Below are 1,032,969 nucleotides of genomic sequence, written 5' to 3'. Positions count from 1 at the left end.
CTATTTTAATTGTCCTGTCTCTGATTGTCATTGACTGTTACTCTGTGCCTTGCCTATCTGTGATTTCCTGTTAATTTCTTTCCTTGAGTACCAAGTACTTTTCTTGAACTAGTGGTGTATGGGTGACTGTAAATATTGAAACACTGGAGAACCTTTTTCTTCCTAGTAATTTCAGTTTTGCAGAGACAATGAAAAGCTTTGTATTGTCAGTCTTTTTTTTTTTGTATATAAATGTTTTTGTAAAGAATGCTTCTTGTGTGCTAATGTATACCTAAAATTATATATATTTTTTGTCATACTATAATGTGCAAGAGGTACTGGAGCACAATGATGGCCTATAACATATATGCCCAATAGGCATATCATTGTGAAAGTGTGAATATGAAGGTTTATTAGGATGCATAAAAGCCAGTATTTCAGTACTTCATGAAATCGGAGCACTAACAGTTCAGAGGAAAGTGGCATTTTTCCAATTTATCTGAGAAGTCTAAAAAAGAAGATAACAATCTCCAAAGAAATAGGTCAACGTAACCACAAAATGCAGCAGTGGCTTGTTGGGCGCTTTCCAAAAGAATTAAGCATTTTTGCAGAAAATATAGATTCATAAGAGAAAGTTCACCCCAATGATCTGCAGCAATGCAGGGATCTTGATTTCAATTAAAGGAAAAAGCTTCTTCCTTTTTTGAAAACACTACCCAGTTTCTAATTTGAATGCACATTTGAAAACATGAAATGTGTTCGAGTTCAAATACTGATTCTCCTGTTGGTTTAGAATAGCACGGACGTTTCAAATATCAAAATTGATTCCATCCAACACGTGTGGTAATAATCCTTAATGAAAATATCCTCGGGTGAGGAAGTTCCTTTGTACTTAACTGTAAAGCTGCACAGAACACTTTTTTTCGCCAGTAATTATTCTTCCAATATTCCTGTTGAGCTTTAAAGCCCAGTTTCAACAATGTGATGCATCTTTAAAGAGACCCTATCAAAAAGATAATTTCTACTTTCAGTTTTTCTTCCACTTGCTTCTCCACAATAGTGCTCTCAACCTTAGTTGAGTGTTAATCCGGTTCCTTTTAAACTGCATGAGTCTTCTACGAGTATTTTAATCATTAACTTTTTCAATAGGAGACCTTTCAGAGTACGACTGTCTAAACCAAGCCTTAATGTTCCCAAGTGTAACATTGTTTCTGTAGTAGGGGATCTCTGTGTATAGTCATAATCTAGTGAATAGTCCCGCCCATGTGCCTGGACCCCGGAGCAATCAAAAAGAATCTCTTAAGCTGTCTTTTTTGCAGTTCTGCATAGACACTTAAGAGAGAATTAAGAAAAATAATGCAGCCTAACATATACAAGGCTACAAAGGCCACCCCTTCATCTAAACAGTGAAAAGGATAGCCCACCATGTCCGGTTTAAAACTTTTTACCAAGTTTTCCTCATAGGGAAAACTCCCCTTCACCAAAATCCTTGAATGATAGAGAGGAAGGGTTGGACAGACAAGCCCCCATAGGCTGCCATTATGTGTCTTGAAAAGGGATACCGTGCCTTTAAGGAACTCTCCAGAGACCCTCGGTATCCCAGGATGCACAGCCAAAGTCCTTTTACTTTCAGTTCTTTTTTCTGGCTCCTGCTAGCAGAACCCTGGAGCATTGAGCTCTCCCTTTTTGGGATTTTTTTCTTCAAATTTGGCACTTTTCAAGTGTTTAGAGTGTTTCACTCGACGTCTGGGGTCTCCATCTTCCTTCTGCTGTGGTTTTTAGGCAGTTTTGCACACTCTTTCTGTCGAATATGCCTGCCGTATTCGATAAGTGCCCTGAGTGTGCCAGGAAGAAGGCCAAATCGGACCCCCACAGAGTCTGCATACTCTGTCTCCCTTCCTCCCATGTCCCAGAAGCCTGTGGGGTTTGTCAATCTTTCTTCAGGAGGACCCTGCGTGACAGGGAGAAGATTCGGCTCCAAGGACTAGAGCAGAGGAAACATCAGGAACAAGGTGGGTCTGGGCAGGGAGGAACCTCGTCCTCTGCCTGTGCTTCGGCCTAGCGTCGGCGTCAAGAGGGATGACCACCATCTGCTCCCTGTCGACCCAGGGCTCTAGGTTGAAGAGACTTAGAGTTCGACATCGAGGGGACTGACGTCGAGACCTTGGTCGAGGGCTTCATCGGCGTCGGAACACTGTCGATGTCAGGATGAGTCCAGGAGAAACCAGCGCTCGCCGTCGAGGCGACACCGCCGTTCGCCGTCTAGGTCAGTTCGGCGAGGAGAAGAAAGTTGACGTCTAGGCGTTAGACGTCAAGGAAAGAGTCGAGGAAGGAGAAATAGACATCGAGGAGGCGATCAATGGCCAGTACCATGTCCACTGCCTCAGTGCTCAGCCCGTCTTCTGTATCCACGAGCTCCCGGTCGCGCCGTCGCTCGTCTGAAAAGAGGTTGGCCTCGAGAACATCCTAGTCAAGGCCTGCGCAGAAGAAGAAGAGGACAGAGGTTAGGTCTTCGGACTCTGAATATTCTCAGACCTATTCGCCTTCTAGGCCCAGGACGCCTACGCCTCCTCCATTACCTAAGGAGAATCCTCCAACTCTTCTACCTCCACCACTGCTTCCACCACGGTCTCTATCTCTACCGCGCTTCCCGTCGCCGCCTACGGGGCTTCCACAGCCTAGGATTCCGGTTTTGCCTCCGCAGATTCCGCCTCCTGTACGGCAAGTGGATCGGCCGGGGATGTCACGGTCCAGAAGGAGGCACCGATTGAGGAGTGACCGTCTGTCTTTGACACGGTCCCGGCATCGTCACCGGCGGGACAGGTCAAGGTCCCGTCATACGGACTCTTCCAGTGCCCGGGGATATTCGCCCACCTTATCGGATTCACCTCATACGAGTGTGTCACTGGTGGATGACATCGTGTCGTTTCAGGAGGTGTTATTGAGAGGGGCAGCGAAGCTGGGGATTACTCTAACGGTACCTACACTTTCTACATCGGTAATTTCCGAGACCTTACACAAGCGGCAGTGTCTCGACCCTTGTTGCCCTTGGTGTCAGGGCTGGAGGAACTGGCTATAGAGCTCTTCTTGACTCTGGCGTCAACGAAATCCGCTCCTTCCCGGCTGCAAAAAAAGTACAGGCCCCCTAACTCCGATCCAGCGTTCCTCCGATCAGACCCGGTGCCGGATTCACTGATCGTCACTGCGGCCAGGAAGCAGCACGCTTCTGCCCCGTCTTCTACTGTGCCTCCGGATAAGGAGTCGTCAGATGGACTTGGCAGGACGAAGTCTGCGGTACGGCTGCTACAGAAAGCCGCTAGTGCCGCGGCTCTCTTGGGTTGGTATGACCGGTCTCTGGGAGTCCCTGCAGCAGTTTCTGGAGCACCTTCCTAGGGACAAGAGGGAGACTTCCAGGAAATCATCAATGAGGGTATGATGGCATCCAATCAGGTTATCAGCTCAGCTACAGATTCCTCTCTTGGTGGCTCATGGATACTGCCATGGGATTAATCTGAGACGCCATGCCTGGTTGCGCCTGACATCGCTGAAACCAGAGGCGCAGCAGAAAGTCACCAACTTGCCGTTCTCTGGGTCGACGCTCTTTGGTAAACATGCGGAAGAGGAGATGGCCCGCATGAAGGCGGAGGCAGAAACCCTGATGGCTGTCGGGTAGAGAAGCCAAAAGAGCAGAAGACCTTCCGTCCTTTCCAGAGACGTTTTGGTGCCCAGGGAAGAGGACATGGTCGTCAAGCTGGCCAACAGCACCAGCAGTACCAGCGGCGGCCTTTCCAGAAGCGGCAGAGGCGGCCAACAGTCCTCCTCGACGCCCAAAGGATCTGTCGGGTGTAGGCCCTGAGGTGTTACTTCCTCCCTACAACATTACTTGGCAGAGTGGAGAAAAATTACTCCGGACAAGTGGGTGCTGAATATTGTTTGCAATGGATACAGTCTTCGTTTCGTCAGCCCACCTCCAGCGATTCCACCAGTTTGCTCGCAGTTCCAACTGCGCGAGCTTCAGGTGGAGGCTGATACCCTGTTAAGAAACAGGGCGATAGAAGACGTCCCTCTGTATCAAAGGGGAAAGGGTCTTTACTCAAGGTTCTTTCTGGTGCGCATGAAGGACAAGAACGAGTTCAGGCCCATTCTGGATTTGCGACAAGCAAACAAATGGATTTGCAGGGAAAAGTTTTGTATGCTGTCTTTGCACCAGATTTATCCTCCGCTGCAAAGGGGAGACTGGCTGTGCGCAATAGATCTGCAAGATGCGTACTTCCATGTGCCCATTGCACGGAAACACTGGAAGTTCCTGCGATTTCTAGTCTGCACCAATCACTATCAGTACACCGTACTACTGTTTGGACTGAAGTCTGCACCCAGGATGTTTTCAAAGTGCATGGCAGTGGTGGCAGTGCACCTGAGAAAGAACAAGGTGTTTGTCTACCTGTACCTGGACGACTGGTTGATCAAAGCCTCCACCTTCCAGGAAGTGCAACTGCACTTCAACAGGACGGCTGTTCTGTTGAATTAGCTGGGGTTGCACATAAACATGTCCAAGTCTTTTCCAACGCCTGTCCAGTGCATTCAGTACTTGGGAGCCTCCATCGATACTCTTTCAGCAAGCGTGTCTCCTTCGGAGGAGAGACGCTTATCGATCCTTCGGAAGGCTCAGGCTCTCATAGCTGTTCCATCTACAACATCGAGGACGGTGTTTTCTCTACTGGGGTCGATGGCCTCTTGCACCTTCCTCACGCCACACGCACGTCTACATATAAGGCCGTTGCAGGAATGTCTGGAGGATCAGTGGGACCAGAAGCGGGGGAGCTGGGACGACAGGATCAAGCTGTCCCTCCACGCTCAACAGTCCCTGGGATGGTCATGCTCCGCAGAGAATCTCCTCAAGGGGCTTCCATTCCACAAGGACATTCCCATTCAGACTGTCGTCACGGATGCTTCTCTCCACTGCTGGGGAGCGCATTCAGACCATATACAGGGAACGTGGTCCCCAGCAGAATCCACGTATCATCAATTTCCTGGAACTCAGAGCTGTTCACTTGGCACTGAAGGCCTTTCATCCGTCCTTCCAGACCAACTCCTTGCTTGTGCAGACGGACAATACGACCACAATGTATTACCTCAACAAGCAGGGGGGCTCGAGATCGCGCACTCTGTCACAGGAAGCGCAGGCGATCTGGTACTGGCTACTAGCCAGAGGACTGACGTTACGGCCACCCATCTGCCAGGTGTGCAGAATGCTCAGGCGGACGCACTCAGCAGGCTGGTGCCAGAAAACCACGAGTGGGTTCTAAACGACGAAGTGCTAGGAGACATCTTCGACAGGTGGGGCACTCCGGACGTAGATCTGTTCGCCACCGCCGAAAACAGAAAATGCCGAGACTTCCCCCTCCAGGTATTAACAACCGGGGACCCTGGGGAACGCGCTATGGATCAGCTGGTCGAACAGCTTTCTGTACCCTTTTCCACCCATTCCCCTGATTCCGGCGGTGCTCATCAAGCTGTCTCAATCCAGAGCAGTGATGATCCTCATTGTTCCGGAGCGATACCGACAGTGGTGGTTCACGGACCTGGTTCACTGGTCTCTCCTACCCCACATGCAGCTGCCGTGTCAGCCAGACCTTCTCACGAAGTTCGGGGGCAGATGGTGCACCCCAACCTCTCATCGTTGAGTTTGGCGGCATGGCTCCTGAGATAGTGCAATATGGACACTTGAATTTCCCTGAAGATTGCATGACTATACTTAAGGAAGCTAAGAGACCCTCCACTAGGACTTCCTATGCCTACAAGTGGGATAGGTTCTGCATCTGGTGCACTTCCAAGCAATATGATCCAACAACTTGCAAGGAAGACGTCGTCCTTCCATACCTTTTGCATTTGGCTCAGTCTGGCCTTAATTTTCATTCTATTAAGGTTCACCTCACAGCATTAACTGCGTATAGGAAATGCCCTTCACAGACATCCTTCTTCCAGATCCCTGTGATTAAATATTTTTGAAAGGATTGAGGAAAGTGTTTCCTCCTGTTCGGCTTCCTTCGCCATCATGGGAGCTGAATGTGGTGCTGTCCTGGTTGAAGAAGGAGCCTTTTGAACCCATCCATAAGGCTTCTCTGCAGAATTTGTCATGGAAGGCGGCCTTCCTTGTGGCCAGTACATCTGCCCGCAGGGTGAGTGAAATTTAGGCGTTGTGTTGCCGAGAACCTTATACTGTATTTCATTCTGCTACGGTTGTGATGCGTACTCACCCCAAGTTCCTTCCTAAGGTGATTTCTGATTTCCATGTCAATCAGACCATAACTTTACCTATGGTTTTCCAGAATCCTACCACTCCAGCGGAAAGGTCTCTCCATTCCCTGGATGTCAGAAGGGTGTTGAAATTCTACTTGGATAAGACCAAGGACATTTGTAGGTCAGACAAATTGTTTGTCAATTATGGGTCGGCCAGGACTGGTCTTGCCACCTCAAAACAGTCCACATCTCTAGGTGGATTGTGTCCTGTATCCAGTTATGTTACCAGAAGGCTAACAAGACCTTAGGGGGTAAGTCTAAGGCTCATTCTACCAGAGGCAAAGCAGCTACAACAGCTTTGCTTTGTAATGTTCCCATTGCAGAGATATGCAGGGCTGCCACTTGGAAGTCGGTCCATACCTTTGCTAAGCATTACTGTCTGGACTTTGATGCCGGAGCAGATGCTCAGGTTGGGCAGGCTTCGTTGAGAAATCTGTTTGCACAATAGAGGTGTTGTCTGTTTTTTTCCGCCGTCGGTATGGTTTTTTGGGATGGGCTTGCCATTATATTCACTAGATTATGACTATACACAGAGATCCCCTACTACATAAGGAGTAGTTTCTTACCTGTAACTCCAGTTCTCCAGTATTCAATCTTTCATAGATTCACATGCTTGTATCTTCCCCGTCGTCATGGTGGGAGTCTCCCGGTATATAATAACCATAGCAGTAGAAGAAAAAACTGCCTGGAAGCCATAGAGTAGTGAAACCACTAGGTAACCTCTCCTCCTCATTATGTGGCCCAAACTACAGCCAATCAGCAGCCAGCACCAGCCTACACCATTCCCAGCAGAGCCACCATACCTCAGATTTCCAACCGCCTTCGTGTGAGAAGGAGTCTCCCTGAGCTCTGCTCAGCTTATTCTCTCTTCACTGAACTTTTGACCTTTCACAGTTGGAAGTCAGGTACTGTTCTTCATTATCAAACTTGATTTCTTTCAATATGTCTGAAAACCCCAAGAAGAGCCTTTTCAGAGCTTGCAGGTCCTGTGGCAAGGCCAGGCTGTATTCTGAAGATCCTCACAAGGAATGCTTGTACTGTTTGTACCCTAAGCATATTCCTAAGGACTGCAAATATTGCCGCACCTTCTCTGCTAAAACACTGAAGGATAGAGAAGCGCGCCTCTTGTTATGGCTTCAGAAAAGGAAAACTCATGACTCGGAGTCTGAGGGAGAAGCCAAGGGACACACCTCTAAGAAATTGAAAAGAGGGTCCTCTGAGGAAAAGGGTGAGGTGAAGAAACAAAAATCAGGAAGATCTAAGGAAGGTGAACCTTCTACTTCACTCCCTCCAACTCCTCTCAAGCCTTCCTCAGAAAAGAAGGCTCCGTCGTCGCTTCCGTCGACGAAATCTACTGAAATTCCAGTCAGACCGTCGACGAGGCCGTCGACGACCTCGACGACGACCGTCTCGTCAACGACGACGACAATCTCGACGACGACAGCTTCGTTGACGACGACGACTCCGTCGACGGTGAGTGCCAGACCTTCGTCGACGGCAAGATCTTAGTCGACGAGTATCCCGCCGACGATGCGAATGATTGTCCCCCGTCGACGATGAAAAAATCGTTGGCGATGCCATCTCCAACAAGAATAACATCAACATATATTTCTATAAAGAGCATTGCTCCGTCGACGGGAGCGTTGACGAGCAAAAAAGGTGAATTTTCTACGCCCAAAATTTCACCCTTGCTGCCCTCTACCATTCTGGACTGTCAGGAATCAGAGGAGGAAGGTTCTTGTGGTGTTGCTTACAGTCCTTCGCAACTCCATATTAAACATCAGGATTCCGAGGAGGAAGACCACCAGGAGGCACAGGAACACTTCTCTTTTACGGAGCGGCCCGTCAAAGGCCAGATGAGATACGAGTCATTTCACCAGGCCTACCACTATGATGAGGAAGAAGAAGTGGATACGCCTGTGCGGGAAGAGGCCATGTCGGTGCCTATTTCTTTAATATCGGACCTTAGAAGCATGATTGATAGTTATTATCGTCGCTTTCCTGAAGATAATGCTCCTGCGGCCACTGGAAAAATCTCTCAACCTGCAAAGGAAATACCACTGGCTCAGCCGCCGCCTCCTCCTCTTCAGAAGGAGGTCCAAAACGTTATTACAATTCGTGATGACTTAAATGATTCCGATCAGGATGATCAAGAGGAGGAAGGGGAACTTCCTCAGGATGAGGAAGTTGGAGATGAGTGGGATCAATATATTGCTCCAACGTCCCCGGCTTCACCTTTGCCTCAGTCAAGTTCTCCTCCAGAGGACATAGCAAGCTTTCATGATTTGATGGGAAAAGCGGCAAAGAGATTTAAGCTGGATATGCCAATCAAGGAAAGCGAATGCTTCCTTTATGATTTCAAGGAGTCCTCCAGGAAGTCGGTAAGAGCCATTCCTATTATTGAACATATATGGGATGAAGGGCTCAAACTAATGAAGAATCCTGCATCAGTCCCAGCATCCATACCCAAGCTGGACAAAAAGTATCGTGTTGTAGAGAAGGCTCCAGCATGTCTTATTGGTCATACTCGGCCGGACTCAGTTGTAACTCAAGCAGCGCAAAAGCGCTCCAAGAACCCTATGGCAACATGTCTGGTGCCCCCCGATAAGGAGGGCAAGAAGATGGACGGCATAGGTAAACGTTTTGCAGTCATGGCAGCAGCTTCCATCAAGGCTACCAACGCGATGGCCCTTCTGAGCCGATTCAATAGACAGATGTGGTCTGACATCGCTCCATTACTGTCGCACCTTCCGGAGGACAAGAAAGAGGAGGCGACTACCATCCTGCAGGATGGGGCTAGAGCGGCGTCTGAGTCCATAGACGTGGCAATGGACATAGTGTCTATAGCTTTCCGCCAGATGGCAGGGGCGGTAACCCTACGGAGACAAGGATGGCTCAAGGCTACGTCCTTTCGGCCGGAAGTCCAGGCTAAAATATTGGACATGCCATTCGATGGCGAAAGCCTCTTTGGTAAACAGATTGATGAAACGTTACAAGGGATAAAAGCAGATACTGATACTGCTAGATCCTTGGGATCTTTACAGCAAGGTCGTTATCAGTCCTTTCGTGGACGAGGATCCAGAGGATGCTTTCAACAGCAACGTTCCTCTTACCAATGAAATCGGTACCAACCTTACAACCAACAGGGATACCGCCAATACTCCTCCAACCAGCAATACCGGTCCTCGAACTCTTCTTTCCAACAACAAGGAAGAAGAAAGTCCGCCGCCAGGGGGAAACAAGACTCTGGTCGCAGACAGTGATATTTATCAGGCGCCTCCAATTCCTCTTCAGATCGACCAGTTCCACTACCTCTCTCAGTTTCTTCCGCATTGGCAGTCCATAACATCGGACAGATGGGTATTAGACATCATTACACAGGGTCACACCCTGGAATTTTCGCAAAGGCCTCCAGATCGTCCTCCTCTCTGCAGAGTTCATCAACATATGGCAGCTCTCAAAGCAGAGATCTCATCACTCATTCTGAAAGGAGCGATAGAGGAAGTCCCATCAGACCAGCGAGGAACAGGGTTTTATTCACACTTCTTCCTTATAAGGAAAAAGCAATCATCAAAATGGAGGCAGGTACTGGATCTCAGAGATCTGAACACATACATAAAGAAAATTTCTTTCCGTATGCTGTCCTTGCAGGAAATTCTTCTACTGCTCCGCAAGGGAGTCTACATGGTCTCTCTAGACCTGTTGGACGCATACTTCCACATTCCGATACACAAAAAACACAAGAAGTATCTGCGATTCATGGTGGCGGGGCGCCATTACCAGTTCAGAGTTTTGCCTTTCGGCCTGAAGTCTGCCCCCAGAATATTCACAAAATGCATGGCTCCAATAGCGGCGCATTTAAGACAACAAAGTCTCCAGGTGTTTCCATATCTGGACGACTGGTTAATAAAAGGACCATCGTTTCAGGCAACACAGAGATCCCTTCGGAGGTGCACAGATCTCTTCCACAAATTAGGCCTTCGGATAAACAAAGAAAAATCATGTTTTCTTCCGACTTGTACTCTGCAATTCCTAGGAGCAATCTTGAAAACTCAGGAAATGAAAGCTTACCCATCAGAAGAACGGGTAACAAAAATCTTGAATCTGACTGCATCTCTAGCAACAAAAAAGTTCACTTCCATCAGAATATTCAAGTCATTACTGGGAATGATGTCCTCTTGTATCCCATTGATTCCCAATTGCCGTTTACAGATGAGACCGTTGCAAGAAGCCCTGGACAAACAATGGGTCCAAGCCCTGGGTTCCTTCGAAGACAAGCTGGTCATAACCCATCAGATCAAATGTGCAATGTCATGGTGGGGTATCAGGAGCAACCTAACAAAGGGCCTGGTATTCGAAACTCAATCTCCAAGCTACGTCATGACATCAGATGCTTCATTACGAGGTTGGGGGGCACATCTACAAGACCTAGAGGTTCAAGGCCTTTGGTCTCCTCAGGAGACAACACTTCACATCAATCTCTTGGAATTGAAAGCTGTCTTCCTGGGTCTTCAGGCATTCCTTCCCAGGATCCAAGGTTCATCGGTCTTAGTGCGAACGGACAGCACAACAACAATGTTTTACCTGCGCAAGCAAGGTGGAACGAGATCAAAACCTCTGTCGATTCAGGCACAAAGAATCTGGAAATGGCTACTGTGTCAAAACATATCGCTGCAAGTGGAACATGTTCCAGGAGTAGACAACTCAAAAGCGGATCTGTTAAGCAGGTCATCCGACATTTGCCACGAATGGGAACTATGTCGAATCCAGCTGAATCGGATTTTCAATGTGTGGGGCAAGCCAAGTCTGGACCTGTTTGCAACTCGAGACAACAAGAAGTGCAGACATTATGCCAGCAGGTTCCCCCAACAGGGCTCGAGAGGGAATGCTCTTCACCTCCGATGGACAGGGATATTTGCTTATGCCTTCCCTCCCTTTCCCCTAATTCCCTTATTATTGAGGAAAATGAGATCAGAACCTTGCCAAATAATACTGATAGCCCCAGCCTGGCCGAGGCAGTTTTGGTATACAGAGCTTCTCCAGTTGTCGGTGGAGCCAAGAATTCAGCTACCTCCAACCAGGGATTTGATTTCCATGAACAAAGGCCAAGTACTTCATCCGCAATTGACATCTCTAAAATTGTCGGCTTGGAACCTTTTGAGCACGAGTTCCAGTCATTAAATATCACCCCGGAATGTCGTGAAATCTTGCAGAGTTCCGCAGCGCTGTCTACCAACAAAACATATTCCGCTAAATGGAAGCGATTCTGTATTTGGGGCCTTGCTCATGCAGTACATCCTTTGACGTCTTCTCCAGAGCAATTTCTTCCTTATTTATTGCATTTAGCCAGATCAGGGCTTGCGCACTCGTCTATTAAAGTCCATTTGGCAGCAATATCTAGATACAGAAGATCTCCAGGATGTCCATCTTTGTGGTCTAACAGACTGATCAAGGAGTTTTTAAAAGGACTATTCAGAAGGTTCCCTCCAATTAAGCGTCCTCCACCCACATGGCAACTTAACACAGTCTTGTCACAACTTATGAAAGCTCCGTTCGAGCCTATCCACAAATCTGAACTGCAATTTCTGTCATGGAAAGTTGCATTACTGCTGGCGCTCACATCAGCCAGAAGGGTTAGCGAGATCCAAGCTTTTTCTATACAGGATCCCTTCATACAATTCAGGCCAGATAAGGTGATGCTAAGAACTAATCCGAAGTTTGTACCTAAAATACCTTCGTCTTTTCATCTAAACGAACCAGTGATCCTACCTACATATTTTAAAAATCCTTCTACAGCGGCTGAGAAAGCTCTCCATACTTTAGACATTGGCAGATGCCTAAAGTTCTACATTGAAAAGACTAAAAGCTTTCGCAAATCAAACCAACTGTTTGTCTCCTACTCGGGGCCCAGAAAAGGTCTGGCCCTGTCACGTTCCTCCATCTCCAGATGGATTGCATCCGCCATTGTTTTTTGTCAGGAGAAAGCAGGAAGGCCTCTCGACATGAAAGTCCGGGCCCATGATACAAGGAAGATGGCGACGTCTTCTGCATTGCTAGCAGGAGTATCACTTCCAGACATATGCAGAGCAGCGACTTGGTCGAATGTGCATACATTCACGAAACATTACTGTCTGGACACGGAATGGAAAACAGATGCGGCAGTGGGACAGGCAGTTCTACGACATCTTTTTAAATAAGGTACATGTTTATGAATGTTATTCAAATGTTTTTTCTATATAATGTGGTTTTTCCATATGTGCTAATATCTGAAATAGCAAAGTTTTATTGTTAGTATTTTTCTTTTTCTGAAAGGAATTTATGGCACGCAGCCCCGAGAAAAGAAAGGGGTCTAGCCTAGAAACGCTCTAACTACAAATACTGCTATCTACTCTGATACAAGCATGTGAATCTATGAAAGATTGAATACTGGAGAAAGAACTAGTTACTTACCTGTACACTATGGTTCTCCAGTATTATCTTTCATAGATTCACATGCGCCCTCCCGCCTCCCCGTTTCCTTTAGGCAGACCACCTTTTTATCTCTGGTTTCCTGCATAGCTCACTCTTGGGCGGTAGGAAATCTGAGGTATGGTGGCTCTGCTGGGAATGGTGTAGGCTGGTGCTGGCTGCTGATTGGCTGTAGTTTGGGCCACATAATGAGGAGGAGAGGTTACCTAGTGGTTTCACTACTCTATGGCTTCCAGTCAGTTTTTTCTTCTACTGCTATGGTTATTATATACCGGGAGACTCCCACCATGACGACGGGGAAGATACAAGCATGTGAATCTATGAAAGATAATACTGGAGAACCATAGTGTACAGGTAAGTAACTAGTTCTTTCTGTAGTAGGGGTATCTGTTATAGTCCTAAGCGCCCGCCCCCCTCCCCGCTGGAGAAAATGTACTGTAATGTATGCTACAGGCCTTGCTTTATACACCTTCAAAAAGAACTGAAAGTAAAAGGACTTTGGCTGTGCATCCTGGGATATCGAGGGTCTCTGGAGAGTTCCTTAAAGGCACGGTATCCCTTTTCAAGACACATAATGGCAGCCTATGGGGGCTTGTCTGTCCAACCCTTCCTCTCTATCATTTCAAGGATTTTGGTGAAGGGGAGTTTTCCCTGTGAGGAAAACTTAGTATAAAGTGCTTAACCAGACATGGTGGGCTATCCTTTTCACTGTTTAGATGAAGGGGTGGCCTTTGTAGCCTTGTATATGTTAGGGTGCATTATTTGTCTTAATTCTCTCAATTGTCCATGCAGAACTGCAAAGAAGACAGCTTAAGAGATTCTTTTTGATTGCTCCGGGGTCCACGCACATGGGCGGGACTATTCACTAGATTATGACTAACAAAGATACCCCTACTACAGAACTGGAGTTACAGGTACGAAACTACTCCTTTTTTCATCTATATGCAAATAAGCACTTTAAGCCACAGCATTTGTCGTATTCGGACCTAGATATTTTTTCCAGTTAGCTTGCAAATTCCACAGTAACCTCAAAGGAGGCCTGAAAAATTACTCTTTAAACAACTTTTGTAACGGGTTTACACTCTACAGTTAAACTTAATACACCCTAAATACTTTTATGATGAGCCCCCTTGCGTTTTCATCCTCAGACTTGAGAGCCAAATCTAGGCTGGCTGATATAATGCTCTCGCCCTCCTTTCTGTCTTAGCCTCAATATCCAGTACTGTGATGCTAGCTTCACTTGAAGCAAAGCCTGCTCCAGAAGAGCTTAAATATATCTAACATTAAATATTTGGTGAAAAATATTATACTGGATGGGCTAAGATAACCTAAAGTTTGATATCTGGGATAAGAAATATGCCTCCATTTTAAATGATGAGGTGGTATCTCTGAGAATACTAGGAAAGACAAACTAGACAATACTGCCTAACCTTCACCAAAAGCAGTGACTTTAGTTACGCCTCTGTAAAGAAGAAAAATGGAAAGGCACCTAGCTCCCATCCATTTAAGCTATACCCATTAGCTAAAAGAATAAAAGACCTGACCGAGAACTTGCAGGGTTTAGGAAGGATGTACTGCGTTATGCAGCGTTAAACACTTTCACGTAGTTATAAATGGGGTTTCCATTTGACTAGGGTTTGCGCCTAAGCCAGGCAAAATCCACCACTGCATTAAGGATAAGGGGATTACATGTCTAAATGACCCCTTCTCGCTCCCTTGACACCTTGGCACAAGCAGTCAGACTTATCTCAGAGGCAGTGTAAAGCATTTGCACATAAACCGTAATGTAGTGAAAACACTACATAAGGAAACCATACCAGTTTTAGAAAAATACCCACTATATATCTGTGTAAAACAATACCTGAGCAATAAATATCGGGCCCTTGAAGTCGCACGTATTGCGGGTCAAACTCCGGCCACTTGAATTCAGGAACGTCTGCGGTTTAATGCCCTCACGTAGCGGTGCAGGCAGTGACATAGGTGTTACCAAGGCTGCGGTGCGAAGCAAGGCCGTGCTCATTGCGGTGCTGACAGGTCACAGTGAAGGCAACGGCATTGTCGTTCCTGAAGTGATGTCTTTGGTAGACCCAAGGCTGCGGTGCGAGACAGGGCAATGCGGTGGGTGGGGCCCACAGGTTGCACTGCAGGCAGTGGAGACTGTTCACAAATTGGAGTCGCTGGTGTCTGGCCATGGCTGCGGTGTGGTACAGGGCGGTGAATTGTGTAACTTGTGAGTTGTGCCCTCAAAGCACGCTGCAAGCAGGGTTGTCTGTCCGCTTGGAGCGGTGTCAGTGAGCCCAGGGCTGCGCTGCGAAACAGGACAGTGCTCCTTGTTCTCCACGAGCGGTGTCCACAGGTCATGGTGCAGGCAGCGGAGTTGGTAACTGCGTTTTAGACACCAGGGCGGCAGTGTGAAGTAGTGTGGTGCCCACAGGTCACAGTTCAAGCAGCGGCTCGGCGGTGTCTGTGAGACCAGGGTTGCGGTGCAAAGTATGGTTGTGCCCTCTGTGGTGCCTTCAGGTCATTGAACAAGCTATGCTGCTGTGGATGGTGTCTGGTTGCCTTTCTCCTCTGGCAGCAGAAACATCCAGTTCCAGAAGCTAGTACCTAGAAGACGTGGAAGTCTTTGATTTCCCTGTGACTTCCAACAGGAGGCAAGCCCTTGGAGATGCTTAGAATGCAGAAAGAACAGCCCAGTACTTTCCCTGCCCAAGATTGAAGCAGCAACTGCAGGCCAGCCCAGCAAAGCACACATCAGAGTGGTAGTCTCTCCTCGCAGCTCTTCTTCACAGCAGGTTCCTTAATACAACAATAATCTAAAGTTCTGAGGTCAGTGCCCCAATATTTATAACACATTTGCCTTTGAAGCTGGTACATGCAAAGTTCTGCTGGCACACAAACCAATTCAGGCTGTCTCGGGCCATGTTCACCACAAGAGGGTGGGGACAGCTTTGTATGAGGCAGCCACAGTCCATTCAGATACAAGTGAACGCTCCTCCCACTACTCTAAATCCAGCCAGGCCTATTCAGCCTAGCTATGAGTCACCCAGGAAAGGCAGGACCCAACTCACACCCACCGCCCTTATGCCTGTCTAGTGTAAATGCACATCCTCTGCTCCTGTCACAACCCCAGTCAGGGAATGCACAAAAGGCAGAGGCACACAGTATGGTCAAGTAACAAAATGCCCACTTTCTACAACATAAAACTCATCTTCTCTAAAAGATGTATTTTTTAAATCCTGAGTTCAGGCAAACTAAAGTCCATTTCTCCATCTTATCCCAATGGAAAGTCATGCTTGTATAATGTTACAAAGAAAATCCCATGTTAGCCTATTAGACAGATAGCCTCTCAACAGTAAAAAACGAAATTGGCAGTATTTCCTGCCCAGGACGTGTTACACCCACCCACCAGTACATGTCCTACCTTTGACATACACTGCACCCGGCCCATGGTGTAAAACAATTGATTTAGGCCCAGATCTCTGTACTGGGGTGAATGTATGACATTGTTCTGCATTCTGCCATGAATTGTTCTTTTTGTATTCGTCACCCCGAGTGGGCCGGGTATGCCTAAATGTGGGTCCCGTACTCTCCATGCCACTGGAGTCAAGCTATCCTGGATGATGAGGGCTGAAACCACGAAACCGGTCCTAGGATGCTTGTTTCCATTCCAGGGAGGGCCTGGCAGTTCCCAATGAGCGTAGGGTCAAGACTGATTTGCATATGGCTGGTTCCAGACTGGAATGGCTTGGTGAGCAAAAAAACAATGGATTTGGGCCCAGATCTATGTATTGAGGTGAATGTATGACATTTGCTTGCATTCTGTCCATCAATTGTTCTTTTTGCATGGGGGTGCCTTGCATGTAAGAAAAGGGTAAGTTTGGGCCTGGCAAGTGGGTGCACTTGCCAGGTCAATAATGGTGTATACTCGCACAACTTGTGTGATACCCAAAGTTTTTTGTGGTTGTGTGTGCTCAGGTGGGTGTGTACTCCGTAGTACACGTGGTACAAATAATTATAAGCATGCCCCTAATTTGGGAACGTCCCCTAGGCACAACGGTGACCCCAGCCATTGTAGCTAAGACTCCAATGCCAGGTCCACATTTGAAAGGGTACTTGTGTGGGTGGCATAATCAATGCTGCAGGCACACTAGTAACATTTGATGTACAGGTCCTGGACACACTTGTGCACCTTACTAGGGACTTATTAGTAAATGAAATATGCCAATCCTGGATGTACAATCAGTAACACTATTTCAATATTCCACCAGTTAGTATTTGACCCACTGATATCCTGACTTGAACATATTACTTTGGGTTGCCGACCGTAGGTGTGTTTTCTGGCATTGAGTAAGAGCCCACAGTACCATAGTGCATTGCCATCAATTTCATAATTTTTCAGCTGTTTGGTTCTGATGTGAAAAATCATATGGTGCAGTCCAGGTCTAATTTGACCGAGAAACCTTGAGAAAGATGCACACATGCGGAGAAAGTGCCAAGAACAACCTATTTTTCTGGGGAACTTCTACCTTGGGAGGGTCAGAGAATGTACCCTTTCAAGGGACTTGTTTCAGTCGAGGTTCCAAGGAACATGAAAAATATTCCATTTGAAATCTGCCAGAAATACACGCACATTTGTTTCTCGGATGGTCGTAGAATATGTAATCTCAGACTTCTGGTCCTTTGTTTGGCTGATACCTGCAAAGTATGCGTTCAATTTAACCAAAAATATAAGTCTTGCGAGAAAACAAATTAGTGGGTGCACTATATGCTCCCAGCAATAGCGTGGAATACAGCTTCTCTTGAAGAAAAGTGGAATAAAACCACAAACACAATGTCAAAGACTGAACCCCATTAGACACTCTCCTGCATGCAATAATGCTCATTTCATGCAGAAAAAGCAAAGGTAATCAAAGCATCAGAAACAAAAACCATTGAAGCTGAAAGTGATGAATGCAAAATGTTCTAGCTATCGTAACTGAAAGTTTCAATTCTATTAAGGACTTCAAGATGAGGATTATGCTAGTCCTTCATTCATTTATTTGAAATAGCACCCACATTAAACGGTTATCCATAACAAGAATAAACTTCATTTCCCAAAATCCCAAGGAAGTTTGCAAATAAGTTCTTGTCCAAACAGGCGATACCAGCCTCTGTAAAGGGTGTTTCAGTCATCTATTGCCCTCTTTCTTCCTGCGACCAAGCTGACCGTGAAAGATTTTCTTTCTTGTTTAATCAATCAATCAATCAATCAATCATGCCATTTGTATAGCGCACTACTCACCTGGGAGGGTCTCAAGGCGCTTGGGGGGAGGGGTATGCTACTGCTCGAACAGCCAGGTCTTGAGTTGTTTCCTGAAGGCGAGATGGTCCGGGGTCAGCCGAAGGTGGATGGGGAGGGAGTTCCAAGTCTTGGCAGCCAGGTAAGAGAAGGATCTTCCTCCGGCGGTGGCTCTTCGGATGCGTGGTGAGGCTGGTGGACCGTAGCTGGCGGGTGGGCGTGTAGAAGGTCAGGCGGTCGTTGAGGTACTTGGGGCCCAGGTCGTGGAGAGACTTGTGTGCGTGGGTGAGGAGCCGGAACGTGATCCTCTTGTCGACGGGGAGCCAGTGCAGGTTCCTCAGGTGGCTGGAGATGTGGCTGCGTCGGGGGACATCCAGGATGAGTCGGGCGGAGGCGTTCTGGATGCGCTGGAGTCTTTTCTGTAGCTTGGCTGTGGTTCCGGCGTAGAGGGTGTTTCCGTAGTCCAGTCGGCTGGTGACGAGTGCCTGGGTGACAGTCTTCCTGGTCTCGGTCGGGATCCAGCGGAAGATCTTGCGAAGCATATGCAGGGTGTTGAAGCACGATCAGGAGACGGCGTAGACTTGTCTGGTCATCGAGAGGGAGGGGTCCAGGATGAAGCCCAGGTTGCGTGCGTGGTCGGTTGGCTTGGGTGCGGTGCCCAGGGCTGGGGGCCACCAGGAGTCGTCCCAGGCTGAGGGCGAAGATCCCAGGATGAGGACTTCCGTCTTGTCCGAGTTCAGTTTTAGGCGGCTGTCCTTCATCCACTCGGCGACGTCTTTCATCCCTTCGTGTAGGCAGGTTCTGGCGGTGTCGGGGTCTCTGGTGAGGGAGAGGATCAGCTGGGTGTAGTCGGCGTAAGAGATGATGTTGAGGTTGTGCTGGCGTGCGATGGCTGCGAGAGGTTTCATGTAGATGTTGAAGAGGGTGGGGCTGAGTGAAGATCCTTGCGGGATGCCGCAGATGACTTCGGTGGCCTCGGAGCGAAACGGGGGGAGGCGGACTCTGTGTTCTTCCGGCGAGGAACGAGGTGATCCACTCCAGTGCCTTCTCTTGGATACCGATGTTGCTGAGGCGCTGGACTAGGATGCGGTGGCAGACCGTGTTGAACGCAGCGGAGAGGTCCAGGAGGATGAGGGCCACTGTTTCCCCCTTGTCGAGCAGGGTCCGGATGTCGTTGGTGGCTGCGATGAGGGCGGTCTCGGTGCTGTGGTTGGCTCTGAAGCCGGACTGCGAGGGGTCGAGGGATCCGTTCGTCTCGAGGAAGGCGGTCAGCTGTCTGTTGACGATCTTCTCGATGACTTTAGCAGGAAAAGGGAGGAGCGAGATGGGGCGTAAGTTTTTGAGATCGGCGGGGTCTGCTGTAGGTTTCTTCAGGAGGGCGCTGATCTCGGCGTGCTTCCAGCTCTCCGGGAAGGTGGCGGTGTTGAAGGAGGCGTTGATGACGTTCCGGAGTTGGGGTGCGATGGTGGAGTCGGCCCTGTTGAAGACGTGGTGTGGGCAGGGGTCGGTCGGTGATCCGGAGTGGATGGTGTTCATCGTGCGGGCTGTGTCTTCGGTGGTCACCGTGGACCAGGTGCGGAGGGTGTTGGTGGGGGGCGTTGGTTCGACGGTTGCGTGCGTGGGTGGGGCGCCGAAGCTGTTGTGGATGTCGGCGATCTTGTGGTGGGAGAACGAGGCGAGGGAGTCGCAGAGGTCTTGTGACGGAGTGATGTCGTTGGTGCCGGTGCTGGGGTTGGAGAACTCCTTGACGATAGTGAAGAGCTCTTTGCTGTCGTGGGCGTTGTTGTCCAGTCGTTCCTTCAGGGATTTCTTCTTGGTGGTGCGGATGAGCTGGTGGTGCTTGCGGGTAGCGTGTTTGAGGGCGGTCATGTTGTCGGTGGTCCGGTCGAGGAGCCAGACTTTCTCGAGGGTGCGGCAGGTCTTCTTGGAGTCCTTGAGGTCGTTGGTGAACCAGGATGCCTTCTTGCTTCTGGGTCTGCTGGGAGGGTTCGTTAGTGGCGCGAGGTCGTCGGCGCAGGCGGTCAGCCACTGTGTGAAGTTGCGGGCTGCTTCGTTGGGGACCGTTGTGTTGGCGGGTGGGCTCTGGCTGAGGGAGGTGGTGAGCTGGTCTGCGGTGATCTTGCTCCAATTCCTGTGAGGTACCTGTTGCGGGTGGTGGTGGGTCGTGGATCTTTCCCTGGAAGTTAGAGTGCACTTGTTAAACAGAGAATTTTCCACGCAATAACAGTATAATACAAAGTCAAAGAAGCATGAACACTTGCAATACAGTGAACCATCTTACAGCAAATGTTCCTCAAACAAGAGAAAACCTTACTCCAATTAGCAGATATAATAATTTGGGTGGGTTATCATTCATCACAGGACCGGCTAAACCTCACCTCAGAGTCCTTAACAGAATAGAAACTTTCTCTTACAGTAGTTAAGATATTTATCATTCTATAACATGACCCGGAGGCGCGAATTCTGCTAGTTTAAAGCTTATTTCCCACCAGGCTTCAATGGAGGAGACTGGCTTGAAATAAAAACCTCTTGAAGGTTGAATGCAATGACCATTCTGCTGCGTTCAGAAAATCTTTCGAGCGGGCTTCCAAAGCGAAAGCCTTTAAGGCCATTGCCTCTATAGTGGAAGGTGCACCAAAGATTTTGGTATCAATCACTGCTTCTTGAATGATCCACTCACCCATCTTGCGATGGTCTATGTCTAGACTTCTTTGGGGAAACCTTTCTGAGCAAATCAACAGATTTTTTTCTCTCCATGAGCACTAAGCTCAGCCGTGCTAGTTTTATAGGCCTTGATGCACCTGACCAATCACAACTTGGAGACTTCCAGAAAGGCCAGAGAAGAAATCACTCTGGAATGACACTTTGTTTAGCGACATGAAAAGTGACTTCATCCAGAACAAACAATCTTCCTATAATATACACCTGAAGACCAGCGGTTTAAAACTTTGTCCAAAAGGACCGAGTACCTGGGCTTTGGAGGAAGCCACAGTCTAATATTGTGCAGCAATTTATTTTACCAGACCTGCAGTACCGCCACGGCCTGTGGAGATTGCTGATCTAAATGCATTCACCGGTCTATAAGCTATTCCTCTCGCAGTTAAAGAGGCCAGGAAATGTAGGATGTGGACAATGTCTTCCCCCCATGGGATCTAAACTCTGTTGCAGACACCAACCCATCCATTGAGACCAGGCCGATCAAAACTTCTTCACTGTACCATCTGTCCAAGCTCAAGAGGTCAACTGCATCACTCAATAGGCCAGGGACTTGCCATCCCTACCTGTAATTCTCCAGGCCATAAGCTGGAGGTGGCTGCTTGTCACCAGATGATGATTCCCAGATTGGTCACTCAGGAGATGAGGATATGGATGTAGATGGTTTGGAGAAGCCCAGGAAAGTTCCAACAGACCGGGAAACGACACTTAGGACTTCCACACAGGGGTGATTACTACTAGATTCGCCTTCTGCCTGCCTAAGCTGTCAGCTGCATGATCATGGCGATTCGGGGAAAGGAATAACCCTGCTCCTTCGACCAATCCTGGAGAAAGGCATTGATTGCTACTGCTAAAAGGTCAGGTGTCCAGCTGAAGTACCGGGTAAGCTGATGATTGAGTCAGGATGCAAACAAGTTGATTGTGAATGGTCCCCAAACGGAGAAAATGGCTTGGAACACTACTGTAAAAAGCCTCCACAGGCTCCAATCCCGAGATTGCCAATGTGCCACCTGGTTGGCTGACCCCAGGAGATGTTTCGCTTTCACCAAAACATGATGCTCCAGGCACTACTCCCAAAAGTCCTTGGCCAGATTTGAGAGGGCCTTGGACTGCTTATCCCCGATGATTGATCAAGCAGACTGCCGCTACATTGACCATCTTCAACAGAACACAGGATTGCAACCTGTCCTGTGTCCCAACATTTGACTGCAAAGGAGCCTGCAATCGGCTCCAGGCAGTTGATATGTAGGGACTGCTCAGCGGCGGCCCATCCTGCTGATGGTAAATTTCCCACAGCGAGTTTCTCAACCGGAACTGCTGGCATCGGACTATCACGAGATCCGGTTGCAGTCTGAAAATGTCACGACCATTCCTCTCCTTCATATCGGAGAGCCACCACTCTAGTTCCTCTTTGGCCTTGTCTGACGGGAACGTACTGGGGGTAGGTGAGGCTGCGGCGTAGGTGAGATGCTTTCAACTGTTGGAGGGCCCGAAAGTGTAGGGTCCCTGGAAAAAAAACTGAATTGAGGATGACAATAGGCCTATCACCGTGCTATCTGGCAGAGGGAGTACTTGGTTTCACCAGCTTAGTCCTCACCGTGTCTAATTTTGGCCATCTTCTTGGAGGGAAGGCTCAGTAAAGTGGCCACCGAATCGATCACAGACATCGGAAAAGTGGTTGAGCGCGAAGGAGCCAAACTTGACTTCGCTTCAGTTGATGACAAACCCCAGGGATTGAAGTAGAGCCACTGCCATCTGTAGATACTGGGACAGAGCATGCGGGCATTGATCCAGCATATCGTCCAGGTACACACTTATTTATACAGCAGATGTTCTCAAGCTTTCCATCACTGGTCTCAGAGCCTTGGTGAAACACCAAGGGGGCAACAACCGGCCACAAGGTAGAGAGGTGAATTCCAAAAAGTTTGGCCCTGCCATTAGAATCAGAGAAACAGTTGATGCAACAAAGATCGGGACAGTGATATAAGCAATCCTTGCGGTCCAGCCAGACCATCCAGTTGCTCAGTTATAGAAGGTCTCGAAGGAAGTAGATGCCCTCCATTTTGAAGTAGCGATCTACCAACTGCTTATCCCGTTCTGCTTCTGGACCAGAAACATTGCTTCGAAACCAAGAGGGATGTAGTTTGTAAGTACAAATTGCCCCTTTGGCCAAGAGTTCCTGCCCCTCCCACTGAATAAAGGTGGCCTCCTGTCTAGAGGAAAGGATGGGGCAAGGGGGAACCGTTTGAAAAGGGGACCTGTATAACTCTTTGTGGAACCCCTGCACCCTGACCAAGGCGTCAGACGTGAGAACTCTCCAATCGTCTATAAACGGTGCCAGTGACGCCCTTTTTAGGATCCCTAATGAATTTGGCCAGAAAAATGGCCATACATGCATCTCTCAGGCGAGGCGGCCACTTTCCCAACCAAAGACAGAGGCATTCTGCCCCTGTTTCTGGCCTCCTGATCAAGGGGTTTACTGAGCTTACAGGCAACATATTTGATCACCTTGTCGCCAATAGGCCACTCAGAGGAGTAGGGATGCATGAGTTCCTTGGAGTCCAAAATCTGACTGATAGTCAGCTGGCTCCTTCGTACTGGGCAGTGACCCTCCAGGGGGATTGGATGAAGGTCTCCAGGACCGTTGTGGTCAGATTTACCCTCTGGACCTGTGGGGGGACCCTCAGGGGAGGGGATTTGGGCATGGCATCCAGGTCCACAACAAGTGGCATCCAGGTCCACCACAAGTCTTGCAGAAGTTTGTGCAGGTTTGGAGGGGGGGTCTGGTCCGTCTTAGGCCGGCTCTGGAGGTTTTGGGGCAGAATTGCCAGGAAGGTCTTCCTTCAGTGCGAGGGATTGTAGGCACTATTGTGCTAAATTCATAAATTTCTTCTCCAGAGGGGCTATTGTGTGGGAGACTCTTTAATTATGAAAGAGTCTACCTTGTCTCAGAACTCATCTGTGACTGGAAGCCTTCAACATCTTCCTCCTACTATTCACCATATTCCTTTATGGGATCCGTGAGTTAAGTATACCTGGTCTGTAAGGAGTTATATGTGCCTCATATTTGGGCGGTCTGGCCCTGCTGCTGTGCCTTCAGGCCCTGCAGGGTCAGAAGGGTCTCCATCGGGTCCCCTGCTGATGGCTCTGGGGCCAACCCCACCCAAAAAGATTTGGTGATGGACATGGACCAACACTGGTAGTAGCACTGCAACCTTCCGCCTGACACTGTTTATCCCTGGCAAGCTGGATCCGCACAGATTCCAGCACCGATAGAACCCTTAGGTTCTAGGTCGCTTCCTCAGCCCCATCTGAAGGGCTAGGGATAGAGGAAGATTGGGAGCTGTCACTGACCTCTGTACAAGACCAGCTTTATCAAGAAAAGGACTGGCATGAGGAATTTGGTGAGGCCAGAAGACTGGATACCTCTCCAAATTCTGTCTGCTTGCTCTCCCTGCCTTGGAGGAAGGGGCATCATGTGCTATGGGGGTATGAAGGGCAGTTTATGCCCTGGACCTTCAGCTCCCTTCTATAGCAGTAACATTTTTACGTAAAGCAAATGGGTGGATATGCTATATTGATCTGCACATCATCTGTACACAAGTCATCAAGATTCTAATATCTCACTTTTTAACCTTACAATATGGGTGCTAATACAATGTCAAATACTTATCCACCTAAAGTATTACACTTTTCGAGACTACAATGTAGTCCCAAAACCTAATCAACCTCATAAGCACTGTAGCACACCAGAACAAAGTTGCTGTCATAGGTGTGCTACAGTGCTTATGAGGTTGAAGAAAGAACATTTTGACATAGGACCTGCAGCTAGGTGTCATGTAGTTCCTAATAATACATAGGATCTGCACGTTTGGATAACATAAACTAAGGATCTGAAAGAGGCACGTTAGTGATGGATTCCTTACCGGAATATCCCCAGGCGTCAGAAAGGATCCGGAAAGTTTTTCGTCAGCCGTAGCCCTGCGCGTCGGAAGGTGGCGTTGTGCTGCTCCGTGTCCGTCGCTGGCATCGTATGCGCCGAGATGATGCCACGGAGGCGCCACCAATGTGCGCTGAAGTCAGTTCGTTCTTTCCAGCAAGCACAGATCCGGTTAGAGCACGTACCCTAGACACTTTTTGACTTTTGTCTCTACTTCTCTTTTGAGTTCTTGACTGCTGGTGCCACGTAGGGATTAAATGGGTTTAAAACCTGCGGGGCCTGTTGCCGTATGATGTCGGTGGCCGACCCCCATGGCGTCTGTCTCTACTGTCTACAGAGCGACCATGACTCCCAGTCATGTTCCGGCTGTCTGGCGATGGCTCTGAAGGCCTTGCGGGAACAGTCCCGTAAGCTGTTGGAGGCCCTGCAGTCGTCTTCGCGCCGTTTGAGGTCCAGAGGTCGATCAAGGGACCGACAGTGGAGCCATCATCATCGCTCCTCGAGGTCGAAGTCTTCACACTCTGAATCGGGTAAGAGACATCATAAGAAGTCGAAGAAGCGTTTATGCTCTGATGTCCCCGTTGGTCTCCCGATGAGGGGGCTGGCGGTACCTCCCCGCGGCTCTGTTTGAGTCTATGCGTCCTGATGTCTACCCACCTTATCCAGGTCTGTCGGCGACTCCGGCCCACGTGCAAGATTTTCTTGCTGCCATGGACTGCCTTTTCGGGCCTCGGGCTCCCGCCGGTGTGCCTTCGGGCCCAACGCTGCCAGCTAAGGGCCCGCCCTTGCCGCAAGGTCCTCCACCGGTGGCCCCGGCACCTCCCACAGCTCAGTTTCCGGCGCCGCCATGGGTTCCATTCGTTCCACCTCCGCCCTTGCCTGGTTTTCCGGACAATTTTGCTCCAGGTTGGGACCTTAATTGGGACATGGAGTCAGATAGGCGCCGATCGGCGCTGATAACGGCGCCGTTGGACCGTTTAAATTCCCCTGTCCTCCCCTGCCGCCGCAGCCTGTGCCACGGGCAGTGGAGGAGGGTAACGACTGGGAGGGGTCTGAGGACCCTCTTGCACGACAGTGCGAGTCGGAACAGGAGTGGGCGGAAGAGTCAGGATGCAGGTGGCCTTGACCTCTCCTCTGAACCTGGTTTTCTTTCTCCTCTTGCTGTGGTCATGGAGGAGGGTGCCATATACACTGTGGTGCTCCGTAGAGCAGCTGAGGCTCTTGACCTTGATCTGCCTACGGTAACTCAAAACTAACCTCACTGAAGTCCTTCAGCCGACGGCAAGCTCTATGGAGCCTCTTCTACCGTTCAATGAGGCATTAACTGATGTGTTGATGGCCACCTGGTCTAGACCAGCCACGGGGGTTCTTGTGGATAAGAACATGGCCCGGCACCGGGTGACCCTGCCTTTTTAACGACCTACCCAACTCCAGAGAGCCTGATCATCCAAGCCTCCACTTCCCAAAGCGCATTCCTCAGTGTCCGGAGGAGGTTTGGGCGGTGCTTTCCCAAGCTGTTGCTGAGGGGAAAGACGCAGCAATGTTTGCCATCCTGTGTGGGCTGGACACCGCAGACTTCCTGGGTAGGGCGATCTCCACGACAGTGGCCCTCCGTCGCCATGCCTGGTTGCGGTCCACGGGGTTTTCAGGGGATGTTCAGAGTTCCCTCATGGACATGCCCTTTGATGGTACTCTCCTGTTTGGCGCTAAGGCAGACAGTGCGCTGGAGCGTTTTAAGGACTCTCAGGCTACGGCCGAGTCCTTGGGTCTCTCCAACACACGCCCGGCCACCTCTGCTTTTCGTTCCTCTCGTGGCCATGGAAGGGGCGCCCCAACACGTGCACGACAATTGCGGTGATGGCTCACGAATCGCAATTGGGTCAAAGGCAGACCCCTTTCCCAACCGGAGCACACAGTGGTGACGGATGCGTCCCTCCTGGGATGGAGCAGCCACTTGGGAGAGGCGGAGATCAGAGGCCTCTGGCGGAGTCTCGGCTTCATATCAACCTTTTTGGAGCTTTGGGCGGTCTGTCTTGCACTGAAAGCATTCCTTCCCTCCTAGGGGATGTGTAGTGCAGGTGTTCACGGACAACACCACCGCCATGTGGTATTGCAACACACAGGGTGGGGCGGGGTTGTGGACTCTGTCAGGAGGCTCTGCGCCTCTGGACATGACTGGAACATCAAGACATTACCTTGGTGGTTCAACACCTGGCAGGTTCTCTGAACGCCAGGGCGGACAAACTCAGCCGCCGGTGCATGATGGATCACGAATGGCCTCTGAACTCGGACATGGCGCAAGGTCTCTTGCTGCAGTGGGGAGAGCCTTGGTTAGATCAATTTGCCACCGAAGAGATCGTGCAATGTCATCAGTTCTGTGCGTTGGAATTTCCATGGTGGCACTCACTCGGCGACGCTTTTCGTCGTGAGTGGAGTTGCGGTCTCCTTTACGCCTATACCACTCTGCCCAGAGTGCTGAAGAAGATGTGGTGCGACCAGGCCCAAGTCATCCTTGTGGCTCCGGATTGGGCACAAAGACACTGGTATCCCAAGCTACTCAGCATGGCGATCGATTTTCCCAGCTCCGACTGCCTCTTCTGTCGCAGCAGCAGGGGCCGGTCCTCCACCCGAACCGGTCCAGCCTCCATGCGTGGAGATTGAGCAGTGACAGTTGACAGCTTTTGATCTTCCTCTCCAAGTCTGTGATGTCATTCTGGCAGCCAGGCATCCCTCCACTAAAACAGTATACGCCTGGAGGTGGAACAAATATGTGGCATTGTGCAAAGCAAAGGCTGTGGATCACCTTTCTGCCCCTCTTACGGAGGTCCTTCTGTTCCTTCTCTCTTTGGCCCAGCAGGGTTTTTCTCTGGGCACTATCAAAGGTTAGCTTTCGGCCATCTCTGCCTTTCTACGACTTCCAAATCACCCTTTTCTTTATAAGTCCTCGGTTGATAATCGCTTCCTCAAAGGCTTTACACACGTTTTCTGCCCTGCCTTTCATAATGCCTCACTGGGACTTAAATCTTGTCTTGACCGATCTGATGTGCACTTCCTTTGAGCCCCTTCATAACTGTCCCTTACGTCTTTTCACTCTCAAGACGGCTTACCTAGTAGCTATCACTTCTGCCAGAAGAGTGAGTGAGCGCCAGGCTCTTCATTCTAAGCCTCCTTTCTTGGTGATTTTAGGACCCGTCCTTCTTTCCTGCCAAAGGTTGTAATGCCCTTCCACATCGGGCAGACCATCACTTTGCCCACCTTCTTTCCGCATCCTTCGAAAGAGGAAGAGCGGCTTCACCGTCTGGACCCAAAACATGTGCTCTCCTTTCTGAATCGAACACAACAGCTTGGGGTGGATGACTAACTCTTTGTTGGCTACGTGGGTGCCAAAAATGGTCAGGCCGTGCACAAACGAACCATCTCTTCTGGGTCGTTCTGTGCATTAAAGAATGTTACTCGTTGGCTAAGAAGGAGCCTCCTGTGGGGCTGTGTGCCCATTCTACCAGGGCAATGGCAGCCACTACTGCCTTGGGAAGCAGCATTCCCTTGCAGGACATTTGTCAGGCAGCTACATGGACCTTGCTGCACACATTTACCAAGCATTACAGCCTTTACAGTCAAGTTACGAGCGAAGGCTTCTTTGGCCGTTCTGTTCTCCGTGACTTTCTGGTGTAATCATGTTCACAGACCCACCACTGGGGTATCTATTGTAAGGTAAGGAATCAATCACTAACGTGTCTCTTTCAGATGCACAAGTTACTACTAAGTGATGGATTCCTTACCGCCACACCCCTCCTCCCCGTTCTGCGTTCATGGCACAGAAAGTTGTGTACAGAACTGACTTCAGCGTGCATTGGTGGCGCCTAAGTAGTCTCCGTGACGTCATCTCGGCACATACGACTCCAGCGACTGATGCGGAGCCGCACAACGCCACCTTCCGATGAGCAGGGGTACTGCTGATGAAAAACTTTCCGGAACCAGTCTGACGCCTGGGGATGTTCTACGGCAAAGGTCTTCAAACTGTGGGGGGCGCCCCCCTGGGGGGGCTTGGATGTGTTCCCAGGGAGGCGCAAATGGGCCTGCAATTACATGTAAATGAAGCTAGCCTGGAAGCGGGAAAGGCGCGTTTTCAGGCTGTCTTCACTTACATGAAGCAATTACAGAGCCAAGTGAGGGCAGTGTGGTGTTCATACAGTCATTTATAGATGTCGGTTTCAATGGTGACGAGTTATTGTTTTCTGTAAAATAGAGGCAAAGATGGAGCATTGCAGAGTTTTCATCTTACTTGAGGAGCACATCATTAATTAGGGCATGCTTAGTATATGCCTGGAAAGCGTTGGTTGCTTTGGCGCAGCATTTTTATCTTGACTGCATGACGCTCTAAGGTAAACATCGAAAGCAATTGAATTACATGATGGAAGATTGCTTTTCTCACAGGTTCTAGGACCAGTATTTAAAAATCTGATTGCACCCATATGAGAGTGTTTTCTCCTCCTTTGTGCCTGCTTATTGATAACATCTTTAAACTGCGCTAAGGAATTATTAATTTCTCTTTTAAGGGTTTGATTGTTCTCTGTATTCCAGTGAAGGAAGTGTGTGTTTTTTTCTTCGAATTTTACTTGGACTTTACTGTTGAAAGTAATGTATTCTGATTCTGTTTCATTGTGTTTGCAGGTGTTGGTGTGTATGAAAGAGAGCTATGTATGTAGCAGGGTTATTTAAAATCTGTGCCTGCTTATGCCTGTCTTAGAGAAAGCTACATAATTGTAAGTGTTATTTACTGTGTGCGAGGGAACGTGCTTATGTGTGTGCATGCATGTATGTGTAAGAGAGTGCTGTATATGTAGAAGGTTAATTACAAATATGTGTCTGGCTGTCAGACTTTTTATTTAATCGTATCAAATGCAAGTACAGTCAAGAACTAGCAAAGCTGTGAGTACCAGTGGCGTAAACAAGCCCCTGCAACCTTGTCGGTGCGGGGGGCCTGAGCTTCGAGGTCCCCCTCCGGCACTTGATAGGCCCCTGGCCTGAGAGCTCCGGACTGGGTCTGGAGCGTTGATGGAGGGGGGGGGGGAGGCTGCTTGTAGTTTGCAGAGGGGACCCCTCAAGTTTTGTTACGCCACTGGTGCTAGCTGGGAGTACTGGTATTGGCTTTCTGGGTGCATGTGGACAAGCAGCCAAGGTCTAGTTGAAAAGTGGCTTAGAGCTGAGGCTAGATACAGTACAATAATTACTGCAAGACCGTACAGTAATATACAAAAGCAACACCTACAAATGTTATATATTGATTGTGTTCAATAACTGATCGCAAACCCCGAACACTTTGAAAACAAGAAAATGAAACGAATGAGTACTACAGAATTAAATTCTGATTGGTGTTGTGAGGAATAGTGACTTGTTTACAGTGCTACGAGGTCCCAAATTGGTACAAAGCACTGTGACAGCCATTATTTAAAATTTGTATTACACTATATAAAATAAGTGCTTTAAGAATACACCATTTAGCAATAAGCATTCAGATGATATCTAGTGAAAATATTTTAATAAGTGTCCATTTAAAGAGTGCACTCCTTTTAACAGACACATATATTACATCTCAGAATAAATATTTGCCACCACTAAGCTGAATAACTGTATTAAAAGCTACACTGACTCCAAAGCAGCCTTTAAATGTGGTGGTTAACTGTTGCACACATTTCTTTCAGGTAGCAGGCACCTTGGTGAGAAGGCATGTTTCTTCTTTAGTTCTCTATTACATGTTTCTTAGCACGGGAGCCCTCCACACCATCTGTGAGTGGGCACCGGACACCAGTCATGGCAGTCTTTCTATGAAAAAGAACATGGGTGCATGTTCCTTGTTAGCATTAGGGCCCAAGTCACCAGTGTTGTGCACGCACGGAACAAGGCCTAAGCAACAGGGGGGCAGAGGGAGCCAAATGTGCTTTTTTCATTGTTTTTTTTATCACACAAGGAAGCAGAAAGCCTGCGTTGGGCATCTGGCCTAAAAGTAAAAGCCCTGTTTATTAAGCAGAGAAGATGGCCTGCTTCAGTGAGCTGTGGGTATCATTGGTGCTGCAGTTGCAGGGAGTACTTGCTGGGCCAGTGTTTCTTTGAGCCGTAAAATAATGGCCCAAGGGAGGGGAAAATTAAGCAGAGGAGACACCTTGATATGGGCATCAGAGAGGGAGATGGATGATGAGACATGGGAGGGAGAGGGATGGTGTGAGATGGGAGCCCATGTTAGTAAACATAAGAGGCATCAGTAAGGCAGTACCTATAATTAGTGAAGCAGGCACAGTGACACTTTTACACAGGGGCCCACTCAATCATAATTATGAATGTTTTGCAATACTAAGTGGGCATGGGGGTATATTTTCCTTCATAGCATTAGGACAGATGGCGCCCTTGGCACTAAAAAATGGGTGGGGGAGCAGGGTGCAGCAGCTCATTTTCGTCCAGAAACAAACCAGCCTTGTTTGAAGATTGAAATGATGGTCACACATGGTGGGGAAGGAGTGAAAGAAGAGGAGATCGCCTGGTTCTCAGTACCCCACCATCATTAGTGCAGCAGGTGGAGTACATTGGGCCCCACAGCACGGCAATTATGGGCAGTATTGTTTTTGGTCAATTCTGTTCTTGTTTGATGCTGTTGCTTTTTTATAAGCTTACATCTAGCGTGGATTACAAACTGCAGACGAGCACCCCAAAAATTATCATGATCGCTGCCATCTACGATCATCCCTCCTCCTACTATCCAAATATTTGCCTTATAGTTTTGGAGGGGGGCCTCACTTCAAAGATTTTGCTATGGGGGGGCTCAGAGCAAAAAAGTTTGAAGACCTCTGTTCTACGGTAAGGAATCTATCACTAACTAATGTCTCTTACAGATATATAGTTACACAAGTAGTAACTTGTGCGATTGGTGTTCAAACTAATTTCAGACACCCCTAAAGAATATTTCTGATAGATACATCTGCCGTGTGGATTCCTCACCTTGTGAATATCCCCTTGCGTCAGCAACATTCGGAAATTCTTTTTGTAGCCTCGCGCCGACGTGGACTTGGACGTCATAGAGACACGACATCGCTCGCGACTCCGCTGACGTCACCGACGCCTACAATAGGCCCACGCCGGCGTGATGACATCAGTTCCCTTTTTTCCGTGTAGTCGACGCTAACGGTTTCGGGATACTCTGTAGCTTCTAGTAACTTTGTTACTATATTTCTTCGATTCTCCATTCTCTGACCTTTTTACTCGGTTGTCATGTCGACAAAGAAAACGGGTTTTAAACCCTGTAGGGAATGTGGAAAGATGATGTCTGTTACGGACCCACACCAAGACTGTATTTGGTGTCTGAGCTCTGACCACGACGTTGATGGATGTTCATCGTGTCAAAAGATGAATCCGAAGGCTCTGCGAGAAAGAGAGTCTAAGCTTCTTGTGGCCAAGCTGAAGGCGGATAAAGTTAGAAGGTCTTCAAAACACTCGAAGAGGTCAAAGTCGAGATCCAGATCGAGGTCTCGAGAGGCGTCGGCTTCGAAGTCGTCGTCTGATCACGCTTCCAGCTCTCGTAAAAAACATAAGAAGAGGAGGCATGAGTCCTGGCGTCATTCGGATGATAAGTCTGGCTCAAGATCGAAATCTCCCAAGAGGATGAAGTCGAAGGTAATTCCTCCACAAATATCGGATCAGGAAGGTGAGGCCTCACCTTCGGAGTCGCTAGTTCATTCTCCGAACGCCGGTTCCTGATCCGAAGCCGGCTCCGTCTCCATCTCCGACTCCAGAAGACGCCGGTGGAGTTCCTGTTGAGGAAGAGACTTCGACTCCTGTTATTGAAACAGATTCGGATCTACCTCGAGGTCAACCTGAGCATCCACCTTTTCCGGCTCCAGGTCAGGTCCCTTCTGCGTTTCTAAACGCTATGTATGGTGTTTTCTCAAGATCATGGTACCCCTCTGGAGCGCCTTCGGGTCCCATGGGTCCAATGGCATTTAATTTGGGTGTACCTCACTCATATGCCTCGGCACCTTTCATGCCTTATATGCCAGCCCCGACCCCGCTGTGGCAGTACCAGGCTCCACCGAGGTCGACGCCGATATCGACGCCGGCTCGACCGAAGTCGACGACTCCGGCTCCGGCGTCGCCTGCTCCAAGCAAGTCTATGGAACATCCTTCTAAGCCTTCGGATTCGATTCTGACGTCGGCTCCGGCGCCGTCTGATTCGGCAGTGGATCCGGCTGCACTCCGCTTTAAGCAGAGGTCTAGGAGAGAGGCTCAACGTCTCAGAGAAGAACGGAGATATTGTGAGTCTCATTCCGACTTAGAAGAAGGTGAACTGGATGGGAGTTATTTTGAGGACCTGGCAGAGGCGAGTGGTCTTGAATTTTCTCCGGAGTGGGCTTTGCCATCATGCCCTGATACACCCTCCAAGGATGTTCAGCCATATCATGTGGTTATGAGAAAGGCAGCGGGACTTTTGGGTTTAACTTTGCCTACTGTCGAATTTAAGTAAAATTTACTGACTGAGGTTCTTCATTCTCCGAACTCTGCTGTGGAACCTTTGCTCCCTTTTAATGATGCTTTAACTGAGCCCATTATGGAAGTATGGAAGAAACCTTTTTCTGCTCCTGCAGTTTCGAAAGGTGTGGCTAGGAGGTATAGAGTGGCTCCTGAAGATCCTGCCTTTTTGTCATCTCACCCTTCTCCTGAGAGCTTGGTGATTCAGGCAGCATGTTCTAAGAAGTCGGTTGGCGCTTTTCCGCAGGTGCCTGGTGACAAAGAAGCTAGAAAGCAGGATCAAGTGGCCAAAAAGACTTTTTCTTCTGCAAGTATGGCATTAAAATCAACTAATGCCACTTGCCTTATGGGTAGATATGTTCATGCACTTATGGACTCTATGCGTTCATTGATCCCTAAGGTTCCAGAAGATAGTATGCGTTCATTGATCCCTAAGGTTCCAGAAGATAGCAGAAATGACTTTGAGGAAGTTTTATCTGACACTCAAGCGGCAGCTCGTCAGGTCATCCAAAGCGGCCTCGATACTGCGGATTCTGTGGCAAGAATCATGGGCACGGCGGTTGCCACAAGGCGTTCAGCTTGGTTGAAATCATCTGATTTTTCGGCTGATGTACAGTCTGCTTTGTTGGATCTGCCTTTCGATGGTGAAGGACTCTTTGGCAAAAAGGCAGACACGGCCTTGGAGAGGTTCAAGGATAGCAGGGCGACTGCTAGATCTCCTGACACTCAAGCGGCAGCTCGTCAGGTCATCCAAAGCGGCCTCGATACTGCGGATTCTGTGGCAAGAATCATGGGCACGGCGGTTGCCACAAGGCGTTCAGCTTGGTTGAAATCATTTGATTTTTCGGCTGATGTACAGTCTGCTTTGTTGGATCTGCCTTTCGATGGTGAAGGACTCTTTGGCAAAAAGGCAGACACGGCCTTGGAGAGGTTCAAGGATAGCAGGGCGACTGCTAGATCTCTTGGTCTTCAAGTCAGAGGTTCTACGACCAGGAAATTCAGAGGTTTTGGTCGCTCTTCCTTTCGTACATTTAGGCAAGGTCAGCAGCAGCAACAACAACAACAGCAGCAGCAGAATACCTTGTATAGGTCATACAGGGGAAAGCAAAGGGCACGTCCTCTAGGGCGTCAGGCCTCTTCCTCCTCCACCTCCTCCAACCCCCCAGCCACGGAAAAGCAGCCCTAGATCCGCCATTCAGGATCATGTGGGTCCGGTGGGGGGCCGGCTTACTCATTTGGGGTATGGAAGACCTCCCTTCAAGAAAGCCCTGAAAACCCACTTGTTCCCTAGGATGCTGTAATAGGGTTCAGACGCTGGTAACATCTTGTATGTCATGAATGTCTAAGCGCCAGAATGCCCGTAGGGTGACAGCAAATGCGCTATATAAGAATACCTATACATACATACATTTTCTACGGGATTGGGAATCGGTTACATCAGATCTTTGGGTTCTCAATCTCGTAGAAAATGGGTATGCCCTTCCCTTTCGGGAGTTCCCTCCCAATTACCCACCTTGCCAGGGATATTGCTCAGAGGAACATCTGTTGCTTCTTCAGGAGGAAGTTCTTACTCTATTGAAGAAGGGTGCGATAGAGGTGGTCCCGGAGCAGGAAAGGGGTCAGGGATGCTACTCCCGGTATTTCCTGATACCCAAGAAGGATGGCAGGCTTCGTCCAATCCTGGATCTCAGGATCTTGAATTTTTATCTGAAACAGGAGAAGTTCAAGATGCTCACCCTTGCTCAGGTTCTTCAGGCTCTGCTGGAAGAAGACTGGATGGTGTCGCTCGACTTACAGGATGCGTATTTTCATATCCCAATCCTGAAGTCGCACAAGAAGTATCTCCGTTTTACGGTGGGATCGCAGCACTATCAGTTTGCGGTCCTTCCGTTTGGTCTTACTACTGCGCCTTCGAGTCTTCACCAAGTTGATGGCAGTGGTGGCGGCGCATCTCAGAAGATCAGGGATTCCTGTATTCCCTTATTTGGACGACTGGCTGATCAAAGCGGAGTCGTCGGAGAGAGTTCTCCATCATCTGCAGGAGACAACCCAGTTGTTGTACAGGTTGGGTTTTTCGATAAATGTACCCAAGTCTCACCTGGTGCCCTCCCAGCGCAACCTGTTCATAGGTGCGGTACTGGACACAACTGTATGTCGTGCATTCCCTCCCCCCTCAAAGGATTCGCGACATACAGGAGATGATTCCTTTATTTTACAATGGAGCGGTCGTTCCAGCCCTGAAGGTCCTTCGCCTGCTCGGTCTGATGGCTTCTTGTATTCTGTTGGTCAACCATGCACGCTGGCACATGAGGGCGCTCCAGTGGTGCCTCCGCAGGCAGTGGTATCAGCACAACGGAGATCTCAGGGAGTCAGTGAGGATCTCCAGAGAAGCTGCGGCGGATCTGTCTTGGTGGGGCGTGGAAGGCAACCTGTCTCAGGGGAAGCCTTTTCAGTTGCCTCCTCCGGTGGCCACAGTAATAACGGATGCATCCACTCTAGGGTGGGGTGCTCATCTGGGGGACCTGGAGGTCAAGGGTCTTTGGTCTCCAGAGGAAAGGTTGCTTCACATCAACCTTCTAGAATTGCGGGCGATACGTTTGGCGCTCAAGGCCTTCCTCCCTTCCCTTCGCGGTCGTTCGATCCAGGTCCTGACGGACAACACGACCGCGATGTGGTACATCAACAAGCAGGGAGGAGTGGGGTCGCAGTGTCTCTGCAGAGAGGCTCTGCGTCTCTGGTCCTAGGTTCAGGACCATCAGATTTGTCTGATGGCAAATCATCTGGCCGGAGTTCTGAACGTTCGTACAGACAGTCTCAGTCGGCAGTTCTCTGCCGACCACGAGTTGAGGCTTCTCCCGGAGGTGGTTCACGGCATCTTTCAGATGTGGGGGACTCCTCGGGTGGACCTGTTCGCCACTCGCGAGAATGCTCACTGCCTGTCGTTCTGCAGTCTCCAGTTTCCGATGCAAGGAGCCTTGGGGGATGCGTTTCAGTTGAGTTGGGGAAATCAACTCCTTTACGCGTTTCCTCCCATACCTTTGATTCCTCGGGTTCTGAGGAAGATTCGCCAAGACCGGGCCCAAGTCATATTGGTCGCCCCGGACTGGCCAAGAAGGGTGTGGTATACAGACCATCTCCACCTCTCCTCTCACCCGCCGCTCCGTCTCCCTCTCAGGGCAGACCTCCTCTCTCAGATGGAGGGGCAGGTTCTACACCCCCACCTCCAGACATTACACCTTCATGCCTGGAGATTGAACGGGGCAACCTGAATTCCTTTTCCCTCCCGCCTGACGTTGTGGATGTCATTTTATCCGCCAGGCGTGACTCCACTAAGTCTATCTATTCTTATAGATGGTCGAAGTTTGTCGCGTGGTGTGGGGAAAAGTCTATTGACCCTTTGAGAGCCCATTTATCTGATGTTCTCCAGTTTGCCCTTTCTCTGGCGTAACAAGGGCTTGCAGTTGCCACAGTGAAGGGCTATCCTATCTTTCAGCGCTGTCGGGATTTCTCTGCTTGCCTGACCAGCCGTCTCTTTTTAAGTCTCCTGTGGTTTTAAGATTTTTGAAGTTCCTCACAAATAAGTTCCCTCCTTCTCCTTTCATTGTGCCTCAGTGGGACTTAAATCTTGTATTGACTTTTTTGATGGGTGCTCCCTTTGAGCCTCTTCACAAATTTCCCATGAGACTTCTTACTCTTAAAACAGTCTTCCTCGTTGCAATAACCTCGGCAAGGAGGGTAAGTGAGCTTCAAGCTCTTAGTTTCAAGCCCCTTTCTTGACCATTCATGCTGATCGAATGGTTCTTAGGACCAGGGCTGCTTTTCTGCCTAAGGTGGTAACTCCTTTCCATTTAGGACAGTCCATTACCCTACCTACCTTCTATCCTCCCCCTCACCCTTCTAAGGAGGAAGAGAGACTACACCAAATGGACCCCAAAATGGCGGTGTCTTTTTACTTGGACAGATCTAGAGACTTTCGTTTGGATGACCAGCTCTTTATTGGGTTTGCTGGCTGCAAGAAAGGAAGAGCGGTCCATAAAAGAACCTTGTTGAGATGGATCGTCCTCTGCTTTAAGATCTGCTACTCTTTGGCCGGTAAGGAACCACCAGAGGGTATAAGGGCTCATTCTACAAGAGCTAAATCTTCTACCTCAGCATTGGCTAGAGGTGTTCCTGTAGAGGATATTTGCAGGGCCGCGACTTAGTCTTCCCTCCACACTTTCGCGAGGCATTACTGCTTGGATTCCGAGGTGAGGAGGGACGGCCACTTCGCGCGTTCTGTCCTCCAGGATTTTCTGGTTTAGGAGAGTGGACACCCTCCTCCGGGAGTGGGGACTGCTGTGGGACTCTATTCACAAGGTGAGGAATCCACACGGCAGATGTATCTATCAGAAGAACAAGTTACTTACCTTCGGTAGCGCTTTTTCTGGTAGATACAATATCTGCCTGTGGATTCCTCACTGACCCACCCGCCTCCCCGGTGTCCACTCTTCTATACCAGAGTTACTGTAATGTAATGTATATATATTTTGTTGTCAGGGAAATGTTTCTATTGCTTTCCTGCATTTGCTTTACACTGTGTGTTTTGCCCTTACTATTGTGTACTATGTATACTGTATACCTTTCTACTGTCATTGGTCCGTCCGTGTGCCTCGATGGCACGGAAAAAAAGGGCGGAACTGATGTCATCACGCTGGCGTGGGCCTATTTTAGGCGTCGGTGACGTCAGCGGAGTCGCGAGCGATGTCGTGTCTCTATGACGTCCAAGTCCACGTCGGCGCGAGGCTACAAAAAGAATTTCCGAATGTTGCTGACGCAAGGGGATATTCACAAGGTGAGGAATCCACAGGCAGATATTGTATCTACCAGAAAAAGCGTTACCGAAGGTAAGTAACTTGTTCGTTCGCCTTTAGACCAGCTAGCTCACAATCCCTAACCTTGCAATAAAGCGAAAAGTTTCTGGCAACTATAGAACATATCTGAAAGAGACACGTTAGTATTAGATTCCTTACCTTAGAATATATTCCCAGGCGTCAAACTGGATCCGGAATTTTTTGCGTAGCAGTACCCTTGGGCGTCGTCTGCGGCTCTGCGTCCGGCATCATGGGTGCCGTGATGACGTCGTCGGAGTACTTAGACGACGCCTCCGCGTGCTGACCTGGAAAAAGCAGTAACCCTAGTAAATTTTTGACTAACTTTTTGGATCATTTTGATCATTTCTCGAAGTCTTTCTACTCCGATTGGTGCCGTAGGGATGCCTGGCTTTAAGCACTGCGAGGATTGCGACCGCACGATGTCGGTCACGGATCTTCACCACCTGTGCCTAACTTGTCTAGGCGTCGATCACGACGACAAGGCCTGCTCCGACTGCCGGGCCCTCTCTTCGAAAGCCAGGCAGGAGCGGTCCCGCAGGCGACTCGAACTCCGGCAGTCGGTCCTGCGCCGCGAGAGGTCTCGGTCCCACGGGAGGTCGAGGGACAGGTCGCGGGCTCTGAGCCACCACAGCTCCGAGAGTAGGCCGCACTCCTCCGGGTTGAAGTCGTCGTCAGGTAAGAAGCACAAGAAGTCCAAGAGGCGTCATCGCTCTGCGGACTCCCCCCGACGCTCGCGCGATGCGGCCGGGGGTTCGGGTGAAACCACCCACGCGGCTCCGTCGGAGTCGCGGGCGCCGCGTCCAGCTCCACACCCTCCGGTCCCTGGGCTCAACGCGACGCCGGAGGAGATCGAGCGCTTCCTCATGGCCATGAGGAAACTCTCTCCGACAACGGGCTCCGCGGCGCCTTCGGGCCTGGCGGACCCGTCTGGGGCCTTTAGCGGGTCGGGACCTTCTTCGGGATCTGGATCGTCGCCGGTGGACCTTACGACCTCCCCGGCGTCGGACCATCAGGTGTCGCCTCCGGTGCCGTCCTCGGGCGGGCCGTCCTCGATGCCCCCTTCGTTCCTGTGTCGGGACGGCCCCGAAGGGCGCCGCTCCAGACGTCGTTTCGGGAGTTTCACTTCTATGAACAGGCCCCATTCGTTGAGAACCCTGAGTTTCAGGAGATGGGTGATGAAGGAGGGGTCTGAGGACCCTCTGACCCGAGAGTGTCAGTCTCATGAGGACTGGGCAGGAGACCGTGGGGAGGCAAGTGGCCTGGACACCTCTCCAGACACTGGCTTTGTCTCCCCTCCTACCGTGGCTTCGGAGAAGGGGGCAACCTACAGTGTGGTGTTGATGAGGGCTGCCAAGGCCTTGGGCCTTGAGCTCCCCGTCGCGGCCGTGAGGACTAATCTCCTCACTGAGGTCCTTAAACCGCAGTCAAGCTCGGCCGAGCCTCTGCTGCCCTTTAATGAGGCCTTGACCGACGTTCTTCTGGGCACTTGGTCCAAGCCCGCTACGGGTTCGCCCGTAGATAGGATCGTGGCCAGACGCCACCGCCCAGCCCCGGGCGACCCATGTTTCCTGTCCACCCACCCTACTCCCGAGAGCCTGGTCATCCAGGTCTCCAATTCCCAGACCGCATTCTCGTCGGCACGGCCGGACAGGGAATCCAAGAGGTACGAGCAGTACGGCAAAAAGATCTTCTCGTCCCTTAGTCTGGGACTGCGGTCTTCCAACACCGCATGCCTCTTGGGCCGCTACACCCACTCTCTGTGGGATACGGTTGCGGAAGTGCTGCCAGAGTGTCCGTTGGAGGTACGGGCCAAACTCGGCCAAGCCCTTGTGGAGGGCCGGGATGCAGCCAAATATTCTATACGGTGTGGGCTGCATACCACCGACTCACTGGGTAGAGCGATGGCAACGACGGTGGCGGTCAGACGCCACGCCTGATTGAGGTCCGCCAACTTTTTGGCCGATGTCCAAAACACTTTGATGGACATGCCGTTTGATGGCCGTCGCCTCTTTGGCGACAAGGCAGACCATGCGCTCGAGCGCTTTAAGGACTCCAGGGCTACGGCCAAGTCCTTGGGCCTCTCGGCCCCGCGCCAGCAATCGCCTGCCTTTCACTCCTTTCGTGGCCACGGAAGGGGTGTTCCCACACGTGCTGCCAGCCATGCTCCACAGGGTAATACCCAACGCGGTGGCGGCCGTGGGAACCGCCGTCCCGGCGGTCGGGGACAACGGCGAGGTCAGTCCACACCTTCCCCCGCAGCATCCGCCTCAAAACCCTCCTAGTCCGTGCTTTCAGGCCCTTGTGACGCCAGTGGGGGGGCAGGGTTCGCCATCACCACCTCCACTGGTGCACCGTCACTTCGGACAGGTGGGTGCTGCAGATCGTCTGAAGGGGCTACTCCCTCCCCTTCGAGGCGACTCCTCCAGCCATGCCACCGCAGAACCACTGTGTATCGGGGGATCATTTGCGACTTCTGCAGGAGGAAGTTACGGCCCTCTTGGCCAAGGGGGCCATCGAGGCGTTCCTGGGCCAGAAGTAGGGTGTGGTTGCTACTCCCACTACTTTCTGGTACCCAAGAAGGGTAAAGGGGGTGTACGCCCTATCTTGGACCTACGGAACGTCAACGGCTTCCTCCGGAAGGAGAAGTTCAAGATGCTGACACTGGCTCAGGTCCTAGCTGCCCTGGACCCAGGAGACTGGATGGTAGCGTTGGACTTGCAGGACGCCTATTTCCACATCCAGGTCCTGCCGGCCCACCGGCGCTACCTGCAGTTCACGGTTGGCCACGAGCACTTTCAGTATACCGTGCTCCCCTTCGGCCTTACCAGCGCCCCATGGGTGTTCACAAAGGTGATGGCGGTGGTCGCAGCTCATCTGCGCAGGTTAGGGGTTTCAGTCTTCCCCTACCTCGACGACTGGTTGTTGAAGGCGGGCTCGCCCCAGACAGTCGTCAGCCACCTCCAGACTACGGCATATCTCCTGCACCGGCTGGGGTTCTCCATCAATGTGCCGAAGTCACACCTGTGCCCCTCTCAGAAGCTCCTTTTCATCGGAGCGGTTCTCGAATCGGCGCGGTTTCGGGTTTATCCTCCCGAACAGCGGGTCCGGGATATTCAGGCTCTGATTCCCATCTTTCAGCCGTTATCCCGGGTCTCGGTCAGGTTGACGCTGCGGCTTCTGGGGCTGATGGCCTCCTGCATCCTACTGGTGCATCACCCCAGGTGGCGGATGCGGGCTCTGCAGTGGGACCTGAAGTTTCAGTGGGCCCAGCATCAGGGCAACCTATCCGACCACGTCCTGATCTCGGAGGGCACTGCGAGACCGCTGCAGTGGTGGCTCATGGACCGCGATTGGGTCAGCGGCAGATCCCTCTCCCTTCCCCAACCGGAGCACGTAGTTGTGACGGATGCGACTCTCCAGGGCTGGGGAGGCCACATGGGAGAGGCGGAGATCAGAGGCCTCTGGTCTCCGGCGGAGGCCCGGCTCCACATCAACCTGTTGGAGTTACGGGCGATTTGTCTAGCGCTGAAGGCATTACTCCCCTCTGTCCGGGGGAGTGTAGTGCAGGTGTTCACGGACAACACCACCGCCATGTGGTACTGTAACAAACAGGACGGGGTGGGGTCGTGGACCCTTTGCCAGGAGGCTCTGCGCCTCTGGCAATGGCTGGAACGCCAGGGCGTGACCCTGGTGGCTCAACACCTGGCAGGTTCTCTGAACGCCAGGGCGGACGAGCTCAGCCGTCGGTGCATGATGGATCACGAATGGCGTCTGAACTCGGACGTGGCGCAAGGCCTCTTTCAGCGATGGGGAGAGCCTTGGTTAGTTCTATTCGCCACCGAAGAGAACGCGCAATGTCAAGGCGGCACTCGCTCGGAGACGCTTTTCGTCGCGAGTGGAGTTGCGGTCTACTGTACGCCTTTCCGCCTATACCACTTCTGCCCAGAGTGCTGAAGAATATCAAGCGCGACCGGGCCCAAGCATCCTTGTGGCTCCGGACTGGGCTCGAAGGTACTGGTATCCAGAGCTACTCAGTGTGTCAGTCGATCCCCCGGTTCGTCTGCCTCTTCAGGAGGACCTTCTGTCGCAGCAGCAGCGGACGCTCCTCCACCCGAACCTGTCCAGTCTCCTCCTCCATGGTTGGAGATTGAGCGGCGACAGTTGAGGCCATTTGACTTGCCTCCTGAAGTCTGTAATGTCATTCTGGCAGCCAGGCGTCCCTCCACAAAGTCGGTATACGCCTGCAGGTGGAACAGATTTGTGGCACGGTGCACAGCAAAGGCTGTGGATCCTCTTGCTGCCCCTCTTTCTGAGGTTCTTCTCTTCCTTCTTTCTCTTGCCCAGCAGGGCTCTGCTTTGGGCACTATCAAGGGCTACCTTTCTGCCCTTTCAGCCTTTCTAAGGCTGCCTGATCAACCTTCTTTGTTCAAGTCCCCTATTGTAAATAGATTTCTAAAAGGCATCACACACACATTCCCTCCTGTTCCGTTTGTAATGCCTCCCTGGACTTGAACCTGGTTCTTACGTTTCTGATGTGCGCTCCCTTTGAGCCACTTCACAACTGTCCTCTTCGCCTTCTTACTCTGAAGACTGCTTTCCTGGTTGCCATCACCTCTGCCAGGAGAGTGAGTGAGCTCCAGGCCCTTTCTTGTACTCCACCTTTCCTTTCTGTCCATCCGGACAAAGTGGTGTTGCGTACTAAGCCTTCTTTCCTGCCCAAGGTTGTCACGGCCTTCCACATCGGGCAGTCTATCACCTTGCCAACCTTCTGTCCGCCACCGCATCCCTCTAAAGAGGAAGAGCGGCTCCACCGTCTGGACCCAAAACGTGCACTCTCATTCTACTTGGATCGCACACGCCAGTTCCGGGTGGATAACCAACTCTTTGTTGGTTACGTGGGCGCTAAGAAGGGGAAAGCGGTACACAAGAGGACCCTCTCCCGGTGGATCATCTTGTGCATCCAGGCGTGCTACTCCTTGGCTAAGAAGGAGCCCCCTGTTGGATTGCGGGCTCATTCCACCCGAGCCACGGCGACTACCACTTCCCTGGGCAGGGGAGTGCCCTTACATGACATCTGTCAGGCAGCTACGTGGGCATCGCTGCACACGTTTGCAAGACACTGCTGCCTGGGCAGCCAAGTCCGGAGGGATGGCTTCTTTGGCCGTTCCGTCCTCCAGGACTTTCTGGTGTGATTATTGGTTCACAGACCCACCACCGGGGTTGGTATTGCTGGGGTATCTATTCTAAGGTAAGGAATCTAATACTAACGTGTCTCTTTCAGATGCACAAGTTACTACTTGTGTAACGATATATCTGTAATAGACATTAGTTAGTATTAGATTCCTTACCGACCCACCCATCCTCCCCGTTCTGCGAACCAGTATCTAGGGTTAGGGTTACCCCCTTTCAGGGCCCTAGTTCAATGGCACCAGTGTTGGTTTTTTAACATGGCTCTGCGTTTCTGGCATGGAAAAACTGTGTCTAAGAACTGATGTCAGCACGCGGAGGCGCCGACGACGCACGCGGAGCTGCAGACGACGCCTACCGACGCGCAAGGGTACTGCTACGCAAAAATTTCCGGATCCAGTCTGACGCCTGGGGATATGCTAAGGTAAGGAATCTAATACTAACTAATGTCTCTTACAGATATATCGTTACACAAGTAGTAACTTGTGCGACAATCCTGCAGGGATCATGAAAACAGTACAGTACCTTTCACTCAGTCACTTTGTGCTCACAAGGTCTCAGAGAGATGCACAGAATAAACAATGGGGATATTTTCAATAAGCATTTATTGAAGCAGCTTCATTCTAGTATAAAACGTTTGCTGCGACAATCATTAGATAGAAACTGATGCAGAAGATTACAAGCACCCACATAGTAAATGAAAGGTAGAATTCTACCATGGTAAAACAGTGAATACATGCAGACATATAGATACATGGCAGTAATCGTGTGCACTCCTACGATGCCAACCCTACAAAAGTGTACCTAGAATGTATGTGGTTGTAAAGCCACGCATCCCCTAAGAAAGAGCCAGCCCTATTACTTGATGGGAGGTAACAAAGGACCCAGTCTTGGTTTCGAGTAGGACACCCTGCAAGGGATGTTGGATCACTGCATGCTGGAGTTTCTGCGTGCAGGGACCTCAACGTCTTGTGTCAGCGTGAAAGCTTCTCTTAGCTATTCATTGTTCAGTATGGTTCTTTAATACCAAAAGAAAAGCCTTGGGGTTCCTTACATAAACCTAAATCAATACTTGCAGTTATGCAAAGTAGTTCTTTTGCCCTAGGATAAAGATGACCATGACTTTTACGTAGCGTATGTACATGATGTGTTGTATGTCACGTGTAGGGGACTTTTCTAAGAATCCTCTTGCATAGTAAATGAGGATAGTTTCGAAGAAACTGACTGACATTTATTCAGCCCATACTGGGTAAAAGATTAGTGCTAGAACCGTTACGCAGAGCAAGGTAGGCCAAATTTATATAAACGGCTGTGTAGCTAGACCGGCCTCGATTGGGGTTCATAACACCCACTCCTCATCCGAAGGTCAATAAGATCAAGTAATGCTAAAATATTCCTGGTAAAAGCACAAAAACATTTATGTAAAAATCTGTGAATTAAAAACATGGTATATGTAAGAATTATGCCCGATAACATTTTCAAAAAGTTCTAGAAGTCCATTAGAAATTTATTACATGATCAGACTGACTGAGCATGCTGAAAGCCATGATGCTCAGTGAGAGCAGATAATAAAACAAAACGATGCTTTCCTTTCCAATTTGGCTTGTATTGGAAAAGGGTTGAATTGATCTTATCAAATGTGAGCCAAATGTTTGTGTCCTGTGTGGGACACACATCACTGTCACTCACATTCGCAGATGATGGTCCCTGTAATGCCTCTTGTATCAGGTCAATGGACCAAAGGTGATCATCTTCAGTTCTCACAGCAGCTGCTGAGGAAACACTTGACACCTGTGTGTCTTTTGTAGAGCAGGTGTCCGTTCTGACAGGAGCTGAAGCATCCTGTTGAGGCTCTAAGAATGCTGTCATCAACATGGGAATACGCGGAGGACACTGTAATACGTGGGACCTTAAGGGGTCCTGTAGTAAGTCTACATCCAGCGGCACAACCGATGGCAGGGTTAGACCTATGTCCAACACGCATTCGTATCTGGAGAATAGGCAGAGGAGCACAGGCAAGATGCAGTCAACCCAGACTGGTCTGAGCGATGGAAACCAATGCTTGCTGAGCTCCGGAAGCTGAGGTGTTCCCAGATGGAGTACCATGTGTTTCATGGCAACGTCTCACCCGGAGTGCTTTTTCCATCTCTTTGGGTACTGGGCTGTCCATTGCGTAGCAGGAAAATTAAAACCAGGATACATACTACAAGTAGTAGGACCAGCGGATTTCCTCCAAAAACGCTTCCCAATACGGAGTGTATGAATGCTGGAATAACTCCAAAGATTGTCTGAAAGGTGCTTAGTAGTCCAGAACCTATGCTCCTAAATAGGTGTACGATCCCCTTCGTATCAGACCTGTTAAATATACGCTGTACCATTTCCCTTAAATAAAGCGGGATGTTCGGACTAGTGCATGCATCTCAGCTGAAGACCTTGCAACCTGGAGATCAAAAGTCTCTCGGGCTGCAGTTAAGCCCACACCCTTTAGAAAAAGCATGGCTTTCAGTCTGCTCAGAGAATCAAACCTTATAAAGGAAACATTCAACAAAGGGTTTAAAAACTTCGTCCTCTGGAATTATTTTTTATATTTTTCAGTTTACACTTTATCTCATACAACCAAACCCGACTACATACACACACTCGCGCCACTCATAGAGGTCACCGCTCAACTGGTGGCTACAATGTATTGGCACAAACACCTATTGTTCATTAAGTAATGATTGTAATTTATTAAACCGTTTATTATTTTTTACAAAGTTAAAAAAATTATTTTTTTCCAAGTTAAAACCATTTATATCCATTGGGTCATCATGAAAATTATGTTACAAACAATTAATCACATTCACAATACTTCAAAAAATCATAACACAAGAGTTAAAACAGGCAGTAATCTTAGTCTTAAATCGCCATAATCCACATTTAAACTTGTACTCCCTGATGCCTTGTAGATCATCAATATCTAGGGTGATGTTTGTATAGATGGAGTTGTGTCAACAGAAAAAGGCGTTGACGCGTTTCGAAGGCTTTATCTCATTCCACCTTCTTTATCAAGACCATGGGTACTCATAGTATGGCCCGCGGGCCGCATTGTACCTGTGTTAAAAAAAAATATTAAAGTGTCAGCAAACACTGCCGCAGCAGCACAGACTCCAAGACACTCTGCTCTATGGGGGCCGGGCGATTTACAACAAAGCCTCATCAACAAGTAAATGGTCTTTTAAAGACCTGTGAAGAACTAGGGTGCGGCTGTGTGTGTGTGCCTGGGAAGCTGGGGTGAGGTGACAGAGGGTGGATGACAGAGGGAGAAAGAGAGGGAGGAAGACAGAGATAGAGACAGATGGGGCAGTCAGAGACAGACAGAGAGGGAGACAGGGACAGACAGATAGGCAGGGGCAGACAGATAGAGACTGAGAGGGAGACAGAGAGAAAGGGAGACAGACAGAGGGAGGAGGGCGACAGAGGGAGAGAGAGAGGGAGGGAGACCGAGACAGATAGGGGCAGGCAGAGACAGACCGACGAAGAGGGCGGGAGACAGGGACAGACAGATAGAGGCAGAGACTGAGAGGGAGACAGAGAAAGGGAGACAGAGGGAGGAATGCGACAGATGGAGGGAGACAGATAGAGGGAGGGAGACAGAGAGAAAGATGTGTGTATGCCGGGTCTGGTGGCTCAGTGGACGAAGGCGTCCGCTGCAGGGGCCTGTGTTCAACCTCATGGTCACAGGTTTTTTTTTTGCTCTAGCCCCGCCCCCACCGGTGCGGCCCTCAGCCACAAACCACACTGTAAATTTGACCCCCGAGAGAAAGTTTGTGAGTACCCATGATCAAGACCGCAGTATTATGTACTCCCGTCCAATTAAAGTTAATAAGCAGGTAAAGGGTGTGGCACTCTGTTACATAATTAATCTTAATCACTGAGCTCTCCCATCAATATATGAGGCTTGGAATTTTATTAATTCGTATGAATCTCTTGAAAGCCTGCTGTTGTGCGATGGACCAGTCCCACCTTTTAGGATCCCATCGCTCGCATCCTACTTAATCTGGGCTTCTTAAAAACAATAGTGAAGTATCCCCGCTAATGTTCCAAATATGCGATTATTGTTTTTAGCTGGTGTCGGGGAATACTTTTCCGTTATGAAGTCCGTTCCTCAATACGGATTCCGTCAGTTCCTTTTTTTAAATTAGAGAATATATCTTGCTGAATAACAAAACCGACTGCCCCTTCGTCCGTCCAAGTTGTTTGTGAAAGTCATCCAAAAAAGGTCATAGCATTGCCTTCCTAACTGTGTGGGTCGGTGAAAACTATACTTGCATACAGCAAGTAACCCTAGAACGTACTGTGCCCAGATACGCAATGCCTGATACCATTCCAAAGCAGCCTTGATCATTCAACATCAAATAGCTCCAATTTGAGAGCAGTTAGATCACCGGATGAATTATGACAGCTTGTGAACTCAAGTGACACGATAAATTTGCAACCGAAGAATTACAAATGAAAGAACCACTTAAGGCTCTTTCGCCGTCTGAACCACTGAGAAAAACTTCAGTGTCCCCATTCCTGCATCTAATTTTGTACGGTTTCCAGTACTCATGTATGCATCCCTCTCCCAAAGCTTTGTACCTGCCTACCTAGTGATACTGGCGACTATTGAAATTGGAAAGTCGTGACTGGCAGAGTAATAAAGCCATGGATTAACCAGTCTGTGGAAGATGACTGAAACTTAATTGGTCCGATTTCTCAGGGTGCACCATGGTACATTTTGCATCTCTTCGTGCCATCGTTGTCTGTCTTTGTTAGATTGTATGCAGAAAACAGTTGTACTGTTGATATATCGCCAGGGCACGTGACCAGAACGCAATGAGTATAGCGGTCAGCTTAATAATAGAATGGATCGCAATTGCAATTGTCCATGTTGTAAAATTGACCAATCCTATGCAGAAGATACAATGTTGCCCAGTGAATAAGTTCTGGATGATAGTATGGTCATTCTATTGTCGACCACTGCCAAAGTCTTTTCTAGGTTAACCCTATCAATCTCACGTAATCTCTCAGCAGCCTCCTGTTGAGAAATTGTCCATACCTCGTTGTACATAGTGTATAAGAAGCACTTCTGACGTGGCTTCTAGGGACCTAATAAGAAATCCCTAAGATCCATGTCATCTGAGAGATGAGATCATTGTTGTTTCACCTGGAACAGTGTTGAGGTTCTTGGCCATCTAGGCATAACTTCCCACCACTGTATGATGTCACCACCCGAGTGTTCTGTTGGTACATAACACTGGTCAGGCCTATGAATACTTAACCCTTCGGTGGTACCCCTGAATCTTAACTGACAACTATGTGTGTCAATAGGCCAAAGCAACCATCCCTTCCAAGCATGGCTTCAAATGTATCCTCATTGTATTGTGTGCAATTTTGTGCAGAAATTGTGTAAGCGAGGGATTCCGAGGTATGTTCAAGACCTTGATCTTGGCTCGTCCAAGAAAGGAGGTCTGTTGTACTGTATCGTTCAGGAAAATTATCTGATCTGGTATGAGGCATGCTCTAAATAAGGCCTCAGTTCCCTGAACTTGCCAATCTTTAGTCCTCCAGACAGATTTGGTGTCTATGGTGTCCCTCCAAAAGAGATCAGGTCTGAAGTGTTAAACCCAGAAAAATAAGAAAACTTCAGTGAAAATGTTGAACTACTTTTGGCAGTGTTGGGCAATGTTCCCCTTAATGGTAAGAGAAAGCATTATGTGGGATACTTGCTTTGTGCAGGAAATGATGACCATAGTGTTGATAACAATACATGGTGTTAAAATTCAATATATCATACACTTCACACTTCATCATTTGAAAATGCAACAAATTGTTCTAAATCAGAAAGAATAGTATTTACAGTATCAAAGTCTAAATCATTAGCGTGTACTAGAGGTGATATGACTCAGAGAAATTTTATAAGTGTAGTATTTAAAAAAAGTTCAGTAGGACTATATACTTCATAGGAAACTATGTCCCAAACTATTCCTTCAAAACAGGAACTCCTGTAATGTTCACAAAGGACAGGTCTTGCTTCTCACGGTGTGATGATACATGTGGTTTCAGGATCAAGTTCACATGTTGTACTGCAGAGCTTTCTTGGAGATAACGTCCATTCAGGAACAGAAGAAAGACAGTCACTATACCAATCCAGAGGACTAGGAATAGTAGACCAATTGCAATCCAGAGCTGTATCCTGGGAGAAACAAAGTAAGTCTTTTTCAGCCAATGGTAGGAATATCAGATTTGTTGTTTGTGGGAAACAGGCATTGGTGGTAAATTTGGTTCACTTGGTTCCAATGAGAAAGTATCAAAATCGATGAAGTAGCCAGACTCAGATCGATCTACCTTTGGTAGCTCAGCATGTTTTGTGGAACTGGCAGATAACTAGTTTCGAGACATGTCTAATCAAAAGGGTTTGGGATATGCCAAGAAGTGTGGCACCTTGCACAGTTTGCATTGCGTGTATTCGCTCTGCAGTATGGCTCGGTGCAACCAGGAAAGGGGAAAAACGCTGAACCCCTAAATTATGCATGGGTGAGAACCCACACAATTAGCAGAAAAACAAAGTCCTGGGCACAAGTTAACTCAGTGAATGCTCTGTTAGCCAAAGTCTCCTGCATTCAACAGTGTTTAGCAGCAGATATGATGGACACAATTGTTCTTCAAATTATTTAATCTCTATGAGCACAACCAGCCAACATGTGTTTCGTCACACTGGGAAGTATCCTGTGACTTCTTCAAGGCTGGGAAGGATACAAAAGGGTAACAGAAATTGGAGGTAGGAACATACCATTAAGTCGTGGAACTAGCGGTTCACGCACTAGTCTTTTCTTTTCCATACTATTTAAGGGCACTTCACTCTCTATCCACTTACGGAGCAGAGGTGTCCCAGTGCCTGTCATTTTTCTCAAGCGCACTCGCTACAGGTAAACCCCTTGGTCCTGTGCTGTTCCCTTACACTTTTATTACATTATTCATTGATTTGTCGATAGTTGGGAAACTGCATAATTTATTCTCCCCAGAATCTTTCCTGCAGCGAACCCACCATAATACTATTGACAGGCGCTTGCATATATGGATCGCCGTTATCCCGGTAAGATCCGTCACCGAGTTAACGTGTGCCCAGGACTTTGTTTTTCGTTTCGAGACATATTCATATAGATGTCGGTATTAGGCCGAATTGAGATCTGTTTCTCATTTGAAGTTTACTTTGTTGCTGTTCAATTTTCAACCGGCATGAGTTAATTCCCTTGTTGGTAACTCCTTTACTTGGTAGAGTAGAATCTTCAGAGGTTATTAATCTTTCAAACTTCCTGTATGGTAGCGAGAGGAGCTCAATGTCTACCCATGCGGCCTACTATTCAGTATCAGCCACATTGTGTGGTTTGATAAGATCAATTGAGAAGAATCTCTTTTCTTTCTAACTGGCAAAGGGCGGAAGAAGTACTGCTCTTGTTCCTTCGACAGCCAGGAAAGGTACAGGTGCTCTGAGATTGGCCAAAGTATATTTTGTCCACAACGCTTTCTCTGACCAGGTCCCCAATCTTCGGGACCCCGGCAGATCTTACTGGAACAGCTTTCACTTCCCCAGTTGCCGTGCGTTTTACTTGGATGTTGCTTTGTAATGCCCAGAATTCATTGAGTTCCTGTAAAACAGCCAAACGGATCATTGATGGGAAAATGTTTTTCATCCACCACTGTGCTGCCATAGTTGAGGTTAGGTACCCACATTCTAATCCCGAAAAGGACTTTGAATGGAGTACGCCCCCCCGGAAACGTCTTGGCATGTTATTGAATGCCCTCCTTATAAGCGATTGACCCAACTGCTACCCGAGCCTCCTGCCCTAGCTGTTCAGGATTGCTTTAAGTCCCGGTTTTTCTTCTCCACAATAGAATTTCCTTTGGGATGATACGTAGAGGAGTACTGCAATGCAACACCCAAACATCCCACGGCTTCTATGTAAGCCAGTGAGTTAAATGCAAGGCCACAGTCGGAATGCAACGTGCCAATTGTGTATGTCCCTATGAAGACTCATTAATCCTTCATAACATTTTGGGTGCCAGTCGAGCACTGAGGCCAAACCCACAGAATTCGAGCATGAATCCAGTGTCACCAGGATGGTCCTGTAAAGCCCCGTCAAATTGTAAGGGGCCACAGTGGTCAAAATCGACACATGAGAGAGGTCTGTCTAATATCAATAATGGTGTTTGAGGTGGACGTGCTAAGGTGGAAACTTTCGTCTGCTGACAGATGTCTCACTTAAGGACATAACTTTTGGTCTGTTTATTGAGACCTGGCCACCAATAACACTGCTTCAGTAATGAAATGGTTGCAGCAATACATGCGTGTGCTGAATCCAGACCCTAGTGTGCAACTAAAATGAATCATAAACTGCGATCCATGTTTGGTATTACTCTATTCCTACACTCCTGGAATTTGAGGATATGGAATGCATTACACACCTAACTTTTAGGAGTACTTGAGTGAAAAACCTTTTGGCAAGGCTGAGCTATAGTTGCGCGTAGCGCTCACAGCTACCATGATCTGTCCGTCTCTCCTCGTGCAAGAACGAGTGATTGCAGCAACAGCAGCAGTTATCACTGTCGCCTTGGTGTCTTCATCAGCCAGTGAATATCCTTCAAGTGTGCACCGCAACATGCTGATGACTCAATGTGTAAATTACATGAGCTTGTGGCAAGCATTTTTTCAGCTCTGCCACTTGTTCCCAAAGCAACTTGTACTTCATTGTGCAACCTTTGGAATCTCTAAACCCATTTCGGCCCAAATAGTGAAGTTATTATTTGTATGACTAGACAGTAAAATGAATCGCACACAATGAGTATGGAGAATTCTAGATCTGTATTTTTTAGTGCCAGTATCAGGGCTTTAAGTTTTGCCAGCTGTGCTGTGCAATCTCCTAGTGACTGTGTCTGTGTATTGCTAGCACAGAACTTGCCGTCCCGTATATGTCCCTTTATAATTACACATGCTGCTCTGTATTGCTGTTTACTTCCTACGGGCTGGGCAGACCTGTCAGTGTAAATAATATATTCATACTTATCTAGAAGCATTATATTCAGGAGAGGCTATTCTTGTTCGTACTGCAGAAATGCTTGTGTTTTTAATGTAAAATCAAATTAGTAATCTACATCTGTTGCAATGAGAGAATTGGCCCATTGTATCCATTGTAGATGCAGTGCTTTTGCGTTTGGAATGCTTGCTTTAGTAACGGCCTCAAAGATTGGTAGTGGAGTCACGACAATTATGCGTTTCCCGTGAGCTAGTGCTCTTTCTCTCACTGCTGTCAGTATCTTTTCAGTGGATGCAAAATATATCTCTGCATTTGTGTACAAATGAGATTTGTATGCATTGGGTACTGTTTCACCTTCATTGAAGGTTAGGTAAGTGTACCTTGATTTACCTGAAAATACATGGATCACCAAATTTGAGGTGTTTACACATGTGTGTAGGTGTTTGGAAGCGATCATGTGAGCTTGTACGTAATGGAGAATATCTGTTTATTCCTGTGTCCAATGTTGAACTGAAAAATCTGGTCTAGTGTAGTTGTAAAAAAGTTTTACCTTTTCTGCGTAATCCAAAATGTATGTATTGCCAAGATTTAGGATTCCTAAAATGGACTGTAATCCTTTCAGTCTTTGGAAGCTGTAGCAGCGCACGTTTTTCTAAAAACAATTAGCTGCCAGTCTTTTTCCTTCACTTGTTAACTCATATCATAAAAATAGGACATTGAGGTAGGCAATTTGAGATTTTTTTAATTAAAATTTGTAGCCCACAGCGGTGAACCCCAAAATTATGTTGTTCACCCTGTGCAATCAATCAATCAGACATTTGTAGAGCTCGCGAATCACCCATAAGGGTCTCAATGCGCTGGGAGTGGGGGGGGGGGGTTTAGGGAGCTGCTACTGTTCGAACAACCAGGACTTGAGAAGTCTCCTGAAGGTCAGCAGGTCCTGGGTCTGTCGCAGGTGGATGGGGAGGGTGTTCCACGTCTTGGCGGCGAGGTGAGAGAAGGATCTGCCGCCGGTGATCGTTCGATGGATGCGTGGAATGGTGGCTAGGGCGAGGTCCGCAAAGCGAAGCTAGCGGTTGGGAGTGTAGAAGGTGAGTGGTTTGTTGAGTTATGCTGGTCCGGCATCGTGGAGTGCTTTGTGTGTGGGTGAGGAGCTTGAAGGTGATCCTTTTGTTGACGGGGAGCCTGTGCAGGTCCCTCAGGTATGCGGTGATGTAGCTGTGTCGAAGATGAGGCTTTCAGAGGCGTTCTGTATGCGTTGAAGTCTCTTCTGGAGTTTAGCAGTGGTTCCTACGTAGAGGGCGTTGCCGTAGTCCAGCCTGCTGGTGACGAGGCCCTGGGTGTCCATCCTTCTGGTTCCGGTGGGGATCCATCTGAAGATATTGTGAAGCATGCGGAGGGTGTTGAAGCAGGAGGAGGAGACAGCGTTGACTTGCTGGGTTATTGCCAAGGATGAGTCCAGGATGAACACCAGGTTGCATGCGTGGTTGATGGGTGTCGGTGTGGCTCCCAGCGAGGTCGGCCACTAGGAGTCATCCCAGGCGGAGGGGGTGGGGCAGAGGAGGAGGACCTCTGTCTTTTCAGAGTTCAGTTTCAGGCGTCTGCTCTTCATCCATTCGGCGACTGCCTTCATTCCTTCGTGGAGGTTTGTTTTGGCGGGGTCTTTGGTGAGGGAGAGGATCAGCTCGGTGTCATCGGCGTATTAGATGATGTTGAGGTTGTGAGATCGGGCGATGGTGGCGAGCGGTGTCATGTTGACGTTGAAGAGGATAGTGCTGAGGGATGATCCTTGACGTACGCCGCAGGTGATCTTAGTGGTTTCGGATCGGAATGGAGGGAGGCAGATTCTCTGGGTTCTGTCGTGAGGAAGGAGGTGGTCCAGTCCAGGACTTTGTCGCAGATACCTGCGTTGTAGAAGCGTGTGCAAAGGGTGTGGTGCAGATGGTGTTGAAGGCTGCTGAGAGGTCTAGAAGGATGAGGGCTGGGGTTTTGCCGGTGTCCAGCAGGGTCCTGGTGTTGTCGGTGGTGGCAATGAGGGTGCTTTCGGTGCTGTGATTGCTGCAGAATCCGGATTGGGATGAGTCCAAGGTGTTGTTCTCTTCGAGGAAGCGGGACAGTTGTCTGTTGACAATCTTCTCAATGACTTTCAACGGGAGCAGGGAGATGGGCCGGAAGTTCTTGAGGTCCTTTGGGTCTGCCTTGGGTTTCTTGAGTAGGGCGTTGATCTCTGCGTGTTCCCAGCTTTCCGGGAAGCTGGCGGTCTCGAATGAGTTGTTGAAGATCTTTTGGAGTTGAGGTGCGATTATTGAGCTTGCTTTGTTGAAGATGTGGTGGGGGCATGGGTCTGACGCTGATCCGGAGTGGATGGAGTTCATGGTATTGATGGTGTCTTTGTCGTTCATGTGGTTCCAGGAGGTCAGGAGGCCTGTGTGTCTGGGGGGCAGTGAGTCTAAGGTGTCAGGGGCTGTCGGGGAGAGGGGTGTTATGTAGTTCCTATGTCCCTGATAGGGTCTGCGCACTGGAATAATATACACTATAGATTTGACATAGGACTGAGGTCAGTATGTCTCTATTGAGTACATTAAACTTAATTACTTGTGTGTACCAGCTAACTCAGAGGTCACTAGAAACTTCTCGAATGAACAAGAAGGGATTAGTATCTGACAACCCCATAACCATGACAACTTTGTTTCCCTTAAAGTTGGAACAATATCCCCAGGGTCGTGGAAACAATAGATTACAGTTTCACTGAGTCAATCGTGCATGCTTAGTTTCCCCAGAGTTGCACAGAAACAGAGAGACGGGCGTTTCAATAAAAAGAGTTTATTGAACAGTCTTCTTCCTCATGCAAGAGATATGAACTGCTACAATCGTAAGAGAGAATGCAAAGTATAATGCGTACAGCGTAAACAGTAATATAAAATAATACTGAAATAGCATGGTCAGTTGCTATGACATTTATAAAAATATATACATAAATAACACAGGCTAAAATACTCAACTGGTGCTTCTAAAATAATCCTACCCCAGTGTACCTAACATAAGTCTAGTACGAGGGAATAAGTAGGGGCTGTTTTAGCTTAAGTTTAGTTTAGTTCTGCTAAGAATTGCCAAAAGTTTCTCTAGGTTCTAATCCGCTCCAAACCTTAGAATGAGAGAGGTTGGTATCTCTTTCCCGGGACTCGATCTCTAACACCCCGCAAGGGGAGTCAGAAATACTGGAGCTGAATTCTCGGCAAGGAGGATGACAGCGTCTGGTCTGTGCATCAGTTGGGGAGATGACGTCCTTCGGGACTTGCTGTGGCGAGCCGTGTCGTGCAAGTAGGTAGCCGAACTGAACTGTGCCTTGCCATAGCAAGTGAAGGTATATTTATACCTTGAAGGTGTTTAGGAATGCCTGTATTGACGTACAAGTCGTGCATATGAACGTCATGAATTAACCCCTAAGGAATAGATGTTCATGCATAATAAATGAGTTCTTGGAGAAATCAATATCCAGGCAAGGGGAAGTCCTAAAGGCTTAAGAGTGTGGGTTTCCAAGAACTCGTTGTGACAAAGAGGATCAGATTTAGTTGACCATGCCTGTATTTGGTTAGCATGAGCAATGCCTAAATAAGGGCTGGATTTCTATGACTAAATAAGGGCAATGTGAGTTATACCTATATAAGGGCATAAATCGGGAAATCTAAAGATGGTATCTAAATCGACACACAACACCCACTCCACTTTCGTATGAACAACATTACTAGATCATAAATATGATAACTTATCTAAAATATATCTACACACTTAGGGGCCGATTATGATAGAGGATTTTCCGCCTCCTCCGGGCCGGCGGAGGCCACCGCCGGCCCGGAGGAGGCGGAAAATCCTCTGCGGAGTCACCAAAGACCCACCGCCGCATTACGATGGCTGGTGGGTCTTGGATTCTGTCCGCTGCTTTTCCGCCGCGGTCGGATTACAACCGCGGCGGAAAAGCTCTTCTTTGGCTGGCAGTGTCTATCAGACACCGCCAGCCAAATTAGGAAGCATTAGTAAACATGCTTTTCCGCGGCGGTTTTTCCGCCGTGGAAAAGCATGTGTACTTTTGCTTTTGGGGGCCCGTTGCGGGCCCCCAGGGCGTAGGCGGGTGGGGGGTGCACATGGGGGGTACCTATGGTACCCCCCAGCATTTACATGCACAAAGCGGCAGGCACCGCGCGGTGCCTGCCGCTTTGTGCATGTAAATGTTACACATGCACTTTTAACATTGCAGCGGGTGCTGCTTGAAGCAGCACCCGCCGCAATGTTATATATCCAGGATGTGACCGCCAGGGTGGCGGTCACATCCTGATTTGCACGGAGGGACCTCCGCAGTCCATGCGGACGGTCCCTCCACCTCTGGGATGGCGGACGGACGCAAGTCCGTCCGCCATCCTAATCGGCCCCAAAGTGCTAAAAGCATGTTTCAAGCACATTGTAAATAATGCATCAAAACTAGTTGTAAGCATAAAATTGCATTGGTGCTGTACACATTAAAGCATGTATTCATTCTAAGCACATGTGGACATTTCTGAATGCTAACTGAATGAATCACGAAAATATACATTTATGAAATGGCTCGTAAATACAGAAGAAAAAGAACTGAAACCATTTCATGTCAGATTACATAAAACTGTTTGTATGTAGACAAGGTCATATTGTTGTGTGGCATTTTAGGCTCCGATTGAATTTTCCCGATTCATGCCCTTATATAGGTACAATTCACGTTGCCATTATATAGGCATATAAATCAAGCCCTTATTTAGGCATAGCCCATGCTACCCAAATACAGGCATGGCTACTTTCATCCGTTCACCAAACGTCACAATGATTTCTTGGAAAACCAGCTTAAGCCGTTAGGGAACTTCCTCTTGCTTGAATATTGATTTGTTCAAGAACTCAGTTACTTTACAAAAAACAACTATTCCCCAGGGGTACATTCATATGCCGGACTTTAAGTCAAACTATGGCATTCCTAAACACCTTCAAGGTATAAATATACCTTCACTTGCTATAGCAAGATTCAGTGTTTTGGAGCAGTTCGAAGACCTACTTGCCCGACGCAGCTCGCTACAAGTGCCGAAGGAAGCCGACTCTCCAGCTAACGCAGTGATCAGAAAGCTGCCTTTCTTCTGCCGAGAATCCAGCTCCAGTGTTTCCGGCTCCCCTTGCGGGGTGTTGGGAAATCGAGTCCCAAGACAGAGATACCAGACCTCTTTAATTCTAACAAGGTATGGAGCTGATTAGAACCTAGAGAAACCTTTGGTAGATTCTTGGCAAAACTAAACCTATGCAAAAGAACATACTTACTTCTTCCCTTGTACTAGACCTAAGTTAGGTACATTGGGGTAGGCGTATTTTAGAAGCACCAGTTGAGTATTTTAGTCTGTTATTTATGTATGTATTTTTATATGGCTTAGAAACCATACAATGCTCTTACAGTATTATTTCATATTACTGTTTACGCTGTAAGCATTATACTTTGCAGTCTGCCTAAGGATTGTAGCAGTTCACTTCTCTTGTATGAGAAAGAAGACTTCAATAAACCCTTTTTATTGAAAACTCCAGTCTCACTATTTTTCTCCAACTCTGTAGAAGCGAAGCGGTACAAAAGGGGGTGGTGATGGACGGAGCATCTGAACCAATCAAACACTCACACCCAGTAAAAAGATCTGGGTTTAATCCATCACCGTTCTTTAGCCCACTCTGCCACCCCAGTTCAGACATGGCCATATGCAAATCAGTCTGACCCTGTGCCTCATGGGAACAGTCCAGTCCGAACTGCCGAGCCATGCCTTCCCTGGACCGGAAACAAGCTTCCTAGGACCGGTTTCTGGCATTTCAGTCGTCTTCAGCCAGGCTTGCTTGAATCCAGTGGCAAAGTGAGCAAGGGACTCACTCCTGAGCATACCCTGCCAACTTATGGCGAACAAAGCAGTACAAAAGGGGGTGGTGATGGACGGAGCATCTGAACCAATCAAACACTCACACCCAGTCAAAAGATCTGGGTTTAATCCATCACCGTTCTTTAGCCCACTCTGCCACCCCAGTTCAGACATGGCCATATGCAAATCAGTCTGACCCTGTGCCTCATGGGAACAGTCCAGTCCGAACTGCCAAGCCATGTCTTCCCAGGACCGGAAACAAGCTTCCTAGGACCGGTTTCTGGCATTTCAGCCGTCTTTAGCCAGGCTTGCTTGAATCCAGTGGCAAAGTGAGCAAGGGACTCGCGTCTGAACATACCCTGCCAACTTATGGCGAACAAAGCGGTACAAAAGGGGGCTGTAGAAACGAAGCATGCACGATTGACTGAGTGAACTAGTTATCTATTGTTTCCACAACTCTGAGAGATATATTCTTATTATTGGGAAACAAAGTTGTCATGTTTATGCTGTTGTCAGAAACTAATCCCTTGTGTATTCGAGAAATTTTTTAGTGACCTCTGCATTAGCTGGCACACACACAATTACGTTTAGTATATTCGATAGAGACTTATTGACATAAGTCCTACGTCAAATCTATAGGATATATTATTCCAATGCGCAGAGCCTATTGGGAATATAGGAACTACACTACAATATATTGTCTTTGGAAGTATTCAAAGAATTCTTGTTCTATATGAATAGTTCTTCTATAAGCAGATTACTTGTGCCAAAAACGAAAAGTACAAATTTGGAGAGAAAAAAATTAATCATAGGAAAAAGTTTCAAAGTTAGTACCTTGTTTTGAAAAATGAAGGTCAAATTCAAAGTCTCTCAGTACACTGTGTGCCAAAATCAAAAGTCAGTGTTAGGGCTTGGAGAAAACATGACATCTTCTATTTCTGTAGACAAAAAGTAATCTACCGTTGTAGGTGAAAGTTGGAATACCTCGTGTAGAAGATTAACCGCACATAGATGTGAACTATCGCCTTCAGCATTGGTCGCAGCAGCAATGTTCGAACCCGATGTTACCTGCGCACCTGTTGATTACTCTCGTACCTCAGCATTTGCAATTTGCATCTGTGAGATCTCAATGAATGCCGTCATCAGAATTGGTAGAAGTTGGGGACAACACAGAGCATGGGCTGTTACGGGGTCCAGCACAGTATCAACACCTGTTGGCTTGACTGATGGGAGTGCTAGACAGATGTCTAGCACGCATTCTTCACCGCTTAGCAGGCAGCGTAGAACAGGTAAGATGCAATCTTGCCAGATTGGTCTGAATGATAGAACCATGTGGTATTTAATTCTCGTAGACGAGGTAACCCCAAAATGTGGACGATGCGCTCATGGTACTTCATCTCCTGCAGAGCTCTCTCCTCTGCAAATTGGGTGTCGATGGTGATTTGGCTTGCCATGTCGCAGTAGTAGGAGCAAAAATAGTATCCCCGCAATGAGTCCCAAAAGGAGGGGCAGTCCACCAAACACAGAGTGCACGAGTTTGGAATTATTCGAAGACTGCTTGAAAAGGTGCTAACAGTCCTGAAAACACAGTCTTAAATAAATGTACAATACCGCTCGTATCAGACATGTTTAAGATACGACTTAACATTTCTGAGAAATGTATAGGGCAGTTTGTATTCAAAAGGGAATGTATCTCGGCAGAAGTCCTTGCAACTTGTAGATCATAGGTTTCTTTGGCCGAGGTCAGTGGCACAGTTGTTTGCAAAAGAATGTCTTTCATTCTGCTTAGAGTATCAATTCGTATAGAAGAGATGTTCAGTGAAGGCCATAAAGGTGACTCCCTGGCTGCATTGGTTTGGGAATAAAATACTTACATACAACAAGTGACCCTGGATGACACAGTTACTAGATATGGAATACCTGGCAACATGCCACAGCAGCTGTAATCGTTCAACATGAGGTAACTTCCATTTGAAAGTTGTCCAAATATTGGATCAATCACTGCAGCTGGTGAACCTTGCAGGTGACAGGATAAGTTGTTAGAGGAACCATCGCAGGTCCCGTGTAAGTTAATACCCTGACAAAGGAGAGTATCGCTTAGTGCGTTTTCACAGTTTGAACCGCTAAGAAACACTTCACGCCCCCACTCCAACATCTGTGTGTGTGTATGGTAAATCCCAGGATGTCTTGATGTATTCTTTACCCAACATTTCATATTTGCCTGCTGGTATGTGTCTTAGGCAATACTGAAAATGGAACATTTTAACCGGCAGAGTGAGTGTTCCATGCATTATCCACTCAGTAGCTGTTTTTTCTGCCACTGTGAATGGTAATCTTTCCAGTTTTTCAATGCTCAGCACCGTATAGTCTGCTCCCCTTTGTGCCAGTTTGATCTGTTTATCAGTGAGATTGAATTCTGAAAACAGTGACGTAGTATTGATTAAACGCCAAGGCACATAGCCGGAACGCAAGTTTTGGAGCGTCCAACCTAATATCATGATAGAACGCAGCTGAGACCGACATTGTTGTAACATGACCAAGTCTTGTTCCATGATGTCTATGGCAGAAGACGCAATGCTGTCCAATGAATATATCCTGGACAACAGAGTCGTTAGCCCATTTTCTACTACAGAGGGAGATTTCTCTAAATTAATATGATCAATTTCTCGTATTCTTTCTGCAGTGTCTGCTTGCCTAATCTTCCATATATTGTTATATGCAGCATATATACCGGCATATATGAAACGTTTTTGACGCGGTTCTTTTGGTCCTAACATGAATTCCCTAAGGTCTGCACCATTTTTAAGTAACGATATGTGTTGTTTTACATCCTTTAGTGTAGCTTTCTGTAGCCAATCAAGGCACAGCTTCCCTACACTGTATGTTGTTATTACCCCAGGATGCTGTCTTTGAACATATCTTGGGTCCGACCTATTGACTTTGAAACCTTGAGTTTTGTTCAGGAATCGATTTTGACAGCTGTTTGTGTCTATGGGCCAGAGCAACCATTTGTTCCAATCTGGATCTGATTTGTTGTGATGCAAATTATTATGTACGTCGACCTCCCCCCCGTGTAGAGCTATTACTCGCAGGTATTGGTATGGTCGGTGTGTTCATGTCCTTAATGTTGGCTAACCCAATGCAAGACGTTTGTAGGACAGTGTCATTCAAAAACATAATTTGCTCAGGGATGATACAGGCTCTAAACAAAGCTTCTACCCCCTGCACTTGCCAATCCTTTGAAACCCAGACAGTTTTTGTCTCAATGTTGTCTTACCAAAAGTTGAAACCCTGTCTAGACAGGCATAAAAGGCTGCAGAATAAATCTGTTTTGTGTTGGTCAACATACTTTTCATTCCTGTTCTGTTTACATTTCTAAAGTAAAATGTTTCAGCATTGGATACATTGAACCCTAAAGAATATGGAAACTTATTTGCAAAAGTTTTTGAGCTACCCTTTGGAGGTGTAGGACAATGTTCCCTTTGGTTATACATATATACATTTCTAGACATTACAGATTTGTGCAAGAAATTATGACCATAATGGTTATAACAATACATTTTTTCATAGTCTGATGAATCCTCTAAATATTCATGATTTGTGAATAGTGCAGACATCTCTAGATCAGATATCATTCTATTAACAGTCTCGAAGTCCCAATCATCAGAAAAGGTACTAGAGGTAATAAAGTCACTTAATGAAATCTTGAATAAGTGTGGAATCTTCAACAGCTCCGACTGGCCAAAAATGTCATATTCTGTTTTGTCCCAAGCTATACCATCAGGTATAGGAATGGCTATGATGTTCACTGCTGACAAGTCTCTTTGTTCACGATGAGATGATTTGTGTGGCTTGAGGAGTAAGTTGACTTTCTTACTTGCTGTGTCCATTCTTACATATCTTCCATGTATCAGCATACCCATAGTTATTACCAGAGCTAACCAAAGTAGAAGAAAAAATATTCCCAACACAGTCCAAAGTTCATTCCATGGTGAAACCAGATATGTCTTTTCCAAGTGATGAAAAAAGTCAGTTGCTTGTTCTTTGAAAGTTCTTTTTGCTGGCGTAGTTTCAGGTTCGCTGGGATCCTCAGAAAACGTATCAAAGTTAATGAAATACCCAGAGGCAGTTCTGTCAATAGTTGTGATTGCATCCGGATTTGTTGAAATCGCTGGAACCACTGGAACACTTGTTACATTTGTGTAGACAGGTGTATCAGGACGAACTGTTATTTGGGTCTCAAGAGGAATGAGTTCCATAGCTTTGTTGCATAGTCCTTCTTTTCTCACTGCAAATTCCTCAATGGTGATGAGTCTTTCGATTTGAACCTCTTGGATTGTAGCTAGAGGAGTGTGTCTGCTATATTGGTGGAGTCTACTTGGCCTACTGCTTAATATCGGCCACATAGTGTGGTTTGATCAGGTCGATAAGACACAAACCTGTTCTCCTTTTTTCCAGCAAGGGGCGGCAGTATCACTGTTCTTGTACCGTGGATTGCTAGGACAGGTACTGGTTGCCTGTAAGAAGGCCCAAATTTCTTTTTGTCCACGATCTTTTCTCTGACTAGATCACCAAGCTTTGGGATCCAGACAGGCCTTGCTGGGACGCCTGGTTTTTCCCCAGAGGTGGTTGGCTTCAGGAACATGTTGCTTTGTTTCATTCTTAGTTCATTTAAGTTCTGTAAAACAGCCAAACGATCTTTGATATCAAATTTCTTATTACCCACCACTGTTGTGTGACAATCAAGGTCTGGAACCAACATTCTTGTCCCAAATAGGACCTCATATGGAGTGACACCCCCTAGAGAACTTCTTGCCAAGTTGTTAAGACTACGTTGGACCCCAATTAGATGTTTGACCCAACCTAATACCCTAACTGTTATAGACTGCTTTATGTCCCGGTTTTTTCTTTCCAAAACCAAATTTCCTTCAGGATGGAATGGAGAAGAGTACCGCAATGCAATGCCCAAACTGGCCATGGCATCTTTGTAAGCTCGAGAGATAAACGCAGGACCCTGGTCAGAATGTAGCGTGCCTATTGTGTATGTGCCGATAAAGACTCAAAAATCTTTTATAACAGTTTGAGCGTCAGCCGAGCGCTGCGACCGCATCCAAACGAACCTTGAACACGAATCCACTGCAACCATGATATATTTATAGTTACCATCCCTTTGTAAGGGACCACAGTGGTCCAGGTAAACACACGCTAATGGTTTATCTGAGATTAACAGGGGCGTCTGCGCAGGACGTTTCACAGTCGAGACTTTCATCTTTTGACATATTTCACAGTCCAAAACATAGTTCCAGGTCTGTTTCCTAATGCCTGGCCATCAGTACCTCTGTTTTAATAACGATACTGTGGTGGAAACACCTGCATGAGCAGAGGCGAGCCCTTCATGTGCTGATAGGATTAGTCTTAATCTATGTTCCATGTTTAGAATTACCCTATCTCCCACTCCAGGGATTCGAGCAAACGGAACATTGTTTGTATCAATTATATATGAGTATTTGAGTGGAAACCCTTTAGGTAACGCTGCACCGCTGCCTTTGCTTGTAGCATTGACAGCCAGTATTATTTCACTGTCTATTTTCATTTTTGAACGAGTGATTGCAGCTACGGAAGTCGTTTGCACAGCCCCTTTTGCGGCTTCATCAGCCAATGAATTCCCTTCAACGTGAACGCCATCACATTGATGACTCAGTGTGTGTATCACGTGAGTGTTTGGTAGTCCGTTTTGCAACTGAACTACTTGTTTCCAAAGGGTTTTATGCTTAATTGTGCCACCTTTTGCATTTTTGAAACCATTTTGAAGCCAATTCTGTAAATATTCATTGTATGATTGTACACGGTAGAAAGAATCGCACACTATGCGTGTGGGGAATTCGTGATCCGTATTTTCAAGTGCCATGATAAATGCTTGTAGTTCAGCTCGCTGATCTGTACAATCTCCTAGAGATTGCCTTTTTGCCATCGCGCATACAGCACTATAAGCTTGTTAACTTCCGTAGCGGGTTGTGCTGATCCATCAGTATAAATGAGACATTCATACTCGCCTAGAGGTAGACTTTCAGTAGGCAGAGGACATTCCTGTTCGTATTGCAGGAATGCTTGTATTTTCAAATAAGGATAAAAAATGTATTCAACAGCAGTTGCAGCAAGAGAATTAACCCATTGTATCCATCTTGGATGTAAAGCTTTAGCATTTGGAATGTTCGCTTTTGTTACTTCCTCTAAGGCAGGTACAGGAGTTACGAACGTAATGCGTTTCCCCTGAGCTAGGGCTCATTCTTTTGCTACAGCAGTTTGAACTGCTGTCAGAATTTTTTCTGTAGGAGTAAATTTCATTTCTGCTTGTGTGTACAAATGAGATTTTTATGCAATTGTACTTTTTCACTTTCGTTAAAAGTTAAGTAGGTGAATCCGCATTGACCAGTAAGGATTCGAATCACTAAGTTTCGTATTTGTAAATGTTTAGTTGCTAACATGTCTGTTTGTAGTGAACGCAACATTTCTGTGTGTTTTTGTGTCCAATCTACAATTTTAAAATCAGGTTTGATTAATTGGTAGAGAGGTTTAACCCTTTCTGCGTATTTAGAATGTATGTTCTTCCAAAATTCAGGAAACCTAGAGTTGATTTTAAATTCTTTAGTGTTTTTGGAGGTTGGACCAGCACACTTTTCTAAAAAGTTTGCTGCCAGGCTTTTGCCCTCACTTGATAGTTCATATCCTAGAAAATGGACGCTGAGTAGGGCAATTCTTGATTTTTTTAAATTGAATATGTACCCTTCAGAGGCAAAGCCCAGTATAATGGTGTTCACCCTGTTCAAGTGCCTCTCCAGGTCATCGTCTGTCAGATAGATATCATCGACATATGACAATGCCTCGTCATCATAAGTTTGTAGTAACTCTGTTACCCTTGCTGAGAATAACCCCGGACTATTCTTGAATCCTTGAGGGCGACAACAGAAGTGACGCTGTGTCCCCATTATCGAGAAAGCGGTCAAATACCTACTTTCAAGTGCAATGTTTTGACAAAAGAAACCATTTGATATGTCTAATGTGGTTTTATATTTTTTACACACAATGTTTCATTAATGCTGTACTGTGTGCATTTTTCACTGCAAATGTTTTGCAACAAGAGTTTAGATGTCTGTAATCCAATACTAGACGATATGTATTGTCTGGTTTGGAGACAGGAAACAAAGGATTGTTCATTGATGAGGTGCATGTTTCAAACACCCCTTGATATTCAAGTTGATCTAAGATCTCCCTGACGCGTTTTTAAGCTTCTTGCTTAACTGGGTACTGCCTTTGTGCAGTCGGTTGATTTATCAACTGGATTTTGTGGTGAGGAGAATCCTCATCCCATCCTACATGATTTTTATATCATGCTGGGCTTGGGCAACTGCCCACTTCCTGGCATAAGTATATTTTAAATGTATTGGAATATGATTAGAGAAGGCTGGCATAATGATGTCTTCGCCATGTGGGCATTCCCAGACAAATTCTGGTGGCCAGTCTTGTTCAGCCAGAAGTATATCATAGCCTTTAGAAAGTCGCTCCCAAAAGAGTGCTTTCACTTTTCTTGGTATGTCTCCCTCCATCCGGAGTGTTATTTCATATAACCTATGTGGTGAGCTAACCCTGGTGTCTGCAGTTTCAACTTGAATGTCTTTGTTTAAGTCCACTGTCACCAGAAGTCCCTTCAGGTTCTGACGAGCTATTGTTACTTCTGCTGCGCTGTCCAGCATTGTCTGAGCCCATGTAGCTATTACCCACCTGAAGATAGGGAGACAGGCTATTCACAGCAAAAATTACACATCAGCTCCAGGGTTTAAAGTAAGAAGGTGCCCAATGTACTTCAAATCCCAGCAGGCAGCGGGGCAAGTTCGAGAAGGGCAGAGGGCAAGCCATCCATAAGCCCCTCCTTCGTCCTAGACCGGTGCTTGACAATCAAGTTTGGATTGGTCGTCATGGCGGATTGTACTCCCTGCCAGATCCCAGCGTGAAGAACTTTCAGAGTTTCCCGAAACCCTCCAGGGATTGTTTTTCCTCTCGCAAGTTGGACCCCAGTTGGACCAGTGTTCTAAATCATATCCGAGGACTTGGGCGGTGCAGGTAAAATCGGGTAGAAGCGTACGCTTCATGCCCGTGTCTCCCGGTGACTCTGCTACTTCTGCTCAAAGCCGCCTGTATCGGAAAAAAGAAAAGCAGTTGCGTTTTATTTTCGTTCAGCGGCTCACGTTTTTGTTTTCGCTTGTGCCAAAGAAACACCGGAGAGTGTTCCTGCTGCTCCGGTATAACATTGCTATTTTTGTTCATGGTTACACTTGCCTTGCCTGCCTCTCGTAACCTGGGCTTTGGTGCAGCGGAGGGCAGAACCATTTTCCTGGTAACATTCCCGGCTGGTGATGCTTAGTACTGTGCTGTACTATCACTGCTTAATCTTTATTTGTGTTCTTTATTTGGCAATACAGACACACCATTTATTAGCACCGGAGAGACCTGTGTTGCTACGTATTCGGTGGCCAAAATTTCCTGGAGACTTTTTTTCTATATTAAGCTGTTTTCTGTCAGACCTTGTCGGATAGGCCCCACAAGACTCACCTTCGCTTGTGAAGCAATTCCGCAGAGACGACAAGAGCCACCGCCCCTGTACCCACCTGACCCGTGTGGAGAGTGGCACCAGCAGGGACGAGGTGAGACCAGGGAAGGGAGCCAGAAAAGGAATGGAGAGGTTCTGTTGGTAGAGGAGCTCGGGTAGGGTCTTGGGTACCAACTGGGAAAAACAAGAAAAACCCAATTAGGGAAAGACCACACAACCTGCTTCCCGGGATTACCCCTAAACACATACAGTATGGATTGTTTTATCCACGTACTCACCAGGGCTCATGTAGATCTGTGAACCAAGGTAAACAGGGATGCTTCGATGAAGAAAAGGAAACCAAGGCAAGCGCTCCTGCGCGTACATAGCCTAGTCATAAATAGCGCCCCAGCGCTATATCGCAGTACTCAGGTAGTGCTCCTGTGCTACGAGTACAAACCAAGAATAGCGCTCCTGCGCGTGAAGTGAAAACAAGGTATAGCGCTCCAAGCGCGGCAAGTATGGCAGTTGTGACCCAAGGTAAAGCGCTCCAAGCGCGGTGAGTATAAACCAAAATAAAGCGCTCCAAGCGCAGCGAGTATAAACCAAAATAAAGCGCTCCAAGCGCGGCAAGTATAAACCAAAAGAAAGCGCTCCAAGCGCGGCAAGTATAAACCCAGGTAGAGCGCTCTAAGCGCGGCTACTGTTTGCAGCTGCAAATGCTCATGCGGACTCAGTGCGGAAACAGGAGTGGTCTCCCAGCGTTCACCTGCAGGATCCCAGAAGCGGTCCAGCACGATGGAGGCGTCCGTAGTCGTCCTGGTGTCGGGCTCCGATCGTACCAGGCGAATCCTGAAACGAAGAAGAATCTGAAGCGCAGAGCCGGCGGGAAACGCAGCGTTTAAGCGTCTCCCCCGGAAGCGCTTCGAAGAAGGAGGGCGGGTCAGGGAAGACTAGACCGGGACTCGACTTCCGCCCGGAAGTGAGGATCCCAATTCCTGTATGTGTCTAGCGGCCACCCAGGAACGGCAAACGCCACAACATGACAGACCTCTTGATTAATATTCAGCATTCTGGATATCTAAGATATGATGACTAATTATAGTTATTCTAGCTGCTGAGCTTCTGGTGAGTGGCTATAACAGTCTTAGTTTGACATTGTGCATTAGTAAGCTACCATTCATTCTGTTGTGTTTTCTTCTCCTGTACTGCAGGGTCGCTTCTGTACTGGTGCCATACAACCTCCTAAATCAGACCCTGAAGAGACCTGAAAGCCTGCAGCAAGTTTATTATTTTATCACTTTCCCTTTTTCCCCTGGATTCGATTCCACACAACAGGATTCCTGTTCCTCTGTTGGGGGTTGCGTTCAAGGGAATTAGGGGAATTAAGCATCTATCATCGTCTCTGCTGGTGACAAGAAAAAGGTTAGTTGCATTGTTCGTAGCAACAAAAGAGAGAGTGAGGGATTCTTCACCGTAGTGAACAAAGGGTACTCCTTGTTCCCAGGACTGAAATATGGTATAAACAAAAGAGGAGTATCACCAAAAAAGAACCAGGGGAGGTTCTGAATGGGATGTCAAAGAAGGAAGCAAAAGGGTATTGACCTTTTGTTTAGAAGCCCCTCACTCACCAACCTGGTTGGTGACATGCTTCATCATCGGGGTTCACCCAGATGGCCGAGTGCCATCCGGGTGTGCTGCGACACCTGACTACAGTGGAGCTGGTTTTTGGGTGTGGAGTGCAAACAAAAATAAAGTTAAAAATTGTCCTGGTATGACTTACAGAAAAAAACTTTATTCAAAAGCTACTGGACAATGGTAAAAACAAAGGGGCCGATTAGGATGGCAGACGGACTTGCGTCCGTCCGCCATCCCAGAGGTGGAGGGACCGTCCGCATGGACTGCAGAGGTCCCTCCGTGCAAATCAGGATGTGACCGCCACCCTGGCGGTCACATCCTGGATATATAACATTGCGGCGGGTGCTGCTTCAAGCAGCACCCGCCGCAATGTTAAAAGTGCATGTGTAACATTTACATGCACAAAGCGGCAGGCACCGCGCGGTGCCTGCCGCTTTGTGCATGTAAATGCTGGGGGGTACCATAGGTACCCCCCATGTGCACCCGCCTACGCCCTGGGGGCCCGCAACGGGCCCCCAAAAGCAAAAGTACACATGCTTTTCCACGGCGGAAAAACCGCCGCGGAAAAGCATGTTTACTAATGCTTCCTAATTTGGCTGGCGGTGTCTGATAGACACTGCCAGCCAAAGGAGAGCTTTTCCGCCGCGGTTGTAATCCGACCGCGGCGGAAAAGCAGCGGACAGAATCCAAGACCCACCAGCCATCGTAATGCGGCGGTGGGTCTTTGGTGACTCCGCAGAGGATTTTCCGCCTCCTCCGGGCCGGCGGTGGCTTCCGCCGGCCCGGAGGAGGCGGAAAATCCTCTATCATAATCGGCCCCTTTGGGGCCGATTAGGATGGCGGACGGACTTGCGTCCGTCCGCCATCCCAGAGGTGGAGGGACCGTCCGCATGGACTGCGGAGGTCCCTCCGTGCAAATCAGGATGTGACCGCCACCCTGGCGGACACATCCTGGATATATAACATTGCGGCGGGTGCTGCTTCAAGCAGCACCCGCCACAATGTTAAAAGTGCATGTGTAACATTTACATGCACAAAGCGGCAGGCACCGCGCGGTGCCTGCCGCTTTGTGCATGTAAATGCTGGGGGGTACCATAGGTACCCCCCATGTGCACCCCCCACCCGCCTACGCCCTGGGGGCCCGCAACGGGCCCCCAAAAGCAAAAGTACACATGCTTTTCCACCGAAAAGCATGTTTACTAATGCTTCCTAATTTGGCTGGCGGTGTCTGATAGACACTGCCAGCCAAAGGAGAGCTTTTCCGCCGCGGTTGTAATCCGACCGCGGCGGAAAAGCAGCGGACAGAATCCAAGATCCACCAGCCATCGTAATGCGGCGGTGGGTCTTTGGTGACTCCGCAGAGGATTTTCCGCCTCCTCCGGGCCGGCGGTGGCTTCCGCCGGCCCGGAGGAGGCGGAAAATCCTCTATCATAATCGGCCCCAAAGTGTAGATACTGATAGGTGATAATGACCAGTAGTATCTATGTGTGTGTATAAAAAATAGGTCTACATGTTTCAACCTGTAAATGGTAATCCCAGGTTTTCGTCAGGACCAAAATAGGAAAATGGTTGGTGTACACACACTAACGTGTACCCAGACCTAAAATCATAAAAACTTGCTGCAAAATTGTGCAGCAGGCTGCCTCAAACCCGAGTGGGTGAGAAAAAATCAGAGAATCCTGTTGAAGGAAAAAGGAAACAATCACAAGCAAGTAGTATACATGCCTGTAACTTAGTGTAGGTTCTCATAATTCTGCATGCTTCATGCGATTCCCATTTGTAAATTGAATAGTAATCAATAGTGTGCCACGGACGTGGATACTAGCGTGGGTAATAGCTGGTATCAAGTGCGTATACTGGCCATATCAAGAGTCGGTGGTACTAGATTGTAGCCATCAATCCATGCTCACTCATTCACACAGATCAATAAACGTGTGCATGGTGGCTGGGAAATAGTATTAAATGTGTCACTTGCACACAGAAAATTATTCGTAGTGTGACTACTTCAACTCACTCAGACATCGGTGAGTTAAAATGAACATGCATGCATATATATATATATATATATTTTTTTTTTTTTTTTGAAGCCTTTATTAGATGTTAAAGCAGTATACACTACACACAGCCTCCGCCTACAACCTGAGATTTCAGGCCGGCAGCCTCGTAAAGATATGGGGAGGGAGGGTAAAGGTAGGCACATACTGAACACAACATGGCAGGATGGTTAGACACAGCATGTCGCCTACAACCCGTCAGGGCCGGCCGCGTGAGAAATGTAGCACAGTCAGGTAGAGCATAAAGCATAGCAGTAGGAGAAGGCAGACCGTATACAAGGAGAGTGCAAATGAGGCTTCTTTTGTAATTTTTCCACCAAAAACATAGAACTGGGAACAATCCCACCCGTTATGTACCACCATACCTTGTATGTGGATCAGAGGATGTAGGAGTGGGGCACCACAGAATACAGAAAAAGAGTACAGAGGTGGTCTCCGCCAGAATAAGTGTGGTCCTCACCCTGGGGATGCTATTGGCTAACACGGGATAGGAGGGGAAGAGAGGAGGAGGGGGGGGGGGAAGGGGGAGGTGAGGGGGGGGACATCACATCTCTAAGTCTGCGAGTTCAGTAGATTGCCAAGGTCATGTGTGTAACGCTACGTGTAACATGGTGGTGTCGCGAGTAACAGGGTGCCGCATTGGTAGAGGCAGGCTGCGGAGCTGGGCATTGAGTATAGGAGGACTATCTATGAAGAAGAGGCATAGGAGTACCGTGGGACAAGGAGGGGGGGGGGAGAAACGGGACAAGACGCAGAGAACAGGCAGGCACGGACTCCGGAGCGCACTCCCAGGAGGGAGGAAAGCAGGGGAGAGGGCGGTGCAGGAGGAGTACGGAAGGGGCAAGGAGCAGGCCAGGGACAGGGGAAAGGGGAAGAGCACTTCAAGTATCAGGTTGGTCTTCGCTCTGGTGTCGGAGCAGATAGGCAGTGAGGGGCCCCCATATATCCTTGGGGCGTGATTTGTGCGGTAAGAGTTCAGAATAGTTGTGCAGGTGATCTTGCCAGGTAGACATCGTATGGAGCGAGAGCTTGAATTTGGGAGCTCGTCCTCTGCCCCATCTACAGGCAACCTGGCGTTTAGCCAACAGAAGTCCTAGTGCAAAAAAGTTTCTGTGTGCCTTCAGTGCCGGGACCGCGTGCCCCAGCAAGGCAGTTTTTGGACAGGGCTCCATACCGATCCCAACCATATTAGATAAAGCTCTGAAAATGGCACGCCAATATACCGCCACTGCGGGGCAGGTCCACGGCAGGTGGAAGAAGTCAGCCCCTTCCGCTCCGCAACGGAGGCAACGGTCGTTATTTCGGAGGCCAAGACGGAACAGTTTGGAAGGAGTGAAATAAGTGCGGTGCAAGAATTTAAAGTGGATTAAGCGCAAGCGGGTATTACCGGTCACTGCGGTGGTGTGTGTGCAGCTTTCCTCCCACTGGTCGTCAGAGAGTGGTGCGTCAAGGTCCCCGTCCCACTCGCTGCGGGCCTTGAGCTGGGGAGGCGATGGGGCAGGCTGAGCATGTTTATAAAGCATGGATACCACGTGCTTAGGGGTTTCGGTTTGTAAAAGCGAATGTAAGGGGGGGAGGGTTTCCGGCTCTTCAGGAAAGTTCGGGAGGACTGCTTTGACATTCTGCCTTAAACGGACATAAAGGAATGTGTCCATGACAGTGGGGGGGGGGGGGTTTCCCCAAAAAACTGCGCCGAGGAGCGGAACTGCCCTTGGAGGAAGAGATCCCCCCAGGTATGAATCGCTAGCCTCTTGAGGAACTTGCGCCCTATCTCCTCCCCGGCTATGCTCAGTCTGGGGTCGTGAGCTAGGGGCATGCATGGTGAGTATAGAAAGGTAACCTCCATATGAGCCGCAATACGACGCCAGGCCTGGACAGTGCAGACCACAGTAGTAGGGTCACGGTCCGTCGCACTCGAGTCGGTATAAAGGTAACCTGATGGTTGAACGGGACGCATATAACCATCCTCCACCGCTAGATGGGCCATAAAGGGAGGGGGATGTAGCCAGTATGCCACGAAGTGAGCCTGGGCACAGTCATAGTACCTCCGAAAGTCAGGAACATCAAACCCGCCTTGGTGATAAGGTAACTTCAGCGTCTTTAAACTGATCCTACCCTGTTTGCCCCCCATATCAGTCTCGACAGTTGGGAATCAAGGGCACGAAAGAAGCGGGAGCCTGGGCTATAGGGTATATTGATGAATAGGTAGAGCAACTTAGGAAGGACAACTATTTTTATAAGGGAAATGCGACCTGCCATAGAGAGTGGGAGATGGATCCATTTAGTAATGTTGTCCGTGATTTTGTCCATGGCAGTGCCATAGTTAGCCCTAATGAGGGCCTCGCGATTACGGGAGACCACTACACCGAGGTACTTGAGTTCCTCGGATTCCCATATCAGAGGATAGTCCAGAGGGAATTGTGTGGTAACATGCATGCATATATAAATCAATGTATCCAAGTCTTAAGACAGCTCTCAAGGGAGTGATCTTACTATATTCAAGGGTCTCAATTGCTCCAGGGGGCAGAGGGAGGCTTGTTCAAGAGGAAACCTAATCTGAGGTCGAAACAATGGAAAAAAGCAGTGAATAAAATGGAGGGGTAGAAAGGCTCAAAAGGGCCCATGGACGCCGCTGCCGCATGGCGGTATTGTGGCAGCGTCTAGTTTTTCTGAAAACGTAAAGTTTCGTTGAAATCCGTGGTCCGGAATACACGCCTCTTCGTTGTCCCCGTTGCAAAGCGGCATTGCCGGCGAGGGGATTAACAAGGGGCGGCTTCCGAGTTGGGCGGGGTCACGTGGGGCGCGTGAGTGGCACCGTTGCTAGGCAACCGCTCGGCAACCCAGTACGGTGGTCGAGCGGTGCCAACTGCTGGAAATGTAATGGGTCGTCCAACCTGGAATTGCGAGGGCAGGTAGTCTCAAGGGGAAAGTCGCAAAAGCGGCCAAGTGGGTAGGCGCGCTAGTGCCATGGTTAGGCAGCCGCTCGGCACCCAGTACGGTGCTCGAGCGGTGTCAAACTACCGGGAAAAGGGGGTCTAGAAAGCAAAATCACAAGTGCGGCTAAGTGGGCTAAAAATAAATGAATAAACCAGTCAATGGACCGGTCTATTGAGCAAGGAACAAAGTAAGGTAATATACCTGTTCAGAAGACTAATACAGCGGGGTGTGGAATAAATGACACAAACTTAATTCGATGGGGGACCAACATTAGAGTAAAGACTACTGGTGCTCTAAAATGGGTAACCATAGGTGGCAAGATATAGAGATCTGCACAGATGGATCATTTTTGAAGGACAGAGCCCCACGGAATATTATCATTCAATCCGGAGATATGTGTGGATAGTCTATAAATCCACCGTTGTTCCTTTTCAAATAGTCTTTTTTGTAAGTTTGGCCCAGCCTTCACATGTTCAATCACTGACCATCTCATGTCGTTAGGGGTGTGGTTAGCTTCCAAGAAATGGTCTGTTAGTGTAGTTGCATTCTTCTTGCAGCGGATAGTGCTGCGATGCTTGCAGATCCTTTGTTTGACCTTTCTGGTTGGCATTCCTATGTATGTTTTCTCACATGTACAGGTGATAAGGTAAACCACATTTGTACTGTTGCAGTTAGTATGCGATTGTTGCTTCCAGATTTTGACTTTGATGTTGATTGTACAATTGTCTTGAGGAAAAACTCACAAAACCTAGAGAGTGGTTCCAGGAAGGAGTCTATCCCTGAAACTATTGGTCTACCAGGGGGAGGGGCTTTCTTTTGTGCATTTTTGGTAGAATATAGAAATATGGGATTTTACCTTCCGATTTACACAGGTAGTCTGCTTCTTGTTTTGAGATCTTTCCAGCTGACTCAGCTGTTTCCACCAGCTGTTGAATTTCTGTCCTGAGGTCGTCTGTGAGGTCTGAATGTAAGGGTTTATAGTTCCTGGTATCATTCAGAAGTCTGAGGCATTCATCTCGATACATCTTATTATCCATCACCAGCACACCTCCTCCCTTGTCAGCTGATTTTATGATAATTGTTTCGTAGGACTTTAGTTCTGATATAGCAGTGTTTTCCGCTTTACTCATGTTATGGAAATTGGAAGTAACTGTCATTTTCTCGACGTCATTGAACACAGCTTGTTCAAAAGCTATCACTTCCACTGGAATGGTATGGGGTGGCAGTGTAAAGGTGGATTTTGTTGTAAGTCCCGTCTCATTGGGATGGTCCTCAGTAGATGGTTCACCTTGTCTCTCAAAAAAAGCTTTTAGTCTCAGTTTTCTGAAGAAATTCGCCAACTCACAGTGTAGTTGGAATTTATCCAGACGAGCAGTGGGCACAAAACCTAATCCTTTGTTGAGGACATTTTCTTCAATAGCTGAAAGAGGTCTTGAGGACAGGTTGGTCACTAGGTTCTCGTGCTACTTGTTCCCGCTTTGCTTCGGGTGTAACTCCCAACTGGGTTTTCCTCTTCCCAATGTACCTGGTTTGTTGGGTTTTTTTCCTCTGCCGCGTCTGCCCCGGGCTAAAAAAGGGGGTCGAAATTGATTGGGTTGGAATGGTGGTACTTGGAAAGGTGGTTGCCAACCATACATTTGGAGAGGTTGGTGTTGGTTGTATGGGCCTTGAAAGATCGGTGGGACTTGTTGATTGTATTGTGGCCAATGGTTCTGTGTCCTGTAGCCACCTCTTTGTTTCTGTCTCCCATTACTAGAATTCGACCCATTACTGTTATTTGACGTATTACTGGATGCGTCAGAGTCAGTGTCTGATTTCGCTGGAGAGGTATAATCAGGGTCAGAGTACGGGTAGGTTTTACAAAGGAGAACCTTTTCAAGTCCTTGTGAAATTTCTGGACCTTTTGTGGAGTCAGGTTGTCTCTGTATTCGTTGATTTCTTTATTCAATTCATCCAATTTCTTTTTATAGCCCGTGATGCTGGCTTTTATCTGATTCTCTGTGGTTTGGATCTCTATTACTATTGCCTCAGAGAGGCGTAGTGCCGTTTTCAGGTGTCGCAGCACACCCGGATGGCACTCGGCCATCTGGTTGGACCCCGATGATGAAGCATGTCACCAACCAGGTTGGTGAGTGAGGGGTTTCTAAACAAAAGGTCAATACCCTTTTGCTTCCTTCTTTGACATCCCATTCAGAACCTCCCCTGGTTCTTTTTTGGTGATACTCCTCTTTTGTTTATACCATAGTGGCATTGTTCTACATACCTGTGCTGCTGACAACCTGACAGATTGTCAAGCCCAAATATAACGCCCAGCCCGGACGATGGATACCAATGAGGTGTTGACCTCGCTGTTGGAGAGCCTGGCCGCTCTACAGCAGGAGGTTCAAACCTTTCGCGTAGAAAATCAGAACTTACAAAGGGAGATGGGCACTTTACGTCGTGAGGTCGCAGGCCTCTCACGCAGGGGTCATGGGGAGGGTTCTTATATTAGACCAGCTACTCTATCCCCTCCTGTGACTACTATTCAGCCCCCATCCCATGTTATTCAAGGGGGTGGGTTTTTTACTGCATCTCCTTTCCCCCCACAACAACAGACACTGTCCCTACAGTCCATGTGCTACAGAACACCGGCATTCCTTTGGCACCACCTGAACGTTTTTATGGGGATCCTAAAAGGTTCTAAACTTTCCTGAATCAATGCCGCCTTCATTTACTATGTAAGCCAGCAGTGTTCCATGATGAAGCAGCAAAGACGGCCTTTATGATGTCTTACATGGGTGGTAATGCAGCCAGCTGGACTATCCCTCTGATGGAAAGAAATGATCCCATCCTGCATCATTTCACGGATCTCTGCACTGAAATGAGGAAATTATTCGATAGAAAGTCCCACATGATGTCCTTGGACCGAGAACTACTCGCCTTAAGACAAGGGTCTCAAGATCTGCTGACATACATCACTACATTTAACCAGCTAGTGGTTGAAACCGATAGGCCCCCTGAAAAAAGAATCACCCTTTTTTACCAGGGTCTAAGAGGAGAACTCAAAAAGTCCTTTCCCAGGTAGTTCAGTTACCACAGACTTGTGAAGAGCTGAGTGATTTAACTGTGCAGCTTGATCATCGACTCCAGGAAAGAAAAGGGGACAAGACCAGAGGAGACATCCGGTATTTATATCCGAGACAGAAGAGTACAGTGGATGAACATCCCAAACCCACTGAAGGACACAAACCAATGCAAATTGGAGGGATTCGTGGTCCTCTTACCCTTGAAGAGAGAGAGAAACAAAGGAAATTGAAGTTGTGTCTGTACTGTGGCAAAGGAGGCCATTTCATAAGAGAATGCCGTGCTCAAACTCCTCTCTCTGGGAGAACCCTTGTTCCACGGGTACCTGTAACGATTAGACAAGGAGAACCGGCGGAAAACTGAAGAGCCCGAATCAGGATGGGGTCTCTGATTTGGGATGACATCACTCAATGATCTCGCCGGTACTTGCAAACACCCAGCAACCCGCTGTTGCACACCTGAATGTCCATGTATCCCTGTGGATTACACAAAAAGATATATTAGAAGTGGGTGCCCTGCTAGACTCGGAAGCAACTGGTAATTACATCGACCAAGAATTCGCCCTGAAGATTGGAATCGCATGTGAAAAGAAAGAAACCCCCGAACTTGTGAAAGCAGTGGTTGTAACGGCCCTGTCTTCCGGTCCTGTTACGTATCGCACCCTATCCCTTCTGATGACGTTTGGCGGTGACCACCATGAGTATATTCAATTCGACCTTATTGATGCCCCGCATTTCCGTCTTATTCTTGGACTGCCGTGGTTAAGACTGCATGATCCTGTAGTCAGTTGGGCGGCTCGCACAGTCACCATGACTTCTGAATACTGCTAAAAACATTGCAACACAAAAGAAAAACATTATCAGGACCAAGAAAAAACACCTTCAACATATCTGGCAGCAGCCTGTGTCCAAGAACTCTATTGCTGTTCCACAGTCTTGCCAGATATCTACAGCGAGTACCATCCCTATTCGATAAACAACAGGCAACTCCGTTACCACCCCATAGGGTGTATGATTGTCGTATCGAGTTGACGCCAGGAGCTAACATACCGTGCAGCAGAGTTTATGCCTTGACGGAACCAGAGACGCAATACTTGAAGACCTACCTTGAAGAAAACCTAGCATCCGGGTTCATCCGACACTCATCCTCGCCTGCGTCCTCTCCTCTTTTCTTCATTCCAAAGAAAGACTGTGAAGAATTGAGGACCTGTATTGACTATCGAGCCATAAACTGGGTGACCATAAAAAAACGATACCCTCTACCGTTGATACCTGTGCTTTTGGATCAATTCAAAGGCGCTCGTTATTTTACAAAGCTCTACCTCAGAGGAGCATATCACTTAGTACGAGTACAGAAGGGGGATGAGTGGAAGACTGCCTTTAAAACCAAGTTCGGTCTTTTTGAATACAGGGTGATGCCTTTTGGGCTCTCTAATACCCCCGCATTTTTATGGACGAAGTACTACGTAAATATTTGGAATCTTTCTGTGTGGTATATATCGATGATATTTTAATCATTCACCCACACTCCAGGAACATGTGGCCCACGTTAAGGCAGTTTTGGATCGGCTCCGACAACATTCATTATACGCTAAACTTGAGAAATGCCTTTTTCACATCCAGGAAGTAGCCTTTTTAGGTTACATTATCAATGCTCAGGGTTTTCAGATGGACATGAGCAAAGTCGATGCAATCACCAAATGGAAAACCCCCCAAAATATCAAATCCATACAAAGCTTTCTCGGCTTTGCCAATTACTACCGGCGATTCATCAAGGACTTTTCAAGACTGATACATCCCATCTCCAGTTTATTGCGAAAGAACGTCCCATTCGTGTGGGGGGAAGAGGCGACTCAGTCCTTTCAACTATTGAAAGACAAGTTTACTCAGGCTCCCATCTTACGCCATCCTGATTCACAGCTCCCTTTTGTCTTAGAAGCAGACGCCTCGCAATATGCAGTGGAAGGGGTGTTGTCTAACGACATCCCGAAACGGGACAGTTACACCCTGTAGCATACTACTCAAAGAAACTCACCCCCTGTGAAGTTAATGACACCATCTCCGACATGGAATTACTGGCGATCAAAAGAGCTTGTGAAGAATGGCGGCACTATCTTTTGGGTGCTCTACATACTGTAGAGATCTACACGGACCATAGAAATCTGCTCTTCTTAAAGACCGTAAAAGCCCTGACACCCCGTCAGTTATGATGGACCCTGTTCTTTTCCGATTATGACTTTGTGATCAAGTATCGACCAGGACCACAAAACGGGAAAGCAGATGCCCTTTCCCGCATGGACGAACCAGAAGATGAAACCTCGATAGACCAACCAGAACCACCCTACATTCTCTCTGAAGCACACCTTCCTAAGCAAACCATAGCTCTACTCTCCTCCCAGGACTTTCTAGAAGACGTACGAGTGTCTCTGGCAAACCTGGACATACAAGCCTGGATTCAAGAAGAACCAGAACATCGCTCAGAAACAGGGAAATTAGCCTACCATTACCACGCACTGTATATTCCCCACAAGACACTACAACAAGTCCGTACATGGGCTCATGACTCAGCATTGGGAGGACACAAGGGAACATACAAAACTATTGTCAATGTGGAACGTTCCTTTTGGTGGCCCGAGTTAAGAAAAGATGTTAAGGACTATCTCAAGAACTGCAATATGTGTGCAAGGAAAAGCCAGTCATTTTAAACCTACGGGACTACTTGGATCCTTGCCTACTCCTCCTCGACCTTGGCATACCATATCGATGGATTTCATCGTAGAAATGCCCCCATGTGAAGGAAAGACTGTAGTATTGGTGATAGTCGATCATCTAATGAAGATGGGACATTTTATACCTGTGAAGAGTCTTCCCACATCTTCAGAGCTGGCCTTGGATCTCCTCCAACACATCGTCAGAGCCCATGGGATACCTTGCATTTTGTACCCTGATCGGGGTACTCAAATTACATCCCGTTTTTGGAAAGCCCTTTGTAAAACCATGGACATTGATGCTCGACTCTCATCTAGCTACCATCTCCAGACGGATAGCAAAACAGAACGTCTAAATCAAACATTAGAGCAGTATCTCGCTGTTTCGCTCTGCAAAACACCCTTGACTGGTCCACCTTGTTATGGATGGCAGAGTTTGCCTACAATAACGCTACTCACACCACATTAGGCTGTTCTCCTTTCTTTTGTGTCTATGGTCATCATCTTAATATTCTCCCATTTGACTGGCCTATACGATCCCCATTACCCAGCATACACGAACATCACGCACACCTCAGGGATGTAATGACAGATGCCAAACGTAGTCTTGCCACTGCTCAAATTGCACAGAAACACTTTGCAGATAGATAAAGAACCAAAGAACCTGACTACCAAGTGGGGGATAAAGTATGGTTATCCACAAAGAACCTGCATTTAAGGGGTGTAAATAAACTAAAACCAAAATACATAGGCCCCTACAGTATCGAGGAGACAATCAACCCTATAGCCATGAGGTTGTCTCTACCTCAAGCATGGCGTACCCATCCAGTCTTCCATGTGTCCCTACTCCAACCATGTCCCGCCAGCACTAGACTACCCGATAGGCCTCTTCCCATTGACATCGACGGTGAGGAAGAGTATGAGGTGCAGGAAGTCTTTGATTCCCGGTTGGTATGGGGTCGGGTTCAATACCTGGTGGATTAGAAGGGTTTTGGGGTGGAGGATAGGACATGGGAACCTGAAGACAAACTCCATTGCCCTGAATTGGTAGAACAATTCCATGCCATACATCCTGGTAAACCTGGGAGGGGGTACTGTCGCAATTACCCACCTGAAGATAGGGAGACAGGCTATTCACCGCAAAAATTACACATCAGCTCCAGGGTTTAAAGTAAGAAGGCTCCCAATGTACTTCAATTCCCAGCAGGCAGTGGGGCAAGTTCGAGAAAGGCAGAGGGCAAGCCATTCATAAGCCCCTCCTTCGTCCTAGACCGGCGCTTGACAATCAAGTTTGGATTGCTCGTCATGGCGGATGGTACTCCCCTCCCAGCACTTTCAGCCTTTCCTGAAACCTTCCAAGGATTGTTTTTCCTCTCGCAAGTTGGACCCGAGTTGGACGGTAAACATCACTTACAACGAAACTTTTACAACACACTACCATTACAACGCAAACTATTACAACGCATTGCTCCGGGGGGGCGCTCTAGGATAGGGAATAGGTTAATTTACTATCCAATAACCTTCCCTAGTGTCCACGGGGACTGGAGTTGCAATAGTAAATTAAAGTATTCACTATCCAGCACCCAAAAGCGCTATGCGTTGTAATGGTATGCGATGTAAAAACCGCGTTGTAAAGGCAGGCGTTGTAATAGCCTGCGTTGTAACGTCATACATCCGAGTTGGACCCGTATTCTGAATCATATCCGAGGACTTGGGCGGTGCAGGTAAAATCGGGTAGAAGCGTACGCTTCATGCCCGTGCCTCCCTGTGACTCTGCTACTTCTGCTCAAAGCCGCCTGTATCGGAAAAAAGAAAAGCAGTCGCGTTTTCTTTTCGTTCGGCGGCTCACGTTTTTCATTTCCTTGTTTTTGTTTTCGCTTGTGCCAAAGAAACACCGGAGAGTGTTCCTGCTGCTCCAGTATAACATTGCTATTTTTGTTCATGGTTACACTTGCCTTGCCTGCCTCTCTTAACCTGGGCTTTGGTGTAGCGTAGGGCGGAACCATTTTCCTGGTAACATTCCCGGCTGGTGATGCTTAGTACTGTGCTGTACTAACAGTGCTTAATCTTTATTTGTGTTCTTTATTTGGCAATACAGACACACCATTTATTAGCACCGGAGAGACCTGTGTTGCTACGTATTCAGTGGCCAAAATTTCCTGGAGACTTTTTTCTATATTAAGCTCTTTTCTGTCAGACCTCTTGATTAATACTCACCATTCTGGATATCTAAGATATGGTGACTAATTATAGGTATTCTAGCTGCTGAGCTTCTGGTGAGTGGGTATAACAGTCTTAGTTTGACATTGTGCATTAGAGTAAGCTACCATTCATTCTGTTGTGTTTTCTTCTCCTATCCTGCAGGGTTGCTTCTATACTGGTGCCATACAACCTCCTAGATCAGACCCTGAAGAGACCTGAGAACCTGCAGCAAGTTTATTATTTTATCCCTTTCCCTTTTTCCCCTGGATTCGATTCCACACAGCAGGATTCATGTTCCTCTGTTGGGGGTTGCGTTCAAGGGAATTGGGGAAATTAAGCATCTACCATTGTCTCTGCTAGTGACAAGAAAAAGGTTAGTTGCATTGTTCGACATACCTGTGCTGCTGACAACCTGACAGCCCATTCTCCGTTCTTGAGTAGTGTCTTCAAGATCCTCAGCATGTCTGATTTTTAGACCTGCTACCTTCTTTTTAGTGTATTGAGGTTTTGGTTTGCTTTTCTGAACGTGTTGATCGTCTTGACTTCACACGTTCTTTCTTGTTGTCTGACTGTCCCCTACTTTCGGATGTCTGTGACGAGATCTGAAAGGTACGAGAGAACGTGTATCAGTATCTTGATACCGGTCAGGTTTTCTCGAAACATGCCTATTCCTGAGGTTGTACCTCCTTTCAGAGGACTCCTTTGGAGGAGACCTACCTCTGGAATGAGAACGCTTCTCTTTGGAAGGTTGTTTTCTGTTTTCCCACTTCTTTTTAGAAGTGGTAGGAGTGTTTTTAGTAAGGACCTTTTCAGGACTTTCAGACAGTTGTGGTTTCACTGGTTTTCCCACCCAAACTGTCTCTGCCTAATTCTTCATAGGATTTTTAAATTATTCTTGCTAGTTCTTGTGGTTGTTCTGTTGCATCAAATTCCCTTAATTTCTGGCAGATCGCCACTGATGCTGCTTCTCCTTTAATATTAGATAATATTATTGATGAGACCTGGCTAAAATTTTTCAGTAATTTCAAACCTAAATTTAGAGCAGGCTCTGACCCGTATTAATTTTGAATCGGTTTCAGGACGTCAGGTATTACCGCCATGGACGTAACACCATGAGGTTTAGTGTAGATTGTAGCGAAGACTGTACCCCAAGTGGTACAGTCCTCCAGGTGTGGTGTGATCCCCATTGGTAACAGATTGTTAGAATTCTGTGTTTCTCATGAGGGCTAGTATTAGGAAATACTGCTTCGATACGAGTAATTTTCTGAGCTATCCAGAACAGAATTTGTTCACGTTTTGCGGGTAGTTTACCCATGACTGCGTGTTAAGTCCGTGGTGTAATTTTTAGTGTATTCCCCTGGAGAGAGGCTTGTTGTGGAATAACTACTGGAGGTTAGACTGTCAAAGTCCGCATGACATATTGAACCAATTGTCTAAAAATGTTGATTATCTCATCTGACATGTCATTAATGTCAGGATGAGGTTATAGCCGGCTAAAACCGGCCATGTTGCACCTGGTCTACCTAGTGGACCGAGCCTGGTAATGTGATTTAAATGGTTTAGGGCGCCTTCAAACCAGAGCTCATGCTCCTGGTATGTGAGTGGAATTTCAATATCCTCGAAAGGAATATATTCCTCTAGTGGATCATCTTCTTTGTAGAAGCGAAACATATGTGTTACTGGATTTTGATTCCGTTGGCCGCCATGTAGTGTAGTTACTATATCCCTGATAGGCTCTGCGCATTGGACTAATATATTCTATAGATTTGACATAGGACCGAGGTCAGTATGTCTCTATCGAGTACATTAAACTTAATTACTTGTGTGCAGGGCCGGACTGGGAACCAAAACCGTCCCTGGCAAAGTGCTTGGCCGGCCCCCCTCCCCACTGGGGGGGGTTGGAGGTGCCGCCGAGCGCTTGGCTAGGGCCAGTTTTCGGCCGATTTTGTTGCAGGGCCGATTTTGCAGCTATGCTGCAAATACGGCCCTCCAACAAAATCAGCCCCCAGGGGCTCAAAACCGGCCCCCACCCTTGTGGCGCACCGGGGGATTGCCGGGTGCCCGCTATGGCCAGTCCGGACCTGCTTGTGTGTGCCAGCTAATTCAGAGGTCACTAGAAACTTCTTGAATGAACAAGAAAGGATTTGTTTCTGACAACCGCATATACATGACAACTTTGTTTCCCTTAGAGTCTGAACAATATCTCCAGAGTCGTGGAAACAATAGATTACAGTTTCACTCAGTCAATCGTGCATGCTTCGTTTCTACAGAGTTGCACAGAAATAGAGAGACGGGCGTTTCAATAAAAAGAGTTTATTGAACAGTCTTCTTTCTCATGCAAGAGATATGAACTGCTACAATCGTAAGACAGAATGCAAAGTATAATGCGTACCGCATAAACAGTAATATAAAATAATACTGTAATATCATGGTCAGTTGCTATGACATATATAAAAATACATACATAAATAAAACAGGCTAAAATATTCAACTGGTGCTTCTAAAATAATCCTATCCCAGTGTACCTAACCTAAGTCTAGTACGAGGTAAGAAGTAGGTGCTGTTTTAGCTTAAGTTTAGTTTTGCCAAGAATTGCCAAAAGTTTCTCTAGGTTCTAATCCTCTCCATATCTTAGAATGAGAGAGGTTGGTATCTCTTTGCCGGGACTCAATCTCTAGCACCCCGCAAGGGGAGTCAGAAACACTGGAGCTGGATTCTCGACAAGGAGGATGACAGCGTCTGGTCAGTGCGTCAGTTGGGGAGATGACTTCCTTCGGGACTTGCTGTGGCGAGCTGCGTTGTGCAAGTAGGTAGCCAAACCGCACCGTGCCTTGCCATAGCAAGTGAAGGTATATTTATACCTTGAAGGTGTTTAGGAATGCCTGTATTGACGTACAAGTCGGGCATATGAACCTCATGAATGAACCCCTAAGGAATAGATGTTCAGGCATAATAAATGAGTTCTTGGAGAAATCAATATCCAGGCAAGGGGAAGTCCTAAAGGCTTAAGAGTCTGGGGTTCCAAGAACTCGTTGTGACGAAGAAAATCGGATGTAGTTGACCATGCCTGTATTTGGTTAGCATGAGCAATGCCTAAATAAGGGCTGGATTTCTATTCCTAAATAAGGGCAATGTGAATTATACCTATATAAGGGCATAAATCGGGAAATCTAAAGATGGTATCTAAATCGACACACAACAGGTGTCTAGATGTTGAAGCTGTTGTAGATGTCTATGATCTTGCGGTGAAAGAAGGTGGCTAGAGAGTCGCAGAGGTGTTGTGACGGCGGGATGCTGTTGGAGCTGGGGTTGGCGAGTTCCTATGTTGAAGAGCTCTTTGCTGTTGTGTGCGTTGTTGTAGATGCGTTCCTTGTAGGAGGTTCTTTTGGTGGTTCGAATGAGCTGGTGGTGCCTGCGGCTGGCATTCTTGAGGGCTGCATGGTTGTCCGGAGTTTGCTTGTGGCGCCATTTCTTCTCTAGTCTTCGGCAGTTCTGTTTGGAAGCCTGGAGGTCGGCGGTGAACCAGACAGCCCTGTTGGCGCGTCTGTTTGAGGGCTTCTTGATTGGGGCAAGAGTGTAGGCGCAGTCGTCGAGCCATTGCCCGGGGGCAGACGGGCTTGCGCAACGGTCGCCATGAAGAAGGGTAGGTGGGAATGGAGGAGCAGCTGGGAGGCGAGTGCAAGGGCCAACAGGCGAGCGTGGGACAGGGCCACAAGGGACGCAGCAGTGGGATGAGTGGATGGCAGAAGGCCGAGATAGGGCAAATGTGAGAAAAGGCAGAAAGCAGCCAAAACAGTGCAAGTAGGCAGAATGGAGTAAAACTACAGGCAAGAGGCAAGAGGGCAAAAGGAAAGACAGAGAAATACGGCAGCAGGGAGGCGGGCGGCAACACAGGTGACTGGAACTCACGGCAGCGAGGCGTGAGCACCGGCGCAGCTGGGTGGAGCTGTGAGGCGTGGAGAGCGACCTGCCTGGAACAGGGTCAAGTGATCCAATAACTGATCGTCCGTCAGGTCAAGTCAAGAAATTCTTTATTCGACACTTGAGAGAGCCATAAAAGATTGCACATACATATTTTCATTTAACCCTTTAAGTGCTGCCGTCGGCCAACGGTCGTCACGGGCACTACCTCCCCAGTGCTGCGTGCGACCGCTGGACGTCCAGTTCAGCACTGGATAATGGACAGCGCAGCACTGGGGAGGTTTATTTACGAAGCTGCTAAGGTGTTAAAAACAAGAAAAGCCAACAGGTTCACATACACAATAATTTTACATTATAATTAGTGCTCCCAGTTTTATGTTATTATTTTTTTTTTTAGCATTTCCGTCTGTATGTATCCATATTTATTTTTCGGGCCATTTTATCTGTATTTATCAGCATTTATTTTGTGCTTTGTGTATAATTGAAGTTGTAAAACTGTACATTTCCACATATATGTAACTGATACATGCCTACACATCCTTTGATCTCTGTCGTGACGTAGCTATTTAAGCTGCCAAATATTACGTAACAGTACATCCACTAAATATTAGCATTATACCACAAATGTATGTTGACATATGCCATCATTTAAAGAAATTTCATCCTGCATTTTCATTTCTCATGCTGTCCATTTGCTCAGCTGTTGGGCTTCAATTCATGAAAAATAGTATGGAGAGTCACTTAAAAGAAGCACAATTTTCGCTATTCACTTTTAAAAATAAATGCAGACAAAAAACATATTGTTTTCTGTCTGTATTTATCTGTACAAATACGTTAAAATGGAAAACAGTGAGCCTTATTTATAATAAGTAGTTAATATTTGCTACAAATCTTAAAAGTTGTAAAAAGATAGTTTAAAAGACAGGATATAATTTTGGTAGTTTCCAAGGAGAGTAAATATTCCAATTCCAATTTGTGATTTTTAATCCCAACAGCAAGTAAAAGTGGACGAATACCCTGTTTCCTCTGTGGGGTATAAAAACGACAAAATAAAATAAACTGCATAGTGCTTAGGCATGGACGACTATCGCAAGGGCATACTGAAAGTGATGTGAACCATGAGCCTTGAGTAGGGAAAGCATCTAGGCAATGGATTGTTTTTAACTGCAGCCTTGTCAGCAGAAATTTCCGCCTTTTATTTAAATCAATTTGTAAATAAAATGCTGGTTCTCTTTTTAGCTAGGAAAAAGGCTCTGGATGGTTAGTCGTGTTACAAGTAATATTTATCCGCTCATGACTTTGGTAGAAAATATATTTAATAGAGGTGAACAAAACATTCTTTAGGGTGACAGGGTTTGTATAATATTCTGTGACACACATTTTAATTAAATTAATTTTGACATATCTTACCCATGGTATATCTAGGCTCTTATCCAGCTCCATACAGTCAGTAAGTATTGTCCTACAAAGGGTGGCCTCCGGGTTTTTCAACATTTTTAACCAATGCAGCAGCGGTTGTAGTGCAATGTTATCTTTCAGGTAACTCATTCCTACTTCATCGTGGCAGAAAGCAACTGGGGAGTCTGGGGTGCTAAAAGAAGTCTCCTTACAAACTTATCTTCCATTATTTGTAGAGATTTACAGTTTACGTGTCCCCAGACCCAGCCCCAAAGGTTACCTCTGAGAGGCTTTTACTCTTATAGATGCATAAAATCCCCGTGCGCGGTTTGTGACCCAGTCTTTTAGTAAATCTAAAAATGGCATCATTAGATTTCTGGAATTACATCGTACTAATGTTTAAAGCATGTTTCCCGTTAAAATCAGCATTGAATGGTAGCGTCCGTCAGATAAATATCATCTACTTAGAACAATGCCTCCTCATCACAATTTTGAAGTAACTCTGATACTCTTGCTGATAAAAACCTGGGCAATTCTTATACCCTTGGGGCAGTCTACAGAATTGGCATTAAGAGCCAAGCGCTGAAAATGCTGTTGAATTACTGCTTTCAGGTGCTATATTTTGTTAGAAAAATCTATTTGAGATATCTAGTGTTTGGTAATTTTTACGCACAATGTTATTATTAATGCGGCACTGTGTGCATTTTGTACTGCAAATGTTTTTGTGCATGTGATCAAATGCCTGTAGTTCAAAACTAGACAGTATGAATTGTCAAGTGTCCTTACGGGAGCCAAAGGATTATTAATGGAAGAGGAACAATTTTCAATCACACAGTGGTATTCGGTACAGTGCAAGAGCTAGCACTAACACCCACTCCTGCGCATATGTATGTTTTAGTGACTGTGGAGCAAGGTCGGAGAAGGCTGCTAACATTGTCTTCCGCTTTAGGGCAGTCCATAAGGAACTTGGGTGGTCAATCTTTTTCAGCCAAAAGGATATCTTATCCATGAGTAAGGTTCTCCCAAAAGAGAGCCTTAACTTTTCTAGTTATGTCCCCCTCCATTTGGAGTGTAATTTCATACAACTGATGTGGGACACTTACCCTTGTATCCAGTGTTGCCACCATGATATATTCATTCAATGCTACTATCACCAGAAATTCCATCAGTTTCTGGCGAGCTTTTGTTACTTCTGCTGTGCTGTCTAGCATTGTCTGAGCCCATACCCTGTTCAGTAGGAGAGTCCTCAGTAGCCTAGGCATTTCTTATTTTAAGGCCGGCTACTTTCTTCTTTTTAAATTGAGGTTTACTTTTGAGTTGATCTTCTTGTTTGATAATATCGTCTGAAGTGCAATGTGTGTCTCTTGGCTTCGATCACTCTTCTGATCTGCGTTCTGACTGTCCTTCCCTCTGAGTTTTTAGATGAACCCTGAATGGAATGAAAGAATGTGTATCAGTATCCTTACACTTGTCAGGTTTTTTTAATGGTGTCACAGTTTCAAAGATTATATTTTCTATCAGAGGGCTCCTGTTGAGGAGATCCACCCCGTAATCCTGATGCATTCTGCTTATTATTTTTTGATTATTTGTTGTCCCATTTCATTTAAGAAGAATCAGGTGCTTGCTTTGAGTTACGACTGACATATAGAATCGGGTGGTCATGCCCATCCAGTCCAGTTTGAGATAGCACCGCCCCAATGCCATAGTCGGAAGCGTCCGTATGTAAAGAAAAAGAATGGGAGAAATCAGGGGAAGAAAGGACCGGGGCAGACGTAATGATGGCCTTCAATTGACGAAATGCCTCTAACATAAGTGCCGTGGGTTTAACTGGAGTAGAGGATTTTCCAACGTTCGGTAAAGAGTCAGTGAGGGGGGCAGCCAAGTGAGCAAACTGCGGAATAAAACGTCTGTAATACCCGACCAACCCTAGAAACGACCGCATCTCTCTCCGGGTAGTGGGAAATTGGGTGTCAGCAATGGCACGAACCTTCTCTATTTGGGGTTCAATGAGTCCGTGTCCCAGAATGTACCCCAAATATTTTACTTTGTGAAAGGCGACCTTCGATTTCTTGGCATTGACAGTAAGACCAGCCGATTCTAGAGCAGAGAAAACAGTGTCCAGGTGAGCCAAATGCGTAGGCCAATCGGGACTATGGACGACAATGTCGTCAAGATATGCGGACGTGAAATCTGATAATCCAGCCAAAACAGTGTTCATCAGGCGCTGGAATGTGGCGGGCGCTCCGTGCAGCCCGAAGGGCAGAACAGTAAATTCAAAATGACCCTCTTCTGTTGAAAAAGCAGTCTTTTTGCGATCCTCTGACCTAAGAGGGACCTGCCAATACCCCTTAGTTAAATCCAGGGTAGTGATATATCTCGAGTCGCCCAACTTCTCGATAAGTTCGTCAACCCTAGGAATGGGGTAAGCGTCGAAGAGGGAAATGTCATTAAGCGCCCTAAAGTCCATGCAGAAACGTCTACTGCCGTCGGGCTTAGGGACCATCACAATGGGGCTAGACCAGTCACTACTCGACTGTTGTATCACCCCAAGTTGCAGCATTTCGTGAATTTCCTTGCTGATGGCAGAACGTCGTGCTTCAGGGACTCTATAAGGTCGAATTCTAATTTTCTTGCCGGGGGGAGTGTTTATACAGTGTTCCGCGAGAGACGTTCTGCCCGGGACATTTGAAAAAAATTTGTCATGATCACCCAATGTTTTTTTAAGGGCTTGCAGTTGTGTGGAAGTCAAATCCTCGTTTACAAAAAGTTGGTCTCGAGTGGAAGGGCATAGAGCAGGGGCGTCTGCCAAATGTATGACGGCCGGAGCAGGGCCCAACCACTTCTTTAGCAAATTAATGTGGTAAGACTGTTGTTTGTTTGGTGCGATCTGTAGCGTATAGCTAGTGATACCTATTTTCGCCACCACTTTATAGGGGCCCATCCATTCCGCTCTAAATTTATGGGTGGAGGAAGGCAGTAGGACTAACGCCCAGTCATCAATCTGTAAGTGTCTCCATTTTTTTCCGCGATCATAAGCCGCCTTTTGGCGTTTTTGGCTGGTTTCAAGGTGTGTGAAGGCCAGATCTCTTAGTTTACCAAGTTTGGAACGGAGATTTTTGGCGTAGTCGAGAGTCGCAGCTGTTTCTTCTGGGAGTTCATTCTCCCATGCGTCCTTAGTCATCTCCAGGAGGGAGCGGGGCTGCCTCCCGTACAACAACTCAAAAGGTGATATGCCCATGCTACTTTGTTTTTGTGCTCTTATGGCATATAGTGCCAATGGCAGCATCCTGTCCCAGTCTGCTCCACTTACTTCCATCATTTTTCGAAGAGTTGTTTTAAGAGTGCGGTTATACCGTTCCACCAGTCCGTCCGTCTGAGGGTGGTACACGGAGGTACGGATCTGGTGGATATTAAGAGTTTTACAGATGTCTTTCCTAAGTTTCGAAACGAATGGAGTACCCTGGTCCGTCAGGATCTCTTTAGGGAACCCCACTCTACTGAACAATTCTATCATTTTCTCGCCCACTTGTTTTGAGTTAGCCGAAGTGAGGGGAAAGGCCTCTGGAAATCTCGTGGCATAGTCGACCACTACTAGCACATGTTGGAATCCCTTTCTTGTTTTTGGTAGTGGTCCGATCAGATCCATGCCGACCCTCTCAAATGGTTTCCCAATAACGGGCAAGGGCTGAAGTGGAACAGACGGCGGTTTAGTCATATTCTTTTTTTGACAGATCTCGCACTTTCTGCAGTATTCGGAAGTTTCCTTATATATTCCTGGCCCAAAAAAATGTTTGATAACGTTCTGGGTAGTTTTGTCGGCTCCTGCATGCCCTGCAATAAGATGAGAGTGGGCAAAAAACAGTACTTGTTCTCGAAACGAGATAGGGACCAGAAGTTGGGGTGAATCATCTTGTTTCCCTTTTCTGTAAAGAAGTTCGTTATGTATGAGAAATCTGGGATAATGGTTGTTATTATTAGGGGTCTGTTGAGCCTGTTCCCAGGCGTTGAAAAGCGTGGGGTCATTAGCCTGTGCGAATCTGAAACTTTTATCCAGGACCCACGGGTCTGGTGAAAGCAAGGCTGTAACAGGTCTCTTGTTTTGGTCTGTAGACCCGAAACCTTTTGAGCCACGTTCAGTGTGGTCCAATGTGTCTAATTCCTCTAGCGAGGGGTAAGCTATTTGTTCACAAATTAACTGCGCCACCCGATCCCCTTTCTTTACAGTAAATGCCTCGTTCCCTAAATTAAATAGGACCACTCCTACATTCCCCCGATAGTCCTCGTCTACAACCCCGGCTCCAACATCAATAAAATGTTTGGTGGCGAGACCAGAGCGGGGAGCTATTCGCCCATAGCAACCTGGGGGTACTGCAATTTGAATATCTGTTTGTATTATAGCTTTCCCTTTCGCAGGAATTTCGTAATCATATGCGCTATATAGATCATATCCTGCCGCTCTTGTAGAGCCTCTTGACGGTGTAGTGGCGTGTTCTGAGAGTTTGGCAAATCGTAGTGCAATGGTAGTCTGGAGATTCCTCTTTTCTCCCTCGGACTGCTTTGGAAAAGTGCCTTTGGTGCAAGGGTCTCTTTCGATTGACTTTTTGAACATCTGAAGAAACTCTGGGTTATCTGTCCCGATAATGAGGTCTTCTGGTAGAGAGAAGAGCACTCCCATCCTTATTATATGAGGTTTTCCCGAGGTAGGTTCAATAGGGACGTTGGCCATTGGATAAGGTTTTACATCTCCATGTACGCATCTAATATTAACACTCCCCCGGGGTATATATTGGAAGGAAGTTACATGTTGTGATTGTATGACCGACTGGCGACAGCCGGAATCTAGCAAAGCCTGTATATCATTTCCATTCACTTTTACACTTACTCTAAAAGAGCTTCCCATCTCAGCGGAATAGAGGACTGCTTTCGGGAGGTATTCGACCTCCATTGGTTCCTCGTTGTTTCTTCGTTTGGGGCAAATTCGAGCTATGTGGCCCCAGGTCCCACAATCAAAACATTGTGGTCCCGATGTTCCACCATTTTCGGTTCTCCATGTGTGGGGTCGAGGAGGTTCTTTCCCTCGAAATAAATTTTTTTCTGGTCTGGCTATGGTTTTATTTTGTTTTTCCATTTCTCCAGGAGCATTTTTGGGTTGGGCGCGAGCAAAAGAAGAAGCCATTTCTACGGCCTGAGTGGTGGTAAGGTTATGATGTTGCCGGAGCCATTTTTGAGAAGCATATGGGAGTGCTTCGAGGAACTGCTCTAAATATATCCGGTCTAATATTTCTTCTTTGCTGCTAGTTAGAGGAGTCAGCCATTTATCGGCGGCCATTTTTAACCTTACAAACAAAGTCTTGGGATTTTCTCCTGTGTTACCCCTCTCTCTCCTAAATCTTAGTCTGTACGCTTCGGAATCCAACCCCAAATGGTCTAATATGATTCTTTTGATGTCGGCATAGGGTGTATCTCCTGTGGGGTTGGCAACTTGGTATGCAGCCTGTGCTCCTCCCCCTAATAGGGGGGCTAGAAAGAATGGCCACTTAGTTATGGGCCAACCGCATACTCTAGCGGCTCTTTCGAAATTTAATAAGAATGAATCGGGATCCTCTCCGGGCTGATATTTCTGGAGAGAAATAGCGGGTGTGCCATGAGTTATTGGTCTTTCAGTTGTCGCTGACCTAACGGTTGGGTCTACCCATAACTGCTCCGTCTTTCCTTCCAAGGCTTTCTTCAAAATTTCTCTATCAGCTTGTGCTGATGTTAGGTGCTGTTCGATTACCCATTCGAGTCTCTCCTGGCCTTTCACTAACTGATCAACTACGGTTTCCATCTTTTCTTCAGAGATGGTCAGTTTGCCCGCATTCTCCACCACTGTGACGGGCTCAGGAGGAATAGGCAGCCAGCGAGTTTTGGTTATCGTGGGATTTATTGATTTAAACAACAAGTCAGTACAAGTTTTCTTCCTGGGCAAAGTCCGGCGTGGTGAACGGCTTCTGTCCGACCTCAGAGGACAGGACTTTGGGAGTTCGTCTCGGCGAGTTCTCTCCCGGCTCCGTCGTCGCAGCACTTTGTCCGGTTCCGTCTTGGCTCTCGGGATAAACAAGATAATAGAGCACTTGGTGAGTGTACTATTCTTTTATCTTTAACGATATCAGGGAGAAGGGAGTGAGGAATTCGAAACCCGTGCTTTAAATCTCAAACAGCAATCAAGTGATGGAAAATGCTCGGGACGGGGAAAACACCGGGGTACGGGAATACCACACTCATACACGGGAACCGCCCTTATGTCCGACCCAACCCCTGATTCGGTTGCGTACCTGGGCAAGCCATACACCTCCCCCGGGTGTATGGCGGGGCGACTCGTGGGACCGTTGGCCTCCTGGCTTTCTCTCCTCGTCCGCAGTGTGTCGTCTCCTGGGCTCGGCTTCCTCCAAGATCTCCTTGTCCGTAACGCTCCTTCGTTCTTCTCCACTACACTCGCCAACTCGCTCCCTCCGGGTGTACAAGCACACCTGTGGGTCGTGCTCGTCCGTATAAGACGTCTTCACGTTTTGTTGTAGTCCCGCCCCTTCATCATCTGACTCAAAGTTAAAGGGCCAGTTCCTCTGATCGTTCTCTTGATCCAGTGAGTCCACATTAACGTTCTGTGGGGAACAGAAAGAAGGGGAGGAAGTAGGTGACAACTGCGGGACAGTCTCAGTGTTGCGCCCCTGGTTAGACGGCGGACCCACGCCGTTACAGACTGCTATTGAGGGGTGGGGGGCTACCATGAGTTCTAGTATAAACAGCAGTGAAAACTGTACCCCAAGTGGTACAATCCTCTATTGGGGGAGCTATTCCCGTTGGTAAGCAAATTGTCAGTATTCCGTGTTTGACTGGCGGGCTCGTATATGAAAATACTGCCTCAAGTTGTGCTATTTTCTGTGCTATCCAAAACGGCATTTGCTTGAGTTTAGTGGCCATTCTTCTCATAATCGTGTTCCGGGCTTACAATGTGGTTTTTGTCGAAGTCCTTGTGGTTGACCAGCTTGAGTGACCCTCGTAGGTTAAATTGTTAGTGTTCGCATTCCGAACTGTGTAAGGTTTCTGTATAGTTTAACTATCTCTTTGTAAAGTGTATGTAATTCTGCTACTGGCAATGTATCAATCTCTGGATGCGGTGTTTAAGCAGCTAGGACCAGTCAGGTCGCTCCTCTGCTGAGGGGACCGAGTTTCACATTTGTTGTGGTGTGGAGGAGTACACCTTTAAACCAATTTGTATGCTCTTGGTAAGTTAACAGGACTTCTATGCTCTCATATGGAGAGTATTCTTCAAGAGTCTCATCTGGAATATAAGTATGAAACACCTTAGTGTGTGCATCTGCAGGTGGAAATTTGACCCAAGAATAGAATACCTCTGTCCCTAATGCCTCGTGTGCCTCAATCACGAAGGTAACATGTCTATCCATTGCTGGGAGCCATAATCTATTAATTTCATAGTGACTGCAAGTCTGCAGTTTTCTGAAATGTTAAGAGCACCTTCTTGCTCTGGTTTCTCCACACTAGTACCACTCATACAAGCGTCCAGAGTCTGAGACATTATGGGAGGAAGTTAAGGTTTTGCACAATGTGGGAAATTATAATCCTTCAAGCTTGAACAAACCTACAGCCAATAGATAGGATATACCTACTCAGCTGTGGCGGATTTTCTCTTCCTATCTCCAGACGTCTCTGGTTAAATCTGAGTATGGGGTCTCTGAGAAAGTATGAGTGAACAACTCCGATTTGACCGTTAAATAGGAACCAAACCAACGTTGGTGGCGCCATGTTGTGTAGTTCCCAATCATACAGGATCTGCGTGTTTAGACAACATAAACTAATGGATTGGTGTCCAGACTGATTCCAAACGCCCCCAAAGAATATATTAGGCTTTAGACCAGCTTGCTCACAGTGCCACCATAAGCCCCATAATCTTGCCAAGTAGCGAATAGTTTCTGGCAAGTATCGATCATGACATCCCTTGATCCTTCATGGGTTGTGGAAACAGTACAGTACATTTTGCTCAGTCACTTCATTCTCACCAGGTCTCAGAGAGATGCACAGAATAAAAGATGGAGACGTTTTCAAAAAGCATTTATTGTACCAGCATCATAAAAGTATAAAACATTTTTGCTGCGGCAATCATTAGACAGAAACTGATTTATAAGATTACAAGCACCAACCTAGTAAATAAAAGAGAATTGTACCATGGTGCTAAAACAGTGAGTATATGAAGGCATCTAGATACATGGCAGTAATCAAGTGTATTCCTACGGTGCAAACCCTACATAAGTGTACCTAGCATGTATGTGGGTATAAAGCCACCCTATTATCTGATGGGAAAGAACGAAGCACCCTGTCTTGGTCTCAAGGTGGGCGCCCTCCAAGGGATATGTTGGACCACTGCGTGTTGGAGTGTCTGTGTGCAGGGACCTCAACATCTTGTGTCAGTGTGAAAGTTTCTCCTCCTAGTTATCTATTGTTCGGTATGGTTCTTATATACCTAAAGGATAGCCTTGAGGTTCCTTCCCTGAGCCTAAATCAATATGCAAAGTAGCTCCTTAGCCCTAGTTAAAGATGACCATGACTTTTACGCCGAGTATGTTCATGCCGAGATGTATGTCAGGCGCAGGAAACTTTCCTAAGAATCCTCATGCATATTAAATTAGGCTAGTTTCCAAGAAACTGATCGACATTTATTCAGCACATAACTGGGTAAAGGTTCAGTGCTAGAATTGCTATGCAGAGTAAGGTAGGACAAGTTTAGGTAACAGGTCGTGTAGCTGCCTAGGCTACATTGGGGTTCATAACACCCACTCCTCATCCGAAGGTCGATAAGGTCAAGTAATGCTAAAATATGCCTGGTGTCTACTTTAAATCCTTGTTGCCTTTCAATGAGGCCTTAACTGATGACCTTCTGGGAACTTAGAGGCCTATTAGGATGGCGGACGGAAACGTGTTCCGTCCGCCATGGTCGCGGCAAAAATACTCCCGGCCGCACCGCGGATAATCCGCGGTTGAGATTAGGATATTTCTGTCATCAAACACCGACCGTGGCGGATGGATCACATTAAACACCGTCCGCGGCGGACGGATCACACCAAAGACCGCCGTAAGTGGACGGTACCACAGAAACACCCTCCGCCGCGGACGATTTGACCGCGGAAACAGGCCCAACCGCCGCCAGACCTGCGAAGGGTCCGGCCGCAAGATTAGGATAACCCCGCCATCCCAACGGAACTCACCACCTTTCTCGACCGCCGCGGAAAAAAGGCTTCGACAAACGGAGCATGACTGCGGAAGGACCAAACGAACATCACCCCTGCCGTCAAACCGATTCAAAAATTGCGGACGAAAGTAAATAGAAAACACACAAAACAGGACACACACCCACCTGAAACACCCACCCCCAACAACTACACGCCCCAATGACACCCCCCCAGCACAAACAAGAGCACCCAAGTCACCACACCCACAGAACACCTGACTGGCAACAACCATTGGAACACTCTCATGTGCTGCCTCAGATGTACCTGCTCTGTGCCATGGACTGTTGATGCACTTAGCCACTCTCATGTGCTGCCTCAGATGTACCTGTTCTGTGCCTTGCCATGGGCTGTTGATGCTCTGTGCCCCTCTCATGTGCTGCCTCAGATGTACCTGTTCTGTGCCTTGCCATGGACTGTTGATGCTCTGTGCCCCTCTCATGTGCTGCCTCAGATGTACCTGATCTGTGCCATGGACTGTTGATGCTCTGTGCCCCGGACTGTTGATGCTCTGTGCCCCTCTCATGTGCTGCCTCAGATGTACCTGCTCTGTGCCATGGACTGTTGATGCACTTAGCCACTCTCATGTGCTGCCTCAGATGTACCTGTTCTGTGCCTTGCCATGGGCTGTTGATGCTCTGTGCCCCTCTCATGTGCTGCCTCAGATGTACCTGTTCTGTGCCTTGCCATGGACTGTTGATGCTCTGTGCCCCTCTCATGTGCTGCCTCAGATGTACCTGCTCTGTGCCATGGACTGTTGATGCTCTGTGCCCCGGACTGTTGATGCTCTGTGCCCCTCTCATGTGCTGCCTCAGATGTACCTGCTCTGTGCCATGGACTGTTGATGCACTTAGCCACTCTCATGTGCTGCCTCAGATGTACCTGCTCTGTGCCATGGACTGTTGATGCTCTGTGCCCCTCTCATGTGCTGCCTCAGATGTACCTGCTCTGTGCCATGGACTGTTGATGCACTTAGCCACTCTCATGTGCTGCCTCAGATGTACCTGTTCTGTTGTGAACACTGCCCTGTTGCTGTTAGGATGTTGCATTGTGCCCTCATGTGCTCCCTCAGATGTACCTGCTCTGCTCTATCCAGTGCCCATGCTCCTGGCTACTCTAGGATTGAACCCCTATTATGTGCAATAAAGCAAGTTAATCGTGTGTAGTGGTTTCTCTTTGTCATTCCTGGTTGTCTCCTTGCATTGTTGATATATTGGTGCTATCGTAAATGCTGTTTGCCCAACATGCCCCTCCCCACGTCACGGCCCCGGCAGGTTCTCCCCTTCCGACAGCAATCGGTGTGTTTGCATACCTGCGTCGTCGTCGGCAACGGTCCATGACTTGCTGGTGGTGAAGCACGAAGAGTATCGGAAATGCGTGTAGAGCTGGGTCCATGACGGCGATCTGCCTGTGGTGGGTATCTCTGCAATGTTTTGTCTCTCCACTGTGGTGAATCCGCCGTGTTCAGGCAGGTTGTTTTTCCGCTGCGATTTGCTGTGTCTTTTCCGCCATCGTGATTTAGAGGACGGTCAGAGACGTCATTCCGTATGGCGGTGTCTCTGGATTGGTTACTTCCTTCGCGGGGTCGGGTGTATTTACGCGGCGGTGCATGTTCTTCCACGGCGTACGGACATTTGACAGTGCTTCCCATCCTAATATGGCGGATGGACTGGCCGCGGCTGGCGGACTGTAAAAAGGCATTTTCCGCCTACTCCAGGACGGCGGTCGTCCTTCCGTCCGCCATCGTAATCGACCCCTATGTCTTTTTTATATATTGTCCAATTGTCACAGACTTTAAACAGGATTTCTTCACTATCTAGGCTTGCATAATGAGCAGCATGTTCGCGCATTTTTGAGAACTATAAATGCCGTCTATGGCATGTCATGTGATCAAGCCTTTGGGTGGAGGCGAAACGCGTCATGGCGGATTGCTGGCTTATTATTTGCACTAAATAAAGCACTAAGGATTTGCACCAGTACCTGGGTCCACTCCTCGTTGTTCTTTTCCATGAAAGGGAAGTTTTGAATGGCGATTTTCGGATATATATATATATATATATAAGCCAAAAGGAGGTAAACGGCAAAGGATGATGCGTATTTTAAACTCATGAAAAAGTTGAAATCCAACAAAAACGTAATAATACGCCAAGCTGACAAAGGAGGAAACATCGTCCTCTGGCCACATAACATGTATATGGCAGAGGCAACCAGTCAGCTTGGTGATACGGACTGCTATAGGCGCTGTGATATGAGAACAGTAAAAGCCTCATGGGACAAATTTTAATCGTGCCTAATAGCATGGAAAAGTACTTGGTTGTTGTCAACAGATGAGTTCCGTTTCCTTAAAAATGACAATCCAATAATGCCAGTGGTATATTTCATACCCAAAATCCACAAAAATAAGACCCATCCTCCGGGCATGCCAATAATATTGGCGTGTGGCAGCATTATGGAGAATGCAAGCAAGTATGTGGACTACTTCCTCCAGGAGTTTGTGCGAACATTGCCATCATTCATTTTGGACACAGGTAACTTGCTACCAAAATTGGAAAGGGTGGTGTGGAGTGATGATATGCTACTGATTTCTATGGACGTATCTTCATTGTATACTAGTATACATCATAGGGACGATCTTAAAGCAGTAGACCATTTTCTTAGGAAACGTCCTATTTGTTACCTTGAACATAACAAAATGTTGATGGCTATAATTACTATGTGCCTTGAAAATAACTACTTTTTGTTTGCCAAACAGGTGTATCAGCAGATCAGAGGCGTAGCTATGGGGGCATGTTTTTCCCCTAGCTACGCCTGCCTGCACATGAGGCTTTGGGAAAAGCCGGTTCTAATGACAGACAACAATCAATTTGTGAATACCCAGATAGCTCATATGTTCAGGTATATTGATGATCTGTTGCTCATCTGGAAGGGTACAGAGAGTGAAGCTCAGATCTTTATTGACTCTCTAAATGTGAACAACATGAATCTACACTTTACTAGCCACATTAGCAAGTCCACAGTGGTTTTTCTTGATGTAGAAATATTTATCTCAGAGAATCTCCTGAATACCAGGTTGCATAGGAAAAGCACAGCAGGCAACTCTGTGTTACATGCGGAGAGCAATCATCCTGCCCATTTGATCCGCAGCATCCCCTATGGGGAGATGCTGCGGATCAGAAGGATTTGCAGCCTTGACACTGACTGTATCAGAGCACAGAGGGAATGTCGCTCTAGATTCATTGAGAGAGGATACAGTCCAAAAATGATTGATAAAGCCACCAATAGAGCTAACACACAAGGTAGATCTCAGGCATTGGTGACCAGAAGTCAGGAAGATCCGTAGTGAGGATCAATTTGAGGCTGATATTGACCTACAGTAATCAACATCTTGCGATCAGAAGAATCATCACTAAAAATTGGCCTCCTATTAGGAATGATCCCACTCTAGGGGAGAAACTTACACGCTCTCCCAACCTGACATTCAGAAAGGCTAGTGCTATGAGCAATACACTGGTCACTAGTAGTGCAGAGATAAAAAACAATGACTTATGGATCTTGGGAAGCAAAGGGTTCATTAAATGCGCCACATGCAAGGCATGCAAACAGGGTGTAAACAAGACTGAATATCATAGCCCCTTTAAGAACAAGCCTATCAAAATAGATAGGAAACTGACATGCCGAACAGAATTTGCCGTATACGTGCTGGAGTGCCCTTGTGGTTTAAAATATGTGGGGAGCATAAAACCCCAATGCCACAAAAGGATACTTCAGCACTTACGTGCAATCAAAAATGGTGACGATTCGTACCCAGTGGCTCGACATTTTGAGGCTATGCATGCCAAGAATCCAGATGAGCTAAGATACTATGTGGTGGATTGTATTCCCCCCGTTAAGACGAGGAGATAGAAATGCAAAGCTGAGACAGTTAGAAACAAAGTATATACTTGAGATGGACACAAAAAGTCCTAATGGATTGAACTCCACCGAAGATTTTTTTACGTTTTTATGATAATATTCTGATGCTAAACGTAAATATCTTCGATTGTTTGTCATCAATGAATTTATATTTGCCGTTCGCTGTATATGAATCATAGTTTTTATTCACTATTTTTTACAAATTTTTAGGGTTGGTACACATAATTAATAACACTTTGCAGTTTATCTTGGACAATTCCTGCATTGCCCACTGGGGCTTTATTAAGTACGTGGTCCTGCCACTGATGTGTTTGATGCTGCTATTTTTTGATGCGTGATAATATGGTGCTTTTGAAATATGTTGTGATTTTGCCAATTCGGAACCTCTTGCACAGATTTTAATTAATCGTGTTTATAATTTTAGATTTTCCCTTTTATGGCTTTTAAATCACACCTAGTTTGATCTTAAATATTTATTATAAATATTTATTGATGTATTTGCACAAAGCATTAGCAGACATTTGCACATTTAACATATCGTACTTTATATATCGTATTTTACAGGTATAATTGAGATGTGGCAGACATTTCAGTCTGTTGTCCATGTTTATTGCACAAACATTGCACTGTCACTTTAAATAATGTGAGCTTCCCCATGTAACTTGTCATGTGATCAAGGTCCGAGTAGGACCGAAACGCGTCATGGCGGAGATGCTGGGTGTAAAAATACAATAAAATATTTCAGCACGACATTGGGTATGCTTCGTCTCTGTGGAGATTGAATTCCTGTGGGTGAAACGAGTACAAGGATATATATATATATATGAACAAACACCTCCTTTACTTGAAAAGAGCAGAGGCCAGCATTGAGGACATTAAGGAAGCACTTTATTCAAATCAAACCGGCGGATGCATTTCGGCAGTCATTGCCTTCTTCAGCGCCATAAGTGTCCACGAGGCTCCCATCTACGCTCACACTGAGTGTCCTGCTGCCTGATGAAGCCATGTGACTCAGGCCCCGCTCCCGATCTCAAGGACCCACCTGATGCAGTTCTTTGCGTAGTCCTGAACTGCAAACCCCAGAATGCAACAGTTTGCTTCCAGGTGAGTAGTGGGATGGAATATCGAAGTCCAGTGGTGGTGCGGGATGCAGGATTGCGCAGAAGAGACCCCAGACACTATTTTCAAAATGAACGATGCCTCCTCACGTCCCCAGACCGCTTTAGCCCCGATGCCCAGGTCCAAAAATACACGGGGGCAGCTGTGTCAGTGCACGCCGCCCAAGACGGGGATACATATCTACGTCACCGCTTCTCATGATCCTGAACTTCTTGGCGGGCCCAGGCAGTACCAATCCCTTGGTGTCCAAAAAAGCCGAAGCTGAGCCAGAAATGCCCGGGCCAACTTTTCAAAGCGGGGGCCTCCAAATGCGTCTCTGGCCTGTACGCATAACAATGAACAAACACCTCCTTTACTTGAAAAGAGCAGAGGCCAGCATTGAGGACATTAAGGAAGCACTTTATTCAAATCAAACCGGCAGATGCATTTCGGCAGTCATTGCCTTCTTCAGCGCCATAAGTGTCCACGAGGCCCCCATCTACGCTCACACTGAGTGTCCTGCTGCCTGATGAAGCCATGTGACTCAGGCCCCGCCCCCGATCTGAAGGACCCACCTGATGGAGTTCTTTGCGTAGTCCTGAACTGCAAACCCCAGAATGCAACAGTTTGCTTCCAGGTGAGTAGTGGGATGGAATAGCGAAGTCCAGTGGTGGTGCGGGATGCAGGATTGCGCAGAAGAGACCCCAGACACTATTTTCAAAATGAACGATGCCTCCTCACGTCCCCAGACCGCTTTAGCCCCGATGCCCAGGTCCAAAAATACACAGGGGCAGCTGTGTCAGTGCACGCCGCCCAAGACGGGGATACATATCCACGTCACCGCTTCCAATGATCCTGAACTTCTTGGCGGGCCCAGGCAGTACCAATCCCTTGGTGTCCAAAAAAGCCGAAGCTGAGCCAGAAATGCCCGGGCCAACTTTTCAAAGCGGGGGCCTCCAAATGCGTCTCTGGCCTGTACGCATAACAATGAACAAACACCTCCTTTACTTGAAAAGAGCAGATGCCACCATTGAGCACATTAAGGAAGCACTTTATTCAAATCAACCGGCGGATGCATTTCGGCAGTCATTGCCTTCTTCAGCGCCATAAGTGTCCACGAGGCTCCCATCTACGCTCACACTGAGTGTCCTGCTGCCTGATGAAGCCATATTTATATATACACATACACATACACATACACACTGGAGGTTGCCAGTAGGTAGTTCTAGTTAGGACCAATGTTTCCATAGGAAAAGCGTTTTTTGTTTTGCAAATAACTTTGGCGCCGTTTGACGAGTCTTCACGAAAAGTACACAAAACGTCCCCTTTTTGGATCAGCTACTGTTTGGAAAGTTTCGGGATGATCCGTCAAGCGAATGCCAAGACAAAAGAGGGGACCCAGAACGTGTTTTTCCTGTGTTATGTCTATGGGGATTTTTCATTTTTTGAACAAGACTACAGCGCAAACCGCTGAACAGAATTACAATAAAATAGAATCTGCAAGTCCTTGCAGTGGACTTGCAGATCCTACTAAAATTTGATTGGCTGCCAACACTTCAACCATGAAGTGTTGAATTTGCGGGTGATTCCGCAACAAAATTAAAAAAAGAAGATGTGCGGGCTCCCGCATGTCTTTTTTAGTAAAAGAGGGCTAGAAAAAGAAAATAGAAAAAGTGGGCTTTAGAAAGCCCCCGGGTGGGCCAAATACCAGGGACATGAGTTTAATCAAGGAGGGGGGGGGGGCACATGGAGCTTAGGCTTTTAAAAAGCCCCCGGAACGCCAACTCCCCGGGGCACTGATCACTAGAAAGGTGGGGTGCGCTTGGCCCCACCGCTGCCACGGAGACCGCCATCTTCCCAGGGCACATGCATTATTAAATAAAAAAAGAATGCGGGACCACCACCTCCCCTGAGCACTATAGTACACAAATACGGAGGCACGCTTGGCTCACCCGCTGCACCAGGACCACCACCTCCCCGGGGCACTATAGTGTACAAATACCGCACAAACTGAATAATTAAGGTGATCCGTTGCGGCCCCTAGGTCCCAGGGATCACCACCTCCCCAGGGCTAAATATTTGAAAGAGGGGCCACGCTGCTCCCCTCCTTGAGCCCTAGATAGCCCCGGGGACAACCGCCCCCTAGGGCCGGCTCCAGCAATGTCCCTGGATATCCACCCCCGAGACAGTGCAGTTTGCTATGGCTTGCTGGCTCACGCAGTAGGCAGGGAGCTGGCAGAGACCACAGGGGCCTTCAGGCTCCTCCACGGTCCTCAATGTGAAAAAACTGGGAGCCCTGGGTGAGACCAGGTCACCCAGTATTGTGGTCAGGCCCCAGGGGGAAGGGGTTCTTGGGTCCAAATTCAGCCCAGGAGGTGGGCCTACGGTCACCCTCCCTTGTTTCATGAAAAAAAAAAAAACGGCAGACCCTGGGTGATGGGTTCCTAAGGGCCAAGATTGGCCCCTCTTCCTTTGATTAAAAAACGATTTTATTTTAAAAGAAACGCTGGCCCCGGGGATGGTGTCCCTGGGACAGTTATCGGCCAGGGGAGGCGGGCTGCGAGGCCCCCTTCCCAAATCTAAAAATGTCTGGCCCGGGGGATGGGGTTCCCAGGGCCGAATACAGACCAGGGAAGAGGGACTCTTTATAATTTAAAAAGTAAATAAAATGCTACTGGCACGACGCCTGAGGCCCCGCCCCCCTTACTGTACCACTCTGCTATTGCGCCTCCTGGCGCACTGCTGGTTGGGGGATGAAGTACCCTTGGCTGCTGAGGGCCCTTATGGACCAAAAGTTCCTCGTGTTACCTCCAGTAAGTCCCACACAGCTGGACTGCTGAGAAGTGGTCGGAGGCCATGCCTCCTTTCTCCACCATTCTTCGAAACGCCTCTCGGCGCACTGCTGGTGGGGGGATGACGTCTCCTTGCCTAAAGTGACTTCTACACTCAATCAGTAGTGGGCCAGAAGGCGTGTTTGCAGAGTGGTGGAGAAAGGGAGCATGGGCTCTGATGACCTCTCAGCAATCTTACTGTGTGGGTCTTACTGGAGATAACAGGAGGGGGAGTTGGCCCCCAAGGACCCTCAAACGCCAAGGGGACTTCATCCCCCAACTAGTAGGGCACCAGGAGGCATGCTTGCAGAGTGGTGGAGAAAGGGGACGTGGCCATGAAAACCTCTCTGCAATACCGCTGTGTGGGACTTATTGCGCCTTTAACAGGCCTGGTCGCCCCACGCTCCTCTTGACCCTGCTACCTGCTACCTGATACCTGGCTTGCCGCTCTCCACGCTGACCGCATCTCCTTCAGGCGCCCCAGCCGCCGCCGAGCCGCCGCCAGCCCGCACTCGATTTTCCCGCCGCTGCCTCCCTGCGGCTCCGCTCCCCCGACAGCCGATTGGACCCCACGCTCCCGCCACCCAGCGGACCCTCCCTTCTTATGACGCCCCCACGCACGCGCAGCATTGACGCGCAGCGGGTGCGCCGATTGTGCGCCGAAGGCGCGCCAAAGGCAAGCCCGTCTGCGCCCGTCCGCGCCTGGACCGCGCCCAGCGCCAGGACCCCTGGCCCCCACCGACGCAAGACGACCCGACGGACCTACGACGCCGCCGCCCTCAACGCACTCAATGCCGGCCGGCACCCTGCCTGCTACCGAGCCACCCCGAGACGCACCCACGGACCCTTCACCTGCCCAGACTGCAAATTCACCTGCCTCTGAACCGGCACCGCACCCGCCAAGCCAAGCTCCAGCAGCAACCACCTGAAGTGCATCCTAATCAACACCCGCTCCGTCCACAGACACGCCGTGGAACTCTGGAACCTCCTCGACGCAACACACCAGACGTCGCCTTCCTCACGGAAACCTGGATGAACGTCTCCTCAGCCCCCGACAACGCCATCGCCATCCCGGACGGGTACAAGATCATCAGGAGAGACCGCGTCAACCAGACCGGGGGAGGCATCGTCATCGTCCACAGGAACACCATCCGCATCACTACCGACTCCAACGACACCTTCGCCGCAGCAGAGCATCTCCACTTCCAGATTCACACCGACCCAAGGACGACCCTCAGAGGCACCCTCGTCTACAGACCCCCGGGACCACGCACACAATTCAGCGAAGACATCACAGACTTCATCAGCCCGCACGCCCTCCCCTCCGCTGACTACATCCTCCTAGGGGACCTCAACTTCCACCTGGAGAACAACAAGGACCGCAACACGGCCGCCCTGCTGGACAACCTCGCCAACCTCGGACTCAAGCAACTGGTCAACACCCCCACCCACTACGCCGGCCACACGCTTGACCCCGTCTTCTCATCCAGCAAGCACATCACCTTCAGCCACTCCACCGGACTCCACTGGACCGACCACAGCTGCGTCCACTTCAGCTTCAGAAGAACCACGACCCACCACCACCCGCCTCAGGTTCCCCACAGAAGCTGGATCAAGATCACCGCCGACCAGCTCACCACCTCCCTCAGCCAGAACCCACCCGCCAGCGCAACGGACCCCAACGAAGCAGCCCGCAACTTCACGCAGTGGCTGAACGCCTGCGCCGACGACCTCGCACCACTGAAGAACCCTCCCAGCAGACCCAGAAGCAAGAAGGCATCCTGGTTCACCAACGAACTGAAGGACTCCAAGAAGACCTGCCGCACCCTCGAGAAAGCCTGGCTCCTCGACCAGACCACCGACAACATGACCGCCCTCAAACATGCCACCCGCAAGCACCACCAGCTTATCCGCACCACCAAGAAGAAATCCCTGAAGGAACGATTGGTCAACAATTCCCACGACAGCAAGGAACTCTTCAGCATCGTCAAGGAGTTCTCCAACCCCAGCACCGGCAACAACGACATCACTCCGTCACAAGACCTCTGCGACTCCCTCGCCTCGTTCTTCCACCGCAAGATCGCCGACATCCACAACAGCTTCAGCGCACCACCCACGCACCCCACCGTCGAACCAACGCCCCCCACCAACACCCTCCACACCTGGTCCACGGTGACCACCGAGGACACAGCCCGCACGATGAACACCATCCACTCCGGATCACCGACCGACCCCTGCCCACACCACGTCTTCAACAAGGCCGACTCCACCATCGCACCCCAACTCCGGAACATCATCAACACCTCCTTCAACACCGCCACCTTCCCGGAGAGCTGGAAGCACGCCGAGCTCAGCGCCCTTCTGAAGAAACCAACAGCGGACCCCACCGACCTCAAAAACTTCCGCCCCATCTCGCTCCTCCCTTTTCCTGCTAAAGTCATCGAGAAGATCGTCAACAGACAGCTTGCCGCCTTCCTCGAGACTAACGGATCCCTCGACCCCTCGCAGTCCGGTTTCAGAGCCAACCACAGCACCGAGACCGCCCTCATCGCAGCCTCCGACGACATCCGAGCCCTGCTCGACAACGGGGAAACAGCGGCACTCATCCTCCTGGACCTCTCTGCAGCGTTCGACACTGTCTGCCACCGCACCCTAGTTCAACGCCTCAGCAACATCGGCATCCAAGAGAAGGAACTGGAGTGGATCACCTCGTTCCTCGCCGGAAGAACACAGAGAGTCCGCCTCCCCCGTTTCGTTCCGAGGCTACCGAAGTCATCTGCGGCGTTCCGCAAGGATCTTTACTCAGCCCCACCCTCTTCAACGTCTACATGAGACCTCTTGCAGCCATCGCACGCCAACACAACCTCAACATCATCTCGTACGCCGACGACACCCAGCTGATCCTCTCCCTCACCAGAGACCCCGACACCGCCAGAACCTGCCTACACGAAGGGATGAAAAACGTCGCCGAGTGGATGAAGAACAGCCGCCTGAAACTGAACTCAGACAAGACGGAAGTCCTCATCCTGGGACCATCACCCTCCGCCTGGGACGACTCCTGGTGGCCCCCTGCCCTGGGCACCGCACCCAAGCCAACCGATCATGCACGCAACCTGGGCTTCATCCTGGACTCTTCCCTCTCGATGACCAGACAAGTCAACGCAGTCTCCTCATCGTGCTTCAACACCCTGCGTATGCTCCGAAAGATCTTCCGATGGATCCCGACCGAAACCAGGAAGACGGTCACCCAAGCACTCGTCACCAGCCGACTAGACTACGGAAACACCCTCTACGCCGGAACCACAGCCAAGCTACAGAACAAACTCCAACGCATCCAGAACGCCTCCGCACGACTCATCCTGGACATCCCCCGACGCAGCCACATCTCAGGCCACCTGAAAGACCTGCACTGGCTCCCCGTCAACAAGAGGATCACGTTCCGGCTCCTCACACACGCACACAAGTCTCTCCACGACCTGGGCCCCAAATACCTCAACGACCGCCTGACCTTCTACACGCCCACCCGCCAGCTACGGTCCACCAGCCTCGCCCTCGCCGCCGTTCCACGCATCCGAAGAGCCACCGCCGGAGGAAGATCCTTCTCCTACCTGGCTGCCAAGACATGGAACTCCCTCCCCATCCACCTTCGGCTGACCCAGGACCATCTCGCCTTCAGGAGACAACTCAAGACCTGGCTGTTCGAGCAGTAGCATACCCCCTCCCCCAAGCGCCTTGAGACCCTTCCGGGTGAGTAGTGCGCTATACAAGTGCCATGATTGATTGATTGATTGGAGGTAACAGGTAGAGTAGTTGGTCTCAGGAACCCTCAAAGCCAAGGGGAGTTCATCCCCCAACTAGTAGGCCACCAGGAGCGCATTTGCAGAGTGCTGGAGAAAAGGGGAGTGGCCTCGGACAACCTTTCAGCAACTCTGCTGTGTGAGACTTACAGGAGGTAACCAGAAGGGTAGTTGGCAACCAAGGACGTCCTTGGGTGCCACGGTATTTCACCAGGATTAGAGCCAGAGGGCAGTAGAAAGGGTTATTTTAGAGAGAGATAATAGTACTAGAATGAGGTTTGGTTTGAGTCAGAGTGGAGGCAGAGGATATAATGAGAGCGGTATTGGGTGAAACAGAGTAGTGCATTGGGGAGAATGAAAGGTTTTTTATTATTTATTTTCTTTACATATGGGCAAGCATCGTGTAGAAGGAAAGGGACAGCAGGGAACAAGCGCTAATAACACTAGCATCCATTAGAGATGGCATAGATCAGACACACACACACCCATCACACCGCAGGACTGCAACATGCAGAAAAATAAAACACAACTGCAACGATGATCTAGCTATGATCTATGATTGCACCCTGTTATGGAGGAGTGAAATGCACAGCTCAACAATATGTGCAGTAACCCATTGAGCTTTTGAATGGTTTTTACAACCAGTGGCCTACACATTTATGACTGCAGTCAGCATATTAACCACCAAACTATTTCAGCAGGATTAGTCTCAGAGGGCAGTAAGTAGATTACACATACTACTCTGCATTAGGTGCATCACCATCTGCTTGATTCTGACTCATATTTTACCTGTAGTACACAAGGCTTCGGTATTTTCTCTCTGCTTTCTTTTATTTTAATTACTTTCACTTTTCTCTCCTATTCTACCCTTTCTTTCAAGCCGCTTCCCTTACTCTACAGCCTCTTCCGTCACCTTTCGATTTGGCTGCTATCTTTTACTGATTTCTCTCATTCTTTCCCTTAAACACACTACCCACTCTGAATGTTTTTCTACTCCGTTTTTTTTCTCTTCATGCGTCTCTCCTTTTCTCACTGTCTTTTTTACTCGGTTCTGTCCCTTGTTTTTTTTCATGTTTGCTCTTCCATTGTCTCCTTTTTAGGTCTTGCTGAGCTATCGCGTAAGCGATGCTCTGCGAGATATTTAGTGGGGCTTTTAAAAGTGCTCCCAAACCAGGCGGATTGGTTACAGTGCATATGCGCCGGGCGTGCGCACCATTTGTCCGCCTGTGTCCTCACTTTGGCGGCCGCTTTGATGTTCTCAGTGAGCCGCGTGGCCACTGAGAACATCAAATCGGCCGCCAAAGTGAGGACATAATAGTGACCATCTACGTAAAAGTACTGCCCTTACCAAATAAGGCCAATTCACTTTATTCCTTTTCTCGTAAACGCCTTAATTGTTGTGTGGGCTCCACAAATAACCTCTTCCGCTGCACAGCACTTTGCAAATATCCCATATTATGTCAATTGTCGAAGCAGTTTTTAAATCCACTTATTGTCTTCTAGTCACAGTCTTGCATAGTAAAGTCTGCTCCCGGGTCAGAGCGAGGTCTGCTTGAAGCCGATGCTCTGCCTCCACGTTCTCCCGTCCTCAACTGTCATTTGACTTCTGTTGCTATTCCACTCAGCCACGCGTGATCAGCTGTCGCACTCTGGCGCTGCCTGTCCTTACAGGGCACTCAAGAATTCCTTCGCACATTCCTAAGCCAGCCACACTTGCTGTTTCAATGGCTCGCCACTTCTCATCACCAGGCATTTCTTTCGCCTTGATCCCCACCCCAAGCTCCGATATTTTTAGCCTTTAGGATCCACACAAATTCTTCATTAGATAGCTGCGCCTCAGCTAACATTTTAAAACCGTGAGAACAAGCCTTTATGATATAGTAGACGTAGAGCAACGTTATTTTTTTTAATTAGCACTTTTTTATAGCCCTCTGCGCCAGTTTGACTTACTATGTGCTTTCTCTTTCCACAAACTCGATGTTTGTGTTCCTTTATTTTGAGATGCTTTTAGTATTAATGTCACACAAACATCCACACACACACACACACAACCCCCACATGCAACCTCCACACACACAAACACACACACAGCCCCACACACACAACCCCTCACACACAACCACAACCCCACACACAACCCCCACCACACAAACCCCCACACACACAACCACGACCCCACATACACAACCACAACCCCACATACACAATCCCACAAACACCCTCCCACACACACACAAGCACACACACCCCACACACAACCCCAACACACACAAACCCCCCATACACAACCCCACACACAACCCCCCATACATAACCCCACACACAACCCCCCCACACAATCAACCTCCCACACAACCCCCCACACAACCCCCCACACACACAACCCTCCCACACACACAACCCCACACACACACAACCACAACCCTTCCACACACAAGCCCACACCACACAACCCCCCACACACAACCACAACCCCACACATAGGCACAATCACACCCCACACACAACCACCCCACACACAACCCCCCCACACACAACCCCACACACACACAACCCCACACACACAAACCCACTACACAACCACACACACACACACACAAACCCACAACTACACAATCCCACACACACAACCCCACACACACACAACCCCACACACACACACAACCCCCCCACACACAACCCCACAAACACACACACACACAACCCAACACACACACAACCCCCCACACACACAACCCCCACACACACAACCCCCCCTCACACAACCCCCCCACACACATACACACACAACCCCCCGCACTCACAACCCCCCACACACACAACCCCACACACAAACACACACAACCCCACACACACACAACCCCACACACACACACAACCCCAGACACACACAACCCCACACACACAACCCCCCACACACACACAACCACAACCCCCCCACACACACACAACCACAACCCCCCCACACAAGCCCACACCACACAACCCCCCCACACAACCACAACCCCACACACAGGCACAACCACAACCCCACACACACAACCCCCACACACAACCCCCCACACACAAATCCACTTTCACAACCACACACACACACACACAAACCCACACACACACAACCCCCCCACACACACAACCCCCCACTCTCATCACCAGGCATTTCTTTCGCCTCGATCCCCACCCCAAGCTCCGTTATTTTTAGCCTTTAGGATCCACACAAATTCTTCATTAGATAGCTGCGCCTCAGCTAACATTTTAAAACCGTGAGAACAAGCCTTTATGATATAGTAGACGTAGAGCAACGTTATTTTTTTTAATTAGCACTTTTTTTATAGCCCTCTGCGCCAGTTTGACTTACTATGTGCTTTCTCTTTCCACAAACTCGATGTTTGTGTTCCTTTATTTTGAGATGCTTTTAGTATTAATGTCACACAAACATCCACACACACACACACACAACCCCCCACATGCAACCTCCACACACACAAACACACACACAACCCCACACACACAGCCCCACACACACAACCCCTCACACACAACCACAACCCCACACACAACCCCCCACCACACAAACCCCCACACACACAACCACGACCCCACATACACAACCACAACCCCACATACACAATCCCACAAACACCCTCCCACACACACACAAGCACACACACCCCACACACAACCCCAACACACACAAACCCCCCCATACACAACCCCACACACAACCCCCCCACACAATCAACCTCCCACACAACCCCCCACACAACCCCCCACACACACAACCCTCCCACACACACACAACCCCACACACACACAACCACAACCCTTCCACACACAAGCCCACACCACACAACCCCCCACACACAACCACAACCCCACACATAGGCACAACCACACCCCACACACAACCACCCCACACACAACCCCCCCACACACAACCCCACACACACAAACCCACTACACAACCACACACACAAACCCACAACTACACAATCCCACACACACAACCCCACAACCCCCCACACACACAACCCCCACACACACAACCCCACAAACACACACACACACAACCCAACACACACACAACCCCCCCACACACAACCCCCCACACACACAACCCCCCTCACACAACCCCCCCACACACATACACACACAACCCCCCGCACTCACAACCCCCCACACACACAACCCCACACACAACCCCACACACACACAACCCCAGACACACACAACCCCACACACACAACCCCCCACACACACACAACCACAACCCCCCCACACAAGCCCACACCACACAACCCCCCCACACAACCACAACCCCACACACAGGCACAACCACAACCCCACACACACAACCCCCACACACAACCCCCCACACACAAATCCACTACACAACCACACACACACACACACAAACCCACAACTACACAATCCCACACACACAACCCCACACACACAACCCCACACACACACAACCCCCCACACACACAACCCCCACACACACAACCCCCCACACACACAACCTCACAAACACACACACACAACCCAACACACACACACAACCCCCACACACATACACACACAACCCCCCCACACTCACAACCACCCCACACCCACAACCCCACACACAGGCCCAACCACAACCCCACACACACACCCAACCCCCCCCACACACACCCAACCCCCCCACACACAACCCCCCACACACATACACACACAACCCCCCACACACATACACACACAACCCCCCACACACACAACCCCCCACACACACACAACCCCCCGCACACACACAACCCCACACACACAACCCCACACACACACACAACCCAACACACACAACCCCCCCCCCACACAACCCCCCACACATACACAACCCCCCACACATACACACACAACCCCCCACACTCACAACCCCCCACACACACAACCCCACACACACACAACCCCACACACAACCTCCCCCACACACAACCCCACACACACAACCCCACACACACAACCCCACACACACACAGCCCCACACACAACCCCATGCACACAACCCCACACACACCACAACACACAAGACACAACCCCCCACACCACAAAACCCCCACCACACAACCCCCCACACACAAACAAACACACCCCCCAGACACACACACAACCCCACACACACACAACCCCCCACACACAACCCCCCCACACACAACCCCACACACACAACCACAACCCCACACACATGTTATGTTATGGTATGTTATTGGTTTTTATTGTGCGCACAGCTACTCCAGCTAAGGAGCGTCCTGGCGCATAACACACAACCCCACACACACCACACACAACCCCACACACACAACCCCACACACACACAACCACACACACAACCAGACACCAGGCTAGCAAAACATAGCATAGCAAAACATATCATAGCAAAACAAAACATAGCATAGCATAACAAAACATAGCATAACACAACATAGTATAGCATAACAAAACACAAAAAACATAGCATAATAAAACACAACAAAACAGCATAGCACAACAAAACATAGCATAGCATAACAAAACACAGCATAAAAAAACAAAGCATAGCATAGCATAACAATACACAACAAAACATAGCATAGCATCACAAAACATAGCATAGCATAACAAAACAAAGCAAAGCATAACAAAACAAAGCAACGCATAACAAAACATAGCATAGCACAACAAAACATAGCATATCATAACATAGCATAGCATAGCATAACAAAACAAAGCATAGCATAACAAAACAAAACCTAGCATAACAAAGCATAGCTTAACAAAACACAACAAAACATAGCATAGAATAAAAAAGCATAGCATAGCAAAACACAACAAAACAGACCATAGCATAAAAAAAAAAACATAGCACAACTAAACATAGCATAGCATAACATAGCCTAGCAAAACAAAGCATAGCATAGCAAAACAAAGCGTAACATAACAAAACATAGCATAACAAAACAAAACATAGCATAACAAAACAAAGCACAGCATGGCATATCATAACAAAACACAACAAAACCTAGCATAACAAAACATAGCATAGCATACCAAAGCATAGCATATCGCAACAAAACAGAGCGTAGCATAGCATAACATAGCAAAACAAAACATAGCACAACAAAACATAGCATAGCATAACATAGCATTGCAAAACAAAGCATAGCATAACAAAACATAGCATAGCATAGCAAAACACAACAAAACATAGCATAACAAAACCTAGCATAGCAAAACAAAGCATAGCATGACATCATAACAAAACACAACAAAACATAGCATAGCATAACAAAATAAAGCAAATCATAGCATAACACAACAAAACATAGCATAGCATAACAACACACAACGAAACATAGCATAACAAAACATAGCAAAACATAGCATAGCATAACAAAGCACAGCATAACAAAACAAAACATAGCATAACATAAAACATAGCATAGCATAACAAAACATAGCATAGCATAACAAAACATAGCATAACAAAGCATAGCATAACAAAACATTGCATAGCATAACAAAACACAACTAAACATAGCACAACAAAGCATAGCATAACAAAACATTGCAGAGCATAACAAAACACAACAAAATCTAGCACAACAAAACAGCATAGCATAACAAAACATAGCATAGCAAACAAAACATAGCATAGCAAACCAAACATAGCATAGCATAACAAAATAAAGAAAGCATAGCATAACACAACAAAACATAGCATAACATAGCATAACAAAACATAGCATAGCATAACAAAACATAGCATAGCATAACAAAACACAACGAAACATAGCATAGCAAAACAAAACATAGCATAACAAAGCACAGCATAACAAAACAAAACATAGCATAACATAATACATAGCATAACAAAACATAGCAGAGCATTACAAAACAAAACATAGCATAACAAAGCATAGCATAACAAAACAACAAACAAAATATAGCATAGCATAGCAAAACACAACAAAACAGCATAACAAAACACAAAAAACACAGCATAGCATAGCATAACAAAACATAGCATAGCATAACAAAGCACAACAGAGCATAGCATAACACAACAAAACAGAACAGCATAACAAAGCATAGCACAGCCTAACAAAACATAGCACAGCATAACACAACAAAGCTCAGCATAACATAACCAAACAAAGCATAGGATAACAAAACACAATAAAACATAGCATAACAAAACATAGCAAAACACAACAAAAGATAGCATAGCATGACAAAATACAAGAAAACATAGCATGGCATAACAAAACATAGCATAGCATAACAAAACATAGCATAGCAAAGCATAGTATAACAAAACAAAACATAACATAGCATAGCAAAACATAGCATAGCATAACAAAGCATAGCATGGCATAACAAAACATAGCAGAGCAAAACAAAGCATAGCACAATAAAACACAACAAAGCAGCATAGCATAACAAAACATAGCAAAGCATAGCAAAACACAACAAAACATAGCATAACAAAGCATAGCATAATATAACAAAATATAGCATAGCAAAACAAAGCATAGCATAATAAAACACAACAAAACAGCATAGCATAACAAAACATACCATAGCATAGCAAAACACAACAAAACATAGCATAGCATAACAAAACACAACACAACATAGCATAGCATAACAAAGCAAAGCATAGGATAAGATAGCAAAACAAAAAATAGCATACCATAACAAACAGCATAGGATAGCAAAACAAAACATAGCAGAACAAAACTAAGCATAGCATAACAAAACACAACACATAGCATAACAAAACATAGCAAAACACAACAAAACATAGCATAGCATAACAAAACACAACAAAACATAGCATAACAAAAAAAAGATAGCATAGCAAAGCATAGCATAACAAAACATATCATAGCGTAGCAAAACATAGCATAGCATACCAAACACAACAAAGCATAGCATAACAAAACACAACAAAACATAGCATAACAAAACAAAACATAGCATAGGAAAGCATATCATAACAAAACATATAGCATAGCAAAACATAGCATAGCATACCAAACACAACAAAACATAGCATAAGAAAGCATAGCATAACAAAACACAGCATAGCAAAACAAAGCATAGCAAAACAAAGCATAGCATAATAAAACACAACAAAACATAGCATAGCATAACAAAACATAGCATAGCATAAAAAAACACAGCATAGCATAACAAAACAAAGCATAGGATAGCAAAACATAGCATAGCATAACAAAACAAAGCATAGGATAGCAAAACAAAACGGTGAACACCCTAAATATCGATTCCAAAATATCGAATGGACAGAATATCGATTCAAAAATATAGAATAGACAGAATATCGAATTATCAAAATATAGATAGGACAGAATATCGAAAGTGGGGTAGGAAATATAGAATTCCACAATATCGAATTTTATAATATAAATTCCCACAATATCGAATTTTATAATATAGATTCCCATAATATCGAATTAGTTTTGGTGTTATGTATGGTAGTATATGTGTTAAAATGATGTGTTATTTTTCTAATGTATGTTTAATTTTTTTAAAGTAATGAATGTTATGTAATATAATTCTTGCGTAATTTAATTCTGTAGCGGGTTGTGGGTTTATAGGGGAATAGGGTGGGAAGTAATTTATTTGTATTAAATTAAATATTAATTTTAATTTATATGCATTGATAATTAATTGATTGATAATTATTAATTGGTGATTAAATGTATAAATTGATAATTAATTTTTATAAATTGATTAATTGATAATTCTGTTAATTGTATTTTTTATTATTAGGAGCAGGTTGTGGGTTTATAGAGGAATAGGGTGGGAAGTAATTTAATTAAAGTAAATTAAATATTACATGGTATTTATATGTATTGATAATTAATTGATAATTAATTATTAATTGGTAATTAATGTTTATTAATTGGTAATTATTTTTATAAATTGGTGAATATTTTGTATTAATTGATTAGTTGATAATTATGTTAACTTTTATTATTAGGAGCGGGTTATGGGTTTATAGGGGAATTGAGTGGGAAGTAATTTAATTGTAATAAAGTTAATATTTATTTTCATTTATATGTATTGATAATTAATCGATATTTATTTATTGGCAATTAATTTAGTAATTGGTAATAATGTTTTTGTTGTTATGTTGTTATGTTATTCACATTTTTAATGCGCACAGATGCTCCAGCGAAGGAGCGTCCTGGCGCAGGGAAAGGTAGACACAACACAACACTAAAACCAGCAACAGAAAAGCAGGGACACTTAAAACAGGGAAGAATTAAAACAAAAAGGTTTTCAGGGCCCTACGAAAGGATATTAGATCATCCAAGAGGCGGATTTCCAAGGGAAGCGCATTCCAAAGAGTTGCAGCTTTCACTCGAAAGGAGCGTCCCCCCATCCGACTGAGTCTAAAGCGGGGAACAACCACAAGGAATTGTCCGAGAGATCGGAGTGAGCGAGTTGGAACATAGGGAGAGATAAGTTTGGTGAGTATCTCAGGGGCCGACTCTTGAAGAATTTTAAAAACCAGGCTAAGAGCCTTAAAGTGAATTCGCTTTTTAATCGGAAGCCAGTGCAGGGACCGCAGAGTATTAGAGGTGGGGCAGGTCCGTGGCAATCCGACCACCGCCCTAGCCGCTGCGTTCTGTACTCGTTGTAAACGAAGGATCTCGGCTTGGTTCACTCCTAAAAGGAGTGAACTAGCGTAGTCCAACCGGGAGATAATCATTGCTTGAATGACCAGCTGTCTTGTAGGAGCGTCAAAAAATTTGAGCAAGGGTCTTAGCCCGCGTAATACCCCAAAACAGCAAGCCGCCACTCTCTTGGTATGAGTCACAAAGCTTAAAGTGTGGTCAAGCCACACTCCCAAGTTCCTGAGTTCCAGGACTGGTGCCGGGGCCGGTCCCAGCTCGGGAGGCCACCATCTGTCCCCCCAGAGGTCCGCATCCCTTCCAACGATCATCACCTCCGTTTTTTTCGCGTTCAGCTGGAGACAGTTATTATTCATCCAGCTGGCCACCTCTCTCAGTCCACTTCGGAACCTGGGAGCATCCTGCTCGGCATCCCCGCTGATCGTAACCGCCAGCTGAGTTTCGTCGGCATAAGAGACCATGGTTAGGCCCCACTGCCTGGCGACCTCCGCCAGCGGCTGCACGTAGAGATTAAAAAGCGTGGGACTCAGCGAGGAGCCCTGAGGCACCCCCAGGTCCAGAGGATGGTACTTGGACTGAAAAGGAGGGGTGGCAACGCAGAAGGAGCGATCACTAAGGAAGGAGCGGAACCATTGCAGAGCCGAACCACAAATGCCAATGTCCTGAAGGCGGTGTAGAAGGATGCGATGGGAGACCGTGTCAAAGGCAGCGCTCAGGTCTAATAAAATAAGCGCTGCCGTTTGACCTGCATCCAGCACAGTCCGCAGATACTCCACCATTGCCAGAAGGGCCGTCTCTGTGCTGTGACCAGCACGGAACCCATTCTGCATGGGATCCAGGACATTAACTCGGGTCATATGCTCCGCGAGGGCCAGATTTACATGGGCCTCCATAACTTTAGCCGGCCAAGGAAGCAAAGATATAGGGCGGTAGTTTTCTGGTTTTAACGGATCCAAAGATGTTTTTTTTAGGATCGGGGAAACCACCGCTTGCTTCCACTTGGCAGGAACAAGGCCCGATGTCAGGGAGAGGTTAATCAGTGAACACACTATTGTGCGTCCCTGAAAGGCAACATCCCTGAAAAGGGCAGATCTTACCGGGTCTGCAGGCGAGCCAGATTTGACTCGCAGGGCCCACTTGGCAAACTCCTCATCAGAAAGAGTAGGAAGGGAGTGCAGCGCCGGGCAGTTACTAGAGCCCCTCCAGGGAATCACAGGTGGCATTGTGCTTGGAAACGCCTGGTAGATGTGCTTAACTTTGTCCAGAAAGAAAGTAGCTAGGGCTTCGCAGTGGGAGATGGAACTATCCAACTGTGGGGCAACTCTCTTTGCCATCAGATCTTTTATGGTTTTAAAGATGGTCTTAGTGGGATTGAGGCTGTTCCGAAATTCGGCTGCGTAAAACGCCGCCCGGGCCTGCATATAGCTCGGTGATAGAGCTTGACAGAGGCCAGGTAGGTGGTTTTTCTAACGGCGTCATACGTCTTACGCCACTCCCTTTCTGCCCGTCTACAGGAGGACTTCAAGGCGCGCAGCGCACTGTCGTACCAGGGGCTAGCCTGCCGGGAACTGGACTTACTAGAGATGATAGGTACCAGGGCGTCAAGCGTCTTAGTAATCCAGTTACAGAACAGGTCATAGCCCGAAGTAGCATTCAGCAGAGGACCTAGAGGCTCAGCACCCATGATGTGGTGAAGGTCCTCTAGCCTAAGTTTGTTCCAGTGGCGCCGAGGTATCCGCTTAGGAGGTGGAATAGTAGGGGTAGCAGGAAGGGGTAGCCAGGCGGACACCAGAAAGTGGTCAGACCATACCACAGGATCAACCGCCACAATCTGGACATCCGAAAGGTTCGTAAAAAACGGATCCAGAGTGTGGCCGGCCACGTGTGTAGGCTGAGAGACCAGCTGGGTCAGCTGCAGGGCCTCTAAGTCGGCCAGAAAAATTGGTAATTACTTGTTATTAATTGGTCATTATTTTTAATCATTTTTGTATTGGTATTGATAATTAATGTAATCTTATTTTAATAATAAATCATTTCTTTCCCTACTGTTGCACTCTCTGGAGTGGGAATAGTAATTTTTACCCCTACGCTATCCAACGTTTTCCCTACTGTTGCACTCTCTGGAGTGGGAATAGTAATTTTTACCTCTACGCTATCCAACGCATTCCCTACTGTTGCACTCTCTGGAGTGCGCATAGTAATTTTTGCCCCTACGCTATCCAACGCTTTCCCTACTGTTGCACTCACTGGAGTGGGAATAGTAATTTTTACCCCTACGCTATCCAACGCTTTCCCTACTGTTGCACTCACTGGAGTGGGAATAGTATTTTTTACCACTACGGTATCCAACGCTTTCCCTACTGTTCCACTCTCTGGAGTGGGAATAGTAATTTTTCCCCTCGCGCTATCCAACGCTTTCCCTACTGTTGCACTCTCTGGAGTGGGAATAGTATTTTTACCCCTACGCTATCCAATGTTTTCACTACTGTTGCACTCATTATTAATTTCCATAATTGTTTTTATTTTAATTAATTGAATTATTATATTTTATTTATTTGTATATTTATATAATATGTTTATTTATATATTTACGTCAATTTATTTTTATTAATGTTCTGAATATTTTATAATTAAGATTAATAATTATTTTATAATATTATTAAGTAAATTTATATTTAAAAAAATGTTTTACATTTCATTTATTATTTTTACATTGTAAGCTTTTTTACATTGTTTTAATTATGTTTTATTTAATTATGTTCATTATTTAATTACATTTCTAGTATTTTTAATACATTTAAAAATTCGATATTTTAGTTAACTATATTTTAACATTCTATATTTTGGAATTGATATTTAGCACTTACCTGTTTGTAGATAGGCATTCTATATTCTGTCCCTCGATATTTTGGCGTCGATATTTTGATAATTCGATATTTTGTCCCTCGATATTTCAATACTGATCCAAACAAAACATAGCATAACAAAACACAACAAAGCATAGCAAAACAAAACATAGCATAGCATAACAAAACATGGCATAACAAAACAAAGCATAGCAAAACAAAACAGCATAGTATAACAAAACATAGTATAGCATAACAAAACACAACAAAACATAGCTGAAAAAAAACATAGCAAAACACAACTAAACAGCATAGCATAACAAAGCATAGCATAACAAAACACAACAAAACATAGCATAGCATAACAAAATAAAGCAAAGGATAGCAAAACTAAACATAGCATAGCATAGCAAAACAAAGCATAGGATAGCAATACAAAACATAGCATAACAAAACATAGCATAACATAACAAAACATAGCAAAACACAACAACCATAGCATAGCATAACAAAACACAAAACATAGCATAGCATATTGGGGAGAGGAGTTGGCCTAACGGCTAGGGCGCTCGACCTCGGACCTGGGGATCTGAGTTCGAGTCTCGGTAACGACGCCAAAAACCTCCTGTGATTGTGGGCAAATCACTTAATCTCCCCGTGCCTAAAATGAATGTGTATCCGTCCTCATGTAACGTAACTGGTGCTATGTAAAGCGCTCTGATACCTGATTCGGTTCGGGTCTAGTTCGCGCTATATAAAACTCTACCAAAAAAACATAGCATAGCAAAACATAGCATAGCATAACAAAACAAAGCTAGGCATAGCATAGCATAACAAAACATAGCATAGCATAGCAAAACATAGCATAACAAAACATAGAATAGCAAAACAAAGCATAGCATAATAAAACACAACAAAACATAGCATAGCATAACAAAACATAGAATAGCTTAACAAAACACAACAAAACATAGCATAACAAAACAAAACATCATAGCATAGCAAAACATAGCATACAAAACACAACAAAACAATGCATAGCATAACAAAACATAACAAAACAGCAAAACAATGCATAGCATAATAAAACAAAACACAACAAAACATAGCATAGCATAACAAAAAATAGCATAGCAAAACATAGCATAACATACCATAACAAAACAGCATAACAAAACACAGCATAGCATAGCATAACAAATCAAAGCATAGGATAGCAAAACATAGCATAGCATAACAAAACAAAACATAGGATAGCAAAACAAAACCTAGCAAAGCATAAAGCATCACTCAGCACCACCACAGCATCACTCAGGGGCACCACAACATCAATCTGTGCAACCATTCAACAACAACTGGTTCAAATATGTTCTCTCAATGTTTCAAGCTTTATTACATATGTCACAAAAAGATGTTAATATTTCACTTCTGTTCTTGGATTTTCGTCATAATAAAATACACTGAACATAATCTTCACAAAAGTTATTTACAAAAGTTTAAGCTATTGCCATTATAAATTACAATATCTTTTATTTAAGTATTAATTATTAAAAAATATTAAAAGCCATTGTTATTTGTAATATCAATACATGTAAGTCACGTAAATACAACACATATTGCATTACAAATGCTATAGGTGTCACATTTGCGAAAGTTATAACTATTGGCATTGTAAATAACAAAGTTATTTCGCTATTTTCAAAACAAACACATAAATAAAAAAATTGTCATTTACAATACCAATAGCTCAAACTTTCCAAATGCGAGACCTATTGCATTGCAAATGCTTGTTTAATTGCTTGATGTTTCAATGTTTTCCTCCATCCTTGTTCCTGTTTTACCCCTCTTACATTTGTATTTCCTTTTCATTCCCACTGATTAACATGTTAATTTTCATTTAAGCAGTCTGGTATTTTATATGTAGTTACATTAAAGTGAAAGACTGAAAAACTTACAGAATATTTGGGTTTTTAGCCACACCCTCACTCATTCCACCCCCTGCGCACAGCGTCGCAGTTCCCATACTTTTTTTTTAATGCACTTCGACCACTGGTTACAAGAATCCAACCTTCTCCATCACACCCACACTCTTTATTTCCCTCACCACAGCATGGGTGGGCTGCAGTGAGCTCAAGTGTCAGCGGGCCCAGACTGATCACAGCAGTGTCTTAAGTTCTACAACTCTGCTCTTCCACGTCCCCTATTCCTTCTTTTGTGTCTGGTGGTAGTGTATAGAATCAGGCACTCTAGGTCACGTGCATAGAGACCGGCGGTGATAGGCGCTATACAAAAACACTATAACATATAACTATAACATTGTTCATGCTGCGCAGTCCCACCAGGGAGGTCGCATGTTCCTTTCCCACTCAGCATACCCCTTGCCACCCCTTTACGTCCTAAGTGCCCTTCCATTTCTGGTGCCTTGAAGCAGTTTTAGGATCTTGGTAGAGTTTCTCGTTGCCCAAACGGGTGTAATTTCTGATATTTATATGTTTCCCTCGTCTTCATTGCTTGATTATGCTCGCGAGAAAGTGACACTCATAGCCGTTAATATGTCACTCCTAATCACACTGAAATCATGAAAAAATCACATAGCAAACTGAAACCTTGAAAGCTATAACACATGACCGGTATTTTTCTCTTTGAAAAGGAAGCAAACCTAAAGCGGATGGTGTGAAAAGAGGAATAAGCAACGTTGCTTGCGTCTCCTAAAGTTCTTCCAAGGGCACCGGGTCACTTACTGGAACACTGAACATGGCATGAATAAATTAAGGTCTGTAGAGATGGTGAGCCCTACCTACCACTTGCCTTAAATGCACCGCTGCCTTTCAAAATGCGCCTTCGCGTTGCAGGAGTGTTGTCTGAAAACGTGTTTTACCCTATGTGGAAATGACGTCCTGTGGGTATTGATTTATTTACTGTCAGTCTCCTCAAGTCGTACGCCCTGAGCTTCGAATGTTGTCCTGCCGCGTGACCAGAATTTACACAGTGCGAGGGTCACGTGACAGACCTAGCTAGTCACGTGAGTGTCGGTCCGGAAGCAGCTGTGCTGGGGGCTGGCTCTGCCGGTGACGTGAGGGTTCCGCTGCACAACAAGCAGAGGCAGCCCGGCGGATCAGCAGCGGGGGCGGCAGAGCGCGACTTGTAGGACCGGGACATGACTGGAAGCGGGAGCAAAGAGGGCGGGGGCGGCACAGCTGTTCATAATAGGAGAGCTTAGAGGGATCCTGGGATCTCCCAGCGTGGCGAGGGTCCTGCAGTAGCAATAACGGCGCCCTGGAAGCAGGGGGACGTTTGCAGCAAGGAGGTCAGTGTCCTTGAGGGCAGGAAGGTAAGGGAATCGGTTAGCGGTGGAGCGGCAGCAGGTAGATCGAGAGAGGGGGACGTCGCTCAAAGCACCAAAATGAGAGGACACTAGGGGCAGGCAACGAGTGCAGCGATCCATGAGTTTAGGTTATAAGGTTACCTGGCGGGAGAAACCCTTGGAAGCTGGCAGTCAGTATCCCTCGGTGTAAGCCACCTGACACCTGTCATTAAGCACCCAGTGCCGCTGACAGCAGGCATCAGAAGGCATCGATCGTAGCAGACAGCAAAAACAAGCTGCATTACTGTACCTGCAGTTAATCAGGCGAGGCCTCTGGCCGCAGAATTCCCCAGTCTGCTTCAGTGTCCAGTCTCAGAAGATGCTGGTCAGCAAGGCCTCGAAAATGTAAAGGACCAAGACAAGGAAGACGCGACGCCAAAAGAGCAAGGACAGTGGCCGCTGCGGTGAGTGTGTAATGTGAATTCATAAAATCACATTGTATGTGTAGCATCTGTCTCTCTCCCTCTTTGTTCTGTGTATATTGTTTTTTTCCCTGAGCCTGTCCATCTGTAACACTGGTTGATGATACACAAGGTAAAACAACACCAATCGCTCGCAAAAAACAGCCCTTCAGGTGTTAGCTGTAACTTGAAACCCTGGCGTTTATCCAATCACTTGTTTGCAGGAAGGTGCGAGTTTTAGAACTGTCAGTTAGTTGCGCAAAATGTAAATCAGGCTTTTACTTCACGAACAAAGGCGAATCTCTCTGGCGTGTCTTTTGTCCCATCGAGAGTCCTGTCTTTTATACACGGGGCCACTGGAATTGTGTGACAATGGAAGAACAAACTATGTTTTAGTGTTGAACAAATTATATTACAAGAAAATACAAATAATAATATAACAAATTAAATGGCAATTTCATTGAGTTATACTTTCATTTTACTAAGCGGTCGAAGTGTAAAAAAAAAAAGTATGGGAACTGATCCTGGGCACTGTGGGGCCATTTACATAACTAAACATACCAAAACATTCTGAACTATATTGTTTACACAGTGGAAACTGCATATAGAATGTCATGCACTCACATTAAATGAAAATCAAATGCAAGTTAAACTAATCTTCACAGTGCAGGAGATTGTTGGTTGTGCTTTGAGGGACCACCCTTTGATTTTGGTGTTGCAAGAGGTAAAACTAATGATTTTGTCTCCTAGAGAAATAATGTGATTAAGATCCATTGTGTGGCCTTTCGTGTCAGTGCACTGTCTAGGAGCTTAGGGAGAGGTTCCATTTCAAGCGCAGTTGATAGGTATACAAACATAAGCCCGCATAATGTATTTGTATCTTCAATATCCAGAATAATCAGCAGTGAATGAGATGTATGCATTCATTCCACTGCAACTTTCTCCGTGTTCCCACTTCGATTCACTAAGGCCCTCATCATTACTTGTAACCTGGAAAGTGGCCTGGATTTTCCTCACTGTGTTACTGAAACTAGTGTTAAGGGATACTGACACCGGGGGTTTCAATAACTCTTGTGGTCGTAAAATCTGAGCCTTTACTAGTAGGACCCTCAGAGTACCCTTAGAAATGTAGATTTACATGGCGCATCAGTAACTCTGGGCTTGATTCCCTTGGTAACTTCTCATTTACCTGGATTTTCACCCAGATTTGGCCTGCTTTCATGAACAGGTCAGTAAAAACACTGAAGAATTCATAATTCTGCTGTGGCCGATACCTGATGTGACTGGCCTGATTGGAATGACAATACCATTGTAATAAGGTTAGTGTATGAAGGGTACACCAAACGTGGGGTCCTGTTCTTAGGAATCAGTTACACAAACATGCACAGTATGGCTGCCAGCGTGTTTTAGGCCTCTGTGTTGTTACTCATACTATGTGAGCATGGGCTAGGAAAGAAGAATGCCCGTTGTAACCGAGTGCATGACTGCAAGATCCAAGGTGAATGTGTGCAAGGTGGTTGTTGAAGCAGCTCAAGCCAAGGAAAACAGGACTAGAGCGGAGACGTGTATAACTGGCTGAGGGAGGATCAGTGTAAACTGGTACACAAATAACTATGTGTCAGTGCACAACTTCATGTGCTTGCCTCTGAGGGTTTGCATATGCCTAGGGTGGGGACCACCTTGTAAGACCGGTTAGAAGTCCTTGGCATCTAAGACCACCAGTGGCATTTGGTGCCACGCCCTGCTTTTTCAGGATTTTGCAGGTGTATTCAACCTAACTTGTAGTTAGTTGCTGGTAGACGCTTACGGCCAGGGTTTATGTTTATTAGTAAAGAGTGTAAAAGACAGCATCATAACTGTGGTGTGTGGCCGGCCAGGTGGCTAAGGTGGGGAACATTAATCAGACTCGTCTGCCTCTGCTCAGTAGCATGTTTTTTTCTAGCCTAACCAATCCTTTGATCCGCAGCTTGAACTTGACATACGGGGTATAGAAAACAACAGAAGACGGATGTACGACGTTACGACGCATTCCATTACAACGCGTGCTTTCACAACACGTCCCTTACAACGCAAGTCGTTACCACAACTTGCTTTGGGGGCGGGGATTGCGAATAGTATAATTTACTATTCTAACACCAGTGCCCGTGGACACTAGGGAAGGTGTTGGAATAGTAAATATACTATTCTTAATCCTCTAGCGCCCTCCAGCGCAAGTCGTGGTTACGACTTGCGTTGTAACGGACGCGTTGTGAAAGCCTTGCGGAGTAAAATCCGCGTTGTGAAGGATGTTCCCCACAGAAGGGATGTACGACGTTACGACGCGTTCCATTACAACGCGTGCTTTTACAACGCGTCCCTTACAACGCAAGTCGTTACCACGACTTGCGTTGGGGGCGCGGATTGCGAATAGTGTAATTTACTATTCTAACACCAGTCCCCGTGGACACTAGGGAAGGTGTTAGAATAGTAAATATACTATTCTTAATCCTCTAGCGCCCTCCAGCGCAAGTCGTGGTTACGACTTGCGTTGTAACGGACGCGTTGTGAAAGCCTTGCGGAGTAAAATCCGCGTTGTGAAGGATGTTCCCCACAGAAGACCTTATTTACTATACAAGCCGTTGCAGCCCTGGTGCACAAGCTTTTGATTGTCAGCAGAGGGTGCCATCTTTATATTGCCCTCTTTATCCCCCTCCCTGCCGACATCACCTGTAGCATTCTTTCTCAGTGGTGGCTTCAGTCATAACAAAAATTGCAACAGCTCCAGGATGAAAGAAAACATCCTACCTTGACTCCTCAAACGAGTCATCAAACACATAGCTACTCCCTGTGGGAAGGCCCTCCAAAGCAGCCAAATATTGGCTAGAACAGCCAAGCCTGACCAGGGAATTGTAACTCCTGGGCCCCCTTCTAGGCTCCACTGTGATGGGCCTGTATGAGAGGCTCTTCGTGCAGGAAATACTCATTGCTTGTGGGTAGAAAGCCCTTGGTGAGCGTTGTCTCATACCAGTACCAGACCAGGGACACATTTCCCCCCACTCCTGTTTCTGTACCTGGAATCTCTCTGCCTCGTGAGCTCAGCACTATCCTCTTTCTGTAAACTGAGAGGTGGATTACTCTACCCAACAAAAGTGAGCAAATAGTTATTACCACAGCACTAGGGTTGTTGACAGTTACGATACTGGTATCTAAAAATTTGCCTCAATAAATAATTGATGTCTCAACTCCTATAGTTGGGAGTTGCAAGGCCCAGGGAGAACCACTGCTCTTCTTTCCTCTCACTGTTGTCTTCTTCCATTTACTAGCCTTTTACAGTTGATCGTAGAGTGTTGTTTAATTTTGTTGTAATTGATACAACAATGTACAGTGACAGCCAGAAACTGCAGACGTTTTTGGTAAGATACGTACTTTCAGCAGTGCGACATAAGAAAAATACCCATAAAACCAAAATGTTGTTTACTTACATTTCTTTCTGTTATTATGAAATAGAAATATAATTTGTGTTACTTCTGCTTCCAGATCCTACTTTCAGTTTCTTGTTTTCAGCTGTTCCTTGTTCTTTTTTTCAGTAAGTGATTTACTGATCCAGCATTTTGACAATGATTTTTTTTACTCTTTTAAAAAAAGTTTTTTTTTTTTTTAGATGGATCAGTCATGTGTTTTTTGGGAAATCAGTAAAACACACTAGCCCTGGTATGTAACCTGGGAAGGGAACTAGAGGCACTGGGTGCTAGGAGCCAGCCAGCCTCCAACACGAAATGTTAAACCCAAATTGGGCTGCTCCTAGTGAGGTGATCTACAGGTGCTTAGAGATGCGTGATTGGTGGGGGCATCTTACAAAATGTGAAGGACTGGCCTCACACACCACCTGGTGTCATGCTTCATCATAGGCCGTCCTCGCCCTCTAAAAACTCAGTTTGATAGAGGGCGGGCATACACCTGACGACAGGGATGCACTTCTAAACTAAGTGGGGGCCCGTGGGTAGTGAAAGTGCCCCCACCAATCACGCATCTCTAAGCACCTCTAGATCACCTCACTAGGAGCAGCCCCTTTTTTGGAAAATCGCCATCAGTAACTATAACTCAAAACCATATTTTAACTCAAACACTTTCTTGCTAGTTCCCTGACTTGGTATGTAAGAAGAGGGGTCCCAGACAGAACACAACAAATTACTAAATTCACAACATTTAGAATAGATTAATTCAAAAAGATCGAATCAAGGTGCAAGGTGTTTTTATTTTCACCGCACCAGTCCTAAACATTCATTAGATCATTAATCAGAACATGAATATTTACACAATGCACAAAAAATTCAATAAGCCCACAGGGGAGAGGGGAAGGTGCAGGGAAGAAAATAACATTTCTTGATAGTTCAAACATCACATGTCAAAGAAATCTTCAATTATATCTGTCCGCATTTTAAGATCACAGAAAAAATTAAATAGATCCCCATACGTGGGGTCAAATACAGTGTACACACATCAGAATGAATTTCAAAAACAAATCTCCTATTCAGCTATATACATAAAACTGTTCTGTAGGAGTTCGAGTAAGTAGAGAAAGTCTACGTTTCCACCCATAGAATGTAGGACGGTAGATCCTTACTACGCGGGTCTTCGTCAGGACGTGAGGGAAGAGGGGGGGAGTGTGGGGCTGTTCCTAAAGACAAAACATTGAGACAAACATTTAAAAAGGTCTCTCAGAGAGAGTCCCAAAACTTTACTCAAAGGAAACATTGAAGAAAGATTGGAAACAGTACAAGGGGTGACTAACAAGGAGGTATTATTGATGACAAGGCCTGCACAAAGTTACCTGATGAGGAAAACGGCCTCAGAAAAAACGTAGTCCTGGCACTTGCCGTGTAAATTAGTGGAAATAGCTGTATCTAAGAACCAAAAGGTAAAGAATAAAAGGCGCCAATCACTCGGTATGTTCGCCAAAAAAGTAAATACATTAGAAATTCAGTTAGCCAGATGTCCTACCTCAGCCGTAGTAATATATGGTATTCGGCCATTCAAATAGTTGTGGCGGGATTAATTGTCCGTAATGAGGTACAAAAACGCGTCAGTATATCCCATCAGTTACTCGCACTTTCCATGTAAATTAGTGGAAGTAGCTGTGTCTAAGAACCAAAAGGTAAAGGCGCCAATCACTCGGTATGTTCGCCAAAAATGTAAATACATTAAAAAATCCATTTAGCCAGATATCCTACCTCTGCCGTAGTATTGTGGTGTTCGCCCATTCAAATAGGTGTTTTAATCTCCATCATTGCGGCGGGATTAGTTGTCCGTAATGAGGTACAAAAACGCGTCAGTATATCCCATCAGTTATTCTGTAGAATAATGGGAGCCGAGTTAGTGTTAGCGTTAGCTAGCGGCTAAATCAACAAGCATTAGAAATGCAATCGGGCTCGGATTTATTTGAGTTTGAGCTAATGGCATTGTAAATGGTGATGTATTTTTGCTAAGTGTTATGGAGTGTGTTAATGTGGTGTGTAGTGGGATTATGTGTGTTAGATTGTAATTGTAGCAATGGTGGCATGCTGTGTTTTTACATGAATATGTTTAAAACTAAAGTGTACCATACTGATATTGCTACAATACTTAATTGTGGATGTGTAACAATCGATGCATGTACTGTTGGCCGTGACTGCCTGTAGAAATTGTGCACTGATGGCTGGTGGTGAGCAGTAGCATTGGTGGTGGTGGTACTGCTGGCCGTAGTACTGGTAGTGGTAGTACTGGTGGTGGTAGTACTGGTGGTGGTAGTGGTAGTACTGGTAGTGGTAGTACTGGTGGTCGTGGTACTGGTAGTACTGGTGGTGGTGGTAGTGGTAGTACTGGTGCCTGTAGTACTGGTAGTACTGGTGGTGGTGGTGGTACTGGTAGTGGTAGTACTGGTGGTGGTGTTGGTACTGGTAGTACTGGTGGTGGTAGTACTGGTAGTGGTGGTGGTGGTAGTGGTACTGGTAGTACTGGTAGTGGTAGTACTGGTGGTGGTGGTGGTGGTGGTGGTAGTGGTAGTACTGGTGGCTGTAGTAGTGGTAGTACTGCTGGTTGTAGTACTGGTAGTACTGATGGTGATAGTACTGGAGTACTGGTGGTGGTGGTACTGGTAGTGGTAGTACTGGTGGTGGTGGTAGTGGTAGTACTGGTGGTGGTGTTACTGGTAGTACTGGTGGTGGTGGTACTGGTAGTGGTAGTAGTGGTAGTGGTAGTACTGGAGGTGGTGGTACTGGTAGTGGTAGTACTGGTGGTGCTAGTACTGGTGGTGGTGGTAGTGGTACTGGTAGTACTGGTGGTGGTGGTACTGGTGGTGGTGGTAGTGGTAGTACTGGTGGCTGTAGTAGTGGTAGTACTGGTGGCTGTAGTAGTGGTAGTACTGGTGGTAGTAGTACTGGTAGTACTGATGGTGGTAGTACTGGTAGTACTGGTGGTGGTGGTGGTACTGGTAGTGGTAGTACTGGTGGTGGTGGTACTGGTGGTACTGGTAGTGGTAGTACTGGTGGTGGTGGTACTGGTAGTACTAGCAGTAGATCTGCTAATAAAGACTGAACCCAACACGGGTACCCAAGATCAGTATTAGGGACTGGTGCGGGTTCTGTTGTGAGACTGTGGGTGGGCAGACCCGCTGCTCCTATGTCGGTCCCTATTCTCGCCTTCTTGTTCATAGTTGCCTTCCCAGGTGTCTGCTTACACTTCCCCTTCTTGCGAATGCCCGCACCCTCAGGTACCTACGTTGGTTGGAGGGTTGCTGCCTCCGCTTGGAGTAGGGTGGACGGGAGATCATCTCCAAGTGTCCGGTTAAGGTATTGGAACAAGATACATCAGCTATAGGCGGGAAAAGATCGGGGGTAATTGATAGCTGCCTCTCTGTACGTTCTATTTCAGACGTGACAACACCTATGGCCCTTTGCAACATTTTATCAATTGACGTGGGGGTGCGGATAGGTAAGAGTTTTTCTGGGGATGCAGGTGCGCTTCCCCATTTTTACACTATGTCCAGGCAACCCTTCTTATTAGGACCAATGCAATAGCCCAACAATAAGAACGCTCTGCAGTTTATACCTTAAATACACAATGTATAAACAGAGGAATCAAAGGTTCATGGAAACAATACCAGTGAACTCAGTAATATTCCTAGCTAGAGGAAAGCCCGGGATAGTGTACCCCTCATATCCAGTTTTAAAAAAGAAGATCAGACAGACAAGGATGGCGGCAGGTGAAAAAGCAGGATGTCCAAAGTACACCAAATGTCATTAATCTACTTGCCGTTGTGGAGGGGTAGACAGGAGTCTCGGTAATGTTGGTCTTCTTGGGCAGCCGATGTACGAATGGAATAACCAAAGGTAATGGCCCTGTCCGGTCACTTCCTGTCAGTGACAGGCAAGGACGAGCCCTGCGCTGTGGGGTGGGGGCGGCAGTTGTGAAGGCCCCCGGAGCACACCTTGCTCAGCTGCAGAGGACTGTGCTCCCGCTATGCACTCTGGGACTGGTAGTCCCACCAGAGTGTGGTTCAGCCTCGTCGTAGGTGACGGGGAGAGCAGAGTTCACACTCTGAGGGCGATGGATATAGGCAAAGGCAAGAAGGCCCCCGCAGCCCCCCTCTGATGGGCAACGGCACTCCAACAGCAATTTGCCCGCAGAGTTCGCAGCGTCCTTTCAGCTTCTCACCTTATTCAACCAGTCGCCTCACACAGAAGCAGCACAGGGGCACGTCGTTCATGCAGTTTTTACAGCTATTAATACTGGGCCTTTCCTGTCCCCAGAGCCTCACAAGCCTTGAACTATTGTCCTTGTTTGCTTTTGATACATGCACAATTGCCACCATTGCCTCATGTCACGTAACGTTTGTTCTTGTGTTTCGAGAATCTGACATTTAGTGCAGTATTATCCTCTAATTGTACGTTGTACGCTTTTATTACATGCACACCTCACTATCTTCCTCCTGTAACGTATTGTTTGCTACCTTGTATTTTGCTTTCTCTTGATTCAAGCACAATTGTCTCTAAGCCTTATATAACGCAACGTTGCTTTTGTAACATGCTGACTAGTAAGTGTTCCTCATGTTTCACTACTGTTCCTATTGTGAAGCGCTCTGACACCTTCGGGTAAAGTCCGCGCTATATAAACAACGCATTAAATCAATAAATAAAACGGGAAGGGGCATACTCCTTCGAAGTTAGGGACTTGTCCATACTTAACTCGTTCCTCGTCTAGCTGAGCCCCGTCTGCAGTGATGAAGGGGAAGCAACTGTCCAGACCGATCCCTCAGCACCGGGTCAAAAGTGAGCGGGGCCACTGAAAGGTGTGACCGCTCCTCCGAAAGCAAACACCAGCGATAGCCCGCGCGCAGGTCTCTAATAAAGTGGCGCTCCGGTTCTCACCATCACGCCAGAAGGGGTGGCTCTGGGAGTATCGCCAGCCACATCTGTTGCGACCTGCCTCGCCAGGATGCCCCAGTAATTGAGTTGGGTCGGGATGCCCCACCTTGCCCGACGGGCGCAGGGTCATTAGATCGTGACAACCCCATCTCACCCGCTCTGAAACGCAAAGCCGTCTGGTGTGCAACAGCCGCATGGCTGCGGCAGGGGACACATCTACTGCCCCAAAAAACTAAAGAAATTCCGGGAGGCCGTGCTGAGGAGATCGCCGAGGCGCTAGGGAGAGAAAACAAATGGAGTTTTTCCCCGGCTACCGAAAAATGCATCGGCTGATCATCTAATCTGCGCATGAATCAAAAAGGGGGGGGGGGCCGATTCAGCATTTTAAAACATGCCAAGTCGAAATCCGATCCCTGCTAGGCCAGCGCCGGAGCAGGCGCTCCGCCCTCGAGGCTACACAGTAGCGCTCAGATGCCGCACCCGGGATGGGACCCTGCAAGAGGGTGGCGAGAGGAGTTAGAACAAGGAAGCTGCGCGCTGAGAGCTGCAGAATTGTGAACGCGCCCGGCCATCTGGATTCACTAACGGAGGCACCCTGACAGCTCCTAATTAAAATTTATGTACTTCTTTGCGCAAGCACGCACGAAATATGCCCAAAATGGCGGAACAAAACTACATTTACCCTATCACTTCAAGCCTATTAAAACGAAAACACAAGGAAGACGAATCACTGGCCAGATGACAGAAAACGCTAAGGAATGTGTGGAATCCCTCTCCCCAAGGCCCTAGGAGATACTTCTTCTTTTTTCTCCTTTAACATTAGTTCTCAAACTCCTCCCAGTTTCACTGGGAAGGAGTCCGAGCCCTAAAAAGGGAAGGATTAGTGACAGGCGTCTAAACAGACGCTGCCTGAATTTCACTTACCCGAAGCGAAATTAGTTCGGGAGCGCGCGAGCCAGCGTCTTCCCCAGTCAGAGAGCAATCAGGAAGTGCTGCCTTGGTAACCCGAGGTCTTTTCTAAACTCGCCTGAGACGAGACTAGCGTTACTATGGTAACATAAGACACAGTCAGGATTTAGTAGAGCCGCCAGGAGCGAGACTAGCGTTACTATGATTGCACAGAACGCGGTCATGAAACATGATTTTAGGAAGACAGACTGAGCTGTGAATCAAGCACGTGTTATTATTAAAATTGGTAAGATGCTATCTACCAGAGTGGAAAAAGGATGTCGGGGTTTTGGCAAGAACACATATTCAGATTTTTTAACAAAGGGGTTTACCCAGGTAAAGCGCGGACATGCCAAGCACAGGGTAGTCAAGGCGCATATTGCATAGGACACGTTACATATTCGATATATTCACAAACTACATTCAACATGTATGGAAAAGCATGAAATTACAACGACAGAAACAAGTTTTTGCATTGTAGTATATAGTGAAAAAATCCTATGTCGGTTAGAAAAGGCCGCTTTTTTTCAAAACAAGGTTTACACATCTGAAGGCCTAGGGCATGATGATAGTACGTTTGGCAAGTGCGGACCTACCTTACAAGGTGGTCTAGGGCACACTATCTCAACACATTCATATGTCCATATTATTGGTGTAACATGTCAGAGGACAAGTACTGTGATTAGGCAACCGTAATAACAAAAGATCCATGTTAAGGAAACAGTGTCACAAAATTGGCGTGAAGCTACCATAAGGTGCTTAAGACGCACACTGGAATTATAAAGTGGCCATCTGTGCAAAACTGCTTTCGGATTCATTGAGGCCCATGCGCACAGAGTCAAAAAAACGAATCCATTTAATCTCTCTGACGTTGAGGATAGGTTCTATGCTCCCACCCCTAGGACCCAGTCTCACTTGTTCCAGAATGGTCCACTTAAGGCTTTCCGGGGGGTGATCAAAGTTTTTGCAGTGGTCAACTAAAGGAGCTCCCTCAACTTTGCATCTTATGCGACTGCAGTGTTGTAAGAAACGCACTTTGGCACGTTGTTGTGTCTGGCCAATGTATATTAAATTACAGGGGCAGACTATGCAGTAGATTACATTGGATGAGTTACAATTGGTATGCGCCTTAAGTGTCACTTGATGTTGTCCATGGGAAAAGATTTTGGTCTGTAGTGTTGCTGGACAGGCTTTACAAGAACCGCAACGGTAGTGACCCACAATGGGGGGTAAGTTCCACATTGATGTTAATGATTGTTCCCTAGAGGTCCTCAAAAAGGAGGACCGTTGGAACAACAATGAACAACGCATTATCTGTGTAACCACGTTTTCCACTAAAAGTAATGCCATAAAGAAGACAATCAATAAATATTGGCATTTGATCTCTGAGGATCTTAACTGCAGCAACCCACCACTTCACGCTTTCAGGAAAGCGAGGAATATCCGCGACCACGTGGTATGCTCCTTTTTGAGGACCTCTAGGGAACAATCATTAACATCAATGTGGAACTTACCCCCCATTGTGGGTCACTACCGTTGCGGTTCTTGTAAAGCCTGTCCAGCAACACTACAGACCAAAATCTTTTCCCATGGACAACATCAAGTGACACTTAAGGCGCATACCAATTGTAACTCATCCAATGTAATCTACTGCATAGTCTGCCCCTGTAATTTAATATACATTGGCCAGACACAACAACGTGCCAAAGTGCGTTTCTTACAACACTGCAGTCGCATAAGATGCAAAGTTGAGGGAGCTCCTTTAGTTGACCACTGCAAAAACTTTGATCACCCCCCGGAAAGCCTTAAGTGGACCATTCTGGAACAAGTGAGACTGGGTCCTAGGGGTGGGAGCATAGAACCTATCCTCAACGTCAGAGAGATTAAATGGATTCGTTTTTTTGACTCTGTGCGCATGGGCCTCAATGAATCCGAAAGCAGTTTTGCACAGATGGCCACTTTATAATTCCAGTGTGCGTCTTAAGCACCTTATGGTAGCTTCACGCCAATTTTGTGACACTGTTTCCTTAACATGGATCTTTTGTTATTACGGTTGCTTAATCACAGTACTTGTCCTCTGACATGTTACACCAATAATATGGACATATGAATGTGTTGAGATAGTGTGCCCTAGACCACCTTGTAAGGTAGGTCCGCACTTGCCAAACGTACTATCATCATGCCCTAGGCCTTCAGATGTGTAAACCTTGTTTTGAAAAAAAGCGGCCTTTTCTAACCGACATAGGATTTTTTCACTATATACTACAATGCAAAAACTTGTTTCTGTCGTTGTAATTTCATGCTTTTCCATACATGTTGAATGTAGTTTGTGAATATATCGAATATGTAACGTGTCCTATGCAATATGCGCCTTGACTACCCTGTGCTTGGCATGTCCGCGCTTTACCTGGGTAAACCCCTTTGTTAAAAAATCTGAATATGTGTTCTTGCCAAAACCCCGACATCCTTTTTCCACTCTGGTAGATAGCCTCTTACCAATTTTAATAATAACACGTGCTTGATTCACAGCTCAGTCTGTCTTCCTAAAATCATGTTTCATGACCGCGTTCTGTGCAATCATAGTAACGCTAGTCTCGCTCCTGGCGGCTCTACTAAATCCTGACTGTGTCTTATGTTACCATAGTAACGCTAGTCTCGTCTCAGGCGAGTTTAGAAAAGACCTCGGGTTACCAAGGCAGCACTTCCTGATTGCTCTCTGACTGGGGAAGACGCTGGCTCGCGCGCTCCCGAACTAATTTCGCTTCGGGTAAGTGAAATTCAGGCAGCGTCTGTTTAGACGCCTGTCACTAATCCTTCCCTTTTTGATTTAGCCGCTAGCTAACGCTAACACTAACTCGGCTCCCATTATTCTACAGAATAACTGATGGGATATACTGACGCGTTTTTGTACCTCATTACGGACAACTAATCCCGCCGCAATGATGGAGATTAAAACACCTATTTGAATGGGCGAACACCACAATACTACGGCAGAGGTAGGATATCTGGCTAAATGGATTTTTTAATGTATTTACATTTTTGGCGAACATACCGAGTGATTGGCGCCTTTACCTTTTGGTTCTTAGACACAGCTACTTCCACTAATTTACATGGAAAGTGCGAGTAACTGATGGGATATACTGACGCGTTTTTGTACCTCATTACGGACAATTAATCCCGCCACAACTATTTGAATGGCCGAATACCATATATTACTACGGCTGAGGTAGGACATCTGGCTAACTGAATTTCTAATGTATTTACTTTTTTGGCGAACATACCGAGTGATTGGCGCCTTTTATCCTTTACCTTTTGGTTCTTAGATACAGCTATTTCCACTAATTTACACGGCAAGTGCCAGGACTACGTTTTTTCTGAGGCCGTTTTCCTCATCAGGTAACTTTGTGCAGGCCTTGTCATCAATAATACCTCCTTGTTAGTCACCCCTTGTACTGTTTCCAATCTTTCTTCAATGTTTCCTTTGAGTAAAGTTTTGGGACTCTCTCTGAGAGACCTTTTTAAATTTTTGTCTCAATGTTTTGTCTTTAGGAACAGCCCCACACTCCCCCCCTCTTCGTCCTGACGAAGACCCGCGTAGTAAGGATCTACCGTCCTACATTCTATGGGTCGAAACGTAGACTTTCTCTACTTACTCGAACTCCTACAGAACAGTTTTATGTATATAGCTGAATAGGAGATTTGTTTTTGAAATTCATTCTGATGTGTGTACACTGTATTTGACCCCACGTATGGGGATCTATTTAATTTTTTCTGTGATCTTAAAATGCGGACAGATATAATTGAAGATTTCTTTGACATGTGATGTTTGAACTATCAAGAAATGTTATTTTCTTCCCTGCACCTTCCCCTCTCCCCTGTGGGCTTATTGAATTTTTTGTGCATTGTGTAAATATTCATGTTCTGATTAATGATCTAATGAATGTTTAGGACTGGTGCGGTGAAAATAAAAACACCTTGCACCTTGATTCGATCTTTTTGAATTAATCTATTCTAAATGTTGTGAATTTAGTAATTTGTTGTGTTCTGTCTGGGACCCCTCTTCTTACATACCGAGCAACTACCCAGGTCCCACTGACTACATGGGTCCAACCCCTTAAATTTATAATATAGTTCCCTGACTTGGGCAGAGATCTATAAAGCCTTACTGTTTAGAGTATGAATCCCAAACCTCCTGTTTACGTGGAGCTTTGATGGGGGAACCGATAACATCCTGTGAATTCACTCAGAGGCGGTGCTTAATTTGTAAAAAAGAAAACAAAATGTGCCAGTGTCATTGTCAGGAGGGCTCTGCATCTTGCACCACCCATTGCTCCGACTAGCGCTGCCAATGACAGTACTATCACTACTAGCCATCACAGGCATGCAAGTGTGACAATTCAAACATTAAATATACCATTAAAATGACTAAAACATGCCGCCCAAGCTGTTCTTGTAGCTTTGGGTGGCAGGTGTTAGTGATTTTATTGTATATTTAATTATTAAACAACAGCTGTTGTGCCTCTCAAAAAAATAAGACAAATAGCCACAATGTGGCAGGCTGTCATAAGAACCGGTGTGGACAATAAAGTGCAGTGTCGAGCACCAGAAACCACCGGCTCAAATTATGCACTGCTCAGAGACTTGGTTAGGCCTATTAATATCGACCTGTTTTGTGTAATCCTGAAGCACTTTCCATACTCCTAAAACAGTTCTTGTTTGTGATTAAGGTGCAATATCACGTGTATAATAATAGCCTGGTTTTGAGCACGGATCAATTTTTTCCAACCCGTCTCCACCCTTGACCCTCGTTCTCTTCTCTGCTGGTTCGCCTTTGTTATAGGATATGTCAAATAGATCCTCTACCACTTATATTTCTCCCTAGACCCTCAGCCTAGCAACAACATGTCCGGACCTGTCCTTGAATTCTTTATAAGCTGCATCTGCTTTGCATAGTTTGTTTGCTGATATTTGGGTTGAGCAAGACCAGAGCACTCTGAACCCTTGTAGGAGAAGAATCACCTTAGGGCAATTTTGACGACTTTCTTGTCCCAGGGCCAAGTATTGTGACATCCAGATTTGTATTAAGCACGTGAGGTACTGTCTCCGCTGCCTGGCTGGAATATGCACTTCAGCTGGATTTCTACCTAACCAGCACATTAATCAGATTCCCTCGATCATGTCATTCACTCGCCAATTCCAGTCACATCATTTTAATTTGAAATAATGCACTTTTGTGTGGTCCGTTCTAGGGTTGCATTTGTTCTCGGCTTCCTTTTCCGTGTTCTGTTTCTGGAATGACTTGGAGATTGTTAAGCATTATTAAAATTCGTTTCAGTGGGGGAAAAGAGTTTAGTGGTGGCTTCCCCACTATCTGGCTCCTTTTTTTTGAGTTTCTGCTTGGCATTTCATTTGGAGATGTTACATCTGACTATTATCAAATACTAGAAATTGAAATAGGTGCAAAAGACACCTTTCAAGGCTTCTTAGGGGTCTCTTACCAATGTTGTGTGAACATTTTGTGTACATTTCCAAACTTGTGGATGTTGGTACCTTTGTTTCCTAGTCTGGCCCCTTTTATTTAATTTATAATGCCTGACTTTGAAATGGCAGTAAATCTCAATGCTCCATAGTAGTGAGCAAATCTTTCTTGCTCTGCAGTTAGGTACAGACACGAAGATGACTATAGGATATTTCCATTCTTGTAAACAGAGCAGTAATTAACTTCCTGTACCACTATAGTGATCAAGGCTGTAACCTGCATTGGCCATATCAGGACTGTGTCGTTTTATTACACATACTCATTGAGCCCATACCATTCTACAGATGATGTTGGTCAAAACGCTTAATCTCTCATTCTTTTCATTCTTCTCTGCATATGTGTTTGACTATACCTGTAGGAGCCTGTAATTGTTGGGTGGATTTGTAGCGAGTTGACTAACTTTAGGCAGAATTTGACTTTTTCTTCCAGCTTCGTAACTTCAGTGTCTTCTTCTCCTTTCTGGATCTGGCAGCCAAAGGTTTATATCCTTGAGCATTCACGCTGATGTCAGTATGGAAAGTTTGAGCCGTAGCAGCCTAGGCAATACATGCATCTTTGCTAGCTGTTGGTCTGAGCTAAATCTAAACAGTGAAATGTTGAGGTAAATTTAATATCAAGACCGTCTTCTGGAATAAGCAACATTGAAGATTTTGATGGGCACCCCCCCTAACAATAAAGATCTGGCTCACACCTTCCTCTATGCTGCTATATACATATCAGACTGCCTGCATCGCACTGTGCCATTAGGGAGAACATTGTTGATGCCCCATGATCTATAATGGGCTTTTTATGCTAAAATGTATCTTTTTATTTACATCGTTGCGGGCTACATTGCAACAAATTTGCATGTGCATTAAAATTACAAAAGTAGTTTGCGCTGCTGAAGTTCCATTTTTATTAAACTATTTCAACCCTAAAAACTGTTCCTATTGTCCTGACTATAATTGTTTATCTCCGTGGTTGCGCTTTGGACCTGAAAGCTGCAGTGTCAACGGAATAAATACATTTAGAAACATGTCAACTGTAGCGAAGCTCAAACAAATCCTTGACAGAGGCCAGGCGGCTTTAGCACTGGACATTTTATATATAAGGAGTAAAACACGCCAGTATGTTCATTATCTGGTGAGCTGATTCAAGGAAAATGTTTCCCCGTCAAATTTACCCCCAGAAATTAAAAATGTGTTCATTTAGATCTTTAATCACATTACAGTCCTCATTACAATTCAAGGACAAGCATTTCCAGTAGCTGCACATTTTGTATTTATGTTATTGGGAATAGTATGAGTCACACTACACTGAAGGAGAACATGATTGTTTCATTTCTGTGGTCGGCAATCTCGATGAACAGCATGTGCGCTTAGTCTGGCTTAGTACATTGAACATGAGGACAAACTACAGAAACTCATAGGGCAAAATATGAAGAATTGTACAGTGTTTGCTCGAGCTTCCCAAACAGACTTCTTGATTGTGTATTTCTTATGTTTATTGTGCACACGTTTACTTAACTACAATGTAATATCACCATGCGTATCTATATTATGTTTTATGGATCTCCTGTTCTTGCCTGCTCTCACCAACCCTAATCCTTTTCTGTCACCAGGGCCATTTGTTCAGTGACCATCTCACAAGTATTTGTGTTGAGGATCAATATTGTTTTCTTCCTAATGGTTATAGTTTGACTTTCTGGCTCAGTGTTATCAACTAAACCTTTTAAGTGTGCATTCTTGATCAGTGCTCCCTTCTGCTTCCTTATCATGACATTGGCAGTATTCTTTAAGCCAGATGCAGGGCCAGCTGATTAAATTTCCCAGTGTGCTCAATTTCTTTCTTGCGCATTACCTGTCTCAGTGAGCATATTTTCCTGCTGCATTGTACCTGCTGCTTGGAGAAATCTATCTGGTTACATTACAGATCTCAGCTCAGTGTCGAGATCCATTTTTAGGCCTGAGCCTACCAGACTGCGCGGCTGTCCGGTTTGCTGAAGACATCTTGGGGACATATGAAAAACGTCCCTGGGAATGCATTCTTCCCCATTTCGTACCATTGGCTTCGTGGTTTGTAACTCACATTTGCTTGCTTTCTATTTGCTGGCTCTATTTGTTTTAGGCTGTCCATCTTGAGTTCGTCCCTCGGGCGGAGCATTGCCTATTTACTGGTTCCTTCTGAGTGCTACTTTTTGGTAAAGAGGCCTTTAAATCTTTTTCTTCTCTTGTCACATTTGCTGTACATTCAAAGACAGACAGAGTTCGAAGGTAAGGCTGTGTTTTCCGAGTGAGCTTGATGTTTTATTTTTTTTGCTCTGCCTTCAAAGTGAGAGGCTTTTTTTGTTTTTTTAGCACTCAACGTTTAAATGTCTGTAAATAAACTGTGCAGATACTTCAAAATATATCAGAATTAGGAAAGCAAAAATAAAGCACTGTTTATTTTGTAATTCTGAAGTGTGGTGTAAATAAATATTTTAGTACGATAAATAATAATAATAATCTAGGTGTTGTCACTTCCACACATTATTGTTTGTGCGCTGTATATTTTAATCAGTAATACTATGTCTGTGCAAATGTAATGGCCATTTCAATCAAAAATGTGAGGTCTGTAATGGTGGTATGCTACCACACCATGCAACCTCCACTTTACCCCTCTCCTATTTACTCTGCATCACTCCATGCGACTGCGCTCTACTCTGCACCACTCCACTCTACACCGCTCCACTTTGCGTCACTGCACTCTGCCCTACTTCGCATTACACCTCTCTACCCTACTGTACACCAGTCTGCTTTATGCCAATGCACGCTATGCCACTCTGCACCACTGCCCTGTACACCACTCCAGTCTAGGCCTCTCTACTGTAGTCTGCACCACTCTACTCTATGTCACTCTACAACACTGCCCTCAACGCTACTGCCCTCAATGCCACTGCCCTCAATGCCACTGCACTTTACTCTGTACCATTCTATGCCTCTGCAGTCTACGCCAATCCACTGTACGCCACTCAGATTTATTCTGCACTCTACACTACTCTACGCCACTGCACTGTATAGCACTGCACTCTACCCTGTACTACTCAAATCAACCTTGCACTACCACACTGTATGACACTTCAATCTACTGTGATGCAGCCCACTCAACGCCACTCTGGGCCACTCCCCTCTGAGCTTCACCACTCCGCTCTATGCCACTCTACACCACTCTACTCAACTGCACTCTACTCTAAATCATAGCACTCTACGCCAATGCACTTTACACCACTTTATGCCACTCTACTCTATGCCACTCCAGCCTGCACCTCTCTACTCAACCCTGCATTACTCTACTCCACTTCAATCTACTCTGAAACAATCCATTCTGTGCCACTGCACTGTATGCCTCTCTACTGCACTCTTTGCCACTCCACTCTACGATGCACCACACCATTCTACACCATTCCACTCTACACCAGTCTACGCCACTGCACTCTACGCCACTGCACTCTACACCATTGAGCTCTACGCCCTTGCGCTCTGTGCCACTCTACTCTACTTGAACCTCTGTACTCTGCCACTAGTCTGCACCAATCTACTCTACACCACTGCACCCTGACACTCTTCTCTGCAACACTGAACTGTACGCCGCTCTACTCTAAGCCATTGGACTGTACGCCACTGCACTCTCCTCTGCACCACTCTACGCCATTGCACTCTACAACACACACTGCATTCAACACTACTCTACTCTGTGCCACTGCACTCTGTGCCTCTCTACTTTGTGCCACTATCCTCTACTCTGCACAACTCTACTCTGTGCCACTCTAGTCTGTGGCAGTGCACTCCAGGCCACTCTAGTCTACTCAGCACCACTCTAATCTACACCACTACGACACTCGACTTTGCAACACGCTACTCTGCAACGCACCGCTCTCCCCTATGCCACAAACATTTACCTTTTATCTATGCTGAAGAGCAGCCAGATTGGTGTACAACATGGCTAAAATACATTGGCAATGCATAGGCGATACCTTTTAGCTTTGCTAATGCTTGTTGTTATTTTTGTATTTTTTTATCACTGAATGCATGTTGTTGGTTTTCTTGATCCTGTCTGTTATGTATCTGCAAATGCTCTAGTAAAACGTCCTCTTCCTTATCATGGTGCCCCACTGCCATTGGCTTATAATTGTTCATTAGTTTTCTCTATCATGATTAGTTTGAAAAGAGCATTGCTTCTGTTCGATGACTGGTGGCTCTGCATCTATTTCCCTGCAGATATGGCTTGTGCTGCCTCGCTTCATTAGTCTAGGTTTCTATATTATATCTGATTACTTTAGCTAAGGGACTATATTGTGTTAAAGCATTTGTTTAGTGCAACAAACCACTGGTGTGGCTATGCACCGCTATCTGGGGAATATGAGTAAGAGTCCTCCTAGCTTGTATAGTTGGGAGAACACTTAAAGTTTGACTCCTGTAGGAAGTTTTGGGGGTTCTGCTTCTGGGTCCGAGGGGTGCAACAATTGTGTTGATGCAGACCTGCAGCTACGCTTAGGCATGTCAGTAACACAGAAACATGTGAGTTATACACAGAGGCACTTGCCCATTTATAATTTCCCATTGGTCTAAAGGTTGGTCATTTGATGTCAGCTTGTGCGATGAGGCTTGTATTTAGAAACAGCTAAGTCTTCACAACTCTTTGAAATCTGGAGTTGGGCTAAATTATGTTTTTGTTCTTGCTGTAAGAGTTGAGTTTCAGCATCGAGGGTGTCTAGTTGATAAAGATCTTTTCTCCTAGGGGTTCAGATACAGGACCAGTCTCGATCTGACGGTCCTTCTTGGGTGGCAAGTATAGAATTTGAGTTGTAGGAATTTCGCTCTGGTCTCATGGATGACCCAGTAGGTGAGATAGATAGAGTGAGGGGTGCTGGTGATGTGATCTCAGATGCTGAAGTATAGATATTGTCCAATAGCTTCTCTCCAGATGCTTAGGAGACTGTGGAGAACATAACCAGAAGCCACTAGGTGTAGCATAATGCAATAGTCTAGGTAGGAGAGTAGCAAGTGTATACATGGCTGTACTTTGCGTGGGAGCCCCTGGATTGGAAAAATGTGGTGCATGGCCTTTGCGATAAAAAAAATAAATTTGAAGATGTGTTCACTTTATTCCTCTGTGAAAGAAGGGCAATATCAGAATCCATGTTTACCTTCATGTTCTTCATCTTTGTAGTGGGGTTTGGTGGCAGTTCCAAAGGCAAAAGGGCAGTACGTTGGTAGGTGGCTCAGTTTCCACATGTGAGGATCATGGTTTCTGAAGTGCACTCATGACTTCCACTGGGCCATAGCTAAGTGGTGCAGGGCAGACGAGTCCAGGTCAGAGGATGCTTCCAGTTTGAGGATCTTTTGTCATAAGCATGGTTGTAGTAGGCCAGTTTCAAGGATCTGATGATTTTGTGGGGTAAAGGGGCTGAGGTAAACCTTGAATAAAAGTGATGTGATGGTAAGGCTAGGAGTAAACACCTGCGTTATGGGGGCAATCTGAGTATACGACGGAGGAAGCATGATTCTGAGTTTTGTTGTCAAAATAGGATATTAGACAATAAAGGATGGTAGCTTAGATTCTGTGATCACTCCGTCTCCATAGCAATGTAGAGTGACATACTGTGTCAAAGGTAAAAGCAAACTTCAGTAGTCAGAGTTGTAATTTTTCTATGGTCAACCACGAGTTATAGGTGCTGTTAAGTGATAATTAAGGAAGATTGCATCCTGAGAGAGGAATCCTATCTTCCAGTCTGCAAACATGTTGTTTCATTGAGAGAATGGCTCTGTGAAGGTTGAAATTTCAAAGAGTTTGGTTTGTCTAAAGGCTCTTGTGGACATCTGCCTGAAGTTGGAGGGATCTAACGGGTGGAGGCCTAGTCTCCAGGTTTCATTAGGACTGGTTTGATATGTGAGGTCTTGAGTTGTTGGAAAAGCAGCAGAAGAAGAGGGTGTGCTTGATGATTTGTATGAGTTGGTGTGTTTTTGGAGCGTGGAAGAGAATGTCCCTCAAGATTTGAGGAAGCAATGATCTGCCAGCTGTACCACTGACTTTGATGAGCTTGAATAGATCATTGGCAAATAGCTGGTGACAAACAGAAAGCTGAGGTTCAGAATGAAGCAAAGTGTCTTCAGTAGAATGGCTTTGGTTGTTATTGTCCGAAGTTAGCTGTCCAGAGAGCTTACAATTGGATGAAGTTGGATAAAGTGCATTTGAAATTCCAGATATTCAGCAATGATTTATTACGCTCTCTAAACAGTCCTTTACTGATGTGCATGGACCTTGAAACATATAGATCTCATAGGCATTAATGCATTCCAGCACGAAGACCAAGAGACATACATGTGCAACCCTGGACCATGTACACTCACATGCTTGGGGGTGATGGTCTAGTTCCCATTTATTGCGACTGTCTTAATTTCTTACTCTTTAAAGGCTTTCTGTCTCATGCAACAACATTAGTAAGTGATGAGTGACCAATCCGAGCTTCCTAAGTGAATTTTTAAGTGACATTCGTCAAATCTGCACATGTCCTCAGAATAACTAAGTGAAGAGTGCCAAATCTTAGCATATCCGGCTGATTAATAAGCAATAGCAGATTGGAGGAGTCACAGAAGACTGCTGAATGATAGGCCAGACAAATTGCCATGTTCGTTTACTGATAATTTACTGAGCGATATGCTGAGCATTTTGCTGCATGAATTACAGGTGTTTATTTTTCGAGCCTGTCGCAGCTAATCCAGCTGCTGTGTACTGAGTGCATTCCTCCCCAGTATCATTATTTTATGTTTTATTGCATACATTTAATCTACCTTCAATTGTTTCCATTATTTTTTACATGGATGCTCTACCTTTTCAGTGCTCCTGACTGAAATCTCAAGCTACTACCTTTTGCTACCCCTTTCTGGCAGATTTTTTTCTTCTTGAAGAGATATTAACATTTGCAAAACTGCGGATCGCAGTTAGGAAGAGGGCCCTTTGAGATGAAAGATAGGCAAAAGGCATTCTATAGTGGTCACTGGCGGACAACAGCAAAAGGATGTGAGGGTGCTGAAGACATTGCAGAGTGGGCATATGTTGAGATGGTTGATGGATTCTCCAGACAATAGGCTGCCACAAATATGGTGAGGAAAGAAATGAGAGCAAATAATCAAGAAGGCTAGAAATTGCATGAGAAATTATATTGGAAGATAAATATGCAATTATGTAAATGGGTTAATGATTTCTAACAATATAACCTTTAATTACATGTTTAACAGTTGGTCTTGATGTCATTGTGTGGTAATGATTGCCAAAAGCCTAATAAAACTATAGGAAAAAAGAAGAGATATTATCTTGTATCTTCTATGCAAGTACACTACGCTTTTTCATTGTATTTGAAAATTATTCTCCCAAACGGTATGTGTTTATCTTCAGTTCACCACAGAATCTACCACCAGCACGTGTCAAAAGCTTGACCAGTTTAGTGGTTTTAAATGTGCTTTAAATGTTGCCTTAATATTGTTTTCAGACATGCTCCCATTTCCTCCCTCTCTGTCTTACAAAGCAGGCAGACTTAGTTCCTCATTCTTCTTCCTCGAGGTCTAACTCTAACACAAGTTAAGATGCTGACATTGTAATGTTGCCAAAACTAAGTTTCTTATCCGCTAATAATCCAATACATACCTTTTGTCATATCCCTACAGAAATCACTGGTGATTTTGATCAGTTGTCTTAGTGCGACTTTTGATTTCATAAAAATATAAAAAGTGTAATGGCGTCCCAAGCACAAGAAACATGCCACAAAATCTCAATCCCTAACAGCTGTAATTTTATGATGAATGAAAAGCATCCTGGAGTCGCTTCTATCTGTGCTCTGGCTATTGCGTTTACCGCTTTTGTTAATTTCACCAAGAGATCAATGAGATCCAAGCTTTTTTGGGTGAACATTTTTCCATAACCAGGCTCTCTTGGAAGCAAATGTATTGCATATGTCGTCCTTGAGCTCCTGCTGAAGCCTTTGGTTCTTGTTTTTCTTCGGTCAGGCAAGCTGGGATCTGTTCTGAGGAGGGCTCCACCGGCTCAAAATCTCTTCTGGGACGGTCACACGGTGGCCTCAAATACCGGGTGAAAAAGCTCTGACTGGGATAAACCCACAAGCTATATCCAGCTTGGTTGCACCTTATATCACTCTGCCATAATTTAAAACAATTACAGATTTAAGATTTTCTTTGGGCTGGAAAAGTCACTACTGATCTCTCCTGCAGTCCCTATGGACTTTATTTGTCACGTTTTAATTTATTATTTATTTATTTTTAATTGGAATTGGAGTATTTAACTTTCCCAGGCTCTGGGGCATCCGTCATTGCTTTCATCAGCAGCATTTGTACACTTGAAACATAAAGTGCTGCCACTGACCATCCATCCATACATTTAAAAATCATTGGCAACTTTTATTTTACCAATGGTTTTGTCCAAATGTGTTTTAAGATGTGGCAAAAAGGGGAGAAAATGGTTATTGCTAATAAAGCCCTGGACAATAATATATATCTATGTGTGCGAATGTCCGTCGTGGCACTATGGTCGACCCGGCTTGATGATGTATATGTATGAGCATGAATACGTCTTGATGCAAAGGCCGTTATAGCTATGGCTTTATGTTTTTTTTAAATGTACTGCTCCAAGATGACAGATGCCCATCTAGGAGCTGTAAATGCACAAAAATAACTGATAGTTACGCTAAAAGCAAGGTTCTCCAACAAGTAAGGGTTCGCCAAGAAGTATCTCATGAGCTACTGGTAGCTCACCAGCCACCTGTAAGCTGCTCTCCTATGTGCAGCCCAGCATACTACATTTGAAGTTTTTGTTTAGTTAAATTAATATATTCCAAAATTGAAAAGTGTTTATTTGAGATAACAAGGTGTGCATTTTCAGAACACATAAGCTGATGTTTGGAGAAAAATGCTTGAATTTAAAAAATTATATTTATTGCTGGAATTTGAACAACAGGAAATGAATGAAAAATCATCTGGCCTTAGGCAGACCTGTTACTCATTTTATGAACTTGGTGTCATGCTCATTGTAACTATGTCTGTTGTGTATTACCTTTGTAGTGACATGACACACTGACAAAGCATTTTTCCATTAATGCTGGCAAATGCTCCCGATGTACTACATGAACACTGATGGTAATCCTGCATATGGTGACCACTAATGTAATCCTTGCTGATGTTGTCACCATTACATCTCTCATAAGATTAGTAGCTTAGGGTGATTTTCATTGAACATAAGTAGCTCTTGTTACAGAAAAGGTTAGAGATCCCTGTTTATTTAAAGCACATTGTTAGGCCATCCTATAAAAGGGGAGGAGAGGAGCAAGGATTGGGGTGAAGTTTATTAAATAAAAAAATAATAAAAGTGCTGCGCAGGATGATGTGTGATGGGGAAGAAGTGGGTGAGCTGGCAGGGTGGGATGGAAAGGGGAAGTAGCACACAGGAAAGATGGGGAAAGGGCAAGAAAACACATGCACTCCTGTGAGTGCTAAACGCAAAGGAAACCAGCATTGGCAAAGCCAGTAGGTCTGACTTTGTGTTGTGTTCTTGTCTGAGTGTAGACATTGAGTACATAGCTGATATTTGATTTGCAGTGCTGTCCTTTATTAGCTCTTACAGATGCTCCTCTTACAATAAAAAAGTTAAACACGATTTAAAGCACCATTGTAGCTATCTAGGCACTAAATAGAACACACAAAATAGCACAATACCAAATTTATGGTAAAAGCAGTAATGAAAGAGCTGTAACAGAATAGTGGTGCTGCGGAATACCTGGGAAACTTCTATGAATAGTATGAAACTATAATTGTGTTTGCCGGTGTAGATTGCAGGACTTTTAACCTACTCATACCTCTTTGTAATGGCATCTCTAAAGCATTCTACCTTGCCTTCCCTCCATCGCAATATGTTCTTCATTATTCCCATCCAGGCCTCGAGAAATCTACTTGCACATTCCCTGTGATGATTCAGATCTTATCAGGACAAGCTATATTTAGGGTATAGAGCTGACAAACCGCAGGTGTTCTGTCATTTACAAAGTCAAGGAGCATTGAAGATGCCTTTTTGATCTTGAGTTTATCTTGTCACGTTTATTCTGTGTTCAGAGAAGGAGATCAAAAGTCAGTTTACTTTTCTTTCTTTGACTGCAAAGTTCGAGGATTTTGTAAAGTGAAGTGTCTGACAAACGTGCTGTACAAAAAGTGTGAAATGAAAGGCTCTAGGATATCATGTTTTGTTTTAAAACACGTTTAAGTAGCTAAAAAGTGAACTGTACGAACATTGCAAAATAAATTTCAGTAGCTATGAACGGCCTTGTTTTGTAATTCTGTGTGGTGAAAAACAATATTTTAATAGGATGAAAGCAAATCAGAACGCTTGGTGATGTGCAAATGATAAATATTTTTGCTGAAACCCAATTTCCAGAGATTGTTTACCCATTGTGGCCCTGATTATGATGTCTGCATTGCGCAATGCGAACTGACCGACCTCAGGTCGGTGGTTCCGACAGCATCATTTGGATGCAACAGCACGCAGTGCAGTCAAAAACTTAAATTTTTCATTGGGAGCTTGTATGGCGGACGGAAAACGTCCAGAGCATAAGCACCTATAGAAAAATGAATGTTTCCAAATATCCCTACGCCATGTGGCAGGCACCTCACAGTGCAGGGATATTTAGTGGGGCACCATAGGTGACTCCTAGGGCCAAAAGCAGAGGGCCAACGGGGTAAAGGGGCTCTGTTAGCGTCCCCCAAAGTCAGTTTCCAACAGCCTCTCCCTGTCGGAAAGGCCGAAATAGATTGGCTGTCGGAAACCGGCATCATAATCTTGATGGCAGAAGGTCCTTTCTTAAGGGATTATGAAGCCTTTCTGAACCGTGTCGGATTCCCCGGCTGGTTTAAACTCCGACCACCATCGGCCGGTTTGAACTCTGACCGCCGTCATCATAATACAGCTGTCGGACTTTAAACTCATAATGTTGGTCGGAGGCTTTCCGAACAACATTGTAATTAGGCCCTATATAGTGTTGTAAGTAAAACTACATGTTAGTGCAAAAGTTTTAGAGCATTTCAATGGGAATTGTGCTGTCTGTATATGACAGTGCACTACCACCTAATGGTGTAGTAATATATTTAATAAAAGAGAGTTTTTAAAGATGAACTGAGAAACCTTCCTGCCCCTGCCCTGATGGCAATGCTGTTAGTGAACTAAGAGGCAAGTCAGAGTCATGTGTTCTCTATATGTGGGCTCGATTCCTATTATGCATGAAGCAATGTTTAGTCTATGAAATCAAATAGGTTTGTTCTATACAGCAGGGATGCTGAATTCACATATTTGAAAGTGCTCTCATGTGTGATAATGAAGAAAAAGATGGGTCTGCAAATTAAAATATTTTTCTAGGATGACATAATGAGGCCAGCTTATGGTTCTAATACGTCACAGTCTGGTCCAGTAGATTTTTCCAAGTCCATCCATCTTTTTAGGTCTCGGCTGTCGAAAGCAGCGCATGCGCTGCTCTCGGCATTCAAGAGTTTCTTGGAATCAATACAGATTCCGAAGCTCTCGGAGGCTGAGTTGAAGCCCCGCCCATCTTTTTAATTGGCCAGCATCATCTTTAATGCAAAACGCTGGCTTGTGATTGTAAAGGAGGCTTCTTAGTCCCTCCTTGTTGCCGCCTTGTCTCCTTTTAGCCACGCCCACTGGGATTTGATCTTTTACTGGCGGCGTTACACTCTTTCCCTCATTAGGTGGTATGCACTTTTTTCTTCACATTCGGATCCCTGTTTTTGCAAGACGTGTAGCTTGTCACTACGTCAGCAGTCCGGCACTGGAACCTTCGCTGGAGTCAGTGATGGTTTGTTGTGAGCGCAGGAGCAGGACTGTAACCTCATAGACGACAGGGAAGCAAAGGTGGCCTTTAGTGCCTTGAAGTCCCCGCAGTAACAGCCTGTCAAACATCTGGCACATCTTTTTCCATTTGCATGAACTCCTGCCTGGTGTACTTGCACTCGGTGGGGCCGAGGTGCGCACGTTAATCTCTTACATCCTCGTGTTCGTTCCCGTGTTTCGCTCTAACTCCAGTCTGTTGCATAGGTTGAAAAGCTGCAGCACTCATGTGGCTGTTCAGGACAATGGGGGGGTTTTGCGCTGCTCAGAACTGGTTTCAGTGTAGTACTGCGCGCAGCTTGAGCCCGAGCGCTGATCTCTGAGGCATGCAAGGTTGAGTCAGCAACGGGAAAGTCAACAACTTTTAGCAGGGAAAAAGTTCAGAAAAGCAGCAGGTGAGATGTTTTAACTTTTCCACGATGCGTGTTCTACCAACAGCGAACGCACCATGATTTAAGTTCCATTGGGATGATGTCTAATGTTTCATATACATAATGGTCTATACCGGGGAGGGGCCCGAATGTTTGTGCATGAAAATGAAGTGTGTGTGGTGGAGTGTTGTGTTAATTCCAAAGCAGATTTTCGTGCCATCTTAAGAAAACTGTGTATTTCTACCCCTTCCCCTCATCTTTCTCTCGCTTTCCTTGTCTCGCACATCTCTCCCCATGTCTACCTCGTTACATCTATCCATGTCTCACACGCTCTCTTCCCATTTGTTCATGTCGTCATCTGCCAATCTTTCTCCGTACCTCTTCATTCTTTTTCCGTACATCTAGCCCTCAAACCAAATTCCCGTCTCCCCGTGCCACCTCCTTTTTATCTTTCAACCTCTCGCCCCAGCTCTTCCTCTCTTTCTCCTTCTGTTTACCCTCTCCTTCCCCCTCTTCTGGAACTGTATATCGCTTTACAGGAGAGAGTAGCAGTGTAAACTACTCCTTGCAGTGTTCGATTATGAGTTTGCAACCCCCTGACTGTGCTCACTAGGTATAGTCCAGCCGCTGATGACTGACTTCGGCCAATATAAGATTATGCATTTATGCCCCTGTGGTGCCAGCAACTAGCAAAAGGATGGCCTGCTCCACCAGTTCCGTTATGTCAGAGTCTACCTTTTCCCAAAGGCCATTGCACTGCAGTGCCAGTGCTCATTATGCGAGCACATTTGACCAAGACATTGCCACAAAGCACATGTGCTCTGTTGTGTGAACTTCTATAGCCAGACTGATGTCCCGTCCTGCTCCCAAGGTGTCCGTATACTGCAGACTGAGTTGTGGCCCATCACTCTGTTTTTGCATTGTTCGTTGCTGTCCAACGTGGTCTGTTTGTTAAATGGCCGGCACCACATACTACTGCACAATTTAAAGAAAAAAAAGCAACGCGGCCACTCTGGCTCTGTGTGTGGCCAAATAAGTCATCAAGTCTAAATACAGCACAGTTAAAACACGTCAATCTACTCTCACTGGCTATTTAAATTGTTGGGCCTTATCGGAATGGAAAAACTAACTTCCTCTATGGACCATAAACTGCCAAAATGTGGGACCCTTGAAACTGATTTCTAGCTCTGGACTTTGTAAACTTTCCTGTCTGACCTATCTCCTAGTGCTCTGGCTTACACAGTTTGAGCATGCAACTGAACAACCTAGTGTAGACTGACCACAACTGTCTCGTCCTCCCCTATGATCCAACCCTGGAACTTTACATACTTCATGATGGAGTCATTGCCGAGAGGAAGACCCCTTCCCCCAGGACAACATCCCCCCCACGCAGACCTATACCCCTCTCCTCTTTCTACCTCGCTCTCCTTCCACCCCCCGTACCCTCTGCTCTTTTCCCTCTGATCTATCAACTTTTCCACCTCACTGACCCCTGGATGAAAATGAGTTTGTTTTGTTTCTTGAGAAAACGTATGAAATCAGGTCTGAACCATAAAGGGCCAGAACTGCCGTCACTGCTGTACCATGAGGTCTTCTTAACTATAGAAGGTGAAAGCCTACTCAGCAACAGCTCCTCTTGCCTTCTTGCATGAACCAGTAGCTTCCTCATTGGGTAACTGGTGATGGTAAAAGCCACAGGAAACTGAGCATTTGTTTTTCACCAAAATCTTGTGTTTTCTTCATAGGATTATGCTGGGAGAAAATGTTGGCACAAAGGAGAGAGAATTTGTTATCCATGGTGTTGACAGTCCATAGGATAACTTTGTACCACAACACATTAATTTCATTACTTAGGAAAGCACTAGCTTTGTTATTTTGCAATAAATTTGTCTTTTGCTTGAACATAATTTGAGGTCCTATTGTTTGAGTTAACAGTTAGAAACGTCTGGTATTATTCAAAGTTCTTAATTTTAATTATACTTGAATATTGTGTTTTAAAATTCGGTTTGAAAAGTTCTTGACTTTGATAACCAAGCACATTTATAGATTACTGTATTGTTCAGCCATAGTTGATGAAACCAGGAAAGGTAAGATCCCACCTTGCGGACACGTAGAGAAACAAAACAACTCTGAATGCAGTGCGATGTGTTGTCAGTTTACTTAATTTTTTTAATACCCTTTTGGATTAGAAATGTGAGTACTTAAAAGCTAACCTTCTATAAACCTTACCTGACAACTTTGGGTTATTTTAACATTTGAGTTGAGGCCTTCCTTGCTAACACAAAAAAACGTACTTTAAGCTGCAGAATAAATGGTATCTGAGCAGAAAGTTATTGGTGATGCCCATTTTAAGGGAAATTCACTTGTCTTGATGTTGCTACGAAGAACATTCCTTAATAATGTTTTCTCTGTGCCTAACTGATTAGATCGACCATTATGTGATCTCTTTGGGCCTGGCAGTGCATCGGCTTCCAAAAGTGATGGAAAAAAGAAAACAGTGTGAAGATCAAGACTGTTTGTAGTGTCTGGCTTTGAGTCAAAGTCATAGTGTTAATCAGAGTGGCAGTATGGTCGACACAAAAAAGCCTCCATTCTATATGACTGGGATAAAGCATGGGAATCTAGAAGCGACTCAAACTACAGAACTGTTGTCGGAGATCAGGGACCATTTCCTTATCATATTATTCCCTATGATGCCTGAGGGCTCATCCGCACTAAAGACTATAAAGTAACAGAAACAGAAAATCATTAACCATTCTCTGCTTGAAGTGCTCTTCAATTGACCGCCACTTGAAATAGATTGTGCGTCATCACTACTTGCTCATGCTTGAGTATTTAATACATGGATATTGAAGGGCTTAGATCCATTCCTTCTAGTGCTGATAAGATCGCTAACAAAAAATGGGAACATTTATGTTTCACACGTGCATTTGCATATATGAAACGTGACAAAATGACTCAAAGGATCTGTCCCCTTTCTTATTATCATCCAGCCATGGGACACCAAGTGCTTTACATTCACAATACCAAGATAGTTTGCTTCCTATGGCACACCTACATACCATACAGTATAGTTAATTACATCAGTGAAAATATTGTATTGGCTGCTTTCCGTCAGAAATATTTTCTTTCATATTCTGAGTGAGTTTCGTAAGTCGCTGGCCTCTTTCACATTTTCTTTTCCATCACAAGAACGCTGTGATTACTTTTTAGGTCTAAGCCTACTGCTAGCGACTTATTGGGGACATTTTGAAAGCTTCCCTGGGAATACATTCCGCCTATTGCTTACCATTGACTTTGTGTTTTGTAACTCACATTTGCTTGCTTTCTATTTCCTGGCTTTATTTGTTTTAGGCTGTCCATCTTGAGTTCATCCCTCCTGGGGAGGATCACCTATTTATTGTATTCGTCCATGAGTACTTGCTTTCTGTAAACAGGCCTTTAAATCTTGTTCTTATCTTGTTACATTTGATGTCCATGCAAAGACAGAGGTCAAATGGCAGGCTGTGTCTTCCTAGGTAGCTTGATGTTTACTTTTCTTTCTCTCACTTCAAAGCAAGAGAATTGAGTGACTATCTTGCTGTGAAAGGAAACGTTTTTTTCTAGCAGACAACAAAATTTAAATATCAGAAGGTGAACTGTGCAGATATTTCAGAATATATCAGAATTAGGAAAGCACTAATAAAGCAATTTTTTTGTAATTTTGAAGTGTGGTGGAAACAAATATTTCAAGACGGTAAAAAGAAATCAATATTCTAGATGTTGACATTTCCGCACATTGTTTGTGCACTCTATACTTTTATCAGTAAAACTGTGTGTCTGTGCAAATGTAATGGTAATTTCAATTGAAAATGTTTTGTCTGTAATGGCAGTGCGCTACAGCACCATGCACACTTGACTTTACCCCACTCCACACCACTGCAGACTACTCTGCACCACTCCACACTACTATGTACCACACCACACTACGCCACTTCACTCTATGACTCTCTGCTCTACGCCAGTGCAGTCTACCCCACACTACTCTACTATGTATTCGCCACTGCACTCGTCGGCACTGCACTCATCGCAGTACCTCTCCGCTCTTCACCAGTGCACACTTCGCTGTACCACTTCACTCTTTACCGGTGCACTCTATGCCAATCCACTCTATGCCAATCCACACTACGCCACTCTTAAATACCCTGCACTGGACGCCACTCTTCTCTGTATCACTATACTTTACCGTGCACCACTCCTCTTTACTCTGAAACAATGTGCTCCACTACACTCGGCACCACTCTACTTTGTTAAACTGCACTCTACTCCACTTTACTCAAAATCAATGCACTTTATGCCACTGCACTCTACGCCAATCTACTCTTCACCACTGCACTCTACGCCACTGTACTCTACTCTGCAACACTTTATGCCACTGCACACTACGCTATTGTATTCTGTCACTGCACTCTACGCTACTCTATTCTACTCTGCACCACTGTACTCTGTGCCACTGCTCTCTACGCCAGTGTACTCTACACCACTCTACACCATGCCACCCTGCACCACTGCCCTCCGTCTACTCTGCAACACTGCACTCCACTCTGTAGCTGCACACTACTCTGCAACTGCACTCTATGCTGCACCACTCTACTCCACGCTGATGGACTCTATTCCACTATACTCTGTGCCACTACACTGCATCACGCCAGTCCATGCCACTGCACTCTAGCCTGCACCACTCCACATCACACCACACCACTTCACGCCACTCTACTCTGCAACACTGCAATCTCCGCCACTGAACTCTACACCACTCTTCTCTGCACCACTGCACTCTACTCTGCACCACTCAACGTCACTCTACTGCACTCTACGCCAATGCACTGTATGCTACTACACCCTGCGCCACCCACTCTGTATTGCTCCATACTACACCACTGCAATCTACTCCAATCCACTCTTACCTACACTGAACTCTACGACAGTGCACTCTATGCTACTGTACCATACTCTTAAACAATCTACTCTATGCCACTGCACTCTACGCCACTCTGTTCCACTTTGCACCATTCTACTCTAAACCTCTCCACTTTACGCCACTGTCATCTACTCTGCACCACTCTATTCTACGCCACTGCACTCTACACCACTTTCTCAAAACCAATACACTCTACCGCACTGTAATCTACACCAGTCTACTCTGCACCACTGTACTGTATAACACTATAATCTCCTCTGCAAAACTCTATGCCACTGCACTCTATGCCATCCTACTCTACACCATTCTACTCTACACCATTGCACTCTTTCGCTTTACTCTGCCCCACCGCACTCTGCCCTAATCTACTGGGCTCTAGAACACTGCTCTCATTACTGCACTCACCAACCCCGAACTCTATGCCTTCTCTACTCTGCATCACTTTATGCTACTGTGCTATACTTTGCACCACTCTATTGCACTCTACACCAATCCACTCTACACTCTATACCACTCTAATCTACTGTGCACCACTGCACTCTTGTCCCTTCACTCTGTCACTTAACTCTACGCCTCTCTACTCTATGCCAGTGCACTCTACCCCACTCTACTACGCATCACTGTACTCTTCGCCATGAAACTCAACACCACTCCAGTCAAGGCCACTGCACTCCACTGTGCATCACTCCACTGTGCATCACTCCACTCTGCATCACTCCACCCTGCATCACTCCACCCTGCATCACTCCACCCTGCATCACTCCACCCTGCATCACTCCACCCTGCATCACTCCACCCTGCATCACTCCACCCTGCATCACTCCACCCTGCATCACTCCACCCTGCATCACTCCACCCTGCATCACTCCACCCTGCATCACTCCACCCTGCATCACTCCACCCTGCATCACTCCACCCTTCACCTCTGCTGAATGCCACTGCAGTCTGCCCTGTGCACCACTCCACTTTACAACACTTGCCTCAACGCCCCTGCACTCTACGCCCTTGCACTCTACCCTGCACTTTGCCTTGCACCACTGTACTCTGTGCTGCTGCGTTCTAAGCCACTGTACTCTAAGCCAATGCACTCAGCACCACTTTACTCTAAGCCAGTGCACTCAACACCACTTTACTCTAAGCCAGTGCACTCAACACCACTTTACTCTAAGCCAATGCACTCAACACCACTTTACTCTAAGCCAATGCACTCGACACCACTTTACTCACAATCAATGCACTCTATACCAACTACTCTGCACTCTACACCAACTACTCTGCACTCTACACTAACTCCTCTGCACTCAACGCCACTATACTCTACTTGACAACACTACCCCACTGCACGCTATGCCACTCTACACCATTGCGCTCTATGCCACTCTGTTCTACTCTGCACTACTGCTGTCTGCACCACTCTAGTCTGCGCCATGCACTCTACGCCACTCTATTCTGCAAGATTATACTCTCTACCACTGAACTCAACAGCATCCTACACTGCACCATACGCCAGTCCACACTATTGTGCTCTACATCACTGCATTCTGTGCATCTCTATTCTACTTTGCAACACTGTACTCTACGCCACTGCTCTCTACACCACTCTACTCTGTGCCACTCACATAACTCTGCACCTCTCCACTCTACTGCACTCTACCCCACAACACCCAACTCTAATCCATTCTCCACCACTGCACTCCATGCACCTGCTCTCTACACCACTCTGCTCTATGCCAATGCACTTTACGCCTCTGCACTCTACCCTGCACCGCTCCACACCACTTCACTCTACTCTGAAACAATCTCTGTATGCCACTGCACTCTCCTTCCCTATGTCACTGCACTCTGTTACTGTACTCTATGCCATTGCCACTCTACACCACTTTACTCAAAACCATTGCACTCCGTGCCACTGCACTCTGCACCACTTTACTCAAAATTAATTTGCTCAAAACTCTTCACCAATCTACTCTGCAACACTATACTTTATGCCACTCCATTCTACGACTCTACACTCTGAAGCTCTACTCGGTTTAACTCCACTCCACTCTACAACGCTCTACGCGACTCCCTCTATGCCTCTCTATGCCACTTTACTCCACTCTATTCTACAACACATTACTCCACATGATGCCACTCCACTCTTTCCCACTCCACTCTGATACTACATGCCACTCCACACCACACCACTCGACTCTACAACACCCTACTCCACTGTATATCATTCCACTTTCCTGCACTACTCCAGTCTTGGCCACTCAACAACAATCTACTCCGCTCTATGCCACTCTACTCTACAACACTTCATCACAAATGAACATATATTCAAGACATACATTTAAACACAGTGTGAGGTAAGTGAAAATATGTTTTAACCCAACTAGCAATAGTCTAGTTATTCCGGATTGTTCTGGGTGAACATTACCACTTGATAATTATGCTTCGTCGTTTCAACCCCTGGACATTAGCGCAATTGTGTTATCGTCTGAAGGGGGTCTTCTTCAGGACTATATATAGAGGCTGTGTGTGGCCTTAAATAAGGTTCCATCTTGATACCAGATTTAATGGTATTGATAGCACGGCAGCTTGTACAAAACAATCAGGAATAACTAGACCATTGCTAGTTGGGTTTAAACATATTCTCACTTACCTCACACTGTGTTTAAATGTGTGTTTGGACATATTTCATCAATGATGGTAGAGGGACCAAGTATACAAAGAATTTAGACGCTCTCTAAAGCTAATAGGTGGCAGAACCAATGTTCACTTAATGTACGAATCCCCAGGTTCTGCACATAACCGGGTTACCCCATTGCTTTATATTCGCTTTAAATATAGCGGCTGCGCTTAATTATTTATTTACTTATCGCTGGCCGCTTTCGTAATGTTTTAATAAAATTATAGCGCGTCCGCTTTAACTATAGCAGCCACGCTTAATTATTTATTCACTTAGCGCTGGCCACTTTACTAATGTATTTATTAAAATTGTAGCGTGTCTGCTTTAACTATAGCAGACATACTTATGTATTTATTGTATTAATACTGCATGCCTCTTTCGTTAGGGCCGAACAAGGCGGGGGGCCTAACTTTATAACATTTGCAATGAAATAAGACTCACGTTTACGCGTGTTCAAGCTATTGTCATTGTAAATGACAATGCAGTTCATTTATGTTTTAAAAACTAAAACATAAATAAAAGGCATTGTCATTTACAATGCCAATAGCTCAAACTCGCGTAAATGCGAGACCTATTGCATTGCAAATGCTTGTTTTGTTTTTTATTACTCTTATCCAGCAGATTGTTTAGATATTGTACAACATGTGGTACAAGTCACTGTGTTCGGTCCAGGCTAACAGTGATAACAAATGAGGACATTTTCATATAGTAGCTACAGTTGGTGGGACAAATGTTTGATAGTTTTTTCCACAAGGATTATGGTATAATGGCCAGGGTCAGCCTCTTGCATCACTTAATTGTTTCCATTTCAACCGAATTGGTCAAACAATCCATGTATATACAACAGGATGCCTATTAATTGCACACAAAGGAGCTTTGGATAAATAAATAAAAATTGGGCTCACCCTCTATCAAAAAGGGTACTCCCCTGCAGTGCAACTCTAGCCAAAATCAACTATGGGTGGTTTTTATGGTGTAACACAAATGTTGATAGAAAAACGGAGACAGCGTTTTTAGAGGTGGAAAGAAGACTGTGCAAATTAAGAAATCAAAAAGTAGTGAGGCAGAGAAAAAAAACGGAGTTGCATTTTGTCAGGTCATATGTTGGTAATGCCATGATGAGACAGTGGCACGATGTGCCTAAAATGCAGGGGCTATTATCTGCTTAACAGTTGGTTCTGTAATAATAATAAAAAAATAATACAAATGTTGACCCAATTATATACATATAATGAATAAGTGAAAATATATTAACACGTCTTTGGTGCTAATTCTTCAACAGGATATAGCATTTACAATTGGGCAATAAGGAAGACTTCTTTATTTTTTACATCTTGTCATCATATGTGGTATGGACATTTAATTAAACACGGACACATTTTGGTCATGCGAAAATCGACCTTTTTTTTTTTGCAGTGTACATCAAAGTTAATGTAATTGGCTTGTTCGAGCAGATTAATAATGACTATAGCCGTGCTTGGATGAGTTCCAAAGATGACATATTGTATTTGAAGTAAATTATGTATTCCTTAGCACAAGTATAATACATTATAAAAAATAAATATTAAAACATGTTTATTGGCTCACATCGGGCTTTTAGGGGGATGCAAAAAGTGTGTTTGGGGGGAGGGGTCTCTAAAAGCACCGTGGCCTGTATAATTAAGAGCGCCACTGTGGCTTAAACATGCTAATTATTGGTGAACCCTGTAGCGTGCCGCCCCACCCTTGATTTAGGACAATAGTAAGTACAACATGTGAAACGTAAACATGAACTAAATCGCAGAAATAAAATACTTTAACTTTTTTGGCATTCATTGTTCAGAAATCGACCAGTGTTATTTACCTGTAAAGTTAACGACAAGAATACAGTGCCCGATAGAGACCCGTTCCAATGGCCGTTTTTTGTTTCTAACCTGTCTCGCATCCTGAGGGACCCGGGCCCATTTAAAGCCCTGGCTAACGCCATTCATCCCCCAAGTTTTCTCATTGGTCTGTAGTCCTGTGCCTGGTAACATCACTTAGAACAAAAGCACCCCAAGACTACATATCGCAGAATGCACTCGGATTCACTACTCGTGCGTTTACAAGAAACGCATAGTGAAGAAATGGGCACCAATTTGTAAGGATTGTGGTGAGAGGGGGCAGTCGGTAACAGATAATAAGCTGTCAATTGATTTTCTGTACTGGAGTTATTGATGTACAACGCTATCCGCTTCATTTGTAAATGCGATACGTGTTTAAATCCTGAAAGCAGTGTTCTTTTAATTTTTGATGAAACATCTCTTCCCTCTCCAGAAGGTATTCACTTTTGGCAGCGTGTGCAATTTCAGTGGTCTGATACACTTCCCAGAAGGATACAACTGAGACCCTGTCTTTTGTGTTTTCGAATAACAAACGAAAAGATTAACCCCCTGTTTCTCTGTTCTGTCACTTGGAAAAGATAGCCCGTTGCTCCGTGTGTCATGTTTCTGTCTGTTCCCCTAAAATGATGATGGCTCCGTGACTTCGTGACAAAATGTAAGCCACTTTGTTTTCTTCCTTACAAGTTCACGTAATTGTGTTAACGTTTTGGGTCCTTAATGAAGGTACGCGGTTACCAGTGCGCCCATAAAACATATAGATAGTTCGATTGATAGATAGAATGTGATCAAGATAAATAGATAATATGTGTTTAAGCTGCTCCTTTTCAAGTCTCCTGTGGGGGTTAGGCGAGGTCGCCCGGCAGCAGCTGGGCTCCGAGGCCTTTGTTCCCTTCTAGAAGAATCTGTGAAAAGGGCAGATGTCATTCATTTGTCAGGCTGCAGGTGCTGCAAGCCTGTCCGTGGCTCTGGCCTGTGGGCGGGACCTTCTCTATCAAAGCAGCCAATAAGGCCTCTGGGAAGGGGACGTGTTGGCACGAGACAGGTGGCAGACCCTGGTCCCTGGCCCTCCACCTTTGTCCTAGACGGTGCAGAGAGCAGGCCGTGCTGGAGAGGCGCGGTGCTGCAAGCCGAAAGAGACGTACCCGCTTCGGTCGTTGCTTTCCGTAAGGTTAGCCTGTTTAACAGTTTACCATTTTGTTAAAAAAAAGTTTCAAAAAGAGATCATGCAAATGGCTGTCTCCTGGTTTGGACTACAGTGATAAGCAGTGTCGTGTGAGGCGTTGGGTGTGTACCTCCTTTATTTACCAATGGATTGTTATTTTGTATTGACCTTCTTAGCATGCTTCTGCTGTACACAAGCGCTGTTGACATTACCTAACGCAATGGTGCTTACTTGTCTTAGCTCTCAAGGGTGGGTGGCTGTTTGCCCTGTCGGGTTCGAACTCGTGATCTACATCAGGGGAGACACACAAGCATGCGAGACTTCTCTATTTGTCGGTCATGTCTCAACCTCAATTAAAGCTACGACTCTTTTATTGATGAGCAAGGCAGTCGATCATGATCTGACTGGCCTGGGCTCATTATTGCAGAAGGTTGATTGACGCCATATTTCTGCCGCTTATTGCAGCTGCCCTTTGTAGTGGTAGAAAGTGGTAACACGCTAAATTGCTTTTCTTCGGTTTTAATGACATTTTTGAATTTACACATAATGTGACTGAAGAGGAAATTGTAAGTACATCGTGGAGACCAAATATATACTATGAAGACCTTATGTATTTTTTTTAATCTATTTCTATGTTTGTGGGCAAAAATATTTTTCCTCAGATTAGTTTTAGGGGTTCCTTGGTACGTTTGCTCCCAAAAAGAAAATGCTTCCAGTCATTGCGTAAGGTTTGTTTTCCGGATTCATTTAAGAAATCGTCCTTAAAAAATGCAGTGTATTCTAATACATTTCAATACTATTATACAATAAACAAGATAAGGGTGTTTACTAGTAAATTCACCGTGAACTGGGCATGCCCTTAGAAGTGATCACTGTGTCAACAGCAAGCACTCCTCAGTCGTGAGCACGTGCCAGTCAGGGCAAGTATTTGTCAAACGCTTTGCTATATATATGCGAATACCCGGTAACATAACATTGCATTACCAACGCAATCACAGATTTTTTCTGTGGAAAAACAAACCATGCAAACATGTTTTTGCTAAGTGTGGATGCATATTTGTGGCTCATTTGATTGTTCTGATATCTGGTTTGAGGGCGCAGTGTTCTGCTAGCCCCTTGATACCAGGGTGGGCTTTGTCTATACCTAGAAGGGTATTTTCCTTCTCACTTCAAGCTCTTCCTTGTTTGGTGTACTGTTCCGCCTCCTATGGAGTGCTTTAATTTCAATGTAGGGGACCATTTTGCATTACCGAACGTAATCTGAATAGTTACAGATTATTTTTTTTTCTCACATATGCATTGCATAGGGAAAGCGTTTTCTTCATTTTCTTTCACCCCAGAATGCGTTTTAAGGTCTTTAGACTCGGAAAATAAGCAGAACTATTGTTTTTGCCAATTCCTTGTTAAAATTGTATATTTTTTTGCTGGTGTAGAGTCTTAATTTTTAGTTGAAGTTATCCAATTCATGAATATAGTTATTTTCATTTCAATCTCTTCTCCCTCGTCTTGCAGTAACCATCTCACTATTCCAGATCAGATAAATCCAGTCGGGTCTGCATCCTCCTGAATTCATTTCTGAAGGGACTACTGTGTGCATTTTGAAAACAGGACACAGGCTTTTGTAGTGTTGGGAATGTGTGGCAGCATGCCTATTGAAAAGCTTAAGTCATCAAGTCCTTGATATTAATCAGTTTTTTGTTTTTTACACAATATGTATAACTTTTTCGTTTTTTAATACTTGCAGAACACGTAGAACAGTTGTGAAAAGTAGTTTCCGAAGTTAAATGTACCCATCCACAATTTTGCATCAAAGCCACACGTTTTCAAAAATGCCTCCGACCCGAAGAGCTAAGCAAAAGACCTCAACAAAGTGAAACAAACAGCGAAGTCTTTTGGCACTTTATCCAATGACATGATGCTCTGCACAACTGGAAATATGTTACTACTCTGCGGCATAGCCATTGTTTTGAATTTAGCAGGGTTATTTTCATTGTCCATAAAAAATTAAATCCATTTACACAGGTAGATTGCTCATTCGAAATTCTTCCTTTATTTGCTGGCACTTAAAGCAGTGTGTCTGGGCGTGCCATTTAAGCCAGCTTTCCAAAGAAATGTGCTGATTTCATACAAGTTTTAGTGTAAGCGAGGTCACTTGAGCCACTGCAGTACCTAACTGATAAGATATTGCCAACAGAGGTATATGTGAAAAGATATGTTAACTTTAAGGTATAAGATTGGTGGCCTGCGGATTGCAAAAGAACAGTCTCTCAGAAATAACTATGCCCTCAAACAGTTTCAGTTGCTGTTTGTTGTTGTGGTTCCAATTCATTTGCCTGTCAGTCACGGGCAAGCAAGATTAAAGCTGGAGGCCAGCAACAAAGCATTCTTTTAGCCTAAGGAAACCTGGTGAGTCTTAGCAGGGTCATAGTCCACTGAGGTACTCTCTGGCATGGAAATCAACTTGAGTCCTTGTCTGTCAGCTTGGTTTCTATGCCAAAGCAAACCATGCAAGGTTAGAATAAAGACCCCAAATCCAGTGATATAACTGAATTTCAGTTGGTGTTTTTTCACAGTAGAAGAGTGGCCAGAACCCCAGAAATCCTGATATTCCTGTGTTGTGGTTCACATTACAGCCTCAGGAAAGCATATCTGGATTCCTTATGCTGCCTACTGTTGAACACGACCACTCACAATCGCTGACGGGAGACAAAGGGCCTGATTAGGAGTAGCTAGTTGTTGGATGCGATAAATACAACATCCAATAAAAATTAGACACTACTTCTTTAGAATTTATCAGATGCCTTAATCTTCGCTGTTCCAAACTTTTGGGAAATTACGTCCAGTTATTTGTGCTTACAGCACAAAATTTGCTTTTCTCTCTAAAGACCCAGAAACCGTCGACTCCTAAAGACAATATGGCACCGAAACCAATGAAACGTGCTTCCTCCCCAAAATCTTCAGTGCCGAAAGCCACAAAACCTGTTTCCGATGCCTCCAAGCCCTCGAACCAGGCCTCGACTCCGAAAACAATACCTTCGGTGCCGAAAAGTACGCCACAGGACTATGCAACAACTCCTAAGGCTAAAGACAAACAGAAACCAGGCCCAGAGCTGAAAAAATCGCGCATAAAGCAATTTCTGAAGAAGAAGAGCTTTTCAGACCTGATTCTCTGCAAAAGAGGATATACATAGTCCCAGAAACAGGATATGTTTCCACCACACCACACAGGAAGAGGACGTCAGATACAGCACCTACACCTCCAGTGCCTGTCAAGAAGAATGACTCTGCTACATCTCCTATGCACCCTTCTTCTCCTGTATCTCCTCCTGCTCTCCCTTTAAACATTTCACCTCAAAATTCTCCTCTTCATTCTCCACAACATACACCTCCTCAGGATGCTGATGATGATCAGTATAGCATGGGGGGAGGGAAAGACCCAGATGACCCTTTTCCCTACCCAACAGATTCACCAGACTGGGAGTATCCAAACCCACAGGATATACCAGATATTCCTGACCCACATATATATCCATCTAAACCTCCTCCTCCAGAAGACAATATTGGGTTTGGACACTTAATTAATAGGGCTGCCATCTATCACAATGTCACCATGCATTCAGATGAGGGAGAAGAGGATTTTTTACTAGACACTTTTGAACATTCCCAAAAATCTGTGCAAATACTGCCAATGATTAAAGGAGTTATTAAACATGCCCCAGAAGTGTTTAAATATCCTGTATGGGCTAGAATCATAAGCCCAAGGATAGAAAAAAGTACAGAGCAGCTCCTGGGGATCCTGCTTACATTAAGGGACAGCTACCCTTAGACTCCCTAGTAGTTTCAAACGCTAGGAAAAGAGCAAACTCACAAGCATCAGTAGAAGCACCACCTACTGAGAAAGAATCCAAAATCATAGATGCTTCAGGAAAAAAAAATAGCTGCACAAGCTAGTAATGCATGGCGCATTGCTAACACACAGGCCCTCCTAGCAAGATTTTACAGAGGAGGCTCCAAACAAGCTGGAGCAGACAATTCAGCTTTCTTTAAAAATAATACACAAGCATCCTCTAATAAAGGATACTTTAGAGGAGGCTACAGAGGTAATAACAATAAGGAAAGAGGTCGAGGTAACAACAACAATCGATCCTCTTCCACCACTAAACAGTGATTTCCTTCAGCTCCCCCAACAGCATACCACTCCTGTAGGGGGGATATTAACATAGTTCCTACCTGTCTAGAATTCCATCACAACAGACAAGTGGGTAAGACAGATTATCCAGTATGGTTACTGCCTAGAGCTTACAGCTACCCCTCTAAATATACCACCCAGACAGCGTCCAATGTCAACAGAACATCTAATGCTGCTCCAACAAGAGGTTCTCTCATTGCTATAAAAAGATGCAATAGAGCTAGTTGTCCAACATTGGATGGTGAAAGAACCCACCATTAGCTCCAGGCAATTGATGTGGAGTTGGCTCTCGTCTGTGGACCATTTTCCTCCGGTAAAGGAGTCGCCACATCGAGCCCCCCACCCGGATTTGCTGGCATCTATACCTATATCTGGATTGGAGCTGAAGATGGTTCTGCCATTCCATGCGTCCATATGGTCCAGCCACCATCTCATCTCCACCTGCAATTCTTCCGTTATGGGCACCTGATCTGAGTACTTCAGGCTCTATGAGAAGGTGAGATGTTTTGAGACGCTGTAAGGCTCTGTAGTGGAGCAGCCCCAGAAAGATTGCCTTATTGACAATGCTAGGAGGCCTACCATCCGAGCAACCAGTTTTAACAAAGTGGTGGGAAGTGCCAGCATCTGTCTCAACTCTCTGCAGATCTTGGCCACTTTCCGGGCAGGGCAGCTCAAAATGTGCGTCACTGGGTCTATGACGAAACCCAGGAAGGTTGTCTGTTTGGATGGTGTCAGGAGAGACTTCTTGCCATTGATCACAAACCCCAGGCCATGGAGAAGGTCTACCGTCTCTTGCAACTATTGTGAATGTCGCCGCGGGCACTGATCAAGAAGCAGGATGTCGTCCAGGTAAATGATGAGACAGGAGCCTTTTTCTCTTAAGGTCCCCACCATTGGCTTGAGAACATTGGAGAAGCACCAAGGGGCCGAACAAAGGCCAAATGGGAGGGTGGTGAACTCGTACCCTTGGCTATTCTACTGGAACTGTAGAAACCAGCGGTGCAGGGTAAAGATAGGAACTAACAGGTACGCTTCTTTTAAGTCCATACAGACCATCCAGTTGTTGGGCTGAAGGAGATCCCACAGAAGGTGGATGGCCTCCATTTTGAATTGGCGATAGACCAACCACTGATTGAACTCTCTTAGATTTATTACCAGCCACTGGCCTCCATGTCTTGTCCACTAGAAAAACATTGCTGAGAGACCCCCTTGGATGGGAACAATCGCTCCTTTTTGCAGCAGATCCACCACCTCCTGATCTATGAGGTTGACCTGATCTTTTGCAAAAAAAACAGCATATGAGGATGTGAACTGGAGATCCGTAGAATTGTATCTAAAACCCTTTTATGGTCTGTAGCATCTAGGCATCGGAGGTAATAGATCTCCGGTTGTTTTTGAAAAGGACCAAACTGCCACCCACCTTTAGACCAGGAAAGGGGGGGGGGGTCCTCAATTTTTGTGGCCTGGGATAGGCCTCTGGATGGGCCTATGCCACCGCAGCTGCGTTAGCCTCCTCTTGTTTGGAAGAATTCTCCTTGTCTGGCTGACTCCTGGGGTCCCCTGCCACCTCTTTGAGGGCCTTGAGTGAAGAAGTGGTCAGCCCCCTGCCATGACCCGCCCCCACAAAAATTTGAGGGTGAAAAATCTTTTTAATGAAGGCTTGCGCCTTATCAAGGGACGTAAAAGTTACGACAAACTGGGTTTGTTCTTTAATGATCGCGTCCCCGAAGAGACAGTCTTGTGCCTCTGTGCCGGCCTCGGAGAAAGCCAAGTCTCCCAATTTGGGTCCCATCTTTAGGCGGAGGGAACTCTGCCTCTCAGTGGAGAGAGCGCAGTTAGCGTTTCCAAAAAAGACAATTGCGTGTTGTGCCCAATTGGAAATTCTTTTCCGGGAAATGGGATTACTGGACAGCTTTGCCTCTTCTGTCAGCTCCAGGATCTTCGTAATAGGGCCAGAGATGTCTAGCAGCTTACCTGACAGGATTTCTAGGACCTATCTATTCTCTTTTAGGGTCTCTTATATACTCCTGGAGCAATATAGCCATTTTAGAGTCAATTTCTGCCTTCTCGCCACTTTGCCCGGTAGGGCGGGGCGAGGGCGTTCCGCCCGGAGACAAGCTCTTACCTCCTTCTCTAGAGGTTTATACAGGTGTTATGTCTACGGGGGCGTCACAACAGAGTGCCATGGCCTGGAGGGACAATCCTTATCAGCAGAGTCTCCCTAGGAGTCCTCCCCTTCCTCATCCAGACCCTGTTGATTGGAAATGGCAGGGACATCCAAAAGGGTGTCCTGCAAAATTGCATCCGAGCGGGCTAAGAAGGCTCTCTTCAAGCACTCAAAAGCTCCCATATCGATGCCTGAGACGCTTTTACGCTTAGGGGCGAGCTGGGACTGGTTTCCCTGGCAGGCATAGGCCATCTGCATGATGCAGCACTCAAAGGGACGCATGGCTGCTACCACTGCCTGGTGGATGGAAGCTCAACCACTTCACAAAACTCGTCATCAAGCGGAAGGACCTGCATGGACTCCTTCTTTGTATAGTCCTCCTCCATGATGCTGGTAACAAGGTTATACAACAGGTAATTATAGGGGAAAAGACTGCTTGAAGTCAATTGTGGAACTCCCCCTTATGGAATGGCCAGCAGTCGGGAGTTGGCAGAAACAGTCGCGCTGAGCAAGTGTAGAATTTGGCAGCCTAAGGCTAATATCGGCGTAACTAGAGTTAACTGAATTTTTGGCGCGCTGAGCAGTGTTGAGGAACTATGCCTTGGGGCGACTCACCCTTGATTTAATGAGAGGAGCTGACCCGTGGCCATCTGAAAGACCTATGCAAGATCCAGCTGACTGACAAATCGCTAAAGAAGTCAACTCGTGGAACCAGGCTGCCAAGTGATCCAGCCCAGAAAAAGATTAAAGTAGTTACTAAGATCTTTCTTTATGAAGAAAAATATATTGTCCCCAGAGTCCAAGCTAATCTCGACTAACGTCTGACTTATTTCTCACTTGTGCAGGATGCTATGCCATGCCTTTTACCAACTATCCAATGTTTACTCTAGTTTCCAATTTCCACTTCTGTAGCCTGATATTTGTATGCATCTAGTTTTAATTGGGGGAAAAAAATATACATCGATGGGTAATACAAATTTTATACAGAAAGGGGATGATGTCGGATTCAGTACCAAACTATGGGTGACCTCAATGTATTCCAATAAAAAAAGAAAAAAGGCTTGGTTATGCATGTACATGGGCGCTTAAAGGGGTTCAGCTTTCTAGGTCAAAACTGTAGTACCATTAGTCAGATATACAACTGCTTTTCAGACGCCTCTGGGTAGCGACAGAGGCATCAGAGGAGTTGATGGAAAGGTATAAACAATATTGGAACAACCAGTGAGTGCAGAACTGTTTTTATTTTCGTATGACCCATGGACCCAAAAGTTGCAGCTGTCATTGTAGCCCGTTTACTGTTTTGAAATAAGCCAATTATGCTTTGTAAGCTTTGGAGTTTGGACCAGACAAAGGTTTTGTTGACAATGGCTTTCAGATTTGCGAACTGATAATTAACCTTCCATCCTGCAAGAATACCTTTTGGGAAGCTATAACATTGCAATGGAATTCATCCGTAGACTCAACCCTGCACTTTCTCCCTCCAGATTGAGCTCATGAGTGTAGATTATTTATGTGCCGTGTTATAGTGGTATGCACTTAGCAAATCCATTTTTATACATGTATTCAATGATAACTGGTGGTAGAAAGAAAACTGATGCCTTGATATAGTAATACCTTCATGTGTATTGATTATTTATTCTTTTGTTTTACAAAGTAAGTAGGGTGTTCTAGGAGACCAGTAACTGCATTAACATTCAATAGTCAATTAAATTCTGCCGAAAGCAACAAGATATTTTGTCAGTAAAAACCATTCAGGAACTAATCTTTAAATTACTGCATTCCATGAATATCTAAATACTTTATAGTTCTTTATATATAATGTGAAGCATTGAGACAATCGAACAACTATTGTGCTATTCAAAACTTGCAAAACTACATGACAGTTATGAATATTATTGTCTTTTGCAACCTAAACACATTCGCAATAAAATAAAGAAATGTGACATCTGCGGAGAGGTTAGTGTAGTTTAAAAAAATGAGTTAAAAGGTTTGAGGAGAAGAGTGCATACAAAAGGGAAGTACAAAACACTTAAGTTGGGCATATTTTGAGAAGCAGGGAAAAGTAAGGCTGAGGGGATGTTGCAGTATACTAACAAAATAAGAAACTGCTCATTGGAGGCAAATGAAAAAAGTCAGAGAACATGAACTCCATGGGAATTGGGATAAAGCACGAAGAAAAGAAAGGAGATTGAGGTTGGGGTTGGAGGGTAAATTAGTATGAAAACGTTTACTCTTGTACAAGACAGATTTATTGCACATATAGGGTAGTTATGACTTATGGATGGCAAACTTGATATTTTGTCGTAGAAGAGTCCAAAGAATCTGGAGCCTGAATGATTCAACAATATTGAACCATCATTAAACCCTGGTTCATCCCTTTTTGATAAAAGAATGGAGATATAGATCACTGATGATCACACTAATGAATTTAGAATAGCCAACCAGGGCTGTATCTATCTCACTTGTAGGAAAGCCTGGAAATTGTAGTGCGTCCCCTTTTGAATACCCTAGAGAATCAGTGGCTGGTGGCACTATAAATGAAAGGAAACTAAAGAGCCTGAATCTGGCCTACATCAACCAAACAGAAAAGGCTCGGGGTGGGAGGGTGGTGGGGGGGGTGTTAAAATGGGGAAGGTATAACTTCCAATAATCAAGAGACTAGAGAGCGAAGGTATGTATAAGTCCCCTTTTGAAACAGGCCTGTATGTGTCATGATCAAGCCCAAATTCTAAGTAAATGTCACTGGTTCCTCAAAGTTCACTGTCTCAAAAGAAGCCATGTGTTGGGGCTTCTTTGAGTGAAATAATTATCCATTACCCCTGAAATTTGTTGACCACAAATTGCAATATGTGTTCTTCTTGAAACTCTCCTCACTGAAGAGTGTCATGAATATCCACTTTAGATCATTTGCACTTCACGTCAAGTATCAGCCCTTTGTGTCCAAATGTGCAGCGCCTCCCAGAATTCTACAGCACCCTTTCTCTTCTTTTGGCCTATTTTAATCCACATTGTATAGCACGAGAAAATATCCTTAAAATCCTTCCAGATCTTCTCATATCATTGCAACCATTCCTAAGTCCGAATGTCACACCATCTCCTTACAGATACTCATTTTTAAAGCCAGGAAATGAGTCTGCTCCATTTGTGTAAAGCCTTGCTGGAAATGAAAAACCTCTCCGTCATGGAGTTCAAGAGCCAGTTAAATTACATCACTAGATGAAGGAGCATGTAGAAGATTTCCATAAAGGCAGTGTTCATAGCCAAAACGTCAATTTCTCACTTCTCAAATTGACGAAGACACTGCCTGGCTGTTTGAGATTTTCAGGAAGCTTACAGAGCCTCTGTCTAGGGATTCTTCCTTGAGAAGATAATGTAGACAACATTATTTCATTAAAATCAAAAACATACCATTGGAGAGCCTATTCCATCCTAGCTATGCCTGTCTCTATGTAGCAGGCAGGTCTTTAATTCCTTATCAACTAATCTAGTACCTTTAAAAGAATCTTGAAAGTCAGAATGTTCACTGTATCTGCTGTACCCTTGTGCAAAAGAGATCTGTAAAACAAAAACTCCCCAAACCCATAGTCACTGCCTTTGCTATATCATCAGTAGTTTCTTTTGAGAACAGATTATGTTGCAGTTCCTAGAGAACAGCTGTCACACTCCATCAAGAAGCAGCTTCTCTCCTACAGTCTCTCTGGTGTTAGACTCATAACAAGCTTCCTTTTCCAGAGCAAAGTGATGCACGGCATCACAATCTGTAAACTTCATCCTCCCCTCTTGTCTAAAAAACTAACCTGTCTAGAAATGTGTCTGGCATTTGCCCTAGTCGTGGAAACAAAGTTGTCCTACTGGATATGTGCAAGCACCTACTTCAGGTGTTACATAAATGCTGCATAGCAGTTGGGGTCCATTTTGATCTTTTGGTAGGGTTTGATACCATTGAGCTTCAAAGATATTTAGTCTCGTCTGAGAGTCTTGCCTTTGTCTGCATGAAATGCTTTATGTTGAGCTGCCGTATTTTGTCCAATTTTCTTCCTTTACCAGATCCTGTAATGATCCCAAAGCCTTCACTATTCACTTTCTGAGGAGTACTGATGTTGCCTAGCTGGTTGTGAATTTTGGATGAGTTGAATGTTTCTTTATTGTTCACTGCTGCTTCTACTTCTGTCTTTTCAAAAAAACATTTTAACATAGCCATTGTATCATTGATCACACACTATTTTTTATGAATGCTTGTTATTCTGCAATGATTTATGTTAATTGGCAATAAAGATTTTATTTACTGTTTATTGTTACCTCCACACCTTAACATTTGTATGGAGTGCAACTGGAAGGCCCTAAATACAGAAAATATAGTTATTGTATTACCCCTTTGTTTCAAATGCCATTCTACTGGTCGTCCATCAGGCCATGTTGCTCCATCCTAGACTGCCCAAAATTCAGGATATATATTGAACCCTTAACAGCCAAGTGAGTCAGGTTTTCAAAACTTTTATCTTTAAACTCTTCTTCTTCTTGAAAATCACTGCTCTTTCTCTCAAACAAACTTCAGTGTCACTCATTATGGCCACTCTTCTGTACTACTTGTATTAAGACAACATTGTTTATGCTGGGTTCTGACCAGGAGTCATAAGTACATTGTCCAAATTCAGAAGCCAGAAAAACCCTGGACAACACCTAGCCAGCACCGAAATGTCTTCACTAGCTTCTCACATCAGCATTTGGCCAGTTGCATAGGCATTCTGGAACTGGTGTCTCAGCTATCTCTAAACAATTTCAAAGGTTCTGCCCGGACATGTGCCTCCAGTCTAGACAGAACAATTTGTCACCATTCCAAGACTGTCAGAAAGAGTATGTAGGTTTGACCCTTAGCTCGGGGGCGTATTTTTAACCTAGATCAGTGATCTTAATGACCAACCCACAGTCAAGAAGATGCTATTTAAACAACCTTCTCTACCTGAAGTGTGGTTGACCACTTCTTTACTCCTTTTCACTCAGAACCCCTCTTTATTCTATTCTCACATGGCAATGTTCATCCATAGCCACATTTTCCTCTCCAGCAGCCCATCGTGAACACTATTGTGCTCTAAAGTAATGTAAAATCAGCTAACTGCAATGTACCAAATAATATGCAGTACCTTCATGCAACTACAAACTGGGGGGGTGATGTATGAGTCAGTCCATGAAGAGCGTGGGACCCTGGGGTTGTGCAGGGCATCCTATGAAAAAATAAGCCAATCCAGTGAATGGAAGATTCTGTGTGAGGTTTCTTTTATGATGGTGCCTTTTTGTTTACCACCGGTGACTCAGATGCACAAGTAGACTTAATTTTGGTGTCCTGTTACTACCCTTGGGTGCTCAACCTTGCATGGGTAGTGAATTTGTGCCTCTCAGGACTTGCTTTACTAGGTGGTAGTTCAGAATGAGTATGATAGTACATGCCCGTCAATAAACAGTTATCCCTACTACTATTCACGTGCCAATCTGTTATAACAGCTAAATTATGATACAAATAAAGAAAAAAGTGCCAGCTCGTATGGGACCGAGATCAACCCCAACCACATTTATGATATTTCAATGATTTGTGTAGAATGTAATTTTCATGCAGACTTTATACTACTCCCTGACAAACCCTTCATCCTCGGAGTTCTGATAAGTGATTGATTGTCTTGGCTGCAATGAAGAAGGCCCCTGGGTGCATATACCCCTAAAATTGTGACAATAAATACAGGTTAATTTACTTACGTTTTTACCGGAGACCATATATTCCTTTAAAACTTTCTCCTGGTGGTGATTTGTCAAATTATAGAAAAAGGAGGCTGCATACGAGCCTACTTATATAAGGTTGAAGACCAGTGGGGATGTATGTAGAGGCGAAGCTGGAGACTTGCCTGTCCCAGGTCACTTTGGGTCAGGAGCAGGAGGCCCTTCCAGTACCACCTAACTTTCGGCACAATATAAAACAAGTTGCTTATCTGCTGCGGGGACGGTTGCGGAAACGAGTCAGAGAACTATCTGCCCCAGGTCACATTGGGCCAAGGAGGAGGCGCTTCCAATAACACCTGACTTTCTGTGCTATATAGCGCAAGTTACCTGCTCCGTGGGCTGCACCTGTGCCATGAGCAGGTCTGTTCTTGTCCGTCTTAGCCTGAAAGAGGCTGAGCTGGGCCACCCCCCTTGGCTCCTGGCTCTTTACTCCAGATCTACAAGAAGCGTTGAAAGGTGCCCCACTTTTCTGACACTATACGCCAGGACGCTGCTAATTGTACACAACCTGTTCACGCAGCTGTTAAGACTGTTGATTCATGCGAATTAGCCAATTTTATTAACTAACTTACAGAGGTCTTTTGTCGGCTTATGGGACAATCACTTTTCAAACCTGAATGTGCTTTTCTTCTTTTTTACTTTTTTACTTTTAAACCTTTCCTTTCCAAACCTTTTAGCTTGTGTTTTTGTACTCATTTGAGACCTGATTAAGCTTACTATGCGAAATAAATTGGGCCCGCTCCTTCACAGTTTTAAATTAGAGCCCTCATTTAGTCCTAAATTAAGCAATTTGTAATTACGAGGTAGAACTAGATTTAATTGTCTATAGCTGCTCCTCCAATTTTTTTTCGTTTATTTTATTTTGACATCATTGTAGCGCTGTATGTGAGGTTTTATGTTTTTGTCTTTGACTAATGCCATTACGGGTTGGTACCAAAGCTGTGCCCTGTGATATTACATGAATGCTTAACAGAGAGAAGAGGGAACCGTTGATTGCGATCCATCAATTTAGCTTCAGGTTTGTACTGTAGTTCCTATATTCCCAATAGGCTCTGCGCATTGGAATAATATATCCTACAGATGTGACGTAGGACTTGGGTCAACTAGGTCTCTATCGAATATATTAAACTTAATTGTGAGTGCCAGCTAGCTCAGAGGTCACTAGAAACTTTCTCGAATGAAAAGAAGGGATTCGTTTCTGACAACCGCATAAACATGACAACTTTGTTTCCCCAATATAAAACTGATCTTCAGAGCCGTGGAAACAATAGATAGATATTTTACTCAGTCAATCGTGCAAGCTTCGTTTCATCAGAGGTGCAGAGAAAATAGAGAGACGGGCGTTTTCAATAAAAGTATTTATTGAACAGTCTTCTTTCTCATGCAGAAGAAATGAACTGCTACAATCGTAATACTGGCTGTAAAGTATAATGCGTACAGCAATAAGTGTATTATAAAATAATGCTGTAAAAGCATGGTATGTTTTCTAAGCCATAAAATATATACATCAATAAATAAAGACTAACAGTACTCAACTGGTGCTTCTAAAATACGCCTACCCCGATGTACCTAACCTAGGTCTAGTACGAGGGAAGAAGTAAGTGAGGTGTAGCATAAGGTTAGTATTTTTTGCCAAGAATCTATCCAAGATTTCTCTTCGGGTCTAATCAGCTCCGTACCTTGGTTTAAAATGACGGAGGTCTGATATCTCTCTTTCTCGAGACTCGATTTCCCAATTGGAGATTGGAAACACTGGAGCTGGATTTCACGGCATGAGAAAAGACAGTGTCTCTCTCAGTGCGTCAGCTGGAGGGTTGGCTTCCTTCGGCACTTGCTGTAGCGAGCTGCGTCGGGCAAGTAGATAGTCAAACTGCTCCAAACTACCCTGTCCTTGCTAGGGCAAGTGTGGGCATATTTATACCTTGAAGGTGCCGAGGTTGGCGTAAAGTTGGACATAATAACGTCATCAAAGAATCGCAGTTCTTTGAAAACGCCATGAGTTCTTGGATAAATCAATATTCAAGCAAGGAGAAGTCCCTAACTGCTGAAGCGGAGTTTTCCAAGAAATCGTTGTGGCTTTTTGGAACTAGTGGAAGTATCCATGCCTGTATTTGGACTGCATGGGTTATGTCTAAATATGGTTATGACTTCTATGCCTATATAAGGACAAGGTGATTTGTACCTATCTAAGGGTATGAATCGGGAAAATTACACTAGGGTCCTAAAATGCTATACAACACCCACTCCACTTTATTATGTTTGACATTACTAAATTCTAAGCATTTAAACATATCTAAAGCATGTGTTTACAATCCCACCTAAAAATACATAAAAATGCATTTGAAATGGTTGCACACGAAAATGAGCATTTGTACTGTACGCATTTGAAAGCAATGATTTCATTTTAAGCATATAGTATGATATTGGCAATGCTAACTGAATGAATCATGAAAATTACATTCATGAAATGGCTCTAAATATAGAAGAAAAAAGGTCGAGACCATCCCATAGCAGAATATATAAACTGGTTTTGTTTGTGGATAAGGTCAATATTGTTTCTAGGAAGTATTCAAAGAATTCTTGTTCTCTAAGAATAGTTCTACTTCAAGCAGATTACTTTGTGCCAAAGTTCAATTTTGCAAAAAAAGTCAAGTCAAATCAAATTGTAGAAAAATAGGGTTCCTGTAATCCCTGGCTGACCTCGGGATTGAGTTCTGGCAGTAGAACCAAGACCACAGACCCACCATACAGCAACAAAGCACCAACAGACCAAAAGTAGAGATAAGGCTTTATTGAGATAGCAATAATGCTCCAGATCAAGCTCTCCAAAGACATGAACTCATAAGGACCGGGTTCTAGTCACCCTACATAAACCATATATACTCACACCGTCCTCCGCATGAATGCCGTTCCTGGCACTCTCCAACGGAGGGCACTGTGCTAAGAAACGGACGAAAATGCCACTCGAGCTTGTCTGTTCAAGAACAAAGGCGACCGGTAGATACCAGGTCTACTGTCCCCCGCAAGAATGCCGGTCCCGGCACTCGCCAACGAGGGGTACAGTGATACGCCGTGGCCAGCAATGCCACTCAAGTGCGGGGTTCTTGACTCCGAGGCTGGAGCGTGTGACCTCGGCTCCCCCACATATAATTGTCGTCTTGACCTGTGAAGTACTATGATCCTTAGGTTGTTAGAAACAAAGAATGAGGGTTCCACTAGAAGACTAGAAGACTTTCCTAGAATGTCGGTATGAATGCCCTCGAGTGGATTAGTAACGATGACGGGACACGCAGGAGCAGCCGCTCGACTGGCGCTTGCTTCCCGTGCAGTCCGGCAATGAATACACAATGGCCCCGCCAGACCCACAACAAAGTCCCCAGTACGCACTCTCCGGTCGGGTCGTGTGGGAGCCGTCGCTCGACTCGCTAGATCACCCGCACCTCAGCACGCTCTGGCAGGAAGATGAATAAAGGAACGTTGTTCCTTACCTCACACGGCGATTCCCCGTACCTCAGCTCTGACTCGGCAATATCCGACACTGTTCCGGGCGGCCGCCATCGTTTTATGCGCTTCCTGGCGTGCGCATGCGCCACGCACAGCATGTCGGGATTTGTAGTTCAATCGGGGCTGCTGCTGGGATTTGTAGTTCCGTTTTCGCCCGCGATTGTGATACAGGCCGATATTGTACCGCTTGCTGCTCCGTACCCCCACGAACCATGACAGTTCCAAAGTTAGAAGTTTGTTTTTTTGAAAACCGATGGTCGAATTTAAAGTTGCTAAAACACTGTGTGCTAATTTCAAAAGTTATTCTCGGTGTCAGGAGAAAACATTAAATCCTCTAAGCTGGCAAAGAAATCGTCTACCACAGTAAGTGAAAGTTGAACCACTTCATTAAGTAGATCAATCGTACACAGATGAGAAGCATCGCCGTCAGCGTCAGTCGCATTAGCAATGTTCGCAGTAGATGGTACCTGTGTGCCTGTTGGTCCACGTATCTCATCGTTAGCTCGAATTGCCGGTGAGACCTCAATGAATGCCGTCATCAGGATTGGTAGCTGCTGGGGACAACACAATGCATGAGCCGTTACCGAACCAAGCAAAGCGTCAACATCCATTGGCAGGGCTGATGGAAGTGTTAGACAAATATCCAACACACATTCCTCTCCACAAAGCAGGCATCGTAAAACAGGTAAAATGCAATCTTGCCAGATTGGTCTGAATGATAGGAACCACGTGGTATTCAAATCTCTCAAACGAGCAAAGCAAAGGATCTGTGTTTTGCGCTCACGATACAGCATTGCCAGAAGAGTATTCTACATGGTAATCAGGGTGTCGCTGGTGACTGGACTTGCCATATCGGAGCAGAAGGAACAAAAATAGTATCCCTGCTACGAGTCCCAAGATGAGAGGCACGCTGCCGAACACAGAGTACACGAAGTTTGGAAAAATGCCTAGGACTGCTTCAAAGGGTGCTAACAGTCCCGAAAAAATCGTCTTACATACATGTACAATACCACTGGTATCAGACATGTTTAAGATACGACCTAACATTTCTGCTAAATGTATGGGGCAGTTTGTTGATAATAGGGCATGTATCTCCGCAGAGGACCTTGCAACTTGCAGATCATATATCTCTCAGGATGAGATCCGTGGCACAGTTTTTTCTAAAAGAATGGCTTTCATTCTGCTTAAAGTATCAATTTGTATAGAAGAGATGTTTAGTGAAGGCCATAGCGGCAACTCCCCGTCTGTCTTAGTTTTAGGAAACAATACTTGCATACAACAAGTGACCCTGGCAGACACACTAACAAGATAGGCTATTCCTGGCATCATTCTACAACAGCTGTGATCATTCAACATTATGTAGTTCCCATTGGAAAGCAGCCTAAAAACTGGATCTATCACTGCTGTCAGAGAACCCTGCAGGTGGCAGGATAAGTTGGTCAAAGAACCATCGCAGGCTCCCTGTAAATTAATACCCTGACATAAAAGTGTACCGCTCAGTGTGCTTTTGCAATTTTTACCACTAAGAAATACCTCCTTTCCCACTCCAACATTTGTTTGTGTGTGGTAAATCCCAGGTTGACTTTATGTATTCTTTACCCACCCTTTCATACAAGCCTGCTGGTATGTGTTTCAAGCAATACTGAAACTGGAAAATCGCCACTGGCATGGAGATGGTGCCATGTATTATCCAATCTATGGCTGGTTTCTCAGAAATGGTTAATGGAAATCTTTCCAGTTTTTCTATGCTCAGCACTGTTTAGTCTGCTCCCCTCTGTGTCAAAGAGATTTGTTTATCTGTAAGGTTAAACCCAGCAAACAATGACGTGGTGTTGATTAGATGCCAAGGCACATCGCCTGAACGAAGGTTTTGTAACGTCCAGCCTAGCAGCATTATAGAACGCAATTGAGACTGTCCATGTTGTAACATGAGCAAGTCCTGTTCTATTATGTCTATGGCAGAGGATACAATGCTGTCCAACGAATAAATTCTGGATGACAGAGTTGTTAGCCCATTGTCAACTACAGAGAGAGCTTTCTCTAAATGAATACGATCAATTTCTCGTATTCCTTCTGCAGTTTCCATTTGCGTGACTTTCATTGCTTCATTATAAGCAGCATAAATACCGGCGTATATGAAACGTTTATGACGTGGTTTACGAGGTCCTAGTAAGAAGTCTCTCAAATCAACGCCATCTTTAAGTAAAGTTAAGTGTTGTTTTATATCTGGGAGTGCGGATTTTTGTAGCCACTCAAGGCACAGTTTTTCTACACTGTATGTTATTATCCCTGGATGTTGTCTCTGGACATATCTTGGATCTGGCCTAGTTACTGTAAACCCTTGTGTCTTATTCAGGAATCTATCTTGACAGTTATTTGTGTCTGTGGGCCAGATTAACCATTTTTTCCAATCAGGATTAGTTCTGTTTTGTTGTAAAATATATTTCAAGTCTACCTCCTCATCTGTAGTTCCATTACTATCAGGTGTGGGCTTTGGTATGGGTGGTTTGTTTAAGTCTTTTATCTTAGCCAGGCCAAGACAAGATGTCTGTTGAACAGTTTCATTTAAGAACATTATTTGTTCTGGGATGATGCAGGCTCTGAATAAGGCTTCTAAACTTTGCACCTGCCAGTCTTTTGTGCCCCAGACAGTTTTTGTCTCAATGTTGCCTCTCCAAAAGTCAAAACCTAATGTGGACAATTGAGCATAAAAGGCCGCAGAATAAATTTGCTTAGTATTAGTCAACATACTTTTCATTCCTGTCTTATTAACATTTTTAAAGAAAATAATAATTCTGGATTTGTGACATTAAAACCTGAGAAGCATGGACATTTTTCATAAAATGTTTTTGTGCTACCCTTTGGTGGCGTTGGACAATGTTCCCATTGATTATAAGTAAAAACCTTTCTAGGGTTTGAAGATTTGTGCAAATAATGATGACCATAACGATTAAAGCAATACATTTGTTCATAATCTGATGAATCTTCTAAGTATTCATGATTTGTAAATTTTGCTGACATTTCTAAGTCTGCCTTCATGTTATTAACAGTCTCAAAGTCCCAATCATCAGAAAATGTGCTGGGTGAAACAAAATCACTCAAGGAAACCTTAAATTGGTGTGGAATCTTCAGCAGCTCTACAGGACCATAAATGTCATAATAAGTTCTGTCCCATGCTATACCACCAGGTAGAGGAACGGCTGTGATGTTCACTGCTGACAGGTCTCTTTGTTCACGATGAGATGATTTGTGTGGCTTCAACAGCAAGTTGATTTTCTCACTTGCTGTGTACATTTTACTTTATGTCCCATCTATCAGTTTTCCGAAACTTAAAACAAGAATGAGCCAAAGTAGGAGAAAAAGTACACCTAACACAATCCAAAATTCAACCCATGGTGAAACCAGATATGTATTTGCAAGCTAGTGAAAAAATTCTGTTACTTGTTCCTTGAAAGTTTTATTTGGTGGCGTTGTTTCTGGTTCACTGGGATCCTCATAAAACGTATCAAAGTTGATGAAATAGTCAGAGGCAGTTCTGTCAATTGTTGGTATTGCATCTAGATTATTTGAAATCGCTGAAGCTACTTGGTCCCTTGACATATTAGTATAGTCAGATGTTACATCATTGTAGACGGGAGTTTCTTGACAAACTGTTATTTGGGTTTCAAGAGGCACAAGTTCCATGGCTTTGTTGCATAGTCCTTCTTTTCTTACTGCAGATTCTTCAAAGATGATGAGTCTCTTAGTTTGAACCTCTTGGATAGTAGCGAGATTTTGTCGTCTGCTACATCTTTGGAGTCCACTGGGCCTACTACTTATTATCGGCCACATCGTGTGGTTTTACCAGGTCAATTGATACAAACCTGTTCCCCTTTCTTCCAGCAAGGGGCGGCAGTAACACTGTTCTTGATCCATGGATTAGATATTTGACCCGAGCCTATTACCCTTGCTGTTATAGATTGCTTAATGTCACAGTTTTTTTCTTTCCACAAACGAATTTCCCTCAGGATGGAATGGACTTGAGTACCCGCAATGCAACGCCCAGATTGGCCATGGCCTCCTTGTAAGCTTTTGTGCTAAACGCTGGACCCTGGTCAGAATGTAGCGTGCTGATTGCATATGTGCCGATAATGACTAGCAAATCTTTTATAACCGTTCGGTCGTCAGCCGAGCGCTGAGGCCACATCCAAATGAATCTGTCCTAATAGTTGTGGGACTGCATTCGTCCATGGTGACGTCTGCGGGTAGAAACTCTAATGCTGTCTAACAATGCTGTCTGTACTGGGCTGGCTACACTGTAGTCAGGTATCTGGTGGCTTTCTATGCTATGATCTCTGTAGCAGACATCACAATTAATTCCAAATTCGTAAATGTGGGCATTCATCCCTGGCCACCAGTACGTCTCTTTTAATTCTAGTAGAGATTTTGAGATCTCTTGATGTATCAGACCCTCTCCCATACGTGCTTCTTGTATTGAAGCACCTCTATGTTCTCTGTTTGGAATTACCCTATTCCTTACTCCAGGGATTCGAGCAAAAGGGACGGAGTTTGCATCGATTATGTATGCATATTCGAGTGGATAGTTTAGAGGTAATGCTGCACCGCTGCCTTTGCTTGTTGCATTGACAGCTAGCATTGTTTCGCCGTCTATTTTTGTTTTTGAACGAGTGATTGCAGCTACGGAAGCCGCTTGCACAGCTGCCTTCGCAGCTTCATCAGCCAATGAATTCCCTGCAACGTGAACGCCATGACGCTGATGACTCAGTGTATGGATCATGTGAGTCTTTTGCAGTTCCTTCTGTAATAGAACTACATGTTCCCAGAGCAATTTATGCTTGATTGTGCCACCTTTTGCGTCTTTGAAACCGTTTTAAACCCAGTTCTGCCAGAATTCGTTGTAAGATTGAACACAGTAATACGAATCGCACACTATGAGTGTGGGTAATTCGCGATCGGTATTTTCAAGTGCCATCTTGAAAGCCTGTAGTTCAGCTCGCTGAGCTGTACAATCTCCTAGAGATTGAGTTTTTGTGACCATAGGTCGGAATTTACCATCGCGCCAGCGACCTTTAACAATCGCACATGCAGCACTATAAGCTTGTTTTCCCCCAATTGCGGGCTGTGCTTATCTGTCTGTATAAATTATACATCCGTAATGTTCTAGAGGCAGAATCTCAGTGGGCAGAGGACATTCTTGTTCGTATTGTAGAAATTCTTGAGTTTTCAAGTAGGGGTCAAAAACATATACAACGTCTATTGCAGCAAGAGAATTAACCCATTGTATCCACCTTGGATGTAAAGCCTTTGCATTCGTAATGCTTGCTTTTGTTACTGCCTCTAAGGCAGGTACAGGCGTAACGGCCATTATGCCTTTTCCCTGTGCAAGGGCTCTCTCTTTTGCTACTGCAGTTTGAACCTCTGTCAGAATTTTTTATGTTGAAGTGAATTTCATTTCAGCTTGTGTGTGTGTACAAGTGTGATTTATAAGCTATTGGTACCTTTTCACCTTCATTAAAGGTTAAGTACGTGAATCCGCATCTCCCTGGGATGATTCGGATTCCAAGGTTGCGTACGTTTACGCGTGTCTGTAAGTGTGTTGTTGCTAACATGTCTGTTTGTACTGAACGCAAAATTTCTGTGTGTGTTTTGAGTCCAATTAGTTGATTTAAAATCAGGTTTGATTAGTTCGTAGAGAGGTTTAACCCTTTCTGCGTAATTTAGAATGTAAGTTCTTCCAAAGTTCAAGAAGCCTAGAATTGACTGTAAGTTGTTCAGCGTCTTTGGAGGTTGGAGCAGCGCACACTTTTCTAGAAAGTTGCCTGCCAGGCTTTTGCCTTCACTTGAAAGTTCGTATCCTAAGAATAGGACGTTGAAGTGGGCAATTCGTGATTTCTTAAAATCGGATTTGTACCCTTCAGAAGCGAACCCAAGTATTATGGGGTTCACTGTGTTCAAGTGCCTATCCAAGTCATCGTCTGTAAGATAGATGTCATCGACATAAGATAATGCCTCATCATCATACGTTTGTAGTAACTGTTACCCTGGCTGAAAATAACCCCAGACTATTCTTGAATCCCTGGGGGAGACGACAGAAGTGTCGCTGTGTCCCCATAATTGAGAAAGCGGTCAAGTACCTGCTTTCAGGTGCAATCTTTTGACAGAAGAAACCGTTAGAAATATCTAATGTGGTTTTATATTTTTTGCGCACAATGTTATTGATCAGTGCTGCACTGTGTGCATTTTGTACGGCAAAGGTTTTAATGTCTGTAGTCCAAAACAGGACGATATGTATTGTCTGGTTTGGAGACAGGAAACAAAGGATTGTTCATTGACGAGGTGCATGTTTCAATCACCCCTTGGTATTCAAGTTGATCTAAGATCTCCCTGACCTGTTTTTTAGCTTCTTACTTAACTGGATACTGCTTCTGAGCAGTTGGTTGATTTTTTAACTGGATCTTATGGTGAGGAGAATCCTCATCCCATTCCACATGATTTTTATATAATGATGGAGCCTGGGCTACAGCCCATTTTCTGGTATAGGTGTATTTTTTATGAATAGGAATATGATTTGAGAAGGCGGGCATAATGATCTCTTCACCATGTGGGCACTACCTGACAAATGCAGGTGGCCTGTCTTTTTTAGCCAGAAGAATGTCATAACCCTTAGAGAGTTTCTCCCAAAAGAGTGCTCTTATTTTCCTAGTTATGTCCCCCTCTATCCGGAGTGTTACTTCATATAACTTATGGGGTAACCTAACCCTGGTTTTGGCAGTTTCAACTTGAATGTATTCATTCAAGTCCACTCTCTCCAGATGATCCTTCAGGATCTTGCGAGCTATGGTAACTTCTGCTGCGCTGTCCAGCATTGTCTGGGTCCACTCCCCGTTCTTGAGTTGTGTCCTCAAGACCCTCGGCCTGTCTGATTTTTAGACCTACTATCTGCTTTTTGGTGAATTAAGTTTTCTTATTTTTTGGAACGTGTTGATCGTCTTTGGACTTCACGCGTTCTTCCTTGTGTTCTGTTCTTTCCGATTTCTGTGAGGAAGTCTGAAAGGTACAAGAGGAACGTGTATCGGTATCTTGATATCTATCAGGTTTTCTTGAATTATCCCTGTTTCTGAGGTTATACTTCTTTTCAGAGGGCTCCTTTTGAGGAGACCTACTAATGGATTGAGAACGCTTCTCTTTAGGAAGTGTCTGTCTAGTATTTTCCCACTACTTTTTAGGAGTTGTGAGTGTTTTTAATAATAATGTGTTCAGGGTTTTCTGTTAGTTCGGGCTTTACTGGTTTCCCACCCAAACTATCTCTACCTAGTTCTTCATAGGATTTTTCTATTATTCTGGCCAGTTCATATGGTTGCTCAGTTACATCAAGTTCTTTTAGTTTTTGGCGGATTGCCACGGATGCTGCTTCACTTTTAATATTAGCTAATATTATAGCTGAGACCTGTTTGAAATCCTTCAGTAACTTCATACCGAGATTTAAAGCAGGCTCTGCCCCGTATTCATTTCAAATCTGTTTCAGGACGTCTGGTATGACTGCCATAGTGTTTTTGTGTAGATTGCAGCAAAGATTGTACCCCAAGTGTCACAGTCCTCCAGGTGTGGTGTGATCCCCATTGGTAAACAGATTGTTAGAATCCTGTGTTTCTCATGGGGGGTACTATCGGGAAATACTGCCTCTATTTGAGTAATTGTTTGAGCTAACCAGAATGGAATTTGTTCCCTTTTTGTGGGTAATTTACCAATGACCGATTGTAAAGTCTGTGGTGTAATTTTGTTTGTGTTCCCCTGATGAGGGGTGTGCTGTGGAATTCTTATAGCAGGTTGGACTGTTAGAGTGCTCATGACATATTGAACCAATTGTCTATGTATTTTAATTAATTGTTTTAGCTGAGCTAATAGTTCTTCACTTGACATTCTTTCAATGTCAGGATGTGGTGTATAGCTGGCTCGTACCGGCCATGTTGCTCCTGGCCTACCTAGTGGACCGAGCCTGGTAATGTGATTTTGATATTGTAGGGCGCCTTTAAACCAGAGTGGATGCGCTTGGTAAGTTAGTGGAATTTCAATGTCCTTGAAAGGAGTGTATTCCGCTGGAGGTTCCTCTATCTTGTAGAAGTGGAACACATGTGTTCTTGGATTTGCTTCAGGGAAGATAATCCATGATTAGAATACCTCTATCTGCTGATATTCATGTGCCTCTATGACAAATATTACCCTACCACCTCTCGATGATATGCCATTTTGTATAAACTTTATAGCGATGGTTTTCCATACGTTTTCCGGGATGATTACAGCACTGCATCGGTTTCTTGGTAAGGTTTAAACATGGTTGGTTTGCATTTAATGCATCTCCACCGTTTTCTTCGTCACTAGTCGACATTTTGTTGACTGAAAGTTTGCAGAGCAAGTTTCAAGGAAACAAAGATGAGGTGCACAATATTTTGGAACACTGTATCCTTCAACGTTGAACAAAACCAAAAACTAATAAATAGGTTTTTCGTCCTACTCAGTTATGGCGGATATTTTATCCTTTAACCCACATCAGACGTCTATTGGAGTATTTTACAGGGAAAAAGGGGTCTCTGTGAAAAGCACGACTGAGTTACTCTAGTATCTAGCGTTAAATTAGTGCCTTACCAAACGTTGGGGCGCCATGTAGTGTAGTTCCTATATTCCCAATAGGCTCTGCGCAATGGAATAATATATCATATAGATGTGACGTAGGACTTAGGTCAACTAGGTCTCTATCGAATATATTAAACTTAATTGTGAGTGCCAGCCAGCTCAGAGGTCACTAGAAACTTTCTCGAATGAACAAGAAGGGATTAGTTTCTGACAACCGCATAAACATGACAACTTTGTTTCCCAAAGATAAAACTGATCTTCAGAGTCGTGGAAACAATAGATAGATATTTTACTCAGTCAATCGTGCATGCTTCGTTTCATCAGAGGTGCACAGAAAATAGAGAGACAGGCGTTTTCAATAAAAATATTTATTGAACAGTCTTCTTTCTCATGCAGAAGAAATGAACTGCTACAATCGTAATACTGGCTGTAAAGTATAATGCGTACAGCAAGAAGAGTATTATAAAATAATACTGTAAAAGCATGGTATGGTTTCTAAGCCATAAAATACATACATCAATAAATAAAGACTAAAAGTACTCAATTGGTGCTTCTAAAATACGCTTACCCCGATGTACCTAACCTAGGTCTAGTACGAGGAAAGAAGTAAGTGAGGTGTAGCATAAGGTTAGTATTTTTTGCCAAGAATCTATCCAAGATTTCTCTTAGGGTCTAATCAGCTCCGTACCTTGGTTTAGAATGACGGAGGTCTGGCATCTCTCTTTCTCGAGACTCGATTTCCCAACACCCCATAAGGGGAGCTTGGAAACAGTGGAGCTGGATTTCTCGGCAAGAGAAAAGACAGCGTCTCTCTCAGTGCGTCAGCTGGAGGGTCGCTTCCTTCGGCACTTGCTGTAGCGAGCTGCGTCGGGCAAGTAGATAGCCGAACTGCTCCAAACCACCGTGTCCTTGCTAGGGCAAGTGTGGGCATATTTATACCTTGAAGGTGCCGAGGTTGACGTAAAGTTGGACATAACAACGTCATCAGAGAATTGCAGTTCTTTGAAAACTACATGAGTTCTTGGATAAATCAATATTCAAACAAGGGGAAGTCCCTAACTGCTGAAGCCGAGTTTTCCTAGAAATCGTTGTGGCTTTTCGGAACTAGTGGAAGCATCCATGCCTGTATTTGGACTGCATGGGCTATGTCTAAATATGGTTATGATTTCGATGCCTATATAAGGACAAGGTGATTTATACCTATATAAGGACATGAATCGGAAAAATTACACTAGGGTCCTAAAATGCTATACAACAGCTTCATTGCGGTAATGGTTAAATGTAAGGCAATGTAACCCCCACATAGCAAGGGCGGAATACCCAAAATAAGAGAGGGCACTGGTGCCATTTGTACTATAGCTGTGAATGCCACCTTAATTGAAGAAGTCAAGGCTATGTTGGGAGAACACAGAAAGGCAGAGCGAGTCAGACATCCCAAAAATAACCCAAATCTATAGAAAAAATAAAGATAAGCAAGACCCCCCCGCTCTTCTTGCTAATCCCACCGAGACACAATGTGGCAACCCTTGCAACAATATAGAGAATCATAGTCATGGCCACACACCCCAGATACCTACTAATTCGTCTAAAAGAATGACTGCACCGACCAACGGCACTCTTATGGAGATCACTAAAGTGGTCTCCTCCATCTGTTGCTCAAGTAGATTTTCGCCCTAGCACTATCAGTGCAAGGTGGCACCAAAACATTGGGAAATATAATCCAGAGTGAGCCATCCTTGTGGGATCTTAGTATGATGATTGATTTATTCATTAACCACAGAGCTCGAAGAAGTAAAACTTTTATTGAGAATATTGGGGCGTACTGAAGGGAAGGAGATGGAATTGCTTAATCCTACACAATCTAAGCATCCAGTGACTGCTGTGATGAACAGACATTCTAGTAAGCCTCAACTACATACCGTAGGAAGGAATGCACAACAGTATGGAAAGCCCAGGCAGGGGTTGGGTACTTTGATGAATTGTGTTGACAATTACACTCTCTTATGTTCATCCTGACACCTGGGCATGTAACAAATCCAGACATCCTGTTAATGCCTCAGTGCACTATTCTTCCTCTTGGTCCCCAACTACGAGAAGAATGGCAAAAGATTTTTTTAAGACTCCACACACTAAGGTGTGCCACTATGATATACCTTTACTGTGAATAAATACTTATATTACAACAGACACAAACGCCCAAAAACAAATCAATAATATGGTGTCCCTAAACTAGGCCTAATGCTAGAGAGGATAGGGAGCCCTTGATAAACAAAGCAATTGATTGGATTAGGTACAAGCGCAAAAGCTTCTCTTTGGTACTTGCTGATATATTAGGTGCTGACCGCATTTTGGGTGACACAGGTACTCAGGACAATATTAGACTTCGTCTATGAACCTGTGATGTGGTCGATGGGTTATTAACTATGGAACATGGGGCTCCTTTTTCCCCCACTCGCCAATTCAAATTAAATTGAATACTTCTATACTCCATCCTTCTGGTGGTTTGAGCATGAGGAACATCCCCACACGTACACCTGTTAAATCATATGTTGGTAGTGTCAGGCTAACATTGCCTTCCAGGAGCCCTATTTTATCTGACAAGAACAAACTAGTGCAAGCTGTTATTGCCCACACCTCATCTAAACTGGAATTAATAAAGTGACTTTCTCCCTCTATAGTGACCCCAGTTCAGTTAGACTGCCCAACATGACCCCTTCCTTGGACTAATGTTATATTGAGTTCTTACGAGAATAGATCCTGCGCTGCTTACACAGAAGCAATGGAGGTGGGGCTCCTGCCTTCAGAGTATCGGAAAGGGCCTGATATGGGGGATCAAGGCATACAAGCCCATGGCAAAGCGTAGGCTTTGGGTCAAATCATGTGTTGAGGGTAGCCCCTTGAAAAATGACTTCTGTCAGCTCCTGGACTTTGGCCGGCATAAATTCTAAGCTTTGTGATGCAGAATGTGGCTCTTTAACAGAAATGTTCAGTCTGTATGTTTTCCCGGAAACATGAGCCACTGAAAAGGTGTATCTTAATGGCTTTACTACACATAGCATAGAGGCCACTCTATCCCAGAAATCTGGTCGCTCTTCTGTGGGGCTACTGATTTTGATAAAAAATCTCAGTACTTTTTACACACACCATGTTAAAATCTGACTCACCTGATCTAGTGGGGGTCAATCTAAAGTTTCATTCGGGGTTTGAGGGTGGTAATCCTTAATTCCTTTATAAGATTAGTCCCAAGTCACATAGATTCACTAACTGTAGTGCTCCTGGAAAATGTTATCGAATCCCAGCAGAAGAATGCAAAGATTATTGTTGCTGGCGATTTCAATACAACCATTGAGCCCTCTACTTAAATTAATACCCTGACTGAACAGAATGATGAACAGTAGAATTTGCCTATACTCCTCGGTACGCCACATAGGCATTTTGCCAATGAAGCTCTCCAGATAACATCCATCATGGTGGGTAGGGGCTTAACCACCTGTAATGGGCAAACACCTTCTGATCTAGATATGGCATCAACTTTTAAGAGAGGGGCAAATCAAAGTCATATTGATTATGTTTTCGTAGACCTGCACTTATGACCCTTACTTGATGATGTGACTATTGATATTACTATCGCCAGCTACCAGAACTCCTTGATTACTACCTTTAGGGGCGTCACCTTTGATAGATCAGCTGTCCCGAACCCTACAGATGTGCCCCATCCATTATTATCTAATAACCACCTGGTTTTGTCCAGACCGAATCTGATGACTGAGAATTACCATCAATTTGTTCATAGTACTGCCAACTATGTTGGGTTGCCTGAAACGGACACCCCCATAATGTAAATCCATGCCAAGCTGTATCCCAAGTTGCAGGAATTGCTCTATAAAAATATTTAGCATAATTCATGGTTCAATCACAAATAGTTTGAATCCAAAAGAGAACTGCACCAAGCCATTATATGGCTTTCCCGGCTACATATTAGGAAAGCCAGATACCAGTATAAACAGGCGTTAGGAAAGGTGAGGAGAACCTGGAAGATAAAGCATAGCAAGATCTAGTTTATGCTGTTAGGACGAATAACAACAAAGCATTCTGGCAAAAATTGTCCTGTGAAAACCTTGATAAAGCCCGATAAATGATTCTCCCATTTCACTTCTTTGTATGCCAAGCTGATATTGCCAATTTATCCCCGGGCTCAAATGACACAGTCTTGCTCAACAATGACACTCCTGTTGGGAGTTGCCAGGTAACTTTCAGCCTCTCTGCAACCAGAGGAGTTTTAGCCTGCCTAAAGCCAGCAAGCCGGTAAAGATCGCCTGTCCCAAGAATATCCCTGGTGATCTGTTCAAATCTAACCCTTTAGTTTGAACTAGCTATATTAATCTCTTGTCTAATGCCATTGCTCTGATATCTCTGATACCTGTAGTGGGAGGTGGAGATCATTCTAAAACTAAGAAAGGTGATGGTGGCAATCCCTCCAACTATCACCCCATCAAGCCTTCCTGACAATTTTCATAAAATCTTTGCCAGGCAGGTACTAGACAAACTATTTGTTTGGATGAATGGACATCATATATTAACTCATCTATAGACTGGAGTTCGTGCTAAAACTAGTACTGTTAGCCAGGTGTTCCAGTTTTCCATCTTTTTATTGAAAATATGTCTGGCTAAATAAACAAAACCTTGATGTAGCGTTCATCGACCTCTGTGCAGCTTTCGGTCTTGTCCCATGGGACAAGCTCTGAAGTGTTCTTGCTGGACTGGGAGACCCTCTTTAATCGATTAACCTCCTTGCACGTCTTCACAAAGACAATTGTGCCCAAGTGCTGGTGGGTGCCAAAGGCTAACTGACCGAACGCATCCCAGTAAAGGGAGGCGCCCTGCAGGGGTGCATACTAGCATCCACACTTTTGTCTGTATGTTAATGACCTGGACACATACTTATTGGATTATTTGAATGATTCCCCCTCCCAGGAAGGCTCAAAAATGTCTATACTACTCTTCACAGACGACTCCATACTCATTTCCAAGACCCCAATTGATTTACAATATCTTATCAATCGCTTTAAGTTTTGCAGTCAAAGAGGGCTGTAACTGAATGCTTCCAAAATAAAGTTCATGGTTTTCAGAAACAGTCCCTCAAGGAAGTGTGTTTTGAGAGTTGGGGCCTAATACCCTGGAGCCAGGTTTCAGTATTTGGGGATTAAATTGTCTGATAAACTTGAATGGGCACCCTAACTTAACAAAAGTGCCATACTCATCCAGCACAGGTCTAAGGCTATTGTACGCATGCATTTTAAAACCTGTTCATGGTCAATTTCCCCAGCTCTGGAAGCTTATATGGCCAAGCCTCAGAATGCTGCCCTTTACGGAGCAGAATTATGTGCTTTTAAAAATTCACATATGCTGGCTAGTGCAGAGAATCGTTTCATAAGATCCTTAGTTTTAATTCCAATAAGTACACCTATTGCTTCTTTATTTTATGACACCAGGCTAAAAAGAATATCTGACCTAGCAAAACTGAAACCCATGGTCTATTGGCTAAAGTTGTGTTTCATCCTGGAGATTATTCATTGTAGGAGCTGCCTAAAGGAAATGATGAGCATAACAAAGTTCACATAAAATCCTTTGGTTTAAACATGTTTCACTTGACTTTCTAAATCGGGCCTTAAAAAGCTTTGGGACAGTCCATCTGCTATTAAAAAAGTCATAGGTAGATGTCTTAAAATCATACTATTGGATTTTTGTGTACGACCGTTCTGTCCTAAATTTGGACAATGGGCATTTAACCAACCAATACTTTGACTTCAAATTTGTTACCCCATTCAAAACATTCTTGGACAACATCACACCACCCTTAGCCAACAGCTTATATGTAAGATTCTGAATGGGGAGCTTGCCACTCAATGCTTTGCGGGCTAAGTTGCTCAATGGTGCCACACAAAACACTTGTCCAGTTTGTGGCAACTCCCCTGAAACTGAGGAACATATACTGTTCTGTTTCCCAGAGTACAGCTGCCTATGATCTAAGTGGATTAGAACTGTGTGCTTGATTCTAGGGACCAGAAGCCCCTGCCTTGCCCTAAGAATATAGAATCTGATACTTCCTACTAAACAGTTGTCGCTGTGGGCCGTTTTCTGAGTGGTGTATGGTATAAGTGGGGCAAGGGGCAAGCTATTAACCCAGCCCGAGTTATTCCCTTTGGATTAGGATCAGGGATCTTGCACTATAATTATTGTTTAGTTTTTAACTACATGCTGCCCTTCCTTTCACGCATTTTGTGTGTGTGTGTGTGTGTGTGTGTGTGTGTGTGTGTGTGTGTGTGTGTGTGTGTGTGTGTGTGTGTGTGTGTGTGTGTGTGTGTGTGTGTGTGTGTGTGTGTGTGTGTGTGTGTGTGTGTGTGTGTGTGTGTGTGTGTGTGTGTGTGTGTGTGTGTGTGTGTGTGTGTGTGTGTGTGTGTGTGTGTGTGTGTGTGTGTGTGTGTGTGTGTGTGTGTGTGTGTGTGTGTGTGTGTGTGTGTGTGTGTGTGTGTGTGTGTGTGTGTGTGTGTGTGTGTGTGTGTGTGTGTGTGTGTGTGTGTGTGTGTGTGTGTGTGTGTGTGTGTGTGTGTGTGTGTGTGTGTGTGTGTGTGTGTGTGTGTGTGTGTGTGTGTGTGTGTGTGTGTGTGTGTGTGTGTGTGTGTGTGTGTGTGTGTGTGTGTGTGTGTGTGTGTGTGTGTGTGTGTGTGTGTGTGTGTGTGTGTGTGTGTGTGTGTGTGTGTGTGTGTGTGTGTGTGTGTGTGTGTGTGTGTGTGTGTGTGTGTGTGTGTGTGTGTGTGCGCGCTCTCTCTAACCTAGCTCCATTAACACATACGGCATTACAAAAAGTTTGCAGAAAATTGATGTGTTTCATCAACTGCTTGCTGCCCTCCATTCTGCTATTCTTCAGACTGCAGAAATGGTTGCTTTTTTTTTCCAGTCCATTTTTAGGTCGAGCCTGGGCAGCGCATGTGCTGCTCTGCGAGGTATGCTGTTTTAGAGTATAGACTTGAAGCGCTACCCATATATGTCATTGGTTTGTGTCAATGTTCTTTGTAAATGCTGGTTGCTGATTCATTAAAAGGCTTGTTAGTCTCTCCTTAGTACCCCCTTGTCTTCATTTGTAACCTCCCATGAGGACTGGCCCGTTTGCTTCTGTTACTCGCTATGTCTCATTTAGTCTGTAAGCACTATTTTCTTTAATGAGTTTCTCCTACTGCAAGCACGATGTGCTTTCCTGCAACATTCAGCGCGCCATGCACGCTTTTACTTTCCAAGCAGCCCGGTACAATGGCGGCCACTTGAAATGAAATAGGTCTCGCATTTACAATTGTTTGAGCTATTGGCATTGTAAATAACAGTGCCTTTTATTTATGTGTTCATTATCAAAACAGATTAATGAAAGGCATTGTCATCTACAATGCCAATAGCTTAAACTCTCGCAAAACGAGACCTATTGCATTGCAAATGCTTGTTTTTTCCATGCACTGTTTTTCATGTGCTAAATTCAAGAAATAGACACGATGTCTGTAGTTATCTGATTCTTTCAGGACCCTCTTCAGACCTCTGTTAAGTTTACAGTTTAACAATTGATATTGGAGGTGCTCTAAAAACAAGCTTCATAAAAGTCAGTTTGTGTGGTTCTAATATGTTAATGTGTGTAAAGATCAGGTCCGGACTGGGACCCAAAACCGGCCCTGGCAAAGTGCTCGCCCTCCCCCGCGGGGGAGTTGGGGGTGCCGCCGAGCTCTTTGCCAGGGCTGGTTTTCTGCCGATTTTGTTACAGGGACGATTTTGCAGCCAAGCTGCAAAAACGGCCCTGTAACAAAAACGGCCACCAGGGGCCCAAAACCGGCCCCCACCCGTGCAGCGCACCGGGGGATTGCCCGTGCCCGCTACGGCCAGTCCCGGCCTGGTAAAGATGGCATGAACATTTGTACATTTGCTTGGAACAAGAGGTCGACTGGGGTTGAGACAAGGAGATGTAAAATAGTCTCCCATGCACTTTAATGCATGCACTCCGTTGGAGGCGGGATGATATACCAAAACAACGAGTAGCAGTAAGTGAGAGGAGAAAAAGTCTTTGGGCAAAGCCATGATGTGATTAACAAAGTCTCAAGCCAATGACTGAAAGAGGTTAGTCAAAAAAGCCAGTGGCTGAAATGCACAGACCTATATATGTATATTGGAAACAGTAGGCCTGTTTAGACTGCTGCAATGTCAAAACCCAAACATAATAAGTTGGATTAAGAGGCCGGAAAGCTGATCCTGAGCCGGGTGCTCGCGACGCGGCTCCTAACCCACATGCGCTCCTTGGTGCATAGCGACCAGGCGGGCTTTATTCCTCAGCGCACCACTGCCACCTGTGTGCGCCGGTTGCTCCGGATCATGGGGGGAGAGGCCGCCGACTTTCCGAGTGCTGCAGTTCTCTCGATTGACATCGAGAAAGCGTTTGATAGCGTCGAGTGGCCGTACCTGCTCCGTGTCCTAAAGGCCTTTGGACTGGGCGACCGCTTTGTGAAATGGACTGCCTTGCTCTATGCCACGGCCCGTGTTAAAACGGGGACCACCATTTCCACCTCTTACGCGGTGGGTAGGGGAACCCGACAGGGGTGTTCTCTGTCCCCCCCTGTTATTTGCACTGGCCATAGAGCCACTGGCTGCGCATGCCCGGCTGGGCCGAGCGTATGCAGGGCTTCCGCTGAGAGCCGACACCCACTACATCTCTCTCTATGCGGACGACTGTCTGTTGTTTCTGGCGGACGCGGACGACTCCCTGCGTGGAGCCGAACGGCTCCTGTCGGATTTTGGTCAACTCTCGGGGCTGAGAGTCAACTGGGGGAAGTCTTGCCTCTTCCCGCTGACTCCGAGGGCCGATGACACCCAACCGGAGGGTGCCTTGCGGTGGGAGCACCATTGCCTCCCCTATCTGGGCACTCTCATCTACCACTCACCTGCGGCCCTCCTAGATGGTAACGTCAACAGAGCAATTTGGAATCTACAGGGTTGCATGGGTTTCTGGCGGACGCTGCCGCTCTCAGTCGCGGGACGAGTCGCATTGCTGAAGATGGTGGCACTTCCCCGATTGTTGTACCTGTTCCGCACCCTGCCGGTCTGGATTCACGCGTCAGTTTTCAACAGACTCCGCTCCCTAACGACGGGGTTCATCTGGGGATCGGGTAGACGACGGATTGCGCTGGCCACGTTGATGCGCCCCAGGGCGGACGGGGGCCTTGCAGCCCCGGATTTTGAGTGGTACTACCTGGCGGCACAGCTGCAGTGGCTCACCCAGGCGGTGGCTTTGGAGTTCCGTGGCCCAGAAGATGTGTCAGGCAAATTGTTCCCGAGACACATCATCTCCTTTATAGTCTTGGGCCAGAGACTGGACCTGGCTCAGCTCACTTTGGAGGAACGGACGATTCGCAGCTGTTGGCTTCGTGCCCACAAGCGCTCCGGTGCCGTTCGCCCTTACGCCCCAGAAATTCCGCTCGGGATGTGCACGGCCTTCCCGCATGGCGGCGACTGGTCGGCACTGGCGATCTGGGAGGAGCTTGGCCTGCAGATGATCGGCGATCTCTACAAGGATGGCTCGCTGCTCCCGTTTCAGGAGCTGCGGGACTCTTACGGTCTGCCGAGGGGTGGGTATTTGCTACACGCTGCATTAGTGGCTGGTATTCGCCGATACTGGAAGAGCGGGCTTACTGAACCGCCGACCTCGGAGTGCTGTCAGTATGTGGTGATGGCCGCTGGCACTTACAAGGCTGTCACATGCCTTTACCGACGGCTGTCGACTACTGCCCTGCGACCCCTGGATGGGCTGCGAGCCAAGTGGGAGGGGGACATTGGGCGGTCTATTCCTGACACGGCATGGCCACAGCTACTGCGCAGAGCGTGGAACGGCACGAGGAACGCCAGGTTCCAGCTGGTCCAGGTTTTTACCCTGCACCGAGCGTACCTAACGCCAACGAAAATCTCGCAGTATTTCGAGGGTGCTTCCTCGCTTTGTCCCCGATGTGGGACTGCGGATGCGGACTTCGCCCATATGTTTTGGACTTGCATCAAGCTGGCGGGTTACTGGGAGGCGGTAATGTCCTGCCTGAATGCTGTCACGGACCGGCAGATCGCTCTTGACATGGGTACATGCCTATTATTGTGGTTCCCTCACACACCTCGTACTCGAGTTACCAGCAAATTTTGCGACCTGGGTTTGATATTAGCTAAACGTGAAATCTCCATGCACTGGAAATCTACTCAAGGCCCCAGCTACCCGCGTTGGAAGACCACTCTAGAGCGCTGGGCGAAAGCGGAAAGCACATTGCGGCTGCGACAGGCTAGGAGCCTAGATAATGACAAAGCGCTGGAGGTGGCCAGGGCGTGGGAGGCCCTGGTGGTAGCGCTCCAACAGCCGGATGGCGACCAGAGCGAGGACGAGGGAGGGACTCCAGGGTGAGGGCACTGAGCTCGGGATTCCTCACACCTGCCAAGGCGCACACACTACTTACACTTACCGATGGCAGGCCTGGGGGGTCTTGACACCCCGTTGAAGAGCGCCACTTACCCTTTACCGAGGTCCCTGTCCAGGACAGGTAGTGATAACATGTCAACGACTGGGAAGGAGGAGTACAGCACACTGGCTACGGGGGGGGAATGCAGGGTGGGGTGGGTCGGTTGGGGACTGGTCTATATAAAAGGTGTCTTGTTGGAGCTGTGCTGATTTATTGCATCGTTGGCCGATGCCTGGATTGCTTTTATTTTGTACTGTATCCTCTATACTTGATTGCCAATAAAAACCATTTAAAAAAAAAAAAAGAGGCCGGAAAGCTGGAACTAATTGTTTGTGTTTTGATGACTGTGGAACAATGATAGACATTTGGTCTGTAGTTGTGACTTCATCCTCCCTGTTATTTGCAATGTTCCTGTAGCCTCAGGCGTCTCAACCCAATCTTATACTGGCAGTACCTCATTTAAATTGGCAGATGCCTTTCCACAGGCATTTTAATCACCTACAATTGTCTTTTTTTTTATTTTTCGAAAATCCTTGCTTGCAAGACTGCACTCTCATACTAAAACTGCCTTGCTATAGAGAGCAATCTTAAAAACGACATACACATTTATGGACTAGATAACTTATTAGAGTTTAGGGGAAAAGGTCTAAACCAAGGGCCTCCATCCAACCTTTTCTGTAATGAGCTACTTATCTACAAAAAAATTAGCTATTATTATTTAGGTTGCAATAGTGAATACATAATACAAGATTACATTTGTGGCCTCGCTATGCTAGATTACCAGCAAGGATCACCTCAGTGCATCAGGCAAGGTTGCAAGTGGCAATGTTGAAAACAGAATTTGTCAATCTGGAATGCCTACAGCCTTGGTTTCTATTCTCGTGCCACCAATGTAATAATATACATAAGTCTCTCCATTGCTACACGATTTATCATTTAACTATTCGCTTTAAAAATATTTAGGAAATTCAAGCATTTTCCTCCAAATATCTTATGAGTTCTGACAATGCACACATTTTCGTCTTGAATACACACTTTTCAATTTGGTTACAAATATATTCAGCCAAGTAAAAGCTTTTTTATGAGTTATGAAAAATACACGCTTTTCAATTTTGTTATGAATGTATTCATTTAGCCAAATAAACATAGGCTACTGTTTTTCAGACCACACTTTGCACCACCTAAAGAATGGTGATTGTCATGGATCAGATCGGCAGTGAAAGCTGAGCATTTTAGAAGGACTGCCACATGCTCCTTTGTTGGTATGGATTTTCATAAGCTTGGATGCCGGCCTCTCTCATCGCTGATAGTGAGTGATTGGATCGGTTCACTGGCACCTATATAAGTCCGGTCAATGCATGACACGTGGTTCAGCAGGCTGCTGAACCTTCAGCATCTGCTTGTTTCTTTCCTGCATTGATTGGTTGGTGTGCAGCGCACAAGTGTTGTGCAGCATATTTTCATCATAAATTGTCAGGACTCTGGGCAGAGTGATGTGGGTGGATAGGGCCAGAGATCTCCCCCCCCCCACTACTTAAAACTGTGAAAGTACAATGACCGATTTAGGATGAACATGTCTAAGGCGATGTTTTCTCTACCAAAACTGCTCCACAAGGGTGGATGGGACAAGAGAAGGACTAGAGAGAATGGTTAGTCAGGCTTTGTAAAAGGGATGTGAATGTTCTAGGTTCACGAGGGAAGTACATTGAATGGGGACAGATTAGGGTAGACAGGTTGGCGAATGTTGATGGAGGAGAGGTGGTGATTGTGAGGGATGGATGTGGGTATAGTGTGGACAGAGTGTGTAAGGGCTTTGAAGGCAGTGGAGCATGATTGTCTGTAGTTCCCTTCTTTAAGGAGGTAGTTGTCCTGTTGGCACATCGTCTGTCATGGCCACTTTATCTCACCTACACAGTTCAGAGCTTCCTCAGCAACACCTCAGCGTATGCGGGGATACTATGAGGACCACTGAGAGTTCTCACAATCCTGCAAAGGGTGCCAACACACACCTCCTGGCATAGCTTGGTCTCAGAACTGACAGAAGGTACACCTCCAAGAAGGTCCATCCTTGTTTCCTATATATGCTGATCTGCAGCAGGGAAGAGGCACTCGTTGTTAACACCACTTTTCGGTGTCTCTGGTGGTGTATGTTTTTCCTGAGACAAGCTCTGACATGTCAATTTTTGTTAAAAAAATTCTTTCAACTAGGTTTGAATAAACAAAATGAAATAATTATATTTTGCACAGCAATAGTCAGGGCATGTATTAGACAGCATATCTAAAGATCTTTAAAACATATCTTAACATTTTTGGATTTTTCTTACAAATAAAAGCAGTTTAGGTCATTGTTATTCTTGATGCATCTTGGGTCCCATTGACTCTTGCTACCACTTAGTGCCCATAGACACTTGCTAGTGCTGAGGCCCATTAATGCCAGGTGCAGTTTAGTGTCCACGGATGGCTGTTACAGATTGGGACCCATTGATTATTGTTACAGCTTTAGGCCCATGTATATCTTTAGCCACTGGTGCCCACAGTGATTTACTACCACTTGGGACCTTTGATACTTGTTGCAGATGCTTGGAGTCCATTGACACTTATTACGGATTTTTGTCTGTTGCTTCATGCTACAGCTGATTGGGACCCATTGTTTTTTGTTACAAGAGTGGCTATTAATGGCACTTTGCTACATATTGCTGCCTGTGACAGTTGATACATCTATCATGTTGGGCCTAAAAGCATAGAATGTCTGTGGTCATAGTTTCCTATGCTAAGACGGTCAATGCAGGCCACCACTAATGCATATATTGTCAGTGCCATTAGTCCCAGTATTACCCGAAGCTATTGAAACATATCTTTTGTGAGAGCATGTTCTTGCCGGTATTGTGATCATGGGTGTAGCTTCAGGGGAGTGTTTAGGGTGTTACACCCACCAATAAATGTATTTTTGATAAATAATTGGATGCAGTTGCATTCAATCGGGCATAGGGAGGTGTCTCGGATTTCAGCTTGAATTTTTAAATACACACAGACAAAAATGCAACACACTTTCTCCCACTCTGTTTGGAAAGTCTTGAAAAATGTTGGTTATTTCACTAAATATTGTCGCGCTTAGTAGTTGCCCCAGTGTGCATATCTCACCCTTTCCACTGACCCGTAAGCCCCTTTCATTTACCCTGTTTGTTGTATAATGCATTACAAAGTCATATGTCAGAGTGACTGTTGGAAAATCTGAAGGTACCCCCCCCTTATTCCCCCCCCCCCCCCCCCCACACACACACACACACACACAATCTTTCAGACCAAACTATGCCCGGATTTTGATATATTTTTTACATTTCATATGGACTTCATGTTTTATGCATTTAGTGATAGAGAATGCAACAAGGCTGAAGATTTCTTAATTGCACCAGTTTTCCTTTAAAACTGCTAAAACGAAATGCTCACAGTATCACTTCTGGGGCATTCAGATGTCACACATGCACTCTGTACATGTATAAAATGTCATTCGAATGCATGCTGAAAACCTGGCAGCTGCGAGGATGATATTGAAGCCTGGAGAAGAATGACCCCTCAGGAGTAAAGCAGCTTTTTTTCTGACTGAGTTTTTGAAGGAAACTAATCGGTTTAAATACGTTTGGTGGATTTATCGGTATTTCTTTGTGGATAGTGGTATCCCTTTTTATCGGGGACATGTAGTAAGCAATAGAGAGCACCGTCCTCATGACAAGTGGCTATTTGGAGTTTAGTAAAGGTTTGCCTTTGTTTTTTCCCGTTTTTAGTGAAAAGTGATCAGTGCAGGTGTGATTTGGGTTGTCATAATGCACCGTGCGGGCAGGAACATGTAGAACAAGAAGCTGGCAAATAAGAGTTATAGTAAAGCCAGCCAGTGGTAAGCAGTGGGCGGGCTGCAAGCCCCTCTGTACTTGGGAATGCCACAATAAGTCATTTGCAATCGGACAGCTGTGCTCACTTGTAGTCTCACCATAAAAAATATCACACACTTCAATTAATTGATCAATAAGCTTCAAGCAGTTGACTGATAAATTATGTAAAAAAAATCTTCAGAAAAAGTGAATATTTTACAAATTTACATTAAAGAAGAGGTGGTGGCAGAGAATACAGTAAGAAGAGCCAGTGGTTATCACGTTCCTCTAGTCTAGGTGGTCCAATTTGATGCTGGGTTGATCTTTTTGAGCGGGTCCTGAATGTACTTCATCACCAGTGCATGTAGCCCTTCCTGTGTGTATCAGGCAATGAAGTGTTTGCAAAATGCTTGGCCTTTCTGCACTTCACTACCTGTCGTAACTGACCCTTTTAGACACTATCCATTGCTGAAGGTTAATTTAAAAGGAGGCATGTGGCGAGCTCTTGGGCTATATACTTAAACTTTGTATAGAATAAGTGCTCGCTGCTGTGCATTGGGAAAGACCCACAATACTGGGTGTGGAGGGGAAAATATAAAGGTGCTGCTTATAAAGTTCTCGGAGGGCAGCGAATGTAAAAGAGTCATGTTTCACATTTTGACTACAGTATTAATGGGTGAAAAATGTGCCCCACTGCTGTTCGGGTCTCCTGTTGATGGGCTGTGAAATGGATTAAACCTACTTAAATGTAGTTTATCCATGTTTGAAATATTGCTTTAAAAATATATTTATGTTCTGTTTACTTTTTTTGCAACTTTTTGTGTTTATCACTGATAGCAAAATAAAAACAGTTAGGGTAGGGTCTAGGTGGGGATTTAAAGACCAAGCTCTAGTAAGCCCCAAATATACAGTAAACTACAGAAATACTAGAGGGTCTGAAAAACGAACGCAAGACAACAAACCAACAAGAAATCAAATCACAATCCCTCGTGTATGGTCCACAGCCAGTCACCCTTCACCCCAACCCTCATAGTGGTCAGGAAAAGGATGCCCATCAGTCACCACACGAAACCGCCCTTCATCATTTGGGTTTCTCTTAAGACCACCATAAGGGGTGCCACTAGTCTTTCACGAGAAGGGCCCAGATTTTTTTTAAAAGCCTTAATCGTTTCAGACTGATCTAAAGTGGTCTTCCTACTCATTTGTGAGGATGTAAAAGTAACAGGGACTGATGTTGCAGTGCAAAATGTGCGTAAATAAAGAGAAAAAGAGAAAAACGAAGTGTGTTAAAATTGGATTAGTGGGCACCGAAAACTTTATTCTGTTGTTACCCACTATACCAATGTTAAAAAGTAGTTAGAGACAATCAGGACATTGCAGATTATCTAGATGTGTGTTAGGGTCAACATGTTTCAGCAAATAAGGCACAGTCTGCCATTGCTTTCTTCAGGACCGCTCTCTATCTAAAGCTACTGCAAACTAGTGAAAAAAGAAAAAACTGTGCTTAGAACCATACATAATACAGAAGTCACCTGAATCCACTAGGTGTTCGTATTATTTTCACCTGCCCAGTTCAGACGAGTATCCGATCTGGGAGATGTATGGACCTCACCCCACCTGGCCACAGCTCAGGGAAAGGGGAAGCACCGCTCTCTCCGTCGGTACTTCGTGGCTCTGCTTCTGAGCTTCCGATAGCACCCATTTCAAGCCAAAAAAACGTGTTTACAATAATACCTAACATTTTGCTTCACTTCTTAAGGTCTGCCATTTAAATGTTATTGACGCCTAGTGAGTCATACACATAATATGTAATTTTACAGTTAAAGGCAAATTAGTCTGTTTTGGCATTTTATTTTTTACACCTATACGTACAAATAGAGAATAGGTTTCCAAGAATGCTATAGATATTTCGAAAATCTCATTCAACAATTGAGTCAGTAAAATAGTGTGTAAAATATATGCAACATTGCACTCAGCAGTAAAGAAACCTAAAAGTAAGAAACCTAAAAGTACACTCTTAAGGTGATAAAAGGTGCACATATACTTTTCTGCCCATCTCAGTTTAAAAAAAAAATGCATCCTCATTTTTGTGTCTATTCAGCATTTACAGTTTGCGGTCTCCGGTGGCATCTGCTTCGATAACAGCCCTGCCGAACACCATTGTGCAATACACAATCTACAATTTCCCCTTTCTTTCCTTTGCTATCTAATTACTCTGGCAATACTGAAAATATACACACAGAACTAGTGAGTAGAAGAGGCTCATGTATTGATTGATCGAGGTATAAAGGATAAGCTTACTGGGTTCTAGCAGGTAAATATTTACTATTTAGAGCTTAGATAACTCATACAAAGCAATGGTGTATAAAAGCATGATGGTAGAACCCTTAAGAGGGCCACTAAAGATGATAAGCTTGTTTTTGTCGTGCTTGATTCCATAGTTTTTACCTTTTCTAAACATTGTTGATAACTTTTCTAAGGTCATCAGATGTAGAGACACCTACTTTAATCTTGCAAGCAGTATTACTGCATTCGAAATAACCACTTCAGAGTACCCATTCCGAGAAACTTAGAAAGAAGCCTAATTTGAGAATTTGCCAAATTTATATTGAGGGTCATTTTGATATTAATTTTATTGGCAGTGAAAGATAAATTCCAACTTGTGACCTGCATGTAACACCAATTACCGAGAGTAAGCTTTCTGAACGATCTTACGACTTGTATAGTTTACCTGAGTGAAATTATTGTTATGCAGGCCTAATCTAAAATAGTTCTCAAATCTTACAATTTGGGATAACACATAATCTAATGTATGTTTCCACTATTGGAGACTGGTCCAAGTAGAATATTTTTGCCAAGAGATCTTTTCTACTCAAACCACACCGTTTTTCCACACACCAGTTTCCTGTTGGTATGGTGTATAACTTTTTAAAAGTTACTCCAGTTTTGTATACCTTCAGGGAGAGAAGTTTCTTGAGTTCGGTATTTAGCATAATCAACATATTTTCATGAAATGAAGCCGATCTCAAGGAAAAAATCACACATTTCACACAACTCTAAAGCAGATCCTTGGAGAGGTCTTCAAATAGTCTCACACACAGCTCTATCAGTTAGGAGACACATTCTGAGCTCTGGGAAGGATAAACATACAGAGCCTAGTGAGAGGAGAAAGTTCCACATTACATGTAAACACGGTTCTTATCACCGGGTGAGGGCTTCCTTAATCTTATTAACAGGCACACACATGATTGTTTAACTTATCAATCCATTACACATTTTTTATGAAACTCTTCATATCCCACTTTATACATTTCTAAGTCCAGTAATTAATACATGTTACAATAAGTCAATACAATGGTCGTTAATCCTTTGGAGGATGGAAGGCAGAGGTGTATTTTCCAGATCCAAATTTGTGTCATGCTCTCAATGCAGATGGCAGACTCCACCCTTAAGCTCATTCAGTTTCCAGATTTCACTTGCTAGTTCTTGGATTTTCGGGACCTTCCCGTAAGAGAAGCAACTCTAATCACACATGTTTGTTTTGTTTAATTTTAATTACCAACTCCTGAAACAGATTTGACTTACAATCAAATGTCACCAATTTGACGGTGGTCCAGGCATAAGGAAGTAACTTCAGAAAGATCACTACAAGCAGAGTAAGAAATACACTCAAAAAACAGTTTCACCACTCCACCACAATTTCTCGCAGCTGGTGGAATGGTGAAGGTATTTGCTGCATGTTTGTAATAAACAGAAATAATATTACTGCTCGTAATTGAAGGGCAGAAGAGGGTGGGATGGTTATGAGATGAGTGAGACTGATGCTTTGGAAACTCACCTATATAATGAGGTTACTGTGCTGCCCTACCACACCTACTTTGCTAATTGACTAAGAAGGGCTAATCTGTGGCACTTGGCATGATGTGTCGTCTGACCAAAGTATGTGAGTGCTCCTGTTGTCTGCGTGACCTGATTGATTTTAGTGGGCTTTTAGGGTTATCAGCAACTTTGGGAAAGTACATAACAGCACAAGGGAACTGTTACTTTGCTGGCATACGCTCCAGTTTGGAATTATGTGCGGTGTACAAGTGCCCTGGGGGAGCAGTAGAAGTCCTTATGCAATTATACAAAACTGCCTTTACTATTTCCAACCTGGTACTTGATCCAAAGTTTTCATTCATGCACCATGGTGGGACATAGAAACGATGGCTAGAGAGCATACAGGATTTACACATGGCCTCTACAAACCCACTTGTTAAACTATCCAACATCTGCAGCTATACGTATTAAAGTCATTTGTGTAGTCCAAAGAAAGTTCAAAGTCCTGAAAGCAGTACTTGCCATGCTAGGTGTTGGAAAAGCCTCCACTCCTTGGCACCTGCATCTAATGAAAGTAGGATAAACCTACTCTTCGCATCGCCTGCAACAGTTGATATAGCCTCTCTTTTCCACTGGTTGCACATATTTCACCCTCTGTGTGTTTCAGCTATTCCCATTTGTTTTATAAGTAAAGGATTTATAAAGCATGCAACTAGCTTATAACTAAGAAAGCGCTGAACATAGAGCCACTCAACTAAAATAGTATCAACCATATTAAGCGGCATGACAGATTTTATGTTATGTTGGTGAGTGAAAAATAGGGAAAATGACAAGTAGCAAGGGTAACAAGCATTGGCATAGCCAATAGGTCTCACATTTATGCGAGTTTGAGCTATTGGCATTGTAAATGACAATGGCTTTTAGTTTTGTTTTCCTATGTATGTTTTAATAATGAAAACTAAAATAAAAGGCATTGTTATTTGCAATGTCAATGGCTCAAACTCGCATATTGCATTGCAAATGCTTGTTCAGGTAACAGGCGAGAAAGAAAAGAGCGGAAGTGAAAGCAGAGCGAACCAACAAAGGGAGGGGCAGGGCTCCTTAATGGAGCAGGGAGTGGATGGGGGGGGAGCTCTTCTTAGTGAGGTGTGTCAACAGCATCACTGTGTGTGGGGGAATGCAGTGTGTGCTCTAGTGAAGTGAATCCAAGCACAGGGTTTGCCTGTAACCAGCGCCTGTGATGAGCAGCAAAAAAAAACATGGATCCACGGCCCGAAAGAGACCGTGCACTCATCCCCCCAAGAATTCTGATAACCCTGTCCCTCCTCGCCAAATTCTTCAGTGCTCTGATGAAATATTTGTAAATGCACAGTGTGGGAGTAAAGGGAAGCTAGCAGCGCGAGCCGGGCAAGTGCATGCTTGTAACTGGTGTAGTGCTTAGTGAGGTGTGTGTCAACAGTAGCACTGTGTGTGTGGGGGAATGCAAGTGCCTCGAGGTCATTGAGCTTTCATTGCTGTTAACGCTGAATATAGAATGGCCTCTAGGCGCCTGTATGAACAGGGTGCTGGTGAGAGGTCTCGCTCATGGTATTGTAAGCACTTGTATGATGATGATAAGTAATTATTAGCACTGCATACTGAATGGCCTCTAGGAGCCTGCTTGAACAGGATGCTGGTGAGAAGTAGTGATTTATTTGCAGTGCAATCTCAATGCACCGTAGGCACTTGTATGGTAAGCGTATGATGTTGAGAAGTACCGAATAATTAGCACTGTATTTCGAAAGGCCTCTTGGCGCTTGAGTGAAATGCGTGCTACGATAGTCACCAATTAATTTTCCCTTAAACGGAGTGTCCTCTACAGGCAGGGACGAATTGTGTGTTGGTGATAGGGAGAGAATTTGAATATATTTACGGAGTTTTATATAGCTCGAGCTTGACCCGAAGCACCAGCTGCACATTCATTTTTTGTTGTTGGGCACGGGGATTTGGCCCAGAATCCAGGGAGATCAAATATGGAGCACCCACTTTCATTAAAACGCTGAATTTGGAGCATAGTGAAGAACGTATTGTCAGGCACCTTGTTAGGGATGTGAATCCTGGCAGGCCATCTTAAACTGCATACTGGCTTTCTGCTGTAACATTGAGGACATTACCATGGATCAGTAATTCGGGTGTCTGTTTGCTGATTTAATTGTTAAAGCGAGGGCAAGGTGAAGTAGACGGTGTCAGCGCATGCAGTCGATATATGTGTAAGGAAGCTCCAGGTGCAGAGCGTTTTCGCATTCACCCGCATGAGGAAAAACAGGACTGAGGCACGAATCTTTTTTTGATTCTCGCGCACGAGTGGATGCCCCGCTTTGTATTTCCTGTGCTTGGGCGCCGAGTATGCTGTATGATGCCAGCTGCCTCCATCTTAAGTTGGAATCACGCCGAAAACAAGATTTGTGCAAGCACAGTTCCATAATCCAGCATTATTTTGTTATCTATCTACGCGTGTAAAAAATTTTTTTTCTGCGCAACGCCTTATTTCCAGTTAATTTCATGATGGAGCCGTTGAGGTATGTCAGCGCGTTTGACTATTTAACTGTTGCATATTTATTGCCTGGCCTCATATAATTGCAGTTTTAAACATGAGTGCTACCCATGAAAATCCTCTGCCTCCATTTTTTAGTGAGCATGGAATGGGAGAAGTGGCTGAGACATTAAAACAAGCAACAAAAAGACGCACAGCACGCGAGTGGTGCGCGCGCAGCAGCGACAAAAGTGAAAGTCATCGTGCTCCAGATGGCGCCTCAGGAGCGGAAAGCTGGCGGCTGCGCGCGTACCCTTGTGCGTAACCGCAAGCGCTACGCCGGCAAAAGCGTGTGGTAGCACTTTGAAAACACCACTTACTAAATGTCTCACAGAGCAACTCATGTGCTGGCTCAGGCGAGACCTAAAAAGGCCATCATTGTTCTGTTGATCCAGTGTGAGTCTAGTAGGATCCTGTCAACAGGTCTTGTTTAAACAAGAATATTTTCGGTTCTCTTCTGAAGGCCGTGATGGCGGAATAAAAGAAGATTTAAAAAAACATTTTTTTTTATGACATTCACAGTCCCAGCCCGGCATATGAAAATGATGAGCAAAAGAATGATTGATTTAATCCAGATCTCTTGACTGCGGGTGAATGTTTGATTTGCTCTGCATTCCCTCCATCATCTGTGTGTCGTTTGCTTTCTCGCCCTAAGTGCGCCTGGTATGCCCAGACTTGGGTCCCGGGCTCACTGTGCCACTGGATTCAAGCTAGCCATGCCGGTGAGGGGTGATTCTCCAAAACCGGTCCCAGAATGCTTGTTTCTGGTCCAGGGTGGACCTGGCCTTGCACTTTGGGCTGGACTGTTCCCATGAGGCACAGGGTCAAGACTGATTTGCATATGGCTGGGTCTAAACTGGGGTGGTATGGTGAGCTAAAGAACGATGGATTTAACCCAGATCTCTTGACTGGGGGGTGAATGTTTGATTTGTTCTGCATGCCGTCCATCATCTGTGTGTCTTTTGATATGTTACTCACCATATAGTGTATATTTTTTTTAATTACCGTTTTATTTTTATTTTTTGTTTTTACGAATATGTTTAAAAAGCTTGAGGTTCCCATCGTCAATGGTTATCTTTGTGCCTTAGAAATGCGAGGGCCCAAACTCCTCTAACCTTCATTGTTTCAGTCACAAATTCAGACTGACTTTTGTCTGTTTCGCAGCACTTCCCCTTGAAAACCCCTTTTACTTCCTGTGGGTGCGTTAGGTTAAGACCTTCTTCTTTTCTACATTTATGCAGAACATTCCTTCGTGTTGTAGGCTGCTAGGGGTAGCTTGCTCCCTAATTTGATACTGGTGACCCTTTTCTGTATTTCCTCTGTTTTGTTTGTCACAGTTCAACGTAAGTAAGCTACGGCCTCTGGCTCAGCTATAGCTCCTGTTTCTGGTTGCTTTAGTTTTTCTCTCCTTCTGTGTTTATATGTAGCATATGTCAGCAGGCTTTCTTGAAAGGCGTGCCTAAACCACGGCTCAGCAGCCATTTTGGATTTTCTCTTGGTGGTGGAGGGGATACAAGCATGTTTCTGTGTGTACCTTCTGTAGACCTTCCTGCAGTCAAGGGACACTTAAAAGAGGGGCATAAGCAGCTCGTTCTTTAGCAGGCATCCTCAGAGGGACCTCTTCACTGTAGACAAGCACTAAGCAAGCCTCAGAGCCCAACTGGGACACATCCATCTTGGTGCATTACTGACTCTGCTTTAATTTCTTTATTTATGGCGCTCATAAGAATTGGGTTTGGGTTCATTAAGAACAACAAACTACTTCCACTCTATTGTCACATTCTTTCTTTGAAGGATTTACCTTGTGCAGGTTGTAGTCCGTTACATGAAGCAGCAGAGTTAAAGTGTTATTTACCACTGCAATTACAATTTGAGCCTTAAACCAAAGACCCGTACGTCTAAAATCAACCGGAAACAAAGAATGTGCCCCGTTTATGTCCAATATCTCAAATCTTAAAAAAAAATATTAAACACACTACGAATTAAATCAGTAAGCACTGGGCCATCAGTAGAGAACAGGAAAATACTCGCTTGTACATTTGAAATAGGATTAGCCCAGCAGCACGCCTTGTTTCCCTGAAACCAGCAGAGTTCCTAAGCCGAAAGGAAACCTTTCAAAGAAAAGGAAAAATGGCAGATGTCTCACCTCGCCCCTTTCCTCCGAGTTATACTGGTATGAGTGAAGTTCGTAGGTTTCAGTCAAAACGTGTCAGAGCTCTATCTGTAGGTGATATTATAGGGCCCCACCCTCGCCACCAAAATCAATACGCCTACGCCAACATCGGTATTTCATAGTATATGATTGCTTATCATACACAATTGTGAGTAAGAATGATTATGAAGATTATAAGCAGCTCAGCAAATATTACACGCAAAAAGACAATAGCTAGAAGTGTCCCAGTCATAATTAATCGCACATCACTACTCTGGCTAATGCATACCCAAACTATAACTAGCTGAATATCATTATAGTTGTAGTGGTTTATCTATGCCGATCCATGTTAAACCACCCACAACCCCATTTCATACCGTTTCATGTCATCATGAAGTCAGAAATCCATATTCCAGCATCCCTTCAGCATCCAGTCCATGTGAATTAACATGGGTTGAGGAATTTTATAAAATTTCTGCTTGTCCAAGGGATGGAATGCTTTAGAAATCTACTTGTTCTGTAAAGAAAATCCCCTGTCCCATTTGGATGTGACACATTATGGCTGACTTCTCAGTGTATCGGAGCCTTGATAGCAACCGCTCTGATTAGTCAGGGGACATTTTTGTCAGGGTCTGGATTCTAACAAGGCTTTGGTTAATCCACCTTTATTAAGAAACTGGACTCTGAACATACCAGTGTTCTGTGTATTGTAAATCTTTGAATATTCACATTAATGAGTTCTGTGAACTTGCCAGCACATTAATTTTGCGCTGTTGCTTTTTTCTTACTTTATTTTATGCGGAAGAATCCTGTGAACTGCTTTAGTAATATTACTTTCAGACATTTGCTTGATTTTAAAAAAAGAAAAAGCTTTGCTGTAAATCCTAATTATTTTGGGGTTCAAGTGCTTAGGTTGCCAGTTGAGGGTCAATGAGGCCACTCATGGTGCGAGCATCTCGACTTAACCACATGTGTAATTCCGGCCAAATCACCCCAGCTCAGTGTGTCCAGTTCTGCACAAATTGAATGGTTCTTCTTAGGAAATAAGCAGGGCTGTTTTTTAACCTTAAGCCTCCATCTCAAGATCCAATGTAGCCAAGGCATAAACGGTGACCATACAACTCAGGAGTCTTATGCAGCAATATAAACCTCAAAAAGCTGTCTTACGCTGTTGTCCCATACTTTAACAGTTAAATTACTAGAGCTGCACCAGTATAGGAACAAAAAAGATACATGCACACCACCAGTTTTTTAAGTGACTTAAACGAAAAGCTTATGGAGTCATATTGACTTCAACTATTGTCAACGCCCAAAAAACGTTATTTATAATGCCATCCTGTTTTCTGATTCCAGCCATTAGCTAGTGCAATAATGTGCAGCATGTGAATCTAGAATAGTCTCAAGCATCGTTTCACATAAGTAACGTTGAAGCAAAAAGAGCAAATGATGGACGGAATGCTGAACAAATCAAACATTCACCCCCAGTTAAAGATCTGATTTGAGCCATCTTTTTTTTTGCTCAACACACCACCCCAGTTTGGACCCCAAAACTGGTCCCAGGATGCGTGTTTCTGGTCCAGGGAGGACCTGGCCTGACAGTTCGGACTGGACTGCTTCCATGCAGAGCAGGGTTAAGACTGATTTGCATATGGCTAGGTCCAAACTGGAATGGCATGGCGAGCAAAACAATGATGGATTTCACCCAGATCTGTGACTGGGTGTGAATGCTTGATTTGTTAAGTATTCCGTCCATCATCTGTTCTTTTTGTACTTGTCGCCCTACGTAGGAAGGGTATGCTCCGACGTGGGTCCCGTGCTCGTCGTGACACCGGATTCAGGCTAGACTTTTGATGAGGGGTGATACCCTGAAACCCGTCCCAGGATGCTTGTTTCTGGTCCAGGGAGGACCTGGCCTAGCAGTTCAGCCTGTAATGATCCCAAGGAGAGCAGGGTCAAGACTGATTTGCATATGGCTGGGTCCAAACTGGAATGGTATGGTAAGCATAAAAACAATGACTTTAACCCAAATCTGTGACTGGTGGTGAATGTTTGATTTGTTCAGCATTCTGTCCATCATCTGTTCTTTTTGCAGCACTCTAGGCCTGCGCGATAAAATGTAAACTGTCATAGTACCACTTTATGGCTGTAACCATAGAAACAGATGAAAATGAGGGGTTGCTTACGAGTATTGGCTTGGAGATCTAGATATGTTATACAGTCTGTGAATTCTGTCTCCTGGCATTCTTGCCCTCACTATCTCCTTATACTTACTAATGTTCCTTTCCAACCCCAGTTGCCTTGTTTCACTGTCTAGGCCTACAATATGCAGTGATAATACCGAAATTTAATGAAAATCACGTGGTTTTGGAGAAGCTGAGAAGCACTTCTTCCTTTGTATCCAAGATGGATCCCCACCAGTGGGCAAAAAACGAATGCGATTGATTCCAAGGCCTTGCCCACCTACACCAAATATGTGCCGTTCTTACTTTTAGTCCGCCAATATATTTGGCATTGAGGTTCTAAATCTTGTTCTTCTGAATTGTTCACAATCTCCAACTCGTGAGAAACTTAGCACAAAAATGGAAATATTATCAGGATCATTAATTTATTAATAAATCTATGGCAACTTCATATGCTTACAAAAATCAGTAGGTTTGCATTTCTTCTTCCAGTGACATCCAGTGACGTCCTTGTTTTTTTTCTCATTGTCCATTTGAGTGCTAAGTATCTTAGTCTTCAAAAGGAACTTTGCACTTAAGGCTACCTTATCAAAACTGTGATGCTAAGCCCCAGTTCTGGTTGGTAGAAGGTTCTAATGGCGGTGCCTAATGAGGTCCAGAAAAATGAATTAAGTCAATGTTGAAAAGGAATGTACAATAGGACTTCGTTGACGATGTTAAGCATGGGTTGGAAAAGAAAGATTTAAGTTTTGTCAGCAGAAAGTTCTACAAACAATAGTCTAATTATAAAAATATTGTTTATAATGAATTTCATCCTGCAATTAGTCATAATTCTCAGCTATACGTGCCAATTTCGGTTAAGCTGTGAGTAAAAACAAATTATTCTTTTAGTAGAATTTCTGTACTGTCTAATATATTGCATAAGCTTGGTCAGACAGACAGATAACTTTGTTGTTTTCTATGTCTGCCAAGAGGTCTGCTAGTACACTACTTTATATCTCTCAAAAGTGAATGATTTTAAATGAAATCTATAGTAGCACAGAACCACAGCTCAGTGATGTTGCTTATTCATAGACTGATCTTTCTGCTTCTGTCTGTAGTTTTTTTTCCTCTTGTCAAGATGGAGAAGATGAACATTGTCCTTCAGTCAGTGACATTGTCTGCTTCTGTCCTTGATTCCTGCTCAGTTTTTTAATGCCTGTAACACTGCAATATGATCTCATTTTAAGAGCTGCCACACATGCCTTCTCAAAGTCACCAATTAACTGGGCTAACTGTTGAATTCCAGATGCACTGCTCTCGCGTATCTGTTCCAAATGCACTGCTCTCGGGTATCTGCTCCAAATGCACTGCTCTCGGGTATGCACTGCTCTCGGGTATCTGTTCCAAATGCACTGCTCTCGGGTATGCACTGCTCTCGGGTATCTGTTCCAAATGCACTGCTCTCCGGTATGCACTGCTCTTGCGTATCTGTTCCAAATGCACTGCTCTCGGGTATGCACTGCTCTCGGGTATCTGTTCCAAATGCACTGCTCTCGGGTATGCACTGCTCTCGGGTATCTGTTCCAAATGCACTGCTCTCTGGTATGCACTGCTCTTGCGTATCTGTTCCAAATGCACTGCTCTCGGGTATGCACTGCTCTCGGGTATCTGTTCCAAATGCACTGCTCTCCGGTATGCACTGCTCTTGCGTATCTGTTCCAAATGCACTGCTCTCGGGTATGCACTGCTCTCGGGTATCTGTTCCAAATGCACTGCTCTCCGGTATGCACTGCTCTTGCGTATCTGTTCCAAATGCACTGCTCTCCGGTATGCACTGCTCTCGGGTATCTGCTCCAAATGCACTGCTCTCGGGTATGCACTGCTCTCGGGTATCTGTTCCAAATGCACTGCTCTCTGGTATGCACTGCTCTCGGGTATCTGTTCCAAATGCACTGCTCTCGGGTATGCACTGCTCTCGAGTATCTGTTCCAAATGCACTGCTCTCGGGTATCTGTTCCAAATGTACTGCTCTCAGGTATCCGTTCCAATCTGTAAAACACTTTTAAATGAATATACAAATCTGAGTGCACATTTGTCCTAACCATTTTCGTCGTTGGTAGCATTCATGCTTATATCAAAACTTCCATATTTGGTTTTTTTTGGTGGCACTTATGTTATTGATGAGGATATTTTGCAATGGATGGATGAACTTTTTTGTTAACCGTGAAGCAATTTCAATAAGTACTTGCAATTGTTGGAAAGGTATTGAGAAACGTAGTTCTAACCCGGGGCACTGTGGATTCCTTTTACCTTTCAGCACCATCAAACATGATGTTGTGCTCCACTGGGTTCAGTTTTTGTACGTTTTCTTAATGTATTGCATTTGAACAATTGTAACATTCTGCACGATCATACCTTATTGTTTGCCCTGTATGTATGTGTGGCATATACGGACCCTTGTTCTGTCCCCGCAACCCACCCCATGTGGCCCATAAGTTCGGACAGAATGACAATCGACTTCTGCTATGCTGTAGGTTTTATTCCAGTAATGACAGGTTATCCGAGGATGGGCACTCTTCCGCTGTATCACGCTGATGCCTTGTAGATGTTCAGATAAACTAAGATACTCCTGGTGGATCTTATCTTTCAGTCATCCCAGTATGGCACCTAGTCCCACATTCAATTAGTTGTCCCTATTGGCATGAGGCAGGCGGACCTTCTGTTTGGCAAAGAGGGTACTCAGTCTCCACTGAGACGGAGTACCCACTTCACCGATTTAGAGAGACAGAGCACGGGAGATAGGAGGGGAGCAGAGACAAAGATAAAGCGAGAGAACGAGTGGCACATACATGGTGAGAGGCAGAGAGACAGCTAGAGACGAAGAGACCGAGATGAAAAGAGATAGTGGTAGCAATAAACAGACATGGCTCCATGAACAGAGACAGACCGATTGAATGGTGGACCTACTGAGTTCAGGGGGTCGCCTACCCGCCTTTTATTTCCCTTGCAGCCTGTGTTTTTGTGTATCTCTATCATCTCTGTGTCTCTGCCCCTCCTTCAATTTCTCCCTCCTCCCCCTTTCTCTATCTTTCTCTCTCTGTTTTTACCTTTCCCTACCCGGCCTCTACATCTCTCTGTGATTATCAGTCTGTATTTGCTGGCCTTTCTCAGACTTTCCCTCATTGTTTCTCACCCTCCTTTGAACTTTTTTGCTGTCTTTTTCTCCCACTATCTCTCCATGTCGTTATCTCAGCTTGTCTTTTTCCTTCTTCTTCATTCTTTATTTCGGTAAAGTTTTATCACCATAAAAGACATTACAATAATCAATTAAAACAGTTAAACATAATTATACTTTACAGATTCGTTCAGTTCATTCAGAGAAGTTCATCACGTTATTACATGTTATGGTCACTGGGCGGCCTTAATACATTTTGTCCTCAGAAACCACAGAGCTCCTAAGTACTTAGCTACTGTAAATACAATATGTTTCGACAAGTCTGTTTTGAGGACTCTAAAAGCGACTATACAGTCTCCAAATCTCAGGTTTCTGCACAAAGGAACAATCCATTTCTTGCGTGCCTCACGATAAACTGGACAAAAGAAGATTATGTGGAGCTCAGACTCCTCGGCCAATTTGCAAGCTGGACAAAGGCTATTCACATATTTGCTCCACTTGCTTGTAAATAATCGGAGTGGGAGGGACCCATGTCTCCATTGTAGATATAGTTTCCTAAGCAAGGAGGGATACAAGTTATCTAACATTGGCTCAAAACTGTAGATGTCCTTAGTGCCTAAAAATGTCTCTGTCAATGTCCCTTGATTTTGACAACGGTACAATGCCATTAGTTTGCTATCATAGTATACCTTTGCCAGTGTCTTTTTGGGGAATAGTTGGCAGGTGGATAAGGGATCAGACCACAGTTTCAAAAGACCCAAACCCTCCAACTCAGATTTAATAAATTTCAACCATTTAATTTCCCCCGCATTGGGCATTGCTAGCACCTCCTGAAGTCCTTTTCTGTAGCTAATCAGTTCCGGAACTGACCATAACCTGCGCCAGTATGCCAGCGGTCTGAAAGCCAGTTCTTCGTCAAGGGGTCGCAATCCAAGATCCAATCTTAAGGGGACAAGAGGGGTACTAGGGGGGAGGGCTACAATCCTCCGGATAAACCTGTTCTCCTCTTTCATCAGATCCTGAGAGGATACATGGCCCCAAAGCTCAGATCCATACATGGCAGCCCCCCTTGCCTGTGCCCTGTAAATCTGTAAAGGTGGACCAACAGGACGAATAGATGACTTATTATTGCACATGAGCTTTATGGTACCACCCGAAAACTGAGTCAATTTGAGGAGCGCTTTCTCTTGATGGGTACACCAGGACATTCTCTCGTTTAAGGTAATTCCCAGGTACTCAAATGTTGTCACCCTTTCCAATCTACTTTGTCCAATACTAGGGGTAAAACGGATCTTTGGGGGAGGATTGAATACCATGAATTTGGTCTTTAGGATGTTAATTTCTAGACCGTATTCCCCACAAAATCCCACAAAGCCATCAAGCACTTGCTGGATTCCCATTGTAGACTTTGATAACAGTAGAGTGTCATCGGCGTACATAATCGCCGGCACTCTAACTCCAGCTAACTTGGGGGCATCAGAATCGACCACCCCGTTCAGGTGGGCGATAACTCCGTTGACATAGAGGCAGAACAGGGTTGGTGCAAGCACACAACCCTGCCTTACCCCCCTGTCAACGGGGAAACTATTCGATAGAACACCCTCTTTGCCACACCTTACCTGTGCGTAGTTAGCGGTGTGGAGATGGATAATCATCTTCAACAAGCCCTTGGGGACCCCCAGTTTAGCCAGCACCTCCTAGAGTTTTTTGCGAGGGACCAGGTCGAAGGCCGCCCTCAGGTCCACAAATACAGTGTAGAGGCTGCCACCCCCCAACTGTACCGTTTTCCAATGGATGAGGGCAAGCCGGAACACTTGATCTATCGTTGAGACCTTCTCTCTGAAGCCTGCTTGGAACGGACTCAGTATATCATGTTCCATCGTCCATTCCAACAGGCGATCCAGCAATAGCCTGGCGAATAGCTTTTGCGAGACGTCTATCAGGCTTATTGGCCTGTAATTGACCGGGAGCAGAGGCAGACCCTTTTTAAAAATCGGGACTATCTCTGCCCCCAGCCAAGTGGGAGGGATCTCCATGCCATTCAGGATTGCATTATACAGCACCCTAAGATATGGGGCCCAGATTTTGACTTCTTGCTTGTATAGGTCGCCTGGGAGCCTATCGAGTCCTGGGGCCTTTTCAGGAGCCAGCCCCGAGATGGCCTTGGTGACTTCCTCCACAGTGAATCCGTCAATGGGAGCTACACTTTCAATAACTTGATCCATTGTGAGATCGAGTGGAGTTGCCAAATGATCCGGGTTATGTGATCTATACAAGTTTTTAAAGTGATCCTCCCAAACAGTGGGTGCTATATTTGCTTCAACTGCAGCTAGAGGTTCGGCTGATCCGTGCTTAAGAATTTGCCAGAATTTTCGGCTGTCTCGGGTTACGAGGGCAGCAGACATTTCTGACCAATTTTCCTCATCCCACTCTATTTTAGCAGTACGTAAAATGGCCTTATAAGCTAGACGTTTTTCCCTGATCTTTGTTGGACTATCCCTTGTTTTAAGTGATTCTAATAAGGCAGCCTTTGCTCTCCTGCAAGAAGCATTGAACCACGAGGCTCTTTTCTTCCTGGATTTCTTTGTCCTGGCCACCGGGTTCAGTACTTCTGCTAGGTTAGAGCATAACTCAGAATGGATAGCCCCCAGCCCGGAGAACTCAGCTTGAGTAATTTGGGTGGTGTCGGATACCTCGGCGTCTCCTAAAGCTAAATGCGCTGTAAGAGCCTCAACCTTTTCTAGCGCGGGGACCACTGCTGCATACAACCTTTGGGTGTTAGTTGGGTTCTCCATGAGTTTCGACCATTTAATTCTACGTCTATTGCTGTTTAAGACCAGGGGAGCTGGGGGTGGTAGGTTTTCTTCCTCCGTACTAGAGGAGAGTTCCTGGAACGCAAATCTCAATGTGAGGGCATTGTGGTCGCTATCATTCCTGGCGACTATCCTAAAGTCCTCTACTTTATCCCAATCCATGGCCGAGACCATAATGTAGTCTATTCGTGACTCGTATCCTGGTCTATTGAAGGTATATTTTGATGGAATATCTCCTTCAGTTCGACCATTACAAGCCCTAAGCGAATGGCAAAGCGTCAAAGAGGTTATTTGGGTGGCGATAGGTGTCTTTTTCCATCTTTCTGTCAGCATCTCTTGCTGTCTTTCCCTGTTTCGCTTGGTCTTTCTGTGCATATCTAGGTCTCTCTCTCGGTTTGTTTGGACTTTCCATGCCTTTACCTATCTGCCTTTATTTTACCTCACTCTCTCTCTCGGTCTATCTGTCCACGTCTTTCTCCCTATGTCTTTCTGCCTCTCTTCCTGGCAGTCTCTGTCTGTCTTTCCAAGTCTGCCTATGTCTCTCTCTGTCCCTTTCCACGTCTCTTTCATCTGTGTGTCTCTCTTTTCGTCTTTTTCTGTCTTGTCTGTCTTTTTATCATGGTCGCTCTCTAACTCCCCTACATTTTCACTCTACCTCTTGCTGTTTCTCTCCCCACCCCTCCTTCTCTGACTTTCTGTCTCCTTGTTTTGTTTCTCTCCCTCTTTGTCTCTTTCGTTATCGTTCTCCCGCCTCTCCCTTTTATAGGCCCTTCTTATTGTATTGGACAAGTTACAAATGCTTTGGTAGTTTGCACCTAATTTTTTTCAGCCCATTTTCAAAATGAATTGCTCTAGCTGTGAACATCATTGATTTGGTTTTGCCGTTCTTAATAATGGCTGGTGTGTCAAGTGTAGTCCATATCTGCAGGGCCAGGAGACTATTTTGTAATACTGCCTTCTGTCCTTGCATCCGTGGGGACAGTAGACACATGGTATCCTCTTATCTCAAATATGCTTTTGTGCATTTAAAAATGGTGTATGTAAATCATCCGTTTCCCTACTATATGACACTAGATTTCACCGTTTCCACTTCCTCGCATATTCCATATAGCAGACCTCACCTCTAATTCCCCTTTTTCTCCTGTTTCCACCTCGACTCTTTTAATTTTCTCCTTCGTCTTCCTTCATTTGACAGGCTTCCTATGTTTCCCTCCCTCATAATACACAATCCAAACCTTCCATGCTCTCTTTTTGCAGACCCTTCCTCCTTCCCTTCTGACCATTAGATGTCTCTATCCCTTCCAATCTGCCCTTCTGTGCGTCTGCCCATTTGTTGTGCAGGTTACCTTCGGTGTGAGAGCCTGATGACAATGGCACAAAATATCTTGACGTTCACACTTTTGAAGGGATCTGAGAGACATTGGTCTCTTTTTACGGAGTACAAACTCCACGAGGCAGCTATAGTCATGGAAAGAAGGAATTCTTATCGAATGTACATGTACTAGACTAACACGATCATATTTAAATTTACCATACAGTTTAAACGTACACATGTTGCTTTATTGCTTTTAATGTAAATCGCTGCGAGCTGAAGGTTTCAACCAGGCAGCCGCTTTTTGAACACCTTAGCCCATCTTTGCTGCAGTCAGGGTCTCAGATCAGTGACACCTCACCTGATGCGCCTTGATTCTCAAAGGCATTCTTCACAGCACTGCCCAGGGTCCCCCGCGACTGCAGCGTAAACTGACTTCAGCGATTCGGGCACACTGGCCCATTGACATGCTAAGGGCCCTTTTTTTCTGCGCAGGTGTGTATTTGCATGGGGGTATCTGCCCATCCCGAAGGCTCTCGAACAGCAGACCAAGGGAAGGGCTTTGTGTACATGATGGAGCGCAAAAAACGGCTTGCAGACTGTACTTTAACTGCCGTGCAAACGGAATTGCAGAGGCCGCCGCACCCCCCCGAAGGGGGGGGGAGGCTCAAGGGCCGGCGCCATAACCCACGTCGAGCCCCAGTGGAAGAACCGGTTCTGGGCGCCCAGAAGCGGCAGGAAGGATCAACACCTCCCAAGGGAACATCCTGTTAGCACCAAGGAACCCCCCTAGCCAATAGGGGGGACCGCTTGGTACGAACCCCCCAATGGGGGGGGCAGCTGCGCGTAGTGGACGAGCAGAAGGGGGGATATAAGCCGCCGCTCCGCCAGATAGCTCCTAAATTCGTGGAGCGGGGGAAGCGGCGCACCTGAATTTTTGAAGACGAGGCAACGAGGCGAAGCTATTGTCGGAGGGACCAGCTGACTACGGACCATCGACGGACGACGGACCATCGCGGACTTAAAGGAGCATCGATGCGCCGGCAAGGCTCTCGGTGACGGAGCAAGTATTCACCCAGGTGCTCCCACGAATCCGGGACCGGCACGTGGCTATGCCGCCACAAGCCCGGTAGAGCCTACGGTTTCTCGTTTCACCTTTTTCAGCGCGCACTGTGCCGCTGGGGGGGTAGCTGCGGGGCCTGGCGGCTTACAGGACTAATGCGACTCGTGCGGGGTACTGTGTCGGACCTCGTGGCCATAGGGGCAAATCCCCGAAGATCCACTCAGCATTTCATCTAACCGAGGTCGAAGCAGTGAGTACCAGGGAGTTGAGTAACAATTAACATCTGTTACCCAGCGCCAAGATGTCTGCGGGGGAACGTCGCTTTACAAATGGACGTTAGGTTATGATGTGTGGACAAACAGCCACTTGTGTTAATAAGAACCGTGTGAGCGGGAGGCGCTGCATCAGGAGGTCAGAGAGGGCGCGATCGGCTCCTGCGAACGTACTGAGCGGCGGCGGACCCTCGGTTCTGTTTTAAAAGAGCTTTTACTCCTCACCGGCTCGGTGGGTTACCAGCCCGGCTGCTGAGCCCAGTAGAGCCCCGCTTCACCTTTTTCAGCGCGCATTGTGCCGCTGAGGGGGGGGGGGGGTTTGGCAAGCACCAGGAGAACAGGAGCCGATCGGCTCCATCGCTCGGTGGGTTACCAGCGTGGCTGCGAGCGGCGGAGAAGAAAAGCGACCTCCGAACAGCGACAGAGGCAAGGAGCCATCAGCAGAATGCAGCGTGAGCGTGCCAAGGAGCAGCGGCGGGGGCCACGGGCCGATGGGGAGAACAAGGACCAGAGCCGACATCCTGCAAGATGGAGCACGAGTCCTCGGTAAGGATCCCCCCCCTTCAGGGGCACCGTTACATAGGCAGAAGAAGCTGGGGAGAAATTAATATTAATCTTGCTTGATATGTCGGGGTGGGAGTGGCAGGCAGCTGCATATGGCCGGGATAGGGGTTGCGAGGCTCGACTGAAGAGGTGGGTAGCCTCGTCCCCACACGCAGGGGCCAGAGCCCAGTGCAATGAAGCTAGGGCCTTAAAGCAGCGCCAGGTTAGCCAGCGCTCTGAAATTCAACAATGCGTGCGGAAGTGTGTGCCTTACAGCAGCGCCAGGTTAGCCAGCGCTCCGACATCCAATAATGCGTGCGGAAAGTGTTCAAAGGCTCATTGGAGTGCCGGATGAATTCGGCAGAGGATAAGGATACTGCAAATAACTCTAAGCTGCTGGAATCTTCGCACCTCGGTTGGTGTGGAGCACGTGTATTTCGGAGCTTTAATTCGTGGTGCTGCAGTTATTTTTTATAAAAGCACCATATGTCCCTGTCCCAGAAATCCCCGGGGCTCCCAATCCTGGGAGAGGAGTTGGCCTAACGGCTAGGGCGCGCGACCTCGGACCTAGCGTCCGGGGTTCGTGTCTCGATAACGACAAAATAAAACCCCCTGTGAGTATGGGCAAATCTCTGATTCTCCCCGTGACAAAAATATGTAAATATGTCCTCATCCCGGTTTCGAGTCTCGATAACGACAAAAATAAAACCTCCTGTGAGTATGGGCAAATCCCTTAATCTCCCCGTGACAAAATATGTAAATGTGTCCTCATGTAAACGTAACTGAAAATATGTAAAGCGCTCTGATTCGGCTGGGGTCTAGTTCAAGCTATAAAAAAAAAATTTTTTAAAAATGCATTTCCCAATCCTTCCAGCCACGTTTGGAGGAGAGCTCATACTTTTCCCAAAGGATGAAAAGGCTCATGCCGACAAGAGCCAAGTTCAGTACTATTTGTGAACCCCCCCCCTTCCCGGGGCGGTAGGGCCGAGGGAGCAGCAAACTTCCACAGGACTAAAACTAGGCTAGGGAGCATGACACGGCAAAAGAATGTACGAAAAACTGTTGCATCAGTCGGGGTAGTGGGCAACTACTGTTATTTCGGAAAAAGTAACGCATTTGGACGCTAGATTAAAAATACCCCTCAAGTAAAGACAGAGGCCTCAGGATTTGAGAGGAAACCAACAGCGGTAAAATGCGTCAATTTGTTTCCTCGACATGCACCCAACTGCACCCACACGCAAAAACCTGAGAAATTCTCATTCTACATCGAGCGAGGCAGTTAAACACGATTTCCATGCTCACAGCAAATTTCAACTGTTATGACTCCGCGGCTGCTGCTGGGGAGCGCGTGGCCTAGCCCCGCCAGTGCTGGTCTTTAACGTTAACATAATACAATGCGTTCCTAGAGCGCGCCACGAATTCATTGCGCTCAACCCGCTGAGCTGGCAAGGAGCGCTACCTGTGAATAATGATGAAGTGGTCATGTGCTCCACAGTCCAAGATAGGAGCACCCGCTTGCTATAAATGTGGGAGTTAGCGCGCGGGATGGGGCGGAACTAATGTAACAGTGTGACAGTGAGGTGCAATACACAACAATTAAAAAAATAAAATAAAAAAAATAAACCAAGCAACCAAAGACGTGGCAGTACGCGAATAATTTAACCGCTATTGCCAGCGGGAGATGCTGGGCATATCACTTAATCTTCCTGTGCCGCCATATGTAATGCAATACGGCGCTCAGCAGAAGGGCGCCAAATACCGTCGAGGCGAGCCGCGCAACACACGCAAACAATGCAATGGCAGTAATCTGCACACATGGGCACAGCAATGGCAGACTGGAGACAGGCTTGAAATGCTACCGACGTGGGAGGCACAATCAGTATTGAAAGCCCACTTGTAGCAAGTAGGACGCGAGCAGGGCCACCCTTTGTGGATGACCCCACTGTACAGCGACATGCCAGCACTTAAACTTTGGCAGACGGCTGCACTCAGGTAGCTCATAATCCCGGATGCGGTTGCAGAGGGTTCGAAGTGAGAAAGTTTACGTCAAAAAAAAAAAAATTAAAAGTCTACAGACCTGGAAGCGCTGTATGCCAATAGGATGTCCGTCAGGTAGAAGGCACTGGAATAAGCATGAGGAATAACCCAACCCCACCCTCTGAGTGGAGACGCTCACGGCATGATTGTGTAAACACGGACTTGCCGGAAGGGGGCAGGGGTGAAACTCAACACGGATTGCCCACCATGAAGCAAATGTTTTAGGTCGACCAGCAACAGCGAAGGGATAATTACAAGTGGGCACATTACAAAAAGCAGACGGTGAGTACATGAGAGCACAGGGCAATCGTGCAACGGCCAATTAAAAAAAAAAAAAGATGGAAATGCATACGACATGGCGCGGCCTAATAAGACCAGAGGAAGGAATCCAGACAGTGGGCAGGTTGAGCATACCATAAACAACAGTCCAGCCTCGACAAGGAGGCTCAAACATCCTGTGATTCTGGGCAAATCACTTAGTCTCCCGGGCGAAGGGGAATGACTGTTGCGATGGGTGCGAGTGGCCCCGAGCGCAGATCCTGCGCCCACCCCGGTGTGGGTACGGGGGCCGGCCTCAACAAAAAAAAAAAAAAAAAGGAAAAAGCACAGCCACGCACAAGTGCACAAGGCCGACTCAGAATATGTATGGCGGTTTTCACCTTGGGTTTGCCCTGGTCGCCTAGAGCCATTCGGCCACGACCGAGTCTAGCTGGCGGAAGGGAGGATGAGAGTCAGTGAAGTGCCTTCCCGTGCCGCAATTGCGCATATAAGCCACAATAATCACGAGAGCGGCGTGGCGGAAATTGTTACAACGGATGGCTAAGGAGACACACCAACAGGGCGGTGTGTAGAAGTAGGCCACTCATTTTTGGATGCCGCACGGCAGGGTGAGGTGGCCGGGCCAAGGACGGGAGTAGCAAACGGAGACGGCGCTCGCGGCCCAGACCCGGCCGGACGGTAGGGCACTAAAAGGTAGCGAGTTGGGCCTAACTCCTTGGAGAAGCTACCCCTTCCTACACGCAAAGGGCGTGGGTGACCACCCAAATTGTGGTCCCAGAGGTAACACGACAAAGAGGACGACCAAAGATTAACAAAAGAACTGTTTTGGTAGGCGTGCCATCTACGAACTGAATGTACCACGATATGATCTGCACAATATGATGCTTGACATGTTTATGACCCAGATATGATCTATGTCGATGATGATGACATGTTTATGACCCAGATATGATTTATGACGATGATGATGACATGTTTATGACCCAGATATGATGTATGACTAGGATTAAGACATGCATGATTTATGACCCAGATATGATTTATGAATATGGTGATGACATGTTTATGACCCAGATATGATCTATGACTATGGCGATGGCATGTATGATTTATGACCCAGATATGATTTATGATTATGAGATTGTCATGTTTATGACCCAGAGATAATTTATTGGCTATGGTGTTGACGTGTATATGACCCAGATGTGATTTATGATCCCAATAAAACTGCGGCCAACAACCACCACAAAAAATACGACCTTGTTGGCTAAGTATATTTATATTGGGATGACAGGGGTACTTGTCTTGGGGTAAATACTTCCCACGGTATGGGGGAGTTCGAGGGTTATTGCAGAGGCCGCCGCCATAACCCACGTCGAGCCCCAGTGGAAGAACCGGTTCTGGGCGCCCAGAAGCGGCAGGAAGGATCAACACCTCCCAAGGGAACATCCTGTTAGCACCAAGGAACCCCCCTAGCCAATAGGGGGGACCGCTTGGTACGAACCCCCCAATGGGGGGGCAGCTGCGCGTAGTGGACGAGCAGAAGGGGGGATATAAGCCGCCGCTCCCCCAGATAGCTCCTAAATTCGTGGAGCGGGGGAAGCGGCGCACCTGAATTTTTGACCCACCCACCCACACCTAGGAACCAGCAGTTGTCGCAGTGCTGGACAGCAACACAAGCATGGGCGGAAATTGTTACAACGGATGGCTAAGGAGACACACCAACAGGGCGGTGTGTAGAAGTAGGCCACTCATTTTGGGATGCCGCACGGCAGGGTGAGGTGGCCGGGCCAAGGATGGGAGTAGCAAACGGAGACGGCGCTCGCGGCCCAGACCCGGCCGGACGGCAGGGCACTAAAAGGTAGCGAGTTGGGCCTAACTCCTTGGAGAAGCTACCCCTCCCTACACGCAAAGGGCGTGGGTGACCACCCAAATTGTGGTCCCAGAGGTAACACGACAAAGAGGACGACCAAGGATTAACAAAAGAACTGTTTTGGTAGGCGTGCCATCTACGAACTGAATGTACCACGATATGATCTGCACAATATGATGCTTGACATGTTTATGACCCAGATATGATCTATGTCGATGATGATGACATGTTTATGACCAGATATGATTTATGACGATGATGATGACATGTTTATGACCCAGATATGATGTATGACTAGGATTAGGACATGCATGATTTATGACCCAGATATGATTTATGAATATGGTGATGACATGTTTATGACCCAGATATGATCTATGACTATGGCGATGGCATGTATGATTTATGACCCAGATATGATTTATGATTATGAGGATGTCATGTTTATGACCCAGAGATAATTTATTGGCTATGGTGTTGACGTGTATATGACCCAGATGTGATTTATGATCCCAATAAAACTGCGGCCAACAACCACCACAACAAATACAACCTTGTTGGCTAAGTATATTTATATTGGGATGACAGGGGTACTTGTCTTGGGGTAAATACTTCCCACGGTATGGGGGAGTTCGAGGGTTATGTGAAGAATAAATCCTTCTTTAGTCAGGAAATTCTGCATTTCATAGTGATATGTTTTCACGCGTAATTTACATCACTTACTCTAAGTATTTCTATACAGACTCTTCTGAAATTGGAAATTCATTCAAGAGGGCACTCATGTTTTAAAATAATACCTTACATATCACATCTTTTTTCTAAAAAGATCCACGGTTTCCGTGTCAATGTTCCCCCTATTTAATGGTTTGTGATAAATAGAAAATGTGTCTTAATGGAAATGGGCGGGCCCAGAGCTCTAAACACTGAGGGTGCGTTTTAAAACAGAAATGGGATGTGTAAAACAACATAAGCGCACATTTTGTTACAAGCATATTTATGTTTTCTATAGAGTGCATAGCTGCCAAGGTTTCAGATTGCTATGTGTGACAGTTTCATAATTTCAGTGTAATTATGAGTGACATTTCAACAACTATGAGTGACACTTTCTCGCTAGCAAAATCAAGCAATGAAGACGAGGGAATCATGTAAATATCGGAAAGTACATCCATTTGAGTATAGCTGCTAATGTTTCAGATTGATTATGTGTGACATTTTCATGGATTCGGTGAATGAAAGAGAGTCTGGCAACAACTAAATATGTAATACAGAGTGGCACTTTCTTGCGACCAAAATCATGGAATGAAGTCATAGGAAATAGACAAATACCAGAAATTAACCTCATTTGAAGCAACAAGGATGTCGAACTCTGCAGCAGGTGCTTTTAAAGCGATTACTTAATTTCTTAACAATCAGCACCCTCCACCCCAGGCTCTGAAGTACCACAATGCAGCACCCCTGAGTCAGGGCGTGATCCCCTAACGTCTGCCTCCACCCCTCCTAAGCAGCAAGAGCACAGTGCAAAGACTCTCAAGCACAGTGCGCCGGGCCACAGAATGAGCCCCAGGGGAGAGTGAGACAGAGCCTCCACCCGACTTCTGGTTCCTTGGAAAAAGGCCCGGCACTACTGGATCTGTACGATAATTCCTGATTGAAGGTGCTAAACTCTTAAAAGCAGGAATTTCTTAGATTCCAGCTCCTTCGTACCGCTGCAGCAAGTTCCGTGTAACTTATACGCTGGATCTACTTGTTACTTTGCACGCTTTTATAACTTGCACGCATGCCACGTTTCCTCCTGTAATGCCTTTGCTATCTTTTGTACTTTACTTGCTCACGATTGTCACTTTTGCCTCATGTAACACGTTTACTTTTTGTGTGATTAGTTGTCTCTAATACTTTTCTCCTTATGTATCAGTACTGTCTGTTCCTAAAATTGTGAAGCGCTCTGACACTTAACTGTTCCGTGACGCATAACATAAAAAGAAATAAAAACCTAGTGACACCGACATCGCGGGCGCAGCGTGGACACCGTGTGACACTTATGTTAATGATGATCTTCTGCTGCCCACCGAAGTAGCCACGATGTGCACTGGCCACTCTGACTCTGCCAGTGCCTGCTTCATGAGGCTGCTCTGTCCACTCCAGTCGACGCGCCGACGGCGGACACACTCCTCGGGAGCCGCCGGGCCTCGGGTCTCAGGCCCGGCGCAGCCACGCTCGCAGTCCTCCTCCTGGTGGCCAGAGAGCATAGTCTGTCGCCGGCTCTGCTGAGCTGCCAGTATATTTGATTTGTGCAAGTTTATACTCTGGGAGGAAGAAATAATATTTTTGACAGAATTTTCTGATTATTTCATAAACAACTTGTGCATTTTCTAAAAGCTTTGTAACGTGTCACAAAGGCAAGATTGCTAGCAAATATTGCAAGTTTGCCTTAATTTAAAAATATGCCTTTTTTGTTTTCTTTCCGTTTTCATGCAACATAATTTGGTGAAATCTAACAATCTTTTCCTCCACTGCAGTGTTACTCCACTAGACTTAATTGCATGCTCTTTACATCGTGGTCATTAATTCAGCCAGCGGACCTGCCTAATACTGCGCTGGTGAATGAGCTTCATTCTGGACATGAAAGTGCCAAAGGAGAGGCTTGCACATCAGTTGTAAATGTAAATTAAAAAAAAATCAAATCCTGGCTGTTCCATGAAAACATGTTTAGTCAGCTAATATATTATTTTTTAGTAAATACAGAACAATACAATGTTGTTTTGCAACCAACATCCTATTTTACTTATCCAATAAAGGAAATATTCATGACTCAAATGGGTTGCTTAACAATCTGTTAAATGTCATGAATATAGTGGTAAATTATGTATTTGCAGATTAGGTTTGGGAACAGGGAGAATCCAAAATAGGCTCTGAGATACATATGCCTCTTTCACTGAGCTCATTTTCACTAAACAGCTGCCGCCTAGACACAAGGAAAACGTTGTTGTATTGTAAACTGAAAATAAATGCTTTTTTTTGCATGATCGTCCCCAAAGGTTTGAACTGATGCTGCTGTTTTTTCTACTCTGATTCCTGCTAACTACCTCAGTGTTCTAACCCCTTATTAAATTAATGTTAAATTGGCTATCCTCAATTGGTATAAACCAACTTACTTATAAGAGGTCTCTGGTACCATTTGGGCCCTGGGCTTGTAAATTAGAGACTCCACCAGGACTGCAGCTCTGATTGTGCCACTCTGAGTGTGTCAAGCTACAAAATGTCTCCCAGCCTGCCAGCATAGCCTCCAAGGGCAGTTTTAAAACTGCTAGTTCATCTGTGCTATTTAAACCAATGGCAAAGCCCCCAGTTCCCTTAACAATATATATATAAGCCCCTCCTAAGGAAGGCCTGCATAGCCCCAAGGAATGGGAGCAGTATATTATTAAGTGGGACATGCACTTGTAAAACTTCCAAATTGTCTTTTTACTGTGGAAAAGCTAGTAGCCCTATTGGTTAGTACAGTGTTACAGGCTGACATCTCAGCCATGATAACTCCACTCTACGCCACGCCACTCTACGCCACGCCACTCTACGCCACGCCACTCTACACCACGCCACTCTATGCCATGCCACTCTATGCCATGCCACTCTATGCCATGCCTCTCTATGCCATGCCTCTCTATACCACGCCTCTCTATGCCACGCCTCTCTACGCCACGCCTCTCTACGCCACGCCCCTCTACGCCACGCCTCTCTACGCCACGCCTCTCTACGCCACTCCACTCTACGCCACTCTACTCTACGCCACTCTACTCTACGCCTCTCCACTCTACGCCACTCTATCCCGTGCCCCTCTACTCCACTTTCCAACACTCGAACACTCTACTCCATGCGACTCATGCCACTCCACTCTATGCCACTCTATTATGTTACGCTCTAGGCCACTGTACGCCAATCTGCTCTGTGACTCTCTATGCCACTGGACTCCACTCTACAAAAATCCACTCTACCACGTGCCACTCTACCACACTCTACACCACTCCACTCTATGCCACTCCACTCTACTACACTCTGTCACTTTAATCCACTTTGCAGCACTCTACACTACACCACTTCATTAGGACACTTTATTGTACTCTACAGTACACCTATACTTTAATATTTGCCCCCTACGTCTTGGTGGTATGCAATCTGTAAAGTGCATGACAAATTTTGAAATATTCTCAGTAAAAAAGAAATAACAACATAAATCATATGAACTATCAAAGAAGAGAGATCCAGCAGTATAAGACAGTAGAGGTCGAGAATCAGCGTATTTTATTTAACTGTAGCTATCTAAATAACCTTTCCTTATCATGTTGCGTAATCCTTTGTGTAATTTTAATACCTTTGTTAAAACTGTTGCTGAGAGAAAAGAGAAATGTTCATCTTGGGCTGGGTGTTGAAAGATAGGAAAAGCAACAGTTTCAGACTTATAATCTCTTATCACATTCCACCAATCAAACGTCTTGTATTCCAAATAGATTACATACGAGTTAAGTCTTAACACATTTGCCACACCTACAGTAGTTATCAGATGTCGTAGTGAAAGCTTATGCTTGTCTGTAGATTTCCAGCACTGTTGATAGACCTGCTTTTCTCCTGGATCAACTTTTTGCCAGTATATGTTTTGAGGTCTTGCCTAAGAAGTGTATGCTTACAATTAGCTTAGAATCCACCCTTTGCTTACAATTGCTTAGTCTCTTTGACACTCATTTGCTTGTTTCTCATTTGATACTTTGCGTGGGCTTTGCTTCCCAGTCATGAGTTTGTCCCTCCCTTGGAGTATGGAGACACTACCGTGTCCTTATAATGCTTGTTTTACTTGGGTTGCTTGCTTTTGAATTTTTTTTTTTTAGTTAAGCACTTTACAAAAGTGCGCTTTTTCAAGCTGTCATCCTCATGTGCTTCTCTGCCCCATCTCTGTGTTGATCTGTCTCGCTGTGTGCTTCTGTGCTTCCCTGCTCTGCCATGCTCTGTTCGCCGTGTGCTTCTCTGTCCCTCCCCTGTTGTTTCCCTCCTTTTGTTGTTTCCCTCTTCTCAGTGGTACTCAGTCTGCTGTGTGTGTCTGTGCTCCCACGTCTCAGTATTGCTCTGCCTCATTCTGTGTCACTCTAACTCTCCCTTGTGTTTTCGGTTCCCCTTGTTTCTTCACCTCCGTCGGCGTCCCCACTTTAGTTTCCGCACCCTTCCACCCTCCCCGGTGAGCCAATTAGTATTGGTAACTAAAAATTTTAAAGAGTTCCTGCGTCACTTTGTAGGCACAAGCATGTGTGGTGTACGCGCCTACACAATAACGCAACCATCCGTGCCAAATAAGTTTCTATTTTTTTTTCCTTAGCCATGCAAGACCTATTGGCTTGCCAGTGGTTGTAAATATTCCAGCAAGAGCGAATTGTAACAACTAAAGTGTTTCAGGATAATTGTGATACATTTCTCTATTCTTGATTTGAATGTAGTAACTTCTGCTTATGTCATGAAGTTTGATCATTGATTTGATCTCATATATTGCAAAATCCTGCACTGCAATGTATATTGAATGTTGGATGTATTGTGTTTATTTATTGTTCGTTAATTGTGTAAATATGTTTTGGTACTAATTGTTTATCCAATAAGTTTTGTCAGTAATTGTTTGTTTGGTGTATTCTGTTTCTGCCATTCGAAACGGTTTTTGTACAAAAGAATATAATTAAAAGGTATGAATAAATATACCGGACCGAATTAAAATAAGAGTGTATTTGGTCCTCAATGTAAAATAATTGGAGAGGGGGCAAATTTTTGTGGATTACAAGTGGTTGTTAATTATGCAACGTCTTAGCATAGTTTTTACCTTTTAATATTCAGAAATGGTGATGCCTTATTTACGGTTCTAATCTTAGCAACATTCCGGCAGACCATAGTTTTGTCTTAGAAACGGACCACCTCTTACTGTACTGGAGTGAGTGCATGTATGAAGTTTCCTTATGATTGGCTATATTTATACTAAGCAAACCCAGATACAGTGTAGTTAGACTTGATAGTTTTGTTCGCTGCTTCTGTATGTATTTATGTATCTTTCATATATCCGTGAGTATCTCGATCTCTATCCGCCTTTGGATGTAGTTTTATTGTCATTAATGCATCAATTGCTCGTTTTTGGGAGACATAAGTAAAACAAAACAACTTCTTAGTTGTCTGTTATTGAACAAGCTGCCAGATTAGCTGAACAATTCCATTTGAATAGACTTATGGTTCCACACAGACCATTTGTGCTGTCACTCTTGCCTTCAGAATCATACGTTGTGTGCATATATAATGTTCACTTTGATTAACATAACGTCCAAAATTGCATTACAGTTGTCTTTACGAACATCATCGAAATTGAACTAAAGCAGCTAGAATTATTATGGGAATGTGATTAGGAACAGCATTATATGCATTAGCCCACAGAACTACAGATGTTACTGAAAGAACCCTAGTCATTAGGCAATGCTGGAACTAAAGCTCCTGCTTCCCCCTAACTCCTATACACCAAATAACTCAAAGATAGTAACGTTAGCCCCTAATTTGTCACATGGCTATACCCAATACTCGTGACTGTCAATGCACCTAGATGAGACCAGGAAAGACTTGGGAGTCTTTGAGAATTAAGTCCTTCTAGCCAACTAGAATTACAGGACCGAATCAAGCTCTCTAGTGTGATTGAGGCCTGTACAATAGCCTGCCAAAGCCCCGTCAGCTCCATATGCAATTTGAAGTGCCGAAGCTGATTATACAAGTTACACAAGACCATACATCTCTGCAGTAACATAATGAAAAACGCGAAAAAAGGGCAGAGCACTCAAATGAGATTCATGTGTTTTGAATCCACAAATACCAACTCGTCTTGAAAATGTCAAGTTCACGTCCAATTCAGAATTGGATTGGGTTCTGTCACACAGATCAGCCCCTTTAATGTTTCCAGAGTTCCAATGTAAGCAAATTGTTTTTTTCTCAAATGTTGTCATACTAGTTAAATGGCTTTAAAGGTCAAGCAAGGGGAGTACGACACCCCTTAGTCACAGTGGTTACAACAAGAGAGAAAATGTTGATGGCCTTCTTAGTGGCTCTGCAAACGAAAAAGAGATAAATGAGGCAACGAGGAGTGGCTGGGGTCTTTAAATATTAAGTGGCATGGAGTGTAATTAAAACAGGGAGCAGTTTAGCTTAAGTGGAGATACTAGAAAAAAAGATAACAGTTAACCACATTTTAGTGTGATTTTTCTCCTGTCTAGTTATATTGTGCAAAACTTCTATTTTATCTTGATATCGACGTGGACAAACTCCTGTGAGCATCAAAGATGCAACTTCTATGGCTAGGGGTACTGAAGGTGGGCAATAGACTTAAAGATATTAGAGAAGCTTTCTTAAAGGCCAATAATCTTTTGCAAATAAATAAAAATTGCAGGTGAAATATGAATGGGAACTTTTTAAGAAAATAGAATCTAAGAATACAAGAGTGGTTCTCTAGTGATTTTCTATATTTCTCTACAGTTCAGTGTGAAATTCTGGAAACATATAGAATGGATTGAACTAGATCATTTAGAGTTATGAGAATTATATGGTGGTGGTATGTTGTAAATATAAATTATATTCTGTCTAACCCATAACCAAAAGATTGCATGAAGTAATGTAGCAACAGCCTTACTAAAGGTATTCTTCTTTCCTTGATAGGAAGGGCCTTGGCACATCCTGCAGGGGACCATTCTTCCACAGAAATCACAATGGCTGTGTTTATGCAGTTCCGCCTGCTGCTCTGGAAGAATTACCTTCTACAGGTGAGAATGCATAATTATGTTTTTGTGAGAGGTCTAATAAGAGGTGGGCTCGAGGGTGTTGATTGGGTAAGGACATTTGATTGGCCTTAGGTTGCATCATATTTCATATCAAGGAAAACTCCTCAATCAACCCTCCCCCATTCAACAAAAGGTGTGGAGTGTGTGTTGGCGTTCGTATTGCTAGTCTGGACACCATGTCAGCGTGCAGGCATAAAGATGTCCCTAGCTTCGGCATATGTGACGGACATTAATTGACCAAGAATGTATTTAAAATCTTTTAATTTATCCAGCAAACTTCCTGAAAAGTAATTCAATGTTTCTTTATTTTCTTGAGTTCTCAAAATGTTTTCTAAACTTCAGTCTTGTAGGTGATTGTAGAGAGCTAAAGTACATAAACCCCTTACATGATCTTTAAAATGAGAGGTCTCTGAGACTAGTCAACTCATCCTGCACCCTTCATTAAAATGTACACTAAACAGTGTTTTGGGGGTTGCATTTTACACCCCTTGAATCGTTCCTTGATGAAAACACAGCCTGAAGCCTTCCTTTAGAAATGCCACTCCACTCCTTAATAAATCATTGAAAAAAGCAATACCCCTCGGGAGTTTAAAATGATTTAATTTAGTCAAAAATGCCTTGATCAGGTTACAGATCATATATTTAGGAAATACATAATACTTTCTGATTTCAATTTCTTTTACACTGTGGTGTGAATTACAGCATTCACAAGGACACTGAGAATGATTAAAATATGTTTAAGAATAGAAACATTAGTTCTGGTTTATACGATTGTGGCCTTCAACTATCTTCCATCCACCTACACTAACAACATGTTCTTTTAATTATTTATAAATGTATATGTTTGTCTTTCATTTACTGGGAAGACGTTTCACTTATCTGAAGAATGAGGGCACTTTAGGGTAGATTTTTTTTAACTTGGTTGCTTTCAGCAGACTATACAATAGTAAGATCCAGGTGTTGTGGAATCTAAAATTAGTAGGAAGATGCAAGAGGCAAATGTTGATATGCTGTGTTGTTGCGGAGATATGACAGTTTTCATTATAGTTTTCTTGTTAATTGTTTTGTTAGATTTTGAGATCCCTTAGAGTCTGGCTGACAGGGGCATGAATAGTTTTCTTGTTGTGGTGTAAATAAGGTTGCTGAAAGTACATCTAACGCTACTCTCATTTCCTTCTTTGTACTCCCCAAATGCTTTTTCCATCTTCACTGTTTATTGCCACACAAGCAAAGTTTAGTTGTCAACCGAGATTTTAGTTTTTTGAACTCCTTAATCCTACATACACTGTTGTTGCTCAATTCAGCCCTACCTACTAGGGCCAGCTCTTCTGAGAGTAATTTCCTAGATCCGATGCCTTCGTTTTGCCTATCCTCTTAAACTGACATTATTGGGTAGTCTTTGTTTTCAGTTGCCTTCCCTTTTACAGAAGACTTGTTGTGCAAAACCACAAGAGACTGTTTACTGCACCTGCGACTTGGGCTTGTATGAGGAACTCATTGGTGTCTTCTACTACGTCTTCCTACTATTGGAACATTTTCTCCACATCTGCTGCACGGTCCTTCAGTATTAGCCACTCTTAAGTCAGTTAAGCAATGTCAACTACGCCATCGAGTCCCAAATAGTGAGATCAAGGAGGACGAGTTTGCTATTGTTGAACTTCTTGAAGAGATGTCTGTTCTTGGCTAACAGAGTGCATTAATAGTAAACTTACTGTTAGATTATGACATTGTGAGTTTTTGCTTTACATTTTTGAAAAAGAATACTGGGTGTAACTAAGAAAAAGTATGTGTGCCCAATAATGCTGATTGTACCCTTTTTCTGGTGCTGAATCAGTAAATGATGTGTGTCAGCTATGTGTAGTTGATCACAAGACCCTTTATTTCTAGTTCATTAATAATAAATACAACCTTCAATATTTCATGAGCTCGACTGACAGTTAGTGTGAAGAGCTACAAGCTGCTGTGATGTAGTCCCTTCTCTTACAGCTTAATCACTGCCACACTGCATTGTTTTTTATTTTATTGTTGTCAATATGACTAGAAGAAATGGCTGCAGTCAAGATGAAAGTTTATCATACCACCTTCCATGATGGGTTTAAATCTGGGTGGATTGAAAGGCAGACTATAGAGGGCAGGTGGGTTTGCTTTACTTCATTTACTTGATTACGAACAGACATTCAGTTGGATCAAACATGGAAGCTGGCCTAAAGTTTCGATATTCCACCTGTGGAACGTACTGAACCTAAGCCTCAGAGCAAAACCATACATTTCCTCAAGTGCCCGTTAATAAAAATATTCCAGCTCAACTTCAAGTGGTCTACACACAATTGGCAACAGGGATTGGATAATTCCAGAGCAGAGCCCATCATTCAATGATTAATGAATTTGTTCCCCATCTGAATTTAAGGACACTGGTATATTCACTGGGCTCTGTCGTAGACTAAAGATAGCAAGCAGTACTCTTAAAAAAAAAAATAAACGAAAAAAAACCTGTCATATTCTTCCTTGTGTACAGACCACTATCTTTCTGGTAACGTTGACCAGTAAAATGTATATGGAGTATGGTATCATAAACATATGAGTGAGTAAACAGGGTTAGCAGTGTGTGGGGGGGACACTATAATTGAGGTAGCTTAGATAAATGCCCCTTACCAATCAAGGTTGAAGCTTCTGACCACCAAACAAAGTTGTCCGACACGCCTAATACAGTTCTGCGAAGGAGCAAAATTACTTTTGTCACTAATACTATGGGAATAACTGGGAAAGCTAGGTTTTAATGTATCGTACGTGCATTTATAGACTATTTCTTCCCACGATGAGTTGATGAAACGCCTTAGAGTGAGTAGCATGCTACTAAGCGACCCAAGGTTAATGCTTAAATCCTGTGAATTATTGGTTATTCGATTTAGACACTTACGGATACCATTCCACACGTTTACTTCTGTTTCTTTAAGGTAAAGTCAATTAATAGGATGCATATGACATCATTAGCAGGGCCTTTCTGGCATAATGAATATGATTGTTGTAAAAAATAGAGGGTTAGAAGAGATTAAGTACATGAAAAGTTGTACTTAGGGAAATGAGAGTTTGTAATTTATGGAATTGGGTGTAGACAGTTCGCAGAGGCTCATAATGGAAAATATAAACAAAGGGTCATATGACTTCTAGTAGGATAAACACAGGGATAGTACGGTTTACACAGGACAGTAGTTTAGGGAAAGGAATTGTTCATTAGTAGGGCAGGAGAGGTGTCATTTCATAATTTTAAACCAAGGTCAATTTTCCATGCAGGGTTTTAGCAGTACCAGGAATTATTTCCATGCAGGGTTTTAGTAGTATTAGGAGAAGAGGCTTGTTGAAATAGCACGCAATCTTAAATGTTTTTACGGTGTAGAAAATAATGTAATTTGCTTTGAGACCGTTTAGGTCCTTTTGAAAACCACTAGAGACTGACAAAACAGTATGTCTGCCGTTTGGGTTTATATTGTTCACCCCAAAGGTCTTCATCAAGTTAGATCGATCTTCTGTCAAGTGGACAGAGTGTCCGGACTTCATCTTATTTACCCATTTGGTATGAATATGGTGCATCTAGGTATCTGATGGTCAGGTTTGGAGTAACCAGTTCCTAAACATTCTTAAGAATTCCAGATGTTTGTCGGATGCTAATATTTTTGCAGGAAGGGAGTCGCATAGTTTGGTAGTCTGTACAGAGAAAGTCATGCCACCGACTGAATTTCCTCTTGTAAAGGGGGAATGATTAGTCATGGAGTTTGCCTGTAATTACATTCCTAATTTGCAATGTATGTTTATTTTTCTTCAGAGGAATTCTGGACCTTTATCATTTCAATCAATCAAAAAAAGCTTTATTCGATTGTTGAATAGCAATCATAAAAGCATATAGTTATAAAATACATAATTTCATGTAAAAATTCATTAAAAAAATATTACATATAGTCACATTAAATATTACAATCTTAAAAATATATAAACATCATTATTACTGTACAAAACAAAACATTCTAATATACATAAGTTTCCTTAGATAAAAAACTTTTTTCAAAAAGGCTATAATTCTTAGAACACCATTTTCATTATCTAATAGTTGTAATAACAGTAGAGCAGGGCGACATTGGCGTAATCCAGATTGTTTTAAAATAGGAACCAAAAACAACCGCCTGTCAGTAGAGAAAAATGTATAGACTAAAATAACATGAATCGTAGTTTGGGGGGAGAGATTGTCACAAGGACAAGGCCAGAGATCATCTGTCCAATCGTTCATAATGGGGAAAGTGACTAATCTATGAAAGAACCCCAGCCTAAAACGGGTTAATAAGAACCTGTCATAGGCACCGGGCACAAAGGATAAGTAGGGTTGAATATTAAAAGTAGTTGAAATCAATTGATTGTGCAGGACAGTGGGATTTGAAATCTCAGATGTCATTCTCAGGGTATCCAGCAGCATTAAACACTCTTTCCTCAGATCCTTTCTGGTTACTGCCTTAATAGAAGAAGGATTTAAAAAATACTGTAGATGGCCCGAATCCTTAAAAAAATAATGAACATAACTCAGCCAGGGAATCCTCATTGCTCCTTCCAGTTTCATAATGTCTAAAAGGATATCTCTGTTCAATTTAGTTTCATCTTTCGTCCATAGCCTGTGCCACAATAGCACAGGCTCTGACCTGATTAAATCAGAGATAAACGGGAGGCCTAATTCAGCATGGCAAATACACCCCGAGGTAACACTTGGAACGGCTACAATGTATTTTAAAAAAGAGTTTTCAACTGTCTGCATTGGGGTGAGGTCAGCAAACCCCCATACCCCACTCCCATAAAGAGCTGCAGAAACACACTTTGCCTGGTATATTTTAATTTATTCCTCAGGGGGTCTTTTGCCCAGTTTCCTGGCAAAGATAGTAAGGGCAGACGTAGTGCGTAGGAGAGCCAATTGTTTTGCTGCCACAACTTGTACCCAGGAGTCGTTCTGGGAGAAGAGGATGCCCAGGTAAGAGAATTTTTTAGTAGCCTCAATCTTTTGTCCTGCAATAAAAATATCTTTGTTTATCTTAAAACCTCTACCACAGCGTAAAATGAAGGTTTTTGAAGAGTTAACCCTTAAACCCAGATCTTTCATAAAGAGGGTAAAACTATCCACAACGCGCTGTAGTCCCACCTGTGTACGTGACATCAGGACAGCGTCGTCTGCGTACATTTATTGCCCTGTGAGTGATTCATGACTGTTTGAATGACAAGCTTCTTGCAACTAAGTTGCCGGTGGAGAGCCTGCAGGACAGGGGAAATGTGTATCTGTAGGTACAAGTAAGTCTGTTGCAGGGTGGTTGTGAAATGGCCACCTATTGAATGGGGAGAACATGAGGCTGCTGGCTGTGCTCCTTTCCTATCTGTTTCCATCAGCACTCATCTCACTCAAGAGGGGTGTACATAAAGTGGGCGCTTCTGGCATGCACGGAGGGCTTCTAAACCTAAGTGGGTGACTATTTCCCCTCTATTGTGGATTGCTAATGGTAGTCTAGCCCAAGCGCCTTATTGGTTGTGGCAGTTTGATTCTCCAGACGATGGAGATTTTCTGGCATTGTGATGCACCCACCGGCTTTTTTAACTAACTCACTCCTTCAGGAGCCAACCTCGGAGGGAGCCTGGGGAGTCTACTGAACTCACATGGCCCACGGCAATGGGAGAAGGAGACTCGATCTGCAGCACAAGGGGTCTTGATTGTTGGGTCTGCATCAGAATGAAACAGAAGTCAAAGGACAGCCAGAAAACCCCACTGAAGAGCAGAGAAAACGTACCCACATATTTGCCCCATCTGAGAGACAACTGCTGGCACTATGACAGTTTCAACTGGTACCCACAAGTGCTGACTGGCGCAGACCATTCCCTGTAGCACCGAGATTTAGAGGAGAGCAGTAAGGCCCCACTAGATTATCAGTAAACCCAGCGCACCCAACACAGTGTGCACAGTATATTATAAGAACGGAAGAGAAACAACAACAAGGAGGCGATCCCAACTCTCTCCACACGTCCTCAAGCAAACAATGGAAGGTCATTTGAAAAGGATTCTCCTCAACATTGGGGGGATAGGAAAGGCCAGGATATACCCTGTTAAAGAGATAGGAAACTTCTGGAGGCAAGACCATTGAGAGGCCTTGATAAACTAGATCAGCTGGGGTTTATCTCAAAAGCATTGGGGCTGCAGCCTCCTACTTGGAGTACAGATGGACAAGCTGTTGGGGATCATGATGATGAACCCATGAGATTTGGGTGGAGGTGGCTAGCTCCACAAATGTCTTTTTAAGAACACGACTGGTGCCATTTTGAGAATAGAGTGTGGGGTGGTGTAACTGAGTTTCTTCATGGAAATGTGATTTACAAGCAGGCGCCTAGCAGAAGACTGGCTGAGATGGAGATCAGCAACCAGCACTGTGGGAATGCACCATGTACGAGATCCTCAACTCAGTTGGATGAATGACACCCAGGCAAGATCACTCATGACTGTTCATTATAGTTCAGGACTAAATGGATTGGTTTTATTATTATGTGCTCGGAAGTTAGGACAATATTGACATTTTGTGGAATTCAGAATAGGGCCTGCAGGCGGAGGACAGAATCAAGACAAAAGTGATACTAATCACACATAAAGACTTAACTCAATGACACCAACATTTTAAAATCATTATTCTTAATACCAAAGGTTTAAATTCCCTAACCAAGAGATCAGCAGTTATAAATTTGCTAAAACACAGTGGAACTGACATATGTTTACTGCAAGAGGTCAACTTGACCAAGCACGACTGACCTAGAATGAAATTGAATTGTATTCCCACCCAGTTCTTTACCTCCTTGTAGCTGTTTTTTTGAGGGACTGGTGAAGTCCGTGGTCCGTGGTGATAAGTCAGAAAGCATGTTAGGATTGTTAATACAAGTTGGTGCAAAACTCTAAATTATAGTGAACCTATGTGGCATAAACATTGCATAGGATGCGTTCCCCAAAATGCCAAATCCACAGCCTTGGAATTCACAGTGGGCTAGCTAATAATAAGAGGTGGACTTGAACCCTGCCATATATTACAATAAGTACTGATCCCCTCACTGATGAGTACTGATCCCACTCACAGACAGTGATCCTCCTGGACCTGAGCGCGGCCTTCGACACGGTCAACCACCAGATCCTGGTCCAGCGACTCAGCGACCTCGGGATCACAGGCATCGCCCTGTCTTGGCTGAAATCGTTTCTTCAGGACCGCTCATTCCAGGTCATAGAGGGCAATTATACATCTAAAGAGACCCCTATACGTTGTGGAGTGCCTCAGGGCTCTTCTTTGAGCCCCACGCTCTTCAACGTATATATGTCCCCCCTGGAAAATATAGTCACCCCACATGGGATAAAACTCCTGATGTACGCAGATGACACGCAGCTGGTGGTTTCTCTCACCCAGCAGGAAAATCCCATCATAGACCTCTACTCCTGCCTGAGAGACATAGTCAGCTGGATGGACAGATCTCACTTGAAGCTGAACAGCGACAAGACGGAGATCATGGTGATGGGGAATCAGGCCCATTTCCACCCAGACTCTCTTTGGCCCCCCTGCATGGGCAAACCTCCAACTCCCAAGCCCGAGATTAAAAGCCTCGGTCTATGGCTAGATAAAAACCTCACCATGCAAACCCAAGCTAGGAAAACGGCTGGAGTTTGTTTCGGTCTCCTGCGCTCTACCCGAAAAATCCTACCACTGCTCCCTCTCCAATCAAGGAAACTTTTGATCCAAGGTCTTATTTTGTCAAGGCTGGATTACGGCAACGCACTGTACCTGGGCGTACCCCAGAAAGTTACAACTAAATTACAGGTAGTACAAAACGCCGCCGCCAGGATTTTGACCAATACCAATACCCGCTGCTCGGCCAAACCAGCTATCCGAGAACTGCATTGGCTACCCGTCAAAGAAAGAGTGCAGTTCAAGGCGCTTTGCCTTACGCACAAAATTCTTAACGGAAAAGCCCCCCCTATACTCAAAGATCTGGTCACTCCTTATACCACCTCCAGACCCCTCCGATCCTCTAATGCCCACCTCACACGAGTACCCAAGATCAATAGAGCATGAACAGGAGGTCGCTGTTTCTCGTACAACGCGTCCAAATTGTGGAATTCTCTTCCCTCTGACCTTCGTGCACAACCCAACCTGCTAGCATTTCGAAAATCCCTGAAGACATGGCTGTTCCCGTGAGCTTCCCTCTCTCTTCATTCCATCTGTAATGGCTCAGCGCTGGGACGCTCACGGGCAGCTATGCGCTTTAGAAATCCGGTAAATAAAAATAGAAAAAATTCAGGGGGGGGACAAAGGCGGAGCAACCCCTAACATGCATTAAATTCTGGTGAAGTGTTGTAGGTTGTGTAGATGCTTGTAGGGATGTCCACCCTGATAAAAGTACACTTTGTATTCAGCACTGCACAAGACCTGTTCCTGTGTTGACTACTTCCTTGCTAGCTTTAGACTCATTTTGAATATTACATAGTTAACCATAGGCTGCATAGCTTTTTCAGAACATGCACCAGTAACTGTCCACGTACACGTACTGCAGCACATACCTAGCTCCTTTACATGCAGGCTCAACAGTAACCTGGCTGTCCCATGTTCCTGACATTTGCAAGAGGTAGGGAGGGAAAAAATCGCTTCTTTCATTATTTAGGACACTTTCAAAAATGTTCTCAGGCCGCATGTTAGAAGCAGCAACGTCCTTCCTAAAATGCATGAGAGCTGAGTAGAGATGAGTCTTTCTAGAGTCTCAACTAGCAGACTTAGAGGGACAACGTGACACATTTTCTCAAGTAACAGTTGGCACAAGATCCTTGTGCTTAGAGCTCGGTACAAGACGCTTGGTTTACGGCAGAGTATCCTCTCCTGAGAATGCTAAGACAATAAAGAAGGGAAGCTCTTGGCTGCTTAGTTAAGCACAAAAGTCATTGCGATGCCTTGTTCACTTGCTGTCAGAATATTTACACCAAGGAGACAGTCTCACCCTCGGTTGTAATAACATAGTGAAATCTAAACCTGAACCATGCAATCCCAGGAGATTCTTAGGTTATCTTTAAGCCACGCATAGCTTAGAGTAAATAATCAGTGCCATCAGCAACCTCAAGTTAGGGAGGTCCCCAGGTGTGTTTTTTTCTTCAGTCTTTCACAAGATGCACTGGTTAAAGTGGTTCTCACTAGATTATTTAATGACATCGGAGAGATGGAAGTGCCTACAGCCTCCACGTGCAAGGCAACGTGGTAGTATTAAAGGCAGGGTAAGACCCTGCCTTTAGCTCATCATCATATAGGCCAATATCTCTTCCAAAGTTTCATGTAAAGCAGATGTCTAGTACTTAGGTTAGAAACTAAATTTGACCTGAAGACACATAATTCACTTCTTGGTATTGGTTTCAGGGATTCATGGGAGACTGCTCAGCCCTCTCTCCAGCTTTTCCCCTCGCACAAGCAAGAGCTTAGAAGTGACATTTAAGGGCATATTCCGTGGGGAGTTTGAGGTGCTCAGAATGAAGATGCTAGATGAACCCCACCTTCATTATGCTAGATCGATTGCGATTTAAACAGCTAGTTTCCACACTAACCCTGTTTATTATTTAGGATCTGTTATTCTATTAGGATGAATTTTCCTGGATTTACAAACAAACTTGCAACAGCTAAACTAGTGGAATACCTTCTGAGTGCTCTGCACTTTAAGCACCTGGTATCACATATTTACACAATCTTGTCTGACTGGACGCCAATGCCTTAAAGGGTGTCAATAACTGGATGAGAGTGAGACTTGAGAAATTTGCTTAGACTCCATGGTTAAAGGCATGCCAACAAATCAAGAGTCTCTCTTCGCTATAAACACAAGCTAATACACTTCAAATTCCTTTATGGGTCGATCCTTCCATGCCAGAACTGTCCTCTAGGTCAGTGGCTAAACAGGGCTGGGGTTTTGCAGTTGATGTGGTCCTGTCAGACAATTTTCCGTTTCTGGCAGAGGGTATTTGAGGGCCTTGCTTAGATGATTTCTTACCTAATATGCCTGTGGTTTGGTTGATGGATTAACCTAAATTCAGCCAGTAATGAGGAGGTCTTTTCTTTACTATGCAGCACATACAGACAAGAGACCAATCACCATGAATTCTTTAGGAGGCTGTTCCAAAATACTCTGATTTTAAAACATGATATGGTCCATATGAATGATTTTGAGGACACTTACTGCTGCTCTCTTTTGGTGTTCTTTGCTAGGCCCAGAAGCATTTGGTCAGATTTCATTGCACACCTGCTCACAGCTGATTGTGACCAAACTTCAGATGATTGAATGTACAGTGCTTCTTTTTATTACTGCTCCTCTAGAGTCAGATAGTTTAGGTTTGAAAAATGTCTGCCTGACTCCTTTCTGTTTTTTCTTTTGGTAACTTTTATATCGACACTGATGTAGTGGATTGTTGTAATCTGATAATGCTTCACTGTGTTCCAGATTTTGGTTATGCCTTTTTGCTCTGATTACTGTAATTCTATTATTTTTACTTTTCAATACCAAAATCTATATATAAAGGGTTTTTTCTTTTAAAAAAAAAGTATTTTTTCAAAATGAATGATCAAACCGCTAAAGATAAAATGGTGAAGAGGCAGTGCACCTGCTCTCTACAGGCTATTACCATCTCAACATTTTTGAGCAGCACATGATTTCTCAGAAAGCCTTTAAGTCAGTTGTTCATAGATTGTTGGATTGGCTGCCACCCCCGCCCTTAAATCACAAGGTTAGGGAGCAGTGAATATATTGTGATGATGGTTATGAGAAATTTTACAGCGCCCATTAAACTTTTTGAGGACGGTTTAAATATTGAGCATTTGTGGGATACACATGATGACCCTCTGTTTTCGTCAGGAGTTGTTTTGAATTTGGATTAAAAGACAAGAAAGCAGCCATAAACCAGGGGACCTATGGTCGTTCCAATGACCCGGGACACGCCATGGTAGATGGCTTTTGCCGGGAGGGAGCAACAGTAGAACACTCTACTCCCGACCTCGGAAATACTCCTTGACAGGACCAACCAACCACTCGGTCCAGATATGGCATGTTGTAAACAAGCATCTGGGCTGGGACCCCAGGCTCACACTGGCAACCGCCTTGTGACATTCCGAAAAACTGGGGAACTTGTGGAGAACGCAGGGATTTGATAAGTGGGATCTTATCTGGATCTCACAGATCAAGGATCTTTGGGTCAAGGATGAGATTATATCGTTTGCCTCCCTCCAACAGCAATATAGTTTGGCAGAGACTGAACGCTTTAGATATTTCCAGATCCCCATGCCCTGCGGACCCACCTCCCCAAGGCGTCTTCCCTCCAAGACGCCTCTCCCTTAGAGGATAGGGTATTGGACGGTCACCTGCCTGAAAAGACCATCTCCCTGATCTACAAAAAACGAACCAATAACATGGAAGACCCACTTCAGTCCCTCAAAGAGCAATGGATAAGGGATGGACTTGAGCTTGACGAGGAAGATTGGCGCGCTATACATTGCATCCTTAGTGAGGTACTTGCACTTGAACTATATCCGGAGGCGCGTAGGTGCCTCCTGAATATATGGGAACCTATACCTCAATTTTTACACAAAACTCTGGACAACACAGGCTGATTATAGCGAAGAGAAATATCGCACGACACTGGGGAGCCCTTCAACCACCCGGAGTAGAATCATGGAAGGAAGATCTAGACTGGTGCATGTTCAGGGAAAAGTCAGTCCATATAGCCAGAGGGTGTCCAGGGAAATGGAACCGGGTTTGGGGGCCGTGGAACTCCTACCGAGGGAATATATGTACCTCGACGACACACATGAGTGAAGATGAAGAACTCCCGCCCCCCTAATTGATCCACACTGTGTACTACGCTTTGAAACTATATAATCTTGAAACTAAATTACTCAAAATGTACTATGTCTCCTTAGCATTCTATGTATGCTATGTTATGTCGATAATACATTAATAAAAAGAATGTTAAAAAAAAAAAAGACAAGAAAACCCCATAACAAATAAATGTAAATAAATAAAAAGTAAAAAGGATGTAAATAGGAACTATAAGTTTTGGCTTTCTCAAGATAGAGGTTAGCTGTTAACACCTCAGACTACCCGGATCACCTGTTAGCCAACCTGTGTTTTAATAAACGTTTGACATTTTATTCTTCTGTAAACATGCGGTCTCATTAGTTTAGTCACTGCTGGTAAATGGGTCTTTATGTGTAATGTTTACAATTGGAAACTCCATATAGCTTTTTGGTAGTATGGGTGTTGACCAGCAAAGCTAACGGAAATTGATCATTGATAGGAATGTCAATCAGGGACTTCTTCAAAGGCTTTACTTCTAATTTAAGAATGTTGAATGCTTTTGCCAATTTTTTACACAGTATCCCTGTAACCCTCGTGTGCATTACTTCACTCTGTGGTATTTTCAGTATTGTAGGAAGGTAGGATCCTTCTGCATGGTTACCCCCACTTTTTGCCTGGTGCTAAGCTGTTATTGACTAGTCTGACTGGGATCCTGCTAATCAGGACCCCAGTCTACCTGCTTTCTCCCTTAAACGATTGTGGTCAGTACTTAGGTACATCCCATTTCGGATACTGGGGTACCCTTATCAGTCCCTAGTATATGGTACTAGGGTACCCTGGGCATAGGTAACCCAGAGGTTCCCCATGGGCTGAAGCATGCATTTTGCCACCCATGGGAGACCATTCGAAATGGAACTAAAGGCCTGCCATTGCAGCCTGTGTAAGCTGGTGCTAGCACCACTTACTAAAGATATAGGGTTCCTAAATCTAGGGTCACTGCACTTAAAACCTATAAGTCACCGCTATAGTAGGCCTTTACAATCCTGAAGGCAGGGTGCTTGATTCTAAGTTAGAGGGTGCCCCTGCATGAGCAGGACACCCCTGCAGCCTACAGAGTCCATTCTCCCAGGTTGTCAGTGAAGCAGCCATATACTATATAGAGGGGCACCACATAACAACGAGATGACCATCTCGAAATTGGCTGCAACAAAACCTATTATGTTTGGTATCAAACATGTTGGAATCATACCTCCACACCGTAAACAGTGTGGGAGGTATGATTCCAAGCACTGGAAGAGCCCTCCGTTAGACTCTCAGTGTGACCACCACCCAGACAGGATTTAGTGTATTGGGATAGGGTGGGTGCACTTGCCAGCGCCACTCAGTTTGCATGCATAGTCCAGTTCAAACCAGTCCTGGGAGCCATCGGCTCCCAGGATGAAATTATTAATTAATTAATTAGGTGGAATTTGTATAGCGCATGGCAACCCTGAGGCCTCATTTAACACCAAGGAGGGGAGAGGGTCAATAAAAGTGCTCCACCACCCCGAACCTCCTAATCAATAATGTAAACACATAGAGGGTTGGGGAGAAAGAAATTCAAAACAGACAAAGACACAGGGCTGGAAGAAATCAAGATTTTTGGAAAAAAACTGCCCTCACTCACACACAATGTGTGAGACATGCTTCATCATCGGGTCTGCTTACAATACGCCCCCGCGTAGCCACGCAGGGGGCGGAGCATAGGGAGGGGGAAACACAAAAAAACACTCAAGACAAACACAGATCAACACAAAAGTGACAAACAGTGATCACACCAATGAGTGTTGTCCCTAAGGACTGGGTGGGTGGTAGACATAAAGTGCAGTTAGGTAGTGCTCATTAAAACTGACTCCTGGATACCCCTTCGTACTTTATTCATGGGTTCCAGGGTCAGGATTAAAAGATGTGAAGGATGGCTAAGTGTTTAGGCAGGAGGTCAAGATCCTAAAACACTCCTCCTTATACTGCGATGGTCAATCGCAGTATAAGGAGGAGTGTTTTAGGATCTTGACCTCCTGCCTAAACACTTAGCCATACTTCACATCTTTTAATCCTGACCCTGGAACCCATGAATAAAGTACGAAGGGGTATCCAGGAGCCCGATTTACACTGAGGCCTCCCAGCACTGTGGACGGAAACAAGCGGGCCAGTGGCAGGTGTTAAAAAGAAATGTTAAAAAGATTAGTTTTCAGGAGTTTCCGGAATGCTAGCAGGTTAAGCTCTCTGCGCAGATGCAGAAGGAGGGCGTTCCAAGAATTGGCAACATTAGAGAAAAAGGAGCGCCCTCCCCATCTGGTTTGCCGTATTCTAGGAGTGACGGCAGAAAAGGTGAAGTTGGAGCGGAGTTCCTGGTTGGATGATAAGGAGTGACTAGGAATTGGGAGATTGCAGGGCCACACTTCCAGATGGCCTTGTGTGCTAGGCACATGGATTTAAGCAGGATTCTTGCCCTGATGGGGAGCCAATGGAGGTTCTTTAATGCTAGTTTGGCAGAGTGCCAGTTTGGGGATATGAAGAAGCAGGCGGGCGGCATAGTTTTGGATAATCTGGAGCTTGTAGGTGGTGGATAGAGGGGCTCCCAGATAGAGGGCATTTCCATAGTCCAGACAAGAGAGGATGAGGGCCTGGACCAGGATTCTTCTCGCCTGGAATGGGAGAAGAGGGAGGATCTTACAGAGCATCCTCAATAAGCCAAAGCAGGAAGCTGAGAGCTTAGTGGCCTGATGGTTAAAGCTGAGAGAGCTGTCAAGCCACATGCCAAGGCTCTAAATCTGGTCTTTTGGTTCAGGTACCGGACCGAGACAGGACGGCCATAGCAACGCAGGGTTGAAGGAGGGGGAGTTGCTGAGAAGCAGGAGCTCAGTTTTAGCACCGTTCAGTTTAAGGCAGGAGAGTTCCATCTATTTGGCGACTTCCTCTAGGCAAGGGCCTGGGGTGCTAGATGACCGCTCGGGGTGATTTAGAGCCACCACAAGTTGCGTGTCATCTGCATAGGTGATGATTTTTATGCCAAATGGATGAACAATCTCTGCCAAGGGTCTTATGTAGATGTTAAAACGTGTGGGGCTTAAAGAGGAGCCCTGGGGCACCCCACAACTGAGCAGCAGCCGGTTAGAGGCAACGTCTCCTTCGAACACCTGGAAGAAGCGGTCACTGAGGAAGGACTGGAACCACGTTAGTGCAGTGCCGGACACTCCTAGGCTCTTAAGGCTCTTAAGACTGAGGATCAAGGTGTTATGGTTGACAGTGTCAAAAGCAGCACTGAGGTCAAGGAGGATGATGGCAGCAGTGCCTCCCTGGTCCAGTATCCTTCTGGCCTCCTCAGTTACCGTGAGAAGGGTCGTCTCGGTCCCCAGCTGAGGACGTGGTGGAGGAGGGCGTTTGATTCCAAGTATTCAACCACGACGGAGTTTATGTGGTGTTCTAGCACTTTACTCATCCAGGGAAGAAGGGAAATGGGGCGGAAATTGGCCAGATTGGTATGCACAAGATTAGTTTTTTTTAAAAGAACTTTGACCATGGCGCATTTCCAGGCGGAGGGGACAGTACCGGAGATAATTGAGGAATTTAAGAGGTCAAGTATTGCGGGGCGGAGGGAGTTAGTGGCTAACTTAAGAAATTGAGGAGGGGCTGGATCGGAGGGTGAGCCTGAAGTAACTTTGGCCATGATAGGTTCCAGTAAGACTGAATTCAGTGGAGGGAATTGGTTCAATGAGGGTCGGGATTCAGCAGGCATACCTGAGGTGTGGGGGTCTGGGTGCTCACACTGAGGGGCTGGAAAAGACAGATAGATGTTTTGAATTTTCTGTTGAAAGAATTCTGCCAGCTTGTTACAGTGAGTAAGTGCCCCTTCTGAGGTGGGTTGTTTTTGAGGTGCGTTAGAGAGACTCTTTGCGATTTGGAAGATTACTTTGGGGCTGTTGACCGCTGCTGTGATTTTCTCCTCAGAGAAGGAAGCTTGGGCAGCATTAATTTCCGATTTGTAGCGTCTCATTGACAATCTGTAAACCCGCTTCCGAGATTCAGAGTAGTTTTGTCTCCACCTACGCTCTAGTGTTCTACATTCTTATTTGGATTCTCTTAACTTAGGGGAGAGCCAAGGGGCTGATTTTGTTCTACATTTTTTGGGGAGGACTAGATCAAGGGAACCAGTGATCCAGTGGTTGAATTTGTCATTCACAAGTGTGGGATTGGGATCAGTTTCTGGTCTAGAAACATCAAGGACTGATATCCAATGGTTTGTGCGGAGTGTGGGCCAATTCCGCTCCAGGACCAGAATGGCTTTGATGGGGGGGGGGGTCTGCCCACATGAATGCGACCAGGTAATGATCTGACCACGGAAGCGGCTGTGGGGTGCCTGCGCTGAGTTCAGGCTGCTGAAGACTGGATCGAGAAGGTGGCCCTTGGCGTGGGTGGAGGAGGGAACTTTTTGCAATAGCTGAAAGGAGACAAGCTGGTGATCAGTTCCATAGCCGCATAGTCGTTAGGGTCGTCTATATGCAGGTAAAGGTCCCCAAGTACAGTAAAGTTGGAGCGGCCGAATGCCAGACTAGCTAGCAGGGTAGGGAGGGCTGAGAGAAATTGGCGCAAAACTGGACAAAGGACATGGGAGTAACCTCCTCCCTGTCCAGGCCCTCCCCTGGGAGGGTCCCCTGAATCGTCCCACCCCTTTCCTGAGGGTACCTAAGGGCTTACCTGTGGGCGAGTCCCTAGATTTGTCGTGGAACAAGATTCAGATCAGACACCACTTCTTATACCGTTTGGGCACGCTGGACTTCGCTGGACTTCGTTTGGGCTTGACTTCATCTCCCTTAAAGTCTGCTGCAATGTCTGCGCCTGTGCACCATACAGGAACCTTTAAAGGCCTGTGGGCATCAAAGAGACCTGAAGGAATCTCCCTTGAAGTGAAGGAGTCTCTCCCCTGCATTCGCAGGCACCGCAACTAAGTCGACCGGTCTGCTGATCATGAGCTCCTCCGGACTTTGAAAGGTTCTGCAACACAGGTGGTGGTTTTCCACAGCTCCCGAGGCCTGCCCTGTGCTCTCACCCAGATTGAGGACAGTATCCCCTGCGGGGTTGCAATAACCGTACCCCTGTGCACCTTGTCAACTTTCAGTTGCAAAGACTTGTTGGCTTCCTTCCAAGAAGATCCTCGGGCTCCAAGTAGCCCCAACCTCAAGCACCTCCAGTGACCAGAATCTTCAGCGACATTGCTTCGTGTGTATTGTGGCCTGCATCTTTTGGTGAGCTGCTCGAGGTGCTCTCGCTACTCCAGTGCCTCCGGCTGTGGATCCATTTGAGGGTCACGCTTGTTTCTTTTGGACTCCCCTGATTGCTCGGGGCCTGCCCTGACTCCCCTGCTTGTGGTGAGTCCCCTGGACCTTGCTGGTCCCGTTGTTGCTCTCTCTTTAATTCCTGTGTTGGTTGCATGTGCCAAGGCTTGGTGGTGCTCTCGCCGGACACCGACCCCTCAGCACTCGACATCCTTTGTGAGACAGCTCTTGAACAGCGCCTGGTTCTCCTCAGCGTAGCCTGGTCCTCACAGCTGCAGAGTCAAGGTCATTGTCACCCATCCTGCAACACCCGACATCGGTGGGCGTTCGTCTTCCAAGTCTCCTAGTCACTCCTGAGTGACAGACTCTGTCCCCTCTGCTTGCAGGTACCTCTCATCTAGAATCCACCTTCGGATTCCAGTGGACACACTTTCTCCTTTATCAGCAGCTGCACCTTCCTGAAGTCCTCCATTGGGTTCGACAGTGGTTTCTGACACCACTTCACACATATGCCCCCGGCTTCCCTGGTGTAGGTAACGTGGCTACTAGGGTATCCACAAGTGCGGTGGCTCTCCAACCTTCTGTCTTCCATGGGGTTTCTTCACGGTCCACTGGGAAGGGGCCTTAATCTTTAAAAATCCAGTCGCGACTTACACGTAGTGTTGTACGGAGCACACAGTTGTGTTCCCACACTGCACATGCTCTCCGTGGGGTTCCTAGTCACTCACCTTGGGTGGTTCTTTGGGTCGCCAGTACTTTTACGCCCTCTTGACATTGTCTTGACCCGAGTTGTGGTTCTTATACAACTTTCTGAGTATATGGTTTGGTCCCCCCCGGGGTCCACTGTGTATTTCATGCTCTTTTTGTATTTCTGTGCAAGGTATTGTGTGCATTGTGTTGATCTCCTTGTAGGAGATATCTAAACGTGTTAGAGAGTATTCTATTATAAATTCATATTTTTAAAAATACCTTGTGTCGTTCTTTTTCACTTAGTCTATACTATAACATTGCATTCTGGTAAAACATGCTGCTTTACACTCCTTCTGGACTAAGCCTGAAGGCTGCTGTCCACAGCTACTACTTAGGGAGCTTTCTCAGGTTGTCTAAGACCTCTTAAATCACCATAAGGGATGTCTGGACTGTTGCAATGTGCCCACTTACATTAGTGGACATCACATACCAGGCCAGCTACTCACAAGTATGATAAATGGATATCTTGGAATATCAATTGCTTGCATGAAATGTAAAATCAAATTTGACTGCTCAACTTAGGGCACAGTTACCCATTCACACAAGAGCGGGACTGCATTAAAGCTGCTTGCCCTGCAGAAAGGGTAGAATGCCAGTTTATTTAGGGTAATGGAGTTGTTGCTTGAAAATGCTTTTAAATTGTTTTTTTTTCTTCAGTATTTGTTATGATTTTATCAAACTACTCACTCACTATACCTTTTCTTGTGCAGAAGCGGCAGATTCTGGTCACCATAGTCGAGATCTTCTTGCCACTGCTCTTTGCTGCTATATTGATTGTCCTACGCCAGAGGGTGGAGTCTGAGAATCATCCAAACGCCACCTCGTATCCCACGCAGATCATCAATGTACTACCCCAATTCTTCCACAAGAAGCATCACACATGGGAGCTTGCCTATGTTCCCTCCAACAACAGTGCAGTGGCTGAGATTGCTGCCAAGGTTGAGAAAGGTCTGCTTGTTCGTATAAGAGGTTAGTTGTTTTTTTTATTTTATTTTTATTTATGAGCCACATTCATTTGGTTTCTAATAAAACGTGTATAATATAAAATAGGAATAGCAACTCAAACAAATTGCCATCTCAAGGTGCAAACAGAAGTAGCGTCCAGTCCATCGGCAGCGTTGAGCAAGTCTCTTGCCCATCACACCATCTGCAAACATAACCTGTTCTAAACCTATTCCTTCCAAGTTGTGGGGTATCATCGCCCAAACTAGTAGATAAATTCATGTATCCAATTTGCCGAACTCCCTCATAGGTCCTCATTTTGTTTTAAACTTTCCACTGGCACCCTCGCCATTGGCGTACAGTTTTCTCACTTGCATAAAGTAGTCCATATTCTGCATCCAGTGTGTAAACTAAGGTACATTATGACTCCCCGCGATTGTATACCATCTTTCCTGACCACCATTAAGGTTGTATTGCAAAACAACAGCATATATTTGGGCACCTACTGCTCCCTCCACATCCCAAAACATACCACCTGTGCATGTAGAAAAGTCGTCATCCTAGTTCCCTTTACCATAGCATCGTGACCCCCCCCTCCCGAAAGTGTGAAGTTTCAGACATTCTCATATTATGTGGATCAGGTTGCCACTTTGCATACATCCCTGCCAATGGTAATCATTTACCGTTTTGCCCATCTTATAAAGTCTAGTCCTTGTGTGCGTGGTGCAATATATCAAGCTAAATTAGGCGGAAGCCCGCTTGAATAGCAACCTCCCTAGAGTATTTGCATGCATCTCCCCAGTCTGCATTATCAATAACCCCCATATCCCTCACACATCTCTCCTTTAACCTATCCACAGGGCGTAGGCAGTTGGCAATCAGCGTTTTTTATATTTGTGAGATTGTATATCTATGGTGGGTATGTAATGGCACTGACATAACAAAACTCAAGGGGGCCCCCTCTGCATGGTACTCAATCAGGAGCTCTCAGGTCAGAGTATTGTGCTGAGGTGGGCCCCTGAAGCTTGAGGGCCCCCGCACCGCGGAGGCTGCGGGGGCCTGTGTTACGCCTCTGTGTAGTGGGGCTGCAAGCAGTCTACATTCCAGTGGTGATTACGTTTCTATCACACTTTTCATCCATCCCTCATTGGACTACTTTACATTTCTTTATTTTATCTCAGTGAGTCCCTTTTCTTTCAGCCCATCTCTAGCCTTAACCTCCATCTGAAAGTTTACCCGCTTTCATTCTGCTTGTAGTGTCTGTATTTGTGGAGTGTTTTTACCGACAGTTGTGCAGTTGTTTATACTATTGTATTTTAACATTCTCTAAGGGATTGAATCCATTGCTAACTGATGGCTGAGCCCCTTTCTCAGTTATGCTTGTACTTCAAGAAGTGGTATGGAATAGTTCTGCATGGGAGGGGGTGGTAATGTTTGTGGCTGGTGATAGCTAATCTTCCAGGAATTTGGAAGTCAACTGGTTGCAGCAGCAATCTGGTTGATGCCCAGTATGGTCCAGTGGCATGCCATCAATGCCATATTTCCTTAAACCCTTCCCTTTGGCACCTTTCTAATGTCTAAATTTCCTCACTTTCATTTCCAACTCCAACTCCAGCTCGCGGTTTCCCCACTGAAAAGGACTTTGACAACTATATCAAGACTGACAACACTTCGGGCAATGTTTTGGCAGCAGTTGTGTTTGACCACAAGTTTACCCACACGAATGAAGCACTGCCTCTTCAGGTAAGAACCTTTTGTATCTTAAAGCTTTCTTCTTCTTTATAGTTCTCTTTATCACTGGATGGCAGTATTTGGGAGACAGAGTGTAGCTAGGATATGATGCATTGCATGCCAATTAAAGCAACCTACCATCTAATCCCCCTCAGTAACTCACTCCTCTTCGTTCTCTCACTCTCTTTATTCAACTGAGAAAATTAATAAATCTTTGTAATAAACACCAGCACTTCCCAAAGAATACCCTGCTCATATATCTGGGAAAGGAAATGGCTATGGAAGTTCATATCTCAAGAATGTTTGCAAAATTCCGATACCAAAGTTCCTATGACGATCATATATTGCAATTTTCATTGACGTAAATACTTCACAACCTTATCATTTTCCACACACAGCATAGCCGGCCCCCGTTGAGAAAGTCATCAACTCTTGGATCTGTTACCTCTTGGAGTGTTAAGCAAATACATCATTTGTATAGTTAATAGATATTTTCATATTTAATAAATAAATGTGGAAATCTTCCTCTTGTAAGCCAAATTTCCACTGTAAGTCAACTCACCATATAAGAATATTTTTTGAATCCCAGAACATGGCATCTAACATCAACAAATTCAAATGTTTTCTTTTTGTTTAATTATCTTTTGTCTAATACATCAACAAGGATCTGTATAATTGAATGAAAAGAAAGACAGAAATTGAACTTAAAAACATCTTAAAGTAGGGATTACACCCCTAAAGGCACCTGCCTTTTCTCCCACATATTTAGGCCTGACTGCTCTTTCATGTAATGTTGTATAACGTATCTGGACTCTAAACCCTTCAACATTGCTCCATATCACCACCACAGTGAATATCAATTCAATCAATTCTTTCTTTATTCGTCCTTCCAAAGACAGGACATAAAAGATACACATAGATATAAACATCATATAAAATCAATCACAGCAAATACAAACTCCTATTCTGTTTAAAAAGAATACAACAGACCACAAATACAGTACTTTTTCTTGAAACTAAAGTGGCAGTGCAAAACACTTGGGTCCGTAAGAAGCAGCAGATTTATCAGATGTGGGCTAAAGTGACAGTGCAAAACGCTTGGGTTAGTAAATAGCAGCAAATAGTAGCTAATAGTGCAACAAAGAGAAACAATTGCAGCCATCAATAGCAGCAATTATTATCAGAAAAGACATGAGTAATAAAATAAGGCCTAACAATGAGTCAGTAAATCAGGTAAACATTTTAGCAGCAATACTAATGCATTCCATGTAGAAAATGATAAAATACATAACGATTAAAACAGCATACTCCTTCTCTTAGCTAAAATGCTTTTCAAAAAGCTGCCACCAGCAAAACAAACATCGAGACCTTTCAGTTGCTGCAAAAAGTACAAAGCTGCTTTGCACTTAGAGAATTTGTGTCTGCGCAAGAGAGGTATTAAACATTTCCTGGTAAATGGAAGATACAATTGATAAAAAATATAACATGTAAAATGGTTTGACTCGAATGTCCATCACAGGGGCAGACCATAATTGATAATTGATTCTGAAGAATACTGACACAGGGGGAAGCATATCAACCAACAAAAAGATCCCAGCCTGAATCTAGATAACAGATTCCTTTCATGTACATTATTTACATATATTCGATACGGGGCAATGTAGGGAGGTACGTATATAAGGCAATAGTCCCTGACTGTGTGTTTCAGTATTTCAGACAATTCGAAGCTCACCAAAACCCGCTGTCGATCCCCTTTAACAATTTGATCTGGGTGCTCAAACATAGAGGGATAACCAAGTTCCGTAAAACAGGTTTTAATGTATTGGAGCCAGGTTATACAAATCAATCAATCAATCAATCAGAGCATTTGTATAGCGCACTACTCACCCGGAGGGTCTCAAGGCGCTGGGGGGGGGGGGGTCGGCTACTGCTCGAATAGCCAGGTCTTGAACTGCTTCCTGAAGGCGAGGTGGTCCTGGGTCAGGCGGAGGTGGGTCGGAAGGGAGTTCCAAGTCTTGGCGGCCAGGTAGGAGAAGGACCTTCCTCCTGTGGTGGCTCTTCGGATGCGGGGGACGGCGGCGAGGGCGTGGCTGGTCGATCGAAGCTGGCGCGTGGGAGCGTAGAAGTTGAGGCGGCTGTTGAGGTATCCTGGTCCTTGGTTGTGTAAGGCTTTGTGTGCGTGGGTGAGGAGCCGGAAGGTGATTCTCTTGTTGACCGGGAGCCAGTGCAGGTCTCTCAGGTGTCCGGAGATGTGGCTGCGGCGGGGGATGTCCAGGATGAGTCGTGCTGAGGTGTTCTGGATCCGCTGGAGTCTCTTCTGGAGTTTGGCGGTGGTTCCGGCGTAGAGGGAGTTGCCGTAGTCCAGACGGCTGGTGACGAGGGCCTGGGTGACCGTCTTCCTGGTCTCGGTGGGGATCCATCGGAAGATCTTGCGTAGCATTCGCAGGATGTGGAAGCACGACGAGGAGACGGCGTTGACTTGTCTGGTCATGGAGAGGGAGGAGTCCAGGATGAAGCCCAGGTTGCGTGCGTGGTCAGTTGGTTTGGGTGCGCTGCCCAGGGCGGGGGGCCACCAGGAGTCGTCCCAGGCGGAGGGTGAGGATCCCAGGATGAGGACTTCCGTCTTGTCTGAGTTCAGTTTCAGGCGGCTGTTCGACATCCATTTGGCTACTTCTGTCATCCCTTCGTGCAGGTTGGCTCTGGCGGTGGCGGGGTCGTTGGTGAGGGAGAGGATCAGCTGGGTGTCGTCGGCGTAGGAGATGATGTTCAGGTTGTGCTGGCGTGCGATGGCTGCGAGGGGGCTCATGTAGACGTTGAAGAGAGTTGGGCTGAGCGAGGAGCCTTGAGGGACGCCGCAGATGACTTCGGTGGCCTCTGATCTGAACGGGGGGAGGCGGACTCTCTGTGTCCTTCCGGTGAGGAAGGAGGTGATCCACTCCAGTGCCTTCTCCTGGATTCCGACGTTGCTGAGGCGCTGTACTAGGGTGCGGTGGCAGACAGTGTCGAAGGCCGCGGAGAGGTCCAGGAGGATGAGGGCCGCTGTTTCTCCGTTGTCGAGCAGGGCTCGGATGTCGTCTGTGGCTGCGATCAGGGCGGTCTCGGTGCTGTGGTTGGCCCGGAAGCCAGACTGCGAGAGGTCGAGGGAGCCGTTCGTCTCGAGGAAGGCGGCCAGTTGCTTGTTGACGGTCTTCTCGATGACTTTGGCCGGAAACGGGAGCAGCGAGATGGGGCGGTAATTCTTGAGGTCGGTAGGGTCTGCTGATGGTTTCTTGAGTAGAGCGCTGAGTTTGGCGTGCTTCCAGCTCTCCGGGAAGGTGGCGATGTCGAAGGAGGTGTTGATGATGTCCCGCAGGTGGGGTGCGATGACAGTGTCGGCCTTGTTGAAGACGTGGTGAGGGCAGGGGTCTGTCGGAGATCCGGAGTGGATGGAGTTCATCGTGCGGATGGTGTATTCGGTGCTGATCGGGGTCCAGTCGCGGAGGGTGGTGGTGGGGGGCGGTGGTTCGGTCGTGGCGTGCGTCGGTTGAGTGCTGAAGCTGTTGTGTATGTCCGCGATCTTGTTGTGGAAGTAGGAGGCGAGGGAGTTGCAGAGGTCTTGCGAAGGGGTGATGTCGTTGTTTCCGGCGTTGGGGTTGGAGAGCTCTTTCACGATGTTGAAGAGTTCCTTGCTGTTGTGTGCGTTGTTGTCCAGTCGTTCCTTGAATGCAGTTTTCTTGGTGGCGGGGATCAGCTGGTGGTGTTTTCGGGTGGCGAGCTTGAGGGCAGTCATGTTGTCCGGTGTTGGGTCTGTGCGCCAGGTTTTCTCGAGTGCTCTGCAGTTCTTCTTGGAGCTCTTGAGTTCGTCGTTAAACCATGGGGCTTTCTTGCTGCCGGGTCGGCTCGGCGGGGTCTTCAGCGGGGCGAGTTCGTCTGCGCAGTCGCTGATCCATTTCGTGAGGTTGGTGGCTGCTTGACTGGGGTTCGTTGTGCTGGTGGGAGGGTTCTTGCTCAAGGACGTGGTGAGCTGGTCAGCAGTGATCTTGTTCCAGCTTCTGCGGAGAGCCTGTTGCTGGTGATGGTGGAGCGTGGTCTCGGGTACAGTTTAGACAGTCTCTGATAATTGCCCTATTAAAATCAGTTTCTTCATTTGACCAGATGGAACACGAGATAGCTAAAGGCGCCACATTTATCATCATCATCAAAGCTTTATTTCGATATAAATATATCTTAAAAGCATTTTACAGATTATATAAAAAAAGCACCATTTATAATAATTTCACAAAGAAATCAGATTACAAATTTTAAGACATCTCTCAAAGGATGCAAATTACTTTACAGAACAGTGGAATACCTATTCTAAATTTAGGACAATTCGTAAGTTACATTCCTGAGAAATTCATTTGACATAAACATTCCATCAATAAATAACAGCTCAAAAGGATAAAAACCCACAAGGGAAGTTAAAAGTGAATTAAACTATCTCAGCTATGATGGAGCTTAAAAACAAATTTAATAAGAATCTTCAGCCTGGTCATAGCGCTTTTAATTTTATCACCCAGGCCCAGCTAAGGAATTTGGCCACACCGCAAGCAAAAGTTGTATTGGGTTCTGCTTGCAAAATTCTAAGTGCTTCGTGGTGGTTCCTGGTTCCTAATTGCCAACAAACGGGTTTTAACCATCTAGTTCTTGGTTTATAATAAGCTGGGCATGCAAACAGGAGATGTGGGACGCTTTCAACTACTCCTTCACAGTGCGGACAAGTTGGGACTGTTTGATGGGGAGGCTTCCATTTGTTTGTATATTCACGAATGGGAAGCATACCCAATCTAAACTGAATGAAAAGGGCCCTATCCCTGGGTTTCTGAATAAAATCTAAGTAAGGCTCCAAACGGGTCATCTGCTTGTGCTGACGAAACTCGTTGGTCAGTCTGCCTGGGCTGGGATTTCTATTTTCCTGGCTCTCGACCCATGCCCAGTAGGCTCCCTTGATATCTAACTTGGTCAGCGGGGCCCTTGACTCCCAAGCCGCTTCGAATCCCAATGGAAAAAGAAACGTTTTTGCATTTGTTAGCCAACTAATCTTATGGGATCCCTCAAGGTTCATCACTTCTCTTAGGCCGTCGGCGTATTTAGATAACTCAGGTGTACGCCAAAGACGAGCCTAGTATAGAAGAGGACGTAAGGTAACAATATCCTTGATTGAGCGGCGTCCCAAGTCGCTCAGTAGTGGCTTAGTGGGGGTTCCCTGTGGGAGTGAGACCAATTCTCTAAAGAATGTATTTTCCGCTTTTACAATGACATAAACGTTGTCAAAGCCCCAAAGCTCAGCACCGTATAGTGCTGAACCTACAGGCCTGGCAGCATAAATTTCAAGGGCAAGAGCAATAGGCCTAGATTTTGAAGCACGATGTTCCCTTCCTATCACACCCACAACTTGCTTGTGATTCAGAGCCATTTTGACAATATGTGGTCGCCAGCTTAAATTGTCTGACATTCTAATTCCCAGGTAATCAAACTTTTTGACGCACTCTAAGGATGCCCCATCGAGTGTGAGGGTGGACTTAACCGACCTACTGGGATTAAAATAGAGGAGCTTTGTCTTGGAGGTATTAATTACTAAGCCCCTCAAATGGCAAAAGAGATAAAACCTGTTTAACAGTTTCTGCAGTCCGCAGGGGTTTTAGATATTATTAAAGTGTCGTCCGCGATGAGTAAGGCAGGCACCTTATCACCCGCCAAAACTGGGACATCAGCATTTATTTCCAATGAAAAAGAAACCACCCCATTCACAAAAAGCGAGAAAAGGGTGGGGGCCATAACACATCCCTGACGGACGCCTCTATTGACGGGAATTTTTTCTGTTTTCTGTTCCTGTGAGCCCCACCTAACTCGGGCGTAATTGTCCTCGTGCATACGGACCAAAAGACTTAAAATGGACTGGGGGAACCCCATCCCCTGTAAGATCGACCATAGGCGATCTCGAGGGACCAGGTTAAAGGCAGTCTTTAGGTCAATGAAGGTGAGATAAAGACTGCCCTTGCCACATTTATAGTATCATTGACATACTCGAGACCCAACTACAAATGGAGGGGAAAATGCGGCGAAGAAGGGGGCACTCCTAAACTCCACTGCAAAATCTGTTCTCCTCCAGCTGCATAGCGTGTACATCCCAACATCCCCCAGACCATATGTTAAAATCGGAAATACATTTACGTTTATAACTCTCTAAAATAGGGGCTATGGGCTTTTTACCTATTCACATTGCAAGTGAATAAGTGGTACCAACTACGCGTGTAAATCTTGTTATTCTATTTTTTATGCAGGTATGCCACGTACAATCTTCATCGAAGTCCAGACCTACGGGAAGGAGCTAACCCTTTCCAGCTTTTTATTCTCTATGTTCAAGCTACCGGATATATATTTTTTTGGGGCCACAAATCAGGACACAAGTCTTCTTATAGTTTGGCTCCAACCCCAAATCCTTCATAAAGTTAACATAGCTGGAAATGAGTCTTTTTTAGACCTATGGCAGTCCTTGCCATAAGGACTGCGTCATATAAAGGAGCGCTGGCACATCCTTATTCTGCACCTGCGGTACATCCGCCCCAACTGTAACTGTTTTCTCCAAATCGTCTGTATAAAGAAGGAATACGATTGGGGCGAGGACGCAACCTTGGTGTACCCCTCGCCTAATACTGAACTGTTCTGAACATCCACCAGCATTGCCATACCTCACTCAGGCAGAGAGATCATGGCGGAGGAGCCTCAGAAAGGAAACCAGACCGCGTTGACACTCATATATACTAAAATGTCCCACAACCAAGAGCGTGAGACATAGTCGAACGCGCTGGTTGAATCCATGAATGCTAGGTGAATAGAGGTGTCCTTCACATATTTATATTTGGCCAGAATAAGGTGAAGATTAAGACCTTGTTCGATCGTGCCTAGACCTTTCCTAAACCCATACTGGGTTGTAGCCAAAATATGGTTTGCACTTATCCAGTCCAGGAGGCGATCTAGTATGACTCTCCCAATAACTTTAACAGAAGAGGACAAAAGAGATATTGGACGATAGCATTTGGGATCATACACATCACCCTTTTTAAAAACAGGCACTATCAAAGAGGTACGCCAGGAATTTGGGACACCCTCACTGCAAACTGAGTTAAAAACAGCGGTAAGTACTAGGTACAAGAATGCAGGATCTTCCTTAAATAAATCCAAAGGAATTCCATCTGGGCCTGGTGCCTTCTTGCCTTTACTGTTATCAATTGCTTTCCGCACTTCCCCTACATTAAAAACAAGGTTTTGACAAGTTCAAATCAGCTGTAATGGGGCATTCTCTGCAGCAAGGTCAGCCGAATAAAGGCCAGCATAGTGAGTCACCCAAGTCTCTGGGGGGATATGGACAGTAACTTTGTCTGCTGGTAGGGTGGGAAATAGGACAGACCATACAGCCTTCCAGAAGGCCCGAGGGTCTCTTGACAAGCAAGAGCTCACCACTAGATCCCACTTTTCTTCCTTCAATGTTGCCTTTCTTTTTTTAATGGCAAGCTTATACAGCTTCCTACTTTCCCTTATCACTATCGGGTCTCTAGGGTTTTGTTTTAAAGCCCTATGTAAGGTATTATTAGCCTCTCTGCATGTCTTGTCGAACCAGGAATGCGCCTGATTACAGGACTGGGACGTAGGTTTAGAAAGTAGATATTTGACTTTGTTTAACAGGATTGCGAAACCTTGTAAGATGTGAGCTTGCTCACGTGGTATACAATTACAGCTGGACAAAAGGGCAGAACTAAAGGAAATTATCTGCAACTTAAAACTATTCATGTTTGCTGAACGCCAGACCACCCTGCGCCCAGCATCTTCAGTGGATAATGGCTGAATGTATTAAGGCTTGGGCGTCGGTCCCCTGGACGGTAACACTAACTTAGCAGAGATAGGATTGTGGCTCGATAAGGACCTCACAATCCTTAATAAAAGGAAACATGCCCCAGGAGGCGAATACATAATCAATAGTTCTTCCTATACCTTGTCCATTAAAGGTGTGAATATAGTGGTCAGTCAAATTGGGCGCCATATTAACCAAACCTCTTTCTAACAGGTGGCTAAGTAGCATCCATTACATTTTGGTCCGGCCCGGCAGCGGCTGGATCAAATGTGGACTGGGAAAGAGGTACTGGAAGACCCTATTTCGCAGTAAAATCCCCCACCACCAACAGCTTAAAAGAACGATCCACATGAGCCTCTCGCTCGACAAGCTTGTCAATCAGCATAAACAGCCTTTGAAAATTGCCTTTGGATGTAAATTTATTATTATAAAAATTTACCAGGTACAGCTTAAAAGTATCTTTCCAGGCAAAACAAAAAACCTGCACCCCCCACCCCCCGCTCCTGGAATAGCTGAATAATCATGTCAGCAATTTCCACTTTAAACCAGGCTGATATGCCCCCCTTAGGTCTACCTGATGTAGAAGGAACAGCGGGTAGGTCAAAACACATTAATCCATAAAAACAATGTCTTTACTCTCCCATGTTTCTTGCATAAAAAACCTATATCATAGGTCATAATAAAAGACCGCCATCCCTCCAAAACAATCTTTGAGGTTATACCTGCTATATTCCAATTTAGGATTTTCAAACAAGTATCTGTTTGGCCTTAAACATTGATTGTACTCACACTTACCCTGACGGGGCGGAAATAGTAAGGAACCGGAAGTGAAATGGGAAGCAGGGTTTACATTTGCATGGGCCTCCAGGCTAGTCCCAATACAAGTGCAAAAACAACAATTGATGGACAGAATGCAGACAATGTCATACATTCACCCCAGTACTGAGATCTGGGCCTAAATCCATCCTTTTTTTGCACTCCACACCACCCCAGTTCAGACATGGCCATATGCAAATCAGCCTTGACCCTGTGCCTCATGGGAACAGTCCAGCCCGAACTGCCAAGCCATGTCTTTCCTGGACCGGAATCAAGCATCCTAGGACCGGTTTCTGGCTATTAGCCGTCTTCAGCCAGGATAGCTGGACTCCAGTGGTGTGGAGAGCATGGGACTCAACCGATGGATTTAGGCCCAGATCTCTGTACTGGGGTGAATGTATGACATTGTTTTGCATTCTGTCCATCAACTGTTATTTTTGCAATTGTCCCCCCGAGTGGGATGGGTATGCTCAGGCGTGAGTCCCATGCTCTCCACACCACTGGAGTCAAGCTATCCTGGCTGAAGACGGCTGATAGCCAGAAACCGGTCCTAGGATGCTTGATTCCGGTCCAGGAAAGACATGGCTTGGCAGTTCGGGCTGGACTGTTCCCTTGAGGCACAGGGTCAAGGCTGAGTTGCATATAGCCATGTCTGAACTGGGGTGGTGTGGAGTGCAAAAAAACGATGGATTTAGGCCCAGATCTCCGTACTGGGGTGAATGTATGACATTGTTCTGCATTCTGTCCATCAACTGTTATTTTTGCAATAGTCCCAATCAATGTTCCCTCTAATTTTTTTCCTCTGTGTGCGGCAGTGTAGGGTGTTGGTGCGCTGCAGCCATGGCTATGGGCGCCAGGAACCAGACCGCGCAAGTGTGCAGCACCAAATATCACTTCAAACGTTTGCTTAAAACCCTAGCAGCCTAGCTCTGTTAAGAAGAGACATTTTATACCTCTGTCTGGTGTAACATCTATATCTATATATAATATAATATAATCTATACTACTATAATAAAGTAAGAACTTTCAGGCTTTGAGGCGGGTAAACTCGGGAACCACGGCGCCAATCTACACACCCGATACACCGTTGAAATCGTCAGGGTGTGTAGATGGTTATAGGCTATATAAATATAAAAAATAAATGTTATTTAAAAAATTTATATAAAAAAAAAAGTAGTCCCTCCAAAGTAGCGCCGGCCGCGACGTGCGTGCTCACGTCAGGAGCACGGGGAGGAGCAGCGTCCTAGGAGTGGCGGACATGGCGCGGGGGAGGAGGGGTGACGTGAGGAGCTGCGGACAGGCCAGCGACGGTGCGAGCAGCGGAGAGGCGGACATGGCGCGGCGGAGGAGCGGCGGTGGACAGGCGGTGAGGAGCAGAGCGGCCAGGAGCGGTGAACTGAGGAGCGGCGGATGAGGTAAGGCTCCGGGGACAATGTCGGGGCAGGCGGGTGTCGGGCCAGGCGGTGGACGGGGAGTTAATGTCGGGGCAGCCGGGTGTCGGGCCAGGCGGGGGACGGGGAGTTACAACACAGAGCGGCCAGGAGCGGTGAACTGAGGAGCGGCGGATGAGGTAAGGCTCCGGGGACAATGTCGGGGCAGGCGGGTGTTGGGCCAAGCGGGGGACGGGGAGTTACAACACAACAGACTACAAGGCAGGCGGCGGTCGGGGCAGGCGGAGGACGGGGCGGGCGGGGGCACGGGCTGCTGGGCAATGTCGGGGGAGGCAGGGGTAGGGGAAGCCTGAATGCTCCCGGACAAGGTCGGGACGGGCTGCTAGTAATATAATAAAGAGAGAGCCCAAACCTTTGAGGCGGGTAAGCTCAAGAACTACAGCACCAATCGGAACACCCAATACAGCATTGCAAACTACAGTATCAGCAGATTGTCATAGGCTATACAGCAGCCCAACATATACTTTAGAAGGGGGAAAGAATGTTTTGTGAAAAGTAGTCCGTTGTGGGCGTGTGCGATTTGGCAAAAGAGAAGCGTTCTGTGTGGGACTAGCTTCCAATACGAGTGGGTGTGTCCTTTAGCATTGTTGTGGGCGTTGGACGTTGACGCGATGTTGTGCGTCTAAGTGGCGTAGGCTGGAGCGGGCAAACACGTTCGTGGATGGAGCGAACACACACGTTGGCATATTGCAGGGGCGTAGGCTGAAGCGGCCAAACACGCTGGAGCGGCCAAACACGTTCGGGGATGGAGCGAACACCAGAAACACACGTTCGCGGCTGGAGTGTGTTACGGTACAGTGGCGTCGGCTACAGCATGCCCGGACAAAGTTGGGACGGGCTGCTAGTTTCCTATACAGTGATTTACACACAGTGATTCAGAGTCTCTGTGTAATGTGTATGCGAAGTAAAGTGCTATTAAACAAAATAAATATGAAAGAGAGAGGGATTATGGAGACTTGAGGGTCACTGTTGAAGGTTGGTAATGAGAGTATCCGTGGCTGAGGTGGTCATTGGGGCGCCAACAAACATTGTCACACCAGGCACCACCAGCACTAAAGTCGGCCCTGTTCAAATGGCACTAATAATTATAGTGAAATTATGAAAACATCCCACATTGCAATTTGAAACCATGGCAGCTATGTTACTGCATTTCTTTTCTTAATTGGGATGGGCTGTGGGGGATTGTGTGCATTTGTTAAGGTTTACGTGTTCATTGCAGCTCATGATGGGTGCTGCGATTAACATGAAAACTTTAAAAATGCACAGGGACATCTTAAGGATTTTGAGTGTCTGGGCCAAACTTATTTGTGGGACCCCTGATTAGAACAGCTTTGGATTTATCATCCAATTTCAGCTTTTTCATGTCCATTTTGGCCAGGTCTCCGACGCTACAGAGGCACATTGGTCCAAATTCTAAATGTGCTTCCATACAATATTCAGGGATAGTGGTATGTGTTTTCAAAATTGTAACATAGCCTAAAGGAAAAGGAGAGGAGACTACTGAGAAATAGGATTTAGTGGCGGAGAAAGGGGGAGAGAGGAACAAAGTAAAAAAAAAGTCAGGGCGCAAAGACGAGAAATGGGGAAGGCGTAATGTAGAAGTTGTTGAGAGAGGAACGGAAAGAGAAAGGCAGCCAGAGGCTTTGGAGAACTGGGACAGAGAACGGAGAATGGGAAACCGGTAAGAGAGAAAGCAAAGAACAGGCAGTGAGAGGGAAATGGAGACAAGAATGGGATGGGGAGAAGGGGAAAGTGGGTACATGTGGAGTGGGACTGATATGAGGAAGAAGAAAAAGAAGAGAAGGAGACGGCGAGAGCAGCTGGGGAGTGAAGAAATAAGGAAAAAAGATATGTCAGAGAAGATAGAAAGTGTGGTATGGCAATGCTCCAGAAGTAGCGTCTCTGTCTATCGACGTTGGGGTGTTATATAAGGAGCCTTTTTCCCATCTTTTCATTTCTAAACGCTTGCTCTACGTAACCGTGCTCACCTGAACAAACTAAGAAGGGTAGAAGGCTAGTTAGGTGACAAACTTTTTAATCTTGCCAAGATGCAGGTCTGAGCAGATGGCAGATGCAAGTTTGTAAATGACTGATCCATCTGTCGGGAGTATTCTCTTCACTAACACTTACTTCCCTTCTCTTTTTGAAACTCGGGGCAGCAACATAGTTGTGGTGTCACCAGGGCTTTAAGTGAAAGTGTTTTCAATATTATATGATAGCCATAGTTGTTGCTTATTCATCCTATGCAACTAACAACCATTGACAAAGGCAATAGTCCTGACTTGTAGATATGATGTTACTTGTTGTATCATAAAACTGGATGCAATGACAGAAACAGCGAAATACAAGTCGGGAGGCACACTATGCTAAGTACAGATCTTTTGCTTGTGTGTCTTAAGCCACGCTCTTAATTACACTGGCCACGCCCCTTTGAAAATATTCCATGCTTCTTTTGCATTGAGGGATTTCAAAAGAGATCTTGATACTTCCTATCAGGTTCCTTCATATTTGGGTGTACATATTTACGTTTGATAGGTTATGCATGACAAGGTATTTCAATGTGCAAGCAGCTCGAAAGTAGAAACACATAGAAAGCATTGTTTGTGTTTAACATCACACTTTCCAAGGGCTTTCTTAGTAAGGGCATTAGAGGGAAACTCTGCTCTAGATATTTCAAAAAGGATTTTAAACACTTTTTGTATGTGGTGTTAAATAGCTCGCTTTAACACCGTCCTTGCCATCTTTGTGTTCTGTGGGATCCTCCTTTGTAAGAATCTGGGAGGAGAGCTCATCTTGCTTATTGGTGTAGGAGGCAGTTTAAAAAAGCAGCTAATCAACAACGGAATCGAAAATTTAAGGTATTCTACATTTAAAGTACTGTTCTTCTGGCAAGTAGATTTGTGTTTTTTTCACTCGAGCTGCAGCGCTTGGAGTTGCTACCTCCGCCCTCTCCATTTGAATTCTTATTCTGTTTCCCCAAGGTCTCACTATGTACCTCAGGAAAACGTAAATTTGACATTCTGTGGTGAGATGTAGCCCAGCTCTGTTAAGAATGATTCAGCAAGTCTACAAATATGACGTGTGCTTTTCACGCCTTATTTGTAGAGTTGCTGCATCTCTTTTCTTACCGGAGCTGGGCTGGGGGGTGATTGTGGGCATTTGTTAAAGATTTCAGGCGTCCGTCTGGAGCTGCAATTAACCTGAACACTTTAACAAAGTCTCACAATCACGCGCAGCACAGCTCTGGTAAGATGAGAAAATCAGCAAGTTTACAAACATGACGTGTGCTTTTCACGCCGAGTTGTAGCTTGCTGAATTTCTTTTCTTAATAGAGTGCCGCAGCTGCAGGGGTGATGACGAGCAGATTGTTTGCTTTTGTTTAAAGAATTAATGTTAATTGCTGCTGGTAATGGCGCTGCAATTAGCATGAATACTTCAACAATAGCACAACAGTATGCACCACAGCCTGCAAGAAACACCAGTTTTTCAGGCCGCAGTGGCGCAAACTTTCTCCTTTGATGTGCTGTGTGTGTGCGCGCTCCACACACAGCACTGCGCGCTACATTTAATAGAGCTGCGCGCGTGCACATGCGCGCACGTTATTGGGAACAGTGGTCCCAATACAAGGTCCTGCCCCAGAATAGTCAAACGGTAAAATGTTGTTCCTCCGTACACTAGATCTACAATTACAAAATCCCCTACCCACCACCTCTAGACCAGGCTCCGAAGGTGCAGGATTAGGTCGAGAAGGGGATGGTATTTGGATAGCAAACACTGCACTAGCAAGTAATCTGTCAGCCTCCTGAACAACTGGGTAGGCAGACTCCTCCCCATACTGTCAATCTATTTCTTCCAAGCCAGCCAGAGGGGCAAATCTATTGGACAGTTGAAGTGATAGTGAAGAGGGAGGTTCAGACAGTGCCGGGACTCTGGTAGGAAAACTGCCCGAGGTGCCCACTTAATTCCCCAAATGCTGATAAAAAAGCCAAGTGGGACTATCTTGATAGAACAGTGACTATCATGTAGCAGATCAATTGCATAGTACTGTAACGTTGTAAGTACGCTCATTACAATAATAATTCTTATAACTCACAGATTTCGCAATATTCGTTTGTTCACTGGCACAATAGTTCTCTCTCCTTACACTTGCGTTTTTGGCATGGGCAAGTCAAAGCATAAATTACATGATCATTCCTACAAGTGGTGCTTTTTCTAATTTAGTTTTTTCTACCTGTAAATGGATTTTCATAAACCTTTTTTATTTATTCTATGTTCACACTCTTTGCATTTAATACAGTGTTAAAAACCTGGATTTGTCCTTAATCATATTTCTCTCTTTTTTCCTGGCTTTATTTGCTTTATGCTGTCCAACCTATCTTTGTCCATCTCGTGGAGCATAGCCTGTACACTACCTCTCTGACTTGCTCCTTGTGTTCTTTCAATGCGTGCTCACTTTCTGGAAACAGGCCTTCACATTTTGTTGTATTGTCAAATTTGCTGTGCATTCAAAAACAGAGGTCAAACATCATGCTCTGTTTTTCAAAGGAGGTTTACTTTCCTTTCTCTGACTTCAAAGTAAGAGGATGTATTTGCCAATCCTTCTGGGTACTAGGGGTGTGCTGGAGAAAAGGCTGTAGAATGTATATATTTTTTGTAGCACACAACAACATTTAAATCTCTCTAAATGAACTGTGCAAATAATTCTGAATATATCATAATTTGGAAAGCACAAATGACACATCTCTTTGTAATTCCGAAGTGTGTTGGGAACAAATACTTTAATACGATCAAAGCACATCAGTACACTAGGTGATGCAATTTCCACACATTATCGTTTGTGCGCTGTATAACTTTATCAGTACGACTGTATGTCTGTGCAAATGTAATGGTAATTTCAGTTGAAAATGTGTTGTGTGTAATGGCACTGAGCTACCAAACTATGCATACTCCACTCTACACAACTCACTCTGACACTCTACTTCACTTTACCACACTCTACTCCCATCTACGCTACTTCACTCTAATCTACCATTCCAGTATACCATACTTCCATCCACCCCAATCTACTCCACTTCATTGTACCCCACTCCACCTTAATCTACCCCAATCTACTCCACTTAAATCTACCCACTCTAATCCAATCTCCCCCACTCCATTCTACCCTACTCAAGTCTACCCCACTCTACCCTAACCCAATACACCCAATCTACCCCACTCCAGTTCACCCAATCTACCCCCCCTACTGGGCTCTACTCTACCCTATTTCACTTGACTCCAATCTATCCCACACCAATCTATCGCACTCCACTCCAATCTACCCCACTTCAAGCAAACCCACTCCAGTCTATCCCACTACACTCTACACCACTCCATTCAAATCTACCCTACTCCAATCCACCCAATCTACCCCAATCCAACCTACCCTACCCCACTCCATTCCAATCTACCCTGCTCTAATCCACCCAATCTATCCTAAGTCACTCCGGTCTGCCCCATTCTACTCCAGTATATCCCAATCCACTATTCCGCAATCTACCTCATTCCAGTCTAACCCAATATACTTCACTCCACTCTACCCCAATCTACTGCACTACTATCTACCACAATCCCCCCAAATCTACCCCAGCCCACTCCACCCTTTCCACTCCAATATACTCCACTCCACCCCTATCTACCCCACTCCACCCCAATCTACCCCACTCTACATCACTACAATCAACCCCACTCCAGTCTATCTTACTGTACACCAGTATACCCCACTCCAGTCTACCTCACTCTAAACCAATCTACCCCACTTCACGCTACCCCAATCTACCCCACACTTTTGTAAACCAATCTACCCCATTCCATGCTACCCCAATCTACCCCACTCCACACTAACCCAGCCTACCCCACTCCACGCTAACTCTGCCTACCCCACTCCACGCTGACCCAGTTTACCCCATTCCACACTACCCCAGTTTTCCCCACTCCATGCTACTCCATTCTAGCCCACTGCACGCTACTCCAATCTACCCCATTCCTCTCTACCCCACAAGTAACATTTAGCCATGCTGGACAGCAGCAGCCACACTGATGTACAACACAGTTAAAAATCATTGCCAAACCCAGTAACTCTTACATAAGCAAGACCATTTATACCCTCAAAATCCACCCTTTTGGGCTAAAATCCTGACAATTATTTTTAATGTGTCAAGCGTTCAGGGTTTTCCGCCATCATGGGCATCCTCTACTATTATCCCGATATTTAAAAAGGGACAGAGAGGGAACCCTCGCTGTTATAGGCCAATCTCACTAATAGACTCTGCTGTGAAAGTTTTAGGGAGAGTGATCTTAAAGAAATTAACGAATTGGCTAGATGAAAAAGAGGTTTTATGTAATTTACAATATGGTTTTAGAAGCGGTAGGGGTACTATGGATCAGTGTCTTAATCTATTTTTACTAGCAGGTAAATACACTATAGCTAAAGCAAGGACGCTTTAGCTGGCTTTTATGGATCTGTCATCTGCTTTCGCTCTGATAAATAGGCCCAAGCTCTGGCACATCCTGTTAGATATGGGCATTGATCCAAGAAAAATGCACAAGACACTTTACATCAGGAAGAGGTGTCCGCCAAGGATGTATTTTAGCACCACTACTTTTTACTTTGTATATTATTAATCTGGGCAAGTTTTTAGAAATGGCTAGTCTGGACATACCTCAGGTAGGGGACAGCCTCATTCCGGTGCTCCTCTACTTGGAGTATGCCATCCTATTGGCCTGTACAGCTATAGGGCTCCAAAGGCTTTGAGATTCCTTTGGGGCCTACATGAAATCTCTAGACTTAGCAATAAACATAGCGAAATCTCATGTAATGACTATGGGCTGGAAACCCAAAAAACCAAAAACTTTTCTTTGTGATACTGTAGAATTGTGACCTCTTTCACTTATCTGGGAGTACTTTTTGATGAGAAGGGTTCCTGGGTACCTCAACAAAAAGTTAAAGCATATGCGTTTGCTAGGTCAACGGCCGCTGTGAATGGTTTCGCGCAGCGACTGGGGGCTAAACCGATGGATGCAATGCTTAATATCTATAAATCTAAATGTATAGCGATTGCATTGTATGGCTCGGCAATATGGGGATATAAACCAATGGAGGAGATACAAACAGTTGAAAATAAATTTCTACGCTCCCTCCTGTCTGTTCCCCCAATCCACTCCGACTTTTTCTATTCACCAGGAACTAGGGGTTGGCTATGTGACAGACAGGTTGCAGCAGGCTCTGGTGTTCTGCTGGCTTAAAACCTGGCTTAACCCCCAATTAACACTGAACCTTAAGTTAATCAGGGATTGTGTCACCTTGGGCCAAGCCAACAAAGTTCCATGGCTGAAATATTATGTCAAGAATATTTTAACTAAGCTTGGACCCCAGACTTATTCAATTCTCCGGATAAAGTAACGAAAGATGATTTGGTATGGGTAAAAATACACTTATTGGTTCGGATGAAGGTAGAGAGGGAGGAGATTGAACTAATGAAACCTACGGTTAAAATCCATTTCCTGTTAAAAACTATCCCTGCGATTGAACCTTATCTGAGGATTGTTACTAAACCATTTCACAGCCTGCTTCTAACGAGATTCCGTTTGAACTTAATTCATTTTTATTTGGGAAATTCACAAGGCTGGAGCAGGACGTGTGATTTAGGTTCCTGTACCTGTGATAATATTCGCTACAGGACACAATACACTTTGTTATGTTTTGTGATCATTATTGCACTATCCGCAGGAGGTTTTTAGTCCCAATCTTAAAAGGGAGAGGCTTCATTCAGGTTAAACCCTCTCTATTGTACTTACAAAAGCTTAATGATCCATGGGAGATTTTTAGGTCTCGCGCCTAGCATTGCAGTGCACAGCGAGACCTCCTGTAGGGGCTTCTGAAAGCTGACCACACGCTCGTGCGTGTGGTTTTGTTATCGTTGCAGGCTATTGGGCGTTGCGTGCGTCTTTCTAACAAAGACAGCACGCAATTGGGCAAATGCAGGCGCATGTCCCGCATTTGTCCCGCCCACGGCGTATTGGTGTCTGTTACCCGCATGGCCGAAATCTGTTTTACATTATTGTGCCCAGACTTGTGCGCTATAATGCAAAATAGATGGCCTGCTCCCTCACACAAGCGCGCGATGTCGCGCACCACTCGTTTAAATTTTCATTTCACTTTCACAAAATGCGGCCCTTTATTCTGCAGTGTATGATTTCTTCTATTTTCATGGTGCTTCTATTTTAACACATCGCAGCGATTAACTAGTTGCTTGTGCAAGCGCACCTTGTGCCTCGCTCTCAGCTCTTCTTCGTTCTCCGTTGTTCCCCACTCTCCAGCTCTGCTTGGACTCTAACTTGTCCACTCCACCTCCACCTTTTATTTTCATTGACTTTACGTAAAAAAAAATCCCTTTGTTGTGGGTCGGGCCGCGCAGCTCAAAACGCTGTCACACGTATTTACTTTATCCGACTCCTTGCTACCGTAGACGCTGTCCTGCTGCTTATTTAATTCCAGCAAATTCGATTTGGGCAGCACAAAACGCTGTCAGCATTCCAGTGCACCTCACTTCCTGGTGTATAAGACGAGGACCTGCTGATTAGTTAATTTCAGGCAACCTGATTTGGTGACCTTCTGCTTGTTTTACTAAGGGGGCCGGCATAATGTTTACAAAATGCGTCGCTCGCCACAATGGCCTCTCGGGTGCCTCTCCTCACTTCAGCCCTCTCCCCTTGCCCCCCTCCCTTCCCTCCCCTTCACCTCCAGCACAAATGTAAAACAAAGAGAGCAACAGTGCTGCGAAATCGGACACTTCCAGCCTGCGAGGCCACTGACAAGTAAGGCTGCTTTTTATTACTAATGCTTTTATTTTGTTTGCACACTGGTAATGCACAATGGCCGCTTGGGTGCCAGTTAAACATTATTAGTTATTCTGGGAAAATATTGTTCTTCTAGTGATAACTGGACGGAGCTTTAGTGCAGGTGGTGCATTAGCACCAGGTCCGATTTCTGTAAGAGTTCCTCTGATCCCCATTGTCGCTGTTGCCTTTTTTATCATCACCCTTATGTTTGGTCACTGAACTCGTGTGCATTTCTTGCTTTCTGATTATAGCCTCCTTGCTGTGCCACTGAATGGAATTTTACGTTTATAAAACACACACCGGCAGCAGTGGGAGGCGGGAAACAGTGTCATGGCAACGGATGCTTATGTGGCAACCATCTTCTTTTACTGAAAAGTAAAACAGACATCTAAAGGCTAGTGTCCAACAACTTGCCATGTGAATGCAGTGGAGGAGGGGGATTGTACAACACTAAAAGCCTGGCACATCATGGCACAAAGTAGCCTTTCAGCCTATAAGATATTGTTCAAGCCACTGAGTCTGGTGTCTTTGCATCAGCATGCCACCCTGCAGTACTCATAGCTCATGCGTGCAGCAGTGAACAACTACGGAAATGTGTTTGCACAATATTTTCTACAGCACCCGTCTGTTCTGTGTTAAATCCCGTGCAGCGCCATCATTTTCAGGACAGAAAGTTACAGATACATGCGTTACATTTACACATGATTTACAAACAGATTTTGCAAACACTCTTTTGAAGGTTCTTGTGGTTTAAATGGACACATAGTTGAAACGTGCAGCCATTCTTAACAATTAGGAGGGCAGAGCTGTCCCTGGAAGCGTATTAATTTAATCATGTATTCCCTTCGGAGGCGTGGTGCAAGAAGCACCTAACATTCAAGGAGCCCACATGCCTCTGAAGGCCTATGAATATCTGTGAGATATGTGATGCTGCGGGCCCCTTCTCGTATTCTGCAGAGGAGACCCATGATTTTATATAGTGCCACTGGTCTCATTATGGTGAAAACGAGAGAGCAATGTTCTCCTCTTAAATACATATTTCTTTGTGTGAACACACCCTCAGATCTGCTTATATATTAAATGTATTCTGTTTTGTTCTGAAGTCTGTTCTGGCTTTGGCGTAATAGCATTCCTATTCTCTTTAATGATTGAGGACAGTCCGACCCTCTTTTGTGTTGTCTTTTTTTAGGTCTCGCCTGTCGATGCGCATGCGCATCGAGCTTGCGAGCCTATTGCGGCTTAAACAACCTTTAACTAAGAAGCAAGGAATCGTGGCGATTCCTTGCAGTGCCCGTGACTTTTAAGCTCAATGCGCATGTGCATTGAGCTTAAAAGCGCGTGCACATCAGTTCCCTCAGCCGCATTCGCCGTCTGTTCGCTCAGCCGCATTCCTCCGACACCTTCAAAGGCCCGGCTTCTTCACACCCACATGCCGCTCTCCCCGCTCCGCCCCCTCCCCTGCCCGCCGTGTGCATTTCTCCTCCACCCCCTCCCCACAGCAATGCCCTCCGTCTTGTTTTTTTTACCCGCGACTCTACTTTAGCTTAAAAACATGTTCCGATAGGAAGTGCATCACATTGGTAATTTACAAAGATTTGCTCTGTTTTCCTGTGGATAAACCATGCACTAGTCGAACACACGATTTGATCAATGTATTGCTGTTTAGAGTACATTCCTTTTGCAGGTCTTTTTGTCATCATCGTGAAAACCGTGACAAATGTCAAGTCTGCATACATGCGCGAAGGCAGGCCTTTTTTATAAGCGCTCGTCTCAGTGCTTGGTTGCCGGGCTGTCTGACATTGCCAGCCTCCCAATTACAGCCATTTCGACAGGCTGTAATCAATAACATTTGAAATGACCGTGTGAGTCGCCTGTCTTTTTTTTCCACATGCTGGAAGCTGCTGCGACAGCGCTCAGAAATGGCTTTAATTCACAGCCAATATTGTCTTTTTTTCCACACAGTGTCTCCGCAAACAACCACAGCGATAGCTCGCATGAAATGGGAAAATGGTTGGAAGGGGTTAACAATTCAGTAAATACAGCTGATAAGTTCCCGATGCTTCTACACAGCGCGCACACCACCTTTCCCTGAAGCCTTTTCTCAAATTCACCCGTTTGTGGAAAAGTAAATTTTGCCATGTTCTGTGTCCCTACGCCTCATCCATCATATGTTATGTGTGCATGATCAATATGCATATGTTATTCCCCATTTCTGATTAAAGACGCAATTACAGTTGTGTCCACCTCTAGTATGTTAGTTTCCAGTCCTCGTGAATACTACGAATATCAGGCCTATGTAAATAATGTTGCCACGTTTCTCAGTGTGCACGTTATTCCATTATAAAGTCTCCGTTTCTAGGCCTCAAAAGGGCCCGGACCACAGATTCAGCTCCTGTTTTCTGAAAGCCTCGCTGAGGAGCGATACAGCCCCCACCTGTATCCCCGACCCTTCACTTACTTCCTGCCTTGCAGTGCCCGGTGCACCCCGGCTCTGCCTCTGAGTCTGCCAAAAGTATGTTATAGTTCCAGCTATCAGTTCAGTCCTCCTCCTCTGCATTCCTAAGCTACTGAACTGCATCAATAGTTTCCGTCATTGTCTAGCCTTCTCGTCTCCATGTTAGAGAAATACTGTATTTAATGGTCATTTAATATTCTTCACGCACTACATGTAGAATAATGCATGGTCCAGTCTTAGAATCAAGTTAGCTTTTCCCCTCATGACTTCTAGTTTATATCAACGTGTTCCCTAAACATTAGATACCAGATAGGGTTTAGGTACATGTCGCTCCGACCCTCTAGACTCTAGTCTCTGCTCCTAGCCCAGAGTTCGTAGCCCCCAGCTTCTCCTAGTAACACGTCATTGCTAGTTTCCGCGCACCATTAGGTTAGAGGTCCCGGCTCCTTAGGTAGCCCCCTCCTATGTGTCCGCCCATTCAGGACATATTCTGTTACGTTTTTGCATCACATGTCTAAGTAAACTCCCAGTTACACCCCTTATTTCTGTTATCTCTCGCGACTGCTACGCGTCACGCCTTCTACTCCACCTACTGTTACGCCTACTGCAATGTAATGCTATGTGTTTGCGCTATGTATATAAGTCAATGTTTTGTTATTGAATGTTAGCGCGCTCATCCCAGACCAAGCCCCGGCAGCTGCTGGGCCCCAGTTGTCCTGCTGGGCCCTGTCATTCTGTTCCTATGCAGGTTGTCCTGATCCTGTCCTTATGCTGTAATAAACCTGCAGAAACTCCTACTACCTCGAATCTTGACTCTTATTTATTGAGCTATCTGTTATGCTATAAGTCTAGTCAAAAATAGGGTATTATTTATTTATTTACCACATAATGGCGCCCGAATAGGGACTTGCCCTTTCCCCACGCGTCGGTGAAGCCACGCCGACCCCCTGACCCTCTGCAGTCGTGACGGAACCATACTGGCCAAGTGCAGATATTTCTGCTTCAAGTATCCCTCAGGCCCACGGAGGAGACGGAGGAGGCGGTCCAGCATCCGAACGAGACGGTGGAGGAACGCGGCGAGTCCCGACCAGAGCCCAAGCCGAGAGTCCAAGGTCCGAGGTATCCGGAGGCCCACCCGTAACTGAAGTCCGAAGTCCGAAGTCCGTCGTAGTCCAGTCCCGTTCGAGGCCTTCCGTTCCGTGCTGCCCGGTGAGTACCATTGCTGGGGTAGTGTCTAGACAGGGTCAGTCTAAATTGACTCCTGGTCCGTGGGTTGGTGGTACCCAAGCCCACAAACGAAGTGTTCACCTAGGTGGATACGGGTCTTGATGCGTTCCTTTATGGGACCGGTATGTTCCGTACTGTTACAGCAGTGCATCCAGTAACTCTAGTCTGTTCCGTTCTCGAGAATTCTGTTCTGTTTTCAGTATTTTCAGGTAGTATTCTGTTCGAACTGTTATTTATAATATTGTTTAATGTATTTCCAATGTCGTGGTATGCCTGAATTGTTTTCCCAATTGTTTCCCAATTGTTATTGTTTTTCGTGTATTGTATTGTGTTCCGATTCAAGTTTAGAATGCCGCTCTTTTCCAAGTTACGTCAGTTAAAAACTAGAAAGGGTCTGCTGGAAGCAGCAGTTCCTGTTCCGCCTAGGGACAGTCCAGGTCACTTTATGTATCAGAAACATGGCATAAGCGCCATATTGTATCTAGATTTATGGGTAGAGTATACCAAACAGTTAGAAGAAAAGTATAGATGGCCCGTATCGGGTACATGGGATGCCGAATGTATCATGCGAGTAGAAGAAGCATTATGGAAAAAGAAAGCCAGACAGTCACAGAAAGATGCCATCGAGTTATGGCGTAAGGAAGCGCATAGAAGAACGGAAAAGGAAGTCAGAAAGTCAGAGTTAAGTAGAGAATCCCAAGAACGAGCCCAAGAAAGAGAATTAATCGAGATAGGTGAACAAGTCAAAGTCGAACAGTCAGACAGACAGAGGCATGCCCTTATTAAGGGTATGTATCCTCTCCTTGCCGAAGGCTTGCCAAAAGCGACCCCAGAGGCACCCAGTAATTTCCCGCCACCATTAGTTCCGACCAAGCTACGTCACAAACCGACCGCAGCTGATATTTTTATTTCGTCCTATTTGGACGACACAGTTCCAGAATATGCCAATCCAGTTCGCGCTCCACCTGTCCCTGTAAATCAGGCACTTCCCGTTTCTCCAGACACCGGAGTACCTGTTACGGTACCCCCGGGTCAGCCTGTCATACAAGTTCAGCCCACGTTACAATTACCGACCCTGCAAGCACGAAGAATGTCAGTCGACGATTCCAGTCTAGGGGCCGCAGGAGGAGGTCCTCCTCAAACCCCACCGCCACACAAGCGTCTATCAGCACTCGAATTACATGCCCAAGCATCACAGCGTACTCCTAAAAGTAATAAGTCTGTTACAGAAATCAGACAAGCCCTTGCCGAATGTGTCTATGACACAGTCCCAGGCGAGTATAATATGGTTTTATATTCCGTACGCGTAAGAAGGGTGACCGAGTATCTAGTCACCTTACCGAATATGAAAGAAGATCTAGATAGAATATATCGTTTCATCCGTACAGGGGATGATCCAGAAAGTATTGGCGAGATTATGTCTCAAAGGAAAGCCGAGATTCAGCTCATGATATTAAAGTTCCTGATCAATTGTCTAATAAGAGAACAAGATTATCCGTCTAAAGATCCCGCCGAAATGAGAATCTTAACAAGGTGGAGTGATAATATAGCCGAGGGTAAGCACAAGACCATTAGTGCCATGGAAAGTATGTACAAGAAAATTCGTAAAGAAATAATAAGGTTACACGAACAGCGTAAAGCAGCACAAGTAAGCGAGAAAGAAAGTATCTCTGATCCTGAAGAGGAAGACGAGAATCCCGCCAGAATAGCGTATGTAGGAAAATCCAGATTTCCGGATCGCCATTTACGTCTAGAACCCAAGTCTATTTTTCAACATCTAGCACCAGAACAAAGCTCTTTAGAACAAGTATTTCAAGCTACCGATCACATTCTGAAATCACGAGTCGGTTATAGCGAATTAAGTACCATGCACGAACAAGAACTAGCCCGATCAGCAGTCCGATGGATTACTGATTCTACCACTTTTCCAGACGAAATAGTGGCACAAATGTTTCTGAAACTGCCCCCAGCCGAGCAACGACTGGTGGGTATGTATATGATCCAGCACCTCATTACCCTGTATGAGGGTCAACATTCTGATCCAGGCCCGTTACATGATATCCTGAACGAGTTACTCCAGTACAGATGGAGAGGTCTAGGTACCGATTTAATAAGTGTCATTCTAGAACAGCGCCACAAGTATAGAACGTTCCTGAACCCGCATTTTGTTCATGTCTCACCCCCAGAAAGTAAACCATTCTACATAGACAGACAGAATCCGCTACGAGAAGTCCACCCAGTCCAAGGGGCGGGTGGCGTAATGCAACGAGTGTTTGTATACACTCCGATATCAAAGATGGAACTTCTTGAAATGAAGAAATTAATCCCCTGTCATGACAAAGATCCAGCGGGGTTCCATAGAGAATTAAAAGACATGCTCCGTATGGGAGAATACACTTACCCAGATATCATTAAAATGTTAAAGGTCCTGTTACCCGCAGGGGTGTATGAAAAGTTAAAGGAAAAAGAATGGGAGGTGGGAGAGAAAAAGATCGATTGGGCAGCTCTAGAAGCTGAAGACAAGGCACGAGTACCAGGTACCGGTCTTGGAGATAAATGTAAAGAATTACCAGAATTATTGATTCAAGTTTTACCCAGATTATTGACAACTAGGAAAGAAGACTGGGATGCAATCTCAGCCTGTAAACAGAAACAAGATGAGGATATTAGTGATTTTTATTCTAGATTTGAGAAATGTTTCAGTATTAATAGTGGTCTCAAGACAAGTAGTGAGTCATACCCTCACCTTTTCGTTACCAAATTAGTCGAGAATTCAAGTCCACAAATTAAAAACCGAGTTTTGAAAGTCGAAAGCACCTGGCAAGCAAATACTCCGTCCCAGATGCTCCAGATGCTCCAGTAGCACCAGAATAGAATCAGAGAAGAGCAAGAACACGAAAGAAAACGTATGAAAGACACGAAAATGAAAGTGCTAGTTGCACAATCTATTCCTCAAGACAGTCAGAAGAGAGGTCCGAATCAAGCCAGTCATCCTGCAGCTCCCGTTAAAGGGAACTGCAACTATTGTAAACAGCCAGGTCATTTTATAAACGAGTGTGCAGTTCTGAAACACAACATAGCTACTGGTAAGACTAAAGAAAGACCACGTCCGCCAAGACAAGAACAAGTTTCACAGACTCCTCAGTCACAGAATGCACAACAGACGGTTACAGCACCGCAGCCTATTGCTGCAACACAGCACGTTACATCGCAGATGTACCAGTATGCACAGTCCGAGTATCCAGAGTACCAGTCATATTCATGAAACAGCCTAGAGAAGGAGGTAGGCTTGCCTCTCATCGAGATACCTGTAGATCAAGAAGGTCCCTATGTTCACAGTCAAGTATTAGGGAAAGACAGAAAGTTTTTGATCGATACAGGGGCAAGTAGGACCACAATTAGTCATGCCGAAGTTCCAGGGGCTCCGCTCTCAGGCTCAAGAAATGTTTCCCTTGGATTTTCAGGAAAACCCATAGTTAATGAAATATCTAAGCCAGTTACTCTAGAAGTAGGTCCATTGTCCCGTACTACTGATCTGTTACTTACTAAGTCATGTCCAGAAAATCTATTAGGCATTAAGACATTGAAAGAATTAGGTGCAGTTATTTGCTGTTCCCCAGAGGGAATACGTCTGTTCCTACGTGACTTTAAGGGTCACTATGTATTACGAGATTTTGATTCAAGATTGTCTAATGTTCCGCAGCATTTATGGGCGCAAGGTCCAACTGATGTAGGTTACATGCAAATCACACCCTATCGTGTGACTCTCAAACCAGGTGTAGTGTTACCACGAATCAGGCAGTACAGATTGCCACCTGAGGCTGTAGCAGCCTTATCCAAAATTATTGACGAGCTCATGGCTCAAGGAGTAGTTGTAGAAACTGACTCCAATGTGTGTAATTCTCCGATCATTCCAGTCATGAAACGTACTGATCCAAATGCACCCCCAGTATATCGATTAGTGATTGATTTACGAGAGCTTAACAAATGTATTATTCCTCAGTACCCAGTTGTTCCAGACATTTCTTCCCTGTTAACAGCCATTGATTCCGAAGCCATGTTTTTCACTGTTATTGACCTCAAGAATGCATTTTTTAGTGTTCCAATTCATCCAGATAGCCAGTTTCTTTTCGGATTCTGTTTAAATGGAAGGAGCTATATGTTTACACGCGCTCCTCAAGGTTTCACAGAAAGCCCTAGTATTTACAGTCAAGCACTCAAGAGACAACTAGACAACATTCACATGCCAACTGACACTGCCCTGCTCCAGTATGTCGATGATCTATTGATCACAGCCCGTTCTGAACGTGACTGCGAGCGAGCATCACTTACAGTTCTGTATTTTCTAGCCGAGATGGGGCACAAGGTGTCACCTTCGAAGCTTCAATTCTGTGTCCAGCAAGTGGTATACTTAGGACACTTGCTGTCCAAGAGGGGTAGGCAGTTGACACCCGACCGTATCCAGTTAATAGCGAGTCTTCCCCAGCCAAGAACCCAGAAGGAGGTACGTGCCTTCATCGGCCTTACTTCTTATTGTAGACAATGGATTCCCCAGTATGCATTTCTAGCCAAGCCACTGATACAGTTAACGACACAGGAGGCAGCCGTATCGACTGTCCTCCCTTGGACATCTGACCATACACTTAGTTTCAACGAGTTAAAGAAAGCCCTATGTCAAGCTCCAGTTCTAGCTACACCGAACTACAGTAAGCCTTTTACACTTTTCGTTACTGAACGCGAAGGTACAGCATTATCTGTCCTCACACAAGATCAAGCAGGTCAATACAAGCCCTGTGCTTATTTTTCGAGCACATTAGATCCAGTCGCCCAGGCGTTGCCTGCGTGCCTCAAGTCAGTTGCAGCCACAGCACTAGCTATCAGACAAAGTGATTCTATAGTTTTAGGACATTCCCTGACAGTACAAGTTCCACATTCAGTAGAAGTTCTTTTAAACCGAACACAAACTCAGCACTTGACAATTGCACGTTTAACAGGTTATGAATTGACACTGTTCCAGCCACACATAGAAATTAGACGCTGCAACGTCCTGAATCCTGCTACACTGTTACCATCAGTTAGTTCAAATCCAGACACACATGATTGTGTGGAAGTAGTTAACATTACGACAAAGCCAAGACAAGACCTGACAGACATTCCGTTACCAGATCCTGACCTGACACTTTATGTGGATGGTTCATGTATGAGAACTAGTACAGGAGAACTAGTCGCCGCGTATGCAGTGACTACTGACACCGAAGTTATTGAAACACACCGTATTGATACCCTGTCCGCTCAAGCAGCAGAGCTAGTCGCTCTGACACAAGCCTGTATACATGCCAAGAACCTGAAGGTTAATGTTTACACAGATTCACGTTACGCATTCGGAGTTGTACACGACTTCGGAGTGCTCTGGCAGGAGAGAGGTTTTATGACTTCTCATGGAACCAAGATTCAGCATGGTCTCCTTATTCAAGCCCTGTTAGATGCCATACATTTACCGACATCTATTGCTATCATGAAGTGCAAAGCACATACGAAAGTTACTGACATTATTTCCCAAGGTAATGATTTAGCAGACCGCACAGCCAAGCTTACAGCACAGACTCCAGACATTCCAGTCAATCTGACACATACTCCAGATCCGATTACATGCATGACAGTTAAGGACCCTACACAAGATGTCATAGATATCCAGTCACATGCTACTCCCGATGAAATCAAGAAATGGTCTGTACAAGGAGGGGTCCAGACAGATCAAGGATGGTTAACGAAGGGTAGAGCCACATGGTTTCTCCCCGATTCTATGGTTCAAGTCATTATCAATACCGCACATAGTCCAGCACATTTAGGAGAAAAAGCTATGTTAGACAGTATCCAGACCATTTGGTTCAACAAGCATTTACGAGCTGCAGCCAAGCAGAAAGTCCGTACCTGTATGATATGTTGTCAGTTTAATCCAGGTAAAAGTGTTCCGGTGGAACAAGGTGGTTTCCAGCCCCCTGACCACCCTTTTGAGGTCCTCCAGATGGATTATATTCAAATGGAGCGATGTCGAGGTTTCAAGTATGTCCTTGTAGTTGTATGCGCCTTGTCCAGATGGACAGAAGCATATCCAGTCCCAGATTACACAGCCGCGACCACTGCCAAGCAGTTGGTTCGTGAATTCTTCCCTAGATATGGACTCCCTAGAGTCGTATATTCTGATAACGGCCAGCCATTCTCATCTGAACTCATGAGACACGTTTCCCTGTTGTTAGGGTACCAGTGGAAGTTCCATTGTGTACGCCATCCAGAAGCAGCTGGACTAGTCGAAAGGCATAATCAGACTCTGAAAATCCGTATAGCAAAAGTATGTAAAGACAAGGGTGTGGATTGGTTAGTAGCTTTGCCAGTCGCTCTGTTTTACATGCGTATGGTCGCACATTCCAGATCAGGTCTGTCCCCGTATGAGGTCGTTTTCGGCCGCCCCCCTAACATGTGGGGTACTCCTAGACCCCGAAGTATTACCGATGTTTCATGTAATATGTTGACAGATTACCTAGCTTCCTTGATGTCTGCCCTCAACTCATGTCGTTCACAGGTTGCCGCCGCATTTCCAGACAATACTGAGGTGGCACCGCACGAGATCGTTCCAGGCTCCCTAGTGATGATCAGAAATTTTGACAGATCAAGTCCGCTGGAACCACGTTGGAAGGAGCCACGTCAGGTCCTCTTGACCACCCGAACTGCCGTCAAGTTGGAAGGCAGGAAGGGGTGGGTCCACCTTTCTCATGTAAAACCTTTCAAAGGACCGAAACCAGTCTTTAAAAACATTCCCAAGAACATTTCCCAGGATTCGAAGGATTGCCAGAACATTGTTTTAAAGGACTGTCCCGCACAAGACATTGTTACATTCCCTCCCTTGTTAGAGAAAACTCCGCAACAGGAGTATAAGTTAAAGCTCAGGTCTAATAAGTCAGCCAGTTTGATTGTATAAGTCCTCCCCTAGGTGAAACGGTTAGACTGTTTCTGACATGTATAAAATAGACCCCCATAGTGAGAGAGTCAGTCAAAGCTCAATCAAATGTATCGTTTTTCTGAGTTTCGTATTATTCATCAGCATAATGATTTCCTGCACCAGCTATGCTTTCTATCTGTGTTTTTCAGTTCCTCATGTAAATATGTCTGCTCATACTACAGTAGAGCACACGTTTAGTGATCTGCCTCCTCACGAATATGCATACCGCCTCGCTATGCGTAATAACACATTTATCCGTATGTTACATTATTCACACCAGACCAGCAATGCCACTAATTGTTGGGTGTGTGGTCGACTCCCCCCTTTCCAGACACCGAAGGGAGTTCTGCCACTCTTTCCTTATCCATTCTCACACAATGGTTCGTGTGGAGCATGGTCCACGTTAACGTCATCCTCAACAGATATGTCTTTTCTTAACAGTACATGTTTCCCAGACAAGCAAGGTTTCCCCCACAGAACAGGTTTAGATTTAGAAAATGAAGTATATAATTTAGGAAATTATTCGTCGAATTTCATGGTTCTGAATGTTCAGTCTGATACTACTCCAGACTCACCCGCTATTTCAGTACTACCAGTCAAAGGCGAATTATGTGTCCGTAGTTATGGTTCTGTACATATAGGTCATAGTGAATGTACTACTGTTATCCAGTATAGTGACAGTGGGAAATCTATTTTCAAAGCTTCACGTCATTCTTATTTTATTTGTGGTCAAACTGCATATGTCCGTCTGCCCCTCGATTGGGAGGGAACCTGTTACATTGCTTTCCTACTGCCACCTGTTTTTTTAGCCCCACCTGACTATCATAGGAATTCTTTCTTAGTACACACTAGACACAAGAGAAATCTCCCGATTGTCGATTATACTGAAACTGCCGCAGAGCAATTCATTGATATAGATAAAGGTGTTTTCCCTTATTTAGGTACAGTTGTAAATAGTAAGCTTATTCGTAGGTTAACAAGAACCCTTGAAGCAGTAGTAGATGAGACTGCCTCCGCTCTAGGTAACTTAACTGAAGAGCAATCCTTTATGAGAATTGTCGTTTTACAGAATCGTCTCGTCCTTGACGTCATACTGGCCGATAGGGGCGGGGCCTGTAGAATTCTCGGATCCAGTTGTTGTATTTTCATTCCAAATAACGCGCCGTCTGTTTATTCAGCTATAACCAGACTCCATAAAATTGCCCATCTGTTACACCAAGATCCAGGCACCTGGACATGGTCCGGTTGGTTCTGGAATATAATTTCCGCATGGGGATGGAAAGTCCTGTCCTTCTTAGGTATTGCAGTAGCGATCATATTTAGCTGCTGCCTCTGTATACAATGTGGCCCTGCGATTTGCAGCATGTGTGCTACCTCTTGTATTCCTAGTCCCAAGCCCCGTTCTAAATCTCGTTCCAAGACAATTCGAGACGAGCAAATGGTACTGTATGAAATGATAGACGGTATCATGAATATTGATGTTTCCTGATGGAAACGTAGTGACAAGGAGGGAATGTGGAAAAGTAAATTTTGCCATGTTCTGTGTCCCTACGCCTCATCCATCATATGTTATGTGTGCATGATCAATATGCATATGTTATTCCCCATTTCTGATTAAAGACGCAATTACAGTTGTGTCCACCTCTAGTATGTTAGTTTCCAGTCCTCGTGAATACTACGAATATCAGGCCTATGTAAATAATGTTGCCACGTTTCTCAGTGTGCACGTTATTCCATTATAAAGTCTCCGTTTCTAGGCCTCAAAAGGGCCCGGACCACAGATTCAGCTCCTGTTTTCTGAAAGCCTCGCTGAGGAGCGATACAGCCCCCACCTGTATCCCCGACCCTTCACTTACTTCCTGCCTTGCAGTGCCCGGTGCACCCCGGCTCTGCCTCTGAGTCTGCCAAAAGTATGTTATAGTTCCAGCTATCAGTTCAGTCCTCCTCCTCTGCATTCCTAAGCTACTGAACTGCATCAATAGTTTCCGTCATTGTCTAGCCTTCTCGTCTCCATGTTAGAGAAATACTGTATTTAATGGTCATTTAATATTCTTCACGCACTACATGTAGAATAATGCATGGTCCAGTCTTAGAATCAAGTTAGCTTTTCCCCTCATGACTTCTAGTTTATATCAACGTGTTCCCTAAACATTAGATACCAGATAGGGTTTAGGTACATGTCGCTCCGACCCTCTAGACTCTAGTCTCTGCTCCTAGCCCAGAGTTCGTAGCCCCCAGCTTCTCCTAGTAACACGTCATTGCTAGTTTCCGCGCACCATTAGGTTAGAGGTCCCGGCTCCTTAGGTAGCCCCCTCCTATGTGTCCGCCCATTCAGGACATATTCTGTTACGTTTTTGCATCACATGTCTAAGTAAACTCCCAGTTACACCCCTTATTTCTGTTATCTCTCGCGACTGCTACGCGTCACGCCTTCTACTCCACCTACTGTTACGCCTACTGCAATGTAATGCTATGTGTTTGCGCTATGTATATAAGTCAATGTTTTGTTATTGAATGTTAGCGCGCTCATCCCAGACCAAGCCCCGGCAGCTGCTGGGCCCCAGTTGTCCTGCTGGGCCCTGTCATTCTGTTCCTATGCAGGTTGTCCTGATCCTGTCCTTATGCTGTAATAAACCTGCAGAAACTCCTACTACCTCGAATCTTGACTCTTATTTATTGAGCTATCTGTTATGCTATAAGTCTAGTCAAAAATAGGGTATTATTTATTTATTTACCACACGTTTATCAAGCCACAGTAAAAGCATGGTGTGGATCTTTGCGAAACTCCCTTTACAGATTCCGCCGTGTCGCATTTCTCCTCCCCCCTCCCCTTATCTGCCTTTCCCTCCGTCTTGTTTTTTTTTTTACCCGCTCCGCCCCCTCCCCTGCCCGCCGTGTCGCCTAATCTAACTAAATCCTTGGCCGATCACAGCAGTGTATGCTAAACCGTGCACTAAATTAATAAATCTTGCATTAGTATTCTGATAACAGTAAGAATGTTCAAATGTGTTTTTCATGATTGGGCGATGAATTTAGACTAAAATGATACATGTAGGGCGTTAGAGGAATGAGTTAAATTCATTTGCGGTCCATTCTTCAAGCAACTTCCATTGCTAAAAACAGTTCAAACCTCGAAGTTGGTTCAAAACCAGATTCATTCTTTATGAACGAAGTGCCTCCTCCTTGCTTTGTGGCAAATAGTCTTGCTCAAGTGAATCGATGTGTGACCAAATGTAGAAAAAAAAATGCCCTAAAACGAATCGAGCTTCGAATCTACTTTAGCTAAATAACATGTTCCGATAGGAAGTGCATCACATTGGTAATTTACAAAGATTTGCTCTGTTTTCCTGTGGATAAACCATGCACTAGTCGAACACACGATTTGATCAATGTATTGCTGTTTAGAGTACACCCTCAACCCCTCACCCTCACTCACCCTCACTCACCCTCACCCTCACTCACCCTCACTCACCCTCACCCTCACTCACCCTAACTCTCACTCACCCTCACTCACCCTCACTCACCCTCACCCTCACTCACCCTCACCCACACTCACCCTCACTCACCCTCAACCCCTCACCCTCACCCACCCTCACCCACCCCCACCCACCCTCACCCTCACTCACCCTCAACCCCTCACCCTCACTCACCCTCAACCCCTCACCCTCACTCACCCTCAACCCCTCACCCTCACTCACCCTCACTCACCCTCACTCACCCTAAACCCCTCACCCTCACTCACCCTCACTCACCCTCACTCACCCTCACTCACTCACCCTCACTCACCCTCACTCACCCTCACCCTCATTCACCCTCACTCACCCTCACCCTCACCCTCACTCACCCTCACTCACCCTCACCCACACTCACCCTCACCCTCACTCACCCTCAACCCCTCACCCTCACCCACCCTCAACCCTTCACCCTCAACCCCTCACTCACCCTCACTCTCACTCACCCTCAACCCCTCACCCTCACCCACCCTCACCCACCCTCACCCACCCCCACCCACCCTCACCCTCACTCACCCTCAACCCCTCACCCTCACTCACCCTCACCCTCACTCACCCTCAACCCCTCACACTCACTCACCCTCACCCTCACTCACCCTCAACCCCTCACCCTCACCCACCCTCACCCACCCCCACCCACCCTCACCCTCACTCACCCTCACCCTCACTCACCCTCAACCCCTCACCCTCACTCACCCTCAACCCCTCACCCTCACTCACCCTCACTCACCCTCACTCACCCTCACTCACCCTAAACCCCTCACCCTCACTCACCCTCACTCACCCTCACTCACCCTCACTCACCCTCACCCTCACTCACCCTCACTCACCCTCACCCTCACTCACCCTCACTCACCCTCACCCTCACTCACCCTCACCCTCACTCACCCTCACTCACCCTCACCCACACTCACCCTCACCCTCACTCACCCTCAACCCCTCACCCTCACCCACCCTCAACCCTTCACCCTCAACCCCTCACTCACCCTCACTCTCACTCACCCTCACTCACCCTCAACCCCTCAGCCTCACCCTCACCCTCACTCACCCTCAACCCCTCACCCTCACTCACCCTCACTCACCCTCAACCCCTCACACTCACTCACCCTCACCCTCACTCACCCTCAACCCCTCACCCTCACTCACCCTCAACACCTCACCCTCACTCACCCTCAACCCCTCACCCTCACTCACCCTCAACCCCTCACCCTCAACCCCTCACCCTCACTCACCCTCACAACACATATTGTGTTACAATAGGTGTCACATTTGCGAAAGATAAAACTATCTAGAGATGTAGCATAACCACCAGAGCTGCCATATAAGTCACGTAAATACAAAACATGTTGCATTCCAAATGCTATAGGTGTCACTCATCCATTTGCAAAACGAAAAATGTCAAACTCTTCTATTGCGAGACCTATTGCATTTTCAATGCTTGTTCTTTACGTGCTGTCTCAATGGCCTTGTTCGTAATCACATATAATTTCTTTACCAAATAAGGAGGCTAGATTGTGGCTAGATTTATTTTGCGAACAGTTTGATTCCATATTAGTAGTTGGTGCAAGGTAAACCCAGGCAAACTGCTTAAAACTGATTCTTCATCTATGAGTTTTTCATCAGTATGAATTTACCTCAGTACCGAGGTAGTTCATTATATGCTGAATAATTATCTGATGTTTAGGTCGAGCCTGGGCAGCACATGCACTGTTCTTCGAGGAATGCTGTATTTAGGTAGGAACTTGAAGCTCTGCCCACCCTCCACCTATATTTTTCATTGGCTTTTGTCATTGTCGACTGTAAACCAGAACTATTGATTGGTCAATAGGCTTAGTAGCCCTGCCTTAGTACCGTCTTGACACATTTTGTAAAATCCCATGGCAACACCCCTTGGTACGTGTGTTGTTACTTCTATAGGCTTTACTTGCAGCCTCCGAGCACTATTTTCTGAAATAGCTTTCTCCTGCCTGCTTTTGCAAACAGGACATGCACTCTCCTAACGCTTTTTTAATTTTTTTTATAGCACTATACACCTTTGTAATGCAATAGGTCACGCATTTGAGAAAGTGTAAGCTATTGGCGTTGTGCCTTTTTATCTGTTTTTAAAACAACACATAAATAAAAGGCATTGTCATTTACAATGCCAATAGCTCAAACTCATGTAAATGCTAGACCCTATTGCATTGCAAATGCTTGTTAATAGTGCGAGCTTTCTTGTCGCAGCAGTGAGACTTAGAAAAATCCGGCACTCTATGCTGGTATAAGAATACTGTAAAGTCCATGTTACTACTTTTGTAATACTTGCCTTTTTATCAGTAAATTATTTTTATTTTAATGGTGCATTGCCCTTATTGTTTTTACCATATGGAAGACTTTATGTATTCGTGAATTTTGTTTTATTCCCGTCCTAATTTTCTTAAATCACTCTATTATTGAAGAATTAGTTATGACATTTTATTGTGTAATGTATGTGTTTTTGTTGTGTACCGTATGTGTTTTATATAATGCATTGTGATCTAATCAATGGTACTTTTATGGTTTTCAGTAACCGAATAAAGTGGTTTGAATAGGAATAGAATAGGCAAGACCAACTGGCTTTGCCAATGCTTCTATTGTGATCACATAGCACTTTCATTTATATATTTATCAGAAATAGTGCTAAAGACAAATATTTGATAAATGTAACAATAAACAGATCTAAAGTTACCAAGTGATGCCCTAAGTAGGCATTGAATATGATATACTAGCAGGTATTCCCGAACATTGAGAACTTCATCGACAGAGACTTTTGATACAAGGAAAAGGAAAAGGCAAAATGCTTAAACCACTCATCCAGGTTGCTGAATAAATCACCACTAGGGACCGCTGTTTTGATTCCCTTCTCAGAGGTATTTTTAAATAGGTTCCCACTTCTGCCACAAATTTGCAAACTTCGAGAACATTTGGGATTTCAAGATGCAGCTAATCGCATGATGAATATGCTGCCTTAGCAGCACACTTGAAAACCATTTTATTGAAATTTGCTGATATCTAAAATGAATTCAGCAAACATTGTTTGGATGCAGATTTCAGTCCATGGGCAGACGTTGGGCAGTTTTTAGAAAGCATTTCGTCAAGTAAACTCCCACTTCTGAGTAGTTCTGATTTAGTGTCTAAACGACTCACCTTCAGAACGTGGAAATCTTGTTTCTAATTTCAGCTTCAGCACTTGACCAAAAAAGGTGTGATTCTGGGTAAATATTTCTTCCTCTGCTCCAGATTGTTAAAATGTGTAATTTAAACATGTAAAGTAAAAATGAAAACAATAGTGTGCTGTCTGATGCTGTGCCTTTCCCGCCCCATCCCATCCCATCACAATCTAGTTTCAGTAATATGGTTTTAACTGGACCCTTTGCATGCCATACTAATCCTTGTTCAGCCCTCATGTTTGAGACCGCACCTGCTGCAGTTATTGCCGATGTTACTTGGATATGACAAATATTCTCCAGCATGGGTAAGCAAGAATAAGGGGGACCTTTATCTTGTCCACCTAATACTGAAGGCAATGTCAGCTAGTTAATGTTAGCAATTAACTATAACAGCATATAGCCTGGCAAATCTGATAAAGACGTCTAGCCGCAGATTCCTTAACTTAGAATATCCCCAGGCGTCAGACTGGATTCTGAAAACTTTACGCAGCGGCACCTCTGCGCGCCGAGGGCGGCGTCGCACGGCTCCGCCCTGACATCGTCCACGGACGTGACGTCAGCGGAGCCATATATGCCCCTCCTGGTGCGCTGACGTCAGAAAACCAGCGGTTCCTTGACCTGTTTTTCGGGTCTTCTTGACACCTTCGGCGTCCCGGAACAGTGTGCAATGCCTTCGGGCTTTAAGGCATGTGAGACCTGTGCACGTCAGATGTCGGTAACGGATCCGCATGCCACATGTATGTGGTGCTTCGGAGTGCACCACGACTCCAAAGAGTGCAACAATTGACAGCGGATAAAAGCAAAGTCCTTACGGGAGCGCTGGATGAAATTCCTGGCTGCATGGCTGTCCGGTCCTGTACCTTTGCGTCGCCGCTCTCCCTCTCAGGATCAAGCCCACTCCCCCCCTTTCCGGGTGCTGGAGCGACACAAGCCCAAATGAAGGCTTATTCTGAAGCACTCCGCTCTCACTTTGGCCCCCCCTCTCCCTGGTGCGCCTTTGGGTCCCATTGAAGTGGAAGGCACTCATGCCGGGTCTTCGCCGGCGGATACGTTCTCTGCTGTGTTCATCGAATCCGGTGCCGGAGCTGATTCGACGCCGACGGGACACGGCCCAGTGGGTCCTCCCAGTCGTCCGTCTAGCTCACCCTGTCAGTCTCCGCATAGCCCGGAGCGCTGCTCCCTGGGTCGACGTCAGAAGCGGCACTGGGCTTGACGCCCTGTTCCCCACATGTTGCAGTGGGATCGACGTCGGACGGCGCCCAGCCCGAGTCCCCCTTGGAGGTCGTCGACGTCCAAATGACTCCGGCTCGACGTCCGTCGACGCCGGTGCCCACGTCCACATCTCCATTTCAGGAGGTTGATATTCCACCCGACTCCTCGAACGTCCATGCGACTCCCACGTAGCATCGATCAATGCCGGTGCCCGCACCTACGCCTCCTCTTATGCCACACGCTGATGCTCCTCTGGACGCCCTTGATCTGCGGCCTTCTGTGGCGTGGACTCCGGATCAGCCTTCGCTCCTCCACTGTTGCGGTCTAGTGGACGGGTTAGTCTCCAGCCATCCCCGACGGATGGGTTATTGTCACCTCCCCAGATGGCAACTGCGGCTAGTGTGCTTACGCATGGGCTATTCACAGGGCAGCTGATATTCTTTGTTTTCGACCCCTGTGGTTCCTCTGCTTTCTGATCCTTTGTTGGATCTTCTCCATAAGGAGCTGGCTGGTTTAAGTGAATCCTTTGCTGCCCCTTGGGGCATACTTGTTTGACATCATGCTGGGCACATGGGCGAGGCCTTCCTCGGGTGACCCTGTTGTTTGGGCCATAGCTCGTCGACACCGTCCTGCCCCTAATGATCCACTCTGTCTTTCCCTTCCCCCTAGAACTCAGGGCCTAGTTGTTCAGGAGCCTTCAACTTCGTCTTCCTCCGCCCTGCCTCTGTTGCCTCCCACCAGGGAGTCTAGGTCGTTAGATGCATGTGGTTGCCAGCTTTTCGCCTCTGCTAGTGCTGGCAGCCGCGCCATGAATACAGGGTAATGGCGCAATTCTCCCTCTGCTCTTCTCTTGACGCCACTGACTCGGTGGGACGAGCTCTTGCTCGGTCGGTGGCTTTGCGCCGCCATGCTTGGCGCAAAGCCAGTCACTATCTTAAGGCCCTTGTTCTGTTCAGTTCAGGCGCAGTTCTCACCACTGACGCCCTATCCTCTTTTTGCACCAAGATACAATTCTTAGTGTTGGCGCAACTTGGGAATGCCCCTGGTATAATTGCTATCATAGGGTGTTTGCGTTGTTTCTTCCACTTCTGTGGTGCTAGTTCTCCCCTCCCCTTTAAGGCTTGGGGTAAAAAATAAATAATAATCCAGCCCTTACTGGGCTTGTCTTTGAAAGTGGTGGCTTCGCCCTGTACCTCTCTACTGTACCTTGCGCCCTCGTTTTTGGGGCACTTTCCTAACAGGAATATTTACACATTCCCTGCTGCTTCCGCACAGCTGTTTCACACACTTCTGCTTGGATTCCTGCTGTACCACTCTCAAGGGGAGTGTTCTCTTTAGGATACTCGCTTCTTGAGTTCTTGGACCATTCGGTTGGTCCTGACTGTTTCCGACTGTCATGTCTAGCTCCGTCTCCTCCTCTATCTTGCGGGGGACTGTTGCTCCTCCCGGGTGAGAGGCTAATGTGGCTTACTAGTCTGGACATTGTTCTGTTCGCTTCTGCTTCCTCATGACTGTTGGTACTTTTCGCATCCTCTGTGTTACGCTTCATTTTTCTGCGTATTTCTTTGCCTCCGTATCTGCTGTGCTGTCAACGTTCCTTCATTCGGTGTCCGTGGTCATTGACCCGGTCTGCTCGCCTAAGTGCTCTTATGTGGTTGTCCAGCTTGCTTGGTGCCCCTTTTTGCCGGTTGCCTTCTTGCTATTCCGTCTTTCGCATCTGGGCTGCTCACGCAACCCTACAGGAGGCTTCTTGTTCTACTTCATGTGGTTATACCGTCCGCACGGTATGCTTCTGTTACGCCCAGTCTTCCACTTGACTATCGTTGTTACTGTAGTCCTGTTTTAGGTGCTTCTGATGGTTGCCGTCAGCCTTTCACATGCCTCATAACGGAGTTACTCTCCAAGGGCAAGTCTTCTGTTTCTACTACTACTCGCACTTTCTCTTCATGGAATGGCATCCTGCCAATACTGTCCTACGTATTTGGTTCGTACAGGATTCAAGGGTGCTTTTGCCACTGTTGTGCATACTGGACCGGTATGTGTTGACTCTGTCCTACTGGTTGTCTTCTCTCTGGGTTTTACTTACAGTCAGTACACCAAATTATGCGGATCCATCAGTCCCTGGGTTCAGTTCCACTTCTTGCGAAGTCATGAACTTTCATTTTCACACAGACATATCTAGTGTATGTTTTCTTTCTCTCACCCTGTATACATACGGGGGTCTTCATGCTGTTCTTTAACGGATTGTGGTACATTTGCCTCTAAATGATTTTCTTTCTTTCTGAGCTTCATGGTCTGGTGAGGCTGCGCTGGTTTGCGGTCCCCCGTGGGTCGTCACCTTGTTGACTGCTATGTTATGTTAATGAGCTTTTATAAAGCGCACGACTCACCCAGGGGTATCTCGGCGCTGAGCCTTGAAGGGGAAACACAGACATGTGGAGGTAGGATATCGGCAAACTTTAATAGGGAAAGAGTGTACTAAAAAAATAGAAAGGCTTTAAGATGTGTCCTAAAAATAAGGTCGGAAGTGACTTTGCGTAGAGCCTCAGGAAGTGTGTTCCAGTATCTGGGGGCTATGTATGAAAAAGATCTACCCCCTTGCGACTAAAGCGGATGCGTGGGACCTTCAACAATGCCCGAAAGTTTGATCTAAGATTACACCTAGAATTTTGTTTATAGATCTTTTTTTGCAGATACTCCGGGCCCATTCCGTTGATGGCCTTAAAGGTGAGGCAACATATCTTAAAGAAAGATCTCTTCTTCACCGAGAGCCAGTGAAGCTCTCTGAGTTGGGTGCAGGGACGGAGAGCCAGTAGGACGGTTTAACACCATCCTAGCCGCAGTATTCTGAATAACTTGCAGCTTTGCTAACAAAGTCTCTCCTGCCTCTGCCAGTAGAGCGTTGCCGTAGTCAAGGCGGCTCATGACCATAGCCTGGACCACCGTTCTACGATGTTTCAATGGAAGATAGGGAATCATTCTACGTAGCAGGCGAAGGCTGTAGTAGCAGGAGCCCATGATGTTTTTGACATTGACCCTCATTGTTAGCTTGTCATCCAGCTGTATTCCCAAACTCTTCACTGAGGAGGATGGAGTGGGGGGCGGGTCCCAACTGGGGAGGCCACCATTCGATCGTCCATTTGTTGGAGCATAAGCTCTGTTTTCCCTGGGTTAAGTTGAAGACAGCGTTCTGTCATCCATTTCGTGATGGCAAGCATTCCCGCCGAGAAACGCTTTTTTTCCTCAGTGGGGTTAGTTCCAAATGGGAATATCAGCTGAGTATTGTCAGCATAGGACACCATCTCGAACCCATAGGGCTTGACGACTTTGGCCAAGGGAGCAATGTAGATATTAAAAAGTGTCGGGCTTAGACATGAGCCCTGAGGCACTCCCTTGTCCAGATGGAATCTCTGAGATTTGAAAGGGCTGAGAGTGACCGTCTGCCCACGGTCTGTCAAGAAGTTCCTGAGCCATTTCAAAGCAAGGTCCTCAACACCGCACTCCTGTAGTCTCTCCGCTAGCAGCTGATGAGAGATCGTATCGAATGCCGCGAAGAGATCCAGGAGGACAAGTATTGCTGATCCGCCCTCATCAAGAGTTTGTCTTTTTTTTTTTTTTATCGTATTTTTATTGCAGAATTAGAAACAATACTTCAGTATATGCCAATCAGTACACTCACAGCGTCCCAACCTTAACAATGATAGATACATCGTACACAGCCATTCAGCCCACATCCCGGAGGCTGGGCGGCGAACCTGGTCCGTCCTTCCTGGAAGATGCTATCGTGTACTCCTTTTCCAAGTATCCGATCAGCTTCACCTCTCAGTATCTGCTTTTACCCCCCTAAACCCCCCCCCCCAAGCACCACCCAGCGAACTCAAAATTCTCCCGGGAATTACGCCAACAGCTCGCACCCCGATCAACACAATGCCTTCTATAGCCCTCCTACGTTCCCCGACCGGATCCTCCCAGTATTGTTACCAGAGTGCCTACCTTCCATCCCGGGAACCCCCCGCTCCTGGGTCAGTCCCAAGTACTAACCACTGATTCTGGTCCGTGCCGCTAGGTCGAGCCACCTCCCGTAAAACGCCCCCCCCCCCCCAACTACTACTGCTACTGCTGCTGCTAATGCGGGCATTCCAAATCCGTACTGTCACTGGGGCTCGTCACACATCAGGATTCAATCGCAATCGCCAATAATACACGGAATCCTCACGGACTATGGCTCCTCCTCCTCACCCTCCACCATGTAATCACGCAATGCCTGCACCACCATCTCCCAAGCCCTTGCCATTTCCAAACAGCTCTCCCTGCCAAGCCTAGCAGCCTGCCGCATCCTAATAATGCTTTCGCAGCCCGCCCACTTCAACAGCTCATTCGTCCATCTCCTCACCGACAGGCCTTCTTTAGATTTCCAGTGCCAGGTTATCTCCCTTTGTGCCAACATGAGTCCCAAATCAATAAATTTACTGGTAATTCTCTTTGGTTTAGTATGAGGGAACCAGAGCAGTAGACACGCCGCCATATCAAAGTCCACCTCCCTATCAGTCACCGCATTCAAAAGTTCCCCCACCTCCAGCCAGTACGTCCCCAATGTCGGACACCCCCACAACAGGTGATCCAAATCAGCCTCGGGCGCCAAGCATCGTGGGCACACCGCGTCGAGCACTTGGAAGTATCGCTTTAACCTCTCCGGAGTCAGGTACGCCCTGTGTATTATAAAGAAATACACCTGCTGAACTCTTGCATTTCTCGTACCCTTCCACGTCCGTCTCAGGACCTGGCTCCAGACCGTATCCGGTATGGGCTTGCCTAAGCTGTCCTCCCACCGTGACTTCAAAGCCAGCATTGGCGCTAGCCCCTCGGTCAACATCCTCGTATGGAGGCACGTTACCGCCTTAACAGTGCCCGCGGCCATCACCACGTACTGACACGCCATGGTCACTTCCGGCTCCGCAAGCCCTACCCCCCAATGCTTTCGTATCGCCGCTACCACTGCCGCGTGCAATAAAAAGGTACCATCGGCAAGCCAAATTGCTCCTGCAACGTTTGATAGGGGACCAACGCTCCATTAAGGTATAAATCCCCCACCATCTGTAGTCCCAACTCCTCCCATTCCAGGAGCCTGGACCAGTCGCCCCCATGCGGTAGCGCGGTCAACATCCCCAGCGGTATCTCCGGTGCATACGGCCGGGTTTTCCTCGCTCTTTTCAGACTCCTTTGCCAACACATTTTTTTTTTTTATATTGAAAACCTTTATTGAGAAAAAATAGGAGATACATGCGCAAGCCCACAACCATCATGGCCGGCCGCAAAGACAGTCAATAGAAACGGGAGACCCGTAGGTCAATCTATAATCAGGATATTACAAAGTACACCAGACGTGACTGCGGGGCGCGCAACACAGGATATGAGGTTTTCATTTTTAAATTTAGAAGAAGAGAGGGGGCTGCAACAACCAGGACTGCACACCTTACATAAAGGGACACAAAAGAAACAAGGGGGACGCAACCCATGTACAATCGGAGATAGGCTATGAATACAGCAACTATACAATAAGCAGCCGCAACAATAAGACTGGATAATAAGCAGCATCACAGAAAGCAACAATTCCAAATATGATCCCAGAGAGCCCACCCCCAAAAACAGGAGACAAAGGTTAGTTGAGACGCAGGAAAAGAAAAGAAAAAAAGGTGCGAGACCCAGAGACAGCCAACCCTATTAAAGAGGAAGAACCCTCCCAAAGCCGGAAAGGAGCGATAGGGACCATAGAACAAAACAAACTAACATAACAAACCCCCCCCGCGCCCTCCACCCTGCACCCCTGTAATGGCTACGGCCTAACCCACTAACAGTGTGCCTGTCGCCGCGGAACTGCCCCAAAGTAGGGAAAAATATAGGAAAAGGGAGATAGAATGGTCATAGAAAATAACAAAGGAAAAATAACCCCCCCCCCCCACAACCCCCCAACCTACACCCCTGCCAATGGCTACGACCTAACCCCACTAGCAGCGTGCCTGTCGCCCCCTAAACTACACCCCAAGGAAGGGAAAAAGGTGGAGGAGGAGAATATAACAAATCAATTCGAGCTCCCGGAGTCCCATCCCCCCACCAAGAGCAGACATTCCCTGCCATAATGTTAAGCAAATTATAGCAAATCAAGAGGCATTTCGCAGGGGAGCCGCAGGCAGAAGAAGGACTAACCCGCCCGACCCCCGGCACTATAGAGGCAGCAAATCCCGTCCCGAACACATCAGACACTTAAATATCAAATACTTAGAACCACGTCTGGCCTGCACTCCCACAGATATAATCCAGCAAAAACAAAAGAAACATTGCATCAAAGTCTATTCAGGTTTAGCCCCAACCCTCACGTTCCTACAACAGCAAGAGCCAATACAATAGAACAATTTACAAGGGACAGACTCAGCCCAAGACAGTGTATCGCATATCCCCCACAGCCCTAAAATCAGAAAATGTCAACACGGAGGAAGCATCCTTTATCCTTGTCCAGTCTTGCTTATACCGCCAAAGCCCACCAAATTACCATCCTCCAAGTCCATAGCTGTAGGGAATCGGAATGCCAAGGCAAGCCCAAGCAGCAACACATTTGCAACACTTTGATGCAACCGGACCTCATCCAATCCCGTTTCCTGCAGGTACGGTGGACCCAATCTGGCACAGAAACATATCTTCCACACTTCCTTCGGCGGGGTAGCGCAGGGGGAGAATGTCTCAATGTCCAAACACAGCTGGAGTAGCACCAAAGTCACTAGCAACATGACGTGGAGAGAGGTTCCATCACTCAGGTCCAATCTAGAGCCTACAGGTTGTCCAAGGCATCCGACATCGCAGGCTTGAAATGGCACGAAGACCAGCGTCTCTGGCCCTCCAGTATCAAGGACGGACGCCATCTTGTTGCATCTGGGTATTGAGTAAGGCATCTCGCTGTGTATCAACGGTCCAGCCGATCTCATTCGCCCAGCCGCGAGAATAACATCATCCATCTTACTCCCCAATGATCGGGCATCCTGCTCCAAGGTGTCGTCAAGGGCAGTCAGGGCAGCCATAAGATCGCCAAGGTGTAGTTCTGCCCCGTGCCCCCCCTTTGTCATGCTCCCCCTCTTCATATGCCCCGCATTAGGTCGAGACTCAGTCTCCCAGAAGCTGCACTCTTCCCTGCCCACTCCGGGGCAGCACTACTCTGGAATGGGGCCGAGGCACACACAATGGGGCACCGGGCGTCATGTAACCACCGTCAGGGTCACCAAGACCGATTCAATGTGACCAGATCGCGGCCACCGATGGAGTCAGCCCTGCTCGATCGCGGCTCGGCGCAAATTCGGGATCCTCCCGCCGAAAGCGGGACGAGTCTCAAAGCACTTCCCGGCGGCGAACGATCAAAATATTAGTAATCACTTGATCCACACAGGGGCACAACGACAGGCTTGTACTCGATTCGTGCCTCCAATCGGTCAGTGCGAGCGCTGAGAAAATCGGTCATTCCCTGCCACACCGGAGCCGACCGGTCCCTCCCGGCCTCCGGTGGCCGCTGTTGTGCACTTGGTGACCGGCCTTACAGTCCAATCGAGGCCCCTGTCATAACGCTGCTGCGGGCCGCAGACGTCGTTGGCTGTTTCTCCCTTTATAAAGCAGGCAAAATTCTCGGGGTTGCGCCATCGATGATCGGTCGTGTTCATGTATCCGTTTGTGCCATTTTGCGTCAGGATAATAAGCAGGATGAAAGCACCGGAGGAGATGGTACTCGGAGCCGAAGGACTAGGCGGCCATCGCGGTCGCCGGCTTGGCTCCTCCCCCTGCCAACACATTTTAAGCGTCCTCTCCTCCCCCGTGAGATCCCTCGAGTCCAGTTTCTGTTGCATGATGATATAAGATAGGATGCATTTTTGAATACCAGTACCACGGTCCCTCTCAGGACCCCTGAACTCTCTGGCCACATTCTGCGTTAGAACCTGTAGTTGCGCCGCCAGGTAGTACAGCTCAAAATCGGGGACTGCCATCCCCCCTTCAATCTTAGGCCTCATTAGGGTTTGCAGCGCCACCCTCCGCCTGCCATGGCCCCAAAGGAAGCCAGTCACCAGCATCTTCAGGTCCTTGAAGACCCGCTGCGGAACCCACACCGGCAGAGTTCGAAAATAATAAAGCAGCCGTGGGAGCGCCACCACCTTCAACAGTGCCACTCGACCCAACACCGACAGAGGAAGAGAGGCCCAGAATGCTATGCTGCCCCTCAGTGCACGAATGCAACGCCCTATGTTCCCCTCCAAGAGGTCCGCCGCCGTATGATAAATGCGCACCCCTAGGTAGGTGAAGCCCGAAGGCTCCCATAGTACCTCCCGCACTAGCGGGGGACAGGGCGTGCCCGCCCGCAATGGGAATATACAGGTCTTAGTCCAATTCACCTTAAGGCCCGACAACCGACCGAAACCAACCAGCATTTCTACCGCTCCTTCCAGGGACCGTTCGGCATCCGCTAAGTACAGCAGCAAATCATCAGCATATAATGATATATAATGCGACTCCGGGCCTTGCGCAATCCCATTGTACATGGTGCCTAACCGCGCCAGCGGCTCCATCGCCAATGCGAACAGCAGGGGGGACAACGAGCAGCCCTGTCTCGTCCCTCTACAGACAGGATAGGCCGAAGATACCAGTGGCCCCAGGCGCACCCTTGCCCTAGCCGACATGTAAAGCACCCTCGTCCACCTCCGAAATCCATCTCCGAGTCCGAATTTCAGCAGCACCCCATCTAGATACTCCCACTCGAAAGCTTTTTCGATATCGACTGCCAACACCACGGAGTCAAGATCCGAAGTCCCGGCACCATCCAAAATTCGAACCAGCCGTCGAATATTCATGGAGGTATTCCTAGTCGGGATAAACCCCGCTTGGTCTCTATGCACTAGTGTGGTCATGTGTGGCAGCAGCCTGGCGGCCAGAATTCGACTCAAGATCTTATAATCCACTGTCAGCATCGATAAAGGCCGGTAGGACGTCACACTCAGTGCATCCTTGCCCGGCTTCAACAGTGGTACTACTAGCGCCTCCCTCATTACTCAGGCAGGCAACCCAATTGCTTGGCCTCCGAATACACCACCAATAGTTTCGGTGCTAGGGTGTCAACAAATTTGACGTAGAATTCAATCGGTAAGCCGTCCACCCCTGGGGTTTTATTTCGAGCCATCTGTTTAATTGCTACTTTCACCTCTGCTAGCGTTATGGGACCTCCCAGTTCCTTAGCATCCTCGCTGTCCAGCACCGGCAGCGGGATCGAAGCCAAGTGGTTGTCTATCTCTGCCTCCTCCGCCTCCAGGTGGCATTCATATAGTCCTGTGTAATAGGACTGAAAGCACGCCATCACTGCTGTTTGCGAATATACTACCTCCCCCCCTCCGTTCTTATACTCATGATTGGGCACCCCCTAGGCTCTGGGTCAGCAAGCTTGGCAAGGAGTGCACCCACCTTATCACGCTCCTCATGCACCTTGATGTTGTACAACTTATAGTCATAGCTCCTCAGCCGTTCAGTCTCAGTCGCCACTATCTCCTTAGCCTCCATCAACTTCTCCTGTAAATCTGGTCGTTCCGGCCTCCGTCGTTCCAAGTCCCTCAACACCACTTCCGCTTTCACCAGATCATTCAGGACAGCTGTCCGCACATTTGAGAATCTACCCATGCACACGCCTCGCACCACCACTTTCATCGCATCCCACTCTATCGCTCGTGACGAAGCTGAGCCCATGTTCTCCGCAAAGTAGCTGTCAATGCCCTGTTGAACCGCATCACTGAACACCAGATCATCCAGCGTTTCAGGCCTCAGCCGCCATGATGGGACCGCCGACCTAGCCTGCTGCCACTGCACTGACACCAATAGGGGATTATGATCTGATATGGTTCTGGTCAGGTATTCAGTATGAGTCACCATCGTCGCCAGAGTGCCACTACACAGCACCGCGTCCAATCTAACATGCAGTTCATGTATTGCAGAGAAGTAGGAGTAATCCCTCATCTCAGGATGCTGCCCCCGCCACACATCAAGCAATCCCCACTTTTCCTGCCAGCCTTTCCTGTGAGCTGCCAGCCTGCGCACTGGGGAGTCGACTAAAGGTGGGTGCGACCTATCCAGTGCTACATCAGTGATCGAGTTAAAGTCACCCCCTAATAAGACAGGGCCAGCCAGAAAATGGGCCAGCGAACTCGTCAAGCCGTCAAAAAACCTGGCCTGATCGGAATTGGGGGCATACACACTACACAATACCACCTCCCTACCATAAAGCCGCCCCTCAACCGCTACATATCTACCCTCGGGATCCACCCGCTGCGCCGTGACTTGGAACGGTGTCCCCGCTCGTACCCATATTAGGCCCCCTCTGGCAAATGCTGAATAGGTTGCGCCAAACACCTGACCCCGCCACCTCCTTTGTAAGGCTCCACATTCTTTCTTAGTTAAGTGAGTCTCTTGAAGCATTGCTATTTGCACTCCCCGCCTCACCAAGTATGCATGCACCTTATGGCGTTTCACCATCGTTTGAAGTCCGCGGACATTCCATGTAATACATTTCACATTAGGTAACGACCCCATAATAGACATTTCTGTACAAAATCAGCATCAAACAGTTGTACCCCTCATTGCAGCAGTTGTGTCGCCCTTCCCAACCCCCCCGCATAACACCCCAAACCCCACTCCCCAGGACAGGACCTAATAACCCAGCTTCAGCCCCGTTCCAAACCATTAAAACCACACACTTAACACTAATCTGTGGTCGTCACCACAGAAGGCCTTAAGGGCCACAAGAGGGTGATAGAGCACCGATCCAGAGTAGGCAGAGCTCCCACCCCGCGCCCTCAGTCCCAAGCTGCCTGCATAGCCCCATGCCTGATGGCACCAAAAGTCCGGAGAGTCTGTCCCAACAGGAACCTCAAGGTTATTATATTCACCAAAACGTTACTCGTTAAACAGTCCATCTGAAGTCTGTGGGGTGACCTCTGGCCCTTTCACACTCCCCGTTTCCGATTCATCGCCTCCAGATTTTCCACCTTCCTCCTCCGAGGCCGACCCCTCCGATGTTCTTTCCAGCTGCGAACCTGTAATGGTTGCCGTCGCAGCTACCGCCCCTTTCTTGTCATCCGCCATCTGGGCGTCTCGCATGGCCCGCTGGAGTTTGTTCCGCGAGCGGATGCGCTGCGACTTCCGAACCCGGATCGGTTTTGGCCTGTCCCTTTCGCTTGTGCGCGTGCGGTCCGTTCCAGCACGATATAGTTCCAGCCATGACCAAGGTTCGTCCGGAGTCTGGAAGAAGTGCGTCCTGTCATCGAGGATAACCCTCAGTTTGGCAGGGAAGAGTAAGGAGTACTGTATCCCCTCTTCCCTCAATTCTTTTTTAACTGCTAGAAAGGACGCTCCGTTTTTCTGTACTTCCTGCGTATAGTCCGGAAAGATCGTGACATTGCTATTGTCCACTTGGAAAGGGCCCCGGGATCGTGCGCTTTGTATCAACAGGTCGCGATCCTTGTAATGCAGCAGTTTCACCACCAACGGTCGGGGTGGTCGGCCCTCTAAGGGTGGCCTAGCCGGAACCCTATGCGCTCTTTCCAGGGAGAAGAAAGGAGAAAGCCCCTCCGGCGCCACGACCGTTTTAAACCAGTCCTCCATGAATGCCACTGCATCATCTTTTTCAATCTTCTCCGGAAGACCCACCACCCTCACGTTGTTCCTCCTGTTACGACTTTCCGCATCCTCCGCCCGTCGTTCCAGAGTCGCCAAACGACCAAGAATATCTGTCAGTTTGTGTTCCGCCGTCACCACAGCAGGTTTCAGGTCCAGGAGTAACTGATCATGCTCCTTCACTCTATCAGAGAGCTTAGCATGGTCTGCTCTCAGGAGGCCCAGCCCTGTCGCAACCTGCGCTATATCGTGGTGCAGCGTTTCCTTCGTCGCGGTAATCACCTCCACGATAGCATCAAGACGTAGATTCAACCTTTGTTCCGGCGTGGAGTCCTCCCGTGGGGACCGAGCACCGCCAGTGTGGACCAAGGTGGGTGCACCATCTTGTTCTTGGGGTGCGTTCAAAACCCCGCCAGCAGCGGCCATCTTGGCCAGGGTGGATGCCCCCCCTAGGTCACCGCCAATAGCCTCGCTGCCCACAGCGCTCCTTCCACAGACCCGCCAACTATTGCCACCATGCAGGGCAGACCACTTCTATGTAGGATAGGGCGCCACACACCTCAGCAGCGATTGGTCCTGCCCCCTCCTCGCGTCTTTCGTGACCCCGGGGCACCCCCCCAGGCTCCGGTCGCTGCCGGTAGTTCACAGCTGGTGGGCACTATCAGGGTTCCGGGCCCCTCTCCAATTCCAGCTGTCCGGGCAACAAAGTCTTCCCGATCAAGGAGGCGTGCGCCCCCCGGTGCCAAATGCGCCGGCCGCCCGATCCAATATATGGCCGCGGGTCAGCAGCGCAGCTCCAGTCCATGCGCCAGTCCGCTCCACCCCCACACTTGCAGTGGCCCTGGCGGGTGATGCCCTGCCAAGATAGCAAGCCCCTGGGTCCCCACCGGTACGTAGGGCGCTGCACACTCCCCGCTGCCTACGGGTGTCGCCGCGCCCCTCGATGACCAGGAGCCCTGGCTGTACTCGTTCCAGTCCCGTTACCACCGCGGCACCAAAGTCCGCCGCCTGCCCGGTGTGGTAACTCCCTAGGCGGGTGGCCTGTTCACTCGTGCAGCCTCCTCCACTTGATCCAGAGCAGCGCTCCGTATGCGTTCCCGCCGCCCGCTGCAGGCACCGCAGCCCCAGGTCTGCCCGTCTCGCTCCAGCCTCCAGGATGGGGAGCGGGGGGGGAGGGGTGAGATGGCGCCGCACTCACCGCTATCCGGGGGATGATGGCAGCAACCCCCACGTTCGGCACCGAAGACACCTCCAGGAACACCTCCGCTCCCCTCGCTCCGCTCGGCAGCCACCAACGCTCCAGCCGCAGGCGTTCCCCGTCTCCGAGCCTCGACAGAGCCTCACGCCGCCATCTTGTCTGTGTTCTCGGCCCGGCTCCTCCGGGTTCCGGGACTCAGTCTCCACACGTCCCCAAGGTCCCGCCAGCAACCAGACACTCTGCTCCGGTCAATTTTCACCGTAGGTGGTGAATCCGTGTCTCCAGAGGCACTATAGGCGGCAATACCAGGAGAAATATCGGGACTCGGCGCGGAGCTGCACGCTCACACGGCCATCCCGGTCGGCGCTCAAACCACGCCCCCTCAAGAGTTTGTCTTAATGAATCTGTGACTGCCACTGTCGCAGTCTCCGTGCTAAATCCTGTCTGAAACCCTGACTGCGAAGAGTCAAGGATACTGTTGGATTCTAAGTAATGACTTAGTTGTTTATTAATATGAGTCTCCAATATTTTGGCTAACAGCGGCAGCAGCGATATCGGTCTATAATTACTTAGAACTTGAGGATCTGCAGTCGTTGTTTTAAGATCCGACGGACATAGGCCTCTTTCCACTCAGTAGGTGTGGAACCCGTTTGGATGGAGGCGTTAAGAATGCTTTGAACTATAGGAGCGCAAACCGGTGCCAAAAGCGCCATGTTGTTAGGGGAACAAAGGTCCCCTGGAGATCCCGACTTTGCTACCCACAGTTGCTTGTTTACATCCTCCAAAGAGATTGTTTCAAAATGGTTCAGATGAGAAGTGCACGATCTTCTTGTCTGGGACTCATGTTCCCTGGTCGGGCTAATGCAATCTGTGCTCATTGTGTCAAAGTTAGCATATATTAATGACATTTTGTTCTGAAAGAAATTAGCTATTGAGTCACAGAGTTCCTGCGTTTCGAGTGGTGACTGTTTACAGGCTTGGGGAGAGGCGAAGTCCTTGACTATGTTAAACAGTGCCTTGGAGGAGTTACTGGCTTGTTCAATTTGATCGTGAATATAAGAACACCTAGCCAGCTTAATTTTTTGGTGGTATTGAGAAAGAGCTGATTTATAGCTCTGTTTATCTCCATCACTTTTGAATCTTCTCCATTGTCTCTCCAGCATCTTACAGGATGATTTGTCTTTTTTCAGCTCACCCGAATACCAGGGAGCGGATTTTCGTCAAGTGGCCTTGGTCTTCTCACAATCAGGAAGGACTGTATCTAAGGTGTTCTTAAACGCTGCGTTGAAATTAACCAGCAATTCAGAAGTGTCCTGAGTGTTGTGCTCCCTATCCCTGTAGTGACGTAAAAACGTCTCTTCAAATAGTTCTAGAGTAAGTTTGTGCCAAGGTCTACAAATTTGAGTCTTTGGCCGTTTGGAGGCTTTCTTCTTGATCGCCTCGATTAGCAGCAAAAGAGTAAATATAATTAAACAGTGATCTGTCCAGATCTGAGTAAGAGGGGGTAGGCCGTTAGCTGGTCTATGTTGGTAAAAATCATGTCCAGCATATGGCCTGCACAGTGAGTGGGTCCCACCACCCGTTGTACTAATCCCATGTCATTCAAACTAGAGATTAGCTGAGTAGCGTCAGAGTTCATAATATCCTCTCCATGAAAGTTAAAATCCCCTAACAGGATAAACTTTTTGGAGGCCAGGACTTGTGTAGCTATAAATTCCGTCAGATGGTTGACAAAGTTCCCTTTTAGACCTGGTGGCTGATAAAGTAAAGCACCATCCCAGGTCTCCGTCGGTGACATGGAGACTCATTGCTGATAGTATATAACCATTGGGCTTTAAGATGGTCTTTAAAGACCAGCCCAATCCCTCCTCCAGTCTTTCCTGTTCTATCTAGGTGGATAAACTTGTAATTATCGGGTATAGCTAGGTTGATAGATGGACCGCTATGTGGGGTTAGCCATGTTTCAGTTAGGAAGCATAGATCTGGGGTATAGGTCGAAATCATGTCCCAGATTTCCGTTGAGTGCTTCATGAGGGATCTGGTATTACACAGAATATATCTTTGTCTACTATGTATTGTGAGGGAATCAACGCCCCTGCCATCGGGGGAAACCATTGCCGGGGAGAGATTGCACTCACAAATTCTGCATGTTACCGGGCCCTCGAGGACAGTAGGAGATATGAACGGACATATTTTCTGTTGCACTTGCCTACTAAGCGCCCCCCTTCCTATGTCCAGTAATACTTCTTTCGGGTAGGAGAGACGCACCACTGAGATGACACCTCGAGCCACTCGGGCAGCATTTCCTGCCTCCTGGCTCGGCCTGGCGCAGACAGGCTTGCCTCTGACGCGCCCGCTGCGCGCATGCGCGTTGTGGGAGTCATTTAGTACTCTATGGCCAGTGTAGCCCACAGCACTAGCTGCCGACCTCCACTCCCCCAAGATGGCGCCCGGCGAAATGCGCCCGGGAAGAGATCCCACGTCCCCAGTCAGCCGCCAATCGGCCGTGGAGAAACGCACAAGACCCACAAGAAAAGCGAGTGCAGCAGGTGAGGTGAAAGAGTAAATTTTAAAAACAAAGTTAAAACAGTTACGTTCTATGATTCCCGGCTTTCCGCCTCAGGAATCCCCCTAGGAGAGGCTATGTTGCCTTTGCAATTTATTGGGGTTCAGTCGCAGACCCGCCTCCTCTATGGGTATGGCTTTAGTATCTATTCTAAGTTAAGGAATATGCGACTAGACGTCTCTATCAGATGAACGAGTTACCCTCGGTAACGATGTATCTGGTAGAGACATAGTCTAGCCGCAGATTCCTTAACGCCCGCCCGTCCTCCCCGTTCTGCGAGGACATTTTCAGGTTGGGCTTTCTATTCTTGCCTCCCTCCGGGTGGCTTGATCCTTCTGCAGGGCGACGCTTTCACTTCACTCCAACACAGGATGCTGATGCTTCATTCTTTTTTCGTAGCTCTACTCCGCCCAGTCTTGTAATTAGTCGGTATGCTCATGTGTCATGTATTTTTTCCAATCCTATGCTCTGGGTTGTACAGTGTGGGTTCTATTTGTGTTTTTTCCCACCCCCACTCTCCCCTTGGGGTCTCTTACCACCCCTGTGCTCCATTGGTTTGAAGTCTATTAGCTCTGCCACATTTTATAGGTCTCTTATTGGGGATACAATGTCTCTTCTGGTGACGTCTTGTGGTCAATTGTCCTAGTTCCTGTGTGCCGGACTTGTTGTCCTTCACAGTTATACATTAAGGTTGCAGACTTTGTCGTCTGCCATAATGTTGTTTACATCTTCATTTACCTCCAAGGGTGGTTGGCCTTCACTTTTGCTGGGTTGCTTCTCAGAGCGGGGCTCTGCTCTTTCCCTTCACTAGTTTGCAATATACAGTGCCTGGCACTTTCCTTTATTGTGCTGTTTTTCACCATTCAATGTTGTTTCATCATTTTCGCACACTGTTCCTATATTCTAACAGTTGTTTGGTGGTTGTGGCGCGGAAAAGTTTCTCTGAAGAAAACTGACGTCAGCACGCCGGGAGGGGCATAAATGGCTCTGCTACATCACGTCCGTGGACTACGTCAGGGCGGAGCAGCCCCGGCGCGCAGTGGTGCTGCTGCGGAAAGTTTTCCAGATCCAGTCTGACGCCTGGGGATATTCTAAGTTAAGGAATCTGCGGCTAGACTATGTCTCTACCAGATTCATCGTTACCGAAGGTAAGTAACTCGTTCATTAAACCAAGCATGTAGAAAGTGTGCAATGTGGTAAAGCAACAAGTTAATTCATGGCATGAACAAAGAGTTAAAGTATTTTGAAAAAGGTTTGAGTAAAGGAAAATAGGAGAAAAAATGAATTTTTAATACAGGAAATGGAGGCGAGAAAGGGTTGTGTTACATGGTTGTCCTCTTCTCACTGCTTCGCTAGTTGAAGATTTTGAGAAAGTGCATTTGACATTAATGGGCAGTTGAAAATGTAGAACTAGCTCTAAAGGAACTCAATATATTGGGCTTGCTTAAAAAAGTTAATTGTTTAAGGATGGATTTCATAAACGTGTCATCAAGGGCAGATTGTCAAAATACATTTTGAAGCTTTGCTTTAAAATGCTCCTGGCCTACGGAGGTCCTTGCAGGCGTTGCTGAGCGAAATTGCGGCCTTTGGGGATCTCTCAGGCTTTAAAGTGAACGTGACGAAATCACAGATTCTAAATCTATACATTCCACCGGAGGAGGTTGAGGCGTTGCAGCCGGACTTCACATTCCAATGGGCGCAATCAGACATTGATTATCTGGGGTTCAAAGTGGCGCAGACTATCGCCAAAACGGTGTCGCTGAACTATGCTTGGCTGTTGGACCACACGGTCAAATCTCTGGACGCCTGGTCGCGCCTCAAACTGGCCTGGTTTGGGAGGGTAGCGGCGGTCAAAATGAAGGTACTACCCGGTGTCTTGTACATTTTTCAAATGCTTCCGCTGGCGCCTCCCCCAGGAGCCCTTAAGAAATTGCAGTCACTTATAACCCGCTTTGTATGGGAGGGTGAGAAGCCGCGCATCTCCCTGGCACAAATGGAAACCCCGAAAAGGCAGGGGAGACTGGGTCTACCGCTGGTTGGTGTCTACTATCAGGCGGCGTGTTTGCGGTTTATTGTGGAATAGAATAGACCGTTGTCTAGCAAACATTGGCTTTTCATGGATCAGTCAGTGCGGGGGTGAACATATGGAGGGAGCTACGGCTGTCAGTAGGCATAGGGCGTGGGGACTATATTCTTCCCTGGTCACAGCGCCTACCCTCAAAGTGTGGGATAGTATCACTGAAGAAAGGGTGGACTTTCTTCCCCTCACCGCTGACTCCCATTGTTGACAACCCAGACTTTCCTCCGGGGCAGGCATCTGTTGTGTTCCACAGATGGCGAGAGGAGCAGTGTAAGAGGGAGGGATCCCTTTTTAATACTGAGGGCCTGATCCCATTTGTCCACTGCAGAAAGATTATGACTTACCATCCTCGGACGCCTTTTCTTCCAGCCAGGTTGCGCATTGGGTCACTAGATCAGCTAACTATTCCTGTGTGTCCCGACCTCTCCCAGCATTCAAAAAATGGTTAGTTTGCAAGAAAGACTACCGCAGACTTAAATCGGACCTATACGCCAAGCTCATAGATCGCCCCGCGTGTCTCCGTACTAAAGCCCAGGTGCGTTGCGAGACGGAACTGGGCAGACCCTTGACATCTAAGGAGTGGGAGCATGTCGTCCATAGAGCGCATCACACTGCACATAGTACAGCGGGGACAGAATCTGCTTGTAAGGTAGCTGCTTACTGGTACTACACGCCTGCTCGGATACACTCCTGGGATAACAGCAAATCCGATCTCTGCTGGTGGTGCAACAGGAACTTTGGTGCATTTGCTGTGGCATTGTCCGTAGCTGGTTCGCTATTGGGAGATGGTTCTTGACGACGTCAATGCTACGTTTCGGATTGTGCTACCACGCGCATGAGAATATACTCTGCTAGGTCTTTCCCATCCCAAAACCTTCCCACTAAAGTCTGTTAAAGGTCAACAGATTGCACTGGCGCTGTTAGCTTCGAGGCAAGTCATATTGGCGAAGTGGGGTTCGCCAGCAGCACCTGAGATTCTGGACTGGATATACCGCTTGTGGCAACTATTGGCTATGGAGCGCATGTCGATGAGCGTGGAAGGCAATGACAGAGGCTTTGAGGAGCTATGGTCTCCCTTCTTACAAATACTCATGAAAGACATTAGAGAGGTGACTTGCCCGAAGTACTTGCAAATTCTTAAGCTTATACCGTTAGAACCCCTGTCTGGCACTTCGATTGCCCTGTGTGTTGCTTGAGTACAATGCGGCCCCTTGCTGTTAGGGAAGGCTTTTGATTTGTGGCAGAACTGATGCGGAGGGGGGAGGGGGGATGGGGGAAGGTGGGTATTCAATGTTTATCTTTTGTTGGGTTGTTAGCACTCTTTAAAAGGGAACCGGTGCAGTTTTCTGAGTGATTGCTGCTCGAGCGGCCGCCTCCCGAGCTGATGGCTCGAATGTTGTGTATTTGTATGTGCAACCCGCTCTGCCGGCCTTGGGATGTAGGCAGGAAGCTGTGTTTCTTTTTCCGTGTCCCGCTTAATCAAAACAATTGATTCTAAAATGCTCCTGGCAGAAAGTAGGAATTTCTATACATTCTAGTCTATGAATGTGGATGTCTCAAACATTGTGGCTACTTTAGTTCCTGTTTGGGAAAGGAACAGGCTGCAAAGTCTCTTCAGTTCAGTGAAGGAAGGATAGGAGTAGTGCACACGTGGCTTATCTGAGCGCACAAAAGAATGTAAAGCACTGTTTTCATCTCTACAAATGAACACTTCTGACCTGGAGAAATATTGTTGCAAGGAACGACTATTTGGATCTTCAGCAGCAAGGCACTCTGTAAAACGGTATAGGGGCTGTTTGATACGTCCAGAGTATAAAAAAAATCCCACCTCCAGCAGCACTGAGAAACACACCCGCTTTCTGTCTTTCTCTCCTCTACCTTCTTACCAATTTTCCTGTTTGCAAAACACTGATGTAATTTTAATACCTTGTGCCGTATTTTCTAGGTAAAGTATCACCTTCGCTTCAAGTACAGCCCACGGAATGCCCCCAAGAGTGAGCAGACTGGCCTCAACCCCAATATGGACAAAGATTGGCATACCCGCTACCTGTTTCCAATCTTTCAGCTTCCTGGCCCAAGAGAACCCCAGTACTCAGATGGAGGGACACCAGGTATGGACTTATTCGCATCATTTGGCGGTAGATGTAGGGTTGCTTTGTCTTTTCCCTAGTATGTAGTGCATCAGAGTTACGTTTCAGCTCTTGCGCTGTGGTATATTCACTTTTACTATTTACATTAATGACAGAATTCAGCTACACTTAGTTTTTCTGTGGGTCAATCAGTGATTTCCACCGCTCTGAAGATATTAGTAAGATCTTATTGTCTGCCCCGTTTTATATTATGATTTTATGTTCTGCCAATCTGAAAGCGCTGGTCTCTGGAGCTTGAAGGAGCTAGCTTAGGTGTGCTTTGAAATTAATGCCATGTCTGAATTGGGGTGGTAGAGTGGGCTAAAGAACGGTGATGGATCAAACCCAGATCTTTTGACTGGGTGTGAGTGTTTGATTGGTTCTGATGCTCCGTCCATCACCACCCTCTTTTGTACCGCTTTTGGCCGCCATAAGTGTGGCAGGGTATGCTCAGACGTGAGTCCCTTGCTCACTGTGCCACTGGATTCAAGCAAGCCGGGCTGAAGACGCCTGGAATGCCAGAAACCGGTCCTCGGAAGCTCATTTCCGGTCCAGGGAAGGCATGGCTTGGCAGTTCGGGCTGGACTGTTCCCATGAGGCACAGGGTCAGACTGATTTGCATATAGCCATGTCTGAATTGGGGTGGCAGAGTGGGCTAAAGAACGGTGATGGATCAAACCCAGATCTTTTGACTGGGTGTGAGTGTTTGATTGGTTCTGATGCTCCGTCCATCACCACCCCCTTTTGTACTGCTTTTGGCCGCCATAAGTGTGGCAGGGTATGCTCAGACGTGAGTCCCTTGCTCACTTTGCCACTGGATTCAAGCAAGCCGGGCTGAAGACGGCTGGAATGCCAGAAACCGGTCCTCGGAAGCTTGTTTCCGGTCCAGGGAAGGCATGGCTTGGCAGTTCGGGCTGGACTGTTCCCATGAGGCACAGGGTTAGACTAATTTGCATATAGCCATGTCTGAACTGGGGTGGCAGAGTGGGCTAAAGAACGATGAATTGAAATTAATGTGTCATTTAAAGCCCGGAAGGCGAGCGTGAATGGAGTCCTGTGTTTGGGTTTCTTTTTCTCTGTTGGGGGCTGACGGCCATCTTGGTGCTAGGGGTTAAGGGCTGCTCCAGAATGCCTTCCACACTTTGGTTCCCACACTGATGCCCTGCTGGTGTCTGCTCATAATCAGTTGAATCGTCAGGAATGGATGAAACATGCACAGAATTGAACTGAGTTTAGGGGCACCTTTCTTATCGCTCACTCGCAATACACCTCGCTCACCAAAGGCCACCATTTTAATCTCTGCCTTCTGCCTCACCTCCTCCTTCATCTGACGAAGGACTAAGCAAGCCCTGGAACTCCTGTATCACACCTTCCCACGGTTATGAACAAATGACCACTGTTGCCTTTCACTCCTCGTACTCTTCTAATACGGCGGCCATCTTGGAATTGTACAGCCCTTATACTTACAATAGACCAATGAACCACTAATGCCCATGTATTTTACCCCTGCCCACTTATAAACGGTTACCTAACTTCTGAAGACTTTTCACCTACCTAGCTCCATTTAGCTAAACTAACAATGGATCAAAGTAGCCCTAACCCCATGTATGTACCCCTACCACACATCAACAGTTACCCAACTTCTGTAACTTAAGCTCCTCCTGCACATACAATTTTGCGACCATCCTGGATTAGCTGGACCCTCAAACATTTAAAGGAAGATCGCAACGCCTTGTCAAGGATTCGGATAATTAAATTGTGTGGTAAGCCACACATCCCCCTAGGGAGCGTTACAGCTGTAACCTGACTTCCCAATCAATCATCAACTATGTTCCAACTAAATCTCTCCATTAACTCGGCTCTCGTGCACTACGGACCCAACTCATGGGCCATAATTTACCTGGAAAATATGTTCAATAATGCTAAAAAAAACTTCAAGCACAGACTTTTGAAACCGCACCAAGAAACACTTATAGTTGACAACTACCACAGCGCAACAGACGGCAATAAGAAAACCGACTTTGTCTTTTACACTAAACGCCCAACAAAATGGGAAAACATCTTCCATCTCTACCTCCAAGTAACCAAACTATGCTATGGTTAAAAAATGTCCACGTCTGTCTCCCCTACCATTAGAGGGGAACTCACCATCTCCATCTTCAGAACAGAAAAATTCTCATACAGGCCACCGACCCTCACCTCACCACTTTTGACCGTCCCTTCCCTACACTATTCTCCGCATTAGCTCAACAGAAGCTCCTAACCCACTCTCCCCCGACAAAAAACCCAGAACCGACATGTTCCCCCTTTCCGGCCGACTCACTCTCCAACACAGAAACTTCCACCTTTACTCATTACAATCACAATACCCTCATTATCTCAACCCCCAACAAATATCCATCATAATGACTGTAATAACCCCCACCCTGACCAACAAATATTCTGTTAATAAACCCTCCAAAGCTTATCCCAAGATAGGCAGAACGTACACCAACTATAGTCGATCCACTAGAGAACTCGCTTTAGGAGCTCCCACCAGACCACATTAGACCCGACTTGGCTTGCTCAAACTGTCTCTAACCCCAATACTCTCCTCTTTCCACATGCCCAAACCCTCCTCACTGCCAAGGTCACTGTTAGCCCCGAGTCACTGACCTCCCTCTAAGCACTGCGCATGCGCCTGACTCTGACCCAAGACCTTCAATGCCCCCTCTCAATCCCAAGTCTGGAAGCATCAATGATCTGATTCCGCCCGTGCAATCAATCCCCACTCCTATTCCCGATAACACCATCCTTCCACATAACCCAATACCCCAGTATTGTCTCCTGCCACTGACCCTAGACATACAATGCTACCACCGAAGGCTAGAAGCACAATTGACTCACTTACACAACGACTTATCCCAATGGAGAAAAAAAATCTACTCTAGCTGCTGACATCCTCCATCTGAGTCAAGACCTTCCTTACCTGGTTAAGCCACTCCGGTCACATACCCCGGGCAGTCGCACACCCCACACCCCCCAGACTGCCCCCCCCCCCCATCCTCATAGCCCTACAAGGCACCACATGGCTCCCTACTCCTTTGGACGGCCAGACCCAATGTATCCTCCGTGCTCTCCAGCCCATCTCTAATCCGGAAGCCATTGATTTCGACAATTTTTACCTCACAATGAGGCTCCCTTCTCAATCCTTTTAATGCTTGGCACAAACAGAATCCTTAGAACTGTCTATTCGCCCAGACCACCTGCTCCATACACTAATATTCATACAGGACGTTCCAGCAATGATTATCCCTGTCCTATATCATGTATGCTTCTCAGCTGTAGATCAGCAGTACAACACGCCACAGATATTGCTGAAGTTATACTCCATGAAAAAATTGATATAGCCTTCCTCACCGAAGTCTGGCTCAATGACCATTCTTCCCCCATGCTAGACATACTCACTCCTCCAGGCTACAACATTATCAGACAGGATAGATCGATTAGAACAGATGGCGGACTAGCTATTGTTCAGAAAGAAGGTACACAACTTGCCACATTAAAAAATGCAGAATACCTGACGTTTAAGTACTTTTGGTGTTGAACTTACAGTCAAAGGCTCCACGGCCATCAAATTCCCCACCAACTACCAACCACCGGGTGAGCGCGCCCACTTCGCCGAAGAAGTAACCGACCTAGTAACTTGATTCTCAGTAACTGATATAAAAGATATGTTCCTGGGGGATTTCAGTGTCCACTGGAATAACCAAGAAAGACACCATAGACCAACTTGCTTTAAATCAATGACCTTACACAACTTTGCAATGAACCAACTCACATCAAAGGTGCCACTCTAAATGCGATCGTCACCAAAAATGAGCTGGTCTCTCTAAGATCGATTTCTCCCATTGATTGGCCCGACCACCACCTTATATTGTTTAATATCGATTCACATGCTAGAGACCAACCAACACGGGCTGCCAACCCTAAACACTGGACCAGGAACATCAAAGAAGTCCCCATCACTGAACTGGAATCCAAGATTCATGCCCATCACAGCTTCATCCCCCCACTCACACAGCCGATGACCTCCGAGCACATTTTAACACAACAATGACTAAGGTGTTAGATCAAGTTGCTCCACTCAAACTGAAACAACGGAGATCCGTCAATTCAAACTCTTGGCTCAACGAGGATCTCAATAATGAAAGACGACAACTCAGGTAGGCATTAAGGTCATTGAGACAACCCCTAGACTATGCACCTCAATCTACTTAAAACCGCATGGATGTTATATAAAAATCACATCTCCAGAGAAAAGCCCTCTTTTTTTCGCAGCCAGCTAGACCAGGCTAAGAATAAACCCGGGGAACCCTTCAACATTGTTAAAAGACAAACTAACAGCAGACCCTTGCAGGACTTAATAGCCACCAAAGAACGCTGCAAAGAAATCGCCAGCTTCTTCTCAGATAAGGTCACACAAATTTATCAATCCTTCTTCCAAAGCCCGAACCTACCTTCCCTCCGAATCTGCCCCACTTTGCACCCCTCTGACCAAACAGAACTAATTCCTGGCGAGGAAACCAACTGAAGGGATATTGAATTGTCCCCCAAATCATACAGCACATCAGAGTGATACCATAAGTTTAATACCTCATTTCCCACCTAATTTTGGGTACCCTGTGACTAATTTGCGCATACATCGCAACATCGCAGCATCGCAGCAAATAGTGTGTACTCCCTGTTCTTCCTCATCCCCAAAAAGGATGGCTGCCTCATACCCATCCTCGGACCTCTTAACAAATACATTCTGTTGGAGCACTTCCATATGGTGACTCTACCGGAGGTCATTCCTCTGCTGCAACAAGGCGACTTCATGACTGCCCTTGATCTGAAGGACACGTACTTTCACATCCCTATTTGCCCAGCTCATCAAAGATACCCGAGGTTCGTGGTAACTGGACAACATTTCTAGTTCAAAGTGCTCCCTTTCAGGGTTACCACAGCTCCGAGGGTCTTTACTAAATGTCTCACCATGGTAGAGTTCCTCTTCGGAGGAGGGGCATCCTCTTGTTTCTTTACTTGGACGACTGGCTGATCAAGAGCACCATGCACCAACAATGCCTAGTGCATATGCAGACCACTATACACACCTTGCACAGCCTAGGTTTTACCATCAACTTCACCACGTCCCACTTCCAGCCTCTTCAAGTTCAGCTCTTTCTCAGGGCCATATTGGGCGCACAGGTGGAAAAGGATTACTCCCCACCTGTGGGGGGAAACGGCCTTTAGGATAAAGCCGGAATCGGGCTGTGCCTTCACAGCACCATCAACAGACCAAATGCGTCTTTAGCACTCATTCCTTTTGCACGCAAGTAGTTACAACGACTTGCTTTAGGAGGGCGCAATGGTGGAGTGGTGTTGGATTTATGTCCAACACCTTCCCTACTGTTGCGCCATCTGGAGTTGGACTAGTAAATTGAAGTATTCCAATATGCAGCGCCGCCCCCTAAGGCAAATCGTTAAAACGACTTGCATGCAGAACAAATGCATGCTAAAGACGCGTTTGTTTAAATGACGGAGTACCTAAGGCATGAAAATGCATGTGGAATTCTGTAATTTATTCCTGCGAGGGTAGAAGCATTCCAAATCTTACTGCCTCTATTTCATCCAGATCGCTAGGTAACCGTCAGAACAGTGATGTGCTTGCTAGGAATGATTAGTAAACAGAACAAAAATGGCTAGTCAGGTTTGTTTTATAATGAATTGGTACACACCCAGCCAATTTGTGCTGCGTGAGACAAACGTTTTGTATTACAAAAAGGTTTATTTTCATTTATGGTTAAGTTTCATTAATCCATCCACATGACTTCAAAGGAAACTACTGTCAAACAGTCGAATCAATAACATACAATTGTGTGCGCAATATATACAAGTGTACAAGGGTTCAAAAAAGATACTCAAAATTCATGACACCAACATAACTTTTTACATGAAAATTACACTCAAAATAAATTGAAACATGACAAACATTTCAACAAGAAAAACTAGTACACATAAAAGACCAGCCCTATTCACTTAAATACCAGTGGACAGGCGGAAGTAAGGGTGGAATTGGACTGCCTGCCTATCGCCCAACACCTGTGATGAGTTACTAGTTTAAAGGATTAACCGCGGGTACCACCGAAGTGGTATTAGTTATTCCTAGCTGCACCCTTCTTTCTTGTCACAGGCTGGGGGTCAACGCGTTTCGAACCGTAGTGATTAGAGGTTCTCCTCAGGACGGGGACTGGGTATAATCCTCACTGCCCAAAGCGCACAGTGGCTGCAGGAGTGGAGATTAACTGCACATCAAATGAGTTCGTCTTGAAAAACAAATGAGTCGTCTGTACTGAGTTGTAGAAGCAGGATGACAAATACTCATGTATTAATGCGCCCGCGAAGTGGTGCGCAGTCGATCAGTGGAATGGCTCGCCTTCTTTTGATTGCTGCGCATGAATGCAGATACTGATAGACGGCGACACCCGGGGAAAATTCCGATTTTTGCAGAGTGCGGGACTCTTCTGCGCGGACACCTTCGTGCGGAGCCTGGATTCAATCCATTACACAGCCGCGGACATCAAACGTGTCACTGCTAGGAATGATGGCATCTTGCATATCCATAGTCCCCTATGCCAGGTTGCACAAGCGCCCGTTGTAGGAGTGCCTAGCGGCACAGTGGTGTCAGGCAGAGGTTCATCTAGAGGATTTAGTGTTGGTGGGGAGCCGTACATGTCGCTCTGCAGTGGTGGAAAACACACAACCTATTGCAACCTATTCCTTGACCCGATTTCGCTGGTCGCTGTCACCATGGACACTTCAATCATTGGCTGGGGTGGTACCTCACCGTTTAGGGAAAGTGCCCAACAGTCCCTTCACATCAATCAAGTAGAACTGTTGACTATTCAGCTCGGCATTAGGGCATTCTGCCCTCTCATCCAAAACAAGACAGTCTTAGTATGCACAGACAACACGACTGCAATGTTTTGTACAGAAACAAGGGGGCACATATTCCGCTCAGCGGTAGCCAAGAGCATTTGCTGATGGGCCGGACATCACAGAGTGCATCTACTTCTCCAGCACATTTCCGGGGTGGACAACTTTATCACTGACCGTGACAGTGGGAACTCCCGTACTTTCAGTGGTGGGGGCATCCTCATACAGATCTATCTGCGAGTGTTGAAAATGCCCACACTTTGCCGCCAGGTTACCACACCTACAGTCCATGGACAATTCACAATGGATTAACTGATCCAGGATATTTGCCTATGCTTTTCCACCTCTCCTACGTCTACCATTTGCAGTCCGCAAACTGAGGCAAATATCCCTTACTCTCATCTTAGTGGCTTCGACCTGGACACGCCAGCCATGGTACTCCACCCTGCTAGAGCTCTCTAGTCCCCATGAAAAGCTCCCCAACAGGCCGGATCTTCTTACACAAAATCATGGCACTCTCCGGCACTCCAATCCTCAACAGCTCAACCTTGTAATTTGCCTGCTGAGGTCTTAGAGTTTAGTAACCTCGCTCCAGGAGGTGTGTATGTCTAGCGCGCAGGCCTACCACCCTGGCTTGTTATCTATCCAAATGGAAATGTTTTGTGCACAATTGCCTTTCCAAACATATCAATCTGCTTGCATCATCAGTACCAGACATTACCTGTTACCTCCTTCACCTCCAGATGTCAGGCCTTGCCTACAATTCCATTTGGTTGCATCTGGCTGCTGTGGTTTCCTACCTACAGAATAAGTAACAAACCTTGCTCTTCAGTGTGCCAGTAATTACGGCTTTCATGAAAGGCATTAAATGACTTATTGCACGTAGAACGCTTCCTGCACCGTTGTGGAATCTTAATATCATTCTTACTAGGTTCATGGGCCCTCTCTCCAAGCCATTTCACACTTTCCTGTTACAATGTCTGTTGTGGAAAGTAGATTGCCTTGTAGCCATCACTTAACTTAGATGAGTGAGTGAGATGCATGCTCTTACACGGGAAGAAACATTCTTCCAGGGTCATCACGATAGGGTGGTTCTCAGAACCAATCCCAAATTCCTCCCTAAGGCGGTCTTTAGCTTCCACCTTAATCAGACAATTGAGTTGCCAGTCTTCTTTCCACAGTCATAGTCTGTAGCGGAACTCGTTTTAATACTCTAAATGCCAAAAGAGCCTTGATGTACTACATTGATAGAACATAACCATTTCTTAAGACCCAGCAGCTATTCGTGTGCTACTCAAAGCCGCATAAGAAGAGTGCCATTTCTAAGGCAGGGGTTGCACGTTGGCTTATCAAGTGCATCCAGACTTGTTATGCTAAAGTGTCTCTGCCTGCTCCTCCCAGACCTCATTCTATCGGAAGAAAACGGCTTCTGTGTTTTTTGTTTATGTAACACACTGCTACCTAACAACTGTAAAGCAGCTACCTGGTCCACTCCTTACACCTTTACTAAGTACTCCTGAGTGAATGTCTTGACAACAAGCTAGAGTTGGCCATGCTGTTCAACATACACTATTCCACTCTTCTGCTACACCCTCAGGCTGAGCCACTGCTTTTAGATGATTGCTTTACAGTCTATGCACAGCATGTGTATCTACAGCTTCATATTCCACGTACTGAAAATGTTACTTACCTTGTAAGCATCTGTTCCTGGCATGTAGTGCTATTGGTTCACATATATTCCATGCTCCTTTCTGGACGCTTGTGGTTGTTGCAGATTCTCTTGCTTCCTTTTTTCTCATATTAATACTTTCTACTTTGCATGGTCATCGTTTACAGCATCTATGTGCTCCTTTTCCAGTCAAGCCCTCTGTACAGGGAAAAAATCAGTCTAACAATGGAGACGATGCCCTTGTGTAATACTCCTGATAAGTGCAATCACCCGTTCCTGTGACTCGAAGACTTCTTTAGAAGAAAACAAGTTGTACACATCCGAGCCCAACACTAGATGTTGGAAGTATGTACAGCATGTGAATCTACAAAACTACATGCCACCAACAGATTCTTAGAGGGCAAGTAACATTTTCCTGATATGAGTTTGCTTTCATTGGTGCAGTCATAGGTTAATTTCCAATCATTTAAAATGTCAAGTATCTGAAAGATTTTACTGTTTGAGAACTCATTTTGGTGAAAAAGGTAGTCTTTGTCATTGAACAAGCCAATGTATATGTTGTAAGAATATCTGTTGGGTTGGGGCTTTACCAATGCAAGTACAAAGAAGTAAGGGTTAATGAAGATCATAAAGAAACAAATCACAATAAGGAAGAATGTGAAAAGTCTGATCCCACTTTATTATAGCCCTAGGCACATCCCACCATACAATTTTTTTTTTGAAGAGACAGTCAACGTTTTGTGCAAATATATAAACTTGTGCGACCTGTGTTGTATATTTCAGTACTCGCCTTGATTTTTATGCTTGCTCTATTAGCAGAGACTGTCTGGACCATTGCAATTATGTTTTTCCCCCTTTTTCTTTCCTAGGCTACATCAGAGAAGGGTTCCTGGCTGTGCAACACACAGTGAACAGAGCCATTATCCATCAGCAAACCAATGCCAGTGCCAATGCCTCAGTCGCTTCTCTTCTCGCTCAGCTGAGGGTGGCAGTGAGACGTTTTCCCTACCCTCCCTATGTTAATGACCTCTTCCTTCTAGCCATCCAAAACCAGCTGCCTTTGCTGATCATGCTGAGCTTCACATATACCTCTTTGAACATTGTCCGTGCTGTGGTGCACGAAAAGGAAAAGAAGCTTAAGGTAGTTAGTCTCTCAGAGCAGCACATTTTTCCTCTGTGTTCTTTATACTTTAGAATGGATTGCTTTAAAAACCTTATATCCTATCCAAATCGTTTGGGAAATATATATTTACAGCATCATCTAGAAATTACTCTTCATTGTCTCTCATCTTGTGTTCATGACTTTCAATATTTGATTTGCATCTAGCTGGCATGGGTGTCATACAACCATTGCGGGAAACACTGCTTGGCCCCATGTCAATTGTTCAATTCTCAGCAGGTCTAGTAAGCTTTTCATCTTTCTGAGGCAAGTAAAATGAGTAGCCCTGAGTATAGTAACAATGAACATCTCTTATATGTCAATAGAACCAAGAGAATCCATTGGGGTGAATGTGCGAAATATAAAAATGCCTGTTATGTTAAGGCACACATCTTAATGTACTTTTAAGCCTAGCCATATCCTAGGTTGACACTTTTATTTGAGATGTAAAACACCCAAAACTTCCCATGCCTCATACACACACATTTCAGTACACTGTATATGCCGTTCATCTATACACATTCCGAATCTGTAGGCATTTTTTTTGTTGGTTCTTATTGAAATACAATAATACAATGTAACTGTCTCAAACTGAATGGGGAGAAGACCGAGGTGGTCATTCTGGGTCGCAATAAACATCTCTGGGGCCCCCACCATTGGCCCATCGAATTGGGAACTGTACCCACACCTTCCACTGCAGTTCGTAACCTGGGCGTCATTATTGACGACAGGTTAACTAAGAGACAACAGGCCACTAAGGTCGCTGCCATCTGCTTTTCAACGCTGCGGTGGCTCCATAAGATCTTGTGGATGCTCCCACTCTCCTCCCGTAGAACCGTAGTCCAGGCGCTTGTAACATCTCGCCTGGACTACGGAAATATTCTCTACTTGGGTGCAGATAAAGCCACCTTGCAGGTATTACAGGTAGTGCAAAATGCGGCTGCGCGCCTGCTGAAAAACATTCCCAGACGCACTTCAGCCAAGGCCGCCTTACGCGACCTTCATTGGTTGAGTATGCCTGAACGCATTAAATTTAAGGCACTATGCTATATGTTCAAGGTTAAGCAGGGTAGTGCCCCAGCTTACCTTCAAGGGTTGATAACACCTTACAGACCCATACGTCCACTAAGGTCATCGGACGTGGGAAATTTCATCATGCCAAGATGGAAGCTGACAAAAATGGGAGGTCGTTCCTTTTCTACTTTGGGCCCTAAATATTGGAACTCCCTCCCACTGGCCCTAAAACTCGAGACCAACTTGTTCCGCTTCCGTAAGGCCTTGAAAACATGGCTTTTTTCTCAACGTGCCCCATAGCCTGCTGTGTTTCAATTTAAGTGCAACTGCCTCCTTTTCTTCTACAGTCTATCCCTAGCGCCGGGAAACCCATTGTGGGTAGCTGTGCGCGATATAAGCTTAAATATAAATAAATAAATAAATAAATGTATGAGCCATCGGGTCCCTTCCATTCCTCAGGATCCATTTGAATCCCACTTTCTCCCTTCATTTAGAATAATTAACTGGAATACACCTTTTTAGAAATTATGTTTTTTATAATGAATTGATGTTGCCCCTCAGTGCAGGCCTATCTGGGCTAATCTGGCATTTGCAACAAAGATACTGAAAAAATTGAAAGCAAGTGAGCAAAAGTGAGCAAAGCCAGAAATTCTCATTGGAGTGCTGAAAAGATTTCACAACACCCTTGCTAAACGGCTGCCTGACTTTAATATCTGCTGCTTTGCAGACCATTAATAGATTTCTCAGGATTTAGGATCCTGTTTCTCCATAGATGAATGAGCCAGAAAAGCTCATTTGCATGTAGTTGCAAGTTTTGCAAATAAAGCAGCACAGACAGGTCAGAACTTAGCCTTGTTTTTTGGGGGGGTAAGGCGGAAAAAAGCTTGGATTGTGAAGTTGACTCATGTCCTGGAAGGACAGTGTGCTTCAACATGTATTTTTTAACAATCGCTATTAAATATTATCATGAAGCAGAAGAAAGTAATTTTTTCCGAAAGATGCTGCATAATAGTACATTTCCTGATCTGGAAGGGGCTAACCCCTCTTCAGGCAGTGATCAGCAGAGTTTCTTTTGGCATGACATTGTGTCTGTTTATCCTTGTGAAAACATTTTTTTCCACTGTACAGGGCACTTTTTACAACAAAATCAAGTACAATTCTAGGCCTACTAAATCCTATTCAGATGGCCCTCGTTTTATAGACTTAAATGCCTTCAGGCAATCTGCTGATTTGTAAGCTTTCTGATCAAAGGTGTGAATTTTAAAATGTACCAGTATTCCATTCTGTCTACCAAGCTTACGCCTAAATACATTTTAGGGGCTGGCAAGAGCCATTAAAGTCTCAAGCATATGTTCCAGGTAGGATTCCACAATGATCAAATCTATTTCATCTCCATTTATAACCCACACCTATATTGAAGTAGATTTTAAGTAAAAGGTATTGCGTTTATAAGGATGGTTCTTGGAGTCGAAGGACAATCAGTGGTCCCCAAAGGTGCAGTTACTGTCTTTTACTATTAGTATCCAAGCACTTCTGCATTCTTATTACATTAATAAGTTATTCTTTTTAGGATCTATTGACAAGTCTGTGATGTTGCATATTGGGGCATTTCTGACCTTCATCTGCTCCTCACAGTGGATAAATCTAAAGTTTTGTGACAAATAACTAACACACGCACACACACACACACACACACACACACACACACACACACACACACACACTCACACTTGCACACTCACACTCCCTCACACCCTCTCTCCTTCCCAAGTCCTTAAGGGTACTTAATTTAAATAGACAGAACAAAAAGGATACACTGTTCCCCCTAGGTTGGAGAGACGGAAGAACCAAGAACAATGGAAAGAGGGGGGGAGCCCCCTTTCGGAATAAAACCCTCACACACCCAGCAAGCTAGGTGTCATGCTTCATCATCTGGGTTCTGCTCCTCGTCAGACTGGCGCTGCAATGTCTGACGAGCACCCGCGAAGGGGCTCTTTGTCGGAGATCTTTTGTTCCTGCCAGTTGGTGCATGCGGGTATGAGGATTTTAGGTGAAGTGTAGGCGTGAGAAGATAGTGCAGTAGTGCTGATTAAAAAAGGTTAGGAAGTCCACAGGGATTTTTATTAGTGTGGCTAGCTACCTTATTAAAAACAGAGCAGGGAGGCACACACACAGGTACTAGGATCCGGTGACGTGTGCTCTACCTAGCGGTCATCATGTTTCATGCTAAAACTAGCAATTCATCAGGACCTATATAGAGACTGCCCTACACGTATCGGGGAAGGACAAGTATTACCTTCCACAAGTGACTGATATCAGGCCAATTGGTCCTGCCACGATTTAGTGGAACCCTGCTGATGTAGCAGAATGGCGTCACCGGACTTCTCCCGAGCGTGGGCACCACTGTAGTTGGTACCTGTCCGCTGGACGGACTTCTCGGTTAGACCTACCCGCACGCTGGCAAAGTGGAGAGGAAGCCGGAGCTAGTTTTAGCATGAAACAAAATTGCTGGTGGTTCTAAGGGCCATGGTCCCTACTTAAGTGCAGAAGAACAGTCATGTAACTTGATTGCAAGTACCCCTATGCAGTGTATGTTTCTCCCATAGGATAACATTACTGTGTTCGAGGCTCATGCATCAAATCTGACACCTGTATTTTCTAGGTGTCTGAAAATCGCTAACTCGAAAAGTACATACGTAATCTTGTAGATCTTGGTGTCTAAATAAATATAAAAATAGATGTTATTTTTGGGGCACTCCTAGCAAACGCAGCGCATGCGCTGCTTCGCCTTGGCGAGACTATTGTTGCCGGTTTGGTGCTCGAAGAGAGACAAACCATGTACACGCACGGACAGGCGATGTGCATGCGCATGGTGTCTCCTCTCACGCTCCCACCGCACGTTCACACTACAAGGCAGGCACACACTTGTTTTTCTCCGCATGTGCTCGTGTGTCTTATGGGGCCCTGGACTTTGGATTGTCAAAGTGCATTTCCGTGGACTTCGCAGTCTGTGTCAGCTCATGCGTGCAGGAGATGCACCATCTGTTTCCTCCTTCTTCAGGGCCATGCAGCGATAAACCATAGCTGGACTTGATGGTTCACTGACTCACACACACACACACACACACACACCCACAGCTGACCCGGACTAACAGCCAAGGCAAGTGGCGTCGCAAGTATATAAACATTAACAATGCAGCCCCCTGGGCCCCAGCAGAAGAGCGCCGAGTGCAGCAGCCACGCACCTACCGGCCGTGACTCCTCCCATCTTTTGGCTGCCTCAGGTGCCCTTGTGTCCTCCCCACACGGGAACACCCGACATGTCTCAGTCTCCAGCCAGATCCAGTGGCGTCAGTCGGGAAGAGATTGTCAAGGCTTTGAGTGCTCCGACTCCTGGCCTGGTGATGCTGCCTGCAGGCGCCGCGAAAGCCCCTCACAGCACTGGGCGACTGCAGCAGCCCCAGGAAGCGGTTCTATTAGCCGCAGACACCGCGGGCAGCACAACAACACCGTGCCTGCTGCCTGAGCCAGCCTTGCCCCAACCTCTCTCCCGCCCCTTTCTCCCCATCCCTGCTGCACTCACAGCTCAGCTCTCCCGCCGCCCGCAGAGCCAGAGCTGCCAAGTTATAGAGCTCTCAGCCTCCCATAGCAGTACTGGCCCCATCTCCCAGCCTCCCAAAGCAGGCCTGGCCGCATCTGCTGATGAGGATAACCCTTCCTTCTTACTTGAGGACCAGGCTCGTGCCTCAGACTGAAAGGGATGTACGACGTTACAACGCACACTTTTACAACGCATACCTTTACAACACATTTTTTACACTGCAACATCCATTACAACGCACACTTTTACAACGCATACCATTACAACGAATTCTTAAAAAATACCTTTACAACGCATTCCACTACAACGCATACTACATTTACAACGCATACCATTACAACGCATTACATTACATTACAATTAAGGTAAGTGTTGGATAATGTAGGGGTTAAAATTACTATTCTAACTCCAGGGCGTGCAACAGTAGGGAAAATATTGGATAGTGTAGGGGTTAAAATTACTATTCTAACTCCAGGGGGTGCAACAGTAGGGTAAGTATTGGATGGTAAGTTTTGCATTGTAATGGTATGCGTTGTAATGACTGCGTTGTAATGGTATGCATTGTAGTGGTATGCGTTGTAGTGGTATGCGTTGTAGTGTCATGCGTTGTAATGGTTGCGTTGTAAAAACATGCGTTGTAATGGATGTTGTGTTGTAAAAGTTTTGTTGTAATGGTAGTGCGTTGTAAAAGTTGCGTTGTAAAGGTTGTTTCCCACTGAAAGACATGCCATAGGTTTGCACAGAGTTGGATTGGCATCAAAAATAGGCCCCGGCACCCTAGAAACAAGCATTTGCAATGCAGTAAGTCTCGCATCTACGTGAGTTTGAGCTATTGACATTGAAAATAATAATGCCTTTTTTTGTTTAAAAAAAAAACATAAATAAAAGGCATTGTTATTTACAATGCCAATAGCTGAAACTCTCGTAACTGCGATACCTATTGCATTGCAAATGCTTGTTGTAAGTTGGCGTCAGATTTTCTTATTGAGTGTGTGTCATTATTTACTGTGTGTGCAACAAATGCCTAACACTCCAGTCTGATAGCACCTTGGGATTGTTAAAGCAAGCCCCAGTACTTTAGTAAGGAATGCCTGGATTCTTTGCACAGTGCACCTCATTTTGGTACACTATATAGAGAGCCTGCTTCCTACACTTGGTTCTTCACAGATGAATTCTTCAACTTTCTGCAGTAAACAGGCAAAATATGTCCTAAGGTTTTGGGGTTTAAATCCTGTTGCAAATGCTTTGAAATGTCCTCAGGTCCACAGGATATCTGTGCATGTTGTCTAGAATCCAAACATGACCCTTGACTTGTGACTCTTCTTCCTTGATGCACCCAAAGAGCATCAGAGAGTGAGATTGATTTTTTGGCCCATGTCCACCAAAGCTGTCCAGCTCCCCTTCAGATAAGTCTTACAACAGAGAATGATCTCCCTGGACTACTTCCCATGTAATGCAACATAGGAAGAAGAAGAACCCCTCTTGTTTCACGAGGAGAAAGTTCTGCACTCCTATGCTGGTCTCTTCCTTTTTATCAGAGCCAATTAAAGCATAAAAACGGACGGAGCCAATATTCCTGACTCCGTTGGTGAACCTTCCAGGACAAGCATTCCAGTGGCCATCCTTAAAATCTTCAGGACACTGAGCCACTGCCTAAAGGTGGGCTGGCTTTTGCAGGTTTGGAAATTCTGTGAGTGAGGCGTCTATTTCAATATCTTTGCATACTTTGGCAGGCTTGGGAAGTAACACTCCTTCAGACTTTGTCTGTTTTCTCTTCCTTCCTTTCCACTCAGTTGCCCTACAGTGAGAATAGTGTTTATTTTTGAAAATGCAACTGGGTTTGTAGTCTCTCGCGTTCTATATGTGAAAATAAAAACTATATTCAAATCTGGCTGCAGAACATTAAATGGAGCTGAAGGAGAGAAATCAAATGAACTTTCCAGTAAGCACATCACAAGTGATGACTTGTCATAGAAGCACATAAAGGCTGAGAGGGAAGCCAAATAGCATCTAACAGTAGCAACTGCCAGTGACCAGGAATACATTGGCAAATTGCACACAGACATAGGCCGGATGCAAATTACATCTCATGTAGCACTTTAAGCTCTGTGGTTCAAGCATATTATGTCAAATTGAGCCTCAATACCTTTCCAAGTGTGCCACAAGATAGCTAAGATGTTTACCTGAGGAGGTTTGTTCTTAAACCCAGGAAGCTTTTTCTTTCACACTACTTGCATGCCACGCAGGAGATTACTAATTTGGTGACAAATAGTGTTCTGGACCAGATGATGTCTACTTTTTCCAAATTGTTGAGAGAAGGAGAGGCGCAGCACCAATAAAAATTTTTAAAAGGTGCTGAAAACTTCTTTTCTGAACCCCTATCCCTAATTTCACCATAATTATCACCTTGTAGCCAAAGGCCCAGTAGCTGGGCTGGTTGATCTCAAATTACCCAAGTCACTACAATTTGTGCTGTATGCTCCTTGTTTAAACCCATAGCTCCCTGTGCTTGCACATCCAACCCTGCAGTCCTTACCCAGCACCCACATTTCACCCAGTTCTATCCCCCACAGTAGCCCCCCATGAACTCCGTAATAAAAGGCTCTTGGCTAGCTTTGGTTCTTGGCAGATTCTGATCTAACACTGTGGCAATGCAAATATTATAGGACTGGAAATCTTTCCTTTGCACGGTCGTCTTCACTGCGACATGTTGAATTTTAGAAGTGCATGTGATTGATGGTCTTTGATAAGTAATAAAGTTGGGTTGGGGAACGTGGTTGACCAGGTCATCTATAGAGTGTAATATTTGAGACTCGTGCATCCATTGCCAGGGGGCACATGGGCATAAAAGGCCTCAGTACTTTGTGAAGTGGGGAAAGTCATTTGAGCTCTACAGTGTCTTCTGTGCTTCCCCATTTTATTTGCTGGTCCACCGTAACTTAAGTGTGCAAGAGTTATTGTACCAGTCAGTCTTATAAATATAATGATTGATCTCAGTCTCTCTTAATCAGAAGCACATGTTCCTCATGGGCTGTTCTAATTGCTCATGTGAGGCAAGTCATTTGTGCTGCTCTGTCTTCTTGGTGTAATAGTGAAAGAAGGGCCTATTCTTTTGCCAAAGACTAAATACCCATCCTTGTCTTCCTTACCAGAGAAGCCGAGATAAAGCAAATGTGCCGGTGGACCATTCATTCTCCTTGGTGTAATGATTTAAATTTCTTCCTCTCTTTCACAGGAGTACATGCGTATGATGGGCCTTAGTAATTGGCTTCACTGGAGTGCCTGGTTTCTCATGTTCTTTCTCTTCCTGTTGGTGTCAGTCTTCTTCGTCACTATCCTTTTTTGCGTCCAGGTGAGTGCCAATATGCAACTTCCAGAATCTTTGTATTGTTCTGTCTGTAATTAGTTTGTGAAGCTGGCCTTGTGCTATGTTAACTCTACTCTGTTCCTGTGTTGAACGTGTATTCATGCCTGTGTGCTCTTCAGACAAATGTGAAGATTTTATTCTACCTCTCTACCCTGCTAGGAGGTAGTGTTTAGAAAAGTGGTATGCAGTAATGAACCTGGCTCTCCAATAAAGTACTAGTGGTGGGCACATGGAGAACTATCAGCATCACAGTATGTATGGGTATTTATTCAATTTAGAAACATTTGGTAGATTTTAGTTTTGTTTTTGTTTTTAGGTGAGTAAGCAGGGAGCCGTGCTAACCAGCAGCGACCCCACCCTGGTGTTCGTATTCCTGGCTATCTTTTCCATCTCCACCATTTCCTTCAGCTTCATGGTCAGCACCTTCTTCTCCAGGGGTGAGTCGGATTCACTGTTCTCACACAGACCTCTTTTTCCCCTACTGTCCGCCCAGAAAAAATGTTTATAGGAATGTCCTGGCTTCACGTTTATTTGTAAAGGAAAGAAAGCCTTTGGCAGTAAACGTTGTATATTTACTAAGGATAAACCCAAAATAGGTTTGCACAGTATAGTTAATAAAAATGTTTTTCTACCCTCTCAATCAATCAATAAGCATTTGTTCAGCACAAACTGTGACCCTAGGGGTATCTGTGCTCTGAGGGTGCTGGGTCTCTGTCGAAAAGCCAGGTCTTGAGATTCTTTCTGAAGTCTGCCAGGGGGGGTAGAGGGTCAGGTTGTTCAAAGACTTGGCGTTGATGATGGAGAAGTTGTGGCCCCAGCTGCGACAGATGAGTGAGTGGACAGTGAGGCATCACTTCTGGATAGGGAGGTGTCTGAGGTGTCTGAGGTGGGGGGTGATATGGGTTAATTTGCGGAGGTCCAGAATGAGTCAGGCTGGGGTGTTCTGTATGATCTGGACTTTTCTGAGGTGCTGGGTGGATATTCTGGTGTTGAGAGCATTGCCGTAGTTGAGGCGACTGGTAACGAGGGCCTGAGTGACTATATTTCTTGTGTTGATTGAGATCCAACTAAAAATTCTGCGAAGGAAGAGAAGCAGGAGAAGGCGACTGCGTTGACTTGCCATTTCATGATCATTTGGCTGTCGAGGATGATGCCCAGGTCACATGCATGGTCTATTGGTGTGGGTGTTGGTCCGAGCTCTGCTGGCCACCAGCTGTGGTCCCATACAGAGGAGTTCTTCCTGAAGATCAGTACTTCTGTTTTGTTGGAGGTGAGTTTGAGGCAGTTATACTTCTTCCAATTGGCTTTGTTGGTCTTCGCATTGCAGAAGTTAGTTTTGGGTTGCTGGGGCCCTCAGTGAGAGAGAGAATAAGTTGAGTGTCATCTGCGTAGGAGATTATGTTGAGTCTGTGGCATCGGAGGATGTCTACGAGGAAGGTCATGTGGATGTTGAACAGGATGGGGCTGAGGGATGATCCTTGGGGTGCCCTGCATATAGTGTCCTTAGGTGCAGAGGTTAAAGGGGGAAGTCCGATACTGTGTGTGCGTCCTGTGAGAAAAGATGCAATCCACTTGAGGGCGCTTTGCTGTATACTTGTGTTGTAGAGTCGGTTGATGAGGGTGTGGTGGGATATGGTGTTGCGAGAGGTCGAGGAGGATAAGAGCCACAGCTTCTCTGCAGTAGAGGAGAGTTGTGGTGTCTGTGGCGGTGATCAGCATAGTCTCAGTGATGTGGTTGGCCCAGAATCCTGACTGTTAGGCGTTAAGTTTATGGTTATGTTCCAGGTATTCATTGAGCTGTTGGTTGATGGCCTTCTAGAGTACTTTGGCAGGGTAGGGGGGCAGGGAAATGGGTCTGTAATTTTTTAGTTCGCTGGTGTCGGCAGAGGGTTTCTTTAGGAGGGGTCTGACCTCTGCGTTTTTCCATCTATCTGGGAATGTTACTGTGAGGATGGAGGTATTGAGGATGCTGGTGAGTTCTGTGCTGATCGGGTTGTTTCCGAAGTTGAAGAGATGGTGGGACAGAGGTTGGTGGGTGCCCCGGAGTGGATGGACAACACGATGGCTGTGGTGGTCTGAGGGCTGAGCGGAGACCAGATGGTGATCGTTTGGCAGGTGTTCGCTTTTTGGTTGAGGTTGTTGAGATTTAGTGTGATGGGTTGGGGGTCGAAATTGTTGTAGATGGGGGCAGTCTTGCTGTGGAAGTGGTCCGAGAGGGTGTCACAAAGTTATTGTGAGGGGTGAATGGTGTTCTCAGCGGCTGTCGGGTTGGAGAATACCTTGACTATTTTAAAGAGTTCCTCCATGTGGTTGGCCACAGTGTCGATGCAAGTGATGATGGCTGATCTCTTGCCTTCCTTGATGCGCTGGTGGTAGTTGCTGACAGCTGTTTTGTGGGCGGCTCTGTTAGAGGGGTCCTTGTGACGTGCCATCTCTTTTCGAATCGGTAGCATTTGCGTTTGGTGGCTCTTAGCTCTGTGGTATACCAGCTGGCTTGTTTTGAGTTTTTTTGGCTTTTGCTGGTTTCAGCGGGACGACTGTTTCAGCGCACTTGGTGATCCAGGCGGAGAAGTTCTGGATGGCCTGGTCAACGACCGCTGAAGTTTCTGGTTTGCTGGTGCTCATGGCATGTGTGCATTGAGTTACCTTTCCCCAACTGCGTTGGGTGGCGCTGTGGTGCTTGGTGATGGTATGCTGAGCGTCAGAGATGATAAGGTGAACAATCGAATGGTAGGTCAGGGTGAGTTCTGTGACGTGGATGAAGATAGCGCTGAGTGTGTGTTCAGCTTTGTGCATGGGTTTGGACACCAGTGGGGTGAGGCCAATGTTAAGGTACTCCAGGAGAGTGGTGTCGTTTGGGTCATCGACGTGGAAATTGAGATCACGGAGAAGGACATATTAGTAGGAGTCGATGGCTAGGGGGGGCGATGAGAGTGTGGATGATGTCGCAGAAGGCAGGTCGGGCCCTGGGGGTCTGTAAGCAAGGGTGCCTCTGATTGTGGTCTTAGCGTTGGTCTGTAGTTTGAAGGTGAGGTGTTCCATGAGTGGTGTTGGGTCATCATTAATGATTGTGCATCGGATGGTTTCCTTGAAGATGATGGCGATGTCCCCGCCATGTTTGTTGGTGTGGTCGCGCTGTATCTTGTAGCCGTTGGGAGTGGTGGTGGGGATGTCTGGGTTCAAAGAGAGGTTGAGCTATGTTTCGGTTATGAAGGCCACGACAGGCGAGAGAATGGACATGGTGTCCAGATTTCCGTGGCGTGTTTCCAGAGGCACAGGGCTTTGAACAGGATGTATTGGAGCAGTTCTGGGTTTGTACGTGATCTTCTGGGCAGTAGTGCCGCAAGATTCATTGCGGGCTGTGTCGCAGGGGAGGCGGCAGGTGAAGGGTCTTTTGTTTGATCATGGAGAGGAAGTGAAGCAACTGTTATGGTGTCCGGGATCCAGGTGCTCCTTGGCGTTGTATTAGCCGGAGGTCCAGAGCACCTGGCTCATTCCAGGCGCCGGTGGGCACAGACGGGCTTGCCTTTGGGATGCTTTCGGCACGGCTGCGCAGCGGCCTTTGTATGTAGATGTTGGAGGGTCTGGCAGGGAGGAGGGGGAGGGCATGTCGTGGGGAACCAGCGGGAGAAATGATAGGAGTGAGAAACGGTGCGGGAGCAGTAATCAACACCTGAAAGACAGGTTAAACAAAAGGTCCCAATAACAAAACTGAACTAAGCAGTAAACGAAACAGTACTAAGCAAGGCTAGGTAAGGCTAAACATTGCTAAACAAAGAAAAATGGAAACTGAGCTGAAAAAAGACTAAACAAACCTGGACCTAAAAGTTGCATCTGGAAGATTACCTCTGACTATGGTAGCTACAGATATAAAATCAAGCCAATCCAAGCAGCAGTCACCCGACAGCGGGACCGCACCTGAGGCCTTAGGGCAGATAACCTGACAGAGACTGGAGGAGCTACACAGTGGCAACGGGGGAGTGGCACACGAGACCAGGGTTCAAAGATAACCTAATCAATGGTACTAATTGTTCGAGGCATATGGGCTGCAGATGGTACATTTATGAATAGATCGCCATCTGGTGTTGGGCTCGGATGATTGCACTTGTTTTTCTTCTGGAGAAGTCTTTGTCGTCATCGATGATTAGTGCGCATGGGCATCGGCTCCATCCTTAGATTGTTTTTTTCCGCCATCGGGTTCGGATGAGGATCGAAGCGCTCCGGACCGACTTCGATAAAGAAGGTTATATTCGGCGCGTAACCCTTTCCAATTCGACGGTATTGTTATCGAACGCGACTTCACTTCCATCTCGACGCGTTTCGAAGAACGACGACTACGAGAAGACCAGCTCGACGTAGTCCAGCCCGGAGTCCATGGAAAGGACTCCATTCAAAAAATGTCCAACGTGTGGTGCTAAGTTCCCACACAAGGACCTACACGAGGTGTGCAACCTCTGCTTGTCCCCTGAACACGAATCCAGGGACTGTGAGGCCTGTGCAGCATTTTCCTCAAAATCGACGATTAGAAACCGTCGAGCCCGAAGACACGAGGTATCGAGAATGCAGTCACAAGCAATCCCGGAGCTGTTCGAGGACCAGCACCCAGAAGAGGAGGAAGAGGAGGTCAACGAAGCGGGGTCAGAAGCGGACGAGTCCGACGTCAAGGAAATCGACGTCCAGCAAACCGTGAGTGACGACGTCCCTTTACCAAAGAACAGACCCCGCACGGTGTCGACCCCGCCCTCGAGCCCGGTCAGACAACCGAAAAAAGTTTCCGACGCCCCGCCTTCGGGCCCGGCAACGAAACCGAAACCGAAACACTCGGTCTCCCACCATGGTGGTTCCGATAAACGACCCACATCGACACCGAAGCTCCATGTCAAGGAAAGCTCGAAGTCGAAACAGTCCATGTCGACACCGAAACACGTTTCGACGTCGAAAACACCCTCGACACCGAGGACATCCTCGACGCCGAAAACATTGGATCCGAATAAAATCTCGGTGCCGAAAATACAAATGGACAGTCAGAAGAAAAAACACCTTTCGGACCCGAAAACTGCGGTACCGACACAGGAATATAAAACCGATCCTAAACAAAAGACTCTGTTTATTGATCCACAAACTGACAAGGTAGTCACAGAACTACCTAAAAAGAGGAAGAATGAACAGTCGGACGACAAAACTCCTCCGAAGAAGAGAACAATGGGGACAAATACAACTCCCCCCCCCTTCTCCACACCTAGAGACACACCCTCTTCTCCTCTTCCTCACAATAGGCCAACTATTCCTCCCACACGACCATCTACACCTACAACAGATGTAGAAAGTGACACAGGGGAGGGAGAACATCCTGGGGATGATGAAGACACAATCCCAGAGGAGGCAGACCCATGGGAACAGTACAATGTAGGGTCAGATAACGATAACGACCCTGAATTGTATCCGTCAAAACCTTCACCTCCTGATGATAATACTGGTTTTGCGCAACTCATTAATAGAGCAGCAAAATACCACAAGGAAGAGCTACATGCAGAACCTCAAATAGAGGATTTCTTATTAGAAACACTTCCTGCTGCACAAAGAACATCAGGAACACTACCAATGCTTAAGGGCCTTCTCAATCACACATCAGAGATATTCAAAGACCCGGTGAGAGCTAGGGTACTGAACCCAAGAATTGATAAGAAATATAGAGCAGCTCCAAAAGACCCAATATTCATTAAAGGACAAATTTCTCTAGACTCACTAGTGGTCACAAACGCTCGTAAGAGAGCAAACTCTTTATCTACAGGAGAAGCTCCACCTCCTGACAAAGAGTCTAAGCTAATAGATGCCTCTGGCAAGAGAGTAGCATCTCAAGCGGCAAACAGCTGACGCATAGCTAATACACAAGCACTACTTGCAAGGTATGTCAGAGCGCATTATGATGAATTAGAAAAACTCATCACACATCTCCCTAAAGAACATCAAAAGAGGGCAGATCAACTCATACAGGAAGGGAAGTTAATTATTAACACTTCAATCAAGTGCGCCCTAGACGCGGCAGACACTGCAGCAAGATCCATAAACACAAGCATCGTGTTAAGGAGACATGCATGGCTCAGGGTTTCAGGGTTCAAACAAGAGGTACAAACATCATTACTGAACCAACCTTTTGATGAGAAAACACTTTTCGGCACAGGGACAGATGAGGCCTTAGAAAAGATGAAAAAGGATACGGAAACGGCTAAATCAATGGGAGCATTGCAACAGCCGACACAAAGAGGGTCCTTTCGTAGGTCCACCTATAGAGGAGGATCCAAAAATACAGGTACAAGCCAGCAACAAACCTCTTTTACACCTACATCACCCAGAGGTAATTCTAGAGGTGGTTACAGAGGTAACAACAACAAGGGTAGAGGTCGCGGAAACAACAACAACCGCAACTCTCCAACCCCAAAGCAGTGACTTCATACAGCTCCCCCCAGACCATATAACACCGGTCAGGGGACGCCTATCACAGTTCCGACCTGTCTGGGAAAACATCACATCAGACAGGTGGGTGAGACAAATTATCCAACATGGTTATTGCCTAGAACTCACAGCTACCCCACCAAACATCCCCCCCAAAACAGCGTCCAATGAAACAAGATCACCTGACACTGTTAAAACAAGAAGTACTATACCTGCTAGAAAAGCATGCCATAGAGAAGGTTCCACAGCACCAACAAGGAACAGGAGTATACTCCCTATACTTCCTAATTCCCAAAAAGGACGGGTCTCTAAGGCCAATACTGGACCTAAGACCTCTCAACGCATACATAAATTCGGAACATTTCCACATGGTCACGCTCCAACAAGTACTTCCTTTACTGAAGAAAGGGGACTTTCTTTCTACACTGGATCTAAAAGACGCTTACTTTCATATCCCGATTCACAAAGCCCACAGGAAATACCTCAGGTTTGTGGTAGAAGGACAACATTATCAGTTCAAGGTCCTTCCGTTTGGTGTCACAACGGCACCAAGGGTGTTCACAAAATGCCTAGCAGTGGTGGCAGCTCACCTAAGAAGACAACAAATACATGTCTTCCCCTACTTGGACGACTGGCTAATAAAGGCCAAGTCACAAGAGGAATGTCTTCAGAACACACAAAAGACAATTCAGCTGCTACACCAGCTAGGGTTCACGGTGAACTACACAAAGTCACACCTGCAACCAAGCAAGGTTCAACAATATCTGGGGGCTACTATAGACACAGAAAAAGCCAAAGTATACCCCAATCCAATCAGGATCCAAACAATGCTTACAATCATTCAAAGATTCCAGCCACAACACTCACTAACAGCAAGAGTGTTCATGCAGCTATTAGGGATGATGTCATCCTGCATACTGCTAATACCATATGCCAAACTACAAATGCGTCCGCTACAAGAATGTTTAGCGACACAGTGGAATCAGGCTCAAGGACAGATTACAGATCTGGTGTTGGTAGACGACCGCACACACCGCTCTCTGAAGTGGTGGAACACAACAAACATTGCCAAGGGGCGGTCGTTCCTAGAACCAATTCCACAGGTGACAATAACAGCGGACGCATCGCTCACGGGATGGGGAGCACATATGGAGAAATACACAGTACAAGGAAGGTGGAGTGTGCAGGAAAGAAGACTGCACATCAATCATCTAGAACTACTAGCAGTGTTTCTAGCATTGAAAGCCTTCCAAATACATGTTACCAACAAAGCAGTCCTGATCAGAACAGACAACATGACAGCAATGTATTATATTCAAAAACAGGGGGGGACGCACTCTCTCCAACTATCCAGACTAGCACAGGAAATTTGGAGATGGGCCATTCCTCAAAACATCTATCTGTTAGCCGAACACCTACCAGGAGTCCAAAACCAGATAGCAGACATCTTAAGCAGACAGTCGGAACAAATACACGAATGGGAACTGCACCAACAAATACTGCAGCCATTCTTCCAAAGATGGGGACAACCAGAGATAGACCTCTTTGCCACTCATCAGAACGCATCAGAACGCAAAATGCCAAAGCTTCGCGTCCAGGTACCCACACCACCTGTCGCAGGGCAATGCGTTATGGATAAATTGGTCCAACAAATTTGCATACGCTTTTCCCCCTCTCCCACTAATCCCATTAGTGGTCAGAAAGCTGCAACAACACTCAATGACCATGATACTAGTAGCACCCACGTGGGCACGACAACCGTGGTTCACCACGCTCCTGCAACTCTCACAAGTGCCACACCAAAAGCTAAGAATTCTACCCATGCACCTTACACAGAACCATGGAGAAATAATGCACCCAGATCCCACACAACTGAACCTAGCGATCTGGCTCCTGAAATCCTAGAATTTGGGTACTTAGATCTACCCCCAAATTGCATGGAGATAATTAAACAAGCGAGACGTCCCACCACCAGAGCATGCTATGCAGCTAAGTGGAAGAGGTTTGCTATACACTGTACCACTAATAATATCAACCCTCTGGACGTATCAACAAGGGAGATTATTTGCTACTTACTACACTTACAGCAATGTAATCTCGCGTACACATCTATCAGAGTACATCTAGCAGCTATAGCAGCGTACCTACAAAACAGGCAGCATATATCCCTGTTCAGAGTGCCAGCGATAAAAGCCTTCATGGAAGGCCTTAAAAGAGTCATTCCACCAAGATTACCACCTTCCCCGGTCTGGAACCTCAACGTAGTACTCACCAGACTAATGGGACCACCTTTCGAACCTATGCATAGGTGCGAGATACAATTCCTTACATGGAAGGTGGCTTTCCTTATAGCCATTACCTCACTCAGGAGAGTAAGTGAATTACAGGCATTGACAATACAAGAACCATTCCTACAGTTACACCAGAATAAAGTGGTTCTTAGAACAAACCCAAAGTTCTTGCCTAAAGTAATTTCAGCATTCCACATCAACCAGCCGGTGGAACTACCAGTCTTTTTTCCAAAGCCACAGACGGTAGCAGAAAGGGCCCTACATACACTAGATGTCAAAAGAGCCATTTTGTACTACATAGAAAGGACACAAAACTTCAGGAAAACTAAACAACTATTTGTAGCATTTTCCCCAACACATAAGGGCAATCCTATCTCTAAAGCGGGCATCGCTAGATGGATTGTAAGATGTATACAAATATGTTACATTAAAGCAAAGAGAACATTAACTGTTCCTCCTAGAGCTCATTCTACACGGAAGTTAGGAGCATCTATGGCATTCTTAGGGAACATTCCCCTAGATGACATATGTAGAGCAGCAACTTGGTCTACACCACATACATTTACAAAGCACTACTGTGTTGATGTGCAGGCTACACAACAAGCCAGAGTGGGCCAAGCTGTATTAAAAACTCTATTTCAAACAGTTGCGACAGACACTGGTGACCACCACTAGGGAGGTAACTGCTGTACAATCTATTCATAAATGTACCATCTGCAGCCCATATGCCTCGAACGGAATATGCTACTTACCAGTATGCATCTGTTCTTGGCATAGAGGGCTGCAGAGTGGTACATGCCCTCCCTGCATCCCCGGAAACCTGTGTCTGTCCCAACATTATCTTATTTAGATACACTTACATGGGCATATCTTTATGTATTCTACTACACTACTCCATCTAACCCTACTATGGCAAAACAATCTAAGGATGGAGCCGATGCCCATGCGCACACCAAGAGGAGGAGTCATCGATGACGACAAAGACTTCTCCAGAAGAAAAACAAGTGCAATCATCCGAGCCCAACACCAGATGGCGATCTATTCATAAATGTACCACTCTGCAGCCCTCTATGCCAAGAACAGATGCATACTGGTAAGTAGCATATTCCTTATTTACTTTTAAAGAATAATAGCTAAAATGCGTTATTCGGGATTCAAAATTGTGTCTACAGATTTTCATGCAATGCTTGATTAAGAAGATTAGCCTTATCAATAAGCAAGAGCATCGTACCCTTCACACCTTTTAATATTAAATCACAAGTGTGAAGTAGCTAAGTCTTCGAGCACTCGCTGTCCCACAGCAAGAAGTTACTGTAAGTAATACAGACACAGGTCCATTCAGGCTTTGGATCATTTTTATTCATGCAGATATAAGGAGTGGGAATGGTGCTTTTACATTTCAGAAGGTATTATAATACATATCACACAGGCACAAGAGAAGTGGGTGCTTCCTCCTCCAAATAGTTTAAGATAACACACACTTCACAGTGGGTTCTCAGATATAAGTGCTCAAGGGGGCATCATGCCCCATGAAGCAGATAGTATAGACAATATAGATGAAGACGTAAACCTTCCCCTCCCACCGACCACTGCAGAATATGTTAGTCACAGTAATACAGTTGCAGAGGGTGTGTTAGAACTCCCTAATACTCAACATTTCAATTAACTCAAGGCATGATGAAAGAAATTGTGAAAAGCAACCTTCTGCCTTGTAAGGCTTGCAGTAATGTGCCAAGTATAAATAGAGGGTTTGAAGACCCTGGTCCTGCCATTAATTGTGTATGTGTGGTAGAGGGTTTGGAGTCCCTGGTCCTGCCTTGAGTTGTGTATGTGCAGTAGAGGGTTTGGAGTCCCTGGCCTGCAATGAGTTGTGTAAGTGCAGTAGAGGGTTTAACGTCCCTGGTCCTCCTCTTAGTGTTATGCCTTGTGTGTGAGGCGAGGTGGTGTTAGTTATCCACTGTTTGAGGGTTGTGATGATAACCTGTGTGTGATTTTGTCTGGAGGATAGATACCAGGTTTGTGCGAAGTGAGGTGGGTTGAGTTATGTATTACCCGCTGTTTAGGGGTTGTGAATATACCCGGTATCTAGTTTTGCCTTGGTGTGTTGCGATGTGGGTACTCTGTGGAAGTGAGGTGGTGTGGTACCCGCTGTTTGTGGGGTGGGATATTCCCTTTGCTGAGTTGTGTATGGAGAGTGAGTTGACATGAGTGGAAGTGAGGTGGTGTGGTACCCGCTGTTTGTGGGGTGGGATATTCCCTGGGCTGAGTTGTGTATGGAGAGTGAGTTGACATGGGTGAGCACCCACTGTTTTAAGAATGGAACACTTTTACTTGTGTTTTTCCTAGATTGGATGGGCATGTCATTTCTAATGAATTTATTTGCTGTGTCATATGTGTGACATCTCATCTTGCATACATTTGATTTTCTATAATCATTATAAGGGAGAGATATTGTTCTTTGCTTTGCTGCTCAGCCAATGGTGATGTCATTGCAATGTTCAGAGTATTTGTGCTTGTGGATGAATCAGTAGTTGGAATGGATGGGCTGAGCAGCAAGGAGGCTGCTTCTGGTGGAGCATAACATGGATCTTATTATCTTCCTGTAACTGAAGAAGTAACCTAATGAATAAATATATAACATTTATCTACAAGACCTGTCTACGTGACATCTTTCATCTTAACACTGATGTTGAAATTGCACCCTGTATCCGGCCGCCTGTGCCACTGGTGGTGTATGCTTAACCTAACCCCCAAAGCCTTGCCCCTGCAATCCATCTAGTTGCATGCAAGCAGTATGGCTCAAGGCACCCCCTGTCTCCATTGGAAAGCATTGGGTCAAACTCCGATTTTGACCCCTGTGCCCCTAATGGTGCAGTTTTGGTACTTGTCTGACCCCTAGCCCTTGCTGAATTTTGGCTCAGAAGACTGGGTTTGTCAGTTCTCTACTTACCTGTTTAACCACAATATTGTTTTCCCCTAGTATAATATTGAACAGTGTTCAAAAGTGTCGATTTTTCAAAGTGAAAAGTATTTTTAATTAAATACATACTTACCTTATTACGAAGATCCTGCTCTTAAAATAAAATACATACATAGTATAATTTTCTAAAATTGGTCTGGATCCCCTTCTTGAGTCGTGTGTCCATTATTAATCACCGTTGTGCAATAAATGTCGTACTCTCCTCTGCGTTAGGCCCTTTGCTACTCACCCTCACTACCACTAATAGAGCAGGGTTTTACATTGAGCCCTGTACACTTTTAGGGTACCCCTGAACTCTGTGCACGGTACTACCACCTAGTGGGAATATCATATACACAGTCAGCTTCCTACACCTTGCCTTTAACTGTGGTAACCATTTAACTGAATTGGTATGTCTGAGTTTTACCTAATTCTGCAATAATTATACACAAACCAAGCAGGTAGCATAATGGGCATACACCTAATGTGAGCCACAATGTGTGATAAAACCTAGCACATGAACTGAGAATCAGCCATGTCACAATACTGATCGGTGTCAGTGTTAAAAGTGCATTAAATGGCAACATTTTATATTATATGAATTGGCTTTCGTTCTGACATGTAGCAGTAAGGTCTAACTGCATAATGTCCAAATTTAAAACAGGCAGTTTGTTCACATTTGCATGTTAGAAGTTAGTTTGAAGAAGTTACATGGTCTAAAATGATTAGGTTACTAATGAGGTTGCAGCAACTTTACACTGAAGACGTGTGCAGTATTATAATCTTATATCTATTTTTGGCGGGGAAGAAGATTAGAATGTAGTTCTCACAACATATAATTCATTAACAATAATTTTAAAACATATTAAATATTATGTTTGAGGCATATGAGCTGCAGATTACACACTGTGCATAGATGGCCACCTAGTGTTGGGCCCGGATGTTTGCAGTTTGATTTTGTTATAGGAAAGTCTTTGGAAGTCACAGGATAGGTGACTCCTCCTTTGGATCGTACTGCGCATGGGCATCGGCTCCATTCCCAGATAGTTTTTTTCCGCCACCGGGCTCGGATGTGTTTCCAGTGCTCCGTGTTGGAACCGATTTCCTTCAGCGCGCAATCCTCACCAGCTTCAACGATATAGTTTCGAACACGTTTCCAGTCGACGCTACTCTTCAACTTTGAAGTCTTCGATTCCGGTCATCGACGAAGGCCTTCGGGCCCACCTAGGCCTCCACTCCAGCTCATGGAAAGGACGCCATTTAAAAAGTGTCCTCAATGTGGGTCGAAGTTTCCCCACACAGACCTACATGAGGTGTGTAACTTCTCTCCAGAGCACAAGAATAGAGACTGTTCCGCTTGTGCCTCCCTCCGTTCCAAGAAGACGATCCGGGACCGAAGAGCTAGGAGAACAATGACTCGGTCATCGGCTCCGATTCCAGACGACATCTTCCAAGAGGGTGTCGACGTCCCAGAACACCATGGTGTCGACAGCAACTCTGAGGCCTAAGATTCCGAAGTCGAGGACATCCCTCCAGCACAGCGGGTCGTAAGTAAGATCGTCGACCCCGACCCTTCCTCGACACATTCAAACAAGCATTTGCAATACAATAGGGCTCGCATTAGTAAAGTTTGATGTATTAGTATTGTAAATGACAAATTTTTTATTTATGTTTTCGTTTTGAAAATAGCTAAATTAATAACTCATTTACAATGCCAATAGTGTTAACTTTTGCAAACGTGACCCTATAGCATTTGTAATGCAATATGTATTGTATTTACATGACTTAGATGTATTAATATTAAAAATAACAATGTATTGTATTTTTTTCAATATTTAATACTTAAATAAAAGTTATTGTAATTTATAATGGCAATAGCTTACATTTTTGGAAATAACTTTTTGGAAGATTATGTTTAGTCTATTTTATTGTGATGAAAATACAAGAACAGAAGTGAAATATTAAAAAAAAATTGTGACATTTGTAATAAAGTTTGAAACATTGAGAGAACATATTTGAATCAGTTGTTGATTGATTGAGATTGATGATATTTTATTTACCCCTGAGGCGTGAGCCGGGCGGTTGAAACTTTTATCTGTTTTAAAATTACTCTGATATTTCCCTTTGTGTCCTCTCCCTCCCCCCGGCATCAGCGCGCTACGCTGCACATTACCGAGGCGCTTGAATCTCGCACCGATTTTGGGGTGCGGATTCCACGCCCTTAAGATCATTGTTTTAAAATAAGCACTTGGCAGATTACTTGCCTCTCCCTGCACTTACTGGCCGATTTAGGGCCGTCATTTCCGAGGGCCTGGGCCGAGAGGTTAGTGGCGGCCATCTTAGAGAGGGCTTTCCTCTTCTGCCACTCAGGCGCCCTATAAAAATAGAAGATTCACACCACTCGGGAGATTGCTGATATTTTATTTACCCCTGAGGCGTGAGCCGGGCGGTTGAAACTTTTATCTGTTTTAAAATTACTCTGATATTTCCCTTTGTGTCCTCTCCCTCCCCCCGGCATCAGCGCGCTACGCTGCACATTACCGAGGCGCTTGAATCTCTCACCGATTTTGGGGTGCGGATTCCACGCCCTTAAGATCATTGTTTTAAAATAAGCACTTGGCAGATTACTTGCCTTTCCCTGCACTTACTGGCCGATTTAGGGCCGTCATTTCCGAGGGACTGGGCCGAGAGGTTAGTGGCGGCTATCTTATAGAGGGCTTTCCTCTTCTGCCACTCAGGCGCCCTATAAAAATAGAAGATTCACACCACTCGGGAGATTGCTGATATTTTATTTACCCCTGAGGCGTGAGCCGGGCGGTTGAAACTTTTATCTGTTTTAAAATTACTCTGATATTTCCCTTTGTGTCCTCTCCCTCCCCCCGGCATCAGCGCGCTACGCTGCACATTACCGAGGCGCTTGAATCTCGCACCGATTTTGGGGTGCGGATTCCACGCCCTTAAGATCATTGTTTTAAAATAAGCACTTGGCAGATTACTTGCCTCTCCCTGCACTTACTGGCCGATTTAGGGCCGTCATTTCCGAGGGACTGGGCCGAGAGGTTAGTGGCGGCCATCTTAGAGAGGGCTTTCCTCTTCTGCCACTCAGGCGCCCTATAAAAATAGAAGATTCACACCACTTGGGAGATTGCTGATATTTTATTTACCCCTGAGGCGTGAGCCGGGCGGTTGAAACTTTTATCTGTTTTAAAATTACTCTGATATTTCCCTTTGTGTCCTCTCCCTCCCCCCGGCATCAGCGCTCTACGCTGCACATTACCGAGGCGCTTGAATCTCGCACCGATTTTGGGGTGCGGATTCCACGCCCTTAAGATCATTGTTTTAAAATAAGCACTTGGCAGATTACTTGCCTCTCCCTGCACTTACTGGCCGATTTAGGGCCGTCATTTCCGAGGGACTGGGCCGAGAGGTTAGTGGTGGCCATCTTAGAGAGGGCTTTCCTCTTCTGCCACTCAGGCGCCCTATAAAAACATACGGCGATGGCTCCACGCAGCGGACGCGTACAGCGGGCGCGCCGTTCGCGCGCCGGAGTCAAGCCAGAGTCCTGCCCGTCTGCGCCCGTCCGCGAACGCCCGGGACGCGGGGCAGCACCCCCTGATCCTTCAAACCGTGAGTTATTACAGAACAAGTCAAAACACCGACTATGTTACACCAAAATGGAGCTGCTTTCACTCAATCATAAATCGGGGAGCAGCTGCTCCCATACGTTACTGGTTAACTCACTACCCCCCTACTGTAAGACATGTAATCTGACACTTCCACTGTCCAGAGGGGAGGTTAAGGAAATGGCCAAATTAAAGCTGCTATTATTGAATTGTAGGTCTATGAGGAAGCATAAAGCCGAGATATATGACCTACTGCAAAATAGGGAACCGGACGCCTTGTTTCTTACGGAAACATGGCTGGATGAAACATCTTCTCTGGAGGTTCTTGAAGCAATCCCCCATGGTTATAGTCTGTTGAGATTAGACAGACAAAAGCAACTTGGTGGGGGACTAGCTATAATTTATAAACAAGAACTAGAATGTGCGTAAACTAAAGCCACCATACCGAACACAGAGTGCGGTATTTTTACCCTAAAAGTAGACCCCAAAAACACGGTAAACGGACTACTGGTATATCGCCCCCCAGGGAGTGCAGCCCATTTCGGTTACCAACTCCTGGACCTAGTACATCAACCAGTAATTAGACACAACAAGTTCCTTGTCTTGGGAGATCTTAATCTCCATTGTGAAGACAAAGAGTGTAAAGAGGCACAAACCGTGATAACAGCACTGAACTCTGTTGGGCTTAGGCTGCTATCCACTGCCCCCACACATCAGCTGGGTCACACCCTGGACCCCATTTTGTTCCAATTGGGAAGGTGTTAGGGTCCTACCCCCGGTCCAGTTGATCTGGTCGGACCATAGCATCGTCCCGTTCGAAATAGAAGACGTCCCCCTGCGAACTAAACTTAAAGGATCCTTACCTCTTAAGCGCAGGGTCTGGAAGAAATTTTCCCCTAAACTAATCGAACGTTCCTTACTTAAACATCCCCTGTTTCCATGCAATACACTACAGGAAACATGGAACGGTTATGAGAACTGGATGTCTAAGGCCCTGGATGAGGTAGCACCTTGGGTGATGAAACCTCCTACCAGGCAATCCAAAACAGCTCCGTGGTTCTCTGAAAAACTCAGACTGGCTAAAGCCAAATGCAAAACATTGGAGCGGAGGTGGAGGCAGAACTATGCCTCTGAACTCAAAGAAGGCTATAAGATAGAGATAAAAAAATACCACAAATTAGTAAGATTAGAAAAGGGCATCTATTTTAAAAATAGAATTGAGTCAGCAGGCGACCCCACCAAAGAACTCTTTGGTATCTACTGAGAACTTACGACTCCGTCCAGGCTGGAGGCTCAAGATATCTACTCTACTGAGCTATGCGATCTTGTAGCCGACTTTTTTGTGGATAAGGTGAACAAAATTCATGACACCTTTACAGCTGGTAACAATTTGTCAACCAGCCCTGGGGTCAATGAAGCTGTCCCCACACAGAAATCTCGGCTCACATGCTTTATAACGCCAGAAAGAAATGAACTTCTGGGAATTGTCAAAAGCATACAATCCGGATCTCCATCTGATGCGTGCCCAGTGGCGCGGTGCAAAGGAATTATGGAGAGCATGCTAATTGACCACATTAGCCACATGGTCACTTTGTCTTTCCAGGAATGTCATGTACCGGAAGCGTGGAAGACTGCCCAGGTTATTCCCTTAAAGAAAAAACTGCAAAATCTCCGCCCCATCTCCCTTCTTCCCTTCTGTGCGAAGATTGTGGAAAAAATTGCCAATAGACAGCTTATGAAACATCTAGAAGAAGAAGCTCTTCTCCACTCATCACAATCTGGATTCAGAACTGGCTACTCGACGGAGTCGGCCGTTCTGTATTCCACTGAGCGCATTAGGCAAATAGCGGATGAAGGCGAGACAGCAGCATTAGTTCTATTAGATCTGAGTGCAGCGTTTGACACCGTGCTGCACTCTACGCTGCTGTCCCGCCTGATGGAGATGGGGGTGACGGGGTCAGCGTTGGCCTGGCTGAAATCCTTTCTAGCCGACAGAAGCGTTCAGCTGCACTGTCCACCTTTCAGATCCTCCCCACGTAAGGTAAGCCACGGGGTTCCCCAGGGCTCAAGCTTGAGCCCTACCTTGTTTAACATCTATATGGAACCCCTGGCTCGCGTGGTGGAGGTATTTGGGGTGGACATTGTTAGCTACGCTGACGACACTCAGCTGGTGTTTAAGCTCACATCCGACCGCAGTAAAGACGCCACTAACTTCTCGAACTGTATGTCAGCAGTGGCAGTATGGATAAATGACAACTGCCTCCGCCTTAACGGCGAAAAGACGGAGTTGCTGGTGGTCGGGAGAGCGACATCTACATGGTCAAGGCTATGGTGGCCTAGAAAACTCGGGGACCCCCCCATTCCGAGGGAGTTGGTGCGTAACCTCGGCGTTATGCTGGACACCGACCTCTCGTATAAGACCCACGTCAATAAAGTCACGGGGAGATGTTTTGGCCTTCTTAGGGTCCTTCGTAAGGTCTTAGATCTCCTCCCTGCCGCAGCTAGAAAAACTATTGTCCACGCCCTAGTGACTCCGCACCTCGATTATGGCAATGCCATGCTGATAGGGCTAAGTCAAAAAGCATTTCACCAACTGCAGTGCGTGCAGAATGCTGCCGCACGTCTAGTGCTTGGTCTCCCGCGCAGAGCATCAGGGAAGTCCGCCCTGGCCAACCTCCACTGGCTTCCTGTCAGGGAGCGAATTAAATTTAAAGCCCTCTGCTACGCGCATCGCATAGCCCAGGACAAAGGTCCGGACTACCTTAAGAACCTCCTGACCATACATCGCCCCACTCGGAATTTAAGATCCTCTGGCGCGATGCTGTTTAAAACACCCCGTATTCTCAGGGCCAGAATGGGCGGACGCTCATTTAGGTACTTAGCCTCCAAATACTGGAATGCTCTACCGCTGCACCTTAGGATGGAGCCATCTGAAATAGGATTCCGGAGGAAATTAAAAACACTCATCTTTCCCATTTCATAAACCCTTTGCCTGATAACATCGGTCCTCTGTAGAATTTATCAGTGATTAGCGCGGGGACACACTGTTCTTTGTGTAGCCAGGCGCTCTATAAATGATTTATTATTATTATTATTATTGTTGTTCAATGGTTGCACAGATTGATGCTGTGGTGGCTCTGAATGATGTTGTGGCGGCGACGAGTGATGCTGTGGCGTTCAGTTATGCTGTGGTAGCGCATAGTGATGTTGTGGTGCCCCTGAGTGATGCTGTGGTGATGCGATGGATAGTGAGGGCGATAGATAGAGGGAGGGCGAAAGATAGATAGAGGGAGGGCGAGAGATAGAGGCAGGGTGAGAGATAGAGGCAGGGCAAGAGGGCGAGTGATGGAGTGTGGGTGAGGGATGGAGTGTGGGTGAGGGATGGAGTGTGGGCGAGGGATGGAGTGTGGGGTGGGGGAGGGATGGAGTGTGGGGCGGGGGAATGGATGGATGGAGTGGGGCGGGGGAGGGATGGAGTGTGGGGTGGGGAGGGATGGATTGAGTCGGGGGAATGGATGGATGAGTGCGGGGGTGGATGGATGGAGTGGGGGGATGGATGGATGGAGTGGGGGATGGATGGAGTGGGATGATGGATGGATGGAGTGGGGGATGGATGGATGGAGTCGGGCGGATGGATGGATGGAGTCGGGCGGATGGATGGATGGGGGGGATGGATGGATGGAGTTGGGGAAATGGATGGATGGGGTGGGGGAATGGATGGATGAGTGGGGGGATGGATGGATGGAGTGGGATGGATGGATGGAGTGGGATGGATGGATGGAGTGGGATGGATGGATGGATGGAGTGGGATGGATGGATGGATGGAGTCGGATGGATGGATGGAGTGGGGGGATGGATGGATGGAGTGGGGGGATGGATGGATGGAGTGGGGTGATGGATGGATGGAGTGGGATGGATGGATGGATGGAGTGGGGGGTGGATGGATGGAGTGGGGGGGGTGGATGGATGGAGTGGGGGGTGGATGGATGGAGTGGGGGGGATGGATGGATGGATGGAGTGGGGGATGGATGGATGAAGTGGGGGGATGGATGGATGAAGTGGGGGGATGGATAGATGAATAGAGAGGGGGAGCCGAAGGCAAGAAAAACGAGTACAATCAGGGAAGCAGAAGGCAAGACAAGAAAACAAGTACAAATCTGTAATACAGCTGATAAAAAACGTATCTGCTTTCAAGAAAAGTGAATGTTAAAACAGAGGCCAAAACGCACAAGTTTACCAATATTAAGCTTCGATATGCATCAATGGAGACCAAAAGAGATCTTCAATATTAATAAAATATGGCCACCACATATAGATTTAAACCTCCATAGTTCAATCACCCTGGTGGCTTAAAAAACATTCACCTACTAGAAACTGAAGAAAAATCAACTGAAATAAAAAATAGAAAGCAGCAGATGTCTGAAGGCAAAAGATAAAGCGCTGCCTTTGGCAACTATTGAACAGATGGCAAAAACATCCACTCCTCTTGAAACAACTCTGAGTAATACATCCGAATGTTTCACTGCAGTGTAGGCATAAGACGTTGCCCAATAATGCAGATCAGCTCTGCAAAGTAAATCTATGCAAAATAAACCATTACAAAGCAACTTCACACATGTATTGCTAATACTAAGCAAAAGATGACCGCTTTATATAGTGAAATACTTTGGTGTTGTGCTAGTAATAGCTTAATGTAGGCCCACGGACACTGTAACCATCTTAAAGGGTTATGTGCTTATTGGTTCTTAGCCTGTCGTAGGTGGGAGAGTCCTCTGCCAATGAAACGCTGAAACAACTCAAACACTCCGTTAAAATGTACTGGCGTGCATGGATGCATTTATTAAGGATGTGGCCGATTTTCTAAGAAGGTGGACACAAATATTGGACCGTAAACAAGTGCAAGCGATGCGCTTAATGACAAATGTCAGGGAGCTGGGCGGACAGCAGGAGCTGGGCAGGTAGGACACGTGGAGTTGGAGCAAACATGAGGGTGACTGCAGGGTTCCCTGCAGCTGGAAACCGTTCGCTGAAGAAGGGAAGAAACAGGAAGCTGGGGTGAAGCAGTAGGCGAAGATGGAACAGACAGGAGGCAGGGATACAGAAATGAAATTAGACGGTTCTAAATGTAAGCAGTGCCATGTGCTGCGGCGATAAGAGGGCGGAAAGGACGGCCGTGGGAAGAGAAGTAGGAGAGTGGTGCAGGCGGGGGGTGGGGAGCGGAGCCTTTGAAGGGAAGAATGGAGGAGCATGGAGAGGAGACAGGAGAGCTGTGTTTACCCTTCCTTTCTCAGACCTCATGTTTAGGCTCTGTGGTAACTGGGGACAATCTTGCTGGGTTAAATGTGAAAGGAGAAAGCCACAATATTATTTTTAACACAGGTGCACACACATACATAAGACGTGCTTGCTTTACAAAGCAAGTACAAATGCCTAAACATATATCAGCAGTGTGGAAAGTACACTCAAGGCATTTAAGTCAGGTTATATCGAGGGCCATCATCCCCTCTAAAGCCAAACTGCTCCAGTTCCACCTCTCACAAGGCGTGGGCAGCAGGGACATCCTGCTAGGAATGGACTGCTGTTCCTGTGCCTTTGTTTGAAATAAAGTTGCATAGCTGCCAACCGGTCCGAAATCGCCTCAGATAACCTGAGGTGGCTTTTAGGTAACAGAACACTGCATTCTGGGACTCGGCAGTTTAATGCATTATAATCGTGTTCTCAAAAATCCCATCCGACCAAATACCATTTTTTTAAAACTCAGGACAGCCTGACTGTCACAGCGACACTTGGCAGTTATTAGTAGTGTTTTGTGCTGAGTTTAGCTCCCAGATAATCGACCACATACACCAGGTCCTGGGGTCCATCCGCAGATTTTCCTATTGCTAAAATGAAGGATATTTCTGAGCTGTCAAAAAACTTTTGTTTAAACTTGTTGCCTAAATAGCTCTTGAGTTTTCGCACCAGTGCCTCTTTTTCCCAGATCATGTGGCGCGATGCACTACTTTCAGCACTACTACCTAATGTGACATCTCCAGAGATTCACTGACTTTCGAGATCATGTCCTGCCATTTTATCTGTAGCACCTTATACTGCTTGCTTGTCAGTCCTTTGTTAGCCCTGGCGGCACCTTTCCTGGTCCCGGCGGTCTCCTGCTTTAAGAAGGCAGTGGCATGAACAGAATGTAGCCAGGGTTCAAAAATGTGTGTTTGCATTCTTTAGCTTTGACTGACATAGATGAAAAGTTACCTCAGAGTTCAGCAGGACGAGGAATGTTTAACTCGGGTTAATTTGGGTCTCTCGTTTTATTGGCCTTTAGAAAAGGTTCCGGAAGTAACCGTCTTAAGGCTTGAGAAGCTTACAGTGACAGCCACGAGGCACTCTAAGTGGATTTATGAGTCAGCGTCGTACTCCTACGGTGCTGCCTTTGTCGATTCGCCGGGACTCTTGTAGTGCTTCCTGAATGTAGCGCTTGTGATACCGTCAAACTGATGGGCACCTAAAACTGAAACCCTAAACTGTGGCCAATTAGAGGCGCAGGATGGCAGGCAAAGCGTGCAGCCTCCTGACTACAAAAACACCAATAAGCCCGTGTGCACGACATGACTATAAGGAAAGAGCTAATGTCCAGGAAGTGCCTGCAGCATTCAAACACGCTGTGCCTCTATCACATGTGACGCACATAGTTTGCTCAGCCATTAGCACCACTTTGAATGTGTATTTAGTAATTATTAATTAAGCTGGACGGAGGGCACAGGCTTCCATTAGTATGGCAGAGACTAAATGTCCCTCATCCCTAGATTATGAGTGTCCACCTAGGTAGGACTCATCCAAAACCCAAGCAGTTTGGGAGCACTGACCTGTGCCCACGTCACAGGTCAGTGCTCCCGTCAGCCCAAGGTGGCTGCACCGGGAATTAAAGTCACAATTAATGAACACAAACCAGGGAGGAGCCTAGCCCGAGAGCGTGATGGTCGCCTTTTAGCTCGGCTCCGTCGGCCCTCCGGCCAACCTCGAATATCCTGTACTTTATCCTGTACCGCGACGATACTTCACTACAGCTATTGGAACTTGACGATCTACTCCTACTCACCGTCTGGTCTGGAAGCTCCTGCGTGCTGTGGGTCCGCAGTTCTATCCTCGAGAAGATTGGGGCCTCCGGGTGTTTGAGACCGGGACCTCGCCTGTGGGACCCGACCGGCGGTGCTGAGATTGCCGGCCCCGGCCGAGAGAGAGAGACACTGGTGGGAGCCGTTGTGTGTATACCCCGGAGTTCCTGGATCGGCCCCGATTTGCGGACCGTGCGGCTGGAGGGGGACGAGATGTGTTGGGGCTGACTGTGTGGAGGGGTCCCTTCGCCTTTGTTCTGTCCGGCGGCCCTGGACCCCGTGCTTGGCTCTCGCTTGTGGGGCCCGCCGCTGTTCGTACGGGGCCCCCCCCCCCCATCGAGCGTCTACCCTTTCTGTGCCAGTGAGACCGTTGTTGGGAACCTCCGGAGTTTTGTAAAGTCCTACATTTGGGAACCGTTTGGAGGCCCACGGTGGAGTGCGGGGCGGCGAAACTCACAAGATGGCTACCGGCACCGTGGGGGGTGCTCCGCCTTGCACCGAAGAACTTTGCTGGCCGGACTGCACGGGGGCCTGGGCGTGTGCTCGTGAGCCCACACTCAGAGATGTCCTAGACGCCTTGATGTCCTTATACGCTGTCTTGGCTCCCGGTGCTTCTACCGACTCCATACGGCCCGCCGCCATTTTGGGTCGACGCTCTTTCATGCACCCCTATCGGCCTGCTGCCTCCATTGCTTTGCCCCCTCTGGCTGCGCCGAGAGTTGATGCCGCTGTTCTTCGGCCGCTTGATGGCCCGGTGGCTTTTGAACCTCCAGTTTTTCACCGCCCGGAATTCGATGACTTGCACATGACGCGGAGACCTGCTCCTTCCCGGGTAGTTGGGAACTGTGGTGGACTGCTGTTTGCTCCCGCTTCGATGGATTCATGTCTTTGTCCTGGAGGGGTGCCTTTACATTGTCGAATTGCGAGACTGGACACCTGCTTATTTTTGCCTGCCCTGTTGTTGCTGCTACAATTGACTTGTTTTATTGATTTTTTGTATCCCATTGGCTTGGTGGCTCTCCCTACTCTACGTCACTGCCGTAACCCTAGTCAACATTACGATTATTCTGAGTTGGATGGTCTGCTCCATGTTGTCCTTTATTGGGTTGGTTTCGTGGTTAGGAAGGGCTGGGGGTAAGTTGCACAACATTGATAGACTGCTGATTTACCTGTCCGTCGTATTGTCGCTTGTACTCTCGATATTGTGAGACTTTTCAACACAAAATTCCCCCTCCCCCTCCCCCTGCGGGTTATTGATGTATGTGAAGGTGTAATGTTGATCTGGTAGTTCTTCATCTGATGGTCGGGGGAGGGCCGCAGCCGAGTGTATTTGTTTGTATCCTCTGGCTCCTCCCTCCCATATTATTTTTGTTTCATGTTTCTTCCTTTCCTTTCTTTTTGTCTCCTTCTTCTTCTCTCTTTCTCTACTATGTTTCGGATTAGGGCGACAGGCACGCTGTTTGGAGGGTAGGCCGTAGCCTTCTGCAGGGGTGCGGGGTGGGACGGGTGGGCGGGGTCTTTCAGATGTTTATTTTCTTGGTTCTATGGCCCTTTTCTATCCCTTTATAGGGGTGCCGCCTCTGTCCTCGCTTCTCTGGCATGCGTGGGTTGGAGTCTGTCGCTATGCCACTTTTATCAGTTTTGATATTTTCCGTCGCGACTTCCATACCCTTCTTCTCGCCAGCTTTTTACTTTCTTCTGTGTTATTAGCCGCGGGTTGCTTGGCCCCGAGTGGCGCCCTTCTTGCACGCTGTGTTTCTCCTTTTATTTTCTTTCTTTTTATTCCTCCTTTTTCCCTTCTTCCCAGTTCTTGTCCTTATTGGATCCTTTCCCTCAGTGTCCCCCCTATTTTTCCCCCTCTTCCCCCTCCCTTCCCCCCCCCCCCCCCCTTCCCCACCCCCCCCTTTTTTCCCCCAGGCTAGTATGGCGGGTTGGTTGAGTTCGTGCAATTTATCCGCTCCCCTAGCGTTTGTTAGCGTATTATTGGGTGGGGGACATGAGATGCTGGTAGTGCTTGTATGCTTTTTGTATATTTTGCATTTGTTTTGTATTACGATGACCTCGTGTCTTCACTCCCCCCCCCCCCCCCCCATCTTTTCATTCTGGCGAGGGTGTATTCCTGTACACCGGGCTTTCCTGTATTCTACACGAACCTGCCATGAGCCTTGTCCCCTTATTATAAAATGGACCTTCATTGTTCCTGAGACTCGGCCGTTAAAGTCGCATGTCCTTTTCTAAGCAATGTTTTAAATATGTTTGCTTGCCTGCCGACTGGTCTTGTGTTGCTTATTACGACTTTTGATCGCTTTTTGACCTGTAGCCGGCCAAATTGGTTGTAGGCCCACGACTGTATATCCTATTGATGCAAATAAAGGTTTTCAAAAAAAAAAAAAAAAATGAACACAAACCAAGCACCCTACGGCGGAGAGATCCGCAATGCAACACGTGAGGGGAAATAATTTGAAAGCTATTATTACATTGTTTTGCAACGGACTGAGTCTGTGTAACCGGGACCTTTCATCCTGCCACCTGTGTATTATATGTAACAGCGTGAACGCTCCCCGTTGATATCAGCGGATGCGGCATCACGCGGGCCCTCCCAGCTTCAGGTCCGCACCGACCGTCCCCCCAGAGCAGGGGTGGCGAGGCCGGTCTTACAGCAGCCTGCTCTGTCCCTGCTTGTGTATCCGTGCACTTCAAACTGTACGTGCGCCGAACAGAAACCGGGATATTCAGTCCTACAGACTAAATAGCATCGTCACACAACAAACAAGCATGGCAAAGCGAACCGACGCAGAACCGAAGTTTTCCCCCAAAAAAAACTTTATAGGCAAATTGTTGATAATGCTAGGAGAGGGATTAATCCAAACCCCACACCCCTGGGTCATCACACAATTGGACCAGGACCTGAGAGCAGAACCCCGCTCAAGGAGAGACATCGACCACCCTTTAAGCATAGAATTGTTATTTGTGACAAATCCCACACACCCAAAACAGGACTGAGGCAAAGGATAGACCTAAAATAAAAACAGGTCAAACAAGCACCTCAAGCTGACCAATCAACGGCGTCGAATCCGCCCGAACACACCGAGCCCTCGCCTTCAGGTACTTCCTCCGTGCTCTCGGGAAGCCCTTAAAAGGTGGCTGGTGTGGGCGGGATGCCGGCTCGGTGTGACGTGCAGAAGCAGGAATGAGGTCAGCGGCGCTGCGTGACAGAAGCTGAGCAGAGCTCGGGCACCTGGAAGCGGTGGACGAGCAAGGTCGGGCAGACTTCCTCCAGCGGCGCCATGGGCAGCAAGGATGACGAGTACGACTATCTCTTCAAGAGTGAGTACCTCCCGGGAGCCGTCACGCATTGTTTCCGGTGAACAGGCCGTTGGTTGAGACCCTCGTGCACTCGCGCAGCTCCCTCTGCGCGGGGTGCACGTGTGGAGAAACGGGGGGGGCCTGCCTCGGAAACGGCGGGGGCTCGTTTATTTATTTATTTATCTGTGCCTTTTTATATAGCGCGGACTTTACCCGAAGGTGTCAGAGCGCTTCACGCTCGCGGGGGGAGGGCGGAGGGGGGGGGCGGTGGCAGCGTGTGTGTGCTCGTGTTCCCGCCTGTGTGTCTGTCTACGTGCGTGCTCCATTGTGACGGGGATCAGCCTGCCGGAATCGGAGCGCGTGTTCATGCGCGCGACCTGATCCGATTCCGTCAGGCTGCGCGTGACAGTCTCTTGTCTCCCTTTGAACTCCTTGAAGGCAAAACTGATCACAATAGGGCTCCACAGCGACAATCGCTTCGCGATTGCGTCGCAGTGCGAGCCCTAAAAAGGCTTGGTCACACCCTCGCCCTCGGGCTCGGATGCATACCGGGACACTGCTTCCACTGCCCCGCCTTCGGGCCCGGCTAAGAAGCTCACTAAGCCTTCCGGCGACTCGGGCTCGAGTCGACCTTCCCACGGTGCCGGCACACACCTACCGGCACCGAAAAAGACATAATTGGCCGCTACGCAGGCATCGAAACAATCGGCGCCGAAGCCTACTGCTAGCCCCTAGACACGAAACCAAAATCGGACCCAAGCAAACACGCTTCGGATTCGAAAAAATCATCGGATCCGAAAAATCCATCAGAGCCGAGAAAACCGTTGGATCCAAAAACCCCTTCGGAGCCGAGAAAATCATCGGAACCGACAAAACCATTGGAGCCGAAAAGACTCCTCTGACTAAGGACATTGCCAAACAACACGTTTCAAAGCCAAAAGAAAGCTCCAGCTCGATGCCAAGAATTCCCTTCGCACCAAAAATCTGCCTCCTACACAAAAGACTCTTGTTAAGGATCCAACCACTGGTCGACTAACTCTGTTAAAAAAAAACGACCACTGGATACACCTGCACCAACTCCTCATCCAAAGAAGAAGGACATTGCCACCTCTCCTCTAAGGATTCCTTCCCCTATTCCTCCACATGTGCCATCACCACCTGCTCCCCTACCACAGCACTCCCCTACATCTTCTATCATACCAGACGATGACAACAGGGATGATAGCTCTGATGATATAGGGGTGGTGCAGATGATCCCTCTATTCCGCCAGGCTCACCTGACCCGTGGGATGACTATAACACCCCAGACGTCCCTAATGTCCCTCAAGACGACATATATCCCTCTAGGCCTTCCCCACCAGAAGACACTATCGGATTTAATCAGCTAGTACACAGAGCTGCACAATACCATGGGGTAGACATACATACTGACCCTGTAGATGAAGACTTCCTAATGGATAACTTTGATAATGCACAAAGGTCCTCCTCAATTTTACCCATGCTTAAGGGAGTTATTAAGCATGCTCCAGAAGTCTTCAAGGACCCAGTTAGAACTCGGGTCATCAACCCACGAATAGAGAAACAATATAAAGCTGCCCCTTCAGATCCAACATATATTAAAGGCCCAGTACCATTAGACTCTATTGTGGTCTCTAATGCACGCAAAAGAGCAAATGCACAAACATCAGGTGAAGCTCCCCCACCAGATAAAGAGTCTAAGCACCTTGACGCATCAGGTAAAAGAACTGCGTCTCAGGCAGCAAACATGTGGCGTATTGCCAACACACAAGTATTATTGGCAAGATATGACGGGCACATTACGATGAATTAGAATCTTTAATGCAAAACCTCCCTGATAGATATAAAGAAAGAGCGAATGAGCTTATCCAAGAAGGGAGAAATATTACAAACACCTCTATTCATTGTGCACTAGATGCAGCAGACTCTGCCTCCAGAGCGGTTAATACCAGTGTTTTGTTGCGTAGACACGCATGGCTACGTATTTCAGGATTCAAACCTGAAGTCCAAAGTGCTATACTTAGCCAGCCAGTCCTTCGAACCTAAACCGCCCCCTAACACCCTTAACGCCTGGAACCCAATCACCACTGAAGACACCATCCGCCTAATGAACTCCATCCATTCAGGCTCGCCAACCGACCCCTGTCCCCACCACATCTTCAACAAAGCAGATACCATCATCGCACCCCATCTCCGTGATGTCATCAACTGCTCCTTCAACTCCGCTACCTTCCCAGAAAGCTGGAAACACGCCGAACTCAGCGCCCTCTTGAAGAAACCCACAGCGGACCCCTCTGAACTCAAGAACTACCGCCCCATCTCCCTCCTCCCATTCCCTGCCAAAGTCACTGAGAAAGCCGTCAATAGACAGCTCGCCGCCTTCCTTGAATCCAACAACTCCCTCGAATCCTCACAGTCGGGCTTTCGAGCTAAACACAGCACTGAAACCGCCCTTATTGCAGCGACGGACGAAATCCGAACTCTACTGGACAATGGTGAAACAGTTGCCCTCATTCTACTTGACCTCTCCGCCGCCTTCGACACGGTCTGTCATAGCACCCTCGTACAACGCCTCAGCAACATCGGCTTACAAGGAAAAGCCTTAGATTGCATCATCTCGTTCCTCGCCGGAAGAACCCAGAGAGTCCAACTCCCCCCATTCAAATCAGAGGCCACCGAAGTCATCTGCGGAGTCCACAAGGATCATCACTCAGTCCCACCCTCTTCAACGTTTACATGAGCCCCCTCGCATCCATCGCGCGACAACACAACCTCAACATCATCTCCTACGCTGATGACACCCAGCTGATCCTTTCCCTTACCAAAGACCCTAACACCGCCAAAACCAATCTTCATAGAGGCATGAAAGAAGTAGCCGAATGGATGAAAAACAGCCGCCTAAAACTGAACTCAGACAAAACGGAAGTCCTCATCCTAGGATCATCCCCCTCTGCCTGGGACGACTCATGGTGGCCATCGGCCCTGGGCACGGCACCCACACCCACAGACCACGCACGTAACCTGGGCTTCATCCTAGACTCCTCCCTCTCAATGACCAGACAGGTCAACGCCGTCTAATCCTCTTGCTTTAACGTACTTCGTATGCTCAAAAAAATCTTTCGTTGGATCCCCACCGAAACAAGAAAGACTGTCACTCACGCTCTGGTCACTAGCCGACTGGACTATGGAAACACCCTCTACGCCGGAACCACTTCCAAATTACAGAAAAAACTCCAACGCATCCAAAACGCATCAGCCAGACTCATATTGGACATCCCGCGCCAAGCTCACATTACCGGTCACTTGAAAGACCTCCACTGGCTTCCCGTCAACAAGAGAATAACGTTCCGCCTCCTCACCCACGCACACAAGGCCCTCTACAAACTAGGACCCGAATGCCTCAACACACGACTGTCCTTCTACACACCGACCCGCCAACTAAGATCCTCCCATCAAGCCCTCGCTGCAGTTCCACGCATCCAAAGATCCACCATGGGAGGAAGATCCTTCTACTTGGCGGCCAAAACCTTGAATTCCCGCCCCACTCACCTCCGCCTTACCCAGAACCACATTTCCTTCAGGAAGGAACTTAAAACCTGGCTATTCGATAAATAATGCGCCCCCTCCCCCAAGCGCCTTGAGACCCTCCGGGTGAGTAGTGCGCTATACAAATTCCTAAACTTGAACTTGAACTTGAACTTTGATGAGCAACACTTATTCGGACCTAATGTAGATGTATCCCGTGAAAAGATGAAAAAGGATACAGATACAGCCAAATCTATTTGAGCCTTGCAGTCGCAGGCTCCCAAACGGTCATTTTGCCGCTCATCTTACAGAGGCGTCACCAGGGGATACTCTTCAGACACACCCTCTACATCTTATAAAGCCCCCTACACAATCCACCTACAGTAGGGGCTACCAAAGGGGTGGTTACAGAGGTAACAACAGTAAGGGCAGAGGTAAAAACAACAAGTCCCGCTCTGTCTCCACCCCTGCCCAATCACTTCCCTCCCCTTCCCCTGCCCCATTCCACTCCTGTTGGGGGAAGACTATAACAATACCTACCAGCCTGGGAAAACATCACATCAGACAGGTGGGTGCTACAAATAATTCAGTCAGGTTACTGTCTCGAACTAACATCTACCCCCCAAACATACCACCCAGACAGCGTCCAATGTCACAAGAACATCTGATACTGCTCAGATAGGAGGTTCTATCCCTCCTGCAGAAAAATGCAATAGAAATAGTTCCAAGGCATCAGCAAAACAAAGGAGTATACTCCCTGTATTTCTTAATCCCAAAGAAGGACGGATCTCTAAGGCCTCAGACCCCTAAACCTGTACATACAGTCAGACCACTTTCACAAGACGACTTCCTTGTCTCTCTGGATCTCAAGGACGCCTACTTCCCCATTCCTATCCACACAGCGCACAGACAATATCTCAGATTTGTACTACACGGTCAGCACTAACAATTCAAAGTACTCCCATTTGGAGTCACAGTAGCACCAAGGGTGTTTACCAAATGCCTAGCAGTAGTTGCAGCACACTTAAGAAGACAGCATATTCACGTCTTCCCATATCTAGAGGAGTGGCTCATAAAAGCCAGCTTATACAGCCAGTGTGTACAACACAGTCAAGCCACAATTCAACTGCTCCACGACTTGGGATTCACAGTAAATCACCAAGTCACATCTGCAACCGTCACATCTACAACAATATCTGGGCGCTACAATAAACACCCAATTAACACTAGCATATCCCTCTCCAGGCAGGATAACAACTGTTCAACTTCTCAAACTGCAACACTCGCTTCCAACTCGATTGTTCATGCAGCTCATAGGAATGATGGCATCTTGCATATTCCTAGTACCTCACGCAAGACTACAAAAACGTCCACTTCAAGAGTGCTTAGCACAACAATGGAACCAGGCTCACGGTCAATTAACAGACCTAGTGTTGGTAGACAGTAAGACTCATCGTTCTCTGCAATGGTGGAACACCAAAAACCTTTTAAAAGGCTGACCATTTCTAGAGCCAGTTCCTCAAATAGTCATAACAGCGGACGCATCGCTCTCCGGCTGGGGATCTCACCTACTGTATCACACCATGCAAGGCAGGTGGACACCGCAACAAAGGTTACTCCACATCGACCACTTGGAGTTACTAGCTGTATTTCTAGCCCTGAAAGCATTCCAAAAGCAAGTTTCAGGCAAAGCTGTCTTAGTCCGCACAGACAATATGACAGCAATGTACTTCATAAACAAACAAGGGGGGACACACTCTCTGCAGCTCTCTCAGTTAGCGCAGCAGATATGGAGATGGGCTATACAACTAAAGATCTTCCTCTTAGCCCAACATGTTCCAGGAGTACAAAACACCATGGCAGATCTGCTAAGTCGACAGACACAGCAGATCCACGAGTGGAAACTTCATCCGCAAGTTCTTCAACCGTTCTTTCAACTGTGGGGACAACCTCAAATAGACCTCTTTGCCACCCACGAAAACGCAAAATGCCCAAACTTCGCTGCCAGATATCCACACCCACTGTCCAAAGGCAATGCGATATGGATGAACTGGTCTGGAAAATTTACGTACGCTTTTCCTCCTCTCCCACTACTTCCGTTAGTGGTATGCAAACTACAGCAACATTGCCTAACACTTATTCTAGTTGCTCCAACTTGGGCCAGACAACCGTGGTACACCACGCTGCTGCAACTTTCTGTAGTACCACACCAGAAACTAAGCCTATCTCCACGCCTATTAACACAGAACCATGGAGAGATCAGACACCCAGACCCAACGCAGCTCAACCTTGCGATCTGGCTCCTGAAGTCATAGAGTTTGGTTACCTTAACCTCCCTCCAGACTGTATGAACGTTATTAAAGAAGCTAGACGTCCCACCACTAGAGCATGTTATGCAGCTAAGTGGAAACGGTTTGTAATATACTGTCAAAACAACCACATCAATCCTTTAGATGTGTCTATTCAACACATCATAGTATACCTTTTACACCTTCAAAAGTGTAATTTAGCGTACACGTCCATCAGACTGCACCTTGCGGCCATTGCAGCATACTTACAAAATAGACAACATCTATCTCTTTTCAGAGTACCTGCCATAAAGGCTTTTATGGAAGGACTCAAAAGAATAATCCCTCCCAGAACACCACCTTCACCAGTGTGGAACTTAAACATTGTTCTCACACGGTTAATGGGACCCCCCTTTGAACCGTTACATAAATGTGAATTGTAATTCCTAACTTGGAAAGTAGCTTTCCTAGTAGCTATTACTTCTCTCAGAAGAGTTAGTGAACTACAAGCATTTACCATTCAAGAACCCTTTCTGCAAATGCATCATAATAAAGTGGTTCTACGTACTAATCCTAAATTCCTTCCAAAAGTCATTTCACCCTTCCATCTGAATCAGTCTGTTGAGCTGCCCGTATTTTTCACGCAGCCACAAACAGTCGCAGTAAGAGCTCTTCACACCTTGGATGACAAAAGAGCATTGCTTTACTACATTGAAAGGACACAAACTTTTCGTAAAACTAAACAACTTTTTGTGTCTTTTTCATCACCACATAAAGGTAACCCCATCTCAAAATCTGGGATAGCTAGGTGGATTGTTAAATGCATACAAATCTGTTACCACAAAGCTAAACGTACGTTATCTATTCCTCCCAAAGCCCATTCTACAAGGAAAATAGGGGCTTCAATGGCATTTTTGGGGAACATTCCCCTAGATGATATATGCAAAGTAGCTACATGGTCTACACCACACATATTCACCAAACACTATTGTGTAGATGTGCAAACTAAACAACAAGCCACTGTGGGCCAGGCTGTGCTAAAAACTCTGTTTCAAACAACTGCAACAGATACGGGTGGTCGCCGCTAAAGGTGGGTACTGCTATACAATCTATGCACAGTGTGTAATCTGCAGCTCATATGCCTAGAACGGAAAATGCTACTTACCAGTATGCGTCTGTTCTTGGCATGTAGAGCTGCAGAGTTGCACACGCCCACCTGCCTCCCCGGCTACCTTTATCTGTTCCAGTATTATCTTAATTAGATACAAATTACATGGACATCACTACTTTCTTGTAAGACTCCATCACTTCCCTAATGGCGAAAAACAATCTGGGGATGGAGCCGATGCCCATGCACAGTATGATCCAAAGGAGGACTCACCTAACCTGTGACTTCCAAAGACGTTTCTATAACAAAAACAAACTGCAAACATCCGGGCCCAACACTAGGTGGCCATCTATGCACAGTGTGTAACTCTGCAGCTCTACATGCCAAGAACAGATGCATACTGGTAAGTAGCATTTTCCTTTTGGATCGAGGCATGTGAGCTGTAGATCACATGCTTTGCATACTCCTGCCATCTAGTTTTGGGTCCGGATGTTTGGAAGCTGTTTTTCTTAGAACAAGTCTTTCCAGTCACAAGGTAGGGTGACTCCCCCTTTCGGTGATAGTGCACATGGGCATCAACTCCATTGTTAGATTGTCTGCCATCGGGTTCAGGCATGTATTGCTGCGCTCTGGTTCAAAACCGTTTCTAGGGTTTCCCTCGGTGCGCAATCCACTTACCCTTGACGGTATTGTTTTCGATCGCGTATCCCATTCTTCGCGGATCGTGACGGATACATAAAAACTTTATTTCGATCTGGAAATAATTTGAGGAAGGCCTTCGGGCCTAACCGAATTGTTCCACCCCACCTCGCAGTCAATGGAATGGATTCCTTTGAAATTCTGCTCTTGTGCCACGCGAAGTTCCCACACGGACTCACACAAAGTATGTAACTTGTCCTTATCTCCGGAGCACGACGAACAGGACTGCGACGTGTGCAAGTCTTACCGCTCAAAGAAAATACTCTGCGAGCGTCGGGCTCGAAGTCGCGTCAAGCAGAGCCAAAACATCGGATCCATTCTGGACCTCTTCGGGGAAGATTCCAAGCAAGAGACCTACAGTGCACTAGAGGCCGAAGAAGAAGAACAAGAAGATCATGTATCCGTCTCAGGATCCAGCTCCGATATAGACGAAGAGGTTCCACAAATATGGCGTATCGTGATTATCGAACCTCCCTTGCCCAAAGTCCTACTCAGCCTAACAAAAAGGCTCAGGTCCCAACTCTGCGCCATGGTCGGCACCAAGAAAAAATGTTATCCCCCCCTCCCCCCCCCCCCCCCCCCCTTCCAGATAAAGAGTCTGAGCTCATAGACGCCTCCGGGAAAAGAGTAGCCTCCCAACCAGCAAATTGCTGGCGTATTGCTAATACCCAGGCCCTCAAGCTCAAGACTTGATACAAGAAGGGAAGCTCATCTCTAATTCTTCAATTAGGTGTGCTTGAGATGCTGCTGACACTGCAGCTAGCTAGGGCAATCAATACTAGTGTATTATTGAGAAGACACGCATGGTTGAAGATTTCTGGATTTAAACCCGAAATCCAGGCTTCCATTCTGAACACACCATTCGACAAACAACATCTATTTGGTCCAGTGGTAGACACTTCCTTTGAGAAATTAAAAAAAGACAGACGTAGCAAAGTCTATGAGAGCCCTAAAGTCCCCTTCCAACCGTGGTTCCTTTCGTCGCTCCTTCTAGCCTGGGATGTCCAAGAATATCTCTTCAGACACTGCCTCTACACCATACAAAGGCAATAATCAGTCCTCTTCCTCGAAAGGTTTCTTTAGAGGAGGATACAGAGGCAACAACGGTAAGGGTAGAGGTAAAGGTTCCGCAACACGCACCTCCCCCTCACCGAACAAGCAGTGACTTGCCTACCCTTTCCCCCGATCATTCAGAACCTGTCGGGTGCGTCTTTCACAGTGCCTCCCTGTCTGGCATTCAATAACTACAGACAAATGGGCGCTAGGAATTATCCAATCTGGTTATTACCTGGAGCTTACTGCCAATCCTCCAAGCGTTCCCCCACGTTCACACAAAATGTCGACAGATCATCTACACCTCTTCAAACAAGAGGTTTAGTCTCTCCTCTTAAAGGGAGCCATGGAGCCCATACCGCTACAATATCAAGGGTCGGGCATATACCCCCTGTACTTTCTGATACCCAAAAAGGACGGCTCTCTCAGACCCATTCTCGACTTCAGAGAGCTAAATCATTACATACAATCAGATCATTTTCACATGGTAACACTTCAACAAGTGCTCCCACTTCTACAGCAAGGAAACTTTATGTCTACTCTATACTTAGAGGGCGCATATTTGCACATTTCAATACATCCTACTCATTGCAAATACCTAGATTTGTGATAGTGTGCAGCATTACCAGTTCAAAGTGCTTCCATTTGGAGTCCTCACTGTTCCCAAAGTATTTACCAAATGCCTGGCAGTAGTCGCTGCTCACCTGCGAAGACAACACATTCATGTCTTCCCATACTTGGACGACTGGCTCATCAAAGCCAGCACTTACCCAACGTGTCTCCAACACACTCACATAACCCTACAATTACTGCACCAACTGGGGTTTACAGTCAATGTGTTGAAGTCTCATCTACAACCTTCCAACACACAAACCTATCTAGAAGTCACTTTAGATACTCAAAAGCTCTAGCTTTTCCCAGTGCAGCCAGAATTCACAATATTCAGGCTCTAATCACTCAGTTTCAGCTAAACCACTCCCTACCAGCTCGAGTGTATATGCAACTGCTGGAAATGATGGCCTCTTGAATCATGATTGTTCCTCATGCAAGGCTTCACATGCGTCCCCTTCAGGAATGTTTAGCGAATCAGTGGAACCATTCGCAGGGTCATTTAACCGATCTATTGTTGGTAAACGTCCACACCCATTGTTCTCTGCAGTGGTGGAACCCACAAAATCTATCCATAGGGGCGGCCTTCCTCGACCCTGTTCCTCAGACATTGCGAACAGCAGATGCGTTGCTCACTGGTTGGGGAGCTAATCTCCAAAATCACATAATTCAAGGATTGTGGAGTCAAAAGCAAAAGGATCTCCACATAAATCATCTATAGCCGCTAACCGTGTTTCTAGCGCTCAAAGCCTTCATTATTCACCTCTTAGGCAAAGCTGTCCCAGTCCGTACCGTCAACAAGACAGCTACATACTATATACAAAAACAAGAGGGGGCACACACTCTCCATCTGTCACACCTAGCAAAAGCCATTTGGAAATGGGCCGTACACCACAAAATGTATCTCCTAGCAGAACACCTTCCAGGAGTAAACAATCAAAATGCCAACCCTCTTAGCAGACAATGGCAGCAAATCCACGAGTGGGAACTTCACCCTCAAGTTCTCCTCCCATACTTTCAAAATTGGGGTTTTCCTCAAATAGATCTTTTTGCCACACACGAAAATGCAAAATGCCCAAGCTTCGTCTCCAGGTATGCACACCTGCTCTCCAAAGGCAACGCACTATGGATGAACTGGTCAGGGATATTTGCCTACCCTTTTCGCCTCTCCCACTCATTCCACTAGTGGTTCGGAAACTCGTTCAAGCATCCCTCAGACTAATCCTAATAGCTCCCACATGGGCACGTCAACCTTGGTTCACAACCCTGCGGGAGCTGTCAGTAGTTCCCCATCAAAAGCTGCATCTCACATCTAGTCTTCTCACCGAGAGCCATGGAGAAATCAGAAATGTGGTTATTTTAATCTTCCACCAGACTGTATGAACATCATGAAAGAGGCCAGAAGGCCTACTACAAGAGCTTGATATGCAGCTAAATGGAAACGATTTGTTATATATTGTATTAATAACAATATCAATCCTTTGGATGCTTCCATCCAAAATATCAAGTTATTTATTACACTTGCAGCAGTCCGGATTAGCTTATACATCCATCCACATGCATCTCGCTGCAATAGCTGTGTACCTACAAAATAGGCAGTACTTGTCTTGGTTTAAAATACCAGTAATCCAAGCCGTTAAAGAAGGACTAAAAAGCGTAATACCACCAAGACTTCCACCTGCCCCAGTGTGGAATCTTTACATAGTCCTTACACGACTAATGGGTCTACCTTTTGAACCAATGCATAAATGTGAACTGCAATTTCTCTCATGGAAAGTCACTTTCCTCATTGCAATTACTTCACCGAGGAGAGTAGGTGAGCTACAGGCATTAACCATAGAAGACTCTTTTTTCCAGCTTTACGAAGATAAAGTGGTTCTTCATACTAACCCTAAATTTCTACCTAAAGTAGACTCTGCCTTTCACATCAATCAATCGGTTGAGTTACCTGTGTTCTTTCCTCAACCAGATTCAGTGGCAGAACGAGCTCTACACAGGTTTCAGGTTTTAAAGTCTTTATTTCGATTTGACAAATCATAAAAGACACAAATATAATACTATTAAAGAAATTGGAACACAAACACCATGAAGAAAAAAAATAAAAAATAAATAAATATACAAATAAGAGACATTTCATAACGAATTAATAAAACCGGATTAAACTACAATTAATGAATTAAAAAAGACCTAAACAGAGAAACCTGAATGATTTTTGTATAAAAATAAGTAACAGTACATTAAGAATCAATATTACATTTCAAAAGTTACAGTTCAAAATCATCGTGGACAAATCCTTATTGTTGCAGCAAGGATAGAGAAGCAAGGGATGCAAATGGTGGAACAAAAGTCGTGAAATGGTTATCAGATACATAATCAAACAGTCTGTGGCCCTTTTGCAAATCACCCATGTACTTGGAACTAAGTCATGCTGGTTTTTAGTCTTAGGAGCCAAGCCCATCCCAGATACTTTGCCAAAGTTACCACAAAAAGTTCTGAGGTGTTAGTCCTAAGCACCCGTATGGCCTCCATTGCTGTTTTGAATGGAAGTTTTTGGAACAAAGGTTTTAACCATTTCTTTCGAGGTGCACAATACCTTGGGAAGGCAAAAAGGAAGTGACCTTCAGATTCAATATGGCCTGGGCAACATGTACAGTAGGGCGATATCCCTGTGGACCATTTATTTAGGAAGGTGTTTAAGGGCAATGCGCCCACTCTAAATTGATGATACAACTTTTTGTCTAATGGTCGGGATATAACATCCCAATATGGCTCTCTTAGTAGGTCAAGTTTGAGTGTTAAAAACCTGCCTGTAAGGCCGTTTTTGTTAGAAAGCAAGACTGTTTTTAAGCGAGATGTTGCCCAGTATAATGATTTGAACTCATCTTTAGATGGGAAAGCATTAGATTGCGGGGATGTCCAAAGTTGTTCTAAGCCCATATCTTTAAGGGTTGATTTAACAGCATAAAACCAGGGTATTTTCCCTGAGCCCCTAATAGACATCACTTCGGTCAATTCTTTTGCAAAAAGGGATAAATCTGGGGATGTCCATATCCGCCTCCACAATGCCACTACCCTAAATCTTGCCATCTCATTAATAGGTGGGGAACCAAGATCCAGACAGAGGGGGACCAGGGGCGTGGACTGTGGGAGGCCCACCAGATTTCGAAGGAATCTACATTGAGTTTTGAACAGGTTAAGCAAGTCCATGTGGCCCCACAAATCCGCGCCATATAAAATGGCTGTGGAGATTTTAACGTCGTAGATCTTAAGGGCCGGTAGGACCCGCTTTGTAATAGATTCCTTCTGCTCTTTAAGGAGACAACCAGTCAGCCTAGCAAGTTTAAGATGTTGCATATTAATCTGATCTTTCCATCTTAACCGGCTATCAAGGGTAACCCCTAAATAGGTCATGGTGTCGACCTGTTCAAGGTTTACTCCATTCAACTTTACTGAACTTCGAACTGAGTGGTTTTTTGTAAAAACCATAAATTTTGTTTTCCCCACATTAACTACCAAATTATTGATGGCACAGTACTCCTCAAAGCGGTCGAGTGCCCGCTGGAGTCCGCTACGTGTTTTTGAGAGGATTAAAGTGTCATCTGCGAAGATGAGTAAAGGGAACCTCATCCCCGCCAGCATTGGTGCATCAGTGGGGGTATCCATGAAAAATTTAACAACTTGGTCCATAAAAAGGAGGAAGAGGGTAGGGGCCAGGACACACCCCTGGCGGACACCTCGAGTTACGGGGAATGTTTCCGTCACTTGTCCCTGGCCCCCCCACCTCACCCTCGCAAAGTTGTCCTCGTGGAGTCTTACAATGAGGTCCAATAGTTCTAGTGGGCACCCCAGATTTTTCAACACACCCCATAGCCTGTCCCTAGGTTCTAGGTCGAAGGCGGACTTCAGATCGATGAATGCAGCATAGATGGTGCCACCTCCCAACCACACCTCCTTCCAATAGATCAGGCAGAATCTAAAAACCTGATCTATGGTGCTCATTCCCGATCTGAAGCCCGCCTGCATAGGTGACAGAATATTCTCAGTTTCCATCCAACCCTGGACCCGTCCCAGGACCACACAGTTTAGACGTTAAAAGAGCTTTGTTATATTACATAGAACAAACAAAATCATTTCGCAACACAAAACAACTTTTTGTTGCTTTTGCTCCACCTCACAAAGGGAATCCTAAATCCAAATCAGGTATTGCTAGATGGATTGTTAAATGTATTCAAACATGTTATGTGAAAGCAAAGAGAACTTTTATAGTACCCTCTACTATTCCACTTGCAAAGTAGGGGATAGTATGGCTTTCTTACGAAACAGTCCCATAGTTGACATCTGTAAAGCTGCAACATGGGCTACACTGCACACATTAACCAAGAACTATTGTGTAGATGTGTTATGCGCGGACTACCGCCCGATCTCCCTCATTAACACTGAGATCAAACTCAATATTGGCCCAGAGGCTTAAGCCCCACCTGCAAGACCTGGTTCACCCCGACCAATGTGGATTCATGCCTTCCAGGGGTACCCGTCACTGCATCTGTCGCCTTCATCTGGCCTTGGCCCACTGTGCCCGCCTCTCCCCATACCTGGCCCTCCTCTTCCTTGACTTCGAGAAGGCCTTCGACACGGTGAATTGGGACTACCTTCAGGGTGTGCTGGAGGCAATGGGCTTTGAGCCGTTGTTTCGCCGCCTTGTCAAGATCCTCTATGCCAATCCCAGGGCTCGTGTACTTGTCAATGGAATGCTTTCCGAGGCCTTTCCGATTGGCAGGGGCACGCGCCAGGGTTGCCCCCTCTCCCCGCTCCTATTCGCGCTGGCAATGGAGCCCCTGGCGCTGCTCATCCGGCGGGACCCCCTCGTCAGGAGATGGACCTGGGACAGGAGTCACGAGGACAAAATAGCCCTGTACGCTGACGACGTACTCCTCTATTTGGAGGACCCAGCGAGCTCGGGCCCGAGGTGCTTGCGCATCCTTGCCGACTTCGAGAAGGCCTCTGGGCTCCGACTTAATGCGGCCAAATCCACGTTAGTCCCGCTACATCCCTCCAGGGAGTGCTTTGATTGTCAGTCGTCAATCCCCCTAAGGCGCCACTCAGTGAAATACCTCGGGATATGGGTAACCCTCTTGCCAGATCTTGAATGGGCACTGAATCTTGCCCCCCTGATGGCCGGGATGAAGGCGGACCTCAAGAAATGGCAGGCTCTTCCCCTCAACCCCTTGGGGAGAAGTGCCCTCTTCAAAATGATGGTCCTCCCCCGTTTCCTATATGTCCTCCAAAACATCTCCATCCCCCTCTCCCGTAATTGGTTCCGCGAACTTGACGGGCTCTTGTCACGCTTTCTCTGGAGTGGCGGGCGGCCGCGAATGTCCCTGGCGCACACCCGCATCCCTCCCTTTGATGGGGGTCTGGGAGTCACCCACCTTTATCTCTACTACCTGGCCACCAAATTAATAGTTATCCACGACTGGTATGCAAGTGGCTGGTCCGACCCAGCTTACCGCGTGGAGCTGGACTCTACGGATTTTCCGCAGATCCAGGCGTTTCTCTACGGCTGCCCTGTGTCGCAGACCATGGCACCGATCACTCGTTCGGTCCTCCTGGCCTGGCAAGCCGCCCTGCGCCACGTAGGGTGGGATCGTAAACTGACTCGTCAGACGCCGCTCTGGCATGGCAACTAGCTCCGAGAGGTCTCGTCCCTGAATGGATTCCGCCGTTGGGATTTAATTGGCCTCTCGGTCCTTGGGGACATATGCGTGGGGGACCATATTCGCGCCTTTGCGGACCTTCAGCAACGACATGCCCTTCCCCATACCCAACACTTCCGCTACCTGCAACTGCGACACGCTGTTCTTGTACACCTACCCTCACCAATTCCCCTCCCAGAGTTCAGCCCGTTGGAAACCCAGGTCATGATGGGGAACCTAGGCAAGGGGGGAGTGTCCCGTATCTATCGATCCCTAATAAATAATGGCCCGGCATCCTTAGATGGAGTCCTTGCCCGATGGGAGGGATGGTTGGGCCCCCTGGAGGAGGCAGACTGGAGGGATCCTCTGATGGCCCCTAGAACCCTGACCACGTCCTCCAGGCTGCGCCTGGTGCAGATATACTACCTGCACACGGTCTACCTTACCCCTGCGCGACTCTTCCGTGCCCACTTGCGACCCTCCCCAGACTGCCCGAATTGCGGCTCTTCATCTGCTGATTTCTACCACATGGTGTGGCTCTGCCCAGCGTTAGAGAGGTTCTGGAGGGGGGTGGAGCGGGAGCTTACATTAGCCCTGGGTTGGGAGGTTCCTCATGACCCACTCAGAATGCTGTTGGGAATTTTTGATGGTCTGGATGGCTCCAGGATGGATAAACGATTACTGGGAACAGCGGTGGCGGTGGCTAAAAGGTACATAGCGACATACTGGATGTGCACCGCTGCTCCTACTGTCAGGGGGTGGGGAAGGGGGGTAGACTGGTGTGGCGTCCAAGAGGAGGCAGTGTTTGAATCCCGGGGCTCGCCGGATTTGTTCCACAAAATATGGGGGAAATGGTTCAACTTGATCCCGCCATGATCCCTAATGTACCCTATATCTCTTGTTATGTAGCCAATGTGGAGCGCATGGGGTAGTTATATTCGATTGGACTGACCCTGCACAGAACCTTTGTTGCTTTGAACCCACTGTTTAAGCTGAGTGATGAACTGCAACCAATGAATTTTTTCTTGTTCTTGTTGTATTTACTCAATAAAAAATTGATAATCAAAAAAAACAAAAACAATTTAAATGACAGTGCTTGTGTTAAGGTGACAACCAAAACCGCCATCATTATTAATAAATAAATAGATACAAAGAAAGAACCTGAGGAAAACACTCCTCACGGGTCCATGTGGTTTCTAGAGGTGACAATAGCTTTTAAAAAAGCCACTATAAAAAGTAGACAATCCTCTTTCAATAATTGCAAATACACCAATGCAGACGAACCTGTCTAAAATTCATTCTTTTTAAAAATAGGAACCAAATCGCGTTTACGAGGGAAATCATAACATTTACATAAAAACATAAAATGCAGCATATCCTGCGGAGACTGTTCGTCGCAGCCGCAGGGAGCTGCCATTTTGCCTCTGGTAAATCATTTGGATCTGGCAAGCAGAAGGGGAAAAAGGTTCAGCCGAAACCTAGTTAATAAAAAAATGTCATGTGTGGACAAAGACCCCATAAGGTATAGCTCTGCCCTGGGGGTTGTTTTAATCATAATGTATGTCCGCACACAAGATTTCTGTGCCTCCTTGGCTTCCCTTTTCATATTCCTTTCTGACAAAAAGGCTACCTTAATTACCTCCACATCCCTCTTAGTAATGCATTCGGAATTAGTAAAGCGGTCCCCCCGACCTAGCCTTCCAAAGCTTTTCTTCACATAGCTCAGCCACGGAATGCGAGCCGAGTTATCAAGAGCCATGCAATCTCTTATGATCAAGAGGGTGAGAGGGAGGTCTGTATTCAACCAGCTTTTTAACCAACGAGTTCGGGGTCGCAAAGAAAGTGCATCATTTACATAAGGGACCCCCAACTCCTCATGGACCACTAAGTTGGATGTACCCCGTGGAACACATAATAAGTGTTTCAAGAAGTCTTTTTCCGATACTTGGAGGGTGTGACCAGCATTATATCCCCATATTTCGCTGCCATAAGAAGCTATAACCAGGCTTTTCGCCTGGCACACTTGTAGCATAGCTCCTGTGGGCGTCCTCCCTAATTTGGAAGCAAAATTGAAGATTGCTGAATTCGCCCTAGCCAGGTCCCCTTTTTTCTGTAATAATGGGCCCCAATTGAGCTTATCAAAGAGGACCCCAAGGTAGGAAAACATATTTGTACGGGGAATCTTAGAGTCTCCCACTCTAAATTGGAAGTTCTTCTTGCCCGAACACCCCAATTGCATGACATAATATTTGGAATTGTTAATTAACCGATCCCTGTCTGACATAAAACTCGAGAAAGCAGATAAAAGCTTCTGTAGCCCCTTTTCAGTCCTGGATATAAGAACGGCATCGTCCGCAAATAGCAGGACGGGAATCCCACGGCCTCCTACACTACAATAATTAACTCCTGTTGCCCTTAAAGCATTATCCAGTTCATTAATAAAACATTAAATAAACAAGCATTGGAAATGCAATAGGTCTCGCACCATTAGAGTTAGTGCTTTTAGAATTGTTTATGGGTTTTTTTTGTAAATGTTTAGCATTTTTGTTTCCTGTAGCCAATGCTAAAGAATTACAAATAAAAAAAGCCATAAACATTTCTTAAAGCTCTAACTGAAATGGTCTGAGACCTATTGCACTGTGTGAGGGTGAGGGGTTGAGGATGAGTGAGGGTGAGGGTGAGAGTGGGTGAGGGTGAGTGAGGGTGAGGGGTTGAGGGTGAGTGAGGGTGAGGGGTTGAGGGTGAGTGAGAGTGAGGGTGAGTGAGGGTGAGTGAGGGTGAGTGAGGGTGAGGGGTTGAGGGTGAGTGAGAGTGAGGGTGAGTGAGGGTGAGGGGTTGAGGTTGAGGGTGAGGTGTTGAGGGTGAGTGAGGGTGAGGGTGAGTGAGGGTGAGGGTGAGTGAGGTGTTGAGGGTGAGTGAGGGTGAGGGTGAGTTAGGGTGAGGGGTTGAGGGTGAGTGAGAGTAGTTGAGGCTGAGTGAGGGTGAGTGAGAGTGAGGGTGAGTGAGGGGTTGAGGGTGAAGGTTTGAGGGTGAGGGTGAGCACACAAGCTTAGGAGTATGTCTTAGCACAACTTGCCCTCACCAATCACCTTTCACTTCTCAGGGCCTATGGACTTTCAAGGCTACAGATAGCATCTGCCATGTGCCTTAGAGGAACATTTATGTTTTAAAAATGTATTTGACAAATAATTATCGATCCATAGTTCAGCGCCGGCGAGATTATGCATTTTTGATATTTTTTGTTGCTGCACAGGCACTCGTGAGCATCATCTTTACCAGACTATACTATGGGTGGGCCGAGAGTTAGGCAGTCCAGGATCTGGGTGTTGCCATTTTAGAATGGCCCCTTACTTGCCAACTGATGGAGAATTGTTGGGTGGTCTCACTACTACTCGCTGATCTTGTAATTCATGCTCTAATACAAATGAACACTAAATAGCTTTTTATTCACCATCTCAGCAAGAGGCCAACAATTGAATAAGCAGAGTGTGAACCCTTCAGTGAACAGCACCAGTGTAAGTTGTGGATGACTTGAGGATTGTCGCTCATATTTTAACAGATTCGTAACTATTTCACATACATCTTTTTAGTACGAAAGATTCGCTGTTTTTTATTTTCTCATCTCTGATGCATTTTACTTGTTTCTTTTCATTCCTGCATAAACCATAGAGCCAACTCGGCACAAACGTGTTATAATGTGGTCAGAGGGAGGGGCACTAGATGACGAGATGTGGACTACCGCCACATTATGCAAGCTTGCCAGAGCCTCTGTGCCTTGTGGTAAACTACAGCTGTTCTTGAAGTGCTCAGAGCTGCTTCTTCATTCAACGTAAGCCATCGCTTCACTCCAATGAGAGCATCTGAGCATCCTGAAATTGACGTCCTTTGCATAATAAAAGTGTTTACATACCTCAAGCTTCTTTCTCTAGGATTCTTTCTGTAGGATTTCCTTCTGTTTCCTGCTCAATGGTTTCTTCAATGAAATGTTCTTAATTGCTTGTTTCTTTGCTGATTTTTTGGAGAGCAGAACTAGAGCACAGCTTGTAGCTACTCCTTTCAGTCTTTCGTCATATTTCAGTTACTGGTGCGTGTACTGCATCATTGAGGCACACGGCCCTGGTGCTGGGTGTGCAGGGTCGATTTTTACATTGACACAAACATGGGAAATAAGTGGTGCAAATTGAAATTATACTGTTTTCGTGCATGCTATTTAAAAAACAAAAATACGCTATTCCCTCAAAGTTATTACCAGCAAAATAACGAGAGTGTAGTTTGCACAAAGCTCTAAAATAGCACTGGAAACAAAGACAACAAGTGAAAGCAAGTTGCGGTAAAGCGGGTTTGGGCTTTCATTTAATGTTATTCCCGAAATGTGCTCCAGGCAACACGTTAATCTCTTTGTACGTCGTGTTTGTGCTGCATATTTGGAGGCTTGACAATAACATGCTAGTTGGGGCTGAGCAACACCAAAATGGTTAAAGGGACTGTAAGAAGGGACGGTGCAAGGAAAACAAACTGCGAGGGGCGGAAGGAAGGAGACAATGTAAAAAAAATTCAAATGAAAAGAAGCGAGACGGGTCAATTACATGTTCCCTCCAAGCGCAATGCCGCTGCCAGCAGCGGCAGAGCAAGAAAGTCAGCACAAACAAACGGTGCGAAGAGGTGGCTCAACATATAACGATGCCGACTTTGGAGAAGGAGAACAGGGTTCGAGCCTCAGCGTGGGCGGCATCATTAATTATAAATTAAATAAACTGAGATCTCCTGCATATTAAATATAAATAAATAAACAGCGTGCGTGGGGTGAGGGCAGGAAGCTGCCAGCTATTTAAAAAACAAAAATACGCTATTCCCTCAAAGTTATTACCAGCAAAATAACGAGAGTGTAGTTTGCACAAAGCTCTAAAATAGCACTGGAAACAAAGACAACAAGTGAAAGCAAGTTGCGGTAAAGCGGGTTTGGGCTTTCATTTAATGTTATTCCCGAAATGTGCTCCAGGCAACACGTTAATCTCTTTGTACGTCGTGTTTGTGCTGCATATTTGGAGGCTTGACAATAACATGCTAGTTGGGGCTGAGCAACACCAAAATGGTTAAAGGGACTGTAAGAAGGGACGGTGCAAGGAAAACAAACTGCGAGGGGCGGAAGGAAGGAGACAATGTAAAAAAAATTCAAATGAAAAGAAGCGAGACGGGTCAATTACATGTTCCCTCCAAGCGCAATGCCGCTGCCAGCAGCGGCAGAGCAAGAAAGTCAGCACAAACAAACGGTGCGAAGAGGTGGCTCAACATATAACGATGCCGACTTTGGAGAAGGAGAACAGGGTTCGAGCCTCAGCGTGGGCGGCATCATTAATTATAAATTAAATAAACTGAGATCTCCTGCATATTAAATATAAATAAATAAACAGCGTGCGTGGGGTGAGGGCAGGAAGCTGCCAGCTATTTAAAAAACAAAAATACGCTATTCCCTCAAAGTTATTACCAGCAAAATAACGAGAGTGTAGTTTGCACAAAGCTCTAAAATAGCACTGGAAACAAAGACAACAAGTGAAAGCAAGTTGCGGTAAAGCGGGTTTGGGCTTTCATTTAATGTTATTCCCGAAATGTGCTCCAGGCAACACGTTAATCTCTTTGTACGTCGTGTTTGTGCTGCATATTTGGAGGCTTGACAATAACATGCTAGTTGGGGCTGAGCAACACCAAAATGGTTAAAGGGACTGTAAGAAGGGACGGTGCAAGGAAAACAAACTGCGAGGGGCGGAAGGAAGGAGACAATGTAAAAAAAATTCAAATGAAAAGAAGCGAGACGGGTCAATTACATGTTCCCTCCAAGCGCAATGCCGCTGCCAGCAGCGGCAGAGCAAGAAAGTCAGCACAAACAAACGGTGCGAAGAGGTGGCTCAACATATAACGATGCCGACTTTGGAGAAGGAGAACAGGGTTCGAGCCTCAGCGTGGGCGGCATCATTAATTATAAATTAAATAAACTGAGATCTCCTGCATATTAAATATAAATAAATAAACAGCGTGCGTGGGGTGAGGGCAGGAAGCTGCCAGATATGGAAATACCAGCATCAAAGAAAACAAGACGGAGGGAAGAGAGGGGAGAGGGGAGGGGGGAGGAGAAATGCGACACGGCGGGAAGGGGCAGGCAGGATGACTCAGGGGAGGGGGCGGAGCGGGGCAGAGCGGCATGTGGGTGTGAAGAAGCCGGGCCTTTGAAGTGAAGCTAAGCTTCACTTCAAAGGTGTCGGAGGAATGCGGGCGGCTGTGCACGCGCTTTTAAGCTCAATGCACATGCGCATTGAGCTTAAAAGTCACGGGCACTGCAAGGAATCGCCACGATTCCTTGCAAGTTAGATAAAGAGTAGATGAGCCCCTAAAATATAAATAAATAAACAGCGTGCGTGGGGTGAGGGCAGGAAGCTGCCAGATATGGAAATACCAGCATCAAAGAAAACAAGACGGAGGGAAGAGAGGGGAGAGGGGAGGGGGGAGGAGAAATGCGACACGGCGGGAAGGGGCTGGCAGGATGACTCAGGGGAGGGGGCGGAGCGGGGCAGAGCGGCATGTGGGTGTGAAGAAGCCGGGCCTTTGAAGTGAAGCTAAGCTTCACTTCAAAGGTGTCGGAGGAATGCGGGCGGCTGTGCACGCGCTTTTAAGCTCAATGCACATGCGCATTGAGCTTAAAAGTCACGGGCACTGCAAGGAATCGCCACGATTCCTTGCAAGTTAGATAAAGAGTAGATGAGCCCCTATAGTCTCGCTTGTTCGATGCGCATGCGCATCGACAGGCGAGACCTAAAAAGGGGCCAATATGCAGCCTTGCCGGACTCCCTTTTTGATGTTAAAGTCCCTCGTAACACGCAGATCCTGTGAAAACCCGACATTGGCTTTAGTGGACTTGTGCATATCCTCCAAAAAATTATCAACACTGTTCTCTACTCCCATTGCCCTCATGGATTGCCAGAGCTTATTCCTATTAACACCATCAAATGCTGATGACAAATCCATGAAGGCAAGGTGAATGGTCCCAGTTCGAGCAACAGTATACTTGCTCAAAATCAAAAATAAATTAAGACATTGAGCTACCGTAAACCGTCCCCGTCAAGATCCATACTGGACTTCCGACAAAATCATGTTGTCCTCTGCCCAGGATGACAATATCTGAAGAAGGACCTGACCTACCACCTTTACCACTGAGTCTATCAGTGAGATGGGTCTATAGCAATGGGTACTACTTCTGTCGCCTTTTTTAAAAACAGGAACTATGGTGGATGTTGCCCACGGCTGAGGACAACCCATCTGTGGTGCCGCATTGAATACAGACTCTAATATCGGTGCCCAAAAGGAGGGATCAGACTTAAAGAGATCTGAAGGGATCCCATCAGGGCCGGGTGCTTTTTCAACAGTTAAACCTGTTATACCTTCCATGATTTCGCCCCTCTCAAATTTTATTACTACCTCCTGAATATCATAAGACTCCATGTGACTATGCCCAGGCAGACAATCAAACATAGTTTCAAAATGTAGTACCCACTCCTCCTCAGATATATGGGATTCAAGGCCCCCCCTCCTGAATAAACAGGGGTCTATTCACTATGCTCCAAAACTTTGAGCTATTTCTTGTGGTGCTGGATTCAAGCAGCTCCCTCCACGCTTCATCCTTTCATGCTCCCTTTCAAATAGCAAGGGCCGCTTTATATTCCCTGATCGCGGCTGACCCTTGGGGAAAACTGAACTTTGGAACTCTTCGAGCCCTGCTGACGCTGTCGCAGCTCCTCCTTGGAACTACGGAACTGAAACACCAGAGCCCTGCTGACCTCGTCGCGGCTCAAACCTGAACTCAAAGACCTGCATCAACTCTCTTGAGCCCTGCTGACGTGGTCGCGGCTCCTCACAAACTATCCTCCGGATCGAGCCCTTCTGACTTTGTCGCGGCTCGAGGAGTACTCTGGTCCGGCTGGACCATCGACGCACCCTCACGAACTGAGTCGACCTCAAGTGAGTAGGACATCCAGTGCGACTACCATCATCCGAATCCCCCGGCTCGAGGATTGAGAGCTGTGCGCAGGGTACGCATCGTACTGGCCTAAAGATTAAGACTGTCCCGCTAACCCTTCCCAAGAGCCTTGAGACTTTACGATCCCTCCATCGCTTGTACATAAGAGTGCTGATTCTTTTATCTGTTCATAAAGAACCTGATACTGAAAATCTACAGTGTGGTGTCCGTTCGTAAGTGTGGTGTGGTCTTCGGGTGTACGATTCAATACTTGAAGTCCTCCCCGGTGGGGATCTCTCGTTTAGCCTCGACATTATTGGAGGGAGAGGTGGGTCACGGAGTAGTCGGGTAGACATAACCTGGCCTCTGGGATCGCCCCTTCTAACAGTGCAGAATCCACTTCAGCACTTCCTGGGCCAGTACAGAGTACGGGGAAAAGGGCAATATCTGATGTGCTCTTGATGTATCTAACTGGGATGCCCATGGAATTCATTCCAGTGCTCTTTGCGAACACGCCTGGCTACTTGGTTCTGGTTTCAGGCTGGTAAGTACCGCAGCATCTGCCCGATCTGCCCCTCTATGAGGAGCACATCTTTGACGTACGTTGACTAGAGGCTGGAAAAGATAAAGAAGGACACTGTTACTGTGAAAAGCCATGGGAGCATTTCAAACACCCTCCACCCATGGCTCCTTTTTCAGGTCTCAGTACTGCAGAGGTGCTAAAAGCACCACCCCTGGGGCATCCACCTCTTTCCACAGACCCCAACAGATGACCCCTTTTCGGGGCTACTACATAAATAAAAATTCTAGGGGGCAGAGGTGCGACCACTGCAGTGGCTTGCTGCCCTTCTCCCCAAACTGACCACAGGGGACATCTACAAGACTTTTGATGTGATAGACATGGGCCATTGACAGAATCGTATGCACACACCACCAAACCTCTCACCTGCAAGCACAATTTCTTCCCAAACATCAGCGCCTGTTTCAAGAGGAGTTGCAGGCACTTCTCAGCAAGGGAGCCATAGAACCCTTGCTGCCCCAACACTGTGGCACAGGGGTAAACAAGGGCTCGAAAAATCATAATAATGTTACTAGACCTGCAGGTCTAGTGACTAGTGACTTAAATAATGGACTTGATCTAATGTTTTGCTCATGACCCATAAACTGGTTTCAAATGATGTGTCTTCTTTATCACATATGAGAGCACCTTCAAATACACGAGTTCAACATATCTGCTGTACAAAAAAACACTTTTGTTTGATTTAATAGACTAAGCATTTGCTCCATATATAATACAAATGTAGCCACATAGAGGATTATAGGATGCACATGAAAGCTGACTTGCGCTGGGATGCCCTTGGGTAGCCATGCGCTATACAAGTACGTATTCATTCATTCACCTGCCCCTTAGTTCATTAACCTAATTTTCATCAGGGCTGGGGTGGGAATGTTTCTCAAATCATGTTTGAAAACTATCACTTTTCATAAATACATACCTGAAGCATGAAGTGGTAGCACACTTATTTGGGATCAGCAGACTTTCCATTAAAAGGGCCACGTCATTTCTATTGATATGTGGTTTTATAAAGTTTTGAAATAAAGTTTCTGCAAATATTAGTCATTTGCACATCACCGAGTAAATTGTTCCGATTTGTTTAGCTCCTATTTAAATCTTTGTTTGCATCACACTTCTGAAACACAAAAATGTCCTTTCATAATTCCTGATATATTTTTTAATACTTGTACTATCAATTTACAAACTGTTGAAATGATGTGTGTTAGTAAAAAAAGACTGACATCTTACAGGCTTTTGTGATTGTCAGACAGCTCACTTGATAAAAATCTCTAACTTTAATAAGAGAAAAACAAGTAAACACTATTTTCCAGGATAAGAGAAGAATCAGTTGTTAAAAAGGCAAACTGACATTTGACATCTGTCCTTGAACAGACCTAAAATGTGTCAAGATAAAAACAAGAGTTAAAGGCATCTTGATTGCTCATTCACTTTCTGAATGAAGAGAACACCTGTTCTGCCCAGCTTAAGTTCACTCGCTAGAACAGATGAGTAGGTGCTAAAATTAGCTTGACTTGATAAAATCTGACTCGCCATAGTGAGTGGGTTAGTAGATTTTACGAGGCCTGTAAACGCATTATACCTCTCATTCACAAGAAGGACAGATCACTCAGGCCCATCCTCGACCTCCGGCCCCATAACAAATACTTTCTGTCATAACACTTCCAAAAGGTAACACTCAGAATGTCATTCCTCTACTCCAGCAAGGCAACCTCATGACCGCCATCAACCTGAAGGATGCCTACTTCCACATTCCCATCCACCCTGCACATCGCCGGTTCCTCCAGTGTGTGGTAATTGGGCAACATTTTCATTGCAAATTGCTGACCTTCAGGGTCACCACAGCACCCACAGTGGTCACAAAGTGTCTTGCTGTGGTAGCCACTCATCTCAGGAGGAGCAGCGACTATGTCTTCCCTTACTGACCGGCTGATAGAGTGCAGCACAACAGTGCCTAGGACACACACAAGCCACCACAGACCTCTTACATGGCCGAAAATTTACCATCAATCCCACAAAGTCTCACCTCCAGCGCATTTAAATCCAGGCCTCCTTTGGCTGATACTCAACTCCCTAGCCTGGCAAGGGTCCAAGCTTTCCTGTTTTCAGCCAGATCTTAAGATAACAACCAGGGAGGTCATGCACCTCCTTAGCTTGATGGCCTCTTTAATTGCTGTAGTTCCACATGCCTGGTTGCCCATGCTCCTCTTACAGGAGTGTCTAGAGGACAGTCGTCTCAACACAGGGTCACTGGGAGGATCTAGTGTTGATCTGTGCTAATCGTTTTCTGAAAAGGTGGAATGCCTACAACCTGTTACAAGGTCGGAACCCTGTGACCATCACAACGGACTCCTCCATCACAGGGTGAGGGGCGCACTTGTATGGCCTAACCATTAAAGCGATGTGGCTACCCTATCAACTGGAGTGCCACATCAACAACCTAGAGGTGCTGGCTGTCCAGCTAGCCATAAGGCAATCCTCCCTCGCATTCAACACAAGATAGTCCTTGTTCACACAGACAACACGACTACCATGTTCTGCCCACAGAAACAGAGCAGTACTCACTCTCAGCAGTTGTCCGCAGTAGCCCAGGGCTTTTTGAAGTGGGCAATAAATCACAAAGTACATCTATTGATCGAACACCTAAAAGGGGTAGGCAGCAATTTTGCAGACCTGCTCAGCAGAATGCAACAACAAGTCCATGTGTGGGAACTTCACCTGCAAGTACTCCTTCCATACTTCCCTCGTTCGGGGTTCCCCTGAGTAGACCTCTTCACTACCACAGAAAACACAAAATGCCTAAGCTTCACCTCCAGGTTTCCAGCTGACCACTATATAGCAGATATATACTCAGCGTGTGACTCTACAGCACTGCATGCCAAAACAGATGCTTACAGGGTAAGTAACATTTTCTTCCTGCATATTTCTCAGGGCCTTCCCTCCTCTCCTCGCTTCAGGAACTGATGCAAAATGGATATGCCATGGTTATGTCCAGAGGATGGAGTCCTGGCAGGAGCTGCTTGTTGCCAACTGGGTGCGCAGGACAGTTTTTGCTGGGAAAGAATGTGTTCAACTGCATTTGTGGCTGTAGATACACATGCTCTGCATACTCCTGCCATTTAGCGTTGGGTTCAGAGCTGTGCAAGTTGTTTTTCTTTGAAGAGGTTTTTCGAGTCACAAGGTGGAGTGACTCCTCCTCTCTGTGATATTTTGCATGGGCATCGACTCCTTTGTTAGATTATTTTCTCTCCGCCGTTGGTTTCGGACGTGTGTGCCACTCCTCCGTGTTCCATTCCCGTTTCGGTATGAGTCTTCGGTACTGTCCTTTCTTCAACTGTGTAGTTTGTCTCGGACGTGATTATCCATTACTCTGACACTTTAAAACTTCATCTGTTCGGGCACCGACCAATCGCCTTTCGGTTCGGCGCTTGTCTCAGACCCGCCATCTCACGTGCATAGTCAATGTAGTAGATGTGTTCCTGATGGAATGAACACCTTTTCGATTTTACCCACAGTGCCACTCCAAACAGCTGCACACTGATCAACATTTGGTGTGAAACCTCTGTCTCCCACCCAACCACAGCGAGGCCGACTGCAATACCTGCAAGTCCTTCCATTCCAAAAAGACTCTCCGGGACCGAAGGGCTCGTCGGTTTGAGATGTCTCTTCTGAGTGAAGACGACACTTCCGACATTTTCAGGGAGGAGCACACCCAGGAGGAGCCTGCTGCGGGAGATGAAGAAGGGGCTTTCTCTGTAGTGGAAATTGCAAGCTCCGATATGGAGGAGGAATTAGAGTACACCCTGCCATCCGTGCAGCACGTGAATACTATTGCCCCTAACCCTGCTCCATAATTTAAGCAGACTTAAAACACTCACCCTTCTCAATACTAGAGGCCGCCGGACGGCCACTGCTATCGGGCCATGTTTGGATCAGGACCAGGCACCAAATATTTCCACCAAGGCTAAGCCCTCGTTTCGACCTCCTCAGATCAAGCACATGCTTCGGTATCCATCCAACCTTAGGGACTGACCCAGCAACCGACCCCATCTACCTCTGTACCGAGCAAGAAACATTCATCCGTTTTAAAACCCTTATTCCGAAGCCGTCGAAGACCAAAACCTCAAAGCATTCTTCAGTTTCCAGGTCTTCTGGCAAGCCTATTCTTGAAACAGTGGACATTTGACAACGGAAGATCCAAATTCAAGAAGTTGCTGGATAAATAATGGCTTCTCCTCTACCAAAGTACCAAAGGCAATTAACCTTTGAGGATGCATTGAACTCTCCTTTTCTTCCCAAAAAGAGAACAAAGGATAGAGCTGCCAGTCCTACTCATTATCCTCCACCTCCCCACCATCATCACTATCTCCACCATCCCTACATCTGCACATCAGGACCCTCTCAATGCTACACCTCTAGGGTCACCACGATCAAACACTGGGGGATTGGGAGAGCCATTAGGAGATCCTGACCCAATGGATTCATATGCCAAATGATCTAGAGTCCAGCCTGCCCCTCCCAGCCTGAAGATGCTAGTTCTTTCCAACAGGTAAGTGCTAGAGCAGCTACTTATCATGGGGTTGACCTACACAATGAGTCTTTGGAAAAAGACTTCCTCTTTGATACCCTTTCATCTACCTACAAAGATACACCATTTTTGTCTATGCTTCCTGGCATATTATGACACACTGCCGACATCTTCAAAGAGCAAGTCCATGCCCGAGTTATTACCCCACGGGTAGATCAAAAATACAACGTAGCACCTTAAAACACCCTCTTTATACAGCGTCGGGTACCACCAGACTCCATAGTTGCCACTACTGCTGGTAAAAGAGCCAACAATCAGACAACTTGAGATCTACCACCTCCTGAAAAGAAGAGTAAACATATTGTCACAGCAGGGAGAAGAGTAGCAGCTCTGTTAGCTAATCACTTGTGCATTGCCTATTCACAGGCCTTTGTAGTATGTTATGACAGGGCTCTTTGGGAATAGATTAAGAAGCTACTACAGTATCTCCATGAGGACCATCATAAACAAGGACAACAAATTGTTGCAGAGGGGCAGGCCATCACCAATAATTCCACTAGATGTGCACTGGACTCAGCAGATACAACCGCTGGAGGTACCATGCCAGCATGGTCCTTAGGAGACACACTTGGCTTAGGTGTTCTGGCTCAAGCCAAAACTCCAACAGGCTGTTCTCAGCATGCCCTTCAACAAGCATCTTTTGGCCCACAGGTAGATATCACCTTAGATAAAATGAAGAAGGACACAATCAATCAATCAATGACACTTATAGAGCGCGCTACATACCCGTAGGGTCTCAAGGCGCTTAGGGGAGGGGGGGGTGCCGCTACTGCTCGAACAGCCAGGTCTTCAGCTTCTTCCTGAAGGAGAGGTGGTCTTGGGTCAGGCGCAGGTCGGTCGGGAGGGAGTTCCAGGTCTTGGCGGCCAGGTAGGAGAAGGACCTTCCTCCTGTAGTTGCTCTTCGGATGCGGGGGACGGCGGCGAGGGCGTGGTTGGCTGAACGGAGGTGGCGTTTGGGAGCGTAGAAGTTGATCCGGCTGTTGAGGTAGCTCGGGCCTTGGTTGTGTAGGGCTTTGTGTGCGTGGGTGAGGAGGCGGAAGGTGATTCTTTTGTTGACGGGGAGCCAGTGAAGGTCTCTCAGATGTCCGGAGATGTGGCTGTGTCGTGGGATGTCGAGGATGAGTCTGGCTGAGGCGTTCTGGATCCGCTGGAGTCTTCTGGAGCTTGGCGGTGGTACCGGCGTAGAGGGCGTTGCCGTAGTCCAGTCGGCTAGTGACGAGGGCCTGGGTGACGGTCTTCCTGGTCTCGGTGGGGATCCACCAGAAGATCTTCCGTAGCATGCGTAGGATGTTGAAGCACGCCGAGGAGACGTTGTTGACTTGCCTGGTCATGGAGAGGGAGGAGTCCAGGATAAAGCCCAGGTTGCGTGCATGGTCTGTCGGTTTGGGTGCGGTGCCCAGGGCGGGAGGCCACCAGGAGTCATCCCAGGCGGAGGGTGAAGAGCCCAGGATGAGGACCTCCGTCTTGTCCGAGTTCAGTTTCAGGCGGCTGGTCGTCATCCACTCGGCTACCTCTTTCATCCCTTCGTGTAGGTTGGCTCTGGCGGTGGCGTGGTCGTTGGTCAGGGAGAGGATCAGCTGGGTGTCGTCGGCGTAGGAGATTATGCTGAGGTTGTGTTGGCGTGCGATGGCCGCGAGGGGGCTCATGTAGACGTTGAAGAGGGTGGGGCTCAGAGAGGATCCTTGAGGGACGCCGCAGATGACTTCGGAGGCCTCTGACTTGTACGGTGGTAGGCGGACTCTCTGTGTTCTTCCGTCGAGGAAGGAGATGATCCATTCCAGCGCCTTGTCCTGGATTCCGACGTTGCTGAGGCGCTGTACTAGGGTGCGGTGGCAGACAGTGTCGAATGCCGCGGAGAGGTCTAGGAGGATGAGGGCCGCTGTTTCTCCGTTGTCCATCAGGGCTCGGATGTCATCGGTGGCGGCGATGAGGGCGGTCTCGGTGCTGTGATTGGCTCGGAAGCCGGACTGTGAGGGGTCGAGGGATCCATTCGTCTCGAGGAAGGCGGCCATCTGCTTGTTGACGGTCTTCTCGATGACTTTGGCTGGAAACGGGAGGAGCGAGATGGGGCGGTAGTTCTTGAGTTCGGTGGGGTCCGCTGTTGGTTTCTTGAGTAGAGCGCTGAGTTCGGCGTGCTTCCAGCTCTCAGGGAAGGTGGCGGTGTCGAAGGATGTGTTGATGATGTCTCGCAGGTGGGGTGCGATGACAGCGTCGGCCTTGTTGAAGACGTGGTGAGGGCAGGGGTCGGTCGGTGATCCGGAGTGGATGGAGTTCATCGTGCGGATGGTGTCTTCGGTGCTGATCGGGGTCCAGGCGTGGAGGGTGGTGGTGGAGGGTGGTTGTTCGGTCATGGTGAGCGTTGGTTGTTTGTTGAAGCTGTTGTGTATGTCCGCGATCTTGTTGTGGAAGTAAGAAGCGAGGGAGTCGCAGAGGTCTTGCGATGGGGTGATGTCGTTGTTTCCTGCGCTGGGGTTGGATAGCTCTTTCACGATGTTGAAGAGTTCCTTGCTGTTGTGTGCGTTGTTGTCCAGCCGGTCCTTGAATGCAGTTTTCTTGGCGGCGCGGATCAGCTGGTGGTGCTTCCGAGTGGCCAGTTTGAGGGTGGTCCTGTTGTCCGGTGTAGGTTCCCTTCTCCAGACTTTCTCGAGGGCTCGGCAGTTCTTCTTGGAGCTCTTGAGTTCGTCGGAGAACCACGGGGCTTTCTTGCTGCTGGGTCTGCTGGGCGGGGTCCTCAGCGGGGCGAGCTCGTCCGCGCAGATGCTGATCCACTTCGTGAGGTTGTCGGCGGCCTGGCTGGGGTTCGCTGAGCTGGCAGGAGGGTGCTGGCTCAGGGAGGTGGAGGTGGCGAGCTGGTCTGCTGTGATCTTGTTCCAGCTTCTGCGGGCGGCCTGTTGCTGGTGGTGGTGGGTCGTCGTTCTCTTGAAGGTGAAGTGGACGCAGCTGTGGTCCGTCCAGTCGAGTTCTGTGGCGTGGCTGAAGGCGACGTCTTTGCTGGATGAGAAGACGGCGTCGAGTGTGTGTCCGGCGAGGTGGGTGGGGGTGGACACCAGCTGCTTGAGTCCAAGATTGGCAAGGTTGTCGAGCAGGGTGCTGGTGTTGCTCTCCAGATGGAAGTTGAGGTCCCCCAGGAGGATGTAGTCAGCGGAGGGGAGGGCATGCGGGCTGACGAAGTCGGCGATGTCCTCGCTGAATTGTGTGCGTGGTCCCGGAGGTCGGTAGATCAGGGTGCCTCTAAGGGTGGTGGTCGGGTTGGTGTGGATCTGGAAATGCAGGTGTTCGGCGTTGGTCAGGGTGTTGTCGGTGCTGGTCGTGAGACGGATGGTGTTCCTGTGGATGATGGCGATGCCTCCTCCCATCTGGTTGGTGTTGCGGTCCCTCCGGACGATCTTGTAGCCCTCCGGGATGGCGATGGCGATGTCGGGGGCTGAGGAGGCGTTCATCCAGGTCTCCGTGAGGAAGGCAACGTCAGGGGCTGTGGCGTCTAGGAGGTTCCAGAGTTCGATGGCGTGTCTGTGGACGGAGCGGGTGTTGAGCAGGATGCACTTGAGGTGGGTGCTGCTGGTGTTCGACTTGGCGGGTGCTGGTGCGAGGCAGGTCCGGATGCAGGTGAACTTGCAGGCGTGGCAGCTGAACGGTCCGTGGGTGCGTCGTGGGGTGGCTTGGTGGCATTCTGGGCGTCGGCCGGTGTTCAGTGCGATGAGGGTGGCGGCGGAGTACGTCAGGCGGGTCGGTCGGGGTCTTCGTGGGCCAGGGGTCAGAGACTGCTAAGGTTCTGGGAGGAATATGAGATGTTATTTCGCATGCCATTACTTTGCATGCCATTGCTATGCTGTTATTACTTAGCAATAACCGTTACTACGCAAGTTTTTACTTTGCATACCATTACATTGAAAGTGTTAAAGTATTCGATGTAAAAACTTGCCTAGTAATAAAAATGGTATGCGAAAAACATGTCATATTTTAAAAAAAGTTTAAAACACAACACTATATAAAATACACTACCCTACACATCTAAAACACTACTAAAACACTACACTACCCTACACTACTGAAACACCACTACACTACCCTAAAGCACGACCCCCTGCACTAACATACACATTCCCCTACTCCACTCCCTACACTCACTATATAAAATACACTACCCAACACATCTAAAACACTACACTACCATACACTACTGAAACACCACATTATCCTAAACCCTAAATCACTACCCCCTGCACTAACATACACATTCCGCTACTCCGCTTCCTACACTCATTCACTACCCATCACAATCCCCTGACACTACACTAAACACTAAATCAGTAAACTACAGTACACTAATCCCACAACACTACCCTAAACCCTAAAACACTACCCCCTGCAATACCCTGCCCCTACCCCCAGTCCGTTCCCTACTCCCAAACACTATCCTTAACTACCCCCTACACTACCCTACACCCAAATACACTACTCTACACTACACCTACACAACCGTACACACAGCCCCACATACCTCTCTCTCCTCGTGGATCACCTTCTACTGCTCCAGCTTCCTGCGTCTTCAAAGTCGTACAGAATCAGAAGCGCCTAAATAAAAACAACGATGTGGATATCCTGCGAAGTAACGGTCATGCGCAGTAAAACCATGCGAAGTAATGGTTTCTGCGCACTAATGATCCGAAGTAAAGGCTATCCGTAGTAGTGGGTGCGTAGAAAAGGTCACCCACCTTCTGGGAGCCTTACAAACTACTACACCTAGAGGCTTCTTTTGACGCTCCAGCTACAAGGGCGGATATAAATTCACCATAAGTAAGGACTATTTCAGGGGCTCCTTCAGAGGTGGAAACAATAAAGAAAGGGGCAGTGGGTGCCTCTGCACGTGGACCTACATCCACTGCAAAACAGTGACTATCCAATCCTTCTTCCCGACCACACAACACCTGTCTGGGAAAGACTACAATTTTTTCACCTAGCCTGGGAGTCTATCACTACAGACCTGTCTGTAGCTTATTACCCCACCACCCAACATCTCACCTCGCACTCACAGGTTATCACAGGATCACCTAACACTTCTCAAACACGAGGTCAAAGCCCTTCTTCTCAAAGGGGCCAGAGAACGAGTCCCTCATCAACAAGACACAGGAGTACATTCTCTATACTTTTTGATTCCAAAAAAAGGACGGGTCTCTAAGACCATTCTTAGATCAATCTTAGACCTTAGACCTCTCAACCTCTACATCCTATCATAACACTTTTTGTGGTCACTCTACAGGATGTCATTCCACTTCTACAACAGGGCGACTTCATGGCAACACTAGACAAAAAGGACACTTACCTTCATATACCCATACATCCTGCTCACCGCAAATACCTCAGGTGTGTTACAGCAGAAAACACTATCAATTCAAAATCTTCCGTTTGGGGTCACTACCACTCCTCCAATTTTCACAAAGTGCTTGGCAGTGGTCACAGTACATCTACAACAACTAAACGTTCACGAATTCCCATACCCGGACCATTGCCTCATAAAAGCCAGCACCCATCAACAGCGTCAACAACACATTCAGTTGAAAGCGGAACTGCCCCACAATTTAGGGTTCACCACCAGTATCCTCAAATCTCAGCTTTAACCTCTTCAATGTCAACCATACTTAGGAGCAATCCTCAGAACACAATTGGGTTTAGTTTACCCCAATCCAGTGCAAATACAAAACTTTCAAACAATTCCAGCCAGACAAAACACTCCCAGTTCAGACTGCCATGCGACTAGTGGGAATGGAGTCTTGCATTGCCATATTTCCCCATGCAAGACTGCACATGCGCCTACTACAGCAATGTCTGTCCCTCCAGTGGTCTCAATCATCCTGAGGATCTAGTGTTGATAGACCGCCACACTCACCATTCTCTGCAATTGTGGACCTCCAACAATTTGTTGGAAGGGCGGCCTTTCTTAGAACTTGTGCCTCACATTACTCTTACCTATACAGGCCAACATTTTAGGACAGAGAAGTGGGAGATTTTGAAATCGAAATCGTGAGAATGTAATTTCCCCAATGACTTCTATTGAAGAAGATGCAATTGCAGACGGGAGACAGCTAAAATAAAGCTTTTTTTTACTCTAAAAATTATGAGTCCTCCCACCTGATGCGGGTCTGTGGGCATGTATGCTTACCACAGATGCTTCAGAGATGGGTTGGGGGTGCGCACGTACAAGACTTGACAATACAAGGTCTTTGGGATGCCAAACATCAATTTCTACACATAAACTACCTGTAGCTTCTGGCAGTCTTCCTAGCACTGACAGCTTTGCTTCCTCATCTATCCCACAAGGTTGTCCTAATCTGGATGCACATGTGCTATCTACATAAACAGAAGGGGGGACACATTCTTCTCAGCTGCCATACACCTGTCAGACCATATCGGACTGGGCTCTTCACCATTAATTTGTTGGCAAAATATCTGCTGGAGAAGGATAACAATCCAGCAGACCTGCTCAGCCGGGTGCACCAACAGACCCACAAATGGGAACTCAACCCACAAGTCCTCCTTCCGTACTTTCAAAAGTGGGGGGTTCCTCAGATCGACTGTCCGCCACAGTTGAAAATGCAAAATGCCCAGACTTTGCCTCTGTGTGCCCACACCCACTATCCAAAAGCAATGCACTATGGATGAGTCGGTCAGGGATATTTGCCTACGCTTTTCTACCCTCCCTCTCATTCCATTTCTAGTAAGGAAACTCAGGCAAACCTCTCTCACCATGATCCTTGTAGCTCCCACCTGGGCCCGTTTGCCCTGGTTCACAACAGTACTAGTCTCTCAGTAGTCTCACACAAGAAGCTCTCCAACAGGTTAGACCTTCTTACTGGGGATCAAGGACAAATCGGACATCCAAACCCCACGATGCTTAATCTAGCGATATGGCTCTTGAGGTCATAGAGTTTGGTTACTTAAACTTACCACCAGAATGTATGGTCATTCTTAAGCAAGCTTGCAGACCCACAACTAGAGCCTGTTAAGCTGAAAAATTGAAACATTTTGTTTTCTATTGCCAACCTAAATACATTAATCCTATTAAGGCCACAGTGCAGGGCATTATTTGCTACCTGCTTCATTTACGAAAGTCCAGTTTAGCATACACGTTCATTTCCTTTTTAGGAAATAATCCAATAGCTGACATTTGTAAATCAACTGCATGGATCTACACCGCGCTCATTTACTAAAAAGTACTATGTGGACATTTGAGCACGTCATCAAGCCAATGTAGGTCAGGCAGTGCTACGTACTCTTTTACAAACTACTGCAACCCCCACACACTAGCCACGGCTTCTGAGAAGGGACTGCTTTACAGTCTTTGCAGAGCCTGTGTATCTAGAGCCACATATGCCATCTAATGGATTACGTTAATTACTCTGTAAGCACCTATTCATAGCATGTAGTGCTGTAAATTAACATGAGTCCTTCCTCCTCCGTAGACACTTGCGGCCATTGCAGTTATGTTTTCACGCATTTCCAGCATATATTCACATATTAGCATGCTCATCTCTATTTTTACACATTCATTACACTCCTTTCTCACCCTGAAATGAAATGAAAATGAAATGAAGGTAAATTTATTTAGCGCTACTAAGCCCAAAGGGCATCAAGGCGCCTAACCAAAAACTCGCTGGAACAAATATGATCTATTACTGGTAGGCCTTGATGAAAAACCAAGTTTTTAGCGCTTTTTTAAAAAGGGACAGGGATGGTTGGGCTTTGATCTCCAATGGGAGTGAGTTCCACAACCGGGGGGCAACAATAGAGAATGCTCTGCTGCCCCAGCGGACCTTCCTAACCCGAGGGAGCGTCAACAGATTCATCTCCGATGATCTGAGGGTTCTGCTGGGCACATGTCGGGTTAGCAGAGGGTCCAGGGGGCATGAGGAATCAGCCGCGAGAGCTCTAAAGGCCAGGCACAAGATCTTAAAAGAAATCCTCTGTTGAATAGGAAGCCAATGCAGGCTCTTTCTGGCCAATGTAGCAGAGGATGCATTGGGTAGGGCTAGAATAAAACGCGCGGCCGCGTTCTGAATAACCTGAAGGCGCTGAATGAGTCCCTTGTTGGAGTCTGCATAAAGAGCATTGCAGTAATCCAGCCTGGAACCCACTAATGCAACCACTGTCTGCTTACGTGCTTGGGGAGAGAGATAGTGCACTATTCTTTTAAGAATCTTAATAACTCCCCAGTTGGTGGCCACTGTTCGATTGACCTGTAGAGTCATGGACAGAGATGTGTCAAATATGACGCCAAGGTTTCTGGCCGATTGGGAGGGAGATGGACACGTTCCCAAAGATGAAGGCCACCACTCACTAGACCAGATATCCTGGTCCTTGCCAAAGGCCAGGATCTCAGTTTTATTGCCGTTCCACTTTAGGGAGTTTTGTATCATCCAGTCCGAGACTGTCTGCATACAAGTCCTAAAGTTGACGGCAGAAGTGGTAGCAGAATGAGCCAGGGACACCATGATCTCTCCTGCAGGAAAGCATTCTAACAAAGGAGGCAATGCCCATGCACAGTATCACTGAGAGGAGGAGTCACTCCACCTTGAGACTTGAAACTATTCTTTGAAAAAAAAACTACTTGTACATCTCTAAACCCAACACTAGATGGCAGGAATATGCAGAGCATGGGAACCTACAGCGCTAAGTGCCACAAACAGATGCTTACAGGGTAAGTGACATAGGGGCATATGTAGGAAGCCGTTTGCGATTCGTAAACACCGGAATTCGCAAAATTCCGGCGTTTGCGAATCGCAAACGGGGCTTTGGTATGTATGGGCCACACATAGCAAAATGGGGAATCGCAAAAATTGCGATTCCTTATTTTGCTCAAGCATTTAAGGAATCGCAATTTTGCGATTTCTTAAATGCTATGTAGGGTGCCTTGCAAATTGGCTTAAGGAGTCGCAAAATACCACCTACTCTAAGTAGATGGTATTTTGCGATTTCCTGTCAAAATGCATTTTTTTTTTTAATTCAAAGTGCCATGTGGCGCACAGACATGCCCTTAGGGCATGTATGTTCCCCACATGTACTTACAGGCACATTCCAGGGGTGCAACAGGTGTCCTTTGGACACCCTTGGAATTGCGATTCTCAAATTACGATTTTCTTATAGAATTCGCAATTTGAGAATGCATCCCTCTTGGCCCATAGGAATGAATGGGACACTCATTCCTTAATTGCGATTCGTAATTTGCTAATCGCAATTAAGGAATTTTAGAGATTCGCAAAAAAATTGCAATTTATTACATACGTTCCATTTTGCAATTCTCAAATAGCGATTCCTTAAAAATTGCTATTTGAGAATCGCAAAATGTAAATTACCTACATATGCCCCATAATCCTTACAGTCTATGCAAAGCATGTGTATCTGCAGCTACACATGCCTTGAATGAATTAGGTTACTTACTCTGTAAACATCTGTTTGTGGCATGTAGCGCTGCAGATTCACATGCGCCTACCCTCCTCCCCAGACACCTGTGGCCGTTGCAGTTTCCTTTACCTTTTTTGCTATGCATGGACACCTCTTTACTACATTAACTGTAAACTCTATACTCACCCGCCTTCAGTAAATCAATCCAACAGTGAAGTCGATGCCCATATACTATATCACCAAGAGGAGGAGTCACTTGTGACTCGAAAGACTTCTTCAAAGAAAAACAACTTTCACACATCAAGATCTAACACTAGATGGCAGTAGTATGCAAAGCATATGAATCTAAAGCATTACATGCCACAAAAAGATGTTTACAGGGTAAGTAACCTAATCCATCTAAAAGTCCAGGGTCAGTCTAAAATGCAGTCTAGGTCTGTGCCATTTACTCTTTCCCAGCGAAAATTCATCGGAACATCCACAGCACACTCATAGATTAAAAAAATCACTTAAAAAATGAGTTCCTAGTATTTGTAAGAATTCTGAGCTTCCAACATATATTTTTTCCATTGGAATGTTAATTTCCAATTTAAGTACTGGCACTATAAGCCTTGGAATACTTTCATCACTATAAATGCTTGCCAACACTTAACTCCATGATCATACCCAAGCAATTTATTGTGAAAGGTTGGGATCCTCAAATGAGGACCACTTTTTTTTGGATGCCTGTGCCCAATCTTGACCCTAGTCCAACCCTGGTTCTAAGCAAATGCGATGGAGCCAGCACACCCAAAAAAACAAATTCCTCACCATCTGGGGTGGTTAATGAGTAAAGAGCTATCCAAGTGCAGAAGTTGATAGGAAGTTGGCAAATGAAGGAAACCTAGAGGGTGTAGATCCCGTTACTTAAGACTCTTAAGACTTCTTTCCTTTGTTGACAAATTTCAGTTGAAGACTAGCAGGACAAGTTAGTATTCAGAGGTTAAGTTGAATCTGCCGTCAGAGTGGCTTGAATTACAGTGCTGAGGCTTGGTTATTTCTCTCCCAGGGACTCCCATGCACCTCTCTCCTGACATTCATATAGCAGATCATGTGTGCTTTTGTAAATTATATGTCCCCATTGGTTTTTGTAATAAATCAGGCTTGTTATAAGCAAGGGGAGATCTTTTTAGATGGGTATATGTTGATGACATTATATCAGATAGGGAACTCTGCCCTTCTGCTTGTTTATTCACAGGTAGCCTGTGTACTAGTTTACTAGCAAGACTATCGTAGCGTATTACAACAAGCCAGAGATGCCATCACATAGGCTCTCTTCCTTCTTAGCTAGCACATTTGTTTGAATAAATGGTATGCTCTTGCTCATTATTCAGAATTGGAAGTTATTTCCTTGAACAGTTCATTATTGAGGGTTACAATTGTAAATTTTAGGCAGTCATTATGAGTCATTTGGCAATTCTGGTAAATATGATACCAACCCATCATATTTATGTACCTTAAGAGTTAGTTAGTTAAAAAAAAATCCCAAATCTCTGGGTAGACCTTTGGGGAGAAATAAGTAACTATCTGGAGAATCAGAACCTGAATTGCCTACTCCCTCAGTTATGTTATGTTATATAATTGTATAACGCGCGCAGCTACTCCGAAGAGTGTCCCGGCGCGAGCCAGGAGGAGTCAGCAAACTAACACTAGGCAAATAGATAGGTTTTTAGATGTTTCTTAAAGGCCAAAGGGTCTTGGGTATTGCGAAGCACAAAAGGAAGGGCATTCCATGCCTGAGCAGCTTTTACGGCAAGGGAACAGCCGCCCAGCCTGTGAAGAATGAAGCGGGGCACTTGTGCTAAAAGAAGTGCTGATGAACGCAATTGTCTCTGCAGGACATAAAGTAAACCCGCTTCTGCAGGTTGACAGGACCATTACCATGGAGGGCGCGGTGGGCAATTACAAGGGATTTAAACTTAACCCGTTCAGCCACGGGAAGCCAGTGAAGTGAGCGAAGATGGTATCGCACACTACTCCTAATGGGAATTTCAAGGAGAAGCCTAGCGGGCGCATTTTCGATACCCTGAGGTTTATTCAGTGAATATCCCGGGATGCCCACATACAAAGCATTGGCATAATCCAGTCGAGAGAGAATCAGAGCACGAATGACTGTCTCTTTAGCAGAGAGAAGAGGAAGAAATCTCCTTAAAGTTTTAAGGAGACCAAAGCAGTTGCCTGTGACCTTCTTAACCTGGGTAGAAAAGGATGGATTATCCTCATACCACACTCCCAGGTTTTTAGCTGATTTCCCATTAGCTGTTGGTAGAACTTGTCTTCATTGCATTTGAGTTGGGCGGCAGCAAGCCACTTGAAAACAGAAGACAAGCAGTGCTGGGCAGAGAATACAGAGTCTGCATCCTTTTCCCAAGTAAAAAGGAGCTGGGTGTCATCTGCGTAGGCAATCACCTTAGCCCCCAAGTCCTCGCCCAAATAGACCAGAGGAGTGACATAGATGTTAAAAGAAGGGGGCTAAGGGAGGACCCCTGCGGGACCCCTGTGGCGACCGGCTGAGGGGCTGACGAGGCTGGCGGCAGCCAGACCTGTTGCACCCGCCCTTCCAAGAAGGACCTGAGCCAGCCCCAAGCAGAGCCCGAGACACCTATCTCAGTGAGCCAGGCAAGCAGCAGTGAGTGTGGAACCGTGTTGAACACTGCCGACAGCCCGAGCATTACTAAAACTGCTCTCTCGCTGGCATGCAGACACTCATGAATGGCCTCGGAGACCTCCACCAATGCGGACTTAGTGCTGTAGGAAGTTTGAAACCCTGGCTAGGCTGGATGCAAGAGGTACTACCCCTCGACAAACTCAGTAAGTTGTCTGGTCACCACCTTTTCGCAGACCTTGGCTAAGCTAGGCAAAAGGGAAACGGGGCAGTAATTCCAGACCTCCGGCACACGTGCCTCAAGAAGGAAGGAGTTCATGATGTTATTCACGTCTGGATTAATGGTCTCCGCGACTGCTGCCAGCAATCTGGCCGCGCAGGGATCAGCGGGCGAGCCTGATTTCAAACACTTCAGAATTCTGAGGGAGCTAGGCAAATCCACTGGAGCGAAAGCGTGCAGAGAGTGCCTAGGAATAGCGGGCGTGAGAACAAAAGGCAAAGTGAGTCTTTAGACTCAGTCTGGTCGAGATGAATGTTCAAGTCCCCCAGAACCATGTAATGGGAGAAGCGAAGCGCCCGAGGGTCACTGCATCACCCCATGATTGAAGAAAGGCCCCAGCAGAGCTGGGGGGTCTATAAATCAGAGAGAGAAAGTAAGCAGAAAAATTAATACTAAAATCTAAGGCTTCGCAGTCACCCCATGAGTTAGTATCTCCCCTGTGGAGATCCCACTTGTCCCTGTACATAATAGCCACCCCTCCCCCACCCTCTGTGTGGTCTGCTCTGGAGATCTTATATCCCTCAGGAGTGGCCAGTGCGACAATCGGGTCAGATGTATCATCCAGCCAAGTCTCTGTGATGAACAATAGGTCCACTGGTTTATCTAAAAGGAGCTCAAAAACATCTAAATAAGTAATGCCGTTGCACTCTGAGGGAAGCACTAAGTTGAAATGTATGCCCAACCCATTTACCATTTTTTTTATTTTTTATCCCAAGGCTTAAGTCTCTAAAATATTAGTGCAGTTTCTGCAGTGTTTCTAACCACGTTTCAATAGTCCACACCACAGTAAACTGACATTTCCAATTCCTCCTTGGACTGTTCAGAGAGTGCCTTAGAGTTTGATGACAGCATTTGGTTCAAGACATGTGGGCTGTGAAATCACATGCTTTGCATACTCCTGCCATCTAGTGTTGGGTCCGATGTCAGTTAGTCATAATCACTTTATTTGGTTAATTAAAACCATAAAAACATGCTAACAAATCCATTGATAAAACAGAGTAATACATGATCAGCAAGCAAAATCACACAAACATGATATATGGTCTAAGTTACAAACTGTACATAATTAAAATGTTTGATAAAAAAATGAATTTGCAGAACGTGATGTCCCTCGACCAGATTCACAGGCAATTTATTTTAAGTTAAGAAGGAGTGGGGATTTAATATATCAGATCATGTGATCCCTCCTTTTTTTTTCCTTTCTTTTACTGCCGCCACCAAGAAACTGGCAATATAAAAAAAATTCCTAGACATTATTCAGCATCTGCAAATATATTAAAGCTGGCCTAGCCTGCAGAAAGCCTTTGTCCTTTAAAACTGGTAATATAAAACGTTTACGAATGTGCAAATAATGCTCACAAAACAAAACAAAGTGCAAGGTATCTTGAGTGGAGAAATTATCACAGGTGCAGGTTCCCAAATCCTCCAGCTTTCTCCAACCCTGAGGTTCGGCCAATAAAAAGTGCAGATAGTTGAGTCTGAATCTCACTAAGAGGAAATGATGATGGGACTTTGTAACTTCCTCTAAATAGAGCTCCATGGAGTGAGTTGCCTTTACTATTTGATAAGCCTGAACTGTCGGTTTCATCAACTCTCTGGCCTCTCTTTCTGTATGTGCCATGCGCAGAAAGGATACCTTAACCCATGACAAATCATTGATGTTTGCAAGGTTTTTTTTCTGAAGAAGTCTTTCCAGTCACGAGGTAAGGTGACTCCTCCTTTCGGTCATAGTGCGCATGGGCATCGACATCCATTCTTAGATTGTTTTTTTTCCACCATCGGGTCCGGACGTGTATTGTTGCGCTCCGGTTCAAAACTGTTCTTCGGGTTTCCTCGATGAGCAATACACTCTACCCGCATCGGTATTGTTTCGACCACAAATTCCACTTCTCCGCATATTGTAATGGTCGAGAAAAATCTCTATTTCGATAAGAAAACTCAGAGAAGGCCGTTGGGCCTAACCGCATCTGTCTACCTCGCAGTTGATGGAACGGACTCCATTCAAATTCTGTCCTCGGTGCCACGCGAAGTATCCAGGTACCGACTCACACGAAGTGTGAAACTTGTGCTTATCTCCGAAGTACAATATACAGGACTACGACGCATGCAGATCGTTTCGTTCTAAGAAAAAGCTCTGTGATCGTCGGGCTCAACGTCATGAAATGCAAAGGCAGAACATCGAATACATCCCGGACATCTTCGGTGAAGGATCCAAGCAAGAAGAATTCGATGCACAAGGGGCAGAAGAAGAACAGGAAGAACTTGTATCCATTCCAGAATTGGACACCGTGATGGAAGACAGCACACCGCACCTCTTGCCACAGAATCCTACTCTGACCAAGCAAAAGGCCCCCGCCTTTGGGCCACGGTCGGCACGGAGAAGATATTTCTGACGTCCCTACTTCTGGCTCGGCTCTGAAACACGTCATTAAGCTTTCCAGCTCAGGATTGTGTCGCCCAAAGTCGGGTATCAAGCCGAAGCCGAAAACTGCTTCAGAGCCGAAACCCTTCACACCAAAATCAAAGACTTCTTCGAAACTGAAATATTCTGTGCCAAAAAGTAATTCCACCCTGGCACTGAAGTCCTCGGTGCCAAAACATGTTCCTTCGAAGCTGCAGGATCCAATTTGCGACGTCTCACCACCTAAATCGGACCCAAAACAAAAGGGACTTTATATTAATCCAGATACAGGACATGTTCTTACTAAACTGCCTCAGAAGCGCAAACCTGAGTCAGAGGACACACAGTATCACATTCCTTTGAAGAGTAAGAATGTCTGTACTAACCCTTCTCCTCCTCTTCCACCACATTCCCCTAGAACACTAGAACACTAATTCACCCACAGACGATGACCCAGACCTTTACCCTGCAAAGTCTTCCCCTCCTGACAACAATGTAGGATATTTAGAAAAACTGGCTAGAGCTGCAGAACACCATGGGGTACAATTACACAAGGAATCCCTAGAGGACAATTTCTTATTTGAAACATCCAGTAACACACAACGGTCTAGTCAGACTCTCCCTTTGCTCAAAAACATGATGAGACATGCCAATGATACATTCAAAGACCCAGTTCTTTCTTGTATTCTAACCCTCAGAATAGACAAAAAATATAAACCTGCTCCATCTGATCCAGCTTTTATTAAAGGACAGTTACCACTAGACTCTTTGGTCATCTCTAATGCCCTTAAACTAGCCAATTCACAGATGGCGGGGGATGCCCCCCCTCCCCTCCAGACAAAGAGTAAAAATTGTCAGATGCCTCTGATAAAAGAGTAGCCGCCCAAGCAGCGAATCATTGGTGCATTGCCAACCCCAGGCCCTACTTGCCAGGTATGATAGAGCACTGGGACGAAATGGAGAAATTGCTTCAATGTCTCCCAGATAAGCACAAAGATAAAGCTCAAGATCCAGTGCAAGAAGGAAAGCTCATCTCGAATTCCTTTATTAGATGTGCTTTAGATGCTGCTAACACCGCAGCTAGAGTGATCAAAATAAGTGTGTTACTGAGGAGGCACGCCTAGTTGAGGATTTCTGGTTTTAAACCTGAAGTCCAATAATATATTTTAAATATTCCATTTGACAAAGAGCATCTCTTCGGACCCGAAGTAGATAAGTCATTCGAGAAAATGAAGAAAGATACAGAAGTGGCTAAGTCAATGGATGCACTACAGTCTCTTAATCTTGGCTCCTTACGTGGCTTTAATCCTATCCTACACCTTGGCCCGCTCTATTTCTTACTCCAAAAGGAGAAGTTCAAAATGCTCATACTCATTCAAGTCCTGTCTGGCCTGGACCCGGGATACTGGATTGTAGCTTTGGACCTACAGGGTTCATACTTTCATATTCCCCTCCTGCCTGCCCACATGCATTGCCTACGGTTTACATTAAGAGGCCACAAGCACTTTCAGTTAGCCGTGCTCCCTTTTGGCCCTACCAGCACCCTTCAAGTGTTCACCAAGATTATGGCTGTGGTTGCAGCTCATATGCAGAGAACAGGGGTGCCAGTCTTCCCCTATCTCAACAACTGACTGTTGAAGATAGGCTTGCATCAGGATGTTGTCCCCACCTCCAGACTACGGCCGACCTCCTGCACTCACTGGGGTTCACTATCAACATGCCAAAATCACAACTTACTCCTTCACAGACACTCCATTTCATCGAAGCTGTTCTGGACAGAGTGCAGTTTCAGGCCTATCCACCCGAACTGTGAGTCCAGGATATTACGCTATGATACCGATGTTTCAGCCTCTATCCTGGATTACGGAGACTGACTGAGGTTGTTGGGCCTCATGGCCTCCTGCATCTTGTTTGTAACGCATGCCCGCTGGCATATACAGGCTCTGCAGTGGGACCTAAAGTCCAGTGGGAGCAGCACCAGGGGAATCTCTCCCACATGGTCCACATCTCAAATGGAACTGCAAAAGATCTGCAGTGGTGGGTAACGAGCTGCTATTGAGTCAGAAGCCAACCCCTCTCCCTTCCCCAACTAGATTTGACAGTGGTAACAGGTCTGTAACTCCTGGACTGGAGAGACCATCTGGGAGAGGTGGAGATCAGAGGCCTCTGGTGAAATCCATACTCCACATCAACCTTCTGGAGCTCCGAGTGATCAGGCTGGCATTAAAAGCCTTTCTACCCTCCATCAAGGGAAGGCTAGTACCAGTGTTCAAGGACAACACTACCGCATTGTGGTACTGCAAGAAACGGGATGGGGTCCTGGAACCTTTACAAAGAGGACCTGCATCTCGAGACATGACTGGAATGTCAGAGCATATCCCTGGTAGTTCAACACCTGCCAGGCTTTCTGAACGCCAGGGTGGACTAACTCAGCCTAAGATGGCTAGCAGGACACGAATGGCATCTCCATCTGGAGGTGGTGCAAGGGATCTTTCAGCACTGGGGAAAGCCTTGGTTATATCTTTTCCCCATCTCCAATAACGTGCAAAGTCTGTAGTTCTGTTCGGTGACATTTCTAAGGTGGCTCTTTCTCTAAGATGCTTTTTGTCTCAAGTGGAACTCATGCCTTCTGTATGCCTTTCCAACCATACCACTCCTGCTCAGAGTTCTCAAGAAGATCAGGAACAACCGGGCCCAAATCTTCCTTGTGACTCTGGACTGGACTCAGAGTGTTTGGTATCCCCAGCTGTTCAGCATGGCCATCTGTCCTCCGATCAGGCAGCCTCTCCGGGGGGATCTTCTGCAGCAGCAGGGCAGGGTTCTCTAGCCAAACCTGTCAACGCTCTCCCTTCACGCATGGATATTGAATGGTGGCAGTTGACAATTTTTAACCTTCCACCCTAAGTCTGCAATGTTATCTTGGCAGCCAGACTACCCTCCTCCGTGACTGTATACACCTGCCGTTGGTGTCAGGTTTGTGGCATCGTGTGCAGAGAAACCGATTGAGCCTCTTTGTGTCCCCCTCTCTAGTCCTTCTCTCTAACCCTTCTCTTGCCTAGTAGGACTCTGCTTTGGGCACATTACAGGGCTATCTTTCTGCCATCTCAGCCTTTCTGCAGTTGGCGTTTTAGCCATCCCTCTTCAAATCATCATGCCTCAGTGAAACCTTAATCTAGTCCTAACTTTCCTTTTGTGTGCTCTCTTTGAGCCGTTGCACAATTTTCCTCTCAGGCTCCTTACCATCAAGACGACCTTCCTGGTGGCAATAACATCTTCCTGGAGGGTCAGTGAGCCTCCAGGCTTTTTGACCCAGGCTTCCATAACTAAAAATCTCCCCAGACAAGCTAGTTCCATGCATTAGGACTTCCTTTCTGCCAAATGTCTTGCTCCCTCTAATGTAGGCCAATCCATCACCCTGCCTACTTCCACATACCTCCAAGGAAGAGTAGGTATGTGTCCTAAAAAAAGCCCTAAAAAAACACCTTGTTGTTGTACCTTGACAGCACAAGAGTTCCGGGTGGACGACCAACTCTTCGTGGGGTATGTCTGAGCAAAGAAGGCTGTGCAGAAGTGAACCATCTTCCGATGGGTCGTGCTCTGCATTAAGATCTGCTACGCATTGGCCAAGAAGCAACCCCTAAGCTCATTCCACCAGAGCTGAGGCTGCGACTACAGCGTTGGCCTGCAGAGTTCAGTTCCACGACATCTACCAGGCAACAACGTGGGCCTCTTTGCACACATTTATAAAACACTACTGCCTGGACAGATCGGTCCATCAGGATGGGCACTTTGCTCGTTCGGTCCTTCAGGACATTTTAGTGTTCAACAGTTAAGCAGACACACCTCCCGGCGGTATTGCTCTGGTATCTATTCTAAGGTAAGGAATCTGCGTCTAGAATTATCTACCAGGTGAGCAAGTTACTTACCTTCAGTAGTGCCTTATCTGGTAGAGACTCTATCTTGCTGAAGATTACTTACCGACCCACCCATTCTCCCTGCTCTGACAACAGATTTCTAGGGACAGGGCTGTTCCCCTTTTCAGGGCCCTAGTTATCCGCACCAGTGGTGAGACTTCTTTGTGGCTCCGCTCTTCTAGCGTGGAAAGTCGTAAAAAGAAACAGACATCAGCACGCTGGGGTGGTGCTCACAGAGATACCACTTCTGGCGATGACGACACCACATGGAGCTGAATGATGCCACCGACTTGCGCGTAAGGGTACTGCTCACAATTGTTTTTTTACATATCTAGTCGGACGCCTGGGGATAATTCCAAGGTAAGGAATCTGTGGCTAGTTAGTCTCTACCAGATGTGGTGTTAACAAAGGGAAGTAGCTTGTTCATTTACCCCACTTGCACTTTTGCTTGTTCTTTCATAGAAGTCCAATTGTAATGCAGCTGCTCAGTGTTGTGGATTTTCTTCATCATGATAGAGATATGCATATGGTTAGTAGACCCTTGACAGTATCTGTGCCAGATTCATTTCACTTCTGTTTAGTATGGTTATTGTCTTTTTCTCTTTGTAGCAAATGTTGCAGCAGCTGCCGGAGGCTTCCTCTACTTCCTCTCGTACATCCCCTATTTTTTCATTTCACCACGTTATGACTTGATGTCTCACAACCAAAAGCTGTCATCCTGCCTGATCTCCAACGTGGCAATGGCAATGGGATCTCAACTCATTGGCATGTTTGAGGGGAAAGGTGAGTGAGACAATGCTTTTTTGGGCTGGAGGGTTTACTGAGTGGAGGGGCAGAGGATGCTGAATGAGAGTAAGGTTTGAAACCAGGAAAAAGTGTGGGGGGATATGGGTCTGTCCTTGCTGTGGGTTGGTCACTGGTCACTTTGTTACGTAGTCATACAATCATTCAACTAATCCACCTCAATCCCATAGCCTCATTTTAGAATCTCACTCCTAGCCTTCTCCTCTTCTGGTGGTTATTGAGACACACAGTTAACCAAATCCGTAGTCTGTTAACACTAATCTTGGAAGGTTCTTTTCCAGCTCCTTTCACTGCTAAAGTTGCCTGCTAGCGCCCTGGAAAACAACATGCATGTGACAAGGGGTTCATAAAGGCATTGCCTTCCTGAAGAGGTCCTATTCAGCTCAACTCCTCTGTAAGATGTTAGCCCTTCACATATGGTTAATCAACCACCCTTGATTTCCTCAGATGCTCCAGTGACTACTGTTGGGGTCCAAACAGCCTCAACCATCCTGGAAACCCCATCCATTCCACCAGACAATTTTGCACATAACCTCTTACAATAGGTATGTCGTCTGTCTTGTATTCTCATCACTAAGGTGAAGCTGCACATTAAACTTGGGTGAGCCAGTGTCGAAATTAACACCATGTCCATGAAACCTAGTGAGCACTGAAGGAGTGTTCCCTAGAGCGAACAACCCCACAGCATTAGCAATGGGGAATTACCATTGTAAAGAAGAGGAGTGAGGGTGCCATTGTGAGTGAAAGATGTTCCCTGGATCGGCATGCATCTTTGCTTAAAAGCTGACATTTGAACCCAGTGCCTCCTGGATTAAAGGCACAGGGAGAATGAAGCATGGAAAAATCTAAGAAAGCACCCCCGGTGTTCTGGATCCCTGGAATCCCTAGGATTCTACACATTCCACACATCCCACATTTGACCATTATAACATAGATTAATACTCTCCATCTCCCAATTAAGACAAGGATGTTTAATAATCCAGCTTATCCGTGGTGATTTAGAAAAACTCAAACCCTTTTTTTGAGAGACCAGGCTTAAGGCACGCGCATGAGACCTACAAGTGAAACACTGCCCTTAAATGCACCAAATTAATCACCAGTCTGCATTCCCAAAGAGTGTAAATAAAACACGATTAGCTGTGGTAAACTCTTTCTTAGAAACATAAACCATTATAATCACCTCCACCTGGACTCCACTGAGTTAGACCCAGAAAATATTCATGCAGTCTCTGATAAGTAAACAAAATACTTCTGAATTAACTACTGTCTACCCAGCTCCAAAGTGCTAAGGGTCAGCAACAAGGGACAGCTAGAAGCACAGTCTTACCTCATGGCATCCAAATTTACCTATCAGCAATCACTATTTGTTTCTGTCAAATCCAAGTCCCAGTGCAATGGCCAAGCACAGGAGAGTCTGGTTATGATCAGCTGTCTAGTTTTCAATATGGACAGCTGGAGTAATACAGTAAGAAAACCTTATGGAAAGAAACATAAATGCCATTAGTGAAAGTTAGTTAAATATTAAGGGTGCAGTACAGGAGAAGCAAATTATTAACCTTGCCAATATCCCAAGAATTGACACAACAAACCATAGGATAGCCTGCGAAAAATAATTTTGGTCTTGTTCACGGAGTAGACGGCTCCTTCCGTGACTGTCAAAAATGATCTCAGGGTGCTGAAGAAGATTGGGGAATTGAGCGATAACATTATAAATGACCATGGAAACAAGAGCCCACGTCTGCTGCATAATCTGGTTTTGAGAAAATATAACTCCAGGATTAGGCTTATTTTATGAGGTGTGTCTATTTTCTTCCTTACCGGTTTCCCTATATTTACTAAGATTAAGTGAGATCCTCTTCACTTTCTATTTGTTTTCTCCTTTATTTGACTTGCTTTTTTTCTTTCACTGTTTCTTTTGTTATGGTCTGGCTTGACCGCACAGCTGGCACCAGACAATTATCTGAGCGTCACTAGAAAGGGGATTGGGTTCCACCCACGTTTGGAGCCAGGAGTACATGTTTTGATTGGGCAGAGGTTATGTGCTCCTACTAAAAAGTGAATGCCCTTCACACTGCTGTGATAATTTTGTTTATTTATCCTGCTGCCTGAGATTGAACTTCCAAGGGCGCACAACATTTACATGCTATTAAAGCTTTTTGGATATCAGAGATAAAGTGTCCCATGATGTACATTATAAGGATATTGCAAGTCACAGAGGAGCTCCATAGCCATATAGAGTAATGAGGCCGATGGACAAGTTCCTTTAAAAGGCTATGTAATTCAGAGTAGCACTTTATCCCATATAATACATGTCACACCATGGCCTTTCCCACAAACCACTTAAAACCTTGGTATGTAGCTCTTACATATGAAAGAGTGAGCATGTTTGCAAACATGAAGAATAAAAATAAAACCATTATTGCAAAACTAAACATATCAGAAATCTTTTAGATATTTGTTGCAAACAGATATTAGTGCCCGTTCAATGAAAGTCCGTTTAAAAAAAAGCTTGATTAGCTTGGAATATGTAGAAAAATAGAGCAGAAGAAATAAAAGCAATATTCCCTTTTTCGTTGCTTTAAACAGCTGCTTCGGTTATGCTTTGTGACCTGACCTGCCTTTCACCTTGCTTCCACATAGGTGCATATTCATTCTCATGATATTTACCTGTAATGCTTCAAATTACAATGCAGCATTCCTTTAAAGTCAGACCTCCTGGCATTGCCAATGGTATAATTTTACTGTGAACAATTTGGACCTTTCCTAGTGCCTATTTGTTGTGTACACTTTGTGGAATACTGCTGAAGAATATTTGAAACAACGTTGAACTTGGTGAGGTTACTGGATAGCTTCAAATCACCAAGGACTCCATTCTCCATTTTCAACATACATTAACCACCTCGTTGCTGTTTCTAGTTCTAATTTTGTGGCATAAAACAACCGAACTAACCTATAAGATTACAGTGATCCGTTAGGGGTGACCTAGTTGAACAAAGGTTGCAATCATAATTTCAAAAGCTGTGTCACCCTGACCTATTTAGTTTTTTTTTATTAGGCACATATTTTCTCCTCCCAGGGAACTTGACAGGCTGTGAGTCAACTGTAGGTTCCCTACAATTCAGCCTGTGACGTTGATCAGCAGCACCTGCTTTCTGATGGAAGTGGGAGCAGTTCCTTTGAACTGATTATGGTTCAAGTGTAGAGTAAAGGATAAATGCCATGGTATACTTCCCCATTATTGCAGAAGAGTTCGAGATTTAGAGAGAGCGGTCATGTAGAGCAACTGTCAGGAGGCCAGAAAAAAAAGCCCAGCCAGAGAAAAGGCTAAAGAATACTCATTTTTTGGGTCGATCACTTTGTGTTTGTTCGGTCTTCATGAGACTCTGAAATGCAGCAACAGAGAACCACTTTACCAGACACATGGCCCTTCTGCTGTCTTTTCTTAGAGGTTGGGAGCAAGCTTTAAAGAAAGCCCTGTTGCTGTGAACTTCTCGGAAGGAGATGCTGAACATTCCATAGATGAAAAGAATAGAACCCTGACTAAGAAGATGAGATCAATGTTATGCTGGCTGCAAGCCTACCTGTGTGGAGGTTGTCAGTGAGTGAGCGAGCCCCCACAAACCACAAGCACCTTTTTTAGCCCGGCAGGACAAAGTTGCCCAGATATAACAATAATAGTTACAAGAAAGAGCTTCTGAATCTATTTACAGAGCTGCTATTTGCACCCTTCCCGTTCTTCTCACTGGGTCATTTAGGCCTTTTATTCCACTGGGCAGTGGCGTAATTAAATGTGAGGGGGCACGCCTACAAGATATGCTGAAGGGGCCCCACACACTCACATCAGTAGGGGCTGAGCGGGCCCCCTCCAGTATGGGCAAACTTGGGGCCGATGCCCTGCACCACGGGTGCTGCGGGGGCCTTTGTTACTCCCCTGCCACCGGGCATTTCCCTATTGGGCTGGAGCCCTAGGAGGCCTGTTTAGAAAGCACAGGGCCGCTCCCGGTGTCTTTGTCCTTTATCCATGTCCCCGAGGTTAATTGCAGCAGTCACTGGGAGGCTTCAAAAGCGAGAAAAAGAAGGAGGGAGAGGGAAGGAGAAGAGAAAGTGAACAGAGAAGGAGAGGGGAGAAGCAGTGAGGGAGAATAGATGGATGGAAAGACAGCTTCGGTGAGGAGACATTTGTAGTGGGGCTGACTTGAGCATTTTTGCAAAGGCGCTTTTGTTTTCACAGTCTGCTCAGTATCCCAGGGACCCTTGATATGCCTCTGTCCAGCTCCAGAGGAGAATGTGTTGAGGAGGGGCTCTTGTTCTCCTCAGAACTTGTGGCTGTGCCTCAGCAGTTGCTGTTGATCATCCTGATAACAGAACTGAATTGCTTTATCTCTCTTTTCTTTCTTTCTCCCGTCCACAACTCTTTCACCCTTTAGTTTCTTGAGATAGCCTCTTGAAGTTTTAATTTGACCCTGACCTTGGTTCCTAGGATTTTGGTGGGACCTGTTGATCCAGTGGATACCCAAAGGCACTTCACTTTCCCTCCCTCTGAACATTGTTGATAACAACTGTTCATTTCCAAGATGCAGGACATTAAAATTTGGTTCCCCACAGACCTGGTGGGAGGTGCTGTCACTACCCTCTTGCAGAGACATGAGACCTAGTGACGCCCCTAGCTGGTTTCCCCACCAAGTGCTTGTTTCCAGTGCACTAACACCTTTCAGTACCTAATGGGCAGTAGCCCAGTTAACTGGGCCCCTAGACTTTGTGCAGAATGGCCTTCCCCTCTTCACTGCTTCACCTTCCTGAAGTAACATTTTCATTTGTTTGGGATAATTCTTTAAGTTTTAGCTAGCTTTTGGGGCTTTGTACTTTGGGAATACTATGTGGGGAATTCAGCTTCAGGCTCTCCAACCCACTGAGTTGCATGTCTTTCCTCGCTGAGCTGCAAATAGAGTAAGTAGAAAGACAGAAATGGAATTTCCCTAAAGACACCTGCTATATTGACTAGGTAAAGTATATAAACACCAGCAATATGTAATAAGCCCTAAAGATTTCCAAGAAGACCTGGTTTCCCAAAGAATAGCACTGGACAAAGGACTTGAAGTAAACAAAAGAAATCTAGCTCGCAGTGCATATATGCTATAAATGTTACTCCTTGTACTTCAGCCCAAGTGTGTATCATAGGTTTATCTGTGAAACCTCAATTCTATTGAGAGTTAACCTTGACTTACGGTGCAGTCAAGTACCAAAAGGAAGTAACTTGGGCATGATGTACGTGAAGGGATTTTGTGATCAGTGTTACTTCCCAAAATCACTGGGTTAGTGACTACATATTTCTGTAATGTACAAACCCCATTTTACAAATCTGAAAAATGTTTCCAACATCTAAAATAGGTTTTGCACCCATACCAAATCGCAGTTTGGACTGGACGGGACGTAGAGCTTTCCTTTGCAAATTATGATTCTGTATTTCATGAATCAGTGGACTGCAACTGCAATTTCAGTTGTAAACCATTGATCAGTTAAATGTCAAAAGTCTCAATGGGGGTGGTAACTGATTCACAAATGGGAAGGGGCTCCAAAAAAAGCTTTCCATTCAGAAATAGATCGTAATCTGCTGTTCCTTACAGGCCACCATTTCTGTGTTTGTAGCCACTCACAGTGGGCCACAGATTGCACACTGCCTAATTATTATTCAGTAGCCAAGTCATATTGTGAGTCCCTGAGAATGGTGATTTTGTGACTCTGACTATTTGCACTTAGGTCCAGTTTATATAATCAGAGTCCATGTTGGGGAGTCTGAGTAGCACATTAAAGTCTGTGAATTCTGGTAGTTTATGCAGAGGCCCTGTTACTGCTGGAAAGGTGAATGAATGTATGGAGGTATCTGTGTCTTTTGACATGTGTTTTCTTCTGTGTTTCAGGGACTGGAATCCAGTGGGTAAACCTGATGAAGCCAGTCAGTGTGGACGATAACTTCACCTTTGCACATGTGCTCGGCATGCTCCTTCTAGACTCTGTGCTGTATGGCCTGGTGGCCTGGTATATGGAGGCAGTCTTCCCAGGAGAGTATGGCATTCCCCAGCCCTGGTACTACTTTTTGACGGTGAGTCCTAGGGGGAAAGTATTTTTAATGAAGTGGGAACCCTTGCTACAACCTGCTGCTTTCCCGGCCAGGTGGTGGTGTCCTACAATTTTCTTTACCAATCACTGTCTTCTTTCCTTTGTATTTTTTAATGCTATTACTATTTAAGATATTCTTTAATCTTTTATTTTCAGTTGTGATGTTTTAAAGTAGTTGGGTCATAGAAGGTTGAAAATATCACGTCATATGAAAAAGTTGCTCCTTTAATTGCTCCGATCTAAAATTGTGTGTTGCCATATATGAAACATATTTTGTGAGTTGCAAAAGCCTTTCAAAATTACCAGATCGATTTAATAGCTTATTCCGAATTGCAAATGGTAAGTGGTTTGAAAAGCACGGTCCATCCTATTTGCGATTAGATGTATTAGTATCTTCCCAGAACGGATTTTTTTTAAATCGGCCTTGGTTTCTTTAAGAAACGCTTACTGCTGCTTTTTTTTTTTTTTTAAATGTGTCTGGTGTCTGAAAATGGAAACAAAGGGATGATAGTCTACTGTACATTGATGGTCTACTGTACATTAATGGCTGCCTGCTGTGTCTTTGTAGCCATTCATACCAATTGTAAATTCATCAGGCAGGTCGATCTGCAACATTCATTAGGCAGGTCGTTCTGTGACAAAATTAAAGACTGACTGCTAAAAGGCGGTGTGCAATTTGAAATTGCTTTGTGAGATTAGTGTGTTCATATTCTGGCCTATAGTCTCTTAATAGTATTTGCCTTGAATGATTTTCAGAGCTTAGCTATCAGGGCCCAACATACCAATGCTTGTGAAAGGATCCTAAGACTGAGTCTGAACCAGTTACAAGACCATCTTACAAGCTAAAGCTTGCATTTCTTGTGTTTTTGCTCTACTTACTGCCTATGTGAAGGAGGCTTACACTGATGTTGCTCTATGTCTTTCTGAACCTTGAGGAGAGTCTTTCATTAGGAAAAAGCCAAGACAATTGACATGTAGCCCAGAAACACCCATACCTTTCACAAACATAATGAAAATCGAGATTTGGATTTGAACCTTTGGATTCTTCTTTTTGGTCAGAAGTTTGAGCCTTTGCAGTTTTATTTAGTCAAGCCTGCAAGTGTTTTCATAGTTTGTTCACTTGCTTTTAACCAGATATCCCTAACTCACTGACACTTCATTCTTCAATATTCAAGACATTTCAGTTTTCCAAATCTCTAGTTTCCTGTGTCTACAACACTGTGAATAGTGGTCTTCCTTTTACTCCATTGCCAGCTACATCCATGTCACTTCCAATGGCTGCAACATCTCCCTGATGGACTGCGTAGAATTCTACTGTGAATCCTGGAATCACAAAGGCAAAATAAGCAACTTATAATATCTAATTCGTTATTTGGATAACCTGGTCATTGGCATTGTAACATTGCAACACTTCTTTAAGTAACAAGTTATGATCTCAGCTAGCTCTCAACACACTCACAGCCAGGACACTGTTGGTCTGAATGCCAAGAGGTACAGAGAAGAAAAAAGGAAACAGACCTTTTTGCTCTATGTACCCAGGATCAGGAACAACGTCCCTGTGTCCATCTGGACGGCCGCAAACCTCTTTCAGTTCAGGAAAGAGCTATGGATGTGCCTCTTAAAAAACACTAGATCTCATCTCCTTGGATATTTCCTCCTCCCATCAGAGAGCTCAGCAGCTCACCTGCCGCTCCCCCATCTTTTCCAAGGTAACACTTTATGTTCCTTTTTCCTATTGGCCTTGTACAGCTCTGTTGCCATTTGCCAGGTTTTCCCTATATAAAAACCACATAGTTTTATTTCTATTCATATATACAGGTTACAGATCCTGTCCCACAACCAATGGTGGTACACATGGTTCCAAGTAGACCCCAACCAAAAAAAACAACAAATGTGAACATTAACCCCAGCTCAAAGGATTGAGAAGGCACGCCTCACCAAACAATATTGTTTATTGGAAGTTTTGTAAAAAGCAATTCAAGCTCTGGAAATTGTATCCTTCTTCCAAGCTTGGTTCTGCAGGCATTTCTTCTAGACTTGCCCCATTAGCACTGCCAAATGGACTTTAGATTATTGTGCAGTTCTTGAGCAGCCAGCTTCCACGTCCTCATTCTGACCTGGCTGTATCCATCATCCCAGAGCGAACCCTTTTATGGTAAAGGAGCATCTCCGGGCATAGTTTGCCGCCCTCAGTGAATCTAGCCATTTGAAAATGTTCAAGCCTATTCTTTTTCCTCAATACTGGATAATAAACAAAGGCATGGGAAAGTCAGTGAAAGAAAATGCAACTTTGAGACAACTGATGTAATCCAGATTCCAGTCCTGCTTAAATTTACAGAATTAGAACAGTATAAAAAAAAGCTTACTTTCTACTTCCCAAAGCAGCCTACCTTCCAGATCCTGTATGATAAAGAAGCTGCTCTGTTCCAAAACGCATATGGGTGTAACGTTTAATAGAAAACTGTTTGCTCCAGTGTCTGAACAGTTGCTGGAAAAATGCAAACTGGTGTAGTGATGCTTATATTGTTGAGTTCCCATATCTACCAACCAGTCAAAGAGTACTAACCAGCCTCCTGAAGCTTTGAAAGCTTTTAAGGCTAGGCAAGTTTTGAATGATGCCAAGATGATTTTTGTAACAGGTTAACACTATCCATATATATACCTAAGTTAGGCTCAATTGAGTTCCAGGGATCCTTCACAACCTCTGCAAAGTACCAAAAGGGATTAACTTTTTTATCTAGTTCAAGTGCATCATAACTTGTTTCCCTGGTACACAATTTTTTTTCACAACATCATTTTATTGTTAACAGCCAAGGCGAAAACAATGCCTCAAACGGACCCCACAGTATGCATAACGGGTAACAAAAATGGATATTAACATTTCCAGCACGAACATGACAGTGGTCATACAAAGAATAAATTACAAAGAAAGATAATAACAGAAAAACAAATAACTGTGCCATGTTGCTTCCGCCCGACAGGGAGAAATGTTGCATAGATACGGAGAGTCTGTGCCACCTGTCCAACGTGCATACGACGCATAGTCCAATGTGCCAAATTCACAACAATGAGTCTGCGATATCAGGCAGCGGGGGGGGGGTGGAGGAGGCTCCAGATATAGACCCATATTGTCGGCCCACCTCTTCCAGATCTTATAATGTTTCGGAGAGCACCCTCTTGCTTCAAAGACCGGGATTTCCAGGCCCATACAGAAGTCAAGTCCTTTTTCCATATCACAATCAAAGGCGGGGATTCCTCCTTCCAGGCTCGGGGGATGTCCCTCTTTGCCAATGTCAAGCTAAGAATAAAAGGTGGCACTTTTACCTTTTGCCACCCAGGCCCTCAGTAATATGTAGCATTGCCAACCTCGGGGAGGAGGGCACATCCCATCCCAGTACTTCAAGCAGACATGTAAACACTCACCTCTAGAACCATGACCGGGTCGGGCAGGACCACACAGTATGCAGGAATGTACCCTCCATTGACTCACAGCGCAGACAATGCTGAAAAGTGCGCCACAATCTGTGTCTTGTGTAGTAAGCTCTATGGAGATATTCAAACTTGGATAAGGCACAGGCGGGCCGCAATTACTGCACTGCGCGGGGACTACAGGGCCTCCACCCAGCTATCTTCCTCTAAGGGACCCAAATCTTGCTGCCACGCCTCTCTAGTTTTATGTATGGTGGTAGGTGTGTTATTGATGATCGTGCAGTATATTTTGGTTATCTACTCATCAACTCCCCCATAAAGACTTTAGCTTCAACGGGGTTGAACTTGGGTATCTTTGTGAGGCGGGATATATAGGGGGTAAAAGCATGCCTGAAATGTTGGTAGCACTAAGATTGCGTGCGGGGCATATCGCATTCTGATTGTATGTCAAGAAAGGACTTGAGGGCACAGCCACACACAACCGCCCCTACTGTGTCTATTCCAATGTCTCTCCAGTCCCAAAAGCCAGGTAGTCGTGCCAGCACTGGCAATTGCCCATTCTGGTACACTATTTTTAAATCATGATACACAACCTGAATAGTGTCCATTAAACATAGATGCCCCAGGAAAAGGTTTGACTCGTTCTAAAAAAGAAACAGCATCTTTTGGAGAAGCTTTTTATTCACGTGCCTCAGGTGCAAACATTCCAGTTTTAAAAAAAGACGGGCAAGAATTAAGATAACTCAACTCATGAAAGTCCTGTTTCCTCTTTTGCAGTGTTGTAGGCACAGTAGTGCAAAGCTTAACATAGTAGTCTCCATTACATCATCCAAAGCCTCCATTCTGCGATTTTGAGTGCATACTATGGAAATGTAGATTATTTTGAACAAGTTAAAAGTATATACTTCTACACCAGCCATGTTATGTGCCTTATGTCAAAAATTATCAAATTCTTTCCAACCTGGAGATTTTCTCCAATATGTGAGCAGCACCACATGGACATTTCAAAATACCCAGTGGATATTAGGTTCTCTAAAGAAGATGGGATTTTGTTTTTTTGGTAAAAAAAAATTTCCATTTTATCTGCTACTAGCTTCTGGGTCCTGCAAAGTGTTCATTTAAGATGAGTGTCTCACTTTGAAAAATATTCTTGTTACGTACAGCAGACGTATTGGATGACGTGTGAGTTGTGTGCGTTTATAAAATCTACATCGTGCTCTCGCTTGTCTGGACACGTATTTTATGTAATCCCTGTCCCCCGTTGCTGAAGCTGAGCCTTCAATCTTTTTATCCTTAATTGCACTCTGCCTGCATGCACACCTCATGTGAATGAGTTCTGGGATGCTTTGCACTAATTCTGTCACATTTAATTTCTAGATCTACTTTATTGCTTTTGCTTCAAATCTTACATTTCAACTTCTAACACCTATTTCCTCTTATTCTTTAAGTTTTCAAATCTGGGGTTTGCCATATAGTCATCTCTTTCCTTTAGACTTTGTCTCTCCCTTTTTTATTAGTTTTGATTCCTCCTTGGGTTTGTTTCCATTGCTTCTTCTTTTTCTTCTTTTTTTTCTTGAACCCTATTTACTAATTTCTGTCTGACGCTGTCTTCCTTTTTTTCCCTTCTTCTAATGCATGTTCTCATTCCTCCTCACATCGGAGTAATCTTGATCAGCACCTTATTCCCAGGATGCCAGCCCAAATCTACTTTCTTACAGACTTCTTCTCTCTTCTCCACCTCCAGAATGAATGAACTCGCAGATTGTCAATCTTCAAGAACCTCCACATACCTTACTGATTGTCTAATTCTCTTTTCAGCCCTCGTACTGGTGTGGGACTCCCAGCACAATCATTGTAAAAGAAAAGGAGGACGAGGAGGATCCAGAGAAGGCACTGAAGAGCCAGTTCATCGAGGAGGAGCCTTCAGATCTGGTTTCTGGGATTAAGATTAAACACTTGTGCAAGGTATGCATGATCAGACTTGCGTGCTGGCCAACAAGCAAGAGATTGCTAGAAACAAAATCTAGACTATGAGTGGTGTAAAAACGATGTGTATTGAGGCTCATGGGTATAGTGAGGGCACTTTTTACGCTTTTATCGTTCTCTCTTTCCTTCTCTTTTTTTCTTCATTTGATAAAACTGGCTTTCAGTATGTAGGGAAATTATTAGACAGCGGCTACTGATAGTTGTGAGTTTTAAGGATGAGAGGTTGTCTTGCAGAATGTGATAGCTGCAGTCTCATACTTTAATTTTAAGTTTTTGTAACCCATGTTTCACATGTTCTGACACAATCTGCTCCAATTGCCCAGTGCTCTCCTCTAGCATCATCGGTGTCTATCCACTGCGACAAGTTCTCTTGTCAGTTGATGGTATATTCTCTATGTCTTAAGCATTTTCTGTCCTTCCCCGTCTGTTGAGATTGGCCGCGTCCCACTAGCGTGATTACCGAGGCTCGCCAGGTAGGTGTGGCAGCGTAGTAGAGCGGAGACGCTATCGGCGGCAGGTGTGCGGTGTGCGGGGGCCGCACTGAGAGCGGGGAGCTGCAGGCTCGGCGAGGGCACAGCGAGGCAGACCGTTGCCTTATAGCCTTGTAGCCGTGGAGGAGGCCGATTGAGACCGGAGTGACTCGCTGGGAGACTTACGGTAAGGTGCACGCAAGTGGGGGCACAGGGATTGACAGGGGCTGACCGAGAGTAATTCGAGAGTCAATCACTCGCACCATCACCGCCGTTCACTTCGGTGAGAGGGCGGCCTCTTCTCTGGTCTCCCCCCCCCCCCCGTCCCCCCCTGACGCGCTGCCTGCCTGCCTGGCGCTTGCTCGGCGTTTGTGCTAGCAGCTCAACACACATAGAGCCCCAGAGTTCTTGAGTTTCTCTCTGAGTTCTCCCCATCGGCCAAGTTCCTGTAGCCCTCGCGGCTTGCGGTGCTCCCGCTGCTCTCGTGGGTGCCTCAGCCCCTAGCGCTTACCGCCCTCAGTTATCCCTCACTCGCTGCCCGCCGCTTGGCTGGCAACGGGAGTCCACCAGCTCTGGGGCTGCTCCCCTTGCTCTCCATCCCAGTGCCAGCCCAGGTCCTGACTAGCCACCCAGATCCTGTTGTCTCCATCTCACCCCCAGGCCCTGTGGTGCCTGTACGCGCCTCCCAGAATTGCGCGGCATGCAGCCCCAGTTGCTTTCGGACCCGGAGAGGAGAGGCGGTGAGGTGGTGTCAGCAGGTGGGGGTGGAGTTGGGGGACCCTGCGCAGGAGGGACGGGGTGAGCAGGGGGGTGCCATATTCTAACACAGCTGCACAACGATCAACTTGCCCATAGTCCCAGAAGCCAGACTCTCGAAAACGTGCTGCTGCAACAAAGCTGCAACAAAGAAGAGCCCAAGACCTAAGTCTAAGCCCTCGGGAAACAATGAGATCAGGAAAAAAGAGGAAGTACACAGCTCCCAAAAGAAAGAAAGCTACACAACCCGACGTCGCAGAGGCCTCGGCCAACGACAACCACAGCCTAAAAACACTAAAACCGCTGAGCATATGGGATTTCTTTAAAAAAACGTCATCTAAGTCCGCGGAATCGCCACAACCACGAGTGCAATCTTCGGAGGCAACAACTAGCATCCCCCTGGCGCAACCAGGCTCGATTAATTTGGTCCAACCTGGGTCGCTTAACTTGGCCTTGACGCAACATTGGGCACCTGAAACCGCGAGGGGAATCGAGCCATCAGAGGTCTATATGTTTGGGTCTACCTGCATCGACCAAAACAGCAAAAACTCTCAACTTGACCACCTTTCATTGGACAAGCTTTCAGAGTCTCCAGTAGAGGACCACTGGCCCTGTCAAGCACTACAAACCCAGCTGGAGTACACTATGTGCCCAACAGAGGTCCAATTAACGCTGCCTCAGCCTACTGTATCTAATGCAGCGACTACGACCATGCCTCTTGTGGCCTCTTTTCAAAACACAACGACGGCACAAATTCACGGGCAACTCAACCCCGAGCACTCCAATAGCAGTCAACAATCCTCAACTCCACAAACAATAATCTCCACAACAGCACCACCAGCTTTGAGTCCCCCGTATATGATATTTTCGCCATATGGACACACAAAGGATACATCGCAAAGCCAGCCAGCATTGCCTGCCCAGAACGATCAGCTTATGACGGACCTGTCTCTTTTTTTCAAGATGCCTGAAAGTTCATCCAGGTCCAGCCCGATCCTAAACGAAAAACAAAATATTGAAGAAAACTCTGGGACCAGTGCTTGGCCACAACTCTTACAAACCCTGCAGCAAACAGTCAATGTACTTAATTACCATTCGATAAAACTGGAGGTGCAGGTCGCCCTACTAAACACCTTGGCACTATTTACGTCTGGGATAGACAGCAAACTAGACAAACTTAATTCCTTAATTTTACGGGCACAAGCCTCCACGAAGCTTGCCCAACCAACCTGCTGTTGCTCCCCAATTATAGATTCTCTTTCTCTGCTCCCAGAATGCCTAACTACCGTCATGGGGAAGTAAAGTTGCTGAGGGGAGGAAACGTTTTTACCAAATCGCCACCCCCCTCACAGCAAGAACATCTAAAACCCACTGAGGCTTCTGTCACGCAGAACACAAACACAAATGAAGGAGAGGCTTCAAACACTGGAATAACTATTGACCCAACGAAGCTGAACGGCCATCCCCAGAGCGCTCAATCAAAACCAAACCTGACGGCAGAAAATGGCCCTCCTTTGTCACCAATTGGACTCACAACCAGGCCTGATCATCCTGAGCCTGTGCAAACAAACAGCCCCGTTTCTCAAAGCGAATCAACAGTGGCGGCCCTCCCAGGACCAGTTTTACCACGTAGTAAAAGAGAGCGTAAACGCCAGCGCAAAGCCAGAAATAAACTTAGGGCAAATTCCAACAAGGTTTACCAGGAACTTTTTCCTATTTTCAAAAAAGCTGAAAACAAAAAACCTCCCGTCAAAAACAGCGACGCAGAGCAAAGGATTACCCCCAAGGGAGTCACCCTGGAAAGACTCACCCAAGAATCTGTGAGGAGCCCCCAGGACCAAAGCAAACAAACAATGGCCCCAGAAACAACTGAGGGCAGGGACAACACAGAAATCACCAGGGTGAGCTCAGAAGATGGCAAGTGCAACCGGGCCTAAGATGTCACCAGAAAAATCCAGACCATCGATGGTCCTCAATTCCCCGGGAAAAGAAAACGCAATGTCAAGTTTCAACTACTCTAAAACAATCTGCAACGATCCTAAAGCTGCGATTAGTCACAGTTTATACTTGAAGAGAGCTTCGCAACGACTATCACAACAGTCACACGAAATTAAACCAGACAGGACAGTCGAAAATTCCAACATTAAGTCCACAAGTGTTCTGGAGCCAATCAATAATGATCCACCGTGCCATCAAATTCTACTGGCCCCCGAATATAAATCTAAAGGGCGGCACGACATTCTTAACAGATCCAACCTGTTAAAACTAGCAGAAGGAATTCCGGGTCTAGCCGGACTGGCCACGAACAATATAGAATCCATTGAATTCCTCTCCCCTCGAGGAAATCAACCCTCTGAGGTCACTGTGGTGACTTTTTCATCGGTCAGCTGGGTAGGAGCTTTTCTTGAACAGAAGCCGACTCTGCGGAACTGGGGAATCAGAGTGTACCCTTACTCCACCCCCGGGTATCCTACCTCCCTGCTAACAAGACCGACCCCACCCAGTAATCTGGCTACATCCAAAATAACAGGATGCGAGAGACCCTATTCGGTCTTAAAAAATGCTTCAGGGGCCGACGTTAAACCAAAAGGGCCCGAAAAAGCCGGGGAGAAAGTAGAATCTAACTACAGCTGGGGGTGGTTGCCAGCAATCCTGTCATCAAAACACTCAAATTGACCGCCAGCGGGTGAAACACTTGTAGAAACACACAATTCTTCTAGAACATCCCTCTCAGCGGCGGACAAACAGCACAAAAGAGACAACAAGCAGGGACGGCCCCCATTCTCACTATGTTCATGGAATATCAGTGGACTTCATCAAAAAACTTCAAACGATGAGACAAGGGCTTTCTTGTGCGAACATGTAGTAATCTCCCTACAGGAAACCTGGGCGACAGAGAGCTGTCCCATAGAAGGATATATTGAGTTTTGGAAACCAGCACTCAGGGACAGCCGTTTTGGCCACCCCAAAGGCGGATTGTCCATATACATCTCAAACAACATAAAAGGAGCTCTCAATCAAATTCACCTCAAAGAAGATTGGTTACTTGGGGTCAAAATTAACCCCGGGAGGATGCAGCGTCCAATTCTCCTTGTCAATGTGTACATTAATCCCAGCACCCGCACAAAAAAAGACCACCTGGTCCGATTGTGCGAAATCATGAATGACATCGCCACTGAATATCCCAATTCGGACCGCATCATTACGGGGGACTTCAACACAAATCTGTTTCAGGGGAATGCAGCAGACATGGAAGGGCCGGACCTGACTAACATCTTTGAGGCTATGACTCAATCTAAACCTCCGAAGCAAGCCCCAAATATATTAGGTGAGCTCTCAGTGATGAGATTCTATAACGCAGGCTACCTGGTAGTGAATGGAAGGACAACAAGTGATTCACCTCCAAACTGGACCTGGTCGAACGGAAGAAAAAAGTCTTACTTAGACTTCACTATCTGCAATTCAGAATTACTGTTCAAGCTGAACAGTTTTTCAATCCACCCACGGTCTGAAAGCGACCATAGGCCCCAGGTCATCACCTTCACTACAAATCCGGAATTCCATAAAGCGGCTCCTATAACCTATAAGGGAATTCATACTGAAAACCTAAAGCGCCTCAAATGGAATGAATCCAACAGTCAGAGTGTTTTAAAAGCAAGCAAGGACTTCATAGCAGGCAGTCTTGATAAAGAGGCCAACCCGATAAGGAAATGGTCGCAGCTGTGCCTTCACCTGATCAACTCATATCCAGCGACTGCGCAGAGATCAAACCGCTCATCACCAGATGGGGCTGCAACCTCCGCTGTCATAAAACCACTAAAGAGAGCAAGGAACACCGCATTGAGGCTGGTTTCAAAATTCCCGGGGAACAGCGCCTTCCTTGCCACATATCATCACGCCCAAAAAGCACTCAGGAGGGCAGTCTCCCAAGAGAAACAGGCTCAGGAAAAACAATACTGGGTAAAATTGGTGTGGGAAAGCAAGCAAAAAAACTCAAGGAAATTCTGGTCCCTTGTCAACCGCACCAACCTGAACCTAACAAACTCTGGCTCTGCAAATATCCAGGAAGCTTAATGGGTAACATATTTAACAGATCATTTTCAGGCACAAGACAACCATGACTGCACCAGACCACCCAGGGCTTGCGGGATTGCAGATGATGTATCACTGAATACCACCTTGGAGATAAACCGGGGACTTACCCCTGCACATGCACTAACCGAGGAACGAGTTGCCAAAGCAGTGACAAAAGGTAGACAAGATGGAACACCAGGCCCGAATGGCCTGCCACAAAGGTTATTCAAATCGGACATCCCTTTTTGGTCCACGGTGTTACTAAATCTTTTTAACCACACTCTGAGAACACTGACAATCCCGGACTCATGGCGGGGTGCAATAATTCATCCCATCCACAAATCTGGATCACGAGCCATGCCTAATAACTACAGATTAATCGCCCTACTGGATATAGAGGCAAAACATTTTGCAGGACTCATTTTGGAGGACCTAAGGCAATGGGTAAAGGGCCACGCTCTGATTCCTCTGAACCAAACAGGGTTTGTTCCCAATTCAGGAACTACGACAAATTTACTGGCAGTTTCCACTATAATCGACAAAGCTTTATCAACACGCAGGATGGTCTTTTGCTGCTTTGTCGATTTCAAAGCAGCGTTCGATAGAGTGCCTAGGGGGGCTCTTTGGAAAAAACTGACACACTGGGGTATTCCAAACAAAATACTGAACCCAATTATTCAACTCTACTCTGACACATGGGTTCGAGTGAAGTTAGGGTCTGGCTCGCATCTCTCGCGAAAAATCATGACCTCGCGCGCTGTCAAGCAGGGATGCGTGCTGGCCCCTCTTCTCTTTAACCTATTCATAGCCGACCTGTCAAGTACTCTAGACAGGGTAAATAGTCATCCACCCAAAATAGGAGGTGCCGACGACTTGGTCCTGTTTAGCCTCACTAGAGTAGGGTTACAAAGGCTCCTGGTTGCACTATCGCAATATACGATTGACAACCAACTAGAAATTAACATGGAGAAAACCCAGATAGTCCCATTTGGTAAGAAACCTTACAGTGGTGGTGGTTGGTCAATTAACAAAATAAATCTTTCGATTGGCCAATCATACAAATATTTAGGTGTCCACTTGGACACAAGGGGCAGCTTCTCAAAGCAAAGTAGTGTGATTGCAGCTAAAACTACGGCCCTAGTGGTATCCTTGGCCAAGCTATCAAAGAACCTTTCAGGTCCAACCTTTGCTCCCTTATTAGAAGTCCTCGGAGCAAAAATTGGGCCAACACTTTCTTATGGCATAGAGATCTTTAAAGGCAAAATGAATATTGCCCTAAACAAGCACACAACTAAAATCTACAGAAAGGTACTTCATTTGCAGAGTACTGCTTCCCCGGCCCAGATTAGATTAGAGCTGGGTTTAACCAACTATGAAGCCTCTAATGTTGGTACTTACCTTAAGCTCTGTCATAAATTAAGACAGGCCGAACCAGGTACACTTGAATCCCTAATCTGGAAAGAAATTAATGAGACTAATCCAGGGGGAACATTCGGGCGTCTTCTGAATGATTACATTCATCAAATGTCAGTTGCCGACCTTTGGGCTCTTAACCCCAGTCAGACGGTTTTTAAAAATATAATAAAAAAAAGTGTAAGACTGAAATCTCTGGCTTCAGACAAAGCTATTGTCACGAAACGTAGTCATTCCTGGGCAGTAGTCAACTCTTACAAACAACTGACCCCTGCTGCCTACCTTTCCACAACATTTTCACTTTATCTAAAGCGCTGCCTGATTGCCCTAAGAATGGGAGACTGGCGCTTTCTCCAAAATCTACCCACCTGGCGCCGTAAGAAGGAGGACACAACATGCAGAGGATGCGGGTTAGCAACAGAAACAATCTTACATGTGCTCTGCATCTGTCCCTCATTTAACTCCCAACGCAGATGTCTGCTTAAGCCAGAATGGAACAAGCTGGGAGTTCGAACCTGTAGGCATGCCATTATCGCTGCCCTGTCTTCAGATAACATTGTCTTAAACATAAATGTGTCCAAATTTATTCAGCACGCTTATCGCAACTTAGACCAAATGGACCCTGCTGAGGCCATACTGCTCATTGACAAGATTGAACATGTATTTTAATAGAACTTGCAAAGACCGGGAGGGCTAATCTACAAATTGAAATGATTTAACTAGCATGCCCACAGTCACATTTTATTTTTCTACTCTTTTATCACTTTTTATTCATAAAATTGTACACAATGTGATTTGTGCAATCTTTTAAAGATATATTTTTATATCTAAATAAAGAATTATTATTATTACTTAAGCTTTTTTCTGAGTATAATAAGTTATAAAACGCACAATCTTGTGTTTGGCTCTAAGGCTCTGTGGTAGTGTCACTTGCTGACCAGCTTAATAGTGAAGAACAGTGTCCATGGGGATGAAAGTTTCGTCATACCCCATGTGGTAGGAAGATAAGCCCCAATATAAGCTTGACTCCTACAGTGACAGAAAGTGGCTTCAGTTCATTCACATTAGCCCTTTTCATGTTAGAGGACAGCACTCTCTGATAGAAATATCCACTCCACTCTCTGGGGATAGAACACATACCCAAGGGAGAAATTCATTCCGGCCCTCCTCTGGAGGCGATCAGACAACCAGGAGTGCCAACATCTACTCTATTTCTCACCTGAGCAGTACACCCCTATATGGGAGAAGACAATAAACACTCGACCCCTAATGAGGACAGCAGATAATCAGTAGAGACGAGAACAACTTCAGCCTTCATCTCTACACGAAAACCTCATAAGGAGACAGAAGCGCAACATACACTATCTGCATGCGGACAAATCCTAATCAGTGAAACCAAAACAAGTCAGCTCCATTGTGTAGGAGGAGTCCACATACCTCACAGGGACAACAGTCATTGTATCCCTCTCATTAATTGAACACCATGTAACAAGGTGAGTCAACAACTCTTTTGTGTTAAAGGCCAATTTTCACTCCAAGCCATTACTTCAGTCTATAAAACAGGGTATCTTCCAGAGAAGACAGTCACGCCAATCATTTCAACATTGACCAGTGGGTGCCTCACTGAATTAGATTAAGCACCAAATATGAAGCCATTGGTGCCCTAATGCAACTGTCATTAGTCCAGCAGTTCACAAGCCAGCCTCCTGATAAACCATAAATCTTGTGTTTGTGTAAGATTCAAATGAATACATAAGTAGGGAAATTCATTATTCAGCTTTGTAAGTGTTTAACTAATTGGTTGCATGATCTCCGTTTGAGCTGTTAATTGTACTTTCATAGATTGAAATCAGTGATGCCATGGGGATAAAGAGACTGTTCAAAGAGTATTTAAGCTGATTTTAGAATACAGCTACTAGAAGAGCCTTGGAAACTATCCTCCTCTAACTCCTTTCACAGATTTGATTCCCAGGATGAAAAAAGTCTGAACCCTCTCGGAAGTAGAGGAATGAGAAACTGTAACCACTAAAATATAGGATTTTCTTAATTCATAAGTAAAGAAAATAAGTGTTTTTGCTCTTCATTTCCCAAACTTGTTGGGGAAATGGCTGTACGTTCGTGCATTGCTTTAATTTTCGGGTACAGTGATACTAATTACTGCTGTAATTCCCTAGTTTAAGGAAAGATTTAGGGACCCACTTGTGTTGGGAGTTAATTTGGCATCATGAAATTACATCTGCACGTTGTATAGGTGTGAACATATCAAAACAATGTTTCAAAGCTTGTAGTAGAGCCTCTAGACATTTATTCTTTCTTTCCTTCACAAAACACACCCGCCAAGATGATTGGTAACACTTGGATAGGGATGTGTCTTGGCCACAAAAGAGGGAAGCTTCTGCTGGGCTATTTCTATAGTCATACCATAAGTTCTCCAGTATTAGGGGTGTCTTTCATAGATTCACATGCTTGAATATTCCCCGTCGTCGAAGTGGGAGTCCCACGGTACATAAAATAGTAGTAAAAATATATATATATATGTACATATAGAAAATTATATATAATTATACATATACATAAAATGTAATACATATAAAATATATATAAATATAACAGAAAGTTAAAAGTACCATAGAACTGAAAACAGGCCCATAGAAGCCTAAAAGGGAGAAATCACTTTAGTAACATATCACAGTCATTATAATGGTCCACATTCCAGCCAATCGGGCAACAGCACCCTCTAGAACCTTCTCCTCAGAAGCTCAAGCCCTCAGATTTTCTACCGCATGTCGTGTGAAGGGAGTCTCCCTGAGCTCTGCTCAGTTTCTTCCACTCCTTTGCTTACTTCAACCCTGAAGATGTCTACAACTAAGAAATCCTTGTTCAGACCTTGTTCATCCTGTGGAAAGCTCCGTCTGTTTCATGAAGATCCTCACAGTAAGTGTATTTACTGTCTTTATCCGGACCATGAAGTTAAGAACTGCAAGTTCTGTCGGACCTTCTCCACAAAGACACTGAAGGATAGAGAGGCACGTCTCCTTGTGGCTACAGAAGTTGAAGACTTCCGAAGGTGCAGTTTCTGATGTGGAAAGCGTGTCTTCTTTCCATTCTAAAGCCTCTCTCAAGCGTGGGTCAGAGACTGAGATGCCATCTCCTTTTCTGAAGAGAAAGAAGCTCGTCGACGCTTCTAAATCTGTCTCCCCACGGGATTTGCAACCTTCCACGCCTACGGGACCTGGTTCTCTGGTGTCGCAATCCCAAGCTGTGCCCTCGTTATCTAAATCGGGCGCTAGCTCGTCAACAGGACTGTCGACGCGTCCGTCGACGACTACGCGATCCGTCGACGCTGTGCCAACGTTGACGGCGACATGTTCTATGTCGACGAAGACTACGACGACGACGTCTACCTCGTCGTCGACGCTTCCAGAGGTGAGGCCTATTTCATCTATCTTAAAGATTTTGTCGACGGCCGTTAAACCAGCCTCGTCGACGCCTGTGCTGCATCATTCATCGTCGAAGACTCCGTCGACACGCCCTTCGTCGATGGCCTCCTCTTCGTCGACGACAACATCATCGGCGACGGCCAAGACCTCGTCGACGGCCAAGTCCTCGTCGACGGCCAAGTCCTCGTCGACGGCCAAGTCCTCGTCGACGGCCAAGTCCTCGTCGACGGCCAAGTCCTCGTCGACAAACAAGACATCGTCGACGGCCAAGACATCGTCGACGGCCAAGACATCGTCGACGGCCAGGACCTCGTTGACGGTTGCACCCTCGTCGACGGCTGCACCCTCGTCGACGGTTACGTTGACGGCAAGATCCTCGTTGACGGTGCCGTCTACGTCGACGGTTCCTCCTGTGTCGATGACTACATCTTCGTCGACAACTCCGTCGACAGCACGGAAATCTACGTCGACTAAGGAAAAGATATTACCTCCGTCGACTACTCCATTGCCAACTGCTGCCATCTCGTCGACGGGACCAATGACGGCGCAACATTCACTTGCTACAGCAACTACTTTCACGGTGGTTACAGCTTCTGTGGTGAAACGGCCTGTTCCATTGAGTCCAATGACTGAAACTCTGCCAACAAAATTATTTGAGTCTGCAGAAGACGACTCTGATGACGGTTCCTATGTCAATGAGGTATTTCGTCCTGCTAACAGTCCATCTGAACTTAATATAAAGTGCCAGGAAGAAGATGACGAGTATGATGAGGAAGGAGATGCTCTTTTTCCTGTTCAGGATGCTCGCTTTGAGATACCACATAACAACGTATGACGCAAATACCGTCTTCTCTGGTGACCAACTTGCAGAACATGTTGGATGATTACAATCGCAGGTTCCCTCCATCTGCGCCTACCTCACCAAGTCCTCATCCTGCAGCGCCAACACCTATACATGCGGAAATACCGCAGTCGCCAGCCCATCCGCAGCCAGATACTGATGAAGACGCGTATGTCCATCAGGACACTGATCAAGAAGACGTCCTCGCGGACTGGGATGATTATAGAGCTCAAACGCCATCTACCCCACCGACATCGCCTTTGCCTTCTCCGCCGGTGGACATTGGAAGTTTTCATAACTTAATGGTGCGTGCTGCCAAGCGCTTCCATTTAGCGTTGGAGATGCAACAAACGGATTGCTTCCTCTACGACTTCAAATATCAGCCTCTTAAACAGACTCGTACCATCCCAATCATTGACTTTATCTGGCAGGAAGGCCTTAAACTTATGGCACGACCAAACTCCATCCCTGCTTTATTACCACGCCTGGACAAGAATTACAAGGCGCCTGCAGACTCTCCAGTATGCCTTGTCTCTCATCCCAAGGCGGACTCCGTTGTTACTCAGGCTGCCCAGAAACGTTCGAGGAATCCAGCCACTCCTCTAACCTCTCCTTCAGACCAAGAGGGACGCCGGTTCGATTCTATCGGCAAGAAGTTTACCACCATGGCTGCCACAACGGTCAGAGCGGCTAACTCCCTGGCCATCCTTGGGAGATATGACCGCCAAATGTGGTCTGAGATTGCAGCTTTGATTAACCAGCTCCCGGATTCTGTCCGCACCGAGGCCCAAACGTTAGTCCAGGAGGGAGAAAAGATCTCTGCAGAGATTATAGATTGTGCTGTTGACATCTCGTCAACAGGATTCAGACAACTTGCTGGAGCTGCCGTTTTACGACGCCAGGGCTGGCTCAAATCAACAGCTTTTCGGCCCGAGGTGCAGACGAGAATTCTGGACTTGCCATATGATGGGGACTCACTTTTTGGCAAGCATGTTGATGACGCTCTTGAATCCATTAAAAAGGACACAGATACTGCTCGTGCCTTAGGAAGCCTCCAGTACAGGAAGTGGCCCTTTCGAGGAGCACGTGGTAGAGGTAGCTCTTCCAATTTTCGTGGCTCCTCCCAGTATCGCTCCTATAGCGACAACAAACAAAGGTACAATCAATCTCAGAATCGACAGTCCGATTCAAGACCTTATCGGAGGAAAACTAATTACAGAGGGGGAAACACCTCCAAAAAACAGTGACTTCCCCGACAAGTGTTCTCCGACTCTGAAAATTGGAGGTCGAATCTCCCAAAACTTCTCCATTTGGTCTCGTATCACCTCGGATCGTTGGGTCCTGGATGTCATCTTGAAGGGACATGTTCTCGAATTTAAAAAAATTCCACCCAGCCGTCGACCTTCTGGTCCCCCACCACCTCATTTAAAAGATCTGTTGGCTCAAGTCAAGATCATGATACAAAAAGGGGCTGTCGAAGTGGTCCCTTGAGCACAACAGGGAAGGGGCTTTTATTCCCGCTTCTTTTTAGTCAAGAAGAAATCGGGAGAATGGCGCCCCATTCTGGACTTACGAGCCCTCAACAAATTCATCAAATCACAAACTTTCCGAATGTTGACCCTCCTGGAAATTTTGCAATACCTCAATCGCGGAGAGTTCCTCTCCACTATCGACCTACAAGATGCATATTTCCATGTGCCAATACATCACAAACACAGGAAATATCTTCGCTTCACTGTCGGATCGAAGCACTTCCAGTTCAAGGTGTTGCCTTTCGGCCTTCGATCAGCGCCGAGAATCTTCACGAAGATCATGGTCGCGGCTTTCCTGCGCCTGCAAGGCGTTCAATTTTATCCTTATCTAGACGATTGTCTAATAAAAGCCCAGACACATCAAGAGGCAAGACAGCCTACCCAGACCTGTCTGTCACTATTTCACTCCTTAGGCCTTTCCGTGAATCAGGAGAAGTCTCATCTTCACCCATCACAACAGAGAATCTTTTTAGGAGCCTTAATCGATTCTTGTCTGGCACAGGTGTTCGTGTCCCAGGAGCGACAACTTCGCATCCTCAGGATGGTCGCTTTTCTCAAACCAAAAAAGTCAGTTTCTGTCCGGATCCTGAAATCTTTTCTGGGCATGGCCTCCTCTTGCATACATCTGATCCCACACTGCAGACTTCACATGAGAGTCATATAGGAGGAGGTGGACCAACAATGGAGACAGATTTCAGGGTCGTTCAACGACAAACTCTACCTGACCCCCCGCATTCAAACAGCTTTGGAATGGTGGGCTCACCTTCCGAATATTGCCGCGGGGCGGCCTTTCCAAGAAACACCTCCTTCACTCACCCTCACAACGGATGCTTCCTTAGAGGGTTGGGGGCACACCTAGAAGGCATGTCAGTCAAGGGCAAATGGACGACAGCTCAACGCAGATGGCATATAAATCGTCTAGAACTCTTGGCCATCTTCCTTGCCCTGAAGTCCTTCCGGATACTGATCCAGGGCCAATCACTGCTGGTGCGGACAGACAACACCACCAGCATGCACTACCTCAACAAGCAGGGAGGTACGAGGTCTCTCCTGCTTTCCAAACAGGCGCAAGAAATCTGGACTTGGGCAATCCAACATCAAGTTCACCTGACAGCAGTCCACGTGCCGGGCGTCTCCAACACCCTCGCCGACTGTCTCAGCAGATCTCTGGCAGACAACCATGAATGGGAACTTCACCAACCCATTCTGGACTACATCTTTCGCCAGTGGGGCCAACCACAGCTGGATCTGTTTGCGACTTCAACCAATCGCAAATGCCGACGCTTCGCAAGTTGGCATCCCCACAGAGAGTCGAGCGGGAATGCGTTTTCGATCAACTGGTCGAGCGAATTCGTCTACGCTTTTCCCCCGCTCCCTCTCATCCCGCGTCTGCTGCACAGGATGAAGCTTCAACCATGCCATGTCATTCTGATTGCGCCCAGGTGGCCACGTCACCCGTGGTTCTCGGACCTCCTTCTTTTGTCCATGTGCGACCCAATACCACTTTATCCTCTGCCCCACCTGCTCACCATGAACCAAAGCCGCATTTGCCATCCGGATCCTGCGTATCTCCAACTGCACGCCTGGAACCTGAATACAATGAATTTGCAAGTCTAAATATTGCTCCGGAGTGCAGGGATGTGCTGACTCATGCACGCGCTCCCTCCTCCATTAAAACATATCAACTGAAATTGAAACGGTTTTGTTTCTGGTGCCACAAAGAATCTCTTGATCCAATGCACGCTAAGCCGGAGCAAATCCTGCCTTTTTTCTTATCTTTAGCAAAATCAGGACTTTCTCATTCCACTCTTAAAGTCTTTTTGGCAGCGATTTCCCGCTTTCGTCATGATGGCACCACATCTCTGTATTCCTCTCGGATCATTTGACAGTTTTTTAAAGGCCTCTTTCGACTGTATCCGCCAATTCGTCGTCCTCCGCCTCCATGGCGCTTGAATCTGGTTTTATCTCAACTCCTATTACCTCCTTTTGAGCCAATCCATTCAGCAGATTTGAAATTTCTCACGTGGAAGGTTGCTCTTCTGCTCGCACTGACGTCATCACGGCGAGTAAGTGATATCCAAGCATTCACAATCCAAACTCCATTTCTCCGATTCTCCAAGGACACTGTTACTTTGCGTACGAATCCAAAATGTATTCCCAAGGTGCCCTCGGATTTCCATCTGAATGAGCCAGTAGTTCTCAGAACTTTCTTCCCAAATCCTCAGTCTCCGGCTGAGCGTTCTTTACATTCCCTGGACTTAAACCGCTGCCTGAAATTTTACATCCAGCGCACCGCACCTTTTCGTAAATCAGACCAGCTCTTTGTAGCCTATGGCCGACTATCCTAAGGACAGCCAGTCACCAAACAATCCATTACTAGATGGATTTCTTCTGCCATCTCCTTTTGCCATTGCAAAGCCGGAAAACCTCTTTCTACTCCGGTACGAGCACATTCGACAAGGGCTGTGGCATCATCTACCGCCCTCTTTGCTGGAGTGCCTCTACACCAGATCTGCAGAGCGACAACGTGGTCGAGCAGGCACACGTTCATGAAGCACTATTGTCTGGAATCAGCGGTCGCCGCGGATGCTGCTGTGGGCCAAGCTGTGCTACGGAATCTTTTTAACTAAGGTGAGCCTCTGTTGCTTCCCGCCTCCTGTCATAAAAGGTTTTAAATTATGTTTCACTGTATGCTATTTGAATATTACTATAGTGTTACTTCTCTGGTTTTGCATTGCCTTTTATGACTCATGTAATATTTTACTGCTTTCTACTCTTATTCAAGCATGTGAATCTATGAAAGACACCCCTAATACTGGAGAAGAACATTAGTTACTTACCTGTAAACTGTGGTTCTCCAGTATTGGTGTCTTTCATAGATTCTCATGCGACCCACACTTCCTCCTCTCAGAGGCTCTCTTCTCCTCATACACTCATGGTTACTTTGGTGCTATGAAAATCTGAGGTCTTGAGCTTCTGAGGAGAAGGTTCTAGAGGGTGCTGTTGCCTGATTGGCTGGAATGTGGACCATTATAATGACTGTGATATGTTACTAAATTGATTTCTCCCTTTTAGGCTTCTATGGGCCTGTTTTCAGTTCTATGGTACTTTTAACTTTCTGTTATATTTATATATATTTTATATGTATTACAGTTTATGTATATGTATAATTATGTATAATTTTCTATATGTACATATATATATATATATATATATATTTTTACTACTATTTTATGTACCGTGGGACTCCCACTTCGACAACGGGGAATATTCAAGAATGTGAATCTATGAAAGACACCAATACTGGAGAACCACAGTTTACAGGTAAGTAACTAATGTTCTTCTTTTGTTTTTAAGAAGCTTTTCCAGTCCTTGTGGAAGTGCAGACAATTCCCAAAAGAGACTTTGTTGGAAATTTCCCTTTTTTGCAGGTTTATCCTTAATTTCTTTGCCTTTTTGATTAACTCTATTTTTGGTGGCTGTAGAACTCTGTGCACTCATGTCTTGCTAACCAGTGCTAAAGTTATTGTTCTCCTCTTTTCAACAAGGTAAAATTGGTGTACATATAAGTTCATATTTAACTTACCTATAAGTCCCTAGTATATGACGCCATAAGTGTACCCAGGGAATGTAAGTTAAATCTCACTACTGGGCTCTTTGTGTCACCGACTGGAAATAAGATTGCAGGCCTGCCACTAGTAGTCTAGTTGTGAAAGTTTAAACTGTCAGTTCGAACTGTCAAAATAACCCCTTATGAAAGACCTAAAACCCTCCTTTGAAATATTTATAAGTCAACGCTAAGCAAGCCTTACTGCCCATTAACACAGGGTGCATGATATTTAAACGTAGGACATAATAAGGTACATTTTAAACATATCCTTACAGTGACTAGCACCGCAAAGCTATTTTCACTGTAGCAGGGTTGCCTGGCCCATAGAAAAGCATTGGAATACAATTTTAAGTTTAATGAATGTTATCTCCGCCTAGGAATCAATTAGAGAAATATTTAAAGGACTTGTTAGGTTTCTCCTAGACACTGCATTTGCTATCTCTTCAAGACATGTTATTTACTCTTAGTGGGCTTCTGTGCGACCCATTACTTACCATTGGTGGGCCTCAAAGCACTCTTCAATTGCTTTCTTCTGCTGGTCAGTTATACCATTGGCACTTCCCTCTTCTTACATGTGACCCTCCTCTAGAGCATGGCTCAAGTACTTGTGTCCTTACACTGCTTACAATTTTCAGAGCAGTTTTTTTCTTTCTGTTGAGCAACTCTACAGAGAGCATGTTTTGTAGCTGGCTCTGCCTTCTACTTCCTCCGACCATCTGTTTGCTTCTTCTCTTTGTGTTGCCCCATCTCCCTATTGCTATGTTGGCCTTCAACCTAGCACAATAAATGATCAAGAGGCCAGATGGTATTGTACAGTCCTGCTTCTTGAAAGGCATTGACTTTTGTTTTTGTTGCTAGTTATGGATAGCACAAACTCAGGTCGAAGATATTGGAGCGCTTTACACAAGGAGACTTTTATTCAATACAGCTGGTGAGTCTGGAGCTGCTGAGACACCCATTCATCCCACCCTTCATCTCTTTAAACGAACCCCCTGAAACATTCCCTTTGAGGATCTTGTCTCCTACACCTTTCTTCAGTTCCTGACTCTCACTTAGCGCTCATCTGTCCATCGTCATGGAGGAACTCAATGCTTCCGAGCCAGCCCATTCCAAGATCCCCAAGTTGATTCTCCCTGTCCCCTATATCCTACAGTGCTCTCTCAAACGCTCTGGGACGTACAGAAATTCATCTATTCAGTTGGGAAACATGCTCGTTATTTACAGCCCATAGATTCATGAAAAAGGGCAATATAAAAAGCTATATAACAATGAAGTTATTAATAACAAATGCAAAGACAAGTAAACGCAGACAAAATATTATATACACACTAGCAAAACTTGCCCCAGAATGGAACAAAACATGTTGTGCATTGGTTGGGGGGGTGGAGTAGAGTTACTTTTGAAGTGGTTTCCTCCTGCAATGCTGGGCTTCCAGCACTGCAGCAGTTACGCACATATTGTTATCACCGAACCCCGCTGACTAAAATAGCAACATTGGACTTGCCAGGCTTCAAAGGGACAAGGATCGATGTTTTGTTTTAACCCGAGATACACATCTTCGAATCGGCCGGTCAGATGATACCATAGTGGCTCCAGGCCCTGATGTGCCACGAGTCTTCAGTTTTTCTCTTCGGGAAGCCAGGTGGATCCTTAGTCTGTATAACTTGTGTTTCACTTAACAAGCATTCACCTTTTGATATTAAAAAATAACTCAGTTGGTAGTTTTGGTTTTATTTACCAGGAGAAAAGGCCACCCCAGCCCTCCTATCTAACAAGCACATTTAGTGTCTCCTTAATGGGCCTCCTTAATGGCCGTGAGAGCAGGTAACACTGGGATTTGGGTAGGGAGACCTCACACTTGCAGGCAATGCTCCAACCACCCGCCAAGATCACTTAGACACGTGGGAGCTCTTTCTGGGAGTTGATTTTTCCAGGGCCCAACATGTATGCACAGAGTCAACCCTCGACTTGCGCCTTTCAAATAGATAAAAAAGGGGGCAAATAATGTGGCCTGTTTATGGTTGCTCTATCTTAGATCATTTGCTGTGAACGTCGCCATCTTATATTGATATTGTGGGATGTTGGACAAGTTTTTTATCTAACCTGCCTCCTTTATGTTTATTGTCCCATAGAAGAACAAATTCAAATGCACAGGTTCAGGATTTACGCTGTTGAAAGAACCTCATTTGTGTTTTTTGAATGGTCTATAATGTCGCTCCATCTTTACTGGTAATTTTGGTTTACCTCTTGGTTCACTATTAATATTGTCGTCGGGGTTAGTACAGAAGTGCTTCTCAGTTGATGTTTAAAAATTCACTTTTTATATATACTTTTCATATATCATAAACTTCAAAACCACAATGGCAGACTAAGTACTGTGCCTCACTTCTTCTTTCGACAAATCAAGGTCCCGTGCACTGCAGTTTCTGTACCCGCCGTTGTTTGGTACTATTGTGCAGCAGAAGAATATTCAAAATGGAAAGGTGCACTGAGAAAAGTGTTCTCTTCCAAATAATTTTCAAGACCTTATTTATAAATATTCCTTAATTATTTTTTTCCTTTTTTATATATTCCAATTTATAAACTTTATTTCAAATTTTTTTTTTAATCACAAAAGTCAGCAAGTTACAAAGACAGGGGTTGAATTTTACAATGACATTACACTATCACAACAGCGAGACCGGGAGAACACTCAAATACACGAAATTTAGTTTAAAAAAATAAATAATTTAAAACAGAATAAAAGTACACGACCAAACAACGGGCCGGAGAGCTACATCCCTATTAAGCAGAGCATCAATCAATCATAAAACAGAAGAAGAACATATACAATAGCATCATAATTTATGTATACTAAAAAAAGTTTATCTGTTCTTCAATAAAGACCAGCGAATCACCCATGCCCAGCCCCAAAACTTAGCTAATGCAATCACTATAGGGCCATCCACTGCAGTTATATACTTCTTCACCAGAAATCCATGAGTGAACATAAATCATCCAGCCAACGCATTTCGTTCAAAATCTCAGTTTTGAACTTCATCAGGGCTCGTATATATCTTATTTGTAGAATATTCGTAGAAATACAAATATTCTATAAATACGATATATACGAGCCCTGATGAAGACTTCATCAGGGCTCAGATGTGCTAGCATCAAGCCAGAAGTAAAAAAGTCAGTTCTCAGCATGCTCTTCGACAAAGAACATTAGACCGCCTTAGATAAAATGAAGGACACAGGCACTGCTAAAGTAACGGCGGCCTTACAAAATACTGCACCTAGAGGTGCCTTTCGTCACTCCAGCTAAGAGGGTGGATATAAATCCGCCACTACAGATGCCTCCACTTCTCAGCAAAAGCTGGACAGATCCACCGATAATAAGAGCTATTTCAGGGGCTCCTTCAGAGATGGTAACAATAAAGGAAGCGGCGGGGTACCTCAGCACACGAAGCAACATTCAATGCAAAAAGGTGACTACCCAATCCTTCCCCAGTATGTCCCCAACCACTCAACACCTTGCGGGGTCAGACCACAATATTTTCACCCACTCCATTATGACAGACTATTGTTTAACATATGTTAATGTCTGGTAGGAATGACCAATTGCTAATTAGCCTATACTATGCTCCCTTTGGTAAATAAGTCTTCCATAGCTGAGTTGTCTTGATTTGCCCCTTGTACTATGCCTTGATGAGCCCAGTGGAATAACTGGATCAATCTGTGCAAATCCTATGTGCATACCTGAAACTCAGCAGTATATTTTTCCTTAGTTATTAAAACCATCGTGTAGGTGGTTGGCCTCCAGCCCAACTTAAATATCCACTATATCAGACACACCAAGTGTGAAATTCTGGGTTATTCAGTGTTGGTGTTGGAGGAGATAGGTAGCTAGTAAGTTGGCTGGTTCTCACTGCCTTGCACCAATGTGATAAAGTAACTTTGGTGGACAATAGGAGGGGAACATCGTTTACAACGAAACTTTTACCACGCACTACCATTACAACGCAGGAATTACAACGAAAGTCGTTACAATGGCTTTTGCTGGAGGGCGCTGTTGGATAGGGAATAGGTTAATTTTCTATCCAACACCTTCCCTACTATCAACGGGGACTGGAGTTGGAATAGAAAATTAAACTCGACTTGCGTTGTAATACCTGCGTTGTAAAGGCATGCGTGGTAAAAGCATGCGTTGAAACGTCATACAACCCAATAGGAGGGGTTCTTGATATTTGTGTGTATTGGGGGACTGCCAAAAGAGGTCACTTGGGTGCTTTTCTCATTTCCAGCTCTAAACTCTGCTAGTGTCAGATGGTCAATTCAGACAATTCCCGTATCAGAGCTAGCGATAGTTGAGTCGCTAGCTGTGAGATTCAGACTGGGGTAGGGACCTAAGAAGCAGACTGAAGTCTTTAGTGGCGTCTTTTGTTTTATTTTGTGATAGCAAGGGTGTCAAAACATAAGCGAAACAATGCACAGAAAGGAATGAGCTCCACACTAAGTTCCACTCTTGGCTCGGGTTGGTGCTCTTGAAGAGGCTTCTGATGACAACAGCCGGTTCGGGAATTCCGGATACTTCTCCGAAGGGTTGGCTCAAAAGAAAAGGAAAAGAACACCCTGTTTTAGTGTGTGGTTTTGGGTAATCAATGTATAAGGAGTAGGGGTGGGGGACGTGAGGGGATCACCGGGGTTCCAACAACCACCAACAAGCAAAACCCAAAATGGCCGTGAAGGAAGAGTAAGGAGGACCAACGAAAAACAGCCCGTGACCCCCCTCACCCACCCCTAACCCGTCCCACCCCGTGAAGAGAACAGACCCCTTAAGCGGCCCCGTACCTTGTCCAGCCACACTTCTCCAGAAGCGTGGCAGGGCGGCGCGTGGTATCGATGGCCTCCTGGCTTGTCGGCAGGCAGGACCGGGTCGTCGTCCACAGCGACGTCAGGCACTCCGTTGGTCACTGAAAGTCTCTCCTCTCCGGCTTCAGCTCCGTTCGCGGCGTTTGCGGTCACCAGGAAAGAACCAGCTTCCTTATCCGCCCTCGACGCTCCCAATTGGTCAGATGGCGATAACGTCGGCTCCGCTGACTGACTCCCAAGAGATGACGTTGCAGCCGAGGGTAAGTGTGGTGACGTTACCCAAGAAACGTTAAAGGGGCCGACAGGGTGCTGCGGACGGGGCGGAAACGAACAGGGATTAATGTCCGCACCTCGCTCGTCCGTGTCAGTGACCCCTTGACACTAGCATAAATCTGTTAACGTCTGGAACCCCATACCCACCTTGTGGGAAAATGTAAACACTGGCACCGGTGGAGTCATATTATTCCAGAAAAACGTATTACATTTTCTTCGGATGGTCATTAATACCTTGTTCAGGAATATAACAGGTTACACATAAAGATGTCCAGCATAAAGTTCATTTTGTACAATTAACCCTTCCAATCCAGAAGGTCTCTAATTTCCCTCCCCCATAAAGGTCTTTAACAGAGTGCCCATTAAGGGTGGAATATTGCTTTATTGCTTTTGAATGTCTTAGAGATATTTGGTGGGAAAATAACACCCAAGTAGTCTATTCCTGATTTACCCCAGTTGAACACATATTCTTACAGAACCTTCTGGTAGTTGTCTTGACTAGTGGCTGCACCCATTCCACTGGCTTTCTGATTATTGACTTTGAAGACACCACCTGAAATTCTTTGAGTTCTGCCAGTGGGACTTATACGCTCATCTTTGGCTCAGCCAGAATGCATAGAATGTCATCTGTGAAGGGGTTATTTCTATGTAGTCAGATTCCGTGTTCGGACCTTAACTCCATGCGTGCGGCGCATTTTCCCGCTGTGCCCTGAAGTTTTTATAAACCCGCGGTTCATGACGAGCTCAGCTCATCATGAACGTAGGAGAGGTGTACCTCATGACGAGCTGAGCTCGTCATGAGCGTCGAAGGGGTTAAGCATTGTGATTACAGCCCTCCTTTAGTATAAGGGATGCCATATAACGTCCAAAGATCAGTGGGGTTAAGTAGCAGCCCTTTCTTGTTCTCCTAGACTAGAAAACTATAGGTTCTAACATTTGTAACCTGGCCTTTAACTTGGTAGAGAGCTGTTTCAAGATGAGATGAATGAGATCATTCATGGTGCCGAGCCGATTTCTTCAAAGCCCTTAAAATGAATTCATGGTTTACTCTATTCAGATGGCTACTCCGCTTTAAATGAGAGGAGGAGCATTAGAGTGTGATCTCAGGTGGCCTTGCCTGTGATATTGTTATTTTGGTTTGCCTATTTTGTGATAAATACCACTTAACTGATCAACACCATAAGTTGTAATATGCCTCTAAGCCTTTCTTAATGATTGTAGTGATGACCTTGACATCACAGTTAAATTGGGCTATCATCTGGTAAGGTCCACATAATTGTGCATCTATTTATTGCTTCAGAATCAGAGTCAGCATAGAATCCGTCATACTGACCGTTTTTATTCCTGTGCTGAAAAGGGAGTTAACGATTTTTGTCAGGTGTTGATCCAGAACATTGCCTAATGGTTTGTAAAAGAAAGGTGGGAACCCATCTAGTACCAGAACTTTATTGTTTGGATGGCAATTAACAGCATTTCAAACGTCAACTTCACAGATGGGTTCATCCAGCCCCTTCCAACAGATTCAGTAGGAACGCTGGGAAACCCACGAGGGATGTCTCTTGAAGAGACAGATCATAGGGTTTGATGCCATAAAGATGAGTTAATAATGGACAAAGGCATCCAGTACTTCCTAGTCTGAAATGTGAATTGTCCCATCACCTCTGTTAATGCTCATACATAGTTGCAGGTTCTGGCAACCTTAATTTTGATAAGCTAATGATCTGTTCACCTCATCCCCTTTTTTGTAAGATTTCTGTTTGATGTCTAGTGATTGTTAAGCAGCTTCTTTAGTATGAAAGGCCTCAAATTTACTATTTGCCTAATGTGCTTTCTGTAAACGTATCTGGAGCAGGTGTTTTTTCTACTCTAATTCTGACCTGGCGATTTTTACCTCTAGAACTGTTTTTCTCTGTTTCTTCAAACTTACAAAAGTGCCTTTGTAAGGTACAAGTGCCGCTCTCAAGACTATTTGGCTGCATCCCAGAATATAGCCCTCTGCATTCCTTCTGGTATATACTCAGTCAAGACGTTTTCAAGGGCTTCACATATGTTGCTCTTAAGTAGAGGTGGCGGACAACTATTTAATTATTCTTCTTGAATCATGAGATAGAGTTACTTGCCTAGTCAGCAATAATTGCAGCACGACCGGTGAATAGTCTCAGAGGATTTGGGTGTCTATTTGCCGCTCTGGTAAAGTCTTCTAGGGATGACAAGATCAAAAAATAGTTGATGTGAAAATATCTGTGGACATTGTAAACAAAAAAGTATAGTCTTGTTCTTCAGGATCCTACAACTGGTGTATTTGTCTGTGACTGAGATCATCAACAGAAGTATGTAGTGAGTGTGGGGGTTCTACCTGCTGCCATATAAGTGAAGACCTATCTATCACCAGATCCAAGGCCACATTTTCTATTGCATATCCTGCTGCTTAGGAAAAAAGTTTTCATAGAAATCAACCTTATTATTATTGGGGCAGTAAATCGAAAAGATCATAAATGCCCTGTCTTGGAGAGGAATTGCAACTGCTGCAATCCTCCCCTCTCTGTTTTGGCTCCTGATGTAAAATGCGTCCCAGCCCTAAACAAGGTGGCCATCCCTTTTTTAGGGCTCGTATAGAGCAGCGCATGTGTGCTGCCTCTGCGAGGCATCAAGTAATCAGTATTACTAATGAAACTCCACCCATTGCATTTGTCTTTATTTTGTCGCTTGCCATTGGTGGAATCTGGCATTGCTGTTCTTATCTTGCTCATTGTTGGCTTGTGGTCCGATACATCACTTCCTTTTTCTTCCCTTTCTGGAGGAAGCAGCATGGACCAACTACAGTTAACTTACACTGCTGGCTATTATCTTTTTAATTAGGGACTACTTTTTTCTTTGCTGCTTGCATTTCTACATCTAGCAGCTTCCTGCACTTACCCGACCCTGTTTATTTATTTAGGTTTAATTTATTCATAATTAAATCACACTTGATAGATGCAGCCCACGCTGAGGCTCGAACCCTGTTTTCCTGCTCCAAAGTCAGTAGCTTTATTTGTTGAGCCACCTCCTCGCACGTTTGAAATCCTTGGTTTCAGATGCTATGTTTTTCACTTTTTTTTTAAATTGTACCTGTCTCCCCCTCCATGTGTATTTTTTTTTAATTTGTCTTTTGCCAACTCCACTCTGAGGTCCCTATTTATTATTAAATAATCCAGCCCATGCACAGGCTCGAACCCTGTTCTCTAGCTCCAAAGTGAGCAGCTTCAGCAGCGTGTGCAGCCTGCCATCTGGTTTGGATCAGGTTACAAATGCTTTCACCTTCGTGGCTGAGCTGCCGCTGCCCAGCAAGCACACACCACTCATCCACTTTCTTGTTCCTCTTCTTCCCTCTCTGTCTACCTCCCTCTCACCTAGTGAAAACCGTGACTTTAACAATCAGGGTTCTCACCCTTTCGTGTATTTGTTCCCTTGTGAAATGGATCCAAAAAAGAAAAAGTATTTTGCTGAAAAAGCCGTGTTTTCTGACATTTTTCTATTCCAAAGTGCAGCCTCGAGATAAAGTTCAAAATATGAGAAATACATAAATAACTAAATAAAACAAGACATAGTGGTCGCAAAGTGGTCCGATTGGTTTGATTCACACCAAAACATTAGCGCCACTTTATAGAGTTTGCCAGTGAAGCGCTACTTTTGTTTTCTTGTGTTTCTTTGAAAAACATTGCTCCAATCTTGTTTCGAATAGTCTTTCGTCATTGAGTCCCTTTTATGACTCGGCATTTCTGCAGTTCGTTCTGCTGGCATCTAGCAACTGTCATGACGCGACCTGCACGTCATGATGATTCTATACTTAGGGGCTCAACCTTCCAGTGCTCCGTTTACGATGACGTGAACGGATGCACTTTTACGTGAAGGTATTCTTTCTCCCGGCTTTTGTCATGAGACCGTGGTAGTTACCCAGGTCCCAGAGGCTATTTTTTTTTTCAAACAATCGCTTTCGCGATCAGGCTGGTAGCTGCGTTTCAGTTGCTTGTTTTGGGTGGGGGACGATGCTCGTAAACTACTGGTGACTAGAGGGGGAGGGGCGTTGTGGGACTCCACAGATGCTGTAAAGCCAGCTTCCCTGCTACTAACAAAACACATTTGTCTGTCTGTCTGAGCTGCTATTCCACCAATAATTTACTGCCATCAGATGGGAACGTGGAGGGGGCCCTGCTTTTCAACTTTGAGGATCCCCTGTGATCCCAAGGACCCCACAAACCCCCCTCTAACCCCCCTCCCCCGTACACTTCGTCGTTGCACTTTGCGGAAGTTTATATTATATGTTTAGACATGACTTTCTGGTGAGATATTGTTTCGATATATACGTTGCATGTTCCGAAGGATATGGATATATATTAGATTTTTTTTTGTTGCCAGGCCGTGGTTCCCTATTGTAAATTTCGGTTGACCAGCTAAAGTGGCTCTCTGTTGGATGCAGTTAGTTCTGCATTAGCAAATCGCATCCTGTCATCTGGACAGACGTGATGGTTTGGGAGTTTTAGTTGTCTGAAAGGAAGTGGTTATCACTGTACAGTACCTTTTTTTGTGTTTTTTATCCACTAGCATGGATCTGTTTCTGCCTGGCACTTGCAGCCAAAAAATCAGTATGCCACAATTCACATTTTGTTGAAGCTGTGTTTGTCATGAGGCTGAATCCCCTTCTGCGAAATTCTTGCTAGAGTGAAGTAAATCACATGATTTTACACCCACTGTAGGATTGTGCTTAGAAGTGACCCACGACAGACTCACTTGAACCCCTTCTACGCTCAGAGATTACCACAGGCACATTAAGGAGAGGTAGAGCGCGCTCCGTATGAGTAAAGGAAGAGCTGATTAACTGAGATTTCTGCTGTAAAATACTTATGTATTTTTTGCAGTTTCATATTGCTGAAATTGACCCACAGGCATCAGAGCGCTTAACATGAGCATCAGATTACACAAAGTCAGATATTTTTAGGCACATGCAGATGAAGGGGTTTGGCAAGAATCATGGGATGTTGAGGTAATTCGCCTGCGATTTCAGTTAAGGTATTACCGCTCGATTTGAGTAAACACCGTCTAATGGATAACTGTCTAAGGAGTTTATTCCTGACTCTGCATGCATGCCCAGTATCGAACAATGTTTTGGCCATAGGCAGGAGCCTGGGTGAGACTCCAGTTTCCAAGGCACTACACTACATCTTCTTATAATGCTAATTTCCACTATAGAGAGTACACACACCACTGACTAGTCTTTTGGCACTAAAGCAACATGCGCTATTAATTACCAACTACACCCACTTTCATCGGAAACTAAATTCACGAAGATTCCTTTTAGCTCTCTCAGTTGGACAAATAAATGGTCATTTACAGAGGTACTGCAATTTTCTGTTTTGCCCACTATTTCTACAATCGCATTGAAGGTATTCCTGCATTTTAATGTTCAGATGCGGACTCTAGAAGTAGGGCCTAGCAGGATTGTTTGGACGGTACTTATAGATTTTTCCACTGGCCTTCTTGGGAGTCCCATACAGTGAACTCGGCAAGTGTTGTACGCATGTAGTTTTTTCTTCCTATTGCATTCTAAAAAATCTTTTTATTGACATATTAAAAATACAGGAAAAAACATGGTTGCAGACGTTTACAGTACCAATTAAACTCTTTTAAACTATAACTTTGAAAAGGAGACTGAAAACGAACTACCATTTAAATGTCCACCCTAAGTGCAGGCAAAATGAATAGCAGATATTTTAATTTAATATAATAAAATATGAACTAACACAATTTGATAATGTGTCACAGAAAAGAAAGGAATTATTCTTAGGTTAATTTGAATATGTTTTGTGCAATTACTGATCAAAAGATTCCCTTTGTATGTATGTTACTCATGGTATTTTTGGGAAAATACAAAACTGTCTCATAGAACATACCTTAAAAAAAAAGTAAAGGAGCAGCTTTGAGGGTGTTCCTTAGCGAGGTGAGGAGAGTGTAGAGCGGGAGCTGCACCCTTGTTCTCTCTTCATCCTTTGTGGCTTGCTCAGGCATGCTTGAACCTGGCTTCTCTGTCCTAGTGCTAATCCCACTAATCACACAGTACTCTGGCAGCTAGAAGGATGTGTATGGTTGCATACATTCCAGATGGCCCCCTTTCATAATGACCCAACTCCCATTCATCTAGTTCCACTTGATAACAGATTTTTAAATCATTCCCAAACCAAAACAGATTACTCGAATCACTGACATCCCTTTTTGCAGCACTACTTATTGGGATTAGGCACATGCGCTCAATGAGTAGGGCATCAAAGCGCTTTCTTCTCTTTGGCACCCTTTTGCCACGTTGCCCTTTTCTTCTGATTCAGCATTTCAGTTTAACCACACAACCAACCACACACCCACACACAGCCACACACACAACCACACACACAACCACCCACACCACACACACAACCACGCGCACACAACCACACACTACCACAACCACACAAAACCACAGCCACACACAACGACACACACACAACCACACACACACACACAACCACACACACACAACCACACACACAACCACACACACATCCACACCGTCAGTGCATACTTTCAACAGGCACAGACACCATCAGTCATCAGTGCATGCTTTCACCGGGCACAAACACCACCAGTGCACGCTTTCACCGGGCACAAACAACACCAGCCATCAGTGCACGCTTTCACCAGGCACACACCATCAGACGTCAGTGCACGCTTTCACCAGGCACGCACACACCACCAGCCGTCAGTGCACACTTTCACCAGGCACACACACACCACCAGCCGTCGGTGCACGCTTTTGCCAGGCACACACCACCAGCCATCAGTGCACGCTTTCACCGGGCACAAACAACACCAGCAGTCAGTGCACGCTTCCACCAGGCACACACCATCAGACGTCAGTGCAAGCTTTCACCAGGCACACACACACCACCAGCCGTCAGTGCACGCTTTCACCAGGCACAGACACCCTCAGTCATCAGTACACGCTTTCACCGGGCACAAACACCACCAGCCGTCAATGCACGCATTCACCGGGCACAAACACCATCAGTCGTCAGTGCACGCTTTCACCGGGCACAAACACTATCAGCCGTCAGTGCACGCTTTCACCAGGCACAAACAACACCAGCCGTCGGTGCACGCTTCCACCAGGCACACACCACCAGCTGTCAGTACACGCTTTCACCAGGCACACACACACCACCAGCCGTCAGTGCACGCTCTCACCAGGCACACACCACCAGCCGTCAGTGCACGCTTTCACCAGGCACAAACACCACCAGCCGTCAGTGCACGCTTCCACCAGGCACACACCACCAGCCGTCAGTGCACGCTTTCACCAGGCACACACACCACCAGCCGTCAGTGCGCGCTTCCACCAGGCACACACCCCACCAGCCGGCAGTGCACACTTCCACCAGGCACACACACCACCAGCCATCAGTGCACAATTTCTACAGGCACACACACCACCAGCCATCAGTGCACACATCATTTGTTTACGCATCCACAATTAAATATTGTAGCAATCGCAGTATGGAGCACTTTACTTTTAAACATATTCATCTAAAGCGCAGCATGACACCATTGCTACAAAAATAAATGCACATTTTTTTGGCCTACAATTTATGGACTTTTGTTGCAATTGGTGTTGCAATATTTAGCAATGCCAATAGCTCAAACGTAATTAATGCGAGACCTATTGCAGTGCAAATGCTTGTTCTTAGAGTGCTGTGGAAAGGAATTGCATGGGGTAGAGTTTTTATCTCGGTCTAGGTATATCAGAAGCCTGTAGATTTGTTTCTGGAAAGAGCACAAGTTCGAATCCTTTGTATACACTCACTTGAATTGTTTATTGTAGGAGTTTAGACCTTGAATGTTTAATGTCAGGAAAGAAGTCACAATGACACCATTCATATTATTCAGTTAAAAGTCCTCCCATGGTCTCAGTCCAATATGACTGCCATCCACAGTCCCAGGGTTACCATGCCCCCCATTAAGTGTATATTCCCTCTTCCCACCGTCTGATCCCTCGCTCATTAGTCCTGCTCCACGTTTTTTGACCCATATAAGATAGCTAATATCACCATGACCAATGTGTATATGGTAGGGGTTTAAAAATAGCGTAACAAAACGTAGAACAGAAGTACGAACTAGAAACATGAATAGGTCTAGTTGACTTTTCCATGTCTAAGCCAGGATGGCATTACAAGAAAGAGAGAGCTGATGATGCACATTATGCTCATAATGTTTTGGTAAGCTCCATGAGAGATCTGGAATTTTACACCACTACCCCCCCCCCCTGCTTAAAATCCTACAAGACAATCATCCTAAACGATCTAATCAATATGGAAACAGAGCATCACTAAGTAAACTAATAGGGGGAGAATGGACCTCATTAGCAACAGTGACAAACATTGACCAGGCAGGAAAAGGTCTCTCTCATACCTCTCTAGGAATAGCATTATGACATTGGGTGTAACTTTCAGGTCAATAGTTCTTCTCCAGTAGTGATTGGCAACCAGTCACTTGTGCCTTAGCTGATTGTCTCGTTGACAACCAAATGGAGTTAATATGTAAGGAGGAAACCTAGAGGCATGGTGTCACATGGCTAACATTAATGAACCTCTGATTCATATTCAGGTTCATAAGACCCTCATCCAAGCAGCACTTGTTAAGAGTTCTTTTCACTCTACATGAGTACTGAGGTTGCCTCACTAGTCTCATGTCTTCAGAGGGACCATTACGGCGTTTGTGGTTTAACAGTCGGATCACTTCATCTCCAGATGACACTCATTCTGTTGAAACAGTAATCAAAAGGGGACCCCCACGTATGCAAGATCTGATTAGACTTGAGGTAGTTGATGATTGTCCGGGGTGATTTCTGTTTTACAAGTGTTATAGCCTAGACATCCTGGAACAATAATATGGGGTCCTCCTTGTACATGACGGTCACAGCTTTGAGCTCAATGTCTCCTTGATATTGAAAAAAAATAACTCTGCTGACCACTTCTGAGATTAAATTGTTCTTCATTTGAAATACCATATATTTGTGATCAGTTCATGGTTTCTTGCAGTGACTGGCGATCATTAGGAAGACACCCTGGATGTAGCCTTCTTTGACGTTTGGTTTGACTCTGGAATTAGCATGTTCTTCCACCTGGACCTCTTTTCGCTGTCGAGTTAATCTAGGACAGAAGTCTTTAAACTGTGGGGCACAGCTGTATTACCAGGGAGACACAAATGCCTCTAGATTTACTTGTAAATGAAGATTGCTTGAAAGAGGAACTAGGGAGTATCCAGGCTGACAACATTTACATGCAGCAGTAAAAAGGTGTTCGGACTGTAATACCTAGTACCATGAGGGTGGGGTCAGTAAATGTGGAGATAGGGTCAAAAAAGAATAAATTATTCTGCATTGTATTGTTGTTTTCACCTTCATTTAACTACATATGAAATAACAGGCACACACCTTGAATAAAAATGAAATTCAAATTCAACTAATAGATGGAAAATATACTCCTTTAAGTTATGAAAGGTCATTTGGTTAATGGGATCACTACAGATATCTTTGTGATTGATGCACTGAGTATTAGTGACTTGTTTATTTATAGTGCTATGAGATGCAAGCCTGTGACAAAAAGTACTGTTAATGTCATTTTAAAATTGTCTTTAACAATATAAAATTGGCTGCTGCAAAATGTGGTGGTAAAAATTAAATATAAGTGCTTTCAAAATATATACTTTTGTGATAAGTATTCAGACTTTATCTTGTGCGATAAAAATGTAAGCGTCCATTACAATGACATGCTACAAAACACTGCTGATACCACGTTTATATTTCCTATCAAAAAGAATCATTATTTTCCCCCATAAATGTTCAAGTGACTCCATCAGTTAAAGTCTATACTGCCTCTTAAGCATCCATTATATTTGGTGATTTACCTGTTTAAGCACATTTACATTTCTTTCCGGTCGCCGGCATTTTGGTAAGAATACATTTTTCTTCTTTAGCTCTTTATCCCTCTCTCTGCCTCCAATTACAGAAGCCCCTCCACCCTGTCCCCTCTACCCTGTCCTACTACGAAAAGAGGCATTGGGTACATTTTCCTCGTTAGCATTATGGCCTATGTCACCCATGCTTCGCATGAAACAAGGCTGAAGCAACTGGAGGGCTGGAGGGCTAGATGTGTGGGGTTTTTTTTGTTTTCTTTTTTAATGCAAAGCGTCAGCAAAAAGCCTGTTTTTAGGAGTGGCGGCATTAGGCAATCGCCAGAGTAGACCGCTGTTTCACAGAGCTGTAGGTATCATTTGTTTTACAGCGGCATTGTTGCAGCTGTTTTATTGTCCTTCCTTTCTTGCATTAGGGGGACAAGTGCATACTTGCTGTGCCAATGCTGCTTTGGGCCTTGGAGCAATTGCCTAAGGGAGGGGAAAATGAAAGCAGAAGAGACACCTTGATTTGAGCATCTGAGAGAAGAGAGCAAGGGGAAGGCAGAGACAGCCTGCTTCACAAGACAGTAGCCATCATTAGTAACAAAGGTGTAGTGGCACTAGGGCCCAGGGTCTCAGGGGCCCACTGCATCACACTTATGAATGTCTTACTTTAAAAAGGGGGCATGGAGGCTCCATTTTCTTGCTAGCATTTTAGAAGAGGGCATCCATGCCACAAGAAAGTGGGTTGGGGGTTGGGGGGGGAATGTGCAATCTAATTTCTTTTCAGAAAGTGACACAGACTATTTCAAGATTCAAGTGATGGTCTGGCATCACCTGGTGTGGAAGGCAAGACAGAAGAAGGGATAGCCTACATCTCTGGGTCACAGCAATCATTAGTGCAGCAGCCATCATTAATGCAGCAGCAATCATTATTGCAGTAGCTATCATTAGTGCAGCAGATGAATTAAGTCCTGAGAGTTCTTGGTCAATTCTGTTTTTGTTTGATGGATTTGCTCTTTTAAAAGTCTTTGTTGTGTGGATTATGAGCTACAGGAATGCACCCTTGAAATGATCTCTAATACTCGCCCCCGTACAATCAGCCAAGCCCCTCCTGCTCTCCCAATCTTACCTTTTAAGCTTTGGATGGTGGCTAACTTCAAAACATTTTATCTAGGCGGGAGGCACAGTGCAAAAAGTTTGAAGACCTCTGATCTGTAGGGTCCAGATAAGTCCTTATATTATCTTTTGATTTCCATCACCCTGATCTCAAGCTCAGCCTTTTCCTGGGCCCCTTATCCTGTTGATGCCCCTAGCTGTTCAAATCTGGTTTTGCCTATATCGATCTATGGCTCAGATCTGAGGCGGCCTTGGCAAAATCCTAATATAAGGCTCCTTTTGTTCTTAAATAAAACTATGTATCACCCACGTGAAAACTTGCCTTATTGCACCAAAATTCAGTCCTTCTGTTACCTTGTTCTAAATTCAATCCTTTTTATTTTCGATCGTTTAACCATGCTTATCCATCACGTCAAAGGGGAACGGATAGATAATCACAAGGAGAGAGAGGTGGACTCGCAGGGGAATACTAAAGAAGTGGATAGTATATTCATTTCAGTAGTATTGTATATTTATTATTTCAAAACTCAAGGGTTGGAAAGAACGGTTTGTTATACATTACTGCTTTATTTAAATCAGGTTTGACTGACGTATATTTTTAAACATGACCTGACGAAGGTCACATAGGACCGAAATGCATTGGCTGAATTGTAATGTGATGGAGGTATTAGGTTTTGTTATGTGCCTGCGAATAGGCCTGGATAGGTAATTATCCAGTATTAGGGGTGTCTTTCATAGATTCACATGCCTGAATCATTCCCCGTCGTCGAGACGGGAGCCTCCGGTATATAGAAAAGTAATGTCCTATAGACATACATAGCGAAAAATAGGCTAAGGGCCTCACCTTAGTGGCCTATCCTTGTCCTTATGTAAAAAGGACCAAACTCTTAGAGCCAGCCAATCAGCTATCACCTCCCTCTAGAACCTTCCTGACAGGAGCCTCAGTCTCTCAGATTTTCTACCGCACGTTGTGCTAGGGAGTCTCCAACCTGAGTTCTCCTCAGGATCTCTTCAAAACCAACTTATTCACTTTTCAAAGTGAGTTCTTTCTCCAAACAACTCATACAGGATTACTTCAGAGGAGTAAGTGATTTATTTCTTTGAAATTGCTGGCATGTCTGAATCCCAGAAGAAAGCCCTCTTCAGGGCCTGCTCTTCGTGTGGGAAGAAAAGGCTCCATGTGGAAGACAAGCATGCCCTATGCTTATATTGCCTTTATCTTGACCACATACCTAAGGACTGTAAGATATGTAGGTCTTTCCCTAACAAAACCTTGAGAGACAGAGAAGGTCGCCTGCTCATCTGGCTGGACAGGCTTAAAAACAGGGAAGATGTGGTCTCCTCAGAAGGAAGTTTTTCAATGACTTCAGAAGTCTCCCAGAAGAGGCCAAGGGTGGATTCCCCTGACCCCTCAGACACTCCTCCTATGAAGGTACAAAAGAAATCTTCAGAGGCGAGATCGACGAAATCTTCAGTGTCTGACAAGGACTCTCAGGCTTTTAAGAAGCCTACGCAGTCGTCCAGCAAGCTTACAGCATCCTCCTCGTCGCAAAAGAGAATTGTGGCGCCAGTTTCCATCTCCACAGCGACGACGACTATGTCAAAAGCTCCTCAGGCCCGCCATGAGAAAACGCCACCTCAGGTGATCGAATCATCAGATGAGGAGGCTGAGGAAGTGGAAGAGGGGGAAGTCCAGGAGAACCAGTCAGATCACGACGTGGACGAAGACTATGTGGCATCTTCCCCAGCTTCACCCCAACCGCGCCAGGCAGATTCACCGCCAGTGGACATTGGCGGTTTCCATAAATTAGTAGAAAGAGCAGCGAAGCGATTTCATATGGAGATGGAATCGACTGAGACCGAGTGTTTCTTATATGACTTTAAGGAACAAACAAAGAGGATAACGAAGTCTATCCCAATCATAGACTTTCTCTGGGACCAAGGAAAGAGACTAATGATGGCGCCGGCCTCTCTACCTGCGGTGGTTCCACGCCTGGATAAGAAATATAAGGCTCCAACCACAGCGGCAACTTGCTTTAATGGGCACCGAAACCGGATTCGGTTGTAACCCAGGCGCCCCAAAAGAATTCTCGCAATCCTTCCTCTCCGCTATCAGCTCCACCGGACAAGGAAGGAAGGAAGTTGGACACAATCGGTAAACGGTTTACAACGACTTCCGCCATTACCATCAAGGTGGCCAACTCCATAGCCCTGTTGGGGCGTTATAACCGCCAACTTTGGGAAGATATAGTCCCATATATAGCGGAACTGCCAGATACAGTTCAGGAGGAGGTCAAGACACTCCTTACGGAGGGACAAACCTCGGCAGCTGAGATCATTGATTGTGCCATAGATGCAGCCATGACGGTCTTTCGTCAACTAGCTGGGGCGGCAGTCCTACGCCGTCAGGGCTGGCTTAAGGCAACATCCTTCAGACCAGAGGTGCAGACGAAGGTGCTGGACATGCCCTTTGACGGCCAACACCTTTTCGGAGCCAAAATTGACGAGGCGCTCCAGACAATTAAAAAAGACACTGATACGGCTAGAGCACTTGGTACTTTACAGGCAAGGAACCAGTCCTTTCGGGGTAACAAATCCAGGGGCCAGTCCTCCTACAGGGGATCCTATCAAATACGTCCTCGTATTCCTATCAGAATAGATCCCAGTACCAACAGAAGCAGCAACAAGGTCGTCAGACTTCTTACGGAAGATCAAACTTTAAGGGCAAAAACCAGAGGAGAGGCACGGGCGGACGCCAGTGACCAATTACTCCAGCCAGTCCAGCAACTATATCCCTCATTAAAAATTGGAGGCAAATTGTCCCATTTTCTAAACAATTGGCATCTCATCACCACAGATCGGTGGGTACTCCAGTTAATACAATTTGGCCATTCCCTGGAATTTACCTCCATCCCACCTGCAACACCTCCACGCAGGCTGCCGCACAAACATCTACGACTGTTGCTCCAGGAAATATCTGCGATGATAAAGAAAGGGGCGATCGAAAGAGTTCCATCTTCTCAAAGAGGACGGGGATTCTATTCCCGCTTCTTTCTTATACGCAAGAAGGAGAAAAAGTGGAGGCCCATTCTAGACCTCAGAGCCCTCAACTCTTTCCTGAAGAGTCAGTCGTTCAGGATGGTGACGATCCAAGAAATACTTGGCATACTAGAAAAAGGAGATTTTATGACATCTTTGGATCTCCAGGATGCCTACTACCACATCCCGATACTCCAGGGGCACAGAAAATTCCTAAGGTTCGAGGTGGCGGGACACCACTACCAATTCAAAGTCCTACCATTCGGCCTCAAATCCGCTCTGCGGATCTTCACCAAGTGCCTTTCACCTGTGGCAGCTTTCCTGCGCCAAATGGGTCACCAGGTCTTCCCCTACCTCGACGACTGGCTGGTAAAAGCACCCTCAGCTGCAGGCGTGACCGAATCCTCAAACGCCTGCACCAATCTCTTTCTGCATCTAGGATTGACTCTCAATCTAGAGAAATCCTGCATGACCCCAACACGGAACATCACCTTCCTTGGGGCGGTCTTGAACACAGAATGCGCAAGAGCATTCCCTTCAAAGGAAAGAAAAAACAAGATAATATCCCTGGCCACGGCTGTGGCATCAAGGAAGTCCCTAAGAGTTCGAACTTACAAATCACTCCTAGGAATGATGTCGTCTTGTATACTTCTCATTCCGCACTGCAGACTCAGGATGCGCCCATTGCAAGAGGCCCTCACAAACCAATGGACACAGAGTACAGGTTCTTTCGAGGACATAGTGAAGATAACACCTCAAATGTCCAAGAGCCTGGAATGGTGGAAAATTCACAAGAATCTGTCTATAGGACTGCCATTCCTCCTTCCAGCAACACCTCTGGTGATTACCACGGATGCATCCCTGGAAGGCTGGGGAGCTGTTCTCCAGGACCTCCGAATAAGCGGCAAATGGACACATCAGGAGAAGCAACTCCATATAAATCTTCTAGAACTGAGGGCTGTGTATTTGGCACTACAAGCCTTTTTACCACGCATCCAGAACTCCCAGGTGCTCGTCAGAACGGACAACACCACGACGATGCACTATCTCAACAAACAGGGAGGAACGCGTTCGCTCACCCTTTCACGCGAATCGCAGAAGGTCTGGAACTGGCTGGTACTCCATGGGATCACACTCAAAGCGGACTATGTCCCGGGCAAGGACAACACCATTGCGGACGCCCTCAGCAGGCAGAAGTCCCTCTCCCACGAATGGGAACTCGACGAGAATACACTGGACCACATATTCTCACAATGGGGAGTCCCAGGAATCGACCTGTTTGCCACCAAGGAGAACGCCAAATGCCCAAGCTACGCAAGCTGGCGTCCCCAACCAAGGTCACTCGGGAATGCGCTTTCCATCGGTTGGTTCAGCGTATTTGCGTACGCTTTTCCACCATTCCCGATGATTCCCAGGGTTCTCCGGAAGATGAAGGCGGAGCCTTGTACCCTGATCCTAATTGCCCTGTTCTGACCGAGGCAGCACTGGTTTTCGGATCTTCATCGCCTCTCCATCAGGGCACCGATCCGTCTGAAGCAGCACCCGAACCTGCTGACAATGTCCAATGGGCAGGTGCAACACCCGTGCCTGACATCGCTCAAGTTATCGGCATGGCTCCTGAGCACAGAGAGTTCTGTCATCTGAACATCCCGCAGGACTGCAGAGAGGTGCTGGCAAAAGCAAGGGCAGACAGTACCAACCGGACGTACTCTCTAAAATGGAAACGATTCTGCATATGGTGTTCAGAGAAAGGCCTGAGACCTCTCCATATCACACCCGAACAGATATTGCCATATCTACTGCACTTGGCACAGTCAGGGTTGGCGCACACATCTATAAAGGTGCATTTGGCAGCCATTTCACGATTCACCAGGACTTACAAGGGACCGTCTCTCTGGTCCAATAGGCTTATCAAGCAGTTCCTAAAGGGACTATATAGATCCTTCCCAAGACCTAGAAGGATCCCACCGACATGGCACCTCAATTTAGTCCTCACCCAGCTCATGAAGCACCCTTTTGAGCCCATTCATCGAGCATCCATCAAGTACATCTCATGGAAGTTGGCTCTACTGCTCACTCTAACATCGGCCAGGAGGGTCAGCGAGCTCCAGGCTCTATCCATTCAGGAGCCCTTCATGCAGTTCAAGCAGGATAGGGTGGTGCTGAGGACAAATCCGAAGTTCATACCGAAAGTACCGTCAGACTTTCACCTTAATGAACCGGTGGTTCTACGTTCCTTCTTTGCAAACTCTACCACCGCTGCAGAAAGAACACTGCACTCCTTAGACCTCAAAAGGTGTATAAAATTTTATATAGACAAGACAAAGAGTTTCAGGAAGTCATCACAACTATTTGTGGCCTACAGTAGACCAAGGATGGGTATGCCTCTCACGAAACAGAGCATCTCCACGTGGATATCCTCAGCGATAGCATTCTGCCATGACAGGGCCGGGCGGCCTTTGGGTGCTCATGTCCAAGCACATTCCACCAGAGCAATGTCCACGTCAACAGCGCTGTTTGCTGGAGTGCCGATTTTGGACATATGTAGAGCGGCGACGTGGAAGTCACCGCACACCTTCTCCAGACACTACTGCCTGGATGCTGAGCTAATGCAGGATGCAGCAGTGGGCCAGGCGGTGCTTCGACATCTATTCCAGTGAGGTGAGCCTTCCAACATCCCGCCATCCTGGTATGCACATTTCTTACTGTTATGATATATTGATGTATGCTAATGTTTCAAGGTTACAAGATAATGGATGTATTATCTAAAATGTATATATAGCATGCTTACATCGGAAATGTGCATAATATATTGCTGACTACTCTGATTCAGGCATGTGAATCTATGAAAGACACCCCTAATACTGGATAAGAAACGCGTTACTTACCTGTAACAGCAGTTATCCAGTATCGGTGTCTTTCATAGATTCACATGCAACCCTCCCGCCTCCCCTGGAAGGACTCACGTTCTCTCTAACTATATTACGCCTACCTAGCTTAGTGCATACGAAAATCTGAGAGACTGAGGCTCCTGTCAGGAAGGTTCTAGAGGGAGGTGATAGCTGATTGGCTGGCTCTAAGAGTTTGGTCCTTTTTACATAAGGACAAGGATAGGCCACTAAGGTGAGGCCCTTAGGCCTATTTTTCTCAATGTATGTCTATAGGACATTACTTTTCTATATACCGGAGGCTCCCGTCTCGACGACGGGGAATGATTCAGGCATGTGAATCTATGAAAGACACCAATACTGGATAACTGCTGTTACAGGTAAGTAACGCGTTTCTTCTTGAGCAATTAAAAAGCATTACATTTTGGAACCTCATACTTTTGACGTGATGGATAAGCATGTTTAAATGATTGAAAATAAAAAGGATTGATTTGTTGAAACACTATGGGTTTACGTTTATCAATTGAATTACATGGTTTACAAGGCTGTGCAACTCTTTCGTGACTCGCAAACCGCACGTCACAACTTCTGGATGATTCTACTGATGTGCATTGGGATGGAGCACATTTCGAGTGCATGGACGCCAAATATTTAAAAAAAGATTAAATGGATTTTACCAAACAAAGAAAGGGTGTGCTTCAGGTCCAATTCCTGATGCAATTTAAAGGAACCCTCGACAATCTCAGCCTTGGACCTCGCTACGCTGAAGGCATTGCTCAATTTGTAGTGGTGTTTGCCGCTGCTCGGTACTGGTAGTAAATTCTTACCACTGATACTTTTTAATAACACTCCACCTCTTGATGGTGCAGTCAGCTTATTTTCAGCACAACACATTCGTTTGGCAATTTACTGTACACTAAAAAATAACAGGACTTCCAGGCCGATGGTACTGGCATTTGGCATCACTTACTTGGCCAATGGGAGGCGCTAGCTGCAGTGGCCTCCTAAGTGATACCTTGAGCCCTGGCATATCTATTTTTACAAGATGAGTACTTGCCTAATGTTACTGACTTCCATTTATTTTGAAGTCTAAGCAATACATTTGACCTGGACAACCTGTTTGGTGTAGTAGACCTCTCCACTCAGTCGTGGTCGGACTGATATCATGCCTAGGTCCTGGTGAACTGTGAACTGTTTTTTTCCATGGTGCTTTACTGTTTGTAGATGCTTTTAGCCTTAAAACTTTAAGAATTCATATCTCTGATTCCCCCTAGCTGATTTTAATGTTTTGTTTATTTTTGCTCACTACAGTTTTCTCTATTATTTCTAAATTGTTTTGGGAATTTTATTGTTTGATGTTATTACTTTAAAATTGTTGGTTCTGCTTCTACTTAAAACATCTTTATTAAGTTGGTAGGGGTCACCGCCTCCTTCCAAATTAATAACTGAAATTCGGAAGTAAATTTGCTGCTACCAGCAAAATAATTAACCTATAAAATGGTGATTCAACATCAGACTTTCAGATCCATAATGATCCTTTGATCAAACATATGAAATGTGTGTATAATACGAGAATGAAACCAAATTGGCTGAAAGCATTATATCTACATTACTGAGAAGGTTTGCAAAGCCCTTCTATGGGGGGACTCCATAAATGTGTAGGAATTTGGGCATCTTATAAAGTGCCAGCCAACTGGGTGTACATGGGATGTGGGGGAGATGAGTTGGAATATGCCAATTAAAAATAATATGGTATAATGAACTGGGAGTATGTTACACAACAGTGGAAGGTATATAAAATGTATTGGAACCGGCCTTCAGGGATCGTTGTAATGTGAATTATTGTAAAGCCACAATAACATTTTTAAAGATTAAATTTGACTTAATTTGTTCCTTTGGAGGCTGAACCTTGGCAGGTGATATTGGAACTCTGACATCTTTTGCTTCTTCTATAGGAGTTCAAGATGGGTAACAAGATCAAGGAAGCTGTTGGGGATCTAACCCTGAATATGTATGAGGGGCAGATTACAGTGCTACTGGGGCACAATGGAGCTGGCAAGACCACCACCCTCTCTATGTTGACAGGTACTGCGAATGAAGGCAATCTCTTTAGGGTATGGGCAGGTTCAACTTCCCCTTCAAGCTTGCATAGAGTTTAATTAACAGAGCAAGAGTAAAAAATAGTGGGTGCATTCTGTCGTGAGTCTGTAACCTTTTATTAGCTTAATGCAACATTGTAATGCAGTGTTTATGCTGCGAGATATTCTGTCATTCTTGACCTTGGAATCTCCTTATCATATTGGATATTTAGCAGTAACATAGTACATTACTAGCCGAGTGTGTTTGGGTTGGGAGTTTATGAGGAAACAAATTGGAAATTCATGTTGTAGGATGTATGTTCTCCGTTGGAGGCTGAACAATGTACATTTACCCAACAAAACAATTTCAAACTATTCAATTTGAGAACAATGAGGAACAATTAACAAAGGCACATCTACAGAAAATGCGCTTTTCAATGTAAGTTTTCATAGTTCTATTTTTCTCTCAAAATTGTGGTAGTAAAGATGATAGTCTAAACACGTACCATAAGAGAGTCCCAAATCGTAGGACTGGCATAAGTGAAGATCGGTGCTGAGAAGAATATCATATGCCTGGTTTTTGGAAATTGAACGTCTGCCCTTGTACTTTCCTGACCAGAATTGTGCTTTTTTTGTTTTGTTTTACGACCAGTGAATTAGACAGTCAAGCAACGGTACTCAGCAATCTGATTTAACTCACTTGAGACATCGGGTGTTCAGTTAGATGTAGATGGTGCACTCCTTTTTAGATCGTTGTCTACCAGACAGCACTGCAGTCTGGGTGCAACAACATATTAGGGACATGCTAATGTTTACAGAGAAGAGGCTAAAAGAATAAGGAGGTTGTGTTGCCTAGGATTCGATTTTATTCCAATTCAATAATCAAGTTGCTTCAATTGCACACTTGACTCCCTAAAGTTAGCGATAACCAGCAAAGAAGGCTTGCCCCAGGGTGCGGTAGTTGGATAGCTTCTAAAATACTGCATAACCGAGTATTGTCAAATCTGTGTCTCTTCTAGAGACTAGGGGCATACGTTAGAGGGCAGTATGGCATGATACCCTCAAAATATCTCCACCACTCAGTCCATACCATGAATATGCTTTAGCTCCACCAGTTTCCACCTTACAGCGACCTCTGCCCTGACCTCCACCCTACTGGCATCAATCAGTGCAGCTATTGGCTACACCACAGACCATACTTTTTGTCCCTTAGGAAAATGTTTGCGAGTGCCCATGGTGTAGACCATCATTTAAAAGCTATTGTCAAAGCCAGTCATTTACAAAAGCTAGAGTTCTTGGCATTGCCAAGCGTTTTAGAATTTCTACTGTCCATTGTACCAAGGCAGTGGGTAGTCATTGCAGCCATTCAACCATTGCTCATGGCCCCAAGCCATTGACTAGTTTGTAGGCCATTGTTTGTACAACCAGTATCTATAATGAGCTGCTTTTTAGCAACCTGTGTATAGGCTGCCTCAACCAAAAGGAGCTACCTAATAGATTGGAAACACTCAGCATTACTTGATGTACTTGGCCTTGGTGTAAAACTAAGGCCCACCCACAAAGCAGGCCCCTACACATGGCACAATTCCTTTCTGGACCATCCTCTACCTTAAGGCAGACCTGCCAACTCGCATACAGTGCCACTGTGTCACTTGATTTCAACTACTTTCAGATGGTAGCAGTGAAGACGAGCTAGTACCCACTGCACAAAGTTACTTTTCTGCTAGTTTTTGGAGTTTGTTAGCTGCTGTAAGGTGTGTAAAATTCCCCAGCACATCAGCAATAGCCCCAGCGACCCCCCCCTTTTTTTGAGATGGTGGTAGTTTTGGTGGGTGGCTGGTTCTTGGTGCAGGGCCATACCCCATCAAGTCCTCATCCACTCTTCACATTCTGAAATATATTTGTAAGTTGTATGGTCTGTTAGGAGCCCTTATTAGGGTGTGAACATGTTGATTTGAAGACTATGGAAAGGCCCCCCTCCAAGAAGTAAATCTGTTCTGTCTCAATTAGGCTGCTCTCCAAAAAGGTTGTGGACACTGTTATATGTGTTATTTTGTAGAAATGCTAATATGTAAGACAGCATGCCGGGTTACTACACATGTTAGAAAGATAGAGCTTTTCAGTCCAGTAACTTTTCAGTGACATACTCACCTTTGCAAGGTAAATGAAATATGTGCCTCACAGTTAAGAAAAGTAATGTTTATAGCGCAACTAAATGAAAAAATAAGCCATTTTAGTAAGCACTGTGTACAACATTACTGTGCTGTTATTTGCCTCTTAGCTGACTAAGTATACCCCCATTTCAGCCATGCCAGAATACAGTGACACTTTTCGCTTCTCTCCATATTCAAATTTTGTAGAGGTCCCACCAGCCAGGATTTACAGCAGCAGGTAATTAATAACCAGTGATTGAAAAGAAAGACAGGCTTGATCCTCCTCTGCAGTCACAGGCCTAATGACAACCTCTTATCTCCCAATGTTGGTTTAATTTTTGAATTACTCAGTGTTATGGCTTGGCCTGTGAGAATTTAGAGGGACTGCATAACACACTCTTCCATACACATACACTCTGTCAAGTTTGCTAATAGGGTTGGAGATATGAAAACTGATGCATAAAAAGGCGAACCGACAGTGGAACCTTCTAACTACCAGCACCTAACCTGCTATCCCTCCACCAGTCTTATCCCCTCTATACTCACTGGGGTCTGTGTGCACACTGAATCGCACCCACTGTCACAATGCTAGTTCCCTTCGGAACCTAACAGTTCAAGATACAAGCACAGGTGCACCACACCTCAAGATTTAAACAGAAAGAACAATTATAAAGTCCACATCCAATAGCAATTTCTTTCTTTTTATTCCATTTCCAGTGGATTAAAAAAACAGAGTCAAATTTGTATGACTCTACGCACAGTACAGCCGACATGTTTCGTCCCAGTGCAGGACTTCTTCAGGGCTGTTAAATTCAAACAAATAAATATGTATATCAAAAAACAAAACTTACAGCAAATACAAAACATACTTTACAAAGATAAAAATGGGCTAGTATAACCCATATCCACATCAAAACTACATTTCCGATTAGACGTGTGGGGAGCCGAACATGGCGGACGCGTCTCTGTAGAGCTCCGCTGAACGCTCCTGCCAGAGACACTATCCGCCGATACTCCTTGTCCCAACAGGTCAAATTTGCGGGGCACTTTGGTGGTGGACGCACCAGGAACCTGACGGTGTGTCCCGGAGGTCCGGGGTGACCCGCTCCGGCTGCAGCACTTGCTTCTCGCTGGCTGGCGGTTCTCGCGGCTCCCCCGTGGACGGAGGCAGCTGGGTTGCTGAGGCCGAGTGCCCCGAGTGCAGAGGTTGGAGCGGCCACTTGTCTGCTGGGGGTTCCCGCTTGCTGCGGGTGGGTGCCTGATCCCGAGGTCGGGGGCTGCAGCAAGGACGCCGCGGCGCCCATTCCCCTTCTCTGCCCAGAGAGAGCTGTCCTGGTGCTTCGGCCCTGGGGGAGTGTGTGATCGGGGCAGGTCCCGCGGGGGTGAAGAGTGTGCCGCGGCGGTGGAGCCCCCACCCCCCTGCTTTCCCTGAGCTCCAGCAAGTGGAGAGGTGTTCGGCTGGAGGCGGGTTGAGGCCGAGGCTCGCACATTGACGGACCCCCCTGTGTGCGGCTGGCCTGCCGTTGTTCCAGATAATAGGTGGGTCCCGCATTGCTACTGTGCCCCCCCCCCTTTGGCCGGTGGAGTCAGCTGCTGGTGCCTGCTGGGATATCCTGGGACCGGACGGGGCCTCTCTGGGCTCGGGGAGCCCTCCGTGGATCCTGCAGGAGTGGGGCCCGGGCCCCGGGGGACAGTGAAGACTGTGCTGGCGCCTGGTGTGGGCCTCTGGTGGCGCCGGCGGCCTGCTTCAGGTTGGCGAGAGGGCCAGGACTTGGGGGGCCTACCAGTGTTTGGAGCATACCGGGGCGGGATCCGGGCCGGCCCCTGATTTTGGTGGTGATGGCGCCGCCAACGTAGTGTCGTTCCCCCCTGCTGTGGCTGTGAGCTCTTCTGGGGGAGGATTGCTGCTGGGCCTGACTCCTGCTTCTGGGACCTGCGGGCCATGCTGGGGCCGTGCCATTCATAATTCTGACCTGCTGAGGCCGGGGCGCCGGGGAGCGGTGCCTGCTCGGCGGTGCAGTTGGGGGTGCTTTGCCGCGCAGTGGGTGCTGAGTCCTGCTGTCCTCCCCCTGCTCTTGGCTCCGTGGTCTGCTCTGCCTCGGACTCTCGGGGAGCTGTCCCGCACACCAACTATGGGTAAAAACAGCGGCGGCGCCTAAGCAACCCATTATGGACCAGTACACCAAGGCCGCCCCGGCCGGGAAGGAGGCCGTTGGGGGTGTCTCCTCGGACACAGTGATGCTTCTGGAGGCCATCACGCAATCTCGTACAGCTCTTGAGGCCCATATTGGTGCGGTGGGGTCTGAGGTGGCGTTTCTTCGCCAAGATCTCCGGAAGGCGGTGGACCGAAACACGGAAGCCCAGACGCGGGTCGCCACTGTTGAGGATACTGTGACCGCCCTCCAGAAGAAGGTCAACAAGCTGGCCATGTGTCGGGGATTGCCAGTAGCCCAAAAATATATAAATGCCACTAACCTTGTCTTTGTGACCAGCGGAGACGATGTCTGAAGATAGGCCCCCCAATTCCTCCTAGACACGACCCCCAACAAAGGAGTTTATAAACCGTCTGCGTGGACTCGTGCCCTGGGGAAAAGGGAACTGGATAAAATAAAAAACTAGCTGTGGGTTCTGTGGTTCCCTCAAGGTCTGGTCAAAAGAACTGCTAGGTACCAGGAAGGACGTCCACACTACATAAGAGGATGACAAAGCATAAGATGTAACACCTGCTCTCTTCTGAATATCTATAGCTAAGTACCTAACGTCTTCTCACTCCTTACCAGAATGTCATACAGCCAGACAAGGTATTTCCTGTCCCTTGTGTCCCAAAAAAAACAAAAATATAAAAAAACAAGGGAATAGTAGTCCAACTCAAATAGTTCTTTAGCTGGTTCGGTATATACCAAAAAATGCGCAGTCTGTACTTGCTGCTGGAAAACGTGAAGAATCACAATGTCACAACAAGATTAAATACACCCAGGAAGTGTTCTTTTCCAAGTCTGATAGCGTTGTTAAAAGGACACAACGCTAATGTTCATGGACTGTTCTATCGGTGATTGTGTTTACAGAATCTATAACAGAAAGAACTGGAGCAATAGTGTTCAAGAAGGCATGAGCGTTATAAACAGGAACTGCGGCCAGAGGTCACCAACAGAATAAAGTAAACAAGGCAGCTCCCCCTGAAATACTACTGAAAGGAAATTACACAGAGCGCGTCTTATCATCAGACGCGTTCAAAAGCAATAACCCTTCTCAAACCGCCGAATGTGATGTAAACGCAGAATAGCGCGTTTAAACTACACCGCGGTTTTTCCTTTCTCAACTATGCACAGGTACTAGGCGAACGCGGAGGAGGCGAGCCCGCACTCCTTCCGCTGAAATACCTGACTCGATTCCGGAATCGGTAGTAAATAAATGTCCAGAACAGCAACGGCTGCAATCTTCAAGCTGAAATCCGGCGGGGAACACCATCCGCCATTCCCACAGAAACAGGTTGATTGACAAGCACCTTCCCATCGTGAAGGAGTTGCTTTTGTAAGTTCCGCCCTGAGCCTCCTGGTGTCTTGTCCCTAGGCATGCTGGTCGCTGTAGTTTTCCAGGATTTTACCCTCATCTCATGTCGGACAGGCAAATAGCGGAGAATACGAGAATGGTATGGTTGTAGCCCCCTTGACATCGAGATCGCTACAGAACCCCCTCTCGAGGGCTGCCGACCCGGCGGTCTTCCAGGCCTACCCGGGTGCAGAGCATGGAAGAGATCCACCAGCTCTGGACAATGTAGGTTGTCCACAGGTTCCCATGTCCTTTCCTCGGGTCCATAGCCCTTCCAATCCACCAGATACTGGACCCTTCCCCTAACCAACCGGGAGTCAAGGATTGTCTGCACCTCATATTCCTCCTGCCCATCTACCTCAACAGGAAGGGGTTACTCGGGCAATCTCATACCGGAAGGACAAGGCAGGAGCAGGGAAACATGGAAAACAGGATGGATCTGCCAAGAACCAGGAAGGGAGAGTTTCATTGCTACAGGGTTGATGACTTCAACTATACTGTACGGACCCACATATTTAGGTTTCAATCTGGTAACCCCTTTTATTTGGAGATTTTTAGTGGAGAGCCATACCTTATCCCCCACCCTGTAGTCTGGTTCCGGGGTTCTCTTCCTGTCGGCAAACCGTTTCTGTGTGGACTGAGCATTGGCCAGATTGTGTTTTGCGGAGATAAGCACCGCTCGAAGATGTGCATGATGTTCATGAATACTAGGTACAGGAGAGCGAACAGGCCAATCAAATGGGAGGGCGTTGGGGTGGTAGCCCTGGAGACAAAAAAAAGGTGAACAACCCAGAGTTGTGTGCACAGCGTTGTTATAGGCGAATTCCGCCATCCATCACAAGGTAGTCCAGTCCCTACTGTTTTGCAGAGTGAAGCATCGGAGGTACTGTTCCAGCGTCTGGTTCAGACGTTCGGTTTTACCATCTGTTTGGGGATGGTAACTGGAGGAGAGGCGTGCATCGATGTCCAGTGTCTTACAGAGAGCCCTCCAGAATCGAGACGTGAACTGAGTCCCCCTGTCAGTAATCAGAACACAAGGGATACCATGAGCCCGTACAATGTGCTGGAGAAACACCTCAGCCAGTTCTGCAGCTGTGGGCAATCCTGTCAGTGGTACAAAATGCCCCATTTTTGTCAGATGGTCAACAACAACCAGGATCACGGTCTTTTCGTCACAGGGTGGCATCTCGACTATGAAGTCCATCGATAGCGTATGCCAGGGTTGTGGAGGAATAGGCAAAGGTCTGAGGAGTCCCACAGGTTTTGCATGGGTAGCCTTTCCTTGTGCACAGATTGCACAGTTCTTAATGTAGTGTCACACATCATCTCGTACTCGGGGCCACCAAAAGGAACGTTCCTCACTGGCAATTGTTTTATACGTTCCCATGTGTCCACCCAACATAGAATCGTGGGTCCATGCTAACACTTGCTGTTGCAATGTCACTGTCGGAACGAATAAGGCAGTGCCATGATAGGCGAGATCATCCTTTTCAGCACGTTGCTCCGGATCTTCCTGGACCCATTCCTGTACGTTCATATTTGCTAAAGCAATCCTCACTTCTTCCAAGAAGTCCTGTGAGGACAGGAGGGCTACCGATGGGGTCGGATCACCCACTTCTGTCAATATGAAAGGTGGCTCGATATCCACGGTTTCTCTCTGCTCGTCTACTTCTCCTATGCGGGAAAGGGCATCCGCTTTCCCGTTTTGCGACCCAGGTTTATACTTGATAATAAAATCGAAATCAGAAAAGAACAATGTCCAACGTAATTGCCGTGGGGTAAGTGCCTTGGCGGTCTTCAGAAACAGTAGATTTCTGTGATCCGTGTAAATTTCTACAGTATGCACCGCACCCAGGAGATAATGACGCCATTCTTCACATGCTCTTTTTATAGCAAGGAGTTCTTTGTCTGAGATGGTATAGTTGATCTCACAAGGCGTAAGTTTTTTCGAGAAAAAGGCAATCGGATGTACTTGGCCCATCACAGGATGTCTTTGGGATAACACGCCTCCCACAGCACTTTGAGATGCATCCGCTTCAAGTATGAATAGCATTTGCGAATCAGGATGATGAAGGATTGGAGCCTGGGTAAACTGCTTCTTTAGGAATTGGAACGATGTAGCTGCCTCCTCGCTCCAAACAAAGGGGGTATTTTTCCTCAAAAGGCTGGAGATTGGATGTATTATTTTAGAGAAATCTTTAATGAATCGTCTATAATAATTTGCGAAGCCGAGGAAGCTCTGCACCGATTTAACATTCCGAGGGGTGTTCCAATTAGTGATGGTATCAACTTTCTTTGTGTCCATTTGAAAGCCTTGTGCATTGATTACGTACCCAAGGAAAGAAACTTCCTGAGCATGGAACACACATTTCTCAAGTTTTGCATAAAGCGAATTCTGCTGTAATTTGCCAAGCACAGTCTTCACGTGGGTCACATGCTCTGAAAGGGTAGAAGAGTAAACCAGAATGTCGTCTATATATACGACGCAAAAGGTTTCCAGACATCCTCGCAGCACCTCGTCCATAAAAAACTGAAACGCGGCAGGGGCGTTACACAGCCCAAAGGGCATCACCCTATATTCAAACAACCCAAATTTTGTTCGAAACGCCGTTTTCCACTCGTCCCCTTTTTGGACCCGGACCAGATGATATGCTCCACGAAGATCGAGTTTGGTAAAATAACGGGCTCCTTTCAGTTGGTCCATCAGCACAGGTATTAAGGGGAGAGGATATGAAGAACCGGGTTATTTAAGACCCAGCGGCGTCAGGGGACACGCCCAAAGTCTCCAGGTTCACCTGTCTTCTAAACACAGAGACACGGAATCTTCTTGGTGACGTCAAAGATCGAATTTATTGGCTGCAACCAGAAACAGAGGTCCACGAAGTACAATGACTGTATATTCGTAGGAGACTGCTCAATTTTTACAAAGCAAGCCATCCTTTTTATGCCAAAAATCACATTCCAGACAAATACCTTACATTTACAAACTGTTCAATCATGTGTATCCAAATTAGAGGTATCGCATGACGGTAAAACCCACTTTTCAGTTGCCCAGCCCACGATCAATCATTGGTCGAACCCAACATTCTTCATCAGGCAGGTCGATCGAAACCCACCATAAAACAGGCACCTCCTCTTCGTAAATGGGTCATAAAGAAGGAAGCAGAGACAGGTGTGAGTAAGATAAGACATAGTTGTGTGCAATAAAGTGTTTATGATCTCCTGTGCCTTGATCCTCAATCTCGATCAGCTACTGGGAAAGGAACTGGCCTAACAAGTTCGGCTTCAGGCAAGAGGGTCGTTCGCTCAGGTCATTCAGAAGTCAGCTAAAGTGTACGTGTGCTAGAGACTCGTTTGGCCGAAGTCACCGGCCTATGTGAGGGCAACCACAGAATGGCTGCCGCATACAAAATGGAACCCGAGGGTTCAGAACGAATCCCTAAATACGTAGTGAATTCATCGGTGTAACGTGACGAAAACACTCATGCTTGCCGTACTAACTGGTTACGGTTCGCCAATACCAAAATCGTAGCGAAACAATGACCTTTATGAAACGGGTTCAGGATTCACGGAACCTCAGACCCTCCTTTTGCCCTTACATAGGCAATTACCTACACTCACGTTAATCTGAGTCCAGGTCTATATTCATCAGATCATCAAGATGTTGCTGAAGCATAATCCTATTGCTTAGTACCTCTCTTGGGACAGGGCTCCTTGCACACGTAGTAGCACAGAGGCCACATATAGCAGGAGCACACTGTACGCAAAGACAGAACAGGAACAGAATCGCTAAAGTTATCCCAATGACCATCAGAATCTTCCATCCCCAGGTGGATAACAGTTCCCAGAACCATCCCATTAACGTCCAATCTCCTTTATCCATGTTTATAGAATCGGAGATCTTATGTAATTTGGAAATGGCCTGGTATACTGTCGGAGCATTGTCTGGAATAAAAACACAGCAGCTCGATTGGATCACTTTACATACCCCACCTCGATCTGCAAGTATGACATCTAACGCAACTCTATTCTGGAGTGTCATAAGACGATCCGACTGGAGCTCAGCAGTCAAGTTACTAAGGGCCCCAGCAGTTTCAACTACGGTGGACTCAACCACTCTCGTCAGCTGCCGTATGTTCCTGCTGTTAGCCATCGGTCCCCAAAACGGCAGAAAACCCTTCAAGAAATCTCCAAATTCTTGTCCTGCAGTATCTTCCTTACTGAAGACACCTCTAACAATCCTCGTCTTGTGGTAATCTGCCGCTGCTGTATAGGTAGGAGGCAACAGGAACAAGACAAAACATGTGCCCGAGAAGTCAGGGGGCAACCATGTGTATGCCTATCGTAACAGACAAAATAGGTACCCTTAGCTGCTAGAAACGGTGGGGAAGTCTGGGACGCAAAAACATACGTCTCAGTACAGATACTCTTCCCTAGCTGAGCTCTCGGATTCTTGCCATTACCTTGCAGACAAAGATGACCCTGATGGGGTACGATCCAAATCGGAGAGGATCTTTTCGCTCGCTGGTTCTCACTCAGACTAACTCCATATCCAGTCACGTTCCATCCAATATACGCTAGTGTCTCTTCTCTCGGGATCGTCTCATATGAGCTAAACCCTCTGATCATATCGACTATTCCCTTAACTAAAGCACTATTCTTTGGATTGTCCTTTATAGAACGTAGGGGGTAAACCTCACAAGCATAGATGAACATCGTTCTGTATGCCCACACAGAACCATTGTAGCTGAATGGCAGGACCAGGTAAGGAATACCTTTATCGGTAGTATGCGGCATAAGGCCACACACCCAACAGTTAGTCGTGTTCACTACTAGTTGGTGCAGAAGCTGAACAAAGGAGTTATTAATGAATTCCAATCTCCTAATGGATACATGTTCGGGCAGCGGATGAAAAGAATGTGAAGAAACAGTAGAAGGTATAGGTTGTGTAGTGGGTGCAAACGTCACTTGAAAAGAGAATACAATATATCCCATTAAAAACATCATCAAGCTAAGTAACATAAAAAGACACAATATTAAAAAACATTTCCTGCTCATAATTTTACACATTTTGCTTTTAAAATTAGTTTCCTTAACAGGTCTCTCCATCTTGAAAAACTCCATCCTCTAATCGTGCCGTTCGCGGCGGTTGGGTGTTCCGTGCTAAGGAATGCGCCTGTCAGGCCAGGGAACGCCCTAGGACCAACCAGAACCGTCGACCTTGTGTCTTCGGCTTGCACTCCAAAGACTTGACACCGCGACCCTACAGCTGAACCCGGATGGCGGTTCGAAAAACAAAAATCGGTCAAAACAGTTTCTCAGATGGGAAAGCTGAATTAAAAAAAATAGCAAAGAAAAGGATTTTTACTTTATTAGTCCCATAACTCTTGGTCGCAAATTATAACGGCCTTTATCAGGTAATGTCTGGTCACGAAACAAAAGTTCAGGCCCAGTAGTGTCCAATCAAACTGACGGTGGCACAGCTTCTTGCAGAAGATCGTCGCTTTCTTGCTCAGAACTTGTCCCAATTAAACGTGCATCGCTAAAAGGCAGAAAACGAGGTACAGTGTCAGTTTCCGAATCAGGAATGCCCTCCTGGACCCACCGGTCGTACGGCAGCGGCAAAGGGACCCTCTTACAGTGTACGCCGTGGATCCAGTTCTTTTTCCCTTGTACTCGCACTGCAGATCGCGTTGATAGGAGCACCAAGTAGGGACCAATCCAGCGAGGCTGATCGTTCTTTGTCCACTGGAAGTTCTTGATTAGCACCCAAGAGCCAGGATCGATGACATGTCCTGGATCGTCAGAAACCTGAGGCAATGTATCATGAACCTGTTGGTGTAAGACACGCAATTTAGCTGTCAAATCATACAGATAATCATGCAATACAGGGTGTTCAATCTCGCTAAATTTCATCGGCCTCGGCACTCCCCATATGTTTGCCGGGCGACCAAAAATTATTTCTTAGGGACTAAGTCACACTCGAGAATGTACAGTCATCCTGGTTGACAAAAGTGCTAATGGCAATGCGTCAGGCCATTTAAGACCAGAGCTCGCCTGTATCTTGGCAAGTTTTAGCTTAAGAGTGCCATTATAGCACTCTACTAGTCCAGCTGATTGTGGGTGATTTGCAGCGTGAAATTTCTGTCGTATCCCTAGCCCCTCACACACTCTCTTCATCACTTGACCCACAAATTCACTCCCATTGTCACTCCAGGCCATTCTCGGCAACCCATACCTAGGGAAGAACTCCTTAATAAGGGCTTTGACTGTGGAGAAGGCAGTGTTATCTTTTAGGGGATATGCTTCTACCCATCTCGAGAAGGCACAAACAACCACGAGTACGTATTTCAGATTGTTGCATCTCTCCATGTGAATGAAATCTAATTGCAAAACCTCGAACGGATACGTCGGAGGCGCAAAATGACCAGCTGGAGTTGGGGTTCCCTTACCAGGATTGTACATCAGGCAAACCATACAATTCTTGACCACATTCTCTGCACACTTAGGAATTCCAGCATTCTGCCATACTGGAGCCAACAACTTACAAATCCCTTTCACACTGATATGAGCCATTCCATGAGCCATCGTAACCACTGCAAGCACGTACGCATCAAGTAACAACTATCGCTGATGCTCTGACAACTCAACCCAACAACCATTCGCATCCAATTTACCCGTACTTTTTCTCCATACGCTCAACTCTCTCTCTGTAGCTTCAGCTTGGATAGACTTCACACTTTCTATCGTATCCTCACACATTCCAACGTCACCAATCCATCTTGCAGGGCCAGCAACATACATTCGACTCATCACATCCCTCACCACATCTTTTGCAACTTCATCGGCAAACGCATTACCGCGACCAACATCATCGGTAACCTTTTTGTGTGCACTGCATTTCACAATCGCAACTTGCAACGGCAAGGTGAGTGACTCAAGAAGCTCGTTCACCAACTGACCATTCTGAATCTTCATTCCATGAGACGTGAGGAACCCACGTTCCTTCCACAAACGTCCAAAACTATGAGCCACACCAAACGCATACTGGCTGTCGGTGTATATGGTCACTTTCTTTCCTTTCGATAACACACACGCTCTCGTAAGTGCAATCAACTCGGCTGCTTGAGCTGAATTATGTGGGATACGTGCAGCTTCAACAATCGTACGCAAGGTCGTAACAGCATATGCCGCAGTCGAATCACCATTCGGAAGCTTGAAGCATGAGCCATCCACCCATAAAGTACCATCACACTTCACAAGAGGAGTGTCCCTAAGATCTACTCTCCCTTTCGTTTCCTCTTCTGTCCTGAGAAAACAATCATGCTGTTCGGAAACATCTGTTTCTACTGACATCGGCAATAACGTAGCTGGATTCAACGTATTGCATCTCTTTATGTGCACATGACTCGCTAAAAGTGTCAACTCGTAACCTGACAATCGAGCACTAGTTAAGTGCTGTGTCTTGGTCCTGTTCAACAAGATATCCACAGCATGTGGAACCATTACAATCAACATGTTATTCATGACCAAACCAGCAGACTGTCGAATGGAAACAGCTGCTGCCGCTGTAGCTCTCAAGCAACTCGGTAACGCTCTAGCTACCGGATCCGTAGTCGACGAGAAATACGCGCATGGACGTTGCTTGTCCCCAAAAGATTGCGTCAACACTGACAACGCACATCCCTCTCTCTCGTGGACGTACAGCGTAAAAGGCTTACTGTAGTCGGGGGTACCCAACACAGGAGCCGAACACAATGCATCGCGCAATTCGGAAAAACTCTTCTGACAGTCATCAGACCACGGGAGGGGATTCGGTGTATCTTTGCAAGTCAATGCCACCAGAGGTTTGACCAGCAAAGAAAAATTCGGTATCCATTGTCTGCAGTATGACGTGATACCCAAGAAAGCACGCACATCTCTCTGTGTAATTGGCACACTCATTTTCGCAATCGCCTGAATTCGTTCTGGGGTCAATCTTCTTCCCTCCTTCAATAAGAGATGACCTAAGTAGGTCACTTCTTGTCGACAATACTGCAACTTCGAGAGAGACACCTTGTGATGGAAGTCAGACAAATGACGCAACAACAACAAAGTAGCTTCCTTACAAAGCTCCTCAGTATCGGCAGCGACTAATAAATCGTCAACGTACTGGAGAAGGGCGGCACCATTAGGTAAAACAATCGTATCAAGCTGTGTTTTTAAGGCCTGACTATAGATAGAAGGACTCTCGCAGTAGCCTTGAGGAGCTCTCTTAAACCGGAAGCTTCGGCCTCCTAAAGAGAAGCCAAAGATGTCCCTACTCTCCTCGGCAATCGGGATGCTGAAGAAAGCATTCTTCAAATCAATCACCGAAAACCACGTGGCCGAAGCTGGAATCATGGTCAATAAGGCAGTGATATCTGGAACAACAGGAAACTGTGGCACAACAATCTTATTCACCTCGCGGAGGTCGATCACAAACCTGTAAACAGGTGGCTGAGAAGAGTCAGTGCGTTTCAAGACAGGCAAAACAGGGCTGTTGCAAACATTACCTCTTGTTTCCTCAATTACATCTTTCTCAATTAGATCATTGATAATCGCTAACAACGCTCTTTCACTATCACTGGATATCCTATATTGAGGAATGCGTGGCATTTTAACGTTTGATTTCAGCGTCACAACATACGGCGGTATCTCCAAAAGACCCACATCATTAGGACCAATAGCCCAAATAGTATCAGGAAGAGGAGATAATTCTGTCGGAAGTTGATCTCTCGATAAATACAAAGGCGAGACCACTTTCTTACCCAATGTAAGTTGTACTCCCAAAGGAGAACAATACAATGTCGCATACAATCTTTTCAACAGATCCAATCCCAACAAATTCTCACCACAACCTGTCGTCAGAATAAGGGGTGCTTCGAGCTCACGAGGTCCAACAGAAAGAGACAAAGGATTAGAAATCGGGTTTCTAACTGGGGCGCCAAAAAAGCCTACTGAAACATTTGTTAAGCCAGACAAAGGTGCGCCAGGGAGTCTAGAGTGCATAATAGAACTCTTCGTAGCACCAGTATCCAACAGAAAAGGCTCTGACACACCTGATGTAATCACTTCAACATAAGGTCCACTCTGATCTACTGGAACTGAAACAACTCCCTCTCTTTGTCCATGGCTGTCCTAGCAATCATTACCATCCATATTCTCACCTTCGACGTAGTAGTCATCAGCATAGTACTGAGTCGTTCTACCAGACGCATTATTCTGCTGATCGAAACAATTCATTGAATTCTGCTGAGGGAAGGAACGCGCGTTCTGGGGAAAACCTCCACGTCCCCTACCTCTAGAAGCTTGCTGAACACCCCGACCTTTTGCGCCAGAAACGCCATTCATACGCTGTAACAAAACAGGGCAACTATTTTTAAAATGACCCTCTTCTTTGCAATATGCACATTGATTAGGGCCTACAGGAAAATGCGGTTGAGAAGGCTCAAACCGTTGCGAGTTTCGCTGAAACTGCTAAGGTTGCTGATAATCACGTTGGTTATTACGAGGCGGGTATGCTTGCTGTAAAAGAACCTTCGTCTTCAACTCTTTAGTCTCTTTGTCTGCTCTATCCTTCTCATCCTTATCCCTATTTTCGTAATATTGTGCAGTAGCCAATATCTGTGCTGACGAGGAAACAGCCCAAGAACTTTCTGAATCCTTTAACTTAGTACATAATTCAGGTAGTAAATTATGTACAAACTTATCAACAAACAACCGTTGACCACCCTCGGTACTCATGTCTTGACCACTATGGTCAATAAATGTTTCTTCAAACCTAGTGAAGAAATCAGATACGGTTTCATCCTTCTTTTGCTTACATGCAGACAATTTGTCCCAATTCACTCTCCTAGCAGGCATTAAGGTTTTCATGTAAGTAATGATCCTACCAGGAAGTTCTGCAACTACAGGCTCAGGTTTAGCACCACCAACTTGTCGCGTATCCGCAGCACCAATATTAGCCCATGTGTCACCTAACTCCTGTGCATGATCAGTATGACGAATCAAACCCCACAAAGGCTGCGGAACCACATTACCAAACAACATGTCTATATCTGCTAAATTCATGATGCATGAGTCTGCAGTCTGTGATAATTCCTTATAATACCCTGCAGGATTTTTACGGGGGTCAGGTAAAGTCTGCTTGAGGGCCAAAACTTCAGCTCGTTTCCACGGAACATGCACCCAAACACGTTGAAAATTAGCCGGTACGGCAGCAATGTTATTAGGGGCATCGGCCACAACAGCGTCCTTCCATACAGGAGGAACTTCTCTCATCGGGTACTGCTTCACTTTCCTCCTAACAGAAAGGTCAGGCTCAAACAACGACCGAGAAGGAGACTCAATCCTGAGCGAAAGCAGGGTCGCTACCGCTCTTTCAACGTCAGGACCCACAATCGTGCCTTTCGCAAACTCGGATTGTACATTGTACAACTCAGACGGAGTCAGTTCCAGATCACTATCTTCCCATTCCTCACGAAGGGACGTGCACATCTTATCGAAGACATATCTCTGCTTCGGCGCTTCCCATTGACGGAAGACATTCATAACAGACTCTACATCGTATCTTAAAGGACGAGTGACCCATTTGTACGCTAAATGATCCAATACTTCCCTCTCTCGGGAATCAGGCAGTTGACTACGCAACTGTTTACGCTCTGAAACGGGGGTCCCACTAAATGACCCAAAGAAAGGAGACAAGAGAGTAGTGACAGTATCAGTCATCCTCTGTCGAACAGAAGAAGTTGACAGGACAGGAGATAAGGCGGACTGAGAAAAAGTCAACGTAGGAGCAGTAGCAGAGGGGGCAGCAAGAACAGGTGGAAAAGTCGTAGGAATTAAAGGCGGAGCAAGTAGCAAAGTCGGCGGCCCTTGAGAAGGCTGCACCAGAGGAATAGGAGCCAACTGAAGAGGAGCTGGCGGCTGTGCAAAGCGTGAGGCAAAACAGCCGGTGGTTGTGCAACTAAAGGTTGCGGGGGTGCTGTAGCATTCTGAGCATAAAGGGGTGGCGAATTCAACAAATGCGACATCAAAGGATCTTTCACAAGATCCTTCATCGCATCTTGCTGAAGAGGCGGCAAAACTGGATAGCATTTATCTATCGCCATTTTACGTTGCCTATGCAACTGCTCACCCGCTTGTTCTTCTTCATTATCTTTAAACTGTATAGCAGCTTGCATTATCGAGATACCCTTCTCTCTTTTATTCTTCTTCGCTAATTTAATTTCTTTCTGTTTGGCTTCCTTTCGCCATAGGCGGAAAGAGTCAAACATCGCCGTCCGGGCTTTCTTCTTAAAAAGTCTAACTTCTAGATTATCTAAAACTTCCGTGTCAAAACTACCATATTGGGGCCATTTAAGGACACCGTCTTTCCTTGTGTAACGAATCCATACTTCATTTTATGTGATGGGGCCCACGCCATGTTTCACATAGTGCTCATAACCGGACACGAGTCCTCCAATCGGGAATCCCTATTACGACCACAACAAAACATTCTTCCAAGTCTGCTGAGACCAGGCATCTTCGCTCTCTAGTCTATCTTCAAACTTCAAGGGAGTATCGAATACGATAGTCTCGTGAATACACAAGTCCCTCGGCTTTGGAGCTTGCAAGTTCCAAATCAAAGATCGTCCAGTTCCAAATCAACGATCCCAAGGGATACCCAAAAACAAAACTAAGGACTGGGAGACGCTCCACTCATACTTAACTGAAGTATCGATGACGTCGCCAGAAGATCCGTCTATCGTTTCGCTCTACAAATCATCAAAGACTCCAAGACAGGGCGACAGTCAGGGCAGCAGTCCTTTGTAGCCGTCAGAAAGCGGGAAACCTCGCAGAAAAGACTTTCGGACCACGACGACATACAGGGGTCGATGAAGTGGCAGGCCTTCCTTCAGAATTTCCACACGAAGCTCCTCACGATCTTCAGGCTTGGACCGGTACCGCAGAAGTCGCCCCATGTTGGGCGCCAAATGAAGAACCGGGTTATTTAAGACCCAGCGGCGTCAGGGGACACGCACAAAGTCTCCAGGTTCACCTGTCTTCTAAACACAGAGACACGGAATCTTCTTGGTGACCTCAAAGATCGAATTTATTGGCTGCAACCAGAAACAGAGGTCCACGAAGTACAATGACTGTATATTCGTAGGAGACTGCTCAATTTTTACAAAGCAAGCAATCCTTTTTATGCCAAAAATCACATTCCAGACAAATACCTTACATTTACAAACTGTCCAATCACGTGTATCCAAATTAGAGGTATCGCATGACGGTAAAACCCACTTTTCAGTTGCCCAGCTCACGATCAATCATTGGTCGAACCCAACATTCTTCATCAGGCAGGTCGATCGAAACCCACCATAAAACGGGCACCTCCTCATCGTAAATGGGTCATAAAGAAGGAAGCAGAGACAGGTGTGAGCAAGATAAGACATAGTTGTGTGCAATAAAGTGTTTATGATCTCCTGTGCCTTGATCCTCAATCTCGATCAGCTACTGGGAAAGGAACTGGCATAACAAGTTCGGCTTCAGGCAAGAGGGTCGTTCGCTCGGGTCATTCAGAAGTCAGCTAAAGTGTACGTGTGCTAGAGACTCGTTTGGCCGAAGTCACCGGCCTATGTGAGGGCAACCACAAATGGCTGCCGCATACAAAATGGAACCCGAGGGTTCAGAACGAATCCCTAAATACGTAGGGAATTCATCGGTGTATGCTTGCCGTACTAACTGGTTACGGTTCGCCAATACCAAAATCGTAGCGAAACAATGACCTTTATGAAACGGATTCAGGATTCACGGAACCTCAGATATCGATTTTTGATTGTCACACGATTTATTGCTCTGTAATCGATGCATGGTCTTAATTCGGTGCAATCCTTTTTGGGTATGAAAAACATAGGGGATCAGGTTGGCGATGTTGAGTGTCTGATGAAGCCAGTCGCAAGATTATCCTCAATGTAAGTCTTTAGGTATTGTGTTTCCTTCTCGGTCAAGGCATAGACTCGACTGCACGGGATGTCTGCTCCGGGCACCAGTGCAATACGGCAGTCATATACCCGATGTGGAGGCAGGGTGGTCGCCTTCTGTTGATCGAACACAGGGAGATATTCGTTGTACTCCTCAGGAAGGATGGTAGCACAACAATAGTGTTCTTGGTAACGTTCCATCGCCAGACACACTGAAGGCGTTATGCCAGGGGTTTTGTTAACAGGACGGTCCCGATTGCAATGTTCCTTGCAATAGTCAAATGACAAAGTGATGGTACGTGCCGCCCAACTTACTTTGGGATCGTGAAGGGTCAACCACGGCATGCCCAAGATAAGCCGGAACTGAGGTGCGTCGATTAGATCGAACTGGATGTATTCCTGGTGATTTTGGCTGGTCTGCATCAGCAAGGAACACGTATGATAAGACACAGGACCGGAAGACAGAACGGTCCCGTCGACTGCTTTCACCAGCTCCGGTTTTTCCTTCTTTTTGCAGACGATTCCGGTTTTCATGGCGCATTCTTGATCAATATAATTCCCTGTGGCACCGGAATCAAGCAATGCATCTATATCCAATGCGTCATGGGAAGTTACCCATAGCGTGACTTTGAGGTTCATGTGTGCGACAGCGGGATGTAACGTATTGGCAAGCACTGGTGAGATCGTTGAAGGTTGGTAACCCAAGGCAGAGACCTCTTCCTGATTTGGGTTTTTTAGTTTTCCGCCGGCTCTCCTGTCTGTACAATTGCCTGAACACGAGGCACGAAAGGGCGTCCGGGTAGTGCATTTCTGGCTCTGCACTCCTTAATGAAATGTCACCCTTTACCGCAATACAGACATTGTTTCAACCTTCGTCTTTTCTCCTTTTCCTCCCGTGAAAGGGGGCCGCGGATGCCTCCTATTTGCATAGGTTCTGTGCGTGCCTTCAGTTGCCTTGGGACGGTCTTCAATAGGGCTTTTGAAACGGGGATAAACATACCGACCATCTCCCCTGTTTCTATCCCCTCTTCGGTCAAGGAGTCTGTGGTCCAACTGGACAGTCAGACCTATAAGTTCTTCGCAGGTATTAGGAAGCTGTACCACTTGTGCCAGGACGTCTTTGAGCTCCCCTCTCAAGCCTTGATAGAACAGAGTGATTCGTTTATCCGGAGGCCAGTCAGTTTCAACTACTAGTCTATTGAAAGACCTAATGTAGGTCAACAGTTCTTGGGAGCCTTGACGTAGTGTTAACAGTTCCCTGTCAATGGTCATCATATGGGACTTCCTATCAAAAAGTTTCCGTAATTCTAAACAAAAATTAGGAAAGCTGTGCAACACAGGGTCATTTCTCTCCAATAAAGGAATGGTCCAGCTCTCCGCGTTACCACCCATATACGACCTCATAAATGCCGTTTTTGCAGGGTCATCGTAAAACACCCCAGGTTTACATAAAAAATGTAGTCTGCACTGGTTTAGAAAGGTCTCGAACTTCCTGGGATCCCCAAAGAATCGTTCAGGGGGTGCCAAGGGTGTTCCCATGTTTTGTAAGACATGTACTGTGTAGACAGGATCAGTTGGAGGAACTGTGGCAGGAGGAGGTACAAAGAACCCACCCCATTCTGCTCCTACAGAGGGTGTGTGACTGGTAGAAATAGGAGCTGGCAGTGTGGCAGGTTTAATATAGGGAATCCCTCCAGTACTTTTACGTGTTAGTCCTGCTACCTCTCTCCGCAAGGAGCCTACTTCCTTATGTAGTATCTGGTTCTCAGTTCTAGAAGTGTGTACCTCTTGCTGTAAAGCTGCCAAGCTTTCCACCACAGAGGCCAACACGACATTGATGTCCATCGTCTAGGCCGGGCGTGTATACGTGGGCTTGTCAATCTGTCGGGGATTGCCAGTAGCCCAAGAATATATAAATGCCACTAACCTTGTCCTTGTGACCAGCGGAGACGATGTCTGAAGATAGGCCCCCCAATTCCTCCTAGACACGACCCCCAACAAAGGAGTCTATAAACCCTCTGCGTGGACTCTGGCCCCGGGGAAAAGGGAAGTGGATAAAATAAAAAACGATCTGTCGGTTCTGTGGTTCCCTCAAGGTCTGGTCAAAAGAACTGCTAGGTACCAGGAAGGACGTCCACACTACATAAGAGGATGACAAAGCATAAGATGTAACACCTGCTCTCTTCTGAATATCTATAGCTAAGTACCCAACGTCTTCTCACTCCTTACCAGAATGCCATACAGCCAGACAAGGTCTTTCCTGTCCCTTGTGTCCCAAAAAAAAAAAATATATATAAAAACAAGGGAATAGTAGTCCAACTCAAATAGTTCTTTAGCTGGTTCGGTATATACCATGTGTTCTTTTCCAAGTGTGATAGCGTCGTTAAAAGGACACAACGCTAATGTTCATGGACTTTTCTATCGGTGATTGTGTTCACAGAATCTATAACAGAAAGAACTGGAGCAATAGTGTTCAAGAAGGCATGAGCGTTATAAACAGGAACTGCGGCCAGAGGTCACCAACAGAATGAAGTAAACAAGGCAGCTCCCCCTGAAATACTACTGAAAGGATATTACACAGAGCGCATCTTATCATCAGACGCGTTCAAAAGCAATAACCCTTCTCAAACCACCGAATGCGATGTAAACGCAGAATAGCGCGTTTAAACTACACCGCGGCTTTTCCTTTCTCAACTATGCACAGGTACTAGGCGAACGCGGAGGAGGCGAGCCCGCACTCCTTACGCTGAAATACCTGACTCGATTCTGGAATCGGTAGTAAATAAATGTCCAGAACAGCAACGGCTGCAATCTTCAAGCTGAAATCCGGCGGGGAACACCATCCGCCATTCCCACAGAAACAGGTTGATTGACAAGCACCTTCCCATCGTGAAGGATGTGCTTTTGTAAGTTCCGCCCTGAGCCTCCTGGTGTCTTGTCCCTAGGCATGCCGGTCGCTGTAGTTTTCCAGGATTTTACCCTCATCTCATGTCGGACAGGCAAATAGCGGAGAATACGAGAATGGTATGGTTGTAGCCCCCTTGACATCGAGATCGCTACACCATGGTCTCCAGGGAGCTGGCGGCTAGGGCCGAGGACGCGGAAGGGAGGGCCTGCCGCAACAACATCTGCCTGGTGGGCTTTCCGGAGGTATGCGAGGGGTCCTCGATGGGAAGTTTTCTTTCAAACTGGCTCAAGGCGCTGCTACCCGCCTAGGACATCTCATCTTGCTTTATTGTCGAGAGAACACATTGTGCCCTGAATAAGAAGCAACCGCCAGGTGAGCGCCCACGTCCGGTCATTGCTTGTATCCTTAATTACGCAGACCGGGATGCCATACTGCGCTTTGCCCGAACACATAAAGAGAAAATGGTCTTTGAGTCCCATCCCATCATGGCTTTCCTGGACTACACCCGGATTGTCCAGCAGCAATGTCAGTCCTTTGTAGCTGCGAAGCGGCGGCTGCGAGACCTGAATCTCTCCTACGCTCTTATGTTTCCAGCCCGCTTGAAAGTAGTCCATCAGTCCAAATCCTACTTCTTTGACACCCCTGAGGAGGTCTTTGCATGGACTCACGAGCGCCAGCATGTTAAACCACACATTCCGCCGCCTCTCGACTCAGACTCCTTGTATGTTATTTGCACCGCACCACCTCGCATATTTATATGGTCATCCGCGCTTTGCTCCTTTTAGGGCTCATGACACACACAGCTAGGGACACTCCCCTGGGGAACCTCACTATTGTGTCCTGGAATGGGCGGGGCCTGCTAAATAAGGTCAAGCGAGGGGCTGTACTGACCCAAGCCAAGCGCTACTCTGCTGATGTTCTGCTCCTACACAAAAGCCAATGCTGAGAATTTCCGTTTATCAACCGATAATTTAGCAAAATAGCTGTTTTGAATAAAACAAAAACAACCTGCTTATAATATAGCACCATGCGAGATTTATTCTCTTTTGTAGAATTTTCACTTTTAGCACACTATTTTTAGTGCATGGAAATACAAAGAATTTTATATACAATATATACATACATAAGCATAAATCACAAAAAACATTTACAAATTTCATACACACTTGGCCATTCAGTCATACAAGAAACATTCACACAAATGGAAAAGTCAAAAAACAATAGGTCCACGTATCGGTGACGAGTTGATGGAAAAAATCCTTTCGTAATTTTCAATTTCTAAAGTCTGTACAAATCACAGTTCTACCAGAGTATCTCTTGTGACAGATTTAAAGGGCTGTTATAAGACACCAGTAATAGACCAGATACGGGACAGGGCTGGTCGACGCGTTTCGAACCCCTGTGTAGTGGTGGGGTTCTCCTCAGGACCGGAAGGGTTCTGAAAAATAACAAAGACTTGCTTAGGATTGCTTACTAAAAGAGGATTAAAGACGGGCTCCAATAAAACAACTGCCGCTCCCTACCTTAGGATAACTGTCGATTAATCACAAACAATGGTGAAAGAGTAGGTTCCCAACACGGAGTTTAATTTGTATTTCCAACAGAAGGAGTGCTCACGGGGACTGTAGAAGGAAAAACACAGACACGTGCTATATTTAATCATACATGCCGACCCGCAATCATTCTAGTGGCCCTAACTAAGGGGCGTACAGCTTACCCGCTAGTGTGACAGCTTCTGGCTCGCTGGCATCTCCTCGTTGCTTAAGAGCGGCCGCTCCTTCGCTGAAAAACAAACGGGGGAGAGTCTATCAGTGTTGTGCGTCTCAAATGTATTCGTGGTGTGAGTCAAGCTGATGAAAGTACACACCGATTGAGAAAAAGGCGTCCGTCCTTCTCTCAGGTTTGGGCGAATGATTCACCTGAGCTGGTTGTGCTAACGTGGCCAGTACTTCCTGGTTGCGAGTGCACTCCCGGTGATCCTGGGACTTGTAGTTCGGTCCCTGAGAAAGCTAAACAGGTTGGTGAAGGTAAACAATGGACTGGATGACAATCCACTCTGACTGTTAAACAGAGCAATGTTGGGCGAATTAGACGCTAGGTTTATATATTTCAGAAATTTCGTTTAAACCCCTTATTGCTGTGTTAAACTTCATTATTAGCATCGCCTCGCGCTGGGCTAATTTGGCATCCAGATCGCCGCCTCTTGGGTCTCTTTCGATTTTAGATAAGACTGTCCATTTTAAATCAGTTTTCTCATGTTTACATTTTGTCCAATGATTAACTAATGGGGCATTTTCTACTCCTCTGCGGATTCGCGATTTATGTTGCGTTATCCGATTTCTGACTTCTTGCGTAGTCTTTCCAATATAAACCAAAGGGCAAGGACAGATAATCGCGTACACGACATTTTTGGTTTTACAATTCGTAAAAATGTCATGCTTCCAATGGGTGTTCTCAAACGTGAACACAGAGTCTTCTATAGTTTCATTACAACAAGTACACGTCCCACATTTGTGGTGTCCTTTAGGTGGAGGTAATCCAAATAGACTTTGCAATGTTGGAGCCTTCACAATTGGTAGAGCAGCTCTTACGACGTGGTTGGCCACGCTCTTCTCTTTTTTGTATGCAAAAAGTGGTGGTACAGTGAAATCTTCATGGAGGTTTTTAAGTAAATGCCAATTGGACATTATGAGTTTCTTATGTTGGTTTGCCGCTGGTCAGAAAGTGGTGACGCACACCATCCTTTTTACATCCTGTTTAATTTTTTTCTCAAGTAAAGTCTCTCGTGGAGTCCACCAGGCTCGTTTCAGGGAGTTTTTCAATAGTTTTTTAGGGTAACCTCTTTGAATGAGACGATTTCTTAAATGGTCAGCGTGTTTGAAATACTCCTCCTTTTCTGAACAATTACGGCGAATCCTTAGAAATTGTCCATATGGTAGATTTTGTTTTAGACTGCGCGGGTGGTTGCTGTTGAAATGCAACGCTTTATTCCTATCTGAGGGCTTACGAAATAAGGTTGTGCTTAGGCCTTCTTCATAGGGTTCTACTTTCACGTCCAAAAAGGTGATAGATTCATTGGATGCTGTGACTGAGAACTTGATGTCACATGTTCTTGAGTTCAGCCAACAAACTATAAAGGGGGTAGCGATGGGATGCTCCTTTGCTCCAGAGCTAGCCATAATGTTCATGGGACTATTCGAAGAAAAATTCATATATAACGAGAACCCCTATGGCAACTGCATTTCCAACTATATGCGGTACATAGACAACGTGTTCCTCATCTGGACAGGAGGACATGAAGACTTGAATCAATTTGTTTGTTGGCTGAACTCAAGAACATGTGACATCAAGTTCTCAGTCGCAGCATCCAATGAATCTATCACCTTTTTGGACGTGAAAGTAGAACCCTATGAAGAAGGCCTAAGCACAACCTTATTTCGTAAGCCCTCAGATAGGAATAAAGCGTTGCATTTCAACAGCAACCACCCGCGCAGTCTAAAACAAAATCTACCATATGGACAATTTCTAAGGATTCGCCGTAATTGTTCAGAAAAGGAGGAGTATTTCAAACACGCTGACCATTTAAGAAATTGTCTCATTCAAAGAGGTTACCCTAAAAAACTATTGAAAAACTCCCTGAAACGAGCCTGGTGGACTCCACGAGAGACTTTACTTGAGAAAAAAATTAAACCGGATGTAAAAAGGATGGTGTGCGTCACCACTTTCTGCCCAGCGGCAAACCAACATAAGAAACTCATAATGTCCAATTGGCATTTACTTAAAAACCTCCATGAAGATTTCACTGTACCACCACTTTTTGCATACAAAAAAGAGAAGAGCGTGGCCAACCACGTCGTAAGAGCTGCTCTACCAATTGTGAAGGCTCCAACATTGCAAAGTCTATTTGGATTACCTCCACCTAAAGGACACTACAAATGTGGGACGTGTACTTGTTGTAATGAAACTATAGAAGACTCTGTGTTCACGTTTGAGAACACCCATTGGAAGCATGACATTTTTACGAATTGTAAAACCAAAAATGTCGTGTACGCGATTATCTGTCCTTGCCCTTTGGTTTATATTGGAAAGACTACGCAAGAAGTCAGAAATCGGATAACGCAACATAAATCGCGAATCCGCAGAGGAGTAGAAAATGCCCCATTAGTTAATCATTGGACAAAATGTAAACATGAGAAAACTGATTTAAAATGGACAGTCTTATCTAAAATCGAAAGAGACCCAAGAGGCGGCGATCTGGATGCCAAATTAGCCCAGCGCGAGGCGATGCTAATAATGAAGTTTAACACAGCAATAAGGGGTTTAAACGAAATTTCTGAAATATATAAACCTAGCATCTAATTCGCCCAACATTGCTCTGTTTAACAGTCAGAGTTGATTGTCATCCAGTCCATTGTTTACCTTCACCAACCTGTTTAGCTTTCTCAGGGACCGAACTACAAGTCCCAGGATCACCGGGAGTGCACTCGCAACCAGGAAGTACTGGCCACGTTAGCACAACCAGCTCAGGTGAATCATTCGCCCAAACCTGAGAGAAGGACGGACGCCTTTTTCTCAATCGGTGTGTACTTTCATCAGCTTGACTCACACCACGAATACATTTGAGACGCACAACACTGATAGACTCTCCCCCGTTTGTTTTTCAGCGAAGGAGCGGCCGCTCTTAAGCAACGAGGAGATGCCAGCGAGCCAGAAGCTGTCACACTAGCGGGTAAGCTGTACGCCCCTTAGTTAGGGCCACTAGAATGATTGCGGGTCGGCATGTATGATTAAATATAGCACGTGTCTGTGTTTTTCCTTCTACAGTCCCCGTGAGCACTCCTTCTGTTGGAAATACAAATTAAACTCCGTGTTGGGAACCTACTCTTTCACCATTGTTTGTGATTAATCGACAGTTATCCTAAGGTAGGGAGCGGCAGTTGTTTTATTGGAGCCCGTCTTTAATCCTCATTTAGTAAGCAATCCTAAGCAAGTCTTTGTTATTTTTCAGAACCATTCCGGTCCTGAGGAGAACCCCACCACTACACAGGGGTTCGAAACGCGTCGACCAGCCCTGTCCCGTATCTGGTCTATTACTGGTGTCTTATAACAGCCCTTTAAATCTGTCACAAGAGATACTCTGGTAGAACTGTGATTTGTACAGACTTTAGAAATTGAAAATTACGAAAGGATTTTTTCCATCAACTCGTCACCGATACGTGGACCTATTGTTTTTTGCCTTTTCCATTTGTGTGAATGTTTCTTGTATGACTGAATGGCCAAGTGTGTATGAAATTTGTAAATGTTTTTTGTGATTTATGCTTATGTATGTATATATTGTATATAAAATTCTTTGTATTTCCATGCACTAAAAATAGTGTGCTAAAAGTGAAAATTCTACAAAAGAGAATAAATCTCGCATGGTGCTATATTATAAGCAGGTTGTTTTTGTTTTATTCAAAACAGCTATTTTGCTAAATTATCGGTTGATAAACGGAAATCCTCAGCATTGGCTTTTGTTTAGATATATAAATTTGGTTGGACTCAGCCTTGCTGAGTTAGGAGTGTAGGCCCTTCTTTGTTTCTTTGAGTTCTGCTCCTACAAGCGTCTCACCTACTGGGCAACAAGGCTCCGTTCCTTTCCAGATTTGGCTACCACTTGGCGTACCATTCGGACTTCTCCAGGGTAGCGCGTGGAACGGCCATACCATCGGAGGGTCCCCTTCCAGAATCCTCGACCGTGGTTAGACCCCGGCGGCCGCTTCACGGTAGTTTCTGGTACTTTGGCAGGTGAGCAGATAACGATGGGAAGCATATATACCCCCCTCTTAGTCAGATGTTTGTGGCCAGACTAACGCAGCTTTGGGGAGAACTTCCTGACGGATTGATTATACTCGGGGGGGGCTGGAACGACATTATAGCCCCTCTAGACAGGTGGCGGACGCAACGTCTGACGGTCCCCCCCAGATCTAAACTCAACATCCTGGCACATGGTTTAGGCTGGATAGACACATGGCGGGCCCTCCATCACTTCGAGGCAGGATACACGTATGTGTCTTCGGTGCACCCTACGCTTTCCAGCTTGGACTACATGTTTCTTCCACATAGCTACACACATAGGGTTATGTGCACCTCCATCCTCCCACGAGGCTTGTCGGACCATTCGCCTAACCAGCTCAAACTCCGTCTGCAGACCAGTCATCCCTCCTATCGCTGGCTTCGTGATCCTGAGTATCAGGAGGCGCTTCACCAGCCTCCGGTGCATTATTTTGCCTCGAACGTCTGGTTGGTATCATCCCAGATATTACTTTGGGAAGCCTTTAAACCCACGATAAGTGGTGTAAATATTACCTACCGCACGGGAGAAAACAGACGCCGCTTGGCGCAGATTGAAGAAATGGAGGAGCAACAACTTGACCTCCAGGACGTGGTGGATAGGGGTTCGGACGGGGGTGCTCGCCGCAATCTGCTCCAGGTTCAACAGCAGTTGCACCAGCTACTTACAAACAATGCCAAGGAAGCCTGTCTGGCAACACAATACCGGATATATCAGCGGGGAGATAAATCCAATCAGATGTTCCACACACTTTGCCAAGCGAGGTCCTCCCCGACGCAGGTCCCGGTACTGAGATCCTCTACGGGCGCCTTGTGCTCCTCTCTGGAGACAGTGGTACAGGTTTTCGCTGAGTTCTACGCCACGCTGTACAGCGCCCGTGAGAACCTCGCTGATTTGCTCATAGATGCTTTTTTGGTAGATATCCCTCCGAAGCGCTTATCGGACGAGCAGCGAGACGCCCTTGACAAGCCCATCTCTCTGGAAGAATAGCAGGCCGCTCTCACCAATATCTTCCCAGGCCGCGCACCGGGCCCCAACGGGTTCTCCGGTGACTTTTTAAGCTCCCATATGCGGACCGCTGGCCCCCATCATCTTGGTGCATTGCATCAGGCGCTCGAGCAGGGGATCTTGCCCCCGGATTGGGGGCATGCCGAAATCGTTGTTTTCCTCAAACCAGGTCGCCCGCCAGAAGACCCGGGCTCGTATCGCCCCATATCTTTGTTAAACTTTGAGACAAGGCTGCTGGGGAAGGTGCTGTCTAATCGCCTCCGTACCTGTATCCTTGAACTCGTCCACCCGGACCAGTCAGGCTTTATGCCACAACATTCCACCAATGCAAAAACAACAATTGATGGACAGAATGCAGAGCAATGTCATACATTCACCCCAGTACAGAGATCTGGGCCTAAATCCATCGTTTTTTTGCACTCCACACCACCCCAGGTCAGACATGGCCATATGCAAATCAGCCTTGACCCTGTGCCTCATGGGAACAGTCCAGCCCGAACTGCCAAGCCATGTCTTTCCTGGACCGGAATCAAGCATCCAAGGACCGGTTTCTGGCTATCAGCCTTCATCAGCCTGGATAGCTTGACTCCAGTGGTGTGGAGAGCATGGGACTCACGTCTGAGCATACCCATCCCACTCGTGGTGACAAATGCAAAAACAACAATTGATGGACAGAATGCAGAGCAATGTCATACATTCACCCCAGTACAGAAATCTGGGCCTAAATCCATCGTTTTTTTGCACTCCACACCACCCCAGGTCAGACATGGCCATATGCAAATCAGCCTTGACCCTGTGCCTCATGGGAACAGTCCAGCCCGAACTGCCAAGCCATGTCTTTCCTGGACCGGAATCAAGCATCCAAGGACCGGTTTCTGGCTATCAGCCTTCATCAGCCTGGATAGCTTGACTCCAGTGGTGTGGAGAGCATGGGACTCACGTCTGAGCATACCCATCCCACTCGGGGTGACAAATGCAAAACAACAATTGATGGATAGAATTCAGAGCAATGTCATACATTCACCTCAGTACAGAGATCTGGGCCTAAATCCATCGTTTTTCTGCACTCCACACCACCCCAGGTCAGACATGGCCATATGCAAATCAGCCTTGACCCTGTGCCTCATGGGAACAGTCCAGCCCGAACTGCCAAGCCATGTCTTTCCTGGACCGGAATCAAGCATCCAAGGACCGGTTTCTGGCTATCAGCCTGGATAGCTTGACTCCAGTGGTGTGGAGAGCATGGGACTCACGTCTGAGCATACCCATCCCACTCGGGGTGACAAATGCAAAAACAACAATTGATGGACAGAATGCAGAGCAATGTCATACATTCACCCCAGTACAGAGATCTGGGCATAAATCCATCGTTTATTTGCACTCCACACCACCCCAGGTCAGACATGGCCATATGCAAATCAGCCTTGACCCTGTGCCTCATGGGAACAGTCCAGCCCGAACTGCCAAGCCATGTCTTTCCTGGACCGGAATCAAGCATCCAAGGACCGGTTTCTGGCTATCAGCCTTCATCAGCCTGGATAGCTTGACTCCAGTGGTGTGGAGAGCATGGGACTCACGTCTGAGCATACCCATCCCACTCGGGGTGACAAATGCAAAAACAACAATTGATGGACAGAATGCAGAGCAATGTCATACATTCACCCCAGTACAGAGATCTGGGCCTAAATACATTTTTTTTTGCACTCCACACCACCCAGGTCAGACATGGCCATATGCAAATCAGCCTTGACCCTGTGAAAGACATCGCTTGGCAGTTCGGGCTGGACTGTTCCCATGAGGCACAGGGTCAAGGCTGATTTGCATATGGCCATGTCTGACCTGGGGTGGTGTGGAGTGCAAAAAACGATGGATTTAGGCCCAGATCTCTGTACTGGGGTGAATGTATGACATTGCTCTGCATTCTGTCCATCAATTGTTTTTGCAACATCATTCCACCAGGCATAAAATACTACGTGCGCATAACGCTGTTGCCGAAGCCCACCGACTGGGACGCCCCGCTGCGGTCCTACTGGCCGATATCGTTAAGGCACTTGATACCCTGGACGTACATTTTTAAATTATTGGAAGCTGTTAATTTTGGGACCCGCTTTCGTGCATATGTTAAACTACTGTACACAGACCTAATGGCCTCTGTCCGGGTGGCAGGGTATCGCTCGAACCCCTTTCGTATCTGGAGGGGAACGAGGCAGGGCTGCCCTCGTCTCCCGCTTCTCTTAGCCTTGGCGATTGAGCTGTTGGAATCGTTGGTGCGCCTGGACACGGTCTACAGGGGCCTGGTTTGGTCCCCTGAATACTTTGATAAAATCGCACTATATGCAGATGACGCTCTATTCTTTTTCTCGTACCCTTGGGTCACCGGACCGAGGGTGTTGCAAAATTTGCTTGTGTTTGGGGAAATGACAAGACTTCTCGCCAACCCGTCCAAGTCAACGCTTTTTTCTATTTGAGGGAATCAGGTGTGTCAAGACTGGGCCTCACAGCTAGTCATTGCAAACGAAGGATTTAAATACCTAGGTGTTCATATCACCAGAGACCCCACCTTGGCGTGGTTGCTTTACATCGCCCCTCTGCTTCCAGTGGTCCGGGAAGAGACAATATGGTCCCATCTTCCCCTGTCATTATATGGTAGGTCTGCCATTTTCAAAATGGTGTCCTTGCCACGCTTGTTATACAGACTGCAAAATTACCCATATCCTATCCCACCGTCCTGGGTTCATCAAATGAATGCTCTACTGAACAGTTTCCTGTGGGGTGGTGGGGCAGTTCGAGTGGCTCTGGCGACCTGTGTCCAATCTACTTACTGTGGGGGCATTGCGGCGGCGGACGTGCGGTCGTACTACTGGGCGTCCCAACTGCTGGTCATCAATGATTGGTGGTATAACCCGCAAGGTGATTCGGCTTACACGGTGGAGCAACTCTTCTTGGAGGTGTATCCGCTGCTTGATCTCCTGTATAGTAGCTTTACCCTGGAAGCCCTCCCCCCCCAGCCTGTCGCATGGTGATCCAGATATGGAGGTGCGTCTCTAGGTCCATGGGTTGGTCGGGTATGCTAACATGCGAGACACCCCTCTGGTTGGGCACGTGCCTCTGACCAGTCTCGACTTTGCCCGGATTCCATTGTTGGGACACTATAGGGATCTTGACGCTGGGTGATGTGATGCGCGAACCCACACTTAAATCCTTCCAAAGGCTGCAGGAGGAGTTTGACCTACACAAGTCCCAATTCCATAAACACCTCCAGCTTCGCCACGCTCTGTCTCCCCAGATTAAAAACCTTACGACGCTACCAAAATTTCACCCACTGGAGGGTAGACTGTTGATGGGTGATCTGGGAGGACATAAAATCTGCCAACTCTATCATATACTGACCACACATACCAAGACAAACCTGCACCGGACGAGGGCAGGGTGGGAGGCAGATATACCGACCCTTTCAGATGACGACTGGACTGAGGCCCTTGCCAGCCCCAGGGATTCAGCGGTGTTCTCTAGATATCGACTGATCCAGTTTAAATATCTTCATCGCGTATACTACACCCGCCTCCATCTCTGAAAGATGGGGGCTGTCCCATCCCCCACCTGCCTCAGATGCCATTCGGAAGACGGGTCCTTTTTGCATGCGGTTTGGGGCTGTACGGCGCTGCAACATTTTTGGTCGGGAGTACTGTCCTGCCTGGGGCGAGTGCTGGGTTGGGACCTCCCAGCAGATCCTCGACTAACTCTTCTCCACAGTACAGAAGATATTGGGGGGGAACATATACAAAAGACACCTACTTTTTTTAGGAGTCACATTGGCCGAGCGCGACATAGCCATACAGTGGAAGTCCTCTTCTTCCCCGGGGTTGGCGGCCTTGAAATCCGCATTAGATAAATGTATGTATACCGAGGTGGCGGTGTTTCATGCTCAGGGTTGCCCGCAGAAGCACAGGAAGATATGGACTGCATGGGCCAACTACCAGGGCATTGACCTTTCTATCTTTCCCACATCAACGAATCAAGACCTTATAGACACTCACCATTTCATGACTTTCCAATCTAATGCTTTGATTGGCCGGCGCGGAGTTATGCCTGTATGTTTATATGCCTGTATAATGCTTCAAGCGGTATGTGCGGTGCAAGGGAGGGGGGGGGGTTATTGGTTTGACCGTTTTATTGATCCTCAAATGATACCCTCATCAGCGTCTCGTGTACCTACGATCCGTGCCTTATATGATCATTGCTTGTAGGAGGTACGCACCGATGGATGTAAAATTTAAATAAAATCTATTGTAAAAAAAAAAAACGACATTTCCAACAGTACACATGATAGAACACAAGCAATAAGACAGACCTACGTTCTTTTGACAAGTATGAATAGCTATATTCCAAATCAGTGAACAATACATGAATAATCATAACTATATCGAACGGTGCGAGGGCCAAAGATCCCAAATCGGACAGAACTTTTCCAAAATTAGCCTGATTTTCACTTATCTCGGTCTACATCATATTATTGACTCTTGTCTAATTTGGACAAAAAGACTATAAGAAATGCATATTGGTAGCAAAACAACAAGAAGATATTTGCATATAAGGCCTAGAGGGCAGAAAAGAAACACTAGCAAAAATTAGAAATACAAAAGTATAGAAAAGCAATACCAATAGAATACACCTGAAATGTGCGTGTGAGAACAGGAAATAAGTGCAAAGAATATGATGGGTGAAATATGAGCCCAAGGTGAGAGACTATAGTGTTGTAGTATTACCAACGAGTTTGCTAAGTCACCAATATTCCATCAGTGAAAGATAAACAATCAACACGAATGGATACCCACCACTAAATATTGCGTGGGTCAAGCACATCTAAGGCTAATAAAACACATGCTTTGTTGCTTATGAGCTGTACCCCGTCAGGTGTTTTCTATAATGCGGACAAAGAATGTCAATATAGACTATATTGTGGACAAAGAGTATCAGTTTAGGCTACGTATCGATTAACAAGAGGCAACTATTAGGTGGACTCCAAATGCAGTGGCCCATCCAAGTCCAATATAAACTTACATTATGTCTGGAATGTGAGCCGTCTATATCTAGACCACGAACAGGTGATGTATGGAAAAAGGATCCCAAAATAAGTGTGTCAAGTACCGCAGTGATGTGTTGCGATCGAGCTCACATCCAAGTCTTGTAATTAAAATCTAAAACAAGAGAAAGGACGTAGCAAGACTACCATAAGGACTCAATTAAGGCTTAACAACCATTATCAATCAAAGACTCTACTCGTATTCATAATGTGCCAATACAATTTATTCACTGGCATACCAGGGTAAAGATATCTAGTACTAAAACACATACCTCTAGATTGCGCGTAAAGACCTATTGGTAAGGAGATTAGAATGAACAGGAGCAATATCCGCCTCCACGGTTACCTGAAGGGAAAAGAGTGACCAAGATAAGTTCCATCTTTCTGTACTAGAAACTATGACTAGTAAAATACTAGATTTTATATTTTAAGTTACTATTGCACTGCTCCACCATATCGCCCAGTGATGAACAATACTTTTATTTATCCATCTGCATATGTCAGACCAGAACTGTTCCATTCATATATTGCCTCTTACCTATAATATATCGGTGCATATGTAAATGTCCCAATACAAATGTCTCGTGAGTTGATTCGAAAATAAAATGGACAGAAAATCAACAGCCTGAAAGGAATTGGAAGCCAAGTAAGAATATGGGCCAGCTGGCTTAACCCACATAAATACTCCATAACATTCTGCCTGTTCAATTGGTACTCATAAGTGCAGACCCCTCCGTCCATAACTCTATTTCCCAACCCCCTTGAGGCGTGTACTTGAAAGCCAAAGTATTAGCAAACCAGCTCCTCACACTTGGGACAAATTAAGCGCATGGTAAGAAAATAAGGGGGGGGCCAAGAATGGAAAGACAGGAGTATGATCGATAAATCCACAATCTCAGTGTACCCCCCCACCCCCATATCCATATTGTATACTCTAATCGCATTAATGGTATAATGGATGCCACAGAATGAAGATAAGATTAAACTGTGTACTTTAAGTGCATATTGCATAATGAAGCATCCAGCACTAAAATCGTAACTAGAATAAAGCACATGGTGGGGCAGGCAAAAAGAAGCAAGGCTCACCAGAGTCGGCAGAAAACACAGCGCGAGGCTAACGGACTGGTCTGACCTAGCGGACGTTACATCTGCACCGATATATTATAGGTAAGATGCAATATATGAATGGAACAGTTCTGGTCTGACATATGCAGATGGATAAATAAAGGTATTGTTCATTAAGTTACGATTTCTGGGAGATATGGTGGAGCAGTGCGATAGTAACACTTAAAATATAAAATCTAGTATTTTACTAGTCGTAGTTTCTAGTAGGGAAAGATGGAACTTATCTTGGTCAATCTTGTCCCTTCAGGTAACCGTGGAGGCTGATATCGCTCCTGTTCATTCTAATCACCTTACCTATAGGTCTTTACGCTCAATCTAAAGGTATGTGTTTTAGTACTAGGGATCTTTACCCTGGTATGCCAGTTAAAACATTTTACTGGCACATTATAAATAAGAGTAGAGTCTGATTGATAATGGTTGTTAAGCCTTAATTGAGTCCTTATGGTAGTCTTGCTACATCCTTTCTCTTTAGATTTTCAATTGCAAAACTTGGATGTGAACCCGATCGCAACACATCACTGCATTACTTGACACCCTTATTTTAGGATCCTTTTTCCATACATCTCTTGTTCGTGGTCTAGATATAGACTACTCACATTCCAGACATAATGTAAGTTTATGTTGGACTAGGATGGGCCATTGCATTTGGAGTCCCCCTAATAATTGCCTCTTGTTAATCAATACGTAGCCTAAACTGATACTCTCTGTCCACAATATAGTCTATATTGATATTCTTTATCCACATTATAGAAAACACCTGACTGGGTACAGCTCATAAGCATCAAAGCCTGTGTTTTATTAACCTTGGATGTGCTTGACCCACGCAATATTTAGTGGTGGGTATCCATTCGTGTTGATTGTTTATCTTTCCCTGATGGAATATTGGTGACTTAGCAGACTCGTTGGTAATACTACAACACTATAGTCTCTCAACTTGGGCACATTTCACCCATCATATTCTTTCCACTTATTTCCTATTCTCACACGCACATTTCGGGTGTATTCAATTGGTATTGCTTTTCTATAATTTTGTTTTTTTAATTTTTGCTAGTGTTTCTTTTCTGCCCTCTAGCCCTTATATGCAAATATCTTCTTGATGTTTTGCTACCAATATGCATTTCTTATAGTCTTTTTGTACATATTAGACAAGAGTAAAAAATGTGATGTAAACCGAGAAAAGTGAAAATCAGGCTGATTTTGGAAAAGTTCCGTCCGGTTTGGGATCTTTTGCCCTCGCACCACTAGATATAGTTATGATTATTCATGTATTGTTCACTGATTTGGAATATAGCTATTGATACTTGTCAAAAGAATGCAGGTCTGTCTTATTGCTTGTGTTCTATCATGTGCACTGTTAGAAATGTAGTTTTGATGTAGATATGGGTTATACTAGCCCATTTTTATCTTTGTAAAGTATGTCTTGTATTTGCTGTAAGTTTTGTTTTTTGATATACATATTTATTTGTTTGAATTTAAGAGCCCTGAAGAAGTCCTGCACTAGGACGAAACGCGTCGGCTGTACTGTGCGTAGACTCATAAAAATTTGACTCCGTTTTTTATAATCCACTGGAAATGGAATAAAAAGAAAGAAATTGAATAACGTTTCTATTGGATATGGACTTTATAATTGTACTTTCTGTTTAAATCTTGATGTGTGGTGCACCTGTGCTTGTGTCTTGATATGAAAACTGATGGTTTAACATTCTGAAAAAAGGCGAGCAACTTACTAATTAAAAGTATTCAGCATGTTTATTTAATGAAGGATTAGCAAACATTGCTGAAAGATGGCTAAACCCTGTTTCAGTGCAGTAAAGAAAGAGCATGTCTACTGAATGCACAATACAGATCATGTATGGTAGGTTTAAGTGGCAATATATACTAATGAGAACTGTAATTTATGTGGCTTGGTCTAGTTTACCAACGCCTCTGTGTAAGAGTGCATGAGACGACAAGGATCATTCACTAGGATTCAAACCTATGACATGCTGGTTTTACACAGTGCTCTGTGGTAGACACATTGATCACATGAGCAATTGTACCAGTATTGAAAACTCAGGCTTTCTGAATGCAAAGAGTTCTCTATTGAGGGTTCCTTAGCCCACTGAGCTTTCTTAATTACATGCTTACATTGCAGTTAAGATAGGTCTGTGGATAAATGTTCCTACTGTAGAAATCTGAAGTCCTCTTCAAAGTGAAAGTTGTGTTGTTCATTAAAAGCTTCTATCCCTGCTGTTAGGCTCCTGCCCAACCCACACACTGCAGGAACGAGGTATGTCCCAGTCCACTTCCCCGACTCACCAGCCACTCACTAGATGGTACATATGAGTAAGCTGATGACCCAGAAAAGGGGGTGGAATATATATGAAGGCACCAAACCTTCCACCCCTGTAAACCGCAGTTTGATGAACACCCTCCTCCTCGCTTCCGCACCTGCATAAACAGTGAGACAAAAATACACCTCACTATACTCTCTCAGTCCCCAGTCCTACCTCTGTACAACATGACCATATCCAGAAAACAACCACACATACACTTACCAGAAACGAATGCAGGGTTTGCTTCGAGGAGGTTCTAGTCCAAGGCAACACTATCCCAAGATGACTTCTCTTGAGATGAAATAGAAATCAGGACTAGTCTTTTGGGTGATTGGTTTGGGCGTGTAAGAATGGCAGGGTAAAAAACACGCCAATAGATATGGCATGAACAAAAAACCCCTGTCTTTCATAAAACGGGGATAGGGTCTAAGGGAAACCGAGTGACGTGATGGCTCTATACTCAGAATACTCGAATGGCAATACCCAGCCGGGTTTCCACTCGCGGAACGGCCTCAAACGTCACTTCCGCCCATAACGAGGCGGACCGGTCACAAAACAAACGGGTGTACAGCGCGATCCCGCGCGTACAATGTCTTGCCTCGCAGCGTCTCAAAACACAGGGAACAAGGCGCTGAAAATGTAACGACCAAACAGGAGCCCCTGAATGTCGTTGACAACACAAAAATAAAGGGCAAGGGGGAACGGGATAAAAACAAAGGGCACGCTATCTAACTAACTCCTACAAGGGACGGTCACTAAGTAAAGGGGGAGAAGGGTACAGGCAAGTACAATAACGGAACACCAGGATACGGGAAGAGGGAAAAAAGGAAGGGAATACACCAATAATTCTCACGAGCCCGTGAGAATCAGCAACAGCCAACAGGATACACAGGAACCAGGATGCAGGAACCCACAGGTTAGCAATAACAAGCAACGACACAATAGTAGGACTCCCTTTTATGCAACTGGCGTGTCATGTGATGGCTAGGACATGGTCATCAAAAGAGGACTAGGGACCGAATCCTAACACCTGCAATATTGATCAAAATGTGTACCAATATGTTGGATAATGGTAACACCTAGATCGAGGCATGTGTGCTGTAGATACACATGCTTTGCATACTTCTGCCATCTAGTGTTGGGTCTGGATGTTTGCAAGTTGTTTTCCTTCGAAGAAGTCTTTCCTAGTCATGAAGCAAGGTGACTCCTCCTTTCGGTGATACTGCTCATGAGCATTGACTCCACTGTCAGATTGTTTTCTTTGCGCCATCAGGTTCGGATGTGGTTCGTGGCGCTCCAGCTCAAGACTGTTCTTCTGGATCCCCTTGTGCGCAACCCACTGTACCCTCGTCGGTATTGTTTCTTATGCGTTCCTATATTCCAGTGTGTCGAAAAAAGCGAGAAATCGCCATCTTCAATCCAGAAGACATCGTGGGTGGCCTCAGGGCCTAGCCGTCTCTTTCGACTCCTACTCCGTCGTACTCTTTGAGTCTACTGCATATGGAACGAACTCCATTTCAATGATGTCCCTGGTGCCACGTAAAGTATCTATGCACCGACCTGCACGAATTCTGCAACTTATGCCTCTCAGTGGAGCACACGGAGGAAGAATGTGACGCTTGTCGATCATTTCGGTCGAAAAAGACTTTGTTGGATCATCGGGCTCGATGAAGGGACATGCAGAGACAAAACATCGAATACACCCCGGATATCTTTATAGAAGATGCCGATCAAGAGGAGATGGAAGCAGCGGAAGAGGGAAGAAGCCCTCTCCATTCATGAATTGGACTCCGAGCTCGAGACCGACCTACACTTCGAAGAACTTCCAGCTGGATAGGGGGTCATGAGTAAAAAAGCCCCATTGCCCACCAAACCTGTTCTCATTAAACCCAAAGCTTCTAGGCCACCCCAGCCTTCAGGGCATGGTCGGCACAGAGAGACAGTTTTGAATGTCCTGCCTCGGTGCCCGGCACCAAAACAACAATTCAAGCCTTCTGGCTCCGGCTCGAGTCGAGACAAGACACCTTCAGAGCTGAAACTTTCTACTCCGAAAGACAAAAAACATTGGTCCGGTTCGGCATCGAAACCTTTGGCTCCGAAAGATAAAAATCCCCTTCTAAATCCTCCGGAATCTATTTTCGACATTATGAAAAAGAACCTGGATCCTAAACAAAAACATCTGTTCTTTAATCCAGATACTGGAAACATTGTAGCCAAGGATGATACACCATCCAAGAAAAGAACTGCTACTGAGGATACAAGTCCTTCAAATCCTTTGACGAAAAAGAATGACTTGGCCACTAGCCCTATCTGTCCTCTTCCTCAGTCCCATCTTCCACTTCTGCCATCACCAGGGTCAAATCCCCTTCAGATTACGCCACAAGGTTCTCCTCACACACAATCGGACATTGATGAAGGAGATGATAATAGTCCTCCACCCACAGATCCATGGATTTATTATGATCAACCAGTAGATAATGATCCTGATCTCTACCCTAATAAGCCTTCACCCACTGATGATAATATAGCTTACCATGAGTTGATTTCAAAAGCAGCATCTTACCATGAAGTTGCTCTATATAAATAATTTTTAGAGGAAGATTTCTTACGTGAGACATTAGGTTTCACACATAGAAACACCAAAGCGTACGTATGTTGAAGTGTATGTTGAGACATACAGATTACATTTTTAAGGACCCAGTACACGCCTGTGTTTTAACACCTTGGGGCCGATTCGGTTCCTGGATTTTTATTTTCCATACAAATAGGATTTGTATTTTTTTCCATACAAATTGTAAAATTCCCTTCCAACCCATGTAGTACGATTCGTACGGGAAAAATACATACAGATCAGCCCGATCCTTACAAATCGGATCGGGAAAAGCTGTACGACACAGACTTGTAAAAAAGACCATACAATTTGTAAAAAGGCTGTCCAACCCGTCAAGTACGATTCGTACCGGGTTGTCAGCATATGATTTGTATGGAAAATGGCTTGTATACGGGGAATGACTCGTACCGGCCAACGAAGCGAACTCCTATACGCCTCGTACCCTGGTATGACTCGTTCTGGGGGTACGACTCATACCGGGGTATGGGTCGTATAGGGGTATGAGGCGTACAGGTGTCACCCCACATGCGAGGCGTGTGTATGGTGCGTACCCCAACATCGCGCATGTACGCACCGTACGTACGCGATTTTGGGGTACAGTGCGTACATACGCGATTTTGGGGTACGGTAAGCGATTTTGGGGTACGGTGTGTACATACGCGATTTTGGGGTACAGTGCGTACATACGCGATTTTGGGGTATGGTGCTTGTACGGTGCGTACACGACCAGTACCCCTTCATCGCGTATGTACGCACTGTACCCCACTTTCCGTGTCATCCGTACGCACCGTACAGATGCACCGTACCCCTGTATTCATGGGGTGTACGACGCGTACATGGGGGGTCTGTCTCGTACTGTTTTCGGGGCGTACAAGGTTTTTCCTGCACTTTTTGGCTCTTGTAAAAAAAGAGCCGTACAGAGTGCCGTTTGTACGAATCGTACTTGCCGGGTTGTAAACTGCTGCCAGGAATACATGGGAACGTCGTGTACAGAGCAATCCGAATCGGAATCGCTTGTATATACGAGTTGTATGGTCTTTTTTACAATTTGTATGGAGTGCGTATATTTGTACGGATCATACTTCCTAGGTTGTAGGGGCCTCCTTACAAGTAGGAGTTGTATGGTGAAATCGCTCCATACCACGATTTGTGGAATCTGCCCTCTTGTGTCAATAAAAGGTACAAACCTCCACCATCTGACCCAATTTATATAAAAGAGTAGCTGCCTTTAGATTCTCTTGTAGTGTAAAATGCTCACAAAAGAGTTAATTCACAAACAACTGCAGATGCGCCTCCTCCAGACAAGGAGTCTAAATTAAATTAATTGATGCAACAGGCAAGAGAATAGCGGCGCAATCTGCCAACCAGTGGTGCATTGCTAATACACTGGCTCTTTTAGCAAGATATGATACAGCCCATTGGGATGAAATAGAGGAGGTTCTACAATACCTCCCAGAAGAGCATAGAAAAAAGGGGCAGGAGCTAGTGCAGGAAGAGAAATTAATATCGAATTCTTCTATTTGATGTGCACTAGTTGCTGCTGACACTGCTGCAAGAGGGATTAATACCAGCATTCTCCTCCGTAGGCATGCATGGCTTAGGATTTCTAGTTTTAAACCAGTGGTCTAGCAGTTAATTTTAAATGCTCCGTTTGATAAGGAACACCTTTTTGGTCCTCCAGTAGATGTGTTACTTGAGAAAATGAAAAAAGACGCAGAAGTAGCAAAATCTATGGGAGCTGTGCAGTCACCATCCAGCAGAGGTTCCCATTTTATAGGAGAGGATCCAAAAGTAATACCTCGGATCCCAATAATTCCTCCTATAAAACAAACATGCAACCCACTTCACCCAGGGGTTTCTATAGGGGAAGCTACAGAGGGAACAACTTCAAAGGCAGAGGAAGATGTACACTAACAAGTACCCCTCCATCTCCCAATAAGCAGTGACTTGCCTACCATTCCCCCGATCATCTTACACCTGTTGTGGGAAGACTACAGTACTTTCTTCCCATTTGGCAAGCAATAACCATTGACAACTGGATATTAGAAATGATCAAACATGGTTATTGTCTGGAACTCACCAGCGATCATCAGCTGTCATTACAACATTTACAGCTACTCAAACAGGAGGTACACGCTCTAACAGCAAAAGGAGCAATAGAACTTGTTCCAATACAATATCAAGGTTTAGGAGAATATATTCACTGGATTTCCTAATTCCCAAAAAGGATGGATCTCTACGACCAATATTAGATCGAAGGTCCCTAAATCTGTACATACTATCAGAGCATTTTCACATGGTCACCCTTCAACAAGTGCTTCTACTGTTACAACAAGGCGACTTTATGTCTACACTAGACCTAAAGGATGCATACTTTCATATTCCCATCCATCGCATTGCAAATACCTCTGATTTGTGATAGCGGGAAAGTACTACCAATTCAAGGTACTTTCATTTGGAGTGACTACTGCACCCAGAGAATTTGCAAAATGTCTGGCAGTAGTAGCAGCTCATCTGCGAAGACAGCAAATCCATGCCATCCCATACCTAGACAATTGGCTCATCAAAGCCAAAACACAGGAAAGGTGTTTACAACACACTCAATCTACAATAAACCTTCTTCATCAATTAAGATTGACAGTAAATGCGCAGAAATCCCATCTTCAACCCTCACAACTGCAAACATATCTGGGAGCAAAGCTCAACACCCATACACCATGTGATCATATTTCTTCAGGTCCTTGTTGAGACATGCTCTGGTGTGTTGGATTCCCCTGAGGTTGCCAAAATGGAGTCAGGGAGACCATAGAGAAGTGCATTACCAACATCCATATGTGGGAGTACAAATGCTGGATCAGCAGTTCTGAAGTTGCTTTCTTGAAGAAACGGTTTGACTTTCTTGAAAAGAGAGAGCTGGAATCAGGAAGCTTTGTGATATTTGGTAATGTGTAAGGGAGAGGTTTGTGTCCAGGGTGCATCTAAAAGATTTAACATTCGGTGACAGTTGGGGTTCAAAACGTCAAGATTCATGTCATTGAGCCAGGTTTGTACTGTATATTGTTTGTTCTTCACGAGTGATAGTAATTCTGTTATGTTTGGGTTGAACTTCATGTAGGTGCTGAACTAGGTCTGGATGATGTGCAAGCAGTTTTTGAGGCATTGGATGTTCGAAGCAGCGGAGACTTTTATGTAGGGTTGTGTATCACAGGCATATTGGTGAATCGTGGTGCATTTATCTGTGAGTAGAGCACCAAGCGGCTTCAAATAAAGGTTGAAGAACATACTAGTGTTGGTTGGAAAGGTAGTAGGAGAACCAGTGAAGAACATTGCTGGTGAATCTCATTTGTCAGTTGAAGGTATGTATGAGGGTGGGATGGTCACCTGTGTTGAAGGCAGCTAAGGTCCTGAAATATCAGGAGGCTGAGTTCATATTCTTCTCTAGTCAAAAGGGCATTACTTATGATTTACAAGGTGGGAACCTCCATGCTTCAGCGTGATCTTCAGTGAGACTGTAGTCGTGTAGGAGATGATTAGCATTCATGTGATCTTGTAGTTGAACGTAGATGGCTAATTTTAATGATCTTGCAGCTGAATGGTAGGTGTAACGGGGTCTCTAGTAGGTGGCTTCATGAGGTTCTAGTGTAGGTTTCTTTAGGAGTAGTATCTTGGACTAGCATATAGACAGAGACAGCAGTACCCTAGTCCTTTCAAAGTTGTGGATGTGGGTCTGTCAGGCAGTGTGCATACCGTCAGGGGCATCTGACCTCCAGTTACTATTTCCTTGTTACAACGGACACTAAACCAGTTTAGTTTGCCCTTAGTGGCACATGCCGAGCCAGTGTGGGGGCAGTTTTGCACATTTCTACCCAGGTTAGTCAACCATCATGTCGGATAGATGAATAATGCAGATCATCAAAATGAGTATTCTCTGTCTTTTCTTTCTGCCTCGCCCACTATTCTTCCCACTCCGGAGTATATTTCCGATAAGCACCTGCCTGTTCTGCTACAGGAGATGGGTCTGTTGCTCGTCAAAGGTGTAATTGAGCAGGGATGAGGAGGGAGTTATTACTCTTGTTGTTTCCTCAACCTGAAGAAAGACAGAGGCCGTAGGTCTTTTCTGGACCTCCTGCCTCTGAACACCTTACTGAAGAAGGACAAATTAAAAATGTTCACATTGGCCCAGATCCTACCTGCTGTGGACTCGGACAACTAGATGATGTCTTTGGACCTGCAGTATGCATATTTTCATCTACCTTTAATGCAGGCCCACTGACGTTTTCTGCGTTCAGAGTTGGCTAGGAGCACATCGAATTGGCTGTTTTCCTATTCTGCCTCACTGTGGTGGTTGCACAGAAGGGACCAAGGAAGAGCGTTAGATTTTGTAGCAAGGTGTTTATTCAGTAGGTAATTTGCACTTTTTTCAGATTAACACGCACAATGTTATAAAACCGAACAGATATGCAGTTTTGCAAGGCACTGTTTACACCGAGTGGTCCACGGTCCCCCTTGCTCTCCGCTTTAGGCTCTAGGGCCTTGGGGCTCTGGGTGTTTCTGATGACTCCCACGGTCCGTAGGTCAGGAGAAAGGAACAACAAAATAAATGACCAGTGTTACTATTATATTCTCCCTATTTTATCAAAACATGCTACCATCACCAGACGCCGTCCAGTAGTGAGGGGAAAGGGGAGCGTGAGGGAAAAAACCCGACGTGGTGTGCTCAAACAGAAAAAAAAAAAAACACATGTGTTTCCGGTCTGTTCCACCTCCGTCCTTTTCACACATCTCCCCCCTCAGGAATGGACGTTGTGGCCATTCTGAGGAGGGGTGACGTGACAGATAGTCGGCAGACACCTGTTTTGCACCTGGCATGTGGATGGCCTGGAATGAAAAAGGTTGCAAGGCTAAGAACCAATGTAGTATACGTAGTTTGGTGTCTTTGTTGTTTGCCAGCCAAGTGAGGGGGGCATGATCGGTGAGTACAAAGAAGGTACGTCCTAACAGGTAGCATTGTAGGGCTTCAAAGGCCCATTTGAATGCTAAGCACTCCTTTTTAATGGTGAAATAGTGGGTCTCCCGTGGAAAGAGTTTTCTGTTGATAAAAAGGAGTGGTTTAAGATCATTGTTTATGTCCGGTTGAGACAATGCGGCTCCTAGACCTAGCCCAGAGGCATCAGTTTGCAAGATAAACGTTTTGCTGAAGTCGGCGCAATGTAGTACCGGAGCCCTACATATTGCATTTTTCAGGGCGAGAAAGCTGTGTACGTGTTCTGGGTTCCAAGGGGTTCTGTGAGAGGGATTTTTTTTGTTAAGAGATCGGTAAAAGGGCTGGCCAAAGAGAAGAAACCCGGAATGAATTGACGATAGTAACAGATAAAGCCCAAAATGGAACGCACCTCCCGTTTGGTTTTATGGGCGGGGAGCTCTTTAATCGCCTCTACTTTGTCCATCTGGGGCTTTATAAGCCCCTCCTGAATTGTATATCCCAGGCATTTCAATGGTCTCTGTGTATAGTAAGGATTTTTTTTGGGTTTACAGTGAGTCCTGCTGTTTGAATAGCAGTGAATACGGAGTGTAAGTGGCGTAAATGGTCTTCCCACGAGGGGCTAAATATGACTATGTCGTCTAGGTACGCAGCAGCATACCCATTGCGTGGCTGTAGAATCCTATCCATCAAACGCTGAAATGTGGCAGGGGGCCCGTGTAAGCCGAAAGGAAGCACCCTGAAGTGGTAGAGAGCAGAGGGTGTCGAAAAGGCTGTTTTTTCTTTGGCTTGAGGGGGACAAGGGGATCTGCCAGTAACCCTTGGTTAAATCAAGGGTCGAAATATATCAGGCTTTTTCCAGTCGTTCAATCAACTCGTCTATGCGTAGCATGGGATAGGTGTCAAATTTGGTTATAGTGTTTACTTGTCTAAAATCTATACAAAAACGGAGGCTACCATCGGGTTTTGGAACGATCACCACTGGGAAGTACCAGTTACTCTGTGAGGGTTCAATGATGTGGGCTTGTAGCATGTTTATCACCTCTTTCTCTACAGCCTCTCACGCGCTGTGGGGATTCGGTAAGGTTTTTGTTTTACTACTTTGTTCTCTAATGATACTATATCATGTTGTACTAGTGAGGTTAAACCAGGGACAGTAGAGAACAGACCCGGAAAGGAGTTCAACAAAGCCCCCAACTGTGTATGTTGTGTAGGTGAGAGGATGTGTCCGATGGGCACTTTTTCTGACTGCTTTCTGCGTGGTCAGAGGGGATATATCAATGGGTTTTCCGGTGCTTACCAGATGCACTGGTATACCTGTGGTGTTGGATTTGGGGGGTTCTTCCCATTTCTTTAGACGGTTCACATGATATACTTGTGTACCTCCGGCCCTCAAGGGTAAAGTAATGCGGTACGTAGTGGGGGTGATTAGTTCGTCAACGACGAAGGGACCCTACCATTGTGATAACAGTTTATTCTCGCTGGAGGGCAGTAAAAGTAATACCCTATCCCCTGGTTGGAACTCCCTCAGACTGCTGTTTCTGTCATAATATGCCTTCTGTCTGCTTTACGCGTCTTCCATGCTTTCATGCTTTCATGCACTAAGCCCCATAGGTGAGTGACCATAGCCTTAAGATCTGCTGCATATTTCAATAGGGGTTTCCCTTCCTCGTCTTCCTCCTCCCATTGTTCTGCCGCCATGTCCAGTAGCGATTGGGGTTTCCTCCCAAAAAGGAGTTCGAAGGGAGAGAACCCCGTCGAACTCTGTTTGTGTGGTCTTATGGCAAAGAGAACAAGGGGTAATTTGTGGTCCCCATCTTTTCCTGATTCCGAGATGATCTTGCGAAGCATGGTCTTAATAGTTTTGTCATACCGCTCCACTAGGCCATCTGTTTGGCGGGTATATACTGATGTGCGAATCCTATCAATCCCTAGCACCATGCATATATGTGCCATGAGGCGGGACATGAACGGGGTCCCCTGATCTGTTAAGATCTCGGAGGGGAACCCCACCCTTGAGAATAGTGAGATCATGGCCTGGGCTGTGGTGGGAGTGGTCATACTTGTTAGAGGAAACGCCTCAGGATACCTGCTCGCATAATCCACTGTAACGAGGATGTATCTATGTCCTTTAGCTGAGGGGGGCAAGGGTCCTACCAAGTCCATCCCTACCCTTTTAAATGGTACATCGATTATGGGTAAGGGGTAAAGGGGTGTTCTCTTTGCCTCGCTGGGGTTCACATACTGACATCTCCTACTTGTAGCACAATGGTTAGCTACATCTCTATATACCCATGGCCAGTAGAATTTTTTCAAGAGGTATTTCAAGGTATTTTCTTGCCGTAATGACCCCCCCGCACCTGATTGTGTGCCAGGTGTAACACGTGTACGGAAGGAGGAGGGAACAAGTAGTTGTGTGGTAGTGTGTGTAGCCCCCTTCACCTTTCTGTATAATAGTCCCCTTTTTACCTGAAAGTAGGGTCCTGCCTTCACCGGTTCTTGATCTTAAACGTGTTCACAAGCATGGGAAAGAGTATTATTCTCCCTCTGAGCCATACGAAAACGAACTGGGGCTGTTTTGCTTGTTTGTGAGAGAGAGAGAGAGGAAAGGCAGGACAGGGGTGTTGTGTCCGTGTGATGTTCCATTTCTCCTTTCGTCTGTCTTGCATGCTTTTCTTGTCCTTTCCTGGTGTAGTATCTATTCCACTAACATTAAAGGGTGCCTCCTTTAACCAGGTGTTAAGGGTTTCCTTGGCGTCTTCCAGATATTGTCTAAACCTCGGATGGTCTGTCCCTATGATGATGGCTTCGGGAAGCGATGGCATGACACCCACTCGTAGATGGGGATCGTTATTCACGTCCAACAAGACCTCTGCTACTGGGTATGATTTAGTGTCCCCATGTACGCATGTGACGCTCACTTGTTCGTTTTTTCCCATTTGTGGTCGGGGTATTAGGGACTCATTTACGACTGTCACATGACACCCGGTGTCCAAGAGGACCTTCTGTATTTTCCATTTAGGAGGACCTCCTTCGTGTTCTGTTGGTGTGCCCTCCCTGTCATGTATATACGCCGTCGCGGACGAGAGCAGGGTTTTTTGTGGCATGCGGGGAGGTACTGAAGTTCTGGTCGTCCTGTATTCCGTGAGGGGTTATAGGGTGGTCGGGGTACACTGGCCCTGAAATCCGGGGACCTATGGAAGGCGCATGCTAGGTCAACCGCACTGGCAGAGGTGAGGTGAGGGTTTTGCTTAACCCATGACCTGGTGTTGGGAGGCAAAGCCTCTAAGAACTGTTCCATATACACCTTCTCAGTAAGTTCCTCCATGCTGGATATGGGAGGTGTCAACCAACGGTTACCCATGTCCCATATCCTATAATAGAGGGCGCGGGGATTGTCTCCCAGTGTCCATTTTTCTTTTCTAAACTTTGCCCTGTAGTACTCCTGGTCGCAACCCAGGTGTTCCAGGATGGCCTTCTTTATATCCTCGTAATGGGTAGTTCCAGCTGGGTTGGCTGCTTGATAAGCTGCCTGGAGTTCACCTGACAACAAAGGGGCTATATATTGGTCGCACCTATCTTGAAGCCAGGCCGCTGTGGCTGCCACCCTTTCAAAGTTGATAGAAAAGTAGTCCGGATCCTCCCCTTCTTGGTATTTCTGGAGAACAGATCCCTTAGCAAGGTGTTCATTCAGTAGTTAATTTCCCCTTGTTTTCAGATTAACACGCACAATGTTGTAAAACAGAACAGATATGCAGTTTTGCAAGGCACTGTTTACAGCGAGTGGTCCATGGTCCCCCTTGCTCTCCGCTTCAGGCTCTAGGGTCTTGGGGCTCCGGGTGTTTCCGATGACTCCCACGGTTCGTAGGTCAGGAGAAGGGAACAATAAAAATAATGACCAGGGTTACTATTATGTTCTCCCTATTTTATCAAAACGTGCTACCATCACCAGACGCCGTCCAGGTAGTGAGGGGGAAGGGGAGCGTGAGGGAAAAAACCTGACGTGGTGTGCTCAAAAAGAAAACAAACCAAACACACGTGTCTTAGTTCCCAGTGCCTCCCCACCTCCCCCATCAAAACGACCCCCGCAAAGGAACTTGCCTTGAGCCATGACCCGTGTCCAGGGCCGTGGCGAAGGGACCCGGGGCGTCCTCCTTCCCTTGCGGGCTGTCGGGTTTGATGGCGCTGTACAACGCTATACCTCTGGTCTCTTCCTCCTTGTCCTCGTCTTCCTTCGTCGTCTTCTCTCTGCTCCTCGCCTCCCCGCTCGCCGTCTCTCCGCTCCTTGCCTCTCCGCTCGCTGTCTCTCCGCTCGCTGTCTCTCCGCTCCTCGCCTCTTCGCTCTCCGTCTCTCTCCGCGCTTTCTTCTCTCCCGCTGTCACCACACACAGCTCCGTCCTTCCGCCCCTTTTCACCTCCTCCTCCGATGACGTCAGGTGTTCCTTTCTGCTGTTCCCGGCTGCAGCTAGACCTCTAACCTCTTCCGGTTCTATGCCGTCTGCTGGGTGTTTCCGGTCCGTTCCCCCTCCTCCTTTTCACACTCACCTACACCCATCAGGTGTTCATAAAAGTGATGGCAGTGGTTCCAGCCCATCTTCTGGGGTCATGGATAACTGTATTAATGTACTGTTATGACTGGCTGTTGAAGGCAAGCTCCCGTCCGAGTCAGTTGTGGTCCACCTCTGGACGACGGCGAACCTCCTAACATCATTTGGGTTCACTGTCAACGAGCTGAAGTTTCCCCCGACTTCTTCAGAGAAGCTTTCATCCATTGGAGAAATCCTGAATCAATGGAGTTCAGGACTTTCCCTCAGCTGCAAAGAACCTAGGATATTTGGGCTATGATCACTGTAGTTCAAGAAACAATCTGGATATCAGTGAGAGCAGCTCTGAGTCTTTTTGGCATCTTACCCTCCTGTATTCTTCTCATCTCTATGCCAGGTGGCCCATGCTTCATATGCAATGGAATTTGAAGTTCCAGCAGGCCCAATAATAGGGCTGTCTGACTGATGTCATATAGGCCTCGGAGGAGACAGCTTGAGACTTACAGTGGTGGTTGTTTGAACTCAGTTGGTCCAGCAGCAGACCCCCACTCTTTTCCTCCACCCTGAGCTGATGGTGGTGCGTCTTTGCTGTGACTGGGAGGTCATCCAGGGAGATTGAGACGAGGAGAACTGGTCACCAGCGAAGGTCCTGCTCCACGTCAATCTGCTGAAGTTGAGGGCCATCCATTTGGCTATGATCGCCTTTCTTGCGTCATTCAGGAGGTTAGAGCAGGTTATTATGGACCACACCACAGCCATATGGTACTGGAACAAGCAGGATGAAGTGGTGTCCTGTGTCAGGAGGTTCAGGGCCTTTGGAGATAGCCAGAGCTTCAAGTCATTTTCTGATTTTGTAGATTGAATACCACCCGTCAGGGTCCCTGAATGGCAGAGTGAATCAACTGAGCAGGTGCTGTCTGGCGGATAACGAGTGGTGTCTACATCGACATCTTGAGGTGGCTCAAGGTATCCTCCGAGTGAGGGGGCGGGGGAGCCCTGCATAGCTGGTTTCACCACCATCAACAATGTGCAGTCTCAAAAGTTATGCATGTTGGAGTTTCAGGAAAAAGAGATGCATTCCAGCTGCTATGCAACACTGGACTCTTGTGCACCTTCCTGCCCCAGCCTTTCCTGCCCAGAGATATGAAGATCAGGAAGGACTAGGCTCAAGTTATCCTAGTGCCTGGTTTGGGCCAGGAGAGTGTGAGACCCAGTGCTTCAAGTCATGAACATTTATCCTCTGAGCAGGCTTTCACTTTACAAGGGCATTCTGTCTCAGCAGAAGTGCTGGGTCCTCCACGCAAATCTGCACAATCAACACCTACATGTGTGGCGATTGAGTAGCAGCAAATGACTGCGTTTGATTTGTTACCCGAAGTGCTGGATGTCATCCTTGGCGCCAGGCGCCCTGTCTACAAAGTGCCTTTATGCCAGACGTTAGGGTAAATATGTGGCATTTGCAAGACTGACCTTCTGCTAGCAAAGCTATTGGATGACCTCTGTTTGTTTTATCTTTGGCCCAGCAAGGCCTTGCAGTGGGCACCATTAAGGAGTAGAAGATACTTCATCAACTGGATGTCAAAAGTGCTTTAGGCTTTTATATTGATGATATCAAAGACCATCGAGTGGACGATCAACGTTTTGTGGGGATCAAAGGAGTAGAGAAAGTGGAGGCTGTGTAGAAGAGGAGCCTGTTGAGGTGGATAGTCCTCCGCGTTAAAATATGCTACGAACTGGCCAAAAAGCTGCTCCTGGAAGGTCCAAGAGTCCATTTTACCAGGTCTAAGGCTTCCACCACTGTGCTGGCTAAAGGAGTGCCTGCTCTTGACGTCTGCCAGGATGTGACGTGGGCGTCAGTATACATATTCATGAAGTACTACTGCCTTGACAGGTCCGACAAAGGGGATTTCACCAGTTTAATCCTTCTGTAGTTTTTAGTCTGAGTCCACTCCACAGAACCTCCACCATGTGAAGTGACAGCTTTGGTATCTATTCTAGAGGTGAGGAATCTATGGTTTTAAGTATATATTGAAACAAGTTACTTGCCCTTATACATCCTTTCCAGAATATCCTACCACATAGTCCAACATTTACTGTCTACAAATAGAAACCTCCTCCCCACTCTGACAGTGTTTTCGGCCCTTACAAGTATCTCCTCATTCCACTGCTTCTACCCATAAGTCTGCCAGCATCTGTATTCCTGATGATAACATTTTACCCACCAGAACTGAATACTTCACTACACAATCAGAAAATATGCTCTGCTGTTAGCTGCATCTGCACCACGACTACCACGTTTAAACTTCAACCTGTTACTCTCACCAACCCAATCATTTTTCAAATAGTAATTACTATCCGAAACAATTGCGCTGCTGTGCAGGAGGCAGAATGGATTCTGCTTGCAACACCTTATTCTCGGTTCCCCCATTCCTATCTTCTATGAAGAAATCACTAAACTCTCCACATCCTCACATGACAATACACAAAATGCAATGTTCACTATAGGGTTTTTCGGTAGCACACCTTTTTAAAAGGCAGGGATTAAATTAAAACACTGATATATTGTACTTCTTATGTTATAAGAATACAGACAGTAGAATGAGTGTACATTGGAGTGAGAGGATTATGAGGAAGTCACATCAGCAAGTTACTATCCTAGCACCTGGGTATAGTAAGTCAACCTGGTTCCATCTGGTCTCTCATCTGTTGTGACTACTGCGGTGCGGAAGGGTGTGCAGCGGAGTAGTCTGAATTTAATGATGTAGCCATGGGGTTGCTCAGGCAGACTTTTTGGGCAGGTGACAGGCTAGTGGGCATATGCAGAGCAGTTTGATGGACTTGAAGCAAGGTAGCAGGAAAGTGATGGCAGTGCACAAGTACACAGTCAAACCCGTCCTGAGCAAGCCCTGTGGTCCACCCCACCTGCTGCACTTGTAACAACCATACACAGTATTTAATGAACCAATTTGAGGTGTTGACTAAACTGAGGAGAGATGCAGTGATGGTCAGGGTCCACGCATATCAATCACTGTTGATGGCTCATGCAAATCACCATGGAATAAATGTTTCTTTTGCAACATGTTTGTATCCTCAAGTCTTGAAGTCCACTGACATGCATGCGTAACTAGAATGGGCTGCTCGGAGTTACAGAATATTTTTTACAAGTGCTGGGGCCCTCTGATTTGAAAACAGCACTGCCTAAGGCTGTATGATATAGAACACACACTGGGGATAGACAAACTAGCATCTAGGGTAGGCATGAAAATAGTTGCTCCCAATGTGTCACAAGTGGCTAAAACATTAGTTATTCTTTGTTGGAGATCTTACTACCAAGCAACACCATACATTTCTGTCATTTACCTAAAAAAACGTTACTCATTATTTAAAAAGTGACCAGTTGCGATTCTGCTTATTGTTCATATTTCTATTAGTCTCAGGGAAAGAAAATGGATGCCATCTGTGCCAGTCATTAATAATTTATAAATATCAGTCATCTACTTTTTCCTTTTCTTCAGTAAAGGAGAAATTCTGTAGTATTCGCATCCCCCGTAGACGCCACATAATTCCAAGCCAAACTTTAATAAATTGAGAGATAAGATTAAGGCAGGCTGTTGGATTAAGGATGAAGTCTGGTTGCTGCTTATCTGACTTTCCACATTGTAATCGAACTAAGCTCTTCAGTAAATTATTTTTCTTTTTTTGTCTCCTGCTAGGTCTATACCCCCCAACGAGTGGACAGGCTTACATCAATGGATACAACATCTCACGTGACATGGTTCTGATCCGCAAAAGCCTTGGACTTTGCCCCCAACATGATGTTCTGTTTGATAACATGACTGTCGAAGAGCATCTGAGATTTTACTCTGGGGTAATTACATTATTTGATCAAAATTGTGATATTATCAGAATATATGGAATATATCACGTACACACACACACACACACACACACACACACACACACACACACACACACACACACACACACACACACACACACACACACACACACACACACACACACACACACACACACACACACACACACACACACACACACACACACACACACACACACACACACACACACACACACACACACACACACACACACACACACACACACACACACACACACACACACACACACACACACACACACACACACACACACACACACACACACACACACACACACACACACACACACACACACACACACACACACACTCTCACACTCACTCTCACACTCACTCTCACACTCACTCTCACACTCACTCTCACACTCACTCTCACACTCACTCTCACACTCACTCTCACACTCACTCTCACACTCACACTCACACTCACACTCACACTTTATATGACCTGTTACTAAAACCATGGCGAAGGAGCAACAAAGTTTGCCTTGGACTACTGCTGCAGTTAGTAACAAAATGAGACAGAGCAGGTAGAATACATTGCAAGTAAATTTCAGTTTCAATTGAATAGATATAACAAAATCGTCATCATGGTTCTGATCCGCAAAAGCCTTGGACTTTGCCCCCAACATGATGTTCTGTTTGATAACATGACTGTCGAAGAGCATCTGAGATTTTACTCTGGGGTAATTACATTATTTGATCAAAATTGTGATATTATCAGAATATATGGAATATATCACGTACACACACACACACACACACACACACACACACACACACACACACACACACACACACACACACACACTCACACTCACACTCACACTCACACTCACACTCACACTCACACTTTATATGACCTGTTACTAAAACCATGGCGAAGGAGCAACAAAGTTTGCCTTGGACTACTGCTGCAGTTAGTAACAAAATGAGACAGAGCAGGTAGAATACATTGCAAGTAAATTTCAGTTTCAATTGAATAGATATAACAAAATCGTCATCATCATTGTCAAAAAATCTTTATTTGGTTTGTATAAAACCATAAAAGAGTACTCAGGTATGCACATTAAATTAGCTCTTAATTACAATATTTCCGACCATTCAAAATGCCACATGAAAGTGCCTTGTGCATAGTAAAATACCAGCTTAAAAAACTTTACAAATGTTTTTTTCTTAAAACCAAACTTGTTTGATCATTACATTAATCAGATAATCTATCTCGTAGAACTCTAAATATGATAAAAACACGGCATAGACAGAAAAAATCAATTCACATTTAAGAATATCGTAGCCATACATTCCTTGCCCACCATATTTTTCAGTCTTACAGCAGCTGAGTTAAATTTATAAAACATTGTGCAAACAGACTCTGACTGAAGTAACTGTAAATATAATCGGGCCGGCCTACATTTTCTTATATTAAGAGACTTCAATAAAGGATTTAAAAACAATTTCCTTGAAACAGTATAAAGCTTGCAGAAAAAAGTGCAACATTGTTCGTGTTGACTCTGAGTCACAAGGATTTTGTGCAAAATCCAATTCTCTGTACACATCTTTAGTATAGGAAACCAAAGAACAAACTGTGTTAAAACGAAACCTAACCAAATAGTACCTATGACGATGATTATGTATAAAATATAAATCAGGCTTCATACGGTTTGTGGTAGATAAAAGTTGATAAGCAGCCACCCTCCTCTTAACTGCATTCTAATGCTTCTCTTATCCTCATTAACATAGTGCGAAATTCTTATTTGACAGTCGCTTTAACAAAGGAATTAATACATTCAGGATTCTTAGAGGTCAGGCCTCCCCAATAAGATAAATTGCTTCTTTAAGTATGTCAGCCAGGGGATGTTACATACTTTTCTTGTCGCAGACAATCTAAAATCGCAAGTTGTTTAAGACTTCTTTCTGTCTTTGACCAAACAGAAAGCCATAGCATAAAGGGGAAAGTGTCACATAATCTTCCAAATGCAATAGCCTCAGTTCTGAATGGCATACATATGTAGGAGAGCTTTTTGGAACAGATAAGTAATTTCAGGAAGTCATTTTGGCTAACCTGAATATGTGATAAATCGCGTTCCCCAAATACTTGCACCTGGCTTTATAGATAATAAACATCACTTACCTGGGTTTGGAGCCCAATTTTGTAGATAAACCTAAAACGTGCCGATACATACTGTCCAACTTTAGACTTTCTTACTTTCCCTAGGTGTGCCCAGGTGCCTTTGTTGACCCCTCCTCACCCTCCCCCATGTAAAACCTAGTACACATAAATGTATGGTCTTTTTGACATAATGAACTTTCGATTTACTATTCAGCCGACGGCACAAACATTAGATGACAATTCCAATTGACTCATAAATGGAACAAAATATCCAATAACCTCTGCAGGCCTTCTGCAGATCTGCCATTAGGACACAGTCAACTGCAGTAAAGGAAGTTGCCTAGTTCTCACTTTGTGAGTATCTGCCCCTGCACGCAACAGAAATAGTTCTAGGTCTTTAATGGAGAGGCTAAAGAGAAAAGGTGCCAACACGCTACCTTTTCTAACATGCCACCAATCTTGATTGGGAAAGTGCACTCAACATTAGGCTCTTACCTGATGCACCCCGTATCATCAGTGTGGGGTGGGCTGAAGTGCACAGTTGGAGGTTCCACTCACATATTTAGCATTGCACACCATAGCTTTGCCCGAATAAAACTGTTGAACGCAGAGCTGAGGTCCATGAATGCTAGATAAGCACAACCATTCTTCACCCTAGTGTATTTATTAATTATAAGATGATAGTTCAGGCATTGATTTGCAGCTCAGTTTTTTGGGGAGCCCTGCTATGTAATGCAGTGCCCACCTAGTGAGGCTCAAGTCTGATGATGAAGCATACAATTTAGGTGGTGTGAGGGCTTTTGCATCCTAAATATAAGGATTCCAGAGACCTGTGGAATTATTGCTGACTAAAGTTTGAAATATTCTTTGGCCATAAAGCAGAACAGCACACTCTTTTTGTATTGAATTTTTATGTATGAATAAAGTCTTTATTGCTTGCTTAACAAACATAATTACACTTAAAACAACTTAATAATCAGACAATACATAAAATACATTATCACAAGTAGTTACAGGCCAATAGTAAAACTATTTGTGAGCATCATTTAAAAAACAGTAACAAAAATTGTCTTGACAATTTATGAATGCATTCATATTTATGCAATAAAACCGATTAACTTTTATCAATAACTATACAAATGAACTATAAAATCTATCAGACATGGGCTGGATCATTACAAATTAAAGTGCAAACGTGCAGTAAACAGTAATTCTAATGTGCAAACAGGCTATAAAAGTGCTTCAATAATTTCTGTTGCAAATAAAATAACTTAATTATTTACATTTCTAATTATTACCCTAGTACCACAGACAGTATATTCTACAAGAGGCCGTATAGTGTAAATAAGCAGAAAAGATGCATTCAAGATTTCTCTTGAAGCCATAGGATTTATTTATGATACATCTTAAACAGTCAATACCAAACATTTTTCGACAGCAACTAAAAACGTTATCAATTGGCATAGCAGCGGAATCAACTCACCCGATAAACAAAGAATAAGGATCTGGCGAGCAGATGTGTCCCCAATCTGCAGAAATAGGGGTTTTAAAATTCTCTTTTTGTATTGAATTGTCGGCTCGGGATACTGTTTGATGGACGCTTTAAATATTTTCTCTCCATTCCCTTTGTATGTGTTGAATATAGATCTATAGTCCCTAAGCCCGAAGTACACTTTTCAGTGGCATATGCTAATCTAACGTTACTCTGCCCAGCACCTTAGCTGTAGAGTCAATCAGAGAGATAGGGCGATAACATCTGGGTTCAGCTTTGTCCCCCTTCTTGAAGATGGGAACAATGGTCAAATTTGATGAGGATTTGGGGTGGCTATATTTAAAGCACTCCTCAATACAGTAACTAATAAAGGTGCCTATAGATCGACATTGTCTTTAAAAAGATCAGTGTCTTTAAAAAGATCAGTGGGGACCCCCATCCAGTCCTGGAACCTTGTTCCTTGGCCTTGATTCAATGTCAGTAACTACCTCTTTCAGGTTGATTACTAAAATATCTCTTATGTCTAGTACGGTTTCACCAAGTGGTATACTTCCCTCTGGGTCTGTCATGGAACTAAGCGATACAAAAGGGGATGATGGACGGAGCGTTTGTACAAATCAAACACTCACCCCCAGTCAACTGATCTGGGTTTAATCCATCACCATTCTTTAGTTCAGTCAGCCACCCCAGTTCAGACATGGCTATATGCAAATCAGTCTGACCCTGTGCCCCATGGGAACAGTCCAGCCCGAACTGCCAAGCCATGTCTTCCCTGGACCGGAAACAAGCATCCTGGGACCGGTTTCGGATTCATAATCCTCATCAGCCAGGCTATCTTGAATCCAGTGGCCAAGTGAACAAGGGACTCACGTCTGAGCATACCCTGCCACACTTAGGGCGAACAAAGCGATACAAAAGGGGATGATGGACGGAGCGTTTGTACAAATCAAACACTCACCCCCAGTCAACTGATCTGGGTTTAATCCATCACCATTCTTTAGTTCACTCAGCCACCCCAGTTCAGACATGGCTATATGCAAATCAGTCTGACCCTGTGCCCCATGGGAACAGTCCAGCCCGAACTGCCAAGCCATGTCTTCCCTGGACCGGAAACAAGCATCCTGGGACCGGTTTCGGATTCATAATCCTCATCAGCCAGGCTATCTTGAATCCAGTGGCCAAGTGAACAAGGGACTCACGTCTGATCAGTTGACTGGGGGTGAGTGTTTGATTTGTTCAAACGCTCCGTCCATCATCCCCTTTTGTATCACTTTGTTCGCCCTAAGTGTGGCAGGGTATGCTCAGACGTGAGTCCCTTGTTCACTTGGCCACTGGATTCAAGATAGCCTGGCTGATGAGGATTATGAATCCGAAACCGGTCCCTGGATGCTTGTTTGCGGTCCATGGAAGACATGGCTTTGCAGTCGGGCTGCACTGTTCCCATGAGGCACAGGGTCAGACTGATTTGCATATAGCCTTGTCTGAACTGGGGTGGCTGAGTGAACTAAAGAATGGTGATGGATTAAACCCAGATCAGTTGACTGGGGGTGAGTGTTTGATTTGTTCAAACGCTCCGTCCATCATCCCCTTTTGTATCGCTTTGTTCGCCCTAAGTGTGGCAGGGCATGCTCACACGTGAGTCCCTTGTTCACTTGGCCTCTGGATTCAAGATAGCCTGGCTGATGAGGATTATGAATCCGAAACCGGTCCCAGGATGCTTGTTTCCGGTCCAGGGAAGACATGGCTTGGCAGTTCGGGCTGCACTGTTCCCATGAGGCACAGGGTCAGACTGATTTGCATATGGCCATGTCTGAACTGGGGTGGCTGAGTGAACTAAAGAATGGTGATGGATTAAACCCAGATCAGTTGACTGGGGGTGAGTGTTTGATTTGTTCAAACGCTCCGTCCATCATCCCCTTTTGTATCGCTGTGTTCGCCCTAAGTGTGGCAGGGTATGCTCAGACGTGAGTCCCTTGTTCACTTGGCCACTGGATTCAAGATAGCCTGGCTGATGAGGATTATGAATCCGAAACCGGTCCCAGGATGCTTGTTTCCGGTCCAGGGAAGACATGGCTTGGCAGTTCGGGCTGCACTGTTCACATGAGGCACAGGGTCAGACTGATTTGCATATAGCCATGTCTGAACTGTGGTGGCTGACTGAACTAAAGAATGGTGATGGATGAAACCCAGATCAGTTGACTGGGGGTGAGTGTTTGATTTGTTCAAGCGCTCCGTCCATCATCCCCTTTTGTATCGCTCTGTCATGGAACTATCATACACCTTGGAGAAGTGGTCAAACCACACATGAGATGATACAGTGGTATCCATGTTAGTATTGTGAATATCTAAAAAAAGAAACGCGCATTAACAGTTTTCCAAAAAAGGAATGACTCATTCCTGCTACTGACCTGCGCCCAAGCTTCCTGCCTAATAACTTCTTTCTCTCCTTAACCTCCTACTTGTACCCGGCTCTACATAGCTCTACTTCCTCCACCACCAACTGAGATTTCTTGCGAGCTCCCTTTAAGCTCCAAGGGGCAGATGAACAAGCCCTATTAAACCATTTTTTGATGTTTGATTCCATACAAGATGCTGGGGTAGATAGCAACTTGGACACAGTTACACAGATTCCACTGTAGAACCTAAGCAGGATATAACAAAATAATTCAGATTGTAGTAAGGAGACAATCATATAGAATTAATACTGTAAAGTAAGATTTTACCAAGTAGAAATTTAATGTAATCTTGACACAGTAGGTACGAGGGGACTGAGGGGTGGGGCTGTCTGCTAGCCTGGAGGGGTTTAGTGGTTGGTTTGCTGGAGCAGACCTGGGGAGTGCCTGATGACAAGGGCTTCCACTGCTCGGGCGCCAGATTCTAAGTGATGCATCTCCGGTATGTAAGCTTCCACCTAGACTCCATTGAACCATCACTTTAGTCTTGGAAGCACATGGTGCCAGGATGAGGGTCTGAGTTCCAACAGTGAACAGAGCTTGGAGGGGGGAGGGGGAGAGCTTGCCTCTCCTGAGAGAGTAGATGTAATGTGTTACCCTCTGGAGACAGATTTTCTTTAACAAACCTAGCCCCTTCTTTAAGACTTCTGCATTCCTCCTGTAACTGTAGATTGAAAAGAAAAGGTCAATTGTAACACTTAATCCTCCAGCATGGGTATCACCCTTTTTAAGCATACTTATTAGCATTTTAAACCATCAAAACAACTAAACAAATGCAAAGCAGTGGGGTTGGTGGGTGAGACACCCGATATACACAGCATATGGGATCAGTGTATAAAGAAGCAGCATCGAGTATAACCTATCCACAGAGGAAATACAAGATGTGTTTGGGGTTCACCTTCAGTAAGTCAATCTAATGCTAGCTAAAGCAACGTAGAACACAAGTGCAAGGAAACCAGTGGCCCCCTCATCTCACCTGGACCAAATCCACTTATCGGCATTTGCCAAACACATTCCACTCCCAGATGGACCTAAGAAGGGCATTACATCGTAGTGAACGATCCCATCCCCTTTGTATGTTCATGGGTGAGGGGGCATTCAAAGGAGGATCTTGTATCACAATGGCTCCTGCACGATCCAGTCGAGGACAAGCCAGTAATACTGCGTCACATGCAGGTAGAAAGGTACCCTTCTGACCCCACTAGCCTCCTCTAAACGATCACCTCTCTCTTGCTATCCGCTCATTTAAACCGGTCCACCCCCCATCTGTTCAAATCCAGTACACAGGAGGATTTCCAGCTCATAGTTATTTGTCTACGAGCAAGAATCAATGCCAGATCTGTAAACTTGTCTGTTACTTTCCTAGCTGCTGTGAGTTCGCGGAGGCCCAGCAAGCAAAACTGTGGGCTGAATGCGAACTCACACTTAGTAGCCACACAGGCCAGTACTCTAATATGACACTAGCAACGGGCAGTCCCACACCATGTGAAAGAAATTCACATTGCATCTAGGGCAGGCCAATGTCACAGCTAGGAACATAGAACATAGGTGTCAGGGAGTGAGATAAGCCCAATGTTAATAATAAAACTGGATGAGCTTTAAGCAAGCATGTCGAGGCTCCCGAGGGGTTGATTCTAGCACTGTCCTCCGAGCTGTATCTAACAGGGGTGACACTAAATTTGCCTCCCAATGCGATTGCAGTTTTGTTGTTTCTGGCTCTATCCTCTGTATAAGGCCCTATAGAGCAGAGTTCCTGCTTATGTTCACCCCGTAATGAGAAAAGGGCAGCGTAAACATTTGTTCTCCGGCAAATTTGGCTGCTCCACAAGCCCACCATTCCTGTATCCTGTGTACCAAGGCAATATGTAGTAAAAATGCCCAGCTGGAAGGTCACATGAGTCGCAGATTTCTAAGAAGGGGCAAAACACCCCGACCCACAAAGAGATCACCCAGCACCATGACCCGGCTGCCATCCACCTGCGTAGTCCCAACCATCCACCAGGGGCTTCCATTGCCAGGCTGCCAGTAGTGGGAGTTCGCTTGTAGGGCGTTGCGGTGCGTGTGTGCAAGGCACGGCCCAAACAAATCATGTCGCTCGTATTAACGCATTCATATTCCAGACTGTAAATGCAGGTGTCGACTCTATCAGGAAACTAGTCAACAGCTCCTTAGAGGGAGTTCCCCCTCCGTGGGTGCCAGCGCCACCCCATAGGTACGACCTCAAGCAAGCCACCGACTGTCACTGCGCTGCCAGATAATAAAGCTCTAAATTGGGAGCTCCTAGGTGTTCCTCTGTCACTGGTAAACGCTTTTTCCAGAGTGCCACTCAGCATTGTGACGTACCCCAGTATAACGTCAGCAGTATGCCATCAAGTTCCCAAAAGAGTTTCGAGGGCAACTCTAAAGGGATGGCCGAGAATAGATAAAGGCGTCTGGGTAGGATGATCACTTTCGAGAACGCCACCGGGCCACTTACTGTCAGCACTAACATGGTCCAGAAAGACACCAGGCATCTCAACCTAACAACAGCATGGACATAATTTCCCTCATACATTAAGGCAGCCGAGCAATAGATGGTTGCCCCTAGGTATCCAATTGCATGCAATTCCCATAGCTGCATCAGGGCTATAGGAAGACATCTGTTCCCCCAAACCCCCCCACTGAATCACTCCATAGGGGAAAGTACAAGACTTGGCCCAGTTGACCACCAGGCCCGAATGATGTCCAAAGCCCGTCAGCACAGATACAGCTGCCCCAACATCAAAGTCTTCTCCTCAAATACAGCAGCATGTCATCTGCATATAATGACAAATGCGTGTCATCACTGGCGAGAGGCAGCCCTCGATAATGAAGGCCTAGGTGGAATGTGTGCGCAAAGGGTTCCACGTCCAGAGCAAATAATAAGGGGGATAAATGGCAGCCATGTCTTGTGCCCGTCTCACCGAAAATGCCTCCGAATTCAGCGGGCCATTTCTGATCCTTGCCAATGGGTCAGAATAAGGCAGCTCTGCCCACTTAACACAAGGAAGGCCGAAGCCCATGCCAAAGAAAGCTACATATAGAAAGCTCCAACGGAACAACTCTAATGCCTTCCTGATATCTACGGACATAAGCAGACCCGATAACTGCTCTCACTGGTCCACAGCCAGAAGTAGTTGATGGATGTTGGGCATGATGCTGCGAATGGGAATTAAGCAAGTCTGATGAAAATGAACTAGAGTGTACCTATGCAGGAGCAGCCTGGTCCCTAGGACCTTGCTCAATATCTTTTAATCAAAATTGACCATTGACAGCGGACGATATGAATCGAGGCTGAGCAGTTCCTTTTGCTTCTTGGGAAGAGATACAATAAAAGCCTCTCGTAAGGAGGAGAGGAGCAAACCCCGCTTCCAGGACTCATTGTAAAGACTGGCAAGCCTAGGGGCAAGGACCGAGTCAAATGCAGCATAAAATTCTATTGGTAGAACATCTAGCCCAGGTACCTTCCCACTTGCTATGTCCTTAACTGAGCCAGGTATTTCCTGCTCAGTGATGTCTGCACCTAAACCTTCTGCCACCACAGTGTCAATGGTCACCAGAAAGGAAGCTATTATATAGTCAAACATATCCTCCTCACTGCCCACACACCAAACTGAGTAAAGAACTCGATAATATTGAAAAAATGCCACATATATCCCATCCTGTGTAAAGGTATCATGTCCCGAAATATCCCACACTTGGAGTGTGGTGTGTCTGCGGTTCTCGCCCTGTAAAACCACACCTGAATTTCACCCAATTGTATAGCGCTCAACATGCCAGGGCAAATAATTTCTCTGGTTCCTCTATCAACCGCCTCCAACCTTCTGAGTTTACACCAGCCCGCAGGGAAGACCATCAAGCACCGCCTCCTGCCGCTGAATGTCAGAATGTAACTCGGTTCGCACACCTACCTCGTTAGCTATGCCGCAACCCCGTACTACCTGTACTACTAGCTAACAATTTGTAATTTGCTTGCTCAACTGCACTAGGAAAGCCTGATCCTCAAGCAACCCGGGGTTTAGATGCCAAGGAGGGACACTTGAGGGAGCACTGCATGGGGGAGTGAGCAGAATATGTTTCCCCTAGATACTCCATTCTGGCTACCTTACTGTACATTTCCCTACAGGTAAAGACTCTGTCGAGCCAGACCTCAAGATCATGCTGGCCAGAACATTAGGAGTGCACTCTGACCTCTGGGCTCCTCACACTCCAGCAGTCAACAAGATCTCACTGTGATACCCAAGAATGGACTGCCTCCGTCAGCCTACCTGTCGATGCGGAACGCAGGGGAGGGTGCAACCTGTCCAACCCCAGTTCCACCACACAGTTAAAATCGTCCCCTACTATTCTCAAATAAGGGACCACCAGTGACAGGAGAGGGGTCAGGTTAGTCAGGAACAAAGGCTGGTCGTCATTTGGGACATAGATATTCAGTAGTGCCACATTCCTGCCCTTCAGGCGACCCAGTACCAAAACATACCTGCTATCTGGGTCAGTGATCGCCCTGTGTAAATAGAAGGGACCCCTAGGTCTTATCCATATAAAAGCGCCCCTTGAAAAAGCAGAGTAAGTGGTAGCTTAAAGTTGTCCCTACCAGTGCCCATGAAGGGTTCGACCTTTAGCTTCCTTAAGATGTGTTTCCTGTAGGAACGCAATATGAATTCCCCTATACTTCAGGTCGGACAGCATGTTGTATCCTTTAGAAGGAGAAGAAAGGCCCCTCACATTCCAAGAAATCAGTTTAATCTGAGTTGCCATGAGTAATGGAACAAAGAAACAGAGACATGAGGACGCCTTTCTCATCCCCCTCCAAGCAGACTAGACGTGCACTGCCACACCAAACAGACAGACCTATTAACCGTACACCCACCACTGCAAACTGGTGACATCAACACATAAAAAACAGAACTAAGAAATGAAATTCCCAAATCCCCCCAAGGGCCGAGCCATACAACCATCCTGTCCAAACAACACAACACACAAGGCCCACTAACGAAGGCCCAAAAGCCAAACTAGTTCCATAACGGAAATATATAATGGGGGGAAGAGCAGGCTGCCAGAGAAGGGGAAAGTAAACCTAACAAAACAAGCAAAAGGCAGAGGACTCCTCCTGGAAGCTCCCGCCTGGCCCCCTGCACCCAGCATCCCCCCCTCCCCGGCACCAGCCCAGCCCAATCGGGAAAAAGAGCATTAATACAGGGAAAAGCTGCTACATCACCATCACAATACAACCAGTTCTAAAGCACATCCATTATACAGCACAACCTAACCAGACTTTAAATGAGATCATCTACTGTTTTGAGGGTGTCCCGTGAAGAGTGTTTCTCTAGCCCTGATACTACTCCGAATCAGAAGAAGATACATGTCATTCTGGGGATGCTCGCTGAGAAGAACCCCCACTGGTCCCCACCACCCTGAATTGCTCTAGTGCCACCTGTGATTTCAAAGGGCAGGATGTTCTCCTGCACCGTGAACTCCACCTCTAGCTGGGGGGCTGTCGCTGTTCCTGCCTGTCAGGCCACACTGTATCCTTATCATAAAGTTCAATCCAGTCTCATGCCGCAGTCGGTCGGTGAAGAAGTGTACCTTATCCTCAGCCTGAACTCTGAGGCGGGCAGGGAACAGCAAGGAGTAAAGTAGACCTGGTCTGTAGTTACCTCTTCACTGCCATGAACTATGCCTTCTGGGTCTGGACCTGGAAGGTAAAGTCTGGGTATAAGGACATCTTGCCGTTATCCACTACAAAGGGGCTATGTGCCCTAGCCCGTTGCAGGAGATGATCGCTAGCTCTAAAATGAAGGAGGAGGGCTACTGTTGGTTGAGGTGGGGCTCCAGAGCAGGGCGGTAGATGTGCACGATCCAGGGCATAGAACTTGGAAAGTCCCTCCAGAGCTACCACCTACTGTAGCCATTCCTCCAGGTAGGGCAGCACGGAGGTACCCTCAACACGCTCCAGCAGCCTCACAAGGCAGACAATATTTGGTCAGGCCCTTCCTTCCTGGTCATCAAGGTGAGCCATCTGGCGGTGCACCTGGGCCTCCATGGTTTTGATGCGAAGATCCACAGATAGGACTACAGAGGTAAAAGAATGTATGGTGCATTCCAGAGCAGTGAGTTTCTCAGAGGCCTTCCGGGAGTCCTCTCAGATAAGGCCAAGTTCCTCCCAAATGGCATCAATTTTCCCCTCCAAGCACCCTTGAAGGAGTTTATTATGGCTAGGAGTTTCTCAGATTTATCTTCTTTACCTGATAGATCACTCCCACGAGCAGCCTGCTTAATCACCTCCTGGGAGGTGACCAAAGATGCATCTTCACTGGTCCGCTGTGTATGCCCCATGACGACCAATGAAAATGTGAGGAGTGTAACAAGAAGAATCAGCCATGGGTTTCTATCCAACCGCAGCCTCTTCGCAGCCTTCACCAAGGTAGTCTACCAACAGGATAGGAGGGCCTGAACAGGAGCAGTACAGGCCATGTACAAAGAGACCCTGATGCTGGCCAGCTGTGAAGGCTCCAGCAGTACCACTAGATACATCACCCAGGATAATGCAGTGAACTAGAGGTCCGGCGAGCATAGTGTCATTAGTATCAATATAATTTGTGCTAACAAGTGGTCCAGTAGGGGGAAACTGACTCCTGGCAATCTGGGCCCTCCCTTCGCAGTACTGCCCCCTACAAAACGAGGTACTGAAGTATCATGTTCTGTAGCCACTCCACACGTAGGGCTGGCAATTTCTCCATTGGAAGACCTATCCCCCACCCAAGTCCTTTGGGAGTAGCTGCGAGCATCTCCCCCTCAAAAATCTCCCCACCTCACCCCCCAAAGCCTGGACGGATACCAGGACACAACCAGTCTAAAGTTTTATTGCGGGCTCCTGCAATGAATAATAAAGCTGCGCTATCAAAGAGGGGTGCAATTTTGAATTTGGTTGTAATCTAACCGCTATTAGTGTCCCCGGGACGCCAGCCCCAATTCTAATAGCCAAGCAAGTTTCCAGGGGCTTCCCTGTGGCCGAGGTCACCCACTGTCACCTCCTGCGGCCGTCAAGGGTCAGCAGTGTCTCCTGGATTGAAAAGAGGCGTGGTGCAGCCGCCGCTATCAGGGCGGGCCGCCATGTTAATTCCCCCTGATTCTGGCGCAGTCGCACCCCCACCCCACCTCGGGCTCCAACAGAAGCCCACACTGGGTGCACGGGTCCCTCCCTAACACCAAAGAGCGAGGCGTTGTAGTGACTGTGAGGGACCGAGGATCACGGGCGGGGAGGAGCTCGTGTCAGCCACGTCCTCGGGCCACCTACCAGCATGGATATCACCCTTGCCATTCATAACAGTCTATCTCCGTCTTCAGGAGGTTCCCAGAAAGATTTTTGTTAACTAATTTTCAGTTTTGCATTGCGTTAAATAATGCACAACACATGAAACCTAATAAATGTCAAACAAATATAATCTCTGCCTGCACTTTGTTCCATAGTTGATTTTGTGACTAATGGTGTGCTGCTGACTTGCCACTGCAAGACCAATTCAAGAGTCGATTCTAGCCTGTATCAAAAAAGCCATCCCCAAGGACCTTGCTCTAACTGTCTCCTGAGTTAATTTTAAGAGCTCGTGTGAAATCTAGACAAATGTTTGGAAAACCACCAAAGCGGATGGGCTTTTAATTTGGTTACTGAGAACGATAACTATTATGTAGACCATTGTGCAAGTAATGCTTTTTATAAAAGCATGCAATGTTCATCATTGTTCATATATACATCATTGTTATATGAGCAAGTAGAAAATGTTCTTCTGAAATCTAGCTACTGAGAAAGATTCAACGCAGCATTACGAGAAGAGAATTTTGAGAGAAGTCTGACATACTTTCTAGTTTGTTTTGATTAATTTAATCTGTGTGGGACAAGTAAAATGTCTGGTAATCAGGTTACAGATTAGTGATCGTACCAACATATATTACTAGTATGATTGTCCATGTTTTCGAAAAAAATTAAAGACTGCAGGTAAGCAGTTGAAAATAGGGACTATGCTGTTGTTGCTGCTGCTTATTCCTTGACTTTACTGATGAATATCCAAGCACAGTGGTGATTTCTTGACAAGCTGTATTGCTGCCTCATGACACTTTTGCTGCATTTACCAGCAGGTTTTGAATGAGAGCTGTTAATCTACAAAAAATACTTACTTTTTACTGACTCATTTTATATTATGTAACAAAATGCAGTCCTGCATTAGTTTCAGAAGTGTGATATACAGCTCCATGACATGGACTACCAAGCAAATTGGAGTGAGCTTATTCTTTAAACTCCCTCATCGCCAAGAACAATGTCAGAAGTAGTATATAGAAGAAAGTAAAATTAGAAGAGTCTCTTTCTAAGCTATGATAACCCTAAAATATCTTACATGTTTAGCACCTCTCTGTGTGAGATGTCTGTTTGAAATGTACACCTTTCCTTGTCAGTTAAAAGGTTTTGACCCGTTGAAGTGTCCCAAAGAGATTGAGCGAATCCTTTGCATATTGAACCTGGAGGACAAGCGTCGATCTCTGTCCAAGGTCCTGTCCGGTGGAATGAAACGTAAACTGTCAATCGGTATTGCTCTTATCGGAGATTCAAAGGTAAGTCAAAGACCTCTCAAATATCTATCGTGGTCTCTGGAGGGGTAATGAATGGTCCTGTTGCGTATCCACTGTGGTATAGAGGAGGGTCTGTGGGTGATATCTGAATTTTCCTCATTTATCTCTGCCATGGAACAGCGGCCCTATGGATAGCGTAACTGTTCCAGGGTTCTTCCTACTCCTTAACCATCATCTATTTTAGGTGGTGATGTTAGATGAACCGACATCTGGAATGGATCCAGCCTCCCGAAGGGCCACGTGGGATCTGCTTCAACAGCAGAAAAGTGACCGCACCATACTGCTGACCACTCACTTCATGGACGAGGCAGATTTGCTGGGAGACCGCATTGCCATCATGGCACAAGGCGAGCTGCAGTGCTGTGGTTCTTCTCTCTTCCTGAAACATAAATATGGTAAATGAAGGACTTATTATACATGAAATGGAAACCACCCTGAAACACTGTTCACAGTAGCAATACAGCTACCTTGCTCTTGTCGTTAATCTTTCATAGAAAATTGCAAGGAATTGGTTGTTATATTAGACACAAAGATACTTTTTTAATGCTTAATTTATATTTAGCCACAAGTAATATGCGGCTACTTTTTTAATTCTTAATTTATATTTAGCCACAAGTAATATGCTGCTTCTGTGGGATCTCTTTTTCTTGTTGTGGTTGGATTCTGCAGGTGGAATCTCAAGCCAATAAGCTACGGGTAACTGACCAATGTGAAATTGCTGAGTGATGTGAAGGAAATAGAGTTATAGAAGAAAATAAACAGGAAGTGAAACGGCTGTGTAGATGAATGATATGGAAAGAGAAGCTCAAGGTGTGAAAATAATATGGAAGTGGAGACAACATTAGCGGCTGAAGGAAATGGGTGAAATTGGAAGTATGAAAAAAAGACACCAGTAAATGTAAGGAACGCAGAGAGAAGGAAACAAAAAGTCAGGGAGAATTGAAATGGAAGAGATTGTATTGGTTTGACACTAAAAAAAATGGAGAGGTCCATGTGAATGAAGTGGGAGGTGTTGTGGGAAAATGGATGATATGGGTGGGAATTAGCAAAGAGAGGATCTGGTTGTTCTGAGAAGGAAGATGGTGAAAGTAAAGATTGCAGAGGATGGAAGGGAAGAAACAAAATGAGCCCGGTTGGTAGAGATTTTTTTTTTAGGTTAACGAAAAACATGAGAAGAATTGAAGAAAGTTGGGTTAGAGGAATAACGTTGCAGTCTGTAAAGTCCTTGCAGGTAGAAATTAGGGCCCATTGTTAAGTATTTATTGTGGGTCTGTTTTTTGAAACATTGGTGATCCTTCATGTTCTCTTTCAGGTGCTGGATATCACATGGTAATGGTGAAAGCACCACACTGTGATGTCGGTGAGATTTCCCGCCTGGTATGTCAGTATGTTCCCAATGCAATTCTGGAGAGCAATGTCGGAGCAGAGTTATCTTTCGTCTTGCCCAAGGAGAGCACTCACAGGTAAAAACTATTAAATAAGACTCGGCATCCTAGGTTTTTTTTGTAAACAGTATGAAACCGAAAAAAGAACGAGAGGGAACTTTATGTGAATATTAAAAAAGAGAGCTGAAACTAAGAATTGCTCCTGGAGTAATAAAGTGGGGTGTGCAGCAACAGTTAAAGGATTCAGATTGCCTGGCACATGATGGAATGCTTCAATATTGTGTTACATGTTTTGGATAAAGTTTACATTTGAAAATTAAAAAGACTGCATTAGAATCCGATGACTGGGTGAAAATTATAAAAACATTTTCAAATGTTGGAAGAGATCAGTAGAACTAGACTAGATAAGTTGGGCATCTCTCCTGCTGTTATTTACCATACTGGTAGGAACCAATTGCTGAGGTTAAAATGTCACATTGTGGCCTTGTTAAACATATAGTAAAGTGCTGTTGAGAGGGAACACAGCACATTCCAGTCCAGTGGTACTTGTATTGGGAGGTAATGCAATGCATGATATTCTTTTTTTTTATCTCACACGTCTGCCCTGCGGGTTTACCTAACATTGACCTTTACATCCCTTTACTTCACTATTTTTCTCTCAATGTAGAAGTGAGAGAAGGTTCAGGTCCCACACTTGACCATTTTAAGATAATTGGCCACATTAGGAAACCTTGATCAGCAGTCGATTTGGGTATGTGGGGTAGGGGGGTGTTAACTAGAGAAGTGTACATTTAACCAGCTTTACTAATATCTACTTCAGGAAGTGTTGAAAAAAACTGCAAAATGTTTTTATTAAATAAGGAGAACCCAATAAATCCTAGTTTGAGTAGAAAAATGTCTTGCTGTTTTTTTGGGGAAGAAACATCACCCAAACGTGTAGTTTGCAAAGTTAACAAGCTTTTCAAATTCATGAAGTTACATTTGCGCAACTCTGTTCTAAGAATTAAAATTCCACATAGAAGAATAAGTTAATAAATGTGGCGGGAGAGTTCAAATATGAAGGGATGTGATGTATCCTAGCAGAGAAGTTGAATTGGAATGGGTAGCCCTGTGCTTCCTTTTAGCATGACAGTAGTTGAAAGGGGGAGTGAGTGATGTGCTGGCTATCTTCAAGGAGCTGGAACTGATGTGCTTCATCTACTATCGGGTATAGAATGGTGAGTGATGGATGAGCTGGCTGCCGTCATGGAATTAGACTTGTAACAGGAAGTGATGTGCTTCATCTGCGGTCGGATATTGAATTGGAATAGTTGCCTCACACTGAAGAGGTAGAGTGAAGGTCTCCGGATGTGTGATGTTTTGGTCAATTTTAGAATAGAAATAAGTGGTTTGAACACTGAAATGTAGCATAATTCCTCCATCTCTCAATTAGAATTCCTTTTCTTGTAGGTAATTGGTTTAGGAGAAATATTTTGGCGGGAGTGTTGGCCATGTTCGTAGCTGGATCACATTTTCTTAATGTAGCTTAAAGAATTTTCTATAAAGGAACGTGACCCCTGCCGTTGCTGCTGAAATGTCACATCTGCGGTCCGCCTATGGGATTTTCTGAACTACTTGAACTCATAGTGCTGAAAGTGTTGTGATGCATTGCACATGGGAACTTGTGTGCTCTACAGATGTCAGAAACATAACATCAGCTTCACTTTCTGAGACCATGTGCATGCATGCCCACTCATGCATGCATTCACATTCACATGTACACACACACTGTTGATTCCTGATAGTGAAAAATATGGAATTATTTTTAATGTTATCTCTGAATGTTTTCCATTGCATTAGGCGCCATTCCATTTCATTCAGTTCTGCATTTTGGCTCTCACGATCTGGCACGCTCATTCATTGTCTTTGAAGACTGATTTTTGAGTTCTAGCTCAATGATTATTGGGCAGTGTGCAGTGGGTAGTATTTGTCACTGAACTACTGGTATTTCTCCACTTTAAACTTGTCAACGATCAGTGTTAGTTTCCCTTAGCAGTCAGTGTGGCACAGATTCTAAATAGACTTTTTTCCATCCTTTTTAGGGCTCGGGCCTACGTCACCACAAAGTGGGGGCGGAGTTTCCGAGCTCTTATGTATTAGAAAAAAAAAGAATTCTGAAAGGGGTCCGGGCTGCCACATTCCAGAAAGCGCGCGTTTTTTGCGTGTGGTATTTTGCCATGTGCATGGTAATTGGTCCAGGCAAGGCTGTGTTTAAGTAAGGCAGCACGCCATAGGACTTAGGAATTTGTCAATGTCCACTTCCTGCATAAAGTGTTCGGACACGCGCAGAAGAATACATAAATCCTCAATTACCAGCTGTCCGAGGTGCCGGTAATTGAAGGCAGATGGTGCTGGGAGCGTGTGCACTGCTGTATTTTTTTTCCCTTCAGCTCTGTGTGCGCGCATGAACAGCCGGCCAGCAATGCAGAGAATCACATGCATCAGATCTGGTTTTTTTTAAACAATTGCGATCGCGAAAGTGATCTCTTTCTGTGCTGCTTGTTTAAACAATTGCGATCGCAAAAGTGATGCTTTCTGTGCTGCTTGTTTAAACAATTGCGATCGCGAAAGTGATGCTTTCTGTGCTGTTTGTTTTTCGTATGTAATCTTGTTCTTCTACGAACTCGATGGTAGCGGAGTATCCCATCCTCACCCTCTAGGTCACTTCATTAATTTTCCACGAGTCCGCCGTGTCTGGTGGCGAGTGCAGATTGGTAGTGCAGAGTGCAGAGTGGTAGTGCAGAGTGGTAGTGCAGAGTGGTAGTGCAGTTTGGTAGTGCAGAGTGCAGAGTGGTAGTGCAGAGTGCAGAGTGGTAGTGCAGAGCGGTAGTGCAGAGTGGTAGTGCAGAGTGGTAGTGCAGAGTGCAGATTGGTAGTGCAGAGTGGTAGTGCAGAGTGGTAGTGCAGAGTGCAGAGTGGTAGTGCAGAGTGGTAGTGCAGAGTGGTAGTGCAGAGTGGTAGTGCAGAGTGCAGAGTGGTAGTGCAGAGTGGTAGTGCAGAGTGGTAGTGCAGAGTGCAGAGTGGTAGTGCAGAGTGCAGAGTGGTAGTGCAGAGTGCAGAGTGGTAGTGCAGAGTGAGAGTGCAGTTTGAGAGTGCGAGTGGTAGTGGTAGTGCAGATTGAGAGTGCAGAGTGCAGATTGGTAGTGCAGAGTGGTAGTGCAGAGTGCAGAGTGGTAGTGCAGAGTGCAGAGTGGTAGTGCAGAGTGCAGAGTAGTAGTGCAGAGTGGTAGTGCAGAGTGCAGAGTGGTAGTGCAGAGTGCAGAGTGGTAGTGCAGAGTGGTTGTGCAGAGTGAGAGTGCGAGTGGTAGTGCAGAGTGGTAGTGCAGAGTGAGAGGGCAGAGTGCAGTTTGGTAGTGCAGAGTGCAGATTGGTAGTGCAGAGTGCAGATTGGTAGTGCAGAGTGGTAGTGCAGAGTGGTAGTGCAGAGTGGTATTGCAGAGTGGTATTGCAGAGTGGTATTGCAGAGTGGTAGTGCAGAGTGCAGAGTGGTAGTGCAGAGTGGTAGTGCAGAGTGGTAGTGCAGAGTGCAGTTTGAGAGTGCAGAGTGGTAGTGCAGAGTGCAGAGTGGTAGTGCAGAGTGGTAGTGCAGAGTGGTAGTGCAGAGTGCAGAGTGGTAGTGCAGAGTGCAGAGTGGTAGTGCAGAGTGCAGATTGGTAGTGCAGAGTGCAGATTGGTAGTGCAGAGTGCAGATTGGTAGTGCAGAGTGCAGATTGAGAGTGCAGAGTGCAGAGTGGTAGTGCAGAGTGCCTAAAACACATTGCCATTTACAATGCCATTATCTCTAACTTAAAACAAACCCGAGCCCTAATGCATTCATGATGCTTGTTCTGTTTGGCAGAGGAGACCTAGTTCCTGCCGATCTCTGGCAAATGTGAATTGCACAGTGATGTTTTCAGCTAATCTCCTCTGCTTTCTTGTTGATGCCTACCATAATAGAGGAAATGGATGAAGTGTAGCATTGGTACAGTTCAGTTGATTCATTAGACAACTTCATGGTAGAAACAGAGCATTTGCACATTATTAGGTAATGAGGAGGACAAATATATCCTGGAGGAAACCACAATGTTTTACAGACTGTTACGTCATCCACATAAAGGGCACAAATATGGCATACACCATGATAGGATTGTGATGACGCTAGTAAGGGAGAGTTGCACAGAGCTTACAGTGAGAAACTAATGGACCTGCACTACTTCAGTGTTACCAGTGAAAAGGCCTCTACCAACTGTAATTACTTCCTCCACCCGCTGGTTTCCCAATGGTCTGGTGTTACAGGCCAGTACCTATCTAGGAAGAGGTGTGGCGCCGCGGCCAGGGTGACTGACTCCGGAATCTGGGGATCACGGTTCGATCCCCGGCTCCGGCGGCAGGTTAGCCCAGCACCATGTGACTCTGGGCAATAGCTTGCTTAATCTTCCCGACGGCCCCCAGCGCCTAGAGACCCTTACGGGTGATTGTGCGCTTTACAAATGTGGATTATTATTATTATTATCTTCAGCTACGGGTGAGTTTATTCTTTGAGGTCTCTGTCAACCAAGATATCAACTGTCAGAAAAAAACAGGAAGGATTTCCAGTGGATACACAGGATGTCAAGGTCGGGGGAAGAAAAGGTCATGCAATGATCTATGTCCCTACACTCACTCTTTTCCTCACTCTCTCTTCTCCCACTCTCCCAGTTCTCTTTCACTGCTCCTCTGCTGCAGTCACTTACCAGTGCTGTCAATTTCACTTGCTGTTTTTCTCACTCACACATTCACTCTAGTCACTCACTCTTGGCTCTCTTGCTCATTTGCTCTTCTTTAAATAGATTTATTATTCCTGTCGCGATTCTTAGTGCTCAATTTAGTCTACCTCAAATGTTACACTGGGGGAGGGGGAGGGCAGTAATTCATACCAGGCTTTCAGCAAGGGTACAGCTGTCAACAGCAAATGTTTCTCTGTGGCTGAACTAGGAAGATGTCTCCATTGTGATATAAAATTCAAGTGGTATAGTATTGTTATACGATACCTCTCTGCTGAGGTGAAGTTGGGGTGAGAGTTGCAATTGCTCCCACTGGACTGGTGGATGGGAAAAACATTGTGATGCTCCGTTTTTGTTTGCTGTGTTGTAGATTGAGAAAGGCAAGTGATGGGGTGTGTCGTATCAGGTGTTTAAGTTTGAAACAATTAAACATCTTTCTTAGTTGATACTTAGATTTGAAATGGTTTCAGAGCAGAGACATGCTTGTTTGTCGCTGGGTCTGGTGGTTTAGTAAACTAATGCATCCACTTTAGGGGCCTGTATTCGACCTCATGGTCACAGGTTCAAATCCCGGCGGGTCCACTCAGCCTTTCATCCTTCTGAAGTCGATAAAATAAGTACCATTGAGTTGGGTAACAATTAATGTCTGTTATTTATCGCCAAGATACCGTTGGGTGAATGTGTGCTTTACAAATGCACGTTGTGTTATGTTTTGGTATAATATGGTTTTGCTGAGAGCTAGTGTTGGAAGAGTGTGTGTGTGCAGAGATGGAGTGGGAAGTGATTTGGAGTGTGGTTGAGGGATGTGGCTTGTTCTGATATGAAGTTAAAATAAGATTGTTGGAAGGAGTGTGGCACTACAATGTATGTGGGCGTTGCTTAAATCTAGAATTTAACTGATAGTCTATAACTAGGAGTACATTTGGATATGAAGCAGTGTCTGCCATCAGTAGAAAGTGGCACAGAGCTGCACAAAAACACATTTCTTCTGTATCAGAGGAGGTAATAGCAGAAATATTATATTATGTATGTAATTCTGTTTCTTCAATTTTATTTCATTATACCACTATTCCCATCTCCATAGGTTTGAAGCTTTGTTTACAGAACTGGAGCGAAGGCGAGACGAACTAGGAATTGCCAGTTATGGAGCATCTGTCACCACAATGGAAGAAGTGTTTCTCAGGTCTGAGTTCAAAAGATCTTGAAGTTTCTCTTGCATTTAGCCTTCTTTCAGTACCCTACTCTTTGAAGAGTAGCACTTTGTAAGGACCTGTTGTTTGGTAGTTTTTTTTATTATCAAGTAATGATGTCAAGCATTTGCCTTTATCGCTTATCAGTGCCTGTCCACCTTCTTCGGACCTATTTTGGCCAAGTTGTTAAAACTAAGTATGCATAATATATGTTGTTTTGGTGGTATTTTTCAGATTACTTCCTTTGATCTACCTTCTCTTTCACTCATTTTAATACTATGTGTGGTTCTGAGTCAGGTACATTGAATTCAGACCTAAGATGAGCTTTAGAGTTGCCTCTGGACAGGTTTATGAAATTCTCAGTTCGAGGCATATGAGCTGCAGATCGTACACTTTTGCAATAGATCGCCACCTGGTGTTGGGCTCGGATGATTGCAGGTTGTTGTCTTCTTGGAAGAAGTCTTTGTAGTCACGAGATAGGTGACTCCTCCCTTGGACAATACTGCGCATGGTCATCGACTCCATCCTCAGATTGTTTTTTTCCACCACTGGGTTCGGATGAAACTTTTCCGCTCCGGCTAGAAAAGACTTTTCAGCAACTTCAAAGCGTAAAAACTTTATAAAAACATTATCGACATCGAATAGACTACTTTCGACATCAGCTACATTCCGGTGCGTCGACGCGGGCCGTTGGTCCTATCCGCGCCGTACGGCCTACGCCTCATGGACAGAACTCCATTCAAGAGATGCCCGGTATGTCGAGCAAAATTCCCTCATAGCGACCATCACGAGGTCTGCAACCTCTGTCTATCACCGGAACACGACGAGTCGACCTGCACAGCTTGTGCATCCTTCCGATCGAAGAAGACCATTTGGGATCGGAGGGCGCGTCGACACGAGACGAGGAGATCAGCACCAGCACCGGAGGCCATCTTCGAGGAGGAGATCGTCGAAGAAGACGTCTCCGAGGATGAAGATCCACTCGAAGACATCTCCGAGGACGAGGCTCCACTCGTCGCCGAGGAAGACTCGCCTGATCTCCAGATCATATCGGGGGCAGAGGACTCAGACGACTCGATTCCATCTCGGCAGCCCGTGAGTACTCTTGCCCCTGCACAACAGACACTACCCAAGCCAAAGGCAACGGTCAGCACTCCGCCCATGGGGCCCAGTCGAGACCGAAATATCCCCTCAAACGCCCCGCCTACGGGCTCGGCTCCGAGGAAAACAACTACGCCTTCCGGTGCCTCGGCACCGATAAAACCACATGTGCCAATTCCACCTTCTCCATTGGCACCGAAACACACACATCCTTCGACACCGAAGGATTCTTCGACACAAAGCCAAAACGCCCTTCGGCGCCCAAAGACAAAGATCCTTCGGCACCCAAACCAAAAGATGCATCGGTGCCGAAGCCGAAGATCGTACCGGATCCGAAAGCTTTGACTCCAAAACCTTCCGGTTTCAAAATTAAAGATGGGAAGCCAGAGTCCGGCGTCGCAAGGCCAATGAGACCTGTCTCCACTCCAAAATCTCCAACCTCGGTACCAAAGATTCCAAGACCTGATACAGAAACACCTAAACCCTCTAACAAGCCTACCAAGCCGAAACCACCTTCGGCACCGAAAAATTTGCCACGGGACTCAATAACGCCTCCTACAGCAAAAAACACAAAACAACCTCTATCGCCACCGAAGAAATCGACGCCGAAGAAGGTTGTAGAGGAGGAAGAACTGTTTAGACCAGATCCTAAACAAAGAACAGTCCATATCAATCCAAAAACTGGACATGTGGAAGCTATTCCTTACAAGAAGAGACCAGCAGACACACCACGTCTACCTGTGGTTCCTGCCAAAAAGAAGGATTGTGCAACTTCTCCAATGCACCCTTCCTCTCCTTCACCTTCTTCCTCTCCTATCCCTCCTTACATTGAACCTACAGTTTCTCCTGTTCAATCTCCTGCATCATCACACCACACTGACGAAGAGTATGATCTGGGTGGGGGGAATGACATACCAGAGCCACATGCATACCCTTTAGATGGAGATTTCAATCCAGAATATCCTAAAGATGATGATATTTATGGCTTCCCACCACACAATGTGCCCGACATTCCTGATCCTCAGTCCTACCCAACAAAACCTTCCCCTCCAGAAGATAGTATTGGGTTTAATCATCTCTTAAATAGAGCTGCCCTTTACCACGGGGTTTCAATGCACTCTGATGCCATTGATGAGGATTTTTTACTTGATACATTTGAGCAGTCACAAAGGTCTACACAAATACTACCCATGATCAAAGGAGTCATTAAACATGCTCCAGAAATATTTAAAGACCCCGGTACGATGTAGGGTATTAAATCCAAGAATAGAAAAGAAATATAGACCAGCACCATCTGATCCAGTCTATATTAAGGGACATCTGCCACTAGACTCTTTAGTAGTGTCTAATGCACGGAAAAGAGCCAATTCCCAGACTTCTGGTGACACGCCCCCGACTGACAAAGAATCTAAAGTTATTGATGCGTCAGGGAAACGGATTGCTGCGCAGGCTACAAATATATGGCGCATAGCAAATACACAAGCCCTGCTCTCACGCTATGACAGGGCTCACTACGACCAATTAGAAAAACTGATGGAGCACCTCCCAGATCAATACAAAGATCAGGCAACAGAGCTCGTACAAGAAGGCATATTAATATCCAATGCCTCAATTAAATGTGCACTAGATGTAGCTGACACAGCATCCAGACCAGTCAATACTAGTGTTATACTCAGACGACATGCGTGGTTACGCATTTCAGGGTTTAAAACAGAAGTACAGACTACCATCTTGAACCAGCCCTTCAATCAAAACCAATTGTTCGGGCCGGAGGTAGACAACACACTAGAAAAGATGAAAAAAGACACAGACACAGCTAAGTCTATGGGTGCATTACAATCCACACAGACTAGAAGTTCTTTTCGCCGCTCCTTTTATAGAGGAGGCTCTAAGCAAAACCGGCGCAGATACAACATCATCTTTTAAAACGCACACACAGACCTCCTCTAACAAAGGTTACTTTAGAGGAGGATACAGAGGCAATAATAACAAGGGAAGAGGCAGAGGTAATAACAACAACCGCTCCTCTTCCACTCCCAAACAGTGACTTCCCTCTGCTTCCCCTACAGCATTCCACTCCTGTGGGGGGTCAGATTATCACAGTTCCTACCTGTCTGGAATTCCATCACAACAGACAGGTGGGTGAGACAAATTATCCAACATAGCTACTGCCTAGAACTCACAGCAACACCCCCAAACATACCTCCCAGGCAGCGTCCAATGTCCGCAGACCATATGACTCTGTTTCAACAGGAAGTTCTAGCACTTCTACAAAAAGATGCTATTCAAGTAGTTCCTTTAGAGAAACAGGGAACAGGAGTTTACTCTCTGTACTTCCTAATTCCCAAGAAGGACGGGACACTACGACCAGTTCTCGACCTCAGACCCCTAAACCATTACATACAATCAGATCATTTTCACATGATCACTCTGCAACGGATGTATGACGGTACAACGCGTACCGTTACAACGCATCCCTTTACCACGCATCCCTTACAACGCAAGTCGTTACCACGACTTGCGTTGGGGGGCGCAGATTTCGAATAGTATAATTTACTATTCTAACACCAGTCCCCGTGGACCCTAGGGAAGGTGTTTGGATAGTAAATTTACTATTTTTAATCCTTTAGCGCCGTCCAGCGCAAGTCGTGGTAACGACTTGCGTTGTAAGGGATGCGTGCTAAAGGTACCGCGTTGTAAAAACTTTGTGGTAAACAATGTTTACCCTCTGCAACAAGTACTCCCACTACTACAACAAGGCGATTTTCTTTCAACACTAGACCTAAAGGATGCCTACTTTCACATTCCTATACATCCTGCTCACAGGAAGTATCTAAGGTTTGTCATACAAGGGCAGCACTATCAATTCAAAGTCTTTCCATTCGGGGTCACAACAGCACCACGAGTGTTCACAAAGTGCTTAGCAGTAGTAGCGGCACATCTCACAAGACAACAGATACATGTCTTCCCTTACCTCGACGATTGGCTCATAAAAGCAAAATCGTTCAGCCAATGTGTACAACACACAAAGCAAACAATTCAGACATTGCACAACTTAGGGTTTACCATAAACTACCCCAAGTCGCAACCACAGCCTTCGCATGTTCATCAGTATCTAGGAGCTACCATAGACACATCTATAGCTATAGCGTATCCCAGTCCAGCCAGGATACAGAGCATTCAGACCGTAGTCTCCATTTTTCCATACCAGCAGTCTCTCCAAGCCAGAGTGTTCATGAGACTAATAGGCATGATGGCATCTTGCATCTTCATAGTTCCACATGCAAGACTGCAAATGCGCCCATTACAAGAATGTCTAGCACAACAGTGGAATCAGGCTCAAGGTCAGCTCACAGACCTGGTGTTGGTAGACAGCCGTACATATCGCTCTCTGCAATGGTGGAACACCAAAAACTTGACAAAGGGACGGCTGTTCCTAGAACCTGTTCCACAGATAGTGCTCACGACAGACGCATCCCTCACAGGATGGGGAGCCCATCTCTTACACTGTACCACACAAGGGCAATGGAACAACCAACAACAACTGTTCCATATCAACCATCTAGAGCTGCTAGCAATTTTCCTAGCACTCAAAACGTTTCAACTGGAAATACAAAACAAAGCTGTCTTAATCCGGACAGACAATATGACAGCCATGTAATATATACAAAAACAGGGGGGGACCCACTCTCTGCAACTGTCCCAGCTCGCACAGAACATTTAGAGATGGGCCATTCCTCAAAACATACACCTGACGGTAGAACACCTTCCAGGGATTCACAATCAGATAGCAGATCTGTTGAGTCGACAGTCACAACAGATTCACGAATGGAAGATACATCCACAAGTTCTTCAGCCATTCTTCCAAATGTGGGGGCATCCACAGATAGATCTATTTGCCACCCACAAGAATACAAAATGCCCAACCTTCGCCGCCAGGTTTCCACACCCACGGTCGGAGGGCAATGCAATATGGATAAACTGGTCAGGCAGATTTGCGTACGCTTTTCCGCCTCTCCCACTCATTCCACTAGTAGTGCGCAAACTCAGACAACAGTCTCTCAAACTAATACTAGTAGCTCCCACATGGGCACGCCAGCCGTGGTTCACCACACTGCTAGATCTCTCACTGGTTCCACATCAAAAATTACGGCTCTCGCCCTCCCTGTTAACACAGAACCATGGAGAAATAAGACACCCAGAACCAAGCCAACTGAATTTGGCGATCTGGCTCCTGAAGTCTTAGAGTTTGGTTACTTAAACCTGCCACCAGACTGTATGAACATAATTAAAGAAGCTAGAAAACCCACTACCAGAGCGTGTTATGCCGCTAAGTGGAAAAGGTTTGCAATATATTGTAACAACAATCACATTGACCCACTGGATGCTTCCATCCAAAATATCATTTGCTACCTTCTACACCTACAAAGGTCCAATTTAGCTTACTCTTCCATACGCCTGCTTCTGGCAGCAATTGCAGTCTATTTACAGAATAGACAACATCTATCTCTCTTTAGAGTACCTACAATAAAAGCATTTATGGAAGGATTAAAACTAATAATCCCACTTATGTTACCACCTGCTCCAGTGTGGAACCTGAACGTGGTCCTTACAAGACTTATGGGACCCCCTTTCGAACCTTTACACAAGTGTGAATTGCAATTCCTAAAATGGAAAACTGCTTTCCTTGTTGCCATCACCTCTCTCAGAAGAGTTAGTGAAATACAAGCATTCACAATACAAGAACCATTTTTTCAAATACATCCTAACAAAGTGGTTCTCAGGCCTAATCCAAAATTCCTGCCAAAGGTTATCACTCCTTTTCACCTTAACCAATCAGTAGAGCTACCTGTGTTTTTCCAAAACCCAGACTCTGTTGCAGAAAGGGCTTTACATACCTTAGATGTGAGGAGAGCCCTGTTATACTCACAGATAGGACTAAATCCTTCAGAAAGACAAAACAAGTATGTGTATCTTTCTCTCCCCCACACAAAGGCAACCCCATTTCTAAGGGGGGAATTGCCAGGTGGATTGTAAAGTGTATACAAATATGCTATCAAAAAGCTAAAAGTACACTAACAGTTCCTCCTAGAGCACACTCCACTCGCAAACTATGAGCCTCTGTGGCTTTCTTAGGAAATATACCACTAGATGACCTATGCAAGGGAGCAAATGATCTACAATACACACCTTCACTAAACACTATTGTGTTGATGTGCAGGCCAAGCAGCAAGCTGCAGTAGGCCAAGCTGTCCTTAGAACACTATTTCAGAATACTTGCAAAGGATACAAGTGACCACCGCTGGGGGAGACACTGCTGCACAATCGTTGCAAAAGTGTATGATCTGCAGCTCATATGCCTCGAACGGAAAATGCTACTTACCAGTATGCCTCGGTTGTTGGCATGTAGAGCTGCAGAATCGTACACGCCCTCCCACCTCCCCGGGACTTTTATCCGTTCCAGTCCTCATCTTACTTAGATGCACACGCATGGACATCCTTTTTTTCTCTTTACTCCTACTAATTCCATCATTTCCCATCATGGCGAAAAACAATCTGAGGATGGAGTCGATGACCATGCGCAGTATTGTCCAAAGGAGGAGTCACCTATCTCGTGAGTACAAAGACTTCTTCCAAGAAGACAGCAACCTGCAATCATCCGAGCCCAACACCAGGTGGCGATCTATTGCAAAAGTGTACGATTCTGCAGCTCTACATGCCAAGAACAGATGCATACTGGTAAGTAGCATTTTCCTTTTATGCCACTAGAAATACCTCATCTTCCATTGGCAGTGTGGTGACGTGTTGAGTTTATACATAGAAGACGTTTGGATCACTACCTAGAACAGGTGCAAATTAAATAGAAAATTATGGAGTATCCAAACTGATCATAGAGGAACTGTAGACATTTGAAGAGAACCTGCAGCTTTCTGAAGGTTCTCTGTTTATTTATTGATATTCTTTTTTTTTTTTTTTTTTTTTTTTACGGAAAACCTTTATTTGACATTTCAACCAAGTACAAACACGGGCCTACAACCCCCAGGGCCGGCCGCTAAGCAGTTGCAACACAATAAAACAATCAAAACCCAGACTCAGCATCCCGGGGAGCAGATTCGCCACGTCCAATATACGTACTGGTTGTAAACATATCAAGTTGGTAACAGGATAAAAAGGTTCCATTTTATAATATAAGATAGAAGGATCAGGTGCCATACAATATCTCAAGTTATGAAAAAATGGGGGGGTGGTGAAATAGTATATGTCCACAGTTAAATCATCTTCGTGTAAGTCAGCGGCGTTAAAACATATTATTAATGGTAAGCGAGTGTACAAATACAGTTCACGCCAGCTGAGTGCCCGCCCAGTAGCACTGAAACATCGCGAGAATTGAGGCACATATGAAACAGCAGAGATGGCCATAAAATTGAACCCATTACACTGACCCGGAAAGGAAGAAAAGAAAAGGGCAAAGAAAGATAAGAAGAAAAAAGGCCATAGAAATAAAACGAAAACAAAACACCCATCCCCCAACCCCCCACCCTGCACCCCTGCAGATGACTACGGCCTACCTCCCAGCAGTGTGCCTGTCGCCCAAGAACTGAGACCCGAAATATAGAAAGACCCAGAGAAAGACAGAAAGAAATTAAACCCCACCCAAAGAGGGGAAATGGAGGAGGGCTATCTTCTACGTGCTCCCGGTCTCTCCCCCCCGCCCTAACAAATGGGTCCCCCCGAAACTGTCACATCTGAATAGTCCAAACTGAGAAAACATCCCGGGGGGAACCACCAGCCCTGCCCCGGACTCCGTTAAGCTAATGAAGCAGTCCCGTTACCGATAAGACCACAATGAACAACCCAAACAACAGTCTCAGCCTTGGCCCCGTCGATCGAATTCGCCGAGTCCCTCAGACGAATAAAGCCCCATCATCAAAATGTCAAAAGATACATAGAAGTGGTCGGAACATAGTTCAGTAGATGGAAGAAGAACAGTAGATCCCAAAGTAAGCAGCTGGTACCGACGATGTCCCTCCCCGTCTCCGAAGCCAGGCCTTATCACATCCGCCATCTTGATATACCGACTGGGGAGGGGGTTCGACACAATCCAAAACAGTGCACAGTACCAATTAAAAGGTTCCAGGATAGGGACAGCAGTTGAATGTTCCGACAGCTGCAAAACCGGGGATTCCCAAAAATTAGTTAAGTCACCGATCACAGCCCATTCAAGGAGATCCACTTCTGTAGGGGCAGGCACAGCTTCCAGTACTGGGTCTAATTGCGCCACTGGGGCGTCGATCAAGAGGCAAGCTGGCTGCCGGGTCTCGGGCATCGAGTCAGGATCCGGTCTCAGTCCTTTAAGTCCATCTGCCGCCGACAACAGGCCGCAGGTCTGAGCTGCCACAGTCGCCTGAAGTGCCTCTAGGGCCGCCAGCACCTCCCGCAATGACGGGCCCCTTTGGGCCTGCTCCGCCTGGTTCCATATTTCCTCAGGCATAATGGTCCCCATGGAGAGGCGCCTTCTCCAGGGTGAGATCAGCAGGAGCAGGACTGTGCGGTGAGGGACCAACCATCAGTATGCATTAGTACGCGACGAGACTCCAACCCAAGGTGCGCCGGCGATGCAAGTGCCGGGCCCCCTGGTCAGGGACCCCCGCGACACCGCACCGTGCGTCACTCGTCTCCTCACCTCCAACACAACACCAAGCTGCAGATGATAGCAAAGCAATCCAAAAATTTCCGAAAGTTCCAGAGACCGGACCCTGCCGCCCTCAACAGTCCGCTGTTGTTCAACTCAGACCCGGCTAAGCCAGCACTTGAGACCCAGGCTTCCAGACTGGGTTAGGCCACAAATCGGTCCTCGACGTTACTCAGCTCCACAATGTCAGAAAAACCCCGGGATCACACCATCGGAGTGCGGATTAGTTCACACACACAGATCCGGGGCAGGAAATCAGGATAAGTGACAGGATCCTGGAGCGCAAGACGGAGGTCAGCGGAGCCGGGAGACTATCATTTATTGATATTCTTAGGGAATATCAACATGTGCTCATTATACATGTTCCCTTGCCTAGATTGAAGCCAAGCAGAGGCACCACCTCCATTTGAGCGGAGGAGCATCTCCCCAAAAGCCACAGAGCTGAAAAATAAAACGAGAAAAAAGTTTATTTTTCTGCAACCCGTTCTGAACTAAGTCTTAGTATGAGGTGGGGCCAGAGTGGCAGCAGCAGGGAGTTGTGCACTTTGAAATGTGTATGTCTCTTTGGCCGGCTGTCTTGGGTGACCAGCCAACATACGCATTTTAAAGTTCTCCAACCTAGCTGTTTTAGACAGCTCGGTTAGAGAAAACGCAGGCCTCCAGTGCTCCTAGGAGTGCTGGGAGAGCCTACTCTACCCAATCCTGGCGCTGCTTTTGTGCTGTGAAAGCAGCGCCAGGAATAGGTAGTGCTGTTTCCTGCATCAGGAGTTTACTGGAAGACACCCAAGGGATGAGGACGTCGCACTGTGAAGGTTAGGTAAGGTAAGTAAATGTATTTATTTATTCAATGCCCCCCGCCTCACCACCTTTTATACAACCCAGCTGCCACTGAAGCCAAGATGAGAAATGCAGTGTCCTGAAATCAGGCTGTGCTTAGGTGGATCAGTCATTCACAAATATGTAATTTATCCTCTTGATAAAACATTAAAAAGACAAAAAGGCCCTTTCTAACATGCAAGTGCTAGTTGGCTTAAATGCATCAGAAGCTGGCACCATATCATATCACATTTGTACATCCCATGCCAGTTTGCCACAAGGGTAGCAAGGAACTCTCTGCTCCAGGGTGTATTAGAGAGGAAGGCCAAAATTGGCTGTCTTGTGGTCCCTTACTGTTGACTGCTGTATCAGACAAACCCTTCGAAGGAAACAAAGGATGCCTCTGAGGTTCTTGTGTTTTCTGTTCTTCTACATTGAGAGTAAAACCTTTTGTTGTAAATCCTATGTTGCGGTTTACAAGGGGAAGGGACTCTTTAGTCAATCAATCAATCAATCAAAAATAGCTTAATTTGCTTGTTAAATAGCAATCATAAAAGCATACAATTAAAATTTACCACATTTCATTACATATTATAAAATCACCATGTTATAAAAAGAAACACATAAAAAACTTGTACAACAATTCATTATTAGCTGGTTTCCACTGAGTTCATCATCACTATGACCATGGTTTTTCTCCAATATACCACTTTTTTCAAAAGAACTGTGATTATTGCAACGCCTCTTTCATTATCCAAATATTGCAAACAAAGCAAGGCTAGACGACATTGGCGCAGTCCTATCTGTTTAAAAAAAGGCACCAAAATCCTGCGCCTAACGATAGCATAACATTTACAAAATAAAATAACATGTATGATGGTTTGGGGAGACACATCATCACAAGGGCAAGGCTGGAGATCTCGCGACCAGTCATTAATGGCTGGAAAACTAACCAATCTATGAAAGATCCCCAGCCTAAAACGGGTTAATAAAAATCTGTCATAATTGCCATAGGGTTGAATATTAAAAGTGGTTAATAACAATTGATGTTGCAGGACAGTTGGTTTTAAAATCTCTGTTGACATTCTTAAAGTGTCCAACAGAGTCAGGCCCTCTTTCCTCAGGTCTTTTCTAGATACAGTCGAGATAGTAAGTGGATTTGAGAAATACTCTGGTTTACCTAGATCCTTACAAAACTTAAACACATATCTCAGCCAGGGGATCCTCATTACTCCTTCCAATTTCAAAATATCCGACAGAATGTCCCTAGTCAGCTTTGTTTCCTCTTTTGTCCACAGCCTGTGCCATAGTAGCACAGGCTCAAGCTTAATTAAGTCAGATATGATTGGAAGGCCTAATTTTGCATGGCAGATATACCCAGAGGTACTGTTTGGAACAGCTAAAATATATTTTAAGAAAGAGTTTTCAACTACCTGAATGGGTGTAGCGGTTTACGAGGGGAAGGGACGCTTTAGTCCTGCCTCTTAGCAAAGCTGTAGGCCAGCTTACCTAGAAGCCATTGTTTCTACTGGTCCAAGCTAAAGCCTCAAGGAAAAGAAAGATTTTAAGCCCAACTCCACTTTTGCTGCTCATATCAAACTACTAACTAACCACTGCTTGCTGTTCCAAACTAATGTTTGAAGATTCTATGATAGAGTTTGTCTGGAGTCACATAGCAATCTGTTCAATCGGCTGAAGCTTCTGATATGCATATTTTACAGATAAGGATGTGAACCTTCCTTAAGGAATCTTATGAACAGTTGTCTCTGGTGCACTCTTTCGGGACAGCAATAGAGGCTATCGTGTTAATCCACTTGGAAATTTGAAACCCTGAATGGTTCCATGCAGTGGGGTGAGAAACTAGAGATTTCACAGAATTCAGTCATGGAAAGTCAATGGGAACCCTGCTGAAGGAACCGTTTTTTTTTTCCGCTGCTGGTCTGTTTTAAAAAAAAGTTTGTTTAGATAGTTCATAAGGGCATGTGATAGAAACCCAAAGTGATCTTTGGATATGGGCAAGGAGGGTGATTCTCGATGTGTAAGGGGTGGCTATGCTGCAACTTGCAGTAAATAATTACTTCACAGAACATAATTAATGCCACCATAAAATCAGTATTGCAAAGAACATTGGTCCCTATATAGAAGTAATATACACAGAGCACAATAATCATACACTTGATAAGTCGTATGTCTTCTGTCCGTCCGGACAGGGTTTTTTTATTTTCTATTTAAGTTTAAATTTTTCGAGTTTCTTGGAAATGTCAAGCGGGCACAGCCGTGACCTTTAACATACAAGAGACAACAACAAGAAGATGTGAAAAGCAGGAGATCTGTCTGTGCACTTGTATTTCAGTGAAACAGACTTAGGATATTTAAACAAACCACACCATTGCAAAATAAATATCACTTGGGCAGATATTCTGCAAAACCGGGTTTCAATTATACACTTGTCCGGTTACGCAAGCATACGTGTACAATGATACGTGGGGAGCACAATGGCTATTATGAGAACGGCTCAGCGTTGCCACGGGTCTGGCGGTCTGGCCAGACCCGTGGCAACGCTGAGCCGTTCTCATAATAGCCATTGTGCTCCCCACGTATCATTGTATACGTATGCTCGCGTAACCGGACAAGTGTATAATTGAAACCCGGTTTTGCAGAATATCTGCCCAAGTGATATTTATTTTGCAATGGTGTGGTTTGTTTAAATATCCTAAGTCTGTTTCACTGAAATACAAGTGCACAGACAGATCTCCTGCTTTTCACATCTTCTTGTTGTTGTCTCTTGTATGTTAAAGGTCACGGCTGTGCCCGCTTGACATTTCCAAGAAACTCGAAAAATTTAAACTTAAATAGAAAATAAAAAAACCCTGTCCGGACGGACAGAAAACATACGACTTATCAAGTGTATGATTATTGTGCTCTGTGTATATTACTTCTATATAGGGACCAATGTTCTTTGCAATATGTAATGCCCAAGGTCCCTATGCTATACCTTAAGGGTTCCCTTGTTTTGTTGAAACACCATAAAATCAGTGGCATACATTTAATTACACTGCTTAATAGCATAACACATGTCTCATGGGGGAAGAGAAGTGTTCTCACTGGGATCAAAAGTACAGTAAAAACAATAAAAATTAGAATAATGCAGTGGATCTAGGGATGTCTTGCATTTGATCCCTGACCGTTTAAGTTCATTTTTAGGTCTCGCAACTGCGACCCATCGCAAAGCGATGTCGCAGCGAGACCTATTGTTGTCAGCTCTGCTTACAAGGAGCTAAAGGGAGACAAGAGATGGGCATGCGCTGCCTCAGGAACCGCCGGATCAGGTCGCGCGCGCGTTCACCATCTCCTGTCTCCTTTTTAGCTCCATGTAAGCAGACACACACGAGCATACACACAGAGACACACATACACGCACGCACGCACACATAGATACCCCTCCGCCGCCGCGCGCGCACACGCAGCCACACTCACGCATGGGGGGGCGGGCACCGTCAATGTGCTCCGACGCCCCCCCTCACCGGGTCTGTAATACTCCTCTCGTCCTTTCCCGCGGTAGTGGCAGCTGCGCGGGATTCGTAGTCGGCTAGCTCCCTTCCCTTCACAGGAGCGCGGGGTAGGCTCCCGTCCGCTTCCTGTCTGTGCTGGTGGCCCCACCCTCAAGCAGGCAGTCCCGGGCAGTCCCGCCTGGCTTCCTGTGTCTCGTTTCTTGAATGCTGGTTGCATTTGTTTCTGGCAGGCCCTATAAGAGGGTGGGTGTCTCAGCGAGGGGGTTGGAAAAGGATAGCTAGCTGTGTGTGTGATTCTGAGAGTGATAGAGAGAATGAAAATGTGTGGCATCGATGCTTCGCTTAAGTCAGGCATATATATGTAAGAGTCATTGTGTAAATGAAGTTTGAAAGTGGATAAGATGTGTGTTTTGGAAGTCTGTGTGCTGGGTCAGCCTGTGTGGGTACGGGATTGTTGCTTCGACGCGACCTCTGTCAGAAACGAGGTGTCTGAAAGAGGGGTTAGGGGTTAGAGTTAGGGGTTAGGGCGGGGGTAGCAGGGTATGTGTGCGTCAGGGGGGAGAGTAGACTGTGTGAGTCTGTAGGTGTCTGTGGGTGTGTGTTCGTGAGCGGGCGTGCATGTGTGTGGCGGTTCTGTGAGGGTGGGCAGTTGCTGCTTCGGCCATATCTGTCAGTGGCTCGTGTCTGAAGGGGGGCTGGACGGGGGCAAAGGGTCATGTTACCGCGTTCCGGCTCGTGGCTGAATCCCCGCTCCTTGTTAATTCTTCATCGTGCGGCTGATTGATCCACCTTTGATGACAGTAAAGATTAAGAGGATGAGGCATCCCCTTACACAGCGCAAAGAGCTAATCTGCAGCCTGCGTTTAGAAGCCTTGAAGAGAGCAGGCGAGGGAGCCAGGGACGGAAAAGAGTACAGCGAGGCGGGCAGAGCAGACGGGCAGATAGGGACGCCGACAGGCAGGAGGACATACTCCTCATCCGACCATCCCACTGAGAGACTGGGGCCACCAACCGCTTCCTAAATCTGCTGAATTTTTCAGAGTCTTGTAAGATCCCGAAGGAGGGTCGGCGCTGTGCTTCTGGCCGTTATTCATTGAACACAGTACAGGGCTCCCACCTTACCGGGGCCTACAGGACATGAACCTCTCTCCTCACCAAAAACTGTGACACCTTGTACCTGAGTCATCTCGATGAGCGGAGCTCACCACCTGGGAAAAAGGTAAAACAGATGAGGTTTCCAAACGCATTGGATATGAACAAAAAGGTGTGAGAGTCACGCTTCTGACCGCTAGGACCCGCATGCAGCGAACTCGAGGTGCAAAGCGCTCGTCTGCCAGACCCTCGGCCACAAGCGGCGGCGGATTGGAAGGGAGCGAGCTGTGGGTTCACGCTTCCGTCGCGGGCTGAGTATGAACACCTCCCCCTCGGACTCTGTGCCAAGCATCAGTGCATACGACAGCCAGGCAGGTAAAGCAGGAGTGGGACCCACCGGGTGCGGGGGGTGGACGGGGTCAGCGGTCCTCAGGGTGGTTGACATCTGACAGCAGGAAGTTGCCGTCTTCTTCTGGGGACGAACATCTGAGGTACATGAAGTGACTAGTTTTTGTGAGGGGAAGAGCACACACGGGCCCCAAATAACACAGTGAAAAAGGCTAAGAATTCACTAGAAAGGCGTTGAGATAGTGGTTGCTGGAATGCAATAAAATGCAGTGGAATCAACTCCCCCAGTGCTCGCTTCCTTGTTTCTTCGCACTACTTGAAAGATTTGCAGGTGCGCTTTCCAAACACAGATTGCGATTTAGTGTACTGCGAGAATATCAGTCACCCATTCTCCACTGAACACCACTTTTTTTCAGCAGTCTCTTGGTTAGAAACTTGCACACTTTTTCACCTGATATCTTTCTGAAACCCTCTATCTACATATCTCACACCTCCTGCCTCACAGCGCCCTCTTTTCACTCTTTTCTGTACCTCGCATACCCTTCACTTCATCACCCCCTAACCTGTAAGCACTGCATTTTCTTTAACCTTCGCCTTGTCAATATTTCGACAGCTGTGAACCTCCTTCACACTCTTTCCTATAGAATCACAGTGACAATTGTCACACCTGGTCATTGCTCTGTGCCATCTGCAGAGAGGCCAATGATTGGATGGACACATATTCTGAACCTCTTTATAATCCGCTGATGGGCAGTGTGCGACATTCGCTTTGCCTGGGGCTCGTTATAAACACCCACCTACAACCTGAACTCAGATACACAGAGGCGACACTTCATAGTGTACACTATACATTCACTCTATCTATTTGTATTTGTATTTTGTATTTTGTAATTACATTTATAAGGCGCACAGCTACCCACATGGGGTCTCCCGGTGCCGCTTGAAATAGCGCTAAGGTAAATCTAGCAGTTATCATTGAGGGAAGAGCCAAGTTTTAAGGTCCCTGCGAAATTTCATCAAGGATGGCTCGAGTTTCAGTGTGACCGGGAGAAAATTCCACAGCCTGGGAGCCAAAACGAGAGAAGGAGCGTCCGCCCATTCTCATCAGTTTGAAACACGGGATCAAAAAGTTCCCTTGAGATGAGGATCTAAGAAGGCGAGATGGAGAGTATTGTTGGACGAGAGACTGTAGGTAGGCCGGAGCCAACCCTTGCTTGATCTTATGCATAAAGCAGAGGGCTTTAAATTTGACTCGGCTTTCAATGCAGAGCCAGTGTAAGTCTTTAAGAAAGGGGGAGATGGAAGATCTCCACGGGACCTTACATAGAAGGCGTGCGGCCGAGTTTTGGACAAGCTGGAGTTTCCTCTGAATCTCCACGGTGACTCCAAGGTAAAGCACATTGCCGTAGTCCAGGCGAGAGGTGACCAAAGCCTGGACCACAGTGCGCCTTGTCGAGACCGGGAGCATCCAGAGGATTTTCCGAAGCCACCCTAAGATGGAAAAGCAGGTGGCCGCCACCTTGACCACTTGGTGCAGCAAGGAGAGCGAATCATCCAGAACAAAACCAAGATTTCGTACCTGCGTAACTGGGAGGGGTGGAGGGCCCATATCCGACGGCCAATGTGGGGGCCCCAAAGATGCTTATGCTTGCCCAGAATAACCACCTCCGTCTTGTCTCCATTCAATTTCAGGAGATTCGTCTGCATCCACTCCGCCACTCGGCGGAGTCCTTATTTAAGAACAGACGAAGTACTTGATTCAGCCGAGGAAAGAGAGAAGATAATCTGAGTGTCATCTGCGTATGAGTAGAGGGAAAGACCGGCATCTTCCACGATGGTTGCCAGGGGCCTCACATAGATGTTAAAGAGCATTGGGCTCAGTGAGGACCCCTGCGGCACCCCGTGCGCAGATGAACGAACAGAAGAAGAGGAGTCAGAGGAAACAACCTGAAATGATCGGCAGCTCAAGAAATAGGACAACCAGGCCAGAGCAGGACCAGTCACCCCGGCCGCTTTCAGTGCTTTCAAAAGGATAGGGTGCGAAACCATATCAAATGCGGCGCTTAAATCTAAAAGAATAAGCGCCGAGGTTTCGCCCTGATCGAGACGAGAGCGTAGATTCTCAGTGATCCCAAGAGGGTAGTCTCTGTGGAGAAATGGGTGCGAAACCCAGACTGGGACGGATGTAAAAATCCTGTAGTCTCCACATGGGAGGTAAGATGTATATTAATGTGCCTCTCCAAAATCTTTGAGAACATAGGCAGCAAGGAAATGGGCCGGAAGTTGGAAAGCGTCTTGGGGTCTGCGCCAGGTTGTTTTAGAAGTGGAACCACCATGGCTCTTTTACATTCATCCGGGACGATGGATTCCCGTAGTGAAGAATTCAAGAGCTCTTGAATGACCAAAAGTAGGTCAGGAGATAGCTGTCGAAGGATGTCCATTGGATTTGGGTCCAGGGAAGAGCCTGAGTTTACCTTAGCCATACAGGCGAGAAACGAATTCTGGTCTAACAAGGGCCACTCCGAGATCTGTACCTCCGGAGATGGAGAACCCAATATATCCAGAAAGGAGGGATCAGGAAATGTCCTAGGAGGAGCCGATGAGAGGGAGTTATGGATTGTTTCGACTTTAGATATAAAAAAGTCTATCGCCCTCACTCCATCTATCTATCACCCTCACTCTATCTATCTATTGCCCTAAATCTATCTATCTATCTATCTATCTATTGCCCTCACTCTATCTATCTATCTATCGCCCTCATTCTCATCTATCTATCGCCCTCCCTTTATCTATTTATCGCCCTCCTTCTATCGTCCTCCCTCTATCTATCTATCGCCCTCCCTCTATCTTTCGATCACCCTCCCTCTATCTATCTTTGGCACTCACTCTATCGCATCACCACAGCATCACTCAACACCACCACAGCATCACTCAGGGGCACCACAACATCACCATGCGCTACCACAGCATCACTGAACGCCACAGCATCACTCGTCGCCACCACAACATCACTCAGCGCCACCACAGCCTCAATCTGTGCAACCATTCAACAACAACTGGTTCAAATATGTACTCTCAATGTTTCAAGCTTTATTACAAATGCCACAAAAAGATGTTAATATTTCACTTCTGTTCTTGGATTTTCGTCACAATAAAATACTCTGAACATAATCTTCACAAAAGTTATTTACAAAAGTTTAAGCTATTGCCATTATAAATTACAATAACTTTTATTTAAGTATTAATTATTTTTTTAAAAAGCCAGTGTTATTTGTAATATCAATACATCTAAGTCACGTAAATACAACACATATTGCATAAGTTATAACTATTGGCATTGTAAATGACAAAGTTAGTAATTACGCTATTTTCAAAACTAACACATAAACAAAAAATGTGTCATTTACAATACCAATAGCTCAAACTTTCCTAACGCGAGACCTATTGCATTTCAAATGCTTGTTATGTGATGTTCCTGCTTATTTTTTTTTACTTGCATTTCTCATTCAGATTTTTATCTCTGCACCAAGGATGCCTTTTGAATCATTTTCGTTTATCCAAACATTCTGATTATAAGCACAGTGAAAAGCAGGGTATCCCCATATTCTTCATGTGGATTGCCCTGCATCTCTATAAAGATCCCATAAAGGAACAAAATGCATTTTACCACCAGCTCAAAAGAGTTTGAATCAAGAGTTGTGTAATCTGTGCTAGACGAAGTGCATGACTAGGGTGATCATTTGACTGTTTTTTCATAGGGGAGCACGCAGGAATTGGGGCCACTTCTAGACCTCTAGAGATTGAAACATTCCATTACAATATAAATATATGAGAAAGCCTTGGCCTGAATGCAAGCTTTTAGGAAAGACGCCTACCCAAATTCTCGACCAACTATTCTGTTTACCCAAAAAAATTACACTCCTTCATGAACTCTGCTCTATTACTGTTGTTAATATTGTGTGGACATTAAGTATCACAATGTCTCTTGTGTGCATCCATTGTAGTTGGCAGCAGAATGTAGTAGGCACACATGCGAGCTGAGTAAATCACACCTCACATGAACGGGAGCTGTAATCTCTGTCTCATTTTGAACAATTAGGTACCACTGTAGTCAGACTTCCCTGCTCAACAGTGTCTTAGTGTACCCTCTTGTATGGGAAGATTGACAAGGCTCCCATTGAAGATGCCTTTTCAGTTAACTAGTTGGAGAAGTTCTCATATTTGTCAAGCTTTCAGTGTACTTTTATGTGACATATTTTCGGTACACTTATTCATGTCATTTCAATGGCTAGTCTTTAACACTTTGAAAGGCATTTTATTCAAAGTAGAGCAAGGCAGTCGGGTGCACACAATAAGGTACGTTTTAGAAATTACTCATCTTTTGTGCCATGTAATGGTCTTTGAAACAACCTGGAAACAACTGTAATGCCCCAGGAGTGCTGTGAATCATTTTGTTTCAGTTTCAGGTCACAGGCCATCCTGGCGTGAAGGATACAAGGGAAAAAGAGATCCAGCTTCGGAAAGCCTCTTGAATTCATCTCCCATCTCATCTGAACACAGAAGTCCCAACACCAAACAAACATTACTGTATCTTCAGAATAGCCAGATGACTTCAGGCAGTGGCTATGCCTTTAAATTGGTTCCCCCTTTGTCCCACGCATAGCCACTTAACAGCCATTTGTTTAATGTTAAGGGGTTGGAGGATTGCCAAGCCTTGCAATCCACAGTGTGTAAACTGGTCTCCTGGAGCCCTGTGTAGTTTCTGGTACTGCCCCAGCCATCATGACCCTTGACGCCTAGTGGTAGCAAGGGCAGTGCATGCGGAGCAAAGGCCAAGTTAAGGATAATAGCTCCTGCACATGGCTACCTTTATTTGACATTTATTTAGTTGAGCTTCAAGAGATTCCGTTCCATCAAGTCAATGGCAGTAAATATCTGGAATAGTGTTCTTTGTCCGTATTACAATATCTTAAAAAAGATTTGGTTGTTTTGACATAGTTTAGACAAGAACTGTAAAGCAACAAATTCACTTTAATGGAGCATACAAAGTAAATGTTAACCAAGCTCTGATAAGGACATTCATTTCTGTTTTTGCGTAGTGAAAAGCGTTCTCAAACTTCAGATAGACTTAACGCTGAACAGGTAGCACATTGGGAACAGTAAAATCTTATGTTGCACACAAGTGATGATCGGTGGTGCAAGACACACACACACACACACACACACACACCACACACACACCACACCACACAACCAGCACCACTCTGTAGTTCAGGTACCAGCAGTGCAAGCTTTCCTCATTCAGACTTGGTGAGTCTTTGCAGTAGCAGGGAAAGCTTCCCTCTTATAAAGCAAGTGTAGCACTACTCCCCCAGACAGGGAATCCAAGAGGCGGCATACCTTAGGCAAGAAGATGTTTTCTTCCATCAGCTGGCACTGCTGTCGGTAAACACCATGTGCCTTTGGGCCAATACTCCCACTTACTCTGTGACTTTGTTGCGCAGGTGCAGCCTGTAGTCTCAGAGGAGGTCTGGGCCTTACTCTCCCAGCCGATTGCTGAAGGGAGGGACACTGCTAAGTTCTCAATTCATTGTGGGTTGGATCCGGCCATCTCACTGGGCACAACGGTTTCATTATTGGTGGCCCAACTCCTGGTTGAGAACAACTGGATTTTCAGGGGATATCCAAGCCTCACTCATGGGCATGCCTTTTAATTGCTCCCGTCTATTCGGAGACAAGGCTGACTCCGTGCTAGAGCACTTCAAGGACAGCAGAGCTATGGACAGGTCTTTGGGCTTTTCCATGGCCCTTCGCCAAGCTCATTCCACTGTTCCGGCCACAGGAAGGGCTTCCGGCCCCGTCTCTACCCACCCATCCTCCACAGGCTGCAAGCTTCCCAACCCATGCGCGGCTGAGGATGTGGCACCCACGGGCCTATGGGTTGGGTAGCCAGAGGTCGGACAAGTCCATCACTCCCCTGGCAGCTGCAGCTTCCAAGCCCCATAAGTTTGCCCTCCAAACGTCATGGAGACCCAGTGGGAGGCAGGATATGACATCACCTGCGCCAATGGCGGTCGATTGCATCCGACCGCTGGGTTCCCCAGATTGTCCAAAGGGGCTACTCCCTCCCCTTTGTTACTACCCCTGCACCAATGTCACCTACTTGTTACAGGGAGACGGAGGATTACATCTCCTTCATCCACCAGAAACTGGCAACTCTCTTGACCAAGGGAGCCAAAGAGTGGGTGCTGGCTTCAGTAGTACGTCTTGGTTGCTTTTCTGGCTACTTTCTTGTGCCTCAGAAGACGGAGAACTTCTTCCTATACTAGACCTGCGCCTTCTCAATTTCTTCCTGCAGAAGGAGAAATTCAAAATGCTTGCGCTCTCTCAAGTCCTGTCTGCTGGACTTGGGAGACTGGATAGTAGAGTTGAACCTGCAGGATGCATATTTGCACATCCCCGTCCTGCCTACCCAGGCACCTGTGGTTCACGGTAGTCTACGAGCACGTTCAGTTTACTGTGCTCCCATTGGGCTTCTCTTGGGTGTTCACCAAGATGATGATGGTGGTGGTTGAAGCTCATCTGCAGAGATCAGAGGTGCCATTCTCCCCCTATCCCGATGACTGTTTGTTGACGGTTTGTTGACGGTGCTCAATTGGTTTTCTTCCTTTCTGGCCAACCGCCGCCAGACGGTCTGGGTCCCACCCGGATCCGCCGAGATGCCGCCATTGGGAGTCGGAGTGCCTCAGGGCTCCATTTTGAGCCCCACTCTATTTAACATCCTTATGACCCCTCTGGCGACATTGGCGGAGTCCTATGGGGCCCGGATCGTCTCTTATGCTGACGACACTCAGCTCCTTTTTACTTGTCGTAAGAGCGAAGAGTTCGATGGAGAAAGGATCCGTGAGTGCCTTGGGGCTGTTTTTAGCTGGTTTTCACATAACAGCCTCAAGTGCAACTCGGACAAATCCGAAATACTATTCTTCGGATGCCCATCAGAACCAGATTGGCAAGGATGGTGGCCAGCCGACATGTTCCCTCCCACACAGTCCTCTAAGTGGGCCAAGAACCTGGGAGTTAAAATTGACAACGAGCTTTCGCTCAAATCCCAGGTTTCCACTCTTACGGGAACATGTTTTGGGATTCTCAGAATGTTGCGCAAGTTTTTTCCCCTTCTTTCGGAGCAACATCGGAGGATCACTGTTCAGGCCCTTATAGGGTCCAGATTGGACTATGCCAATGTCCTATATCTGGGCCTGCCTGAATATCTCCTCCAACGTCTACAGGTCACCCAGAACGCTGCTGCGCGTGCCATTTTTGGCCTTCATCGCCGCACTAGCGCCTCTAATCTCCTTGTATCCCTCCACTGGCTTCCGGTGCGGAAGAGGATACTGTTTAAGGCCATGACTCTTGCCCATAAGGCCTTGCATGGCAATGGCGCCAAGTATCTCCAGAGGAGGCTGGACTTCTATCGACCTGCACGTTCCCTCAGGTCAGAAGCCTTGGCTTTGGCTCGGGTACCACGCATTAAAAAGGCTCGGCTAGGCGGCCGGTCTTTTAGCCTCCTTGCTCCTCAGCTATGGAACTCGTTACCGTTGTCCCTGCGAAACACCTCAAATCTGCTTGTCTTCAGGAAAGACTTGAAAACCTGGTTGTTTGCTGGATAATTTCTTCCCTTCTTTGGGCCTCTTTCTGTTATTGTTATGTCTCTTGCTCTTTTCCATGGTCTGGAGCTCAAAGCGCCGGGACACTCCTTTGGAGTAGCCGTTGCGCTATAAAAGTCCCATTTTAACATTAACATTAACATAAAGGCAAGCTTGCCCAAGGCAGTCCTCTCCCACCTTTAGACTACGGCGGACCTCTGGCACTCTCTGGGGTTCCGAAGTCACACCTGACCCCTTTTTAAATGCTCCCTTTTATCTGGGATGTTCTGTACTCAGTGCAGTTTCAGGTTTATCCTCCCGAGCGGCGTGTCCAGGATATTCAGGCTATGATACTGATGTTTCAGCCTCTATCTTTGTGGAGAAGTGTGGCTCAGGGGTTAGAGGCAGCAGACCCGGAAGCTGAGATCGGTCCTGGACCAGGGTTCAATTCCCCGCCTCGGCGGGTCTTGGGCTAAAAAATTCCATGGACTCGATAATTCTCGCCCCGGTGCCTCCTTGACTCACGGGTTCACACTCTGCGACTCTGGGCAATAGCTTGCTTAATCTCCACAACGGCCCCTCGCGGCGGGATGCCTGACTTTCACCTTGTGGATACCCTGCTATCTCACAGGGGAATACCAGGAAGGGTTCCCTAAGCAAGCGCCGGGAAACCCACTGCGGGTAGCTGTGCGCTATATAAGCTCAACTACATTTACATTTACATTTTTATCTTTGATTTCGGTGAGGCTATTGGGCCTCATGGCCTCCCTCATCCTGCTTTTTACACATGCCTGCTGGCTTATGCGGACTTTGCAGTGGGACTTGACATTCCAGTGGCCGCAGCATCAAGAGAATTTCTCTTGACATGATCCAGATCTCAAAGGACACTGCAAAAGATCTGCAGTGGTGGCTAATGTACCTTGTTTGGTCAACGGCAGAAGCCTCTCCCTTCCACAACCAGATCTAACATTAGTGACCGATGCGTCACTGCTGAGCTGGGGTGGCCATCTGGGAGAGGTGGAGATCAGCGGAATCCGGACACCACATCAACCTGTTGAAGCTCCGAGCGATCTGACTGACACTGAAAGCCTTTCTACTCTCCATCAAGGGAAGGCTGGTACAAGTGTTCTGTACAACACCACCGCCATGTTGTACTGCGACAAACGGCAGGGTGGGGTTGTGGGCCCTCTGTCAAGAAGTCCTGTGTCTCTGGACTTGGCTGGTACGTCGGGCATTTCCTTTGTGGTTCAACACCTGACAGTATTGCTCAATGCAGAGCGTAGAAACTCAGCCGAAGATGCCTAGCGGATCACGATTGGCACCTCCATTCGGAGGTGGTGCAAGGTCTCTTTCAGCAGTAGGGAGAATTCTGATTAGATCTGTTTGCCACCGCTGCAAATGCGTCATGTCAGCACTTCTGTGCTCTGGAGTTTCCAAGACGGCTTTCGCTACAAGACTATTTTTGTCTGGAGCGGAGCACAGACGTCCTGTAGGCCTTTCCACCCATACCACTCCTGCATAAACTTCTTAAGAATATCAAGAAAGACCAAGCCCAAGCCATCCTTGTGGCTCCGGACTGGGCTTGGAGAGTCTGGTATCTCAAGCTGTTGAGCATGGCCATCGGTCCCCCGATCAGGCTGCCCCTTCAAGAGGATCTTCTGTCGCAGCACCCGAGGAGGCTTCTGCACTTAAACCTGCCAACACCCTGCCTTCATGCATAGTGATTGAGCGGCGACAGTTGACAGCTTTCAACCTTCCGCCTGAAGTCTGTCTTATTATCTTGCCAGTACTTTGTTCCTCCACCAAGATGATATATGCCGGGCTTGGCGCAGCTTTGTGGCATGGTGCACAGTGTGGAATTCCATAAAAATTAGATGACTATCGTAGCTGTATCCAAGTTCTAGGTTTAGCCTTAGGAAGAAGTTACATAAGTTGAAGTAGGATAAACAGCATATTAATCCAGGTAATCAAGTACAGCATAGTAAGTCCCACCGGGAGCAGCAACCCTGCTGCTCAGCCTCATGCACAAACTGACAGATACACTTAAACATACATAGAGGGAGCATTCCATGTCATCACATAGACTGGCTGAGCAGCAAAGTACAGGACACAAAGAAAGGACAGAGTAGAGAAGAAGGCAAGATACCACACATCTCCCTCCCTAACGAAGACAATAAAAACCAAGGAAACAAGTGGTAAGAAAGAGAGCACAGAAAACAGAAGAGAAAGGAAACCATGTGACACAAAACACACACACACTCCTTTTCTACAGTAAGTAGAAATGTTTAATAACATAAAACAAAGAAGAAATGAGTTTAAGCTCAGTAAAATGTCCCAACACCCAGAACAACCAAAAGAATGGTGTACAACAATAAATGCAAGTAATAAGTCAAAAACCTCACTTAACGTGGTTTTGGGTCCACCACCAGACAAAAGCTAAAGTAAAGGGTGGAGCGTAAGGTGCCCCCCAAAATTAGTACGGTGAGCTTAAGAATAAGGTCATACACAAACCAATACAAGCGGCAAAAGGACGGTTGGAACGAAAGTGCTCCATAAAAGTAAAAGCAATAAAATCCATCACTTGAAACCGCAAGCAATGATTAGAGCGTAAGGTGCTCTCGCAACGAGCTTATCATTTATGCTCACAACAAGTCACTATAAATAAAGATTTACCACCACAATAGTTTGTGACACACGCAAAACGCAATCTCAGCACTAGAAAGCGTAAAAAGAATTGGGCAACTTAATGGCCCATCACAAGAAAGCGTAAACTGAATTGAGCACTCAAATGGCTCAGCATAATTAAATTGAATTGAGTACCTAAATGACTCGGCACAAATAAATAGGTTTGAGCACCCTAATGGCTCAGCACCAGCATGCATAAACAAAATAGCACAATAGTTTAGGATGCCTGCACAAAGCAATCCCAGCACAAACAGAATTGAGCACCTTAATGGCTCAGCACAATAGCATGCCTAAACAAAATAGTTTAGGATGCCCTTAAAAAAGCAATCCCAGCACAAACAGAATTGAGCACCTTAATGGCTCAGCACAATAGTTTAGGAGGCCCTGCACAAAGCAATCCCAGCACTTTTAAAGAAACACTGTAAAACCACATCTTAAAGTAATTTGCTTACACAGAAAAATACACTTAATAACATGCATAGAGCATTACAATGTAGGTAATCAAAGATAAGTGCAGCAAATCATGTCATCACAAAAATACCTAAACACTAAATTAAAATTCAATTTAGCAATATGGTTCACTTGTGAAAATGTTACACATTCAAACATTCTAATCTTCAAATACAGTAAAGTGTATTATTTCAATTAAAACAGGAGATCATTCCACCGGTACTCGATCCAAGTACCCGAGTGTCCCCTGAGAAAGAAAATGCATGTTATAGGTAGTTAAGAGATGTAGGAAAGGCTTAGTAGATGGTGTCCTAAGCACAGTATAAAGTACATTGGCAACTATAATATGAAACTCTCACATCCACTGGGTGAGAAACCACTTTGCAGAAACGTTTTAAACATTTCTCTTTCTTAACTGAGCTTCACTGGTGAAATCATAGCTGCAGACTGCAGCAAGAGAAAGAATACCGGTAAGAATGTCTGATGTTATCCTGCCGTGGCAGGAAGATGTAAAAGTACCTTTACAATCCACGGAGCTTCTGGATGTCAAAGATGACAAGATTAATGAGTGCTGAGAGGGAATTTAGATCCCTGCAGGACTCGGTAAGTCAATCAATCACTGCATTTATAGAGCGCGCTACTCACCCGCGAAGGTCTCAAGGCGCTGAGGGGGCGGGGGAGGGGGGGGGATGCTGCTACTGCTCGAATAGCCAGGTTTTGAGGAGTTTCCTGAAGGTGAGGTGGTCCTGGGTCAGTCGTAGGTGTGCAGGGAGGGAGTTCCATGTTTTGGCTGCCAGGTAGGAGAACCATCTTCCTCCGGTGGTGGTGCTGCGAATCCGTGGGACGGTGGCGAGGGCGAGGCTGGCAGAGCGGAGCTGGCGGGTGGGAGTGTAGAACGAGAGGCGGTTGTTGAGGTATTCGGGGCCCATGTCGTGGAGCGCTTTGTGTGCGTGGGTGAGGAGTCTGAACGTGATCCTCTTGCTGACGGGGAGCCAGTGCAGGTTTCTCAGGTGGGCGGATATGTGGCTGTGGCGAGGGCTGCCGAGGATGAGTCGTGTGGAGGCGTTCTGTATGCGTTGTAGTCGTTTCTGGAGTTTGGCGGTGGTTCCTCCGTATAGGGCGTTTCCGTAGTCCAGTCGGCTGGTGACGAGGGCCTGGGTGACGGTCTTTCTGGTTTCGGTGGGGATACACTTGAAGTTTTTTCGGAGCAATGGCAGGGTTTTAAAGCAAGAGGACGAGACGGCGTTGACTTGCTTGGTCATTGAGAGTGAGGAGTCCAGGATGAATCCCAGGTTGCGAGCGTGGTCCGAGGGTGTCGGCGCGGAGCCCAGCGCCGTGGGCCACCAGGGGTCGTCCCAGGCGGGTGGGGATTGTCCGAGGATGAGGACTTCCGTCTTGTCTGAGTTCAGCTTCAGGCGGCTGAGCTTCATCCATTCTGCGACTTCTTTCATTCCTTCCTGGAGGTTGTTTTTGGCGCTGGCTGGGTCTTTGGTGAGAGAGAGTATCAGCTGGGTGTCGTCGGCATAGGAGATGATGTTGATGTTGTCTTTGCGTGCGATGGCGGCGAGGGGGGTCATGTAGATATGTGTTCATGGCGTGGGTGGTGTCTTCAGTGCTGATGGGGGTCCAGGTGCTGAGGGTGGTGGTCGGGGTCGTTGGTTCGGTGACTGGAGGCGGAGTCTGGGGTCCGAAGCTGTCGTGTATATCTGTGATCTTGCGGTGGAAGAATGTGGCGAGGGAGTTGCAGAGGTCTTGTGATGGTGTGATGTCGCTGTTGCTGGCACTGGTGTCAAGTTCCGCCTGGCAGGGTGATCCAACGACCCGAATCCGCGCTCCTGGCGCATCAGAACGACGGCGAACTACAACTCCCGTCATGCTGAGGGGCAGTCACGCATGTTACGCACGGAGCGTGCGCAGTGCGTAATCAAAAGGAGCCCCGGGGAACTTGTTGCTGCTGATAATTCCTTTTGCATCCTGGAGAACAGTTTGTGTGCGTGGAGTAGCGGTAAGAAAGCGGATTCTATCCGCATCTGTTCTGTTGAAGCAGCGCTTCATATTGACTTCCGTGTTTACCATGCTGGGGCGTGGAACTTTATTTCCGGGTCGGTTTTCCTCTCGGCTGAGGGGGAGGCAACCCATCCACGCTTATGCTGTTTAAACAGCATTTCGTTTTGACTTCTGTGTATACCACGCTGGGGCGTGGACTCTTGTTCCTAGTTCGGTTTTCCTCTCGGCTGAGGGGGAAGCAAAAAATATATTCCTTTGTTTGTTGTACGAGGGGATTACCTCGTAAAAGCCGCGCAACGAACGTGGCAACCGTTTGGATAATTGAGTCTCTCTCGGTTGAGGGAGAAACAGACTTTCCAAGTGCGAGTGACTTTGGTGCATAGTCAGATAACCGAGGCTCAACTAACCCCAGTGGATTGGTCTGACAAATTGTTACGGGGTGCTTCTCAGTTCAGGGTGTGGTAGTGTGAACACCCTTATTCAGCAGAGAACCCTTTCCGTTTGTTTGTTCTTTGCATTGTTTTCCCATTGCATCACTTGTTTCTCATTATGCCTGCTGTAGGAGACACCAGAGGGGTACTATTACAGAGGGATTAATCTCACCCATTGAGGACTGTATCCTATACTGTATATTGTAGGTAGGTGTGGCAAGCAAACAGGTACATAGCGTAGCCCTCAGAAGTTAGGGTTTTCCTGAAAACGTGTTTGTTCTTTATCATCCTTACAGCTGGGTAGAGTGCCTGGTACCTCCTCCCTGCGTGTCTACCACAGAACTTGTTACATGTATTTTTCTTTACAGGTACGAGTGGGTGTTACAGTGTAAACTTCCTTTGAGGTAAAGATACTAAGAGAACTGGGTGGGTTAGAATTGCACGAACGGGAGGGTTTTCCTAAACGAGTTGTTCTTTGTCATTTTAGGTCTCCCTCCCTGCTGTCCCCTTCCTTTCCCTCCCCGGTTGGACACCCTTAGCAGTCTGTGTTATCCGATTCAGACTCTGAGGCAGTTCATAGGGGAGGTTATAGGCCTAGCAACACAGCCCCAAAGAGGCCAGAAAGCAGAGCCTGACAGAATTATCGGCCCAAGAATTTTATCCGCTTCTTGGCTGTGTTGACCCTTACCATGACGACCTTAGACGATGTGTTAGCAGCGTTAGCACAGGTCCAGGTAGAACTAACGGCGTCAAATAGAGAGGTGGCTGCCTCTCGAGCAGAGAATGCTCAACTGCGAGCACATCTGGACAGATTGCCTGTGTCCCCAGCGACGATGGGTGGGGGTCCCTCCGCTTCCACCTCAGTAGTAGTGGAAATGCCCACTCAGATACCCTTAGCCCCACCTGAACGGTTTTATGGAGACAACAAAAAGGTGCAGGTGTTCATAACGCAAGTATTGATGTACTTTATGTGCAAACCCAAGATGTTCGCCACTAACCGGGCTAGAGTAGCCTTCTTGATTTCATATCTAGGGGGTGAGGCAGTACAATGGGCAGTCCCTGTGGTTAGGAGAGACGACCCTCTCCTTTATGAATGGGATGAGTTCCGTGCAGAATTCGAAAAGACATTCGACAGAAGAGCAGAGACATTCACAGCGGATAGGGAGTTGCTGAAGCTCAAGCAGGGTGAGACGGATTTGGTAACGTATCTGAACAACTTTCGTCGGTTGGTGGCAGAAACCGATTGGCCCGAAGTAAAGCAAACGGCCTTGTTCTATCAAGGCCTGAACGAGGACCTGAAAGACGTTTTAGCACAAATCGACCCCCAACCCCGGATTTGTACCGCCCTTATTGAACTTACGTTACGATTAGACCACAGGATGAAGGAACGAAAGGGGGATCACAAGAAAAGAGACCGTCCTGTCGCGCCCTATGAACGCCAGAGCCATGAGGAGAAACCCTCTACTCAACCAGAATCTATGGAGATAGGAGCGGTGAGGGCCTCCCTAACAGCAGGCGAAAAAGACTATTGTCGCAAACAAGGATTATGCCTCTACTGCGGCAAAAAAGGACACTTCTTACGGGAGTGTCCGGTGAAAGGACACTTCTTACGGGAGTGTCCGGTGAAGCCCAAACCTGGAAGGATGCGAACCGGGCAAACCACAGCAGGCATTACAGGGAAGGAGTCGGGAAACACCAAAGCTTGAAGGTGTGTGAAGGGGAACCATCAAGCAGGTACATCATCCCTTCCATAAACCCAGATGTTGATCAAGAGAAGAACCATTTGTTTCTGAGTATGACGTTGGTAATGGGTCCGAGGAGAAAAGTGTGCGTGCTATGGTGGACTCGGGTGCTACCGGTTGTTTTATGGACTATGCAGAAGCCCGGAGGCTGGGAGTGCGTCTTCTTACCAAGGAACACCCAGAAGTCGTGTACGCAGTCGACGGGAAAGAGCTAGAGGCCGGACCCATTACACACCATACCCTGGAATATGGGCTTTCCTACGAAGGAACGCATCACGAACACATGTCGTTCAACATCATTCAGGCACCCCAATAGGGAATAATCTTGGGGCTTCCATGGTTACAGAAACATGAACCAGTTATACAGTGGACCAAGAAAACGGTTCAGTTCCGGTCTCCTTACTGCCTAGAACATTGTCTCTCTGGGCTAATCAGTCCGTCGCAGGCGCTGGCCTCAGCATTAATGATAGCGACTGCCGCAGAGAAAGAGGTGTCTCTTCCGCCGTGTTACCAAACCTACAAGGCAGTATTCAGCGACAAAGAAGCAGAGGTGCTCCCTCCTCACAGGGCGTATGATTGCCGTATTGACCTGGTACCAGGGGCGGTCATTCCCAATGGTCGGATTTATGCTCTCACGATACCAGAAAATGAAACCCTCCGGGCATATCTCGATAAATACCTTGCTTAAGGATATATCCGCCCTTCCAGATCTCCCGCGGCCTCGCCGTTGTTTTTCATCCCGAAAGCGAATGGAGAAAAAAGGTGTTGTATTGATTACAGGGCGTTGAATACCATCACCGTTAAAAATCAGTATCCCCTACCGTTAATCCCTGTTCTGTTAGAACAGGTAAGATCTGCAGCTGTGTACACCAAGTTGGACCTTCGAGGCGCCTACCACCTTGTTCGCATAAGACAAGGTGATGAGTGGAAGACGGCCTTCAAGACGGGGTATGGGCTTTATGAATACCTGGTAATGCCCTTCAGGCTCTGTAACGCCCCGGTCGCATTCCAGTTCTTTCTAAATTAAGTACTGAGAGAGTTCCTTGACCGACACGTCGTAGTGTATATCGATGATATACTCATCTATTCCAATACAACAGAAGAACATGTGACCCACGTGTGTTCCGTTCTACAAGCATTACAAACACATAACTTGTACTGCAAAATCACTAAATGCGAATTCCATGTGACAACGGTGGAATTCCTAGGTGTGATGCTCACCCCCTCCGGACAAGTGATGGCAGAGAGGAAGGTCCAAGCCATTAAAGAATGGCCTCGTCCGTGTAATGTCAAGGACATCCAGAGCCTGTTAGGTTTTGCTAACTTTTACAGGCGTTTTATCCAAGGATTCTCGGGTATGGTAGCCCCTCTAACTCGACTCACGAGGAAGAACGAATCCTTCATGTGGGATGGCAACACACAAAACGCCTTCGACCAGTTAAAGACTGCTTTTTCTGCAGCACCGGTGCTTTCTCATGCCAATCCTGATCTACCGTTCATAGTGGAGGCAGACGCATCCGAAGCTGCATTGGGAGCGGTGTTGTCACAAAGAGAGGAAGCCTCAGGCCTGTTGCACCCCATCGCCTACATGTCGAGAAAACTCAGTCCGGCGGAGAACAACTACACAATCGCGGAGAAGGAACTGCTGGCGATTCGCGACGCCTTCTTGGAATGGAGGCATTGGTTGTTGGGTGCGAAACATCAGGTCACCGTGTATACGGATCACAGGAATCTGCAGTTCCTGCGAGCAGCCAGACATTTAACACCCCGACAACTGCGGTGGATGTTGTTCTTCGAGGAGTACCGATTTGTGGTAACCTTCAGACCCGGCACTCAAAACAGAAAAGCGGATGCTCTAACAAGGCAAGAAAACCCTACCTTGCACACCACGACGCCCATCAGGGCCATCATTGAACCCTCCAAAATCGTAGGGGTAACCCAAACCCACGATTTTCTAACAGGAGTGAGAAACGGAGCTCAAACATGCGTGTGGAGGACCTGGCTGCGATACCACCCTGAGTGGAGGATAAAACAGGGAATCCCTATGAAGGGAGCACAAGTCCTCATCCCTACTGCTTCCTTACGCAGAATGGTATACTCATGGTGTCATAACGCTCCCTGCGCAGGCCACATGGGGTATGTAAAGACTCCCGAAAATGTCTTAAAACAATTCTGGTGGCCTTCTGTCAGGCCGTATCTTCGTCGATGGGTTACCGAATGCACGAAGTGCAATCAAATGAAGTCGGATCGTCAATAACCACAGGGACTGCTGCAACCCATGCCCGCACCTGAGCACCCGTGGGAAAGGTTTTCCATTGATTTTATAGTGGGTCTTCCCAAAGATCAGGGGAAAACGGCCATAGTAGTGGTGGTTGATTACTTAACCAAAATGGGGCACTTTGTAGCCTGCGGTCAGGTCCCAACGGCGGGCCAGTTAGCACACTTACTCCTTGTGAACGTGGTTAGGCTACATGGGCTCCCGAGGGACATTGTGTCAGATAGGGGAGCACAATTCACAGCCCGTTTTTGGAAAACTTGGTGTTCAGAACTGCAAATCCAGTCCTCCTTGTCCACCAGTTTCCATCCCCAAACCGACGGACAAACGGAGAGGCTGAATCAAACGCTGAAACAGTATCTCTGTTGTTACGTGCAAGAAAATACTGATTCATGGGTAGATTGGTTGTGGGTGGCAGAAATCGCCTACAACAGCTCCCAACACTCCTCCACCTTGCATACCCCATTCTATAGCACTTATGGGTATCATCCCCGGTTCAATCCAATGTTATTGCCTAATGTCAGTACTAAGCTGCCTGAGGTCAGGGAGAGATTGTTACGTGTTCGCGAGGTTCTCCTGGCCACACATAAGAACCTGATAAAAGCCAAGGCTAGCTACAAAAGACAGGCGGACAAACACCGTAGGCCCGGCCCGGTGTACAGGAAAGGGGATTTGGTGTGGTTATCCACCAAGCACATCAAATTTAAGAAACATAGCGTATTCAATCCCCGGTTCATAGGACCATACAGGGTGGTGGGGCACGTCAATCCTGTGGCTGTGAGGTTGCGCTTGCCAACACACTTTCGGATACACCCTGTGTTCCATGTGTCTCTCTTGAAGCCCTCTCTCTGTCCGGTACGCCAGGCTCCCCTGCCTATCTGGGTACAGCAGGAAAGGGAGTATGAAGTGCAGACAATACTCGATTCCAAGTGGGTGAGGGGACGCTTGCACTACCTGATTTCGTGGAAGGGCTATGGTCCTGAGGAGAATTCATGGGAGCCGGCTGGGAGTGTACATGCGCCCCGGTTGGTTGCCAGGTTCCATCGCTTATGTCCCGCCCGTCCCGCGGCCGGTGCCAGCCCTTTATGAAGGGGCATGTACTGTCAAGTTCCGCCTGGCAGGGTGATCAACGACCCGAATCCCGCGCTCCTGGCGCATCAGAACGACGGCGAAATACAACTCCCGTCATGCTGAGGGGCAGTCACGCATGGTACGCACGGAGCATGCGCAGTGCGTAATCAAAAGGAGCCCCGGGGAACTTGTTGCTGCCGATACTTCCTTTTGCATCCTGGAGAACGGTTTGTGTGCGTGGAGTAGCGGTAAGAAAGCGGATTCTATCCGCATCTGTTCTGTTGAAGCAGCGCTTCATATTGACTTCCGTGTTTACCACGCTGGGGCGTGGAACTTTATTTCCGGGTCGGTTTTCCTCTCGGCTGAGGGGAGGCAACCCATCCACGCTTGTGCTGTTTAAACAGCATTTCGTTTTGACTTCTGTGTATACTACGCTGGGGCGTGGACTCTTGTTCCTAGTTCGGTTTTCCTCTCGGCTGAGGGGGAAGCAAAAAACATATTCCTTTGTTTGTTGTACGAGGGGATGACCTCGTAAAAGCTGCGCAACGAACGTGGCAACCGGATGGATAATTGAGTTTCTCTCGGATTGAGGGAGAAACAGACTTTCCAAGTGCAAGTGACTTTGGTGCATAGTCAGATAACCGAGGCTCAACTAACCCCGGTGGATTGGTCTGACAAATTGTTACGGGGTGCTTCTCAGTTCAGGGTGTGGTAGTGTGAACACCCTTATTCAGCAGAGAACCCTTTCCGTTTATGTTTGTTCTTTGCATTGTTTTCCCATTACATCACTTGTTTCTCATTATGCCTGCTGTAGGAGACACCAGAGGGGTACTATTACAGAGGGATTAATCTCACCCATAGAGGACTGTATCCTATATATTGTAGGTAGGTGTGGCAAGCAAACAGGTACATAGCGTAGCCCTCAGAAGTTAGGGTTTTCCTGAAAACGTGTTTGTTCTTTATCATCCTTACAGCTGGGTAGAGTGCCTGGTACCTCCTCCCTGCGTGTCTACCACAGAACGTGTTACATGTATTTTTCTTTACAGGTACGAGTGGGTGTTACAGTGTAAACTTCCTTCGAGGTAAAGATACTAAGAGAACTGGGTGGGTTAGAATGGCACGAACGGGAGGGTTTTCCTAAACGAGTTGTTCTTTGTCATTTCAGGTCTCCCTCCCTGCTGTCCCCTTCCTTTCCCTCCCCGGTTGGAAACCCTTAGCAGTCTGTGTTATCCGATTCAGACTCTGAGGCAGTTCATAGGGGAGGTTATAGGCCTAGCAACACAGCCCCCAAGAGGCCAGAAAGCAGAGCCTGACAGCTGGGGTTGGAGAGCTCTTTGACGATGCTGAAGAGTTCCTTGCTGTTGTGGGTGTTGTTGTCTAGCCGCTCTTTGAACGATTCCCTTTTGGTGGTGCGGATCAGCTGGTGGTGTTCACGAGTGGCCTTGTTGAGGGCTGTCAGGTTTTCTGTTGTCCGTTCATGGCGCCAGGTTTTTTCGAGGATTCAGCAAGATTTCTTTGAGGGCATCTGTGAACTATGATGTTTTCCTGTTGCCGGTATTGCTTGGGGGGTTCTTCAGTGGGGCGTGGTCGTCGGCGCAGTAGGTGATCCACTGTGCGAGGTTGTGGGCTGCTTCATTGGTGTTCGCGGTGTCGGCTGGCGGGTTCTGGTTTAGTGATGAGAGGAGCTGGTCTGTGGTGATTTTGCTCCAGCATCTGCAGGGTATTTGTCGTGTGCAGTGGTACGATGTATTCTTTTTGAAGGTGAAGTGGATGCATCTGTGGTCGGTCCAGTGTAGTACGGTGGAGTGGCTGAAGGAGACGTGGTTGCTGGCGGAGAAGATGGGGTCGAGCGTGTGGCCGGCGAGGTGGGTGGGGGTGTTCACCAGTTCTTTGAGTCCGAGGTTGGCGAGGTTATCGAGCACGTGGAGGTGCTGTTGTCGTTGTTTTTCTCCAGGTGGAAGTTCAGGTCCCCTAGGAGGATGTATTCTGGTGAGGCTAGGGCGTGCGGGCTGATGAAGTCGGCGATGGTTTCGCTGAATTGTGTGCGCGGGCCCGGGGGTCTGTAGATTAGCGTACCTCTAAGGGTGGTCTTGGGGTCAGTGTGAATCTGGAAGTGTAGGTGTTCGGCGGCGGAGAGTGTGTCTTCGGTGTTGGTCATGATGTTGATGGTGTTCCTGTAGACGATGGCGATTCCTCCTCCGGTTTGGTTGACGCGGTCCTTCCGGGTGATTTTGTAGCCGTCCGGGATGGCTATGGCGATGTTGGGGGTCGAGGAAGCGTTCATCCAGGTTTCTGTGAGGAAGGCGACGTACGGTGCTGTTGTGTCGAGGCGGTCCCAGAGTTCGACGGCGTGTTTGTGGATGGAGCGGGTGTTGAGGAGGATGCAGGCGGGGGGCAGGTTTGAATTTGCAGGCTTTGCAGGCGAAGGGTGGGGTTCGTTTCGGGGTGGCTCGGTAGCAGGCGGGTGGTTGTTCGGTGTTGAGGGTGGCGGAGTCATATCTCAGTCGGGTACTCTGGGTGCGGCGGGGGTCAGGGGTTCTGGCATTGGGCGCGGTCCAGGCGCGGACGGGCGCAGACGGGCTTGCCTTTGGCGCGCCTTCGTATGAGGGGTTGTGGGAGGGAGGAGCAGCTGGGAGGAGGTAGCAGGGTGGCGAATGGGACAGCGGGGGGCGGGGCCGCAGGGACGCAGCAGCGGGAAAAGGTGGCACGGAGGGGGAGGGGGTCATGGAGGCACAGAGAAACAAAGGGTGACAACAGTGATCAGGGGGTACAGAATGCAAAAACGGGGGAGAGGGGGCACAAGGGCACAGAAGACGAAGGGAGGCACAGTGATCAGGGGGTACAGAATGCAAAAATGGGGGACAGGGGGCACAAGGGCACAGAAAGCGAAGAGAGGCAACAGTGATCAGGGGGCACAGAATGCAAAAAAACGGGGGAGAGGGGGCACAAGGGCACAGAAAACGAAGGGAGGCAACAGTGATCAGGGGGCACAGAATGCAAAAAAACGGGGGAGAGGGGGCACAAGGGCACAGAAAACGAAGAGAGACACCAGTGAGCAGGCACAGGAGGACTTACTCAGGCAGCAGTGAGAGGACCGTGTGACGGCTGGGGGGCGACCTACCTGCTGGCAGGGTCATGGGTCACTTTTCAAATAGTGCTTTTGTAAGTAGAAAATCTATGAACAGCAGGTTGGCACAAACAGCAAAGACAGACAGAGGATAGTCAGCAGCAAAACAGTCACTCACAAGTAAGCTGACTCACCAGCAGTAGACTAGGTAGTCCTTTAAGTATTTTGCAGATAATTTATACGTAAGGCAATGCTCTGGGTTGAGACTGTCCGTTGGAACCAGACACCAGTGGGGCAACCAGACGCAAGCAAGTATTTTCAAACGTGTCTCTTCTTTTCTTTAGTTGCAAGGATGACCTTTTATAAGTTCAGAGAAGTACTTCTCCAAGAGGGTCCTTTTTCAGTTTGTCGCCAGTATGGAATTCCATAAAAATAAGATGACTCTGTTCTGTATCCAAGTTCTAGGCTTATTCTTAGGAAGAAGTTACATGAGTTGAAGTAGGATAAACAGCATATTAATCCAGGTAAGCAAGTACAGCATAGTAAGCCCACCGGGAGAAGCAACCCTGCTGCTCAGCCTCATGCATAAACTGACAGATACACTTAAACATACACAGAGGGAACATTCCATGACATCACAGAGACTGGCTGAGCAGTAAAGTACAGGACACAAAGAAAGGTCAGAGTAGAGAATGAGGTACTGGGTTTTTTAGAACCGGCACAGAACCGGTAACCCAGCGGTGTCAGGGAATCAACACCCAGAGACCTCTGGTTCTTCCTGATCCAGACCTACAGAAACTCAGAGTCTTCTAGGTGAAGTCAAAGATTAGTTTATTGGTTGCAACCAAGGTAACAGGTGTCCTAGAAGTACAACACAGGTATATTCTCAGGAGACTGCTCCCCCTTACAAAGTCAGGCTTCTCTTCTTATACACAATTTTGGGCTTCAGGCAAAACATTATTGGTTGTAAAGTAAATCGTTAACATATTTCTAGTACAAAGAGAAAGCAGAGTCATGATGACATGTCCATATTTCACTTTGTGCTGCCTACAACAAATCATTTGGCAAGGCCCAACATTTCATCAGATATCACTGGACCCCTAATAAAAACGGGCACCTCCCCACCATAAAATAAGTGAAGCAAAAGAGTGGAGATAGATGTGAGCGAGATAGGGCAGGTGTGCGCGCTGAAATGGTTTTATGGTTTGTTGAGCCTAGATGCTATCTTGCTCGGCCACTGGGAGGGAACTGACCTAACGAGTTCGGCCTGGGGTAATGGTTCCAACTTGTATAGGTCATGGTGAGGTCGATTAAGGAGTATGTGTCCTTGTGGAGTTGAATTTAACTGGATTAAGGCCTATGTAAAGGGCAACACACATAAATGGAAGCCAAGGGTTCAGAATGTAAATGACGATTTGGAAGTGAAATCGTCACTCGAATATGCTGAAAATATATGTACATGATGTACTCGTCATTCTCGGTCTTTTGATACCAAATTCGTCATGTTTCGACGAAGTTTTTATTCTCGAGTCCAGAATAACCACACGAATCCAGATTTTCAGAACCACAATCCCTCCTTTTGCCCTTACATAGGCAATTAATCTATCCTCATGTTAGTCTGAGTCCAGATCGATATTCGTAAAGTCATTGAGATGTTGCTGTAACATCATTCTAGTGCTAAGTTCATCTCTTGATACAGGCTTCCTTACACATGATGTAGCACAGAGGCCACATATTGCAGGAGCGCACTGTATGCACAGACAGAACAGGAAAAGAATGGCTAAGACCATCCCAATGACCATCAGAGTTTTCCATCCCCAGGCAGATATCAGTTCCCAGAACCATCCCATTAACGACCAATCTCCTTTATTCACATGAATAGATTCGGAAATCTTATGTAGTTTGGAGATGGCCCTGTACACTGTTGGAGCATTATCTGGGATGAAAATGCAACAACTAGACTGGATCAATTTGCATACTCCACCTCGGTCTGCAAGTATAACATCCAAAGCGACCCGGTTCTGAAGGGTCATAAGTCGATCCGACTGGAGCTCAGCGGTTAAGTTACTAAGGGCACCAGCGGTTTCAGTCACGGTGGATTCAACTACCCTTGTTAATTGCCTTATGTTTCTGCTGTTGGCCATGGATCCCCAGAACGGCAGAAAACCCTTTGCAAAGTCCCCAAATTCTTGACCTGCAGTGTCTTCTTTACTCAAAACACCTCTAACTACCCTTGTCCGGTGGTAATCCGCCGCTGCTGTGTAGGTGGGAGGCAACAGGAATGAAACAAAACATGAGCCCGAGAAGTCAGGGGGCAACCATGTATAGGCTCTATCATGGCAGATGAAATAAGTACCCTTAGCGGCTAAAAACGCAGGGGAAGTCTGAGATCCAAAAACATACGTTTCTGTACAGATACTCTTCCCTAGCTGAGCTCTGGGATTCTTGCCAATACCTTGCAGACACAGGTGACCCTGATGGGGTACGATCCAGATAGGGGAGGATCTTTTGGCTTGCTGTTTCTCACTTAAAGTAGTGCCATATCCGGTCACGTTCCAACCTACATATGCAAGTATCTCATCATCCGGAGTATCTTCATAAGAAGTTACTTCCTTGATCATGTCAACTATACCTTTGACTAGGGCGCTGGTCTTGAGGTTGTCTTTTACAGAACGTAGGGGTTGGACTTCTCGTGCATATATGAACATTGTCCTATATGCCCATACTGAGCCATTGTGACTAAATGGCAGGACCAAATAGGGGATACCTTTATCCGTTGTGTGAGGCATGAGACCGCACACCCAACAGTTAGTTGTGTTCATCACAAGTTGGTGTTGGTGTAACAACTGAACAAAGGAGTTATTAACGAACTCTAATCTCCTATTTGATTCGTGGTTAGGCAGAGGGTGGAAAGAATGAGAGGAAACAGTAGGAGGAGGTATGGGTGATGCAGTGGGCGCAAATGTTACATGGAAAGAGAATAAAACATAACTTATCAAAAAGATCATTACGCTGGATAGCATAAAAATACACAATATTATAAAACTTTTCTTTGTCATCGTGTTACACAGTCTCTGCTTAAAGTTAATTTGTTTGGCAGATCTCTCCACATCAGGAAACTCCATCCTCTCTAAAGTGCTGCCCGCGGTGGGAGGTTGCCTCTGCTAAAGGATGCTTCCGTCAGTCTAGGGCAACTCCCTTGGACCAACCAGAACTACCGACCTAACGTCGTCAGCTGCACCCAAAAGACTTTAATCAACCGCGGCCCTAGCAGCGGAACCCAGATGGCGGTTCGAAAATCAAAAATAAGCAAGTTTCCTAAATGGGAGAGCTGCACTTTCAAAAAGAGTACTTGGGAGGAAAAAAAATATGTTTATTTGTCCATAGGTCTTGGTCTCAAATCATAAAAAGGAATCACTTTTATTAGTCCGTTTTTCTCGGTCTCAGATTGTAGCGTCTTTTTCCCGGTACTGTCTGGTCCTGAAACAGGAGTTCAGGCTCCAAAGAGTTCAATTGTTCTGATGGTGGCACAGTCTCTTGAAAAATGTTCTCGCTTTCACATTCGTGGTTAGTCTCTTTTACACGGTCATCGCTAAAAGGTATGACACGTTGCACAGTTGTAAGCTCTGAGTCAGCTACACGCTTCTGGACCCACTGGTCATGTGGCGGAGGTGAAGGGATTCTTTTGCAGTGGACCCCGTGGATCCAGTTGGCCTTCCCCTCCACTCGAACGGCTGACCTCGTGGAAAGAAGGACGAGGTGTGGCCCGGTCCACCTGGGCTGGTCAGTCTTTGTTCTCTGGAAGTTTTTCACGAGGATCCAGGAACCAGGGACAATGGAGTGACCTGGAGTCTCAGAGACCGGAGGCAGGGTGTTGTGGACCGGTTGATGCAAAACACGTAATTTAGCCGCCAATTCATACAGGTAATCAAGCAAAATAGGGTGCTCCAGCTCGCTGAACTTTGTGGGCCTAGGCACTCCCCATATGTTGGCTGGCCGGCCAAAGACAATTTCATAAGGGCTGAGTTTCACTCGCGAATGCACAGTCATTCTGGTGGATAGGAGTGCTAAGGGTAGAGCGTCAGGCCATTTAAGACCTGTGCTCGCTTGGATTTTGGCCAATTTAAGTTTTAAAGTGCCATTGTAACATTCTACTAATCCAGCTGATTGGGGGTGATTTGCAGCGTGAAACTTCTGCCTAATGCCTAGCCCTTCACACACTCTTTTCATCACACGACCCACAAATTCACTTCCGTTGTCGGACCAGACCATTCTAGGCATTCCAAACCTGGGGAAGTACTCTTTCACAAGGGCTTTTGCTGTGGACAAGGCAGTATTGTCTTTTAGGGGATAGGCTTCTACCCATCTTGAGAAAGCACTAACAACAACGAGCACGTATTTTAAGTTGTTGCACCTCTCCATGTGTATGAAATCTAGCTGCAAAACCTCGAACGGATACGTAGGAGGTGCAAAATGACCAGCTGGAGTTGGGGTTCCCCTACCAGGATTGTGCTTCAGACATACCATGCAATTCTTGACAACGTTCTCTGCACACTTGGGAATCCCTGAATTCTTCCACCCTGGGGCCAATAACTCGCAAATCCCTTTCACGCTGATATGAGCCATTCCATGAGCCATTGTAACCACTGCAAGCACATATGCATCGGGTAACAACCATCTCTGATGCTCTGTCAATTCAATCCAACAACCATTTGCATCCATTCTCCCTGTACTCTCTCTCCACGTGCTCAACTCTTTCTCTGTGGCCTCAGCTTGGATGGACTTCACACTTTCTATCGTGTCCTCACATATTCCAACATCACCAGTCCATCTTTCAGGGCCTGCAACATACATTCGGCTCATCACATTCTTTGCCGTTTCTTTCGCGATCTCATCAGCAAATGCATTTCCACGACCTACATCATCAGTCACCTTCTTGTGAGCACTACATTTCACAATCGCCATTTGCAGAGGCAAAGTCAGTGATTCAAGAAGCTCATTCACCAACTGACCATGCTGAATCTTAGCTCCATGCGAAGTCAGGAACCCACGTTCTCTCCACAATCGTCCGAAACTGTGAGCCACGCCAAAAGCATACTGGCTGTCGGTGTAGACCTTCACTTTCATTCCTTTGGATAATACACATGCTCTCGTTAGTGCAACTAATTCTGCAGCTTGAGCTGAACCATGCGGTACTCGTGCAGTTTCAACAACTGTGTGCAAAGTTGTGACAGCATATGCTGCAGTCACGTTACCATTTGGGAGCTTAAAGCATGAACCATCCACCCATAATGTACCATCACATTCAGCAAGGGGAGTGTCAAATAAATCCACTCTCCCTTTTGTCTCTTCCTCTGTTGTGAGGAAACAATCGTGCTTTTCTAAGGCATCTGATTCCTCTGCAATTGGTAACAACGTGGCTAGATTTAAGGTACTGCACCTCTTTATGTGCACATGGCTCGCTAGCAGCGTCAATTCGTAACTGGACAGTCGAGCACTAGTTAAGTGCTGTGTCTTAGTCCTATTTAACAATGTGTCTACTGCATGCGGAACCATCACGATTAGTGTATTATTCAATACTAGACCAGCAGACTGTCGAATAGAAACAGCTGCTGCTGCTGTGGCCCTCAAACAACTTGGCAATGCTTTAGCTACCAGATCCAAAGTTGACGAAAAATAGGCGCATGGCCGCTGTCTACCTCCAAATAATTGAGTCAGCACAGACAATGCACAGCCCTCCTTCTCGTGGACATACAATGTGAAAGGTTTACTGTAGTTGGGGGTACCTAACACTGGAGCCGAACATAATGCTGTGCGTAATTCGAGAAAACTTTTCTGACACTCTACAGACCAAGGGATGGGATTGGGTGTATTTTTACATGTTAATGCCACCAAGGGTTTGGCCAATAATGAAAAATGTGGAATCCACTGTCTACAGTACGATGTAATGCCCAAGAAAGCACGCACTTCTCTCTGTGTTCTTGGCACATTCAATTTTGCTATTGCCTGAATTCTTTCTGGGGTCAGTTTCCTTCCCTCCTTCGATAAGAGGTGACCTAAGTAGGTAACTTCTTGTCGGCAATATTGAAGCTTGGAAAGTGACACCTTGTGATGCAGATCACACAGATGACGCAATAATGTCAACGTTGCCTTTTTACAAATTTTCTTAGTATCTGCAGCAATGAGCAAATCGTCCACATACTGTACAAGAGTAGCACCTTTAGGTAAAACAATCGTATCAAGTTGTGTTTTCAGAGCTTGACTGTATATTGATGGACTTTCACAGTAGCCCTGAGGAGCGCGTTTAAAGCGGAAGCTTCGACCTCCTAAACTGAAGGAAAAAATATCCCTGCTCTCCTCAGCAATTGGGATGCTGAAGAAAGCATTCTTTAGGTCAATCACCGAAAACCACGAAGCAGAAGCTGGAATCATAGTCAATAATGTGGTAATGTCGGGGACAACTGGGAATTGTGGCACAACTATCTTGTTCACTTCTCGAAGATCAATTACGAACCTGTACACAGGTGGCTGAGAAGGGTCAGTTCGTTTTAAAACAGGCAGAACAGGACTATTGCAAACGTTGCCTCGTGTTTCCTCAATCACGTCCTTTTCAATCAATTCGTAAACAATCGCTAGCAAAGCTTTTTCACCCTCATTAGATATTTTGTATTGGGGAATTCGTGGCATTTTGACATTGGACTTCAATGTTACAACATATGGTGGAATTTCTAAAAGACCTACATCATTAGGACTAGTGGCCCAAAGAATATCTGGGAGAAGTGACAATTCAGCTGGAAGTGCATCTCTCGACAAATACATGGGAGAAACTACTTTCTTACCTAAAGTAAGTTGTTCTCCTGAAGGAGAACAGTACAAAGTTGCATACAATCTTTTTAACAAATCCAATCCTAGCAAATTTTCACCACAACCTGTTGTCAGAATAAGGGGTGCTTCGAATTCACAAGGACCAATAGAAAGAGATAAAGGGTCAGAAATCGGATTTCTAACTGGGGCGCCAGAAAAACCTACAGAAACGTTCATTTCGCCAGACAAAGGTGTGCCAGGGAGTTTGGAGTGCATAATAGAACTCTTTGAAGCACCAGTATCCAACAGAAAAGGCTCTGACACACCTGATGTAATCACCTCAACGTAAGGTCCACTCTGATCTACTGGAACTGAAACAACTCCCTCTCTTTGTCTATGGCTGTCCTAGCAATCATTACCTTCCCAATAATCATCTTCGGTGTAATAATCATCAACGTAGTATTGAGCTGTCCTGTCAGATACGATATTTTGCTGATCAAACCTGTTCATAGAGTTTTGTGGTGGAAGGGGACGTGTGTTCTGAGGGGCGTTTCCACGCCCTGTCCCTCTAGGTGCTTGCTGACTGCCACGACCTCTCACACCAGAAACTCCATTTGCACGTTGTAATAGAATAGGACAATTATACTTGAAATGACCCTCTTGTTTGCAATATAAACACTGGTTGGGGCCTACAGATACACGGGGTTGAGTATACTCGACTCTTTGCGAGTTCCTCTGATACTGTTGAGGCTGCTGAAAAGAATTTTGGTAGTGATTCTGACCATTATTATTTTGATTATCACCACCACGTGGCGGATAGGCTTGCTGTAGCAAAACCTTCGTTTTTAGTTCTCTAGTTTTCTTTTCTACTCTATCTTTCTCATCTTTGTCTCTATTCTCGTAATATTGTGCAGTAGCCAATATCTGGGCTGAAGATGAGACTGCCCAAGAACTTTCTGAATCTTTCAATTTTTTTACACAATTCTGGAAGCAGATTGTGCACGAATTTATCGACAAACAATCTCTGACCACCTTCTGTGGTCATATCTTGACCGCTGTGGTCAACAAATGTTTCTTCAAATCTGGTGAAGAAGTCTGAGACTGTTTCTTCTTTCTTCTGCTTGCATGCAGACAACTTATCCCAATTTACACGTATTGCAGGCATTATCGTTTTCATGTAATCTACTATTTTACCAGGGAGTTCTGCTATCAAAGGCTCAGGCTTGGCACCACCAACTTGTCGGGCATCTGCAGCAGTAATATTAGCCCATGTGTCACCTAATTCCTGGTCATGATCTATATGACGAATTTTACCCCATAAAGGCTGTGGAACAACATTTCCAAATAACATATCGATATCGGCTAAATTCATTATACATGACCCAGCAGTTTGCGACAACTCTTTATAGTACCCTGCAGGATTTTTACGCGGATAGGGGTAATGTTTGTTTGAGTGCTAAAACTTCAGCTCGCTTCCATGGGACATGTACCCATACACGCTGAAAGTGTGGCAAAATAGGTGGGACAGCAGTCGTGTCACCCTCTCTCCATTGTGGGGGAACTTCTCTCATAGGGTATTGTCGCGCCTTTTTCCTACTGGATGTATTATGCTCAGATTGTGACTCAGAACTGCTCCCCTTACTCCGATATGATAACAACATTTCAACTGCTTTCTCCACATCTGGACCTACAATCATACCCTCTCCAAACTTAAACCGTACACGACACATCTCTTGTGGGATGCATTCCTGATCATTGTCTTCTAAATCCTCGCAAAGGAAAACACACATCTGTTCGAAAACATATCTCTGTGTCGCTGCTTCCCATTGATGGAAGACTTCCATGACAGACTGTACATCATATTTTACAGTGTCCATGACCCATTTCCGTGCTAAACTATTCAGTGAGTCCCTCTCTTGATAATCAGATAGTCGACTTCGCAACTGTCTTCTTCCCATGTTAGGGGTCGTAGTAGGCGACCCGAGAAGAGGTAAAAGAAGATTAGTAACAGTGCTGGCCATTTTCTGCCGAATGGAAGGTGAAACTGAAGGAAGAACGGATGGAAAAACGGGGTGAGATAAGGCAGGGGCAGAGATAGCAGAAGAGGTATCGGGGAAAATAGAGGGGGCACTAGGCAAAATCGTAGAGGGAGCATTAGGAGCCGTAAAGAATACAGTAGGCAAAACCGTAGAAAACACAGGTGAAACAGAGGTGGTCGGTGGGCCTGGAGGTAGGAGCCAGCTGAAGAACAGCTGGTGGGTGCTGTGGAGGAGCAGGAGGCGTAGTTTGCGCAACTAAAGGTTGCGGGGGTGCTGTGGCATTCTGCGCATAGGGGGGTGGTGAATTTAACAAATGTGACATTAATGGGTCTTTTTCACGCTCTTTTGCTGCCTCTTGCTGAAGAGACGGCAAAACTGGATAACACTTATCTATTGCCATTTTACGTTGCCTGTGCAACTGCTCATTCATCTGCTCTTCTTCATTGTCTTTAAACTGCACAGCAGCTTGTATTACTGAAAGTCCCCCTTCTCTCTTATTTTTCTTAGCTAATTTAATTTCTTTTTGTTTGGCTTTCTTTACGCCATAAGCGGAAAGAGTCAAACATCGCCGGCCGGGCTTTCTTTTTAAAGAGTTTAACTTCAAGGTTGTCTAAGATTTCAGAATCAAAGCTACCATATTGGGGCCATTTTAGAACACCATCTTTCCTGGTGTATTTAATCCATACTTCGTTGTAGGTGATGGGGCCTACCCCATGTTTTACATATAGCTCGTAAGTCGGAGTTCCAACTGGAGGAACCGGACATGAGTCCTCCAATCGGGAGTCCCTATTATTACCACCAAGACAAAACAAATTCCCAAGTCTAAGACCAGGCATCTTCGCTCTCTAGTCTAGTTCCAAACTTCAAAGGATTATCGATTACGATATTTCTTGTGAATACACGAGTCCTTCGGTTTTGGTGCTTGCAAGTACCAACACAAAACTTTTTATCCCAAGGATACCAAAACTAAGATCCACTAAGGACTGGGAGACGCTCCACTTATACTTAACTGAAATATCGATGACGTCACCAGAAGACTCGTCTCAGTGTTTCGCTCTACCAAACTTTAAGGGTCCAAATCAGGGCGATAGCCAGGGCAGCAGTCCTTGTAGCCGTCGGGAAGCGGGGAACCTCGCAGCAAAGACCTTCGGACCACGTCGACATGCAGGGGTCAATGAGGTGGTTGGCCGTCCTCCGGAATTTCCACACGAAGCTCCTCACGATCTTCTGGCTGACTGGTACCACTGGAATCGCCCCAAACGTTGGGCGCCAGCTGAGGTACTGGGTTTTTAAGAACCGGCACAGAACCGGTAACCCAGCGGTGTCAGGGAATCAACACCCAGAGACCTCGGGTTCTTCCTGATCCAGACCTACAGAAACTCAGAGTCTTCTAGGTGAAGTCAAAGATTAGTTTATTGGTTGCAACCAAGGTAACAGGTGTCCTAGAAGTACAACACAGGTTTATTCTCAGGAGACTGCTCCCCCTTACAAAGTCAGGCTTCTCTACTTATACACAATTTTGGGCTTCAGGCAAAACATTATTGGTTGTAAAGTAAATCGTTAACATATTTCTAGTACAAAGAGAAAGCAGAGTCATGATGACATGTCCATATTTCACTTCGTGCTGCCTACAACAAATCATTTGGCAAGGCCCAACATTTCATCAGATATCACTGGACCCCTAATAAAAACGGGCACCTCCCCACCATATAATAAGTGAAGCAAAAGAGTGGAGATAGATGTGAGCGAGATAGGGCAGGTGTGCGCGCTGAAATGGTTTTATGGTTTGTTGAGCCTAGATGCTATCTTGCTCGGCCACTGGGAGGGAACTGACCTAACGAGTTCGGCCTGGGGCAATGGTTCCAACTTGTATAGGTCATGGTGAGGTCGATTAAGGAGTATGTGTCCTTGTGGAGTTGAATTTAACTGGATTAAGGCCTATGTAAAGGGCAACACACATAAATGGAAGCCAAGGGTTCAGAATGTAAATGACGATTTGGAAGTGAAATCGTCACTCGAATATGCTGAAAATATATGTACATGATGTACTCGTCATTCTCGGTCTTTTGATACCAAATTCGTCATGTTTCGACGAAGTTTTTATTCTCGAGTCCAGAATAACCACACGAATCCAGATTTTCAGAACCACAATAAGAATGCATGATACCACACACAGCCAAATAAGTTGACCCTTTATCTGTCACCTCTTTCAAGTCTTGTTGTTTATCCTTACCCTTGCCAAGCAGGGCTCTGCAGTGGGCACCTTTAAAAGGTTACTTATCTACCATCTTCGCTTTCATGCAGCTGCCAGATCAATCTTCCCCCATAACATCCCTGAATGTAAATAGGTTCCTTAAAGGTCTGCAGCATGTTTCAACCAACTTCATTCATAACGCCTCGATGAGACCTTAATTTGGTTCTTACTTTTCTGATGTGCGTTCCCTTTGAGTCGCTTCTTACCTACCCTCTTAGGCATCTCACTTAACAGGGCAGCCTTTCTGTTGGTAATTCCATCTGCCCAGAGAGTCAGTGAACTACAGGCCCTGTCATCTCAGCCCCCATTTGTGTCTTTTTTCCCTGACAAACTGGTCCTTCGGACGCAAGCAACCTTTTTGCTGAAGTTTGTCACCCAATTCCACGTAGGCCAGCCCATCACTTGGCCTATATTTTACACTCCGCCTCCTCTCTCCAAAGAAGAGGAGATAAAAAGAGCATTGTAGTTCTACCTTGACCACACAATACCGTTCGGGTGGACGTTCTACTCTTTGTGGGATATGTCAGGGCCAAGAAAGGTTGTTCAGAAACAAACCATCTCCCGATTGATCATACTGTGCATTAGAATCTTCTACGCATTGGCCAAGAGCAAGCTCATTCCCCTAGAGCAAAACCTGCGACCACTGCGTTAGCACACAGAGGTCTGGTCCTGGGCATCTGCCAGGCAGCAATGTGGGCCACGTTGCACACATTCACCAAACCCTACTGCCTGGACAGTCAGATCCGTCGGGATGGGCACTTTGCCCGTTGGACCTTTCAAGTCATTCTGGTTTAAATCATGTCCGCAGACCCACCTGCAGGAAGGTATTGCTTGTGTATCTATTCTAAAGTGAGGAATCTGGGGCCAGAATTCTCTATCAGATGAACAAGTTACTTTCCTTCGGTAACGCTTTATCTGGTAGAAACTCTGTCTAGCCGCAGATTCCTTACCGACTCACCCATCCTCCTCACTCGGCAAATTGATTTTAGAATTAAGGGCTGCTCCCCTTTTCAGGGTCCTAATTCCACACACCAGTGGTTAGTGTTGTTTGTGGCTCCTTGCTTCTGGTGTGGAAGTGTGCAAAAAGAAAGTCACATCAGCACGCTGAGGGGGCGCCTGTATAGGCACTGCGTACATCATTTCTGGGGCAAATGATGCCACGTGGAGCCGAACAACACCACCTACCGTCGCGCAGGGGTACTGCTAATGAAAATGTCCGTATCCAGACTGACGCCTGGGGATAATTCTAAGGTGAGGAATCTGCGGCTAGATAGTCTCTACTAGATAAGGCATTACGGAAGGTAAGTAAGTTGATCATCTAGTCTTCATTCCATTTGATTCTCCTCTTTTCCAGTGCCCTATACTTCCTGTCTTTTTATCTCACTGTAGCAGGTTACATTTCTTCCCTGCTTTTCCCCCCTTTTTGCTGTTTTCCCAACCTTCTTGTGTTCTTCCTTTCTGTTTTCATACATTTTTTCACTCTTTCTCAAAGTCTAATGGTAAAAATAAATCCTGGTCAAAAAATGAGTGCCAGTGCTCCCGACCTGCAGCCACCTCCACCAATTAAGCACTGACCTATATTACCTGGTATAAAATGTTGAAGGATAGGTTGGATTCAAACAGAATTAATCTGTAGCTTGTTGTGCTGAGAATACCAAGGATTTAAAAAACTGTTTTCTTACAGAGTGGGAAAGCTGGTTGATTCTAGCATGGACATCCAAGCGATCCAGCTTCCAGCCCTGCAGTACCAGCATGAGCGGCGTTGCAATGATTGGGGGGCAGACGACTCCAGCAGCATGAGTACCATGACCGATATGACAGATGACAGTGGTGCCCTTATCACGGAGGACTGCTCCAGCATCAAACTCAACACTGGGGTGAGCTTCATGAATTCATAAGCAATGGGATAAGGGTGCTACTCCGGATTGTTTATAACAAAAAACACACTGGTCTCTAGAAACAATACTTCAGACATACTGAACTAAATGGCGAAGAAAAGTTCTAAAAAGGAGTTTATGAAAATCAAATTCAAGACACATAGCGATGCAGTGAATATTGGTGCCAAATAGTTGTGCTTGGTGTTCTCTTTAGAGGTGATGAACTCAAGTGATAAATAGTGATCAACAAGTGTATCAACAAACACAAGAACAGCACGGCACTTTACATCAAATTGTCAACAATCATATATTGTCCTCGTTTTTAAAGTCAACAGTGTTTCAGTCCCAATAAAAATGGCGGGATCATCTACCAGACTCAGGGAGATACAATGAGCCTGAGAGAGAGATTATGAAAGGTAATGCAGTTGCTAAAGTAGGGGGTCCTTGGTGACGAGCCTCAGGAACAGGGTGGCTGGGGATGGCCTGAGTTGGAAATATTCTGTATACCCACGGGGGGCTCCAATAAGCCCGCAGTTAGAAGCACCTGTGTGGTCTGAGTCTCAAGGCTGAGTGCCAGATTCCTTGACTGACTGGCAGCATGGAATACTTTCGTGACAATGAGTTCTGGATTCTTTATAATTAGGGCTCCTGGTTTTATGGTATTTATTTCTTTAACGTTTCAGTCTGTATTTATCTATATTTATTTTTTGGCCATCTTATTGATATTTATTCATATTCATTTTGTGTTTTGAGAATAAATGATGCCATAAAATTGTTTATTTCCAAGTTTATTTCACTCTTGGACCTGCACTCATACATGGATGCCTTCATCACTGTCCCCTTTTTCCATTCCGGTAGGTAAGAGAGGGGTACTTTCGAAGCCGTACCAGTTAAGCGTGCTACCTAAGGCTTTCCTATCTGAACTTTTGTAACTCAAAAATAATTGTGGGGGAGTGTTGGTCACTAGAAACATATCTGGTTTGAGGAGCAATTGAATAGTCTGGGCTACAGTCTTCAAAGGGAGTACTGTATCAGTCAAGTCTAAAACTCCATAGTTCATTGCATTGCATGAATAAAACACTTAACACAACAAGAAAACAAATGCAACTAAATAAAATAAGAAACAGATGACATTTCCCTGGCCGTTGTAGACACGCCAGCAATGCAGTACAAAGCCCATGGATAAATGAAATTACCTTTTTAAGCATTTTGCAACTTAGCCACAATACACCAAAGACTTTACATGAATAAGAAGAGATGGTATGACCGATATACTGTCAGGGAGAGTAAATCATTTGTCAATCTGGAATCCTTTCATTCACTTTGATTTTTCATTGATAAGTTTCTTTCAAGCATATCCTAAAGTTGTGTGCTATTAATAATGAATCGTCTGTTACCTAAAGTAAACTTATCGCATCTGCAAATGTACCAGACCCAGACCAACTATTTATGCCTCAACATTTTACACAAGTGTTTCTAGTGTAAAAAAAAGTGGGTTGAATTGCTGCAGATAATGTCTCATTGGGTGTTTATCTTAGTTAATAATTATGGGTTCAGTTGTGGCCAATATTCCTAGTCTCGATATTGTTTCAAATTTAAACTGGTTAGCCGATAAATTTGCAATGCTAGACTGTGGGGGGGACTGCATCCTGAAATGTAAATATGCAACCTGACATATCCGTCTAGTCACTGCATACCCACTGTCAGTGCTAGCAAGACTGGCTGTAAAGTTGACCTAATTTTATTTATTATATATGTTGGCTTGTTGTTGAATAGTCCAGAAGCCAGACTGGGTAACCGCTAAGTTGATTTCATTCTAAAGACAAATAGCCTCTTTTAAGAGCATTGATGTTCTGCAGAATTTGAATGTTCAAGGCTCAATTATCTTTTTTTTAAAAAAAAATTTGTTTAATTTAACTGACTTGCATATCCGCTTTTGGTGGGGTTCCAGCCTACTGTATGTGTTCCTGCTGCTGCCACTGATTCAGTGGGTGTTGAGGAAGGTCAAGATGTACAGAGCCTAGCTCCTGGTGATAGCCTCAGACTGGGCACGGAGGTCAGGTAAACCTAAGCCTATGCTCTTCACTTCGGCTTCCTGTTAAGAAGGATTTGCTGTCCCAGCAGAATGGCAGGGTCCTGTACCCTAACCATAACAATCTACACTTCCATGTGTGGAACTTGAGTGGATCCAGCTGATTGGTTTTGTGCTGCAGACGGAAGTTGTGGATCTGATTTTGGAGGCTTTCCGCCCTTCCATGATGTCCATCTGTTCTGGCTGCTGGGCTACGTTTGTGGCTTGGTGCAAGGACTCACACAGTGACCCTTTTAAGGCTTAATCATCTGATACCCTCTGCTTTATCTTTGACCTGTGAAGGCCTTAATGTGGGCACTGTTAGATGTTCATTTTTTGGCGTCTCTGCTTTTAGGTTTTCACCTTGTTTGAAAAGCGGTTACGTTTTTGTGGACTTGAGGTATTTTGATGCCATGCACCTTGGTGGTCCCTATTCAAGGGTGCTTTAGGTTTCTTGTAACTTGTGAATTCAGAGATGCTCTGCCCCACCTTTATGTAAAGATAATCAGACAACCATCCGGGGATCATTTGAAAAAGGTAAAAATGCCTAGAGACAATTAACGTTGTGCCTGATTCAGTTTAACCTCACTAAGAATTTGAAAGATCATGTTTTTAAAAGGCCCTGAATTCAGCCCAACTTTCAGTTTTCATCACATTTCATTGTTTCTACAAGATTATCGCTATACACTAAGCCAAAATATTAAATTGTGTTAGGTTGCAAGGTTAGACATGAACTACAGCTTTGGCCTCAGACTTAAGCCCATTTTGAAAGCTGCTGTTAGTACTGAGGGTTTTTCAGTGACCTTTAATAATACAACACTAAATTCATCCGCAGCCAAATTGCATGGATCTTTAGTGCTTAACACTGAGTATAACATCCCACCTCCCCCATATCTCTCTCTTTTTCTCTCAGGTCTACCTCTGTGGTCAACAGTTCTACAGTATGTTCATGAAACGGGCTGTCTACAGCTGGCGCAACTGGAAGATGGTGGTTGCGCAGTTTCTGGTGCCATTGATCTTCACTGCCTTTGCCTTGATTGTAGCCAAGACCTTTCCGGGCCCTCAAGACTCTCCTGCACTGGCTCTGGGCCTGAGCCCTTATGGCCAGACTGTGGTGCCATATTCACTGACAGCTGAAGCGTCGCCATTGACGCAGAGATTGGCAGCGCTCTATGCAGGACAGCTCGGGGCACACAAGGCATTGCCACAGGAGGTACTTGGTAAGTGGGCCAGTAAAATGTGTGTATTTTAGGGGGACTTCTCAAGTGTTGAGGGTTTTTACATAATATTTCCCCCAAATCACTGTATAGAGCCTTCACAACATTTGACAATTCTTTCACAATTAAAGGCAAAGCACGGTTTGGCACATATTAAGACCATCAGTGAAGTGTGTGCTGCCAGTGCCTGTATGCTATCCAGTCTTTCTTAGTAAGTCTTAAGCTAATGTGTGATATCCTGCTCTCTTCTCTGTCTAGTCCTTTCTTTGTGTTCTGTTTTCTGCTGCTCAGCCAGTGTAAGTGATGCCACAGAATGTTTCCTGTGTGTATGTTTGAGTGGTATTGTCAGTTGCTGTATATGGGCTGAGCAGCAAGCAGCCGTCATGCTGCTCCTGGTGTGGGGCTGATTCTCCTGATACTACTTTCAATACTACTACCACCATCTTATCCTCTAATGTTCTTGCCCTGATTGAACTAAAGAATAAACCTACCATTTGGATACAACTTCATCACAGTGTACTTTTTTTCTTGCATTCCACATAATGCTTCTACCAAGGTGTTTTGTGTGTTAGCAGAGATCCATTGTTGTTGTCCATACTTTATCTCTTTGTGTGAAAGGTAAAGGTGTGCTTCCTAAACTATTATCTGCACATTCTTAGTTCCCTCCTGCACTCTCTGCTGTAATGAGTATGAGCGTGCAGCGCCGCTGTCCCTGCTGTCTCTCATGTGCCCTAGTATTACGGTCCAGTGTATGAAATAAAGCTGTTCTGTGTATGAAGGGAACTTAAAGCCATTCTCAGTGTGTTAACTGTTCTTGATATGAGGGTAGATGATGCCTCTTTTATGATGTAAAGTGGCTTTCAGTACCTGAAGATGATGTTAAAATGAGGAAGCTATGTGTCAACTCGCTGGGTCTCATTTAATTACTTTAATCTTTTCTCTACTGTTCCCAACCGGATGTATGTCAGTACAACGCGATCTTTTAGATCGCGGTACTTGACATCGCAGATTTTACAACGCAAGTCGTTACAACGACTTGCGTTGGAGGGCGCGGATTTAGCAATTTTATAATTTTATATTCCAACACCAGTCCCCGTAACAGTAGGGAAGGTGTTGGAATATAAAATTACAACTTTCCTTATCCCACAGCGCCATCCAGCGCAAGTCGTAGTAAAGTCTTGCGTTGTAATAGCTGCGTAGAAAAGGTCGTGCGGTGTAAACACCGCGTTGTAAACAACGTTTCCCTTCCCAACCACCTACAGGTGGGACTAAAAATACTTCACTTGCAAGCAAAAGTGGTTTGAAGTTTATCAATGCCTTGCATGTGTATGCAAAATCCTGCACATCATTTTTCCTCGTAGGAGTACATAATTGCCATTTAGCTTTACTTCACTCTGTTCGTTGATTTGGACGGACCCCATCTTCCTTGCACTGTGTGGGGTTTGCCACCCTGCTGCTTGTTTCAGGTTTTTATATTTTCCTCCTTTACTGTTCCTTTTGTGCAGAAGTAGCTCATGCTCTGCTTTAAACCAAGGACATTCAGCCAGAAGCAGTATGCTGTAGTTGGCTTGCACAAATTATGCCTGTTTCTGTTGAAGTACTAGCCATCAGATTCATGCCTTATCCCTCATGTTGCTTATGCATAGAAGAGCAGTTCCGTTTCTGTCTGGGTTTGTTGATCATATGTTCCTTTGCAAGAAACAGAAAACCGGGACTCGAAATCTGAACCCTGTTCCAGCTGTCCTAGGACTCTTCCACTACAAGGCACTCTTCAGAGGGTCTTTTCGCGTGTGGGAAGGTTGGCATAAAAGGCACACCTGTTGACTTGTCGTGTGTGGATCCAGTTGACTCCATCCAGAAAGGTCTGGCTACTGACTAGAGTTGAAAGGCTCCTTTAATCATCTTTTGCTCTGGTGAAAACATTGTACTGTCATGTCAAGTCCACGTCACGTCTCAGTGTGCTGTGATGTCCCAGGCAGACTGTTCCTTGAGATGGAGTATGTCTTCCATTCTGGATGTGTTCCTGTGTCAAACTGTCCATAGAACTGTGTTGGGTACATTAGCACCATGAGAAGTACTGGCTCCTTTTCTTTACACAAGGTATCCAAATCTTCTCATGAGTTGTGGATTCCGCATGGCTCCACTCTTTGGTGTGGCATCCAGATCCTACTTGGTACCAGCTTAAGTCAACAAAGATAAAAACTCCTGCCCAAAACATGCCAAATTCCCGTTGCCTTTTATTTTAAGTTGCACATCACAAGTGCAAAGAAAGTAGAGGTATTACTATACGCAGCATGCCTTCCTCACCGGTCACAAGTGCATATATGAAACTAATTGCCCATTGGTCTGTGGCCAAGCTAAGTCCATGACGCATTGGAATAGATTATGCCTTTAGTGGCTCTCTCATCAAATGATTGAAAATGAGAAGCATTGAAATGGAGGATCCCCAGAACCGTAGGACCCATCTTTAGCAACCTCCTACCTAGTGTAAACCATTGGTTTTTGACTGTTGTACTGTCATAATGGACAAGAATGGTTGGCCCTACGGATGACTCTACAAACACCAATGGGGTGAACTTTGTCACTCAAGAAACCTCCTTGAAAAGCTTCTTGACAAGCCTTAAGGGAAAGCTGGAGAGCATAAAAAAGTTTGTTCCTCAGTGTTTGGCACTACTGCTTCATCTTATGTGGAGAAATCTCTCGTGAACTTATTTCTGGCAAACCACTGAACCTTGTTCTAGGAGACTGAGGTTCAGTGATCTGGATACTAGCACTGGTGATGAAGGTGATATGAGCGACATCGAAGATCTGTTTACCAATTAGCAATCATAACAAATATCTCTTCAGGTTCTTGCAACTGACAAATTAACTTTATCCTCAGACAATGAGGGTGTTTTGCTTTGCTGCCTTCATCTTCAAACTCAACAAACTTTCTTTCCATATGGTGCTTCATATTTTAAGTGGGCACGGGCGATATGGAAAGAGATCACATGAATCTATTTGTGTCAAATCCTCAGATCACATGCACAGGACACCTATAGTTGAGTCCATGTTTGTTCTGGCAATCCTCTGGCTAATGTGCTTGGACGGTGGTCTCTGAAAAAGGGAAAAGGGACGAGGATGTTGTTTTCCTTCCAATGAATCAAAAATGCACATTCTTTTCTAAACCATAAGAATAAGGTATGATTGCTCCTTGAGACAGGAGAAAAACACATGCTAAGGTCATATTGACCAATTATAGTGTGCACCATTACCATGAGTTCAATCATTATACACCTTTGCTGTTGAAACACCTGTTGGTGGAACATGTGTATTTGCCTTACCTGAGCAGTGAGGCTGAAAGAAAGTGTCTGATGTCTAGATATCACAATGATAGCTCCTCTTGAAAACAAGGCTTCTCAGCAAGGTAATACAACTTTCATTTAATTCTGCAACAGACATCTTTGATATTAGTATCACGTCAAAGTGTGGAGTCCACACAGTATAGGTGGACCACACACATCTTCCCAGTAGGCTACATTTGTTCAGTCTATTCATAGCATGTGTTGGCTGTAGATACGTATGCATAGCATTATCCTGCCATCTAGTGTTTAGCTTGGACGGTTACAAGTTGTTTTTCTTCGAAGAAGCCTTTGAGTCACGAGGTATAGTACCTCCTCCTCTGGTGTGCATTGTGCATGTTCCTCAGCTCCTTTGTTAGATTGTTTTTTTCTGTGTTCGGGTTCGGAAGTTGTTATAGCAGCTCCGGGACTGAATCTTTAATCCCCACTAAGGCCTTGGGAGACTCCTTCTTTTCTCTCCAGACCAACAAACCTCAGATCAGAACGACAACTCGTGATATCGATCATTTCACGGTGCGGCCCGGGCTCGAGCCAGATGTTCAACTTCTTCGTCTCCATTCTACAGGACTACGTCCACGAGGGATGAAAAACATGCCTTTCAGCTTTTGTCCTAATTGCCACGTAAAATACTCCGGGCAAGACCAACACAAAGTCTGCAACTTATATCTGATAGAGACTACTAGCCGCAGATTCCTTAACGTAGAATTATCCCCAGGCGTGAGACTGGACCGGAATTTTTTTTGCCACAGCATCCCTGCGCGCTGGGGGGACGGCACCACGTGACTCTGCCCTGATGTCGTCCACGTCCGTGACGTCAGCGAGGATACATAAGTACCACCCCGGCGCGCCTACGTCAGTTTTTTTTTCTTTTCCGCGTGCAACGCGGATCCGGATTGTGTCCTGGCCTGTTTTCAGGCATTCTCTTCTTTTTTACGCTTGGCGTTAGTGGAACAGTGTGCGAATGCCTTCGGGCTTCAAGACGTGTACCTCCTGTGCACGTCCCATGTCAGCGACGGACCCTCACCCGATTGCATGAGTTGCCTAGATGAGCACCACGACTCGGAGAGCTGCGATGCCTGCCAGCACCTTAATCCTAAATCGTGGCGGGAGCGCCGGATGTAGTTGCTGTCTGCTCGTTTGTCCAGGTCATCCCAGCGTCCGTCCCCTACCTCAGAGGCGAGGAGCCTCTGGTTTCGTCTGCGAGATCATCTCTCGCCTGGACCCCAGGGGCGTGGCTCACCGGCTGGTAGGTCCTTCAGTTTGTCTCCGAGACCCTGTCCTCCTTCCGCGGTAGGTGCTGGCTCCCCCCGGGACATGCGCCCCCTCCTGTTGCCTTCCTATCCGCCGTTTCCCGGCGCAGAGGCGACTAGGGCCCAAATGACACCCTATGCTGCGGCTCTGCAGGCGTCTTTGGCCCTTCCTCCACCTCCTGAGACGTCCGCGGATCCCTTGCCTCAAGTGGGGACTGCCGCAGAGTCACCGGTGGCTCCGGCCCCGGCGCTGAAGGTTTCGGCTTCTGGTCGTAGGGGGGTGGTGTTGTCGAGGTGTGGTCCTTCGGGGCTCCCCTCCTCGGCGCCTGGCGTCCCTGCCTCGCCGCAAATGCCTACAGGGCTCCCTGTGGTGTCGTAGGAGATCGCCGGGACTCTGGGCTTGCCCCCGAGTCCCCCTCGGTCCTCTGAGCAGGCGGCTGCCTCGGCAGAGGTCGAGCCGGCGCCCTTTCGGTGCCGAGAGCCTTCCTCCCCCGTCCTGTGGAGTCACGGGTGGAGGCTGGGACCAGGGGCGCTTTCCTGAGTCCCTCTCGGACCTGGATGAGGGCGGCTGCCCCATCTGACGCCGAGTGGTGCCTTTTCAGCGCCGCTCCTTCGCCGTACCTGCTTCGACCCCTCCCCATTCTCCCGGGGAGCTCGTGGTGGCAGAGGTCGACCTGGCGCCGCAAATGTCCACTCCGGCGCCGATCGATGTCGATCAGGCACCTGTGGCGGACTTCATGGAGCTATGCCGGCGTTTGGTTCTTGATTCGTCTCCTGAGGTTCCTTCCTCTCCAGAGGTCTGTCATCTATTGTTGTCTTCTTCCCCGGAGACAGGGCGTAGCATTGTTGCCTTTTCACTGGCATCTTCCATGGAGGGCTCCTCGCCATCCCCACTGCCTAAATCCTCAAACGCTTCTTTCCATGGCTCGCGGCTGACTTTTCCACTGGCCTCCACCTTTCCCCTGAGGCCCCTCAGGATCCCTGTTCATCTGTGGGTCCCTCACTGTTCCGGGCCTGGCCGCTTCCCCCTGGACTTGGGGACGGACGGCTCAGTCTGCAGCAGTCGCCTACGGAGGAATTGCTTTCTCCTCCGTGACGCCCTACTGAGGCCAGTCTTGCCTTTGTTCGGGCTATTTCCACAGCTGCTGGCATTCTGCGGATGGGTTAACCTGTCACTGCATTTGCTACAGATAACCTTTTGGAGGTTCTCCACCAGGGCTCTGGTGGACTGGAGCTGCTCCTTCCTTTTGAAGCGTTGCTCCAGAATACTCTTCTTGGGGCTTAGGGGTGCCCTGCCACGGGTGATCCGGTGCCTCAGCTGCTCCTGCATCGCCACTTTCCGGGTCCGCACGACCCTGTCTGCCTTTCATTCCACCCTTCTACTCAAGTTTCTCTTCTATGGACGGCTTTTCCGTCCTTGCCTGTGGTGTTGTTCCCTCCGTCTCGAGAGGCCCAGTGGTTGGATTCATGGGGGTGTAACGTCTTTGCTTCTTCCAGTGCTACCTTGCACTCAGCACTCTGTGTGTGTTGGCTAGGGCTACTTCCAGCCTGTAGGACTCTGTGGAGTCCCTTCTTTCTCATGTCTCCCATGAGGGTGCCCGTGCTGATCTTCGGAGCCATGTGTTGGATGGTAGGGAGTTGGCCGCGTTTATTCTACGTGCGGCCTTGGATGTTGCCGATGCTCTCTGCCGTGCCATGGCCACTTCTGTGGCTCTCTGTTGCCATGTTTGGCTACGTGATGCTGTTTTTCCTGAAAATATTAGAGAACGTCTAGTTGACCTGCCCTTTGATGGGGTCCTTCTGTTTAACACTCATGCGGACCCTGCCATTCAGCATCTTCTTGCGGAGCTCCATCCCCCTCCTCCTCCGTAGGCTGTTTTTTTTTTTTTTTTTTTTTTTTTTTAAACCTTTATTGAGAAACAGGTATAAGTACAAGCGCAGGCCTACAACCACAAGGGCCGGCCGCAAAATCAGGAGAGTCAAAAGAGAACAACATCAATGTGTACGGTAGGATGAATACAGGATAGACGAGTAACGAAATCGTCACACAGTAAGCGCCAGGATAAGAAAGGTTTCATTTTATGATGTATAGAGGAGGCAGAAGCCATATCTACCCATGTGTCATGCAACATACTCAGAAAAAGAGGGGGGGGACGAGAGGGATGCAGCCCCCTACGCAATCAAATAACCACAGTAGAGCAAAGCCCAGATACATCCAATGCCCATCAAAGGTTCAAAAATAAAGGACAAATCGTAGCAAACAAGTAAATGGGTCACCGCATAGACCGCCCTCCCGCCCCGAAAAAGGAGAAAGTGCAGACACTTACGAAACGAAGGAGAAAGAACAAAGGGACACAGCCCACCCCCTAGAAAGAAAGCAAAAAAGGGACCATAGAAGAAAACAAACTAAAATAACAAACCCCCCCCCCCCACCCTACATCACTGTAATGGCTATGGCCTATCCCACTAAACAGCGTGCCTGTCGCCCAGAGTCACCCGAAATATAGAAGAGAGAGAAAGGGAATAATAACGAAGGGAAAAAAGAGAAAGGGATAAAAGGAGAGGAAAAAGAGGGAGAGAAGGAGAGGAGAGAAGAGAGGAGGGGAGCCAGCGATCGAAATACAGAACACCACCCCACCCGCAATAACGGATCACTAGTCGAGGTCAAAAAGGGACACTGAGAAAAGCCCACACAAAGGATGAAGACAGGAACTGTCCAAATGATGAGGCACGGAGATGCCAATTAACAAAACAAAAGTCCCGCAGGCACCCAGGCACGATCACCCCTGTCCGCTTCTATGAAAAGCAGAGCTGCCAGACCCCGCCACGGCCAGGAAACAGCATGATACAGTGGGTCCATACCAGTCAAGGAAAGCAAGTGGGATCTTCACGGAACACCGTCTCGGCGAACAAAAAGCAGCCAGGAAAACTCGGCAACAGTCAGAATGCAGAAGTAACCCAAAGATCCATGTGGCCAAGCACAAAGTCCGGGCTGTCCAGCACAAAGCAAAGAAATCAGGATGTAGGAAAGACTGCTGCATCGGCACCGGGTCCACTTGATCCCACGGAATCGAACACCCAGCCGGATATCCCAGCACAGCAGCTGGAGAAGTCTCAACAATACCAACTCGGGGAGACGACACCGCTTCACAAAATGGCTGAACAACCATGGCGGCGATCCGCAACTCCAAGTCCCGGCAGTGCAAGGACAGGTCGATCCGCAGAGCACCCAGGGCGAACAAGACAGTACTCCGTGTAGGGGCCGCCCGAATCAAACGAGGTATGGGGAGAGCAAATGCAGCAACGTCCCTGTCTCCAGGAGGAAGACACTCCGAGGGGCCATCCGCCATCTTGTGCATATCGTCCGCCGCCATTGTCGCATCCGCCGCCAAGCCCACCAGGAGTGCCGGAGGCCCCAGGATACACAGCCGATCCGCGGCATATGGCGCTCGGCGGAGAAAGGAGAGTCACCAGAAGAACGGGCGTGCTCCCCACAACACTCGGGGGAGCCCTGCACCGGATCCCAGGCGGGACAATCAACAGGAGTGGGCTTCTCACCCGAGGGGTGCCGGACAACGCGGCTTCTCTTCTTCGGGCCGGCAGGCAATCAGGCATGCGGGGTGGCCCACCATCGGGGGTGGGTCCGCTCCGGCGCTTCCGGCTCGCGGCTCTCAGGCTCCCACCATCGGGTCTCTTCAGCGGCTCCAGGTCGTCGGCACTCCGAACACCTCCGGGCAGACACAGCACTCGAGGCCCCGGCGTCAGGGCCGGGAAGGCCAGCAAGGTTACAAGGGCAGAACGCAGAAACCACTGCACGCCAGAGCCTCGGAAAAAGACGGTAAGTGAAGGCTCTTCCCAGGTAACCAAATTCGGAACACCCCGATCAGGATTAAAGACAGGATAGGCGGCGGGGAGGAAGGGATCTCGGAGCGAGGCGTTTATGCGACTGTTCCGATCGCCATCTTGGCTCCTCCCCTCCGTAGGCTGGTTTGTTGATCCTCCGGGACATGGTGGGAGGTGTTATCCCACTTGCTCCTGGACTCTGGTGTGGGAGTGACCGTTACACTTTCTGTGTGGTTTGCTGTGCCTTCGGGGTCCCTTGGTTAGCTCCTCTCTTTAGTGTGCTGCTGGTTCGACCCCTTTTTGGCAAGAGTGTACTTTTTGGCTGATTACCAAGCCTTCTGTGGTTTTGCCGCAGGTTTTATGGTTTTGTTCTCTGATGTTGGTTTTTCCTCCCTAAGAGTGGTTCCCATAATTTCTTTGGGACGTATCATACCCTAAGTGGGGTACTTGTAGCTATTGTATCTTACGCTGGGAGGGTGTGGATTCCTCGCCTTTTCTGGTGTTATTGTATTCTGCTGGCGCTGCTTCTTGGTCTTGCTTGGGCGTGGCTTGGCCATCTACAGCGTTGTGCTGCGGTGTTTTTACCCTTTTGTCTGCCGTTCGGCTTGGTCCCCTGTCTGGTGTTCCAGAAGGGATAATTTCCTGTGTTGACGGCTTTGTCTGTCCTACTTGTTTCTCCTCTTATCTTCCGGCTGGTCGCACTTCTGCGTGCATCGGTTCTGTCCGGAGCGGTCTCCTTCTAGGGGTCGTTCAGGAGTTTTTCTGGCCTTGCCTTTGTTTTGAGCCCGGCGAAGTCTGGGCGTTCAGTTTGGTGGCGCTTGTCAGCGGCCAGCTGCGCCTGCCTGCTCTTCTGGTTTGCGGCTGGGGGCTTTGGTGTGGGCCCTGGCGCTCCTGCTTCTTGTTCTGCTGGAGCCTTGCGAGAACTACGTCTTTCTTTTCGCGCCTGCCCTTATTGACTGAGGCGCCGATCTGTCTTGTCTGTCTACTTCAGGCTGTGATAGGTTTGGCTGCCCTCTTCACTGTATGTGTTTTCCGGTGGAGGCCTTTATTTTCGTTTCTACCTCTTTTCCTTGGAGTCTTGGGTAGTTCTTCTTCCCCGGTACTCCTCTGTGCTGCCTGTTCCTTTGGAGCTTATGGCGGGGGCCTCTGGTACCTTGACTGGGCTTGGGGTGCACTGCCCCCCCCTTTTGCCTTGTTCAGGCTTCCTCCTGCTTGGTGGGGGCTGGGCTGCCTCTCTTGTCTTTATGACGCATCCCCTGTGGGGGCGGTGTTCCTCCAAGATGGCGAAATTTCTTCTACTTGGGGGGGGACTGGGCTATTCTCCATTTCCGTGTGACTCACCCCCTAGTGGTGATTGGTTGATGATTTCATGGGTACTTCTGCGCCCCTGCACTCTGGTCTCCAGTATGGGGTTTGCTCATGTCCTTCTTCCTTTGGTTGCTTGCACTTCGGACTCCTTTACAGTCCTCGGGGTTGAGGTCCCTTGGCCGGGTCTCGACCCGTAGCTCTTTTAGAAGATTTCTCTCCCTGCTGGTGTTGTCTGGGGATGAAATGTTGTTGCTCTTTCGTTCTGGCCTTGGTGCCCTTCTCTGTTCTTGGCAGTGGTTGCAGACTTCTTCTACTACTGTGCAATTTTTCATATGCTTTCTGCCTCCGGGGAAGGCTGTTGTCTTTGTTTGCAGACTTGCTTTGCAGTAGCCGTGCTCTGTTCTTTCCTTCCAGGACTTTTGGTGCATTGTACCTGGCACTATTCTGGATGGTGCTCTTCCTCACCTTTCGTTTCTTTCCTTTTCTGTTTAGCTGATTTTTTCGCACACTGTTCCCGTATTCTCACAGTTTTTGTTTGTGTTGACTCCGCGTTGTGGCGCGGAAAAGTTCTCAGAAGAAAACTAACGTAGGCGCGCCGGGGTGGGACTTATGTATCCTCGCTGACGTCACGGACGCGGACGACGTCAGGGCGGAGTCACGTGGTGCCGTCCCACCGGCGCTCAGGGATGCTGTGGGAAAAAAGCTTTCCGGATCAAGTCTTACGCCTGGGGATAATTCTACGTTAAGGAATTTGCGGCTAGAATCGTCTCTACCAGATACATAGCTACCGAAGGTAAGTAACTCGTAAGTTTGTCCCCGGAGCACAAAGAGACCTCCTGTGAGGTGTGTTTCGCGTTACGGTTGACATAGACACTTCGGCAGTGAAGGGAGCGTCCTTGGGGGCCACACAAACATTTAGTGATGCACGAGATATCTTCGGGGACCAGTCACCAGACGCCAGTCAAGAGCTGGAAGACTCGGAAGCATAGACGGCTCCACAGATATGCAGATACTGCTGACTAGCAGTGTGAATGGGGAACATCGTTTACAACGCGGTGTTTACACCGCGTTGCTTTTACAACGATGCCATTACAACGCAAGTCGTTACTACGACTTGCGCTGGATGGCGCTGTTGTATAAGGAATATTGTAATTTTATATTCCAACACCTTCCCTTCTGTTACGTGGACTAGTGTTTTAATATAAAATTATAATATTCCACAATCCACGCCCTTCAACGCAAGTCGTTGTAACGACTTGCGTTGTAATGGCAGCGTTGTCATGTACCGCGATCTAAAAGATCGCGTTGTACTGACATACATCCGTGTGAACAGTTCGGACTCGGTACCTGATTCTGTACAGAGGCACATGAGTACATCAGCGAAAGCTGGCCAAAACCCCCACATGTGTTTTTGGAGCACCACTGACTTCGGGTCATGGAGGTGTCAACAGGCACACAAACAAAAGTCCACTACACCTGGAAAGCCTTCGACTAGCGTCAACAAAGTTAAATCGTACAAATGTATTTCAGTGCAGGCACCAAAACAAACTTAATCGGTGCAACCAAAGTCAAGCAAGGACTCGGAGCAAAGAAAATATACCTCGGATTCGAAAAAAGTCGCAGAACCGAAAGAGGGTTGCAAAAGCTTCGGCCTCTGAACCAACAAATAAGCCGCCTGCATCGAAAATCAAATAACGGCAACCTTTAAAAGAGCTCTTTAACGCACTCCACATCCTCAACGCTGAAATATTTAAAGAGTACTACAGAGCCACAGCAAAAACAATTAGCGCCATTCTTTAACACTTGCAAGACAAGTTGGACAAAGGACAAAAGAATGCTTGTACACCCTCATACTGGGAAGCTAGGTACAAAAACACCACCACCTATTTCCCTTGCGCTTCAGAAGAGGACAAAGTCTTTCGAGGAGGATATTGTTGGGCCTCAACCAACCCATTAGCAAAAGAAAAAGAACAGAGGCACAACCCCTATTTCTTTCCCCCCCTTCTCCTCCCTCACCTCCTCCAATTCCTTCTCTTCCTATTCCATCATCTCCTGTTCCAACTTCACCTACTCTACCTTCAAGGCCAGTGAAGGCCCCCTCTCCAGAACACTTCTCTTCTGAGCAACCTTTACCTTCACCAAATCAATCACCTCAAGGTGACCATCAACATGCAGGGTACAATATCCTTTACTTCATAGACCCACAGGGAGGTCCCAATACTGCCCCTGACCCATGAGACATTTATGATGCTGATCCATTGGATGATACTGATCCATGTATCTATCCATCCAAACCCTCGCTACCAGATGATACATCAGCTTATCATGACACCATCAGTAGGGCTGCTCCATACTACAAAGTAAGCCTACACACGATTCCACAGGAAACACTTAATAGGTCACAAAGGAAGGCTCAATCAATCCCTGTGCTTAAAGGTATACTATCATACACACAGGACATATTTAAGTAGCCTGGTAAAACCAGGGTAGTCATCCCTCATATTGAGAAGAAATAAAAGGCGTACCCACTGGACCCTGAGTATATTGAGTACCAAGTTACACCAGATTCACTAGTGGTGCACATTGCCAGAAAACAAGCAAATTCCCAAGGCACAGGGGATGCACCTCCTACAGATAAGAGTAGAAAATATGATGCAGCAGGTAAAAAGGCTGCAGCACAAGCCGTATCGCATATTCTGTGGGACTACTTTCCCAGTCTAATTGGGCCACATGGGATGAAATGCAGGAACTGCTGCAACACCTCCCTAACCAATACCAAGAACATGCAACAATACAGGTAAAAAGGGCAAGGCAATATCTAATGCCACTATACAATGTGCCTTAGACTCCACAGACACAAGCACCCGTGAGTTTAATACTAGTATCCTCATTATGCAGCATGTTTGGTTCATAGTATCCAGGTTCAAACCAGACTTACAGCAGCATCTGCTTAATCTACCTTTTGATGACCAAAAACCGTTTGGACCACAGGTGGATGAAACGCTAGAAAAGCTTGAAAAAGACACGGAAACAGGTAAATCAATGGGGGCCCTACAAACATATGAACACTGTGGTTCCTTTAATAGGGGTCAATACAGAGGTACAGACAGAAGAGGTTCCACCACTGACTCAAGCAATGGCAGTGAGCAGCAGGGTTCCTATCAGAGACAATTTACTAGGGGATCGTTCTATAAAACAAATATAGAAAAGGAGGTAGAGGCTGTGCAACCACTACCAAAACCCTTACCCCTCCAAAGCAGTGACCACCTCCCCCCCCCCCCCCACATAGAACACCAGTCGGGGGAAGGTTACAAAATGTTTATCAACAATGGCAGCATATCACCACATACCAATGAGTGTTATCCCTAATCAAAGATGGGTATTGTTTCGAACTCAAACTCCCAGAAGATTATGGTTATTGGAAACTACATGAAATGTGATGATATATTTGGAAACATTATTTAGGATGGCGTATTTCTCGCAAGCGATATTTTTGCTAACTATATTGTGACATACCGGTTCACCTACTTCAAGGAAGTTCCCTTATGCCAAAAAGGGAAAATTCAGCAGACGAGAAGTGAAACATGAGAAAGCACGTGTACACACACACACACACATGAACACACACACACACACTTACTTCCCTTGATTTTACCAGGTAGGGCCTTATCCAAGATATGTCTTTTTTCTATATGAGTTGAGTCACACACATCCTGCAGCCTTTTATCTCTTGTTGGTTCATCTGGGAGTAATGTGGAACTCTGCTGCGAAATCCTAATACTGCATTTTAACCTCCTCTATATTTTTCTTCCAGTTAGGGAATTCACCCATTTTTTGGGAACAGGTGAGAGGCCGAGACTAGGGATGGGATCACTTACCTACATGGTTATTACCTTACCGTTAGTCTGCAGCTTTATTCTGTCTCCTAATCTCTTCCTGTCCCACCAACTCTGTTTTAGTTGGGAAATTACATTCACCTGCTTCTTTTTCAGGTGAGACTGCTCTCCCACTCAAGAAAACACACAGTTCGAGGCATGTGTGCTGTAGATACACATGCTTTGCATACTACTGCCATCTAGTGTTGGGTCCGGATGTTTGCAAGTTGTTTTCCTCTGAAGAAGTGTTTTCCAGTCATGAGGTAAGGTGACGACTCCTTTCCGTGATAGTGTGCATGGGCATCAATTCCTTTGTTAGATTTTCTTTCCGCCATTGGGTTTGGACGTGGTTTGTGGCACTCCGGTTTTACACCGTTCTTTTGGATCCTCTGTGTGCGCAACACACTGTACCCTCGTCGGTATTGTTTCGTTCGTGTTTGACCATTCTCCGCATGTTGACAAAATAGAAAAGCACTCCATCTTTGGTATAGAAGACATCGTTGGTGGCCTTCGGGCCTAGCCGCGACGGTTGACTTACACTCTTTTCTGTAGTATCCAGTCTTCTGCTGATGGAATGGACTCCGTTTCAATTTTGTCCTAGGTACTACTCCAAGTACCTACCCACCGACCTGCATATAGGCTGCAACTCTTACCTGCCAGACCATCAGGCTCGATGAAGGGACATGCAGAGGCAAAACATCGAGCACACCCTGGATATCTTCGGATAAGATACTGACCACGAGGAAATGGAGGCATCGGCAGCGGAAGGGGAGGAGGTCTTCTCTATCCAAGAATTGGATTCCGAACTAGAAATCGAGCTCGAGTCCCAAGATGTTCCAGCGGGACAGGGTGCCTTGAGTAACAAAGCCCCTTTGCCCCTCAAGATTTCTACCACGAAACATAAGGCTTCTAGGCCACCACGGCCTTCTGGCCATGGTCTGCACCGAGACACTGCTTCCAACGCCCCGCCCTCAGGCTCTGCACCAAAACAGTTAGTCAAGCCTTCCGGCTCGGGAACGAGCAGAGAAAAGTTCCCTTTGACCCAATACTCTTTGGCTCCAAAGGAAAAAAAGGATAAATCCAGCTTGGCTGTGAAAATTCCGGCATTAAAAGCAAAAGATGCACATCATAAGCCTCCAGATCCGATCCTAGAGGTTATACAAAAAAAGCTAGTACCTAAGCAGAAAATCCAAAAACTGGACACATTATTAGTTAAACATGTTACACCTTCTAAATGGAACATTCCTTCAGAGGATTTACGTTGAAAAATCCCTCTAAAGAAGAAGGCCATAGCTACAAGCTCTGTTCAAACCTTTTAGAGATCTCACTATAGGGTTCACCGCATACACAGCCTGATATTGATTACACAGGTGATGATAGTTCACCTCCTACAGATCCATGGAACGATTATACCATTGATCCTTCAATGGGTAATGATCCTGACTTGCACCCTACAAAGCCATCACCTCCTGATGACAACACAGCTTATCAAGAGTTAATTTCCAGAGCAGCATCATACTATGGGGTCACACTTCATAAGGAATCCCTAGAGGAGGATGTCTATTTGAGACCATAGGAACATCACATAGGACAACACAATCTTTACCTATGTTAAAAGGCATCATTATATGTCATTATTATTTTGTAAATTGTAATTGGAACTTAAGTATGTTATAGCAAACATGTGTTAGTAGAAGAGAACATTCAGCACATAATGTTCGCAACAAATAAAAGCAAAATGTATGACTTTATTGGCATAATCTGGTTGAAAATGTCCATTTTTTTAAACGTTGAATTTAATTTAGAAATGTAAAAGCAATTTGCACAGCTGTGCGGAAGGGGGCCACATGCACTATTTCACTTGGAGTAACCCACAAAAGGCATGATGCGCCATGCTGGTGACATTTTTAAAGGCCCTGGACGGGCTCATATTTTAACACTTTTGGTTGCCAAGAAATACATACTTCCCACAACTGTTCCGATTTTTATTAGAGGACAGTTTCTTTTGAATTCCCTAGTTGTATCAAATGCTCGGAAAAGGGCAAATTCCTAAACATCAGTGGATGACCAACCTCCAAACAAGGAGTCTAAGCTAATGGATGCAGCAGGGGAACGGGTAGCTGCACAATCCGCCAACCATTGGCGTATTACTAATTCACAAGGCCTATTAGCTAGATATGACAGAACACACTTGGATGAATTGGAGCAGTTACTTATATATCTCCCAGACGAACACAAGAAAAAAGGCCAAGAATTAGTGTAGGCGGGAAAACTGATATCTAACTCATCTATCAGATGTGCACTAGATGCTGTTGATACCGCAGCAAGAGGTATTAATACCAGCATTCTTCTTAGAAGGTATGCTTGGCTTAGAATCTCTAGTTTTAAACCGGAGGTTCAACAAACAATTTTTAATACCCCCTTTGATTGTTGTGTATCGATTTAGATTCCGTATAAATTTCCCGATTCATGCCCTTATCTAGGTACAATCCACAATGCCCTTATATAGGCATAGAAATCCAGTCCTTATTTAGGCATAGTCCATGCTACCCAAATACAGGCATGGCTACTTACATCCGGTCATTTACGTCACAACGATTTCTTGGAAAACCAAACTCTTATTAGGGTATCCCCTTGCTTGAATATGGATTTCTTTAAGAAACTCATTTATTATGCATAAACATCTATTCCTTAGAGGTTCAGTCATGACGTTCATATGCCCGACTCTTACGTCAATACTGACATTCCTAAACACCTTCAAGGTATAAATATAACTTCACTTGCTATGGGAAAGCACAGTGTGGTTTCGTGCAGTGTGACTACCTACTTGCACAACGCAGCTCGCCACAGCAAGTACCGAAGGAAGCCAACTCCCTAGCTGATGCACTGACCAGACGCTGTCATCCTCCTAACGAGAATCCAGCTCCAGTGTTTCTGACTCCCCTTGCAGGGTGTTCGGAAATCGAGTCCCGGGAAAGAGATACCAACCTCTCTCATTCTAAGGTATGGAGCTGATTAGAACCTAGAGAAACCTTTGGCAATCCTTGGCTAAACTAAACCTATGCTAAACCAGCACCTACTTCTTCCCTTGTACTAGACCTAGGTTAGGTACATTGGGGTTGGCGTATTTTAGAAGCACCAGTTGAGTATTTTAGCCTGTGTTATTTATGTATGTATTTTTATATATGTCATAGCAACAGACATTGCTATTACAGTATTATTTTATATTCGTGTTTACGCCATACTCATTATGCTTCACATTCTGTCAAACGTTTGTAGCAGTTCATATCTCTTGCATGAGAAAGAAGACTGTTCAATAAACCCTATTTATTGAAACGCCTGTCTCTCTATTTTTATGCAACTCTGTAGAAACGAAGCATGCACCATTGACTGAGTGAAATAGTTATCTATTGTTTCCACTACTCTGAAGATATTGTTCAACTCTAAGGGAAACAAAGTTGTCACGTTTATGCTGTTGTCAGAGACTAATCCCTTCTTGTTCATTCGAGAAAGTTTCCAGTGACCTCTAAGTTACCCGGCACACACAATTAAGTTTAATGTACTCGATAGAGACATACTGATCTCAGTCCTATGTCAAATCTATAGTGTATATTATTCCTATGCGCAGAGCCTATTAGGGATATAGGAACTACACTACATGATAAACAGAATATTTTTGGACCACAAGAAGATGAGTCACTGGAGAAAATGAAAAAAAACACAGAAGTGGCAAAATCAATGGGGGCCCTTCAGTCACCATCTAATAGAGGCTCCTTTCGACGCTCATTTTACAGAGGATGATCCAAAGGTAATTCCTCAGATCCAAATGTGTTGTCATACAGGTTAAACTCACCCTTGCCATCAAGAGGATTTTATAAAGGTCGTTAGAGAGGGAACCATTTCAACGGCAGAGGAAAGGGTACACAAACATGTACCTCTCCATCTCCCAACAAACAGTGAGTTGCTCACAATTCCCCCTGACCATTTTACACCTGTCGGGAAGATTACAACAATTCTTTCTCATTTGGCAATCCGTAACATCGGATAAATGGGTATTAGACATTATCCAACATGGTTACTGCCTGGAACTTACCAGCAATCCACACAGTATTCCACCTCGTACTCTCAGAATCTTGTTACAATACCAGCAGCTCCTCATCCAAAAAGTGTAAGCACTTCTAACTTAAGGAGCTATAGAACCAGTTCTTTTACAACAAAAAGGGTCAGGAATTTACTCCCTTTACTTCGTAATTCCCAAGAAAGACAGGTCCCTAAGACCAATCTTAGAACTTAGACCAATAAACCTATGCATACTGTCAGAACACTTCCATATGGTTACCCTTCAAAAAGTGCTTCCACTTCTACAAGGTGACTTAAAGGACGTAGACCTCCATATCCCAATCCACCCAGCACATCGCAAATACCTCCGATTTGTGATAGCAGGAAATCACTATCAATTCAAAGTACTCCCATACGGAGTGACTACTGTACCCAGAGTATTCACAAAATGTCTAGCAGTAGTAGCAGCTCATTTAAGAAGACAACAAATTCATGTTTTCCCATATCTGGATGATTGGCTCATCAAAGCCAACACACAACAAAGGTGCTTACAACACACTCAAAATACCATAAACCTTCTCCATCAACTGGGATTTACAGTCAATGCACAAAAATTCCATCATCCCTCACAACTGCAAACATATCTAAGGGCAACGCTAAACACTCACACAGCTCTAGCCTCTCCAAATGCAGTCAAAATTCATACGTTTCAAACTTTATTACTACAGTTTCAAAATAACCAATACCTAACAGTCAAAACTTTCATGCAACTTTTTGGAATGATGGCTTCATGCATTGCAATAGTACCTCACACAAGATTACACATGCGTCATCTACAGGAATGCTCAGCATGTCAGTGGAATCAATCACAGGGTCAAATAACAGATCGAGTGTTGGTAGAGAGCTGCACTCATCACACTCTGCAGTGGTGAAACACACAAAACCTATCAAAAGGGCGGCCCTTCATCGAACCCCCATTCCACAAGCTGTGCTAACAGCAGATGCATCTCTCACAGGGTGGGGTGCACATCTCCGCCATCTCACAATTCAAGGTCTATGGGACACCAAGCAAAAAATTCCCCACATCAATTACTTGGAGTTTCTATCTTTTCATTTTGCACTGAAAACCTTTCAGCCTCACCTCATAGGGAAAGCTGTCCTAGTCTGCACTGACAATTTGACAGCCATATACTATGTACAAAAACAGGGAGGGGGACACATTCTCTACAACTGTCACGCCTCTCTCACACCATTTGGCGTTGGGCGATTGTAGGAAGGTTGATCCCTGACTATGGTTGCCCCCAACTTTTTGCCTGGTGTTTTGCTGGTTTTCTGACTTAGTTGACCTGAGGCCCTGCTATTCAGGACCTCAGGCCCACTGCTCTCTCTGTAAAATGGATTCCATGTACCTTAGGTACATATCGAAATTGGATACTGAGTCACCTTATCAGTCCCTGTACAGTGTACCTTAGGTACCCAGGGCATAGGTGTACCCAGGGCCTACCAGGGGCTGCAGCATGTATTATGCCACCCCTGGCTGGCCATCCAAATCTGACACAACTGGCTGCACGACAGCTGGGGCAAGGTGGTGTACTCACCCTTTGCTTTAGAGATAGTATACCTATATCTAACCCTAAAATGGACACATAGATCTCCTATCAGTCACTCCTATGGCAGGCCTTAACAATCCTGAAGGCAGAGTGCTTGGAATCGTGTGAGATGGTGCTCTGGCATGAGCTGAGCCTGTCTGCGGCTTTCGGGATCCATCCCTTAGCCGTTTCCATGATATCGCATACCATATACTCTTAAGTGCATTATAATCCTCGCGGTTATGTGCCAACTCTGGTATCGCTTTATCAAAACATGTCGAGTAAGGTGTCATACGAATTGGAATACTAACCCCTCGCCAATTCTGGCGACGGGGTTAGCATTCCACCCTTCTAGAGGGACACGACATGGATGTAACCCCTAACCCCGGTTAAAGTCAGACAGAGCCTTAGCATCCACAAAATGGATGCTGCCACCGAGACACAAGTCTGCCCTCCTGCTGCTGGGAGTCCTCCCAGAGCAGGAGATAAGGACAAAGGGTTTCCTGCCAGGGGCGGTGCCAGCACCGTCCCAGACAGGGTTTTGTGTATTGTAAGTAGGCAGGGCTTTAGAGGAAGGTGACTGCACGTGGCACCCCGGTGCTCACTGTGCATAGGCTGGCTGGAACCAGTTCCAGGGTCACTCCAGACCCTGTGCTGGGGAAAAGCCCGCCAAGGAAGTGGGTGTAACCACCCCCCTCCTAGTCCCACCCATAGGGCAGGACTTAGTCGCGTGCCAGCCCCTTTTTACAGGATAAAGGTAGAGACTGGCCCCCTTCCAAATCAGATCATCTTTGAATCCTGAAACTACTTTCCACGAAAGGAACTCAAGACTTCTTCCTAAGATTTCTCCCTTGTGACTAAGGAGTAGTCACCCTGCATCTGCAGGCACCATCCAAAGAACACTGCGGTCTGCTGCAAGTCTCTCCTCCGGATCAAGACTGCCCAGCTCGACGAGAACCGGCTTCCCTGGCACCTCTGACCTCTACCTGCATCATCAGTCACGCTGAGATTCGTGGGTGTGACGAGACCTCGAGGGACCGGCCATCTTCAAGACTGCACGACTTCTTTCCAGCAAGCCCGCCGAGTGAATTCCTGGTGAGTGCTTTGGGGTCCGAGAAGCCCCCACCCTGAGCAGCTCCAGCACCGAAGTGCAGCCCCCCAGCATCTCCACGATCTGCGTGGGGCCCTTCTGCTTTTTGCTGCTCACCGCGTTGTTTGGCTACTAGCCCGCTGGCTTGTGGCCTTCCTGACGACGCCCGACGACATTTCTGCTGCTGGTCTGGTTGCTCCAGACTGGCCCTTGCTTCCCTCCATCGGAGAAGTACCCTGGACCCTCCTGGTCCGCCCAAGACGCCATTTTAGGTCCACCGCGTGGGCCTTGCATTTGCCAAGACTTGTTGCCCAATCCTGGGTCCAGCGACGTCGACAGCAAGAACCTTCGTGGGACAGCTCGCACCTCCATCCTGGTCGCCGACAACGCCTCCTGGTCCGAGAGACTGCAGAGCCCAGCAGCGCCCACTCACCTGACTGCGGTGACTTCGCCCGGTGCCATCCTGGTGCCCACTTAATCACTGGCTAGTGATTCAAGAACTTGGTCCCCTCTGCTTTCAGGTTTTCTTCTTCCTTGATCCAGGCTTGGATCCATCGAACTTTTCTTCACTGGTCGCCTGCCAGCAACTTCTTCCTTCCAGGCTCCTGGTCCGGCAACAAGATCCCCGACGTCTTTTCAGACCTATGCAGCTGCAGCCCCTGGGCTAGGTAACTTCGGCACTTCGGTGTCCCAGCATAGCCTCACTATCCTAGGGTCAGGATCCACTGTCGTTTTCTTCCTACCAGGTCGGGTTCGCCCGTGAACACTAACTTTGCCCTTACTAGCCTCCATAGACTTTGTCCCGCATCCCGCGTGAGAGTGCACACTCTGCACCCGAGTCCCCTAGGTCTCCTAGTAGTAATCTAACGATTCCCTAGTCCAGTCCTAGCGATTCCAAAGCCTATTAGAACTGTTACTTACCTGCTAGTAATTCGCATTCCACTTTTAAAGTATATGGTTTTTCGTGCCCCTCGGGCATTTGTGTATAACGTGCTAACTTAAGTATTTTCGTAAGAGTTTTGTTGTGTGCCTAGCACCCTGTCCTCATAAAGAGTACAGGGTTGTTGTGATTCTAATAAATACACTGTTTATTTTCATAACACTTGTGTGGTGTCCTTTCACTGGGTGTTCAAGGGGTAATGTGATGGTAAAACAGCTGGCTTAACACGCCCTCTAGAGTCTTAGCCTTAGACTGCTCGTATCCATGCTACTAGGATAGCTGGTCTATAAGGTTGACTTACAACCAATCATCAATAAGGGTTGTTTGGACTGATATATAGTGATCACTAGAATAGTGAGCACTGCACATCAGGCCAACTTCTCACATTGGTGAGCAGCGGTTGGGATTTGAGCTTGCTGTTGTTTTGCCACACATGCCCTAAGAATATCTTGTGAAAGATCACATAAGTACTAAAGGTACATATAACTTAGCTTAGAATACTCTGAGTTCTACTGAACCAGCTGTTGTAGCTCCTAGGGCCTAGCACACCCTAAACTACAACTCTAGCAAGGGATCAGTAGGCAAACATATAGTGTAGGTAAGTGCACCACTTACACCTCACTAGAAAAGCATGTCGACTCAGGGGGACTCTACTGAGACTCCCCTGGTCAGTGTTGACCCTCCACAGGTCACTTCAAGATATGCAGCTCTCAGTTTTCAGGAGATGAGACAAATCTGTGTCTCCAGGAAACTGAAGCAGGGGTCTAACCCCACCACTCCCTTTCTGATAGGTCTCTTAGAGACATATGATGCCAGAAAGCTTTCTCAGTTACATGAGAACATGCCAGCCTTAGAGGGAACCTCTGGGGATCCAGATCTCCCCAACACTGATTCAGCAGTTGAGGAGGAGGATCAAGAGGTACTCTCTGGGGATGAGGTAGACAAGGGTCTTGAGGTAGTCAGAAGGCTAACTAGGACCAACTTAGACTTACTTGGGCTAGGATCTGGGGGACCCCCAGTACTAACCCGAAGTGGGCCTAACCTTGGAGTTAGGAGAGATAGATCTCTTTCTAGGGACTCCAATAGATCTCTGCACTCTAATGCCTCTTCTCAGGGGAGAAGGAATCCTCCACAGAGGAGATTTACTTCCCCTCAGAGAAGGGAGCATGAGGCTAGGATGAGACAAGCTGAACTGAGGATTGAAAGGGAAGAAATTGCCCTGGCCAAAGAGAAGCTTGCCCTGGCAAGAGAGCAGCAGATGAGTGGGCTAGCTCCCACTGGTGGCAGCAATCTCCCAAGAGATAGAGAGAAGGGTTTAGATACTAAACACCTGACTAAAATAGTGCCCCCCTTTAAGCAAGGGGATGATATCCAGAAATGGATGGCTGCTCTGGAGAGGGCCTGCACTGTGCAGTGCATTCCCCAGAGTCAGTGGGCAGCTATACTGTGGCTCTCCTTTGATGGTAAAGGTAGAGATAAGCTCCTCACTACTAGAGTTGAGGATGCTAACAATTACCAGGTCCTGAAAAATGCACTGGTTGATGGGTTTGGTTTAACCACTGAGCAGTACAGGTTGCTGTTCAGAGACACCCAGAAAACTCAGTCTCAGGACTGGTCTGACTTTGTTGATTGTGCCACTAAGGCTTTGGAAGGCTGGCTACTGGGTAGCCAGGTTACTGACTTCACAGGATTATATAATCTTATTATGAGAGAGCAAGTCTTAAATAATTGTCAGAACCAGTTATTACACCAGCACCTGGTAGACTCTGATCTGACCTCTCCACAAGAATTGGGTAAGAGGGCAGACAAGTGGGTCAGAACCAGGATTAGGCCCAAGAACCAAGGTGGTGACCAGAAAAAGGAATCAACCAAGCCTCAAGAGAAGGGTGGGAATAAATCTCAAGATCAAACCACATCAGGGCCCCAAAAATCCTCTGAGGGGGGTGGGTCCCAGAATCCTTCCAACAACCAGAAGAAACCTTATTGTTATCCCTGTAAACAGGTGGGTCATTTAAAAACTGACAGCAGTTGCCCAAAGAATAACAATAAGGAAAACATACCCCCAAGTAACATTCCCAAACCTCCTGTTACTACTAGTAGTAATCCCCCAGGTGGTGGGAGTGCCCCCAAGAATTTGGGTGCATTTACTTTGGGAGTTCCTGGGGACTCTGGCCTAACCAGGTCCCCAAACTTAGATACTCTTGTCTGTGAAACTGGCATGGGGTTTGCCAACTTCACCACTTGTCCCAACACTTTGGGCAAGTACAGACAGGAGCCCCTCATCAATGGTATAAAAGTTGAGGCCTATAGAGATACAGGGGCTAGCATCACTATGGTGACTGAGAGTCTAGTCCCCTCAAGGCAACTTTTACCTGGTGCCACATACCAGGTGACCAATATTGATGGAGTACAGAGAGATCATCCCATGGCAGTGGTCAATCTCAGCTGGGGAGGTGTCACTGGCCACAAGAGAGTGGCAGTGTCACCAAACTTGCCTGTAGATTGCCTACTGGGGAATGATTTAGAGCTCTCAGCCTGGGCTGAAGTAGAGCAAGAAACCCATTCTAGAATGGTGAACATCCATGGTAAGGGTAGTGGGGCAGTGGTAGCCACAGCCCCAGTCCAAGATATCCTCCCTGAACAGGTCAGGAGGGTTGTGCCAGTCACAACCCAATCTCAGACAACTTCCTTCCCAGAACAGGTTGTCAAGGCTGTGATGGTCACAGCCCACACCCAAACTGAGCCCCCTCCTGAAAAGGTTGGGAGAGTTGTGATGGCCACAGCTCAAACTCAGACAGATGATAGTGTTGTGAAGCCTGAAACTATGGATCACTCCACTCAGACAGAGAGTATTGAGGAGGAAGAGAAATCTCCCTCCCACCAGACTTTAGGAAAGGGTCAGCCTCCTCAGGGAACTGATCTGACCCCTTGTGAAGAAACTGCCACAGAGGTAGTCAGGCCTAGCCTGGCAGAACCCCTGATGTCAGTGGACCCTTCCAAGGTGGGACCCAGTCTGGAGCAGGTAACCTGCCCCTCTCTACCCTGCCTCAGTCAGCCCAGGGCTGTAGAGGTCAGGGAGGCCAGTGTTGGACCCCAAAGGGCCCCCTGTCCAAAAGAATCTCCCAATCAACAGATTAAGGGCACTGAAGCTAGTAGTACTAGCCAAGTGAAAATAAAACACACTCCTGAGGGATCCCCCTTAAAATTAGTTAGGGACCTCCCCCAGATGGACACTGCTGGGCACAGCCAAACCTGGGACCTGAGGGCCCCAGACCTGACCTGTCCCTCCAGTAAGCCAAACAGAGGGACCCAACCTCCAGCTGTAGGTAGCCAGAGGTTGACCCTGAGAGCCCAAAACAACTCAGTCTTGGAAAGAAAGGCCTCTTTGGTGGAAAATGATTGGAGGAAGCTGAGCCCAAAATTAGTGGAGCCTCACTTCAGTATTCCATTTCAGCACCAGCCTTTTTCTTTGACAAAACACACCACAGGTAGAGATTCCCTATGGTGGAGACCCTCAGACACCCTTAGGGTGAGGGATTGCTTAGTGGACCATGACATAGGGGGTAACCATGCCAGTGCTGGTACTTCCTTAAATGGCCACTTAGGCAATATAGGCTTACCTGGACAAGGATAGCCTTATCTCCTTTCGTTTGGGGGGGGGTTATGTAGGAAGGTTGATCCCTGACTATGGTTGCCCCCAACTTTTTGCCTGGTGTTTTGCTGGTTTTCTGACTTAGTTGACCTGAGGCCCTGCTATTCAGGACCTCAGGCCCACTGCTCTCTCTGTAAAATGGATTCCATGTACCTTAGGTACATATCGAAATTGGATACTGAGTCACCTTATCAGTCCCTGTACAGTGTACCTTAGGTACCCAGGGCATAGGTGTACCCAGGGCCTACCAGGGGCTGCAGCATGTATTATGCCACCCCTGGCTGGCCATCCAAATCTGACACAACTGGCTGCACGACAGCTGGGGCAAGGTGGTGTACTCACCCTTTGCTTTAGAGATAGTATACCTATATCTAACCCTAAAATGGACACATAGATCTCCTATCAGTCACTCCTATGGCAGGCCTTAACAATCCTGAAGGCAGAGTGCTTGGAATCGTGTGAGATGGTGCTCTGGCATGAGCTGAGCCTGTCTGCGGCTTTCGGGATCCATCCCTTAGCCGTTTCCATGATATCGCATACCATATACTCTTAAGTGCATTATAATCCTCGCGGTTATGTGCCAACTCTGGTATCGCTTTATCAAAACATGTCGAGTAAGGTGTCATACGAATTGGAATACTAACCCCTCGCCAATTCTGGCGACGGGGTTAGCATTCCACCCTTCTAGAGGGACACGACATGGATGTAACCCCTAACCCCGGTTAAAGTCAGACAGAGCCTTAGCATCCACAAAATGGATGCTGCCACCGAGACACAAGTCTGCCCTCCTGCTGCTGGGAGTCCTCCCAGAGCAGGAGATAAGGACAAAGGGTTTCCTGCCAGGGGCGGTGCCAGCACCATCCCAGACAGGGTTTTGTGTATTGTAAGTAGGCAGGGCTTTAGAGGAAGGTGACTGCACGTGGCACCCCGGTGCTCACTGTGCATAGGCTGGCTGGAACCAGTTCCAGGGTCACTCCAGACCCTGTGCTGGGGAAAAGCCCGCCAAGGAAGTGGGTGTAACCACCCCCCTCCTAGTCCCACCCATAGGGCAGGACTTAGTCGCGTGCCAGCCCCTTTTTACAGGATAAAGGTAGAGACTGGCCCCCTTCCAAATCAGATCATCTTTGAATCCTGAAACTACTTTCCACGAAAGGAACTCAAGACTTCTTCCTAAGATTTCTCCCTTGTGACTAAGGAGTAGTCACCCTGCATCTGCAGGCACCATCCAAAGAACACTGCGGTCTGCTGCAAGTCTCTCCTCCGGATCAAGACTGCCCAGCTCGACGAGAACCGGCTTCCCTGGCACCTCTGACCTCTACCTGCATCATCAGTCACGCTGAGATTCGTGGGTGTGATGAGACCTCGAGGGACCGGCCATCTTCAAGACTGCACGACTTCTTTCCAGCAAGCCCGCCGAGTGAATTCCTGGTGAGTGCTTTGGGGTCCGAGAAGCCCCCACCCTGAGCAGCTCCAGCACCGAAGTGCAGCCCCCCAGCATCTCCACGATCTGCGTGGGGCCCTTCTGCTTTTTGCTGCTCACCGCGTTGTTTGGCTACTAGCCCGCTGGCTTGTGGCCTTCCTGACGACGCCCGACGACATTTCTGCTGCTGGTCTGGTTGCTCCAGACTGGCCCTTGCTTCCCTCCATCGGAGAAGTACCCTGGACCCTCCTGGTCCGCCCAAGACGCCATTTTAGGTCCACCGCGTGGGCCTTGCATTTGCCAAGACTTGTTGCCCAATCCTGGGTCCAGCGACGTCGACAGCAAGAACCTTCGTGGGACAGCTCGCACCTCCATCCTGGTCGCCGACAACGCCTCCTGGTCCGAGAGACTGCAGAGCCCAGCAGCGCCCACTCACCTGACTGCGGTGACTTCGCCCGGTGCCATCCTGGTGCCCACTTAATCACTGGCTAGTGATTCAAGAACTTGGTCCCCTCTGCTTTCAGGTTTTCTTCTTCCTTGATCCAGGCTTGGATCCATCGAACTTTTCTTCACTGGTCGCCTGCCAGCAACTTCTACCTTCCAGGCTCCTGGTCCGGCAACAAGATCCCCGACGTCTTTTCAGACCTATGCAGCTGCAGCCCCTGGGCTAGGTAACTTCGGCACTTCGGTGTCCCAGCATAGCCTCACTATCCTAGGGTCAGGATCCACTGTCGTTTTCTTCCTACCAGGTCGGGTTCGCCCGTGAACACTAACTTTGCCCTTACTAGCCTCCATAGACTTTGTCCCGCATCCCGCGTGAGAGTGCACACTCTGCACCCGAGTCCCCTAGGTCTCCTAGTAGTAATCTAACGATTCCCTAGTCCAGTCCTAGCGATTCCAAAGCCTATTAGAACTGTTACTTACCTGCTAGTAATTCGCATTCCACTTTTAAAGTATATGGTTTTTCGTGCCCCTCGGGCATTTGTGTATAACGTGCTAACTTAAGTATTTTCGTAAGAGTTTTGTTGTGTGCCTAGCACCCTGTCCTCATAAAGAGTACAGGGTTGTTGTGATTCTAATAAATACACTGTTTATTTTCATAACACTTGTGTGGTGTCCTTTCACTGGGTGTTCAAGGGGTAATGTGATGGTAAAACAGCTGGCTTAACACGCCCTCTAGAGTCTTAGCCTTAGACTGCTCGTATCCATGCTACTAGGATAGCTGGTCTATAAGGTTGACTTACAACCAATCATCAATAAGGGTTGTTTGGACTGATATATAGTGATCACTAGAATAGTGAGCACTGCACATCAGGCCAACTTCTCACAGCGATATATCACAAAAATAATCTCCTGGCAGCACACCTTCCAGGCATGCACAACCAGCTTGCTGGCCTCCTCAGCAGGATGCAGCAACAAGTCCATGAATGGAAACTTCATCCCCAAGTTCTCCTTCCATACTTCCAAAAATAGGGATTCCCCCCACATAGCCCTCTTTGCCGCAGCTGAGAACTCAAAATGCCTATACTTCGCCTCCAGATTCCCACACTATCTACCCAAATTGAATGCCCTATGGATGAATTGGTCAGGGATATTTTCTTATGCTTTTACGCTTCTCCCTCTCCTTCAATTTCTGGTTCGGAAACTCAGGCAGGCATCACACACATTAATTCTACTGGCTCCCACATGGTCTTGTCAACTGTGGTTCACACACTACCAGAGCTGTCAGGCGTTTCACACCAAAAGTTGCACCTCACTTCTAACCTTCACACACAGAACCATGGCGAAATCGGACATCCAAACGACAACGAGCTCCCCCTAGCGATTTGGCTCCTTATCGTGTTTGGATACCTTAAATTACCACCAGATTGTATGACAATTCTTAAAGAAGCAAGGATACCTAACACTAGATCCCGTTAGGCAGCAAAAAGGAAACAGTTTGTTATATATCGTAATAACACACGTGATCCGCTAGATGTGTCTGTACAAAATATTATTTGTTATAAGTTGCATTTACCGCCAGTTGGCTTAGCCTACACATCGATTCGACTACACCTTGCTGCAGTAGCTGCATAGCTACAGACCAGACAACATTTATCATTATATAAAGTTCCAGTAATTCAATCTTTTATGGAAGGTCTTAAAAGAATAATACCACCCAGGGTACCACCTGCAACCTGTCTGGAACCTTAACATTGTCCTCACAAGGCTTATGGGTCCACCATTTGAGCCATTACACAATTGTCCTTTACAATTTCTATCATGGAAGGTTGCTTTTCTAATTGCTATCACTTCATTGAGACGTGTTGGTGAGTTACAGGCATTAACCTCAGAAGAACTTCTTTCAACTTCATAAAGAAAGAATAGGGCTTCATACAAACCCCAAATTCCTTCCAAAGTTGTTTCTGCTTTTCATATTAACCAATCAGTTGAGCTACCTGTGTTCTTCCTTCAACCTGATTCAGTAGCTGTAGGAAACTAGCTCTATATATACTACACCAAAGTGAGGTATAGTGTGTATAAAGTCCAAGTGTCCCCAGAGGTAGGTTGAGGTTAAAGTTAGATATAACCTTACTCTCTAATTGTGGTAGCTTGGTGGATCAGTAAGGCAGTGTCAGAGGACAGTGTTAGCATTTGATGTACCCACTCAGTCAGCAAATGAATTCACACACTCAATAACTGAACTGTATGCCAATTGTTTTTGCTTAAAAAAATATACAGTTGTTTATTTTTAGAACCAAGCAAGCCTGGCACAGGTAAGAATTGATTACTTTTCAGTAATAATTTACTTGATTGAATACAGTTCGAAAATGCACTAGAAATTGTACTTGCTTTTATTTGTAGTTAATGTAGTAGATTGCAACACTCTGCAAACACAGTACATTGAAATGTATAGGCTTTTTCAACAAATTGCAGGTAAGCTACTTTTACGTTACTTTTTCTAACTCAGTGCTGGATGCCTAGATTCAGCACTGGGACATTTCCTGGAAACAGGTGAGTAAATGCGTTTTTGTTATTCATGCGATTTTTAAAGAATATTTTCAGATTTCAAAACTCCACACTTAAAAACTTTTTGGAGCTGTAGATTGAAATTAATAGACTTTTTCAACAAATTGCAGGTAAGTTACTTTTGCGTTACTTTTTCTAAATCAATGCTTGATGCCTAGATTCAAAGCGGTACAAAAGGGGCCTAGATTCAGCACTGGAACATGTCCTGCAAACAGGTGAGAAAACACGTTTTGGTTATTTGTACGATTTTTAAAGAATATGTTTAGTTTTCAAAACTCCACACTTAGTCGTTTTTTGGAAGGAAAATTGCCAATGTTATCCTATGGAGGAAAAACAGGTTATCGGTTTGCAGGTAAGTAATTGACTGTGGGAGTTAAGGTTCTGGGGTTAGACTCAGGAGTCCCCCAGGGTCAGTGATGCACTGAGATTGCACCCTCAGCGGCACTAGGGCGGCCGGGTGCAGAGTGTTGTTACCCAATGTTATCCTATGGAGGTTAGGGGGTCTCCGGTTGGTGGCTGCTGGCAAGCAGGCCACGAGGTTGTGGGAACAAAGCTCCTAGGGTTTATCTCAGGGCAAGTTGGAGACCAAAGTAGCACCAAAGGTGTACCCTCAGTGGCACCAGGACAGCCGGGTGCAGGGTGCTGTTTTGAGGTTGAGTGCCCTGTTGTTTTCAATTGAGAACCTCCGTTACAAAGAAATACTGCAGGCTCGGGTACGAGGATCTTCTGGGTGCGACCACCACTTCGAAGGGTAAGTTGGGATGTCGGGGTTGGTTCGGCACCTTTGGTTTGGGCACACAAGGGCGTTGGGTGCAGGGGTGCCTTGGGACGGTGGATTTTCTTACCAGCTCTGGTCGTGGTAGGGTGGGTCCTCTGGATTAAGGCTGCAGGCGTCATCTGGAGGCTTGAGGTAGGTCAGGGGTAACCGGATCTCGGGTTAGGATCGCCTGGGTGACCTCGTAGTGGTGTTTTTCCACTCCAGCTCGGGTCGGGTTCGGCGGGTGCAGAGTGGGCAGGATTCGCGGTCCCTGGCTGCTGCCAGGGGTTGCTGCTTGAACAAGTCCGGTGTTCACTGGAGATTCAGTCTTTGAAGTGAAGGCAGACAAGTCCTCCGGGGTCTTTGAGGTTGCTGGCTGCAGAACACACCGGGATTTCGCAGGAGCAGGTTCGAGGGGAGACAGGCCTGTAGGGCTGGGGCCAAGTCAGTGGGCATCGTCCTCTTGTTAGCTCGGCACGGCTCTTCGGTCCTTCTTCTTATCTTCTTTTTCTGTTGTTGCTGGATCTGTGGAAGCAAGGTTCAGGGTGCCCCCATAATACTAAATTTAGGGGCGTTACAAGTAGGTACGGGCAGGGATCAATGGGTCCTTTCCCTGGGGTGGCTACACCCCCTATTCTGCCACACTCCAGTGGGAGGGGGGGAGGAACCTGTGCCTGGTGGTTGGGTCCCCCATCCTCAAGATTGCAGGGACTCGAGGTTGTGCTTCACCTCGCCTTCCCCACCTGAGGGGTGGAGTTGGCAGAGGTGGGCACACCTCTCTTCCTCACTTGTTTTTCCCGCCGGTTCTCCCGCCCAAAGTGGGGGGTAGAACCAGTGGGGACCAGTTACTGAAAGCAGCAAATGCTCTGGAAAGGGCTCACAAAGGGGGCATGCCTTTGAAGCTTCACCTTCGTGAACTCTGCCCATCCTGGGGGAGGAGGCTTAGCACTTCGTCCCAGGATGTGCATTGTTTCAGGCCACGAGAGCAGCAGCTCTCGACCCAGGGGTCCAGAAACATGTCTGTTGGTGGCAGCCTAAGCAGCCACTTGGTCAGGTCACTAGAAGTTGGTCGAGTTTCAGGGGGCATCTGTAAGATGCCCTCTGTGCATTTTACATAAAATCTCACACTGGCATCAGTGTGGGTTTAATGTGCTGAGAAGTTTGATACCAAACTTCAGAGTCTTCAGTGTAGCCATTATGGTGTTGTGGAGTTCGTAATGACAAACTCCCAGCACCATATACTCTTAATGGCAGCACTGCACTTACAGTGCCCAGGAATGGACTTGGGCACTGTAGGGGTACAGGGCTCATGCTCCTGTATCCTCACCACTTACATAGGGCACCGAGCTAGAGAGGTGACTGATGTATGCCAGGGCAGTGGTTTATGGGCATGGGACACAGGGATATGTGCCATGTCGATTCTTCTCTTTGTTTCTTCGCCAAGACAAGCAGCCTGCAAAGGCAGTGTGTGAGTGTCAGGGTACAGGACCTCTAAGGGTGGCACAATAAGTGTTGCAGCCCTTAGAGGCTTTCTCTGGTCACATTGCCCTGGGCACCTGTGGTACCATTTACCAGGGGCTGACATGTGGCCAGAGATGCCAGTTGGGTTTAGGTTTCAATGCAGTTTTGGGGAAGAAACATAGGCCCTGGGTACCTGATTAGCAGGAGCCCAGGGCACACTCAGTCAAAGAACATCAACAATTCAGCAACAAGTGGGGGCATACCATGCAAGAAAGAGGGCACTTTCTCACAGTAGCAAAAAGCGCTTTACACCCATTGAATGTTAAAAGAGCACTATTTTACTATATTGATAGAACAAACGATTTTTGCAAAACTCAAAACATTTTGTTGCGTTTGCTCCACCTCATAAAGGAAATCCTATCTCAAAATCGGGTATTTCTAGATGGATTGTTAAATGTATTCAAACTTGTAACATTAAAGCTAAAATAACTTTAACTATACCTCCAAGAGCACATTCTACTCACAAAATAGGAGCACATATGGCCTTTGTAGGCAACATTCCCATAGCTGACATATGTAAGGCAGCTACATGGTCTACAATACACACATTTACAAAAAAAAATTATTGTGTGGATGTATTAGCACGTCAGCAAGCTAATGTAGGACAAGCAGTGCTAGAACACTTTTTCAAACAAACTGTAACACCCACTAGTTAGTTACCGCAATGGAAGAAAGCTGTTATACAATCTATGCAAAGCATGTGTATCTACAGCACACATGCCTTGAACGGCTTATGTTACTTACCCTGTAAGCATCTGTTCTTGGCATGTAGAGCTGTAGATTCAAAGGCGCTCTCCCTCCTCCCTGGACACCAGTGGTTATTGCAGTTCTTATTACTTTCATTATATACACATGGACATCTCTGTACTAAACTTACTCCATTCTCAACCTCTTGCGGGAAAACAATCTAACAATGGTGTCGATGCCCATGCGCACCATCACCGAAAGGAGGAGTCACCTTACCTCATGACTGGAAAAGACGTCTTAGAAGGAAAACAACTTGAAAACATCCGTACCCAAAACTAGATGACTGGAGTATGCAAAGTATGTGAATCTACAGCTCTACAAGCCAAGAACAGATGTTTACAGGGTAAGTAACATAATCCTTGCTCTGTAAGAACAAATATGAAATGGCAGGCTAGAGACAGGCATCGGAGTACAGTCTTGCAAAGCAGGTTTCAGTCCTGCCATTAACTAACAGGACACCTATGATCTGGGAAGAGGGTAGAATTTTACAGCTGAGAGGAATGGTGTGGCAATAAAGATGCGTTATATTATAAATAAATCAGATTACATTGTTTAGCTGTATTGAAAATGTGTCACATTTACATGTAGTCTTTTTTTTCCAGGTGACTTGGAGGAATATATTATTGGAAAGGCCTCAGAGGAAGGTGGGGCCTTCAATGAGCACTGTGTGGCTGCAGCCTCTTTTATTGATCTTGGTAGCACCACCATAATAACCGCCTTTTTCAATAACCAAGCTTATCATTCTTCTGCCTCTGCTCTTCTTTTGGCCGACAACGCCATCTACAAGCTGCTGGCTGGACCCAATGCCTCTATCTCCCTCACCAACTACCCACAGCCACGGTCCACAAATGAGACTGCCAAGGACCAACTCAGAGAGTAGGTCGTTTCACGTTATTTGTTTTATGATGGCAATCAATTACTTGTAGTCTTAGGAGGCAACAGTCACATGGAGTGGCAGGGGTAGTGCAATAATTGTCCCATTATAATACAACTGATAGCCCTAGACAATTGAACATCTTTTGGGACTTTACTTCTTCTGCAATTAGACTATAATGATTTGCAGCTGAAACCAGAAGCAGTAAGCATGGCTTTGAGTTTCTCCTATCCACTCCCATTCTTTCTGACCTTACCAGGCCCTCATTTTCTCCCTGTCTCGCAAAAATGTTTTCAGTAAGAAAAGCTTTAGTGCAGTCTGTGTTTAGTATGCAGCAACTACCCAGTTAGTGTTTTTGCCTTCCGTACTAAGGTATTCTCATTGACACTACAATCTCCATTACAGTGATAGATGTGCTTTAAAAATAACATAATAATAGTAATATTCCAGAAATTAATCATGAGGGCATGATCATTTTAAGCCAGTAACAACGTGATTGGAATTTTATTGACTGCTAAGGTATGTGTTTTGAAAACAGACATGGTTGTGGGCATTTGCAAATTTGTTTTAAACATTATGCAGGTTAAAGATAGTAAAGAGCAGCAGAGTATGCAGAGCAGAAATATTGAGCAGTAAGTAGTTGCTGTTACATGGCGTAGCTTCCATTGAAAATCCATCTTGGGGTGGAGTAGAAACTGATTCAGATCATTGTACTTGCCCTGCAAATTGAAAATGGACCATTTAAGATCAGCCGGAGTAGGTGAGGGTGCACCACTGGTAGATAGTTTGCAGGTGCAACTATGCTGTTCAAGGTGGCACTTGCATTATATATTGCCAAGAAGGAAGAAAGTGCAGATTATTGGACTGATAGCTGTGAATGGTGGTGAGTTGCTGTTCTACTAGATGTTTGGGTACCCAGAGCAATTGAAAGTTTGAAGGCAGCAAAAATTAGAGGAATTTATAATCTTAATATAATAATTGTATAGCCCCTGCCATGTCAGAATGTGATATAATTATTTTTCTATGCAAGTTCCCATTGCATCCTCTCACACACTTGTTTAGATCCTAAGTTAGTTGTAGAGTGATGGTAATATTTCAGACCTTTGCTGAAACAGCTTTTTGTAGGCGTGTGGCTCTGTAATTCAGCTATAGTCTTGGGGGCAAAAACAAACATGTAAACCATTTAAACTCAGTCCCAAACTAGTAGAGATAGTGTAAAGAATCACTGCCACAAAAAGCTGTGGCGGTAGGTCTTTACAATGACTCTTTCTAAGGTTTACCGTTTTGGAACAAAAACCTCAACATCACTTTGGAAAACTATATTTGGGCTTTTCCTGAGGAACCCTGTATTTTTAGCTTGACAGTAATGTGGGCCCACTGGAGGTGCATCTTTCTATTTTTGACTTTGGTTCGACGGAGCCACTGGCAGGCAGTGTTCTATGGGTGAGAGAGATGCTTTGACGAATGTTTGACTACAAGTGCTCCTCCCCTCCTGTGTTGATGCTCATGGGGTCCAATTAGGAAACCTATAATATTGTCAAAATTAGGAAATTGTATATTCACTGTAATAAAGAATATTACCAAGTAGGTATCGAACGAATGTCTTGCACAGAAATATATTAAAGTGATATACAAAATAGGCTAACAGCACTACGCATTAGTCAGAGTGGTATCAGGGATCATTGTATTTGGATCTGGAGAAGAAGCTTAGGGGTAGGCTTCGAAACATGTCGACCAGCGAGGGAGCTGCTCATTAAAGTTTTTTTTTCCTAATTTTTTTCCTTGTTTTTCATCAATACCAGCTATAGGGAGCACTAAAGTTTAGTTTTTCCATAAAGCCAGATATTTTTTAAACTCACTATTTCGTGACCCTTTCACTCTCATACCAATACACATATTCCACTTCACTCCATAGTGCTCCCACGTATTCATCGGTCGTAACAGGCCCCGTCCTGCAGCGGGGCGGGAATCATCCGATGATGAAGCATGCCACCAAGGGACCTTTTGGTGGGTGAGGGTTATTTTAAAAAAAAGTTATTGCTTTCCCTTGATAGTAACCAAACGGTTCACTTGGGTTTATTCACTTTTTGGAAGGTTAGGCACTTTATTTTGTAAATTCGGAGTGGTCTCTTTTTGTTTTTTTCATAACTTACAGAGCAGATTGAGTCCACGACTGATGTATCTCCTCACTCCCTTCTTTGTTTTTTGATATTTTTGACATTGCCAACATGAGAACTGTGTTCCCATGTCAAAAAACAACCCAAAGTGTACCTTCTTTTTGAGTGAGGACAATTCCCACGCCCTTAAACCATGCTATGCTGTGACTCACAGCAGTGGCACCATGATTCCAGATCTGAGGCAAAGACCTTTTAAATTATATTCCTATTAGGTGGCTGCCTTCCTGTTTTCCCCAGTAAAGACCATCCTTTTCACATAACTAGAGTCCTTTGTCTTTATTGTGTCCTGCCCTCCCATGTACGATGTATGTTGTGCCTATAGGGTACTGTGTGGTTCACAGGTGGACTTGGGCATGGTGGGATCTATATGACACAGTGTCTGTTTGGGTTTTAGACAAAATGGTCCTTTCCTTTATATCAGGTTGGCGTTTGAACATATCCACAAAAAAGAAATCCCTCATTTCTACAACACCCATGTTGAACAAATCTTCTAAGGCCTCTCTGAAACATTCCTTAGCCAGGGCCCTGATCTGTTTAAATCAGGAATTAAATGTAGGGGTGTATGGAAACTACAGACTAAAAGATGTTGTAGCTTACAAATTAACAATAGGAGATGCCTTACGTAAACAGCCACCAATAGCCTGTTGGTAAATGTCACCAACTGGCTTCTCTTCTCATCATGTGCGTCATGTGTTCTCTTATGTATGCAGGAATGTGTATATATAGGAGAACACATGATGAGAAGAGAAGCCAGTTGGTGACATTTACCAATAGGCTATTGTGGCTGTTTTCATCAGTTAGCTTGACAGTAATGTGGGCCCACTGGAGGTGCATCTTTCTATTTTTGACTTTGGTTCGACTGAGCCACTGGCAGGCTGTTTACGTATATAGATAGATAGATAGATAGATAGATAGATAGATAGATAGATAGATAGATATCTATATATATTCACTACAAAAACAAAGGTTACAAGGACGTTATAGTTAGGGTCAGATTTTACTAATATAAAACAAGAGAAATTCAGCCGTTCTAGTTAGCAGAGTCATATATAACTTACGCCCCCGTATTGCACTTCTTACGACCTTACATATTACATCACTCATGACATGGTCAGTGACATCACTGATGACATAGTCCACAGAATCTTTGACGCACTCACTCACACCCCCATATAACCTTTCATACACCCACTCCAACTTTCCACACTACCATTCTCAAAACAATTGACACACCCATACCAGTACTTACACATCCACTCTCTGATTCATGGGTCTACACACACACTCACGCTCAGTCACCTATACAGCCACTCATACACTAACTCGTTCTCTAATACAGCCACTGATATATCCACTTATACACCCATACAGCCACTCTCACACTGTCAGTCACTCATACAATTACTCACGGACCTACTCACTCACCTAGAGATCACTCACACAGCCATTTACTCACCTTTACAGTTATACACTCACTCATTCATACAGATACTAACACATACTCACTCACCCATACAGTCACCGACATAAGTACACACTCACCCATACAGCCACCATCATAATCCCTCACTCACACAGTCACTCATATACTCCAACACTCACCTATACTGCCTTTCACTTATACAGTTACTCACCCATATACCACTGATGCATTCATTCACTCATGACACACCCATATACACACTCAGTCACCTATACAGCCCCTCACCTTCGTAATCACTAACCCACCCACCCCTTCCACTGACTCACTCACCCACTCATCCATGCAGGCAGTCACATACTCTCTCACCAAGCCACACAGACACTCGTACTCCCATTCAGGTACTTAGACACCCAATCAATCAACCATACAGCCACTCACATACCCACTCATCAACACATACAGCCACTTAGACACCATCCGACTCACCCATACATTCACTGATACTCCCACCCCTGGTACCACCCAGATGCCAGGATTCAACATTTAAAACCTGAGGCAGACGCGGCGCTCCCTGTGTCGCTGGATGCCGTGCTTCCCAAAGGCTTTCCCCGCGACCCTCACGACATACTCCCTCTCACTACTACGACTTGGGCTTGGGACAAACTCAGACGCTTGCTGCGCGTAGACATACTATACTCCCCAGCACTCCCACTTCCCAACCCGCATTGGCTCCCCATTACGGGCGAGACATTGATTAGTCGTACACTTGCTAAGTACCAACTGCACACTATGGGAGACTTATTCCCTGACGGCCACGCTCTTTCTATTTCTGAAGACCCCCGCTTCACCGACCGCACTTTTATGGACACGTTTGTGTTTGCGAGACTGAGGGCACTGTTGCGGGCTACATTCCCCACTTTCCCGTTGCCGCCCGCGGACACTTTGGCTCTCACACACATCATCCAGACCTCTTCAGGGGCTCACGTTGTGTCCAAACTCTACAAACTCTGCCTGTCCTCCCTTCCTGTGTCGGACGAGGCGGTGCGGGCCGCATGGGAACTGGATCTGGGCATTCAGATAACTGACGACCAGTGGGGCGCATGTTGTGCCATGACCGGGGAAGTTTCTATGAACAGCAGACACAAACTTATTCATTTTAAATTCCTACGTAGGCTGTATCACACACCTGCGCTGGCTCACAGAATTGATCCGAATCGTCCCCATACTTGTCCTAAATGTAATGCCCCCCAGGCAGACTTCGCTCATCTTGCCTGGACTTGCCCGAAGCTGCACTCTTATTGGGTTGAAATACACGACACACTAGGTGAGATCTTGGGGCTGCCCCTATCGGTCCTTCCAGAAATTGCACTGATGGGCTACATGTCCGAATTCCCCCGCAAGCTCCGCAAGTTGGCGTCTATCTGCCTCCTTCTGGCCAAGAGAGAGGTCGCGCTGCTATGGTGCTCGAAACGCGCTCCCTCAGTTGCCGCTTGGCTTAGGAGCGTGGCATTCTGCAATGTGAATAGTGTGGAGTATTCTGACCAACTCCCGGCCTCCTCCCGCCCTACTGACATTTGGGGTCCATACAGCCAATACATTTCACGGAAAACGCTGGAGGCTCCCTCCCAGTCCCTGCATCCCAACAATCCGACCGGAGTGGGCTAGACCTTGGGGCCCGCATTCCACACTTCCTCACTGGTTGTGCCTCTGCGACTGTTGGCCACTACTTTCTTGGTGTGGAGACGGGGCCTGCTGGGCGGGGACCCGTTGCTGTTCCCGATACTAGGGTACTTCGGACCTATGCAGGGGTATGTCCCACCCACGCTCACGCAGCACACCTTTCAGCTCTTTTCGACGACTCGGCACTATACGACCTCATGCTGCTGGTCCAACTCCTTCCTGGGTGAAAAGGTTCCGGATATATGTTTATGGTGATGTGATCATTGGCTAGGATACCACTTACTGTGATAATGATAGCTTTACTGTACTAGTCTTGCACTCTACTTATCATTTTGTTGTCCCCTTTTTTTTTATTCTTTGGTTGTTTTCTGACCTATTGGTATTGTGTAATTTGTGTGTAGATTGCTTTATTAGAAAATGTTTTTCTACTGTAACAGTTCTCATGCTGCATGGTGCAACCCAGATGTCTGTCTTATGTACTCATTACTATGCGGATTAAGCTACTTGACAACCTACACACAGACTCTGTAACATGGCATTGTTTTTCTTTTCATCTGACACTGTGGTTTGCGACATCTGCCTCAATAAAACTGTTTAAAATACAAATACATTCACTGATACTCCTAATCACGCACTTATACAGTCAGTCACACACTCACTGAATCATCCATATAGGTGCTGATACAGCCACTGATTATTTAGTACACCTTGTTATATATATATTTGAAAGAGACAACTAGTTATACATACCTTACCTTAGAATTACCCCAGGCGTCAGACTGGATCCAGAAAGTTTTTCGTCAGCAGTACCCCTGCGCGTCGAAAGGTGGCGTTGGTCAGCTCCACGTTCGTTGTTGGCGTCTTGGTCGCCAGGGTGACGTTGTGGCAGCTACTTAGACGCCACCGTCGCTCGCTGACGTCAGTTCTTTCTTTTTCCGTGCCAGCCAGTGCAGATCTGGAGAGAGCGGTACCTCCAGTCACTTTTTGACTGACTTTTTGGAGACTTTTGTCGACACCATTTTTGAGTCTTAGACTCCTGGTGCACGTCAGGGATGCCCGGATTAAAGGCTTGCGGCTCCAGCAGCCGGCTGATATCGTGACGGATCCGCACTGCTTGTGCCTGTTTTGCCTGGAGTGCGACCATGATTCTGAGTTGTGCTCCGACTGCGGACCATGAATCCGAAGTCTTTGCGGGGGCGGTCCTGAAAGCTTCTCGATACCCGGCTGTCGGCTCCGCGCAGTTAGAGGTCCCGGTCGCGTGGGAGGTGGGAGCCACCACTACCAGTCTTCTTCAAAGTCTTCGCACTCCTCAGGTAAGTGGAAGCACAAGAAGAAGTCGAAGAAGTATCGTTGCTCTTTGACTTCTCCCCGTCAATCGGCTAACGCGTCGAGGGATGCAGTTGGTCGCCCCCCGCTCGCGGCTCCGTGTTCGGGATATGAAGGGTCGACTCGGAGTTTCCCTCTCTTACTGGGACCCACAGCGACTCCTGCCCAGCTCTGCACCTTTTACGAAGCGATGCATACTAAGTTTGGGCAGCCCAACTCCGCTGGCGTGCCTTCAGGCCCCGCGCACTCGGCTGGAGGCCTTAGGCCTTTGACGCCGGCTGCCCCAGCACCGCAGGGTCCCCTTGAATCCAGACCTGGATCCGGATCAGCGCTGGTTGACCTGATTACACCTCCCCCGGTGCCGATTCCACCAGCACCACGTCCACAGCCGACGCCAGTTGTGTCCCTAGCCGGTGTCGACCCCGTATCCGCCCTGAACTGGACATGGAGCCGGACCGGCATCGATTTGCGCCGGATCTGGTGCCGACGGATACCTTTGTGCCCTTGTTCTACCCTGGTGCTCCAATTAGGCCAGATTGGCAACCAGAGGAGGGTGAGGAGGACTGGGAGGGGTCTTGAGACCCACTAACTGAACAGTTGGAGCACGACCCGGACTGGAAAGAGGAACAGGGAGAAGCCAGTGGTCTAGATACTGCCCCAGATCTTGGCATGTTGTCTCTTCCTACCGTGGCTTCGGAGGAGGGAGCTTCTTACGCATTGGTGTTGCGTAGGGTGGCCAAGGCTCTCAACCTACAGTGGCAGTCAGGACTAACCTCCTGACAGAGGTGCTTCAGCCGGCAGCGAGCTCTTCGGTGCGCCTGCTGCCATTCAATGAAGCCCTAACCGACATCTTTTTGGGCTCCTGGTCCAGGCCCAACACAGGGGCTCCTGTGGATAGGATGATTGCCCGACGCCACCGCCCGGTCTTGTGCAACCCCACTTTCCTCTCCAAACACCCCACCCCTGGGATCTTGGTGGTATAAGCCTCCATATCCAGAGGTGCATTCCCCAATGCACCACCTGATAGGGAATCCAAAAAAGCTGGACCATCTTGGGAAGAAGAGGTTTTCTTCCTCCAGCTTGGGACTGCGGTCAGTAAACACTGCATGTCTGTTGTGCCGTTATAGCCACTCTGTGTGGGATACGGTGGTGCAGGTGGTGCCCCAGTGCCCGTAGGAGGCCCGAGCCATACTCTCCCGTGCAGTTGCCGAGGGGAGAGAATCAGCGAAGTTTACCATACGCTGTGGACTGCACATCGCCGACTCGCTAGGTAGGCCGATTTCAACGTCGATAGCCCTTCGACGCTACGCCTGGATGAGATCGACTGGCTTTTCTGAACATCCTCTTTGATGGCCGTCGCCTTTTCGGCGACATGGCAGACAGCGATCTAGAGCGCTTCAAGGACGCACGGGCTACGGCCAAGTCCCTGGGCCTCTCCACCGCTTGCCCTGCGCAGTCTGCCTTTCGCCCCTTTCGTGGCTATGGAAGTGGTACCCCACCACGTTCCACCCAGGGCCACAGGCCGGCGCAAGTTGTTCAGCCCCTGTGTGGCCGGGTACGTGGGACCCACCGTCATGGGTCTGGGGCCAGCGAGCGGGCCAGTCCACCACTGCCCCCTCTGCAGCAGCCTCCAAACCCTCCTAGTCCAACCTTCCAGGGCCACCAATCACCAGTGGGCGCCAGGATTCGCCATTCACCTCCCCCACTGGCGCACCATCACGTTGGACCGGTGAGTTTTGCAGATAGTCCGAAGGTGCTACTCCCACCCCTTCGAGATGTCCCCTCAGCCATCTCAGTACCATTGCATGTCGGTGGATCATCTGGCCCTTCTCCAACAGAAAGTTATGGCTCTCTTGGCCAAGGGAGCCATCGAGCGAATTCCTGCCCCAGAAGTATGTTGTGGTTGCTACTCCCACTACTTTCTGGTACCAAAGAAGAACAAAGGCCTGCGTCCTGTCTTGGATCTCTGGATCGTCAACCGCTTCCTCCGGAAAGAGAAGTTCAAAATGTTGATGCTAGCTCATGTCCTGTCTGCCCTCGACCCTGGAGACTGGATGGTAGCGTTGGACTTGCAGGACGCCTATTTTCAAATCCTCGTCCTACCGGCCCACTGGCGCTGTTTGCGGTTTTCGGTAGGCCACAAGCATTTTCATTTTACTGTGCTCCCCTCTGACCTTACTAGCGCCCCTCGGGTGTTCATGATGGTGATGGCGGTGGTCACAGCTCATCTGCGCAGGTCAGGGGTTCCAGTGTTCCCCTATCTCGACGACTGAATGTTGAAGGCGTGCTCGCCCCAGGCTGTCGTCTCCCACCTCCAGACTACAGCCGACCTCCTGCATTCGCTGGGGTTCTCCATCAATGTGCCGAAGTTGTGCCTGACTCCCTCTCAGAAGCTCCTCTTTATCGAAGCGGTTCTGGACACTACACAGTTTCGGGTCTATCCTCCCAAACAGCGAGTCCAGGATATTCGGGCTATGATTCCGATCTTTCAGCCTCTATCCCGGGTTTTGGTCAGGATGACCCTCCGGCTACTGGGCCTGATGGCCTCCTGCATCCTGCTGGTGGACCATGCCAGATGGCATTTGTGGGCTCTGCCGTGGGACCTGAAGTTCCAGTGGGCACAATATCAGGGTAATCTGTCCGATTGGGTCCAGATCTTGGACGGCATTGCACACCAATTGCAGTGGGGGCTAACAAACCAGGATTGGGTCAACGGCAGATCCCTCTCCCTTCCCCCGTCAGAGTTCACAGTGGTGACCAATGCATCACCTCTAGGATGGGGCGGCCACATGGGGGATGCGGACATTAGTGGCTTCTGGTCTCCAGCAGAGTCCGGGCTCCACCTCAACCTTCTGGAGCTTGGGCGGTTAGTCTTACACTCAAAGCATTCCTTCCCTCTGTCCGGGGAAGAGTAGTGTACGTGTTCACGGATAACACCACCGCTATGTGGTACTGCAACAAACATGGAGGGGTGGGGTCGTGGATCCTATGTCAAGAGGCCCTCCGCCTCTGGACATGGCTGGAAAGTCAGAGCATATCCCTGGTGGTTCAACACCTGGCAGGTTCGCTGTACGCCAGGGCGGACAAACTCAGCTGCAGGTGCATGATGGATCACGTAAGGTGTCTTTACTCGGAGGTGGTGCAAGGTCTTTCAAAAGTGGGGAGAGCCTTGGTTAGATCTATTCACCACCAAAGAGAATACGCAATATCAGCAATTCTCACTCACTCAGTGTTGCTTTTCATCGCGAATGGATGTGCGGTCTTCTATACGCCTTTCCGCCTATATCATTTCTGCCCAGAGTGCTGAAGAAGATCAGGCGTGACCGGGCCCAAGTCATTTTTGTGGCTCCGGATTAGGCACGAAGAGTGGTATCCGAGCTATTACACATGGCCATCGATCCTCTGATCCGACTGCCTCTTTGGGAGGATCTTCTGTTGCTGCAGCAGGTGACGGTCCTCCACCCGAACCTCTCCAGCCTCCACCTCCTTGCGTGGAGATTGAGGGGCAACAGTTGACATCTTTCGACCATCCTCCTGAAGTCTGTGATGTTATCTTGGCAGCCAAGCGTCCCTCCACTAAGACGGTATACGCCTGCAGATAGAACAAAGTTGTGGCATTGTGTACAGCAAAGGCTATAGATGCCCTTTCCGCCCCTCTTTCTGGCCCAGCAGGGCTCTGCTCTGGGCACTCTAAAGGGTTACCTTTCGGCCATTTCAGCCTTTCCTAGGCTTCCTGATCAGCCTTCTCTTTTTAAGTGCCCTGTTGTAAATTGCTTCTTTAAGGGCATTACTCATCTTTTTCCTCCTGTTCCCTTCGTAATGCCCCAGTGGGTCTTGAACTTGGTTCTTACGTATCTTATGTTCGCTCCCTTTGAGCCACTACATAACTGTCCTCTCAGGCTTCTGACTTTAAAAACTGCCTTTCTGGTGGCCATCACCTCTGCGCGCAGGGTAAGTGAGCTCCAAGCTCTTTCTTCTAAACCTCCTTTTCTGGCTGTTCATCCGGACACGGTTGTCCTTTGAACTCGTCCTTCCTTCCCAAAGTGGGTACTTCTTTCCACATTGGACAGACCATCACTTTGCCCACCTTCTTTCCGCATCTACATCCTTCCAAAGAAGAAGAGAGGCTCCACCGTCTGGATCCAAAACGTGCGCTTTCATTTTATCTGGATCGCACAAAGCAATTCCGGGAGGATGACCAGCTCTTTGTTGGCTATGTGGGTGCCAAAAAAGGTCAGGCCGTGCACGAACGGACCATTTCTAGGTGGGTTGTTGTGTGCATCAAAACTTGATATTCCTTGGCAAAGAAGGAGACTCCAGTTGGGTTACGCGCATATTCCACCAGGGCGACGGCAGCTACCACTGCTTTGGGACATGGAGTCCCCCTTAATGACCACTGTCAGGCAGCTATGTGGGCATCGCTGCACCCGTTCACATAACACTACTGCCTGGACAGCCAAGTCCAGAGAGACTGCTTCTTTGGCCGTTCTGTTCTTCAGGACTTTCTGGTGTGAACTTTGTTCACAGACCCACCACCGGGGTTGGTATTGCTGGGGTATCTAATCTAAGGTAAGGAATCTATAACTAATTGTCTCTTTCAGATTAACACGTTACTTACCTTCGGTAACGTTATATCTGAAAGAGACATAGATTAGTTATAGATTCCTTACCGCCCCGCCCATCCTTCCCGTTCTGCGAACTGATTTCTAGGGTTATGGACTTCATTTCAGGGCCCTATTTTTGTGCACCAGTGGTCAGTGCCTTGCATGGCTCTGCGCTTCTGGCGTGGAAATTCGTGTACAGAACTGACGTCAGCGCGCGAGGGCGACGTCTAAGTAGCTACTGCAACGTCATCCCGGTGACCACCACGCCAACGACTAACACGAGCCGACTGACGCCACCTTTCGACGCGCATGGGTACTGCTGATGAAAAACTTTCTAGATCCAGTCTGACGCCTGGGGGTAATTCTAAGGTAAGGAATCAATAACTAATCTGTCTTTTACAGATATATTGTTACCAAAGGTAAGTGCCTTGTTCATTTAACACTCATAAACATTTTTAAAACACTCCGTCACTGGATAATGTCATCAGTGATGTCGTTTGAGATGTCATCAGTGATGTCATCAGAGATGTCACTGACCATGTCATGAGTGATGTAACATGTGAGGTCATAAGTAGTGCATTGGGGGGGATGGAGTGCGTGTTATAGTTAGCTCAGCTAACTAGAACTGCTGAATTTCTCTAATTTTGTATGAGTGAAATGTCAGCCTAACTATAATGTCCCTGTAACCTTGGGTGTTTTTTCACTGAATTTCTAAGGTTTTTTTAAATTCTATTTCCTAACTATAATGCCCCTGTAGCCTTTGTTTTTTTCACTGAAAATATATATATATAAATGGATAGATAGATAGATAGACTGATTTTGATCATCTGTTGTAGATCATCTAGAGTGGTGTCGCCCTTATGTTGCTCTATGATGAATTTCTAATAGTGTCTCTAAGCTTATCCCTGCAGCTAGTTATGCTGGGTCCCCAGAACAAGAGAGAGTGTGAAAAGCCTTCTCCAGGTCCCATGACCCTCAGTTGAAAATGTGTCCAAAGAGCTACTGTGTACTTTGATCATGTAGACTGTAGCCGCATGGTTAAAAGCTAATTAAGTGTCCTGAACTAAATGTAATGAGCAGCCAACATGTTTCATTGACAAGATTCTTTTGGCAAATTCATCAAGGCAGTAGGACCACACTATCACCCAATAATGCACCGCACCAAATAGCCACCCGGTCAATGCGTACCAGTGGACATAATTGCTGTGTGCATGCATGCTATAAAACCACTGCGGTGCCGGCAGATCCCGGTCTTGCATCGGTATTTATGTCAGAGGTCATTACACTTTGATGAGGACAAAAACACCATTGGCTGCAGGGGATAAGCTTATGGAATCTATTAGAACTTCTCATCATAGATCTACATAAACAAGATCCCACCAGATTTTCCTAATACAAAACATCAAAATTGGATAGGATATATCATTGCCTGCATAGGAGAAAGCCTATGATGAGAAGCGAAGCCAGTTGGTAACACTTCCCAGCAGGTTATTTCTGGCTCCTTAAGTGAGGCATCTCATATTTTTCTTTTTTAAGCCACAACACTGAATTTGTCTGTAGATTGAGATACACACCCCAGATTTATTTCCTGATTTTTATTTTGGAGGGGCCTTAGAACGTGTGTTCAGCATGGGGGTGAAGGAATTTGGAGTTTATTTTTTGTGGATAGATATTAAGTAGAGGGTGTCCCTTTTTCTTCTTGATTTTCCCTCTGTAATTCCTCTTTTTTTTGTTTGGTGCTTGAACATGCAAGTTTAAACGTAGTTTTTTATTTCCTCCTCCCTTAAGCTGGTGAAGTTTCAGAGGTCCAGTAGGTACCCACACGGGTAAAAATTTTCAACTTTGTCAATTAGTATTTGAGATGCACTGGCTAGATCCCTTGTCATCTCTGACTAGAACCCAGACTCTGAAGGAACCCGCAACTGCACCTTGACTTTATTGGGTGAGACCCTTGTTGTTTAAGTGTAAGGTTTTTAGTTTCAAGGAATTTTTTCTTTTTGTGCCTGAAGACTCAACAGCTCAGACTTCAGTCTACTGATTTATTCATTCTTACACCCAGAACCATTGAAATGAATGGCCAGAAGCACCATAGTAAGTGCTAAAATGGTGTCATTTTTGTCTGGTACTGTGATGATTTGACACCTCTCCCCTTGGGAGTTGAACCCGGAATTACCATTCTCTCAATCAGTAGTAACCACGTATCTTGTGTGAATATCACAAAGTGTGCATCTTTATTCACTAACAGCAGTCTTAACAGTTTGAGTGTACCACAGCACAAAGCGGGGAAAAAGAACTACACAGTCTGTAAGCACTGTCCTTTAGTGAAGGGTCTTCTTCTATCTTTACTCCTCCCCTACTGCAACCAGGACCGGCGCTCCCCAAAAGGCAAAACAGAAACAAAGGGACACTACTGTCACTGTCTATCTGCTAAACTTATAGCTCTTCAGTGTGCTCCCCGTCACCAACATTCCTGGGTCACCGAGGATAGTGCAGAATAATCAGAGGTTGGTTGTAAGGCAGGGAAAGTGAGGGTTCATGTAGGATTTATCACTCATTCAGGGTCAAGTGCTCTATTTGTGCCACAATCCCCACAAGCCCTTACCCGCCAACCTCCTCCTCCACCCTTCCCTCCACATCACTTGCCTGGAGCTACGGTCCCCCTGGACTGTAGCGGTGGGTATCTCGGTGTCCTGTTGCCTCGGGGGTCTACCGGATACAAGCGTGGTGGTTGTTGGGGAATTCTCCCTCTGCTGCGTCACGTTGTCCTCCTCAGTCCTCTTGCCGGTTTCCTCTGGTACTCGGGCTTCTCCCGTAGTCTCCAGCTCCTGTTTCTCCGTCGTTCTCTGACTCTCTCCTTCTACTCGTGTCTCTTTCCTGAGGTAACCATTGTTTTCCTTCTCTTCCCGTGACGTCTCCTCTCCGCTCTGTCGGGCGACTAGACTGCTCATCTCCTCCTCGGAGGGCGCCCAGCCGGGCGCCATCTTGGAAATCTCGGCTGCCTCGGTCATGGGCCAGCCGATATCACATTGCCTCTCTTCTTGGGCTGGACGATAGGGCCATTCTGATGTAGGGAATATTGATAGGTAATCCACATTTCCTTGAAATTTCCCGGGTATGTGTAGAGTCTGAAAGGAAAATGGCTGTAAAGCTAAGAACCCTCTTATTATTTTAGCATTGGTCTCCTTGTTGGTGGCTAACCAAGTCAATGGGGCATGATATGTTACTAAAAAGAAGGGACGTCCTAATAAGTAGTATTGTAGTGATTCCATAGCCCACTTTATGGCGAGGCATTCTTTCTCCATGGTAGCAGATCTGGTCTCTCTCCGGAAAAGTTTTCTGCTCAGAAATAACACTGGTTTAAGCAGTCCTTTGGAATCCAGTTGGGATAACTCTGCTCCAAGCCCCCTATCCGAGGCGTTGGTTTGTAGTACAAATGACTTCTTGTAGTGGGGGCAATTCAGTATTGGGGCATTGCACAGCAAAGTCTTTAAAGTACCGAAACTCTTTTCTTGTAACGGGCCCCATTCAATCTTGGCTCTAGAGGGTTTGTGTCTTAACAAATCAGTAAGAGGGCTGGCCACATCTGATAGTTGAGGGATAAATCTCCTATAGTACCCCACTTATCCTAAAAATGCTCTTACTTCTTTTCTAGTGGTGGGTCTGGGAATGTTTTGAATCGCCTCTAACTTATTGATTTGTGGTTTAAGAGTTCCCTCACTTATAGTATACCTTAAGTAGTTTATTTGGTGGTTGCCCAGTGTGGTCTTCTTTGGATTCATGGTCAATCCTGCTTGAGTCAACGTCTCAAACAGGTTCTTGAAGTGCTCCAGGTGAGTCTTCCAGTCAGGGCTGTAGACTACAATATCATCTAAATATGCAACTGCATACTTTTGTTGAGTCCGTAGCAAGATGTCCATAAGCCTTTGAAAAGTAGCTGGAGCTCCATGGAGTCCAAAGGGCATTAATTTAAAGTGATACAACCCTGCTGGTGTTGAAAAGGCTGTCTTTTCCTGAGCTGAGCTGGTTAAAAGAATTTGCCAATATCCTTTTGTTAAATCAATGGTGGACATGACTCGAGCTTCCCCCAACCTCTCTATCAATTCGTCCACTCGGGGCATCAGGTAAGTATCAAATTTAGAGTGAGCGTTTACCTGTCTGAAGTCTATGCAAAAGCGGATGCTCCCATCCGGTTTAGGCACTAACACAATGGGAGAGCGCCAATTACTCTTGGAAGGTTCAATTATACCTGCCTGAAGCATCTTTTCTATTTCTTGTTCTACAGCCTCTTTTCTGGCCTCAAGTATGCGGTAGGGTCTTACATTCACCACCTTTCCGGGTTGAGTAACAATATCATGGGCTACCAAAGAGGTCTACCCAGGGTTGCCTGTACTGAGTTTTGGATACTGATCCAGCAGTTGTTTTAACTGTTGTCTTTGTTCTAGAGATAGTTTAGATCCCAGGGAAGGTTGTTCCCCTTTTTCACTATCCCCAAGTCCCTAGGGTAAGTCTAAGGTTTTATGTATGGTTACGTGATTAATTGCTTGAGCCACATTTTGATATTGAGGTTTAGTGTTGGGTTCTTCCCATTTCTTAAGTAGATTAATGTGATACGTTTGCCCCACCTTATTAGTTTGAGGTACAGCGACTCTATAGGATACAGGTGTCACTATTTGAGTTACCGTATATGGCCCCTGCCAGGTAGCTAGCAGTATCAACACCTTGTCCCCAACAGTCAACTCTCTCATCTGGCTGTTACGGTCATACTGTTCTTTCTGTCTGTTTTGGACTTTGTCCATGTTCTGGTGAGCAGTGTCCCATAGTGTGGCTAGTGTTTCCTTTAGGGTTTGCATGTACCCCAGGAGTGGCTTTCCCTCATCTTCCTCCTCTGTTCGGCTGCCATGTCTAACAGAGTATGTGGTTTTCTTCCGAATAAAATCTCAAACGGAGAAAACCCTGTAGACTTCTGTTTTTGTGTTCTAATTGCAAACAGCACCAATGGCAGTTTCCGGTGCCAATCCTTTCCTGTCTCTCTTATTAGTTTATTCAGGATAGTTATAATGGTTTTGTTGTACCTTTCCACCAGTTCATCCGTCTGGGGTGGTACACTGCTGTCCAAATTTGGTGAACTCCTAAGAGGCTACAGACTTCTTTCATAAGCTTAGCCATGAAAGGGGTTCCTTGGTCTGTCAGCAATTCCAAAACAAGCATTTGCAATGCAATAGGTCTCGCATTAGGAAAGTTTGAGCTATTGGTATTGTAAATGACACATTTTTTATTTATGATTGGTATTGTAAATGACACATTTTTTATTTATGTGTTGGTTTTGAAAATAGCAAACTTAATAGCTTTGTCATTTACAATGCCAATAGTTTTAACTTTCGCAAATGTGACACCTATAGCATTTGTAATGCAATATGTGTTGTATTTATGTGGCTTAGATGTATTGATATTTCAAATAACAATGGCTTTTACATTTTTTAATAATTAATACTTAAGTAAAAGTTATTGTAATTTATAATAGCAATAGCAATAGCTTAAACTTTTGTAAAAAAAATTGTGAAGAATATGTTAATTGTATTTTATTTATTGTGATGAAAATCCAAGAACAGAAGTGAAATATTAATATCTTTTTGTGACATTTGTAATAAAGCTTGAAACATTGAGAGAACATATTTGAACCAGTTGTTGAATGGTTGCACAGATTGATGCTGTGGTGGCGCTGAGTGATGTTGTTGTGGCGACGAGTGATGCTGTGGCATTCATTGATGCTGTGGTAGCGCCTAGTGATGTTGTATTTCCTATGAGTAATGCTGTGGTGGTGCTGAGTGATGCTGTGGCGAAGCGATAGATAGATAGGGTGAGGGCGATAGATAGATAGAGTGAGTGCGATAGATAGTGTATTTATTTTGCATTGAGTAGTGTAAGTATGAGGTGTGTAATTATACGGCACTGAGTGGTATTATGTGGAGTGTATTTACGTTTTTTTTATTTTTATTTAGATGTCTTATAAAGCGCTTGAATCACCCCACATGGGGTATCTCCGCGCTAAGGACTGTAGAAGCGTAAGATAATACATTAGAACAGGAAAGCCTTCAGATTCTTTCTAAAGCTGAGGTAGTTGTGGTTGAGGCGGAGTGTTTCCGGAAGCTGATTCCACATTTTAGGTTCCAGGTGAGAAAAAGCTTTCCCTCCCCACTTTGTTTTCTTAAAGCGGGGGATGACCAGGAGGCCTTTACCTTCAGAACGGAGCTTTCGTGAGGGGATGTAAGTAATCAGTTTGTTGGATAGATATGTTGGGCCCAGCTGGTGAAGGCATTTGAAAACTATGCAGCAGATCTTGAAGTGAATACGTTTGCGTATAGGGAGCCAATGGAGTTTGTGTAGGAGGGGAATGGAGGGGGTATGACGAGGAGAATTGGTGACCAAGCGGGCTGCTGTATTCTGGACCACCTGAAGGGTCTGTAAGGCAGAGTATTTGGCAGAAATAAGTAGGGCATTGCTAAAGTCCAGCCGGCTAAGTACTAAAGCATGTATGAGAGTCTTGCGGGTGGAAAGGGGGAGAAAATGGAAAACTTTCCGCAAAAGACTAAGAGCATGGAAGCAAGATCGTTTGGTGGATGCTATGTGCTCATCCATGTTTAGCTTGTTGCCTACCAGTACTCCTAAGTTCTTAACGACTGATTTGGGGGTGGGAGCTGTCCCTAGTTCTTGCGGTTACCAGCTCGGGGACCAGTTAGTGATTGCCTCCGTGAATAACATAATTTCCGTTTTGCTTGTATTGAGCTGCTGGAAATTCGGACTCATCCAAGCCGTAATCTTGAGCATGCCTTCGAAGAAAATTTCCTGAATATTGGGCGCATCAACATCATAGGCCAGGAGCAGTTGTGTATTATCTGCGTAGGATACTGGGATAAACCTGATCTTCCTAAGCAGAGAGGCCAGGGGGGCAATGTAAATATTAAAAAGGGTGGGGCTGAGACAAGAGCCCTGTGGGACTCCTTTGGTAACAGAGGTGGTCTTAGCTTTGAACGGAACCCAGATTAACTGTTTGGGTCCGATCCTCTAGGAAGTCTGTCAGCCATTCCAAGGCCTTGTCCTGAATACCTATGGTCCGCAATCTCTCTAATAGAATGTGATGTGAGATGGTATCAAAGGCGGCGGATAGGTCGAGCAGTATCAGTATTACTGCTCGACCCCCATCCGCCTGCATTCTAATATCGTCTTAGACATTAACCAGGGCAGATTCCATACTATGACGGGGTCGGAAGCCGAACTGGGGGTGGTCTAAGCAGTTGGAGATCTCAACAAAAGATGAGAGATGTTTATTTATATGTTTTTCCAGCAGTTTGCTGTATGACGGAAGCAGGGATATTGGCCGATAGTTTGTAATCACATCTGGTGGAAGTTTGGAATTTTTCCTGATTGGAATGACCTGTGCGTCTTTCCATTCTTTCTGGAGTTTACCCTCAGCGATCGATCTATTGAAGACAGCCTCAAGGGGTCCTGCCAGTTCTGTTGCAAGAGTTTTTACAATTTTCGCCGGAATTAGATCTTTGGGGATCCTGACTTGGACGATTTAAGAAGGATTTCGGTTTCTCCTAGAGTGAGAGGGTGGAACGCTTTTAGGGAAGGCTGGGTAAGAGAGTGCGGACTAATGAGTGGGATCTCTATATCTGGCTCTCGAGAACTGGGGGATGAGAATTTGGAGTAAATATCTTCAATCTTCTGAGTCAGGTGATTGGCGATAATATCACAGAGTAATTGGGACGACTCGTCCTTAGGATTGCAAGCTTTTGGATTAATGAGAGAGTTGAGAATCTGAAAAAGCGTTTTGAGGTATTGTCCGCCTGCTCTAGTTGTAGTGCTATATGCTTTTTACGGGTGTTTCTGAGGTTCTTATTATACATTCTCAGCATCTCTTTAAAATTGTCCCTATCTGGTTGTGCTTTGGTACGGCCCCAAATACGCTCCAGTACCTTGCATTTGCTTTTCTCTATTTTTAGTTCTTGTGAGTACCAGGGGACCTGAGGGCGACGTGCCAGGGTGGATGCTTTTTTTATAGGTATTGTGGCATCTAGAGTGAGGTTGATGGCATCTTGGAGAGATTTGAGGTGCTCCTCGACTGTGTTATTGGGAGACTGTGGGGGGTCGTGAAATGCTTCAGAAAAGGATCGAGGCGAGAGTTTGTGCCATTGTCTAAAGCAACTTGTACCTGGCTTTTTATTGGGTACGTTCGCACTGGGTCCCACTAGATCAAAAGTGATCATATAATGGTCCGACCAGGATAAAGGTAACGTTTGTTTATATATTAAATCCAAGGAGTTGGAGAGCACTTGGTCTAGAGTATGGCCTGCACAGTGTGTGGGTGCGTTATTTTTCTTGATTAGGCCGAGAGGGGAGATATCTCTAAGAAAGTGCAAGGTCTCAGGGTCTAGAAGGTCTTCACTATATATATTAAAATCTCCTAACAAGATGAATCTATTAGTGGAGATGACGTGGGGAGCAATTAGCTCTAGGAGAAGTGAGATAGAATCAGCAATGGGACCTGGAGGGCGATAAACAAGTGCGCCTTTCTAGCTAAATTGCGAATGCAGATCTATTCTAAATATAATCATCTCAAGGTTGGTGCTCAGGTGTTTATCTAGCACGGTAGCCTTTATGGGATCCTTGTAAACAATGGCGGTCCCGGCCTTCCTGGGTCTATCTAATTTTAGGATCCGATATCCCTCAGGTAAGGCAGTTGCAATAGCTGGGGCGGAGGTGGTCTTTAGCCATGTTTCTGTAAGAAACCCAAGATCAGGGTTCGAAGAGGAGAGAAAGTCCCATATATGGGTGGCGTGTTTGGGGAGAGAGCGTACGTTGGCAAGAAAAGCTTTCCAGTTGTGGTCTACCGGGGTGTCCTCCACGAATAGGTCGCTTTGATGAAGAGTGCTAATATTCTCGGGAAGACTATGGAACCTGCAATTCCGACATGAAATGGGACCTTCCAGGCATGATGGAAACTGTTGTTTGTATCGATGGGTAGCGGTGTCTGGGCAGTCCTGGCCATCCAGGTTAATAGCAAGATTTAATAACTCCTGCCTGGAGTAACCAATCCTTCCAATCGCCTCAGGGGTGTGGACCTTACCTTGGGTAGAACTGGCATAGTGACTGGCCCCTGGCAGCGGTCTGGCGCGCCTTCGGCGCCCGCTGCGCGGTCGATTTGGTGCGGTCATTTATACCTAAATGAGGGTGGGGTTTAGAGAGCAACTAGTCCGCCACCAAAAATCCTTCCAATATGTCCGCTTACCCCCAGTACGTCCCACGGCAGCACCTAATCGTCTGCGGGGACCAGGGTTCGAGCACGGTGAGGAAGCGGTGTGAACAAAGTGCAAAGTGCAAACGAGCAAGTTTCACAAACGTGCAAATAAGCAGATTAAATTTTTTAAAATACACAATCAGTGCTATCTTTCCCGGCTTCCGCCTCAGGAAAGTGAATTACGCTTCTACTGTCAACCAGCGCGAGAGGGGAAGTGTGGCTTACATAGCAGCGAGGGCGGGGTTTAGAGAGCAACTAGTCCGCCACCAAAAATCCTTCCAATATGTCCGCTTACCCCCAGTACGTCCCACGGCAGCACCTAATCATCTGCGGGGACCAGGGTTCGAGCAAGGTGAAGAAGTGGTGGGAACAAAGTGTAGTGTAGTTCTTATAGTCCCAATAGGCTCTGCACATTGGAATAATATAAACAGCAGTGTAGACGTAGGACTGAGGTCGACTAGGTCTCTACTGACTATAAAAGACTTAATTAGTTTTGCCAGCTAGCTCAGAGGTCACTAGAAACTTTCTCGAATAAACAAGGAGGAGTTTAACTTCCCTGGATAGACAAGAAGGGATTAGCTTCTGACAACCATAAACATGACATCTTTGCTCCCTCAGAATAAGAGTGTATCTCGAGAGTCATGTGAAAACAATAGACAGCTATTTTACAGTCAATCGTGCATACTTAGTTTCACCAGAGTGCAGAGAATAGAGAGACGGGCGTTTTCAATAAAAGGTGTTATTTATTGAGCAGTCTTCTTTCTCATGCAAGAGAAATGAATTGCCACAATTGCAATATTTAACATGAAGTAAAGTGCGTACAGTAAAAGGAGTATTATGAAATAATACTGTAAAAGCATTGATATGGTTTCTTAGCCATATGATACTTTAAAATGGATAAAATATATACATACATATATACATTGACTAACGTCCTCAACTGGTGCTTCTAAATACGCCTACCCCGGTGTACCTGACCTAAGCCTAATACGTGGGAAGGAGTAAGTAAGTAGCAGTTTAAGATAAGTTGGTTTTGCCAAGAATTCTCTTTAAGGGTTTAGTCAGCTCCGTACCTGGGTAATAGAAAGCAGGAGGTCTGGTATCTCTTTCTCAGGACTCGATACCCCAGCAACCCGCAAGGGCGGCTGAGAACACCGGAGCTGGATTTCTCGGCAGGAGAAAAGACAGCGTCTCTCTCAGTGCGTCAAAAGGGAGGGGCGGAGTCCGTGGGCTCTCGCATCAGCTGGGCTCTCGGGCAAGTAGATAGCCGCTCTGCTCCAAACCACCGTGTGTTTGCTTAAGGCAACGTTGGTATATTTATACCTGAAAGGTGCCGGGTTTGACGTAAGATTGGAGATAAGACGTCAATAAAGATGTCACTAAGAACTGGCCGTTCTTACAGTGCTCACAGGAGTTCTAGGACAAATCAAAACAAAAGCCATGGGGATTTCCCAGGTTGCTGGAGGTTAGTTTTGTTTAGAGAACTCGTTGTACTTTCTAGGGGTCTGGGGAAGTAGCCTTTGCTTAATGTGGACCGCATGGGCTACGACTAAATATGGATAGGATTCTTATGCCTTTATAAGGATATTATTTATTATAACCACATAAGGGCATAAATCAGGAATATCGAATTAGGGTCCTAGATAGCAATACAACACCCACTCCACGATTTAATGTCCCTCATTACTTAAAACTAAGCAATAGTAAATATATGATGGTGCATGTGTTTTCCAACCCACCCCAAAATACATAATTCGCATTTGAAATTGTATATGGTAAATACACGAAAAATGAGTATTGGTACTGTACGCTTTTCAAGCAGAGGTAGCATTCAGTTAAAAAATGCATATATATAGTAGCTGAATGAATTGCGAAAATTACACATGAAATGGCTCTGAATACAGAAGAGAAGGTCGAGACCATTCCATCACATAATAATACAAAATGCTGTACATGTGCTAGAGGCTGAGGTAAAATATTGTCTCTAGAGTCCCTAAAATAGAAGCTCTGTTCTCTAAGAATAGTTCTACTTTAAGCAGAGTACATGTGCCAGAAAAAGGTAAATATTTTGGAAGGGGAAAAAAATAATTTCGCTTTCAGGGGAAAAAATTGTTCCAAATGTTTTCAGTAGCTTTTGTTTATCAAAGCTGAAGGCCGAATTCAGAGTTCAAGGAATGCTGTGTGCTCGTTTGTTGAAAAAGTTATTCTTTCTGTTCAGGGGAGAACATCATTTCAGACAGACTCGCAAAAAATTGGTCTACCTCATCAGGTGAAAGTTCGACCAAGTTTGAAAATACTGCAATAGTGCAGTCGTGAGAATGATTGCTATCATCGATGTCAGGATCAGCAATGCTCACTGAGGGTTGTACCTGGGTGATGTTGCTCTCATCTCGTACTCCACTGCCACATACTCGTAGTGGTGAAGTCTCAACGAATGCCGTCATCAGAATGGGTAGCCGCTGGGGAAAACACGATGCATGAGTTGTTACCGGACCTAGCAAGGTATCTGTTTCCATTGGTACTGCTGATTGTAGTGTAAGACAGATGTCCAACACGCATTCTTCTCCGCATAGCATACATCGAAGCACAGGTAAGATGCAATTTTGCCAGATTGGTCTGAATGAAAGAAACCAGGTCATATTCAGATCTCTTAGCCGGGCTAATCCGAGGACTTTAGTTATGCGGTCCCGGTAGCGTACTGCTAGGATCGTTTCTTCCATCGTTGCTGGATTCTTGTCTGCGACTTGGCTTGCCATATCGGAGCAGAAGAATCAAAAATAAAATTCCTGCTACGAGTCCCAAAAGTAGAGGTAGGCCACCAAAGACAGAATGGACAAAATTGGGGAAGATGCCCAGAACTGTTTCAAAGGGTGTTAACAGTCCCGAAAAAATTGTCTTAAATACATGTGCGATGCCACTGGTATCTGACATATTTAGGATTTGGCGTAGCATTTCTGCGAAATGCACGGGGCAATTTGATGATAAAAGGCTATGTATCTCTGCCGTTGTCCTTGCAACTTGGAGATCATATGTTTCTCTGGACGAGGTCAAAGGCACAGTCGTCTGTAAAAGAATAGACTTCATTCTGCTTAAAGTATCAATTTGAATAGAAGAGATATTCAAACGAGGCCATAATGCCGCCTCCATATCTGGATTGCTGTTTGGATACAATACTTGCGTGCAGCAAGTGACCATGGAACTAACGCTGACGAGATAGGCTTTCCCTGGCACCATGCCACAACAGCTGTGGTCCACTATTAGAATATAGCTCCTGTTAGAAAACCGTCTAAAAAAATGGCTCTATCTCTGTTGCAGGTGTGCCGTGCAGGTGACATGAAAGGTTATTCGAAGACCCTTCGCAGGCCCCATGCAAGTTAATACCTTGACACAGAAGTGTACCGCTTACTGATCGTTTACAATTTTTACCACTAAGAAATACATTCTTTTTCTTTTCCCTGTAACATGTGTGTGTATAAGGTAATTTCCATGATGACTTGATGTACCCTTTACCCAACCTTTCAGACTGGCCCGCTGGTATATACTCTTGGCAGTATTTAAATTGGAAAGTTGTTATCGGAATTGTAATTATTCCGTGTATTATCCATTCAATGGCAGGTCTTTCTGACATTGTCAATGGTAATCTCTCAAGTTTTTCAATGCTCAGAATCGTATAGTCTGCTCCTTTTTGTGCCAAACTGATTTGTTTATCAGTAAGGTTAAAGATAGAGAATAATGACGTTGTGTTGATTAAACGCCATGGCACGTAGCCTGAACGTACATTTTGCAACGTCCAGCCAAGCTGTACAATAGAACGTAATTGGGACTGACCATGTTGTAATATTTGTAATTCCTGCTCTATTATATCAATAGCAGATGATACAATACTGTCCAGTGAATATATTCTGGAGGACAGAGTCGTTAACCCATTGTCCACAACAGAAAGTGATTTTTCCAAATTAATACGATGAATTTCTCGTATTTTTTCTGCTGTTTCAATTTGCATTACTTTCCAAGCTTCGTTGTACGCAGCGTATATACCGGCCGCTATGAAACGTTTTTGACGCTGTTTGCGTGGTCCCAATACGAAATCATGCAAGTCAGCACCGTCTTTAAGTAAAGTCAAGTGTTGCTTAATTTCAGCCAGTGTGGATTTCTGTAGCCATTCGAGGCATAGTTTCCCTACACTGTATGTTGTAACTATCCCTGGATGTTTTCTCTGGGAGTATCTAGGGTCTGGCCTGGTCATTTTGAACCCCTGTATTTTGTTCAGGAATCTATCTTGACAGTTATTTGTGTCTGTGGGCCAGATCAACCATTTTTTCCAATCAGGATGTGTTCTGTTTTGGTTTAAAATATGGGACACGTCTATCTCCATATCAGGAGTGCTATTACTATCAGGTATGGGCTTTGGAATAGACGGTTTGTTTAAGTCCTTGATTTTGGCTCGGCCAATACAGGCAGTCTGTTGAATGGTGTCATTCATGAATATTAATTGTTCTGGGATCATGCAGGCTCTAAACAATGCTTCTAAACCTTGGACCTGCCATTCTTTTGTACCCCAAATGGTTTTTGTTTCAATGTTATTGTTCCAGAATTCAAAACCAAATGTAATCATTTTTTCATAAAATGTTTCAGAATAAATCAATTTAGTATTTGTCAACATTGTTTTCATTCCTGTCTTATTTAACATTTTAAAATAAAACGTTTCTGCATCACTTGTGTTAAACCCTGAGAAGTATGGGAATTTCTCATAAAACGTTTTTGAGCTGCTTTTCGGCGGCGTTGCACAATATTCCCCTTGGTTCTAATTAAAAACATTTCTAGGCTGTGCAGATTTATGCAAATAGTGATGGCCAAAGTGATTGTAACAGTACATTTCTTCATAATTTGATGAACCCTGTAAGTAATCATGTTCTGTAAATTTTGCTGACATTACTAAATCTGACATCATATTATTTATATTTTCAAAGTCCCAATCATCAGAAAAAGTACTTGGTTTTACAAAGTCACTTAATGAAACCTTAAACTGGTGTGGATATTTCAAGAGCTCAATCGGGCCATAGATTTCATAATCCGTTTAGTCCCATGCTACCCCACCGGGTATTGGATTGGCTGTGACATTCACTGATGATAGTTCTCTTTTCTCGATGTGAGATGACTTGTGAGGCTTTAGGACCAAGTTGATGTTCTGACTTGCTGTGTCCATTGTACTGTATTCTCCTTCAATGAATTTTCCCAAACAAAGAACCATGATGAGCCAAAGCAGGAGGAAAAGTACACCTAACACAATCCAAAATTCAATCCATGGAGAAATCAGATAGGTTTCTTTGAGTTGATGAAAGAGTTCTGTTACTTTGTCTTTTAAAGTTTTTGTTGCTGGCGATTCTTCAGGCTCGCTTGGGTCTTCAGAAAAGTCATCGAAATTGATGAAGTAGCCAGATGCAGTTCTGTCAATTGTTGGAATTGCTTCCAAATTTTCATTTGCTTTTGGATTTTTCTGTGTTTCACTAGCATAGTCTGAGGCTACATCGTTGTAGACTGGTGTTTCTTGACGAACTGTTGCAATTTGGGTTTCAAGAGGCACAAGTTCCATGGCATTGTTGCATAGTCCTTTTTTATTAACTGCAGGTTTATCGAATGTGATTAGTCTCTCAGTTTGAACCTCTTGTATTGTAACAAATTTTGGTACTCTGCTATTTCTTGGGAGTCGACTGGGCCTACTACTTATTAATGGCCACATGATTGTGGTTTTACCAGGTCGATGGAAACAATTTGTTTCTCCTTTTTACCAGCAAGGGGCGGTAGTACAACTAATCTGGTTCCGCTGACAGGTAAGACATGTACTGCTTTTCTGTAAGAAGGCCCAAATTCCTTCTTTACCGCGATCTTCTCTCTGACCAGATCCCCAATCTTTGGAATCCAGACAGGTCTTGCTGGGACAGGTGGTTTTTCTTCAGTGGCTGTTGGCTGTTGCTTTAACTTTATGTTGCTCAGGCTTTTTCTTGTTTAATTTAAGTCCTGTAAAACAGCCAAATGGTCTTTGATATCAAAGCATTTTTCTTCTACCACTGAAGTCTGACTATCAAGGTCCTGAATATGCATTCTAGTACCGAACAATAGTTCGTACGGACTGAAACCTTTTAGAGAATTTCTTGGCAGATTATTAAGACTATGTTGGACACTTGTTAAATGTTGGACCCACCCATCACCCGAACCTAATACCCTCGCCATTATAGATTGCTTTATGTCCCGGTTTTTTCTTTCCACTACCGCATTTCCCTCAGGATGGAAGGGACAAGAGTACTGCAATGCAATGCCCATGCTGGTCATGGCCTCCTTATAAGCCTGAGAGCTAAAAGCAGGACCCTGGTCAGAATGTAGCATGCCAATTGCGTATATGCCGATAAAGACTCGCAAATCTTTTATAACAGTTCTGGCGTCAGCCGAGCGCTGGTGTCTACATTTTAAGTGAATCTAGTCTTAAACATAAATGGGACGCATTTTTGCGTATAGATAGCCTTATGCTTTCTAAAAGAAGGGTCCTGGCTCTACTCCGGTCGGTTCGCTACTGCGATCTCTGTTGCAGTTTGGACAATCCTTTGCAAATTTGTAAAATTGCAGGCTCATCCCCGGCCACCAGTATTCTGATTGTAATTCTTTCAGAGATTCCTTGATCTCTCGATGCCTTAGACCCAATCCCATATGTGCGTCTGCTATTAAAAAGACTCTCCTGTTCGCGTTTGGAATTACTCTATCCCCCACTCCATGGATTCGAGCAAAAGGAACGGAATTTGCGTCTATTATGTATGTATAATTGAGTGGATAGTTCACAGGTAATGCTGCACAGTCGCCCTTCAAAGACGTTTTTACCGCCAGCATTGTTTTCCCGTCTATGTATTTTTCTGAACGCTTTTTAGTGGCTACGGAAGCCGGTTGAGCTGCTTCCGCTGTGGCTCTGTGAGCCAATGAATTCCCTGCAACGTGAACGCCAACACGTTGATGACTTAGTGTATGTATCACTTGAGTCTTTTGTAGTTCTTTCTGCAAAAGAACTACCTGTTCCAAAAGCTTTTTATGCTTTATTGTGGCACCTGTGTCATCTTTGTAATCGTTTTGAACCCAGTTCTGCAAGTCATTATTGTAAGATTTGACGCAGTAATGCGAATCGCACACTATTAGTGTGGGGAATTTGCGATCCGCAATATCGAGCGCCATCTTTAATGCTAGGAGTTCAGTACGTTGAGCCGAACTATCTTTTACTGATTGAGTTACAGTGACCAGTGGTCTCAATTTTCCTTCGTGCCATCGGCATTTAACAACCGCGCACGCAGCACTGTAAGCTTGCTTACCCCCAACTACGGGTTGTGCTGATCCATCTGTATATATTATACAGGCGTAATGTTTTAGAGGCAGAATTTCGATTAGCAGAGGATATTCTTCTTCATATTTTAGATTTTTTAGTTTTTTCATTTTCGGGTCAAAATAGTATTTCACGTCTTCTGCAGCAAGAGAATTTTCCCATTGTATCCATTTTGGATCTAATGCCACAGTAGTCAAATTGCGTGGGCTTGTTAATGCCTCAAGGGCTGATTCTGCTGTTAAAACAGTTATCTTCCTGCCTTGGGCTTGGGCTCTTTCTTTTGCTACAGCTGTTTGAACCGCTATTAGAATTTTTTCAGTACAACTGAATTTCATTTCAGCTTGTGTGTACAAGTGTGATTTGTAAGCTATTGGTACCGTTTCTCCCTCATTAGAGGTCAGGTACGTGAATCCGCATCTTCCTGGGATGACTCGGATTACAAGGTTGCGTACATTTTCGCGTGTTTGCAATTTAGTTTTAGCTAACATGTCTGTTTGAATTGATCTTAAAATTTCTGTGTGTTTCTGAGTCCAATTGATTGGTTTGAAATCAGGCTTTATTAATTCATAGAGAGGTTTAACCCTCTCTGCATAATTTAGAATGTATGTTCTTCCTAAATTCAGGAAACCTAGTATTGATTGTAAGTTCTTCAGCGTTTTAGGTGCTTGGAGTACAGCACACTTCTCTAAGAAGTTGTCTGCTAGGCTTTTGCCTTCACTTGATAATTCATATCCTAAAAATAGGACAGTTAGATGGGCAATTCGTGACCTCTTAAAGTTGAATTTGTAACCCTCTGCTGCGAACCCAAGTATTATGGTGTTCACTCTTTTCAAGTGAGTATCCAGGTCATCATCTATGAGATAGATGTCATCGACATAAGATAATGCTTCATCATCATATATTTGTAGTAACTCTGTTACCCTTGCTGAGGATAATCCTGGGCTATTCTTGAATCCCTGTGGGAGTCGACAGAAGTTTTTATGTGACCTCATTATTGAGAACGCGGTTAAATACCTGCTCTCAGGTGCAATGTTTTGACAAAAGAATCCATTAGAGATGTCTAATGTCGTTTTGTATTTTTTGCGCACAATGTTATTCATTAGTGCTGCACTGTGTGAGTTTTGTACTGCAAATGTTTTGCAACATGAGTTAAGGTGTCTGTAGTCCAATACTAGACGATATGAATCGTCTGGTTTGGAGACAGGAAACAAAGGATTGTTCATTTGTGAGGTGCATGTTTCAATCACCCCCTGGTATTCAAGTTGATCTAAGATCTCCCTGACTTGTTTTTTAGCTTCCTGTTTAATTGGGTACTGCCTTTGTGTAGTGGGTTGACATTTTAACTGGATTTTGTGAGGAGGAGAGTCCTCATCCCATGCTACATGATTTTTATATAATGCGGGAGCTTGGGCCACTGCCCATTTTCTTGCATATAATGATTTTTTATGAATTGAAATATGATTTTAGAAGGCAGGCATAATCATTTCTTCGCCATGAGGGCACTCCCTGACAAACTCTGGTGGCCAGTCTTTCTCAGCTAAAAGGATGTCATAGCCTTTCGAAAGGTTATCCCAATAGAGACCCCTTACTTTCCTAGTCTTGTCTCCCTCTATACGTAGTGTTATTTTGTATATTTTATGATGTTTGCTAACTCTGGTATCTGCAGTTTCCACTTGAATGTATTCATTCGTGTCCACTGTCTCCAGAAGATTCATCAGGATCTTGCGAGCTATGGTCACTTCTGCTGCGCTGTCTAGCATTGTCTGGGCCCACTCTCCGTTTTTCAGTTGTGTCCTCAGTATCCTCGGCATGTTTAATTATTTTAATACTGGCTACCTTCTTTCTTGGAAATTGTAATTTTTTTACTTTGATGAGCAGGTTCCTTGTCTTTGGACTTGACGTGCTCTTCCTTATGTTCTGACCGTCCTCTTCTTTCCGATTTCTGCGAGGAAGTCTGAAAAGATCGAGAGGGACGTGTATCAATATCTTGATATCTGTCAGGTTTTCTTAATTTATCCCTATCTCTAAGGTTGTATCTTTTCTCAGAGGGCTCCCTCTGGGGAGACTTGTGTCCTTGGTCCGGAGATCTTTCTCTCCGTCGAGGAGACCTTCCTCTGGACTGGAATCGTTTTTCTTTGGGAGTGGATTGTTTATTACCATCCCAACTCTTTTTTGGAGTATTTAGATTATTTTTAATAAATGTTTTTTCAGGATTTTCAGTTAGTTGGGGTTTTACTGGTTTCCTACCCAAACTATCTCTACCTAGTTCTTCATAGGATTATTCTATGATTCTGGCAAGTTCAAATGGTTGTTCTGCTATATCTGTTTCTTTCAATTTCTGGAGGTAAGTTATATCCTCCATTGCCAATTGAACTAACTCTCTATATGCCTTTGTTAATTCTTTTATTTTAACTAAAAGTTCTTCACTTGACATTTTATCAATGTCTGGATGTGGTGTGTAGCTGGCTAGAACCGGCCACGTAGCTCCTGGTCTACCTAGTGGACCGAGCCTGGTGATGTGATTTTTATGTTTTAGGGCGCCTTTAAACCAGAGCAGGTACTCTTGGTAATTTAATGGGATTTCAACCTCCTCGAAAGGAGTGTATTCATCCGGAGGTTCCTCTATTTTGTAATAGTGGAAGTCGTGTGTCACAGCATTTGCTGCTGGAAAATGTATCCATGAATAGAATACCTCTGTCTGCCGATATTCATGGGCCTCTACCACGAATATGACTGTACCACCTCGTGATGTCAGTCCATTTTCTATAAGTTTAATAGTTATAGTTCTTCTTATATTTGCCGGAATGTAAATAGCATTCGGGTCATTCTGTTGGACTGTTGTGTCATCCTCTACGAGTTGGGCTGCTATTCTAGCTGCCTCTCTTTCGTCTTCACTTTCCGTCATTTTTACTAACAGAAATGTTTTTGTTGCAGATCAAGTTTCAAGGAAACAAAGATTAGGTGCACAATATTTTGGAACACTGTATCCTTCAACGTTGACTAAACCAAAAACTATACATAGGAATCTCTTCCTACTAAGTTCCGGCGGATTTTAACCTTTTACCCACTCCAGACATCTTTTGGAGTATTTACGGGAAAAAGGGTTCTGAGTGAAAAAGCACGACTGAGTTACTCTAGTGTCTTGCGCTAGATTATCGCCTTACCAAACGTTGGGCGCCATGTAGTGTAGCTCCTATAGTCCCAATATGCTCTGCGCATTGGAATAATATAAACAGCAGTGTAGACGTAGGACTGAGGTCGACTAGGTCTCTACTGACTATATTAGACTTAATTAGTTTTGCCAGCTAGCTCAGAGGTCACTAGAAACTTTCTTGAATAAACAAGGAGGAGTTTAACTTCCCTGGATAGACAAGAAGGGATTAGCTTCTGACAACCATAAACATGACAACTTTGCTCCCTCAGAATAAGAGTGTATCTCTAGAGTCGTGTGAAAACAATAGACAGCTATTTTACTCAGTCAATCGTGCATACTTCGTTTCACCAGAGTGCAGAGAATAGAGAGACAGGCGTTTTCAATAAAAGGTGTTATTTATTGAGCAGTCTTCTTTCTCATGCAAGAGAAATGAATGGCCACAATTGCAATATTTAACATGAAGTAAAGTGCGTACAGTAAAAGGAGTATTATGAAATAATACTGTAAAAGCATTGATATGGTTTCTTAGCCATATGATACTTTAAAATGGATAAAATATATACATACATATATACATTGACTAACGTACTCAACTGGTGCTTCTAAATACGCCTACCCCGGTGTACCTGACCTAAGCCTAATACGTGGGAAGGAGTAAGTAAGTAGCAGTTTAAGTTAAGTTGGTTTTACCAAGAATCTGAATCAAGAATTCTCTTTAAGGGTTTAGTCAGCTCCGTATCTGGGTAATAGAAAGCAGGAGGTCTGGTATCTCTTTCTCAGGACTCGATATCCCAGCAACCCGCAAGGGCGGCTGAGAACACCGGAGCTGGATTTTTCGTCAGGAAAAAAGACAGCGTCTCTCTCAGTGCGTCAAATGGGAGGGGCGGCGTCCGTGGGCTCTCGCATCAGCTGGACTCTCGGGCAAGTAGATAGCCGCTCTGCTCCAAACCACTGTGTGTTTGCTTAAGGCAACGTTGGTATATTTATACCTGAAAGGTGCCGGGTTTGACGTAAGGTTGGACATAAGACGTCAATAAAGATGTCACTAAGAACTGGCCGTTCTTACAGTGCTCACAGGAGTTCTAGGACAAATCAAAACAAAAGTTATGGGGATTTCCCAGGTTGCTGGAGGTTTGTTTTGTTTAGAGAACTCGTTGTACTTTCTAGGGGTCTGGGGAAGTAGCCTTTGCTTAATGTGGACCGCATGGGCTACGACTAAATATGGATATGATTCTTATGCCTTTATAAGGATATTATTTATTATAACCACATAAGGGCATAAATCAGGAATATCGAATTAGGGTCCTAGATAGAAATACAACAAAAGTGCAAACGAGCAAGTTTCACACACGTGCAAATAAGCAGATTAAAAAATTTTAAATACACAATCAGTGCTATCTTTCCCGGCTTCCACCTCAGGAAAGTGAATTACGCTTCTACTGTCAACCAGCGCGAGAGGGGAAGCGTGGCTTACATAGCAGCGAGGGCGGGGTTTAGAGAGCAACTAGTCCGCCACCAAAAATCCTTCCAATATGTCCGCTTACCCCCAGTACGTCCCACGGCAGCACCTAATCGTCTGCGGGGACCAGGGTTCGAGCACGGTGAGGAAGCGGTGGGAACAAAGTGCAAAGTGCAAACGAGCAAGTTTCACAAACGTGCAAATAAGCAGATTACATTTTTTTTTTTTTGCATTGAGAAGAGTAATTATATGGGGTGTAATTATGTGGCACTGAGTGGTAATATGGGGAGTATATGTTGTATTCAGTAGCATAAGTATGTGGCACTGAGTGGTATTTGGAGTGTATGTTGCATTGAGTGCAGTGTAATTATGTAGCATATTATGTGGCACTGAGTGGTATTGTGTGGAGTGTGTGTTTCATTCAGTAGAGTGTACTTATGTGGCACTGAGTGGGATTTGGAGTGAATGTTGCATTGAGTGCAGTGTAATTATGTGGTGTGTAATTATGTGGCACTGAGTGGTATTCGGAGTGGATGTTGCATTGAGTGTAGTGTAATTATGTGGCGTGTAATTTTGTGGCACTGAGTCGTATTGTTTGGAGTGTATGTTGCATTGAGTGCAGTGTAATTATGTAGCATGTAATTTTGTGGCACTGAGTCGTATTGTTTGGAGTGTATGTTGCACTGAGTGCAGTGTAATTATGTAGCATATAAGTATGTGGCACTGAGTGGTATTTGGAGTGTATGTTGCATTGAGAGCTGTGTAATTATGTGGCAGTGCAGCACAGTGTGTGAGGCAGTGCAGTGTATGTGAGGCAGCGCAGTGTGTGTGTGTGTGTGTGAAGCAGCGCATTGTGTGTGTGTGAGGCAGTGTGTGTGTGTGTGAGGCAGCGTGTGTGTGAGGCAGCGCAGTGTGTGTGTGTGTGTGTGAGGCAGCGCAGTGTGTGTGAGGCAGCGCTGTGTGTGTGAGGCAGCGCAGTGTGTGTGAGGCAGCGCTGTGTGCGTGTGAGGCGGTGCAGTGTGTGTGTGAGGCAGCGGTGTGTGTGTGTGAGGCAGCGCAGTGTGTGTGTGGCAGCGCAGTGTGTGTGTGGCAGCGCAGTGTGTGTGTGTGTGGCAGCGCAGTGTGTGAGGCAGCGCAGTGCGTGTGTGAGGCAGCACAGTTTGTGTGTGAGGCAGTGTAGTGTGTAGCAGGGCAGTGTGTGTGATGCAGCACAGTGTGTGTGAGAGGCAGTGCAGTGTGTGTCTCACAGTGCAGTTTGTGTGTAACAGTGCAGTGTGTGTGTGATAGGACAGTGTCAGTGACACACAGCAGTGTGTGACTACGTAGTGTGTGTGTGAGGCAGCGCAGTGTGTGTGAGGCTGCGCAGTGTGTGTGTGTGAGGCAGCGCAGTGTGTGTGAGGCAGCGTAGTGTGTGTGAGGCAGCGCAGTGTGTAGCAGGGCAGTGTGTAGCAGGGCAGTGTGTGCGTGATGCAGCGCAGTGTGTGTCACAGGGCAGTGTGTGTGTAACAGCGCAGTGTGTGTGTAACAGCGCAGTGTGTGTGATAGGACAGTGTGAGTGACACACAGCAGTGTGTGACTACGTACTGTGTTTGTGAGGCAGCGCAGTGTGTGTGTGTGTGAGGCAGCGCAGTGTGTGTGTGAGGCAGCGCAGTGTGTGTGTGTGAGGCAGCGCATTGTGTGTGTGTGAGAGGCAGCGGTGTGTGTGTGTGAGAGGCAGCGCGGTGTGTGTGTGTGAGGCAGCGCAGTGTGTGTGTGAGGGAGGGCAGCGCAGTGTGTGTGTGAGGCAGCGCAGTATGTGTGTGAGGCAGCGCAGTGTGTGTAAGAGGCAGCGCAGTGTGTGTGTGAGGCAGCACAGTGTGTGTGAGGGAAGGCAGTGTGGATGTGAGACAGCGCAGTGTGTGTGAGGCAGTGCAGTGTGTGTGAGGCCGCGCAGTGTCCAATGTGTGGAAGGCCCTGGTTACTTCAGCATGAATGACGCACCTGCACTTCATAGCAGCTAGATTTAGACCGGCACTGCAGGATTATAAACCCCTTGGAAGCCCTTGAATCGTCTGTACATCCAGTTCTAGGGTCACAAGACACATTCTGTTGTTTTATCTATTTCCAATACACGTGGCTCTGTTTATATGTGACGGGGTACTGCTTGGCCCAAAACATGGGCTTCAAACGTCTGGTCGCAGAGCGGTGCAGCCGCCTGCAGGCTGGAAGCACACGGCTTGATATGGAATGATTTACATTTAAACAAAAATAAAATCAATGGTCTTACATAGGTTACGACTGTCCTGTATGAACACGGTGCCAGAGACTGGAAAACAACTGCTTGCTTGCTGGTAGGTAGAGAAATTCATTTATAGGAAAAAGTGTTTATTTTCGATTTTGTGACTCAACAAAATATATCAAAATAATATAGATACACCTAAAAAACTGATTCTGCGCGAGCCACTGCCGCCGATTTCGCAGTTTCCTACCTAACCTTCGTAAATAGTGTATAGCCACCGGTTCTACCAATCAACGCAGTAGTGTTTATTTCATCAACTGAGGAAAGATGAAAGTTTGAGCAGTGACTCACATTGTAACATGCTACTTACACACACTGTAGGGGGCTACCGGCTCAGATGTTTTACCTGCGTTGGAACCTTTGGCTGAAAGCCCCCCACACATGTGTTTTAAAGGTTTGGAGCCTGGAGGTGTGACCACAAAGATATCCGCAGTGGGCGTATCACGCCTCTGGTCCACTACAGTTGTGTTTTTTTTTCTAAGGAGACATTTCAGATAAAACGTGAAACCCTGTCGCTGTTCCTTATAAGACAGCTCCAATGGTGAGGGTTCTGGAAGGGCATGGTCTTTTTTTACCTAACCCCTTGAGCGTGCCCACCCCCATGCAGCAGAAACAAAAAAAAATGAACAAATAAAAGTGCGGTGTGGAACATTCCAGGGAACCGCCCGGTGCGCCCTACGGCCAGTCCGGCCCTGGCTGTGGGTCTCTCTTGTCAAGTTCGGAGCTGTTTCTAGGGCGCTGGACGGGGGGGGACAGTATTGTGATGGCTGCCCACCCGGGTTATTAATTCACAGCGAGGCAAGGAAGCTAGTTTCGGCGTACTTCTTTCCCCGCAGGTTCCGGTGTTTGCGCTGTCTGTCTGCTGTTTTTACAATAATGATAGCGTGTTGTCGGTCGCTTGCTGTTGCGTGGGTTTGTTGGTTGAGTTCCGTCCCTTTGTACTGCGTGGCCTGATATGTACCAAGGGCTAGCCACTGTTTCTGCTGCTCTTCTTTTCGTCTGTAATTGGAAAGAGGGCGTAGGGGATTTGTGCTTACAATGTGGATCTTGAATTGAGCTGGGCCGCAGTCTGCAGGGCCATTGCAGGTCCAGTGTGTGCTCACAGCGTAGGTAGTCGCGGCACTTTCGCGAGGCCTGAGGGCCGTGGTACAGTTCCAGCAGAACCAACGGGTGAATATAGGGGGTGCCAGGGGAGACTGGGAAAGGTTATTGTAGCCTCCCAAGTTTCGTATGGGCCAGGTGCGAGGATTTTTCGTTGCATGGGCTCTCTCCTCGCCCCTCTTTCACTCGATTGTTCCGTGGGTGTGGGGTAGGCCCCGATTCCAGCTCGTTCCTGCGCTGTGCTATGAGGGCTGGCAAGCCCATCTAGAGCGGTATTTTACTGTTTTATGACTTTGTCGTTCCTTTACAATGCTGGAGGGATGTCCCTTGCCCTCTCTGGCTCCCACCAGCCACCGCTCCTAGACTTAGGGGCAGCCGGGGCTTCGCATCAATTCGCACTGATAATGGCGCTGGCAGTCTTACCATTGGATTGGAGTGGATTGTTGCGTCCAGGCTCCCCAGTCCGAAATCACAGCAAGCCAGCAGCCTTTGATCGTTGTTTGAGGTCGAGGGCAGATCGCAGGAACTTCCGTGTGGACGGGGAGAGTGTCAGACGGGGAGCATGCGGTGTGGAACATTCCAAAGTTCCCGTGCCTGTTGTCACAGATGCTCAGCGCGGCATTAAAAGTAAACAGTGGACACGATCTCATGCTTAGTCAAACCAGGCTCCCAAATAATATCCTTTTCCCGCGGTTTCTTACATTATATTAGTCTCTCGTGCCTGGTGTGTTACATCTTGCTTACGCAGAGCTGCTTTGGCATGCGCGTTTGACGAGTATATGCACTTCCGGGTGAAGAGAAGCTAAGTACTTTGTGGTATGGTATGTGGTGATGACCTGAACTGAAGAGACTCACGTGAAGGCAACTGGTTGCTCGAAGTGCTGGACAGAGCCTTCTAAATCGGAAGCCCAGCGTGACGGATCCTGTAGCCCGGTGAGTGGGGCGGGTGGGGCTTAGTTATAAGGGTGGGGTGCGTGTGTGTGTGTGTTTGCGTGCGCGTGGGTGTGTATGCAGTGTGTGTGTGTGTGTGTGTGTGCGTGCGTGCGTGTGTGCCTGCCTGCGTGTGTGTGTGTGCATGTGTGTGTGTGAGTGTTTGCGCACTTCAGGGAATGTGAGGCAGGAGTTGTGCACGGCGCCGGCCTGGACGTGCGCGTCCACAGACACCAATCGCCGCGCGTGCCTGACCCCTGTCTCAGATTCCCAGAAAGCGGATAACATTAGATACTTCGCTGGATGCAATGCTTCACATTGCATTCTCCAGCTCGACCTAAAGAAACCTACTCTGGAGAAGAAAGACACCATTGCTTGAGCGACTGTTAACGTGGTCATACTAATTAGAGGTATTGCTTCAGGATATCTTGTGGCGTAGTCTACTAGAACAAATATATATTGATGTCCCCTAGCTGAGGGAAGTAACGGTCCTACTAAATCCATCCCCACACGTTGAAACGGAACATCAATAATCGGTAAAGGATATAGTGGTACCTTTTTGTCCTTGGAGGGATTAACTAACTGACATTTGGAACAGGTTGCACAGAATTTGGCAGTTTCTCTATACACAGCGATACAAAAGGGGATGATGGACGGAGCGTTTGAGCAAATCAAACACTCACCCCCAGTCAACTGATCTGGGTTTAATCCATCACCATTCTTTAGCCCACTCAGCCACCCCAGTTCAGACATGGCCATATGCAAATCAGTCTGACCCTGTGCCTCATGGGAACAGTCCAGCCCAAACTGCCAAGCCATGTCTTCCCTGGACTGGAAACAAGCATCCTGGGACCGGTTTCGGATTCATAATCCTCATCAGCCAGGCTATCTTGAATCCAGTGGCCAAGTGAGCAAGGGACTCACGTCTGAGCATACCCTGCCACACTTAGGGCGAACAATGCGATTCAAAAGGGGATGATGGACGGAGCGTTTGAGCAAATCAAACACTCACCCCCAGTCAACTGATCTGGGTTTAATCCATCACCATTCTTTAGCCCACTCAGCCACCCCAGTTCGGACATGGCCATATGCAAATCAGTCTGACCCTGTGCCTCATGGGAACAGTCCAGCCCGAACTGCCAAGCATGTCTTCCCTGGACCGGAAACAAGCATCCTGGGACCGGTTTCGGATTCATAATCCTCATCAGCCAGGCTATCTTGAATTCAGTGGCCAAGTGAGCAAGGGACTCACGTCTGAGCATACCCTGCCACACTTACCGCGAACAAAGCGATACAAAAGAGATGATGGACGGAGCGTTTGAGAAAATCAAACACTCACCCCCAGTCAACTGATCTGGGTTTATTCCATCACCATTCTTTAGCCCACTCAGCCACCCCAGTTCAGACATGGCCATATGCAAATCAGTCTGACCCTGTGCCTCATGGGAACAGTCCAGCCCGAACTGCCAAGCCATGTCTTTCTTCCCTGGACCGGAAACAAGCATCCTGGGACCGGTTTCGGATTCATAATCCTCATCAGCCAGGCTATCTTGAATCCAGTGGCCAAGTGAGCAAGGGACTCACGTCTGAGCATACCCTGCCACACTTAAGGCGAACAAAGCGATACAAAAGGGGATGATGGACGTAGCGTTTGAGCAAATCAAACACTCACCCCCAGTCAACTGATCTGGGTTTATTCCATCACCATTCTTTAGCCCACTCAGCCACCCCAGTTCAGACATGGCCATATGCAAATCAGTCTGACCCTGTGCCTCATGGGAACAGTCCAGCCCAAACTGCCAAGCCATGTCTTCCCTGGACTGGAAACAAGCATCCTGGGACCGGTTTCGGATTCATAATCCTCATCAGCCAGGCTATCTTGAATCCAGTGGCCAAGTGAGCAAGGGACTCACGTCTGAGCATACCCTGCCACACTTAGGGCGAACAATGCGATTCAAAAGGGGATGATGGACGGAGCGTTTGAGCAAATCAAACACTCACCCCCAGTCAACTGATCTGGGTTTAATCCATCACCATTCTTTAGCCCACTCAGCCACCCCAGTTCGGACATGGCCATATGCAAATCAGTCTGACCCTGTGCCTCATGGGAACAGTCCAGCCCGAACTGCCAAGCATGTCTTCCCTGGACCGGAAACAAGCATCCTGGGACCGGTTTCGGATTCATAATCCTCATCAGCCAGGCTATCTTGAATTCAGTGGCCAAGTGAGCAAGGGACTCACGTCTGAGCATACCCTGCCACACTTACCGCGAACAAAGCGATACAAAAGAGATGATGGACGGAGCGTTTGAGAAAATCAAACACTCACCCCCAGTCAACTGATCTGGGTTTATTCCATCACCATTCTTTAGCCCACTCAGCCACCCCAGTTCAGACATGGCCATATGCAAATCAGTCTGACCCTGTGCCTCATGGGAACAGTCCAGCCCGAACTGCCAAGCCATGTCTTCCCTGGACCGGAAACAAGCATCCTGGGACCGGTTTCGGATTCATAATCCTCATCAGCCAGGCTATCTTGAATCCAGTGGCCAAGTGAGCAAGGGACTCACGTCTGAGCATACCCTGCCACACTTAAGGCGAACAAAGCGATACAAAAGGGGATGATGGACGTAGCGTTTGAGCAAATCAAACACTCACCCCCAGTCAACTGATCTGGGTTTAATCCATCACCATTCTTTAGCCCACTCAGCCACCCCAGTTCAGACATGGCCATATGCAAATCAGTCTGACCCTGTGCCTCATGGGAACAGTCCAGCCCGAACTGCCAAGCCATGTCTTCCCTGGACCGGAAACAAGCATCCTGGGACCGGTTTCGGATTCATAATCCTCATCAGCCAGGCTATCTTGAATCCAGTGGCCAAGTGAGCAAGGGACTCACGTCTGAGCATACCCTGCCACACTTAGTGCGAACAAAGCGATACAAAAGAGGGTGATGGACGGAGCGTTTGAGCAAATCAAACACTCACCCCCAGTCAACTGATCTGGGTGTAATCCATCACCATTCTTTAGCCCACTCAGCCACCCCAGTTCGGACATGGCCATATGCAAATCAGTCTGAACCTGTGCCTCATGGGAACAGTCCAGCCCGAACTGCCAAGCCATGTCTTCCCTGGACCGGAAACAAGCATCCTGGGAGCGGTTTCGGATTCATAATCCTCATCAGCCAGGCTATCTTGATTCCAGTGGCCAAGTGAGCAAGAGACTCACGTCTGAGCATACCCTGCCACACTTAGGGCGAACAAAGCGATACAAAAGGGGATGATGGACGGAGCGTTTGAGCAAATCAAACACTCACCCCCAGTCAACTGATCTGGGTTTAATCCATCACCATTCATTAGCCCACTCAGCCACCCCAGTTCAGTGTGACAGGGTATGCTCAGACGTGAGTCCCTTGCTCACTTGGCCACTGGATTCAAGATAACCTGGCTGATGAGGATTATGAATCCGAAACCTGTCCCAGGATGCTTGTTTTCGGTCCAGGGAAGACATGGCTTGGCAGTTTGGGCTGAACTGTTCCATGAGGCACAGGGTCAGACTGATTTGCATATGGCCATGTCTGAACTGGGGTGGCTGAGTGAGCTAAAGAATGGTGATGGATTAAACCCAGATCAGTTGACTGTGGGTGAGTGTTTGATTTGCTCAAACGCTCCGTCCATCATCCCCTTTTGTATCGCTTTGTTCGCCCTAAGTGTGGCAGGGTATGCTCAGACTTGAGTCCCTTGCTCACTTGGCCACTGGATTCAAGATAGCCTGGCTGATGAGGATTATGAATCCGAAACCGGTCCCAGGATGCTTGTTTCCGGTCCAGGGAAGACATGGCTTGGCAGTTTGGTCTGGACTGTTCCATGAGGCACAGGGTCAGACTGATTTGCATATGGCCATGTCTGAACTGGGGTGGCTGAGTGAGCTAAAGAATGGTGATGGATTAAACCAGATCAGTTGACTGGGGGTGAGTGTTTGATTTGCTCAAACGCTCCGTCCATCATCCCCTTTTGTATGGCTTTGTTCGCCCTAAGTGTGGCAGGGTATGCTCAGACGTGAGTCCCTTGCTCACTTGGCGACTGGATTCAAGATAGCCTGGCTGATGAGGATTATGAATCCGAAACCGGTCCCAGGATGCTTGTTTCCGGTCCAGGGAAGACATGGCTTGGCAGTTTGGGCTGAACTGTTCCATGAGGCACAGGGTCGGACTGATTTGCATATGGCCATGTCTGAACTGGGGTGGCTGAGTGAGCTAAAGAATGGTGATGGATTAAACCCAGATCAGTTGACTGGGGGTGAGTGTTTGATTTGCTCAAACGCTCCGTTCATCATCCCCTTTTGTATCGCTTTGTTCGCCCTATGTGTGGCAGGGTATGCTAAGACGTGAGTCCCTTGCTCACTTGGCCACTGGATTCAAGATAGCCTGGCTGATGAGGATTATGAATCCGAAACCGGTCCCAGGATGCTTGTTTCTGGTCCAGGGAAGACATGGCTTGGCAGTTTGGGATGGACTGTTCCATGCGGCACAGGGTCAGACTGATTTGCATATGGCCATGTCTGAACAGGGGTGGCTGAGTGAGCTAAATAACGGTGATGGATTAAACCCAGATCAGTTGACTGGGGGTGAGTGTTTGATTTGCTCAGACGCTCCGTCCATCATCCCCTTTCGTATCGCTTAGTTTCTCTATACACCCCTGGCCAATAGAATCTATCTAGGAGATACTTCAATGTTAGTTCCTGTTCGTAGTGACCCCCTCCCGCTTGGTTGTTAGCTAGCTATAAGGCTTGTTCCCTGAAAGCTACCGGGACTATTAACTGTTCCATTTTACCACTCTGTCCCTCACTTGATCTGTATAACAATCCTTTTTTAATGAAAAAATAGGGTCTTACCTTCTCTAGATCGACTTCCTGCACTTGATTCCAGGCATTCGTAAGGGTGCTGACATCTTTCTGGGCCGCCCGAAAACCCTGAGCTGGAGTATTTCCATGTTCTGGAGAAGAGAGTAGACATGAGGCAATAGCTTGGCAAGCATTTGTATATCTCTCTTTATCTCTTCTTTTCTCATTTTTGGATTTTCTTTCTCGATCTCTAGGACTAGCTATATTTTCACTAGAAAAGAGGGCTTCTTGCAGCCACTCAACCTTAGCCTCTTGTTCGGAAGCCTCCATCAGATACTCATGAAACTGGGGTAAGTCTGTACCTAAAAGTATATTTTCTGGGAGTTTTAGAACTACCCCTACTCTCCGTACTTTAGGATATCCATCTATCTCAAGTAATACCTCTGCTAAAGGATATTCCTTAACATCTCCATGGACACATGAGACTAGGACTTTTTCTCCTTCGCATATAGAGTTCAATGAGACTAATTACTGGGCTACAACTGTGTGGTGACAACCCGTATCAAGTAGAGCCTCAATAGGTCAAACGTTGAGTCTAATGGCCTTCTTGTATCTTTTTCTATGGACTCCAGTTAAGAGAACTCTGCCTCGGGACCAACCCACATCCATTGGTTCGGAACCATCATTGTTTAAAGGACAATTCCGTTATATGTGCCCCCACTCTGCACACCTAAAGCACTGGGGTCCCATTTGAGTTAGTGTGATTGCCTTTGGAAAAGGTTTAGGAGCTGGTCTGGGAGTATAAAAAGGTTGTTTGTCCCCACTCTCGGTGGAGTTTCTTGAAGTAGTTTTGGGAAAAATAATAGGGGCTCTTCTTGTTGGGGCTTTGAAATCCGGAGATCTATGATAAGCACAGACTGGGAAGTTAGACTGGGATGTTGTTTTAACCAAGCCCTGGTGTTGTTAGGCAATGCCTCCAGATATTGTTCTAAGAAAATCCGTTCAGTGACTTTTTCTATTGTGGAAGCATGAGGCTGAAGTCACCGGATCCCTAAGTCTCGGACCCGATAGAACAACGCTCAGGGATTATCTTCTGTAACCCATTTTTCCTTTCAAAAGCGAGTTCTGTAATACTCCTGGTCACAACCCAATCTTTCAAGGATGAGTTTCTTGATATCTGGATAAGGAGTTACTCCTGCTGGATTGGCAGCTTGGTAGGCCGCCTGTAGCTCTCCGGATAGTAACGGGGCTATGTATTGGCCCCACCTCTCAGGAGGCCAAGTAGTGGTGGTAGCCACCCTTTCGAAGTTTGTAAAAAGAAATCTGGATCTTCCCCTTCCTGAAACTTTTGCAACACACTGCCGGGTATATCAGGATGTACTCGAGCATTAGAAATAGCATCTGTGAGTCGCAGAATGGCTGTGCCCTGTACTTTCTGGTTACTGGTTAGAAGAACTGCTTGTTCCTTTATGGCAGCGTGGAAAGATTCCCTTTCTTTTTGAGCATTCTGATTTTGTTGCTCCATCACCAATTGTAAATGTCTCTGACCTTCTGCTAATTGCGTAATCATGTCTTGCACTGTCACAGGTTGCGTCATCTTGTTTCAGATGATAGTATCCCACTTCTGACTCCACTGTGATGGTTTGACACCTCTCCCCTTGGGAGTTGAACCCGGAATTACCAGTCTCTCAATCAGTCGTAACCACGTATCTCGTGTGAATATCACAAAGTGTGAATCTTTATTCACTAACAGCAGTCTTGACAGTTTGAGTGTACCACAACACAAAGCGGGGAAATGAACTACAAGTCTGTAAGCACTGTCCTTTAGCGGAGGGTCTTCTTCTTCTTCTATCTTTACTCCTCCCGTACTGCAACCAGGACCGGCGCTCCCCAAAAGGCAAACAAAACCAAAGGAACACTACTGTCACTGTCTATCTGCTAAACTTATAGCTCTGCAGTGTGCTCCCCGTCACCAACATTCCTGGATCACCGAGGATAGTGCAGAATAATCAGAGGTTCGTTGTAAGGCAGGGAAAGGGAGGGTTCGTGTAGGTTTTATCACTCATTCAGGGTCAAGTGCTCTATTTGTGCCACAGTCCCCACAAGCCCTTTCCCGCCAACTTCCTCCTCGACCCTTCCCTCCACGTCTCATGCCTGGAGCTACGGTCCCCCTGGACCGTAGCGGTGGGTATCTTGGTGTCCTGTTGCCTCTGGGGACTACCGGGTACTAGCCTGGTGGTTGTTGGGGAATTCTCCCTCTGCCGCGTCGCGTTGTCCTCCTCAGTCCTCTCGCCGGTTTCCTCCGGTCCTCGGGCTTCTCCCGTAGTCGCCACCTCCCATTTCTCCGTCGTTCTGACTATGTCCTTCCACTCGTGTCTCTTTCCAATCACCCGAACGTCCGCACCTGAGGTAACCGTCGTTTTCCTTCTCTTATCGTGACGTCTCGTCTCCGCTCTGTTGGGCGACTAGACTGCTCACCTTCTCCTCGGAGGATGCCCAGCCGGCCGCCATCTTGGAAATCTCGGCTGCCTCGGTCGTGGGCCAGCCGATATCACAGGTACCTTTGTCGAATTGACTGGTGCATCAAAAGACTGTAAGTGCTACAGTAAAAGACTTAACAAGTCTTGAAGCTCCATGAGCCGTACCAGATGTAGCCCTTTCAGGATAACTTTGGGCATTATGTCAATGTGATTCAAAGTCTTGCTCCTAGGTGCTATAAAATGTCTCAGCAGCTTAAAGGTGCAATTGTCTTCCAGTTTTCCTCATGCTTCAACATTTTAACAGTTCCTTGGTTGGACATTGAGCTTGAATGTTATTTATTGGGTCATGCTGTATCTGAGTTTTTAACCCCTGTCACCTCCTAGAGCAAACCTTGACTGGTCGATTTGAATATGGCATAAGGCGTAGTCCCCAAAGGCAGTATCTTGGTCATCCAATTGGAGAGCATTAGTATTGGTGGCCATTGACATTAATGTAAAATCACTGTGCTCTCGAACGATACTGCAAAGTAATCCCAAAATGTCACAGCACACCAAGAAAAGGGCTTCCAGAGTAAGATTAATTCAAAATATATTTTGCTCTTTCATTATTACTGTTGTAGAAATAATTGTGTAAAATTGATTTTTCACATTTTCTGACATAGCATAAACCTTACATAGTAGAGCCCCTATTCCTTTTATACAAACTTTTTTTGACCGTTTTCAGTTATTACGTTTTACTATGAGAATTGAGATCCAGCAATTATTTCTTTTTTAATGTGGAAATGAAATTGCTGTTCCTTTTCTCATGTACATTATTCTGTGTCTATGTAGAGTGTCAAGGATTTCTGATCACCAGCAGTAGGTCCCCTAACAAACTATGGTGCATGAAAATGTTCCGCTTGTAATGGCTGAGTGCAAAAATGTGTTTTGAAAATTGCAAAGGGCTGCCTATAAAATTGTTTACGATGATGTACTCTTTTGGCCATATTACAAAAACGTTGCACTGGGGAAGAAATAGACCAGGGCAAATCTGCTAACATTTTGTTTTTGCTTGTTTAATAGGGAGTGGAGCATTCAGTATTTCTACCAGGTTAAACATTTTAAAAACTGATTCAGAATTATTTTCTCCACTTTTCAAATGTGCAATTTTAAACTTTCGTCACAGCAAAATGTTGCTCCATTTTTATTAGAATAATAGTAAGAACATTGTTAACGCAATATGTTTTTTAAATAGTCTTTGTGGACTAGGTTTTCTTTCTTAAAATATTTCACACTTGTAAAACACATTTATAACCAGAAAACATGTTCTATATGCTCTATATGTTCACAAAAAGTTTCCGCAAATAACTTTCCCATTGTTCTCCTGGGGCGAAAGTAAAATCTGTAATACAGACAATTGTAAAATGTATTTGCTTTTTATATTATAAAAAAGCATCATAGTTTTCCCCTGTATTTACATGGATGTGTAGTTTCTGTAATATTGCCTATGAAGGACCTTTCACTTGGGCTTTATTTATTTGCACAGCCAGAGCAGTCTCCAATGCATATTAAATATACCAAATAAAGCTGGTTGCTGCCATTGCAGTCAGAGATAGCCTTCTCATGAGCTTACAGTTCAAAGGTGTGGCAGACAACCCTGTCCAGTGTGCTGTAGACTGAAAAATAGGACTATTAAACTAAATTACTAATGGGGGTTGAGTCCCCATGGTTTTTAGTTTTAGCTGCAAGTTTCACTGTTAACCACATTTCCCCTTCCTTACCTCCATTATCTTTTTTTCTTTAGAGGCCCGACCGGATTTGCCATTGCTATCAACCTGCTTTATGGCATGGCTTCTCTGGCCAGTACTTTTGCCCTTCTGCTGGTCACCGAGAGGGCTATCAAGTCTAAGCATGTGCAGTTTGTCAGTGGTGTTTATGTGACCAACTTCTGGCTGTCTGCTCTGCTTTGGGATCTCATCAATTTCCTCATTCCTTGTTTGCTAATGCTGGTGAGTCATTTGCATATGTGTAGATTTGAAGTGTTGAGTCATGGGGAGTTGAAGTAGTTGAATACTGAAATTTACAGCATTCTAGTGGATCAGTACAGAGAGTTACTAGCCCTGTCACTTTGCTTAGTTGTCAATGGCGATTATAAGACTTATTTAAAATGGGATGTAGTGAAGAGGAGTTGAATTTAAATACAAACTGCCTGTGACTAAAGAGTGATTGAGTAAGTGTAGTTCCTCAGTCCTGAAGGATCCTTCATTTTCATAACCAAATGTTCATTAATATACTCATAGGCTGCCATAGATAACCTAGAGTTGTGCTTCCACCCAGAAGATTGAACAGTGAGGTACTATCCTTATCTTGGCTTCCTAAATGAAGCATTTTATAGTTAATATAGTAGAGGATTTAAGAGAAGGTTGTGTTATCTGTTCAGCTCCTTGTTATTTGTCTTTTCTTTCAAGGTGATTTTCTTAGCATTTGATGTCAAAGCATTCACTCAAAACAACCACCTGGTGGATGTCATGCTGATCTTTCTGCTGTATGGTTGGGCTGTCATCCCCCTTATGTACCTGCTCAGCTTCTTCTTCTCTGTTGCTGCCACTGCCTACACCCGCCTTACCATCTTCAACATTCTCTCTGGCACTGCCACCTTCCTGGCTGTCACCATCATGAGCATTCCAGGTGAGTGCATAACCTCCCACTTGCCATCCTCATTTTGCAGGTGCCAGTAGTCCAGGAGCATTCCCTAAATGTGCACAGACTGAGTAACTCTGTGTCAAACTCAAGTTGATTGCAGATGGTTTGACCCTATTTTAAAATTGTTGGACATAGTTAAACAGTCACCTGAGGGAAGCCTAGCTAAAGGACAAAGAGCAGAACTGAGAAATGCATCATATATATTCACCATTAATCCCAGCAGTAGCAATAGCAGAAATGGACTGAAGTTGAAATGTAAACGATCTTTCTCTCTTGGGAGAAGTGACATCTTATTGCATCGTTTTGCAGAATAGTTGCAGAGCTATGTAACAGAAGAGAAGGACCTCAGCACCTGTATTCCTGAGCCAGAGACGGTTGGTGCAGTGCAGTTTACCAGGTTTCATGTTAGGAGACTACAAAAGTCTGTAGGAGAGTTTGTAATTTTCACAAATACCTATCTGATAGAGAACTCTAAATGCAGATTCCTTACCCTATAGTTATTCCCAGGCGTCAGACTGGACCCAGAACTTTTTAGAGAGCAGAACTCCTGTGAACTGGTAGGTGTGGTTCTTTTTGACTTGGCTTTGTTGGCGTTGTCTACGCTGGAAGTGACGTGTGTGGTGCCTATGTAGGCGCCACACCAGCGTAAATCCGGGAAGAGCTACCCCTGCCTTTTGTCCCCTGGTGCGTCAGGATGTCCATTAGGAAAATTGGGTTTAATCTGTGTGGTAACGGTCATCGACAGATGTTTGTGGCAGACCTCATTTGGTGTACCTCTTGTGATTAGGGCGCGACCCCAAAACCTTTGTCGACTGCCTTGCCATATCCCAAGGCCTTGAGGGAGTGCTCCCTCAAGCTCCTCGACTCTGCAACACACAAGATCTTGGTTGAGAGGAAGGTCCTGAGATCGTTTACGGAGGCACTCCAATCCGCTCGTCGCTGCAGTCGAAGTCGTTAGGGAAATCAGGTAAGTCCACCCGCACAAGGAGAGCAAGAAGTCAAAAAGATTTTGACAGAGGTGCTTTGGCCGGGAGTTGGCCCCAACGAACAGCTATTCCCATTCAATAAATCCCTTACTGACGTCCTAGCCCGGGGCCTCATCCAAGCCCTGCATAGAGGCTTCTGTGCATAGGACTAATGCCTTTTGCCACTGTCCCTGCTCCAGGGGTTCCCAGTTTCTCCACCCAGCACATCACCCTGGAGTGTTTGATGGTACAGGTCTTCTCCTCCAAAGTTAACCCTGGTGCATTCCCTACCACTCCACAGTTTAGGCAATCCAAAAGCCTGGATGACTTTCTCCAGCCTGGCACTGCATCTTGTGGTGAAACTCCCATACCATCTAGAAATCAGTTACGCAAGTGTTGCCCATGGTCTCAGAGGCAGCCCGAGCCATACTCTCTCAAACAGTTGGTAATGGGAAGGATGCAGCCAAGTTCACAATGCAGTTGGACATGACAGCCTTGCTGGGCAGAGCAAATTCATAGTCGGTGGCCCTTAGACACCATGCCTTGCTGAGAACCACTGGCTTCTCAGGGGATGTCCAAATTTCGTTCATGGATATGCTCTTTGATGGCTCCTCAGGGAGACGGCAGACTCCGCATTAGGGCCCTTTAGGGACAGAGAGCTACAGCAAGGTCCTTGGGCCTTTCCATGGCCCTTTTTCAACCCTAATCCACCTTCAACCCCTTTTGTGGTCATGGAAGGGGCTTCCAACCACATCTTTACACACCCATCCACCCCGGCCTTCAAACCACACAGTCTTTTTCGTGGCCTAGAATGCTGTTCCTACTGACCACGTGGAACAGACCGCCAGGAAACAAGTCAATCCACCTCACCTCTGCAGTCACAGCCTCCAAACCCCTTTACTATTTCCTCTGGCCATCATGGGCACCCAGCAGGGGCAGGATACGCCATCACCTGCACCACTGGAGATCAATAACTTTTGGAGTTTGCAGCTTGTCCAAAGGGGCTACTCCTTCCTCTTTGTAACCACCCTGCACCCCAACACACACCCATGCCACCTACATACAACAAGCTGACAGAGGACTACCTCTCCTTGCTCTTTCAGAAGGTATTAGATTTCTGGCCAACGGAACTATAGAGAAAGTGATGGCATCAGAAGTAGGTTGTGATTGCTACTCTCTGTCCTAGTCGAGCCCTGACGTTAACTTTGTAATCCCGTATTTACCTCCTTTGCCCATTACATCAAGCCGCGAGTCCCAACTCAGCCTGTTTGGCACAGCCCACTCCTGTAGTTCCTAGAGTTGTCACTCCTTTTCTTGTGAACCCTGCACTGCGGTCTGCCTCCCCAGACTAGGTTGTGTGTCACGTTCTTCCTGCTGTCGAAGATATTTCCTTAGAGGCTACCAAATGTCTTTTGGACATGATGTCGGTGGTTGTATTCAGCATATAGTTTACTTGTGGTATCGCAATATGACATACTCTTGATCCATCCTATAACTGTGGGCTTCTATCTGGTGCCCCAGCCAGACAGACAACGTCGCGTTTCGCTAGGAGCATTGCCACTGCTACAAATCTGTGGTTACTTTTGGGAAACATGTCCACGTATCCCAGTAATGCTAACAGTGGGGAGGGGGTCAGTTGCAGCCCAGTCATCTGCTGTACTGTACTAAATGTCTTGCTAGTAGGTAGCTATTGGGTTACACGTTCATGTCATGTATAAAAAAGGTCGCATTTGTGTTGCATTTGGGGCATCGTGCATATTTAGCGCTACTTATCCGGGCCATCTCTGTGGTGTTACGTAAGCCCGTCTTAGTATCCTAAAATGAATAATTTGTGTCTGTGATTACACTAAAAAAGTTTAGTTTGCATGCAGCATCTTTTCCATATCTTGTCAGTGATTGGTTGCCCTATATCAGCTGTCCAAGCATCTCTGACTTTAGTGTCATGCTGCGGCATTAATGTCAGGCACGCCTTGTACAGTGGTGACGTAATGTGCTCCCCACTATTGTCTGTAATTACTAATGTGAGTGGTACAAACTCTTGAGGCTCAATAGGGTAAGTTGGTATGATTTCCCTAAGTGTGCTCTGTATACGGGTCAGTACAAACCGGTCCATGAATGTGGCTGATGAGAAGAGGTGGTCTTCCGACAGGGAGAATATGTGCCCATTAGAGAACAAGTCCCCTTTGGTCCTGGAATGTGGCTGATGAGAAGCAGGTTTCTTCCGACCGGGAAAATATGTGACCTTTAAGGAACAAGTCCCCTATGGTATTTATCCCCAGTTGGTCCAGAGTGCGCTTAGTCAAGGCATCCAGTGTTGGAGGTATCCATAGGTTGGCGAGTATTGGCAGTGCGGGAGAGTATAATGTCACCCCCCCCCATCCTCCTGAGTAGTTTTTTCCATGCACAGCAGGTAGTAGATAACGTTTGAATGTCCTGCAGGTAGCGTGATATCCCTACAGGTAGGAGTGTGTCCAGTTGGGTGGGATCAGCTAGGTCCCTCTCCGGTTTGGCATGGGGTATTCGCGTGTCCGGGTGGTACCAGTGCCAAGCATATCCACACTGCTCCACAATGTAGTATAATTGCATATCTGGTACCCCAAATCCCCCCCTTATCATAAGCCATAAGCGTGTCCCAGGTCACTCTTGGCTGCTTCCCCCCCCCAACCAATTTTATTAAGAGTGTGCGGACCTGTTTAAACAAAGCGTTTGTGAGTGGGATGGGTATATTTGAGAAGAGGTAGAGCAGTCGGGGTAGTACCACCATTTTGATAATAGCTATCCGCCCAGCCATTGATATAAGGCAATTTAACCCATCGCTCCACCTGTGTTTGTAATTGTTGCATCACTGAGCCATAGTTGAGACGCAACACTTGTTCTTTGTCTCTATGCAAGTGGATTCCAAGATATTTTGTCTCAGTTTTACACTTCAGATGTGCCCCAATTGATGTGGAGGCAGGATAGGGCTCCAAATGCACAATTTCCACTAATAGCGGCTGGAGGTTGACCGCTGGTGTTCTAACATACTGCACCACGTCATCCGCATACAGAGTCACTAACAGCGGACCATGTTTAAACTAAAGACCTCTGTGCATGTGGTCCTTCTGGAAATAGCGCATGAGCAGGTCCATTGCAATTATGATCAGTAACCGGGATAGTGGGCATCCCTGCCTGGTGCCTCTGGTTGTGGAGAAGCCTCCGTTATCGTGCAGTTAAATCGTATACAGGCTGATGGTGCAGTATACAATAGTCTAATCAAGGCTGCAAAGACCTTCTGGACGCCCACCTTATCCAGTACGGCATGTAGGAAGGGCCACTCCATGGAGTCAAACGCCTGCTCAGCATCTAAAAAAGCTGCCACTGCAGGAGGAGCAGGGTTAATTTTATTAACTACTGAAAAGAAGGTCCTTAAGTTTAATGCTGTAGACCTATGCCTTATCAATCCAGTTTGTGCTAGTGCTATGATCTGCTCCATAGGAAGGGACAGTCTAGTCGCCAGCATCTTTGCTAATATTTTATCATCAAAATTAAGGAGTGAAAGCGGTCGGTATGAACTTCACTTTTCGGGATCTTTGCCAGGTTTCGGTAGCAGGATAAGGACCGCCTCTCTAAACGAAGGAGGGAGAATTCCTTCTTCTAAGGCTTCTGCATATACCTCTAGGAGGTGAGGGGCCAGTAGGCTCTTATAGGCCTTGTAGAAGGCACCAGAAAAATCATCGCGGCCAGGGGCCTTGGAGTCGTCCATATCCTCAGTGGCTAGTTCTATCTCTTCGGCAGAGAAAGGTTCACTTAAAAAAGTGTCTGGGGGCGTCAGGAAGCCAGACCATGACTATCTCGCCTAAATACTCCTTTGAACACCCCCCCCCCGCGCGCTGGTCACTGTTCCGCTTCTGGCGTAGTGGCTCATCTTTTGAGTGAGGCCACTGGCACTTTGCTAATAGGAGTAACGTGGGTAACGCACATTTTCCGTAGTTCCTTTTATTGTGTTGCGCCTCTTTGCCGATCGCCCAACCTCAGGCCAGGTCACAGCCTATGGAATCCTTGCGCTTCGTATGCCCTAGTCCTTAAGCTGGTGGGGAGAGGGTAATAGTGTCTGTGCTCCGCGCCACAATAACAGCCTTCGAGTGCACTGTAGCTGTGGAGCTCTTACTTGGATTGAAGGGGGGGGCCAGTCCTACCGTGCATCCGACAGTCTGCTGCTTCCTATCGCTGTACACCTTTGGTTCCAGCTGCACGGCACAGCTAACCTCTATGTTTACGTTGTGCTGGTAAGGGAGACAGCTTTTTACGCTGTACTCACTGCACTTTCTCGGAGCGCCGCAATTGCGCTCCTGTTCTCCGTGAAGTTTTGGCTCCCATGCCTGAGCCGCGATGGTAGGTGCCTGCTTGCTGATGGTCCGCGGGGCAAGGGGAGGAGGAATATCCGCCTACTTGTATATCACAGCGGACTCCAGAGACACTGCGCTCGTGGGCACGGCACCCTCACTGTAGCGCTGAAGGAGTGGAGCTCAAATGCCCCGGGTGCACATTTTGCTTTCCGGGACCTGTAAAGTTTTCCCAGACGATTACTCTGCACAGCGGTGGCTCGGAGGAGCGACAGTAAGCTCTTTGGCTGTACTAGGTGCTCCGGTTTCCAAAACACTGCATTCTGTGGGCGTTGATGTGGATTATCACCGCATTTGGGGTATCGTGCGCGGGGCTTCCACAGAGCTTCAGCTCCAAGCGGCCATTACGGTTGCTGGTCCGGCCACACCCCCCAAGAACGGGGAGAACCTTGGTTGGATTTGTTCACCTCTGTCAAGAACGTGCAATGTCAGCAGAATTGGGCGCTGAAGTTTCCAAGGCTGCTCACGCTCGGAGATGTTTTTAGTTTCTAGTTGGGCTTAGGCCTCCTGCACAACCTTTCCACCAATATCACTACAGCCCAAAGTCCTCATGAAGATCAGGAGCGAATGTGCCCAAAGTCATTCTTGTAGTGCCGGATTGAGTATGGAGAATCTGGTATCTGAGCTGTGGAGCATGAGGACAGGTCCTCAGATCAGACTCCCTCTTCGGGAGATTCTTTGGTCGCAGCAACAGGCAGAGTTTTGCACCCAAACGATGCGTGGATTGAGCGACGACAATTGACAGCTTTCGACCTGACGCCCAAAGTTTGAAATGTTATCTTGGCAGGCAGGCAGGCGTCCCTCCACCAACACAGTATACGCCTGTCATTGGCGCAAGTTCTTGATGTTATCTACATACAAACAAATTGACCTCCCTAACTGCACCCCTTTCCCAGGTTCTTTTGTTCATTCTTACCCTAGCCCAGCAGGGCTCTGCTTTGGGCACATTGAAAGGTTTTGTGTCTGCCATATTGGTATTTCTGCAGTTGCCTGATCAGCCATCACTTTTCAAATACCCAATCGTAAATAGGTTTTGCAAAGGTCTTCAACATATGTTTCCACCAGCTCCTTTCATTGTGTCGAATTGTGACTTCAACCTAATTCTCAAATTTTTGATGTGTGCTCTTTTTGAGCTGCCCACTCAGGCTCCTTACCATAAAAATGACCTTCCTAGTGGCGATAACATCTGCCTGGAGAGTCGGTGAGCTACTGGCACTGTCATCACAGCCTTCCTACTGTACCATCTACACTGATAAATTGTCCTGTCCCTTTGCCCTAGAGCATCCTAACTGCCGAAGGTGGCAACTCCCGTTCATGTAGGCCAGTCCATCACTTTGCCTACCTTGTATGCTCCGCCTCACCCCACTAAAGAAGAGGAGAGACTCCATCGGCAGGACCCAAAAATAGTGTTGTTCTACCTTGACCACACAAGTTCTGGGTGGATGATCAACTTTGTGGGGTATGTTGGTGCCACAAAAGGAAAGGCGATGCAAAAATGGACCATCTCATGATGGATAGTGCACTGCATCAAAATCTGCTACGCATTGGCCAAAAAGCCTACATTTGAGGAACAGTTCTCAGAAGAGATCTAAACCTTCCCAGTCCCCGAGGCAGGGGCCACCAGCCCGCCACCACAACCTCCTATCCCTAGAACTCTCACTCCTACAGTATATACAGCACTTCCTCAACCTCACACATCACCATGTCCATCATTGCCACACACTCCAGGACCTCTTCAGTCATCACAGTCTTTCTTCTGACTGAACTACTGAGACTTTGACTGTTGGAGCCTTCATGACCCACAGGACACATACCATGACCCTTTAAAACCCGGGAATGTGGATGGCCCTTTAAACAGGACAACGTAGATCCCCCAATACAACAATGATCTTGAGCCCTATCCTTTTGAGGCCTCCCCACCGGTTGTTACCAGTCTCTCCCAAGCAGTACAGAAAGGGTGGCGCTGCACATCAAAGCAAAGCTACAAGTGGTAGAGGACAAGAGTGATTTCTTAGTTGAAACCTTCTCTATGACCAGTCCAGTACCACCACATACTCACAAGCATGATGAAATCCACCACAAGATCTTTAAAGACATAGTCAAGGTTCGATCAATCAATCTACATGTTGAAATATGGGGGCGTCCCAGATGACATAGCGTACATGTATGTGGGGTCAGGTTCTCGCAGGATCTCTGGTGGTTTGTGTAGCAAGGAAAAGAACCCTGGCGGAGGGTGACAGGAGACTCTCCTCGTCCAAAAACGAGAACAAGAAGATTAATGTCGTAGAGGAATGGGTGGCTATAGGGGGCAGCCAAATAGTGGATAATCGCTAATTTGGTGGACTGCTCCCCAGTCTAGACATAAAGAACACATACTTACTCTTCCTGTTCATCAGCACACCATCACAACTTGCGCTTTGTGGGAAGTGGACAACCCTGCCTATTCAAAGTACTATGCTTCAGGAGCACAACAGCCAGACAGTGTTTACTAAATGTCTAGCTGCGGAGGCTGCGTATCCTGCACATGCTATTCTTTAGTTTTATTTCAGAGAAAATTGTCTGATGAAGAGCAGCAGCAGGTAACTGTGCTTAGCATACGCTCAGGTTTCAGTGTCACTATTATACACACGCTAGGTTTGAATGCCAAAACGTCACATCTCATGCCACAGCAGAGACATCCTTTTCTAGGAGTTGTTCTAAACTCCAACACAGGAAAACCCTAACCAAGTCAAGAGAGTGAGATGGCATGCAAATTGCTGTTACTTTTTTTCAGGCATTCACATTCTCTCATGTGAGGACATTAATGAAACTGTTGTGTTTGGTAACATGCATAGCCATAGTGCTGCGCAGAAGATTACACAAGTTCATTGGAGAAGTGCTTAGCAGGGCAATGGTCACAAGTGGAGGGTCAATGGGAAGATCTTGTGCTGGTAGAGCTCAGAACTCCGCATGCTCTCATGTGGTGGAACAAAACAAATTTGTACCTAGGGAAAAGCCATTCCTTGACCTGTTACCTTAAGTGATTATTACCACACACACCTCACCTTAGGGTGGAGAGAACTTCTCTCCCATATGGCTGTTCAGGGAACCAGGACTCGAGAGCATCAGGGACATCACATCAACTACTTCATGATTGCAGTGATACAATTTGGTACTCAGGGCATTTTTCACTCTCTAACGAAGCAAACAGTACTCATCAAAGATGTACAACATGACAGCCACATACAACATCCAGAAACCAGTGGGTACTCGGATGTCCTTGCTGTCACTGTTACCAAAAGATTTGGTATTGGGCCATACAGATTCACAAGCTGTTTGATGCAGGATCCAAAAACGTTACCATAAGTTTCCCACAGTCCATGGGGAACGGACTATGGATTTACTAGTCCAGGGTATTTGTTTACACTATTCCTCCACAGTTACTTAACTCATATGTGGTGAGGATGATGAAGCAAGTATCAGTGACACTCATTCTCCTGGTTCCAATTCTTCCAAAAATGTCGGTACATCCCTACAAGAAGTTACCAAATGGACCAGACCTCATGACACAGTATCAGAAGTCAGCTCTGGCACCAGAGGTCCTAGAGTTTGATTAGCTTGATCTCCCACAGAAATATATGCAAATCTTACACGAAACACTAACTCACCATGCATGTCTGTTACTCTTCGAAATGGAAAAGATTTGTCCACTATTGTTTAGGCCAACAGGTAGACCCCTTGAAAGCATCTCTTCAGAGTATATTCTGTTCTTTATTACATTGCAGTTGGCATACCCTTCTATTTGTTTATATTTAACTGAAATGGCAGCCTACATGCAAAACCGGGAACACTTGTCACTTTTTTTTAATACATGCCATTAAGATATCCATGGGAAGCCTTAAAATGACTATTCCTTCAGCTCCTTCAGCACCAGCCTGGAATTTGAAAATAGTTTTAAAAAGGTTGATGGGATCTGCTTTGGAGCTACTTTATTTTTGTGGCATGCGATTCGTGTCTTGGAAAATAACTGTTTTAGTAGCTATCACCTCACTTAGAATAAATAAATGGGATATGCACTAATCATGAAGGATTCTTTCATTCATGCACATAAAGCGGTAGAGAAGTCTTTAGAAATTCCTCCCAAGAGTAGTTTCCCCTTTCCATATCAACCAGACAGTTTGCAGCTTTTGAAAATTGTGGCTTCTGTCGTATAAAGGGCATTGCATACACTTGATGTCAATAGGGCTTTAATATATTACAATGACAGAATTATTCCCATCCGAAAGGCAAAACGACTCTCTGTGGTTTTGCTAAACCCCACATAGTAAGCCCATTTCCAAGAGTGGGATTGCCAGATAGATTATCTGCGCCAAAACATGCTACACTGAAGGTAAGTGCAGTTATGTGCAGTGCCAAGAGTGCATTCTACTCAAAAGAAAGCAGCCACTATGGCTTTCTTATGAAACATGCCCATTGCAATTTTTTGTAAAGCTGCCACATGGTCAACACCACACACATGTTCACCAAACACTACTGTGATGGCATACAAGCCCGTCAGGATTTTTTAATTAGTCAAGAGTTTTAGGAACTTTGTTCAAACATCTGCATCATCTGCTCGCTAGCTACCATTTACAGGATGAACTGCTTTACAGCTTATGCAGAGCATGTGTTTCTTCACCCGGACATTCTACTGATGGACCGTGTTACCCTGTAACATCTGTTCTATAGTATTGGATCTTTCATAGATCCACATGCTTGAATCATTACAAAGCAGTAATGTGTTATACATATGTCAAACAGGCTGTAAAACAACATATTTAGTACCCAATTCATATCGTTTAAAAAAAGCTAAACTTCAGCCAGTCAAGCTACAGCACCCTGTTAACTACTCTCCATAGGGGCTACCATACTTTAGATTTTCAACAGCATGTTGTAATTAGAAATGGGGGTCTCTAGTTGGCAATTGTTTGCACCTTTGTTCAAGTAGGGACCCTTCCTTCTAGTCAGGATAAGGGGGATACACTTCTGAAATAACCCCTACTCACCCCCTTGGTAGCTAGGCACAAGCAGCCAGGGTTATCTCAGAGACAGTGTTTCAAGCATTTGCACATAACCAACAGTAATACAGTGAAAACACTACAAAAGGACACCACACCAGTTGAGAAAAATATCCAGTACTTTATATATTCAAAACAAGACCAAAACAATAAACATCCAACATACAATACGTAGAAATATGCACTTTGCAAGAATAACCTTAAAAATGCAGTTCCTTGAAGTTGGTAGCTCTGTCCTGTGCTACCACCATACTGAAAACCACAGAATCCAACAGTTCCATCTGACCGCGTCGTTCGAGTAGTCGGCAGACTTGTAAACAGTGCCTTTTCGATGCGGCCGATCACATTGGTGCGAGTCAGTCATGGCAACCATTGCGGTTGGGATGTGAGGTGAATCGGTGTAGCGTGCGGTGCCCTCAAGGCACGGTGCAAGCAGCGGTTTGGTGACGGTCGTCCAGTGGCGTCGGTGAGACCAGGGTTGCGATGCTTTAGGAGGTGGGGCTTGTTTCTGTGCTGCCAGGTCATATCAATCAATCAATCAATCAATCAAATCATTTATATAGCGCACTACTCACCCGGAGGGTCTCAAGGCGCTGGGGGAGGGGGTCCGCTACTGCTCGAACAGCCAGGTCTTGAGCTGCTTCCTGAAGGCGAGGTGGTCTTGTGTCAGGCGGAGGTGGGTCGGAAGGGAGTTCCAAGTCTTGGCGGCCAGGTAGGAGAAGGACCTTCCTCCTGTGGTGGCTCTTCGGATGCGGGGGACGGCGGCGAGGGCGTGGCTGGTCGATCGAAGCTGGCGTTTGGGAGCGTAGAAGTTGAGGCGGCTGTTGAGGTATCCTGGGCCTTGGTTGTGTGGGGCTTTGTGTGCGTGGGTGAGGAGCCGGAAGGTGATTCTCTTGTTGACCGGGAGCCAGTGCAGATCTCTCAGGTGTCCGGAGATGTGGCTGCGGCGGGGGATGTCCAGGATGAGTCGTGCTGAGGTGTTCTGGATCCGCTGGAGTCTCTTCTGGAGTTTGGCGGTGGTTCCGGCGTAGAGGGAGTTGCCGTAGTCCAGACGGCTAGTGACGAGGGCCTGGATGACCGTCTTCCTGGTCTCGGTGGGTATCCATCGGAAGATCTTACGTAGCATGCGCAGGACGTTGAAGCACGACGAGGAGACGGCGTTGACTTGTCTGGTCATGGAGAGGGAGGAGTCCAGGATGAAGCCCAGGTTGCGAGCGTGGTCTGTTGGAGCTTGCATCGGTCGTCCCAAACTGCAGTTTGGGTGAGGCGGTGTGTCGCGAGATTTACGAGCGGTGCTTCCAAGCCACGATGCGGTCACGGATTGTGAAGTCAGCAGGCAGCGACGGCATTGGTGAGACCAGGGCCGCTAAGAGAAGTGAGGCGGTGCGGAGTGCTGTGCCCACTGGTCACGGTGCAAGCACCGGCTCGGCGGCGGCGTCAGTCGTCTGTGAGACCAGGGTTGCAGTGCGAGATGCGGCAGTGCCCTCTGCGGTGCCTTCAGGACACAGAGCCAGTGACTGAGTCGGTTGCTTTTTCCCCATCTGCGATTCTTGACCCCACCAGGTAGGTCGCTCCCCCACCACACCGCTCCGCCTGTGTGTCCCTGCTCCAGCTGCCGCTGTTGAGGAAGTTCGAGGCCCTCCACCACCCGCTGGCTACCACCTGCGCCTCATCCCTGGTGGCCAGTGGTAGGCCGTAGGGTTGTTCATCTTCCGCTTTATTGTTTTATGGTATTGCCTGTATTTCATTGTTGTGTCTGTGACTGCTGTTGTTCTGTCTTCCCCCGCTGCCTGTTCGTGGTCTATGCCCGTTTTCCTCCCTCTGTTCCCCTTGCTGTCCCCGTGTCTCTCAGCCCGGTTTTTCCTTCTGTACCCCTCGCTGCCCCTGTGTCTCTGCCCAGTTTTTCTTCTCTACCCTTCACTGCTCCCTTGTCTCTGCCCGGTTTTTGCTTCTGTACCCCTCACTGCCCCCCGTGTCTCTCAGCCCGGTTTTACCTTCTGTTCCCCTCGCTGCCCCTGTGCCTCTCTGCCCGTTTTTGCCTTCTGTTTCTCAGCTGCCCCTGTATTCTTGTTCCCTTTTGCCTTCTGTGACACTCGTTTTTCCTGTATTTCTGTGCCCTTTTTGCCTTCTGTGGCACTCGTTTTTTCCCTGTATTTCTGTGCCCTCTTGCCTTCTGTGCCATTCATTTTTTCCCTGTACTTTTGTGCCCTCTTGCCTTTTGTGACACTCGTTTTTCCTCGTTTTTTGTGCCCTCTTACCTTCTGTTCCCTTCATCGTCCCTCACCGCCCCCGCTGCTGGGTCCCCTGCGCCGCGCCCCCCTTTCTGCCCACTCGCTGCCGCCACCTCCCGCCTCCCAGCTGCTCCTCCCTCCCACCTCCCCATATATGCCGGCCGTAGTGTGACCGCGCCCGTGGCGGGCCTAGGGCAAGCTCGTCCGCACCTGGACCGCGCCCAGCGCCAGCACCCCTGGCCCCCGCACCCGCCACGACGACCGCCGCCACTACGACGCCAGCACTCTGCACGCTCTCAACTCCGGAGGGACCCACACCTGCTTCAAGGCTGCCCGAAACGCACACACGGTCCCTTTACCTGCCGGAACTGCAGCGACTCCAGCCTCAGAGCCGACGAAACACCCGCCAAGAAAGACCTCAACCACCTTCGATGCATACTACTGAACACCTGCTTCGCACGCAAACACGCCGTCGAGCTCTGAGACCTGCTCAACACAATATCCCCGGACGTCGCCTTCCTGACAGAGACCTGGTTGAACAACTCCTCCGCACCACACATCACCATAGCCATCCCAGACGGCTACAAGATCACCCGCAGAGACCGCACCAACAAAGTCGGAGGAGGAATTGCCGTCGTCCACAAGAACAGCATCAGGGTCTCGACTATCACCGACGACGCGCTCAGCACCGCCGAACACATGCACTTCCATATCCACACAGACCCTAACTCCACCCTCAGAGGCACCCTCGTCTACTGACCCCTCCCCCGGACACCGTCCCCAGTTCAGCAACTCCATCGCCGACTTCATCAGCACGCACGCCATGACCTCCACTGACTGCATCCTCCTCAGAGACCTGAACTTTCACCTTGAGAACAACAACAACAACTCCACAACCCTGATCGATAACCTCGCCAACCTCGGACTGAAGCAACTCGTCACAACGCCCACCCACTCCGCTGGCCACACGCTCGACCCCGTCTTCTCCTCAATCCTGCACGTCTCCGTCAGCCACACCACCAAACTCCTCTGGACCGACCACCGCTGCATCCACTTCGCCCACCACACACCACCTCACCCAACCGATCCCCCGCCGCTGCTGGAGCAAAATCACCGAAGACCAACTACATGCAAACCTCACTCTCAGCCCACTCACCGAACCCTCCAACACTGACGAAGCTGCCCACAGCCTCAGACGCTGGATCGAGGACTGCGCCAACACCCTCGCCCTGCTGAAGAAACCCCCACCCCCCCACAGAGACACCAGCAAGAGGCCAGCTGATTCACCCCAGAACTTCTTGCCTCCAAGCAAGCCTGCCGGAAATTAGAGAAGGAATGGCACAGTGAACAAACTCCAGACAGCCACGCAGCACACAAGGACGCCATCCACAACCACCACCACCACCTCATCAGGGCCCGCAAGAGGACCTCCTTCAAAGACCACCTGGACAACAACGCACACAATAGCAAGGATCTCTTCAACATTGTGAAGGAACTCTCCAACCCCAGCTCCAACACCAACGACATTCCGCCGTCGCAAGCCCTGGCGACTCCCTCACCACCTTCTTCCACAGCAAGATAGCAGACATCCACGACAGCTTCAACACCCAGACACCCCCAACAGACAAGTACACAACAGACCCTCCGCACACCATCGACCACGACCCTCTGCTAGCCTGGGCCAGCGTGAGCATCGATGACACCATCAAGACCATAAGCACAATCCACTCCGGCTCTCCGTTAGACCCATTCCTGCACCACATCTTCAACGAAGCAAGCAGCTTCATCGCACCCCACCTGCACAACGTCATCAATCTCTCCCTCGAGACCGCGACCTTCCCAGAGAGCTAGAAACACGCCGAGATCAACACCCTACTAAAAAAACCTAAGGCAGACCCAAGAGACCTCAAGAACTTTCGGCCCATCTCTCTGCTCCCCTTCCTGGTCAAGGTCATCGAGATAATCGTCAACAGACCGCTAACCCGATACCTCGAAGAAAACAGAATCCTGGACCCTTACCAATCAAGGTTCCGCAGCAACCACAGCACCTAGACTGCCCTCGTTGCCGCCACCGACGACATCAGGACCCTGCTGGACAGCGGTGAGAACGCAGCACTCATCCTCCTAGACCTCTCCGCCGCCTTCGACACCGTATGCCACCGCACTCTACACGCACGCCGCAGGGATCCGAGACAAGGCACTGGAATGGACCACCTCCTTCCTCTCCGGCAGAACCCAGAGCGTCCGCCTCCCCCATTCCGTTCCAAAGCCTCCAAGATCATCTGCAGTGTAACCCAGGGATCCTCTCTCAGCGCGACACTGTTCAACATTTACATGGCTCCCCTCGCACACGTCGCCCGACAGCACGACCTCAACATAATCTCCTACGCCGACGACACTCAACTGATCCTCTCCCTCACCAAGGACCCCATAACCGCCAAAGCCAACCTTCACGACGGAATGAAGGCCGTCACCGACTGGATGAAGATCAGCCGTCTGAAGCTGAACTCAGACAAGACGTAGGTCCTCATCTTCGGCTCCAACCCTTCAGCCTGGGACGACTGCTAGTGGCCGACGGCACTGGCGGCAGCCCGATACCCACTGACCATGCACGCAACCTGGGAATCATCCTCGACTTAACGCTCTCAATGACCAAGCAAGTCAACGCTGTCTCCTCCTCCTGCTTCAACACCCTCTGCATGCTCCGCAAGATCTACAGATGGATCCCAACAAATACAAGAAAGACAGTCACCCAGGCCCTTGTCAGCAGCAGACTCGACTACGAAAACGCCCTCTACGCGGGAGCCCCGACCAAGCTCATCAAACGACTACAACACATCCAAAACGCCTCGGCACGACGTACCACGACACAGCCACATCACCCCCCACTTGAGAAACCTGCACTGGCTCCCTGTCAACAAGAGGATATCCTTCAAGCTCATCATCCATGCACACAAAGCACTCCACAAGACCGGGCCAGCCTACCTCAACAGACGGCTCTCCTTCTACATCCCTAACCGCCAGTTATGCTCCGCCGACCTCTCACTCGCCACCGTCCCGCGCATCCCAAGAACAACCACCGGCGGGAGATCCTTCTCCCACCTCGCCACCAAGACATGGAACACCCTCCCACTGAGCCTACGACAGACCCAAGACCTGCTGACCTTTAGGAGGATACTCAAGATGTGACTGTTCGATCAGTAGCGCCCCCCCAGCGCCTTTAGACCCTCGCGGGTATGTAGTGCGCTTTACAAATGATTGGTTGACGGTTCTAAAGGCGGTTCCCAGAGGTCAGTGAAGGCTTTACGGTCCCTGAGATTTCAGAACCGGAGGCAAGCTCTGCTTCAAGCCCTTGGAGATACTCAGCACAAGTAAAGAAAGCTTAGTTCAGTCCCTTCACTTCCCTAGGCAGAAGGCAGAAGCAGCAACTGCAGACCAACCCAACAAAGCAATAACACAGCAAAGGGGCAGTACTCCTCCTGGCAGCTCACCCAGCTCTTCTTACTGGCAGGTTCCTTGTTTGCAGCTAATTCTAAAGTTCTGGGGTTTGGGCCCCCATATTTATACTCAGTTTTTCTTTGTTCTTTTAGGCATAGAGTGTCTGTACCTAGTCCAAACCAGTTTTGTCCTCGCTGGCTCAGCTTCCCAGCATTGTCTAAAGCAGACCAGGCCCATTCAGGTGCAAGGAAATCTCCTCCCACTACTCTGAATGCAGCCCTGGTCTATTCAGCCCAGTCCTGACTCATCCAGGAAAGGCAGGACACACCTCACCCCCCCTTCTCCACAGTGTCTGTCGGACAGTCAATCCACAAACCCAGCAAAGGCACACAGGAGGGCTAAGCAAGAAAATACCTATTTTCTAAAAGTGGTATTTTCAAAAACAGAATATAAAAATCATCTTTACTAAAAGATGCATTTCTACTTTCTGAGTTCAGGCATACTAACTCCATTTCTCTATCTTGTCCCAATGGGAAGATAAACTTGATTTTATGAGTAAACTCCCATTCTATCCTATGGGACAGATAGCCTTTCCATAGTGAAAAAGGAAATACTCTGTAATTCACTACCAGGACATGTCACACACACCAGTACATGACCTACCGTTTATATACACAGCACCCTGCTCACAGAGGTACCTGGGCCTACCTTAGGGGAGACTTACATGTAAGAAAAGGGAAGATCAGGGCCTGGCAAGAGGGGGCCAGGTCGACATTGTAGTTACAAACTGCACGTAGACACTGCAGTGGCAGGTCTGATTACCCTTTTCAGGGCTGCTTGTGTGGGTGGGACAACCAATGCTGCAGGCCCGCCAGCAGCATTTAATTTACATGCCCTGGCATTCTCAGTGCACTTTACTAGGGACTTACTAGTAAATCAGATATGCCAATTGTGGAAACACCAATCCATAACACAATTTACAACAGGAGCACTTGTACTTTAACACTGGACAGCAGTGAAGAAAGTGCACAGACACACTAAACCAGAAAAGAAACTGGAGGTCAGAAAGCAAAAAGACAGGGGAAACACACCAAAAGACGCCAGGTCTAACAGTTGTGCAATGGGAGTCTCATTGAACTCTGCTCAAATTTCTTCAGAAAAGAGTTTCATTTTCAGGGGAGGCTAGAACTATAAAAATATGGAGGGCGCGACAGCTCCAAACTCTCCATAGATACTGCTTTCCTGGGTGCAGCACTTCTCTTTCCGATAAGCGTCCTCGAGCAGGAGATGGAAGGACTTAATTCCTGCTCCCTGGAATGCCAGTGACCAATCCTGGAGCTGCTCTCGTGCTGTTTTCAGCATGAGAGCAGCTCCAGGATTGGTGGTAGCAGGCTAACCCAGTGCTCATTTTGAAGCTGAGGCCTATGCCAGAAATCCCCTGGCTGTTTCACAGCCAGGGGATTGCTGGGTCTACAATGTGCATGTCGGGCTGGCCGTGGCAAGCCAGCCAGCCAGCCAGATATACACACTGCAGGGGCAGCTGTAAGCCTACAATCGCAGGATTCAGCTCTGCCATCACACTGCAGCATATAAGTAAAATGGCATTGACATGTCATTTTACTTACATGCCTGCCTGCTCTAAACATCAAAAAACTAAAACGTCCTAGAAAACCTTAAAAAAAAGTAATCACAAACCTTCCGAAGAGCAAAGCGTATCTTCAAAGCACCCCAAAGAGAAGAATTTCTCAAAATCTAGGTTTGAGCCTACAACTACATCAAGTAAGGTTTTGATTACTTTGAAAGAAAGAAAATCAATGGAATCGTCGACGAAGAGCAAATCATCACATTGAAACCCTTGACGAAACCTTCATCGACATCATTACCAAAGCTCCACGAACACTGTTGACTCTACTGTCAACTACGGTAGCTACGACGATATCCACAATGACGCCAAAGATCGTAACAACAGCAATTTCTTCTTCTTTGATGACTTCCACCTTGACGGCGATCAAACTAGCAATTAAGAAAACATCGGTGACAATCCAAAAAGTGATCCTGAATCAGAGAAGGGCATTCCTATGCCAATAATACCTGAATGTATATCTCCAAGTCTCACCACCTTTACCACAAAGTCACCTGCTCGATATGGAAGAGTCAAATGATGATGATGAAGATGATGGTCCAAATGTTTCCTTACTTAAGCGACTGGTTGTTAAAGACTCCGTCTTTTCGAGCCGCAAAAAATCAACTGAAGCCTGCTTACAAATATTCAGCCATTTGGGCCTCACTTCAAACACTCAAAAGTCATCCCTTCATCCATCACAAAACATTACCTTCTGGGTGCGGATCTAGAGACCATTGCTGGGAATGATGCTCTCATGCATTCGATTGATTGCTCTCTGCTCTCTTCCACCTGCAGATGATGCGTCTCTTGGAGAAGTTAGACAAACAGTGACTTAAAACCGAAGGTTCCTTTGATGAAAAGATGAATATTACCTCAGAAATTAAAGCTCTTCTCCTTTGGTGGACGCAAGAATCAACCGGACCTAAGTTCTTAGCCCAAATGCCACAATACGTGATCAGAACAGACGATTCCTTAGAGGGCTGCGGAGCTCATTTACAGGACATGGAGATCAGTGGAAAATAAACTGCTGAAAAAAAGCTCTTCCCATCATTGTGCCAGAATTAAGAGTGATAGCATTAAGCCTGCAGCCTTTTTTTTACTGAGAATAGCCAGGTCTTCTGTCCTGATACAGATGGACAACACTACATCAATGCACTACATAAACAAGCAAGATGGGAACAAGATCTCGCCCCTTATCTTGAGAATCACAAAGGATTTAGGAATGGGCATTGAAGCATCAAGTTCAATTGGTAGCAGAACATGTTCCTGGCAATCACAATCAGTGGGCAGATTTGTTGAGCAGAGTGACAAATTCTTGTCACGAATGAAAGCTCAACTAAATGATCTCAACCAAGTTTTTGCATGATGGGGAAAGCCGAATCTCAACCTCTTCTATAGCCTAGAACCGGAAGTGTCAGTTTTTCAGAAGTTAGTACCATCAACCACAATCATGGTGGAATGTTTTTTCAATAGAATTGGCGGGAATATTTGCCTACACCTTGTAGAAAACCAGGCTGTTGTTGCAGTTGTATCCCCACTTTTTGCCCCCTTATCAGCTACTAAATGTTGATTTTTGACTGACAGAGCACCAAGGCCTGCTAACCAGACCTCAGTACCAACTTCCTCTGATGGCAGAGGAACACTCCGACTGATTCTGGCCGCCTGTTGCAATTGTGCAATCACTCTTTTGATACCTTGTTACCTGACCTGGGACCTTGGATCCCTCAGACTGGGAGTTATCATACACCCATCCGTCTCTCACTTTAGAAAAGGCGCTGTTTAAATCCCAAACATAATACTTTTGATGACGGAAGTATTACACACCTTTTATTCGGCTTGCCATGTGGACTATATTACAACGCCAACAATAGAACAGATTCTTTTCGCCCTGAAGAAGTCCTCGGCTGTGTTTTGATCATCTCAATCATGTTTTAAAACTTCATTGAAATAAAAGAATTGGAAGAATACTTGTGGACATGGATTTTATAAAATTCTTTGTCTAAGTTTATCTGTGGTGCACCTGTGCTGTTTGTTTAAATTGTTATAGACATCAGTACCAGTTCTCCTTCCCAAAGTGTTATCTAATTGTGCTACAGTTGGCAATGGACTTTATCCCCCCTGTAAGTCCCTAGTAGATGGTACCCCAGGTACTTAGGACAGGGAAACTGAAGAAGGTCCCTAAGGGCTACAGCATATCTCATGTTACCCTAAGTGGCCCACATACAAATTACGCACTGACTGCCATTGCTGGCTGCGTGACATGGTGCAAACCATGAGTGGAAACATGACATTGCACACTCCTTTGTGTCATGCCAAAGTCTCTGCATCAAATATATGTAAGTCACCCCTACAGCAGGCCATGGAGAGCTAAGGCAGTGTGCATTATATTTTAAGTGAGGATATATCTTCATGAGCAAATATGCCCCTGTGATGTCTTAGTTTTATTACTAGATATTGCAAGTGAACCAGGAAGCCATCTTAAGGTATGTACTTGGGCTACTTAATGGTTTCACTGAAACATGTGGTGTTTGGTACTGATTCCAGTGATGGATTTAGTAATACATGCACCCTGAGGTTACCTTAGAGGTACCCCTGAAAAACTACTAGAGTGCTGACTGACTGGTCTAGGCCAGCCTGCCACCACAGATACATTTCTGTCCCCAGGCCTGAGGGCCTTTACTTTCAGGAGCTCAGGAACAAAGCCTGTTTGGGCAGAGGGTGTTTACAACCATGGGCGTAACACAGGCCCCCGCAGCCCAAGCAGTGCGGAGGGCCCCCAGGAACCTTTACTCTGGAGGGGGCCCCCATCTACTTCCAAAGCCTTCTCGCAAGCGCTTCAGGAAAAAAGCACAGCAGCTGCTGCCTCGCTGAAGCCTGTTGTACGGGGGATATCCCAGCACAGAGAAACACATAAAAAACAAGCAAAATGAAACAATGTTGGCAGAGGGGGCCCCCCTGGGTAAACTGGCCTCCATGTCTCTTCATGCCAGTGAGGAAGGAGAGCCCAGGGTGGGAGAGGGGAAAGACAACGCAGGGAAGGAGAATAGCAAAAGAGTAAAAGCAAGCACTTCAAAGGCACAGGTGACAGTAAGAGAGAGAGAAATGCAAAAATTAGTGTGAGGTAATAAAGAACAGGTTACAGAGAGAGGTGGAAAGGTGAGCGGGGTGAGAAAAAAGCAGATGAGAGAAGAGAGGTGTGAGACAGAAATAGACGCGGGACAGCAGCCAGATAATTAGAGTGGAGGGGTGATAAAGAAGCAGGCATGTGAGAAAGGAACAGGTTACAGAGACAGAGAAAAGACAGGTCTGTGAGCGATAGACAGGTGAAACACCATGGAGAGAGATACAGGGGAGGCCAGTTAAAAGGGTACAAAAGAGACTGCGGGAAGAAAAGCCATAGCTGAGAGAGAGAAAGAGAGACAGAGTGAGTGGGATGGGGTTGATAAAGAGACAGTCATGTTATAAATGACAACTGAGGATAAATGTGTGGAGGAGACAGATGTGAGAGAGATAGAAGACAAGCAAGAGACAGTTATTGAGAGAAGGGGAGAGACGTGAGAGAGCCAGAACAGTAAGAAAGAAAAACAGCTGAGAAAGAGACAGCCAGTTGTTGGGAGGGAGATAAGTTAAACACAGATAGGTATGGAAGGAGAGATTTGTGGTGAGAAGTGATAAAGATATAGAGACATATGGGAAAGAGACAGCTTAAAGGACACACAGATGGGGGCATGGGAGAGGGAGACGGGCTGGGAGGGGAAGACAGGTGAGTGAGATAGAGAGTGATTAAGAGAGAGAAGCGAAAATAGGACTGAAGAGTAGAAGAGGTAGAGATAGGGAGGAGACAGGCATTCGATAAAGATGAAGAGAGGTGAAAGTCAGCCGAGAGAGGTAAAAAGGGTGGCAGATGAGAGAGGCTATAGAGAGACAGCCAAGAAAGCAATAGCCGAGAGAGAGAGAGAGCATTAGTGCTCAGAAAAGAGAGGGATGAGAAAGAGACATACAGGTTGGAGAAAGAGAGGTGAGAAAGGGACAAGCTAAAAGAGGAAATTAAGCGACAGCAGGTGCGAATGGGGCAGCAGAGAGCGATAACAATGGGCGAAGTGATGGTGGACATGATCAAGAGACAGGTGACAAAGAGACAGTGGGGAGTGAGATTAGGGTAAATTAAGAGATAGGTACAGATGAGAAAGAACAGAGAGGGTGGGGAGATAGGAAACAGCATGGCGATACAGAGACAAGTTAGAAAGAGAGGAGGGGGAAAGAGATAGCAAGTTGATAAAGGGACAGGCATGATATAAAGAGACAGGTATAGAGAAGAGGTAGAAAAGAAGTAATTAAATGATAGTTATGTGAGTGAGATTTAGCTGAGCAAGAGTGAAAGAGGTAATAAAGAGACATATATATACACTGCTGCATTACGGGAAACATGTTTTAATAAATACCTTGGCGCATACAACCCACTTAGGGGAAGGAAACAGTACTCTTGGGACTACATATCCCATAATGCAGCCGTGGAGTAAAGGCACTTAGCCAATTAAATGAAGTTGCACTCAGCTGTGCTGCTTACTTTTAAAAAGGAGAAGAGCACTCTGTGCGCCATGTACATTTCAAACAGCCTTTGAGAAAGAGGCTCCTTAGCCTCTAAACGCGTCAGGCATGAATGTTTGCCGGCATGCTGGGGAAAGCTGAAAATTAGGATCCGAATGGAAGCCAAGCTCTGTTGTGTGCATTTCCTAAGATCTGGGCGTTTGGTGAAGAATATATATATATATATATATATATATATATATATATATATATATATATATATATATATATATACTGTACAGGGAGCAAGGACACAGCCTCATGTCCGAAACGCGTCTGAGGCATGCACCATTTCACCAGCATAAGAAAATAAATCAATCGAAAAGAAGTCTGATTCCGGCTATATTTTGTGTGTGTGTTCCTGTCTGTGCACCAGCACACTGGGGAAGTTTGGAGTCGATATATATATATATATATATATATATATATATATATATATAGGTGAATGATGTGCTTTATTCCATCGATGGAGACGGCAACATGACGCGTTTCGTATATCTATATATAATATATTTAATATAGATATATATATACATATAGATATATATATACATATATATATATATATATATATATATATATATATATATATATATATATATATATATATATATATATATATATATATATAATTAACTGATAGGAAAAAGTAGCAGTGATGAGAAAGAGGGAGAGGTGAGAGAGGAAAACAGGTGACACAGAGACGAGTAATATGGAAGAGAGAAAAGACAAACAACCCAGTGGAGGAGAGATGACAAAAAAAGCATGGAAGAGAGGGTGAGACAGAGAAAGGGAGTGGAAAACCATAGTACAGAGAATATGTGAAGGAGAGAGTAAAAAGAGAAGGCCACATGAGGGAGACTATTAGTAGGAGAAGATACAAATGGGTAGAGTAGCAACAGGAAGGGTAAACTTGCAGAGGAGTACAACACAAAGGAGAAAACTGAGCATGTCCTATTACAAATATAGATTAACATTCTGGTTTTCTATTATGTAGAATGTGTATGTATGTAGAGTGGTGGCCACTGTACAAAGAACAGCATTACCCGGTAGAGCAGTAACTCATCCTTAGCTATACAATTTCTAGAAATGGCTGGTTTTAAACAGTTTCTCAGTTGCCCAGTTTTTCAAAGGCAATATGTAACATAGGGAAACGACAAAGATGGCAAAGAAGGCTCCACTGGAATGACTTTTACAGTATCTCAGCGAGATAGGTCTCATTGGAGCTGAATATCGCAACTGTCTTCCGGGGCAGCATCTTCTAATGACTTTTTAAGGCACAAATCACCTTTGTAATAAGTAGCTCTATGGGCCGGATATGGTACCTTTAATTGCATAAAGCACAGCATAATCTGCTTTCTTCACTCTGTAAATCAATCACAATGCTTGGCCCTGAGCCTTCGGGAACAGGTTAAATCTGTCCATCAGTTATCTTGTCATGAAGGATATTATCATAGGCCATACAAAATAAAATGTTAGCCCTCATAAATGCAGCCCTATTCATTGAGCCCAAGAATGGAACAAGATTTCGGGCCAGTCTGGACAAAAATTTTCACTCCTGTTCTAATTTTGGGACCTAAAGGGAGTTGATGGTCAGTATAGCCATTTAGGATCTTAATGGTAGAGATGGTTCATGATGCTGCCATAAGGAACTCCGGCCAAGAAAACAGAGATTAAGATGAAATAGCCACTCCATTTTGTGATATTTCCATTTTTCCGCCAATGAAAGCTGGTTTACTTACTCTCATCCCCACAAGAAGCTGTTATTTACTCTCTCTCTCTCGCTATTATCAGACATGAGGGGATGGAATACGACCACCCTCACTCTAAATGGTGCATGCCTCCTAGCTTACAAGAGGGAGCACCAAGCCTCAGGATGATGGCAGTCTAATTTCTGCCTTTCAAGATTGGTCTTCGAACTGGCCACTACAAATGGTTCTGGAATGAAATGGTAATCAGTCAGTCAGTCAGTCAATTATCTTTATTCGATTATTAAAAATCATAAAAGAACGAGCATGATTACCTAGCAATAATTCATCAGAACACAAGTTAATACATAATTATAACAAATAATCAATTTTTAAAAATACGCTAATATCACAATATACAAAACAAATTGTATGAAAATCTTTAAAAGATATTAAAAAGAGACCCTCTAAAAGACAAACACTTGAAATAAATAAGATAAAAAGGGAAGTCAATGTTCAGAAGTAAAGTGCCTAGCTCTAATACGATGCTTATTCAAACGTGCTCCTGCGACTAAAATACTAGCAACATGGAAGGCCACTTTTACGTTAGGAAGGAGTTGCAAAAACATCAATGCTGGTTTAACCTGAATAAAGCCCTGATTACGCAAAATTGGAAGCAGATATCTTTTTCTTATCTCAGTATAATGTCCGCAAAACATAATAAAATGAGTCGTATCCTGGGTGGAAAAGTGGTCACAGTCACATGGTTCAGCATCGTCGGGTCTATTCCAAGTTTTAAAATTGCCCAGAATGAGGTGGATCAAATCAAAGCGAAATCTCGTCAAAAGGAAACGATGGTATGGTTTGGTTACCAGGAAAAGGTATGGTTCCATTCCTGGGACAGATGTCAGCATACAGTGTTTCCTTACCGTGGGTTTCTTTAATTCTATGGCTTCCCTCTCCAAGACATATAAGTTAGTCAGGGTATTTTTTACTGTTTTAAGGTCTTCCTGTCTTATCAAGTCTGGAGATGAGAAAAGCTCCGGTCGACCGGCTAAGGTCAACTGCATTTGTACATATTTTACCCACGGAATGTGTAGGGCTCTATCCAGGGCTAAGCAGTCTTTTAAAATAATGTGATTTAATGTGAGCTCCTGGTTAAGCCAAGTCTTGATCCATCCAATAACTGGGGTTAATTTTAAGGTGTCAGTTAAGTAGCCCAATCCTAGCTCTGTATGTAGTGCATAAATAGAAGTCGATTGGGGGACTGAAAGCAGAGATCTCAGAAATTTATTTTCTACTTTCTGGATTTTATCGTGACTAGTATACCCCCAAATAGCAGAGCCGTAGTGGGCAACGGACACACATTTTGCTTTATAGACCTTAATGATGCTATCCATGGGACGGGCACCTAATTTCTTAGCAAAACCAAGCCACCCTGCTGCCGCTCTTGCAACAGCATTGCTTTTTACGGAATGCTGGGGCCACCAAGTGCCCTTTTCATCAAAGGTCACCCCTAAGTATGGAAAGGTTGGGACTCTCCTAACCTCTTTCCCTGCACAGAAAAATGTTTTCGTCTTTCTTTTTCTGCCTGCAGCTCCTGCGATCATAACATGAGATTTCTCTGTATTAGTTTTCATGCCCAGCGAGGTCATGAAATCTCCAAAAGATAAAAGAAGTTTATTCAGTGCCACTCCGGAGCGTGCCAGTAAGACTGCATCGTCCGCGTACAGGAGGACAGGTAACTTTATCTCACCTGCACGCGGAATATCAACATGGGATGCTGCCATAACTACCTCCAGGTCATTTATATAGAGAGTAAAGAGGAGGGGGGCAAGGATACACCCTTGCCTAACCCCCCTCTCCGAGTTAAAGTGGCAAGTGCATCTTCCTTCCTTGGTCACTCTGACCGAAGTCATAAGGTCCCTATGTAACTCAGCTAGGTATCCAACCAAAGGGCGGTCGATGCCCATGGTCAGAAGGGTCCTCCAGAGCTTTTGCCTGTTAACGAGGTCGAAAGCTGATGAGAGGTCCATAAAGGCCATGAACAGGGAGCCCCCCTTGGCGATTACGTATTTGTTTAAAATAAGTTCTAGATTTAGGCACTGGTCTAAGGTTACTCTTTTGGCTCTGAAGCCGTATTGTGCATTTGATAGCACGCCCTTCCCTTCTAAGAGCTGAGTCAATCTTCCTAAAAGGACTCTTCCCAAGATTTTAACACTTGAATCTATGAGAGAAATTGGCCTATAACAGGCCGGGTCTGTCCTCAGTCCTTTTTTAAAAATCGGTACTATTGTAGACTTGGCCCAGCTGGTAGGAAAAATGAGGTCTCTGGTAACATTAAAAATATTAGTGAGAATCTTGGTACCTAGTTCCGGAGCACTCTTGAAAAAATCTGCGGGGACCCCATCGGGCCCCGGTGCCTTTTTATGTAGTGTATCATTAATTGCTTTCTTCACCTCCTCTAAACTAAAGGGAGGGATGGTAGTTGTTGGTTGTATGAGTGACATCTCGCAGTCTGAGGTGGTATCAGGACAGGTGTAGATGTTACTAAAATGTGTCACCCACTGGTCATCTGGTATAATGCAGTCTGCTCTCTGATTGTCTTGTCCCGCAAAATATGGGTGATTTATAATTGCCCAAAATTTGGCGCTATCCCGTTGTGTTTCGGGCAATACCAAGTCACTCCAGGCCTCGTTTTTTATCTCGGATTTCCTCACCCTGATAGCGTAATTATATTGTTTCCTCAGTGACGCTATCTGCTCTTTATCTCTAGGCTTATTTTTTAGAGCCTTTAGGAGGATTGAATGAGCCTTAGAGCAGTTTGAGTCAAACCATCTGGGGCCCGTGATCCTATTTGGCTTTGTCTTAACAATCAGGTCTAAATTTACCTGACGGCAGATAGCGTTGAAAGCCTCAATCATGGTGGCACCAGAATTCTTATTATCCAGGCAAATAGCAACCTCCCCCTCAACTTTAGCCAGGGTTTCCTGCACAAAGGTGATTGGGGTTACTTGGTCCCATTTCAGTCTCCGATTCTGGTCTTTCAGGACCAATTTTGTCGCACATAAAGCGACGGTCTTCCTTTTTCCCAAGACTCCCTGAGATATAGTCTCTAAAATCACAGGGTTGTGATCACTAAAAATTGTAGTTTCTACCTTATAATTAATAACTTCGGGCAGAATACTAGGAGATAAAAAGATATAGTCTATAATTGTGCCTGAGTCATTGCCCACATATGTCGGTAACCTCGGGCCTATAGAACAACTACATGATTCATAAAGGTTAAAAGTAGCTAAGAGCAATTCCAAGGCCTGTCCACGTAATGTGTGTTCAAAATGCGGTGGAGAGGAATAGGGAGAAGATTCCTCATATTCCACTAGGCAATCCGCATGGCAGGGATGGATATTAAAGTCTCCCATAAGGATCACCTCGTGCCTGTGGGCACTATTCTCACTATAAGTGGACAGGAATTCCTCTAAAGTTACCAAGTGCTCGTTTTGGGTTTGACTGACAGGGGAATTATAAAAGTTAACAAATAATATGGGGTAAGAATTTGATGTGGTAAGTTCAACCGCTAAGCAATTTGCTGAGTTAGATTTAATATATCTTGGCTTTCCCTGAATGTCTAATGAAATATATATTGCCAAGCCCCCCTTTGCTCTTCCAGCTTTACTGGGGTCTGCGGGTACAGTAAAATGGGAAAAGCCGTCCAGAACCAAACTGTCTGATGTTTCCCATGTTTCTTGAAAAGCAAGGACATCGTAGGATCTAATTATGTCTAGCCAGTTCTTATCATTAAATTTGGCTCTGAGACCCGCGATGTTCCAGCTCATAATTCTACATGCCCTAATACCTGCAGAGTTCTGAACTAAAGGACTGAGAGCAGACTGAAAGTCCTCGCTTTTACTACAATGTCTTGGGGAGAGTCAGTCATTTTGATCCATGAAGGATAACGGGGCAAAGCGGTTGAACAATTGGAGGGGTTGTACAACAGGATTATACTGAGCTGGGTGGTAATGGTGAGCTGCTACGTTGTGCCTTAGGTCCTGATCCCGTCTGAAATTCGAATCCCAATTGCTATCCCACCCTGGGGCAGGGGTCCTTGGATAAGTGACGTTCTGCTGTTCACCATAAAAAAACTTTAAAGTTAAGGGAACAACAGTGCCCCGTCTGCGTTGGGGAGGGAATAAATTAGCAAGAATGTTGGGAAGGACATCGTTAGTTGAAAAACTCACTGCCACACAGTCTCCTTTAAATTTTTTTGGCCGGTTTCCCAGCCAGGGGACCCTAGTTACTGACTTAATTACACTTGCCAAGTGGTGCTTTCCCCTGGGGCTAGCCGCGTATTACTGGTCAGCCAGTGTAAGGCCTTACTACTGAGAGAAGTGGGGCTTTCCACTGTTCCCCCTTCCAGTGGAGGGACGTTTGCTAAAACTAAAACCACTGGTGTGGCTTCTACTATAAATTGTAGAGGGTCTGTTGAGTGTGCTCGTGCTGGGGGGATATTGACCAAAGGGGTTGAATCTGTTGGGATATTGTCTGATAAAGGACCCTCATTGTTAACAATCAGGGTTAGGGGGTGAGATGGTAGGTTCTCCTCAGGCAGTTGATTTCCTAAACCTTCACTTACAACATCTCCATCAACACAACCCCCTGTGTTATTACTCAATTGTGTAACTATTGTAGTTATGTTTTCTACCCCACTAGCAACCAAAGTATGAAGTCCACCCAACTTCTTTACCTCCGCTTGCAATTTATCAATTTTTGAAATTAGAGGTTTGATAATAGTGTTGATTTTTAGCTCAAGGAAATCAGTAATTTTTTTAAAAAAAGCATCCTCAAAGGTATAATTTGATGTATCCTCAACACTATTCATTTTCTTAAGTTTTGGGGTAGTAGCCCTCTTCCGTCTTGCGCCTGAACGTAACCCAGCCCGCTTTGGTGGGTTTTTAGTGCAAGGTCGTCTCGACCTGGCGGCATGCCCTGTGGGGGACTGATCGTCCGCTGAAACGCGAGTCTGTTTCGCTTGTTCATGTTCAATGTCAGTGTCTGTGTCGCGCTCAGCCTCTGCATTCGATCCCTCAGAGGCCTGGGTAGCGTTGACAAGTGTACCAGTTAGTCCTTGGGAAATAGGGCCGCTAGTCATGGCCACACAGTGAGCTTCTTGCAATATAATGTCGTCAATCAAAATAGATGCGGAAGGGGACGGACATCGTAAATCAGGGGATTGAGACAACCCCAAAGACTCCCTCCTGTGCATATTTATTTTTTTAACAGTCTGCACCAAATAATTGTTAATAGTGTTTGACTGGACTTCCTCAAGTTTCTTGGGCATGATTAGCTGACTCTACACTACGTCAGCGTTCGGCAAACAAAAAGGCAAGTAGGAAACTTTTAACACGGCAAGTCTTACTTGGGGTATTGGTCACGCAGATATTTTCCTGCAGCGTATCTGGCCCAGCCCAGTCTCTTCTGGCCGATGAGGGCCGTAGAGGGCCCGCCCTTTGCCCGGGCTTAGTCCGGGCGTCCCGCTCGCGTCCCGCGAGACGGGGGTGATGCTTGATTTAAGCGCCTCCTGTCGCGCTACTCTCGCGGTATTTACCGCTATGCTTTCTGGGGCTTGTGGTCTTTATGCCACCCACGCTCCACTCGGCGGCCAGACCCCAAAGATGTCAGGGGGAGTCAGGCGGCGGGAGGCGGGCGGACTAAACCCCTGGCGATGTCCGGTCTTAATCTCGAAGAGACGGCAGCAATCAGGTACAGCAAGGCACAATTATAAGCAGAGAGTCCCCCCCTCGACCGGGGTGATGCTTGATTTAAGCGCCTCCTGTCGCGCTACTCTCGCGGTATTTACCGCTATGCTTTCTGGGGCTTGTGGTCTTTATGCCACCCACGCTCCACTCGGCGGCCAGACCCCAAAGATGTCAGGGGGAGTCAGGCGGCGGGAGGCGGGCGGACTAAACCCCTGGCGATGTCCGGTCTTAATCTCGAAGAGACGGCAGCAATCAGGTACAGCAAGGCACAATTATTAGCAGAGAGTCCCCCCCTCGACCGGGGTGATGCTTGATTTAAGCGCCTCCTGTCGCGCTACTCTCGCGGTATTTACCGCTATGCTTTCTGGGGCTTGTGGTCTTTATGCCACCCACGCTCCACTCGGCGGCCAGACCCCAAAGATGTCAGGGGGAGGCGGGAGGCGGGCGGACTAAACCCCTGGCGATGTCCGGTCTTAATCTTGAAGAGACGGCAGCAATCAGGTACAGCAAGGCACAATTATTAGCAGAGAGTCCCCCCCTCGACCGGGGTGATGCTTGATTTAAGCGCCTCCTGTCGCGCTACTCTCGCGGTATTTACCGCTATGCTTTCTGGGGCTTGTGGTCTTTATGCCACCCACGCTCCACTCGGCGGCCAGACCCCAAAGATGTCAGGGGGAGTCAGGCGGCGGGAGGCAGGCAGACTAAACCCCTGGCGATGTCCGGTCTTAATCTCGAAGAGACGGCAGCAATCAGGTACAGCAAGGCACAATTATTAGCAGTAGAGTTGACCAGCTGCAGACTAGGCAGTGATGGCAAAGAAACCAGAATCCTGGATTGATGCACTGCTTGTTGAAATTCTGATCTGAAAATGCCTGGTAATAAAGGTATCAGTCTGACGCGGGCTGAATATAGTAGGCGAGTAGAAAAATAGCATAATGGCACTGAAAAGGCAAAGAGGACCATTTGGAACTGAAAGACTAGGAAATCTAGAAGAGTGGAAGAGTACACACTAAGGGGTAGGCAAGGAGAAAAATGTGGAGCAGTGGTGAGCAGAATGACAATTGAGGATGCTTAGAGGAGCTGGAGAGGTTCTGTACTGCAACTCAACACCCTGGAACACTGACCGTTGGAGCTAAACTCCTTTTTAAGTTTTCAAGCATGCTCAAGTGATCAGAGTTTTCTTAAAGGCATTTGCTGTATTCCGTTTACTGACAAGAAGGCATGTGCAATACAGCCGCTAATTCTGTGCTTGGTGTGGTTGCTGATGAAGGCTCTTGGATGAAGGTAATGATTCCTGGATTAAATGTTGCCACTGAGAGGCCACAATCTCTGTGAGTCCGTAAGAATGTGGGAACAGAGCCTGGCAACTACCTTCCCCCAGATGAACCCTTATTTGGGTGTCATCTATTTAGTGCTGAAAGTCTAGTCCAGTTGAAAGTCAGCCATATACCCGTTAAAAAGCAATTGATAAACTGCAGAATCTTGTGGCAGCGCAAAAACAAAGTTCCCTCACCATGGGATAATTATTTTAATTACTAAACCCAGTCTAAAGCTGATTACTGCCAAGCTTTGTACCTCAAATCCATAGGGAAAAGTTCTCCCTTTCCAGATGAACAGAGTGATCTATTGTATCATAGGACATGGACAGGTTCAAGCAAAAAAATGACTGTCTCTGTATCATGCTCCAGTTCAAATCCTAATTAACATTCACTGAATAAGTAAAACTTACAAACATGCTTCTGGATCATTTCATGTACCACTCCCTCCGACACTTGGCTGAGATCGGCAAATAAGAACATGATCAAAAAGTGTCTGTCATCCATTGGAAGACCTTCTTTTTTTAATGTGGGGGAGTCACAGTAGCTGTTTTATTCTATTGTGAGACCACACCTTGCCATATCAGGAACAGATAACACAACATGCTGCTGGGCAAGGACTCAACAGTGCCTCAGCCAGTGAAATAAGGAGACAACATTTGAGTTCCTGACTAGAGATTATTCATATTTTGTGCTGGAATATAATGATCTTGTGTTGAAAGGCAAGAGTCCCTGTTGGTTACCAAACTCTGTGAAGGCAACGCCCTCAGGAAGAGGCCTGATGGATGAGTAAGCTAACTGAACCCCCTAGCAGCACGATGTAATGGCTTCTATTATAGTAGTAGTATAATACAGCTTTTTCCTTTTCCTGTTGCGAATGGAGCTGCAGATGCTTCCTACAGCAAGCCCTATTTTCCTCAAATTCTCTTTCCCTCCAGCTTCTCTCTGCTGTTCTACACATCTGTCTTTGGTGATAAATGGACAAACTAAACCAGTGTTTAGACTTTTGCCTATTAGATAGACTGGCTGCCTCAGACAGTGGCGCTATCATCTTCAAACACGTGATTATGATTTAATAAAAAGCCTTATCGTTTCTGGTTACCATGTCCCCAAATCCTGAAACAAAGTATTGAGCTCGTCAGTACTCAGTGCTTAGTGCTTTTTGTGTGTGCACTACATAAGTTTCCTGATTGAATGATTTTCATTCTTGTATAAAGTTGTTTGTTTTCTGGCTCTGTCATTTCCTCACTTAAGTAAAAGATCTTTTTAGATATTCTGATTTCCTCTCTACCAGTACAAGCATTGCATACACTAAGAACAATAGTAATTTATCGAAGATGCCTCTCTTTCTGGTATCAGTAACATACCTACTCCCCAGTTTGCCACCCATCTGGTCAATGTCATTTAGTGAGTGCAGCCTATAGGCCTTTTTTCACTTGAGGTGCATCACAGTCTCAATCTACAGCCTACAGATTTTTGTAAACTGGGAATAGTTCTGCTGAAAGTGCCTATATGTTGTGTGGTTCTGAAAGTCCTTGCAAAGGTGATAGGTGAGGGAGATTGCATGTAGTTGAGCAGGGCCCCTTCATCACACCTTGCAGGGGGGCCCCCTAAGCTTATGTTACACCACTGTTTACAACCCCTTTCACAGGATGACCTGCAAATTAACATTCCAAGGCAGGGAGCTTCAAAGAACCCGCTGCCTTTGGTATGCAAATCTGGCTTCCCTCAGAGGTGAGGGGATACCACCCCCTGTCCAGGGCCCATTTAGAGCTCATACAGGCGGGAACATTAGCGATGCAGGAGGTGTGTTGCCCTGCCAGGCTTGACACACCTCTAGGGTGACCAAGCCTGACGCAAACACTACTTTAAAAACTCCATCATATTGTGTGTGGTGAAATTAGGAATTTTGGGACAGGGTGATGCCCACTCCCCAAAGGAAGTGGTCATCTAGGGGTGTAGTGATCGCAGAGGGAAGTAGCCCATTGGCTTCCGCCCCTCACTCCCCTTAACATCTCAAATTTGAATATTTAGGGGACCCCCTGATACCAGGACTTGAGATTTATACGAACCAGAAAAAGAAGTGGACAAAGAACAAGAATGCTGACCTGAGAACAGAGGAGCACAACTGACTTGGCGTCAACCCTGCCATCTGCCTGCTGCACTCGACCCACATAGAGCAACTGACTCGTCCCGCCACTGTGCACACCTCAACAGTTCAACCGACGGATCAACATCACAAAGAGGGGGCACATCCTTTGGAAGACCCCCTAGAAATGTTCCACCCTCCAGAACTCCTGAAAACGTTTCTCAAACCATCGCCTCAACATCTGGCGTTCCTTTTTTAGAGAAAGGCCCCGTCATCACCATCGAACCCGGAGGAGTAGAAGTCGCAAAAGAACCAACCACGTCCATAGCCCAGGCAACCAGGAGCAAAAAACCTTAGTCATTAATATCTCCAAAGTGACTTTAACCAATTCCCAAATGACCACACTTGAACGAGGGACGTCATTTGTTCCCACTTACCACGCCACTGAATTGGAAACTGAAGTGAGTCTATATAAATTCATGCGCAATCTGAGACTACGTCACTTTTTCACCAACTTTAGCCCTTCTACGGGTCCCCCCGTGGCACACACATGTAAAGAATTGAGAAGCAAAAGTACCTTTCAGGCTCCTGTCAGCCACAAGATCTTTGATTCATATGAAACAATCACTATGAATGCCATCAAGGAGTGTTTCAGAAAACCAGCCCCAAAACGTAACAACTTCAACCGCAGGGAAACCAGAGCGCTGAATCAAATTTCTTGCAACCAGAATATTGTCTGCTGCAAAGCAGATAAGGGGGGAGCATTGGTTATTATGGACAGCGACTACTACCACGAAAGTGTGACCGACCACGTTCATGATGTTAATCTGTATATGAAGTTAACACAGATCCGACTGAGACTTTTTCTGAGATTTTGAAAACCATTTTGAATAAAGCCATAACGATGGGAACCATCACTGATAAAGATCGAAAATATTTAACTCAACCTCATCCCAAATGTCGAAGCATACATATGCTACCGAAGATTCACAAAAATCTGCACCAGCCTCCTTTTCGCCCAATTGTGTCCACTAAGAACTCTATACACGAACCAATAGGGAAATTCATTGATTTGTACCTTCAGACCATAGTCAAAAGCATGTCAACATACTTACGTGACACCACTGACTTCCTAAACCGACTTCAACAAGTGACCCTGGAACCTAACACCATTTACACTCTGGTCACCATCGATGTATGTGCATTGTATACATCGATATCTCACAACAAAGGTATTGAAGCGATTGAATCCTTTCTGTTGACGCATCCCATCGACGATGACTTGAAAGTTCTACTACTAGAGTTAATACAATTTGCGCTCTATCACAGCTATTTTTCTTGGAACAACGACTACTATTTGCAGTTAGTTGGTACCTCAATGGGTAATTGCGCAGCGCCCAGCTACGCCAACCTTTCCATGCACCGCATGGAACTAGACCACATTGTGAACAACAACAAATGGACAAAAAACATCCGCACTCTCTGGCGGTATATTGATGATATTTTTTTAATTTGGATTGGCCCACCAGAGGAAATCACTGAGTTTCTTACCTACATCAATAACTTAGATGATCATATACAATTCACCCACACTGTAAGTACCACGAGTCTACCTTTTCTGGACGTTCAGGTTACACTACAGGACAATAAACTAGTCACCGACCTGTTTGTGAAAGCTACGGACAGAAATAATGCTCTTTTTTTCACAAGTTGCCATCCAACATCTTTGAAGAGACAACTACCTTACTCTCAGTTGCTAAGGGCCAAAAGAATTTGTTCAGAACCTGAATCCTATGAACTCTCTGAGCACAACATCCTTCAGAAATACAGAGATCGAAATACCCGGAATCTACTTTACAAACTGCCAAAGCACATATTTCGTCCAAGAATCGCCAGGATCTTTTGACCCCACGCATTGAACTAATGAGCAATCAGAGACCGGTTTTTGTGTTGAAATATTCTACTAGAAGCATCGCCATCAAAAACATCATTTTGAAAAATTGGGAAATTATCCAACATGAACCTGATTTTCAGGGAATCTTTAACCACAGACCACTCTTTGCATATCAAAGATCTAAGAACATTAAGAACATCTTGGAGTCTCGACCTACTGAATCACCTACCTGTTTTACGGGCACTAGACCCTGCCACAACTGCAGTCACTGTCACAGTATCATCAAAGGAAATACCATGAGTCATCCATCATCTGGTAGAACCATTAAACTCATGACCAATGCCACATGCGACTCTAAAAATGTTGTGTATTTACTCAAATGCCCATGTGGACTACCTTACGTAGAAAAAACTGAGAGAAAAATTAAAGTTTGTTTGACCGAACATAAGAGTACTATAAAGAACAAGACCACGAAAGCACCCCTTGTGGCCCATTTTACCGCATACCATCACAATGTCAGCCAATTACGGTTCCTTGTCTTGGAGATTGTTCGGATGAGACCAGGCACAGATAACAAAAAAAGATTTCTACAAAGAGAAATTGTTTGGATGAAGAGACTAGATGCTTGTCAGCCGAAAGGCCTTAATGACAGAATTGAATACAGCTGTTTTCTCTGATTTACATGTTTTGCTCTACATGCTGTCATTTTCCTGCCTATATTTTTTCGTTCTTATGCATATAGGTTTTTTTTAATCCTTTTTTTACTTCTCTCCATCTTACCCTTTTCTGTACTCTACATGCCTATGGGCATTTCTGACATTATTCACTATGTACCACTCCATGTTTTTTGATATTCACCCATTTCTTACTCATTCACCTTTTTTCTTATGTTTTTTTGCACTCTACGTCATTTATCTCCTTGGTTTGTCCTGCCCTCACCTAAGATGGCTGCCCCCATGTGTCTGTCTTTTATATCGATGTTCATCATTTTTAGCATCGCCACGATTGTTTTTCTCTTATTCATTTTTCCTACATTCTTACTACTATATGGATTTCTCATATCGTATTTTACATTCCCTGCCACGATTTATTTTTGTCCCGTAGTTTTTTTCGTCTACCTTTAACCAACGTCAGTCCTTCGTTTGTTTTCACTATGCACGTCACACCGCCCGATGCAATTATTTACATCCGCGTTTTCACTCGGAACTTTCACACGCCCGAGAGACATTAGATACGTCTTTCCAGAACCATCCGGTAAGCACGCACCGTTTTCAGCGTCTTTTGTCAGCTGTTTCACCGGCGATTGATGCATGCACACTTGGCTCGCACACTTTGCCTCGGACGACTTTACCCATCAGCTTGCAATTTTTTTTGCTCCCTTATGATGGCATTTTATTTCTGTTGACCGGAATTCACATTATTCAGATGGTCGCTCTCCACTCAAGGACCCCCGACTTTATCCGAGCACCTCACATTTTAATCACGCCTTTGCATTTACCCGCCATTTGTTAAACTTTTCTTTGCATGTACTTTTTATGGGACACTTCTTTCACACAGTACATTATCGTTATAGACTCTCCACCACCGTCTACCACCATTGGCAACCTTTCACATCACTGTATATCCCGGCTTGTTTTAGGGTACATTTTCATTTTCTATGCGATGTACTTGCCCCGTGGGGGTACTTCCACTTCCTGAACCTTTGTATTTTCACTTACAGATTGTGAACAGTCCCCTGAGGAAGGGCGACAGTCCCGAAATGCATAGGGACACCGTTATTGCAATTGGATATTTTGGATTACAATGTGATTACATGCCATTCGAATGAAGTCGCTATGATTAAAATACGTGACTCTTCAAATAAAACGCTACAATGGATGATTGAAGAATAGTGTTTTTCACTGACTACATTGGTTACATTCCTAAAACTTTCTCTGAAGGAGATTTTCTTTCCATCCGGTGTGCCATTGGAAGTAGTGTAGGTGTTCCCTACACTCCCCCAGTTCTTTTGTTCAAATTCGGAGTCCCCACTGGCCAGGAAGGGCTCATTCCTTGGCACCCGAAGATCCACCACTATTAGACCAAGAAGATTTAAGTTGACCTTACCTAGGGGGTGTGCCGCACACCACATTCTATTGTACACACCTCAAGAAAGCCAGAGGGCTGTCAGTTCTTTACCAATTGCCAAAGAAACTCCCTTGGAGCAGAAGAGCTACTCCCCTGCAGCCCGAGGCACCAAAGAAGCAAGACCTAGTCCACCATCCTGCCACCTAGGGGAGTCTACCGACGCAGCAGCCTCCCAGGAAGAGGTAGCAGTGCAGGTCTGATCTGTCCTCTTTACAAGTGTGGGGACTCCAGGACCGACCGGGTCCACACAGCACCTGGGTTACTGGACCCCTTGCAGTAGCCAAGGCATGTTGTGTCCAGTCTGGACACCAACATCGAGGAAGACAGACCTGCGCGTCGAGGGATTTCAGGAACTTTAGGGCAAGTGAGACTCACATTGAGAGTGGTCCAACTGTCCTTTTTGCCTCCCTCTGCAGAAGCCAAATACTAAGAGTGAGTCGGTGACCGCCGCCACCCGATGCCTCAAAGTACCGATGCACCCTAGCTCCACAGCCCAAGTCCAAGGAAGGTGAAAGTGCAAAATGGGACCCCAGACCCACAAGAGCTAAGCCCATCCTTGTGTTTGCCCAGACTGGACTTCAAGTCTCCGTCCGCAACCTCTTTCTGCAGGTCCCCTCCAACTGCGAGAAACTCCTGCACCTTATCCAATGCCAAAAGACACCAAGGCACCCAAGCCCACAGCCTGAGGAGAAGTGGACCAAAGGTGTCCCTGCGTGCTTGAGGATCTCGAGGGTTGAGCCCCCTGTGGGTTCCCCCGGACTGGTGCCCTAGTCCCAGCTTGCTGCTTCTTTCTGACAAGACCGTTCTCCCGTTGAAGTGACTAGGACACCCGATACTGTAACACACCTCTGCAGCTGGACGCCCCAGAGCCACCCGAGCTGACCTGTTGATGTGGCCTTATGCCTTTCTCCATACTCACCTTAAGTCCTAAAGAACAGTCTCATAAGTCGCTGCTAAGTGCCCAAAAGCAATACATGTTTTTCCTCCGTAGGATAACATTATCAATCCAGAAATTGCACTGTGTCCATTTTTGAAAACTGCAAAAACCTATAACTTGAAAAGTACTTGACCGATTCCGATGATCTTGGTATTTATTTTATTTTTTTATAAATGTCTGATTTCTTATTAAGTGTATGTCTCATTATCTGCCTTTGTGTATGCAATAAAAGCTTAGCACTACCCTCTGATATGTCTGCTTGCCCACACTATCACAGAAGAGAGCATTTGGGGAGTCATTGGAGCCTCTGTAATTCCTCTGAGGTTTGCTTGGACTCCTTACACAGTGTACCTCTATTTAAAGAGCCAGCTTCCTACACTCCTTCCCTCCAATACCTTTAGTTCACAAAGTTCTGAACAAGAGAGAATCATGGCAAATAAATTTGATAGCCCCAAGATGATCCGTGCAACACTGTTTCACCGAGCTTCTTCTCCTATCAGAGGTGAAACATTGGAAGTTAACACCCATCTCCACTCTTCCCTCATATAACTAAAATCAGGTGGTTGGAACCCAAAACCCTTGAACTTGTCGGCTTATCTCCTGAATTCAATGAATTCTCACATCTAAATGTTCCGCAAGATTGTACACAATCATAGCTAAGGCCAGAGCGGACTTAACTAATGCATCCTATCAGTTCAAGTGGAAATAATTTTGTTTATGGTGTGTGGATAAAGCAGATCATCCACTCATCGCATCCTCTAGAGCTACTATTGTATCTATTACACCTATCAAAATCTGGCCTGTCTCACTCTTCGGTTAAGGTCCATTTGCAAGACTTATCTCGTTATAGGAGAACATCGAAAATTTTGTGGTCAAATAGAATTTTGAAGGCATTCTTATAATAACTTTCTTGGCAACTCAATACAGTCCCCTCACACACAGCTAATGAAGAGTCTCTTCAAACCTATTAATAAGGCTGACCCTAAATATGTTTAATGGAAGCTAGCATTGCTCCTGGCACTTACTTCAGCAAGAAGAGTAAGTGAGATACAAACTCTCACCATCAAACAGTCTTCTATACAGTTTAGAGACGATTGAGTAGTTCTAAGGACAAATCCTCATTTTATTCCTAAAATACAGTCACAGTTCCATTTGAATGAACCAGTAGTATTAAAAGCATTCTTCCAAAACCCCAAGGACATAGAGAAGAGAACACTACATACTCCAGATGTTTAACAATGCATAAAATTCTATATCTACTAAAACAGCGCCTTGAGGAGAAAGACACAATTATTGATAGCATATGGCAATTCTCGTAAGGGCCTATTCGACCTGGAGTATGTCTACGTCGATGGCTCTTTTTGCTGGTGTGTGTATACAATACATCTGTAGAGCAGCAACTTGAAAAAATAGGCACACAATCACCCAGCATTACTGTTTGGATTCAATGGTACAAAATGATACGGCTGTGGACCAAGCAGTTTTAAAGCATCTGTTCTAGTAAGGTGAGCCATATAGAGAAGTTAATACTATTTTATATCCGACCGCCATACACTTTACAGTGTATCTAGAAAATATTGTTGTTTGCCTTATTAACTGCTTACTATTCTGATTTAAGCATGTGACTTTTTGAAAGATCCAATACTGGAGAAGGTAAAAGTTACTTGCCTGTACCTGTAGTTCTCCAACACTGACATCTATCATAGATTCACATGGGATCCACCCCCTCAAGAGGCTCACCATTTATACCTAGTAAATTTTTATAAACACTTGTGTTTGAAAGTCTGATGTATGGAAGCCTCTGAAGGGAATCGTTAATTAACTGAGTGCTGTAGCTGTAGCCTGCCAACACTGGAGAACTACAGTTACAGTAAGTAACCTTTTTCCTTCGTAGCTTGTAGCACTGTAGATTCACATGCACTCTCTCCTTCCTCCCCAGAAGTGAGTAGATTAATCTTAAATATTGGTTTTGCTGAACATTTCACAATTCACTAAAGATGTATTTTGTGTTCCTTCACCATACTCCTCAACCATTACTCACCTGCTAAGGAAAAACAAGCTGACATGGAGCTTTTTTCCTGGTAAGCTAAGTGAAGTGTCACAAGATACCGTGTGAGGAAAAGCAGATTATGTGAATCTATAGTACAACTAACTACAAACGGTTGGTTAGATGATAAGTAACATATTCCTTTTAAATTGTGTATGAAATCACATATCTGCTGTAGCTTGCTTTATTGTAGGATCAGAATATAGGAAGCATTCAACAGCATGGCTTTGATGTGCTTTAACTAGATAATAGTATTCTCCTTAAAAATCTGCCTGAGCACGACCTATAGATCTCTTAAAATAAGTAAAGATGAAGACATTTCTTGTAATTTATTCTCAGATTATGGTGATGGGTAGAGTGTGCTTTGAAAAAAGAGCAATAGCCAAGGATGTAGCATGCTCAGAGATGTGGGATCTAAGCATCTAGAGCTGGATGTCAGGAGCCACTGGTTTGTTTAAAGTTGTGTTGCTTTAGACATCCACATTCTGCATATTTAGGCACCATTGAGACATAGCTTTTCTACTCTTAAAGACACTTTTATGAAGGCTTTTGTTTACTATACTCAATACTACATTGCATTTAAATCTTTTCTCTTGCTTGAACACGCACTTCCTCTTTAAAACTCTTGAAATAAAATCAGTACATGCACATTAGCTCAAGTGATTCAAAGTAAAACCTTAGAATATTAGAATTTAAAGACATTGTAGTCTTTTATCACAGACCCACATTTCTTGTTTTTTTCCACTTGCAAAGGTGGCTTTGGGAGTAATGCATCTCCTTTCCGGCTCATACTAACAAGCCTTTGTAGCTATGGAATTATTTTAGGTATGAAGATGTAACCCTATGTTCCAATAGCCCACTGTTTTATAGACTATACCTATACCAGTAAACTATTGCTACTAGTATATTACTTGTTCTTTTTATGCCCCTAGCAAGGTTACTTAGTCTCTTGCTTTCTCCTATGCCTGAGCTTGATGTTAAATATTTTATATGTTTATCTTGCAGAGCTGGGTTTGGTTGACCTATCACAGACCCTGGATAAGGTGTTTCTGGTCCTGCCCAACTATTGCCTTGGGCGATCCATCAGCGACTTCTATCAGAACTATGAATTCATGCAGTTCTGCACCTCTTCATTCGGCGCTGCCATCATCTGCAAAATGTTCAGTGAGTTTTTGATGTTACATTAAAGAGAGGATTTAAAAAAGAGTAGGTATTTCGAGGAATTAACAAGATTAAGTCAGACTACTGATTGTGTAGCCTTGAATCACACACAAGACACACATGCAGCACTAAGCCGGTATCCACCCTACTAAGCTGGTATCAACCCCATAATAGTTCGCAGTTGTATGTGGTGTGAATGTGTGGAGGGATGATTTTTTGGGGGGTCTTGGAACTTTGTGCTACGTGTCACACTCAAGTGATTTGTGGGTTTTACTTTTTTCCCTTAAGTTTGCTTAAAATGTTGCCATATATTTAATTGAATAGATAAACTCTTGGGGTCTGATTCACAACTGTTTTTTGTAATACATAAAGTAGCACTGCAAATGTATTAATTACTACAAAATGCAATCCACAAACCTACAAGTGGAAATCTCCACCTCTCCTATCTTCTCTTTGGGAAGATTCTCATCCAAGTAACTTTACTACTTAGGGGCCTATTACGATGTCGTCATGAAAGGCTCCGAACTGGATACAGATTCTGTGAACCCAATGCAGTGCCTCTGTTCCCGACCAAATTGGTCACCTTTCTGGACAACCGAGTATGATGCAGGGAAACCGTCCGAGCTGTCCGAAATTGTTCTGAACGGGATTCAGGCAGCCCGAGTCATTCAGAGCCGAATCGTACAACCCAATGGAGACAGTTTCCGAACGAGCGAGTATGATGACCGATTCGGACATCCGTTCCCAATCGGTTTGACCGAGATGAAATGGCTGTGGGAATCGGACTTTGGGGGCCTGTAGCAGGCCCGCCTTCACCTATAGGCGTCCAGATGGGGCCCGCGGGTCGACCAACCAAGCACAGTGTGCAGGCACCATGGGGTGCCTGCCACTGGGTGCAAGGTTTTCCCCACCCATCCCTTTTTTCCAGTGGGAGCCTGTCTTCTCGTTCGCAACACAGGCTCCCATTGAAGTCAATGGGAGTCCGACCGAACCGAGTCCATAAGCATCCGGACACTTAGTAATCATTCGGTAGGACTCCCCGAATACGAATAGTTCGGAAAGCATTGCTAACCCGATTCGGTGGGAATGCTTTCCTGACAACATCGTAATCAGCCCCTTAGAAAGAAATGATTTGGTATAAGGGGGAGTGGTTGAAAAATGGTGAATACTAACTACTAAATGGGAGAGGTTTAAGCAGGGACCGACACCCAAACACAAAAGAGTAACCCCATTGCTATAAAGCTATGACAGCAAAAAATGACCCTAAACAGTTGTAAATGTACTGTAGCTCAGACCTGCTTCTCTCCTTTTTGACTTCCGGGACCTAGGATGCAAGACTAGAAGAGACAACCACATCAACTACTTCACTCAACAGGAGTCCTTAGCGAGGCAGAGGTCACAGGCAAAGGGTCAATGAGAAGACCTAGTGTTGGTAGAGCCCTGAACACTGCATGCCTTCCTGTGGTGGAACAAAACCCATTTGTATCTGGCCATGGCCATTACCAAACATGTTACCGTAAGTGAGACACCACATCAACTACCTCAAACTTACGGCGATACAATTTGCCACTTGGGGCATTTTCACTCTCTATCAAGGCAAACAGTACTGATCAAGATGGACAGCATGACTGCAATGTACAACATCCAGCAGCAAGGGTGGCTGGAAGTCCTTACTGTCAGTGTTTCCAAAAGATTTGGTATTGCACCATTCAGAATCACATTCTACAACCAGGGGAGCCAAAAGGGACCAAAAAGCGTTGTAAATGTACTCCAGCTTAGACCTGGATTAAGCCATGTACCACATATGGGCAAGCGCTGGTAATGCAACACTCTCCCATAGAAAATAATGGTTGCAGGGACTTAAAATAGAAATCCATTAGAAATATTTTTAAAATAATTTTATTTATTTCGATTTAAAAAAATATATATATATATACATAAAAAAAAAAAATTTTAAACAAATTTTTATTTATAGATTGCATATATTCCGCAGAGCTCTGTAACCCAGAGACATCTGTAAGTCAAATATATCACAGCCATTACTTTGCAACCCACTTTTCTCATAATATACAAGCAAACACAAAGAAAGCTAAATTATCTCCCCAGACCCACCCCTCCCCCAACTCTCCCCCTCCCGGATCCCACCCGTCCCCGTCGCACAGTCTCCATCTCACGTCTCCTGGTCATTAGACACCCAACTTGCAGCACCCTCTATCACAGCCCCTTCATACCTCCACCGGGAGGTCCTGTTCCACCGGTGGTTCCAGCCACAGACCTCTAAAGTCAGCCCAGCGCTTCCAAATTTTATTGTGCTTTCGCAGACAACCCCGGGCAACAAATATCGGCTGCTCCATTCCCATACAAAAATCAAGTCCTTTCTTCCATGCCACCACCGAGGGAGCCCGCGGATCCTTCCATGCTCTGGCCACATCCCTCTTGGCCACTGTGAGGCCCAGCAGTAGTAAATGTCTCTTATAGATGTTACCCCCTACCCCATCCATAACATGTAGAAGGCCCAGCTGCGGTGTACGGGGAAGCTCCCACACCAGGACCTCAGACATGCAATCCCACACTCCTTTTCAGAACCTATCCAGTGAGTTACAACTCCACACCATGTGCATGAATGTCCCTACTTCCTGGCCACATCGGAGACAGTCAGGGGATGCAATCAGTCCCGCCCGCCACAACCGCTGTCTATACATCTAATTTAATATTAAAAAAAATATTTTTATGGTAAAATATTTTAATGAAAGTTCTAATTTATAAATAAATGTAACTTTAATTGTTTTTAAACGTGTTACCTTAATTTATATCCATTCAATCCACATTTTTTAATTTGATACATAATAAATGTACACTTTGCTTTATGTTGGATTTGTTAAAACTTTAAAAAATATATATATTTTGTATATTTAAGCTACGTATATATTTAATTTAAAATAAACTTAGTTGTACCTTTTATTTTGTTATACATTAATTCAATACTTTATTTGGTTTAAAAACATGTAAACCATAGCAAAGCTAATAAAACAATTCATCATCAATAAAACACTATTCATTAAAAATAAATCACACAATAGACCACATCTCAAACTGCATATATTACACAATAAAGTGTATAAGCGATACTTGAAACCAGTGCATCATTCTAAAATCATTGCGTTCCTCATTCTAACCACAGTGTTTAAAAAGTAGCCAATATGATGTCCGGCAGCATCTGTGGGTACAGCAGATAAGGCCTAGCTTGCCTAAAATTCCAAACTGGCTTCAGAAATCTCCAGTGCATGCAATAATAACAAGGACATGCTAGAACAGAGTGCTTAGCGTCTTGAATAGATATACATTCATATAAACAGCCTGTCTGCCTCATTAACACATCCCTTTGGAACTCGTAGCAGATGGTGTATTATATTGAAACTGAAACAAGTTCACTGAAAAGATGGCTATTTGACATCCCATAACTGCTATACGGTTCCAAAGAAAAAGTAGTTTGAACCAAGACATAAGATCTAACAAAAGTAAAGGCCAAGGTTCTAGATTCCCTTTCGTCCTTCCTGAACGTCAAATAGGCTTTCTTGTCAATGATCCTGCATTATACAACTGCTCAGGTCGTCCTAGTTTGTGAAAGCAGTTCTTGACATAGTTAAGCCACTGGATTTTATTGGCATAGCTGAGACTTAAACCGTCTTTAATGATTAATCTGTTAAACTCGAGTTCATTCTTGAGCCAAAACGAACAGCTACAGAGTCAAGTGAGAAAGTTGAATTAATTTCGAGAATAATACAATTGCTAATTCTTCATGAATGTTACTAGTAGACATGCTAGAGGGCAGAAAAAGCAGACGCTTTAGAAGCGTATTCTGTTTGTAGTTGCAACAGATTGGTATACCCCCAAATCTCGCTGCCATATGAGGCTATTCCCAGACACTTGGCCTGATAAATATTGAGCACAGCGACAACGCATCTATGCCCTATTCTTGAAGCAAATTTGAAAAGTGAGGCAATGCTTCTAGCAAAGGAATCACTTCTGGCGCTAACCAAAGGGGGCCAACTAACAAAGCAATCAAAAAGAAGCCCAAGATAGGGAAACCTCTTCACTTTACTGAGCCTGTTACCATGAATACAGTGAGATGTGCTCTTAGTATTTTTAGGTTTGGTAATAATGGTGTTGAGGTCAAGGCTGTCTAAAAAATCCACAAAGCTGTCCAGGCCTAAGACAGTTTTAGAAATCAGGACATCATTGTCGGCATAAAGTAATACAGGCACTACCTGACCACTCACCAAGTGTAGCGCTCCCTGCCATTGGTAAATCCTTGTCCAGGTTATTAACATACAAAGCAAATAAAAAGGAAGCTAACATGCTGCACTGTCTAACACTCATTTTCAGAGCAAACTTCATTGTGCATTCTCCCTAAGGGCTCATAATGAACCGAAGCAGTGAAGTCCATGTGTAGGTTCATCTTTTATGATTTGTTCAAAAATCGAATGAAGAGAGACAATATATCACATATACAAAATGCCTTAACACTAGCATTTAGGGTTTAAAACAAATTATCGAAATAAAGTGCATACAGTCAGGACAGGCAGCTGTACAGTAATACTTATAATTCAGCGACAGTGGCAACACAGGAACAAATTCTCTGAATAAAGTGTGTACAATAGATCAAACGACAGTAGAAGCAGCAAGACGACACTCCAGGGTGTGATGGTACATGGTTTTGTAAGCTGAAGCATTCATTGCTAAGTGATATCTGTGTAGGATACCCTACAGAATTACAACTATACAGACATCAGAAACCTCACAGGATCTGCTGCGATGCTATAAGTTAACAGCTGTGGGCATCCTGAGATTTGTAACTGCATTTCGCACCTCGTAGTCTAATCCTAGCAACCTTAACGTTCCCTTATCTTGAAAGGTAACAAAGGCCTAAGGTACCATGAACAAAAACTACGACTAGGTCACCCTGCCATAGTTTTCAATGGTCTTACTGCCGCTTTAAGGAAGGAACATCTCTGAAACAAATATCGGGATTACCTTAAAGCTGCAAGCAGCGTAACACGTCCCTGCACTTTGGCACTTTAAATACTTTAAAATAAACTTTAAACCAAGTAGAAAAAAGGATCTGTGTAATGTACAGAATAGCATAAAATGCATCTGGGATTCACAAAGGTATGTTATTGCAGTACTACCAGAGACAATCTGTTTGTTCCAAAAACACAAATGCCTCCACACTGTACCTGCTCTGATGCGGAAGAAAAGAGATCTTTCCCAGTGTGTAAGTTCAAAGGTTAGGTACAGTACAGGCTCATCAAGTGCTGAGATAGTAATTTAATCTCTGGTGGGGGGTTTGTTAGATTCAGTGTGTAGTCTCTGCTACTGGCTAAGTTCCTAACATCAAACCTTAACCATCTACTTGGTGACTTTGGTAAGGGTGGAGGGTGATTCAAACATGTCGGACAGACCTAAATCTTTTAGGGTACTTTGGACATAACCCAACCAGGGGCTCAACAGACCCTTCACTATTTTGAGACAGTCCTGTACAATGTCCCTGTTCAGACTAGTCGTCTTATTGGCCCAGATCATAATCCATAATAAAAACGGGGCCAGCTTCACTTGCACTGAGATGTACTGTACGCTTAACTCTTTGTGGATAACAAAGTGAGGGCTAGTAGGGGGAAGACAGAGGAGCATTTTATATATATGATTTTCCTCTGTCTTTAAAGGGAGAGTATTGCAATACCCCCAGATCTCTACCCCATACCAATCTGCTGGAACACACTGAAATGTATGTTCGAGGCATGTGGGCTGCTGAATTCATATCTTGTGCATAGATCGCTGCCTAGTGTTGGGTCCGGATGATTGCACATTGTTGTCCTGGAAGACTCTTCGAAGTATCACGAGATAGGTGGCTCCTCCCCTGGACTACAGTGCGCATGGGCATCGACTCCATCCTCAGATTGTTTTTTTCCGCCATTGGGTTCGGATGCATGTTTGTTAACTCAAGTTCGGAATCGATAGTAAACTTTCTTTTTGGCCAAAAGGCCTTTAGTTATCGTCGGTATTGTCTTGCGATCGGTGCCAGTTCTTGTTTCAGCTCGGTTTCCGAGCCGAACCTCCGAAGGAGCCGCGTGGCTTTCGGCACTGATGGCCCGGTCGACGCCAGAGGCCTTATCGACGAACCATCATGGTACGGGGCCCGTTCAAGAGATGTCCCGTTTGCAACTCCAAATATCCTCATATCGACGTCCACCCGGTGTGCAACAAGTGCCTGTCTCCGGATCACGATGAAGCCAGCTGTATGGCTTGTTCTCGTTTCCGCTCCAAGAAGACGATTCGACTTCGAAGCGCAGCGCGCAAGGAGGCCCAGCAGATGGCACCTGACCCGGTGAACATTTTCAATACCGAAGAGGATGAGTGTAACGCCCGGATAATTTGCCCTATTTTGGACTAGTGATGACTAATAGTCCACTGCCATCTCAGTATATTACTTTTCCTTTATTTAAGCCTATTTTGTAGGGTTATGCCTATTGGCTTTGGCATGTCATCTCAGTATATAGCTATGAATCCTTTATTTTAGCCTATTTGTAGGTTTGCCTATTGGCGTTGGCATGATTCTGTGCCTTCCTTGCCTCTTTTCGGGCCTAAAGGCCTAAACTAGAGAGCAGCCATCTTTGTCTTGCCTCTGCTGACAGAGGCGCTTGCAGAGCAAGGGTGATATTTATAGTTAAGCCTGTTGTGTGCTAGAGGAAAACCGGTCGAGACCGGCCCTTATCGAAGGAATGTATTTTGTTCACTGGTGGAAGACGCAACAAGCAGGTGGCCACTGCCGACGGCGTGAGAAGCCAGAGACTGGTACAGGAATTTGGTGGGAGTCGGCCTACGATTGGAAATTTCCATGAGTAGAGAGCATTCTATATTATCAAAGTGCAGAGAGGCGGAGTTGTCAGTTGGTTTTTGGAAGAGAAGGGAACAGTCAGATGGATTCTGGAAGAGAAGAGAACGGTTAGAAGGCTTTTGAAGTTGCAGAGCAGTGAGATGGTATTTGAAGCTGAAGCAGTTACCAGTCAGATGATTTACAGCAGTGGAAGTAAGCAGTTGCCAGTCAGATGGAAGAGTTGGAGCTGCCAGTTGGAGCTTTTGGAGTAATTAAACCAGTGGAGTGAAGTTAGCACATTGGTGATGGTGCAGGAGGAGAGAGCCTTGATTCCACCAGGGAGAGAGAAACAGACAGCAGCGTTGGTGGTGATGCCATGGTGATGGAAAGAGTCCTAGTTCCACCAGAAAGGGACAGAGAGTTGGACCCTTCTTAATAGGGTGAGGTGTTCTTAAAATGTTTCTACTATATCAGCTCACAATTAATCACTTTTATTTCAGCTCACAATTAATCACTTTTCTTTCAGCTATTTGTATGCCATGATTATTATTGAATTCTTTATATAGAGCATTAGTCATTCAGATCTCCACTTGCATTAATAATCTCCTACTGTATTGCTTATGCTATAAGTAGCATTCATGTTTAACCATCTTTACTTTTCAGTTCATTATATAAATGTATCATTGCGCTATATAGAGCATTAGTCATTTAGACCCTTGTTATTGTAATAAAGAGACCCCAGTCAAATTCTGTTTGTTTATTGTCTCTGAGAGAGAGTAAAGGGTTCCTTTTTAACCAGATGCTGATGTATAGAGGGCTGGGAGACATCCCCCACTTGCAGGTAACTGTTGAGACTAGGTACACTACTCAGGATCAAGGATGGTTGCAAACCAGAACATATAATTGACCCTTAGTTTCTGTGAAGGAAGGTCGGGCCCCTTGGTGCTGACAGAGAGATGGGTGATCCCTCTCTGGTGAAGGGAAATCGGCTCCTAAGCAGGAATACCAAAATTGTTGATAGAGCTACCCCACATAGCATAGAACCGTCTGGGGACGTTAAATCGAAGATAGAGTCATCGGGACTTAAAACGTGAGAGAACCATCTGGCGACGTTAAATCGAAGATAGAGTCATCCGGACTTAAAACGTGAGAGAACCGTCTGGCGACGTTAAATCGAAGAAAGAGTCATCCGGACTTAAAACGTGAGAAAAGAGTCATCCGGACTTAAAACGTGAGAAAAGATCAAATAAGCTGCCCTCCGACGCAAGAGGGGGTAGGTTGGCCCAGGTCAGATTGCCGTGGGGCTATAAAGTAAAGATCATAGGATATAATACATGGAATTCCTTAGATGTTAGCTATATCTCTAATTGTATAGGCTTGTAAATAGCCTCTTTTCACCTTCTCAGGTGAGTCTTCTAAATGTCTTGTAAATAGCGGCCTGAGAAGAGTGTGTTTACGTGACGATTGGGTTGGCTACGGTTGGTAGTCTGTTTGGTCTAAGAATCCGGTCGTTTCATTGAGTGAGTCGAGCAGGAAGTTCGAGAGTCTGATCCTGCATCGGAGCACGACTCCAACTACGACGCAGATGTCGAGATGGTCGATGTTGATAACGTCGTCGACGAGGTAGGAGACGACGATGTGGCCTTTGGGGCCGGAGAAGATAGCTCGGGCGAAGAGCAAGGCCCGATCGTTGTTACGGGGCCCGAGACCGAAACACTCAATAAGGCTCAGGTCGAGGGATCGCCACATGGCCTTACCCGAGATCGTACACTCAGTTCTACAGCCTTGCCTCAGGGCCCGGTACGGACATTTCTAAAGAGCCAATGGTTGACCGATCGAAACCGAAAGAGAAAGCTTCGGTGTCTACTCAACCTCAAGCACTGGAGGCGAAATCGAAACCGAAAGTGCGTACTGCTTTGGTCGGCTCGAAGTCCTCCGAACTATCGGCACCGACGAAGCAGACAAGTGTTGTCCACCCGGTGAGGTCGCTGAAGGGTGTCGAGCCGAAGACTGCGACACAGAAAAAACTGGTCAAGGACGTCGACCCGAAAAAGTCGGTGCCGAAGGCCGTCGACACTGAAAAAGGACTCGGGGCTCGGAAGGTCCTAGATCCTACGCGTCGACCAGTTAAGGCTACAAGCAGTACGAACCTCGAGCCCACGCCTGGCGGTGCCTCGAAGGAACCCGTTGAGTCGACACAGCCGTCCGCCTCCTTCTCCAAGCAGGTGTCGGAATCGCTGAAACGCATTAAGGAGAAGGCTTCTCCTGTCGGACCGAAGGACACTCCAACACCGAAGCCTCCCACTAAACCTCAAAAATCGTCGGCACCCATCCAGTTCACACTGCCGCCGAAAGTGGTACCTAAGGCCTTCGCCCCTAAACCGGCCGTCGAAGCGTCCAAAAGGGTGTCCACGGGGCAGAAGCCTACAACTGCGGACCTTGTCACAAAGCATCGACAGCCCCCGCTTGAAGAGCAGTCGAGGCAATTCATCGACGCAGACACGGGTAGACTTTCTATTTATAAGAGAAAGATCGCCCCTGACCAGCCTATGGAGTCATATAAAATTCCATTGAAAAAGAAGAAGGGTTCTACTACTTCACCTCTTCTTGTTGAGCCTCTTTCACCACATGGCCAAAACACTGCTCCTATCTCCCCAACTTACTCGGATGTGGAGACAGGAGAAGGTGACAATGAGGAGTACAGTTATCCTATGGACACTGATCCTGAAGATCACAATGAACCCTGGGCAGACGCTGCTGACCCAGGAGATCCACACACTGCCCCAGACAGTCAAGCGTATGCTGTAAAACCCTCGCCTACTGAAGACTCCGCGGCGTTTAATGCGCTTATTGAAAGGGCAGCCAAAAATCATGATGTCCAGCTCCATGCTGACCCTATTGAAGTTGATTTTTTGTTTGACACCTTCTCCACCTCGGAGAGAACTGTCAAGACTCTGCCAATGCTAAAGGGTGTCTTAAAACATGCTGGAGACATTTTTAAAGAGAACACCAGAGCTAGGGTGATTAACCTCAGGATTGAGAAGAAGTACAAGCCAGCACCTGGGGACCCTACCTATATCAAGGGACAGTTGCCGTTGGACTCTCTGGTTGTTTCAAATGCCCGGAAGAGGGCAAACTCGCAAACAACGGGTGATGCTCCTCCCCCTGATAAAGAATCTAAAGTGCTAGAAACATCAGGGAAAAGGGTGACAGCTCAAGCGGCCAATATCTGGCGCATTTCCAACACTCAGGCACTCTTAGCCAGATATGACAGGGCTCATTAGGATACACTTGAAACCCTGTTACAACACTTGCCAGATGAATATAAGGAGGCAGCAGAGATGCTCATACAGGAAGGGAAGCTTATATCAAATGCATCTATCAAGTGTGCGCTGGACTCAGCAGACACCGCGGCCAGGGCAATTAACACAAGTGTAATGTTGCGCAGACATGCCTGGCTGAGAATCTCCGGCTTCAAGCCCGAGATACAAACCACCATACTAAATCAGCCTGTAAACCCTGATCACTTATTTGGACCCGAGGTGGACACCACCTTGGAAAAAATCAAAAAAGACACTGAGACTGCAAAGTCTATGGGGGCTCTACAGTCCCAGCAGTTTAGGGGTGGTTCTTTTCGTCGCTCAAACAATAGAGGAGTTTCCAGAGGCCAGCTGTCACAGCAGACAATATACAGTAAAGGAGGCGCACAAACCACCTACAACAAACAAGGTAGAGGTGGCTATCGTGGAAACAGCACCAAGGGCAGAGGTCGTGGAAACAACAGCTCCCGATCCTCCGCCACTAACAAACAGTGACGCCTTGTCACTGCACCCCGACCATGCCACACCAGTCGGGGGGAGACTGCAACAGTTCCTCCCAGTCTGGACATCCATCACTACAGACAGGTGGGTGAGACAGCTTATCCAGTAAGGTTATTGTCTGGAGTTAACATCCACTCCACCCAACATACCCCCAAAACACCGTCCTATGTCCACAGAGCATTTGCACTTATTGCAGCAGGAGGTGGTAGTCATGCTGCAAAAAGGAGCAATAGAGCTTGTGCCTGTGGAGGAAAGAGGTACAGGGGTGTACTCGCTGTACTTCTTAATCCCAAAAAAGGACAGGTCCCTCAGACCCATACTGGACCTCAGGCCCCTAAACCAGTACATCCTATCAGAACACTTTCACATGCTCACATTGCAGCAGGTTCTACCGTTACTCAGTCAGGGGGATTTCCTAGCAACATTAGATCTGAAGGATGCATATTTCCATATTCCGCTACACCCGTCACACATAAAATACCTCAGGTTCACCATTCAAAATCAACATTATCAAATCAATTCAAGGTCCTCCCTTTCGGAGTGACGACGGCACCCAGGGTGTTTACAAAGTGCCTGGCGACAGCTCCACCGATGCACCAACTAAGCTCCACCGATGCACCCACCACACAGCTCCACCAATGCACCCACTAAGCTCCACCGATGCAACCACCACACAGCTCCACTGATGCACCCACCACCCAGCTCCACCGACACAGCTCCACTGATGCACCCAGCTCCACCGATGCACCCACCACACAGCTCCACTGATGCACCCACCACACAGCTCCACTGATGCACCCACCACTCAGCTCCACAGATGCACCCACCACACAGCTCCACCGATGCTCCAACTAAGCTCCACCAATGCACCCACCACACAGCTCCACCAATGCACCCACTAAGCTCCACCGATGCACCCACCACACAGCTTCACCGATGCACCCACCACAAAGCTCCACCAAGGCACCCACCACACAGCTCCACCGATGCACCCACCACACAGCTCCACCGACACAGCTCCACCGATGCACCCCCCACACAGCTCAACTGATGCACCCACCACCCAGCTCCACCGATGCACCCACCACACAGCTCCACTGATGCACCCACCACACAGCTCCACTGATGCACCCACCACCCAGCTCCACCGATGCACCCACCACACAGCTCCACCGACACAGCTCCACCGATGCACCCACCACCCAGCTCCACTGATGCAACCACCACACAGCTCCACCGACACAGCTCCACCGATGCACCCACCACACAGCTCCAATGATGCACCCACCACAGAGCTCCACCGATGCACCCACCACAGAGCTCCACCGATGCACCCACCACAGAGCTCCACCTATGCCCCCACCACAGAGCTCCACCGATGCACCCACCACAGAGCTCCACAGATGCCTCCACCACACAGCTCCACCGATGGACCCACCACACAGCTCCACCGAGGCACCCACCACACAGCTCCACCGAGGCACCTACCACACAGCTCCACCGATGCACCCACCACACAGCTCCACCTATGCACCCACCACACAGCTCCACCTATGCACCCAACACACAGCTCCACCGAGGCACCCACCACACAGCTCAACAGATGCACCCACCACACAGCTCCACAGAGGCACCCACCACACAGCTCCACAGATGCACCCACCACACAGCTCCACCGAAGCACCCACCACACAGCTCCACCGATGCACCCACCACGCAGCTTTACCGATGCACCCACCACACAGCTCCACCTATGCACCCGCCACACAGCTCTACCGAGGCACCCACCACACAGCTCCACCGATGCACCCACCACACAGCTCCGCCGAGGCACCCACCACACAGCTCAACCGATGCACCCACCACACAGCTCTACCGATGCACCCACCACACAGCTCCAGCGATGCACCAACTAAGGTCCACCGATGCACCCACCACACAGCTCCACCAATGCACCCACTAAGCTCCACCGATGCACCCACCACACAGCTCCACCGATGCACCCACCACACAGCTCCACTGATGCACCCACCACCCAGCTCCACCGATGCACCCACCACACAGCTCCACCTACACAGCTCCACCGATGCACCCAGCTCCACCGATGCACCCACCACACAGCTCCACCGACACAGCTCCACCGATGCACCCACCACACAGCTCCACTGATGCACCCACCACACAGCTCCACCGATGCACCCATCACACAGCTCCACCGATGCTCCAACTTAGCTCCACCAATGCACCCACCACACAGCTCCACCAATGCACCCACTAAGCTCCACCGATGCACCCACCAAACAGCTTCACCGATGCACCCACCACAGAGCTCCACCGAGGCACCCACCACACAGCTCCACCGATGCACCCACCACACAGCTCCACCGACACAGCTCCACCGATGCACCCACCACACAGCTCCACTGATGCACCCACCACACAGCTCCACCGATGCACCCACCACACAGCTCCACCGATGCTCCAACTAAGCTCCACCAATGCACCCACCACACAGCTCCACCAATGCACCCACTAAGCTCCACCGATGCACCCACCACACAGCTTCACCGATGCACCCACTACAGAGCTCCACCGAGGCACCCACCACACAGCTCCACCGAGGCACCCACCACACAGCTCTACCGATGCACCCACCACACAGCTCCACCGACACAGCTCCACAGATGCACCCACCACACAGCTCCACCGATGCACCCACCACACAGCTCCACCGACACAGCTCCACCGATGCACCCACCACACAGCTCCACCGAGGCACCCACCACACAGCTCCACCGAGGCACCCACCGCACAGCTCTACCGATGCACCCACCGCACAGCTCCACCGATGCACCCACCACACAGCTCCACCGATGCACCCAGATCCACCGATGCACCCATCACACAGCTCCACCGACACAGCTCCACCGATGCACCCACCACACAGCTACACCGATGCACCCACCACACAGCTCCACCGATGCAGCCACCACACAGCTCCACCAATGCACCCACCACACAGCTACACCGAGGCACCCACCATACAGCTCCACCAAGGCACCCACCACACAGCTCCACCGATGCAACCACCACACAGCTCCACCGAGGCACCCACCACACAGCTCCACAGATGCACCCACCACACAGCTCCACAGATGCACCCACCACACAGCTCCACAGATGCACCCACCCCACAGCTCCACCGAAGCACCCACCACACAGCTTTGCCGATGCACCCACCACACAGCTCTGCCGATGCACCCAACACACAGCTCTGCCGATGCACCCACCACACAGCTCCGCCGAGGCACCCACCACACAGCTCCACCGAGGCACCCACCACACAGCTCCACTGAGGCACCCACCACACATCTCTACCGATGCACCCACCACACAGCTCCACCGATGCACCCACCACACAGCTCCACAGATGCACCCACCACACAGCTCCTCCGATGCACCCACCACACAGCTTCACCGACACAGCTGCACGGATGCACCCACCACATAGCTCCACCGAGGCACCCACCACACAGCTCCACCGAGGCACCCACCGCACAGCTCTACTGATGCACCCACCACAAAGCTCCACCGATGCAGCCACCACGCAGCTCCACCGACACAGCTCCACCGATGCACCCACCACCCAGCTCCACCGATGCACCCATCACACAGCTCCACCGACACAGCTCCACCGATGCACCCACCACACAGCTACACCGATGCACCCACCACACGGCTCCACCGATGCACCCACCACACAGCTCCACCGATGCAGCCACCACACAGCTCCACCGACACAGCTCCACCGATGCAGCCACCACCCAGCTCCACCGATGCAGCCACCACACAGCTACACCGACACAGCTCCACCGATGCACCCACCACACAGCTCCACCGATGCACCCACCACACAGCTCCACCAATGCACCCACCACACAGCTCCACCGATGCACCCACCACACATCTCCACCGATGCACCCACCACACAGCTCCACCGATGCACCCACCACACAGCTTCACCGATGCAGCCACCACACAGCTCCACCGATGCACCCACCACCCAGCTCCACCCACCACCCAGCTCCACCGATGCACCCACCACACAGCTCCACCGACGCAGCTCCACCGATGCACCCACCACACAGCTCCACCGAGGCACCCACCACACAGCTCTACCGATGCACCCACCACACAGCTCCACCGATGCACCCACCACACAGCTCCACAGATGCACCCACCACACAGCTCCACCGATGCACCCACCACACAGCTCCACCGACACAGCTCCACCGATGCACCCACCACACAGCTCCACCGAGGCACCCACCATACAGCTCCACCAAGGCACCCACCACACAGCTCCACCGATGCACCCACCACACAGCTCCACCGAGGCACCCACCACACAGCTCCACAGATGCACCCACCACACAGCTCCACAGATGCACCCACCACACAGCTCCACAGATGCACCCACCCCACAGCTCCACCGAAGCACCCACCACACAGCTCCACCGAAGCACCCACCACATAGCTCCACCGAAGCACCCACCACACAGCTCTGCCGATGCACCCACCACACAGCTCCGCCGAGGCATCCACCACACAGCTCCACCGATGCACCCACCACACAGCTCCAACTTAGCTCCACCAATGCACCCACCACACAGCTCCACCAATGCACCCACTAAGCTCCACCGATGCACCCACCACACAGCTCCACAGATGCACCCACCACACAGCTCCAACTAAGCTCCACCAATGCACCCACCACACAGCTCCACCAATGCACCCACTAAGCTCCACCGATGCACACACCACTCAGCGCAACCACAGCATCACTCAGCGCAACCACAGCATCACTCAGCAGCACCACAGCATCACTCAGCGCAACCACAGCATCACTCAGCGCAACCACAGCATCACTGGTTCAAATATGTTCTTTCAATTTTGGGGCACAGTGGCCAGTCAAGTTTATAACTATCGAACTTTATCTCCCCCTCTTGCGACTAAATTAATAGACCTCCCACCATCATTGACTCCTTCAGAAGGAGGTTGTAGAGTCCAAAGATGCTTTGAAGAAGCATGTGTATCCGCTCCAACAACTATTCAAAGCCCAGTGTTGTGAGCAATAGATGTTTTAGGTCCGGGGTCAACATGAATTGGATCTGCTGGATGAGCAAAGGTGTTTTGCGGTCGACCGGCATTCAGAATTGTAGGACCCTGCAAAGATGGGGTCCGATTTACAATGAGGCATGGGCCCCTTACAGAAGTCAAATCGATGGGCTGGGGAATAACATCAAGCTTAGCAAGGGCATTTTCGAATTTACTAAGCCTATCACTGCAGGTAGAAAAGGAAGAAATAATTACGTTTTTAAGCTTATTTAAATGTCTAGTGCGCAATTCATTAACAAAATCAGGTGTCAAAGCTGTGCCTTTTGAAGACCCATGGAATGTTGCCACTTTTTTTTCCGAGGGATTAGAGTCAGCCTTAACTTTAGGAGCAGCCCCTTCAAATGACGTGCTGTGTTCATAAGTGTAGTCAAACTGTTTAAAAGAGGATGGGCCTAACCCTAGTTGTTCTTCTACTGATATAATCTTGTTGGTTATATCCGCAGAAGTCAAATAAGTGCCCCGGAGACGACTTGCGCTTTCTTGTGTCCCAGGACTATGAATGAGTCACAAAGGAATTGCCACTGCAGTGGATCGAGCCTACAGTAATAAAGGATCACTGGCAGGCAACCAAAGAGTCCAGAAACACAGTAGGAGGTCACAATAAGGTTTTAAAAAGGGCCCCAATTTGAAGTATCAGGCAAACAAACATTGCTAAGTGAAAAAATAACACTCTTACTTGTGGTATGGAGAGAACTCGGAAAACAAATGTTTGGAGGCTCTGAAGGGCATGGATGGGCTTGCCCTTGGCCCGTTCATTGCCAGGACGGGGCCCTGACATGTCTTGCGCTGCAGGACCCCTCAATTACTTAAGAGTGCGAAGGAAAAGGGGCATGATCTGGCTATGCCTGCTCCCTCGGCAGTGATCCTGAGATTCGTAGTACCTCTGCAGGAATCCGTCTGAAGCTCTCCGCACTGTGGGACCCCTCATGCGCTTAAGATCACAAGCGAGAAGGGGCATCATCTGGCTCAGCCTACTCACTCTGCAGTGATCCTGGAACTCGTAGCCTCTCTGCTGAGTCCATCTGAAGCTCCATGCGCTGCGCAGGACCCCTCATGCGCTTAAGGGCATGAGGGAGAAGGGGCGTGATCTGGTTCCTCCTGCCCCCTCTGCCGCGATCCTGGCACGCTTAGGCCATGTAAAGCTCACCGCCCCCCTTGTTATACATTCAATTTAAATATGCAATATTAAAATATTAAATTAATTTACCATATTATTTAATCTAAAATGTTTGTCTTTTTTAAAATGATTAATAAACGTTTAAAATGTTCCCATACTTTACCATGGAGAAATCTCATTCATGGTGCCAGAGAACTCCACCTACATACGAAAAGTTCGTAGTGGTGGTAACTTTACACTAAAAAATGTGGCTCCACTTTCTGTTTCACGGGGTAGAGATATGCAAGTCTACACTTAATAGTAAAGTTATGCTCCGAAATGGTGAATAGCCAAAAGTAGTAAATTTACTACAAAGTGTAAGAGCACATTTACAAATGTAGATTCCCTCACATGTAATTGTACATTTGTGAATCGGCCACCAAATGTATAAATGTATCCTCTACAGAACAGCCATCACTTAGATCAGGTCTGCATGTCTTCATTACTGGTTTCGACACTAAAAATATTGAGAGAGAAACGCTGCATTACTAGGCAGAAAAAGTGCTGAAATTGCTCAACACAAACCGACATTAAAGTAGAACTATCAGACAATGAAGAAGCTGAGTTGGCACAGATTCCCAAAAACCTAATTCGAGATAATGTCTAGTACTTTAGCATGATTTTGCACAAAAATGTTCCCAGGGTTTCCTAATCGAACTGAAAGACAGAGTCTATATCGCACCCTTAAAGTCCCCCAGAATACAAATAGAATCTCAAAGCGGTCAAGGAAACAACCACAATCCATTTCAATCCTGCCAGCTTCAATCTCTAAGAACATCCACTTGATCGAAGCAGTTTGAGACACTCTGCAACAGTAAATGACAAAGCCTTAAGTCAGCAAGCCTTTTGCTGAGGACATTGATCTAATATTGAAAATTACTTGGCCTGGTGACCCCTGTGAAGACGTATTACCAGGAATTCAGCAGTGAAACATTCTGTACAATTTGTCAAAGAAGACATACACATTTCAATGGGGATGTAGGTCCATACAATAGCTTTGAAAATTAGATGAAACTAAGAGATCAGTCTCCCTTTACTGATGATAGATCTGCAGTACATGCCACTGGAATCAAGCTATCCTGGCTGATGAGGGCTGAAAGCCCGAAACCGGTCCTAGGATGCTTGTTTCCAGTCCAGGGAGGACCTGGCTTGGCAGTTTGGGCTGGACTGTTCCCCTGCGGCACAGGGTCAAGACTGATTTGCATATGGCTGGGTTCAAACTGGAATGGCTTGGTGAGCAAAAAAACGATGGATTTAGGCCCAGATCTCTGTACTGGGGGGAATGTGACATTGTTCTGCATTCAGTCCATCAACTGTTGTTTTTGCATTTGTCACTCCGAGTGGTACGGGTATGCTCAGACGTGAGTCCCGTGCTCTCCATGCCACAGGAATCAAGCTATCCTGGCTGATGAGGGCTGAAAGCCCGAAACCGGTCCTAGGATGCTTGTTTCCAGTCCAGGGAGGACCTGGCTTGGCAGTTCGGGCTGGACTGTTCCCATGGGGCACAGGGTCAAGACTGATTTGCATATGGCTGGGTTCAAACTGGAATGGCATGGTGAGCACAAAAACGATGGATTTAGGCCCAGATCTCTGTACTCAATCAATCAATCAATGACATTTATAGAGCGCACTACTTACCCGTAGGGTCTCAAGGCGCTTGGGGGGGGGGGAGGGGGGGGGAGTGCCGTTACTGCTCGAACAGCCAGGTCTTCAGCTTCTTCCTGAAGGAGAGGTGGTCTTGGGTCAGGCGCAGGTCGGGCGGGAGGGAGTTCCAGGTCTTGGCGGCCAGGTAGGAGAAGGACCTTCCTCCTGTTGTCGCTCTTCGGATGCGGGGGACGGCGGCGAGGGCGTGGCTGGCTGATCGGAGGTGGCGTTTGGGAGCGTAGAAGTTGATTCGGTTGTTGAGGTAGCTCGGGCCTTGATCGTGTAGGGCTTTGTGTGCGTGGGTGAGGAGACGGAAGGTGATTCTTTTGTTGACGGGGAGCCAATGCAGGTCTCTCAGATGTCCGGAGATGTGGCTGTTTCGTGGGATGTTGAGGATGAGTCTGGCTGAGGCGTTCTGGATCCGCTGGAGTCTCTTCTGGAGCTTGGCGGTGGTACCGGCGTAGAGGGCGTTGCCGTAGTCCAGTCGGCTGGTGACGAGGGCCTGGGTGACCGTCTTCCTGGTCTCGGTGGGGATCCACCAGAAGATCTTCCGTAGCATGCGTAAGATGTTGAAGCACGACGAGGAGACGGCGTTGACTTGCCTGGTCATGGAGAGGGAGGAGTCCAGGATGAAGCCCAGGTTGCGTGCGTGGTCCGTCGGTTTGGGTGCGGTGCCCAGGGCGGGGGGCCACCAGGAGTCGTCCCAGGCGGAGGGCGAGGAGCCCAGGATGAGGACCTCCGTCTTGTCTGAGTTCAGTTTCAGGCGGCTGGTCGTCATCCACTCGGCTACATCTTTCATCCCTTCGTGCAGGTTGGCTCTGGCGGCGGCGGGGTCGTTGGTCAGGGAGAGGATCAGCTGGGTGTCGTCGGCGTAGGAGATTATGTTGAGGTTGTGTTGGCGTGCGATGGCCGCGAGGGGGCTCATGTAGACGTTGAAGAGGGTGGGGCTCAGCGAGGATCCTTGAGGGACGCCGCAGATGACTTCGGTGGCTTCTGACTTGTACGGTGGTAGGCGGACTCTCTGTGTTCTTCCGTCGAGGAAGGAGATGATCCATTCCAGTGCCTTATCCTGGATTCCGACGTTGCTGTGTCGCTGCACTAGGGTGCGGTGGCAGACCGTGTCGAATGCCGCGGAGAGGTCTAGGAGGATGAGGGCCGCTGTATCTCCGTTGTCCATCAGGGCTCGGATGTCGTCGGTGGCAGCGATGAGGGCGGTCTCGGTGCTGTGGTTGGCTCGGAAGCCAGACTGTGAGGGGTCGAGGGATCCATTCGTCTCGAGGAAGGCGGCCAGCTGTTTGTTGACGGTCTTCTCGATGACTTTGGCTGGAAACGGGAGGAGCGAGATGGGGCGGTAATTCTTGAGTTCGGTGGGGTCCGCTGTGGGTTTCTTGAGGAGAGCGCTGAGTTCGGCGTGCTTCCAGCTCTCGGGGAAGGTGGCGGTGTCGAAGGAGGTGTTGATGATGTCCCGCAGGTGGGGTGCGATGACAGCGTCGGCCATGTTGAAGACGTGGTGAGGGCAGGGGTCGGTCGGGGATCCGGAGTGGATGGAGTTCATCGTGCGGACGGTGTCTTCGGTGCTGATCGGGGTCCAGGCGCGGAGGGTGGTGGTGGGGGGCGTTGGTGCGTCCGTGGGGTGCGTCGGTTGAGTGCTGAAGCTGTTGTGTATGTCCGTGATCTTGTTGTGGAAGTAGGAGGCGAGGGAGTTGCAGAGGTCTTGCGATGGGGTGATGTCGTTGTTTCCGGCGTTGGGGTTGGAGAGCTCTTTCACGATGTTGAAGAGTTCCTTGCAGTTGTGTGCGTTGTTGTCCAGCCGGTCCTTGAATGCAGTTTTCTTGGCGGCGCGGATCAGTTGGTGGTGCTTCCGGGTGGCGAGCTTGAGGGTGGTCATGTTGTCCGGTGTTGGTTCCCTTCTCCAGACTTTCTCGAGGGCTCGGCAGTTCTTCTTGGAGCTCTTGAGTTCGTCGGTGAACCATGGGGCTTTCTTACTGCCGGGTCTGCTGGGCGGGGTCCTCAGAGGGGCGAGTTCGTCCGCGCAGTTGCTGATCCACATCGAGAGGTTGTCGGCGGCCTGGCTGGCGTTCGCTGAGCTGGCAGGAGGGTGCTGTCTCAGAGAAGCGGCGAGCTGGTCGGCAGTGATCTTGTTCCAGCTTCTACGGGCCACTTGTTGTTGGTGGTGGTGGATCGTCGTTCTTTTGAAGGTGAAGTGGACACAGCTGTGGTCCGTCCAGTGGAGTTCTGTGGCGTGGCTGAAGGCGATGTCTTTGCTGGATGAGAAGACGGCGTCGAGTGTGTGTCCGGCGAGGTGGGTGGGGGTGGACACCAGCTGCTTGAGTCCGAGGTTGGCGAGGTTGTCGAGCAGGGTGGTGGTGTTGCGGTCGTTGTTGTTCTCCAGGTGGAAGTTGAGGTCCCCCAGGAGGATGTAGTCAGTGGAGGGGAGGGCATGCGGGCTGACGAAGTCGGCGATGTCCTCGCTGAATTGTGTGCGTGGTCCCGGGGGTCGGTAGATCAGGGTGCCTCTGAGGGTTGTCTTCGGGTCGGTGTGGATCTGGAAGTGCAGGTGTTCGGCGGTCGTTAGGGTGTCGTCGGTGCTGGTCGTGATGCGGATGGTGTTCCTGTGGATGACGGCGATGCCTCCTCCCATCTGGTTGGCAGTGTGGTCCCTCCGGGTGATCTTGTAGCCCTCTGGGATGGCGATGGCGATGTCGGGTGTACTGGGGTGAATGTATGACATTGTTCTGCATTCTGTCCATCAACTGTTGTTTTTGCGCTTATACTTGGGTAGCATGAGTTGGTCAGATGGCCCGATTCACCTGAATGCAGTTACAGAAGAACTTACAAGATAAACAGGCCATAAAGTGTGACCCAGAACAAGAGCATGAGTGTGAAGTTTACTTACAAGCGAAGTTATTTGGCACCTGTCCTTTGCAGCTAACACCAACAGAGGGTCTTTGTGTCGATAATAATTCTAAACACAAGGTGGCCCATCTATATGGAGTGTATGTGGCTCAAAGAAGAGAGAAAAAGACTTCTGCTTCTTAGATGTCTGTAGCCGAAGAACCAATTTCTGCATATGACACAAAGGACAAAGCAGACGCATAAAGGCATTTTCAAAACACCCTCCTTTAGAACCTTGCACATTTGTGGTGGGTCTTTACTTTTGTGTGCAATTTATAAAATTGCTGTACTTGTCTTGTGTGAGCGAAGCATGCAGTGCTGTTGACCATATTAAATGTGTTTATGTAAGCGGGGCTTGCAGTGTTGTGTAATCTTTTGTGTATCTCACGCCCTCTTCTTTCAGGACGGTCTCCTGTTGGTTATATGTAGAAACAGTTCAATTAGTAATGTGCTTGTGTATGCTACCTTCTGTATGATAATGTATTGTATCAGTATGCAAAGCATGTGCTGCACTGTTCACATTGTATATAGTCTTTGTGTAGTACAAGCTGAACACATCTGCCGGCACTGTCTAGGATTTCAGACAAATGCTGTCTAGGATTTCGGGCCGAATGATTTTCAGTTTTCATCCTTCTAAATGTGGCATCTTTCAACTAACATAAAGATATAAAAAAAATAACACTTCAAAACTGTTGATTGTTGTTGTTTGTGTACTTAGACATTACCTACCAGGAGGAATACTTTGCATGGGAGTCTCCGGGCATCGGACAGTACATGACATCAATGGCAGTACAAGGCCTAGCCTTCCTTCTGCTTCTCTTCCTCGTTGAAACCAGCATACTTCACAGGCTGTGGAATGTTTCTTGCAGTTTCTATGGGAGAAGGACATGGGTGAGCTGGGGCCTTTCATTTGTGGGAATGGGTGGAAATTGTCTGATGTCTGCAAATGCAAATAGGGAATGCTGATGATGCAGTTGCGAATAGTTGTAGAGCATTCTGCCTTTCAGCTATATTTGCAGGTCCAGTACAGGGGCTACTACAGGTATGTAGTGTTCATGTGACATGCATCCTTTGTGGTGGTATCATTGCAGATCCTGTGGGTCAAGTTGGCAATTATTTTGGAAGATTTTGAATCCATAGGTCAAGGATTTAAATTTTATAGCAAGTCAGATAGTCTTTCATCAACTGTATTCTTTATTTAAGGATGGTTTAAAGTGTGAAGTACCTTAGTATGCAAGTGAAGCTGGTGCTTCTCCCATCTTTTTAAGTATGCATGCACACACAGAAATCTGAATAGTACTCATATGCAAGAGATAGAGCTTTGTCTTTTAGTGTGTGCGCCCTGAACACCAAGATCCCCTTCTAAGTTCAGTACTTTCAATTATGTCTATCTGACCCCAAAAATTGGTGGTGTCCTCAAACTGAGAAAGTGTTACCATACTCAAATCCTGATTAAATCACCCTGTCTGCAGTTTGTTGTTTCTTGCCTTACTTCAAGTGCATGTGTGCTTGTGTGGACATGTGAAAGTTTGACTATCATGTTATGCAACCTACAGAGGGAAGAGAACTACTTGCAGTCACTGTACCCTTGCCATCAAATAAACTGCTGCTTTTGTAATTACTACCACTTTTGCAGGGTATCCCTTCAAAAAAGTAGTTTACACAAATCTGTGATTGTTCATGGCTACCATTTGTATGTGAATCAAATGCTTTCTTCTTCCCAGTACAACGGGATACCATTCTATGCACTTTCTACAAGTTGAGTGAACGCTGTCATAGAAGGACCGCCTATTTAGATTAAGACTGGCCCACAGTGTCTGAGGCTACTCTGACTTTATTATCGCTAAATCCTTTAATACTTCATGAGCTCAACCCTATGTTTAATATGTAAACTTCCTTCTTAACTCTAAGGCAGGGGGTCCTCATACAACAATTTGACAGGAAAGAAAACTTCCTTAGCATTTTCAAAATATTTGAGCTGAGGATAAAACACACTATCCCCCCACATGCATCTTAAGGTTCTCTGCGTCTCACCTCTCTGTTCATTTTCTCCACTCACATAATACAATAGAAATTGAGTCTTTAGCAAACCTCCTGTTTTGTTTTCTTTTTCCGCCTGAGAGTTTATATACGCTGTAGGAAGCTGGCTCTTTATGTGATATATCAAGAACCTGTTATACCTTGTAAAGAGTCCAGGAGTTCCCTTATGAGTGGACAGGGGCTTGCTATACAATCCCAAATTGCCCAGTAGGGGGTAGTGTGGTCGAGTAGCCTTAGGCTTAACAAAGAGGAGTGCAAGACAAATGCACACAATGATTAATAAATGACAAACATTACTCAAGAAGATCCACACCAGTATATAAAAATACCAAGTACCAATATATATATTTAGGTATTAGAGAAAAATCGTTCATGTTAGTACATTTCACTTTAAAAAGTGGACACAAAGTTTTGCAATGATATGAAGGAAGAACAAGTTCTGCAAACAGATAAAGGACATCAACATACAAGACCAATCTCCAGGAGTTAAGATCAGTGGTGGGCAAAGTTCAAGGCAGCAACAGGAGTACACCACCAGCGGCATTAGGGCAGCCAGGTGCAGGTTGCAAATTGGCATCGGGAGCCCAATGCGTTTCATTGGGGATCAGTCACTGTAAAAAGAGACTGCAAGCTCTGGATTGGAAGCCAGTCGGGCTGAACCAGCAAGTGGACTCGAGCCATGCCATGCTTGGGGATGGGGGTGGGGGAGGATGCTGTTGGTCCTCTTTCTCAAAGTCCAGGAGGAACGGGTACAGCGGCATCAGGGTTTTCCTTACTTAGAGCAGTTGCGGTCGAGGGGGTCATGTGCAGAGGCTCCAGGCAACGTCTGGGAGTCCAGGAGGGGTGAAACCAAGATGACTTCTAGCTTTTGAGGGCTGGGGAACCTTGTTGGCACTGTTGGCCCTCTTCAACTCGGGCCGGAGGTGACTGGTACAGTGGTGGCTTCAGGTTTCTGGGTTTGACTGTTCAGGAGGCCTCAGAGTCTTCTCTTGTGGAGTTTCTTCAGAACAGATCCACTGTTCTAAGGAGGTCTGGAGCCATCTTCAAAGGCAGGCAGTCTTTCCATGTTTCTGAAGTCAACAGCTGCAGGAGGAGTTGAATTTGGCACAGTTTTCGACAAGAGATGCAGACAGGCTGGCATGGTTGGTACCAGGTCAGCTACATCTTTTCTCCTCTCTGCTTTTGCGGCTCTTCGGTGTCCTCTCTCTTCTTAGGTCAACAGGATCTGTTGTTCTGGTGCCAGGGGTTCCCCTAAATACTGAATTTAGGGACATAAGTGGAGTGTAGGGTAGTACTCAATGAGCTACTGATTCTTTTGGTCACTACACCCCTTCATGGCCACTTCCTGTGGGAAGTGCGCATAACCCTGTCCCAGAATTCCTAAGTATGCCATTACAAAGATAGCTACTTCTGAAAAATCGTGTCCACCTCACGGTAGCTCATCTTAGGGGTGGTACTAGCCTGGAGGTGGTACGCCTACCTGACTATCTAATTTTCCCACCTGTCCAGGTGCCAAGGAGGTCCTGGAAAAAAGGGAGAGGTGGTTGGCTTCTCCTGTGAGCGGGAGCCAGATTCCCATTCCAAAGGCAGCACCTCCTTAAAGCTTGCCAGCTCAAGCTGGCTATTCAGAATCTTGTGGGAGGGGGTGTTACACCCTCTTCCAAAACATGCTTTTGTTCTGGGTCTCCTGAGAACGAAAAGCTCTCACCCTAGGAGGTCAGAACAGTGTCTCACGTAGCAGGCTGGCAGAAACCAGTCAGCAAAGACACCAGAGGTTTTCCGGGGGCACATCTAAGGTGCCCTCTGGGTGCATGTATTGGTAAAATCCAGTAATGGCATCAGTGTGGGTTTACCAATCGAAATGTTTGATACCAAACATTCCTATTTTCAGTGAAGCCATCATGTAGCTGGGGAACTCATTTTCTCCAGTGTCCAGCACATGTTTTAAAATGGCTTCTCCGGTCACTTGTACTGGCAGTAATATAAAGGATTAGCACTGGGGCATATATATATAGCTGTTCTTGCAGGTATGCCCTCACATGTACTATTTAACACCCTGCCTTAGGGTTGTCAGGCCTGCTGTAGGGGTGACTTACAAATAATATATGCAGTGTTAGGAGACATGGCACACATGGATTTGTGACATGTTGTGTTTTCCCTTTTGTCTGCTGCAAGACACACAGCCTGTAATGTGCTTGGGGAGAGATCGCTTGTGGTGGCACAATTTGTGTTGCTGTCCTTAGGGACCCTCTTTAGCACCTCAGGCCCTAGGTACGAGTGGTACCATTTACTAGAGTCTTAGAGAGGGTGCTAAAGGTTTTTCCAATTGGGAGGAACTGTTGTACAGTTTTGAGGGAAAGAACACTGATACTGGGGGCCTGGTTAGCAGGAACCCAATACACTTCAGTCAAAGTTTCATTAAACACCAAACAAAAAATGAGGGGGTACTGCAACAAAACCCCTGTTTCTTACATAGGAACATTTATTTTTGGAAACCAGGAAGATTGTTTTATGCTACACAATTCTGACATAGTTCTGTGACGCTTTCAAGATCACCCAAAATATCTGCATACTAATTCTTCTGTCTTGAATAATCCTTACCATAAGAGTTAACACAATTCATATAACTGAATAACCTTCCATTGAAAATGTAATGATATTAGCCCAACCTCTGTTGAAGGGGTCTGAAGACAGCATAGCAACTTCCGGTCAGAATTCAGTGCAGAAATCATTTCCTTTGGCTTCGTGAAAAATGGGTTCACAACAAAGAAGCAATCAGTGTTGTAACCAAAATGAAACATTTCCTAGTAATCATGAAGAAAAGCTTCACTTCTATTAAGGACACAGAGGAGAGGTTTATGCTCAAACTTTCTTTTATTCTTTCCAGCAGCTTCAACAAGTAAGGCAACAAACTATCATTCCCATAATGCACACAGTAAAGGTCAACATATAGTCCACGGATATATGACGTTAAAACGCATACTTTTACAACGCCTACCGTTACAACGGGACTTTTACAACGCAAATACTATTACAACGCATGTATTTACAACGCATTTTTTTACAACGCAGGTACCTTTACAACGCATACCATTACAACGTAAGTATTGGTAAGTATATATAATTTTTTTAATTGTATATTATTTTAAATTATTTTTATTTAATGTAATTGTATTTAATTTAATTTAATTTTATTTAATTAATTTAATTTATATTTATTTTTATTTTATTTTTTTCTTGTACCCCTTTATCTAAAATTCCCAAAACTGACCCTGAACCCTAAAAATACCCCTTTACCCAAAAACCCAAAACTGACCTTGAACCCAAAAAATACCCCTTTACCCAAAAACTGAAAACTGACCCTAAACCCTAAAAATACCCCTTTACCCAAAAACTGAAAACTGACCCTGAACCCTAAAAATACCCCTTTACCCAAAAACTGAAAACTGACCCTATACCCTAAAAATATCCCTTTACCCAAAAACTGAAAACTGACCCTGAACCCTAAAAATACCCCTTTACCCAAAAACTGAAAACTGACCCTAAACCCAAAAAATACCCCTTTACCCAAAAACTGAAAACTGACCCTGAACCCTAAAAATACCCCTTTACCCAAAAACTGAAAACTGACCCTGAACCCTAAAAATACCCCTTTACCCAAAAACTGAAAACTGACCCTGAACCCTAAAAATACCCCTTTACCCAAAAACTGAAAACTGACCCTGAACCCTAAAAATACCCCTTTACCCAAAAACTGAAAACTGACCCTGAACCCTAAAAATACCCCTTTACCCAAAAACCCAAAACTGACCCTGAACCCTAAAAATACCCCTTTACCCAAAAACCCAAAACTGACCCTGAACCCTAAAAATACCCCTTTACCCAAAAACCCAAAACTGACCCTAAACCCTAAAAATACCCCTTTACCCAAAAACCCAAAAATGACCCTGAACCCTAAAAATACCCCTTTAAAAAAAACCTAACATATAACATTTTAAATATAATTATATACTTACCTATACTTACGTTGTAATGGTATGCGTTGTAAAAGTACCTGCGTTGTAAAAACATGCGTTGTAAATAAATGCGTTGTAATAGTATTTGCGTTGTAAAAGTTCCGTTGTAATGGTAGTGCGTTGTAAAAAATGCGTTGTAATGTGTGTTTACCATAGTCCACCAATAGGCAGTCCATGACATTCCCAAAGGCGGGCTTCCCTTGGAAGACTTCCTCTTTCTTGAGTGACCATATAATTAATGAATTTCCATTACTCTGTTTTGGAATGATCAGGTCCTGAAAGAAGCCAGAGGGCGAACAAATGAACCTGAATGCGGTCAATCGAGTGCAAACTAGAAGCACAGGTGTATCAGACTACTCACACATCAACAAGCCAGAATATTCTAAAGAAAGATGAAACTCTACCAGAATATAAACAAAAGAAATGCACCAGTGTCATCACAACATTATTCGAGAAAACAAGAGATGCTTACCCTATACGACTGAGTGGAGTAAACCCAGTCCTTAATAAGCAACTTTCCAGGGTTGGGACAAGGATCTTAGGAACCTTGTGTTGGAATAATCCTCACCTCCGTGGTTTTAATAGTATTGAAACTTTCCTTCATGATTACTAGGATTTTTTTCATTCTATGTCCAGACCGGAGGCGAGGATTTTGCTTGTTCAAAGAGTGTCTTCCACCAATGATGCCTTTCAGCAGCTGGTTTAAAATAGAATATTTTGAACTTAGTGTGCGGACCAGTCTGCTGCGTTTATAATGTCTTAAAGACGAGTGCCAAGGGCGAAAGCTTTTGAGGCCATCGCACCTCTAACTGGAATGGGCGTCAAATTGCGAGACGTCAATGCCTGCTTCTTGCAAGATCCACCTAATCCAGCGGGCTATGTTGAGAAGAGTGTCACTTTGAAAGGCATCCTGAGAGTGATCAACTACGGATGTTCCCAAAGAGGATGAAGCTCATCTGTCGTGCTCTCGTACTCCTTAAGACAACGGAACACACATAACTTTTGAGACTTGTCAAAGGCCAGATAGGACACCACCTTGGAGTTGGACTTAGTCCTGCGAACAATATGGAAGGTTACCCCTTGTGGGGTAAATACCCTTCCTGAAATATTCAGAGCTCATACTACAGACGCCCTCCAACATTACATGACACAATAACATAGCTAGTTTCTCCAACAACTGCCTGTGAGACAGATATTTATTGGGTTGCCAAGAGCGGAATAAACAAAGAACCTTGTTAGTGTCCCACAAGGTCGAATATCTGGGCTGTGGGGGAAACTTCAAGCGAATCCCCCGCATCGATTTGCAAATCAACTGATGCTTACCAGGAGCACCTTGAATTGGTAAATGTCCAGCCGAAATCGCCGATCTATAGGAGTTGACAGTCCGATGTGCCAACTCTTGAGGCGCCAAAGAGGCTAAGAAGTTCATGATGGCAACCACTTTGCACCCCATGGGATCCTGGTTGTTTTGTACACACCAATAACCCATCTGACCCATGCCGATCTATAACATTTGTTCATACTGTCAGCCCATGCTGCTGCCAATAATTCTTCTGCTTCGTTCAGTGGGCTTGGGATTCTCCAACAATGCCTGAAATCTGTCATGCCATGAGAGCAATGCGACCTTACAAGACCAGAGGATGGGGATTGCCTTGGGTATTCCGCAGAATAGTCTGATAGGTAGAAGGTTTGGAGAATCCCATGAAAGTTCCAGAAGAACTGGAAACCACACTTGCGACCTCCAAAAAGGGGTGATCACCATTACATTTGCCTTCTGTCTAGTGGCATGCTCTGTGAGTCTCATTATCATTGAAAACAGTTGGAAAACACACCCGTTCTCCCGGGACTAATCCTGTAGGAAGGAATCTGTCGCCAAAGCTAGAGGGTCTGGCTTCCCCCTGAATAATCTGGGAAGCTGATGATCCAGCCGTGACACAGAAAGTTCTGCCGAGAAGGGTCCCAAGACGGTGTTTAACCTCTGGAAGAGCGGGGGATGCAGTTGCCACAAACTTATGTCCGACCACATCCTGGAGCACCAATCTGCTATCACTTTGGAGGCTCCTGGGAGGTATTCTGCTGTCACCAAAATTTTGTGCTATAGGCAGAAGGTCCAAATGTCCTTGGCTAGATCCACCAAGACCTTGGATCTGGTCCCTCCAAGATGGTTTATATATTGCATACTGCCGAAACGTTGTCCACCTTCGGAGGGAAGCTGCATAAAACCTTGTCCTTCATCAAGCACTGAATGGCAAAGGACCCCACCATCCACACTAGGCAGTTGATATGAAGGTGACACCCGTCTGCTTATCATTTTTCACCGGTATAGGAGTCTCCACATTGAGTCCCCCAGCCGGACTTGCTGGCATTGGATTCTATCCAGGTCTATAGCCAGAGATGTCCCGCCTGTTCCATGCCTCCATATGGTCCAGCCACCATCTCATTTCCACTTTCACCTCTTCTGTTAGGGGTATCTGATCTGAGTATTGTAACCCAGGCTGAAGATGGAAGACTTTGAGGCACTGCAAGGCTCTATAATGGAGCGTCCCCGGGAAGATCGCCTATATTGATGACGATAGATGGCCTACCATTCAAGCCACCTGTCTTAACGAAGTAGTGGAACGTGTCAGCATCCGTTTCAGTTCCTTGTGAATTTTGGTCACTTTCCGAGAAGGAAGGTTCAACGTCCACTTTACCGAGTCCATGACGAATCCCAGGAAGGTCGTCTACTTGGACGGTACCAGGAAGGATTTCTTGCCATTGATCACAAAATTTAAACCCTGCAGTGGATCATCCGCCATTTGTAACTGCTGTGACAGTTTCAATGGACACTGATGCAAAAGCAGGAGGTCGTCTAGCTAAGGTCTCCACCACCAGTTTGATGACCTTGGTGAAACACCAGGGAGCAGAGGACGGACCAAAAGTAAGGGTGGTGAACTCGTACATCTGGAAATGCATGTGAACTGCAAGAAACTGTGATGCAGGACAAAAATGTATACTGCCAGGTATGAATCTTTTAAGTCCAAGCGCACCATCCAGTTGGGCTGCAGGAGATCCCACAGAAGATGGATTCCCTTCATCTTGAAATGGCGGTAAACTACCCACTGGTTGAAATCCCTGAGATTTTTTACCGGACGTTGGCCACCATCCGTCTTGTCCACTAGGAAAACGTTGCAGAGGAAACCCCTTGCATGGAGGCAAAAGTGGACAATCGTGCCTTTTTGCAGCTAGTCTCCCACCTCCTGATCTATCAAGGTGACTTGGTCTTCTGCAAAAACCAGTGGACGAGATTGGTGTTCTTCGATCAGGGACCCGTAGAACTCTAAATGAAAACCCTTAATTGTCTGGAGGACCCATGCGTCTGAAGTTATTCTTCCATCGCGGGCGCGATTGTCCCTTCATGTCTGGAAGAATTCTCCCTGCTTTGATGTGTCTTGGAACTTTCTGGATCCTCTCTGAGGGCCTTGGGTGAAGAACTAGCCGGCCGAGTGCCCTCTGCCATGTCTGGCCCCAACAAAAATTCAAGGGTGAAAGATCTTCCTTATTGAGGCCTGTTCCTTATCCAAGGAGGTAAGCGTGGCCATGAATTTGCTTAGCTCCTTGATAAATGTGTCCCTGAAGAGCCCGCCCTGACCTACCGCTCCAGCCTGGGGGGAAGCCAAGTCTCCCAATTTGGGGTCCATCTTCAAGAGAAGGGAGCAACGCTTCTCGATTGAGAGAGCGCAATTAGCATTTCTGAGAAAAATTACAGTTCTCAGTACCCAATAAGAGATTCGCTCTGGAGAAAAGGGGTGCCAAATGCCATGGCCTCTTCAGCCTGTTCCAGGATCTTTGTAATAAGGACAGCGATATCCAACAGTTTATCCTGGCAAGACTTCCAGGAACAATCAATGTCCTTTTTTGGGTCCCTAATATATTTTTGGAGGAAAGTGGCCATTCTTGGGTCGAATTCCCAAGTTACCACCACCTTACCCGGTAGGGCGGTGCAAAGGAATTCTGCCCGGAGACATGCTCTAACCTCCTTTTCCTGAGATTTCCATATGTATCCTCCTACAAACTTAGAGACTTTATTGGAAGGGGCCCAATCTGTGGAGCTGGGTGTAACAGGTCCTCGGAGTCCTCGGAGACCAGGGTGGGACTCTATGGCCTGGACGGGCCAGCTTCATCATTTGAGTACCCTAGGGACTCAGCCAACTCTGCTTCAAGGCCTTGTGGGGTGGAGGGGGATACATCAGCCACGTCTAACAGGGTGTCATGCACTCCTGCATCTGGCCAGTATAGGAAAGCCTTTTTCAGATGCTCAAAGTCCCCCAAGTCTATTCCCGGGTCTCGCTTGCACTTATGGGTGTGCTTGATGGGAGTCGTAAGTGCTGGGAGGGACTGGGAATTCTGGCAAGCGTAGGCTGTAGTGAGGGCAGACATCTGCTTGCGCACATTGTTATGTTAGCATAAGCTTATTAGAAGTTTAAACGCCATGTTGTCGCTTTTGCACACGACACTGCAGGTAGCTGTTATTGCAAGTTTTGAATTTGTGAATATCTTCACATGAGAAGGGCTTGTTTTCAACATCCCTAGACTTACATCGCGACCTTAGTCTGCACAGTGAGTTCTGAAGCCTCCAAGGTTATCATAACAATGTTTAGCTGTTGTTAGGGCTGGTCGGCTCACACTTAGCCACAACATACACGCAGGTGCAGTTAACTGGAATTCTGGCGCCTTTAATATGGCACTGCATACATGATTATACACACTTGGAAGAATTCCCTTTCCAGAGAAACAGAGAGCTTTTGCAGATCCTGATGTGATACACTCCTGCTGATCTTAGAGGTATGGGGTCCCCCACACAAGCCTAAGAGACCTCCTATATTTTATAAAACATAGTTCCTAGCTAGGGGGGTGGCATACAAGGCACTATAGAACCTGTTCCCACCATCATTATCATATGATTTTCCCTTTTGTGTTTTATGGAACTGTAACAATGATGCTTGTATTATTTTTAATGATATACCTGCTTATGCTCACAAAAATACTGCATCTTAGAGCACACTTTTAAAAATAAATATTTTAAACTTTACTGTGTCACTTTTTTACCCATGTTGTGGACTGGTATGAGACTAACAAACTAAAGTGTGTTCTTGATTCCCACCATTCCTGAGTATAACCTAAGTCACATGTTCTGGGTTGTCTAATCATTGGTTACTTTGCTATAGGACGAAGAGCTAATGTGACACTGATGCTAGTCGGTTAGGGTTTCTAGGTACTGAGGTGAGTTTTTTGGTCCACCATAATTCATTGAGGTCCTGGGTCTCTGTGCACAGTTCTGTGTCTGAGCAGAATCCCTGTAACAAGGCCACTTACCTAATGTGCCAATCAAAGCGCCGGATGGCCGCCGCTACTGCCTGGTGAATGGAAGCATCTACAGATTCGTAAAACTCATCATCCAGTGGCAGGACTTGCATTGATTCTTCCTCTGTATATTCATCCTCCATGATAGCAAGGGGTATGGCTAATAAGCCTAGGGCAAAGACCACAAATGAAAAAGGCTTAGAGCCAGTAATTCAAAAGGCTTCGACCCAGGGTTAGATGCTTTTGGCAGCCTGAGGCTTGCACTCACAGTGAAAAATAATTACTATAATCGCACTGGACGCACGTGTGTTTTTGCAGCCTGAGGCTTATATTTTAGCAAATCGATAGTTGGGGATTTGGGTGCGCCGAGCGTGAGAAACAAAGGGCCTTTGCCCTGTGACGACTCACCCTGCTTTGCACGGGTGTCAGGAATGCTTAGGCCTGCCCTGGTCAGCCAAGAGTGAAGTCCTCAATTTCACCGTCTCGGTGTTCCGATACAATACAGACCCATGTGTGAGCGGGCATCAGGCTGAGCAAATATTTAAGTACTGACCTGTACTCGACAGGCGTATGGCTCCAGGCTCCTCAAGCGTAGCTGATACCGTGGGGCGCTTCATGTCAGAGCACTCGTTGCTGAAACTTACAGCAGTGCTCCCTTCACAGACCAGCAAGACGCTTCACTCGTTCTCTCTAGTCCACACCATTGCGCACCGCACAAAACGTTTAGAGGGATGCTGTGAACGGAGCGATGAGAAATGCTCCTGCTGCCCCAGAGTAAACCCGCAGTGAGGCTACTCGACGCACAGAGGCTAGCAGACAACAAGGCATAAATATAATAACACTAGCAATTATCAAGTAAGCAATATTCAAATATTAAAAATCTCAGAGCATGAGAAGAAATAAGATAGCACTTAACTGTTGGGAGCAGGAAAAGAAAGAGGAAGTCTTCCAAGGGGAGCCCGCCTTTGTGGATGTCCTGTACTGCCTATTTGTGGACTTGATGTTGACCTTTACTTTGTACATTTTGGGAAAGGTCGTTTTTTGTCTTACTTGTTGAAGCTACTGGAAAGGAATAAAAGAAAGTTTTAGCATAATCCTCGCTTGATTCTGCTGCTGGAAAGGAATAAAAGAAAGTTTGAGCATAATCCTCGCTTCAAGTCCTGACATATAATCTCATTTCTGTCTAAATGCCTGAAATGTAAGTTATATTGGGTCAAGTGCCATGGTGTTTGTACGGTCTAGTAGTGCTACCTAAGATTGCTCAAATTCAGTAGATTGCAGTGATCAATTCAAAGTCCAGTGTTCTGTTGGACACTTTAGAGATGTATTCATTCTTGGAAAACATTTTCTATCCCAAGTAATTAACTGGGAAAAAAAGTATTTCAGGAGGACTTACCTTTCCAGAAGACAAGACAATAGAATGAAAATTAAATATGCAGGTGTCTTTGTTTTAAATAAACGTACACCTATATTAGAGGTTGCTACCTCTCTGGTGAAGGGTTGTATGAGATGAGCATGACAACGGGGTAATATAGTAGCAGATCCCCAAAGTTACTCTTCTGTGTGATTCCAAATGAAAAGCCTTTGTTATCAGACGTACTAGGGGTGCTGTCAGAGAATAAAGAAACTGGATACTGTAGATATTAACATACTTTTTTTTTAATATACTTGAGAATTTTGTCAAATGTGTAGAAACTGTGCCTGTAGTCCCTAACTGTTCCATGTGGGTTAATGACACACCATACATATTCTACAGATTGTGGCTATATCACTAGAATTTACTCTAACTTAGGGTTGAGATAACCAGATCAGTTTAGCACCATGGCACTCGATTGATACCCATGCTCTTTATATTTGGGATATCCCTTTACCCATTCAAAGTGATCTATTGTAGATGACAATCGCAAGTCACAATAAATTCTTGATAATAAAGGTTGCAATAACAGACATTGGCTGTCATTAGGAGTTGGATGTGGGGATACTAGAGGACAGTATTTACACACCAAATATCAGCTATCTCCAGAATGAGGAATAACTGCTTAGACGCAGTGATGCCGCATTCTTTACCAGGCAGTTTTTTGTCATGCCAGTGAAAAAAAGTTTGCCATGCTCTGAGCAAGTGGAAATTGTCTGTGGAGGGACTGGTTGGTATGGGGTTGCGGTCACACTTGTACCTTTTTGGGATAAACATTGTTTGCTCCCATGTGCTGCTACTAGGGTCTTGCGGGCTGATAGCTGCAGCATTCTTTAGGTTTTCTTGAGTGTAGTAGTTGAGCTGATGACTTTATGGCTTAAATAGAACATTGATGGCATAAAACAGTGTTAATACCAAGAAGCTGGTGCTAGACCTGCCAAGACTGAAGGAGAAGAAATTACTTGGTACTGCACATTGATCAAGACATTGAGATGCTTCTCATATGGTATTTGACACATGTTCACAATAGCTGGATAGTCTAAGAATGTATTTAACATTGATCTTTAGTCATGCAATTTCCCCTTGAAAACCTAATTTGTCTTTTTTTTTACAATGAATTGGAGGATTCTATTTGATAATTTAAATAAAAACAAGGATGAAAGGAAAGTTGGTGCATGAGTTAAGTAGAAAATTTCTTCTTACCATAACACAATATCTGGCTACTTTAATTGAAATTTTTAAAATTATTGGTCAAAAAGTAAATCATACAATTCAAACATTTGTTATTTTGACAATTAATGAAGTAAAGCAACTCAATTTTAGAAACCAATCTTCAGTCATTGAAGCTCCTCTGCACTCCAATCTCGACTTCCCTCGACTTCTCTACTACTCTCCTGTACTCCAACTTCTCACTTTGTCTGACTGCGGTGTTTACGGAGTTCAGGGTTTAGACTGGTGCCCTATTAACACATACCTAGTTACAGTGATCCTTTATTGGTATAAAGCATCGGCTTAGGATATTGTTGTAGACCACAACTCTAGGATTGTGGTCACTGTCCCATACAGACCTTTTTATTTTGGTTCTTGGAAAAAATGTCATTGTAGGTACAGACAGGGCTGTGAATGCTACCATGCCCATCTTGTCCACTGGGTTGCCTGTTAGAACTGTATTGAACCATGTGGCCCTTTATCTGTTGGATCTTTCTTTATTGCACACACAGGAAATCTTAACAGTTTCTGGGGTTCACCTCTCTTCTATTCAGGTGCTACTGCGGGAAGAAATGGCTGTTGTTCCAGAAGACTGGGATGTGGCAGACGAGAGAAAGAAAGTCCTAGAGTCCCCTCCAGAGCAGATAGCTATGCTGGGTAGCCCCCTGGTCATCAGGGAGTTGACAAAGGTGAGCTAAAAATACCACACTTTTATCCTGCCTCGCATCTCTCATAGAGTGTTTGATTGGGGCATTTAACATGGATTGCTTGACGTGAAGGTTAATACTTGTAATTCTCTTTTCTTGTGGCCGTCATCTCATAGGTTTATAACGGTAGTGAGTTCCTGCTCGCTGTTGACAGGATCTCCTTGAGTGTCAACAAAGGGGAGTGCTTCGGCCTTTTGGGCTTCAACGGAGCTGGCAAGACCACCACTTTCAAAATGCTGACTGGCGATGAGACCATCACAGCAGGCGATGCCTACGTGGATGGACACAGTGTTCTGGAGAGTATTAAGAAGGTACCTTGTTTGTAATGGAGGGGAACTGAATTTCTTAGAGGAAAGCATTAAATGTGCTAATTTTCACAGACATATGTTTGTAGAAGCTGCAAGCACTGTCTCCTTCTATTTGCTTCTACTCCGCTTGCCTCAATGCATAGTGTAAGGCACTTACATGGTATATTTTTTAACCTATACCTAAGAAATAGCGGTGTTATTGAGATCCTCAAGGCCACAAGTTGTGTAATTGAATCCATAAACGAAGGGCCTGCTCACACCATGAAACTTTTGAAGGAGGCAGAGAAACAGCCAGATAAGTACGCATGCCTATTTAAAAGAACATATCAATCTACTGAATTATTAATATTATCATTAAATTGCTTTCTCAGTTAGAGGTATCTAAAATGTAATACCAGCCTGGTTGTCTCTGTCCCGTGTATGGATGGAGGTCGGAATAATATGCTTTTAATTTTTCTTTATTACTGAACAACTTGTTGTCCACTCAATTTTTATTACTGTAATCTGGGTGTCTGCTAGCTGATGTATGTTAACTCAACAAATGTAGTTACTAAGAAGGGTCACTGAGTAATGAATTTATAAAAAAGTTGCTCAATAAATCTTATCATTTATTACTGTTGGCGATCATTCAGGGATATGAGATACTACCACAGCCTGATGGGTGGCCCATTCCTCTAGTTTGTCTGTCTCTCTCTCACTCTTGCATTTTAGAAAAACCCTGTTTTGAGATTGCTGAAGGGTATACATTGTTGCAATAAGCAAATTTTGTTTGGTTGCTGTAATAAAGCATCTATGGTTAGCTGGAAAAAGTGAGATGAACAATATGCACTCAATGCCATGACATATTTCTCTTAGAGGTATCAATTAATGGCTCTGTGAATAGAGGAAGAGGAGCGTTAAATAGCCATTATGAGCAAAGGAAGTTTCCCTAGACCTACTGAAGTGTTTGAATGGAAAACTTCACAGACCAAAGGTGCAAGAAGTTGTGAAGAACGTTACGTAGTGCACTGTGCAGTTCCCAATGCTTATGAAGAGCGAAGGCATGGATAACTAAGTTGGTTTTTATAAAGGCCTCACCAGCAGAAGCAGCCTAATCTGGTAAAGCTCTGTAGTGCAAGGTTCTGCAAGCAACAGGTATGAAGTGCCATCATTAGCCTCCACACAATGTAATACAGACCTGGGTGTTGGGATGCATAGACAGCCTTGTGGGGATGCATCACACAAAACGCTTCTGTGCAAGGATGTTCATTGCTCCAGGCAAAGTCACATTGTGCCTCCTCTCTCTCTCTCACTTTCCTCTCTTCTGGGGTATCGGTTTCTGAATGTAGGGGTATTCTATTGTCCCTCTACTGGTAAAGCACATTGGATGCCTGCCTTACCCTTGCAATAGCATTGCAGGTTACTCTTAAGGCCAAAGGAACCATTTTCCACTATAGTGCAAGAGTGGTTCAGAAATGATTAGGATAAGGTGATACAGAACGGGACGCTACAAAGTTCTTCATAGGTGGTAGAAATATAGCTGTTCCATCGTGGGGGAGTACAAAGATAACAAGGATTGGCAAGCTACTAGGCCTTGCCTTTGTTAGAGCTAGTGGCCAATGTCTTGTAGCCCTGTTGGACGACAGCGTGCCTGCGTTCAGCATGACTAAACATTAGTGGTGTGGCGTAAAGAAGAGTGGAGTAGCATAGAGTAGAGTGCTGTGCTGTAGAGTGGAGTTGTGTAGAGTAAATTAGTATAGAGTGGAGTGGTGTAGAGTGGCATTGCGTAGACTGTCACAGAATGCGATGGAGTGGCATAGAGTGACAGAGTAGAGCGGTGTGGAGTGGCATAGAGTGAAGTAGAGCAGTACACTTGTGGGTGTAAGTAACTAAAATATCAGTACGGACGGAAGAGAGGGTGAAAGCAACATAAATAAGAAGCTGTATGCTAAAATTCGGAAAGCACATTGCATGTCCAGGAATAATAACAAAACCCTTATTTAAAAAAAAATTGAGGACAGACACAAAAAGACAAGGAAAGAAAAAAAGAGGAAGAACACATAACTTGGCCCATGCTTCAGGGAGGAGCTCACATACAAAAGAAAGGAAGGGAAGCCTACAGGAGCTAAGCAATCGAAAGATTGCAAGTGAGAGTGACAATGAAAACAACTAATTGTATGCTGTGGACGAGTTGTAAATGTGCTGAATAGTAAACACAGGATGTGCACTGTGTAGGTGAGTCCTAAAAAGGGCGTTGTCGGTGAGGTATGACTCTTGATGACAGGCTAAATAGTTGTGTATAATCTTCACCATCCAGCCTGGGACTCCCAAGTGCAGAGTAGTAGAAGCATCACAGAGCAATGGACCAGGGTGCCTCAACATTTTCTGAGTGTTTGATCATCAAAATGTGCCCAAATCAAATATTTCTCAGAACCAGCTCGAAGGATATGCATATATTTTTTGGCCAGTACACTTAATAGTGCTCGTCACACCCCCCTTGTGCATGAAAGTGTTGTGGTAAACCTGGGGCTAAACTTTGTGTGACATGTTTATCTCCCTTGATTGCTAATCCTCCAAGGTTCAGCAGAGGATTGGATATTGCCCGCAATTTGACGCACTACTGGATCACTTGACTGGTCGCGAGACACTGAGCATGTATGCCCGACTGCGTGGAATTCCTGAAAGGTACATCGCTAGCTGCGTGGAGAATATGTTAAGAGGTCTGCTCCTTGAGCCTCATGCTAACAAGCTGGTGAGGACCTACAGGTAGGCTTTGCTGTTAACTTCTGTTGCCTTCTTCTGCTCCTCTTCCAGTGCTGTGAAATCAGTGTTTAACTTGACCCTCTTTCTGTACATCCATAGTGGTGGCAACAAGCGCAAACTGAGTGCTGGGATTGCCCTTATTGGTGGCCCATCAGTCATCTTCCTGGATGAGCCATCCACAGGCATGGACCCTGTCGCCAGACGCCTGCTGTGGGACGCAGTTACCAGAACCAGAGAGTGCGGCAAAGCTGTCATCATCACCTCCCACAGGTGCTTGGATATTGATTTCTGTTTTAGGAGTTTACCAATTAATCAACAGCAAGAAAATTCACATCTGTATGCCATCTGTGAGAGCACAACTTGTTAATGTCTTACATTAGTGGAGGTTCTAAAGATTGTTTGGCTGCCTTTACACCGGTTCCTTTTTTTCTAGCATTATTTGTACTTTATTGCAGTATATTTTGGCTATATTTTTTCAGTTCGATTTTTATGGGGTGGTAGACAACAAATTCTTAAATGCTGATGTTAATTTTTAAATATATGATTGCTGAATTGTAAACTTCCCATAAACAGAGTTATTCCTTCACTCATGTCTGGGCAGAAAGGAAGAAATTGAGTCCTGCCCTCATTAGATGACATTTGATTAGAAATCCCTGTAGAAGAGGCTTGCTGTCCTACTCTTTTTTTTTTTTAGTAGGAGATAAAGAAAGGAGATACTTTCTCATACCAATGAGATAAGTTTATTGTTTTGGGAAAGCCCTTACCACCACCCACCGAGAATGATAAGAGTTACACTCTGCTCTGAATCTTTGTTCCCCAATTGAAGCGTGCTGTCGCCATTGAGCCCTAGTAAAGAAAAGAGAAGACCAAATGCTCCACAATAACTAACACATTACCTGATGTTCAACAGTAAATACAAAGACAAAGTATGAATCCTAATAATTACGTCACTGATTGATCAAACTTAAAATGTGTACTTAATCCTCTGGAGGCACTGTCCCTGAAGTTGTAACATAAGGGCAACCTTGTGTCACGAAAGTGTTGGTACTTTGGATTTTTATTCGGTGAGTGCTTCTGTGAGACTGGAAAGAAAACTAATTATCCAGTATTGGGGTATCTTTCATAGATTCACATGCCTGAATCATTCCCCGTCGTCGAGGCGGGAGTCCCACGGTAAAAATATATACAATAGCAGTGCCTAAAAATTTCTTGTAGTAGGCTGGAAAAGCCTAAAGGCCTAACTAGGCCTCAAAACTTAGCAGCCTATCTACATCATTATGTAAAAAGACCTGAAATAGTAGCCTCAGCCAATCAGCTGTCCTCACCCTCTAGAACCTTCCCAGCCCAGGCAGTTCTCCTCAGATTTTCACCGCACTTCGTGTGTAAGGGAGTCTCCCTGAGTGCCTACTCAGTTCTTTAGCTTTTTTGGTTTTTTCCTCAGGAAAATGTCTGAAAAGAAAGCTCTTTTCAAGGCTTGTGGTACCTGCTTTAAGAAGAGAGTCCATGTGGATGACCAGCACTCTGACTGCATTTATTGTCTACACCCCTCACATGTTGTGAAGGACTGTAGAATTTGCCGTACCTTCCCTCAGAAAACAATCAGGGATAGAGAGGCAAGGGTTCTTTTGTGGTTGAAGTCTTCTTCCACTGATGATGAGGACAAGGCCTCTACCTCCAGCAAGAGAGCCAGATCCAGGGAAAGCTCTTCTCCTGAGAGAAAGAAGAAACTAAAATCCTCTCAGAGAGCCCCAGAGCCCTCAAAGAGTGCATCTTCTCCTCGGACGACAACTGTGAGTACAGCCCAGACAAAAACTGTTTCTCTGGTGTCTGCTCATACTACTACTTTGACTTCGACTTCTACAACTACTTCTACGGTCACCACTTCATCTATTACCTCACCTCTGATGTCTGTTAAAATATTGTCATCACCTGTGAAGACTTCGACGACGAAAACTGTCCCGTCGTCGACGTCTCCGTCGACGACGGCCACATCTACCAAGCCTTCCGGTCCGTCGATGACAATCCCGTCGACGAAACCACCATCATCGTCGTCGACGAAGTTCTCGTCGACGAAGACACCGACGACGCTCTCGTCGACGAAGGACGCGTCGACCAAGAAACCGTCGACGGCCTCGTCGACGAAGGACTCGTCGACGAAGACTCCATCGACGGCCTCGTCGAAGAAGGACTCGACGTCGAAGACACCATCGACGGCCCCGTCGACGAAGGACTCGTCGACGAAGGACTCGTCGACGAAGGACTCGACGACGAAGGACTCGTCGACGAAGACACCATCATCAGCCTCGTCGACGAAGGACTCGTCGACGAAGACACCATCGACGGCCTCGTCGACGAAGGACTCGTCGACGAAGACCCCGTCGACGGCGAAATCATTAGTTCTGTCAGCGTTGACGGTTCCGTCGACGGAAATTCCGATTACAATGGCTTCATCGTCATCGACGACAGCAGTGGCAGCTGCTCATCAGTTGCCCAGTTCTGCCCCTACGAAAATTCAGTATACCCATTTTCAAATGAAAACATATCAGCGAGATTATTCCCATATTTCTCCGCTCTTACCATCACATCTATTGGAGACATATATGGAGGATGAGTCAGATGACGGTGAAGAGGATGAGGGTCCTTTTGGGGTTGCCCGTCACCCGTCACAATTGAATATCAAATATCAGGAGGATGATGAGGATGATGACCATGACCATTATGAGCATGAGGATTTCTCGACGCCATATCAATCACCCCATGCCAGACCTCAACAATCGGAGAATACTACTCAATTGCCATCCACTTTAATTCAGGATTTACAAGCAATGTTGGCCGACTATCGCCAGAGGTTTCCTCCGACACCGATTGCACCTGTAGTGCCGGTAACTCCAGTTAACTTGCCAAGACCTCCGTCACCGCGGGCATCATTGTCTCCAAGACAAGATACTGGTCCTGCACCTCAGCATGACACGGATACTTCGTCTCATGATGACGATGATGGCAGAGAAGAGGGCGAATTGCCAGATAATACACCTGTAGATCCATGGGAGGATTATGTCATTCCCATGCCTTCACCGCCTGCACCCCGCCCTTCAGATTCTCCACCTGAGGATATCGGCGGATTTCATAACATTATGCAACGTGCAGCAAATAGATTTGAATTGACCGTCACAGTGGAACAATCTGACTGCTGCTTTTTGCATGACTTTAAAGAGGGATATCGCAGAGTTACCAGAGCTATCCCCATTATTGAATACATATGGAAGGAAGGCCTCAGCATTATGAAAACGCCTGCTTCCATTCCTCAGTCCTTCCACGAATAGAGAAAAAGTATCGAGCACCATCGGATACTCCATCTTGTTTAATAGGTCACCCTCGACCAGACTCTGTCATATCCCAGGCTGCACAACAGAAATCCAAGAATCCTTCTGTTCCCATTTCTACACCACCTGACAAAGAAGGCAGGAGACTGGATGCCATTGGCAAGAAGTTCTCTGCAAATGCAGCGGCCTCCATTAAAGCTGCTAATTCATTAGCTATCCTGGCCCGTTATGATAGGCAGATGTGGTCCGATCTGTCTGAATACCTTGAATTGATCCCTGAAGATCAGCAACCAGCGGTGCGCAGGATTGTGCTGGAGGGAGAAAGGGCGGCATCGGAGATCATTGATTGCGCCCTGGATATTTCGAACACCAACTTTAGACAATTGGCAGGAGCAGCAGTACTTAGGCGTCAAGGTTGGCTCCGGGCTACCACCTTCAGGCCTGAGGTCCAAACAAAAATCTTGGACATGGCGTATGATGGAGATTCACTTTTTGGAAAACACATCGATGACGCTTTGCTGGCAATAAAGACAGACACAGAAACAGCTAAATCCCTTGGTACCCTACAATACAAGAGGGGATCCTTTAGGGGAGCAAGAGGCCGTGGTTATTCCTCCAGGGGGAACTATTCCAATCAGCAAAACCGCCAATACCAATCTCAATACAAACAACCATACTATCAAAGCTCTTACAGACAGCCTGCCTCTGGATCTTTCTCTCGTCAGGGAGGGAAACGACGCTCAAACAATCAAGGGCGTGATTCCAACAAGCGCCAATGAGCTTTGTCGGACGTCAGCCGTTCATTCTCCCCTTCCCGTGGGCGCCAAAATTTCCGCCTTTTACCAACAATGGCGGACAATAACCTCGGATCAGTGGGTCCTAGATCTTGTCAAGATCGGACATACTCTGGAGTTTATACAGAAGCCACCAACAACGCCGCCCAGGGGTCCCCCTCCCCCTCGTCTTCACTTACTCTTCAAAGAAGCCTTAAAGATGCTCCACAAGAATGCGATAGAACAAGTTCCTCCTTCTCAGAAAGGGAAAGGATTTTATTCTCGCTTCTTCCTCGTACAGAAAACTTCAGAAGAGTGGCGTCCAATACTAGATCTGCGCAAACTAAACAAATATCTAAAGAAACAGAGTTTTTGCATGGTAACGTTGACGGACATTCTGAATTGTCTCAACAAAGGGGACTTTATGGCTTCTGTGGATCTGCAAGACGCCTACTTCCACATCCCTATTCATCCAAAACACCGCAAATACCTAAGGTTTCAAGTGGCTGGCGTCCACTTTCAGTACAAGGTTCTTCCATTTGGCCTCAAATCGACCCCCAGAATCTTCACCAAATGTCTAGCCCCAGTGGCAGCAATTTTGAGGTCTCAGGGAATACAATTTTCCCATACCTCGACGACTGGCTGTTAAAAGGACCATCGAGAAGCTCCGCAATGGAAGCGGTCAGGAGTTCCCTATCCCTCTTTTCGAATCTGGGTCTGACTCTCAATTCAAACAAATCTCAGCTTCAACCTCGTCAGGAGTTGACCTTTCTGGGAGCGGTCTTGAACACTTGCCAGTGCAAGGCGTTCTTGACTCAGGAACGGCAGAACAAACTGTTGAAACTGGCAAAACAAATATTTGCAAGAAGGTCACTTTCGGTTCGGACATTTTCTTCCCTTCTAGGGATGTGCTCCTCTGCAATCAGCCTCATCCCTATGGCGAGACTCAGAATGAGACCATTACAGGAGGAGTTACTTCGTCAGTGGAGGCAAGTCGATGGATCGTTCGACGACCGCATCAAAGTAACTGCCAAAATGAAACAAGCCCATCTTTGGTGGTCAAAGGCGCCAAATTTGTCACCAGGCCTCACCTTTCTGCAAGACATTCCAGAGTTCACCCTGACTACAGACGCCTCTATGGAAGGTTGGGGAGGTCACCTCCAGGACCTTCAGATCCAGGGACGATGGCCTCGTCGGTACCGACAGAAACACATCAACAGCCTAGAGCTGAGGGCCATTTTTCTTTCCCTGCAAGCCTTCCTTCCCAGGATTGCAAATTCGTCAGTGCTGGTGCGTACGGACAATACCACCAGCATGTACTATATCAACAAACAGGGAGGAACAAAATCGCTCACCCTGTCGCTGGAGGCTCAGGAGATGTGGGAATAGGCCCTACGGCACGGCATATCCCTCAGAGCAGAACATGTGCAAGGCGTCCAGAACTCTCTAGCCGACAACCTCAGCAGAGCTTTCACGGGCTGTCACGAATGGGAGCTCGAACAACATCAAGTAGACAAGATCTTTCGGACTTGGGGGACACCGGCGTTGGATTTGTTGGCCACGCAGCAGAACAGCAAATGCCGGTTTTATGCCAGCAGGTTTCCTCAACAGGGGTCAAGGGGAAATGCCCTTTTGATGAGATGGCCCGGAATATTTGCGTACGCTTATCCTCCGATTCCGCTCATTCCAAAGGTACTGCAGAAGATGAAGAGGGAGCATTGCACTCTCATCCTCATTGCTCCCCGTTGGCCAAGACAGTTTTGGTTTCAGGAACTCCTTCTGCTTTCTCAGCAGCCTCCACTTCGTCTCAAACCGACAGTGTCAATGTTGACGAGAGAGGGAGGCCAGGTCCAACATCCGGATCCTCAATCGCTGCACTTGCACGCTTGGCTCCTGACTTCCTAGAGTTCAAGGATCTTAACATCTCCTCAGACTGCAGGGCGATCTTATCACAGGCCCGTGCGCAAAGTACCATCAAGACATATCGTCTTAAGTGGAAACGATTCTGCTCATGGTGTGGAGAACATAATATCCATCCACTTCAAGCTCCTCCAGAGGACATCCTTCCATATCTGCTGTCTTTAGCCAGGGCTGGACTCGTTTTTTCGTCCATTAAAGTGCACCTGGCGGCGATATCCAGGTTCAGGAAGGGTTCCAACAAACCATCCTTATGCTCGTCATCTTTGGTCAAACAATTCCTTAAGGGGCTATTTCGAGCTTTTCCACCAGTTCGTCCTCCTCCCCCGGAGTGGGATCTTAATGTTTTTCTGTCTCAACTTCTAAAAAGGCCTTTTGAACCTATTCACAAAGCGGAGCTAAAGTTTTTTACTTGGAAAGTGGCTATCTTACTGGCTCTCACTTCAGCCCGCAGAGTCAGTGAGATACAGGCCTTCACTATTGCACAGCCTTTCTTACAATTCTCAAAAGACTTTGTGACGCTTAGAACTAACCCAAGATTCATTCCAAAAGTACCAACTCAGTTCCATATCAATCAACCGGTCAAACTCAAAACTTTTTTCCCGGATCCTAAAACTTCAGCGGAGAAGGTTTTACATTCTCTGGATGTGAAACGGTGCCTGAAGTTTTATCTTCAAAAAACAAAGGACATCCGCAAATCCAATCAACTTTTTGTTGCTTATGGCCAAGCCACCTTGGGTCAAGCTGTAAGGAAAGCCACTATAGCTAGATGGTTGTCTTCTACGATTATTTTCTGTTATGACAAAGCCAACAAACCTTTAACAAGAAAGGTCAAAGCGCATTCCACCAGGATAATGTTAGCGTCAACGGCCCTGTTCGCTGGAGTGACGCTGGAGAACATTTGCCGAGCTGCTACGTGGAAAAGTGTGCACACTTTTACCAAGCATTACTGTCTGCAGTCGGCAGTTCATGATGATACAGCAGTTGGAGAAGCGGTACTGCAGCATCTTCTACACTAAGGTTAGACTTTTTGCAGTCTTTTATTCTTCATTTGCCTGTTTGAAGCATATCTTTTAATTATGATGTTTTCGCATTCTCAAATACTGTCATATATCTAATGTACTTATGAAGGTTTGGATGCATATGTTATGTTAATAAGTTTGTGCTCTATTACCTTCCTGGTTGTGTGGGGATGTATATGGTTTATTTTGTCTCCCACCTTCCTCTAACGACAGATATGATGTCACTGCTTGCTACTCTGATTCAGGCATGTGAATCTATGAAAGATACCCCAATACTGGATAAGAAAACAAGTTACTTACCTGTAACTACGGTTATCCAGTATTGGTATCTTTCATAGATTCACATGCACCCACCCTCCTCCCCGGCAGGGCAGTTCTGTTTTATGGATACTCATTCTCACTTGTGCTGGGAAAATCTGAGGAGAACTGCCTGGGCTGGGAAGGTTCTAGAGGGTGAGGACAGCTGATTGGCTGAGGCTACTATTTCAGGTCTTTTTACATAATGATGTAGATAGGCTGCTAAGTTTTGAGGCCTAGTTAGGCCTTTAGGCTTTTCCAGCCTACTACAAGAAATTTTTAGGCACTGCTATTGTATATATTTTTACCGTGGGACTCCCGCCTCGACGACGGGGAATGATTCAGGCATGTGAATCTATGAAAGATACCAATACTGGATAACCGTAGTTACAGGTAAGTAACTTGTTTTCTTATCTGACAATTCTCTGGGGAGTCCATGTTTGTTTAAGACAGGTCTATTGGGCAGCCTTTTTCAATACTTCTTGCTAACTCCTATGCTCAACATAATGATGCTCATACCCATGGTTCATCTACGCCCTAATGCCCCTCAGCTTGTCGTCTTACCGAACAGCAGCATCATTAAAGTTGGCCATTGTGGAATGGTTCTAAAATGTGTCTCTTGTTTGTCTTCTTTTCTCTAACCCAATTTGCCAACCACAGTATGGAAGAATGTGAGGCTCTCTGCACGCGGCTTGCAATCATGGTCAATGGACAGTTTAAGTGCCTAGGCAGTCCACAACACCTCAAAAGCAAATTCGGCAGCGGGTACACTCTCCTTGCAAAGGTCAAGAGCGATGGGGACGAGGATGGGATCTTGGCCTTTAAAGACTTTGTGGAGATGACTTTCCCAGGTAGGTAATGGTCTATTGGGCCACTTTTACGGTTATATTCCCATAGCAAGAATTCATTGGTTGATCAGAAATGTACTAATAATAATAATAATAATAATAATAAAACCATTTCTAGAGCGCCTGGCTACACTAAGAACAGTGTGTCCCCGCGCTAGATTGCTACTAATTCTCAGGAGGCAGATGTAAGAGAGAGAAGGCCAGGGTAAAAAAAAGAGAATGAATTAGATGACCGGAAATAGGAGCGTTTTAAGTTTAGAACGGAATCTGGTTTCTGAGGGTTCCATTCGGAGGTCAAGCGGAAGTTCGTTCCAGTGTTTAGGAGCCAGATACCTGAAAGAACAGCCACCCATCCTGGCGTTACTGATACGGGGGGGGTTAAACAGCATCGCTCCGGTCGATCTTAGGTTCCGGGTGGGGCGGTGAATTGTGAGGCGCTTTTGCAGATAGCATGGGCCTTTGCCCTGGGCGATGCGGTGCGCAAAGCATAAAGCTTTGAATTTAATTCGTTCCTTGACTGGAAGCCAGTGAAGCTTTGCTAGAGCAGTCTTCCCAGATGCTCTGCGAGGCAGGTTAAGTACCAGGCGGGCAGCAGCGTTTTGTACGCACTGAAGTTGATGCAGGCCTTTTTTACTTAAACCTAAGAGCAGAGCATTTCCATAGTCAAGGTGGGGTGTGACTAAGGCATGGACAAGTGTCTTTCTGGCGCTGATGGGAAGGAGGTCCAGGACCTTTCGGAGGATTTTCAGTATGCTGAAACACCTACCTGTCACTTTACTGACGTGAGACTTGAAGGAGAGGTCTGAGTCAAGCATCACTCCAAGATTTCTGACAGAGTCCGCGGGAGAGGGAGGATTGCCCAGTTCAGTGGGCCACCACATGTACGACCAGGCAGAGGGGGATTTGCCAACAACCAGGAGTTCTGTTTTTCGCCATTCAGGCGCAAACAGTTGTTGTTCATCCATGTTGCCACTGATGACAGGCAGTTGGAGAAGTTAGTGGCATCTTCCATGTGGTCGGGCGTAAGCTTGATCATCAGTTGGGTATCGTCAGCATAACTGACGATATCCACCCCGAAAGCTTCCACTATGTGAGCCAGGGGTTCCATATAAAGATTGAACAGGGTAGGGCTCAGACTAGAGCCCTGTGGAACCCCATGGCCCAGCTTCCGGGGGGAGGATTTGTAAGGGGGATAGTGCACCTGAAAGCTCCTATTAACCAGGAAAGATTTTATCCAGGCATGAGCAGATCCCTCCACTCCCATGTCTGATAGGCGGGACAGCAGCGTTGTGTGCAGCACGGTGTCAAAAGCTGCACTGAGGTCTAATAGAACCAACGCTGCTGTCTGTCCTTCATCCACCATCTATCTAAGGCACTCAGTGGAGTAGAGGACGGCTGACTCCGTAGAGTAGCCGGCTCTGAATCCCGATTGTGTGGGGTGGAGGAGGGATTCCTCCTCCAAATATTTCATGAGTTGCCCATTAACCACCTTTTCCACTTTTTTCGTACAAAAGGGAAGAAGGGAGATGGGACGAAGATTTTGAAGTTGGGAGATGTGGACATTGGGTTTCTTTTTCAAAGGGATAACCTGGGCTGTTTTCCATGCATCAAGCACATGGCATTCTTGGAAAGAAAGAGTGACGATATGAGTAATCTGATCGATCATACTCTCCAAGACTCCCTTACAGCGATTGGGGGGGACTCACGTCACAGGGGGAACCAGACTGTATGCTGTTAGCAATGTTCAGCAGTTCCTGTTTCTCGGGTACTTTAAAGCATGTCAGACGAGGTTTCACGGTATAGTTGTCTCTTGCTTCCATATGTTTACTCGAGGAATCAACGTCGCCTGTGAAAGTGGCATGGATTTTGTCGACCTTGCCAACAAAGAAATCAGCTATGGAGTCACATAACTCGCTGGAGTGGGTGTCTTGGACTTCGAGTCTGGACGGGACCGTTAGCTCTTTATAAATGGCAAAGAGTTCTCTAGTGGGGTTATCGGCCGATTCTATTCTACTCTTAAGGTGGGCACCTTTCGCTGATCTCACGAGTTTATGATATTTTTTTAGTTCAGCTCTATAATGTGATTTACATTCTGGATTGTAGCTTTTCCTCCAGCAACGTTCCGAATTTTTGCATTTAGCTTTGGCCACTTTGAGTTCGTCAGAGAACCAGGGGGCAGTTTTGGTCTGTCTTGCGGGAGGTTTGAGTGTCCAGGGTGCTACCATATCCAGCGCATTAGACACCCATTTTTCGTAACTGCTCCACGCCTCCTGCAGAGTATTGCTAGGGGGCGGGGGTTTCTAAAGTAGGGCAAGTTTAAATGTCTCTTGCTTAAATTTTTTCCAGTCTCTGCGTTTCTGGGGTAAAGGTTTGTTAATTCTAGTTTCTGAGGGGATACCATCTATTTCGAACGGAATAATAAAGTGATCAGACCAAATCGTTCTGATCGGGGAGGAGACCTTGACACCCTCCCAGTTAGCAAAAATAGGGTCCAAAAGATGCCCCAGTTGGTGTGAGGGGGATCTAGATTGTAGTTTAAGCTCTAGGGATTTCAATGCTACCGCCACAGCCTGTGCCTCCCCACATTCCATATTTTCAAAGTGAAGGTTTAGGTCACCCAAAATGAGAAATTTTTTGTATCGAAGTGCCGGCTGGGTTATCAATTCTATAAGCTGGTCGCCGAACTGTGCTGCCCCTCCGGGCGGGCGGTATATTAGCAGTCCGTTAATGACGTTTTTAGGTCCAGCTTTTATTGTAAAGAAACCACTCTCGCTGTTTGGTAGCATAGCCTTCAATAAGGTACATTCTAAATCTGACTTATAGATAAGAGCTAACCCCCCGCCTCTCTGTCTCTGTCTATCTAATCTAAGTAGGCAATAACCTGGAGGAATGGCTTCGAAAGCTTCAGGCGATGAAGCTTCGTCTAGCCACGTCTCGGTAAGAAACAGCACACCAGGACAGCTATCCGTCAGTAAATCATGTATCTCTGTTTTGTGTTTCTTCATAGATCTACAGTTTAATAGCGACATTTTTAACTTAGCTGCCTCCCACTTTTCCCTCTTCGAGAATTGAGAAGTGTAATTGCAGGTCTCACAGAAGAGAGGTAAGAAGTCAGCCTGTAACGTGTGGTAGCAGCTATCTTCAAGTTTCGGGCGTAGAGATAATAATTCTTGTTTGGTATAGTGTGAGCTGTGCGATACAAAAGGGGATGATGGACGGAGCGTTTGAACAAATCAAACACTCACCCCCAGTCAACTGAGTCCATCACCACCCCCTTTTGTAACACATAGTGTGAGCTGTACCTGCGAGTTCCCATCATGACGAGGGGTGCAGATGAACCAGGGGGTCCGGCCCCGCGCCCCGTTCGGTCGCGGACGGGCGCTGACGGGCTGGACTCTGGCTTGACTCCGGCGCGAATGCGGCGCGCCCGCTGAACGCGTCCGCTGCGCGGAGTCATGGCCATATGTTTATATAGTGGCGACTAGAGCGCTAGGAGAGGGGAGCCCTACCCAAAATGGCCGCCGCTGAATCACTCAGCCCGGGACCCGAGGACTGTTGCCCTTACAATCGGCCAGTCACTGCAGGAAAGATGCAATTAAAACTGCCAACACAAGGCAGAGTGCCGTGAGTGAAAATTAAAAATTAAGTGAGTTCATTCACCCTAAGATCGGCGAATGAGGCAAAAGCGCAGCGCTAGAATCCGAGCGCTAATGCAGAGGGGGGAGCGGACACAGAGGAAAATGCACAACAGTTATGTCTCTAAAGCTTTAAAATAATGCAACCACCCGGCTCAGGCCTCAGGGGTCAATAAGCAGCAATCTGCTAATGTTTGTTGTGAGTCTGAAATAGAAATTTCCCAGCCTTGCATGTTTGTTCATATTTCACTAATACCTGATTTCAGGGTTTGATCTGTGGTGACCTCTTTGCGAATTGTCCCTTGTTCCTATCTCTGCGGGCACAAGTCTTTGCACTTAGTCCATATGTCACTGAGCAACTCCATCTCTGGAATGATGCACCGCTGCAGTCTCCCCTCCTTCGTATGCGCATCCTTGAGGATATAAGTTTTTGCTGTTGCCCTGCTTACCCCAGGGAAGATCTATCCCTGCCGGTTTGCATCTTTGTTGCTTCTCTTCTCTTTCTTCAGGTCAACTATTTATTGAGGTGTATACATCTCTGCAATTGCACCGCCTTCCTTAAGACACACAATCCCTGAAAGTATAAAACTCTATTATCCTTTGTTCCTAAGGGAAGCTCAGTTCATGGAGTCCTGCACCTCCGCTTCGTACCTTGTTAACGTTAGGCCTGGTCAGTGAACTCTGCTCTGGTTGCGGAGTTTGCTGAGTTGTCTGCACTTCGCTGAGATCACGGAGTGCAGAAAACTCTGCTCCAAGTAGTGCAGCTGAGTTTTTTCCCCGCTCCCGCTTACGAATGGTAAATTTTGCGCGCGTGAGCTGCCACTCAGGTAGAATTTCTACCCGAGCGGCAGGAAAACCAGCGTGAATGGCAGTTCTCACTGCACTCGGCGAAACTCCACGAATTATGCCCTGGACCGGTGAACGTGAGCAGCTCTACCTCAGGATGCATAGACTAATGTGTTTGTCCCTCATTTCTGTAAGAAGCTCAGTAAATAGTGTAGCTGGGTTTCCGCTTGTTTTGCTTTGTATCTGCACTAGAGTATAAGTCTATCTTAACCCCTCATTCTTAAGACGCTGTTGCTCTCAAAAGAATGCCTCTAATTTTTAACCTTGTTTCTTTTTAAGATGTAATTCTCTGTTTTTGCACCTTGTTCTCATTCAAGCCATATTCTAGTAGCCACCTAGCTCTAATTTCCTCACTGCTTCCCAGGGCTATTATAGGAAGCAGAATGGAACCAACTCCTACGGTATCCCTTTTGCTCCTTAATGGAAACTGGAACATCTTCTGATTGTTCTCTGGGAATTCTCTGCTTCAAAGAGAAATTTTGGAAGCTTATCACACACATGAGAACCTTTTTATCTGTCTTCCAGGGAGTGTCCTGAAACATGAACACCAAGGCATGGTACATTATCATCTGACTGACAAGAGCCTTAGCTGGGCAAAGGTAAGAACCTGGAAGCAGTTAGCCCAAGTGAAGAAGCCCAGAACATGTTATGTGATTGGGTGGGGGGTGGGGCACAGGTATGGTGGTTGTAGGATGAGCCACAGGAACGTGACAAGGAGTGAGTGATGGGGTGGTGGTAACATCCAGGCAATTATAGGCCACAGTTAAGACGTGGGCTGGTTGTCAGCAGGTAAGAAACAGACTGTGCCCTCCTACCTTATTTAAAACTACTGTGTCATAAGTAAGCAAGGTGGAGCGAAGGACCAAAGGTGAGCATAGGAACATGAGACATCTTATGAGTTATTAAAACAGTGTGCCTGGATTTGTTTGTGGTGGCCTATCGCTATGATATTAATGTGGTGGCCTCCTAGTACAATGCATCGCATTTGGCAGGCTCAGACTAGGGCATGCGTGCCAGTGGGGTCTCAGACTCTACAGGGCACTAATGCTACAGGGACAGCCAAAAGGTCATGCAAATGTATCTCCAACACAAACACCTTTAGCCCTGTGGTAAGGCAGTGCAAGCTTGATGTCTCCCACATCTGCGCACCAATATGTGTATCTCTTTATCAAGTGCAAGTACATGACACAACTTTAATCGTCAGCCAGTGCTAGTTAATGCACTGCCGTCTTATTGCTACACATACTACAGTTTAGTAGTAAGGTCACTAGTAAGATACTGGTGACGATCAAATATGGACATATGCAGATACAAGTCCGAGACTTAGTTGTGTGAGCATGGTCGAAATGATGTGAGAGGTGGGCACAGTACACAAGCACAAGTGAGGCACCAGAAGACAGGCTGTAATTAAGGCACTTATGAGAAATGAAGAGTAAAACACTCTGATGCGTAACACACTGTGGTGAATTTGTGCTGGTAAGATAAGAGAGGGAATGTAGAAGACATAAAGCAGGGCGATCCAGGTGAGATATTTAGAGGGCCTTGGATAAAGTGGATGGAGGTAGGATAGTGATCAACTGCAGTTAAGGAAAGTAGTTGTAAAACAAATTTGGTTCTATAAGAGATGCTTCTGTTAAGGCTTATGGATGGAAAAGGGAACAATGTTTATGATGCACCTGGGATGGGAGTGACAACACGTGTATGGAAATTGGTGGACCACCTTTTGCAGAGTGTGGGTAGAAGTATACATTTCAGGAAAAGTACATCCAAACAATTGGCAGTTATGCTGTGACTGACCGTTTTGCTCTTATTAGCCGCATGATGGACAGTTCAATATTTGGTTCAGGTTCTAGTTCACTATCTGATCTCAGATGTGTGACGGGACATTTGCTTGCTGTGACGTTTTAGATTGCTAGGTGTGCATCTGTCTTTGCTCGTACAACTGTTACATCTTGCCGTTTATGACTTTGATCTACAAGATGGAAGCTGGATGTGTGTATTATATGCAAATTATCAATGTTTGAACCCGTGAGTGGAAAGTGTGCCCTTTTATTTGTAATTCTTTGGTATTAACTTGCAGTTGCTTTACTTTTTTAAGGTTTTTGGGGTGTTGGAAAAAGCCAAAGAGATGTACCACTTGGAGGATTATGCAGTCAGCCAGATATCACTAGAGCAAGTTTTCATGAGCTTCACACGCTTCCAGCAGAGCACGAGGGAACGAGGGAAGTGACTGGACTCTCAATTAACCCAAATGGCATCTGTGGAGCAAACAACAATAATTTATATATCAACGTGTGTCTTATTGTGAAAGTGTATGAACGACTTAATCGCGGGTCAAGGGAAGTTTGCTTGGAAGGCCTGCGTATATGTGAACCTATCAAAAGAGCATACAAGGGGAACTCTGACTGCGCCACACTAATGCCTTGTTTCTCAATGAAAAGCATTCCGTCCATCAATAACTGGCTGTTGCGACCAAGCAGGGCAAGGAATAAGTAACAGGCTGAAGCCACCCTTTGTTACCTCTATGTGAACGCTACTTTTGTGTCCGAGTGAACTAGACGTGCCACACCTCAACAGATTTCTTCTCCAGCCATTGGTCGTCTGCGTCCTCCATACTCTACTATGCTTTGGTAGATTAACAACAGGATTCCATATAGTGAAAGAGCTCATCAAAACACTTTACTGGGTACAAAGACAGCTGCTGGACGAATCGGTCCAAATTAGTCCCTCATCTAGCAAGGGCTGGAGTGATCTACTGGCTTCCGCTCTAACCTTCCGTGCTCGAGGAGACACAATACATGTTTACAGACTATATACAGAAGAGAGATGCAAGCCCTTCAAAATTCTGGGAGAAGGCCTTGCCATTGCATCACGATCATAAGTATGGTACTTGTCATCACACAAAGACTGTCCATGGTGAGGGAGAACAGGTGAATGTGCAGCAAAATGAAGGGAAACTATTTTAGAAGTAAAAAAGAAAATTGGGAGAGGAAGTACTGCCCAAAAAGAATGCTGTATGTGTGTGGAAACCTATGTGTGTGCATAGATGTGAATGCACCTGTGGGCCTCTCACGTCTTCTCAGAAAATGTACTTAGAATGTAGGGTCCAAACTTCTTTATGCACTAGCCCTTCGAATCGAAGATTTTCCACTTTAGTCCACTTGAGTACTTTTTGTCTGTGTTGCTCCAAGCCCATCTCTCTAATATGTAAAGACCCATTTGAAAGCAGAGTTGGGTTCCAAATATGTTCTGTATGCTGTAGTGTGTGCCGCACGGTTCGGGGCAGTTCTGACTTTGCTTTACGTTGAACCGATTTGAGTGACAGTTGCTGAAAACAATCGGATCAATTCATTCCTAACACACCGATCCGTGAACCCTACAAGACATTCAAAATGTTTTTTTATTTTAGTTGAAAATAGATTTGGAGTGCTTGGAAAATTATATGCAAGTCATTTCTTTGCTAACCACAGAGATCGAAATTCCCCTATTTGTGCCCTCAAGGTACCAAGAAGGATCCGTAGTCTCTTGCCCCTTTTAGGGTACCAGTACTCAGCTTATTTTCTGCAAGAAAGGTGACAATGTGCTATGTTTGCCATCCACAGCTATCTTCTGGGCATTTTATGTAAGATGGGTGTTTAACTGAGGCGCCTTGTTATTCCCCCTTGTCTTTTATCCAAATTCCCTGCTTCTGTGTTTAGAGGTGGCCAAACCACTTCCTTTTATTGATTTGTTTTTTGTTAATGAATGCGATTTGGTCTTCCTCGAAAGAAACTATTTGATCACAATAGAAATTATATCTAGCGCTAAAAAGTGAAACTGAGGCAGCAACATGTGGGTTCACGCTTTTCCGCGATTAGAGAGGGGGATTGGAGTGTAGTGGCAGCATGTCTTTAGAGCATAGACCAAAATCGTGCTTTACCTGAAGCTAAGCTGAACTACTGGACCTCCAGTCAAACTTGTGGACCTCCAGCCAGCCTGAACGCCATGCTCCTCACCCTGTCAAGGCTGTGAATCTTTTGGGATATTTGGATATTCTCCATAAAGAGAGACATGTCTGGTTCTGGACCCATCACAGCTCTAAGTTTGTTGCCACTCCCTGCCACAGGCTGCTCTCATGAAGCACTAGAAAGACTTTGTATAGTATCCTGTGCAAAGCTGGCCTCGAAGCATGTTCCTCTTAGCTGGAGGAGATAGAAGAGGTACCGCTTAAGTTTCAATCTGTGACATAACAGGTTGCCTTGGTCGGTTTTACTATATGCACGTGCCACATAATTCTTTTGAAGCTGTTGTGATTTGAAAGGTACCAGACATCTTCTGGCAGAGCCTCCCTCCTTCCTTTTTTTCAGTTTTGACTGTGGCACTGTGGGATGCTTCCCTCATATGAAAATTAACTCTCGGACAACGAAATCTTGGCATATCGCAAAGTCTTGTTTCATTGACTGTCCTCATGGCCCAATGGCACACTTTTGTTCTTTGTATCCCAGTGCATACAGTGGGGGCTTTTTAAGAGAATACATGCTCCTAATGTTTCTGTCCTTTCTCCAGTATTGGGGTGTCTTTCATAGATTCACATGCTTGAATATCCCCCGTCGTCGAAGTGGGAGTCCCACGGTACATAAAATAGTAGTAAAATACAACATATATAAATATATCATAGTAATAATAATAATAAAATAGAATTTAATAATAATAATAGAATGCCTGAAAGTACTATAGAACATTATTAACACATAAGGAAGCATTGAGGGAGAATCACTTTACTGACATATCCATGTCGTTATGATAGTCCAAATTCCAGCCAATCAGGCTGTCTCACTCTCTAGAACCTTCTCCTCAGAAGCTCAGGCCCTCAGATTTTCTACCGCACGTCGTGTGAAGGGAGTCTCCCAGAGCTCTGCTCAGTTTTTTCTTCAAAATTTCTACATTCTGCAAGTATTTTTACATTTCTTCAAAGAAGTCTTTATTTTCAACCCTGCTTCGCCTGTGGAAAGCCTGTGGACCTTCTTTTCTAAGGACCCTCACGATAGTACTGTCTTTTTCCAGAACTTGAGGTGAGAAGTCGCAGGTTCTGTGGCACCTTTTTCTCAAAGGACCTTTGAGAACGGAGAGGCTCGTCTCCTTCTGTGGCTACAGAGGTTGTAGACTTCAGAGACCCCTGTCTCTGACATGGAGAGTGTTTGTTCTGGGCAAGCGTGGGTGTGGGACTGAGATTCCTTCTCCTTGGCCTCAAAGGATGAAGTAGGATCCTCTGGATATTGTTCCCCCACGGAGTCTGCTGGCCTCCACGCCTACGGGACCTGGTCTCTGGCGTTTCAGACTCTTACTGCCGCCTTTACACTATAAAAAGGTGCCAGTCCTTCGACGGGCTCGTCGACACGCCCGTCGACGATGAAAGACTCCGTCGTCTTAGACGACGGCGACATTGAGTATGTCGACGAAGTTGAAGACTAAAGGCCATCTTCAACTTTTTAAGTTGCCGTCATCGACAGCCTCGTCGACGACGGTGGCCTCGTCGTCGATGGTGGCTCCGTCGCCGACAGTGGCTCCGTCGCCGACAGTGAGGACAGTGCCCTCTCGTCGACTGCTGGCTCGACGACGGTAAGCTTCGTCGACGGTAGGCTCCTTGACGACAGTATAAGCCTCGTCGACGGTAAGGCTCATCGACAGTTGTCCTCGTCGACGGTTGGCCCATCGACGACAGTAAGCTTCGTCAATAGGGGGCTTGTCGACTGTAAACTTCGTCGACGTTAAACTTCGTCGACGGTGTACTTCGTCGACAGTCATCCTCGTCGACGGTAAACTTTGTCGATCATTGGCTTCGTCAGCGATTGGCTTCGTTGACGACGGAGAGCTGCGTCGATGGTGGGCTCGTCGACGGTCAGCTCCGTAGACGTTAAACTTCAACCATAACTTCGTCGACTATCAACTTTATCCAACAATGGACTTTGTCGACGACGGAAAGCTTCGGCGACGGTTGGCTTCGTCGAGGGTTGGCATTGTCGACAGTTAGCTGTGTTGACGCAGATGGCCTCGTTGACGGTTGGCTTCGTCGACGGTTGACCCAGTCAACAGTTGGATTCGTCGACGGTTAACCCAGTTGACAGTTGGCTATATGCACAGTGCTCTTGTAGCCTATTTATTAGTCGTAAACTGCTTTTCCGCTACATCAATGTGATGGCGTGATGGCTCCTTACTCAACGCCATAACTTCTTGGACTGACTCTCAGCCTCTGGTTCCTTAAGGTCAGAATTATGTTTTTCTGACGACGAGGCTGCCATGACCTGTTCCATGGCGAAATTATACCCTCTCTTACACCTGAATCTCCATTACATTACCCTCCGGTGGATGTTAGAGGTTCATACCTCCTCATGGAAAGAACGGCGACTCGCTTTCATCTTCCCCTCTTCACGAGGAAAGAAGCAGACAGTTTTTCTCTTTGATTTTACAATTAACTACGGACACAAGTTTGTTAAGTTCCTATGATACCTTTTATTTGACAAGAGGTCTTTGACTCTTCCTGAGCCCAAGTTCTGCGCTGGCGGTTCTTTCACGCCTCGAACACAAATTTAAAACACCAGACAATTCACCTGCTTGTCTTGTCTCTCAAACTACAACCTGACTCATTTCTTTTGCCCAGGCGGCTCAGCGACGTCCTCTCAATCCCGCTTCTCCTTTGAAGTTTTTTCTCCCGACCGGGAAGGTCAATGCCTCGTTTTATTGGGGGGAAAAGTTCTCCACAATGGCTGCAACCACAGTTTCAGCAGGCAACTCTTTAGCCATGTCCGAGCTATCACAGACGAATTGTATGGACCCCAACATGAGAGACGATGAGTCCGATGCCTAAAGTTTAAGAGGGAAGAAAAGAGAAAAGACTGTATAAGATGTGTGATACCTGTTTGTACAATGCTATATCTGTTCGCAGTCACAAATAAAGAGTTTTAAAAAAAAAAAAAAGCTCTTTAGCCATTTTGGGCAGGTACAAATGCCAGAGGTAGTCTGGCATGTTGGCGAAGGTAGCCCTTATTCCTGAATTCTCCTCGGCTGACGCTTCAAAGATCCTGCAGAAGAAAGGGAGAAGAGCATCAGAAACAATAGACCGTGCAGTGCACATTGCTTCTTTATCTACAAGTTTTTAGACAGCTCGCAGCAGCGGCAGTATTGCAAAGACAAGGTTGGCAGAACGCTCTGTGTTTCGCCCAGAGGTTCAGACTAAAATAATGGACTACCTTTTATGGGTAATCCCTCTTTGGCCAACATGTTGAGCAGACACAAACCGCACCTTCGGTTCTCTCCAGTACGGAAAGCAGCCCTTTCGTGGTGCCGGAGGATGCAGCTCCACATCCTCTTTTCCAAGGAGTTCCACCCAGTATCACTCCTACATTCAGAACCAACCGCATTATTCGACTCTAAATCGTATACAGGAGGTATTTCTTCTAGGAAACAACAACTTGCCTTAGAACCCACCCTTAATCCATCCCAAAAAGGCTGAAGGTGGAATTTCTCTCTTTTATTCCATTTGGTCAACGATGCCATTTGTCTGTTGGTGGTTTTAATAGTTGTGTCGAAAGGGCACGCTCTAAAATTTGGCACATTCCCTCTTGCTACACCTCCAAAGGGGACCTCTACCTCCTCATCTACGCGAGTCGTTTGCGCAAGTGTCTATATTGATACAAACAGGGACCGTCGAAGTGGTTCCGAATCTCCAACAACAGAGTTAGGGTTTACTCTCAGTTCCTCATAAACAAGCAAGTCAGGAAAGTAGTGCCTGATTTTAGATCTTTGCGCAAACTTTTCAAATGTTGTACCTCAAGAAGGTCCTAAAGTTCTTATGCCAGAACGACTTTATAACTACACTCGACCTCCAGGATGTCTATTTCCATGTGCCAATCCTTCCAAAGCACAGGAAGTGGCTATGCTTTACAAAACATTTTCAATTCAAGGTCCTACCTTTTGGACTTCGGTCCGCTCCACGTGTCTTTACGTAGATCCTAGCACCAGTGGCAGCCTGTCTACGTCTGCAAGGCATACAAATTTATCATTACTTAGACAACTGTATAATAAGGGCTCGCTCTTATCAACAAGCAGTCCAGCACACCCAGACTTGTCAGTCACTGTTTTAAAACCTGGTTTTCAATAAATCATGACAAGTCTCAACTAGTCCTAGCTCCTGAACATTTCTAGGAGCATCAATCAATGAAACCAAGCAATGGTGTTTATCTCACACGAACGACAGGCCTGCATCTCCCACTTGGTGGTTCTTCTACGTTCAAAAAGGTCTGTTTCAGTAGATCCTCAAAGTCATTCCTGGCCACCTGCATCCCGTTGGTTCCCAACTGCAGATTACACATGAGAAAAATGCTAGAGGAGCTAGACAAGCAGTGGCGACAGCTATCTGGCTCATTCAACTACAACATCTTATTTACCTTTCGAATGAGGACACCGCTGGGCTGGTGGGCCCATGCTCCCAGTGTCGCAGCAGGCCGCTCCCTCCTCGGATGCTCCAACGCTCACCCTTACCACCGATGCCTCTCTGGAACGTTAGAGAGCGCACCTTCAGGGTTTTTCCATCAAAGGCAGATGGACGCCTCTCCAACGCACGTCACACACTAACCGCTTGGAGCTGTTATCCAGTTTACTGGCTCTGAAAGCCTTCTGCTTCTTAGTGCGAGAGGAATCAGTGTAAACAAGTACAGACAATACTATCATTATACACTATCTCAACAAGCAAGGAGGTACGCGATCACTATCGCCCAAACAAGCACAACACATTTGCAAATAGGCCATTCACCATTGCGTTAATATTTCTGCAATACATGTTCCAAGGGTCTCTAACGTCATGACGGACACCCTTGGCGGATCCGCCTAGGACAACCACGGGTGGGATCTCCACCAACAGACCCTAGGCCGATCTTATGCCTGGGGGGCCAACCAGACCTGGATCTGTTTGCGACGTCTCTCAACCGCAAATGCCTATACTATGCAATCTGGCTTCCCCACAAAAGATCGTGCGGAACTGCATTCGATGAACTCGTCAACAGTATTTGCATTCGCTTTTCCGCCTATTCCGTTTGTGCCTCGTCTCCTGCAGAAAATGAGGTTCTAACCATGTCACATCCCACTCATTGTTCTCAGATGGCCTCGCCGAATGTGGTTCACGGTTCTCCTCCTACTACCTTGCTGCGAACCTATCATGCTTCTCCCTCTGCTGCACCGTCGGACAGTGGAGTACGGACGGATTCACCATCCGCATTTCTCAGACCTCAAGCTTGCGGCTTCAACCTGAGCACTCTGAATTTGCTCACTTGTGCATTGCCTCAGACTGAAGGGAGGTTTCTCACGAACGCAAGAGCCCCTCCACTACTAAGACATATAAACTAAAATGTAAACGCTTTGGTATCTGGTGCGAGTCTGTCAGCATCAATTCCATGCACGCTACACCAGAGCAAATCCTACCTGTGTTTCTCCTTCTGGCAAAGTCAGCCCTTGTCTCATTTCGTCTTGAAAAGTACTGGCTGCACTTCTTGTTTTCGCCATGACGGATTCACGTCTCTCTATTCCTCCCAGATCATTCGCAAGTTCTTTTAGGGCCTCTACCGGATGTGCCCGCCCATCGGGCGTTCCCTGCCTACTTGGCGCCTCAACGTCGTATTGGCCCAGCTTCTCAAAGCTTCTTTTGAACCAATCCATTTCACGGATTCGAAATTTCTAACATGGAAAGTTTCCCTCCTACTCGCTCTCACGTCCTCTCGACGTGTGAGTCCTATTCAACCTTTTACCATCAAACATATTTACCTTCAATTTCCAAATGACTCTCTGGTGCTGCGCACTAATCCACTATTTATACCAAAGGTTCTATCTGACTTTCACCTTTATGAACCAGTCATCCTAAGAAACTTTCTTTCCAAACCCTCAGTCTTCAGCTGAGCGCACTCTACATTCTTTAGATTTCAAGCAATGTCTTAAATGCTACATACAACGGACAGCTGCCTTTCGCAAGCCAGACCAACTTTCTTGTGTATGAGTGAATGCGTTTAGTGCATCCAGTGACCAAACAAACCATTGCCCCATGGTTGACATCAGCTATCTCTTTTTGTCATATAAAGATTGGCAAGCTCTTACCTACTCCGGTGAGGGCCCACACGACAAGGGCAGTTTCATACTCCACTGCCCTATTCGCTGGAGTGCCTCTCCATCAGATCTTTAGAGTGGCAACGTGGTCCAACAGACGTATGTTTCACGAGGCACTACTGTCTGGAGGTAATTGACAGCGAAGACACTGCTGTGGGTCAAGCAGTGCTTCAGAAGTTGTTCAAGTAAGGTGATCCTCTGTTGCTTCCCTACTCCTGCCATAAAAGGTTTTGCATTTTCGCATCAGTGTACCATTAATAATGTTTGTTTAAATATGTGATATGTTCATGCATTACAGTTGTAACCTTTTATGGATATATTGGCTACTGCTTGCTATTCTATTCAAGCACGTGAATCTATGAAAGACACTCCAATACTGGAAAAGAACAAAAGTTACTTACCTGTAAACTATGGTTCTCCAGTATTGGCGTCTTTCATAGATTCACATGCAACCCACCCTTCCTCCCCTCAGAGGCTCTCTTCTCCTCATCGACTCTTTTGTCACTCTTGTGCTACGAAAATCTGAGGGCCTGAGCTTCTGAGGAGAAGGTTCTAGAGGGTAAGACAGCCTGATTGGCTGGAATTTGGACTATTATAACGACATGGATATGTCAGTAAAGTGATTCTCGCTCAATGCTTCCTTATGTGTTAATAATGTTCTATGGAACTTTCAAGCATTCTATTGTTATTAATAAATTCTATTTTATTATTATTATTATTATTATTACTATGATATATTTATATATGTGATATTTGACTACTATTTTATGTACCGTGGGACTCCCACTTCGACGACGGGGGATATTCAAGCATGTGAATCTATGAAAGACACCAATACTGGAGAACCACAGTTTACAGGTAAGTAACTTTTGTTCTTTTTTCTGCTCTGGGACTGCATTGCCTTGGGGCTTGCTAGGCTCTACCTGCCATTGGCCGATTTTGTCAAAGTTTTCCTCCGTCCTTGTAATTTAGTTAGTCCTACTTCATTAGCCCGAACAATCTGTTAAGAGGGAATGACCTAGGCAAATCACTGTTCGGTGGCTTCATAGCCCTGTAAGGAAACATTCCTGGCAGTTTAGCATGTCAACCCTTGCCTTAAACTCTGTGGAAAGGTTTCCTCTAAATCTTCCTTTCTGGAATTCTCTTGGTCCACTATCTGCATAGGCGGCTGGTAGAGGGAAGCACTGGGGCCATCCATTGTAAATCTAGCTCCCTTTCCTATTGTTTGTAAACCCTGGATGATCTGCAGTTATACTAAATCGATCCCCTCCAATAACTGAACTTTATCTTTTAAAAACAGTGAAGAGAGTTGTAAAACCCATGGATTCAGGAAAAAATGTGATTTCTTCACTATGATCACCTTTGACGCCAAGCCGCAAACTGGCAGAAACATCTGATGTCTGGGCACAGCCAAGAGACCGACCAACATAACTCGAACCACTAAACTCCTTGCTGGTGTTGACCATCTCTTCCAGTAGCCGATGATTATACATGAAGCGCTGATGACAAATGTGATTCCTCCCGTCGGAAGTGCAAAATCAGCAGTATAATTCTCCCTCTGATCTAAATTTTACTTGCTGTTGTCCAACAAGATGAGTTTTCACGTGCTTGCATCCACTGCACAAAAACAACCTCTAATTAAGAGTGGTGCACTAGAAGCAAAAACACTAGTGCCCTAGAAAAGAATGGATCCAAGTCAGAGGCATTAGTCAGTAGTATAAATCCTGGCACAGAAGCCTCTCCGCCCATTGCATCAGCTTCCTGCTTAAGAGACAGGAGCCCCTTTTTTGCCGAGAGTCAGCTAGCCCTGCTTGGAACTCATCCATCCGATGCCTATTTGTGAATTTCAGTGCGAGGAATGTGTGATACATGGGTTATACCAGTGGCTGATTATTGCACTGGATCTAGGCAGAACAAAAATAGAATTATAAAGTATGGCTGCACTGCAGTTCATCTGTTATGAATTTGGGCCTCGGCAGAATCGTTTGGGGTAGCCATAGCCTACTCTATCCGTAAATAAAGATCATATGAAATTATATGACTTCATTCACAGAACAACGGAGCATACAAGAGGGTAGCAATTTTGTTTTGGAATTTAAAAGATGTTGTGTGTGTAACTGCCCGAAGCTCTGCACCATTCTGCACTTTGTTTTGCATCACGCTGCTGTTTTAGGATTGGATTCACAGGCATGTGTGCTGCCACAAGCTATCCATCTTGTTTGGCAAATACTGTTTTATCCCATCAGTAACTGTCCAGTCCTTTTTGGGCATTTGAGTCCCCTGGAGTAGATATGAATTAACTGGAATTGCATCTGTTGCGTTGTCTGAATAATATTCATTACGAAGTAGTAAAAATGAAATATCCTTATTTTAAAAGTATTTTTATCTTTCTTAAAATATTACTTTATTTATCAAATCTCCATATTTACAAGGAGCCTCTATCATGCTTGAGATGACCCGGGAAGGCATCTATGGGAAGTGCAAAACTTTTTGAGTAGTCTCCTCCATCCCCATTTTTCTGTGCTGCCTTTTGCGTTAGTGTTTTGAAATTATGGACTGTAGGAGCTCCCTTTCCCAAGGAAGTAGCACTCATTTATCTATGATACCCAGTATCATCAGAGATCCGTTCGGTTTATCATTAATGGTTTACAAATATTACTTGTGTGTAAACAGACCTTTTCTTGAAAGGTCCTGCTGTCCTTTCTGGTCCTTCTTCCAAGTCCCACCTGACAATACTCTTTCAAAGCCACTCTTTGCCTCCAGAAATAAATGTCCTCTACTATCATTGATGCCTTTGGACAACTTAGTTACCACCATGCATTGCTGGTTCCAACAGAAATACGTAAATTGAGGATGCTGGACAGAGGTTTCTTATCAGACAGTAGCTATATCTTGATACTAACCTTCCTTCTAAGTGAAGTATTCCATCTACAAAGAACGGTGCTAAATTCTGTTGGCAGATTCTGGTCTCTGACATGATCATTTCGGTGGGTTTTGGGAATATATGATGGAGTGAGTTCATTCATGTGCAGTTTGTTACCTGCCAAAGAGTTAGATGTTAAATCTTGATGTACCATTTTGCAGTTGAAGGTTTATCTTGTATATCTATGAGAGAACCTACTTCATTAATTGTTTGCAAGAAAGCGATTCAGAATCGCTTCCCAAGCCGTGTATAAGCATTGTGCACCATGCCACCGGCTGCAGTGTCGCAATGCAGAGACGTAACTGTGACGGCCTATCAAAATGTATAATTTAGGAGGATTACACCATGGCCGTGAAGTCGAGCAATTTCATGTTATGCACTGTGAGTCAACTCTACAATGTACGTTAATAAGGATTTATTGCAAGCATTGTATACGCTGGGCTACATGGAAGTGGCTTTCTGTAACTTTACGCCTGGTGCTAGAGCCTCATAGGCACTTTATCATGCAAAAAAGAGGAGTAGGCCACGATCTTTGGGTTGGAGATATAGGGGGAGAGAGAGATCAGAAACCAGCACTGCCTCAAACCTGCTAATATTGTATTTAACGGTTTGGCCTGTTTCGTGTAATGTAATTTGGGACTCATATTTAGTAAGCGACAACCATGAATACTTACTGACGACCAATGCAAATTTTTAAATATTGCACTAAAATCACTATGATTGTATAAATTAAATTAACCAATATGTATGATGCAGTTTTGAAAATACAAGTGGAACAGTGGTGTGTGTTTATGGTGTTTTGTTTTCTCCTTGTGATTGGACCTTCATGCTTTGCCAAGAATGTACAAGAAATGTTTGTTGCTATTTGGAATGCAAAAGTCATTTTGCAGCACGTCCTCCTTCAGTTCTCTGACTGGAAAGTTACAGTGAGTGATAATGGGCCAACAACTTTATTTCAGTCATGTCAATCTCACAGTTATGTTCAAGTGCTAATATTCTTACGGACACAAAAAATACCTTGGGGAAATCTAATTATTTCACATTAATCTGTATGTCTCTTCTGACGACTGGTAGTTACACAAGGTATTTCACTTGGGCTTCACAATTTTCTGAAGGTATTTCACTTGGGCTTCACAGTTGTCTGAAGGTATACCTGGTAGACTTTTATAAAAAGACACAAATCCTGGAAAAGATACTTCGGTTTACGCAAAATTAGTCAAGTGTGTCAGTGCCTAAACCGCATCCTATAGAAGAGGGTAACCTGCATTGTATAAATCCAGAGGTATCCTAGCAAAAAAGGAATGATCCTGCATGACCATACCCAGCAACACATTTGTTTGCTGTGTACTAATAAAAGTGAAGGGGACACCTCGCGTTTGTGGGGGGAAGGTGGGAGCACAACTGCAAGTTAGGAACTCCGCCAGGGCTTCTTGTTATTGGGGTTCCTTGGCAGTGGCACTAGACACAAGAGGTGTGCTACCCTGAATGATGTACCCTACTGCTAGTCCTTACTAAAGGAACAGAAGTGTGCTCCTTAAATCCCTGTCTCTATCAAGAGTGTAGGTGCCACAAAGGGGACTCTGTGTAAAGACAGAAAAACACAAAGTAGAGCTGTTGGAACACATTAATGAGGGCTTTACTGGTGATTTATTCACACCCAGCTGAGACCATATTTCACACGTGTAAACTCGAAAATTGCAGCCAACATGTTTCCCTGCTATGACCACAATCGACACAGATTCATTAACATGAAAAAACACATTGTATACACCCATACTACACACACTGACTCTTGGTGACTCAAGAGGGACAGCTTTCCTTCAAATTATTGTAAAACCATAGAAAACATTTTTTTAAAGTATTTTTCCTGTAGAACTCCGCATAAGTGACAAACAGCATATTAAAGCACAGCATTGGGTAAAGCGGTACATGCAGAGGACAACAGAATCCGTAACCATTATACATATCGTTAGGTATTGGCTCACATTAGGCATTCTCCAAAGTACAAAACCAGTCCAGGCAGGAAGTGTTTCACAGTCCTAGGTCTACTGTCAAGAGTGTGGACCACAATCACACGGACTGGGCCTCACTTCTGCAGCATACAGGCAGCCGGCCCCATTGCTAACCCAGGAGAAGCATCCATAGCATTCTCCAGGCCATCCCACACCTCTAGCTGCATCCCAATCATTCTTAATCCGCCAATGGTGCATTTTGTATCAAGTAAGACTATGAGGCCCCAAACGTCTTTAGGCCTACTGGCGGGGGCATTGTAGAATAATACAGTTCCAGATGCTTATTGCACTAGACCCTGTCGAGCATCCATTGCCAGACAGTGGGGATTTGTCTCCCCCAGCTACATGGTACCCACCTCTTGACCATCAAAAGAGCGATTGAAACTAAATGCTGTTGCCCACATTGGATATGTATTCCAGCAACGCCATCCTTGGAGAGGACTCCAATGATAAGTTTGTCATCTTCAAATGTCATCGTCCAGTATTCGCCTATTGAGGGGCAAGCCCATTCAAGGTGTCTAAGTCCACATCCAGGGTCCAGCATCTAATGCAGCGGGAGTCCACCCTCAGTTGGCACCTTGCCAAATGAAGGGGTGTGCGGTAAACACAGTGCAGAAACATAAAGTGAATGAGGCTTAATTGACCATTTGGGGACAATGGCACCATTTGCTCACAGCAGAAGGTCATTTTTTTGTCTGAGATAGGTGCCCCCTCACAAGTTCATCTGGCCCCAGGGAGAACCACAAGGTCTCAGCCTGCTGGATTGTGTACAGCGTGGTTACTAAGTGTTTATTGGATGGGCTCGTGATCAGGGTCTCTAGCGCCCTGAGCAGGGGGGGGGGGGCGGGGGGAGGGGACTCCTTTGGGCAAAATGGATTGTGAATTTTGCTGAGTGTACAAAGCAAAGGTATTTGAATCTGTCTAGTGTTGTAAATCCCGGGTAGTTACAAGGGATGCATACCAAAGGAACTGTCCCATGGGGATAAATATCTCCCATCTGGCCCAGTTCCCAATCTCCCGGCCTACAGAGGACTTGCGACTCCTGCAGGAGCTGAATCAGTGGATTCTGGGTTAGTGGCTGTGCTAGGGTGCAGACCGTTAATAGTTTCAATCTGCAGCGGATGCCGTCCCAGGCTCATTGTTGCAGGCCACCGTGCTGATCTCAGAGCAGCCACAAGAGAGTCGCTGACCAATTATTGCCCCCAGTGTTTCTGGTAGCACAGTGTTGTGTATGATTGCTGCATGTGGCATATGCAGCAGGGGATGTAGCCAATAGTGGGCAAAGCTGAAGTCTGTCTCGCTAGACCATCCTGGGCATATGGTAATAAGAGTTTCCTAGCAAACCCTTGGTTGTTTACCCGCCCTTGCCAGGAAAATCGTGTGCGATCTTAGCTTACCAAAGAATTGTTTCGTTAGAAAGATAGGGACATTATTTAAAAAAGGTATAGCAGTTGCAGTGTATAACCATTTTCATCAAGGCTAGATGGCCCATTAGGGTAAGGGGTAGGTGGTGCCATTTATTGACCTGATCCTCCACATTGGTCCTAGCCACCCCGTAGTTTTCCTACAGCTTAGTTTTATCCTGGAGGATCCAGATACCCAAATATTGGACTGACGTAGTGCACCAAGGAATAGTAACCCAAGAGCAACCTCTTATGTGTTTGCCCCAAAGTATGTAACTTTCGGAAAAGGCCATTCTGATGGACAGCGAATCGGCAGATCCACTGTAGAGAGTTGAATGCCTTGGTGCCGTCCAAAAAGACCGCCACAGCACTCAGTTGCAGGTTTCGCTGATGCATCAGGGCAAGCAGGGAGCAGAGGTTATAAGTTGCTGACCTACGAGGAATACATTCCCCCTGATCTGGAAAGACTAGATCAGGTAACAAGAGCAACAATCTGTTCGCCAGGACTTTGGCCACAATATTTGCTTCAATGTTTATGAATGATAGCAGGCGATATAAGTCGTATTGTGAGAGGAGGCTTACCAGGCTAAAATAGTGACACGATTGTGGCGTCTAAGTAAAGGGAGGGGGAGAAAATACCAGTTGTAGCTGTACAAAGTGACAGTACAAAAATTGAAGATATTGAGAAATTTACCAAGGGCATCCAGAAAATGACCGGTATGGGTTTCCCAATTCAATCCCAGAGGGTCGTTTGTAGTGGGCAAAATCAGTCTTAAATTGTCCGTGATGGCCCTGGGAGAACATGCCAGGACAAAACACTGAGTGCTAGTGCAAGTTGTACACTATTGGGAATCAGGAACTCAAGTCTACTGCAGCACTCTTAATCGGGCTTTTAGTCATTAACTTTTCCGGCCCAGGATGATTATGTGATTCTGTTGTCGGGCACTGTCCTAATGTCCATTGGATGCTAAATAAATGCAACATTACCATACTGCTATAGCAAGTATTTTGTATATGTGCAATGTTAAGAGCTGCCATCACATGCCTTATCAAAAAATTTACATCTAGGGGTTTGGAGTGTTAACTATACTTCCACTTCCGAGTATAATTGCTTGTTATTACCGACTAGTGGAATCATGAAAATATGGTCTTAATAACGCTGTTCTTTATCAAGCCACAAAAAAACATACTCGGACACAGTTCATGAGGTTTTCCTAGATGAGGCAGGCTTCAATGTACCTTTCACCGCACTACATCTGTACATCAGAACGAAGTCTTGCCGAAAGATTGCACTTCGGTAGATGGGAGGACGGCACAATCACAGTGTCTGTCGCTGGAAGGCTACAAGTAGGAGTAGAATAATTGCTGGAATGGAGGGGTCTATGCTGAATACCCTGAAAAAGCAGCAGTGATTGTCGGGTTAATGCTGCAGATCCCGGAGCGGACCATATTGATCTACCATAAAACCCAATTCATTGTAAATATATGTGTGTTCATTTTTTCTGCAGTACGATCACATCGTTGCTAAGCAGTGAAAGGACTGAATGCAAAATATTGGTATTTTCTCTACAAATAACAATGCTTCGTTTTGAATATGTGCAGAAACAGGATACAATGCAGCGGAATCGTTGCCCTTAGTTTCCTTCCACCATTGCAGCAAAGAAATATTGAATGTCTGCAAAGCAGACTGGTACTACTTGATTGAACCAGTGTCCAATACAAATAGCCACATGGAGTAGTCCTTTTAGAAATAATCAGCAGATGCACGGATGAAAAGCTCCACACTGATGTAGAAAGACTGAGGTATCAAGAGCTGACTCTAAGGGCCCTGTTTACCATAAGCTAACGCAGCGCGGTGCCGCAAGTCATTTTGCTGCACCGCGCTGCGTTAGTTTTGAAGCACGGGGATGTAACATAGTGTTCGAGGCATGTGGGCTGCTGAATTCATATCTGTGCATAGATCGCCACCTAGTGATGGGTCCGGATGATTGCACATTGTTGTCCTGGAAGAGGCTTCGAAGTATCACGAGATAGGTGGCTCCTCTCTCGGACTACAGTGCGCATGGGCATCCTCTCCATCCTCAGATTGTTTTTTCCGCCATTGGGTTCGGATGTACTTCCAGAACTCGTAGTTCGGAAGCTAAATAAACTTTTCAAAAAGGCCAAAAGGCCTTCGGATTCGTCGGTATTGTTTTCGATCGTTACCGACAGGTTTTCTTCAACATTTGATTGCACTCCGGTCAACGAATCGGGCCGATAGGCCTTCTCGACGCCACGTGGACCGACGGTCGATGGAACGAAGTCCATTCAAATATTGCCCGCAGTGCAACTCAAAGTTCCCGCACACAGATAAGCATCCCGTGTGCAACAAATGTTTGTCTCCAGATCATAATGAAGATAATTGCCTAGCTTGTGCCCAGTTCCGTTCCAAAAAGACGATCCGGAATCGTCGGGCGGCAAGGCAAGAAATGCAGAGGTCGGCGCCGGAGCCCGAGAATATCTTCGACGATGAGGAAGAACTAGTTAACGCCGAAGACTCCGATCAAGAGGAAGATCAATACTCCGAGCACGACTCTGAATATTATATCGACGAGGAAGAACAGATCGTCGATGCCGAAGAATACGATCAAGACATCGTAGCTGTCGAAGACGACTCCGATGACAACGGGGGCGAACCGTGAGTACACCGCCCCATACAGACACTACACCAACATCAGAGACTCAGGTCGAGGCATCGCCAACAGGCCTTAGCCAAGATCTAAATACTGGTTCTATAGCCCCGCCATACCGCCCGGCTAAGAACATACAAAAATAGCCTTCTGAGACACGTAATCCGAGGCCTGTTCAATCGAAACTGAAACTCATCGACACGACAGTCTTCGGACCGAACGTCGTCAAACCGAAGGTGATAAACCCAAAGGGCGCAGAGCCGAAGGCCACCGTTCCTTATAAACCTTCGAAGCCAAAGGCCGTCGAATCGACCAAATCGAGGTCGAGTGCCGAAAAAGTAAAGAAGCCGGTGGACGAAGGCAAGAGTGCTACGCCCAAGGCGGTCGTCGAACCGAAAGCGAAACCTAAGGTAGACCAACCGAAAGCAGTCGAGCCGAAGCCCATCGATCCGAAGAAGGGCATCGAGCCAAAGCCGCAGGCTCCGAGGACACCTCTACAGCCGAAAACAGTTGCCGAACCGTCAAAACCGATCGGTCCGAAGAAAGTGGTGCAACCTGTAAAACACGTCGGACCGACAAAACCTATCGGAAAGCCTCAGAAACCGATCCAGGCACCAAAAGCGGTCGAACCCATTAAAGGCATCGAACCGAAAAAAGTCAAACCTAAAACTACGGCGCCAAGGCAAAAGACTGTGGAAGAGGAGATCATCCATCCAGACCCCTCCACAGAAGATCAGTCAAAGCTATATATTGACCCAAATTCTGCAAAAATGTGACTGTTTATACAAAAAACAAAAGACCAGTGCCTGCTGAAGACTGGTTTTGGATATCCACAAAACCCATATGTAGACCCCACATCACAGCCATGGGGGGGGGGGGGGGGGGGGGTGAGCCAGACAATGAGGGTGCTCTACTCATTACAGACCCAACTTTATACCCAGCTAAGCCATCACCCACAGAAGACACAGTGGCTTTTAATTCTTTAATCGATAGAGCAGCACTCTACCATAATGTAGACATGCACTCAGATGCTATAGAAGAAGATTTTCTATTTGATACGCTGGCAACATCAGAAAGAAGTGTCAAAACACGCAAACGACATTTTCAAAGACACTGCTAGGGCACGTGTCATCAACCCTAGAATAGAGAAAAAGTATAGGGCTGCACCAGTAGACCCTACCTACATCAGGGGACAACTGCCTTTAGACTCATTGGTGGTATCCAACGCACGAAAGCGTGCTAATTCACAAACTACTGGAGAGGCTCCTCCCCCTGACAAGGAGTCAAAGATTTTAGAAGCATCAGGCAAGAGAGTAGCAGCCCAAGCAGCAAACTCATGGAGAATAGCCAATACTGAGGCCTTGCTGGCCAGATATGACGGGGCGCACTATGACAGTTTAGAAGGACTTCTCCAACACTTACCTGAGCCTTTCAAAGAGCAAGCAGATGAACTTGTACAGGAGGGAAAGCTCATCATCAATGCCTCCATTAAGTGTGCTCTAGACGCAGCAGATACAGCTGCAAGATCTATCAACACATGCGTACTGCTTAGGAGGCACGCATGGCTTCGCATCTCTGGATTTAAGAATGAGGTACAGACCACAATTCTTAACCAGCCTATAAATCCTGATTTTTTGTTTGGTCCAGCAGTCGACTCAATTCTGGACAAAATGAAAAAGGATACGGAGACTGCAAAGTCCATGGGAGCTCTGCAGTACCAACAACACAGAGGCTCCTTTCGTCGCTCAAGCTATATAGAGGAGCAGCAAGAGGTAACACATCGCAGCAACCCTCCACGTACAAAAGTAATACGCAATCCACATACAATAAGAACACAAACAGGGGTGGATACAGAGGAAACAAGGGCAGAGGTCGTGGAGGCAATGCCAATAGATCCTCCACTAACACCAAACAGTGACTCCTTGGCACTACCCCCAGACCATATAACACCAGTCGAGGGAAGACTACAACAGTTCCTGCCAGTCTGGTTAAACATCACTACAGACAAGTGGGTTAGGCAAATTATCCAACATGGCTATTGCCTAGAACTCACATCAACACCACCCAACATACCACCCGTACACCGTCCAATGTCACAGGAACATATAACGTTACTGCAGCAAGAGGTCATCAGTATGCTGCAAAAGGAGGCCATAGAACCAGTCCTACTCCAACATCAAGGAACAGGAGTATACTCACTATACTTCCTCATTCCCAAAAAGGACGGTTCTCTCAGACCAATATTGGACCTCAGGCCCCTCAACCTGTACATTTTATCAGAGCATTTTCACATGCTCACTCTGCAACAAGTCTTACCACTGCTGCGCCAGGGAGACTTCCTAGCAACTCTAGACCTTAAAGACGCATACTTTCATATACCAATACACCCTGCTCACAGAAAGTATCTGAGGTTTAATATTCAAGGACAGCACTACCAGTTCAAAGTCCTAACATTCGGAGTAACAGCTCCATGGGTGTTCACCAAATGCCTAGCAACAGTGGCGGCACATCTCAGGAGACAACACATTCATGTGTACCCATATCTGGACGATTGGCTAATACACGCACCATCGGCCCAGCAATGTGCCAGCCACATGTCAAAAACCATTCATCTCCTGCACAGTTTAGGCTTCTCGCTAAACTACTCAAAGTCACACCTACAACCCTCCCACGTCCAACAGTACCTGGGAGCAACAATAGACACACTAGCAGCAAAGGCATACCCAAACACAGCATGGATCAACGGAATTCAAATGTTAATCCAAAGGTTCAAACCACAACACTCATTGCCAGCTCAAGTGTTTATGCAACTAATAGGCATGATGACCTCATGCATATTCATAGTCCCTCATGCCAGACTACACATGCGTCCGCTACAGGAGTGCCTAGCACAGCAGTGGAACCAGGCTCAGGGACAATTAAAGGACCTAGTGTTGGTGACCAGTCGGGCATACAGCTCTCTGCATTGGTGGAATCCACAAAACCTTTGCAAAGGACGACTATTCCAGGAGCCTATCCCACAAATCGTAATGACGGCGGACGCATCCCTGCTAGGATGGGGAGCCCATGTCCTGCATTACACAGTCCAGGGTCTATGGACAATACAACAAAAGAAGATGCACATCAATCTACTAGAGCTGATGGCGATCTTTCTAGCACTAAAAGCGTTCAAAAAACACTTATGCAACAAGACTGTGTTGATCCGGACGGACAACATGACAGCTATGTATTACATTCAGAAACAGGGGGGAACACACTCCCCACAGCTATCGCATCTAGCTCAAAGTGTGTGGAAATGGGCCATTCGAAGGAACATGTTCCTCATGGCGGAACACCTCCCATGCAAGGACAATCAAATAGCCGACCTGCTCAGCAGGCACAGTCAACAGATGCACGAATGGGAGATTCACCCCAATGTGCTCCAACCATTTTTCCGGCAGTGGGGACAACCGGAGATAGAACTGTTTGCCACAAGTAAAAACGCAAAATGCCAGTACTTTGCCCCACATCCGCAGTCGCAGGGCAATGCGATATGGATGAACTGGTCAGGCAAATTTGCGTACGCTTTTCCCCCAGCTCCATTAATACCGCTAGTGGCACGCAAAATGCGCCAACATTCTCGGACGCTAATCCTAATTGCTCCCACATGGGCGAGGCAGCCATGGTACAGAACGTTCCTAGAACTGTCAGTGGTGCCTCATCAAAGACTGCGACTCACACCCAGTCTTCTAACTCAGAGCCATGGCGAAATCCAACACCCAGACCCGCAACAGCTGAACCTGGCGATCTGGTTCCTGAAATCCTAGAGTTTGGATACCTGAACTTGCCTTCCGACTGCATGAATATTATCAAAGAGGCAAGAAAACCCACTACCAGGGCATGTTATGCAGCAAAGTGGAAACGTTTCATCATTTACTGCAGGAACAACGATATAAACCCATTAGATGCTTCTACACAGAGAACATCATTTGCTATCTCTTGCACCTACAACGTTGCAATTTAGCCTACTCATCCATCAGGATACATTTAGCCGCGTTAGCAGCATACCTCCAGAACAGGCAACACCTTTCACTGTTCAGAGTTCCAGCAATTAAAGCATTTATGGAGGGACTGAAACAAGTAATTCCCCCAAAACACCCACCTTCACCAGTCTGTAATCTAAACATTGTTTTAACCAGACTTAATGGACCACCTTTTGAACCACTACACTCATGCGAACTACAATTTCTTACTTGGAAGGTGGCTTTCCTTATTGCCATTACTTCCCTTAGAAGAGTTAGCGAGCTGCAAGCCCTAACTATTCAAGAACCATTCATTCAAGTACATGCAAATAGAGTAGTTCTCAGAACAAACCCTAAATTCATGCCAAAAGTGGTATCCCATTTTCATATAAATCAAACAATAGAACTGCCAGTCTTCTTTCAAAATCCACAGACAGTAGCTGAAAGGGCCTTGCATACTCTAGATGTCAAAAGAGCTCTGCTATACTATATAGATAGAACTAAGGCATTTCGAAAGACAAAACAGTTGTTTGTTGCTTTCGCACCGCAACACAAAGGCAACCCTATTTCAAAATCAGGTATAGCCAGATGGATTGTTAAGTGCATTCAGATATGTTATTTAAAGGCAAAACACACCTTAACAGTTCCCCCTAGGGCGCATTCTACACGCAAACTAGGGGCATCCATGCCTTTCCTAGGAAATATTCCTTTACACGAAATTTGTAGAGCAGCCACATGGTCAACCATACATACATTTACCAAACACTATTGTGTAGATGTACATTCCAAACAGCAAGCTGCTGTAGGACAGGCTGTTCTCAAAACTCTTTTTCATGCTGCTGCAGCTGACACAGGTGGCCACCGCTAAGGGAGATACTGCTATACATTCTATGCACAGATATGAATTCAGCAGCCCACATGCCTCGAACGGAATATGCTACTTACCAGTATGCATCTGTTCTTGGCATGTAGGGCTGCTGATATTCATATCGCTCACCCGCCTCCCCGGTGCCTGTTGCAGCTGTAGCATTCACTCTTTGCATGGACATCTCTTACTGTACTATACTCCATCACTGCCACAATGGCGAAAAACAATCTGAGGATGCCCATGCGCACTGTAGTCCGAGGGAGGAGCCACCTATCTCGTGATACTTCGAAGACTCTTCCAGGACAACAATGTGCAATCATCCGGACCCAACACTAGGCGGCGATCTATGCACAGATATGAATATCAGCAGCCCTACGTGCCAAGAACAGATGCATACTGGTAAGTAGCATATTCCTACAACAATATGTCCAATCGCTGTGCTTTTCCCTGCACTGGCGCACATACTGCTGCCGTGCGTGGGCACAGGTATCCCTTCACCATGGTGCAAGGATGCCTGCGTCGTGAGGAGATTGTTTTTTGCAGGAAGGGGCACATTCCTGCACGAAAACCAATACATTTAGGTGATTTCCTCTTCCAATTCATGCTGCAGAATGCAGCACGCATTGAAAGAGGAAAAAAACAAGGAGAATTTAAAACATTTCTCCTTGTTGCACCTCGCTACGCCACCCCAGACGCATTTCCAGGTGTACTATTGCTCGTAAATCTGGAAATGCATCAGTGGACATGGGTGTTTCATGGGAACACCCACAGCAACATCCATGTCACGCCTATTGTAGGAGAGTAGGGTCTGCTTTCCTATGGTCACCCCACTTTTTGCTTTTGCTTTACTGGTTTTCGACTTTAATGTGGCTGTGGGCCTGCCAACCAGACCCACAGCCCAGCTGTTCTCTCTCTAAATTCATACCATGTACTTTAGGTACATAACCAATTGGGAATTGGGTCACCTTTGTGAGCCCCTATATAGTGTACCATAGGTACCCAGGGCATAGGTGCATACAGGGTCTACCAGGGGCTGCAGCATGTATTATGCCACCCCTGGCTGGCCATCCAAATTGATACAACTGGCTGATCACTCAGCTGGGGCAAGGTGGTGTAATCACCCCTTGCTTAGATATAGTATTCCTATATCTAACCTTATATATAGACACATATGCACCTATACGTCACTCCTATGGCAGGCCTTAACAATCCTGAAGGCAAAGTGCTTGGTTTTATGTGAGATGAGGCTCTAGCATGAGCTGAGCCTGCGTGCAGCTTTCGGAACCATGTCCTTATAGGCGTTCTATGATATAGCCATACCATATACTCTTAAGTGCATTATAATCCTCGCGGTTATTGCTAACTTTGGTTTGGCTTTATCAAAACATGTCGTGAAAGGTGTCATACGCTTTGGAATACTACCCCCTCGCCAGTTCTGGCGACGGGGGTAGCATTCCACCCTTCTAGAGGGAGAAGACATGTTGTTCCTGTTAATCCCGGTTAAAGTTAACCAGAGCCTCAGCATCACAAAATGGATGCTGCTGCCACAGACACAAGTCTGACCTCCTGCTGCTGGGAGTCCTTCCAGCGAGGGAGGCTTGGACAATAGATTTCCTGCCTTGGGAGGTGCTAGCACCACCCCAGACAGGCCTTAGTGTATTGGGGCAGGGAGGGCTGAATGAAATGAGACACTGCCTGGGGCACACAAGGTGCTCCATGCATAGCCCGGTTCAAACCAGTTGCTGGGCACTCCAGCCCCAGCTCTGGCGCAAAACTGGACAAAGGGAAAGGGGTGTAACCACCCCCTTCCCTGGTCCCACCCATAGGAGGGACCTAGCAGGTAATCCGGCCCCTTTGATTAGTATAAAGGTAGGAGCTGAGTCTAGAGACTTTAGATTTATCCTGAACTGAAACTTGAAACGAAACTCTGGACCTTCGACATTCTACTGCAACTAGAAGACTGAAGAATCTCCCTTGTGACCAAGGAGTGACCACCCTGTGCAAACAGGCACCAACAGCGACTTGCCGGTTTGCTTTGTCGACGCTCCCGCCGGAGCCCGAATACACAGAGCCAGACAGTAACTGGACTTCCAGACTTCTCTGACCCCGATCCACAGCCACAGCAAAGATGAGACCCATGGAGGCGACGAGAGACGTGGGACCGGACATCTTGGAAAACCTGCTTATTGCTAATGGCGCAGCTTCTGAGGCACCCTCGAAGGTGTGCATTAGGGATTGAGAAGCGCCATCCCCGAGCACCTTTTGCACCGACGCACAGCCCTCCACACTCACCGAGTGCCGCGTGGGGCCTGCTTGTGTTTTTGTGCTCGACGCGCCTTTCCGGTCACTTGCCCGTTGGCTAGCGGCCTCTGTGAAGGCGAACCTTTGAACTTGCACCGCTTGCCTGGTTGCTCCAGGCTTGCTACTGCTTCCCTGAAAAGGAGAAGCCCCCCCAGACCTTGCTGCTCTGAACAGAAGCCCATCTTCGATTCCTGAGTGGGTTGCATTTGCCAAGGCCTGTTGACTCCGATCCGGAAGCCGACAACGCCGACAGCGAGATCCTTCGTGGGACAGTCCGTATCCAGCTCCTGGTCGTCGCCGACGCCTCCTGGTCCACGTGGCTGCAGAGACAAGTTTCGCATCTGCACCTGATCGCACCCGACATCGCCTGGTTCCTTCCTGGTTCCTTCCTGGTTCCTTCGTGGTCACTGGCTAGTGACCCAGACTCTGTCCCCTCTGCTTTCAGGTACTCCTCATCCTCGATCCACCCTTGGATCCAACCGGACATCTTCCTCCTGGTCGCCTGCAGCATCTTTTACAGGTCTCCATAGGATTCAGCGACGAAACCCGACACAACTTGACACCTATGCACCCGGCTCCTGTGGGTGAGGTAACGCGAGTACTCCTGTGCTCCTGTGGGTATTGACTATCCAAGTGTCCTAGTTTTCAGTAGCTTTCTCCTAGTCCATCCGAAAGTGTCCTAAATCAACTAGTTTCTCACTTTTACGTTCCCATTGTATCCCTATGGTAACTCGCGTGTGTGTTTAGACACTGCACACGCATCCCGTGGGCCTCCTGCTTCCTAACTATCGTTAGCTCAGTGTAGCCCCACCGATTTCCTAGGCCTACTCCCTGTTCGTGACGTGGTTCTTATACCACTATTTTAATATATGGTTTGCAACGCCCCTAGGGCACGACTGTATTTTGTGCAACTCATTGTATGATAATTAAGTAACTTGTTATGTACTTTGGCCTCTGACCTCATAAAGAGTTCAGAGGGGTTGTGTTAGTAATAAATAAATATATATTTTATATATAACCTGTGTGGGTCCTTTCATTTGGTATTCAAGGGGTTACCTATGGTAAAACAGCTTGCTTCACATGCTCTCTGACGTTTTAGCCTAAGACTACTTTGTCCATGCTACCACTAGGATAGCTGGTCTATAAGGTTGACTTTACAACCATCACCATAAGGGTTGTTTGGACTGATACAGGGTGCCCACTAGAATAGTGGACATCACATATCAGGCCAACTTCTCACACCCATAACATGCAAAGTGTTGCGTGAAAAGGGGCAATATTTACATGAACACAAAACCATGCAGGATTGCTTTACATGTGCTTGTAAATATATGCAGCAGGATGCACCACCGGTGCATCACTCAGCAGGACGCACCTGCGGCACAAGGATCTTGTAAATACACTCCTGTGTTTCTAAGTTTACTCCAAAGCGTAAATGTCTCCAACAGCGTTATTGCCGATTATGGTGCAAGATTAAACTGTGCCGGACTATACTGTTCCACTTAACTTCATTGGGCTCTTTGAACCTTGGAGGGATAGGAAGCAGAAACCAAACAAAGTGTAAAAGGAGGGAGCTATGGGTTTTGAGGGAAGACTGTGAAGCAGTGCAGAAGGAACCAACAGGACACCATGTACTAGGAAAAAACCTTAAGACTGGTGGATTACTGGGGGGCATGGATTGCACTTGTGGGGATGAGCTTGGAAATCATGGGCGTCCAAAGGGTGGTGATCTTAGGTAAATAAAAATATGAAATGTTTGGTGGCTGAAATTAGATGATGAAAAGTTATTCTAGAAATTAAGGTAATCGTTGTATAGGGCATTGTGCAAAAGTGGATGTTGGTTATGCCTTCAATATTCATACTTACATTCCATCGAAAATCATCTAACTGCATTCATAGCACAACTTAAACTTCAAAGAAATCTGATTGAAAGGGTCTGCCTGACTAAAAACTATTTTTTTTAAATGGGTAAATCATCACCAGTGTCCATCATCCTCTGCATTTAAACGTAAAAAGTTTTCTCACAATCGATATATAGTTTTTTTCAAGTCAGGATATCATAAAACAAACGAGCAAAACCATTTTTTAAAACAGATTAAAACTCATACTTATGACAGTGATACATATAAGCAGATCTACATATAAAAACACATTATTCCACAATGATTTAATAAGCTGATCTGCATAATAAAAAAAAAATAACACATTGTTCCCCACAATTCCAACACTGGCTACATGCTTTTAAAGTAACATCAGATCTGCAAAACTCAAAAAAGCAGTACTTTTGTGTGATGGTAAGTGGTATTGTGCAATTCTGCGTCACCTCAGTTCTACTCCAGAAATGACCTGCGGACCCGCATTTAAGTGCTACCCATGTTTTCATATGGCTGTCTGGGCCCTCAGACACAGAGCCCATCAACAAATTGGAAGGACCAGTGTGCAGATTCCTAAAGTGGGACCTTTTTAGGTGGAAAAGGAGACCATTCCACCGAACAGGGAGGTGAGAAGGCAGTGAGGAATTTGCTGTTAGAGTATCCACCAGAAAGAGTGTTGAAGATGGTACGTAACATATTCTTTTGATGGATACTTCTAACTACAAATTCCTTATCTTCTGAATATATACGAGCAGTACCTCCCAAGGGGGTGGGTCTGTAGAATGGCTCCACCTAAAAAGTCCTGCAGGACTGAATTTGCTGAGTGGACCTAGTTGTCAAGACAGTAGTGCTAAGTAAACATATGCACTGATGCCCACATAGCTATCAGACAGATATCCAGGACAGGGAGTTCATATGACAATGCAGTGGTAGCAGCGTTGGCTCTGATGGAATGAGCCCTCAGACCTTCAAAAGGGCTCCTTCTCAGCGAGTGCATAGAAAATCTTAATAAAAAGGAATAGTCTGCACCGCCTTACCTTTCTTTGCACCAAAGAACCCCACAAAACAGATCAGCGACATCACAGCTGGTAGAGGCACGGTTCTGGCTCCCTGTGACACGTCTGTGGGCTCCAAGGATACATATGAAACACCACTTGGGTTACTGCTGGCTAGTATGCCTTTGGTGCTGTCTGGGTCCCTTGAGCCCATTTTGGGTTTTATGCCAGCATCGTTACTGGTGCTGAAAGATCCTCTAGCATTGACAGGCATTAATGCCACCAGTGCCGGAAGAAGTCTGGCAATCCTGTCTCTTCGTGGCCACGTCCAGATCTCGATGTGCTGCAGCCCTTGCTGAGCTCATCTGACTCCGGCACAATTCACAGTCGTACACAGACATTAAACCACCTTTTTGGCTTGGACTCTGAGCAGCACCAGCCTTATGGATACAATTATGGTGGAGATGGGTAATAATTTGCCCATCTGATGATAACTGGTATTTAGAGCTATAGGATACCAATGTGCTAAACACCTCACCCCCCAGGGCAACAAAGTGATTAAAGCCACAGTAATAGAGAGGGCTTTTGAGGTCCTGAACTTCACCTTCCCAATATGGACTTTAAAAACTAACATGGGGTCAGATGTCCTACATCATGGCCAGGCCCCAACCAAACACCTGTTGCCCTACTGTGAAGCTCTCACTGACACACTGCTGGGCCATGGAGTCATCCAACAACCTGGCCAACAGGGGCAGTGTTCATCCCAATCATCCGCCAATCTGGCCAAGATCTCCAAGTCCCTTTAGTGTGCCCTTACCAACGAACAGCTACCGAGTTGGAGGCACGATCTGCCATTTCCTGCAGTGTTGGCAACAATTAATATCAGCTTCAAGCAGGTAAAGTCTGCTGTATGAAGTTGGCTCTTTATATGGTTATAAGGTTACCGAAAAGAAGTATATCATGCTCAGTAAGAGTCCAGGTATTTCCTAACTAGTGGACAGGGTTTGCTCTAGCAATCCCAGGGTGCTCTCAGAGGGGGTAGTGTGGTTGAACAGCTTTAGGCTTATCAGAGAGGAGTGTTAGACATCCGCTGCACACACCGCCAATTAATGATACACACGCCTCTATAAGGAGACCCACACCAATTTATTAAAAATAAAGACTTATTTTTATAGACCTTTAGGCACTGGGATCATCAAAATCCAGTAAGTACTTTTTAAAATAGCAGGTTTGAAGAAAACAGGTTTTTGAGACTTAAAATTGTAATTGAAGCACTTCGTAATGTTAACCTCTGGAGGAAAAACATGTATTGCATTCAGGCACTCAACAGTGACTTATAGGACCAATCTTCAGGACTTAAGGCGAGTATGGGACAAGGTCCTAGGCAGCATCAGCAGTTCACTTCAGGCAGCACTGGAACGGCCGGCAGAAGAGGTGTCTTACAACGTTGGGTGCACCATTCAAATCTATGGCGATCAGTCCATCGGATAAGAGAATGCAGGCTCAGGTTGGGGGGACCAGTCGGGCGGAACCAACAAGGGGGCTCAACCCTTGCAATGCTTGGTAACATAGGGACGCCTTTGGTCCTCTTCTCCAAAGGCGACCGATCCGAAGGTGTCTTTAGGCATCAGAGTTTCCTCACTGGGATCACACACAGTAGAGGGGGCCTGCAAACAGAGGCTGCAAGCGGCTTCGGAAAGTTCACAGTGGGCAAGTCCAAGGTGGGCCTTGTCTCTGGAGAGCTGGGGGACCACGCTGGCACCTTTGGCCCAATTCAGCTCTGGCTTGAAAGCACAGCTGCAATGGTGTTTTGTGGTCCAGAGCACCCAGTCTTCTTTGTGGTGCCTGCCAGAAGCAGTGAAGCAGCTCCACTGCTCCATGGGAGTTCTTGAGTCTTTATTGAAGGCAGACTGTCATCCCAGGCTTTGGCGGCACAACAGCTACAGAATAAGATGTCTTTGGCACAGTTTTGACGAGGAACAGCAGAAAGGCCGCCAGCCCTGGTGTGAAGTCAGTTGTTCTTCCTTGTTATGCTTTTGCAGCCCTTCAGTGTCCTTCTTCATATGTTGTTGGCACCATTGGCCCACCTCAGCTCGGGCTATGCGGTTCGGGTTCAGCGGTGCTTTCCGGTGTCGGATTTTCGTGGTCTTTGAGCCTCACAGCTCAGTCTTTTGTACCTGCAACATGCAGGAGAACTACCCTGCTGTTCAACTGGAGTTGCCAAGTCCTTGGGGAAGTGCTGGCAGTCCTTTCAGGCTTTGTAGGATCAGAAGCTTGCAGGGCGAGAGGACTGTGGCGCAATTTTCGAGAATATGTGAACAGGCCAGCAGGGCTGGTGCCAAGTCATTTGCTTCTTCTGCAGTTCTTGCTTTTGAGACTCTTCAGCCCTTCTTTTTGTGGTTAGCCGGATCTGATTTACGGCTGCCAGGGCTCCTGAAGTACTGAATTTAGGGGAGTGTAGGGTAGTAGCCAATGAGTTACTGATGGAGCGAGATAGAAAACAGAATTCTGTTTAAACTCGCAAAGTCACATTTCCCATAACATGAATAATAAAATTAATGATTTGTGATGTGTCGTGCTAATACAACCTAGATTAAACTTTACACATGGGGGGACTAACATGTGTGCTCATAAACGTGCATAAGTGTTGCATCTTTTTGTTCGTGCAAAATAATAAAATAATTTGTCGTTTTCGTTTTTGTCATTACTAACTGCAGCAAACCTAAAAGAGGCATGTGCTTATTTTTGCTTTCCTTGTTTATGTGGTGTCATTTCCACTATTCTAGGTGCACATGAGGTTTCATGGATTTCATGAAGACTGGTAGATATAAAACGCTGCTTTAATTGTTGCAATTGCTAGATAACATTAGACTAATTGGGAGGGTTAATCATTTAGAAAACAAAGGGTGGTTACAGAATCAATATTATTTCTTACATTAATACTTTTCTTGTGTTTGTTTTATACTAGAAAGCATAAGTTGCCTGCTTTTGGGCCTAGTTTACTCGAGTTTGCTAAAAAGCTGAATTTTACTTCTGCAAAAGTCACGAGAAGCCCATTCTGAAAAAGTGTTCGTCAAAGCTGCATTCACTGAACGAATCTGACGTGTTGTCATCATTTTGTCGGACGTGGCCAAGGTCATAAACAGAAGGAAAAGAATAATTTTGTCAGTTCTAACTTGGCATCCGCGGAAGTGAAATGAACGCTACGAGAACATTGATTTACATTTGTTGCAAACCAAGGAAGCTCCTAGTCACGTTTGGAAAAGACAATGGTCCTTAAGAAATGTGACCTAATGGAAGTTTTGAAATGTGGGTGACATGTCACTTGTCACTCTCAACCAATGGGACTTCGTGGTTTTCTGAAAAACTTTCCTTTACTTAGATTAGTTAGCTTAGAAAGGTATAAAAAGTCAAGCCCTTAGGGATGGGCTGGCTGCTGCTTTCTGACTTTCCGATGAGGGTGAAGTGCTGCTGGACTTTGCTTGGAGCACGTAAGAAACCTCAAAGAACTTTACTTTATTTTCCATTTATCTAGCTTAGCTAGGGACTTAGGCTTTAGAAATGCTTAACTTTTAAATACTTACTTAAACTTTGATTCACTTACTTAAACTGTATTTTTCTCATGATTCTTTTCAATTATGCTTACTTTAGGTTTAAAGTATTTTTATTAAAGCAGTTTATGAATGAAGCACAGCGGTACAGCAGTGAAAAAATAGGAAAGAAACCAGGCATTAAAAGGCAGTGTATAGCGTGAGAATTGAATGCTGTCCCCTGAGCACCCCGCCACCTGTAAAGTTCAACAGTCCCGGCCAGGCGAGAACCGCCGCAGGCGGTTTCCTCGAGCATTGAGTCTGAACGTGGATCAGAAAGCAAATAACAACCCCGCTGTACTGCACATTCAACTTAACAAACTACCCCAACAGCCACCCACGCCCGCCCCCCTTCCCACCCCCCCGCCCCCTGTCCGGTGTTGCGCGAAGAATATCTCAGAAACGCACAAATCCCATCTTGCTCACTCTACCCCTAATGCGTATAGGGTGCCTCCTTCTTCCTGAAGGACATTCAAGTGATCGGTGGTGTAAGCCTAAGGAGCCTCAGGTATCTGGGGCACGTAAGCTCCCTGAATTCAGTAGCCAGTAATGCATGGAATGGTTGCCACAGCTCCGTGAATTGATCGACCTCCCCAGCCAGTGTAAGCGAAATTTTTTCCATACCCAGTACATGCCACAGCCGGTGTAGCCAACCTGTGATTGAGGGAATAGTGGAGGTGCGCCAGTGTATTAGAATGTTCTGCACAGCCGAGCCCAAAGCGATGGCGATGTGTCTCCCTCTCCGGGATTTCAACGGGTACATTAAGGCGTTAGGGAGGCCCAGCAGGGTATAGGCCGGGAAGCGGGGCAACTCTATGTCAAAACATTTATCTATTTCATCGATCACCTCCTTCCAGTAATCCTGTATCAGCGGGCAGTCCCATAAGATGTGTGTCAGCGTCCCAGTGTGCCCGCAAGCGCGCCAACATGCAGTGTCTATGAGTCTATTCATCTCGTGCAGGCGCTCGGGAGTGTGGTACCAGTACGTTGACACCTTGGTGAAGGTTTCAGTCAGCCCCGCATGATAGGCCGAATGTCGCGCTCGGTATGAGATGTGCTCCCATTTCTTGTGGCTAAGTGTTCTCCCCAGTTCCCTGTTCCATCTTTCCCTACCAGGATTATAGATATGTGTGGGCGGCGGCTGAAGCATTTTATACAAATCAGATATGAGTTTCGCGTCCGAAGTACGCGTCGCCATCCATCTTTCAAAAGGGAGCAGGTTCCTGTCCGCAGCCTCCCGCACCTGTGGTTGTAGCGCCCAATGTCTGACTTGCCAGTATCTCATCCTATCCGCCTCGGCCAGGTGGTAGCTCCCTTTAAGGTCCTCAAAGGAGAGGACCCCATCCCCACCGTACACATGAAAAAGTGCCCTGCACCCATTCTCTCGCCAGTGCTGAAAGGCTCCCGGTTCTGTCCCAGGTGTGAAGTCTGGGTTGTCCACGATAGGCGTGAAAGGAGAGGGGAACGAGGTGAGTTCGAAGCGGACACTAGTAGCATCCCATACCCTCAGCGGCACCCTCGTAACATAGGAAGCGTAGAGATTCGGGGGCCTGTGTTGTCTACGCAGGAACGGTATTTCCTGCAAGGGCCGACCCGCCACTGCCTGGTCCTGGAAGAGCCAATGCTTATCCGACTCCCACCTGCTCCATTCCACCAGGTACCTCAACTGCGACACCTGGAAATATTTGTGAAGGTCAGGGACACCCAGTCCCCCCGCCTCCGGCGCTAAAGTCGTCAATGCCCTCTTCATTCGGGGTTTACGGCCCTGCCAGACTAATTGGGACAGTGCAGTCTGCATCATCCGGATCCAGCCTTTGGGGGGCTGCAGCGGAAGTGCCCGGAAGAGATACAGAATCTGTGGAAGCACCGTCATCTTCAGCGCCGCTATCCTGCCTAGCCACGATATCGTCCCCTTGCTCCACCTCCCCAGCTCCTCCTTCACCTTCCCGCCTAGCGTCTCGTAATTAACCGCCACCATCGCCGATAGCGTGGGAGCCAGCAGGATACCTAAATACGGCACATGGTTCCTCGACCACTTGAGCGGGAACCGCCTCTGCAACTCACTTCTCGTCCCAGGCGTCAGGGAAACATCCAACGCCGTGGATTTCCCCATGTTCATCTTAAACCCAGCCGCTCCCGCGAAAGCCTCGAGCTCTGCCATACACGCGGGTAAAGCCCGCTGCGGATCCTCCAGTGTAAAAATAACATCGTCCGCGTATAGGCTGACCGTATGGGTATATCCCCCCATCCGCACCCCAAGGGCATCTGGGTTTTGTCTCACTCTCTGGGCAAAAGGCTCCATGTAGAGGGCAAAAAGGAGAGGGGATAGTGGGCATCCCTGTCGCGTGCCGCGCTCAATGTAGAAGCGCTCTGATCCACAGCCATTGACACGCACCGTAGCCGACGGGAACTTATAACAATTAAAGACCATGCATCTGAATTTCTCCCCTACGCCCATTCGAGTCATCACCCGTTCAAGGTACGGCCAGTGCACCCGGTCAAACGCCTTTTCGGCGTCGACCGAAAGGAGCATCCTTTCCCCGGGGATTCGCGAAGCCTTTTCCAGTATGTGTACCAACCGCTTGGTATTATCCACCGTTTGCCTGCCAGGGACAAAGCCGGACTGGTCTGGGTCAATCAGTCCGGGGAGATATTGCGCCAATCTCGCCGCAAGGATCCCCGTGTAGATTTTAAGATCCACGTTTAGGAGGGAAATCGGTCTATACGAGCCACACTGGGCCCTGTCCTTCCCTGGTTTAGGTATCACCGACACAGTGGCTTGCAAGAGATCCGGTGGGATAGCACCCGGGCAGTCGAAAGAGTTAAACAGCTTGGTCAAAATAGGAGCCAGAGTAGTGCAAAAGGTCCTATAGAAAAGGGTGGTGTAGCCATCTGGTCCCGGGGCTTTCCCGAGTTTTAGCCTAGCGATCCCTGCAATAACCTCTTCTATCCAAATCTCTTGGTCCAAGTGATCGGTTTGTATTTGAGCTAGGGATGGGAGAGTCACTGAATCAAGATATTCATCAGGGCCCCCAGTCGTCGTGCCGTCCTCCGCATAGAGCTCAGAGTAGAACTGTCGAAAAGCCTCAGCTATGTCGACATCTTCTGTAACCGTGCGCCCTCCTAGTACCGTGAGTTCCTTGACTCGACGGCATTGATGTGCGATTCTGAGCTTAGCCGCTAGTAACCGGCCACAACGATCCCCTCCCGTATAATACGCGTGCTTCAAACGGAGAGCCGCATATTCAGCTCTGTCTAGGTCCAGAGACGACAAGAGTTTTCTTGCAGCCTTCAGTTGTTTCCAAATTCTAGGAGCCCCCGTCCGCCGATGTACCTGTTCTAATTCCCTGACCTTTTGTGTGAGTTCTTCCCGTTTAACCTTCCTCTCTCTATTTTCGGTCGCCGATATCTTTATGAATTCTCCCCGTAGAACCGCCTTAAGCGCCCCCCATTGAGTCGCCAACGTAGTGTCGGGGTTAGAGTTATGCAATTGAAAATCAGCCTCCTGCCTCGGTTATACGTTGCATCACAACTTTTTTGTGTAAAAGAGTGTCTCGAAGACGCCAAACCCCACGCCGAACTGAGGTCAACGGGGGCAAGAAGGTCCCCGAGACTGGTGCGTGATCTGATAGGGAGATGACCCCTACCTCAGAGGCAGTGGCCATGTCCCGCACCGGGCCAGAGACCAACAGGTAGTCCAGTCGAGCATATGTTTTGTGTGCGTGCGAGAAATAGGAGTAGTCCCTATCTGTGGGGTGTAATCCCCTCCAAAGATCGTGCATATCTAATTCAGCTAGTTGCGTTTTCATAGCCTGTGACAGTTCCCCGGTCTGTGGAAAGCGCTGCGCTGATCTGTCTAACGAGGAATCAAACACCAGGTTCAGGTCCCCCCCCAGAATGAGATGCCTGTCAGGAGATGCTGTGACATCTATCAGTGTGGCATGGAGGAAGTGGTCCTGACGCTCATTTGGGCAGTAAACCGACCCCACCGTGAATAACAGAGGCCCCAACTTAAATCTGTATGCCAGCATCCGCCCTTTTTGCTCTGCCAATTTGTGTATCACTTCACCTTTAAAGGATTTAGAGACCAAGATCGCCACTCCTGCTGTTTTAGTGGTATTGGATGAGAAGAACTGTGTAGGGAAGGCGCGGGACCGTAACCTATGACAGTCACCAGCCAGCAAGTGCGTTTCTTGTAGCAGGCAGATGTCCGCCTGTGTGGCCTCCAACAAGGAAAGAATAGCCCTACGTTTCGTGGGATTGTTTAGCCCTTTCACATTCAAAGTTACTACTTTCAAACCCGCCATACCAGATTAACGTGACCCTCCAGCAACTGTCGATCAAAAGCAGTAAGTGGCAAGCCTACCCCCGGATCTATCTGCGAGCTCTGGCCAATCTGAGTGAGCATGACAGAAACACCGGACAGAGCCTCCCCGAACTCCCCCGTCCCGGATCCCCAGAACTCCAACCCCCAACTCCCCAACCCCCTCCCTCCCTCCCCCCTCACCCCAACTCGAATCCCAAACGGACCCTCCCAACCCATTCCTCTCCCTCTCTCGTAGTCCAACAAGTCCCAGGCCTGCCCTCACCGGACAAGTCTGTGGTGAAATACCTTCGTGGGCGACTTACCACAAGTACTCCTCCCTCGCCCACCCGCGCCCGCCCCTCCCCTCAAAAGCCAGCTCCATCAGTAATGCATTGTCATTCTCCCCCCGGAGCCACATTATGCGGTTAAAGCAACGTCTTCCCCAACCACCGAAGTCTCGGTCGCTGTTCTGAGTGCGTCCGCCATCCCAGCTCTGACCGTGGGCGAACTCGGTCTCTGTGAGGCACTCTGTGTCCTGTGTCTCGAGATCCTCCGCCAACCTCCATTAGTCGAGTTCCTTCTCCGCGGCGTGGACGGTTCTTCCTCCTCTGCTGTGATTCCTAACACTTCACAGACGTCTTGAAGAGACCGCAGTTGGTGCTGTACTCCATTCCATCGGAATATGAGGCGAAAAGGATGCCCCCATGAGTAGGGGGTGTCGTGTTGTCTCAGGAAGTCTGTTGCAATCTTGAATGCTCTGCGCTTTTGGAGCGTGGTCGCAGCCAGGTCCTGATACAGCGCCACTTGGTGACCTTTAAATGTTATTGTCTGTGCCTTCCGCGCCTCGTACATTATCCGCTCCTTCAGCGAAAAATCGGGAAGGAAAGCCAATACATCCGGTGGAGGCCCTGTCGCACGCCGTTGCGGGCCCACTCTGTGAGCCCTATCTATCTTAATGGGGAAATCCGCAGGTTCGCCAATGACGGTGCGGAACAGCTCCTGCAGATAAGCCACTATGCCGGAGGTCTCTTCTGTGGACGGCACTCCCCGGACCCTAATGTTGTTCCGCCTTGACCTGTTTTCCAGATCCTCATTATGCTGTTGAAGATCTATGTGTTGGTCCCTGAGGCGGAGCACCTCTTGCTGTAAGTGCGTAATCTCTTCGTCCTGTCTTTGCGTGGAGCTCTCAACTGCTTCCACCCTCTCCCCGATTCCATCCACCTCTCTGCGTAGTTCCCGTATTTCACCGGCCACTTCCTTTTTTAACTCTTGAAAGTCTTCCCGCAGTGTCCCGAAAAGTGATTCCAAAAAGGATCTGGTGACCGGGGGCTCTCCGCTGCCTCCCTCGTGAGACCCGCTTGCGCCACCTGACTGCGGTGAGGCCTTGTCTCCTTTACCAGGCGGTTTGTTGAGCATTTCGGGGAGCGTGCGGTTATTTCCTTTGCCGCCCCTCTGCCCGGCCATCTTGCTTACTGCACCGCCGGTCGTGTGTTCTCCACAGCCTGCCCTAGCCAATTCGCCACTCTTCCAGGCCCGGACCTCCGGCGCGAGTCTTCGGGAGTCTCCGGTGCGTGGCCCTGCCCCAGATGGTCACCACGACACAAGGCCAAACCCACAAATGGCCCAGACCGGCCACGTGTCAGGTGGAAGTCGATCTCAACCGCGCGTTCTTCGTCGCCACTCAGAGCATGCGGGACACCCCTGTCGCAGGCGCCTCAAGGCCTCAATCGATCAGGACCAGCCCACCACAGTCTCAATATGCGTAACACCATTCGAGGGGTCCCCCCCTCACCTCCAATGTCTGCGCACCCAGGGGGAGCTCTGCGCCACTCAGTCACTGCTCCCAATCTGCTTCCCTTACCGGTCAATGTACCCGGTGCTGCTGCGTTGCTCAATCCACCCCGGTGTAATATATCGCAAGCCTCTCTCCGCTCCGGGCAAGTCGGAACCCCTCCGGGGGCTCCGCAGCCAAATCCACACACCCAGCCCGCACCTCACCTCCTCTGCTGAAGTCGTGGGGGAAGGGGAAAGGCGCTGTCCGGGGCCCAGCCCAGGCCGTCCGTCCCCAACGTTCCGGCCGACACCACTCCGACCCCCTAGTGCGATCCGCAGGGCGCCAAGGATCCTCACTTGTGCGACTGGCCTCTCAAGGGGAGTCCTTCCCGGTCCCTCCCCCGCTCTTCGGGGCTGTGTCCCCCACCTGACTCCGCTTCGAAGGCCCAGCGCCGCCGCTGTGCCAGTCCCACTCTGGTGTTGTGCTCCGTAAACTCCTACCCTTCACGAGGGCAGTCCGCAATGCCCCAGGGCGCCCCGCTCGTTCTTCGTCACCCCAAGGCGCTCCTCACCGCCTCTGCCGGGTCGCGGGGGGGATGTGTGCCCAGGGCCCGGACCCTCCACACTCCGGTCTTGACCAGTGCCGCTTCAGCTCCTGGGTGCTCTCAACCCGGCAGGACTCGCCACCCCACTGGCGCCGCCACTCTGGCGCTCTCAGCCTTCGGCACTGTACAGGTAGGCCGCAGCCGCGGCCTCGCGTAGTCCCCGGGCCGGGGCCGAGCTCTCCTCTCCACCGGGAACCGGCCCACGGTCCTCCGGGCCAGGCTCACTGTGCCGGCGGGCCTCCAACGCTCCTCCGCACCTCTCTGGACCTTCCGCTATTGCCCGGAACTGCACCAGGGCAGCCTCGTCCGCGGTCCCGGCCCGTGTCTTCTCCCGGCCCGGCCGCAGCCGTGGCCTCGATCAGTCTCGGGGGCGGACCCGGGCTCACCGCTATGGTCACGGTCCGATCAGCTCCCTCTGGTCCACGACCGTCGGCACCGCAGGTTCAGCTACTGGCGGTTGCTGCTCAATGGATCTTCCCTCGCACCCCCCGGAGTCCGCGCTATCGACAGCCGGGCCTCCGGTCGGCTGAGCTCCACCCCACCGCTCGGGGTTCCTGCCGCCAGGCTCACCACGCCCGACACTGCGATCAGCGGGGGAACCGGAGCGCAACTCTGCTGCGTCCCTATGCTCTCCTAACCACACCCGGTCCTCCGGGCCGATTGGGGGGGAGAAAAGCGTAAAGTCAGGGCTCAGGGCCTAGGCGGGCGCAGGAGCTCGGGGAGAACACGTCCGTTCACTCCGCCATCTTGGCCACGCCCCCATTATGCTTACTTTAATGCTAATAAAATTGCATTTATAAAATTACAATTGAAATACCATAATTTAGTAAATAAAATCTTACTTTTGACAAACAAGCTGGTCTTGATTATTCAGAAGTGCAGGTTACTATTAGCTAGATCCCATCGCCAATGGTGGTCGTTTAAATAGTTAGGATTTGTTATAATGATAACATTCTTTCCACAGATGTATAAAATTGTATATAGTTTGTAAATAAGGTGTATATAAATTTAATCTGACCACCTGATTCAGTAGGCCCAAATATGTCATGTTTATAAATGGGTCCATGAGATAGTATAGAAACTTGTTTATAGGTTATGAAGTTAGGTAGCGTTGTTTATGATATATTTTCTATAGGCCGCTGGATCAATTCTCTGGTAGCAGAGGATGGTTGCTGAGGGTAACCAAGGTAATATGTTGGTTGCTAAGGATTACTAAAGTGCTATGGTATGGAAATAGGATCGATGTTTTAACACATGTTAAGTTTGTTTTTCGTGCTATCTGTAAGCTATACCGGTATAGATTGTGTGACAAGAAATTAGTCACGCAAGTCATCTGTTCTGTTTGTAGTGATATCGCCGAGTATCACAAGTGGTATCGCCGAGTACCACAAGTGTTGTCGCCGTGCAGCACAGTGCTAGGGCTAGGTGCGAATCTTGTATAGTGAGGATTGCCTAAGAAATTAGAGCAGCATGAGAATAGGGACAAAGCGCCTTCCATAAAACTCACTGTGATAAGAGTATTAGATATATTCAAGCTTGAGTGAAGGGTAGAGTAATGTCGGTGCATGATTACCTATAAACAGGTTAGAGTCCTGTAGGGGTACATGTTTTATATCTATAAACAGGTTAGAGTCCTGTACGGATAACGTCGTTATTTTGCTAACGGTGCATGATTTCTATAAACAGGTGAGAGTCCTGTACGGATTTCATGTGTGTTTGAATTTAGGGAATTTTCCGTGCGAAAGTGCGAGTTTGATTTGTAATTTATGTTCAAGTGGAACTTTCGAACTGTCACTTCGCGGTGCGTTCAGAGGAAAACGAGTTCATAATTTTACGTGTTAGAAGGGTGGGGTAAGAGTTACTCTACTGACAATTGAGAATTATCCTTAGTGTGAATAGCGCCGACTATTCCGAAGTGTGGATACTTGAATGTATGTAAACTATCCTAAATAGTGAAACAAACAGATGAGTCCTTATTGTCATTGTTTAAGAATTAATTTACACTGAAAAGTGTTCTTAAAATGGCGCTGTGAAAGGATTTTGTGAAGGAGGGGTAAGCGCTAGGAGTGAGAAACGAGAAACCGCAGCTGCTGTGTACGTCACAGAGCCGCGCTGGGATTGGATAACCTACGTCACAGACTGTACTCTGATTGGTTCTTGAGTTTCTGACGACCTGTAAGCTGATTGGTCCTTCAGAAAAACTCCATTTTTATTAGTTGAGCAGAAAAGTGACATAGCTCAACTGTCATTGGCTTGTTGGTGTGTTTCGCGCACGGATTGGTTGCTTTGCGGAACATCCCGGAAATATTTTACGAACGATTTTGTGAATTAAATTTAACTCTTAAAAATGAGTTATCATTTTAAACATGTTGAGAAAAAGCCAACATTATTTCAGAAACTTAAAAATGTATTTTCGCCTGACAAGAAAATTGAAACGCGAGGTGGTAAATTACTTCATAAGTATAAAACACCTGCAGCGTACATGGAAGGTGAATATGGATATCATACTGTTTTATGGTTTGATAGCTGGAAACGCTATACAAAGAACGATGGTGTTTTAACTTGGCCTGATGATGGTTCATTTAATGTAAAGGTCCTGAGAAATTTACGAGAGAAAATGAATGCTCTTATTCCAAAACCAAGACCAACTCAATTTGAAGCTTTAGTTGAGTGGGAAGATGAGATGTATCAGTTACAAAGAGAAGCTAGTGGAATTAAAAGACCTTCTAAATCTCCTGCTTGGAGAAAAGATACTCATGAAGACAGGTTGCGAATGTGGAGGCAGGGAAACATGAGTGAAGGATTATATTTAATTCAGGAAATGGTTATGGGTACTCCTGCTGGGAAATCTTTAGAAAGTGAATCTGAAGATGCAGTTATGGAAGAAATATACACTACAGCTAGAAAGAATCAGCCTCTGAGACCTCATAGATCATGGTCTACTCCGGTGGTTTCTACAGAAACTTCACCGAGTGCACCTCCAATTAATGAAGCTCCAAAACTTTATCCAAATAATTGTGAAATTATTGAAACTCCTAGAAGATCAGAATTTGAGAATGTTCGAAATGAAGGTAGACATTTTTCAATGACTCCAAGAGCAAGGGAAGCTCCAAAAGATTATACAAGAGAGACGAGAAATGTTGAGGCTGTTGATTCTTCTGAATATTTAAGATCTAAGGAAGAATTAATTAGACGAATGACAAAAAGCATGGAAGCTGTGACAGTTCCAGTAACAATTGGTCCTGTTCAGCCTGTATTTGACCAAAGAGAATCAAACAAGACAGGATTGACTATTCCTTTAAATGCTGAAATTCAGAAAGTTGTTGAAAAATTTTACTCAGACATATCTGAAATAAACTCTCCGAGATCAAGAATGCCAGATTTAACCTTTAATGAAGAATTATCTCCAAAAACACCAATGGGTGCTATATCAGATGTAGGGAGTCCTGAAACCAGGGTAACCACACCGAAACTTGATGTGGCTAAATTGAAAGCAAATATTGAAGAATTAATAATTGGAACTATTGGTCCTGATAGTTTAAATTACTATCGAGATGATGAACTACTGTTCATTTGTAAAAGTATTCAGTGGAAAACTAAGAATAAATATGATCAGTTAGAGGAACTAGCAACTGAACTTGAAATCGATGTGAGTAAACAAAAGAATTTTGCAAAGCATTACAGATTAGACTTTTCAGAAAATGATATTGAGAGTTTAAACTCAATGGGAAGAATATTACATATAAAAGATTTGATTGTTTATATCAAAAGACTGGGGGAACTCAATAAGTGGAGAGTAAAATGGACGAAAAAGAAGGAAGAGGAGAAATTGGAAAAATTGTCAAAACAATTTCCAATGAGAGAGATTGCAGGTGGAGGATATGTTCATGTCCCTTGGTCAAGACAGGACATACTACTATTCACAAACGACTTTCCAAAATTGAGGGAAAAACCAATAGAATGGTATAGACAAGTGGATAGGTTTATCAAAGTCTCAAAAGTTCTGTGGATTGATTTAGATGGATTTTTCGACATTGTCGTTCCATCAGATCTTTGGACAGAATGCAAAATATCAATAAGTTGGCCAAAAACAGAACCTGAACGAATCAAAGAAACAGGTGCTCCGAATCCTCTTGTAATGGATTTTTATGAAAAGGTGATTGTTTGGATGAAAAACAAAATTCCACCCAAAGAAGTTGATTGGGTTAAAATAGAAAGGACAAATCAGGAAACAAAAGAATCAGTTCATTAATTTTATGAGAGATTACTGTTAATTTTTAAACAATACAGTGGCTATGAAAAGCTGGATGAAAAGGATATGAGTCATTTTGTCTATAGATTTGTTTATGGCCTGAAACCTGAAATTGCAGACATGATCAGGAATAGCATTGTAGGATGGCAATCACTTTCTGTGGATGACATTCTGAGAAAAGCTAAATATTGCAGTGATGAGTTGGAGGTGAGACAAAAGAAGCTCAAAGAGAAAGCCATGTGGGCTCAGGTAAAAGTAGCTGAGCAACAAATTGCCAGCATGGGTAACAAGAACACAAATTTTGTTCAAAATGGAAACGCGAACCAGATACAAGGAAAGTTTAAAGGTAATAATTTCACGAAGAAATTTAGCCCAAAGATTGAGGAGTTGAAACAAAGATTACCTTGTTTTAATTGTGGCGAATTTGGACATTGGAGAGACGAGTGTCCTAAACCTCCTAAAAATTTAAAGAATCCCTTATTGAATCCACAGATGCAGAATGGTGTTGACCTGCAGCAACAGCTACAGATGCAACAGGGGTTAAACGAGTTAAACATTCAACGACAGTTGCAGCAACAGGTGAATAACCGTCAGGATCAATTACCACAACCACCATTTCCAAATTGTGGGGGGGTTCAAAAATATAATTCAAGTGTGGGATTTCAGGGAAATGAACAGGTGATAAAACCACAAAAACAGCAAAAGCAGCAGAGGGTACAAATGCAAAATGCTTCACAACAATTTTTGTTAACAGAAAGCCAAGACAGCGATTCTGATGATTATTGCTGACGGTGCCCGGGAGAGGAGGAAGAGTGTGTTGTTGGAGCCACTCTTGAGGTTGACCAGTCTGGTCCATTTGTAAACGGGAAAGTTAATGATGTAGACATCACTTTTCTAGTGGACACTGGTGCTACCCGTTCTACTGTTAGATCAGTGGAAATTGAAAACCTACCTCTCTCTGGGGATACCATCCAAGTTGTTGGAGTAAGCAATCAACAAATTAAAACTGATTTGACTGATCCAGTTCCAGTTGAAATTGGAAATTACAGAGACAAACACAGATTTGTGGTTTGTAATAGTAGTCCAGTAAATTTATTGGGCAGAGATATTCTGTGTAAAATGAATTGCAGAATATATTGTTCTCCTGATGGAGTTGAATTACAAACAATGGAGGAAGATGGTTTGTATAGAATGACAATGATGCTAATGGAAACAGATGAATCAAAATTGTTCCCTGCATTTGAAAAGAAAGATTTACCTGAAGAGCTCAAAGAAACGGTGAAATCTGAAATATGGGATTTTACTGGGAATGAGATGGGTCTGATGAAAAATGTAGATCCAGTAAAAATTACATTGAAACAGGGAATAGAATTTCCTAACATTCCACAGTATAAAATGAAAGCAGAAACAATTGAAGGTGTTATGCCTATAATTGAAAAATTCATCAAACAAGGTGTATTAAAAGAAATGGAGAGTAGTCCTTGTAATTCACCAATTATGGGAGTCAAAAAGTCAAATGGAGCATTTAGGATCGTACAGGATTTGAGAAAGGTTAATCAAATCGTTGTTCCATGTTGCCCTGTGGTTCCAAATCCAGCAGTGATTCTGTACCAGATTCCACATGATGCTGAATGGTATACTGTCATTGATCTTTGCAATGCATTCTTTACTGTTCCTTTGCATCCAGACAGTTACGAAATTTTTGCTTTCAGATTCCAAGGTAGGACCCTCGGATGGTGTAGAATCCCTCAGGGCTATACAGAAAGTCCTTCAATATTTAATGAATTATTAAAAAGGTCTTTGGAAAACCTAGACTTACCTGGTAGGTCTACGTTGGTACAGTATATCGACGATCTGTTGATAGCTGCTAAGACAAGAGAAAATTGTGTGACAGATACAATAATACTGTTGAATCGCCTTGCAGAAGAGGGACATAAAGTGTCTCCAGCAAAATTACAATTTTGCAAACAAGAAGTAAAATACCTTGGTCACAGAATTGCAAAGGGAAAAAGACAAGTGACAGTTGAGAGAATAAAAATGATTCAAGCAATGCAACCTCCAAGAACACAGAGACAGGTCAGAATGTTCTTAGGAATGGTTGGATACTGTCGACAATGGATAAGTGGATTCTCAGTAATTGCGAAACCACTACAAAGACTGACAAAGTCTGATGTAAAAGATCCAATTATTCTCAACGAAGCTGAGATGGAATCTTTTGAGAACCTGAAAAAGAACTTATGCCAAGCTCCTGCTTTAGGTATGCCAAATTATGAGAAAGATTTTGAACTGTATTGCAGTGAGAGAGAAGGATGTGCATTGTCTGTGTTGATTCAGAGACATGGGAATTTAAAGAAACCTATTGCATACTTCTCTGCAGTTCTTGATCCTGTTGCAAAAGCATTACCAGGTTGTTTGAAAGCAGTTGCAGCTACAAGTATCAGTCTTGAGCAGAGTGAAGGAATTGTTATGGGATTTCCTGTGAAAGTTTTTGTGCCTCATTCAGTTGAAATATTGCTGACAAGAGGTAAAACTCAGCATTTGACAAGCAGCAGAATAACAAAGTATGAGAAAATCATACTAGGGGCAGATAATGTTTCGATTTCAAGATGTTTAAATCTGAATCCTTCTACATTACTACCTGATTCTGAGATTATTAATGACATTGAAATAGAACATGAATGTTTAGATGTTATGGAATTTTGCACTAAACCAAGACAAGACATCAAAGATAGACCTTTATCTGAATCAGATGTTGTCTACTTTGTGGATGGCTCCTGTCTGAGGACAGAAGGAGGTGTTCTAAAAGCATCATATTCTGTCTGTACAGTTGCAGATGTTGAAGAAGCTTCATGTCTTGAAGGAATTCGTTCAGCACAAGTGGCTGAATTGATTGCTTTAATCCGTGCATGTGAAATATCAAAAGATATAAGAGTTACCATCATTACTGATAGTCAGTATGGGTATGGAGTTGTGCATGATTATGGACAACTCTGGTCTCAGAGAGGCTATATGACATCAGCAGGATCACCAATTAAAAATGCAGTTTTTATTAGAAGATTAATTGAAGCAATACAATTGCCGAAAGAAATCGCAATTGTCAAATGTGCAGCGCACACTAAAGGAGTGGATTATATCTCAAAAGGCAATGCCTATGCAGATGAAACAGCAAAATACTGTGCAAGAAAGGGTTGTGCATACAATCGGGAAAAGAGTAAAGAATCTGATTCAAATTCATTAATGCTAACAACAGTTGTAGAAACATGGCATGAGATTAGGGATTTACAAAATGAAGCAGATGATGAGGAAAAGGATCTGTGGTTAAGATCAGATTGTAGACCACGTGATGAAGATGGAGTGTGGGTTTACAAAGACGGCAGAGTAGTATTACCAAATTGCTTGATTGCTGACATGGCCAGATTATATCATGGTCCAGCTCATCTTGGAAGAGATTCTATGATCAGACTTTTTCGAGAGACTTGGTTCAATACTAAATTTAGAACAATTGCAGAATCTTTTTGTCAAAGGTGTTTATCATGCCAACAAATGAATCCAAACCGAAAATCAGTGGTGGGGACAGGAGTAATTGGTCGAGAGGGTGGTCCTTTTACCAGGTTACAGATGGATTTCATTGAAATGCCCTTACACAATTGCTTAAAATATGTTCTTGTAATTGTTTGTTTATTTTCAAGATGGGTAGAAGCATTTCCTACACGACATTGTGATTCAATTACAGTAGCAAAACTGCTGCTCAGAGAAATTATCCCAAGATACGGTTTTCCAGTCACTATTGAGAGTGATGGAGGAAGCCATTTTGATAATAAATTGATGAAGTTAATTTGTGAAGCTTTGAGCATTGAGCAGAAAATACACTGTGCATACAGACCAGAGGCATCTGGGGTAGTTGAACAAATTAATGGAACAATTAAAAACAGAATTGGAAAAATGTGTCTTGAAACAGGTGTAAAGTGGACAGATGCTCTTCCACTCGTTTTGATGTCATTAAGAAGTACACCAGATAAAAAGACAGGTTTGAGTCCTCATGAAATTTTAATGGGAAGAGTTATGAGGCAAGCTTTTGTACCTGTAGGTAAACTGTTGAGCATAAATGACAGTGCTATTTTGGATTACTGTAAAAGGTTGTCTGATATAGTGACTTCTGTGTCTAATCAGGTGGGAACTGAAGCCCAATCAAATGAAAAGGTTTTGACACATGATCTGAGACCTGGTGATTGGGTCAGAACAAAAGTACATCGAAGAAGAAATTGTCTGGCTCCTAGGTGGCAGAAGCCTAGACAAATAATTTTGATCACTACTAATGCAGTAAAATGCAAAGGATTGAAACGTTGGATTCATCCTAGTCATACTATTCCAGTACCAACTCCTGAAAGTTCTGATGTTGAAAGTGATACTACAGATGATTCTGATTCTGAAGTAGAAGGTGAAACAAATCCAGATTCTGAAGATCGACAAGAAGGTCGACATCTGGAACCTGTACCTGTGAATGGTAAACTAACAAGAAAAGACTTGGAAATTATTGAAATAGATTCTGAAGGTGAAGAGAATCTGTTAAAAGGAAAGAAAACTGAGGATTCAGTTAGTTCTGTTGAAAACAGAGAAGCGGAACAGAAAGAAGTTTCAGACCAGGAGAGTATCGAAAAGCAGAAGTCAAGCTCTGAAGTAAGGAACAGAAATCCAAAATCTGGGAAGTTGGAGGTAATTGAAGAAGAAGACGAAGACGAATTACCAAGTACCAGTATTGGGAAACAAAGTGGTGTTCCTGAAGGAGTGAAACTACCGAATAGAGAAATTCCTGAGTCGATTGAAATTTCAGACTACGAAACTGAAGAAAGTGACGTGGATGGTGAAAGTGAAAATAGAAAGAAAAGGGCTTGGAAGTCAGAATCAAATGCTTCTGAACCAAAGAAGAAATATGTGAGAAAAGCAGACTACTGGCCTGGTGGAAGATTGAGAGTTAGGTTGATCAAGAAACCTAAAGAGCAAGTTGAAGAAATCAGTAGTCAAAAGAGTCCTGGAAAAGAAGTTGGAGTTGGAAGAAAAATCGAAGTAGTGTCGAGAAAAGGAAAAAGGATAATAAGGCCAAACCAGAAATATAAGTCTCCTGAGTGGACTTATTTAGTAATTCCACCAGTAATTGACATTTATGGTAGTAGTGAAGAAGACGAAATCGAAGAAATTAGTGACAATGATTGAAGTACAGAAAATATAAATTGGCAAAAGGCTGAAGAAAATTTGTTAGCTGACATAAGGTCGAAGAAAAACTGTTTAGTTGAAGAAAACTTATGTATGACATAAGGTCGAAGAAATCTTGTTTAGGGTTTTAAAAAAAAAAAAAAAAAAAAAAATATTTTAAAAGGGGGGTATTTAGTTTGTAGTTTGTTTCTTAGAAAATTTAAAATAAATTTTGTTTTTATTTTGAGAAAAAGCTAACCAGAAATGCCTTATGTTAAGGAGAGCACTTCAAGGTGTTCTGTTTTCAAGAGATGCTGTAAGATGACTCTGGTGTGTCTGCTCATTTTAATTCTGCTCTGGTTAGTTTTAGCTGTGATTATCCCTTTAGAGATGAACAGAGAATTACACAAAGTTAACACGACAAGTAAAGCTTCAGTTAGTCAAATTAAACATAGTGCATCTGCAAAAGTTATTAATCATCAACCTAGCATTCATCAAGATAAATCTATTAGTGATTTTTCAAGCAATACATTCACTAAACTTTTGAGTGAATATGTAAAGGTAATGGACGCAAAGGATTGTTATGTGTGCGTAAAGTTACCTGCTTCTGTTTCTGAGGGAGTAACATACAATATGTTTCCTCTTACATATGGTGTAACATGTAGTGTGTTAACTAGCCTATTTTATCAAACTGGACGCTTAGAATATTACTATTCAGATTTTGACGAGATTTTTGCGAATATAAAGATTGAGGGTGCTTTAAATAAGCATAAGAAGGCTAAACAGATGAGGGAATTTTTCCTTGTTACTAATGAACTCACTTATGAGTATGCTTACAAGAATAATTTAACATGTAAATTAAGTGCGGAGGGAAAGAAATTTTTGAACCTGGTTGAGGAAAGAAGAGCAATTTATAAAAGAAATGAATTAGTCAAGCAGACTAAGTCCAGGTTCTGGCAGAAAGAAGATGAGAAGTTAAATGGCAAGATGCTTGAAAATTTTGCAATTCACATAGATAAACCAATTAGTGGAAAGCTTTGCATTAGAAGAGATAATACACTTTTTGATAATTATTTTGTAGGTGCAAATAACTGTGAAGATACTTATCAGATTTTGGGAGGTTGGGGATTCAAAGGTGGAAAAGATCCAATCTTTCCTGGGATTTATTTTGTTTGTGGTGACAAAGCCTACTACAACCTTCCAGACCACTGGTATGGAACTTGTTATGTGGGAATTGTTTTTCCTAAAGTGTTTCATGTTGACAGAGATTCAGAAGGATTGTTCAAAATTCATAATTATGTAAATAGAGTCAAAAGAGAAACCTTCACAGAAGTTCTGGGAGATATTTTTCAAGCAGTAATACCTTTTGTTGGTATAACCCTAAATGCAGGGAGAATTAGAAAATTGTCCACAATTGTTGACAGATTATCAACAGACACAGCTGATGGATTCCAATTAGTGAATGTTGAAGTGATTGCAATCAGATCAATGGTGATTCAAGATCGCCTTGCTTTAGATATACTCCTAGCAAAAGAGGGAGGAGTTTGTGGCATATTGCATGTACAACATTGTTGTACATATATACCTGATGAAAGTAAGAACATTGAAATGTACATTAAGAATATTACACAAACGCATTCAGAGATAATTCCTTTAGAAGAAGATGATTTTACAGGGAAACTTTCAAAAAGATTCCAAGCAATTAAAAATTGGTTTCATAACATTGGTAGTTCAATTCTTGGCAAGATTTTGGCACCTTTGATTATAATAATATTCATCTTTATTTTGACGAAAATAGGTTGTTTGTTGCATAAGAGAAAGAAACAGTTGAAAGAAAAGAAAAGGATCTATAAACTTAGAAAGGAAGAAGAAAGGGAGATTGAATTACAGGAGTTACATAGAGAGCGTTATGCTAATTCCAAAGATTATGCAGAAACAGGTTTTTAGGATTACTGACTCAAATGAATTTGAATCTTTTTCTTAGAAGTTTAAATTACCAAATTTTGGGTGGTAGTGTGGTGATTTGTTAATCACCAGATGAGGGAGTTGATGGAGCGAGATAGAAAACAGAATTCTGTTTAAACTCGCAAAGTCACATTTCCCATAACATGAATAATAAAATTAATGATTTGTGATGTGTCGTGCTAATACAACCTAGATTAAACTTTACACATGGGGGGACTAACATGTGTGCTCATAAACGTGCATAAGTGTTGCATCTTTTTGTTCGTGCAAAATAATAAAATAATTTGTCGTTTTCGTTTTTGTCATTACTAACTGCAGCAAACCTAAAAGAGGCATGTGCTTATTTTTGCTTTCCTTGTTTATGTGGTGTCATTTCCACTATTCTAGGTGCACATGAGGTTTCATGGATTTCATGAAGACTGGTAGATATAAAACGCTGCTTTAATTGTTGCAATTGCTAGATAACATTAGACTAATTGGGAGGGTTAATCATTTAGAAAACAAAGGGTGGTTACAGAATCAATATTATTTCTTACATTAATACTTTTCTTGTGTTTGTTTTATACTAGAAAGCATAAGTTGCCTGCTTTTGGGCCTAGTTTACTCGAGTTTGCTAAAAAGCTGAATTTTACTTCTGCAAAAGTCACGAGAAGCCCATTCTGAAAAAGTGTTCGTCAAAGCTGCATTCACTGAACGAATCTGACGTGTTGTCATCATTTTGTCGGACGTGGCCAAGGTCATAAACAGAAGGAAAAGAATAATTTTGTCAGTTCTAACTTGGCATCCGCGGAAGTGAAATGAACGCTACGAGAGCATTGATTTACATTTGTTGCAAACCAAGGAAGCTCCTAGTCACGTTTGGAAAAGACAATGGTCCTTAAGAAATGTGACCTAATGGAAGTTTTGAAATGTGGGTGACATGTCACTTGTCACTCTCAACCAATGGGACTTCGTGGTTTTCTGAAAAACTTTCCTTTACTTAGATTAGTTAGCTTAGAAAGGTATAAAAAGTCAAGCCCTTAGGGATGGGCTGGCTGCTGCTTTCTGACTTTCCGATGAGGGTGAAGTGCTGCTGGACTTTGCTTGGAGCACGTAAGAAACCTCAAAGAACTTTACTTTATTTTCCATTTATCTAGCTTAGCTAGGGACTTAGGCTTTAGAAATGCTTAACTTTTAAATACTTACTTAAACTTTGATTCACTTACTTAAACTGTATTTTTCTCATGATTCTTTTCAATTATGCTTACTTTAATGCTAATAAAATTGCATTTATAAAATTACAATTGAAATACCATAATTTAGTAAATAAAATCTTACTTTTGACAAACAAGCTGGTCTTGATTATTCAGAAGTGCAGGTTACTATTAGCTAGATCCCATCGCCAATGGTGGTCGTTTAAATAGTTAGGATTTGTTATAATGATAACATTCTTTCCACAGATGTATAAAATTGTATATAGTTTGTAAATAAGGTGTATATAAATTTAATCTGACCACCTGATTCAGTAGGCCCAAATATGTCATGTTTATAAATGGGTCCATGAGATAGTATAGAAACTTGTTTATAGGTTATGAAGTTAGGTAGCGTTGTTTATGATATATTTTCTATAGGCCGCTGGATCATTACTCACCCCTGGGATCACGGCGCCCCCTATAGGATCACTTCCTGGGGGAATTAAGAATAACCTTCTGCCAAAAATCCTAAATTTTCCATCACCAAGATTGTCACTCCTGAAAAGTCCCATCCACTTAAGGGGTTGTGCTAGCCTAAGGGTGGACACGACTGTCTTGCCCAGTTAATTTTCAGCCTGTCCAGGAGCCAAGGGCTCTGGACAAAGGGGGGTGGTTTCTTCTCAGTGAGAGAAGCCAGATTTGGGTACCAAAGGCAGTGGGTCTCTTTGAAGCTCCCGGCCTTGAAATGCAAATCCGTAGTTCATCCTGTGGGCAGGGTGCAAAGCACCCCCTGCTCGATCACGCTTTGTTTATGTCCCCCGTAAAGCAAAAGCCCTCACCCATGGGGGTCAGAAACCAATCTCTTGTGGCAGGCTGACGAAACCCAGATAGGCAGCACAGCAGTAACTGGTCATTTTTCAGAGGGCATTTCCAAGATGCCCTCTGGGTGCATGAATCACTAAAGCCTACACTGGCATCAGTGTGGGTTTATTCATGCTATGTATGATACCAAACATGCCTATTTTCAGTAAAGCCATCATGTAGCTGGGGAACTCATTTTCACAAGTGTCCAGCACACGCTTTTAGAATGGATTCCCTTATCACTTGTACTAGCAGTAATGGGACTTACCAGAACGGCGCATTATTGGCTCATGCAGTTATGCACTTGCATGTTGCATAGTGCACCCTGCCTTAGTTTGGTTCGGCCTGCTGTAGGGATGACTTACTTTTACTGCATACAGTGTTGGCAGGCAGGGAACACAGGCTGCCTACCATGTTGTGTTTCCACTTTTGTCTGCATCAAGACATGCAGCCTGCTGCAGCAGTTTGCATGAGCTTAATGAGGGGCCTCTTGAGGTGGCACAATTCATGCTGGAACCTTTAGGGACCATCTTTAGTGCCCTAGGTACTGAGTGTACCATTTACTAGGGACTTAGAGGGAACTGAAGGTATCGCCACTTGGGGAAAAATTGCACAGTTTTTGGGGAACGAGATCTGCCCATAAGGACCTGGTTACCAGGAACCCAGTGCCCTTACAGTCGAAATCACATCAAATACCAGGCAAAAAATGAGGGGTGACTATGTCAAAAAGGGCACTTTCCTACATCTACCTTTCTAAAAGGTTATTTTTCCTTTATAGGTATCACAAATCTAACTACAAGACTTAATTGGATTTTTAATAAATATTAAAAATAGAGGTTGAATTGACTCAGAAGTATATTCCAAATCATAACTATCAAAAATAGTATTTTAATTGTACATTTGTTTTTGTCATAGAAACAGCTTCAGCTGCCGGAAGTAATAAAATCTTTTGGCGGGTAGTCATTGTAGGAACATGTCACTCTTTTCCATTTTTAAGTACTAGGCACCCAACATAGTGTGATAAAAAGCAAACTTAGGAGTGACTTCCTTAGTACTTAAAAGCAAGGTTCCTTGTAGTCGAAAATGATTATTGTGACAGGTTTGCCTGCAGATTAAAAGCTGCAGAAGATAGCCTACACATACAGGCCAGAATCCAAGCTGGAAAACATTTCTGGATCCAGTCTGGTGCCTGGGGAGTATTCTAAGATGAGCAATCTGCAGTTAGATACAGTGTTCACTGGAAAGAGCATTACTAAAGGTAAGTAACTTGTTCTTCTGATGGATACATCAAAACGTAAATTACTCACCTTAGAATAGATACCAAACCAATACCTCTCATCTGTGGAGTGAGCTCCGACCATAAAAAAAAGTCAGGCATGACCAAATGGGCAAAATGCTTATCCCACAAAACCTGGCTGTCAAGGCAGTAGTGCTTCATGAACATGTGCAATGATGCCCGCGTTGCATCCTCGCATATGTCAAGAACAGCCACTCTGCTGCTAATAGTGGTAGCAGCTTTGGCCCTGGGGGAATGGGCTCTCAGACCTTCTGGCCATTGCTTAGCAGATCTTCTGGCCATTGCGTAGCAGATCTTGATGCAACAAACAATCCACTTTGACAGGGTCCTCACAAACATCTGATTGTCCACATGGTTTTCTTTGTATGATAAATATATAAAAACTCTTTTGGGGCCCAACCACTCTTGTCCTCTTTACAGGGTTGAGGGTGAACAAAGAACCGCACCAATGTGGAAAGGAGTGACAACTTTAGCTATGAAGGTCGTCCCAGTTCCCAACACCACTTTATCAAGAAACAATGCTGTGTAGGACGGTTGCAGCGACAGTACCTGAGAGTCCCTCATGCGATAAACTGAAGAAATTGCAACAAGGAAGATAGTCTTCAAAGTCAAGAGGCAAAACGAGCAGCTATGCAGGGGCTCGAAGAGTGTGCACATGACAAACTTTAAGACCAAATTAAGGTTCCATTGTGGCATCCCAAACAATTTGGGAGTAAGCATATGTGTCAAATCTTTTCTAAACCTGATCACAACAGGCGATTTAAACAAAGGGGGCTTGTCTGGCAAAAGTAAAAGGGCCAAACTGCAACAGGGAGTGGAGAGATAGACCCAGGGATATGTTAAACACAAAAACCTGGCCATCCACCAATTAAAGAATACTTCTGATGCTCCACCACTGAAGTGAAACACACTGCCATCCAAGGAAGACCTTAATTTCCTCTCTCCTATTACTGGACATTTTTCAGCTGCTTTCTGGCCTCAATATTGTCCAACAGTTATATCTTATTGCCAAATAGATGTGGACTATGTAACGAGAACACAGCAGTTTCATTAAAGACAATTCTGCTTGTGTGAGGTATAAAATGTAACTATTTGTATTAGTTCTATTCAAGTAGTTTCTCCTGCCAAATTACAACTCTAAAATATTTACCAAGACAAATGTTGGAAAATGATGGGTTATCAAATGTATGCAGATGAGGCTAATTGCAGTTGAAAGTTAAATAACGCTGAACTTCCAGATCTACCTGCATGCAGAAAAATGAGCTCTACCTGAAGGTCGAGAAAACATAAATTCTGCTTATGGGCACTTGTTAACTCTGACCCTCGTTCAAATGGTCTGCATCAATGGGATGTTCCGCGTTAAAAAGCTTGTACTCTGTGTTTGCTGTTTGGCAGCGTGCTCTCATTTAACCCTCCAATAATTCCTGACTTCAAATCCGCTTCCCACCACTTACATTTGGTAAGAAAGGTTTTGCCACCTTTCTTTAAAAATTGCCCTAGTCTTAGCTGTGGTTAAGTCAACCTGCAATACTGAAACAGCCTCAACACTTGCCAGCAAAAACAAATCACTATTATAACTCCAAAAAGTCTATACCATGTTTGAACTGAAACACTACAATCAACATCACAGTGGCACTGAATTGTCCCAGTAAAAGCAAGATCGAATTTACAACCCCTCTGTTCAAGCAATGTAGGCAGGTTGTTTGTCCATTTTCTTCCAACTAGACGTCTACCATCAGTCAATCAAAACCTATTGTCCATATTCACTGTCCATATGGACGTCATGTTCCATTAAAAACATTAAAGAAGGTGCCTTTGAGCAGATAACTAATTTCTACATGGTGCAGACCAGGAAGTGACTCCATAAACTAGGATCATCAATACCTATCTTTTTCAAGCAGGGACATGGTCAACAGAGGTCTAGACGCAAACCCATCTATGTCCATTTGTTTTTGAACCCTTGTCAGACCAGTAGATGTTTAAGATTGGCTACTGCCTTCTCTGTTCTGGACTACCTTTGACTTTATAGGCTCTGCGCCAAGGCTTTATCATCATTACTTCAGTACACATGGACGAATTCTATCACCAGCAGATGTCATCCTGCCATTTGCTTATTGACTGGTTATTTGGTTCCAGGATAAAGTTCTTTTTTTCTATTCAATGTATCTCATTAGCCACATTTACAACATGGTGATAAGCACCACTTTACAACACTTTCAAACAAAATAAAATTATGCATTTAAGGTACTGAGGGGCATATTAGCAAGAACCTTGTTAAAATTATCGCCGTTTTAAAACGGCGATAATGGGCTTGCTAATATGCGTTATAGAATTCCAATAGAAGCCCAGGTTAGATTTCCTGCACATCTAACGTGGGCTTCTATTGGAATTCTATAACGCATATTAGCAAGCCTATTATCGCCGTTTTAGTGTCAGTTTCCTGCTGCTAAAACAACGATAATTTTAACGAGGTTCTTGCTAATATGCCCCTCAGTTTCTGTTAGCAAAGAATATTGGATATTGCAGGTTTTTTTTTAAACATTAATATGACCAAAGGTGTTAACCTGATAATTGCGATTACATGGACACTGGACAGAGACGTTGCAGTACCAATGAAAGTTATTCTACGAGATAATTTAAGATTCCCACTTTTCTAAAATTAAAAAGATTACTTGAGTGCAGGACTCTACGAGGTAAGAAGCCCCAAATACAACACTGATGAAAAATTAGTTTTCGAAGGAGAAGGATCATCCTCCAGCCGTGGCCTTGCAGATACGAGGGACAGTAGCGGGTCAGTTGGAAGGAGCGGAGGTCTCTGGTTTGTGTGTGGAATGTAAGATAGTGCTTGAGGTACGCAGATCCCGCGTCACATTGGACGTTGTAGGCGTGCTTGAATAACTTAGGGATGAAGGGTCAATTCAGCTAGTGTAATAATTATCTTCTAGCTAATACTCATTCTGTAACTACACAGGTTAGTAACCATTGCCCTTCCTACCCTTAGCATTGGCATGTGACTCATCATGGTGAATAGGGAGATAAGATATACTCAGGGTGTGAATTTCACAGTAATCTACCTTTATTCCTCAGGGCACATGAAAAGCGCGATTCCAGCTAGGGCTGGAACGGTAGGAAAACTTAGATTTCTGTCTTGTGCAAATCTGATATTAACCATGATGGAGAGACAGGCCTTCCTGACTTCCCTCGCAGCTGCCCGTTAGTTATGGTTGGGGAGGACTAGGCATGAAAATGCTGGTTAAACCTGGGTACCATTCTTTTGCTAGCTAACATCCAAACAAACAGGATGAAAAAAGCATTAAATTGTGCACATATGCCATCCAGTCACAATAATATGGGTCTGTTGCAAAGTCATCCTGTGCCCTGGGCAACCCCCAACTTTTTGCTGATTGATGCAGGTGGTAACTGATTTTGACTGACCCTGGGCTCTGCCTACCTAGGCCCAGGGCCAGTGCTAAGATGAAAGGAACACATTAGAATACAGTTAAAACACCTAACATACACTAGGGTACACTATGGTATGGTGGGGTACCCCTGTAATTGGCATGACCTACCCCATAGGCCCCTAGTATATAATAGGGCAGGGGATTGAAACTACATAGAAGTCACCAGTACCCTGGGGCATGGCAGTTCAGAGGCCAGCAGCTTTTGCTGCTCTTGCATGTGTGCACTGCTGAAGCCTGAGGTCTGTTTAAAAGCAGCTCTGGGTGCCAGGATTGCTTTTAAAAAGTAAATTGTGCCCAAACTCGACTTTGGTGGTAGGGGCACTTAAAAATAGAAAACCTACAATGTGTTGGCATATTAGGGACACCCAGGGTCTCCCCTAGGTATCCCAGGGGTGGGGGCAGTTATCTATAAGGTACACCCTTATAAAATGAGTTTTTATATGGCTGGGTAAAGTGAAATTTCACATTTCACTCTCCACATTGTGTTAAAGTACTGCTCAAATTCAACTTTGATACCAGGAGCACTGGGTAAGGAGGATCAGCAATATTTCTGTAGATTCAGAACCCCTAAAGTCTCCCCTGGTTGCACAGGGGGTGGGGGTCCTGTAGAAATTAGGGAAATACTTATATGTTTTTATAAGCCCTGGTCCTAGAAAACTGGTCCAAGTCATTTTCCCCATTGCAAATCCCATGGCCCATAGGTTAACATGGTAGGAAGTTATTGATGAATAAATATTGATAGGAGAGGACTAGCCGGACCATTCAAAGACTTCCCAGAATGGTAGTAGTAAATCCAACAATATTATATTAAATTTCTCCTAAAGTGTACATACAAGAAGTTATAAGACTTTCTTGTTTGTAAGTCCAAATTCAGCCTTCCAGTGGTCTGCCCTGTTTGGTCAGAGTTAAGTGGTTTAGCCAGGCTGCTTTGAAGAGGTGATAAAGAGCCCCTGGGGTTACCAACTCTGCTGAGACAGCAGTGTGCTGGTCCATAGGAATGCCAGTCCAGGGGGTGGACTCGTAAACCATGCTCTTCAAAGGTAGAGGGGAGGCCTGGGTGTCAGTTACAGTTTTACACTCTTGACCCAGAGTCAGGGGAAGGCTTAAGAAAGGTATGTGCAGATGGTAGGGGGAGAGCCCATAGAAATAAGCCATCCCAGGGGTGTGTTTAGCCAGCTCTTACCTCCTTGCTGGTAAATCAGCCATTATGGATTTGGAAGATTTGATGCACACTGAGACAAAATAATGCCACACTCTAGAGGATGTGGTCGCAACAGGTCAGAAGTGACCTGTTGCTTGACCCAGAGAATTTTGAATAAGTATCTGAGAAGGAAAGAGCCCTCCAGATCTGCTGCTTGAAACTTGCTGAAGCTGAAGCAAGAAGTGCCCTGTTGAGAAGTTTTGCTGTGCAAAGATTTCTAAGGCCTGACCTCTGAAGACTGCACCAACTGAAACTGCAGCCCAGTGGATTGCCTTGCTGCAAAAGGACTAAAGAGTGGACTCCCTGCAAGCTTACCTGGACATCCCCACAAAGAATTCCCAGCCTGGAGTACCAGTGGATTTGTAAGGGTTTTGTTCAAGTGGCTTGCAGAATTGAAGTTTCACCCTTTCAAGGACCCTCTTGGAGTTTCCAGAACCTTGTATTGTGTGTTGGATACTTTGGGACCCGCAAGCAGAACTTCAGGAAGGAGTTCTAACTGGACCCCGACTGCTGGGGAAGTCGACACATTTGGTGAGATTCTCCAGAACAATTTTTAAAGGTGTCCCTGTCAGAGAAAACAAAATGACTAAAAGGGGCACTGTTGGTTTCTAAGCACTAGAAAGTGACTAATCTTTAAAAATTCATATCTCTTGTTCCCTACAGTGGATTTTTTTCATTTTGGTGTCATTTAAAAGATACAAATATTACCTTATTTTTATAAATATTTTAAATTTATAAATTGGTGTTGGATTTTTATTTTGTGTTGTGTCTTAATTATTTACTGAAATTGTGTTTTTAAATGCTTTACATACCTGTCTTGGAAGTTAAGCCTGTCTGCTCGCAGCCACGTTACCAAGGGTTGAGCATAGGAATAATTTTCTAAGACTTATGCTGAGTCCTAGCATGTGTTAGTGGCCTTATTGCCAGTGGGAGACCTACATTTGCCCCTACCAATAACCCACTTTCCAACATGGGCATATTTACTAACAAGTCATGCAGCCCAGCAATTCACCTCGCTGTGCTGCGTAACAGGGAAAGGGCAGGAATGTGCCATATTTAACATTATACAGGGCATTCCTGTCTTTTCCCAGCGCTGACGCAAAATGTGCTGCCTAGTTCCAACACAGTGATACCAAAGGGGATGATGGACGGAGCGCTTGAGCAAATCAAACACTCACCCCCAGTCAACTGATCTGGGTTTAATCCATCACCATTCTTTAGCTCACTCGGCCACCCCAGTTCAGACATGGCAATATGCAAATCAGTCTGACCCTGTGCCTCATGGGAACAGTCCAGCCCGAACTGCCATGCCATATCTTCCCTGGACCGGAAACAAGCATCCTGGGACCGGTTTCGGATTCATAATCCTCATCAGCCAGGCTATCTTGAATCCAGTGGTAAAGTGAGCAAGGGACCCACCTCTGGGCATACCCTGCCAATTTAGGGCGAACAAAGTGATACCAAAGGGGATGATGGACGGAGCGCTTGAGCAAATCAAACACTCACCCCGAGTCAACTGATCTGGGTTTAATCCATCCCCATTCTTTAGCTCACTCCACCACCCCAGTTCAGACATGGCCATATGCAAATTAGTCTTACCCTGTGCCTCATGGGAACAGTCCAGCCTGAACTGCCAAGCCATGTCTTCCCTGCACCGGAAACAAGCATCCTGGGACCGGTTTCGGATTCATAATCCTCATCAGCCAGGCTATCTTGAATCCAGTGGTAAAGTGAGCAAGGGACCCACGTCTGGGCATACCCTGCCAATTTGGGGCGAACAAAGTGATACCTAAGGGGATGATGGACGGAGCACTTGAGCAAATCAAACACTCACCCCCAGTCAACTGATCTGGGTTTAATCCATCCCCATTCTTTAGCTCACTCCACCACCCCAGTTCAGACATGGCCATATGCAAATCAGTCTGACCCTGTTACAACACAGGCACCATGGTGCAAAGGCGGCTGTATTGTAAGAAGGATTGTTTTCATGCAGGAAGGGGCACCTTCCTGAACAATAACTATCCCCTGAGGCATTTTCCTCTTTCTATGTGTGCTGTAGAATTCAGCACACATAGAAAAAGGCCCAAACGAGGAGCAATAAAGATATTTCTCCTTGTTACACCTCCCCAGGGAATGCATATATAGCAGTTTTGACACATTCCCATATCTAAAACATATGGTAAATCTGAGAATGCACCAAAATCTATAGGTGTTGCTTGAAAACACCCATGCACCGGCCATGGAACGCCTCCCTGAGGCAGAGTAATGCAACGCAGCGATGTGTGCTGCATTGCGTTGCTGCTGATTTATTAAGCCAGTCTGCCATCTTGACAAATTACACTTAAGGGTGGCAAATGCTACCCAACCCTATGATAAATATGCCTCTATCTTTAAGGGATTATTAAACGCGCATGCACCCCCCCCCCCCCGCCCCAACCTGTTCTCCTTCAAATGGTGCAAGTGCCGTGTGGTGCCCAAACTTTGGGCTGCTGATACCTGTAACAAATTGGAGATTATCAACTATTCAACCCGTCCACCAAGATTGATTTCCTTATAGCTTTAGGGCAATTGTATTTATATAAAGCTTACTACCCCTAATGGGGCGCCGAAACACATTTCGGTGAGTAGCAGATGCTCATTGACCACATGGACACAGAGTAAATTAGAAGGTTTATAAATTACATCCATCATAGGGTGAGTCGGGTTTGTATACATCTTTCACTATGTGCAGCCACATGAACTCCGTGTATAAAATGTCTCCTGCGTGTTTGTCCAGTCTCCTCGTTCCCTCTTCCCGAGTGCTGCCAGTGCGCTGGCTGTAAGAGTTGGGAAAGGGCAAGAGGCTGTGGCTTCACCCCGGCGACATCTTGTTCTCTACAGACAGGTAATTGTGCATCGCTGGCAACAGCTTGTGGTTTGAAAAGACTAGGCCAAGAGGAGGGGGTCGGGGGGAAAAGGCAATCTCAGGACTACTTTACTATCCCTGTGGGATAAAAGACCGTCAGAATCGAGCTCAACTTCCTGTTCCAGTACACGGCTCAGTCTTGGCAGGAATGTCTCTTGAGTTGCACGGTCCACGTGCGGTTTCTATGACAAAGCGTGCTGCAGGATCAGCTTCGCCCCAATGAGGGTGCGCGGTGCCATGCCCCCCTTTCTTGTTTCACTTGGTGCGCCATTCCCAGCACACTCTGCAGCAGGCAAAGATGGCGACTGTGGTCGAACCTGTGATCTACGAGCAGTTCTCAATGTTGGCCAGAAACCTCTGGGCCCACCACTCCTCCAGGTCAATAGGCACAAAATCTGAAAAGTGACACAAATATAACAACAATTTAGAGTCGAGACAGATGTGGACAGAAACAAAAACAGTGATCATCAAACAAGAGAAAAGACCAGGAAATCCTTGGCTTGGGACCTACCACTCCAACATGTCCAGGGCAGAGAAGTTCAAATGCACTCTAGGAACTGCATTTGAATTGGGGGCAACACCAACAAAAAGCTTTCCGCCATGGCTGGGGTGAATAAGAACACCACTGTATAACCTTTCATATTATAATTTTTGCCTCAAGAATTAAAATCTCTTTATGTGGAGCTTTGTTTATAGTGGTGATCCCCCAAAATACGACTTCAGGCTGACGCCACTACCGCTATCAAGAGACCTTAGGATCTTAAATGCACCCACTTAGCTGGATGAAAGAAAGGCCATGTGGGGGAAATACTGTTGCTGAGTCACTGGTGGCACCACAAACAGCAGACAGTCATGGAGAGCTGACAGTCAGTAAACCTTTCTTCTGACCTTGCACATCTCTTCCAGGCAGGAAACGTCCATTACCAGTCTTTACCACGCAGTGCCTTTACCACGTATCATATACAACGTGTATGCCTTTAGCACGCATGATAAGTATAGTTGTGTAATGTAAATGTAAATGTACAGGAATTTATATAGCGCAAATCACCAAGCGGTTTCTAAGCGCTTGCTTAGGGAACCCATCCTGGTATTCCCCTGTGAGATAACCCCGGCAGGGTATCCGCAAGGTGAAAGCCAGGCATCCCGCCGCGAGGGGCCGTTGTGGAGATTAAGCAAGCTATTGCCCAGAGTTGCAGAGTGTGAACCCGTGAATCGAGTAGGCACCGGAGCGAGAATTGTCGAGTCCATGGACATTTTAGGACTCAAGACCCCGCCGAGCCGGGAATTGAACCCTGGTCCCGGGCTGACCTCTGCTTCCAGGTCTGCCTCCTCTAACCAGTGAGCCACACTTCTCCACCCACACACACACATATATATGATTTTAATTACATTTTATTTTTGGGGTGGGGAGACCCCCAAACACCTAACTTTTATTTTTAAATTAATTATAAAACATTTAGAAGTTACTCCGAGCACGTACCCAAGCCAAATTCCAAATCAAACCTTTTTATTTGCTTGCAAGCCACAGGGAATGTTACCTTTCAAAGCAAGGGTGAGGAAACACTGACCATAGTAAAGAAGATGTAGCCATGCGCACATTTAATGTGATGGGCAAAAAAGTATGTTTGTATATAAATGTGGGAATGAACACAGAATTTTCTGTACAAATGTGTAATTTTCTAGTTCTGCTGGTCATGTTCTCTCTTCTTCTGTTCATTCATGGTACCTTACACTGTAGTTCCCATTGCATGGAGACCCATTGCATTTTCATTCCTCTGAGGCGGAAGCCGGGGGTTAGAATTGAGCTGTAAAGCGTTTTGCCTACAACTGTTTGTTTTACCTTAAAATTTTAATTTGCGCCGCAAAATGTTTGTATTTTAAAAAGGAACACTGTCCTTAGATAACCGCTGTGAAGAGACAGCCAAACACGGTAGAATCGCCCCACACCCAGCCGACTAAGGTGCTGAGTGAGAGGCAGCATTTTGGCGGACATATTGGGCGTAGTCACTGCCCCAGCGCTCTAGACTTCAAGGCTCGTGTATAAAAGCATACGGTAATCCCTCCGCGCAGCTGACGCGATCAGCGGGCCGGAAGCGCGCCGAAGTCGAGCCAAAGTCCAGCCCGTCTGCGCTAAGGACGGGCTGGGGGCTGCTGTTCCTGCTCAAAATGCCATCCGAACAGGTAACCAGAGAAAAACTTCTGTCCCTAAATACCACCGCCAAAAACTGCAGTCATTTCATAGAAGTTGATAAATGGCTAGGACCTATTGTATGTACGACGTGTAAACACTTATTACAACCCCATGTTAAGAACTCCCCCAAAATCACATATAGAACCATCACAGGTGGTCTAATAAATGCACGTTCTATGTGCAAAAATGCTCTGCACATATATGACCTGCTCTCAGAGAATAATCTGGACTGCCTTATCATCACGGAGACATGGCTGAGAGAATGGTCAAACCCAGATATCACCTGTGCATTACCACCTGGCTATAAGATACAAAGACTCGACAGACCTATACAAAGAGGAGGGGGAATTGCTATCATACACCGTGAGACACTCACATGTAGCATCTCGGAGCTACATGATATTAAAGGAGCGGAAAGCCTAGCCTTTAATATACAGGCCCATGACTCCTTTATGTTCTCTGGAGCATTAATCTACCACCCTCCAGGACAAATGAACTATTTCCTGGATAGCATGGGTGAAGTAATTACGGCTTTGACACTCAAAGCAGCTAACTTCACACTTCTGGGAGATATAAATCTTCACCTTGATAACTTGACAGATCCAAATGTACAATGTTTTAAAGATATCATGCAGGTGCTAGGACTAAAAATTCTTACGAAAGACCCCACACACATAGCGGGCCATATCTTAGATTGCATCTGTTCTAATCTTAATACCATCAAAGTATCCACTCCTCTGCCCCAGACGTGGACCGACCATAATTTTATACCATTTCACCTCGTGGCGAGGGAAACTAACAAAACCCAACCAAACGGACCCAGACATCAGAAACCAACTCCTTGTTGGACAAAAATAATTGAACACCCGGATCTACCCATATGGGTTAAAGAAAATAAACCTCTGATAACTGAGAATGTGACTATTGACAATCTTAGCTACGAAAAATGGATGAGAACCATAGGGGAAAAAATAATCTCGGGAGGAGCAAATAAATCCAAACTTAAACAAGGGAAAACCTCAGCCCCCTGGTACACGAAAGATCTTAAAGATACATTACGTACAGTACGCAAACTCGAACGTATATGGCGCAAACACTATAACAAGGATGACCAGGACAGTTTTAAAACAGCCAGACGAAACTATCACGCAAAAATTAAAAAGACCAAAATAAACTATTTCACAAACAAAATAGAAACATCTCAGAATAATCAAAAAGAACTATTTCGTGTAGTGAAAAGTTTTCGAGACCCAAGGTTTCTGTCTCAGGAAATACCCCCATCACAGAGTTTCTGCAATGAGATCGCAGACTACTTTGAACAAAAAATAGTCATCATTACAAAACATTTTCCTGAAATTATCGTAAACACTGATAACCTAGCTTCAGAAACTAATTCAGAGAAAACCAGATGGAATACTTTCACTAAAACTGACCTGCTCGACATATCACACACAATGTCAAAAATTAAATCAGGCTCACCACTTGACCCCTGCCCCCCTGCATTGGCCCACGCAATTAAAGATGAGGTCAACCCCATGATTAACGCCATTGTAAACACTTCACTCCAGTCGGGGGAAATTCCCAGCACATGGAAGATGGCGATAGTAAAACCCCTACAAAAAAAAAGTTACATGATCCATCTGTCCTAACCAACCTGAGACCCATCTCACAACTCCCGCCTTATGTAAATGTGCTGAAACCCTGGTCAATAAACAACTTTCAACTTTCTTGGAGACAAACAACATATTACATCCAAACCAGGCAGGTTTTAGAGCTAACCACTCTACAGAAACAGCACTTCTGTCAACAACAGAAACCATAAGAGCAGCACGCGATCAGGGGAAGAAGGCAGTCCTGGTTCTCCTTGATTTATCCGCAGCATTCGACACGGTGTCCCATGCCATCTTATTACATCGCCTAGCTGAGGCAGGCATAGGGGGCACCGTGTTGAAATGGTTTAAGAATTTTCTACTCCATAGAAAACAGATAATCAGATTGGGACACTTCTACTCAGAGGAGAAGGAGATCAGGTCAGGGGTGCCTCAGGGCTCCAGTTTGAGCCCTACCTTGTTCAATCTGTATGTGGCACCCCTGATCAATCTAATTGCTGGTTACAATGTAACCACAGTTGCATATGCAGACGATACCCAACTGGTCCTGGTTTTAGATGAGGACACAGAAAAAGCCGAACAGATACTGAAAGACTGCCTAACCGCGACTTTTGGATGGATGCACAACAACCATCTTAAGTGCAACTCTGCTAAGACAGAGATCCTGCCTTTCGGAAAAAACAACATCTTTTCCCCACACACCTGCTGGCCCTCAGATGCGGAAGCCCCCCCTAATACCATCAGTGCAACACGTAATCTAGGAATAAAATTTGACGACATGCTATCCTTCAAACAGCAATCTAAAGAAGTGGCTGGCGCCTGTTTCAACATAATCAAAGGCCTTCGTAAGTTCTTTGATTACCTGCCACTGGCCGCCCGTCGCACAGTAGCAATTGCTCTCATAACATCGAGAATTGATTACTGTAACAGTCTGTACGCAGGGGTGGCAAAATCTACCCTACATAAACTGCAGATGATCCAAAATGCGGCGGCCCGGCTGGTTTTGAGATGGCCCAGAAAATCTTCTGCTTCAGCTGCCCTGAACATGCTGCACTGGCTCCCCATCCAGAAACGGATACTATTCAAAATCCTTCTGATCACATACAGAGGTTTTCATAAGTGTGGACCAAAATATCTGTATAATAAATTTCACAGATACCTTCCAAATAGAGAACTCAGGTCTGCTACGGCCAATCTAATGACCATACCCAAGTTCCGACTGGCCACTAAAGGTGGAAAATCTCTGGCAGTCCTAGGCGCTAAAGCCTGGAATACTCTTCCAGCTCATCTTAGAGCATCTCCATCAGAATTTTTTTTTTAAAAACTACTAAAAACCTGGATCTATGGACTATCAGATTCAAAATGCAAGACCCTAGTATAAGGACACCCAAAGCTCAGTTACAACCTCCTAACACTCTACTCTGCAATGAAGTCAATAGCGCCAAGATGCTCCATGGAGTGTACGTGCGCTATATAAAAACCACCAAACATCAAACATCAAAACATCAAACATGTGGGCAGGGTGGGCTTTAGCACTGCTGATGCCTGGTGAGACAATGTTTGTTGGCGCCCCCCAATGACCACCTCCGCCACGGATTCCCTCACTATCAGCCTTTAACAATGACCCTCAAGCCGCCATAACTACTCTCTCTCAGGTGCATTTAATTAGTTTTATAGCACCACTCATACCAGTGTTGTCAGAGCACTTTATCACACACACACACACACTCTCCCTCTCTCTCCCTCCCTCTCTCCCTCTCTCCCTCTCCCTCTCCCTCTCTCTCTCTCTCTCTCTCTCTCTCTCTCTCTCCCTCTCTCTCTCTCTCTCTCTCTCTCTCTCTCTCTCTCATACCTGATCGATCTCTCTCTCTCACTATCATACCTGTGTAAATCAGTGCATGGGAAATGTTACATAAGACAGAGGACTACAAGGTGTAGGAGTCACACGTCATCCATACTGGTAGGCAACACAGTTTAGAAGTGCTTGGTATGGAGAAGCACAAACTCAGAATTTAAAATTTAACACCATGGTTGAGGGTTCTCTTTAATAATCGGAATGTATTCCTACCCAAATTAACCCTTTTTCGCAACATTAGGATAATGAAATACTGGGGAAAAAATCATAATGCTCTAATCTATACCTTGCTGTTTGCATGCAGTTCTTTGATGACAGTTAATAGCTCCCTGTTCTATATTTTGCTTTTAACTTAGACATTGCAAGTAGCAAAAGGATCTCTCTGACAAAAGCAGTAACCCACTGACCTTTCTATATTATATGCAATTTGTGATCAGTAAGATAGACGTTCTTTGCAGCAGGTATATTAATCCACTGCGTTACCTTTTGAGGAGTCAAAACTTCTACTAGACAAACCCCAATCTCTCTCCAGGAAGGTGCTTTTAAATTCTTAATATACTTGCAAACATGGCGCTCCCACCAGGAGTCAACGCCCGGTGCAGTGGCTCTGGTCGCACCACCTTAGAGCTGGCCCTGAATGTAGGCCTGTAACACACCTTATTACCCCATCAAGATTACAATTCCCATAGGGAATCCGTAGAATCACGTCTGGGGGTGTATCCGTATGAAGAAACCAAAGGTTAAAGTGACGTTTTAGTTAGGTGAAAATGGCTTTTAAAACGTAACATTTACAACTAAAACAAAAACACTGAAATTCAGCAATCATCGTTAACTCAAGTAAGTCTAACGTGATCTTTCACCATGCACAGTGATGTCATCAATGATGGCCTGTCTTTTGTCATCAGTGAGGTTATCAATGATGTCATAGAACATGTCATGAGTATTACAATATGTGAGGTCATTAGGAATGCATGGTAAAGGCGAAAGTTACAAATACTCGAGTTAACTATAACTAGTGAATTTCAGTGTTTTTTTTAGCTTACAATATTACATTTAAACTAACTATAACATCACTTTAACTATTAATTTTATCAGTAAATTTCTGAAGCTTTTTTTCTAAATTATGAATATTGTTTAAATTCCTAACTATACTATCACTTTGACCCGTGTTTTTTTCTGTGAATTTTTTATGGGGTTTTTTATTGTTAAGCTTGATTTTTTTACCATACCTAACTATGCCAATGCTTCCCAGAGCATGCGGCCGCTGCTATATATATATGCATATATGATTTTTTTCTTTTTAGAGAAATTTCCACTAGGTTTCAGCACAATAGCCTGATGTAGATGTTGGGGGTATGCTTGGTCTGTATACTACCACTAGTTACAAACCAGCATTACAGTCTCTGTGAATGTCTGTGCGTGTGGAACTTAATATTTTTGGGAAGCGTGGGAATGCTTGTGTAGTAAGGAAGCAAGCATGGGGAAAACCAATTGGTCTTGCTTAGAAGCAGAGTGTAGGAAGTGAGGTGAGAAAAACGATAAACAGTGAGGTGCAGGACAGACCGACGTGGGTAGAGATACTGGAGTGCGGAAGCAGACATGGGAACAGACTGAAGTGGGAGGCACCCTGGAGCAGGATGACAAGCAGAGGAGAAATCAAGCGGAGACACAACAAGGGAAGGAGTGATGAGGTCTGGTGCAGAAAGCGAGGAGAGCAATATCACTGGGAAGCATGCAGACTGGGGGAACATATGGAGTAGAAGCACAATGGCGGGGAAAGAGGGAGTGGCTGGACTAGGAAGCTGGAGGTAGGAACAAGATAGAGGGATAGGTAGGAGCAGACTCATGGAGTGGTGGGAGTGAGTAATAACTACCCTCACACGTAATGTTAAATACTAAAGATTGGTGCAAAAGGTAAAATAGTTCCTAGACATCAACAGGGAATTTCAGAGACTGGACAAACAAGAATAGGGAGCACATCCATAGTAGCAGAAGAAAGGTGCTGCAAAAGACAAGAAAGCCACTGAATAAAGAGCACAGGGCAGACCCACGTCACACTCTTATCTTAAAGTAATGTTTACTTATCTGTGAATTGAGTACAAAAATACTAAACATCAGATTTAAAATGAATTCCCAGCAACTGATAAGAGATAGGATGTAATTTCCGTGTTGCTGAATTCCTTATACTGATTGTCGAAAGGTCATTAAACACAGTTGGAGTAGAATGGGTTGATTCCATGCAATGATATAAAAATCTCGCTACACAAATATGCCTGAATGCCCTTAAACCGTTAGTGAAAGAGGGCATATGGAGAATTCAAACCCCAACAGCAAACAAATTCACCTTGATTTCATTTTCACACTACAGCTACTCTAGCATAGTTTACCTTTCTTTGGTACCCTCACCTCCAAATGTGCCACATGATCTGTGGGGCCAATTTCTATTTCTTATAATTTCTGCATACACTTTTCACTAAACACTACCAGTCATCAATAACACCAAACTGGAACAAACGAATTATGAAATCATGGAAGATCGGTCTGATCTAAACAAAGATGAGAGGGGCCACCTTACTTTAAAGAAAATGACTGGGAAAAGATCTCACAAACTACCGTGGAATCCCTTACAATTGACAAATGGAGGCACATTGAAAGTGAAAACAGCGAGGGAAAAAAAACCACAATGCCACACGCTAAATTAAAAAAATAGTGATGTTAAAAAGAATATTAGGATTAGTCAAGTAGCCTATCTAGCTTCAAACTCCAGCTTCTATCGTTGTAAAGTTGTCACCCACCATTGAACGTAGAGGTAATGATTACACAAGCACGAGGCATAGACAGACTGTTATAAGGTGACTTCTGACACCAAATAGTCGGTAAATCAAGAGGTCTTTATTGTACAACCTCAGCCATCACTAGGTGCAGCTCCAACTGTCAAATCTCGGAATCCCTTAGAACCAGGATTCCATGTTAGAACAACATGGACAGAATCTATGTACATCACACATCTCCCTTTCTATTTGAACAATACATTTGAACATGTCTACAACAGTAAACATTTGCCTTCAACAGTAAACATTACTTGAAACATATAATTATACAAAATCCTTTAGATAAACAGGAGCTCTAGTAACTCTGTTACTCGTGCGGGAGAGAGTAATCCTTGCATCAGAATTAGAAACACATCTCCCTGATGAAACAGAAGGCAACTGAACATTACATGGAACACTAACAGGTAAATGTGCAACCCGATTAAGGGGTCCATTATGATGACGGGCGGACTTAGTCCGCCCGCCATCACATCGGGACCCGGGACCGCCCGCCTTAAGGGTGGGGGTCCCGATCAGGGCATTAGGATGCGCCCGCCACACAGGCGGGCGCATCCTGTATGGGTGCAATTGCGGCGGGCGGAGCAGAAATCTCCGCCCGCTGCCATGTGTAAAGTGCACCTTTTGCTTTTCAAAGTGCAACATGACAGGCACCACGCGGTGCCTGCCATGTTGCACTTTGAAATGCGGGGGGGTACCATAGGTACCCCCCCATGTGCAACCCCCCAAGCCACGGACTCCCAGGGGGCCCGCAACGGGCCCCGCAGGGAGTCTCCGCATGCCTTTCCGTGGCGGCAATGTGGCGGCATTGCCGCCACGGAAATGCATTGGTGAAAGCCCATTGTAATATGGCGGGCGGTGTCTAACAGACACCGCCACCATGTTACAGGTTTTCCGCCCCGGCCGCTAGGCGACCGGGGCGGAAAACAGGCGGGCGGTGTTTCGCACCGCCACGGTCCCCTCCGCCATCCTAATATGGCGGAGGGGAATTGTGCTGATGATGTCGGGCGGATTTCCTCCACCAGGCTGGCGGAGGAAATCCACCCGACATCATAATGGACCCTTTAGATTCCAAATACGTCCATCATCTGTTTTCACAGCATTTTTGAACATTTTCACAATTTTCTTAACATCTGTAAACTTAGACCATTTCTTATAACCCACAGGAACCCTAATTTTTACCATGTCTCCTATTTTGAAATTTGGAACCACGACATTTTTCCTTACATCATAGTACATTTTCCTCTTCCTCTGCAACTTCAACTCTTTGTTTCTCCATAGACCAATACTATTGTCTTTTAAACCTTTATCCAAATTCATCCAACCAGGACACAAATTAGTGTTTGAAGACCTACCCCTAAAGAGCTCAAAAGGCGTTTTCCCAGTTGTGGTATGGGGAGTGAAACGATAAGCTGAAATTCTAATCTGCAATTCCACCTTCCAATCCAATGAATTTACTCTTGCTAACTGAATTCCTTCTTTCAACGTTTTGTTAAACCTTTCCAATGAACCATTAGATTCTGGGTGATATAATGAGATCTTTTTGTGAACTACACCACAATCAGAGAAGTAACCTTCTAAATCAACAAAATTGTGGGCCATTATCTGAAAGCAAGGACTTTGGGAAACTTTCTCTTTTGAATCTAGAATCTAGAAATGTTATCACACAACGAGAAGTAACTTCTCACACCGCACTAACTTCCACCCACCGAGAGTATAAGTCCATCAACACAAACAAATAAGGAGTATTCTGCTCACCATGCAATGGACCAACAATATCTATTGCAACTTCATCCCAAGGAAACAATGGTAATTTTCTGCAAACCATAGGTGGACACCTAGGTTTGAGAACTCTGTCACTCAATTGACAAGCCAAACAGTCACAAACTGCTCTCTCCACCATCAAATCAAGACCTGGCCACCAAAAATCTTGTCTGATGCGCTCCATAGTTTTCAAAATTCCTAAATGACCAACATGAGCCTGATTGATAATGTTTTTCCTCAAACTCACTGGAGGAATTAATCTAGTTCCTCTTGCTAGAACACCATTCAACACAGCCAATTCATGAGAAATTAACGACCAAGGTTTAGCTAACTTCCCATATAAATTTTTAGATAGAAAATCCATAACTTCAACCAGCTCACTATCCTTAGCTAATTCCTCCTTCCACTCATCTTCCTTTATGGCACCCAAGGTAATATCACAAACTCTGACTTCACTCTCCTCAATTCCACCATCATCATTCTCATCTTCTCCCAAATCTTCTACACAATTCACCAAACGTGACAAACAATCAGCAGAAACATTGGTACTGCCAGGAATGTATTCAAACTTAAAATCAAATTCCTGAAGAGCAATTACCCATCTCCTAATTCTTGCAGAAACAGCATCAAGACCTTTTTGTTCCAAAATCTCTCTTAAAGGTTTGTGGTCTGACCTTACAACAAATGGACAACCCCAAACAAATTTTCTAAACTTATTTACAGCCCAGAAAATGGCAAGTGCCTCCTTTTCAATCACTGAATAATTAATTCAGCACCCTTCAAACACCTAGAGGCACAAGCAATGAGATCTTCACCACCATTCCTAACTTGAAACAACAATGCTCCTAGCCCTTTACAGCTTGCATCCGTTACAATAAAAGTAGGATCACCAGGTCTAAATGTCTGAAGATTCTGAGCATGTTTGAGATCCTTTTTAACTTGGACAAATTCCGCATTGCATTCATCAGTCCAAACAAACTCACTTTTCCTACACATCATACTCCTTCATTTCTCAGTCTTATCTGCAAAGTTCTTTATAAATGTATTTTAAAATGTTGCCATGCCCAAAAAAGACGAAAGTTCCTCCTTTGAACATGGTTCTTTCAGTTCCTCAATTGTTCTAACCAAATCATATTTAGGTCTCACATCAAAACCAGAAATATGATGACCCAAATAATCCAATTCTGTCACTCCAAACTTACACTTGTCACGTCTGAGAAATAACCCTGCTTTCAACATTTTCCCCAGCACACACCTTAACCCATCATCATGTTCTTCCTTAGTTCTGCCACAAATTAAGACATCGTCTTGATAACATTTTACGCCATTGACACCTTTAAACAAGTCATTCATAATTCGCTGAAACACCGAGGCGGCTGAAATTAGGCCAACGGCATACTTTGGAATTTATAAGAACCGAAAGGAGTAATGAAAGCCGTCAACTCTTGCGATTCTAAACTCAAAGGAACCTGATGATAGGCCGAAGCCATATCTAACATAGTAAAATAACATGCTCCATCCAATGTTGCAACCAACTCTTCAATGTTTGGAAGAGGAAATTTATCAACAATTACCTCCTTATTCAAAGCCCGAAGGTCCACACATAGACGAATCTCATTATTGGGTTTGCTCGCGACGACAATGGGGGCCAACCATTCAGTCGCCTCTACAGCCTCAATCACCCGTTTTCAATAGTCTATCAATTTCTTTCTTTATCGCATCCTGCATGCAAATTGGTACACGCCTAACTTTTGCTGCAACTGGAATTGCACCAGATTTCAATCTTATTTTGTGTTTGTAACCTCTCAAACATCCAAGTTTTTCACAAAACAATTCTTTAAAGTTTTTCACAACTTCCTCTCCATCACCATCCACAGATTGCACCTGAATAGAAGGTTTTGCATTCGGATTGAGGACCACACCCAAATTTGCTTGATGCGACCAGCTAATCAAGCTGTCCCCTTTTTCCGCAACATACATTTTCCCAACTACATATCTACCATTGTATTCAATGTTTTCTGTAAACCAACCTAACATTTTTATTGGATTTTTCCCATATCCAGTTGGTATGACATCTGATTTTTTTAGTATAACTTTCTCTTTGAAATGTTTTAAATAATCTTCTTTTGAAACAAATGTCAAGTGTGAGCACGAATCAAACTTCATCTTAATTCTAACTCCACCTATACTAACCCAGCCAGAAGGATGATCTAATTTCTATTCATTAATTTGAAATGTAACTTCTTTAGTTTCAACCCTAGTATCACTTCTGAATCTTAGATGACAATTTTTTCCTAAATGACCTTTCCTCCCACACACATTGCAGACCACTTTCAAAACAGGACAGTTTGTATCATTTGCCATATGTCCTAACCTCCCACATCTGTAGCAATTACCTTGAAAAGTACTTCCATATTTTTTTTCTACAATTGCTTTGTTAGGTTGATTATCACGTAAACCACCTTTCGCATCAACAGAATCTTTCTTCTTTTTCTCATCAACATTCTTCACTTCTTGAACCTGTACTTCTTCTACCTTTTCATTACGGCATCTATTTTTGCCTGCTTTGCTCAACTCACCCACACACTTAACCATGTGTTCCACACGCTTAGCAATAATCATCACTTCATCCGAAGGTGGCTCGTCCTTCATCTAAAGTTCTTCTCTTATTTTGTCATTTGTACATCTAAGCACAAACTGATCACGTATCCTCTCCTCAGTTAACTCCCCAAACTTACAGCTAGAAGCTAATTTCCTTAATGCAGTCACAAACTGTTCAACCGTTTCATCCTTTCCTTGTTCTCTCTTTCCAAAATAATATCTCTCCATAATTGTGCTAACTTTTGGTAAATAATGTAAGTCCAATTGTTATATACATATTTGATATTCATTAAGTCCCCTCTGATCTGCTTGACTTAAAGTAGGTAAACTCTCCAAAACCTCCTGCCGTTCACCTCCAATACAATGCATCAAGAGTGCATTTTTTCTTTCAGCACTGAGATTTGTGCCACAGACCCTTGCGTAATTTTCAAACATTCTTTCCCATTTTTTCCACCTAATAGGTGGATCCCCTGGATTTCACGGTGGTGAAGTTACATTCTGCATATTCTGACACCTTTACCAATACAATAAACTTCACGACAGAAAACAATTCTAACTGCACCTCACCCTTTTTTTTAAATTATTATTTCTACCAAGACTATGATACACTAACTAAGTGCACATATTGATTTAACATTTATTTTCTAATATGCTTTTTACATTAACGTAATCTATTAAACACATCAAGAAAAAGAACACTTCAGGTGTGCTTATCACCGTAAGCACCAACTCCTTGTCCTTGATGAAGTTTCTCCTCTTTTAAATAAAGTTTCTGAACAAGAAGAAGGCGTGCCTGTCACCACAAGCACCAACAGAATATGTTTAATTTCTTCCTAGAAAAGTGTCGCCTCTTAAATTGACCCAACGAATTTAACCTTCCTCTCAAATGGTCACTTCTTCTGAATAATCGTTTTCTACACCAGTGCGTCGCAGTTATTCTCTTCAAATTCTACTTACTTATGATCCTCCCAATTTTCGAAACAAAAACTTTCTTTTTCTTTTTTAAATCCAAGATGTCCGCCGGACAACCAGTTGATTTTTTTCCACTAGGCGATTGAGCTTTTTTTCTCCCAAGCGCCTTTGCGTCTCATCCAAAACGAGGCTTGCAACACAAGTCTCTTTTCTTTGCCCGATAGAGCTTGTTTCTTCCCACGTGCCCTTGCAACCAAACGAAGTCGAGGCTTGAAACACAAAATTCCTCCCACGTCAAAGTTATCTCGCGCTCAAATCTCGCGCACCTCTGACATCACTGTGCTTCACAGCATTGAGTTTTGTTAAAAATTCATCCAAACAACATGCCGAATCACCCACCAGTAATCCGCTTCAACATAGACGACCTTTTTGAATTCCAGGTATTTTCACTCGTTTTCTAAAGCACAGCCTAAGTCGTTTTCTTTTTAAATTTCCTCTCGATGTTGAGGTTGTTTTCTCATCCTCTTCTTCCTTCAAGTACACCTTTATCCTTCACACGCGATCGTCGCCAGTGTAATAAGGTGACTTCTGACACCAAATAGTTGGTAAATCAAGAGGACTTTATTGTACAACCTCAGCCATCACTAGGTCCAGCTCCAACTGTCACATCTCGGAATCCCTTAGAACCAGGATTCCATGTTAGAACAACATGGACAGAATCTATGTACATCACACAGACCTTATAATCTTCTTTTCCTCTGACTAAGCAAATCAATAAATGCCTTAAATGGCAGGTGGGCCCATTGAAAAGGCTGTATCAGAATCTTGATGCACAAAAGTATTGCGGCCTAACACGAAGTACTAAAATATCATGAAAGCAAAAATAAATAGGTAAGAATACTTTTACTAGTCTCAAATCCTTGTACCTAGAAGACAGATGCGTGTATGATCATGGTTAATTTATGTGGAGTTAATTAAAGTAAGCCTGCACATACCGAAATACATTTGTGGGTGGTGTGCACTAGCGCTCACCTTTGGAGACCAGGACTTATTTTTTTATCTTTAACTTCGAGCAAGAGAGAGAAAGGGAAGATGGCAAAAAGGTGGCAAAGAGAGAATACAATGATAAAGAACCTGGAAGAGTGAGGCAAAGAGACAGAAGTGTAGGGCGGTGGAAGAAAGAGTCATAAAGTCGAGTCAAGACTGGGCAGCCTCAGTATTGGGCACCTCAGCATTTCCACGGTTTCTGATGCTGGAATATTAAAGCAATGTTTAATGATTAGGCCTAGGAGGAATATTTGTTACACAAGCGAATTTTAACGCAATTCCAGATTGTTGAGTGTTGTAGATATATTATGGCTAGTTTCTCCCCCTTCCGGTTGTGCCGACGGGCAGGATCTAGAATCTGAGTTCTTCAGGTCATTGCTGCGCTAGCGCTATAGAGGCAACCACTATACTGCTGCCATTGTTTTAACTTGCCACTCACCTTTTTTAAAATTGATTTTTGGCACTTCCTAATGGCGCGCTGACTCCCCGGTCCATCGCAGCTAATTGGTGCTGATTGTGTGGAGGGAGATCACAGTGCATAGCACTTCCTAGTGGTGCCATTAGCGGGCGGCCATCTTGGCAGGGTGATGCTCCAGCTTTTTTGGGAACCCAATCTACATAAGAGCACATGACACCATCGCGCAGCGGACACGCGCAGCGGGCGCGCCGTTGACGCGCCGAAGGCGCACCTAAGGGAAGCCAGTCTGCGCCCAGCCGGGTCCAGGGGCCATAAACCCTGATCCTGTGGCTGGGAGTCTAATTACCTATGACCCCTCACACCTATACGAGCTAAGACCTTCTGTCAATCCGAGATGCTTACACTCTATGCGCCTCACTGACGCTACGACCCATTGCACATACTGCAATTGGAAGCTGTCACCCAGTTCCACCGGCAGACCCTTCAATTACAGCCTATGGAAGATGTTCCTTCTTAACTACAGATCATTGCCTAAACACTGCACTGAGATAGCTCTATTAATAGAAGAACTTAAGCCAGACGTACTTTTTCTAACGGAGACTTGGCTCCAACTGGAAGCTGACCCGGCTATTGTGTGGGCAGTCCCCCAAGGCTACACAATAAAGAGAGCCGACCGTACTACCGGTAGAGGAGGCGGTCTAGCCATTATTTATAAAGATCTATATAAGTGTCGTATTATCTCTACCACACTCTCAGACTGTGAAAGTATGTCTTTTTCGTTAGAATTCTCCCCGATAAACACCCTTTCAGGTCTCTTAATCTACCGACTGCCAGGAGCTTCAGGTCAGTTTATTTCAAACCTTGTTGACCTAGATGCTAATTTAGCGCTTACTTCGGCCAACTTCACTGTGCTGGGCGATCTAAATCTACACTTAGATAACTCTCTTGATCTCTCAGCCAATAATCTCTGGTTGAGCCTCCAAGCGATTGACTTGGTACAAAAAGGGTTTTCTCCAACACACAATAAAGGTCATCTCCTAGATCATGTGTTTAGCAACATCGAAACCCTGACCACTGAAACGCCCTTGCCCCTTTCCTGGACAGACCATTACCTAATACCTTTGACCTGGGTAACTGGGAGATCTTTATCAGTCCAAGATCCTAAAAAAAAAAAAAGTGGGGTAGAAAGTGGCCCAAACTCTCCTGTACTCAATGGGAATCTGTCCTTGCCGACCTTAAACCCCTGAAGGTTTCTAATCCCAACACGGCCAGTAGTTTTAACAACTGGATCCAAAACTCCCTTGACTTAGTTCTTCCCAAGTAACCCATGCATTGCATAAAGAGGCAAAAAGTAGCCCCATGGTTCACACCCAAACTGAGGGACTTAAAACAATCTTGCCGCAGGCTAGAGAGGAACTGGAGACAAGATCGTTCCCAGTGCAGGAAGACAGAATACAGAACAGCAATTAGGCTATACAAAACCGAAATCAAGGCCGCACAAGCTCTCTTCTACGAAACAAAAATTAATACAGCCGCCAACTCACCTAAGGAAATCTTTCAGATAGCTAAATCGCTGATCACTCCTCCCCCCCCCAAGTAGCAGTACCATCAGAAGGAGCACTTGCACGCTGCAATTAACTAGCAATCTTCTTCTACCAGAAGATTTAAACTATTTATGCCTCGTTTGCCCTTGATAACTCTGAGCTAGATGCAGCTGCAATAGTTAGTCCTAGTATCCCGGCCACCTGCATGCTGGAACAATTTACCCCCTTAGATACTGTTTCTTTGGACAAAATAATCCCCAAAGTCACTTCATGCTCCCCTATGGACCCAGCACCTCCACAGTATCTCATATCAGTCATTGACTCGATTCGTCCAGCTATCCTTGATGTACTCAACACCTCGATTGCCTCGGCCGTAGTCCCTACATCATGGATATGTGCAATGGTCAGGGCTCTTTTAAAGAAATCCAATCTGGATCATTGCAATCTATCCAACTATCGTCCTATCTCCCTTTTACCCTGTAAATGTATGTATGTATTGCGACTTATATAGCGCACGTATCACCCGAAGGCATCAAGGCGCTTGCTTAGGGAACCCGTCCTGGTATTCCCCTGTGAGATACCCCGGCAGGGTATCCACAAGGTGAAAGCCAGGCATCCCGCCGCGAGGGGCCGTAGTGGAGATTAAGCAAGCAATTGCCCTGAGTCGCAGAGTGTGACCCCGTGAGTCGAGTAGGCACCGGAGCGAGAATTGTCAAGTCCGTGGAATTTTTGAGCCCGAGACCCGCCGAGGCGGGGAATCGAACCCTGGTCCATGGCCGATCTCAGCTTCCGGGTCTGCCGCCCTAACCACTGAGCCACGCTTCTCCACACTGAGCCACGCTTCTCCACTGGATGAGCAAATTGGCTGAGAAGCACATCAATAACATCCTAGTTGAGTATCTAGAGTCTAATAACCTGCTGTGTGCTTCTCAGACGGGTTTCCATCCCCAACATGGGACTGAGACAGCCCTGTTGGCAGTGACAGAGGAAACAAGAAGTTTGCTGGACCGGGGAGGGAAGGCAGCCATTATTCTGTTAGATCTCAGCGCTGCGTTCGACACGGTTAACCACGCCATTTTAGTACATCGACTTAGTGGGATGGGAGTGTCGGGCGCAGCGCTGACATGGCTTGTCTCCTTCCTTAACGAACGCTTCTTTCAGGTCTTTGAGGGAGAGGCTGTTTCCACCAAGCAGCCACTCAGCTGTGGGGTTCCTCAGGGCTCTGCCCTGAGCCCCACACTTTTCAATGTTTATATGAGGCCTCTGGCGGAGTTGGTCCATCCATTTGGCATTAGAATTGTCACCTACGCAGACGACACCCAGCTTGTGGTTTCATTAAACCAAGCTGAGGGGTCGTCTAGCACTCTGGGTCCCTGTCTAGAGGCAGTAGCCAGATGGATGGAGCTCTCCTGCCTCAGACTAAATGGGGAAAAAACAGAAATCATGTTGCTAGGCAATCCATCGCCCAACATTCTCCCCCCCCTATGGCCAACTTGTCTGGGACCCCTCCCCTCCCCCAAGACACAGATAAGGAGCCTGGGAATTTGGTTGGACAGTTCCCTTGATTTTACTTTTCAGGCCACCAGAACTTCATTCACCTGTTATGGTCTGGTGAGAATGCTACGGAAGATTCTCCCTTTACTTCTGTTTCAGGCGAGGAGAATCATGGTTCAGGCCTTGATACTCTCTCGCCTGGACTATGGTAATGCTCTCTATCTGGGAGCCCCCTGGGCTGCAATTCACAAGCTTCAGGTTACCCAGAACTGTGCAGCCCAATTACTTTACCAAATACCACACTGGCGGTCCGCCAAACCTGCTCTGAAGAAACTGCATTGGCTCCCTATTGCAGCCAGGATAGAGTTTAAAGCTATGTGTTTGACCCAGAAAGCTATATGGAGGACTGGCCCAGTTATGATGCACCCTCTAGTTACTCTCTATCTCCCCCACAGAGTTTGCGTTCCAGCTCATTACACTTGGCCACCTCCAATAAGATAAACAAGGCCTGTTGGGGTGGCCGCTTGTTCTCTTTCAATGCCGCAAAAATCTGGAATTCCCTTCCCCTCACCCTCAGAAAGAATAGTAATCTGTTGGCATTTAGAAAGCTTCTAAAATCTCATCCGTTTGGAACCATCTGCTAGCACTTGCTCTGTTGCTTCTCTGATTCTAGCTACCAGCGCTGCGAGGCCTCAGGGTAGTTTATGCGCTATATAAATATAATTTTCATTTCATTTCATTCATTCATTTAATTTCACATAATTTTCACTGCAGGAGACTGGTTCAAGCAGAGGGAACTGTGAAACTAGTTTGTGATTCCGCCACAACTGCAGTTATACAGGTGCATAAATATTTATAAAGGACCTTCAGATCCCACCTTTAATCGATATGTACTTTCTATGGTCACATGGTCCATTACTTTTTCAGATATATTACTCTTTGAGATGATGACAAATTGTACGTGCTGTGAAGGAATTAATTATTGTTCAATGATAATTACTATTCAGTGTTTCAGTTCCTAATATGGTGATAAAGACGCAGACTACTGACAGTGGTACCATCGTTGCTACATCACAACCCAAATGGTTTTATAGAACAACCCAATACCTTCTTTAATCTCTCATCTCCTTTGCAAAATGAATAGCGTCCACGGGGATGGTCCAGTTCCATGGGTTGCATGACCAGATATCGAGAAAGCATTCAATATTGCGAGCTGGCCTCATCTCTGGGAGGTGCTACGGAAGCTGGGAACAAGTAGTTCCTGTATGGGCTGGATGAAGTTGTGCTCATTACCAATAGCTACAGTTAGGGTGGGTTGAGTCATCTCAGAACTGTGGCAGATTGAGATGGGCACCAGGCAAAGTTGTCCTCCATCACTATTATTATATTTATTGGCTATGGCACCTCTGGATCCCTGGATTTTGGGGAAAACTCCCTACCAAAGGAAAAAGGTAGACAGGGCATTACGCCAAAAATATATGCCTCCTTGAGACAGGCGTAATGTTGGGTACATTTTTTCTTTTCTTCAAACTTTTCATGTGTGCTGTACTTTACAGCATACCTACAATCCTGGAAATGTTTTAAACTCTGTCTGAGCCTGGTATTTGGTACTGAAGGGTATCCTTCCAGTATAAAATACATGCTAAACACAACAAGATGATGGACGGAGTGTTGAAACTTTTAAACCACTCACCCCCCCAGTGACAGATCTGGGTTTAATCAATTGTTCTTTTACTCACTATGCCACCACAGTTTGGACCCAGACATATGCAAATCAGTCTTGACCCTATTCCTCATGGGAACAGTCCAGCCCAAACGGCCCGACCAGGTCATCGCTGGAGCAGAAACAAGCATCCTGGGACTAGTTTCAAGGTTTCAACCCTCATCAGCCAGGCTAGCTTGAATCCAGTGGCACAGTGAGCATGGGACCCATGTCTGGGCATACCCATTGTGAGAAGTTGGCCTGATGTGCAGTGTTCACTATTCTAGTGATCACTATATATCAGTCCAAACAACCCTTATTGATGATTGGTTGTAAGTCAACCTTATAGACCAGCTATCCTAGTAGCATGGATACGAGCAGTCTAAGGCTAAGACTCTAGAGGGCGTGTTAAGCCAGCTGTTTTACCATCACATTACCCCTTGAACACCCAGTGAAAGGACACCACACAAGTGTTATGAAAATAAACAGTGTATTTATTAGAATCACAACAACCCTGTACTCTTTATGAGGACAGGGTGCTAAGCACACAACAAAACTCTTACGAAAATACTTAAGTTAGCACGTTATACACAAATGCCCGAGGGGCACGAAAAACCATATACTCTAAAAGTGGAATGCGAAATTACTAGCAGGTAAGTACAGTACTAATAGGCTTTGGAATCGCTAGGACTTGACTATAGAATCGTTAGATTACTTCTAGGAGACCTAGGGGACTCGGGTGCAGAGTGTGCACTCTCACGCGGGATGCGGGACAAAGTCTATGGAAGCTAGTAAAGGCAAAGTTTAGTGTTCACGGGCGAACCCGACCTGGTAGGAAGAAAACGACAGTGGATCCTGACCCTAGGATAGTGAGGCTATGCTGGGACACCGAAGTGCCGAAGTTACCTAGCCCAGGGGCTGCAGCTGCATAGGTCTGAAAAGACGTCGGGGATCTCGTTGCCGGACCAGGAGCCTGGAAGAAGGAAGTTGCTGGCAGGCGACCAGTGAAGAAAAGTTCGATGGATCCAAGCCTGGATCAAGGAAGAAGAAAACCTGAAAGCAGAGGGGACCAAGTTCTTGAATCACTAGCCAGTGATTAAGTGGGCACCAGGATGGCACCGGGCGAAGTCACCTCGACTAGGTGAGTGGGCGACGCTGGCTCTGCAGATCTCACGGACCAGGAGGCGTTGTCGGCGACCAGGATGGAGAGGCGAGCTGTCCCACGATGGATGAAGCTGTCGGCGTCGAAGTTACCCAGGATTGGGCAACAAGCCTTGGCTAATTCAAGCCCACGCGGTGGACTCAAAATGGCGTCTTGAGTGGACCAGGAGGGTCCGGGGTGCTCCTCTTTTGGAAGGGAGCAAGGGCCAGCCTGGAGCAACCAGACCAGCAGCAGAAATGTCGTCGGGCGTCGTTCAGAAGGCCACAAGCCAGCGGGCTAGTAGCCAAACAACGCGGTGAGCAGCAAAAAGCAGAAGGGCCCCACGCAGATCGTGGAGATGCTGGGAGGCTGCACTTCGGTGCTGGAGCTGCTCAGGGTCGGGGCTTCTCGGACCCCAAAGCACTCACCAGGAAATTACTCGGCGGGCTTGCTGGAAAGAAGTCGTGCAGTCTTGAAGATGGCCGGTCCCTCGAGGTCTCGTCACACCCACGAATCTCAGCGTGACTGATGATGTAGGTAGAGGTCAGAGGTGCCAGGGAAGCCGGTTCTCGTCGAGCTGGGCAGTCTTGATCCGGAGGAGAGACTTGCAGCAGACCGCAGTGTTCTTAAGATGGTGCCTGCGGATGCAGGGTGACTACTCCTTAGTCACAAGGGAGAAATCTTAGGAAGAAGTCTTGATTTCCTTTCGTGGAAAGTAGTTTCAGGATTCAAAGATGATCTGATTTGGAAGGGGGCCAGTTCCTACCTTTATCCTGTAAAAAGGGGCTGGCACGCGACTAAGTCCTGCCCTAGGGGTGGGACTAGGAGGGGGGTGGTTACACCCACTTCCTTGGCGGGCTTTTCCCCAGTGAAGTAGTGTGGCTCACTGGTTAGAGGCGGCAGACCCGAGAGCAGAGGACGGCCGGGACCAGGGTTCGATTCCCGGCGCGGCAGGTTTCTGGACCAGGGTCAGCGGACGCGATAATTCTCTCGCCTCGGTGCCCACTCTGATCAGCGTTCACACTCGGCAACTCTGGGCATTAGCTTGCCTCATCTTCACTAACGGCCCCACCAGACCGCCGGGGATGCCTGGTCTCACCCTGGAGATACCCATTAAGGGACCATCTCTCAGGGAAGCCAGGAAGGGTTTCGCAGCGGTCGAAGCGCCTTGGGACCCTATGGGTAAGTAGTGCGCTATATAAATGCCTATACATTTACATTTACAGCACAGGGTCTGGAGTGACCCTGGAACTGGTTCCAGCCAGCCTATGCACAGTGAGCACCGGGGTGCCATGTGCAGTCACCTTCCTCTAAAGCCCTGCCTACCTACAATACACAAAATCCTGTCTGGGACGGTGCTGGCACCGCCCCTGGCAGGAAACCCTTTGTCCTTATCTCCTGCTCTGGGAGGACTCCCAGCAGCAGGAGGGCAGACTTGTGTCTCGGTGGCAGCATCCATTTTGTGGAGCTGAGGCTCTGTTGGACTTTAACCGGGGTTAGGGGTTACATACATGTCGTGTCCCTCTAGAAGGGTGGAATGCTAACCCCGTCGCCAGAATTGGCGAGGGGTTAGTATTCCAATTCGTATGACACCTTACTCGACATGTTTTGATAAAGCGATACCAGAGTTGGCATATAACCGCGAGGATTATAATGCACTTAAGAGTATATGGTATGCGATATCATGGAAACGGCTAAGGGATGGATCCCGAAAGCCGCAGACAGGCTCAGCTCACGCCAGAGCACCATCTCACACGATTCCAAGCACTCTGCCTTCAGGATTGTTAAGGCCTGCTATAGGAGTGACTGATAGGAGATCTGTGTGTCCATTTTAGGGTTAGATATAGGTATACTATATCTAAAGCAAAGGGTGATTACACCACCTTGCCCCAGCTGTCAAGCAGCCAGTTGTGTCAGTTTAGTTAGTCAGCCCAGGGGTGGCATAATACATGCTTCAGCCCCTGGGAGACTTCTGGGTACACCTCAGCCCTGGGTACAGGGACTTGGAGAGGGCCCAGTGCCAATTCAGTACTTGAGTACAATTTGGATAGAGAGAACAGCTAGGCTGTGGGTCTGATTAGCAGGCCCACAGCCAGGGAAAGTCGTAAACCAGTGCAGCAAAAAGCAAAAAATCTGGGTGATCATAGGATTGCAGACCCTACTCTCCTACATGACCCCCCCCCAAACTTTGGGACAATAAACTAACCTTGACCAGGTGAGTCTTCTTGCTCTAAGTGGAAATACCTGGAGAGCCCATCAGCATTGCTGTGATCAGTACCAGGTCTATGCTCCACTGTAAAATCCATCCCCTGTAGGGAAATGGACCACCTAAGCAGTTTGGGGTTTTCACCCTTCATCTGATTTAGCCACAAGAGGGGCTTATGGTCTGTCTGAATGGTGAAGTGAGTGCCAAACAAGTAGGCCCTCAGCTTCTTCAGGGCCCAGACCACAGCAAAGGCCTCCCTCTCAATAGCTGACCAATTTTTCTCTCTGGGTGTCAACCTCCTGCTAATGAAAGCAATAGGCTGATCATTACCATCAAAATTCAGTTGAGACAGAACAGCTCCCACACCCAACTCAGAAGCATCTGTTTGGACAATGAATGGCTTGGAGTAATCTGGACTCTTGAGGATAGGTGCTGTGCACATGGCCTGCTTTAGGTCATTGAATGCTTTCTGACAGCTTGCTGTCCACTGAACTTTCTTTGGCATCTTTTTGCTTGTCAGGTCATTAAGAGGGGTCACTATGGGCCCATAATTTCTGACAAACTTCCTATAGTACCCAGTCAGGCCCAAGAAAGCTCAAACCTGAGTCTGGGTGATTGGAGGAGTCCAGTCCTTGATGGCCTGTATCTTACTCTCCAGTGGCTGAACCTGGCCTCCACCCACAAGGTGGCCCAGGTACACAACCTGTGTCTGCCCTATCTGGCACTTTGTGGCCTTGATAGTGAGGCCTGCCTTTTGCAGGGCCTCTAACACTTTTCTCAGGTGGACCAGGTGATCCTCCCAGGTGGAGCTAAAGACAGCAATATCGTCTAGATATGCTGCACAGAAGTCATCCAGCCCAGTGAGGACTTGATTCACCAACCTTTGGAAGGTGGCAGGTGCATTTTTCAGTCCAAAGGGCATTACCACAAATTGATAATGCCCTCCAGGGGTAGAAAATGCTGTCTTGGGTTTGGCCTCCTCAGCTAACCTGATTTGCCAATATCCAGCTGTCAAATCAAATGTACTTAAGAAGTTGGCAGAAGCCAATTTATCTATAAGTTCATCTGCTCTTGGTATTGGGTGGGCATCAGTCTTAGTGACTGCATTGAGGCCTCTGTAGTCTACGCAAAACCTCATCTCTCTCTTACCACCCTGGGTGTGAGGCTTTGGCACTAGAACTACTGGGCTAGCCCAAGGGCTATCTGAGGGCTCAATGACTCCCAGCTCCAACATTTTCTGCACTTCAGTTTTGATGCAGTCTCTAACATGATCAGGCTGTCTGTAGATTTTACTCTTGACAGGCAGACTGTCTCCAGTGTCAACATCATGGGTACACCAATCAGTTTGGCTGGGTGTCAGAGAGAACATATGTCTGAAGGATTGCAAGACTTGCCTGCAATCCTGTTGCTGATGTTCAGTGAGGCTGCCACAAAAGACAACACCATCAACTGATCCATCATCAGGATTCTGAGTGAGCAGGTCTGGGAGAGGGTCACTCTCTTCCTCCTGTCCCTCATCTGTGGCCATGAGCAAGCTCATGTCCTTCCTGTCAACATATGCCTTGAGCCTGTTAACATGGAGCACTCTGAGAGGGCTCCTGGGAGTTCCATGGTCCACCAAGTAGGTAACCTCTCCCTTTTGCTCAATGATGGTGTGGGGCCCAGACCATTTGTCTTTCAGAGCTGCTGGGGCCACTGGCTCCAGCACCCACACCTTCTGTCCTGGCTGGTACACAGTCAGAACAGCCTTTTGGTCATGCCAAGCTTTTTGAAGTTCCTGGCTGGCCTCAAGGTTTTTAGATGCCTTTTCCATGTACTCAGCCATCCTGGAGCGGAGACCAAGTACATAGTCCACTATGTTGGTTGCAGGCTTTTTGAGAGGTCTCTCCCATCCTTCCTTCACCAAACACAGGGGTCCTCTTACAGGATGCCCATACAGAAGCTCAAAAGGGCTGTAGCCAACCCCCTTCTGTGGGACCTCTCTGTAAGCAAACAAGAGGCAGGGGATCAGGACATCCCATCTTCTCCTAAGAGTTTCAGGTAGTCCATGAATCATCCCTTTCAGGGTCCTGTTGAATCTCTCAACAAGCCCATTGCATTGTGGGTGGTAGGGTGTGGTGAACTTGTAGTTCACACCACACTCCTTCCACATTGCAGTCAGATATCCTGACATGAAGTTTGTACCTCTGTCAGAAACGACCTCCTTAGGGAAACCCACTCTGGAGAACACTCCAACTAGGGCTCTTGCCACTACAGGTGCTGTAGTGGTCCTAAGGGGAATAGCTTCAGGATACCTGGTGGCATGATCCACCACCACCAGTATAAACTTGTGCCCTGATGCTGTCTGGGGTTCCATTGGACCAACAATGTCAATCCCCACTCTTTCAAAGGGAACCCCCACCACAGGTAGTGGTATGAGGGGGGCCTTTGTTGTGCCACCTGACTTACCACTGGCTTGGCAAGTGACACAGGAGCGACAAAACTCCTTGGTATTCTCATTCATATGGGGCCAGTGAAAGTGTGAGACAAGCCTGTCCCAAGTCTTTGTCTGACCTAAGTGACCTGCAAGGGGAATCTCATGGGCCAAGGTGAGAAGGAAACCTCTCAGAGACAAGGGGATGACCAGCCTCCTGGTTGCACCAGGCTTGGGGTCTCTTGACTCAGAGTACAGGAGTCCATCTTCCCAGTATACCCTGTGGGCACCTGTGGCATTCCCTGCAGCCTCAGCAGCAGCCTGCTGTCTGAGGGGTTCAAGGGAAGGGCAGCTCAACTGTTCCTTCCCCAGGTCTGCTCTGGAGGGTCCCCCTGAGCCCAGAAACTCAACTTGATCAAGTTCAAGCTCTTTAGGCTCAGTTTCCCTCAGCTCTTCCAGGTCAGCCTCCTCAGAGACTTGATCCTCAACCTGGGGCAAGGGGGAAGGCAAAGCCTTAACCTTACTGCTCTTCTTCTTGGAAGGTGTCTGGTCCATAATTTCAGGATCCAGCACCTGTTCAGTGGGGCATCTTCTGGCCTGTGACCTAGTCACAGCAAGCACATGTGCTGGCAAGCCTAACATCTCCATGTGAGTCCTCTGCTCCACTTCTGACCATTGTGATGACTCCAAATCATTGCCCAACAAACAATCAACTGGGAGGTCTGAACTGACTACAACTTTCTTTTGTCCCTTCACTCCACCCCAGGAGAAAGCCACAATTGCCACACTATGACTAGTAGTGACATTGCTGGCATAGGTCACCAGGAAATCAGTACCTGGCATGATCTGTCCAGGGTCCACAAAGTTAGGTGTCACCATGGTGACACTGGCACAAGTGTCCCTATAGGCCTGAGCCATTTTGCCATTTATCAAAGGCGTCTGCCTGTATTTGCCCAAAGTATTGGGACTTATCTCAGGGGTTATATCCATATCCCCTGTACAGACAAGGACAGCCTGAGTGAGTGTGCCAACTAAGTTGTCAGACCCCTCAGTTCCCAAGGTTAACCCAACTAATGCCTTGGGAGGTACACTACCACTACTGACTGTACTAGGGGGTGCAGTTGCCCTAGGGGCTGTAGTGGCAGGAGTTTGTCCTCCTCTTTTGGTGCACTCACTAAACCAGTGAGATTTACTTTTGCAGTACTGGCACCACCTTTTTGACTGGCCTTCTTGAGTCTTCTTCTTCTGGGAAGCCTGACCCCCACCCTCTTTGGTTTGTTGGGGACCTGGTGAAGACTTCTGGTCATTTTGTTCACTCTTTGCATTACCCTTCTGGTCTGCTTTCTTCTGACCACCCTGGTTCTGGTTCTGGTTCTGCTTGATCCTTGTCCTGACCCATTTGTCTGCCTTCTTTCCCAATTCTTGGGGAGAGGTCAGATCTGAATCAACAAAGTGCTGGTGCAACAACTGGTTCTGACAATTGTTTAAAATTTGTTCTCTCATCATTAGATTATACAATCCTGTGTAATCTGTAACCTTGCTACCCAGCAACCAGCCCTCCAAAGCCTTAGTGGCACAATCCACAAAGTCAGACCAGTCCTGAGACTGAGTTTTCTGGGTGTCTCTGAACAGCAACCTGTACTGCTCAGTGGTTAAACCAAACCCATCAACCAGTGTATTCTTCAGGACCTGGTAATTGTTAGCATCCTCTACTCTTGTAGTGAGGAGCTTATCTCTACCTTTACCATCAAAGGAGAGCCACAGTATAGCTGCCCACTGACTCTGGGGAATGCACTGCACAGTGCAGGCCCTCTCCAGAGCAGCCATCCATTTCTGGATATCATCCCCTTGCTTAAAGGGGGGCACTATTTTAGTCAGGTGTTTAGTATCTAAACCCTTCTCTCTATCTCTTGGGAGATTGCTGCCACCAGTGGGAGCTAACCCACTCATCTGCTGCTCTCTTGCCAGGGCAAGCTTCTCTTTGGCCAGGGCAATTTCTTCCCTTTCAATCCTTAGTTCAGCTTGTCTCATCCTAGCTTCATGCTCCCTTCTCTGAGGGGAAGTAAATCTCCTCTGTGGAGGATTCCTTCTCCCCTGAGAAGAGGCATTAGAGTGCAGAGATCTATTGGAGTCCCTAGAAAGAGATCTATCTCTCCTAACTCCAAGGTTAGGCCCACTTCGGGTCAGTACTGGGGGTCCCCCAGATCCTAGCCCAAGTAAGTCTAAGTTGGCCCTGGTTAGCCTTCTGACTACCTCAAGACCTTTGTCTACCTCATCCCCAGAGAGTTCCTCCTGATCCTCCTCCTCCTCAACTGCATTGGCAATGTTGGGGAGGTCTGGATCCCCAGAGGTACCCTCTAAGGCTGGCATATTCCCATCTAGCTGAGAAAGCTTTCTCGCATCATAAGTCTCTAAGAGACCTATTAAAAAGGGAATGGTGGGGTTAGACCCCTGCTTCAGTTTTCTGGAGACACAGATCTGTCTCATCTCCTGGAAACTGAGAGCTGCATATCTTGAAGTGACCTGTGGAGGGTCAACACTGACCAGGGGAGTCTCAGTAGAATCTCCCTGGGTAGACATGCTTTTCTAGTGAGGTGTAAGTGGTGCACTTACCTACACTATATGTTTGCCTACTGATCCCTTGCTAGAGTTGTAGTTTAGGGTGTGCTAGGCCCTAGGAGCTACAACAGCTGGTTCAGTAGAACTCAGAGTATTCTAAGCTAAGTTATATGTACCTTTAGTACTTATGTGATCTTTCACAAGATATTCTTAGGGCATGTGTGGTAAAACAACAGCAAGCTCAAATCCCAACCGCTGCTCACCAATGTGAGAAGTTGGCCTGATGTGCAGTGTTCACTATTCTAGTGATCACTATATATCAGTCCAAACAACCCTTATTGATGATTGGTTGTAAGTCAACCTTATAGACCAGCTATCCTAGTAGCATGGATACGAGCAGTCTAAGGCTAAGACTCTAGAGGGCGTGTTAAGCCAGCTGTTTTACCATCACATTACCCCTTGAACACCCAGTGAAAGGACACCACACAAGTGTTATGAAAATAAACAGTGTATTTATTAGAATCACAACAACCCTGTACTCTTTATGAGGACAGGGTGCTAAGCACACAACAAAACTCTTACGAAAATACTTAAGTTAGCACATTATACACAAATGCCCGAGGGGCACGAAAAACCATATACTCTAAAAGTGGAATGCGAAATTACTAGCAGGTAAGTACAGTACTAATAGGCTTTGGAATCGCTAGGACTTGACTATAGAATCGTTAGATTACTTCTAGGAGACCTAGGGGACTCGGGTGCAGAGTGTGCACTCTCACGCGTGATGCGGGACAAAGTCTATGGAAGCTAGTAAAGGCAAAGTTTAGTGTTCACGGGCGAACCCGACCTGGTAGGAAGAAAACGACAGTGGATCCTGACCCTAGGATAGTGAGGCTATGCTGGGACACCGAAGTGCCGAAGTTACCTAGCCCAGGGGCTGCAGCTGCATAGGTCTGAAAAGACGTCGGGGATCTCGTTGCCGGACCAGGAGCCTGGAAGAAGGAAGTTGCTGGCAGGCGACCAGTGAAGAAAAGTTCGATGGATCCAAGCCTGGATCAAGGAAGAAGAAAACCTGAAAGCAGAGGGGACCAAGTTCTTGAATCACTAGCCAGTGATTAAGTGGGCACCAGGATGGCACCGGGCGAAGTCACCTCGACTAGGTGAGTGGGCGACGCTGGCTCTGCAGATCTCACGGACCAGGAGGCGTTGTCGGCGACCAGGATGGAGAGGCGAGCTGTCCCACGATGGATGAAGCTGTCGGCGTCGAAGTTACCCAGGATTGGGCAACAAGCCTTGGCTAATTAAAGCCCACGCGGTGGACTCAAAATGGCGTCTTGAGTGGACCAGGAGGGTCCGGGGTGCTCCTCTTTTGGAAGGGAGCAAGGGCCAGCCTGGAGCAACCAGACCAGCAGCAGAAATGTCGTCGGGCGTCGTTCAGAAGGCCACAAGCCAGCGGGCTAGTAGCCAAACAACGCGGTGAGCAGCAAAAAGCAGAAGGGCCCCACGCAGATCGTGGAGATGCTGGGAGGCTGCACTTCGGTGCTGGAGCTGCTCAGGGTCGGGGCTTCTCGGACCCCAAAGCACTCACCAGGAAATTACTCGGCGGGCTTGCTGGAAAGAAGTCGTGCAGTCTTGAAGATGGCCGGTCCCTCGAGGTCTCGTCACACCCACGAATCTCAGCGTGACTGATGATGTAGGTAGAGGTCAGAGGTGCCAGGGAAGCCGGTTCTCGTCGAGCTGGGCAGTCTTGATCCGGAGGAGAGACTTGCAGCAGACCGCAGTGTTCTTAAGATGGTGCCTGCGGATGCAGGGTGACTACTCCTTAGTCACAAGGGAGAAATCTTAGGAAGAAGTCTTGAGTTCCTTTCGTGGAAAGTAGTTTCAGGATTCAAAGATGATCTGATTTGGAAGGGGGCCAGTTCCTACCTTTATCCTGTAAAAAGGGGCTGGCACGCGACTAAGTCCTGCCCTAGGGGTGGGACTAGGAGGGGGGTGGTTACACCCACTTCCTTGGCGGGCTTTTCCCCAGCACAGGGTCTGGAGTGACCCTGGAACTGGTTCCAGCCAGCCTATGCACAGTGAGCACCGGGGTGCCACGTGCAGTCACCTTCCTCTAAAGCCCTGCCTACCTACAATACACAAAACCCTGTCTGGGACGGTGCTGGCACCGCCCCTGGCAGGAAACCCTTTGTCCTTATCTCCTGCTCTGGGAGGACTCCCAGCAGCAGGAGGGCAGACTTGTGTCTCGGTGGCAGCATCCATTTTGTGGAGCTGAGGCTCTGTTGGACTTTAACCGGGGTTAGGGGTTACATACATGTTGTGTCCCTCTAGAAGGGTGGAATGCTAACCCCGTCGCCAGAATTGGCGAGGGGTTAGTATTCCAATTCGTATGACACCTTACTCGACATGTTTTGATAAAGCGATACCAGAGTTGGCATATAACCGCGAGGATTATAATGCACTTAAGAGTATATGGTATGCGATATCATGGAAACGGCTACGGGATGGATCCCGAAAGCGGCAGACAGGCTCAGCTCACGCCAGAGCACCATCTCACACGATTCCAAGCACTCTGCCTTCAGGATTGTTAAGGCCTGCTATAGGAGTGACTGATAGGAGATCTGTGTGTCCATTTTAGGGTTAGATATAGGTATACTATATCTAAAGCAAAGGGTGATTACACCACCTTGCCCCAGCTGTCAAGCAGCCAGTTGTGTCAGTTTAGTTAGTCAGCCCAGGGGTGGCATAATACATGCTTCAGCCCCTGGGAGACTTCTGGGTACACCTCAACCCTGGGTACAGGGACTTGGAGAGGGCCCAGTGCCAATTCAGTACTTGAGTACAATTTGGATAGAGAGAACAGCTAGGCTGTGGGTCTGATTAGCAGGCCCACAGCCAGGGAAAGTCGTAAACCAGTGCAGCAAAAAGCAAAAAAATCTGGGTGATCATAGGATTGCAGACCCTACTCTCCTACACCCATTGTTACATCAAACATACAAAAGATGATGTCATGACCCTGTTCCTCATGGGAACAGTCCAGTTCGAACTGCCAGGCCAGGTCCTCCCTGTACCGAAAGTAAGCTCTATCATCATCTTGTTGGGGTATGCCCAGACGTGGGTCCATTTCTCGCTCTGCTACTGGATCCAAACTGGGGTGGCATAGTGAGAAAAAGCACAATGGATTAAACTCAGATCTGTGACTTGGGCGGGGGGTTGAAAAGTTTCGGCACACCATCCTTCATCTTGTGTTTGCTAAAATACATGCTAGACATGACACACACATCCTTGCACTATGGTGCAAGTGAATATGCATGGCGCCGGGATGATCAAAATGCATCAGTGCAGAGAGAGCAAAACAAAGCTTTTTCTTTGTTCCCAAGCAACACTCGCAAGACCATCACACACCCTCTTCACCAGCAAGCTGGACCACGGAAACACCCTCTGCAACAGAATCAGCATCCACATCACCAAAAGACAACAAATCCTCCAGAACTTGGCATCCAGACTTACCCTCAACCACCCATGCAGCACCCACATCAGGCCACACCTCAAAGAGCTCCACGAGCTTCCGAAACAGAAACAGGTACAATTCAAACTTCTCATCCCCACCTCCAAAGCACTACCCAACATAGGCCCTGCCTACCTTAACAGTCACATCTCCTTTCACAAACCTTCCAGGCACCTCCACTCTACCAGACTCCTACTAGCGCAAAACCCATGAATATGCAGAACCGTATCCAGAGGTCAAGCCTTCTCTTTATATCACTTCTAAAGTGTGGAACAACATCCCACTGCACATTAGAGCCTCCTCCTCTCTTCCTAAGTTCCGCAAGACGTTCAAAACCTGGTCCTTTGATGCAAAGCAGCACAGAAACTTCGCTGCTGCACTATGACAAATGAAATAAAGTCTGGCCCAGTGAATACAATTGCTAGCATATTTTGATTATTCACAAGACTAATGTTTATTGACATGACGTGGGGGTCACGCGACCCTCTTTTTTCCTCTTCAGTTATTTTTTCAACTTCTACTGGTATAATCTGTACAGCTCTTAAAGTCCTTGGACAAGTTAAAGAGCTGCAGTCTGCTGAACAAATCTAGAACAATAGGGACCATATTTCTTTTATTTTTTTTATGCAAGGAACAAAAGTGGTACAGAAGTAAAATAAGATAGACACAGCATCAGCTGAAAACAAATTCACAGTGGAGCGCCTAAAAAGCTAACAGTAATGACAATATGGGAAATACAGTTAAAGTTGACAGAATCAACGAATAATAAATTGAGACGAGAGCAAAGAAAAAAAACATATATAATTCATTAAATCCACTCTGCTATGGAGGCCCATATTTTTAACCCTCTTGTCCTCTTTCGACTATTCTTAGTCTTATAAATTGCAGCCTCAATGTTATACATAGCCAGAAGCTGAGCCCTCCAAGAAGAAAATAAAGGAGGATCTGGAGAAATCCAGTCCTTAGTAATACAGGCACGCAAGAGAGCCATACAAATGAAAAGGAAGGAGACCGTTGATTCAGATCTAGTTTGCACAGTAGATTCAACTCCTAGTACTACCAGCTCCCCTGTAATACATATTGGTGAGCCCAGTAATTCTGCCAAAAAATGTTGGATGGACGTTAAGAAGTCTTATCAATTTAGGACAGAATAGAACATATGCAGCGCATCAGCTGCAAAGAAGCCGCATCTGCTACAGTTTGCTCCAGCTCCTGTACTCCATTTAGAAATTGTTCGGGGAGAGTAATATAAATCATATAGGACCATGTAGTATTGTGCCCGTATCCTGCATGAAATCAAGACTCCGTTTGCCAGAATAATAGAGGCATTTAGATCGATTCCCTCTAAATTTAGATTTCTTTTCCATTTATCCTGACATTGCTCAATGTCATCTGGCAGTAGCTGTATTAGATTTAAGTAATAAAAACCTATTGGCATTGATTTTCCAAGCCCCTCAATTAAGGGAAATTTCCTGAGCTAGGTGTTATTTTGCCCTAACGTGTTGTAGAAGCTGCGTATTTGCAGATATTTAAAGAAATCCTTCTTAGGTAAGCCATATTTGAGTTGTAACTCTGTAAAGGACGGGAATTGTGAGTCTAACAGTAAATCCCTCAAACAGCTAATCCCTTTCTGGCGCCACTTCATAGTTGTTTGATCACGAAAAATGATCGGTAGAATACCAGCAGCTTCGAAAGGAGTATAGCCATTTATATTGAATAATCCTAGATGTCGCTTAACCCGTCTCCAAACTGAATATGCTGCTTTCAAAATTTTAAACTTGGTTTTTTTTTATAGTAGCTTGGCTCTACTATTTTCAGAAAACAGCTATTGACTTCTTCACCGACCCCAAATGTATATATTGAAGGGTTATGGCATGATAATAGCCTAGCTTTCTCCCCGACCACTAGGGGGGAGATGGATTGCAGCACTGCAGCCCAGTAGTAAAATAAGAAATACGGTAAGCCCCAACCCCCGCTGGTTCTAGGAAGCACCATCTTTTTATAAGCCCTTCTAGATCGTTTGTAGCCCCATAGAAATCTAGAAGTGATATTTTCCAGCCTTTTAAAATGAATTAGTGGAAATTCTAATGGGACGGTTCTAAATAGATAAAGAAATTTGGGGAGCGCCAGCATCTTTAATACATTTGATCTTCCATATAGTGATAGATGGAGGTGGTTAAGTCGCTCTAAAGTAGAGTTAACCTTATCTAAGACTGGGTAAATATTAATTTCAGGGATCTTGCTAATAGGTGAAGTGATCTTAATCCCAAGATAAATTGCCTCTGACACAATAGTAATATCCCTCGGCGGGTTATCCCCAACATAGAGAATCTGTGTCTTAGTTAAGTTTAACTTGTAACCGGAAAAAGAACCGAACTGTAACGCCAGATCTTCAGTTGTTGAAAGGGCCAAAGGTAAGTCGGTAGTTACAACAATGTCGTCTGCATAAGCAAGAGCTCTGTATTCAACATTACACACATTCACTGGTTTAATATTTATGGATTGATTTAGTTTAGATTAAAAAAAATCGATATATAAAGCGAATAATAAAGGTGAGCTAGGACACCCTTGTCTTGTTCCGCGTGAGATAGGAAAAGTTCAGACTCTCTACCTGTTAAGCGTATTGATGCCATGGGAGATTGATATAAAGGTCTTATTGCTTGAAGAATTCCAGGTCCGAATCCCTTCAAGTATAGAACCTCCCATAAGTAGGGCCAGCCACCCTGTCGAATGCCAGGGACCATATTTCTGTGAACTATTTCTCAGTAACATCCCTATCATGCGATATTTTCTCCATTCACCAAAGTTTTTAGTGCCATTCAATGATTATAGGTTTAAGCAGTTTTATCTCACTTTGTTAACAGTGTTTCTTTTGCCCCTGCAGTAGAGTCTTTACAAGGTTTTCCACATCTTCCCGTCTTTTGGATCTAATGTCCCAAGCCCATTCTAATAATATACTTGCTGACTCTCAGGGAAACTGAATTGGTTGTATATCTTTGAGGACTACATCCCAACATCACTCAACCATGGAACAATGCCATATGGCATAATGTACTCAAATTTCCACATAATGTCCAGCACGAGTCAGTAATGCTTGGACCAAAGGTATGCATCTTAAATGGGGTATAATGACATCTGTATAGGATGTTCTTACTCGCTTCTATGCCTTCCGCTTTCTTAGCACCCTTACCTATCTGTATCAGCATCCGCTGCCATGCTTTGTCTGAGAGTGTAACACTCAGCTCTCTTTCCCATTCTACCTGGAAGCTTTTCTTCTGCCTTTCTTGATTCGCCCTAAGGAGATGGCATATTTTTGGAATTATATCTGAGTTGCTGTCTGCTGTTAGTAGAAATTTCTCAAAGTCTTTATTCTTCCTTGTTGCCCCACACTTTATGAATGTGTAGGGCCCAGTGTCTTAGTTGATTATATCTCCCTTCCCTATTATGTATTCTTTTTTAATGTATTCATAAAGATGGTCAGACCATCACAGATTGAAGGAGTGCCTCTCTTGGGTAAATCCATCCAGGGCCGATGGAACACCTCCCATTTACATACACTGATGGTTTCCTGGCAGACTCTCAGAGGCCCACTCTCATGGTCCAATCTTCAAAGAGCTCACCCAGCCTAGACTCCAATTTTGTGGACATCCCAAAACGAAAAGAGTAATATTTTGGTAAAAGCGCGAGAGTAGACATAAATTGGAGCCCGAATTTACCTAAAAACAGAAGTCCATAATGGGATCAAGTCTCATGGTCAAGAGCAATCAGAGGTAGAGATAGAGCTAAATCTAAGCAATGCTCCCTTTCCAAGACAGACCTCTGAGAATGAGAAGACATGAGAGCCTCGTTTCAAAGATATTACATACCATCCACTGGCTTTGTGTCATTAAGCAAGTATAATGATGCCTGTCGAGCTCCGTTTCCTGTGACAACAAGGGTACATTTCTTGGACAATGAGAGAGCTGAAACATTTCTGAAATTTATTACAGACAGACCTCCTGCTCATAATTAAAAATGTTGAGTGGATGGATAGTTGAACCATTTCCACAAAAACTGGGTATCCTGGTGTTAGCCAGAGATGTATCCAGCGAGAGAAAGGTTTACATATTTTTTTATCAGGATTACCTTTTGGAGGCATTACTAGGAATATTGTCTGAGATCTGATCAGGCCTGTTTTCACAGTTTCTCCTCAGACTAAGGGGAAGACAAGATTACTCACCTGTACCAATAGTTTCGGCACTTGAAGCATTTCATTTCCCCAAAGCTGTGCGCTATCCTCCACGTGGTTGGGCTCAGAATAGGATTTTAACTACTAGAAATTAAATGACTTCAAAGAAATGTGGAGAAAAAATATTAATTCATATAATTTTGAATGTGGGGACAGATAAACACATTTCATGTTTTTCTGAAAGTGCGACCGTTGGTAATCCCAAATAAAAGAAAATTGGGGAAAAATGTGCTAATGATATTTTTTTTGAGGGAAAGTTCACCATTGTTTGCATGGTATTTTCAATAAATAGATTATAGAGAGGTAATTTAAAGTTATATTTAACATTCATCAGCAGGTGAAGGGGAAGAGGCAATGATGCAACATTTATGTGTCTAAACCGCTCTCTGTTCTACTATCCGGACCTCTCACTTCGCAGGACGTTTCTGCTGCCAGACTTAGCATGCACAGCGGTGAACATAAAAATACTCCAGAATATGGTATGCCGCAAGCAGTAGCCTTGGACAGTACCGCATATGTTATCTAAAAACATAAGAGAAAGAAATGTTCAATGTCAATTTGGGTAGGAGTTCTCCAGCAACTCAACTGTTGAGAGTGGGCCTCCCAGAGTCTGCTTGCAGAGACAGCCAGTAGTGTGGGTAAAAGAGAGGCGCTCCTCTGGTTTGGGCTAGTTTCAGTCAGCGAGACGCGCTCCTTCAATCTGTGATGGTGTGGGACTATAGGGGAGCTGCCTTATAGAATATGTAATGTCGTGTTGCAGAGCATCGTCATCAGTCTGTAATACAAGGCAGGGTGAGGAGATCCCTCCTTCGAGTGTGTGCCAGAAAGAGGAGGGTTCTTATTCCACAGTCAGGTTCTGAAAGAAACTCCAATATGCTGGTGTCAGGAGGAAGAACGCCTTACTCCCTAAGGCAACCATCAATTGCTGCCTTCAAGCTCACGGCCTTGATCTGGTTTGATTTTACATAAAGTTTGTGAAATCCTGGTGCTTAAGAGATCTTACACCCTAGAAGAAATTACGACAATTAATTGGCAGGACAAAGAAGCAGACGGAGAACATTCCCAATTCCTAGCTGTCATAAATGGACACGCTTTCCCGCTTCCTCTGCAAATCTTTCGAACTCTTGAGAAATATGCCGATTCTGAGTGAGGCGATCTTGTGTGGTAGTAGCGTATGAAGGAGTCTGAATATATTATGGGGGAGTTTGGTGGACGACTGATATATTTACAATAATTTTATTATATTGCATTTTTAAGTGGATAGCCAATGGCAAGTCATTAAACAGGGAGTGATTTGGGAATCCCAGGTTGAGTGGGCTTGCACAGAGAAGACTAAATGTCCAGCAAGGGTAGTTAAATTGAATTTCAGAGCCTTTAGAAGAGCTGTATCTTTAGCGAACAAATCCCAACCTGGCAGATAGATAGGCAATGGTCTTAGCAGAACAGATGAGCCTTAGGCCCACTAAAGGAGATGAAGCTCTACTAGCAAAGATCTCAGAGGATCTCCACACCGCCCTTGCTCAAGGTCAGCAAGCTGGCTGCTTCAGACACCTAATCCACTTGGCAGCTAACCACATTATGTGTCATGCTGCACTCATTAAAAGGCTGGAAAAATAGACGGTGGTGTCCCAAATGGCTTACAGTGGATCTACAGTTTAATCTTCATCTGAAGCCAGCAACTCTATGAGGTGTATAGTTGACACATCCATAAAAGTTGCATTAGGAAGTGCAGTGGGTCCTGAAACTCTTTTTTGCAGTTGAATATTCAAGTACCTCCACCAGAAAAGGCATTCTAAAAGCATTAGGTTGTATGCCAAGGATATCCAAATTCACATCCTACTAGAGATGATCTGTGTAACTACACAAATATCGCTGACTTCTTCTTATGAGTGGCCCGGATTTGTTCCTGGTAAGTCAGCACCCCAGATTGCAGAACCGACAATACCATTAAGAGGATACATTTAATGGAGATTAACAATGAAACCCTGAGGTTACTCTGAGAAATGAGAAATTGCTGTGAGAATCAGTATTCTGGGTGTGATCCATCCCATAATGAAGCATTTTCACTCAGAGCTTTCAGCAGCTGAAACTCATTTGCTCCTGGAGCTTTCAGCAGTGGAAACCTCTAGCTAAAACAAAAGAGATCTGCTGGGCTGATTACTGTGTCGCTGGAATTAAGAGCCAACTCATAAGGGGGCCTAAGAGTCTGAATCACGTGTTCTGTTGAATTAAACTTCCTCTATTATATACAGCCAAAAACTGAGATTCAAGAGCAGAGGTGGAGGACACAAAAACGGAGGCCCTCCCATTTGATTTGGCAAAAAACTTAGAGAATCCCCCAGCCATGTATGAGAAAGCAAGCCACCATAGGAGTCTTATTCGATGCAGGCCTTAATGTTGCCCCTCCCCCAAACTGTATTCCAATCCTATAACACACCTGCAATTGCCATCATCCATAAATTAATTTGCCACTCCTCACACTTACGGCTAACAACATTCTTCAAAAATGTCTTTGCTTTCCTCACGATTGAAACCTACCCAACCAATCACCTTTCACCTAATCTTCTGCCCCTCTTTTCACAGCAAATAGTTCAATGCCAAATTTGCTACTCCCAAAGTCACTCCCGCTGTCTAAAACACCGCCAGCACCCTACCAGCGGCCAATTTATGATCCTGGCAGCTGAGATGTCAGGAGATCCAAGGCTCTTTTATTGAGCTCCTTAACTCGTTTAAACTCACTTTCCACAATATCACACTTGCCTGTACCATAACACCACACCTACATAACCAGTCATTTCAATCACACTTTGTTCTCTTCTTTAGATACATTCCCACTACACAGGTCTCACCATCACCCTAACCCATTTAACGTTCCACCTGGCAAACCCCACTAAAGGCCGTAATACCCAATTCTATCCTTCAATAGCTTCCCTTTTCACACATTACAAGAAGCACTCCTTTCACTTAGAGTTACACTAGAAACCAGCATTAACTCCCTCGTACATACACTCAAGTCTACTTTATACACCATGGAAAACCTCAAAGGACCGATCTCCCACACCCTCACCAAAACCCTCCAGGCCTTTACACACTAGTAGACTGAAGAGCTGAACATCAACAAGAGATACATCCATAAATTAGAATAAAATAAAAAGACACATCTCAGATCACAAAACATCTTGCAATGGGCAAAACTTAAGATCTGGCATAGATAGTGGACTGGTCTCAGCACTTGTATTTTTTGGACTGTAGGCTGCCTTTAACTGGTTGAGCAAGAAATTTTGCTAGACCTTGTTAAGGAGGTAAGCCTTAAAGACCCCCCTCTAAACTTGATTAACTGGGTACACGCAGTACAACTTACACTTTTTCTAGGAGCAAGTGTGCCTCTAAGATGTGGAGCTTCACAAGGTTCCCCGTTACTTATCCCCTCATTTGTTCAATATCTATGTTAGGCCTTTAATAAAAGGAACTAGCTGCAAGAGGTTGCTGGAAGGATTTTCAAAATACATTGAATTTTGTTTGGTGCAGGATTGGAAAGAACCACCTGAAAATAACTAAATTCAACCTGTGGGTTCATCAATATTGGCCCGAAGAAATGGATACTTTTCATGTATCCAAGGAATCAGCAAGACGCCTGGGTGTGATGATGAACAACAGCTTCTCAATGAAAGCCCAGATAGATTATGTGGTGTCAAAATGCATATTCTTTTTGCGAGTAATGGAGGAAGTTAATACCCTATTTTTCTGTGGAAGCTCTAAAAACTGTAATGGTAGCTGCTATGGGGTCAGCCACATTACTCGAACAATGCTTATCTGGGACTGCCCAAAACGATTTACACGGACGGAGGGTGGTGCAAAATGCAACAGCAAAATGTATCACCCAACTCCTATGGAACCTCCACTAGCTCCCCCCTGAGAAGAGAGTTACTTTCAAGATACTCACCCACGCCTACAAATGCCTCCACAACATCAACGAGAGAATCTCCTTCCATGTACACAAGAGAAACTTCCGATCCACACACCTCGCCCTCACCGAAACCCCGCATCTCCTACATTGTGGCCAAGACCTGGAACGAGCTCCCAATCTACATCAGACGTGTCCCCTTCCTGAACATCTTCTGGAAGACACTCAAGACCTGGCTCTTCGACGGAATTGAGCTGCTTACCCCCCCCTCCTACGCCTGCCATGAGTCCCTGAGTGAGTAGCGCTCTTACAATTTCCCTGATTGATTGGTTTTCAAAGCCCATAAGCATCCACCTTTACGTGCAATGGCCCCATTATTCGGGGCTAACGCTCTGCGTCCATCATCTGCCAACTGTTTAACAATACCCAGATATGCCAAACAAAGATTAGGAGACTGTAGTTTCTATGTGCTAGTGCCGGCACAGTGGAACTCTCCTCCAGCCCATATGCGCCTGAAAACAGAATTAAAGTCATTTAGAAAGAATCTAAGACATGGCTGTTCAAAGAAGCCATCTTTGCTGAGACTAATTCAGCCTAGTGATTATCCCTTGTTATTCAGTTTTCATTCACGCAAATTACACATTTAGCGCTAAGAAACCAGTAGTGAACGTTTGCTATACTTATAAGGTCTTTTGCTTCAGGGGGGTGTTTGGGGTGTTACACGCCCCCAATAAAAGTCTTTTTCTGGTTAATGGCTGGGTACAGGTGCTTTAGTCTGGTATGGTGAAGTGTTTGTGCGTATAAATATTGCTGGTCAAATCAGACAGAGGCAAAAAAGCGCGCACACTCTCCTGGTCTGTTTTAAAGTTTTCAAAAATGTTGGTTATTTTAATAAATATTGTGTTTTCTCCCACTTAGTACCCCTACCGATTCGCATTCATCGCCCTTTCCACTGCCCCTTTAGCCCCTTTCATGCACCCTGCTTGTCATGAAATGTATTTTAACATTACCTGGGATTAATACACCATAATCTTCATTGAGGGCATCAAAAGGCTTATTGAAAGTTTTATGTTTACAGTGCAAGGAGGATAGAAAGTGTTGGAATGTAGGTGAAACCTAAGTGACAACAAGGTCAAAGGCATCCTATGCATAGCAAATTCATAACACTGGTACACACTTTACACAACTGGGTCAGAGATCCAAGGCACATGCCTAAGGTGATACCCAACTGCACACCAACCAAGAACATGCAATTGTCTTAGTTGCATTTGGCTAACCAAGCTTTGTTCAAGCCATAAAACTTTGAAATATCAGTGACCTCTATGCAAGCCAGATAGCAGACCAAACCCCACTCCCTTCATATAAGTCCTACACACAAAGCTGGTCAGGGTGGCCATTGACCGACACTTGCAGCGTTAATAGCCAAGACTCGCGATGGTTAGGTCACACTGTGCTTTTGGGTGGAGTGTCTGTTAAACAACCCATTGCTTTGAAGTGCTTCGAAGAATGCGTGCTGCTGTACAAAACTTGTAGATCAACAGAAGTGTGTGCAACTGTCAGACAAAAGTTCTTGTAGACTCACTCTTTAAGGTTGGACTTGACGACTTCTCGACATACTCCACAGGCCGTGCTCCATTCTTCACAGGCTGTCCATCGTCCAACTGCTGCGCCACCTGCTGCCAAGCTAAAAGCAACAAAAAAAAAACAACAACAAAAAAAATATATATATATATATAAGAACCCAAGATTTTTGTTTATTGTTTGCTATCTCTACCAGCAAAGATAGAATGTATCTTCAGGCACAATGAATCAGCTCCTTCCTCCATATATCCCTCTTGCTATGATCCCTCATAGAGTCTCCTAAAAACTCCATGTTACACCAGATTTGAAATGTGGCTAACCATGTCCCACCCTAAGTCATGCTTTAGAGGGAGGCCGTCATACCACCCAAAAGTCCACATGCCGGAACCAGCAACCATGTGTTTTTCAGAAGGTACATGATGACATGTTGCTCCCACCGAAAGGATTAATAAGAAACTAAATCTAAATAACAAAACAGTTAGAACCCAGAGTAGGACAGGAGTATGATCATGTTGGGACAGGGACAAAGAATGTAAACCAAAAGTGAAACAGGGACACAAACAGACTGAGATACTCAGACACACAAATTTGAGGAATCTGACAATGGATGAGGGGCACACGGTGACTAAAATGCAGTGGCGTAAAGATGTGACGACACTGACACTTGGTCAGGGACACCCTGTGACAGATACAGTGCTGTACAGATGTGAAGACACCAACACTGGATCAGGGACACACTCTGAACCAAGATACAGTGATGTAAATATGCTACAACACTGGATCAGGGACATACCTTGACTAAGATACACTGGCATAAAGATGTAAAGACACCTACAGTGGTTCAGGGACACAATGGGACTAGGCACAGGTGAATGGATGTGCAAACACAGACGAGCAGGGCATGCTGACTGGCGAGAGAGATGAGGTAACTTGAGTAACTCAACAGGAAAACATGAGCACTGGCATTAGGGCACAGACAGATGCTGGAGCTGGGACAGGAACAGTGGGTATGGGAGACATGCTCAGCACGACATACACATACAACCACCACCACACCAGCCCCATCCTACTGGAGAAAGAAAGCAAATAAATGCTGCACACAATTCCCTCTGTTTACACAGATATTCGGTAAAGTTACAAATCCAAACCCTAATATGAGGTTCCACCAAAGAGAAATCCGAAGCAGAGACGCCATTTAATATTTTTACACAGGTGTTGGTGAAGACACACAATTTTGACTGCCTGCTGTCGACTCCATGCTTTCTACCCTCCTATAGAAGTTCTTTCACAGGAACATCCCTATTGAACACACACAAGTGTAGAGGTAGGCCATACGATCTAAGTTCAGCATATGGATTAGCTCATAGAGGAATCTACAACAAATGTACGCAGAAGCCACTTCAACTGTGGTTGGGGAAGGCAGAAGCACCATTGTGAGAAGTTGGCCTGGCATATGATGCCCACTATTCTGGTGGGCGCCTTGCACCAGTCCAAACGACCCTTATTGATGGTAGGTTTAAGGTCAACCTTATAGAAAGCTATCCTAGAGGTAGCTGTGGAGAGCAGCCTTCAGGCTAAGACATAAAGGTGAGTTAAGCAAGTTGTTTTTACCAGTCTATAATCTCTTGAATGATCAAATGAAAGTACACCACACAAGGTATCTATCAAATATATATGTATTTATTCTAAACACAATCCCTCTGGTCTCTTTATGAGGTCAGAGGTTAAAGTACAATACAAGGAACTTAATTAGCATACGATAAGTTGCACAGTATGTTATGCCCTAGGGGCCTCACAAACCATATACTAAAATAGTGGTATAAGAACCACGTGAGGGTTTGAAAGTAGGCCTAGGGCCAGTAGAACCGCTTGGGCAACCAGGAACCACCCAAGGTAGGGACGCAGGGGCCCCATGGGGGACGCGTGCAGTGTCTAAACACAGCCGCGAATCACCATTGATTTTTTATGGAGAACGAATAAGTTACAATTTTAAAGATTAAGGGCACTTAGAGATGAACTATGATGGAACCCTTTTAGACTTAGACACTTCGAGAGTCAATACCCACTGGAGCACCAGAGTACTCGTGTTACCTCACCCACGGAAGCCGGGTGCATAGGTGTCTTTTGGGTGAGGTTTCGTCGTCGAGTCCAATGGAGAGCTGCGAAGAAATGCTGCAGGCAACCAGAGGAAGAGTGTGCGGGTGGATACAAGGGCGGATCGGAGATGTGAAGAACCTGAAAGCAGTGGGGACAGAGTCTGGGTCTCTAGCCAGTGACCAGGATGGCGTCAGGAAGATGCCAGCCGTTGTTGGGTGTTTTCAGGTGAAAGAGGTGAAGCTTGACTCTTCAGCCACGAGGATCAGGAGGCGTCGACGATGACCAGGAGCTGGATTCGAGCTGTCCCACAAAGGATGTCGAGTGCTGAAGCCTCGGAATCCGGATTGGACCCAACAAGCCTTGGCAACAATAACGCACGCAAGATGACAAGATTGGCTTCTGTTCAGACCAGCAAGGTCTTAGGGACTCCTCCTTTGGAGGGGAGTCAGAGCACGTCTGGAGCAACCAGGAGAGCTCAAGAAACAAAGGATTGGCCTTCGTGGGGGCTCACTAGCCAACGGACTAGGAACCGCAAATGAGCCTCGAGCTGCAGTGAAGAAGGGGGACTCACGGGTCACTCGTGGAGTGCTGGCCTCTGTACTTCAGTGCAAAAGGTGCTCAGGCAGGGGCTTCAAATACCCCAATGCACAACTTCGGGAAGTAGGTGCAGTTGCAAAAATGCAGGATGTCCAGGAATTCCGGTCCCACGTCTCTCGTGTCAGCTACAGGTCTCAGCTCTGCTGGGAACTTGTGTCAGCTTCAGAGATGTCTGGAAGTCCATGTCCTGTGTCGCAGATTCTTTGTGATCCGGCGGGAGCCTCGAAAATGCAGACCAGCAAAGATGCTCCTTTGGTGCCTGTTTGAACAGGGAGGTCACTCCTTGACCACAAGGGAGATTCTTCAGTCTTTCAGTCGAAATGAAATGTCGAAGGTCCAGGATTTCTTCTTCAGAGGTTCGTCCAGGGTAATATGAAGTCCTAGGGACTGGGTTCCTATACGTATACTAAGTTTAGGGGTTGGACTAGCTCTAGGGTCCCACCTATGGGAGGACCTGGGGAGGGGGTGGTTACACCCCTTCCCCTTTGTCCAGTTTTGACCCAGAGCTGGAACAGAGTGCCCCAGCAACCGGTTTGAACTGGGAAATGCATGGAGCACCTAGTGTACCCCAGGCAGTGTCTGAGAAGCATTCACTGAATGCAACCCACCCTGCCCCCATACACTAAAGCCTGTCTGGGGAGGTGCTAGCACCTCCCTGGACAGGAAACCTATTGTCCAGGCCTCCCCTGCCGGAGTTTCATCCAGCAGCAGGAGGGCAGACTCGTGTCTGTGGTAGCAGCATCCATTTTGTGATGCTGGGTCTCTGTTTAACTTTAACAGGGTATACCAATGTGTACATGTGTTTTCCCTCTAGAAGGGTGGAATGCTACCCCCGCCGCCAGAACAGGCGGGGGGGGGGGGGGTAGTATTCCAAAGTGTTTGACACTAAACACAACATGTTTTGATAAAGCCAAACCAAAGTTAGCATTAACCGCGAGGATTGTAATGCACTTAAGAGTATATTTTATGGCTATATCATAGAACAGCTATAGGGAGATATTTCCGAAAGCTGCAGAGGGGCTCAGCTAATGCTAAGGCACCCTCTCACACAAAACCATGCACTCTGCCTTCAGGATTGTCCAGGCCTGCCATAGGAGTGACTTATAGGTTAATATGTGTCTATATGTAAAAGTAGATAGGTATACTATATCTAAGTAAGGGGTGCTGACACCACCTTACCCAGGCTGTAAGTCTAGACCTGTGGTGCCATTTTGGAAGGCTAACCAGGGGTGACACAATACATCCTTCAGCCCCTGGTAGGCCTCTCGGGTATCTATGCCCTGAGTACCTAAGGTACCAGATACTTCCTTTACCCAGTGCCTCGCTGTTTTCTCTCTTTCTTCCCAGCACTGTCGAGGACAAAATACAGGCTCAAAGGCCCTAGACGCTCTTTTCATCATCTCCATGGGCATGAGCCTGACAGGGCATCAGGTCTGGAGATCCAGCTGAAAACAATGCTGTCCCGGGCGGCCATTGTGTTCTCGCGCCTTACCTAGAGGCAGCCTGCAAGGTGTGTGTGACACGGGAAGGTGGAGCGAATCCTCGCCCTGCTCTGCACGGGACCCTCCGGCACTATGGGGAATGCAGGGAACATGGACTCCACCCAGACGGACTTCAGAGCCCACAGCATGCCCCAGAAGCTGCCCATGCCTGACCCCGCCGAGCTGGAGGAACGCTTCGCCATAGTGCTGAAACCCAGAAAATTCCAGAGCGATGTTGGATATCCCCACTTTGACTAATCTGATTCGCGTGAGCTATGCAGGATCGGTGACTTTTATTTTTCTTTTCTTTTTTACTTTCACTTTATTTATTTTACTGGCCCTGTATGTATTTAAATGCTTTGGACTCCTCAACATAGTTGTTTAATTTAAAATGGCCGCTTGCTGGTGTGTTCCCACTGCCCTATGACAACTGAAAGAGAACCATAGTCCCTACAATCACTAAACAGAGTAATAGGACTCACCAATGCCGGACACTAACAAAGGACTACATATCCGGGCAACAAGTCATACTAAGAATTCGGCCATCTTGGAATGTCCTCATTACATTGCTTTAGACTGATCTCTCACATAGGTACCCCAAAGACTAGACTATTTGACCACCTCCTGATCCTCACTCTATTCTGGCGGAGTCCGAAACGCATACATGACCGACTCCCGGTGGAGCTGCTCCGACAGCTATAGGGGAGACTGGCTCTGGCACACCGCTATGGCCGTCACCTACCCAGCCGGACTTCGGACATTTGTCTCGTTTTCTTCCCCGCTGCTGTCTCCTCCTGTGGTTTACCAGCTTTCCCCGTTCTTTCTGATCTTGATTTTCATGTTCATCTGTTTTTTTGGAACCTTATGTAAAGCCGTTGAGACGACATGGCCATTACCCGGTGGAGCCGCTTGGTTCGGCTATAGGGGAGTCTGGCGCCCGCGGCCGTCACCTACCCAGCCGGACATTGGTACATGGCACTCCTCGTCCTTTCGCTGCTGTCTCTTTATATCTTCCTCCGAGGACCTCCTCTCCCTCTCTCAGAATCCCTTTTCTTGTCCCCATCTTCCTTCTCACCCTCTCCTCTGATCCTGACCTGCCATCTTGTTCCGTCCTTTGTCCGTTCCTTTCTCCCTGCTCCCACTCATTCCCACGTTTCCCTTCTCCCTCTTTTCCCTTACCCCTATTTTCCCTCGCTCCCATTGCTCCTTAATATCTTCTGTTTTTTAAATGATCTAATCATTAGATGTATTTGTATAACCTTGTTTTTCCTCTTCCTCGCAACGATCTTTCATGTAAATTTTGTAACGTTTGTAATATGCTAAATGCTAAATTCCTCATGTAAAGCGCTCTGATACCTCCGGGTCTAGCAGCGCTATATAAAACTCTTAAAATAAATAAATAAATAACTAACTAAAATAAACCCAGTAACCGATTTGGTATGTACCTAATGCACATGAAATCCATTTTATAGAGAAAGCAGATAGACTGGGGCCCTGAATAGCAGGATCCCAGTCCAACTAAGTAGAAAATCAGCAAAACACCAGGCAAAAAGTGGGTGTAACCATGCAGTAAGATTCCACCTTCCTACAACCCTTACCCCACTTTAAGATTTTAGTGTGAAGGAAACACCATGTGTGTGACAGATTGAACACTTAATGATAGTGCCAAGAAAGGCAGCATGAACAAACCCTCCTTATGGGTTCAGCCTCCTAACCGAGACAGGCAATGGAGCTATGAGACTTGGGCACACATTAGCGATTCTCCACAGGTCAACCCTTACCCTCGGCCACACATCCAAGAGACAGCCCACGCAGAGCCAAGCCCAAGTGAGGTGTCTGCTGTCAGCGAAGCCCACCACCAGCCAACAGCACTGTGCTCCGCCTCATGGAAATCCCTCATTTTGAAGAACAAATCCCTATAACCTCACTTGAGTAAAAGACCAGAAACTTGACTCAGACTCCCTTAGAAAAAAAAGTCACACCTGGCAGACGCTGCTCTGCAAATCTGAGGAGGAACTCTGCACCAAGGGGTGATGTGAATGAAGCAAGCTGGGCTATAAAAAAAAAGGATCTAAATTTAACACCACACAAGCCACCACGCGGACAGAGACTTGTACCCCTTGTCCTCCTGTTTGCTGCTGATAAACTAGTGGACAAACAATGAGGTGAAACTATAGAAAGTAAACACAAGTCTTAGATCAGAGTTTCCATTCTCTTCCGGGTGCCTCCTTCATAACCCTTGACGTGGTGGGTGACCAGTGCCCGGCTGTGCTTTAAATGGGCAAGTACTCTCCAGTAGTCAGTGCCTACGTTTGGTTAATTTAAAAGAAAACACTGTTTTTCGTTTGGGCTGCAATACATTTACAAGGAGAGTGCCAGCACTTCTCAAGAGCACACGGGTACTCTGAAGAGTGAGTACCAGCACTTTCATATTTCCGTTTAAAGCCAAGGTGACCAACTCATCCCAGGTCACTACGCACACTGCCGCCAGTGCTGAGATTGTCACTTACTAATGGTTGATTTCAGGTATGTTGGTCTAATTAGGTCAATTGAAGCAAAAGAAGACTACACCCAGAATGTATTACGCCAACATTTAAAAGTCTAGTGCTAAAACACCAGTTCATAATATCCTGAAGGGAGGTGGTCTCCCTAAGGCCAAGCAAGGCCAGTGCTAGGAATACAAAAGGGCAAGTTAGTGTTAGGAGCTTCTGTCCCTAATTGATATCAATGCTTGTTTCATTATAATTCATTTTCCCAACCATGCATTGAGCTGATATGCAAATTACGTGTGACACATTAATGCTGCTTTTCAATAGCCAACTTCATAAAAGTGAGGTAGACCACGTGGACGGGAGGGGTGAACTGCAACGGTTTTATTTTTCTTTGCAATTTGGGAATTTTAACCCAATGGCCTTGGGACTTCTGCTTTGAGAAAAGTGGTTCTTTTTTGGACTTGTTAAACCGGGGCTGCCTGGATTTGGTTGACCTTGGCAAAAACCTTCATTCAGGCCAGACTGATCCGCCCTGATCTGGACATCAGCCGTACGGAAGCTCCCGAGTGTCAAGTGAAGTCAGGGCCCCGGCAGCGCGAGCAGCTTTGTGTGTCATGTAAAACATACAGTGATGGTCTGCGTGGCACGCAGGCAATGCAAACATACAACAGCCTAGAGGAGGTGGAAATGTGTTGAGCCCTTGCAGTAAAGTACAACCTCCAAGGTCCAGTTCTGGCAATGGCGTCAAACCAAAGATTCAGGGGGTCCCCAGGTTTTCCACCTGTGCATGACTAAGAAAACAGAACACACTGGATTCATATGCAAGTGGGCAGCCATAGAACACAATGGATGCAGACACGTTAATGTTTCAGAACACCTGGGATGCATGCACGTCCATGTTTCAGTAAAAGTCCCACATCTGTGCTCCCAAGGCACTCGATGCAAGATCTTGTAAAAATTGAGCAAAATAGAATACACAGTTTTACTAAAATTGCAACAAATGCAAGACCACAAACTTCTGATAACAGGGCCCAGATTTTCAAAGGACTTACGTTGTCCTTGCAAAACATCATAAGACAACCCAAGTCCTTATCTGGGATTTACTAAGCCACGCAAAGGCCCTTAGCATAGTTTAGTAAATTCAAAGTAACGCGAGGCAGCGCTAGTGCTGCCTTGCGTTACCTTGCACCATGGAGGAGTTTTATGGGCAAGTATGGGCGTCCCAGGCATTCTTGCATGGACCTTGGCACATTCCCAGATTTACAAAGACTTGTAAACTTGAGAATGCGTTAAAATGGTGCGCCTCCCAGATCCCGGCGCAAGAAGGAAAAATATCTTGATTTCTACTTGTTACTTTTTTTTTCTATGTGTGACGCATTCCGCATCACACACCCTTCCCGCACAAAAACAATCCTGCTCGCAATGCAGGCACACTTGCAACATGACACAAGGGTGCCTGCGTGGACGCTAAGATGCACACATGTGCCAACGCTAGGAGGAAGCAAAAGTGGATATGGCGCATTTCTGCTCTTGCTGTTTCATGGAACACAGTGCAGAAAGTTCCCTTCCTCCGTTGTGAGAAAGATTAGTAGATCTGGGCCCTAGTGTAAAACATCAAACTCTCTTGCGCTCACCACTATGCTGCTTTAGAGCTCTACATCCGGGTTCACACCTTTCTTCCATGTGTAGGTGCAACTTACTGTTGCGAGTGCGACTTGAGGTGTAATTCAGAATTAAGTCTGAGGTGTAATTCAGAATTAAGTCAAGAGCAGGTCACAGGGACCTCGGAATATTGGAAAACTCGGGTAATTTGCCCATATACTGGTTGGCTAGAGATGCTCAGTCTTCAGTCCTTCTGCAGGTTATGAGCCTAATAAGAAATTATTTACTCCACTACATTCGGGATCTATATAGCGCATATAAACCATGCTATATTAAATATATTAAATACAAAAAGAAAAAGTACACTACTGATAAATGACAAAAAAAAGGAAAAACAATGGTATGCTTTTGAAAAAACAAAGGGGCATATTATCAAGACAGGCGATAACATTCTCGCCGCTTTAATGGCAGAAAACTGATGCTAAAACGGCGATAATAGACTTGATAATATGCTCTATGGAATTCCAAATGAAGCCCATGTTAAATGTGAAGGGCATCTAACGTGCTTCAATTGGAATTCCATAGAGCATATTATCAAGCCCATTGTCGCCGTTTTAGCTGCAGCTTTCTGCCGCCAAAGCGGCGATAGTTTTATCGCCTGTCTTGATAATATGCTCCAAAATGCGTTGTGGTCGGGTCGTGCGCGAAGAACCAAACTTGATATATTTGAATGTCTTGGTTCTGCCCCTAAAAATATTTACAACGCAGCTGCACGTTGTAAATATTTTATCTTCTAAATCTTTAAAGTAAGCCTCATGAACCTGTATTGTGTTTGGGCAGGAGAGCGGGCACAAAGAGTGGTGCAGGAGTCTCTCATCTTGAGCTAGGCCTGTGAGAGCCCTGAATGACAGCTGGCGACGTCAAAGTGAACAAACAACAACGGATGGGCAAATCAGTGCCCTCTCAGGGCACAGGAGGAACACTCACTCACCACAGGCTTCACCAGAAGCACCACAACAAACAGCAGAAACCACATCTCCAGAAGCACAGGGGACTACTGCAAGGTTAGAAGTACAGGGAGACTGAAAACCCGACCACGTGTGGATACTAGATTAAAATACTCCTAGTTTGGGACCCTGAGCATTCACCCGCCCCGAGACCTGGGCACCAGTGATATAAGCACTGCTAAAAAGATGTGAGGGCAATTACTGGACGTTACTCGCGCAATAACTCACTGTCCACAACTTCTTGTTAAGCAAGAAAGGCCACTTTATTAAGACAGGTGCCAACTAACTTCTAATCAAACATCTTACAATTCATTATTTAATAAACCAAATATTCCTTCAACTTATCTTATCATCCTTATGAAAGATGGAACCCCCCCAAGTTAACCCAAACAACCCCAGGAGCAACTGACTCTTGTTGATACCCCCCTCCTTTCCTTTGACTGCCCTTTGAGGATGGACCAACCCGCTCCAGGCTGCCCACCCCCCAGAAAAAAGCGCCTACCAACTAAAAAGTGCACCTAGACTGTCACCTGTCTTAGCGAGGCAACCAGGAAAAAACAGCTTTTCAGTAACCAAAGCACAAACAAAACAAAACGAAAGGACCGAAAAAAGAAAGAGAGAAGTGTGGGTGGGGCAAAAACAACCTACACCGCCCAGCTCCCACGTCACCGTTCCTTTCCCGACCCTACTTCCCCTATTTATGCCTTTTCCCTTCTGCTCCACTCCCCCTACAACTGTGGCCAGCTCCCTCGCGCAAATCAACCCAGGGGAGAGACCGGCTCGCGCACGGCTCCCCCTGGTAGAAGAGAGGAGCGGGTCGGACACAGAGAAACACGTGTGGCTGCGGAGAACAATTTAATGATTACACTTGGGCAAGCTTTGTGGAAAAAAGCTGTGCAAATGAGTATTATTTTACATTTTTGTTTATTTTAAACAAGGACCGAGAAAAATGTACATTCTAACAGTGATTTCAAACCGCCCGACCCTTCCCAGCAGCACTAGAGGCAGAACCCTGAGAAGCTAACATTGATGACGTCATACGCACGCTCTTCAATGTGACGTCACGAGGCACAGGTTTAATTAACCCAATGGAGCTTGCAAACAGGAGGCCATCACTGCAGCATGGTGAAAACGAGATACCCCGTTATAGGCAATATGTGGGTAGCAGGGGGTGAGTCTTCTTTGCAGGCACGTGACCGGACCCGTTTTAATGATTTAATAATTAATTCCTTCCAAGAATCTGGATAGTGTCCATATGTTTCACGCCCCCCATCCCCGGTAACCTGGAAGGACATGGACTCATCCACCGTGTAGTGACGACATAGTGAAAAGTTGAAGGGTCCCTATTGTGACGAGTCCTTTGTATAAAAGTCTTGTAACCAGGGCGCTGCAGCATTCGACACAAGGACAGTAGCCGGGAAGGAGCGTTGCTGAGGGGCTGGAGCTGGAGCTGGAGACACCGAGAGACCAGAAGTTCGCGGGCGGACCAGGCCTCAAACAGGAAGTAGTCAAGGTGTGGGGACAAAGGTTAGTAAAACAAATGAAAACTGAACTGAAAACCAAACTGACTTGACACCGATTTGGAATTCCCATACTGACCGGATGATGGATCCGTAATTTCATCACCTCACCTACCATAGAGGCCCTCTCGCTCCCTTGCCCTCCTGCTCTGAGCCAAAGTCTGAAAATGGAGAACAAATTCTGATCCCCAAATAATGAGTACTCTTGCCTACCACCTGCACAAATTAAGCACTGCAAGTGAGGCTTACTGGAGGAGGGCAACAAAGAGACGGCCAATACTTAACTATCAATTGTTTTGCAGCAGATTTCCAATGGCGCACATAAGGAAGATTGAAAGTGTTGTGCAAACAATTGTCCACCTCAGGGCGCCAAAATCCTCTGTTGACCTCTAACGAGTCTGAGAAGGAGGCAGGACATCAAGCAGCCTGGGTGATTCTAGAGGGCCTCATACTCGCCTTGGCCTACAATGTCGGGGTGTGGCCCTGCCATTACTTTCTTAGCTGCTGGGCACAGACAGTGTTCCTTATCAACCCAGGCTGCTGTAATTCACCCCACCCTTTCTATCTCACGGTCCCAGACCCCTCCATTCTTATTGAGACAGAGGCTCCTGCATTTTAGCCGTTCCTTCAAAGCTCTTCTTTGGAGGTCCTAACAACATACATTTCAGTCCAAAAGTGAGAGGTACAGCAGACCCTCAGTAATACTGCTGCACCCAACGCAATTCTAAGGAACTTTCTGCTTGGACTAACCTGTGCTGACCCAGCCGGAGATTCCCATTCAATTGACTTGTTAAACATACTGGTTTTAAGGGCCCACGGATGAAAACTGTTCACCTCTCACCATCTTGACTTTCCAAAAAGGGTGGAGTTGGGGAGGATGAAACAACTGAGATAACCGCGCAGGAACAGAATACCGAGGCGTGCTTGGTTGCTTGTAATGGGAGGCATTAATTTACAAAAACAAACATAATGTGAATTTAAGTCACTCTTTGAAAGCAGGTGACAGCTTCCCTGAACTTGGTATCTCCAGTTTGAGCTGGTATATTTCTGTTAAGGGCCAACGAAAACAAAACGAATAGCTACTTCTTCGCTTCTATGCATATTTTAAGATAGGATCGGAAAACAAAGGCAAAAAAAAAATCATCCCACGCATTGACCTGCCAGACCAGCCCTTCTGGCACTGTCAGCTTGCCCTACAGGCCAGACTAACTCAGACTGTCAGCCCCGACCCCTGAACTGTGAAGCAACTCTCCAGTCAGTGCTTAATTTGTAATATAGTGTGTGCCGGTGCCGAAAAACCCGACCAATGTGCCATTTAAAGGTCAAGTTGCCAAATATCAAAGCTGCTTAGTCTTATTCCACGCCATTCCTTTTTTTTATCCACCACCAGGCACTACCTCGCACTTTTTTATCGCACTCTTTCCGGTTCCTGTTAATCCCTTTATCACTGTTTTTCAATATTTCTATTCCACCTTCTTTCCCCTTTGTGCGTTTCAATCTCTCTAGCTCTGGGTGAAAGCCTGATGAGTTAAAAATAAGTCCTGCTCCCCAAAATGAATGCCGATGGTCCATACCTGCAAACATCGCTTCAAATTAAACACTTCTTACAGTGTTTTTATTTCTTTGAAGACGATCCTGGTTCTCTCCCTTTCTTACTCCTGCTCTTCTTCTATTTCTCATTTGTTCCTTTGTGGTGGAGCTTGCGACAGCGCATGCACTACCTGTGCATCCACTCTTGCTTGCAAGACTATTGTGTATAACAAGGGATTGCAGCCAGGCCCGGTTCCAGTATTTTCAACCTGGCAGGACCATGAAAACACCTGGGTGAGCCATGAATATACATGGTGGAAGCAACCAAAAATCAACAAAGGTTTACAGACTACATGGAATGGAAGGGAGGCATTTCTGGGCCCACTATATAAAACCGCTTTCCGCGTAGACCCTCCACACTACTGACTAATGGAACTACTTGATGCTGAGCTTATTACATAAAGTAGAAACTTGGGTTGCACACCGAAACCTTTTGCTATTCTTTACGGAGGCTTCCTTGATGGTACTTCAGACAAAATCTTACCATTGACTATGGTCGCAAATATTTTAATGCCGGGGAACTTACAGTATGCATGCTTCATGGACTTTGAAACAACATTTTTGGAGTTGATAGGAACTTATTGTCAAATATATTTAATTACTGGGGAATGCCATATGGTTACAAGCTATCCGGCAGCTATACAGTAGAACCTCATCTCAAATAAAGCTTAGCAGCGATTCTGCTTTAACCCCCAGGATCTATATAAATAGGGGGTTGAAACAAGGCTGTGTGCTCATCCCTCTCTTGTAACCTCTACATAGCAGACTTGGGGGCTGATCTGGCTAATCTAGATTTCGATCCCGAAAGGAGAAGTATCACTTGACCTCAAAATGACAGTACACAGTTGACACAATCCCATTGAACGGAATTAGTATCGGCCTGCAGCATCAATGGAGTGCCCTTCACACATAGAGCAAAAACAACAAGACAGCAGTAAAAACAACAAACACTAATGTTGTCGTATTCAGCACAAAAATCAAGAAACAAGGGCGGTTGTGTATGAATAGTCAAGCATTCTCCAAATCACTAGCCTACAACTACCTTGGTCTGGTTCAACAAAAAGGGCAGTGATCATGATCAGCGAGCATCACTAAACCTGAAAGCTGCTTCTTAAATATGTGTGTAGCAGGCATCATTTACTCACCTTGCAGGTCCAACAGCAAAGCCAGCCCTGGAAGCAGCAAGGGCCATATTTGTGTACCCTTTGGCCTGTGCTGCAGAGGTACATCTGGTGAAACTCTCAAAGAGGTTGGACATTGAACCATGTCAGTAGTGATGATTATTCAGATTACCCAACTCCATGTTACAAGAGAAAATTTGACTGGAATTTAGTCTAACCAAGTACACATTGGGAATGAAGCTTGCTTTGTCCTGATTTGGCACCAAAGCAGTAATTTAGAGAGCCACACTCAGATCAAATCAAATTGTCTTTATTCGGTTTTCCATTATTTTTGAAATACCATAAAAGTTCATAAAAACATCAATTTCATAATCATATTTAAAACCCAATAAAAACATAAAAAATTCTCATTTTGAATTCCAAATATTAAAAACTGTTTTTGCCGGTATTCACATTGAGATTAGACAATTTAAACCATTTATCAGAGATTAGAGCGATGTCTAATGCAAAATTTAAGAAAGTAGACTATGGGTTTTGTCATAGGTTCAGTTTCCAAAAACTGTAAGGCCAAATAGGCTGGACGACACTGACGCATCCTCAAAACCTTCAAGAGTGGTACTATCCACCGCCTGCGTGGTGGGACGTAAAATTTACAAAAAAAGAGTACATGAATAGTGGATTGTAAAGAAATGGGAGCCACACTCAAATCTCAGATTTTTGTTTAGTTGTTTAGCTTAAGGACTTTACCCATGTTTCCATGGTTTACATTCCTACTTAAATACTATTATCATTGGACATGCAGGGGGCATGCTAACTTGGATTGGTGCGTGGTGTATTTAAAATAATGACAAAACAACTAACTGGCAAATCATACCAAGAAGAGCTAAATAGTTTGCTTAAAGAAAACAGGCTGGGCAAAGGCTAACTACCTACTCCTGCAATAAGCTGTACAGGTATCCGCTAAACCTTCTTCCTATCTTTTGGGTTGAAGATTAAAGTTTTAACCTTTTTTTTTATCAGGGAAACAATGTCAAGTGCACATAAACCCAAACCTCGCAGGTTGCTGTAGATTCTACAATAACTTCAAACAGTTTCCTATGCATGTAATTTATTGTTTCCCCGAGCTGAGAAATAAACGAAGAATAAAGACGATATCTAAAATCTCCCTTCATAACATTGGGCATACAAAACTGTGCTTTTGCAGTAATGCCTTGATTAGGTTGGCAAGACCCTCAACTAACAAGTGGTTTTGTGAAATGTATGGATGACATATTGAAATCCGGGATAAAAATGGAAGCTCATTGAGTTGTTGAGTATTGCATTTTTAATGTGTACTGGTGATTAGCCCAAACTAAAAATTCATTTTAGCTTCTTTAGTGAGACCAGGCACTGGCAAACTTTTAAATTGTAACTGTGAATATATATACTGCTTAGAACATATATATTTATTGCTCACAATCCTATATATTTAATTGAATGAGTTAAAACCATTTAATCTTCCTTTTTTGTATTTTGTTATTGGCCAAGCAGTGCTGCTCTGTGCCTAGTTGAGCAAATTCCTTCCTCTCAGACTTGTAGGTTCTGCCTTTCTTCTTGTGTCTCTCTGCTGAAACCAGTAAAGACAAGTTTCTAATGGTGGCGAAACAGCACTAAAGCCAGTTTCCACAATAGTTGCACCTTTCTTCGTGGTGGTCCTGCCAGGATCCCATGTATGTATTGATATTTATATAGCGCAAACCTAGCTAGGAAGCAACAGAGTGCAGTATATTACGGAAGGGTTCTGGAGACAATCTATATGATTACCATGATACGATCTTTTGCGTGATATCCCTCAGATGTTTGCTCTCCCTGCTTTGCTGGCTTTAGAACTCTGTGCACTCTACCCCTACTAAACAGTAGTTGCGTTGCGTGCCTGTGCTCCCTCTTTAAACACAGTTAAATTGGCTTATTCCTATAGTGCACAACCGTGATTTTAAATCTTCTGAATTCTGTGGACCCCCACTTAATCATTACTGGAACCTGGGGCCAACTGAGTCATTACTGGAAGCGAGGGATCCCAGCCTATGTATTTGCTCAGATTTAAAACGCAAAACAATTCACAAAAAAATACACAAACATTCATCGAACAAATACACAAATGGCCAAATATTTTATTCAATTTGCAAATATATAAAAAAAAATCTAAATTCAATTGAGGCCACTCACGATTCACACTATATTCTGTTTAACACACTTGAACTGCTGCCACAAATCAATCTGAGGATACCAACTTATTTTTTATCCTCCAATTTCAAATTCCATCACATTTACAGAATATTAATTAATCTGGTAATATTATTTAACTTTCTAAGCAGTCGTGGATCCCCTAAGTAGGCTTTGCAGATCTCAGTGGTTACTGGACAACCGTTTAAGAACCACTGATGTAGAAAGTGCATCAAGGGCCTGGAAGTTAAATGCCACATGTGGACTGCAGCACCTATTATACCATCCACTACAGTGACAGTGCAAACATGGCTTCAGCCCTACCTGGTGTAGCTTGACTGTTGCAGTGTAAATTTTCTGTGAGACCTGTCCAAATAACTTCTTTAGGCTTGTAGATAATTATAAGTCGCCCCTATGTAGGCCTCGTAGTTCACAAGGCAGGGTGCATGGTATTTAAAAGTAGGGTATGTAGAATTTTAAAGTTAATGTCCTTATAGCAGAGGTCTTCAAACTTTTGTAGGTTGAGCCCCCCCAGCTGAATTTTTTTAGATGTTGGGCCCCCCCACCACCTGACAGAAATTTCTGGAATTGACCGCCACACGCACATTCCGTACAGGGGTGAGTGAGGTGACCATATGAATATGTTAGTGCTGAGTGGGACGAATGAATGTATGGTTAGTGGTGGGCTTATTGGAGTGAGATTGCAGATGGAGCAGTGAGGGGGACAGGTGAGTGAAGTGTCACGAGTGCAGGTTGAGTAGTGTGCTCTTGTGACTGCAGGGTGAGGTACAGGGTGAACAGCGCAAGTGCATTGTGTGTGCAGAGTGATCACTGTGAGTGGAGGGTAAGTGGGTGAATGATGTGAGTGCATGGTGATCAGTGTGAGGGTGGGGTGAGCGGGTGAATGGTGTGAGTGCATGGTGATCAGTGTGAGCGCACTGTGATCGCTGTGAGTGCAGAGTGATCACTGTGAGTGGAGGGTAAGTGGGTGAATGGTGTGAGTGCATCGGGATCAGTGTGAGTGCTGGGTGAGGGTGAAAGTGAAGGGTGAGAATGAGGAGTGAGTGGTCTGAATGCAAGGTGCATTCCCAGACACTTGAAGTAACTCAGCATGTTATTGACGGCAGCATAGGGTTTCAAATGTGTTTAACCATTGCTAATATGGCAGTAACCAGGGAGCAGGGTGGAGGAAATAAATAATGTGCTGACTGATCCCTCAACAAACTTCCAGTCTTATGATTAGGGTTACCAACTCACTATTTTATTGTCACAGATGGTAGAAAAATAAGCAGTCACCTAAAGCTGTATTTTCAGCACTTGTCTGTGCAGACTTTGAACAGCAAATATAAATAGAAATAACTTTTAATTGTTTTCTAGAGCTGCATGAATGATCCATGACTGATAATAAAAGGGAACAAAGACAGTAAAGTCACATTACAAATGAATACATACTTGGTATTCATAACCATATTTAGCAATTTGCAGGCTGTTTAAACAACACATGGCTGGCTTGCATTTTGCGCGCCAGCCTGTGCAATTTTAAAAAAAACTTTCAGGGACGTTTTAAGGATTTTGGGGCCTGTGGGCCAAATGTATTTTCGGGGTCCCTGTTCGGACCAGCTTTGATTTTATGATCCAGTGTCATCTCTTTCATACCTTCTTTGGTCAAATACTTAGGGGCCGATTAGGATTGCGTTGAATCCGCATCCTCCGGGCTGGCGGAAGCCACCGCCGGCCCGGAGGATGCGGATTCACGGCTGCGGTGATTGAAAGGACCCCCCGCCAGATTAGGATGGCAGGGGGGTCATCTGCGGACGGGAAGACCGTCCGCCGCTTTTCCGCCGCGGTCGCCTTCCGACCGTGGCGGAAAAGCTCCAATATGGTGGTGGTGTCTATCAGACACCGCCAGCCATATTAGGATGCATGCGGAAACATGCTTTTCCACGGTGGGTTTTCCGCCGTGGAAAAGCATGTGGTCTTTTGTGTTTGGGGGCCTGTTGCGGGCCCCCAGGGGTGATGGGGGGGTGCACATGGGCCTTTGCATGCACAAAGCGGCAGTTATTTTGGGATTTTGATATCCAGGAATGCACTTTTATCCGAAACTACCAATTTGCAAATATTTGACGTTCTCTTCCATCCAATACAGGTGTTCACATTCCTTTTCGAATGTACATCTTGACTTTTGGAGATATGTATGGCTTTTTTAAATTTATCTTACATCAGCGTAGCGCCCAGTGGTGTAGCAGCTGCATTGGTAGCATTGGTCTCTGAACCTGTGTTAAATCTGCTGGTTACTGCACCTCAATTCTACCTTTTGTTAGCTACCCAGCTAATTTATTTATTTATTATTTATTTAATGCGATTTTATATAGCGCAAACTTTACCCGAAGGTGTCAGAGCGCTTTACATAAGAACCAGTTGCAAAACATAAGGATTTAGGATTACATGCGTTACGTAAAAGATACAAACAAAAAAAGTTGCCAACGTACAAGATGTAAAGTCACACAAGGAAGAGAAACAAACAGAAAGAAAAATTGCAAATGTACAAGTAGTAAAGTCACTCAAAGAAGAGATACAAATGGATATACTCTAAGAGTGACATGGGTCCATGGAGCACTTGCTGTGCCTCTGTTATCTAACTCTCACAAGAGGGGGGTAATTTAGAGCTGAAATGATTCAGGTGCAGTGGGAGGCGAGGGGTCTCCTCTGCTAAAACCGAAAAGCGTGTCTGTTTGTTTGCTTTCGGTTTTAGCAGAGAAGACTCCTTGCCTCCCACAGCAGCTGAAGCTGTCAACTCCGTGAATTAACCCCCTCCTGGGAGATTTACTTAGACAAAAGAACGGGCAGGTAGTGCCCCATCGATTTCCCCTCCCTCCAACCATACCGGAGTTCTCCACGAAGAGTTGCCGATGGACGCAGGGAACAAAGGGATTAGAGAGGAGTGGCGCGCCCCCTCTGGGATGGTGTCGCGCCCCCCCAGGGGGGCGCACCCCACAGTTTGAAGAACTCTGCCTTATAGGGACTAACACCCAAACACTATTTTCACTGTATGAGGGCTGGATAACCAACAGTGAAACACTGGGATTAGAAATTACCTATTAAGTCTGCTATCTTCAGTTAGAGTATTAAAGAAAAGTAACATTTAGAAAGTTACCTATTTACTCACCTGAAGCATCTAGAGGCCAATTTTTATTAGCTGTCCAGCATTAACCCTGTGAGTAATTAGCCCAGATGAGTTGTGAAAACTTATCCCAGAGCATAGACAAGTGGTTGGATGTGGGGAGATGTTTTTGTTCAACTCGCAGTAAGACCAGTTGATGGGGGCACATTAACCTAATTTGCATCAAAAGGGCCTCCCCAGTCACAAGTAAATGGTTAGTAACACCCAAAAAGAAATCAGCCTTTGTCCTCCCAGTCAGGCAGGCACCAATCCCAATGGTGGGAGAGCTGTCCCCAGAACTGGCTAAGAGTAACCACAAAGGAGACAGCACTGCTTATTACCCTGGCTACACCTCTGGGATGGCACATGGGATCAGCACAAGGGGAGAAGGGTTTCCCCATCTTGGATTTTGAGCGCAAGGAGCACTGTCGGATTGTTTGCAGGAGGGGAAACAAGAACTGCTGGAAACGTGGGTAGGGTTACCCTTAGAAACTTTTACCTGAGTGATTAGGGTGGGGCTAGGAGTCATCACCACCCAGTAGCTAGTGACCAACATAAATGTGGCACCCCTCAAACACCCACTTGAGAACACTTTATGGACCTGTGGAAGAACAGAAGATGACTGGACCTGCTCTCTTTGACCTGAGAGTACCCCTGAAAGACTGGACTTGCTCCCTCTTGCACTCAGGACAACGAGTGGACTCCAAGGTGTAGTTAGCTGATCTCCTGTGTGGCTACAGGGACACAACAAGCTGCATGAGGCCTTTTCATTAAAGTGCCTTGGTGACCAGTACAAAGTAGACCTTTTGTTGGGGTCTAATGGTGGCCTCTGCTGGAGTGACTCTTGACCATGGTTGTGTTTAACTGGACTTCTACCACCACCGTTGAAAATCTACGACGTGGACATTTTTGGGACTTCAAGACTTCCAGGTGACCTGGACAAAAGCCATTCCACCTAAGGTGCGACCTCGCTGAGCTATGAAATCAGGGTTCTCTCACTCAGAATTTCTCTACAGAAACAATCAGATTCAGTGGACTATGAGCTACGAAAAAGAGACTAAATCTGAAGATAGAAATCTTAAGTGTGTGAAGGTGTCAAAAGTATCAAGCCAGCGAGAGGACTTCCCTTGACACAAATTTTGAATTTCTCTGCTCTGAGCTTTTCCTGGCAAAACCAACAGCTTCAGCAGGACTTTGACCAACGCCTATCTGATTTTGGGAAGACTTCTTCGGATAAATCCTACTTTGCCCCGCTGAAGGATTATGACTTTCACTTTTGAGACTAAGTCCCAAGGTAAAATATCTAACCAAGCCGGCTGGTGTATCGGACCCACACTCCATTGCGGTCGGCCTGAAATCAATCAGAGGTGTCCCGGTCTATCAATACCATTGACTACCATTGGTGCTTTGCATATTTTGGTGGTATTTGGTCCTAAATCTTTCAAAATTCATGTCTCTGGATCCCCTTATTTGATTTTTGTTGTTTTGGTGTCATTTTATTTATTGAAATGTACTGTTTTTTTCTAATTTGGTTTGAGTTTATTGATTGCTGTTTTGACTTTATTACGGTTTTGGTACTGAATAAATACTTTTCACTTTGCCTTAGTGAAGCCTGTCTGCTCTGAGCGATAGCTACAAGTGGGGCAAGCTTAGGCTAGTTTAGTGACTTTGAGAGTTTACTCTGACAAGAGTTGTGATTATTCCACAAATAATGATGTACTATTTAAAAATGATGATGTACATCAAGTTACACACATATGTATAGGAAGGTTAAATGACTTGCCAAGAATTACACGTTTAATCTACTGCACAGGCCAGGATTTAAACCATGTGCGGAGACGAATAACTTTTCACAAGAATCTGGTCTTCTTCACTGGTTGCATTAGAGTTCATAAATCCATGTACCAAGCCGCTCAATTTCTCCCTTCTTTTGCGGCATCAGGGAAGCCCAACAATTGAGCTTTTTAAAACAATGTGGGCAGGTAACATTGACAAGAACACATGATGATTCATAGTTAGGAGCAGATAAGTTCTCCTTTATAAATTCGGGGGAAACCAGTGAATGGTGCAGTGCAATGCATACTGACACAACAACACGGATTGAAACGATAAAAATTAAATGCCATTTAATGTGAGATTTATAGTTGCTCTTGAAGAATTATTTACAAAAAGGCATGGTGCATTTAAATCACTTGGGGCGATTGCAGTGATTAGAGAATGGCAAGGTTTCAGATATAGGCACATAGGAGAATGATTTGAAAATGCACTTAGAAATAGGGAGGTTTTATAACGGTTTTCTGTCTGTGTACAGGGGCAAAGGCTGAAATAGACTAAGTCACATGCCAGGCACAGAGGACACGCTACATTCATACACCAGACATTAAAAAAGAAACACGAATGGACACTTTGCTTCTGAATGGACCTTGGGAGGAACAGTGGGCTCCCTTGTGTGGGCCTGTCCCACTCACTAGAACCGGGTCTGCGTGCAGCCTGCCCATTGATTCCCATTCCTTGGCTCCTTTGTCACTCTTCTTTTGTGCCTCTTAATTGGACAATGCAGGTTAAGCTGATACTTCCATTACTTTCCAATGAGCATGGACCAAGCGCTGACTGATTCCACTTAATTAGTGCCCGTCCACTGCTGTACTGTCATTGAGGTACTATTTTCTTCCTCCCACTCCCCCTTGTGTGGTGCTTCTTTTCCCTCCTACCCACCGCTTCTCTGTGTTGCTGCCTCTCCCCTCTAGTAATATTTCTTTTTTTGTAGTTTTATGTAGCGCGAGTTCGACCCAAAGGTATTGGAGCGATTTAAATTATACTGCTGCAAAAGAAACAATTTATGGAGGGAATGCTGGACAATGCAGAAATTCACCCCCAGTCACAAGGATCTGGGTTTAATACATCCTTCTTTTGCTCACCACACCACCCCAGTTTAGACCCAGCCATATGCAAATCAGTCTTGACCCCGTTCCTTGTGGGAGCAGTCCAGCCCGAACTGCCAAGCCAGGTCGTCCCTGGACTGGAAACAAGCATCCTGGGACCGGTTTCAGGGCATCACCCTTCTTCAGCCAGGCTAGCTTGAATCCAGTGGTGTATGAGCACGGGACCCACGTCTGGGCATACCCTTCCCACTTAGGGCGACATATGCAAAAGAAACAATTGATGGGCGGAATGCTGGACAATGCAAACATTCACCCTCAACTACAAGGATCTGGGTTTAATTCATCATTTTTTTGCTCACCACACCACCCTAGTCCACCTGTGGTGGCGTAGTGGGCAAAAGAACGATGGATTTAACCCAGATCTTTTGACTGGGGGTGAATGTTTGCATTGTCAGCATTCCGTCCATCATTTGTTTGCTGTAACACTTTTCGCCCTAAGTGGGATGGGTATGCCCGAATGTGGGTCCCTTGCTCACTGTGCCACTGGATTCAAGCTAGCCTGGCTGAAGAAGGATGACATACCCTGAAACCGGTCCCAGGATGCTTGTTTCCGATCCAGGGATGACCTGGCCTGGCAGTTCGGTCTGGACTGTTCCCCTGGGGCACAGGGTCAATACTGATTTGCAAATGGTGGCTTTTGCTCTATGGCACCTTTGGCCTGTGCGCGCACTATAGCGGCCTTCCCACCTTTTTGTAATGTTGGCTCACAAACCCACCTGTCTTGCTTTATCTTTCTTCTCATATGAGCTCAAGTATGCATTCCTCACCTGCAATCAGACCGAGTCGTTGTGTGGTTGGTGATTCACACTAGCTCAGATCCTTGATGACATGGAAAAGATGTGCGACACACAAGTAGCAACATTCAGGCACGAGGTAAGAAATGTTGAAATTCTTACCAGTAGGAAAACACAAGGAAAGTCCCTGGGCTATGTACTAACTTAGGAACCCTAGTATAGATCATGTGTACCAAAAAGCTGTACCCCAATATTGAAATATCTTCTAGATAACACTATAATACACCATATTTGTATAAATTGTAAAGCAGAAATGCGAAAAAAATGCGAAAAAAAGAACCTTAGATGTTTGTTGTTTTATATTAAAAGTTGTACAGTTTATTACAATGTTCACAAGGTTAAAAACATTATTATGCACAAATAAAAGTAAATACAATATCACAATTAAATTAAAAACAATGAGTATCAGGAGTCACAGTTTGTTTTCGTTGTCGACGCTGCGTTTCGGTGAAACTGTAATAACACCTTCCTCAGGACAAACAAGTTCTATAAAAAAACATTACAATTAGAAGACATCCTTTTTTGTGCATGTAGAGCGGTTAGGGCTCTCTTTGTCTTTTTTTAGGACGAACATTTTTTAAGAACATTTTAACCTCCGAAAAACAACAAGCTAAACAACATGGTACTTAGTAGAGATGTTAATTACATGATTAGGTTCTAATGGGTGTATTTCTGGAAGCATTTTGGTACAAAGGACTATAGCTAAGGGCTCTGTAGTACTGTTGACTAGGCAACAAGAATCGAGTAGCTTCTGAGTGGGAATAGGTATGAAGCGTACCTGTGTATGAATTCTTTGGTATCCTCTGTTAATCAATTATGAGGAACTTCTCTTGCATCAATTTGGAGAAAAATGGCTTCCTGTTTCTTAATTTACAAGTCGCTATTTCAGTAAAAGAATATAGTGAACATCAATAATTAATTTATGTCCATCGCTATTTATTTTCAAAAAGGCTCTCTACAATTTGTAGAGAGCCTTTTTGAAAAAAAAGACAAAGAGAGCCCTAACCGCTCTACATGCACAAAAAAGGATGTCTTCTAATTGTAATGTTTTTTTATAGAACTTGTTTGTCCTGAGGAAGGTGTTATTACAGTTTCACCGAAACGCAGCGTCGACAACGAAAACAAACTGTGACTCCTGATACTCATTGTTTTTAATTTAATTGTGATATTGTATTTACTTTTATTTGTGCATAATAATGTTTTTAACCTTGTGAACATTGTAATAAACTGTACAACTTTTAATATAAAACAACAAACATCTAAGGTTCTTTTTTTCGCATTTTTTTCGCATTTCTGCTTTACAATTTATACAAATATGGTGTATTATAGTGTTATCTAGAAGATATTTCAATATTGGGGTACAGCTTTTTGGTACACATGATCTATACTAGGGTTCCTAAGTTAGTACATAGCCCAGGGACTTTCCTTGTGTTTTCCTACTGAATCCTCCTTGTCCCTCATCACCACACATAGGAGGCCTCCCTTTCCTTTTTCACGAAATTCTTACCAGACCTTCTTAATAAACAATGCCACATGCTGCGCTCACGTGGAGAGTGGACATTATAAGGTTAGCGTGAGGTGAATCGTCAAACAATTAATCACTCTCACAACCTACCTACCGCCCTTGGTAGCAGTCCTGTACAAACCCTGCACCCACCCGGTCTTGTTTCTAACTAAACGTTATGCCTTCATCTAAAGACACTTCTCACAGTCATTCCCACCGCAAGACAAATACTCAAAGCATGCCCTCTTCTTCCACCCTGCCTAGCGGCCTGCACCACTGCCCTCCAGCTCTCTTTTTGAACACTGGTCTTCTTCCCTTTGTTGATCGCGCCTTATTTTATAGGCGCTCCATTCCCCAGTATCCCTTCATGCAGGGGCCTCTTCACAGCCTCTTCATTCCTTGATAACAGCCCATCCCTATCTGCCTGCTTCATCGTCCTCTGCTGCCTTCTTTGTGACAGCCACTGTTTTTGCTCACTGATTTGAGTTTCCCGCTCCTCCCTTTGTCTTCCTTGTGGGTTCACCCAGACTTGCTGCTCTTCAACTAAAACCGTTCTACCCTTTTTGTGTTCTCGTCTTCCAACCAGATCCTTTGTCTTCCAAATGCATTAGGGATTTTGCCTAGACTGTTTCAGGGGTAGCCGCATTGTCATTATTAGGTCTCACCTGCGACAGCACATTTGCTCTCGCTTGCAAGAGATATTGTATACAATAAGGGGGTTTCAGCCTGCGTATTGCATTTGCTGTCCATTCACTGCTATTTGCTGCCTTCTGATTGGTCAGTGCTAGCAGGATTCACCTCCTCTTCTTTAGGTTGGAGCATGGACCAAGTACTGATTGCTTCAGCTTTATTGCTGTTCTTATGCTGATCGCGGTGTGGTTGAGGCACTATATTTATTTTTTCTTCGTCCCTTGTTGTCCCTGTTAAACCTTTTACCATTTGTAGCTATGTTTTACTAAGCCACATGCACTTCAGAGAAGCCCTTTTCTCCTTTGAATTGGAAGTCACTTGTGACAACAGATGTTATCTGTTTCCAAATGTATTGTCACAAAGACATGGACCTGGGTTGAGTCTTTTTTCTTTTTCACTCATGGGGAAATTAACTGATTTTCTCAGAGTCACAAGGTGTAGTGTCGGCCCTCGGACTCGTACCAAGTTCCCTGATCCAAAGTAGACTGGTGGGTCCATTAAGCCACATCTCCTCTCCCTGACATCTTCCAATTAAGCAACAAATGCTTAACACAGAAACTTGCACTTAAAATCCCTACATATACCAGCTTAATAGTCGTCATTAACCTTTGATAGATAGGGACACTGTACTTGCTTCTCCATTGACTGAGGCCTCTGATCACAATGTAATAAAATAATTAATGTCTTCTGCTTTCTTTTGATCCATATTGCCATTTCTATTTTCGATTTGGGCCAATATATGCCTGCTCAATTTCAGCCATCCTTCCAACATCCCATTCAAACAAATTATATATGTATAGCCTTTCACAAAAAAAAATTCCAACAGGCACAGCATGTTAAAAATCTATGTTGTTAGAGTGCCTTCTAATATCAGAATCAAACCCCCTACAAAAAATAGCAGCATTGGTAAAGCCAAAATACCACGAGACATATTGGCTCTGCTAAAGTTTTATTTTTATGATGTAAAGCGTAGGAAATGTTGACTTTGGCAACGATTTGTACCCATTCTGTAAAGCAGCGTGGCTAAAAATAATTTTTATAAAAGGGCTATGACGCATCCAGCGCTAATGTACTTTTAAAAATAAATAGTTTTAAAAATGTACATATGCAGTAGCTGCATCATATTGCTTCTTTTAATTACTGTTAGCCATGCTATAAAGTGTTCACATTGCTGTACAGCATGGCTTCAAAACATTTCCAAAGCCAATCGTTCTCATATGCAAGACCTATTGGCTCTGCCAATGCTCGTTTACCCTCCATATATAAAGTTGACCCTTACATGTTTCCTCTATTACTCTTTCTCTTGTCTTCTGTATCATTATCATCTGTTTCCCTCTTTTTTGATCCTCTTCTCTTACTATCATCTATCTCTCTAGCGCATCGCCTATCTTTTTTATAATATTCTCTTAACCTTTTATGTTATCATGCATTTATCTTCCACCCTCATCATCCCATTTTATCTCCCTCTCCCTCTTCTTATTTCCGTCTCGCACCTGCTCTTTTTTTCTATTTCCTGCTTTACTCCTCGCTCTTTGCTTTATTTAATCTCTCCTGCTCTTTCATTGCCTTCACTCTGGCACTCTTCTACCTCTCCAGAAGCGTACACCACAAACCAAACAGAGGCAGAAGGGTATGCGCTTATTTGCTCTGGGACGCATATTATAACAAGCCCCAAAACCTACTTTAGTTCTGAGGTGTGCAACTAATTTTTACACCACATCTCATACCCATAATGCTCCTCTTTGTCCTCAAGAATCTCTAATGCTAATTCAAAGCCTTCCGTTTTTAGTGTACGAACTCTTTGGAAAATCACAGACCAATAGCTACAAAGAATGAATCTGCTAATTATTTCAGTGCAAAGTATTTCCCTACTGGTGGTTAAGTCTTGTAAAACACTGTAATTCCACAGTAATATATATTAAGAACACTTCCCTTAGGAAACCTCCATAGTTACTATAACGAAAATATCTTTTAATTTAATCCTTGCAACCACATTTCGGTGATCTGTTATTTCAGCAGCAAGTGTTCACCTAAGTGTGTTTGAACTTCGTGCTTCCTTGTTGTGTGAACATTAAATTTATTTAATGCAGAGCTCGAGTGCCACAGGGTCATGCAGGAGTTACTAAGTCATCCATTTCAAGCTTTTTCTTGGCTTTCTCGAAATAATAGTATCTTTCATTCCATTATAAAATCAGGATTACAAATGAAAGAGTGTAGAGAAAAACCAGGATTGGATGAACACACACACAAAAATAAACACTATGCAAGACCCGAAGGTATTGGAGTGCATTACATGGGCACCATATTTACATTACACATTTAGGCACGGGGAGATTAAGTGATTTGCCCAGAATCACAGGATTTGGACGCGACCCCGAGGCTCGAACCTTGGTTTCCAGCACCAAAGTCGGCAATCTAGACGACAGACCACATCCTCTCCACATATTAATGCCGCCACCTGGGTTTGATATACATTTGTTAATTAGGTTGAATGCTTCTTTGTCCGGAGGGGTACTATCTTATCTACAACTCGTACACCCCTTCTTGGCATATACAACCAGACCTGCCTTTATAACTTTTTTGCTCTTCAAGTTTTTCAACAAGCCAATCCACAGTTAACAAATTGACAGGCCACTGACCAATACAAATCCAAGTCTTCCCAAGAGCAAAGTAGTTGACGCCTAGAGTGTACCTACTTGTAAACCAAATTTGGAAAAGAAGAACTAGCACTGGGTTATGGTGCTCCTATTGATTTGTGCTACAATTGTATCACAACAACATAATTAACTTAATATGCACCACACATGTTTATTTATAGAAAATATATATTTAGTCTACTATATTTTTTAACTTTCATACAAAATTCATGATATATATTTATACATTTTTTCTTTTTTTCTTTCTATTTTTTGCCTTTCTTTTTTCTCACACGATAGACAGAAAGTGTTAAAACAGTGTATTAAAAACTTTTTTTTAGCAAACTATGATCAGATAACAATAAATCAAATACAATCTCTCTCTAAACAAATACAAATTGATTCCTAAATAGCTAAGGCCAATGAGACAAACAACAAATAAATAAACAGATATAATAAAATGCTTTTTTGAGGATGGATTTGTTCAAAATATAGACACCAATTGATTGATGAGTACTGTACTAAAGGCACTCATATCAGGCAGCCATTATCACCAACGCGTTTCGGTGTTCAACCTTCCTCAAGGTGATTTCACCAGTGCCATGCTAAATTACTATCAACCATAGAGTGTGATATGTTGATATTGTGGTCTATCTTCTGCACCAGTTTATTTAGAATGCGATTATATCTGAAGAATTGAATTGACTCTGATCTTTCAGAAAACACCAGTATTGGTAAATCAATGCTGTTTCATATATGTCTAATATTCGGAAAAACTTCACAACCTGTCCTAATAGAGACGGCAAAGCTTGAATGGAGGTACTGCCCTATAAAGTGATGACTGTGACCTCTGTTGCTGAATCTCTAAACGATGCGTCTAAGAGATATGAATCTTGCGTGAAACTGTTAGCGAATCCTATAATTTTCGACCTATCTCCTTTCTTCCCTACCTCGGCAAGATCCTTGAGGCCCACGTCACCTCTTGCTTCTCCTCGTATATCGAGGAGAATGGCCTCTTGGCATCCCATCAGGCGGGCTTCCGCCCGGGCCACTCTACGGAGGCAGTGGTCCTCGCGGTTCTGGATGAACTCAAGGGGAAAGCCGACTCCAACCTTCCCCAAGCCTTGGTCCTTCTCGATCTGTCCGCTGCGTTTGACACGGTTGACCACTCCATTCTTCTCGACCGTGTCAGCGCAGCGGGCATTCGGGGCGCGGCCTTTTCCTGGCTCGCATCCTTCCTTCGGGATAGGTCCCAGGCTGTTCACCTTTCCGGTCACCTGTGGTGTGCCCCAAGGTTCCTCCCTTTCCCCCCTTCTCTTCAATCTTTATATCCATCCTCTCATCTCCTCCCTTCTCGAGCTGGGGGTCTCTGTGTACAATTACGCCGATGACCTCCAGCTCGTCTTCGATCTCTCTTCTTCTCCGGACTCTCCTCCTAAATTTTGTTCCACCTTAATTTTCATTTCCGAGTGGATGAGTGCTAACCATCTTAAGCTCAACCCTGACAAGACGGAACTTGTCCTCACTGGTGGTCCCTCTAACCCTTGGTCCCCTGCACACTGGCCCCTTTCTTTTGCCCCCCCCCCCCTCACCTGCCTCCTCTGTTCGTACCCTTGGTATTAAAGTCAGTCATGACTTATCCATGCACAGTCAGATCAGCTCCGTCGTGTCCTCCTGTTTTCTATCCCTCCGCCTCATCCGGAAAATCTCCGGATTCTTCTCCACCGACGCACTCAAAACCATAGTCATGGCTTTAGTCACCTCCCGCCTTGACTATGGGAATGGCCTGTACGTGGGCATACCCGCCTACGAAACCCGCCGGCTTCAGGCCATCCAAAATCAGGCTGCTCGCCTCATTCTGTCCCTCCCCAAATCCTCCCATATCACTCCCGCTCTCAAATCCCTTCACTGGCTTCCTATTTGTTTTAGATCCTTCTTCAAACTGGCTTGCTTAGCCTTTCGGGCTCATTCTCGCTCTGCCCCCTCTTTCATCACTTCTCTCATCTCCTCTCACGCCCCTAGCCGCACCCTTCGCTCTTCCTCCCTCTCTCTCTTGCACATCCCCCGCTTTCGCAAATCCAGAACGGGAGGCACTCGGTTTTCGGTCCTGGCCCCCCAGTTCTGGAATAGCCTCCCACTTTCTATTCGTTCTATCCCCATTTACACTCACTTCCGCAAGGCCCTCAAAACTTTCCTCTTTTCTCAGGCATTCCCTTCTTAGTTCCCCTGGTTTCCCTCTGTGAGCTCTGATCAGGTCCCCAGCGCCAGGAAGCCGCTTGGCCGCAGTGCGCTTTATCAAATACTTTTTTCATTTCATTTCAACCACGTGCTCCCGCTGGCTGATTCAAAACGTATGTGATGTTTCTTTAATTAGGTCCACGTAAAAATTAATTACCTATTTCTCATAGAACAGGTTCTTCTTTTTTCTCCAGCCTGTGTCTCAAAAATACAGAGTCTCACGGGAGGTCCACTAGCACGTCAATGTCTGCGCTGTTTGTAGAGCCTTCTTGTAAACCACTCATTTAATCCACAGACCTCCCTTCCCTTGAAAGCTTTGAGTCGCTGGTTCTGTAATAGACAATGTAAGATCTCCCTATTGATTTTCCCGATTGTGTAACACAGTTAATCATTTGGGGGTAGTGGATAATCTGTCTAGGAAATGCACACTTTTCTTCTTGTGCCAGCCGGCAGTACCCTTCAGAGTGGATTCTGCAAGCCTAATTATGCTGGGTTTCAACATGTATCTCTTCAATACTCAGGGCCTGATTCACAAAGGACCTCCGCACTCATTGCGGAGGCCCCGCAGTCGTGGGGGAGTATCTGCACTCGAGGCGGAATATCTGCAATGAGAATTCTCATTGCGGAGATTCCGCCCTGAGTGCCGAGATTCCCCCATGACTGCAGGACTCAGCCACAAAAGCGGAGGCCCTTTGTGAATTAGGCTCACTATCTTTCTACTTACAATGACTCAGGTTTGGTGGAGACGGAGCTTGCTTGGTTCTCAGATATATGCTTCTGCGAGGAGTTCCAGCGTGGCATCCACTGAGGTGTCGGTTTCAGCAGCCGAATTCGGTGGAGATCCCCATCTGGTCATAGTGGAACTGGCGTAAACAACAGGACATCAGCTCTGCTGGTTCCGAACACCTGAGGACCTTAATAGATTTGTGCTTTGAAGTGGATCAACTCCTCACCACTATTCACAAACCAGATGGTCTTTCCGTTCCACATCCATGGCAGACGAGGGAGTCAGGGCCACAGGGCCGTTGACCCAATTCAGGAAGGATCTCAAGACCTGGCTCTTCGACTGAACAGACATGTCCAGAAGGATCAGCAGCCCCCTACCCCCCCCAAACACCGTGAGTAGTCACACTTTACAAACTCCTGATTGATTGATTTTGAGGAGAGCGATCCTGAAGTATCTTGGGTGAATTTTGGAGGGCACATGGCGATAGCCGACATTCTTTTCAGAGAAGATCTTGATGACCCAGCCCAGGGAATGAAATGGCTTTGGCCAGGAGTCTGATGTGGCAACACAACGATCCCACAGGGTGTTCTGGATGGTTGTGAGTACAGGCAGCCCATTGTGAGCTGCCCTCTCAAATAACAGCCACCAACCTACTGCTCAGCTTTGGTGGATCGACCATTCAGAGCACTTACGGGAGAGTCCCTCTGACAGCTTTGTGGAGCCCGACTGATAGGAGACTGTCTTCGCAAAATGCCAACCAAAGCGCCAAGGGACAAATCTGCTAGAAAACGGAATGACTTTTTCCTCTCGTCAAGTGGTACCATCCTCATGCGATGATGAACTGGCTGACTCACACACCACCACTCAAGCAAAGGATGACCCTCTGATTCACAAATTGCATTAGGACTTGTGGTAGACAATAAGCACTACTGATGGCAGAGTTACCATTATTGAGGGAAGCCTAGAGGATCTCAAAGTTAGAGTGAGTCTGCATAAAGTGAGTATGTGGGGGAATAAAGCAACAAGATTGGACAGTGGAGGAGCAGGTCACTACCAGTCGGATGCATTGAAGGGAAATGAGGACATAAATCTATGCCATTCATGCCATGGTCGAACTGAAAAGTGATGGGGAGGGACTGGACAAAGCTGCGAGCGCAACATGCCTGAGGCTCCTGAGTCTCCCCTGCGTTGAGAATCTGAGGACTAAAGGGAGTTGGTTACTGGGAGGCATACCGGCTTCCAAAGTGGCGGGCTAGGGCCACATCGAGACAGCAGAAAAAGGCAATCCTAGGCGAGATACAGCAGCTGCTGGGTAAATTGGATTTCGCCACTAGAGTGGTCCCCACAGGGCGCCCTACCACCAGACGCCTAGAATGGTTAACCAGGGGCATCAATCAGAAACACCACAGGGTTCGCCTAACGCAAAGGCTAACAGAAGACTTGGGGCAGTGGGAAGCCTTCTTGTCCAACTTCAATGGCATCCTTATGTGGAGGGAACCATGGGTACAGGCCAACCAACTCGAGCTTCACACGGACGCGGCTGGCGGTCTCGGGTGCAGGGCCATCCTGGGAAAAGCATGGACGGCAGGGGCGTGGCCAGAAAGCAGGCAAAGATCGGGCATAACGGCCAACATCCCTCTGCTAGAGTTGTTCCTAATCGTGGTTGCTTTCCACATTTGGGCCCCGTGGCTGGCCAACAGGCAGATAGTTCTATGGTCAGACAACCACGCAGTAATGCAGGCGATCAACACAGGGATGGCAAAATGCCCGGCAGTAGTTAACCTTCTGTGGAAGCTAGTCAGCTGCCAGTTAGGAGCGAACATCGTGTTTAAGGCATGGCAGATTAGATAGATAACTTAATTGAGGATGCATTTCTCGTTTTCAGTGGGGCAAATTCAGAGAGCTTGCCCCGGATGCAGACCAAGGAGTGACCCCGGGGCCGGAAGAGGCCTGGGCGTGGGTGGCCCTGGGGGTAATAACAATGCTGGACAACGGGTTGGCCCCTAAAACAGCGAACCAATACCGTAAGTGCTGGTTTACTGAAGTAACAGGGGTCACACAGTGCCGTGGGGTAAGTCAGGTCGAGATCCTGTGTTTTCTGGAGTGGGAATTCATGACAGGGAGAACAAAATCCTTAGCCAAGGCACACCTCAACGCTGTGGCATACTACTAAAAAATGGCAACAGGGGAGGACCCGACAAGGCCCTTCCGATATAAGATGGCCCTGAGGGCTGGGGCAGAATTCAGCAGACAAAGAGGGACAGTAGGCGGCCAATAAGCTTCGCAGTGCTACATCAGTTATTGGGGGCCCTGAGTGAGATATACACCACAGAGCTGGAGGCCACACTCTTCAGGGCAGCATTCACGCTAGCATTCTTTGGGGTGTACAGGGTCAGCGAGTTAGTGGCCCCATCAACAGACAACCCAGGAGCGGCTTGCATTTGCCGAGCCGACTTAGAGCAAGGGGCGGGCCACATGAATGTCCTCGTACAGCGATCAAAAACTGATCAGGCAGGAAAAGGGAAGTGGACCAGGATTAACTGCATCAGGGACAAGTCATGCCGTCCCTTTTGTCTGATGAGACGGTACATGCAACAAGGGGGACACAAACGGTCCCTCTGCTTGCGCATGAGGATGGGTCCTACCTGAGCCGGTTCCAATTCATAGCCATGATGAGGAGGGCGCTAGATTGGGTGGGACTTCCGGCAAAGGCGTTCAGGTCCCACTCCCTCCGAACTGGAGCAGCCAGCACAGCAGCAGAACTCGGATTGGGAGCTGACCAGATCAAGAATCTAGGGTGTCTGGTGCTTTCAGGCGATACATCCGCCCTACAGTATATTAAGTCTGGTTTCTCCCCTTCTCCCCAACATCCAGGTCCGGCGGAGCGGCAGAAGACAGTCTGGATCGTGGGTCACTCATTTGTAACGTGGGTGCAGCAATGGGCGGAGGCCAGGCGTGAGTTCGGAGGAATATGGCTTCGGGACACAGACGTAATATGGCTGGTCCGGCCGGGAATGAAATGGGAACACCTACTTCCCGCGGTGCGGGAAGCCATGGGACGCGGTGGCAAACCAGATGCAGTTGTGGTCCACCTGGGAGGGAATGACCTTGCAACGATCTGTAGGACAAAATGCAGGCAGGCCTTGTAGTAGTAGCAAGGATGGTGCGCCCGGTGGAGGTGAGCTCAGAAATAATAGTTTGTAAGGCATGGAGGGGGCTGTGGACTTGGGGCGGTGGAAAAATCCAGTTGCAAGCGAAATATTACCATGGCCAAGTTGTGCAGGGCCAATGGTTGGGGGTTCGTGAGGCACTGATTCATCAACTTGAGGTCCCCTGGGTACCATCTGGACGACGGCGTACACCTGACGGGGGTAGGGATGGAAGTGTTTATGCTCAACATAGTGGGGGTGCTAGAGCAGGTGGGTTTCTCATGAGGCCGGAGGAGGGGGAGTTCCCCCCGATTGTGAAACCGGAGGGAGCATGGCGGAAGAAACCCAAGATAGATAGACAACAGAGAGAAAGTTGACTAGAGGTAGCTGGAAGGCTCACACAGTGTCCTTGGGATGCCTCACGGCAGGGGCACTGAGGGAGCTAAGGATGGCGGACAGCCGCAAACAGAGTAGAGATAACGCTCCAACAGGGCCCATAAGATGCCGCACGGCAGGGCTACTGAGGGAGCGAAATAACAGGACGCAGCCACAGGCAGATTACATGAGACGCTCACACAGGTCCCTTGGGATGCCACAACGTGGGGGCCCCGAGGAGCAGACGAAGGGTCGACAAAGGGTACTGGGCAAGTGGAACAGCACTTGCAGCCCAGGTAGGTCCTGACGGACACCAACCAGACTTGGTAGCAAGTTGAAGCCTGGAACCGTGAACACAAAGTCCCCGAAAAGGGGCAACCATGCAAAAGACACTGCCTGGAGAGCGCATAACCAAAGGGGAAGGTACAAGACGTTAACAAGGACAATGGGATAGGCATTATCATGGATCTTATGAATGACCAATAAAATGCGAAAATGTACAACCATGTTATATGTGAATAAACTGCGACCTTTTAAGGCACCAAATCAAGTTGTCTGTGGTGTAAATTGAAGGTAAAAGGGACACAGCTAATGGGCAAGGGGGAGGAGAGGGAGAGTTGCCCATGGGAGAGTTAAGCTTTTGCATACCAAACAACGCAAGCTGTGTGGTTGTGAAAGAGAATTTACAGTGGACGTAGAGCCTGCCCATTGGTTTGTTTTATTGTCACTCTCATTTGCCTACTTCTTATTTAATGGCTTGCCTTCCTCTATTTGTGTCCCCCCCCCCCCCGGCCGGACTGGGAAGAGCAACCAGCCCTGGCAATCTGCTCGGCCGGCCCAGGTACCAGGATGGGGAGAGGGTATTGGGGTGTGCAAGTGAGAAGCACCACTCCCACTTTTGTTAAAGGAGGCCGATATTGCAGCACTGCTGCAAAACCGTCTTCCACTGATCCAAAAACGGCCCCACCCTTACGGCCCACCAGGAAAATGCCCAGTACTCGCTATGGCCAGTACGGCCCTGCCCACCCGCCAGAGGATAGCCTTTTTACGATGGTTTTGATTGACTGACTTGTATTCTACCATTTAGGGAACTACTTTTTTTCTCTTTCATTCACCACTACACAACAGTCCATGCATTTTTTAAGTCTTTCTTTTGAGGGCTGCGTCACACTCAAATACGCACCCTGCTCCACTGTGTTGCTCCCCACCGCTCCCAGCTGCTTTGTAAAAGCACATATTGCTGGGGCATGGTGGATTAGCAGAACATAAGGCTTGCTTTTGTATTAACTTCTGTTTTCCACATACTGCGTAAAAGCAAAAGTGATGGAACACAAAGACTTTTATGGAGCTGGGGGAAGTGCCATCAGCTGCACTCACTGAGCTGGTTACTGAGGCAGAAGATATACTTCGCATGACATTTCTACTGGAGGCCCATAAATCTGCTCCATGGGCTACTACAGGAGAACAAATGGCAGAATCCGGAGGAAAGTAAATTTGACCACTGCAAGTATTTCCTTTTACATTGTGATGCTACCTTATTCTTTTTCAATTCTGTTCATAGTATTTTGGAGGAAAAAAAATTATACTTTTTTATAAACAATGTTTTACAGAGGAACTTGTAAAACAAATAACTCACCACACGCATTAGCGGTGCCAATGCTTATTGTAACTGGCTTTAACATTCCTTTGATTTCGATGTGCACAGCAACGAAACCCCGTCTTGCACACTCGTGCTGAAGGTGCCACATAACTTCATGTTCTCAGGCCACCATATTGTTTTTTTAGCAAGGGTTGCGAAAGCGCTCAAGTGGTGGTCCGCAATTTTGTTCTGCGACCGTAGGCTTTTATAATTGTAAGTAAATCCATGCACAGCTTTGCGTCACTTGGCACAGCGCAAGCACTTATGAAATACCTTACTAAATAACACCCCTATATTTCAGTCCTAGACTTTTCTATTACAAATCACTATGAGATATGTTCAGACCGATTGATTCAATGTTAGTGGCCAATTTTACAACTCCCAGAGCACATTTTCATATGGAAATTAACGTTTGGCGCTAGAAACATGATGGCATTGGATGGTGGGCCTAATTTGAGCATAACAAGGTGGGTGCAGAATCTAAATTTGGTGCTCAATTTGTAACATAGTAACTGCTGGTGCCCAAAGTTTTTCTCAGAAGCCTACAGCTTGCACAGACAAATGGGCAGGTGTTGGAAATGGGATCCCCGGCTGGCCAGGGCTTTCGCCAAAGTCAGTCAGAGACCACCACACCCAAGTCAGGGCAAGGGAGTTACACGCCAAGATAACCCCTACTCACCCTCTAGGTAACGCGGCGCGAGCAGCAAGGCTAAACTTGGAGGCGATGTAGGCTAAGTATTTGCGCACGCACCCCAGCAACAACAACCAAAGGCCCACCACAAAGGAAACTCCACACAAGGTTATATAAAAATAGCCTTTGTATTACACCAAAACACATTAGATAAAACACACACTTTACAATGTGCCAGAGGCACGGGCAGAATTTACAGGGGGATATTTACAAGACAGGGCCACCTGGACCACTGTCAGGAATCAGAAGTAGCACTTTCAGAAATAGCACTTAGTACATAGAATATAGCACAAAATAGCACACAACCAGTAATCACTGGTAACCAGGACCTCACTAGCACCACCTGTACTAGGGAGAAAACAACCACCTACACATCACAATACCTGTGGGGGAGGAAGCACATAACACATGATGCAATGCATAACATTCATTCAGAGGTGTAAGGAGGAAAACACATGATGCATTAACAATACATTCAGAGGTGTAAAAACAATAATAATTGCGCCAATCTCACAAGTCACCACCTGTGACTTTCCATGTGTCCCAATGTCAGGGCCTAAACGGAGCAGCTGCCCACGAAGTGCTGGGCAGCTGTGTGAGACAATACTGGGGCCAACGTGGGAGCCTCGCTGGGCTCGGTGCCCCAGAACAAAGATGTGCCCCCTAGAGCCTCTCTGAGCTCTCAATGACACATGCGCTGTGGAGCCTCTCTGGGCTCTTAGTAAACCAATGGCCCCTGAGCCTCTCTGGGCTCTGAATACACAGATGCAGCCTCACTAGGCTGTGGGGGTCCCTCACGGGGGACCCGGGACACTGGGAGTGCCTCAAGCCTCTCTTAGGCTCGAGCACAAATGCGGGCGTGTTGGAGTCCCCCTCCTGGGGACTCGAAGCACAAGGAAATGCCCCCTTTTCCCTCTTAGGGCCTTAAACCCCAACTGGCTGCCGAGAGCCTCGCAGGCTCTCAATAATCACAGGCGCGAGGTCGCGCTACTGAGAAGGGGGGGGGGGCGGACACCGGCAATGTGTCCCGACGCCCCCCTCTCCTCTTTGAAGGCACCGTCCCGCACTCACCGGTTCTGGCGGCCGCCTGGAGAACTCCTGCTCCTCGGGACTCTCCTCGGTGGCGGCAGGACTATCTCCCTCCTCTGGGGCTGGCGGAAGGTCCAGGGCTCTCCCTACACGTGGGAGCCCCAGGCAGGACGCTGTGGCGGCTTCCGGCTTCCTCTCGCGGCCCGGCGGGGGCGGGACTTCCGGCACCCTCTCCCAGGGCCGCGCAGCGATTGGCCGGCCTGGGAGCTCCTTCCGGGTCGTCGCGGGCAGCGCGGCGGCCCGGCTCAGGCACCGCAGGCGGGGAATGAATTCCCCGAGGAGTGGGCTCCCTCGAGGGAAACAATGCACGGGCAACAGCGGCAATCTCGGGGGCAATGCCGGGTGGGCACCGGCTGTGAAGATAACGCGCTCCCAAGCGCTAGCCCACCATAAAGCGCTTCCAAGCGCTAGGGGCGTACAAATACAGCGCTTCCTGCGCTAGGTGCCCAACAAAGCGCTCCCTCAGCTCTAAATGCAAAATAAAGCGCTCTTAGCGCTAGGAGGGAAAAGGAAAGCGCTCCCAGCGCTATCAATCCAATTCAGCACCCCCAGGCGCTATAGGACAACAAAGTCCAGCAAAGGTCCTTCAGCAAGGCAGGGGGGGGGCAAGGCTGGGCCCAGAGCCAGCTCACTGGGTCTCCAGGCAGGGAGACAGTCCAAGTGGCGGTCCTCTGGCCCAGCGACAGCAGCAGCAGCCCCCCTCAGGATCCTGGAAGAGAACAACATCTGTGGGGACACAGCCCCATTTTTATACAGTGCATTCCTTTGTTCAAGGGTGCAGAGTGGGGGCGGAACCAGTCGCAGCTGGTTCTTGAGTACTCTGTTTACCTCAACCACCCTCTCTATTCACTGGCAGGGCTTGGGTCATTAGACACACCACAGGGGGGCGGAGCCAGCATTGTGTGGGGAAAACCCAGCCCATCCAGGACACAGGTACACTCCTCCCACACATCACTCATGCTAATCTCCCACTCACCACCGGGCAGACCCATCCAGACTTCCTGGAGCCTGGCATGCCAGCCAGCTCCAGCCAATCACACGCCAGCACCCTCACAGCACACGTACAGCCATGTCTAGAAATGGCGCTTCGCTACTAGACACATACATGCTGCATACACCATCTCGCAGCATTCACTCTCACGAGTTCACACATACCAGACTCAAGCCTGTACACCCCACGCATCAGGAACTACCAGGGACACATACATTCCCCATGCATTCCTATGGGCGGGCAGGCCTAGCTCAGCACATGCACTCAGAGTGCGCACGCACTTTCCACTGGGACACAGTGAAAGTGCGCAGAATCCAAAAATCACCATCTCCAGGTCACCATTTCAAGCAAAAAGTCTAGGGGTGAACCTGCCCTAAGGGCCAAAGTCCAACAGCAGGATTGGCAAATACCGAGGTTTAATTCCACCTCATGCCTCTTTCTTCCACCACCATATACTCCTTGTCACTTTATTTCACTCTTGCGGGTTTTTTTCGTTTCTGTTTTCTCCCATTGTTGCTGTTTTTCTTTTCCACTTTTCTCTCCCCCCCCCCTCCATTTTTTTCTCTCTTGCTCTGGGTCAAAGACAGATGAGGAAAAATATGCTCTGGTCCCCAAAAATGATTGCAGCTGGGCCCCATCTGCAACCACTGGCTCTAATTAAGCACTGCTGATCCCTCCTGATGGTATGGCTCTCACCTGACACTGACACTAGTACAGCAAAGTGATGCTGTACAATGGATGCTGATTCACCCCAAATCCCAAGGGCAGTGAAAGTAACATCATGCAAACTTTGACACTCAGTGACATCACAGGGCTGACCTACGGTCACACTTTTGCCCCCTTAACAGCCTCCTATTTGCTGCTAAAGGTGCTGTGGCTGGGAGAAGCCAAGTAGTGACAACTTTAGAGTAAGCAACAGAGCTCTGTGAACCTGGCCAGACTGGAAACTTAGAACAGCCCTGGCAAAAAGAAAAAATTCATCCCCCATGGGCAGACTGCAATTGCACACTAGAATCAAAGCCCGTGGCGGCTCTCTCACTAAGGCGGAGGATTGTTGCCCCACTGCTTCGCTGCAGTGAAGTAAAGGAAACATTAAATGATAATAACTTGCGTTATTATTATTGTTATTCTTATTTTATGTTTCCTTCTGCTGCAGCTTTGCGTTTGGGGCGAGCTGCTCTGATGACAGAGGAGCAGGGGAGGAGTGTTTGCCCACTCCTAAGTGCACATGACTGTTTGGCTGGCCCTCTCGGCCGGCCAAACATTCATGTGCACTTCGCATCTTCTCCATGCAGGTTGCATTACAGCCTGCATGAAGAACATACCCAGGCCCCCATTCCCTGGCTGAGTGCCGAACTACGGTGCTCAGACCAATCACAAAACTGCATTGCAGCGTTGTGATTAGCTCAGGGAAGCCTGGGAACCCAGGTGCTTCCTGCTGCTTCCTGCATCCTCCTGCTTCGGCATCGGAGACAGGAAGAAGGGGACGGAGGAGAGACGGCAGGTTGGCGGTCTAGCAGCCGTTACAGGCAAGTTGGTTTTTCACTCCCTTCACTCACGCCTCATCACCCGTGTCGGGTAGCAGCTGCTGCTGATCAGAGCAAATCTTTCAATTTGCCCCCGAGATCAGTAATGTGTACCACCATTCCTAGAAGCAGAAACCGGCCTCAAAGTGTCAAAACGGCATCCTTGGGGATTGCATGCTTGCTCAACTACTCATAATCAACAGGGGAAAGGATCACTTGTCCTGCATAAACCAAGGTCTGCAGGTAGGTAAGTGGGTGTCTCCCAATAAAAGACCCTCATACACGCGTTTTTTTGGGTATCTCGTAGCGGTATATGATGTGTCCCCGCTCATTCAAACACGTGAGTGCGTAATCCTTGGGTCAGTTTTTTGTGTGCACCCTCCGCCAGGAGGCTTTACCTTCGGTTAAGGCAGTAGTGATCGTGGAAAGGTGAGTGAAAAAGGTGGTGATAAATTAAAAATTGTCGAGGGCTGCCAGAAAATTGACTTTAATGGGTCTGGAGTTGGACAAGTATAAAATTACTTTGTGCAACTATAGAATCGGTTATGAATTCTAGTGCACTCCATTAGTGTTTTAAAAAAAGGTCGACATGTTTCAGCCTTGGTTGCCAAAAGGTCAGTAGGCTTTCTTCAGGACCAAAATGGTGCAGTGAATAAAGTGAAAGAATAGGTAAATTTATAACCTGATTCTTGGGGTAGTAGAAGGTCGCATTGTACCTATAAGAAAAAGAGAGAACGTACACACAACAACATATAGGGAAAAGGGGGAATTGGGAGACACACAGTTGTGTACAATTGTACAGTTTTTTAAAAACCACTGATTTGTACAAGAAGCTACAAAATGGCAATACTTTGTGCAGAGTCACAATCATTTCAGGCGTCAATTTACTCATTCTCATGCCATTGTGAAGAAGAGTGATTTTGCTATACTGTAGTGCGGTGCTCATAGCTGTAATTTCTATCTGTGTCAGACTATCTTTAAAAGTACTGATAACAAGAGTGGTGACATGCTTGGTCGCTATCAGGTGACAGTCCTATGTTGTTTCTAATGGTGCCTCTACACGAGCCTACCACAGAAAAAAACTCTTCACATTTTGGAAACAATACTTTTTGGAATGGAATGGCCTTATAAGACGCCAAGACATTTCGTCCTTGAATGTTGCCGACTAGCGTTAACAGAAAACTTTTTTCAGTATAAAGACACCCTCTTTGCCCAACGTCATGGGACATCTATGGGCAGTACCTTTGCCCCAAGTGTAGCGGGTCTTTATGTAAGCACTTTTGAGAACACCCATGTTCATAACAGAAACAATCCCTTTTTTGAACAGATTATTTTTTGGAAGAGATACATAGACGACATCCTACTGATTTGGAAAGGAAACCACGAAACTCTAAAGAACTTCCACTGCTGGTTAAATAACCAAGATGATTGTCTGAAATTCACATACGTTGCCAATGAAAAAACCTTAGATTTCCTGGATATAACTATCTTTGCAGAAAACAACACCTTACAAACTCGGACTTTCTTTAAACCCACAGCCAAAAATAGCTTATTATCATTCAAAAGCTTCCACCCGCGGCCATTACGAGAAAATCTCCCGTATAGCCAGTTCCTCCGCCTGAGAAGGAACTGCAGCTCAATAGGTGATTATAAAAATCAAGCTGAGGATTTATGTGAAAAACTCACGGCCCGAGAATACCCCAGGAAGGTGATCTACTCTTGCAAAAAACGAGCACGTAACCAATCAAGAGAAGCATTACTAGAAACACACCCCAAGACACAAGATGACAGAACAACGTGTGTTACTACCTACAGTCCAGTCACAAATCAGGTCAAAAAGATAATCAACAAAAATTGGAAGATTATAACATCAAACAAACTAAACTGGCCCAAACCACGTTTTGCAAACAAGAGAAGTCAAAATCTCAAGGACCTGCTGGTTCATACTAGGCCACCGCCCAAGAAAAAGAAAAATCAACCAGGACTATGGAACACTGTTCCACTAACAGGACATTATCCTTGTGGAACCTGCACAGCCTGTGAGACCAAAAAACCCACAAAAGAATTGCAGCTACTTCCCAATTTCGTCTGGAAATTAAAACGCCACACGAACTGCAATACAAGTCATGTAATTTACATGATCACCTGTCCGTGCCAGATGAGATACATTGGCATGACCTGCCGAAAAGCAAGACAGCGACTATGTGAGCATCGCAGCAATGTGAATTGTAAACGAGCCACTACCAAAATGTCCACCCACTACAAAGAATTAGGTCACACTGTTAATGACCTTCAGTGGGTCATCCTGGAAACTCTGGAAACAATAGATAGGAATGCAACCAAAATCCTATTCGAAAAGGAGCAACGCTGGGTCCATAGATTAAAGACAGACACCAGCGGTCTCAATGACTCCATTCCATGGCTATCCCTGAATAAATGATTGAAGCCCATCCTCCTACAATGAAATAAAAGAATTTGCTACCCTATAAACCAGAGCCGTAACTACAGAGAGTGAACAAACAGATACTGAGTGCCAAAATTTAATGAGAGTCTCATCGGAAAAAGCCCTAAAGAATTGAACTATTCGAACAGACCATGTATCAATTCCAACCACAACCCCCCCCTTTTTTTTTTTTTTTTCCAATAAATTCACAACGTAATTAATAACTCCACCGTTTCTATGAATCAACTTAAACAACGACAAAAATCTGTTTCCAAATTCAATTAATCTATCGAGGAATTAATTACATTTATTGTGAAATACGTGGCATCACCGCGAGCAGAAATAGAAATGACAAACTACAAATATTTTGTCTATTTCTATGATTTTGATTCTCTTAAAGAACGAACCGGATTCAACTCCCAATGAATTCCGGGTGAAGAGTGGCAGAGACAGCACATGCTGCGCGAGCCGAGGGGAAGGATTGAGTACAACCTCCCTCTGTGTGCCCTCCTCCCTGAAGAAGCAAACCCTGCAAGACGTAGAGGTAGGCTCGATAATCTACCATCACGACCCAAAACGCTCAGCCCTTATAACCAAACGATCCACCCAGAACCCAACCACTTATCGACACTGCGTGTACAATAAGTCGCTAACAATATTAATCATAGCCACAAGATCCAATAGACATCACGGTAACTCCGAATGGTCACGCAAATCCAGAAAAGAGAAATCCTTCCCTTTTTTTCACAAACAGGACCACCAAATAGCCACCAATAGAAACAACATAGGACTGTCATCTGATAGCGACCAAGCATGTCACCACTCTTGTTATCAGTACTTTTAAAGATAGTCTGACACGGATAGAAATTACAGCTATGAGCACCGCACTACAGTATAGCAAAATCACTCTTCTTCACAATGGCATGAGAATGAGTAAGTTGACGCCTGAAATGATTGTGACTCTGCACAAAGTATGGCCATTTTGTAGTTTCTTGTACAAATCAGTGGTTTTTAAAAAACTGTACAATTGTACACAACTGTGTGTCTCCCAATTCCCCCCTTTCCCTATATGTTGTTGTATGTACGTTCTCTCTTTTTCTTATAGGTACAATGCGACCTTCTACTACCCCAAGAATCAGGTTATAAATTTACCTATTCTTTAACTTTATTCACTGCACCATTTTGGTCCTGAAGAAAGCCTACTGACCTTTTGGCAACCAAGGCTGAAACATGTCGACCTTTTTTTAAAACACTAATGGAGTGCACTAGAATTCATAACCGATTCTATAGTTGCACAAAGTAATTTTATACTTGTCCAACTCCAGACCCATTAAAGTCAATTTTCTGGCAGCCCTGGACAATTTTTAATTTATCACCACCTTTTTCACTCACCTTTCCACGATCACTACTGCCTTAACCGAAGGTAAAGCCTCCTGGCGGAGGGTGCACACAAAACACTGACCCAAGGATTACGCACTCACGTGTTTAAATGAGCGGGGACACATCATATACCGCTACGAGATACCCAAAAAAGCGCGTGTATGAGGGTCTTTTATTGGGAGACACCCACTTACCTACCTGCAGACCTTGGTTTATGCAGGACAAGTGATCCTTTCCCCTGTTGATTATGAGTAACTAATGGAGACTGAAAGGATCCGATATCTCTCTCTCCCCCCCTCCAATTGATTATACGTATCAAGCAGCGCACAGCTGTGGGAGATTTTCCAGAAAAATATTGTACGAAAAAAACATTGAACGTGAGTCCAGCCACAACAGGCCACCCCACCGTGGTACTCCACCATGGCAGGAAGTTTTGGACTCCGCTACACCACTGAAGACATAGATGAAATACTTGCCAGACCACCACTACTCATGGAAGGTGACCTTAACCAGACTTTGTCTTCAACGGCGGAATGGGACGAACTAAGCGAAACAAAAAAAGAACAAGTGAGAACGGCCGTACATGGGATCAAAATGACCGAGTATCTCCGAGTCAACGCTGCACCGAGAGGACTATGGGTAACAAATGCCTCACGGATCTTTCTAGAAGACTTAGCTTTCCGAAAGGACTGGTCTTCCATTTCATGGAAGTGTACCAGAGACTACCTTGTGCTAATAATTAAAACTGCGACAAGACTGACAAACGAATTAACGGTCAAAATAGAAATCCTAGAAACCAAATTGAATAACACCGTAAATGTAACCATTTATAAAACCCGCTTGGAAGAAATCAATAAAGAGATGAAAGAAAGCCAGGAGTATCTAATGCAAACAAAGCTGCAGAAACTAGCTAAAGAACTAAAGAAATTCTCCTTAGAACGGATACATCCTTACAGCAGCAAGGATTACAAACCCAATGAAAATACCTCGAACTACGATTCCAACAGTGTATCATCCAATGACAGCTCAGATCAGAGCGGAGATGACACAACTAACCGAGGTAGAGGAAATTTCAGAAACAGAAGAGGCAATAGAAGAGGCTACAATAACTTTGGACGCCCTCCATATTACCAAAACAGCGGACAAGGTGTGCCCTTCCACCCCTTCAATCCACTATTTTAAGGATGGCCGAACACGTTCTTCCAAGTACCTATGAACCAACAAATGCAGCCACAAGGAGGCCAACATTTTCAAAAAGGCATTCCTTTTTTAGGGAATGGCCGGTCCAATCGCCGCTCAAGACAAAAAGGAATAACCTGGTCCGATCAAACAAGACACGTCCAAACCAGGAGCGTGACCAAGGCCAAGACGGGACCAGGTCCAACGACCTTATCGTAAACTTGACAAACAAAAATCTTACGGAGAACGAGATCAGTGTCCTAAACAAAGGCCTAGGTTATGTACCTACCCCAAAGACTGACATTTTCAAAACAAAATGTGAACTAGCCAATTTCTGTCGCACCTTAAAACTAAAAGCTTTCTTTAAGGATGAATTGCCACCACCCCAAGAAGGAGATACAAACTTGAGAAATAAATCCAACTTCTGCCCTCTCAACTCACAAGTCCCGATCGAAATATGCACCTTCGAACAGGCCATAATGAAAGAGCTGGATGAACTGAATCTACAACCCCAAAAACCTTTTCAAAACATCACTAAGGCGGAACAACTGGCCCTTACCGAACTCAGGAACGACAAAGAGATCGTAATAAAACCAGCGGACAAGGGAGGGGGAATAGTCATACTATCCGTTGAGGGATATGACAAACAATGCCAAGATTTACATTCAGATACCAAATTCTATGAAGTCATAACAACAGACCCGACGATGCGTTTGCAAAGGACAATATCTCTCATGATCGAAGAGGCAGAAGCTAACAACTGGCTGTCCAAAAAAGAGGCGGATTACCTAGAAACAAAGTCACCAGTAATACCATATTTCTATTCCCTTCCAAAAACACACAAAGGAAGGATACCCCCTCCCGGAAGGCCGATAGTTTCTGGGATCAATTCAATTTTAGAACCCCTCTCGGAATTTGCAGACCAGTACCTGAGACCCATAGTCCAGAGAACTCCGACGTATCTGAAAGACACGAGAGACCTACTAAATATGTTGGCCAATTTCGAATATTCAGAAGACACAATGCTCCTAGTAGGGCTCGATGTAGAGAGCCTCTACACGAGCCTACCACAGAAAAAAACTCTTGACATTTTGGAAACAATACTTTTTGGAATGGAATGGCCTTATAAGACGCCTAGACATTTCGTCCTTGAATGTTGCCGACTAGCGTTAACAGAAAACTTTTTTCAGTATAAAGACACCCTCTTTGCCCAATGTCATGGGACATCTATGGGCAATACCTTTGCCCCAAGTGTAGCGGGTCTTTATGTAAGCACTTTTGAGAACACCCATGTTCATAACAGAAACAAACCCTTTTTTGAACAGATTATTTTTTGGAAGAGATACATAGACGACATCGTACTGATTTGGAAAGGAAACCACGAAACTCTAAAGAACTTCCACTGCTGGTTAAATAACCAAGATGATTGTCTGAAATTCACATACGTTGCCAATGAAAAAACCTTAGATTTCCTGGATATAACTATCTTTGCAGAAAACAACACCTTACAAACTCGGACTTTCTTTAAACCCACAGCCAAAAATAGCTTATCATTCAAAAGCTTCCAGCCGCGGCCATTACGAGAAAATCTCCCGTATAGCCAGTTCCTCCGCCTGAGAAGGAACTGCAGCTCAATAGGTGATTATAAAAATCAAGCTGAGGATTTATGTGAAAAACTCACGGCCCGAGAATACCCCAGGAAGGTGATCTACTCTTGAAAAAAACGAGCACGTAACAAATCAAGAGAAGCATTACTAGAAACACACCCCAAGACACAAGATGACAGAACAACGTGTGTTACTACCTACAGTCCAGTCACAAATCAGGTCAAAAAGATAATCAACAAAAATGGGAAGATTATAACATCAAACAAACTAAACTGGCCCAAACCACGTTTTGCAAACAAGAGAAGTCAAAATCTCAAGGACCTGCTGGTTCATACTAGGCCACCGCCCAAGAAAAAGAAAAATCAACCAGGACTATGGAACACTGTTCCAATAACAGGACATTATCCTTGTGGAACCTGCACAGCCTGTGAGACCACAAAACCCACAAAAGAATTGCAGCTACTTCCCAATTTCGTCTGGAAATTAAAACGCCACACGAACTGCAATACAAGTCATGTAATTTACATGATCACCTGTCCGTGCCAGATGAGATACATTGGCATGACCTGCCGAAAAGCAAGACAGCGACTATGTGAGCATCGCAGCAATGTGAATTGTAAACGAACCACTACCAAAATGTCCACCCACTACAAAGAATTAGGTCACACTGTTAATGACCTTCAGTGGGTCATCCTGGAAACTCTGGAAACAATAGATAGGAATGCAACCAAAATCCTACTCGAAAAGGAACAACGCTGGGTCCATAGATTAAAGACAGACACCAGCGGTCTCAATGACTCCCTTCCATGGCTATCCCTGAATAAATGATTGAAGCCCATCCTCCTACAATGAAATAAAAGAATTTGCTACCCTATAAACCAGAGCCGTAACTACAGAGAGTGAACAAACAGATACTGAGTGCCAAAATTTAATGAGAGTCTCATCGGAAAAAGCCCTAAAGAATTTAACTATTTGAACAGACCATGTATCAATTCCAACCACAACCCCCTTTTTTTTTGCAAAAAATTCACAACGTAATTAATAACTCCACCGTTTCTATGAATCAACTTAAACAACGACAAAAATCTGTTTCCAAATTCAATTAATCTATCGAGGAATTAATTACATTTATTGTGAAATACGCAGCATCACCGCGAGCAGAAATAGAAATGACAAACTACAAATATTTTGTCTATTTCTATGATTTTGGTTCTCTTAAAGAACGAACCGGATTCAACTCCCAATGAATTCCGGGTGAAGAGTGGCAGAGACAGCACATGCTGTGCGAGCCGAGGTGAAGGATTGAGTACAACCTCCCTCTGTGTGCCCTCCTCCCTGAAGAAGCAAACCCTGCAAGACGTAGAGGTAGGCTCGATAATCTACCATCACGAGCCAAAACGCTCAGCCCGTATAACCAAACGATCCACCCAGAACCCAACCACTTATCGACACTGCGTGTACAATAAGTCGCTAACAATATTAATCATAGCCACAAGATCCAATAGACATCACGGTAACTCCGAATGGTCACGCAAATCCAGAAAAGAGAAATCCTTCCCTTTTTTTCACAAACAGGACCACCAAATAGCCACCAATAGAAACAACATAGGACTGTCACCTGATAGCGACCAAGCATGTCACCACTCTTGTTATCAGTACTTTTAAAGATAGTCTGACACGGATAGAAATTACAGCTATGAGCACCGCACTACAGTATAGCAAAATCACTCTTCTTCACAATGGCATGAGAATGAGTAAGTTGACGCCTGAAATGATTGTGACTCTGCACAAAGTTTTGCCATTTTGTAGTTTCTTGTACAAATCAGTGGTTTTTAAAAAACTGTACAATTGTACACAACTGTGTGTCTCCCAATTCCCCCTTTTCCCTATATGTTGTTGTGTGTACGTTCTCTCTTTTTCTTATAGGTACAATGCGACCTTCTACTACCCCAAGAATCAGGTTATAAATGTACCTATTCTTTCACTTTATTCACTGCACCATTTTGGTCCTGAAGAAAGCCTACTGACCTTTTGGCAACCAAGGCTGAAACATGTCGACCTTTTTTTAAAACACTAATGGAGTGCACTAGAATTCATAACCGATTCTATAGTTGCACAAAGTAATTTTATACTTGTCCAACTCCAGACCCATTAAAGTCAATTTTCTGGCAGCCCTCGACAATTTTTAATTTATCACCACCTTTTTCACTCACCTTTCAACGATCACTACTGCCTTAACCGAAGGTAAAGCCTCCTGGCGGAGGGTGCACACAAAAAACTGACCCAAGGATTACGCACTCACGTGTTTAAATGAGCAGGGACACATCATATACCGCGACGAGATACCCAAAAAAACGCGTGTATGAGGGTCTTTTATTGGGAGACACCCACTTACCTACCTGCAGACCTTGGTTTATGCAGGACAAGTGATCCTTTCCCCTGTTGATTATGAGTAACTAATGGAGACTGAAAGGATCCGATATCTCTCTCTCCCCCCCTCCAATTGATTATACGTATCAAGCAGCGCACAGCTGTGGGAGATTTTCCAGAAAAATATTGTATGAAAAAAACATTGAACGTGAGTCCAGCCACAACAGGCCACCCCACCGTGGTACTCCACCATGGCAGGAAGTTTTGGACTCCGCTACACCACTGAAGACATAGATGAAATACTTGCCAGACCACCACTACTCATGGAAGGTGACCTTAACCAGACTTTGTCTTCAACGGCGGAATGGGACGAACTAAGCGAAACAAAAAAAGAACAAGTGAGAACGGCCGTACATGGGATCAAAATGACCGAGTATCTCCGAGTCACCGCTGCACCGAGAGGACTATGGGTAACAAATGCCTCACGGATCTTTCTAAAAGACTTAGCTTTCCGAAAGGACTGGTCTTCCATTTCATGGAAGTGTACCAGAGACTACCTTGTGCTAATAATTAAAACTGCGACAAGACTGACAAACGAATTAACGGTCAAAATAGAAATCCTAGAAACCAAATTGAATAACACCGTAAATGTAACCATTTATAAAACCCGCTTGGAAGAAATCAATAAAGAGATGAAAGAAAGCCAGGAGTATCTAATGCAAACAAAGCTGCAGAAACTAGCTAAAGAACTAAAGAAATTCTCCTTAGAACGGATACATCCTTACAGCAGCAAGGATTACAAACCCAATGAAAATACCTCGAACTACGATTCCAACAGTGTATCATCCAATGACAGCTCAGATCAGAGCGGAGATGACACAACTAACCGAGGTAGAGGAAATTTCAGAAACAGAAGAGGCAATAGAAGAGGCTACAATAACTTTGGACGCCCTCCATATTACCAAAACAGCGGACAAGGTGTGCCCTTCCACCCCTTCAATCCACTATTTTAAGGATGGCCGAACACGTTCTTCCAAGTACCTATGAACCAACAAATGCAGCCACAAGGAGGCCAACATTTTCAAAAAGGCATTCCTTTTTTAGGGAATGGCCGGTCCAATCGCCGCTCAAGACAAAAAGGAATAACCTGGTCCGATCAAACAAGACACGTCCAAACCAGGAGCGTGACCAAGGCCAAGACGGGACCAGGTCCAACGACCTTATCGTAAACTTGACAAACAAAAATCTTACGGAGAACGAGATCAGTGTCCTAAACAAAGGCCTAGGTTATGTACCTACCCCAAAGACTGACATTTCCAAAACAAAATGTGAACTAGCCAATTTCTGTCGCACCTTAAAACTAAAAGCTTTCTTTAAGGATGAATTGCCACCACCCCAAGAAGGAGATACAAACTTGAGAAATAAATCCAACTTCTGCCCTCTCAACTCACAAGTCCCGATCGAAATATGCACCTTCGAACAGGCCATAATGAAAGAGCTGGATGAACTGAATCTACAACCCCAAAAACCTTTTCAAAACATCACTAAGGCGGAACAACTGGCCCTTACCGAACTCAGGAACGACAAAGAGATCGTAATAAAACCAGCGGACAAGGGAGGGGGAATAGTCATACTATCCGTTGAGGGATATGACAAACAATGCCAAGATTTACATTCAGATACCAAATTCTATGAAGTCATAACAACAGACCCGACGATGCGTTTGCAAAGGACAATATCTCTCATGATCGAAGAGGCAGAAGCTAACAACTGGCTGTCCAAAAAAGAGGCGGATTACCTAGAAACAAAGTCACCAGTAATACCATATTTCTATTCCCTTCCAAAAACACACAAAGGAAGGATACCCCCTCCCGGAAGGCCGATAGTTTCTGGGATCAATTCAATTTTAGAACCCCTCTCGGAATTTGCAGACCAGTACCTGAGACCCATAGTCCAGAGAACTCCGACGTATCTGAAAGACACGAGAGACCTACTAAATATGTTGGCCAATTTCGAATATTCAGAAGACACAATGCTCCTAGTAGGGCTCGATGTAGAGAGCCTCTACACGAGCCTACCACAGAAAAAAACTCTTGACATTTTGGAAACAATACTTTTTGGAATGGAATGGCCTTATAAGACGCCTAGACATTTCGTCCTTGAATGTTGCCGACTAGCGTTAACAGAAAACTTTTTTCAGTATAAAGACACCCTCTTTGCCCAATGTCATGGGACATCTATGGGCAATACCTTTGCCCCAAGTGTAGCGGGTCTTTATGTAAGCACTTTTGAGAACACCCATGTTCATAACAGAAACAAACCCTTTTTTGAACAGATTATTTTTTGGAAGAGATACATAGACGACATCGTACTGATTTGGAAAGGAAACCACGAAACTCTAAAGAACTTCCACTGCTGGTTAAATAACCAAGATGATTGTCTGAAATTCACATACGTTGCCAATGAAAAAACCTTAGATTTCCTGGATATAACTATCTTTGCAGAAAACAACACCTTACAAACTCGGACTTTCTTTAAACCCACAGCCAAAAATAGCTTATCATTCAAAAGCTTCCAGCCGCGGCCATTACGAGAAAATCTCCCGTATAGCCAGTTCCTCCGCCTGAGAAGGAACTGCAGCTCAATAGGTGATTATAAAAATCAAGCTGAGGATTTATGTGAAAAACTCACGGCCCGAGAATACCCCAGGAAGGTGATCTACTCTTGAAAAAAACGAGCACGTAACAAATCAAGAGAAGCATTACTAGAAACACACCCCAAGACACAAGATGACAGAACAACGTGTGTTACTACCTACAGTCCAGTCACAAATCAGGTCAAAAAGATAATCAACAAAAATGGGAAGATTATAACATCAAACAAACTAAACTGGCCCAAACCACGTTTTGCAAACAAGAGAAGTCAAAATCTCAAGGACCTGCTGGTTCATACTAGGCCACCGCCCAAGAAAAAGAAAAATCAACCAGGACTATGGAACACTGTTCCAATAACAGGACATTATCCTTGTGGAACCTGCACAGCCTGTGAGACCACAAAACCCACAAAAGAATTGCAGCTACTTCCCAATTTCGTCTGGAAATTAAAACGCCACACGAACTGCAATACAAGTCATGTAATTTACATGATCACCTGTCCGTGCCAGATGAGATACATTGGCATGACCTGCCGAAAAGCAAGATAGCGACTATGTGAGCATCGCAGCAATGTGAATTGTAAACGAACCACTACCAAAATGTCCACCCACTACAAAGAATTAGGTCACACTGTTAATGACCTTCAGTGGGTCATCCTGGAAACTCTGGAAACAATAGATAGGAATGCAACCAAAATCCTACTCGAAAAGGAACAACGCTGGGTCCATAGATTAAAGACAGACACCAGCGGTCTCAATGACTCCCTTCCATGGCTATCCCTGAATAAATGATTGAAGCCCATCCTCCTACAATGAAATAAAAGAATTTGCTACCCTATAAACCAGAGCCGTAACTACAGAGAGTGAACAAACAGATACTGAGTGCCAAAATTTAATGAGAGTCTCATCGGAAAAAGCCCTAAAGAATTTAACTATTTGAACAGACCATGTATCAATTCCAACCACAACCCCCTTTTTTTTTGCAAAAAATTCACAACGTAATTAATAACTCCACCGTTTCTATGAATCAACTTAAACAACGACAAAAATCTGTTTCCAAATTCAATTAATCTATCGAGGAATTAATTACATTTATTGTGAAATACGCAGCATCACCGCGAGCAGAAATAGAAATGACAAACTACAAATATTTTGTCTATTTCTATGATTTTGGTTCTCTTAAAGAACGAACCGGATTCAACTCCCAATGAATTCCGGGTGAAGAGTGGCAGAGACAGCACATGCTGTGCGAGCCGAGGTGAAGGATTGAGTACAACCTCCCTCTGTGTGCCCTCCTCCCTGAAGAAGCAAACCCTGCAAGACGTAGAGGTAGGCTCGATAATCTACCATCACGAGCCAAAACGCTCAGCCCGTATAACCAAACGATCCACCCAGAACCCAACCACTTATCGACACTGCGTGTACAATAAGTCGCTAACAATATTAATCATAGCCACAAGATCCAATAGACATCACGGTAACTCCGAATGGTCACGCAAATCCAGAAAAGAGAAATCCTTCCCTTTTTTTCACAAACAGGACCACCAAATAGCCACCAATAGAAACAACATAGGACTGTCACCTGATAGCGACCAAGCATGTCACCACTCTTGTTATCAGTACTTTTAAAGATAGTCTGACACGGATAGAAATTACAGCTATGAGCACCGCACTACAGTATAGCAAAATCACTCTTCTTCACAATGGCATGAGAATGAGTAAGTTGACGCCTGAAATGATTGTGACTCTGCACAAAGTTTTGCCATTTTGTAGTTTCTTGTACAAATCAGTGGTTTTTAAAAAACTGTACAATTGTACACAACTGTGTGTCTCCCAATTCCCCCTTTTCCCTATATGTTGTTGTGTGTACGTTCTCTCTTTTTCTTATAGGTACAATGCGACCTTCTACTACCCCAAGAATCAGGTTATAAATTTACCTATTCTTTCACTTTATTCACTGCACCATTTTGGTCCTGAAGAAAGCCTACTGACCTTTTGGCAACCAAGGCTGAAACATGTCGACCTTTTTTTAAAACACTAATGGAGTGCACTAGAATTCATAACCGATTCTATAGTTGCACAAAGTAATTTTATACTTGTCCAACTCCAGACCCATTAAAGTCAATTTTCTGGCAGCCCTCGACAATTTTTAATTTATCACCACCTTTTTCACTCACCTTTCCACGATCACTACTGCCTTAACCGAAGGTAAAGCCTCCTGGCGGAGGGTGCACACAAAAAACTGACCCAAGGATTACGCACTCACGTGTTTAAATGAGCAGGGACACATCATATACCGCGACGAGATACCCAAAAAAACGCGTGTATGAGGGTCTTTTATTGGGAGACACCCACTTACCTACCTGCAGACCTTGGTTTATGCAGGACAAGTGATCCTTTCCCCTGTTGATTATGAGTAACTAATGGAGACTGAAAGGATCCGATATCTCTCTCTCCCCCCCTCCAATTGATTATACGTATCAAGCAGCGCACAGCTGTGGGAGATTTTCCAGAAAAATATTGTATGAAAAAAACATTGAACGTGAGTCCAGCCACAACAGGCCACCCCACCGTGGTACTCCACCATGGCAGGAAGTTTTGGACTCCGCTACACCACTGAAGACATAGATGAAATACTTGCCAGACCACCACTACTCATGGAAGGTGACCTTAACCAGACTTTGTCTTCAACGGCGGAATGGGACGAACTAAGCGAAACAAAAAAAGAACAAGTGAGAACGGCCGTACATGGGATCAAAATGACCGAGTATCTCCGAGTCAACGCTGCACCGAGAGGACTATGGGTAACAAATGCCTCACGGATCTTTCTAAAAGACTTAGCTTTCCGAAAGGACTGGTCTTCCATTTCATGGAAGTGTACCAGAGACTACCTTGTGCTAATAATTAAAACTGCGACAAGACTGACAAACGAATTAACGGTCAAAATAGAAATCCTAGAAACCAAATTGAGTAACACCGTAAATGTAACCATTTATAAAACCCGCTTGGAAGAAATCAATAAAGAGATGAAAGAAAGCCAGGAGTATCTAATGCAAACAAAGCTGCAGAAACTAGCTAACGAACTAAAGAAATTCTCCTTAGAACGGATACATCCTTACAGCAGCAAGGATTACAAACCCAATGAAAATACCTCGAACTACGATTCCAACAGTGTATCATCCAATGACAGCTCAGATCAGAGCGGAGATGACACAACTAACCGAGGTAGAGGAAATTTCAGAAACAGAAGAGGCAATAGAAGAGGCTACAATAACTTTGGACGCCCTCCATATTACCAAAACAGCGGACAAGGTGTGCCCTTCCACCCCTTCAATCCACTATTTTAAGGATGGCCGAACACGTTCTTCCAAGTACCTATGAACCAACAAATGCAGCCACAAGGAGGCCAACATTTTCAAAAAGGCATTCCTTTTTTAGGGAATGGCCGGTCCAATCGCCGCTCAAGACAAACATGAATAACCTGGTCCGATCAAACAAGACACGTCCAAACCAGGAGCGTGACCAAGGCCAAGACGGGACCAGGTCCAACGACCTTATCGTAAACTTGACAAACAAAAATCTTACGGAGAACGAGATCAGTGTCCTAAACAAAGGCCTAGGTTATGTACCTACCCCAAAGACTGACATTTTCAAAACAAAATGTGAACTAGCCAATTTCTGTCGCACCTTAAAACTAAAAGCTTTCTTTAAGGATGAATTGCCACCACCCCAAGAAGGAGATACAAACTTGAGAAATAAATCCAACTTCTGCCCTCTCAACTCACAAGTCCCGATCGAAATATGCACCTTCGAACAGGCCATAATGAAAGAGCTGGATGAACTGAATCTACAACCCCAAAAACCTTTTCAAAACATCACTAAGGCGGAACAACTGGCCCTTACCGAACTCAGAAACGACAAAGAGATCGTAATAAAACCAGCGGACAAGGGAGGGGGAATAGTCATACTATCCGTTGAGGGATATGACAAACAATGCCAAGATTTACATTCAGATACCAAATTCTATGAAGTCATAACAACAGACCCGACGATGCGTTTGCAAAGGACAATATCTCTCATGATCGAAGAGGCAGAAGCTAACAACTGGCTGTCCAAAAAAGAGGCGGATTACCTAGAAACAAAGTCACCAGTAATACCATATTTCTATTCCCTTCCAAAAACACACAAAGGAAGGATACCCCCTCCCGGAAGGCCGATAGTTTCTGGGATCAATTCAATTTTAGAACCCCTCTCGGAATTTGCAGACCAGTACCTGAGACCCATAGTCCAGAGAACTCCGACGTATCTGAAAGACACGAGAGACCTACTAAATATGTTGGCCAATTTCGAATATTCAGAAGACACAATGCTCCTAGTAGGGCTCGATGTAGAGAGCCTCTACACGAGCCTACCACAGAAAAAAACTCTTGACATTTTGGAAACAATACTTTTTGGAATGGAATGGCCTTATAAGACGCCTAGACATTTCGTCCTTGAATGTTGCCGACTAGCGTTAACAGAAAACTTTTTTCAGTATAAAGACACCCTCTTTGCCCAATGTCATGGGACATCTATGGGCAATACCTTTGCCCCAAGTGTAGCGGGTCTTTATGTAAGCACTTTTGAGAACACCCATGTTCATAACAGAAACAAACCCTTTTTTGAACAGATTATTTTTTGGAAGAGATACATAGACGACATCGTACTGATTTGGAAAGGAAACCACGAAACTCTAAAGAACTTCCACTGCTGGTTAAATAACCAAGATGATTGTCTGAAATTCACATACGTTGCCAATGAAAAAACCTTAGATTTCCTGGATATAACTATCTTTGCAGAAAACAACACCTTACAAACTCGGACTTTCTTTAAACCCACAGCCAAAAATAGCTTATCATTCAAAAGCTTCCAGCCGCGGCCATTACGAGAAAATCTCCCGTATAGCCAGTTCCTCCGCCTGAGAAGGAACTGCAGCTCAATAGGTGATTATAAAAATCAAGCTGAGGATTTATGTGAAAAACTCACGGCCCGAGAATACCCCAGGAAGGTGATCTACTCTTGAAAAAAACGAGCACGTAACAAATCAAGAGAAGCATTACTAGAAACACACCCCAAGACACAAGATGACAGAACAACGTGTGTTACTACCTACAGTCCAGTCACAAATCAGGTCAAAAAGATAATCAACAAAAATGGGAAGATTATAACATCAAACAAACTAAACTGGCCCAAACCACGTTTTGCAAACAAGAGAAGTCAAAATCTCAAGGACCTGCTGGTTCATACTAGGCCACCGCCCAAGAAAAAGAAAAATCAACCAGGACTATGGAACACTGTTCCAATAACAGGACATTATCCTTGTGGAACCTGCACAGCCTGTGAGACCACAAAACCCACAAAAGAATTGCAGCTACTTCCCAATTTCGTCTGGAAATTAAAACGCCACACGAACTGCAATACAAGTCATGTAATTTACATGATCACCTGTCCGTGCCAGATGAGATACATTGGCATGACCTGCCGAAAAGCAAGACAGCGACTATGTGAGCATCGCAGCAATGTGAATTGTAAACGAACCACTACCAAAATGTCCACCCACTACAAAGAATTAGGTCACACTGTTAATGACCTTCAGTGGGTCATCCTGGAAACTCTGGAAACAATAGATAGGAATGCAACCAAAATCCTACTCGAAAAGGAACAACGCTGGGTCCATAGATTAAAGACAGACACCAGCGGTCTCAATGACTCCCTTCCATGGCTATCCCTGAATAAATGATTGAAGCCCATCCTCCTACAATGAAATAAAAGAATTTGCTACCCTATAAACCAGAGCCGTAACTACAGAGAGTGAACAAACAGATAATGAGTGCCAAAATTTAATGAGAGTCTCATCGGAAAAAGCCCTAAAGAATTTAACTATTTGAACAGACCATGTATCAATTCCAACCACAACCCCCTTTTTTTTTGCAAAAAATTCACAACGTAATTAATAACTCCACCGTTTCTATGAATCAACTTAAACAACGACAAAAATCTGTTTCCAAATTCAATTAATCTATTGAGGAATTAATTACATTTATTGTGAAATACGCGGCATCACCGCGAGCAGAAATAGAAATGACAAACTACAAATATTTTGTCTATTTCTATGATTTTGGTTCTCTTAAAGAACGAACCGGATTCAACTCCCAATGAATTCCGGGTGAAGAGTGGCAGAGACAGCACATGCTGTGCGAGCCGAGGTGAAGGATTGAGTACAACCTCCCTCTGTGTGCCCTCCTCCCTGAAGAAGCAAACCCTGCAAGACGTAGAGGTAGGCTCGATAATCTACCATCACGAGCCAAAACGCTCAGCCCGTATAACCAAACGATCCACCCAGAACCCAACCACTTATCGACACTGCGTGTACAATAAGTCGCTAACAATATTAATCATAGCCACAAGATCCAATAGACATCACGGTAACTCCGAATGGTCACGCAAATCCAGAAAAGAGAAATCCTTCCCTTTTTTTCACAAACAGGACCACCAAATAGCCACCAATAGAAACAACATAGGACTGTCACCTGATAGCGACCAAGCATGTCACCACTCTTGTTATCAGTACTTTTAAAGATAGTCTGACACGGATAGAAATTACAGCTATGAGCACCGCACTACAGTATAGCAAAATCACTCTTCTTCACAATGGCATGAGAATGAGTAAGTTGACGCCTGAAATGATTGTGACTCTGCACAAAGTTTTGCCATTTTGTAGTTTCTTGTACAAATCAGTGGTTTTTAAAAAACTGTACAATTGTACACAACTGTGTGTCTCCCAATTCCCCCTTTTCCCTATATGTTGTTGTGTGTACGTTCTCTCTTTTTCTTATAGGTACAATGCGACCTTCTACTACCCCAAGAATCAGGTTATAAATTTACCTATTCTTTCACTTTATTCACTGCACCATTTTGGTCCTGAAGAAAGCCTACTGACCTTTTGGCAACCAAGGCTGAAACATGTCGACCTTTTTTTAAAACACTAATGGAGTGCACTAGAATTCATAACCGATTCTATAGTTGCACAAAGTAATTTTATACTTGTCCAACTCCAGACCCATTAAAGTCAATTTTCTGGCAGCCCTCGACAATTTTTAATTTATCACCACCTTTTTCACTCACCTTTCCACGATCACTACTGCCTTAACCGAAGGTAAAGCCTCCTGGCGGAGGGTGCACACAAAAAACTGACCCAAGGATTATGCACTCACGTGTTTAAATGAGCAGGGACACATCATATACCGCGACGAGATACCCAAAAAAACGCGTGTATGAGGGTCTTTTATTGGGAGACACCCACTTATCTACCTGCAGACCTTGGTTTATGCAGGACAAGTGATCCTTTCCCCTGTTGATTATGAGTAACTAATGGAGACTGAAAGGATCCGATATCTCTCTCTCCCCCCCTCCAATTGATTATACGTGCTTGCTCAGCTAGCCAGTCCGGCCTGGTCTTTGGGTCATGTTTATTGTGACTTCACTTTCATAATCATTGAACCCAGGAAGGAAAGCCAATGCCAGAGGTACCTAAGGGCATGCCCAGTGCAACAGACGATACTCCAGTCAATCCCTAAATTATGTTCTTGTGCAAGGGTGTCTCTGGATTCTGAACACCTAGATCATTGCCCTATTGGCAAATCCAAGCTTTGGAGCAGCATTAGGTGCACTCCGCGAAAGAACAAGTGTTTCTGCACGGTCATAGACCCATGGCCAGCCCACTCCCCCACAACGATTGTAGTATCCTGTATACGTATTTATCTTGTTGTTTTCTCCCCAGCTGCTGAGCCAGTGTGAACGTGCTGCGTGGAATGTTGGTGTGGTGATGATGAATGGAATGTTTGGGCGCCTGTGGGGTGAAGAGTGACAGTTTGAGAGTGTGGGCTGAGCAGCAGGCAGACTGCTCCTGGTGGGGCTCCACTACATGATCTTGACTACCTGTAACCAAGACTCAATAAACCTACTTAAACTACATCTCGGCTACTGGACTTCCTTACTACAGAGATCTAAAATTGCCAGAGGCAGGGCTGATCCCTCTGTACTGTCACAAGGGAAGGCAGGCAGCACTTGAAATGCTTCCATTTGATTGTAGTCTTTAATGATAAACTCGCATGTTACAGCTGCATGCTTTAGGGGGAGAAGATGTGGCCTAACCGCTCAAGCAGCCGACCTTGGAACTCCGGAACCGGGTTCGAGTCGAGAAGTCACATCAACATCCTCTAATTCTGGGCAAATCACTCAATCTCCCCGCGCCTAAAAAAAAATAAAAAAAATAAAAATTCTTACCCTGTGTAATGTAACCTGATCCGCATGTAAAGCGCTCCGATGCCTGAGGGCCAAGTTTGCACAAAATAAACATGAATAAATAAGCTCCTGCTGGGGATTTATTTAAGCGCTTAGCAACAGCGCTGCATAATGGCCTCTTACTGTTCAGGTCCTCTTCATTCTGACATGCAGCTACCTGCCATTGAAAAGAGGCTAGGTACTGACATCGTGCCAATACCTGGGGCACACTGAGGTAAGCTGAAGAGTAAACAAGCATTGGCAAAGCCAGTCGATGTGATCTTTCGGTAGAGTACCTGCACGATACGTCTTTAGTATGTAAAAAAAACACTAATGTAAATCCAACAACTTGTTATCATGACAGAAGTAAAACAAATGAGCCCAATAAGAGTGATTAGTGAATACAATTATGTTTTTATAACTGCTAAGGCATCCAAATAGCAAGTTCTTCTTAACCCCCAATCCTCCCCAAAAAAGCCATAAACCAGCAATTACTATTCGGTTTTGTAAGCAAAGTAAATACATTAAGGAGCACGCACTGGTTCCAGTCTATCTAAAGGACTATTTAATCCCAATTACAAAAACCTAATGGAAGCACAAATGGGACAATGTAATCATCCGCAAATTCCCCTGAGTTTGATGGACATCCCATTCAAGCAATGGCAAGCCATCATAAAAACATAACAATCAAGGGCTGGAGAGTGGTGACATCTTAAAACGTATCAGATTGGCGATAAATCATGTGCAAATAGGCAGTGTTTGGGTAGTGACTGCATGAGATTCATGAGATTACCACGGACCCGCGAGTAAGACACCCAAGCACACGTGGTGCCTGAATCTTTAGGCTCATGATGGTTGTTTTGGGTGGCGAGATAAACAAATTATACTTTGACACTGAACAAGAATGACACAACTACCAAGAGATTGCGACTGCATCGTTTTTGCGGACAAGAAAGCCTATGACATTTTCCATACCGTGCCAAATACAGCAGGAGTCAAAGCAGACGATGATGATGATGCTGCTGCGATGACTTTCTCCAACTACATCAGACAGCAGATGTCAATTGGGAGCAGTCTGGATTAGTAGGCTTTACCCCTGGATTGAGGTTTGGTATCCCCGTCACTGCCCTTGCTACCACTACTCTAAGTTATTTTAAAGGCAGTGAAAAGAACTGGAACTAAGGATGGCTCAAAGAGCCCTGTTTAATGCGTTCCGTAGTGTGCACACTTTCCCCATCCTGTATTGCTCCAACAGCAAAGAAGAGGCTGTTAAAGGATTTCACACAGGACAGTGGTCAATCATCTGATGTCGTAGGAGATCGAGGGGAGCATGAAGTCTCTTCTACTACCCTTTGAATTTTGGTGAACTGCTGTTCATGATCAGCCGACAGTCAATGCAGACTGCATGAGGTTTATGCTTCAACAGACAAAAAAAAATGGAGTCCACTGATGTATTCTATGACAGGGTGATCGAACTGGTCAACATGTGCACATGGTAGACTCAAATGATGAAGTCAATAGGCTAGAAATCCAAGAATCCAGATCAGACAAACAGCTCAAGCAAATGCTCAGCGACTCTGGTATGTCTTTGTCCAATGCAATGGAAGCATGGGACTAGTGAGCTTGCCAGACAAACAAACAGGCTGCGATGCAGACAAAATTGAGATTCATCAGAGTATGGTCATTGAGGGTGTATCAACCTACAAGAAATCACATAGGCACCTTAGTCTCCAGACATACGTCTGCAAGTTTATTCAGCCAACAGATAGAACCACAGTCAAGAACATCATCCTAAAATTGCTGAAGGTAAGAAAAGTCTAAGTGATTATGAAAGTTTGGAAGGAGATGTTAATCTCTACACAAGTCTTATTTATTCAAGGTACTTGGATCGTCATGCCTGGTCACTTGTACAGAGAATGGTGAAACTGCTGCAGAAAGTGCATCATGGGGTGGGGCTTTCAATCTAGGTACATTTGTCAAGCACTAACCACATGCTGCAAGAGATTCAAGTGAATGGGGAGGTGCAATGTTTTGAGCGAATGTTAAAGAAGATAAAAAGAACAGCAGAAGAACTAAACTTAGACCAGGAACTGGAAGTGTTCACGTCACATCGTGAATATGAAGCACTACCCCACACGTCAACCTCACCTTCCTGCATGCTTTTGGGAAGAAATAATGGCAGTAATGATCGTGCGCACTCTTGCAACACATGCCACCTCGTCGCCCTTGGAGGAGCGCAGTTCGGACCCCCTTTTTGAATTGGCAGTCAAGTCAAGTCAAGTCAATAAATTTATATAGCGCGCTACATACCCAAAGGGTCTCAAGGCGCTTGGAGAGGGGTGGGGAATTACTTGTCAAATATCCACGTTTTAAGTTGCTTTCTGAATGCTAGGTGGTTCTGAGTAAGGCGAAGGTGAGTGGGAAGTGAGTTCCAGGTTTTAGCTGCCAGGTAGGAGAAGGATCTACCTCCCATGGTGGTTTTGTTGATGCGAGGTACAGTGGCAAGGGCTTGGTTGGCGGATCGTAGCTGGCGGGTGGGGGTGTAGAAGGACAGTCTTGTGTTGAGGCATTCGGGTCCGATTTCGTAGAGCGCTTTGTGTGCGTGGGTTAGGAGCCGGAAAGTAATCCTTTTATTGATGGGGAGCCAGTGGAGGTTTTTCAGGTGTCCAGAGATGTGATCTTTACGCGGGATGTCTAGTATTAGCCTGGCTGAAGCGTTCTGGATGCGTTGGAGTTTTTTCTGGAGTTTTGCGGTGGTACCGGCGTAGAGGGTGTTTCCGTAGTCCAGACGGCTCGTGACCAGAGCGTGGGTGACTGTTTTTCTAGTTTCGGTGGGGATCCAACGAAATGTTTTTTTGAGCATGCGAAGAATGTTGAAGCAAGATGAAGAGACGGCGTTGACTTGTCTGTTCATCGAGAGTGAGGAATCCAGGATGACGCCCAGGTTCCGTGCGTGGTCCGTCGGGATGGGTGCTTTTCCAAGGGCCTCTGGCCACCAAGAGTCATCCCAGGCGGAGGGGGAGGTGCCTAGGATGAGGACTTCTGTTTTGTCTGAGTTCAGTTTCAGACGGCTGTGCTTCATCCATTCGGCTACTTCTTTCATTCCTTCATGCAGGTTGGTTTTGGCGATGTTAGGGTCTTTGGTGAGTGAGAGGATCAGTTGAGTGTCATCAGCGTAGGAGATGATGTTGAGGTTATGTTGGCGTGCGATGGCCGCGAGGGGGCTCATGTATACGTTGAAGAGGGTGGGGCTGAGTGAAGATCCTTGTGGTACGCCGCAGATGACTTCAGTGGCCTCTGACTTGAATGGTGGAAGGCGGACACTCTGGGTTCTTCCGGTGAGGAACGAGGTGATCCATTCCAGAGCTTTTCCTTGGATTCCGATGTTTCTGAGGCGTTGTAAAAGGGTGCTATGACAGACCGTGTCGAAGGCTGCGGAGAGGTCGAGGAGGATGAGGGCGACTGTGTCTCCATTGTCCAGTAGAGTTCGAATGTCGTCTGTTGCTGCGATGAGGGCGGTTTCAGTGCTGTGCTTGGCTCTGAAGCCGGACTGTGAGGAGTCGAGGGATTTGTTGGTTTCGAGGAATGTAGCGAGCTGGTTGTTGACCGCTTTCTCGATGACTTTGGCCGGGAATGGAAGGAGTGAGATAGGGCGGTAGTTTTTGAGTTCGGTGGGGTCAGCTGTGGGTTTCTTCAGGAGGGCGCTGAGTTCGGCATGTTTCCAGCTTTCCGGGAAGGTTGCAGAGTTGAGGGAGCAGTTGATGACGTCTCGGAGGTGCGGTGCTATAATGGAGTCTGCTTTGTTAAAGATGTTGTGAGGGCATGGGTCTGTGGGGGATCCTGAGTGGATGGAGTTCATCAGACGGGTGGTGTCCTCAGTGGAGATTGGCAGGAGGAGTGCGTTATAATCACAGGTGGTCTGCACTCACATATATTCTGTGTGACTAATATATGAAAAAAGAAGAAAGAGGAGTATGAGATGTTGAAGTAACTTCATGACTAACGCAAATCGTTTGTGTACTTAAATGTCGCTGGCAAAAGTGTGCATACTTAGTTACGGGATAACAAACTAAATGTGTTTGCTAATTTTTTTTAATGTTACACTCCACACACTAATATTTTAAGGTTTGCCATTTATAACTGTTAAGGTATATTTCGAAATTATGGCTTATGTGTCTGCAGAAGGAGGCACATAATGTAACCTGTGCATTGTTAATTTAGCTTAACTGTAGGCCTGAAATGCGTTTCAAATTAATTTTTCAGCTAACGATGGAGTTCGCAATTTGCTGTACCGTAGAATGTTGCATGTATCTTGTGTTCCAACTGCAAGTGGACAAGGCTTCATTAGTTGAGAGAGAGAGAGTTAATAAGGAGGCCCGTTAAGATGAAATGTGAGAACAAGCTTTTGTGGGAGAAGGAAATGGCACCAAGGACGTACAAAATCTCTCAACGTGTGAACATGGAGGCGGAGAGAGGAAGCTGGGGGATGCTGGAATAATGGAAAAATACTAGAACTGTGGAAGGTGCCTTAATTCAGTGATTGCTCAGGTTGTAATGTAGTTAGGAACAGCTGACACTTCTACTTTAGGATGCCCTGAGGTATAGACCTTTTCTTTGGTTCTGTGGCTTTATGCTACATGACCCCGGTTGGAATTACTTCTTTGGAAGGCTCTGACATCAGACACCTTTTCCATCTTTACTGAAGCTTGTCTTAGACAAGGAGTTCCCCTTTAGGGTAGTGTAGGGGCAGTTAGGGACTTCTAGGGGTTTCTGAATGGATTTTGATATGATCCAAAGTGCATTTTTGTCTCTTGATAACCTAAGTGGCTGTAATCAAACTAGTTGTTTTCTTTTAGTTATATGGGGTGAATCGGTTCCGGAGATTTGGCTTCATCCTATTTCATTTTTACTTCTATACCATTATGCTTAGATTGGTGTACATTAATCTGTTTCAGAGTTTACAATAAACAAAGTAACCTGAAGTTAGTTGTCGACTTCATAGCAGATTGGATACTTTTGAATTTAGATATTGTGAAAAGGAGTTTTCTCCTTACCCCTCAAGCTGCACAACCAGAACCACTGACCAGGCTGAGGAGGACGGGTTCCAGCTTTCCCACCCTTGCCTTGCCTCCTTACCACCAACTGCATCACACATGATGTCACCAACGACTATGACGCCTCAGCCAATCAAGGACGCTGGCCCTCGATATAACCTGCGCCCACGCCCTACAGTAAGTCCATCTTCTTGACCCAACCAAAGACAGTATACTATCTGGTTCAGAGCCACGAAGTACTGACGAGCTCTCACGATCTAGTAATGGTGAAGAATAAGAAACAAAGTGGCCCAACTGCTCAGGCAGTATCATTAGGATGGAAAGAAACAATATTGACAAAGAAATTGTGCATGCCATTTGTCCTGATCATCATTACTACTCTAACAGTATGATCTATACTTCCCAAAATTTCTGGGTTCAAACAACACCATGCTTACTAAAGGTCTGTCCGACCATCATTCCAAAGAGTACCATGAAAACATTGCCATACAAATGATCAACGGCTATCACAAGGAATTACATGTCTCAGATTGATGGGTTTGTCAAAAACGTCCTTCTGTAACACAACACAGGATGCCTTTGTTGCCTTGGAGTTTGGCACTTAAGACTTGTTATATTCTATTTAAAGCGGCTATCACCTTGTTTTCTGGTCCGAAGGTTACGGATGTCAGATGCAAATACAGAGATGAAATAGTGGTACGATTGGGTTGTTCTGTCAGAGGTGAAGGTTCACCCTACAATGATAGTGTCATGAGTAAAAGATATAAACATCCTAGGGATGAATAATTCAATTCCCAACACCTCTCCCTTATTTAAAAATCCCCTGGCTTTATGGGTAAGAAGAGGGCACGGGCAGCTATGTCTTGTATCAAATGTATTACGAGAGATGGGATGGAATAACTGCCCCCATGTATCCAGTCTGGCCAATGCCACTTGGCCCTCGGTAGCAGCAGAGGGCATTTATTTTGCCTGTGGACAAAAGGCATGCCTTTGACTGCCCAAGGGTTGGGGAGGGTCCTATTAACTTCACCAATGCTTCCCCATATTAGATACCATTCTAAGGAGCATGCTAGTAAATATCTGCATGCAAACAGTATAGCTAGAAGAAGAAGAGAGGTTGATCAGGTGGATACCTCTGCCCTGGAGTTCTGTAACTTGGTGTTAGAAATACAATTTTTCCACTATTTGGAGCCTGGGGTTGGACTAAATTAAAGGTAATACTGCTTATAATTATTGCAATATTAGCTGTTGTTTATGTGTAAATATGCTTCTTGTTTGCTGACAGGCATATACCAAATTGTGCATTCCCCCACCAAGTACTGATCATGTTTCAAGCGACAGGATACAGTGGGAAGAAGAACTAACGGCATAAATGCAAATAAATATTGAATAGCAAAAGTTATAACAACTATGTTGAACAGCTGTTCAAAGGGCGGTTTTTAGGAGCAGAAATGTGATATAGAACAACAATTTTTCATGTTGTTGTCTTCAATGTGATTTCATAAACCCTGCAGCTGCACACACCCTGGCTTTAGCAGTTAGGCCAAGGAGGGTAAAGTCCATGAACTGTTTACTCTTGTAGCTTCTTCTTGGTTTTTAAAAACTGAAGGATCAGGTAGATGAGAGGTAGATGAAAAACAACAAATGTCAGAACCTCACATGGCCTCTGCACCGTGAAAGTGTATTCATGCTTTGCTAGGATTCCTGTTAATGATTTTCTTCAGCTTAACCTACATATTTTTGTGCACACATGTCTGACTCCGCTGTTTCAAAGTATATCACTGATGTTTAAACGGTATAAATGGCTTGCACCAACTGCGTCTGACAGAGTATACCTGGAAGCTGAAATGCTTAGTATCTCTCAGGCTTAAGCTTAACCCCTTCTGCACTCATGACAAGGTCAGCTCGTCATGAGCGTTACCTGTGCTACGCGCATGACGAGCTGACCTTGTCACGTAACGCGGGATTTTCAAAATCGCAGCGCGCAGCGGGAAAACCGCTAGCGCGTATGCGGTTAAATAAATATACCTCAACGGCTGTGTTTGATTGCGGACCCTCATTAATAGACAGTTGTACCTGATTTGTGCATTCTCAGTCCCATAGAGTCTCTGATAGGACAACCCTGCATCCACTTAAGTTTGGCACATGAGAGTCATCCACATGAACTACCCCTTTGCCCTTAACCCCTTCCCTGCGGGGCTAATTCCCCCGCTGTGCTGGGGGGAGGTGGCGCGCGCTGCGTTGCTCGCGACAAGCTCAGCTCGTCACGCAGCACGGTGGCGCTATGTTCATGACGAGCTGAGCTCGTCACGACCACGCCCGTTTCTTAGAACGCCCAGCACAGCAGGGGAATTATCCCCGCGTGGGCGCGGCGCAACGGTCTTGTCATGAGCACGGATGAGGTTAACAGCCTGTAACACAGCCTGAAGTGCAACAGATCATCACACTGAACCAGTAGACTCGAGTGCCTAAAGACCAAACTACAAAATAATTCTGCAACTGGCCTGGCACACCCTCACTATATAACTCACTACAGTCAGACATGATGAATCATAGCATACTCTTTACAGGAAACATCTGCACCAACCACACTGTGTCCCCCCCTCTCCCTAGCGGCATCACCCTTATATCTCACATCCTTCGTCTTTTCTTGGACGAATACCCTCAATGACCCATCATGCCACCTTCTACCTCCTCTCCATGTGCTTTTCTACAAGAAGCATCCCCACCTTTTTCCAATCTTCCATAAACCCGGTTCCCTAATTTTCCCCAAGTACCCCTCAAGCAAATAACTGCAACAAAATGCCGCACACAAAAGGGCACTATTGAAATGTTTAAACTTGAGCAAGCAGAAAACTAGCAAAAGGCTCTATAACCCTCTGCTCGGCCACACAGTTATCCTAAGAGCGGTGAAGTCTCTCTATTTCGTGATAAGAGTCTCTGCTTCCCTACATGGGAAAGTCTGCACTTTTGATGCAGGCACCTAGAAAGCTACAGTAGTGGTAGCTTCTCCTCAGTTAAGTCCTATTCACTCGTCTCCATCAAGGTGATGGGCTGGAGCTTTCATTTTAATCATGGCATTTAGACTAAGCATGCACTGCCTGCTGCCTGCAGGATGATTCACAGACCTGTGCCACAGCTAATAAGTGACTACTGAAGTCACGAGGAGATGGAACTAGTGACTGGGACAAATAGTGCTGGTGGTCACGAACACAAAGTCCTGCGCACTCAAACAGAGTATAAACAGCAATGTGACAATAAACAAGATTGAAAAGAAATGTATCCAACGTCGGTTTCCTGGAGTTTCATATATCTCTCCTTTTTATTAGGTCATCAGATCAAAGATAATATACAGCCAGCCGACACATGTTTCGTTGTAGGACTGTACATACACAGTAACTACAACTCTTCAGGGCTCAATGGCTGAATCCTCAGTAGTTAGGCCCAGTTCCGGTGATACTTCCAACCCGGAAGGGTACCCCCTGTTGTGGTATGCCTGTTGTGGTATGAGCGATATAGTGGTCACCGCTATATGTAAAAACATTCCAAGGCGCCAGCTAATCCATCTACCTTCCAAATCAAGTTGGTATGGGCGCATCCATGTAGTGTAACCCAGTAATTAATCCGTAACACACGGGTACGGGTGGCAGAAAGTTCTCTGGCACAATCGCCCTCGCTGTACTGGCGTCTGAGACCCGGAAGTCAAGTGCTGGTGGTCACCCAGGAACCAAATGGGACGTTAGCTGCGATTTAAATCGTATGCATGCAGACCTAGAAGAGTTTTCAGACCTTTATGGCATTTGGCATAGTTTAATTCTACTACAAAACAAAACAACTGCCAGTACTGGAAAGATTTTTTCTTTTTTACCTAAACAACAGCTATGAATCAAACATAGTAGTCTATTCTCTCTTTTTTAATCCTTATTTATTATGATCATTTTTTTCAATCAGAAAGCTTTTTCATTTTTTAAAGACATTTCTGTGCATATACAGATATAAATATACAAAATATACAACTTTATACAAAATTTACAAACACCATATACAAGACAAAATCTGAATTATGAACACACATCCACACCAATCTTTCTCACTGTAGTCACTCAATTCGTAATCACAAACATGGACAAAGAAACAAAAACAAAATAATACCTCTGAGGTACAGGTCAATGTCAACACAAACTGTTTACATTAAAGGAAAATTGAAAACATAAAATAAATTCCAAATTTACAAAAATTCAAGCAGTTAGAATATCTATATTCAGTCTTAATCCATTTTTGACAATCTATTAATTCTGTTGACAGTTGACCGTAAATGATCGACGCGTTTCGAACTCCCTAACTTTTGGGGTTCTCCTCAGGATCAGTACGATTTCTACAAAACAAAGTATATGAACCAAATTAGGCTCACTCCTCTAACAAGTCAAAAACAACTACCTAGAGCAGCCACCGATCGGCTTATACCCACATACCTTAAGAATCCTCTCAGAAACCGTCTCTCAGGACTGGTGTGATTCACGATTATGTGGACACTGTAACAAAAACGATACACACACATATAACATGCCATTCCAAAGCGCCTCCAAAAATACCAATCAGACCCACACATACACATTTGCACTCACCTCGCAAGCTCTGATAGTCGCTTGGAGTGTCTGCAAAGGGATGGAAAATGAGATTGATTCAGTCGCCTTAGGAACGTTTTTTAAGAATTCAATGGGTTAAGGACTGAAGCCAAGCTTTGGTCACTTACCCAGTGTGGGCGTTGAAAAACGTTTCGCCCTGAGCACATTCCGGTCCGGCCTGTGATTTAGTGGAGACTCAGTTTTTCAAGGCTGCAGTAAATGCGCAAATACCTAAAAGCGTAAATTTCAAAGACGCGTTATATTGCAGTCTTTTGTTTATTCGTCTTCACTATTTCTTGCTGACCGACTGATTTTAACAAACACCGGCTAGTTGGAAATCTAGCACTCACTTGAATGTCTCTCCAAGACGCGGCGTCTCCAGTCGATACTTTTTGCTCGGCTCCATTTCTGGTCATGTGACCTGGTGTCTTTTAAAGGGGAATTGCTCATTTTGATGTTAAAGAAAAGTTAAAGGAAAATTAGCCCGTGTTTGCGATGAACCTTACACAAAACGGTCGAATGAACAGGTCCTAAAGGCATATTTAGGCGAAAGGATATAATCCATGTGGAACAATCAGTCGACACCCCGTTACGATGTTTTGCATCGGAAAAGGCATTATGGTCCTTGTAGTTTGAATATGGCAAAAAATGATCCTGAAGGCATGTTTAGGCGAAGGGATAATCAATCCACACCCAGTTACGATGTTTTGCATGGAAAATGGCATTATGGTCCTTGTAGTTTGAAATAAACAGGTTCAAATGAATCATCTCCCAGTTCGTAAAATTGGGTCAGAAAACTACTCTCACGCAGTTGTTTGCATCCATTGGGTTCTCATTTATTGATTTCCTCTGAAGATTTTTGAAATCTCATTTAACCCTGTGGTGGCGGTATTTAAATTTCATTATCAGGAAAGCCTCTCGCTGCGACAGTTTTAATTCTAAATTTCCACCGCGTGCATCCTTTTCAATTTTTGAAATGATCGCCCAACGAAGTTCTTCTTTTTTGTGTCCATGAGCAGTCCAATGTTGTACTAATGGTGCATTAGGGACCTGACGTCTTATCCTTGATTTATGTTCGGTTAATCGTTGTCGTGCCTCCCGGGTAGTCTTCCCGATGTACAATTTTGGACATGGGCACCAAATCCCATACACTATGTTCTTAGTCAAACAGTTAGTGAAGGCTAAGTGTTTCCAATATATTCTCTCGAAAGTGAACACAGACCCTTCCTCTGTTGATGTACAGCAGGTACAATTGCCGCACTTGTGGTGTCCCACTATTGGAGGTAATCCCAGCATGCCTCTTAGTGTTGATTTGGGTTCTCGGGGTAGAGCTGCTCTCACAATATGATTTGCCACACTTTTTTCTTTTTTGTAAGCAAACAAGGGTGGTTCTTGGAGTTCACAATGTAAATCTTTCACTAAATGCCAATTCTGCATTACAATCTTACGTAGTTTGTGTGTATTGGGGTTGAAGGTGGTGACGCCTTCACTAACTGTTTGACTAAGAACATAGTGTATGGGATTTGGTGCCCATTTGGTGTACATCGGGAAGACTACCCGGGAGGCACGACAACGAATAACCGAACATAAATCAAGGATAAGACGTCAGGTCCCTAATGCACCATTAGTACAACATTGGACTGCTCATGGACACAAAGAAGAAAAACTTTGTTGGACGATCATTTCGAAAATTGAAAAGGATGCACGAGGTGGAAATTTAGAATTAAAACTGTCGCAGCGAGAGGCTTTCCTGATAATGAAATTTAATACCGCCACCACAGGGTTAAATGAGATTTCAGAAATCTTCAGAGGAAATCAATAAATGAGAACCCAATGGATGCAAACAACTGCGTGAGAGTAGTTTTCTGACCCAATTTTACGAACTGGGAGATGATTCATTTGAACCTGTTAATTTCAAACTACAAGGACCATAATGCCATTTTCCATTCAAAACATCGTAACTGGGTGTGGATTGATTATCCCTTCGCCTAAACATGCCTTCAGGATCATTTTTTGCCATATTCAAACTACAAGGACCATAATGCCTTTTCCGATGCAAAACATCGTAACGGGGTGTCGACTGTTTGTTCCACATGGATTATATCCTTTCGCCTAAATATGCCTTTAGGACCTGTTCATTCGACCGTTTTGTGTAAGGTTCATCGCAAACACGGGCTAATTTTCCTTTAACTTTTCTTTAACATCAAAATGAGCAATTCCCCTTTAAAAGACACCAGGGCACATGACCAGAAATGGAGCCGAGCAAAAAGTATCGACTGGAGACGCTGCGTCTTGGAGAGACATTCAAGTGAGTGCTAGATTTCCAACTAGCCGGTGTTTTTTAACCCCTTCCATGCTCATGACGGAACGGTTCCGTCATCAGCGTCGGTGCTCCGGTGCTGATGACGGAACATTTCCGTCATGAGTCAATGTGATTTATGACCCTTCAGCACTGCAGCGAAATTCGCGCAGCACTGAAGGGGTTAAAATCAGTCGGTCAGCAAGAAATAGTGAAGACGAATAAACAAAAGACTGCAATATAACGCGTCTTAGAAATTTACGCTTTTAGGTATTTGCGCATTTACTGCAGCCTTGAAAAACTGAGTCTCCGCTAAATCACAGGCCGGACCGGAATGTGCTCAGGGCGAAACGTTTTTCAACGCCCACACTGGGTAAGTGACCAAAGCTTGGCTTCAGTCCTTAACCCATTGAATTCTTAAAAAAGTTTCCTAAGGCGACTGAATCAATCTCATTTTCCATCCCTTTGCAGACACTCCAAGCGACTATCAGAGCTTGCGAGGTGAGTGCGAATGTGTACGTGTGGGTCTGATTGGTATTTGTGGAGGCGCTTTGGAATGGCATGTTATATGTGTGTGTATCGTTTTTGTTACAGTGTCCACATAATCGTGAATCACACAAGTCCTGAGAGACGGTTTCTGAGAGGATTCTTAAGGTATGTGGGTATAAGCCGATCGGTGGCTGCTCTAGGTAGTTGTTTTTGACTTGTTAGAGGAGAGAGCCTAATTTGGTTCATATGCTTTGTTTTGTAGAAATCATACTGATCCTGAGGAGAACCCCAAAAGTAAGGGAGTTCGAAACGCGTCGATCATTTACAGTCAACTGTCAACAGAATTAATAGATTGTCAAAAATGGATTAAGACTGAATATAGATATTCTAACTGCTTGAATTTTTGTAAATTTGATATTTATTTCATGTTTTCAATTTTCCTTTAATGTAAACAGTTTGTGTTGACATTGACCTGTACCTCAGAGGTATTATTTTGTTTTTGTTTCTTTGTCCATGTTTGTGATTACGAATTGAGTGACTACAGTGAGAAAGATTGGTGTGGATGTGTGTTCATAATTCAGATTTTGTCTTGTATATGGTGTTTGTAAATTTTGTATAAAGTTGTATATTTATATCTGTATATGCACAGAAATGTCTTTAAAAAATGAAAAAGCTTTCTGATTGAAAAAAATGATCATAATAAATAAGGATTAAAAAAGAGAGAATAGACTGCTATGTTTGATTCATAGCTGTTGTTTAGGTAAAAAAGAAAAAATCTTTCCAGTACTGGCAGTTGTTTTGTTTTGTAGTTAAGATTGGTTCAGCCTTACTGTTGAGGAGCCAAGACCCTGTTTTGTTCCCAATAGTTTAATTCTAAGCAGGGAGGCAGAGAAAGGAAGCTCCATGGCTTGTAGCCTTAGAATATAGCGAAGCACCCCAAATATGTTGCTCTCTTGCCAGCCTGATCGAAAGTCTTGGGGATGGGACCTATGCCAAGCTGGAAATGGAGAGGTTTGATGAGGTTGACTGATGCAGTGCCCCTGAGAACTAGACAATGAAAACTCCATTATAATAAAGGCCTCAGTTTTTTGTTTTTTTACAGATTTTTCAAACCATCATACTGCTGGAAAGCAATGTGTTTGCTGGATGTATTTATTTTTACAAAATAAAAAATACAGGCAAGTTTGTCCTTTTTTGAATGGCTCTCTATTCAGGCAATCATGACCGTCGGGCCATTATCTATGTAGATTGTCAGCATGGAGATTAACAAAGAGATTAGATTTCCTTAAACAGCTGCTGGTGTGCACGTGACAGTATTGCTATGCTAATGTATTCAGAAAGTGTGTTGTTTTATATAGGCTGCTCATCATTTATATTACTAACAAGCATCCAAGTATTAGTGTGCATTTAATGATACTTAAATATGGAAATATACTGGTTGCAACTTCGGGAATCATCACGTTGCCGGTGGCAACAGACAGCCCTTTGGGCCACCCGACACATTACGATGCAGACTGTCGGACCAATGAATCTCAGGAGACGGACCAACAACTCCGACAGGATCTACTGATCCCGTCGGGGTGGCTGTTAGAATCGTATTCCTGAATGCAGGCGGTGCCTCCTCATGCAGTGCCGTCAGGATCACAATGCCTCTTTCTGAATTCCTTTTCATGGCAGTCCCAACGCCATTAAAAGGCAGAAGGAAACAGACTTTGTGGGCCCCAAGCAGGGCCCGCCACCCCCGTAGGCCACTGCCAATTGGGCGCATGGTGCCTGGCACACAGTTCATCGATGTTTGTGAAGTACCTTTTTCTGGGAAACAGCAGAAGCTGCAGTAGAAAAAGGTATTTTACGACCGCCTGTATGGCGCGTTCATATCGTAATAGGGCAGGCGGGACCACCAATAAATTGTCGGACGGTCACCTGCCTACTGCAATGGCGGTCTGAAGCTCGTCTGATTGCCATCATAATGTGCCCCTTATTTATTATAGTATACAAAATAAAGATAAATACTGATACGATGAGCAGAAAATAAATAGATAAATATATGTGGAAGTGTTAAAAAACGACAACAAAATCCAGAACCCTAATTAATACAGAGCTATGCAGTCCCCAAAGGCATGGAAGGATACCCTCTTTTGGAGACCTATCCCACACAGAGGTGAAACTCTCTAGTTGTATGGAAAGGCCTGCAGCCCTTAAAGCGGGTGGAATTGATTTTCCTATGCATAACAGTATCTTCAAAGGTGAAAGGCTCCACTCCTTTACAGAGCTCTGCGCGTCAGTGGCCTGTCCATGCAGCCATGGGGCATAGCCCCACTAGAAACTCTAGCAGTCATTAAAAGTGCCCAAACGTGTGAGACACTTACTTTCTGCACACTGCAAGATGTGGCGTGTGACAGATCCAATCCCTGTGAGGGATATGCAGCAGCCACAGTAAGCATCAAATGAGTGGTGGGTCGGAAATCTAAGGTTAGGGGATAGCACTCAGCGCTCTTTCAAAGAGCGGAGGGTAACCATGCAACCATCAGTTCTTGGACTGTGTTTGCCCTCTTACAAGTCCATCTTCTTGGTCCAGCCAACGATAGTATACTATTGGGTCCAGAGCCGCGAAGTACTGGCAATCTCTCAAGGCCTAGTAATGGTGAAGAATACGAAATAAAGCGGCCCAGCTGCTCAGGAGGAATAATTAGGATGGAAAAGGACAATGCTGAGAAAGAAATTGTGCATACCTTTTGCCCTGATCATCATTGCCCACTAGCCAATCATTCTGATTGTGCAGACCCTGTCGTAACACATGCAGTGTTACTTCGAGTGTGGTTTCTCCAATATAAGGTTAATCGCCATGTGGCTTTCAGGAGGCTCAGCAGTGTTGATAGCCCATAGGCAGGGCCAACGGTGTGCATGAACACATGCCCTGAAAAGGAGGATGTCTCAGGAGGACGCTGTGCTCAGGGCTGGACTGGGAACAGAAACCTGCCCTGGCAAATTGCTCGGCTGGCCCTCCTGGGGGGAGGGGGTTACGACCAAGCTGTTAGCTGGGGACGGTTTCAACAGTAATTGTTACAAGGGGCCGATATTGCCTACCCCTGGTAATAAAACCCCCCCCCAGGGGTCGAAGACCAGCCTCATCCTGGTGGCCCACCGGGGAAATGCCCGGTGCCCGCTATGGCCAGTCTGGCCCAGGCTGTGCTATTCTTGGGCTGGATTGTGGTCAGAACACTGTGGGGCATAGTAGAAGGTGGAACTGGGCTCAATGGCCTGTAACGGACACTGGGGTGAGAGTGTGTGTGTGACAGAGTGAGACCGAGATACAGAGAGTGCATGAACTTTAAATGTATTATTCTGTAAGTGTGGGTTTGCCTGGGTGTGTGTATGTCAGTGAATGCACATCTGTTCGTACGTGTATGTGGGTGTGTGCAAACAGGAGTGCATGCACACCGCTGTGTCTGTGCACGCACACAAGTGAGGCTGAATCCTGTGTGATGTCACTCTTCCACCCATAGCACCTGGTGACCCATCCTCCCCCAAGCATACAAGGGACCCCTTCTCATAACGATAGCCATTCTTGCCTAGTTTTAGGTATCTTTGGCATACTGTTGTCCATCACTGGCAGCCAGTTTTGGTATACTGGGAACATTTCTTTGAAAATGGCCACCACCTCCTTGTTGATGCTGACCCTAACATAATGATGATTATTCTTACCATATGGTAGGCATCTCTAGCATTATAGAAGGTGGTGTTGACATATTGATGCCTATCTTTGACAAACCATGACATTTATTCTAAGAACGCTAACAATCACACTTATATTGGAGATGGAATTAACTGGCATACGACTGACATCCATGTATTGGATGATGGTCTTGGGAGGTCAAATCTGTACTCATGCGGTGCTACACATAATTGTCCTTGTCAAGCTGATCTTTGTTGATCAAACATTTACCAAAAAAACTGGCATTTAAGAGGAAAATACTTTTTTTCCCCTTAAAACCAGCTGAAAGGCAATATTTTTTTTCAATAGGTAAAGTTAAAATGTTATATAAAAATGTATGTATTTCCAGAAATTGAAAAACTGATGTTGGCATTTACAAAACAAATATAGAGTCGATATCAGAGTAAAAATTAATGCTGAGTTTGATAGATTATTGACATCAATTTTCAGAATTCCTATACCACAGAGGTGCAGATCATCGGCCTGATTAGGAGTTTGGCAGTCTTACCCCCATGCCGCCGCCGCGACAGTCCCAAGTGCTCTGTCGAGTCAACGGTCTCTCATCCGCCATATTTGTGTAGCACTACTGGCCCAGCCACCAGGCGTGTTTCTGACGGTGGGGGACCTGCAAGCGACGTGGTAAGCAATTCGAAAATATTTGTTCATATGTGTCGATGCAGGATTGTACATTTGGACTAAATTCGTGTAAAATTTACACATATGCATGACAGGTGAAAAAAATACCTTATACGAGTACTTTTCCATTGCTGGATTCGGGATCATATGTGCCCAGTCCAGTAAATGGGTGAAACTAACTTTTCTGGATTACCACGCTGACGGGGTAGCTTTCTGTGGAGTCAAGTTGCTGCTGGGAAGGGGTGTCATGGAAGAAGGCTTCTACCTCGTAGACCAAAGGAAAAAGAAGGAAATGGGTGAGTTTGAACCCCTTTTCCTTTTATTCCACCGACTCGAAGCAGGCGGTCTACCCGCCACAGTTGGCTCAACTGAAAGGTACTTTGTAATCCCAATGGCTGGAACCTTGTCTATACTGCTCTCTGACAGCTGCTTCTCCCTATGCGGACATTGAGGCAGCCGGCGAATGGCTGGCGGAGTCAACGGTACTCCGGCGGCCTTTTGTTCTGTAACGTGTCCACATTGTAATACAGCGGACGGACCGCCTACTAAGCATGCGGGGAATCTGATGCCATTTCGACGGCAGGACCCTTTCCACCAAACTCATAATCAGGTCCTATGTGTCCCAGATAACTCAGACTCTTACCCTCATAGACGAATCGGACATTCTCCTCATGCGCTGGTGTATAGCTGTCCTCTGTGGCTGTGAACTGCTGGCTGGATGGTTGATGCTTCTTCCCATTCACTCTGTTGAACACAAGCTTGGGGACTGGTGCAGGCTTGCTGGAGATAGAGAAAATGGAGAAGAAAGCAAATTTAAACAAGCTGTCTATTTAAAAAGTCTGCTTAAAGTAACACTGCCACAGAGAAAGCACATACAGCAAGGGAGCAGCTAGAAAAATAATGTACCCCTACTTTGAACCATGTCCAAACAAATAGGAGCGAGCTGGTGAAGCAAGTGACTCAGCAGTCAATGGGGAGATTGCTCCCTTGAGGGAATTTGAAATTCTTAAGTCTGCTTTTTTCTCTCTATCCTTCTTTCAGTATATGGTCCATTTTTCTTTCCATCTTTATTCTGTATTTGTTCTTCTTTCTCTCCATTATATTTTATTTTTCAACTTGCTTCCCTACTTTTTTCACTGTTTCTCTACTTCATTTCAACCATCCTTCCTTCTCTCCATCTTTCTTTTTATCCTTACTTCCTTCTCTACATCTTTTGTCTTTTCCCTTTCTTGCTTTTTCATCCGTCATCTATCCTTCTTTCTTACATCCATCCATCTTTCCATCCATCACTCTTTTTTCTCCAATTATCCTTTCCATCTGTTCCATCTTTCGCTCTACTCATCTATCTCTGCATCCATTCATCCATCCACCCTCTCTCCATCCTGTTCATCCCTGCCTTCATTACACTCCAAGTGATCGAATCTTTGAGCTTTTTAGAGAATAGAGTCTAGAATTGTCCAGTTAAACGCACACCCCCACCGCAAGCTGCTAAAAGTGTGGGTTAATGATGCCTCTGACCAACAGCGTGGGCTTGGTCCACACAGAAAGAACAGTAATAGTACAGGCAGCAGATTTCCACTCTTCACTCACACACAGAGTGGTCAGGTAACAACACATCATCGGCTTTGCAAACTTCTCTCTCACATCCAAACAGGCAGAGTTCAGGAAGGGCTGTGCCAGCCTCTCTCACAAACGTAGTAACTGCGGCGAGTAGATTAGCTTTGGATGGCATTTCTACAAAGAACAGTCACATGCGTTCAGGCCGATACAGACTGGAGTCTGACAGTCTATTTGTCTGTTTATCTTTCATACACTCACAAACGGAATTTGGGGCTGCAAACGACAGGTATCCACTGCATTACATGAATATGTTTTTTTTAAAAAGGTACTCAACAAAAAGCAGGGTGCAAAGGGGTACATCCCTTCAGAGAGGTACAATAACCGTGAGGTAGTCTTGGGACTATTAGTCTAGCCACTTCCTTCTGCAAAGTCTTGTATTATGCAATCAGCGATGCAGTAAAAAATATTTTTATCGGGCCTTGGCCAACTGGGCCAAGATGGTGGACAGAGCCGTCTGAGCTCCCATTTCCTGGTAGCGCTCTTATAATCCTGGTGCTTTAACTCCCGGGAAACACGAGGCCCTGACTGCGCCCTGACCCTATGAACCTACCCTCTTGGGTCCGAGAGCTGCAAGTGTGGAGAGCTAGGCTGGAGCGACGAGGAGAAATGGACTGCACCAGGAAGATGATTGCGGACTGGCTCCGCTAGCCATGCAGGAAGGAAACTAAGGGCTAACGGCTCCAGCGAGGCGGACCTCGCGCATGGTGTGGAGTCCGGCAGCTCTGGCTCTGTGGCTGCAGCCCGGACTGGCCGTTGCAGGCACCGGGCAATCCCCCGGTCGGCTGCGAGGGTGGGGGGCGGTTTTGGGCCCCAGGGGGCCGGTTTTGTTACAGGGTCGTTTTTTGCAGCATAGCTGCAAAAACGGCACTGTAACAAAATCGGCCGAAAACCGGCCCTAGCAAAGAGCACGGTCGCACCCCCCAACCCCCTGGGGGGAGGGGGGGGGGGGGGCTGGCCGAGCACTTTGCCAGGGCCGGTTTCGGTTCCCAGTCCGGCGGGGTAACTAAACTTGTGGGGACCCCACTGCAAAGAATATGGAGGGGGCCCCCCACGCTCCAGATTCAGTTAGGAGCTCTTAGGTCAGGGGCCTGCTGCGCAGTGGCGGCTGGTGGATCCTAAAAGTGGTGGAACGAAAAGCTGAGATCCAGAAGGAGCAAGTGAGTACAGCAAGCACACCAAAGTGAAAGAGGAGTGTTCCGGGTTGGCCTTTCCAAGTGGACCCTTTAACCACTTAAATTTCAGCTTTAAATAAATTCAGTAATTTGTCTCCAAAACATCAGCTTGTCAATTTATGAAAGCAGACACATTTTGCTATTAAATACTAGCTTTGCATTTTTGAAAAATAATTTGAATTCCCTAAATCGAGAAGTTATCTTTTTTGTGAAAAAGTTCAATTATTGTCATGAACCACTGCAACACATGGATAGATTCTGCTTTGAATATCTATGTGTCATATGTGCCATCTTATGCCAAGAATTACCACACTTATGCCGAAGCTAGCATGAGGGCAGTGCACCACCACGCAATCCGACAGGAATTACCACTATTATGCCAGGGCCTGCATTTTACCCGGTTTGGGCACCATTATACCATGGGTGAGCACATTGGGCCGATATGTACCACCATTATGGCAGGGCCAACATTATGTCATGTTATTTTATTTATTAAGTACACAATCATTGAACATTGCTGGTGTTGAAATGGGGTAGCTCTGTAGAATCTCACTACTGGCCCTGACAAGCTCCCCTCTTTACCTAGTGATAGTTTTTTGTACACAAAGTCATGTCGCAGGCACTATGGAAAATAGAGAGCAAGATATGACCGGCTTCCTTGTTTGTCTCAACAGTCCACCCACTCTCGTCACAGCCCTTCCCACAGTACATAAGGACACCCATATGTCCCCTGTACCCTTCTTCAGGTCAAATGCATATCAACCCTCCTGGAATGGTTACTTATTTAGGAAAGTATGGGAAGAAATTTTAGAGAATAAAAATAGCTTGATCTATATGCGTGATGTGGGGTCTGTAATTGGCTATGGGGCACTGGCGTACAGTTCTCTGCAGGACAGCTGAGGGTCACAACTTCAGAGCCCACTGTGTTTACTCCCTGCCCTGTGTTAATTCATGGTCTATGTCATGCAACCTTATTTACCCCACCCCCTGTAGTATTTCATTGTCTCTCATACACCACTGTCCACCTACTGTATTTACACGCTGTAGTATTTCATTGTTTCCCATATACCACTGTCCACCTACAGTATTTACACCCCGTATTTAATTGTCTCTTATTCACCACTGGTCACCCACTGTATTTACACCCTTTAGTATTTCATTGTCTCTCATACACCACTGTCCACCTACTGTATTTACACCCTTTAGTATTTCATTGTCTCTTATTCACCACTGTCCACCTACAGTATTTACACCCTGTATTTCATTGTCTCTCAAACACCGCTGTCCACCCACTGTATTTACACGCTGTAGTATTTAATTGTTTCTCATACACCACTGTCCACCTACGGTATTTACACCCTGTAGTATTTCATTCTCTCATACACCGCTTTCCACCCACTGTATTTACACCCTGTAGTATTTCATTGTCTCTCATACACCACTGTTCACCCGCTGTAGTTATACCCTGTAGTGTTTCAATGTCTCTCATATACCACTGTCCGCCCACTGTATTTACACCCTTTCCTATTTCAATGATTTCTTCACGTCTTTCTTCTCTCAGCCTCCATTAGCCATCTTGGAACAATAAAGTCATAAGAAACTACAGCAAAAGACACATACTTTGGTACAGCCAATAGTTCTGCAACCAACATCAGACCTATTGGCTTTGCCAACGCTTATTAGATATGACATCTTACATGGATTCTCCCCTTCCGACCCACAATGTCCTTCCCTTCTTATGTGTGTCCTACTCTCTCCCATATGACTCTGGTGATAGTTTTCTGCACTTCAGTCCCATTTATTTTTCTGAATATATCTTTTATATTGTTTTTTGCATTTTGTTGCTGTTATGGGAGCTCATTCTATGCTTCATTAGACTTTAAGTACCAATTTATAACATGCTCTTTATTGGATTCTTCAATTAAAAAATATTACTAATGTGAATAACAAGAATTAGAATTCATAGGAAAACAAACATAAAATAAAAAGTGCACAGCATGGGCGGAAACTGAATACCTAAAATGTATTTAAAAAAAGAAAATGAAGTTTCTGTGCTGTGGAACCTGGGAATGACTTTCCCCAACTCTATAGTAATCCGGAGGCCGCTAAAATGTGAGTTTTTCAGTTAAGCTGGAGTCAGTGACATAGCACGAGCCTCACGCGCCCTCATTTAAGGTAAAAATGGCCCCCTGGCTCCTGGTTGGGTAGTGAAAGACAGCTATAGTCAGTGTGCCCCTCCCATTCCTTGGTCTCTATGTCACTGCACATGCTGCACCATTGGTACGTACGCCAATGGCCAGAGTCTAAAAGTCAATTAAGGGCTGATGATAAAGCAAGTCTATAACACTAGGCAGGTGCCTAGGTTGCCAGCACCAGACAGTGCCAAATTGACACCAAAAGCATCAAATATTACCAATGTATTTTCCAAGGAGGGAGCAAAAAAATAAAATTTTGCTGAAGGCTCCAAATAGTTTTGCACTTGGTCTCAAATGTTGCTCAAAAATGTAGAACAACCACAGACATGTTCTCCCTTCCTTTGCAACTGGGAAGAGCACTGATGCAAATGAAATGTGGCATAACAGCCAGAGATGCTAGCTTTGGAACTGAGGGATTTTGCTTGAATGTCAGCGTTGGTTCAGCATCCTGTGATTCTGGGTAAATCACTTAATATCCCCTTGCTTAAAAAATAAGTGTGGCCTTGTGTAATGTAACTGGTGCTCGTGTAAAGCGCTCCAATACCTTGGGGGCGAGCTTGCGCTATACTGAAATATTAAAAAAGTACTCTGTCATTTTCGATACGTACATCCATTTTCAAACATTCTTGAGCCATTTTTTAAAATCTCTTCTGCGGAGACCTGGGAACGTTTCCATGTTCACTATCAGCACCGGGGACACTGCAGGCCACTAAGGAAACACTCCGTACCCTCCAGGGAGACGTTCCAACTCAAACAAATGCGAGGCCAATTGCATTTCCAATGCTTGCTTACCTTCCACTGCGTCTCAGCAGAGTCCTGTTCCTGAAGCTGAAAACCTTCTCCTGGCCCTGTCAGCTCTGTGTTGCCTCCTCCCTTCTCAGAGGCTGTGCCTTATGGGGAATGCTCTCTCTTGCACCCCCACCCCATCCTTTTTCCGGCCCGGCTCTGACTGAAGAGAAACCATGTAACTTGTTACTTTGTTTCTCTTCAGTTCGGGGTCAGCGGGAGGAGCTCAAATCAGGCTGCAGACTGCACCTGCTTTCTAGAGCAAGTCTTTCTCTCACAGCTCTTTACTAAAGAGCTGAGGGGGCCCCCTTCACCTACCGAGGACTGGGGTCCCCCCGCACCGCGGGGGCTGCAGGGATGTTTGTTACGCCCCTGCTGGGGGCTGACTGCATTAGGTGCGGGTGACTGCAGGCCACGTCTTGTGGAGCTCAGGTTGACATCTGGCTGAGTGGGGCACCTGTCGGCAGGGTTGGATTAAGATTAGAAATCGGTCCAGGCACGCTACAAAAATTGGCCCACATTTGCATATTGCCTTTCCGCAAAACACTGTTTCGGCGAAGTTTTATAAACCCCTGAAAACAAGTGAGGCAACTTCTGCTCAGGCCCCCTGCCCCCCGCTCAGTATGCACACATTAATTGGCTGGACCAGCGAGAGAAAGGGAGTGACGCCTCTTCCCGTTGATACAAGGGAGGTAATGGACGTCCATCAGCCTCCAGAAAGGCCACTCGGGCCCCACTGGGCTGCTGGCGACATCTGAACACACCAGACTCAGCCCAAATCAGCCCCAGGCTGCCAAAAAAGCAGTCCACAGCTGGAACTTCAATACCGGCCCCTCTGCTATTGCCCGAGTGCCTGCCTTACCAATCCGACCCTGCCCGTCAGCCGGGAGCTCCCGGAATATCGGCCTCACTCTGGGCGTGGACTTTGGCAGCCTTGGATCTACGCTTTCAGGGCCAGTGCCCAGAATCTGACGGCCACTGGGGCCCATCTCTGCCCCCGTGGGGCTGACTTGGAGGATGGTGGCTGTGGATGCACCTGCCACCTCTGCGGGCACCCCCCGCTACGTTACACGTTGTAAACACAACAGGAGAGGAAAACTGAAATCCGTGTTGAAAAACTGCTCGGACTCTGAGGCGGACCCATCCAATGAGCGCACTGTGGTGCTGTCATGGTGGGGGACTCAGTCACCTTACTCCACAGATCTGGAATGTACTCGTTACTTTGGTCTACTATTCCGATGGTCCCCAGACCTGGTTCTCAACCACAGACAGCACCATTGGATCCTGACTAATCCAGATTGCAATGGGTAAGGAATGAAGGAGCTACTCACTGAACTTACACCTATTTATGTTGGGAGGGTGACTGATGCTTCTGGGAGGTGTGGGGGTGTAGGGTGGGGGTTTTGTTGGGGCTGGTGGAGCTCAAATTGATCACTCATAGGGCCTTCATGTTTTTGGTTGTTGTTGTATATCTGAAGTTCGTTGGATTCAACACACACTCTGGATTGGTCAACACCCTGAGTGAGTTTCATCCGCCCTTCAATACCATTAGCAGAGTATAACTCACATTTGGTGGGCCTCCGCATCCCCTCCTGACTTAACACACCCACCAAATCTATGGCAAGCGCGACGGTAAAAGAGCGCGCTTCTAGGGCCGGCCCCCCGGTTCACGCCCCCCCCTCCTTTTCCTCCTGTAATCTGGAGGGTGGGCGGATCGCCGCGTGGCCTCCGCCCACCCATTTACTTCCGGGTCGGGCAGTGACACATTTCCGGTGAGGTGCGAGGGGGGAGGAGACCGGGGCCTATTTAGGGGTTCGGGTCAGTGACCCCGGTCTCTTTGTCCCCCTCTTCCTCGCCAGACCGGCCGCACTCGCCCGCGACCTGTGCCTCCGCTCTTATCCTTAGTGCATGATCCCGCGTAGGACCTGGGGCCCCGGAGTGCGGGCGAGGTCCCTGAACGTGTCAGTCCGGCGGCTCAACGGGGAGTTGGCCAAGTTGTGCTCAGAGAAGGGCCGCTTGTGTCTGATTCCACACAGGATGATTTCTGGTGAAGCAATGTACCACCAAGATGGAGTGCATTTGTCGGATTTGGGCACAGATGCTTGGATAAAAGGACTTTGGTCATTTGTACAGAACGCAGGTGGGGAGGGTGACAGACCTAAGGCCCTTGGTCACCCTTGTGGCGGTAAAGAGACCTGCGAACATTGACATTTACTCACAGAATGGATGGGAGTCCGCCCTGCGTACTCCCTAGGCCAGCACTGAGGGGGGGAGACGGTAAGTTCTCCACTGGGAAAAGGTGACCACCGGCTGGGGAGGCTAGGGCGACAGGTTTCGAGCCTCCTGGGTTCCTGGGCAGCCTGGTGGTCGGGGTGTGGGCCCCGGAATGGCGGACAAGGATCAGAGGGGAGGGCCCATCACTCCAGGGCGCAGGTGGGTTGCACCTGGCGCAGTACCTCTACCCCCCTTTAGGGCTGGGGGGGTTTTCTACCATTTTTGAATGTCAATATTAAAACTGTGTGTTTTTCTAATTATGCAATTTAACTTCTTTGTCATATTTATGTGGTAATGTGTATTAAACATGGCCTTTTTAACCCACGCAAATCTCTGGCTGGATATTCCTGTGGGTTTGGGGGATTCCGGGCGGGGACGTGCTGGGGGGATCCGGGCCCTATGAGTTCATGACCATAGCCATGGCCTTAATGACCGGATAAAGCAAGAGGAGCAGTTCACCGCTTTTCCAGGAGATATGCCACTGATGTCCTCATGCTTCATGAAAGACACCTGCTTGGTACTATATGTACAATGCTGGTGTGATATGGGCACAACAGAGTATGGGGGCTCCAGTGGGTAGCGACTGTGACAGATTGTTTCCCCAGGAAGTTTCTAGGGTCACCTCTGGCTCCTTGGGGACATACATGATGGTGGAGGGCATGCTCGAATGTCACCCACTTCACTTGCTAAACGTATATGTTCCACCCCTCCTGCCTAAGCCTACTCTGCAAAAGTTGCACAAAGTAGTTACACAATTACCGCAGAGAACCTCAATAGTGGGAGGCGACTTCAATGCAGTCATGATTCCGGCATTGGATTCTACTGGATCCTGGCGGTTGGGCAACAGTAATCATCTGAAAGATTGGGTGGATGGCTTGGGTCCCTGCGACGCATAGCAAATATGTCACCCCCAAGACAAGCAGTACACACTCTTTTCTTCAGCACACAAAACACACTCATGCATTGACCTGCTAACCCCTCCCTGCCCCAGACCTGGGAGGGTGGGCGGTCCTGCTAGAGGGCAGGGGGGAGTGGCTTACCCACTGTTGTGGGTACTGACTGTTTGGTCGGCCCTGGAGCCGACCAAACAGTCAGTACCCACAACAGTGGGTAAGCCACTCCCCCCTGCCCTCGAGCAGGACCGCCCACTCTCCCTTTTCTCTATGCAGAGAAAATGTCCCGGCTGGGGTGCTCGCCTGCTGCGCCTACCAGCGTTGTAATTGGCTTACGTGCGTTGCGTAGGGGAGGGAAGCTGGCTGCTTCCTGCAGCAGGAACACGCGATGACCCACTAGTACAGCGTGGCCGGCCGGGCCTGGAGTGGAAAGTTTTATTTTGATTGTTTTATTCCCCAACCGTGACACCCCCACTCCCTCCCTCGAGCATGCCGGCGCCGCTGAAAGCAGAATGTGAGTGAGGCACTCTGACGGGCCATCATTAACCACTTTTGTTACTGATGACCTGGCTAAGAGTAGGTGTTAATTGCCACAAGGGGTGTTAATGGGAATAATGGGCAAGGTCTCTCCCCCTTTCGGATCTCCTCTCATGTGACCCGGAGCATCAGAGATGTCCAGAGAGGGACGAGGGCGGGAGAGGCGGGGTTGGATTGAAATATAGCCTCGAACACAAAGAAACCATTCAAAGGCTCGAGGAATGGTTCGGGGAAACTGCGCTCTCATTCCTAATATGCACGTAGGTCAGATTAATTGATAGGGTGGGATACAAGTGCACTAAGAAGAAAGGCTCTGCTTTACCCACTTGCATTCCAAGGGTCTGTGGACAGGACACTGGGTTACTAATGACCAGCTGACAAAAACCGAGCACATTTTACTTGCTAATTACAAAAAGCAACTTATCAATGCGCACCTTTCCACTTGCACGATGTTACTGGAATCCCAATGGGGGGTTTCTCCAAAGCAGTTTACAGTAGCCTGAAAACTCACCAGCCAGTTGCGGGGGATCACTGAAAGAATATCGACTGAAAGAATATCGACTACCCAAAATATCGTTGAGAAAATATCGACAGTCAAAATATCGAGTTTCTATCTACAAACAGGTAAGTACAAAAATATCGAGTACAAAATATCGTTTACAAAAATATCGTTGTAAAAAATATCGACTTTACTAAAAACAATGTTTAATTACATTAATATAAAAAATTAATTACTAAAATATAATTAACAATACTTAAAATAACTTTTAATAATTAAATAATTAATGAAAGTAAAAAAAAAAAAATGCCATCATATTTCTTAAAACATATATATATAGTAACAAAATTTAATTAAATAGGCAATATTGTATATGTAACCCAAAAACCCAAAACTGACCCTGAACCCTAAAAATACCCCTTTACCCAAAAACTGAAAACTGACCCTGAACCCTAAAAATAACCCCTTTACCCAAAAACTGAAAACTGACCCTAAACCCTAAAAATACCCCTTTACCCAAAAACTGAAAACTGACCCTGAACCCTAAAAATACCCCTTTACCCAAAAACTGAAAACTGACCCTGAACCCTAAAAATACCCCTTTGCCCAAAAACTGAAAACTGACCGTGAACCCTAAAAATACCCCTTTGCCCAAAAACTGAAAACTGACCCTGAACCCTAAAAATACCCCTTTACCCACAAACTGAAAACTGACCCTGAACCCTAAAAATACCCCTTTACCCAAAAACTGAAAACTGACCCTGAACCCTAAAAATAACCCCTTTACCCAAAAACTGAAAACTGACCCTAAACCCTAAAAATACCCCTTTACCCAAAAACTGAAAACTGACCCTGAACCCTAAAAATACCCCTTTACCCAAAAACTGAAAACTGACCCTGAACCCTAAAAATACCCCTTTGCCCAAAAACTGAAAACTGACCGTGAACCCTAAAAATACCCCTTTGCCCAAAAACTGAAAACTGACCCTGAACCCTAAAAATACCCCTTTACCCACAAACTGAAAACTGACCCTGAACCCTAAAAATACCCCTTTACCCAAAAACTGAAAACTGACCCTGAACCCTAAAAATACCCCTTTACCCACAAACTGAAAACTGACCCTGAACCCTAAAAATACCCCTTTGCCCAAAAACTGAAAACTGACCCTGAACCCTAAAAATACCCCTTTAATTTAACATCATTAGCAATTAATCAATTAAATTAAAGTAATTACCAATTACATTTTAATTAATAAAAAAATATTTTTTAATTAACAATTATTTAAATATTACTACCAATTATTAAATTTACATATTTAATTAATTATAATTAAATTACTTCCCACCCTATTCCCCTATAAACCCACAACCCGCTACAGAAAATACATTATTTTAATTTACATAATTAGCAATTAATCAATTAAATTAAATTAATTACCAATTAAATTGTAAATAATTAACATATATTATTTAATTACCAATTAATTAATTATTACTACTAATTAATAAATTTACATATTTAATTTATTATAATTAAATTACTTCCCACCCTATTCCCCTATAAACCCACAACCCGCTACAGAATAAAATTACACAATAATTAAAAAAAATTATTAATTAAAAATAATTATAAACAAAAATGACACTTTTCACATATATTATAACATAAAAACACTATAAATAATTAAATATTATTTAAAAAACTATGTTTTTTACTATCTAGATTATATACTTGGATATTTTCACTGTCTATATTATTTACAGTCGATATTACTTCACTTACCTTAAAAACGATATTTTGGCTGTCGATATTCTGTCTAGTCGATATTTTCTCCAAACGATATTTAAAACTCGATATTCTTTCCAGTCGATATTTTGGAGTCGATATTATGTCTGTGCACCAGTTGCGGGACCCGGTGAACGCCATTTGTAACTTGGTCAACTGGAATTTCTGCCAAGGTAGTGTATTGCTCAGTGGTTGTTGCACCGACTGCGGAAATCTGCATGTAATTCAAGGTCCAGATGTTCAAATATTGTTGGTCCGGGCTGCTTCAGCCATTTGCCCTTTCATTGCAAATTGATTGCTTTTATGTAAGGCAGGAAGAGAAAGAGAGAAAAGGCACAAAAAAAAAGACTAAAAGGAAAGACCGCGAGAGAGGGGGGGAGAAAGAAAAAAGAGGGAACTGTGGAGCGAGACAGAGAAAGAACAAGACTGACACACAAAGCGAGTGAGAGAACGAGTGAGACAAACTGCCTGTGGACAGAGCCAGTCCTCATAGTGCTACTTTGACGGACTGAGCGTCTCCATAATGGTTAAAATTGTTTTAATGTCTGTGTTTTCAGCTGTTTACGTGTAGAAATATTTTTTGGTCCGCGGATATGTTACAGACTATTTCAGTGAACTCAGCCTCTAGAGGAGTAAATGACGTGGCAGTTTTCGATGGCCAGCCTCATAGCCCATTCGACGGATTGAAAGAGCGTCTACCAGCGTATGATTACACTGATGGTGTGTGCTATCGAAGGAGGTACCATTGCACCAGATAACCGGAACGAGGCCTGCAGCTCCTGCCACGTGAGACACAAAATATGACGCCATCAGATTTTGATCATGGCTGCCTGAGTTACTACTGACTCTGTCCCAGTGGCGTAGTGAGGGTCCTAATGCGAACAGGGGTAAGGGGCTCCACCACCCCAGTTGGTACTGACAAATCACCTATAATTGGGCAACACTGCAGTGGCCACAGTGCCACTGCACCTGCTGCACTATTGACAGATATTAGCCCTGCTCTGTCTAGCTCTCCGGAGACACAGGCATGCCATGACTGACTCTTCCCCAGCCCTATCACCCTATAAAAGGCTTGCCATCGACTATTCGCAAGAAGGGAAGTCTGCTTCCAGTGCCTACTTCCTGGCCCTGTCAGGAGCCCTCATTCTCTGTTTCCCACCCGTCTGTAGCCGCATTGCTTTTACATTCAATTTAATAACATTTTTATATAGCGCTTTTAAGCCACTTCTGCCATTTTGAAGTTCTGTAATTATCAGGCTGTACTATTAAACTGGTTGTTAAAGTAGCGCTTCTCGACTTTCAAAAGGTCAGAGTTGTGTTTAAGGTGATCAGACTGCATATGTGATACAATTTAATACGTGGAGGTGGGCAGTGGGGACTAGTTATGACTAAGTCGTGTTGTAGGGTGTTATGTTCCACGGGCTTTCCTGTGGATTGCTGAAGCATGGGGGTTGTACTGTAGTCTGTTACCAGGCAATGTCAGGCCTAGACAGGCTTTAATAAATTAAACCTATTGAGTGCAATGCAGTGAAGGGTGAGTGATGTGTGAGTGCAGGTTGAACAGTGTGCCCGTGTGAGTCCAGGGTGGGTGATGCGGATGGGTGAATGTAGGCTTAGTGATGTGTCAGGGAAGGGTGAGTAATGGATCTATGAGTGCAGGGTGAGTAGTGTGCCTATGTGAATGCAGGGAGAGTGATGTATCTGTGCAAACAAAGAGACTTGTCTGGCTACTCCCAGAGATGTGTTTGCCAAGCCACCTCTTTCTCAAATTTGCTTGAGAATGCATCATTTGCACACTCTTTTTTCAAAAATTTCTCAGGGAGAATACCCCCCTGATTAGGTGGTTCCAGCTCGCTCGCTCGCCACAGTGCAGTATTTACGCCACACCACTCACCACTGCCATAGAATACTACAGCAGACTCTCTCCTCTTGTTCTGAAACCCCTTCTAGACATGATCCAAGAAGCTGTGGTGAAAGGACACTTCCCTTCAGAGCTGGACCTAGCCACTTTTTGACTGCTCCTCACTCAGCCCTACCCTCTTCAACATCTACATGAGCCCCCTCGCACGCAAACACAACATCAACATCATCTCTTACGCCGACGACACCCAACTGATACTCTCCCTCACCGCCAAAGCCAACTTCCAGGACGGAATGAAAGATGTCGCAGAATGGATGAAGCTCAGCCGTCTGAAGCTCAACTCAGACAAGACGGAAGTCCTCATCCTCGGACAATCCCCATACTCCTGGGACGACTCCTGGTGGCCCACGACGCTGGGCACCGCACCGATACCCACGGACCACGCACGCAACCTGGGATTCATCCTGGACTCCTCCCTCACGATGACCAAGCAAGTCAACGCAGTCTCGTCCTCCTGTTTCAACACCCTGCGCATGGTCCGAAAGATCTTCCGGTGGATCCCCACCGAAACCAGAAAGACAGTCACCCAGGCCCTCGTCACCACCCAACTGGACTACGGAAACGCCCTGTACGCAGGAACCACAGCCAAACTTCAGAAACGCCTTCAACTCATACAGAACGCCTCCGCACGACTCATCCTCGACATCCCTCGCCACAGCCACATATTTGCCCACCTAAGAAACCTGCACTGGCTCCCCGTCAGCAAGAGGATCACGTTCAGGCTGCTCACCCACGCACACAAAGCGCTCCACGACTCGGGCCCCGAATACCTCAACAACCGCCTGTCATTCTACACTCCCACCCGCCAGCTCTGCTCCACCAGCCTGGCCCTCGTCACCGTCCCTCGGATTCGCAGAACCACCACCGGAGGAAGATCGTTCTCGTTCTCCTACCTGGCAGCCAAGACATGGAACTCCCTCCCCGCACACCAACGACTGACCCAGGACCATCTCACCTTCAGGAAACACCTCAAGACCTGGCTATTCGAGCAGTAGCGGCACCCCCCCCCTCCCTCTCCCTTCAGCGCCTTGAGACCCTCACGGGTGAGTAGCACGCTTTACAAATTGATTGATTGATTGATTGATTGACTGCTGCATAAACAGGGGCTTCCACAAGAGAGATGCTCATCCAGCCGACCAATATCCCTGATTAATACTAAACTTAAAATCTACTACAAAAACCTGCCCAACAGACTCAAACCACTGCTTACTCGGTTAGTTCATCCATGCCAATGTGACTTCATGCCACAAAGTAGCATGCAACACTGTATCTGCAGAGTCCAAGTGGCATTGGCTTGGCTATGTGAACTGCAGGACCCCACAGCGCTGTAAGTAGACTTTGAAAAGGCTTTCGACTCAGTTAACTGGGCCTTTTTAGGGGAGGTTCTAATGCAAATGGGATTTGGTCCCCGGTTTTGGTACTATGTTCAGCTTCTATATGCACAGTCAAGAGCACATGTCATGTCGAGTAAATGAGATCTGATCATCTTCCTTTCCTGTGCGTCGGGGCACTAGATAGGCCTAACCACTGTCCCCACTACTGTTTGCGCTAGCTATAGAACCTTTTGCAGTCTGGGTTAGATGTAATTTACAGGGTTGGGGATTTGACTGAGGGCTGGCTGTGGAGGACTGCATCGAACGAGACACGGATGATGTCCTACTTTTCTCTCTAAGCCCTCCTTGATGGGGTCCTGCCTACTACACATGCTGACTCTATATAGAGGGGCATCTGGTCAGCTGGGAAATTCTCCTTTGGTTCCCTTGAAGAAATATGTAAGTACCATGAACTGGCAGGCCCAGCTTACCCTCAGAAGACTCAGCTTCCTATATCTGGGGTCCACATAGCCCTTGAAGCGCACCTCACAAGGGCCCTAAATCTTAAGCCTCTCGAGTCCAATCTAACAAGGTCCTTAACTTCCTGGACAAAAGTACAACTGGACATAATGGGTAGGGTAGACTTATTTTAAATGATTTTACTTTCCCATATACTATTTGTCACCCAGAATTTCCCTCTATGGATCCATCAAAGCTAGTTCCAAGTGTTACTCTCCGAAAATAGGTATTTTATTTGGGCCAACCATCCACCATGAGTGACCTATGGTAAATGTACTCAGTTAACACACGAAGGCGACTGGGAATGGCAGACATGCAATTCTATTACTGGGCCTCCCATCTAATAGTGATTAACGACTGACTAAGTGGCGGATGGGACGATTCGGCATACTGTCTTGAAATTGAGAGCATGGGGTATGGAATCCTCATGGGACCCCTCCATGGCGATCCAATTCCGTGAGATGTACCGGAGATCACTCAGACTATTTTGTGGTCCTGGAGAATGGCTTTGTGATGGACAGGCTGGGACCACACGATTACCCTTGAAACTCCCCTCTGGAAAGGTAGCTGGTTGCAACACACTGCGGAACTTGAAGGGCTTGGGATAAAAGGACCTCATAGGCCTTTTGGTGTTGGGAGACATATGGCATGGGTCAGATATTCTATCTTTTCAGGAAATTGAAGCAGAATTTTCAATTTTTTAATCTCAAGTCTACCGGTATTTGCAGATCAGGCATGCACTACACGCACACTGTGATGCCTTGATTAAGATGCCTGACTTCAACCCTCTAGAAACAAAACACATTACGGACCCTTGTCAGAGAAAATGATTTCACTGCTCTATAAATCCATGGTCATAAATGTTGCGCCCTCCCTTGACCAACTCAAGGCCTGCTGGGAGAGCTTGGTGGTGCCATTGGACAACCTTTTTTTTTTTTTTTAAACTTTATTTTTTAGTTAGGCAAAGAAACAAACATTCCCCCCCAATTGCGGCATCATACAAGAACTGTTGCATACAGAACGAGGACCTCATTAAGGCACATAAGGGACACAAGTATCACTGGGCAAAAATCGGGCATTGGGACTATAAGAAAAACCATACATTACAATCAGGACCTAGCAACAGTGAACATGAGGTAGCAGCCGAGTGCAAACGACAACCCAGATCTAACCGTCCCCATTACCCTCCCGCCATTGGACAACCTTGACAGGAGAAATGCTATGCATGTCCCCTTAAATCCTGCTCATTCCTTCCAAACTCCGGATGATGCAATTTCATTTCTTCTATACGCCATACATTACACTGGTCAAACTGCAGAGGGCTAACAAGTTCCAAGCTCCCTCATGCCAAGGTTGGCAAGCAGAGGGGGCCCATTTCTTCCATGTGGTCTGGGAATGCCCATTAATTCAACAGTACTGGGGGAAGATATTCAACACTGTTATTCATCTGCTGAGCACGACGGTAGACCCTTCCCCTAGGACTTCCTTGCTGGGAATAATCGATGATTTTGGGGAAATGTGGGGTGACCGAACCTTATTGGGGATTGGAACAGTACTTGCCTAGAGAGAACCCACAATACACTGGTGCTCCCAAATGGCCACTCCTCTGTCTACTTGGAAGATCGCCATTGACTAGTGTGCTAAACTCAAAGAGACATTCTACCAAGCCTGGGGACGCCAGCGGAAACACACAAGGGTATGGGGGAAATGGTGGGAATACTATGGTCTTTAAGATATCCAGATGCGGGTTTGTACACGCTATTTACTTTTTCTGCTTTAGAAATGTAGGATATGTGCTCATTCAAAACCAATAAAATGTGTTTATTAAAAATATATACATATGTTTTTTATGACAAATTAGATGTACAATGGTAATAACATGGAAATTGCCAACTGTGAATGTGCTTTAGTCTGTTCGGTATTGCTGGGCTTCATTTATTTTCACTGGCATGGCATAAATATAAGCTCTGCTTTCGGGTGACTCCTTGCTGGTTAGAGCGGCCAGGAAGGATTATCTGAAAGCATTATTTTTGGCCAAACGGGAGTGGGAGGAACGGCATTGGCAGGAACTCTCCTTGGCTGTGAGCAGTAGGAACCCGAACCTCTTTTGGGATTTGATTAACAAACAAGGCAGGGTAAATCGCAACCACTGGCTGTTCATATAACTAGCCAGCAATGGTTTACTCATTTTTCATCCCTATATGGTGACATAGAGGAAACATCGAGTTTTGGGGTGAATGGGTTGGGTGAAGGGGCAAAACCGGACGACACAGACTTGTTATTTTCGCCCTCAGAAGTACTGTTGGCAATCAGACGCCTTATCCCTAAGAAAGCCGCCGGGCAGGATGGGATCCCCGGAGATTTGCTGATGGCGGAGCCAGAAGTTTGGGCCAAACTAATTGCCAGTATAATGAATCTGATCACGAGGGGTCATCAAGTACCAGACTCCTGGAAAGGAGCCGAGGTAGTTACTGTGCACAAGAAGGGGGCAAGAGATGACCCTGCGAACTACAGACCTATTAGTCTGATTGACATCATCCAGAAAGTGGTCGGCAGGGTCATCATCTCGAGAGTAGATGACTGGATAGAGGAGGCTAGTGTTCTCTCCCACTTACAAGCGGGGTTTAGAAAGAAGGTTGGCACGATGGACCAGGTCTTTCGCTTTTTTGCAATCTATTGGAAGGCGGTTACCATCAAGAAAGGCAGTTTGTATATGGCCTTCATAGATCTTAAGACTGCTTTCGACCTGGTCCCTCGTGCAAAACTTTGGCAAATACTCGGTGAAATGGGGTTTCCCAGTAGCCTTCTGTATTTAATAATGAAGCTGCATGAGGGGAATTACGCGCGGGTTAGATGGGGATCGCAGGGACAATTAACAGATAAGATCCCTGTGCGGAGAGGAGTACGCCAGGGTTGTGTCATGGCTCCGACCCTCTTCTCCCTATTTGTAAACGGAGTGGTGGACCATCTGAAGGGGGAAGAGACGGACGCCCCATCCCTGGCGGGGGAGAAAATCCCCACACTTCTCTTCGCGGACGATACCCTATTAATCTCTAAATCCCCGGTGGGCTTACAAAAACTCTTGAACCTGTTTAGCTCCTTTTGCACTACCCGAGGCTTAACCATCAACACTTCAAAAACCAAATTGATGGCTTTTGCCCCCTCAAAAAGATTTAAAAATCACCTCGTGCTCAATAGTGCCCCCCTTGAGCTGGTCACATCTTTTGACTATCTTGGAGTCCGGATAAACAGTCGTATGACCTGGAAAGATCATCTTTCCAAAATGCTACTTAGTCATCGTAGAGTTTCCGGGGTGACGTTGAAGGAACTCCGGGAATCAAGCAGTAAACCGGTTTCTCCAGTTATGGCCATCTATGAGGGACAGATTCTTCCTACAGCACTATATGGCTCCGAACTTTGGGGGTTCGAAGGGGTTACAGATTTGATGGTGGCAGAAAACAATTTCTTTAGAAAAGTGGTTGCTCTCCCCGTTTCAACACCAATGATCCCCCTAAGACTAGATTTAAGAGCAGAAGATCTTTAAAAGACTTGGTGAGGCTTCGCCCGTTGCTCTTCTGGTCCCGACTAAGAAGAACTGAGGAGCTTGCTAAGTATGCAGAAGGGATGGACGATCTACTCTTGCTGGATACAGGTAATAAAATAGGATGGCTTAAAAAACTGAAAGACTTGGCCATTAATCTGGGTCTAAAAGAGGCATGGGAGTCGCAATCCCCGCCACCTAAAGCCGTTATAAAAAAACTTTACTGGGATTGGGTCCAGAGTAAGGCCACGAGGGCTATGAATGTGGGTTCACTTACGGACCAATTTTTATCAATTAAGTGTGTAAGGAAATTGGAACCCTTTTTAGACCTAATAACTAAACCGTTGGATCGATCGCTGTACCTGAAACTGCGCTATGGGACGCTTCCGGTACTTGATTTCACGGCGAGTTGGTCGACCTCTGATGCCCTCTCACGTACATGCCCCGGCTGTGCGGCCCCCAAGGAATCGGTGGCCCACCTGTTTTTTGCATGCCCAGCCTACAAAGGGGCGAGGAAGTTTTGGCTGAAACCTGTCTGCAGGGAATTAGGGTTGAGGTGCCATAGACAGGCACTTCGTGTCCTCTCTACAGACTCTTCGTCTGCCATTATGATCTGTGGGGTGGCTAAATTTTTGGGAAATGTATGGTTGACACGCTCCCGTTTATTAAAATCCCGGGGGGCCCTACAGGCCGATACTAATCTTGATGTGTTGTAAATCTATTAAAAGGAGATCTCCTTGTTCTTATGTATTTTACAAACTTTTTACTGGTAAAATGGAATTGTATATGTATATGTACTCTTTTATGGTGATAAAATTGCCGAATAAAGATATTATAACATTTATAACAAATATAAGTATCACGTAACAATTTTCTGACGTTATTTAAAGTCTGGAGAAAAAAGTACAATTTAAGTGAAAAGGAAAGCAGGACACTTTATTTTTAAGTTAATGCACTGGATTCCCATGACTTGACAAAAAACAGACCGTTTTTAGGTGTGGCACAAAACGTCATTGTGGGCGATTACATAGATTAGCAAAACAATGTGGCCACCGAGATCTGAGAGCAAGTACTCTGGGTTAGTGGCCTTCATGAGGCACACGTGAAGTGCAGCTGGATACCGAAATCATTTGTTTACAAGTAACTCTAGCCCAAGAAGAAAAGAAGATTTTAGAAATCCACCCAGTTGTCATGTGTTCTAAAGTTTTTGGGTTTCAAAAACGATATTTGAGAGAGAATCGGGCAGGCTAGTGCCTGGGGGGCATGTCGTAGGTGAATTTGAGAGCCAGTCCTTACAAAACAAGGGCCATGCCCGAGTCAGGCATTTGTCTCGAGCCAGGCTACAGCTTTGCCCTTGCTTGGCTTGCACACCTGTAGCCAAGTAACCTCCTTGGGATCGTTGTACGGTGGCCTGTGCAGGTCCCGCCAATTTTCTTTCATGTTGCATAATGAACGCCTTTCTTTAGAGACACGGAGGCTGGCCTTGGGGTATTTCAGTACTGCTGAGTCACTGTGCCAGGCAGGATAAAAGCGTGGCCGGGTTCCCTGCCAATGCTCCGCCGTGATCTCTTAGACAGATACTCTGTGTAGTCGCTCCAAACTGTTCAATGACTGCGTAAGACTCAGTCCACCGGATTCACCGTGTCTGCTGATTTGCCTTCCGCAGCTCTGGCCTGTCTCATACCATTTAATGGGTCAATGCCTTAAGATTTTTGCTAAAGAAGCTGCTGTTTGTTTCAGGCTGGTCGTGGGAACGCAGGACTGAACAAAGTGAGACCAGACCAATCATTGGAACAACACACAGGGGGAGATTTAGCTAAGATGTTGCACTGCGTTTGCATCACAAAAGTGACGCAAAGCAGTGCAAAATCTTTTTTTCCTAATTTACTTGTTTAGCGCTGGAAAGAACGTAAAAGTAATGTGAAGCAGCTCGCTTTGCGCCATGGCGGCGTGCGAAGGGTGCTGCATGGGCGTCCGCATGCAACCACCCAAGGTTTCTCACGCTAAACCCAATTTACTAAATACAGCAGATTTGGTTTGGCGTGAGACAACTGTGCCCTTTTAAACTAAGCGCAAGAAAGGAGAAATGCTTTCATTTCTTCTTCCTTTTCCGACTTTGCATGTGTGCCGCACTGTGCAGCACGCATACAAAGTGGGAAACGTTTTCCCTCGTGTCTATGGATAGTATTTTGTACAGGAAGGTAACCCTTCCTGTTCAAAACCTATGCTAGACTCACATACCCACCCTAGCGCTGTGGCACTAAGGTGGTGCGTGGCACACAGCAGCTGTAATCAGCGCTGGCACAAAGGAAAGGGGAGGGGAGAGCCTTAGCTTTGAAAATATGGCGCTCTCCTGCGCCTTCCCTGTTGCACAATGCAGCGCAGCCTCGCGGGAGGCTGCACTGCGTTGCGTGGAGATTTGGTAAATCTCCCCCAAAGTTTTTTGAAGACCCAAGCAAAATGATATTTTGGTGTTTGGGTGCTCCATTTCTCCTTTAACAAGATAATGTGTGCAAACCAGCTGCTTCTGGTGGCCTTTAATGGTGGTGCCACAAGGCAGCTGCATGCTATGTCCTTAACACAGCACTGGCCAAAGGAGTCCTTCGTCTTTGAGCATGTGTCACTTTACAAACCTTAGATGTGGCGCACTTTGGAAGAGGAAGGAAGACTATTGCTCAATGGTACATGAATAAAGTCCATTGGTGGAAACTACAGTGCCACAGCCCGGTGTAGCAGGTCACAGGTGGAGGGCACAGGTACTCATTTTTAGGGACTGGGACTTATTTTTAATCCTCTGACTTTGAGGCTGAGCAAGAGAGAGAAAGGCAGAAAAGGGAGAAAGGAAGGGTAACTGCCCCTCCAACTGCACCTTCTAACCCTCGAACTTCATGATTTGAAAGCACTATCACTGGAACATCTCCCCTTGTTAAGCTCCCTCCTCTCCCATCCGAATCTGCCCAGTGCCCCTGCCAGTGCTAGCATTAGAGCTCGCCTTGACCAACTCTCGCCCCTCACTGTCTCTAAAACCATTCCCCTACCTAACGCACCCTCCCGCCCCAGAAGATCGATGTCCTATCTCGCTCCTAATGATATCGAGGACTTACTCAACTCTTACTCGCTTATCCTAGACACCAACAAGATTCCTACGGGGCTTATTCAAGCCATTCACACTAACCCGAACAGAGAACCCCCCTCAACCTTTTAGAGTCATAAACAATGACAACCTCTTGAGAGCGAACATCATATAGACTCCTCCCCCCATACACTGGCTCAACTTAATTGCGTACTACTCAACTGCAGGTCAGCCAGCAAACACGCCTCTGATATCTTCAACCTCATCCAACACAACGAGATAGAACATCTCATCATCACTGAAACTTGGCTCAATCCCTCTTCCACTCCCATCCTAGATCTCCTAGTGCCCCCTACCCATGATATAATCCGTCTAGACAGAGCTTTGAAGCTGGGAGGTGGCCTAGCCTGTATACATCGGAGCACACTCGCAGTTTCCCTCTCGGAGTCTTCTACGCCATCATAATGCGAATACCTTTGTCTCAACATCTCTAATAACAACCGCCCAGTGTGGAAACTGCACACTTTCTATCACCCCACTGGGGACAACCTCCCCTTCATCGAATAATTAATGGAAATCATCTCTGGCAATCCCGATTCCTTTCTGTCCCACATCTACCTCGGTGATTTCAACCTTCACTGGTCTAACCCTAATGACCAAGCGGTAACATACCTCAAATCTTTCTTGAGTGACCACAAGCTGATTCCACATTGTGACCGGCCAACCCACAATTGAGGAAAAACTCTGGACTTCATCATCACCAAAGAACACACCATCACAATGGATACCATCACCCCTTTCGATTGGTCCGACCATCACAGCATCTTCTTCCATATTAACATAGAGGTGTCTCTGAGGAAGGCTCAACCAAGGAAATCGAAGATTTGGAAAAGGGACCTCAGGGATATCAACACAGCCGATCTTGCAAACCAAAGTAAATCTGCCCTCTCTTCCCAAGTTGAGATGGTCCGAGGCTCATGTACGCACTGATTTTTACAACTCTCCCATCTCTAGTGTCATAGATTCCATTGCTCCACTTCAACAAAAAAAATGCCTCATCAAAAATATCCAAACCATGGTTCAACGGCAACCTAAACTCGGAACGTCGCAACCTTAGGGCAATCAAATGATCCTGGAGATCCAATCCATCCTCGGACCAGTTAAAAATCCTTAAATCAGTAAGGAGCTCCCGTAGCAAACAAATCAAGAGAGCTAAGGTGGACTATTTCAGATCCCAACTCAATCAAGCCACAAATCTCCCCAGGAAACTTTTTGAACTGATTAAACAACAATCGGTTGAAGCACCAAACCGCTCTGACTCTGAAGTCAGCCCTCCCTCATGTGATGATGTGGCTAGCTTCTTCACTGAGAAATCTAGGCTCATCAATATTGATTTGGAGACCAGGCGGACTCTACTGCTATCCAATGGGACTGCGCCCCCCAGCACTATTAGACAAGATCGAACCGATGAGAATGGGCATCAAGAACAATGCCTTCTGGGACACCTTTACCCCTCTCAGTGAAAGAGACATTAAAAAGGTTCTTCGGGGGGGGAGGAGCCAAGTACGCGACCAAGATGGCCGCTTAGGGGCTAGGCTCCGCCGATCCACCTCTCCTGACCCGACACCCTGGTTGTCATCCTGAGCCCCCGCCATACTCCCTTGAAGAGGAGCTGTAGCGACGCCCGCTGGAGTTTGTTTGGGCCTCCTCCGAGCTCTGATGACAGAGAACGGTCGCTGCAAAGTTTGAGGCCTGCACCGTCCGTGAAGCCGGGGCCTCGCGTGGTATCGCAACCGGCCGCAAACACAACAACATCGGCCATCTCGGACTGAGTGGGGTCGGCCTGATTGGAAAGTTCATCGTTGTCGCCTTGAGGTGCGCGGCAGGCCCCGCAACAACTTGGCGTCTGCTGAGCGGCGGCGGGAGAGGCGCTGCCTCGGGGCTGACCCCCCCCCCGGATCTGCCTGACTGGAGGCCTTGATGCTGCCCGGTAAGTGCTGGTGCCCGGGGGATAAGGCTCACGAGTGGGTGGGGGTTTCCACCCCCCCCCCCCGTCCCCCCCCTCCCGGGAATGGAGGGTGCCTGACCCCCACCGGCTATTCCTTTAACCAGCGCCTTGGGGATAAAGCCACTGGACGCCGCGGTGGTCCGATTCTGATACACTGAATTGCGGAGTGACTCTTGGGGACACAAACTGTATATCCCGCAGAGGATATAATTGCGACTGGTGGCAGTGAGGAAAACCGCGCTAACGAATCTACTCCGGTGCGTGCCCTCGGGGGGGCCTTTGCTGATATCCTGTATGGGATATGTGGCGGGGAGACGCCGCAGAGAGGGGCCCGAGACTCAACCGCAGTGTAAGACGCCTGAGTGCCAGCTGATACAGCCGGGGAGTGAAGTGCCGGAATATATATTGGGAGACTAGCCTCCTGGGAGAGCTGTGGAATATACCGGCTGGACTGTGAGGACGGTCCCTGTGTGATACCAGTTGCGGCATTTACCCTGTGATATTCGTTCTGCCTGAGGGGGAGACTCTGAAGCTGTGCTGCACCCCTGTCTATTGCTGCGCATCCCCGGGTGTTGGGTAGTCCGCGGGGAGTGACCTGGATTGGGCGATTGGAGCCGACCGGACGGAAGTGAGTGCGTTGAGTTTGGGGGCAGCCCTTCGGTCTGATTTTGAGACACTGAATTGCGGAGTGGCTCCTGGGGGCATGCACTGTATATCCCGCGGAGGAGATAATTGCGGCATGGTGGCAGTAAGGAATTCCACGCTAACACAACTATTGAGCGGCGTGCCCTGGGGGGAGCCTTCACTGGTATCCTGTATGGGATCGGTGGCGGGGAGACACCGCAGAGAGGGGCCCGAGACCCACCCGCAGTGTAAGACGACTGACTGCCAGCGGCTACAGCCGGGGAGTAAAGTGCCGAAATATATATATATATATATATATATATATATATATATATATATATATATATATATATATTTGTTTTTTTTAGAGTTTTATATAGCGCGAACTTGACCCGAACCGAATCGGGTATCAGAGCGCTTTACATAGCACCAGTTACGTTACATGAGGACACACATTCATTTAAAAAAAAAACTATTTGGAAAGGACTCCAGGAGGGTGCTTGAAGCGGAGAAACGCCGACTGTGGCTGGGGATTGGCGCAAAAGTCAACGCTGTGGGCGCGACACACAGGTCGCTCGAGGAGCTAAAAAAGAGGTGGTACGACCTCCGAGGTCGTGCCAAGGAGAGGGTGGCAGAGAGGCTGGGCGAGACCCTGGCTACTGGAGGTGGAGATCCTACAGTCCCTCCCAACACCCCCTTGGAGGACCGTGTGGAGGACACACTTGAGGCAGAGGCGTGTATAGGGGTCATCACTCTGGACTCATCCCGACCCACCCAAGACAGCCAAGGTAAGTGGCATGCGACTGCGACCCTGTCCCCTGACAATGGCCATGACCCTATAGCCTCCCATAATCAACCCAAGTCATGCAATACATGCACATTAGGTAATGCCCAAAAACATTGTGGGACATGTAGTCTGCCCACAATGTACAAAAACCCCAATGCAGCCAGACATGTCCCAAAGTACGCAATGCCACAGCCAGTCAGGGAATGTCAGCCAGCATGCACGTAGCAACTGCGCGTGTGACAGATACATGCAATTAATCTAGGTCCACTTCCCCTCACAGGTGGCGCTGACAACAACAGCAGCGACAGCGACAGGCTGCACATAGACGAGGCACCAGAGGATGCAGAGGAGGTGCCAAGAGCCACACATCCTGCACCATCAGGCGCTGCACCAATCCCTGCTGCCAGACCAGCACCATCTGCGCCAGCACCATCAGGCGTGCACCAATCCCTGCTGCCAGACCAGCACCATCTGCGCCATCACCATCAGGCGCTGCACCATTGTCAACCGCAACACCACCACCAGCGGGACCCTCAACATCTGGTGCTGCTAGTGCGGAGACAGTGCGCACACCCTCTGTGGCCAGGCAGCACAGCAGGCATGGCAGGGTTCGCCAGCAGAGCACAGCACGCAGCGGCAGGAGGGGGATGGCTGTGCGCGTGCCAGGGCAGAGCATAGAGCGCCGGATGCTGAGCATCCATCAACTGCAGGCACGACGCCAAGGGGCAATGCAACTCCAGCTCCACAACATTGGCCGCAATGTAGGAAATGTGTCGGACAGGATAGAGCGGATGACAACTGCTATGGAGGCAAACACTGCGGCCATCATCTCGCAGCGCAACACCGCCCGTCGCCGCCACCGCCAGCTACTTACGCGGCTATCTGCCTACACGCGCTCTAACTATGTCAATGGAAATGCCACCTCCCAGCTCTCACGTCGCTGCCTAGCTATGCAGCTGCAGCTGGTGCAATGCTGCGAGGATGTGGCGCGAGTCTTGGAGCAGGTCACCACTGCCGTACTGGCACTTCATCCAACTGGCCCAGCCAATGGTGGTGGGGACGACACTAGTGAGGGGGCCTCCAGTGTCAGCAGCCTGTCTGCCTCACAGGTTGGTGTGCTACGCCGCAGCAGCAGGCCCACCGCGGGTTCACGTGTCGTCCCAGAGGATGAGCCTGAAAGGCGATTGGGTGCCGCGCGCCGGAGGCGCACTTGACTTTATTGTCCATTGGCAGGGACATGCTGATGATAGAAGCATGTCCTGTGTATGATTTAGAGGAGTATGGCGCAATACTGCTCACATGTTAAGAATTGCAAAAAGTCATTATTATTGTGCCTTCAACAATAATATTTATTCTAGCATTGTACATCGGCCTCCTGTCATTATTTCCATTGGCATGCATTTGTGAATTGTGGGGTGAGGGGAGTGGGTGTACTAGAAACTGTTCATTGTGATGTGGTTGCGGCGTCTGTGTCCTTCAGCTGGATTCTCCCCGCGTGCTTGACGCACATGTGCAGGTGGCCGGTCGTCCCCTTCCGACTCACTGCCAGAGATCTCTACAGGTATCTGGCGCTTGGTAGCAATGTTGTGTAGTATTGCACACACAGCCACAATGCGGCAGCACACATCAGGACTGTAGTACATGGCCCCACCAGTCTTGTGCAGTATGCGGAATCTGCTCTTTAGTAGCCCAAATGTCCTCTCAATGCAATTCCTTGTGCGTATGTGTGCTACATTGTAACGCCGTTGCTGTGGTGTAGCAGGGTTGAGGTATGGGGTGAGGAGGTATTCACGGAGGGCGTAGCCACTGTCACCTGCATGGGAGGAGCAGAGGGTGAGTGCCTGTGCAGCGCAGCTACTTCATCACAGTGTAACATTGTGGGCCAAGTGTACTTACCAAGTAGGTGTCCTTCACCAAAGTCTCCCCTGGCCAGTCATGTGTGGAGGCCGCTGTGCCGGAATATGAAGGAGTCATGTGTGCTCCCCGGGTACTGTGCCACTATGTCCGTGATGTATGTCTTAGCATTGCACACCATCTGGATGTTGAGGGAGTGGTAGGACTTGCGGTTGCGGTACATGTACTCTGTTGCAGCTGGTGGGCAGATGGCGATGTGGGTACAGTCAATGCATCCTATCACATGAGGGAAATGCGCAACATTGTAGAATTGATGCTTGGTCTCATCCAACTCCTGTTGGCTGGTGGGAAATTTGATGTGGTGGTGTAGCTGGGTCAGCATTGCATTTAGGAAACTCCTCAGGCAGCGGGACATGGTGGGCTGGGATATCCCCCCTGCAACAGCAACTATACCCTGGAAGCTCCCGGAGGCCGGAAGGTGCAGGCTGCACAATACCTGGACATGTGTGGGCACGGCATTGGTCCGCCTTGTTGGGTGCTGCATCAGGGGGTCAAGGTCCTGAATTACCTTGATGATCATTGCCCCATTCAGGCGGTACTTTGCGTATATTTGCTCTCTGGTTTGGTCCAGCAGGGTGACCCGCTGGCGGAATATCCTCTCCTGGATCCTACGTCTCCTCCGTGCTGCTCTCTGTAGCCTTCGCCGCCTGACCACCATGTAGAGTCCTGGCATTGTGAGACTCCTAATGCTGCTGCTGCATCTCCTTAAGTGTGTTTGGTCAGGCCAGCACCTGTTCCTGATTGGGTAACGGTTTTTCAAAAAAAAAATTCATAGGCTTTGATGGTTACCACCTGCTTTGGGTTGTCTTTAAAATGCGCCTCGCAAATTGCGATTTATGGGTTTTTCGCAATTAGCGAATTTTCTTGAATAGCGATTGCGATTATATTGCGGTTTTGCAATATTTTTCGCTGTATCCGTGGTTCCTCGCTATTTCCGATTCGCAAATGGGCTACTGCCGGGATTCTGCGAATAAATTTACGTATTCTTTATTCTGTGTTTGCGAATTCGCTATTTCCTTCATGAATACCGATTTTGACTATTGCGCTCGCATTAGCTTTTTCGCAGCTATTGCGAGCGCAATTTTGGTTCATGAATCAGGCCGTAAGTGATTTGCCCAGAATCACAGGAGGTTTTGGCGTCGTTACCGAGACTCGAACCCAGTTCACCAGGTCCGAGGTCGAGCGCCCTAGCCGTTAGGCCATCTCCTCTCCCTAATTGGGAGACTAGCTGCCTGGGAGAACTGTGGGACATACCGGCTGGACAGTGAGAACAGTCCCGGTGTGATACCAGTTGCGGCATTTACTCTGTGACATCCGTTTTGCCTGTGGGGGAGACTCTGAGGCAGTGCTGCACCCCTGGGTCTTGCTGTGCATCCCCGGGAGTTGGGCAGTCCAAGGGGAGTCACCTGGATGGTGCGAATGGAGCCGGCCGGGCGGAAGCGAGTGCATTGAGCTTGGGGGCAGCCCTTTGTTCGATATCTGGAGCAGGCGGTGCAAATGTTACTCAAACGTTAGGGGTGGAGAAGGAGTACCGATTATTGGTAACCGAGATGGCTGCAAGAGCGGACTCAGATAAATCTCTGCCCAAGTCCACTAGGGGCACTAGAAACGTCCAGTCCAACAAACTAGATCGCTACACTCTACCTAAAGGGTCCCCAATTGATTCCAAAAAGAACCCCGTGGGGGGGGGGGCGGAAGATGCTCCTACCGACGGTAAACCTACGTTGGCGGATCTCATGGCGGCCATTACTGGAGTTCGGACATCCCTGGGCCGGAAGATGAAGGCCATGGACAATAAGCTCGATACCGTCACAATCGAGGTGGGGCTGATCAGAGCGTTTATCACAAAAGCAAGTGAGAAAGTCAAATCGCTAGAAGTCAAGACAGCCAGCCTCATAGATGATGTGAACTTGTTGCAGCAGGAGGTGCGTGACCTTAAGGCCTCAAGGGTTCTCACCGATCGCAAACTCGATGATTACAAAGGGAGGGCATGGCGCAACAACATTCGTATACTGGGGGTGCCAGAGAAATCGGAAGGACAGACTCCGGACCTATTTGTGGAGGATCTCATTCTTGCTCACCTCAAACCTAAGGGCCTCAGCAATTTCTTCATGGTTGAACGTGCCCACAGAGTCCCGGGAGGTAGACCTAAACCGGGGGCTCCCCCCCAGTCCTATAATTGCTCGAGTTCTGAACTTTCGAGACAGAGATGTGATCCTTCAGGCGGTGCGAACCGGAGCTCCGTTGAAATTTGAAAATGCGACTCTCTCCTTCTTCCCAGATTTCACTCAGATGGTTCAAAAGCAAAGGCAAGGCTTCCTGGCGGTGAAGAGGAAACTGAGAGACAGGAGCATAAAGTACGCCATGATGTTTCCGGCTCGCCTTAGGGTGGAACTCAATGGGAAGGCATGGTTCTTTGATAATCCTGATGTGGTGGCTGACTGGTTGGATAGCACCCACATGCCAGACACTGAGGACCAAGACCGAGCGGAGGCGGAGGATCAATGAGACCGTTGCTATGGAACTTAATGGGTCTAAATTGTTGTAAGTTATTGTGGGGTTGTATGGGGCGTGTAAATAGGTCCCCTGTCTAGTTGAAGTTTTGTATCAATGTTAGTGAAGTATCAATACAGGGGGGGCGATGAAGGGGTCGGGGGGGTGAAGGGGGTGGCGGATCTGCCCATTGGCACTCCTCTGTTTTCTACCTTTAGTTATCACTAGATTAGGTCAGGGGCGACAGGCACACTGCGAGTTGGGGATTAGCATTAGCTACATGCAGGGGTGCAGGGTGGGGGGAGTTGTTTTGTGTTTTGGTTAATTATTTGTTTATGTTTTTTCTTTTTGCATCAGGTGACAGTATCCTTTTTCGTTATTAGTGGTGTGGGTGAATGTCTCGTGCCAATCAGGGATCGGGATAAAAGTGTTGAGTTGGAATGTCAATGGGCTGGGTGATAAGATTAAACGTGGGATGGTGACTCAACTAATCAGAAGACACTCCCCGGCGGTAATGTTGTTGCAGGAGACACACCTAGTCGGGAATCGATGCATGGGCCTACACAAAGGGGGATATAAGCTTGTAGCACACGCTGGGTTTACATCTGGTTCTAGAGGGGTTGGTATCCTGCTTAAAAGCTCCTTCCCGTTTGAACTGCAGGCAACATGGTCGGACCAGAGGGGCAGGTATGTAGGTATCTCGGGGCAGCTAGGGGGTAAGACAGTTACCTTCTTATCCATATATGTGCCGCCGGGTCTTCAGTCCGACACCTTTAAGGATTTGAGCGCTATTTTTTTGACACTGCCCTTTGGCCTCCTGGTGTTGGGGGGGGGGATTTTAATCCAGTACTGGTGTGGATAGAGTCCGGCTGCGTCCACATGTCACATCACAGAGGTGGCTCCCTGACTTTCTCGAATCACTGGGACTGGTGGATAGCTGGAGAGTACGCAACCCTACTCAGAAATGTTTTACTCATATCTCAGCCGCACATAATAGCATGTCTAGATTGGATTATATGTTGGTTCCAGCAGCCATGGCACACATAATTAGAGAGGCAAGATACCTGGGGAGGGGTATTTCGGATCATTCCCCGATGTGGTTGCAACTCGAGATTGAACAGTCAGCAGTGGGTAAAATCGCTCCAATCAACGCATGGCATTTGAGAGACCCCGCCATAAAAAAGGAAATATGCCAAGTATCGGAACATTATTTTCTGGAAAATCAGGGCACGGTCGACTCACCGCAGTCCCTGTGAGAGGCATATAAGGTGGTACTGCGGGGTGCGGTCCTTTCCTTGATCGCGGGTAAAAAGAAGGTACGCCAGGCCGCAATGGTTAGAGTGGAGGCGGAAGTGGTAGACCTGGAGAAAAAGGTGGCAGATATGGCTGATCCAGCAGACATACATCTGTTGAAATTGAAGCAAGATGAATACAAGGGTCTCTCTAGGGAGCGGGCAATCACACATAATAATGACGTGCCAAGTCGGGTGTACAAACACAGTGATAAAGGCGGTAAGTTAATCGCTTGGTTGGAGCATGGGGAACGAGCTTCTCGTTTGGTGCCGGAGCTAGAGGGATCAGGACCTGAGAAAATCACAGACCCGCAGGCAGTGGCAGACACTTTCTCTGAGTATTATGAAGAAGTATACTCCTCAGCGAATAGTTTTACTGAAATTGAGAATGGGGAGATGATTTGGGATATAGCCATGCCGAGCCTCTCAGAAGAAAATAGGAACTATTTAGACTCACCTATTACGGACGATGAGATTGTACAAGCAATTAGGAACATCAAGTCTGGTAAGGCGACTGGTCCGAATGGATTACCTATAGAACTATATAAGCTAAACGCCAATAAAATCGCTCCTCATATCCGTGCTATGTCCCTGGAAAGCAGAGATCTGGGACAGCTTCTGTATGACCAGCGGGTTGCAAACATAGTAGTCATTCATAAAACAGGCAAGGCTAGGACGTCCCCCTCCTCATATCGACCTATCTCGCTTCTCAATTCTGAACCTAAGATATTGGCAAAGCTGCTTGCCACTAGATTGGTCAAGGTCATCACAACTCTGATACACCCCGACCAGTCTGGTTTCATGCTGCGTCGGAATACGGCCCTGAACCTGCGGAGACTGCATGGGATTTTGGGCGGCTCTTCAAAAATACTCTAGCCGTCGGTCTTGGTGTCCCTGGATGCCACTATGACATTTGATCGGGTTGAATGGGCTTACTTGTTTGCTGTACTGGCCAAATTGGCCAAGTGGGTTCGGTTGTTATATGCCGCCCCTTTGGCCAGAGTGATCGTAAATAACTGTAAATCGGCCGACTTCACCCTTGGAAGGGGCACGAGACAGGGATGTCCATTGTCCCCACTTCTTTTTGCGCTGGCATTGAAGCCGCTCGCGGCATGGGTCCGATGGGACCGGTCGATATGTGGATTGCGGTAGACACCAGACTGAGAGGATAAAATATCGCTTTATGCAGATGACATCTTGCTGTATCTTACTAAACCCAGAGCATCCATGAGTAATTTCTTGGATGTACTGATGACATTTGGTAGATACTCCGGGTTTGCAATAAATTGGACGAAATCGGTGTTGTTTGTTATATCCGGTGATCCGCCTGTGGTTCCGCAGGCAAGCCCTATAAAGATCGAACCAGTGGGATTTAAATACCTGGGTATATATATAACACTGGACCCAAGGGTGAGGTATGTTAACAACTTGGAGCCCCCCTTGAGCCGGCTTAGAAGGGATGTGGAACGTTGGAGAGCTCTCAGCTTGTCATTGCTTGAAAGGGTGGTTTTGTTTAAGATCATGGCCCTGGCTCGGTTCTTATATATACTTCAGAACTCCATGGACCCAGTGCCTATTACTTACTTCAGGGAGATTGAGACACTCCAACGACAGCTTCTTTGGGACGGCAGGGCTCGTATTGCCTTTGTCAAGCTGACTCTCCCCTGGTATGATGGTGGAATTGGGCTTCCGGACTTGAAGAAATACTATTGGGCTGCTCATCTGGCAGCAGTGAATCACGTGATATATGGCTCCCTGGGAGACCCTGGCTTTGCCATGGACTGATGGCTGGCTCAGGGTGGAGATATTGTCAGGGCACTGTATGCCAAACCAGGGAGATTTAAACTGTCGGGTCCAAAGGCACATGCGGTGCACATCTGGCATGCGGCTACTAGGGGTTTGGGATGGGAGGGGAAGCTGATGATGGCGACCCCCCTGTTCAATTCGGAGAGACTGGGGAGCCTGTGGAGAACTAAAGGGTTTGGACAAATGGGATCTTATCAGAATTAGTCAGGTCAAAGATATGTGGGGGAAGGGCAGCGTACAGACCTTCGAGTCTCTCCAAAAACAATACAGCCTGCACGACAATGAACACTTCCGATATCGGCAAGTTAGACACGCCCTTCTCACTCACATGCAGCCAGGCACGACCCCTCCGGAGGCTTTCCCCCTCGAGGATCTGGTACTTGATGGGCATCTCCCTGAAAGGACCGTCTCCCTGATCTATAAGAAACTAATCAATAACATGGAAAATCCCCTTGGGAATGTTAGAACTGCGTGGAGTGCGGATGGATTGGAATTGGATGATGAAGATTCGGTGGAGGCGGTCTCTTCCCCGAAGGTGGTCGCGGTCCAGATGAGGCTTAGATTGGTACAGCTTAAAATCCTACATAGGTCAAATGTCACAGGGCTTAGATTGGTAAAAATAGGGAGAGCGACAAGCGGTGACTGTAGGAGGGGGTGCGTTGAATTGGGTACTTTCATGCATATTCTATGGCACTGTGATGAGATACAAAACTATTTGATAAAAATACATGATGTAATGAGTGATGTATTGGGGAGGTGATACGACCAGAAGCCCGTAGAAGTATATTGAATGTGTGGGGACCCACGGACTTGAATGGATATCAGAAACAGTGGGTGACGTTGGCGTGTATGGTGGCGAAGCGTAACATTGCTCAGTTGTGGGGAGCCATCCAGTCACCCCAACCTACCAGGTGGGCCCAAGATCTGGACTGGTGCATGTTTAGAGAGAAGGCGGTATATGTAACTAGAGGTTGTCCGGAGAAGTGGGGGAAGATTTGGGGAGCTTGAAATAGCCACCGTGGCGATGTATGTACACCCCCGAATACACGGCTAGGAATTGCACCGCTGGAATCCCCGTGTTCCCGAACACTTTGTACACTGTATCCGCGAATTTGCACGAATTACATTTTCTTAACCCAGCAAAACTATTATATTTTGTTCACCTGATGCTCTTATGTTATGTTGTCTATTTTTGTTTAATAAAAAGATATTTAAAAAAAAAGTTCTTCAGAGTATTAACCCATCAAATCACTTCAGTGACCCGCTGCCACCTTCCATCTTTCTTCAAAAAAATCGAAGATGTCATCTCTCCTATCTGGACAAAAATTGTCAACGCGTCTCTGTCACAAGGAATGATCCCGGAGTGCCTAAAAGCAGCTCAGGTAACACCTATTCTAAAAAAAACTACAGCAGACAGCGCTAACCTTAACAACTTCCGCCCTATCTCTAACATTCCCACACTAGCCAAACTCCTAAAAAAATGTGTCCAATCGCAATTCTGTGCTCACATCGAAAATTTCCATCTCCTGGACCAACATCAATCTAACTTCCGCAGTGGGCGCAACACCGAATCGGTTCTCGCTTATGTTATGGATGACATTTTAAAAATGCTTAACCAAAATGAATCGTGCCTCCTTATCCTCCTGGACATTTCCTCTGTGTTTGACACTGTTAATCATGACAGCCTCCTATTCATTCTGGAGCACAGGATGGGCCTATCTGGTACGGTGTTGCAATGGTTCTCGTCCTTCCTCCATCACAGATCCCAAAGAGTGAAGGCAAACCACTCTCTCTCCCAGCCATCACCAGTATCCATGAGGGTCCCCCAAGGGTCCGCCCTATCTCCCATACTCTTCAACCTGTTCTTGGAACCATTAGCTAATGTTCCAAATTCCCTCGACATGGTTTTCCATATGTATGCGGATGACACCCAACTTTATCTGAAAGTCTCCTCCCCCGACAGCAACATTTTATTCAACACTACCCTATTGACTACTCAAAACAGGTTAACTGAGAACCATCTCCTGCTCAACACTTCCAAAACAGAATTCCTTCTCATTTCTCTTCCGAATCACACTCCTAAGTTAGACCTCTGGATGAACCACCTCACCGCCTTCAACTGCTCCCCCCTCATTATTGACTCAACTAAATCTCTCGGAATTACCCTGGACAAGCACTTGAACATGAAGACTCATATGAGCAATGTTTGCAAGGGAGCTAACCACTTGTTGAGGACACTCAGGAATCTCAAACCTTTCATCCCACAAGCTGACTTCAAGCAAGTGGTCCAAGCGCTGGTTTTGCTGAGGCTAGACTATGGCAGTGCTATGCTCTGTGGTCTCCCCAAATATACCTTGGCCCCACTAAGGGCATCATTGAATGCGACAGCCAGATTGGTCACGGGTACCAAAAGAAATGCGCACATCTCCCCAGTCTTAAAATCACTAAACTGGCTATCCTATGAAGCAAGAATGCAGCTAAAGATTGCCTGCCTATCACACAAAGCCCTCCATTTGAAAACACCCAGTTATCTAGCGCAAAAGCTGGAACTATCAGGAGGGGGTAGACCCTCTAGTAGTGCTGACTCCCTCCTCCTGAAACCTCGGATCTTTCGCAAAAGGAGAACGAGTCACAGAACTTTCTCCGGCTCTGCACCGAAGATCTGGAACTCTCTCCCACCAGAGATACGGAGAATCTCCTCCAAGTTTGCTTTCAAAGTGGAAGTAAAAAGTTTCCTTATGAACAAGTTCTTACCTTAATAGGGTGCTGGATTGTCTACTCTAATGCATTCAACTTACACCTGTAAGCCCTGCGCTGGATGTTATTCTTGGTTTTTGTAGTTGTTTTTTTTTCCTTCTCAAATCATTTTCTCCCCTTGTAGTTCACTATGTACCAGTAGTTATCTTACTCATTGTCGACCCCTTGCATTTTTATCCGTTCTTGTTTTGTGAATTCCATTTTGATATGTGCTCTGTCTGGTATCCCGATTTGACACATGTACTGCAACTTTTACCTTCCTCTCCCTCCAATTGTAAAGCGCTATGATATCCCTCGCAATTATGTTCGCGCTATATAAAACTTTATAAATAAAATAAAAATACAAGAACAAAAGACAAACAGTAGCAAAGGGAGTAAGCCAAGATGGAAAAAGATCGTCCAAGAGTGAAAAACAGGAGGTATAGGGTGGTGGAGGAACGAGACATGAGGGGGAAATCAAGACTAGGCAGCCTAGATCTTCAGCAAACCCTGCACTCAAATGCGCTTGCGGTATGCACCTAAGAAAAACCTTGGGCCTCTTTACATTCATATTTTTTTTATAAATTAAGCACTCCCACGAACTCGGGAGATGTTTTTGGGAATCTACTACACATAATTAGCATGTGGGTTCATCCTGGCAATTTTTAAAGCAGCTATTGATTAATTTTCCCAACCATGGTTTAAAAAATAAAACATTGTCCTTCTCTTTGCCACTCTATAAAAAGGTCATTCAGACTCTTTAATCTGGCCATATTACTCGTGCTTCTATTGTGTGAGACACTCAGTGAACTAAATGTTTTATCCGCATTAAAACTTTGCAAGATCTGTTTTTTACGGAGCAACGTTCAACACAGTCTGGCTTGACAGCACAGTTTTCCCCAGACAAATCTGTGAGTTTCACTAGAAAGGGGGTTAGGTACTGCCCACATGCTGTGAGCCAGGAGTTATGACTGGGCAGAAGTATGTGCCTCCACAAACAAAGTGCTTGCCCTCTGCGCAGCTGTGATCAATATGGTCAGGCTTGATATCCCAGCAGGCGTATATGCATTACTGGAAAGCTGCTTTGGCTGCGCCTGCATGTTGGGAGCCAGGAATACGTGTTTTGATTGGGCAGAAATTGTGTGCTTCCACAAAAAAAGTTTTTGCCTTCAGCTGTATCATTTTGTTTATTTATCCTGCTGCCTGAGCTTGAGCTTTCAGTGACCCACACATGCCACTGTAATGCTATTAAAGTGTCTTCGAGATCAAGATAACTGACAGCAACACAGATGGGCGGAGGGCAGTCATTAACCTACATGGATGTTTAGGTTTGGCTTGACACTGCAATGGTCACCCGACCTTTTAACCTACAACAAGATCACAGTACAGTTACTTGCTTCCACACAAAAACATGCCTATTCCCCTGCTATTTAATAAACATTTCTTTAAAGCCAGATCTGTTGGTATTGCAAATTCTCGTTTTAGGGTGTGCTGGGCTACATTGGTTATGTGGTGTGGTAGTTTTGTAGGCTTGAGTGTGACACTTTTATGAACTTTTCATTATATTTAAACTGCAGCACCAGCAGTGTGACCTAGGTAGTGGCAGACCAAGTGCTGATCAAATGCAAAGATCAGCACAGGCCTGGTGAATAGTCCAGTGGTTCGGCGTCATGTCCGGGCGCATGCTTCAAAGTATGAATGAACTTAAATTGAATATAAATCAATTGAAGAGCTGTCAGTCACACAGGTGGGTGCTGTACCTTCCACGCTCCGCAACCCTACCCTGGCTGCATCCCAAGACACATCTCTTGTGGCGAAGTGTGTTGCGGCCAGGTGAGGCCCACTGTAGACCAAGACTGCGTTCAAACGTGTTCCTTCTTTGCTCCATTCTCTTATCCGGGCCCGCCTGCTTGCTTAATGTGTTATTCTTACCAACAGACTACCCTCAAATGATTACTATGTACTTTGCAGTACATGCTACAATCAAACCAGTAGATACTGATGTGATATTTGGAGGGAAGGCGACAACTAACTCATATAGATCTGTAATGGCACAATGTCTCCATTGGTTTGTAGTGTAGCATCAGTATAGCACTTAGCAGGCGCTGAAGCACTCATCCACACGTTGCATCTTCACTGGACCTACACCATCCCCAGTGCTTCAACTTCAAGTAACTACTTTCCACCTGGACCACTGTACACTCTCACGCCGAATAAAATGTAAATGTAAATGTACATGTATTTTATATAGCGCAAATCACCAACACGGTATCTAAGCGCTTGCTTAGGGAACCCGTCCTGGTATTCCCCTGTGAGAAACCCCGGCAGGGTGTCCACAAGGTGAAAGCCAGGCATCCCACCACCAGGGGCCGTAGTGGAGATTAAGCAAGCTATTGCCCAGAGTCGCAGAGTGTGACCCCGTGAGTCGAGTAGGCACCGGAGCGAGAATTGTCGAGTCCGTGGAATTTTTGAGCCCGAGACCCGCTGAGGCGGGGAAATCGAACCCTGGTCCACGGTTGATCTCAGCTTCCGGGTCTGCCGCCTCTAACCACTGAGCCACGCTTCTCCACTACCACTGAGCCACGCTTCTCCACTTCTCCATTGGCTCTTGCCAATAAACTTTGGTTGGGATGGATATCTTGCTACTACATAGGGTTAGTCACAATACAATGCAATACCTTTAGCTTCAAAACAATTCAGATTGCTTCAGGTGCCTTTATATCAATGTGCACAGTTTTTGGAATCTATGATACTTTTAGTTTTAGATGAAAAATGCTTAAAACCCTAATTTCCTAGACCTGATATGCAAGAACCTGAATCGGATGAGCTACATCTGTCATCAGATCATTTTTGATCCCTGAAAGACTACTTCCTCCGTGACACTGACACAGCGATGACGGCCAGTGGTGTACAACATAGACGTTTTTCATAAAACATTCATTGCTTGAAACTGTAACATAAGCAATGTTTTGAAAAGAAGTAAGAAAATAAGAACCAATATTTGGAAGTCCTACCATAATGTCTCTTATGTCCTTCTGTTTTTCTTTCGTAATTGTATATGTATTTTCAGAAATAAGTCATAATAAATCTTCCTTTGCAATGGACTTAATCCGCAAAAAATGACTAAGGCCAGAAATAACCCTCTCCCCGGCCAGTTCTTACAAAAGAGGGAAGCTGAGCGTTGTCCAATTTTTGGTACGGTTACAATTTTCCCTCCAGCTATTTGTCTCATTATGAATTGAGAGGCTTTGCCGAGCCCTCTATTGGTTATACCAATCATGTTTTCTCAGCAGATGCTCATGATTTCAAATGCAGCACACTGGCAAAGAAAGGTGTCAACAGCGGCGGCTCCTACGCTAAGGAGGGGGAGCATCGCCCCACTTCTTTAAGAGCAGTGCAGAGGAAAAATGAAATGATAATAATGGAACGTAATTATGATTTTATTTTTCCATTCCTGCTTAGGTGTGGGGCGGGGCTGGGCTGCTCAGAGCAGGGGAGGAGTGGTGAGCGCACTCTAAAGTGCGCATGACGGTTTGGCCGGCCGTCTTGGGCCGGCCAAATAGTCATGCGCACTTTGCATGTTCTCCACTGGCTGTAAGGCACAGCCTAGGTGGAGAACATGCCCAGGCTCCCACTCGCTCTCTGAGCGCCTAACCACGGCGCTCAGACCAATCACAATGCTGCTGTAGTGCAGCGTCGTGACTGGCTTAAGGGGTCTGGGAGCCTGTGTGCTTCTTGCGTCGGAGGAGAGGCGGCAGCAAGCGACCAGCAGGTAAGTTTTCTTTATTTTTAGTTTTTACCTAATCCCCACCACCTTTCCCTACCAGCCCCCACTGGGTGTCAAATCTGAAGAAATACAATGCCATAATATTCTGTAAGTGTCACTAAAATCTCATATGTATTCAGAAGGTTATGTTAATCACTTTCATTCTCTCATTACCGTGACTACATGTGACACACTGACATATCTCCGACATTTCTCGATTCTGTGCATGAACAGTTCATCCGATTTAGTTTTTCCTTAGCATTCGGGTATCTGTAGTCCTGTTTTCTGGACTATAAGTACCAGAAAGCACATTAAATATCCAGACTGGATGTGTTTTATTCATGCTTAGAGTGGGGGCTCTTGAGAGCTCTGCCACATACTCCACATTAATCAGTTTTACTGTTTGTTGCTTAGCCGGTGCCATTGCTCACCAGTACATGTCTTACTTCTTTTGAATTCCTTTGGACACTACCACTTCTGATGCGAGATTGTTTAATGCGTTCACAGCCTTAACAAATTTGATTTGTATGTTACTCATTGGCCTTCTAAAATCCATTCTTCTCATTGCGACATTTAGTTCTGCAAATCAAAAGTACTTGTTACACCTACACTTTATCGCCTTTCATAGCGATAATATCTCTTTCATATGTCTCCTTACACATTTTGGGCCATATGTATCAAAATGTTGTTTTGCGATTCTGAAATTGCGATTTTCAGCGAATCGCAATTTGAGAATCGCAAAATGCTATGTATGTGGGATTTGCTAATAATTTTGCGAATTCCACATATTGCTTATTTGCGAATCGCAAATTGAGATTCGCAAATAAGGAATACCTTCCCATTCATTCCTATGGGCTAGGAGGCCCATAGGAATGAATGGGAAGGCATTCTCTATTTGCGATTAGCAATTAGAGAATCGCAAATTGAGAATGCAATTTCAAGGTTGCCAGGGTGTCAAAAGGACACCCTGTTGCACCCCCTGAAATATGTATGTGTGCACATGTAGCACACATACATTCCCTAAGGGCATGTATGTGCGCCACATGGCACTTTGAAAAATGCAAAAAGGTGCATTTTTCAAAGAAATCACAAATTACCACCAACTTGAAGTTGGTGGTAATTTGCGATTCATTACGGCCTAATCACACTTTTTCTGTGCTTCCTACATCGCAAATACAATCGCAAAATAGGGAATTGCAAATTTTGCAATTCCATATTTTGCAAGTGGTTTTCTTTCTCATACATTGCACACAGCTAAATTGTAAACGCTGAAAAACAGCAAATTTTTGCGTTTGCCATCGCAATTTAGCTTGATACATGTGGCCCTACATCCCCAGCTTTTACATGCTATGGTATATGAAATTAAAATGAAATGAAAAGTATTTTGTATAAAGCGACTGTAGGCGCCTTGCCACTGTGGATGCTCTGATAAGGTTTTAACCTTCATAAGGCGTCCTTACTAGTTGACGAAAAGCTAGGTTTTTAAATCTTTCCTGAAAATAAGAAGACTGGTCATTAATTTCAGTTTGAGAGGGAGGCTGTTACAGGGTTTAGCGGTACAGTTATAAAACTTCTAACGCGACTGGTGGGCCGTCTGTTCTTGGGAATGATTATATACTTAGCCACAATAGAACGATGCGTTATGGAAGGGATGTACCAAGTGAAACTACACTTCAGGTACTCTGGGCCACAGTCATGAAAAGATTTGAAGGCAATACAGAGAGCCTTTAACGCAAGGAGCTTTCTTATTGGTAACCTGTGCAGCCTGTGCAAGGCCTGTGAGGCTGACTGGTAGCTAGGGATCCCCAGCAGACTACGGGCTGCTGCATTCTCCGATGTTTGGAGTTTGTTAAGAAGTCTTTGCTGCATGTTCAAATAAAGAGCATTGAGATAGTCTATTTTCAATAAGAGAAGGGTGGTAACTACAGTCTGTAGTTTGAATGGAATATATGGGGGAACTTTCCTAATTGTTCCGAGAGTGTTATAGGATGCTGAGGTGATAGAATTGAAGTGACCTTCAAAAGACAGTTTGTCATCAAACAAAACCTCGAGATACAGTACTTTCTTAACCGGGGTCGGCAGAGTGCCCAGTGCTTGCGGACACGAGGCAGGGGATCAGAAAGAGACCTCATTGCAGAACAGGACCTCCTCCATTTTCCCCCGTGTTCAACCTGATCTAGTTTCTTACTTCCAGTATCCAGAGTGTGAAATCTGGTTGCAGTATCAATAGGATTGCTGGACACCGAGACTACAATTTGAGTGTCATCAGCATTGGAAGCCAAAGAGAAACCAAATGCTTTAATTAAGCTGGCTATAGCAGTGACATGTATACTAACAAGTGTTGGGCTCAAGGATGACCTCAAGGGAACCCTGCAACGAAAGGAGATCAGAAGCAAATTCATACATGGAAACAAATTGTTCCAGTTCGGAGAGGAAGAATTTCAGTAGGCCAAGTGCCGCTCCCCTAATTCCAATATTATGGAGACGGTCAATCAACAGGTCATCATAATTGAAGTGTTGAAAGCCTCAGAGAGGTCAAGTAATATGAGAATTGCACTACCTCCCCTACCGAAGGGTAGCTCTTAAGTCCTTTTGAGGCAACAATCGGAGCGGATTCAGTGCTGTGTTCGCTCCTGGGCCCAAACTGTGTGGACTCGGGTAGATGGTTCAAACTGATGAATGAGGCGGATTCCTGTTTCATAGCCTTTTACACTGTTTTAGCCAGTAATGGTTGGCAGCTGCTAAGTTCCAAAAGGCTCAGATTAGATTTTTTTATTAGAGGAAGTACAGATGCCCTTTGCCATTGTTTTGGGACATAACTGGAGATGAACATTTCATGGAAAATGCCAGTGAGAGGAGCTAGGTGTATTGTTTTAGGAGGGCATGGATCAAGCGGAGAGCCCGACTTGATGGAGTTCATTTAGAATTTTACCTGCTCAGCACTGAGAAGGGTAAAAGAACCAAGAGTTTTTGTACCTGTAACGGGGAGTGAGTCGTCAAATATTTTTGGGGTAGTGTGATTACTTATTTGAAGAACAATTACAGTTGACCTGCTGGAGCAGCGCACAACTTCCATTCTGCAGGACACCTGGGGTCGCTATCAACATAAGGATCAAGCAGAGGTGGGTAGGTCATTGTTAACTGAACAATAGGGGGTGTATTTGGAAAGGCAAAGGGGAGGCAGGAGGGATGGGAAAGCAATTTGGGGAAGGGAGGGGACAGCAACACGGAGATGGTAGATAGGATAAAGCAAAACAGAGGGTGTGGGGATAAGCACATGGGTGAGCGCAACAGGAAAGGAACAGAGAGAAGCACTTGGGCGACAGATCAAAACGGAGTACAGGGGGGGCATATGCACACAAGTACACTGGTTCAAAAAACACACGCACTCCCATGGAGTGCTTCACACAACAGAACAAATAGGTACTTTGAAATGCAAGCAGTGGAAGCAGTGATGCCAGCCAATAGAAGTACAGTAAGGGCCAAAGACAATATTCACGAGGTGGGACATGAATAAGAAGCAGGTAATTTGGAGTGAGAGGGGAAGCCAACCAATGGTAAGCAGTGGGCGGGCTCCAACCTCCTCGATGTTCATGGCAAGCCACAATATGCCTGGAAACAGGCGGTGCATGAGCAGTTTAGTGGCTCGACCTAAAAAGTGTCCAATGAAGATGTAATGTAGGGAAAGGCTGACACCTGTCATTGTGGACTACCAAACCTGTGTGATTATACAAATCACTTTCTTGACATTGACGGAGAATGGAGTTCCGCTACTCCACTTTGGGACTAAGCCATTGCAAATTTTTGTTCTGCTGGAAGGTGGTGGAACTAGGTCACATGTGCCTAGGCGAGTAGGGACATTTGATCATCAATAATCATGGTTACAAATGGTCCTATAAGAGCTTTCAGACTTCTGAGGTTCATATGTAAGTAGCTTATTCAGTTCAGGCTCTATCTTTGGTTTCTGACAATGAGTCAGAGTATGCAAAATCCAGGAATGTTTTGCGAAACGGTATGCAATTTCACATAACAAAAGTCCCCAGAGATACTGGCAAGACAATGGTACGGGCAGAAAAGGTATCATGAATGGGACCTTTTCCGTGGAAATCTGTCTCCAAGTGAGAAAATTATGTGAAATCTTTTTTTTTCAAATTCCGCACAGTGAGGGATTGGGTAATGTTATGAATTTTGTCAGTCTTAATACAATTTTTCATGGGCTTAGTGATGAGTACTGTTTATCCCTTTGTAGATTCAGGACTGAAAGCATCAAAATGCAAAGCAGTCACCTGAAGTACATGAACAACTCATACATTTAATCAGGATACTTGCGAGCTCTCCTCCATCTTGTGAGTTGCAGCCTACATGTGCCCCAGATTGCAGATTGCAGTGAGCAGAGTCCAGGAAGTGGTAAGGAGACAGACTAGTGCTGTCTCTTCCCAAGACAAAAAGTTGTTTAAAAAACGATTTTTTCATTTTCTGTGTTTACTGTCTATGCCTGTGGCTGTTACAGTTAAAAATTGTATTTTTAGCCGGCCTGTAATTGCATATTTTATCACCCGTGTTGTGTTTTAAATGTGTGGTTTTCCCTGCCCATGATTGCTTTCATTTAGTGTGTTGAATTGTGGGATTTGCAGTCCAACCTCTGTAGTTTGTCCCTCTCATTCCTTGGTGACAAATCTGTTTTCCCTCCAAATTTCTCCTTTGCTCTGTACTTAGGCCTGTGTGCTCAAACAGTGCACCCCAGCCACCATTTTGTGCTCACAAGCCAGTGAGGCCAGCCCCCCTGCCTCCTCCCCAGCAACAGGGATTTTCTACATCAGAGGGTGCTTCTGTGAGCTGCTTAAACTGTATTTACTGGTGCCTGTGCACTTCGTTTTTTGGCCAGCAGGGGGAGTAAAGCTTTATTTCAAACAGTATTGTTAGATTTCGAGTTAGTGAAGCCTTTACCTGTTGAAGTCCAAAGTTGTGGATTGAGCCTGTCTGTCTCCTAGGAGATTCTGAACAGGAGCAAGCAGCTGCCCAGACCCCACCCCCAGGCCAGCAGCCCATTGGCTATTCAACTACCAGGCAGGTCTGAGCCCTCCTCTCACACCTGCCCAGGCCCCTTGAGGCCTTGCTGGGTGGACCCCAAATCACTCTCCTCCATCTTGTGAGTTGCAGCCTACATGTGCCCCAGATTGCAGATTGCAGTGAGCAGAGTCCAGGAAGTGGTAAGGAGACAGACTAGTGCTGTCTCTTCCCAAGACAAAAAATTGTTTAAAAAACGATTTTCATTTTCTGTATTTACTGTCTATGCCTGTGGCTGTTACAGTTAAAAATTGTATTTTTAGCCTGCCTGTAATTGCATATTTTATCACCCGTGTTGTGTTTTAAATGTGTGGTTTTCCCTGCCCATGATTGCTTTCATTTAGTGTGTTGAATTGTGGGATTTGCAGTCCAACCTCTGTAGTTTGTCCCTCTCATTCCTTGGTGACAAATCTGTTTTCCCTCCCAATTTCTCCTTTGCTCTGTGCTTAGGCCTGTGTGCTCAAACAGTGCACCCCCAGCCACCATTTTGTGCTCACAAGCCAGTGAGGCCAGCCCCCCTGCCTCCCCCCCCCAGCAACAGGGATTTTCTACATCAGAGGGTGCTTTGGCTGCTTGGAATTGTGTTGGGACTAGTGGTAGGGCTAAGGCATTTATTGGATGTTGAGATCAGTTTTTTTTTAACTGATTGGGTCCTTGGACTAGGGCTAAGATTGGCTGTAAGGTCCTGGTCTCCTATTGGTTCTAGATGTTAGGGCTAGTGTTGTGATTGGATAGTGTTAGGGCTAGGGTTCCCATTGGCTGAAGGGGTCACCTGATTACTAGGGCTACAAGAAAGGCCAGGCTTAGGGCGTCTCTGCCCGGGCGTCGAGGCTAAGGGCGGAGAGTACAAGTGTAGTTGTCTGTTTGGACCTGTTAAGGGCAGAGAGTACAAGGGTAGTTGCCTGTTTGGGCCTGTTTGAGACTGGTTGGGACTAGGGCCAGAAATGCTGCCCTCTGACTCCTTCCCTCCAAAACTCCTTTTTACTCATCCATAAGCCTCTTCCTACTGCTAAGACTTATAAAAAATAAAATAATCCTTCACTCTTTTATCCCTCCACTATCCTTTTTCAATCAAAATTAACAGACTAACATGTTCACTTCTCAAATTCCATATTCCATATTCAACTATACTAATAACTGAATCACATATCTACTACTCAAATTACTTCATATTTATACTATACTAATTTTCAACAGAAATCCTTTATGGGTTCCGGAGTGGCGTGCTACTCGCCAGAAAAGCGCTTCAACACCCATCAGGGGTAACAAGTGCTATATGAATGCTAATCTTTCTTACCCTTTTATCCATCTGCTAACCTTCTCACTCCAAGTAACAGACTAATATCCACCACTGAAATTACCTCATATTTCACCATATTAATTCACCACTAATCCTTTATAGGCTCCCTGAATAGCATGCGTCAACAAGCGAGCGATAAATAAATACAAACCTTTATCCTACTCTATCCTTCTGCTATAATTCCAAATCCAAATAACTGACTAACCTATCTACCACTTAAAATGTACTTGCATGTTTCACTATACTAATTCAACACTAATCCTCTGTGGGTCCCGGAGTAGCGTGCTACCCGCCGAAAAAGCGCTTCAACGCCTCGTCAGGGGTAGTAAGCGCTATATAAATGCACTTACAATACAATACAATACATTAAATGGGGAGAGCCGTGAAGAAGAACTTTAAATACGGGGCAGACTCAATCAGTGTCCTGCATTCTGTAGCATATTTGCGACTCAGCTCTATGCAATTAGAACAAGCATTGGCAATGCCAATAAGTCTGGCTTAAATGGAATGTTGTATGGTAATGTGAAACACGGAAATAGAACTGCATTCTTGTTGAATCAAAGTACTGTAGAATAATATTGCACTGTTAAGCTAGACCTATACATCTATGTAGGTTAATGACTGCCCTCATCCCATCAGTGCTGTTGCCAGAGAAACTACAACATAAATGATCTAGTTACCTAAGACACTTTAATAGCATTCCAGTGTCATGTGTGTGCCCCTGAAAGTTGAAGCTTAGGCAGCTGGATCAATAAACAAAATTATAACAGATATGTGTGGGGGGGCAATCACTTTTTTGTGGAAGCGCACAGCTTCTGGCCAATCAAAACATATACTCCTGGCTCCCAGCAAGTGGGCAGCGCCAAAGCCCCGTTCTAGTGATGCTCACAATTGTCTGGTGACAGCTGCGCTGTCAAGCCCCACCCTAAAAGCATGAACCAGGATATGATGGCCAGATTCAGTTTCTGGGGTCTCTAAAGAAAGCGAACGGTGATAGGAAAAATTGCGCAGAGAAAATATGAACTCGGAATATGGTATGGGACCCTCACTTTCAGACCAATTTACTCACTGAGGAGACACATATACTGTCCATTCTTAGGAATGTGCTGAGAACCCACACCAGAGGAGGGGATTCCAGGAGAAGCATATTTGGAGATTCAACTTACAGTGCCCCGAGCTAGTGAAACATTATTCACACCTGATCTTTTACACATGAATTACTTAGGCTCATTTTCCAAGGGAGGACAAGGATATTATTGCTTTGCCACACCAAGAATACTAATAATTCCTGAATTCATGCCGAGGGTGCCATGTCAGGGAGAAGGCAAACATTTGAAGACATCTCTAGAAAACAATCTGCCATTGGTCAGCGAGTTGACATGGTATTTAGCACACCACATGTCCAGAATTCCTCATGGATAGCAAACTGATATATAAAATATCCTTGCTTCGGGTATGTTTTAAAATGTCACTAATGATTTTTCAGCTCATTGCGAAGATGCTTGAAGTTATGGCATAGTGAGATACTGGTGTACTCGCAGCAGCAGAATGGGAGGACAACAGACCCCACCATTATGGCAACTTGGACATAACTAAACCGGAGGCTTTCTCTCAAGAAGGGAAGCCTGCATGATCTAGACATATGGTGGTTGAGTAACCTGTAAGTCTGCTTTTGGTTGGGGTGTTTACAAACAACCATTAAGAACATTCCTCCAGGCGCTGTGAGTGAGATAACTGGTTTGGTCACTTAAACGTAAGATTCATATCCTCCTCTTCTGCGCTGACGGATGTAAGAACTATCCTGCTGACCTCAGTTCTGAGAGAACCAAAATCCGAAACAGAGTGAAAAGTTTTCCTGGCATTGTGTGGAATCTGGAAAAGTGGAATATACTTTGCTGCTGCTGCTCAGTGTCTGTGGAGCCTGGGCGTATCAGGAAAGGGGGTTGCAATAAGAACAGAGCCACAAGAGCAGATGAGTGAGGTAGTCAAGAAGGAAGATCGAGTTTGTGCTAGGGGAGGTGGTCCAGCACATTCGTTGCTAGTGGATCAATCCCTACTGGGTGGCTTTGCTTCGCCTTTACTGGAACACATTGCATTTTTTCAAATGTGGCTTTACTTGCAGTAGCACGTCAATCGTCCTATCACAGTTTAAGCATACTCTATTACATTGCAGCAATTATATAGTGCTTCATACCCCTGACAAGGCCATGAAGTGCTCTGATTTCCAACACTTTCTACTGATTACTTGGCCCTTTTCAGAGTGCATGGTTGAAAGGTGTGGGATAAAAATACCCTTTGTGGGAGATTTTGCTTAAGGTGTATGAGATTCAGATAAGTTCCAAACACGGGGTACACTGTGCATCACTAAACAGCGCAGAGCAATAAATGACAGGATTGCAATAATACAGTGTTATGATTCATAAATTAAATTTACTTTACTTAGGAAAGATAACCAATGACCAGAGGGCCGGAATTGTAACTTCGCAATTAGTATTCATCACAGTCTGTCTGATATATGTCAGAATCCTTGAAATCAGGTGGAGAAGGAACCAGTTCATAAAGACATAAAGAAGCCATACTAATGACAGAATGTGTATTGCATAACCACACATAACACAACATTACAATGGAAATAAAAAACCTAAAAACAGTGAGGACAGTCATCTTTTTTAGTTTTAATACTGTGCATTTGATATTTTATAGATGTATGTACTATAACTTGTATAAAGTCTGAAAGATTAGTTGAGATAGATCTATAGCTAGCTATCTATCTATATAGAAAGAATATATCTATCTATCTATCTATCTATAGAGATAGAATATCTGGCGGGGAACTTCTGTGCCTTTAGAGGATCTGCTGCCCGATACGGCCAGTCCAGCCCTGGTGGTAAGTGTGTACTTTAAACCCCAAGGAAAAGGAAATTGCATACATAATTCCAGATTAACAATATTGTTCTCAGTCCATAGAGTCTAACTCGTAATACAAGTACATAAATATGAAGCGGTAGCATTTCAGCACTTCTTTACAGCTAACATGTCATTGAGTCCTAAAAATGGGACTGGCAAACTACAAATCTGCAGATGGGGCATCAATTACCAGATGCCTCAAATCCACCAAAATGCAAATGCCCTCATAAACATTTTGAAGGACTGCACTTTACCTAGAGTCTTTGCCACTAATTTAGAGAGACATAATTCAATGCATACATAAAATCAGCTGATTTTGCTTTGTTAATAGCAATCACCCCTCTAATCTCTCTTGATCAATCTGTAAAAACTTTACAAAATAAAAATGCAGTACCACTTCTTGGGATATGCAAATGGAATGCCGAATGTTCGAAAAGAGGCACAAAGTTCAGAGCGTTCTAAAAAGTGATGATTTGCCCGGAAATCCCCTTAAGAAACTGGCTAACCATGAGAAACAAAAAACGTGTGAATGGAAATCCACCAAATTTGAAGAGACGCTGGGCTCATTCAGTATCTTACTGGTTTGGTGAATTATGGGCTAGTCTTATTGTGGAAAAGTAAATTTTGCCATGTTATATGTGCCTACGTGTTCCCCATCCTATGTTATATGTGCATGATTAGATATGCATGTATCCCCCTATGATCGATTAAAGACGCAATTACAGTTGTGTCCAACTCTAGTATGTCAGTTTCCAGTTCTCGTGAAAGCAACAAGTATTAGGCCTATGTTACCACGATTTACAGTGTACACGTTAATTCATTGAATTGTCCCCGTTTCTAGGCCTCAAAAGGGCCCGGACATCAGATTCAGCTCCAGTCTTCTGAACCCGCTCCGAGGAGCGATACAGCCCCCACCTGCATCCCTGACCCTTCACTTACTTCCGCGCAGCGCGGTGCCCGGCCCGGCCTGGCTCTGCCTGCCTGTCTGCCAAGAGTATGTTATGCTTCTAGTTATCAGTCCAGCCTCTCGTCTTTGCATTCCTAAGCTACTGAACCGCATCAACAGTTCCAGCCATGGTCTAGTCTTTCTGTCTCCATGTAAGAGAAATACTGTATTAATATTCGTAGAATATTCCTAGCTCATGCAATACATGTAGAATAATGCATGCACCAGTCCTAGTGTCAAGTAGCCTTTGCCCTGATAACTTTTAGTTTCTATCAACATGTACTCCAAACACCAGATACCAGATACAATATAGGCACATGTCGTCCTGACACCGCAGACTTTAGTCTCCTCTTCTAGCGCAGAAGTCATAGCCCCCAGTTCTCCCTGGTAACACGTCATAGCCTGTTTGCGCGCACCACTAGGTTAAAGGTCCCAGCTGCTCAGGTAGCCCCCTCCAAGTTTCCGCCCCATTTATGACATTTCTGTGACGTCTACATCACATGTCTATGTATACGCCCTGTACACGCCTTCTTGTTACACCCATTTTGTCCTTATCTTTCGCGACTGCTACGAGTTACGCCTACTGCTACGCCTACTGTATTGAATGTAATGTAATTGTTTTAGTATATATATACTGTGTACTGGTACTGAAAGCCCCCCATGCCATTCCCATTCCCTGGCAGCTGCCATCCATTCTATTTCCGTGCAGGCTATCCCGTTCCTGTCCCTTCCCTTATGCCTGATTAAAGCCTGTTAGACTCAGATACCTCGAATCCTGTCTCTTATTTATTGAGCTATCTGTTTTATTCAATGTATTCAAAAATAGTACCGGTAATTAATTATTTATTTACCACATAATGGCGCCCGAATAGGGACTTGCCCTTTCCCCACGCGCCGGCGAAGCCACGCAGGCCCCCTGACCCTCTGCAGCCGTGACGGAACCATACCGTGCACGTGCAGATATTTCTGCTTCAAGTATCCCTCAGGCCCACGGAGGAGATGGAGACTGCGGTCCAGCATCCAGACGAGGCGGTGAGGAATGCGGCGAGTCCCGACCAGAGCCCAAGCCGAGAGTACAAGGTCCGAGGTATCCGGAGGCCCACCTGTAACTGAAGTCCGAAGTTCGTAGTCCGACGTCGTAGCAGTCCAGTCCAGTCCGAGGCCTTCCGTTCTTGCTGCCCGGTGAGTACCGTTGCTGGGGTAGTATCTAGGCAGGGTCAATTAATTTGTCTCTGGTCCGATGGGTTTGGGTACACAGATCCAGTCCGAAGTATTCACCTAGGTGGATACGGGTCCTGACGTGTCTCTTTATGGGACCGGTATGTTCTGTACTGCATCCAGTAATTCTAGTAAGTCTGTTCTCGAGAAGTCCGAGTATTATGTTTTAAATGTACCAGGTAATATTCTGTTCGAACTGTTATTAATGTTATTTAATGTGTTTTCAATGTCGTGGTATGAGTGATTTGTTTTGCTATTCATTACTGTGTTTATCGTGTATTGTATTGTGTTTGGATTCAAGTCTAGAATGCCTCTGTTTTCCAAGTTACGTCAGATAGGAACCCGGAAAGGGTTACTCGAAAAATCAGTTCCTGTCCCGCCTAGGGACAGTCCAGGACATTTTATGTATCATAAGCATGGCTTAAGTGCCATATTGTATTTAGATTTATGGGTCGACTATACCAAGGATCTAGAAGAGAAATATAGATGGCCTGTATCAGGCACATGGGATGCCGAGTGCATCATGCGAGTAGAAGAGGCATTATGGAAAAAGAAAGCCCGACAGTCCCAGAAAGATGCCATCGAGTTATGGCGCAAAGAATCTCATAGAAGAACCGAAAAAGAAATCAGAAAAACAGAGTTAAGTAGGGAATCCTCAGAGAGAGCCCAAGAAAGGGAACTTCTAGAAGAAGGTGAACGAGTTAGAGCAGAACAGTCAGACAGACAGAGAAATGCTCTTATAAGGGGCATGTATCCTCTTCTTGCCGAGGGCTTGCCGAAGGCAACCCCGGAAGCATCCAGTAATTTTCCGCCACCATTGGTCCCGATTAAGCTACGTCATAAACCGACCGCAGCTGAAATTTTTCTTTCGTCCTATTTGGACGATACAGTCCCAGAATATGCAAATCCTGGTCCGCCTGCTCCCGTAAATAATGTAATTCCTGCTCCTCCAGCCACCGGGGCCGTGGGTACAGTTCACGTTACAGCACCTGTTGCAGCATCTGTTACAGCACCCCCGGCCCAGCCCACAGTACATGTACCCGCTACATCAGTCACTCTCCCAGCACGTACAGTACACACCGACGATTCTAGTTTAGGAGCCGCGGGGGGAGATTCTCCTGGTACCCCGCCTCAACACAGACGTATGACGCTACATGAACTAGCGTTACAGCGTACGCCAAAAGTGAATACATACGTAGATATCAAGCGAGCACTTACCGAATGTCGTTATGATCCAGTTCCAGGCGATGGTACCATGGTCATATATTCATTACGTTTAAGACGGGTGACCGACTATTTGGACACCCTGCCCGATATGAGAGAACATCTAGACAGAATATATCGCTTTATCCGTACAGGAGTGAATCCAGAAAGTGTTCACGAAGCCATGGCTCAAAGAAAAGTCGAGACCCAGCTCATGCTTTTAAAGTTTTTAATTAACTGTTTAATTAGAGAGCAAGATTGTCCGGAAAAAGATCAAGAAGAAATGAAAGTCCTGACCAGGTGGAGTGACAATATAGCTGAGGGAAAACACAGGACACAAAATTGTATAGAGAGTATGTACAAGAAAATTCGTAGGGAAATAATAAAGTTACACGAGAAACGAGAAGCAACACAAGCAACCGAGAAAGAAGACGACTCTTCTACTGAAGAGGTAGACGACGAGAATCCCTCCCGAATAGCGTATGTAGGTAGAACTAGACTTTCCGACCGACATTCACGCCTAGATCACAAGAAAGTTTTCCCTCCTCCAGCACCAGAACAGGGTTCTCTTGAGCAAGTATTCCAGGCTACCGATCACATTCTGAAATCACGAATAGGCTATATTGAGCTCAGTACAATGCATGAACAAGAACTAGCCCGATCAGCAGTCCGGTGGACTACTGATTCTACCACTTTTCCAGACGAAATAGTGGCTCAAATGTTTCTGAAACTGCCCCCAGCCGAGCAGCGACTGGTGGGTATGTATATGATCCAGCACCTCATCACACTGTATGAGGTTCAGCATTCTGATCCAGGTCCTTTACATGATGTATTGAACGAGTTACTCCAGTACAGATGGAAAGGTCTAGGTACCGATTTAATTAGTGTCATTCTAGAACAGCGCCACAAATACAGTACGTTCCTGACTCCGCATTTTGTTCCCGTTCCACCCCCAGTAAGGAAGTCATTCTACATAGATAGACAGAATCCGTTACGAGAAGTACATCCAGTTAGGACAACGGGGGGTGCTCTAGAACGAGTATTTGTTTACACCCCCATCACGAAAATAGAACTCTTGGAAATGAAAAAGTTAATCCCCTGTCATGATAAAGATCCAGCAGGGTTCCACCGTGAACTAAAAGACATGCTCCGTATGGGAGAATACACGTATCCTGATATCATTAAAATGTTAAGGTCTTGTTGCCTGCGGGCATATATGAAAAACTTAAGGAAAAAGAATGGGAGGTGGGAGAGAATAAGATAGATTGGTCCGCATTAGAAGCCGAAGATAATACACGAGTACCAGGTACCGGTCTTGGGGATAAAGCTAAAGCTTTGCCCGAACTGTTAATACAAGTCTTGCCAAGATTACTAGCCACGAAAAAGGAAGACTGGGATGCCATCTCAGCCTGTAAACAGAAACAAGATGAAGATACTAGTGATTTTTATTCTAGATTCGAGAAATGTTTCATTATTAATAGTGGGCTGAAAACAAGTAGTGAATCGTATCCACATCTTTTTGTTACCAAACTAGTCGAGAATTCAAGTCCACAAGTTAAAAATCGAGTATTGAAAGTCGAAAGCACCTGGCAAGCTAATACTCCATCACAGATGCTTCAAATGCTCCAGTATCACCAGAACAGAATCAGGGAAGAGCAGGAACACGAAAGGAGACGTATGAAAGACACGAAAATGAAAGTATTAGTTGCACAATCTGTTCCACAAGACAGTCAGAAGAGGGGTCCGAATCAAGCCAGTCATCCTGCAGCTCCCGTTAAAGGGACCTGCAATTACTGTAAACAGCCAGGTCATTTTATAAACGAGTGTGCAGTTCTGAAACACAACATAGCTACTGGTAAGACTAAAGAGAGACAGCGTCCGCCTAGACAAGAACAAGTTTATCAGACTTCCCAGCCACCGCAGAACGCACAACAGACAGTTACAGTACCGCAGCCTATCGCTGCAACACAGCACGTTACACAGCAGATGTACCAGTATGCACAGACAGAGTATCCAGATTATCAGCCGTATTCATGAAACAGCATAGAGAGGGAGGTTGGCTTGCCTCTCATCGAGATACCTGTAGATCAAGAGGGTCCCTATGTACACAGTCAAGTATTAGGGAAAGACAGAAAGTTTCTGATTGATACAGGGGCAAGTAGGACTACCATCAGTCATGACGAGGTTCCAGGGGCTCCGCTCTCAGGCTCTAGAAATGTTTCCCTTGGATTTTCAGGAAAGCCTATTGTTAATGAAATATCGAAACCAGTTACTCTAGAAGTCGGTCCATTGTCCCGAACTACTGATTTGTTACTCACGAAATCTTGTCCAGAAAATTTGTTAGGCATTAAGACATTGAAAGAATTAGGAGCAGTCATATGCTGCTCCCCAGAAGGGGTCCGCCTGTTCTTGCGAGATTTTAAAGGTCATTATGTATTACGTGATTTTGATCCAAGATTATTGAATGTACCACAGCATTTATGGGCGCAAGGTCCAACTGATGTTGGTTGTATGCATATCACACCCCATCGAGTGACTCTAAAGCAAGGTGTTGTTTTACCACGAATCAGACAGTACAAATTGCCACCTGAGGCTGTAGCAGCCTTATCCAAAATTATTGACGAACTTATTGCCCAAGGAGTGGTTGTAGAAACTGACTCCAACATATGTAATTCTCCTATCATTCCAGTCCTGAAACGTACTGATCCAAAAGCACCTCCAGTATATCGATTAGTGATTGACCTTCGAGAACTTAATAAATGTATCATACCCCAGTACCCAGTAGTCCCAGATATTTCATCCCTCTTGACAGCCATTGATTCTGGAGCTACGTTCTTCACAGTTATCGATCTCAAGAACGCATTCTTCAGTGTCCCCATTCATCCAGACAGCCAGTACCTTTTCGGTTTCTGTTTAAATGGAAGAAGCTATAAATTCACACGAGCACCTCAAGGTTTTACAGAAAGCCCTAGTATTTACAGTCAAGCACTTAAGAGACAACTAGACAATATTCACATGCCAACTGACACTGCCCTGCTCCAGTATGTCGATGATCTACTGATCACAGCCCGTTCTGAACGTGACTGCGAGCGAGCGTCACTTACAGTTCTGTATTTTCTGGCCGAGATGGGGCACAAGGTGTCCCCTTCCAAATTACAATTCTGTGTCCAGCAAGTGGTCTACTTAGGACACTTACTGTCCAAGAGGGGTAGGCAGTTGACACCTGACCGTATCCAGTTAATAGCACGTATTCCACAGCCCAAGACACAGAAGGAGGTACGAGCTTTTATCGGCCTCACTTCTTACTGCAGACAATGGATTCCTCAGTACGCATTTCTAGCCAAGCCACTGATACAGTTAACGACACAGGAGGCAGCCACATCGACTGTCCTCCCTTGGACCCAGGAACATACACTTGTTTTTAATGAGTTAAAGAAAGCCTTATGCCAAGCACCTGTTCTAGCAACACCGAACTACAGTAAGCCTTTTACACTTTTTGTCACTGAACGTGATGGTACTGCATTATCTGTTCTCACACAAGATCAAGCAGGACAATACAAGCCCTGTGCTTATTTTTCGAGCACATTAGATCCAGTGGCCCAGGCTCTGCCTGCGTGCCTCAAGTCAGTTGCAGCCACAGCTCTAGCTATCAGACAAAGTGATTCCATAGTGTAAGGACATTCCCTGACAGTACAAGTTCCACACTCCGTGGAAGTTCTTTTAAACCGAACACAGACTCAGCACTTGACAATTGCACGTTTAACAGGTTATGAACTGACACTGTTTCAGCCACACATAGAAATCAGACGCTGCAACATTCTAAATCCTGCTACACTGTTACCGTCAGTTACTTCAAATCCTGCTACACATGACTGTGTGGAAGTTGTTAACACTATGACAAAGCCAAGACAAGATCTGACAGATATTGCATTACCTGATCCCGACCTGACACTTTATGTGGATGGTTCATGTATGAGAACAAGTACAGGAGAACTAGTAGCCGCGTATGCAGTGACTACTGACACCGAAGTTATAGAAACACATCGTATTGATACCCTGTCCGCTCAAGCAGCAGAGCTAGTTGCTCTGACCCAAGCCTGTATACGTGCCAAGAACCTGAAAGTTAACATATACACAGATTCACGGTATGCATTCGGAGTCGTACACGACTTTGGAGTGCTCTGGCAGGAAAGAGGTTTCATGACTTCTCATGGAACCAAGATCCAGCATGGTCTCCTCATTCAAGCTCTGCTAGATGCAATACATTTACCGACAGCTATCGCTATCATGAAGTGCAAGGCACATACGAAAGTCACTGACATTATTTCCCAAGGTAACGATCTGGCAGATCGTACAGCCAAGCTTACAGCTCAGACTCCAGACATTCCAGTTAACAAGACATCGACACACATTCCAGATCAGACTATTTGTATGACAGTTAAGGACCCTACACAAGATGTACTAGATATCCAGTCACATGCTACCTCTGATGAAATCAAGAAATGGTCCGAACAAGGAGGGGTCCAGACAGATCAAGGATGGTTGACGAAGGGAAAAGCCACATGGTTTCTCCCCGACTCAATGGTTCAAGTCATTATTAATACCGCACATAGTCCAGTACACCTAGGAGAAAAGGCCATGTTAGACAGTATCCAGAACATTTGGTTCAACAAGCATTTACGAGCAGCAGCCAAGCAGAAAGTGCGTACCTGCATGATCTGTTGTCAGTTCAATCCAGGTAAAAGTGTCCCGGTGGAACAAGGTGGATTCCATCCTCCTGACCACCCTTTTGAAGTCCTCCAGATGGATTATATTCAGATGGAGCGATGTCGAGGTTTCAAGTATGTCCTCGTAGTCGTATGCGCTTTGTCCAGATGGACAGAAGCATATCCAGTTCCAGATTACACAGCCGCGACCACTGCCAGGCAGTTGGTTCGTGAGTATTTTCCCCGCTATGGTTTGCCAAGGGTCGTGTATTCAGACAACGGCCAGCCATTCTCATCTGAACTCATGAAACAAGTTTCCCTTCTGTTAGGGTACCAGTGGAAGTTCCATTGTGTACGGCACCCCGAAGCAGCTGGTCTAGTTGAGAGACATAATCAGACATTGAAAATCCGCATTGCAAAAGTATGTACAGAAAAAGGCGTAGATTGGTTGGTAGCACTGCCAGTTGCCCTTTTTTATATGAGAATGGTTGCACACTCTAGATCAGGTCTGTCCCCGTACGAGGTCGTATTCGGCCGACCTCCAAACATGTGGGGTACACCTATGCCCCGAAAGATTACAGACGTTTCCAGTAATATGCTGACAGATTACCTAGCTTCCTTGATGTCTGCCCTACACTCTTGTCGTTCACAGGTTGCCGCTGCATTTCCAGACAACACTGAGGTGAAACCGCATGAAGTCGTTCCGGGAGAATTCGTCCTGGTGCGCAATTTCGATCGTTCAAGTCCGTTGGAGCCCCGTTGGAAGGAGCCCCAGCTGGTGTTATTAACAACAAGGACCGCCGTCAAGCTCGAAGGACGCAAAGGCTGGGTACATACCAGCCACATCAAGAAATTCCATGGATTGCGGCCAAAGACATTTATCAAAGACTGCCCCGTTCTTAAGGACTGTCCAGACACAGACTCTAAACTTCCCCTGTTAGAGAAAACTCCGCAGCAGGAGTATAAAGCAAAACTCCGGTCTAGTAAAATAAGTCAGCCAGTTTAATTGTTTAAGTCCCTCTCGGGTGAAGCGGTTAGACAGGTTCCTGACATGTATGAGATAGACCCACACAGTGAGAGAGTTAGTCAAAACTCTAAAAGATGTATTATCGTTCTATTCTTTTTATTTTTTCTGAGTCTTATGGTTACCTGCATAAGTTATGCTTTTCATTTATGTTTTCCTATTTCACATGTACATATGTTTCCTAATGTTACAGTAGAGCACACATTTAGTGACCTGCCTCCTCACGAGTTATCCTATCGTCTTGCTATGCGTAATAACACATTTATCAGAATGTTACACTATTCACACCAGACCAGCAATGCCACTAATTGTTGGGTGTGTGGTCGACTTCCCCCTTTCCAGACACCGAAGGGAGTTCTGCCACTCTTTCCTTATCCGTTTTCACACAATGGTTCGTGTGGAGCATGGTCCACATTAACGTCATCCTCAACTGATATGTCCCTTCTGAATCGAACATGTTTCCCAGACAAGCAAGGTTTTTCCCATAGAACAGGGTTAGATCTAGAAAACGAAGTATATGATTTAGGTAATTATTCCTCGAATTTCATGGTTCTGAATGTTCAGTCCGATACTACTCCAGATTTGCCTGCTATTTCAGTACTACCAGTTAAAGGCGAATTATGTGTCAGAAAGAATGGTTCCGCACATGTAGGACCTAGTGATTGTACTACTATTGTCGAGTATAGTGACAGTGGGAAATCTATTTTCAAAGCCTCACGTCATTCTTATTTTGTTTGTGGTCAGACCGCATATATACGTCTGCCCCTCGATTGGGATGGAACATGTTACATTGCCTTCCTACTGCCACCAGTTTTTCTAGCCCCATCCGATTATCACAGAAACACACATCTAGTACACGTTAGACATAGAAGGGAGACTGAGTCCCCAATTGTCGACCAAACTGAAACTGCTCTAGAACAATATCAAGACTTCAATAAAGGTTTCTTTTTCTTTATAGGCCCTGTCCAGAATAGTAAGTTAATACGTAGGTTAACCAGAACCCTTGAAGCAGTAGTGAATGAGACTACTTCCGCTCTAGGTAATTTAACTGAAGAGCAATCTGCTATGAGATTTGTCGTGCTCCAAAATCGTCTCGTCCTTGACATCATACTGGCCGATAGAGGAGGAGCTTGTAGAGTCATCGGATCTAGTTGCTGCATTTTCATTCCTAATAACGCGCCGTCTGTTTATTCAGCTATAACCAGACTTCATAAAATTGCCCATCAGTTACACCAAGATCCAGGCACCTGGACATGGTCCGGTTGACTCTGGAGTATCATATCTGCCTGGGGATGGAAAGTATTGTCATTTATAGGTATAGCAGTAATGATCATATTCAGTTGCTGCCTCTGTTTACAATGTGGCCCTGCGATTTGCGGCTTGTGCGCTACATCCTGTATTCCTAGTCCTAAGTCCGGTTCCAAGACAATTCGAGACGAGCAAATGATGCTATATGAACAGATAGATGGTATCATGAATATTGATGTTTCCTGATGGAAACGTAGGGCACAAGGAGGGAATGTGGAAAAGTAAATTTTGCCGTGTTATATGTGCCTACGTGTTCCCCATCCTATGTTATATGTGCATGATTAGATATGCATGTATCCCCCTATGATCGATTAAAGACGCAATTACAGTTGTGTCCAACTCTAGTATGTCAGTTTCCAGTTCTCGTGAAAGCAACAAGTATTAGGCCTATGTTACCACGATTTACAGTGTACACGTTAATTCATTGAATTGTCCCCGTTTCTAGGCCTCAAAAGGGCCCGGACATCAGATTCAGCTCCAGGGTTCTGAACCCGCTCCGAGGAGCGATACAGCCCCCACCTGCATCCCTGACCCTTCACTTACTTCCGCGCAGCGCGGTGCCCGGCCGGGCCTGGCTCTGCCTGCCTGTCTGCCAAGAGTATGTTATGCTTCTAGTTATCAGTCCAGCCTCTCGTCTTTGCACTCCTAAGCTACTGAACCGCATCAACAGTTCCAGCCATGGTCTAGTCTTTCTGTCTCCATGTAAGAGAAATACTGTATTAATATTCGTAGAATATTCCTAGCTCATGCAATACATGTAGAATAATGCATGCACCAGTCCTAGTGTCAAGTAGCCTTTGCCCTGATAACTTTTAGTTTCTATCAACATGTACTCCAAACACCAGATACCAGATACAATATAGGCACATGTCGTCCTGACACCGCAGACTTTAGTCTCCTCTTCTAGCGCAGAAGTCATAGCCCCCAGTTCTCCCTGGTAACACGTCATAGCCTGTTTGCGCGCACCACTAGGTTAAAGGTCCCAGCTGCTCAGGTAGCCCCCTCCAAGTTTCCGCCCCATTTATGACATTTCTGTGACGTCTACATCACATGTCTATGTATACGCCCTGTACACGCCTTCTTGTTACACCCATTTTGTCCTTATCTTTCGCGACTGCTACGAGTTACGCCTACTGCTACGCCTACTGTATTGAATGTAATGTAATTGTTTTAGTATATATATACTGTGTACTGTTACTGAAAGCCCCCCATGCCATTCCCATTCGCTGGCAGCTGCCATCCATTCTATTTCCGTGCAGGCTATCCCGTTCCTGTCCCTTCCCTTATGCCTGATTAAAGCCTGTTAGACTCAGATACCTCGAATCCTGTCTCTTATTTATTGAGCTATCTGTTTTATTCAATGTATTCAAAAATAGTACCGGTAATTAATTATTTATTTACCCCTCAATATGTACTTGACCAGTGCATGTCGGCGAATTAGAAATATACCCCTGTTAATGCTGCTCTACAAAATCAGTCACATTTAAAAAAAGGCAAATAAAGCCCCTTGACTGGCTGAATTGTTCGCAAACAGGAATTAAAATGTCAATTTCCCTCAGATTTGGTCGGTGGCATAAAGAGGTTAATTTCATCGAGAGATGAATGTTTTCAATTAAAAACAAACAAATGTTTCACCATTCAAAAACGGTAGACATGGTGCGGCTTGCACTTATTTGGAAAGAAAAGGTTTCTCTGTTTAATGCAAATTCTCCCAATGATTTTTAACATACGGATGGAGAAAAAAACTCCATGGAGCACATTATGCCACATTATGCAAAATAGGATGGAAGAGGTCCGTCCATTTTTGCCATGCCAATAGTCTCCCTGGCATGCTAGGAAGTGTTGAACCTTGCACCCATGCCTCTTGGTCTGCTCAGGTCCCTGGTGGGGGGTTAAGGAGTTTCTCTTTGCCTAGGTAAAAGGCCAGGGTGCAAAGGTCTAAGCCTTCGTTACGGATGAGTGTCAGCTTCCCCACCCTGATCTCTCGCGAGCCTTCGGAAGACTCGGAGAGGAGCATTAATCCAGCTCAGCCTGGCTGAAGAAGTCCCAGGGTCAGATGTGTCGTCACTGCAGTCCGTGTCCAATTGCTATGGGGAGGCTATTTAAAATCATTATTGGCAATGGCTCAGCACCGGGGAGGGATGAGCATGGCCACCACCCATACCCCAGCACCACCCTCAGGGATTCATGCGTCACTTCCACACACACACCCCACTTTGCCCACCTACCTAGGGACAGACATATTACCTTCATCCTCTAAGCCTTTGACAAGCACAATAAGCATTTTCCTAAACTATGTGGCCATGCCAAGGTAGGTAGGTCTGCGGTGCTTTCACCCACCATGCCCCTTCCATGGTCAGGCCCAAGGGCAACAGCAACAGAAATATTAGTCTTTCTTCTGTGCCTATTACTACCAACTGCTGAGCGAGGCGAACAGGGGCAGATTACACCTGTCTTGTTAGCAAACAGAACAGTAGAAAACCTACTACGCCTTTAGTCTTTGATAATATACACAAAAGCCACAACCAAATGCAGACTTGATTTGGGACACAGGCACTGGGTGCAGGGGATGGCCATATTCACACCATGTGCCCAGTGCCCGCTGAACACTGTTGAATGGTGTCCCCCGTTGGTTCATGGGTATGAGTGCCTGGCACCTCATATCTCTTCCTCTCCAAGATGCCGTGCAGGGACCAGCTGTGTTATGGAAACAATCAGCAGAACTCATCCAAAGTCCTACATCACGTCTGCTTGCACGTCAGAAGAGAACCTATCAGTGGTTCCATGGACAGCACCTCCCAGAACACACTGTCAAGTAATCACAAAACCCAGCCACAGCTGTGCACTTTTTAAAAATCGTATGAGACCTGCCGTATCTTAGCACTGGATTGTCTTTTCAGGCCTTTTGAGAAAATGAGATTACACTTGCAACTGTGACTAGTCATCTGCAGCCCATTCATGCGACTCTACCCTGGCCTTCTGCTGCCTTGTACTGCTTAGAATTCTTTCCAAAGCTCCATGTTCAAACTCTGTTTAAAAAACTCCATCGACAAACCTGTGTTGCCTGGTTCCTGGCCTATCCCTGCATTGCTGTTGGAGAGGTCTGTCTCATGTTTAAGTGCAGCTTTCTCCCACCCCTGCATTGCATTTTGCCTTCCTCTCTATACTGCCTTTAGCTTTCAGTCTTTTTCATCTCCTTGTTGTCAGTCTGTGTGTTTTGCTTTCTAATGTGTTCCCCTTTGTCTGCTTCCATGCTCCTTTGCTTCCTCTCTTATTTCCTTGTTTCTGTTTCCTTTGCCCCTATACTTACACCGTGTGTCAGCTGCGGCTTCTGCAGGTAAGAACAGTGAGGTGGTGGGGCCGGCTTGGGGGGGATTTCGAGAGACGACCTCAAGGGAATATGTATTATTTATTTAATTTTCCCTTGGGATCCCTCCCGAATCCTCCCCCTCCACCCACCCAGCCGGCCCCACCACTCTTACATGCAGCGGCTGGTCTTTACCCTTGGATTCTACTCTCCACGGTATTCTTGTTTTTTATCATCTTACCTAATCATTGCTTGTGCTTTGTGGTCTGTAGTTTACTTTTCAGTCAATGTCTCTTTTCTGTTACAGTTTCTGGGCTACTTGGGCTTACCCTGTTGATTTGCTCTGAAGGTCTGCCCTTGTTCCTTACATTTCTAGGCTCCTAATACTTGTGCACACACTTGTATTCCCCAGCTTTGCCTTGCCTGTCTCTGTTCCCTGTGTTCTTATGCTTAGCCAGTTTTGCTCATTCTCTGGCTCCACCTGGACACTTTACACTTGCATGCTTGCTACAGTCATTAGGCTTCTTCTGCTTGTATTGCTCTGCTTTTTACTCTACCTTTGTCTTTTCTTTTTGTTTTGTTAGATCACACTTGAATTCCTGTTTCCTGTGCCTTGCCTATGCTTGTATACTTGAAGCAATCTTCCCTCTATTGCTCACCTTGTACTGCTATTGGGCTTTTAGTATTCCAATAAGTGCACTTTTTTTCTTCACCTGTGTATATTTGTCTTCCATTTGTACAGGGATTGGCTCCTGGACACCAGGACACAACGCCTGCCCCATCCTTTATCTTCTGGTACATAAGTTATAAAGTGTCTTAATTATGACAAGCGATACTGGTATTTCCTTAAGAATCTCCAATGGGTTTTCAGCTGTGCCCATATAGGCATAGGGTGAGGTGTGTGTGAGAGTATAATGCTTGTCTGTGCACTAAACATCACCTACAGAACCACGTCTGCATACACTTCCTGTGGAGCTCGCGAAGTGACCATCATTACAAATAATCTCTAGAGAGACAATGAGGTTCTCTATTTCATTGGGAAATTTACAGTTTTATCGCATGCACAGCAAGTGAAAACCTTGCTTTTGCCTGATTTATTGGTGCTTTTCCCTGCCTGTTCACAAAGCAGAAGGTTTGATTTGCCTTCTCTGTGCTGGTCCTGCTTCCTCGCTCGGTCTCTATTCTGTCACAAGGTTTGTCATTGTCTGACCCTCTCCATCTCTGCACAGTCTCCCTGTTCTTCAGTCCAGTATTTATTTCCCTTCCAGGATTTTCCCTCCTGAGCCCCATACCAACAGCCCAGTACCTCTGCATGCAGCTGAATGCCATTTGAGTTAGTTGAGCACAAGAATTTGGCGTCGAGCCCGGGAAATTAACACCCTGTGCCCAGTGCATGGCCGAAGACTCTTGTTGTGGAGGTGGCAGAACAACAAGGTATATTATTTTAAACATGAATACAATTCACAGAAAATAAAACTTATATAAGGTTATGTTAGGTTGTGTTTGAATCAGCTGAATGATAAAATTGGGAAAGCGTAATTTTGATTTCAATGTGAGATAACGTAGGAGTGCATCATACTCACCTATAATTGCCACTCAAATATTATGTATGACTAACATTACAAAAGAAGGGGTATCATTTATGTAGAATGTTCCATGTAGAGGTAAACATGAAGGAACTTTATGCATAAAACGTGCCTAATGGAAGTATTGTAAGGGATGTATTAGAGTTTATGAGAATATAAAGGGATAATAAGTGATATTGTGATGTTATGTTAGTAATTAACGTATGTGGGTAGGTTGAAGTCTAATCATTTGAATGCGAAGTTAGAATTTATTATTAATAATTTAGCTTTAATGATATAATGGTGAATTATCTACATTTATTAACTACAAAGAAATGTGCACATATATGTAACTCAGTACATTGGTTAAGTTGGCTATTAAGTAAGCCTGGGCGTAGTTCGCGAAGAGCAAAAAAAACTCAGCTGCGCTATGCGGAGCTCCATGAGCAGTGGAGTGCGTTAGATAAATGACGTTCACTGTGATTTTCAGTGCCAGATGCTTGGCCCACTGTGCAATCATCGCGAACGGCACCGTGCACAACGCAAGTGGGCGCTGCTTCCTTTCTACCGCTCGAGTGGATTTTTACTAGAGCGTCAGCTTTCTCAACGCAAACAGACAGTTTCTCAACGCGAGTGCTCGCAAGCGTACGCAACCACTTGCAATGAGAAATCTGACCGCCAGCGTAGAGATATCTCGCCGAAAGGTTGATTTTCCACGCTCGCGCTCGACAACTTGATGTTGACGATCGTCAATGAGGAAAAATCTCGCCGGGAGGTGGATTTTCCTTGCTTGCCCTTGCCAACTTGACGTTGACGAACGCAAGCGAGGAAAAAAACTCCGCTCCGCAGCGCGAAGCGGAGTTTTTCAGAACTCCACAAGCTCCGCGGAGTGCGGAAAAACTCCGCAAACTCCACGAGCGGAGCGGAGTTCACCGCCCAGACTTAATTATTAGGACTCCCTGTTTTCCGTTTTGTACTGATTTTTACAGATAAATACAGAGAGAAAACGTTTATTTCCATGTATGTATTTATTTTTAAATATGGATAAAAACGGAAATTCAGTTGTTTTTTGAGTGATTCTAAATTCTGTCTGCCACGACTGCCAAGCCAATAGCTGTGTGGGTTGATAGGAAAGGGGGTTAAAAAAGAAAGGGATTTTAATAAAGAGGCATTAACAGCTGTAGATATACACAAGGAGGATAATGAAATGTGCATTTTTCATATACGTGCATTGATTTGGTATGCAGACAAAATATCGAAATTTAAATATCGATATACACTAATATCGATGTTTAAATATCGAAGGGACATAATATAGAAGGTAAGTAATATCGATAGATTTTAATATCGATGTTAGTAATATCGATGTTAATAATTTCGAGCTTACTAATATCGATTTTTATATTATTTTTTTGTATATTATTATGTGTTTATTATGTTATTAATTTCTTTTTAGGTAATTTAATTAATTTTTGTATTTTAGTACTGTAGCGGGTTGTGGGTTAATAGGGGAATAGGGTGGGAAGTTATTTAATTATAGTAAATTAGTTATTAATTAGTAGGAATTATAAATTGATTTTAATTAATTGGTAATTAAGTTATATTAATTGATAATTTTATTTTGTAGCGGGTTGTGGGTTTATAGGGGAATAGGGTGGGAAGTAATTTAAATGCAATTAAGTAATAATGTTTTTTAATTAATTATTTTTTTAATTATATAATTGTTAATTAATTATTAATTGGTAATTAAACATTATTAAATGGTATTTTTTATTAATTGTTTTAGGTAATTATTTATTGCTAATCATGTTTTTAATAATGATGTATTGGTATTTGTAAATGGTTTATATTTATTTAATTGTTACGTTTTTTATTATTTAAAATTTTTTTATTTATTTTTAGTATGTTATTTTTACCTCTACGCTATCCAACACTTTCCCTACTGTTGCACTCTTTCGAGTGGGAATAGTAATTTTTACCCCTACACTATCCAACACTTTCCCTACTGTTGCACTCTTTCGAGTGGGAATAGTAATTTTTACCCCTACACTATCCAACACTTTCCCTACTGTTGCACTCTCTGGAGTGGGAATAGTAATTTTTACCCCTACGCTATCCAACACTTTCCCTACTGTTGCACTCGCTGGAGTGGGAATAGTAATTTTTACCCTTACGCTATCCAACACTTTCCCTACTGTTGCACTCTCTGGAGTGGGAATAGTAATTTTTACCCCTACGCTATCCAACACTTTCCCTACTGTTGCAGTCTCTGGAGTGGGAATAGTAATTTTTACCCCTACGCTATCCAACACTTTCCCTACTGTTGCAGTCTCTGGAGTTGGAATAGTAATTGTTACCCCTGCGCTATCCAACACTTTCCCTACTGTTGCACTCTCTGGAGTGGGAATAGTAATTCTTACCCATACGCTATTCAACACTTTCCCTTCTGTTGCACTCTCTGGAGTGGGAATAGTAATTTTTACCCCTACGCTATCCAACACTTTCCCTACTGTGGCACTCTCTGGAGTGGGAATAGTAATTGTTACCCCTAAGCTATCCAACACTTTCCCTACTGTTGCACTCTCTGGAGTGGGAATAGTAATTGTTACCCCTACGCTATCCAACACTTTCCCTACTGTTGCACTCTCTGGAGTGGGAATAGTAATTGTTACCCCTAAGCTATCCAACACTTTCCCTACTGTTGCACTCTCTGGAGTGGGAATAGTAATTCTTACCCATACGCTATTCAACACTTTCCCTTCTGTTGCACTCTCTGGAGTGGGAATAGTAATTTTTACTCCTACACTATCCAACACTTTCCCTACTGTTGCACTCTCTGGAGTGGGAATAGTAATTTTTACCCCTACGCTATCCAACACTTTCCCTACTGTTGCATTCTCTGGAGTTGGAATAGTAATTGTTACCCCTGCGCTATCCAACACTTTCCCTACTGTTGCACTCTCTGGAGTGGGAATATAAATTGTTACCCCTACGCTATCCAACTCTTTCCCTACTGTTGCCCTCTCTGGAGTGGGAATAGTAATTTTTACCTCTACGCTATCCAAAACTTTCCCTACTGTTGCACTCTCTGGAGTGGGAATAGTAATTGTTACCCCTAAGCTATCCAACACTTTCCCTACTGTTGCACTCTCTGGAGTGGGAATAGTAATTCTTACCCATACGCTATTCAACACTTTCCCTTCTGTTGCACTCTCTGGAGTGGGAATAGTAATTTTTACCCCTACGCTATCCAACACTTTCCCTACTGTTGCACTCTCTGGAGTTGGAATAGTAATTTTTACCCCTACGCTATCCAACACTTTCCCTACTGTTGCACTCTCTGGAGTAGGAATAGTAATTGTTACCACTACGCTATCCAACACTTTCCCTACTGTTGCATTCTCTGGAGTTGGAATAGTAATTGTTACCCCTGCGCTATCCAACACTTTCCCTACTGCTGCACTCTCTGGAGTGGGAATATAAATTGTTACCCCTACGCTATCCAACCTTTCCCTACTGTTGCACTCTCTGGAGTGGGAATAGTAATTTTTACCCCTACGCTATCCAACACTTTCCCTACTGTGGCACTCTCTGGAGTGGGAATAGTAATTGTTACCCCTAAGCTATCCAACACTTTCCCTACTGTTGCACTCTCTGGAGTGGGAATAGTAATTGTTACCCCTACGCTATCCAACACTTTCCCTACTGTTGCACTCTCTGGAGTGGAAATATAAATTGTTACCCCTACGCTATCCAAGACTTTCCCTACTGTTGCACTCTCTGGAGTTGGAATAGTAATTTTTACTCCTACACTATCCAACACTTTCCCTACTGTTGCACTCTCTGGAGTGGGAATAGTAATTTTTACCCCTACGCTATCCAACACTTTCCCTACTGTTGCATTCTCTGGAGTTGGAATAGTAATTGTTACCCCTGCGCTATCCAACACATTCCCTACTGTTGCACTCTCTGGAGTGGGAATATAAATTGTTACCCCTACGCTATCCAACTCTTTCCCTACTGTTGCCCTCTCTGGAGTGGGAATAGTAATTTTTACCTCTACGCTATCCAAAACTTTTCCTACTGTTGCACTCTCTGGAGTGGGAATAGTAATTGTTACCCCTAAGCTATCCAACACTTTCCCTACTGTTGCACTCTCTGGAGTGGGAATAGTAATTGTTACCCCTACGCTATCCAACACTTTCCCTACTGTTGCACTCTCTGGAGTGGAAATAGACATTTTTACCCCTACGCTATCCAACATTTACTTACTTTTTTTAATTTGTTTTACATTTTAATCAATTGTTATTTATATTATTATTTTATGTATATACATTTATTTGTAATTTATTATATTTCCATTTATTTATAAGTTATTATTTTTTTTTAGAGTTATTATTAATGAAGAATTTACTATGTATTATATCTTTATTATTAGTTGTTTTTATTACACAATTTGCTAATTTTAAATATAATATATTTTTAACTGTTTATTACATTGATAAGTATTATTTTATTAATATTACTTTTTTTTAATAAAAAAACGATATTTTTTTTTACCGATATTTTTGACATCTATATTTTTCTCGATATTTTTGTACTTACCTTGTTAGAGATAGGATGTCGATATTGTTGTAATCGATATTTTTGTTGCGATATTTTTGTATGTAGATATTTTTGTATTCGATATTTTGTTATAGATTCGATTTAACTTCAGAGGGTGTTCACAGCACTGAAAACTGGCGGACATTCAAGCGTGAGTGCATATTTATTGGTTAAATAAATGTGGAAAAATACTAATTTCAGCTTCATTTTTTCACAAAGACCAAAAGAAATATGGATAAATACAGATAACATTAGCAAAAATTAAATATGTATAAATACAGACAGAAATGTCAAAAAAACGAATACCATAAAACCGGGAGCCCTAGCTATTATTCCGGCCTAAAGCTTGTTAATTTAACTTCATGTGTGATTTATTCTAGCCTAACGCTGTATTTTTCAGTGCAAGTATACGATGCGGTTAACATTTGGTTTGTGCTTACCCTTCAATGTGGAATGTTTTGAGTATATGTTGTCTTCACTGCAGGTGTGAATAAAGCCTTCTTAGTTAGCACAGAAGAGTTATTTTTTTGTTTGAGAGTGAGTGAGGTGTGAAAGGACAAAGTAGCACGAGGGGAATGTGGCAACAAGCATGGGGATGAGTTCCCATGGAGGAGAAGAAGAATGGCCAAGGACAAAGAGGATTGCTTATCTGTGTGAGAAGGGAGTTGAAAGAATCAAGCCTAGCAGATGGAAAAGAATCAGAGAGAAGGTCATGTGGGACATACTTCTTTCACATGCAGTCGATATTGTCTGTGGATATTTGGGGGGAAACAGACACCTTTTGAGGCTTTGTAGGGTGCAGACCTATGCTTGTTTGGCTTCATGCTACTTGACCCTTGCTTGAAGCACTTCGACTGAAGACTTCAACTGCTGACACCTTTCTTTCTTTTTCTCCTATATTGGTACTGAACCTGACAGTCATCCTTGCTAGGATCGTGTAGGAAAGGGTAGCATTCATTCGGCTTGTTGAGACACAATTAATGCAACTTAATTCAACTTTCTTTTCTCTGATAGTTTATTTCATATTAATTGAACTAATCATACTTTCTTTTCTGTATCCAGCTCCTTTCTTCGGGAGATTTGGACACGTTTTTTACTAATTTTGTATTTCTATGTGCTCATGCCAAGAGTTGTTTTCGAGAGCTTATTCTTGGATTTGTAATAAATCCTACTAAACCATTTTCTAGTTGTGGACTGGATTACTGTGTGACTTAATGAGTTGCACTGTGAAACTTTGAAATTGAAATTTGTTCTCCCTCTTGCCGCTCATCCAGTCAAAGATCCATGGGTAAAAGAAAGTAAATGGGCTCAGATTTTCTTCATTGGGAGTAAGCTGGAGCACAGCCAAACAAAAACGGAATAGTTGTGATGCAGTGTACATGATACAAAGCCTACAAATCATTGAAATATGCAAGTTAAGGTAGTTAAGCAAACTTAACTCAGACCAGCGTGATGCCTTGCTCATTAGCTCATGTTTGACATTAGAGGTGAAATCACAAATGTAGTCATCAGTGACATCATGGATGACATCACGTCACCGTAGATGACATCACTGAAGCCGTTCAAGGACAATGCAGGGCAAGTTCTTTCCATTGGTCAGAACCTAGCGCCGAACTCTAGAGGCTGTGGGTTCTGGGACTGGCCTTTGGTTGCGCACTAGGCAAAAGGAGGGGTGCTGAGGTTAAAGATGACTTCAGCTGTTACATGGGTGAAGGGCTGGGTCTATGGTTTGGCCCCTTGCAACATACAGTACCCCCAACTTAGAGATCCCACTTTCAACATCTATCAGTAAGCACAGGATTCAGATTGTGATGAACGACCAGTCTCAGCCCATCAGAAGCCTGCCCCATGAGGTTTACTGGTCCTGGGTAATGGCAGTGTGCAGAACTTCCCCTCCCCTAGGGCATTGTGCTTGTATTCCAGAAATGTTCAAAGGGCTCTTAGCCATGCCCACTGGGTACGGTGTTAGTTTGTTCCTAGTGGTCTCTGTGTGGTAGACCAGGCCTTCACTATCCCATTCAGCACCCTGCTTGCTACACGCCATCATCTTCATCAACCTGGCATTTAAGTAGCACTAAAAGACCCAGAAAAGCATTCGTGTATTGCCAGCTTGTAGAAAGAGGACGATTTCAGAATAAGCAGTTACTGAGCGGTTTCTTAAAGGCCTCATGGAAGAAAACCATGAACATTTCTTCAAGAAGTTTATTCCACAGGACTGAGGATACCACATATCTGGTAAACTTTGATGACATTGACACTTATCAAGGATGCTGCAACACACAATCCATCGGGTTAACATTTTGTAGCACTGCATATGAAACAAGTAGGATGAACCCGAAGAGGTGTGCACCATACCTCCAGAACATTTAAGCCTGAGGCCAAGGGTTCAAGCTAAGATACTACAAAGTGTGTGGTTAAGACATAGATTGAAAGTTTGAGAGAAGTTGAGATAAAAACACTGTTTCGATTTCTGTTTGCCTGTAGAGGAAAAAAAGAGCTTCCAGTGATTTCCATTCTCTGTATGAGGGAAAGGCGAGATGGAACAAACAGGGGTGGGAGTTATTTTTCCAGAAAAATTGAATTATGTATTCTCATCAAGTGGAAAACTGAGTGAAAGGCCACAGTATGCCCAAAGAAACTTGAATTGGTAACAGCTGTGGCATTGTAGCTTGCCAATCCTATCATGGACATTATGGCCCAGTTATGGGCTTTCCCTTATCAATACCCCTAATGTCTTGGAGTTGTGGTCCTGGTTCACCTCTCTGGAACTACAATTCCAGATTTCAGTGGTTTGTAGAAAGAAAGGCTGGACTACAATTTATTTACAATTACATGGAACCATCTAGTAGCTCAATCCAAGGACCAAAAGTAATATTTATGCTGGTTGTCGTGATGTTATGATCACGCAAAGACGGCAATGTGTATTGGCTCTGACTCCATGTCCATAGCAGCCAGGTTGTTTTATTGTCTTGCTCTTTTGAGGAATGCGATTTACTTCAATAGTAAAAGCTACCTATAATCACCTTTCCCTAAAAGCACCCTTAACATTTCTCTGACATAGCCTAGCTGATTCTTCTATTGCGAGTCCAAGAACATGCGATCTGTATTGTTTCAAACATATTTGTCATCTATACTTCATTTGAGTTTTTCTGCTGTTGTGATTGCTTTGGCTACTGTTTGTTACCTGTGATGCACAACACTAAACAATTGAATCTGGCTCCTACGTCCAATTGCTCATCCACCAGATAATACAAGGAGTAAATATTTATATTATGAAGTTGCAGAGTCATATCTATGATGACCTAGACTCCACAATTGCACCCTTTATGGGTATCCTACACACTGCAGCACATCTCATCCAGGGCCTGAACATCACCTCAATCCCGATGGCACTCCATTGGCTCCCCCTGAAGGCCTTCACCTTCTTCAAAACTATCTGCATCAGTTACAAAGCTATCTCGACCAACACTCCCACTTATCTTGCAGACAAGCTCACTATCTTTGGTGGTGCTCGGCATACTCACAGCCGTGACACTTATCAGACTGGAGACTAAGAAGTGTTACAAATAATAAAGCAAGATGACAGGCCTTTTCCATCTATGCACCCAGAATTTGGAATAACATCCGCTATCCATAGGGACTGCCCAATGCTGCTCCAATTTAGGGAAGAGTTGAAGACCCACCTCTTTAAAGAACATCACAATGCATTAACCGTCTGCAACCAGTTTTCTCCCCTATCACCCATTGACTTTATACTTGCCTTTGATTATGTACAGTCTCCGCTGCATTTGGCTAGGTTTGTGCTACAGAAATACCATATACATACATACATTCTTACATACATATAACAGGCGCGGTCCGTCCATTAGGGCGTGGGGGCGTAGCCCCCCCGCCCGCCCGCAGCAGCCCGCAGCTCCCCCTCGACGTTAAGTTCAAAGTAAAGGCAGGCGGGATTCGGTAGAACTGACATTCCAATCATGTCAGTCAGCATGACGCCACCCCGCCCACCCCCTTCAGAGTCTGAAGGGGGTGGGCGGGGTGTTGTCATGTTGACTGACATGATGATGTCATATCACCAGGGCAAGCAACACAAGTGCGCATGAGTGGGGACGGAGGGTGAATTTTTTACCCGTGTCCGCTCATGCGCACTTGCACTTTTGGGCTCCTAATGGGCGTGCTCCGGGCGAAGAGAAACCTGTGCCCCAAGCGCCAGGATTGGCTGCGAGGGGCTGCCAGTCCCCATTCGTGCGTGACGTGAGGTGCCAAGGGGTCGGTGAGCAGAGGTGGTGCGGACCCGGACCGGCGGTGACTTAGGTAAGTTTATAAAAAATATATTTAATATTTAATTCCCCCCCCCCTTCCCCTGCGACATCACCCTCTCTCCCCCCAGCCGTGACTGATTGTCGTTTGGTTTTATGCTTAAAAAAAGTGCAGAATTACGAAGAAAATAGTAAAGTACCCTAAATACCATGATAGATACACGAAGTATGTTTGGTGCGCGCAGCCAGCAAAGTGAAGTTGGAGCCTGGCCAGGGAGAGATGCAGATGACAGGTCCTGCCTGCCGCTTCCCCTTTCAGTGGCGCACTGTCGGGAGTAGGGTATAATGTGAGTGTTGGGGTATGAGAGCTTTCCGTGTTGAGTGAGAAGTGTGCACGGCCCGATGATGGAGAGGACTAGGCGCGTGATGTCAAATTCTAGTGCGGGGCCCAATACTACAAAATCCCAGGGGGCTCCGAGAGACTGCCCCTGCAGCTTTCACCGACTATCAATGAGGTTTAAATCCAAGGGTATATGGATGTGATACAGGGTATGGTATGCTGTGGTTGAAATGTGCTTGGAAATGCACCCTTTTTACACTCTTTTTACAACCCCCCTTAGGTTGTTTAAGCTCGTATGACAATCATTTTACGCCCCACCAGTTAAAAAAGTCACCAGCAACCACTGAAATATAATCTATATGATGGGCAGTAAGTCTTCGGCAACTTGTCATCTACTGGGAGAAAGCCTTGCTGAACATTTCCTAGAAAGATTAAATTCCCTAATATTGCTGCCAACTATTGTACTTCTGCTCTGATGACTGAGTTAAGCTGGGCGTACTCTTAGAGAGCGTATAATTGAGTTCTGCACTTTGTGCCCAACACTAGTCAGCCAAACCCAGGTCCATCGATCTGCATAAGAATTCAGACAGCTAAATCGGGTACTGGGATCAGGTGCCCTGAACCAATAACATGCTGGACTTTTGGGCACCTAACCACTACAGACGTAGCTTGGTGGTACTGGGAGGGGCCACGGGTTGAAATCCCTCGAAAAAGGGCTGAGTTCAGTACAGTGTGCCACAAGAGTATTTCTATTCATTGAAATTACTTTTTCATGTAAAAGAGATTCAGTCACCTATCAGCAAACGTTGGGTGTAATTCTCTAACAACAAAACAATAACATGCTGGGTTGTATCGTGAGAGGTCAATAACCCAGTGCATGAGGTGGTAAGAGGTAAACTGTGTCTAGATCAGGAGAAAGTAGAAGCCATTGTAAACTCAATTGAGTTTAACCCCTTGCATGCTGCCGCGATTCTGCGCCTGTGCGGCAGAATCGCGAGTGGGCGGGTTCATGACGGCCCCCAGCCGTCATCAGCACACGAGCGCCGTAGTGCATGACGGATGGTGGCCGTCATCAGCATGCAAGGTGTTAAACAATTAAGCAGGTCAGATTATTATATGAGAATTGTCCCAGAGTACAGAACAACAAACTTATGTACTACTCGCACACCCAAAGAAAATTTAAATTTCTAGATTTATATAGCGCGGCTTGTTACCCGTGAGGGTATCCAGGCACTGTGCATGGGCACGGGGAGATGAAGTGATTTGCATTTATGTGCCCTGCTAAACCCAGCACAGGTGTGAAATTTTAAAGCCAGTTAGTGTTGCACAGTCAGGACTAATACGGTGTGAATGTTGGCTCACTACAAATATAAACAAGTGTACACAAGTTCTTGTCTTTTATAAAACAGGAGGTGGGTTTGGAAAGCACAGATGACCCGGTAGCATCATATCAGGCTGAGGGGGACTTGATAATGCCCAAAAAGGAGGAACTGCAACAAAGCCTAAAGGTGAAATTTGCTGGGTGGTAATTGATTTGTGGAAGATAGCACTCTATACAGCACTGTCCAGGGAGGCGCAAAACAAGGCCTTTATCCGTGTTTAATTCCAGTTTTAATTTGAAGGATTGCAACAGATCCAGTCACAATAGAGGTTTGGGGGGCAGTTGACTGCATGGGTCTCCCTCTCGGGCATTTTAGGTGGCTGGTACAGTCCGCGTTTTTGGGCTGGGTTCAGTAGATAGTGGTCAGGACATTCTTAAAAGGCCAGGTGATTTTGGGTTAACAGCCACCATTTTGTACAAGATTACACTGGGCTGTAGCATGTAGGGACAGGGAGCTAGGTTTGCTGCCTGCGGTAATGGTGTGCGCGGTGTAGCGCTCTAGTGCTCCGAGGGTCTCTCCTGAGCCCCGGAAGCACTAGCACACATTGTTGCACTCTCTGGCCAGGCGTGGCCAGAGAGATATAAAATAAACGGGCGGAAGTGGCACGGCACTTTCCGTCCAGACCAGTAACGAGTCTGCGTGTCCCATCTGTGTATGAGTGCCACGCATGTATGCTGTGACCCCCAAGGCTCACGGGGTGTCCGTCCCCACACTGGCGACGAGGGTGGGATACACTCAATCCCACAAGAGAAACAGCGGACGGAGGCGCTGAAGACGCCGAACCCCTAAGCAGCCTAGACCGCCGGCCCAGCACCAGCACGAGGGACCCAGCGACGAAAGAATAAAGAAATCGCCTACCGGTAAGCAGCATATGCAAGGAGCTGCGTGGGGACCGGCATCGGCGACGCTCTGCAGCAAGGCGAGAGAGCGCTGGAAGAAGGCCCGGCCGGCCGACTGGAAAGGGCGCGCATGCGCAGACGAGTGAGGCCGACACAGGTTTCAAGCCGGCCTCGCGTGAACACGTGAGCGGAGGAAAGGCAGCGCGCAAGCCCAGCAACGCTCGACGCTGGGAGAGAAGCACCAAAGGAGCGTGCACGCAGCAGTCCAAAACGGACACCAAACCACACGAGGAGTGGAAATAAATAAAATTAAAACAAGCACAAGGCAATCCAACTGTCCTTACAGATACAGGACCAACAAGCACAAGGCAAGCCAAACCTGCACCAGGACAGTAATTGGAGCATTGCAGCCCAACAATCCTAGCAAACACAGGCACAACAAGCACAAGGCAAGCCAAACCAGCACCAGGACAGTAATTAGGACATCGCCCACGCAGGCATGTCTCAAGGCCAAGGAGGAGCCACCGGAGGAGCCACCGGAGGTACCCCACAGGTGGCAGCGCCCCCTATAGCTCAGGCCCCGACGCCCTCCACACATGCACAGCTGCAAGCACTACCGCCTTTCAGCGAGCTGATTGACCCAGGGACAGCGGCGCCCCGATGGGCAGTGTGGCTGGGACAACTCAACAATTACTTCACAGCCACCCGAGAGAAAGACAATGAGGTGAAGCGCTCCCTACTTCTCCATTTCGGAGGCACAGAACTATACAAATTATTTAGGCACCTCCCCAATACAGGTGCCGCTAATGACTTTGACGCTGCCGTCAACGCGCTAAACGCCCATTTCGACCCCCAGCTAAACCCCCACTACGAGAGGTTCAAATTCAGACAAGCCAAACAACGCGAAGGGGAAACAATGGACGCGTTTCACGCACGTCTAAGAGATCTGATAAGCACGTGCACCGAAGACGACGAAAAGAAAGAAGTCACGGCACAACTCATCCAGGGCTGTCGAAACAAACACCTACGAACATTAATCCTGAGGCAGCCGCGAATATCCCTCGACGAAATCCTGATCCTTGCACGGTCCCATGAGCTGTCTGACGCCCGCGCCACCGCGATGGAGGCGGCTCTTAACCCGCACCGTGAAACAGGAACGGTGATCAAAACTGAACGGGTGGATGCTGTGCGCATGTCGAACCGAGGAAGCAGAGGTCGAGGGCCGGCGCGAACACAACGCCAAACGCCGTGCGGCTACTGCGGCAGGGATGAACACACCCAAGATGGCTGCCCAGCACGTGGAAAGACGTGTTCCAAATGCGGCATTCCCAACCACTTTGCCAGCGTGTGTAGAGGTGGGCCCCGAGGACGAAACCCTTCGGGGAGGCGATCAGCTGCAGGAGCAGTCAAACAACTGTCACTAGATGAGCACTCAACGTCACGCTCCACTAAGTCACACAGGTCACAGCAACCGCAGTACGAGGACTCATCTACAGACGATGAAGACGAGTGCTACTTCGTGTCTTTCGTCAAGGAGCTGAAGAGAACCCGACGACCGCAACCCAGGTGCCAGATACAAATCCACGGATCGCCAGCGATCGGAGTCATCGACACCGGAGCCACGGTGAATGTGATGGGAATTCAGCATTACAAGGCACTAAATCCGAAACCCGCACTCGTTCCCTCCAAAGCCAGGATTTTCACTTATGGCAGTCAGGACCCCCTCCCGCTGCGAGGCAAGATGGTGGTGCAAGTCCGAGCAGAAGACCAGGAAGTCACAACCACGTTCCATGTGATCGACAAAGAGGCCGACCTGTTAGTAGGGAGCAACACGGCGGAAGACCTGGGCCTCATTGCCTTCGCGAACGCAGTGCGAGCGATGCAGGTCGAAGACATCCTCCTAATGTTCCCCAAGCTATTCACAGGCCTTGGCACCATCAAGCACCCACCTATCAAGCTCCACATAGACCCCACGGTGCAACCCATTGCACTCCGACACCGGAGAGTGCCATTTCACCTGCGTGCCGCAGTCGAGCAAGAGCTGAACATGCTAGAATCACAAGGCGTGATCGAGAAGGTGTCCGGACCGACGCCATGGGTGTCCCCCATGGTCATAGCTGAGAAACCGAAACAACCGGGGAAAATCCGAATTTGCATTGACATGAGGATCCCTAACAAAGCCATTCGCCGTGAACGACACCTCACACCTACGGTCGACGACATCCTGACTGACCTGAACGGCGCCCAATGGTTTTCTAAACTGGACCTCAATGCAGGATATCACCAGCTGAGGCTAGCTGAGGAAAGCCGATACATTACAACCTTCTCGACGCACCTTGGATTGAGACGCTACAAGAGGTTGAACTTTGGGATCTCCTCTGCTGCTGAGATCTTCCAGAACACTATCAAAGAAATCCTCTCTGGGCTGCAAGGGGTGCTGAACGTCAGCGACGATATCCTGATCCATGCCAAGACGAGCGAAGAACACCACCACCGGCTAAAGGCGACGCTACATAGGCTGGCACAGTATGGCGTAACCCTCCACAAAGACAAGTGCCAATTTTTCAAAAAGTCCATCGAATTCTTCGGCTACGTGTTCGGATCTGAGGGAGTCGCTGTTGACCCACGCAAATCAGTGGCTATCAAGAACGCCCCTGCACCCACCACAGCGTCGGAAGTGCGCAGTTTCCTGGGGATGGCGCAGTACTGTGCGAGGTTCATCCCCAACTTAGCCACAATTGCGGAGCCATTAAGGAACCTAACGAAGAAAGAGAACGCATGGCGATGGACAGAGACCGAAGCCAAAGCATTCGACCAGATAAAAACAGCACTGCTGGACAGCACCACGATGGCCTACTTTGACACCTCCAAACCCACCGAAATAGTAGTAGACGCCAGCCCGGTTGGTCTAGGAGCTCTACTATCTCAAGAAACCGAACCAGGCACATGGTCGCCGCTAGCATTCGCGAGCAAAGCACTGACCTCGACTGAATCAAGATACTCACAGGTCGAGAGAGAGGCCCTGGCAGTGAAGTGGGCATGTGCCCATTTCCACTTGTACGTCTCAGGACACCCGTTCCGCATGATAACAGACCACCAACCTCTGATACCCTTGTTCAAGGGCACCGCTCCTCATCCACCCCCGAGGATAGAACGCTGGGCAATCCAAGTGCAGCAGTACCAAATGGACCTCGCTTACCGCCCTGGGGCAAAGAACCCTGCAGACTTTCTATCTAGACATCCCGGACCAGAGGAGTGCCGACACACAGAACTTGAGGACCTCACTGAAGACTTTGTAGACATGCTGTCGGCCGCCTCGTGCCCACAAGCCCTCACAGCGGATGCCATTGTCCCTGAATATGTGAAGGACGTGGTCGTCCAGCGAGTGGCGGATGCCATACGGTCGGGGTCCTGGGAGAACTTCCTGCGAAATGTCAGCACGTGGAGCGAGGAAGATCGTGCACGCCTGACACAATTCTGGAGAGTGCGACATGACCTGAGCCAAGCAAGCAATGGCCTCATCCTCAGAGGTCACCGGGTGATCATCCCCAAGACTCTACAAGAAAGGGCCACCATCCTGGCGCACGAAGGACACCAGGGCACCCGCCGGATGAAGGCCAGGATGAGAGAGAAGGTCTGGTTCCCAAACCTCGAAGAAGCTGTTGACACCGCGGTGCGCCAGTGCCGAGCATGCCAGATAACCAGCTCGGTGGACGCTCCCGCACCAATCATCACAGAAGAACATGCCCCGTCGCCGTGGTCGTGGCTCAGTCTAGACTTCGGAAGTTTCCCGGATGGGAGAGTCACTGTCGTGCTGATTGACAATTACACAAAGTACCCGATTGTGGACCTTGCCACCTCAACTAGCTTTGCCAACATCCGACCACTCCTGAGTAAGTCCTTTGCCATGTTTGGAATTCCTCTTGTCGTCAAGACAGACAATGGACCCCCGTTCCAGGGGAATGAGTTCCAAGAGTTCCTCCACAACCTGGGCATCAGACACCACCGGATCACGCCCCAATGGCCCCAAGCAAACGGGGAGGTGGAGCGGTTTATGAGGACAACCAACAAGATCCTGCGAATCGCCACCGCTGAAGGTAAAGACCCAGAGGAAGCTCTTCAACTGTTTCTACGGGAGTACAGAAGCACACCCCACAGCACCACGCAACAGTCGCCGTGGGCGCTAATGTTCGCCGGACCAAGAAGAGACCTTCTTCCCATGGCCGACAACTGGGCACCAACACCCTACTTCCCTGGGCGCACTCAGGAACGGCGAAGGAGAACGAATGAGAAAGCAAGCCACAAAAGGCGTGCTCAGTCCCGAAATGTGATACCGGGTGAGACTGTGCTAATCCGGACCAGAAGGCCCGGAGGGAAATTCAACACAATGTTTGAGCCAGAGCCATGGGTAGTCAAAGAAACACGGGGCACTGCGGTCACAGCTCGCCGGGACGGAGAGGAAGTAACTAGGAATGTCTCCTGGTTCAAACAAATACCGGCTGCTCGACAGTGCACCCCGGACCAAGCAGAACCAGCAGGAGACGAGTCGGAGAACGGGGCCGGAAGGTCTAGTGATGAAAACACACCCCTGAACACTACAGACCAGGGCGAAGCAAGCATTTCAACTTCCAGCCCGAGGACTGATCAGGTACCCGCCCGAGGACGATGGAGGTATGATCTAAGACCTAATCCAAAGCCAAGCCAGAAGCTGGCTGATTTCAGATGCTGAACTATACATGTTTGTTTTCAATCTAAGTTTTCAAAATCCAAGTTGGGAAGGGATGTAGCGCTCTAGTGCTCCGAGGGTCTCTCCTGAGCCCCGGAAGCACTAGCACACATTGTTGCACTCTCTGGCCAGGCGTGGCCAGAGAGATATAAAATAAACGGGCGGAAGTGGCACGGCACTTTCCGTCCAGACCAGTAACGAGTCTGCGTGTCCCATCTGTGTATGAGTGCCACGCATGTATGCTGTGACCCCCAAGGCTCACGGGGTGTCCGTCCCCACACGCGGCAGCATGGACGACGGCTGTGTGGCTGAGGTCTTCTGCATGATGCCGGCCGGGAGGACTTGCCGTCAGCCGGCACGACTTGCTGTCAGCCGCACGGGCGGAGTTAGCGAGAGCAAGGGCAAAAGTCAGCAAGCCCGAAGAGTGTTGTTGAGATTGGCGGCAGCATGATGACGTAGTCGCCGCCATGCGCAAAGTCAGCCCGAGCAAGTGAGGCGCTTAGCTGGGGCTGCCTAGGGCCCGTGGGGGGTACCTCTGCAGAGGAGGGCATCACAACCATGAAAGGTCGCAGTTCGATACAGCTCGAAGTGCTGCAGTGATAGCGCCCTACTGGCACGGGGTAGAGAAAACACTAAGGGCCAGATGTACGACACATTTTCCGATGTACCACACATTTTCCGATGTACAAACCCCATTTTGCGAGTCGCTATTAGGCAGGGGAGTGCCAATGGCGTCCCTTCCTAATAGCGAGTAGCTGGGGGGATGTACAATTGTTTTGCGACCGGAAAGTGGTCCAAAACAATTGCAGTTTGCCTCCTACTTCAAGTAGGTGGTAAGCCAGTTGCAAGCGGGATGGGGTCCCCAGGGGACCCCTTCCTGTGTGTGACTGGCAGCAAAAACGTTTTTTAAGAGCTGGCAGTGGTCCCACGGACCACTGTCTGCTCTTAAAAAACAAACGTTTCCATTTTCTTTTTGAAACGCATGCCGTTTTCCGTCAAGGAAAACAGAATTCATTAAACAAGCATTGGAAATGCAATAGGTCTCGCAGCATTAGAGTTAGTGCTTTTAGAATTGTTTATGGGTTTTTTTGTAAATCTTTAGCATTTTTGTTTCCTGTAGCCAATGCTAAAGAATTAAAAAAAAAAAACCATAAACATTTCTAAAAGCTCGAACTCAAATGCTCCGAGACCTATTCCACTGTGTGAGGGTGAGGGGTTGAGGGTGAGTGAGGGTGAGTGAGGGTGGGTGAGGGTGAGTGAGGGTGAGGGGTTGAGGGTGAGTGAGAGTGAGGGTGAGGGTGAGTGAGGGTGAGTAAGGGTGAGGGTGAGGGTGAGTGAGGGTGAGTGTGAGTGAGGGTGAGTGAGGGTGAGTGAGGGTGAGGGTGAGTGAGGGTGAGGGGTTGATGTTGAGGGTGAGGGGTTGAGGGTGAGTGAGGGGTTGAGGGTGAGTGAGGGTGAGTGAGGGTGAGGGGTTGAGGGTGAGTGAGGGGTTGAGGGTGAGTGAGGGTGAGGGTGAGGGGTTGAGGGTGAGTGAGGGTGAGGGGTTGAGGGTGAGTGAGGGTGAGGGTGAGTGAGGGTGAGTGAGGGTGATGGGTTGAGGGTGAGTGAGGGTGAGTGAGGGTGAGGGTGAGTGAGGGTGAGTGAGGGTGAGTGAGGGTGAGGGGTTGAGGGTGAGTGAGGGTGAGGGTGAGTGAGGGTGAGGGTGAGTGAGGGGTTGAGGGTGAGTGAGGGGTTGAGGGCTTTCCGTGGCTCGCATGCTGGCTGGTCGGCGGCTGCCCCGGAGCATGCTGGGATCGACATGGATGCCTTCGATCTGTTCCGAAAGCTCGGAGCCGGGGCTAAGTTTGACGTGCGACGCTTCAGTGGGGATGCGGAGCGGTTCAAGGTGAGGTCTGCTACGGTTAGGAGCGGAGCTAGAAGTTGGTATATGAATTTTCACTGGCAGTTTTCCGGTAGAGAACTTGGATTGTTTTGAAGGTCTACTCAGTGCACACAGGCGTGCACATCAATTATGTGGCACTGAGTGTGTGAGGGTGCAGTGTGTGTGAGGGTGTAGTATGTGTGAGGGTGCAGGGTGTGTGAGGGTGCAGAGTGTATGGGCGTAGTGTGTGAGGCCTAAAGTAATTTGAGGCTGCAGTGTGTGTGTGGGCTAAAGTAGTGAGAGGGCGCAGTGTGTGTGTGGCCTAAAGTAGTGTGAGGGCGCAGTGTGTGTGGCCTAAAGTAGTGTGTGGGCTCAGTGTGTGTGTCATAAAGTAGTGTGAGGACGAGTGAGGACGAGTTCCAAGCCTGGTAGAGGAATGTTGGCTCGGTCATATTCCACAGGAGGCGCCCCAGCCAGGCTGGTGGTATGACACCAGCAGATGCAATATTTAGCAATCAGACAGTGTCAGAGAGGAAACGGACAGTCTGGCTGCGAGCAGAAGGCGTCAGAGGCATGGAGTGGGAAATCAACACTGGAGGAGACAGAAGCCCGTGAAGAAAGCACACATGAGATGGAGGAGCAGAAATCCGGAGGAAGAAAGCTTGAGAAAGTTGAAGGATGGAAGGATAGGGAGAAAGATGCAGATAAAGTCAGTGAGGAAGGAAAAAATGGGGAGAACGGAATGGACCTAGAGCAAGAAATACGGAGTTAAAAGGCATAGAGGAGGCTGAGAGCACGTGGCTAACTGAGAACATCTAAGCGGCCGAAAGGGGATAAAGGAGGTGCGAGTGCACGCCGAGGTGAAGGACTGTGCTAGAAGGGAGGGGGAAATGCCAATAGCAGAGGAGCCTGCAGGCTGTTTAAGGCAGATGGTGTCTGCGCGCAAAGTACTGGGCGAGAAGGGAGGGGGAAATTCCAGCAGCAGAGGAGCCTGCAGGCTGTTTACGGGAAATTGCATGAAAAGGGTGGTTCATAACATTCAGAAATCCGGAGGAAGAAAGCTTGAGAAAGTTGAAGGATGGAAGGATAGGGAGAAAGATGCAGATAAAGTCAGTGAGGAAGGAAAAAATGGGGAGAACGGAATGGACCTAGAGCAAGAAATACGGAGTTAAAAGGCATAGAGGAGGCTGAGAGCACGTGGCTAACTGAGAACATCTAAGCGGCCGAAAGGGGATAAAGGAGGTGCGAGTGCACGCCGAGGTGAAGGACTGTGCTAGAAGGGAGGGGGAAATGCCAATAGCAGAGGAGCCTGCAGGCTGTTTAAGGCAGATGGTGTCTGCGCGCAAAGTACTGGGCGAGAAGGGAGGGGGAAATTCCAGCAGCAGAGGAGCCTGCAGGCTGTTTACGGGAAATTGCATGAAAAGGGTGGTTCATAACATTCACATTAGAAGAACCACACCAGTCAGCAGAGTAAGACCATCTGCAGCGTCTAAAGACAGGAGTGTAGCCAGCAGCATCAGAGATCAGTTGCACTACTTAGTTGCGTTATGTATTTTAAACATGCACAATTTATATTGGTATGTATGTTAAACGTACACACACTTTATTTTCTTTTACAGCATGACTGCTCATGTGGCTCCACATGGCGCCATCCTTAAAAGTTACCGAACAGTGCGATGGTCGTTAGATGAGTGCCATGCTGAAAGCAAAATGTTTTTAAAAGTTACTGACAGTGCGGTGGCCTTGATATGGGTGCTAAGAGGGGCGGCTTGAGAAACAAGGCAGAGCGCACCATATGGAGAGGGAGGGGGGTGGCAGTGGGAGGGTGATTGATGGGCGGGGCAGTGCTGGGGAAGCCTTTGATGTGGCCTGGCGGCCGTGGAAGCCGGGCCTTTGAAGTGAAGCTAAGCTTCACTTCGAAGGTGTCGGAGGAATGCGGGCGGCTGTGCACGCGCTTTTAAGCTCAATGCGCATGCGCATTGAGCTTAAAAGTCACGGGCACTGCAAGGAATCGCCACGATTCCTTGCAGTGTGGATAAAGAGTGGATGAGCCCCTATAGTCTCGCTTGCTCGATGCGCATGCGCATCGACAGGCGAGACCTAAAAAAAAGTTTCTTTATGTAAAAGCAAACACAGTCATGGTTGTCTGCTGTCCGAGCAGGCGACCATCCCTGTGTTATTGCTCATCCCCAAGGGGTCGGAAATTGCGACCTGCTTGATGAATATAGATGAGACAGGTCCATTGCAACCCCATTGTCAATCGCTAATTTGTCTGAGACACATTAGTATATTTCATTTTGCACGTCACCGATTGTGAGTTGCATTAAATAAATAAATAAATAAATAAATAATGTCGCAATTAGAGTCTCACAAAATGAAATAGTCGTACATGTGGCCTTAGGAATGTTGAGGGGAGCATAAGGCTGGGCAGCCAACGGGGGACAGCGTGGAGGTAGGGGAGCAGTCTAGGGGGTTGGGTTTGCTTGGAAACCAGGCCTCCCTGTCTAATGCGTGAGGTGGAGCGCAGGTGCGGGTAATGCCTGGGGAACTGCAGGGGTCAAGGGTGGCTCTGGGGAGGGCGATGTGTCTCACAGGTATTAGGGGCCCTGGAGGGTGTCTGCGGGAAGTAAGAAGCTGTTCGACAGACCCTGTTTATGGTGCCGATTCAGGGATAGGGCAGGCTTCACTAGAGTGCAGCAACGGTGTGGAAGAAGGAAAGGGGGTCGCCAGATGGGAAGACGACCAGGTGAGTGTATGGGAGGGGTTAGCAGGTAAAAGGGCACAAAAGGGCTAGCCTCTCAGGGTCTATCAAAGGAAGAGAGCGTAGAAGGGAAGGAAGGGGCTTTGGTTGCGGGGAGGCTGCGCAGGGCACGGCTGTTCTGTCTGGGGCAAGAGGGTTAGTGGCAAGGGCGGAAGGAGGTCACTGGGAAGAAGAAGATGGGAGGTGCTGGAGCAGTTGCGGGCGATGGGCATAGGTGGCTTATCTAGAGGGCCAGTCAAAACAGGATGAGGATGGTCCCAGCACATCGGGTCTTTTCACATGTGATTCGGTTGCAGGTGCATGCTTCGGTACCCCAGGTGAAGAGAAGGTATGCTCTCGCACAGCCACCTTTGCGTTGGTGTTATACAGCAGTGGTCTGGAATAGGCATGTGACAGCCTCCCCAGAAAAACGATGAGGTAGGTCTACTGTGGCCTCTCAGGCAGAAGAGTACTGGCAACCCCCGCTTGGTGGCATGAGGGTAGTTATGGTGTTGAAGTGGCTTGTGCCAGTGGCCCAGAGAGGGAGATTGGTGTGAGTGAGGAGGTGACTTGGCTTACACAGATGAGTTAGAGGAAGGGGAGATAGTGGATCAAGAGGTAGATGGTGTGCATGAAGATAGTTGGTGGGCTCACGACATGGAAAGGGGGAACTAATGTCTCGTGCAGGTTGGTGAAGTGAGGACTTAAGTCAGCGCAAAACGCAAAGGATCTCGGGACAGAAGAACACTGGCGAGGCAGCAGGCTTTGGTGCTGGACCGGACCTTAAGACCAGGTTAGACTAGTGAAATGGATCGTCCTGTTTGGGTCACACTGGGGTGGAGGGGACTAGAGAGAGGACACTTTGCGAGATAGACCTGTCAAGGGGAGACCTATATGGTTTCAAAAGGGGTGGATACCGACAGAGGTGGGTCAGGGCAGGACAAGGGATTGCAATTGCGGAAGAGAATTTACTTGGCTGACAGAGGGGTGAGGATGGATAACAGTGGAGGACAGGCAACCCAGGCTTAGCGAGGGATGGACAGCAGTGAAGCGTGTAGAGTCTATTCTATTCATATGGATTTGTAAAGCCCCTGGCTACCTGTGAGGGCTTCCTGTGCTCTAAAGGAGAGACGGAACAAAGGGGCTGGGCAGAAAGGGGTACAGGGTAGGATGCCCCAAGCGACAAGGATGGAAAAGAGAAGGACAAAGATAAGAAAGAGAGTAAGGAGCTCAAGGTGAAGAAACTACCCTACATGGGAATAACAAAGCCCTTGGGGGCACAACATATGAGGGCAGAGAAGGAGAGGATTTGGAAAGGGGAATACATCAAAGTCTTTAAGATTCTGTACAGTGGTGTAATGAAACTTGAGGGGGGCCTGCAAAATACATGGACTGAGGTGGACACCCGGGGCCCCCAGCTCCACGGGGGATGCAAGGCCTATGTCATGCGAATGCTTCTGTATAGTAAAGTGTGGGCTAAGGAAGGGTCTAGGAAAGAGGAGTATGAGTTGTCAAAAAGGCCCAGGGTGCTGTCAACATAGAAAACTGGACAGCAGCATTTTTGATTTACACTAGTGTATATTGTGAGAAGTTCCCAGAGTGTTGTGTAGCTTTGTTTAAATACATGGGTGATAAGGAAAGCGCACATCACATTTGGAGGTTATGCGTGGGTACATTATGATAAGGAATTTCGAGCAAGGCTGGCAGAGGACGCAGAGGGAAGTGGGGTGAATTTGACAATGATCTATGGCTACACTTGATGGGAAAGCAGAGGACAGTGCCCACTGTGTTTATGGGCTGTGGGTCCTTTCATGGGCATCCCACCAGAGGGGAAGGAGCAGCAGGAAAAGGAGAGGCTGGGTAAGGGGAAGCTTGTTCAGCATTCAACAGAGTATTCTGCGAGAGGGAATACTGCAGGTTTCAACATGAATGTTCCGAGTTGGCGGCCAGACACCCTCTCATACATTGCAGGGAAACGCAGAGGGGGGATGCAAGGGGCACAAGGTTTTGTTTTGGCAACCTCAAAGTCAGAGAGGGGGTAGAGGGTCACAGAAACCTTCAGTAAAAGACTTGTATGCCCATTAAATTGGAGAGACTGAAGTTTTGGCTATAGTGGTACAGGAACGATGACAAAGCACGTGTGTTATGGGAAGGCTTTCACAATAGTTTTGAGTTGCGCTATGGAGAAACGTACAAGAAGGTGGGCTGAGAATCTGTAGTCAGCGAATGCACACCCAGGGGTGGTGCAAGAAAGTAATGGGACACAGAGGTTCGGGAGGGCAGGATTGCCGGCCCTTTTGATGACAGGCCTATTGACAGACTTATAGTTACATCCATTGGGGTGGTTCCAAAAAAAGAGACAGGGCAGTTCAGGCTCATTCAACACCTTTCATGGCCAAAGGGCTTCTCTGTGAATGCTTATATTTCTGATGACTTGTCCACAGTCTCGTACTCTTCTGTTTACGTGGCCATAGACCTGGTGACTGCATCTGGGAATGGGACATTCATCGCAAAGAGTGAGTTAAAGGCAGCCTTCGCTGGCACATGGTATGTGGACACGGCCCTGTCCATGGAACGCTCAGTTTCCAGTGCCCTATTTGAGAATTCAGTTCATTTTACAGTGGGTGTTCACGTTTGCTAGGGAACACAGCACAGTGACGCATTACTTGGGCAATTTCTTCTTTGTAGGCGCAAATGGCTGTGTGGACTGCCAACAAATGTTGGACAGTTTCAGGAAGCTCATTGCGGATATCGGAATGCCTGCGGCAGAAGAAAAGACATTAGGTCCTGACACCACGATGACGTTTCTGGGCATTGAGCTTGACACAGAATGCATGGAAGCAGAACTTCCAGAGGAAAATAGGAGGGAAACAGTGCTTCTGTTTGACACAATGCTGTCAAAAGACAAAGTGAGTGTGTGGATGGTGCAGGTATTTTTGGGGCATCTGAACTTTGCATGCACAGTAGTCAGGGCGGGTAGGAAATTCTGCAGGTGACTTGGCTTGGCGTTATCTTGTTGGTCATTGCCTCACCACAGGCTTCGGTTGAAGACAGGAGTGAAGGAAGGTTTTAGAATTTGCTGTTTTTTCCTGGATCAGTTCAATGGCATTTCGCTGAAAGGTTTTGGAGATGTGGCAGAGTGGAATATCCAGATATATTCAGTTGTGGTAGGTGGCTCTGGATTTGGTCTGTAATGGCTAGGGCATTGGAGTGTGGAGCTATGGCCGGAGGACTGGAACAGGGGAATGGAGGAGCATAGCTTTCTTAGAGTTCTTACCCTTGGTAGTGGCGCTGGGCCCATGGGGAAATAAATTTGCTAACAAAAAGTGCTCTTCAACGTTGACAACATGGTAGTGGTGCAGACAGTCAACAGGCAATCTGCTAGAGATGTGCAGGTTTTTAAGTTTTGGAGAGTGTTAGTACTGGGCTGCCTGAGACAGAATCTTATGTTTAGGGCGAGACATCTACCTGGTTTGGACAATGACTGTGTGGACGCATTATCTCATTCGCAGAGGCTCCCTGGACTTGCTTCGTCTGCAGATCAGGAGAAGACGCTGTGGTGGACTCTGTGGCGTGTGATGTTGCTTCAGTTGGCAGTAGGTTCTCCAGCACAATCCACTAGAAGGGCTTATGAGCAGACGTGGTCAGGGTTTCTGGAGTTGGGGGCATGCAGGAGGAGCACGCAGGAGTCTTGGTGCAGGACTGACGTTGTGATCGGTTTCATTATGGACATGATTGAGAAAGGTTGGTGCCAAGTTACCATTGCGGATAAGTTAGCCAGCATTGCGTTTGTTGCTAAGTTGCTGTGGGGTCCCCATCAGAGGTCGAAATGGGGACAAGGATTTTAGAAGGCTGGGTGGGAGAGAAGGGAAATGGGAGTAGAAATTGTAGGCCACTGGTGTGGTCCAAGTTGTGCTCACATTTTGCCGCAATATTGGGGGAACAGTTGTTTATGTTACTCATGTGTTAGATGTTTTTGGGCCTTTATGCATATCTGAGCTGCTGGGGTAAAAGGAAAAAAAGGGGACTGGTGTGGGAGAATGTGCAGCTTCAGGAAGACAGGGTTGAGATATATATCAGTAGGTCAAAAATGGATCAAAGAGCACAGGGGTCCAGAGTGCTTCTGAGGGCTTATCCCATTAAACGTTTTTGCCCAGTATACTGGAGATTAGGTGCTGTGGCACCACCTCAAGTTCTGACACTGAAGTTTTCAGGCACCAGGATAGTTCAAGAGTTACTACTTTTCAGTTTCTGTCGGTGGTGAGGAAAGCATTACTTTGGGTGGGGCTGCCGGCAGCTAAATACACAAATGCGGATTTGGAAGTTTAAAAGCACCAGAATAGTTCAAAAGTTAAGGCTTTTCAGTTCTTGTCAGTGCTGAGGAAAGCTTTACTTCAGGTGGGGTTGCCGGTGGCTAAATACGGAATCCACTAATTCCAGATTGAGGCAGCAACGGAGGCACACAGGAGAGTTTGGTCCGTTGCACAGATACACGAGATAGGGAGATGGTCATCTAACTGTTATAGGACAAACGTGCTGCAGGGGGGTGCTGATACATCGCGGGCCCTGTTAATGGTTTGTTATTTGTTGTAGGTTTTGTTCCGGCCCAGAACCGGAGCATAATGACAGTTTGGATCCTGGGACATTCATTCGTGAAGTGGGCTGAGAGACAAGCAGACACCAGGAAACTTGGATGTCAGTTGGGATTTGGAAATCAGAATGTTCAGGTACACTGGCATGGGAAAGGGGGTATGCTGTGGAGAGAATTGTTGCAGACTCTGAACAGGATACTGGGAAGAGAAAGATGTCCAGATGTGTTACTTGTTCATTTGGGTGAGAATGGCCTGGTGAGGAGAAAACAGATGGTGTTGATGAAGGCCATGAAAGCGGATATGAGATACATGAAGGCAAGGTGATCAGGGAAGCACATAGTATGGACATAGTTAATACCCAAGAAGCAGTGGGCAAATAGGCCAGCTCTAGAAATAGGAGTTAAATCTGAGGTGCACTCCTGTATTCTCTCCAATGAAAATCAGCCACGGCCGGCAGTGGGAGTACCTGCAGGGCAGTGACGTGGGGAGGGGGAGGGGCAGGGTGGGGGGTAGTAATGTATGGATTACGGAGTTTTACAGGTAAGTAAACATTTAAATAAATAAAACGAATTTCGCTGCGCGCACTGCATCGCATTTGGGGATGCAGTGCACTTAACAAAATTTGTTTTATTTATTTAAATGTTTACTTACCTGGGATGCTCCGTAATCCATACATTACTACCCCCCACCCTGCCCCTCCCCCTCCCCACGTCACCGCCCTGCAGGTACTCCCACTGCCAGCCGTGGCTGATGAAAATGCTTTTTAACACTATTAACCAGTGGTGCTACCCTGCTGCGTGTGCTGTCAACACACGTCAGTCATGGGCATCAGTGATATATCAAGACATTCGACTTGAATGCAGTGTGCACTGTTCACAATCAATTAATCTTATCAATCTCATTAAACACAATACTCCAAATACTCTATTTTACATCACTTTTTTAATCTCTATTTTTGATCTTTGTTTTTTATGAATCTACGTTACTTTCAATACATAATATACCATCTGTAAAATTCATTGACAAGCATGAATTTTCATCAGGTTTTTGCACATTGCAATGATACAGTTTATCTTGTGCAATACATCATGTATATAATCATCCTGGTTGATTCATTCCCAATGAATTTCGGGACAATTAAGTCCCTTCTTCGGGGGAAATCCTAAAACAAAAAAACATTTATTTCAAACCATTTTCATGAAGTACAAGGGTAGATCAAAAACCATTAGCCAAAATGATGTAAATAGAGTATTTAGAGTATTGTGTTTAATGAGAATGATAAGTTAATTGATTGTGAACAGTGCACACTGCATTCGAGTCGAATGGTTTAATATATTACTGACAAAAAGGCCAGCTGCCATGGACAGAGCCAGGAGGAAAATTAACAAAGAAGGTCAGAAGAGTTGTAGGGAGGAAGAGGTGGGAGGTTGGTTCACCAGGAGTTACGTTATTTTATGCCTCCGTTTTTCCGTGGCGAAAGAGTACATTTGTCTATGATGGGTATGGAGCTGTATTTATTGCAGGTTCGGGAAATATTGGCTGAGAGCTTGGGGCTTCAGTGGTAGAAGCAGCAGAGGGATAGATACAGCCGCGGACGAATTTCGTTGCACACACTGCATCGCATTTGGTGATGCAGTGTGTGCAACAAAATTCGTTTTATTTATTTTTATGTCTACTTACCTTTTAAAGTCCGTAATCCATACATTACTACCCCCCACTCTGCCCCTCCCCACGTCACCGCCCGGCCAGTACTCCCACTACCAGCCGCGGCTGGATAGATAGCGAAGAAGTGCCAGGATATAGTGGGCAGTTGGCAGTATTTTACAGGGGGGAGGCAACAGAAGAACCCCTGTAGGGATCCTTCTAAGTGGCGGTTTCCTGAGAGGGTTCCCAGGTTTGGAAGCAGTTTGATTGTATTTGGGGTGGGTGAATCAGTTAGGGGGGGGGGGTTGAGGAATATGTTTCACCAGCACAAAGCTAGGAAGGAAAATATGTCAGTTACAAGAAGTTCATTTAATTCAGGTTGCAAAGCTTAGGATACAGTGATAGGCAGTTTGAGTTGGGGGAGTTGTGGGTGGGGATATTTAGGGGCGTGGATGTAGGACAACCAGTAGGTCACTCATGTATAGTGAGGAGGTTAGATTTATAAAGGCATTGGCCTTGGGTCACGGCTATGTGATGGGCACCTGCCTCATTAAAGCAGGCCTTTCCACACTAAATATTTGTCAGTCGTTTTTGCTGTGCCCGTGAAGGAATATTGGTAGGTGTAAGATATGGAAGGGTAGACTGGTAGCTGCTGGATTTATAGGAGGACCAGTAGGTGTACAAAGGGTTACTTGTTACGCGGAACGTGGTGGAGGGAGGTCAGCAGGTCATAGGAGCAAGGTCAGTAGAGGGCTACCAGGCCAGGTCAAGGGACAGGGCTGAATCATGGAAGGTGGACGAGACACCAAAGAATAGTTGAGGTGATACTTTTCCAGTGAGGAACATGTGTATGCTAATATAACAGGAGGTAGACTAAATTTGAATGAGTTATATATAATACTAATTTCTGTTAAGTTTCGTCATGGTACTTAGACTTCTTTTCAAGAATAGCCATGATATGATGAGGTTGGCTCTTAAGTGGATGGTTTCTTTTCTAGGGAATGGCTAACAGGAGGTTTGGACACCCCCTTTTGCTTACGGCAATAAGGAGATAACATTTGGCGTCCGCCAGGGTTCCGCCCACTTTGTTCACTATCTACCTTAACCCTCTTGCCATCTTGGTCAAATCATTTGGCGCCAAGATCACATCATGTGCGGATGATACTTAGATTCTGTTCTTTTGATTAAGGTGATGATATTGCCCCTTACTTCATTAAGCCTTTCCTGGCTGCTGTGTTTATATAAACAGCTGATGTGTAATGCTACCAAGCCTGAAATACTCTTTTTGGGCACACCAACTCATATCAATTGACCGGCATGCTGGCCAGAAGGAGTACCCCTTCCAGCTCCTCAAACGAGGTAGAGAAGAACCCTTGGAGTCATATCTGATAATCGGTTCTCTTTCCAACCACAGATTAGATCGGTGGTTGGAAAGTATTTTAGGCGTCTCCGAGCACTGAAAAAAGTCCTGTTCTACTTGACTTTTCCAACCAGGAAAACTGTTATTCAGGCCCTCATTAGTTCTCAGTTGGACTGTGCCAACACTCTGTATCTTGAACTGCTGGACTATGTCATCCACAGACTACAGGTGGTCCAGAATGCTGCTACACGACTATTACTTAATCTTCCTCGGAGAAATGGAGTCTCATTTTCATTTTATTAATCTTTAGTCGGTTTACACATAGAAACCATAAAAGTGCTCAAAACATAATACAAAATTAAATATAGCAATTAAAAAACGACAATTACACGTCTCAATGCCCTCTACCAATAACTGAATATAGGGACTGGAGTATGGCAGCACAGGCCATAATAACTAGGAAACAAAAACCTACTACATGGTCCGCCATGTTAGTATTTATATTAGCCTAGTACTGCTCTCACATGATCCGATCAGTTCAGTGCAGTGCACAAAAATCTTTGTTCGGGTACAACACTGAAAACTGCCCTGGTGAGAGAAAAGATAAAGGATTAAAAGTAAAGGGATTCTCTTGTGCGTCAGATTTTATCTTCCTAGGTAGAACAGTCTTAAAAAGCCCTATGGATGAGTTCTACAGGTATGGAGCGGACATGGATTGCTGCGCTCGCACAGCAACAGAGTGAAAGACATCCTTGTTACTCAACTGAAGTAATGCATTGTAAGTTTCTCAAAAAATCATTAATGTGTATCCTCCTAATTAATGGTAATATAATGCTTTTGGCATACACTGAATACACTGAATAAAATAAATAAATAAATTAAAAAATATATAATATAATAATAAAACTGTGAAACATTAAAAACTGTCATGTAGATTGCCGGGACCTCAGAATACATGGACAGGAACAAGAGTCTAAGTTTACTTGAGAGCCTAATGGAAAGTTTAGCAGGTACTTTATTGTGTCTTCCCAAAGGCGAAACAACAGACTGCTTTCCCAGTGACCCATAGGACTAGTCATATAACTTTGGGGTGGGACGTGCCCTACCTGGTTTCTGGCCAGATAGGCTGTTCCTCTAGATTTGCTGGACTCCCTCTTCAGTTTCTCTGCATGCACAAACTTAAACCAGCAGGCCTGCAACTGTTTTTTACTAACAGTGTGAGAGCCCTTTGGGTTCTCGAACAATTCATTATAACCTATTTTGTGCATGCATGATTCAATATACTTCAGCCATGGAATTTTACTGCCTACGTCACAAGAAAGGCAGTCTTTTATAATGTCTTTCATAAGGGCTCTCTCCGTATTATGCCAGATTGCAAACCAAAAAAAGCAGTGGTGGGTACTAAACGGCACCCGCATGATCTTCCCACAGAATCTATATTACTCAAATTGGATTTGATGACATTTCTCAATTCCCAGCCCCGTTGGTAGCAATGGGGACACTGTGATCTGTAGATCTGAAGTAAGGGGACTAAGGCTCTCTCTTTCCTGGGGCGGGGTAAGCTGAATAACAAGCCTATTGCTCTAGAAGACAGTGGAATGAAGGCTGTTGCTACCTGGATAAAAGACAGCTGCCCAATGCTCAACTCGGACAAGACCAAAGTACTCATCCTGGGACCTACCCCTTTAGCCTGGGACTCTTGGTTGCCAGCCGCTATGGGACCCCCTCCCACCCCGACGGACCACACACGCAAGCTCAGCATCATACTGGACTCATCGCTCACAATGAACCGCCAAATCAATGCAGTTTCCTCAGCCTGCTACCACGCGCTCCGCCTGCTTCATACAACTTTCAGATGGATCCCCACAGAATCCAGAAAGATAGTCACCTACACACTCATCACCAGCAGGCTCGACTACGGCTATGCACTCTACGCCAGCGTCACCCAGAAACAGCTCAAGAAACTACAGAACGTCAAAAACGCAGCAAACAGACTGGTCCTCGACATCCCCCGCCGCAGCCACATTACGCAACACCTACGACAACTCCACTGGCTCCCAATCAACGAGAGAATCACCTTCAAACTCCTAACACATGTCTACAAGCTCTCCACAACGAAGGGCCAACATACCTGAACCACAGCCTCGCATTCCACGTTCACGCCAGACAACTCTGTTACACCCAACTTGCCCTAGCCTCTGTCCTCAGGATCCACAAGACCAGAACCGGAGGAAGTTCATTCTCCTACCTCGCCGCCAAGACCTGGAACACCCTGCCCCTCCACCTCAGGCAATCCACGTAGCTGACCCAATTCAAGAAGGACCTCATGACCTGGCTCTTCCAATGATCCTCCAACCAGAGGGACTAGCAGCAGTCATTCCTCCCCCCTCTCCTCCTCCCCCACCCCCGCAGCTTGTGACCCTCAAGGGTGAGTAGCCAAGCTTTATAAGCCCCTGATTGATTGAACTGTGGGAGCACACGCCAAAACTTTGCATCTTTCCTGCCTCCCAATTCGGGTAATTAGATAACACATCAGCAATGACAGGAATTACCTAACAGTTGTGGGCCCCGCCCCCTAATTGCTGCCGCCCGCCTCCTGCAGTGTTCTGGTTTCCAGACAGGATCAAATATATCACAACAGACTATGGATGCGTCATCTGTGAAAATGAATGCTGGGACTCTCTGAAGTCAATTTTCCAGCGGGGCTGCCAGTACCAGGGACGTTCGTTCACTCGTGACCTGGGAAATAAAAGTCTCCGGAACGAAAGGCATTTTGGCACAGGGAGGCAAGTCAGTCCAGCGCGGAGGCGGAGCACACTGCTCTGAGCCCCGCCCCCTCCAACCATGTGGCAATCAGTCGGGGCAGCCTCGGTGCAAGGTCACCCGGCGGCAGCAGGGGCTGCCATGGCTGGGGCGACTGAGGAATGACAAGGCCGCATCGGTTTCATTACAGCGCTCAGTCAGTGCCGCATTCATGAAGCTTCTCGGCGCTGCAAACAGCACGATTTGCCATTGACTCGGGATGGTGGCATAATTGAACCTGGGGTCTGCTGGTTGCACACTGACCTCCGTAGGTGAGGCATTAGCCCACTGAGATAACATATCTGACAACAAACACAGCCATTGGAGAAGAGACAAGGTTACCCTGAAACACCAGCCAAACGGAGAAGCAATTCGGATGTATATAGTGCTTGTCGTCAAAGTCCCTTAGCTTCGCAGCACCATAAAAAATACTACGCGGCATTAGTATTGAACTGAGTTTTATTCACCTCCAAAGTATAAATGGTGTAATAGAGCAGCACGTGGGCAGGAAACGGCACGAGATCAGGGCAGCGGGCCCACAAAGATATTTACAGGAATTCCATGGACCCACCCACCTATCATATATCCGTGGTAGGAACCCAGGGCCAGCACTGTACGCATAAGTCACCAAATGAGGCTTAACGAAAACTCGGAAATACATTTACTATCTTACAGATGATAACAAGGTTTCGCAGAGCGCTAACAGCAAGCGCAGAACCCTCTGAACTACCTTTCCGGCTTCAACCCACCCAGGAGAGCGCCCCCATCATCAGCTGAAGAGATATCAATAAATGAGGCTTAAAGAAAACACTGAAGTATCTTATCGAACAAGGCACTCGAGAACAAGGATTCGCAGAGCGCTAACAGCAAGCGCACGAACACACTGAGCTACCTTTCTGGCTACAACCCACCCAGGAGAGCGCCTCATCATCAGCTGAACAAAAGGGGATTCCACAAGAGCTGTCACGCCCTTCCCGTGCGGATTGCCGGGATCCGAGGGCATGCGAGGACTGCAAGATGGTGAAGCCCAGTACGAAAGACAAGGTCACCCTGGGTGGGGGAGGGTGGTGGCTGACAGCAGGCATGGGAATTAAACGAGCAGGGGTTTGCCTCTCACCTGTACGAAGAAGAGGAGAACGATGGCACGGGGGAAGGCGATGACGGGTCTGCCTGTTGCCTGCCCTTGGGATCCACTAGCTTGCTGTCGATCTGTTGTGTGGGACCTGCAAAGGAAAAAGCACGTGTGAGTGGGGCTGGCCAGAAGAGCCGGCTACAGGCAGGACGCGGAGCCTCCCACTTGCCCCCCCCCCCCCTCCCCGTGTCTGAAAACTCTCGGGGGCTTAGACTTGTGAGCACAACACATGATCTATCTGAACATACTCGTCAAACAAAAGTCACAAATACATGCATTTACATGTTAAACCACTTGAACATTCCCAGCGCCGCCTGCACTGGCTGACCCTCTGCATGGAGCTGACTTGGAGTAAACCATTAACAACCCGCCTGATTACACATTTCAGGCCGAAGATACAATAAGTAATTTCGTGGAGAAATGACAGAATTATGCATGATGGCTGTAATAATTCATTTTACTTAGATTTGTTTTAATGGCGCTAGGAACCCGGTGCAAATCGCAGCGCTTCTCGACCATGCCAGTTTTTGAAGGGCTATACAAATAAATTGATCGTACTACTCAGAAGGAGTTTTGTGCCTTGCATTGGTGTGAGAAAGCGCCATACAAGTACCAATACAATACGGACAATAACGTCAGTGGCAAAGTTGATCAAAAAGCATTTGTGGTCATTGCGCCGAAAAGTGTGAGAGAACTTACCTGCCCTCCTCTGTGTGGCCAACTTGCTGGGCCCCCTGGTGATGGTGTACATGGTGAGGCAAAGGGCACGGGCACTTCAAAGCTAGCGCCAGGAACTGCAGTGAGGGTCACAGGGAGCAGGTTTCAACTTTGACAAAAGTCTGTATTCATGCACATATGTTTGTCTCGGTATGTGCCGCCCTGGGGCCGATCCCTACCGGTGCTCGTTCCTCCTGCCCCCTTCCTTCCGTCGCAGCATCCCCTCTTCACCAGGTCCAAGGTGCCACCAGGTGCCCCTGTCTGCCAGCTGCCACAAGTGCCCTGTGAACAAAACTGCTCCCAAAGTCACTTTGCTAATGCTGGGCCAGCCTCCCTGCCATGCCCCTTTAAACAGAGACATGTGGTTGCCCGTGCCCCGCCCCCTGCTCTTAAAGGGCCAGTCGCTTCGCTGCATGCCAAGTATTGCATGCTTAATCGGTATAGACCTTTATGTGCTACTGTCATCGAATAATTGCACAGTTTTTTTCCCCCCAAGGGCGTCGTGAAATGTAATGGATTTGTATTTGTTCAACTTCACTTGTGATGTATACTGTGTGTTGGTCTTGCATTTTAATATAGTGTACTATGCAGGGCACAAGTCCTAAAAAAAGAAGTGGGGGGACTAACCAGTTTAGGCAGTATGTAAGTGAAATCATGACGCGCGCAAACACAGCGCATAATGTCATGACGCATGACATTGCAAGTGACATCACAGGAAGTTACCTCACTGGAAGTGACATCACAAGAAGTGACATCAGATATTAAGACATCACACGTGTTTATCAGGTACATCATGGGTAAATTTAAGCACATTATGAGATTTATCAAAATGAGATTTGGAATTGGGATTGTGCCAAAAAAGTGGCGCAATCCTGACGCAAAATCTGGGCCTCAACTAATAAATTAATTTTTGAAAACCCTGCCCCAAAGAAATTGGCAACAAGGAGAAGCATGGCTGTAGATCTGTTATGCTTCATTAGTTACAAAGTCTACATTTTAAAATATTTGATCGTGTTAAGGCATCTACTTTAAAGGTGCCCATACATCTGAGGGAATAGTAATAATGGTGTGATAACTCTGGAGTTTAACGCATTTGTTGGAGAGATGTGTGTTTTTGAAGTCCCAGATTTGAATCAAAGTAGTATAAGGTTAATGTGTCTTCTGCAAAGCACATCACATAACATGCAGATGGCAAATTTTTATTTTATGTAGATAGAAAAGAGGGCTATTGCTTTTAACACACAGATCCTTTTTGTTACCTGCAGTTCATAAATTGTAATCCTTCTAATAGACCACAGTGAGCTATGGAGGACATGCAACTCCTACACCTTGTAACCCCTTCTCATGTAACTCATCTTGTAAATTGATTTACACATGTACATGATTTATTGTCAATGTTTAATGTGTGTGTTATATAAAGCACTCTGACACCCTGCATTGGGTGCATAGCGCTATAAAAGAAATAAAATAGTGCTGTTGAAATTGTTATTTGTGCAAATACTGAGACAGGACAACACATCTGACTTTCTTACGGTGCATGCATCTCTTAGATACAGGGACCGAACTACGGAAAAAGTATGCCTCTCTTGAGTACCATAAGATTCAGACGGTGTGATGGCTGGGATAAATGGGGCACTCTACCATACAAATCAAGAAAGTTCACAATATTGTTAGTTCAATTGCTAAATATTTTCTGGTGCTCAAGAGAGGGAAGAGCCATTCATTCTTCCTCAGCTGGAAAGATCCAGGGGTAAACAACAAAAATTCTCTAGGCACACAGAAGTAGATGTGAGGGCATGCTTTCACTAGTTCTTTTATTTTCTTTCACAGTATATACGCCCCTTTGCCAACATATGTTTTGTCTCAGGCTGTTCTTGTTACAGCAGACTTCATCAGGGCATAGTATCTACAATAAACTCATAATCCAAGTAAGGAGTGTGAGAAGTTAGCCTGGCATATGATGTCCATTAGTTCTAGTGGGCACCTTGCACCAGTCTAATCGACCCTTATTGATGGTGGTTGTAAAGTCAACCTTATAGAAAGCTATCCTAGGGGTAGCAATGGCGAGCAGTCTTCAGGCTAAGACTTCAGAGAGCGAATTAAGCTAGTTGTTTTACCAATTATAATCCCTTGAGTACCAAATGAAAGCACACCACACAAGGTATATATCAAATATATATATGTATTTATTCTAAACACAACCCCTCTGCACTCTT

The 1,032,969-nt window shown here is 46.0% G+C and overlaps 2 protein-coding genes and 1 long non-coding RNA gene across 3 annotated transcripts; 2 read left to right on the top strand and 1 right to left on the bottom strand.

Annotated features, from left to right (window-relative positions):
• Positions 1-123,182: 123,182 nt before the first annotated feature.
• ABCA3 (ATP binding cassette subfamily A member 3) lies at positions 123,183-756,739 on the top strand. The gene is made up of 31 exons (XM_078663005.1): positions 123,183-123,937; positions 232,176-232,279; positions 250,938-251,196; positions 252,785-252,912; positions 309,980-310,145; positions 319,659-319,930; positions 327,799-327,915; positions 328,247-328,367; positions 401,076-401,249; positions 407,189-407,370; positions 412,635-412,781; positions 453,021-453,150; positions 505,953-506,107; positions 520,680-520,835; positions 521,038-521,248; positions 522,166-522,316; positions 528,104-528,202; positions 576,924-577,116; positions 580,101-580,407; positions 613,408-613,681; positions 659,574-659,778; positions 660,238-660,457; positions 701,595-701,753; positions 724,037-724,209; positions 737,895-738,029; positions 738,164-738,358; positions 740,913-741,100; positions 741,197-741,367; positions 749,090-749,280; positions 754,284-754,357; positions 755,857-756,739. Exons 2-31 carry the CDS (start codon positions 232,226-232,228, stop codon positions 755,986-755,988), a joined length of 5,139 nt encoding a protein of 1,712 aa, XP_078519131.1. The 5' UTR covers positions 123,183-123,937; positions 232,176-232,225; the 3' UTR covers positions 755,989-756,739.
• Positions 756,740-815,263: 58,524 nt separating this feature from the next.
• On the bottom strand, positions 815,264-1,031,072 carry MCRIP2 (MAPK regulated corepressor interacting protein 2). The gene is made up of 6 exons (XM_078663004.1): positions 1,030,933-1,031,072; positions 1,030,736-1,030,830; positions 1,030,022-1,030,127; positions 934,292-934,428; positions 857,018-857,119; positions 815,264-815,905 (listed from the first exon to the last, which is right to left on the bottom strand). Exons 2-6 carry the CDS (start codon positions 1,030,785-1,030,787, stop codon positions 815,835-815,837), a joined length of 468 nt encoding a protein of 155 aa, XP_078519130.1. The 5' UTR covers positions 1,030,788-1,030,830; positions 1,030,933-1,031,072; the 3' UTR covers positions 815,264-815,834.
• LOC144784308 (uncharacterized) lies at positions 867,568-1,023,227 on the top strand. The gene is made up of 4 exons (XR_013601627.1): positions 867,568-867,819; positions 933,463-933,651; positions 997,458-997,623; positions 1,023,100-1,023,227. It is a non-coding gene; the product is annotated as an uncharacterized LOC144784308 (long non-coding RNA).
• Positions 1,031,073-1,032,969: the final 1,897 nt, after the last annotated feature.

Source organism: Lissotriton helveticus, chromosome 10 (assembly GCF_964261635.1).
Source record: "Lissotriton helveticus chromosome 10, aLisHel1.1, whole genome shotgun sequence".
Taxonomy (NCBI): Eukaryota; Metazoa; Chordata; class Amphibia; order Caudata; family Salamandridae; genus Lissotriton; species Lissotriton helveticus.
Note: the sequence above shows the minus strand (reverse complement) of the source record. Positions and strands in the feature narration are given on the sequence as shown.

What these genes read in the sequence shown, in the direction of transcription:
- MCRIP2 (XM_078663004.1), bottom strand. Translation starts at nt 1,030,787, where the DNA reads ATGTACACCATCACCAGGGGGCCCAGCAAGTTGGCCACACAGAGGAGG. An exon ending in TGTCCGATTCGTCTATGAGG is followed by an intron (nt 857,120 to 934,291) that starts GTAAGAGTCTGA and finishes TGTTGCTTTTAG; the next exon opens with CTTGGCAGCAGGTGGCGCAG. An exon ending in GTCAAGTCCAACCTTAAAGA is followed by an intron (nt 815,906 to 857,017) that starts GTGAGTCTACAA and finishes GTCACTTTTCAG; the next exon opens with ATTTTGTGCCTATTGACCTG.
- ABCA3 (XM_078663005.1), top strand. Translation starts at nt 232,226, where the DNA reads ATGGCTGTGTTTATGCAGTTCCGCCTGCTGCTCTGGAAGAATTACCTT. An exon ending in AGATTAAACACTTGTGCAAG is followed by an intron (nt 412,782 to 453,020) that starts GTATGCATGATC and finishes CTTCTTCTATAG; the next exon opens with GAGTTCAAGATGGGTAACAA. An exon ending in TGTGGAGATGACTTTCCCAG is followed by an intron (nt 749,281 to 754,283) that starts GTAGGTAATGGT and finishes TCTGTCTTCCAG; the next exon opens with GGAGTGTCCTGAAACATGAA.